Raw genomic sequence first — 1,144,672 nt, 5'->3', positions numbered from 1 at the left:
GCCCCGAGGGGCTGTGGAGTCTCCTTCTCTGCAGATATGCAAAACCCGGCTGGATGCGTTCCTGTGCAACCTGCCCCAGGTGACCCTGCTTTGGCGGGGGTGTTGGACTAGATGACCTCCGAAGGTCCCCTCCAACCCCTACCGTTCTGCGACCCCTGCAGCAGCAGCAGGCGCCGTCGGTGGGGCGGCTGGGTTTTACCCCAGCCATGTGCATCAGTGCGGGGATGGGGTGACCCTGGCACGCATGTCGGGGTGTGTGTGTGTGTCCAGTTTACCCACGCGTGCCGGTGGGGTCCATCCTGGCGGGGCGAGTGTGGGTGGGCTGTGCCCGAGGCCCCCCCCGGCCAGGACGGGCGCGCTCCCAGACACAGCGCCCCTTGCACCGGCTGCTCCTTTTCCCTCGGGCTTTGACCCCAATTCGGAACAAAAGGGCCGAGGCGGTGGGGGAGCTGCGGCCGGGAGCGGCCGGGCAGTGGCAGCGGTCCCGCGGGTCCCCCGGTCCCGCCCCCGGTGCCGCCGGTCCCCCCGCCCCGCCCCGCCCCGCTCCCGCCGCCCGCGCCGGGCCGACAGCGCCCCCTGGCGGCGCCACCCGGCGCCTCAGCTGGCGGGCGAGGGGGCAGCGCCCGCCGCCAACCCGGGCGGGGGAGCGCGGACACGCCGGGTGTTTTGGGGGGAAAACATCGCCTTACATCGCAGCGCGAGGAGTTTCCGTTCTTTGCGCTGTTCTGCAGCGTTCGCGGTAACTTATCCTCAGAGTGAGATGCAGGTCTTACGGTTGCACCAACCAATATTTTAAAAGTTCTTGTTGCTCGAAATGGGTTTAATTTGCGGGTGCTTTCGTGCCCCCAGTGAGTGCACTTTCAGCTGTGCCCTTCATTCTGCAGCTGAAAATGGCAGGCCTCAGCCCTGCTGCTGCTGAAGGCGAGGAGGGTCATCTTATGGGTGGGAAGCACAAGGAAACATGGCTTGGAGTATCTCTACAGCCAGATCCATAGGGATTTTTTTTCCAACTCGTTCTGTACATTGAAATCAGCTTGTGAGAGTTAATTGGTAACTGAGATGTGCATATTACATTTTGATTTAGGTCTGAAGTGTGCTTTTAAGGTGATCGTTCCTACTTGCTGTGTTTTTGTTGACCTTGCAGAGCAGCCCTGGAGCTCATGAGCAGGTCTCCTTATGCAGGGAACTAAAGCAAAGCAGCGCTCCACCACTGCTCTCCTGCTGCTCAGGGATGTCCAATCCACAGGGCTGGTAAGAATCAACCCCCCCTGAGATGCCCTCGGTGTGAGGGTCAGGTTCCTCGGTACCAAGTGCTCTGCTTTGTGCTCTCGCTCCTGCAGCCTGGCTCACAGAGCAGATGTAGATATTGCCAAAGAGCATTATAAAAGGTGCTGAGTTGTCTGTCCTGAAGGCAGAAATCTGCCTTGTAGACAGCACTGGGAATGGCGAGGAATGTTTTCCCTTGTTGCTGTGCTGTTCTTGAGCAGCCAGCTCACATGGTGGGGAGCATTCATGCCTCTGCATTCCTGAGTTTGGTACTAGGAATGCAAACAACTGCCATCCCCGAGCTGGCTTTGAGCTGGCTTTGTGCTGCGAATGTTTGTCCGCTGGGAACCGAGAGCCAGATGTGCTTCACATAGTTTCCAGGCAGCACTGATCCATCAGATGACAGTAGCTATTGAGTGCTCTTATGGTGGCCCAGAGACACAAAGATGAAAGCCTGATGCCTGTCAGCACCTCCCTTGCCGTTCCTGTGTCCCTTCAGTTTTCACTTGAGTCCCCTCACAAAAGCAAATGCCACGGAACACGATGTTGCAATGTTAATGACCTTTATTTTTGAGAAAGAAAATCCGAAGTTTTATGTTGAATGTTGAACTGTCAGGCAAATTTGGGTCCTTTGTTGTCAAATGCTTTCCTGCACCCGCACCCACTGCCCATGCAGATCTTTGGAGCCTCAGCTGAGAACCCACCATCCTCTTCAGAAGCGTTTTCCACAGCATCGCCCGGATGGATTTTACTAAGGTAGATGAGCAGTACTCGAATGCACTCTCAAACAAAGGTAGTTTCAAGGACTACAAAAATTATATTTAATGAACAGTTAAAGGGGAAACACTATAAATAGACCTGGAATAATTGCTTAAAGAGTGGCTTGTATTGTTTCCCATCTGCTCTGCTTTTGAACAGCCTCTTACCCTCAACTCAGGGGCTCCACCAATTGTAAAAGCAAGAACTAACTACTGCCAGATTCAAGTCTCAAAATACAAACCATTTCAGATACGGGGAGCAAAGGGCTGGGGGAGCTGATTCATAAGAAAACTTCTAAGCATTATTGTAGCATAAATAATATGCCATCTTTCACCTCAAATAGCCTAACACTTCATAAAGTGATATGAGCTTCACTAGTTGCTGAAACACAGCTATTTCTGAAGTGGAACCTGATATCTTTTTTTTTTCTTTTCTTTTCTTTTTACCAGCAGAGAGCAATGTTTTAAGGTGGAAAGTGAGGGATACAATATACAACCAATCGTAAGTATAATCTAGGAGGGCTTTGCAAAAAGGAAAGGTCAGGTAAAAAGCTACTTTTAATAATAACACGCATTCTGGTTTATCATAAACTTGTGTCCTTAGTTTACAAATGCAATTCATTTTAAAGAGATACAGGAAGCTCAAATAACATCTTTTCCTCTCTCTTTCAGCAATACTCTCTTACAACTCTTTAGTAGCAGATTCTCTGGTTCCTTTCCTCTCTTCATTTAATTTAATGTCCAAGTCCCGGAGCTGGCTGAGGAACCCTGAATTTGGGCAGATGTCTCTGTGAGCACTCACTGTTTTCAGAGCATCCACGAGCGTCATGTTTTCATGGATCATTAAAAAGGCAAGCACTAACGACGCAGAGCGGCTTACCCCCATGGCACAATGAACGAACACCTTCCCTGCGAAAGAAGAGGCACAGCAAGGTGAGTGGGCTTTCGCATTTCGAAAGCGAGAGGGGCACAGGGAGGACAAAACCTACTAGAAACAAGTTAGGAAAATAACAGTGATGATTAGCGGATACTCATGTTTTCATGGAGGTTTAGCGTAAAATCGTGCCATACATCTCAGGCAAGGTGGTATTTCGTACTGGCCTCATGCGTCTAACTTAGGCCTTGGATTAAAATAGTTGAAATTTTCTACGGAAGGAGAAGCTTTCTGTGACTAAACTTGTTAGTATAGTTTTCGGTGGAAAAAAAAAAACCCAACAGTTTTGGCAGAAAATTTTGGCCCAGCCCTGACTGTGATCACTGACAAGTCCCATAAACTCTGTAGGATAGTCTGCCTGTAAAAATGGACTCATAATTTACTGTATCTCAGCAGCCCAGTGTGAGCTATAACTGGGGATTTAATAAAGCACTCTAGTGAAAGCAGCAGATCTCGCAGCCAGTCAGAGTCGGAGCAAACTCTGGAACAAATGGAAATTATGATAACTAGGCCATAATCCAAACTCTGCTGACAAAAATTCAGCAGGCTGTGGGTCAGGCTCGTAGTTTTTGACTTAGTTCATTAACTTCTGCTGCTTCCCTAGCTTAATAGACAGTCTGAATAAAGCTCCAATTCTGCGAAGCACTTAAGCATGTGAAGTGGTTAAGCCAGCGCGGCAGAGCCGCTGCTCCCAGCTGAGTGCATCGGGGAGCGGGACCAAGGGTTTGGTGCCCGGGGCTGGGTCGCTGGGCAGAAGCCCGTGCCAGGGTGTGAGGTGCATGTGGAGGCACACGGACCCTGCCAATTCCTGCAGGATGGGCCCGTGGGGGAGCACCCGTTGTGCCGTAACCTCTTCCCTTCCCTCTCACTCTGCTCCTGGTGTCGGCCCTTCCTCCCATCACGCTGGGTTTGGGGCGGCCAGCCCTCCCCAGCTCCCGGGGACCTGGCCACGGACACCTTCCCTGCAGCACATGGCATAGGCGCCCTTCTCCGGTCCTCCGCACGGCAGTTCTGCATGTGCCTTCTCGAACCGTATGCTGGATCTGAGCTTTGCTGGCTGCCTCTTACTGCAAGGAGAAGCCGTTTGGCTCGCATTGAAACTTCCTCCCAAAGCTCCTCTTTGCCTCCCTCTTACCTCCTGAAGTGTTTAAGGCTTTGCCTATGAAATTGGCAGCATCGTAGAAGAAGATACTTAAATCAAAGGAAGGATCATCAAATGCTTCTACTCCGTAGTACTCTATTTGCAGATCTTTGTAATATTTGGCTCCTGTGTTGATGCTATATGGCCCATCTGCTGCATTAAGGATATGAGTAATGTTGAGGCTTTGAAGAGTAGTTTTGCTCCTAGCAGCCCACCTGTTGAAAGACATGAAGGGCTCATTGGCAAGACTCCTAACGTTCTGCTAAAATAGCATGGTTTAAAGTTAGTGCCTGCTCCCGCTAGGGAAGGATGCAGGAACTGCAGCTCGCTTGCAGAGAAGCAAATTTCAAGAAGCCCATAGTGCTTTGCACACGAAAAATGTGATACCGTGTTGTGGAGAGCAGCAAGAGCACAGACTTGCTGATGGGATACTGTTAGTTAGACAAATGCCTACCAGCAGTTAATCCCCAGGAGCATGGTTTACTGTGTAAAGTTGTCAAGTTTTCTCCTTTAAGTAGTTGTTTAGCAAGTTCTAGAGCTACTCTCTCATTCATAGCATGCATGGGTCACAAGGGCGAGAACCCACCCAGGTGCAGCAGCATCTCATTCCTGGTTTGGACATGAAGCAGCTGCATCATGCTCCCCAGCCAGGTTCTACCTCCTTCCCACCATAAACTGGGACTGAATTTACTCCACAAAACTAATGCATTCATGAGGAGAAGGAGTTGGGAAAAATGAGCTGATAATCTATGTAATCTGCGGTAATCCAAATAGAAGGAAATGACAAAAAATAGAAATGGTCACAAGAATAAGGTATTTGCGTGAAAATTCCTGTTTGATATTTTCAGTTCACCATCCTTGAAAGAAAGTTTGGATTCAGACTGGCAAAATCCCTGTTGTGTAATTCATTTGTGTCCTTCCCCATCTGGGTCTTGATCCTGCTACTCCTATTTGAGTGTGAGGGCTACTGTGCTCCTGCCAGCTGCCTTAGAGCACGTTTTCCAGGGCAGATAACGCACCTCAGACTTGACACCAATTTGGGATGGGTTCTTTAAGGGCTTCTGTCTAGAATACAAATAATTCTTACCCTGCTAAATCTGCTGTGGTTCATAGAATATAGAAAACCCAACCAAGGCATGCTATGAATAAGTCACCATTTTGTATGTCATGTTGTTCATTACATACAAACTACTTATGTTATCAGTTTTGGAAGCCTGTATCGCAAAAACATTCCTGCAGACCCAAAAAGCTGCTCCCCAGTGTATGTACCATACACCCCTTCCTCCTCCTCCTCCTCAGGACCAGTAACAGCTTAATGATAGAATCATGTGTTCTTACGCATCTCCCAGGTAAATATTTGGCCAGACTTGGTCCACATGATTATCAGACCCTCCTCTGAACCAAAAGAGCCTCTGGAGGTCTGATAGCGCTGGTGTTTCATAGGCAGCTCTGCTCCCCACGCTGCTAGACGGAGATGAAGAGTCTCTGGTGTGAGGCATCTTGCTCCTCTCTCGCACGCACTCGGGCTATATCAGAGACAGCTATTCTGAAATGAATTAAGAGAAAATTTTCATACAGAAATCATATTCCCCAGAAATTAGTCCTGTTCATTACCCTCCAAATAGCATTACATTATTATAACTGGTGTGTGCAGCAGGGCCTGCAGGTGTTACTAAAAGCATCCAGAGAGCAGGACTGACTCTGTGGTAGGACTCTACAGGCATGTAATTCATCCCTTGAGAAAGCAGCAGCATAAGGTGATATGATTTAATTTCTTGTCAAGAAACTCTGTTGAAGAAGAACATCCCATGCCACCCGAATGCAGCACTGGCTGAACCTCATAGGTGCAGGTATTATTTCTGTTACTGCAGCGCTGATGAGCGTATACAGGAAAGCTGCCGTATGTTATGTTAGAGAGTTACCAAAGTGTTGGTGCACGCTTGGTTCTGTTTAGTTAAAACTGGAAGTTTTTGAAAGAATGAATCATTGGACTGACTTATTAAGCTTCTAGGGCCAAGGTGGAAATCTTAGGATGTGTATGTAAGACATATGTTCACATAATATATGTGTATACATATATAAAGTGTATGTGTGTACAATTTTCCTTCATTTATAGGGATGTATTTAAACACATGTATATAGATACATACATGTATACATATGAAGGAATTTTCACATGCATATATATGTACATATATATATAGATATATATGTACATATATAAATAGAAATGGAGAGAATTTGAACCAGTTTTTTTCCCCTCTCTCAGGTGGATACCCCTGAACACTCAGCTATACTGGTATACTCGCGTCTGTCTGTCAGTCTCTCCTCTGGGAGCTGTTCCACTTTGTATAAACGACGTGATAGCTATTTGCCTCCAGAGGGAGGCTGTTTCTCTCGTCTGAGGGGCAGGGCACTTACCTGGCGTGGGAGAAAAAAAGAGCATCGGAATTTGGGGAAATTATAGCGCTGAAAGGTGTGGCTTGGTTGCCCTGTTAAGAATCCCATCTAGGACTGTTGTGCTGCCTCACAGATCACGCAGCGGAACGCGGCCATCCCTTTTGCAATGTTGTTTGCTGGTTTAGACCCAGGAAGCTCAGGCCAGCCGGTCCAGCCTGAAGCAGAGCTCGGTAGAGAGCAAGAGTTCACAGATATCCAAGCAGTCCCTTCTCTGAGACTTTAGGAGCATTTCTCCTGCCAGGATCTCATTATCCTGAATTGCTGTTCTCGCCCCCAGAGAACAATGATGAGCTTTGTTTGGTTGCTTGTTGGTATTAAAGCCATAATCAACGTGGGAGTCACACTAGAACTCTTCACAAAGTGGGGTGGCCTGTGATTATTCTGATGTAGCATCAGCTTTCGCTGTAACGCCTGAATGCCTAAATCTAGAGTTTGGGTTTATTTTCTCAGCAATTCTAGACAACAAGTGTAGATGGGACTTTTGGAAGTCATCTAGTCTGTCCCCTGCCCCACAGCAGCAGCAGGATGTTGCTTCTAAAGCAAAAACAACAATTGTGTCCAAACTTCCAGGTACACTTTTTTTTCAACAGTGTAGGCTGATTTGGGGCATAAGCAGAAAGCAAGGAAGGCTATCTTGTTGCTAATGGAAAAAGAAGTAGATATGATGCAAGGCAAATTACTGAAAACACCACATATATTTCTGTGACCTCAGCCTAAATTTGTTTCCCCTGCCCCCTTCTCCCTCCCCCTCCCCACAAACGTTAAGAGCAGTTATATCTTTTTGTACGTTCTAATAAAAAGGAAGTTTCCCTAGGGTAACTACTTAATAAGCAAAATATGAAAAGCACAATAAAAATGATGGAAGAGATGGGGAAAAAAGCTGACTGGTTTTACTTTTAATGATGAAGGAAAAGAACTGCAGGGAAGTAGAGAGGAATATATGGATAAAAACCCTACGAATTTTTCAGGGCATGTAACACCAAGAGCTTTGGTAAAGGAGTATGTTGTGCAATCCCAGCACAGATTAGCATGAAGAATAGCACAGAAAAAAAGATATTGTGCCTTGCCCTACAAGTTTTACTGCCTGGAGAAAGCCACGCACTACGCTCAAGAGCTACTGCCAGCATTGTCATGATGACCTGTTCGTACTTTCACTGTTACAGAACATTAAGCTGAAGCAGTAAAAGGAAGTCAAGAAAAAGATAATACGGGTTCTACATCAGGAGATTCATAAGACCACAGGCTCATTTTCAAGGAGTGTGGATGACTCTCAGTTGCCGCAGATGTTTAAAAGCTGAAGTTGTGGAGGTAAGCAGATGGATACTAAACTTTCAGTTGTCCTAGCTCCCAGTGCTTTAAACTTATGTTGTAGCCTGTCATAGAATCACAGAATAATTTGGGTTGGAAGGGACCTTTAAAAGTCATCTAGTCCAACCCCCCTGCCATGAGCAGGGACATCTTCCACAAGATAAGGTTGCTCAAAGCCCCATCCAACCTGACCTTGAATGTTTCCAAGGATGAGGCACCTACCACCTCTCTGAGCAACCTGTTCCAGTGTCTCACCACCCTCATTGTAAAAAATTTCTTCCTTCTGTGTAGCCTAAATCTTCCCTCTTTTAGTTTAAAGCCATTACCCCATGTCCTATTGCAACAGGCCCTGCTTAATAGTTTGTCCCCATCTCTCCTGTAGGCCCCCTTTAGGTAGTGGAAGGCTGCTATACGGTCTCCCTGCAGCCTTCTCATCTCCAGGCTGAACAACCCCAACTCTCTCAGCCTGTCCTCATAGGAGAGGTGCTCCAGCCCTCAGATCAGCTTCACAGCCCTCCTCTGGACCCACTCCAACAGGCCCATGTTTTTGCTGTGTTAAGGGCCCCAGAGCTGGACGCAGTACTCCAGGTGGGGTCTCACCAGAGCGGAGTAGAGGGGGAGAATCACCTCCCTCGACCTGCTGGCCACGGTGCTTTTGATACAGCCCAGGATATGGTTGGCTTTCTGGGCTGTGAGCGCACGTTGTCGGCTCATGTCCAGCTTTTCATCCACCAGTACCCGCAACTGTCAGCTAGTTAGAGTAATGGAGATGATTAGCAGAGAGAGGGAATTACATTGCGAGGCCTCTCATTCAAGACCTGACTTTGAGGAGGTTCTCTTGGCCTCCAAGAATTGAGTCGTTTTGGTGCCGGTGAAACTTAGCAGGTGACTCCAGCCTTTGCAGCCAGAGAGGAGCTTTGTAACAGAGCTCCCTTTCATACAGCAATCCTCTTTCCAAAAAGTGCGTCAGCATCGTTTGCTTCACATGACTAATGCCAGACAAGTGAGTGCCTCGTGTCAACACGAAGCATCACTCCTCCCAAGCACACCGCTCTGTTCTGCACTGCGCTGGCCTTGAAACTGAATTGCTCTGCGGGGCCTTCGGGGTGAGCTTGGAAATTGCTATACCAGGTGATTGGACTAATAAGGAAAGTAATATGAATTTTTTAATTGAAGGCCAGGGACTTTGCTGAGGGTTTCCCCTCCCTCACACCGCTTCTACTTTAAGATACTGCAAAGCTAGCAAAAGCGCCGCCACATATTACATTTCTGTAAGCTTTTCCCTCTGGGTGGCTCCCAGAAGCTCTTTTAGATGGAAACAACCAGTGACTGCAGGAGGGCAGGAGCCCTTGTAATTGGGGGAAAAAAATATTTCTGTCTTGCAAGGTCACTAACATTTTCTGCAGAGATCTAGACCATGCAAGTTGGATAGGATTACTTTGCTTTTAAACTGTAACCTGAAGTACCTAAAGACCTTCTCATTAGATTGATCCTTCCCTCCTTCCCTCCTTCCCTCCTTCCCTTCTGTCTCTCTCTTTCTCTCTCTCTTTCTTTGTTTTTTTGGGGTTTTTTTTTGTTTGTTTGTGGGGGTTTTTTTGTTTAAAACAAAACAGCAACAACAAAAAAAACAAACCCCTTCTACCTATAGGAGACATTTGAGATGGGACAGAGATTTTAAGGGCTGTCCAGATGCATTAACCTCCTAGCTTCCCTGGGAGAGTACAAGGTAGCACAAGCTTTAAAACTGTTTTGTCACTGTGCATCAGTTCCCAAACACCCAGAGCACTGGGGGGCACCCGAAATGGCCGGGACCTGCTTGGCTCCACATCTGAGCTGTGGAGTTTGTGTCCCCTCTCTAGGTGTCACGGAGGCTTGGATTTCCCTGTCGAGCACAGGCTACAAGTGGCCATGGGGCCGGCACTGCACACTGCGTGCAGCTCCCACGGGACTTGGTGTTTCCAAGATCTCATCTGCAACAACCTAATTGAGCTTTGTATCTCCTGATATTATCCGGCCACTTGAGTACTAGAGTCTGCAAGGCGCTTTTTTTTTCTTTTTTTTTTTTTTTCTTTTTCTACACTGGAAACAATTACCATTTCCTACTGAAGATTTTTCTGGCAAAGAAAAGAAACGCACAGCCCCCACTGACTTGAATTGGCTAAAGCATTTAACAGATTTGTGTTGCATTTGCAGATTCCAGTGAAAGAAAACTCAGCAAAGTTATGAAAAAAGAAAAGCAAACACTTCAATATTGTAGATTTGAAATAGTTCATTTTGTTATTTCAAAAAAAAAAGACCATTTTCATTTTCCTATTCAAAGTTACTTTTGTTTTGGAATTTCACCTTAGCATTGCATAAAATCTTTTAAAATATTAAAACAAGATGAATTGGCTTGTTCCTTGTTGAAAAAAACATGTTTTGTTTAGCTAAAAATGAACACGAACTAACAGAGCAGCCACTTACTTGCCTAACCCCAATTTTCACTTCTGTAATGGGGGAAGCCTCTTGCCATTTTGCCGTGGTTGTTACCTTGTCTCATAAAGACCGAACTGAGCTGTAGAGAGATTAAATGACTGTCTGAAATGCCAGGAGGAGTCTGTGGCACGGCATTAGTTGGGCCCCAAGTCGTCTTTCCTCTATCCCTGTTGCCAGCACCTTCCCGGCTGCCACAGCTCTGCGTGTGGTTGTGGTGGTAGCCTGGATGGGGACAAGGCGTCTTTCAATAACAACGTCTTCCATGAGATTATTGATAGCCTCGGGCACAGCAGGGCACTGATTTTGGCTGGACCTGTGGTTACTACAATAACACAAACACTAGATAACAATAACATGATACAGAAATCTTCTGCAGCCAAATACCCTAAATTACCTGACAAAATACCTACCTCAAAACCCAACAAACTAAATGGTCCAAAATACCAAAGCATGAGATCAGAATATAACTCACGTGAAACATAAAAAGGTCTCTCAATGCATTTGCAGTTGCTGTCTACTCTGTTTTTTTCTTCTCTTTTCTCTCAGCAAGCATCTCTGCACTCATCTTTTACCCTCCTCGCTCTTTTCTCGCAGGTAGTGCTTAACACTATGGCTCTTTGTCCTCCTGATGGAAAAATCCAGATGGAAAGAAGTGTGGTTCACAGGGAAATGATCATGTAAGTGGAATTAATCTTTCAGATACCGTAATGTGAAATCTGATCTTCCTTTTTGTTAAGAAGACCCAATCTGTGTCTCTACATTTTGGCCAGAATCCGATGCTAAGAGAACCCAGGAGTCTCTTGAGGTGGAGCTGAAAGCCTCGTGTGCAGAAACAGGCACATTTAAAAGCAATAGCAAAGTTAAAACAGCCAGATGGGAACCTAGCAGGCAACCGAGAGGGGAACTCTCTGTTTTCCTTGCAGGCCTACAGGGGCTTGTTTGCAGGAATTAGAATCTCTCACCAGCAGTTCACTGCAGCTCTAATACCAAGTGGTATTGAAAATGAGAAGCAGGTTATGGCTGATGGTTTAAATGAGGCACCTATGGGAATTTAGAAATGAGATCCTGGACTCGTCTCGATGTACAGCGTGCACATGGCAGAGCAATATTGCTTTCTTGGCTGACTGCATCATATATTATGGCCTTTTATTTTGCCCACACTCAAACAGCAGGGAACAGTAGAAGTTCATTGCTCCTGCTCGCTGTTTAAACCCTGATGTGCCTCACCAGAGGCAGTGCCCCTGAATAATGGAAAGCAGAATCAGTCCCTCGGCCTCAGTGCGGGTATGTGTTCAATGCAGCACTGTATTAATGCCATTGCCATTATTCCAGAGTGAAGAGAAAAGCAGAATGTACAATTAAAGCTCTGTTTGGTTCGGTTTTTAAGAGAATTTACTACCTGGGAAAGATGCCAGATCGAGGGCTCTGGAAAACACAGCCCTCTCTTTAACCGCAGTGTGGGGAAGGAGCAGGAGCAGCCCTGCAACCCCCTCCATGGCTACCCCCGCAGCTCGGCTCGGCTCAGCTCGCAGATGCCCCTCACCCTACAGCAGCTGCCGTGTTTTACTGGGTGGGAGAAAATCTGAGTCTTCACACCTCTTTGCTGCTTTGTCCCCCTCCCGACACCTCTGTTCACACCCAGCCTTGTACATTTATGATGGGGCTCTCTGACTCCTCCAAACTGAGGTGGAAGGTACCAGCTTCTGCTTGCGAGGAGCCTGAGCTGGGCTGGAGAGGAAAAGGCTCCTTCCTCCATGAGCCCTCCCATTGCAGGGCTGCCTGTGGGGCTGGAGGGGCTGCCGCAGGTCAGAGACAGCCTGCTGCTGTCCCACAGGAGATGGGAGCACCTGGGGACGTCAGGGACACTTGAGGCTGTTTCAGGAGCAGGAGCAGTCAGGGGGCAGGGCAGGTGAGTGTAACCAGCCCCCAGCCAGGGGTTGGGGTAGCCAGGAGAGCCCGCGGTGGTGAAGCAGGTCCTGGATGAAGCGGGAAGTCAAGGGGGTGCATGGCCAGGTATGGGCAGAGCTGCAAAGTGGTGCAGGTGGAGACGAAGCCTGAGTGTCTCAGCTCAGGTGGGCTCCTGGGTGAGGTGGGGAGTCCCAGCGAGGCCTCCCACCACTGGGTCTCACACAGCTCCTTCCAGCAGCCCCATCCCAGGTCACGCAGCCACTGTTGTGCTGGGACAAGGCAAGCCCCCAGGAGGACCAGAGCTTCCCAAGCCGGGCTGATGGTCCTGGCAGCAGGATTCAGGCTGGTGGGGGGAGCTTCACCTGTGCCCCACTGTTTTTTGGGAAGCAGTTGTTATTGCTTTCTCATGGAAGTGCTCCTCGAGAGCATTTCCTTTCCTTTGCAATGTAACGGATCTGCAGATATTTTCCCAAGACCATATCTTTCCAAGGGGGGAGAACCTCCGTGCTGCCTCTGGCCCCCAGCCTACCTCCCTCAAGCCTCCCATTTAAGAGCACACAGCCACATTTAAGTCACACAGCCAAGGAAAAGGCACCTGCCCACGCACGGGGCTAACACTGCAGGAAGGGGTGCTTGAAGAATGGGGGCGGTGGGTGGAAAAATGGGGAGTCCTGCTTGCAGTGACACGCCACGGCTGTGGCAGGACGACAGCTTTCAAATCTGCAGTTTTCAGATTCAAAGGAGATAAAAAAAAGAAGTATTACCTTAGCAGCTGGCATCTCTGAGCAATTCAGCGCACCATCCCCAGCAAGACAGCGCTGCCCTCCACAGGCTCCTGCCATAATTTCCGACTCAGCTGTGGATATCTGTCAAGCCTGGGGTGATGATTTCCCCCTTAGTTCTCTTCTGGGGCGCTCCTGTCCAGGGTACCACAGCTAGGAATTAAAAAACCCCCAAACTACGGTTTTTCTTGACGCATTTCGGCTATGCTCGTGCTTCTCCCGGAATTAAAATAGCTCTAGTTTTTAGTCCTATGCCTGCCAGCAGCCGTAGCTGTGCTACACACTGTAGTCAGGCGAGCACGCAGTCACCATGCAGCTAACTGCTTCTAATAGTAGAAGCTCGGCTCTAACCTTACATAACGGCAGCGATAGAGCAGAGAGGCTGCGGCTTGCCAGGCGCCAAGGCACAGACCTGCCGTGGGCACCCCATGTCCTCAGGGCCAAGGAGCTCTGGCGAGAGCGGGAAAAACAAAGTGACCTTGATATTGATAACAGTTCAATGAGCACTGTCACCGCCAAGGTCTCTTCGGTGTCACAGGCTGGCGATAGGTGTAAGTTATGGACAGTTCTGACACAAACGATGTCGAAGAGGCCAGGGTCTGAAAGACGGGGGGGCGGGAAATGCGTTGCAAGCCTCAGGAAAGACAAACAAGGATGTTAATATATTGGTATTAAAATGGGCTCCAAAGCTCTTGCCCTTCTGCAGGCAGTATGGATTTGTGTGACTGTGGATTAAAGGGTTGGGTTTTTTTCCTTCTCCTTGATTTACTCCTCAAATGATTTTTCTCTGACTGCTGCTGTCAATACAAAATTGACAATGCTGTCAAGCTTGCAAGATTTCAGAATATTTGAAGGGGCGAGTAAAGGGTTTTTGATATTCCTCAGTCGTTTGGCAGTGGTGTCTTTGAGCTGTCTGTCTCTCCCTGCGCTTTTAACACAAGCAGTGAAGTGCTCGCCTTGCCTTGCCTTGCATGAAAGGGTACCTATGAGAAAGGCACCTTTTTCTGAGGTTGACAAAGCTGTACAAACTCTTTGCAGTGGAATCAAGAGCAAAAGACTTCAAAACTCTACAGTGGAAGATCTATTTTGGCACTTAAGCTTTTTCAGGCAAATCACAAAGCTTTCAAGGGACACTCTCAGCCTTGTTGGGGCAGAGCAGGATTATTTTTTTAAAGATTTTTTTAATTGCTGACTTTAAAATAATGATTTTTTTTTTTTAAATTAAGTTATCTTTTAAGTAAGGTCATAGTTTGTGTCAAAGGAATTGACCACTGATGTGGTGCATGAAAGCAGCTAAGAGGTGATTACTGGTGATTACTTTCTCTTGCAAACTTTTGACTATGTGTCTGATGAATATTTGCTCCTAACTTCTTATCTTGAATTTGAAGAAATAAAGCTGGAGGTGGTTTTCCTGTTGCTCCTCCCTGGTATTGGGGTACCAGATAAAGCAGAGTGCAAGCAGCCGGGGGCTGTGGGTGGTGCAGCTGTCTCTCCAGGCGGTGGTGGATGAGGCACCAAGGGCTGGGGGGACACACTGCTCTGTGAGATGTCCAGTCCCAGGGTCACAGGGAGAGCTTGTCCTGCCATTTGCTGGCTTGTGGGAAGGAGTTCCCTTGCCGGATTCCTGGCTGCCCTGTCTCTGTGAGGAGCCAGCAGCGCTGGCCCGTTCTGCAGAAGCGGTGTTGATGCCACCGGAGTCTTGCAGTTGGTCAGACGGGGCAGGAGCAAGGTTTGTCATGTGCCAGCAAGTTTTTGGAGTTTTTTTTTCACCTTTACCTTGTCAGGTTTTTTGCTGCTGTTTCTTGCTGAGGCTTGGTGTGGACTGCAGATAGATGCCAAAGCCGGGGGGGTGATGGAGGGAGGAAGAGCCTCCAGCGAAGCAGGAGTCTCCTGGCCCCCAGGAAGGGTGAGTCAAGCACAGGTAGCAGGGAGGGGTGCAGCCTTGCTGAGGGTTGTGCCTGCTGCAGGCAGTTTATAATAGACGGTTTGGGAACCAGCTGCAAATGTAACAGTCCGTTTTCCCAAAGCAAACACCAATGCCTCCAGCACAGCCCCGGGAAGGCTTGACCTCCACTTGAGAAAGTTGCTGTGAGCAGGAATACATTAAGGATTTCAAGCTTCTCAGGTACAATGGTAATGGGAGCCATCCATGAGCTATAAAAAGCTTTAACATCCTTTCTTTCCAATGCCTGGCATCCCAAGCAGTCATTTTTGCTGGTGCTAGTGAAAATGCACAAAGCTTTGAACAGCTTTTATTTATGTTCTCTTTGCAGGCTGGAATTTTGTGACTAGTTTTTCTCACTGGCTCTGAATTTTGAGTTTATTTTAAGGAAAAATATTGGCATTTTCTCCTTTTGAATTTTTTCCTTTTTTAATTATCATATATTACTTTCATATTTTTAGCAAAACTATGTGGGAAAAGCTACTGTGACAGGAGAGTGGGGATCAGGACTAGTCATTTACAAAGAACCTCTGGATGACTGCAGGAAAAGGGGAAAAAACCCAGAGAAACGGTAATTTAATCTTATCTAAATCTTATATACATTTTTAACAAAATACTGAAATGTTTTGCTTTAGAACTAAGCAAACAATACAAGGTGCTTTGGCACGATTTTTGGTGTTTGCACTGAGAGACCAGAAAGAAATAGTTGTTGCAGTAGAAGGAAAAGCTTTACTTGCCTATCGGACAAGATCTTCCTGTGGTTGCATAGGAAACAAAGATGCCTTTTGTCAAGGAACTATGAAGAGCCGAGAGCAAAACTGGCAAAAAGGACTCTCTTCAAAATATTTATGGTACGCTCAATGAAGTCCTGTTATGAAATGATAAAGCCTCACACGTTATGCAACTCTTCTTTGCTGCTACAGACATTCAAGAAGCACAAGGTCTACAAAACAGGCGTTTTGTCCTGGGATAACCACCGAGCCACTGCTACTAGATCAACTGGTAGAGCTAGAAGAATTAGGCAAGCTGTCAAATAAGCAAGAAGGGCTATATTTTTTCCCAATTATGTCAATTAATCTAATTATACACTGCCTTTACTGACAACCCTTGCCTTAGACCAGCGCAGCAACACTGCTGTTAGTGAAACGCTGTGGTTTTTCATATTGCCAGAAGATGGCAGAAGAAAGCAATGTTGAATGATTTAAAAATGCATAGTATACTCATGACTGGCTTTTAAAAGAAGCTGTTACTGATATACAAGGAGCTGCACTGGTTGTTGGATAGAAGATAAATGTGAAATGTACTGGATGAATTAAATTGGTATTGACCTGAGTGTATACATCAAATGATCTATGCTGTATCCTTTCCCGTGCAGGTTTTCTGTACAAGAAAAGCCTGCAACAGTGCTCATTTTTCATATGCACTTTGCAGTCTGGCCTGGTTTTGCTCCACTGGCAAAATCTGTTGAACAAACCAGTCCAGGCCATAATGCAATCACCCAAAGTAAAAAGCAGGGTGATTTTTTAAGTCTTTTATTCTGTCTCTTTCCAAATATGTTTTTCTACCCTTTCCTATTTCCTCCAGTCATAGTAGGAAAAGAGCCAAGAGAGTGTGAACATCCCCTTCCTCTGGCTTTTGGGAGGGCCAGCAAGGGACCAATGCTGGGTGGGAGAACGTGCCCGAGCACTGACAACCTGTTGCATTGAGTTGCTGGACTGAGCAGTGGGCTAGTGGTGCTGGTCACCTCAGATAGCATCTCTCCTGCCTGTTCTCCAGGGGAAAACTGACCTTCCAGTCACATGGGTCTCACAGAGGGGACATCTCAATGGCCAGTAGCCCCTCTCAGGACCTGGGGGAGCTTCGAAAGAGGGCTTGGATGGAGGAGTCCATGCTGTTCATGCTCTCTCCACAGCTGCTTTCAATTCAAATACTTTTCTTAAAGGAAATAAACCCTCTGCATGAATGGAAATTGGTTTGGAAAGTGCTGTCAGACTGGCTGGGGGCTTTGAGTTAACCAAAGGGGTTACTCCTCTTCCCCAGCCAGAGCGATGCTTCCCCTGCATCCTTCTAAAAAAAGTAAAACTAAAGAAAACTTGCAGAGGTTATCGGGCACCCGTGAAAATTATCAGGCGGTCATTAGCGGGTAGGAGTTATTTCCGAAGGTCCCGGCGGTGGGGTCCGGGTCCCGGTCCCGGTGCCACCGTCCCCCGCCAGGTGTCCCCCGCGACACCGCGCCGGCTGCCGCTGCCGCCGGGAGAGGAGAGGCGGAGGCTGCTGCCGACCCGTCCTGAGTTCGCCTCAGAACGGGGCATGGAGGAAATTTATCAGTGGCTTTTGCGGTCCGTCGGACGCGGGGACAAAGCCTCACGGCGGCGGCAGCTGGCTCAGCTTTCCGGCCCCCTCCTTTTCTCCCCCCGCGCCGGAGCGGACCTCCCGCAGCCGATGGAGGCAGGGTGCTTGCTGGGGGCAGTACGGGGGGAGGCAATTAGGGAGTTTTTTACTACGACCAGACCTTCTGTCCGGTCTGCAGTAATTAAAAGCACCATGAGGTTTAGGAAGTAGCCAATGTATCGAAGGCCACAAGCTGGAAGATGCGCAGGGGAAGAATCACTCTAAAGTTGTCCTGTTTCTTACGCTGTCTTCCCCTAGACTCCGCTCTGGGCTGGTGGAGAATGACTGACTAGCCAGACCTTCAGGTCTAACCTGCCCTGCCATCTTTTCTACATCTCCCATGAATGAGATGTCAATAATATCCATTACTAGATATTGAATTATATAACATAGGCACCAACTATCCAGCATCTCCTTCCCAGGTGGGGAATATATTTTTCACTATGAACCAAGATTCGTTTCACAGTGATGGCTAGGAGGATGACAAGGGATCAAAAGCGAAGCAGCAAATGAAAAGCATTTAAAGCAACTTTCAACTGTTGTGACAATGAGGAAAAACAACTGATGATATGGATGACCATCACCCGGGCAGGAACACCCTTGCCCCATGAGATGATGCTAACACAGACCCCAGTGCCCTCACACCTTCCACCTCAGGATTCTGATCCTACTTGGCTTTTTAAGGTATTGTTCCTTATATTGCTCCTTTTGGTAAAATGACTTTGTTCCCAGCTTGGTTCTGTGGTTAGCAGCAGAATCAGCTTCATCTTGTGAGTAAAGTGAGCGATGGAAGCTCTGTGGCTGCTGGCAACACCACAAGAGCACTGCCAGCATCCAGGAACTTTCTTTTGCCCTTTGGCTGCCCACCTCTGAGTTACGGGGTCCCGCTATTCAGAAGTAGATTAAGTCTTCCTGAAAATTGATAGGTTTAACAGAGCACAAAATGACTTTGAATCTCTCTTCTCCAGGACATCCTACAACCTGGGTCCTTTTGCCAGGCTTCCTACAACCGATCATCTAGGTCAAAGCACCTCCAGGGTATGCTTAATCCTGCTCTGGGCATGAGGTGAGCAAGCACATACCCTTTACACGTGTAGGTTTTAGTAGGTATGTATGCATGGGGGAAACAACACTCTATAGACAACTGTTGCCCTTCCACGCTTGAAAGGAAAATCCTCCCCTTTCATCACTGAAGCATTAACTTCAAATGTTAATTTGCAGACTTTTTTAGTGAATACAATAGTGGAAAATCCTCTCAGCACAGGTAGTTTATCCCCAAAACAAAGGCAAATTCAGCACTGTCTGGGAATTTGAAAGCTCTGGGTGGAAGGGATTTTCTATTTCTATTCTATTGGGTGAGTGTATATATCTGAGAGGGGAAAAAGCATATGCACAGGTGAGCTCAGAAGGGAGGCAGCTCCTGCACAGGTGACATAATCATGGTTGTGCTGGATCACGTCTTGAGGGGGCTACACTGAACTCTTCTCTTCCCGCTTACTCTTGACCACTGCCACAAGCAAGGGCTGAGTCTGGGTGGATCAGTCCTAACCCAAAAGATCAAATCTGGTCTGAAATGAAGGAGCCCAGAGCAAGGTCAGCTCAGTTGGGCCTTTTTCTCTATTTCTGGCATCATCAGACACGGAAAGGTGGTTATAGGCTTGCTGACTATTGGAACAGACAAACGTGCCACAGAGCAGAGGTGCTTTTTTATCCTGCCTTACTAAATGCCTGTCCCACTTTCTTCATCCATGGTGACAGCAGACTGTACTAGGTCCTGCTGATCATGCCTGTCCTGTTTTCTACCTTCCTAAGGCCATAAACAATTGTGATTACCAAGTAACTCCATCCTGTGCCCAGTGTTAGCTTAAGCATCCTGCCAATGAATCGGAAACTGGGCGACGACAAGCAAGACCTCTATGGTTAAAGATTCGAACTCCCTCTGCTAGCAGAGGTGCTGGCATGGTGGCAGGGCTCCCTCGCGCACACGCAGCCTGCCTTCTGGCTGGCTACATCTCCGCCATGGAGGAAGCTGCATCTTGACCTTACAGTTCTTCTACTTGGCTACACGTGCTTTCGCAGCGGGATCTATTAGCACCAACCAGCCCCCCTTGCAGAGATCTGAAAACGTGCCACCTTTTGGCACAGGAATGCAGCCTGCTACCCTCAGAGGGAATAAAGACAAAACCCTGGCCAAAGAGGGAATCGTGAGAACAGAGCTAAGGTTATGAGTTTCTAAATGTTTATCTTCAGTCTGTATTTGATGTCTGGATAATAAGGTGACCAGTCTCTTACAGAAACCTAAGGCAGGTTGAACAACATAGAGGAAAACGATGGTTTTCCTGAGCCACGGAACAGAGGATGTGCAGGAACTTACCATTCCCTGCTCACAGCCTCTGGGGCTGAGAATTTCCTGCAGTGTCTCTTCCCAAGCCCTTCAGATCTGAGCTTTAAGTATGGTCGATACACCTGCGCTTCTTTTTTATTTCTAAAAAGAATGGCTTTGCCTTTGTACTGTTTGCATTTTTTCATGCTGCTTTGGTTCACTCACCGTTTTCCCGAGTTTGGTAAAGAAGCTGTCTGTGAAAACAAGAATGGAAAAAAAGAAAATTATCAAAGACTTTTTTTTTTTGTATGTGGGGGAGAGATTTTTCAAAGGCAGAAAGGGGGGTCTATCAGGTTATGCACCTAAGTGCTATCTATGCCCTTGAAAATCTTTCGCTTACAGTGCTTAATTGGTCTGTGCAAATCTATTGCCAGAAGAGGTAATTGACCATTTTTATGGAAGGATCAGTAACAAAAACACTCCAGGCTATTGTTCTAGAAATTAAAAAAAAATTAGGAATTATGGAAAGAATATGTTTCAGGGCATCAGCCAGCCTCTCCTGAAACTATGCAAATTCACTTGGTGAAAACAACAGCAGACACAATGAAATGAGTTGTATATGAAGAACTGAGATCTCAAATGTGATATTATGCGGAAGGTAAAGAGTCTGTACTAGATAAGTAACGGCTCAATGCATTATCAAGGGTGCACTTTGATTTTGATGAATGTTAAAAGAACCTTTAGCCTTGAAAATAAAGAGGATAATTTCTCTCTAGGCAATGGCTGCTCATGAAAGTCATAAAATAAGAGCACTGGAGCCCTAATTTTATAGTGCTTTTTAAATGATTTTCAAATGGTCCAGCTGCTTTGTGCCACAATAACACAAGGCAGAGATATTTACGCCGGTGATAACAAGCATGCGTCAGCCTGCCCGAGCTGCTCTCGGCAGGCAGCCTGCCTTAGGCGAAACACACATGGAAAGCTGATACTTGCCAATGTGGATTGATCACAATTGCACCCGTGGCTACAGCGATCCTGGGAAGCCGCTTTTTCCACCAGGCAACTTGATTGTTTCCCTTGCCTGCGTCTCGCCTGTGAAGCACGGGGTGTAGGCGGACGGCTGTGCTGGTTCTATTTTGACACCTGAAAGCCCGCCAGCTCTGTGCGTGTCTTAGGCCATACCGTCCTTGGCAGACTCCTCTTTTCGGAAATAGGAGGGCAAATTCAGCCCAGGGTTGCACCACTGTTTTTTGCTGGGAGTTTCCCCAAGGATTATTTTGGCCCCAGCATTGGTGTTTCGATGTTGCACTGCGTTATTTAGTATGGAAATGTATGCATGCGGCAAATGAGCTCTGGGCAAATGCTACGTAGTTCTGCCGAGATGCTGGAATTGCCACCAGCAACTTTCCCCAGGTATCTTACCGCTGCCTGTCTAGGACCTCAGTCTAAAACTATAATTTGTTTGCCAGGACCAGCTCCAAGATGAGAACTACCCCAGGGTGGCCTAGTTTAGCTTGCCAATTTGGGCAGTCCTTTCAAAAGTCTGATTAGTATTTTATCTTTGCAGCCCCCTTTCCTTAGTGAAACATTGCCAGAAGACAGGGTACTGGGAGAAATCTGTCTTCTGAGCAAGTGCAGCTGGGTTGAAAGATCAGTTCCTTTATGAAATATTCCTGTAAAATTAAAGAACTTTGTTCTTTCTGTGCTCACTGATGCTAGGGACGCAGCAATGTTTGTATAAAAAAAATTTTGGTGGGAATAAGGAATTCTGAGAATGAAAATAAGGCTAATTTATGGCTGAAAACTTACTACTTTTGCTGTAAATCTCAAGTCCATAAAGCTAAGATAGGGCTGGGCACAAGGCATGGGGAGAGGAAGGTATGTCCGGAAAGTCCCCAACCATTGAGCGTGTGTTGTCACCAGGGTGGGAAAATTCTGTCCCCCATCTGGGTGACGACTTCTACGTGTTGGACTACAACATTTTTCCCCCTTTTCATTTGCTGGTCCCAATGCTGCAAAACAGGTTAGCATCTTTTTATGTCCAGGGATATCCTTAAGGGCTTTAACTTTAAACACAGGCCTATTTTCTCTTGGAGTTGAGTTCTATGAGTTTTAATGAGCAGAACGGACAACAATCCAGCAATGTATCCCAGAGGAGTATCTAGCACATTTCTTGCTTCCATTAACCAAATAGCTGAGGAGAATACGAAATTCTACTTTCTGTACCCTTTCTACCCCCTGATTTAGGGGGGTAGAATACCTTCTACCTTCTAAAGAGAGAGGAAAGATAGGTTTGATGCCAAAGCTTTACGTCATGTTCCTTTCATCTTTATCTCATATCCAGATTGTCTGTCTGACATTTCTCCCAGTCACTTTGATCTTTTTTTATTTTCTAAGAGTTTAGAGTTTACATAGGTGTATGTTGTATCTCAGTTCAATATGTAAATCCTGCAGGTTGATGAAATTGCTTGCTACTGGATAGCTCTTTGGATAGCATTGCCCTGAGGAAAGTGACAGAAGATCTTAAGGTAAGCCAGCACAAGGGAAGCAGATCTGCTTTTTCTAAGAATGCAGTGAACAAAGTTTTTCCCTTCCAAATAGGAACGAATACATGTAGTGCTGTTCCAGGCTGCACGGAATAGTGCCACGGTCACAGATTGCGTAAGTTCGTACTTCTGCCTCACTCGCATCTCATCTCATTGCTGAGAGATCCAATTTACAGCAGCTGAGATAAAGTAGCCTCCAGGGTATTACATTCATCCCTCTCATAAATCGAGAACCGCTTTTTGTTACTAGAGATCTGAGTCCAGAAAGACAGGAAAACACATGGCGTTAGGCTTTGTAAATGGCCAGTTGGCATGTCTCTGTGATAGCTCTTTGCAGCTTTTGGCTGTTTCTCAAAGCAGAAAGTAACAATTTTTTTGTTGTGTATTCTGATGAATCAATACAGAAAAACTTAAAAAATCAGTGGATTCCAACTGAGAACTCAGAAGTTTCTTCCCACTCACTAAAAGACAGCATCATTCCCCTTTATAATTGCTTTTTTTTTTCCTCTCCTAGTACAGAAGATACATTCTGATAATTACCAGTAGACCTCATGTGATCCGTGCCATTGATTTGGACATAGTTGGTTACTCCTAATCTTTCAGGATCCTCCCAACTGCCAATGGAAAGAATGTCTGTAAGTGGATAATTAGGTTTACCCAAGTGGTTGAGTGAGGTTTAGTTAATGCCGCTAAAGTAATTTGTGACCACTTAATGAAAGTGCTGCGTAAAAGCAGCAGCTTACCACCAGGAGAGGGACGACTGTGTCCAGTTCTGGGCTCCCTCGTTCAAGAAGGACAGGGAACTGCTGGAGAGGGTACAGCAAAGGGCTATGAAGATGATTAGGGGTCTGGAGCATCTCTATTATGAGGAAAGGCTGAGGGACTTGGGTCTTTTTAGTCTAGAGAAGAGAAGACTGAGGGGGAATCTTATCGATACTTATAAATACTTAAAGGGTGGGTGTCAGGAGGATGGGTCCAGTCTTTTTTCAGTGGTGCCCCGTGACAGGACAAGAGGTAACGGGCACAAACTTGAACATAGGAAGCTCCATCTAACCATGAGGAGGAACTTCTTTACTTTGAGGGTGGTAGAGCTGTCCAGAGAGGTGGTGGAGTCTCCGTCACTGGAGACATTCAAAACCCGCCTGGACACCATCCTGTGCAACCTGCTCTAGGTGACCCTGCTCTGGCAGGTGGTTTGGATTAGATGATCTCCAGAAGTCCCTTCCAACCCCTACCATTTTGTGATTCTGTAATTCATTTGGCCTTGTGAACGTACTCAGAGGTGGTACAGAAATGTCCACCAAGGTGAAAGTTGGCAAGTCCTCTGCAGGTATTCTATAATAAAGCATTTCATGGACATGGACAGTTTGGTGTCCTTTACTTCCCCATGCAAACTGTGCAGCATTCAGTGCACGGGTGACACCAAACCTCCTCAGGTCTTCCTTGTTATGGGCTGTGGAGAGTCATGTACGTAACTCAACATATCTTGTTCCCTTGTAATGTATTCCTGTCTGCAGAGCTCAGTGCCCACCACACTTTGAGACCTGTTGTGTAAAAAAGAGTATTGTGGTAAAAGAAGGTAAAAGGTTGTGATTTCTGAATATACTCAAAATAGATGTTGGAAATGCAGAATTCCAAGTTATTTCACTTCTGCAAAGACAGTTTCCTGCCTATAACTTCCTCTAAATTTAGCAAGTGTTACAGGCTTTATTTGACTACAAAGTCATGGGGATTTACTGTCCCAAATCCCTTACAAAAATTCACTTCATGAAGTAACTCATGAAGTTCCTATAATTGGACTTAAAATATGTATGTTGAAAGAACACACTCAAGTTTTAGCATAGGCTGAAACTATCTTGCAGTTGTACAATGTTTCTTTGCTGGAGTGGTATTATCCTTGCTAATCTGGCAAAACTCCAGTTGATAAATCTGCCTACTTAAAATCACCATGAAGTTTGATTTCTGCAGGATAATTTACATCTTGTGCCCTCTGCCGCTTATTATGTAGCACATTTTACCTTTCAACCCAAAGGGTCTTAGCCTTGGCCCTGCCTATCAGCAATGGCTGATAGCCAGACAAATATTTAATAATCAGTTTGTTGACCACTTCAAAGTCCTTCAGGATGAAAGACATCATGTAAAGTCAACCATCCCTGCTTTATTTTATTAGATATATTTAACTCATTTAAAGAGACTGACCATCAAATTTCTGGTAAAGTCATAAGGAGAAATATTTCTTATAAAATACAGCTTTAATTCTAGATTGACCTTTAATTTTCAAGTAGCTCCTCAGAAACTGCACATAACTGGTTCCACAGAAAAAAGCAGTGACAATTGATAGTACTGCTTCAGGTTATTTTAGCTCTGGCACAAGCCCTGATGCTGGCACAGGTTTGCTCAATAACAGAAACATCCTCTGTTTATTGACTTCACTGAGTATTGGGTTGGGCCCTAAATGCAAATCCTCTCTGTATCCCCCATTCCACCTCAGGAATATCCCACGAAACCTTATTCTCAGGTGTTGATCATATTTGTCTTATTGATGTTGGCAGAATAAAGAAAATTCCATCTATAGCACTTGACAAACTTCCAGTTTCGTTGATTGCAGACTGTAACTCTTGGTATTTAACCTCAATATTAGCAATCAGCTGTTGCATTACCAAACAAACCAGTTTACATTTTTACTCCTGTTATCTGAGTGTTCTCAAAGTTCACCTTTTCTTTACTACATGTACACACTATTTTTCCCACCGTTCATTTTTTTCCCCAAGAGACAGAATGTGATTTAAAATAAACATGCAAGAATAATTTGGAGCATTATACCCACAGGAATTAAAAGGAGGTCTTAAAACTGCACTTAGAAGAATGTCTAAAATCAAATGATGGTGTTAAGACAATACAATTTCAGTGATTTTTATAGAGTCTTAAATCTTCGCTTTTACTACATGTTGGGCTCAGTTCTGCAAATCCTTATTTCTCCAAATGGTTCTAACGAAGTAAAAAAGTTAATTTCCAAGTATAGTTATGAGGTTTAACTGGAAAAGCAAAGGTTTGTTTCCCACTCTCATCACCAAGAACTTCTCCTTCAGTGAAGCTCTGCATTTCGTGATGGCTTTTGCCTTGCCCCACCCAGGGCCAGACCTGCACAACCACGTTTCTGGGTGCCCACCAGTGCCTTCCAGTGGGCAGCCACCCGCTGTGCACAGGGCGCTTCTGCAGGGTGTCACGCTCGCGGTTGGAATTGCGGTGAGATTAGGAAACAGGCTACAATTTGTAATCTGCATTTGCAAAACCTGCTTTTATTTCCCCAAAGTCACCTAGCTCATTTTTAGGCTTTGCTTTTTCATAGCTAAAAGAATGCCCACTTTTAGCTGTAGTCAATGGGCAATTAGCCAAAGGTTCGTTAGTTCTTCCTGCTTCTTTCATTTAGGAATTATTGTAATTGTACTTTCCAGCTATTTCAACAAGTTTGCAATCTGCTGCTGGTGGAAAGAACTTGTTTTAGCATAACATTGGGCACTGGGCATGTTGAGTGCAGATGACTGTGTGCTTTCTCCATGCTCCAGAGCGAAACAACCATCCACGCAAATTTCAGAAATTAGCAGTGAAATCTGCTGTCATTCAGAAGATCGATATTTTTTTTGTAAGAAATTTCAACTGCAAATCAGATTGTCATACAAACATAAAGTATTAGAATCCTTTGGGTTTATGTGAAAATTTCCCTTCTAGTTAAAAATAATCTGAAAAGGATAAAAAACAATCATAGTTCAATTTTAAGGCTACTCAGGATCTGTCTTGTGCTTCATATGGTAAATGTTTGCAGCATTTATAAAACCTATTTGTTGAATCATTATAAAATAATGCAAAGCAATAAAGAGACCTATTCTCTTTTTAATTTAATTTTATTCTGTTCTGTAGGTTCTTTCTTTAATGGACAGTCCTTTTGCTTTCTTCTATGCTAATCTTAAGTCTATTTTAAGGCAATGAAGTTTAACGCTAACTAAATAAAGTAGTTGGAGAGCATATGTTAACAAGTACCGTATTCCCCAGCCCTTCAGAACAGCTCGGCCTCAAATAACACTTACATATCATCTATGTAGAGATTAGGAAACCCTTCACCCATGTGACTTAATTCCACCTTGCAGCTGTCCAAAATATCTGGCAGTTCCTGGGCAGGGCGGGTGGTGGGCTCAGGGCCTTCCTGGGCTGGCGGGCTCTGACCGTCTCCAGGCGCTGAGCCCTTTGGTGGCCACGGGCAGATTTAGGCAGGGGAGAGCCGGGGGAACGCCACTGCTGCAGAATCCGCAGGGGAGCGTTTCTGCTGAGGCGTGCTCTCTGCTGCCGCTTGATGTTCCCAAGCAGGTGGCTGTCTCTAAATACAGCACGCGCCTTGACGCCTCCTCGGATTAGCTCAGCGCTACATCCCTGATGGAACGGGGAACAGCCACAAAAATGAAAAGTCTGCATTAAGCAAATCTTATGCAAAAAACCCACACTACTTCTCTCCCCACATAAGCTATATTGCTGTGCCTGCCAGCACAGAGCTCTCCCCGTGAAAGAAATGTCGGTCAACGCAACCGAGACACGGTCCCAAATGCCCCATGTGACCCAGTTCTAATAATAAGCTACCAGGAAAGAGGGGACAGCTAATGTGAGGGGTGAGTTCAAAATAACCACCATGAGAGCAGCTGTTCTGGCCTCACCGAAGGTCCATCGAGACCACTATCCTGCCTCTGACTGCGGCTGTAAGTGGATGCCTACAGAGAATAAGAACACACAAGCATGAATTATACTGCTTTCTAACACTCTCCCAGCTTCCAGCTGGCTGCAGCTCATGAGCTTCCAGATCTGGATGGAGTTTCTAGGTATTTGTAACCGCGAATGGATTTCTGTTCCATGAAGTTTTCCAGCTACCCTTTGAACTTTCACAGGCTTTTACCCTGTGCAGCATCCTGTGGCACGGGGTTACACAGTTCACCTAAACTCCCTCCTCTCGTCTCAGACCTGGCTTCGACTGACTTCACCTGGTGCCCTCAATTCTTGTACTGGAAAATAAAATCAAGGGAAGTTTCCACTGGAATTTTACTTTTACAGGTGACACCATGGGTTTCTGATTGCTTTAAGCAGATTTAAGTCTGCCATAGCTGTAGCTGAGACAGTCCCTTTCACCGTGCTCTCTGCTCACAGACACACTCTCGCAGCCTCTGCTGAGCTGGCACTAGCCCTAATGACCCACTTGGTTAGGTGGCCCAAAAGAACAGAAAATTGGTTTTCAGATCCTCTTCAGAGGAGGTCTGACTCTTCTTTCTGGTGTAGTCCTTTCCCATGGGAGGAGCTCATTCCTGAACCGTATGCACTGTGCCTGTGAACTTTGTCGGATGCATTCTTCAGCTAAACACTAAAAAAAAAAAAACATTTAAAAGAGATAAAAGAACTAAGAACAGATTGAGGAGAGACCCCACGATAAGGCAAGACTGGGGCAAAATGGAAGGCAATCGGCTCCTCACCAGGCTGTGGGCTCCTGGGAGGGGACGCAGGCACAGCTGCATGAGTTTAGGTGCTCTGGCCAGCCCAGCAGGTACCCAGATTACCTTTAGGTACTTAAATATTATTCTGAATGGGACCCTCCCTCAGCTAGGAGTTACCATTCAGTGTTTAGTCTCCTGGGTTGTGTAGACCCTACTGACAGATGTGCATTTTCTGAACAAAGTGCCACTAGTGAGGCAGTATTTTGCTTTTGTTCCTTAGTCTAACTTGCCGAACCACTACTTGAAATATAAGTTTTCCTGTTGATAGTGGAAAACAATGAAGGACTAATGTCATGTCACATCATGACCTGAACTATGGGTAGTGTAAGTGACAGGTGAGAAGGTGTCTTTTCCTCCTAGCACATCACAGCAGACTGTTTCCTATTTTATGAAGTTACAGGACTAATTCTACCTCTTTTGCTTATGTTGACTGGAATCTTTTTCCCTGAGCAGACCTGGAGCCAAAGTTAAGCTGTATATAAGGCAGGAAATACAGGCAACACACTCCACAGATTAAAAACACTTCTGTGATTTGCCAGTGCCCTTGAAAAGAGTTTCTAACTAATTCATTCCCTCCGCTGGGGTAAGTAAGTCTTGCTGTACAAGATCACTATCATGTCATTGGTGGCATGGATGCCATACTGACTCAGCTTCACTCCCTATTCTTCTCTTCTCTACCCTGGTGAAACAATACTCTCCCAGGATGAGCAGTATCTCCGAGAGCAGGTACTAATTTACAACAGGAGCAGCTTTCGCAGCTGTGGCTTTGTGGGACAGATGTTCAGGGGCATGCGAAGCATTATCCTGATGGGAGGTTCCATTAATCTTGCTCACATGTGTCTAATTTTGCCCAGCCTAAAGCCATTAAGATGCATTATTTCACTCACATGAATTTCAGATTTTTCAATGCCATGTCTTCAAAAGATTTCCAGAGTAAAACCTACTGTAACGTGAATGAAGTATAAATTATAATGAAATATTAACTCATATAAATCTCTATTAAGTCTAATGGAGAACTTCAAAGCAAACCCAGCTCCTCCTCCACCACTCGTCTGCTTTGTGAGGTATAAAGATGGTCCTAGCACTATTGGGTTTTAAATGTGATTTTCTATTTGATCTTTTTACACTACAATGTCTTCTCTTTCTCTTGTCAGTGGAGCTCTTTGGCAAGATTTAGGAAAACCTGAACAGACAGTCGAACAGACCTCTGAAAGGATCTTAAGTATGCTTATTTTGCAAAGCTTTCGTGTATGCTGAAATAGAGAGGGATTTCTACATTGCCATAACTGCTAGGCAGAACCATCATTCAGGTCATAACCTCTCCAAGAATTCAGGAGGATAGGGAGTCGGGGAAGGAAGAGGTTCAACTCACAAGTCTTCTAATAACCTTGCAAGTTTCTTCTGGCAGAGAGGAAAATTATCAGAACTGATGCTTCAAATCCAAACAAACAAGCAGAAATGTATTTACTTTGTCTGGCAGGGGACGTCAGCTTATCAATAAATCAAACCAGCAGCAAAGGGCAAAAGTAGATTTGATTATCGCGTCATGGTTCACCACAAGGTAACAAGCTAATTTTCAGGCAGAGTGGTAGCATGAATTTCAAATGCTGCTGTATGAAAAATCACATTGGTTTAAGTACCAATTAACTGGCGATAGGAAAAGTGACATCCTCAAAACAGCTCAAAACTGATTTGTACCAATTAAGCCTAGCCATCAATGTAAGTTAAGATCCTACCTGATAAACCAGGGATGATTCAGAGCCACTTACACAGAGCTGATTTGGGATAATTTGGAAGGAGAGTGAACTGACGAGTTCAAGCTTACAAAATGCTTTGAAGATCTGACTTTTTTTTTTTTTAATGTCCTCAATATACTACATAATACACATTATCTTGCTGAAAACATATTTACACAAGAAAAGGTTTGTGGGTTTGCTGACCCAGAGACTGCAGAGCGCGCTGCACAGAAGTTTATTCTGCTGGTGTGGGTCTTCAGGCTGTCACAGCTTTCTGTAGTGCTGCAATATTTAACAGATCAGCGAAAGAAGAGTGTTTCTGTAGCAGTGTCTGGGCTCTTAAGAAATCGCCCTTGCCACATCACCAGGCCTGAAACACAAAAAGCTTTTCTTATGAGAACATGCACATGAGAACTGTAACCAACCTGAGGAAGCTGGTTATGTTACACTCCCAAGCAAAGGGGACTCAAAGATACTGTACAGCTAGATGCAGTTACTGAACTTGCCTCTGGCATTAGCACAAACCAGGAACAAACGCGGTCCATCTTAACCACTCCAGTGGAGTGATCTGGTAGCACCACGCTAGGCACAGCAGCTCTGCAGCACACGGAGCTTACATTGGCTGTGCTGGTCTTGGAGGAACTGAGCTATCAGAATTAATCCATTTACAGTTCTGTTGACTTTTTGCTTTGATGCACAATTTTCTTCATTTTTTCAACATGCATTGATCACAGGAAGCTGCATGTGCACAATGGCTACAAAGGCTGAAACCCAGATAGGTGAATGTAAATGGGTTTGCCCTTTCAGCAGTCCTTCTTCTGCCGTAGCTGAACATCCAGATTTCGCAGGTGTCTCAGAAAGCCACGGTTGGGTGAAATCCATCGATGTTCCTTCACTGTTTTGATGGCTTCAACCAATGAGAGGTGGTGATTTATCATGAGATATGCTAGGACTAGGGAAGCTGACCTGCTTACTCCAACTGCACAGTGTACCAAAATTTTAGCTGCTTAAAAAAAAAAAAATTATAACCATAGAACAGAAACAGTACAGTGGATGAAGTTTAATTCAAAGGGAGGGCAAACCCCTTCTGCCTTCTCCAGTTTGGTCAGAGTAGCATCGCAAATATGAGGTATTTCTTACCCTTCTGATAGATCACATGAAGTGCTAACAATTAAGTCTAATTTGCAACTGTTGCACTCAGTTGTATGAGAAATGCCATAAGATCCCAACCCGATCTCAGAGACACCCATAAATCAAAGAAAACCCTGTTGAAGGAATGAAGTTGTTCAGTTGCGAGCAAGAGGAAAATCAGATCCACTGATTTCAGAGGGCCTTCAAGAATGCTAAAGTCTGTCCTGAAAGGATGGCACTAACACATTAGCCACCAAGAAAAATGACTGGCCTAGTACCATTGCATAATAAGGCAATTTGCTGTGACTGTAATTCTCTTTTGAAGGCAGAACTTGTGACACAGACTGAGACAGCTCCATTAATGCCAGTTTACTCATGCTAAGAAATGGTCTTTTATATAATACAGGTTAATTAGTATTTTATTGCACCAGTGCCAAGAAGCTCAGTCTCTTGTGCAACATGCTACAAATCTCCTTCGGTAAAGGTAAATCTTTTCCGCAGGGGCACAGCCCTGTTCATGCAGGAAGCTCATCTGCAATATATGAGCCTCTTCATGAGGTTGGTGGCTGTAGAAATCGAGACTGTTGTCTCTTTATTCATTTATTCTTACAAATACAGTTGCCATAAGAGGATCTCAAAAGAGGCTGTCAAAAGGGTGCTTCTCCCTTTTTGAATCAGCCTTTCCTTCCAGATATGTTTTCTCTACTCTGCCTCCTTTCCTCTCTTCCGCGGTCTCTTTCCTGCACTGTTCACCCCTTTTTCTCATGTCAACTTTTTTGGGACCTAGTTAGGGCTACACACATGTACCCAGCACTCTGGCCTCCCACCACCCACCATGCAGGTGACCAGCGGCTGGCAGGAGACCATGTAGTGACTTGTCCACCACTGAGCTTGTGGTGCTGACCTGTTATAAGAGGCTGCCAACTTGCAGAAAAATGCCACCAACAATAATTTTGTACCTCCTGGCGTGTTCAAGGCATTGTGGATAAACTGTGCCGCAGAGAAGAAGAACTGGCTTATATCAAAGCTTGGGAGGTCATGGGCTGGTACACCATAGTAATCAATGGTCGCTCCATAGAAGTCCTGGCCTCCATGGCTGTATGCTGTGCCGTGGGCAGCATTTAAAACATGGGTCACACCCATCTTCCACAAATCAAATCTGTTGTGAGCTGTTACTCTGAGGAAAAGACAAGCACAAACAAATGGAGATGGGCGCAGAGATATTCACGGAGCAGGAGAAGCCCCGCGATTGCATCTCCTGAGCCATTTGCTGGAGCCTCAGCCCTGTGCGTTGCCTCTAAGGGCTAACCCAAAAGCAAGTACCAGCTTAGTCATAATTTTATCTCGGAAACTGTGCTGTGCGCAGTGTAAATGACAGCAATTAGCACAAATATGAGCTGCTAAAGCTGCAGCTATGAGGCACACTAGCAGACAGAGCATACAGTGGGGGTGTGCCCGTAAATCTGTACTTACAGGTCTCCTAAGAAGAGATTAGGCCATACTTCATCAGCGTGGTTGCAAGAAGGCCGCCCGGTGCTCAGGAGCTGCTCGATATCTTTAAGGGAGGGAACGTCCCCTGTGCATGCCCCAGTGCCTTCGAGTCCCTGGGGGCCCAGTGCCTCTGCCCCAGACATGCCGGGAGCCCAGGAGAGACCCAGCTCCCACCGGCCAGCGGCACGGTGCTGTGGGCTGGGGTGCTGCCAGCCCAGGGCTGTCACAGGGGAAGGCGGGAGATGGGCTGGGGCAGGTGCCGGGCAGCTGCTGCTGAGCCATGGCACCCCCGTGCCGTAGCGTCCCCCAAACCCCTCCCTGTGGCTGGCTGCTCGCCTTCGCATTGCCTTGGCAGGCACAGACAGTTGAAACAGATGCATGGACGGCCATCAAGGCACAGCCATGACTGCCCTCGGCAGTGTCCTCAACACAATGGCAGCAGCCAGCGAGATCTGGCCGTTCGTCACAAGCAATTAAAGGCCCAATAAAGGAAAACAGAAACCTGTCCAGTGCAAGAAGACTGGCAGCTTTTTCCCAGTAACAACTGTGTCCCAGTTACTTTGAGGTGCTTGAAAACATAGCCGCGAAAGGGTCAGAAATGCACCAGCGGGTCCTACCAACATGGTCACCAGGAGGTTAAATTAACCACCAAGCAGATGATGATGCCTTGCCTATCACCAATGATCTAGAGGAATGTATTTCTTGACGCTACTGTTTTTTCACCAAGTAAAATAATCTGAGCCTAACCGTATGTTATACGTTTAATTTTTTCCATTGCAGTCCCTGCTTTCACCGATGTGTTAATACAATACACCTGCCACAAATTGTATGGTACCTCCCTCTGTTGAGGAAAGAACAAAGAAGGTGAGTATAATGGTTGACAGGTGAAACTTGTAAGCCACTGAGTTAGTTCACGCAGGAAGGTCTGGTGAGCCACAGGTTGGAGATTCACCATGTCAAATTGCAGAGTTAGTGGGCCCTTTCAAGTAGAGAAGTGCCTGTACTTCTGGTCTGCAGGCTGTGGGGCTGCAAAGCTATCAGTGATGGAGCTACAGGGCAGAACCCATGAAATGCTGGTGCTCTTTGTAAGCCTGGTAGCTGGCAATGCAGAGCACAGTTCCTCTACCAAAAGAGTCCAGAAGAGAAGGTGACCCAAGAGGACAAGCTTGCTGCTGATATTATTCCCTGTAGAAAAAGAGGCGAAGAACCCGTGGTCAGGTCTGAACCACCTTTATTCCGCATGCATTGACTTACTATGACGGAGAAAGAGTTTTCTTTATCAAGAGACGTATCATAGAGAGCCTTTTGAAACCAGGTATTAAAGACTGGATTAGTTAACTATGCATAGAAGTACTGAGGGTGAGAGATCACCCTAATACAAGGTGATAGTTTCCAGCATCAGAGGGCAAAACTAATGTGTTAAAAAAAAAAAAGAAAGAAGTTACTTTCAGTCTCTCATGAAGCAGAAATTCTTGAAATTCTGTGGATTTAGAGAAGAAACTGTCTAAGAGCCTCTTGTATACAAAGAGTCTATTAGCTCCTATTGTTCTGGCCTAAAAGGTGAAAAAAGAAACAGCAAGCCACAGTGCTGCTGGGCTTATTTCGGGGGGGCAGTGGGACACACAGCCAGGCTCCGCTGGGGGTGCGGCAGCCAGCTGGCCACATCCAGGAGAGAACCGCAAAAACGGTTACAGTTCAAGCGCTATGTATATGTCCTTAATGTGTTGTTTCTCTGTTTTGTTCTTTTTTTCCTTTGGTAAACCAGTGCTTTTTTAAGCTGATTGACTTGTACTCATGAACGAGGAAAAACAACTGAGCAGATTAAGTTGTTTCATTTAGTTTACTTTTCTCATGTTTCTGGGTGGAGGCTTAACCTTGAGGCTTTACTAGCAGGATTTTTTAAATATAAGTCCTGCCCTTCTGTTGCCAGTCGAGTTCTGTCAGAAATGTGCCACTCATGTTCAATTCTGACCCTTTTCAGCTGTAAAACCTTTATTGGCCTCTACCTCAAATGCACTGACTAAGAATTCAGAGTTCATCTGCGGCATGAAAGCTTTTGAGCAGAAAAACATGAACTCCAGAAGAAAGATCTCCAAGCCCCGTGTGCCTCCAACATTTGTATGGCATAAATCCATTTGCTTCAAAACTCTGGGCCTTCTACACCTAGCATCTTCTAAACATTTAATAGCCTGTAAACATGACTTCGGTAAAGCTGTGTTACTGACTTTTTTTTTGACAGGAGTTGTCTTTGAAACAGACAGGAGGCAGAAATCTGGCTTTCAGACCTCCTCTTACTCATTAACCCACAGGACGTAACCACTAGAGAGAACAAGACCATCTCTTCCTGCTCTTCTTTACGGTGAGGGTGACAGAGCACTGGAACAGGCTGCCCAGGGAGGCTGTGGAGTCCCCTTCTCTGGAGATTTTCAAGACCCGCCTGGATGCAGCCCTGAGGGATGTGCTCTAGGCAATCCTGCTCTAGCAGGGGAGTTGGACTAGATGATCTCTAGAGGTCCCTTCCAACTCTGAAGATTCCGTGATTCCGTGTTCTCCCTTGCCTGCTATAGTGCCCATGGCACAGGGCTTGGATGTCTCAGAGTATACGTCTCCTTCCACGTTTTTGCACAGGATTTAGCCATCAGGTCTGTGGGTCAATCCAGAATAGTCAGGCTTTCCTCTACTGAGATGTACCTTGACATGAAAATCCCAGGAAGGTGGAAATCCTCAGCAGAAGTGCTAACTCCCCTAAGTGAAGCTGAAGGCTTTGCTCCATCATCTCCTTGCTCCTGCAGTGCCTTATTTTGCCTTTGTGTTAACATTCAGGGAAAGGCCACGATTCTGAGTTTGTGAAGAGTTGTTGTATTTTAGTTTGTATAAAAAGTAGCCTGAATTCAAATGCTAAAAAACTATGGAAAACGCAAACTTTGTCCTCAAATTTGGCAGGACATTCCTTCCAGGTGTAATCTTTTGTCCAGATGGGTTTGTTTCTGCAGTTTTGTTTCTTTCCTGTCCCTTTTAAAGCTGCTAAGGATGGATGTAAAAAGCAACAAACTGATATATGGTCACACTGAATGGAGGTAAAAATCAGCTTTCTGTGCAGTACGGGCTTTTTGAGATTCCAAGAATTCGGACATTCTCCTGACTGTGGGGATGGTGGACAGCTCTAAGCCAAACGTCTGTGTGCAATGGTATATGTGATCATAAAGTAGCTGCTGTTTCAGTTGAAATGAATTCATGATTAATTTCGGAACACCCAACAGAAGGCATCCTATTAAGGAGTGGACTATGCCTTTGTGATTACTTTGTAGGTAGTACTTGGTACAATAATCTAAATCAAACATTCCCTGGCTAATAATGTTTTAGGTGGCAACAGTGTAAACTGCCATGGCATGCTCTAGTAGCACGCAACATGGCATGACCAGGAAAAAGTGCAGAGGTCAGAAACAGGACATTCATGGAGGCTCTTCTCTTGAAAATTCTGCTATTGCTACTAACTGATGCTGTGCCTGTGACACCCTTCCATCTCTCTGGTGAAAACTGGGCCAAAAATCAAACTTCCTTCATGTATCCTGAAAGAAAAAGTTTTTATAGTGAAAACGTTACAGCATGGAAGTTCAGCTAGCTACGATTCTATAGCTATGTTTCTACAGATACAGTCATCTCCAGCTGCAAAAGATCTACTCATTTCACTCATTAGCCTCTTTTCAGGATTTGGTTTTTGGGATGGTTAGCTATAAGTGAGACAGTTTTCTGGTGTTCTACAACACTAATGTATTTTTAATGTATGGAACAATTTTTTCTTATTAGTACATGGAGATTACTCTTTTTTTTTTTTTTTCTCCCCCCCCCCCCAGTGTTTCACAAGTTTGATTAATTCTTAGGCATTCAGTCCCTTTTTCTTCCATTATAGGAGTAAGAAATTTGAAGATAAAATAGATGCTTGAAAGTTCACACATGATAGTTCTCAGCATGCTTCAACTGAAGCACAGAGATTACAAGGAAATTATAAGGCAGGACCTGATCTGTACAAAATCGAGATTATCAAAAAACCCCACCCCAAAACCCAGAAAAAGAAAACATCGTGATTTAGATCAATTAGCGCTTCTAGTGAAGGTTGTATTCTTTGCCGGAAGAGAATTTTCATAAGCAATTTATTTTCTGTTCAGCTGGGGCCTTTTTTCCCTGCATATGGTCTTGAGATTTATTTCAGATAGATTATTTCAAATTATTAAATGCTAACAGTATTATTTAATGACAAAGTGCTTAAAAAAGCCCCAAACCCATTACATTAACACATCTCTTTTGCTATATAATATTTTATAACAGGAGCTAGTTGGGAAATTTCAATATACATTTCCTTTCATTTTTTTTTTTATTAAATGTCAGCCTGAACATTGAATCAATATAACTATGTGAATTAAATAAATTGTTTTCTATCCAAAGATACACCCAGTGTAATTACACATTTTAAAGACTTTTTTTTCCCTTGGCAATCTGCAATAGTTTTTAAAATATCTGTAGCATATAATTTGTCATAAATTCTCAGACTGACATGACAGCGTTGGCACTGCCTATCAAACTTACATCAATGCCTTCATGTCACATGGCATGAAGTGACATAACTCAAAGTGACGGAATGAGGTTTATTGGAAATTTGTGTTAAATAAAGCACAAATTATTTACATAATTTACCCTTTTAAAGAACATCAAATGTTAGCAAGGAGAAGTAGTTTCCAGCTTTGAAGTGCAGCGGCTCAGCAGTTATTACACGTCTACTTTCATGTAAGAGTTACAAGTTTTAAATTGTGCTCTTTACCACCACTTTTCTCTGCAAGCTAATTTGGTCATTTTAAAAATATTTGTTAGGTGATGAAACTAGACAGAGCAGAAAAATGCCATGAGCAGTGATACCTTCAGATAGAAACCAACTGTCAAGGCTTTCCCCGGTGCTGAGGTTGCCAAATGGCTGCCATAGACCAGCCCAGTAGCCCCCATGGCCAGGCACAGGGCTGTCTCCAGTGACGCGTGGCCAGGATCCGCCTTCTCTGCTTTTACTGCGGACGCGATGCTTGGCCAGCGGTTGACTGCATGGAAATGTATTGCTGATATAACACACCTTACGGCCTGTAAGCTTCAGAGAGTCCTGGATTCATGTGTATATATAACCACGGCTCATTTTCCAACCTGGACTTCTAAAGTCTGGAGACTGAATTTGGGAAGTCATTTGTACGTGGATTGCTGGTCTTGCTATAAACAGTGTAGGGCAACAGGATAAGGAAACTTCTGCTTTCATTTTTGCTTCCTTCCTGCAATCTGGTGAGCCGGTGGACTCTAGTGCCAGTTTATGTTAAAACAAAACAAAACAAAGAACACCAAAAAAATTCCACAACAAAGCCATAGCACTCTGAACAAAGCGGCACTTTCCTGGCATCTTCCATGAAAAGCTAAGAATGAGATCCCAGAAGGTGAGGTAGCTCTAGGACTGTGCTTAAGACACTGTCACAGTGACCAGTTCTGTGACGAGACAGCTCTGTAGCCTGCTGCAGTTACTTTGGCAGCAATTTTACATTTCAGTTTTTACTTATTTTTACATTTTTAGTTTAAACTAGTTTTTCACATCCAAGCAAATGCAACAGTGTATTGTAAATTGTACCAACTTGGCACCTGGAAGTGTGCAAAAAGTTGTGATTCACTGGCAGCTGGTGCAGAAAAATTCATGGCAGAAAAAGTGAAGAATGCAGGAAGTAGAGAAGCACGAAGTCTTGTTTAACTAAATTGCCTGGCTCTCCTCTAATGTTGTTTTCCTTGCCAGATAACTGCTAGTTATTTTGAATACGAATATGTGGACCTGGAGTATGCAAAATTACCTCAACTTTCAACCAGCTTTATTAACAGGTCCATTATTAACAGGAAGACAAAGTCCAATTGTTTTTTTTTTTTTCCCCAGATTCATACCTATGTGTTCTATGGTTTCCACTAATGAATCCAGGCTTGTCAGTTTTTCATCTAGGGGCTGTAAAGGGAAAGAAGGGGAACATTGTGAGGATGGAAATTGCACTTAATTCCTGCACTGTTTGCAGAGGCTGCTAAACTGGCAAAGGAAGTGGAACATTCCCTCCAACTTCAACAACTCATTTGGGAAACTGCACATCATTTGGTGTAAAAAATAAAAGCACGGTGGAACAGGCTGCTTAGGGATAAGTATCTCTGAACCAGTATCAGGGCACGTGGCAATGAGCAGAATTCTTACAGCTTGTTTCTGTTCTGAGTATGCAGTATTTGATCTATTTAAAATCTACCTAGCCCATTACAATTGAGATTGTACAATCTTCGAGGTTTGCATTAGATTGCTCAATGACTTGGCAACTTGATGTAGCTTTGAAGCATTTTGAAATGCAAAATTTTCTTGTTTCACTGTAGCTGCACGTGCCTAAGCATTGCAAAAGATCCTTTTTTTTTCCTCTGTGAAGAAAGAATACAAGGCCGAATTCTCTGAAAAGGCTAGTGTCATTAACTTAATGGAGCTACGTTGGCACCCGTTTTTTTGCTTCAACCGAAGCTACAACTTAGACTTGTCTTGGACCTCATAGTAATTACATCATCAACAAAGCAAAATCTCAATGTTCTTCTGACTGCATTGTGCTGCTGCAAAGGGCTGGCTGCTCCCACAGCCAGTTGATATTCAAAATATATTTATTTCTGGAGTCATTTGTTTCTAATTCATCTGTTTCCTTCTGCCCGCTCCATTTGTATTATTCATAGGCTATGGAGCACCTGAAGTTCGGGTGCCTTGCTGAAGCTTTCATAAGTCACCTGTGCTGGTCACGTCTGTGCCGTGGATCACCTTGGATAAACGACTGACTGAGCACTGTCAGACAGCTGCCAGCATTCAGATTTATTTTTCTACAGACATCAGAAAAGAGTAACGGCACAAAAAAAAATGGTGCATCTAAAGAGAAGAGAAATGTTTTGTAACAATGGCTTGATATGAAAATTAACAGTACGAGGGTGCTGCAAGTTTTCTCTGCTATTTTCTCCTGATGTATGCCTTTGAGTGAAGAATGGGGTATTTTCATGACTACGCTAGTGGGTTTTTAAATGATGGTAGGATCACACTGTGTGTTTAATCATTTCTCATTAAAAAAATAAATGAAAATTCTATTTAGTGTGGTTAGAAACTTCCACCTCTTTTGCACATCCAGGCGGTTACTAAGGTACTTCCCAATGATGGACAGAAAGATCTTACTGGGAAAAAAATGCTATAGTTATCTTCCAGGAGTACAGTTTTATACTTTTACCCTGGTTTAAGCACGTTCTGTTTCTCTTTGGTTAGAAAAGGAAGATGCAGTCAGAGAAGCAAGACACCCTCACTTCTCTGTTCAGCTGACCTGTTGGGATTACGGAAGATTTAGCCTTTTTTTGTTTTATGACCCCTAGAAAAAACTTGACGTGGACCACCTACGGGTTTTGGGTTTCTCACACAGCTCAGAAGACTTGCGACTGCACTTCCATCTATTCCAGACTTTCATTCCCAGAAGCGGGCCCATCGAGCCATCGCCTGTTGCGCCGCCTGGATCCCGGGGGAAGGGGGGGGAGGCGATAATGAAGGGGCAGAGGGGTGAGAAGCTGCCCGCAGCCCCACGAAGCCCCAGTCAGCCGTCAGTGACTCCTCGGGGCCTTGAGGCCGTGTCGGCGAGGCCCGCGGTAACACCGGGGCGGCAGGGACAGGCGGGCAGCGGGGGCCCGGGCCCCGGGTGTTCCCTCAGCACGGAGTGGCGAGGCCCCGGCCCCGGGAGCGGCGTGTTCCCTCAGCGCGGTGCGGCGGGGCACCGCCGCACCGCGCTGACGGAACACGCCGCTCCCGGGGCCGGGGCTGCGGCCCCTCCCGGAAGCTGCCCCCGCCCCTTCCGCCGCCCGTGAAGCGCTGCCGGGCGCCACTTCCGGCCGGGTGATGGGGGGGTGGCGGTGGTGGCCGCCGCTGCCGCTGCCGGAGAGAGGGAGGGCGCGCAGGAGCTGTCGCTGCCGGCGCCCCGGCGCTGGGCGCTGCGGCACCGCCACTTAGCGCTGCTGCCGCGGCGTTGAGGTGAGGTGAGGCGAGGCGGGGGGACGCGGAGAGTGGCCCCGGCGTCGGGAGCCCGCCGGGGAGGAGCGGCCGGGTCGTTGGGGCCGGGGGCGGCGTGTGGCCGGGTCTCGGGAGGGAGAGGGCCGCTCGGCTGGCCCTCACCTTGTATCGGTGGGGTGCCGGGGCCAGCTTGTGAGGAAACCCCGCCGCCGAGAAGCTGAACATCACGCGTGTTTCTGACGGGAGTTACCCCGTCTGCCGTGGGAGTGTTTGAGGCTTCGTGCCCGGTTGTGTCGCTTTCGTGCTGAACTTCGTAAATTCTCTACTTGGGCAGTGACCAAGGAGATAAAGAAAAGCCTCTTTGGGCGGGCGGGGTGCGGAGGCGGCGGGTCCGCAGGGCGCCGAGCGGGGCGGGTGTCCGGGCGGCTGGGGCCGCGCTGTCCCGGAGCCGGGCCGGGGTAGCGGGTCTGGGGTGGGGGGAGATGGCGGGGTCCTGCAGCCCCTGTGTGTCTGCTCAGGGGACACACCGCTGGGGTTCCTCAGCCCCTGTGTGCCTGCCTGCTCAGGGACACACTGGCAGGGTTCCTCAGCCCCTGTGTGTCTGCTCAGGGGACCCACCGGCGGGGTTCCTCAGTCTGTGTCTGCCGGCGCTGGACACGGTGTCGAGGAGCTGTGGTTTGTGCCAACCTTGCAGTTCGATGTCAAAACAGTCCCTCCCACCAGCTCAAAACAGATACTCCGCCGTCTTACTGTTTTCTCTGCCAGTGGCGTAAATTTAGGGGTTTTTCTGAGGGCAAAGTGTTTAGTTTTGAGTTACAAAAGTTTTTGGGCATGTAGGATTTGATAATTGACAAGGCAGCATGGAAAAGTGCTGTTCCGGGCTTGCACACATGCTGTTTGCATTTCAGGATGAACTGGAGGAGTTTGCCTGCGCGGGACAGGTTTTGTGCGAATTTAAGGCCCGCGCGTGTTTAGAAAGTTGGAAGTCTGCAGGAACTGTTATCTGCTTGGTCTCTCAGATGTATATGGCTAATGCTTTAGGTGGCCTGTCAGACTACTCACATAATGATTGCTGATTGCTATTTTTTAAAAACGATGCTCCAAAAGGGTAGGTTTTTTTCAGCTCTGTAATTTAATGGAAGAAGAGGCAAATGAGAGGCAATTTCAATGTTCGCATATTTATTGGTTTGTGACTGGACTTGAAGTGGTCTCATGGTTTTGTCTTCGATGCTTCAGTTTGCAAAATTCACTTTATAAAAACCCAATGCTCGTTCTGTGTTATAAGATGACTTGATGGAAGATCCCACTTGCGCTAAGTGTGCTCCATCTCCACAGAGCTCCCTCCGGCAGCTGGACACGATGTCCATGCCACCTCCACGGAGCAGCTGATCATGCTGTGTTCCAGAGTGGCAAGAACTCAGCAAGACATTTCCTGGCATTTAAATGCCCCTCATCTCTGGTAGGGTGTGCCTCTTGCTGGATATCAGAGGTAAGGAAATTCCTGTGGTCTTGTTCTTGCTTTTGCTTTCTGTGATATAGGAGAAAGGTGGAATTAACTTGCAGGATTCAGGCAAAGTGATTTTTATACCCAGCAGAAGGCAATTCTTTGGGAAATTTCATAAATTTTTGTTGCGAAAGTGCTACTTAGATGTGAAGGAAACATTCTGTAGATTTGCAAAGAGCAAGGATTTTAAATTATCTTGTTCACTATTCTGTGTGATCTTTTTGCTGGCTGGTTGGGGTTTTTTGGTAGCGTACAATTAAAAACACAGCTTGGCCTAGGAGTTGCAATCTTTCTGGCTCTATACTGTCACTTTTCTTTGTACAGAGCTCAGTTTTGCAGTCTGCTAAGCTGGTTGAGATCCATAAACTGTATTACATTATAAATGTTTATTTGATAATCACATAACTTTTAGAATTTTTGTATTTTGTATCTGTTTTAAGGCATCTAAAATGACGAAGGCTCCTAGATTGTCACTAGACCAGAAAGATCACGTTGTAAATGATTGTGGAGAGTAAGAACAAACACAGTTTCACCGTATTGTTCTGGTGTTCATTTGGATGGAGAGTTTGTTCATGTCTTCTGCTATTTCCATCCTAAGATGAGGATGTGGGAAGAAAAGAAAGAAATAAAAGGGGAAAAGCAAGCCTGAATTGTTTTACTGCTAAGTTGTGTAAGGATAAAGAGCAGCAAACGTTCTGTTACAACACGGATATGCTATTTCTTCAAGTTGGAGGAAAAAATACTTGACGCTTAGCATGTGAAACGTTCAAGATCTTGTACAAACATTAATGAAATACCATGAATGACATCCTAAAATAAGTGGTGGAGTACTTGATCAGTTATTTGAGAGTCACTTGTGTGTTCCTTGAGTTATGGTGGTAGTACAAATGTTTTGTTAGTAGATTAGGAGTTGAGCCCTCTTAGTGTTCACTTGAGTATAGTACAACCCATTTGGTTTAATGAGGTGTTAAAGTCAGCGAGCAGTATGTATTCTGTTCATCTTGCTGCAATATGTAACTGCACTTAGTGGTTCTTAAGACAAATATGTTTAGCTTTCAGGACTTTCTGTAGTAGCTGCTGTCAGTTTTGCATGGAGGCGTTCCGACAGAAAGACTGTTCTGAGCATATGGAGCTAATCTTTGATTTTATAATATCTGTTCTATATTTTCCACAGTGCAGCACTTCAATAAATAATTCTTGAGAAGCACATCTTCTGTGATGGTTTAAAGCCTAAGACATACAATAAACTAAACAAGTTTTACAGGAATATTTCTGCATTTGAAATTATTTTATGCTTGCTTCAGGAAAATACTTATCCAATTTTTCAGTCTCACTTTGGGCATTGTGCTGCATTTGATCAGTTTTATATATAGCATGGTAGCTCTTGTATTAAAAAACCCTTGAAAAATCATGTATTGTCTTTGCAAGTGTTCTTTTCCTCCTTTTGTTTACAAGATACCTTACTATACATGGTGGCATTTAGAAGGTAAGGATTAAGTCACTGTATGCTATATGGCGATGAAGCCTGTGGTGCTGTTTGCTTTAAGTAAGCACTGAAGAATTCAGAGTTTTCAGGAAGAGCAAGTGACAAGCTTCTGATGCAAGTCAGCAGAGTATCCGGGACTTTTGATGCATAACGAGGCAGTGCTGTATGTTCTTTTTCCAGCACAGCATGACTAAGTTGGTATGTGACAGTAGCCTTATTATTGCAGGCTGGCTCAGGGCACGTTTTTGTGTGTGGCTTTTGTGTGGGGGCGAACTAAGGCTTCAAACCTGAGTCTTGTCCACATTGTGAACTAGCAACCTTTGTGCAGGAAAACTTTTCCTCGGAGGTGTGAGATGTCATGATCCGGGGCCAGCGGCGCCAGCGAAGAAGGGGCTAAGTTGGAATTGCCTATATTGAAACTTCAGCTTTAAACCTTCCGCAAATAAATGTAGGTTAAATCACTTGAGATCTGATAGTTTTTCGGTGTCCTTTCTAAAATTCCTCTCAAGGATGGTGAGAATTGAACCTAGCGGGGAAAAAAAAAATAATCAAGAGGCATGTCAGCAAGGAGAGCCATAGGCTCTCCCAGGCACATGAGGGCAGGTGGTGAAGCAGTAATGGTGCTGGTAGTTTTGCATGTGCGTCTGGAATAAACAAATCCAGCCGGCGTTCTGCTAACTGCTGTGGATGTAACTAGCATATTATTTAACCCTTCAGCTATAATTCTGGTGTAATTGAGTTTTGTTTCTGTAACAGGATCGTTAGTGTGATATTCATGCTACTTTTCCTTGGCTAGAGTACTGATAATAATATTCAACTTTCCACATTTTTACCTCAATATACTGACTCAAATTCTGCATGCTAGGGAAGTTAGGGACTTAATGGTTGACTAGCAGTAATTCAGTAGAGGAAAACATGAGGGAATTGTGGATAATAATTTTGAGAGAGATTAATTTTCCATATTTAAATATACCTCTATGAAAAATATTGTGTGAAGGGTAAAATCAGCCTCTCAGAGGCATCTAATTTTTTAAAATGCCCTAACCAAATTGTAGAAATGTTCATGGCTCATAAAGTAACATTTTTCTTTTGAAAAAATAAATGCTTATACACATGTGCATAGACTTCATATTCAGTTGTGTTCGTGCTGTTAATTGAAAGGCTGGGGAAGGAAAAAGGGAAACAGGACACATGATACATATTGCTGATGAGCTGACTAAATATAAAGTCACAGTAGCAGGAAAGTAATCAGCTAGGCAGCTACAGACATTGCTGATGTCAGGCGAAAAGTATATTTTGCTCTCTGACGTTTAAGTCTGTGCTTGCTCTGTGTTTCTCATGTGTGTTATTCACCATTAAGTAATGTTATCCATTATTTGCTTTCAGCAGTAAAATCAGTAATGTAGAAGGTAAAGTAGTTACCAGTGCTGTTTTCTTTCAGAAGACAAATACAGTTATCTAGGTGACTTGGTCTCTTCTGCTACTCTTGCCAGTCTTGCCTTGCAGACTGGTAGTGTTGGAAATGTTATGTAGCATTCTTAAGCTTCAGAAATGAACAGGAGCAGTCGGGCCCAGAGATCTATATTGTATTCCAGGTACTAAGATTATTAGGGAAAGTGCTTTTTACCCTTTAAACTATGAAAGTGACACTAAATTAGTAGTCTGAAGGCAGTTTCTGAGCTTAAAGAAATTGCCTTGTCATAAAAACTGAATTTAACTGTTGGTGTTGAGATTAAATTAGCTGCCAGCTGTATGGAATGGTTCATGTTTTGTGTAAGTGCTTGTTTCTTTTGTTAATTTCTTTGTCTTTCCAGTATTTTAAATGTCTTTGTGTTTGACAGCATTTAAAAACAGGAGCGGGTCCTATCAGGTGCATCTTAAGGTTAATGTAGACTTTCTCCCAGGTCCAGCCCATTCAGTAATGACCTTTGATGGGTATGCTTACTCAGTGTTGTAAGGTCACTTTTATTGCATGTAATGTAAGGGTTGGTTTTTATTCCTGCAGTGCCAGATGAAGAGACGCTAGGCTGGTGTTAGGCTACTTGACTTGTGACAAATGAACAGAATTCTCGGAGGTTAGGGAGAATTTCCTGCCTTTGCCCTCAGAAGCTGCTTTGGTTAGAAGACAAATCAGTAAGTTAAGTGTATTTTTGGTGAGTCTAAATTCATTGCTTTTAGAAAAAATTGCGATGATTAGTGTTACAAAACCCACTGTGATTAACAAAATTTGTCTTTATTTCATCTGTATTTCTGAGTAAGGAAAGCTGGATGACCAGAGAAGCAGCTCAAGTTAGTTTTGGTTTTTTTTTTTTTTTACTGGAGTAAGATAAAAAAGATGTAGTACAAAAAAGGTCAAATACACAAATGTCATAATTTCTTTTGTTACTAGTTGTGTAAGCAATGTAGTTGTCACAGTTGCTTTGAGCAAGATTTTAAAAAATAGTAAGATAACACAGAAATGAGCAAATACCCTTTTATACGGAGAAGGAAGAGTGTAGTAAATGCAGAGATTCTAGTACTGGTTTATGGATGTTTTGGCAACTACTTAAATCAAGGTAGTAAAACTTATATACATATTGACTGTATATGGAGTTTTGAGAAATTAAAACTATGCATTAAGTACATGTTTATATACAATCAACTCCAGAGACAATATCTTCAGAAGTACCACTCCCTTAATTCTTTTAGAAGGGCAACTTTGATTTGTGCACTCACTTTCTTCTAAACTATTTCTTTGCACTGCTGGGAAATCTCACGGGACATATTGAATCTTGTCTGATATAGAAGAAAATAATGTGTGGTCCTTTTAGGTGTAAGTTGGAAGAAAAAGTTGCAGCCAATAATTATGATAAGAGCTACTTCTAACAATAGGTACAGTACCTTTTTAAGAAGAGAAGTGAGAAGGAAAGAGCTTCTGTTTGTGGAAGAGCTGTGCCTCTGAAAGCAATATAAAACTTTGTGTTGAATATTCATGAGGGATTTGAGTACCTGTTTACTGTATACAGAAGGTAAATAATAGATTAAATAGACTGTTTCCTTGCTTTCACTCTGAAAACCTTGAATGATGTATGTGACACTAGTGTATTGTACTATCTTGTATTTTCTGAGATTTGGTTGGCATGATTGAAGTGTTCTAGTTAATTAGACTGGTTTTTTGAGCACAAAAGAGCTGTGAAATTGTAGCTGTTTCTTAGATGGTAGCTGTACATAAACCACCAAATATAAATTATGCACAAATCCATTCTGTACTGCTGTGGGTCTTAAATATTGGATAAGCTTTTTATTACTTTCACATCACTGGTAGCCTCTCAAAGTTTTTTCATGTATGCCACGTACCATTATTTTTTTTCTGGTTGTTGTTCTGGTGACTTTTCACCCCCATGTGACTATAAATGTTGTGGAGATGTCTTACCTTCCTGTCCTTCTGGGGTCAAGAAAACTATAACAGAAGTCTGTATGAAGAGAATATATCTTTTTGGTTTCTGGTGTGTTCGTTGTTATCTATTACCATTTCACTTTTAAAGATGCTTTGGAGTTAAAGTTAATGCTTAATTTCTAGTAATGTTATTTTGAAAGATGAATATTTTAAAGGATTCACAATGTAATAAACATCCATCTTAATAACCGAAATCAAACAAAGATAGAAATATGATGGCTGCATTATCAACATTCAACTAAGATGCCTCAGGTCAATATTATTGTAGATACCTAGTCTTAGGTTTACTTGGGAGGGGTAGGGAGGAAATGTCATGCCACCAAAGCTTCAGTATATATTTTAAAACAGTGGAATGTTTTGGACCTGTAATGTATTATTTTCGCTTTAATTCAGTTTTACATGGTTGCTGGCTATACTTTGTTGCTTAGTTTATGAACTGCAAACAGTGGAAAAGACTAATGATTAAGCTGGTATTTAAACAGAGTAATCTTTCATTTTCATTGCCTAGTGTAATTAACAAATTCTGATTTATTTATTTTTTTAACAAAAGACTTAAGAGTAGAATGGGTGCATCTAGGAAATATTCTGCTGCTTGGTGGCTTTAAATTTCTATTTAGGAACAACTGAGATGATCTTAATTTAGTTTTGCTTGAGTAAAAATTTAGTGTCTGGTTTTTATCTGGCTCTTACATGAAAAGCCTTTGGCTAATTAAGGATCTAAAATTGCACAAAATACATTGACATCTCAATCTTTGATAAACATTCAGGTCTTGTTTCTTTCTCCAATACTTAACAGGTCAATTTTATTGGCGGATAGTGAAGGATGATGGCAGGCAATAACCAGCTTTGCATTCGACGTTGGACTACCAAAAACGTGGCAAGGTGGCTGAAGGAAGAAGGCTTCTGTGAATATGTGGATGTTTTGTGCAATAGACACAGGCTAGATGGAATTACACTGCTGACACTCACTGAATATGATTTACGATCCCCTCCTTTGGAAATCAAAGTCCTGGGGGACATCAAAAGGCTAATGTTGTCCATACGCAAACTGCAGAAGCAACACATTGATGTCCTGGAAGAGCTGGGTTACAACAGCGATAGTCATGTTGGCACAGTGTGCCCAAGTGTTGGTTCACTACAGGGTACAGATTGGTTTTGTAATGGTGAAGTACCTCGGGACTATGATGGACCGATTACTGACTTGAATGGTGATCAGTATCAATATGCAAATGGAAAAAACAAACACTCTATGCGAAGACTGGACCCAGAGTATTGGAAGACAGTTTTAAGTTGTGTGTATGTCTTCATAGTGTTTGGCTTTACATCATTCGTTATGGTTATAGTACATGAGCGAGTACCTGACATGCAAACATATCCACCTCTACCGGACATATTTCTAGATAGGTAAGAAATTTTGTTTTAAAACAAAACAGTAAGTTGATGGTTAAAATATAAGCTGTCTTTTCTTCATTCTCAAAGTTTCATATGCTCTTGAAGATGCCTCTGCTAAACAGTAATTATAGTGTAGTAAACCCTTCTGATAAGACTGAAGTGTGCATAAGTTAGATGCAGAGATTTAGTCGTCTTAGAGGAAAATAAATTGAGCTGCTCTTCTGCCCAGTTTATATTTAGTTCTATGTCTTTAGCTAATTACAACACAGGAGTTAATTTGTCCATCCTCTCATCCTAGTAAAAAGGGTGATGATCAGCTGGCATAGGTAAGCAACCATATGCTTTTTCTAAAATCCAGGTGCTGCTGTGGAGCTTAACATGTCGTGATACAGAGAAAATTTTGATGGAATATTTTTGGTCTGCCAGTGAGCAAGGAAGTTGAAAGGGAATAGCATTGATATGTATTTTTGCTGTTTCCCCACTGTCAATTTGTTGAAGTTGGTTTAGGGAAACTGAAGTAGACTGAATAGACCACCATCTTTTTTAACCGTGGAGTATCTGTGTACTAAAACACTGTTGTGACTTACGCAGTACCTGCTAATTTTTTAAAGGAAATATTCCACTTCAGGCAGAAGAGACACAATAGCAAAGGTGAAGTTCTAGTCACTGACTACAGATTTAATGAGGGATAAATACTCCCTTTGAGGAAGTGCACTTGCACCATAGAGAACTTATTGTCTAGAGAGTTTTAAAAGACAAGATAAACCGTTTAAGAGTTCAGTCTTTGTGGTCTCCTTATTCCTGCCAGTAATTTCCATTTTCATTAATGGTTTTCATGAAGTTAGTAGGAGTCTAATCTTTTGAGTAAGTGTGCAGAATCCCCCATGAATGTAGATATAACTCATCAAGGATGGACCATATCCAGCAGAGTGGAAGAGGGGAGAGGGAACGGGAGCTATGCCATTACTGGATTTTGTTCCCAGGGCACTACTGCGGTATTCAGTGGGCAGGAGGATGGGGAGGTCAGAAAGCAGCAGCTCACAAAACAATGCAAGGGGATTACTACAAAGCTAGCTTTTGAGCAGCACGTTGCTACCCCTTTGTATCAGGGGCAGCATGAAACTACGAGGAGCAGCCTCTCTTGAAATCTGTTGATCTGTACTTTGGTGAAACTGATGGTGGAAATTGTTACTGGTGCCATATGTGTGCAAGAAAGTCTTAACTCTTTTGACAAGCAAGACTAAAAGCTTTGCATATAGTGATTATCACTGAAATCTAACTTTGAAAACAGTATTTATTTTTCCTAACACTCTTCTGTGCAGTTCTGTTTCATTACAAGTAGGATTTTAGCCTTTGCAGCATTTCATTAATTGTGTTGACGCGGCATTCTTATAAGCATAAGCAGCATAATTGACATGATGCAAGTTTGTGTCAGAATGAAAAAGGTTGTTGGGAAACACTGGTAGAGGAACACATCCTGTTAGTAAATCACACGTGTAAATTAAGAGAGCATACTAGAGATTTTCTTTGACTTAGTGAATTGTGTGTAAATGTCTTCTGAAAGTATGTGATTAGAAAGGAGATAATGTAATTAAAAATTAATTCAAATTCTCTTTCATTCAGTCTAACAAAACAATTTTTGGTTGTAGTTCAAGCATGATTAATGCCAGTTAGTTTTGTAGTTAGAACTTTATATGCCTTTATTCTCAATACTGAGACTGGAAAGAAAAATTAAGCCTTTGTATTGTAAGTTAACTTTCTTGTGTCATCCTTTTTTTTTTTTTTTTTTTTAGTGTTCCTAGGATACCATGGGCTTTTGCTATGACTGAAGTATGTGGCGTAATTCTTTGCTACATTTGGCTGTTGGTTCTTCTGCTTCACAAACACAGGTACAGTACATAAAATTCAAATCAACTAGTACTTTTGATTCAACAAAAGGTCTGTAACAAGAATTTGTGATGATTGTTTAAGACTTTCCATTCAATAAGAATCTTGTAAGCTTCTAGTATGTCCCTGCTAAAACGGATTAGGGAGGAATTAACCAAGAATGGTGACTTGTGAATCTTACAAAGGAGTTATCTGAATTTACTGTTTCAGCAGATTTATATGTAATTTACTTCAGAACATACGTATTTCAGAGATTTGTCAGTATATACTCTCATACTGTAAAAGTTTTGCATATAAGACAGTTCTACAAGGATGAAATCCCATGGGATGACTGAGCCAGCCTAGCAGCTTGCTGTCACTGAAAGGTAGAAAACCCTTTTGTGTGCGTGCGTATTTTGAGTTAATTTTTTACCAGTTTGTTGATTTTTATCAGTTTGACAACAGAAGTTATGTGTGCCAAAGTTAGTACAAGTGTAGCTGCAGAGGAGTGGAGCCGTACCTTTTGGTGACAGTAAGCTTGCTACAGTCTCTTGCCCTGTCACATGGAACCATACCTTCACGGTACTACTTTAAAAAAAATAATATATATGTATATATATGCATGCAGCAATGATGAAGGGACTTCATGGGATTAAGTTCGGGAGCGGGAAAATGTTTTTATCATAACTTTCCTGATTTAAAAATACAATATATTAGGAGTATTGCAATCAGTTCCTATGTACTTCTCCCAGATCTATACTTCTGCGAAGACTGTGCAGCCTCATGGGGACAGTATTCTTACTACGCTGCATTACAATGTTTGTTACCTCACTCTCTGTGCCAGGCCAACACTTGCAGTGTACTGGAAAGGTAAAAACTTAAAATGCTTTAAATTATTTTTTTCTGTTTCCTTTTTTAAATTATTCTTTTATTTTATTTAAGATATGATTAAGATTGTTGTGACCATAATGTTATATGTGTGTTTGTAAGAACAGTGTTGTTTCTCTCCTATTACCCTCCACGCCCCTTCATTAATTGCCATTATGCAGACGAGCATCCTTAGAGGTCTTAGAAGCACTTCACACTTTGGAGAGGAGATAATTACTTGGGGAAGGATATACAGAATATTTCACAATGTAAACTGGAGAGAATACATCAGAGAAGAGTATGCCTAAGATACTGACTTAATCAAGAAAGGCGGAAAGTGGAGTAATTGCTTCTTTGTCTTATTGGATGCATGGTTTTGAAGAAAAGAAAAAAAAAAAACCAACCCCGAAACACTTATTATTTCACCCTTTCTGATAAGAGATGTTCCATAGAACATGTGATTTTGTGGTTTTATCCTAACTTTTAGTTAGAAGAGGTTGAGCTGAATATATTGGCAGCTTGACAATGACACATTGGGAGGTTGAATACATTCAAAAAAAGGTGGTAGACTCTGTATGTAAATCACTTGCAATAAAATACTTGCTCTAAATTCCAGTATTCATTAGAGGTATGATGAATACAATTAGTAATTGTAGTTACTAATGTGATTCACTGACACAATAAAACCCAAAGATGTACTAACCTGCATTTTAATGAAAGACCCAACATGATAAATGGTATTAAACATACATACTGCTATACAGCTAACTTTAAGAACATACTGTTTGGGCAGTGGGGTTGGAACTTACTAAAGGTTCATGTTGCTGTCCTGTAGTTGTATGGCAATGTTTGGGCAAAACTCCAGCGGGCATTTGCAATATGGAGTGGCTTTGGAATGACTCTGACTGGAGTACATACGTGTGGAGATTATATGTTCAGCGGCCACACTGTCGTCCTGACCATGCTCAACTTCTTTGTCACAGAATGTAAGTACAGAGTGTCAATACTTAAATGTCCTTAAGTGTTAAGAATATGTACTGCTTGCTGTCAGCCAAGGGTGCGAGAGTGTAAATACTTAAATGTCCTTAAGTATCAAGAACCTCTGCTGCTTGACCTCCTCAAAAAATTCAGAGTGTAACATTAAAGCAAACAAAAATTCAGATTTCTGTGCTCTTTCTCGGGTTTGCGACAGTTCACTTGCAGACAGGAAAGGAAAGGCACCAACTTAGATTAACGGAAGGATGAACAAGGCACATTGGAAAGAACGTGAGCCAAGAAAATTAGAAAGGCTTCTAGCTTGCTGCTGGGAGAATATTAGGGAAGATATTTATGGTTGTCTGTTCCTGTATACTTCCCTAGCTATCTGCCACTGACCCCTGTCAGGCAAAATACCAGGCTAGGTGGCTGTACGTGTAGTATCATCCATAAAGCCAAAATACCGAACCTCATAATGAGTGAGAGGATACAAAACAATAGTGCTTCTCTGTAAATATACTCATAATGAATGAGAGTATATGAAACAATAGTGCTTCTCTGTAAATTAAAGTGCGATTTGATACATTATGTAGTAAGCTAATTAGAGTTCACCTATGATGGAATAATTGCAGTAACAGAATAATTTATGTTTTATGACATATTTCCCCTTATTACGTGGAAAAGGCATGCTTTTCATTAAAAGATGTTGGTTGAACAAAGAATTCTGCTTTGCACAGTCATAAACCATTTTAGGATGCTCTGTTAATTCAGAAACATGTAATAGCTGTATTTGTAAATGAAATCATGAAGTGATAGGCATCTGTAACTTATGTGGTTGTTTTAATTGGATTTATTGGACCTGTAGATACAAACAAAAATTCCAAGTGAAGACAGTAACTTCATCATATTCTTGTATGAACAAATTTGTGTAAAAACTCGCAATGCCTAGGCCTGACCCAGATTTTTGAGACATTCAAGGCTTGTCACTTTCTGTCTTCTCCTAGATACACCAAGGAGCTGGAACTTCTTGCATACCTTATCCTGGGTCCTGAATCTCTTTGGAATCTTCTTCATTTTGGCTGCACATGAACATTATTCTATAGATGTCTTCATTGCCTTTTACATCACTACAAGACTCTTTCTGTATTACCATACCTTGGCTAATACTAGAGCATATCAACAGAGCAGGAGAGCAAGGATCTGGTTTCCAATGTTTTCTTTTTTTGAATGTAATGTTAATGGTACTGTTCCCAATGAGTATTGCTGGCCCTTTTCAAAGCCTACTATACTGAAAAGATTGATTGGCTGAAGAGTGTGTGGGTCAATTCAGATTTTTATGAAGTGTTGTGACTGAGATCCTACAAGGCTAGTTGAGGGGGAGGAATGTAAGTGACATTTTTTCACTCCGTGATCTCCTCCTCCTTGTCTTGTTCCTTAGATTCTTAGCCATAAAATGGGGTTCCCGTACTTCACAGGGATGTGTTTTGTTTTCTTGTTGCTTTAATAGAAAACAATGCAGGGACCGGTAAAGGCTATGAGTGAACCGTGAATATGAACCAGAATACTGCTACCCTTAGTAAGGTTCTGCGTGAATGTTTAAGTAACTGTAACCTCAAATACGTGCTTGTACTAAATATAGGATACCCTTTACAGGTCCAAATAATCTCCGTTACCTGACATGCCAGCCTTTACATATACTGACTGAAAAATTTAGAACTTTATGAAGATTTTATTTTAAAGTGGTCATAAATACGATTTTTTTCAAACAAACTCTGTGTATGCTTAAAGATTGAGCAGTACTGTGTCATAATGAGGAAAGCAGTATAGTTCCTTGCTAAAAGAGTCTCTTAACTGTTAAATAACAAGTCTTAAAGTATAATTGACAGTATAAATGGTCTGCGTACAGGTTGCCAAAAATGAAGGTCTGCCTTGTGGCTGTGCAGTGATGATGTTTTTTTAATGAGAGCTTATTTAGTCTAGTCTATCAGTTGTCTATATGGTTGTTCTAGCACTTGAAAGTTTTCCCTTTTGTGTTTAAATAAATGAGTTAAAGTAAATGCTACATCCAATGACAGTAAAGTTAATTTAGCTTTAGTGAGTTTAAAGCCACAAAATAACTTCTTGGTGTGGTTTTAATTGCTTTATACCCAAACCTGTGCATGCTTTTTAGGAGCAGCTCTTTAACATTGGAAAAACAGAACAGTTATCTTCGTATATCTTACTGTCCCATAAATGGACGTGGAAAATGCATGTAGTAACTCTTTCAGGAAAAGTAATACTAGTGAGTATTGGAAATAGTGCTCATATTGATGTATGTTTTAGCACTCTGGTGTCAACAGTATGGTGAATATCTCTGGATATATATATACACAGTATATTTGTTTATATATAAAAACACACACAGTATATGTTCTAACAAATATGAAAAGAGACTAGTTCTTAAATTAAGTTGCTCATTTACTACACTGAAGAAGTACCATTAGCAGTTGAGTTTTGGTTGTTTAAAAAAATGAAAAAAGAATTACAACAAAAACACTCCCAAAACCCCCAAACCAACACTCTGAGTCCATAATGCGTAAGCAAGGGTCACACTGTTGGTGATCTCTTGTGCAGTGGTTTGTAAGGGGACAGTTCTAACATTGGCTGTAGAGACTTGAAATTAGATTTATGCGAGGTGAAAACTAATAAGTAAAAGGTGAAAATCGTAAAAATGGTATAGACCTTTTAATTTGGTTACTGCAATTTCAGAGTAGGTGGTATATGCAAAAGGTAGTGGAAGTCAGCCTTGGAAAGTTACTTGAAGCATTTCCAGCTTGGTACAAGCTGACTTAATAGCCACGATGTACTGACATTTACATGGAAAAGAATCCCTTTGTAATTTTGCAAGACAGTTTTGTGTTTGGAGGTTTGTAACCTACTGTGGGCTACTCCTTGCTGTACTGTGTTCCTTTTATAAACCTGGATTGTACTAACTTGACTATCTTCTGCTCCTCGTAGGATATTACTTTTGTAACTTAATTTAGCTCCTGTTCCACAGAGGAATTGTGCATCTTAGACTATCTCTGACAACTGTATAGAGCACACATACGTTGTACTATTCTGCAGACTTTTATATTTGTAACATTCCAATTTTTAAGCAAAATTGCAAGTTCAGTCTGCCATAGCCTAATGGCTCTTCCCAGCCAAATTGGGGGAGTATGCTTACACTTAAGGAAAAAAGGACAAAATTTTCTGGAAAATTTAAAGATTTCTCATTTGTTCTTACCTTTCTGATTTCAGAAAGGCAATTTGAACATTCCTCTTGAGGCTTTATAATCAAAAGAGCTCTATTTGTTGATTTATATTTGCCTTTGCAATGCACACACAGCTATGAACTCTAGGAAGGCATCTGTTCTCAGGATGTGCAGGATTGTATTCTGAGTTATAACATGTGGAGAGGTATGTGATTAAACTTGCAAAGCTGTTGGTTCTGAAAAGGACCACGTCAGTGCTAAGTGGCATAGCTGTATCTAACCTAAAAAATTATTTTGCAACTTAGACATGCAGGAGAATTTTCAAGTACAGCCCAGTGTAATAATGTTTACATAAAGCAAAGCTATCATTTCAATACTTTTTTTATTTAAATTAAGTTCATGTACTTTGAAACATAAGGCTTCTCTCTTTGTTCTAATTTAATTTTTCAAATTCTGTTAAGTAAATCCATGTTTTAAATCAGCATTGCCTATCAGTGTTATTTAAAGGAAACTTGTTCTTTTGTGCTGTTCCTCTTGATACTAAATATCTGAGTCTGAGATAAATAATGTACAGAGGCTGATTTTTGTGAGCATTGAAGTGGGTTAGAAAATTGTTAGGATAATTGTCCTCTGCTATTTTGGAAGTTAATTTTGTCTTTCTATAAACGTGCAAGAGGAAGGCTTGAAATGATAGAAGACAAAAAAATCTGATTTGATGTGCAAAAAAGCACAAGTCATTCTGTAAAGTTGGTAATGTAAAGTTTATTGTTAAATAGATGGAAACAAGTTGCAAGTAACTGGCTGGCTTAAAATTATGTACCTCCTTTTTAAAAAGACAGTGTTTCAAAGGCATTTTGCAGCATCTCTGCTGCTAACAAGCCTTTTTAATTAAAGGCAGCAGAGCATCGTTGGGCTTTGGATTTAATGCTAAGTATGTTCAGGGTTGTCGTCCTCCCTTACGTTCACGCACCAGTCTTTTTGCTGTCCTTTAACTTGCTGTGTCTGTTTTGTGCAAAGTCATCTTCTGCGGTCTGTGGGAGTGCACACAATCTGAATTCAGAGAAGTGAATGAATTGTTGTATTATGTCAGCAAGCGTCTAACAAGATTAGTGCACAGAGTGCACAAGCTAATCAAGTAGAAAAGTCTTAACAAAATAACTCTGCGTATACAAAAGAAGGGGAGGGTCACATTTTTTTGGTAGCTTAAAAAATCTAGTAATATTTGAGACCTGACAATAGTCTTCAGCTCTTCCTTATTATCAGTTTGTGGATATGAATGCACATATCTGAAAGCAATAGACACGGGTAATCTCCCCTCCTCCCCCCCCCCCCCCTTTTTTGTTTCCTTTGTACATTATGACAGCTTCCTAGAATAGCTTTCCTAGACTTTTTGCCTTTAGTTTTTCCTTTTCCTTCCTGGAAGATCCCTTAAACTAATGTGGTTTTTTTGACGTTATACCTGCATACAGAAATTAGACTTTCATAGATGTGTGTTTTAGCAAATTCTGATCTCACCGACAAAAGCTTATGGAAGGATTTTTAAGCAAGGTTCCTCCAACTGTTCTTGAATAATGATATAGAAAACTTCCATATATGTTAATTATCTTCGTGTCCTCTGGCAAACAAGGTAACACACAAACTGTTGGTGCAGAAATGTAGATAGGCCTAAAGTATTTAAATGTCCAAGATCAGCAAGAATTGGATCCTGTAAGTATTCTGCTTGTGGTGAAACAAATGATATGCTTAACTTTAGCAAATCACTAAATACTCTGACTTCAGTGAGGGTTCCTGTTTTAGTTTGAGTGTTTTCTTGGATAAGGCCAAGCGCATGCTGTGTGATATGCTGCTACCATAATGGGAATAGGTAATCCTATTTTCCCTGATTTTCCCTGATTCCCCCCACGTCTACTATAGAAGAAAACATTCCAGTAGAATTTCAAAGAAATTAATACTTAACTGGATTCTGAGAGCAAAAAAATACATCAAAATAAAACCTTGATAGTTGGCTGCTATAAGAAGCAAGAATCAGTTAAATGATTTGAAAAAAACAAAGTTATTTTTTGGTGCAAGCAGGTTAAATAAGGTTATTTGGAAGTATTGAAACCCTTCAATGAGGACAAAAGCATAGGTTCCTATAATCTTCTTTTCTGTATGCCTGTGTCGCATGTAGTGCCAAAAAGAGTATTGAAGGGAAGGGGAAGTGTTGAAGTCAGACATCAGTACAAGTCTTTTGCAATCTCCTTGGGGGTTTTTTTAAGCAGTGCTTGCATACTTTAGAGCTACACTTACTCAGTACTGTTCAGCTAGTTTTTTGATGTGCAGGAGTCCACGAGGTTTTCAAGCACCAAAACTATTGTGGAGCTGAGTCTTAATCATTAAAATACGCATTTGAAGAAATAGCAGATGTCTTAGGGAAAAAAAAAAAGGTAGTAGATATTGTGGACCTGGAGTATAACAAAAGAAAAGTAACCTGTAACAACTTTGATAGTTTTTCATCCTGTCCATGTTGTTTCTACTGAAGAGTCGTGGAGAATTTGAGTAATCTACAGACAATATTGCTTTTTCTGGGTTTTTTGAACAATCTACGATACTTTTATAAAAACTCGACCTGTAACTACAAAAGCTATCATAGTCTTGTCAAGATGGACGTGTATTTGGCAGACATCCTAGCAGTGAGCCAGCTTACCCTCTGGATTATTTTGCGCATGTAGACTTCAGTCCAGGGTTAATTGGTAGGGCCACTGATGATTCATACAGATCACTATTTCTGATGTATCTTTGACATTGTTACTATTCTAATTGAAACAGTATTTCTGGGGGGGAAAAAAAAAAAAGTCCTTTAGCGTGAACCTGCGGATGTTGTCTTCATTACATGAAGAAAACCACCCTCTCACAGCCCTTCAAACACTATAGTATTGTGAACACTGAATTTCCTATATCGCAGTTTCCTGCATACCTGCCACTTGTAAAGAAATTTACAGTGAGTATTATGTACGTAATTCAGTGACGTGCAGATTTTTAAAGCCAGTTTGTAATGGGTGTGTAATTACTTAAGATGATAAATGTGGAGCACGATAACCTGACCTGTTGTTAGCCCAGTGACTGCATAGCTAGAAAGACTAACTGTTACTTAGTTTTGCTCTTTTGATTCAGTTTTGTCAAATAAGAGAAATTTGTCAAATGTGAGAAACCACAAACTGCATTGTACATGGTACTTAACATAATAGGGATGTAGAAACATGACTTTTCACACTGAACAGTTACTTCAATTTTGTTCCAACAGAGAAAATAGTATTACCTAATGGTTAGAAGGTATGCCAGTGAAGTTTAAAGTGAGTACTGTAAATAAGTAAATATTGTTTTGATTCTAAACTCAGATTGAATTAATATATTGTTTTATATCTTTGTTGTATTAAAACATATTTAAAAGTACTAAAATAAAATATTTGAAAGACGACAAATGCTTGATTTACTTTGTATGTAAAATGATGGCTCATTATCTCTGTTAGCATTGTGACCTCAAACATCCTCTGATTAGTACGAGCCAGGTAAACTTAATGTACTGAACTGTTAGAAAGTTTTTCATTTAACTCTCTAAATTATAGAATCTTGATCAATCTAATTTAGAGGAAGAATCCTGAATACGAAGCCTTTCCTCAGCGTGATTTTTTTTTTTTTTTAAATTGGTTGCTGAAGAACAGATTCAAAAAGGAAAATGGATGTGGCAATACACCTTTCTCAAAAAAAAAAAAAAAAAAAATTACAAGGAAGAAGGGGAAGCAAAAGCAAAGAGATTCAGTGTACCAGTTGCAGAGTACTTACTGTGGCCTTTGGTCTAATATTCCGGGAAGCAGTAAGTTGTGTTCTAAGCAACTCAACACAAGTATGTGCTTTGTATGTTTGTACACACAGATTGGGAAAACTTCCAGGGAAAATAACTGCTTGCTTCCCAGAATATGTTACAATACTGCTTAGAGATGTGAACTTTGAATAAAAAAAAAAAATCTTTCTCTTCCACAATAACTTGCTCTTCTCCATGTTATTCCTACAGCCAGAGCTAGAAAGGGAAATAGTTGCTGCTGTCTTTCATGAGAAGTATAACAGAATCTATGCAGATGGGCTTTAGTTTGGTGTTAAAATGCAGATGAAGCAGCCCTCACTAGCCAACGCTCTTATTTGATAGACTTTGAGGAGAATCAACTTCAGATTGTCCTTGGACCATTTTGGTTTTATTTATTGATTGTTTTTTATTTATTGATTTATTTTCAAAACTCTCATAAGGAAATGAGGTACAGAACAGAAACTACTCTCCTGATTAAAATACCTTTAGTATCAGCAAACTGTGTAATTATATCATTGCATGCTCTCTCTTTCTTCAGTGCAGTTGCTGACTGCAAGGAAGTAGTTTATTCTTACCTATTAAATGTGCAGGTGCCAGTCTCATTTAGTATTCATAATTCAAAATATATATTAGATTGCTAATCTTGGCCTTTCACAGACCTGTTAAAGTAGTTCACAAAGGCTGGGCATATTTTCACAACTAACTTCAGACTAACTGAAACTGATTTCTTAAAGCATAGGTCTGAGAATAAGATTGGTGTTAATGAGCTCTTCCTCCAGTATGGAAATCAGTAATGCTGACTAAGTATAGTTGGCACATACTACATGAATCTGTTATAAATATGTGCATGTACGTCAGACTATTTCTGGAAAAAGAACTGTTCTGGGTGATGTAGTAATTAAAGGTTACAGCTACAGTCTTAGGTCTGCTATCTGTGACTGGTTTGCTTTTTATTTTGGCACTGACTTAAGACACATTCTGGTGAAATTACTGGTTCTCTCTGGATTGCTAAACAGCTGCTAAATACTGAAATACAAATACTCTTGCTGTCGAAACCGTACTGAAGTTTGATACTAGGATAGGTACCCACTGGACTGTTCATGGTAGTCATTTGACTTGTGCAAAGTATTGACAGCCAATTCGGTAACAGGTGGGTTTTTTTTTTTTCCAATGGTGTCCTTGGTTTCTCAAAAGGATCTTTTCAAGCTCTAATTTCTAGCATAGCACAGCAAGAAATATCAACTTGAAAGGAGATAGGGAATGCTTATTTTCAAAGAGGCATCATTCATTTTAAATGTGAAAAGCAATTATTTTTTTTCCCTTCACTCTGCTAGATGAATTGCTCAAAACTGAATCAGTGTCGCTTGATCACTGGTAGATTCTCAAATACTATAATTGGAGGCAATAGCCCTAAAAAGAAAGGGGCAGAGAGACAGCATCAGGCAAAAAGTTTGCTATTCCTACTGTTGCACTGAAGCAGGGTCTCTAGCAAATGTAGGGAAAAGCAATTAATTTCACAAATACTGTGAAGGAGAGTGGGGAATGAACATCGGGGGGATTACCAAAAAATGTCCTACAGGTGACTATGTCCACTAAGGAATCTCTTTGGAGTGGGAATGGAAGCACTGAAAGGGGCTGATAAAACTAACCTGCACTTTTGCTGGCTTTTGTAACTTTGTTACAAGTCCCATCACAAAAGCCCCCTCCAAATCTTAAGATTTTGGATTCAAAGTATTTCGTGATGTTAGGTTTTAGTGAGTTTTTTTGTTGTTTGTTTATTTGTTTGGTTTTTTGGATTTTTTTTGGAAAAGCTAGGCAGTTAAGACTTCTGTATCCTAATGGCACTTTTTAAAAGATTCCTGGGTTGGTTGTGGGTTTTTTTTAATGTTGGAATTAGGCTCATAATAGTGAATACGTACGGAACAGTAATCTGATATGGCTATTGTTTACACATGCATAAAAACTGTTACACATCACAAAAACTATTTTCTGCCAGAAATAAGGTGAGTGATGTTCTCCCCATCCTCCTGTGCTCCAAGGGGAGCGCGGCGGGGGGAAGCAGGGAGGAGGAGGAGGAGGAGGGTTATGGCAACACTGTGCTCCAGGAGGCCTCCAGAGGCACACTTGAATTGTTTGCACAAAGTGGCAATTTGACCTAGAAACAAGAGCCAAAGTTATGGGGAGACAAGGCAATAAAAACATAAAGCACCAGCTCCGGCTTCTGCAAAACCACAAACTTACCGGATCTGTCTCAGGCCAAACTAAATTGTAGTCGGTGCCGAAATTAGGCCTAGATCCTTGCAGCCATTGTGCTGCTTCTCGGTAGTTTTCAGTGCATCTCACAACCTCTGCCTCCTCTTGCGACGCCCTGCCTCGGCTCTAGGGGATGTCGCCCCGGTTGACAGTGCCCCATGGCGACTTGTCAAGGCGAGCTGCCCTGCTCCCCTCCCGTGTACCGCGGGGCGAGCCACTGGCTGAGGATACCGGTCTTTCTGAAGAGGAAAACAAACAGTTTGTTAGCCAAATGCTTTAATGAGGGTGCCAAAAAGTGACTCAACCTGTCAGGAACAGAGGGTTGTGGTGCACTCAGCTGAAGGCTCTGCCTCTGTTTCTCTCCTGCCTACTAAAAATAGTCCCCCTGGCTAATGCCGAGGGCTGCAACAGCCCCTCATGTGACAGTCGCAAGCCATCAATCATGAGACTGGAAATACCTAGAGGAGCGTTTGCTCTACTGTAGGGGATACTAAATGAGCAAGAGGAGGCAGCGGAGGAGGAGGGATAGTGGTCTGCCATGGGCTCTGCTGGCTGTGGGCCTTGCTGAAGGCCCCTGGCTGCTCCTGAGAGGACTCCTTCACAACGGGGCTCTTCCACAAAGGTGGCCTTCTGTTTAGTTGTTCTGGTTTCCTCTGAAACCAGAACTTTCCCCCAAGCTGTGCGTTGCAGTAATTGAAAACCAGAGCTTTGGCAGAAGGCTGGTGTCTGCTTCTGGCCAGCTAGCAACAGGGAAGACCACTGGGGTGCCATCCTTGTCCCAGTGCTGCTCCGGACTGGGATTACCAAAGCAGGGCCGGGGCGGTGTGACGGCCATGCTGCTCCCACCCATGTGCTGTGCACACCGACCGGGAGAGGATTTTATTCCAGGAATAGCTGCCCACAAGGCAGAGTTACACCAGCAGCTGAATCCGTAGTCGGGCTCCTACTCAGGCATTCTCTCTACTATGTCCAAATGCATCAGACATAAAGTCAAACCTGCACAAGCTGGTGTGGTTGATGGATGGTTCACAACTTGTGTTGTTTTCACTTTGGCTTTTCAGTGAAGATGTAAACTATATCATCTGATGGCTGCTGATTTGCCCTTGATTTTCCACATATTATTTATAGGCACAAATTCCCCCTCCAGTTTTCCTACAGCATGGGGGAGGTGGTCAGAAATGATAGGACAGCCCAGTCCACGGCAGCATAAAGGCATAAAGTCAGGATCCTTCCTGCCAGCACACACTGTGGTGAGCATGTTACCTATGAGAAGGCAGTAGCCTGAGCTTACCTTTGACTACCAGGTGTACGTATTCACATCCCATCTAGGTGTTCCAAGTCCAGTGCCAACTAATACAATACTAATAGATGCTACCACACCAGACGCAGGAGGAGTTTACACCTAGAGTTGCACAAAGACTAAGGAACCTGGCTCAGCTTTTTGACTCGATCTTAAGAAATCCCCCACTTAAGAGTAAATGCATATATATTTTTCAATATCCTTCTTTGTTTCAGCTCTTAAGAGGGAGCAATTGTCCCCAGTCTCCAGATGTGTAAGATGGGGAATTTAAACCCAATTGGATCCTGAGGGAGTAGGTGGTTGGGATGTGGATCCCTGGTGTCCCAGACTCCAATCTAACAGTGGAAGAGCTGTGAGAGTTCATCCTGAGATAGGTAAGAAAGGTGCTGGTTTAGGAAGGAGGCTTCCTTACCTCCTGCGGTAAGAAATGAGGGAGCTTAATGAGGGTGCACTGACAGACCAATAATCTCACCAGTGTTCCTAGGGCGTTTATCAGAAGCAGAATAAAGGCAGTTTGGGTTCCTTAATTGAGTGCGCTGACTTTCTTAAACATTTAATCTTAATGTCGAGTGAAATTTAGTGTTCTTGAAAAGTTTTATGCTTTTTACGTCAGTAAGAGGAATTTAGTTTTGTCTAAGGATTTCTGTACATTAATGTTGCCAAATGCAGGGAAGAAAGGGCTGAAGTTGCCTTGGATTCACATCCATATTTTCTTGACTCCTTTTCCTCCTTTTTTCCCCCTCAGTCACAGAAGCCTTAATAAGCTTGTGCCGCATTATCTGTCTTCTAATCATCATCCTTCTGATACCGTCTTGCCAGATCTCTGGTAGGCATGAACTAACTTGTCAGCCAGCTACAAACACTGGCAGGGTAACCAAGGACTAACACCTTTTCTAGATATGGAAACGAAAGATGTGGTGAGGCTGACAGACTGCTTGAGTTTCCCAGGATGGACCTGTGGAGAGTCTCATGGCAAAAAACTCCAGATCATGCTTAGGCTGAAGATTGCTTCTCGTGCAAGCCTTATAACCTGCAACATCCTTTTTGCTGCTTGAGTACAGGTCAAAGGTGAAAGATTTTTGGAAGGCCTTTTCTTCTGCCAGAAGTGATTAATGAAAAGCAGCAGTCCAGCAGATCGGAATAACAGCTGGAGTGCCAGGATCCTGCCAAAAGAAGTATGCGTGTGCATTAAGATTACTGAACGCTGGCTTTTGTCACTTGAACATCTGTATCCTGCTCTGAGGATATCCAAACACATTTGAAATTCATCCTCCTGGAAAACGAAAGCACAGAAGTAGTCCCAGCCGTGCCAAAGATTGCAATGGGCTTAATCAGACAAACCTATTATACTGCATCTGGCTTCTCAGATAGCTTATTTAAAACAGCAAGAGTATCTTCGAATCATAGTCTCCTGTATATAAATTCCCTGAGCAGTAAGAAATCAGGACTGCAGTCAAAGAAAATAAACACGCTGCTAGTAAAACTGCCTGTTCGTGCCTGCAATGAACAGCTGAGCAAAACTACAAGAAAAAGAAAGAGAAAAACAATGTGTACAAAACCATTCTTGATCCCGCGCATCTAGCAGTCTACATAAACCAGCTCACAAAAACCTTGCCAGTGGCAGAAGCATGGAGAAGGCAAGGCTGTGTACTGATTGGTATGTTGTATACCGTGGAGAAAAGGCAGGGAGGCAGATGCATCAGAAAGCGTCCAGGAGGGTGCTCCACATTAACTGCAGCCTGTGTCAGAAGAAAGCTGCTAACTATATTGAAAATGGTGCTGGAAGCATGAAAGCCTGGAGATAGAACATATCCCTCATGGGAAGGACCACAGCTTGGCCGAGATCCCCCAGGTTAGGATGAAGTTGTACACAATCTGACCCTGCTGTATTTGGCACTTAGTGCAGTTAATCTTATGCTGTAGTACTGAAAAAATGTTAACAGCCATATAATGGCATAAAGTTCAGAAGTCCATCGTATCACAGAATCAGTCATCCTGGACTGTGTTGGTGGGTATACAGCCTGAAATTGCAGTCTTTTTAATACAAGAGTCATCTTTATTTTAGGATTTTTGGCTTGGGTTTTGTAACTGCTTTTTCCCAACCTGCGATACTATCAAAAAGCTTGGATTTCACAGGGTTTGATTTTCAAAGGGTAGACTATTCTGCCCTTCCTGGCTTAAAAGAATTTGAAAAAAAACATGAACTTCTTGTTGGATGGAGTTCACATTTTTGAAGTGCAGATGTTCCCATTTACTGCTGCTGGGTGAATTTTCAGTGATGGCATAACCCTGGATGATGATGTCATCAAGCTGAGGCATGTCAGGCTGCTGCTTGATGGACCGATTTCCTCCGGCCAAACAGAAGAGATCTCTCTGTGTACAAACATCTTGCAATCTTTGTCATTCTGTAACTTCTTTTTTAGTGCGGTGTATAATAAATCTTACATGATTATCTTCTGATCTCATTACAGCTTTCTCCTAAGAATATCTAATCTTGGTGGATGAACCTAACATATTGAAGGATGACTTTTAGGTACCTACTGATCTAATAACTCTGGAAACATAGGATTGCAAACACCAGCCATGAGACTTCCTGCATAGCTAAGTCTCTATTACTGCTATTATTTGCAGCCTTGGTACAACATAATCTTCTTTTTTTTTTTTTTTTTTTTTTTTAATCTCTGAAGGAATGATTATATCCCATCTGTAGGCATGTATCTGGGATATTCTAATTAGTAACTTTCTATTTCATTCATAAAAAGCTTTAAATTTTAACCCTATTACTGGGGGAAATAGAGACTGTGCTGATAAAGAAAGCACCACAGTTCAAGCCTGGCTTAGAACTATAATTATTCTGGCTTGGTTGAATCTCCAAGGCTGCCTTCGAGAAGAATGGAAGTGTTGAAATAAAAGAAGAAAAATTTCTTTAATCTTTTCCACAGGGATACCTGGGGTGAGGGAATTTAAAGCAATTTGGCACATGTGACTGAAAACAAAAGACATGCGAGAAGCCAGATTTAGTGCAAATACACAAGATAAAAGAAAGTTTCTGGTTTTGTAAACTTCTGAAATGCACGAAGTCAGATATCTAGTAACTGAAGCATCAAAAACATTTCTACTTCTCAATTTCATGAGTCCTGTCAGACAAAGGTGTGTGGATTCCTTTTAGTCCTCTGTGAAGGAGAACCCCGGCCGTAGTGCAGGACTGTGATGCTCCAACCTCAGTGCTGCTTAGGAGGCATTATGAAGCTGTTGACATTCACCTTTATAATGCATTTGTAGACAACCATTATAAACCAGTATAGTTTAAAACATGTTCCAATAATTTTCTAAAACGGGGGAAGCTATGTCAGTAAAAATATTCAACTTGTTTAAGGACAATTTTTTTTACTACATTAATTGACTTAAAATATGTGGAGTGTACCTAAGTTTTAATCAAAATGCAGCTGGAAGTGTGGAGTTTAAATGTGTATTAAAATATATTGAATTGAATTGCAGTTCTGTGTTATATTTTGTTTCTTAAGGTTATATTTTCTGCTTGAATCACGTGAGTTATGTGGAAACCTGGAGATTTTCCTCCTGTGTTGGAAAAAGTCCTTCTAGAAAACCCATCTCTACGTGACAAAAATGGAGCAAAGGCTCACTTCTCTCTCTGAAAGGACTCAGTCCTTGTGATCACTCCTTATGATCGATGAACCACATGGTATTGCTCTATAGATGTCCAGGCTAGCCTCTTAATGTTTATGTCTTCCTTAACCTGTTGCTGGGTTAATTGATCTGCTGGCCTGTGTCCTGCTGTGAATACCCACCAAGTGACAGCGGCCTGTTTAGTCGCCAGTCCCCAGTGATGTTATTTTTAAGAAATAAGTATTTTTGTGGGTCATTACTTGCAAGTCTTTGTTCTAAAGACTTATCTTTGGTACCGGTTGTAACTGACGCCGATGAAGCGAGTGACATCGAGTTTTCCCACCAGCTGCACCTGCGAGCCCACCTGCAAACACATGCCACCCATTTTCCCCAGCAAGGGCTTTTCAAGCCTCCGCATTACAATGTATCTGAAAGCCAGTTATATTTAGCAGTGACTTGACTTCTCCTATGTAGTTTTATGTCCCATGTGATCTGGCTAATGCAAGATAACTTTTTGAAACAAAGTTAGTGCCCATTTAGCCTTCCAGGCCACTTAGGCAATAACGTTGTGGTTATTACCACAGTTTTTGATATTTTTTCCTAGGTCAATGTGTACTGTCTAGGCTAGTTTTGAAAACACATTTATATACAGACACCCATGTAAAAAGTATTTCTTCCTGTTCCTCCATGAAAATACAAATTTGCAAAATTGGCGCTTTTTAAATTGTATAATGTACTAAGCTTTATGCTCTGATCATAGCCACTTATTTGATAAAATTGCTTTTTCTGTGTGCTTGGGCAAAGCCTACATGGAGCCTCCACTGTGTAAATTTCAGTTTTCACTTTATGCTTGTGAATATTTAACCCAAAGTAGTCACGTGCGTACTTAAACCAAAGCATGAAGCGTAAAAGATGGGATCCTCTATTTTGGTAAAAACTTTTTAAGATGTTACTCTTGCTTTATTTATTGTTTTACTATAATGGAATCTGCAGTGAATATGAGGGAGGACAGTGAGAGGATCCAAGGATCAGCCCTCATGTGGCATGTGCCTATGAGTGTCCAAATTATCCGTGTTAGCTTACCACCACAGGAACACCACGGTTTCTCTCTACTCCCAGCTCAGAGTGATGGAGCTTGTTCCTGTCCTTGCCCTTGTTCCTGTCAGATTTTTATTATCCCCTTGCATTAGTATTTACTTATGCTTCTGTCTTGCTCTGTCTGTCTTGTTTCTATACCCTTTTCTATTCTTTGTTCCTCTGCATAGGAGGCATTTGGGGTTCTCACGCTCCGGTCCTACGTACCTGTAGGGACTTTCCATTCTGCTCAGAATCACAGCCAGGTTTACAATAGTGTTACAATCGTATAAGAAATCTCATCCTGCTTCTTCAGCTGTGGGATGAAGTATGCACAGTTGCTCCTGGGAGATGGCTTAGACCAATTACATTAAGTGCAGAGATTAAGCATGCTCCATCAATATGCCCTTTGGAGAAATCAATTGCCAAATCGTACCAAGGGAGATTCTTCTGAAGTTTATAGATCAAACGGGTGAGTTTTACTGGACAGCAAAAGGGCAGTCATTCCATGTGAAGTCCGAAACACCTGTTTCAACATGAAAAGCACAGAGCCTTCTCAATTAAACCATTATAAGAACTATTTCAATTAGGTAAACAGCATTTTTCCCTTATAAAGCACTGAATACATGAACCAAAAATTTTGAAAAAACATTCAGGCTGACACAAATTTCTGGACTAGAACCTCCACTCTGAGTAAATAAAAAGGAGTCAGTGAAACCATGTATTAGTAAAATATGACATTTTACTGGGAGTCATTAGACAAACCCAATTATAATAATCACTACCCTCAGCTCTGCTGCACTGAGACTTGCACTGAGCATGTGGCAACTAACTAGAACATGATTGTACATATACATAGTCAACTTTCTGTGAAAGAGGAAAAATCTGCCATGGAGAGAGAGTACATTACACCACAGGTCTTTTTTTGTGTTCTAATATCTTATATTCGGATGAAAATGCCAACCCTTGCAGGACTGGAGAATTCACGTATGTTCACTTTGCACATGCCCATGCCACGTGAGGGTGTGCTCTATACAGTTTTCCAAGGAAATCACACAGGTGGAAAAGGTAACTCATTCACTACTTTTATATTTGTTACCACAAGAGCCGACAAAATAGATCTCTAGATGAATCACTTCTCGCAGGTTTTATAACATGTTTGTCTTATCAAGATAAGCCTCTCCTCCCAGATAACCAGCTGTGCCAGGTTGCTCTGGTGAAACTCTAGCTGTTCACACATCAGCCGGTTTTAGGTCAACTCTGTCTATGCTGCCTGTTTCCCCAGGGGATGTGCTGCTGGGTGATGCAGGAGCTACCGATGAGCACTCGGTGTAACACAGGATGTCAGTTTGCTTTAGCAGAAAACCCCCTCCATCGTATTTTTTCCTCCCATCTCCTTTTGTGAGACTCTGGGCTCTATCTCAGCATCTGTAGCTCAGTTTGTGTCCTAGAGCACAACTTGTCCATGCTCAGCCAGCCGGGAAAGCCTGCCCTCCACTGCCTGTGCTCCTGAAAGGCAGCAGCCAGGGAATTCATTGCTCAGCAGTGTCTTGACTGCTGGGGCTGAAGAACAGAGCGGACGTGTACAGCCGCCACTTTATTCCTACGTGCCTATAGGACAAAATGGAGGCCACCCCACGCTCTTTAAGGATGGGCGACGGCTGGTCCTGAGCTTGCTCTGGGGTCACCGGCATCGCATCCACCCACTGCAGCCGAACCATGTACCCAGAACCAAGAAGCGACCACCGCAGCACGGTGCGGGGCCCTGCTGACCAGCTCAGCCTTCTCCCGTCGCTCAGCACCACCCACCTACCCCTGACACGTCTGCTTCCAGAAATCTGCTGTTTTCCACTTGTTTAAAGACCCATATCCCACAGCATGGTGCTGCACTGAGTTGACGTGCCACCTACCCAGAGGGACTGGTGGCATTTGGCCTCCATGAGCCAAGGCGTGCACCCATGTCAGACCTCAGCCAGCCTGGCCCCGGCTGCAGCTTCCTCGAAGTCCGAGGCCATTTGGGGCAGGAGCTCAGGTTTCAGCAGCCTCAAACCCTTGCAGCTTGACTACTACAAATGGCCTCCCATCGCTCGCTACGTTTGGAAAACCTGCTACAAACAGGCACCCTAGAAAGAGAGGTGACCTTAAGGAAAACTTTCCTTCAAGGAGAAATTGATTGAAATGCAGGTTGGAATGACAGCAAATAATATTAATATTTTTACATTGTTTATTTGTTGAAGAAGAAAACTTAGCCCCTCAAAAATCAAATGGCCAACAACATGTGCTGTTATTGGAGAGATGCTTTCAGGTTTGGAGCTGCGTGTCCAGAGCAGTTTACAGTAATGACCACTACCAGAATATTCTGAGCATAGTAAGGACATCCTGTAAATAATGTAAAAGGTTGTGATGCCAGGGAAGCACACTTTTTTCTCAGGGAGGGACTTGTCTGGGGGCAAACTGTTGTCCATTCCCCCTCCCCAAGCCCCCTGTTAGGACTTTTGAACACAGTACATAACTTGCAATGGCTTGGGCACAGCCCCCCGGGTGTTCCTCCTTTCCTCTGCCAAGGCTCAGCTTTGCTTTATTCCCCCACCCCTCCGTGGTGTTATTTACAGAATTTAGGCTTAACTCTGCAGTGGCTTCAGTGAGAGACAAGGCCATAAAAACATTGTTTAGCACCTTGTGCACCTGTGTCCCTCACCAGATCAAGCTTTACAACAAAAGAAGCAATCAGTTTCATGGAGGCTACCAAATTTTTTTCAGCTAGGTGAATAAAGTCTTGGAGGTCTGCTGCTCTGCAGTGTAATTTCTTTAGTGTAAAATGCACTGAGTTTTCTGAGGTATGTAATCCTCATTCAACTTCTTGCTTTTTCTTGTGAAAAGCTTGATATAATTTAAAAATTTATAACCTCTAAAACTAAGTGCCATGCATCCATCTGACACAGTAACTGCTACAGCATGCACCATGAACAGAAATGTCAACAATGCAACAGAAATGAGTAGCCCTTCTCATAGTTACTTCAGGTGAGAATTGTTGCACCAATCACTCAAACCTCTTACTCCATGTAAGTGATTAACTGGGCATATCTTGTTGAGTTTCTTAATGAGTTTTGCATGAACAGTTGTGTTTTGCTTGCAAATCAGCATTTGATTACTTGATTGCCCCTCCCCTCCCAGGAGGTATCTCCTCCAAGGAATGAAGCCTATTAATTTGCTTATTTCAGGGTGTCAGGAAAACTGATGGAGATCACTATATCTATCAGGTAGTAGTTAACTTTGTGAAGAAGTTACCTATTCTGTGAGCTACTGAGGACAAAAAAAACCACCCCATTCCTGAGACAGTAGAAACTGCAACAGAAAGAAAAATGAAGAAAAAGAATTTAAAATTGACCAAAGATAAATCCAAAAGAAGGAGTAAGTACAGGCTATTCTGCATAGGTTGGTTTTCATTTCAGTTTCTCCTTGCTCTTTAGCAGAATCTTTTCCACATCCCTCTTACCGTTTATTTGGGAATAGGGTGCTTTAGCATTGAACGTGTACCAGAAGAGTGCGCAGGGTCTCCACAGGCCATAACAAGGATTGGATTCTTAGTTTGCTTTGGCTGTAGAGCTATGGACAATCAGCTTCATTATCTATGTAGCTGTAAGGGGCTCTGTGTCTCCATTAGCTTAGTAGGGCCTGCAGACAAGTTGGTTCCCTTGTTGGCTTTCTCAAATTTGCTTTCTGTTTACCTTCTCGGCTCTAAAATTGTAGGCTAATATTCTTTGGTGCTCCTCTGAGCTTAAGGATTATCTGCATATGTATCTATATCAGATGATTTAAATGTGTTGGTTTCTGTGTGGACCTATTTTAAGTGTATCTTAGAGTCTGTTTTAAGTTAAACTTCCTCCTGATTGTTTAAGCTAAATTGAGAGAAGGCTACTTAAAACTACTTGAGGAAAAAAAATTTAAAAGGCATTAAGTCTGTCAGTCTGAAGGATCCCAGCAGTATGGGCCTTTTCTGGTTGCTCTCTTAGGGCTTCCAGGTGCCTGGCTTGCATAAGTGCAGTTGTATGGTACTGAACAAAAGGTGTAGCTAGCCTGATATTCCTGCCTCTGAGATAATAAACTAAGCAATGATTTAGGCAACATGTGCCTAAAAAAAGAATGTAAGAACAGGATACCTCCATTTGCAGCTTGGGGATTTTCTGACTCCAAAGAGGCCATACAGCCATGTGTAATGGTTGAATGGATTAGTAATTAGTAATCCTCACTGGATTTCTCTTCCGCAAACCTGTCTAGTTTCCCCTGGAGCCCATATAAACATTTAGCTCCTTGCGACAGGCAATTCCACTGAATGGCACTCCTTTGGTGGAAAAAAACCCTATTGCTTTGCTTGTTCTGAACTTGTTTCCTGCTGGCTTCAACTATTTTCCAGCCTTTCCCTGACAGTTATACTTTCATAGTCTCTGCCCTATCCCTTAGGTCAACTTGTTTCAGAATGAGGAGTCCTAATTTACTTAGTTGTTTATTGCTAGACTTCCACTAAGGTTTTTTTTCCTCCACTGAATCTTAACTTGAAGGCCTGCATATGGAGGAGGGAGCAAACAATGACTTCAGGCTCATGTTAGAAGTGACCGTAAACTCATCTAAGCTGTTTGATGGACACTGATATGCACTGTAGCCGCTTGCTCTCTTTTTGTTGGCCACATACATTACTTAAGCAATTGTGATTATAATATACGAAGAGATAAACAGACCTTGTGTTCAAATGGCATGTTCTTGTAGTAAACTTATGTAGTGATGTGTGGGGTTTTTTTTTTCCAAGTGACACGAGTAAAACATATGACTCAGTGATGCTAGTTATGCATGTGCACGGCTGTGTTCATAAGAATGGGTAATAGTTAAACTACAAGTGGCACAAAACCCGAGAGCTGCTTAGTTTCAATGGAAAACCAGCCCCTTTAGAGTGAGCGCACCTGCACGGGAGGTGTGTGCTCTGAATGGTATGAGGACAGTGCTATGAAGAAAGGTCCAGAATAATTTAGCTGGCTTGCTGCTGCAGGCCTGAAGGCGTGCCTTTCCCGGCGCACAGAGCTTTAGCAGATATGCTGTGAGACATAAGGCATGGTCATATGAGTGAGGAATGGGGAGAGCGAGAGCAAAAAACACTGCAGGCGGACGCTGTTGCTACAGAAGCCTGGAACGTTAATGCAGAGGAGTTTGTGCGCTGCTGTCTGTCTCTGATTATGCTTCTGCTTTGTCTCACAAAGCAAGTGATTCATTGTTTTCCTTGCTCAGGGTGGGGCAGTGATTACTTTCCTGGATTGCTAAAAATAAAGCCGAACCATGACTAAAATATTAATCTTTTTAAAAAAAAAAAAGCTGGTATCTCATGTAAGTAACTGAACTCTCATTCAGAACGGATTTATGCTATAGGTATGAATAATAAATGCATGTCTTTAAATAATGAACAGCTTATGCCACAACCTATTTTTACTTAATCAGACCTCTATTTATTCCTAATGTATGTTCCCATGCACAAGAAGATATGCTAGTGTTTCTTTTTTTTCCTACTGCTATTTATTCTCTCAGCATGTGGTTTTTCCTCCTTGATTCATCAATACATATCCCTCTGTGGAATGCCAAGATGTCTTATTTAAAAATATAGAAATGAAATGTACTAACCTGTTGGGTCTTCTGATGTGAAAGTATTGGACTTATATCAAAAAACAAAATAATCAGTTGCTTATCTTTTGATATAACTAGCAGGTGCTGACTGGCATTATGTTGGGCCTTGCTGCTAATCTCTCTTGCTCTCTTTCTAATAACCTGGAAAATTACTATTGGACCACATGTTCTGGTAAATTGGTACTGTTGGACGATAATATATATATTTTTTCATACTATGCAAATATAATTTTTATTTGTAAATCACTTTACTTTCTTGATTGTGACACAATCAAAATTCCCCGAGGTAAGCAGGGGAGAACTGTGAATTCCAGAAATGCCTGTGCTGCAGTTGCTTGGCCTAGCGCTGGTCTGCACTGGTGAGTCAGTGATTCCCGCTGCAGAGCGGTGCAGCCACTGCTGCAGAACAGTCGTCTGGCTGTTTTCTCCAAGAGGTCTTAGTCATGATCAGGACAGCACTATCTAAGAAAGCTTTCTGAGGGTTATTGCTTCTTTTGATGTGAAATACGCTGCCTTCTGTTGTGGGGTGTGTGGGGTCTTCTGGTGGGTGGTGGCTGGAGCTTAGGCAATGGGAGAGGCTGGTGCTTGTCTGAAAGAGGGGTCAAACCTTGTTAGATAGAGTATGAGCTGTCAGATCAGCTGCAGGACAGCCAGGTTACTGGATGTTGCTGTGTCTGTGGGTTTTGGGGTAGCAATGGGAGCGTCTGTGTCAGGTGTAATGTTTTCAAAGACTTGTGGGAAGTCCGAGAGTGAAGGCAAGCACCCCTGTGGAGGGAGGCTGGGCAGAGTGCCACCGCCCCAGTGCCCTGCAAGGGCTGGCCATTGTGGGGAATGGGCCTGGGGGGCTGTGAGGAGCAAGGACAGCCTCCGACACACGCTCTCGGGGCAAACGGCACTGAAGCCACCTCGTCTGGCTGTGGAGCTGGTCTCCGTGGCTGTCCCTTGGTGAAGGATTTGCCAGTCGGTGCCCCAAGGCTGGGGGTGGGTGGGCCCTGAAAGAGTGACCAGTTGTTTTGGGGGAGGGCAGTGTCCCTGGGCACGGATCCTCCTGTGAGCCCTGCCGACAGCCGCGCTTCGGCCTCCCATCCCCATGTGGGGGACAGCGTCTATTCACTTAACCCCAACTAAGCAGAAACGCTTCTTGGGTGTGGCCGCTGCGGAGCCGGGGGGCGCTGGGCTCCCCGGCTCTTTCTGTCGCTCCCCGGCTCCGCTGTCCCGACGGGACGGAACCCGCCAGACGCCGCAGCCCAACCGACCGCTCGGCGCTTTGGCAGCCGCCCGCCACCGCCGTTACCGCCCGGCGCCGCTGGCCCCGCCCACCCGTAGGCCCCCTCTCCGCCGCCGGGGCTGCCCAGCGGAGCGCCTGCCGGCCCGCCCCGTCCCCCCACCGGCTCCTCGCCCTGGAGCGCGGCGTCTCTCGCCTCCCTGCGGCTCGTGGCTCCTGGGCGGCGGCGTCTCCCGCCGGCCGGCCGGCGGCGCGGTGGGGCGGGCGCGGGAGGCTTCGGACGGGGCGGCCCCGACTCGTTGGGGTCCTGCGCGGCGGCGGCGGGCGGGCGGATCGGTGTCTCCTTCACTTCGCCCTCCAGTGCCAGCGGCTGCAGCAGCGCGGCCTCCTCACGGCGAGACCCGCCCGCACCCCCGGCCCCGCTCCGCCCGGCCCTGCCGCCCTCCCGCGCTAGCCAGGTGCCGACCCGGGCCTCCACCGGCCTCGCGGGAGCAGGGGGAGGCGAGCGGGACTCGGCCCCTGGGCGAGCGGGCGGCGGGGTGGCGAGCGGGGCTGGCGGCCGCGTGGGGTCGGGGGCGGCGGGGCCAGAGGGCGCCTTCCCCAGCGGCCCCGGTTAACGGTGGGGCGGGGGCGGCCGGGCCGGTCCGGGGTTCTCCGCACGCGTTCCCCCCTTTCCCCCCAGGCCTCCCCCCGTGGCCTCCGCAGGGGCCGCGCCCTCGTCGGCGTGCGGAGCCGGGGCGGGCTGGGCCGGGCGGCGGTTACATAAAGGGCGGCGGAGGGTCAGGCCGGGATGCCCAAGATGGCCGCGCGGAGGAGTTCACCTTGCGGCGGCAGCGGGCGCCGCTCGCCCTGGCGGCGGGCCGGGCCGGGCGGGAGCGGCTGGGCCTGCCCTGCCTCGGGAAGGGTGTGCTGCTGCCGCCTCCCCGCCCGGCCCGGCTCTTCGCATCCACGTTTCCGCTTTCGGTGTCCTTCCCTTCGGGACAGGCTCCCCTTGACCCCCCGCTTTCGGTTTCTGAACGCGCAGTTCGTTTTCAGATGTTTAATTTTCCTTCCCTTCTCTGTAGAGTCTCTAAGTTGGCCTAGCTATGGCTACTAGAGTAGAGTGTCCGCCCCCGAGATGTAAGTAGGGAGAGAGCTGAAGCAAGGGTAATGAGGTGGTTTATTTATTTACTTATTTATTTAAGCTTTTAGTGTAAGTCTAAAGGTCAGCGGCGTGTCCGAGGTATTTTAACAAATATTTTTTGAATAATGTCAATTTCTTTGTTGCTATTTACACTAGTGGAATACAGTTTCAATGTAGTAATTGCCTTTTTTTTTAAAATTGAGAGAGTAACTATTTTTTGTTATAGCCTCCATTGTATTACAAAATATAATTTTTTAAATTATTATATCTATTCTCCAGCCTCATCTTCAACATCCTGAGATCTTAAAATTGTTAGAAATCTTTATAGAAGTCCTTGGCATTCCTTTAATTATAGGGTGTGAGAGAGTTTTGAAATATTACCTTGAAGAAAAATCTGTGATGTAATAATTCTGATAACATTAACACTTTTTTCTGTTCTTGGGAATTTTTTTTTCTTCTTTTTACAGAAGAAGAAAGCCTGTTTGTGGCTCCTGAGTAACAGATTAATTAAGCTTTTTTTTTTTTTTTTTTTTAGGGTGACATGAAACAAAGATCAGGGTAGAGCTCCCAGTTGATTCAAGTAGATTCTGTGTTTTTTAAATGAGGAATAAGATGATCTGGTAGTTGCTTTCACAACAAGCCTCACATTGCTAAATGGTACTTAAATTTTAGGCACTTCTAATTAGTAGTTTTTAAGTGAAAGACACTTCAAAATAAAGTTGAAGGAAATTACTTCTGATTAGAAGAATTTGCAAATCTAGATGACTTGCCAACACTGGAGGACACAGGAATGATTTTTATTTTTTTTTTTGGCCCTGTTTTCATTTAATAAGCATTGTGATGATAGCACTGGCTTATCAGGTGTTCCGTATACCCAGAGTTAACTCTTGGTTTCCCCTTTTGTCCTCATCCATCCCTGTTAGTGTAGGATTAGAACAGCAGTGTGACAGTTGTACTCCGTTCTAACTTTTTATCACAAAACTTGCATCTGTAGGCTGGAATGTCTGACAAATGCTGGCTGGTTTCCTTGCAATGATGAACTAGGAAGCTTAACTAGGGCAGATAAAACAACAACATCCTTTTACTGTAGTAATTCTTTAAATTCAGACACAGATACTAGTTTGTTAACTTCTTGGAACATTAACGCTTAGCATAAATCTCTTGCCTGTAATGGTTGTCTAGTCAGATTGGAAGCATTTAAAACAAAAGCTAAAAGCCTGTTTATTTACACTGTAAAGGCATGTCTGTGCTAAAGACTAGTGTAAAACTTTAAAACTAGAAATAATTATTCTTCTGAAGACGCTAGTTAGAACTGAGACCTATTAATTAGAAAAAAAAAATACATAGCTAAACCTTCTCTAAATTATTTTAAGCTGCTAATGAATTGTGCCATTGCTGTACAGCAGAAATTTAGGACAGTGTTCTGAGACTTTCTTGTAATTTGGTCCGGCACCTGCTTCTCTTCATTGAATAAATACTAGGAATCATTTAATATCTTGTCACCAGGATTAGTATCGGTTCTGCTATAGAAATTTCCTTTCTCAAGACTTATTTATTATGGACTTGAACTTGCACTAAGCCTTTTTAAGCTTCAAATGCTGTACATAATTTTCATGACTTTTTGTTTGTGTTTTGTTAAGAGACAGTTACTTTAACTCTATGGAAAACAAGAATTATTTTATATTCTTGAGAAATTGATGGATGTCTTGCTATAGTAACCTGGTTGTAGAGTTTAGAACCCCTTACTAAATAAGGGTGTGGATTTTTTTGTTATTTTTATTTAAACTGTGAATGTAAATGTTTTTGCTCAGAGGAGGTAGAAGTTATCCTCTTATGGCTTAGGGAGGAGGGGTAAGGTACTCTGGAAAACTGCATTAGAAATTGTAGAAAGATAAGAAACAGTCTTGTGCCTTACCATTGTTTGCTAAAATAGGTTGGTTTTTTTTTTTTTTAAGAGTAGCAGTTCATAAAGTTAGGCTGTATATGGCAGGTGTAATCAGTTTTTGTTGTTTGTGTTTGGTTTTTTTTTTTTCAATGTGGATGGTATTCTGAAATAACGGTCTGTTTAGCGCAATGGTGCCCTAAAGGAAATTATCCTGAATCAAGTGTTCAGGAAAGTTTTCCCTTTATGTAGATAAGGCCATGAAAAGGTAGAAAGAAACTTTTTGGGGGGGGGGGGGGGGAGAGAATTGCCTTGATTCTGTATTATTGAATACACTCATGATCTTGCAGAGATCTGCAGAAGATAAGCAGTTCTTTAGCCAGGTGATGAAAATCTAAATATTGGTTAAACGTACTATATAAAAATGAAAGTAAACTTTTCTGCTTTCAGTTGAAAGTTAACATGTGAGATTACTGCCCTTGTTATTTTTGAGGTTCTGAAGATGTTTGTCCATTTACTTTAAAAAAAAAAAAAAAACACAAAAAAAACCAAAACAAAAAAACCCCAAACACCAAAAACCAAAACAACAAAAAAAGCCCCACACAGGAGCAAGGTAAACAGTCATGTTAGTCTGACATCTGTGACTTTCTGTGGAAAACATGTCACCAATCAATTTGAAAACATAGAAGATTTTTGTTTGCTTGTTTTTAGCCTTTTTATGGCAATTTAACTAGTTAATTTCATTGTGTCTTTGTGCCCCGCGCCCCTCCCCCCCCCCGCCTTTTTTCCCCCCTTTCACAGCATGGGGGTGTTATTAACTCTTTGAAATATGCTCTGTTTTCTGTATTTTAAAACTTTAAAATACGGCACCTCTGTAACAGTGGCCTTTTGCTATTGAAATCATGGGAAAACAGTCACTGAAGGCAGTTACAGATAGAGTTATCTTCAGAGGGAGGAGAACCATTCAGGCTTGTGTGAGACTGTAGGCTGATATCTGTCTATCGGGCCAGGGAGGCTGGGTCATACCTAGTCTTGAACGACAGGTTCTTTAACGGTGAGATTGCCAGAGGCTCCCCATCTGAGAAAGGGACTTTTAAAGAGAGCTTTTCTCAGTGACCCAGCAATCCTGCTACTTGTTTGTTTTAGATTAACAAGGCACCCCCACAAATTTAAACTCTTGTAAGTTAGGGAGGTGGGGGGAACTTCATCAGATTGATTGCTAGTTAATGGCATTAGACGTTCCTTTTTAAATTGTATGTCTACTATTTAAAATGTGGGACAAATGATGTTGCAAGACAGATATGCACTCTCTTTACCTGAGAGGACTTACAAGGTTTTATTTTCAAAATGTAATTTTCTTAAGCATCTGTCAAATTTTACTTTGTGGAACTTCAGGAAATAACTCTGCATTATAGTTTTTCCAATTTCCAGTTTTCCTGGTTTTTGATGGTAACTGTCAACTCTGGAAATGTGAGCTGTAGCTGTTAGTTGATTTTTGGTAATTAAAGATCTATGGAGAAATACTTGAAAAATTAAGAACTGGGTGGTCTTGTGATGTCTCTTCTTGACAAGCAGATTAACTAAGCCAAGAAAACATTGTGTTCACCATGACCATTACTGAAAATCTGTAGGTGTTTCACGCAATACTGTAATTGTTTGAGCCATCTGTCTGTTAACTGCCTTCATATATGCATCTGCCTTAAAGAGTATCTTTAGAGTTGTGTTAACAGTTTTTTGTGTGTGTGCAGTGATAAAAGGCTCGCTATTAATTAGCCTGTTGCATTTCAGCTCCAATGGCGATTCCTCCATCATATGTAGATCTTGGCAAATCTGCCAGAGATATCTTCAATAAAGGATATGGTAAGAATAGTACCTTTTATAAATCATGGTGTTTGGGTGCAGCAATGAATTGCCTTTTTAAGCCTCTATGTAAAATTAAATGCTCAAATGGCCTGTGTTTCTGGGGAGGGGGAAGGTGTGTTGTGTTTATATCATTACCATCAACTAACAGATCACTAGAGGCTTTCTGTGGGCTGTTTTGATGTGAAGTCTGTTAAATCTTACTGCTTTAGCCACATAAATGTCAGAGGTGTGCAAGTATTCAAGGATGTAAGCATCAAGTGTAATTTAACTTAGGAGTACACTTTGTTTGCCAGTCTGTCAGCGCCACGACATTTGTTGATACAGAAAGGGATATATACCACTGTAACATTATTTTGTAATAGAAAGAGGAATAGCTAGTGGGATAAGGAATTCTTCAACCCTTTATAATGCCTAAATACCAGACAGTTGCATAGTTAAATTCTGCTTTGTTACAGTGCTGTTTCTTTCTGATCTTTGGGAATGCATGTGGGGGCTTTTTCACCAAGACTGTCGCTCAGCTGTCAGGGTAACAATGTAAATTGACACTTCCATAAAATCTACTTATATTACAGTTCCAATAGCTATGTATTTCCCACTTTTACAGTTTTTTACTTTGATATATTTCTTCTTGGTGATGAGAGATGAATTTCATGCATTGGGGTAGCTCTTCAAATGGCATTGACTACAAAGCCGATGCCACCCTGGGAGCAGAAAAGAATGTTTTTTGTCTGTCACTAAGTTTACTCTTGGAAGTCATTGTTTGGTAGTTAAATGTACAGTGTACAACTGAGAGGTTACTCCCTGCTTTCTATATGGTGATGATAGAACAGAACTCCTGGCTTGTTCTAGAGTGGCCTCCCTCTACCTGCTGTGGCATCTAAAATTTGAGTGTTACTGAAGTCAGTCAATGGTTGTTTTTATATATGTATATATGTGGCACACGGCTGAGGCTGACTGGAAAACCAGCTTCTTGGAAAATGTGTGTGGTCTTAGTTAAAGCCTACTGGTGTAACTTTGACTTCTGTTTGTTAAGGTTTTGGGTTGGTGAAACTGGATGTGAAAACAAAATCTGCAAGTGGAGTGGTGAGTCTAAATATATTTTATTCATTATATTTTTTGTGCATATGTTGTGATATTTACTTAGAAAGGACACCTTCCAGATGCTGTTAAGTAGTTTATAGGTTATATGAGTGATAAACTTCTGGTGTAAAATAATTTCAGAAGATATGACTTTATTCTGACTGTAAAAGGGGTATCGCACTGTTTAGTAGTCTCTGTAAAATGAAGAGGCTTTTTAGTTGTGCCTAGTCTTATGTCTGAAGGTGAACAAATAGCTGACGTGCTTTTGAAGTATTTTAATATATCAACCATAGTACACAGCATTTATTTCTAAAGTCCTTTGTGATACTGTTTTTATTTGGTGGAAATTTCTGGCATCTTAATGCTTGTGTGAAGTAGTTGGCAGTGAACTAGCATGTTGAATCTTTGGCACCTCTTTAAAGGTATTAAAGTATTGCAATAATGTTCCATGCAAGATGTCTTGGTCACACAAGCAGTGCCTCCTGGAACTTTTATCTATTTCTAGAGAAGACTTTGCTAGATAAAGATAGACTTTTTTTTTCATAACTGGGAGCTTTAACAGTGTAACTGGCTGTTAGAAACAAAGTACATGGGTAACTAACCTTATAATAACTCTATGGGCTGTGTTTTTTTTCTAGAAGTTTGTATCCCAATGAAGCACAGTTTGCAGGAGCCCTATTACAGATGTAGTTGTTCTTATTTTAGCTTATTTCTTTTGAGGACTAACAGTAATACTGGTAAAACTCTCTGAACAATCCAAGCTGTCACGTGAATCCCGTATCAGTTATAAAGCCAACCTTCCCAGGAGGAGAAAGTGCTGGCATGTATGTACTGCAGATGTTTTAAAGCAGAGATAAGAGATAATGCAATAATTTGCTGGTCATGAAGCTGTTACCACAATGGTTGCTGCCACATATACACCATGCAGCAGAAATAGCACAAAGCATGAAGTTAAAGATGACAGTATTTGAACTTGAAGTTGTGTAGTCCCTGTCACTTGCCAAGAAATAGACCTTACTAGAATTGCACAACTGTGTGGATGGCTTAGTGGTTTGCTAACATCATTCAAGTAAATGTCTTGGCCATAGTTAAATTTGATCAGCCACCATTAAAGAACAGCCTTTTGCGCTCTTGCGATGTGCAGTAGGTCTTGGGCTGTGAGAATACAAATGCTTAAGGACTTGTGATTTCAAATCCATGTTTCCTTCTGGGGGAAGTGAGTGTGAGGAGTTGATGTGAAAATGATACTGTGGGTGGAGGAAGTCAGAGATCAAAACTTTGATTTATATGTTTTTAAAATTTGATTTTTAAACCATAAGGGCTATAGTGTTTCAGTGGAAAAAGCTCCTTAACATTTATTTGCAAACCAGACTTCTACTAGGTATTGCCTTTAGTTTCTGAATAGTGGTACACAGAAATTATTCTGTTCTTTGTGAGAATCCAAATAGTGAGAGACATCAGGGACTACTTAATTTAATAAGGAGATATGAGTGATATTGCTAACTTGTAAATATTTTCAAGCATTCCAGGTAAGACTCTACCAGAAGCATAAAATCAGGCTGTTGCCTTAGCTCACAATTCAAACATGAATGTTATTCCTGTGTATTATTAAACCAAAGTGTCGGGGAATAGGAATTCTATAGATGTCAGTAAAAAAAAAGTGCACCGGCCTTTCACTCAAGCCATAGGCACACAAGTTAGACCAAGAACTCTCTTAAACAACAAAAAACCCAAAACAAAAAAACAAACCACCACCCACCCCACCCCACCCCCCAATATGAAAAATGATGACATTCTATGACACTTTACAGCTGTACATAATTTATTTTTGGAGGTGGTTGACTGGAATAATGAAAATACATGTGATCTGTAAGGAATTTTACTGGAGTTGCATTATGTTCCTTATAGTGGCCTTGACTCTTTGTTTAATTTTTAATTTGCTCATTAGGAGCATCAGATTTTTCAAGAACTTGTTTCTGCTTTTAAGGAGAATACTTATGGTAACTACTGTCTTGCTTCTGACTTGTGTTGCGAACCTGTAGATTTTGTAATAGTAGCAGAAACACTGCAGTTGAGATGGGGCTTGGGGGATGCCTCCATGTGGTCACGAATTGTCCAGTTCTGGAGTGTGTTGTTTCTCCTTCTCTCCCTACAAATTGTCTAATGTTGTTAAACTTGATGCATAGAATAACAAGATCTTAGTGTTTGCTGAAGAGAAGTCTTTTCTCTTTTAGCACTGTGTAATGCTTTCAGGATCACGTGTATCTTCAGTATAACATGGACACTGTCCTTTTTAGGAATTCACAACATCTGGTTCATCGAACACAGACACTGGAAAAGTGAATGGGAGCTTGGAGACCAAATACAAGTGGGCTGAGTATGGGCTGACTTTCACAGAAAAATGGAACACAGATAACACTCTGGGAACAGAAATTGCAATTGAAGATCAGGTAATAAATTAAGATGTAAATGCTGTCAGATAAGAAGAGTATTTATTTGTTTTACCTAACTAGCAGAACTGAATTTATAGCTTTATCTTATCTTCTCCCCCTTCAATTAGATTGCCAAAGGCTTGAAGTTGACATTTGATACAACTTTCTCACCAAATACAGGGTAAGAATTGTTAACCTTTTTACCATATTTAGGGTAGTAACAATGCCCATGGTCAGTAAATGTTCACCTGGTCTGTTGTACTGACAGAGATGTTTGTATGGTTTGCTATTGATCCAAATTAGCAAATCCCAGTGCTGAAGGCTTCCGCTTTTTAGCGTTACATCTTATTCTACGGGGTTAGCATTGGACATTTCACAACAGCCCACTTGGCGTATTTTCTGGGATAGAATTACTTGGAAAATTGCAGAAGGCACGGAAATGCCTCTACATGCATCACAAAATGCCCTGTGCTTTCTTGATGGGCTAGCTGTGCTTTGACTGAGTCTAGGGGATGCATGTGCATGGTATTTGGATGCATTGTGTAGAGTCACATAGCTTGAATGTAACGGTTGATTGTGGAAGATCAAGCCTTGTCTTAAGATGACTGTTTTCTGTTTCAGGAAGAAAAGCGGTAAAATTAAGTCAGCTTATAAACGTGAATGCCTAAATCTAGGCTGTGATGTTGACTTTGATTTTGCTGGACCCGCAATACATGGTTCAGCTGTCTTTGGTTATGAAGGCTGGCTTGCTGGTTATCAGATGACTTTTGATAGTGCCAAATCAAAATTGACAAGAAATAACTTCTCTGTGGGTTACAAGACTGGAGACTTCCAACTGCACACTAATGTGTAAGTACTGAAAATGATCCAGATTTACAGAAGCAGGTTTTCTCTACCTCTCTCTCTAGTCTGAATACAAATGCTTGAAATACTAAGAAGTACTTGCAAGGCCATTAAGTGGAGTGCATTTTTCAATAAGAAACTGTAGATAAATGATAAACGTTACTTTGTACCTATCTTTTTCAAAACAGTAAATACCTGTGCCTTGTTAGCACTTACAGCATAATATATACTACAACTTAAAATACTGAAGTACATCCCAATTGGAAGTGCAATAGTTCAGTTATACGGAGCTGATCATAATGCTTTTTCCCATTACATTAAATTGCATCTGACTATAATTTAAGGTTAGTAGATGTGTTAGAGGTAGTAATTAGCGCAGCACTGGTTAAGTAGGCCAGTAGTAGTTTCTGGAGTAAGACTAGAGCTTTGCTTTTGGACTTTTTGGGTAGGTTCATCTTCTTGACTGTCTCAGATGAAGAGTGGACTTAGAGTGTAACTAAACAAGTGTAAGATCCTGCTTATGAACTTTATTCAGAATTGCTGTCTTTAGATCTTAAATGTTCTTCAGAGCATGCTGATCAAAACCTACTGCAGAAAAGTGTTTTCAATTTAAGTTAATAAAAATTGGCATTGTTCTAGTGTGTTTCGTTAGTAAATAACTACATTTTTGAGGTAGAAGTTTGTCCTTTTTGGAGGGGGAGAATGGGTTTATGGAAACTGGGGGGTATGGGAGGAAGCTGCAAAAGACTTTATAGCCTGGACTGTAAGAATTCCTTTTCAGTTTACTAACGTCGAACACTGTGACAGATTTTTAAAAAGGTCGTCTAATTCTTTAGGAATATCATATGTATTCAATAGTCATAGAATTCCAAATGCCCATTCCCTAGGTATTAAGATTTATCTTCTAGTTTTGTAAGGATGTGATCTGGAATTGCATTCAAGTAGTTAGTGTAACATTAGTGTGAGAATTAGCTATAGCACTCTGAAATATTATTTTTTTTTCCCCATCACTTACTGCAGTTTAAGTTTGCCCTGAAGCCTTTGTTCATCTCCACTTCTGACAAAAAATGTGGAACAACTCAAACTTTTGGAATTCTCATTTGAACAAAAATTTAAAGTAGTTAAAAACAAAAAAAATGTTGTGATTATTTAAATATAGGAAACTAACTTCTTCTTAAATTGTGCAGCAATGATGGTTCAGAATTTGGTGGGTCAATTTACCAGAAAGTGAGTGACAATCTTGAAACTGCTGTAAACCTGGCTTGGACAGCAGGTAGCAACAGCACTCGCTTTGGCATTGCGGCTAAATACAAGTTGGATTCCACTGCTTCTATCTCTGTAAGTATGACTCTAACCAGAAGGGTTATGCTAAGCACAGTGTGGTTTCCATTTCTGAGAATCTGTGTGTTATTAGTGCCAAAGAAGGTAATAGGTCGGGAAGTCTTGTATGAATTACTCTTACAATCCAAGTGGTTATAAGTAAACCAGCAGTATTTAAATTCTGTAACGTTGCATACAGCAAAGTCTCTTTTAGAATCTGACTGTCAAATGTTGTGCTGCTCTAGAGGACTTAATGTATTTATAAAAAAAAAATAAATAATTTAAAATCACCCTTCATGTCTAGTTCTGTAAGTTTACAGATGTTTTTATAACCAGTGTTTGGGATCTCTGTTGTGTTCTCATGGTAAGAACTCTGGCGATACTGGTTAAAGGTAATATGCAGAAAAGTTTTCTGAATGTTATAAAGTTAGAATTGAACCTGGATTGTTGCATCACTTCCTCTATAGAGTGGTTCCAAAGTGAGATAAATAATTTTGCACATTGTGTTTGTGATGATATTATGAGGTGTTTGCTGCTTGACTGACTGGACCTGCAAGATATTACTACTTTTGTAATCATGTGAACACAGAGGATTGTTCTGAAGTGGCTTGTTTTTGGGAGTCTGTAGTGGCAAATTGCTATGGCCTTCTGAAAAGGGGGGAGTGTGGGGGTTCGCCTGACAAACTACATCCCAGTAACAGTTCCCCCTGCCATTATGTTCTGTTTACTCTTAAATATGTTACTATTTCAGCTGTAAGTTGGGGGCCAAGGGCGTAGCTGGGAAGAGAGAATCCAGTAAGCACGGAGATATTGGAAGAGCAAGTAAAACTTGGTTAAATTAATAATAGTGATGTTGCCGTAGTTATTCTAGTTTCTGAATGATAACAAAGAACTAATCAGTTACAACATTTCAATTGCTTTTGTCTTTTTTTTTTTTTTTTCAGGCAAAAGTGAACAATTCTAGTCTAGTTGGAGTGGGTTACACCCAGACTCTGAGGCCAGGTAAGGGTTATCATGTGAATTCATGTCACATACATATCTTTTATGCATCACAAAGAAGAGCTTTGAGATCTACGCATTTATATGCAACTATTTCCCTTATTCACAATAACTTTGTCTTGAAGGCAAAGTAGATGTTTTATAGTAGCTTGTGTTGCACATCAAACCTTTTTACTAAACCAAACAAATTCCATTGTATCCAATGGTATTTCTGCATCATATTCCTCATTGGTTTGTGTGGGATTGGATTGTATGGTGTTTGATAGCTTAGCTTTAGGCTGTGGAAAGCAGTCTTTTTTTGCATTGCTTTCTCCAGTTATATGATACTGGATGATTGCATTACTTGAAATAATGATTAATTGTCAAAAGAACACACTTCCTGCTCTTCATACTTAGTAAAAAAAAACCTCCAGAACTTTACTTGTACTGTTTTAAATATGAAAGTGCCTGTTAATGCTGTATTACCATTGGTTAGTTCCTTATTTGAAAAACAGTAAAAATTGTAGTTTCATTCCATCCCTTCCTTGGTACAAATGTCTTGTGTTTTTATACAGAATTTTTGTTCTTCCTTGCACACCTTAACTTAGAAAAGGAGAGCTCTTGTGTACTTACCAATAAGAGACTTTATATATCCAATTTCTAAAACAGTATTTACAAAAAGTGCCTAGCTTGATTCACATGGCTAGCTTTCAATAAATTTAATGGGTAAATGGATTCTTCTGTAGAAGTCTTTAGAGGAAAGTAATGAAATATAAAAAGGGCTGTAGTTGGGACTCATAATGACAGAGATTGGGTTGTATGAAAGTTACTTTATTGTATGTTGTAAACATGCTCTTTAAAAATCTTACAGGTGTGAAGCTTACACTCTCTGCCCTGATAGATGGAAAGAGCATCAATGCTGGTGGCCATAAACTTGGTCTTGGCCTGGAATTGGAGGCTTAAAAAGGTGAAGAAACTGCTGCAGAGAAGGGATATCAGAAGAATTTGGCCTTAAAATGTATTTCCAATGTGACCAGCAGGCTTTTTTTTCCCGAGAAGGATGACCTAGAACAAGAGCTGTATTTGAAGTATTTAGACAGTTACTTGTTAGCTGGTTTCTAGTTAAATTGGTTACCCATCTAGTTAAAATTCTGCATTAGTGCAGTCACTTAAACATTATTTAAATGTATTTAACTGTTTAATGCGCTACCCACAAATAATGAAATAGACATTTATGAAAACTGTACAATTGTGTGCATGTTTGTTTTTATGTTCCTTTTAACATTTGATATTGCCATTGAATGAAAAATGGATCAGTGGATGTTTTGAAACGAGGTCAACGGTTTTGTTAAATCACCTTAAGTAGAAATACATTTGGTATCCCAAGACAAATTATGAATAAAACAAGTACACACATATACTTGTGCCTCAGATATTTTAAGAATTTGAGATATGAGGGTAGTGCTCAGTTAGTTTTAACTTAATCCAAGAAGTAGTGCTCTATACCTTTGTGCAATTAAGGACCCCTGCCCACGACCACATTGAGTATAGATGGTTTTCACCGAACAGTTGGGATTCCTCAAGCAAGTTGAATGTGCTTTTCTGTCAGGTAAGACTTGTCATGACACAACGGTTTACTTCTCCCTGTGTTCCACAGACAAGATTTACTGCATTACTAGTTGGCCTCCTCATGCAAAGAGTGCAGAATGATGTACTTGGCACACTGAGACATTTAAGAACTGCTCCTTGGTGCTTTTGCCCAAGGGGTGAAAAACCACCACAAACACACCTTTTGCTTATATTTGTATGAAGTGAGACGTATCTCTGCAACTGAATGTAACAGTATAATGGTGTAACAGCCTGCTTATCCCAACTGCTGTGAGAGGTTTCTGCTTAAAATGACTGAAATAAAGGCTTAATTTTAAATGGAGACAGGAAAATGCATCTGATTTTGCTTTCTCTTTGACTGATAAATCTTGGCAGATACCAATTTTAAGTCCAGAAACGTGGAATAATGGAAAAACTCTCATGTTTTTCCAGGGTAAAATTAAGAGATAATGGAAATATGAGAGATATTTGGTGTGTGAACATAACATCCCTTGAGGTCAGACATAACTAGCTGTGACTGCTTTTGCTGTGGAATATATTAAATACATGTAGTTACAGTGCTTATGGTTAAGAATGGGGGTTTACGGAGTTTAGGAGAGTGCCTGGAACATACTTACAATCTCTCATAGCTGAGAAGGGTATGTTGATACTTAAGTCTCGCAGCCTGTAGGTCACAGCAGCTTCCTTTATAAGGCAGGTGGCTAGCTTATGATCAGGAAGATTTATCTCTGGTTTGCAAGCTGTGTTCCGTTCATGCTGGATTAGACATAACCCCCATAAAAGTCCTAGTGATTTGCTTGAGGTCTTGTTCCATCCTGCATTGTTACCCTCATACTCAAATTCTGGAGTTAAGTACTCTGTTGTCAGCTGCCTGTGTTTAGGCTTTAGCTGTGGAATAGCTGGGACACCTTCTTTGCAGTAGATAGAGCAGAGCTTAAGCTTCTAGCTCAGGCTCCTGAGCAGGCTTGTTAGTGCATTTGACTGGTTTTGTTCCATGACGAAGAGAAGGTTTGTCAGCACTTGTGCTTTGGAATACCTGTACTGCTGTTGTCTCTAGATGCCCTTTTATGAGGAGCACTTCCACTACTTGATGGTGGAAGAAGCACGTAAGGTGCAATTTCTTACTCTTTTTGTTGCGTGTTAACACTTGTAAACTATATTTTTAGTTTGAGTTGGTTTTATGTGCTTGACCACTTAAAGCTAGAGACCATGCAGCCAGATATTTGAATTTTAGTATGGGTTATCTTTTTAGTTTAAACCATCTTTGGTGCCTCACAAGTTGTGTCCAGGCTTCTTCTTGGAAAAAAAGTAAAAATAATCTAACTGTAGTACCTGGGCAGATAAAGGACTTGCTTCAAAATGTCTTTTGCTTACGAACAATGTCTTATTTGCATATGTAAACAAGTGTGGCTACAACAATGATGTTTCTCAGTTTTTTGGAAGCTTTTGATAGGGCTGTAGGGGTCTGACTTCTTCACTACCTGCTCAGCTCTAGCTATTTTTCCTGAGGTTACAAAATGTGTAAGTGAAATAAAAGCAGATACCGTGGACTTTCTCTTCCACTCTTCATACAAATTAGTAATAGAAAGCTTGAACCCATTCATTTTACTGTTTTCATGTGCATCACTTCTATTCCTTAGCCTTTAAGTAGTTTTATTTGTTATAATGCTGATGGGCAACTGGAGAGATAAAAGGGTTCTGCAGTAGTAAAGACAACTGTGAAAATAAGAGTTTTCCTAAAATATGCTGTCATAAATCACTATTTTGAGCATAAAAAGGAAGCGTCTATCTCTTGACATCTCTCAAGTGAGGCTTATAAAGATGGCTTTCAATTGTGCTTTTCAAGCGTGTTACAGAAGCTGGTGGTGTAATTGGAGTTTTGTGGTAAGGAACGTTGGTAGTTCAAATAACTCCATTTTGTTAGAACATGTAAAAAGCCTTAATCACAACTTTCAGTGATAGCCAGCCTTTCCTCGGGTGTCATTCTGAATAAAATAAAGACAGTTGAGATAACCAATGACCTGAGCATGGCTGTGCATCTTGTTTGTGTGAACTGTAGCACTGCATTCCTGCCTGGTGTGGCTGGAGTAGGGGTTGTCTGTCTGCGTATTACAAGGAGACTTAATCACACTTTCATAAATAAAAATCCTTTTGTGTGAGATTATGATGCCCTGGATTTTATAAGTGACTGTGAGTGACTCGAGCATTTATGTTCTTGCTGTGCCATAGAAATTCTTCAGATTATTTCAATTAATGTTGCACTCTTCACATGGTTCAACTTGGTGTGGTACATTCTTAAATCTGCCTGTTGCATACTGCAGTCCTTCAAAACGAGGAAACTTGTTTGGAGCTGGTTTTGGAATGGGCATGGAAACATTTCACCCCCAAGCACTGGGGCACAGGTGTTTACCTTTCCCTTGGCTATCTCTGGGATAAAGCCAGGTAGCAACAAGAGTGTGCTTGCTGCCCTCTAATGTCCTGTTGTGGTGTTTGGCTCATTACTGCAATAGTCTGTTACCAGGCACAGAGGCACGTTTAAATCTGTGGTGACTGCACTTCAGTAGGAAGTAGAACGGAGCAACCAGGAGACAGCCCATGTGTGGATGATTCAGCCCTGCTTATGTCAAAGGTCCTTGCTTCCTTATGGTTCCTGACAGCAAAGACAGGCAATCAGTGCAAGGTAAGCCACTAATAAATGACAACTACTGGGTTGCACCTGTGGCAGTAGTGTCTTAATGGCAGGTACAAGTGCTTCCTGTGAACTGGCAGAAAGGAAAGCCCCAAAAAATGCTCGTTCGGTTCTTATGTGACATGAAAGGGCTACATTTGTGGCACGCGGTTTTATCGTGTCTGTCAGCCTCCCTTTGCAGTGGAATATTTTTGTTCCTGATCTGGTCTGGAATTGGAATAAAACCACAGATTATATCAATTATTGTAGTGTGCATTCATTGTATGTTACCGATGGTTCCCTTCTCATGATTGTTCCTGGGCCTGCCTTTTAGTTGCCCGTTGTGTTTGTCTTTCCACATGCTGCTGGGTTAAATGGAAAGCAATAAACAACTAGATTCATTTTTGTGAGCCTAATGTACAGCATCATCCGCTTTAGCTGCGAGTTTGATACTAGTGCTCATGTAAAAAGAGGCAGGCTTTTCTTGCACAGTGATTTCTGAAAGATAAGCAATTAAAACATAAAAATGCCATTAGATGTGGGGTGTTATACACTGTGAGATTTAGTTCATATCTAGACTTATCTACTGGAGTTGGGAAAAGTGCTGACAGACCTTTAACGGTGGCGACCAGTCAGACTTTGTTTCAGCTCCAAATATTTGACCTTTACTGCAGCATATGGTTTGGGTTTTTGTGGTGTTTTTTTTTTTTTTTTTAAATGAGAATTTTCTGCTGAAACTGATGCCATGGCAATAGTTGCAGTACAACCACCGCCGATTCACAGGGATGCGAGCATCAGAAATCTCCCAAGTTGTGGGTGTTTTCATGGGATGTTCTTTGCCCTGGATCCAGGGGGGAAGATCCTAGTGCTAAAGTAACGACTCTATTTGACGATTTTACACTGTTAGCAACACAGTACCGTTTTTGTTTGCGGTGCCTGTGCTCCTATTGGAACATTAAATGGGTGTTACAAACGCCTCGCTAATCTGTCTGGGTGCGCTCCCTGGAGCCGGCTGGGTGCGGGAGCCTGCGTCAGGCTGGAGCCCGGCCTGGCACGGCGGGGAGCGCGGAGTCCTTGGAGAACGCTATTGCTCCGCGGTGGCGTGGTTAGACACGCGCACCTCGGCCAGGCGCGCGCCACCCCTTCCTCCGTGAAAGGGGCAGCGCTGCCGTGCTGCCCCCAGGGCCGCGCCCCGCGCGCTGCCGGCCGCGTGCCGAGGGCGCCATCTGGCGGCCGCCGCTGCCCCCGCGCCTCCCGCTGTGGGGAAGGACGCGGGTCTGTGAGGCACCTCTCCGGGCCCGCCGGCCGGGAGAAACCGGGTGGAAAATAACAACTGCGGTAAATTTAATCCTGATCCTGAGCTAAAGGGACAGAATTAGAGGGGGGGAAACCCCCGTTCAGGCTGGCGCTCGGGTGTCCTTCAGCCCCGTGTCTGGGACAAGTGGGCAGCACCTGTCGGCTCCTGAGGGAGTGTTTGGTCCCGCGCTCAACCTGGGACTGCCGGTTCCTGCGTGCACCCCTCTTCTACCCAAACAAAACTAATTAACGAAGCAGGCTATCTTCTTGACTGCTGCTTTGCTCGCAACACTTTTCTAGAAACCTCCAAATGGCTTGAGATCCCTTGATTTCCAAAGGGACTTTCTGTCCACCCTCGGCTCTGAGAAGCACTTGCTGACAGGAGGACAGGGCACACCAGCTGCTGAAAGCCAGAAGGCAAAGGGGAAGGATTCAAAATGCTGCCTGACTTGTGATCTTCCCGTGTCTGGTGGCACAAGATGCCACAGCGTGGCACCACTGACCCTGTGGTGGCCACATGGCTTGCCGGCAGCATGGCTGTGCTGCTGCAGCCGGGGACATTGCACTGCCACAGTGTAGATAGCTCAAAAACTCTTCCCCCATCTTTAAAATTAATTTAAGTCCCAATCAAGCAATTAGATCACAGGGACAGGGAAGAGTGCCTGACAAGTCTACTCAGGCCTGTCCCTTGGGGACACTGAGGTGAAGCGCGTGTATCCTTTTGCTGGCGCTGTGTGGTGGTGGCCTCCCACTAGAAGCGGTTGCAGGGTGGTCAGCACTGCTGTGAGGAGCAAGCCCACCACTATCCCTTTCACACAGAGGGGCTGTTAAAAAGCTGATGGGCAGAATATTTTGGTTGAGGGTGGGTTATTTTGTTCATGAACATACAAAACTTGTCTTTCCTGGACCAAACCAGAAGACTAGTGCATCTATGGTGCCGGGCAGTGAACCGTGCAGCCAGCACTGCTCACCTGGTCTTTTTGGGGACCCTCATTGGTTTTTTGAGCCTTGTTTCCCTGCCCAAGCAGAGCATGCAAACACCCCTTTGCCAGGTATGTTGAGTCCCTCAGCTACTGGGGGGTGGGAGAAGGGGGTGCACTGCCAGCTGTGGGCTAGGCCTGGGCCCAGGGCAAATTTACAGTTATAGTGAATTTTTCCTTGCTACCTTGTTGAGTGGATTGAGTGGGTTACAATTGATCATGAGAGTCACCTGGTATCACTTTTTACTTCTCTAATTGGCAGCATGTGCTTTGGAGAGCAGGGTAGGGTGTATTCCTGCCTTGCCCTATTGTTGGTGGTGCTCCACATGTGTCCTTTAGCCTGGACAAAAGCATGGCCGTAGCAGAGGAGGATGCAGTGGTGTTTGCTGCAGTAGTGTTTGGATGCAGGCTGCTCACTGTCATAACTGGGAGGCTCATGGGTTGGGCTGAGCAGGACCAGCTCTACTGGACAGCCCCATGGATGTGGTAAGCAGAGGTGGTGGCCTTCTATGCTGCTAGCTGCAGAGTCTTCACTGGCAGAGACAGCACCAGGTGAGTGTGAATGGGCATTTCTGGTGTTTCAGGAATCAATGTTTTATGAAATGTTTTTAAGTAAACTGCGATTAACTAATACCTCTTCTGGGTACTGTAATTTAGTGTGGCTGTAGGCTTGTATTGCAGCCTCTGTAACAGAAAGCTGATCTCCTCCCATGGTATTTGAGGAAATATTTTATTATTGGTTTACTTTTTTTGAAGTTCCTTGGGAAATCTCATACAACATTCAGTCCTGGTGCAAGACTGGTAGGTTTTCAGGTGAGACCTAATGCTTTTTAGCAAAGGTCCTCTTTGTGTTTAGGGTATATCAGCATGCTGTTGAAATTGTTTACAGCCCACTCATATAGTCCAAAACTCACCTGGCTTAACTTTATCATGCCTATCACAAGGTGAATTCATGAGCGTGCATAGATGTTGGAGTCTTGGTAGGTCTCTCTGCTAAGCCAGCACGACCCAACTAACCCACTTTCTGCTTCAAAATGTCTCCCTCTCGTGGGCTGTGTAAACGGTCTGGCTCAAAGTCCCATTTCCTACCATTTCCTTTTCTTTTGTGGGAAGCTGTAGCAGGGAGGTGTACCATGCAGTCCCACCACAGCCATTTGTAGCAGCCTCTTCCAGAAGCACAGTTCCTCCTAACTCACAGCACACTCCCATCCCACGAGGAGTGCCAGGGAGTTATGTGGTTGCTCTTGGTTGCCCCTGTGCTTGGTGAAGCACCACTCAGTACTGAGCACAGAGAGCGATGCTCTGCAGGGAGCATGAGCCCACTGTCTTGGAAGGATGTTTTTGTTAGCCTAATCCAGTTTCTTCTTCCTGAAATGAGATTGCTCTCATATTTCTGTTTGGAATTTCTTGAATTAAAAATATGGTGTGTCGCTGTAAGACGTGTGTCTAGTTTGGTGGGGTTGGGGTACACCTGGCCCTTGCGTGCTGGCCACACTGCAGAGTGCGGCTGTGTTGGCATTCATTGCAAGTGGGTATGTTCCTGCCTTGGCCGTGTGAGCTGAGCTGCCTGCACAGCAGCAAATGGGTACCTGAGGGGCAGGGTTTCAGGCATAAAGACCTCAGTCTGCTTAGCAGTAAGGGAGAGAAGGAAAGAGAAGTGGAGAAGTACCCAAAATGTAAACTTTCCACGAAAATAAAGCTTTAATTTTAATGTTTTCCTTCCCCCTTCACAGAATAACTTTCCTGTTGCATGGGAAAAACCATTCTTGCCTTTCCTCTGTTTTTCTTCCCTTATCCTTGGTAGCCTTTGAATCCCTTGGAGGAAAAGTACTGGGAGTTAGTTGAAACAATTTGGTGTGGCTGTAGCTGTTACGGTCCTATTTCTTTTTATGGAGATGAAGTAAGCTAAACCTAATGTGGAAAGAAAAGATAATTAAACATAGAAAAGGCAGTTATAACTTCTTCTAGTGAGTTTGGCTCCCTAATTTCCTCCACCTCTTCTGCTGGAGAAATGTGACCATGACACAAGGCTGCTTGGCCCTTCTGAGACCTAGGAAAACTCTACTGGCACAGGCTGCCTAAAGCTAGCTATTTTCCTGCTTATAGGTTCTCAGTTTATTAGCCTGGAGGCAAAAGAAGTAAAATGAGACCTAATAAGGTCAGGAAGGAGCACATAAGAGGTAGAATACAGAAATGCTTGATCATAAAATTAAAGTTATCTTATTATGCCTTTATGCAATACAGATGATCAAAATTAAGATTGCTTGTACAAATTTAATTAGTCTTTTGCAACCTTCTGGGTGCTTAGCTTTGCAGCCTTAATCATGTGCCTTTAATGTAGTTTGTGGAGGTGACTATATATGCTTTCTAAGGTCAACAGGAAGACCCTAGCTGTAGGTCTGAAGTTTTCATGAAGAGTTTATCATAGTCCATGGCTGGAAGTTTAAATATACACTTGAAGTTAAGCTTGATCTCAAGGGCATCACTCAATATCTGGTATGTAAGTGACTATGTTGAAAATCAAGAAAGGAAAACTTGGTAGCACCTGTCAAAGTGCTGCATGACCATGTACGTAACGAAAGCTGCATGAGAGAGGGGAGCAAGATGGGCTTGGTGGCACCTGGGGTCTTTTCTGTAACATCAGAATGAATTTTGGGGTCCCAGATCTCTGGGTTTTGATCTCTGGTGTCTGTGCTTTTGCCTCTTTCAAGTTTGTCTTCAGTGATGACTTGGATCAGTCTCAGATTGTTAGACCTATCGGTCTGATCCTGTGCAGCAGACCTTGGTGGGGCCTGACAAGCTCAGCTTTGCTACTGTGGCCCAGGCTCTCAGCAGGAGACCTTACTAGCTCCATCTTGCTTGTCCCCCTGGCCCAAGGAGAGGGACCTCTTTGCCTGTTGTTGGGAATAGTTCCCAGGAAATGACTGTGCCCAAGACCCAGAGGTGATATAGAAGCTGGCTTTACACAACTGTGAAGAAACTGCAGCTTTTTGTACAGAAACTGTTTTGTCGGGAGTTTGACCTAGTGAGTATCGTTTTGTAATTACACTTTGATAGTGAATTAATGCTCCTCTGCACTGGGGAGGTCTTTGAGGCTCACTGGAATATAATCTAGCTCTGCTGTTCAAAGGAAACCAAGGAAGGCCCTGCCATTTCTTTCAGGTTGTATTAATCTCTTTGATATAATACATGATGGCACAGTAGTTGCACAATTAACTGTGGCTTTCTGCTTTGGAACGACCGCGCTAATTACTTTACATTGAAAAGATGGATTAAGTGTCTTGGGAGACCATTTTATAGCAGTTGACATTTAGATGGCTAGAGGACGTTGAAGGTGACACTGTGGAAATGGCACACTAATACCTGGGAGGCTAAGGAGACATCAGTAGCTGGGTGGAATCTGTGGGTGAAGGCACCTGAGGGACCCTTTCTCACGTCTGTCTGTAGAGCTGGACCCCACTGGAGGTGGAGGCAGATGTGGGTCCCCTTGCATAGAGCAATGCAGGTCTCGGTGCCCCTGCCCTGTCCCCGTATAGCTCTCACAGCTCCGCCTGGATTCCATCGCTGTCCGACAAAACTTTACACTTCTGGTTGCAGCTATGATTGCTCTTTCTGCCCTCCAGGTTTTGACCTGTAGCAGGCAACAGCAATGCCGACTTGCAGGAGGCAAATGCAAAAATATATACCTTACAAAGAAATGAAACAAGCATTCAGTGTCATGAAACACAGCCTGCATGTTTCCCTATAGCATTAGCTGTTATAGGGAAAAGGGTAGGACCTGCAGGGTAAACAATAATGCTTTAAAAATTCAGCATTTTGGATCTTTATACGTATTGTCCTAAGTTTTGTGATTTCTCCCTTTTTTAAATCTTTTTTTTCATAGCTAGTACAAGGAAATGCATGCTTTGTTTACCTTTCAATGTAAATTCCTGATGTTTGCTTCCTAACAAAACACAGGTTAAAAGACACGAGTTACATCATGGGCAAGTATGAGGCTCCTTACCCATAAGCTTAAGTTTTATCTCCAGGTGTTACTGGTTTTGACTTCTATTTAGATTTGCAAACATCCATTTCCTTTCTACAGGTTTCTTTTGCAGCTGTTTTAAAATGTTTTTGTTTATTTTGGGTTTTTTTGGTTGTTTGTTTGTTTTGTTCTCATGCTCTTAGCTGGAGTCCCTTTCTGGGACATAACCCTACGGACTCCTGTGGCCTTGCCATGGAAGACAACATGTAGAGGCTGGGTGTCCTGTGAACCTGTTCTCCCCTGAGAGGGGACTTCTTTTGCTGATGTTTTGGATTTGTGGATTTAATTCAAATTCTTGGTGTTGTGAACGTACACAGGTTTTATCCTGGGTAATGAACACTGCATTGTAGTACGTGTATGCAGTGGTTAGGCATTGCATTTACTTGTGACAGCAGCAATAATGCGCTCTCATTAACTTATCTTTTGCAAATCTAATTTCACAGTGTCAAAAAGTTACTACTTTCTGCTTACCAACACAACCAAAGTCCTTACCCAAGTGTAACTCAAAAGGTTGCTGTAAAAATGCACAGGGTCTCTTGGTTTTTCAGTAGGTGAACAGGAATAAAATTATGAGCCTTTAAACTAAATAATAATTTTTTCCTTGTAGCTTGAGATCTGTTCAATCAATAATCGTTCTGCTAACTCTGGGGAGAATTTTAGTTGCCTCCATAAAATGTTTTAATTATTTAAAATCATAAAATATAAGTAGGCACAATTTGCTTGGAACTCATTAGGGAAATATATGAATAAGAAGAAAAGATAATGTTTGCTTCTGCATTAATTTAAAGCAGTCTCTAAAATATGAAATCTAATCCTGGAAAGCAGTGACTTATCAGCAATGTTTACTTTTCCTATAATAGGAATAAATATTAAAGCAGCTAGTTATGTGCTTATCCCCACAGTATTGCACTGAGGCAAAAAGAAAGATAAATAACTTGTCTGAAATCCCACATTAATTTCCCTCTTTTACAGGTTTTATGTTTGTTCATTTCCTTTTTCAAAACATTGCTTTTAAAATTATTATTATAAAACAGGTGACTGAGAAACCACGAGTAGCTGCAAATGCATGAGACCAATTTGTGTGTGATTAGAATTATGCAGAGGTAATGCTTTATACTCACGTACAGCTTTTCATCCCAGTGCAAGTCACCAGGCAGAACACGAAGCAGAAGCAGCAGCAGTGAAATGCCACTGCCCTGGGGCAGGGCTTGGCAGACCAGAGAGCAGAGCAACTGACATGTGAGGAAACAAAAATCCTTTAAGTTTCTTTGAAGAAACTTCAGTGCTCACTGTAGCAGGAAATGCTCATTTGCAGCTCTTGGGTGTGCAAAGAAGGAAGAAATGTCTTTGTCATTCCTTGCTTGGAACTTCTTGTTTTGGATCTCATCAGAAGTCCCTCCCCAAAAGACCTGTCTTGCTTCATTTACAGCTTTCCACATTTTCATTGTGGGAAAGCCATGATAGTGCTGCTACTCCTGTGAAAATGAAATAAGCAGTAAAATCAAATGTGCTGCAAACCACCCAGACATGGGTCTACAACTCTTGTGAGTGGGGAGCTCGTAGGTTATCTGAATGCGCTGGTGTACCTCTTGTTTGGAAGAACAGATGGAGCTGCTCAGCGCTGTCATGTTCCTCATGGTAGTGCAAGGGTGGTGGCAGGGGTGGAGGAGGCCTGTGCAGTTTCAGTAGATGGATTGGATAAAACCGAGTTGTATTCATCTCCACTAGTAGGGAGAACAGTCTTTTAAATCAGCACTGACCTCTTAGCTTCTTTACGCCTATTGTGGCCATTTAGGATGGATTTCTTCAAGTGATAAAGAGAACACAAGCAGGGATGCAGCTAACTGTGCGATATCAAAATGATATAAAAAAGAAGCCAGCTGCAAGTTATGGCACTTGCTGCTGTTGCCACCTGAATATCATCAAGATTGCAGTGGCTGAGACATAGTGTGTGCCGCAGGTCTGAGCTGCAAGGTTTCTGGGGAATGTGGGGAGCTGTTCGTGCTTCAAAAGAGGGGATGAGGTTTATATTCATGTTCCTTTCCCTGTATCCAAGGGCTTTATCACAAAAAGCTTGCTAATGTCTCCCATCAGCAGCAATTCACAGATAGTGCTGTCCATGTGTAACATGGCTAAATTCAAACAAACTAAAAGCACTTCATGAGTTTGTTAAAAGAAGGTGGGACAGCAATGCCAGAGGTTTGAACAAATGCCTCTAAGTTATGCTACACCCAGCAGCCCGGTTTTTCTTTAGGCCTGCGGCGACATGAGAAACAGATGATGCTCCCCGCTTTGTCCCCTGCACGTCCCAGCGGGATCAGAAGCTGCAGCATTGAAAATGCAGAAGTGAGTCTTGAGCATTCAGGAACCTCTGTGTCTGTCCTTGGACAATGAGTTGGTGTTTTTGGGGCAGTCCTCTTCCTAGATTTCTAAGCACTCAGTCTGAGTCCTAGGAGTTTTCCATGTTGTACATGACTTCAAGCTCTTGCTATCTTTTTTATGGGTGTATCAGAGAGGGCCAGCACAAAGGGGGAGCATGGCAGCACTGCTGAGCGAGTGTCATCTGCTCATTTAATTAGCTAGTAGACATGCAAAGTCTGCTCTGTAACAGTCTTCTGTTCCTTTCCCCATCACGCATCCAAATGTCACACCACACTGTTTCGGATGTCACATCTTCGGAGCAGGGGCTGTGATACCAAGCCAGCAGCTAGGATTACATGCTTTCATTCTCATGGTGGCTTCTGGGAGTTACTGCACTAGGGGGATTTTTTTTTTTTTTTTTTTAATGCACTATCCTTCAGCCGCATTTGCTTTTGAGCAAGTCCCAGCTGTACATTTGTCAGCTGTGTTCACCTCTCTGGGGTCAACCCTTGCAACTATTAGAGATGCCAGTGTTGCAACAGCTGGGTGGTACAGTTTGTGTAACAGCTGTGCTCTCAGGTCACCTCCTCTTTACAGGTGGAAAGTCCTGAGCCTCTACAGTGTGAGCAGTAGATCAGGCAGATGTGTTACCTGGGAGGGGTGAGCAGACCCATAAGCTTCCATACAAGATCTCACCATTAGAGAGAGACAAAGACTTGCGCTGCATTATCATGTGGTTTGCTCTCGCCATTTAATGAAAGCCTAAGTTCCCATTGTCCCCACAAATTCCCCAAAGTTGATTCACCACTTGAATTAAACCATAATTATATATTATCAGCAGTCACTTTATAGTAAGGTTGAAGGATTAAATGCAGTTAGTGATGATGAATTCCAGACGCGCAGGACAGAAGCCTGAAGAGAAGGCCAGCTTCTGAGTAACTACAAGATAGAGTGTAATTTATTCTAAATATTTGATTCAATTAAGCTTCCTTCTGCTCTTTGTTTCAGCTTACAGATGGCTCATCAATCTATAGTTTAGGGACACATTGCTATTCTTTCTAATGGTAATTACGTGATCAGGATGGAGACAGGTTTGATTAAATGCTCACACTATACTCTGCATATTTAAAATGGAGCAGTGTCCAAAGCAGAGGCAAAATGCTAGCCCGCTGCATGCAGCTTCAGCCTCAGGCACTTGATAGGTCTTCCTCTAGCATAGATGATGTGGACTTTGCCAGTTCCGACCATTCAAGGAACAGGAGTTTTTGAATTCGTGAACTATGATTGTTTCTATCTGGTTTGAATGTCGCTGAACTGTTATTTGACAGTTTCTTGCAAAAATATGGTGCTTTCCCTTTTTTTGGCTTGGCTTTACTGAGAGGATTCTTGGAAATTAGTAGCAAAACAGTTACAGAGTCTGCGATCAATCTTCCAGTGACTAATGTGTGTTTGGGAAAGGCCATCATGGTACTTTTAGGCCAGGGTACTTATTCTTAACACCTTGTAGCTTGCTTGTGATTGTCAGCCTGCAACCTCTGAAAGCAGGAATATTTGCCCCAGCTGTCAAAGTGTCCCATTTTGTGTTTGTAACTCTTACAATTTTTTGTTATCTACTTAAAAAGTAAAATTGTAATGTAGAATGTGGCCAGAAGCTTTGCATGCAAACGTATAATGATCTTGCATATTCCTTTAGCCACTCCATCTGAGGACTATTATAGTCATTAAGACTTAGGTAAGGTGTTATTTCTTTTATGCAGATAAGAAAATTGAGGCACACAGAGGTTTGAAGCTCTGAGGGTAGAACTGTACCCAGAAAAAGAAATTGGGCAAGCTTTATGCCCTATTTAAAATCTCATTTAAGGGCCATACGCACCTTGTCCTGGCCTTCTCCCAGGCATGGATTTTACTTTACAGCAGCCAGTCCTCAATTCAGCAAAGTACTTAAGCACATCCTGACATGCTCTGCTGAATCAGGGTTTTAACTGGAAGTGACAGAAATAGAATTGAGATCTCCTCACTCCTAGCCCCACTCTGAAACCATCAGGCAATGCTTCCTTTCTTCTTTACTCCCCATTTCCACAAGTGTCTGAGACAGGTAAAGACCTGTGCCCTGAACATCTGCCCCATATCAGAACCCAAGCCACCCAGTTGAAATTTCAAACGTACAGGCCAAGTGGCCAGTTCTAACAAATTTGAGACTTGAAATCTTTTGCCCCCAGAGCCTTCAGTCATTCAAGTGCATTATTTAAGCAAATGAAGAAAGATTCTCTTAGCTCTGATACAGTTTCCCTACAGGAAGCCAATGAATCTAAGTGACTTTTTTCCTCAATATGCGTATGATATCCTTCCAGCGTATCAGTCCCCCAAAACAGTGGAGCTTTTGTCTGTAAAATGCTATTTTTGGTTTCTTGTTTAATTAGGTTTTCTCTGTAATAAGAATTTCAGGCTGAAATAGAAAGCCCTAAAAATTAGTTATTACTATTTGTACTTCACCATGGAAGGAAGCCATTAGTTGGATTCTTATTTTCTAGCTGGAACAGAATATGCCTCCCACACCCTTAAGTCTCTTTCATTGATCCCAGGTAAGGTGAGCTTTTTCAACTACTGTTTCTTTATCAAAAATTTTATAGAATGCGTCAGGGTGAAACAAGCATAATGGATGATAACAGAAAGTTAATTTAACTAGGCGTTAAGAATACTGTAGGAAAATACTTTACTAGGGCATGGAAAAAGCATAATTTTCTTACATGTTGCCTAGGGAAGGGAATCTCTGCTTGCAGTAATTATTTGAATAGCCAGTTAACAGCTGTATTGCATCCTCATATAATCATCGTTTTCCTTCTGTAGACTTGCCACCAATGCTCTGTGCTTACAACTTTCTAGGAAACAAGCACATAGCATATTGCTTCTTTGGTGGGCAAAAGGGAGGGAGAGAGGAAGGAGGAAGAACTGTTCTGGTTTTCTTCTTGCCCTTTTGCTCTTCCTCATTCTGACTTCAAAAAAAATCTACCTGTACTGTCACTAAGGTTAAAGAAACGCACTCCTCACACACAAAGGTTTTAGGGAGTGCTCTGTATTAGAAATCCTGTTTGTCCTTTGACACTCTTTTAAAGACAGACCCCCACCCTGACTATGTATATTTGAGGCTTCTTATGTAGTACCTTTCAAGGATTACCAGTGACTTTCAATATCATTAATTTGAGAAGGGTAGCGATCTCCTTGATGCCATATACGTTTCATTAAAAATCCATTTTTCTATTATGGCTTTTAACATTAGTAAACTCCACTTCTTTTCCTTTTGATGGTATGGTAGGACTGATTATTCTGCTACTCAGTAACCTCTTCTATGACAGAAAATGACTTTGTTGTATCGACTCACTTGGAACTCAATCGTTCTACAGAGGGACATTTTTTTCAACCACTGTCTTACAAGGACAACTTCACGTAAGTTTATTTGCTTTATTACAATTAAAATAAGTAGTAAAAACAATAGTAGATCTCAAAATAAGTCTCTTTTCTCAACTGAGCTGCCCTTAGGATCCTGCTGCTCCTAAAGTCTACTTTCCCAGGCTATGCTATCCAGTGGACATATAGGTTAAATACCCATTTTTTATACTGCTCCGCCTGCATTTTTCCTGATGATTTGATGCTGCTTGTTGTTTCCCATCTGTTGGGCTTCCTCCAGTTACAACTTGAACGCTAGTGTGACTCCATCCCCCATTGGGAGCATGCTGATATTGACTCGTGTGTCTCTGAGAAGCTTCTCATTGAGATGGTGGATGCTCTGTGTTGCCAAGTCATCCTTTCTTGGTTTTAGCACCCTTCCACTCCAAAGGACCTATTGAAAAAAGAAATGTCATGCACCTCTTTGTTCCAATATGTTCCTTGGACCACAAAGAAAGCTTTGGAAAAGGTCCTGCATATTTTCTAGAAATTTATATTATTTATTGTATTTCAGATTTCTAGTGGTCTCTGACATGGAGCTGTCATAAGCAAAGTGGGGTTGGGTGTTGACAGAATTGTCCAATTGTACTTCTACTGCAAATTAGAAGCCAAAATAAAAAAACATGTGATTAAACATCGGTATTTTTAAAAGCCCCTATTTAGCTACCACCATAGCCCTGAAGGTTCCTGAAGTTTAACATCATTCTTTGTTAAAAAAGTAAAAAAGTTATCAATTGATAACTTATTAGTAGTTATTGATTACAAGTGCTACCTTTGATCTTGACTAAGTACTGTGCATAGTAGAAAATGCACTACAAGACAAATCAGAATAATACAGAGCATTCTCTGTACTGAATTACAAAAAAATTTGTTAACTTTCTGTTACCACAGGCTGTTTATGTACCAACATAAATTTAACACATTACTCCTTACTTCTATAGGGTTTTACTCTTTGCTTATATTAGTGTTCCATATAGCTTACTTTAGGAATTTATGTTGAATTCTAAAAGGCTCCTTTGTATAATACGGAACAAACACATTGCAATTGGCAACTGAGTTGCGTGTCAGAAATCACATTACTAGAATCTAACGGTGACTTTTTTTTTTCCTTTCCCAGAGGCAAAAGCAGTAACTCCCTGTGCTACTGACACTACAACTGCAGTACTTACATTATCTATAGCTATTATTCCCCCTTTCTTTATGAGGCGCAAACATTTTTCATAGTACTCATTGCAGCTTTCTTTATCCGCATCAATGAAAGCAAAGTCAAAGGTTTCCGCTTCTCCACTGGCCAACAGTTCATCTAGATGAGCAACAAAGTGAGTCGTTACACCCTGGTTAATGCTGTGTAGGAGGAACTCGTACATTTTTGTTAGAGTTCTCATTAAATAATATTTTTGGTGCCTTGACCAAGCAGCCTATTCCTCTACAGCTAATTATTAGAAAAGCTTATCCCACAGAAACCAATCTAGACATGATGTATGCCATAAACCACTCAGTTACTGAGTTCTGCCTACTTGGAAGTTCATGGAGTGGTTCTAAACCTGCAGGATACAGCTGGGACTGCTGAAAGGTACAGTAAAAACAAGTCCAGCAGTTTGAAACTGGACACACTCTACACCTTCAGCTATTTTTTGAGCTGACTGAGGAGAACTGTTTTCTTAAGTGGATTAGCATTTTTCTCACACTTATGAACAAATCTTAAATGCTAATCTCTTGTAGATGATCAAGTGCCACAATACAGGTCATGAACAAACCCCATCACAGATCTTTATCACAGCAAAAAAAAAAAATGCTGTAAGTATCCCCTCTCTGGGCCAAGGCAAGTGGAATTCAGTTTTAAGTTCTCCTAAATGGACTTCTTGACCAAGAACTCCAAATTGCCAGTTGTGGAGGGGCTGACTGCTGCCTTCCTAAGGTTCTTGTCCACCCCTCTCACTTGCCCTTATCCTCTGTCAACAGAGGATCTTTTTGGCTGAAGCACTGCAAAGATAAAGCTGTCCATCAGACTTCAAGGACAGTGCATCCTAGCAGACTACTAATATTTGCCTCTTTAGAAAGCGTTGATAAATTTGGAAGTAACACAAGGTGAGGGATGGATCTGTGGATCCATCAAATACCTTTGCTGGAAATCTCCTTATGCCGCCTCTATTCCTAGCAAACTTCTTGCATTTTCAGAATATTTATTAATGTTCCCTCTGCCCCACATCTTTGCTTTTCTTGAGTGAGAAAAGTCATTGCCTTTCTCATGGTCTTGCATACTCTTCACACTTCCTAAATTTGAACTCCTCTGGACACAATTCAACTGTTATACCCTAAGTTTTATATTGGCTTCTGTATTATTTTTTTTTGCACCTCAGCCCTTTCAGAAAACTCTTCCTGTATATAACAAAGAAATACTTGCTTAGAATGGACAATGGATAAGAGAAATTGGGCTTTGTCTAATTAATCTCTTTTAATCAGCTTTCCCAGAAGCAGCTGACAATAGTACTTCATAGATTAAACAAGGCGATGAACAGGACAGGTGAGTGACCAGTACAGCCCACCACACAGGACAAGCATTTTTTTCCTCTCTGCTAGCATGTAGGAAAACTGTGAACTTACGAAGTTGTGAAGTTTTCTGATGATATATTTTTTTTTAAATAAGAGAAGTTGTCTCACTGTTAGCAAAGGGATCACATCTACAAGCATATTTGGTCTTAGATTTTGTCAGCATTATATCCATCTTCTATTTCTAGGGAAGGGAAATAAAAAGTACTCTAGGTTACTTACCAAGTGTTTGAATTGCTGGCTTAATCCGCAGGTCAATTTTATGCTCTACACCTGCCTAGAATGAAAAAAAAACCAAAGAGTTGATGAAAGTGATCAAGAAATAACCTATTAGTAGGTTGTACTCAGGGACTGACTGGTGTTCAGATATTTTTCCTATTATTTCTAGGTTCCAGATGGCACTTGTCTTTCCAAATCAAACGGTCTCAGCCTCACACAGAATGCTTCTGTGTGAATGTGTGAGTCTAAGATACCAAAATCCCCTGACATGCAAATGCAGCTGTCCCAAACATTTAACAGAAGAGATGCTGCTTACCTCTTTCCACAGTGGCTTACCTCTTTCCACAGTGGCTTTCCAATTTTGACATAGTCCTCATTTATATCACAGGCAATAACTCTGCCATTATCTGGCAGTACAAGGGCCATATTCAAGGTATTATAACCTGTGAAAACACCTGGGAAAATCATAAGAGTCATCAACACTTACCATATTGTGGGGAAAAAAAAATAATTAAAAAAATAGTAAATTACAGGGCTTTCTTCAGGAATAAAAATCCCAGAGGAGTCAAGGATGGTAATTTTTTAATGGACGCAAAAGGTTTTCCCCTGCATTTTAATGGTGGGTTGGGAGGAATTTTTACTTTTTGTTTTTGTTTAAAATCAATCTTTTAGCAAAGTTTAATGTTGTCTTTTTCCAGAATTCTCCTGGATACACAGGGCAGAATCTGGTCCTGCATCTCTGAGGAGCACCCTTATTTAAAAGTGTAGTTAAATCCTGAGCCAAAGGGACTGGACCCGCAGCAGAATACCAGGGCACCGTAACAGCCAGGGCAAGAATGAAGATGGTGGGAACCCATACCTGGCTGCTCAGTATCAGTCTGGCTTTGGGAATCCTGCTAACGTAGGTGCATCAAGGAAAGTGGATTGGATGCAGGGTCTGTGCAGCAAAACATTTCCTTCTGGTGAGAAACTGATATAGGAAGGAAAGAATACACCCTGTTCTGCAACTGCTGGAGACCCAAGTGATCTGTTGATCTTATTTTTTCAGATTGACTCAGAGTTGACGAGACATTGATGCTGATGCCAGAATTACTGAATGCACAAATAGACAAAGTGGAAAGTAAGTGCAAATCAGACACTACTTCTAACACTGTAGTTTCCCCACCTGTCTGCCGAGACAGGTATGCAGTGCCTTACTTTGTTTAGATATCTTATGTAAACATGGCTGTATTTGAAGAAGCACAGTCAGGAGCTTTATTCCTCTACAGAGCGGACAAAGTGACACTCTTACCTATTTCAATAACTTTCTTGGCTTTAATGAGTTTGACTAAATTTGCCATAAGCTGAGCCTGGTCACAGGATACCATCATTTTACCCCAGGGATGATCAGCAGTGAGCTAGAAAGGGTTAAAAAAAATAACACATCACAAAAAAAAAATTAATAAAATTCAAAGCTTCCAAAATAATATCCTGAGGGGAAAAAAAACAGAGAACCCCCAGGAAAAACAGACAGCCTGACCTTTCTCATTTTAGATGGCTTTGTGCTTCATGTATGAGCCAGAAGTTGGTTTGAATTTAACAGTAACTAAGGAGGGTGGCGGGTGTGTCATAAGCAGTGACTAATCGTTCAAAGCAGTAATATGCCCCACAGTTACCATGGCTGTGTCAAATTCAGCAACAGTTATAACTGATGGAGTATCAGAGAGGAACTATGCCTGTGAAAGACCTTTATTTCTGTGAATTTACATAAACAGATGCACGTTTTTTTTTTTTATTATCACCTTTGTACTTATGCCCTTATTCCTCCAAGACACGTAGGATGGTTTGATGAACTGCTAGGTTAAAGTCTGTTGCCAAAGGTCAGACCATGTGGTTCTGGCCACAGAGTGCAGAGCTGGAGGAGCTGTGCCCATGCCAGGGTGGGAGGGTCCCTGGCATTGAGGAGGGGGCAGCAGGAGAAGCTGGGCTGTGCCGTGGCAGTTGAACGGAAAGGACGGTCCTCCCATTTCTTTTCTTCCTCTAGGGCTCATTCCAGCCAACCAGCTCCAATACTTAACATTTAATTGCTTTTATATAGGAGTAGTTTTTCTCACTTAAAATGACTCAATCCTGAGTTAAGAGGTCTGTTCTGAGCTCTGGCACTGGAGCCTGCTGGAGGGCATCACCTCTCCGAGCTACAGTTTCTTTATATGCCAACTGAAATGAACAGAAGTCATCTGTTCAGATCAAAATCAAGTGCAGCCCATCAAGTGCAACACATGGGCTTGGGAGCCATGGATAAAAAGACATGTCTAAAACATGTGCCAATACTATTAAATACTCATTTGGTAGCCCTAAACATTGAAGAGTCTGGATATTACCAGTTCAAAACAAATTCTAATGTCTATGCAAATAAGATGGAGGAAGGAATATCACAAATAGTCCAGCAGTTCAGGACAAGGTGTGGGCGATACTGTTCCTAGTAGAACATTAACAGCACTCCCCAGAAAACCTGCACTGGGGGATAAAATACTGACCAGTCGCAGCTTCTTTAGAATTGGATGTTCCCGCAAGGAGTGATCCAGTATGTATTGCCAGAGAGGACCGCTTTTCCCAATAATACTCTTGGATGATTTGGGTGTCCCAAAAACTAAAGAAGGGTATCTTTTACCTACAAAAAAATAAGAAGTAATAAGATCATCTTTATTTTTCAGTTATTGCCTGCTTAAATAAAGCAAGCACTTAAGTATCACTAAAGGTTAAAGAGTTCTTTGCTCTGAAAAATCCAGTGAAAAAGGAAAATGCAATGTAGCTGGACAGCTTAGTGGACTATATTTTTTCCCCTACTTTTTAACCTCTAAGATGTTCACACCAAGTCTGCAAAGGCTGAAAGGGAAAGGCTTGCCTACTGTGTTGTTCAGTGGCCTATGTGAAGGTTACAAGCTGCCACAGTTTTACAAAGCAAGTAACCCCATCAAAACTCAAACGGCAAGCGTAAGGAGAGAAGCATGAATGAGGCTCACTCTTTTCGTCATTTGGGGACCTTGTTTTGCAGATGGATAGAGGCTGCTGGTCTTTAGAACCCTCAGCCAATGCATCTTCTCAAGCCTTGTGTTCTCCTAAGGACAGTGTCCTGCTCTCTAGCCATGGTAAATCTGGCAATGCTCAATGGCTTGTTTAGCATGAAACCAGTGTGCAAAAAAAATAGGTGCTGAAAGCTGAAGTTTAAAGACTATTGCTTGTCAAATACAGAACTGATCTCAGCTTTGATGCCCTGTGCTTCTTTTACCAAATCGGGCAAATATTTTAAAGAAATAAAAAAAAAAAATTCAGTTCCACATCTCCTGATAGTTGTTCGCTATTAAAGAACACTTTTATTTGAGGTTTTTATTTTATTTTCTGTTAATGGCTCTGTTTTACAGACAATCGCACTGAGGCGTAGAGTATTTCAGCAACTTGCCTGAAGTCAAAGGGTAAGTAAGCCAGCAGCTGCGTTACAAACCCACCTTCCCCTGCCTCATCGTGGGCTCGTAGGTCCTCTGACCCCGGGGAATAGCAGAGAAACTGTCACCAGAAAAGAAAACTGTGACCAGGACGCCAACCACCGCGTTTTCTGGCTGGCCAAAGAAATGCAGGCAGGGGCAGGGCTAACAGGGTGCCCAGGGCTGGGAGGGTGCCCTCGCCTTTGCTGGGACCTTGGCCCCGGCTACACGCTGCAGTAGCTGGATTACAGGGAGCGGCTTGGCCTCTAATAGCATCAATGTATTTACCGCCGCAGCTCAGCGAAATCCCGGCCGGCGGGGCAGCCCCGCTCAGGGGAGCGGCGAGGGGGCTGCTCCCCCAACGGCCGCCCGGCCCCGCCAGCAACCAGGGGCTCCAGTCTGCCCTCAGAAGGGGGAGGGTCCTCTCCGGGCGCCGCTGTCCCCGTCCCAGCCCCTGGGGGGACAAGGGGAGGGTGCAGCGCCCAGCCCCCGTGAGCGTGTGCGTGGGGGGCGGGCGCCGCTTACCTGCGAGCATCCCCGTGGCAAAGGCGACCCCCAGCATCGCCGTCCCGACGGCCACTTCTTTGGGCACGCTGAAAAGGGGCATTTCGGAGCCGGGAGGGGCGCGGTGCGGCGCGGCGGCTGACGGCGGCGCGGCCCGGGCTGGTCACACGGGGGCGCGGGGCGGGACGGCGAGGCGGAGACGCCGGCATGTGGTGGCGGCGCGGTGAGCCTCGGGACGGCCCCGGGCCGCTCCTCCTCCCGGAGGGGCGGAGCGGTGCGCGGGTGTCCGCGGCTGCCAGCACCGCGTGTCCTCTTGGAGCTGGCGCTGTGGTTGATTTTGGTGGCTTTGGGCTTGGCGGGCGGAGGAGATGCGCGCCTTCCTCTCGCTTCCTCTCGAGGGATACACTCTGTCACTTTTCACTGTAAAGTGACAAAAGCAGCACTTGGGGTTCGTGCTGCCGCCTCCTCAGAGGCGGGTTCTGGTAGGCCTTCGGTTATAGTCTTTGTTTTAAAACACACGCGGATGTTGTGTGAACTGGTAACGAGCTCTGACTGTGGAGCTCTTAAGAGCCTTCATGAGAGACTTGAGCCTCCAATTAGCCCTAGAAATGAGCTTTCTCCTTCCCTAGCATCTTGTGTTTTGCAGCTGAGATACGAGCATGTTCCTTATCGAAAAGCACATGAGATTGTGGGACTTCAGTCCTATGCCCAAAAGAACTGTAAGCCTCCAGGTGAAAAGGATCAAGGAAGATCCTCCATGAGAGGGGGAATGGGGCCTGCTTTTCTCTGCTGCTGTTTCAGCCCTCTTCTGTAGTACCTTCTAGGCAAGGTGCAGCAATGCCTTTGCTGCTGTTTGGCAACCTGGTTGTTTAGGGATCTCTTCTGTGGCCTGGCTTGTCACTGAGGGAATTGATATATAAACCAACAGTGACTGTGCCATCTCTTCTTAGAAATCAGGCTAAAAAACTTTTTCCATGCTTTTGTTTCATTACGTAGATATATGCTGAAAGGATCCTGCATTGCTTTTTGGAGATGGGCTGGTGGCTTGGTTTTCATTCTGTGAAGTGTTGGTAATATCTGGATTTTGCAAAAGCCAAGCAATATGTGAAGATCTATCATTTTGTTGCTCTACAGATGATGAAATTAGCAACACTGCATACAGACCAGGAATAAGCAGGCATGAAGTGGGTGGAAACTTGGCCTCAACAGCTGTAGAATGAAAGCAGGTAAAAATTCCCTTTTGGCACATAGTTAATCTCTAGAAAGCCAGATGAATCCTGTGCCTGTAGGTTAGGATGGTAACTTTTCAACCATGTTCCTATGCTAGCAAAACTGTCTAGTGTCAATGCAGTTAGGAGAAAAAGATTCTTTTGTAAGTACATCTTAAGTGCAGGATTAAGTATAACACCAGGGCATTTATGGGAAATGGGTTTGCCTATCACTGCATTTTTAGCATGTGCTAGACCTTATTTACAAAGACTTGAGCTCAGAGCTCTTGTATTTCTTTTGCAGCAGCTAATCATGTCAAGCACTAAGGAGTCTGCTCTGCTTTCTGACTTACAGAACAAAGCAAGACATCTGATCTGTCTCAGGAGATAAAATATCTTTTGGTTCACGTTTAAAATTTATTTGATTTTGAAAGCTGTGAGGGTTGTTGATTTCTTGGTGGTTTTTTTTTTCCATTCAGCATCTCATCACTTTCTCTGTATATGTTTTGCTTTTGTAAATTAAAGCATTTCATCCTGTCTTTCAGAAGATGAGTTATCAGGAAGTCTGGAATGTGTCAGTTTTAGGCCAAACAGAACTATAGGAGACAACAAACTCTTCTAGCGGCCATAAATCAGATTTGTGACTGTGCAGCTCCATCTAGTGATTATTTTCTACAACTGCAGCAGGAGGGAGAGAGTAACTGTGGGATATGCTGTCTTTTTAACAAAACACTCCAAATTTGTCATCTTCCAATGAACACTCTCAATTTGTAATCTTACAGTGTTGTGTTGGCCTCTCAACTCGACGAGCTGTCTCACTTGAAGCTCTCTGGAAACTTCAAGTTTCTGAAATCTCCAAGAGAATTTGTGAACAGAATTGCTACCGTACTTAAACATGTCTCTGAAACTCCCTCCAAGTTCTTATGCAGGAATAGCTTACCTGTGGTGTCAGTGTCAGAAGGTGTTTTACTATGTTGGACAATGTATTGTTTCCTTAGGTAATGAAGCTGATTTACAGATATCTTAAGTCGAGATAAAACACTTTCTTAGAGTGGCAAAAGAGTTAAAGTTTTCCAACTAAATAGAAAGGAGCCAGCTGCTTTTCTTTGAGCCATTGCAGTTTTCATTTTACATAGCTCTGTGATATATTACTGAACAGAAAACATTGATTAATCAGATTAATTAGATACATGCTTGCAGTATGCTGAGGTTACTTGAGTATTTAAACATTTTGGTAGATTTCTGTGTGCTTCTTGTGCTGAGTAAGGTGAAGGCTATGTAGAGATAAAAACCACGTGGGAAGTGGGCTTGGATACAAACCCCACTGCTCCTTTGTCTGTAAGGTCAATCCAGTTGCACGGTTTTCACAGGACACCAGGATTGTTCCCAGTGTTGTAGTCAGTAGGCATATTTGCTGTGCATGAAAGTGCCTTCTCCCTGGAACTGCGTTCCTGAAAGGGTAGAAGGGTTTTGGCGGCATCTTCAGACTGCAGCCAGAACATGATCGTTTTTGTGAAACAAGAAGTAGGACAGACAGGATTCATACTGGCTAGTCAGTGGCTGACCTCAGGGTGTGCGAATCCTCACTTTATTCATATTGATAATCCACAGCTTTACAGTCACTGTGTAATTGATATCTGCAATAGTCTGTTCTTCTACTGAAACCTTCCTTCCAGGAGTGGTTTTGTATGTGGGAATGGTGCACACTGCCCACCTTGGTGTCATCTAGCTGTGTGGACTTATCATAGAAATGGGACTGGCAAAGCTTAAGCCTACTGATAAGGCTGTCATCTCACTTCTGGGTGTCTGCCTTTCATCTGCAGCTATTTTTAGGCAGCCCAGTAGTGCCTAGTAACTGAGGCACCAGTGTAAAATGCTAAACGACTTGCCATGAATCTAATAAGCTGTTCACTTCCACTATCCTCATATTTAAATTTTTTTATTTGATGTTTTTGGTTTTGTTTTTCTTCCCCTCTTCACTCTTCCATGTGTCAGATACCTGTACTCTACCATGTGTTCGGGCAGGCTGTGCCTTCCAGGACATTTGTGGTGTTCTTGTGGACTGCTTCAAGGTGTTGGTGAAGAGCAACATATAACCATATTGATTGTCTTACTGCTGCACTATAAAGAAGTAAAAACTGTGGGTGACTCAGCCACTATCCAGTGTGGACAGCCAGGGGTTGTCCACACTGTGATTGAAAGCCTACCTGCAACATATGCACTAAACCATAGTTGCTGCTGACATTGGTTTTACTAGACCTATTGTCGACACGCATACTGAACCTTACCGGCTGCTAGAATGGTTTAACTAGACCAGGGTGGGTATAGATGACTCTCTTGAAAATCACGTTAACCCTGTGGTGGAACATCATTGTATACTACAGATACCTTGAAGGAAGAGTGAATAGGCATGTTTGAACAGCACAACTCACTGGAAATAACCCCTGTATATTTGTTGAAGCTGTATTGGCCTATGACATTGGAAAGAATTCAGTAGAATTGCATGTTGTGTCTGATTCATTCAGGCTACAATGTTGCTGGTGTGGCTTCAGGCATAATTTAAATGGTGCTTACTTCAAATCTTGGTTACCCCACACATTGTTCTTCTTGAGAATTGTATGGATCTGTGTGCTTGGCAGTAGCCTAATTGTCAAGCTTCTCAGGAAATATCAGAGCAGATAAGTTTTAAGAAGAATTCAGGAGGACGGAAAATGAGATTTGGAGCTGTTTACAAGGAGTTTACCTCAAATATGAGTGCTGAATGAGCAAAAGCCCAAATACAATGAGGAACCAAAGAAGAATACATTCATGCATTCACATGGTCTGACTAATTGCTGAAAATGCTGATTGAGATGACATTCTGGATGGATGAGACTTGGATGAGATTAGAGCTAGAGAAAGAAGTTACAGTAATCAAGGTGATAAGAACTTGGACAAAAGTTTTTAGTTGTGAAGATGTACATACAGAAATAATCTTGTAAATACGTCAAAATCTTTCTGACTGTTTTTGTGTGGTTGAATGTGAGGACCTGGAGAGAAATTAGAGTTGAAGAGTTATGTGTTGAGTGATAGGCAAAATGTTCATTTTTATCTATATTGATGGAGGAGAAAGGTTGGAGAGCTGAAGCTGACCTGATTTTAGCTGTCTCAGAGACGTGTTCGAAACAGATTGAGGTTTTAATCCGGCTGCACGGAGATAGGAATGAAGAGGCAGATCTGCAGGTTGCCTGCGTTGATGTGGTGGATGAATGCATGTATAGATGGGGCCAGTTACCCAGAAAAAACAGGAGGCTGTGAATTCCCGTACATTTTAAGCTACTCAAGTATAAACAAACTCATAAGCATTCTGTTGTATTATTTATTTGTTTGTTTGTTTCTTTTAAAGGGTTTTAATAATATCTGGTTAAAACTGAAACAGAACTTATTTACTATATTTATGTGTTCATTCATCTGTCTATCTCAGGCATTGTAGACAAAACGTGTATATATTTTATCATTTTACACTCCACAGTGTATATGGCTTTGCAAGGACTGATGGTGTCCTATTTTAGAGGACTGTATATGGAATTATTATTTTTTTATTCACAATTGAGATTTCCTTTTTCTTCCAGTTGGTTTTCCTATTGTATTTCTCTGTTCCATCCCTGTTATCTCTCTAGCATAGTGTACACTTAACATTTCATTTTACAGTTCTGTAATGGAGTGTTTGCCATTTACTGGCATAACCTCCTTGACCTTAGAAATACTCATTCCACATGTATCTGTTGCAGCAATTTTTTTTCTGTGAATGTTCATATGTCTTCTCAACTGAATATCTTGGAATTGTAAGAATGGGACTATCTTTTTTTAAAATCTGTGATAAATGGAATTTCTCTCCAAAATTTTCTTCTGATAGTTGAATTCAGTAATTTGAAATAAGACTAATAGTTTCCCAAATACTCATCATTGCTTCTAAAATCATCTGGATTTTTTATCAGACAAACTGTAAGTATGAACGGTTCCTTTAATATGATTCATTGTCCAACTGGAGGGTAATCACTAAAATGGAACGCAGACATGAACAATGACTTTAAGTTGGTTCGGTTACTTTCATCCTGCTCAGCTACTTCTATCGCATTTAGTCTTCTGTGGGAGCTTTTAAAGTATGTCTTTCGATAACAGCTTGTAAAGGCTGTGGTACCTTCACATCTATTTCAAGGCTAAGGTATCAACATTTCAAATGCTGCTGCTAAGAAAGGTGGTGATTCATGAGCCCATAAGCCTTAAGCCATTAAACTTGCAAACAGCAAATGGTTTAGAAACGGTTTTCAGCTAGAAGCATTTTGACATATTGGTAAATATTTTCAGGCCTTACTGGCTTACAGGCCAACATTTTGAATATATATGACTACTTTTTGCCATCTCATTACAAGACTAGGTTCAACTTTGGACATGCAGGTATCGTGAGGAGAGATAGCCCCTGCCAAGCAGCATAATTCCCAGTGCAAAGTAAGTTAATGGCTTCTATGAAAATATCCCACAAGTATCAAGGACTGTAAAACTCAAATTGAGCTTGACTGGGGAAGACCCAGTGAAATAGCTCATTCAGTGGCTCAGCTTGACAGATCCAATGATAGAAGCAGTTTTCCTGACAAAGAGAGTTTGTTATTGAAGGATGTGGTTTGAAGGCATGTTGAATTTCTCCAAACAGGTGACAGACTGTTCTGAATGATCTCCTTCCAGGTTGTGGCCCAGCCTCACACTTGAAACAACTGGATGGACCGTAGTGCTTGCTACTGAGGAATTAAGCTTGGTATTAATTTGCTCCTGCAAATGCACTCCATGTGATGGAAATAGGCACAACTTGAGTGGAGCATTCTGCTTTACTTACGAAGCCTACTGTAAGTCTTAAGAAGCTGCTCCACTTAAGCCTTAAACTGTATAGTGCACAAACAAAATGTGAGAAATTTTGCTCCTTATCACTCTGATACATGTAATAAAATGAAAGAAGCAGTGAAAAAACCAACAATAGCCATGACACCTCATTAACCAGCCTCTCCCACACCGTTACCTTTTGTCTCTTTTTTTTTTTTTTTTGACATCTGAAGAAATCTGCATCAAAGGCCAGCAGACTGGAATTGTTTCATACCAGATGTGTGAATAGATGCCAAAAATGAAGGCTAGTTTTGGAAGCCCAGTGGTTTTTCCCTTCCCTTAAGGGCATTTGTCCTAGGGTTTCCAATGCAGAAAAGCAATAGGAGCAGCGTGACAGCAGGAGAGGTGCAGGACTGGGGTGTTCTTAGATAGTCTGCCCCAAGCATGTTAAATAACAATGATCATCTCACTAGATCTGTTTCCTAGAGAGCTTTAGTTCAGATTGCCATTTCACGTGAAAACCATGCCAGGCTATTCCTAGTAGAGTGTTGGTCAGTTGGGAAGAATAAAGAAGAGACTATTAGTCAAATGTGGCTTGCTAACATGATGCAGATGTGAAGAAGATGGTACTGGATTTAGCAGGTAAAATACATCTGCTGGAAAGAGAGCCCAATTAGCATCATCACCTGAAACTCCACGTGTGGTGCATTACCCCCTTCAGGCTGAAAAGGCACAGACTGGGGGATGGTTCAGATGCCCCCAGGAAGCAGAGGAGGGTGAGAGATGCAGAGAGCAATGTCTGGCATCACAAAGGGCAGGTTGCTTGTAGGAGGAAACAGAGGGAAGGTAGCAAATAATTTTTTAATGGTGTGCAATGCTCCCTCTATTTCCCCACTTATTTTTTTACTAATTGAAGACGTACTCTTGGTATTTGCCATGAACTGAACTCACTTTTTTCTCTTTACCCATATTCTTAAGATGATTGTTACAATTTTATATAAATCTGCTTTTTAGTGTTACTGGTTTTTATTTCTTTGCTGTTGTATTTCTTTGTGTTTAAATGTTAACAAAGGCTATATAGACTTCTTAGCCTGTTCTGGCTTCATTTTGTTATGTATATGTATTTTAAATAACCTTAGCTCCTTTTAATATAAAAAAAAAATGGAACATTTTGTTAAATTTAGTAAGAATTTTTTTAAAGAGCCCCCTACAGGTGAACTTTGAATTTTACAGTGTTAGTCATACCTTTGGTAAGAATAAGGCTTTCTTAGTATAGTATTTTAAAGTTACACTTTTTACTGCTTCCTTTTAGTGTTTTGAAGAGCAGAAAATCCTTCTGCTTTAGTATACTTGAATTATATTTTCACTTTTTAATTGAACTTTCTATCCATTTTGTTTTTAAGTCCCTTTCTTTCCATTCCTTTATAGCCTGGGCTTGACTTCATAAGAATCTCTAACTGAACCATAAACTACCTTTATAAATATCATTTTTCCTTGAAAGCTATATCTTACTGCAATGACCAAAGTTTTGTCATGTGTTAGATTAAGATGTCTGCCCAAAATCAATAATGCTGAGGTAACAACATTGGTTTCTGCTAGGCTCTCAATTACTTTCTCAGTTGTTTGTCATAGGAAGAATATATGATCAGTTGTTTCCCCTGCAGGCTATAAAACCAGCCTGTTCTCCTTTGATCACTTCTGCATACTTCACTTTTACTCTCCTAAGCGTAACACAGATTTTTAGAGCCTTGGACCTGTGAAGTAGCAAAATGATTCTTCTGTAGTCCATTCCAAGGGATAATAGCCTCCCTGTATAAAGCATCATAAATATCCCTGGACAACAGTTGGCTCTTTCGGGTTACATTGCGCAATCACTATGGAATCCGTTCCTGAATTTGCCATGCTCTTTGAAGAAATGTCTGGGAAAAATTTACTTCGCAGTCTTTCCTTTGCACCTTGTATTCCCTGTTGTACTTCTCTTCTTTTGCAGGTAGTCCCTTATTCTTTTTACTTGCTTGGGTAACAAGTACAGCTGTAGAACTGCTAGTCTCTTAGTATTTTTTTTTTTCCTTTTCTCCCCCTCCCCCCTATACCTTTGTGTTTTTTAAGATGGTTTCTGGTGCCATTTTGTTCTTGAAGTTGCTGCATTTTGCCACAGAGTGGAAACGCAATCACGCTGTGCTCTTTCCAGGGAGCTTTACTTTTGTTCTCTCTTGATCTCCTTTATCTGAAATAAATTACACTGTACCTGCATGATGTCAGTAAAGACTCTGCTAGGCAAAGGAATACTTGAAATAGTATAGTCTCTTGTGAAAATGTGAGCAGCTGTAATGGGGCAATTGAGTCAGCAGCTGCTTGTTATTGTAAATGTTCTTCCCTCAAAAAAAGGCAAGCATGTTTCTGAATGAGGCTTCACAGGTAACAGGTAACTTCAAGAAAGAAAACTGAAGTTTTGGTCCCATAATATCACTGAGGAGAAGCTGCCCTTATTTGCCTCTGGATATTCATGTGTCCTGTGTTATAAGGACAGAAGGTAACGATGCATAACAGTGAACACTATTTTGATTTGAAATCTCAAAACATACCCTCCTCCCCCTCAAAAAAAAAGAAGTTAGAAATTAGTCACCTTCAGTTTTCCATCCAGGGAGTGTATGTGAGAGGCTAGTCAGACTTGGTGGCATGAACATTTGGATTTCAAGGACATGCAGAATACTTAACATCGCTGTACCCTGGCAAAGCCCTGCTGACATATTTCACAGTAGAGAGCAGTTCTGCAGTTAGAGAGCTGTTATGTTTCCTAACAGGGTGTTTGTAGCGTGTTGTAAACGGTAACTGTTGTAACTGAATCCTAGGCTGTAGTCCTTAAAACCCAGAGCACTGCCCAACTGGCAGAAACCTTAATGCAGTTTGCCTTTGTCTTCTGTCTAATTCATGTAGGCAACAGTGGAAAATGCCAGAGTGCTTGGGACCTAGGCCAGGAGGAGGATAGGTATGCAGCTGGTCATCTGTCTCGCTGCTTTTGAGAACATAGGTAATTACTGTGTGCCATACAACTTCTTGATGAAATGCCTTTTGGAGAATCAAATCTGTTTGTCTGGTTCCAAGGCAGAGACAGTTTCTCTGACCAAATGGGGTTTAGTAACTCTTCCAGCCTGGCTGCAGCGTCTTTCATGGACTGTTTAGCTTCTTTGTGTTTATGCGCCCACAGAGGAGTTGTATATCTAAAATAAGCCATGGAATGTGGAGTTGGTGTTTATTGTGCAATCAGTTCAGACTTAAAAAGGGCAAGTGGCATAACAGGCTGAGTGCCGTATGTCCCATATAAGGATGGTCATCCATATAAGGATGACCGCTCCTTCCCAGTTCTGTACCTTTTCCATGGTTTTCTGTATTGGCACATCCTTAGAAGTCGTAGTAGGTCTTCTGGTGCTAAAATAAACTTGCAGACCCAAGTATTCACTATGCTTGAAACCCTAGCTCTAGCCTGTTGGATCAGACCTATTTCCTGTCTTAAAGCACAAAGGTGACAACTGGTCTGTTCTTAATGGACAGATGAAATAAAGTAAGAAAAAAAAGAGCAGTAATTTAGATGCTTTGAAAGAAGTTTTACCTTTTCCTCTGAGGCCGTGCGTGTAAGGTGAAGGAGAAAGCTACAAGGCTCTGAAGTGTGCTGGTGTTGGAGAACCGCTCTCGCCACCAAGCAGTCTGATGGAGTGTGGGAATGCACGAGTACCTGGGGATTCTCTGGAGCCTTGGGAGCTTTTGCTTCTCTCAGAGGATGCCAAGAGCTTCTGTTAGGCATTAATACATATAAAACATTTGACTCAACATGTGTTGGATGTTCCTGAGTCCCTGGCAAAGACCACTGCATGCTGGTGTTGCAGGATGATGCCATATGTTGTTCTGTTTTGTTCTCTGAAGTACATCGAATTCAAGAAAAGCTATTCCTTTCCAGTGTTTGGTACTACTACGCCAAGTCATTCTTCACTTCTTTCCTCGGGGTAACATGTTTTTAGAGCCTTGAACTCATGAGGCAGCAAAATGATTCTTTGAGAATCCTTTCTAAGGAACAGTAGTTACTCTGAGTGAAGTATTGTAAATACTCCCAGCACAAACCAGAACCTGAGCAATACAAATGGTAATGGTAGGAAGACTGAAGTGAAAAATCCTGCTTGCTCTTACTACTTTCTGCCATTTGAAAAGAATTTAATTATCTGTTAAGTCAATGTGCAGCATCAGCGTTGTACAGTTCTTCCTAAATGTTTGTAAAGGCAAAATGTTAATTTTCATCGTTAGTTGGTTATGACTGTCTGCGTGTGATCTTTTGGCTATAGGGGCTGCTTCTCCCTCCCTCACCTCCCCATCGCCCCCTTCCTTCTGAGACTGTGAAAGCCATTTAGACTATGGAGCTTAGTTCCCTTTTTGTCTGTTCTAATGTAATACAGTGGGTGATTGGGGAGGGGGAGGAATCCTGGACCTTATACAAAATGCCCATAAATGAATCGTTCATAGATACTCTCTTGGGCAAAGAAAAGGGTGTTGGTTTTTCAAGCTTGTACTGTGAGAACAGATATTGAAGCACTGAACTGTGTTTGATCCTCAGATCAAAGTCAATCAGAAGAGGACCTGAAAATGAGGACTGGAGACTTGAGTTCACTGGAAATGCAAGGAAATTCATGTGTGTGGGACAGCAAAGGGATATCCTTGTCTTGGGCTCTGAGTTGAGCCCAAAGACTGTGCAACTGTGACAAGTGAATTGTGTTGGGAAATTAATGTGGGACTTCTTAATGCTATTTGCAGGTGGACTTCTGGTATCAGCTAAGAAGTTATTAATTTTGTATCTTTGCTCCAACTACCATTTGTCTCTGAAGAAGTGCTCTATAAACCTGAATTTAAGGGGGTTCAACTTATTGTCTTTAGGCACCTGCATAGAAGTACTTTGTTTAGACTCTTGTTTGTGATTGGTGGAGAGAAACAGGTATTTCTCAGGGTGCAGCTCGTATCAAAGTAGATGTCCAAAAATCTCGGAAGATGAGTGAATCATGTTCTGTAAATGCCTGTTTCTCTCTGACTCTATATTACTAGGTCAGATGTAGGTGTCAGGGTTGTAAATATCTCATATTGCATGGAGTGAATGACTGGAGCATTTTTGAATTTTGGAAGCTTGGAGAAAGAATAGGCATTAGTTACTGAAGGATCATTATAAGAGACTGAGTCTCAGGAATTGGGGTGTTTTTTGAGTTGCCCTACTTCTGCATAGAGACAGCAGGTTAGAGGAACTACCGGCAGAAGAGATGGAAGGCTATGAATCTTCAGCTGTTATGGGAGGAAGACATGCCTTTCTCTGCAATCAGTGTAAAACCTCATCTTTTAGCTCTTGCTTGCTCTGCATGTGTTGAGTTACGTGCATGTGTAGCTACAACATGTTATCACCTTGCATCTTCTCTAGGCTGGAAAGGGAAATGGAATACAGTAAGACTATTGTTAATTTACTTCAGGAGTACTTGGGAAGTCTCATAGATATTTATATGAAAGTAAATGAATGAATGTGGTAGCAATATAGTCATTGAGAAACCTAGTTCGTCATTGAGGCAACTGGTTCCTAGTGTCTACTGGCATTTTGAGCCTGGAGGTGTTTGTGGTGTTTTTGTAGATAGAAGTGTGTTCTGTGTATATAGATGTTCCCATCTGATCTCTATTACTGTACTGCAGTCTTGCTAAGGTGAAATTCTGCCAGCACCATTTAGTGTTGGTCAATTGAATGTACCAGGATGACAGTTGGTGGGTTGGGGTTTTTTTTGGTGTTTTTAAAAAGGGAGTTGTGACTTAGTGGAACATATTGTTAAAGTTCATATTATTTTGATTAAATAGAACAGGTTAAAACATTGGGCATTCCTCTTAACGTTTTTTAATATCTCTCTTACTGTCTGACTTTAAGAATAGGAGGCTGGTGCCTGTGACTTCCTCTAAATGGGGAAGGAGAAATATTCCCTGACAAGGCTATGGATTACTGTATTAAGTTAGAAATCTGCCTGGGTTAACTGTTCTAATGAGCTTATTAATAGCACATACAATTTACGTATATTTTATTAAATAAATATGCTGTTAAGAATGGCTCTGTAAATAAGACCCACTTTTAATAACTTCAGTGTCCCAGTGGCTTTAAATGCAGTTCCTGATTTAAAATTACAATGGCTGATTAAATAAGTAAATTTTAAAAGGCTTATCACTGGTAGATTTATCCAGTCAGCTTGCTTAAAATTATATCTAATGCAGAAGCTCTTTCTAGCAGGCAGATGTAAAAATTTTAAATTTGTTAAGGCCCAAACTGAGTATCTTTGGCTTGGCAGTTTTTGATGGAGTTTCTAGAAGGTGGTGAGCATACCAAGAAGCAAGTGTCCTTTCCTCTTTCAGGATGGCAACTCAGTGAAACATTTCCTCTGTACATCTGCTCACATCCCTGCTTTCTCTGTTTTGCGTGGAATCTGTGTAATAGCTGCTGCAATTAACCCTCTCTTTTTACTGTTGTACAGTATGGTTGGATTGGGCAGGTATTTTACTATTGTGTTAAGCAGCAAGATCACTTTTTTGTCATATCTTTATTAAGAGTAATTTCATTTAAGGGTAGAACTGTTACATACAGGTTTCTCCATTGCTTGTTTGCACCCTATTTCTCCCCAGCACTGATTCAAGTAAAGGAATGAAGTAAAAATCCTTCCTTCCTGCTGTCTCCTTTGGGATTCGTGGTCACAGTACTTTTCCTCCATGTTGCATGGCCAGGTGGAGCAACTTCCCTCCCCCGTATTTAAAAGACTAATTTAAAGAATGTTCTTCCTGGTTTGGGATACCCCATTACACAGTTTAGTGCCTCAACAAGCAGCGAGCAAGCGGGTATTTGTGAGAGTAATTTGAGAGATTTCATATGGGCTCACACTTCTGTGGTGTCTCAGTCCTGTGTGTTTGGTGTTCGCACGTACTGGTCAGCCTCCTCTTAATCCTGTCAGCACAAACCCTCCTTGCTGCTGTTGATAACCATCTCTTTTTTTGTTGTTCATCTGAATGTCCTTAGCTCCCTAGATTTTCCTTATGCAAGAGATAAATATTAAAGGGATTATATTTTCTTGACAAATTTATGGTGGAAAAACATGATGTGGGAATAGTGCCAAAAAGCAGAACTTTCAGAAAATCAGTTACTTTTGCTGACCTCTTTTATTTCCTTCTCTGGAGCTGTTTTTGCTGTCCTTGAGGAGGTCAGAGAAGGGAAAGGATGCCCATTTCACATCTGCTGCACTGACAAGCAACCAAATGTACCTTTTGGCTAGTGACTGGCATTTTGGCAGCACAAAGCTTCCAACTCCCACCCTTCTACATTCAGATGGGATGAATAGCAGAGCTGTGCTATATTGCTTGTTGGCATACGGGTTAAGTACATGGGCTGCATATGAGTCTATTCATCTGAAGTTATCCTTTCAGATCACTGCCCAGTTTTCTAGCATAATCTTCTTGGAAAAGGGCTTGGCACGTGCATCTCCTTTTCTCTTGGCATATGGGTGGGCTTTGTTGGTTGTTCCCCCCCAGTAATTTCCTGGTGTGTAGTAGTAATCCTAAGCAGCAGCACTGGTATCTGAAAATGAATGGGCATGTTGCAATCTGGAGGAAATGTCATGCCCTTTTTGTGTGGATTCTGAGTGATACAAGCTGTGGAGGGGTGTGTGTAGTCGGCATGCTATAAATTAAACGTTGTCTCTGCTGCAGGCAGGGATAAGAAGAGGGATACTCCTACACTTTCTCTCTCTTGTCCTCTTTAGGTATCTGAGAATGGAATAAGCCAGTCATAAAAAGCAGACCCAGGTCAGGGTAGATAAGTACCTTCACCTGTTGTAAAACTCAGAGCAGCATTTAAATCCTTGCCTCCCCTAACACTCCTCTAGAGAATCACCCTATCACTTGTAATTGCTTGCTTGAAAGTGCACTAGAAAAGCTGAACTTCCCTGGGTTAGGATGGTTTTATGCTATATTTCTGCCCTCTTCTGGACCAAAAAAAGCCTCAAACCCAAATTCATGGTTTCATTCTTTGTGATGTGTTGATTGTAGGCAGCTAAGCTCTGTGAAAAACAGGAGGGGAGTAGAGACAGTCAATGAAAACACCTGTTAATGTAATAGTTTTTCTCTTATCTACTCCTCTGTATTTGGTTCATCCCCCTTGTTGCATCTTGTTTTAAATTAGGACCACTTCTGGGAGCAGTAGCTGTTTCTTATTATGCATGTGTGCTGCATTTGGCATCACGGAGTACTCCTCTGGTTGGAGACATTAGTTACCACAATAGTACAAACACAGATATGCTTGGAGGGTGTGGCAAGGCAAATGCATCCTTCAAAGCGGAGAGGTAGTTAGTGCTAATGGAGTAGCCAAAAAGCTTATAACTTCCCTCAGTTCTTCCTTTGTGTCCACCTTGGATCATCCATGAGTGGAAATTAAGCTCCATCAGGACGAAAACAAACCCACCAAAAAAACCACTGCAACCTGGGGCTTGAGATCTTGTGTAGAGTTTTCTGCTGAAGGCTTAGAAGAAGTGAGGTTCAGAAGAGGGACAACAGCTGCTGGATTGCCTGGTCCGGATATGTGCTGCTTGTCCCCGTGTCCATATCTTTACTTATACTGTACCATTCTGTACAAATAATGGAGCTAGTTCTGGGCCTGGGAGCAGCTTATAAGCATTAGCATGAAAGTCTGAATTATGATTTTGACAACTGCAGTTTCAAGGCTTGCCCATTGGATTTCCTTCTTAAGGGGCTCCTTTTGAGCTGCTGGAGCTCTTGCACTTGAATTGTCCCTTATTCCGTGATCTGGTGCTGATCAGTGTCAGAGAACAGGAGGTAAAAATCCCAGTTTTGCTTTTGTGACCTTAGTTATGACATGTGGTCACTGAATTAATGGGTTGGAGGAACAGAACTACTAATTCTCTTGTCTGACTCCTGTGTTGGGACTTTACCCTTAGCCAGAGTTGTAGTGTGTGTACCATACCTGTACCAGTGCTGATCAAGGCCTTCTGTAATACAAGAAACAGCAGAGACTACAGAGTTTCAGTCTTCTCTTCTTTCCCTAACTTCCTTTTTTACCAATGGCTAAATCAGCTGTGGCAGCTGTTGCTTTGGCTTCAGGCTTTTCCATTTCATACTGAAGGCTGAGGCACATGTGGTGAAGTTGCTCATCGGGTGGGTGGGTGAGAGGACAGGGCAATTTCTCAGTAAATGGTGATGTGCATGTGGTACTGACAGCTTTGATGTGTTTCCCTGTGGGGTACAGTGCTGCCATGGAGGATGAAAGCCTGGTTTCTTTTGGCATTTGGCTGAGAGCAGTGCAGCTCAAGGGTATGCAAAAGAACAAGTGGAAAGAGCATAGAGGCATTCTCCATGGACTATTGTCTTGTTCCTAAAGCAGCTGGATTGTGAAGGCAGTATGTAAATGTAATAGCCTGCATATTTCATATTGGTGGGGACTGTAAAAAGGTGCCCTTGGTACAGAGCAAGGATCCAGTCTGACAGAGTATTCACAGGACCTAGTGACTGCATGTAACAGTCTTGTCTCCTGTCATGGCAGTCTGGAGACTCCCTGTAACTCCCCTCCAAAAGCAGCACTCAGGCTGTGACTGATAAGATCTTGAGGATGTTCGGGTGAGCGCTTGGATGCAGAAGCCTTGGGTGCTGTAGGAGGTGAGGTGATGATTTAGTAGGTTACTGGGGGGTTTTTGTGTTTGGTTTTTTTTTTGTGTTGTTTGTTTTTTGAACTAGAGGGGTTCCAGGTGCCTTGGCATTGCGCTGTGACTCACAGTAAGTTTCTAAGGCAAGGACCTAAGTCAGATGTGGCTGTTAACAAGTGGTATTACTTCTCATCACTGTGTGCAGCTGGGGTTATCTCCAGTACTTGACTGTTTTCCGGCTATAGACTGTTTCCTTAAGTTTACCTGTCTTCGCAGTTTCCTTTGGACTAGCTGCACTGCAGAGTTAAATTTTTACTGTTAAATCTCTTCAGTGTTTTGCTCCAGAGGAGGCTGTGTTCCAGTGGTGAAGAAAGTAGTTCTTGTGCTTGTCTTGTCTGTCAGTTCAAAGCTGTGGAGGGCTTTGCCTGAAGTATGTCATGAAGGTCCATGATAGGCATACTGTCTCCCTCAACAGAGGTGCTAACTCTACAGTGTGAATTATTTTTACTGCCTGCCCACACAGCCAGGCTGGGCAGGTAATGTATGATGACACTGTTTTCGTCAGTTCCTTTTTTTTGTGTGCTGTCAACTTCCTCTATCTGAAGCATCAGTTACGATCTCTGATTGTATTAGCACCCCTGGATCAATTTGCTGCCCTCCCACATCTGCTCTGGGACTATATACTAAGCTGTGATACCTGTGGCTGAAACACTGCTGCCTCCTTGGTGTTGTTTTTCCACATCCCTTCCAAGTTGACTGATAATCCTTTTTTTTCCATCATATCCCAGCTCTTTGCTTTTCATCAACTTATGATGATACCCTACCTAAAATCATGTGGTACTTCAGCAGCAAAGCCATTTCCTGGCTTTTTGGTAAGCGGAAGTGTTGATGCAATGTTGATGCTTTTGGAGATGGAAACAGCTTATATGAAGTTGTGGCTGCTTCAGCCTGGTCTCTGGTGTGTGTGTCTTTCTTTTATCGGTTCCATGATTCTACTTCCTTGAGTCTCAGACAAGGTGCAACCTAAAATATATAGAAAAAATTGACTCTACTTTGCACTGAATATCAGTGAAGGGTAGTGAAGTGAGAGTCCTGGGTATGCATTTTTTTTTCTGTGGGAAAGATTAGAAATGAAGCTGACAGATACATTTTACATAGTATGGATGTGGCAAGATGTGTCTGTTCTCAGGACAGCCAAGGTCTGTGTGTTTCAGCAGGTGAAAGAGCTGTTAGCCATAACCCAACAACTTGTTCTGAACAACTTGTTCTGAACCATCTGGCATCTCTTTTAATGTGGTCCTGCTTACTTCAAGGAATGTTGTGGTCCATAACCAGTATAATCAGTGCTTAAGGGAGGACCTGTAAGCTGAGTCTCAACAAGAGTTACACCACTGACTTTGGTCAGTGCTGAGTGCTTTGGAAGTCTCACCTAGGTAACTGCACTCTCCAAATGACTGGTGAAGCAGAGCTAATATTAGTCGCTGCAGACTAAACTACCACGTGTTTAATATTGATCTACGCGCACCTGCAGAACCAATAGCTCAAGCCTTTGCTGACAAAGCATTTTGGGGCAGGGAGAGGGAAGATGGATGCAACACAAAGGCTGTGTCTGATTTATAAGTGCTGATTTATCGAGTTACATGCATACTAGGAATTCATAAAGTGCAAAACACAATGGGTACATTACTGGAAGAGAAGCTAGCCTGAATATGGTGGGCGGGGGAAGTCTCCAGTATGTAGTGTTTTAAACGCTTACTGATTTATATATGCTTATATACATACATATGTTACCTGTTAGCCAAATGTTACTGATCTTTGTATGAGGAGTTGTGCTACAAGTCATTTGGCTTTAAACTTGAAAACCAAGCATTTGAGTTATTTTGAGTCACTACTTGTGAAATGTTGACAAATTGCAAATGCTGACCGACTTAAGCAAATACTAACACTTTGACAGAAATGTATAGTTCATTTAAGCTTCTAAGAGTGGCATATTGTCATCCTGTGGACCCTGCAGGAGATGTAGAGAGGCACCAGGTGTGGGCACAGGTAAAGATCTGAAGTATTCTACAATGATATTAAATAACATGAAGTAATAAGTGCCCTCAAAGATATTGTGGGGAATTTGTGGCAAAGATCAGAACATCTAGTTGTGCTTCCTTGGTTTACGTTCTAAAAAACTCCAACCTGTCAAAAAGAAAAAGTTTGTGCCAGTGTGACAGGTTTTGATTCTGTATCAGCCATTCTTAGCGAGTCTTGCAAGCCATAACAGAGATCTCATTTTTGGTGTCACATGAACGTAAGTCATTACTAGCATTTTGATTCCAGGATCTCTAATCCTTCTAGAGATTGGATAGCTAATTTGCATTTTCCTTACATATTAAATATAAAACTCAGAGAGGGATAAAGATTTCTGAAAGTGGAACAGGCTACAATAGTACGTCTTTCTCCCTGTGAAGCACTGGAATGATGGTACACCTCTTCTACTGTCCTCACATATATCCCAAGAAATTAAACTTGATAAAATTCCCTGTGCAAGGCAGTTGTTTTTAGGCAACTGTTGTTATCCCGACTTGAAGTAAAGATATTCAGGGAGCAGAAATGACTTAGCAACAAGCCAGGAAGTCTCCTGAAGCTTCCTCCAGCTTTGTTTGCAATGCAGTTATAACCTTTATCTTGTAGGAAACTAACAGATATGCTTATTGCACTGTGTGACAGGGTTTATAAACTGTAATGCAGCGTCAGTGTTCTAATATCTCAGTCTCCTTATCTGCTTAAAGCTTTCCGTAGATTTATGTTTCACTCATAACTTCAGTCAGGCCTTTCTCTTCTTTAAGGACCTTGGGTAAAAGGTGAATGAGCTAGTAAGAAGAAAGCGAATGTTCATTAAGTAAGAAAGCAATAGCCAAGCAAATCCCAGCTGTAGAAAGCATGCTTAACCCTTGCCAGAAATATTGCAATCTATAATTGAGAAGCAGCTAGTCTGCAGCCAAGCTGGCTCTGGAGGAAAGATGAAAGTGTTTGATCTCAGCTGTGTTACCACCTGTATCATGCCAGGGAAGTTAAATGCACTGAAAGAGCTCCGCCTACCATTGATTTTATTTCTGCAAATGAAGAAGGTGTTGATAAATGGCTGATGAAATGAGGTAGCAGTGGGTAAATGGGCACCCTACCATAATCCCTTTTTTCTGTCTGGAGCCACTAAGCCTGGCACCATTAAAAGAGATGCTGCTTTGCAGTAATGGCAATGCTATGAAAGCGAGTGGTGGGCTGGTTCCTGCCATTTGAGGTAATGTGATGAAAATTTGAGATATAATAAAATCATTTAGAAGCAGGAGAAAAATACAGCTTTAAGAGCTTCAGGACTTGCTATTACATTTCTTCTCTCCCCTATGCCAGTGTTCATTTCCAGGAGACCTCCTTAGACAAAATGGCTTAGGACAGGAAATATGGTTGTGGTGCACTGGCACAGTAAAGTGGGAGGAAGCCCTGTACATACAGACCACTGTGAAAAGATGATGCGTAGTGCCTCCAGCCTTCTGAAAGTAGCTTGAAAAAGCATCAAAACGCCAAAAGAGAGAGGTACAAAAGCAGGCTTCTTCATCTGTACCTGCTGTCACTGAACATAGAGACAATCTCCCAATGCATCATTTAAGCAAGCTTTTGTGTCCTGGTGTGCCAGTTATCTATTGCCTAGAGTCTTGGGAATGCACTGCACTGGGGATGTTCTCATTGAAGCTGCAGCACCTTGATTCAAAGAGTGATTAAGTGGGGCCTGCTTAATGGAGAACACGGCTTTATTGAAGATTGCTGCTCTTGAGTTGATTCCCTGAGGTCTTTTACTGCAAATACGGCATAGAGTTATCTGATCCATGAAAAAGGGTTGAACAGAAAACTGAAGAGATAGAAACCCAGCTAACCTAGCATGTGGAAGTTAAGATCTCAAAGTAATGAATGAGTGGCATTGAATTAAATTGAGTTAATCAGATTGGGCTATTCAATGGTATATTAAAATCTACAGGAATCAATAACTTCAGAACTGTTGTGTATCAGCTTAGATGATGTATGCCGACCGACTCGTTTCTATAATCTTTCATTGTCTAAGATGGTTGGCACCAGGATAAAAGGTAATAAACAGAATATTAAATGAGAGGAATAATATCTCTGAATCCTTAACTGTAAAGTGAGACGTACCTGGCAAAAACTCCATCGCGTCCCAGCTATGTGAGGTGGCCCAGCAGGGTCTCCATGGAAGATATCAAGCACAGATGGTTAAAGTGGCTTCTCTGGATTATTTGGGAGGACTGGGAAAAGTCTGTGAAGAGGCTGGTTAAAAACATCATGTCAAAGCAGCACTATGCCAGAAATGTAGTTTTTTTGATTAAATGTAGCTCTCCATTAAAAAATGCAATTGTGAAATACCATACCGTTCAGTGGAAAGCCCTGTGGGGAAGGTGGAGGAGGGGAGAATGAGGCCAAGATGACTCTCTAAAATGACTCTGAAAAGCAGTAAGAGTGTAATACTAAACAAGACCTTTCCTATAGCTCGTATCTTACATGATTATCAATTTTGCTAGCATCTGGATTATGTAGAGACCACTTTCTTTGTCATTCCAGGCATTTTAGTTTGCTATTTGTTGTGATTTGGGATGGACTGGACACTGAAGTGAACTGCAGGTATTAAGCATCCAGCTCTTCTGAATTTAATTCCTTTGGACCTTTCACAAATCCCAGACTAGGCCTTTAGTTGGCTTCTGCTCTTTACTCGCAAGCAGCTTTAAGATATTTGAGTTATTTTTGTGACATGTACCCAGAGAGGTTAAGTATAAAAGTTGGTAATTACTATTATTTTGCCTAAATAATTCCAAAGTGACTATGTTTAATTTTTACTGTAGTTTCAGTTCAGATCGAATTGGTTTGAATGGGGTGATGAATGATGCCTTGGCTACTACAGGCAACTTGCTGTGCACAATAGTGCTTTGTTTTACACATCTATCAAAGAAATAACTGGAGTGTTGGAAATGACACATGGATTTCTCTCTGGCTATAAAGGACCTGACTGGCTGTGTTATATTATAGTGATGGTTGCAGTATAACAACCTTGATAGATAAAACGGTAGCTAACCTTTGGGCTGGGACGTTTAGGTCACTGGTTTAAAATTGGAGACCATCCATATCGGCTTACACTTCCATCCTTGTCATCTAGCACTCAGCTTTTGTTGTTCTGTGTGCCCGAATTTCCACTTGCTACAGAAGTTGCATTGCCTATTTACTGTACAAATGGCATGGTATTTTCTCTGATTTGCCACCTTTGCTTTGTGCTTTTACTTGCACTCCTCTTCTCCTCTAAGAGTCCATATTTAACATTTTTAACTGCAGTGCAGATCAAATTCATCTCTGTGAAGATGAACATTTGAACTCAATGGTGAGTGAATGATTGACAAGGTGCAAGTATTTTTGTGTCAAGGCTGTGACATGTCATTTGTTGAAAAAGCTATTCATCTGAAAGCTGTGAGAGTGAAGAACATGCCAGATTCTCAAAAGGATGCTGCTTGATGTCTAGTGGCACCATTAGTGACATTTTGATGCTAATGAAGAAGGGAGCACTTTCTGCTCTGGAAATTATGCTTTTTAAGGTTAGAAGAGGATGCTTTATGAAGTCTGTGCTACACTGTTGCAATCTATGTAAACATCCAGTTTTGCTGTAGATAATGAAGTTACAGTTTGTGGATTGCTGTGGTCTATAGAGTGTTTGCTGATCGCATGGTGTTGAAAACTGCATGAAAGACAGCTGAAACAGTTTAAATGCCTCTTGCTAGTGCTTCACTGTGCAAGCAATTGCTCAAGGTGCCACAGGGATGTTAGAGATTTGTTAATGGGAGAAGGGGAAGATGTTGGGGAGGTTATGTCTCTATTAAATTGTGCTCTGCAATGTGAGGGAAGTCTTAAGAATTGAAGAGATAGCTTGACCTGAGCTAATTCCTGAGTGTGAAAATGTAAAATGTTTCCAATATTGGGTGCAACTGCTCAGCTCTCAGAAGCACTACTGTTAATTAGCAGCTTTTTCCCTATTTTGTGACAATATAAGCTACAAATGAGCAAGTCCTGTTTTAAGAGCATGTGTCAACATGAACTTACTCATCTAAAACTACAGCCTTCTTGATGCGTGGAGCATCTTTTGGATTTTACTTCTGAATGAATCAGCTAGGTCAATTGACATTTCACCACAATGTTGCTTTAGCGAATTGGTGGAAGTGGGAGATGAAAAATACTTAAAGCTATGTGATTTGTAGGGTTTTTTTCCTCTAAGTCTAATGTGGACTGAAGTTTTTTAATGGGTCTTTTGCCTAGGCGTTCTACATCTCCTCTTCACAACTGTGTTTCCTAATATTGCATAGGAATGACCACAGAAGTCCTAAGCAAATTCTGTTGAAGAAAATATAAAAACTGTGATGTCTTTTAAATCATTCTGCAAGGAGCAGTGTTGTTTCTTCACATGATAATCACAAGATTTGTTTAATTTTTTTTTTCCAGCACCTAACAGACTTTCTGAAAATGGAATTAATTTTGTTTGGCTGGAGAAGAGGTGGAAATGTCCTCTGGGGACCAATCTGTCCTGGGACTAGAAGTCTGCGACCCCGTGGCTCTGGCTGTGGATTTCATCATAACCATTTCTTAGGGATACTGGTGAGTTGCTGTATCTCTCTCTCTCTCTGACATTCTAGAGTTACAAGTGGCCCAACAAACAATAGCAACACCACCTGAAAGATCAGAGCGCTGAGCCTGCAAAGCCATGGCTATTGTTGTTCCATTTGATGAATGCACCATATGCTGGTTGCTTTGGTTTGAGTTTTTTTGGGAACAAAATTCATTAAAAATCCTTTAACTGCTCTTTTCCTGAGACAAGGCTGGGGAGGGAGGTAGGGGAGCACCCTCCCGCAATACTGTCTCCATGAAATTGCTGCCGCAGATGCTGTCTTGGCTGCTGGTAACAGTGTCAGAAATGGCAGCAGTCTTTTGCAAAAGTGCTTTAAAAATAGACCTGTTTGGTTATACTTGTTCCCTTAAAGGGACATTGTCTGTTTGATTTAGTCCCAACATTTTAGCTTGGTTGCTGTCAGCTATGCCATCTCTTCTAAGTTGCCAGCCAATTTGGCCAGCTCTGCAATGGGTTTGATATTGTTTTACATACAGGCAAATAGTGCAATAAAGTTTTACTAAACCTCATAAATTGATGATACATTGTTTTCGCCTGGGTCTGTTACCATGAAAATGAGGCACAACTAGCATTCCCTTGCCAGTATTGTTACCCTTGCAGTTGAAGACCTTGTGCTGTCAGGTTACTGGCATTAAGTACAGTTACCGTTGTACTTTCAAAATACACCTCTGTTCTGCTCTTCACCATACAGCCTCACTGCTCAGGATCTTCCTCTCTTTCTGAGTTAGAAATCTCATTCCTCTTCCTACCAAAATTAATTTGGGCAGTGTAGTGGGCTAAGATTGGAAACACACAGCCCCCATCTCCAATGTATCTTCTATAGCCTTAAAGCTCAAGGTTGTTTCAAGGGTGAGAGCGGTTCTTTGAAATTACCAAGTTTCTTGGGTTTTTGTCTTTTGTGACTTCTCCTCTTCAGAACAACAAAATGCCATGCTGTGTCAGGAGGCAAATAGCAAATTGACCTGCAGCACCTCTGCCAGCAAGACTTTTGTTCTCTACCATTTTTGTCAGTCAAATGTCCTGGCTCTGCCCAGTGTTAACACAGGTTGTATTACAGCCCTGGAGAGCAAAGCAGCTAGAGCAGCTATGCTGCATGACTACAGTGAGTGGTAAGGAGATCGAGGTTTCAGTCCTGAAAGCTCCCTGTTTCACTTTCTCACTGCTTGTAATATTTGTTTCTCTCTGTGCAGTGGTACGGAGCTTGACAGGCTGTGAAAGCTGACTGAAGCAGTCTGAGAGGGGATTGTTGAAACGTGATTTTATGCAGTTATGTCTGGCTTTGCAGTGGTACCGTCAGTTTAATTTCTTCCTCCTCCACCATCTTCTCCATGTTAACTGCTTCTTTCTCCTCTGCTGCCTTATTGCCCTTCTGCAATGCCTCTGTTACTCTTTGACATGTCCCCATCCCTTACATCACCTATCACTTCCATCTAGGCCCTCTAGCCTCTTCTTAGCCTGGTTTCCACTTGTCTAATCTTTTTTTCATTAAGAGTTAGATTTTGCTGACATCTCTAAGCTTCCCTATCTCCTGTCTTTGAGAGTTCAGCATTGATTTCAATTAGGGTCCACGTCTGGAATGCTTGAGCAAAGAGGTGTCTCCTTTCATGCTAATGAGCTGTTTTTACCACCCTCCCAAATGTGATCACTTGTGCTCAGTTCTCACAGTTGCTCTGATTTGCAGCCTCTGATCAAACCACACAAAGCAAGGCAGCATTCAGGGGTCCTCTGCTTGCTTCTGTTGGATGGACAGGTCAGGGGACAGCTGCAGAGGGTTTCTCTCTTAAAGGACTCTTGCAATTCTTTTGTGGTAACTTAAGTCCCTGAAAGTGTGCTAGATTAAGGTACCTCCCAAGTAGCATTTTCACTTGTCCCTTCTCAGTGTTCGCCCCTGACTTACTTGTGCTTTAGTGAGATGCTTGATGCACATCCTGTGCCAGGTAAGTAGGTGCTGGAGCCAATCTGCCACATGCATCCATAAGCAGTTTTTAAAATGGTGGCATGTCCATTTCTCTGGGACACTGATGATGTTAGTTCCTGGATCTGTGAGGAGGTTCCAGAAGCCTGGAAGAAACCTAATGTTGTGCCAATGTATAAAAAGGGTAAACAAGACAAATCCTATAATTATAGCCCTGTCAACTTGATGTTGATCCTGGGCAAAATAATGAAATGTCTGATAAAGGGGTTTGAGTAGCAAAGAGTTAAAAAGAGTAATATAATTAACGTCAGTCAAGATGGGTTTATGGAAAACAGATCCTGTCAAACTAACCTGATATCTCTTTTTTGATAAATTTAGTTGATTAAAGGAAATACTCTAGACATCTCTAAAGCAGTTGACTTGCTACTGCAGGAAATTTTGGGGAAAAAATTGACAGTGAATTAGCATGGCACACACTAATGACATTACCAACTGGCCAGCTGTGATAGGTCTCTAAATTTGATGGTTAACAAGGAATTATTGCTAGGCAGGTGTGTTTCCAGTAACATCCTCCAGCATTTGGTTCCTAGCTCTATGTTGTTTAATATTTTTTTGAAATATGTGAATGTAGAAGAAAAATCCAGATCATTAGTGATTAAAGTCGCAGATATGCTCCCCCTGGTCCTGTGTCAATAAGGAAGATAGCATTCTGTGATAGCAGGCTTCCAAGCCAGTAGTACCATATAGGAGAGTGTAAGCAAGCAAATGTGGAGCCTTCTAATAGGGCCAAAAGTTAAATTTGGCATCTAGGAACTAAAGACATCATGCTTGCAGAGTGGGAGACCCTTTAGGGAAGCGGAGGACTCTCAGAGGGACTTGAGGCACCTGCTGAATAACCAGTTCCCAAGTTACCACAAGGACTAGTAAGGTCTTTGGATGTGAAAACAAGGGATTGTTAAATGAGAGTCAGGAGGTAATGTCTTTCTCAGTGGTGCAATTGCTTTTGTGATAGTATGCTGGGGTCTCGTTTCAACGGTGCTAGAAGGATGCTGATAAATTGGAGGAGGATCAGAGGCAATCTGTCAGAATGATTAAAAGGTCTGAAAAACATGTCCTTTAGTGACATGCTCTGAGAGCACAATCTGTTTTAGTTTATTGAGCAGAGGTTTAAAGGTGGCTTGACCAGACTATAAGTACCTATATAAGAACCAGAAATGTTCTTCCATCTAGCTGACAAGTGTATTGTGATTGCTGCTGGCTGGAAGTTGCAGCTGGACAAACTTAGGCTAGAAGAAAGAGCTGTGTTTGAAAAGAACGAGGGTAATTAAACATTGTAGTGTTTTACTGAGGATTGTCATGGATTCTTCCTTGCTGCCAATTTTACCCTCTCATGACGGTGTGCTCTAGTTGAAGCAGGGAATTCATTTAGGGAATGGTATCATCTGTGTTTTATAGGAGGTCAGAGAGGGTGATTGGTTTGGTGTCTTCTAGCTGTAGGATCTCTGAATGCATTACAGCAGTTCTTGGCAGTACTGGGTAGTTTGCCCTGTCCAGGATCGTTCCCATGCATTAATATTTCAGGCAGAGAATCTCTCTTGTTTTAACTTGTGTAAAATGGATGCAATTTAAGAAAATTAGACATTAGTTCACATAATGAATAACCTTGATTTTATCAATTTGCAGCTCTATTTTCTGCAATTTGACAAGTTTAAATGGCATTCAAGTAGCTTTTCATGTAAGGTGTCACTCTGTTTCCTTACTAATGCCTGAGCAAGTACCTTGCCTATTGTCAGATCGTTAATTCTCTGTTATTAAGTACTCAGGTGCTGCTTCATTGAAAGGACTGTCAGTTGCCAATGTGGAATCATTTAGATTAAGAAGCTGGCCTGTCAGAGGCTCCTTTGCTTCTCCAGACTAGCATCTGACAGCATGAGAGTCTTTTCTGGAAGTTTGATTTCTTCCCCCCCACCCCCCGCCTTCTTTCTAATATTCCCTCCCCTCCAGGAAAAAAAAAACTACAAGCAATCACTAGAAAGGAATCCACATCCCTCTTGAGTATGCAACATATACAGATGCATGTGTGCACACAAGTCCTTCCTGCTTCATTTACTAGGGAGGAAACTGCTTGTCGCTGAGTTCAGATTTTGCTGATATTAGCTGTGTAGTCTGGAGCTTAGCAGGGTTCAGTTGTTTGCCTGACTTTAACTCTCAGAAGAGGAGCACTGCTCTAGGACCTGGGAGACCTGACATCATCTGTTTAGGCTGCTGAAGGACTCTAGTGTGGCTGTAAACTTTTCTTTTGTGTTTCAGTTTCTTGCACTCAGGAATGTGAACAGTATTTCTGGTTTTCCCCTAACTTTTTGTTTGTTTTGCCTTGATACACGTAAGGACTTTGGGCGGGGAAGGTTTTCTTGGCTTTTCCTGAGGGCTTCAGGTATAGCACAGCAGAAAGACTTGAGAAAGTTGTTCTCTCCACTTCCTAGCTCACAGAGCATCCCGTAATTTGTTAATGAACACATTTGGGGTCTGAGTACTTTGAAAGCTGCCTGTAGGCCAGGCTGAGAGCGTTTGCGTAATGTATGTATATACAGGTACCTCAGAAGAGCTTTCTGGATCCTTGGCCCCTTGTGAAATCCCTTGCGCCTCTAGCAGCACAGGTTGGACTTTGCCTCCATTGTGGTCTGCTAACAGGATGGCTGGTGTTAGATCAATGGATACTATGGACACACAGTAAAATGCAGTTGCGTATAATGCTTTTCCGGCTGTCTGCATCTTCATTATGATTTTTTGATCAGATGCTAGGTAGGATCTGTGTGTCTGGAATAACCAAATGGTAGCGTAGATGATGGGAAGTATTTGTGGAGGAGACTCCCATGAGTAGAGTAGTCAAGAGTAGTACTGGACGAATACAACCAGCTCTTGCACAAGTGGAGCTGTATTTTATTGCTCTGTTTTCATGAAGCCTTATTCTGAAATAGCTGGGTGTCAAGCTGGGCCATACCTACCTCTAAAGTCAGTGTGATCACGAGATGATCTGATCGTAACACCTTTAACTTCTAATTCTGGCTTTATGACATTTCTCTTGGTGAAAGCTGCATGCCTCCAGTCTGGAGTGACATATATCCCTTAGCCGCTGATGGGAATTGAGGCCTTTTAATTTCTTCACTGCAGGTTTCCCCACTGTCATCTGGGAGTACGTTCCTTACACTCTGTTTAGTTCTGTCTTTTGCCATTATCAAGACTGTTTCTGTAAAGTGGGGACCCCTTGTCTGAATATGAAGTAAAGAGGTAGGTGGGGAATCTATTTTTAATTGCGCACTGCAGTGTCATTCAGCTGCTTGCATAATATCTAATTTAAGTGGTTATATTCTGTTGTCTCTCAAACTCTTATATTAGGAAACTAATCAGGTAAAAGCGAGTGGTAGCTTTGAATCCTTGACTGTGTCTGGCTTCATGGTTTCCTCTGTTAGCAAAACTTCAAAAACGTTGCAGTTGAGACAGTTGTATGTAAATACTGCCTCCTGTGGCTCACAGGAGAGGCTCCCATACTTCTTTCTCCAGAAAAGTTGAGTAAGATGTTGAATTTTTTTTTTCTTTTTTGACTAAGTCCTGATTTTAGCCTAAAAGTGTATGGCTCAATACAGAGGCTAGCCTCCCTGCACTGTATTTAAAGAAGTGTTGTGAAGGGTGAGCGTAACATTGATGTCTGTTCCTCAGTCCTACTAGAAGAGCGTTTAATGTAACTTGTCCTCCCAACATCAACCCTGGTTAATTTTTTGATGTTAGAATGCGTGTAAGCATATGCTGCAACCTTCAGTCTTTTGAAAATAAGTTGGCTAATATTGAGTACTAAAGATAAATTTGACCTTTGAAGTTTGATCCATCAGTTTATCTGATTTGCTGGGGAAAGACAGACAAGGAAGAATGGCTTGGACAGTTATGTAATGCAGGGAGTCTTGTGAGATTACAAAGAAGTTGGCAGGAAAATAATGAAAGTGGGGAAAATAAGTAATGATTTATTTTCTTTCTTCTGAAGTAGAAGTGAACAGATTGCAAAGCCTGGATGAAATTGCTCTCAACTTTGGGAAGTCTGGATCTGAATGTAATGTTCATGTCTTAATCCTATCTATGATAAGCTTGCTTTCAGCCCAGCGACTTGATAAAGGTGCTGATCTGTGTTCTCTCTGGAAGGCAATGTGAATGTCATCAGTAAACAGCAGATAGCCACGGTAGCTACTAGAATTTTGTAATATGGCTTATTGCTTTTAAGCACCTTTCTGTTGGAGGCTGCTGTCATTCAAAGTGTAGTTTGATCACAGCTTAAATAAAAAAAGCACTGTACTGCCTTGGAACTTTTGTTCTTTCTTGTTGTTCCCCCTCAAATAAAAAAATTGATCTTCCAGGTAGAACGCAGAGGTTTGGAGAAAAATACATACAAAGAGAATATTTTCAGTTTCTCACTTTGGCAGAATGAAATGCTGGTTTATGAGTTTGAATGAGGTAGCCTGTAAGGGAGTGTGTCTAATGTTGTAGTATTTCTGGTTTTGGTCTTGGTGTTCAGGAAACTATTATCTCATATGTCAGAGCTCTTGCGTAAGGGAATTTATAGATTTCAAGTGTAAAAAATATTTTGGAAGTTGATTCTTGATTTACTTAGATCATCTAGAAATAAACAAATTAAAAAATAGAGATTTTTTTCTTCCTAGGAATTCTGCCAGGCTTCATTACTTGTTACCAGCAAATAATTGATTGGGAAGAAAAAAGGGGGGTGCAAAGAAACCCTTATAATATGCTAGACCTGGAAAACTGGCATCTGTACTAAAACCTATATCAATTCAAAATGCTACTGGGAGAACTGGACACTTATGGTTTCTCAGAGTATGTTGTTGTTCTCCACGCTTGATTTTTAAATGAATTAACGTGTGATCCAAGTTTTAAACTTGCAAATCCTAGTGGCTTCTGCAAGGGTATGGAACTGTGAATATCATAAGCTGCTATTTAAGCCCTTAGTTTGTATTGAGATGCATAAGTAGCAGTACCTGAATTTGAGCACTGTGGCTGAACAGTAGAGTAATGTTAGGAGGGACCTACCAATTTGGACCTTAGTTCATAGGCCATGATCAAGGTTTTTTGATGAATGACTTGATATAGAGGCTGATTTTTTTTTTTTCTTCTTAGTGTGTGAAATACTGTGTGAAACTTTCACTGTCTTGATTCATTAAAAGAAAGAAAAAATCATTAGTTTTCATCTTGTGTATCTGTGCTCTCTTGACTTTGAGTTTTGTTTTCAGTGACTTCTGATCTGAATGTATTTTCTAGTTTCCTCATCGTTTTGGAGCAAAACTATGAACCTGGTATGGTTTTAATACACTCTTATTTGTCCCTCCAGCATTGTCTAAAAGACCTCTTCAGTAAACGTGGTTTTAATGGGCTGCAAATCCTGGAGAATCTTACTTTGTTCTTTATGTTTCAAACAGCTTTATGCCTTGTTGGCATTTAGCACTGCTGCAGTGGAATGAAAGGAGGGACCAGTTGTTTGAATAGATGTAATGTGCAGGACAGTGAGCAGTCAGATTTGTACTCTTAAAAGACACTGTTGACTTCTTAAAGCTGATTGTAGTGACAGTTTTGCAAGGCTCTGTACTAACAAAGGACAATCACTTTGAAAGGTCCTACAAGGCTGGTTCCATTGCTGGTGAAGTCATTCTGCTGGGAAGACAGCTTGGATTCTCGTTTGGGACATGTCCTGTGGTTGAGTGATTAGAGGAGACCTACATTCTGTCCTGGTCACTTCTCCGGTTTGCCAGGTAGTCCAGGGTAAACGGTTACCATTTCTTGTGTCCAGTTCTGTATCTGGTTAGTGGGGTTGAGGATTCTGGTTTCCTTTAAGATGCAAAGCGAAATACTGGTATACAAACCCCTTTCAAGGAGAATTCCCAGTGCAGGAGGATACTTGTCCTAGTACTCTGATCTACTGGTGGAAAGTGCTACAGAAAGTCTTAGGTGCTGTTTATTCTACCTCTTTGTGTTGCAGATCATTAAGTGAGCTCCAAGACAGATTAAAGCCTGTTAGTTTCGAATTTCTAATGCACTAGAGCAAGAATACGGACTTTTTGTTAATAAGGTAATCATTAATAGAAAAAAAACCCATAGGGGCATCTTTACATCTTTTAAAGCCAAGTTTCTGATTTTATAACCTTTTAGGTCAGTCATCAAGTAGTGGCTTTGTGAGGCTGTTTTGTCTTTTTCTTTCTTTCTTCTTGTTGTGCAGCACTTAAGAGAAGCTATGACTTAGAAAATGGTTTACCCTGGGCATTTAAGCAGAGGTTTCCCAAAGCTGTCTAGTTTCTGTTATGTGCATATTTGTATGCCTTGCTCTAACATGTAGAATGCCAGTAGGTGGCAATCAAGAATATGCAGGCTGGTGCCTCTGCGTTTTGTAGAACCAAAAGGCTTCTTGTGTATGACAAAACATCGGTTCTTAAGAGGTTTGCAAAACTGGGGTGTGTGGAATTAATGGAAACTTGTGCAAAGGTTGGCTTCAATCTCCCTGCTTAGTTGGCAGTTAATAATATCTGCTTTCCCCAAGGAATGGATAGGAGTTAGCTGTTCATAAAGCCCTTGCAGGTAAACCACTTAGAAGTAAAGCTATAAGCTAGCTTCAACTAACCTTTCCACGTTTTGAGCTGTTGAGAGCAGTCCAAGTGTATGTTGGGAGTCGGAGCATCTCCTTGCACTGTAGGGGAGCTGTGTTCTCAGGCCACCTATGTCTGATGCAGAAATGATGTTTCTGAAGGGTGACGTAAGGAACCTGTGTCAGTGCAGTCAGGAGAGAAGCTGTATGTATATATGACTCAAGTAGACTTATTTGTTGCAGAGCTTGTTTTGCTGTTGCAGGCTTCCATGACTTTGTGTTCCTTCCAGAACCACTCCAATATGGTGACCAGGGACCTCACTCTGGGCACATTAGATGTCATGAATTGAAAACAACCGTCCTGTAACTTCACTGAAGTCAGGCAGCGGTAGGATTTTTCTAGCTTCCTTTCCCCCGTGGGATAGGAAAAAAAATACTGTTCAGTAATGAAGCTAACAGTTGATAATTTGCTGGTAATTGGACAGACAGATTTATTTTTGGTGCAGTGGGGAAATCTTATTGCTATACATAAAATTTCCAATGAAACAGTTTGTAAGATCAAATTGCAACTGACAGTACAGCGTTTGCCTCTAACATTTACCAGCATAGTAAATGACTTTTTCCCACATCTGCCCTAATCTTGATCTTTCCTTATGATAGGAGACTGCAATGAAAGGAAAGGGAGAAAGGTGCGAGAATTTCACTTTGGAGGCCTTTTTTTTCCAAAAGAAATGTCTGTGGCATGAGGTCATTTGAAACATTGACTGCTTTGTATTGGTATTGTTAAAGCATTGTGACCTGCATTGCTTGAGCACTGTGATCTGCTCCAATTAATGGATCCGTCAGCACAGACTAATTAGAAAACTGACAGCCACTTCTAGATGTAGTGGGTGCTGGTGACCTCTAATCATGAGAGGAAGATGCTGGCTTCCACTTTGTGTGTGATAATGTGGTTTGTATGAATGCTGCTTTGTGGAAACTCCTTTTAAAATGACAAATCCCTTGTGTACCATATTTGAATTATTTTTAATAGATTTTAGTTCTTAATACACTGGAAGTCTGTAATGCCAAATTGATTTATGTCTCTGAAATTTGCTTCTAGTCCTGTATTTTGCTCTACTTCAAAATAATGTGTCAGTGTAATCATTGTTGCATTATCTGTCATTAACTTCATTAGTGAACCTTTCCTGCTGTAAGTGACTCAGATAGAAGAGCTTTGTAGATGGTAACTCAAATTTTCCAGTCTGTAGCTGCTTACAAAGAAGGGAAGTTGGCCCTTCTTCCTATTCGCACCGAACATCTGTCATGGATATATAACACTTGTGGAAGTGTTAAATAGTTGGCTGAGTGAGGTGCTTGATGCATACTTCCCTTCAGCAATTGCTGGACAAAGTTGGTGGGTGAGTAGGCTCTCTTGTACAAAATGCTGTATAAACACACAATAACAGAGTTTCTAATCTGAGAGGAGACAATATGTACAGAGAAACGGGAAGTGGGAGACAGGCAAAGTGAGGTCCTGTTGTGTGGACAGTGTGTCTGAGTAGGAAACATGCCATCTGACTGTTCCCTGACTAGTGCTCCCCATGATCTTTTACTTCCTGACCCTCCCACATAGGCTCTCCTGCTTGAAACTCCTTTTTTAATTCCCCAGCTTCATGGTATAGCGTACCTCTAGTACGCCATCTTTATCCCTTTTCAACCTTCTGCTTGTGCTCTGGTTTGGGAAATGCTAAGTTATACCTGGTTGTGTGTGCACTTTTTCCCCTTGACCAATAGTTTAAACTAAAAAGTTTTGCTGCCTGCCACTTCAGCAAGCATGATCCTCCTCTCATTTCCTCCCTACTCTTTAGCCCTGCCTACAATAACAAGAATGGCTATGGTGCTAAAAGAGAGCACTGCTTGTGCTAACAGCTTGTGTAAAGGAGATGACTGGTTTTCAATCATTGCATGAAAAGTGCACTGGAAGTAAAGGATATTGTTTGAGCCCCTGTATGTGCCCTTGTGTGGTGGCAGAGAGCACAGACTGCTCTATAACAGATAAAAATAATGTTTCTAGTTCCTTTGCAGCCTCTTCTTGATTCCACTCATCTTCACAGATCTCCTTTCAAGTGTCTTGGTTTCTTCCCTATGTTTCCAGTGGGAAGATTGAGATAGGTATTTCAGATGACAGTTTGATTTAGAAGTTTTCTATCTGTTTGTGGATAGTTTCTAAGCTTTGCTAAATGGAGCCAAGAAAGAGTGAAGCTGTCTACTTCAGTAACTCTTCTGGGCAGAAAGAGGGCAGGCAAGTTTAATGTGATTTTTCAGGTTGACTCCTCCACCTTTATTCCTCTGAGAGGCTTCTATATTTGCAAGTCATCAGCGTCCATGAGAAATCAAGATTGTTTTGCCAGTGTACATGAGTTCAAATTCATGCAAGTTAAATTTCATCTGCCAGTGTGTTGCTTGGTCCCCCAACACGTTTCAGGACAACTGGAGTGTCTCAGATTTCATGGCTCTCATCAGCTGAAACAATTTACTCTTGCTGGAAACTTGGCCTACTCCATGTCCACCTCTCTTCTGCGTCATGCAAAGGTCCGGGAATCAGTGGACCCTGAAAACCAGGCTGCGACTTCTCCAAAGGCCCAGGCAGCAGGCAGTCATGGGAAAGGAACAGGGTAAGAATGTGACATTAATGTCATGTCACTTAACTGTTGGATGTTTCTATATGGGAGAGGAATGTTCGTACTGACGTATTCCCTTTTGACGGCTGGTCTTTAATATTTCATGAAACCAAACTAGTTCAGAAACATAAAGAAGCCTTTTACTAAAGTGATTTTCTAGAACAGACTTGGCATAATACACATAGCCTAGGTCCAGCCAGAAAACTGTCAAGCCTCTTCCTCTATTTTCACTTCTTTAATAAGCTCAGACACATTGCTCTTATGCTTCAAGGCATCCCAGGAAGCTGGAGATCCCATGCTTCTGAACTGGTACAACTAAAGACATTTTCCCTAGGATTTATCTGCCGAGTCTTTCAACTGGTCTAGAAAAAAATTTCCTGTGCTTCAGTGCACAGAAGGGAAATTGTCCAAAGCTGTTTAGAAATATCTATGTATTAAACCATTTTATTTAAATATTTGGATAAGAGTGAAATTGCACAATGATCTAGTACAGAGCATGAGCACACTGCAGGCAACTCTTATTCCCCGCAGTAGGTAACATAAACCATTTTCTGTAGAATATGTTTGTTATATATTCCTTTTAATTTTCCTAACTTCCTGCAGCTGCTGGGCACAAACTACATTTATTCTTTTTCAGTAATGAGGGAGAAATTTTTTGTGTGCATGGTAAGAGCTCTGCCTTGTGTCCACTTTTTCTTTGACACCTTCACTGGCTTTTCAGTTTTTCTGTAACCCAGGTATTGCCATTTTTCCTCATGCTTGAACCTAGGGACTGCTGAGATTATACTTCATCTGAAACGTTTTTGTCTCATTCTTTACTCACCATAACTAAAGCTAAACATGTCAACACCTTAAAATGGGGGATGAAAATCGGATCCTCTTGTATATGCACTGCAGAATGGCAATGTTCAAAAAACACACAAAGCTTCATGGGTCCAGATGAAGCAGAAAACCTGGATCAGTTCTTCTGTCCATTTGTACCTTACCCTGTTGCCCAAAAGAGTCCAGATATCTCATTTTTTTATACCCTCCCCTGACACTTGTATTGCCTGTCAGCATGCATTACAAATTTTTTTACACTGTATGAAGTACAACATCCCCTCCAGCAAGAAACTCTGACTGCAGCTTTCCATTGTGGGTAGCAGTAATCATAAATGATAATTGCAATACTATTAAAACAACCTGAAAAGACTTGTTAAATAGAAGCATTGATGGAAAGAAAGAGAAAAATCGGAACAATGAGGGTATAGACATAAAATGTTCTTAAATTTACTACTGCCCCCCGCCCCCATATTCCCCCTTTATCCAGGAATGAGTACGGTACATGAAGCTGAAGGGTAAGTTAATGTCCATGATGGCAATGGTAATGTGAAGAAAGCTGGTTGACTTTGCAAGGAGCAGTTCATCTTGTTTCTACTGCTCCATCAGGATTTTCCATTGATTGTCTATGGAACCAAACAAGGTTTTCTGTTGCATCCTGTAAAAAATGTCAGTAGGTTGTTTGCCTTTTTAACAGCACAACAGGAACTGGTTGAAAGGAATTTGATGCTCCCCAGTTGCAACTGGTCTTACTAGTTTGGATGTGTATGTGGTCTACGTGCTCTCTTTCTTTGGGAGAAAACTTTACCTTTTCCAGTTCCATGTCTGTCCTTAGAGCTATTAGGCTGCAGTTTTCGCTCTGTTTTTATGATGTACTGCTTGAGTACTCAGCATCTCCGTTTGGCCGGGAGATGCTGCCTCCTGCAGGCTCAGATAGATTTGACCCTTTTTATAGTTCCTGGAAAGGATTCCACGATCCAGGCTTTCAAAAGGCAGTGGCAGAAGTAACTTGCGGAAAACACATGGATTTGTTTATCCCAGATAAACACTATAAGCAGAGAGAGGTAGACTGAAAATAACAAAACCTTATGTGCCTGTGAACTTGACCTCACCTTTGGACTTCCTTGTCAGCTAAACAAGTTCTTCTTAACTCGGGCACTCATAGCACTCCTGACTGGTGACACAAACTGAGCCCTGCAACCGCTTTTACTCCAGAACTTCCCCCTTTTAGTTATTGTGTCCCCACAGTGCTTAGACTGCTTTTTTTTAATGATTTCCAGATATTCCAAAGTTCTTTTGAGTCGCAGTCCTGTGTTGGGTCCTATGGTTTGTGTGTTTCCAGAGGTACTAGCAGGAACTGTCTGTTGGTGAGCTCAGGCTTTGTTCCTTCAAGAACCAGGCTGTTAAGGAAAGATGCTGCCTGCATTCCTCAAACTCTGAAGAACTCAAACTGGATTTAACTTCAGGGTTTCCTAGAACCAGGCACTAGATAATCCCTAAATCCCCAAATATATATTTTGTTGATAACAGCTACATTCTTCACGCAGTCTCTCAAAGTAATTGCTTCTTTCTAGGAGTATAAAATTGCTTCTGATCCTCCAGGCTCTTTGCAGCAGTTACACAGTTGACATTAGTACTCTCATCTGAGACTGACTCTGAAACTTTAAAAAAAATGCACATAGGATTTTTCCCTACTTTTTAAACTAGCAATGAGCTATATCTATACTCTAGATGCGAACACGTATGCCCTTTTGATGTGTTTATTTTGTGTTACATGGAAAGCTTTATAAAGTATCTGTTGCTGATATGTTGTGGGTGGCAATGGAGGATGGTTACCCAGAACTCCTTTCAGCTGGAGGAATCCCCACAAAATTTTAACCAGCTCTGGGACAGAAAACACAGGTACAGTAACTGGTGAATGATCTTCTGCTTTATCTTCTGTAGCACCTCTGTAGGCTCAGGAGCCATCCTTTACCTAGTTAGCTGTGTGTAACTGGGGCAAGCCCACCAAGCTCTTGCTGGCAGCGTGCTTATTGAGGAAGGCAGCAGTGGAAGAGTGAGGGATGTTCAGTTCCTCTGCCTCCAGTAGCAGCAGAAATATGTGCAGGAAGGTGGAGAGCTTCAGGAATATCAGGAAAGAGAAACTGATTCTATGATGGGAGGGGAAGTGGTTCCCCTCTACCACCTTCCTGGAGACTTGTGGGAAAGTGTGTACCTTGCAAACAGTACTGCAACCATGAAGATGGGAGAGTTCTGTATTTAGGACTGCTGCAGACTGCTTATGCCAGACGCAGTGTAGTGTATAAAGATCTGCTGTGCTCTTCTGAAGCAGGATGTTTTGGATAAAACTATGTGAGTGGAGAGTCAGAGCAGAGTGCATATTTCTACTTTGTAACTCAGTGCAGGTTGCATTTGGTAATACCTTTTCGATATTTCTGCACAGATAAAGGTCGACAAATCCAAATTTAGCTGCAGCCAGATTCTCTCCTTAGTTCTTGCTTTATCACAGAAATAATCGCCACTCAGGGTGTTTTGTGCTGAGTTTAAAACAAAGGGCTCAAAAGCTTCTTATTTGGTCAACCTCAGTCACAGCACTTTCTTGTAAGAGTCAGAAAAGCTCACTGGAAATGAGAGGATGAATCCAGATAAACTTTCAAAAAGCATCTAGAAATATCCAACTCTTTTATCATATGACTGAAATCTCAGAAACATTTGTCTGTGCCTTATTCATAAATAAAGGGAGATACTAGAATTGTATTAAGTAGCTTCTGGAACAAGACCATCTTAGGTCTTCATATAATTGTTCTGAAGTTTTAGCTTAATAGGACTAGATCAAAATCTGCTGTAAGGGATGTATGGAAGTGGATCCCTGCTCCTATTTTGTCTTTGAAAAGATTTCTTGCCTCTCATAATGCTTGATCCTGTTGAATTTTGCCGTGATTTTGGATACCTTTTGTCTTAGTGGCCGGTGGTGAGCCCTAAATAGTCATGCCTCCGTGTTTCAGTGTTTGTTGCTAACTGAGTTTCATCTGTAACTCACTGAAGTTAATCAAAATACTCTTAGCCTCAGTCACCTTGAAAGCATACACTGTGAAAGGGTAAGTCTCCTCCTCTTTAGGCCTGAGAGTAAGGGAGTGAATAATTCTTCCATGCAGAGAATTGACTATTATTCTTTTACACTGCAATAGGTACAAGTCGTATAGTCCTGACTTACTATGTGGTGTTCTGCTCCTGTTATATGTGTGTTTCTCCTCTGTAGAAAGCACTAGGTCTTAATCTGTAGCCCTGTCAGTCCATCAGGAGACAGGAAGTCCTGATGGAGATGGTTCTTGACAGAAAGGAGCAATAGAGTGTGAGGAAAATGAGGAGACCACAGGGACAGATCTTACTTTGAGCAGCCTCATTTAGGGCTCTGTTGGCAGACAATGGACAGAGCTGGATTTCCTGAAAAGGAGCATGTTAGGAATTGCTTAGTACCCTTAGTTGTGGACTGTTGCAGTAAAAACTTCATTACAGCTGCAGTGTATAGAAAGCTTTTTTGTCTTGTCGAAACGTTTATCCTTTTTTCCAAAAAAAAACCAACCAAAAAAAACCAAACCAAAACACTGAAGAAACCCCAAACACAGCAACTTCTTAAAAAAAAAAAAAAAACCCCAAAAAAACCCACCACCCAACCAAACAAAACCCTCATGTCCCCCCCAAAAAAAACAAACCCTAGGAACTAAAAATTAGTTTAGGATTATTTTGTGTCCTATTCTTCATGAACATTTATGTTTTCATGTAAATATTCTCATCATAAGCATTGTATCTAGCCATTTAGTTAACAGAATACATGAATGATTCATGGTAGCCCTATACATAATGCATAATTAAATCACAGACTGATGGAGTGGAATTTATTAATTGTGAAGACACATGTGTTACCATGATACTAATTTATTTCTTTCAATTTTATTGGCATATTGCTCACTCATCTGTGATTGCCTGCTTTGTTGCATTACCCAAGAACAGTAACATGTTGTTAAAACAAATTATCTGGACATTTGGATAGGCTGTTTGTTCACTGATGGGAACAATATGTATTTAGCAAAAAGATTTAATGTAAATTATTATACATGGGGTATTATCTTAGCACAGAGCCATTACACTGAAGTTGCTCTGAGGAGCTGTATTAATTTCTGATAAAAACAAAAAAATTATTAGAAAAACAACTGCAGATATTCTTGCACGAGGAAAAAGCAGAACTTCACAGAAACCGATCTTGGCAAAATTGCATGGTAACTTGTTATATGTTTTTACAAATCCTTGCATTATTAGATTGTAAAATTTAATAGAAATTTTAACTTGTTCTTAGAATTTGTGTGCCTGTCTAAGGCTTTTGTCTCCGATTCCTGTAGTGTTTTGGTAGGGTCTTCAGGAAGAGATTTTTATTTGTGTGTGTGCACTGGCAGGGCATACTTTTGCTAAATAAGAATTTTATGGCTTAACAGTGGAATATCCATTGGAAGTAGACATTGAGTTTGATTTTTTTTTTTTTTTTTTTTTATTGTGGATATAGTGCAGCATTTGTTTGAAAGCTTGGGAATTACAGTTGCGGCATTCAAAATTCAAGTGACTGTATTTTTATTAATTTAGTGAAAGAATGTAAATGTCTCACTTGTAAGAGAGGCCACGATTTTGTATACTTCAGTTTTTTAGCTTGCTGTTGTAATCATAGTGCTGAAAGGCTAGGACTTGTTCTCCTGAATTGTTGCATGGGTCCAAGATTATTGGAGATGAAAAGCGCAGGAAGATTTGAGTAGAGCAGCTGTGTGACTGTCTTTAGAAACTATTGACTCAATAGGTACTTAGTAGGATATCTCAGGTATGCCTGAGCTGTCAAATCAAGCTGCTTTACCAGGAACAGTCTGCAAAAAGCCTGAGCTATGGTAACTCCACTGATGCATGGTGGAGAAGATCAGTGTCCATAGAAAATCTTGTGTCTTTCAGTAGCCAGTGGCTGAAATTGGGCTAAATAATATTAGCCTATTTCTTTTGTGAACTAAGCTGGGAAATAAGGCTAGAAGGGACACTTAGGTCATCTTGTCTTACCTCTTATGTATCCCAGCTGTTAAGTTTCACTCTTATTGTACAGAATCAAGTAGCTTTTGCTGACTGAAGTGTAATGTACAGTTCTGCCATGATGGCCAGTAGCGAGGGATGGGTACAAATAAGTAGAAGATCTTCCACCTCTGGCATGCGTTGATGATCTTTTGGGTTGTCACATCTGCTGTATTGGGGTTAGGAAATGTGTTCTGCCCTTGTGCAGAAGACCCTGGTGGGTCATCTTTTAAAGTACCTCAAAATTGATGGTCCTGAGCTTGCTTTGGTGCAAAAGCTATTTCTGTGCTTGATTCTTCTGGAATATGGATGTTGATTCTGTCATGCTAAGTGGGGTTTCTTCCACTGGATCCGCACAACTTGGCTTGCAGACACCCCAGGGAGGTGGACTGAAGTTTGGTACTTGATGCATGAGACCTTCCATCTGTTTTACTGGGGGATTTACTGCCTCCTTTCACATAAAAGGGTCATGGGGGATATTAGAGGAAAAAAGTGGGCTGAAAAAAAAATCATAATACATAATCAAGTAACATTTTGGGGCTTTTTTGGTTGTGGGGGGAAGGAGCTTGAGGGAGGTGTTTTGTTTATTTTAGTGGCCTACCCAGTACCTCAGCGTGCCAGGTGCTGTACTGATGTTAAGACTGTTACGACTGTTATCAGTCTTTGCTCAAAAAGTTTGCCATCTGATGAGGCAAGCAAAAGCAAGATGTGATAAGTATTATCACCACTCTTCAGAGACAGAGAAATTGAGTTGACGGATACAGAAGAAATAGAGAACCCAGATTAAAAAAGATTAAATAGCTGGCAAAGGCACCCCAGGAATTCTACTGCAGAGCTGAGAAAAGAATCCAGGTTCTAGCCTAGGATCTTGTCTGTGAAACTGCTCTTTTGAAGGAAAATTACATAGGCTGAAGAAGATACAGAACTGCAGAAAACCCACTTCTGAATACTGTCCTTGAGATCAAAAATTTTAGGTACAGACATAGCTAAAGAAAATGATATAATGCAACTGTAGCTTCTTGACATATTGAGATCATTGTCCTAATTCTTGCTCTGACTTGCATGACACAAAACCAGATTGTGTCAGCAAGTATATTGGTAAAATTTCAGCTTATCACAAACTAGTTAATGCATAAGATTTATGTACACAATTATTTAAGGGCTGCTTTTTTAGGAGCAAACTGATTTCTGGTTTGCCTCAGCTTCAGAACAAGGCCATCTCAAGGCTTATCAGCATGCACCTCTTCAATAATACTGTGATGAGTAGCTCTTGCTGTAATAAGTCTGTATCCATCAGATAAAATATGGTATCTGTAGTATATTAGTCATCCTGGACAATAGGGGAAAAGTTACTATTGCAGAACTATCAGAAGATAAATATTTTCTGCTTTGAAATTAATCAGATAATTTTCCCTCAAGCTTTATCTTCGCCTTTTGTTTTTCTTGCTGGGCTATCATTGGTCTCTTTGTATCTCATTCATGATAAACTACACTTGAATTAACACCAAGAATTTAATATTTTTTATTTTTTTAGAGCTAAGGACCAGATCCTTGGCTCATGCAAGCAGGTCTTGTTCGCATAGGATCTCTGGCTGTCTGTTCTCTAAAATGTGCACTTCAGCATTTTCAGAAAACTACTTATTTTGGAAATGTTGAGCTGAAATCTTAAGTCTGAGGTTTTTTCCAGCATTGTGCTACCAAGCTTCCTGATCAGGTAAATCAAAAGAATGGTGTTCTCTTAAAAATTAGCTGGAAAGGAGGCTGAGGGGAGACCTTATTGCTCTCTACAACTACCTGAAAGGAGGTTGTAGAGGTGGGGGTTGGTTTCTTCTCCCAAGTAACAGGTGATAGGATGAGAGAAAATTGCACCAGTGGAGGTTTAGACCGGATATTAGGAAAAATTTTTGCACTGAAAGGGTTATTAAGCATTGGAACAGACTGCCCAGGGAAGTGGCACTGTCCCTGGAGGTATTTAAAAGATGGGTAGACGTAGTGCTTAGAGATATAGTTTAGTGATGGTTTTTGTCATAGTTAGGTTGATGATTGGACTTGATGATCTGAAATGTCCCTTCCAACCTAGGCAATTCTATGATGAGAGAACTTTCCAGCTGACGATAGCTGAATGCTGAAATGAGTTACCTGGGAAGTCTGTAGAAGTTCTACCAATGAAGGTTTGGTGTGACATGGTTTTTTTGGTTTTTTTGTTTGGGTTATTTTTTGGGTGGGTTTTGTTATTTTGTGGGCTTTATTTTTTTAAGAAAAGTTTCTTACACAAAACCAAGACCTTGTGACACGCACATAGGTATAAATGCTCTGCTCTTGGGAGCCTCCTGAGGCCATTCCCAATGCTTTCGCCTGAGACCCTGCAGGCTGTTGATGTAGTGATTATCTCTTCAAACCCATGCAATTCATTGGCTTCTGCCCTTGCACACATTATAAAGTTGATGGGGATTTGGAGAAGGTTCTAAAAGCAATTTGGTCTTTATTGTCAGAACATGCAGTCCTAGAGAGACTTCCTGGCAAGGAAGGAAAAACTCTACCTGTGCATAAAGACTTAGCATGAGAATGTAGCAGAAATGGGGGCATTAGATATAAATTCTGAGGAGGAAATTAAATTTATTTCTACCTCTCAGTCATAGCAGGAGGGAATATTAGAATACTGTCTCTCTGTAAGCTAGAAACCACTAAATTTGAAAGGAACCAAGTGGGGAAAACCTAGGTAAGTCTTCAGTCAGTGTTGGTTTACACCATGCCCCACCCTGGTCCCTGAAAGAGAGCTGTGGGACATCCTCAGGTTCGGGCCTGTGTCTGTCTGGCTTTCAGCATGTGAATAGCTTTCTTGAAATCCACAGGATGACACTGTGGTAAAGCTATATTGTTAGTGGTGTCCTCTCCTGAATGTGACTTACAAAAAGTTCCAGTCACTTGCTTGTGAATCTGGTGATTTGTTTCTATATTTTAACAGTTCTGTTGAGAAATATTGATGTGCTGAGCAGTAATATTTGGGTAACCAAAATAAAACACAATGTCTTCTCATGTGTTGAATACAATAATCCCTATAGTTGTGGAAAGGACCTTGCCATATCCACAGTAATCTTTAAATTTAAATGGCTAAACTAAAGATACTGGCCTAAAGGCTAAGCTTTTGTCATGACCTTATTGTATTTGTTCTGATTATCCTCTGCTTTTAGATACAGGATTGGACTGAGATCTCCATCCCAAAGATCTGTGAACTTTGGCCTGTGTGTGTTATCTTAAAATCCCTGCTTTTTTTTCTAGCTGATATTTCTAAATAATTCCAGTTGGTTAGATCAAAAAAATTTAAACTTGGGTTTCTCTCTAACTTGTTTGTTTGTGATGGGAGACAAAAGTCTGATGTGGACTTCATCCAAACTGATTGAATGTAGTTTATCTTTGATGTAGTTAGCTACAGCAGCTGCTGGAGATTTGTGAATGCAACACATATTTAATAAATGAGAAGGTAGGTGCTTTGACTACAAGTACAGGAGATGGTTTAGCCTGAGGCAAACCTATGGGCTACAGATACTTCAGCTGGCCGTGTACAGTTTCAGCGCTAACTTGAAGCCATGCAAAATATTAGATCATAGTCTTTATGTAGATATTTTGGGACAGGGCTGAAATGACTGCTAAAAGGAAAGGATCCAGGCAATGCATTATATTCATAGTAGTTGAATAGGTCACTGAGAGGAGGAAAAAGGAATTGTCCACTGTATCTTTAGCATCTGTATGTATAATGAAGCCAGTGGAACAACATAGTTTAAACAGGACAGGATGCTGTGCCATTGCAGTTACTGAAGATGCACAAGAAAGTCTCAGATTCCATAGCAAGGGAAATACTATTACAGGGGGTACAGCAATGGAAGGAGACTGATCAAAATGTATGGTAATTAAAGCAGATTTGATGTATGGATTCTGAAGCCAGACCTTGCAGCGATTGAGAAGGACTAATATCAGCAGATTTTAGCCTTGTCCAAAGAAGTGAACTCTCAGCAGGATTCCCAAAGAAACTCTCCCCTAGAACTAAACAGTTCTTGTTGGATAAGAGAAGGGAGAAGAGGGACCAACGGATCACACTTTAAAAGCAAATAGGAGGGGGAAGACAAAAGGAAAAAGCTAGCAGATCATAACACCTTTGCTTTTCCTTCTGTGACATGCAAACCAGGATTGGTTTGGTTTTGGTTTGTTCTTGTTTTTCTTTTCCCATCTCTGTAGTGTCACTTATGAGAAGATGAAGATGCTATGACCTCTTTTAACAGAGAACTGTGATGAAACTGTAGGAGGACCATAATTTTGCTAAGGTCTAAAGGTCTGATTAGAGAGATCCTTAATGTTATCTCTCTCACATAATGCCAAGTAATGGAATACCTCTTCAAAAACACTAAATTCCACCCAACCAATGTATATAGCTGCCATTAAGAATTACAAATAAAAGAATTGTACCTTATTGCGGGGGCTTTTGGGCAATTATACATAGACTTCTGTGGTTCAGATGGTTATTTTTTCTTAATGTTTTAATAAGAATTAGTGTAAAGTTTGGAACTTCCTGTTTATAGACTACTTTTTTTTTCCCTGTCCTGTATGTTTGCTATGTGTTGCCCTCATCCCTAGCTCAATCTCCCTGAATCCTAGGATTGCCAAAATCAAGACATGTATCATCCTGAGACCTAGTATCTGTCCTGCCATGTAACCAATAGGAGAGGGCATTGCTAATACATTTGCAGGCAGTACTAGAGCTTGTGCGGTGAAGCTCACAGAGGCAAGAAGCCAAGTGCTGGTGGCTGTCTCTGGATAGGTCAGCAGGACCCCCACCAGCCATATTACCTCCTACAGGGAGGCGGATTTGATGGTCAGTGTGAAACACTGAGTAGCAAAGAAAGCAAATAGTAGATGGATAGACCTAACCATTTCTAGGTTTGTGAGCAAATTTAAATTGAACTCGGATTTAACGATCACTGAAACTTATCACCACTTGATGACTGTTTCATTCAGTGTTGAGAGCTTGTATCTCTGGCACAGCTGTCTAAAATACCAAATCTATTATTACCTTTTGATATTTGGGGGGTGGTAGTGGTGGAGAAGGATCCTATTGCTTGCATGGTGGGGACAAAGGAGGGGATCTAACAACATTATGTCTCTTTCACTGTGATCTTGCAGCCGAAGGTGGGTGTAGGATTACATAAATTTACTTCTGAGGTGTAGATAGCCTGAAGACTGTTCAGGAGAAATGCTTTTTACTAAGGTGTTTTTGCACTTGTAAGGCAAGCTCTTATCCAACTGTGTGTGTTGCCCAAGAAAACATAAGGGCAGACACAGTGACTCATAAATGTATCTCATAAAAGGTCTCTGTATGTCCAGGTTGTGTTTACACAGTACAAAGGTTAGTAGCAATGCTGGTTTATTGTATTTTCAGCTCTATGTCACTTATTCTGCTGCACCTGTGCTGCAGTGCTGCCTCCCCAATAGTTTCAGGTTCAGCAGTAGGGCTGCTTGAGCTGGGTTAATAGATCCAGCTGTGAAACACCGACTCTGAGCCCAGGACAGAGAATGGTGGTTCGGATGGATCAGTGCCCTAGTCCAGGCTGCTGAATGGACTGAGCAGTCTTGCTAATGCAATGCAAGTGTGGAGCAGATGTGCGAGCAAGTTACTTGAGCCAGGCTGCTGCAAAAAAAATGAGGGAGACACTCCTCAGCTAGCTCAGCTGCTTGAGAGATAAGTGCCTGGAGCTGGATGAGTGGGCTGCTCTGCCTTTACAGAAACAAAACCTCTTTGTAAGGGGAAGCCACATATTCGGTCTCACTGACTTCACTCTGGATGTGAGGTTAGGTGATGTGCTAAGTGCTTGCCTTAATTCAAGCCAATACTTGCACAGTATGGGCAGGCAAGCAATCAATAGCTTGTGTGAGCAAAACTCTGTGTAGCGCACAACAAACACTAAATGCAAGAAAAAAATTTTAATGATGCTAAGAATTGCTTTTTTAAAAAACAATGTTTGTTTGGTTTATGGTAGTAAAAATAGATGTTGGTACAGCAATATCAGGCTATGGTCAGCCCTCTTATGGCTTTAGCTATACTAGGTTGATGGGTTATTGTGCTATGGCCATCATTGTCCCTGGCTACTTGCCATGGGGATCCCTCTGTCTGGTCAACTGGCATAACTGCTCACGTAATTTAACGTAGTTAAAATCAGTCAGCTTAGAAAAAAATATTTAACTTGGGCAAATAATTTTGTTTAAAGTGGTTTAGAAAACTATTTCATAAGCAATTATGCTAGCAGACCTGAGAGGGCAGGTATGATTTGGTGACAAACAGCTGGGGTGACCTAAAACTGGCAACCCCTGAACAGGACATCTGACTGCTTTGTTGCAAAGCTTGGGGGTGGGAGTGGGGGAAATTCCAAAGGTCCTTTATGGAAATCAAAACCTAGTGTTTGTAGGGAAGCTTCTTGGAGTGTGAGATGCTATCAGACACTTAAAATTCCGGATCAAATCAGTTGCGTCTCTGAGCAGTATTGATTTACCAAGTGGAGTGTGTCTTCCTTTGAGATTTCTTCCCCAATTTAGGCTTCAATTGGTGTAATCTCAGAAGAAAAGCCTTGCTTCCCCTTATAAACTGTTCATACCAGATGTCTTGTAAATCTTTCCCTTTATTCCTTTGAAATGACTGGGCTTTGACCTTAGCTTTCTTAATGTTATTTAGCCCACATGGAATATCTATAAAAATAAGAGCTGCTAACTCTATTAAGAAAAGCACATATGACCTCCGCTTGTAATAACAGAATGCAATTAATGTCAGGCTAGTTTAGATGATAAATTGGGGCTTAACAAATGGATTTTGCTTTTTCAAACAAACCAGTATGAGAAGGGAAAATGAGCTTTAAACTACTTACTAAAATTTTAAAAGAGCTCTTCTTCCCCATCCTTGACCTGAAAAGTAATCAATACAACTGAAGTTTTTAGGAGACATACACATTCTAAACAACAAACAAAATAACTCAAACACACAAAAAAAAAGCCTTTGTAGGCAAATTAAAGGCAGGGATGTTATTGTGTTACAAACTTGGGAAAAGTTCCACTTGTGAAGCTTATTAATAATTGTGCAACAGCTGTCAGCAATTCCAGGAGGACATGATGAAGATCCTGTTGGTCCAAAGGCCTTCACAGATGCACGGGAAAACCATTGCTCTTTCATCAATCGTTCTACCACTTGCATGTGTGTGTAGTACCTCACTGTGTTCATTTGCACCCCCCTCTGGCGTTTAGATGTTATGACTTCTCCTCTGTGTTTATCCACAAAGGTGCCAGTAGAAACCCTTGCTCGTCAGCTCAAGCTGTAAGTGCTTATATTTTTGGGAGCAAAGAGCTCCGTTTCAGTTGTAAGCGCATTGTTCAACGTAGATGACTTGTGTTATTTCTTGATAAAGTGCTTCAGAAGATCAAGATGACCTAACGGAAGTTAGAATGCAAGGAGTAAGTTAGACAAAAAGCAGGTGGAAGGGTGCCTGAGCAAAGATAGAGTGCAAGGGCCACAACTGTTAGAGCATGCAATTCCCCAGGCTTAACTCTAACTGGATTTAAGCGCCTTTCCTTCAGCTGTCCCCCTCCTTTGTCTCAAGTCTGTGTAGGAAAGCCTTACTTATGTAATTTGATTACTTCAAGTCATTTAAGACTGGAGAACGGTTTTGGGGGGGGGATTTCTTGTCTAATAGCCAAATATGAATAATTCTGTGCTCTAATAAGCTGTTGCCCCTTCGTCATCCTGTGTCGTGACTGGGAGACCACAGGTAACAGTTCTCTGGTGTAAATTGCCAGAGGTTCTTGCAAGGGCCATGTATTTTCTCATCCAAGGGGCAGATGACACTGGCATTCCTTCAGAGCAGGTGGTTGTCTACAGCAGAGAAATGTTCTGTGACTCTGTAGTAAGCAAGCAGCTGAGTTGGGAATGCTAGTCATTTCCTAGGTTGCTTAGGGCAGCAAATTCCTAGAGCCAGTTCACCTACAAGAGATACAGTTAAACGAAGTGGGGAGAGTGTTTAGTTTCTCTATGCAATTTTCAGCATAAAAACTTAATTTCAAAAAATCTCTGGTAAAGCACAGAGGGAACAGCAATGAGAAAGGCAGGTTACTTGTGCATAGGCTGTGTGCAAACTTGTCCTTTTTGAGTGAGGAGAAAATCAAGATGCTGCACTAGTCTGCAGCTGTGTAAATGATTGTTAAAAGTGCTGCATATCTTGGAGAGAATGTAGAGTGCTATGGAAAACTGCTATAGCTATCATGGAGCAGTTTTGTTAGCATGACAGAGTTTGGCAGTATACTTTTCCAGCTGACAGGGAGGAGGAATACCTGGGCATGGGTTTTATATCTGGGATTTGCTTTATGGATAAGGATTTGGCCTGTAATGTTGTTCATCAGGGAGCTGGCAGCAGAGGCCATATGATGATATGGCCCGATGTCAGTGTGCCATCTCTTGCATGAACCCTAACCCACTGAATGCTCTGAGGAAGTGACCTTTTTTCCATATTCCTCTCCTTGTAAAAGTTTGACGGAGCAGTGCAGTGGATATAGTGGGTAACAAAGGTGGTTCCCTCTCAGAGAGACTATTGTTTAGCACATTTTTTTATGTTTATGCCAACCTTGCTGAAAAAGGAGGCTGCTTTAATTTTTTTTTTTCTTGGAAGTTGTTTCCAATCCTGTAATGAAGTTTGAAATCACAGCTGAAAAAACAGGGAGATATTAAATTTATTAATTTTTAAAAGATAAACTATAGTATGGGAGGTTACAAGGGAAGGAAGGCTTCTCTTTCTAGAATGATGAATTTGAAGAAGGTGGGACTTGATGTTTTGGAACATGGAACTTCATTTATTTTAGACCACTGCTGCCACCAAGTGGAATATTTTCCTCTAGCTCCTCACGGGGTCTTAAAGAAACTTGCACTTGCCTTCAAACCACCTGTTAGTCCATGGCAACAGTTGGATTTATTAATTATTTGAATAATAATTTTTAAAAAAGATGTTGACTGCACTTCAGAGTTGTTGGCTTAAGGTAACATCATTGATGCCTAATGTGCTTCTTGTCTAAGAGTCTGAGTGGCAGCATGGTGCAAAGTGGGTTGGGGAAGATATTTCCTCTGTGCATGACAGAATTTGGGGCAAAAGCAAAATAATGTGGTTCATCAGTAATGACATGTGAACTTCAGGAGAAGCAGCAGCAATTCACTGAGTTTAACACAAGGAACTTCCAAACACAAAATAATGTACTCTGGATTAAGGCAGTTGTTTCAGTTGCTTGTAGTTTTTTAGTTGCTTCTCTTTGACTTGTTATGGTAGGTGACTTTTATTCTTTGTATCCTCCTCTTGCTTTGTAGGGAGTCCTGTGCCAGAATTGGCCATTTTTTTTAGGTCAACAGCTGTTAAAAAATTCCTTGCAAAGCTGTGGCTGCTAAATGAAGGTGCATATTAATCAAGGGCAGCACTGCATAAAGATGTATGGTGTGGGACTTTGGAGAAATGATTTGTTTATCCTTAGGCAGCTTGGTTGGTTATCTGACTGATCATGAATCTAAGGGGGTTCCTTCAGTAGGCAGTGACACTCCTACTGTCCTGCACAGCCTATGCTATTGTCTCCCCAGATAGGTGATTCACAGACTTGTGGATCAAGGGAAGCATCATCAATGTCATCAATATACTGCAGCTGACAGCATTGAAATTGAATTTCTATTTTCATAAAACACACTTTAGCTGGCAACTGGACAATGTTGTTTCCTTTCTGTAAGAGTAGTCTGCAACGATGTCTGAATGCACATTTCTAGGCAGGAGCCTCTCAATAATAGTTTTGGAAAAAGCTCATTTTCTCTTGACTTTGAACGTGCCAGTAATATTGAGGAGTTCAGTCATCTGAAACAGTAATTTATCAGCCTGCTCACAATGGTGTGTTATCTGAGTATTTCCTTTCTAAGGAGTCTTGGCTTTGTAAGGCTGTGAAATAACAGTGACGTTGAGAAGTTCTGGGTATTTTTTGTGTGGTCTTTTTTTTTTTTCTGTTGTGCCCTCATTTCAGTTGCTTGACAAATGCATCACATGTACTACTGCGCCTTATTCAAAGGTACACTTGAAATGCATCTGTGAGCCCTAATGGAACAGTTGTGTTATCACATCAAAGGTTACCTTCACTGAAGGCCGGAAGACGTACATTGGGCACTGGTTTCAACAAAAGCATAGAGAAGGTCTTTAATTTCCTCATCTGACAAAATTGTAATGTGCTGCTTTGAAAGTGTTGGCTCACAACATGTTCTGCCTGCGAGGTTGTTTCTTCCCTTGTGCTCTTAAAACAAAATTTCCTGTTGGAGAAAGGTGCTCAAGACCAAAATTCTCTCTAGTCACAGAACAGATACAAAATGACCCTAATGCTTCAAACCATCACTGGGAAGAAGTAGCATGTAATTTCATTTCCAGGTCCCTGATTCTGGATTTTGTCACTAGGGCACAGAGATAGTGGATGCCTGTGCATCAGCAGCTAGCAAGCTAATGCAGTCAAACTATTCTTTGTGGACGTATCTGGCTGAGAAATAAATTTGCTGTCCCTGGAGGTGGCTGTGATGTTTTGAAATTTATTTTTTTTCTTCCCTCATTGGGTGTAAAATTAAACGTGGCATGAAAAGTCAGAAATACTTCATTTTAGATATGTCAGAATGTGTTTATCTTGGAACATTCCAACATCACATAAAATTATATATGCCAATATTGTAATAAATGCAATACAAAATTAAAAGTCAGAATGAAATACAGCCTGACAGTCAAAACCAAGATGTTAAATTAAATATTCCATCATCAAAATCAGTATTTCAGAAGGTTGTGTTGTTGACAAAATTATATTTGCCATCTGAAAATCTTTTTTCCCCTCTTAGTTGAAATCTTCTTTTAACTGGGTCTAATTGTGAATTGCTGAATTTGATGTTCGAGACTATGAATGCATTTCAAGAAAAGCCCTGAAAAGCTGCTAGATGATGATGATGATTAATCTTCATTAGTAATGTACTGAATTTGATTTTAAATACTTATTTAGAAGAGAATTGCTTAGTACCCAGCATCAAATTTCGAACTTAAATATTCTCTGGGTCATGCTGTATTTTTCACCAGGACAGATAAAATAATCCTCTTCAGACTGTAATTAATGAGAACAGAATTGTTTCACATTTTACAGATTTGTTTAGGCAGCATTCAGACCATGACAGTGGAAGAAGCAGAGGTTCCCCCTGCTTGAAAGACAAGAAAGAACAAGCACAGAATTACAGCACAAGACTGAGGTCTGCCAGCTAGTGTCTTCAGGGGAGCTTGTTTGTGGGTTGAAGTCTCCTTTGTACTTTGTTCCCTGTGCACAAGTTTAACAACTTCTTTATGCTCTTGTTATCGTACAAAAGGCCCGGCTAGTGGGAACTTAAGTTTCTTTTGTTTTTGATTGAAAACCATAATGCATCAATTTCTTTATATAGTGAATTAACTAAGTTCTGAAATATTATGAGTCACTTTAATTTCAGATGCTTCAAAGTTCAAATTACTTTGTAAACCATACAGAATTTTAATAAAGGACAGTTACTGTTAAGAACTGATGTGAGAATTGCATAGCGAACAGTTTGTCTGGCTCCAACAATTAATATTGCAGATTGTTTCCGTTTGAGAGTGGGTCCTACTTTACTCAGCTCAGAAACAATAAGTTAAATGACACTGAGAACTTAGAAGACCAGATGAGCAAAACAGGCAAGGAATCTTTTGCACTGCCTATTCCTCACTCCCCACTTTTCTTATGTTTGAGAAATTCTTGCCAGTTTTTAAGGGTCCCAGGAGAGCAATGCTAAAGTTTAAAACTCCAAGTACATGTAAAAGGTGCATGAGGGGGGAGGTAATATAAAAATAGTACCAGGTTCTGCTAGTGGTTTCTCAAAATATTTTTTGATGAACAGAATTAGTCAGGAATTTGGCACCTTGGAAAACACCCATTCTTTGTTGCACGAAAAAGATCTTGACTTCTTTGTGAAAGGTAGCTAAACCATGACGAAACTTGTCAAATCAAAGTTACTTTTCTATCTAGCATGCATTGTGAACTCCTAAGTTTCTCCGATATTAACGTGTGTCATGTTTGGAGTCCTATATAGGTCATTGTTGTTTGCTTAAGGGGTAACATTTCAAAGTCAGTAAAGGGGACTTCCACATCCAAATTCGAATTCCCTCTTATACTTTGGAAACCCTCTGCCAATGTTCTTTGAAATTTTCCTTTGTTTTCTCTGCTCATTCCCTTCACTGTAACATTGTGTGTTTCTTCCTGTAGTCTTTACTCAGGCCCAGTTTCCACTGAAGTGAAATAGACCATTCAGTAGGTGAATATTTGGTTCCCTATATGAGGGGTTTTTTTTTAATAGCCGTTGCAAAAATAACGCTAGAGACACTTACCAGAACTATTTGCTTGCCTACATGTGAGCTGATGGATGTTGCTCTAGATCACAGAAACCACTGTCAGTGTTCCAGTCATTATGGCATAACTGATTATTTTGATACTTTTCAGTTCTTACTGGATAATGTAAGGCATCTTTCTTTCAACTAGTTTTTGGTTGATTTGGTTGGAACTCCCAGTGACGACATGGCTTTTAACCAAAAGTAATGTTTTTTCTGGGTCTCAGTTCTGAATCCTATCCATTTAGGTGACTGGTCTCAGAATCTTCCAATGCAAACAGTAGATTTGGGTTTCATTCAAATAGTAACGTCTTGAAGTTGAATTTATTATAGGACTAGCATTCTGTACAAAGTCAACCCCAAGAATAAAAATATTTATGCTTGGCAAGAATACTAGAGTTTGTTTGTATTACCTTGTCCTGTAGTGTTAGGTCAGTTACCATCTATTTTACAGCTTTGCACCAGCATGCATTGTTTAATGAAAGAAAAACATCAGCCTCCTAGGAACGCTGAGCAATATTGGCTTCTTGCCTTAATAAAATGAATGATGACCCTTACTAATGAACATCTTACTAAACTATCTAGTGTAATGACACACCACTGTCTGCACATCTTAAGTATTACCTTAGATACTTTTGTAGGACCTAGGTTAGTGTCTGTGAAAGACCAACTAGTTTTATTGTTAAATTCTATATCAGCCCCTGCTGCAGTGAAATTCATAGTCTGGTTGGATGTCAGGTTGTGTGGGATAATTAGACCGGGGAATCTGAGTTCAGTGTTTGATTGCTGTATCTCATTTCCAAATATTTCGGATGAGAAACAGCAACGTTTGGCTGCTGAGAAATATTTACGCTCATAAACTAGAGAGCCACCTTTTTCTTTCTTATTTAAAGTTTCTTGTTGACATTTCTGACTATCTCTGATGCTGCGTCATTCATGTTTTGGCACAAATTATACTGTATGCTTCATTGCTCAACTGTTCATGTTTGTATCATGCAAGTAAACACCTATTTGACTGAGGTCTGTCTTATATTTGAAAGTATTTCATTCCCTCATCAATGTTAGCTGTAATATCACACTACTGAGAAGCTAGAAGATGGATCTAATCAGACAGAGCTATGAGACAAGGCCCTCTGTCTCTTCCTGTAAATAAATTGCCATACTGAGGAGGATTATAAAGTCACAGGGCTAGCAGGAAAGTTTTAAAGTAACTTTTGATTCATGAAAATTATTTCTTCCCACTGATAAAGCCTGTGTTATATAAGCTATGTACTTTTATACTAGTTTTCCACGCTCTCATCTTTCTGTTCTCATTTATCATATTGACAGTGCTTCGCAGGAGTAATGAGGATTTTTTGAGATGTTAAACCTGAATGGCTAAATAAGTTAAAAAGAAAATAAATTTGAACAAATAGTGTTGTCTCTGACACTACTTCTTAATCCTTTAAGAGCTTTCCTTTACAGGAACTCAGGGAATTCTACATATTTTAAGGTACAGTAGAACTGTGTCAAACTAAGCAATCACTTCCAGGTTTTTTGGATTTCGTTGGTTGGGTTTTATTTGGTTTTTTTACACCCTGCAGCTCATCTTCTGATTCATAACTCTTTATCTCATAAGACAAGTTATAAGTCAAGTTACATTCATAAGGTACTACCCTCAACAGCATCATCACTGGACAACAATTTATTTGGAATTAAGGGAGGCTTTTTTTCCCCAGATTTCCTGGGAGAAGTTCTTTGCGTTTGTGTGTTATAAATTGTACTGCTCAAGAAAATTTTATCTTGGGACAGTTCACGTACCACAGAAATAAATGAAGATAGGTGCAGAAATATTGCTTCGTCTGGGTTCATGTAGGAATATACAATTTGCTAACAGCAAAAAATACCTTCCTCTCTAGGTTCTCTCATCTGCAAACTCACTAAAACATTCTTCTCTACTTAATTTCAGTGTCATCTAAATATACCAAAAACCACTTTAGAACGTTAGTCTGGTTTGCTACTCCAACTGCCAAGTAAAGCAATTGTTTCTCAATGACAAACATTGAAATATTTTGGAATACAAGCTAATGGGGTGGGGGAGAAGTGGTAGCTAGACTGGGTTCCTCATGTGCCTCCACTGAACAGCTTAGTATGTTCCTGTTATGAATAACTTTCACCTGTGTAAACCAGAGGGGACAACGGGAATGTACTGGAGTTCTACTAGAGAGACCTGGCTTGATCTGTGGGACCTTTGTTAGTAATGAAGAGGAGTTGTGGGGGGACAAACTCAGCTTGGGGTGAGTTTTCAGAGCTGGTATTTGGGAGAAAAAATATTTTTCTTGTGTTTGTAAATTTGTTGCATTTTATCTAAAGTTATTGAAAGACATGAAATGTGGAACCTCACAATGGCGTTTTTACAGTAACTTTGCAGAGCAGACCGACATGGCAAATTGTTAAAGGAAGCAATGTTGCTCATATCCTGCATAGAGCTTTAAAAATACACCCATGGTTTTAAGGACTACTCCATGTGCTCCATGGTTTCCTGAAGATAAATATTTTTCTGTTCAGGTAGATTTATGCCCGAACAGCCAATATACTGAAGGGTGGATTCTAATCTGAGCTTCACTACTGCAAATTCGGAGTAACTCTGGAGTCACTGGATTTCTTCCCCTGTCCATGAGATGGCTATTATACTTTTATCTGACTTTTAAATCGTGTTTATGTTGTCACGGCCCTTTTGAAGAACAACTTAATGGCTGCTTTCTTTTACACTCTTTAGTCCCAGGTATTAAATTGATTAGGATATCTTAACTTGCAGTCTTAAATTGTCTGACAGTTTAGTTTCTCTTTCTGACATCTTATCCTGTAGGAGTGGCATTTCGGGTGGGATGGCGTTTTAGGTGTGTTGTTTATTTATTTTTTTTAAATAATTTTACTTATACAGCATATAGTTACTATTCCTTAGTCCTATGTGATGCATTCTACTCTCTTGTGTAAGTGACCCATGTGGATTACTTAAATAAGAATGAAGAAGAAATAAAACATTCCAAAAACCCCAATAGTTCTGACATTATCTTATTTACTGAACCACTGCATTCTCCCTCCACTTCTATCACCTGGAATCCCTCTCCTGTGTATATATATTTTATGGTTTGTTTATCTCTTTGCTGGCTTCTTGTGATGAACTCGTATTAAATCTGGGGATTTTTTGACTATCCAAGTAGGATGTGTCTACTTAGTGCTGTTGTCATCTCTATCTGTAATCTTTAAGAAAAGTTATTTTGGGAGATTTAGTGGAATTCATTTGTTTTGCTACATTCTTCGTGGTTGTCTGTATTAGATCTGGAATGGTTTTACTATTTCTCGTGCTAAAACATGTGAAGCTGACATGCTTGTATCAGTCATTTTCCTTTTACAGTTTTTGTTTCTTCAGATGGAGTAGAAGGTCTGGATAGCTGGGCAAATGGAAAAAGTAAGAAACATTAATTGTTGTGCTCATGAAATCCATATCCTTTTAATAAATGATACTCGTAATCAAATTTGCTGGAAGTAAGACCCTCTTTTGAACCACTGATGCTCGGAATCACCTACAGAAGTTTTGTGCTTTTGCCACAGAAGGCAGCAGAGTATAGATGAAAAGGCTTATTTTCATTGGCAGCTATGTTTATGTATTATGAATGTATTATATTTATTTAAAGGAACTGAAGGTTTTTTTAATAGTTACCTTGACTCTCTTCTCTGTATCTGTATAATGGATGAAAATTGCTTTGTTAAATCTTCTAATGGGCAGATATTGAATTGTGAAATCCCGTACTAAAATAATCCTTCTTTTATACCAAACTGAAAACAGTCACAGCTACCTTCTGCATTCTGAAGTGTATTACCTCTCTCTGCTTTCTATGCTGAAGCCTTTGAGCACCTCCTAGAAAGCTACCATTATCTTTCAGACATGGTGAGAGTCACTGTGAATGAAATTCAAATCCTTTGATGAATGAGATCAGTCATCATGTTTGGCTCTGATGTCAGGAAATTTGATTTGGTGTGGTGTGTATACTTAGCTGTCTTGCTTTTCATCCAGTGCTTTCTTGGGAAAAAGGAAAGTCAACTGACTTTCCTGAGATCGTTCATTTAAAGTCTTGCCAATTTGAAAGCATGTTGCTACACACTCCTCTTTGCTATAACAAAACTCCTAAGAGTGGTGTTTCTAACAGATTGCAGATAAGGATGACAGCAGTGCTAAACGTAACATAACTTGGATACTCAAAACTTCACATTAAATTCTGCATGATCCTTATTTAAATAGTGATACAAAAGTTCTGAAGTAGATCATGAGGAACAGATGGAGAACTATCCAATAAGTGATACCTTAAAAATGTGACAACCCCCCACTTCCAAACCAACTTCCAAAAAGCCCCCAACCCACTATTATTCTAGGTATATTCTAGAAGTATTCTAGAAGATTATCAAGGTTTAGTCAATTGTTCGAATAAACTAGGGAAATATGCTCTTATTTTTGACTTTTGTTTTTTCATTATCACTTTTTTTAGGAAGGTTATGCGATTTGCTTTCTTGCTTATAATTAATGTGTGTTGGATTCCTGAAGCTTACTGTATAGTGGAATTTTTATTTGTTCACCTATAGTCTTAATTTATTACTAGTATGCTTTGAATATCCAGTTTAATGCTTGAAGTTCAGTGGGCTCCATCTAGCTAATCACTTTCTCTCTGTTAATTGAGAACTTTTTTTTTAATTAGATTTGTTTTTAATGAAAATTTTCTCTTGGGTGGTTTCTTTTTAAGTAACATTTAAAATGTGGATTTCTAGCCTTTTACATTGTTTACAGTCATCTTCCAGTCTTTCTTCCATCTAATTTATCATATAGTTTTAAAACAGGCTCTTTTGTTAATAGTAACGAAGAGCAACTCTTAAATCAGGATGTGATGCTTTCCTTTTGACAGCAGCGGACAAGGCTTAGGCTAAAAAAAATCTGAACAGTCACTGTAGGTGGCACGTCTTTCATCTAGAGTTATACAGAATATAGTGCAGTGCGGTAAGGGCATATCGGGGCTTGCTCATGCACCACAAGCCATTTGCCAGAAGCTATACAGGGAAATCAGAATACTTTGTGATGCAATGGCATGGTAATACTAACTGCAGTAGCCAGTCCAAGTTGAAAGCTGTATAGAGTATCTGTGCTGCTTTTCAGTATAGACTTGACTAATTTGCTGATGGAAAAACTAATTGCTCAGATACCATGTTGATAGAGACCAAAAGCATGGTATACATAACTGATCAATGCCTACCTTAAGATGCCTCAAGAGGAAGAAACATGCTTTTTCATCCACGTGTATGGATGATGTCCTGAGAAGTCTGAACCCAAAAGAGTAAGGGGGTCCCAAAGTGGGCGCTTTAAATTGCACATCACTTTTGAACAAGATGTGCAATAGAACTACATGGACTTATGATTGCAAGCAAATGCCATCAATGAGAAGAGTAGAAAGTGTATTTATTTGTATTTAGATGTAGAGAGTGTGTGTGTATATACACACACATATCAGAAGAATGATTTGCTCTCTGACGTATCATCTCTACAGTTGCTTGACATAATTTTCCTAGAATTGATTATTCTCTCAACTGATTAGCTACTTTCCACCTTTTACATCACATGTTGTAAATTGGGAAAGAAGGCAGGTTTCAGAAGAGATCATTACAAACGGACAGTGATATTTACTGATCTGCAATATTTTAAAAACTCTTTAAATCTTATCTTTTATATATCTGACTAAATATTTCTGTATATGTATATATATGTACATGTACTGTTTTGCTGAATTATGAATTTTTTGAATAATTTAGGTATTTTCTAAGAGACTTAGCTTAAACTATTCAAGGTTACTTTCAACTCTTTATTTTTATTTAGATTTTTTTCTGACTCACCTATCTGTAGTACTGCCTTGTAGTCTGAAGATAGTTCCCTTGTACTCTCTGATTTTCTTTTTTTTCTTTATCAGGCTTTTGTGGTTCTGTAGTATGAATACTTATGTTTGTTTTTAACTTAAATTAGTTTCTTGTTTCTCAATCATTGGAGAAAAAAATTATGAGTGAATTTAGCTGTTAGCAAACAGACTGGAGTTCAGGTTCATTTCTATGCTGTTTCATACTATTGCTACAGCTTTTCTAAAAGCCTGATTGCTGTGGCTGGAGCCAGTGTAGGATTCCTCACGAGGCTCAGACATTCAGTTTACAGACGATGGCAGTTCAAGTTATAACCCCTAAAATGTAAACTAGTTAGTAACTGCCTGCTGTTAATCCTACACAACTGGACAGTTCCTGACCTGTTTCTTTAGGGAACTCAGAAGTCAATTGGATGCTAGTGTAAAAATAAAAAAAGGTCCCCTGACTCTTAGTCCCTACAGAGTAGAATGTGGTAGGTTTTTGTAGCAAGTCTGCTGCATGCGTCTCTACTTGCACCGAGTCATCTGTCTTTGGAGTCCATATCAGCACACTGTGATTCCTGTTGTGGAGGATTAGGAAAAAACCCTTCCAGGAGGGATTACATGCATTCCTGAGCCACTGCACAGAGGAGTTAATTAGAGATAGGGGGAGGAAAGCGAGAATGAGACAAGGACTGTATTAGCCATCTAATTTGGAAGAAAACTGTTGTGTCAAATCATGATTATTGCAATCATTGCACCCTTGATGAACCTTCAGTAAAAGCTGAGCATTCATCAGACTGCGTAAATTAGAAGAAGAGAAAAAAACATTGCATGAGGTCATCTAATCTGTCCCCTGGGGCCAGTCCCCTGCAGTACAGTTTCTAATGCTTGTCCAATCTACTTCTAAACACCTCACATGATGAGGCTTGCTTCTCCATGGGCAGCTAGCAGGGGAATAACGTAGGAGTGACTGGACAAAAAATAAGGCGTTGTAGAGTTCTTATAGCAGTGGCTGTGAGTGCCTGTGTTGAGTGTTTGTGCTTGCCTAGTATAGAATCAGACTGAGGAAAGTGCTGTGTATCCAGCGATGACATGGAGCCTGCTCTGAGCTCAGCCTCCACATTGCTGTATGAGTTACCAAGGGTTGCATCCATCACAGCCATCCAGCAGCCAGTCACTGGAAGCTTCCCTGTGATGCTTGTGCTAAATGGTCTCTGTTAATTTCATCTCATTACTCCTTGTTACACTACCTTTTACTGAACCTAAATAATTCTTCTGCCTTCCTGATGTTTATACCCATCAGATATTTGTAGACCCTAATCGTGTTCACCTCTCCCACCTTCCCCTTAAACCTTCCCCCTTAATCTTCAGTAAACCAAGTTATTTGTATTGGAGTCTTGATCTTTCCCTCTAAATCAGTCCCTCCAGTCTCTTAATCATTTCTATAGCTCGTATCTGATCTACCTCCAATTTATCAGTATTGTTCCATTAATGAGGCACTCTGATGCTAACATAGGGATGCAGGTGAGCTGTAGTTACATCAGAGACATAACAGATTATCTAGTGGTGACCATCATCCGGAAGGAGTGGGAAACAGTGAAAATGAATCTTAATGACTAACTTGATTTGGATCTGTCTCACTGTATTTGTATTCTATACATGCAGATCCTTGCCACTTCCTCATTGTTTATTTGCTACTCAGATGTATTTGCTTTAATAATGCTTGTTTGGCTTCTGGATCAGAAACGCAAAAAGAGTTATTCAGTAGAGGAGCATACAATTTGTGAACCTCTATGGGTACTGGAAGAACTTCTGCAATTAACTGCATAATTGCGTTTTCTCTGACCATTTCTGCTAGTAGAATTCAATGGCATGAATATCGACAATTAGTAAATGCAAAATCGAGGAGTAAATTGAATCCCAGTGTACGCAAGCTTTTCCTTCTTGTATCTAAATACGTACATAACTCATGATAGTCTTAAAATGGCAGTCATCAATGGATGTTCAGCCATTTGACACACACAGCAAAGTAAAATAATATTTTTCTTTTCAGGATGAAGAATTGAAGTGCAGATATGCTACGTGACTTTCCCAGAGCCAAGGCTGCAATGTGTGGCTAAACTGAGAATTGAACCCAGTTCCTTTGATTCTCGGAGGCTTTATATGAAAGCATGCTGTCTCTCAGTTGGCAGTTTGCTGTTATTAGTGGGGAAGTGGTACCTTTCAAAAGATGTTTGAGGTTCTGAAAGTGCTGAAAATTTGATTTCAGCTTAGTACAAAGAAAATCTTGCTCTTGCTTCATTACTTGTACAGGCCACGTATTCTGGTCAGCTTCTTGAAACATATAGATAAATTTTGCACATGTAGGATCATTTTCATGGCTATAATTTTTACTCTTAGCTTTACTATTAGAGTTAAGTCAATCTTAACGTTTTGGCTTGCCTGACAAAACAGGCTTGCCAGTCTGAGAAGACTGAGAAACACTGCTTTCATCCTTCCTACCTCTTTATATTTGAAATCATTTAAATTCATTCTTATGAATGCTACATTGCCCTTTAGGAATTATGTATCTTTTGGAGTGCTGAATCACTGTGCTGTGTCATGTGAAATCAATGCAATTTTTTCTGCAGTTTTAGTAGGTAATCTTGCACAGAAATGGTGGGTTGTTGATCCAGGGCTGTTGAGTTTAAACATCTTCCGTCTCTTACTACCTAAGCCAAAAGAGAGGGGCTATGAAATGCATAAGGGATTTTTTTTTTTTTGTTAGATATGGCATAAATGGCTAAATAATGAAGCATGCAGGGCACTTGTTCAGTTTCTAGGCATAAGATTTTAATTTAAAGTATTTGTATCACTTAATTCATATTCTCTTGCAAGTGCTTTCAGCCAAACCATAGACACACCTATGCAGAAGATGACTAGTACCCAGAGCTTTCACTCTGCCCACGTGATTGTCAGTTCTACATAGTTGGGAATATTTTATCACTGGCAGTTCTAGGCTCACGATGATATTGCAGTGATTAGTGTAAATCTCAGCAGCTTTCTGGAGGGGGTTGCACATCAAGCTTAAGAAGTGGTGGGGATGGAGAATGGCAGCCAAGGTGTCAAGAATCTTTCAGAGTCTGAGACTCTGAAGATTTAGTGGTAGCCTGGAAAAGGCTCAAAGGACAATAGATTAGTCACAAGCTTCCTATTAAATCATCAAGTCTTCTGGCTCACACAACCAAATCTTTTTTTTTTTTTTTTTTTTTTTAATAAATGATGTACTTTTACTGCTCCATCTCTTGACACCACGAGCCAGTCAGAGTAAGGTCCCACGTTTCATTTTTGGCTTCCTTTTCCTGTGCCATCTGTTATTTTGGTGTATTGTTGAAAGGTTAGTGTTGCTATTGCACATGTGAGAGTAAAACAGATAGACAGGTCATACTGCGTCAATACAAGATGCCAAAACATGGGCTGCATTTTAAATTAATTTTCAGTAGGTTGAAGCTAATGTTTTTTTACAAGGCTTCTGGATTTGAGCAAAGTTTCAAAATGATACCTAAGGACTGCCTTGCTGGGCAGAGCTGGCTTCCAAGAACCATTCAGTTAGTGGAGCACTCTCCTCTTTTATTCCTTTTCCTTCCTTCCTCAGCTCAGTCCTGCATTTCTCATGGGGCTGAGCTTGCCTATCTCATGTTCTCATTTAGTGCCTTTAGCTGGTTACTTCTTTCTCAACTTCTGTCCTGTTTTTTTGATTTTTGTTTTGTTCGTCAGTTCTGCAGGCTTACAATGGATGCCCAGAACATAAATACTTTGTGAGATCCAGCCTTATGTAGGGTATTCTTATGTAGTGCATAAGCTGGCCTTTCTGCATAATTCACGTGAGTTGGATTTCTTTCAGTTGTTTTTCTGACTGTTTCCTCCTGTCCTAGTAGGTCTGAATTTTGTTTTCACTGTTATTCCCCTTCCCCTTTCCCCACTGATTTGCAAAGCCTGACTTTTGGCCTGCTTAGCTTTCATTCTCATCCAGTCTTCGTTCTTTTGTTTGCCTACTAAAAGAATTGATGATGGCACATCAAATGAGTAAGTGAGACTGTGCATATTAAAAGCACACGTATTTTTGTTACTGTTATATAAAAATGAGTATTTATATAGGAGGCATTACATAGAGGTATATGGTGAGAATCGGCTACTCTTTTGATGCAGTGGGATACCTGTCTAGAATATGCAATGCAATTTCCAGTTACTTGAATGCCCAGGGAATGCTGGAATGGAATCCATATTGTTAATAGACTGGAGACTAAAGTATATGTCTTCATACCCCAAAGGATGCTGAGGAAAGACAATTTTTTGCCAGTTTGTGCTCCTGTGAGGCTATCAGAGCAGAGAACTGATTTATAAGATGTATAATACTTCAAGAGAAGCCAAGCAGTGTCTTGAAGAGAGAGGCGTTTATTTTTTCCATGTTTCCCCTCCCTACCCACCAACCTATACACATTAATGTTCATCTTGCAGTCGTGGCTGGGCCCTGTATTGGATATCATAGTGCAAATAGTAATCCTTACATACATACTTAGAATTATTCATGGAAATCCAAAGTAGTTGAGGTTGGAAAGGATCTCCATGCTCAAACCATGGTCCGCTAGAGCAGGTTGCTCAGGATTGTGTCCAGTCAGATTTTGAGTAACTCCAAGGATGAAGAGTTCGCAACCTCTTTAACACAGCCTTTTTCAGTGTTTAATCACCCTTACAGTAAGGAGGCTTTTCTAAATGGTTAAATGGAATATACTGCATTTCAATTTGTTCCTGCTGTCTCTTGTCCTTTCACTGGATACTGTGCATTCTGGCTCTATCATCTTTACTCACATCTATCATGTATTTATATACATGGATAAGATGCCCTGAGCCTCCTCTTCTCTATGCTGAACAGTCCCAGCTTTCTCATCCTTTCCTTGTATGACAGGTGTTCCAGTCCTGTAATCATCTTTGTGGCCTTTTGCTGGACTTGCTCTAGTCTGTCAATGTCAGTTGGTTTTTTTTTTCTTTTTTTTTTTGTTTGTTTTTGTTGTTCTACTGGGGAGTTTGGCACTGAGCACAGCACTCCAGATGTGTTTCACCAGTGCTGAGCATAGAACAACCATCTCCCTTGATCTGCTGGTAATCATCTTCCTGACACAGCTGGCCTGCTGGCTGCAAGGGCAGATTGCTGGCTTGTGGTCAATTTGTTGTCTGCCAACTGGACAACCCTAGGGGTCCATTTTTGTAAAGCTGCTTTCCAGCCAGTTGACCCCTAGACCATCATGATTCATAGGATTATTCCTCCCCAGGTGCAGGACTTTCCACCTCCCTTTGTTGAACTTGATGTGATTCTCATTGACCAATTTCTTCAGCCTATCAAGGTCCCTCTGAATGGCAGCTGGATGATGTCATGTGTCAACCACTCCTCTCAGTTTATCGTCTCCAAACTTTGCGGAGGGTGCATTCTTTCCTGTCATCCAAATCATTAATGAAGATATTAGACAGTACTGGTGGCAGTATTTGACCTCTGGGGTTACACCTTGAGTGACTGGTCTCCAGCTGGACTTCATGGACTGATCACAACCCTTTGAGCCTGGCAGTTCAGCCAGATTTTAGTTTATCTCACTGTCAATTTATCTAGCCCTTCTTCAGTTTGTCTGTGAGGATGTTATGGCACACAGTGTCAGAAGCCTTGCAAAAGTCAAGAAACAAAGTCCACTGCTCTTCCTGCATCCACTGAGCTACTCATCTTGCTATAGAAGGCTTACAGGTTGGCTAAGCCTAATTTCAATACCTTATTGTCTTATCAACTTGTAATAATATCCTATTTTTTATATCTTATTTCATTATCCTATTGTGAACATATGCATTATTTGAAGATTATTATTTAAAAAAAAAAATCTCGATAACACCAGAAATGTGTCTTACAATTGAAAGACTGCTTAGACTTCTGAACTCATAGTTATTTTTCTTTTCTGATGTAACAGATGGCTCGGGTTACCATCTGTATATAAATCCAGTAAGTCTTATGGATATAGCAAGGTTTAAAACACTTAGTATTTTCTTTCTCAGCTGAAGAAAATGCAAGATAACTACAAAGCATTAGCTTCTCTCTTTTCAGCAGTTCTTAGGATGTGTGTTTTCCTGTTAAAATATAGGAACTGCAATAAAGGATGGTGTATATTTAATATTCGTTGTAAGTTGTAGATATTGGCTGTCTGTCTCTTTATTATTGCTAATCAGAGCCGCATGGTTAATTTCCCCATAAGTCAGAATGAATATTTACACTGGAATGTGTCATTGTCCTAAGTGAATTTAAGGCTGCTGTCTCTTGCCAATAAGGGCATGTTTCAAGAGACATCTGTTTATCCTCAGATTCTGGACAGTAGGAAAAAGAGACAAGGAAAAACGGTTCTAAACTTTCCTGTCAGTGCTGTATGTAACCTTCTCCAATTGCTATCACTGGTGCAATTTCACCAGTAGCACCAGAGGTGTAGGGATACTGGCGCAGCTTACAATCTCTCTGAAGGTTTATTTACTTTAAAGCCTAGATATCTCTACTACTTAAATGCTACTAGCCTGACTTGTAATGCTGCAACTGTTGCTGACTCCAAATAGAGCTGCACAGATGCAAAATTGTTCAAAACTGTCTGGGTGTGGTGTAGACAAAGTCATGCTGTCTCAAGCAGAGCTAGACAATTACGCAAAAAGTTTGGTTGGGTTTTTTTTTCCCCCATTTTTGAAACAAATTAATTTATATTGTGTTGAGGCCCCTTCTGTGATAACTCTATGTGTATGCTTTATTTTTATTGAAACAACAGTAGTAGTATATTTGGAAGCATTTTAAATTTGGAAAAAATTACTTTTTTGGTATCACTGCAATTGCTTATGCTCGACTAGTTATCATTGAAAAGTAAACTGAATAAGTGGGGCGACCTAGCTTGTTCTGAGTATTCAAAACTTGTAGTGGACAACTTGCAATGATGATACTACAAACAGTTTTGAGCCATTAACATTTATGGCAATAATATTCTGTTCAATATTCTCATAACACCTTACGAATGGGGAAATGTTTTAATGCATTCATTTTAAGCCAATTTTGCTAGCTCTGGTTTTGCCTCTCACCTGATGAAGCCACATTTAGGATGAGAGAATGAGAGTTAATTCTCCCTGGCCTGTTCAGTATGCAGTGCCTCCCATGAGGTAACATAAGGCTGATAAAGGTGAGCACCACAGCGTGGTGTGGCTGTACTGTAACTCAGAAAATTGCATGTGCCTGAACTCCCCCTGAAATTTGCCATATGCAATCTCCTCTCTTCCCTATCCAAGTTGATGTAATATGGAATGGGTGCTGTGTTCAAATATTGTGATGGGTATATTATCACTACACGTGGCTTTCATAGTCAGGAAACCATCTTAGTTGGACCCATTCTGATGAGAAGAATTTTATGTGGAAGATTATGATGAGAGAATGTAGTTATCTTGCATCGAAACTACTAAAGCATGTTTGTTTTTTAAAGATTGAGGGATAGTAGACAGCTAGGACAGATCAATTCATTATGGAGCTCTAGGGGGAGATTCTTGCCACAGTAATATTGATAATAGTTGATGACCTCGATGGAGGTAAGTTTGTACCCTCAGTTGTCATCAAGTATGGTATGTGCTCCTGTGCATACATATGAGGGATACACTTACAGGAAAAGGGTGTTAGATAAACTAACCACATAAGCTAGAGTTCTGCTGTCATCACGATTTAAAAGAAAAGTAATGTATACAAAATGATGAATGCCTATTGCAGGAAGCTTTTCGTACCCTTTCCCATGCTTGGCAAGTATTTCCTAAATGGAGTTACTATTTCTTTTAAGCTGCAAAGCTTGTCTCCAAGTATTAGGTCTTGATTACTTGCGCTCTCACTCTCTCTTCCTTTCTTTCATCTACCCCCACACCAACATATTATTTATCCTTTTGAAGGATCCATGAAAAGGATACATCCATGCCCATTTATTCTGCCTTGCAGGAAAAAGCAATGAATGCATAAATGATGTTACTCTACATCCAGGCACTGTAAAGAATTGAAAAATGGCTTTTCAAGTGAATGCACTGGAATTTGATTGAAAAGAAATAAATAAACAACTGTAAACTAAAAATGGAATTAGCCAAAGGTGTAAAGTGTTAATTCAAACCTGAGCTTAGACATTTAATATTCACCTGGGGAGTTGTTTTTTTTTTTTTTTTCCCTTGGGATGTGTGCTTATGGGATCGAAACCTCAAATGGAGCAAAATGACTCTGCCCGGTGCACCCAGGACAATCAGGCTGGCAATGATTTTACCCACCTATAAGGAAGTTTTGAGCCAGTAGGCTTTGATGATCATATTGGTCTTTTCTGTAGTGCGAAGTTAAAGTCTATGTAAAAAGACTTTTCTCATATAACATGCAAAGTGAACAAGTCAAGGGGGTTTGTATGCCTTTTCCTCCATGTATCATATGAAAGAAGATGTAGAAGTAGGTATCTCAGGTGGTTTTACATAATTTTAAAATGAAAGAGATATTTGGGCAGGTGGAGAAAGACGGAACGGACTCCTGAGTTTTCATTCAATAGGAAAGTCTCTCTGCTGGCCACATCCAGTGATAAGTGAAAATGTAATGCATATAATTTCAGTAGAATTAGAGGGTAGAGCCTAGCAAAGGATAAGAAAATATTTTTTTGAAAAAAGAATGGTGTCATATAATCTGTGTACATCCATCCAACTCTGAGGCTAAACACATGCTCTAGATAGATGAATGTTTACTGGATACCAGTTATCTTCTGAGTGTTTAAATAACACATAAGAATCTGTAGTGTACATTTGGTCTGCTTAAAAGGGCCACCAGGAAGAGTGGTGAACATTTGCCAGGAGAAGAATAGGTCTGAGGGATGCTATTGATATTTAAATGGAAAAATAAGAATTTCTCCATATCTGTGAAACTCTTAGGGCTTCACTCTAAAGCATGCAAAATGTGGAAGCATGAAGACAGTCTTTTTGCAGGTCACTTTGGGGAAAAAGAAAAGGAGGGGGAGAACTCAATGTAGACAAGGAATGGGAACCCAGTTTCAAAGCCTAGTGATATACATCCTGAAGAGCAGACTGCCATTTTAAGCAGCCTTGTGCCAAGCTTGTTTGGGGACCTGCTATTTTGTCTTAATCCCATCATTTTAATTCTTTTTCATAAGCGGTATCTAGGATGTGAACTTTGAACATGTTTTGCCTGATTACTGTAGGACAGGTGTACAGATAGGGTTGAATAAATGCCGTGAAAATGTTGTAGTCACAAAATGGCTATAGATGTCCTAATTCCAGACACTCAGCATTATATATTAGACAGCAGCTCTGCTCAAACAGTAAAAGAACACGTCACTATATATCCCCGTCAGATTAAAAAACTAATTTGAAAAGATTAATGTATTCCATTCCTGTTAGCCTGAATCAGATACCGCTGTGCCTACAGCAGCACTGCCTCCTGATTATTGAATTTTTATGGCCTTGTAATTAATTGCAGATTCCCTGTTTTGTTCTATTTCTTTTTCTCTGACATTTTAATTTCAACAAAAAGCAGCGGTCTCCATGCAGCCTCTCTCAGGAGATCCTAATGGCCTATAAAACAAAATGAGTTATAGATATGGCACCCACTTCAGTTGGCTAGCGATTGTTCGAAACCTTGCTGATCACGCGGAATTTAATTTTTTCCCTTCCTCTACTGTACTTATTTCTTGTCTATTAAATTGCAGCTCCAGTGTCCTGACTAACAAATGGATGTAACAAAGTGCCACCCTTCCGTAATACATTACTGTTGCCACATGCAAATTTTTTCTTAAAAAATTGCAGTTCATTTTATCTAATTATAAATGAATAAATGACTCTTGCACATGAATAGAATATTGTCCTTGACTCTGCATGTGAGAATTTTATGTTCTGGTAAATCATTTGGATTTATTATAAATGTAAGGAATCAAATGTGTTTTAGATTCATTTTGCATTTTCTCCCTACTTCTCCCCAAAATACTGCAATGTGCAAAAATGATTTATTTCTGTGCTGTAGAAAGGCACGTTAGCATGACTCACCATCTCCCACTGAAACTCCTGGAGTTACTGAAGGCTAGTAGTAGTGAATTATTGTTATTTATATTATGGTAGTGCCTTGAGATCAGAACCCCATTTTTCTGGGCACTGTACCAACACATAATAAAAGATCATCTTTGCCTGAAAGAGTTTATAATTAAATGAAAGCATCCTCAAAGGGAGGTCTTGGGGGGTGGGTTGTATCTGGGAAGGGAGGAAGGGGTGGTGGGGATGGGCAGTGCCAGTGCAGTGGAGGATGGTGGGCAAGGCTGGGGCTGTGCTGGGGATGCTCTGGCCTGGGAAAGGGCAAACTGTGTGGAGAGGAGGGATGGCAAGAACACAGGATTGCCAGAATGCATCCTGCAGTGGTGTCACAGGCTGCTGGAAGCGTCATCTCAGCTGTTTGCTCTGTCTGCACCTTCCCTGGGTGAAGCTGGGTCAGTGGATCTTCGTCTTCCACCCACTGGGATATCTGAGCTGTCATTTCATTAGCACATTCCTCCAGTGCGTGCCCAGGAGCTCCTGGGCAATGTCCTCTCTGGGCGGTGAAGTACTTGTCAAAGTTGAGGGGGTGTGAGGTGGCTGTTGGAGTAGGAGGGCTGTCTGAGAGCTGCTGATGAAGAGCTACTTGCATTAACTGGCTTCAAAGCAGCTATCTGAAGCATTTGTAATCTAACCACGACAGCGCTAATCTTAGCATTGGATGTGAAACCTGCTTGCAAACCAGAGTAGATTAGCCCCTGCGCTGCTAAAACGTGTCTGTTCTTAGATTAGTTTAAGTCTAGCTTTCCACAGACATACCTGTCTTGTAGCCGTGCCCGGAGGTTGTGAAGGTGCAGTGGCCTCAGTGGGTGCTCAGTTGTGTATGCTCTGTGCCAGAGAAAGGACTTGTGTCTCCATGCTAAGCATGTAGCCTTCTTCCTAGGCTTGGAAACTAGAGGCAAAGGCATGTGTGGGCGACTGAAGTAGAGTGACAAGAAGTCACTGATCCAATTCAGCATGTATTATCTTCTAAGTGCATGCTTATCTAAATGGTAGCACTTAGGGGGATAGTCGATACTGACTGTACGCTCCTAGTGTTCCCACACTAGAAGTCCCTAAATGATACAATAATAAAAATGATGGTTTTGCTGGATTGGAGTCTTGCTTGCTGCTGCTTTCAGCTTCCCAACTGAAATGCAGGCAGTAATCTTTTCATAGCTATTGCAAAACTACAGAGAGAACTCCTGACAGGGCTGGCAACCTGTGTATTTCTAAAAGAAGCTATATACATTTTCTGTAATCTCTTCTCTCTCTTGGGTGTGTCTAAAGACCACACAGACAAAAAAACCTCCAACACCCCTTTCCTGAATATAAAAGACGATTAAGACAAAACAGCCTTTGTAAATGTTAGAATGACCTTTGCACCTCTGCTATGCTCACTTTTCACGAGATAACAGAGCAAAAGCTATCCTGTGTGTTCATCTTGCTAAAAAGGACTTCCCCTTCCTTCTGTCTCTGATCCTAACCCCAACCTATCTGACCTGGTGTCCTTTACCTGGGGTGTTCTGTCGAGTTTGTCTGAACATCTGAGTGGTGGCAGGAGCCTCGTCTGTCCCATTCCCCAGATGCCTGGTTGGAGTGTTGGACAATGTGCTACAGTCTTGACATGTATTAGAAAGATACGTTTAAGAGGTCACCTGATGTGTCTCAGCAAGCACCCAGAGAAGCAGTTCCATTTTAAATGTATTGCTTGACCTGGGTTAATACCTAGTCAAAAGAAGCTGTTTCCATGGTATGTTTGAATGGGCTCTAGCTAGGAAACTCTGGATGATGCATTTGTACTAACTGGAATCTCCTTACTGTCTGCTGACAGTTCCTGCCCTCTTTCAGCCTGGAGAGGACAGCACTCATGAATGGAAGTTGGGCAGCTTTTTTTTCAAGCTCGCATATTTAAGAATTAAAATCTGCTCTAGTGATATCTATGAAGCTGATTGGCCTGTGTAATCTATTTTGTCTTTTTCTCCTTATGACTGGTTAATTGTAGGAGGTTTTAGCGCTTGAATATTGCCAGCAGAACTCGATAGTGCATGGTATGGCCTCAGTGTGGTCTAGAGGAGACATTTTAACAGCTTATTTCTTCATGGCACTGAGATGTTTTCCAGGAGACTCTGTATAACCCTGTGTAACTCTGGCTTAGCATCTCACTTTATCAATCTCTAAAACACAGGTACTGTAGTTCCTGTCCATCTCATGTCTGTCTGTCTTCACATATCTTTTCTGGGCGTCGAAACTTCTTGTATGGATTCTTATGGTCAGTCACCTGGGCAAAGACATAGCTAGTGGTTGCGCGTGCATGGGACTGTGTGCATTTTCCTGCTGGAATTATTTGTAGAGCTGGTTCTGGCACAGCTGTTTAGGAACCACCCAGTCCAAGAGGAGAAACAGCACCATATGACACAGGCCACCACTTAAGCTGCATCATTTTTATTTTTTCTAATTTTCTAGTGCACAAGGAACATTTAAAATACTAGTTGAGAACTTATAGATGGTCTTTTTTTGTGTTGAAAAAAACCCCACAACAACCTTAGAAGACAGCTTGCCTAGACCTGGATACCAAGCTCAATTCAGTAGTTTAAATGAGGTGCTCCTGTATTTATGTACTGTCTTCCAACCAGAGGTATAGAAATATTGTGATTATGTTTGCTTCTGGCTGTTTAGATTTTTAAGAAATGCTTTATCTTCTGCTGTCAGTTTATCAAGCTTTGGTTCTGCTGTTTGGTACTAGGAATGTGCATAGAGGAAAAAAAAAAGATTATAGCATCTGCAGAAAAAGAAAGATACGGGGTAGTCTGGTGGATTGGGAACTCCCTGACTGCGGCTGCATGCGATGTTGCCAGAAGGCCTTAAGCAGGTATGTGCTGCAAAATTGAGCAGATGAAAAATGTTTCGGGATCTATAAAGCTTTCATCCCACAGTGCACTTAAACATCAGTTATTTATTTGTGCAGTTTGCAGCAGAAGTTTTAGCATACCGTATTGTATCTAACCATACTGGTGCCTAAAGGATTGCATCACATGGAAGAAAGTATAACCAGCAATTTTATTTGTGACTGGAGAAACAGCAAACCTAGACTCTAGTTTTGATTCCTTCAAAATTGTCTCTGAAAAAGGGATTTTCCAGAGTATCTAAGGGAATTTTGCGTTCTTTTGATTTATCTTTCTTGGACTCTTTGCATTGTGTGGAATTTTGATATGTTTGTATACTGGAAATAACAAGAAGAATCCTGATTAGGAAGTACTCTGATGTTCTTTGATTTGGTTCTTTTTTCACTCAGAGTGGTTTCCCCTTTTTTTAACTTTTAAAGGGAAAAGTAATCTAAAAACAATAATTTTCATGTGGGATTTGGTGTATTTTTTCAGTTTCAAATAGCTTAGCAAATATTTGCTTATGAAAGCAAGAAATCCCAGTGCTATTTCTGCATTAAAGGTAATGGTGCAATTAAGTTCACGTGTGACAAATCAAAGGTCAAAAGTGTTAGGAGAGAGAGCGCAGTTTGGGGAGAATGAAGCATAACTATTCACTTAGTTGACATCTGGACTGAAATGTCTTCTTTAACATCAGTTTATGTGTATTAGGTTTTCTGACAACATGGGTGTTTTGGTGGTTTTGTCACAGAGTCTGGACTCTCCTACAGGATGTACTAAATTCTTTTCTATACTGAACAACTGAGAGATGTGGAAACCTTTAGAAGATGTTTTGGTATGAATTTGAGAGCAGTATGTGTGTTTCATCCACGAGAGACAGCAAGAAAGGAGAAGCAGGAATAGCTGTAGGACAGGTTTTGAACAGGAACAGGGCAGTGGTTATGATGAGGACAGAGGAATCTGACCTTCTGCAATCGGATATTATTTTAAAGAAAAATTTCAGCTGATACAAAAAAAGACTAGGAAAGTGGTTTTGAAATATTTTCTTCCAAATGTTGTAACTAAAGGATGTAAAGTCTAATCAGTTGACTTAAGAAGAGTGAATTTGTTATTACTGGAAACAAACAAGCATATTACGTAGGTTCTTTGTGAGCAGGAGTTAGTTACACATAGTGGCAATGAGCTATAGAGTTAGAATTGATATTTCAAGTTACATGTGCACGAGTTTTTGAAGATTCTTAAAGCCTGAGCATGTATTTCTTTCCTTAGAACAAATTATGCTGTCACTGCGATCCTTGCAAAGCTGGAATAATAACTTTCAACTCATGGCTGTTACCTTGATGTAAGTGAAAGCAAAATTTGGCCCTCCTTGCAAGAGCAGTTCTTAGTTTTCAGCCAACTTGACCTGCCTTTGCATCACGTTTTCTACATATGGATGGTTTAAACTGTTCATAGTTTATGGTGGGGGTTAATGAAAGTGAAAAAGGCTGAATTTACTTAATTTGAGTGTGTTACCATAACACTATAAATAGAGCCTTTTATCTGGCTGATTTTTATTTCTGAGTAAATTCTGGATGGTGCCATTTTTCCTAGTGTAAAGGGTATGCAAGTAAATTTCAAAAGATAAATGAGCCTTTGCACTCCAATATAATTTCTCTACAATCCTATGTCTTATTTATACATTCAGAAAATAGACAAAATGGTGATGTTTTGGCTCGCAGAGCCTTCAGAGTGTATAAATAACATGTATTATTGCATATAAATTATATTGGAGTGTAGATGCTCATTCATCTTTTGAAATTTATCTGCATAGTTTAGTGTTTCCATCCACAAATGCTTGAAACCAATCTGGCACCCGCAGGAAGTGATACGTCTCCATGCCAAAAAAACGGCACAGAGGGAAGTGTCTCTCAAGGAGTTGACTGTAACATATACTCTGTTTGCTACTGTGCCCACAAATGCAAATTTGTCTAATCAAAGGGATTGAATTGTTGGTTATTTTGATATACCCATCTTCCCAGATTTTCAGGTCCAGAGCTGTTGACTTCTATCAACACCTTGGCAGCTAAAGCTACATAAATTAGACCCTTTACAGCCAGTTAGGCACAAGTACGCTTTCTTGGTATCGTATGCTTCTTTTGCTAATTCTTAGTAAATAATTTTATTACTTGCATCACTAGTTCCTGCAGACTAACTGAAGTCCTTAGGCCAGGTTTACTCCAGCAGGTGCATGAGGTTGCAAATTCCCTGTGCATCTGATATAAAACATGTTAATATGCCTCTTTTAAAAATAGGGCCAAGAAGACTGGATGGCTGCAGGGTGGGTGGAGAGAGTGAACAGAGGTAGGGGTTTTGGAAAGTGCCTTTCACAAGGGATTGGAGAAACGGGAGGGCTGAATCTGGAAATAAGCTTTTGTGCAGAAGTTGAGAGATAAGGGAGGAATCAGACACAGCTGCAGGGGCATTGCAGCAGTCTGTTACTTGGGTAGAGGCAGAATATGATATGTCTTTTCCTTCTCTTTTCCTCAGCTCTCTGCCCTATCTACCCACCTTTCATCCACCAAAATGCCGTTAGGTAAAATATGCAAAAATCTGTTGTACTCCCTGGTGGTTGCTGGTGTGCAAATTTGTGAACAATGCTTTTGGCAGATTCTGCCACTTGTGTTTGTTGAGCCCCTCTCTCAAAAGGAGTTGGAAACCTGTAAAAAATATGGAGCAAATGCTGCTGTCTTGCCTTGCCAGAACTTAGAAAGAGTGGACGTGGATGCTGAGTACAAGAGGGATGCGTGTGGCTTGGTAGGAAATGTGAGGATGGGCAGCCCAGCAAGAAGTGCAGGCAGTGGACTCTCTCCTGTTGATGATGTGGTGTTTCTGGAATGCACAAACCCTAATTCTTGGCCTTATCAGAATAGGTGATGTACAGGAATTGGGAGACCCCTGCAGGTTAACAAAAGGGAAGTTTGGTGTAGAATTTGGGAAAATTCATAGCTAGTCAGAGCAGTGGGTTCATACATCCTTCTCTCCATTTAAACACTCCCATAGCTATAAACCCAACACAGGTTACCTAAGAATCATGTTCTGCACCTGCTGAAGTCTTGTCTTAGACCTGATTTGAAACATATTGCCTCCTAGAGCCCCTTAAGCTGCTTGTTGCTTCAGTCTATGGTGTAGCTACTTTTATTTCACGAGCAGAGAGAAGTTCAAGGTGCTTGAGGGTGAGGCTTCTTTGGGAATCCCACGAGGTACCGTCTTTAGGCAGTAAAACGCTCTTAAAAATTGACCCATAGTGTATTATATAGCATATAAATGATGTGGGACAGAACTTGGGGTCTTTGCTTCCAGTGTTAGCATTTTCCAACCCAAAGAAAATACTGCTTCTCCATTTCTTCCCCCCGCCCGCCACCCCCCCCCGCATTCCAATGATACCAGTTGCTCAACATCCCCCCCCATCCAAGGTGGAATTGCTCAGGAAACACAAAAAAACCCTATGGACTATGTATGTTCTATCTTGTTTTTAAATACTATAAATGCAGATGTGAGAGAGTTTTATTGATTCTTACTCCCTCCCCAGTACACTGCTCTATTAATAACAAATGCAACAATATGTTATAAATACTCAGAACACCAATGTGTTAGCATAAAACCAGCAATAAATTCCCATCCTTTGCATAAAAGTGAAAATGCCTAATAGTGTGCTCTGCAATTTGCTCACACTAAGAGCAATCAAGAGCCGTACATAATGTAAAGGTGCGGCTGCAAGTAGCCAGAACATACAGGATAATTCCATTTTGCTTTCAGAGGAGCTGATCTTCGAACAGGTCCCTAATGAGACTCTGCTTGGCTCGGAGTAACCTAAAAAAACTGCTACAGTTTAGCGCTGCACCTTGCATATAATGGTAGTGGTCAGAGTAGGAACCGGTACTTATGACTATGTTAATAGGTTTGTATTTTCCCTATCTTATGTTAAGATCTGGAATTTATCCTATAGCCACATAATGAAACATCTGTTAAAAAAAGCAGACAGACAGAGTTGCACCAAATATTAAACTTTCTTATTTTAAATAAGGATGAAATGTTCGGTTTAATACTGTAATTTCTCTAAGTGTATGGTTTTGGACAGTTGAAAGTGGGAACGCTGAAATATAATGTAATGTATTGATGCAATTGTAATGTAACGATGCAATGACAAATAGGTTTGGAGGGTTTGCATTCGTTTGTTTCTGGCCCATCACGTCATTCATGTTTCTTAGTCTGAAATGCTCAGCTATCCAAACCTCCTCCTGTGTTCAACTCTGATACCTTTTGCATGCTTGGGTGTTACACTGCTCTCACTTATGTCTGCACTACAGCAGTTCAGTTTCCGTGTGTGTAGTGAATTCACCCAGACTGTAATTCATCAGTGTAAGAGCTGAGCCAGACAAATGCAACTCCTGCATTTTCCGGTGTCTCAGACATTTCGCTGTCCTCCTGTCAGTGTCCCATTCCCTGGCATGCCCACCTACAGGGTGGTCAATATGCAGCATCGGTAGCCTCTTACTGTGCTTGCCCTGTTGTTTCTGGAGTACCTCTTTCTGAACCCACTGTTTCCTGAGGTATGTGTTAACTTTGTAAAATGGTCAATTGGTTGGTATCAATGCACTCTTTCTGGTTTTGTTTGCATATAAAAGGATTCTGGCTTTATGCTGGAGACCCTAAGAAATGGCCGTTACAGAAGTAAAGAATATTGTTGCATGTAAATTGTTTGAATTTGGATTTATTGTTTAATTTCTCTGGAATAAGCGGCATGGGGATGATGGTAGTGCTAGTGATTGGTGGCCTAATACCTGGTGTGTGTAGTTTTTGGTTACTCTGAATTTACTCCTCTCAGTGGAGCGCACATGCATTCTGTGCCCAGATGCGGCCTCGCCATGAGGAAGTTTTGTAGCCTTTGGTATTCTTTACAGATAGATTAAATCCCTTTTTCATTCTTCAGGTTAATATCCTTTTTACAGGAAACACAGAAAAAGCTGTTGTTCATTAGAGGTTTTGTAAATAGATGGTAACAGTACACCTCCAAACCCAGTCACGTTGTTGTTATGTTGCCATGGTACCTAAAAACACTGAAGTGATGCACAGCCTAATTTTGCTGTTACCAGTCATGGTGCTGGTGCTGATGGAGTAGTTTTAATACAAAACTGGAAACAGACCCTTTTTGAGGTTCTCTGATTAGTATTTAGATAGAAGGAGCAGGGAAGCAATTTACTGCATTTTCTGAGTTCAATACACAAGTGGACCAGCTAGACTTGAGACCTGTGTTTCAACCAATGAGAAGAACCAAATGAGTCAAGGAAGGACTTTGTTACTACTTTGTTGGCAATAGCACTCTATGTACTTAAAGTTACGTGAATGGAAAACTCATTCCCACAGGGAAGAAATGTGCTCTAAACTATAGAGTATACCTGAATTGCTGTTGTATAAAAATGCTGCAATAGGGTTACAGAAACTAAAAATCCCCTGTGTCAGGAATGAAACCCAAGAGGAAATGCATAAATACAAATAATTCCAGCTATAAGCATACTATTTAAATGGAAATCCAGGTTTCGTTTTATTTTGTGTCTTACTGACCACAATTACCACTATCGTAGTTTCTACAGCACAGTGTGTTTTAGTACAATATACATTAGTTGTTAGTAGAAGGCTCTTAAAGCACCATACAATTTTCTTTTCTTTTTGAATAAGTATTTTAATGTAGAAGTAGATCAATTCATAATTCCATTAAGCCAATTTCTTTAGGATAAGTGTTACTGAAAGCAGCCTTTGACTCAAACCATTTCGGATGATATGTGAATGAGAAAGTACTCAGCTCAAGCTGAAACTACTACATAGTAATTTTTGGAGATACCGTAGCAGAGGTGCAGATGTAAACAGACAGTATTGTGGAAGCATTTCTGGACATACTTGATGCATACCAGCAATATTCGGTACAGTACCATGCTGAGATGTTCGTGGAAACCTTAGTTTTGAGAGTTAACGCCCCTCTTCTCATAAGCCGGCATCCCTACCTAATCAAGCTTTTCAAAAGAGACTCATAAATATGCGTCCTTAGAGGCCAGCTTGGGGATACCATAAAGTGTGTAATCCTTTATTGCAGGCAGGATAAGATTGTTGAAACTAGTCTATGTTTCACTGTCTGCTTTCTAGGAACTGCTTACCTTTAGACCAATAAAATGTGTGGAAATGAATCTCTAGTCAGAATGAACCTGTGACACAACAAAAGGTGAATCTGAAGTTTGGCATGTTGGGAAAACTGAAGTATGAGAGAGCAAAACTCACCAGTGACAGTAACATTTTTGTTGGGTTGTTGATTGGTTGGGATTTTTTTTGTGTTATATTATCTAATATGGATAATAACTAGAGTCAAGTCTCATCCCTGCTTCTAAGTATCAGTTGCATTTGTAGGTTTGAAAATGGACACGAAAAGGGAAAACAGGTGTGAAATGACTAAAGGCATTGATTCACGTTTGTGAAATATTGGCTACCCATCAGTAATTTCAGCATATGTGAATGCAAATACAAGTTTTTGCAGAAGAGATTAAAATGTTTTAGATAGTAGCTTAAAAGGCAGTTTTATCTTCCTTTTGCCTTCCCAGACTTTCTAGAGTTTCAGTTTGGGGTTTTTTGGGGGGTGTGTGTGTGGTTATTCTGACTTAAACTACTGTGTGAATACCTGAATTGCTGCATTATCTTGATAGTGTTTTGCTCTCCTACGAAGGCTGGGGTGCATCTTTTCCATTGACGTGCTTGAATGCAGTTGGGAATAGTAGTCTTATATACAAAGGTCCATCCCACATGCAGTAGCAGCCCGAGAAAAGAGCACCGTATGCCAGCATGTAAAGTAGTGGTATGATCTTCTATATGCCCAGATTTTGTCCAACTGGCATTGGTGGTCCTGTCCTCGAATGGAATGGGGATGGAACTTGGCCTGTGTATCTATTTATTCTTCACCTTGACAGGGACTTAGGAGATAAGTTGCCTTTTCTGTGTCGAAAGATGTTGCTTGGCAAGATTTTGTTGAAAAAGTCATTGGGTAATTATTACCAAAACGTGACAGAATGTTGGATCACTTGGGTATTGTCAGAGGTAGGAGGTGTGGATCTCCACATGCCACTCATGGGACTGTACCACACTGCTAACCATTAGTAAGTTTGTCTCCTCCTTTCTCCTCTCTACCTCCTGGGTCAGGCCTAAATTTTTATTATGTGTCTCTGCTAACTTATCTTTTATACTTCATGATAGAGGAAATATTTCTTTTACCTCTCAGTATTTCAAACAGTGGAAGAGAAAGCGTCTCTCTGTCACGCTGACTGTGCAGCCTCTCACCTCTAGGTTTATCACATACCTTTTTTTCGGTTCAGTAGTCTCTGATTCTGTATCTGGGCAGGAGCAGCATTCATTTTGCACTTCCGAATGAGGTGAGATAGTCTTTGGGTATGGCAGCTCAGTCAAGGGATCTGTAGCAAATGGCCTGGATTATCACAGTCTTTAATTTGTTCTTCTCAACCTGTTAGTGTGTCTTGGTGATAGTTGCTGATGACTTTGACAAGCTAGCATCCATGGCTATTCAGTCTGCTTTTAGGCATCCTAGAAAAGCAGTATAAGAAGTATATTTTACATTGCTTTCTCTAATTCAAATGTCACTGGAAAATGTGGACTGCTGTAACCTTTAGACTGTCAGATAAACTACTCATTGCGATTTTAAAGCCCTCTGGGTGAGTAAAAGAAATAGCAACAGAAGAAATTGAAGCCCAGCAATAATATGTGACAATAGTTATGATGACTTTGCAATATAAATACTTTTCTCTTTTAAGGACCTATATATTGCATCAAGATAATGACTGTATAGTCTCCTAACTTGTCTTTTGCACAGTTCAAATTGAAGGCCACAAAAAAAGCAAGAAAGGATTAAAGCCAAAATACTGTTTTTTAAAAAATTATCCTTCTCACATTTGCCTGAGTCTATATTCTATTAATTTAACTATCCTAAAATGTTTTGTGATATGCGCCGTGCTTCTAAACTGTGTAAAGGGAGATGCTCCCCCAGGCTTTCATGGAAATTATGTTTATAGTACACGCTCCTGTTTTCTTCTCATTCCCTTAAGCAGAAAGGTCCTCACTGGTACATTTTCACTGGCAAAAATGTATACATCATTTAAGTCATTACAGGTCGACTGCTCATTTGTTACAATAAACTATATCATCCTCGCTAGGAGGCCAAAGAGAGCCTCTAGCCATGAATATACATCTTCCTAGGGTAACTCAATTCAAAGCAGCAGCATGCCATGGTAAAGTATTACTTAATTTATACTGCTAATGTTTAACATTGATTCTGTGTGGGAAAATAAAGCCCAACACATTTTGAGAACCTACATCATTAAGGTTTAATAATTTAGACCTAGTTAATGTGATAATGAATTTACTGACAACTAAAGTGCAGTTTCAGTACTTACATTTCTACAAATACTGACTCTGAAACTAGGTTTTCTAGGCAGAAAATGTATATTATAGGATTGTTTCTGTAATTTACCCGTCCTCACTCTCTTAAACCACAGTGAAAAATATATCTTCATGTATGTTTACTAACTAGTGGAATGCAATGCTTCTTTCACTCCATACATCTGGTGAACTATATGGTATTAATAGGGTCTAATAGGGTATTTGTGTGTTAAAAAAAACTTCTTAATTGATGGAAGCTGCTTAATATTTCTAAAATGTAGCAAAAAGAAAGCTGTTATTGTGGTCCCAAATACAACATTCAGCTGCTGCGAGCTCAGGAACCATATATCGGAAGAAACAAGCTATCTCTGTTGCGCATTTGCATTCCCCCCACTGCCCTGTCCCACTCAGGGCTGCTGTCACAACTATTATGTTGGCCCGTATCACCACAGAAACTGACAAAATGATATGTAGGTCATTTCCAAAGCTCTAGGAGGGGGAGGGGGTATTTATTTTTTAAATCTGACATAGTGTAGTCCCTCTACCTCCCTCTGACCTTCCTATGTCACTGTGTAGACTGCAGCCATCTTCTACTGCCCCTGTGGGTGTCTTATATCAATCAGGCTTCCTTTCAAATGGCTAAAATAATGGGTGTCCTCCACACGTCCGAATGTGTCAAGGCTTCTGCGATATAACTTCAAGCAGGAGTCAGGGGCATTCGGCACCTTGTGGGAGGTACTTACTCAGCAGCTTGCTGGATTTGGCCTTGTTGCAGGATGTTTCTGAATATCCTTTGCATAGTTGTCTTGTTTGTTTTGTGCAACATTGCTATTGGGAAAGCAAAGGGGAGCAAGGTGTTCTGCAGCAGGGTTTTCCCCAACTTTTTGTCCCCCCGTTCTGCTAGAAGTGGCAGTAGAGGGTGTGTTTGGTTGAGGTTTGTGTTGGGGGGGGTTTGGGACAGGGAGAGGATGTGGTTGTTACTGTTTCAAGCTTCAGTAAGTCTTGGATCTGTGATAGTTGATCATCTATTTGAAGTTTATAGCTCAAAAGCCATTATTGTGTATTACCGTGAACTGATGGCTATTGCCTGCAATGTCTTGGGTCAGCTTAGAGAGAGCACAAAACCTGACACTGGATTTCACATAGACACAGATGTAATTTTGGATGCTATTTGGAGAATTCAGTGTCCACCCCCAAAGAATTTCCAGGTGCTTAAAACAGTTACTGGTTTTTTGTGTATTTTTTTTAAGTGTATAGATGTGAAATTGGGTTAATGAGATATCTGAGCATTCTAGTTCTGTCCAGGAGAGGGCAGTTCACATTTATACTCAACAGGCAATTATTCTCAGTTCCTTTAGAATGTTATGATTATTATTAGCAATATGGCTGGTTGATCCAGAATAGGAAAAGTTCACATCATTTCTTTGTACAGTTCCGTATTTCTTTAGAGCTATATCTGATGTCAGTCTAGGAGCCAAAGGTAGCACAGACATGTGGATTGTAGGCGGTACAATTGTTTCCCTGGTTCTTCTTTTGATCTGGGCCCTGAACAAGTTATTCCATCTCTTGACATGTATTTCATCACCTTTTTCTTTCCACTCCTTGTGTAATTACTATATTAAGGTTTTTAGCTCTTGGCTAGAATGCTGTCCTGGCGTGTGTTTAGCTTGATAGAGTCTGATCCTCAGTTCTTATGGTAATGTAAATAATAAGAATAAAAGTTGAAAGGAAAATCTTATAGTCTTGCAAAAAGCCACGCTGTTTACAGGAGACTTCTGTCCTTAAACTGTGGCTTGAAAAAATCCAATCAAATGTGCAGCTCTTGAGACAAAGGTGATCCAAGCTGAAATATTCCCTTTCATGGCTTGCCTGTCATTTGTGCTAAGATACCCGCTATAACTGTATTTGAGTGCCGCTATCTATACTTTACCTGTTAGAGTGAAATGACTTTATGAGAAGCAGATTTTTAATGCTGTTAGTTGCCCATCAATGAATTTGGTATATCTGACATAATTTACTGAACTCTGGTACTTCAGCAGACAGTACAGTTGCTTCCATTTAAGTGCTGTGGATCAGTGCTGTCTTAGCAAACTGGATAAAAGGCATTTTTCTAACCCAATCCTATGTCATTTTCTCTATGGTCCAGGTTGTGCAAAGTGTCACTCGTGCAGTGTTGTCCCGACTTTGTAGGTTCCCTCTCCAACTTTTTATCCCTCCGCAACCTCTCTTTCCGTCCTTTAAAAGTTTCTTCTGATTTGTTGACATTGCCTTCCTTCCCCCGTGCTATTAGGAGTTTTAGTTTATGTTTGAGTCTAAAGTTTCTTAGAGCTTTTATTTCCTCCTTTTGTCTCTCCCAGTTCCCATTCCCTTTGTAATGCTGTTCCTTAATAAGTCTAATATGTGCCTGGCATCAATGTAATGTAGGAGAGAGGCCCTTGTGACTTAAACTGCCTGCACTGTGCCATAGCAATTGTTTCCCTGCTAGGAGCTAGTGCTGCAGGTAAGTCCTTTCTTCCATGTTAGCTTGCAAAATAGTCCTATGTTTTCTGACTTCCATTCCCAAATCTTGTGAAATGTAATTAAATATCTGCTTTCTCTTTGTTTCATTTACAAACGCGAACTTGGCAATTTTGGAGTGTCAGTTGTCTATAAGAAGCATTTTTCTTTCCACAAACACGAAAGGCAAAATGACTTTGGTGCTGTCTTAAAAGTTGTGTTGGTTGAGTATTGTTGAATTTCCTTGGAATGGTTAAAAAGATTACTCCTTACCCCCAGTCTGTAAGCTCTTGTTATACAATGGAGATTGCCATGTGTCTAGCACTCAGCTGCAGTCACTTGTGATACGGTTGTTACTGTACAACATTAGCCTATGAACTGATAGGATAAAGAGCAACAAAATGTTTGCTGTTAGCATTTGGACACTTGCTCTCTGCAGGGTGGTGCTGCTTGCTTGATACTTAGATTACTGAGTTACGTAGCCTGCTTTTGAAGTTGAAGGCCAAATTCACGTCCCTTTTTCTGTCACTATATATTGGAAGCAACCCCGCTAAAGGCAAGGCAATTCACCTTTGGAGATAGGCTGGTGTGGTAGAATGAAGTTGTCAAATTCCTCAGTGGCTATCACAGATTGTACCAGATATTGCTGATGTGGGGCTAAATGAATTTTATCTTTTTTGCTGCATTTGCTTACTGATACTGCTGGCAGCTGCTTTGTGACTAGTTAAAAAGCAAGCCTGAGACATCTTGCTAGAACAGATCAAGTATCATTACCATGTACAGTATTTCAAAAGGAGAAAAATCATACATTTATTTCAGCTAATCTTATATATGAGATGAATGTGCTTTTCATAATGTTACACAATGTAACCATAATAACACAGCCAAGATGGTAAATTCATTTTAATTCCACAAAATTCATAATTGGTGACATTGCCAGTGGGAGCAATTGATCTCTGCTTTCCATTTGTTCTTGACTGTTTCCACTTCAGTGAATTAAAAGAATTGGGCTGTTGGGACCCCACCCTCTGCATGTTCATACAGCATATTATGCAAGAGCAATAGCCTTCAGAAAATTGCTTGTAATAGACAATGCCTGCGTTAAATAAAAAAGGCAATAGTCCCTTGCCTGACTCAGTATTTTAATCCTTTTCAGGTTTTTATTATACCTGATGCTTTTCTGTTCTGTGGTGGAGCTAAAGAACAGGTGTAATTCAGTGTAGCTAAATTACATTATTTGAAATTAATGAGTTCTGTGTTTATTTTTGTAAATTAATACAGTTTCTAATAAATCAAAAGAGAACATGCACTTCTCTGTGTTTGCCTGCATATTACCTCAGTGGGGATAATTAACATCTTGTGACAGTGAAGTCATATGTCAAATCTGAGATCTTATTGCCAGCCTAGTGAAAATGATGTTGCTAGTGACCTATATCATGACCTTATTGATGCAGTAGAAGTTCACTCATTCAAGATGTTCAAATCACAGTCTTGTTACTTCAGTCCTCCCTGTTCTGTAGGAAAGGAATAATATTAATGTATCTAAAATAAAACAAAAAATCAGAGGTAGTTAATGGTGTAGACATTAACATAATACCTTTTGCAGCATGTATAACTATTGTTCTTCTACTTTTTCACCCTCTTTTTTAAAAGAAAAAAAAAAGACTACCCAAACTATTTGTGTTGGTGCTAGTCTTTAATTTTTACTATAACTGGGTCTAAGTTAAACTACTTGCATCTGAAGAAAAGAATCATGTTTAAGGTGTATTACCAGTAATACTCACTGGCTAGCACAGGTTTCTTGTCCCTGACCCCTTCCTCTTCAAGGAGTGTCACCAAATTATTTCCAAGTTTCAAGTATTCAGCTAATTACCTTGCCAACCAAAAAGCAAAAGATTATGTGTGTATTCTAAGTCAAAGACGAGAAAGTATTCTGTCATAGCTTCTTCATTGTTCTCCTAGTTTCATTAGGATTCGAAATGCTACTGAATAGGTGAAGCATTTAAACTTTCTTTGAAAGAAGAAAAGGCTGTAGAAGCCTATAAATTCATTATAGAAACTTTTGGTCATCCAGCTTCTATTCTGTCCATTGGTAATTCTTATGTTGATCCCAGTTGTGGATGGCTCCTGGCACTGGTGGTGGGAGATGGACTCTTTCCTCTTTAGATGAGTTTAATGAGCAAACACTCTGAGAATGCTTTGGTTTCCTCATACAAGAGGAGGTTGTGCACAAGTGCAAGTGAATAGGCTTTTGTTCAGATACCAAACATGGAGAGGAAGTGATGCAAAATGAAAAGAAACGGGATGTCTTCAGCTCCTGTGAAATGAGAGAAAGGTCTTTAGGGGAAAAAAAAAGCTCAAAAATATCTTCAATGGTAGTCAGCAGAGTAGTTAAGATTTTAGTAAGTATGACCATGTGGCTAACTTCACATCTCTAGATGTAAACAAAAGAGCCTTTGTCTGCTTGAAGTTGCCTGTGTACTGAGAGTCTCTTGTTCTACAAAGCCAGTTTTGACAAGTGTAAATACCACTAGGTTCATATGTGTAGCGCTGGCTGTGCAAGAAAATGACGTGGTTTTCAAGTGTCAGACACTTTACCTTCATTTTCTCAGCTACTGATGACTTTTTTTGTTTGTTTGTTTTTAAAAACTATTAAGTTGTAATGGATACCCAATGGGTGACCTGATTGTGCTTGAAGTGCCATGCTTGCCAGCGTTTGCGTATAGTCTCATACAGTAGCTCTGAGGTGAGGACAGTCTTAGTTTAACATGTGTATATACCAACTAAAATAATCATTGTTTTTCATAACAACATTGTTATGTACTTAAATGCTTATCACAGTACACAGGAAGAGAAGACCAATGTTAATCATTTGAACTGCACTGTTTGCTTTGAGTGTTGGTGCCTCAAAGGCTAGAAAGGTGCAATTGCTTGCATTCACCCAATTAACGTGACCAGCTATGTCTACTCTAGCTGGTTGAAAACTGATCAAGAGGAGACCAGAGTGAAAGAGCCTGAGCACTAAATACTGGCAAATCTTTTCATAAGGGCTTTATGAGTTACAGTCCTGCCATCTCTGTTAATTTTGTAGGTGGAGGTAAAGTACTCGTTAGCTGTTTCCTTTTTCTCATCCTCACTTTGATGCTTGGACTTTTCTGTTCTTAAAGTTGAGCTCACAACTGTGCTGGCTGAATGTTTCTAAAGTTTTCTTGGTGAAAAATACTTCACTTTACAGTGATGTACACAGAAAACACTCTGTTGGCTCTGTTTTTCTGCTTGCAAAAAAAGTCATCAAGTATTGCTTTGTGCAGTTTAATAGCAGCAGGCCAGATTCTGGTCTCAGTTACACCAGCTGAAATCTAGACTAGTGTTACTGAAACCTGTAAAGCTGAACTTCATCTTCAGCTGTACAGCTGATATATATGTACCTTTAATGTAATATATTGGTATTTGTATCACTGCAGTTTCTTAGGCATCTGCAATCTGTTGCTCCTTCTGTTTGAGGATGGAAACTACTGTATTTTATTTTTAAACTAGCTCATTCTTTTTCTGACTTCTCTTTCTAAAGTCTTTTAAAAAGTGGTATTGATACGCTCATTACCATGGACATCCACTGACTTCTCTGTCTCTGAAGGCTTAATTCATTGCTTCATGTAAAACAAATACAGTCTGTTGGGTATCATCAGCTGGCCCTTACAAGCACCAGGCTGCAATTAGATCATGATCATATATCCTAAAGCAGGTGGATTGTGGCCTGGGTTCTTAGAAGTGGAAGTCTGCCCCTACAACAAAGTGATGTTCTTTGCTAGGAAAGTATATAGCACCATGTGCTAGGTTTCTTTTGGAAATCAGAAATAAGGATTCCTACTGTTGGGCTTAAGTAGGTTTTATCTGGAAATGGTGGATTTTGTTTTATTTTATTTTTAACCTCCATATGGTGTTTGCAAACCATCAGATTTATGATTGTTTCTTGAACCGCTAAATCTGGTCCTAGAATGATTAAGGATCCCATGTAGAAGTCCCACTGATGTTATGTCCTTCAGTGGCCCCATATGGGTTTATTTTCTTGAATTAGGCCCCAAATGTTTTACTCAAAGTCATTAGCTGAGCATAAAATAGAACCCAGAACCTGTGACTCCTAATTGTCCTCTACTTTTTGTTTAACTAGAATACAACTGTTAGGCGTAATTCCTCTTCGCATCTTTATAACAACTCATCACCTCTAGTTTTCCAGTTTAACTCTCTGGAAAATAATGTGGAAGGAGAAATCCTGACTTTCCCACCCCTCCCCCCCCCCCCCCTTTTAGACTTCACAGCATTTTCTCTGCTTTTCAACATGTGAAAATGAAGTGTTTGATGATTTCACCTAAGTTTTTGTTTGATCATTGCTCTTTGCTGGTCCTTCCGCTAGTGTGCTCTGTGCAAACATTACCTACCTTCCAGGTTGAGAAAAAGGTCTTTCAGTCACTTTAAGAGTGAAGAACTAGCATTTCCTAGCTGAAAAAGACAACTTCTGCAGTTTCAATTAAAGGAATTACTGGGATTAGGAAGACAAAGGCCCACTTCTGAAATCAGCTTTAGCGGCATTTATGAGGATCAAGTGATCACTTCAAGTTTCTCATTCTTTTCTAACTGGCTGCTTCTCATGCTCTGAAAATGTTGTGCTGTGTTTGTACTGAGAATGGAAAAATATGTTCAGGCTGTAGATGGTTGATGAAATGAAGCTGATTGACCATATAGCTGGGGAAATTTATATGCGTCTTTTATCCTTTCCAGCTGCATACAGTGGTGTTCTCTGAATTTGTATGAGTTTTAAATTAACTTTTATTATTTTTAAAGGAAATTTAATACAGGGAATAACTTTGATTGCAGAGCCAAGGCAACTCTTACAGTACCTGCATCCCTTGCTATAACAGCTAGCTTTGCTCAGATTAGCAGACTCAGCATCATTCCAGTAGATACTAAGTTAAAGTAGCAAGTCTGTCCGGTTAGTGCAGGAGACTGGGAAAATCGATTTCTCGGGCAAAGCACTGATTCCTGTAAGACTGGCTCACATCTTTACTGTATTAGGAAGCTTTAATGCTGACCTGCATCTTGCATGTGCTTGCCTCCTCAGCACCATGCTATCTAATCCTCCTAGGAACAGGTCGTATAGATGTGATTTAAAAATTGCAGGAGATGGGTCTGTTAAGGCTTGCAGCTGTGACAAGACCGAACCTGCATAAGGGGAAAAAAAACCCCAACAACCAACCCCCCAAATCCCCACACAACACAAAACCCCCAACACACTTTAGTTCCCTTAAGCATGCCATTAGTTACCACCCAGAGATCTTATGTCAAGCAAGGGGTCTGACAGACCAGTTTCTAGCTCATCTTTTTGCTGCAGTTTAAGGTGTTACTGAGTCCATCTGTCCACACCATTTCCCTGCTTGAGGGTTCTTGCTCCTACAGCAGTTTTGACAGGGTGTGTTTGGGCTAAGATAGCAGGTGCTAAAGGGGGTTGGCTGAGACATGGCCATGTGCTCCCTCACCTCTGATGACTCTTCTCCAGGGCCAGTAACAAGCTAGGTGCGCAGCAGCTTGTTAACCTGGAGCCGCTGATGTCTGGTTGAGTGGCAGCTGGAGCTGTGCATGACTGCAGCTTGTTCTGGTACTGGGTACTGTAAGATCACAAGACAGCAGCCACCTCCTAGGTGCTGTGTCCAGTCCCCCAGACCTGCTCAGAGGATAAGTTGAGTCATCCTTAGCTGCTTCAGTGTCCAGACAGTAGTGCCACACTTGCTGTTATTAGTGTTCTGATGTATTCATAATTAACACCTCTTACTGGCTTAACAATGACCAGACTACAGTGTGCTCTGTCACTGCCTGCCTTCCAGAGAAAGATTGTGCGTGCTGTGTTTATATGACGTTTATTCCACGTTTATATGACGTGGAAATTGTTTCCTTTCCTGACAGAAAATGGTGGTCAGGGAATCTTTGAAATTTTTTTTCTCTCAACAATTCTACTATAAAATATATAAACACAAGCAAGAGTAGAACAAACAGGATCCCTGTCTGTCCTTATTAAGAAAAATTACTCCCGCAAACAATGCCTTAATGTAAGGCACTTCTTAACAGAGCATTTTCAGATAGAAGGGAAGGCAGGATTTGTTAGCCGTTAGGAAATGCTAAAGCTTTCAGAAAAGGGGGTGCATGCATGCCCCCCATGCATATATTTAATGTATGTTTATCCAACTGGAGATGTACTCATTCTTGTATTAATATTCCTGCATGTAGTTACAAGAGTAAAAGTGCAAGGGTAAAAATACCTTTATTTTTCTAATAGTGATTTGCAACCCCGAGACCTCTTAAGCTGCAGGTTGATGGATCTTAACGCAGTGACACTAACATGGCACTCCCAGAGAAACGTGTTGTGTAATGCTTTAATCATTAATTACCATCATCCATCATGCAGCCTTCCTTTTAATGTCCATTAGCATCATATGCCACTCATGAATGCTTGTAAGTGTATAAATGTGCTGGTAATCCTGCTGAGTAGGTTTACATTAACTGTAAATTATCTTCTTGACCAGTTGGTTGGCCTTCCTGGCTGGTGGAGTCGTCTTATTTGTAGCATTAGCAATGAGTTTGGGAAATGAGATACGTAGAAAGTATGTGCAGGTCTGCTTTAAAAGCTAGGACCAGCTGGTGCTTGGGGATATGTTGTGAAGTGTTAGCTCAGTTGTGCCAGCATGCGTCAACATCTTTTGAGACAAAAACCTACAGTCTGTGATCCACATGGCAACGATCTTGTAGAGATCACCTAACACTTACCAGTCCCACTTACTTTAAGCCAGTCCATTTAACATCCCACAACTCTTTAAAAAAAACAAATGTAACTGTACACAAGCTGGGGGTGTGTGTATGTGTGAGCCGCCAAAACCCGCACAAGATAAACAAACAAACAAATGAAAATAGGTAAATGCAAACCAGCAAGAGGAGCCTTTGCCCACAGGAGCTTCTGAAAGCCAAGCAAGCATGCGCAAGTGCCCATTCTTTTGTTGTGTGATTTCCCTTGTATAAGCATTATGTGGGCATACTCCATCTCCAGGACCATAACGTAGCTTTGGTGGGAACAACATTATGTTCTGTATTGCTGCATTAATGATTCATATGAAACATGCAAATCAAAATATAACACTTGACTACACGTCATTAGGGAGCAGTTGAGAGAACCACCACAGAAACAAATACAGAAGTATCAATTTGTGTTGCATATATGAAATGTTTAGTGTCAAATGTTGGTCGCTTCTTACTGACAGTCAGCTCCTTCTCTTGAATTAGCACTGATGTGTTTTTTGTCCCTTAGTTCAAAACTGGACAGACTTTAAAGATAATCTCTCACCATGTACAGAAGTACTTTCACATAGCGGAAGTCATGCAAGATGCATTTTGCTGGTTTGAACTGGATTTGACAGCTCACCAAGCAGCAGAATGTTTTTGATACAGTCCATGCTGTTCTGTCGTTGCTGGTTAGATGGAGCGCCTGTTTGTTTCCTCCAGGATCCGTTGTGGGATGCAGCTAGCCACCAAAAGTTAGATCCTGATTTCTCATATGAATGTACAAGGAGTTTACAACATGTGAATTTACAGCATATTTTAAATTATTTTATTGACCCTGAATGTACCAGGGAAGTTTTTGGGTGGTTCTTCTTTTGCTTTAGAAGTACTCATTTTTGGTGACTGCCTGCTGGCATGAGGCTAGATTTTCACCCCTCTACAGTGCAGCAGCAATTTTCACTTGACAGAATCTCTAGAAGACAAGCTGACATGTTGTCACAAAGACTCACAAATATTTGAGCAGCTTGATTTTTAAAATTTTTTTACTTGATGCTCAGCATCAGATTTTTGTGTCTCAGCTACAGGGTTGTGTCTCTCAGCTAGTGTCAAATCCTGGTCCTGCTGAAGCTGATCACAGGACTTCCATTGACTTCAGGGAGGAAATGGGTAAGAATATGGCCTTCATTGAATTAGGTCTATGAGTTTATTTGAAATTCATTGGTTCCATCAGCTATGTCCTCATTTCTTAGCAAAGCTGTTTGGGATAGCAAAGGCAGTTTTTTACACGGCTAACGTGAGAAGCAGGGTCATTCATATGTGACTTTGAGGAACCTGTACCATGCCCTGCGTGAAAGGAATTTGTTTGCTTAGATTGACTCCTTGGAGATCTGAAGTCCAAACTCCACCATCATTTCTGTGCTTTCTGTTTTTTCTGTGCAATCCTATAGTGTGACTGAGTGCTGGGGAAGGGGGAGAACTACTCTTTCACCAGGTGCAGAGGGAAGGATGTGCAAAGTCTTTCTGCCAGAGCAGAAAACTTAAATCTCCCGTTTCATTGATGTGGCAACTGTTAACTATCATTAAATTCACTGACAGGAGGGGAACACACACATTTTTTTATCTTGGGTGCAGAACAACTGCTGTCTTCACAGAAGGCAGCAGTTCATCTGAGGTAGAAATGCTAAATTTGTTGTTTTCAGCACAAGTGGGACACAGAAAAAGATACACTCTTCCTGATCAGCTTTGTTCATTCTGAGATTTCTGCCACTTGTCATGGTACATCACCACTGCTGTAGACCTCCCTGTCTGTCATGTTCTCATCATATCCAGAACACCGAATCTGGAGCTGTAGAAGACATGGCCGTGGCAAAGCTCATTTTTTCTTAGAAGAGACCTGTGCAGTCTGGTGAACTAGTGGTCTTTCCACTCACCACAACCAATGGTACACATTCACTGCCTTCCTTGTATCTGGTAGCCATGCTACATCGAGTCTGGTAAGGGAATTGCTGTCCTTGCTACAGGCTACGGACACTTCCAGTTCAACCAAATGTACAGTGCCAGGGAGTCCAGCCACAGTCCCAGGAGCCATGTTAATTACTCATCTAACTGAGGGGTAGAAAGGTCTAACAATGAATTATGATGCTATCCAAATTTTAGTTTTCCAGTTGAAAGCGTAAGTGGGACCATGGGACTGTGTCAACAATTACCTTAGGAAAAGAAAAAAACTGGAGTGTTCAACAGATGTCCTGACTATCCCCTTTTGGGAGAGAGCAATCCTTCCGCTTCTCTTTAGCAGACTCTGACTATTTGTTCGTGCTTCTCTGGGGGCTTATTTAGTGGTTCTGGAAATATTTTAAAAGACATTTAAAGGGAGTTGACAAATGTTTGACCTGTTTCAGTGTCCATGAGCTGAGTTAAATTATGATGGTATCCTTTACGTGCAACCCAGAGGCCTGGAGTTTAAAGCTGGGGAAGACTGTAGGAATGTTAAACCCATTTCAGTGACAGTATCCAACACATGTTCTGTCTGGTTGAAACGTAAGGGTGAGGAAGCGGTGGAGTTATGTGAAGGTTTTTGATAAACCCTTCCTGGTGCTTCAGGTACGACCAAAGCTTTCCAATAAATACGCTGTAGTCTGCCACTGGGTTCCTGCTCTTTCAAATGTCATCTTCCCTGCCACCTGAATCTGTCTGCTTGCAAAGTTTGCAGAAGGAAAGAGAGGCACTATCTCTGCATATAGAGGAAAAATAGGATTATAATAGGATGATACTGGATTCAATACTCTTTCCTATAACACAACCCTGCTTGTTAAAAACAAACAAACAAAAGAAATAACCCATCCAAAACTGGTTACTGATCAGGCTGAGGTGTTTACTGTGCTCTGTCCTTGGCTTTCTCAGTTGGAAGTCTCTCTCTCTTTTGGGGTGCCATATGTAACTAGTGTCAAACTTCCTTCTCTCCCCAGGCAGGTTTGTTTATCTGCCTCTTTACCTGGACCATGTTCATCTCTGCTCCTAGACCATCTTTGGGTCTATATTATGCTGGCTCCTTTATGTATTCCCCTCACTCTTATATCACCTCTTTGCAGCTATTCTGCAAGGCACCATTATTTACATGTTTGTACCTCTGTGTCTTAAACCTCTGTCCTTCCTTCAATGTGCTGTCTGCTGAGCTTTGACTTGGTCTTTTGCCTTCTCTAGCCGTGAATGCTCCTGAGCCTCTGTCTCCCATTTCATTGCTATTCTCATTCATAACTTCTCTTCAGTTGTACTACCATCCACTGATGAGCTTGGGGGCAGCAGGAAGAGCAGGGCAGCAGGTCTCACTTAAGTTGGTGGAGTTCCACAGGAGAATTTCAGCAGTGTTTGCACAGTGGGTCTCTGTCCCTGTCAGCTGAGGTTTCTAATTTAACTGTAGTTCATGGGAAAAAAAAAGTATCTAGTTTATAGTTAAATTAAATCTATCTTTGCCTGCTTATTGTTCTATTTACCTTAGTTTATCAATTTCTTCTGTGTAAGTTGAAGAACAAACCTCTTGTTAATCAGAGACTGACAGAGATTGCAGTTGCTCCTTATGGAAACTCAAGTTAAACCTGTCCAAAGATGAATACCTGCAGTTAATGTCATAAAATTATACTTAAGCATCTAAGTCTTCTGATTTTTGGAAGATTTGAGCAATTGCACTCCAGGTGAAGGCGACGGGGCAGGAAATCATCTCAGGAAATCGGGACACTTATGTTTAAGTCTCTAAGTAAGAACAGGGGTGCTTATATTTTACATTTTCACGTTTTGCAAATGTTTGCTGTTGTGTGTAGGTTTCAGTCTGTGTTAGTACCAGAAAAAAAATGTCATCTCTCACCCCCATCCTCTACCCTCCTCAAAACAAAACCCTAGAATAATATTTGCCATGTCTGAATGTCTCTGTGTATTGTTTAACTTCTTCGTTTCCTGCCAACAAGGAGAACCATGACCGAAAGGAGTGAAATGCTGCAAGATAAACTTCTGCATTAGGCTGCCAATTAATCAGACTCTAAGTTTAACATTGTTTAGGAGAGGATCAGAGGATTATTATCTAAGACTGACCTAAACTGTGAACTTTTCAGATATGCTCTCAAAATTAAAGTTCCCTTTCCCTCTTGGAGGGCATTGAGCAGTACCTTTTCTGAGATGTGCTCTTTTCCTCCTCACTATTTGAAGCACAGCTTTCTAATGTGAAAAATATTTTTATCTTTTTTTTCCCCTGCTGCTTCAGCTGTAATAACACTGGATGTTTGCTTGGCTTGGGTGGGAAGGTGGAAAATTCTTCCAAAATTTAGAAACAGAGAGCTTTCTGATGTGTGCAGTAATCTTAAGGTAGTAAATTCTTTTTATTTGATTTTAAATGCATAATTTAGTATACAATATAAAAATGTATCCAAGGGGGAAATGAATTTTTTTTTAATAACATGCTTCCTAAGGCGAGTGCAAAACGTGTGTGTTGATGGGAAAGGGAGGGGATAAATTTATATCCTCAAGGCATGACTTGTGGTTTTGAATAAAATTGAGATTGGTGCTGCTGTTGGCTTAGTTTCTTCTAGGCAGAGATGGGTTATACTGTTCACAGGCAAATTGGGTTCACTTAAAAGGCTTTGATGATGCAGGGGTTTACTCCACAGTTCATACTACAGAAGCTATTGACTTCTCTGCGGCCTAAAAAGAAAGTCTGTAGGCTGGGGATAAATTTTTGCTCATCAGGAAAATTGTGCGGTCCTGATTCTGCCACCCTTGTGCACGTGAGCCACCCCTCTAGCACCAGTGAGGTTCCTTACAAGATTAGGGGTCATGTAAGGGTGATGGTTATTTTGTTTTCAGTCTGTTGCTAGACAGAGTTTCTTAGACTCTGATCCATATGGCAGTGATAAAGAATCCCTTTTCTCCAACATTAAACAGACTTATTGAGAATAAAGAAAATAAGTATTAGCTTAAAACTGTGCTTGTACATCTCTCTTTGGGGAATGAATTGTTTGTGTTCTGTCCTATCTGGCTGCCTGCAAGAGGTTTTAAAGAGAGCATGTGTATTTTCTCACGCTTTGGATCAATTCATACATGCGTTTGCAGGTATGTGTTTGGCTTTGGTTTTTTCTTATAGATGCATTTTTAAACTTATATGGTGAACACTGAGATAATTGCTTTGATTTCAATTTAAGCTTGATTTATGCTCATTTAACCTGAATCAGTAAATAGTCTTAATTTGCAAGCAAGTTCATAAAACTTTTGACCTGCATGTCTCCCATTCACAGTGGATTGCAAAAAAAGTCCACAAATAGTCTTGATTGCCTGAACTTAAAAAAATAAAAAAAATTGAAATCTAGACTTGTACAGAAAGTGTATGTTTCCTTCTAGTGGCATTCATCATTTCATGCTTTTCTAAGTGTTGCTATGGTTCACGCTAATTAATCTTTTAATGAAATAAAAGTAATTTTTAAACTTATTTTTTGCATGCATGAAACAAACAAAAAAAAAGTGCAGTTGCATTATCTCTCTTATATTATACCCCCTAAGAGTCTGAGGATATTACAGCATCTGGTTTCTGCAGTGCAGTGTACCTTAAATCCACAGCAGTTTGGAGTTCTGGAGAGGCTGGCAATCTGTAGCACATCTTTGCCTGCCGTCTCCAGCGCGCACTGGAGTCAGGGAAAATTGCAGCCTGTTTGGATTTGCTCAGAATAGACTCGTACAATGGGATGGTTCTTTCTAAAATGAGTTAAATGCAGCAGCTTCTGGCATTATTGGTCCTGTGTCAGAATGCAAAACTTTAAAATAAAATGAATAAATGATGAAGATAAGGGATCCAATCGAGGCCTGCCTCCAGGGAAATGTTGGGGCTGGAGAGCAAGTGGAACCGCGCCTGGTGTAAAGGTGATTTCCCCAGTGGTTAAAGCCCACACAGAGAAGTGGGAAGAATGAGCTGTGAGTGAATCACGCGGCCTTCTAGCTACTTTAGACTGCTGAATGGTCTCATAGGAAGTTGTTGCAACCAGCTAAAGACATGGTGTTGCCTGGGGAGGCTCTAACTTGCTTTAGGGATGGCTTCAGTATGGTGAGGCACTGGGCAAGTGTCAGCCACCTCCTCCCCTCCCACTGCCTGCAGCTGGGGTCAGGCTCATCCCAACAGCACGGGATTTGCAGTCTGCCCTTCCTTAGCTTCCTGCATCATACGGCATGAATGCATGTTCCTCTTAATGGGAAGTGAATTAATCCATGGAGTGACGTTCTGTAATATTGGTCCACCTGTGAAATGTGGGTAAGGTAATAGCTTCAATTCTCTCCCTTTTACATTACTGGACTTTCTTACAGGTTTTGCTATATTGCTGTAGTATTACAAACCAGATGTGCAACTTCAAACTGTGGCGCTGGGTAGCTTGATATTACAAATACCAGCTTATATGAATTACATGAAGTAGGGATTAAGTTCTCTGTTGTTTTCATTGGTTTGTGAAATGGCTCATTTCCAACCAGCTCCTTTCTTAAAAATAACTTCTTTTTACCTTAAGATTTGAAAGTAAAAGGCAATTTGGGCCTAATCCTGGCTGTATAGGGTTCTCTGAGCTTTCAAAGTCAGCCATAGCAGGTGAGGGGGAAGCAGAGCCTTGTAAGACCAGGTGTGTGGATTACTTTGTTTACCACCATTGAATGTACTTTTGCCATTTTGTTCCATCAAGTCAGTTGATCTGTTTATTCTGAGCTGTAATGAAACCTTACAGCCTAAATGCTATAAATTGCGCATCAGATGATGTGCTTCAATCAAATAAGGCACCACTAGTCTTGTTCTGCCCCCAGTGCATTGTGGGAATCTCTTAAAATGCTGCCATGCAAATTCTCCTCACTAACGCCCAGCAGAGGGTGATATTGTACAGTAGGTTGTAAATCTGTGAGGTGTAGTACCTCACACAATTATCTGCAGCCATTCCTTAGATTTTTATCATTTTAATCCACCCTTTAGAGCTATTACTTAAATGATATAGACATGGGTGGTATAATTAGAATGTGCTGTATCTGCCATTAATTTATAACATATGATAGGCTTATAGATGTCATAAAAGTGTATCTTGAGAATGCTGTGAACTCTGTTTAACCCTGATGTTTCAGAAAAGTTTGATTTTTATGGCCAAACTGTTTCATCATTGCAACAAGAACTTTCTTTCTTCTAGAAAAGATGCTGAAAATGAAAATTCAGTTTCCTCTCTTATCTTGATATTCTCTTACTGTGCTGGAATTGGCATATGCAAAGAAATGTCACGTTGTTACTGGAAGCAGAAATGCAGTTATCCTGGCTTAGATTTGAATTTCACTAGATCTAGGTATCCTTTAAGTTTAATGCATGAGAAATTAATTTACAAGATCAAAGTTAAATTTGTGCCTCTTGGCTACATCCATGTTTTCCATAAAACTTTATCCCAGTGAAAGCTGAATGTAGTGTGAAATACTGTCCATCTGTGTATTTGTCTCCCTCTTGTGGCTAAATAAATTTTTAAGTTTGGTACTGTGAAACAACTGGTTTTATTCTTTAGCTGAGATTATCGAAGCATTTATTTCTATACTTAGTTACTTCTTGTAGAATTTTTTTCTTATATGCTTTCAATTGATATGTGCACCAAGCTGTCAGATGGTAGCGCCCGTCTTGTTTACAGCCTAGATTTTGACATTCTTTAAAACAGTAAAATATTGAGTCGCATGTTGCTGTTTTTCCAACAAGAACAGTATTTACTTTTACAATATTCCATTGACCCAGTTTTACCTGATGATCCAAAATGCTGGCTAGTAAGCAGAACAAATGTACTGGGGTAGTACTGTATGTGCTTTGTGAGGAGTTTCGGAAGTGTCAAGAGTTTGGTGAGGTTGCACTGTTGAGCAAGGATGGCTGCATTAGTATGGCTCTTCAACACCTGGTTGGGAGGAAAAGAAGTACAATAGTTTGCCATTTCTGCTCCTGCAGGCTGTATATATATTTCTTTTTCAGTCACAACAACCCCAAGCAACGCTACAGGCTTGGGGAAGAGTGGCTGGAAAGCTGCCCGGCAGAAAAGGACCTGGGGGTGCTGGTGGACGGCCATCTTAACATGAGCCAGCAGTGTGCCCAGGTGGCCAAGAAGGCCAACAGCATCCTGGCTTGTATCAGGAATAGCGTGGCCAGCAGGAGCAGGGAAGTGATTGTGCCTCTGTACTCGGCACTGGTGAGGCCTCACCTCGAGTACTGTGTTCAGTTCTGGGCCCCTCTGTACAAGAGGGACATTGAGGTGCTGGAGCGTGTCCAGAGGAGAGCTACCAGGCTGGTGAGGGGTCTGGAGACCAGGTCATATGAGGAGAGGCTGAGGGAGCTGGGCATGTTTAGCTTGGAGAAGAGGAGGCTGAGGGGAGACCTCATTGCCCTCTACAGCTACCTGAAAGGAGGTTGTAGAGAGGTGGGTGTTGGCCTCTTCTCCCAGGTGAATAATGACAGGACCAGAGGAAATGGTCTGAAGTTGGGGCAGGGGAGGTTTAGATTAGATATTAGGAGGAATTACTTTACTGAAAGAGTGGTCAGGCACTGGAACGGCCTGCCCAGGGAGGTGGTTGAGTCACCATCCCTAGAGGTATTTAAGAGACGTGTAAATTTGGCACTTCAGGGCATGCTCTGGTGGCAGATATTGTAGGGGGTTTTTTTGTGCGTGTATGGTTGGACTCGATGATCTCAAAGGTCCTTTCCAACCATGAAGATTCTATGATTCTATTGATTCTTTCTGAGCTTTTCAGAAAAAAGGGTTTGTGACACATTTTTAAATTGAGAGGCCACTAAAGCTGTAGTTCCTTGGGAGGAGAGTTACCTAGCCTAAACAGAGTGAAGAGGGGTTTTAAAAGGATCTTTTCCTCTAGGTCTTCAGTGAAACTGGGCAGAAAGCACGTGACTGCACATCAGACAAAATAATTTTATTTTTAAAAATCCTATGTAATCTTGCAGAACAACCCTAGCCAAAAGAGATCTAGACTTTTAATATGTGGCAATTTAAGTTGCCGATACACACAAAGTTGGTTGTCTCTTAAGTGTTGAAACTCCACCTTACAGTTATCCTCCAGCAATTCTGTGATGCAACTGTCCTGCTTTATGCCTCTACCACCAGAAACCATGATGTTAGTTTTTCCTTCAGCTTCTAGCACAGAAAACCATGGTATTTTTATTTGAAGCGTTAGAGACAAGTTTCAAAATTTTCTGTCTCTTGCAGGCCAGTTGCAGAAAATGGTTTTAGAGACTAAAGCCACTAACTAGTAACAGATTTTCTGAAGTCCCTGTGAAAGATGGAGACAATTCTAAATCTTCCAGGTGCCACCCGCGATGACTGGGAGAGCCAGGTGCCAAAGTTGGAATGGAAGACCTTGATAGATTGTATTAGAGGGCTTTTCTACACTGCAAAAGCTGTTCTTGGCTCCCACACCTTGAAATTAATATGTTTGTCCTGAAAGAAGAAAAGAGGACTCAGTGTGCCTGAGGGGGTTGTCAGTTCAGCATTAAGACCCAGCCATCAAATGTGTGGGCACATCTTACTGAGTCTCCAATCCAATGCGTTATTACGCATCTTTGCTCTTGACAGTTGGCTGTGATGCCTGTGTTTTTACTAGTTGCGTAGTCAGGTACTCGCATGCATTGAGATTATACTTAGATCCTCGGCTTTGCAGGGAAAATTGGATCCAGTTTCAGCTGCAGCTGGCTCCTGTGTAAATAAAGAACTGTACCAAACCCCAGACAACTGAATACCTTCCTGCTTCGCACCGGTAAATTCCTGGCAATGAAGTTCCTATTTCATTCAGTGAAATGGCTCATGTCTCTGCAGTTACTATGGTCTGCTGCTAAACTACTCTGGTTTTCCCCTCCACTCCACAGCTCCTTTTAAACTGCAGTATTACTCAAGCTCTACAACAGGAGACAAGGCATCTAACAACAAATCTGTTTTTATTTGTCCTCCTATCAAATCCCCCTAAATCAGACTGTGACCAGACATGGAGTGGAAGTACCCCAACCTTTTATAGCACTTGCTCTATGAGATAGGGAGGAGGCAAACTCCAGCTCTAAATCTTCCCGGTGCCACCCTTAATGACAGGGAGAGCAGGGTGCCAAAGTCTATTATGTGCTGAAAGGCCCCTAAGTGTTATTGTAAAGGGCTTCTGCAGACCCACCATACATTTTCATCTGAAGGTTTTTAGGCTTCTACTGCATGGGAAGAAGCTGGTGGAGTATTTGTAGTGTGTGCCTGCCATATTTTATAGTAAAGAGCCCTTTCTGAGCAGCTCTCCTTTTTAATTATACCTTAAAATGGTATTAAATGTTGGCTCTGTTCATGCCAATTGCTGTTTGGTTGTAATCACTGCGAGAGCTCTTGCTCGTTGGGACATCAATTTTCTTTTCATCGATGCTTTGCTTTTATGTTTGGAAGGGAATTTGAAAGCATATAGGCTGAAGCAGAAAATATTGCTGAGGCACACAGAATGATAAATTTCCCTGCTGATACAGGGGAGCCTAAGGAGGAATATATGTTTTGTTCCTTTTAAAAAGTTTTCCTTGCTAGATGATGTTTTGAGGAAGGTGGGGGGAGAAGAAATTTGTACCTTTATGTGGTGGGGGAGAGGAAGGTGTACGTGTGGGTTTGTTTTTTCTGCCTCTTAAAGTCTGCCTTAAAGTGGATATTTTATTGCCTGCTTCTCCTGACTTACGTATATTGGTAATTGAAGGAGAGTGCTGAACTGCTGGCCTAGTGCATTATTTGTGTTTTCTGAGTCTCCAGGATCTTGAAGGAGGTGATTATCCCAACAGACATCTCTTGGGGAATGTGAAGGGAGAGGGGAAATTGCCTAGTTGGGTAGATGGGCTCACCTCTGAAAGGTCATGAAGAGAACAAAATGCTGATGTATTGATACCTTGTGGACCCTTTCTTCCCAGCTTGGCACAAAAGGTAGCTTTAAATCGAGAGAAGACTTTGCCATTGTGAAAAATAGTTCGCATGTATTTCTGTTCTTTCCAGCCAGTCAGCCGTCTTTTCTGTAAATCATCTCTTCCCTCTTCTGATGTAACTTCTCTTCATTCTCTCTACAAATGTGCAAGAGGGAAATCCATTTACTGTAATCAGCTTATCTTGCTTAGCCTTTAAGAATGTTAATTTTTGCAATATTAAATCTGAATATTATACTAGAATCATTCTTATTGGTGACCTTTTGCCTGCTTGACTAACACAGGTGTCACAAAAGCTGAAGTGCAGCCCTGTAGCACAGGGATGATGGCTTCTAATGGGGATTATACATGAGCTAATACATTTCTTAGTATATTTGGGTTTTCTGAGAGCATCCTTCACAACATACTCAATAATTCGCAGCCCAGTGTTATCCTTCTGTCTTTCAGCTTGAATTATGCACTCATAATGTACAGAGATCAGATCTTTAAAAAAAACCCAAAAGTATATTAATTTTGAAATTTTTACTTTTTGAGTCTAGGCATAGTTACGTGAATATTGAATTTAAGCAGACTTGGTACATGCTCTGTAATAAACTGTGCATCAGGATTTAGGTCTTATATTTGCAGCAATCAAGTCTGTAATTTTGGATAATTGTTTTGATTTGCACTCCCGCTTCACCCTCTCCTGCCCCACTCCGGTGTGTGCCTTGGACACTAGCCTCTAACATGCTTTGTGGTCTTCCCACCTCCTGTGTGTTTGGCTGCACAGTAGTACACTTTCAGGAGGAGGTATGGCCCCACTTAAGACACTTCACCAGCCTGGCAGGCAGAACAGTCTCCTGGGAGAAAGTGTGGGTTTGAACCCTGGTCTCTGACTTCCTTGGTGAGTAGTTTATCCACAGGGCTGTTCTATAAGAAGCTCTTTCAGGTATTTGTGCTTGGGGTGGAAGAAAAGTGGTGCCCAAGAGCTTTAAAGATGGCAAGGCTTCTCTTCTCCCTGAACCCCTGCTTCGCTTAAGGCTCATGTCTGGGCTGCATGCTAGAGTGCAGTTGCAGAGCGTGTCTCAGGATGTGCATGAGTGTTTCACCTTGTGCTTTTGTCTTTATCCTTGAGGTTTTGCTCCTCAAAGTCTAATGGTAGTTTGTGTCCACAAAACTGAGGGCTAAAATATCTGCATAAAAAATGCAAGGGGAGGAAGGTGAAGGGGGAGAGGCGGGGTGGAAGAGAGGTGTCTTTTAAAAAGCCACAATATTCCTGTTTATTCAGAGAGAGGCAAGCATGTAGTCAGGATGTAGAATACACGATCTCCATAAAATTAGCACAGAAAAGGTCTCTAAAACACAACATTCAGGAATAATTACAAAGTTCAATGTCAGCTGGAGGGAAAACTTGTTTTGACAAGCTATGCATTTAAACCAATATAGATTAAACTTTTTTCTTCCTCATGTATATTCTATTACCGAAGAAATTTTACAAAAGGAGAGCAGGGATGTATGAAGTATGGTGAACCATAAAGCGTCTTGGGATTTCAGTAATTTATGATGAAAACAAATGTGATTGATGGAGTTACATGTCAGCTGTAGGTAGGACCCTAAAGCCTCTGCTGTAATTTGCTTGGAGACAGCCAGCTACAATGCACCTTGATCACATCTTGATAGCATGTGGCCAGGAGTGAAGAAAACAGAAGGCTTCTTTTTTGCTTTTAAAAAGTCCACATTTATTCACAAATTTGTGCCTGGAACAGCTTTCATGTAAATCATTTCACTATTTATTTCCATTCAGGTTGGTTAATAAGTTTACTTTTTACTGATTTAAAGGGCACAATTGACATTTTAGCTGCAAAAATATGAGAAGTATGTTAAGTGCTGGTTGCTTGTTTCCATTACCCCTCAGGAACAATATAGGGATCCTGATGCTTTTTAGTGAGGTTAGTGTTTAGTGTGGACCACTTCCAGCAGAGTATGTACTCTGGACTCTCTACTGAGAAACTGTATAGGACGAGTTATTCTGTACATCTAATTCTAATAAAATCAATGGAGCTGTAAAGATTTACCGTAGTTTATGATTTGTCTGACTTGCTACTGGCAGTCACATCTGCCCATCTTCCAAAAAAAGCAGATTAAACATTTCCTAGAGTCCAGTAGATTTCTGTCAAACAGTGGAATGCCAAAGATGCTTTGAGGAAAAAAGAATCTTCCTGCCTTCAGCACCTCCAAATCAAAATAATAAATTTCCCTCCCTCATAAATGAAAACAAAAGCTCTCTTGACTGTTACAATTTCGGTTGCTGGAGGTTTTGAATCAGTTGTAAAACCTTATAGCTTTTAAGTTTTCCTCTCCGGTTGCTGATGCAATTTGCTTAATGTCACCAAGAATTAGTGCTACTTACACAGTGCAATTTGTGTTGTCACACATTTTTGCAAGTAAATTTTATTGTGAGAAGTAGTAAGCTTAAAGAGACACTGTGGACTTATGGGGAAACAGAGAAATCTAAAAAGTATTCTGGATGTGCAAGAGCTTCAGTGTGAAGTATCTCTTTTGGATTGATATCTTTACGTTTTTTAAATACTGCTCTAGAAATAGTACATCTGCAGCCAATTTGTGTAATATTTGACTTAATGCAAGCTTGCATCTGAAGAGAAGGGTTGTTTTCACCTCTTTTTTTTTTTCTTGGCTTTTTTTTAATGTTTACATTAATGTGTGAATTTTTGAAGGCAACAATTGAAATTTATTGGGAAGAAAATTCATTAGCTGGAGAAGTGTTTCTCCCCCCTCACCCCCCCATTTCTGAAAAAAGAATATAAGAATATTTGAAAATTGACATCCCCCTTCTCTCAGCTGTAATCCTAAAAATTCCAAATGGTACTGGAGGAAAGTCAAAGCAGCACCTGCACTCAGGCCTTCTGGAGCCGTGGTCCCGCTCCAACACCGCGTGGCGCTGGGAGCAGCAGTAGTGATTGCAGGCTGTATTGATACCTGCATTCGGTGTGTAACTTCTCTGGCAGGGCTAGGATATTGTCCTAGCTTCCGGAGTCTGTCCTCCATGTACCACAAAGTAGATGAGCTGTGTGAGGAAAGATGCTCCTTTATCTTAATTGTTTCCTTTCTTATGTTGATATTTCGGCATTACAATCTGCTTACAATTATGAAGTGTCATTTTTCCTCTGTAGGACCCCACTTTGTATAGCATGTAGGGGTGAGCATGCAATATGGCATTATTCAATTTGCAGAAGTAGCTGTAAAACTGGTGTGTCCTGTCTCCGACTGCTGAAGCAGAAACCTAAATAATGGTCTCATGTGCCTTGCTCTGAGTTTTGGGGTTTTTTTTTAATGTTGTGTAAAGGGGTCAGCTATAAATCAGCAAGAGCTATAGAAGCCACAAGTGCTGTGCTGATTTACAGATAACTGAGTTCCCAGGGCAAACTGGAAAGTAAATAGATCATTGGCACCTCCCAGCAAATTTTGACAAGTGTGGAAAGCAGTTTCCAAGCACTGCAACTCTGTTACTGACTGTACTACCAAAACTAATTTTGTTGTATGCAATTAGTATATACACGTATACAACTGTTTGGTACAGTTTATGTACCAAAATTAATATATATGTGGGAGAAATTATCCATGTCACTATAAAATAATTTCCTACATTGACATTTTGTTTAGATAGAAATTGATGGTGAGTGTTTCAGGGTAAGGATGCAAACATACAGAAAGCCTTATAAATTGTTGTCTTCATTACTTGCCTTGTTTCCTTTTAAGATTCTTTCATGTTGATTTGGAATTCAAATATTTCTGAGATGATATTGAACTTACTCTGAAATTTTGTATATGGTGTGATATATTAGGATTTCAGGGTTTGGTTTAACAGATTTGAGTGAAAGATAAGAGGTGGAGAAGCAATCCTGCCATAGATTTGATGTCTGGCCTTTGACTTTGCTGTGCCTTAGTGTATCACAAAATGTGAGTTGGAACATTGTCCACAGATGTGCAGTGGCTCTGACATAAAGTGTGATGAAGCTGAAGTATTGTTATCTACATACTATATTTTTTTATATACTTACTCACACATTTGTTTACTTGCTGTGGTCGCTTTCTGAATTATATTCGTTCTGAAGTTATATATAAAGTTGGTTTTGATTTTCTTAGTCTTATTTTGTGGTTTTAGATGGTTTTAGTTTTATTTGTTTAGGGGGTTTAATTTGTATTAACGTTTACTCATTATAAATAACAGATAGCATGCCAATTCTCTTTCCATCCAGAAATGTCTCTACTCTAGAAGGCATTTTACTACAAAGATGCTATGCAAACTGAGAAAGATTAATTATAATGACGGTGGAGCATAATTGCTAGAGGCTCTGGATCTGATGGTTTCAAATTGATATTTAGGACATACCAGCAGATCAACAGATGTGGATCTAAATGAGTGACTTGGAGCATAAGGCAGTACAATGTCAGGAAAGTATGGTGGGCCATGATTATTAATGGGCTTTTAATTAATGGATATTCCAGACAAACCTGTTGTTGTTATTGTGTGTCTAGCTGGATTTAGCTGGTTACAGTCTCAGACCATTCCTGCCAGGTTGTACCTTTTTAAGAAGAAACTTAGATGAACATTTGTCTTTTGCTATTCCTCTTTCTAAGGATCTGTCTAAATTGTGGCTTTGCTCAAGCCAAGAGAGTTTCAAGTACTTTATTAGGGATGCCCTCATAGATAATCAGGGAGGCAGGACGCAGACTTGGTTTTAGGTGTGGGCTTATGTGGTCAGATGAGCCTGGCTCCAAAGTTTGCAGCTCATCTGTACAAAAAGTGCTTGTGTGGTGTTGGAAATGTGTCTGGATTATTTAACACAGTGAATGACCATACTGAAGACTCAAAAAGCAAGAATGGGATCAAGCCAAATGTGGTGATACTTGGAAAGTGTACATGATTTAAAAATGTGTAAAGTATCAAAGTTTCTATCCTACTTTTGTGTGAGCATAAGGCTGTTTTTTGGCCCCTTCCATCCATAAATCAGTCTGTCTTTCCTGCAAAGGAAGTTTGCACTTAAACATCCCATGCCTAGAGGCACGCTTACAGTTCAGCACGTGGCTCTGTCGGTGTGGCTATGGCACTGTGCATTCATTCTCTGACAGTGGTTTGCCAACCATGTCCTGTTGGCATGGCGGGGTGCTGGAGCCCCTCTAGCTGGCTGTGATTTGAGTTCCCTAAATATGAAATTAAAAATATGAAAGCCATATTCTTAGGGTATAAAATGGTGTAGTGTAACTTACTGCAGTAGAAGATCTGGCCCTTCTTCATGTATGTCTCATATCTGTGCCTGTCTCTAGTCACAACATGGTGTGTTTTATAGGATGCATTATTTATACACAGATTGTGTTTTCAGTATAAACATTTCTGTGTTTCTTACTCAGCTCCGCTGTTGTTTGTAGTCTACTGCTCTTTGTGATGCCACTTGGCCAAAGAAGTTTTGTTCACTATTTAATTTCACATGGAACGGATGAATGACCACATCTATGACAAGTCAGCTGGTGTTTTTGTGGGACTGCTACTGTAAAGCGAGGGGTTTTACAATAATTGGAAGTAGGAGAAACAGCAGTAAGGCTCTGTCTTATTAAGTCACTGAAGTTAAACTGAGGATTAGCTATCAAAGTCATTTATATTTCTTTTCCAGAGTCCTCTCTGTTAGCATCTCCCATGCCTTATAAATGTAATCTGATGCTGCTTCTTGGTGTGTGCTTGTATGCACACTCCCTCTGCAACTTGCCTTTCTATACTTAGCACACCTACAGCGTTTGCTTTACTGGGAAATCCACCTTCGCCTTAGTGTGCTCCTTTGTCTCCTCAGAGGAAGGTGGATAGTGGTCGTGCTTGTGAGTCCTTGTAGCATTGGCCTCACCTTTCTGTAAAATTCTTCTGAGTGCCGAAGATAGATTTTTATGTTCACAACATTTAGCTCTCCTACCAGTATCTCTCTCATGCCTTCCTTTTTTAAAGTTTAATTATGATCATGTGCAATTGCTGTAGGTGGGTACTGCATCTGTGTCATTTGGCTTCCTCTGCTCTCTTTTCTCTGCTTCCTCTTGGTTTCATTCTACATATTTCTCCTGGCTCTTACTTGCATCTCCCTCCCTCTGGCTTTCATTTGTATTTCAGAGTTACCAAAGACGGGAGAAATAACTGTTTAGTGAGGTTAATAACGCCACAAGAAGGACAAAGATCCTGGTGTGTAGGAGGAGGGAAGGGTTTAAAGCTGCCCTCCTGTAGAAAAGGCAGCTGGTATAAGAAGATGCATATTGTATGTCTGTTCAGTGCTCTGTGATGCTGTAGACTTCAGCTTGTACTTGAGCCCAGCTCTGCACCTTTTCTTTTCAAGCATCTTATTGTCATTGCCAGAACAAATAGCATAGACCAAACGGCAGACATCAGCCCTGCAGCCCTTCTAAAACCCTGCTTAGCTTTTCACACACAGCATCTCCATAAGATTTCTGCAGTTCTGGCGTTGAATCGATACTTTTTATGAGTGCTCCTATCCCAGATGGATGCACTGAAGGAAGGCGCTTCTTGTGATTTAAGATTATTGCTCTAGAATATCAGGTGCTACTTGAATCTGCACAGAAAGGATTGTTCTTTGGTTTTGCATTTACATGTATTTCATTCTGGGCTAGTTACTTTTATCCCATATTAAAATTATTCAGTGGAATTGGTTTCACAGATTTCAACCAGTTATGTCCCTGACAACAGCACACTGGAGTATCTTCCCTTGGATTGACGGTGTCCTGAGGGCAGGAGAAAATGACGCTTATGATACAAGCTAAACAACAGCCAGCCTTTGAAGTGGTGGTTCAGAAAGTACTGCAGGAAGAATAAGAGGGAAGTAGCAGTTAGATGTAGTATGTAGTAGAACATAGTATGTTAAAAGAATTTGGGGCTTTCAGAAAGCACAGTGGTTACCATGCCCTTTCACTCATTAATAATTACAGTGGTTTGTCTCTTCTCTGTAAGATTAAATGCTAACCAGTAAAAGAACTGGGTAAGATCACAAACGTAAACCCACCCTTGTTCTTGCTTTCTGACTGCCTGCTATCCCAGTGGACAAATCAGGGTATCTGTGTATTAAGAAACAAATTGGTAATTCCAAGACCAAAGGCTGACTTTGTATACCAAATCTTAGCAGATCCTAATCTGAAATTCAAAATGGGTTGACCTTTGAAATGCCTTGTAAATCCTTACACAAAAAGGCAACATTCTTTTGATGGAAGATGTTGTCTTTCATCTGATGTTGTATTGCAAAGGACTGCTTTACCTGTTAGGTATGTTGTAAGCAATTTTTTTCTTCAAAATACGTGTATTTCTCTGGTGAAATTTATTACACAAGAAATCAGGGCTAAATGCATGAGAGGTATGCCTTACATGTATCTGTTTGTGAGTGTGTACTGCTTTGGGCCTTGACAGCAGGAAAATGCATCTCCCTCCTCTGATTTTTGATGACTTTTATTTTGAAGAGAGATACATTTTTCCATCAATATTTGATTTTTCACAGTGATGTGTCACCATAGTTTTCCTTAACAACAACGTATGGATGCAGACTTCTGCCTTGGTGGGTTGCTCTATGTGCAGAGATGCTTCCTAATGTTATCCTGTCTTTAATCCGCCAACCCTGACAGGTAAACATCACGTTCCTTTTATCTGTCAGAATGAAATAATCTTCTCCAAAGAGCTCCTGGATTTCAAATTTAGAAGTAAAGATAAAAGCAAAACCAAAGTGGGGGTAGTAATCCAAACCGTTTCTGGCTAGGATTATTGATTACCCAGTCAAGTATTGGATAAGATGATTTGACTTTTGTCAGTGAGATGGCATTGCCAAAGCCTTTGGTACCAAAACACGTTCTTTTAAGTGCCAGAACTGCAGTGGATGAAAGAATCCCTCAAAACAATATTTTGCCTCTGGTTGTTCTGGCCTCTAATTTTCATTTCAGATGTATCACTGTGCTAGTGCAGCCGCATGACAGCATACTCACATTCCTCAGGAATGGTGTGCATCACTTGTTTTGAAAGTGAAAAGCACTCCAGTGCTTTCAAGTGCATTGTAAACATCAGAAAACTAGAACCATTTAATTTCATTCCTCCAGTACTGCTGGAAGGGTAAATATTAAAACAAATGATAGTGTTGGGTGTTATTTTATGCCAAATTGCTATAACACCATAATAAATTAAGTCTGTGCATACTAACTCCAAGCATGTGCAATTTGAACACTCTTTCTAAATACCCTTGAAAGGGTTCTTCTTCATCACCTTGGAAATACAGTGTCAGCATTCGAAGAGGCTCTCTGTAAGTAACTAGATTCTGAAAATGCTTCAGCTGGTCATTGCAGTTGTCCTTTCTGAGGTGGTATACCTCCTTCAGCTAGCAAAACTTCTCCTCCACCCCTCTCTTTTAAATGCTATTGTTGGTCTTTGTTTTGCTTGAGTATGGAGGAAATTCTTCTGGAGGAGAGGGATTGAATAAGTCAGGCTTGTGCTCAGCAAGTTTCTCATACTTTGTACGTTTATCTTTCTGATCTGCTTACCATACAGAATTAAACATTTTGCTCACCCAATCAACATGCGCTCTCATAGATAAACCTTAGGGTGAAGTGATGCTCTAGGGACAGTGGGGATTGGATGTTTATAATTAGAAGCAGAATCAGGTCCTTGACTTCTAACAACAACTTGCAGTGACTCCATGTCAAAAGTAGTTAGTATGGACTTTCTGTAGTGATCCAGGATGTGCGCAGGCCCTTTAATGAAAAATTCTTCATGTACTCATATAAGGAGAAGCCAAATTTTACAGACTTGTGCAGTTATGTGAACAAAACCCAAAAATGTGGCTAACGTTCTGGAGGGCAACAGAGCATGCTCTATTTTGAAGCTCTGTAATCCTGCCTCACATCTGACATTTGTTACTGCTGGGATGAGAACACTCTGTTCAGGACATATCCGCAGCCAGACACAGCTCAGGAATACTGCATGCACAGTGGGGGTTAGGTCCCATCGGGTTTTGAGCTCCTCCTACTGAAGGCTGAGCGTCCTTCATTCCTTCTAGTATTTGCAGAAGCTGAGGCCACTCGGCATCTCACTGGTTCAGGCCTTGCATTCCCCCATGGTGTTGGAAAACATCAGAGGGATACAGGTTTCACATGGTGAATGTCTCATTTTCAAGCTCCCCTTTTATATCCCAGTCTCATTTCTCTTTTACATTGATTCCTCATTTAAAAATAAATAAATAAATACAAGCAGCACCTGTTTTCTACATCTGCTGGTATCCTCCATTTCCAGCACTGAGTTTGGACAGTACAACTGCACTTGCAAATATCGTAAAAGTAAATACCTTTTATGTTGAAGTGGACCTAAAAGAATTTTGGTACATCCTTTTCCTGAATATGACTATCTTGTCTTGAATTTTATAAGATTTCTTCTTTGGAACTGCATCCCACACCCAAATGTTAAGCACTATTGGATCCAAATACAGTTTTAAAACAGTTAACATGGAAATTATTTTACCGGGCAGCAGAAATGCGACATTTATTTTACTGTGATTAGATAGTATTTTTCAGTATGTTGGTTTTATTTTCTGTCCGGTTGTCAGGTTGGATGCAACTTCTGCACCACTTACATGATAACAAACTAATAAGTATACGTTCTATTACTGTTAAAAGTGAAAAAATATAATAAATAGATATTTTTTCTTGTGTTGCTAATTTGTAGTTCCTGAGGTTGGTGTATCCCTAGCAACTCGGGCTTCTTTTATACGTGTAGAGAACTGTGCCTTTTTGCGAGGTGAATACTCTTAAACATCTCTTAAAATTCGTACCAAAGAGATGCACTAGCTGTGCTTCATTTGCTGCTTAGTAATCTTTAATTTTAAATCATCCTGAAGTCTTTACACACATTAATAAACTAAGCCTTACGACACATGATAGAAATCAGAGATTATAAAGTCATTCTGCAGGACTGACCCTCTTACATTCTCGTGGTGTTTTCTGCCATAGAAATTCCACTTTGTTCTTTGCAGTGGAGTCTCTCTCTGACACCGCTTGCATTCACCCCAAATTACACTTCATGCTTCTAAAGTTTAACTAGATCATTTAACATCAGTTACATCACTGGGTAGCTGCTAAGAATCCTATTGTTTTATCAGGATGAGAGGCCTGAAAGAACACCAGCTGGTAGCAGGGAACCGAATAGAATCAGTAATGGCAAACAAAGCATTATATATACTATTATCTGTAATTCTGTATATTTTCTGGAACCTCCAGATCCTTTCACAGATTTTTGTAGGGCATTCCCTTCATGATATAACCTTCTACATTGTTGCACTTAAAAAGCATTTGGCTGAAAATCTAGTGATGTCTAATAACTGTACAATTAAACCCCTTTTGTATATTAGAATGATGCCTCTTTTATATAGATGCAGTTGAAACGCATAGTGATCATTCTTCTCTTAGTCAATTACCTTTATCTTTAAAATCTTCAGTTTGCTTTTTCAAAACTCCAAAAATGATAGTATATAATCGATATCCTAATCAGACTAGATAATTATGCTTGCAGAGACCTATTCAGAGTAGCTGTCTGTACACGACTGAGTCTGCACTGAGGCAGAGATTAATCTGCACGTAATTGTTCACCTAAACAATACCAGAGTATTACTGGGGAATGTTTAATTCAAATGTAGCAATCTATAGTAGATCAAAGCTTGATTTAGAGTAAGAGTTATTGTTGAGGCCTTTTGAAGGTAGCTAATACAAATGAACTTTAATTTTGAAAATTTTCAGTATCAATTCCAGCACCTGTCTTGTGAGAAGACGGCAGCAGGAGTCATCCAGGGATAATCTTAGCTAGGTAAAAATTAGAATATTTACAGTGTTCAGTCTTCCTTATTCCCTTGCAAGGCAACCATAAAAAATGGCAACATAGCAATAAAATAAAAGGCAAGAAAGGAAGAGGGAAAGCCATATCTGCTGACCACTGGTGGGCAAGGCAGTATCAGGAGCACACAATCCTCAGGTTCCTGTCCCAGAGGAGCAAGGCCACCTGTCTGCGTACCCACAAATGAAGACCTGTGAGACAGGTCTGGCGAGTTTTCCCTCCAGAAGGATTCTTTCCTAAAAAGTAGACTAAATGAAAACAGGCTTGTGTAAAAAAGGCTGTTGCTAGACCTTTATGTGAGGTGCAAAGAGACTTGTTCTTTCTGTCTGATCTGTACTCTAGCTAAATTATAGCTTTTCTCTGTTTCTTTACCTTTGCTGTTATAGCACCTCCGTCCCCCAAAAAATCCTCCCTTCTTAAAAAGGTCCACAGCAGAAACTGTATAGTCTAGGAGATCTACATTTATCCCATTTCTGCTCATGAAGTTTTAACTGTGTGGTTTTATTATTTAACACTAAAAAGTATTTAAAGGAAATACTTGAAAAATGCTACTCAAAACACAGTAATACATTACCGTCTTCTCTTTCTCTATATTTTCTATGGAGTGGCATAGCCAAGTAAAGGTTTCTTAAAATGATTTTAAATAGTTATGGGTATCCCAAGAAAAACTGTTAAACCATTCAGCCTGCTTATCTGTGTCAGATTGCTGTTAATCCTTTGAGCTGATCTCTCTGGTTTGTCACTTCTGTTGGATTTTGATGAACAAGGGCAAAAGAGTGAAATCAGGTCAACCCAGAGCACAAGTGTGATATATGCAGAGGTATCCTTCCCTATCCTCAAACTATTTGAAGTATTCTTGCACATTATTAATGGTTGTCTTCTTACACCTTTTTCTCTAAATCTCAAAGGTGCTATGATACCTAATGATGCTTTATTATGTACTTCGAGATCCTTAGGTGTTAACTGCTGTGGTACTGGTTATCATGAGTCCCAAAGCTAACTGTGTCCTGGTAATTATCTTTCAAAAAGTCTAAAAATCGTTAAAGTTTTGCATTCTGAATATTTTGCCTGAAACACCCAGATGCAAGCAAAGCTGTTACACTGAGAATTCACAAATGCTAAGCCCTTACTGAAGATGCAGAAGCTGAACTATCAACAGGGACGGGATTACACTTCAAATTTGGGGGGAAAAAAAACAACACAACAAACCACCGTATCAGTCTTGTATTGCCTTGGAGGGCTGTTTCACTTGACCCTCCTCAGCAAGCTACTGAGTAACACCAAGATGTAGTTTGCTGATCAGAGCCTGGAGGTTTATTCTGTGGTAGGAGGGTGGAAGGCTGTTGATGTTCAGGACACTCGAGTACCTCCTTGCTTAGAAAAAAAAAAAGACAGAGTAAAACTGACGGATCTACATTCAAAACTGTTTTACCACATAGATTCCCTCAGTGAAGGATCCACAAACATACTCTAGCAAACAGGCTCTTCACTAAGAGCTGTGAAAAACAAATTTAAAAAAAAAAAAAGAAAACCCTCAAAACCCCACAAAGTCCCACAGCAAGAGTTGTACAGTCTAGGAGATTTAGAGCCATCCCATTTCTGCTCATGACCTATTTGTGCTGATTGCTGACAGCTGTACTGCATTTCAGAGAGAATAGTGGAAGAGTTAGAAAATTGCTGAAAAAGTGGCTGTTGAGTTTACATTCACTCTGTGAGTGAAATGGAAACAGCATAAACTCTGATGAGTAAAATGTTTTGAAAGCAGAAAAATTATCAACAGCTTAAGTATAAGCATAAGTATGTCTTACAGATGCTTCTCCACTTGGTTTTAATGGGGAAGTAAAGGGGTGTTGAGCATAAGTTCAGTTCTTACAAGTCTGCCAATTCTGCATATTTTGCTGATCATTCTGGGCTATCTATGAGTTGTAATTCCTTGTTGGCAGGATCATAAATACCTGACAACTGGACATGGAAGAAATTGTGTAGTGAGTTGGGTGCAGAGAGACTAGAAAACATATAATTGAAAGGATCTCAGTAGTGGCTACTGTGTGCCTGTTGGAGCATGTCTGAGGAGGGTGAGAGGAGTAGGCAGTGAGCCCTTTGGTAGACCTGAGGTGAAAATGCACTATTCACACCATTTCAGAAGTATGCCAAAGTTGCCTTGAGTGTGTATCAGCTAAAAGAAGAAGGTGACTCTTTTAGTTTTAAGTCACAGTTATGCTGTTCCTGTAGCATATAAGTCTAGACAGCATTTTAAAGAGATAAAGGCAGGCAAAAAATTCCATGCTTGGGTTGCATGAGAAGCCATTATGTAAACTTAAGGCTATAAGTCTTTTAAGCGTGTTAGTGGGAAGATTTTAGTCTTCCCAGATACTTAACCCTCAGCCAAGGTAAGCCAAAGCAGGCTCGCAAAATTCACAGCCAAGGCAGAGAACCTACCCCATTATGCAGACTGGAGTAGGAAGCCAGGCATTTGGATAGAGATTAAAAAGACAACTTGTGTGTTGGTTGCCAAGCAAATACTCTAGGGTGTCAACCAATAGCTGATAGTGAAAGTGACATTGTCCAAGCTTTAGTATAAGTTGCCCTGCCATATATATTTTTCTGGTAATTTATACAAGCAAATAACTTTAAGTCACATCTAGACTACCTGGGCTGTGGGTGAACTGCCGTGAGTCCAGAAATTCTGCTTTGTGCTCTTTCCAGTGGTAGCTGGGGAGTGCTCTACTACACGCACTTCCAGAGCCAAGCCAGCTCTAGCTCACGGATCTCTATGGTTTGCAATCTGCAGTGTCACTGGGCTTACTGTTCCCTGTAATATCATCAAGGTTTTTTCACAACTGTTTTCTCATCTTCTGTAGTCTGGGATTTTTCCCCTCTCTGCCACGCAGCTCCTTCTTTTCACCCCTGGTCCTCCCATTCCTCTGGATAAACCAGCATTTTCTAAACAGTTAATGATTTGGAAAAAAATTACCTTTGACTGTGGGAATGCCTCAAGCATCAGAACTGATCAGCACCATTCAAGTTCTGTTTTCTGCTGTTCATTTTTTGCTGGGTTGCAGAGACCAAAGGGCTATCCAGTGCATGTGTACTGTCTTGGACAATTAGTCAAGTGTCCCCTAATAATGTCTTCCATGTGCACTCTTAGCTGCTTCTGCAAATGTCTGAGAAAATTTCTTTGATCATCTGAAGCACAAGTTCCAAGTGGCTGAAAACTTTTTTTTGCCTTTGCAGACTGGGAGCGTTACAGCAAGGTGAAACATCAGTTTTTCCAAGTCAGAACTAGAAAACCCCCAATATCAGACAGGTTATGTTTGCATGGCTCTGTTTTCTTATGCATTTGACCCCTTTCTAAACCTGTGCTACCAAATCGTTAGCAAATGTAAATGAATGTAGCTTTTCCAATTTCAACAGATGCCTAGCAAATGACAGGGCCAAGCAGACCGAGAGTCTGGGCTCCAGCCTTTGCTGTTGCTTAGTACTGCTCCCTTTTTTGAACGCCTTTAACTTTGCCGTCTCTACTCATATATGCCCATTTGTCCCAGCTAGGATTCAGGCTTCATTTCCTATCATGTATTTTCCCGGGGTTCTCTAACCATTCTGTCAGGACCTTCATCTTTCTTTTAAAACATATTTTGGTACTGGCTTAAGACGACAATGAATAGATTTTAAGGGTAACGTGATTTGCAACCATGCTTCTGTGAGATTTCTAGACTAATTCCTAACAACCAGTCAAAAAGTATGTCCATTTTCTCACTTCAGTAGTCACTTTAAATAGCATCAACTTCCATGGAACAATTTCAGTGTAAAGTTGGCCCCACAGTAACTTGTGTGGGTGCCTTGTCTGTTTAGGGAAATGAGCATTTTCCCTCTACAAGATCCTGTGAGACCAGCATTCAGCAGTCAAGCATGGGTAGAGCCTGAAATAAACAATTTGTCTTTGGTTGACCTGCCATGCAAGAAGTTGTCACAGAAAAAACTCATGTAGCACAAATTATGTCCTTTTCAGCATCAAAAAGCGTTCTGACCAACTGAAAGAGACCTTCATAAAAATGACAGAATAACTCCCTGTAAAAAAAATAATTAAAATTACCCTAGATTTCTGTAATTAAAAATGGATTCTCATTTCTGCAATATTTTTTTTTTATTTTAAAATACTGTCTAAACAACATGAAGAGCTGCTTGTCCACTGACGTTCATGTTACCTATTCATGGGGATTTTTCCCTTTATTTGATATGTTTTTAATAATGAAAATAAATGGAAACAAAGAGAAAAGTAAAAGCTAATGGATAGTAAAGACCTTTGCTTTCTACTTGCATATAGGCTTCTTTGTTCCTGTGAAGAGCAGCCATTGTTACATAGTCTTGTTGGTATCATATTTACTGAATAGACCTGCCAGTTGCATACATGGGTCAGACTTCAGTCAACATTGAGCCCTTGGGTAGTACATCATCATCTTCATCTGAAACTTTTCCGCATTGGTGCCATTTTATTACAGGAATGTCCCTCACAGCTTGGCCAGCTGAAGGTGGTTAGTAATATCTGTGCTATTGCAATGTGAAGACTTCTTTAGCCCACTAAAAGCAATAGTAAAGACCCTAGAGGATTTAATGCATTAATTTCACTAAACATGATAATTTACCTCTTCTTTGTTTATTTCTTTTAATAATAGCATCTTTTTGTTGTTGTAATTCTTCTGATAGAAATACTTTATGAAAAGCTTTGGGTGATTGCTTTGTGCCTTTTCTCTCCAGGTGCAAGGAGGTATATCTTAATGGGAAGTCTCATGACCATTTTTTCTGGTGTGTGTTTTTCTGTACTTGCAACACTTCATCCGTGCTGCATGCACTGCTGACTCACTTGAAGGTTTCAATAGTGATCTCTCATCAATCATTAAAAGAAACAAGATTACTGGGTCTAAAATTCAGAGTATTTTTTTTTTATCTTGGCAAAAACATTTAATCTTATCCAGCAATCTCTGCATTTTAGAGTGCTGCTTTGAAATAATGTATTGTGAAGAATGCAGGGCAATTTCTAAAAAGTAGCTACTATAAAATATATTGAAACTGTATCTTGGTTCAGGGTGCTGAACAAGCGGTGCAGATGTATACAATTAAAATAGGAAAAGAATGTCAGTATTTTAAGTGTGTAGCTGTTAAGTAGGTGCAGGTGTATGCGTCTGTGTTCAAGCCTGTGTCTTTGTGTGGTGTTGTCCTGTGGGGCTTTGTCACCCACAAGTAATACCAGTCAGTGAAGCATGCAGTGCTGTGTGTGAGGCTGTACTCACAGCTGCCTCACCTCCTAACTCTTCCTTTCCTTCGCCTCTCTCCGTTTAGAATAGATCTGCATCTATCCCTCACAAATATTTCAAAGTTGACTAAAATGGCTCAGCAGCCTCTCAATTTTCTTATAGAAATTTCTAGGTCTGCAACATAATAATAATTTCAACAAGTAACAGCTGCAGTCTGGGGATCAAAATTTGTATTGCGATCTCCAGCATACCTTCGCAATACCTTCAGAGCAAGCAAATGTTACTGTAATTGCTTTACAGAACAAGCTGAAATAGAGGTAATTGAAGTGGTTTGCGTGGAGTTATCACAAAAGGATCTTGTGGGCATGGGCAGAAATATACTGCATCTCCCTTCTCTTAGGCACGCATTGTAACTGCAAAGTTGCAAATTAAAGAAATTCCCACCCGGCCTGGAGGCCTGATATATGTGGCACTGAGACTTAAATCTATTTCTCTCATTCTCCTCAACAAGCAAATGTTATACAAGATTAAACTTGGATGGAAAGTCTTGATTCTGGCTATTGAAATCATTTGATGAAACTTAATCGATTTCAGTGTCAGGAAGTAAGTGGCCCCTTAACACTTAAAACGAAACAAGTTAGCCTGGCAACCATCCCCTTGTCACAAGGATGTTAGCTTCTGGCTGGGACCATCCCTGAGCCTTTTTCTGTCCAGTGCCAGCCTGTGCTAGCTATGAACTCACTGAGCTTTCTTCTCATCATCTGCATTTCAGCTGTGCCTGCCCCTTGCATCTTCCACTTCGATCCCCTCCGTTCTTTCACTCTCTTTCTGCCTTTCCATTTGTTTCCTCCCAGTTAACATTCCCTCCTTCTAACTGCACATTCACATGGGAAAAAAAAATCATAAAGCTATTGTAATATTTGCAGACAATGTATAGCTTTCTGTTGCAGAAACTACCAAAAGTGCCTCTTCCCATCTCTGTTTTCTTCTCTATAATAAGTAGCTGGTAGAATGGTCATAATAGATAATATCTTCTATTATCTGCTGTTTCAAAGCAAAAGATTGTATTGTTAACCTGTGAAAAGTAACATTAAGGTTGCCTCAGTCTTTTCCACATATATCACTAAAGTGATTTTTAACTAATTGATATATTCCAAATAATTTGGAGTAGTTGGGGAAACTACATTTATTTCAAAATGGTGAAGACTTTTCTTTTTCTGGTACATCCTCTGAAAAAACAGTTTTTAAACTCCAACTTAAATTACTCTGTAATGCATAGAACCTTGGATGTAAGTTGAAATTAGTGAGACTAAAATTCAAATCTAAGATGCGCTTAATCATCATCTAAAAATGCATGGTACTTTGTTTACAACCCAGAGTCAGTCCTTCAAGAAAAGTATCTTCTTTTGTAAGTGGGCTCCAATTTCCGTCTTTCACTGTGGAAGCGTATAAGAACATATGATTGCCTTTATCTTTGATGATTTGTAAACAGAGACTCAGGATGCAAAACTGTAGACTGGAAGAATGCTACATGTTTGCAAGGGTGTGCTTGATGTTTAGTTACACAGAAGTATTTGCTTTTATCTTTTAGGTCTGTTCCAAATTTTTATCTTCTTTTCTGCTCTGTGTGTATATGTAACACGTAAAATTACAACCTCAAGTTTAGCTGCTTTGTTTCTTTTTACTTCATAACCTTTTATAGGGCTTTGCAAATTAAATTTGGTAATTGAAACAGACAAGTTTCTTTAACACAAATTATAGCCTATCTTAGAATGCATGATCTGTTTCATAGCCATTACTGTGACTAAGTGGCTTGTGTGGCAGGAGACTCAAGACTCTAGCTTAATAAATCATTGCCCGCTTGGCCAGTTCTAGGCATGAAAGAACAAAAGCATAATATAATTTCTGGTTCAAGTAAAGGATTATCAAGAAAGATTTGTGACTTTCTGTGCAACCCCCTAACCTTCTGGGAAAGAAGGCATTCCTAGGACTCACTTATCTTCTCATGAATAAATAAAACAGTCTTGCCAATTAAAAATCCTTTATTGATAACGTGCAGATTTATTTTGTGCCATAGCTAGAATGGTAGGTATCACAAGACAAAGTTTAATTCAGTTGTGTAGATCTCCCCATGGGGGGCAAGCAGTGTGTAAAAGAGCCCTTGCTTGCTTTGAGAATGTGAGGTATTGGAAACCACATGCAACTTCCTGATCAGGCTAAGCCTGTGATAGACTGCAAAACCATCTTAGTAAGAAAATAAATGAAAAACTTGCACAAATTACAATAGAAGTCCAGTTTAGTGATATAGAGTTTCAAAAATACAAAAGATATACGCAGCATCAAATGGGAATCTCTTTAGAGGTTAAATTAGGATCTTGAATGCATGCAGATGAATGAGGATGGTTTAATCGTAGATGAATGAAGTTTAACTTATTTAAATGGCACACTCTGTCTCCACTTCTAATTATACCATATGGCATCACCTAATAAGAGCCAAGTGCAGATGCCAGTTACATCACAGTATGATATATTATAAAGCAATCAAATTTGAAGTGAAGATTTATGATGGAGCTCTTCTTTGTTAAAATCAAGCAAACAAAAAAGCCATCTGATCTATTACAGTCACTGAATAGGCCTCAGTTTTAAAGCTCCTGTTCCAAAGACTTGTCCCTCTGTATGTGTCCTGCATCTCTAGGAAGTCTCAGAAGGGGTTAAAAGCTGAGGGAAGGATTCCACAGGTGAGACCTACCTTTTGCTGTGATCAAAACACTTTGCTAAGAAAAGACTAAGTGTCGAGATCCTGAAGTGAGCTGAGGGGTTGCTCCCTGCTTGTATGCAGCTGATGGAGCCAGAGTGTCCATTATCCTGTTGCTTCTGGTAAATGTGTTTAGGAAGCTCATTTTGGGATTATCACCAGTTTTTCTCTCCTCTCCCCACGCACCCATTGTTATATGTTAAGGAGGTGAAAGAGACCATTCTACTCCTTTAATTTTTACCCCTGTGTAACCCATACTAGAGATTTTTGTTGGTGTTGCAGGCACTAGGCTTGATCCCATGTGACTGTGAATATCTTTAAGGAGATACTCAATCCTAGAGATCCAAAAAGTGATGGAGAATCCTTTGTATGCTTTTGTCTTTGTCTGAGAAGTAGTATATGGTTCTGGGAAACTTAGACAAACTTAAATTAGGTGCCAGCAAGCTTCCTTAGCCTGCCTTACGTGTACATCATCAGTAAAAATTAATAACTCAATCAAATAGGCAGTGTTTTTTCCCTACGGTGTCTTCTCATTATTTCCATTCAGAATTCAGAGCAGTATTTCAGCCAGGCATGGTAACTCCTCGGAAGCTGCAAAACTGTCATTTCTTTCCCTGCTTTGTTACAGGACAGGTGGTGAAATTCACATTGTTTTTATTTTTGCGTTTTTATGGAGTAAAAATCAGCATATCTCTCCGTTTAGTTTCCTTTTCAATATCTCCACACGATTACTGAACCCTTTAGGAATACCAGGAATAATGGTAAAAGGTTTCTAGTTGTTCCTGTGGTCAGAGTGGAAAGCATTATAGTTGGCGTTCGTTTGCTTGAGTTTGCCTAAAACTCAAAATAGCATGGTAAGAGTCTTGGTTTAAGAAACAGTTTCTTGGAAAAAAATTGATTTTTCCAATAAATTAGAGTTTGAGTGACCCATTCAGAGTATTTAAGAATTGCTCTTTAGAAAAGCTAATCTGATGTTATTGGAAACAATTTATCATTCAATATCAAAGCGAAAAACAGGGGCTAAGCAATATCCTGCTGGAACATCAGGAGGACATCAGCATCCATCTGCAAACAGAAGGATTCAAACAGTAATTTCTGCCATTGCCAGTTAGGGAAGCTTTAAAATAACAGTCACCAGGAGTAATCTGCAGGTGAAGAAATTGCAACACATGTGCATTCTGACTGTCATTTGACCTGTGTGCAAGCATGTAAATCTCACATTATTCCCAAACTGAATAATCCATGGATAAAACCAAAGCCATCAAGCGGAAATAATAGTCAGAACTATGTAGCACTGACAGTACACAGAGCTCACTCTTCTTCTCTGGCTTTTGTTGCATGGCTTGCTGAGCGAGGGGTGAAATAAAACAGTTGCACGAGAGTGTGTGAATCTTCAAGTACAACAGAATGATCTGTCCAGACTAAAAATACAGGGAAAGATGAAACAGGAGGAGGATTAGGGTTGATGTACAGGGCCTGAGACAACGCAGCGACAACACTTTTCTCCCGCTGAAGGGAAGGGTATGGGTTTGATCAGATGGGTCAAGCTCTGAACTGAAGGACTCCTAGTTCCTCCTCACGTCTGCCTTTGGAGACCAGGATATTCACAAAGCTATTTTGTTACAAAAGTAAAGAAGCGCCCTGGCAAACTCATGCCATACGTGACAAGAAGCAGATGCTCCCAAGTGGAACAGAGCATACATTCTCCTTTCAGATTTACCCAAAAAGAATTTTCATTGTTCCTAATAATTTAATCCAGGTTCCCTCCTCTCTCTGCATGTTATTCACCAAAAAGTTCAATGTATAAACTCATTTGTCTACTTTCTTTTGCAGTAAAAAAGTTTGAGGGAAATGATTGCAGAAAGTTAAGCATAATTATTGCTCAGATTTTGGTCTGCCTCCTGAGATTGCCCTCTTTGTGGGCAAATTCTTGCTATGATTTTTCTGATACCTCTCTCTGAGGAGAGAGTCTGCCGTTGCGTTTTCGTTCCCTGGCCTCTCCAGGCACCTTGTACAGTTAATAGAGAGAGAAGTTTTTTCCAGAGGGGAAATTCAAAGCATCTAAATGATCCTTCTCTTCTAAATCACGCACTCCAGAGACTGGTCTCTTCCATTGATTACAGGTGGCATGTAAAACTTGTGTTGAAAAAAGTAGTGCCATTTCCCCAGGAAATTTTTGCATAAGCAATGCAATTTTAGGTTTGCTCCCTTATAAGTTGATGCAGCTGCATCTTTGTAGCTCTAGTGTGGATATCTCTGGGAATGAGTGTAAGTACACAAAAAACCCCCCAAAACCCAGGGAGTTTTGCATTTGGGTTGCTTGTCAGAAATCTTTTATTGGGCAGCAAGGTGACGGGCCTTTGAAAAAGTCCCCATGTCCTATCTCAATGGGGAACCCCTGGAACAGCTGTATCTCATGAGATGCCAATTATCCACAGTTACAGAGGTGTTTTGGTCTGTGTTTCTGTGGGACTGTAGCTGTGCTTCTGGGTGAAAGGAGGCCTGCTGCCTGAAGGAGGTCCTGGTTAAAGGACATTTGCATCACAGTTGAGTTGTACCTAATAGTCCCGCTGAAGGCACTAACTCACCAAGAGTAAAAGCTTCGAGATGTGTCCTTAAGTAAGAGGAAGGCGTTACTAATTTTGTTATTTTTAAGAAGAAGGGAGCTGCCAGTTTAATGTTAGCAGATTCTGGTTAAGTCACTCAGAGCTGATTTTCGAGGCAACTGGAGCAGATGTCCGAGTGTCACTGCAATCATGCTGCCTCCAAAACTATAACCATTGCACAGTAGGCAGAACTGTGGTTTGTGGTTATCTTGGCAGACTCCTGGGCTTGTAGCTGGAGGGGGTTCAGGCAACTTGTGGTGGTGCAGACCCCTGGCTTCCTATGCAGCCTCCTATGGAAGATGTGTTTCCGCTGCCTGCCTGAATGCTGTGCCTGCTGTATTTAGCTAGAAAAACAGAGTCCCTGTGCCTGCAAAACCTGTATAATGAACATTGTTCCGATTAGCTGACTTATCCCTTCCAGTTGATTTTAAGCATCTCTGGTAAAGTCATTTTCCTCTCGTCACCCTGATGCTGTCACTTACACCCACACCCTAATTGGAGCACCTTCTCATCATCTACCACATCACCCTTGTCACCAGACTGATCCTCCATCCTGGCGCTCAACTCTTTCCAGCCAGCCTGTTCCCCCTGCCCTGCTCTGTCCTCTCCCTCTAAATATCCTGTCTGCAAGCACAGCTTAAACATTTCTGCTCTTCTGTCATAAAAATTGAAGCAACCTCTTATAACATTTTAAGATACAGGCAACAAAATCTAAAAGAGAAGAGGGTATTCAGACTTCCATAACAAAAAATTCAAGATATAATTGGTATATTTTGTGAAGATCCATGAGTTTTAAGTTAGTCTGGGAAGTTTTACTGACAATAATGGATGTTTCAGCAGAATCTCATTGATGAGCATCTCACCTTCAAATTTTCTCCTATGCTATACCTGCTATTTTTTTGATGTTTACAACCACTAGGTATTGAAATTAATAATGTTTGATTTCGTAGAGGACAATTTGTTTCAAAATATGAAGTGGCATTTTAAAATCTGGTGATACAAACTTTGTTCTCAGACAAAGAAAGCAAGACAATGATGCTTAAATACCTTTCTTCCCAATAGATCAACAATGGATTATTTTTTTCTTGATAGATATTATTCTGAATACCTTCCATTTCACCCATTTCTCTTCCAGATGATTTTAGTTTCAGAATTACCCACCAATCCTTTCTCTATGTATCACATAACTAGAACATTTAAATTAACTATGGCACGCTCATTGATAGAAAAGAAAATGTGATGAGATCCCTGTCTTTGCAGTACTATAAATTATTTGAGAACTCTTTTTTGAGGAAGCTTTCCCACTATTTCATCTGGTTTTGGTCAGTATCTGACTCATGGATAAGTACATTTTGTTTTCTCTAAACAGATGTTTTATCTGTCACATATAATGCCGATCAGATTAGGTAATTCCAGGTGATCTTGTCAGTTTGTTCTATATAAGTCTTTACAGGACAGGCAACTCTTACTGAGGCAGTGCAGGAAATTCATTTGTCTTCTGTTCATTGTCATGCTTGGCTGTCACATAAAATCATTTCTCACAATACCATATGTGCTAGAACCGTTATTCTGCTCTATGCTATATCACGTTTATTTTATGTTGACTGATGCTTGGTTTTCACGTTTTAGATCAAGAGGAGCAATTCCATAACACATTTTGAAGGTGTTTATCAAATCCACAGCTCTTGCCACGCTATGTCCCAGAGAAATGAAAATAAATGCTGTTGGTGTGCAGTCAGAGACTGGGCATTACCATTGGATACAGGTATTGCAACAGTAGTTTGCTCATTTTAGGAGAAAAAGGAGGTCTGTAAAGTGTGAAACAAGTTGGTCCTCTCTATGTGTTACAGGATGTACCAAATTCTTTGGAAAGAATGTTAGGAAGAGATAGATTGCCTGCAGTTTGCATTGCCTTGAACGGCACATAGACTAGATATTTAAGGGGAGGACTTGACATGCTACCTATGGAAATGACATGAAGATCATCTTTAGGTGTTAGCTTTCACAGTGCATCGCAAGCAAATTTTTAAGTCCTAGAAAGTGGCATTCAGTCAGCTCAGGTTCCTGCTCACTGTGTGACTCTTCTGTGAATAGAGACTCCTACTGATCATGTGATTCAACGTTAGAGTTTCAGAACCAGGCCCTAAGGAGAGAAATGTTTTCAGCTGATGCTTCAAATATTTTTCCCTGTGCCATGTGTCACTTCATCACTGGGGCATTTTGTCACCTTCAAATCACATGTTAAAAAAACACTTGGTTCCTGAGAACTGCACAGAGCACAGGTGGGGGGGCATGGGTAATAGCCAGGACAGCTGCTTGAATTTTGCTATTGCAACAGCAATTAAGGATAATTAAGATGAAAACAAAATAACAATCTTAGCCTCAGTATTGTTTCTTTTCTTGTCTAATGCTATGTCTGCTCTCCTTAAGCTTTTGTGCCCATGGACCCCTTTCTGCCTCGTACGCTTTTGCACTATTTAGAACTTCCCTCATCCACCGACCGCCTCAGTGAGGTGCCCCAGGAGCAGTTAATTTCAACCTTTTGTTAGTGCTACCTTGAAGTTATCTGGGCTTCTTGACAGGTCTTGTCATGATGGGTGTAAAGGAAACCTTTGGGTTTTGAGTTTGCCATACCTTTTCAGGTAGCGGGAGGATTATTTTGAGGGGACGACCCTCTCCCCCGCCCCCTGCTAGGGAGGCTGGGAGGGAGTTTCTGCTGTGTATGGAGATATTAACTCCTTCAGTCAAGCAGTGATAGACACAGATAGGTTTTGATGATTTTACAGTCCTTGTTTAGGGCAACAGCTTGCCGTTCTTTCCTCTTCCCTTCTCACGGGTGTAGTTACACTGTGAATCTCGCTGCTGTGTGATGTTGCGGCTCCCTCTGGACTGCCTGCCCCTATATGGCCACAAGAGAAACTCTTATAAGAACTGTCTGCAAAGGTATGCAAGACCAAAGTACTCCTCTGGCTTGAGAGATCCCTTGAAACCCAGTGTGCTAGAGGTTGAGCATGGTTTACAGGTTTTTATGTGTGCCTGTGCTTGTCTTGTGTTTATGCTCTTCCCGAGGCATATGCTATTGTCCCTTATCAGAGAACTGCATAAGGAGCTAAGTCGGGCCTTGGTCTGACTCGGTGCAGACGTTGTCCTGTCCCTACGCATTACAGCATTACTGTGAACAGACTACGCTCCAATCATTCACGAGAGGAGGAACAAAGAAGAAAAGGGATCAAGTTCTGTGATAAACCCCATCAAGACCTGGTGTGTTAACAGACCTTTTGCTGCATTTTTTTACTTTCTCAAGTTGTCCTATTAGCCTACAAACTTGCAGAGGTGATCTTGGGTATTCTTGAGTGTTTTGGGAAACCATATTTTTTGTTCTTTTCCCCAGACATGACCCATTTCTGTCTAGGATGATCACTCCATTCTGCACCAGAGCATAGGCTTTTGGCTGCTGAGGTATATGTCAAACAGGACTGATTGCTTAAAGCCAAGAATAAATCCAAGAATTTATACATACGTAAGGAGCCTCTCTGCCTGGTCTGCTCAGCCCTGGCAATTTGATTACCTTTTCAAGCTTTCCTTTGCAAGAAGATCAGTTTTTCTTCTCCCCTCCTCCTCCAAAAATGTATTCTTTACAGCATGAAAAGCTGTCATGTATAACGAAGGGCCTAGGTGTATGCCATCAATGCATGCTGCGTGGACTTAAGGAGAAGAAGATATTAAGACCTCTTGCAGACAGAAAAGCCAAACTTCTCTTTTTTCTTTTTTTTTTTTTTTTTTTTTCCCCTCCAAGAAAAGATTCTAAAAATTTATTTTACAAAACCTGAACTCACCATCCCTATTGGCAAATAAGAGTTTTATTGCCTGGTATGGGAGCATGGGTATTATGTTAGCAAACTGACCATGGCACAGCTCTAGTAAAATAGCAAATGGTATGGATTACAGGAGACCTTGTGACTGGGTATTGCTTAGCAACAACACATGTCTAGGTCACAAACTTGGTGACATAATTCATGCTAGGTCACAAACTTGGTGACATAATTCATGCTGGGGATGAATAGGTAGTATCTGACTACATAACATGCATAATGTTCAAAACATAACTCTCTCACTACATTCTGGCAACACCATTATCTTTCTGCATTCCTTTCTTTATAAAGCAGTGTTAAGGATGAGAAACTTAGCTTTTCTAGAATTTGGAGAATGGTGAAGTTCGTTCTTCTACAAAATTTTGTTCAGATGGAATTTCTGTTCTTTATTGTCTGCTTAAAAATATATGGGACATGTCTTAGTGAAGAGTCAAAGTTGCTGTTGAAATCTTGACTTTCTCTGGTTATTTTTCTTTTTTTTGTGCATGTTTTAATGTTGCGTTTTTACATTATGATACATTACCTTGAATATTCTGTTGTTATAGAAGGAAAGTTAGAATTTAGTGTCGTTAATCGGGTTTCAAAGATCATGTCTCAAAAAGCTGGCTTTTCTGCTGCTAGCATTTTGAGTCCCTTTTCAAATTAATAGGTCAGGCCTATCCATGTTAGGGTGACGTCACACTTGATCTTACCTTTGCAATAGAAAGGCATACTTGTGGCAGGTGTTTTCACATGATGCTTTTTTTCTGTAGTCTGAAAAATTGTTTTTCTGAATGTGTTAGTTGTTCAACTTTAAATAAGCATGTACTATGTTACTTTGCATTATGTAGAAGTCCTAAGGGAGTTAAAAAAGAGTTCGTTCAGTGCTTTGTTGAAGACTACTATGAGGATACAATCATATCCCAAGAACCGAGCATTGTGTATGTCTGCAAGGCCTTCTAAAAGAGAATATTGCCTAAACTCTGTTTCAGTCTGCCTTTGTCCCAGGGTGGATATATGTGTATGGTTTGTTTTGAAGAGCACAAACGAGTAATACAAAATACACGTGACCTCAGCACCAATTTGCGTTAGTTCTTTCAAAGCCTTGAGGTATTCTCCTGGCTCTTGGCAGAGAAGTAACAATACATTTTTTAAAACAAAATTGCAACTTTTCCTTCCTAATTAAGAAAAGTGTGAGGTTACAGGGTCTGTCATCTCTTTTAATATACGTGATCTAAATATTTAGGAAATTTGATGGGTATCTTTGGCATTCTCTTTTTTGGAGTATTCTGGAAGGCAAAAAGGTACTTCAGTGTGATGTTTACGACTTTCTCATGCAGTGATTTCACTTGCAACTTGGGAGCAGTCCTAATAGGTCTTTCAGGAGAGACAACAAAATGGCCTGTTGTGGTATGGCAGGGAGTAGCTGGCATTGGAATACTCTTCCTTTCCCCTCCCCTCCGCCTCTTTGCTAGGCAACTGTTGAAAAGTGGGTTTAATTGGCTAAAATTTTATTAATAAGCTTAATTTTCATAGCTGGTCACAGGACTCTGCCCTTATCCACAAAACTGCACAGCCATGTTCTGAAAGGGGAAACTGACCATTTCTTTATTTCACACAAGTCAAAAAACAGCATTAAGAGAGGTTTCACTCAGGCTGAGCTTTGTAAAGAGATTCATATTTAAATCAGAAGGAAATTGTAAACCCAATGTTAGCATCTGAGTATCATGTAAAGCCATAAAAGTAACAATTTATATCTGAAATTTTTAGCTTCATTTGAAATTTATAACTTTATCAGCTAAAATATTTCAGATTATATATAGCACACAAGGCATTAATTAAACTAGCACCTCACATTGATAGATATGGGTTGAGTGGGCACTGTGAAAATGAAAACTCTGGGACCTGCTCACTGCATCCAGGAGACAGGACCAAACTCCAGCATGTTTTAACTTGGACAAAAGTGTCAATGTCACTAGTGGGTATAATTAAAACTCTTGATCTGTGACAAAACAGGCTTAAAATATATTGCTTTTGAAAAGAAACAGTGTGTGTGTGTGAGAGTTTGTGTACAAGATGCATCCAGAGTTGGGCTCATCTGCAAATGTTGAAAGAGCAGTATCTTGCTCTTCATATATTATCCATCATTTCAGGATCTTAATGTCCCCTCAAGTGGTCTTGTCACAGCCATCCTGTGACACCACCAGAGAAATAAAGATAGAAAGAAGGGAGGTCATTTGTTCAGTGTCCTAAAAGAAATGTGTTGGAATTGGAACCCAGCTCCCCTAAGTCCTGCTCCTTTGTCCTCATCAAAAAATTACTCTACCTCTCTGTAGGTGTCCAATGTGTGTTTCAGTTTCTCTCTTCTGCCAGGCACCCTTTGTTTCAGATCTAAATTTACCTCTATTTCACACACAGCTTGGCTTTTCCTGCTGCTGTTATCATAAATTACAAATCTGAAGGGCTGATTCACCCAGTGGTAAAAACTGTTATTTTTACAGCCTGGGAACATGATACTGTTTTAGAAACTGAGACTTGGTTTCTTTTCGTTTGGGGAGCCTTAAACTTTTTCTTCAGTGATAAATCCCAGCACCTCATGGCCTGAATGGCTTTGTGTAACTGCTGAAGTGAATGACTACTACCAAGCTGGCTTGCTGTCTAGAGGTTATGGAGTTGGGGTCATCTGAAATGTAATACGCAGATTGATCCCAAGATTTAGTCTCATTAGCATGATCTTTTTTATTTTATTTTATTAGATTTTATGGTCAAGAAAGTGAACTCTATAGGGGCAAGAAGAAAAACCCTCTGCCATGAATCTAGGTAGGAGCCGCTTGATTGCCTAGATGCAACCTGAATGAGTAAACAGTTGAACTTATTTTCTACTTGCCTGCAAAAGAATCTCTGCATCCTCCAAAGGGTTTGTGCCTGCACAGCACAACAGAAATCCCTTCCCCCAGTAAGACAGAAACCACTCATGGAACAGATGTAGTGGAGCAGAGCACCCATTTATAGCACCCACTGCAGTTCACACCCATCATGTGGCAGCTCTCAGCTGTGCTGTTCCTGATTCAGTCCCCAGCCTCTATTGGTGTGTAAACTGCACCTAATTCTGAAATGTGGGTCTTTCAAGGGCCATTAGCCTGTTGGTCTTCAAATCTCCTCTGAGAGCCTTGTTCTTAGGAGTTAATAACGTCAAGTTCTCCTTTCCTTGAAAGGCAATCCTTTGGCCTTTTGCAAGGAGCCCTCTGGAGCTCTGCAGGAGGTTTACTAGCACAGTCTTGTCCTTGTCAATACACATTTTGGGGAGTAGTTAAGAGGGGAAGGTTTTACCATCACATGGACCTGTTTGTCTTGCTAATGGAAGAATATTTGTGCTGTCTGTTCAGTAGGTCTGAGTGAAAATGTTGGAACAAATGCGCCAAGTGCTTGGACCAAATTTATCAGGAAGATGTGACTTCAGTGCTGTTGGCTGCTTTACTGTTGCATCAAGTTGTTTGGTAAGTCTCTGTTTATCTCCATTTCCTAGTTTGTGTTGATTCCTTTACCATCTTTTATCACAGGGAACTGTATGCATGCATTTTTAACAATAACTAAAATAAAATGTTGTATTTCTAAAAGATACATATTTTTATTGCTGCACGTAGACATTCAGGGTGCTGGTGTCATCCCTGATACAACACCAGCCTAGGTCTTTCCAAATAATTCACTGTTTGGATTGGTGGGGGGTAACGGAGAGTGTTGTGTGGATTTTGTTATGGGTTTGTGTGGGGTGTTTTTTGTGTTTTTTTGTTTTGGTTTGGTTTTTTTGGTTTTTGGGGGGGGGGGTTTGTTTGTTTGTTTGTTTTTTTAAGTAAAACAAACCATTAAACTGGGAAGCTGGCAGAAAACATCGTGCTAGAGACTGGTACCTAGGCATATCAGCCTTTTGGCTGATGGCTGTATGTCCCTCATTTGGAGGCCTTTTCTCTAAATCTCTTTCATAACATGATAGTAGCAACACACATGGCTTCAAATTAATCTTTTCCAGAACACCTTCTTGAAAAATCAGTTAACCTGTGGAAAGTGAGCCAGCCAGAGACAGCTTTGAAACTATTTATTTGATATGAATACCTACCTAATGCAAAGGTCAGGCACAGACTTGCATCTGGCTGCCATCTTTTGAATGAACCATTCCAATTCCGCTCCATGTCCACACATGCTCCTGTAGGGAAAATACAGAGTTAGGTTCAAGTCTGAAATTATTATCTTCTGCAAATATAAATCTGAGATCCTAAACATCTCCAGCTTCTGAAAATCCATCTATAAAACCTGGTACTGGAATGCCTTGAAAGTCTGTCTGTGAAGCCCCATCCCACTAACCTAAGCAATATTTTCAAGCCTCTTTTTTTTTTTCTAATGGACCAAATGTGTACAAACATTTCAATGCTGGGAACCTTTGGATTCAAATTTTACTGTTTTGCTTCATTTCTAAAAATGCACTAGTCACTTCTCAGGCTAAGAGCAGCAAATCCATAGCATTGCCAGGGACAGCCCTTGTAGCACAAGGGAATATGTATTCATATTTCTTCAGTATTGAGCTTCAGAAACACATCAAGTTCTTTCCCCACATCTCAGTTGATGCTCACAAATTTGGAACAGTTTCCTGCTCAGGGGTAAGTGACTTACAAAAACAAAATCTGATGAAATAGCCATCATGATTTACCAGGAAGTACACTCTGCTAACTGCACCTGATTTGCAACAACAGTGTCAGAAAACGGAAGGAAAGGAGAGAATGGTTCATTCATCAGGGGAGGTTATTCATTTGATAAATGGCAGCTTGTCCAGGTGCTGTGTCAGAAATCAGTTTCAATTTCATTAAGTAATTGGGGGAGGAATACATTGCCTTATTCATTCAAAGTCCTTTAGCAGTAAGGGGAAGCTGTCTGCTTCCTCATAAGACATGCAGGTGTTGCTTGTATTCTGAAGGCTATAAATTGCGCAAGTGAGGATGTGGGGGTTCCAGGTAGTGAGTGGTGTGATGGAGTGGGCAAAACAGTCAGAATAAATCTGTGGGAGGATCCTCCCCTGTTTTGACCTAGGAGCACATGAAGGATGTACCTAGTAGTGATGCTAATTGAGATCAAAGCTTCAAAATGGCACCTACAGCATAGCAGACGTTACAACATAAGCGCACAAAGAAGTAATAGGAGCATGGAAAGGATGATAGCTTCTGAAACTCATTAGGGAAGATGAAATGAAATGAGGACAAGGCAATTCTACTCAGTGGTCTAAGTGACTGTTTAGATTCTCAAAAACCCATTTGGTTGTCGCTCAGCCCTGTAGACACATAAAATCCATTGATGTTAATGTTTTCAAAGCCCCTGCAAAGGACCAAAAAAGCTGCTTGACGTTGAGATTGCTGACTCATTCAGGGTCTTGCTTGTATCTAAGCCCACCAAGACTCACAGATTAAGCATTCATGTGCCTATTCACTGGAATAACACAAATAGGCTTTCTCAGAAGACAGGTTCAAGGTAGGACCTAAAACCTAGGCTGCTGGTTTAAAAGAGAGCATGTACTCTTCTGGAATGTGTTGGAAAAGACTGCAGCCCTTCCTCGTTTCTGAAGATTGGAATTGTAATTCCAAGCTTTATACTCAAGGCTGTAAATTTTAAATGGGTGCTACTAAAGTCAAGGTCTGGGAAGATATCTTTCTAAATTGCAAAGAGGAATGGGAAGGCAGAAGACATAGTCTCCTCGGAACTCCCTGTTAGCAAGCTTAATTTGCTCCCTGTTCAGGGTGCTGGTTTTAAGCACCCATTTTTTGTTGCCTTGCTCTCTCCACACACCATGAGCAGGCATTATGGTAAATGTTAGAATACAAGGTTTCTGCAAGGCCAGGTCTGTAGCGCTGAGTACTTCAGTGCTTGTTTCCCCTTCCAGGATAAACAGAGGGAGCTTTACTCCTTTCAGCTGTAATTTTTACCAGTTAACATCACTAGTGCACTACAAAGCAAGTGACCTGGTTATAAATTAAGGTCAGAATTGCTGTGTGTGTACATGTGGTTTCTACCATCAGATAAATACACAGATAAACATGTGGTAGCTATTTTAATTAGTCATACCCTGGGAGATTTGCCCATTGTGTTCCCAAGAAGAGTGTGCAAGATGCAGCACTCTAAAGAAATTCCACACATTGCATCAAGTGACCCCTTACCAAAAGCATGGCTGAGAAAAACTCTAATTTCCTTATAGGAATCACATGTCAGCACCTTGCCAGCTACATTCTTGAATGCTCTTCAGCTCTTTTTTGCACTTGTTGCCCACAAACACTGCACATAAACCCATCTACTGGGTGACTCACAACATTATTCCATGTCAAACCTCTTTCTCAGAAAAGGCTGTGCTGTAGTCATTTGATGCTGTGTTTGCTAGTGCCCTGGAGGCCTCCAGGCAATCCCCAAGTCAGCTGAGTTCATGTTACCAGGAATAAGTGAGCCAAAACTCAGACTTTATGCCTGCACAACTGTGACTTCTTTTCAGTCGTAAAGTCATTTCCCAATTTATGTGGAAATTATACATTGCTCACCAAATATAGGAAACAGGTCATGTTGCAGTCAATATTTTATAGGTGCTCTATGGTCAGTTCTGGTTGCGACTCATTCAGAAGTTCCCTTTGGCTTTGATTCTTCCTAGTTGGGCTAGGAAAGAACTAAGAGACAGCTTCTGGGCAGCACATCCAGGGATGTTGGTTTTCAAAACCACAAGGTCTATAGTAAAGCCAGAATTTAGCAGAGTGGGGTTTTTCCCTTTGTACTCTGGATCCAGGATTACACAGCTCCCTCCATGTTTTTGGGGAGCTTTGCTTCAAAGCAGCTCTATAGTGGAGAAAAGCTCCTTTTAGATGTAAGATTGGGACTCTCCAAAGTGTTGATCCCCAGCGAGAACTCTAAAAGGAGGTAGAGAACTATCTGAATAACAAGCCTATCTGTCTATGCAGGCCCTTTTAATCTCAGGTCACTCTCAAATGATTAGCAGAGTGCCTGTTGTCTGAGGAAGCTATAGTCCTCTATATTGGCCTTCCCTGCACTTTCAAGGTATGATCAACCAGGTTTTCCCCTGGACCCCAGAGGACTGTGTGATAGGTCTCAGCAAGAGGAAGCAGAACAAGATCCTCCAAGGGAGTATACTTGTTGGTTCTCACTGTGGTGGGAGATGAAGTTACGCTATCCAGACGAACTCCATCCAGCTGCTGGAAGCTCAGCATTTCCTGATAATTTAATAATGCTGAAGCTGAAAAGTTAATGTTTAAATTCATTGTGTCTAAAAGATGCATGAGTCCTTATCTTTGAATTTTTTTACTAATAACGTGAGAAGCTTTATAATCTTAGAATTCACATTTTGTGCAGAGAGATCTTGAAATTTCATTGTGGGCTAGGGCAGTCACATCAAGAGACAGTTTTTAGGAGTGTATTTGAGGACAGAAGGTGGGACATCGAAGACTGAAGAGCACGTTTAGACACATAAATTGGAGCTCAGCAGGTGAGAGGCTGTGATTCCAGAAAGATACAAATCCTCTTTGCAAAAGAGAGAAAAGATTTAACCTTTTTCCAGTTTCTGTTTGTATTTGAGGGAGAATACAGGCTGATCCCTAGAATCTAGTTGTGTCTATTCAGAACTGGATCTGTCAAGTTGCAAAACTGGTCTCTGTTGGCTGTGCCAGCACACACAATGGTTACCCACATGTGTATTTTTGTGCCATTTTATTTGTGCACTCTAGTCATTTTATATAGACGTAGGCTGCAATGTCAGCTCTTTAGGCCTTTCAGAAGAAAAGAAGAACGTCATAGGGGTGGAATAAGAGCTCACAGCAGGAGCTCACCTTCAGGCTGGGAATCCACTCAGCACTGGAGTTGTTCAGGACATGGGAACACTGGAAAAGGGTAAAATTCATATCAACAGATTGCTCGGCTGGAATAGCTACTGCCTGCTTGAAAGCCCAGTCATTCTTTTGGAGACACTTTAGGTCACTGCCTGTGATGTCAGTAAAGGCAGACCAACAGTAAGTGAAATCCTCCATCAGATTAGGTTTCTGTAAGTTTCCCTTGGTCACATCAAGAGAGAATCTGAAGAGAAAGCTGACAGACCTATTATTATACTGGCACAAGATATGTTTCTGATCTTTCCGATGCACCCAAAATAAGCCTCATCTTTGAAAATGAGTTACTGCGTATGTCCATGGCTCAAGGGCAGCCCTTGAGAGTACCCTTAGTCCTGTACAAGATACACAGAATGAGAAAGCCATCGTGTGTCTCCCTTTGCTTTTAAGGAGATTTAGTTGTGTTCTGAAGCCAGAATCCTACAACCTGCATAGGAACAGAAGTCTAAATTACTAAAGTTATTTTGATAACAGTATTGTGTCTAGGGCAGGCTTTGAGAATGCCCATGTCAGGTAGATAATGTCTCTGAGGAACTTCTGGATTTTGTGTGTTACCAGAAATTTTCTGAAGTTTTTAGTCCTTGTGCTATTTAAAATGAGGCTATCAAAATAGGAAAGAAGTATTTCCCAATAAGCAATGCTATTTTATAAGCATGGACACAATTCCTCAGTGTTGATGTCCTTCTGTACATAAACAGTGACATTTTGCATCCTGCGTTTTCCTCTTAAAAAAAGAAATAAAAACCAACCAAAAAAACCCCAACCAAACCCCCACAAAACAACAAAACTAACCCACAAACCATCAATGGAGCACAAAAAAGCTTTGCTGTGCCAGCTAACCAGTTAGCTTGGTGTAACTTAAGGTGCAGGAAAGAAATGAAATGTGGCTTGTTGTGACTGATTAAAAGGGGCAAGGAAGGAGCATGGGGAACAATGAGTGCATGCTGTGTGGAGCGTGCATAGTCCTGAGAGTGAAATGCTGCTGAAATATTGATAGGGTGGATAGGATCTAGAATGATTGACAGCATGTGTGTTTGTCTTGGCAAGTTTAATTGGATTTGTTGGGATGGAGGGTGGAAGAATGTGGTGCATTTCCTTTTATGGGCTTCTTTCAGTCTCTTCTTTTCTCTCTTATAGAATTGACGTTCAGTGCCTAACCTTTTCATTTTCTGCATAGAAAACCTGGCCTTTATTTCTCTAAATTTTAAGGTTGAGGAAGCTGCATAGAGGGAATGAAAAGAGATGTAAAATAGCTTTCACTGCATTTTATTTACTACTTGCCTTCACTCTTTAGTGACTACTCATGCCTAGTGAGAGTGGTAACTTGGAGGAGAAAAGAAGGAAAATAGAACATATAAATGATTAGTGGCTAAATGAATCCCAGTGTTATGATGTCAGTCAAAACAGGAGTTCTGCCTTGAGGACTTGTTGTGTGTATACTTGAGCATTACGGTGCTTTTCTTTTTGGCTTATCATCAGTAACCAGATTCCACTTATCTTGCCACAAGATTTGAACCTGGGACTTTAGGCACAAAGGTGTTAGGTTCTACCAAAGTGATAAAGTACAAATCCTCCAAAATGCTAACGAGCCCAATGCCTGTTTAGCATCCTAACTTCCGCTGAAACAAATAGATATCTTTGGGGAGCCACCTTAGTTACTTTCATGGTGGAAGTTGGATTCACAACAGGTTGTCAGCCATGGCGTATCTGGGCTTCTGCAAGGCTGTCTTCCAACCTCCTGCCTTTCTGCAGTGTGAGTATCCTGTGCTTTTAAGCAGAACTGTTGAACCTTCTATTCTCTCACAAAGTCTGATTTTTACTCACTCTGGTTTAAATCAGGAGTTCCCCTGATGTCAAAGCTATCAAGCAGAAAACCACCCTGGATTTCTGATTCCTGAAAAAAAGTTTTTTTGTTTTTATTTAATAAAACAAACTACTTTAATCGGTTGTTTAATATTTGTATTGAACTTACTCTTGGTGAAAAGTCAACGCGTGGGGACTGCATGGATGGCAGCTGTAAAAGTTTTACCTGTTTACTGTTGGCCTTGTGTGGTGATGTCCTGACCTGGAGGGACACATCCATGGCAAGTAGGGACAAGGTATTTTAGCTTCTCAGTTCTTAGCCTTTCACTGTTACAGGTTAACATGCAATCTAGTTATTTCACGCAGGAATGTGGATCTGGAACATGGATATCATGTCTGCTGTCACAGGTCAACTTCTGCAGCTCCATTTTAAAGTTAGACAAGTTCATCACTGTGACTCCAGTTACAAAGTTACTCTGTCCTCTGACCTTTGTCTAATTTCAGTTCAGGTCTCATAGGCTAGAGAGTTGATGCTGAGGATGACAGCTTCTCAGGTGTTTCAAAGAGACAACCCCAATTGCTGCTCCTGTGCTCAGTGGGTGAGAAGCCTGCCTTCTGCAAAGGTGTGAGTGAAGGAGCAGAGAATCGAGGAGGGCTTGCTTTGTGTGGGGAAGACTGAGAACTACTGACAGAGGACTCTACATTTCATCAAAGGGTAAAAATTTTCACTTGCTCCTACTCTCAGTTCAGCTTGACTTGCTAGCCAAAGACTTGGTAATCCCTTTTCAAACTTGTGAACTTTCCAGGCCCTCAGGCACATACTTCAGAGCTTTTGGTATTCCACCTCTTTCCTCTTCCCTTCTTTTTGCTTCACCCTGGCCCACAAGCAAGCTTAACAGTCTGTGAAAACCAGCAGGGTAGGTATGTATAGGGAGGGGGGACTTAATGACATGTTCAGTCATCTCTGAAGAGCTGTAGCCAAATATATGTCTGGTAGCAGAATATTTTTGGAGCAGTTTGTTTTCAAGTAACGAGTTTAATGTAATAATGTCATTATATAGCTCTAAATTCAAGGATGTGTTTTCACTGAAATACAATAGAAACTAAGCTATCAGTCAAATACTTAATTTTCATTGAAGTAACATCCAGTTTCACGGGCAGAAGTATTTCTGAATTTTCTACTCTTACTTAAGACTGCTTTTGGCACGAGACAAACATACCTTCTTGAGACTGATTAGAAGACCTCTGGTGGAAAAAAAAAAGGCAGAGCATAGGATAACATTCACTATCTGCTGGTTTGTTTGATATGATTTGGTTTTGTTAGTATGTGTGTTAAATTAAATTTCTGAGAAAAATTATTGATGCAAGAAACCACACATCATTTTTCTGCTCTGGATGTTGTACCTCCTTTCTTATGAAAAGCTTGACTTTCAGAAAAAAGCAACAGAGGTAGTATTCATGAAGAGTCAACCAATATCTTCATTACTCCACTAATCAACAATCCTCCATCTCCTGCTTGCTGTATATCTGCTCCCGTTGCCCCAGATGTTAACTCTATGGTCAGTTCTCTTTAATCTTAGCACCCTCTGCTGTGGACAGCTATAATAACATCATATTTAATTATTCTTGGTTTATAACTTATGTATTTCTTTTTGTACCAAAGGATCTGCAAATTCAACACAGCTTATGTCAATGGAGCTGCATGTATATGGTGTGGGAAATGTATTCTCTTTCTTGCGTTAATCTGGAAGGTAGCTTTTTTCAAATGTTTCCGGCAGAAAAGATGTGTAGAATACAGATAAAAGGTTTTAAAATGTTCTAGGTTAGAGAGGATCCCAAACTAAAATCTTGATCTTTGCAGAAGAGAGGTGTAGGCATGCAACTGTGCTTGAGCCTGGAGATCACCTCCAGGTTGCACAGGCTATAAGAAAAACTTTGTATTTGCCATGTTTTGTTCCTGTGGAACATGCACTGATGATACCGTTTCTCCCTCTGGTGTCAGATTTTCTACGTGAATAGGGGCATATGGGTTAAAACTGGCATTGGCCTTTGCTTATCTGGATATTCTCTGTTGCCAGCACAGTCCCTAGCTAGTTCTTCAGGTCAAGGAGTCACTTGTAAGCAGCAGGACAGGACCAGGATGTGGCCTATTGTTCCTTCTTACTTTTTTGAAAATGATACCACTTTGAAAGTGTTGAAAGAGACAAGAAGTGAAGAGTGAGTATACATATTTGCCTAATTTATAAAGAGAATTTTGCAGGGATTATACTTTAAAAATCAAACTTTATTATGGTATCTTCTGTTAACCAGTTCCATTTTTTAATTCTCAGTGACAGGAGAGGAGCAGATTTTATATCAGCAGAGATACAGTCTGAAAACTGAAGAAATAAACTATTCCTAGTAGGTAAGCTATGGTCAGTTTTTCCATGTTTGTTTACAGAGAGAAAATCTCCTTTTCCTCCTTAATGCATCTCCTTGCCATAGATCCTCAGATAGGAACACCGTTTCCAGTGACCCTTTCTTCTCTCTTTTTCTCCCTCGTCTCATATTTAGAACCTTTCTCCAACTCTTCTCAGACTTGAAGGCTAACAAGATGGCTATACCAAAAGGATACTTTTGAAAAATGCAATAATTTCAGATAACACATAAGAAGTTCTCTGTACTTTCTGTGTCTTCCTTTAAATGCTGAAGTATTTGTTATCAACCCTCCCCTTGTATTTTCTACTTTGTCTTCTAGAAAGCAGCACGTATAACAGCAATAACGGTATGAATCGGTCATTTCCCTTCTCACTCCTCCAACTCCATCTGCTGATCACTCATATGAGAGCTCTAACAGCAGAGCTGCTTCTGAGGATTGTTGAAGACGTGGAACAGTGAAAGGCTTCCTGTCAAGCCTCCAAGAGCAAACAGTAGCAGAAATGATATTTTGAATACATTAGTAATAATACTGTATTTATCTCAAAACACTTTACAAACATTAACTAATTAAGCTTCAAAACAGTGAAGTAAGTTTGCATTAATAAAGCCCATTTAGCAGCTGAAGAAGTGGAGGTAAACAAACGGTAAGGGAAGTGACCAGTGTCAAGTGGTGAGTGAAGGTCAGAGAAAGGTGTCCTGATTTCTAGTTGTTCTGCCTTTCATGGGATCTCACTGAGAATTTTTTTGCAGTGAAGCTTGCAGCCATTTCAAATTGAATCATTTGGGACGTTTTATTACAAGCCTGAGCATTTATTACAAGAATCAAGATGATATAAAAGTTCACAAAAGTAATAAATATTTGTCGCCTCTCAGGTCCAGTTTTGATTGACAAGGAGCCATTTCTGAAAGCAGAGGGGAGGCAGCAGTGGCCATGGGGTTTTCTGTGTTGTGAGCCTTTCTTCTCTCATTTGTGTTGCTCTGGTGGTGCTAGCTGGATAGAAAACTGCCTTAACCTGCAAAAAGGGAATTCATGTGTGCTTGACACTGATGTCATGCATCTATCCCACCCTTCCTATAGGAGGAGTAAAACCTTCTCGAGGGATTGCTCCACTCTGGTGATCCCAGCCAGTCTGTGCAGCCTTGGGGTCTATTATAGAGCGGAATGGCTTAGAGTCAGTGGAGCAACCCTGGCTTAAAATCAATGTAACAAAGTGGAGGATCAGGCGCACAGTAAGTGAATCATGCAGAGCAGTGTTGACCCAAACAGAGGATGACGGCTCAGAACAGGTTCCTCAGAGACATTAAGTTATCCTTGGAAAGGCAGGTCTCAAAGCCAAGGCTTATACTTTCTTAATGGGTTTCATTAGGAAGAAAGGAAAGGAGCTGGAAAAAAGACGTGTAGCTTAAAAGGGAACAGCTTCAGCACAGTCTAAAATTTGTTCCATTTTTCAATAAAAGAAGCCAGTCCTGCCTTGAAATTCATGTCCTTTCAAAGTTCAAGGAGGCCTGTATTGTTGGCCTGCTCAGTCAGAATGCTCCAGCCACTTATTGTATGTGGATTGCACTCTAGGGACTGACTGAAAAAATATGATTTAGTGAAAGCTTGTACCCAAAACACATCATTGGCCTCTGATCTCTGAACATTTAAATATTTCAAGCTTACAAGCGGACACTGTCACGAGGACAGACCCTGATCCCTAGCTGATTCTAGAACATCTGTTGAGGCATTTACCAAGTTAATAGATTAGCTATGAGAATCAGGCAGGTGTTTTTCACCAAAGCCAGAAAACATCAAAATCAGATTGCCCTCCAAGTCTTTCAGCACAGGCAATCGAGTTAGAATGACTCATAGAGTCTAACAGATAATAAAACACACATAACATTTGCTTTAAGGTACAGGTGGGGATATTTTGTACTGCGCTTAGGAGAAAGAAAAACTAACTCTATTTGGGAATACAGTAATTGAATACAGATGGGAGGAGGCAAATGAAAGAATTTAGCAAATATCTCAGTGGAATAGCTAATGGGAACGAGACAGAATAGGAAATTAAAAATTATTCGAAGCAGATGGACCATTCTTTGAGTTTTTTAAAATTTATTAGGGCTGCGAAAAAAATGTGTCTGTTTATTTTCCATGGCCATGAAATTAATGACTTGGTGAGTTGTGCTTGTGCAATTTTATGACTGCCATGTCATTTGTCATAATTTGGGTGCTGTTTGATATGGATTTATGAATATTTCCTCCCCCCAACATGATTTATGGGTGTTGGTCATATGTGAATTAGACTGTCACCTTTAGTATGAAAAAGTACAAATGACAGATTATAAAAAAAAAAAAAAAAGTGCTCAAGTCCTCAGTGCTGGAAAGCAGAGTTCACAATCCCCTCCTCTGCTTCTTCATTGGAAGTTTTTGTTTGGAACTGACAATTAAACGTTTGGACTTGAGTCAAGCATATGGGAACACTGAGAGGGCTTGAATAGATCTGAACTCATCTGAACTTCACCTGTGAAACTCAGCTTGAGTCATCCTTTCCTTGTACTGTGCATTGAAAAAAAATAAATATATATACACTACTTGCTGTAGGAACAACTGATTTACTGTACCGGTGCAGCAAGTTGGCCTGGCAAATCTGCTGTCTTGCTTCCAGTAGTGGCTAGCTCTGGGTGAAGCTTCCATGAAAAGTGAAAAAAATCTTACACAATATGTCCAGTTATGCAGTACTGCACAGCTGAAGGAATGAAGTTAAAGGGCATACAAAACAGTCTGGATTTCTGTAATAATAATAATAATAGTATCCTAGGTTTAATCCAAAGCACTAACTTTTGTACGAACTGTTATCACCTCTACCAAAACTATTAGTGTTTGCCGTTTGTTTTGTAATATGTAGCAACAGTATGCACCAGTTTAGGACAGGAGAAGTACAGTTGCTCCTGGATTTGAGCCACCTGACTTCAAGCACATAACTGAGGCACCTAAGTTAGTACCTAATCACCCAAGGCTCCCCCATTGATGCTGGAAAGTGATATGCACCTCCAGAGGGCAATTCAGCTCACGTGTCTCCATCCGTTGACTATGTAGGCAGACTAAAACAGTCCTAATTTAGCTCCCCAGTTTGGTGTAGAAAGTCATGTGGGAGGAATTAGAGCCCAGCACAGGATATAGCTTTAAAAAGAAGAAACAATACACCTTGCGCGACAACACAACATTGATGATCATCTTTCATGCTGAGCTAGCAAATGTTTCCTTTATGGGGGATGTGACTGGTTCATTCTGCGGTTCTTAGACAACCATATGCTGAAGCCCATTTACTGAGGCCCAGACAACATTGCTTCTCCAGTGGGAGGCTGATAATTCTTAGTAGTAAGTATCTCTGCACTTGTAGGGAAAGGATGGATTACCTTGCAGGGAGCCATGAGGGCAGTCTTTGTATGTCTGGATAGTACCTATTACCTCTAAGGGTAATTGATCACCTCTTCTTTTTTCTTTTTTCCTTTTTTTTTTTCTTTTTGTAGGTAGTCAAGCAAGGACCTGTGTTAGCAAACCAGTGTCATGTCTGCTTTTGTGAATGGTAGCTGAGATGCTTTGCAGTGGTGTTATGCAGCTTCACAGAACTGCAGTTTCTTGCTAAAATAAACCAGGATCATCTGCATTGAATTAAAGAGTGAGGTCCAGTGATCTTAATTAACTCATCAGGAAACCTTCACAGCTCTTGGAAAAAGGTCTGGTCATCAATTGTGATATGTTGATATATATCAGAAATATCCCATTGCTTGGGCCAATGAAACTTGTTTCCATCAAGCACATCTCATCAATCCATTCCCAGGCTCCTAAGTTACTTTCCTTGTGCAAAAGTACCTGATTTTTAAGTTATCTGGCCATTCTGAGGTGAGAATTTTTCAGAATTCAGAAAACTGTAAAAATTAAAGTTTCAGTAAAATATTTTGCCAAAATGAAATGCTCTCCTTGGGATTTACCTATGTTTAGGCAGGCTTTTTTTCTTACTTGAAAAAAGTTTCTAGACAAGCTCCTTTTGAATATTTTTAGAATTTTTTTTTTTTTTTAAATTACCAAATGTGAATCATCTCAGTCCTTTTCCAACATTCTGAGTTTTGCTCCTTTATGGAAATAAGTGAGTGAAAATGAAACTTGCAGAACCTTTGGTTTCACCAAGCCTGCATTCATCCCCAAAAATGTTTTGGTCAAAGTATTGAGCCTAGATTAATTCTCCTAGTTACATTTCATATTTTCACTTACTGGATACTTCACTTACTATAATGCAAAACTTGTAGGTTTTGTGTTATATTTTGCCATATTTTGAAATTGGTGACCTAAATATGAAATCCTTTTCTGTAAAAACAATTTTACTAGATTTGGGGTGGAGAGAGGGGAGACTATCTGCTGTTGGATAAGAGTAGTGTTCTCACTGAGCTTAGAGCAAAGCTGTTTTGACCATATCTGGCATTTAAAAAGCCAACCTGCTCATACCCTGTTACCATAAAGAAATTTGCCAGGAAGGCAGGTGTCTAACTATACAGGCAATCAGATTACAGAGCAAAGTAATCATGATTTCTGATTTTGAGCATAGCTTGCCACATTAGCACATGTACTTTGGAAGAGAGGGAGAACTAATCAGAGAAAGATAAGGATAAGGGTGGAGATCATTTGAGCCAGTACAGTTCTAATAGGGTAGTAAATTTTACGTAGCTTTTATTAAAGTATTTTGTTTCTTTTATATAAAAAAAAAAGTCAAAGCTATCTGAAAATGAGAAAATCCTTGAGTTTGCTTTCATTTGTTTTTAAGAGTTACCGAAATGTAGCAATGTGTTTCTTGGGAGGCACCGTTTGCACACACATGTCTGCAACTCTGAGCGAGTCACAGCTGCAGAGTTTCTTTAAGGCATGCATGCTTGGCTTTGACATGCTGAGATTTATGGTGAGATTTAAGTTCTTGTACCAACGGTGACGTTTCCTGAATAGTTTTCATCCAGATGGTCTCCGAGAGGATAAGGTTTAACAAGATTTATTCACTGAGAGGGGGCAATGTGAATTAAAATTACAAGGGTACTGTGTATACACAACTTCTTTCCCATTCACTGCCTCACGAAATGTAGAAAATACTCTCCCTCCCATTCTCCCCCAAACGAAGTTAAATGGAGTTACTTCTTTCAACTGATCGTTCCACTCTGAGCAGATTAGGGCTCTGGCAAACAAATGCTATTAATTTTGTTGGGGTGGAGGAAGGGGTTACTGCCCTTAATGTCTACCCCTGCCACTTTGCCACGGTCTTTCACCCTACTAGTCGAGGCAGCAGATGCAAGCAAGTGCCAGTTTATCAACTGTCATAGTTTGCAGACCATTGGCAGTTAAAATTAATGTGCTGGCTCTGAGCTGTATGGATGAGGGCTGGACCATGTTGCTTTCTGATGGCTCTGTTTCAGCTTCTGGTGGGGGACCACTGCAGACAGCTGGGAGAGGTAACCTCTTCAGCCATTACCACTAAATCCAGCACAGCCTCTCTGACTGAGCTCCAAGTCATCAGCCTTTCAGAGCTGTTGGGGCTAACAGCACTGTTTGAGGTCCTGAGGCTGCATCTTCAATGGATTGTAGGCTAAGTTAAAACTCAGTGGAGCGCCAGTAATTTGTGCAGGCTGAGGATCTAAGCATGGTAATTCAAACTGTGATTGCTGAACCTAGATTTCCTGGAAATTGCATTTATTTTGAAAACAGAAGAACTGATATTATTTCCTATAAAATCCTTATAGGTTTTTATAAGGTTATTGACACACAGTGAAAGAATTAAGCTTATGCTTAACTGCTGCAAGATAAGTATCTTCACCAGAGAAGACTAAAAGGTATTGCTCCCATGCTTAAAGTTAAACACTTTGTAATCATTTTGTTGGACAAAGTGAGAAGATTTATTGTTTTCTGGGTTTGTCTTTTTAAAATACTATTAAGTCACTATGAAAGTTCCAGTACTGTAGGCTTATTCAAGTTCTGCTTAAAAAAAAAAAAAGTTGGTATTAAAAGATCAATATCTTTTATTCATTTGTTATTTTCTTCACTTGCAGGCTGATTTTTTTTTTCCATCCATATCTTGAAGTATCAAAAATGTCATAACTGTTAATAATTTGGCTTCTTTAGCGGGATCAACACATTTCAATTTGAATATCTTTGAATCAGTCAAAACTCCAGGGACAGAATGCCAACAAGTTCATCCTAGAGGAGCATTTATAGAAAAATACTCTCCTGCTTGATAACCAGAAAAAAATGCTTTTGCCAGTATATCGCATTAGGACTTGAGCATGTTCAAGGTTTGGAGGTTTTCTTATTACTGTTTTGCTTTGCTAGCTCATATTATTTGGAGAAATATCTTTCGTGCATTGCCTGCTGCCAGTTGAATTCTAACAGACGAGATCTTCACAATGACTGGTCTTGAGTCTTTCAGTTTCTGAGTTGTCAACTTGTGATTCTTTTATTTTTGAAAGGTATCTACTCAGCATTTCATAAAATCATCTGCACTTTATATTTTCTCAGTTTCATCAACCTCAAGTATAGGTACTGAAAATCCCCAATTGCTTTTGAAATCTTGGTCTGAGTGAACAATGTCTTTTTAAAAGAATGGAAAATAACAAGTGAGGATACTTTGTGGTTGTTCTATAAGGCTAAGAATGGACAGTCTGAGTAAAATGTAAAAGGGTTAATAATTGTAATGAAATAGGCCTCATTGTATTGTTGCAAGTTAAAAATATGCCTGTTGCCGCAGGGCTTGCATTAATATTGTTTGAGAGGAGTAGCATCAATGTACTGTAATAGACTTTTATTAATAGGCTAGCACAGTCATCAGTCTCTGGGTTGGTGTGATGGCTGAATACAGTGAACATGAGCATCTTGACAAGCAAGTAACAAAATCTATCAATCACTTTCAGCATGAAGATGCTGTGATAATTATGTTTACAGAGGTAGTAAAATATGGATAAATAAAGTGTTCAAACCCATGGAAATTTTAGGGTCCATAGTGAATATCCTATGAAATATAAAAGATGGCATCACCATAAATTCACCTAGCTGCGTAGACTGAGATCATTATTCTCTTGACCCATCTTGCTATTTTTAGAATAAATTTTGTGCGTTTTTCATTCAGCACTGTTCAATGGTAAAATCACTTTGAGGCTAAAGGCTTAGGTTGTTGTAATCATGTGCAAGGATGTTTGGTGCCCTTCCTGTTCATGGTGCTGATGCCCTCAGAACAGCAATGTGGTGGCATTTTATAATTTGCATTAGTTACTTTTTCTTTCCAGTATTGGTCAGATAAGAGCGGGGTGTGTTCTGCTCACTTTTGTGCTGCTCTGTGTGGGTGGTTGACTCCATTTATTCCAGTGGAATTACTCTAAGTTTATGGTATAAGGAAAAACAAACTTCCTGGTCTAGTGGCTTCTGGTGTCAATGAGTCAAAGTCTCCTAGCCTAAGAAATGATCTGTCATGTGATTACTGGGAAGAAAAAGATTCTGGTGGTTTTGGTTTTTTTCCCCAGCAGGACAAAGAAGCCTTATATAGTGGCAATCTACTGCATTTACATCAAGTTTCAATCTCTATATAACAGAAGGTAATCTATACTTTAGCACAAAGAACAACGTGGCCCAGTCTGAGTCACCAATCTGCCTACACTAGACAGTATCTGAATTTCTTTTTATTTAAAAAAAAAAAAAAGTGAATTCAGTTCCTGAAAAAGGAGCTAATTTGACAGTTCACGATACTGACGTCTTTGTGCTTGACTGTGGCACAGCCCTGCTTGGGCAGCAGCAGAGAAGACTTCTCCTGCCAATGTGCCTCCACCCTGGCCTGTAGGGGGGGAGAGGTAACTTTGCTTCCCCTGCTTCATTTAATTCTTGGCTCTGTCAGCTGAGAATGGCAACGGAGTTGCCAGTTGTGGCATGCACATTTATTGCTAGGAAGTGAGCCAGAACCACCAATCCATTTTGCATAGACGCTGAACACCAATGGTAAATACTTCTTGTTCATTACTAACCTAAGCCGGATTTGAACTGAAGACTTGGAGGTGAAAGACTGTCTCCCATTCCTTAATCCCCTTAACATTTCAGTCTGCCTCATAAAATTTTCTAAAAACAAATGTAAACCTTGTGTATAAAATTAAATCCAGGAGAAAAAGGAAAATCTAGAGTGAAGACTGAGTCTGTTTTCTTCTTCAGCAAGCTTCTTTGCTAGTAGTGACCCTGGAAAATTGTTCTCTGATTATTCTCTTGAGAGATTACTCTAATTTCTTGCTGCTGTAGATGGCCATATGATCAATTGTCATCAGTCGCTGCCTGATGATGGGTCATTACTTACCAGTGCATACTTGGGGGAAAAACACATGCGACTTCCATTAGGAAGCAGAGTGCACCTACATCAAATATGAAGTATACAGTAAGTTCTCATTAATAACATTTCAAGACTGTCCTCCTAAACTTCCTGACACGGAAGCTGCCTTCACAGTGGAAGAACTGAAAGTAAGAAAGATTTGCAGCTTACAGTCAGGAAAATGAGTATTCCCATAAGTAAAAAAATCTGATTTTTAGTTGAGCATTTCAATAACAGAGGTTGATTTCATTGGGAAAGACAGGTAAAGCACATTCTCTTCTGTTCTTTGCTTCAGGACCTCCTAGCTTGAGAGAACTTTTGTATTTTAATTAATTCATTTAATTAAGTTACAGCCAGTATAAATATTCTCTTCTTGTTCCATTTCAAAGTTAAGACTGTGTGTATGGCACCACAGAAAATGCTGCATCTCATGGGTACTGTATTGGTCAGGAAATCTGGAGGTCTTCAAGAATATAGAGAATCATTTTAGTGAAAATTTTAAATATATTTCTTTCATATTTTTGAAACATTCTAGCAGCAATTCAAATCAAACAGACCGTCAGCTGAGTAAACTATTGAGAATTAAACAATGTAAGCAAGCACAGCCGTGCTATGCTGAGTGGCCTTTTGAATGGATTCGGCAAGGACAGCCTTCTTCCTATAAAGGTGAATATAGTTTCTGTCTAAATCACAAGGATTTTCATTTAGGCTTTCAAAGTGAAATCTGGTATACCAAGAGGAAGAAGGTTAAAAAGAGGTGAAATTGGAAGATGCAGTTGGTTTTTTTGGTCCCAGTGCTGAAATATGTAGAGATGGGACTGGATGAGATTGAGTGTCATCTAGTCATATTGCTGTGTGTTCCAGTCTGACACTGAAAGATACTGGGTCTGGGGCATACTGTTGTGAGTGACTAGATACACCCATAGGTGTTCTGTGAGTAGGATGGGTTTCCATGCTTCCCCCCGCTTCCCCAAAGTCCCATGTCTCTGTGGAAAAGCTCTTAAGAAGTCGTCTGAGAAGAAGCAATGAAAAAGGAAAGTTCATCCTCTGATGAGTGCTTGCTGGTGTGTTTTGCACAAACTGCCAGTTAAGGGCATGGGTGCATAATCACAGGCATAGATTCTTATGCATCAAGAAACTGAGGGTTGACCTCTTCCTTTTTTTTTTCTTTTTTAAAAAAAATGTTACACACCATGTAAAAATGTACAGATTACTGGAATGACTGCATTTGAAATTACTATCAGACCGCTTATTTTTAATCACCTCAAAGTCATGGAAGGGAGTGGTCTGCTCAGCCCTTGTGTTACCGTCACATATGTAGGCGGGACTATGCTTCAGTACAGAGAGAATTTCATTTCAGAAACTTTAAATTAACTAGCGTGACTAGTTAATTACCAAGGACCCTGCTGAAGCCTGCAGTGCTCTCGGTGTGTGAGCTAGCTAGTTTAAGCTACTTGGAGTATGTCCCCACCTCTGGATTACAATGGAAGTTACCGCAGTGAATCCCAACTGCAAACATTTTGCTTGAAGCATTTATCAGCTGAGCTTTGGCCTGCTTCCTGATCACGAATTGGCCCTGGATGGTTACTTGTAATGTGCTGTTTAACACTGGAATGTACATTTTGGACACATTTTGGGAAAGGATCTCTCTGGGAAATATCATGGGCTCTACACCTTCCAGCTTAATGTACCGTGCTCGCTCATCTATATTTATTAAGTTGTAGGGGTTTACATGAGGAATTTTATAGAGTAAGTTTGAGACACAATCCCATTAAAATGTAGGGAGGGCTCAGTACCTCCTTCCCTCTTGTTATAAAAATTTAGGTAAAAGCCCTTTGTAAAATGTTCTGTTTGAAGTCATTTAGGGCTGCGTAGATGCCAGGTGGGGTGACCAAGGGTTCCAAAGGTGGTCAGAGGCCTAATGATGGCTGAAAGTCAATAGGATTTAGGTTCTTTTCTGTATCCTCCCATCACTACATTGCTTCTTCAGACACTGAAGTGTGTTTGTAAATCTCACCCATAGTATTCTTGAAAATCCTACCCTTTAGCTGGTGTGCTTCTGCTGTAGGTTAACATAACCACCCCATTGCACAGCTATAACTAAAGCAAGACTGCAGTGTTACCAAAGTGTATTCCTCTCTGGCACCATCTAGTGACTCCAGAACTAGGCTTCCAACCACTGCTGTCTTCCCATTGGAAAACAAGATGTGTTTTCCTTTGGCAATAGCTTAAAATTCAGTTTAGTGCAGATGCCGCTCTCATTAAATGAACTCACCTTAGAGCAATGGTTGCAAAGCCTTTTGGGAGAAAGCTTTGTAGTATGGCTCTTGTCCTAACAGTTTAGATTCGTAATTCAAGGTGCAAAACTGCCAAAGCACATAAAAAATAATATGAAGATGTTGTTATAGATATTTTGTTACAGTAAGAATCAAGAATGGGTATGTGTGTGTATGTCTGTGTCTGTTTTAAGACTGTCATAGTCTTTGAGCATCTTTTCTAGTCCTAATAAAATAGCTGAGAATGAAATGAGCATACTTAAATTATAGAATGATTCAGGGCATCATGTTGTTAATAATGTAGAGAAATGAGATATAAAAGCTTTTACTCAAGCATACCCTAAAGCAAATTTAAGTAGAGCACACAGCTATGATGCTGATTGTTTTCACAGGTGTTGGCACCATATGAATTAAATGAAGAAAAAAATGGTGAAACATTTATGACTCATTAGAATTATGTGGTTTTCTATCCTGTCCTAACAACTGAAAAAAGGTGTAATTTACATTTGCAGCCAAATGGCGTGAAGTAACATTATACTTTACCGACATGAAAAGAGGAGGCTTCCAGATGACTACTATTCTGAACTTCTCTAGTTCTGAAATCCTGGATTTTCAGTTTTTCATGTGGACTTTTGAGAGCTAAAATTATTGCCCCATAAAAAAACCCCAAAAGGAATATGGTAACTTAGAATCTATAGAACATGTGGTTTTAAGGAGCTAAGTGCCGTTCACTACACATAACGCCTTTACAATCAGAATATTTCTCCTTTTCATCAAAGAATACGCCTGATAGATCCAAAGAGAGCCACATCTGTGTTTTTTTAAATAAATAAAACTCTGCATCCTCCTTTTCTTCTCTCCTTTTCAGAGTTTAATTTTTTTCTATCAGACTTGTTTTGTTGTAGATCTTAAATATTTACATGAAGGAGGTATCCTGACAGGCTGATCTATAGCAGGAAAGCAACAAATAAACAAATCCATGTCTACAGTATTTTAGATTCTGGTTTCCTGAGCTGCTAAGTGTTTATTTTTCCTATTGTAAAAACCTGCATTGAAATACATTCAAAATGGAGTTCACATGGCAGCTTTCATGCAACATCTAATGTTTTAACAAAGCTGTAATACAAGCCTCAGCTTCCCATACGCTGCATAGTTGGCTAAAAAAGAAAGCAGCTGATTTATCAGAGCCTCTGAGCTGTAGATGAGTCTTTAGAAAAAGAACACGTCGTACTTTGCAACTGAGACCTTTTTGCAAACACCTAATAAACCAGAAAAAGAAAGTTTTACTGGGCTTCAGGAACACATTTTTCTCCTCTCACCAGAGCACCAAACCCAGTTCGTAATCCTACTTTCATTTATTTCATCCTCCCCTGAAATTTCTCATAGCACAAACTTGCTCAATTCTGGCTGGCTAATTTGCATCTCATGGCCTGCAGTATCTCTTTAGGAGGTGAACTATTAAAAATACATTAGCCTGGTGTTGGATGGTAATGGGCCAAATGCTGCTGGTTTTGAAAGCAATCTGGGAAGCCTCATGCTCTCTCTGACTCTTGATAGCTGTGCAAGTAAGTTGTTTGCTTTTGCTGTCCTTGGACTTTAAAAGTTCTAGCAGCAGATGTAGGTGAGATGATTGTTCTTCTGAAAGTCTGGATTGAGAAAAGCGCTTTTCTTCCTTTCCAAGCTTGCTCTAATCTTTAACGTTACCCTTATTTCTGTTCTGCCAGAACTGTGTCCTATTAGCATCCAAAAATGTTACACATAACTTTGGCTTGCTTACAGAAGATGATCCAACCACTAACATTTGCCTTCTGTAGCTGAATGCTGAAAGAAAAAATAATCCACATTTGAAATGTGAGACTTTGCTGCTGTCAGTTTCTGGAGCTGATTATTAGGGCTGCGATTTTTATCTACTCACTTGTACAGTAATTAAAAGCAATTCCCTCATCAGTTATCATTCTGCGAAGCCAGCTTTTAAGCAGTGCTTGATGTACAGTTTATTAACCTAAGCCCACGTTGAAGGAAAGGTGACATAGTTTAAAAAGTAAGAATGAACACATCTGCTCTGAAACAAAGAGCTGAATGTAAAATAGATGCTTATTGTTAAACTAGCAAAAATGGCAATGTGATTTTAATGGGCAAAGTAGGAGTAATCACCTGGCTTGGCCAGGTGTACACCTTCATTCTGTCCACTCCCATCTGTGTCATTTTTACGTGGATTATTTTCTGTGTGGATGTATCCTGTCATGATGGAGTAGGCGGTTAAAGACTCAAGGAGGAAATCAGGGAATCAATTACTGTGGCATGCTGAAGAGGAAGAGTTACTCAGCTGCCTGACAACCTTTGCCACACCTTCTAGCAGGTACTGATGAGCACAAATGCCTGTCAATGTCAGCTCCAAATCCAAGATATTTGATATTAACTGAACACTGTGCCTCTAGCCACCAACGTTGTAGATGAGGACATCTTTATTGCAGGAAAGAGATGTCAAATAATAGGCAATGAAGAGCATGATATTTACCTGTGACAGCTTTGCTAGATGGGTGCTGGAGACAAAGCATTTGTCTTGAATGAAGGCAAACTAAACGTGAGCCCAACTATGGCTCTATCACACTGGCCTTTTCTTGAGCACTGACAACGATGTGGAATCTTCTGAGAATGCTCAAAGATTAGAAGAAACAGGCATTTAGAGAAGAAAATTGAAAGTGGAGCAGAAGTCCCTCAAGCATTACCCACTTGCAGAGCACCTGAAGTGTTGATGTGGGGGTGCCTGAGAAAGGGGAGTAGAAACAGCTCTGGTGTAAAGACGCAGACTGCAGCACTTACTGATGGAGTCCTGATATATGCAGAGAGGGGAAACAATGAGGTGAAAAATTACAGCTGACTCTGCTCCTTTAAATGGAGCTGTTCAAGGCAGTCCAACAGAACAGCATGGTGTGTGACAGGCAGTAAAGCAATTTGCAATCCATGGTCAGCCAAAGAGAAAGGAGTAAATGCCACAGGAGGTTGTGCCCACCCCCAGCCACACTAGGAAGTGAATGAAGAACTGCATGGATTTTGTTTTAAATGGAACTGAACAGTAATCCCATGAGATTTAAGAGCTGAGATCATGCAGTGGATACATATTTCACACCTGGGGATAGAGACATGCCTGAGATGAGCCAGGAAATGTATCTACAGGCCAGGCATGAATACCCAGTTGAAAGCATACATGGAACAGTGCAAGCTGTGCAAAGAATATAGTGATTGACAAGAAACGCCTCATGAAATCCCAGCCCAGCCCTGGGAAAAGGTCAAAACAGACTTGTTCATTTCTAATGAAAGAAACTTTATGGCCACAGTCGATTACTAACCCAGTTTTTGGAAGGTGCACAGACAAGAACAATGATCAGAAAACTGAAGATCATAGATTTTGAGATGTGCTATAGCTCACGCACTGGGGCAAAGTGAGAGACTCCTGATAGCCTTCATTTATGCATTTGAAAATTTTGGTGCTTTTAAAAACTTCTGCGTAAGATTTATGTCCCTAAAAATATACAACAGAGTAGGAAGATGGCATCAGCCTTGATGGCAGCCGAGAAACTGATGGCAGTGTTAGACAGATAATAAGGGCGTTTGGCCTGGTTATTTTGAACCTCATAAATGCTAAATGCTCCCATGGTTTAAAGAGAGACGTGTCCTCAGACACGGGCCTTGCAGTCTGGGTAAGCATGTCTACTAAAGCCTGGAGCAAAAATAATTGGTATTTTTTTCTTTATAGTTCTTAGGAAAGTAAGCAAGCGCAAAGGACTTAAAACCCAGAAGTTACTATATGCAAGAAGGTATATATGAAATTAGCCATGAAGTTATTATGAAAAGTAACAACAAAACAGTTGTCATTTGGTGCAGGATGTGAAATGAGTAGAACAAGCAGGAAAAATGAAACTCGAGACACCATGCTGTGACTGGAATCAAAGATAGCACCAGAGGATCATAGTCTGTTAGGCTAATGTGAGCAAGACAAAAAGGATGTGAAGTGTGTGATCAACACGGAGGATCAATATGACTGATCCTTTTGAGAGCCCTCAATCATAACAGAAGACAGGGAAGTTGAACAGTACAGAGAGAGCTTGGTGGCTTCATCATTGGCATCCGATGGTGTTGTAGCTATTACAGAGTAGCCTGCCTGGCATTCATTTGCTACCCTGGTGGAGTGTCAGTCTGCTTTAGGTCCTGCGTCATATCTCCTATTCCTGTACAGATGTCCTGGATGCCTTAGGGCCTCTCAAATGGCACTGGGCACCTGTGTGCTGGGCAGAGGAATCCTGGCCTTTGCTTCACGAAGCAGCATGCTCTTGAAGGGCCACAACAGCATGGTAACAGCCAAGTATGGCAGCGATGAGTAAGTGGGAGAAATCTTTAAACAGGTAAGTCTGTGCAATTATTATCTTCAGCTTGGGCCTTTTAAGGCTGGCTGTGAGCTTAGCCCTGCAGCTTCCTGCCTTGGCCAAGAATGAATCACCTGCGGGGATTTGTAATTCCCAGAGCAGATGGGAGCTGTCGGGTTCACAGTCATAAATGATGGAAAGGGATACAACGTGTAACAGCTCCCTTTGGGCAGGAGAGATCGAGGGGGGCAGGTGGGTCTCTCCAGCCAAAGAGAGGATATCACAGATAAAGATGCTTCAGGAAGATGCTTTAACAGGCAGTCAGGTGTCTATATAAAATACCCAGAGGAGAAAGCAATCAAAAGACCTCTAGTGGATGATTAAAAAAAAAAAAAGTTTAAGAAAAATTGAGTTAGTCTGAGAATGAACTTAATCACCAAGGTGCCCTTGAAGTTTATCAGACCACCTAGAGGTGCAATATCCTAGACAGGCAATGAGTTCTCAGAAATACCCTTCATCTAATCTTTTTCTTATTATTTTTCCCTACCCTAGAAAGATTGAAGTGTTTTGGTTTGGTTTGGTTGGAAGACTGAACTATCTTGCCAGAGGGAATTCAGAGGAAACCAGAACATTTTCCCAAAGAGAAGGTAAAGCCCAGCCACACCTTGCAACATCAAATCTTTAATCATGTACCTGCCTGTATAGCAGCAGCAATATTCAGTGTTTCTGTAACATCATTCATGCAAGAATTTCAAAGCGCTTCATAAACACTAATTAATCAAACCTCACAAACCCTCAGCAAGCAGCAACTTTGCCCACCAATGAAGCGCAATCATTTCTAAAATGGAACATGATGGCAGTTTGATATCGTGTAACGTGACGCAACAGGTCAAGGCAAGTAGAACAGGAGCAATTGAGGGCACTTGGGAAGTACCCATCTTTAAACAGCTTTGCAGATACAGTGCTTCTTTTACACTGGATATGTTTTGTGGAAATACTTGGTAAAAGTATTGTTGTGAAAAAGCAATTTTTGTATTGCACCCATAAGAACAATTTGAAATATGTTTTTTAATTCCTAGTAGAGGTCCTAATGTTAAAGGCAAATATTTACACTTTGCAAGGTCAATCCATCAGAATGCTTTCCTCTCATTGTCAGATATGTTCTTTCCATCTTTCTAGCCAGTGGCACCTGCAGTCCTAGTGATCATGAAATAAACTAGTTCTGCGTGGTTCTTGACACCCAGGTGCTGCCAGTCAAGGTTCCTCAGGGGGAGAAGGAAACTGTGTCAGAGACTGCAGGCTCTACCTTCAGTTCCTCTACATTTTGAGGGACCATCTGGCACATTTAGCACTTTACCCCTGAGATGGGTCTCTCAAAGCCGTGATCCAGAGCCACAAAACCTGCTCCAGTGCAGAAGCCACAGAACCTAAATTAGGGCCTTCTCTTGGCCCAGTTAAAGCTGTCAACATTCCAGTTGACTACAATGGGGAAAAGATTGGGCTGGCCCAGTTTCTTTATTTTTCTGCCAATCCAATCTTGAGGGATGGACTAATTCAGATGTCTGTAGGTTGCTAATACTCTGAGTGTGTATCTTCCCAATTAAGCATATGTTGAACAACCTTGAGCTTTTCCTGTCTATAGGCAAAACATCCCTGTAGTTTAGGTCTCCTAACCCATCACTTCTCATCTCTGTTGGAAGCAAATGAGACACGGGCATTTTTTTTTGACATCATACAATAAAGTCACATTGTACTTGTGTAAAACAATGTGCAAACCATTAAGTAGAATAATAAAATGCTGGAAGTTAAAACAATAAGCTTGGATGATTTAAACCTTGCTACATTTTAAACGTGCAATATGTTTGCAAGAATGAATTGGTCTTTGGGGCTGAATAAATAGTGTAGATATCCAGTCCATTTTGGAAAGAACAAGTAATACCTAGGAACATAATTTAAACCAGTGTTGTAATTAGCTGGTCATTTCACATTACTAGAGTTCTGGTCTTGTTTGGCTTTATAAATGACCCATACAGTCATCTTCTAATTATACGTGATATGTTTAAAAAAAAACAACAAAAACCACCAAACTGTTTGGATGAGAGTCTTTCCTTTGGCAGAATAGTGAAGAGTAAATTATTTAGATGGATTATGTGGTACACTCCCCATTAATATGCCTTTGCAAACTTATTTAAACCCCCAAGATCTGGAGGCTCCTTTAACCATACCTTCAGGATATCATAATTCTCCCTGACTTCACTTCCTGAACATGAAGCAACACAGTATTTTCAGTCAAAACTCATCTCACCATACATCTAACTGATAAATAATGGATATTACTGCGAATGCAAAAAGACAGCTTGGTTCCTGGTTATGGTAGAAACTGCAAAAGGAAAAACTCTATTATAGAAATTCAGTCAAACTCTTGCAGACTAAATTGAGAATCTAGGAGGACCGGACTTTTCCTTGGGACTTGTCTTCTGTCTGCAGCATAGGGTATGAAAATCTTTCTGACTTTCACACTGGGTCAACCATATACCATGCCAATACTGAGATGGAAATCAGAACTGTCTTAAGGCTGCTCTCAGTTACCATCGTCTGAACACCCTCCAGAAATCATGTCAGTTCCCTGGGATCAGGGAGACAGAGATGTTCCTACTCACAGTTCCCTTATAACTTCACCTGTAGCAGGTTAATAAGCGATAGGCTGTAGAGGAAGACATTGTAAAGCTGCCATGTGGGGTTTTTTATTTTTGTTTTCCAAATGCAGCATTCTCCCAACGGAGCATGAAGGTATAGGTGCTTGGTTAAACTGACTTTTTGGACACTGTTCTTGCCAGTTGCTGGAAAGTAGCTACCGCAGGAGGTCACCATCTGGTCCCAAATTTGAGTTCTGTGTAATAGAGTGAGGATTCTTTAGTAGGCTGAATTATGTCATTAATATCAGCCTGTCTGCAAATGTAATGCCTCGGTGAAATAATTTCTAGGGAGATTCTAGGCTGTGAATTATGATGCTATATTGTGAAATTTTGGCTGAAGTAGCTGTTGTGTAAAAGGCTTTCTGAACACACAGATTTCAGCCCTCTAACTAGACCCTTTTTACCAACCTAAAAAATAAGAAACAAGTCTTTCATGTATTTACCTCTTTTTTCTTTTTTTTTTTTTTAATTCTCTTGGCTTTACAACTTGATTGAAAATCTACACTAACTATAGATTTGCTGCAATAAAAAAAAATACATTGCGTCTATTCACATACATACACTAGAAATTAAAAGTTGGGGTGAGAAATGAAAAATTCATAGCCTTGGATGTTGAGAAAGTCAGACCTGCTGTCTCCCCTTGAAGTCACCTAGGTGAGGCTTTTTGACATAATGGAAGCATCAATGAACTGCTCTTGATTAAAAGTTTGACAGGTTGACACTATCCCCCTGAATAGGAAGACCATGGTTGAAAGAAAATTTTAATACAAACAGAATTTCATTAATACCACAGTTTGCTATAATGGGGGTATTTTTTTCCCCCACTGTTATTTTTGCTTAGATGGTGTCATTACCTTTTAAAGGGAAAAGACACTATGGTTAAGCTTTGTCTCAGAAACAATGTCATACTAATGGAATGGGAGGCTTCAAGTAAAATCTGAAACAAACTGCCTGGAACAGTTCTGATTCTCCAGGCACAAACAAAATGATTTTTAATAGGGTGGTTCCTTTAAATGCAGGCTCTATTCATTGAGCCCAACATTTATTTTGTAGAGAGAGTACAGAAATTCATTAAACGATATAAAATAATCGATATAAACAGAATATCAGAATGGCCTTACATCTCCCAAGATCCAAAAATATAGCCTCACTTCGCTTTATTTACCTTCTGAGAGCTTTTTTTCTAATGTGGTAACTGTTAGACTCTATCTGCTCTGCTCAGTGTTAGGGCTGTCACGATGAAAGTGCATAAACAATATAAATAATAGTTGTTGGCACATGAAAGGAACTCTGAGTGGATTGTTCTTCTGGAATCTAACCGTCAGGGGTTTTGTTTGACTCTCAGGGACTTTTTTTATTATTTTTTATGTTTAATCCAAAAATTCTTATAATCTTAAATTGATTATTTGAAAAACCATCATTCTTTTAATATTTACATTGCAATTTAATATTTATAGCTTGATGCCAGGCAATTCTTATACAATTTAGTAAATATTTATTAAATGCGGCTTGTTTTTAAAGACTTATAGTTTTGTAACCACTCTTTAGCGCTAATACTCTTTGAAGCGGAATGTCAGCCTGCACAAGTCAGTTTCTATATTGTCTTTCCATTCCTTGTCTGCAGCGATCCTTCTTGACTTCTTTTCACTGCTGAATAGTTAAATAGTTTAATCTCTTTCAGATCCTTGATATTATCAGGTTATATAACCTCCCACTCCATTCCCACACATCATCTCTGAAATGTAATATTTGCACGTGGATTTTTTTTACTTCCCATTTGAGATCTGCAGAGCCTTTAAAGCATCATTTGAACCCACAACATCTCTCCTCGTGATGCATTTTTAATTTCTCATTTACAGGCAAGTAAATTGACTTACTACGAGCTTACAGTCAGTATTTTGCTGATATCATTAAATTGAAAGGGTTAGTTTTTAGTTGTAGAGCTTGAGACATTTACCACCTTACTTGCAGACTCGTTCTAACTCTTTTTTGAAGATGATGAATGTTGAAGTACTGACTCACAGTGGAAAGAAGACCACGTACATCTTCTCAGTTTGGAAACCTAAAACTGAGCCATCTAAATCAATGAACTTGATACAATGCTATAAACAGCTTACCCAGTCACCAACAGAGTCAGTAATAGAACTTGGGCATCTGCTTCACATTTTCTTGTTCTCCTGCTATGCCATTCCTCTCTTCTTAAAGCATCAGTGACAAATTAAGTAAAAGTGGATGTGTGAGGAGTACGGGGAAGAGAATGTAGAAAACAAAGCAATTCAGAGCATTTTATCCTTTCTATCCGAGTCAATGGCAGGTGTTCTATGTCCTATTACAGCCTTGATAGTTTGTTATGTTGCATCATTTCAGCATACTTGCTCTCAGACTGGATGACTAAATGTCAGTTCAGATAGCAGTTATCCAATCCAAATGATCCACAGTTGGATGGCAGCAGGTGAACAGAGGAGCGTCCAGTTCAGGAGCCTATCCTACCACTCCATACATGGAAGGCTGCAGTTATTCCAGATTTTGTTAGTGGAAAGAAGCAGATGTAAACTAGGAAACATTTTCCTGTGATTTTACAGTTCTTTCATGATTAATTATGGATCTACACATGACGGAGAAAAGAGGGTTTCAGAATAAATATGAACACTTCCGATTATCTGTCTTCCCATCTATTGACACAAAATGGGCAATAGACAACGTGTTATAAGCAAAAAATGTTTCACTACATTAGGAACCATTTCTTTGCTAAAACACCCATGAAATCGGCCTCTTGACATATTCCCCAGCAAGTTAATCTGATCATGATTGGCTCTGAGTGAAATGGAAATGAGAAAATTCCAATAAGCATGTGAACATACAAACTGATTTTCAACCCATTTTAAATACAGGTTGGCTGAAGACATTACTTGTATAGGCAAGTGAAAAGCTGAAGTGCATCTGAATGTAAAAGCCAAAATCAATTTGATTTTAAATGATTTTCAACTGATTTTAAAAAGCAATGGTGTGGAACTTATGTGTAAGGTTAAAAGGCTTCAACTTGATTCCCTTCAGGGTAAAGCAAGCTTATTTTTTCTCCTTTATTCAATTTGTTATTTTTTCTATCCCAATATTGTTTTCAAGGGCCTGTATATCACTTCACTAGTTCTAGTGAGAATTATTGGATCAACAGTGCGAAGTATTTTTATACACAGAACTGAACACCAGATGGGACTCCGTGAATATTATATTATTCATGGGCATTAGAGATGAAAAAATAAAAAATCTAGTCCGCTGAGGTACATAGTCAGCTTTATTCTAGCTGCAGGTTTCTTTTACCTATGTTCATTGAGTAACTCAATGGACTTTGTTCAAAATCTTCTTTAAAAACAGCAGGAGCCCTTCCTATTGAATTCAGTAGGCTGCTGGTGAGACTGTGATTACTATTCATTCACTGAGCAAAATAATTTTGCGATACAGGATCCATAATGAGTCTGAAGAAATCTGGATTCAATTTTTGTCCTTGTTTTGCCCAGTCTTGGCAATCTTGGGCAAAACATTTGTTCTCTCTCAGCTTTTGTTTCCTAAACTATAAAGTGAGAGTAATCTTTTTTCCTTTTTTTTTTTCGTGTTTTGTTATCTGGCAATTTATACTTTACTGTTTTTATAGCATGTGGAGCAGCAGCAAACCCTGCTTAACCCATTTGAAAAGTGGGTTTTAGCTTCTTATGGTACTTGGAATACTGTGGTGCTAATTAACCTGGAATTCCAGTAATATTTTGCTCAAGTAGTGGCAAGGAAACTTAAGAGACTACAGCTCCTCAGGTTGGATGGACAGACACAAGCTAAGGAATTCAAATTATTATAAGTGATTGCTGCTTGGGCTTTGGAAGATGCTTCTCAATACAGATATGATAAGGACCCAGAATTGTGGTCAAGCACAGGTTTTAATTATGTGGAGGGTTATTCCACAACAGCGCTGAGCAGGATTTAAAAGAGTTTAAATTGGACCAGAATAGAGCTTGCTGAAATCGTTGCACAAACATCCGTGATTAAGGATGGTGACAAATGTGTCTGTGCTATTAATTGCAGAATCCCATATCATAAAGGATTCAAAAAACATAATCCATTTGTCTGGCAGTATTTTAAATGAGGAGTAAACAAGCTAATTTCTGAGCCTTCTTTACATCGCTGTAAATTGAAGTAGAATTTTCTTTAGAAATTAGACTGTGTAAGTGTCATGAGATCATTTGTATCCTCTCTCTCTGCATTCCAGTCCTTATGGCATCCTACCCTATGATTTAGCTTTCTGTTTGTATTTATAAAGGGGGTTTTATCGCTAATGTTTTTGCACAGTGTAATTAAAAACCAACTTCCTTACTGAATGCAAGGACTCTTGAGTCAGTTCCCTGTATTTGATACACCTGTCGCAAAGCAATGTGATAAATCTTATATATGAAAAGAGATTAAGGATAAGGCCTTCAGAGAGGATAATTTTAAATTCAGACTCTTATTTCCATATTTATCTATTTTTCAGTGAAAGCGCTTAAGTTCTTGGCACTTGGAACCAACTTAAGTACGTGAGGGTCTGAAATTTCAGTCAATGCATTTATCCCTTCACTTCCATTTAAAGATTCCAAAATATCAGTTTTCCAATCTGCGTATTTACTCTCTGTGTACTACCATTTTAAACTATTCATTCTTTTTAAAGCCTCTTTCTCTGCAACAGTAAAAACTTAGTGATATAAATAGGCTCCTAAAATGGCCATTTAGCTAATCCAGCTTCCTTAGACTAACACAGTCACATTAGTACTTCCATAATTTCCTTTTTGAAAACATTCAAACCATTCTGAAAAAATATTTGCCAAGCTGAATTTTCTCAAGGATTTGGTGTAAAATCTTTAGTTGTTGGAAAAGCTCTGAAGATTTTGCACACGTGTATTTTTGTGTGTCAAAATACGGCTATTAAGTTCCGGAGCAGTTATAGATTTTTTCACTTTTGTATGCCTACAACAGATTCACAATTGCAAAAAATTCTGGGACAATACTGAGTATGAAGTGTATGATATGAATCTATAACAGGTTCGCATCTTGAAAATTGTATGTATTTTTTCTCTGCGACTCAAAAAGACCTTACGTAGAAGATTTAGAAAAGGTAACTGCAGTGAGACAATTTCTGGAAAGGTTTCCATATGAGAAGGGCCTAGTGGAACGAGCTTATAAAAGAGGTCCGAGGACTGTATAATTCCTCTAGGTAGAATTTTTAATTGTATGAAGTAATAGGGAGCCTTTATTCTCTGTTTCTCAAAATTGTCATAGTGCTTAAACAAATGGAGGTGCTTTTCCACATAAAAACATCAATATACTGTGGAACTCTTTGCCATAGGATGCCATAAAAGCTAAAGTATAATAAGATTAAGAAAGCAATTATCTAGACTTGTGAAGGGTACGCTTGTCTTTCTTTGCAATTAAAAACCAAAATCCTTACTACTGAAAACAAAGCTCTTGACACAGTCTCAGCCTCAGGAAGTCTGGAAGAACTGATTTACAGGATACATACCAAAGGAAGGAGCCCTCTGTGTTATATAATGCCGAAGCATTGCTTTTCCAGAAGTTTTTGGGTTTCTGTTTTTATTGATGGAATGCAGGAAAATCTTATAGCAGTGTTATGCCATCATAATTGCTTCACTAATTTAAACCTATCACATAGGCACACTGCATCAACATCAAATATAGCGTCTTTTATTTCTTAGTATGCTGATAATGTGCTCTCTCTGGTATATAGCAACTTTATTTCCTGTCCACGTTTAATACCCTGTGTATTCTATAAAATAAATGTGGAGCATATAGCAAGTACTAAAAGAAATGGATCTGTTCATATGGGTAAATGGGCAAGATTTTGAACTTGAGTCCCAGTAGCATATGCATGCACCTACATGCAAATGTGAAAGAAAGCAAGACTGCCTAACCTGAGGCCTACAGACTCACTGCAAAAATACCAGAGTTCAGCCCTGGACTGTATTCATCTTAATGAGGGACTCTAATCTATGGTTAAGACCTAATGTCCCTGAATTTGAGTCATCTATCTTATGTTGAGAAGCCCGTTGTGACCACTGATGGGTTTTTTTCCCCCAAGAGCTAATCTGGCACATAAAGGGTGAGAACATTAGACATTTGCTTCTTTTTATTGCAAAGTAGTAGCTGTTATTTTGACAGGACAGAAGTTGAGTCATCAGAAGGATTAAGCTACCACTGTACTTTGCTTATTGCTGTATGGTATTGTCTCAACAAAGCAGAGCCTACTGTTATCCATTACTTTCTCTTCTCATAGAGCTGCTCTGGATTAGACGAGCAAGTCACTGGTTGCTTAGCGTTTTGCATACTACCAGCAGAAATAGTTAGTCCCTACAAGCAACTCACCGTGACAGAGATCGCTGCGTGTTTTTTCCAACTAGTGTTTGTTAGAGTTTGACTGTTCATCCACTGGAAGCACTGACTGAGCCCATGGCTAGAACTCCCCATGGTCTGGCAGTATGTTCCATATTTCAAGAAAGGAGGGGACAACTCAGTCCTTTTATTATTATCTATGCATGAAGTTGTATTGTCAGAGTCTGGACATGCTTCGTGAACCAAGAGACTTCCTTTGCGCCAGGTGGCTGTGAATAGAGTTACTGCATGGCAGAGAATGGTGAATGAAGCCATTAAACTGGTTTTGTTGGGGTTTTATTGTGTGTTGGGTCTTATAAATGTAAAAAACCCAGTCTTTTCAGGCTGACTTCCCCCTTCCTCAGTCCACACGCAACCCTTCTGGTTAGCCTAGCTGCTCTATTGAAGTATTTCTTTCTACTAGCTACAGCAGTGAGAATACATGAAATGTCTTTGAGCTTGTGTGTCATCAGGGAGAGGAGAGCTTACCCACCAAAAGGCAAGCAGCAGCCAGCTTTCTTGCTTAACCTTCAAGTGCCCCTTTACTGTGTGCAAGCACCTGTAGAGGCTAAAATCAGCTGAAGGTGATTGCCTGGATAACCAGCACTGGTGAGTTTGGGGCTTTGAAAGGTGGGGGAGGGGGAAAGTTTGGGTGCATAAATAAGCTGAAAAAATCCTCACTGTCAAATGAAATGTTCCTCTGCTTTATCACCATTATTTTTAGTGAGATTTTGCATTATGGTACCTTGAGTTTTAAATTAAATGTCAAATATAATTTGGCACTACAAAGAATGAATTATGTGACTGCCCTTAGAGAAAATCAGAAGGCTTAGCTCTGTGAGTTAAATTGGTATCTGCCTTATACTGAGCTGATGTGGGCTAATTGATTAGGAACTGACAGGATACCATATTGCAAATTCAGCACAATCTCTTCCATTAAAAAAAAAATAGACCTAAGGTACCTTTAGGGAAAAGCAAAAACTCTTCTGTAAAACAGAATGGGGAGAAGAAAAGAGTATCTTCAAGGACTCTCTTTTGCATTGATGGTTTAGATTCCCCAGAAGCCCACACTTCTTAAGGGTACAATATGGATGTTAATGTGCCCCAGGTCACTTTGGAAGCAGATTTACAATCAGATTTCAGGTTCTTCTGGCCTAATTTTAAAAAGCAGCAAAATATTTTCTCAGATAGCTGACTAAATCTATCTCCATAAGAACTAAGATGACAAAGTGCCACTTTAGATCATTAAAGGAGGGTAATACATTTTAATCAGCAATTATGTGAGGAAGGACAAACCAAATGCTATAGCACTGGGTAATTTTATAAATTCAGTACTTGTGGCCCTCTCCCTTTCAAAATGCATGATGCTATTTCCTGGAAACATCAGTCTTAAAAAACTATTGTCAAGTAAACAAGCCTTGTGTTTCTCACAGCCTTCATGTCTGTGTAGTCTGGGTTTAATTTTCTGTTAAGTACGGGTAGTGTTGGGGGGGGAGGACTAAGTTTGAAGTTCTAATGTAGTCAGGCTGGAATCTGTCACTCAGCTTATTGCATGTTGATGACTCAGTGCAGTTTCAGCTGTAAGCAGACCATGATTTATGGACACCAAGTGAACTCCTGCGGCAAAAACCAGCCATGAGATCAGAGCAGCAATAGGGCCCTTTTTTTGGCAGGAGACAGCGCCTGCATTTTTCTCATTCATGCCAAACTGCTTTGCACGGCAATTAGCTCTGTCCTCATTTAGTCTCCAGTCCCAAAGGGTAATGAAAGTCATATATCATCTTCAAGGCTGCTAATTATCCAGCTCAGTTACAGGTAGGCTTTGTAACTGTGAGAAGGGCCTGTCTGCTTGATATTTATTGCTCTTCCAATAAGCAAGCAAAGGAGAAGGGGGAAAAAAACTTTCTTGAAAGCTTGCCCATACCCCTTGCCTCAGATCCTTGACATACCTTCTGCAAATGTGCTAGTCAAAGGGGAAATGTCTTCATTTCACATATCCATTTTTCATGCTGTAACTAAACATTCAGCAAGAACAGAGAGCAAGTGCTTGAAACATGAGAGATCGTACATTTGGGGTGAGCTTGTCTCTAGTCGTTTGCTTGTGAAAAGACAATCCTCTACATACACAGCCATGAAAACGGGAAGGACAACAGGGAAGAATGAGAAATTTTCTTTTCCTCCACTCCTTTCTCCTCCCAGCTCTTCAGCACACACTGCAGCAGCATCTTGGGAAAGCAGTGGGGTTAGAGAACTGCGATAGTTTTACTGAAGATATACCAGAGAAAGCCTAGAACTCCATATTTGAACCCTCTCACCATCAGCCCTGGAATACAGTAAAATTCAAATCTCGATCCCGAGTTTGGGCCCTGCTTAACTTTCTGTAACAGACCGAACTAGATGCTCGATAATTTCAGTTGTTTTGGATGCTGGTATGAATAGCCAGGTCTTGCAACTAGGAGCCATCTTTTGCTGTTGTCAATATATTGGCTAAATCAAGAGTCTAGGTATCAGAGTCCTTGCTCTGCTAAGGAACGAACCTCTTCCTAAACTTGGGTGAAACCCTGCTGTTTTTTAAAAAGGTTTGGTTTGCTTTTGACCTCTGTTTAGTTTGTGTTTTACGTCTTTATTTCATGCTTATTTCGATCAGTAGGCCTGAAGACTGCAAGGTCCAGGACTAAGCAGTCTGTTGCAGTGCCAGTGTGGAGACATCTCCAAATCCCATCAGCCAATGAAGGAGCTTCCAGATGTCCTCTGTACATACAAAAATCTCACAGAAAAGTTTTCTCCATTATTTTGCATCAGCTGGGTGCTTTTTTGACGCAGTGTCAGTGGCTGCTAGGAAAAAAGCTACTGTGCATATGCAGGAAAGTAATTTTGCTAGCTGCAGCACAGGGCACATCAGTGCATACATTATGCAGCTGACCTGTGCGTGCACAGCACGCATGGAGCGACATTGCATCTCAAGGCATGACACCTTATCTCTCTGGCATTATCAAGGCTCCCTTTTACTACAGGGTCCGTGGTCTCAAAAACCCTCAAGACAACCTTGTTGTGTAGAAAGGTGGCTGTCAAAGTCAGCACATGGAAAGGGGGAGCTGGGGCAGATGCAGTCGGTAAAGCTCAACAAATAAAGGGCTTTGGCTGGCACTGACCTGCTGCTGGAGGTACAATGGGCAGGAGGTGCAGAGATGCTCATCATTTGCGCGCAATGAGAGCAGTATGTGACTATACTGGTAGAAGGCAGAGAAGATCTGGACCTATTGTCACAGTAGAGACATACTGAGAAGAGGGTATGCTGGTAGGTATGCAGCTCTTCGGGTGGGGAGCTGAACTGCAGCACGGTGGGAGTTCTGCAGCCTTTCAAGGCTTTGAACTATGGTGTGGCATTGGGAGGGGCCCAGCGCTGCTGTGGTGCCTCTGGGTATCTCCACTGGGTTCATCTAGACCTGACTCTCATTTCTGTCAGCAGAAGAAAAACACTTAGAGGGCAGGGATCTGAAAGAAGGGAAGTTGTTATTTTTTACAGCTCCTCTTCCTGTCTTTGCTGTTCTGTGAAAATGGAGGATCAACTTTCATGAGCAAATGTGATTTTATTTTTCTTTGCCCTGAGAACGGCAGAACATTTTGCATGGTTTTCACCTTCTTCCTGGCCTGGAGGAAGCACTAGAAAGCTGGATGAGATCCAAGGGGTTCAGATACTGAGATTTAGAGGAGCATTGCAAAGGAGCGGGTGCTCATCTGTCATGTATTGGCTGGTTCCCTTGAACTGAGCAGTACTCATCTGATTTATACCCGTAGCAGAGGTGCCCTGCAAACCTTATTTGTCTGTGTTGTCTTTGCCAAGTTTCCAAACCTGTTGACTTGAACTTTCAGCAGTTGCATTCCAAGTGCTCTCACCCCACCCTTCCTGGAAATAGGTATCTATGCAGCTCCTCCTGATGGCCATGGGAACTGCTGTTGAATATCCTACTGCAGAACAGACCACTGGTGTCTGTATCCTGCTGTCTTGTAGGATTAAGGCTTGAGGCACCGTGCCACTGGTGGTGATGTGAAGGGCAGCAAGTTGGATAGAAGTCATCATTCAAGATCGGAGTGATCTATCCAATCTGATATCTTGGCACTGATAATGGATGGTGCTAACTGCTGTAGAGGAAGCTGGCCCTTTTTCTCACCTTATTTAATTCTTTCCCTGATGTGGGTTTAAATTACTCTTTTTCCTCAATAGTAAGAATTTCTGTTTCTAAAAAAAAAAGTTGATTTTGCACTATTCATTCTGGAGTCCCTTAGATTTTTCTTTATACACCTCTTGAAGTTTTTCTGCAGTCTTCCTTGTGAATTTAGCAGAGTGGGAGATGGATAATAGGAAGAAACAAATGTTAAAGGATTCATCCAACTCCTGCTGAAGCCAGTAGTGTGTTGCCTTTTCTACCATTTGGTTTAGATCTGCCTCCTAAGACAGCTTTTGATGTAGTACTAATTAGCATGACACCAATATTAAATATAGTTTTGGAAGTAATATTCTCTGAGATGAAGATGAGAAAGTAATGAAAGATGAATGTTCAAGCCTTACAGTTCTCTGTCCACAAAACCTTCTCTTAGAATTTCATTTCACTAGGTTTAATTTTTTCATTTATTGTCTCGTCTCTGGAAACAAATATTTTTCTGACTTATATCTGTTTCCATTTGTATTAACAATGACCATGGTATCATAAAGGCAGGTGTCCGAAATGCTTATGCTTCGTCAGTAATGTTATTTGATGTTGTGCAGCAAATAGTACAGGGATCTGTTGTTTCCTTCCATCACCAAAATGGGGTGATACTTGAGTGTAGTTTTGTATCAGCCACGGCTAACCTATTTCTAAACTGCTGAAAAGGGGGTGAAAGGGTGTCTGTCCCCTGTCCTGCTGGTGTGTCAGCAGCGGCACTCACCCAGCTGTGCAGGCACCTGCACAAGGGAGCAGATCTGGCTGATTGCTGAGGCGTGCAACCACACATGCCGATGTAAAGCGTGGAGGAGAGACAGGTGAGGTGGTGGAAAGGAAAGTCTTTTCCTTTCAAGGAAATCACATCCTTACTGTAGCTGCATCTATACTCTTTCTGTTTAGGCCTCAGTTTGTTAGATGGCTTCTTCAGCAGGTAAGAAAAAAAAGAAGAAACATGATTAATGTGTATAGAAACATGCAACATAAAAAGACACCTTTTTTACCCCATCCATTCCCTGCAAATACCGATGCTGTTTTACATTCCAAATAGACCAGATTGGCGCTGCTGCAAATGGAAACTAAAAGACTGTTGTTGGCATCGTGTGCCATCACATACAGGGGTGTTCTGAAAAGATATACTGAATGGGTATTTCTAAGCAGGAGTTTAATTTGAAAAGAGGTGTGGTTGAAAAGCCATGTCAGAGAAGCCTGAGAAATATAAAAATCAACAGTCTTTGATCCAGTTCGACTTCAGACCTCTCACCCTTGTTGCATGGACCCTACACAAGATTCATCTGCTCCCCAAGTATCTAACCACAGCCTAAAAAGGAAGCTGTTGTGAGATAATTTTAGTCTTCCCTTTCAAATGAAGCTGGAAAAAAAAAAAGAATATGGGGAAATCTCTATTTCTGGCAATAGGACTGTGGATTTTCAAAACTGTTCTTAAGCACAAGTTGAGTAAACTGTCATGGGAACCTTGCTCTGCTCATTCCTTCTGGCAAACTGTTGCGATAAGCCTCCATTTTGAACAGTTTGGACTGCAAGAGAACTCCAGACAGCTCCTGGGGAATTCCTTATTCAGCATTGTGTAAAAATTCCCTCAGAGAATTCAGGTCGTCAAAAATTTTTGACTAAAATTTCTCTGTATAAAATTGTCAGGAAGGAATAAGCATGGTGTGTATTTTGTCATCCTTTAAATCTTATTTTTGTGGAGAAATGACTAAAGGTTAAAGAATGGGCTGTACAAAGCACCAATCAATACATGTGATAAGGGAAAATCATGCAAAAGAGAAGTCTGAAGTGTGATGTACAAGGCATTAGAGTATTGCTTCCTTCTTATGATGAAGAGGTTTTTTTCTTTTCTAACTTATGTTTCTATGCTGAACAGTAAATGTATCGCTTTTCTTCCTTTTGTAACAGGCAATCGTTACAAATTTGACCAGTTCCGACAGGGAAAGCATCAATCAGGTCTCATCTGGTAAACATTAAGCTCATTGTCAGGACTACCAAATCTTTGGCATCTATTGGGTCGGGGAGGAAAGTTGTATCCATTCTCTTCTTATACATTCTGCTCTGTATATGTTCTTGTGTTATGGTCATCTCTCTAATATCATCTGCATGTCATTCTGGTTTATGGCAGAGCAAGCAAGGTCAAAGAGACGCACTATGTGCATAGATCAAAAGATACTAAGGTTTCCGGTGTTACTTAGCTCTTTTCCAGATTTGTTCTCCACTTCACGACGAAGTCTTGGATACCCCACAAGAGATCCTATCTGTTGTGCAGATGAACTCTGGCCTTTCTGTGGAGAGTCCTATTGGGATAGGGGGCTATAACTGATGATTATGGTCTTCATCCTGGATATATATGTAAGAACACTGGAAAAAAAAATAATTTTGATCTCGGTTTGAAATCTTATGGAAAGTCATTGTAGGTAGCAGAGAACAAAGGTGGCATGCTGACAGTACTACTGATGAAACATACAGATGTGCCCTTTTATAGGAACCAACTAGCCTCTTGGGAACTCCCATGAGAATGCAATAAGCAATACACAGTAGCTGGCTAGAATCAGCAAATTAAACATGGGTTTATTCTACACTGATTTTTTTTTTACTACTGAATTTTTAAGGGACTATCAGAAGGCTCTTTCTCAAATATTGTGTGTCTCGAACAGACAGGGTACCTGTTGTTCTTGGTTCTCTTTTTTAATCCAAGAGGTTCACCATTCCGGGACTCCTCCACGGCAAGACAGAGAGAATCCTTGCACCTCTGTGCCTTTTCTGCTTTGGGAACACTGGCAGGAGGATAAGGGTGGTGAATAAAGGCCACATGTGTTCCTGCTTCCTGAATAAGCAAGATATTTTTCAAGTAAGTAGGACGTTATTTCACGATTGCTGCTCTATTCTGCTCAGACTGTTTTTGAAGCTATTCCTATCAAGAGTCATAGTGATTCTCTACCTGGTAACACCACAAAAGTAAGTGTGGCTGTGCGTAATTCTTACCTAATTGTGTTTCAAGACTGTATCTCTATATGATTAATTAACATGCTTATTAAGCAAGAAGGAAAATGTTTTATATACTAATACCGTAAACAAACCACCAACATCCCTACGTTTAGTGAACCATCAGTGATAGTAGTGGGTTTTAGATTCAAAAATTAATTATTGCATTGAGTAAGTATATCCTTTTAATTAATATCTTGCTTCATATAGCTGGAGTCATGTTTATATGGTTTTCAGTCTCCAATCCAAGGCAACCATCCAGTTGTCCTCATTCAAACTGAAACAGAATTTTCTTTTAGCAAAGTCCGTTGCAGTATTTGTTCAATCTAGGCTATTTCAATATAGTTTTTAAGAAACAGACAAGCAAGGGAACACCTCTTCTTCTAGCTGGTCCTGCAAGCAGTGCCGTAGCACTGTATCATGGCTTTGGCCTGGCTATGAACAGGCTAGGAACAGAGACTGGAGAATCCACTAGTCCTGATGTCTCTCCAGTACAGTAATTAGCACCTGATCTGGCGCAGGGCTCAATTACCACTTGTGGTAGGTAGCTCTCCAAGAAGAGAGCAAGAATTGTAGGAGCTCTTTCTCTTTCACAGCTTCCTGAGTGCACTCCTACTACTCTGATTTTTGCTTTCTCAGCTCCTGACGCCTCGTATGTATCTGTGTCCCAGTTGAGACTCATTGGCAGAGGAATGCAATCAGAGCTTGCCTTTCAGCTTTCCACATGGTTCCCAGAGGTCTACATGCCTTGCAGGCAAAATACCTTTTGTGCTTATTACTGATACAGATATTTTCATCCCGTTTATGGATACATCAACACTAAAAGTGCTGAGCCACACAAGCTGGCTCAGCATGAAGAAAGTCTGGAACTAGAAATGGCCGGGAAGGACAGTGGATGTATCCATGCTCTCTTTGTAGAACATTGCTCTGTCTAAGAAACATTCTGGTTGTGCAAACGCAGCCAAACGACCTCTAGATCTGAGCTTTTATCTCTGCACATAATCACACGGACTAACTATTCAGTCTGCATCCTGGAGTCAGATCCTGAAGTGAAGTGAGGGAAAATTCTCATTGGAGTCTGGAAGAAGGAGCATATAATTTTATCCAAAACCACTGAATATGCAGTAGCAGCTGGGGGTTGTCAAATCCAGCATGGGGATTATACCCCACATCATATGCTTCAGCATTTTATACAGACTATGTTTAAATTAATTTTTAATTAGCTCATTATACAGATAGGAGATCTGCTCGTCTCAAGTTTCATAACCACAACTTTGCCTGCAGGTCTCTCTATCAGACAGTTGGATGATGCCAGCACCCAACTTGAGCTGGAAGTGCTCAGACCCTGCAGCAATGAGACTAATATTAAAAGCCCTGATAGTATCAGGCACCACCCTCCATTATATCACGATTGCATTTCCATCTTCATGCCCAACCTTCTTATACACTATAAAGAGCTTATGGAGGGTGGGGGTTTATGACTGCTGGAAAACCTACATGCCAAGCAGAGCCAAAGCTATTTGACTGTGCATAATGGTGCTCCCCATAACCTCTGCATAGGTTTTGATGATTAAGTGCAAGTTTAGCCCACGGAAAGTGATTCATAATGATTGTTGGTCCAGAGATTGCAAACCACAGATCTTCTCCCTCTTCTGTTTGGAGAAGATTTTGTAGACATACATGCCTAATGAGGTGTGACAGCAACAGTTGCCTGTAATAGTATCACCTACTTTGGAAATACCTTCTCTCCTCTGTTCAAAATCTGTCCCCTGTTGTGAGATACACTGTATGTGTGCATAGCTTGCAGCACAAATAGGGATAGCTGACAAAGTACTAGCTCTACAGACCTGGAATTAAGGTAAGCATAAAGCGATTTGTTTGGGTTTGTACAGGAAACACATAGCACAGTGAAGAACAGACCACAGATAACTTAAGGTCCAAGTATTGTCCTTAACTGGAGATCATCCTTATTGCCATGGTACCTACATGTTAACAGTCTCTTCATTAGATGTTTTTAGTCCCATCAACGTATTCTCCTTGGAGGTTCCAACCCACTCCAGTGTGACAAGCTGACAACAATTATAATAAGATTATTCAGAAAATTTGTTTTTTCTTTTTTGTTTCCTTCTATTTGCTATCAGAAATACCCTCAGAAAACTAATTTCCATGAGACCAGGAGGGGATGGATGTTTCACATGTTTTGGTATGGCTTTTTAAGGATAGCTGCACCACGGGAGACTACTTTCTTCAGATTGATCAGATGGAAGTAAAAGTTGTCAACTTAACTTGACACAAACTGTAAACTTGACTCAAAGAATTTTTTGAAAAACTGTATGATTTGTTCCTTACAGTACAGCAAATCTTTTTGAAAATATATTCAATCTCAATTTAATTTCTACGAAATTCTGTTCTTGGCCTGTGTGGAACCATACCACACTTCAGTGATGAGAGGTAATCCAGCTGCAAAGACTCCCTAAGCTATTGTCCAGCCATTCGCGCCTCTGGAATTTCATAATATATTGAATCAACTGAACACATTGTGGGGGGGGCATGTGGGGTGTTAGACAATGAACAGATCTGAATGAGTGGTGAAACCAATGACTCATCTCAGTCTCTAATTTCATTCCTGTTCAGATTGTTTATCTAGGAAGAACAGGGCAGGGAACGTGTAAGGATATATGTGCTATTTGTTTAGATCTGTAGTAGGAAGCTAATTCCTAAGCAGCAGCTCTGCTGTGAAGCAGAGAGAGAGAGATTGATTTGCTATAAGGGATATCATGAATTTATTTATTTTAATGACATTTTTTGTCTTTTGTTTTATGTGTAACAAAAGAAGATAGTGACTTTCTTCAAAGTCCATCTGTCTGAGATCCTTCATTGTTATTGATTTCCGTTCAGCTCCTTCTAGCTTCTGTATGAGTTGATGGCATTCGAGGGCCAAAGCTTTGTGATATATTTGCTGTGGTTTTATCATTGCCATACAAAGCCTCATCTCTTCTCTAGTTCCTGATTGTGGCGAGCCTGAGGATGGAAAACTAAGCTGCACTGAAGCATTTCAATATCCTATTTCACTGCAAACTCACATTAAATTTGCTATTCTCTTTGAAGTCAGCAGAAAAACCCTGACTGACATCAACTGAGTATCTGGTTCTGTGTTTCTGACAACATTACTGCTTGTCTGGTATAGCAGCCCCTGTGGCTGCTGAGAGTGAAAAGTAGCTGAGGCAGTTTCTCAGAGGCTGGGAATACTAAGAGCCCAGATAATTCACCTCTAGCCTGGCATCCCCTTCCCCTGTTCTTTTCAACTTTTTCTAACCCACTAGTACCACTACCGTTGTGTCATAGGTCTGTGCTGAACTGTCAGTAAGCATATGAACGGGGGATGGAGGCAACTGTTGGGCATGAAAGGGGGAAGGTAAGCAAATATTTTGCTTGCCCAAGAATGGGAATGTGCTCTCAATGAACCTGGCTATTTCTCTGAATATAGATGTTGCAGAGGATTTTCTGTAAGAGACAGGCATCCTGCCTCTAAAAATAACTTGCGCCTGATCTTTCAAAACCCTTCGTAATGTACCTTGCCAGTTATATGTTGCTGAGCAGGAGGGTTGAGAGGATTATTTCAGCTGTGGCAATCAGTTTACACCTTGAACCACAAGATCGGATTACTTTTGGTATTTAATTTTGAAATATTTCCCCCAGATGTACTGTACCTTTGCATGTTTCCCGGATGAATTTCATTTTGTTATTTCCTGCTCTTATTTCTAAGCTTTTTCAGGTCTTCTGTGTTATTTCTCTGTCTTCACTTATGTTTGCAACACTTCCTAATTTAGTATCATCTGCAAATTTAATTATTGTATCAGCTGTTTATATCACCTGATCAGTGGTCTTAAAATATTACCGAAATATTAAAAACTTGAGTTTAACACAGTCTCTGCAAATTTCCCAAGGGGCAGTTCCCTCAAATCATTTATTCTTGAGGGGAGGTTGCGTATGGTTAGTGTATATGACACTGCAGATGTGCATAAGACTATTCCATAGAAATTGCTGACGTCGATTAATGTGTTCTTTGCTCTGAAAGACTTAGTCTACAGACATCTCAAAGGTGTGAAATAGCATGAAAAGGGAGTGGGGGCATGGTTCTACCATTGAACATGTGAATTTCCTATGGGAAGTCTCTAGCAAAAGGGAATTCAAAGCTGTCACAAACATACTTCATGTCGTAGGTGAAAAAATAAAGACTGCAGTAGGAAAAGAAGACTCGGGCAGTCCAAACAAGCCTGATAGTTCTTTTAAGGAGCAGGAATAGTGAAAGAAGTAGTAAAGAAAGACATCCAAGGGCAGTGTTTTGTGGTGCTCTAAAATGGTGTTTTGAACTTGATTTATAACAACTGGAAACCAAGGTGCTGAGAAGGAAGAGCATGAAAAGAGAAAAATATTTGAAATGGCCATTGAAACAGAGGGAGTAAGAAAGCTGTGAGAGCAAAAAAAAAATATTTATGTTGATGTAGCTGAGGCAGCAGATGACTAATGTATGAACTCTGAGCAGTAGAATAAAGAAAAGGTTGAATTTTTAAAGTTTTTAGACCCAGTTTTATGCTAGCATCTAAACATAGTCAAAGATTTCAGGTGACTTTCCATTAAATGATTTACTAACACGTAATGTATCATACGTTGATTAATTTTTTTTTAAATTTAGCAGTTCAGCAGTTCAGTAAGACTTTCTCTGGCAAGTTCCTTATGCAACTTCTTTGTTACTGCTTCGTGCAACCTCACGGTTCTTGCAGGTTATTTTTTCCTGTACTTGTTTGACTTGAGTGAAGATTCCTTACTGGGCTGACATGTCTTTATGAATTGCCTTCTCTTCCTTACCTTTTGTGATTGCCTACGTTCTTACTACAGAAAAAAGGAACATAATGAGATATTTTGTTTACTGTTTTTACACAACAAAAGGTGTTTCTTGCATTCCGAGAGGAATTTTTATTTAGTGGTTCTTGGATTATTATTTAATAGCTATATCCCCAGTATAATGGATCATGTGTCTCAATTACTGACACTTTGTATTTTAGATACTTTATTAGGCCTAATTGTGAACCAGGTGCTAGGTGCTGAGCAAACACAAAGTGAAGGCATGGGCTTTGTCCCAGTGAATTTGCGACTTATTGAGTGGTGTTGTGCATTCAGCTGTTCTGGTGTTTGGAACTGATAACATTGTATTTTAAGCATCGTTAGCGTTCTAAAACAATCCTCACCAAACTGGAGATTTTAATGAATATGCTTTGGCAGAATGAAAATGAAAAGGTTAGTTGGGCTCCCTGATTATGATTTTAAACCAAAGTCTAATTTCCAAGACCACAGGAAGGTGATGGTCAGGCAGTATTTAAACTAAAATGGTGCTGTTTGTACAAGAGCTTGTCATGATGCCCAAAGCTTTTTGTGCAGGGTATTCAGCATTCACACAGTCAAACTTCCGGCACCAAACCTGTGTGTGTAAGTTAGGTGTCTAGACCGTTCGTATACTCGATAAAAAGAGGTAGGTACCTATAACTTCATAGTCCTCTGGAAGTTCCACTTACACACAAACCTCCTAGCCTAGGGACCTAAGGGAAGACTGTGTCACTGCCCCACTGTGTAGCCATATCCAAGCAGAGTTCTGAACAGGCAGAGTCTCAGTAATGAACAATCATGTTGGGTTTTTTTTAAGAGGTATATCATGGAATGTAGAGCAATCATCCACAGCTGTAATCGCAGCTATGCTTGGGAATCAGTTCTATTGGGAGGGGGGCAGTGGGGAAAGGAGATCAGCTCGTAGTTTACACAGAAAAAGTCTGTGTTGCAGAGGGTCAGATCAGGAGCTTGTCTGTAAATGAAAGCCCTGTCCTCACTAGGCTACAGTCCAGTGGAGAAAAAAAAAAAAAAAAAGGCTCCATGCAGTTCTCTGGGAAGCTCACTTATTAGGCAATTTTAATATAGCTGTAACAAGCTCCCTTTAAGCCAGACCTTGGGTAAGGCCTTAGAAATGCTCAGCTGTGCCATGTGGCTTGTAACAAATATCACAAAGTATTGATTTATTCCATAACCACTCCCTGCCATGTGTTATGTAAATAATGATGTTTGATAGAGTGTGTGGTTCTTCATGCTGTAATGCATAGGTCTTGGGGAGGTCTTGAGTCAAAAGATGAAAGGCCAACTGCCTCCAGTTGTCCTCAGGATGTGTGCATGACACTGCAGCTGCACTCACACGCACCAAGACCTTCCCTTTTGAGTGCATTTTATAATGATGATTTTAATGTTTTATCTGGTTCTGATCTGGGAGGGTATAATCTTCTAATTACATAACTTCGAATTTTCTCAAGTTGTCTCCATCTTTAACGCTGTTAGTAATTCTCCACTGGAAAAACTAAATTCACAGTGCTTTCGCTGCATATGCTTATATCTATACGGATTTAACCTAGAAAAAACCATGCACTCTGAAAACACTACTAATTGTACTTCAGCTTGTAGGTTGCAGAGCAGCCTCGTTCTGTTTTCCCACAGCCAAGAGAAGGCCTCAAGGCCAAAATGTCACCTCAGATTTCTTTTGATCTCAACTTATATTTTATTAACCCTTTTAACTTCACTGAGGGTGTGCAAGGAAACATGTATATTCTCTTTCATATAAAACCAGCATTGTCCTTACATCTTGCGCGCAAATGTATGGACAGTTTTTCATACAAAGGATTATTTAGATCTAATCTATATGCCTTGTGAGTTACAGATAAGAAGGGGCGGGCAGCATTTATTCTGCAATGTTTATGATTTATTCCCCTTTTATTTTCTCTCTTTAACTCCATCCAAAATATTTCTGAGACTCTTAGTGAAATATAATACTAGAAGCCTTTAATGGCACCTTTTCATCTCACAATTGCAGAGTGCTTTTCAGGGCTTAATTAAATTTTACAGCACGCCTTTCAGGTGAGTGTGATTCAAATGCATCCATTCCTGTTTGTGAGGAAACTGAGGCAGGGAGTGGTGATTAATTCAAGGCTGTGAGCCAAATAAAATGTCAGAGTGAGAATTACGGCCCAGGAGATTTGATTAGTATCATATAATTCCAGCACGATTTGATTCTTAAAGATTTCTTGAAAAAGACAATACAAATGATGGCCACCTGATCTGGCAGAGAGGCCAAATAGCATTTCCAGACTCCTTCTTTCCTTTGGCTTTGTGATAACTAGTGGTTTATGCCTCAGTCCACTTTTGGGGCCTCTCAAATCTTTGGGCATGCCAGATTTTGCTCAACCCTGCCAGAAAATCGAGTGGATGGTTACATTCTACCTCCATTATCTTAGCATATGGCATAGGGCTTTCATCCCTTTCCACTGACAGTCCTGTTAGGGTGGGATCTGAACGCATCCATCAACTCTAAAAGACACGGTCTACAAGATAAACTCTGTAACATAAGTTGCAAAAGACATGGGGCTCCTTGCCTGGCGCTTGCCAATGGTAAAGGAGGTTCTTCGTCCCTCTCCTCACTGAAAAGTACTGAGAGCAGCCCGTCCTCTTCTGCAGGTAGGCAGGTGGAAGGGAAGAAAGCTGCCGGGAGGAAAGCGTCCATTTACTCCGCACATTTATCTTACAAAGATCCTTTATAGACTCAATCAGCAGCAGCTAGTACCCAAACACAGTTACTGATGATGCTGTAGCCTAGGCCATAAAAGCAGTGGGTTAGGAAAGTGGGAAGATATACCTCCCAAGCCCTCAGTGATCATGGGCTGAAAATCATACCTGCTTGGACCAGAGCCTGGCTGTAAGGGGAATTGAGCTCTGAGAGTGTCTCGTGCACGTCTGGCTCCCCACTCTGTGCTCCTGTCTGCAGAGGGGATGGTATTAGCTAGTCTGTCTTGCAGACCTGGAACTGATGTACATTAAAATTTGAAAATTGGGGTATGGCTGGTTTTTTTGAAGGTATGAAATTAAGCACGTGAGAGATCACACAGATACAGTGTGCAGCCTGAGCGCCCTTCCCTTTGTACCAGGCATCACGGTGAGAAAAGGTCTTCTGGCTGCAAGACAGACTCATAACAAGCAGAGCAGTAGTTTTAATGAGTTAAGGAATGTGTCTTCGGGAAATCAGTGGTGTGAATTAACTTTTCATTCTCGCAGCAGAGAAGCCAAAGATTGAATGATGTCCCTTTGTCACGAGAAACCAGTCTCAGACCCAGAGGAAAGAGAGAGGACTCTCTTGCTGTTGAGTGCACAGTCCTTCTCTGCCTGGCTCTGCTGGAGCCTCAGCCGGCACTGGGCAAGCACTACCGCGTCTGCGCTTTACAAAGCCTGTGAGCAGGATGTAGCAATCACAACGTCTGACTCCAGTCCCTCCAGGTAGGTACCCTGCAGTGTGGTAACACAGTATGTTTTCAGTGTGCTCTAAGACAGTCGGTCAGTAGCTACTGGGCAGGTATAATGGAGGCAAAGAGAAGTTTTCTGTTTCCAGCGTTGTCAGTCTGCTTTCTTACCTGACAGTGAAGTGGCTCCTCACAGTGCTGCAGAGGCCAATCTTCCATTGTTTTATGAAACAGGCACTGTGTGGTTTGTCTTTTTATCAGAATAATATAATCAGAGTACAAATGAGGCCATGCAATTGCTGAACAGTTTTTGCCACTTACTGCTGATCGTCTTTCCTAATACCTTTCTTTTCTCCTTCATGCTGACCTCTTCTAATAGTGAAGTCAACAGCTGTGGCCACGTGCACGGGACATACTTTGACAGCAGCAGGACTCAGCTGACAGACTCTGGAATATATTATTTCAGCAGCGTCATCTGGGTCTGTAGCTGGCTCTTCTATAACTGCATTGAAGGTTGAAGGCCTTGGGTTTTTTTCCTCCTTTTCATCTTTTGCTCCTTTCCACTTCACCGGCATTGCAGAGGGACCTTGAAGTATGCGTAGGAAAACGGGCCTTGGGGACAAGCTTTACTTCAGGGTTAGAAACCCAGATTTTTTTAGTTTACAAGTGCTTAGTTGTGTGTAAATCTGTTTCACTACCCTAACTTCACATCAAAGTATTTGAGCGGTGCTGTACTCAGTGAGAGCGAGAGTGCATGTTTGTCATTTCATAAGCAAAACAGAAATACCTCCAGGAACAGAGAGACAGAGACCTGAGCACAGCACACCTTAGAGGATTTGCTGCTAATTTCAATGACAGAAGGGTTGGGTTTTTTTACATAGTTAGCATTCCTCCAGATGAAAACCTTTGCAACGTACGCCATTTTGAACCTCACTTATGACTGAGGCTATTTCCCAAGGATGCTTAGGCTCCTTTGAAACCTCTGTGTGCAGTGAGCTAGTGACTTGGGAGACTCAAGGCCACCGGGAAGGAATCGCAGAAAGTGCCCAGGAGCCTAATTCACCTCTCACAGAGCACAGACCACTCCCGTTGACCTCATTGCCTGGACCCCTCAGCCATCAGGAGACCCATGGCAAGAAGTATGCCGTGTGTATGGGAAGAAATTCCTGACGATCCCATGCTGGGTAAAGCAAAAGGAATTCCCCGTGAGCAGGGAGAGCGTCCTCGAGATCAGGATGCATCCCAGCTCTTCGGTAAGAATGATTCCAGAGCAGTGTTTAAGTGTTTACTTTTCAGGAAGATTAGCTGCACCTTTCATTTGTCCTTTGAAGATTATTTTTGCTCTGTAAAAGGATTTTAAAAATGGCAAACCAGTGCACAGGCACACACGAAAAAGAACAAAACACCAAGGTTATGGGAAGAAGCTGAGATTCTATCTGTTTTATTGAATGATCCTGGAATACAGTAACAAGGGGACAGTCGCATGCTTAATCATCTCACTCTTACAAGTGGAAACGATGCTTGACAACAGAATGCACTGATATGAATGTAACAGTTGGGGAAAGAAAAAAAACCTAAGGAACAAAATAAGCATAAAATGTAAACAAAATTCTGCTAGGATTATTTGTAGTGACAGATGCTTTGGTAGATAGGGCAAAAAAAATATTCCTTTCTCCTAAAGGGAAATAGGTGGAAGTCCATCAAATAAACTTTGTCCTGGCATATTTTATTTTTGCATGGAGGAAAAGGAAAAGATCTTTTTTGATGTGGGCTTTTTTTTTTCCTTCTGCTGTTTTTTTTCCCTTTCTGCCATACCAGAAAAACAGATCATGGAAGATAAGCCAGGCAAAAGAAAAAAAAAAGGGGGGGGGGGAACACTGGATGGGTGGGGGGAAGGTTACTCTGAGTATCAGAGAGGGGGCTAATTGTCAAGGTTATATCTCCAAGGATGATTGATGTGAGGCTGGGTTTTTCTGTCAGCCTGTCACAAAGCAGGAATGTTTAATGTTCTCATTATTGGTTACGCTGTTGTGTATATTTCTCTGTCAGCACTGCGGACCCATCTGAACTGCCAAGGCACTTCAAAGCCCTGCAGGTCATTTATCATCCTCCTGACGCTGCGAATGTTCAGCCTCAGCTGAGTGCCAGGGATTTGTTATGACTTGAGAGCCAGCTGACAGACAGGTCTGCTGCAAAAAGGATTCCTTTTTGTCACACTGCGAAAACATCAATGTTCCTATAATGGCCTACAACTGTCAAAGGGGACTGCCACCTGACAGTTGTGTGGTCTCACTAATTTGCAGCCCGGTGACTTGTTTCCTTGAGTTTAGATTCAGTTACGGTGTCACATGCAAACAGGTCACCATCTGTCGTCCTGTGCCAGGGGGCACATGGTAGGGGGTGGAGAGAGAGAGGAGGAAAAGATGAAGTGGCAAACTGGGGGTGGGGGAGATGCAAGGGGAAAATAAAAACGGCTATGTAAATCAAAGCCGTGTCTTTATTTCAGATTCCCATTTCCTGAATGTTTCTAGCCCACCACAATGTGAATCTCTGAAAGTAGTGATGAAAATCGAGGCAGGGAAAGAAAGGACCTCGCAAACAGCCAGAGCTAGTGAGAGGAGGGGGGGAGAGAGAGAGAGAGAGAAATATCAGGGCTTTGTTTCCTTTCCCAGGCCATGACATGATTAATCGTTTTCTTCTGATCTAATTTTGGAACATGAAAAACAGCACATTTGTCTTGAAGAAAAATGATGTGCCGTACTGCGCAGATGGAAATTTCGAGCAATGAAAAAGATTAAAGTGAAATTCCACTCCTTAGACCTAATCATGAGTTGTAGATTATTCTGTCGTTCTAACCAGATGGTAGGCTTGATTCCACAACCCCCTTCTTATATTAATGAATACTAGACTGTTATATTTGACTTAGGTAAGTGAAATGTCTATCAAGCCTAATGGACTGCCAGCCAGCATAACACATGTTGTACCACTGAGGGTCCTTGCTGCATTTTTCATGTTTTATACTAATGTAGAACATTTTGTTTCCTACTGTTTTCCATCATTGTCACTGTTTGCTAAATATTTTCACATGTAGGGGGAAAAAAGTAAAAAACTTGTGTCCAGAGCTAATTTCCTCACGTTGGTCGCAGCTATAATTCTACAAGTAAAACAGTCACCCGAAGCAATGCATACAAGAACTCAATAGTAACTTGATTAAGTTCCCAGTCAACAAGACTGCACTGGGCTGTATGTTAACAAACCTAATTATAGGCAGCATGGTGATAAATTGTGCAGGGTGCGTGTAGCACATCTCTGAGGTCATGTCTAGAAAAGAAGTTTTGCCCCAGGGGACAGGGATGGGGTGTCATTTCTAAATAAAGTAAACACAGGTTTGCTGATGTTTCCCATTGGGTTGCCTTCCGCTTTCTGACAAACATTTTTCTAGCAGGGGTGTCCCAAGGGATCCTCGCGAGAACGGAAGAGCGGAGGAGCAGAGGAATGAGCGGCTGGGGGATTCTCTTTAACCTTTCCAACTGTGCAGTCTGTGATTGCCATGTAATTTCTACCACGCCTGGACTTGTCGCAGTCACGGGTACTGGTAATCATATGTTAGGATGGATGCCACCACTTGTGCTCAGAAACCATGTTATCATTCTCAGCATTTAGCTGAACAAAATAATACTTGTCTTGTGCACTGAATGTGAGAGCGGGGTGGGATCTCTTCCTTGTACTTAAAGTAAAAGGTAAAAATCTCTGGTTTCTCCTGTCAAAAAAGCAACAGTTGGGCCTTTGTGCGTGAGTGCTGCCCCTGGTTCTGTCGGGGAGCACGCCATCAGGTAGAGGAAGCGTGTGTGCACAGTGCTAATTTTAGACATTGAAAGAATCAACAGGATGCACGGATCGAGTTACTCTCTGCTTAGGAGAGAACAAGTCCAGAAACTTGAGTAAGCAGGCAAGGGTTGTCCAATTCTGGACTTAGAAAAGTGTGATAGGTACAGTAAAGTCATAAACATTCATTTAGGCTGAACAAATCCTGTTTAAGAAAAGCAAGGCACCAAAGTTCACCTCCTAATTGAGTAACTAGGGTATTTACATTTGAAGAGGAAAATCTTTTTTGTAATGGAATGAATTTAAAGCTTACATTGTTGCTTTAGTGATTTTGTTCTCAGTTTTTTAAAACTGTTTCTTAAGGTTAAAATCCTGAAGTCTGAAGGGCGTGCCTTCCTCAGTGAAACTACCACGGATGTTAACTGCTGAATAAGGATTTTTGGTTTGTGCCGTAGAATAAACACCAAGTGGCCCTCCAGTGTGAGTACCCTGTGCTTTGAATCCTCTTTGTTGATGATTTTCCCTTTTTCTCATACACATAACACTCTTTGAAAGGATAAGATGAAGAAGTCCTGAGCAAAATGCCTGTGTTTTGCTCATTGTATCTTGCCCACACTAAAAGCAAACAAATTGGGAAGGCTTAAATTAGTATGCCTCAAAACGTTTCTCTTTGTAATTAATTTTAACTACAAAAAATAGTTTTTGTATTCGTACTGATTGGATCTGTCCAAGAACACAAGCTAAAGTACCAAGATGCTTTCACCACGTTTGTGTTATGGCTGGATTTAGATTCTGTCTTAGCTGTCCTTAAAGCTTACTCTCATGGGATTAAAAGTTTTCATTGATGAGAATACCTATGCAAAAAGTTGCATGGCAATTTTTTTTTCTCAATTCACTTAGGACAAAATTCCCACTTAGCCTACGTTTACTGAGAGCAGTATAGAGGAGTAAGTTACCCCTGTAAAATGATCTGTGCAGATTGCCAGTCTGTGTAGTTCATATCCTCTGGGGAAAACTGGCTTTTTGCAGTGTTGCTTCTCTTCTGCGCAGGGCGTGTGGAGCTGAGTTGGCAGTGAAAGGAAAGTAATTTGTTCCTGACAAGGGCCAGTAGCAGACTATTTCTTCACTGGAAGAAAGTGACAATCAAGCAGGAAATTGCAACTGCAGTTCCTTATTTGAACTGATCTTTCTTAGGAGCTGGTAGACATATCTTAACTTAGCCTTTAGCTTGTTTTCCTCAGTCTCACAGTTTTGCTTTCCGTGAAATGTCAAAGACCTCAAATTCCTGCAGTGTTTACAGTTTGGCCTGTGGAATTTGTGGCCTGCTCAGGTTGTCGCAGATTTACAATTTTATCATGAAAGTAGCCCAGGAAAGGCAGGCATTGCTTTTCCCCTGGTAGCATTTCATGAGCATGGCTGCAGCCTGGGGAGAGGAGTCTGACCCACTGAGGAAGAGGATAGCACACCTGAAAGGGAGAGGAAGTCTTTTGTTGTTGAATCCTTACTAAACCAGCTTGTTTCCAAATGCAGAGATGGATGGATGGATGGATGGATGGCTATGCTATAAGCTATATGCAAGCCTCAGAAATGACTTGTCTTCCTGGAAGAGTGTTACAACCTTTCTGGTTCTGCAGTGGGTTACCACCCTGCTGTAACTTTGACCGATGGCAAGTGATGGGACCAGGAAATAAAGCTCCACAATCTGCACTCAGTAACGCTGCCCAGGAGGGCAGGACCTCGACTGCATGCAACATCTGTAGGAGTTTGGAAGAAGGTTATCTAAAGCAGGGTCAGCAAGATGCTTGCCAGTTTCCATGTGTCTGAACTCTGCATTAGTGCGCAGAGCTGAGTGCTCATACTCACGTTTAAAATCAGTATGCCCTTGTAGGTCTCATGGCTCTGAAACAACCTGACGTTAACCTTCTGAAAACAAGAATCCACAGGTCCTAGCACTTCTTATGAGAGGATCACTTACCCACATGGTGGATGCCCTTCTAAAACCCTGGGCCATCCAAAGATGGCTTATGCACGCTATGTCCACGCGCTTTGCCCTTCTTGGTTGCCTGCTTTACTTCTGAGAAAATGAATCTATTCGTCCTTCTGAGCCGAGGCTCAGATCATCAGACGCCAAAGCCGTTCCCCACTGGGCACAGTAACCCCCTCTGGTGGGGCTGGGGGCGAGGGAGGAAGGAACACACTCTTTCCTATCTGAACTGCAAAACCATCGCTTACAATATTTCTCATGGGAGGAGTGACGGCTCTTTTTTTTATTTTTTTTTTTATTCTCAAATGTTTATTTCCATTTTACGCATATTCCTAACTTCCTGTCCTCCATGCACTCTTCTCACGTTTGTACCCTGTAACTTTCATCAGTTTGTTTCTTTCCTTTCAGATGTGCTCAAGGCACAGCAAAAGTTGATACCATCAAATACAAACTTCCCTGTTTGCTGTATCATAAAGTGTAGCGCCTGGTGTGTTCGTTCCCCTCCTGTCATCAAGTGCCAGCTTCAGCAGTGCTTAGTACCTCCAGGTTCTTCCTGCTGTCATTTTCACTTCCCCCCAAAGACTAAACATTTAAAAACTGAGAAATCCTAACTGAGATCCTAAGTAACACTTGAACCACGCTGATCTTGGGTAAACAGTTCCAGAGTGTTACCATGCCTGATGTTGAAAGAGCAGATCAGTGAAAGAAAAGAATGTGCATACAAATTCTCAGTAATCAGGCAGCCAGCTAACTTCTAAATATTGAAAGATTCCTTTGGAAGCCTTTAATTTTGTTTACATTTAAACTGACACACGAGCTAATGAGCTTTTACCCAATTTTTAATAGGAGCTAATGGTTTAAGGCTTAATTTAGTGTGAGGAACCAAAAAATGTAAACCTGGGTGCTTTTTTGTTCTCTATTTCTTATGTACATTTTTATATATTTAAACTTTTCTTCATTAAACTGCTTTTTTTTGGTTTACTCAGCAGACAAGAAGAAAGACTACCCATTATCCTTTGGAAAGAACTTTTTTTACCCCAGCACACGCCTATGTGGGAGGTGATATCAGGTGCTGAAGAAACACCTGATCTCTTGTTGGCCAGAAGCCAGCCTGGAAGCATAAGAGCGGGTGGGTGTTTTTATTGAATGGTAAAACCCAGGTCTTTGGTAAGCAGCAGCATTTTATGCTTAAACAGGGCTCTAGACTCCTATTTCCTTCCAAAGTATAGGTTGGGTTGTGTCAGGGCCGTGATTAGCCTTAATGGCTCTGGCAAGGCTCACCTGGGCCTCCCACCCACAACCCTTGCCTGCAGGTCCAGGAGCCCCACTTTAGCTCAGACTTGGGCACACAGTTGTCCCCTAAGCCGATATATAGGCACTCCTGTGCCACCCATCTGCTACCCCTGGCTCACTGACAAGTTTTTTGGGGTGGACTTCAGACCTACCCCGCAAGGTAGCTTTGTCTCCTGCCCCGTGACCTGAGTGAACCTTAGACCTCTGCCACAGACCTATCTCTAACCTCCTCTCCTGGCTGGGCTCCCTGGGAGGATCCCGCACTTGACAATTTATCTTACCTTCTCTGGGAGTGTCAATGGACCCCATCACAACCACCAGCCCAGTCCCATTCAGGCAATGTGGGCCTGCACTGAGCCCTCATTTCCCAGCTTGTTTTCTCCTTGGAGAAGCCCTGGTCTTGCTGTTCCCCGATGGGTGGCCTTTTTTAGGATTTAGGATCAATAAGTATGCTATGCAGCAGGAGAGCTCCTGGACAGCCTTCCTCCCACCCTCTGTGGCCCCGTCCCATGTTCCCTGCTCAAGATAATCAGGATCTGCTTGAACATCTCACTGCTACACATGGCATAACTCTGCTCAGGGCTCTTACACCAAAGTTGAAGCCTTCCTCTCAGGCCCTTGAGCGTGCATTTTCAAAGGGCTGGGGACAAGTCCACTACTGATTCTAGTTGGTTTTGCACCGGTATAAGCAGTCACTGCCTCGACACATAATCTTTTTGTTTTATTTAGGTATAGAACTCTTTCACTTGCTGTGTGACTTTGTGCAGATTCAAAATGGCCTCCCTGTCCCCATTTGTTAGTGGAAGGGGTAGAGTTTCCTTGATGCAGTGCCAAATTTATATGGAATTTGAAATGTTCTTCTGGATGAGATGCTGTGTTCTGTGATCCTCAAGGAAAGCATAATTTCTTTGGGGATATAAATAAATATACCGGTATCTGAAAAAGAGCCCAAACAGTATTTCTAAATGAAACAGTTGAATATCTAGCCTGTATCCCAGTTTCTGCTGTTATTTTCATTTTTTTTAGAAGCATATACTCAAAGTAAATTCATACTAAATTTCTTAGAAAATTTGACAGAAGAGAACTTGAAGAAAGGCTTCAGTGACTAGCTAACATAAGCTGACAATAGCAGATGACTGTGGTGAAATACTGGCATTTCCTTAGTCCTGCTTCTTCATCTTTCTGGGGTGTTGGTTCTGAGAGCACTTATTAGCCAATGGTTTTACCACATTGCTAAAATTAATCTTCAGATTGATGTAAAATTAATCACAGAATTCTACTTTTATGGAGAATAATAGCCACTGGAAATAAGGAAACCTTGCTCACCTCTATCCTGTGACATGAATGTTAATAAAAGACTAACTCTAACCCAGGCTGGTGTCAGGGGCAAGGAAATATAGGTCAGAACTGTGATTTATATGATCAGCTATAGAATTTAAACACCGAGTTCTCGTTAATCTTGATGGCAATTATTTAGCTAAATCCCCGTATCCTTTCAAAAATATACCAGTGTTTTACTACTAATTTTGTCACATGCATACATGGTGACAGATTTTGTAAGACTACTTTCATAAATGAACAAAACCCTGAAGTACCATACTAATGAATATCAGTAAAAAGTTAGAAGACAATCTGATTAGATTTCCTGTGGTAGAAGTATATTATCAAACGAAATATAGGTTTCAAAATGCAACACCCTGAAAGAAATACAGTAGGCTGAAAATTCCCATAATGAGAAATCCATGAGCCTAAATATTTGGTGTTTCTGATTTGCTCACTTCCTCAGGTTAATGTTTCTTCAACATGTTTCCAATTCTTTTTTTTTTTTTCAGCTGAATTGGTAGTTGTACTTTCAAAGGTGATGATTTGCAAATGATGATTTCCAGCCTACTGTATTCTGTGTATGGCAGAATGTCCATCAAGATGCCTGTAGGTGACATTAGTAGTGCAATCATTCAAAATGCAGCCTGACAGCATTTCAATCAATTCACTTTTCAACCACTAGACATCAAATATACATTGCAAACCCAGCACCTGCTCTACTTGTAGTGTGACATCAAATAGGTTAGCCTCGGGTCCTAAGACAGAGGCTGTCTCTTGAACTGCTACATTAAGAAGTGACTTTGGCAATGATACTCTTGGAGATTAACACTCCACCAAAACTGGCTCTCAACCTACAATACAATCTAATCCCTTTACTCCTTGTGTTTCTCTCTCGGCACAGCCCACAGGAGCTCTGTGTCTGCTAGCTGAGTCAGCCACAGAGTCCAGCTCTTAACCTCATACTGTAGAGATTCGTGTTTACAACAAAGGTATGGGCAGAATGGCAGCCTTACGTTTATTAAAAATTGCCCCAGGCCTGAGCTCCCTGGGGACAGCTTCCTCCCTTTAGTAGCAGCTGCGTTGCAATGCCCCCAGAGGCACCTTGGAGGGGCCAAATTTTGCAACTCTTCGTGCTCTCTTGGTTGGTGTATCAAGACCTGCCTTTTTAAAACAGCAGGGGAAGCACTAGGATAATATCCAACTCTTGACACACTGCTCTCGAGATGAGGAAGTCTAGCTACTGCCATCCCAGGACATTTTTGTCTTTTGCTGGGGATCAAGAACAGGTGCCCTTATACGTTCTCATTTCACTTTTGTACTTTGGACTGAAGTGAGGTCTATTCCTTGATCCACAACAACCTATACTGCATATCTTAGTTCTTTTGCTTTTGAGTCAGATACATAATTTGCTTTAAATGAGATGACAACTAGCTGCAATCAGACAGCACGGAGGGGCTTGAGAAAGCAGGCAGCGACTGGATGTGCCCAGGATTTCAAGTTCGTAGGATAAAAAAGGCATGCCAACACTCATAAATCTTAGAAGGATGGTGTGAATCCTCCTCCTCCTGTTCTGTTTGCTATGAGGCTTTGGTGCTGATGGCATAAGTCACGAGGATGAACAGCTGAGAGATGAATCAGACGAAACACTACCAGAAAGGCATTGTCAGCTGGTAGTAACAGTGGCGTACCCAAGGGCATGCAGACCACTGTGCAGCACAGGTGCAGTTTGGGCTTTCTGAGGGGACCCTAGGAGACAGGAGTTGGGGACCCAGGTGTGACAGGTTTATAAGGAGAGAGTTTTGATGTGGCCTATTTACCACATGCCTCACCACCACCACCCTGCTAGTGCTGCAGAAGATGTGATCTTTTATGCCTACAGGGACAACACCTGGTTCAGTCCTGATTCAGTCCCAGGCACTGGTCAGGATGGCGATGATCACATTCACACGCTGATCTGGGATTGCAGGTTCACGTTTCTCATATGGGGAAACGTCTTCCTCACAGCATGCACTGTGAAACAGTTAACAGCTGGTCTCATCATTAGCTTTGAGCCCACGACAAGCAGGAGGTTTGTGTCCCCTCACCCTGCAGGAACAGCCTGCAATCCCATTCCTGGAGCTCCAAAGAGGGCACTGCCCTGGTTTTTGCTGCCTCTCTTGCCGAGAAACACTCCACATCAGGCATGCAACTGCAGCAGGACTTTTACATCCCATGTGGCACAAAAGAGGTTAATGTAGGGCCTAATAACCTTCACAGATGAATCAAACAGCTGAGTAGAAAAAGCTGTCAGAAATATTTGCAGCCCTAGCGGAGTTAATGGAGGAAGAGGAATGCTGTCTTAGAAGCTGATGCAGTAGAAGCTGTATGTGGACAGACTTCAAGAAGGGTAGGAAACTGTATAGGGGTGGGAGAGATTACTCGGAGCTGCTTAACTCAGTGTCTTTCGGCTGGAGGGATGATTTTCTCTCTGAGAAGTGACTGAATCTCTTCCCGCTGGCAATAGACAGACTGGATGCTGGTAAATCCCAGGTTAGGGCAAGGTCCCTGCCGGCCACCTCAGTATGCTCCTTGGGACATTTATCTGGCTGGTGCACTCTCCACATGCAGGCTCGCAGATGGTAAAAGTACTCACAAGCCAGCCTGAGTGCTTGCTGGGGACACAGATGTGCTCTGGAGATTGCTTTGGTATTTATGTGAAACAACTGCTTTTTATTAAGACTTGTTGAAACTAATAATAAATATTTATAAATTACTTTAGCGTATTAAATTGTTGATGTAACATAAACACAAATATTTCTTAGGAAAGTGAATAAACATATAAAGCTACATTACTTTGTAAATTAATTCATTAGTATTTATTACAGGAAATTGCAATCAATTATTAAGCATTATGATGGCTTGCTTGGAGAATGGATATATTATTTTCACTACTATTAATAATTTCAATTACCAACTTTAAGTACTGGTGATTTCCCCACACACACACATCCCAGGACACTAATTTTTATACAGCATTTAAAATATACTTAGTGGTTTTATTTTGGATAGCTTTGTAGTACACAATAAACAGTTGAAAATAAAGTTAATTTCCTAGTTGCTAAGTGGAAATAGAAGCTCTGGGTGTTCTTTAATCAGTTATGATCTAGCTTGGTTTATATTGTGCAATAAGAAATGTATTTCTCCAAACTTTTCTGTATCACAACTAAAATGTCAAGACGCCAGCTTTCCCTCTGCTGTTGATTTTTATGCCCTTTCTGCCATCAAACGAGAGTTGGTATGCTCAAAAGCCTGCTGCCCTTACATCTACTGTATTCCATTGGTCTAACAAAACATATTGCCACAAAAATGTCTGTAGATTATGGTGGTTTTATTGCTGGACCTACAATTATCCCTGATGCCCCTACTACAATCTTGTAGCTCTCTAGTAATTAGACCTATTACGCAATATTCAGACAATCTGTCTTCAGATATCATTTATCAAGCAGATGCGTAACCTGAATGTTGTTTTTTGGCTTGATGCCCCCGGTCTTCACAACCCCAAAGCTATGCTCTAGTTCTCTTCCTATGTGCCCTCCTCTAGCGCTTCCATGCTCTGATCTCATGGGTTGCTACTTTTGACTTCTTAGCTACCTGCCTGATGTGCTGTGCTTGGGGCACACAAGCTCTCATGTAGCAGTGAACATTTTCACTTCTCAATTACCGCAATTAATTTTGCACCCAGTATCTTAGTAGAAATGACAGCGCCTGGACAACCGTACCTCTGACCACCCCACCCTCTCCTGTGGGACTGCAGTGTGCCCTGAACCCTAGTTGTCCTTGCAGTCTCCCCCAGTCCCCCTGCTAACGGGAGCAATGGCAGCTAGGAGTTGTTGCCACCCCTTCAGTGCCCAGGCAATCAGCATACAACCCACAGCTGAAGTGAGTGAAGGCACTAATGAGGGCACTTGAATTGATTTGGTGGTGATGTTCAGCTGTTGAACCAATCACCAGCCCATAAAAGCTGTAAGGTGGCTTAACGAAGTATTTTGTTTAATACTAAGGAGCAAAGGCGTTGTCTGTGCATGGTAGGGTTGCGTTGTGGTGCCTTATAAAGTGCTTTATGCTAGAGCAAAGCATAATTATTCTAGTTTTACTAGTAGTGGGATTTAAAAATACGTGTAACTAAATTTTTACATGTTCTTTTGTGAGTTGATAAATAACTTCTGTGCTACTAGATTAATAGGTTGTGCGTGATTGTGGACATTGTGCAAAGGTTTGGCTATCTGGAGGAGTGCTAGGGGAAGGATATTATAATAGAACTCTCTTTAGCTTCCTCAATTTTTTCTCTTGTATTTCAACATGAAGAAATGAATGAATTCTTCATGAAAGTTGCTGGATGGACAACTTCCGTTTATCTTCACGAGTCCTGGAGGAACAGCAATGGATTCCCCCGCCTTGCTTCACCTCTTAGGCTGGTTCCCTGTGTGTGTCGCACATAAGAAGCTCTGTTTGATCACTACCCTAGTCTTCTGTTGAGACTGTCCAAGGTAAGTGTTTGCTTCATAGCTTTGGGGTGGTTGGTTTATTTCCTCCTTTGTTTTCCTCTCATGAGGAGTGGTTAGCCATTGAGTAGGTATGACCAGGTCAGCTGATATGGATCGAAGAATGTCGATCTGATGTTAATAGCTTGTATAAGAGTGCAATTTCACTAATGCTACCTGAACAATCGCTTTGCACTGAAGTCTTTTCTAAGCAGGAATATGAAAAAAGTTGCCTGGAATTTGTTATATAAGGTTATGTGATGAATATTCATTGATTCAGTAGAACTTTTATTTTATAAATCAGTTATTGCCACGCTTTTAGTTCTGATGCATTTACGGTAATGTTTTCCCTTTAGTAGGGCTTGACTGAGATGGGATCCTTTGCCTTCTATTGTAACAATTAAATATTTATTTTGATTTTTTTCCCACATTTTAAGCAGTAATTTCTTCTTGCAGAGCACTTTGATATGCTCCGCTCAGATGGAAGATATTATAGAAGAATTCTGTTGCTGTCAAAACTGGGTGAATGCTAAAAAACATAAGTAATAATTCAAATTTAGAAATAACTTAACTTAAGCTAGATTTGTGCTGTTGTTGCTCAACGCAGTAGTGTTTGAAAGACTTGGTCACAAACTGGAACCCTGCTGTGCTAGAAGCTGTATTGACAGTGGACAAAAAGGTAGCCACTGCTCTGAAGTGCTTTCAGTTTTCCTACAAGCACTTAAGCAATTAAGTTGGAGGTTCAGTTTGTTTGCTTGCTTTGGCGCTTGCTCTGGCTCTTTTGTATGAAAATTTAGATTGAATGCACATGTTGTTTTAATTGCCTAGAACACATCTAGGTGTTGTTATCTGAAGGCTTCATTCACTGAAGTTAAGGAAAACCCTTCCCTCTACTTCTCTGCTCTGCAGCAAGTTCTCTGTCCTTTGACTATCTTCCCTCATGGTCTTAAACATATACACAAAACCCATGGTAAATCTGAATGAGGGTAAGTGCCACTGACTAGTGATAGAAGAAGTATGTTTTAAAAGGATCATAGCAATCCTCAACCCGTTCTAGGTAATCCTAACCCGACCTCTAAAATCAGAACTACAGAACATGGCATTTTTAAATAAGGCAAAATTCTTGTGGCTGTTTCACTGGTTACGCTTACCTTGTGTGTATAATTGCTCTGTGACATTGGAGGCAAAATTAGAAAACCAAAGTCATCGGTGGTATTAAAGAAGGGCCTAAGCCTGCTCTGCTGGGACTGGTCAGCTTCACAAAAATATTATATTCCCAGCATTCATCTGCTAAACCTGATCTGAAGGTCATTTAAGGTCTGGAGCTGGTAGGAGTTTTTCTATTCGCCTTGGGGGTGGAATTGGGTCTTAAGTGATCTAAGACCTTTCTTTCCCCAGAAAGGGGCCTACATTCACTTGCAGAATTATTTGGTGTGAATTAAATTTAAAATCTGTAGCCAGCTAATAAATTTAAAACAGTTTAATTTGTTTTTCCTAGCAACAGCACCTTGGCCAAGGCCTGTGAGATTCAGAAAGGGAAACGTATGTGTGCCTACACACCTGTGTGTGTGATATGTGTGTGTGTACATACATACAGTAGTAAAGCTTAAATTGTAGCTTCGAGTACTTCTGATATTAGTTTGATTAGTGTATAGATACTAATGTAAATAACTACATAGGATTTTTCCATAATGCATAAATGAGAGAAACACCTGTTTGCAGACATTTTTGTGTAATGAAAAAGATGAAATCTAAACAATTTAGGACTCTGAAGTTGTTTTTTCCACTTTTTCAGGATATGAACAGCAAAGGTCAAAGGTGTTAGATGTATGCTCTTGCTCATTTCATTATAGTGTTAAATACTGACAAAGTAACTGAATAAATTATTTAAGTATATACTCAGCACTAATTATTCTATGTTGTGGTTCAGTGAATTCAGAAAATGAGTTCCACTGAGCAGATCTCTACTTGCAAAAGGTATACGTTTCATTGGGTGATGCTGTATTTCCTTTATGGCCTGAAAATTAACCAGTGTTAGATAGTGTTTCAATGCCTGAATAACTATTTTGCACTATTCTATTTGGTTAAGTGTTTTTCTATTAATATATTAAACCTTTTATCAGCTCTGTTAGCCACCAAGGTACATCTAGATAGTTATAAAGGCCTCTAGTAGCCCCACAGTCTTTTGTAATTAAAATGGTTTTAGTTTAGTGTAGTGTAAATTGCCGTAAGGGCCCTAAGCATGTAAAGAAGGCATAGGAAAATGATGCATTAGGGTGGGAGCTTAGGGAGAGGGGGAATGAAATAATCAAATGGATTAGAGGAAATGGATGGGGAGACAATATTAGTAGCATTGGTCGTATTACAGTTGTATGTATAGTTGATTCTAGTTCATTGGTTATCTGATACAATCAGTATCACGCCTGCAGGTGGGATCATAGAAGGCAAAACAGTATGTGCTCTGCCCTGAGGAACTTGCACTATAAAATGTGTGTGTGATGGCCAAGGGAAGGAAAAGGAGGTAATGCTACTTCTGCTGTTGCTCCACAATTCACTCCTCTCTTAATTATATATGTGTCTGTGAGAGCATCTTTGGTAAGCACTGGCCCGAAAAATAGCAGAGGATGCTCGAGGGTGCCCACAGACTAGTAAAAAAAATGTGGCAACTGTGATTTCCACTTGCATGAAAAAAGCAACGCCATCTTTTATGAAGGGCTGTATAAAAGGTAAAAGGGCCAAACTAAGGCAGAAGTGTCAGTTCCACAGCTGGTGTAAGCTGGCATGGCTCTGATTTCAATGGAATTGAGTTGCTTGCTACCAGCTAGGGCCTCAAATGCCACTCAGGTATTAGGACAATGTGTTTGATGTGCCCTTTGATCATGTAAGTCAAATTGCCTGAGTCATTACTCAGAGTGCAGAAGAAAATTGCTTGCTTCCCCATGAAAATTCACTGAAATGTTTGCCCTGAGAGTCCTGGAATAAAATTTAAAAAGCATCAGAAGCCACAAACCGCTCCCTGAGGAAATTTATAGGAGGGAGCTGACACACAAGGGTGAAGCATATTCATGATGTTCGCTTTGTCTTGGCCCAAGCTATGTTCCACCTGTTGTTTTCTATGCCTGTGAATTCTCTGAAACTACCATAAGTATAAACCAATTCCATTTTGGTCTGCAAGCAGTATTTTAGTCTTGGAGTTACTTGTTCTGCTTATTAATTTTGTGCTTTAGGTGAATTCATGCAGATGGTGAGATGGAGGAAGAAGACTTACACTTAGATTTATTGGGGGAGCCTATTTTTCCCCTCCTGGCTGACATCAATAGGGTTGCGTGGTCTATTCACTCCATCAGAAAGTGCACCCTGAGAAAGTACGGAGAGGGCCCTGATTGCAACCCTGCCTTCGAACAGGTCACAACTCCATTGTTCTGGAACAATAAAGGTTTTATAAACAAAGTCTGACTAGAAAGATTTTGAGTTATGACACTACAAAGAGCCTTGCTGAAAGCAAAACAAGGCGAAAAAGAAACAGAGTAAGGCATAAAAAACGCTTATAAACATTAAGTCGAATCCCAGGTCTTGAGCGAGACATTGATCCATTGGTGTCGGAGGAACTGCACTACCTTACAGCAGTGCTGAAGTTGGTCTGTTAGTGTTTACACCACACAGTGTATATGCTGTACAGTTGAATTGAAAATAAATGTGTAGGCACAGAAGTACTTAAAAACCTGATTACTACTGACTTCAAAGGCATTACTTGCATTCTTCAAGGTAGGCGTATGCTTAGGCTTCTTCTGGGGACTTGAAAGGGGCTGTGGTTGATGCCCTTCTACTTGCATTGCCTATCACAGTCATCTCACGTTACCTTAAGTTACTATTTCCAATGACCATCTGTTGCCTTTCATCATAAGTTTAGCACCGCCCCTACAAACTCTCTGGTTGGCAAGGCCTGCTGCAGTTACTTGTAGCAGTAACTTCTCTGGAAGTATTTTTGCAATGCTGGAGCTTGCTCCTTTGAGGTATGAGGTCTTTTTGCTACGCAATGTGCGATGCCTGGTGTAACAGGTGCCTTGTGGGGTGCAAGCGAGTAATTGGCGCCACTCTTGGTTGGGGTGGTGCAAGTGAAGGATGCTCTGGGAAATACAGAGCACAAAAGGAAACCTCTTGAATTCAAACAGCTGATGTGTTGAAGGCATTCTGACTTGTATATACTTGAAATTAAAAATAATTTCACTGAGGCAATCTGGTTAATTTATCCTTTGTGCACAGACATTTAAATGGTGTCATTATCTAGGTTCGGCATTTCAATACATCCCACCAAAACCAAGAAACTTTCCCTCTTCAGTGCTGTTCTGTAAATGTAAAATATTTTTTTCTTCCCTCTTGGAACTGTAGGTCTCTGAAAAAGCGAGCTCATATTACTTTGTTATATGAGCTGCTAAAGTTTTTAATTTTGGTTGCTGGTGCCCAGAGGACGAGTAATCAGTTATTAAGCTAATCAGCCTTATGTTGGAGTGCATCAGTTTGATGAGGTTAGTGTTAAAAATCTGGCATAAGTATTTGCAACCTTCCTGTGCTAGTGGAATGTAATGCTTTTCCATGCGAAGATCAACTTAACAAGCGGATTTAATCCGACACTGGGGGGAAAGGAGGAGGGGGGGTTGGGGTAGAAGGGATTGAAACCCTCTGTGTAGTAGACTTCTACCTCTATAGTTATGTCAAGCAATTTTTACCAAAAGAAAGGTTGGGGATGTATTTCAGTAAAGCAGGTGGTCAAAATGCTAGGCAATAACAATTTAGAAGTTGCTACTTTTCTGCTCTTTTTTTTTTTATGTGTCTATAAAGAGGATCTAAGAAGGCTGTATGCAACTATTTAGAAACGTTATAATTAACTAGCTCTCATGTGATAACAAGTGGATAACAAAAGAATTAAAAGTATCCACTTGCAACTTTGTTTTGCTCTTTAACTAAATTTTAAATGGGTCTTGAATAAGATTTGTTATTATGATGTCTGTTTACTAAAGGTACCAAGCAAATTTTTAGACAAAAAGCAGGGAACTTGAATAGGACTGAAACATAATTATTGTTTTGTACAGAAAAACACTACAGTTCAAGCTTCTAGCTAGGTGAAGCCCAGAGTCACTTGGGATTATATTGGTTCACAGTGAGAATGTGTTTACCGTGGTGGTGTTGGGGTTTTTTTGTGTTTTGTTTTGTTTTGGTTTGTTTTTTAATCGAGAAACGAGATGCCAGAGTTTCTGCATCGGGCTTGTCTGGGGTGGGGAGCGGGGGCTGTCCAGGTTTATTGAGCTGAATTTTGCATTCTGCAGCCTTAATCAGCCTGAAGCTAATTAGCAGCCTCTACACAATAAGGCCACAAGTCATTAATCATAGGAGATGAGAGCAGTCAGCCCCCCATCCTCGACATTTCAAGAAAAGTTTTCTCTCGCGCTTTTTTTGTGTGATAGGGCTTCAAAAGTCGCAAGATTGCTTTTCATGGTCAATAGTGTGTGAAGTATAAGCCATGTCTTGATGTGACAGACAAGGGACCACTGTTCAAGGACCCATTGGACTTTTTTTTTTTTTTTTTAATGCTGTCCTCTAATAGAATGGAGTCAACTGATGACTTTATTTGCTTTGAGTTGAAGCATAGTTCAGCTGGGAATAAAAAAAAAGTTTTAACAAGTATGATTTTTGTTAAAGGGAAGTTCGAATTTTTTACAAAGCTGCTTAGTTCTTTTTAAAAGTTACAATCCTTTCTTATGCGCAGCTAATGAGAAATGAAAGTCCTTTCACATGCCTAATACAGTTTAGTACAGTGTGTCTTGAAATCTAATGTTAACAGCCACAGGCTAAGCGCTAGGAAACCGTTGTAGGAAAGAAACAAAATTTCTTGAGGCTATTGATCAAAATTCTACCAAACAATTTGGAGTAGTAAGTTTAAATAAAAAAGGTTGTTCTCTTTAGTGACACGGAGAATTAGATTATGCATTATATTTTATTCTATTTTGTTTTCTATGTGCAGGTATCTGTATTACTCCTGCAAGAAAGGGATAAACATCTAAAATAACTAAATACATTTGTGGAAAAAAGTTTGTGAAGGAAATCCTGCTTCCTGTATCTTTCTTTTTTTGTGTAATATCTGTATGCCTGATGTGCATCTCTGGCAGGTCTTACTCCTTTATGGTCCGTAGTGTGTCCCTACACCTATTGATAGCATCAGCATTTCAGGCTGAGAAAATTATTATATTACAGCCTTTTAGAGCTTCTGGCTTGGACAGCTGGGGAGAGGAGGTGATTTTATAAGTAACAAAGGTGTTCATACAGTCTCCTTTTATTAACCACTGAATTTCCAGTAAAAGCAAACCTGTTTCTTTGTAGGACACGTTTTAGAAAGATTTCTTAAGGACCTAAGTGTATCTCTCAAGATCTCTTGGTTATCATATTGGCCTCCATGGACTTTGTTATTTTAATTCAGGAATTACAGTAACACTGGGAGGAGCTAACGGGCTTTTCTCTATTCAACTGTCCAGGAGTTCCTTGTTCTAGCAGGCACCATACCAAACTCTGCATCCATCTCTGTGCCTGGAGTCATCCACTGCAGACTGGGGTGGCTTCTAGCAGGTGTCAGCTTGAGCAGCGAAGCTGTACAGTGACGTAGAGCTGTACAGTGACGTAGAGCTGTACAGTGACGTAGAGCTGTACAGTGACGTAGAGCTGTACAGTGACGTAGAGCTGTACAGTGCGGCCAGCAGCCCGGATGCACTGATCTATTGCTCCTCTATAAGCAGTTCCAGTTGGGCTTTGATTTGCTTATTTCCCTTGTTTGCAGAGTCAAAATAATGTTGAAAGCGTGTTTGGTTCGGGTTTTTTCCCATTGTTGGTTTGGTTTCTTTTCCCGTTATCAGACTTTGAAAAAAAAGTGAAAGTGAGGAAAGAAAAATTATAATTAGGAGGCTCAAACAAACGAAATAAGGGTTCTGTCTCCAGAAGCTCAGCAAGCAGATATCTATACCTGTAACATGGCTGTATTTTGTGTTTATTTGTCTGGATCGCCAATGGACTTTGTCCTTGGATCACTGTTCTAATTTGATAAGAGTGATGTCTCCAGCTGTTTCCTATCTTGTGCTTATTCTGAGATCCAGGAGTCTGTGGGGATCATTGAATTACCACTTTGGGTGATGGCAGGGAGGAGATTACCCCAATCATAAGACTATGGTTGAAAAGATAATTCTAGATAACACTTCAGAGTGAGAAGGCCCGTGTTTGGGTGCCTGAGTAGTATACCTTTATCTTGATATGTTGTTTCCTCCTGGGAAAAGGATTGGGAAGCCCTGTTAAGTGTCACCTTTCATTGTATTTTCGGTTCCTTCCAGCGACCCCTCCCCACACACACTTGCACGCTCCCACACTCACTCTTTGCTTTCCTGTTCTCCATTTTTGAAATGTGAACCCAGTGACATTCCAGCTCACACCAAGCTTTTGGTGCTGGCCTAAGTGGGCCTGGCAATTAGGCAAAATGTGTTCACGCATCCCTAACAAAAAAAGCCCCATGCAGAAACTCCAGCAAAAAAAACAAACCTAGGAGCACTGAAAGAGCCATTACCTTCCTCCTGTCGTACCAGTGTAATGGTACACATTTTGAAAAATTCCCCTAATATATCTTTAAACCATAGACCATAGCACTGGTTATGGTCTATTGTATCAACTCATACATTTCAATGAGAGGGCATTTTCTTTCTTTTTGTCTCTTTGTAACACTGGGGGGAAAAAATATAACACGCATCCACACAAAAAAATTTGTAATGAAATCACATTAAGGATTTGACTAAGCCCACACAAGCAGAGAGTTAAGACTGATATTCTGTCATTACCTCAGCTCATTACATCTTGGGTTTTTGTTACTCGTGTAGTCTGTAAGATCACCCGCTGTCTGGAGAATCCCGTACTACCTGGAAACAAAGGAAAGTGTTATGCTGTAGCTTTACCTCTGAAATTTCCTTGCTTTGCCAACTTTCCTCAGTGTTGCCATAAAACAGTTTTTGGTGAGTTATATGTATTAATGGCATTAATTAAACTATCAGCACAGCTGAATGGGAGAAAATGTGTCTTCTGAACTTGTTTCTTGAATAGGAGTAAATGCCTCATTAATCTTAAGCATCAACCCAAGAACACTGTGTTTGTTAGATAGAATAATAAATGACTTTACAGGAAATACACAATAGCAGATGCTGGAATGCATCCATTCATTAGTCACTGTGCATAAATATCCCCTTATTTCCATGAAGAGACATTTAATGGAGGTCCAGTCTGACAAACATGCGCAAGCTTTCACTCACTGAGAAAATGGAAAGGAGAAAATGTCATACAAATTTGCCTGCTGAACACAAAGCATCACATACCTTATCGTGTGTGCTTTTTCCACTCCTTGCCTATCTTTCATCAGATTGAAATGTGTATTAGCAAAGGCAAAACCGTCAGACAGGTTTTGGAAGCCCATACGGCATTATAGTTATTTCTGCCTCTTGGTTACAAAGTCTGTTTCACTGGTGTGTCATCTTGGAGACAATCACCAGCTTCACTCATATTGATATTCATTCAAAGCCCAGCTCAGCGTCTGGTAAAATCAAAGGAAGGCTTTTAGCTCCCGAACCTTACAGAAAAATAGTGTTGGGTGGTTTTGTTTGTGTGGTGGTTCTTTGTTGTGTTTTGTTTGTTTTTTTTTTTTAATTAAAAGGAAAAAAAAAAAGGTTGTTCTCCACCCTACCACCCCTGCTTTCTCTAAACTTTTGTAAAATTTCTTGTCTTGTAACGTAACTGAGACAATGAAGCACCTCTGGCAAACAGGTAGATCTACAATTGTTTATAAAAAAGTAAAGCTCGTATTGTAATTGTGTGGACAGAAAGCAAGGCAGTGGGTCAGAACTCCTGTTTTTCTCAGACTGTTGATTCAACGCACAAGAATCTTAGATGTATTACAGGAGCACTTAAATAATTTGCTTGGTATGCTCCCCTGTTTCTCAATGCATGCCTTCATGAAATTTGACTGAAGGGTTACATTTCAACATAATAGTTCTTAGAAAATGTTAACACAGTGTTTGGATGTCCTTTTGTGTTTGAGGTCTATCTGGATTTCTAAAGCTAAATTGACCAGAAAGACAAGAAAACCTTGATTTATGAAACCAATTCTTAAATTGGTGATTGCAGTGTGTACCAAAGGTATCTGCATGCTTCTACCAGCACCTATCCCACTCAAGAAATCAAAAATCTTCCATCTAAGCATGCAGGTGCCTTCTGTCCATGTATTTGTCACTGGTGTTTTATGGTTTCACGCTAGAATACTAATCATGGTGCTTGGCTTTTAGCCTGCACAGGCTCAGCCACATAACATAAGGGAGAACAAAGTTTAATTTTTCATACTGGAACTTTCTCAATAAGTATGGATTTGAAAAACTGCTATGCATGACTTGCTGAATCTTTGCATCTGAATCGAGAGCTTGGCAGCACTTTATGGTATTGTCAAATCAAACATTTTGGAGCAAAAAATTCAAGCTGGGTACTGTGGTAACTTGGGAGGTAGTGCTTATTTTTCTACTGGCCTAAATTTGCAGTCTCTGCTCAGAAGTCCTGCTTGCATGAACAAGCATCGGTTTGCTTACAGAATTAGAGCCGCAGGTCAGCAGTGAGTTGTTAACAAAGTCAAGGGAGGGAAAGTTTTGTGTAAAAGTAATACATAATGATGATAGCAACCTAAATTCTCAAAAGTGTGACCAGTGTTTCTTGAAACTGAAAATACCAAAGTGTTCCTGTGCATCTGTCCTCTGAGAACCAGGCCCACCTCAGTTGGTCACAGAAATTATTGTGAGGCTAATAGTTCACTAATAATGACAGACAACATTAGTATTTTATGAAGTGAGATGCAAATTTGAGTTTCTAACCAATTTTTCACCATTAAAGATCCCAGGGAAACGTCACTGGAGAACTAAAGAATTTTCCCTTTTTGTCAGATTTCCTTTTGGGATAGCTTAGATTTTTCCTGCATTACACTCCTGGTACGGTTTCATGCAGGTAGGTACACCAGTACTGGGATTTACGTGTTCACAGCCTTCAAAAATCTGTCTCATTGGTGCACCATAATTACGTTTCTATCCCAGGAGCAGCTACAGTTGTTTGACTAGCCAAAACCCTTTCAATATATACAACACTGAACCGAATTACACCACATGTAACCATCTTAACATTGATTACACAGGTATGCAGCTAATAAAACACAGCACTACCCTTCTCTCCTGCGGGGTCGTACTGCACAATGGTGGTGGGTCATTTCCACTATCGGTCCCAACAGGTCGACCGTAGTTGGAGCCAGAAAACTCCTTTTGGAGGAGAAGGGCAGGGTCGTTCTTTACAACTGGAATGCCGGGTGGGAATCCTCTGGACTCCATCTGGAACAGCTTTGACCAAACAAAGGCCCCAGATCCGCTCGCACTGCAGTCAGTGGGAATACTGCCACAGCATTCCTTGGGAGCAACATTAGGCTTCGATTATGGTCACAGCAAGAGAGTAGTATATGTACAGCTGCCAAAAAATATTAACAAATAATTCTAGAAATGTTTGTCTCTGCTTTTTCTTTTCGTTTTTCTTTAAGGCAAATAACAGAAAATGCTTTCGCCTGTCAGGAATGAAAATTAAAATAAAAGTTTAAGGCCCAAGCTCCCTCTGCTTCCCAAAAGACAGAGATCAGGAAAGTTGTGGCTTTCAAAGTGCTCTGAGCCACTGTCCCCTCTTCCAAATGCAGGGTTGTGCGAGGGCCTTGACAGCCGCTGGTGTTGCCCCCAGCCCCCCGAGGAAGCCCAGCACTGCTGAGTGCAGCCCGCCTTGGCCTCTCCCCTCCTAGCCACGAGGGCCTACACTGGGACTGCTCGAGTTTTCCTCTAAACGGCCAGGTACGCCGTTGGAGCGAGCTCAGCAAAATAACAGCGACAAGATGTGAAGAGCAGGGGCCAGACGGTGGCACTGAGTCGCGGAAGGGCCAGAGAGCGGCGGCACATTTCAGCTAGCCCTTTCCCACCAAGGGCACTCTCCTCATGCACTTGATGCGTCTGCTCCATGTTCTGTGCGTTAGCTCTGACGGTGCCTTTTTTTATTAGTGTTTCACAGCATGTGTGCTCCGAACAGCTTTCTTATGTTATAGTCTTGATGAACTAGCTTTGCAAATCAGAATAACCCTAACCAGGAGGAGAGGATAAAGCAAATGTTGTGGGTGCTGAATACTTTCTTGCCTGAAACAATTAAATGTTTGGGCAGACCCTAAACCTTTTTGGCTGCTGATTGGAGTAGAAATTAAACAAAATGCAGTACAGTGGGAAGAACCAAGTGCAGAAGAGTTTTCCTGAAAACACAGTGTGGACAGATTTAATTCCATGAGATTAATTTTAAAGGAAAAATGGCATCAGTAATGCTGTATAACTTCCTACATTTATGTGTTGTTTACAAACATATGCTCCTGAGGTCGACAGGGTTTTCTTTGTTATTAACTTCAATGGAAGTACAGTAGGATTTTTAAAATGCTTTGTCTAGAGACCTCCATAATTATTCCTTTCCTGTGAGGCCTTTCAGAAAGGACTATAAGATAGATTTTTCTTTTTTAATAAGAAATAATTCAAGACAGTCAGAAATGCCTCTTTGTAAGTTTTCTAGCTGTATAATCCAGGCTTTAATGCTAACCACAGTTTGAGAGCTGAAGCCTCCGATCTGGCGTGCTTTGTATTTTGTCCCATGATGTATCTTCTATCAGCTACAAAGGAGAGGCCTTTCCCAAAGTTAAAAAACATGAGTGTGGCCCTGCTGGTGCAAAGGCAGGTCAGGATAGTCAGTAAGGTATGAGAAAAAGAAAAAGGCCCAAGTGAATGCTGTCCATTCTTCTTATGATTGCAAATGGTCTGTGTAGATAGTCGTGAAAACATAAGCATATAAATAGCAGTTGACACCAAAGAACTCATTGTAACTAGATAAAATTACTTTGGTTTCTACTTCTATAGAGACTATTCAGAAGCATATAAAAATTAGTGGGTAATTCTAGACTGCTCAGTATCTTTGCGTCATATCAGCCTAGGGAAGCAAATGTAAAACAGAATCATTCTGACTTGCTGAATTTTAGATCCACTTTGTCTTCACTTTGCAGTTGCAAAATGTGGCGCAAACTTCAGAGCAATTCAGAATGTTAGGTATGGATTCCTTAGGGTTTAGATCATTCACTCCAGCTACTCAGAGTCATTGAGAAATTGCTTTGGATGTAGAAATCGGTGAATTTCATTTCGTGTGTTTTGGAAATACCTTTTCAACCCCACAAAGCAGGGAAGAATATGTTTGCTTGTTCGCTCCTCCTCTGTGCTTACAGAGGCAAGTACTTGCCATCGCTTAACTCATCTGTTAATTGTCTTTGATGCAAATGTCAGGGTACTATGAAACATGGTACCACAGAAATATGCTTGTGGGGTAATGAAGGAAGAAAATCTGCAACTGAGCTATTTGGTCTAGTCTAGTTTGCTGGGATGCTGTAGGATGCAAGGACTGTCTGTGGTGTCTGAAGACATCAAAGTGAACACAGATGTGCAATCCCTACTTGTTCAGCATCATATCAAGTAGATGAGAGAGATTGCGGTGGGGGTATATGTAGATGCACTTGAAGGAGGACTCCTACCCTGTACTCATGGCTCTTCCGTGACTCATTATGTGGCTCAAAAAAATTTTATGGTGCTATATGTTTTATCTTGCATGGATGCAAATATGCATTTCACTTTGCATATTTGTTTTGCACAGGCAATTGGCATGCCGTTTTAGCTGTTGTACGCTCTTGCAAAGCAATGCACAAAGAACTGCAGCTGCGCATGGAATGGTATCAGTTGCAGGCACTATGTATACATTTGCATGCAGAGTGCCGAGACTATGATCTCGGTGTGCTACACTTTATATCTTGATTGATATATATATATATATATATATCTATCTATCTCTGCTTTTAAGTCCACGCCTGTTGGTCCAGCTTGGCTGGGTGTCAAGCAGTGGGCGAGCCGTGGTCTTGCTGTGTCTGTCCACATCCTAGAGCGAAATCCTCCTGCTTCTGCTCTAGGAGTTCAAGGACTGACACAATTCGCACCCCTAATATGGAGTTATGACAGAGGAGGCACTCTGGTTCCACATCTTTCCCCCCCAGCACAGATGGACAATCTAAGCCTGTGACTAAGCGTCATTTTGACTTGAATTCAGCAAAGCACTCAGGCTTGATCTTAAGCATATGGATAATCCATTGCTATTGAGCAACTTAATTACACCATCTTTAGGGGGGACTAAGCATGTGCTTGGGTGCTGAAATGAGATCTTTGGGTTTTTTAAATAAATTCATGCCTAGCTTTAAGTACAAACAAATGCTAACGTACACGGTTAATGATGCTCTAGCCAGAATTGCTCATCCTTGCAGCTGTACATCAGAGTGTACTTTTAATTAGAGTTTAATTATCTTTTCATTTATTTTCTGCAGCAAGTAAATTTATACCTTGCTGTAAGTTTTCTTGGGAGTATAAATTAAAGTAACATTAATAACATTATATTTGTCCTAATTTGTGTATCTGCACCTATTTATCTGGGTTTTTTATTAGTCATAATGATGTATGTGTGGAGAAATCAGGCAACTAATCTATGTATAGAAGAAAATAATGCTAGGCAATATCATTATAATAATAAGAGGCTGTTTCTGATTTACTGAACAGAAATAATAATATCATAAATTTGCGATTAGGGTTTTTAATATATTAAAAAAATTAATTTGAGGGAAAGTGGTCTGCATAACAAGGGTTTAAATAGAAAAAAGTCTGTATCTAAGACTGGAAATGAAATCCAAAAATGAACTTCAGAATTTTTTTGTTCAGAAGTCACCTATTAAAAGAACTTAACGTCAACCAAACCTACAATTATTTGATACCTCATTATGTAAATTAATTTCTCTGGAAGATATTTGTGGGAAAAAGTTTCATTCCAGTATTTTTACCAACTTAGGGAAGTTCAAGTTGTCCAAATCTTCCTGTTGGAGTGAGTTATTCCTTAGGCATAATGCCACATATTAAATAATTTAAGAATTTGTATTTCTGCTGACACATCTCCTTCAGTCCAAATAAATGTTTTTAAATCAATCATCAATATATAAGAAAAGAGGAAAACTATTATGAGCCTCACCGTATACAGCAGAAACCTCAGTCCCAGGGAAACAAGGTATAATGAGTTTAGATAAAGTGACTAATAATTTGAATGATCAAATTTTTGTACGCTTTAATTAAAATGTCTTAAGAAGTCAACTTATCTGTACTGGACGCGTATAAACTTTTTCTGCATCTTCTTTTGTCTCTCCTACAGTCTGTGGATTATTTCAAAGCATTGCTTAGCCAGCATTCAGATTAGGGATGGGTGGCTCTATTGTGTTACTTCTGTTTTGTAGTTCTGAGTTACTTCTCTCTGCATGCCTGAGTCAGCTGGCCTCACTTCTCTGAGGCGTCTAAAAGTTCACAAGACGCTTTATCCTTTTGTTCTTTCTTCAAATTTTATAGATTTTTGGATGGCTGCTAATGTAGGAGGGCTGAGAATATTCTCAGATGCACATCACTTAGAGAATGATAAAGAAACTGTCTGCTCCCCCCCCCTTTAGTTTTCATATTATGAAAAATAATCTCTGCAGGGTTTTTCCCCCACCACCACCTTCTCCCCCTTTAATTCTGTGATGCTATCTTTCTAGCCTCTCCAAAGTAGCAAGGCTTGCTGTGGAGCTAGCAAGTGATTTTTCTACTTTTGCTTCTCATACAGTAAAGTGCCTTTGTACTGGGACGTGATATCTAGTCATAGATTGCCTCTGCAGAAGGCGCAGGATTCTTGTTGTGGATGTCTAATGGTGGGCATGGTACTGAGGGACTGGAGGGGCTAGGTGGTGCCAGGGACCAAGGCTAATTGTTACAATTGCATTTCTGCAGTCTGTTCTGAGATTAGAGGATATCTGAGTAACGTGGTTAGGAACAGTGAAAACATTGTTCAGGAAGGTAAGAACCAACCCAGCAGGGTGCATAGTTGGTATTTACCAGGATTGTGTTGTCTGTTCTGCATGGCCAGACAGTGATGGTAGGATGGGTGGTAAACATCTGCCTTGTAACTTTAGAGCTCTAACAGAGTCCTCCTTTGACTAAATTCCATGTTATATTCCTCCAGGCAGTCACGAAGTTGACTATGAAATAAATGTGTTGCAATGATAACCTTAGACTTAACCACAGCCTGCGTCTCCTGCAAGTGACAGGGTATTCTTTCTATTTCCCAACTTGATGGAGCCATTAAGCTTTGAGTCTCTTCAGAATAGCGTAACACAGAGAGCAGAAACCGGGTAAACCAGGTTTACAGAACTTTTGCAAATGTTTTAAACATTTTCCTTTCTAAGCCACACAAGTCTTGCCTGAGGCACCATTCCTAAAATAAAATTAGGCTTCTGAAAGATTTATTGGCTGCTTTTGGAATTCAGCGTAGTCGTCTTTTTGCTCACTCACATAATGAGGCGGTTGTGAAACCCTGACTCAGGGGTGAACTAAGCCTGCTTCAAAATGGGGACAAATGGGAATGTGTGGTCACACACACGCAACTTCTCTGTATGCAGCACAAACTCTGCTAGAGAAGGGCTATGTACAGCACCCCCAGCTCCCTGCTACATCCCCTCCTGCTCCAGTTGCTACGAGGACCGCTACTGTCCACAGGTATTCATGAAACAACTGGTGCTACGTATGGAATAAGGAGTCGCAGAGGCATGCGGAAGCAGATCTGTGTGGTCCCTAGTGATGACTACCCTGTCCCTTGACACAGCTTGTTCTTGCCTATAGTGACATTCTGATCTTTCTTATTTAATTGCCCCTGTGTTGGCTTTGGTTCATAGTAGGGGGTGATTAGAGAACCATGTTTCCCTGCTGTGTTCAACAGTCTTGTCTTAAGTGAAGTGTACAGAGTGCATTACATTCAGCGTTGTATGCTTCGCGTAGGAAAAGGCTGCAGCAGCAGTTGAAGCTGTTTCAGTTGATTGGAGCTAAAAGACCAGAACTTCCTGCTGCTACTGCCACTCCCAACCCCATGCAATTTCAATGGCCTGTTTTGCTGAAATCAGCCCCCCTCCGGGTTGTTTACTCATCAAAACTGGTTTTGCGATATAGAGGACATCAAATGCATTTCAAAACATGAAATAATCTTCAAACTAGATCCAGGAAAGGGTGTGTATTTGTGCACACAGCTTCTGTGCCTGAGATGCTTTTTCACTGAAATCTTTCAATAAACACTCTGAAAAGTGTTGTTTTTTTCCCCAGTGGTGCTTGCCATAAGATTGATTGGATTCAGGTGGTTTAAAGGAAGTAAAACTGTTTCTACTCTGCACCTAATTCTTTCCCTTTTGTCTTTCTGTGCAAATACAAATAATGAATGCAGGCAAACAGTAAATTGCAGTGAGCAGTGGAAGTGCTAAATGGTAGCAACACTTAAAACATTGCTGAAATTCAAAAGAGCAGCTGTTAGACATTTAAACCTATCATTCTCTTCTGAACATACATCAAATTTACTTCATAGCATTGTCATAAAAATGTATGAGAATGTAAATGCTTGAGTGACCCATTAATCTTTTGAGTAGTAAACATAAAATCTTCTTAACCCCAGTGATGATATAACCATACTTTATTTTGAATGAAGGCTTTATCATAGAAGTGAAGATGTTCTGTGTCTTTCTGTGGTGTATAAATAAGAACAAATTAATATTAAAGTCTGATGTCTGTGAAAAGTTTACCATTATATTGATTGCAATATGAAGATATATGTAGTGAACAAAGCTACACTCAATTTCTGATGAGCACAGAAAAATCTAATAATAAATACACAAAGAGCACAAGCTCATTACTCATTGACAGCAATCACCAGTCTGATGCTGTTATCATTATTATTTACTAACTAACTCAATAATGAGTGTTTATTCTTACAGAATTGTCCATAAAACCTTCCTTTTTATGTGTGTCAAATGATAAAGCTGGTTTCTGAGCTGTCTTTGTGGTGAAAAGACACCCTTAAATATTGGAAGTGTTGATTGTTCATTTCCATGCATAGGCGACTCAGCTTGTCTCTAACCAAGCAAACCTGCCACTTATATCAAGGTGAATTTTCCTTCAATAAGGACTAGAAAAATATGTATTTTGGAACATTATTATTCATTCCTTTATTCCAATTCTTTCATATATATTCCATTGCCTCCTGTAGCCTGATTTGAAAGACATCCTGACTGGGCTTTAAAGGCAAAAGGTATTGCTCATGAACAACAAACTGCTTTCTTGTTGCAGAACTAGATTTGGCCTTGATATAAATAGGAGAAATTCCATTAAACTTCTGAAGTTGTCCAGTTCAAAGCATTGTGCCCACAGGGTAAAAAAACTGGGAGAGTTGGAAAACTTCTATTAAATAATCAGTTTCATCCTCCCATCCAGCCAGGATTGTTTCCAGCAGTACACTGAGATTTCTTAAGCAATGGGACTTCACGTGTGGGGAACTTAATTTATTCATAAAACATTTGAAATGTGCCCAAGTAAGCATGGGAAAACTTAGGTCCATGAATTTTAATGATATTTGGAAATGGAGGTGATTCCGATGAAGGGGGGGGGGGGGGGAAGAGAAGTAAAAAAATTATAAACCAAGTAGTTAAGCAGATTGAGATAAGCTGTATTAGTTTAACTACAGATGCAAACTAGCTGCCAGGCTACATAATCCATGGCAGGCAATAAAAAAAAAAATCCACTACGTTCAGCATCTTGTTCTCTTCCCATTGTTCTCTGAAACTGCCCTTGAAGGATATCATTATATTGACTCTCACTTTCAGACAAAGTGTGTCTTGGTGAACCACAAACTACAAGGTGTTAGGGGCCTTGATGATAACTCAAAAAGATATCCGAATCTGGAAAGCTTACATTAACTTGAAAGGCAGGTTGCAAAAATCAAGCCATGGAACAGAGGTAATATGTTAGAAAGTACTCAGCCCAGATTTCTGCATGTTTTGAGAGCTCCCTCCAAAAATGGCATGAAAATAAACCAAAATATCATTGACATGATTAATGTACGTGGTAGTCTGTCTTGTCATCTTTCTTCAGTATTTATATTTAAAATACCCTATTACTGCTGCATAGCTTTGGAACAAAGGGCTGGCTTTAACGAGCATCCTAGAATGAAGGAAAAATTTTGAGATTTGGGGCTGAGGACAGTGGGCTGGGGGAGCAGACAAAACACCCTTCGTTAGCCGGACCAGAGCCATCAGAGCCCAGGCCAGCACAACCTGCACTTGTGCTGCAGCACAAAGTCCTACAAAATCAGGTCCCAGCAAATTGGAATGAGGTGGTGTGGATAACAGGCTATTTAAGGAAGTGGTGAAAAGGTAAGGGAGGAAAAGAGTTTTTCTACTAGGTTTCCTAAATCTTCCCACATCCTAGACTTCCACTTTTATTTCACAGTCTGAGAGAAAGGGGAAAAAAAAAAAAGAAATCTTTCCATACAGCACACTCTTCCTTTGCCGCAGCATGGAATGTTGTTGCTCCAAGCAACAAGGTCAAAACAAATAATAACATTCTTTATCTGTGGGCAGCAGAATCTGTTTTGCCTACAGAACTCTAACAAAACAAAATTTCATTGTTCAATATTGCACTTACTACTTTCATAAAATATGAGTTAAGATATTTGAGTTTACTCACGCTTTCCTGAGTGGCCTTTCTCTTATTTTACTGCTTTGGCACCACATGGTCAGTCTGGGTAAGAAATGAAGAAAAGGTTACATGTTACCCCGAGCGTACATGTAAAAGCATATGGACTGTTGGACAGATGGCATTGTTGTGAGACAACTTTTATAGAAAAATAGCTACTCATTGTCACTTTCAGTCTTCCCGAAAGTGTTCAGGTGTATTTGATGGTATTGCAGTCTTCATGGTGGATGTAACTACGTTCCTGGGGAAATTCCCACGGATCTTTCACTTTTTGAATAAACTTGCATGACTCACAGCACCTGCAGGATACAGCCGAGAGATATTAGAACGCCTGCCAGTGAGGTTAGGGACAACTTGATCATACATGGTGAGGTACTGTGAGGTCTAAGCTAGAACTCTGAAAAGATTTCTCTGGGATTAAGACCACAGTATGTGAAGGAAATGCAAAAAATTTCTGCCTTAAGACAGGACAGGCTCTAGAGGTAGCAATGCTGATACATTTAATACTGCATTTAAGAGGAGCAGTTCTGCCCTATTTATAAATTTTTTACTTTGACTAAAACAAGGTTTCTCATTCTGGCTGAGAGTGCTATTGCAGTCCTTGAGAGTTCAGGTAAAAGTATTGCTCTCCTGGAAAGACACTCAGGAGTTCAACAGTATAGTCATTAAAAGTGAAGAACTGCAGATAACAAAATATATCTGAGCCAACAAGCCCTTAGTAAGATCTTATTAATTAATGACAAAGCTGTCTGAATTTTGATAGCAATCTTTCACACACACTGTAATTGAGACTGAGGTTTGATATCCAGCGTATTCATGAGCCTCCACCTGGGCGTGTCAGAGCTGGCATGATCTTTTGTGGACTTCCGTGCTGTGTGTTTATTGAAGGCATGCATGGTCTTCTGTTGCCTATCAAAATGAGATCTCTAACTTAAAAATGAGCAACAGCACTTAAAAATGTGCAACTCCGAAGATAAATGCTTTCAGTAGAGCAGACTACTGTGTCATGCTGGATAGAGTTCCCTCTCAGCAGCGTTGCAAGTATGCCAAGAGATGTATGCCTGACGCTTATAGCTGGACCCAGGCTAATGTCACTGCTTGTTACTTCCTCAAGCAGTGCCTGAGCTCTGCTGGAAGATGGCTCTGTGGCTCTTCCCCTCAGCCTACCTCACAAAGAGCAAGCTCCCTTAAAGAGCTAAAAATTGCCTTCTCTTTCCATTGTGAAATCAAACAATTCTCCCACACTTACGCATATGTGGAATGCAGCATCAGTTAAACAGTTCTGGAGTCTGAATACACACACACACAGAGCTGTCAAAGCGTCATGGCAATTCTGCACAAGATTATCCTTCTCTCAGGTGCTTTCTCCAAAGTACCGAAGGCTGAGGACTCAGTCATGGCATCTTGTGCCTTGCAGGAGCTTCAGAGTCAGCTTCACAAAAAGGTGTCTACACCAATGCGCGTATCTGAAGTGGTCACTCTGGGCATCCCGCCTCATAATTCTGTGAGTGAATAAGGCAAGTGAGTAGTGATTTATTTATTTTTTAGTCAAAACAGAGTTTGTATTAGTCCAGAAAAGACCGGGCCTCCTTCACATAAAGATATGATCTAAGATATCTCCTTTGACATTCAAGTCTCCATAGAAAAACAGATGTTTCTCTCAGCTATGCATTTCCAGTATAGTTCTGATTTTCTGTTTATTTTTTGATTAACCCAAGTAAGCTACATCAGTGCAGAAAAAAATCTGGATGGTCTATAATAGTGGAAAGAAGAATACAAAAGCAACCCTTTTTCCCACTCACGTGTGTGTTTTTTCACTCACGCATGGAAGGAAGGACCAGTCTTTTTCCATCTTTTTTATTAGCTAATGTAGAAAGTTATTGAATGCATTGACTTCCATCTGTCTTGTAGCTCTTGATAAATGGTACTCCATTACATACTTGAAGGCTGCTGTGACTCATTGTTGGGTATCAGTTCCATTTTTTTTCACGTGCTTTCATTTTGCTTGTGGTTTTTTGCTACTTTTCTAGTCACCTAGAGTTACTCAAGGCAATGAGCTTTCTAGCAGGGCAGTTTGTAGTAGCAGAATATTTCAATTAGGTATTAGGAATGTTTCTTGAAAGTAAGGAAGCCTGTAAATGGGAGAATTTAGATCAGAAAACTGAATCTTAAGAGTTACACCTGTCTAGTCAGGGGACAAAAAATTATCTAAAGTTTGTAATTAAAATTGCTCTAAACCCAGCTCTTATCTTTTACTATGGAATACTTTGCAACAAACTATCTAGGACCAATAACTCTTTGCAGAAAGTACTTAGTTGGAAAATGTGAATTACGAGTAAATTAGAGAAAATCACTATCTGCTGGTGTGCAATTTGCTAGAATAAAAAAAGAGATGAAATGTATTGAATATGTTACTTGTTATGAATTATTTGCCCATTACAAATTGATGCCCTGCTCTTCTCATGGATCTGAGCCATATAGTATTTCTCATTTTCTCTTCCTGTGCAGTTTATTAATATTCACTTTTTCCAGTTTCTCCTTACTTGCAAATCTTTCTTTTGCAAATGAAACAACATCTGCAGCTAGCTATAAATATTTATCACTTGAGAACAGTCATGACATAAAGACATCTGAAGAGTGAGATTGGAGGACAATTGGTGATTGTGGGTCACTGATGCTGCAAAATTTTGAAATGCTAAATCTGAAGTATAAATTCACCAGAACCTCTATTGTAAGGCATACAATAGCTCACTAAAATCGTAAAGGTTCTCAGATCTACCCTTCACCTGAAGAAATAACTTCCTATTTATAATTAGGAATGCGGTTTTAAATTAACATTTCCTCTTGTTTGTAAGTAATGTGATGGGCTACTGTGGCATGTAAAGCTAACTATATCCTTCTTTACAATTCTTGTTTTCTCTGTAGGGGAAAAATACTTTTGCATGGAATAGAGAGTAAATAAACTTAGAAACAAATCAATGCTACAGGTTTGTTCTGGTCAAAGAAAACCCTTATAAATTAGGACAGTGACCCTCACCCAAATATATCCTTCAGCATTTAAGGATTATGGTTGAGCCTTTCAAAAGTCCTTTTTAAAATGAGAGGATATTATAGCTAATTTGACCAGTCACCGAAAAATTTACTCGGAGGTTGAAGCTGAAAGGTGCTTTTTGCTCACTGCAAACAAAGAATGACAACAAACATATACTTGAAAAAAATAAACCCCCAAAAACAAACAAACAAAAAAAAAAACCACCACCAAAATGAGAGAGGTTGGCACTATCCAGATCTTCTAACCACATGGCCTTCCCTTGCAGAGCCATTGTGTCAGAGTTACGGCTTGGTAGGTTGTTTCCAGATTCTCCTGGTCAGCCTCTCCTGAGGAAATTGGATCCTTTGTAGTAGGAACTTACAATGCTCTTCCCAGATCAAGGCTTCTTCACTTAGTGAACTTAGCCACCTTTTATAAAATGGATTTAATCCCTGTTCAGAAGATCAGTATAAAGTCTGTGTGCTGCTGCTCCTGAGCTCAGAAGTGAATCTAATTCCATATGTGAAAGTAGGGTTTTCCAGAAAGTCAGGATCAAACTTCAAAGTGCAGGCATGGACAGAGTTCTTGGGACCATAGCACGAGAAAGATCAGGGATGCAGACTGGCAATTCAGACGCGGCAATGGGTAAAGTCTGCAGGTGTGAAAGCTCCTACAGGATGCTGAGGCACCAATTTCCATGGCACTTGCGTGCTAAGATTAAACCGTTATTTTGCTAGTAAAAAATCGTTTGTCCTTTTTACTCCCTCTAGCTTTCTGTGTGTGGGTATTAACAGAAAGCAGATGATGGAATCAGCCTACAGAAAAAAGATGTTTGAAACTGTTGTTGCACTGACAACAGTTTCAAACCATGCAGACAGTCTTCTCATTGCAGTTTCCCCCGAGTGCTTAGTCACTCTGTTCCTGTAAAGTCACTGAACAGTCTCACTGCATTCAGGAAGAATGATAAATGTGCTAAATGCCTATTTCATCTGTTGTATACCTAGCACACTCTAGAAATTCTGGAAAATCATTTGCAAGGTAGAACCTGAGCCATCAGCTGACTCCACTGGGCTGTGATTCCTTAACTTTTTGATCTATGCACAGATAAAAGTCCTTCCATGAGCAGTTGTTTCCAGGGATAAGGGAATATGAGTGAATCGCTTCTCCCAGTAATGCAATTCCTAGTGAGCTAGTTAGTCCTTAAACATTCACGGCATAAAATGCCTTTTTTTTTTTTTTTCCAGCTAAAACTTAACAGGGAATTTGGGGTACATGCAATGTAATTCCTCAGGACTTCTTGCAAGAGCACAATGGAATTTACAGTTGTCACATTTGTCAGGATGTCAGCTGTAGCAGACAGCATCTCTCTAACAGGCAGTAGTTCTATTAGTGGGCACATTTATTACTGGTTTATTAGTGATTTAGAAGGGAAAAATGCTGCTAAATTAATAGCTTTAATCACTTCTTGCTACAGCCTGCACTTTCCTTAGAAACTCCCCAATCAAACATATTGACCCAATTCTCTCTAGGTGTAATTTCTCCAGACATGGGGAAATAGTTCAGAGGAAACTATTGGTTGTGATTTGACCTGTATTTGTCAGTGCAGTGTCTCAATGCAGCAGGGCTAGAATAGAAAGGAAATGAACGAATACAAATATTTTGGTATCATGAAGAAGCCTGCCTATCCTTTTCCTTCTTTGAAGACACATATATCATAAGGAGATGTGATAATGGGTGACAGAATATGTCTCTTACCTGTGGCCAAGCCACAGTAACAGCCTTCCCATTACTGTGTTGACAACTTTAAAAACTACTAGCTGAAAGCATTTACCTCGTCTGGAGGGAATGGCATCAAAAATGAGGGTGGTTTGTTTTTTTTTTCCTTCTGTAGAGAAATACGCACCAAAACTTATATTTTCTAAAACCATGTGAAATTTTAAGGCAATGAAACTCTTGGAAGTAATGTTGAATCTCTACCAAAAGTAATCTTGGACTAGCTTGTTCTTTAGTGATTTTTATCAGCTTCTGCTGAACAGTCATCTGCTAAACAGACATCTAGTCTTTATGGTTCTGAAAAAGTCCACAATAGGAACACTTGTGTTGAGCTTGTAATAAAAAAAAAATACATAACATAGGGACTTTCACATTTCTAAGTGAACTGTGAGGATGTTAACTTCAATGTCATCAGCTGCATTTACGGCCACTGTATCCAGCTACTCTAGGACCGTGTGTAAGGGCATCTCCAAAATTATGGCTTTGGCCTGGGGAAGTTTTCCCAACAGTTAGTTCTCTTCTCTCTCAAGCCAACCATCAGTGCAGCAAAAATTTGGATTGAAATCAATTTCAGCAGGAATATTGGGCGCAAATCAATTGAGCACTGAATAATTTAGAAGTCCACTCTGCAGTCTCATGTACCATCTCTAGCAGAACTTCCTTCTCACCTTCCCCTTCAAGTAGTAATATGACTCTCAAATGATTTTTCTCCACCGCCGTCCTCACCCACTGATATTGCACAGAACTAAATGAGGCTTTTGGAGATTAAGGTGCTTGGGATTGGAAATCTGGAAAAAATTAAAACATATTGCACAATTGTCAAATTAATGGGGTTCACACATTGTGATCTGAAGAATCTGATGCTCTCAGCTGAATTAGTGAATGAATACCACATTACCAAGGCTACTGGAACATCTCGTTTAGCATTTGTAGCCAAATGTTGACTTGCCTGTCTGTCTCAAAGTTGTTTCTCCTTTTTGCCCATTCACACCTTACTGGCTGGCTAATGACTTATTGTAATCATAGACCTGTATCATAAATCAGGAAATTGTTGCTATCAATAACAGCTAACAAAATTAATCTGTGTTGTCCTACAGTTCCCTTTCTCTTGTCTCTTTCTTTGTTTCTCTGGTGTAGACCTAAGTCCGATCATTTGATTGTTGCCTAAAGATACAAGGGTAGGTCTTCCCTGGGATGGTACAGAGAAATGAATTGGCTTAAAAAACAGATCTTTACTTTCTCACATGCAGTGATAGAAGTGACAGGTGAGTTGCCACTGTCCACATCACTCTCTTCTACCAGATAGATTTTAAATTGTAACTGTAATTTCTGGTTTAGTCTCATCTAGAATAGATTAATATGATGCTAAAAGAAAATTTTCAAGAAAATATCCCAAGGCTGTGAGTGAGTCAAAAAAGCTTCCATTCCTAACCTGCCAAGAGAAAGGCAGAGAGAGATATTCTGGCAGGGGGAAAAAAAAAAAAAAAGGCATTTAAAATGTCTGGAACCACTTGACCTTCTCTATCTTATATAGGGAGTGAAGCAGCATACAGGAAATGTGCTGAATCACTTGCTGTCTCTATTATACCACTATATAAAAGGTCTTTGCCCAGACTCAGTGGTGTCTTCATTTTACAGGCAAGCCATTAGCTGAAAGGAAAACTGTAAAGCATGTCCTTCCCATTCCACCTTTGTACGTTACTATATATTCAGGCTGATAGAGAGAACCTGACTCAGAATAATTCATTAGCATTTTAAGGGTTATATAGCATATTCATGCTGTTAACAATTGAGCAAATCAATGCAAGGAGAAATGCTAAACAGTATAGTCTTTTTTTTTTTTTTTGCATATTGATTTGCTAGAAGATTCTAGTACATGGTTTTTAAGATCCCAATTCCAACAAACCCTGACACATTATACTACTTTGCTGTAAGTACAAGTTAATTTTTTCTTCAATAAACCCATAAAAATAACAACCACGCCCCCCGGATTTGCCATTAGCAATAGCGTCCTTCCTTAGCAGGGTGTCATTTCACCTTTCTGCCTTCACGTTCCCTCCTCAACAACTCTGCTGGCTCCTGAGTTTTGCTCAGAGGGGTGCAGGGAGAATGGAAGTGGAGCAGAACATGGAAAAGCAATGTTGATTGTTATACCCTCTAGCTTCAGCAGCTGCACTCATATGAGTAAATGTCATGCACCTAATTAATTGCAAATTCTGGTGGTAAATGAGGGAAGCTGCAATTCAGCAAAGCTGCAATTCAGCGAAGCTGGGATCTACCTTCCTGAATGAATTTTTGGGGGGCTGGGGTGAGGGGTACCATGGAGTCTTATTCCAAACCACAACAGCAAGACATCTTTACTGTTTATTTTATTGGGGATAGATCTGAAATTACGACAAGTACCTGTGGTTTTAATAACTTATTAAGGATTCTGGATGGCTAACTGGAGACAACTTAAAGCAGAAAATGTCGAACTGCTTTTCTCTCAGACAGGAGCACCCAAATTCATAGCTGATTTTTCAAACCTTAAATTAGGTCTTGCTGTAATAGTTTGAGATTAGTCTGTATGTAACATTTGTGCTACTTCAAGACATTTGTGTTGTAGGGTATTCATAACTATCCTGCCTGTTTTTCTAAAATCCACACTACCAGTAAAAGAAAAGAATCTAAACTCAAATTGGAATTGTTTGCATTAAAGATGTAAAGAAGTTAATTAGCCTCTATAGCTTTCGAACATAAAATGGAATAAACCTCTCACAATCTTAAGAAATGCATAAACTTCTGTGCATTTTACCTTTTAAGCTCTTTAATATCTGCTTAAGAATTAAACATTAACTTGAACAAGTTCACCTTAATCATTCATAAGGAAATAGAAAATGAAAGAGCTCTCATTCCCAGAATAAAAGGGAGGGGAGCACACCGATAAATGAACTGCATTTTAGTTTTGACACTTAGCAAACTGTAAGTTTAGCATATCACTTAGCAGAGGTTAATGCTAACTGTCATTGGAATGAGCTGATGAAGTAATGATTAATACAGTCAGTGTTTGCAGATGAAATTCCATGGTAAAATACAAATAAACCAAAGGACTTCTTAAGAAAGTCACATTTGAATTTTTCAGTTGGGGGGGAAAAAACCAGGATAAGTTGAGAGTGGGGTTGTTGCTATTTTTCAGTAGTGTCCAAGCTATGTCCCCCTCTTTTCTTTTTTTTTTTTTTTTTTTTATTACAAGTCCAAAAAATAAATAGTCCAATAGAATTTATCTCCATATGCTTCATATTTTTTAAACAAAAGAGTATGTTCAAAGGATTAAATTAAACTTTTTTTAATTGATATACCAATGAGATTCCACCCCTTATTAATTTATATGATAGACAGGTTTATAACTGCTAAGTTAGCATCTTGTTTTATAACAATTATTTTTTAAAAATCTTATAAAGGGGGGCAGTAAACTTAAGTGCTTTCTAATAGCTGTCTTCAAAGGCCATCACCACATATCAGATATTCAATATACCCTCTGTTGCGATAGTGAGTGCTTACATCATGCCAAAGACTATCTTAAATGTTCAATTTGGATATGAAATGCCAGGTGAATATTGATTGATTATTTATTTACTCATTCATTACAACTTTTATCCTTCTTGTTACTGAAGTTATTTAATTTACTAGCCAAACCTAGATTACTAATACAAACTACGTTTAAGTCTGGTGGTTCTGGTCCTGTTCTCAGGAAAAATAAAGTCAAAGGAGCTGCTCAGTTACATAAGGTACAGCATCTGTATCGGTATTTGTAGACTCAGAATATTAGGCAGTTACTCTGAATAATTTTATGATTCTTATGAGTAAAGTATAAGGAGAAATTAAAGTGATGCCAAGTCATAGAGGACACTGCAGCTAAAAATTTCCAGTAGCCCCTGGTGCTCGATGAAAGCTCCATGGTGCAGTAGTATAAGACCCAACACGCTGCTTTCAATCTACCCTGCCAGAGGCTCCCTGAATCCCAAAAGGACTGCAGTCAGGTATTCCGTGTAATCTCGTAGCTCATCAATCCTGAGCTTTCTGCATAGGAGATAGGACACAGACATAACTTAGGTGGGCTTCTACATTTAGTAAGCTTGTAAAGAAACATCATGCTAATACTGGGCTATTTCAGAGGTTGTTATCATGGTTGGCAACTAGTGGATCCAGTATATTATATATCTGTGAGAAGAAATGTTCTCTTTCCTTCTTGCACTTCCCAAAGTTAAGAACAACTGCATTTCTTCTCTTGGGGGCATATTTGTCACAATTAGGTAAGAGATATGCACTACAGTGTGTGCCTTTTCTTCCTCATTTTGGCTTCCTTCTCCACTGCAAAGTAATAGGTCTGACTGCCTAGTGTGCTAAAAGAGTCATATTTCAGCAACACCCCAGGCTGTGTGTCTGAACAGCAGGTTTTTCCTCTGTTGTTCTATTGAAATTAAGTGCAATGGTTTGCTTTGTTCAGAATATTTTCTGTCTGGTTTTGCCTGTCTTTGTTTTCATCACTCCATTCTAGAACTTCTGGGCCGTGAAGCCTAAATAAGGGCGCTACCACCTCCGTGAGATTCTGACAACCACGGCAGGGACCACAGCGCAGCAACTAATTCTGCTTTCTCTATCAGAATCAGTGCTGCTCAAGGATCCCTTTAAACTGATATTCTCTTTCTTTCCCTTTGGCAGAAAAAGTTTCCCCTCACCTGGAAATACTCAGTCACCACAGGAATAGTGCTTGCATGCCCTAGCCATCAGGAGCATTGAGACGTAAAGGGATTGCTTTCATATACAGAATGAGGCTCCCAGGTGCCAAGTGTAATTATGAGTAACTCCGGCAACACTAGGGATGAGCTTGTCCCATTGAGTTATTCTCTTCTAAATATACGCTCATGGATAGAAAACACAAGCAGGGACATGTTAAATGCTGTAGATCTATAGAAGGCCTGATCCAAAGACCAGTGGAGTCAGTGGGAATCTTTCCAATAATTCTTGTATGCTTTGGATTAGCTATAAATGCTTTCAGTCAGGAATGTGACACGGAACTGGATCCCACAGATGATCCAACGTCATTGAGACAACTTCCTTCAGTAAAAAATGATGTGAGGGGCTAGAATGCTTTGATGTCCTTGTCATTAACTTTTATGCTGCATAGACAAACCTTTTGTCTTATGAATGACATGAGAAAGATATGACCCCAGGGAATAAGGATTGAGAGAACTGAATTCAACCAGTTTTGTTTTCCTGCTGTGGGTCACTGTATTGTTTTGGCTGTGCAAGATCCAGACCTTGGTGTGCAGCAGTCTCTGAGAACCTTTCCCTGTCCATTCTCCTTAGTTAGTTACAAGGCCTTTTATAGTCTTAGAACTTACTTATCAGTCCTGAGTGTGTACTTGGGCTATACTCTGTAATACAATTTACTCTCTCAGTTACTGTATTTCTATCTGAGAAACACAGCAATGAATGAACATGAAACTGTCTATTAGGTGGGATCAAAAGCACCGTGCATCATCAGGAAATAAGGTAAGAATGAAATGAAAACATTTCTTAGGGGCAGATAAAATGGCTTACAAAGGTTTCACACACTAATCCAGTCAACCAGCACTGTGTTTACTGGAACCTTTGCAGTGCAGTTTGAGAGGTTAAAGTAGCAAGAACACTGACACGTATTTATATTATTATTTAGGTTACTTAAACTGCTGTACCTCAGGAATAATTCTTAATCCATCGGGTTTTGAATACAATATAATAAAGCATAACTTAAGTTCTGCTGGGAAAATGCCTTCCCTGATACTTATAAAATCTCATGCATTAACGTTCCCATATATTTCTAAGGCAAATATAAGCAAAATAATCCATTAGTATTCAAAGAGGGAAATGTAATTAGAAATAAAAATATAAGATAACCACATCCACCTTCCCAAAAAGAGATTTACATTAAAGAATAAGATGAAAGTGTTCGCTCTTAGAGCTTTTTTTACCAAGTAATTTCTAACAAATAGCCCTCTTTTTTTTCTTTTGTTTCACATAGCTGTCCCAAACTAAGTAAGGGCTAAATTTATCTTCAGTTCTGAATTTCTGAACTTGTGCTGTCATTCAGCAGCTCTTCTTGGATAAAATACATCATCATTTACTCTATTAGAAAATAAATGTATGGATGTATTATGGAATTTGCATTCCATTACCTTGGTTTGCATGCCATAAAACATTTATTACACCCTTGGGCTACAGTCTTAATAATGACTGGGTGAAATGCACTAATGTGGTCTTGGCCTTGCTATAGAACAAAAGATTAATGCTCTTTGATGTCACCCAGCTAATAGTTGGGCTCGCCAATTTGTCCCTTCAAAAGACATTACAGTCACAGAGACAATCCCTGTAAGACTAAAGTGAGCAAAAAAATGTTTAAACCAAACCACAAGCTGAAGCCCAGTTAACCAAATAAGCGTTACATTAGATTTTCATCTGTAAAAATAAAGGTATGTAAGTTCCCCTCAGCAAGGGAAGAAAGATCTTCCATGTTTTATTTCATCCGCTCCTCTTCTGATTATACCCTGCTGACATCAAGTTTAAAAAAAGCCATCAATATTTTCTTATATTTTATGGCAGATACAAAATAACATTTTAGTTAAGCTCCTGGAAGGCATATATCAATACCGTCTACAATCCCAAGCCTCTCAGGCCCTTCTCATGTAATAAATTTCACTTGCCTCTAATAAAACTATTGAATTTTTTATCTACCTGCTTCTCTTTAGAGAGAGGAGGAAGAAGTTGTCCCTTTAACCTTAAGAGACAACTTTGAGATTTTTAAACTTTTTTTACAAAATGCACAGCTAAATGTTGGTGTATCTTATAAAAAACCCTATTGGAATAAAACCAGCCTGTCATACCAGCCAAAGTTGCAATCTTGTCAGTGAATTGAGCAGTGGATCAATATTTGGATGACAGACATCAGGGGAAAAACTGCAAGGAGGAGCCTTGTGGTGCAGGAGGCAGGCGTCTCGCTGAGCCAGTGTCCCAGTAGGATGAAGAGGGGTGTCTGCGCTGCTGCATGTGCCAGCTTTCTAATGACCCTAAATTGAGAAAGAGGGCCCAGTTCACCATTTGATGTAAATCAGCCTTGCTACTTTGAAAGCAGTGGCATGACAGTGACTTACGCCAGCTGAGTATTTTGACAAGACCGCGTTATTTGTCTCACTGTGCTGTGTTCCAGTCTGGAGATATGGCACTATGCCCATTTGAATTTTCCAAATAGTTTCAACAGAGTATTCTCCTGCTGCTGCAATTTCATATTTTGACCAAAATGGTTTTGCAATGTCCTGTCCAATTGAAAACCAGCTGCTGGTATTTCCAACTAGAGGTGGTTGTGCTTCTGGGATGAAGGAAGCCCATATCTGTTTAAAGCAAAGCTGTTTGTAATTATGTAATATAAAGCACCAGATACACAATCAGCATGTACTAGATTAAAATCCTTTCAAAGCTCTAGTGTATTGACTGACAGGCTGCCCAAAAGCATGCTTACATAGCACAGAAAAATGTTATAAAGCTTTCAAAAACTCTAAAGTAGTGGTCATAAGGCAATCCTTTGCAAGCAGTTGTGATTAACGTAGCAGATGAGCCAAAGTGAACATCTTTTTTTTTCTTTTTCTTTTTTTCTTTCATATTGCAAAAGAAAGCATAGTCTGTTTTAAAAGTCCCAGCACACGGGGAATATGGCAATACAAAGAGGAAACTGAGTGTCTGTGATGTCTTTTGATAAATAAGTGAGAAATTGATGTCTGTTGAATAGTAGATGGAAAATATCTTTCTATAAGTAATGTAGAGTCCCGCAAAAAGTAGCCAATACAGTGTGCCTAACACTGGTCCTGCAAATGAGATGACAAGAAAATAATCCAGATTATGTTATTTTTTCCAAGATTTATTTTGAAGTAAACATTTTTAACGCTTCTCTAACATGGCAGGCCTTATATTGCTGTTTGTGTATATCATATGTATCAGACATGATGTACAAAACATCAAGAGTTAATAGTAGGGATAGATATCAGTAAATTTATTTATATTAGCAGTTTTAAAGGGAAGTCTTTACAAACCTCCAAAAGCCTGTGTAGAACTCTAATCATTATTTGTACATAAGCATAAAGACATTTTTCTTATAAACATAGATGTTTTGCATTACAAAGGTAATAACTTCACTTCAAACCCCAAAGCCTGAAGTAACATGTAACAGGACCAGCCATGCAGATTTGGGGACCTAATATGGAGAATAATACAATGTTTAATTAAACAGTAGGGCAGTTAACAATCTAAATGCCAGGGCTTTTTAGTTGGCTGTGTATAATCACCTTTCTTTCTCTTTTTCAAAAAGATAGATTACTTGTAATTGTCACAAGACAGTTGGACTGCAGCCTTAAAAAAACCCTCCACCAACACTGGTGCATGGGCCTGTGCAGTGCCGCAAGACACTTATTTCAAAACCATTTTCAAGCAAATTGCAAGTGCCACTTCCTCTGCCTGGTTGGATTTGTGATTTAAGTCTCTCATCTAAGTCCCAGTTAAACCTGCCTCTCCTCAACGTGAGTTCTGGTGAACTCAGGGCCTGGTGTCTTTGTGTTTGGAAGCTGCTGAACTGTCTCTGTCTGCCTGCCAGACAACTGTTATAGGGAAGAATAAAGATATTCCACTTCCAGGTATAAAGGAGACTGATCTCTTCATATTTCTCCTCCTGGACGAGCAGCACATCTCTTGGCAACTGTACTTCTGCTGGCTTCTGCTGTGTTTCTGTTTTCCCTTTGGCTGACTGGTGGGTCAGAAATTCTGCTGGTTTGCAGTTTGACTAGCAATACCTAATTGTAGAGCCCAAAACAGAGAGGCCAGGCCTGTTCTGCTCCCCTCCACAAACCCTTCCCAGCACGGCAGCCAGATGTGACTACTGTTTGTGTGAGTTTGCCATATCGCACTGTGATGCTCAGAATCATCTGCCCCATGAGAAGTCAATCCTTGATTTTATCCCAGAGCTTGGACAGTAACACACATTATCACTGACAGTCTTGATTTTCCCTCTCTCCTTACATAGATACCTTCCACAAATAATGAAATACCTTTGCAAGACCAAGTTTAACTGTTAATTGACTACTACACCAGCTTAAGGTCTTGAATCAAAAAGTGCCACGATAGAGTACAGAAGGTTGGTTGGGAGCTCCTACCTCCTAGGACTTCTGTATACTTCTCCAGAAATGTTCTTGCTTGGAGTTGTTTCTCTAAATCAACTACTTTTCAGGAAACAGAACATCTAAAATGCTCTTCATTCCTCTCCCAACAACCCAAAACTGTGTGTTATGATTAGGCCTTACTGTGATCCCATGTTATTTCCATCAGACTCCTGCTAGTGAGTGAGAAAAAAGTTGTTTACCTTTCTTTACAATTTTCTGTTCACTGTATGGCCACAGACTTTATTTCATAGAATGGCTTGGGTTGGAAGGGACCTTAAAGATGATCTAGCTCCAACCCCCTGCCATGGGCAGGGACACCTCCCACTAGACCAGGTTCCTCAAAGCCCCATGCAGCCTGGCCTTGAACGCCTCCAGGGATGGGGCATCCACAACTTCCCTGGGCAACCTGTTGCAGTGCCTTACCACCCTCTCAATGAAAAATTTCTTACTGATTACCTTTTTCACCCTTCTCACTCAGTTGTTTTCTTATTTATACACAAAGTTCTGGCATGGCCAAAAAAAACCCCAAAAAAACCCCAAACTTCAAAACCACCTACAGTTTTGATTTCCCTCAGTATTCGGCTTTTTACAAAAAGAATCTAAAGTTCAAAATGAAGCTCCAGTCAATAGCAAGCACAGTTTGAATTGGCCAGTGTTTCATGTTGATCACTTGAAGCTTAAGGAATAACACAGCTGGTGACTCCCTCTAAAGTCTTAAAGTGGCTTGTTCAGCATCATATAAAAATTCTTTGGCAGAAGAAAGATAACCTTCATTTCTTCACAGTGGTGTTCAGTGGGTTTAGCCATAACTGCTTTTTTTTCATGTGTTTTAACCAGTGGAAGAGATGAGGTAAGAATCCTACCTCACACCAGGCTCATTGACTGCACTGTCCTGGGCACAGCATTCAACTCGTGCCCTGAATAGGGCGGTAGTTTTATGGAATAAATAGGATGCTTCATGGTGTACATGGTAAAGCAACTAATATGATAAGGCTGCATGGCCAGTTTGGTTGTTGTTAGCTAAATCTTGATTGACAGAACTACTATAAGATAACTTTATCTATTGTTCCACCTTTAAAACTGACAATGCTTACAGCGTAACTGCTAGTTTATCTTCAGGGGATTTTAGATTATTAGATCAATGTACAAACTTCTAGCATTTAAATTATCACGTGGTTACTAAAGAAGGGCTGTTATCCTCTCTCTACATTAGCCTTTAGAAAGGAATTAGCCACAAACTTTACCAAAGAGTATCACAAACAGCGGCTGACAGGGGAAAAGACGAGGCCTAACACTAGGCTCAGTTTCCAGGATGTGAACTGCAGCTATAAGCTCCTCAGCCCCTGTGAAAACGGCCTCTTGGCTATACCTTTATACCTTTACTCCTCCCACAATTGAGTCTCCTCCATCTTTCATCTACCATTCTGAGCCCACAGCAACTGCAGAAAAAGCACTGCTTAGTGTTTGCACTCTGGCCAGAAGCTGCGTAGCCTGTGCGACTCTTGTGGCACAAAAGGCGCAAAGGGGGTGTGGGATGTAGGTTATAAGTTGCACAGTGAGCAGAAACCAAACTGAGCGGCTGTTCTTGAAGCACGCACTTCATCATAAAGTGAGTGTCCTAAGGGTGAAAAACAGTATGTCCCCCGTAATTGTAGGGTCTAATATGATGTGCGAGGATGGCACAGTAAAGCTTTCCAAATTGAATTCATTCCTTTGTCTCACGTATAGAGCTTACTGCTAGTTCTCAGTCAGCTTTGAAGTGCCTGGTCTTAAAATCCACTCGCTCCTGCTTTCCCACCCATGTGGTGCCACCAGACCGTAGGATTTAAAATCTCTTCCTTCAGCCTTGCCAACTGCAATTACTCTGGTAAGTAATAGTTTAAAAAATCTTATATTTCATGAAAAATCATTTTACTTCACTTATGTACTGCCATTATTAGTATGTGAAGTGTCGTACATTCGTTGTGCTGTTGATGAGTTAGTTCTCTTTTCTGCCACGTTTTATAAAGCCTTCCAGGTCACCAACATAAATCAATTATTCAAATTTTAAATATCACATTTGTATTACAGAATTCATTGTATCCTAAAATGGGGACTTGCTTTGCATGAGAAAACATCTGTCCAACATTCATTCGTAGCTTGGAAACAGGAAATTCTAACAGAAGGATGGCTTACTAAACTTTTTTCTGCTTAGGCTATCTCAAGGAAAGTACTACAGCTCTTATGGCATAGCTCAATTCAAGAATAGTAAACCATTATCTTTTCATAACCAGTAACAATCGTCTGTGAGCACTGACCTTGCTTTTCAGTACGATGAGTGCTGACTTGGCCACAGCCCAGTACATTAATAGTAGCATCGCTGTTTAAACTGGGGGGAAAGGAAGAAATCTGTTCATGGAGTGCCTCTGTTTGATATGGATTTTGGTTTAGTAGCCATTGAGTTCAAGGAGCTTCTGCATGTGGAAAAAGTTGGAAAGGGGTAAATAAAACCATTTGCTATAAGGCTGTCTTCTGCTAGTAAGCTTCTGTGTACTGGAATCACTGCCGGCAGGTCAGTGTGCATCTTGCTTGCAGACACGGAGATGGCCCACTTTTCCATGTGGTGGGTAAATTTCAGTGTACTTTGCAGATCACAATATTAAAATTTAACAGGGAGATTCTGAGAAGTGGGAGTGGTTTTTAGGGGAGACATATATATCAAAGTTGTTGGGTGGCGTTTAATTCTTATATACAGAATTTGGAGGTACTTATCCATTGCTTTTCTACAGACAGAAAGATAGTGGTTGCCCAGAATGGCTGAGAAAAAAGCAGTGGTTCACTGGCTGAGTTTTCAGCACTTCTGTGTAGAAGGATAAGACATGGGTTACTTCTAGCAGGTCATTGGAACACATTTCAAAAATCCATCTCCTGCAATGGGTAACAGCTGGTACAGCTGCCTTGTATCAATCTTGTGCTAAGCCTGACAGAGATCAAACTCGGAAATTGAGGAAGAAGGGCTTTTGCCGCAAGGCACAAGTGCATGCAGTTCATTTAATTATTTCAGGAAGTCATGTATACTTTGCTCATTTCAGACCAAAATGCGTAATGGTTGCATCTTTCAATTGCTTTTTGTACGATTAATTACAAGATGTTCTTGGCTTGCCTGGGTATCTGGTAGGAATGGTATGGTTGATCTTTGCTGAGTCAGATCTTTTCCTTCCAATAAATCTTAAAGAATGTTATGGGATGATTTTTTTAGTAGACTCTTTGTTATGGGAAACTCTACAGGATGGCGTTCTGTGCAGCTCTTTTATTTGATATGTATGTGAGAACATTTGAGACCATAAGTAGACTTATTAATGTGCAGATGGCACTCAGCTGTCTCCCTCTCTCTTATCACACCGGAAGGTTTAATCTCTCTGCTCTTGTAGAACCAGTTCACTTGGGAAGCTAAAAGGCAAGTTGGACCAACCTCAATTCAGATAAAATGGAATTTGGACAGATGGGGGGATGTTCCTGAAGATGACTGCTGACAGGGCAAATGTTCTCTCTGTTCTAAAGAAGTATGACTACATTTTTATTTTCCTTTGGTAAAACCAGTATGTTCTTGTGATTTTCTACCTTTTTCAGTATTATCGAGTTCCCTGCACAGGCCATTGGAAGAAAAACAGAACACTGGTACCTCAAACTGCAAGCTGTGATGGACAACTCATGGCAGGAATAAGTATCATACCCCCTGCTTCTCGTTCTATTCTAAATTCTGTGCAGAAGAGAGCACCTAGAGAAACCCAAAAGCTGTCATAGTGGCCATGATTTTTCTCATTCTGTCCTGAAGGCCCATCACCTAAATGAAAAGTGAAATAATCGAACATATAAGACCTTAGCAAGTCCTATCCATATTGCAGTGAGGAAGGCTGAAAACTGCTGGAAGCATGGCAAATCGTTGTTAAACATACCTTAGTTCTCAAACTGACTCTCATTTGGGATACCTAGTTAATTTGGAGCAAGTAAAACTTAGGCTTAACCTTTTGCTATATGAATCAGTGAACTTCATTGTTGTCTGTGAAGAGCCAGTGATTCAGAAAGGCTGGTTTGCCCCTATGCTTTTATTGATGCAAGAGTACATAGAGCCATAAGCAATGTGTTTATATATATTAAAAATCAAGAAAGGAATGAATAGAGTTCAAGGAAAAGCTTGACAGAACAGGAAACCCTTTTCCTACCTGGCACATTCCTCCATTGCAAATAATCAGTTGATGATATGTGCAATGAGCAAAGAATCACTGCATGAAGAACTGCAGCCTCCCACAGTTATTGCTTTCCTCATGCTTCCTACCAGAACAAGGGAATAGAAAGCTTTCAATTTGATGTTGACGGTATTTCCTTGAATGGTTTTGTTAAAGCGCTGAACGTACAGTTTGTTTGCTAGCAACCTTTGGATTTACGAGTTGCCAGTCCTGGAGACGTTACTGTTTGTCATGCATTTTCCTTCTGATTTCCCTTCTTTATCCTCCTGCCTTCAGACCTTTTTAAAGTCTCTCCATTGCTGATACTTGCTGTGATGCTAACTGGTAGTAATAGAGTGCTGTGCAGCTGTGGCACTGTAGCTTCCCCCTGGATAATGCTGACCGCAGACTTAGCAGCATGTGCCAGCTCAGCACATCTTGATAACTCATAATCCCTACCATAGGTTTTTATAGTTTGTCTGGTCTACTGTAAATCTCTAACTCACTGTCATCAACAGAGCTCTTGACCTGATTCATAGGCGCCAGGAATTAAGCTCTTGTCACACTCTGTTAAAAGACGATACTGGTTATGCTGTGATATTATACAAACAAAAATAGATGCTCTTGGATATAGCGAATCAGAGAAAAGCATCAAAGGTCATATTGTTTTGAATCTTGTTAATTTAGCCAAGTAACTAAAAAGGAGGAGGGAAAAAAAAAAGAAACCTACAAGAAAAAATAAACCCTTGCACTAGCCAGCATTTAGAAGTACAGAGAGGTTGTTAATCTTTTCCACTAACACATCTGTAATTTGGGGCAATCTAGTGTGTGTAACAAGAAAATCATGTACATAACTAAAAAGAAATAGTTCTGTATTTTTTTTCCTTCTGTCTTGCTGTGAATGTACAAGTTGTGTTCTAGTGATAGATAGTCCTCAGTCCTATTGCAGTTTGCATTGGTTCTCAGCTATAGATAGATTCTGTCTCTCTAAGGAAAAAAGGACCTTGAAAGTATTAAAAGAAAGAAAGAAATTATATCACTTTTGACATTTTGATGCAGCAGACATTAGATAGGTTGTGCTGTAAAAGGGAGCCTGGTCCAGTTCTGTCTAGTTTCTCATTAAAGATCAATCTGTCCAGTAATGAGGACTCTGGATAGGGTACCAAAATACCAGAATTTTATTCTGGATCAGACCCTGGCTTTTCATGGAACTTCTGTACTGAGACTTCACTTCGCCATGCTTTTGCTTTTTACTGTATCATTCGTAAGTCTTGCCCACTCCTGGCCTAAGGTCCCAGGAGACGGCCTCTTGCTGTGTGTGCTCACTGCAGCTGGCCTAGCGGAAGCCCTGATTGCAGGTGGAGGAGCAGGATGCTGTAGTAAAATAAACTTGATCTTCGGGGGCTCTAATATAAGACAGAACAATCAAGTTGTTTTGAGTAAATCATATTTAAAAATGCTTGAGCTAACTTTATTCAATCGTTCCAAACATTTTGCCTTTGTTACATGAACAAATATAGACATTTTCAGCTGAGAAGGAAAGTGGTTTAGATAGATACAGGATATAATAAGTAGTTTACCTTCATGGAAGTCTTTTTGTATTTTTAGTTATCATATTTGCTGGCATGAAATCATTTGATAATTAGTAGATTCCTTGACTTCATAAGGCCAATTAGACGTTCTTGGTATACAAACATGATTCAATAACAAAGGCCTTGTTTGAGGGAGTACAAGTTCCTTTCTGACAATTACACAGGTTCTTATTTTGCATTTTTTGGCAAATGGTGGTGAAACTATAACTGCCCCTCCAACTGCATTTTCCTGAAAAAAATATGGCTGACTGACCCACCTATCATATTAATACATTAATGCTCAGAAAATTATTATTATTTCGGACAATTGTCAGTCCCCTTAACTCAGTCATCTTCATGATCAAATTCTCAAACTATAAAAATCTGATGAGTAAGAGAGGCAGAATAACATGGTGTTCGTAAGAGAGGAGACTACACAGATCATACACAACCTCTCTGCTGTATGTAACTGGTTTGACTACATCAGTAGCTGTCATCTGAAAACTAGTTTGTGAAGCAAGCTAGTTATTTTAGTTCACATGCAGAGGAGCTGGCAGAGAAGGGGACAAGTACCTCATGATACTACCTGATCTCCTCTGAGCAAGCTCAGTGCAGTTAGTAGGGACTGGATGGACCCACACCAGTTCCTTGGAGGACTTATTCCCTTTTGGCTGCGATGGAAGGGCACAGTCATACAGAATAGTGACCACTGTGTCTTCCCCTGTCTCTTGTGTTGTCAGTCTAGGATTTCAGTTTCTGCAGATGATGATTTAGCTTCTTTCATTCATATTAAGTTCACTCAAGAACGTTTGTTTTGCACGGTGAATTGTGGAGGTATATCTTGTCATTAAAATAACGTTATTGAAAACTTGGCCCCATTTAACCTCATGGACATATTTTTCCTCTAGTGGTGTCAAGATTAGATGATGTAGCGTTTTAATTTGTCATAGATATGGCCTGACAATATCTACAAAATCGAAACACTTAACTGCATAATTCAGTATTCTAAATTCCGTGACCTATCCTTGGTGTGATACATATGATCTATAGCACTTCTGCCTATATCTCTAAGGCACATTGGTGCCAATTGATGGTGCTAAGGAGACGCAGAAGGAAAGACAGCCACTTCTCTGGTATGTATTTCTTCTAGCCTTAGGATACAGCAAACCTCTGCGTGAACTCTCTAATGCTCTGACTGCACTGATCAGAAAGGAGAAGATCCAGCAGTTCCTCACCCTCAAGCCATGCTGAATTGGGTACAGGTTACTCATACCAGGGCAGTCAGGGATAGGGTAACTGCCGCAAGGCTAGCATTGCCTGGAGGCTTGTGTGGGCATAGGTACCGTTTCATGTCTTGGTAGCAAAATCCCTCTGTTTGGATGCCTCTGGCACTGACAAGTGCAGGATTTCTGACATTTACCTTCACAGAAGGGTAAATCTCAGTTTCTCTTGAATTCTACTGATAAGGACTGTGTCTCAACTGGGGTCTTTTACGTCCCCTCCAGGAATAACCAATCCATTGGGACACGATGGGACAAAAATGTAGCTAACTTCTAGTCTGTTGTCTCCGTAATCCTAAACTATTTTAGCCATAACAGAGACAACTGTTAGAATTGATAGATACTAATCTCTCCAACAGCAAAAGGGTATGGACTACTTGTTAGTCTGATGCATGTCAGCTGGCTAAATATTAAAGCTCTGTCACTACCTTAGCAAGATCATTGCATGTCTTATCTTCATTACAGAAACAAATTAATGAAAAATGATATAGATTAAGGCAGGTAATATTCGGATCCAGTTCTTTTCTGGAATAGAAAAGCTATCTAGCAATGATAATTTTCAAATTCCAGTGTGTTTTTCTGTGCTTTCTGATTTGATATTTCAGTGTGCTGTCACTTTAAATTAATTGCAGCTAATTAAAAATGATCCAGTTAGGACAATTGGACAATAGTGCTCTGGAGATTGCTTCATTCCCAGAGGTTTTAGTGGCTTGCTGCTGCACTGGTTCAAGTCTTCAGAAGGGTGCTATACATCATAATGTCATTTTACATTGTTATTTCTCTGAAAGCAGCAATTTAAAAGAGTCTCCAGTGAACCTTGAGCAACTTTGCACTAAAAAGAAAAATGTTACTGTTCAAGATCTGTAAAATATAAAATATAGATTCAAAGAAATCACTTGACATGAATAGTAGCATTAAATTTGTGCCATTATTTGCATGTAATATATAATGTTGTAGTAAAAGGCTAACAAAGCATTTAGGCTGCTCCGGGGCTCATTGATTTTCTGCACCTTTGTTCAAACTAGGTCAAAAACAATGTTGGTCTTATTTTATCACACACGTTTTTCTCACGTTTGAGACTTACATCTTAAAGTGATATAACGCGGTTTAAGCCCACAACATATTGTGGCCTACAGCACCTATTTAGAGAAAAGCACTAGTCTTGTTTTGGTTTAAATTACCCTAACCAAGCAGCTGGCTAATGTGAACTAAACTTCAGAATATACAGAGGGCCCATTTTTCAGTAAGTTGGGTGAACTGAGGGCTTAATGGAATAAGGCTTGTTTTCATGTTAGGGTGAAGGCCAGTCATTTAAAGAATTATGAAAATGAACCTTGTAACCAGTGCAAACGTGTGATTCTAACACAGCTAAAAAGCTCATTTGATATTCTGCCTCGCCGCTATAAGCAGCAGCATAGAGCCTACTAAAATTAGATTTTGTCCCAAGCCCCAAAGCAACAAATCTTACTGCTTGTGCAACCCGTACTTAGCAAACTTTATTCTGTGAAGAGAGAGAGATGCAGAATTGAGGATCGGTATAGCTCTCAAAGAGGAAAAACACAAGTTAGAGGCTATTTTTAGGCAATGATGAGGCTTTTAAATAAATCGTATATAGTCCTGACACTTCACATCATTTCTCCTCTGTGAAACATGTGTTTTATCATTGAAACCAGCTTATTTGTTATAGTGTGTGATCCTTCCTCCCACTACAGCACAGCTGGAACGTCACCTCCTCTCAACATATTTTGCTTTGCTTAATTCATCTGATTTCTGAACAGGACCATCAGTCAGCCTTTGAGTAGGTTTGATTCAACACTGTGTTATTTCATTTTTACACTGCCATAATAGCACAAAAATCAATGGAGTTTCACTGACATACAAGTGGAGTAACACATTGGCAGATCAGACCTATTGAGTCTATTTTGCTTGCAAGACCATTAAAAATGGTTTTTAAAAACTTCAGCAATGAGATAAGCAGTAGTTTATTTTCGCACATATACTCTATCCTGTGTTCTAATATTTCTGCTCATATTAATGGACAATAAGTGGATTCTTGACTTTCTTGTCAAGAAACTTTTGAGGAAAGTTACATTAAAAATTTTGTATATTTCTTTGTACAACAGCAATCTCTATGTGTCTTATACAGACGGAGAACTGATCGCAACAGATATGCTAATGGATAAACTACAGAGACAAAATGCTGGTCCCACTACAGTCAGATGCAGTTTTACCTCTGACTTTGCTGGAATTAGGAATTTATCCTGGGGATCTCCTTTCTTTATGTATCACAACTCATCCACACTAACCAGTGTACACAAGTACATGCTTCCACATAAGCATGGCATTATTAACTTCTTCATTAGATCAACAGAAATCTCTCAGCATTTTTCTGGGACTATCGCAATATCCTCTTGCTAAATGCAAAGTGAGATTAAGCAGACTTTACTTGCAGTGTGTTTTGTGCACGCTGAAGCTCAGGCTTTGGCAGACTTCGAGAGAGAGAGAGTTCCAGAGAGAGTCAGTGGGAATGTTTTGTCCATCAGGATGTTTGAACCAGACAATAAAAGCACTCCAGGCAGTTGTAAGTTATAACCACCAGAAGATACAGAGAAAAAGGCAGTCTCAGAGATAACTGAATCCTAGACAATGTACTTTGGTTGGAAGATAACTCATGTCACCGCTGCTGCAGTTGGTTTTTAAAAAGTAATCTTTTTCTATTCAAGGCAGGGAAGAAAATCACTAAAACAAATAAATGACTGGGTGAAACTTAGAGAAGGCTCACATGCATTAGCCTTTATTTTGTTGGTAGACAGATATGTTTTGCTCAGAGGGCTGGTAACAGATCATAGAGTTAAAGAGGGAAAGAGTAGTCTCTCTCTGCTTCTCTCTCCCATTGTTTTTTCTCTCTTGCCCCATCCTCCTTGTCTCTCCCCCCCACCTTTTTCTCTGCAAGTTTTGAACCTGATTCAGGCTGTGGTCTGACGTTCACTGCAGAAACTGCTTTACTAGCTTAAGACAAAACTCACGCTGGTTTTACCTCTTCCCTTGCCAAAGGTTCTTGCCCCCACAGCAGTGCAAAGCTAAGTGGATTACTTCAAACAGCCTTCTATGGTGGGTTAAACTGCCTTGGCTGACTTTGCAATCAAGTGGGTGAGGATCACTCATCTGCCCCACTCTGCTGGCTCTGCAGGAAGCTGTAGAGAGCACACAAACAGCTGGTGGCCAGCACAAAGCTCATCCTAGCCACCTCTGCACTGAATGCCTGAACACATCCTTAGTATAATCATAAGCAAAAGTTAACAATTTTAAGTATCGTTTCTGGTAGATCCTCTTTGCTAAGGTCTCTTCGTGTCACTGCAGCTATGTACTTCCATACTCGCTCTGAAAGAATTGCTCAGGATCTCCTTGACTCCAACATTCTCTCTCTAGCCACCTCTGATGGAAGAGGTAATGGGGAGAAAACACTTTGACAGATTAAATCTCTCAGACCCAGCTCCCATTTACTGAACTTAAGGGAAGTTTAGTTGAGTAAAGATAGCATGGTTTGATCTGTATTAAAGAACTGTCCTATGGTATTTCAGAATTACTAGGATAATCATTAAAATAATTTACATAATTACATATGCTACAGATTTCACCATAGAGACAGACACAAAGGGACTGGATAGTTACTGTTAGTACATATGTGACATTTCTGTAACTTTAATTAATAAAAATGATAGGAAAATAGTAGCACAGAGTCCCAATCTTTCAACTTCTCAGTGTAAACCTTCTGGTTTTGTATTCTGTCAAACCAGTAAACAGAAATCTGGTTTTTGCAAACGTTTTAAGGGCTCTACTCCATGGTCTACAACACCTGGTGTATCTCAACTCTTGGCATAATTTAAACAAACAGGCCATGTAACACATCTCTCTCTCAGTCAAATAAAGCAGACTTGGTGTGCTGCCAATTCTGCTCTCATTTATTTGCTAACCCCAGGTTTTATTTACTCCTTGAATCATCAAACACGTTGCAGAGAGTGACAGAAGCAGACAATATTACATTTAATAGCTATATAATAATGTAAATAAAATATGGTAAATCATCAGGTACACTACTTGCCTGTTTTTAACTACCCCACTTCATTTTGTATGCTTGAAACAAAAGTATAGTAAATGAATAACCTTTTGCACAGAGCGAGTTAGAAAGAATATATCCATTGGATACTGAGGCCCTGTCATTTACATTAAGTGAAAAATACCTTTTACATAAAAATACACCTGGATGTAATACAAAATTTGTTGCATGGGCCTCATCCTATGCTCATTATCGTCTGTGGCAAAATCTCGTGTGACTTCAATGACTCAGGGATCAGCCCAGTACTGCCTAACTGCGGTATACGCTCCTGTAAACAGTAACGGATGTGAGGATCTGTGATATGCCGAAACACTGGAATACTTAACCAGTTTTGAGTAAGAATTATTGGGAGGATTTCTATGATCAGAAGAAGAGAGAAATTAAGGGGGAAAGAGGGGAGGAAAGCAATGTTTTGAAGTTAAGAAGTGTGAAGGAGATCGCTCTCAGTCCCCACAGGGGAGAAAAGTTCGTGGTCAACAGACCATTGGGTGAATTAGATAGGCAGAACAAGTGTGTAGGTGACAATAAAGTCTTGCTTTTGTTTAAGGTTTGTGCTTTAATGAGATTTGTCTAGCTAAGGTCTAGCTCAACTTTACATCAGATTGTTTTCCACTAGAGAGTTGATTTAAACTCTCACCAGATGAAGGATCGGAGCTGACGGGTCAGTTACGTGTCACTTCTAACATTGACTACTGAAGAGAGGAATTATAATTTTTATATCTGTAGCATTGCTGTTGAAATACATTTCTGGAAACTGATTCCATGAAGAGTCTTCAAGAGCAGCACGCAAATAATGAAAGGAAATTGACTGCCTGAAGAGTTTTGTGTACAGTTTCTGACTATAAAGTTCACCAAACACTTACTTTCCTCTGTTTATTAGTTGGCCATTCCTGCTAGGTTAATATGGGAAGAGAAGACTCTGCAGTACTTGGGGTTGTGCCTTGACCACGTAATTGGAAAAGTAAATGGTTTCCCTATGATCAGAGTTGGAATCTGTGCCAAAATGACTGAGCTCCATTCAACAACCCCTTCTCATGAGTCATTTTGTGGCAATGCATGTTAAAAGAGATGGCGAGATACCAGGAGTAAAATAATCAGCACACCTCAGGCTGTTAATATTAACAAAATAAGCTTTTCCTACTGTGAAGCTGGCTCCTCTGTAGAGTCTTCAGACTTACATGAGCTTCCTATGCAAGAGCCTAAGTCAGAATAAGGCCGCTATTATTTTTTTTTCTTTAAGAATACACATCAGGAGCCCAGTTTATCTCCTGCCCTAAAATGTAAAGAAGCAGTGCCTAAATTTCCAGTTTGTTAGCTAGTCCCAATGTCCTTTAGCATGTGTCCTTTAGAGAAAGAATGTCTGTGATATTTTGCATCTGAAAAAGAATGAATGGCAAGGCATAGTTGCAGAGGCTGGAATTCAAGAATCATTGGCCTCACTACTGAAAACCATGAATCACTCGCTTGACTGTTCCAGGTCCAACTCTGGACACCCTTCTGTCCCCTAAACCCATTGCAATATATTAATTTGTTCTGAAGCTACTCATGCATTGTGCAATACATTCATTTTTACTCTCTTCTACTCATGCATTGTGCTCAAAAGACACAGCAAATTTTTTCCCTGCTATTCTAAGAGCAGCGGAGGGCTGTGAGTCCTTGCAGATTTGAATGGAGTACACGCTAGAGAAAACAACTATTTCTCATCTTCAGCTTATCTGTTAGTTCTCCAGGATTTCAATAGCTATACTGAGGGGGAAAGTATACCCCTTTATTTCTGAGGATTTAGCTCCTTCCTGTGTTATGTGGGCTGGGCAAAGAGCATGGCCCTAAGTATTCTTCATGTGATTTATTCTACATTGACAACCACTTAAGTGGAGGCAAAGTTAGACCCAAAAGGCACAAAGTGATGAAAGCTGGAACTGAAAAATAGCATGACAGTCAAAATTGCTGAGTTTCACACAGCCCCTGCTCTGACAGCGTTAGAAAACTCTTGGTCTAAAAGAATCCCAGAGAGCCCTCTGGAAACCCAATCCCATGACTCATATGCTCTCCTTGAAGGCTTTTTTCTTTCCCTCTACCAAATGACACTGAAAAAAGCCTTGTGAACTTCAGTACTTGCTGCAATTTGACAGCTTTTAGTCAAAATGTTTTCCATTTACAAGAGAAGGACTTCTCTATATCCCAACCGAAGTCAAATGCACTAGCATCTGCAAGTCAGACTGGACTGTTTCTGGTTGGATCATAGGTCAGATGGTCCCATAGAGGCACAATGCCTCCTTGGCAGGGGATGGGAAGGGATGCAGAGGAGTTGTATACCTCAGAACTTTATGAAGAATTAACTCTGGTGGCTCAGCACTGTTTCCCAAGGACTCCCAAGAGCTCAGATGTCACTTAATGAATAATCACTTTTGTGTTTGCCTAGTTCGCTAGACTGGTTTAAAGACTGACAAGCCCATGCCACTGCATTACCTACTGCAAGTGAAGCTAGGAAGAAGTGATTCTGGTCGCTAGGTATGTTATGATTGTTCCTGTGCAAAAGTAAATGGGAACAAAGGACTACCCTTTCCTTCCCAGCAGCTACCCTATGTTGATTCATAAAGGCCAGATGCTATCTGATCTTCCCACTGGGATTCAGTTAAGAATGCAGTCATGATCTCAGACCCTGAATACTCAAGCTCCCTCTGAGTATTACACAGAATGGAAAGTTAACTAAGCTACTAAAAGGACACACATAAATAAAACTTATTTGAGGACAGAGGCGTTGCTTTGATGATTGCTTTTCAGAGTAGTACTTCACATTAGAATCAAGAGCTAAGGAATCGTCCGTATAAGCTCAGAAGTGTGTTTCAGATAGCTACGGCTAATCCATTGAAGCCAGTCAGTCTTTTCAAGTTTGCGTGTTCAAGACCCTTTTATAATCCAAACAGTTTTTTTTAAAAAAAAGTGTTTCCAGTGTTTTCCAACTCCACTGTCAACAGCTAAGAAGTGGGTTATCATGTGTGTGCTTTGATCATCTTCAGTATGTATGAAGATGCAATAATAAACTGATTATTTTTTTTCCTCTGGCATAAGAAATGGCATTCAGAAGGAAGAGGGGAAAAAAGGAAGATAACAAAGGAGCACAGGTAGGCCTTTTCTAAGTGACTTTTCTAAAATACAAATCCAAAATTAACTAATTCACCTTATGGCAAAGGTTGGCTAAAATTACAAAAACCATGAGTTTTGTTCTAGCTTGTGTTGTCTTCGGTGTGCCTTAAATTAACTCCAAGGATTCCTGTGCTTGCATGGTGTATCTCTGACTATTTTCTAGGAGAGAGAAAACTTTGAAAGGAAACGTTCAAGCTAAGAGTGCAATAACAAACTTTTGTGTAGTTTTATACATTTTTATAATACAGGTTTAACAAAGGGTTGGATTTTCTCTTCAGTCTGGATTTCCCTCTTTTTCAGCGTGAGAAAATTAAGGCTGAAAGATTGTATGTTGAAGTCCATGCTTATGTCACTTTTAAGTTTGCAGATGAGAAAATGAGAGAGGCTAATTTTGCTTACTGATGAGTTACATGTATTTTGTATGTTTATATATATTGAGTATTTAAAAAGTGTTTTCTCGTTTCCTTAGATTTGAGTTTGCAGATCTGGTACTGCTCCCCTTGCTACTATGCAGAATGTTGTCTCTCTAAATTAGAAGCTCTACAATCATCTGGGATGAAAATGAAGGTGTCAGCTAGAACGTTAGGGTTTTCTTCCACATGACCCAAACAGTGGCAATGTAGATTACTCATCAGGAAAAGCTGGTGCGAAGAAGTGATGTGGATCATAAAGCAGGCACCAATTTGTCACTGCATAGGTGTGTAAACCTACTATACTTTACATGCCAAAAGGAAAATCAGCTGTCAGAAGTTTTTTGCTATGTTCATAATGTCTCTTTTGCCTCAGTACCTTTATTGAACTGATGCTGCCATGACACTAAAGACATGTTTGAGGCATATTCCACTGTTTTTTCACTGTATTATTGATGTTACAGATTGAATTTTGCATATCTAGCTTATGTTAATTCCCATAGCTTCTGAGCGCTTTTTTATAATATAGAAAATCTTCACATAGTCTAATTACTGCTTCAACCTGCATCCTTTACATTGACTTTTAAAAGCATTCAAGATTTCAAAAATAACCTTACAGCTACAATGCAATAACCAACAACTTATTCCATGCTTGTTAACAAGTGAGAAAGTAATGATTTTTTTTCACTAGTTATTTCAAACCTGAGCCAAATTCAAATCGACAACATGCTGGAGAGAAATTTAGGGCCTGAATGTCCACCACTGCATATTCCACCACCATTTTCACCAGCATGTCATGGTAGTAAAATGATAACTCTGCTATATGTTGCTTTGAATATCCTTCAGCATACATTTACATGCAGGAGAATCCAGCCTTGTATACCGGTGTTGGGTACCCCGCATCTTCTAGCTGGTTTTATTATTCTCAACTATTTAATGGTCATGTCTTCAGTGATCACTTAGGCATTTCTCCAGGTAATATTATTCACTTCTAACTAGCAATGTTACAAGCATTAAAACTTTGTTTTGCAGTTATGTTCCTTAGTAGATTGATTTATTAAGTTGCAATAAACATAAAACAGCAGACCACATATATGCATAAAAACGCTTTCTATTCTTAAATTTATTCAACAGGTTTTTAAAGCAGGTTTTTGGCTGGTCTCCTTTTAAATAGCTCCTAAATAATATAGTTTATTTTGGATGATTGATTAAAGGAATCTTGTGCGTGCAACCAAAGCACAGTATTTTAAATCATGTCTTCTTTTCATTTTTAAGGAATGAAATAATCTTTGTATCTTGACATGTTTTATCATTTTGAGACTGAACCAGTTATCTGTACGAATTCAATGTGTAGCTCTTTAAACTGATAGAATATTATCAGGACTTAGCAAAAACAAGCACAGCTTCCTATTACAGCTGTATTTCAAAAGTGAAACAAATGGATTAACAAATTCTCTGTAATGTTATCATTAGTTAGTGGTATTTTTAATAAGTCTTCTTTTAAAAAAAGTAAAAATGATGTGGTATTTTAGTATTACATAGTGGCTTTTATGTGAGTCCTACTGCTAAATACCCTATACAAAATTCTCAAAGAGGTTTTTTTTATCGTATATTTATTAAAACTTGTTCTCTGGGAGGACCAAATAATAGGAATAAAAATAATACATCATTTTACTCTTTAATCATCAGTTAGTCCCGTGGGACTGTCCTTATCCTTTTAATGTCTTTGTCTTAATCCATACCCCTAACAGGATTAAAAGTGAGCTATTAGAGGCACTCCTGCTGTCTTTTGCCCACTGTGTGTTTTTGTTCCTGCAGATAAAAGTGAGACAATCCATCCTTTGTCTTTTTAGATCATAATTATTTTTACCCAAGTGCAGCTTCTTACTAGGACTTGGTCTACATGGGAAAATTTTGGTAGCACAGCTATATCGGAGGCTGGTTTTTCCCCTTTACTTCATTCCACCACAACTGTGCTGGCAAAACTTCTGCTTTATATGCACTTATACCACCAAGAAGTCCCAGTGCCAGTTTGCTAGTATTGCTTGAGAAACAGGTTTGGTTTTTCCCTACCTAAACCATACCCCTTCAAGGACAGATAACTTTCATCTTGGCTTTACTAGTAAACCTTTGTAAAAGTAGATGTCTAGGAGGTACTAGGACACAGGTTTGGAGGAGGACTAGCTCAATGACACCATGACCTCACTAAGACATTATGCAGTAGCACAAAATCCTATGAGAAAGACTGTGTTTTTATTGTTCCTCATCAGTGATTCTTTTAGTCCTCTAACCACCATTACTGATGAGCTACACAGATGTCTGCAGCCTGTCAAAGATTAAATAACTTGTTATGTAGGGCTTCAAGTATGGGAGTATGAGAGTAAAAAGGACAGTGACAGAAAAGGGAAAGCCTTCATGACCCCAACATTAAAAACACACCATAGATAGAAAAAGCAGATTCTTAAGGATTCTTGGTAAGTAATGTGCCAATCTAAGTCATAAAATCTTTAAAAGCTCTTTAAAGGTCAGTGGATTCCAGTAAATTTGACATTAGTACTTTGAGGTTTTGAAATTAATGCACTTATTGAAATATTTTATTAGCATTTTTTATTCTAGTCAATAGAAGTGATTTTTACAAAAAGTAGATCTTTGTGGCGTACTTCTTCAAGCTGCCATTATGTCAATCAAAAATAAGTCCAGCTAATAAATTATTTTGACAAATAAATGAAATGCTTTTGCGGTTTGTTTAGTGTTTTCCTAAAGTCCCAGCACAGTCCAGGAAGCGTTCTGCCTTCTCTCTTAACCAAACTTACTGATTGCTATGCGTCAGCCACAGGCAGTCTCTAACATTGTTTTTGTCTTGCCCTTACAGTCTTACTAAGATGCATCTTAACCCACACTGGCTGAAAAACAAATGCAGGAGGCCGTGGTTGCTTTTAAAATTATTACCCCAAACATTTCTCTAGTGAAACATAAACATGTATTAAATAACATGACATTAATAATTGTATAAAAGGAGTTTCAGGAGAGAGAACAAACCATTAATGAATTACTACATTAGTGAAGTAGTTTGGGTAATAGTTGAGATGTTTGTACTAAGTTGATAAATGCTGTGCTAGTAAATCACTTGCATATATCTTCTTTTCTAGCCTTAGTTCAGAGTCCTTTAGATCTACAAAGGTTGTAGATAATTTTTGCACCCACTCAGTCAATGACTGGAAATGCGGCATGTAGCCGCAGTCATTCATTCTGTCAGTCAGCAGCCCTTGATAATGTGCCTGTCAATATAATTCAGTGCCTGTTCAAGGAAAGTGACACTTTGAATAGTGGACACTTTTCAAAAGCATTCATACAGGGTCAGTTCCATGATAAATAAATATATTTTGTGTTTGGAACAAATAGGCAATGCACAGGAGCTGGAGTCTGAGCAGAAATACACAACCAATCTGCAGGACACAATAAACCGCAATGAAGAGGGAATATCATAAATGCAACTTTGTTTTTCATGTTGTATTAATTATGGGATAATGGACAATAAAGTCTTCAGGATCCTACTTGGCTCAATGGAGCCCTGATCCATGACCGGGGGCGCTATGTACTACCACACTACGAATGAGATATTAGAATAACACTATCGATAATTCTTTAAACCCTATAAAAAAAAGGGTACATATTTTCATTGCTGAATGAAAAACACAGGCAGAAATCTTTAATTACCACTAGCGGCGTGTTAAAGAAAGTATTTATATGGCATACAGCATTTAGCTTCTAGTTTCTATTAATACAAGCTGAGAATGTGAGGAAGAAATATGTGATAGTGACAGGATTTTTAATGGTACCTCACCTTAAATGCATTTTAAAATATGTAAATCAATAAAAAAATTATTTGTAATAGCAGACTAAGAGTGCTGGTTAGCCTTACTGCTGAATGAAATGTATGCTACAAGCCCTATTACCATACATCGTGGGAGCTGTAGTTAGGATTAATCTGTCAAAAGGGATGGTTTAGTGTTGATGAATATGACATGTGACCATTAATGATGTTGATTTTATCTCCTGAGATTAGCATGATTTACTTCGGATGGATAATAATGTCATTTGCTTGATGCAGTAGATCTGTTTACGAGCTGATTAAATTGTAAGGCCTTGCTTCATTTCATGCTATTCGGTTTACAGCTTCATTACTGCAATCACAAAAGCTGTGGAAATGTCCCACATCCCATGTCACAATAAATCATTGTTTAAGATTGCAGCTATGTATTTTAGCATTTCAGTTTTGCATGGACCATGCATTCCTTAACAAATATGTGATTGGGAATACATTAACAAGATATTCTGGAACATACTGCTGCAGAAATGTAGAAAATCAGCCTGAATCTTTTAATTGAGATTAAGGAAGCACTTGAGTAATTAGCTGTAACAAATTACCTTATTATTTAGACAGTGAAGTAAACGTTTTTGTTGCAAGAATGATTATCATAAATCTGCAGAAAAGTGACAGTCAAACAGCCATAAAGGAAACTTGTAAGCAAACTGCATTTTCTGCCTATTACCTTTTACATTTAAATAAAATTTATCAGAGACGTACTCTAAAAAGAATGCATTTGTTGTTTAGGGATAGTGTATGTTACAAGCTATACCATCTGTAACTAATGCACTGGGAAGAGTACATGCATGTAAATCACAAAGAAAAAAAAAAGAATCTGTTAATTATAATGGCAAATGCTAATGTTGCCATAGTTAAGGCTGTGTCAACGTTTTCATTATAAACCCAGTTATAAAAGAAGAAGGAGAGAGGGAGGGTGGTAATCAGCCATCAGAGACTGCTGTGTGCTAAAATTTTGTATACAAAAGGGCACACTGAGCTCTCACACCATGTAAATCAGAGGTATCCGTGAAACCATGCTTGCAGTCCCAGTGAGAGGAGGACGAGGGCCAAGCTCTCAGCTTGGGAGCGAGGGTGACTTTTCGTTGCAATAATTTTTTCACATTTCACATAAAATGGTATTGCTACTTTTATTGCTCAAATGAAAAAAAAATTGCATTTATCAGTCAAACGGGGCCTTTCAGAGCTTGTGGCTTACCACTGGCTGAATTTGATAACTACAGTTGATTAAGTCTTTGTTCATGTGCTTAATTTTAATGAAAGTTTTTATAAATTTTAAGAGCATGCTTAAATAATTAGCTTAAGTTGCATGTTTGATTGTAATAGAATGGATTTTCTTTTAGTTTTTCCTTTTTTTTTTAAACACCCAAGTTGGTTCCCAATGGATTTCATGGAAACATCTCCAGTTACTTTACATGTGAATTCTGCTGGGTTATAATATGGTCAAATGTGAACTTTATAGTGGATTTGTGAACTTTTTTTCCCCTTAGCTTTTACCTAGCAAAACTCCACTCTCTACCTCAAAATATTTCAGTTGGCAGATAAAGAATTGGGAACCCCAAGAGGAATTATACTCATGTATAGTCATATAAATGTACTTAAAAGATACTCTAGGTCAGGCAGAGAGTAACCAAATGTGCTGCAGCAATGACCACGGTCAAGATTTTTTACAAATGATTCATGACTTGGCTATTCTGGCCACATTTTGAAAAGCCTGGGTTTTTTCTTGTTTGGTTGGTTGTTTTTAATGACTGCTGCATGAAACATTCTGGAAAGTGGATTCTTTCAGGAGAATTCATGCTGTGGATTTGGAAAGAGGGGACAACTCTAATGCTTGCAGCTCAGTTCTTTCTGGTGGTATAGGGACGGATTTACTGAGTTGATTTAGTTCTCCAATGTATTGTGGCTGCTGGGCATAGATCTACCACCTTTGACTTTTTGCAGAGCCAGTCCCTGTTGACATTGGTAAAGTTAATGAAAAAGTTTCACATGTTGAAGTGTTGATATTTCTAGCAACATTTCAACTAATCAAACAAAAAAAAAAGTGATAAACATTTTTCTCCTGTTTTCCAAATAGCTTATGATCTGAGTTAATGAAAATGTATCCCTGAAAATAAATGGATGAATAAGTTTATTTTTCACCAAAAAAATGTAACTGTGGGGGCAAAAAGAAAAGGCAAAAAGAGGAAACCACACTTTGAATCTTCATTTCTTCAGGAAACATTTGGTAATATATTGCACCCCTGCTTAAGTTGGCTGAACTGTTATTACCACAGTTTCACAGTTTTATGTTTTATAACTTTGAAATTAAACAAAACAAAGGCTTCCTCTCTTGATGACCTGCACCTTTTGACAGCAATTTGGTTTCTGGCCAAAAAGAAAATGTAAAGGCAGAATTTTTCAGGGTTCACATTCTTTCACTGATATTCCTGTTGAAACTAAAAGAAGAATGCCCTTGAAAATCCCAACTACTGGCTTCACTAAAAATATATAATTTCACCACCCACCTGCCAGTGATGGTTAATTTAATGTAATTTATGCATGGAAGAAAATCCCTTCCTAGCACTATGAGGTGGAGAGGCTATCAGACAGGTTGATGGCGTAATGGTAGTTTTGTGGAGAGACCTTTAACCTGAATAGCTGAAGCCATCTCCGTGGACTTCAGTAATCACTATTCATATTAACAAGGAAAAAAGTACTTTGGACATATAACTTCTTAGTTCACTTACAAGCTGTCCCCAGTCTGCCCTCTACTATTCCTTAGATGCTGTGATGTTTGGGGAATCTATTTAAATACAACTAACGAATTCTGGCTTATGCTTTGAGGTTGTTTTTCTGAAAATGGTGGCACTGTGTAATGCATACGTGTCTACCTTACTGATGAAGCTGCTACCATGATGGGAGTGAAGAGATTATTTGATCTTCATGACTGAACCCTGAATAAGCAATTTATACATTCAGACAGTTGATGGCATCTGGAAGATGCTTCAATCTTCTCCGCAGGTGCCTTTGAGTATGGCAAGTATTGAAATAGGACAGAAAGAAGTAAAAGAGGGTTTTAAAATTATTCAGATGGATGCAATTAAAGGACAGAATTTGATTCTCTGAGTGGAAGAGGGGGAAACCTATGCAATATTTTGCAACAGGAGAATTGGCTTAGCTACAGCTCTGTTCATGGTAGAGGAAGAAAGCTAAACTGAAAATAACAATTAAAAATAAATAATTGTGGTCTATAGTAGAAGGATCCTGGGCAGCTTTACGCCAAAGAATTTTCCAGACTGGCGTTGAAACTCAGGCAGGAGAATACACTTTTTGTCTGGCTTTGGATCTTATACTTCTACATAGAATATTCTTAAACCTAAGGCAAGGTCTGCGGATGTTATGCCCACTGCATTTGAAGATCTAAATTGTATATTCCAGGTCATCTACACAGCTTGAGCTCTTGGGTACCAAGAAAACTGTGGTATTTTGGAAGACAGCACTGCTTATGAGAACTTACAACAATTAGATTGCAGAATTCCAGATAGAAAGCTGAGTCCAGCAACGTGGTGCACTGTTTTCTGTTTGAACACTAATCCTAACAGGAATATTTTCCCAAATTTAGGCCACTAAGAGAAAGCACTGAATTTGCCTCCAGCAAACAATTTATGTTTTTTGACGAACTTGCTGATCTCAGCAGAGTTGGGCAGGCATTTACCAAGACCAATTAAGAACCTCCTTAAGAGGTTCTTAAGGAATTGGCACATCCTAAATATTTGGTTGTTCCAGAAGGCATCCAAATGTCTGCTGAGGAGGGTCAAATTTGTAAGCAAAGAAAAACTAGAAGGCAGTGTGTAGGCATATACTTATATTGTATATAGCTTTAGGAATCAGAACCATGTGTTTTCTGAAGAAAGGTAAATTCCTAAAAAATACCTTGTTAGATTTCGGGATAAGAAAAATCTCTATGATGATGCAGTCTGATTGTCTGTATTACCGGGGCCACAGAATTTCATTGAGGAGCTCTTGCATTAAGTGCAGCTATGGTTGATTGAGCTAGGTAAAGAATATGAAGAGAAATTGGGGTAGACAATTTGTTATTTTCTCCCTTCATGGAGTTCAAAAATAGGTTTTGCAAAAAGCAATTGTGCCTCCTTCAATTATTGCATTACCTCTAACACAGACTGCTATAGTCAAGCCTTTTAATGAACAAATTTTGTAGAATTTAGGGTCTCTGAAGTGCAAAGCCACAACAGAGTGTGGCTCTTAATGTGCCATATGAGCATTATGTTGCTTGCTTTCTCTGTCAAAGCTGGCATGTATCAGAATGCAATAAAGGAAAAACTATTTCATTCAAAATTAAATGGCGACATCCAATTAAAGAAAAGACTCAAGTCTGAAACTGTAAAATCTATTGAAAGTTTCTTTCTATTTTAGAGGAAATGTACCAATTGCTAATGGAAGAGTTACTCTAAACGATTGGCTACTAGTTAACTATTATGTGTTCTAGCAGGATTTGTGGTTAGATTTTTTTTTTGTCATTCCTCCTCCTCAGAAGATTTGGAGAAAAGAACAGAAAACTATTGAAAAGATTTGCTTAGTCTTTTATCCTTTGAATCTGTGTCATACTAACAAAAAGATGTTTTGAAGTCTTTAACCATTAATTGACTAACTGGTTTTCTTCAGACATAAAACTTGTCAAGGCCTTGATTGTTGTGAATCCATGGTGATAGATTCTGGCTGACTGCCTAAGTACAAGGTCTCTGAACACTAGGATAACACTTTCTGAAATAATTTGGGCTTATCCACCGTAATGTCATTTAAACAAACTTAATTGACTAAAACTTTCATTTTTGTGCATTCTGTATGAGGTACGATTTGAGAGAAGTGGCCTTTTACGAACAGACCCTAAATGACAAAATCTGACCTCTACCTAGTATTAGATTTCTCAATTCTTGTTTATTTACACAAAATAAGCCAATATTAACTGCATTAAAAATTCACTATAAGCAGAAAGCCTGTTATATGCTCTCATTTTCCTTCAGTGAATAACCTTTAGAATGGGTCCAAACTGAATCTCTATGAATAGCATAAAATTCACACACTTCTGCAGAAAGACTAATCATTATCTTCAGATAATTGCCCATGCATGTCAGTCAGTAAGCTTGTTCTATATGAAAGGAATAAAAAGTTTCAGACTGGAAGTTAAGGTTTGACATTTTTTGTTGTAGTGAAACTTTACAGAAGAGATGTCCCTGGGATGATTTTCTTAAATTTAGGGTTCTGGACATACTCAGAATCACACATCCTACAGAAATTTGCATTTTCCACTTCTTTTTCACTGGTAAAATGGCTTGGTTTTGAGTAGAAGTAGTATGTCAGATTTAAATAATATACAGGAGTGATAAAACTGTACTCTAACGCTTTTTTCCAGGTAACATGACAACTCTGGAACAACTGTTTCATCTCTAGGAAGTCTTCAAACATCAGAAGGTAAAAGTTCTTAACATCTAACGAGTTTTGAATGGCCCACATGACACGCGTTGGTGATAGTACTCTACTCTGTAGTTGTAGCGTACTGTTTATTTACTGTTTTTTTTCTACCATTATAAAATAGTTTGGACATTATGAAAGTTTTCTGATATAACTTCATGACCCTTCATTTTTCCCCAAGCACTCTACACCTTAACGTATTTTATAATTAAACCAATTTACTAACAAATAAAAAAGTATAGAAATACCAAATACTGTAATGAAAACCATTACAAGAATCCCTTCTGCCAGTAGTAAATAACAAAATTGAAAAGGTATGTGTTAAAGGAACATTAATGTCGGGCAACACAGTCTCACTGGTAGGAGTAGTGGAGAGCGGAGTGGTTGCATGGGAATTAGTGAGAACCAGGAACAGCTGTTCGCTGCACAAGTTCATGGACTTGTTCCTCATCTGTCAGTCACTGCACGGCTGTGAGCGTGAAGGACTATCCACAGGTACCCATATCTGTTAAAGCAGGGTTCACCAATTTAAGGCAGTGGGGCAGTTGGGTAATCCTCCAACTGCCATCAGTTGTGCTCCTTCGTCTCTGACTCAGCATCAGAGAACAAAGGGACCACAGTTTCATCCCTGTTTTCTCACTTCTCTTTCTCTTTTATACTTTCCAGTTCCTCACTGAATGAGAGGTGCTGGTTAAATCTCATTACAAATCTTCACGCATTTCTTGCCATAGGTCATCCAAGAAAAATTTCTCTGTTAGTTCACTATCTGCTCTCTAGTTATCTGAGTTTTTGTCTCAGACCTATCTAAGGTAGAAAGTCCTATCAAAGCAAGGAAAGAACAAATATTTTTTATCATTGGAAAGACAGAAAAAAAGCCTTTCGTTCTACAGTAAGCAGCTTGCAAAGCCAAAAGTTGATAATTTTACATAATTAATATGTCTTTGTTTCATCTCTGATCATTCACTTGTTCAAAAGCTGTTTCGGACTAGTTTACTAACTCACAGGGAGCCCAGTAATTATCGTAGATTTAAGACACCTAAAACCAAAAAAACTGTCAGGCCTGACTATTGCACAAGGGGATTAGATTAAAAGGCTGACACATTGCTACTCTTTCAGATTAGTGAAGCCTTGGATGCAGGCTTCCCTCCATCATTCCTAAAATGATGCTAATCCCTAGACCTAAGGTTTTGCAGTTCTATAACTGGACAGCACCTGTACTAAAAGGATTTTACATTGCTGCTGTCTGCTTAGCAGATGAGGAGGGGACTCTACAGAACAGGCCATGCTTGACCTGCACAGAATCTCAAGATGTCTTGAGTTTTTCCTCTTTAGAAAATTCTCAAGCATTAACAATTAGCAGTGGAGAAACATTAAAATCATGTCTATATTTTACTAACCGCAACATTTCCATTTTTCCCTCATGAAAAGGGAAAGACCAGTGGCCCAAGTCGGTTGTGACTAAGACACTTCTGAATTTAATCTTTAATTGAATTCACTGTGACACAGCATAGGCAATGCCATAAAGCTAGCACTAGTAAAACTGTATTTAACATTATTGCAGTAAGTCAAACTTATACCGTGAAAGTGCATGAAGAAGTATATACTCATGTCTCTTATAATTCCAGTTTTGATTTTTTTCCTTTTTTTCTAGTAATCAACTCAAGTATAGCTAGTAATAATTAGTTGATTTAAAAAAAAAATACCTCGCTCTGAAGCCATCTGGGCCCACTTTAACTTGGTGGGCTAGAAGTTATAATGGAAGAGTGGTGCCAAGGAAGTAGCATGCCTTCTCCCATCAGTGAAGTTAAGCATTTCATAGTGTGGTACACAATAAACAATGACTCTGTGAGTCACAATCTGGAAAATCCTCCAATGTATAGAGCAATTGGTCTAGAACAATAATAAAGATGACAACTCCTCACCCACTAAAGCTCTTTGTGTTTTTTTCTCTATCTCTTGCCTGAGCAGACCCTTGGTATCCAGTCCCAAACTGATTTGCTCAATATTCTGAGTCCTGTAACTTCCTCTTGTTCACGTTTCTCCCTCTGCAACCTATTATTCCTTAGTTCTGCCTCAGACCATTCTTTTTATGTCCTAAAACTCACACTGCTGTTAAAGACTTTGCTTGTGAGACTGCAATCTCCATGCTGATTGAGGGGTTAGGAAGGAGAAGGTAGGACATTCTTAGTCCTTTCAACAGAGGAAGGAAACAGACAATTTTTGGAACTGCTTTCATTTCTTTATTGTGCAGAATTTGATGGTGAAATTTATAGTTCTCTTAAGCCAAAGGCTAATCGTGTATTGTATCATGTCCTTTGCTGTTTCTTGCACAAGCTTTCATACAGAGCACAATTGCAAATGTCCCTCCTGAAACGCTTTCTGCTCTATTCACACCAGAAGGTAATCATAACTCGCATGTGATTCTCCATCCTCCTAGCAGTTCATAGAGACATTTGACCAAAGACTGCTGATGCACACTCGGCTGGAAGATGCGGTGTCTTATACAGAGAAGGAATGTGGGAATAAGTAAACAGAAAGGCCAGAAATCCTCACCCTAGGGAACTGTGGAACTGACACTGGAAGACTGTCAAGTCAGTATGTCCACAGCGTGAGAGGACATGGGTTCAAGCCACACGTAAATTCAGATTTCAGAGGCTTGAGCTCAGGTAAGACTCTGGATCACATGAAATTTGTAAGGAAAGTACAGGAAATCACAGTGATTTAATGTATTTAAAATCTGTTCTCAATCAAACTAAGACAAATTAGTTTCAACAGGGGAAAAAAATCCTTGAAGGGATTCCCAGGATTTTGAATGAAGAGGTTTTTAAGTTTAAGTTTTTTCATGTTCAAGTTATTACTCTACTTAAAAAATATTTCAGGCTAAGGCAGGGTGTGAATTTAATGGTAACAGCCCTACAAAAATATTCTATGTATAGAAACTTATCACATAAAATGATTACCTTATTCTAGTTTGTATTCTAGAACAAGCATGTCTGTACAAGAAGTTATTCAGTAAGAGTGCTGCTTTTATTCTTGAATAATTCCATGTGCAGTCAAGCCTTTAGTCAAATCAGCACAACTCTGTATGTAGATAAATTGTCAGTCTATCCCTGCTTGCATTTACAGGAAATCTCTCTCTCTGTTACTAAATGCAGCTGACAGATCTGAAAATGTCACATTTGTTTGCAGAATAAACATAGATCTTGCAAGCCCCCACCCTTATTAACCTACTATTTCTTGTGTTCTTTGGAGGTTTTACGAACTGCATATCCTTCATATTTTGTGTTCAATGTCATTAGCAAACTAGTAAGCACTACAGAGAGAAGGAAAACGTTTTTCTTCCCTTGTTTGCTGAATAGACAAAAGCAAGAGGTTTTGAGTGTGACAATGCTCCACCAACTTTATATAAAAGTCCAAGAGAAGAAAGCAAAGTTGCTTTTCTTTTGGGGGGAAGGGAAAAAAAAAACAGAAAAGAAAAAAAAAAAAGAACACAAAACCACAACACCTTTGTTCTAGTTCAGTTAAAAAAAAACAAACCCCACAAAAAAAAAAAAAAAAACACAACACTTTAGACCTTTTAACCATAAAGGCTTTCCTTCCTTCACATGGTCTATTTGTGTTTGTCACCTGTGTTTGCCTAGTTCTGTCATGAGTGCTGTCTCAAAGCCTTAATAAAACATTAATGTCCAAGTCCCAGAACTTCCACTGTTACATTTCTATCATTTATCTCTGTTACTGATTTTAGCTGTGGTTACTTTTTAGAAAAGTAAAATAGCAAGCTATACATTTCAAGGAAGACACAAGATTAATGACTGTATACAACTGGGACTTGCTGGTCATGATTTCAAATATCAGTAGGAACTCTTAATATATAGCCAAAATTGTTCCTTTTCTACTTTGTATAGTTTTTGTACCTCCACTTTAATATTCTTCTCTAATACAGGGCTTAACAATTCAAGTACAGACTGGGTGGCCTTATTAGCATCTTTCTCTGAATAAACAAGTATATCTTTTAATTCAATGGCACCTAAAAGTTGCCACCAGCAAATGGCTACTTTCCAGTCCACAATGGCTTTTCAGTCATGTTTAACATGAACTTGCCCCAGCTGTATTCTCAGCAGAAAGCAACTTCCAAAGAGCCCACGAAGACTGATCTGCTTTTTTTTCCTACTACAATTACACTACTACTGCTCCCCCCAGCAGACTGGAACGAAGAGGTCAGTACTATTATCACATTTACAGTTTACGTGCTGTGGGCAGGAGTCCACATCCCTGTTTAATGTCACAGCAGACTATAGATATCAGGCACTACGCAAACATTCAGTGATAACATTTTTCAGAAGCGTGCGAGCCCAAGACCAATTGGTTTTCTTCCCAGGGAGGTCATTCTAGATTTCCGAAATAGGATTAGTGAACACGATAATTCCTTCATTTCAGATATGTTTTTGTTATTTAAATGTGTAACATCAGCCTTACTGATTATTGGCTATTCTGATCTAAGATGCAATACAATAAAGATATATTTAGGAATGATGCAACTCATACTTGTGTCACTCTGCTTGCACAAGCTCAGTATTAATTTCAGAGAACACCAGCTCCACAGTATTCAAGCTAAAAAAACGCCTGGGAAAAGAGTAATTACCAAGGCCTAGCTGCCTCTCATTTGTACATGTGGGATATTCAGCACGGGTGCAATCCAAAGTACCCTTCCTTCACCCTAATAAACACGGGGTTCCTCAGCTGGCCGGAGCCAGGGGACTAGCCAGCACATGGGGCGTTTACACCTGGAGTTTTCCTCAGGGCTGTCATGTCAGCAGCACCTCTTTCATGACACAAAATGCCCGTTGCCCCACGCATTGGCTGTAAAAGCAAAGCTGAAACAAAGTCTGCAGACACACATGTCTCCTGAGGCGGCCTGCACTGCTTGGGGCAGGCAGCTGGGGCCCAGCAGGGCCGGGCGGCCTTTCCCCACCAGGGCCTGCAGCCTCCTGTCCCGCCGGCAGCCTTTCCCTCCACCCAGGGGCTTCTAGAAAGTTCCTTGCCACCTCCCCTCAGGAGGAGCTGCACCACTGCCTCAGCTCCTCACCCCTGGGGGCCCAAAGGCACTTGTGGAATCAGACATGGCTGCTGGAGAGGGAGAGGATTTGCCTGTCCCCCTCCCCGGTTACTCATGAGAAGAAAGCCAGCCTGATGTGTAAAATGGCTGAGCACAGCCACTGCAGGCATCTCCCAGACTTTACAGCCACCTGACAGAAATCTGCCCCAGCATGGGGCACTGAATAACACTAATTGGGCAAATTGAGAGAAACTCCGTGATTCACCTTGCTCACCTGGGAAGAAGAATCAGCCCTTGTCACACCAGGCTCCTCTTTACAAGGGAAAGAATGTCTGTTGGAATGCTTTGGTGCAGGTAGCCCGGTATTTGGCTGTCTGGGAAGATAGAAGCAGGAGCCATTTTGGGCTACCAGAAAGACAATGAGTCTGCAGCCAGCACCAAGCTGTGGCTGGGTTGGTGTGGGCCTAGTGCTCTGCTCTCCATGGAACCTCGACAAGGATTGCGAGCAGGTCAGTGTCTAAGCAGAAATTAGATTTTTTTTGTTTGTTTTTTTTTTCCTCTGAGGAATTTTTGTTGTCACGTTAACTTCTTTCAGGCCTTTTAAAAGTATGCGTCAAGAAAAAATCCTTTCACGAATCATCATCTACTGAAGTTGCCTTTGGTTCAAATGTTATTCCCTTTGCTGATGAAAGTAAACTTTCTCTATAAAGACCTATTTTCCTTAAAACCAGAGGATTTTATGTTTGATATCAAAGTAGCCTTTAGGTTGTTTGCTGCTTATGTATCTTGCAGTATGATATTTCATTTTAAAGAGGAATTATTTTTGGCAGGATTATTTTCTTCAAAAATACAAAAGGTGATTTGTTCAATTTAAGATTTTATGGATTTTGCTAATAACTCACTTTCCACAGCAAAAAGTAATAGTTTTGTCAGGATGGCTTTCCTCTTCAGAAGGAAGTTCTGTAGCATTTTTTTGTGTAAGGTGGTTGGCTTTAACTGCTTGTTTTGTGATTTACTTCTGTTGTTAGGAAACAAACTGGGGCTTCTTAAGTGTTGGAAGGAAAAATACACAGATTTTAGACTACTGTTTACCTAATCATTAGTATCATGCACTTCGTTCTATCACAAAAATGTTATTTAATCATTTTATTGTGGTACATTTAATCCTATCTACGGCATTGCAAGGCTTTAGAACAGGAAGGCACTCACTGGGCTACTGAGTCCTTCCCTCCCTATAGTAGTCTTCACGTCAGGTAATTCTTTTTCTAAGTATGTTGTACTCCATCTTAACAACAGTTGTGTGGTTTATTCTCACTGTTCCCAGAGGATGGCTGTTACAGAATGTGATTGCTTTACGGCATTGCTGGTGAGCCGTTTGCCACTGTCACTGACTTGGGATAGAGCCAAAAACAATGAACTACCGTCATACACTTTAAAACCATCAACAACAACAAAAAACCCCAAACAAACAAAAAAAAACCCTGCACCAGCTATCAAAAACATTCATCACCAGTGCTTTGTTGGTTAAGAACCATCTTCTTACTTTAAACTTAGTTTATTCATGGCCAGCTAAAGTCCATTTGGTCTTGTGCCAAAATTCTCTTTTAAATTAAATAGTCCTTTTTTTTTTTTCCTTCTCAGCTTTTTAACTAACACTGTTAGACAGCAATCCTATCTTCTCTCAGCTTTTGTTATAGTAGACTAAACAAATCAAGCTTGTTTAATCTCATTTCATAAAATAGGCTTTCTATTGCCCTGATCTTCCTAGTAGTCCTTCTCCTCTACCTGCTCTGGTTCCAGTTAGTCTCTCGAATGCAGGTGACTAGACTGTATGCAGTATTTCAGGTGAGCTCTTCACAGTGCTTTACACAATGCTATTACTTTTTCTTGTCTCTGCTAGAAATTACACCAGCTGCCTTACCTTGGTGATCCATAGTCATTGTATCTTAGCAGAGCCACCTTATTAATGTTTGGAAGTTACCCCAATGATGCGTTTCTAGCCCAGAATGCTAGAATTTGTTTGCTTTTTTTTAAATCAGAGACAGTTAGGTGTTGTGATCTACTTTGAATACTTCCAGACTATATCTTCTAAGTTTTTGTTTATTTGTGTATTTTCTGTGCCTTGTTACTTTCAACTTGTCATTGCAAAGTCTGGGCTGTTACTGGAATCAGAAAGATAAACACATCAATCTTGGGCATCGTATTTCCCTCCTTAAAATAGTTTTTATTTATTTTGTGCCGATTTTGTTTTGGTTAAGTTTGGTAGAAAGTCCTTGCTACTGTTGTGATCTCACATTCCAGAGTTCTGAGTTGGGGTGGAGGTTAACTAGACTCTTAGAGTTTAGAGCGGTACCAGACTTGATTTTGTTTCTGCTTTACCTGATTTTCATTGTCTAACATCATTCCTATTAGCTATTTCCCTTTCACCCCATGCTCAGTATTGCCCTTCTTATTTAAATGAATGCAACACATCAATTTGAGGTTGGGAGCATGCCTGCGTTATCCTTAATCTCTACTGCATTCCTTTCTTTCTTTCATTTTATTTATGCAACTGAAAAAAAAAATCTTCATCCATTTTAATACCCTTTGCAAAGCCTAACACAGGCCCTCTTTTGGCAATTCTTACTTCGCTCTTATGCTTCTAAGATAAGGACTGATTAGCAAACAAAAGGGTTTTTTCCCATGTGTTAACTTCTGTTTCTTTTTTCACACGTGACACATTTATTGAGGTGATAGTACATCCAGTTAGGCCTGAAGTACCACCTTCTGGGTTTCTTTTTTCTTTCTTGTCTGTTTGGAATGTAGATTCTTGACCATTTTAACATTCTTGATGTGAAGTATTTGTAAGACTGCTCACTACTCAATCTGTTAGCTCCTCAGTCCAGCCAACATGACTACACCAGAGTTTGCCCTTCTGAAATTGAAACCTTTAGAAACCTACTTCATTTGTTCTCCTGTTTAACTTGTCTGACTTGATCCACAGCTGACTTCTACAACTGGCTTATTTCTAATATTCTCATTACTTACCAGTAATAGAATATAAGTATCTTATCACCTCTTACTGTTCTGATGAGGATTTGATTAAATGCATTGTACGTTGCATTCAAAAATAACTGGCTGTTACTGCTACAGATAACATTTGTGGTCCATTCTGTCCCTAGTTTTGTAGTTATAAACAAATACCCTTAGCCACCACTCCAGGAAAAAAACACCTGTGTCACACTGCACACAATGGACCCTGACTTAGGGAATGCCAGAATCTAAGATAATGTTTCCCATGCTTTCCTATACTGTAGTGAACCCTGCTAATCGTACCACCAGAGTTAAGCTGATTTTTTTTTTTTTTTAAAGACTTGAGCACCTGTAGTTCAACTCCTCTGAAAATCAATTTCTTGGCCTATAAAATGGATTAGTCTCTAGCCAATCTTTAACTTGCTTTTGAGTAGGTATGCATATGTAGCCCACTGTTCACTGTGCTATGCCTCCCGCTCTGTCTGCATCTGGCCAACAGCGGATATGAGTATGCTACAGCTGCTTGCTAGGGTATTTAACTCGAGGTGTAAAGGTTTTAGGATTTAGCCCTGGAGGTCCCAGGTAATGAGCAAGATGATGATTATTACACTTCCAGAATTGTATGTACTCGCATTCCTAAGGACAGCTTATGATGGGGGTGTGGAGAGCATGGTTTCCTTTTATCTGTTCTAAAGCTCACAACACATTTTTCCAAAATTAAACTATTACAAAATACATCAAAAGAGACTTCACAGAAATATGCCTTTCCTCATTTTAACGTCTGCAACAAAAAGACTGGGATAATGTTGCACAAATGAGTTTAACATTTAATAGATGATGAAATTACAGGGTTATGCAATAATTGCTTTCAAGATGGAGATGCAAAACTCACTACCTCATTCTGCTAGTACTCAAGTTAGTGTGTAAACTAGTCTGTGCATCTATGCAAAAACTGAGCTAAATTACAGAGCAATAGAACTGAATTATTGCACTTGCTTCATCCAAGATGACTAGCTATCAGAACAGATGTAAATATTTTCAGAGGTGCTCTGCATAAAAAAGTACATGTAGAAGTTTTTACATGTAGTGTCTTTCATATTCCTTTATTTTCTCATGAATTTAAAGGAATTTTTAAAAAATTAGTTAATTTAAAAATTATCGTTCTATTATTTTTCTTGAGAAAAGACCTAGACAAGTGTTTTCAGTGTAAATAACACATACAAGATAAAAAATGCACCAGTCTTACCCATTACTGAAATGCAGCAATTTCTTGAGTAAAACATGAGAGGTGACTGACCAGACAGATGTGCTGATTAAACTCCCCATGCTCTTACTACCTTGAGAGGCGTCAGCTCAGAGTTGACTTTTGGACATTGTCTGTGATACAATGGCCAAAACCTACTCTCTTCCATTTTGCACAACATGTAGAAGTACGTGTGTTCAATGTTTTCTTTTTTACCTATTTACTACTGATCTACTTTGCATGGTCTCTTCAGATTTTGTCATCACAGACAGAAAACCAAAATTCCCATAGTTTGCTCCAAGGTACTCCCAAGCCCCTTTCCAAATCGTCATGAATTGCACAACTGTAGTGCACTTATTTAGTTCCTATTTATATGGAATGAGAATTTGTAAGCTTTAGGGCTTTTTTGTCCCAGGAGAAATCCTGCCTGCCTTAGGATTGCTAGAAAACTTCTGATTTCAGGCTGACTAGATTGTGAACTTAGGATGTGTGCAAGTTTAATAGCTTAAAAGTATAAATGTAAATTGACACAATCTCATTAACCAACAAACACAGTTAACCATGTGGAACACTTATGTTTATACAAGTTTAAGTGTTTTAGTTAGAATAAATATTTCTTTTCCTTACAGAGTTAGCTTTTTTTCATAACCCATGACCTGGTATATACACAGCTATGATGATTCACAAGTAGCTTCTCTAATAGGGATAAACTGTACTGGTGTCATCTATCAGTAGTGGTAGAGTTTACCAGTATTTTTACTTGCTTATAGGAAATGTACCATTCTAACTCAGTCACTTTGGAAATAGGTAAGTTAAAATAGTATAAAAAGTGTTGACTGACCATTGAGGAGGTAAGACCTGCTATAACAATTTTCCAACTTATTTAACTCTAGAACAAGATTTGACTCAACAATTTGAGTAGCCAGTTTTCTCAGAGAATTTGTCAGTACCTGATTTGTAAGATATATCAACAACCATTTATTTCTCAAACAAATGATACAGTTAAACCAGAAAAATTAGTTGCTCCATCTGGTCTAAATTCCTTTCTCAATCTTTTTATAAACCTATTGATGTATGTAGGATATCTGCTTTTGATCAAGCACAACATTTTACCCTAACTTTGTAAAGTCAGCCTTAAGACCATAATTATAAATGTGATTAGCTCTCTTCATAAAATCTGTTTGACACCTCTACTGGAATGTATTTAGCAGCTGATCCTTCTAAAAAGGAACTTATTTCTACTCATCTGTTTTATCTGGAACACATTCCCTGGGCCTGCTGGTGCAATATATATTTAAGGAAATTGTAATCTTGCAAAGGGAGGGGAATTGGAGGGGAGGGCACGTAGGACAAAAAAAAATATCTTGTGAATGCTCTCAGAGTCATGAGCTCAAGGATTTCATGGTGGAAACTGGCTACACAGTTATTATTTTCTTTTTAAAAGTCGACAAAATGAACTTGAAATCCTGTTGTAAAAATACACGTAGGGATAAGTAAGACTTTGACTGGCTTTGTTTTGGTCTCCATTGGTGAATTTCTGTGGTAGCCTGATATAGGCAGGAGCGAGCAGCAGCGGGACTGCACGTGTGCATGGCTACAGCGGGTGGTCACCAGTGCCTCCATATAGAGTGGGACAAAGTAACAAAAACACAGACCAAAGAGGAGAAATGTCTTCCTTTCACAGACAGGAACTCTACTGCAAGAATCATTTTTCCTTTGCTGTATAATCAATGCATGCAGTGGTAAACTTTGCATTTTTACTAAGGCCTTGTCAGGCAAAGCTTGCTGTCACCTACCATGCCATGGTGGTTTCTACTTTCTTTTAAAAAATGGTGACTCAATGATCCCTATTCAGATAGATACCTATCTAATAACTTAGTGGCTACGGGTCTGTATTTTTTCCTACTCCACCTGAGTAGGCTCATCTCCTCTAATTACCACCCGGAGTGGAAAGGGGATGTTGAAAGTGTTACTTTTTTTATGTGTAGAATGTTTAAAGCTTTTTCTTGGGCAAAGAGAGAGTAGGTGGGAACATGATTAAATCTGAGCACTGACTGGGAGACCTGAGCTCCAGGCTTTGGCAAGCACCACAACCAGTAGACTAAATAGTCTTGTTCCTTCCTTCTCTTTCCCTCTGGCCTGGTGCATTTTTATGCAAAGTGAAATGCTTTCAAAGGAGGGGTGGAGATTTTTCCCACATTAGAATAGCCCGGTGATTAGGAACCCTAATAATAAGTGAGAATTGTGGGTTTGAAACCTTTCAGATCTGGGAATTGATATGTATTCCTCTGCCTCAAGACAAGTACTTCAAGCATGGAGAAGAAGTGCAGTAGATGATGGCAGCAGTTGACCTTTCCTGGTAGGAAAAAATGTATCTCCACAAAGAGAGGACTAAGGGCTATGAATTGTACAAGAGGGGAGACATTTCCCCACAACCGTAAGGTAGACTGGTTGTGTTTAAGAATCTGGGCCACTGCTTACTAACTTCATTGAAACTAGAATATTATATTGCAGCTGCAGTTTTAGGTCTTGTGAGGGCTGAAAGGGTGTTAGGAATGGGATTGCTTCCCTTGCACAGAGTGTGTGTCCTCACACCCGGGTGTCCGTCCCAGTCCCAGCCATGGTAGTGGATGAATGGCAGCGGTGGCCTTTCCCAAACAGGGTGCTTTGCCTCAAAAAAGCTGAGTGGCTGAAAACGGTCCTTCTCCTGGCCTTGCCACAACTGGAAGGCCTTGCCCTGTTGGTGGGGCCCCGAGGTGGCTGTTCCTGGGGCCAGGGTGCCCAGGCGCAGCACTGCCCCATCGCATCCCACCAGGAAGGCAGGCAGGGAGCCGGGAGATGCCCCGGCCTTTCTCTCAGACCTCGTCTCAGCCAAGAGGCAAAGCGCCATGAGGCGGGGTCCCGGAGGCTGGGGGGGGCCGGGTACGCCTCAGGCCATGAGCCCTGTCTTGCGCCTGGCCTGCCTGCCTGCCGCCCCACAAGGGTTAGACGCAGGCAGGGCACAGCTCTCCAGCTTTCTCATCCTGTCCTTCCTCTCCTCCTCCCAGTGTAAATAATGACGGCATTACTAGCAGCTGATGCGTTAACCTTTGCAAAACCTCATAGTGGGTAGCAGCGTATGTGAGTAAGAAGGCTGGGCAGCCAAGGAGAGGGTACAAACGCTAAACCTGTAACACGAAAGATAAGTGACGGCATTCTGCTGTCCTACCTACAATAGTCGGTTCTACCTGTCTTCTGTGATCTGCAGTAATTATCCCTATTCATTTTACAAGACTATTGTGTCACTGAAGTACCTTGAAGTGAATCCGTAGGAAACCGCCGGCAGAAGGGATGTTGCCTAGTTAGGGCTGGCGGTAACGACTCGCAAAGGGCTGTGTGAAGGCGCAGCTCGGGAAGCGCCCGGCCCTGCCGGCGCGGGGGGGGCTGGCAGACGGGGGGCTCGGGCTGCGTAGCCCGGGTGCCTGGGTGCGGCGTGGGGCGGAGGGAGAGCCCTCTAAACATAAACCTCGGCTTTTAAATAATGATTACGGGGCTGGCGTGACAGGTAAAGGAACTGGAAATTAGCCGATGTTAAGCAGAGAAATCATTAATCAGTTTAAGGCTGGTTGCGTTCGGTTTTCTTAAGGTGATTGAGGAAAAAGGGAGAAGGGTTTGAGGAACCTGGAGCCCGTGTATTCACTTCTACATTGCATTGAACTTCTAGTTATACATCGAAAATCCTTTCCTAAAAATAACTGCTGTCCATCCAGTAACGTAAATGACTCGCAAAGTGTTTCTTAGTCTGTTTGATCTCGATCGGCCAGTAGTATTTGTGCCTCCCCCCGTTTAAAAACAATGGGAAAATGTGGTATTTGGATTTACACTAATTTTTCACTGGCGATAAAGAGGCTATTTTCTGTAACAGCGTAGATTATTAGAAACTTGTAATTTGCAGTTCACGTTTGCCATCAAGATCACAGCGGGGAAAAAAAAAAAAAAGACTGGAGTCTGCAGCAGCTTCAGTAATTCCCGTTCACGAGTTTCCTATGACGGTGGAAAAAACCAACGCTTTCAGAGCAAACTTGCTTGAGTTTAATATACAGTGACTTCAGAAAGTGCAATAAAATCAATTAATGTTGCAAAAGCATTGGTCAAAAAGAAAGCGGCGGAAGGATTTATGGAAACGTAATGGATTTACAAGCATTTATTTATCCTGCGACTTGATAAACAGCAATGCGAAGCCAAGATGGTGAAAATAATTAGTCCCGCAGCCTCAGTGAATATGGACAATTTATTGTTATAATTTTATCCCTTCAGTGGTTATTCAAATTTATTTTTTAATTTTGTGATCCGAAGCGCAGGAGGATTAATCTAAAGTTTGGTCTCGGCTTCCTCGGGGGCTGGGTTTCTTCTTCTGACATTTTCTCTCTTCGCAAAGCAAAGCGTGACCTGTCACTTGCCAGGGCTTCTCCACGCAGAGATCTCATTCTTAGTTTTTCTGCATGTATTTTAAGGACTATTATCTTTGGCCTTGGCAAATAATGTTATCCAGCGGGGGAAAGGATCAGCTGTTTGCCTACCTGTGCGCCAGGGTTTTCTCTCTGATTTTCAGACGCGTTTTCACGGGAACTTTGAAAGAGCCGCGACTGCAGAGCGCCTGCGAGAGCATGTCCTGGCTCTTGAGCAACGCTAGCACCGAAAACTTTTCTGCATCGTCTCAGAAGTTTGTAGCTCTATTATTACAGTAGAAACGAGACATCTAGCATGGAGTAAAGATTACAATTTCCAGAAGTCAGAATTTATTATGGTTAAACTGTGATAAGATCCCATCTGTTATGAACACATGTAGCACCAATTGTTTTTCATACAACTGCAATTTATTTACCCTTCAGAGTGAATGAGATTACAAGCGTGATTTAAAAAAAAAAAAAAAAAAAGGAAAGAAAAAAACCCACACAACACCACGGTTTTGTTTAGTCCGGCCTATCTGTTTTTATCTGGCCAAATCCATTTATACTGCAATACTTCCCTTCGGATTAGATCAGAGATTCCCTCTGCCCCAAACAAGCGATTTTTATCGGGCTGGGGACCGGCACGCCGGATGCTGGCGGAGGCGGTGCGGAGCCGGGGGCGGCGGGGGCTGGTGCCGGCGTCCTCCGCGGAGAGCGGCCGCCCGCTCCGCAGCGGCACCCGCGCCCCCGCCGCCCTCCGCCGGGGGCCCGGCAGCGCCGCCTGGCGGGAGGGAGCCCGAAGGAAACCTGGCAGGGCCGCGGAGACAAAGGGAAGAAGCCTCCTCTTCCCTCCGGGGTAGCCGAGCCGCTCGGCACAACGTCCCCGCGTAGGTCTCCACCTGAAATGTCCCACGCTCTGGCCTGCGCTTCAGGAGAGCAGGAACGTGTATTATTAACTGCAACGAGAACCTGAAACGAGGGAGGGGGAGGGGAGATATTTTTTGTGTTTCCATTGGTCGTAGTAGTTCAGGAGCAAGGAATGTGCCTGGTCGTCGTCTTGCCCCATCCCACAGAAGTGGTTTCATAAAATAAAGCAGGAAAGATGAAGCAGTCATCAAAAAAAAAAAAAAGTCCCACACGTTCTTACCGCGATAGCCTAAGAACGGTAATCTAATTTTGTTCTCTTTCAAACTGTTTCAAGACATATATGTGTGTGTATATATGTGTGTATATATATCCTCCAGGTTTCAGTGGGCGTCTTTCTGCTGCTCTGTTATCATTATTTCTTGCCTTGATGTGACGTTGAAGACAGATGACAGCATTGTCAGGTTGTCTTTAATTCATTTGAAGATTTAAAAAAAAAATACACACAAGGCTTCTTACAATATTCAAAGCCTGAACGGATTTACTTTTTTCACATAGGGGACGGGGTGGCTGAGAGGGGGGAGCGGTTGATGAATTTCAGACATGAGGAGAGAACAAAGTCTGTGCATCGCTGTGCACGCACACGCGCGCAGAACAAGCGGCCGGAGGTGGGATTTTTGCAGCAGCAGCAGCACCTGGTTGATCTTGATGGAGAAATACCCAGCGTTAGGACAGTCTTTTCGCGTTTATGCATAAGCTCAAATGTATCATCTGCTCAAATTTCAGCCCCGTCTCTGCTGCCAAAGCATTCCAGCCTCCAAAGAGGTGGGAGCATACGGACTCAGGGTCCGTCTTTTTTCTTTTGACACCTTAATGCTTCATCGCAACAACCTTTTACCTTTAAAAAAAAAAAAAAAGGCAATCTACCCCGAATTTCCTAGGACTGAGCAGAGAGAGAGAGATTTAGCAGGGATTAGACACCTCCAATCAGGACTGATCGCTTGCCTGCCGCAGGTCTGTTCCTGTAGCAGTGCGGGCTGCGCTTCGCAGTGCAAAGAGAATCGTGGGGTGGGGGTCTCGGCTTGGGGTTAGAAATGTCCGAAATGATACCCCAAATCTGGATGCAAAGGAGATTTGATACTGGTAACTCTAGCGATTTTCCAACTGTATATTCGTTCCTTAAAAAAAAAAATAAATAAAAAGAATAATAATAAAAAAAAAAACACACAAAAAAACCCCAACCAACAAAATCCCCCTAAATGGCGCTGTACTAAAAGCCGTGAGTATTAAAGAGTATTAAAGCAAGGCAACATTTCTGTCTGTTTTTTTCTAAATATGAAAAAATTAAGTTTGATCGACGTTTTTACAGAATAGGAATGCACATTTAGTTTTGTTTCGGAAAGCTTGGCCCTTTCAGGACTCCACTTGCCTGCGTGATTTCGATTGTAGACGTGGGCAGTTCATTACAAGCCTCGGATTAGAGAGATGAGGGTCAGCCCCAGCCACCGCATCGCCCGTACCTTGCTGGCTGCCTTGGGGGTCGCTTCAAAGGTAGTGGATGGGCAGAGGGTGACTCTCCGAGCTTAGAAAATGGAGCCTGTTATCGCTGAGGAAAATCTTCCCGTCATAAAGGGATCCCTGTATTTTAGCTCTAGCGTACGTTTTGCACTCTAAAATCAGGCAGGCAAACATGTATGTGTTTGGTGTGGACTTGTACGTATAAGCCAAGATACATATGCCCATGTAGGCTCAGATATATTACAGAAACTCCTTTGCTGTCTGTGGAGTCTGGTGTTTTATTGTTTCATAAAACTAGCTTAATTACATTTCCCCATAGATAAGATAAACAGAACCCTTCTTTTCTAAGCGTTGCTTATCAGAAGTATTTTGTCGAAGCGGCATCCAGAGTAAGCCTTTGAGAGGGGATGGAAATGCATTAATTTTTATTTTGGTTCTTCAGTTGCACTTAGCATCTGACAAGAGTTGATTTAAATATTACATGAGTTTATCTTTAATGTTCAAAAAAGATTTGTGAGGAAGACGAAACTGTTTAAATTAAACTAATGTATGCCTGACTCTGGTCAGATTGATCAGAGTTTCGGGTTTTGATGGGTTTTGCCCTTCTGTTGCTTGTCCTCTCGAGCCGGTTTTTCACTGTGAAATTATTTTAGTTCGGTGGCATGGACCAGCGGCTGCTGTCAGCTCCACAACCCATCCAGTTAGTAAGAATGGGGGGGCGGAAATAACAAATGTAGTCCTTTTACCTAAAAACATTAATGTCCATAAGTCAATCTCTACTGGGGGGGGGGGGGAAGGAAAAAAAGAAAAAAAGCAAATTTCGTAGATTAGTATCAAAATCCTAGGTGACATTTGCCAGGTCAAATACTTAACAAGCCTGGAAGAGAGACCTCCTTACCACCACTCCACATATAGAATAAGCTATTTTAATTTTTCATTAATCTCGGGGACAGTACGTGAGCAAAACAGTAATAATAACGTTAAGTGTTCATTTCATCACTTGCATCAGAAATCTTCATGTGTAGAACTTTTTTTTCAGAGCCGAAATTCACAAAACTGCAGTTAGGGCTCCAGGACACAGAAATCCCTCTCGCACTCTTTTTAAAATAGCCCCTGCAACACCTGATTGCTGATGGGTTTTAACGAGCGCGGTCCGAGCTGCAGCTGTTAGAAATCTGTAACTGTAAAATACGTGGAGAGGAGCGTGTGTGTGGTGGTGGTGTTTTTTTAATCGCGGCAAATCTGTAATAGTTGCTTGCACGCCCAGATGGAGCCTGAAATGTAATTTTCTTCGAATTAAAGGTGGTTAAAATAGCGAGGCGGGGAAGGCGGGCTGGCCGGGCTGCCCCGGCCGCGCTCGGCAGCGGGGCTGCAGGAGAGGGCGGGGGGCGTGCGGCGTGGGGAGAGGGTTGCGAGCTGCTTTTGCCGTTCTGGGGCTCTCTAGATGAATCCTCCACCACCAACACCCCCGACCCGCAAAGCCTTTCTTTCGATTACTCTCTGTGTTTGTATCCGCTTCCTATTTTATTATGAAAGTTTACTTGGTGCAGTCAACAGCGCTGCCCTCCCCTCCCTTTCTCTAACTCATCAATTCACAACGAGAGCTCACTTTACATTCCCTAAAGCAGAGATACGCAATGGTCCCTTTCCCATTTAAAGGGGGGGGGGGAAAAATACATTTAGTTAAAACACAAAGCATTTCCCGTGCCGCTTTCGGATCGGCGTCTCAAAAGAGCCGCGGCGCGGCCCAGCACCCGGCGTCCCCGTGTGCATCCCGGGCACGGCCCCGGTCCAGATCCCGGCCCCGGTCCCGGTCCGACCCCGGTAGGCGCGGCGCGGCGGGTGCCGGCATGGCCGGACGAGTGCTGGAGCTGCGTTAGCTTGTGGCTTTTCTCTCCTTTGCACGTTAACGCTAACTTCCACTAATTATCTGGAGTAAATGTATTAGACTAATTAGCATCTGGGCACCACGGGAAACTTTGAACAGTAATTATATTGTGGGGGGATACAGAACGAGGGAGAAAACCCAGTGATTTGTCAAGCAAAGTCGCCGCTTGCCACTCTTCCCCCTGCCAGCGCGTCGCGGCGGGGCCGGGACGAGGGCAGCCCGCAGCGGGGGGAGAGGGGCTGTGCGAGGGACAGCAGGTACTCGGCTCCGCCTGAGCCGCCCCCTGCCAGCGCCTGGCAGACCGCGGGAGCAAACCTCTTCGCTGGCATCGCCTTTACGGGCTTGGGTATCGCTTTTCCGTCTATCACGGGGGCAAACGGTTTGTCCCGCAGTTTCGGTAGCTGCTCCGGCTTTTCCGTCGCAGCACCCGCTCCTACCTGAGTGCAGGACGACGAGACGGAGCCGGGCGGTGGCCCTGGGCGCTGGGAAGCCCGGTCTGGGGAGGCAGAGACGCGGCGCAGGCAGGGGCAGCCCCTCTCAGCATCACGTCGAGTTTGGAACTGCACTTCAGCAACGAGCAAACTCGGACCAGATAATGGATGGACTTCTTTTTTTCCCTTTCCCTTCCTTTTTAAAAGAAAAGGAGTTCTCAGAGTTGTCCGATTGTTGTTTTGTTTGTTTTTGGGTTTTTGGTTTTTTTTTAACGTGTGATGATCATTTGTGCTGCGGTACGAACTGAAGAAAGAAATTGAAAATAACTGGATGAGATCAAACAGCGCTTCCCTAATTGCTTCTGAACTTCTCATTTAGAAAAAGACACGAATAGTTATGCATTACACTGTAAAAAAAGCTTTCAGATAATCTTCTTACTCTTTTACAAATAAGTCCTGCCTTCCCCATTTCTTTCTAAAGAAAGAACGAAGTGTTTTAATTGAAATCCAGTTTTAAAAAGCAGGTTTTCACAGTAAAAACATTTTAAAAAAAAAAAGTTAATCTTCCTTAGGGAAGTGAAAGAGATTTAACCGATTCTCTGTTTCCCTATTTCGTGCCTACGAATTCTACTGAAGGGAAAAAAAATACTCCCGTCTGATTTTTTTTTTTTTTTTTTAAGAGAGCCCTGGGGTTACAATAAAAAAAAACTTTTGGGTTTTTTTTTTTATTATTTTTAATTAAAATTGAATAAACGCTTAAGGAGAAATTAGCAGACGCCTCCATCCAAGACCTACTCGGGTTTTATAACAGAATCAAAGCGTATTTAAAAAAAAAAAAGTAAAACCTTTTAATACATCAAATATACGGAATTTTAATCTTTAAAGCGATACATTGTCTATTTCAGTACATGACGTAAACCTTACTTAACCCTTTTTACAGGGTGGACTTAAAAATTAAAAATAGTTAAGTGTTCCTTTTAAAGAACAAAATAAGGCAAATGAGGTTTTTGGAATAGAATTGTTTTTGTTTTTCTTCCAGAATACATACAAAAAAATACCAATTCTCTTTCAAGGGTATACACCTTAAAAATAATTGCAATTTGAAATTATAACTGACAAATTGCGAGTTGTTTTTTAGTAACAAACATGCATGTAAATTTTTTTTTGTTTCAATGAGACATTAAATAAGAACGTACAATACAATCATAGCAATTTTAAAGTAACATTAAAGAGAAGACCTCTATCTTTTTATTTATATTCTACAATGGGTGTTCCACTTTTACCTATTGAGCTCAGTTAAGTAATGCACTTTATGATTCGTTGTCCCGCTTGAAGCTAACATAAATAAATACAGTGCTCATGGATCCAGTCCTCAAATGAACACTATTTTATAAAAAGTCAGATTTTTTTTTTCTTTCCAACTTTTATAAAGTTTCGCAGGGCTTCCTTCCCTCACCGCTAGACTCTGTGTTGTGTTGTGTGTCACAGCCCCGCTGCCTGCGCTCACTGGTACCCCAGGGCCGAGGCTGTGGTGAGTCTCTGCCCGTAGAGTGCGTAAGGGGAGTAGTAGGGTCCGGTGGCGGCGGGCACGGGCACGGGGGCCCCGGGGGTGGGCAGGGGGCTCTTGGAGTAGGGGTGGTAGCGGCTGCCGAGTCCCAGCGCATGGTGCGGGCTGCGCAGGGCCAGCGTGCCCGGGCTGCCCGGGGCGCCCGTCGTGGGGATGTGCATGTGGCACGCCATGGCCGCGGCCGCCGCGCTGGCCAGCGACGAGGAGCTGGGGTAGCTGGAGAGGAGTTTATCGGTGCCCGGGAAGGCAGTATGGGTCCGCAAGTGGCTAAGCAGCTCCTCCGAGGTGGCAAAGCGCTTGTCGCAGGGTCCGTTGGCTGACACCCAGTTGCAGATGTGTGGCTGGGGGTCGTTGGGGAGCATGAAGCCGTAGGGGTACAAAGGGTGGCCGGCCAGCGAGGGCGGCGTGGCGCCGGTCAGCGAGGAGTGGACGCTGTGCAAAGGGTGGGTGGGGTACACGAGGGGGTATCCGGACTTGAGGGCCTGGTCGTGGGCGCAGGAGGCGCCGGCCGCGCCTGCCAGGTGGCTGGCGCAGTGGTAGCTCAGGCAGTACGGGTCTCGGCACAGGCTCGCCGTCATCACCGACGGCGGCGACGCGCCCGCCAGCGGGCTCGACCCAGCCGGCTTGCTGCAACCCAGGCTGCTGGCGGCAGCTAGCTGGGCCCCCACCAGGCTGGAGGATTTGGTGGGGTCCAGCGCCACTCCGTGCGGCAGGAACTGGGGCGGGTAGCCGGCGTAGGCTCCAGCCAGCGTCCCCGGGTAGCTCATGCCCGCCGGGGGCAGGGGGAAGACGGTCTGGCCCGGCTTGTAAGGGGAGACGGGGGCCACGAGGCCGGAGCCCAGGACGGAGGTGGAGGAGGTGGCAGTGGTGCTGCTGCAGGAGGAGGCGGAGTCCGAGGCGATGGGCTTGGAGCCCGGCGTGCTCTCCTGGTGCTGGTTGACCTCCACGTTAATCCCGGCACAGCTCACGCTAATCCGGCTGTGGCTGATGCTGGTGGTGCCCGGGCCTCCCTCCGAGCCGGAGCTGCCGCTCTTTCCGCAGCCCTCAGAGTCCTTCTTGTCCTCCCCGCCTTTGCCCTCGGCCGGCAGCAGCCCCGGCGAGCAGGCGGAGGCGCTGGAGTTGGGGCTGCCTGTCCTTGGGGTGAACGGCTGGCAGGTGGCGCTCGGCACCCGGAATCCCGACTTCTCCCCGGCCGCGACCCCCGCGGCGGGGGCGCCCGCGCAGCCCGCCGCCCCCGGCTCCTTCTTCTCCGCGCCCGGCTTGGAGTACGGCTTGAAGCTCGACTTGTCCTCCACGCCGATGTCGCTGAGCTTCAAGGGGCCCGACTTGGAGTCCTTGTCGCCTCCGGAGCCATTGGAGGTGACCGAGGAGAGTTTCGAGGAAGGGGACGGGTCCGGCTTCCCTATCTGCGAGCAAGTTTGTGCCAAAAGGGCCAGGGGACTCTTCTTCGCATCCAGCTGCGGAAATCAGAAGGACACACAAAGACAGAGGTTTAATCGGGGGCTAAGAAAAACCCCGCGGCACACCTAGGGCACTCGTCCCGTACGTTTTCGCAGAGAAGGGCCTGGAAGTAACGAACAATTTTGTGCGCATTCATCACCCTAACAGCCCCCTCCCCTGCATGCACCATTTTCCACAAAGCCTTTAAAAAGGGCTGGGAATTTTCGTATCACTGCGAGCCCATTGCAGCCGCCTTCAGCGCCCGCTGCTTCCCCGGCAGCGGCCCGGGCAGCGCGGAGCTCGGCGCCCCGGCGTTCGCCTCCCCGCCGCTCCGGCCGTGCAGGCGCACAAACCCGCCCGTGAACTATAGCGACTGCAGCATTTCTGCGCCTTGACTGCTGACACTATTTATAAACAGAGAAACAGAGCCCGAGTTTAGCCGGCGAGCCGGGCTCCGGGGGAGAGGGGTGTCCTCGCTCCGCAGAGACCATAATGAAATCATTCATTCCCACGGACACACCCTTCCCACCGCCCGCTCCCTTTCCAGTTTCGGTCCCTCAAACAGCGAGCTACGCACAGGAGGACCGACAACCTCGACAGAGGAGAAAAGGGACGAATGCGTGCCGGTACTTGAAAGGGACCGGTCGGCGAGCTGAAATAGTTCTCCTGCCGCACCCACGCTTGAGCTTGTCCCTCTCCGCGCCCTCCCTTCTCTCCCCCCCACCCCCCAAAAGCAAGGTTGTTTGGCACTCGGAGTGCTGCTTAGTTGTGTGGCCGGATCGTGACCCCAGAGCGAGTCGTTCTTTCCACTCACCCCTCCTCTCAAAAAAAAAATAAAATTTAAAAATACTAAAAAAAGGCTAAAAAGAGCAAAAATTAAAAGAAAAATTAGAGAGGAATTAGGAATGATCCCAGTAAACACGGAAACAATAACCAGGAGCGGTTCCTCGCACTAACTCTAGATCAAAAGCAGCCCGTTTCCTGGTGTAAGTGCATTTCAAAGCGCAGGAAAGTGCCGAGGGAGGCTGGCGGAGCCGCCATGCACGGCGAGCGCCCGGGCAGGGAGGGGAGCCGGAGCCAGGGGGGTGGCCGGGGCCGGCTCCGAGGTCCTTACCTCGATGGGGCTGACGGGCGTGGAGGGTAAAGGCTGCAGGTATTCGGGGTGTAAAATGTGTCCAGTCCGCGCCGTGAGCATTTTCAAGACTTTGATGGGAAGGCGGTTGGCTTGGCGTAGCGGGTCCGAGGGGGGGACGGCGTGGAAGCAGGGCTTGGCGGCGGCGCTGCTGCCGTTATTCCCAGCGTGCCCGTTCGGCCCGGCGAGGTCGGCGGCGCTGCGGCTGCGGCGGGGGCTGCCTCCGGGCTCGCTGAGGCTGCTGCTGCGCTTACTACTTCTTATAGCAGAAAGCGAGGGCGATGTGATCATGACCCAAAACCTCGCATGAAAACTGGGGCAAGTGGCGCCGCTCGCACTCGGAAACGCTCGCTCGCTTTCTGCGGGCGAGGAGGGAAAAAAGCCACACGCCCCCCGAGCAGGAAAACAAACATAAAATGTCCCGTGGCTCTCTCTGGCGGGGAGGGCGTGGGTGGGGAGGGGGAGGGAAAGGGAAAGGGGGAGCCGGCCGGAGAGAAAGAGGAGGAAAAAAAAGCCGAGTAATCCTTGGGCTGCGCTGGGGGCGGGGGTGGGGGCTGCGGGCGTGTGCCGCTGTCCCCCTCGGCCGCTCTCGGCTCCCCTGGCTGGCGCGGCGCGGTGCGCTCGCCTCCGCCGCTCAGCTGTGATGCGAGCCGCTGCCCATCCAGCCCGGGATCTGGCAAAGAAACTCACTTCAAAAGCAGCTGAATTAGTCTGAGATTAAAGCCTTTGCCGCCTTCCAATCAAATGGGACCCCGAGGTGATTGGAGGGTCAAGGGGATGTGACGTTCCCTTTTCTGGGGCTTTTTTTCTCTGTTTTTAATGGTCTCTCGCTCTTTTTTTTCCCTTCCCTCTCCCGTCCGCCTTCCCTCTCCCCTCCTCCTTCCTTGTTTTCGCTCCTAGGACGGGCTGGGCGTTAATTTTGTGTTTCACATCACGCGCTGCGAACGTTTTTCTTCCTCCGCGCCCGCCGCAGATAGCCCGGCGGGGGCGGCCGCGGGGCTGGTGGAGCCGTGCCTGCCCGGGACCGCGGGTCTTTGCCGGCACCGCCGCCCCCTCCACCCCACCCCGAGCGCGGCCGCCCGGCACGGCCTGCCGCCGTCCGTCCGCCACGCACGGCTCTTACAGGCCCTCGCCCTCTCTCCTCCCCGGGGCAAGCCCGTCAGGGCAGCTCCGTGGCCTCCGCCGCGCCGCGGCCCCTCCAGACCCCGAGGAAGGACGCAGGGCGCTTTTCGCCCCCCTCCCGCATCACAACGCGGGGGTAGGCTGGGACGAGAACCTGCAGAGCGCCGGCCTGCACGTCGCCGCCCGCGGCGGGCGGGAGCGGGGCGCTGCGGCGCGGCTTGCGGCGGCGCGGCGGGATTGGGGGAGGCCGGTCGTCACACGCGGGGCTGTCACGCACCGCCCGCCGCCGCCTTTCGGGTCTCTCCGCCCCGCCGTCAATTGTCAGTGCTCCCCAACCGCAATCAATCAGTTATTTGTCAGCCCCTGTCAATCCGCCCTTGATTTATGTCAGCTTTTGTTGCTGATTACAAGCCTGGTGTGACTTGAAGGGGGAAAGAGAGAGAGAGGGAGGAAGGAAAACAGAGAGAGAGACGGGCTCCTCGGGAGAAAAAGCCATTCAATTTACGGAATAAATCCTTCGAGTAAACTCGATTTGTGTGCCAGCACCCGGCAGCTCTTCCCGGCCCCGCACCCGCTGTCCTACCAGTAGGGCAGCGAGGTGCGGGGCCGGGAAGGGCTGCCGGGCTCTTCTTCCACTTTCGTCCTCGTCCTCTTCGAAGAAGAGCCCTTCGTCCCTGCGCCTGCTGGGCTGGCCCGGTCGCCGGCACCGGCGGCCTGGGGAGGCGGCTCCTCGCCTTAGCGAGAGTATCGGTTCGCCATTTACGTGTTTGATTTCAGCTAGGCTATGTTGAGAACCTCGTGGGTATGTACACGGTATCCACCCGGGCGTTATATACACCCTGCTTTGTGTCATTGCGCTCCCGAAGCGTACCGAGTCCTCTGCCCTCAACCCCGGTTAAAACCGTGCCGGCGGATGCCCCAAGCGGAGTCCGCAGCCCTTCTGTCGCTCCCTGGATTGCCTTTTTCTTTTCCCTTTGTACTTTGCATCCCACTATCCCCCCACCTCCTCGTCCCGTAACATTTTTTCACGGGCAAAATGTGTTAATCAATCTTTTACTTTTGTTTCCGGATCTGACATGGTGGCCCACACAATCTACAACATTAACAAAAAGGTCACTTAGAGATAAAACACGTTTGACAAGTGAAGAACAAGGCAAGTGCTTTAGGGGTCGCGTCCAATTCCTGACCTGGACTCCGACCAGAACAGGCGCTGATCCTGGAAGGGGTGGGCGAGAGGAAGGACTTTCACTTTCTCGCGTTTATATCTGCTGAACCAAGTCCTTTTTCTTCCCTTGAAACACCGATCTCCCCCAGTCCCTAAACAGATGTGTCAGATAGCCTTTAATGATCTTCTCTTACGAGGTAGATATAAGGCAGGTTTTCCTAGATATCTCTCCCCACCCCCCGTAAAGCGGTACCCTTTAAATCCTGCAGTCAAGTAAGTATATCTGCTGTCTTTTATTAAAACCAGTTTACTCTTTTAATATAGTGTATAGAGTGGGGCAAATATGCACAAATCCTCTAGCTTATATAGAGATACAATGAATTTTAACAAACTTTTTAATTTCTCTATTTTCTCTGAAAGCATAGGGCTGATTGCTGCAACTTTTCAGTAGAAAGTCATAAACGTACTTTCATTTTGTAATCACCGCGGTCATCTTACAAGACCGTGAAAAGGAAAAGGTTGGTGGGGGGGCTGTGTAGAGAAAGAAATCTTGCGTAAAAAACGACATTGCAATAGGACTGACAAGACCCACAACTTGCCCTCAAGGAATCCCCCCCTTCCTTTCTATAGAGTGGAAGTGACTTGAATCTGCCCCAGGTTTTCCCCCAGTTCTTTCTTTTGTTGTCAAGTCCAATTGATAAATGGAGTGCAGTAAAACTCTGGAAGAAAAAAAAAAAAGCTGAAACCTTCATTTGTGTTCATTTGCATTAAAGTGCTTGGAACAGCTGTTTTCCTTACAGGACCGGGGAGACTCCTATCTGTTTTCTCGTTGTATTTATCCTGCCTCCCAGGGTGAAAGACTAAAGATTAATTGTCTTAAGGTAGAGTCAGCTGTGGGAAGGCTCCCCCCTCCCCATTTTCCCTTCTCTCTCTTTTCTTGTGGAGGTGAGGGCGATTTCGGGATGGGGCTGTTTCACTTGTAAGCCGGGGAAGCAAAGGCGATACCCGGTACATGTGTAAAACAGGCAGCGCACCGACGGGAAAAGCGGGGGGAAGGAGAGGGGGAACAGCACGAACCCCGATCTTTCTGGCTGAAGTGGAAGCATCAGAGGGTAATTTAATTAGTAACTTCAGAGGACAGCTCTTTCTTTTTTTTTTTTCCTTCTTTTTTTTTTTTTCCCCTCAGCCTTTGAAATGAGATTTAAATCACACTCAGTACTGTAAACTTTTTATGTAGAAGCTCGTAAAAAAATCAGCCCCAAGACATCCCCTCCCCCTTGCCCCCTCCAAAGCATTTCTGAGCTCTGAGAGCTTATTCACTGCGCTTAACACAGGCAGCAAACGATTCCCAGCGAGGATCTCGGAGTTGGGATGAACATGCCCGGGATCGGGCGGGCGGCGGGGCTGCAGCTTGAAAGCGGTGCGGAGTTTTTGTTTTGGCTGCTGCGGGCTCCTTTCCTCTCTTGAGCTGAAGAAGATGGATTCTGTCCTGCTCGTTACCTTCGCGAGGGATCCTTGTTTAATGAGTCCGTACAGACGGTTTGCTGCTTGGCATTTACTTGTGTAGTCTTGTTGAAGTTTTGGTGGCTGTTGCTTTTATTCTCCTTTAAAAAAAAAAGACAAAAACAAAAAAAAACCCCAAAAACCAAACCCAACACAAAAACCTAAGGGTTGGAGCCCGTCTTCCTCCTCTTACAAAGGAAAATTGTAACTTAAAAAAAAAAGGAGAGCAAAGGAGGAATTAATTAACAAGTGCCAGTCCACACTTTCCTTTACCTACCAGCTATTGGCAAGCATGTCAAGTCGATTTTATTTGCACACAATGGAAATGATTTATTTTCTCTTAAAAAGGAGTGGGCTGGCAGATATTTGAGGAGGAGAGGAGAGCGAGAGCGAGAGAGGAAAAAAAGTTTGAAAATGCCTTGAACTATTCACTGTCGAGATGGCTAATCAGTATTGAGGCTCGAGGGCACTCGGGCAGCTTTTCAATGCGGTTTTCCTTTCATCTCAAGCTGGATGGAGGCGCTCAATTAAAAGCCTATCAGTTTGTAAGTAAATCAACGCCTATCAAAGTTGTCACATCAAACAAAACGATTATTATTGCAGCCCGCCTCCCCTATTAATCTCCCTCTAAAATAATCCGCTTGACAGGTCAGGCTGGCGAGCTGCAAACCCTGGTCAGGATCACCCAAAAACCCGGACTGACTATTTTTCCCTCGGGAGAGGAAACTGCAGAAACCTCGGCACCAGCGTGACTGCTCTGCGAGCTTGCTCTTGCCATTTAAGTGTCAGCTTTTGTAGATCATGTTGGAAAAGGGCGTTTAGTCTTTTAAACTGAACAGCAACAACCCTACAGGCCCTTTAGATTTTTTTTTTCCTTTCCACCCCCCTCTCTCTTATATCGTTTACAACAAGGTTAAGCTTTTAATTAACAGAAACGTAGTTACTGAGTTGTGTCTGGGATATATTTCCATGCATAACACAGTTCAGCTATCTGTCTGTCCATTCTGTGCGTCAAATTTATTTGCTTTTTTAGTGCTTGCGTTTCACTACCTACCCCAAGGTAGATTTTTGTAAGCGGTGCACACCTCCCTCCCCCTCCCCTTTTATTTTTTCCTCCCAAGAATGACAATACTTCGGATAAAAAATGTGATGAATTATCAGAAATACCATACCACGAATTCATACATCTGGGGAGAGGCACTATTATTTTTCTTTTTTTTTTTTTTTTTTTTTTTTTAAATACGAGGTTGCATGTGCTCAGATAATAAGTGATAGATCTGCCCAGGTATCCGGCAGAGGTGTGGGGTATTTCTTCCAGAATGTTGTTAAAGCAAATAGTTTGAATGCTTGCCAACAGAAAGTAAGATTTCCAAACCTCTCCCCTGTTTGCATAGTACTTGAAAATATTTACCCTTATGATTGTAATTACTTTCCTAATATATATAAGCAATATATATTTTACTCTGCATGAGATGTAGGTAATCGTTTTATAAGCGGTGATAATTTTAGAGCCATCTTCAAAATAATAGTCATGCTTAAGTGAACGTGAATTTTAGTCGTCAGTGGTATTTTTACTAAATGAGCAGAAAATCACTTCTTGGTTTGTTTGTTTGGTTGCTTACTGCTTTCGGAAATATACCTTCTCCTAAAATGTTTTCGAATGACTTTGTCTAATTTTGTTCCTTTTGTTACGCTGAGATAAGGAAGAGATGAATGCACCTAATAAAAAAACCCCACCTTTCTCTTTTAAGCCCTTTGATGGATTCCCCTATTGACGTTGTTTCATGTGTAGTGTGAAAATTTTTACTCCCGTGTTGAAACCCTTTTACCAACAGCTATTTTCCAAATCTATCCTCTTTTATGTTTAAGGTGTTTCTTATGCAAACAGCTTTTATTTTAAATAAGCCTTAAGGTAACTTTCTAGAGGGCGAGGGAGAGACCGAGTCAAACGAGTGTGATGACACGGGAGAGGCTGGGTATGTTTCCTGTTAAGTGCATGGAGATTTTTAGTGCCATTTCATGTTATTAAATGTACTACGATTAAAATGATCGAGCCCAAAGCAAGTGAACCCATTTCCTAATTCGTACGTATGTACTCGAACTGGTATCTGCTGCCTAGATTTTAAGAGTGAAAAAAGGGTCTTTCAGCTTCTGTAACACCTTGGTCTGATCATTGAATCTCAGCAATCATAAAGGCATCTCTGTGTTTATCTTCTGCAAAAGCCTGGAGGCTGCGGGAGAGAATTATACCAACTAAGCACATATTTGGTTACAGTAATCCTTCAGAAATTAACTATGGCACACAAATGGAGGCGATCTTTAGCTTCGTCACTTGGATCCCAAATGTAGAGTGTGTTTATAGACAACTTTGTTATGGAAACTGTGCAGATCAACCAGATGCGTCTTCAACAGCGTGAGGAATAACGTCTTTCGAGATACGAGGAAAAGTTTTAAGGATATGTCTGGGAAAGGCATTGGAACCCCAATAATTAACCTTATCTAAACACCCAAGTGACAAATGAACGCATCCTTGACGCAATTACAAGACAGCTACGTTTGGCCGTGGGGTAGGGGCAGGGAGAAGCATGCAATATATCTCAGCTATCTTCTTGAAATAGTCTGGGTCCACGATCCGAAAAGGTTAAAATAATCTTAACTTTAATAACTATTAGCTTGTTTTCAGTCATCCCTAATGATGCATTTAGGTCTCCTCTAATCCCCACAGCTTTCATCTTTAGCTTTTTACACCCTAAAATTAATTCCACCTAAAGTACATTTTTCATTTTGTACTGTACTAGCGACGTGCAAATAATTTACATCGGCGTTCATCAGGACTGTCCTGAAGTGATGGATCATTTTGTTGAGTTGCAGTAAAAGTGCAGAATGATCTATAATGATGTAATATATACATTAAAAGGGTGTCTGGATGATCAGAGTTTTGCTAAAAATGTAAAAGGGCTTTTTGATTGATAACAGGGTTGCTGTTTTTCTGCAAAGGCTGTCACAGGCTGACACAATGCTTGAGTTATTAGGGCAGAGAAGGGCAACCATAAATTTCCAACGTCAGGCAAAAACTCTCTTTATTGTCTATATGATGGATGGGCCTCCGTACTAGACACCAAATACTTCGTATCACCCTTAAATGGGAACACATTTTTCGTGGCCATAATTCATGTTTTTTAAATAGAAAGTTTGAAATGCCTGCCTATATTTCACAATCCTGACATATTTATGAATCACTCCCTGCATGCAAATATAATTATTTAAAGCACTGAGGTGACATATGGGTTAGAAATGTACCAAATGCTGTTAGCGGAGTGATTTTTTTTAATTCCCTAAATTGAACACCATAGAAAACTCTGCCTGTCTGTTCAGATCAATAAAGTCGAAGGTGAAGTTTTACTGATTTTGTCAGTGCCACATACAGATATTCGGTTTTGATTAGGTGAAGCTGACAAAAAGGGAGTCTTTTTGCAATTACCATTAGGTTAATGAAAGAAACACTCATCTTTCTCCTGGCACCCCCACCAGGCAGATGCGCTTTCCCCCCTCTCTTTTCGGGCGATGAACGCACCAGAGGTAAATCGGACAGGCGTTATTTTATTTTTTTTTTAGAGTTTATTTTCCGTTCGGCAGCGCTCGTCTCGGAGGGAGCGCCGGTCGCCGAGCGGGAGCGGGGACCGGGCCGCCGCCGCTCCCTGCCCCTCTCGCCCTCGCCCCTTCGCGGCGGCCGGAGACGAGCCCGTCTCTGGCGGCGTTTGCCCCGAGCTGCTCCGGGGAAGCCGCCGCGGGCGGAGAAACCCACCGCCTCTTCCCGCCGGGACCGCGCCCCCCCGCCAGCCGCCCGGAGCCCACCGGCAGCGCGGGGCAGGCGGCGGCGGCGGTCGCCGTCCCGGCGGCGGAGCTGCCCTCCCTGCCGGGCACGGCGCGACGTTACCTGCCCACTTAGGCGGCGGGCTCGGTTCAGGCACAGCGACCAGCGGCAGCACAGATTAGGCGGCCGCTCCGCCGCTGGTTTGTTTTAGCTAATTACGGGGAAAAGCACCCCCACCCTCTCCGCAGGGAGGCCCAAGCAGCAACGCCCGCAAAAGGACACGGCGCGGCCGCCGGTGCCGCCGCCCAGAGCGTCCGGGCAGCCCCGCGGCCGCCGACACTTCCGCCGGGGCGGGCGGAGCCGCCCGTCTCCGCTCCGCCCCGCCCGCCTGCCGGCTGCGCCCGCCCCCCGCCGCCGGGCCGGGGGGAGCCGCGGCAGCCGAGAGGGAAGGGGAGCCGTGCCCGACCCCTAGTAAGTACTGTGGGGAAGTACTGGAGCGGGTCGGTGCCCGCGGTGGGACCGGCACCTGGCGGGTGGGACTCGCTGGCGCGGTCCCGTCCCTCTTCGCGGTGAGCCCGGGGCATCGCAGCCCCACCGTAGCCCGCCCCGCGCTTTGACCGAGCTCCGCCTGCCTTAGGAGTGTGTGCCCGCGGACCGGGAGCTGCTAACTCAGGCTGAGGATCTGGCCTGTAACATACGCCCTTGTATTTATTTAATTGAAACTTCCGTTATTTTTAACAGAGCTCAAGCGATGTGAGCATCAAAACCACTTGGTATCTGGAATATTTTTTCCCGTGGACTTGTGTGTAAATGCGTAAAATGTTTGCGGTACTCCAAACTTACTATAGCAGGCTGACTCTTTGCCCATAAAATGTTAAATCAACCATGACCAGACTCATTTTCCCATGTCAGCCAAGAGGACTCTGTAAATCAACACATTAGGGTTTCGCTGGGTAGGAGCTGCGTGTGCTTCATGCAAAATGGCCCTGACAGCAGCTCTCTTGGTGCTGTGGTCGTCAGCCTGTGGCTGACTGTAGAATTGTCATGTGTCAGCAGGAAACCTCGCAGGTAGAGTGCAAAATCATTGGCAATGCAACATGCAAGAGACTGAGGACTGGCACAGCAGAAGGAAACAGTACAGGTTGTTTTACCTTTGGATGTGATTGTGTTTGTAAGACTCACAGGTGTTTTGCAAAGCCTATCCCACCATCTCGAATTGCTTAGATGAGCTTGTGCCTCCTGTGAAGGCCTGGTTACTTGTATGTGGGCAGAGATGTTCTGCAGGCACTTCCTACCATCTCAAGATGGAGCCCACTTGGAAGCCATTACAGAAAGCTCATCTCAAGGTGATGGGATGTGTGAAGGGGTGTGTGGGATTATGAAGGGGTGTGTGACAGCTATAACTGGATGCAAATGAGCACACTGGACAAATACAGCTACGAAAGAATGGCCTTGGCCATAGGTGACCGTGCGGAAACAACTAAGACAAATTCCCTTCTTTGTTCGAGGAACAAGAAAAAAAAAAAATCCCCCCTCACTCCCCCCCCAGCTCTAAACAATATACAGTATTCTGTAAAAAGCCTCGCCAGCCCTTATCTAAAGCACCATCTCTGGGTAAGGGTTCAGATACTGGAAAGCTTATTTCTGGGTGCTAGTAGGTTGAAAGGAAAAGGAGACATAGTACAGCATGTAACAAAATAATAAAACCCCTTACTACCACACAACCAATCCCAATAGTTATACACATAGAATCAGATTAAATTCAGATATCAAGGTAGAGCTTTGTGCTATATTTCATGAAAGGGGCCTCAGCATAGAGAAATCATTATCCAGTGCTCCTTGCTGGATTGCCTCCCACTCAGAGGAGTGACCCAGCTATGACCCAGACTCTGAACACTTGTGTGTAAATTTAATTTTCAGCATTACATCATTTCAACCTGAATCTCACCTCTTTGCTCACTGTTGTGCTATGTGGCTTACCTGGAGGTAAAGAAAGAAAAGGAAAGGAAGAAAATGTGCCAAATATTAGGAAATATAAGTTTAGCTTGGAAGTATGCATATAGCCACTTCTACCCTGTGGTCTAGTGAGACAAAATGAGTGAGCCACGCATAAGCTGAGAGGGGGGGAGAAAAAATAAAATGTCATAAGTTTAAGATCCTACCAGATGTCAAAAAGAAGAAGGTTACTTATGAAGTGATGATACAACTCTGCTTACAAATTTTTCTGTGTTTAAAAAAAAAAGTCAGAAGGCATGAGTCAAACAACTGTCTGTAGCATCATTTCTTCTTGGTTGCTACTTTCAATACCTGAAGAAGGGCTCAACAATGAAAACTTGTTCTTCAAAATTCAATGTATTTTCTTGTGTGGTTTTTGCATGATTGCTGTTTTCTCCAGCAAATTTTTGGAATATGAGTTGTATGGAAATCAACAAAAAAACCCAAGTAATTTTTGCATTGTGAGAGTTCCCCTGTGGGAGTTACCTGTCTCAATGAAGATACGTTTTTAAGGGAACTAAAACCAGTCCTCTTGCGAAGGCAGCCCATTCCCCAAATTGTTAAAGGATTTGAAGCAGACTAAGAACAAGAAGCAACCAAGCACACACCCTACTTCATCATATTCATTGTAATATTTATTTTTCATTAACTGGACAGAGACTTACCCTTTATGTCATTTCTTTCCTATAAAAAACATATTTCTTTCTTCTTTTTCTGTTTCATTCACAGAAAGTTCCTATCCTCAATGGATGCCAAACAAGGTGAAAGCATATGAGTGTGAAGAGTTTTTTTCCTGACCAGCTTCATTCAAGTACTCCCAACTCTGATAAATGTACTACCTTTAGTGTCAGGAGCAGAGATTAAACGCAACAGGAGCTTGGCCAAAGTCACAAGTCCTTACAGTAAATAAGCAGTCTGTTCAAGTAAACTTATTAAATTGTGGCCACAGAAGAATAGGCACTAGACAGAGTTAGCAACTCTTTAAGTTGCATTTCCAGGTTTACCATTAACAGCGTGGAACTTTATTGTGTGGCTCTGTATTTGTAAAATGGGGTCTTGGCATTTAGTTATCAATTACAAAGAGTTTTAATAAGGATAAGATAGTAAATTATTTAATGCATTACCATAGCATAAAAATACAAGAACTTAATCTCACATTCCCTATAGAAAAGCTCCAGCACCGTGCAATGTGTCTTGCTGTGTAACAGCATATCACATTGAGAGGATCATTTCATTCCTGTTTAGGGTGCTGTGCTCTCTTGTCAGAATTTAATATACTGCTGCAAGTTCTATGTCTTGCATTACTCAGTAAGCAGAAACAAACATGCTTCAAGGTTTCTCATTCCTCCACTGATTTTCAAGTTCATGAAATGATGTAATACAATATATGCATGTAATGATGACATATGTTTGGTCCTTTGAATTAGTAGTTGCCATATGTTTCTATAATATTTGAAGTTAGCATTCTTGTTGTTTTCTTTAGATTTGTACAATATGGTGTTTTTACCTGTGACCTTGAAATCATGAATAATCTCCATGCTAGTATGACAAAGGAACAAATGGTATTATTATATGGCTTTGGTAGTCTTGTTTGAATGTTATTAATATACAAGGGTAAAATCAATTAGCAAAACCACCATATTTGAAATGTAATTTATTAACACTGTATAAGAGTATTCTTCGGTTGAATAGCTCTAAGACAGAGATAATATAATAGCATTATGGCTACTTCAGTTAGGGCTTGCATCTTCTCTCCGTGGACCGAAAGGCAAAATTTTCTCATTTACTTCTATATGAACGGAATTGGACTGTGGTAAGCATCTGTTTTGGTTCAGTAATCACCCATTCTCTCATTCCCACATTTTTGTCATGATCTCAATGGGAAAAAAACAAATTCAAGTAGGATGCCTTCATATGTGTTATGTTAATAAGAAAGAGGAATGGTTGGACCCAAACTATAACATCTAAGAAAACCAGTAAACACTACAACCCAATTAAAAAAGATGCTTCATTTTCCCTGGACTGGTAGTATCCATTTATATCTGTTATTGTTAATAATAAATAATATTAATCAAAGGAGAAAAAATAAGAACCTGATGCTATTTTTTTGTTATTCATCACGAAAACTGCATAGGGTAGGTAGGAATTTTTAAAAGGTATATTTCTAATTGCAGCAGTCATATAAACAACCGTGGGTCTGTACCAGGTTCTTTACAGTGGAGGTAAAAGCTATTCTTGGCCAGCACTGCCTGCTTGTTTCAATATGCCTCTTAAAATCATTTGTGTAATAAAGACAATGAGAAAAAGTTTCCATGGGGCTCAGTTGTGAATGTGGAGATAAGCTGACCTTGATTTTTTGGGCAGACATTTGAAATTTCTGTGACTTGGATGGCGTGAAAATGCCTGTTACGTGCAGTAGCAAAGGACACGATTAGATCAGTCGAGTGCTGGGTGAGCAACCTGGTGTAACCAAGAAGAAAGTTGAAAGGAAATACAGTTCTTTCCTGTGGCAGGAGTGTAGTTCTATTTATATATTTATTCTGGAGTAATGCAAGCAATAACATTTTTACAGCGAACAGTAAATAATCACGGGATGCCGAAATACCCAACCCAGGGTAGGGTATATTTATGTTTGTAGTATATACACACACAAAAAGGATTACCTTTTCGAGAAGTGCTGGGCTAAAGATGGTTTGATATCTTTTACACTGTCTTGGCTGCATGTCTCTGGATAGATCCAATGTTTATCAGTGATGCCCTTATGTCTGCTCAGAAGGCCTAGGTATGTTTTCTTGTGGAATATTACAAAATGTCCCAGGAAAAAAAAACAACAATCTGCAGCACCCACAGATTTCTCCAGATACCTGTCCTCAGCGTGGGCACTAGAATATCAATGGATCTGTGGCACTGGAGACTTTCTAAGACCTTGTAAGGCAGGGTGAATTTCATCCTTATAAGATTAAGAACTGAAGTAGACTCCTGAAGTACAGAAAAATTAATTTAACAGTTATAAAGACGTCAAATTGATGACACCAGAGAATGAAGTGCAGAATGTCCTCCTCTGCCTTGCCAGAATAATTAGAGAACAGTTCATTCATATCCTCTCTGTTGATTCTGCAAAAATACCAGTTGCGTGACTGGACTTCTGTGGTAGTTTTGCCCACTAATTCATCTCACGGATTACCTAACAGCTAGGGGGTGGTAACATCTTTGGTACTGACTTTGATACAGTAGCCAGTGGCTACTGGCTCCGTGTTTCATTTTCTAACTGTAAAGTTATTTGAATTTTTTACCTCTACTCATATACTATGTGGCTGATTTTGATACTTTGCCCTTTACTGCTAAAGATTGTTAGTTCACCTTTAAGTGACAAGTTCAGATACGAACTTCTTGACTTTTATCAGTTTAGGTCAAATTGTGAGCAGAGTTTTTTTGGATTAAAAATTCTTAGTCTTCTACCCTTCCATTCCATATAAAATAAAATTGCCTGAAGATATCCACCATAATCTAATCTACGATATTCTGATATGTACTGTATACTATCAGCTTTAACATTTTTAAATCTTAAGTGAATATCTGCTATCACTGTTTAATACAAATAGTTCTGAATGATTATAAAAATATTTAATGCATTATGCATGTCACTCAGGTATTATTGTCAGTAATGGCTGAGGAACGTTTGGATAATTTATAAAAGTAGACAAAAACATTTTTTAGGAGTTAGTGTTTTCAGGGTGTTGGTTTCTAATAATAACTTGGTCATAATACCTTTTTAGCTTAACTTAAATGACTTTACTTATGCAAATTGTTGAACTAACTTGAGTGCTTTTATTCTACCTGAAACACTGAAAGTATCTTGCATTATAGAACCGTGTATAAAAACAGTTTAGCTTTTTTGCTTGCTTCAAGTCAAACAGTAAAAGAGATCACAGTTTTTCTTGGGTAAAGGAGCCCTCCCCTCACCCCTGTGTGTGACTTGTGAGGTGCCAAGGAGCTGGAGAGGAACCTTAATGAAAACTGCTTTTCCCCTAACAATGGCGAATCCTTAAATGGCAGAGATTTACGGAGAGAACAAATATATCAAGTGAAGGAGGGAACGTAGCTCAGGCACGTTGTGGGCTGCAGTGGTGCCGAAGCTGGTGTGGTTGCTCTGGTGAAGTGTGAACTGTCATGCTGGGAGCTGGTAAAAAGCTTCTTCAGCTTCTACCATGACTTTGAGGTGTACCTACCCTGTCAGTTTAAGATGCTCTCAGGCTTTGGTGCCCCAGTTGTGTACACTGTTCGCTTTTAGGCTCCCACCTGTAACAAGTAATTTCCTTCCTGCTAAAAGAAAGTTTGGGGCCGATTTAGCAGGCAGTTCACTTCATCAGCTGCTGCACTGGGACAATATAGACCCATGCTGGGTTTCATTTCCTCTACTCGTGTGAGGTATACCAATTATATCCAGAAGGCCTTGGAGATTCATATGTCCCCTTAGTGCCATCAAATATGCACCACACATTTTATGTCTCATACCATTTATATAGAACTGTCTGACTGCAATGCAGCCTTTACTTTTTTATCTTTATGACTTGCTTTTAACCAAAGAATAAACAAAACTATGATGTTATAAGGGCACACAGGTAAGAAATGAGACATGAGGAGATTGGGCCTGCTGGAGGTAGCCCAGGCCTATGTTGAGGAAAAGTTTCTCAGTAGCACCCAAGAAGAGGTGACTTGGTAGCACTTTGACATAGAATCATAGAATCTTCATGGTTGGAAAGGACCTTTGAGATCATCAAGTCCAACCATATACACACACACACAAACCCCAAACCAAAACAAAAAAAAACCCAACCTGCAATCTCTGCCACTAGAGCATGCCGACACATCTGGTTCTGAATACGAGCAAGGAACTTGAAGGAGAAACGCTGAAAACTACGTATTTAAAAGATAAGGATGTCACTAGACCACTTGGGTAGCTCTGCATAAGTATCTATATTATGCTGAGCTGCACTTTATTTCTGAACTGAAGACCACCACAGAGCCATCTGGATTCCTTGATTTTTCAGTTTAGGGCCTGATCTCTGTGCTAGGCTGGGTGAGCGTAGAAGCTAAGCCTCCACAGTCCTTTACGGAGAAAAGGAGAAGATGCCATTTTCTGCTTGTCTCACATCTCCAGGGTAGCAGTGGGACAGAAATTCCAGGACGAGACAAGAGACCAGCTTGGGTAAGTGCCCTGATTTTATTATACCTTTTTGAAGTTGGGTAAGGAAGGAGAACATGGTCAGCTTGTAGGGAATGTATACTATACGGCAGTGGACAACCAAGCAGGAGGTGCCCATTGCAGAAACGTTGTGCTCAAAGGCCAGAAATGGCTTCCAGAATCTCTTCATTCCATATCACGCACAGTCATGAGAAAAAAATGGCCTCTTTAGCCAACAGTTTTGTAGACTTTGCTCATTGCTCTCGTAGTATTGTCTACCATAGATGACTATACACCAACAGTGACACATGACACATCTTAGCTCACTAGCAGCCAAGAGCAGGGCGTAAAATCTCAGGAAGCAGTATTGAACATTTGTCATCACTAGCGCACAGTATGCTCGCAACCTGAACTCGCTCTGACAACCATCTGCATGCAGCTGTTCACATTTGTGTTCCCACTAGCACCTTCCCCACCTGTATCAAATTTCGTAGCACCATTTTTAAAGTGGTGCCACGCAGGCTGGGAAGTTAAATCCTGTCTATTCCTCTTGTGTATTCCTGAACATAACAACCACAGGTGGTGAGAATTCAGGTTATTAAGCTCTCTAGCATCCCTCTCATGCTTTCCCCTCAGCTTTGTGTATTGATCATGTTGCTGGCTCTCTAAGACATAAGATCACATTTCTCTTCTGATGCTGCCACCCTAACTTGGAAGCCTCAGCACATTCCTGCAGCCCATTCGCTTACGTGGATGGTCCATTCACTCAGATGAGAATGTCACCAGTTGCTTTTTCCTGGTGTGTAGTTTCTGGACAAAATGCAGCCTCATTTCTAGCTTTTTGGGTACAGTAGTAGTGGAATTTCTTGGTTGGAATTCGCTTGGGAAAAGAGGGTGCTCATCTGTCCCAAGATAAAGCTGATCAATATAACTAGACATGTTCTTCACTATTTCTATAGTGATCAATGTCGGCCAGCAAGACCATAAGTTGGTGTGTCTTCTCATTCATGCAATTAAAGGAGACAGCATTGTATTGGTTGGATGAGAGTCTGCATGATCTTAGGAACCCGTAGCTGATACAGACTATGCAGGGGTAGAAAACCGATGTTACAGACTTCTCTGCCATACTGATTTTCCCTCTTGAAGGAGCTGGGGCTGCCAGACACCACAGCATTATGGCCGTCCTCTAGGTGTCCTCTAATGGGTTTCTAGAAAACTGGGAGCTGTCACGAATTAATTAACTGATACATTGGGTCAGATTGCTTTTACAGAGCATACCTGAGAGGTCGTGTTAGACATGAAGCATTGATTAAGTGATTACAGTGTATGCAGAGTACTAGAAGGGCCTGTGGCTGGAGCTGGTAAGGGACAGTTGTGGAGCCAGTTTGGACATCAGCCCATCTACATAAATAGGACTTGGAGCTAGGGTTTTCTCCCTGATACAGGGACGTTATAGATGTACTCTAACTACCTGGATCAGAACCTCAATGACAATCATAGTGACTCTAAATCAAAAGAACATTAAGCATGCTAGGTCAGGCATGGGGAAAAAAAAAAAGTGCCAGAATGAAGGTTGCATCTACAATCTTGGTTCTGTTTAGTTCATGGGCATGATGACAGTTTTGACAATGACAGAACATGAAGATCAAACAGTATCATCTCTGTGTCACCCCTGCCTCATTTGGTGCAAGGTCTGCAACAGAGTGAAAGCCAAGAGACCATAGTGTGTCACTGAACCCTCTGAGAGGAGTGGTAGTATAGAACCAAGATAACACAACACAGCAAAGTCGCCTATTTCTTCTTCACACACACAGAACGGACAGAAATCTGACACAAAATGAGAACCCTGTAGTGGTTTCTGTATCAAGTTAGAGGACTAAAAGTAATAAAGGATTATAATTTAAGGTAATAATAAGAATGCACTTCTAAACCAGTAAATTTTGAATTCTAGATATTAGTACTGAAAGCATACAGAAAAATTACACAGTTATGGTTACTAATGTGGGTTACATTTAGGATGTGCACATGGAAATACATTGGTTTACCATTTGATAATCAGTGACAGACTATAGTACCTCAGAAGCAGGATAAACAGGATGACCTTTCTCTATTCTGCGTATTAAAATCAGAATAGAAAATTGAAATAAAATTATTTTCTAGTTTCATTAGACCGGCAAGCTTGATAGAATTAATGTGGTGTGATACTATACGGTTATGTTAATTGGACACCTTCATTTTTACTGTTCAAACAAGCATAAAGTGGCCTGGACCTGCTCTTCAAGTGGTACAAAGCTGAAGTTTAGTTCAAGATGTTTAGTCTGGCTTAGGAGGTGGAGAGAGGCAAGCTTAGTATGGACGATACTTCTGTGCCACTGTTTTTTCACTGTCTACAGGACCACACCTTGTGGAACTTCTTGTAGAAATCTCTTGATCATACCTACTCACCTCTCTCCAAGAAGTTTGTAAAGCAATAGTTTGTTTGACAAGAAAAGGTAAAAGTTCTGCAAGAGCCCCTACTTTTGTCCATTAATTTTGCCTTTTATTTTTATATTTTCCACTCTACAAGAGGGAAAAGGCTTTTCATTTTTCATTGCACACAGAGAAGCGATTGTCATTCTTGGGTTTTATCCCCATTCCTGAGTTGTATTAGCAAGACAGCTAACCTTTCAAGCTATCCTCAGTGTAACTAACTGTAAAATTGGGATATTAATGCCTAATTGACATGGGTATAGTAGGGCTTAATTGATTAATATATGTAAAATGTCATGAAATTTGCAGGTGAATGACACTTTAGAAATGTTAGGTATGCCTTTCTTTATATTTTAAAATAACTAGTATAAATAGCACTAAGAATTGATCATTATGAACAATTTTTGTAAACACATTTACTTATAATCTTTCCACTGAAAGACAAATTATAATACTATACAGTGAATACAATTTGAAATAGTAAAAGTAGAAGGGGATTAACATGCATTTCCATTCACTAGAAGAAGATGAACACTAATAACATTTCCTTGTAGATAAAACTTTGAAAATATTATTTTCAATATGTCAGTTTATGGGCCTGTGCGATGAAGAAATACATATTCATGTAAGCAGTCATTAAGCTTAAAATAGAATATCTAAAATCTTTCAGTGGTCTTGTCAAGTCTTCTTTTTGCTCACTTCTTTAACTGTTGATGACTCTTTTGGTCTTTGCTTTTCTGCTTAAACAGAATAATTTTTAATTAGTACTATAAAACAGATACCCTCAAACTTTTGGGGTAACAAAGGATTTTCATAACTGTGGTTATTTTATAACTAGAATTTTTTTCTGTTTCTGACAGTGTGGAAAGTTCTGTAGCTTCACTAACATAGGCATTTTTTGATAATGAAAAATTAACAGTAGGGAAGAACTGAATCTAATATCTTGCTATCCTTTCCTATGATTTAACATATGGAATAAGTGGAAATGCTCTCCGTGCTGCTGCATCTTTGACGTTATTTCACCAGAGTTTTTTTTCTTCACTTCATGAAGAGTTTAATGTTTTTTCAACCCAACTTCTTAAAGTCACACTTTTACTAAATGTAAGATCAAAGAAAGAGGAGAAAAGTATCCAAGTTAGCCATGAGGTCCAAGGTAGTCGGGACTTCCCACAAGAGGCTCCACTTGGTGTATCCAGGCAGCTGTGAAAGCACATGTGAAACTGCATTTTGAGATTACACAGCTTTAGTGCTGTGTCTGGGGTGCCAGAGAGCCAGGCAGCTCGGTGAAACCCTTCCTGGCTGTGTATCACCAATAGCATGTGAACAAGAGTGCACGTTCTCAAGAGAAGAAAATGAAGTTTTAATTCCTAAAAGGCTTAGTAAATTATCGATAAATATTTTAATAGGAGGTTAATGAATTGACATAAGGTTAAACAAGCTAAGAGACACTGCTTATAGCTGTCCATGACTGCTACTGCATGACCTCATCTTCAACACATGGTTCTCAGGCTGTAAAATTTTGAAGATTCTCTTAATTACTGGTTAGTAGTGCTTTGGAAACTATTTACAAACAGAACCTTCTTATAAAGTACAGCCTAATGGTTGTTTCTCTTTCTTCTTGTTTTAGTATGGAAGTCTATGGCAGCTGACAAACTGGGAAAAAATGCTAGAAACTTGGCTGGCTAATCTGGATATTTCTATCCCTTCATCATGAGAATTAACTGTGTATTTCTCAAGAGTTTTGCGCTGAGGATAAAGTAGTTTTTGTTGGATACTGCCAGTTCTCCAAGAGCTCAATTTGCAAAGCTATTTTTATTCCTTTGTCCTGTAGTCCTGATCCATGATGATATTTGCTATGACAGTTTCCTTTTTGCTGGGTTCTGTCACATAAATCGAGTTACTCCACCAAAAATAAACAAAGTTTTTTTTTTTTTTCTTAGAAAGAGAGGAAAACAATTAATTTGCAAAAGTTTTATGAATAATAATATTTTAAACTTCCTGAAACTTTTTTCTTTGGCTTGGTGTGAAGTCTTTTGTAATATTGCTGTGGCTGAATTTTAAAAACACGTCATCATCCGTGACTAAATCTCTTTTAGCCTTCACTTTTTATTACAGAATTCACCCACTCCTGTCTTAACAAGGTACAGAATCTTCAGTAAGTGACCCAAACGTAGCACGGTAGTCAAACTCGCTACATAATCACGTGAACTATTATGTCACTAAGATACGCTGGTATAACCATTACTAGAAAGAAATCCCTAACCAGAACCCTGTGGTGTTGTTTGGTTTTGTCAAGTTAATGGTATTGAAATATGCTATGCTGTCAACTTCAAAATTAAAGACCTTATACCATCGCAGTGTGACTTATGCTATCTCAGTTCTGATCTGGAGACAAAGCCTGGGAGAGTTTGAAGTGGTTTTATTCTCTATGTCCATATGTCCATTCAAACATTGCCTTTTTTTTTTTTTTTTTTTACAAATATGCCAACTCTGGTATCTGTTTCTGTGCTGACTTTGTAATGTGGACATCTCTCTGCTGGAACTCAAATAGTTTGTTTCTAATTAGTCATATATGTTATTGTCCTGGTTTGAGGTAAAACAGAACCGATTTTCTGTTCAGTAATTTTACGTTTTAGCTAAGCCTCTTCCAACTAACTAAATTCTCTGAAAATTAGCAGCATACTGTGCGGAAACTGTTCTCTCTGAGTGATAAGACCTATGTTTATAATTTATGCCAAGGGATGGTATGCAGAAAGGCTCTTGCTTATACTTATTGCTATAACAACCAAGGTCAGCTGACTTCATTATTTGCCCCATTGGAGGGCTGGAAGTGGAAGAGCATAGAGGGTTCGCACCTGTCGGTGGTGTGGACAGGACAGGTGTCCCAAAACTGACCAAAAAGGTGTTCCATCCCATCTGCCTCATGTTCAGTATAAAAGCTGAGGGATCTGAGGGTCAGCTCTCTTTCTTCAATGGCCAGCATCCGGAGAGGATTCTGTCGGTTCGTCTGTCTTTGATCCTGATCTGTGCATTCCTGACTCCAGATCCGGAATACAGTTCCTGTCCATAGCTGAGGCCAGTCTGGGACTTCCCCACTGCCTGCCGGTGAGGTGATCATCGTCCTCGGAGCTTGATATGGTTTTGTATATATTTTATTTATTTATTTATTTTTGTTCTATTATTATATTAATACTTTCATTAAAGTAGTTTAGTTTCTTCTGAACTCATAAGTGTCTTTCTCCCTCTCACTCCTCTCCTTGGAGAGAAAGGTGGGGGAGAGCATCTGTCGTTCATCTCAGTGGCCAGTGTGGCCCAAACCATGACACTTTCAGCGGAAAGTAGCTTTACTCATATGATTGGGATTCCAGCAAGAAACCTAAGCATGGAAAGCCTTGTATTATGTTAACAGTGCATCTTCATCTTTACTTGTCAGCAGCATTTATTAATCTGAAGCTGTGAACTTTTGTCTTGTGATTGTGGAAATGGTCCCAAGTATGATGGCCAAAAAAATATCAGCACATTTTCGGATACTTTTCTATGTGCAGAGTCAAAGTTGGATTTCAAAATTAAGACAAGAATTTCCTTAAGTTTAGCATTGGTCTGTCTCTAATAATCTCTGCAGTATAAACAGGAAGTTTCTTTGGTTTTAGTCTGCTATTTCTTTTGTGTTTCTTACCAAAAGAAGACTTATCAAAATATTTTTTTTTGTTATTTGGACAGATGGCTTGGAGAGTAAAACGTAATGTACAGCTAACCGGGTACCACTTTGTTCTCGATGAATGAAGCATTACCTTGTCTCAGCTTCTTTCCTTCTTTTCACTTGCCCACTTGGATAGTGAGAAGGGTCTAGGAGAACAGGTTTTTGGAAAGAAGGGACTGGGGTAGTGTTTGGAAAGTTGTAATGAATCTAATTCTAATATCACAGGACCCCTTGACCCGCAAGTTGGAATTTTTTCTCTGTATTTCCTGTTCAATTAATGCCATTTTCTTGTTAAAGAGCAGTTCCTACAGAAAATACCAACTGCACTGGGGTACTTTGTTCTTCCACTAGCTTACACATGTTTTTCTAGTTCTTGAAGAACTGAACACTCTGTGACTGAATTATGCTAGATGCAGGACTGGAGAACTTAGGACAAAAATGTCTTGGAGGAACCAGCAGGTACTATAGAATTTACAGTCTACAATTATGCATTTTTTCTGCTTCATCTTTCCTAGGAAAGGGGATTATGCATGTCATTGGATTTGAAGTATTTCTAAGTTAGTATATTTGCACGCGAGGAGAGTGGAAGAGAGGAGTAAAACACTTCAGTGTTTTTCTAAGTGAGATTCAAGAAGAGTCAAATTTAACTAAACCACCTTTATTTCCCATGCATTTTCTCTCATTTTCATTAAGTGTAAAACCTGTTTCTTTTAGCTGTCAGGTTTGCATGTATGTCTATATATTAATTCACAATATATTGCTTGTGGAGACTGTACCTCTGTAACTTTCAGCTTTCAGCTTTTCCCTCTTGCATCATGTGTGTGCGTGTTCTTTCCCTAGTGATGTCTCCAGATGATGCAGAATTAATGCTAGCTGAGCTATATTTATCCCTCCTCGCCCAGAAGGATGGGTGGATGAAAGTATTGAGTAATGGGAAAAGTTGCTGCTTAACAAACTGCAGAGGATGGTGGCTTTTGTTTGAGCTCAGTTCTTTCATAGCCATCCAAATTTTTAGCAACTTCCATACATTTCTGTGGGAATCTTTGGTACTTAAAAGGTATAACAAAACATAGCAACTGTCTTTAGAAATGAGCAGTAGGGAACTCAAACTTTTGCTCCTTAAAATACAGAAGTTATTCCATACTGAACTGTACTTTGTTGACTTCTGATTAGACTGTATACCTGCTTATGGCTCTCTCTTCAGCAGCAGTATCATATATCTGTTATCTTTGTGGAAGGTTGTGGTTTTGCCCTTTGCTGGTATAACCAGCTCAAAGATGTAAGATTAAAAAATGGGGCCATGAGAAGCAGGGAAGGAACCTGTTTGCTAATGTCAGATGTTCCCACACCTTGGCTTGAACTCCTTCCTGATCATATGATCTTCTGTTGGGGTAAAGACACCTATCTTTAGGGGTGTAGGGTCTTAAGGGCATAGAACCCCTTCCAACATGTATTTTCAATAGTATATGCCTATTTATAGATAGGTCTCCCTTATTATGCAGTGTTGTTGGCAAAATAAGATACAGATTGTGCCTCCTTGGATTAGTCAGGTGAATATAGTTCCTTCTGCAAAAAAACCCTCCACAAAATACATCTGGCTGGTCTGGCATTTCAGACCTACAGTGAACTGCCAAGACAGCTAGAACAAGAGAGATCAGGTCAGCTACAAACTCCTCTGGCCTCTGCAGCCGCTTCCTTTGTTGTTTGATCTTTGTATTCCAGAATTTCCTGCAATAATTCTGTTTTGTCTTTATGTGACAGACAGTCGCTGCCTCAGCCATTGTGACAGAGACCTGGAACAAGAAAATACCTTGCCGAACTTCTAAAATCTCAAATCTGTTATTTAGAATAGAACTGCAATGTTGGATGGCCTCAAATTAGACTTTATCCTAGCTTTAATCCTTCCCCCTCCCCCAGCTCTGATTGCATTCTTATGAGCAAGCAAGCTTCGATGCACAAAGATGTACAGTTGCTTCAGTATTGCAATTTACTTTCCCACGATAATGCAGCCAGCCAACCTGAAATTCACATATATGTACTGGATTGTAAGGAGGTATAGCACTTCAGGTTTGTTGTGAGTCAGTCATCTTAGGCTTCAAAAAAAAAAATATCTCTGTGTATGTGTGCAACATATAATTATAGGAGAGGAAGCAGCAACAGCTTCCATACAAAGATTACTGAATTCTTTCAAATTAAAAAAAATCTTATGATCTTTTATTAAGTGTTCTGTGCCTGCATGGTTAGCAACAGGCCTTTAAAACTTCTCAGGAGGATAATCCTGGCATCCTTTTTGTTGGCTTTATGAAAAAACATTTAGATTGCATGAATTATAAAGTATTGAAAAATACCATTTCTTGTCTTTGGTCTGTGCTATACATTTAGTTTTGGCACCACGTCAAAATCCTGCAATAACCTACAGAGCTTGTGGATGCCCCATGTCAGCATCTTTCTTCTGCGTGCTATATACCCTGGGTGGGACACACAGAGAACCATAATCAGCCTTCAGCTTGGAATATCCTTTTGCCACAAGTATTGTCCACTGGGAGCAAAGAAACAATGGTTTTACACTTGCTTCTTTTCCTGACTGGAAATAATAATTTTTATTACATAATACATGTTGTGCATTTACACCAAATAGGATAAACCAAGACAGAGTATTGTCTACAGTTTGGGTATCAGCCTAGGTCTTGGGAGATGTAGGTTCAGTTCCCTAGCTGACTACAGATAATGAATGTAAGATTTTATACAAATAAACTAGCCTTTCTGTGCCTCAGTTTCTTTTCTGTAGGATAGGAAGAAGAGGATATTTCTATCTTCCTGGCACAGGTTGAGAAGAAATGCATTAAAAAATGCTAGGTGCTCAGGTAATATAGTGCATTGAAGAACTTTGTGATATTTTACCTGATTGAGTTAAATTTACTTAGCTCTGTTTGTTCTGTAGTCTAAAGGAAACAGACTCCTGTATATTTAAAAAAAACCCAACCAAACCCAACCCTGTACCATGACATGTGTTATGAGAGGGCAGAATTAAATTGCACAATTAGTTGTTGCCATGCTTAAGTTATTGAGGGCGTTACTTATTAAATGTAATTCTAGCCTAATAGCTATAGTGTGCTATATAATGTAACAGGGGATTTTTAATTGTATTCCGGCCATAACATCGTTGACAAAACTGTCATTAACTTCAGTGGAAACCAGATGAGAATACGGCATAAAAATTTCAGGAAAGTTTTTTGGTTTTTGTTTTTTTTTTCCTTCTGTCATCAAAGCTTTTAGATTGTTCTGGTCTTTGAAAACTCTTAGCTTATAGTATATTGCATTATAAAGCCTATATAAAAACTTAAAAGAATGGTAGCAAGGTTACGAAGCGAAGCTTTCCAAAGACATCGGAAAATGCTAAACTTCAAGGTGCCTTTGCAATAGAACAGTGAGATGGCTTATGTCAGAGCTGCATTCATTCACAATCACCATGTAGCCTCACTATGCTCATACCACACTGCTGCCATGCAATAGGAAAATAATAATTAAATATATCTCAGAGATGATTTTAGACATAATTCTGCTTTGCCTGGGGACAGGGGAGGAATCAAAGAGCCAAAATGCAAGAAGATTTCTTAGGACGTGTATCTGAGTGGACACTGCTTCTGTGTTGCAGGAAAGGATAAAAAAGCAAAAACCCTAGACAAAAGTAAAAATATTAGCCCTCCTTTCTCTTGAAGGAGTCTCCAGAAGAATGGAAAAATGTAAATGAAGGCCATTAGTTAACAGCAGGAAACTCAAAGCAGACTGAGAGGTATTATATGGGCCCATGGTGGTATGGCATAACCAGTTTTCATTGGCTGCTTTTCTGGACAAATGTGTCTTGCGGAGTTTCAAATGCATACAAGTGTGGGCATACACTTCTGGAAAAGAAAAATCACTCTATTGTTGTTTTAATCCAGCAGCAGAAAAAAAAAGAATTTGGATGTTCGTACCTTCAAGTTTTCTAGGACTATGTCACAGCATCATACTAATATCGTTCAAGAAAAGGTGTACTAGTGTACACCTCTTCAACCTGTTTATCGTTGGCTGTTAAATATCTTTGTAAGTAGGAATATAAGAAATCGGTTGGAGATAGAAGAGAAGCTTAATTTCCAGCAGTTCAGCTTACGAATGGCAAATTACATTATCATTACTGTATTTCTTTGTCTTTGTCAATAGATTAAACTACATACATGTTGTATTTTATCTTCTTTCCATCATGTTTATTGTTTTCCTGTGTGTTTCACAGCAGAGAGTGCTAGTGATACTATTTTCTTGGAGACGTCTGAAGTTATTAGTTTGGACATTAAACACCATCTTTAACTGTTTGCGATTAAAAACAGGTGTAAGTAAAGCTGTGTATGAATAAAAGGTTCCTCTGGTAATATGAACAAAAATGCCTGTACTACGGGTGAGCTTTTACAGCTAAATTGATTCAGTTTGTATTAAGCATCCCATATTGCTGTGGATACTTATCAACAAATATTTTAAGACATTTTCATTGTGAGCATCAACAAAATCAGTTATACGGGTAATCTCTGAGACAAATTAACCGATAGTCAAGTTGGAAGAATTCTGTAACTGGGATTTATTTTCTTTTCTTAAATGTTTTGCTTCAGAAAACACAGTTTGTTCAAGCATGCTATTTTATCAAGAGAAATTATATATATATTTTTTAAGAAGACAAAACGATGTTTGACTTACTCTGAAACGTAAGATAATTCTATTCAAGCACATGCAGACACACATGCACAGTGTGCTATAAGCTGGAAAACAGACCATTTTGATTAACTCAGTCTGAAATATTTTTATAACTTTCAGTTAATAAAACATTCAGGATTGCTGCTTTTTCCTCTTGTAAAGCTTCAATGTTCTTTCAAGATATGAAAACAATTGTATACATAGGTTTTATATAAAATCATATAGTTCATTTGGTGCTTGCTGCTATGCCAAATTTACTGGCATGTATTAGCTAAATATTTTAATCAGTTGGTCAATGAGATTTCATAATTGTAGCTGTGCATACAATTTAGGCTAATGGCTGCTAAAATGACTTAAAGCTCTGTTATTATGTGAAGAACTTAGAAAAAAGGACAGACCTGACAGGTATCTACCATGGTGCCAATACATTGCTTCCCCATTGTTTGGAGGCTGCTTTATTTTATTTTGAAAATCTAGTGCTCTTTATTCAAGGAATGGGTCCGCTCAATTTGTAAAATATACATGTGTATATAAAAAAATATATAATGACCATATTAGTAACTCATTTATTGTAGCTATGCACAAGAAAACTTAATAATTTTTTTATTATTATTTTTTAATGTTGGTTTTGTCTGTATGTTACTCATATATCAAGCAGTTTTGGAAATATTTTTTAAAAATCAATGAAATCATATTTGAATGGCCCATACACAAATACTACCTTCTGCTTCTAATTGTGCAATGAAACTGATAATTTAAATAAGAAAGTGATTTTTAGATTTTGTGTATACATACACTGTAAAAAAAAAGAGACATTTCAAAGGTCAGCTAAGCCCCACTGTCATATAAATTATTTCTATCCATACAAAGAATCCTCACAAAACTTCCAGGTTCTAAGCAACCACCACCAGAAATACATTCTATAAGCACAAACTTAGTCCTCTAAAGCTTTCCTCATATGGGCAGTTCTATCAAAGCTAAAGAAAACATTCAGATGATTCAGGTTGTGCGGGGCCGGGACTCAAGAAGGTCGTGTTTTGGGATGCTCAGAAGAATAAATATATATTGTAAGGTGAAAAACATTCTAAAACCAGAGGCGGCCTCACAATCACTCAGAATCTGTGCTATAAAGTGACACTGATGATCAGCAGGCTCAAAAGCTAAAAAAGCCCTCCTGTATTTATATAGCGCTGTAATGTATTTTAGCTTCATAATAACATGAGGCACAAACTAATGAGCACATTGACTCATAGGTTTGAAATCTGAGACAATGTTATAACTTAGTTACGATTTCAGATTAGATGTTACAAAATACTCCTTCAGTGGTAGGCAGTTGCAGCTGTGAGTTTTCATTCCTTTTGAATATCATGTGCAGGTGATGGGTGCTTAGAAATTAAGGAATAAAACAGAGACTCCGAAAAAACAAAGTTTGAGAAATTTGCCAATCATCCTCTAGGCAACTGGCAGCAGAATTAGGCCTTTCAAGATGTAAGTTTTCAATGTCTGGGGAAGCATCATAACAAGACACTCATCTCTCTCCTCCATTCCTCTGTTCTAGAGAGTTTTGTTTTTCACTTCCTGTACAGTATAATAGGCCCATTTTGTCACTGCGGTCGGTAGCACTCCCTGTTTGTTACACACCACGGGATTTGGGTCTATTATTTTATCCACGGCAGATAATGATCTAGGCCGTGTCTGTACAAGAAAACGTTGAACTGGTTTCAAAAGAATGATTATAAGCCAGATGCACTTAAAACAGTTTGCCCCCTCCTTAAGTTGTTTTTGTAATTTACAAAATTCAGCTCAACTGATTGAGGAGATGATAAAGTCAATTTAAGTCACCCGGTTTAGGGAGCTGCACCTGCAACTTTTCCCTCTAGACAAGGTCTTGCCTAGTAAGTAGGAGGATCAATGGCAGGTTAATGCAATTGGCAATGTAAGAAGCTGGGAAAAACAGACTTCTTATTATTTGTGTGTGCTATTTTGTAAATTGTTCAGGCAGGAATCTTTTCTTCGTAGATCTCTCTAAAGTGACAGCTAACACTCTACTAAAATTAATACTAATAATATAGATAATGATGTGCTAAATTGTTTTCAATATAGTTATTCCAATTTTACAGGAGTGTAGTATTGAACTGGATTTACTGCATTAAGACAAATACAGCTAACTGTAGCAGTGGGCCACTTTGTGCCTTGAGCTGTCTGTGTTCATGCTGATGGGAACCGCATGCTCGAACTAAGGAAGAGATAAAAAGAGGAGAATGTATTGCTTTGTTTAAATTTACAGTTCACATAGTACTTGTTTTCCTTGGCATACGTTATTTGCTATATAATCTAATAAATAAATAAAGGCACTGATTGTTTGAAGCATGCTGAGTGATGACCTGAACTAGCAAGTATGCCTTGATGCAGAACTCTGACTTAGAGAAACAGAACTTTCATTCATCAGCGTAGGATCAGCTTATTTGCTGTGGATGAAGGGTTTAATTCTTCTCTGTCTTGCATGATACAAGGAAAATTGGATCCATGCAAAGCAATGGAGTGATTTGTTCATTGACTGTTGTGATTTTTCTACATGTTGGCCCATTTCTATTTTTAACACAATACGGTAAAATAACAGGGAAGAAAGAGCGGTACAAAATGTTTTTTCCCTTGGCTATTTGCTCCGTGTTTCCTGTCCAGCAGTCAGCGTGAAAGGAGGAATGGCTCGAGAGAAGCTGTGGTGCCGCATCTGTACCAAGAGTTTATTCTGTTGGTATTAAGAGGCAGAGCAGCGAGTACAGCATTAGTTTCTGCTGTGTTGCTGAATATACTGTAGAAAGTGGTTTGCAGTGTAAAATATGTATCCTCCTGAACCTTATTTCCCTTCACAGTGTGTGCCTCTGCTTTCAGCGTGAGTGAGTTATGCTATATTAGCAGTAAAGGAGAAAGAAGAGCCAGATTTTTAAAGGTGCTTAAGCAGCTGAAGCTGTTATAGATGACTAATAGGATTTAGGATCCAAGCCTGGGAAACCTAAGTATCTTTGAAAGTCTTGCATAAAATTCTCGCAGAAAACCTTCAATTTCCCTACACTGCCTAACCAGTGATAACCTACCATCATGCCATTATTTTAATTAACAAGTTTTCATGCCCTGGAAGGACTGGTTTGACAGGTATTTCTGATAATTCCAAAGGTATTTCTGTTCTCCGCACAAACAACACTACATTCTATAGACAAAAATTATCGCTATGGGGATGTGGACCTCTCCTGTAGACAGCACGGAATTACTTCTGCATGTGTTGCTTTACCAGTGACATACGTCTCTCCAAAGTCAAGTTATGCTTTTTGCCACGAATTAACGGGCTGCTCGGTAGGTAGAAAGCCACTCCAGGTGACCCCCCAAGTCATCTAGTTCCTACGGTGATGGAAATCCAAGTCTCGATTCCCCGGTCACCGTCGCAACCATCAGCTATTTCCCTCACTTCTTCCCAGCGCCTCTTCCAGCCCCGTCTCATCCCAAGGTGAGATCCCAGACCAGCGCTCAGCGGCGCCAGCCGGGTCTGCGGCCGTCGGACCTTCGCTCCGGGCGAGGCACGGCGGCGGGGCCGGCGGCGGCCGCCGGCCGGGACCTGCAGGCGCGGACCCTCGCTTCCCTCAGCGTCCCGCCGGGAAGCCGGCGGCAGCGCCGCGGGGCCACCGGCAGCGGGGGGGGGCCGAAGCGGCGGCCGGACCCCCGCACACCCCCCCCGGGGCCGCAGGTGGCGGCGGGAGCCCCGTGCCGCCCCCGCCCGCGGCCCGGCCGCGCTTCCGCCCGCGTCAGCTGACTGCCGCGAGGAAGCGGCGGCGGCGGCCCCAGCCCAGCCCGACCCGGCCCGGCCCCGAGCCCGCCGAAGCCCCGGCGCCCTCGCCCCCCGCCGCCATGGCCGGGGTCGTGGTGAGCGGAGCGCAAGTAAGTGTCCGCGTCCCGCCGCTCGCAGGGCCCGGACGGCGGCGGCGGCCCCACCTGCCGGGGGCAGCCCGCCCCGGCCAGCGCGTCCCCGCCCCCGGTACTGGTAACGGCTGCCCCAACTCCCCGCCGCTCGGCCGGGGCCGGTCCCGGCGGAGGCTCCCGCGTGGGTGAGGGGCGGCGGGCTCACAGGGGGCCGGGGCGGTGTTTTAGTTTCCAGCTGCAGGTAGGTACCGGGACGCGGCTGCGCTGGGATCGCCTCTCGCAAAGCCGCCGCGCCCGCGCAGGGAAAGAGCGGAGGGGCCGTCCCTGTCCCCCGCAGCGGGGGCGAGGGGGGGGGGGGAAGGCGGGGCGGGGCGGCCCCCGGGGTGTGCGCTTGCGGGGCTCGTGCAGCACGGGTAGGTGACGGAGCACCGGGAGAACTGGCGACAGGGGATTATCGCTCTGGCACTCTTGCTGCTGCTCGGAGGCAACAGGGACGCTCCCGGGCGAGGTATGCAGCCGGCCCCGGAGCGGCGTCCGGCGGGCCGAGGAGCCTGTCGTGCCCTAGAGCGGCCCCCGGGACCCTGCCGAGCTCGTGTTTGACTGGGCTGCGGGCATCAACTGAAGAAGGACTGAAATAACGCCAAGTTTTGTTCCTGCTGAAAGTAAACACTATGTATGTTCCGTTTTGGTTAAAAGAGAGAAGTTGGGAAGCAAAAAAAAATCCTAGTGACCTTTACCCCGTGCCTTATTTGGCTACTGAAAAATTTTCTGTCTAAAAATTGATATTGCTACTGCTGAACCTATGACTAAAGCTAGCAAAACTTCCCCTCTCCCCCCCCCCCCCCCAAAAAAAAAAAAAAAAAGTAAATTAAGCTTGTCTTCTCTTTGAAAATGGTTTGCCATTAAGCCAGGGTGCTGCCCGTCTAATTGCTTCTTTAATCTAGTAGCAGTTTTTGTGTGGAATTTCTGTAAATGTGTGTGTGATATGGAGGCAATTGGCTAATTTTGCAACTGCTGCAGGAAACGGTTCCTGTGGTCTCTGTGGTGCGCTATGGTACTCAGTAACGTGTGGCCTTCTTCCCTTGAGCATGCCTTGAGCCTCTTCAAGTAAAGAGGCATACAGCCTTCTAACAACATCGAATAAAATATAATGCTGAACTGACTGGAAGTATTGTCCATATGTAATTCCCTTCAATGGAAAAGAATATGCAGTATCTAGAGTTCATACATGACCTATTTGGGGACAGTCTTTCATAGATGTTACTAAGATTACAATATCATTGTAAAATGATTGCAGAAATTAAATGCTAATATGCTCTGAAACTGAAGCAGAAGAGAGGTGCAACTGCTGTTGACTGGTTAACTTGTGTTTTCAGTATTTTGTAAAAACATGCTTTTTTCCTGAATTACATACAGTGTGTTGAAGAGTCTGGAAGAATGTCTGAGACGTCCGTAGTGTATCTGATGCTGGGCTTTGTGGGAAACTCTCTGAACATTTCAGTGGGATATTGAGCAGGGCACCAGTAATAAGAACTGTTGACTGTGACCAACCTGTATTAGATTTGAGTTGGAGAATCAGGCGATGGAAACATCCCTATCCAGTTTTTAATCCCACGTGATGTCCTGTGACTGGTATAGAAAAATCTAAGAAATCTCCTGTTACTGACGTGACTTGCACTCAAAGAGCTGAGGAGTCTTGAGAAAAGTACGCTTGCTCTCATCTCTCAGTGATGACCTCTCTGGATATGTACTTGAAAGTCCATACTCATTTTGAGGGTATTTGAGATGGATGCAAAAGGAAGAATATTGAACTATGTACATTTTATTGTTTTCTGGTTAAATGGTTTTTAACTGAAGGAATGAAAATGAAGAAATGTTATTCTTCTGTTGTCCAGGCTACCGAAGTCTTGTTTTGTATCAGCATTGTTCCAGGATTAAAGAGCAGAAGAGTGGGGAAATAACTCTTGAAAACTTGTTCAAAAAGGCTTATCGTGTATTATGTCATTGGCAGTTGCTGCTGTTCTTACAAACTGGGTATCCAAAGCAAGTTCATGTATGTGGGGGTATAGAGATCTGAAGCTGAATGCACTTTCTGTATTTTGTGGAAAAATAAATCTTGTTTTACATTGAAAAAGGTGCTTGTACTGTGAGTGTACTGAAGCGGACTTTGTGGGAGTAAAATTCCTTTTACAAGGCCTCAGCATAAAAAAGTCATGATGACCATACATCATGTGTAAATATACCCATGAATAATCTGTTCGAATCAGTTATGCAAATATATTTGTATATTATAAAAGTTCAAAGGTTGAAGCTTTCCAACATTTTATGTATTTTGCCTCCTGTATGCTCCAAAACACATTTGTATGAACTTTTTTTCTTCAAATTTTGTTCCTGTGGATTTAGAACACTTATGGCCAGGTAAGTTTCTGAAGCGGTGGGAATGCAGGACAGAGTCCCTTGCTCCTTTTCCACCACTCCTCCCTGGGTGAAAAGCAAAGGGGTGGTCTCTGCTCTCACTATATTTGTACTTGCTCAAGATGATCTTGCACTCCTAGTGTTAGTCGGCATCATATTGTAGTAACTTCTAGTTCATTGTGTTACATTGAACTAAATGCTTAATCCAAAGTATTATTCTGCTGTTAATGTGGTGTCTTTCCAAGGGTTGACAAGCATTAGTTTAAAGAAATCTACGACAGTGAAGAATGAAGCAGTTCTTGTATGCATACCTGCATGTATGTTGTAAAGTGCGTTGTAGTTGTCTTGGATGAAAACTGGAGGAAAAACCCCCACATATTTAATTCAATAAATTCTGCAAAATGGTTTCTGTTATCTCCAAACCATTAGGATGCCAACTATCCAAACCAGTTCCTTTCCCTTTTGTCCTTATATTTGCTAAAGTAATGTGTATGTCTGGTAGCAGGATTTATTGCAAGAGGTTTAACAAGGGGAAGAAGTTGTTAAACTGAGCTTCAAGGTACCTGTTTTCTGCTCGTAAAAATTATTTCACTGTTGTCAGCTTTATCTGTTGAAGTTATTGAACAAAATGAATTAAATGGGATGCAATATAGTATTATCAGATTGCAAGCATTTTTAGAGTGTAAGAGACTGGAATGACTTGCAAAAGGACATACCGTCAGTTTGTCCTGCAGAGGAGTCTCTATTTTGACAGAAAGTGAAATACCATCAAAACAAAGTTTGATTGATGTTTTTGCATATTTTTCGTCTAACGTGTTGTAGACCAATGGGATATGGTCTTGAAATTGATTTTATATTAAATATTTAGATAATAGCAGTATATTATAGATAGTGGTCTAACACAGTGTTGAAATTACTTAACTAGCAAGTTGCTCTTTAAGGGCAATTGAGATTTCTTTAGCACAAAATCTGAAATGTCAGTGTTTGTATTGATACTTTGAACACAGGGAAGATGAGCCAATATAGATGTATAGAATTCATGACAATAGGTTTGGCAGGCTTTGTGGGGATTCTTTGAAGAAATCAAACCAAAAACTTCTAAGACAGAGAGAGAATAGAAGGAGTTTAGCTGTTTTATTGTTTGTTTGGGTTTTGGGGTTTTTTTTGGAAATATTATCACTCACTTCATCCTGGCTTAAAAAAAAAATAAATCTCTGAGTAGACTGTGGTTTTGCTACCGCTGATTCTTCCTATGTTTGTTAAAGGTGGGTTAGATGGGCTGGTATGAAAAAGAGGAAAGACATTCACAAGTGTTTTGGGTATAAGGAGAAGTGTGATCTGAACATAGGTGTTGAAGCCAGAAATCTTTAAGACTTACGCGACTGTCTGAAAAAAGCTACATGCTTGGTTTTTCAGATCTTGGGCAGCCCTCTTGCTCTGTCCCTAGCACATCACTGGCAATAGTAATCTCCTCAAGGAACGGTTATGAGAATGATTTGACAAGTACACTGTTAGGTATTTCTGGACCAATCTTTCTAAAGTGATCTTTTGGTGTGTCGTGTACTGGGAGGCAAACTAGCAAGTCCTTTGAATGGCTTCTGATCTGTCAAAAAATTTCTTCTGGAGTGTATCAGAATGGCAATACAAAGTGATGTTAGATCAAATTATTAACAGTGGAATAAAAGAAATGCAATGTATTTGATCAAATTATTTTTACTTGAAAGGAGACAACACATTGCACATTAGACTATAGATGTAATAAATATGAAGCTGATTATATCAATAGGAAAATGAGATTGTGACAGATTCTATATCAGAAAAACTGATGTAGCTTAAAGCTGTAACGAGTATTTACTATATTGTGTGTTGTCATTGGATCAATGAGACTGAATCTGGATAGGAAACTAAATAATCCACTTACAAAACGTTTTCTTTTTGTTTCCAATTCTCAGGTGTCCTACATTAGTCAAGACTGTGAAGAAATTCCAGAATTCCTAGGAAGAATATATGGACATATGGCAAAAAGGCTGGATCTTAGCTTCAACTTGTTAAGGTATGTGGTGATAGATTTTCAAGTGCAATACGGGACACCAACTCCAAAACCAGAATTTTCTTTTTTTTTCAAAGTAGAAACATACATGTATGTCAGATACATTTAGTTGTTATCAAGTGGGTGGCACTGTTTTATAGGTTATGTCTGTCTCCTTTTCTTGTGCACTTGGAACACAAATAACCAGGTGAGTTTGGAAGTTTCTCGTGTTAACATAAATGATGCCCAATGAGGAGCTTGTGGTTTGTTCTCTGCTCAAAATGGAAAATAAGCGTCATTACCTGAAGAAATGAAGAATGGGATCAAAAGTGAATTGTCCTTAACCAAAATACAAGTAAGTGTATTATTCTCTCCCTTCTTTTTGTGTGTAGAGCTCTGGTTATTACCATAAATGGTTTGTAATACTCTTTTCCTAGATGATGTGTTTTTATTGTATGATTTGATTTTTGGGCAGCTGTGTAGTTAAGCACTAAAACTAAGTGCAGTTGGAATTTATAACTAAATTCTAATTATTTTAATACATGGATTGATTTAGAATTCTATTGTATTCTCATTAGTTATTACAGTATCCTTTCTCATTTAATCCTTGTGAGAGAGCCTGGTGAGGTTCAGCAGTGTATCTTTCAGGTTGGCAGCTCTGTAGGTAAGAAGGGAGAAAGGAATGGAGTGTAGTTGTTTGTTCAAGAAAAGCATAGTTTTTCAGTGGTGGGGTTGGACTCTTGAGTTTTCATTTTATTTTATTGAGAGTAAGCTTAGAGTCTGCTTGTAAGGAGTAAGACATAAAAGTAGTGTGCTGGTGCCTTGTTCTCCTAGGGGTAACAACCACTGGGTTTGACTTAATACTCATAAATGTTATCCTGAGCCACTGGCTCAGGATACACTGAACAACTGATTCCTACATGCAAGAGGTAGCAGAGCAAAGGAGGCACTCAACAATACGTGGATTGTTACTCTCTTATACTTCTGGCTGATAAGTCTATACCTATGGAAAGTGTAATCAGAAAAGACAATTTTTCTGGGGGAGGGAACTGAATGGGCGTTTTCTCATTTTGTCATGAAGATAATTCAAATTCTGCATGTGTATTCAGATTCAACGTGTCGTCAACAAGATGCTCCTTCTTGATTCCTCTAGAGGTATTACCTCTGGAAAAAAAACCAGTTTGTTTCTTTCATTCAATGCATGATTTGAGGGATAGTTCCTCTGAGTTTGCTTTATTTCATAAAGTTTTAAAGTATTATTTTACATCTAGACTTAATGTTAGCATTTTACTTTAAGTGATTAGTTCATGTTTTCATGGAGAGCTTAACTGGTGGTGTATTTCTCAAATCTGTGTTTTCATTCCTTCTTTCCTTCCCCACCCAAAACGCTATCACTTAGCCTATTTTTCAGACAGGATATCATTTGGTTTTACTGGGGGTTGGGGGGAAAAAAAAAAGCATTAAAATCTTTTGTGGGGAAACGTGAGAGAAAGTGCTAGTTTTTGTGGCAGCTGCAATCAACTTTTGATGTAGGATAGCTTGCTGTTGTAAAGCTGTAAAAGTATTTGAAGGCCAGAAATCAGATCAGGGGAAAGGGGAGAGGTGGGATTTTGTTTTGTTATGTGGGGTGCTTTTTGTTTGGTGGGGTTTGGTTTTTTTGTTTTGTTTTTTTTTTTTTTTTTTTTCCTTTTTAGCTTAGAGAAGCTAATACTAAATGTGGTGAGAGCAGTAATGTTTTCTTATTTGAGCTGTGATAGTTATACTAAACATACAGAAACTACGAACGAAGTATTTATTATACAGTTGCTGTTCAGACTGGTCTGCACTCATATACGAGCACTGTGCCTGTATATTAAAGAGAGTCAGATAAGATGTAGAATAAATATCATAGCCTTAAATGAATGTGAATATAGAAGAGATGTCTTGGGCAGCTGTTGAAGCAAGTGTAAACAGTAAGATCATTGTCATCGTCTTTAAACAAATATTGCTTGAAAAATCTGACAATGCTGTAGTATAGTGATGAGTTCTATGATTTTTATCCGTGAATTTTTAGTGTGTTGTTTTTAGTGGGGAAGAAACTAAACTTAATGTCTCTTTAAAAAGGAATTTGATTTTCTAGAAGAACTTGCTATCTGTTTGTAAAGGCATAAGTTGAGTGAAAAAGACTGAGGGTGATCAAAATCTAGAAAAAGATAAAGAGAATATTGTGCTTTGCTGGCACAATAATTACTTGCAGTAAAGATATTAGTTTTCATTATGATTCATATTCAATATGACTCATTATTAGGTGAGAGTGTGTATGTGTTCTTTGAAATAAAAAAAAAATTTCAGTAGTCGCTAATTTTTTATCCTGTATTTAAGCCAGAGAAATGCTGAAATACTCAACAGTTACTTATTCTCAGTGTTAGGCAGTCAATAAGTACTTACCAACCTATTTTTTTAAATGTTTTGCATATAAGGTTTCTGTGTCCTATCCTCTGTAAGTGTGGCTGCTACCAAGCGTATTTTGGGAAGGAATCATTCTCCTGTAGCAGGCAATAAATTCTGTTATGTAAAAGTGTCAATAGAATTTCTGACAACATAACAATTAAATTGAAATTTTTAGAAATTGAGCGTAGAGGGAAGATTTTTTAAAATTTATTTTCTGGGCAGCAGTATTTGCAGTCATGTTATTTGATATTGCTATCATGAATGTAGTTGCATGGAGAGAGAGAAAGATACCTCTTTGTCGTAGTAACGTGTTCAGCTTTGTGGTGAGTTGTAAGCAAACAACAGCAAGACAGCGCTGGCCTTTCTGAGCCAGAAGTTGTGTGCAGTCATAGACGTACACACACATACACACACGCTTATTCGCATAAGAGACTCTTATCAGAAAGATGTATTTATACTCCATGATACAGATGTCACAAAACTTCCTTATGAAACTGATATAATGTAATCCGTGATTGAACAATTTTAGTGAATTGTGCTGATTTTGATACCACTATAATGTAGATAACTTTGTTGCAGAAGTCAGGATAGAGCCAGGTAGGTTATTTTGCCATTTAAGTCTTTCCACTGTAAATGTGTGTATTCAGAGGCTTGTCCAGGTGTACTGGAAAAAAGGTGAGAAGACTGGCTGATGCTGTTAGTAAAGTGGAAAAGAATTAGTCTAACATGCTGTATTTTGTGACTTGTACGTAAACAACTTTTGCCAAGCTTGTCTCTTGATAACGTGTTCCAAGAGATGCTGTTGTGTTTTTCTGGGAAATATAGCTTGCTGTTTTGTACAAACCAAGGAGTTTCCACATACCCCCCGGCTTTTTTTTTTCTTCTTCTTTTCAACTTGTTGAGTTTATGTGCGTTTGCATAATGATTTAAAAAAATAGGGAAATCTTCTAATTAATTATTGGTTGTTATGGTACCTCTGTCTTTTTTCTGCAAAGAAGAGTAATTCTGTGGATTCACTGTTCTTACTTGTGGTGGGTTTGTTATTCAGATTTCTCCAATTTTTTCTCTTTGGGTGTAATGTAAACACATAAATGTACACAGGACTGGAGAACTACATTGGAGGAGTGGAGGGTTGTCATTAGTTCTTTTGTATTGGCAATTTAATACAGAGGAAAATGTATATTTTTCCCCACATTGTGCTGACTTCAGAGTTCTTCCCAGGCTAGAGCCCCTTCCTTCTTATTAAATAAAAATTAGGGCCTGTGTAGATGCTTAATTGTCTTTGCATTAGATGTGGTAAATCTAATAACAACACTTAGTTAACTAATCACAAGAAGTTGCTCTTTAAAAGAATTGTCGGTCTTGTTCGCCTTTTCCCAAGAACTAGTGTCTCTCCTTGATTACCCTGAGCGATACGTGGATCCAGCTCTTTCTCTTCTGGCAGCCAAACCAAAGTGCCTGTTACCAGTCACAGTGGTTACACATCTCTCTTTTCCCCTGGGAGGGAAAGGAAAGATAAGAGGTGAATACCAAAAGGGAACTTTTTATGGGGATGCTGTGGGGGGAAAAAAGAGGAGTAATAGCAATTTGTTGTGTATGAGGCAAAGGGAAAAATTGGTGTGTTTAAAAGCATGCTAGTTGTAATCAGCAAGATACGGTGCCACTGGATTGCCTCCTGTTTTATACCCCTGGCGGATGGAAATCCTTCAACCTCAGGCCACTATAGACAACTTTTGAATTATTTATTCTCATACTGTTTTCCTTGCAGATTTTGTTTAAATAGTTTCTAACGTCTTTTGTTTCCTTTTGGGACTAACGGGGGGTTGTGAAGAAGATAGAGCCAAAATCTTGTCAGATGTACAGCAAAAGGATGACAGGTAGTCATCACAGGTTGCAGCAAGGGAATTTCCAACTGTTTTTAAGGAAAGGCTTCACGATGAGAAAGGTTGAGTGGAAGTGGTGCCCAGAGAGGCTGTGGAATCTCCATCCTGGATGATATTCAAAGCACAACTGGACAAAGCCCCAAGCAACCTAATTTAACTTTGAAGTCACCCTGCTCTGAGCAAGGGATTGGAGTAGATGACCTCTAGATGCCCCTTCTGACCTAAATTATAGTGTGATTCTGCAGCTTTATTGGTGTGGTCGTCATAAAGTGGCCTGAGCTGTAGCGGCTCTTTTGATTTGATATTGGTAGTGATTTTCAGTTATTTTAGAAATGAACTATTTATACCATGTATTTTCAATGAGGCATGTTTCAGGAGCAGAGGTGTTTTGCTGTGGAAATCTGCTCCTGAGTCTCTCATGGCAACTGTATTTTATAGCCTTTCCTGATAATAGAGTACTGTAAAGGCCACTATTTTTTTTCACAATATGCGGAAAGCATTCCCTGGTTCCCATTTAATGAAAGCATAGGGTATAGGAAGGAAAGTCACTGATGTGCCAGTGTTAGTATTACTGGGAGGCTTTGCTGAAAAGGATTTCAAGAGGGAATGAAAAACTATTGTTGATCATTGTAAGTTAACGATTTCATTAAAAAAAAAGTAAACAATAATCACTGGTGAAGGAAAGAAAGGAATAAGTAGGAAGGATGTAACGTAGGTAGGGAGTAGAGATTTGGACGAAACGCAAAGATTTTTTTTTTTTTTTTTAGATGCAGCTTGCTGTTTTGTGGAGAGAAAAAACCCCAACAAACTATTCAAAGGTTCTTTTATTTGTCTTGGATAACTGTCTTTGTGCCAAATTTCTCCTTTCACATTAAAGGCTAAATGCACTCCAGTGCCTGAATAACAGATGTCAGTGTTTTTGTGTGCCGTGTTTTTATAAATAACACCTACAGTTTGATTTTCAGAGAAGTCCATCTTCTAATTTTGTCCTCAGGAATTTTAAACATGCGAGTTGTTTTCCTTTTTCGTGCAGAGATTTCTTCTGGGTCTAAACTAGGAGGCGAAAGGGAGAGTGAATCTTTAATCTTGGCCAATGAGGGAGGATTAATCCAATAATTGTGCTCATGGAGATACAGATATCTCTTCCCTCACTCTGGGGTGCAGATTATTTCTGCTAGAAGCATGAATAATTTGCACAGTGTGTGCTTGTGCGTATTTTCCACTGTCCGATTAAGAGGGTGTATGTATGAAAACATCCCCTTGAACTTTAATCCTAGTCTGGAATGTTCCTCCGTAATTTTTGAGAGGCTGAGGCTTTGTCATATCCTCTCTGTGGACTAGAGATCGTTTGTTTCTCTCTTCTGCCTACTGTTTTCTTGCCTGGGTGAACATACAAGTGGCAGCTTGAAACTGGGCTTAAGTTTTATGGGGCATGTTCTTCTTTGTGAGTTGAGTTTTTTTTTTTTTCCTTGCCACCTTCCCAGCCTGTGCAGCAATAAGATACACAGAAGAGGAAGATGAACAACAAAAGAGAGATGGAAATAAAAGCCAGAATTCAAAACAAAGCATGACATATTTTTAAAAGCCTTTAGACTGATCTTTATAGCATTTTAAAATGTTGAAGAAAATGTACTATTGTTAAAACTTTTTGATGGTTTTATTTATAAGGTAGAAAAATATTTTCACCATAATTGGGTAACTCTTAATCGTAGCAATTGCATATTTATCAGTGTGAGGGGCTGTTATTAATGTAGCTGTCATGCACAAACACATTTCTGCATTAAATCCATTTAGTATGTGCATTATTCGGTCTAGAATGTCACCAGGACATCAAAGCCCCCTTAGGCATAAGAGCACAGTGCCCTGCTGTGGCTGCAGAAAGGGCTTGATCAATAAATGTAACATGTTAATGCAGAGCAAATAGAATAAAAGATTTCTTTGACAAGACATGAAAAATCACCTTGTGGCAGCTGGCATGGTGATGCCATTTCAGCGGAGACACTAGCAAAGTTGATCTGACAAGTAAAGAGGAGAGATGATGGTTATAAGGTGCTTTTGTTTCAAACTTCTTTCTTGACCTGTCAGGTTTTGAAGGAGCCTGAATGGCCCTTTTTTGTCATGTGAAAATTGTAGTCTTAGGCAGTTATGAAGCAGTTATCTCTTCTCAAATTGTGAATGCTGCTGTTTAATTGATTCACTTAGCATTTGAAACTGTCACGCATTAATAATTGCTAAATCCTGTAGATACTGCTCCAGTGTGTCATGCTTAAATGTGTAGTTATCAGAAAATTAATATCCTTAATGAACCGATGCTTTCAAACTAGCATTGCATGAAATCTCTTTTGCCCTTTCATTTGCTGAAGGTACATCAGCCAGTTTTCAGAGAAGCCCCTCCTGACAGTTGTGTGGTTTTATTTATTTATTTTTTTGATGCCCGACAAATGCCAGCTTTGCTTTGGGTACATAGTGTGCTCAATGACAATAAATATAGTAATTATGCTGGAGTTAGTAATTAACATAATTATAGTCAATTACGACAAATACAGTGCAGAGCTAAATAAATGAGGGTGAGAAATTAGCAAGCTAATTGATTTACCTTACTTGCTGCTTTTTCTTGCAACTAGCAGTTGCAGATTTTCTGCAGGAGAAAGAGTGTTGTTTACAAATAGCTGATTGTGTTTTGAAATGATTCTGTCTTATGGCTCTCATTCCTGTTTCTTTTACACTGAGGTGAAAAGGATTGAAATATGGGGTAGTGGTTAGAAGGAGAAAGGAGCTGCTGTTCTGTCCTCACTGAACGCTTTGAAGGAAAATGTATGTACTTGCTTTGATTTTAGATGCTTCTTAAATATCGAAGGGAAAAAAAAAAGTTGCGATTCTTGACAAACAAACACATTGCTACAGAAATTTTGGTCATATATTTTAATCCCCTTAGATATGGCCTGAATTATCTAAGAGACATGTATCTATCTGTTTGTTTATTGACATTAGAGAGATCTGCACAGCACTGGATAGCTAAGAAAGAATTCAAATCGTTCAAGTAATCCAAGTGTGTTGAAACAACATGCCCTTGTTCAGCCATCAGTTTCAATAATTTAGAACCATTGGACCAGTAGAGATGCATAGTATCATAACATTTGTGCACATTATAATTGCCTGTTTTGTTTCAAGATGATTTATAGTATGTTGTCTGAAATAAGTGTATTGGAGCTATGCAGTTAATCTATTTCACTCTCCTTGTTTTTTTTGTTTTCTTTCAAGCATGACCACAGTTTACTATGTGAAAAGAGAATTAATATGTTTAAGTATTGAAGATTTTTTTATTGCTTTTTTTAAAAAAAGATATTCAGTAGTAGCTGAGATTTCTTTCTTACTCTAAGAAAACAGTGGTTTACAAATGTTTGTAAATTTTATACTTGAAATAGTTCACTATTTCAAGGTAAATGGAATTGTATTTAGAGACTTCAACAGAGAGATAGCATTTTCCACAGCTAAACAATGTGAAATGTATAAAGTCTTGATAATTTTTCTCCACCTGTAGTGGGCTGACCCTGGCTGGATGGCAGATGTCCACCAAGCCACTCTATCACTCCCCTCCTCAACCGAACAGGGGAGAGAAAATATAACAAAAGCCTCGTGGGTTGAGATAAGGAGAGGGAGAGATCATTCACCAGTTACCATCATGGGCAAAACAAACTCGACTTGGGGAAAATTCGTCTAACTTATTAGCAATTAAATCAGAGTAGGATAATGAGAAATAAAAACTAAATCTTAAAACACCTTCCCCCCATCCCTCCCTTCTTCCTGGACTCAATTGTACTTCCGATTTCTCTATCTCCTCCCCCCGCAGTGGTGCAGGGGGACAGGGAATGGGGTTGTGGTCAGTTCACCACAGGTTGTCCCTGCTGCTCTGTCCTCCTCAGGGAGAGGACTCCTCACATTCTTCTGCTCCAGTGTGGGGTCCCTCCCGCGGGAGACAGTTCTCCATGAACTTCTCCAATGTGAGTCCTTCCCATAGACTACGGTTCTTCACAAACTGCTCCAGTGTGGGGTCCCTTCCATGAGGTGCAGCCCTTCAGGAACAGACTGCTCCAGCATGGGTCCCCCTCAGGGTCACAAGTCCTGCCAGCAAACCTGCTCCAACATGGGTTTCTCTGTCCACAGGGCCAGAGGTCCTGCCAGGAGCTCGCTCCAGCATGGGCTCCCCATGGGGTCACAGCTTCCTTTGGGCATCCACCTGCTCCAGCATGGAGTCCTCCACAGGCTGCAGGTGGATATCTGCTCCACCGTTAACTTCCCTGGGCTGCAGGGGGACAGCCTGCCTCACCACGGTCTTCATCATGGGCTGCAGGAGAATCTCTGCGCCGGTGCCTGGCACCTCCTCCCCTCCTTCTTCACTGGCCTTGGCATCTGCAGAGTTGTTTCTCTCACATATTCTCACTCCTCTCTCCAGCTGCAGTTGTGCAATTCCTCCCCCCCTGCTTCTTAAATATATTATCCCAGAGGCGCTACCACCGTTGCTGATGGGCTCATCCTTGGCCACTGGTGGGTCCGTCTTGGAGCCGGCTGGCATTGGCTCTGTTGGACACAGGGAACACTTCTGGCAGCTTCTCACAGCAGCCACCCCTTTAGTCCTTCTGCTACCAAAACCTTTGCACGCAAACATGATACACCTGCTATGGCAGTAATGTATGAAATTCAAATGAGTCAGTTTGTAGTATGAGGTGGGTACTTAAAGTTTACTGGTAAGGGATGTCCTACAGTAAGCACAAGTTGCTGTTTTTTAAGTAATGTGGAAATGTTATGAATGTCTGCAAATAAATGTACACTAACACTGGTAAGGGTGGTCATTCTTTAGAAGCAATTCATTTGGAAAGAAATTTGCTAAACAAAGTATTTATATACAAGGAATCATTTAAATTTTTTAAAATTTACAGATGTAATCGTCTTTCAGATGAAGTCTTATGTGTTTATTAATCACTATGGACTACATTATACGTAATTATCTTTCTATTAAAATAACTATGAAATAGTCATTCTACTAGATGGAGTGAAGACAAGTGTGATGATGGGTTCACTTTCTACATGCGTAACACCTAGGGAGTTGTAGAAGATAAAGCTTTATAGGTGTGTGTCTATTGTAAAAATGGAAGGAGAGTATTACCAGTAACAAAAAAGAATTTTAGGCTACGAATATTAACTCTACTTCTGATAATTGACAGACAGTCAAAACTAAACCTACTCCTTGCTCTGTTTTTCCCCTCCTTTCCCCTCTCACCATGCTTCCCCCTTTCGAAAAGTGGCATTTCAACAGGAACTAGATGTGATCTGGGTAATGTATAAGGAAAACTTTTTTTTTCTCCCTTTGAATACTTTGAATAATATTAAAAAATACTATTAAGATATACCTTGTTACACATACAATAACCATACCTGTGTTCTGTTATTTTGCCAACTTTAAATGTGACTATACAATATTTGCAAAGTATCTGTGTGTGTTTTTGTGACTTGTATATTTTTCTGCTGTCTTGCTTGCAGTCATTGGTTTATTGTTGATATGAAGGGGACCACTGAATGACTAATTTTAAAAATATCAAATTAATACCTTATGGTATGTATTTAAATATCTCACTGATTTCAGTATACTGTGCCAAGGATGTAAGTTGTTTTTTTTTTTGACAGATGTAATTTTTTCAGACTCAGTAATATGTAAGGACAAACTTAGAATATAAATTGTTGTATTTCAATCTTGTATTTGTGGCTGTTATCTTCTTTAGTCCCAACAGCCTCTCTTTTTGTCCATTGATCCTTGCTTGACTTTTTATGGCCACATAGTCACTAACGGACTGTGAAAACACTGTAGTATATATACCTCTGACCCCCAGTGCTGGCCGTTATACATTGATTTACTGTATCTGACAGATCAGAACATAAGATCGTTCTCTGTTCTGCTTTTCTCATTGTGGAAGGAGTTGTCTTGAGAGTGTATCATGTGGCAGAATTGGGCCAAAGCCTGTTACCTGAACCTTTGGTGGGGTGGTCAGTGTGTTCTTATTGTGTAGTGGAGAATTCTTGGGAGGATTACTATTGCTGTTAAATCTAGTAAAAATGTTAAATGTGCTGCACAACTTGACATTAAGTAAAATAAGGTTGTGAGCTTGAACTGTTACATCCTTAAATACAGCTAGTGAATATTGCTGTGATGGATGATGAAAGTTGGTTTTTTTGGTGACATCCATCTCTAAGGGGCTGTTACAATCATGAGTAAAGGTGAAATCTGTACTCCTGAACAAAGGTGAGTAACAAACTCCTTGGAATTGAACAGAGATCGGATGTCATATTAAGCATCCATTGATTTAAGGCTGTTGATAAGACCTTTTGACTGAGGCGGAGCATTTCCCAGTGAACCGATGTTTGCATCACATCGTTTTCTTTATGTTTGAATGAGTGGGGAGTGAACTGCTTTCTCTTGATCTGGTTTCCTGTGGGAGACTGAAGATGTTTTCTGGAGTGATGTTGGAGGCTAAATCCACACAATCTGCACTTGTCCTTGGGGTACCTGGAGGACTTAATTCACTGGCAAAGTCAATCCAGCTCCTCTGGTGAGAAATGTAATCAGTCTTAAACAAAAATTAATTTTGTTTTGAATTCTGCTCTGAATGATGGGAATCTGTGTCAGATTGAGAGAAAATCAGTTAGTTAATAAATGGAAGACTACTGCAATCTACAGAAAGTATTGGCATTTGGAGGAGAAATAGTTTGATGCACTTGTTTTAGCTTTCAAAGAACGTCAATAGATTGCAAATAATGTCTTGGTGACTTCCGCATACTCTATGGTTATCTGGATTTTAAGACGGAGGACTACTTTTTTTAAAGATGTATTGGAGGTTAAAGAAAAGGGCATGATAGAGAGCACGTTATAAATATAGTAATCAGATGGACCATTCTTACTTTCTGACTTCCTTAATCTCTCTTACTCTAAAACAGTATTTCCCCATCACTGGTGTTGTGAAACAAGGGCGAAGGACTGCAGAAATAACTGTTGTCTGAGGACAAGGAGCTGAACTGAAGGGAAGAACCTGCGTTAACCCTGGAGCTATTGTCTCTGTCCTTTCCTCTCTGTTCTGTTGAAAGGTATCTTCTTCTCTTCTTAATGCAATACACAAGATTTCCAGCATCCATTTGCAGATGTAAAGATCTTGACTAGTTTTGCTTACCAATCACTAAGAACGGTCTCTGTTCTCCAGTATTCAACAAAGCTGCTGAGTGGTCACAGTACAAACAGCTAGCTGGCATTTGGCAGGTAAAATCCTTACAAGCTTCTGTGTATGCATTGCTTGTTTGTTATATGTTGTCTTGTGTGGTTTGTGCCATTTTTGAGATCTTTCATGTTACATAAATCATCTTTACATAAATTATCTTGGAGATGATTTTTCACTTTAAAAAGACAATCCCCAAACCCATAGCTCATGCAAGTGTGAAGAACGAGTATCATAGAAGTGCAAAAGGGCTATGCATTTTTCTCAGGCTCAGGAGCCAGCATGTCAAGCCAGACATGCTATACAATAATTATACTGTCTTTAAGGTCATAGTTAATGCAGTGTTATAGCTCAGTTGCAGGCTTTACCCATAAACTGATGCTGGTAATCATGTGAAGTTTTATGATTTTTATTTCTGTTTTTGTTTTGTTTCTCCTGCTCTGTCTTTCGTGACTGTTCTTGCCTGAGTTGCTCACTAGTAAAGTCGGAAAATCATTTCCTTTCTTTGTAATTTCTTCTCCATTTTTAACTTAATTTGCCCATTGAGTCCGTAAGTGGTAGCAGTGAATGTGCTTCATATAACACAGCCATAAGAGTTTGTTCATTTTAAAACCAATCTCATTGCTCATGTTTGTAGGAACCCTTGCTATGGTGAAAGACTATAGAAATGACTTGTAAAAAACCACAAATAAATGATGCAAAATATCTACTGTTAGGGGGTAGTTTGTAATTCATCTAGAACTCAGGTAAGTTTATAAACTCTTGCAAATTGGACCACACCCAAATAGCTTCTTTTCAAGTGCTTAAGTCTCTGATGTTTTTCCTGTGCAGTTGGTATATGAGCTGTACTGGTAGATAGCAATACTTGAATGGGTGCACACCTCCAGTTCATTTTTTCATAAAAAGCATAGTGTGTGTGGAATGCTGTTGTCAGAAGTAGTTTACTGGCATTTAATACATATATGCACAAGCAGAGACACACACACAAACCAACATCTTTTATATAAACATCTTTATAATATATTTATAATGCCTTTATATATACTTTATGTATAATATATAAAGTGTATTTTTAATATATAAACATTTGGGGTGTGATACTCTAGTATTTGGTCTACTTTGATTCAGCATTTGCAATAGGGCTTTGTCAGTGATAACCTCATACTCAACCTAGGAAGAAATACATTACTTACACGTTACTAACAAGAAAAGATACAACACATCAGAGGTGGACCATTAGGAGAGAGAACTGACCTTGAGGGAACTGGACCAAAACGGGAGCAGTCTTAGGGTGAAAAAGTACTTAAGTAACAAGAAATTACAAAAGCCTATGTCCCTTTTGTTTGTTTTGTTCAAACCTACCTATGCTATTACAAGTTTCTGTTATTTTTAAGCTCTCTGCTCCTCACTCCCTCCTCCATAAACTCTCAGATGTACTGAGTATTGGTCTTGGCATCAGCTCTTGTTGAGGCTGATAGGAGGAAAGTTACATCAGCACGGCGGTGTCAGTCCAGTGGTGACTGATGCATATTTCAGCTTCTGAGCTGTTTGGCGTAAATACCAACTCACTGTGTTTGGGCTTGGTAAAAGTCAGGCTCTTGCTCTGTTGATATTGTTGCACCAAAGACTACAGTAACAATGTTTGGCTTATTACTTGTCAACTGCAAACTTAATTTTTCAGTTTTGAAAAACTAACAAAGGAAATTAAAAAGTTGTAGGGGATTTGGGGGGGGATTTTTTTTTTTTTTTTTTGTTTTAAGCGTGAAGCTTATGTGCTCAGTTCTCTCGGCTGGTTCATTTCTATATAATGTATTGGACTGATGCAAACATTTTGAGTACAAATGCTCAGTCCTTAATTTTTGAATTTGCATTAAGCACTATTTTTCAATGCTTGCTTTGCTGAACATTAAAAAATATTGAAAATGTGGCTCATATTTTATGAGCCAACTCTTCATTTCCCATTTGTCCGGTGGGCTCACTGATGCTGTTTGTTCCTTGTGAATATGCCCAATGGAAAGACATCATAGTGCTCAAGGTTTCTAAATTACATTCAGAAATGTGAGCTGCCTTTCCCTTAGAATGTTACTCTGTGATCAGACATGCTGACAGGAATCTCAGTTTATGAATTTAACAGAAAAAGCTACCTATTACCTACATTTAATAGTTTTTTAAAATCATCTTTTACAACCATTAGTTTGAAGATCAAAGTTAGCGTATGTATTCTTTGTAAGAGGCATGTACTTGTGGTGACTTAAATGACTTCTTTAGTAATTAGTTTAGATATTTATGCATCATGAGTATTTGTTTTTCTTTTTTTTTTTCTTTTGTTTTACTTTTCATGATTTCAAGACCAGTATATTTTAATTGTAAATCCTTAGGTGTCTGGGAGCATCCAGTTACCTATTTAGAGCAACAGACCAGCTTTTTATGGTATAGCTAGTGAAGTTTTATTTTGGTGACAGTGGTTTGAGGTTTTCATTCATCTATTTTTGGTCTCATTCTCTTTTACCAAATGCTAAAAATGCATTTTGTCTCTTGAGCATAAAATCCCTGCACAAGGAAATGCATCAGAATTGTCTTTGATCCATTTTAGATGTGAAGGGTCCAAGACTTGTTGCAGTGCCATGACTCTGCAAGGCCGCGTGGCCACAAAAGCACTGGGTGAGGATGCTGTGTTTTATACTCCTAGGACTTTCAAGACCATTTGACTGGAGAGAAAAGATGAAAACTTGACTTTGTTACGTAAATGATAAACTGTACTGATTATTTTAAAGCACTTAAAGGCTGAGGGAAAGGTGTTCTAGGCATGCCAAGGGTACTGAATATTCAGAAAATTCTGCTTTCAACACAGTTATGTTAAGATAATTTGACAGTCCGGTGTGTGGATGTTAAAATTACAGCTGTTCAAGGATCTGAACACTTCTTTTTCGACCTATTATCTTGCATTTAATACACTCTCTGTCTTGGGCAGTGAAGTACTTTGGAATAGCACAGAAACAGTCATGTGTGAAGGTGATTACGTTGGAATGGCTTTGGGAAAAAATTGTGGAATACTATGTTTTCTAAGAAAATGAAACTAGCCGACTAAGTGAGAAGCTGTGTATTTGTCCAGTTTATTTCCTTCCCTCACTCGGTGCCTTCTTTTCTGCCTCCAGCTCCTTAAATCAGCAGAAAGCTGCTGAGAGGTTTGGGTGCAGTTGCAACATGAGGTTCTTGCTTTCTTGCAACGGCGCTCTCTTTTGTTTGCTGTGTTGCTTGTATCCAAGGGCTGGGCATTAGCTAGCTCAGCTGTTCCTGTACAGTAATGGTTCCAGTTCTACCAGGTGCACAATTAGTAAATTGTCTTCCAGCCTAAGTGGGGGATGTCAGAGGGTAGTTCCATTTCTTTCACTGTTAATTCTTTGCCTTCCTTTAAATAAGTCACATTACTACCACTAATAATAGGGCTTTTGAAATGTCAATGTATCTCCGATGGGAATCTATCTCAACCCATTTAATACGGGCCGCTACTTTGCCACTGAATTACAGACTCTCATCACTGCAACCACAGGTGGTTTGAAACAAGGGTTTCACCTGCATTTAAATGTCTGAGCAACAGAAAAGAAGTTTCTAAAGTTAAGGAGACTAGTGCATTACTGTAGATTTTGTTTTGACCATCATTTTTCTCACTTTGTATTAGTTGGTAAATGGAGGAAGAGAGGACGTATGTCTGTGTTGAGCTAAAAGTGAATGGGCAAGTGTTTCTTTGTGTGTTTTATTGCAGCAGGTGAAAATTTTGGTTGCTGTAGCCCTAGTATTTTAAACCAAAGTAAAAGGGTGAAGTCAGCTTTAAGGTACTGTCTTGCACTTTTCTTTTTTTTTCATTTTCTTTCTGTGTGGGGACAGAAGTGCGCTGGAAGCAATTAAGACTAATGTGGACAGAAAAAGTAGCACTAGAAACCCTTCAAGATAGCTGGTAGCTATAAAGTTGATATTTGTATTTCCAACATTGCCTATTGCTGTCATATAACCCGGAATGAATAAATAATTCCTATATTGTAGTGGATACATCTTAGCAGTAGGCAGAATAGTGTCAGAATTGGTCAGTAAGTTTCATTGTACACACAGACACAGAAGCATCAAATGTTTCAGATTCTGTACCTTTTGTTTAATGCACTGTGAAGGCATAATGTAAACTAGTTTTCCCGAATGCTTCCTTGACTGAAAATTTCCATACAGCCCTTGTTCTTAGGGGGGAAAAAGAAAAAAAAGGAAAAAAGGCTTCTGCGCTGTAGCGAGTGGAGTGAAACCCAATTCACACACTTTTTTTCCTAGTAAGGAAGAACAAGAAAGTCTTCAAAAAAGATATAGGTACAGATTTATGTTAAAGGTTCACCTGTAAGTTCCTAAATGCAAACAAAATCTGAATGTACCTCTGTGTCAAGAAAACTTGCTTACTTAAATTATGCTGCTGCTTTTCAAACCTTTAGTCCCTTGCAGAAAATAACAGATATTTCCTGTCAGTATATTTTGTATGCTGAACACAAGCGAAATCCTTAATGTTTGAATCTAACCAGTTGAATAGAAATAACCTTATTCATATTATAGAGTGAGTTCACATCTGTGCATGTATGTAGGAAGCGAGGTGTTACTCATTTCCATCCTGTGCAGGTCTGTTTTTCGGCAATGTTTTTAAATCCGTTCCTTGTCTTTTTGCTAGAGAGCATTTTATTTATTTATTTATTTTAAGGCCTTCATGTCTCTTTAAGTGATCGTTGAACGGGGGAAGTAAATTGCTGTTAAAATTCCCATACTGGTGATTCCAGCTAAACCAACCACAACTCGTGTATTAAAAACAAAACCCCCTCTGCTTTTTCCTCATTGCTGTCTAGCTAGCAGAGCGCAGGCGAGTAGAGAGCTTTGACCCCAGAGAGCTTTGCACGATACTCTCTTCAGATTCTTGTGTGAATCGTACTAAGGCTCCACGTGTAGACTTGTCAGTTACCTCTTTGCTCTTGACAAAACTTAAGGCTTTTATGTTATTTAAATATACTAAAATGTACCCTGTATAAAACTGCAGGTGCTGCTGCACTTCTATTAAGAGCGTGGTACCACTTGCCTTAGAAAAACTCTGAGGCTGGTGAAAGAGTTAAGCAAAGCAGCCAGAAACCATTTTCAGCTTTTACTTTGCAGATACAACCTTTTAAGCATACCTACATTTACCTGCAATGGCAATCGTTTTGCATTTTAATGACAAATCAAGTACGCTAACTTGCATTTGAAACGAAAGTGCCTTAAATGTCTCTGGCTGTCAGAATGAGATGTTAGGAGCTTGATGAAAAGAGAACAAAGAAGACAAAGTATGAAGCCTAGATACAGAGCAAAATGAAATAAAACCTTGTATGGCCTGTCAGGGGTGTCAGTTGATATTCCTATCTAAAGCACATTATAGTATTACTTTGCAGCTCATAGCTTACTCATCTGTCTTTTTTAATTCATCACATTCTAGCCCACATCTTTTAAGTCCCATGTGTCAACAATGGAAGAAATCTGTTAATTGACAAATGAGTGTCACAAATGTGAATTGGTGCCTTTACATCAGAGGCAGGTAGTCTCTGTTGTTTTTTGTCGGCTCTATTATTGGCATAAGCCAGTGTAAGACATCTGTCTTTGCCAGAATGAGAGATGACAGCCAAAGAAGGGCTGTCATTGTTTTAGTGCATGTTCATTCTGCTGAGATACTGTATAAAGATAAAATGTCAGTTAAAAGAATATGAAAAACTATCGGGAGGAAGTCCTTAAATTACTTGGGAAGGGGATCCGGGAATTGGTGCCAGAATTGAAATCCGAACGTTCCAGTTTGCATCTATCACATCAATTTAAAAATAATACTTTCTGAGTAACTGGGTCAGTTTATAAGGCATTTAGGAAAACGTTATGTTGTGTTGGCATAATTAGCTCATAAGATGGAAGGAAAAACATACCTCCACAGGATATGAGTTTATTTATTACAAGTTCATTTTTCAAACATGTATAGAATTGTCTCAATAAAAATATGCTGTGTAGCATCTCTGGCGTTGATTTGCATCTGTTTTGAAATATTGAAATTGCTCCTTTCCAATTTCTTTTTCTGTTATAGTTCTATTTTAGATTGATGAATAACATAATGAAATAAAAAGCATAGCCAGCTGTGAGTTGATGAGACAATTAATAGGAAGAAAATTATTAACATAGTTCTTGGGTGTCTAGAGGGTGTACAGTACACAAAAGTTACTCCCAAATCACTAAATCCCTTTATTGCAATAAATGACTTTTTAATATTGGATAGTGAAAAAAAGAGGAGGAAAATGTTTTAATGGAGGAAGTAGAAAAGGGGAATAAAAGAATAAAAATGTCATAAAGGGCTGCCATTTTGCTTTTTACTTTGGACCAAAAGTCATGAGAAGGATAGATCAGCACATTAATCTTCAGCAACTTTAACAACCGTATGCTATAGGTGCTACAGGACGCTGCCCGTGTGCCACCCTCCTTCCAGAATAACGTGTGACTTGGCTCTAAATGACCTTCTCTGAACTTCAGGGTTTTTGAGGACAATGTTGACAGAATCTGGTGAAGGACTAACTCTTGATCTCTAGTGAGACTGGCTGCGTTGAAGTTTCAACATGGATGTTTCTAAACAGCAATTTATTAAGTCTTAATGTTAAAATTACTTGGGTCTGGATTTTAAATAGAGCTGTCAATATAGTAGACTTCAGAAGTTCTCAATATTGATACTACTTAATAGAGATAGAATTGTCATTCATAACTTTGTAGGATTTATCTGTGGGTTTTTTTTTATTTTTTTTTTAAATATTTTTTTAAAAGCTTGCTTCTAGCAACTAGTTGAGCAGCAGAAAAAATGTTAAACTGATGTTTCTGCTTCCCCTCCCCGCCATCTAATGTAGGACTCTCAAACTTTGTTTGTCTTTGATAACCATATTTATCTCTATGGTGTCTGCTGGTGTTTTACTGTAGTCAGTGGTTAGTGTTGATTGCAGTTTTCATTTTAATTCTTGAGACCAGTAACAAAGTTAAATACTTCTAATAGGTGCTGGTGATTTTATGGGTCTTTTGTGTCTTAGGGTCTAAAAAAGTAAGAATGAGTAGAATTCAGCTTCCTTTTATTTTAGCTCTTTGGATAGAAATATTGTGGCTTTGTAAATAGATATTCTTTTTAAAAAAAGAAGGTGGTTTGTCTCTTTAAAGCCTTATTTTATTTTATTTTTTAAGAAAAAAAAAGCTAGTCTTTTCAAAGTTCTTTGGAATTAATTTTTCTAGACATCATTTTAAAAGATTATAATCCATGAAAATGAAGAAATTTTTGCTGCTTGTGTATAAAGGTTTGTGTGCCTAAATTTGAGCAACTAATTTTACTAGTGGGAGCCTTGTTTTTCCATTCCCAGCCTTCACTGGTTCTAAGTAGATGTTTAAATTTCCAGTCAAAAGCCATACTGTTGGTGGCATTACACAAAGTGCCAGACATATGTTTTCAGGCACAATTTTTAGTAGTGTCTTCTCAAGTTCAGTTTCCTTTGAGAAGTGGAAAGACACCACTGTCTCCATTTTACAGATGGCAAAACTGTGATCTGAGGAGGCCTTGTTGGTAAACTATAGATGCTGAGGATCATTGTCAGCCCTTCATACCAACTTGCATAAACTGCTTCTGCATGTTGTCAGGAGTGATGGTTGACACTTGTCCACCTGCCAAATCTGTAGTGCTCCTGGAGGTAGTTTATTCCCACGTGCTACTTAGCTGCACTTTATGTTATCTGATAGCGGGTGTATCAGCAAGGTGATGATACAGCTAAGGCTGAAAAGAAAGTAAAAAATTGAATGCATTGTAGACATGGAAGAAATTTTTTTTGCCTTCAGGTGGATCAAGATTTTCTCCTATTTGTTCCCTTGTGGTTGAATGGTATATAGTTATAAAAATAACAACAGTAACAACCAAAGACATGTGGACTGAGACTCTGTCTTCTGTTGTTGTTGTTACTTCCTTTCCTAAGCTAAAAATTAAGAGATGATCAGTAAGGATAAGTAGTAAGAACAGCTCTCAGCTCTCTAAAAGAAGTGAATGAACTTTAACTGTGAAAATTCGTATGCGGGAAATACAATTGGAGCTAGTTAGGATACCGTCCTGTTCCATACTCAGTGCTTACTGCAAGATGCCAGGTAAAGCCTACAGAAAAAATTCAATTTATAGAATTCAGCTGCGGGAGCATGTGTTTGTATGACAGTATTTTCACTGTTACATTAACTCTGGAAAGGAAGATACTGGAATTTAAATACAGAAATGTTGTACATGTGTGTGCACATACCCTCTCGGCGATTCCCCCTCCCAACTGCCAGCTGTCATACCGAATCTGAAACAGACAAAAATTTATTGGGTAGTATTTAGAAACATGTCAGTGGTAACGACTGGATCTCTGATTTCAATTATCACCTACTAAATTTAGGCTAATGTAATGCATTTGTAGACCTGTTGAATGCACTTGACATCATGTTTAAAATATTTGAAACTGCGCTGTTTTTTAATATCATATGTTGACCACTTTCTTTTTTCTACACACATCTGGTGCATGGCAGCAGCATCCCATGTGACCTATAAAAACTTCAGTTGTGCTAGTTGGAGAGTTTCTTTTTTCCTTCGGATAACATTTCCGCTGAGAAGGAGAAAGTAGTCTGAGACTACAATACAAAAATTGGCTTAATGAAACACTACTCTAAGATCTGTAATTCACCATTTTTTCCCCCCTTTGCAATCTGTGTGTAAACAGCATTTTAAGCTTTATTCCTATTGTTTAGCTTTACCTTTTCATTGAAAATCCTTGGGATTTAGGCGCCTTGGTCACTTGGGTGCTCTTAAAACTATTTTAATAACAAATTACCTACAGTGACTATTTTTCTGTAGAATGATTGGGTAAGATTTAAGGTGGAATCTGTGATTTTTACACCATTTCTGTTGTTAAATTAGCAGAGATTAATGTTTAAATTCCAATTACTTCGAGTTCCGCTTTACTTATTCTGAAAACATTTGTGCTATTATTTTAGGATCATTGAGGGGGATCTTTTAAAAAAAAAACAAACGTTTCCCTTTCCAAGTATTGGAATACTTTGTTGGAGTGCTGCAAAATAGTTTTCTATCTTTCAATCTTATATTCTTTCCCGACCATCATTCTCATACATATTCATTAAATTTATATGTTGATGTTTGCAACTCTGAGCTTGCCTTCTGACTATTGGAATAGTAACTGTTGAAGGCATTTGTTTGGTAGTACTCAAGAGTACTAATCATCACAGCTTTTAGTTTGTCTTTCACTGTTTTTGTGAAAATATGATGAGCTTTTAAAGTTACGTCCACATCTGCATGCAAGTAATGTCAGAAACAAAATAGTCTCCAAATATGTGTAGGCTACTTTGGATAAGTTCATTGTCCACATCATGATAGCTACATAGAAAAAACTTGTGGAATTTTGGAAGAATAAATATCTTCCTCCTTTAAAGCAAGATCCCAGCCTGCCTGTACTAATTTTTCTTTGTTGTGGTTTCTCATGTCTTGGAATATATTTTTCAGTAGTATTCTCAGTGGAGGCTGGCGGGTTCTTTTTCTTGCTGCCGAATGCTTCCAGATATCCTTTAGCCAATTTATCCTTAAGAATCTCAAAATTATTTTAAACTGAAATTATTATAAAAAAATTCTGAGCATGTTATCTGTTTCTGAAATACAAGACAATAGCAGAAGCTTTTCAAATGGGTATGGGAATCATGCCTTCTGGGAGAAGAAACAAATCTTGAAGATTAAATTTCAGTAAAGTTGGATGTAGGTCTTCTGGTGAAATGGGTAAGGATGTACAATCTTACTGATGATTTGTCATTTTCAGAATTGCTAAAAGTGTCTTGGATGGTAAGTTTCAAGAGTAATTTCCTCTGATGTCTATTTTCTGGGGATTTTGTTTGGTTTTGGTGTAGAAATTATTTATGATTCCTTAGAAATTTTGCAAGCCAAGCATGGATGTAGACGACATCCAATAACTGCAAGGGATCTATGTAGTGGCTTCACAGTGTAATCAAAGTTATCATAGAAAAGGAGCAATGGTTCCTATTCCAATTTAAGCTTGTCCAGTACAAGCCTACAACTCGTCATTGATCACAAGTCGTGGAAGATGGCTACGTAACTTTATTACATCCAGGATATATATAGGCTATGTTTATCTTCTTTTCATAGAGATACATTTTTCTCAGTGGAGGATCCCTTTAACATGAGCCCTGCATTGTTTTTATTTTTCCTTGGATGTTTGAAAAATGAAACCTAAGGCCTGAGAAGTCTTCAAAATATAAATTTCAATCAGTAACTAAGAACAGACTAAGTTTGAAATAGCTTGTAGAACTTGCTCTGTTATATATTTCTTTAGTAGTTTGGGACCTCCTGATGAGTGGATTCTGTTCTGTGACATCAGTTCTAACAGACTTTGTTGTCCCTACCAGAATGCTGAGATTTTGGAAGAGCGCAGGGTGGGTATTTTATTTGTCTATTTTGATACATTCTAACGATAGTTTATTAGTTTGTGTACAGGGAACTCCTCTGTTGCTCCATTTTGCTAACCTTTCTGATTGCTCTGTACTCAGTTCTTCTCAAATCACTCCTGTGCTGCCTGAGTGCCACCTTGGATGACACAGTTCTGGACAGTTTTGCTGGCTTCCACTTTATTCCCACAAATTCTTCTAATCTGTGTGACTGCAAAAATGTTTCCTTTGCTTCCAGGTATCTTCTCTGATTTGATAGTGTGGTGCCTGCCAACCATATGTTTCTACAGCGCCTAACTGTACTTTTGCCTTTTCTTTAAATCAATAGGACAGTTATTGCTTTTAATACATCAAGGTAGGACTTCTTCACAAATATGCGTTACTCTGTTTATTGCAAGTCTGTTGTAGATGGTGCATCTCTTGTCCACTTGCTCAGTCAGAAGAGCGTATACATACTTGAAGACTAGAGAGGGATAAAAAATTTAGCATGTTGCTGTTCTCTCCTTGTTAAAGCTGATAGGCCTAATATAAAGAAGTGCATGCTACAGTCGTGAACTTTAAACTAGGAGGTTCAGGAATTTTTTTATTGCATAAGCAGACAAATAAAGTATATTTCATATATCTGTAGAGGAGGAAGGTAAATACTGTGGTATCCACTATAATTTATAAGTCCCATCACTAATAAAAGTCTTGAAGTGTATTAAACTTAAGCTTATATTAAGAGCTTTGTCCTGTTTTCTTATTACTTCTCACGAATGCTTCATCAGCCATCATAGACCTGTAAAGTGATTTCTGTGTGGTAATCAGAGGTTGTTGTGGAGAACCGTAATCAGAATAAAAAACAGTTTATACTTTGTGGACAAATAATAATTAGTTGACTAAGTAGAAGCAAAAAGCATTACACAATTTCATGAAATCCAAAAAGAAGGGACAAAAGTAGAGAAGGGTGAATACTTATCTTTGTTATTACTAAATGTTGGGGGTTTTTTTTTCAGTTCGTGACTTCTGTCACACAGTGCTGTCCTTCTGTTGAATGGTCTGAATGTCCTTCTGGCATAGATTAGATTAATCCTTGTTTTAAATGTGAACAAATATACGTTTACTCCACTGGAGAGGAAATAAGATGACAACTAATGAAGTTCATGTTTGGAAAGAGTAGAAAGGAGTTTTATGTTGATATTGGCTTTGCATTTTGATAATGCGTTGTGATGCTTTCTCATTGCATGACTCTTACAGGAGGGTGGTGGTGTGTTATGTGAAGACAAATGTCATGGGAACAAAAAGGGCCTTTTTGACAAAGCTGGAAGATGGTTCTGGCTCTTCTATTTTTTATTTTTTATTTTTTATTTTTTTTCCCTCCTTCAAAGAAGTCTAAGAAAACTGCTGACACTGACAGAAGAGGAAAATATGATTTATGATGACATCATGTATTACCCAAGCATATCTGTTTTGAGGAAGATTGGTTTTTATGGTGTGTTGAAATAAAGAAACAGTGAATCATTCTTGAAGGAGTATTGGTTCAGATTCTTCTCTCTTTTATCACCATCACCCCACCCCCCGCTTTTCCTTTTTTGTCTGTCTTTGGGGGTCCTAATATTGATGCTACCTACAGAAGGTTGTTAAACAAATTATCTTCAATCCTTAAACATAGCTGCTTCTTGTGGGTTGATGTTATGGAAGAATAATCTCTGCCATGTGGCTGGAGGCCGTACCCAGCTGCTACTGAACGGCATTGGTACTGATTTGCTGGCTCCAACAACATTTCATTGCAAACTTTATTTGGAGTAGAAAGTTTCCTTTGCTTAAGAACTGTAGGAGCCTCATCTACTACTAGAAGTTGGTTGTATTCCAGTATTCCATTTATAGATATATGACTTAGTTAAACTGGCCATTGTCTATCAAATGCTGTGAATAAGACCAGCCACAACATTTGTTCAGATGATGTTGTCATCAGCAACAGGAAAAAAAAGCAGATGAATAAAATACAGACAATTATTCCAACATTGAATAAGTTAAAAAGAAAGCTAACTAGTGAAGTTAGGTAGATTATGCTAGTTTTACAGATAATGCTAGGCAATAAGGCTAAAAAGGAGTTGAGGTTAGTTATGTGAGTGACGTGAAAGAGATCATGACTCGGTGAAAGTCTTAGACTGTGACTTGAGCAAAATTCTCAGACCACGTATCGATATCTGGGCCAAGATGCTGGGGGAGCTGGGAGGCCAAGCAGCTGTTGGCTGCTGGGGGTACAGAGAGGGGGATGTCACACAAATCTTGTAAAAGCCTTTTTCTTTAAAATTAGGTCAGAAATGGACATTTATGACTGTTTCATGAAGTTTGATATTAGTTAGCCAGTTGCACTCTGCCTAATGTCTGAAGGCCCCATGCATCCTTTTTACTAAAACAAAAGCAGCGTAGATTTAAGTAACTGTTTATACAGCATGTCTTGTGCTTAAAAAAAACAAAATGCAGCCCCCAAAAGTATGACCAAATTCAAGCCAACTGTGATGCCTGTATTCATACCGAGCAGTCTCTTGTTTTGTGAATTTTATTCATTTTTCTTTTTTTTTTTCCTGTTGTGTAGATTGAGCCTTTAATACAAAGTAAGTATCTAAAGTTTTTTCCTGTTATGTACCTTTCTGAATATGCCATGCATGCGTTTGCCTTTCCAACTAAGGCTGCTTTGTGGAGGAGGGGCAGGGTTTGCAGTGGGACATAGCCCTTTCAGAAAACAGTTTGAGACTTGGGAATTCTGCGTTGCGTCAGGCAAGATGCTTCTGATCAGTTTGTCAGACATGTTTTGCCACTGCAGAAACACAGGAAGAAGAAATTGCAGCTTTCTCCACAAAAGCAAAATGTGGAGTCTCACGGGTAAGTGGAAGTGCGGCTCATGAGGAAGGCGGGGGCTTCAGGCTCACAGTGAATTCCTGACTTGTTCAGTGTAAAGCATGAACTCTTTTGCCTTAACTTTGCCAGGAGGCAGTGCTTTGCAGGGAGCTAAGGGTTAATGTATAGTACTTCATTTCTGTACAAAGTAAGTGCTGCTGTGCGGTTGGAAGTCCTATCCCTCATTTCCCCTCACTTTGAGCAATGGTATGATATATCTTACTTTGTAATTCTCGAAGAGTCAGCTTGATTGATTTTTATTTAATACGTGTTAGGCCTAAACCTTTCCCCAGTCTCCTTTTAACCTTGTCAGATTTCTCTCTGGTGTTCCTTCTCCTCCTTTTTTGAAACAATTAAACTCTTGTAATATAAATTGATTTACACCTCATCTTTGGTAAGTATTTTTGACAAACATGGAGAAACTGATGCTTGCAGAAAAAACTCGGGTTTTTCTTGGGGAGATCCTGCATGTTTTGGGCAGAGCTGTGAAGACTGAGTCTTTTCAAACTTTCAGCTATCCTGTAACTTACTCAACAGAATCTATATAAAGACTAAAGCACAGTTGGTAAGAATCCTTTCATCATCCATAGAAAACATGTGCCAGCATAGCAGTAATATAGTCTGTCTATACTATATGTAGACTATCGTGGCACCTGAAAAAATGATTGCTTTTTCCTCCAGTTAAATGATAGTCAAATAGCACGTGCTGAACCCTGGTCTTAATTGTTTTGTGATACAGAAATGGAATTAATCTGTGCTTTGCTGAGTCAAGATCTTGGTGGATTCCTGTGCTCATGTTTCATAGTGTTAACTCTCTATTGATGTTCGTTCTTTCTGTTAATAGCAATAAAGTCACAAAGCAATTATACTCCCACAAGCTGTCCTTTAATAACCTTTGTCATTTGTCAGAGAGCATTAGGCCCTTGCAAATTTTTACAGACAAGCTATTGGTCTTCATGAGCTAATAGAGTGTGCTGATGTGCCAGCTCATCTGACTTGCCAAATTGCTGGTGGTTCAGAGGGGAGCTCGCTTCAGTTTAAAGAAATATTTTACACCTCTTTCTATTAGAGCAAAGGATTTTCAAATGAGATTAAAAATTGATTTCGCAACAATCAACAAACAATGCTCATCTGAATTCAGCCTGAACTCAGCCTTCCAGTCCTGCAAAGCTTATATTTTAAGCTTTTCAATTGTCTTTGGATGTGAATATAATTCATGCTAAACTAGATAATGCATAATGATGTTCATGTGCTGAATTGTGGTGGTTTTATCATAAGCATGTATTTATGATGCTACACCTCTGTGAGTATTTGGGACTTCAGACACTGCTGGTTAATACTACAAGGGTATTACTCAGTGTGATTATGTCGTCTCCAATTATTTTGTTTCCTAAAGTAGTGTTATAACTACAAGCAGCCAAGGTGTATTCCTCCTAGTAATTTACCAGCATGAAGTGGATATTTGGGCTTGGCATGTTCTTAGGTTACTTTGCTATAAAGGAAAGTATGTGAGAGGGAAAGAGAGCAACTACCTGTAAAACTGTTAAGTATTTTGTTACCTGTCTGTTGTTAAGGATTAAAAAAGGTGATTCTTAAATTACCACAAATGCAACAGAATTATATACATGTCCCTTCACTCCTGACAACCCCTTCCCCAGATAGAGCGCTCTGATGCTTAGGGTACACATTGCGTCTCTACTTCAGGGGTTGCTTTCTCCTCGGTTAGATCATGTTGAAGCCTGGTGGATCACTTTTACTTTGTAGATGTGTATGCTCCAGTACTCAGTTCTTGGGTACACAAGAAGACCGATTAAATATATATAGAAGCCAGTCAAACATGCTTTGCTGACCTCTGACTGGAGCTGGGATATAGCAGTATATACAGTTTGTAATAAAAATAGCCTGTGTTCTTTCAAAATATTCAAATTTATTTTTAGCATTGTTACTATTTGGAAAGTAAAGCTTTAACATAATCTGCATCCCACACTTCTAGCTGTTCTGACAGCGTTAGACTGTGTATGTTGTTAATGAACAATATAATTCACAAGGAATACGTTTAAATTAGCAGGTAAGCAACCATTAGAGAAAGTTACTGACTTTGACGGAAGTCTTTTGTATTGTAGTCTCTGATACCGTCTTTGAAGCAAACATTCTTTTTTTTTTTTCTAATTGCTTATCTCAGTTGTGCTACTTTATTATTGTAACAAACTGGGTAAACTCTCAGGCAGAGAGATTTCATTGTTATGTCAATGCTCTTTCTGTTACATCTTTGCTCTCTCTGTTGCTTGCGTGAATATGCACATGTACATATTCTGCTGGAATTCTGTCTCATTGAGCTGTTAGTCTCAATATTGTGTGTGTGGCTTTTATTTTTATTTTACAAATATGCACCTGGCAACTGAAGACAAGTATTTTGTTGACGGATTATAAAGGTTCAAGGTTCTTGAAGTTTGCACATCCTGTGAAAAAGACAGGTCAATGTTTTCTCTTTGGGCATCTGTCTCTCATAAGCCCATAAATTGCTCTTGAAGCTAGATAGAAAAAATACTGAAGGCAACATCATATTTAAGAGTTTAAATGTGCTGATTGGAGTGTCTGAGAGTCTAACCTCAGGCAAAAGGTCTCCAGTTCAGGCTTTTTGACTGATGTGGAGTAGTCCACTGTTAATAATTCAGTTTCGAGACCTACTAAATGAAAAATAGGAGACTTATAGCATCGGTATCACTGTTGATCTTCCCTAGAAAATATGAACTCGTATTTTGATGTATGCTTCCATTCTTTACACACTTAACTGTTCTCTATTGTAGCCACTGCATCTGATTTTTTTTTTTTTTTCGTAATGAGCAATGATTTTATATCTACAGAACACATAGCTTGCCCTGCAGGACCTTATGTTCATTTTTAGTCTGCTCTATTTGCATAATAAATAAAAAATGGGTAATGCTCTGCCATTAGCCATTTTATGTGCATCACTCCTGACCATGCTTGTGAGTAATCTGCTTAAGAGTGTACACGTGGTCTTCAGTTTGCAGGAAAATGGGGCCTGGAATAATGTCATATTTTAAATTAACCTAAAATGTGTTACTTTTTTGTTTAAATTTCACCTGAATTTTTTTGGTGAGTTAAAGGAAACATGGCAATTAATTTGTGGGAGAACCCAAACAACAGTCCACTTTGTCTAACAATGTATTGCCACAAGTGTCTGGTACTAACTACGGTGGAGGAAGAAACTGTATAAGAAACAGTGCGGGAATTTAATCACAGCAGACTTCCTCTTTCTTCAGAATGTTTTGGATGGAACCTTTGTTTAAACAAGGTTTTTGATGGCTGTGTAAAATCAACATGCGATAGGTTTAGGTCCAATCTTTGTCAGACATGAGCGTGTTGTACTTCAGTCTGCCGCTTTAGTAGGTAGAAGAGGTGAAATGCAGGACTAAGCATCTCTAGATTGTCTCCTCGAGTTTTAAAATTCTGTTTGTTTAATGAAGATCTTACATCAGGCTTTACTACAAGATTGATATTTTGCATTTTAGAACTTCAGAGGCAATTTTGTCAATGACATGTGAGGCAGAATATTCTACCACGTTTCTTGTGTAGCCCGAGTGACTGTTCAGTGAGAAGGTTTGTTTTGTTAGCAAAACATGACATCAGATGTGCACAGAAAGAAGTTTAAAAAAGTTATTTTTTTCGCTGAGAACAAGCGTATTTCCCAAAATAGTGTATAGTTTTTATAGAATTTACAGATGAACACTGATTCTTCTGAGGGTAAATAATTATGTACGTAGTCATTAGCTTGCTAGAGACCTCTTTTTTTTTTTTTTTGACGTGATTGTGAATATGAGAGAGTTGAACAGCTGCTGTAAGAAGTATAACTCATCCAAAGCTCTAAGAGCGCAGAAGCAGTAGTGAGGAAACAACCTTTTGTTCCACTGATGGTTACGTTATTACTTTTTAATAGTTGTCTGGGTTGACTTTCTATATTGGTTTTTCTTCAAGATGTTTCCCAGTAAGTACAAAGACACATCCTGGATAGAACCTTGACGTTTTATAAATTATTTAAAGTCAGATAGACTCTTTTGAAACTATTAATAATTCTTCAAAAGTACCTCTTAATACCCAGCCTATATATGGGATATGTATCTAGAATAACCCTGAAGGTCAGGTGTTAAGTGCTTGTGTTCTAGATACATGTTGAAAAAAATTATAAAAGTCCTAGTAAGGATGAAATGGCATGAACTTTGGTAGCAGCTATTATCTGGCTTACAGTTCATATAATGTTCACTAAAATAAAGATTTATAAAACTGAGCTTTTTGAAATTGTTCTTAAGCTTCCTCAGATCATGATAACCTAGTTTACCTGTACTATTCTGAAATAGGTGCTCAAACAGAGGAGGGAGGGATAATTGGGCAATCACTGTGGCTCCAGAAAGTACTGGTTGTGTCCTTATTAAAGGGGGGTGTTTTCCCTTCTAATCGCCTCAGAAGTGTTACTGCCTGTGCCTGGCACTTGCTGATCTACATAGAAGATGTAACTGAACTAATCATCAGAGCACTATTTAGATTTTTGTTGCTGTCCACTCCTGTTGATTTTTTTTCCATCTGCAGCTTATATGCTTTCTACCTCTCATTAAAATATACTTAAAAAAAAATGAATAATTCAAAGTGAGATGTCTGTAAATCAATAGACGCCATTTCCATGTCCATGGCTTTCTCTTTAAACAAAAAGAATGTGTTTATGGATTGGTAGAGGGAATAAAACTTTCTCCATAGAGGAGAAGGGGAAGTATATTTCTTCACAACTGAAGACAATTAGGTTGTTTTAGTTAAGTTAGGTCATCACATTAGCTATTCAAAAATGCATCATGAAAGTACACAGTGCACTTTGCCTGTCTCTTAATTTCTTTAGATGGTAACAGGGAAAAGAATGCATGGAACAGGACTCTCATTTTGTTTGGTACTTAGTACTGTAAAATTGAGCATGGTTACCAGGACTCCCAGTATGGGAGGTAAGAAGGTAATGAGACAAATTCCTTCTCCTGAATTTGGAAATTGTTTTTTGTATGCATAAATGTGAATGGATTCCTTAAGGTATTCAATCATGTTCCAGCTTTGCTATTGTGGTATATCAGGTATATTGTAAAATCAGAGAAATTGTCCCTGTTTTTTGGCAAACTGAGGTGCGTGGGGGGGTATTTGTGCTGATTCTGTGACATGTAGAGAAGTATGAAGTAGCTTCTTGAACATCTAGGCTGAAGAGGGCAAAGAGCACATCAGGCTGCCTTCAATCTTGGCTTCTTATGCAGTCTTCTGGGAGAAGTATTTACAATGTCTGCATAAGGAACTCATCATAAGTGGCTTGAATACTTCCTATCGATTTAAAAACAAAACTGATGTCACAGACAAATCTGTTGAAATGAAGGCGGCAAATGTCTAAGGAACCACAGAGTATCAAGATACTTACTTTTATCCCGGTGATGTTTTTTGGCTGTTACTTCCATGTATTGCTGTTTGTACTGTGCTGACAGACTGAAAAGAAAACCATCTCTAATGTACAAAATTTGTAATCTAGGTAGAACTTGTGAGCCCCATTGTCTCAAATTGGAGCGCAGAACTTAATTCCTCTTCAAGGACACAACAAACTATGCATCTCCGTTTCCATTTTTAACTTCTCTTTTCATTCCAGTCAGTGAAACAGAAAAGAATATTGGATGCTGGAAGGGACTTTGTCTGGCTATATCTTAAAGATAGATCCTGAAATGTGGTTGCGGTGTCATTATTTCAGCTGTTGCCTCTCTCTCTCTCTCTTCTGTCTCCCTCTTCCCCAATGAGATTGGCCCAAGTGTAATATTTCTGAATGTTATGGGAAGTGGCTCTTCATCCTCTTCACAGCAAAGCATTTCAAACAGCAGTGATGTAACTATTACTTGACATTTAGGCTGAGCCTGTACCTCCTTGGCTTCATGTAAGTGTTTTTTCCTAGAGCCGAAAAGTACCTTCTTGAAGGCTAATTGTACTTCATTGATAGACCCTTTGTTTTGCTACCATCTCTTATTCCCATCCTACCTATTTTATTTTATTTTTTTACTAGTTATCTCTCTAAAAAAATATTCTGATGGTTGAGTTATGCACAGCCAAACTGGCCAAATCTTCTCATCCCCCACCCCTGTAATCATAAGATTGATTAGCCAAAGTGATGAATAAGAAAACGTGAATGTTGAGTATGTTACTTACCCTCTCTTTGCCCTACACTTGCATTTGTGAAACAGAGACTGAAATACTAAACCACACAGAACACTAAAGCTTAATGCGTTGGTAAATCACTTACAATTACCAAAGATACTACAAAAATACCTTGTTAATGTTATCTGAATTATGTCATTGTTTGGTCAAAAAATAGAATCAAATGTTTTCTTGCTTGTGCTGCTGAATTTATGGTTCAACATATTGTTTTCCAGCTGTGATGATCTTACAACATGCTGAAGTTGGTAGGGGTCTGTGTTTTGATAGCATTGGTGCAGCATTTTATTATTAATCAAAGACAAAAACATTTCTGGTCCAAGAATTACAAGGCATGTTACGTACTTGCTATATAGAGTTAAATTTCTCTTCCCTTGTTCCCCAAGTAAATTGCAAATTAACACTAATAAATCACATTGCAGCTGTTAGTAAGAAGTGGAAGTATTTTAATAATTAAATAGTTCTTTTCAGCCACCCCCCCTCCTCCTTTTTTATGTGGTGATTTTCTAGACTCCAAATCAGTGTGTCTCATGCAGGCTACCTATAATATATAGTTGTTTCAAATCAGCTTTACTTACTGAGCTTTTTCTAGTAATGGAGCTCTGTCAGCAAAAAGCATATGCACCGGCAAATGATGAACGATGGACTTGTGTCAAATGGAAGCTTGAAAGGTGCTTCTGTCGTTAGATGGATTAGTCTGAACCAGGAGTTCAAAACTCCTCAAGTGTAATTGTTCCAGAGAAAAGGTATCCCTGGATTGATAGGGGAGGGTAAGCACTGGGAGTCGGAGGAAGAACTACTTCATCAGATGAAAGGGAGGGTTTCCTAATCCACAAGAAGGATAGGCTTTGTTGTCATGAGATTGCTTGCATGATATTTCTGCAAGTTTTCTTTTCTTTTTTTTTTTTTTTTAATGTGAAATTTGTAAAGATTTAACTTCGTGTCAGTGAAACATACTGATATTTTGGAATTTTTTCGTACAAAACTAACAAGCTTAATTCTAGCTATGTGGCTATTGGCAACAGTAATTTCAAAATAATCTTATATTTTTCATACACTTTCTAAAAATGTTGGTTCTTGTTTCAGTAGTCATTGTGTTAGCTATGAAACCTCTTTAATCTGCTATAGTTGTTCTATCAGTTACAGGCAGTTAAGATAATTCGAGATAAATATTTCAATGCAAGACATTCTTGTGTAAACTAAATTGTAATTTTATATAAATAGTGCTCTAATACTGTAGTTTGTTGTTAAATGTATTGTGCTTTCATGTCGTTATTGTGTAAATCTCATTGGGAAGAAAAAACATACAGGGGAAGAAATTTACATTAGGAATTAAACTTTTGAAATATTTTTCCTGATTTTTATCTATCTTTTTGGCTGTGCTTTAAATGGGTGTGCCACAAGAGTGTTCAACAAAAGAATAAGTATAAGCAGGGAGGCTTTCGCTGCTCCTCAGTCTTTCCGTTGTGCCAGTTTTTCCTTCTCTTCTGCTTCTTTGCAATTGTTAGCCTTCATGTGAACTGAAAGGTACTTCAAAACACTGGAAGAAAATAGTCTGAAAGCTTCATGCGCGTTTGCTTCATAGTAAAGAGAAGCAAAGAAGTTGAAGACTTTTTCCACTGACAGGTGTTTGTGTGTCAGAGCAATGAATGCTTTTGATGGCAAACCCACTTGCTTTTCTTCATTGTACTCTTCTTTCTAAATATAATAGAGGAAAAAAAAGGCAAATTCTGACAACAAAAACAAAAATTCTCCAAACTGTATAATAGAAAGCTTGCTTTATTTATTTATTTTTTTAAAAGAAGAAATTTAAATTATTTCAATGGCTATTCACTTTCTTTCTCTGTGGGGAAAAAAGACAGCAGTTGAGGAGTGCCTGGGAAAGGTGAAGGCACTTGTGAGCTGTATTCCTCATTATGTTACAAAAATATTGTCATCTGGTGATTGGTTGATGCAAAACTGTATTGTGTTACAGTTTGCAGATCCTCCTCCTTTAAAACAATATAAATTGTTAGAGCCCCATTTTATAGAGCATAAACCTATTCTCAATCATTGCTTGTTTTTAAAAATTGTTTTCAAATAATTTCAAACATTTTTAAATCCTGTTGTGCAAGTATATTAGCATGGCACATGTCTGTCTTCCTTGTTTGCTTAGTTTATAATTTGACTAAAGGCAGTAATTGAAGATTACTTTGCAGGTGTTAAATGTTCTGATCTTTGGTTGTTTTCGTATGTTAAGCCATGCAATGCAATTGCATCATATGGAATGGTAGATGCATCAATAGCACAGTCAAATTGAGCATGTGGAAAAGATTAAAAACGAGAGTTGAGAAAAATACGACTTAGGTAGTAAGCCTGTTCTTTCAAACACAAGAAAAACCCCTCCTATTTAATATGAAAACACAGAATGCAATAAATAAATAAATACATAAATAACCTAGTTTGTTTCTAATTAAGTTCATTTTTTCTTTCCATTAACAGTGGAAGCAATTTGAATGATGGAAAAAATGGTGCTAAAGCAAAGTCTAAACTTATATAGACAAATGTTTGACAGAAGTGCTGGGATATTAATCCATGTAGGAAATAGAAACAGATACCATGTAAATTGTGCTGCAGACTAAAACTGACCCAGTAGCATAAAACAGACTTCTCCAGGAATACTCCTGATCAAACCACAATGGGCAGAAAAAGCAAATGTGTAGCTATAGAATATTACGTTACTCTGAGGGTGAAGTGAGCAGAAAGCAGGTTTAATCCAAACTATTGTCCTCTTCTACCTCAAAGCAATTTCAATGTATATGACCCATTTTTCGTGATGTAGCTTTTGTGGATAACTTTGAAAAATGTTGTCACATTGTTTTTGATGGGCAAATAAAGTATTATTTCAGAATTTCTGGAAATCTTCACTATTCTGTACAGTATATCTGGAAGATTATTTTATAATACCCTTCCTTCAAAGCCTGGTAAAAGTTTTCTGAAGGTCGGGCTTTTTTTGTATTTACCTTTTTATTTGTGTCACTTAATGTGCAAGAATTCACCAATGTCATGTTTGAAGTGGATTGCCAAGCAGTGTGAGTGTTTGCCTTATTACTATTGACTCCTAAACCAACTAGACTTCTAAACGTGTCAACACGTAATATTGCACCTGTTGGGTCCTCCAAGTGCAGGAGAGCGAGAGGTCTGCTCCTGGGTTCTTTGAATCACCTGATGGGGAAAGGAGCGGGTGTCTCCCAGCATGGCCCTATTGAGCACAGGGCTGCCCGAGCAGGGACATCCCTCCCTGTAGTGCAGGACGCTGGTGTGCTGGGCTCAGTGAGCCTGCAGACCTCTCATGGGGGCCCTGTGTCGCGTTAGAGGCCAAGGTGTGTGCTGCAAATGCCCTGTGTGAGGGTTGCAGCTGGGGAGTATGAGGGAAAGGTCAGATGGGAATGACTCTTTAGAGAATGCACAATCCCCAGCGGTTTTGAAGAAGAGCCTGGGAAGACAAGTTAGGTGTCAGGGCACTTGAACAGTGGACGTACTGCCTGGTGAGAATGAGCAGACCGGCTCCACAGAACCTCTTGTCATAAGGAAGGTGAGTTTTGCATCTTGGCTGAACCTGCTGTATTGTTGCTGGCCCTTGTGCTTTTCTATTTACCCCAAAAGCTTGAACCAAATCTCTTGTAGAAATAACACAATGGTAGGAAGTTGCAAGCAGGATTGCCCTCTGCGTTACATTGTATAATTGCGTAAAAGTGTAAATTTTAAAAAGAAAGTATGCTATGTTGACGTGAAAGGTAAATGTAAATTTTGATCTGGCTTCAGCATTGGTAAAGTTACTGCATAGCTTTAACTGCTGCCTATATAGCAGTGATATACCTGTAAGTCTAGGAAAGATGCTTGGAAGCTAAGGTAGCCCAACAGCAGGAGTTCTTGTGGTGGAAAAGAGGAAGATCTGAGTAGCCAAAAGTATTACAGAAGTCTTAAGGGAGTAGTGAAAACCCTTGCTGGTGAGATGGGAGATTTTAGCCTGGACTGTCTTTTTAGTGCTCCCTTTAAGAAAAAAAAAAGAAAAAAAAAAAGTGTGACCTGAAGTCATGCTGCCTTTGTCTCTTGTGAAACTGTACTTTGTACTATTTCAAGTATTCCAGAAGTGGACTGTTTTCCACCCTCCCCCACAGCTTCCTCTTGATGTTAAAGCTATAAACCAGTGCCATGCCTGAGCAGAGCCAGTCACAGATGCTCTGCCAGCATGTGACTGGTGTGCCTGAGCTTTATCATTCCTGCTAACTGACCCTTTTACTAAAAGTTTAATAGGGGATAAATTCACATGTGAATTCATAATCCCCTCAGTTGTGCCAGAAGGATTCCTTAACAAGCAAGCAACAAAGAGAATCTTATACAGCTAGACTTTTTTATTTCTCCTCCTCTTCATTCTCTTTCCAAATTTATTGGGTAGACTACTTCAAGGATGTGTCTTTAACTGTCATCCCAATGTTTATTTGTGCATAACCTAAACAAACAAAGGCAATATATTCAATGTGGCTTTCAGAGCAGCTCTGTGCATGGAATTGAATACATTTTTGAGCTTTTAAGTACAATAGGTGGAAATACTATATCTTCCAAATATTTATTATTTTGTATTTCTACTTATTCACCATAAGCATGTATCTCTTGAAACATAAATGAAATGTTTATTCTGCGATATTAGTTTATGGGTTTTTTTTTTGTTATTTTAGAATTTTGTATATTGTTTGCTACTCTTACCTAGAGAAGCCTGTAAATGCAGATACTGCAAATATTTTTAGTAGAAAAGGCTTTTAATCAACTTGGTTACTGTTATTTTGAGTTTGAAAAAAAGAATATTGTTTCTCTCCTAATGTTCTGTTGAAGTGCCTTTAAAGTGATGATATCATCACTTTAATACATTTAAAAGCTTCAGGGTTGCAACATTTATCGAACAATGCTCATTGAATGAATATTATGGATGTCTGGAGGCTTCCTACTTTTATAAAAAGGACACTGCTTTTTGCGGCCTCTATGAAATAAAGCTTAATTTTTTAATTTAATATTCTATTTCTGGCATGGAAAATGAGGAAATATGCGTCATCTCTTCACAGTACTTTGTTTTCTACAAAACCTACTGGGGTATGCTCGCCTGAATGAAATGTCCTCAGAAGCTCTTGTTCCAGAGCCCAAATTTCCCATAACTTCATTGCGTATGCAACCAAGGTGTTGCAAAGAGATGATGTTTCTGGTTAAATCTTGTCTCTCCTATCAGTAGGCAACTACTTTTAAAGAATGTTTTTTTCCTGTCAGACCTGACACATTCTAGAGGTGCCTGTAACTTTAGAACTTGGCATTTCCTCAGTGGAACCAGTAAAAGGTGATTTTGTTTTGTTAAACTTTAATGGGAGTAGGTTGCTGCTGTCTTTGGCAGGAAGAAATTCAGTGTGAGTACACTATCCTAAGGGGGGTGGGGGTGGGATACGTGTGTCTGTAGTGGAGGGAGGTGCGTGTAGGAGGAGGTGCATTTGGAGTGAGAGCCAGGTTGTGAGATCAAGAAAGTCAGCTGTGTGGAGTCTCAGAAGTTAGTAGTGAGATATTGCTGACAGTCTCTGTTTCTGACTTTGGTTTTGGGTTTTCTTTTTTTTGTTTGCATTTTTTGTTTGTTTTTTAAATAATTTGAGACATTGTACACTGAAATATCTTAACTTCTGAAATGCAATGGATGCATTGTCTTTCAAAAATTCAGCAACTAATTTTTCTTCCCTTTCCTCTCTGCTCTCCCTGTTCTTCCCCCCTCACCTCAAGTCAAACTGTTTTCTGGACTGAGGATAAATAAAACAGTTTTCCCTTTAGTAGTTTCTTTGGAGTTGCAGCATCCTTAATTTGTAAGGAGCTTTTCTGTATTTTGTGATGATGATTCTGAGGTCTGAAAACAAACTTAAATTCCTCAGATTTGGGCAACTGATACTCGAACGCTTTGGCAGCTGCCATTTATGTCTTTGCGCACCTGTGTGGTTGCAGCGTACGTTACCCAGCCCCATAAATCTTCAGATTCAGACAGGTCATAGCAGCAGCCAGCTACTGGTTGAAGATGGTAAAGAGATGACTGAGTTGAAAGGTATAACAAAGCTAGGCTGGTTTGTGGTTGTTATTTGTTGTTGGGTATTATTATTTATTATCATCTCTGTGACTAAGTGTTCATAATCATTCAGTATTTGGGACTAAGTGAGATATTCCTCACTTCATTTACAAATGAAGCTTTAGAAAACAGAGACAGCCCTGGGATACTTCTGAATTAGATTCCAAACTCTGGTCCATTTTTTTTGTTGTTTAGGAAAAATCAACACCAGATAAGAGAGCTGCATGCCCTAAAATACTGAATTTTCATTGACTGAGGAATTGTTGCTTCAGAAAAGCAGCCTTAGCAAACTTGGAATTTGGACCTTTTTGCAGATAAGAATTAGGCAGAAAACATGCCTGCAGTGTCCTGGTAGTTGCTGAAAAAATGCATAGATGCTTGTATTGCTGAATCTTCATTTTGATCCTATACACTCATTGATCTCAAAATACTTATTCAATTTTATGGTTGGTACGGAGGTATTAAATGTTGCTGTTTTGGCGGCATTTTTCTTTATATCTAGTACTGTAAATAGAAAGCCTGGTAAGTGTACCTTACTGTAAAGGTGTAATTTACATTCTAAGGTTTTAAATGATATATGGGCTTTCAGTATAAAAGTAATAAAGGCAGTTTGGATGACCATTTATGAAAGTGATTGTTACAATAGTAGTTTATACAGGCTTCTTAAATGATAAGCATTTCGACTTCTGTGTGAGACTTCAATGCAAAATGTACAGCAGTGTCTTAAACTGCACAAAAGAGATGATTAAAATCTTCCCCCAGAAATTAATACCACTGTATTTTTCCTTGTATCTCTGAAGTTCACGTTGATTTGCGTTGATGGGTAGGAGAATTACCATTCCTACAAATACCATTAAAACTGTAGACTTATGAGAAGGTTAATTATTAATTCGTTTTCTAAATCAAAGAATATTCTTCCAGGAATGCACGGTGTTTGAAAAAATCATGTGTCTTTTCACACTCTGAAGTAGGATGCAGTTACTGGTTGGGTGTTTAAAGTGTTCTTGGGGTTGTCTGCCCACTCAGACAAGAATTGGTCTGGATTATCAAATTGTTAGAGCAGTGTCCTGACAACGACAGACATAGAGGTGTGAAAACAGAGGGCTGTTCCGCACTCAAATTTTGCTGCGTGAACCTGTCAAGTAACGTCACCTACAGTCTCCCCTTCCTGCTGAGCCTCAAATGAGTACCCCTTTATCATGATGTAGGGTTGGGGCAGTTTTACTGGGCTGGGGTTTTTTTTGTTTGTTTTTGTTGTAAAAACCTGTCCCAACAAGTGTCCCTGGGAACGTATGCAGCAGACAATCCAGTATACTGTTGCTCCCTGAGCACTCTGGATCACGGAGGCTGGGTGCTGTAATTGTGCTAAGCAGTTGGATGAGGTAATGGAGTATGTGAAGGGCTGTCACCTTGAAGGAGAGGCTTGGGATTCTCCAGAACTAGGAGATGTGGGGTCTGGTTTGAATCTGTAAACACTGTTTATAGGGTGTAGGTGGTAAACTTTCACCACGTGTTGTTTCAGCAGGCTATCCTGCTGCCTTCCTGTGGCCTGCCGAACTGCTGTTGTTCATTTTCCTTTGGGTGTATGGGACGTAAGCGACACTGCATCTATGTTAGTGTTTTGGTTTGGAGCAGCAGTGCCATTTTGTAAGTGAATCCCCCAGAAGTCCCTGCTTACTGATCATTGATTGGTTCCACAAAGTGATTTAGGCAAGTGCAGGCTAGGCTCTTTTTGGAGAAAACTAGACTAAACTGAAAGCTGTATTCTAGGTTTGCAGAGAACGAACTTTAATCTCTAGCGAAGACATGACGATTGAGGCCTTTGTACATCTTCAGTATATGAGGGTGGTGGCCTTGTTACTCTTACCACGCCTTTTGGGGAGAGGATTTAGTGGGAGATGCATAATGGAAGAAGGGAAGAAGTGTGTTAACAGATTATTGGAAACGTGAGGATAATGGTAGCTTTCTGTTTCTGACAGTGAAGTTGTATTTAGACCAGAATTGCTTTGTTACTGTGCTGGGCAGCGCATCCAAGCTTGTTGTTCAGTGATTATTAAAGTATACATGCATATGTGTGTAAGTTGTTCGTTTGCGGTGCACACTTTATTACAATGATGAACGTCATCACACAAAAGCATGCAAGAAAATTAGTGCTATGTACTACGCCTGTTGCAAGGAAAGCATCTTGTATGGGCCTTTTTCTAACTTTTTGTTCCTTAGGGCAAGTAAGTTGTTAATAGTAAATTACATTCTGTTTACAATTTTAGTAGTGCCTCCTATACCAAAGGATCTTGAGGCTTTTTTAACTAGCAGTCACTTCATCCCTACTCATTTCATCCACCTCTGAAAAGCAACAAACCAATTTAAAATTCTAAACCACCAGCTAGAAAAGAAACCAAATTAATTTAACTTCACCTTCTAAACCTTCCTCCTTCAGTGATGAAATTGATTGCAATTTTTACAAAGCTTCAAGAGCATTCTTTCAAAAGTAAATATCTTTGTCATTGCCATCTGTGTGTTTTAGGGTGTGTTAAAACCCCTCTTTTGCACCATGTCACAGGCTTTTTATAGGCCCCATGTTTCTCTGGGTGTATGGCACATTGCCAATGGCTAACTATATTGCCAGTAAAATAGCGCTTTACAGAACTTCTGTGGAAATCACATTTCCACTCTTTTGTTCCAACTAGTTTTTCTTTATTTGGCCCATTTTTTTTATGCTTTCAAGTGTAGCTGTTCATACTATCTACCCAATACAACGAAAATATAATCTAATATCCTAATCCTGATAAATGGGTGATAGCACTTACGGTATAACTTTCATTTATCAAGATGCAAAGCTTTCTGAAGAATTCTGTTTTAAGTTATTAATACTGAAGTTAATTTGGTATCTAATGAATTTTTAACCTAAATTAAATAGGTATAGATTAATTTTTGCCTTGTTTTTCCTTGCTTCTATATACACTTTTTGCAATAGCAGTGTGTTAGAGCTAGCTTTGTAAAGAGTTTTACTTCTTTACCATGTTATCAATACCAGTCTAATTGCGCTGCCCAAATCATGCTACAGTATTCTACACTAATATAATTGGTTTTGATATTTAAGCTAAGACTACATTTTATTTTTTTTTTTAACATTCTGGTTCTAGGTCTCTAAATGAATTTGCAAGGGGCATGAATGGACAATGAAGTGACTGTGGTACAGAGTTAAACCATGCAAAGTTTGATGTGTATTTTATAATCTATGTTTAGATGGTACAAATTGTTCTCTTGTGAAAGCAGGTCAACTACCTAATGGTTTGTCTTCTGACACAGATACTGGTGTGCTAGTCTTCAGGAAAAATGTAAGCAAATGGAAGCTATGAAGGTAGCTTTATTGGCTGAGCTGCACGTAAACAGCGCAGAAGTCTCCTTGCTTCTCTTCAAGGTGCTGCTTTTTTACTGTGACTGGTAATAATACTGACAGCTATTTGTCTTGAATTTCTAGTTTTTATCTATTTTTTTTCTGTGCCTGTGATGGTGAAACAACCAGGAAGAGTTTATGCTGAGAAGATACATACATTCATTGTGCTGCGGCAAGTGGCTAGCTTGTTTTCTTTCAATGTTATGTTACAACTTTTCTAATACCATTGCGGTCATCTGTAATTGTTTGGGTGTCTGGTATGCATTATTTCTAGCCATTTTAATGAAATATTACAGTTATTAACTATGACTACTGGTTTATAGTGGCTGTAATCCTTGAATGTTGTCTGTTATTGTAGTTTAGGACCACTTTGTTAGAGCATTAGCCACCTTCTGGTTTGCATCAAGGTGGCTGTCTAATGGATCATTAACTGCTAGTGAGGCCTGGGTCCCTGGGGACTTGCTGGGTACAGTACCGTAGTTGTGGTATGAGAAGTAAAGCTCCTAGAGCAAGCAATCTGTATATAGCAAACCCTGTAGCGGTGGATAAATGAAATTACTCTATCCTCTTAATATCTTGGGGTTTGCTATAACGCTTTCTTGCCACAAACGCTGTGTGTGTTTTAGATGCTCTGAATGGGCAGGTGTTGATGAAAAGACTCCTGAAGCAAGCACGACTGTTCTCTCCTCTGTTTAGGATGCTAATCTTGATACTGTGCTTTGGTAGGGAGTCATCTGCTGCTGGAGAAGATTGCTCTTATTCTCCTCACTAATTTCAAAGACAACATGGTAACTGTTATAGGTGGGGTATGCGTGTTTTCTTCCCCCACCTTTTTGTTGTGTGTCCACTCCCCCACAACTCTCCTCCAAATAAATGCATAGAACTATCACAATATGAAGAACAGCTGATGAAACAAACTTCTGGGGAGGGAGAGTTCACGTCTGTGTGTATTTTCTGGTAATCTGCACTTTTCTGAGGCCCCTTTCCTGTAGTTTGGACCTTCTAACAGTACAATTAGCATCTAAACTTCCCTTTGTTGGTTAGATCAGTTCCAAGCCATACTCCTCCGACAGTGTGATAGTTGGAGGCAACAAAGAGAGTCCTCGTGAGGTTCCTAATTTAGAACATCCTTTTTAGTCAATTAGAAATTTCACTTGGGTCATTCAGAGGTTGGTAAGAAGTGATATCAGATGTCTGAGAAGCGTTCAGATCTTTGGAAATAGCTTCCAAAGTTTGATCATCTTCAGTCTTATTTATGAGATTGTATGTGTTTTGTGTGTCTTTGCCAGATAACAGTTCTAGGTATCTTTACCTGTATTTTTAAAATTCAGCGGAGAGATTTCTTCTGTGGCTCTGACCTTGCTGAAATTCTTGCTTCAGCTGACATATGGTAAATGTCACAGTTAAGGATAAAACAGTGATTTTTTTTTTACTACAGATTGGTGCCATGGTTTACCAAGTATTAAGTCAGCACTTTTGCTTAAGTTAGGATTTCATTTAGCTGCCTTTTAATTTCAAAATGACAACATGTACTGGAAACCACTGCTTCAGTCCCTCAAAATATGAATAAATGTGGACTGTGAAATAATAATTACAGAGCTGAATCTTTCTTGCAATGGGATAAAAATATTAAAGCTGTAATGCTTATACAACAAAGATCTATCAGTGTTTGGCAAATGCTGAACATCCCAACACCTTTCTTGGAGATAGAAGTACTCCTTCAAGCAATGTATATGATGAGATATAAATCAGTGTAGTAGGCTGTGGTTGCTATTGGATTAATCTGTTTAAAATTGAGACAGGTATGGGCATGTTGATTTTGAATGACATAATGTGCTGGGTTGACGTTGGTGGGATGCCAGGTGCCCACCAAGCTGCTCTATCACCCCCCTCCTCAGCAAGACGGGGGGGGGAAATAAGGTGGAAAAAAACCCTCATGGGTCAAGATAAAGGCACTTTAATAATGCAAAAGCAAAGGCCGTGCATGGAGGCAAAGGAAAACAAAAGATTTATTCTCTACTTCCCATCAGCAGGCAACGTTCAGCCACTTCCCAGGAAGCAGGTCTTCAGTATGCGTAGGGGTTGCTCTGGAAGACAAACGTTGTAAATAACAAATGTTGCACCTTTCCTCCTCCTTTCTCCTAGCTTTTATTGCCAAGATGGTCATATGGTATGGAATATCCCTTTGGTCAGCTTGGGTCACCTGTCCTTGCTGTGACCCCTCCCAAGACCTTGCCCACCCCCCAGCCTGCTGGTGAGGGGGGGAAATGGAGAGACAGCCTTGATGCTGTGCAAGCACTGCTCAGCAGTAGCCGAAACACTGGTGTGTTACCAGCACCTTTCTCGCTACCAGTACAAAGCACAGCACTGTGAAGGCTGCTATGGGGAAAATTAACTCCACCTCAGCCAGAACCAATACATGTAAGAAAGCATATAAACAGTTTATTTTTGGCAAATACTTTAGCTCAGTTATTTGGATGGACGTGCCATTAGCTTATTTGTAATTTAAAATTGACATATTTATTCTAAATAAATTAGGAGGATAATGCAAATGTCAATGCATTTGGGGGGGAAATAAGGCAAAAAGAAGAGAAAGAAACAGGAACTAAAATATTACTTAGAAATGTCAGATTTTTCAGGGCTGGGGAGGAGGGTGTTGGAGAAAAGGAAAGTTGCGTTTAATTAGCTGTAACTGCCTGTCCGCATATTCCTGAGCACATGGAAGTATGGTCCTGAACAAATGACACAGTTCTCAACTGCACCCTGTTGATGCACAATTTTAATTGTGTCAGGATTTAGTTACCAGACTGACACACACAGCTATGCTTTAAAAATTCAGGATTTTTATCTCTTTCATTATCTGGTACTATTGAATTATGAATATATTCTGTCACTGTTAGATTTTCCTAATCTGTAAAATTACTTCAGTGTAACAAATGTTATTGTTAATGTGCGTGTTTGATAATTACAGAATTGATAAAACAAGCATTGCTGCTTGACTTCAAGGCCCCTTTGACGCAACCCCTTGCTCTAAGAAGCAGCAAATTAAGCTGTTGTTGTTTTGTTGATTTCCCCCCCTCGCCTCCATTAGCAATCATTCTGTTGCACGCAGTACGTGATAAATCAACCACAGGAGCTTTAGAGTTGCCATAACATGACATTACCTATCAGCTTGTCAAGTCTGTGTTGACTCTGCGCCTTTTAGGCTGTATATTTCTTCAAAGTCTAGCGCCAGTTACTTAGTCAGCTCTAATTTCAGAGTGGAAGGGAAACTTTACTGGAGTGCTGTTTGGGATCTGCTTTTTAATCCTGGTCTGTTTAATGTTTGCCTCCTGACATTCTAGGCCAGACATCATTTTAATGGTATGTGTGGTGATAAAGCCAATAAACTGTCAAGATGATTGATAATCTAAGCATTATAGCAATATGACTTTCCTGTTCTCCTCTGTGCTTTAGATGATGGTTTCCAAATTGAATTCTTACAGTGTGCTGTATGCTTGTTGGAGAGTCTCTGAACAAACGGTTGGAAGGAGCTAGCCCTTGCTAATGCAGGCTTTCAGATTTCTGTTATTATTGGAAGGACTTTTAATTTGGGAAATGTTAAGTGGGGCTTCCACCGTGGGAATAGGCTCGCTGTCTAAATTTTTGAAATTCTGTTATTTTTATGGCCACCTGGGATGAATCTCAAAATTTCATGTGGCCGATTCCTTTATCTGTACTGTCTTTCAACTAGAGACAACAGAGCGCATGCAGGGTGTGTGTGGCTTCCGGGTTCCCTTAAGCAAATTCAGCGGCCTTTTTTCATCATCTTAATTGAAAGTCATTGATCAGACTTGCTCACTTCTTATTTTGGGGAGCTTGGAGGCAATTGATTTGGATTATTTTTGCATGATGCCCAAAATTAATGGTTTTCATCTTGTACTTTTGTGCTGGCCCCTAGACAGTGACAGGACCAGGACAAAAGAATGATGGATACTTGTGGTTTTGACCTACTCTGTGTGTGCATTTTTTTTTTTCTTGTTTAAGTTTACCAGTACATCAGTTTCCTGGTTGTATTTATTTATTTTTCTTTAAGGTAGAAGTTAGCACTCCTGCACTGGCTGAAGAAATTTTACATAGGTAATCCTCGTTAATTTCCATGAATTAATAAATTCTGGATACTTTCAGTGACCCCTTGTGGAGTGAGGGCAAAGCCACTTGATATTTTCACTTAAACTGTGTACAATAAGGCCCCCCCCCCCCAACCCCCCCCTGCCCCCAGCTCAGTTTACCGTCTGGCCAGACACCAGATTATGGGGGTTCTAGTACAAATCTCACTTGAATGATATTTAGACTTCGGTCAAGTAAATACTTCTCCCCCCCCACCCCGCCCCGGAAATTAATTGTTAATTGTGTTATATGGATGAATGTAAAGGTCTGATGCCTTAGAAAAACGAACCTTTATTCAGTAGGTTTTCACTGCAGGGTCAGCCTGGATGATTTGGATTAACCTGGTTTTGTTGGGAACAACAAACTGAAGAGTCATGTATGAATTGCTGTGCCCTCACTGGTGAAGCATCGCTCCCCACGTGGAGCTGGAAGATGTGTCCCTCAGTTCTTGGCTGCTGGGTGTAGAGCCCCATTACATTTCCATTCCAGTGGAACTGGTAAACCGTTTCTCTAGGTGTTGGGTGGGAGGCACTAGGAGACCCCTGTTGAAAGGCACTAGGAGACCCCAGTACTCTTTTGAAAGCCCTTGCCCCATTTGGAAAGTCAGTGGGTTAACCAGGCTGGTGGAAGGCTTTTTGTGTTAACAGGAACTAGATTAGAGATGGTACCTTGAGAGCTTTGTTAATTCTGCAGTGAAGATGCATCTCTTAGAGCAGTCAGAGCTGAGAAAAGAATCTGTCCCTGTTCATACCTCTCGGGTAGCTCCTCTGGCTGTTGAGAGCCACTCCCCAAAAGGAGCCTTTTGCCTTCAGCTTTGTCTTTGTTCCTTCACCTTCTCTCCTCTTCCTACAGCCGACCCATCTTTTTTCCACTGACAGTTAGCAGGTTCAAGTTGTGCTTCATGTTGCCAGGATGATCTAGTGTGTTGCTGTGTTCATAAAATTGCATGAAAGCACTCTGTTGAATAAAGGGGATAGACTAGAAATGACTTTGGGAGGTATTCCAGAGAATGGATTGGTAGGGCACTTGGGGTTTTATTGCATTCTCTTGTGAGTTAGAGGAAGGAAACTGCAGGCTTTAATCCAAACTTAAGAACAGACCTGATGTACGGTGAATCTTTCAGCTGGGCTTTGACCAGTCTGCAGAAGAATTCTGTCAGGGTTTTAGGGATCTTTCTCTCTAAAGTGTCTTGTTCTGCTTTACTTCTTGGAGTGCTTGCTTTTTACTCAAGGAAGAACTGGTATGTATCAGTAGCATTTACTGGTACTGAAGCCCTTCATCTTGGGGGGAACTCAGGGCTCAAGCTGCCAGGCTCAAGCCTTGGCCAGAATAAATAGAAGGTTCTATTAAAAATCAGGCAGATGGAGAATGGGTGTTGGCAGATACGATGGCCAGATTAGATTTGATTGTGTACTCCTTGAAATTATGTTTCCCAGAACTGCTGGGTCAAATTCTAGTTGTGTAATTCACCTGAAAAAAGTGAAGCTAAATTGGCCTTTTTCTTTTCAACCTCAAGACTTCCCAATGCAACATTGCACTGGTTCTCAACCACAAGCATTAAAGGCTAAAGCTTAATTTACTTTTGAAAAATTAGAGCTCGCGTTTTGCAGAAACAACTGGGCAACAGTGAACTAAGTACTATTACTCTGTGCTATTACAATTTTATTTGGTCAGCTTTTTTAAGACCCTTACAGTCAATTTAATCACAGTGCTCTCTGAAAAAAAAAATTGTTTCAGAGTAAACTTCTTTACTTTTGCTTGCATGATTTCCTGTGGTCTCTTCAGGGTTTTTTTTGGTAGCAGTGATTATTAAAACAAACTAAAAAAAGTTTAATAATGGCTTGTCTGCTGAGGCAAGTGAAAACTTTGTTTTACAGAACACATTTGAATACATTTCTCTTTTCCCCAAATGTTCCTAAGGGTAGCTTGACTGACTTTTTTTTATTTTTATTTTTTTCCACCACAAGGTTCTCTTTCCCCAAGAAGAGTAGTGGGGGGCAACCGTATAGTCGAGTGATAGAAGCAAAACATGAATTCATCATGTGAGCAAATGACTGTAGACATGCAGGGAAGGATGCATCTAGTTAATTGGTTTCCCCCACCTCCCCTATCCTGTAACATCTGAGATGGTGTTCACAGCTTCCTGGAGCTTATAATACTTCTGTCTTCTTTTAAAGCTGACTTTTTACTTTCCTGGCATGTTATATATCGATAGGAAAGAAAAATGTCTGTAGTAGCATTATTTGCTATTGTTCATCTGTTGTTTCTGTCATATGTATGTTATAATGATTGGGAGGCATTACATTTTTGATTATTTAATAGCTTTAAAATAAGTAGTTCTTTGGCTGTAATCAAATGATTACTAGGTTCTTAAAGGGATGAATTTGTGCTGTAGCTGATTTTGTGTTTTATATGATTTGAAAAAAAAGCAAGGCGTGCCTTGAGATCTTCAGCTGAGGTTTTTGTGTAACTGGACATCATTTTATATGAAAGGAAAAAAGTAAATTTTTTTTTTCTCCCTAGCCATACATCATATTCTTATTTCTCTTGACTGTCTATAAAATAATGTAGGCAGCCACTTTGTAACTCTTCTAGGAGGTAGCATGTTAAGTGTTCAGCTGTGTAGGTAATGATGATTGTGCAGAATTGAGCATTGCTTGTGTATTCATTGCTAATAGCTCCCCCTCGTTGAGTCAATTTGTACTGTGTGTTTTCTTCCTTCAGATGACAGGGATATGGTTTGGTGTAGATATTATTTCAGCCATTTTGCCTCAGGAAAAACATTAGTAATTTATAAATAAAATACACATAAAACCAGGAGAAGTCAAATGTAGATTTTTCACAACAAAGGCACCACTAATTTCAGTACTGTGATGTGAAGTTGAATTAGTTTTAGTTAACTGATTTACGAACTGTTTATTTTAGAACTAGGAAAATGAGTTAAATTCCTGTAACTTGTGTGGAAGAAGAGTCCTGTCTTGGGTCTCTCATCTATAAGAAAAGGGAGCAAGAAATATCTTCATCTTGTTTTCTGAGCTTTTGGTTGCATCTCCAAGAGATACTACTCAGCCAGCAAATCAAGTGTGTGCTTTATGTGATGTGTAGTTCAAGTGTGGCTCCATATAGCTGTGCGGATGTGAGAGCTTGCAGAAAACTGGTTGTGGATTTTTAAAATTTATTTTATTTATTTGTTTTCCACGGCTGTTAAACAGAAATTGTCAGTGTTCACAGTAAAAAAAAAAAAAAAAAAAAGGCAGCAAAAGAAATTTTTTATCTATTGTATCAGGTGGGATTTGGGAAGAATTTTCAATATATTTCCCCCCCGCCTCTCTCTGGAGTGGGGATGAAACTGGGTGAGTTGTCAAGGCAGCTCATTAAGGTCTTGCTGAGTATCCAGAGTAGTGAATATGAAAAGTAGACCTTTCTAATTCTCTATCTGATCTTTCATTAGATTTTAATGCTGTTATTTAGGCTGTTATCTTCTGATTGTTTTAAAGTGATAGATCCCTGCTTAAATGTAGGCATTTTTTTCCCTAGATTCTTTTTTTTTTTTTTTCCTTCTTTAGGTATTGTTTTATTGTTAGATATTTTCCTTTAAATATTTTCTTTAGGACTCGTTTACTTCATTTGTGGACTCTGTGTTGCCTACAGTTCAGGAACACTGAGAAGCTGTCTACATTGTGTTTCCACAATATTTTCTGAACGATGTGGAATAACCCCCAAAATTACTTGTTTTCAGAGTGTTTGCATATTTTAAAGCTGTTAAAGAGCTGCAAAATAACAGCATGTTATCCAAATTGCTTCTAAATGGCAAAAGATCTGCTGATAGACTGAAAAAAGGGGGTAGAGTGGGATGGCAAGTCTTGAAATCATATCCCCAGTTGAAAGCCTCATTAGTTATTAGCTGAATAAGTGGCCTAGGAAAAAATATGTTTATTTCATCTTATCTTTTGAAATAAAAATTGCAAACTAATGACCATTGATCAGAACGTATAAAAATAGCTGTAGAAAGAGTACCTAAAGCGTGGTAAATCATTGATCAAATCCATTTGGTGAGAAGGAAATACTGTGTGATGATAGTCGTTTTCTGGGGCCCCATTCTGGGCGCTGAGAAGACCCAGGTCGCGCGCCGCCCCGTGCAGTCCTGCCCCTCTGGAGGCCAGCGGCGTCGGGGTTTCTGTGATCTGTCCATGGTAGCTCCGCTCCGCTCCCTTCCACTGCCTGTCCCACTCGTGTGCCTTCCAGCCCCGAAGACACGGCTCAATTACATAGGGTGGTGCACACTGTCATTTGAGAAGGTGATAAAGCAAAAGAACACTTCTCTTCTAGAGGAAAGTCTAGAGGAAAGAATTTGGAAAACAGTCCCCGCTCTCCTTTTCAAGTCAACTAGTTCACTGCTGGATGTGGCCAGTACTGTGACTGTGAACTTGGTACTTGGAAAATGAATGACTGCTTTGTGGCTGTATATTTCTGCTATAGGTTTCCTCCATGCTTTTTAACAACAACTGTTTGAGTATTGATCTGCTAGTGCCTAATAGCTTAGAAACACTGTGAATGCAATATGAGGATTAGAAAACTATGCCCCTAAACCCAAAAGCATTGAATACATATATATTCTTTTCCCTGTGATTTAGTTCTGATTGAAATTTATGGTACTGGTCATATGAGTAAAATTACAGGATGGTGACTCTTAGTGCTTTTTATATGTCTGGAAAAGCACACAGGATACATGAACGTGATTAAGTGAACTATATTAAATTGCTTACTTTGCAAAATTGTTCACCAATTATTAAGTTAGACTATTTAGACTGTTTATACATAGAAGGCAAACTGGATGTGGTTCAAAGTAAACAAAAAATGCTTTATTTTGCTTAGCTGATCAATAGAAAAGAGCAAGTCTATGTGGTTTTTGCTTTACATTTAAAAAAAAAAACCCTTGCCATAAATTGTTAGGCATGGGGTTTTTTTTTTTTGTGTCAGTCAAAATAATTTTTCAACAGAGCATGAAAATGGAAGACAGAGAATCTGAATGGTTCTGCTTTAGAACCACACTGAAAGTTTTTTGTTTTATGTAAATAGAGATTGATGGAACATTTTACACAGAGTGCAGGTTTTTGACAAAAAGTATTGATGGTTGCTTTCAGTAAGTGTTACTGGAGATGACAGAACATTGCATTTTAAGATGAATTACAGTAGAAACTCCCTCTTTGGGAATGTCATACATTTTATTTCATCTGTTGTTTTGAGAAAGAATGACTAAAGTCATAAATATCGCAGACTGATCTCTCTTTCCTTAACATCTTATAGATCTTGCATTAGTTTGCTCTGCTTAGTAGAAGTTATATTAAAAATCATTAGGTAGATGCATGTTTTTGCTAAGATCTGCTTACTGTACTTTGTGGGTTTTTAAGTGTTAACTTGTATTGATGCTAATCCTAGAGGAATGATGCTTCTGACTTTTATATTGGCTTGTATTTAAACCTTCAGAAGAAGAAAATGCTGCCTGATGCATTTGGAGACAAACTAAATTTAGAAGGCTGGTTTGAGTGGCATGAGACTCCTTCTTGCAAAGGCTAGTTGCAAAAGCACCCAAGTGCTTTACAGCACCCAAGTGCTAAATTTTTAATTAACATTTCCCAAAGCAGTTTCAATGTCTATAAACAGAAGAGAGGTTTTCAAAATGTTTTGTCCCGTTACTGTGCAAAGTTTTGCTGAAATCTCTCTTGAAGCGATAACAGAAAACCAGACATACGGGATGACTGAATTCCCAGAGCTAAAAATAGAAATGGGATTTGGATAGTGAGATGGGATGTTTTAGGTCCATGTCAATTGTAAGCGGTGGTTAGTAGAAAATGAATTCTGTTGTTAACATACATTTACATTTTGTGTTTTAAATGTTTTAAAATTTTCTTGTGGTTAAAATAGTTGTAGCCCAAGTAAGAGATCTAGTCTCTGCAACATTTATGTTTGTTACTTTCAAGTTCTGTGGAATTCACCCTCCCACACCCCTGCCATCTCTTAAAAAGACAGAAGGGAGGTTTCAGAAAACATTGCGTAGTGGAGGGTGCAAGTATCAAGGAAATTTCAAGGGAGGACACGATGTGAACATGGACTCCCCTGCAGATTTCATGGCTGATGATGGCAGCCGGAAAAGGAAGACTAGATGTCATCCTGGGAGAGGGACAGTTTGAAGATAGATCAGCTTCTGGGCGTGTTTTCAAGCCCTTTAAAGAATATGCTCTTTTCTGAATAATAAAAAAGCATTAGTGGCATTTTAATGATGAATCTATGTGTAAAAGAGAGTATAGCCAAAAGGATATCATTACCCTAAAAATAAAAGCTTGCGTAAAGAAGCCTTATGCTTTAGAAAGGAACACAGAGAAAGTGACAAATCAAATATCAAATATATAAAATTGAGTTTCTTCTAGATTGCCTCCTTTTCCATGTTAGCATTCTAATACCACCTCTCAGTGCTTACTGAAAATCAGTTCTTTCTTGCCTGCAACTGGGTTATCTACTGAGAAAAGAGTTAAATTTTTCTTTATTACTTTTAAGCTCTTGAAAATGATTCCTTGAAAAAGAAAGTTATTTTAGTTTATCATTCCTCCCACCCAAAATATTTCTTACTGATACTTCGATGCAAAAGCATTACTATTTTTTTATTTAAATGTATTCATTTTTCTTGTTCTTACAACATTATATTGCCCAAAATTATTTTGAAACTTAGGTAGATATTAACCTATTTCATATACTGAGTCTTTTCTTTCACCACTTAATGGCTTCATTTACCAATGCGATGATAGTTTGGCTTGGATCCCTGCCCTTAGCTGGGCTGAGGAACCTGCCATTGAACCCTGGCTATTTGGTTGTTTAACAGACTAAGCCCACTGCTTCTCCAAAACGCCCCCTGTGGCGTTCCGTATTTGAATAGTGAAAACCGATCAGGTAATGATTAGATACCATTGCACAGGCATCTTTTTAACTATTGAGTGATCTGATTAAATGCACAGAAGATTCATTGTGGAATTTGTCTTTTACATTGGACTGAAGCTTGTCAGTCAATGTCTCGCAGTATTCAGTAGCTTATGCTCTTGTTTAGTTTATAGATCCTCAATTGACCTCTCCACGGCCTCATTTTCACTGCAGGTTGCTAACCTGAGATGGAATATATGCAAACTTCTCCCTGGCTGCTTTGCTCAAGGACTGCCATTGTTTCTGCTGCGTCGGTGTCCAGCAGCTGGGTCCAAAGCACATCTCTTTCCCACAGGTAGAGCAAGGGTTTTCGGGCTCCTTCACTGAATTGTGCCTTTCTCCACAAGAAAATGTCCTGGCACATTGCAGCAAGCTGTTGTTTCACAGAATCATAGAATACCTACGTTGGAAGGGACCTCGAGGATCATCTGGTCCAACCTTTCTTGGCAAAGCATGGTCTAGACAAGATGGCCCAGTGCCCTGTCCTGCTGAATCTTAAAAGTTCCCAATTTTGGGGAATCCACCACTTTCCTGGGGAGATTATTCCAATGGCGGATGGTTCTTATTGTGAAAAATTTTTCTCTTGTGTCCAATTGGAATGTCCCTGGGAGTAACTTGTACCCGTTATCCCTTGTCTTTTCCATGTGACTCCTTGTAAAAGAGTGTCTCCATCTTCTTTGTAGCCACCTTTAAATACTGGAACGTTGTGATAATGTCTCACCTAAGCCTTCTTTTCTCAAGGCTGAACAAACCCAATTCTCTCAGCCTTTCTCATATTGGCAAGCGTCCCAGTCCTTTCATCACCTTTGTGGTCCATCTCTGGACCCTCTCCAGCCTGTCCACATCTCTTTTTGTACAGCGGGGACCAAAACGGAACACAGTATTCCAGGTGTGACCTGACAAGCACTGAGTAGAGTGGGATAATGACTTCTTTAACTCTGCTGGTGATGCCCTTGTTGATGCAACCCAGCATCCTGTTGGCTTGCTTTGCTGCTGCAGCACACTGTTCACTCATATTGAGTTTGTTGTCCACCAGGACCCCCAGGTCCCTTTCCACAGAGCTGCTCCCCAGCCAGATAGATCCCAGTCTGTGCTGCACTCCTGGATAATGTTTTCCCAGGTGTGAGACCTTACACTTGTCCTTGTTGAACTTCATAAGGTTCTTGTTAGGCCTCTCTTCCAGCCTATCCAGGTCTTCCTGCTGAGTGGCTCCACCTTCCAAAGTGTCCACTTCCCCACTCAGTTTGGTGTCAGCAGGAAACTTCATCAGAGTACACTTGATCCTATCATCCAGATCACTTATAAAGACATTAAACAGTGTTGGGCCCAATATCAATCCCTGGGGGACCCCACTTGTGACAGGTTGCCAGTTTGAAAAAGAGCTATTTACCACCACCCTCTGGGTTCAGCCTGCCAGCCAGTTCCCCACCCACCACTTGTCTAGACTGTAACACATCAGTTTCTCTAGGAGGTGGCTGTGGGGAACCGTGTCAAAAGCCTCGGAGAAATACAGGTAGACAATGCCCACTGCTCACCCCGCATTAATCGAGAAGGTTACTTTGTCATAGAAGGCGATCAGGTTTGTCAAGTACAATTTGCCCTTGGTGAATCCGTGCTGGCTTCTCCCAATCGTGTGCTTCATTTGACTTGTGATAGCCCCCAGGAGGATTTGTTCCATAACTTTCCCAGGGACTGAAGTAAGACTGATGGGCCTATAATTTCCTCCTTCTTGTAGATGGGGGTGACATTAGCCTTCTTCCAGTCTTCTGGGACATCCCATGATCTCCATGACTTCTCAAAGATTATGGAGAGTGGCCTTGCAATGATCTAGCAGACTGTTGCATGGCAGGCAATGTTGTGAAATGAATCATTAAGCCTTTTTTAAAAACACCAATTTATTAATGGCTGGGTAGTCAACCTTAGTTGGAGGAAGGGAATTAAGAGTCAGCTGCTGTATGGAGAGAATGATTCTCTACTAGTGTCAGGCTTGAGGAAAATACAACAACTTTGTGGAAGAAAAAGGTTCTTCCCTATTCCGTAAACGTCCTAAAAATTTCAAGTCAACTCCAGGACAAGATTTAAACAGATGCTTCAAGGGGACCTTAACCCATGAAATCATCCTATCCTGCAGCCAAAACCCCACCTTCTAACTCCTGAATAAATAGATTCTCATGACAGAATAATTCATCTCCAGTCATGAAAGCATCAGCTTTAAACGACAGCTTGTAGAGACCCTGTGCTTGTTAGGGCCAGATCAGCAGCCCAGATGCCTCAGATGTAAACTCATGAAGGGAAGATTAATTTATCTGTCATCCTATGCTTTGACAGTTGTTGTAAATCTGATTTAGCTCTGAGCAGAAATAGGGGGACCTTTGAATTTATAAGGGTGATACTAAGAAAACCTAACCTAGACTCTCTGAGCCTTGAAGAAACAAAATGTACTTATGGTCAGTGAGATCTTAAGTAATCTTCAGGCATAAAAAATAAAAAGAAGTGGTGGGAGGTAGGGTGGGCAAGGCTCCTTTTCCACAGGCAAGGGCCGTGTGGGTGCACTAGTGTGGCACGTCCACTGGAACTCTCCCCGGTGAATAGAAGCAAAAGGAAGGCTCTGTGTTTATTGATCAATGCTAGCAGACAATTCCCTGAGCCAAGTCCATGTGCTTTTTTAAAAAATGTTGGCACTGGTTTTAGAGCTTTTCCTTTTCTGACATTTTGAACTTTATAGACGTGATTTTTTTTTTTCTTTTTGAAAATTCATAAAGCTGTCAGACTGATTTATTGTGGAATGATACAGTGCAGATTTTAAACATCTACGGCAGTACATTTGTAAAATCTAAATGAAAACTCTAATAGTCATGACCTCATTGGAGATGGACTGTTGCCTTATGATAGGAGCATTTGTCTGTGGAAACAGAACAGGTGGTTAAAACTAGGAAAAGTTTTTCTTGATAGTGCTACTCTTCCAGCATCTTGTGCACTGTGGGAACTGGGCAATAGTGTGTCTTGCCCTCTTTCTTATTGCATGCCCTCCAAATTGAACATAGTATGACAGCTGTGGAAATTTCATTTTTACTTTCATATCAAAGTATTGAAAATAAAATCTGTAACACTTTTAAAATCTGAGCTCCCTTGGGTAGAACGGCGCTATTTTTTGTTAGATTAGTATAAGGGCATCTGCAAATACTGTGGTCTCTGCTGTATAGATTCAGTGCAAAGAAGGCTTTAATCTTTATGGAGGTGAGTTACTGTTGATTTATGCTGAATTCTGACTATATAAAACTTCTGAGAACCTGCTTGTAGTATGTTACCTTACATATAGCTCTGGTCTCGAAATGCATATGATTACTCTGCAGGACTAGACTGCAGTGAAGTACATGATTTCCATCCACCCATAAGTTGGAAACTGTGCCTTTCCTTGGTGATGAGGAGGTGACCTGTGTGTTAACTGCTTCTGTGTTGGGCTAGAAGTGAAGCACAGTGAAAAAATCACTCTTCTTCCTTGAAAGGATAGAATACTAATGAGCTCCTTTCCTACTTCTTTACTTCCAGCCTGCATCACTTGCTAGTTTGGGACCTCACATGTGATTTTGTAAAGCTGGTGGCGAGTCAGGTAAGCTTTCAGTGGGTTAGCAAGAGGTGTTCTGTTGTTACTCCCTGCAAATCGTAGGGGCGCTATCTCAGCCCAGAACTGCCATAAGGGAGCAGGTTCCCTGTGTCAGTGTGGCCTTTTCCTTCCGGATGAGTGTACAGCATCCACTTCAGCGGAGGAACAACCAAACCGCTGTTGCTTGCTTTACAAGTAGTTCAAGAGAGAACTACTCTGAACTTTAATGAAATATAAAGGTATGTATCCCCACGCTGTTGACTGAATTCCTGAATGAGTGAGTGTGTTAGCAGAAAAAAGTATAAAAATAATTCATGTCCCTATGTTTTAAACCTCCTAAAAAAAAAAAAAAAAAAAAGGAGGGAGAATTGTCCTGTTGTTTTCTCTAGCAAGACAATATTTACATGGAAATGATTTAAAAAAACAAACCCCCAGCTTTTCAGGTGTGGAAGTCAGAGTAGTTGTTGCAAAAATAAAGTGTAGGTAGATTTTATGCCAAATTAGTTACTTGCATTCTATGGATTCTGAATGGCTTAATGTTACGCTCAAGGTTCCCTAGGATTTTTTTTTTTAAGAAAGTTGGGTTTTTTTTGTTTGTTTGGTTTGGTTTTTTTTGTTTTTGCAATCATAATGAGGTAGTAGCTTTGTTAGACTTTTTATAATTTAGGTTTGTTTTAGAGTTCATTCATGGTTTTTTTAAGGTTTTATTACAACTACAGAAATAAAGATGAGGGCAAGTGACAATGGCATTACTTAACTGAAGTTAGAATCTGAGACCAAAATTTGGGATAACTTTTTATTTTGAATACTTCAGTGTGATTCGCTAAAGAACTGATATTAATTTCAGGTGTAGTCTGAAGTAGACTTGTAGAAAGAAAAATGGCACAATTTCAAATTCTCCTGAAATAATTTCTGCACTTACTCTGGGATTGTGTAAAATTGTTACTGTTGCAGCAGGGCATTGTTTTGACAATGTCTTGTACAACTCGGAACAAAAAAATCTTTACTGCAAAGAGTTTATAGTCTAAGCAATAATGCTGTAAATACTTGCCAGCTTCCTAATCAAATGAAGCTTTAAAATCCCTCACGAATATTGTGTTAAGGTCAGAGACATTTGTAGTAACATACCAAAATATCAGTTTGTTCATAATGGTAACTCTGAATATTTTTTGTCTCTGGACTAAAAAGCGGAAAACTATATTGTGTCTAATTCTTATACTGGCCTGTCATGAAAATTAAATAGAGAGCTGTCCTAAAATGAATCTTCCTACTTACTACTATTTTTTTTCCTCATTTTTTTTTCTTGGTGTTAAACTCGATATAGAAGGATATGAATGTTAGCATTAGAGTCAGCTGTGCCAACTGCTATTTGAGTATATGGTTTATTTAGAAATGTAGTAGTATGAACTTAGTGACCTGTAGTAACACACTTGCTCTTATTGTGTGCAGTTATCTTCTCTAAAACATTCTCCAGGTTTCTGTTTCATTGTGGTGCAAGCAATGGAATTTCTAATTTTTGCATAACTATGTACTAGATTTGCTCATGAAATGGCCAGGAAGAGACTTTATTATTTGTACAGGTGTAGTAATTGCATGAATTGAAAGTATCGTATTATGAAAACTTGGCCCAGAGTGTTCCTATTGCTTAAAGTAGGAGGTCAGGTTTTGTTACTTTGCTCAGGCAGGGCACAATACGCGATTGTGGTGTAGTGAGATCTGAGTATTTGAGTAAAGGAGATCAGTTGTGATGTGATCATAAAGAACTGACAGTGTTTTCAAATCAGCATAAAGAAGGCATTTCAGTATTTTATATTCTCCTCCCATTGTAACTGAAATCAACTACACAGATGAGATGGAGAGGCTGAGTATGTTTGTGCTTACAGTCTTCAGTTCTGGATGGTGCGTGATAGTGTAGTGAATATTTTTTTGCAATTCGCCTTATTTGTACTAGTAAAATAAATTAATTTTTGTGAAGGTGGCATATCATTAAGGACTTCCCTAATTCTAATGGTTAAAGAATAGAAGTAATCTTTAGGCAACCCACTGGTGTCTCTCTTGTTGACTGTTTTTGCCTGTAAAGTGTCTGAAGTATATCTCAGATATCTCATTTTGATGGCAACGAACAGAGCAAAGTTATTTTGAAAATAGCTGAGGTGGATGGTCTGCTTTGCTAGGCAAAGGGGAACCAGCCTGGGGACGCAAAACAAATCAGTAGCAGGTGTTATGCTGTTGAGCGCTGCTACGGAAACCTGTTAAGAAGGAGTTGCATGAATTGACTGGATGAAGGATGGAACTGCTCTAAGAATTATATCCTTGAAAATCTTTGGCTTTAATTTCTATAACACTATGAAGCATTCCTTGCCACTGTACGGATTGACTGAACCATATAAATCTTTCTCTGATTTTCGCAAAATTTTACACTTTAATTTCTTTTTAACATCCTTTGGATAGATAAAAGTAGTTCTCTGTTCTGCGATGCTACAGACAAACATTTTTTCAATGAAGTATGGCTTCACGTGTTTAATGCGACAGGATTTTTTCAAAAGCAAATGAATTTTTCTGGAAGACAATATACATTAGACATCTCTCGAATGCATAAAATAACTTTTCCTCCTTGCTAATTTAAGCTATTGCAATCAGGAGACAATTAAAAAAAAAAAAAAAGAAAAAAAGGACTTTGCACAATATTTCTAAACCTTTTTTTTTTTTTTTCCCATTCACTTTTAAAGGCACAGTAGGGAGCCATGGGAAATGTATTTTCATCTAGGGTTGGAGGAGGAATACATATTGTTTGTTTAAGGCATCAGGTATTGAGAAATGGCAGGGTGAAAAGTTTGACCTGAACTGCCAGATCTGATCTGCAAGGGGGTAATTGAGTTGCCATGTTTTTTTTCTCCTCAGTTTAAATCAAGTTTTGCTATAGCCCATTTAAGTGTCAAACTGGTAGCAAAACTTGACAACTTCAGGGTGCAAGCTTGCTTTTGATCAGGATTTACATGCAAATCATTTTTGCCTTGAACTGTCAACTCCTGTTTTGACGCTGTGAGGGGAGGTGCCCCCATTTCTTGCAGTCTTTGCTTCTCAAGCCATGGGGTTGATGGTCAATGCTGTTAGTTGGCGTGTGGAAGAAAATTATTCTGGTAATATGGTGGTTAAAATTTTTATATCTGTCTACGTATTTTTTCTACCCCCTTTCCTGTCAGTCAGCTGTTGCAGCTGGGCTTCTAATCTCCTTTTTGCCTAGAAGAACATCTAACAATAATCCTGAGTTTGATGTCAGAGAGAAACTAGAGAACTGGGGTAGAGGGTCACCAGTGTACTGGGGAATGGGTTTAAGCTGCAAAACAACACAAAGGATGCTGACAGTCCACATTTTCTTGGGCTTTAAACAAAGTCTTTGGTAAGTTTAAAGAATCTTCTCCTTGCATGACTAAACCTATTGATGGTTTAGAGAAAAAGCTGCCTTAGAAGGCTTAAGACTGAATCTTCTTTCCAATTTTACTGAAAACCTTAAGATGTTAAATTTTTTTACATTTTATAATTGGAGAAAAATTACAGAGGGGCCCATGAACTATGACTACACTATGTGAATGAACAGTATGTCTTCTTTTTGCGGCCATGTCTAGTAAAACTCATGCGTAATATACCTTTTAGATTAATTTGACTTCCATTTACACTTTACATCTGGAGCTAATCTTTCAAGAAAATCCCACACAGGAAAGTAAACTAATAAAGCAAAACCTGTAATCTAATACTTAAGGCTAAAAATAAAATCAACTTCAGAAATAGACTGGTGAGACTTTATAAAAAGGACATAAAATTGGTATTACACTGAACTAAACAAATGATGCAAGAAGTTACATCTTGCAAGTGATGTTGCTATTCTGTTTTCTAGTTAAACAATTTTTCCTTTGTACTATTAGTAGAGTAGGGACATCAAACACACTCTTTCACTGAGGTGGCAGGCAGTGTCATGTTTGATAATCTGCATATGAAAGCATAACTTTTAAAGTCAAGATTTTGAGACGGAATCTGCTTTATCTGTCTTGGACCTTATTTTAGCAGACAAAAACCTGAGTATGCCAACATGTGCTGTGAAATTTTAATTGAATTGTTAATGACACTTTGGAGTGACACAACATGTGAGAAACTTCCAAGAACCGATCATGGGAGCCCTTTTTCTTACTGTTACAAAACAGAAGACACTGAGAACTTGACAAGTCCAAGTGTCTGAGGCCAGGGGAATAATTGATAGCAGGCTGCCTGTATCCAAGGTCCTTTAGCAGTAATTGCAAGCAGGATCTGACTCTCTGATCTCACCAGTGGTATTCACCATGCCAAAACGACCAGGCTTTGACAGATTGCTTTCCTACAGTAATAACTTAGGCATGTTCCCTTTCTCACATAAGGCCACACATCCCTCCCACTGGAGAAAATGAGTTGAAAATGAGTTGCTTCTTTTTTTAACAGGGCACTGTTAAAATAACTCTCTTCTATTATATAAGCCCAGTAGTGCCAGGGGACTAAATTTATATGGTTATAAACAAGAAATATTACTTTAGAATACCATAATGTAATGTTTCACTATTTCTATAGGATTTCAAATGTTTTGAAAATAACGCATGGGGTTTTTTTCCTCCTTCTTGCTCTTAAAAGAGACCCAAAATGCCACATTTTATGTTTAATTGCTTTCATCTCTTTCTGATTTTTATAAACAGAGTGCTGACTCGTACTCAGATTTATATCTTGGATGAACCCAAGTCCCCACAGGGGGACTTAGAACTATTATTTGTTCTGCATAGGTTGAAATGAGACCTATTTTATTTGCATTTTTTCAACTCTCCTGCTGTGTTTTGTCTCTGTTATATTTTCAAACTTTTATGTGTTCTTTGGTTTTTTCCTTTCCCCCCGCCCCTTTCTTTTTTTTCTGGAATGTCATTTTGTCTGTAAACTGTGATTGGAAGCTGTAATGTCCTGGATGATATATAGCAGTTCTGGATTTACACTCCTTTTAGTGACAGGACTTTACTAATTCTGATATAAGGACCCCTGTGTGTTACTCTACGGTGGTCCGTGTTTTCTGGCATAGTTAAAAGCCTGGCAGCTCCACCCTATGGCTGTCTAAACAAGGTTTCTCACCAGGCACTAACATCAAAAGAACTACAGTAAGCTAAGGCTACAGGAAATTGTAACCACAATATTAAGTTTATAAAAAATGAACATCTACTACTATAATGACTGGCACTTTCCTTAATGCATACAAACCTCTAAGAAGATTAAGGTACGATTCCAGAAGCGTTAAGGGTGGATGGTTTTATAACTTTCAACTGCAAATAAAAAGTGGTAAGAATGCAAGGTTCTTAGCTGTGAAAATACACTGTGTGCACATGGTAGAATACTCATGGTGACTACATGACATCTAGTTAGTACTTTGGAATGAAGAACTCTAAAGGCAGATTTACATTCTTTAGCAGAGGTAAAGAAAATCGGAAGGTGAAGTCATGTGGTTGTTGCTTGTTAACTCCAACATCTGTGAGAGACTGCAGACAAATTCAGGTGATCTGCTCGTAAATGCCACTGGAACCAGTGAAAAAGTTCTTGCACCGAGTCAGGATGACATTGGGGATCCACTCATGTGGTCTTGTTACAGGACGTAAAGAGCTAACTTAATTTTTTTACATAAGGATTGGTGGGCCATATACCTGGGGTTTTTTGTTGTTTTGGTTTTTTTTTAAACTCCTTTGTCTCACTCGAGTTGAGTTAACCTCACAGTTTTTGTAACTGTAGAGAATAACTTAATGGAAAACTTCAATCTGTGAACATACTGCTGTAGGTGTGCAAGAAATAACTTTCTTCTTCAAGTATGTAGCTTTAAAGTAAGATGAATTGTTCACTGTATACCTGATGGGTCATGTAGTTTAGTCATAAGCTTCTATAAACTTTAGGGATCATGTGAACACTTTTAGAGCCTATTCCTAGAGCTTTGACTCGCTTTGATTGTAGTAAATAAATCTTTATTTGTAATAAGGTGGAAAAATACAGAACAGAAATGAAGCTAGGGTATTAAAAATAACTAAGTTTTGGGGTCAAGCCCAATTCATTAAAATGAGAAAAGCAGAGGGAAGAGTAAAGCTTGGCACTGGTTTTGCAATAATAATTTATCCGCACCTTGAGCCCATCCTTTGGACAGACCTTTGTTTGAACTGCAGCTGGCTTGGTTTATGTATGACCTGCTGGGAGCTGAGGTTGTAATGAAAAACAGTTATTCTTTCAAATTACTCCCAAGAAGAAGTGCCTGTTTTATCAAGTGCTCTTCTTAATTTGGCACATGGTAAGACTTTTAATATTTATTTTTTCTCCATTAATCACACTGTATCTTATAGGAAGTCTAAACACAGTGATGAAATACTGTATGTTTTCCTTACAGCATTCTGAGGACAAACGCTTCTCTAGAGAGTGGCTGTCAGGCACTCTTACTATTAATTAATGAAGTTATTTGTTGAGTTTGTGCGTGTGTGTGTGTTGCCATATTATGAACCTTCCAAGTGTTATTGGATCAGGATTGAGTTTCACAATTTTGCAGACTAGCTACTAGTATGTTTACAGGACAAAAAAGAATGAGGAAACAATAATGGTTTAACAAAAATAGGAATGCAAAACTTGCAGTCCTTTCATTGTTTAAACTAAATTTAAGGTGACGATTTACTTATGAAATAGCGATTGACTTAGAGTTATCCTGGTTTTCTTTGGTTTTGATATAGCCCTACTTTTTGTTAATGTAAACTGTATGCTCAGACCTGTACAAGGTAAATATAGCTGCTGTCCTGTTCAATCTGAACAGCTAAAGATTAAATAATACTAGTTTGGGGAAAACCTGAAGATGGTGATAACTTAAACTGTCTTTGTATGCCTGTTACCCAATATCAGAACTCAGATGCTGAAGCAAAATGGGAGTGATGAATTTGTTTATATACATCTTTTTAATTTTTAAGGTCTGTAATTTGCCGAGATATTTGAAGAAAGTGCTTTTGTTCCTTTGGTAGGAATAACCCACCCTTTGAAGTCATACATAATACATAATCCTTTAAGATCGTAGACTTAGTGCATAGGATGTCAATTCTAATAGCAGATTTCTTGTAATCTTGAACCATTAGTGGAGTTGTTATAAGCAGAGGTGTTGATTCATACAGGGCTTGTTGTAAGAATCAGGACTTACATTTTTGGGAATTCGGACAAGTATTAAACCAGTGGGTTGTTCATGCATTGCATTAACGTGATGCCAGTACTGAATCCTGAGTTAAATTCCCTGGCGTTATTTCTCTTTCCATTGTTCTTGCAGTTGTTGTTTGCAAATCTAATTAATGTCTTGTCTCCTGTTTTAAGATACTAAAAAATCCCAAGCATGACTAATAATTTACGGCTGACAAGCACCGATGATATTTTCAGTACTTATAAAAGACAACTTTTTGCAAATGCAATTTGATCGTCCTTTCATTTAGATGTTTTCTACATGGGAAGGTTGGAAGACAAGTGTAAGAATGCTCTGTAAATGATGGGGGGAAAGTAGAGGTTTTGTACATAGGCACTTTCTTTCAGAGAACAGAATGAGGTATTACTTGGAAGACAAGGGAATGGATGTGTAGCAAGTAGTTCTTCCTAATGTTAATAAAGGATAGTGCCTGACAATACCCTCTTTCCACCCTTTCTGTAATATTTTTGTCCTCATACAAATGTAGCACTGGTCTGCTTACTCTGTTGTTATGCATCTTGTCTCATTGCTTTAATCCACAATTAAATAGTCTGTTTATAATAACCTATTGCCACAAAAGGAAGAAATTGAATCTGCTGCTGAAGAAGACATTAGAATAAGAGGTATTATTGTTCCCTTTTGTTTTGTGTGAGCCGAAAAGTTTGGATAAGGAGGATATGATGCTGAAATATTATTTTTTTAGATGCTGATATATTGTATAGCCATTGAAGACTCAGTGCAAGATGAGCCTGTCAAATGCTTTTGTAATCGCCTCGCTTTCTAGCTCTGACAGATGGGGTGGGCTTTGCACCACAGTGTTACATCTTGTGCCTCGTTTCAGCTTGTTCAGTTTGCTTTTTCTAAAACAGTCTACTGGAAAAAATGTAGTGGCTTGTTTATGTTAGGCAAGCATTAAAATGATTATTGGGAATTTTGGGGGTTTGAATTCTCATATTCTAAGCTAAATACCTTAGGCTGTATGGGAGCACATTCAGAATGACTTTACCTCAACGCTGGTACAGAGTAACCCTGACAATGAGAGTTTGGAGTGGAGTAGGGCATCTGTTGGTGCAAGTTCTTGCCATGGTTTTACAATAGTGTCATCCAAGCAGAGAGGCTATGTTTAGTAAATGCATTGACTTCTACTTTATTTTCACTGTATTAAAAACATGACCTTTATGGATGTAATATGTCCCTTGTTATATGGAATGTTGGCAGTGCTTGCAGGCATTATATATATTTTGGTTTTTTCCCCCTATAAAATCTCTAACATTTCTTCAAAGTGGCTTAACTTCCTTCCTGTTTTATTTGTGGGTTAAAATTGTACAGTTTTGTTCATTTTTAAGCAAGTTATTTATATATCAGAGCACTTTTATTGGGTTGAACTAATTATACGTTTTATAGAGGCTGTGCTGTTTTATCATTTACTTCATAAGATACCATTACATACACAACATATATCTATATTAAGCACACAAGTCCAGGTTGTATTGCAGGTACTACCAAGAACCAATGAGAAATCATCATAAACAGAATTTACTATGGGCATACAAGATACAGGCATTTAGGCAAACCTGGCTGTAAACTTATAAACAGTTCTAAAAAGTGCCAGTCATCGCTTTATCTACTGCACTTCCCGTGCTAGACACTACTGAGCTGGTTTTTCCTACATCTTTGTGAGAGAGGATATTTTCATCTGAAGAAAGTAGCAGCATGACTGCAAGGTGGCTTCCAAAAATACACTTAATCTTTCTTCAGTTTGGATTCTGTAACTTTTAGAATTTGAGACTAAATCTCAGTATTTACACTCTTCTCAGTGGTGCACAGAGAGCATCACAATTTGTTTTTAATATGGCTCACTTTGCTAGGATGTATATTTGAAATCAGTATATTGATCTAAATTATCAGTATGTTGATACCTTAATCAATGAACTTTTTAGTGAGGAACGCTAGTAAAATTAGTTGCCTTATGTCTGTATAATTATTTGTTTCCCGAGAGGTTTTTGAACAGCATTGACTCCACCATGCTCTTTTGAAGTATAATTACCAGTCTCCTTTTCCTTGTATTCAGTATGCTTCTGCAATTTTTAGCGTAAATAATTTTTCAGTTTCACTCTTACATAATTTCCAACACACAGCACCTAATAAAAATGACGTGCTTTGAGCAAAATTTAGGTGGGATTTCTGGGACTGTTTGTCTCCCGAATCGTGATTGTCGTTGAAGTAACTGGGACTACAACTACTTCATCCTACACTGTATTTTTCAGTATGAAGTGACTCAGTAAAATTAACAATGAGCTCTGAAGGCCCGTTCAGTTTCATTGTTTGAGTTGAATTTTCTTGTTTTAATGCTTTCCCATTGTAAGACTACTGTATTTGGATTTTCTTACAATGTCTTTTGTCTCAGTAGAAGTGCTGAGAAGATGGAAGTATTTGCTTAGAGAATAAACAGTCTGATTTAAAAACAAAGAATTTTTTTTTTCACCCCGAGAAGTGAAAGCAGAGCAGTATGTTTTTTCATTCAAGCACAATGTGATTGTTATAGTATATTTTGCATTAATTCATGGAGGGACACTTGCCTAAATTGCTTTCTGTCTCTTGTGGAAGTCTTTGATCCTGGTGACAGTTTGACTGCATTAGTGAGAGTGTATTGGTTAATCCTTTGCTTAACTTGTTCTTTTTGGCACAGCCAGGGGCCTTTCCAAAGATAATCTGTCAGCATAGGCTAAATCCTAATCAAACAGGCCAAAAGAGGAGCTGGGAGTTGTGTTGTAGGCTGAAGAACTCCTTTTGGGACTAGATATTTTTTGATATGGTGTTTCTTGGTGTACTCTGAAAATTTAGCATGTGCATAAACTCCATCTAGTCATAAGGGCTTGCATCCTCTTTGAACACATTGGTTAAAGGGTACATTTCAGATGCTATAAATGCTGTACATCTGCTTTGCTACTAGGAGTTGGTTTTGGGAGAGGTCTGGATGTTTTCAATCCCTTTAGTCATTTAGCATTGAACAATACATCTGAGTTTCCAGTTCCATAAGGTCAAAACCCGATGAAGACAGAAATCTTTCACTTGAAAAATGTGGTATCTGAAAAACCTGGTTACATGTGGATGGCTAAGTTTCTAAGCCAAAAACCTTCTTTTTCACTGTAAGTGACTGAAATCGGAAACTATCGTCCCAATTGGGGGAGGTCTAGGTTACTTTTAAAGCTGATCCTGACTCTGACAAATTGCCACCAATAAAGACTAGTTTTTTCACTTTGAAGAAGCTTCATTTAATTACATGAGACTTAAACTAACAATCAATATCCCTGACTGCCTAGCATAAAATCAACGGGTGTACATTCATCTACGTTTGCAAAATAAATTGGAATAACAAAAGATCAGGAGAGGTCTTTTCTTTCTCTAAAATAAAAGTATATCTTGATATTATTCATTGTTAATAGAGATAGAGTCAGAGCTGTTCTTTCAGAATTGAAGTGTTTCAGTTTCTTTGCAGAATGGTGCTTAAAAAGTGCTTATTAATGTACAAGTGGAGGGAAACCTGAGATACATTTTTCCCCCTTGTCAGTTCAGCAATCAACTGTAATAAGAGCTGATGTAAAATTTTCATACACTTTAAGGCAGTCTTTAATGTCTTTATGCTACTTGAAACACTTTCCATTTTCATTTCACTTAACAAGCATATTGGGATATTCTTTATGCAGATAAAACAAGCTTAAATAAAGTTGTTAAAAGTGCCTGCAAGTAAATTGCTTGTATATTCGTTTTACCCTACTTCTCCCTCCCCCTACACTTAACACGATTAAACTGAATATTATAATATAGTTCATGCTAAATGGCTCTGTGATTCATATCAACCTTATTACTGTCAGCTCAGCCAAAACAATTTCACTTTCACAATCTTGTGCTACTCAACTATGTAGTGGTGTTATGGCAAACATGGGATGCCTGGATTGAGATGCAAATGTGATTCATAGAATCATAGGTCATAGAATCATAGAATGATTTGGCTTGGAAGGTTCCAGCCCCCCTGCCGTGGGCAGGGACACCTCCCACTAGACCAGGCTGCTCAAAGCCCCATCCAACCTGGCCTTGAACACTTCCAGGGATGGGGCATCCACAACTTCTCTGGGCAACCTGTGCCAGTGTCTCACCACCCTCAGAGTAAAGAATTTCTTCCTAATATGTAATCTGAATCTCCCCTCTCTCAGTTTAAAATCATTACCCCTCATCATATCACTACTCTCCCTGATAGAGAGTCCCTCCCCATCTCTTCTGTAAGGCCCCTTTTAAGAACTGGAAGGCTGCTGTAAGGTCTTCCTGAAGGCTTCTCTTCTCAAGGCTGAACAGCCCCAACACCCTCCGCCTGTCTACATAGGAGAGGTGCTCCAGCTCTCTCATCATCTTCATGGCCCTCCTCTGGACCCGCTCCAACAGGTCCACGTCCTCCTTCTGTTGGGGTCCCAGAGCTGGATGCAGTACTCCAGGTGGGGTCTCACGAGAGTGGAATAGAGGGGGAGAATCACCTCCCTTAACCTGCTGGTCGTGCTGCTTTTGATGCAGTGCAGGATAGAGTTGGCTTTCTGTGCTGTGTGGGCACATTGCTGGCTCATGTTGAGCTTCTCATCCACCAGTATCCCCAAGTCCTTCTCCTCAGGGCTGCTCGCAGTCCATTCTCTGCCCAGCCTGTAATTGTGCTTGGGATTGTCCCAACCCAGGTGCAGGACTTTTCACTTGCCCTTGTTGAACTTCCTGAGGGTTGCACAGGCCCACCTCTCAAGCCTGTCCAGGTTCCTCTGGATGGCATCCGTCCCCTCCAGCGTGTTGACTGCATCACACAGCTTGATGTTGTTGGTAAACTTGTCCATGTCACCAAAAAAGATGGGCGCTGGGCCCAGTACTGACCCCTGAGGATTGCCACTAGTCACTGGTCTCCACTTGCACATCGAGCTGTTGACCGCAACTCTTTGAGTGCAGCCATCCAGCCAATTCCTTATCCACTGAGTGGCCCATCCATCAAATCCGTATAGCGCCAATTTAGAGACAAGGATGTCATGCGGTACAGTGTCAGTGCTTTGCACAAGTCCAGGTAGATGATGTCAGTTGCTCTTCCTTATCCGCCAATGTTGTAACCTTCTTTCTAAATAATGTTTCTTGCCCCATTTCCACTTACCTAATTTTTCACTTGGTACTATGTTTTTCATTTAGATTTGGTGGATGCCTCAGGACTGTGGCAAAATACTCCACTGATGTTCAATAGAACAAGTGTAGACTGATGAGCTTCTACATGATTTAGTTACCCAAAATAATGGACTAAAGGTTTTTTTGGGGCGGGAAAAAGCCCACACTCAAACAACCCTAAATGGTTAATGGTTAGCTAAATGGTTAGCTTTTTTGCATCTAAACAGAGATTATGCTGACTGTCTAATTAAAATTGTCTAAAGTAATGGAAGGAGAAGTGAAAGTAATGGAAGTTATCTCTGTCCGAGATTTTGGTGCTGAAGGGTTTTGTTTATTAACGGACAATTAGCATTTTGTGATCCAGACAGGATTTGGTTCTGCCTGTATGTGACCATACTTTTTCTATGCTGTTCAGGTTGGTAATAAGTTGTGAAGATACTTCTAAACTATTTAGGATATCCGTTTACTTGAGAGCCTATCCCATGAATCGTATTGCAGAGAATGCTTTACAATGGTATTGGTTTTTTAGATAACTTCAGAGCCAATACCATGAGAGGCATCTGAATCTGTGTCCTCTTCGTAGGTTCCTTGTGTCTTACACTTCTATTGGAGCTGAGGTGATTTCATGGTTCCTAGGGTGGCAGCTTAAAGGGTGTTAGAGAGATCTCAAAAATTGTAAAAAAGATGGGACAAAAAGATCTTTTTGTAGTGTCTATTGCATAGTGCATGGAAAAATTCAGAACACAGAGGTGGAGTTATGTGGTCAGTAGACACAGTTGAATTTTTGTTAATATGTTGGGCATGGTTTCTAGAGGTAGCTTTGAATCTCAACCAGTTGGGAAATGGGATACCTCACCTTCTCTTGCTCACACCACATCTCAAGTCTGTTTTATGTCTTTCTGTAGCTCTGTATTTATGTGAAAAGCAGTATATGGTTTTTGGAAAGAAGAAAGAGTTGCTATCTGTTGTGAACAGAACAAAATACTGACTGACTTGTTTTCTTTGAATGTTTCGTTTGGACTGCTTTTTTGCCTTTTTTTCACCCAAATTATTTTCCTAGTGTAGAGAGGGAATTTCAGTCTCTGAGTGTTAATTTTTCTTTTTCTAAGACATATGGACAGTGGATGGAGCCACAAGGTCTTTGGACAGTTCTCTTTGGTCAAAGTCTCTTGGATTTGCAGAATTATTCTTTATAGTTCTAGTGAAAAGCTGCTACTGGGTGGCTGCACAAGGAGATACTCGGTTTTCTGTCCTGATTGTAACATCGTGTCCTGACCCATGCTTGATCTATTAAAAGGATATTATATACCCAAATTTTAGGGACCTGTTTTTGAAAACTGCAGTATGTAAGCAATCCTGGTGAGACAGGGATATATTTGACAGGTTGTTGTTCTATCCTTTGGCATGCTATTTTGATTCTTCCTCCCACTTATTTTGCCTGCATTTTTAAATTTTTGTTGCATTATGCTATTTAGTGTCTATCTTTGTTTATCTTCTTTTTCATTAATTGGAAATACTAGTGTCATTAATGTGAATTTCATATATTGGGTTACTTCTAAGGTTTGACAAATTATTCAAATTTTTTTAATGCACCAAGAGACGTTTTGGATATCTGTCTCTGAAATTTCTGTCAGCGCACAGTGTGAAAAGTGTTTTGGGATACATAAACTCTGAGTTAGGTTTGCAATGTGTATCGTTGAATAAATTATGTCTACTTTTTGAAGTAGTAGGAATAAACATGCACTCTTCAGTTTGAACAGTGAGTGACAGTTTTGTGCCTGGGCACAGGAATTCTCTTGGGGTTTTTCATATGGTGGCAATTATTTCCCTGGCTGCGTTAGCATGACTGTGAAGTAAACCAAGTAATAAATTAGGAAGATGGCGTTGAAGACATAGAGCCTCAGCCTAGCTAAACTGTTTTCAACTATGCAATCATATCTGTGATTCTACAGAGAAAGGTAAATAATTGTTGCTATAATGTAGTGCTAGTCAATATAGTGCGCTGTGACACTTTGGTTAGCTACTATCTTAACAGGTAAAAGAATAAACATGTTGGGGGAGTGCGTTGTAGCATTCTGATTGACTGCAGCAGCAGGCGATTAATGGGCAACAACGCTCTGACAGGAACTGCTGACAAGGCGATAATGAGATTAGCACCTTCTGATTCTTTTATTAACAAGTAGCCAAAGAATCATTTGGGCATGTCAGTAGATAATGATGGAAATTAAGGGACACTCTGGAACCTTTGGGTAGCAGATCATACACCTAGTGCTCTGAAGGGTAACTTGCAGATTAACTGAATCATCTCCTTTTGCATATGTAATCGCTGAATACAATGGTGTTAGTTAAAGGTAATAAGAGTGGATGTATTATTGCGTTTATGTATGTATCTTGGTGATTTAGGCATATTGCAATGCAACAGTTCATTTTATACATGGAGCACTTGCTCACTTTGAAAAACTAAGTTTGCTAGTAGTTGTACCAATATGAAAAAATTCTTTTTTCACGGAGCTTTATGCTAGGATTGATGATTTTGAGTTATTGTTTCTCAGTTAGCATCTTTTCCTTGTTGTGATGCTTGTCTTGGTATTGGTGTGTAAAAACAATTACTTTTGAGGTAAGAGAGTGGAAAATGAGTATGAATGGAAGGAGGCATCTGAGGGTTATGGGGAGAAAAATGGAGAAAGCTATAGATAACTTCAGGATGTGAATACTTGAGAGGACTAGAGAGTGGCAAGAAGTATGATTGTAAGAGTAAGGAGATGTGAAAGGGAATGGACAAAACCATATTGAAGAGTTTATTTTGGGTCTGAGAGACAGTGCATTAGTTTCTGGGCAGAATCTGGAAGAGAAATACACCTGTTAAAACAGACAGCTCTGTAGGCGTGATTCTGGTGGAAAAGTAGGAGAGAGAAGACCAAGACCTAAGGAGGACAAAAAATTAAGAGTAAGAAAGGAAAGGAATAAACATGAAGATGATAAAAGAGTTAGGCTTTGTCTTGGAAATCGTTTGGCATTTTTCTTATTTCACTGTTGTTCTGGCAGACATCACTGCACAGAAGTTTTATTTTCTTTATGGTCATTTAGGAGTAGGTGGGAGAAGGAAATGAATTGTTATTTTCAATGGTTTTCAAATATTAATAGCTACAAAAGTATTTTATGAATGCATTTAATTGACTGTTTCATTGACATTAATCCCATTTGACAAGGAAATCTGATAAGAATGTTGCCATGATTTTGCATTTGACCAAGTTAAAACATCTTAATATTTATCATCATACTCTAAATTGGCTCAGAGGCTTTTTCCTAGGGGCTTACATTGATGCAATTACTCAGGTTGTACGAATGTGAACGGAAGCACAGATGTGCAGATTGGCATGATTTAACCCTCCATTAGATCAAAATAATTTTAAGATGTAACTGATACAAATGCTTACTTTTTATGTCTAATTACAGTCAGGATGACTGTTCTCCACAAAAAAACCAAATCTGACTTTGCATTAGAGTTTAGGTTCGCAGGTCACATAAGTACTCTTGAAAAAAAATACTCAACCTTTTTTTGGAATCAAAGAAGATTTTTTAAAATTGGAACTTCCCATCCTGAGGATATTAGAACTGCTCCAGGTGCTGGGTCCCAGAACTTGGCTACCATATTTCTCTTTATTAGGTACAACATGGGCTTTAATTGTGTTCATGTGCTTGCTAAAGATCAGTGGCAAATGCCACTGTCATTCTCTTGAGTTTCTTTTTTTTTGTTTTGTGGCTTTGAGAGTCCCACAGTACTCTGCTCAAACTTATAATAGTCTTGAAATCTCCATTATTTGGATGTTGCTGTTTTCTTGAGCAGCTTATAGCTCAGTGTTAGGAGAAAATCAGCAGTGCCAGCATAGCAGAGCGAAGGCTGTCTGCTTACCTTTATATTAATATATCTCTAATCATTAAGAAAATGAAAAGAGGAAAAAAGAGCGCCATTCTGAAGTCAAGAATAATGGCTTGCTTTACAGCAGTGTTTTCTTGACATGGCAGAGCTTGCTCATTTGTGTCTCAGACTTTCCTGTTATTCAACCAAGTAAAATGGTTGTCAATCTGGTTTAAGCGAAGAAAATTGAACTGGGTTTTTCAGGAGTATTGGTCGGTTTAGTTATGCCAAGCTGTTTCTTTGGATGGTAATAATAGATTTGTGCTTCAGCAGTATCTCTGACACAGTTGACTAGTTTTTAAGTTTACTTTTTTTTTTCCTTCTCTGAAAAGCAAGTTGCCACCTGTACCTGGAATGCAAAGATGAAATTCAGTTGTTCTCTTAAAAAGCATTTTTTTAAAGAGAGGATATCTGATTTGGAATAGTTGATTTATATTTCGCTCCTGTCTTTTTTTTGCTAATCTCTCTCTTAGAGGCATGTTAGAGTAGTTTGAAATATTTTATCAGTAACAATATATTAACAGGGAAAATGATCAACCTGGGGCACTGGTTCTCATAATTCCTTTTTAGATCACTTATTTTTTTTTTAACCAGTTTTTACAACCCAAATGTTAATGCATATGCTTGATTGCTAACCACCTCTGGGCATCAAACCTGTTTTTTCTTGAATGCAATAAGTGATTATCCAACTCATGCTGCTCAGAAAAAGAGGTTTTGTTTTAATAAGCAGTTTGCAGTTTGGCACACAATGCTGAGGAAAGCAACATTATCTCCAGCAGTAAACTCTGCAGTCATTGCAAAGCTTGACAAGAAAATGATTGAGTCTGTTTGTTATACCTTTGTGGGGCTGCCACTGCTGCTGATGGAAATGTTGCTGTTTATTCAGCAATGCAATAACACTTTCTGTAATTTATGGATGCACATTCCCCAGATTACTAAAGGTAATATTGTTGACTAAAGGAAAGTATACGAATGGATAGTTTCAGTTGTTCCTGTCCTTATAAAAGTGATTGACTGTTCACTTTGCACCGGGAAGAATTTGCACAGGCTCTTTCCCTCTTAACAATTACAGATTTCCCTTTCACTGACAGTTACAAATAACACAGAGGGCTCTAAGTGGCAAAAATGTACTGACTTCCACAGGTCCAAGGGACAAAATCCTAGAAATGCTAGAACTTGCCCCTCACAGGTTGTAATTACACTATTTAGCAGCCCTTTTCCATCAGTAACGAGTTCTGTCCCTATACCCGAGGAAGTTAAGACTTCTGTGGTGTTGTATTTCTACACATAGAAAGGATCAAAAAAATTGAGGGCAGTGTGTGTATATCTGTCTCTGTCCTGCTCTCTACCCCAACACATTTTCTGAGAAACAATACATATTCACCTAGGAGCCCTATTGTGGCCACGTGTGTTAAGCAAGGCCTGTATATGCTGTGGAGTTGGCATGGGAAACAAATCAATGTAGTAGTTACGGTTACTAAATCTGGGGAAGCAGGCAACTCCAGCAATCCTAAAATGCAAGGTTTTGCTATTCCAACATAAGAAGCTGGCTTTCTGTCTCCTGCAGACAAGTCCTCCGTTTTGTCCCTCCTCAGTGGTGGCTCAGGTGTTGGTGCAGTGCTTCAGCTGCTTTTGAGCCCCTCTTCCAGTGCCTGTCATTTTATGAGACGTTTTCTAAACCCCCTTACTACTCGTATTCTTTCATATTCTACTATAAAAGTGGAAAAAAAAAAAAAGAAAAGATTTTCATGACTGGAAAAGGAGAACGTGCATCCCTTGTTTCCAAGATAATCAGCCAAGATGGCCGAACCAGAATGCTAACTTACTGTCCATAACACCTAGTTACCTGTTGGTTATCTTCAGGTCCGTAGTCCTTTTGCACAGGGGTAATGGGCACTACGGGAGCTATGGAAGTCACTTGTCTTTTCCTCCCTTGTAAGGCTGGGCATTTTGGGGAGCAGGCCAGTGCCGGTAGTTTTGAGACATACTCTGTGCCATAAGGACTTTATCTTGGCTGATGTTCTCAAGAAGCAATGTGGTTAACATTTGTTACCTGTTTGAATGTACCTGTTTTGAAGATCCTGTGGTTTGTGATAATTCTGTTTTATGTAGGTGTTTTTTTCCCATGCCTCAATGTGAAGTCTTCAACAGCCTGCTTAAACTTTCTTTCATATCTTTTTGCAGTATCAGGGCAGTCCACAGGAACAGAAACACAAACTGCAACTTCACTAGAAACATCAGTGAAGCTAGGTTGTTAGTTTTCTTGAAAAGATGCCTGTTTGAAAAAGTTGGGGTTTTTTTATGTTAATTTTTAATTCAAACACTTTCTAAATGTAATAACACATGTTGTGTATTTCTTTTCATTTGTAAAATGGTATTAACTTTCCTTTTCCCCCCCTCCTTTTAAGCAAACATAAGGCAATTCTCAAATGTCCACATGAGTGGTGAGTGTGGGGATGTGCTGCTGTGTTGGTGGGGTTTTTTTTTTGTTTCTTAGCACATTTTGCGTAAGAGCGTTTCTCCTTTCTGCACTAAATCATCACAGAAAGGAAACCATGGACTTGTCTGCAAAGTATGGAAAAGCTTGAATTTTCAATATCTTAGGTTCTGTAGCAAATGTAGAGAGAGCACGATAGCTACAAGTGTGAAGTAGCACTCAACTTCTGCTATTATAATTTGCAGTGGTCATCAGCTTGCTATATGTGTGCAAAGTGACTTGGGCAATTAAAAACTCCAGTAACACCTGAGTTAAAAGGAAAGCAAGCCATTTCTTTGAGGTCTCATTGGTGTCATTTATAGTTTATTCAAATTATACATGTATTATTAATTGCTTTTCTTATCTAGCAGCTTAGTACAAAGCTGTTATTTTTGAATCTTTATAATCTATGATTGCAAGCTGCTGAAGACTTCAATTTTTAAGTAAAACACCAAAAATAACTCTTTTTGTTCCTAATCACAGGTATAGGGTATAGTTTAATTAATATGTTTTTTTTTCAGGTTTAAAGACAGCTGATTTGGTATTTCCTATAGCATCTCCTGTGGTACTTGGAAGGTGGTCTTGCAGGGAGTTCTCAGAATACTTTAAAACTGCACAATTTTAAATATCCTATCACTTTCATCATCTTTGTGGAGTCTTCTTGCAGGGTTCCAAAGCTCTTTTGGTATAAACTCCTTTCATAAAGACCTTTTCAGAATTACTGTATTTCCTTTATATTCCTTTGTTAGCATTAAATGCTGTGCTTTTCTCTTGCATAATACTGCTTATGAAAACATTGAACACTTAGTATTTTAGCTAACGTCTGTGTGGATTTCCACCAGAGCTGGAAGCAAAATGTAGCTTGAAAAGCCTTACTGGTTTCTGAAATTGCAATTTTGCTTTTTTTAACAACTCATCAAGAAAAAATAAAACAGCCTCCCAAAGTAAAACACAAAAATCTCTTGAACTTCTATCAGCAAGAGTGGCATTGACTAACAGCTCCAATGTAATGGATGCATTGCAATCTGGGATATTGTTTAAATACCGTAAAAAGCCTTGCTCATTTACTCTGTCTGAGCACTGTAGAGAAAAATGGTGTGGTAATCCTGCCATAGCAGGTGGTACTACTTTCATATCAGTATAAAATGAAATTCTGTGGATGGATTTTTTTTATTCTTGTTCGCTCTTTTTAATCTTTAAATAAGACGATTGGTAGCCTGTTGGCAAGAAAATGGGCCCTGAATTTTTATTCAAAGTTATACAAGGATGATAGTTGGAATTTTTGGCAGGAGGCAAGCCATAGCTTTTCAGAAAATGCTGTCAGGGGAAGCTTTTTCTGAGTTACCTGCTGGGTCCAAGCTCTTTTATGTTGTTGTTGTGACAGGTAGATTTATAAGGCTTGAAATTTGTACAAATCAGTTGTCATTCAGTGCAAGCTGTCAATGTGTCAAGCTGTCATGCCTGCTGTGAGGGGATGCCTGAGGGGGTGTACAAGGGGGCAACCGTGGAGAAAGGAAATGAGTTCAAACAGACCTGAAATGGAGCTCACTTCTCTGGGTTTTCTGCCCCTGTAGAGCTGGCATTGATTTTTCTTGATGTTGAGCAACAGCAAACCTTAAATGACATGTTGTTAGCAATCTAAAGTTGCTGTTTATTGTCTTTTAAATGGCAGCAAATCATGCAGAAGAGAATATAGTGTGTGTTTTTGAGTTGTGCATGTTTAGCAGCATCCTGTTCGTGTCACTTTCCTGGCCTGGCTGGTTTCAACTGGGAGAACTGCTGCTGAACTGATGAACACAACTTCGTGTAGCATTTTGCAGACACGATGTGAAAAGAAGTTTTGTAGTCATCTTTATCAGGACTGAAGATCATTAATAAACATGAAGTTAAAATGGGAGAAGAGCAGAGGTGTTTAAACAGCAGAAATGGACGTTTGATGTACTTGCATGTATTAGACATTAAAATATGTTGGGTTGGTTTATTGATCACATTCTCTGGTTCTTGGACTCGGTAAGAAGACACTTAATATCACTTCATAGACAGGATAATTGTTAAATACAAGCCATCCTACCCCACCGTATCGCTGCTGAGCAATACTAATTTGTTCACATTGTCAGCTTCCAATCATTTCTAGAGTAAAACAGCGTAAAATCTAAGTGAGTTTCTTAATCGCTTTGTAATATCTGTGCAGCTCCCACATGTGAAATGTTTTCATTGGATCAACACTGCACAGTTGCTTTGACTGTGGGCTGTGACGGTAAAGTCTTACATAGTGTAACTCCTGTCACGTCACCTTACTCATCAGGGTGGCAATATCGGTATATGTTAACTCTAGCCTGGTGAATACGGCTAAGAGCTCCATCTCTTGAACAAATGAGCATTTCATGTGTGTGACCTGGCCCCTCTCCAGACTTTGTGTTCTCTCCACATCTGGACAGGCTGTATTTGCTTTAATTAGTGATAAGATTTTTGGACCATTCAGTTGATTCTTCATCCATCAAGTAGTTCTGGGGGGGAGGGGGCGGGAAATACTGGCTAGGGATGGAAACTGGGAAGGTGACATTTGAGCAACAGTCAGCGTCTAGAGGTAAAAAAATTAATCAAAGATTTCCATATAGCCGTTACCAGCTGGCATTCATGGCCTCTGAGCCGTTGAGCTAAAAAGTCTACAGAGAGGCGCATGGCGCAGCTGAGTTTGTCTTGTAAAAGCGCAGCTGTCCAAAACATGACAGCTACAGCATTAGCAGGGCCATTAAGAGGTGTAGAACATTTCCAGGGAAATGATTTGAAAAATGACAATGCTGGCTCCTGTGTGATATTAATTATACCCTGTGCTCATGGCAAATAAGCTAAAATAGTTGGCAAGAAAGACAAAATGAGGTGTCTTGTTTCTGATAGTCATTTTGATCAGTCATAGTACACACTGGTATAGCTTTTTAAAGAAACAATAGCGCTAATGGACAAGCAACATTTCTAGATTAGTTCTTTTTGAGCTCTTCAAAATAAAAAGGCAAAGCTGCAGCCTATAGGAAAAGGTAATGCATGAACCCCGAAAGCCGAAATAATGACAACGCTTAACATCTGAGCTCTGGACCATATGTCAGAGAATAGTTCCTGCACAGCTCCTAAAAGGCTTCTAAAGAATGGCATAAGGCCCATAGTGTGAAACAGTCACATACGAAACAGGAAATTTTAGTAATGCATGAATCAAACATCTTGAGTTGTCCTATAGTGAAGAACGAAAGACACTGACAGCATGTGAATAGTGCTGAATAAGATGAAAAGCTACATCCTGTGAACATAGACTGAGAACCAGGTATAAGCTAGATGTAGTTTTGACGGTCCTCTAGGAAACAATGTTAGATTTCTTCCTGGTAAAATGTATTTATTTCCATACTCTGCCCATGTACTTGTGGATGCAAAAACTTATGCACCACAAAATTTATGCTAACTAGTAAGGTCTTTGGAATACTCATGATTATTTTTCATATTCAGTATTTTGCTTCTAAATTCCTTTGAAGGCATGCATGCTTCTTGTAAAAGAAGAAATACAGCCTTGACTTGCTGGAAATAATTTTCAAGGTTTTATTTCTGTATTGGTAATGCTATGACTGCTGATGACTGTTCACGCTATTAGGCTCACGCAGATGTCCAAACATGATACCAACTCCTTGACCACCAAACAGCTGATGAAGTTTCTGTGCTTCCTGTAGGATCCATTCTGACGCCTTTCTTGGCAAAGGTTTGGAGCATGATAATAGAGAGGAGCCTACTCTTGTATAGGAGCATACCTGTTTGCAAGCACAGGACCAAAGCACCACGCTCTGAAGTGCACACAGGCTGCATTGATCTTGTTCTTCTGTTTGCTCGCTTGCAAAAGTGTTAGTGCTGTGGCATGATAAGTCAGTTGAAGGGAATGCTGTAATTAAAAAGCAATCCTATTTACTTATTTGTTTATTACTAATTTTGGTTTTCTGCTGGATCAGTTTCCCTAAACCAGTTTAACATGCCATTGGCTGAGCAGAAACTTCAACAAGTAAGCATTTCTGTTATTAGCTACAGTCTTTCTGTAAAGCTTCATGCCTTGCTTGGGGGGTGCACAGAGGTCAGATGGCTTTTCTTTGTCCACAGGTCACCAGAAAGTCAAGGTTTTTTATTTTAAGCTGGGAGTAGCTAATGCTATCTGTTGTGCTTTCCAAGGAAGGATGAACCCAATGTAACTGTGGTCTTCTCCTAGTATGAAATGCAATGTTCAGCTAGGTTATTCAGCTTGGATGACGGAGGGCCAAGCTGCTTGGATTTACCAGCTCTACTATCGAGCTTATTTGGTAGAAAAAAAGATTATTTAAACTCATTTTTTTGTCTACGTTGTTGGTATCTGTGTTTACGATGAAAAACCTATTGGTATTATGTAGACCTGAAAGGGGGAGACACTTACACATCACAGAGGAGTATCTAATGATATTGGTATGAAACTTCAATGCTTTCAGGCTTTCTAGAACTGATAAAGCTAAGTTTTAATTCTGAATCTGTATTAGGGGTACAGAATAGTATCTTCCTGGGAGACCATTCACTGTGCTGCCACAGTGCAGTTTTCCCTCTCCTGGGAGATTTGCTGCTGCCAGTCAACGTGTAAACTTTAGGTGGTCCACAGGTCTGATCCTGTTAAATTAATCTCATAAAGAGGTTCATAATAAATTACAGTTTGCAAATAGCCTGTCATAAATGAAAACACAAGTGTAATGATGATAAACTAAGCATAGTTGGTAATTCTAAATTCTTTGTATTGGAAGAGATTTCCCCCTGTGTAGCAAATTCTATTGAATAATGTTGAATTTATGTAAATAAGCACTGCCTTTCTCCCCCGGGATAATGGAACTTTAAAACTTCAGAATTGCAGCAGGGCAGGGCTTTAACACCCTGTGGAGACAGAGACCCAGGATCATTCCTGAATTCGTTTTTTCTATGCCCATACATGAAAAGAACCCCAATTTGCTGGCTTGCCCCAGGAAAACTATTCAATAGGCTTTTCTCTAACACTGGTGAGCAATGCTTTTTTTCTTGGTCTGTGGATCAAATACATCACACTGCTCCCTGCACTGATCCTGTAGTTAAATTACCCTATATAAACAACTCTTTGTTATTCCTGCCTGTGAAAAATGTTGTGTTCTTTTGGTAAAGAAGAAAATAGACCTGGAAATAGGAGGTCACAAGCAGGTCAAAGTGGTTAGCTGAAAGGCTGGCAGAGTTTCAAGCAGTGAAGTTTTGAGATCTAAGATTGAGATTTAGTTGAGATGGAGGTTAAGTTTTGGGTTTTTTTAAGTGTCTGGTCACAAGATTAAGGGGGAAAAATCTACTAAGGTCAATACAGACTATTTGAAGAGATGTTTAAATGTTTTGGCTCTGTTATCTGTTAATCCTTTCCTAAATGCGTTGAACATGAGAAATAATACGTAGTGTTAAACCACCAAGTGCAGAGAAAATGTCTTAAAATTACAGTGTGTAGCAAATTAGAGACTACTCGCTTTTTCCTTTTTCCAGGGCTGAGGCAGACTGTTTTTCTTTTACCTTGTTTACCTTCAAAACATGCTTTAATGCCTGTGGTGTTTCTGTTAACCTCCTTGAACTCTTGTGATTTCATTCATGTGATTTGTTATTGAATGACCTTTCCAGGATTTTACAAAACATGACCTTTCCTTGTCAAACATTCAAAGGTTTGTAAAGAAAGGCTGTCATGGGGACAATACTTGTTTTGCTAATTATAACTAATGTTTCCAAACATCCTTGAAAATGCAGATTCATATTTCTGCAGCCATTGTTTGGTTTTTTTTTTAATAGTAATGACTATTTAAAAGATTTAATGTGTGCAGTTTCCGAATAAGACTTTGAAATTTTGTATTAGTACAGTATATAACAATGATCATTAAACAAGTTTATTCACATGTTCTGAGACTGTATTACTACAAGTGATACTATTAAAGGGAAATATAGTTCATCTTTTCAATAAAAAAGTATTTTTGAGTAAATCACCAGTTTAGTGTGTTTTAGGAATAACTGATAATGAAGTATTATATGTGCCAATGTGCTTCGATTACAAACATTGTCAAATAGGAGTGAATGTAGTGAAGATACTACTACAGTTTTGAATCCTTCCAGGAGTTTTCAGGTGGCTTGGAATTTTTTTTTCACTTTGACAAATTTGATAATACTGTCTAGGGCATTCTGAGATCAGGCTCTATACAGAGGGTTGGGTTTTTTTCCCCCTCAATTACTGTGTTAAGTTAAGGTGTGGAAAAGTCATCTCTTTTTTTAAGAGAAATTAAATAGCATAAGAGGAACTCCTAAATTATTTCCACTGTGAGTGCAGCTGAAAGGAAGGTAGTTGAGCAGTGGATGAAAATTGCTTTATAACACATGGAAAAAAAAAAATCTGTGTTAATTAACACAATACTGATTGATACAATACAAAATGCAAATTTTTAATAAAATTAATACTTCTCAGTTTTTTTAATGAAGGAAGTGACTGGACAGGGGATGACTGTGAAAAGACTATAAAAAGGAAATGATAAATGTGAAGGAAACCTGCAAATATTTCACTTTTGGAAGTTTATTTCAGAATGTGGGGGGTGTTTATGATTCTGTTAGTTGTATTTTTGTAAACATGTCTTTTGTCAAATGTCAGTCCACTAATGTGTTGACCTGATATCAGAGTTTCTTAACCTATCACTGAGGCTTTTTTAAACTTATATAAATAAAAAAAGATTTCAATACCAGGTGAAACAGCAGGAGGAAAAAAAGTAGGATCTCTTGGCAGAATGTTCACCCTTTAAATGAGACATGGGTTTGTTTGTCTTTTTGGAGATATGTGCAGCATTTTCTTATAATACTGAAGGAAAGTATTTGTAGATGGTAGCTGATGAGATTTCTTTTGAGGTTCAGTTGTTTGGTAATTCAGAGTCTAATTTTATCTTTTCTTAGAACTTCATTAGAGGCAATATAGAAGCGACTCCTTTCCTATGAAAAATGTTTGCTTTTCTTTTCCCGGCTCTCTCCATCTTTCTTTCAGAGAGGAATTGCTTTGATTTTTTTTTTTTCCCCCCCTGTTGACATTAGGCACAGTATTGCTCTGAATTACCAGTATACAAAGTGAGATGCGGTGTCAATGACGTGCAATTAAGTCTGTTGTATACCCCTGACATTTAGTGCTTATGTTATGCTGGGTAGTTCTGTCTGTGAAGAGTAGGAAATGGTCATCAAATAACACCGCGGACAGGAAAACTGAAACATATAGACCACTTGTAGAGGAGCTTATAGCGAAGCCCTTTTTCAAACTTGCTAACTTACCTTTAACAGAGAGATGTGGTAACACACACACCTGTGCCGTTCAGTTTCATTGAAACTGCCATAAATAAGTCTTTCTATTGGCATGTGTTCTCCGCTTTCCCAATCCAAGAAAATTTCACATTCTTGAATTGAGGGGATGATATGATTGTATAGAAATCTAACTCTCTATCACGTAGTTATGTAAAGAGTTGCGATAAAAATAAGATGATGACATCGATGGTTCCTGCGTTACAACATACTTGTTACTTTTCAGGATGTCTGAACTTCTGTCTTACTGGTTGACAGATGTTTTGTCTTGCCGGGTCCTTGTCAGGTGCTTTAAGGACCTGAATATGTATGCTGCTCTACTTCTCTGACAGAGGAGCATATTAGGGTGCTACCTCCAGGAAAATGTGAAAATCTAGAATAATGCCTTTGGAATTTGAAGTTTTAGGTTTTTTTTTTTCCCGACCCCATTGCACAATTGCAAGAGGCTGTTTCTCCTCCTGTCTCATCCTTCTTTGTGAGAAGTCAAGTAAAAGAGAAGAGAGAAAAGATCAAAAGCAACAAACTCACAGGAAGGACAGGAGTGCAGAAGGTGTAGTTCCTATCTAAGTAGCTGTAAAACTGAGGAAGAAGTAACAAAAGACAATACCCATGTTTGCAAGAAGTCAGACACCCAATTAGCAAATATATCCAAGGAAAAATTAGAATCTTGTGAGTAACAAGATTTACCTATTCAAGCTTTCATGGTTGTGTTTTCTGATGCCTGGAATTCAGACGTCCGTGTTTGAAATCCATATCATTTGCAGTCAGGTTATTCTTGATGCACGGTCTCAATTTAAAACTTAAAGATTTCAAGAATATTTGATGTACAAGCTTATTTCTGAGGCATTACAGACAGTTCTTTTTGTGGAGTTCTTCTCTCTCACTTCTTTATTATTCTATCCCATGAAACTTTAATTAATCTTCTCAAATACTGTCACATTGCAGCCCCCACCCCCATCGGTAGCATCTTCTCCACTTGTTGCTCTTAAATGGCTGCTTAGTACACTTCAGTCTTAGGATATTTTATGTTAGTCCTAGTTTCTACTTCCATTAAGTGAATGTTGGACAATGTTTTTATGGGATCTGATGCAGCACAATGTGGTATATATTCTACCTCATTTGAGAGGAAGATGACATTTTGTGACGTGGCTGTCTACATACTGGTTTATCTGCCTGTATTTCTTCCTGGCCCCTCCTTAGGGCAACTTATCCAAAACAGTCCTGTGGCTCTTTTGCCTCACGCTCTGTTTTTCAAGAAACAGAGCTCTTTCCAAGTAGTGCAGAACTGGCAGTGGCTCTGTACTGTCTTCCATGGCAGAGGGATGCATCCATGGAGGCTCAGAGAAGCTATATTTTTACTGTATATAGGGCAAAAAAATCTTGTTGTAAGGATCACAGCCAGCTGTGGAATGGAAGGAGAAAGAACTGTGCTCCTCTTCCTTTTCCTTCTCCTCCCACCCTGCCAGTCCCGAAACGCAATCTTGTCAGTGGCCTTAACTGTGCTGGGAGGTACTTTGCTACAGGTCAACAGCAGAAGGCTCTCTGAAGGCCTCTCCTGGCCTGCGGACCATTGTAATGATGGAATGATGGTGGTGATGAAAGTTGCCACTAGTTTTTAAGATTAAGTATGGACAACCTTTGTGCTGGCTAGCTGCCTTTTCTTTTTGTAATTTAAATTCTGTTGGACTTACAAGGTAATTGATAATGACAAAAGAAACTATGTTTCAGTTCCTAGAGTTCATTATAGTTTAGCCTGTATAACATCGAAGGTTTTAGTCTTCCACAGAACCAGCCCCATCTGGAAAATGTATTTACTGGAGAATCCTTTGTTTATCTAAAAGCTCAAAATCAAAGGAAAAAATCCCTGTCAAATAATTATCTTCTCTTTGTTTCTATGCTGCTATTGACTATTTAGCATAAATGGATGTATGAGATAAATTCAGACTACTACTACTCTTAAAATTCTAGAAGTGTTTAAATTTATAGTTTCAAAAATGTTTCCAACTTTTTTTTAAAAAGTCTTTAGAAGGCTTGGGATAGAAGTGTTTTTCACTCCTTTTATGAGACTGTTCTTTAGAGCCAGGCAATTTGTTGTAAAAAAACATAAGAAATATTGAGAATGAGGAAAGTTATTCATTCTGTAAAACATGTACCTCTTAATACTTATTCACTACAGCCTTTGATCTTTCATAAATCAGTCCAGGATGTCAGTGTGTGAACAATGTTGCCCGATAGGTTATTTCAAACATACTGAATGTGTTTATGATGAGTAGTTAGATTTCAACTATATAGTAGTTGAGCTTTGTACGAAAGAGAACCATATGCCATAGGGCTTAATAGCAAGTTCACGTAATCAAAGTTTGTACAATTCCTGATGTGCTCAACTTCAATTGAATTATTTAGAATTCTTAAAAATTCTTCAAAAAGGTATTTTAAACCCAAATATTATTTTCCCATTCTTAATAAAAATTCGTATAACCATTAAAGATGTACTAAATGTGTGTTTTGGTTTGGTGTGCATTGATATTGATTTAAAATGTGATTGTAAGATAGCTTGAATATGGTGGTATAATAATTGTTTTAATCGGTGTAAACTCTGAGGCCAAATGTTTGTATGAGAAATGCATTTGCACTTCTGTTTCATCAGTTCAGATCCCAAATATGAAGGTGAATGAAGTTAAATTGAAATGGCTAGTAAGGAAAAGAACAATACTTTAAGTGAACAGGAACAAATCTTGAACTGTCCAAAGCTCAAAATTTAAATGAAGACAGTCTCTTTCTGCTTTCCCTCCTCAGTCTTTGAGCCCCTTTTGATGATGCAATAAATACCATGTACTGGTTATAGAATATGATACCAGTTACTTCTGTGTAATAGAAATTAGTTTGTCCATTCCATCTGTTCTTTAAAATCTCAATCCCTGTGGAGAGGGAGATCTACTCTAGGGAGTATCTGCGTTCTAGATTGTGTGTGTTGGGCAGTGGACTTGCCCCAAATACCAGAGCCAAAATCATAGTCTTTGTGTAGAGTGTGTAGACTTCTTTTCGTGACTGCAATATTTTGGGGTATAGCTATAATCAAATATGTTATGCTAAGTTGAGAATGAAGGGGAGAAAGAGTATTACATGCTCCAAGTAACTATAAACAGTTAGGAAAAGTGTATTTTGTATTTATAGTTCAGCCGTGGGGAAATAACCACTGAATGAAAAATGTGGAGAACTTTGTGCACTTATTGGCTAATGGGGATGTCAGGCAGCGTGGTGATTTGCCTGCTTTATGGTTATTGAAAAATAATATACAGTGATTATGCAGATTCGACACCCAAACAGTCTACGGGGAATAGCATAAATGTGTGTGTGTGGGGAAAGCTATAATTCAGTTTCAGCATAATTCTGATTCAGAGTGGAGCTGAAGCGAGCTGTGCTCTAACAGTGGGTGAAGGGACCGCTTGCAGCCTGGCATTGTGCTCTCTTCCACCTGATTTTACAAAATAGGCTCATAGATAAGCTTACAGGATTTATCGCATACACGATGAGTTAAGCAGTTGTCACAATAAGCTTAGTTGCTCTGAAAAATGTATGTTGGTGTATCTCTTGGCAGGATCTTTTGAAAATGTTCATAATTACTGTGTTTCTGCGTAAAGGTGCTGTTCAGCTGCTGGTTTATTTATGGGAATTTATGGGAACGGAGTATCTTTCTAAACCAGACGGATATTGTAGGTAAAAATAAATTCAATCAATAACTGAAGTGCAGGCACCTAAGTGAGCGGCTTCCTTTTCAGAGAGACTGCCCTCTCTCCCTTCCACGCTTGACTGTAGGTGCTATGAAGAAATAGAGATGTACTATTAGTAATGTGGTGGTACTGAGGAATTGCTGACGGGTTGGAGTCCTCTTTCTGGTGCATAGACACACAGTAAAAATACAGTTCCTGCTACCAAAAAGTGTTGAGTGTAAACACAGGATTAGAGACATTTTTCACCCCTAACTATAAAACTATCATTGTCCTGGAGATCATTACTGTGCAGCTCAGTGTAGAGTTTAGTTTTGGAGGGAGTAAAGAGAGCAAACTCTGGGGTGTTTTTAGAAACAGAAAACTAATAGATTATATGCACGGACAATTGCAGCTGACGGGTTACAATCCTGGCACCAATTTACATCTAATAGTCTGGCATGCATTTTCCCTCTTAATACTTTCAGGAAAAAGCTAGAATATCAGCAGAGGACAGCCAAATAAAAATGACTGTTGGCTAAAAAAGTTGGAGTCCATTTCTTACTCCATAAAACTGACTTATGAAAAGGCTGTGACAGAAGGTTATTTCATTCATAGATAAATCTGCTCCCTAGGTCAGTGTCTGTGACTGGTGGGAGCTGTGAGCTGGGTGGGATAAGGGACAGGGTCAGCTTTAGGGAACTGCCCTGAGAAGACAGGCACGTGGAGACTCCAGTTAGGCTCTTTCAAATGGGCAGCATATGGGTGAAGGTGACTGATGGGTTTATTGCGTGTAGGAAAGCTCTTGAATTCAAAGCTCTGCCATAGAGCTGGATAGCGAATACAAAAGACACATCAGTCTTCACTCTGAGCCTCTGAAACTTTACATTGGTGTATGTTTACCAGTGGTTTTCTACTAATGAGCTAGAACAGTAGAGCTGAACCCTGTGTTTTGGAGGAAAAAATACAAAAGAACCTGCGGCAAGACCATGTAGGACGGATTATTTTATACTGAGATATTTCAGGTCCTTCCTTCTTTATCCCCTCCCCTACTTAAAAATTAAGTCTAAAATTATTTCTTTTTCGTAACGGTCTTCTGTGAAGGAGAGGGGAGAGAGGAACAAGAATGCCCTATCTGCAATAAGCTGATATATGTTATGGTTTCCATCAAGGATTTCAGACTGCACAGTTTGGCTTCCGCTCGGGTATTAAATTGAGAAAAAAATCTGCATATAGTGATGTGGGCATCCTCTCCTTAGGAAATTTTTCAGTAGCAAGAAAGAAGGTCCTTGTTAATTCAGAAAATGCTGTTTACTAATTACTAATTCAAGAATCTGTCGTTCTTGGTGTTTTGCACATTGGTCATGACACAGTATCCTGTCACTTCAGGGTCAGGCTTTGTGATAAAGAGCCTGACCCAGGCTGGAGTGGCTCTCCCCTCTGCACTGGGACTGTGGCATTCATTTACTTACATGGAAAGCCATATTTGAGCAACACTAGCCAAAGGTTAAAAACCCATGTAGAAAGCCAGCCTTTTAACTGCCCGGTTCCTTAAATGCATTGTGCTCCGTGCCCCCACGAACGAAAATCTTGTGTTTGCAGTTGGACTTCTGCCAAGAACTATTCATTGACACTATAGGTTTATAGTTATAATAAAAAGGACATGTGTGTACCAATAACATGTTATGTTATCCGAGTTAAAGGTGGATGTTGAGGGCAAGGTTTTCAATAGTTTGCTCTCTGGAAGCTACCAGTTAAGTATCTAGGTGAAGGTAAGGCTTTTTCAAGCATGCAGTGGCAACTGTTGGCCTTTTGCAAGTTTGGCACTTTTTGGTTCAGACTTAAGTAGTTGTTTGAGGGATGCTGTAATGAAATATAAATAATATAAATTAATTCAATTATTAATATGTGCTTTATATATCTTTAGAAAAAATGGGACACTCGGCGATTGGAGCCAAAACCTCACCGCCTGTGTTCATGTTCCTCTTGATGTTCAGCCCAAATGATGTACGGGGGTGTGTTATTTGGTTTGCTGGTTAGTTTTTTAAGAGGGGAGAAGATGGTGCCTGTGTGTGTGAGGGAGACAATCGAGCAGTCCTGTCAGTTCTGATTAGTTCTGAATCATTGATGATTTTCATAGAGGATGAATAAAAAAAGAATTTTAGTTTGCCTTTCAAATAGGGGTTATAAGCCATAAGAGGCTCCACCTATCTTCTGCTTTTTTAATTTATATTTTGGTATCTTAAGTGCCTTGGGATTGTGGGCACAAGACAACACTCAGTGCATGAAACAGAAAAACAATTGCAATATGTTCTTTTAAATGAAAGGCTTAAAAAAAAAAAAAGAAAAACAGAAATACACAAAATAAATTTGAAGAGTTATGGTTTTTGAGTTAAGGCCAATGTGTCAGTTCATTAATCCTCTGAAATCTTTGATGGAACAGTAAACACTGCTTTTTGCATCTATAAGCTGTCATTTGTTTTCAGCTTCCTTTTTTTCCAAGATTATCCACAGTGATTTTGATGATCCACTCCTATACAGCTAAAGCTTAAACTGCTGAAATGATTATTCTTATTTTTGATAGGTTTTATTTTTTGTCCTGGACATAGAAAATTAGTACTGTGTAATGGCTTGTAGATATGCACGTTGTCACCAATTTTTTGTAAAACTTGTATTTTTTTAAAAACTTTTAAAACTTAAGAGCATCTTTTACGTTAGAGAAAATAGTCATTAAATGGAAACTGTTTATTTGGATACAAGCCCTGAGTGTGCAGCAGACATGTTAGTAAGTCACTGACATATGGATGTGATCGCCGTTTCTTTGACCAGATTTGGTTTCTGCAGAGTGCGTGAGAAGGGAAGATAAATTTTGTCCTAGTAATACTGTAGTGACTCATAAATAAATGGTTACCCTTTGGTGCTTACAGTTTTCATTAAAGCGGCCTGAGCTTTGTTATTGACACCATAGGTTGCCTATTCAGGGAAATGCAGTAAAATTTATCAGTGTGCTTTCTACACCTAATAAATCATCCAAACAGGGAACCATATGGCAGATAAGACCTTGAAAATGTGGCTTCAGCATGTGAAGAGTCAAGTTGCTGAAATCTTGAATGATTACAGCTCGTGCATTTTCCCCTGGAATATCTTATAGTTATTTTACATGCCATTTTCTTGTTCGCCCTATTGCCTCTTTGTCTCTCTCTCTCTCTTTTCCCCCCTTCTTTTCCAGCAGTACTGTGATTTAAGAAAAAAGTGGAAAGCAGATAAGACATTTTTATAATGCCTTGCTGGTAGGAGGAAGAGGGGCAGGGAGGAGCAGAGACTGATGGGAAAGGATGATATATGTGGCGGCTGTGTCCCAACTCTCCTCTAGCCCATTGTCATTAATCATGGCTATTAGTTTTTTCAGAGCTGCCTTGTCTGCACAGTGCCTCAGAAAAGCCATTGTTTTTTCATACCACAGTCCAGGGAAAGCGGTGGGGGGGGGTATGGATGGGACCTTCTATAGTACTCCTTTCTCCTGTCTGCCTGAATCCCTTTTTTATTTTTTCTTTCTTTCTTTCTTTCTTTCTTTCCTTCCCCCCCCCCCCCCCTTCCTTGAAGGGAAAAAGATCTCAGTTGGCTGTTTGTACCTGTGTGTAAGCACTTATCTGGTGACACAAACACAGGTCAGACAATTGTAATACATATTCACTGACTAGCAGCTTTGGTATGCACTCTGCCTTTCTTAAGGTGATTTTTTTGAATAATGCTGTAGATGACTGGACTTGGACACCTCATAATCGGGGGGCATCAGCAAGATGTGAAGACCTATCTATGATGGATTTTAAAAGAGGCTCTTTAAAATCTTGATGTTCTTTCTCCCCCGGTTAAAAAGACGTTTTTGTCTAAAGTTGGTATGATGCTGCAGCAGCTGTGTCCTTGACTGCTGCTTGGGTAAGCATAGATTGCAATAAAAATCCTCCCTTAAAAGCACCCTCCTAATGAAAACAAAAGTAAATGGGGGAAAAACCCCCAAAACTAGGGAGGTTAAAATATAGTCAGTTAAGCAGCTGTCAAAAGTTTTCTCTCCAAACATTACAATTGAGTTTGTTGTGCTAAAAAAGCTTCACAAATATATGCTGTGTGAAATATGTGAACAGCACTACTGATAATAGCATTTAAACATTCATGGGTTGGCAGCCCAGTTTCAGCAACTGTTTATACTTTGAAAACTCAGGCATGTTACTTGTAATAGCAAAGGAAAACTTGTTCTTTAAAGGTACAAATTTTGATTAAATTTTGCTACTGAGAAAAATAACATATTTGAAAACTATGAAATTTTGGCTTTTAGAACATTATAATATGAATATAGGTGCATGACTCAGTTACGTTTCTGCAGATTAAAAGGAACAAAACATTAAAGCTTTTAATCCTAAAGCAAACAAGTGGTCTTTCTATTTATATTTTCTCCTGTATAGTAAAGCAATGATACCTTGAAAGTTAAGCATATCAGAAACAGTTGGTGGTGACTGATAAAGAAGTTACTAATTGCTTAGCATATCCAGTATTACCAGTATCCGTCTCTCTGAATCAAATGGCATGTTGACCTCATGATTATCAAAGTCCAAGTGCCTGGGGAGTTAAGAGAGAACTTTAGGAAATGAATAAGAAAAAAATTGATTTTTCCATCACTGTTTTAGAGAACTTCAGTGTTTGAAACTTTAAACCAAGCACTTTTAACCCGCAGGTGAAGATGAAACTCCTGCTATAGGATAGCAAACCAGTAGCGCTCAGCGAAAGAAAACACAGTTCTTGCTATCATAATCTATCTTCAATGCAAAATCTTTTTTTCTTTTTGCAGAATTGTCTTTATTATCATCAAGAGCCACAGTTCTTTTGAGCTAGTAGGCTTCAGACAGACTTGTTCCATAGCATACTGGGCTACAGCTTCTTATGAAATTCTGCTAGACATAAGTCTAAGATTCATAGACATAAGTTCCCCCCCCCCCCGCCACTTTGCTCATCTGTCTGTGGAAATACATTTCTGTATGAAGCCCTGATAACTTAGTTTGCTCAGTTTGCATCTGAACACAGAAGAGGAAAGTGGGATCTTGAGCGGTTTTTCATGTAGGTTGAGACTTATAAAGCTGTTAATATCGTACACTAGGAATACAGCCTCTAGGGAGACCGGTTTTAAAAACATGGTTTCTGTGGTTGCCTTAGTTATGCTAATATGGGATGGTTAAAATTCCTCTGCAGGAAAAGAAAACTTTTTCCACTGTACTTTAAGACATCCTATCACTAATGGCTTGGGGCCAGTGGTTACCAAGACCTTGAATTAATAAGAAATTTATGCTAATTGCTTTTCTAGGGAAACGAGAAGATTGACTATTTTATTTTAGATGTTATTAGTGGAAATTTTGCTAAGTTGAAGTTCCCACTGAAAGTACCAGGCCACGGGTGTGATCGCTATCTGGCTTGACTGCAGCCAACAAACTAGCATACAAAGACATTCTCCACGGCTAGAGGGGCTCTCTGGTTTCTGGTCTATTTTCTGTTTTCTTGATTGGTCTAGTAAACAAAGGCATGTTTTGGTCGAGACTGTAGTCAGTATCAATATCAGATTTTGACAAAAGGATTGGGAACTGTATTTAGGCCTTAACACGAAGGTGTACATTTCAGCTATCCATCAGTACCTGAAAGAGGGTTTGGTGAGTGAATCGGCCTCATATATCAATATCTGCACTCTGAACATAAGAGTTCGTGTTTCCTTCCCAAAAATCTGGTGTAGAATGAGCAGATAGTTGCTAACTTTTTCAGCATGCTGAGTGTTTTTCTTTGGTGCATTCAGATTTTTCTTCAGTTTTGTAGGATGCTGAGCTAGTATAGTGCGGCAAGGGTGAGGCTTCAGTTCTTCTGTGACTTGTCGGTTCTGTGGGATGGTGTTATAATACACTTGAGCAAACTCTTTACTCACATACCTCTTAAATGTAAATCCACTGACTGTATTGCATAGTTTTTGCCCCTAAACTTCACTCTTGAGTGCTGTCATGCACTTTTAAGTCTTCATCTCCATCTTATTCTGTTACATTTTCTCGCCAAACTTGGCTTATTTCCCCCCTCTGTTTCTCCTCCTATGGTCATCTCCAGACTCTTGTCTGTTGTTTCTCATAGCATAAGGAGATTAACCCAGACACAACGGTTAGTCCTCTATGCTCTTAGTCTTTCCTGCAGTTAAGCTTCTCATTTTCAGCATCAGGAAGGAAAAATCCCCAAAACATGACTATTACCAGATTTGTTTCTATCCCCGTGACTATCAGTAAACATCAGTCAGCTGGCATGGAAGACACATTCTTTTAAATATCAGGTCTGGTTTATCAGGGATTTTCAGAGAGAAAACTGTGTTTATACATCCTTAATTCCTTATTCTGATCTTGACCCTCCACCTTCTTAAGACCTGGGCACAGGTATGCTGTCTTCTTTAAGGAAGAACAATTTAGAATATATTTTGGATTATCTTGAGATTGCAATAAAGATGGATGTGGGGAAAAAAACCCAAATCCTTTCTCCCTTTAGAGACAAATTATTTTCTGTCTGTGCCATGAGAGAAATGCATGTGCATGGAGGTACAAGATGCAGTAAACAAATTAATGCAAGAAAAAATAGCTCAATCTTGAATTTGTTTTAATGAATTTGCTTTAACATATCACCAATTTGATTACGTTCCGATCACTGAGTAAGGAAGTACGTTCTGTGAGGGGAAAAAACCCAATGATAGTGGTTTGTGTGTAGTACTTTTTAAAAAAATAACATCCGTCTAGCTTGTGGATCATTATTCCATTGGCTTAACTAATACGCTTCCTTTTTTTTTTCAGAAAACTCTACTGAACGGTAGTGAAATTTTATTATTATTATTATTACTACCTTAAATCAAGAAAAAAATCAAGCCAGAAAAGATTTGCATGGACGTATCTGTGAACCTGGAAGCCTGAAACAGCATTAAAATAAACAAATAATGTTATTCTGGTAGTAGGTATACACAGCACCATGTGCAGCCTTTTTTACAATTTTTGTTTTCTGCAAAGTCATATGTTTTTAGCTGTGATTGTGGTCTGTGCCAAATGGTTCACCTTGTCTTGCGTAATGAGTATAAACAACTGGTCACTGCACTGACCAATGAAACTAATAAAGATATATGGCACTGGGCTTGCTTAGGGAGTCACATACATAGTCTTAAACTATATGTGACATTTGTACCAAAGTAACATGGTTCCAAACTCTCTCACTCTCTGCTTACAAATTCTGAAGAACAAACTATTTGACTGATGGTTTGCTAAATTTAATATGCTTAGCAAGTGAAATTATTGCCTACTCTAATGCTGTGTAATTATTAAGATACACTGCTTTTAAAAATACCAAGTGAATAATATTGATTTAGTGAACTGCTATTTAGAAAAATGCCAGCAAAGGAGGAATATTTTATTTTAGCTGCCTTAGAGCTGTAATGGGTCTGTACTGAGATATGCATGTGGAAATAAATTATGCACAAGGTAAACTATTTCGTTATACAGTACTCATAATATTAATTAAGCTGTAATTTTACCAACAAAGCTTTAATTTAACAAATAAACAGGAATCATCTGTACTGTTCTTTGAAATATACAACTTTGGGGCTGTAATAAAACATTCAGGAGCACCTGCAATTAATTTTAAAGCAAATAGTGTGACTAGCAACTTTAAAGGGTAATTGTAATTTATAATTTATTTATTTGACTTATACTGGATATAATTACAGTTATAATGCATTATTATTTTCATAGAAACGTTAGATCTATCTAGTTTACATTTAAAGTGGGCAGATTGGTGTAATAATAGCATATATATTTTCTACTCTTAACAACAACATGCAAAGTAATAGATACAGATGGACCATTGTCAGCCAGAGCAGTTCCAGAGGCACTTTAGGTTACATTAAAATAGATGCGTGTATTTTCCCTTTATCAAGACATTTATGCTGTGTTCAGAAGTTCCGCGAATGCCACATAGATACAGTAAATCTCCTAAACTATTGGTATGACTGGATGATACTTGCACTGCGGTATCATGTCTTGCGATTTTGCTGGAAATGTTAAAAGTAGGTGATTGCGGCTGTCCTGGTTGCCGTTTTTTAAAGAAAATTTTCAAGACTACTACACTTTTCAAATTTATTTATGATTTGTATTTGTATTTTTGTGTAGAGAAATAGAACTGAGAGAAATACTGGTGCAGAAAAAAGGAAGCAATTATATGGGCCTGTTTTGTTTGTGGCTAACAGAATGCTGAAGTGGCAGATTTGCAAATTTGTAAGCGAGAAAAGCTTAGTGTTCATCTTTATCAGCCAAAGTGGTTTCTTGTTAGCTGAGCAGCAAGCTAGAAAGCGACCGATTTTGACAACATAATTTACATCTTTGTATAAAACTATTGCTGGCAGCCGAACTAATTTGCGCTGGATTAGGTTGTTTGTCTCTGCTGCTGACTAACCATGCAATCTATCAGGGACCATTTTCAAATATCACTTTTCAACTGTGCCCTTGAGAGGAGGAATTGATCGGGAATATACAGAGCAAAATTACTCCAATAACTTTATAGAAAAAACAATTACTGAATCATACAGATGTGAATAATTCTGAAAAGCTGAAAGAAATGTAATGAATTTAGTTCTGTGTCCATCTTTAACATACACGCCCAAGATATTAACGTAAAACACACTTTGGTTTGTTATTTTCCTGGCACTTTGAACCTGAAGGAAGGTTTGCGGTGCATATATAGAAACTTAAGTATACTAGCATTCTGAAATACAGTCTGATTTGTGTTTGTGAGGTTATCTTTTCTCTTTTTTTTTTTTTTTTTCAATCAGACTTTGCATTTCCTTCCCATAGAACACATAGGAATGTTCTTTGTTGTGGAATTGCAGGATAACTTTGCCAACTTTTCCAGCAAAATTGTTAGTTTGGGTTTGATGATATATACCAAAAAGAAGTGCTACCAACATAAATCCATGCATACTTTATCATATGTTCATATATACTTTATCATATATACAAACATACCACCAATTTTTTAACAGGGGAATTTTTTTTTTTTTATTGTTATGAATGTGGCAGTGTTTTCTTCCTCTCCTCTAAGATTATGGATGATAGAATAATATAAGGGAGGAAAAACTGGTTTTGCAACTGATAACCAATCCTTAGTCGTTTATAAGATGCTCTAGATTAGCTAGCAAACAAAAAACCATTAAGCACCTATTATTTTAAAGCAGTGGGTACATTTTTCATCACATTTCTCTGATGAATTTTCACTTGTGCATCCTGCTGGAGGTAATTAATTGCTTTCAGTTCAGAGGAGTAATAATGCAATAAATTATGCTGGTATTTCTTGTCAGGGAAGAATCATATTGCTGCTTCCTTACTAAAGCAGGACTAATAATAATCTAGCTGGAGTCACAGTCTCCAGAAAGTGCCCATACCATTAAAATTTATGTAAGGAATCAGAAGACTAACTACTCCCTAGCATTACATTAAAAATCTGATTCTTCTCTGTAAAAATGGCTGCTTGTGATGGCAGCACAAGAAATGAGAGGCTGATGCTGTGTCTTTATGTATATTCCTTTTTTTTGACCCTGGGCATGTTACTTAACCTGCCTCTGCGTCAGTTCTCTATCTGTAAAACAAGGATGATGGTACTGGCATTCACATTGACCTTGAGGGTTTACTACATTAACATTTAAGTTGCTTGAGAATGTAAGGAACAGGTATGCGGATAAATTTACTGGTTTGTGATTATCGATGAATACATCTGTGAACATTATTTCTCTGGATTGCACTGCTATATAGAAAATTATTGTAGATAACATTGTCATACAACAATAGTTACCCAAAACAAAACATAAGTTAAATAATACTGTTCTTTTGGGTTGTGTTTCATTTGAGGAAGAATGGAGAAATGCATTAATGTATAGAGAAAGGATGTTCCAAATAATACCTAGTGCAGAGCTGCTGTACAGAGTGACCAATGCTTAATGATGATAATGCCTTGTTATCATTAAGGGAGCTTTCGGCCATGCTGTGGTTTCCAGGTTTGCATCCTGAGCAGGCAGGTAATATTTAGCATTGAGTGATGTTGCAGTATCTCTCAGAAGGCAGCCTGGACGTGACTGCTGAAACAGACGATCGTGCTTGGAAAGAATCCCCATTTTGAAGTTGCAGACAACTGGAAGGTTGGTAAGCCAAGCAGTTACAAGTAAAGAAATACTAAACTTGCATCCCTGTTAATACAACCTATTGTAATTTTTTTAAAAAACTTCTTTTTCAAGTTTTCTACCTTATTTGAAATCTTCCCTGTGTCTTAGCCCAAACTGTCATCTTGACTTTGCAGCTACAGTTGCATATATGGGTAACTAAGTGCTCCCTCTCCCTTTTCTTTTAAAAAACAGAAAACTGGAAATAATAAAAGATTGCATCACTGCATGGATCTTTATCAGGGTCGAAGTCTGTACAATGGATATATCACTGGAGGGACTGTAACAATGGCATGCATGACTTGTCATCCTTCATGTTGGGTAGGTGCAGGAAAGAGATCAAAAGGGAACAGGTAACTACCAGTCAATTCACGGGTGTTTGTTAACAGCAGACAAAAACTTGGGAACCCTTCTGTCAGAATCTGGAATGGAGTTTAATGCAGTAGACACACTGAAGCAGAAAGCTTTTTCTTTCTACCTTAACACTTCACCTCTCTACCTCTCTGCATCTAACTGTTCCTCACCATTCCCGCTTCCTGGGTTCTTATTGAAGTCATCCTGGTTCCCATCTCCATGTCAGGTTAGTTTCTGTTGCCTCCTGGCTTTCTCTTCATTGGCTTACAAATGAATAATTTCTTGGTTTCTTTACTCAGTTAATCCTGTTCTCATTACTGGTTCTTTACTCAAACTTCCTGAAAGGTTGCTGCTTTGTCTGAGCAGGGGAGCAGAGCTTTGTCATCAGAGAATACTGAGCTTGGAAAGTTAACTGGGAACATTTTTCAGATTTCAAGAGAGTATGAGTGAGTATCCTATGATTTCATCTAGAGACTTTGATTTGATGAGACTTTAAGAAGGACAGCAAGCATGCTAAGCAATTGATATTTAGTGAAGTTTTAAAACTACCCATAAGTAGAAATTCAATGTCCTTATTTAAAATTAATTGGACAAATTTTAGGAGTTCAAAAGTAATGCCTTAAACTCTTTGACAGATTGACTGGCCAATGGACAATGTCTTTCTGAGCCGTAGTCCTTTCAGGATTTCTGTTCTCTATTTTAGAGATTGATTATCACAACATCTAGTAATTGAGCATCTGAATATTGGAAAGTGTGTTATTTCAGTTTTAGCTAATACAGCTAAGGTGGATACTTACTGTGTGTCATTTTAAGTAGCTTACAAGTGTCATAATTTTTGAATTGGAAGATAGAATATGGATGAAAACCTTGTGTTACTTTCTGAAGGGGTTAAGGTATCTGGTATTTTATGACTACTGTGAGAGAAAAGTAATCTAAAAAAGTCTTTTCTGTAATGTTATTCCCAGGTTATTTTTGGCTGGTAGCTTGCTGAATTTTTGACTTTGTGCATCTGTCTTTTTTCCCTACCTTTCAGTTCTGCCTGAAGGGGTTGGATTGGAGGGAAGAGAGGAGAAGGCTTGTGGGCTTCATTCGGAGGTGGTGCAGGATGATTATTTTTTTTTTTTCCTGCTCAGTGATTGTAGTGCTCATGTAAGAAAAAGACTTAGCTTGCAAGCAACCTAGACTATAGGTACTGAGAATTAATTGCCACGTTTGGCATTTAGCTCCGCTAATACTTTAGTGTTGGCCAAAGTGTAGTCCAATTTGTTCCAGTTTGGGGCCTTTTTTTGCCAAGAATTACCAGATAAGCTGAATTATTACTCAAGGAGTGGTAGTTTTATAATGAAACCTGAGTGATAGGAAGAGATCTGGCATTTCATTGTCCCTTTTGACCTAAGCAGGGTTTCAGCTTGACCTTCTATGTTAGAGAGGCTTTTGTACTAAACCACTCTTTCACTTGTGTTGGAGCTACTGTTGTGCACAGAAGTGATAGCTGGTTGAATGGGATTCTTAGGAGTTGAGAGGCACAACTCTGTGGCCCTTTGAGGTTTTTTTGTTTGCCTGTCTTTCTGGGCTTTGGTTTTTTTTGGGAGGGGGAGTGGGGGCTTTGGTATTTTTTAATGAAAGATTATTACTTCTTCAGTGCCAGCGATGCCTGTATTTGCGTCATTTATACAGCTAATATCCTATTTGATTGTGAACTGAGTGGGACATTATGAATTAAAAAAAACTATGTAGTAGGGTTTTTTTGTATGTATGATTGCTGCACTGTATGTACTCCCTCTGCCATCTTTCCATGCAAAATTCAACTCCTGTTTTTTCCCACCAAACTACTACCTACCAGTTTTGTTTTAGCAATAGGGACTTGCAAGATTAAAGCCTTCAGAACAAACAACATAAGCTTTCAGCTTATGCGGCAAGTACCTAATTTCCTATGTCAGTTTTCTGTGAGCAAGTCATCCCGTAGGGAAGTGACCCCAGATAAAAACACTTCCCCCTTTTTCCAACATGAAGGTGGGAGAAGTAAACAGTTACAGTGAGACTCCTGCATTGGGTATTGACAATCTGCTTAACTGCAAATGCCTATCCCTGCTGTGTTTTCCTTCACTCTTCTGTCTCTTGGACTTTAAAGGAAATATCACTTTGAAATGGAACACAGAGTTCTGAGGAAGATGTTCCCCATACTTGTCAAGATTTTTTTCCCCTCTACCAACCAAGAGTTTCATGTAGATGCTTGAGTGGAATCCCTTCCTTCCTTCTGTTGCACTGCATCCCGATGGGTGCTATACTCCGTTAGGTTCAGCAAAGAGGCTGGAGCAGCGCAACTTTACTCTTACGCAGGCCAGTCTTCAGATTTCATTGTGTTCTTTTCAGTTTAGAAATCCTTTTTTCCCCCGCTTTGTCATCCTTGTTTCCTGCTCTCTAGCTATGATTGTATGGTTCTATCAGTACTTCTTTATGACTTATGAGAGTAATTTGAAATTTACTTAGTAAGTGGGTCTGCAGTCAAAATAGTCAATTAGCTTTGTTCCTCACTTTCAGAGAAGGGCTTTAGTTGCGCTTCTGTTTAGCAGCATCCCCTCACCCCTGTTACTGGAAAAAAAATAATCTTTTAGATCCTTAGGTCTCAACCTAACACTGGTAGTGCATAGTATCAACCTTTCTGGTGACAAACTGTTTCCTCCTCTTGAGCTGCTACGTGGCACTAGAGAGCTGAGGGCAATAGACACAAAGCATTTGTTACAAAGGTGCTATCACTTGGCTGTCTCTGTTGTAGGATTGATGGCATTTTTAAAGTAGGTAAGAATTTACCCAGCTGTTCCAGTTCTTTGTATGGTGCAAAGCTTTCCCCTTTCACTACCTCCAAATTGAGCAGCTGGTAATAATTTTGACTTTTGAGATAATTATAGCTCTGCTTTCAAAGTGGTGATGAGATGTGGATTTTGAAAAAGTTGTTTTTCCCATTCCATGCCAGAGATAAAGCCAGCAAATATTTATACCAGTCTTTCTGGGGGCTCTAGCAGGTGTAAGGGTGCCTTTAGGAAATGCCTAGGAAAGAAGACCTCATCTAAACCAAATAATTTTGAAAACCCAGATCATCGGCAAGGAAAATACTCCAATTACATCTTATAAAAAATGGCTGTTTTCTAGCCTGCTTTGTGTGCTCAAAGGGGCACTAGTAGGTTTCTTCCTCCTGTCTGTAGGGCACTCTTCACCTGATAACTGATCCAGGATATCAGACAGTTTGACTGGTGTTTGACAGACTTCTCCTGCTGCAGTATTGCTAAACAAGGAAAAAAGACTGGTGAGCAGTTATCGAGGTTTGTGACTGCACTCCAGACATGCAATTTGGATAGTTATTTAGTGCCTAAAGTACATGTTTTGACACACGATGCAAAAAGTGTTTTCTTATGGGATAGCATATTCTGGTTTTGTAGTACAGGCGGCGCAAAAAGAGAGAATTTTTTTTCCAAGTAGATTTGAAAGTTTGCGATCTGGCCAACTACGACATTCTGTGACAGGTCAACCAGAATGGGTTCTTCTGTGAAGACTGCTAACTCACCTGTCTTCAGCTCATAGGTCTAAAGTTTCTTCTAGCTACTAGCAAGGCTTCTCGCTAATCATAAAATGAGTCAGGAAAAAATGTTGAGATGAGACTTCAGTTGTACCCTTACCTTTGACAGAACGTGGTTGCCCTCACTTTATTGACTGATGTCAGACAATTTAGCAAGCCTAGTATTTTCAGTTACCTAGATATTGAATTAATTAATCTAATGGTAGGAATCTTGCAAATTTCTTTTTTACCATTTTCATAAAATTCCAGCCTTTTTGCTTTTATGCATTGTTTTTTAATTCATGGTAAATTGTTTTGAATAATGAGACCTGAGTTACCTTACTCTGTAGAAATAGTGAGTTGCCTTCTGACCCAGCCTTTTAGCCTCCTAAAAACGTTGCCTCATCCTCTAAGTCCTACTTTGTTGGAGTGAGCAGAAGATCCTTTTTTGCAGCAAATAAATCTATTCTGTGGCTTCTCATTTAAAGACTTAGTGTGAGAATTGGCCCTGGAGTGCGGAGCATACTGGATGGAGAAATATTCCCTGGTTGCCAAAGCTATCGTTTTGTGAACATGATAAAATTAGACACTGCTTTAAGAAACAAGTCTGTCACCTCCCTTCCTCTCCCATGGTCTTACTAAGTTCCATATTAAGCTTCAAGGCCAACGTAGTGTTGTAAAAGTCAGGCAGGTGTGCAGTTAGCAAGCTGAGGCTTAACATCTGCAGGAAAAATCTAGGTAAAGATCCCATAATCATTTTGAAAAATGTCATGGTTTGATAGATATTCACAGCAAATAGGCAAAACCCAAGCTTTCTCGGTGTCTTCTATGCTGCAGGCTGCATAGAACTTGTGAGATCCTGAGCTGCTGGGAACCCTGTTAAAGTCTCCTGTGGGTAAAGTGAAGTACGATACTTCACGCTGCTGAAATGACATCCCTACACAATGCTCTTGTGCTTGATGCACAGGACCAAAGATCAAAGATGCACAAGACCAAAAGACTCCTGGGCCGTTGTCTTTTCTTTTCTTTATCAGTCATCTTCAGTTTGTCTCGAGATGGGAGCTTCTCAGAGATGCTTTTTACCGTGGTGTTGGAGAGGTTGAGTAGAACCTGATCTCATTTGGCCAGTGTGGTTAGCCAAGGGCTTGCTATTGCTAGCCAGCTTGGTCTCAACACTGACCTTACTGTAGGCCCTTTATTCTGTCACGCTGTCATCTCAAATGGCATCAGTCAGGATCTGTTTGCCAGGCTGGTTGTTGGTAATTCTCTGCTAGCAAGTGTATCAAAATCTTATTCTGACAAAGAAGGTTCTTTAATGTTGTTGTTTATGCAGATAAATAGTTAAAATTTCACATCTAAAAGATTAAATATTGTAATCGCATAATTAGAAAAATGTTACATGATTTAACATAGCATTTTTCTATTTATGTAAGTGACAACTAATGGTTTCTTTTTTCTCCTAGCTTTAGGAAAGATTCTTCAACTTCGTAATTTTAAAACATTTTCTCCTACACATGTCATTGTTCTTTTTAATAGGATCTGCCAGAACAACTCTGAGAAAAAGCTCTGCATTTTCACATTATTATCTCATTGTCTATCCCTAGTGTTATAGCCTTACTGTGACTTCCTAACTAATCAGCTATTTCAACTTTCATTCCATAAGCTTTATGTCTGAGTGTAATTAAATGAGCATTAAGTCCTTTTTTTACTAGCAAAGCCTGAAAGTTCTGATATTACAGTAATAAGTGTGAAGTGAATTTTGAATGGCATTTATATCCTTTCATGGGCTCTAAATGTTTGATTTGCATAACTAGTTAAAATGATATCAGAGCAGCATATTGATTTAATTCCATCTCAGAAAACTGTTAATTAATAATGATAATAAATGTGTCAGTCCTTTATTATCTGCTTTGAATTGGTGATGATGTCTATATTAATACTACTTCAGTAATAGACCTCTGCTGGCTATTGTTGGCAAAGCTTTGACGGCTTGAATAACTAGCAATCAGAATTTATAAAATTTATTACAGATCAGATTTTAAAAGAATAGTCATTTTATCACATGTGTAATTTTATTAACACCTACTACTTAACATTTTATTTAAATAAATCACTAAGAAGAGAAACTGGCAAGGCTTTTGAACAAAAAAGAGGTTTTAATTTCTTAAACTTTTTTTGTCCTTGCAAGTTAGATTTTAATGAGTGAACACACTCCCTTCATGTAAAGGAGATAATTGAAACAACTGTGTACGTTCCAGTTTTCCTTAACACTTCAACAGGAATATCTTTAAAAAAAACGTAAATATACCTAGGAATATTTTGTGGAAAAGAGATGCTTGGTCAGTAGAGGTTTTCTTTTCTTTTTATTATTGTTGGGTTTTTTTGCTGTATGTTTTTTCTAATTTTGTTGTGATATGTGTTACTTTGAGTCCTCCTTATTTCAGAATGAAATCAGATTATCCCCTATTCACTTTTTGCTATCACTGTTTAGTGTTAAAACGGAATTGGTTTAAGGTCTGTCTTTCTTTCCTTCTTCCCTTTTGGAGACTGGCAAGAGAGTCCTTTATTCATGCTAAGCAAGACTGGATTTTGGTTCCTTTTTCAACAAGGAACATCAGCTGTCCTAATATTCAGCACCACACTGCCTTACAGAACTGCATTACAAATGACTAGAAAGGAAAGTACTCAGTTTTTGGCAGCAGATAATGTTCTGTACGTTCCTTTTTAGATGAGGAAATATTTAGGAAGCTGACTTAGGAGGCATTTGATTTGGTTTGCATGGACCCTTAATGTATGTCACAGAATCAACTTTTTAAAAAAATATGTATCTTCTCTCTTAATGTTGATTACTTTCCTTGCAGCTGAATCCCTGGGCTGTTGAATTTTTATATATGTGTTAGTTTGTACTAAAAAGTGTCAAATCTGAAGGGATTGGGGCTAAAAACTACAGAAGCAATTCAGCTGCCGATACAACTTAATGTTAGCAGTACCCAATTAAAGACTTGCCTGCCAAGTTTAATACTCTGATTGCAATTTTAATCACAAAAATTTAATTCTCGTGTATCTGAAATGTTCGATTTCTTACAATTCCTTTGAAAAATCTGGAGTTAATGACCCTTTCCTGCAGAGGAATACGCTTCACACAATGTTACGTGGACAGTGGCAAACTTGCTCTGATGTGATCAGATACCGTATGGAAATGGTTACACAGCACCAAACCTGAGCTTAAAAGTTCTGTTGAGAGGAAGCTAAAAGCACTGTAAGGAAAACCAAACCTGGATGTTACAAGTAACATCAAATTTCTGGAGACTTCGGTTTTTGTTTGCACAACTGCAATGGTAGCTGTGACAACAAAACTATCTTTTTTGTTTCTTTCTAGAGATAGTGTATGGCTATCAAAAGTTGCATATAAAAAAGGAAGGGCTTTTATATTAAAGTTTTGAATTTAACCGGTGAAATTCTTTGTGTTTCTGGGAAAACACTACTGGAAGTTCATTGCTTTCTGACAATTCTTGCTTAACAATTGAGCTATGTTTAGAAAAGTGTTGATCTGATTTTACATAATGGTAGAATAAACCTCTTAATCAGACTTCAGATATGATGTTTAACCAGCATTGTAGTGTACGGTGATGACTCAAATGAAAATACTGAATCGCTCTTTAAAAGGATGGGCAGAAGAGCACGATTTGAATGGTGAGTGGTCAAAGTTCCTCCTAACAGATGCAGATTTTAGAAAAGATCACCAGTCTCCTACACTGTGGTTCAAATATTGAGATCCAAATTTATCCCTATGTCAGTGTTGACAGATGGTGAGTATGTCTTGCTCGGATGTCTTGCTCTCCCTCTTAAGCTCTGATTTGTTTTGGCGCTCCAGGAAGGCGATATCATATGTCCAGCTTTGTCAGATCACATTCATTCACCCCGATCCACTGCCAATTTAAAGTTTGTTGCTCCCCAAAGAATGGGAATTTTGTCCACTTCCACTAAATGCTTTGGCCACCTGGTTTTCATGGGGTTGATAATTTTAATTTAATTCCTTTTCTGAGAGCCGTGCTCAAAAGTTTGTTAGCCTTTGAAGCTGGGACAAGTGAAGCTGAAGACAGTGTGGAAGTCTAAGAATAGAAGCAAAATGTTGTGTTATGTTTCCTTTGTCAGTGGGTTGCCCTTTTATGTATTTTCTTAAGTTCCTGACAAGATGATGTATTTTGAGATGAATAGCCATCAGTTACATTTAAAAAGGCCTTTTCTCTTTCTGTAGTGCTTTTATAAATGACAGTGATCTTAAGCAGTATAACTGGGTCTCCATATGCTCTTTATAGAAATTATAACTAATTTTAAAGGATTTGTCTTTGCTATATTTGTTTGAGGCAATGTTAAGCAGAGACCACTGCAGCAGCCTGTTATAATGAGACACAGAGAACATTATTGGCAATTGAAACTTCATAAAGGTAATAGAGGGGGTTTAACTATCCATGCTGGAGTTTACCCAGAACTTTGGAGTTAAAATCCCTTCTGGTTTTTTTTGTGGTGTTTTGTTTTGTTTTTTAATGCTAGTATTACACAGTTTCTAGCTGCAAGCATCAAGAATCCTGATTTATTGAATTATGGTCATGTTGTTTTTTGGTTTTTTTCTTTTCATTTTTCAGTAAATTTTTACAACCACACTCTCACAATGTTGATCCAGACTAGGTGAGGCAGCACAGCTAAACAATATTTTGCCTGGTAAATGATTTTAAGTTGCACTTTAAAAAAAAGAAAAGCTGCAGAAAACTCCCCCCCCTCCCCCCCCACCCCAAGTCATGTTGTTCCCCCCCCCAATTTTATATGAACATTGAAATATATTTATGGTTTTCTCCACTGGCATAAATCAGATGTAGGTGACAATATATCCAAATAACCTCTTTGATGCATGGTTTTTGTTAATAATTATGTGCTGCTAATAATTAACAGGTGTGTGAAAAAATGAATTAGTAATGAGAAGAGAGTTTGTAAGCCGTCTGTTATCATCCCTTGACAAATGCAAGCAAGGGCATAAGCTGAATACAAAGGCCCTTGATTATAGTTTAATGGGATTTGATAATTTAACCCCTTTTGCCACATAATGATGCTGAGCTTTTATTGTGGGGAGTTTGCTGTCTGATAGTAACAACATCTTCTTTTTAACCCAGCTTTCTTAAAAAAAAAAAAAAAAAAAAAAAAAAAAAAAAAAAAAGGTAAAATATCCAGAGTATCTGGAACTTTAAATTTTGAACTCTGTTTTCAAAGTGACTTGGGAAATCTTGGAAATTCTCTGCAGTAATCATTCAGTGGTTGCCGAAACAGAAGCTTTTATGGTCTCTTCCTCAAATTATGGGAGCAAGTGGATCCATAAACTGTCTTACACATTCCCTGAATTTCAGTCCTTCAGACAATGAACCCTTGCAACCATCTGCAAAAGAGATTATTGTGCCAAGGAAGCACAAAGGTTTCACAAGTGGCAGTTGTGGTCTCTTAAGCATGAAAACTGTGACAGAAAGTGTGATCTTGATTCTGGTGTGGCCTCCTAAAAATGCTCAGAAAATTCTTGTTTTCAAGAGCTGGGGACCTGGTTTAACTGCGTGCCTCTAACCAGTTGCTGTTCATGGATAATGTTAACAGACAAATGATGCAAGTTGAATAATTTCAAATTTTTCTCTAAAAAGAAAAAAGCCTCTTCCTTTTTCCCTGGGCAGTTTTGTCAAACCTTTGTATTGTTTTGGCTTATCTGGTATTTGGTTTTTTATTGATTATTTTATGATGCTTTAGTCCATGGTTTTTCTAAGGTCGTCTCTTCCTGGTTTCAGTTTTCAAAAGGTCTCTTTGTCTTTAAATGCGTGGTGTATGTGTGTAAATGACCATTTGACTTAAGAACTTGAAATTAAGATATTAAATTTATGATGGAAGAATATCTGAAATATATTATACTATGCTCATGACAGTTGGTTGGCTTGAAAAATATAATAAACTTAACCTAAAGAGAGATCTGGAGCTGCAAACCTGGATGGCTGCAGGCACTTCTATTCAGTATTTAAAATGTGTTCACTTTTGTGTTGAGAGACAATCAAAAAAAGCTACTGGGTTGTTGATGCTATTCCTATATTGTTGTCTTTGCTAGCAATAACAGATAAGTAGAACATTGGGAATGTGATTTGCAGTGAGAGGAAGAAAAGCTTAGAGGGTTTATGAAACGGCGACTTGCATATTTAGAGAGAACTAAGGTCTGCCAAACCTTAGTTTGGGACTGTTGGTTTTGAGACATGGTTGTAGGACAGATCTGTCAGTTTTCTGTGCAGTAGTTTTGTGTTGAGTGAACAGCATCTTTCAGGAAGGGTCTGGAGAAAAAGACCTTTTATTCTTATTCAGAAGAAAGCTGCACTTGAAAATTCTCAAATGCTGATTAAATTTTCAATATTTCAATGGCCAATTCTCCTGTTTCCTTCATAAAGTCTCTAGCAGAAGGTCACCTGTGATTTGAAAGACAGATATTAATGTTTTCTGATCAGTGCTTGTTCATGGTGTGTCAGTCGATGGAATATTACTGTTTTATTCTAAGGATGGTGTGCTGGCTATTTGGGTACTAGTGGTCATCAGACAAGATCAACATCATACCTGAAATCAGTGACTGCACTGCTTGAAGAAATGGTACTTCTTCTGCGTGAACTCTCCTGAAGGATGGAGAGCCTTGCTAGCTAATGAAGCTCACAGGTCTAGCACCGACCCATCCTGACTTAAAGACAGTCTTTTGGATCTTCATCTAACATGGAGGTTGTGTTCTGTAATATACTGTGTTAGCATTTCACTTTTTGGGGAATAGATAACTTTTCTGAAAAGTAAGTGTTCTTAAATACTCTGGAGATTTGTGAAGATTTCTCCTTTGCTATTTGAAGGCTGGATCTGACTCCGTTGCTACCAGCAGTGTTTGCAATTTGGCATTCGTACGTTTGTGTTAGCTAACAGAAGGGAGTTCCAAACTGCTTAACTTGAAACTTGTGTATGTTTCTCATCTTTATTCCTTTTTCAGAGTGCCGTTTTCTGTACTCCTTTTGGAAAGAGGAATCTGCCTAACTCATTTGCTTCCCAGAAATGAGAGACATAACATTGCACAAGACTGCATTGCAGTGTGGTGCTGTTGGAAGCCGTCACTTTGTCTTTTTTCAGTCGAGTGGCATGATCTCCAGAAAGTAATAAAAGCTCGTACTGACCTTTAGCAGAAGCTGCAGGACCACACTGCCCATTGGGAAATCTGGTCCGTCTCCGCAGTGACTCGTTGCATAGACTGAGCCTTAGTTTTGTGCATCCATCTACAAGTTAGGTTGCTTTGGTTGCAGCAAAGTGACAGTTACTGTTGGCAGGTCTGTGAGGTGATCATATTTTATGATTTTGAAATTTTAAAGTTTGTTGAGAAAGTGTGTGTGTGTTGTTTATCTCTTTGGATGACTCTGAATGCCCTCTGAGAACTCCCTGTACGGGTAGCGAACCAAACCCGCCCAAACCTTCTTGAGTATCAAAGCAAATGCTCACAGTTGCAGTTTGCTGTGTTTGTATAATATACGTAGTGAATGGCTGCTCTTCAGCCTTTTATTACCACTGCTTTTGCGCAGTGAACTAAAATATCCTTCTCTTTATCTTCAATTCTTCATTTCCCTTTTTTATATGCAACTTCCCGAAGGGGAGCCTTGCATTTGTTAACTAGTGCTCAGTGACTGGTGCGTCAGCTCAGCTGTGCAACATGCCAACACTAACTGCTCCTAAATAACATCTATTTGCATAGTGCATTGAGAGCTGTGAACTCTCCTCTCATTAAGTGTGTGAGAACTCTCGCTCAACCAGAAACGCTAAAAATTGAGCTGCGCTCCTGTGGGGTTTTTCTACTGTGAGCCCTTCCAGTGTATTACACCACTGTGACACTTTCTGGGGTGACTGATACAATAACGTTGCAGTGAAGGAAAGGAATAATCTAAAGGGATTGCATGCTTTGGCTTCCCTTTTAAACTGTTTCATATGCGCTCGCCCCTTACTCTGTCCTCTCACGCGTTTCTCAATGTGGGAACTTAATATTTTTGGTGATATTTCAACAATAATCAGTTAATGGTGGAGTAAGGAGGAAATGAATAATCTATCGAAAACACCCCATTGCCAAATTCAGCACTCTTGAACTTCAGCTTTGCAGTTCTTTGTGTGAAATTATGTACTGATGTCCAGCAATATTTTATTGCAAGTTATGTTTTGTAATACTTGAGCAATATATAACTGTGATCAATGTTGTGACCTCAGGGAAATTGCTTATCTAATTACAGAAAGTTTACAGTAGTAAGACAAGGAATGGGAGAAAATATATCACTGTAAAATATAAATATGTTTAAATTACATTTAGGATTTGGAATAGTTCCTTGCTTGTGTTTTACAGAGTAATCTGTGATTTAAATCAGGTTTAGTTGTAGGGGTTTTTTTCTAAATTGGGTATTATAAATCAAGAGTAGTTGCTGCATATAGCACACAAGAGGATTTCTTATACATTTTAATGTTGCATAAGTAAGAAATACCAGTAGTTCAGCAGTAAAATTGCAAATGTAAGCAAAAGTGAAGATTTTTCTAAATTTAACTAGGTTGCATTTGTTTAGTAAACTCTAGCTATAATTTACTGTTTTATTGCATTTGCTGTTGAGAACTTGCTAGCTCTAAAAAGCGGGGGGGGAGGGGGATGGGGAATAAAGGAAACAGCTATGTTATAATTGCTCTGGAGCTGGGGGGAGTAGATGGAAGAGGGGAAAATACTAAACAGTCTGCATACAATAGGTTAAAGTAGAGAAAATAGATCTTGGCAAGATAATATACTTCTGCAGAAGTGTTATTTTGAGACTAAGGAACTTTCAGTTACGTGCGTTCTGAATTTGTGGGATAGCGCAATTCCTAATAAAAACATCAAGCTCAAGATGTTGTAGTTATGCCCTCTTAAGACTTTGGAGGCATGAAAGATAAGAGACGGCTTTTCTTATTAGTGAGTTTCAATATGTGAAAAATAGAAATTCAGGTAGTTAGGCTTTAAAACACAATAAACACCTTTATTTTGTGAGTGAGGAGGTTTAAAACTTGGTTTGAATTTGCTCTATATCTCTGCGTATGCATACTTCTCTAGCTAGATTTCAATATATCTTGATCCGTTAATATAAAACCTGGCTTAGTTTAACTGTGGTTTGAAAGAAGTGAACGCTGGGATTGGGCTGGATGATGTTGATTAATAGGTGTGCGAGGGTGAAAGACTCCAGGGCCAAGCAGTAGGTCCATCTTGGTGGCATCTGATGTTGATTGGCTTTGTCCTGCGCGGCTGCGCTGGAAGAGCGGACATTAAGATTAAGTGATGCTGTCGTGTTGAGGAGCGCTGCACTGCATCATTCTGGGAAGAGACAGCTGTGGTGGTTAATCCTTCATCACCAAGGGAGTGCTGCCAGCAGAAAGATATACAGCCAAAGATAACCCTCCATAACTTGTGCTAAAGATCAGAAAACTTTGAATTCACATCCATCTGCTTAGTCTGGGGTGAAGATGAAAGATAGGCAGAATAGGAAATAAAAAAAAACTCCCGTGGGATTAATCTTAGACACAGTATGCAGCACACGGTGAAAAGGCAGGAGCTAAATTTTTACATGTATCTTAAAAGAACTGGATCATTCAGAATCCAGAAATTTAATTTTATTTCAGTTGCTGTAATGTTCATACTCATGACGCTCATTTAGTATGTGCACCACATCTTTCCTGGAAGTGATTCAAAGATGCCGGTGTTCATACTGTAAGGTTTAAAAAAGACAAGTGTCTGTTAATGCTGCACTTCTAACTAACTGACGCACAGGAAAGGATGACAATGGAGCTTTTAGCGTAATCTGTGGTAGAGGACTTTGTTATTTACTTTTATACTTAGAAGGTCAGTTCCAAATTATTATACATCAGATGAGAATATATTTTGTCTTGAATGGTTGTGAACAGAGGCAGCTACATTGTTATGCATAATTTATTCATACAAAGTGAGAACCATTACAAAGACTAGCTCAAGTTGTCATCTTTGGAAATTAATTGATATGAAAGAGTAAGATAGCCAAGAGGAAAAAATACACAAATGCATTGCTTTGGAGCGGGTGTCTTCGAAGCAATAACAAAATTAATAAAATACAGTTCAATGGCAGTAGTCAGTGATAATAATTTGAGACATTGATCCATTACTTTAATGTAGACTGTCATTTTAACAGGCATTTCAAACCTTAAAGTAATATTTAAAAAAAAGTTCTGTATTGAATGGTGGTGAAAAGGGGGCAATGCACTTTTTGTTATTATCATGGTGATATTGCTGTGAGGAAACCAGCAATCTGCTTCTTTAAGCAGATTGGTGGCTGGGTGGTATTGGTGGGAATAGGAAACCTCCCTGTTACAGCCTTGGTGCATGGAGGAGTGGAACGTCAGCGACAGGCAGGGGCAGCGCTCGCTGAGCCCGGCCTCGGGTCTGCTTCTGCTTCGGCTGGTGTTTGGCAATGAGTGGGTTGGTGAGCCTCATGTTGTCTGTTTAATGTCTGTGTGCTATCGGTTGTCTGTAGAAACAATTGAAATAGAAGTTAGTTATTCCGGTGGTATAAAGACTTAGTTTCTATTAATAAAGTCCTTTAATTAAATCCCTTCACAGACATATAGGCACTTAGACTTACTGTTCCAGCAATACAGGTTTCTTTTCTACCTGGGCATAGTGAAGCTATAGGAAAACCTTCTAGTCTTGGGGCCTAGTCTATGTACCCTAACTCATAAAAAATGGATTCTCTGTCAAGGACCATGGGAATTAGCCACCTGAATGCTTGAAAAGTCTGTCCCAGAGGGTTCGGTGTTCTTGCAGGTTGGTATTTCATATATTGCAATTACTGCTGCACCACACTTTTTTCAGAAGCTGGGAATTGTTAACGCTATTAGAGTACTGATAAAGAACATGTTTTCATACAGGCTTTTGAAAATCCTCCCCCTACTCAACATGTCAGGTCCTTCTGTTCTGGAGCCGTGGATGCTTCAGATAGAGTAGCTGCATTTTATCTAAGCCAAATTTTCTTTAGACTTTGGCTAGCTAGAAAATATATTATGACTGTTTCTTTCTTAAACTATTAGGTATTGGTGTTTTACAGTGTTAAGTGCAATAGTTGCACTTTGGTGGATTTTTGTCTGGAACCTGCTGAAGTCCTTTGAGACGAATAATGCTAAAGGTGTAGGTTGTCTTGGATTAAGAAACCCAAAATGAGAGCTGTAGTAAATCTGTTGATGTCTTCTCAAGTGCGTAATGAGACAGTATTTTAGTTTCTGGTTTTTTATTGAGCTTATTCACTTTCCTATAATCATAAAAATACCAATTAAAAGAGAAGAACGTTTCATCGTTTGCAGAGAAAGAGTTTTAGTTGTATCAGCAAAGTGCCCCTCGAAGCCATCTGCACTTCTTCTCTCTCATGCTTGTGCTCTCAAATGTAATAAATCTTGTTCTTGCCTTTTTTTTTTAGAAATACTTGTATGAATCTGAAGAATTGGTGTTTCTTGATAAATTCATAATACAGTTAAATCTTAGGTTATGACATCTCTCAGGTAAAGGTGTAATATATATTAATGTGTCATTTGAATTTAATTGGAAATAATGAGCCAATAAATACCAGTTGATATCATATGGGATAGGTATTTCTAAGCAGGCTAAGTGTGTTAGCAAGTTAATGTAACGTTTTGGCAAAAATCCTAATTACTTTAGTATCTGCATTACAGTATTATCTTAGAAATCAAAATGGCATTTTTGAGTGTTATAAATGAAATGGAAAAATTAGAGTTTGGATAGGTTTACATATTGTGAAGAAGTAGTATATAAGCCTGCAAATATGTGAAAAATGACCACTGCCTTTTCTTAGTAACTAACTGTTCTGCAGATTCACCAAAGGAAGAATGAAAAAATAATGCTCACATCGTAGCAGGAGGAATATAGGATGAATATAAGGAGAAATTTTCTTATAATAAACAGTGTTAAATTTGGGAATCGGCAAACGAGTGCAACTTCTCAGGAGGTTATTTTCTTTTTTTTTTTTTTTTAATTTTGACTGCGAAGTGCATAAACTTGATCATATCTACAAGTATGGGATGGATGAGGTGATCTTTTGAGGTCCATTTTTACTCTTGCTTTCCTCTGATTTTAAGTTTGGTGATAGCTGAACATTGCCTTTTAAAAGTTCTGGCAGTTTAGAGGTTAATGAAAATGAACGATTTTTTGTATGCTCATATATTTGACCAAATCCAAATCTTGAATAGAACACAGGTTGAAGTGAGCAGACTTGTTCATGATGAACACTAAAATGGCAACAATTAGAAAGGAATGGGTTAATACATTGACTAATGTAGGTTTATAAGAACTGGCCCTTTTCTTTGTTCTTTTTTATCATATACATTTATCATGTTCAACCTGGCAACTGAAGCAAATAGCTATTTAAGTTGTAAAAAACGACTCACTGTGCAATTTCTTGAACTGTATGATATAACCAAGCCTAATAATATTATACAACAGAAGTTGTAATCCTTGGGATATTTTGCCCCACTTTTAAAATAGATGTATTTTTTTTTAAATGAGCCGTGAGCATTTGCTACTATCTCTATGGAAAACCAAAGAGCATTCAGATGTGTTTAATAAAGCCGTAATTTCCTGTCCAAACTGGTAAGTGAGGACTAATGGTGAGTGCTTACCTTCTGCTGCTGCATAAACCCCAGTATATTTGGAAATGGTTGAAGTGATGGATTGTGTGAAGATTTGGGATGCGGGCTCTTGACTTAACTTAAAAGCTTCTTAATAAGTAACAGAGAAAAATAAAAGTTTGAGCTTTCACTTTAAAAGGAAAAAGATGCTGTGGGGAAGAATGTTCCATCCTCTCTGCAATGTAGACCAAAAGGTAAAAACTAAAAAATATGTATTTCTTATGTCAGCATATTTTCACACTGCTGGACGTTGCATGTTTACAGCTGGTTCTGATGCAGCTGTCTGAGTATAATTGATGAGCATCATCATTTAAAGTGTAAAAGAAAATGTCTTGGCATAGAAGTACATGATAAAGTGCCATCTACCAGGCATTGTGGACACATGTGGTCACCATTTCCTTTTTCTCCTCCCTTTTTGCCTCTCTTTGCTGCCCTTGCCAGAATCTACAGAAGTCATCGGGAGCAGCTCAGCCCAGCCTCCAGCCTTCTAATATCACTTTGGTAGTTGTCAGATCATATGAAATGTCAAAATTCATGTGGCCTTCGTGAAGAGATATATTTAGTACAGCTGCTGCATACCTACGTAGTACCTCTGACATTGACATATTAGTTATGCTGTCTTTTGCAATCTGATATCTTTAAATTTGCCACCTTGTTAAGTTTTGATTAATGTGATTCCATTTCACTAAAGTAATTGGCTTGGCCTGTTGTAGAAAATAATCAGCCTTTCTACGGAACAAATGCTAGAACATGCTAATGAGGGAGTGAGTTCGTTAAATTGATGGCGTGGAGTGACAGTTATTAATGATTGTTATGATAAACAGACGAGTGCGAATTGGGATGAGTTGGGCAAAAGTGACAGTTTAAAAATAACGTATATTGGAAAGTACTAACGAAGTAATATACTGTTAGGAAAACAATCATGCAAGTTGTCAAGGGAAGAAGTGTAATTATACAGCTGCACGAGCTGCCTGGGAGGACAGGGACCTGGCTGATAATGGACACATTTTTTGTTGGCAAGGGGAAAATATGTTATGGCAGAGAGGACTACAGATTGATAAATTAATTGGCCTTTCTCATTGTTCCAAGAGCAAACTTGGCCAGCAATAGCCAAGCAGATTAGGTAAATAAATGAAGTGACCAGCTCTTCCTCTGCATCTGACCCATTCCCTGCCCTTTCTTTTTAATCTACCTATGCGTGAACTGCCAAGTCCAACTGCCTAGGGTGGCAGTGTTCACATAAATATATCTTTCCTGGAAATATTTATAGCTTTTTAAAACGAGATGCTTTGTATTACGAAGAGTTTTGTCTTAAGGTGAAGGTTAATTATAATAAGCCATCAGCCTTATGCTGGTATGAAAGCAAGATGGAGGATGCAGTTGGAGGATTTTTAGGCTGACCTCCCTCTTCTTTTAAAGCAAAATTTAGACAGAGCTGTCCATGTGAAAGCTTGCAAGAAAAAAAAAGGAAGATAGTCATTGCTAGTAGGGATTTTGGGAGGCAGAGGTATGGTGCTACTTCTGCTTACTGTTGCGTAAGTTTGGTGCTAAATGCCTTGAGGTTGTTGGCTGTAGGAGAAAGACATTTGTATCTCTGAGACTGACAGCACTGCCATACATAATTCAGCTGTCAGATTGCCTGTGTAGTTGACTCAGTGAAAGAGCAGAGGATAAATGTGGAATATTATCCTAATAAGTATAAGGAGATATAAAGTAAGTAGGCCATTATAAAAAAAGAAAAAAAAGTAAAACAGACATCAGAAAAATACAGTATAGACAGTGATACTCCAACTGCTTATGAAGGCTGGCATTAATAAGAATACCAGGTAGCACATCGTGGATCACTTCAGTCTCTGCTCCAATGCAGAGGATTGTGGGGATACATTTGGGCAGGCACAGAACTGAGTGGTCAGTGCTGTTTCGCTTCTTTTGCTTGCTTGTTTATACTGCCTTGCATTTAAATACTACCTTTCCTCCATGGAAATGTGAGCAAATTACCATATTATTCATAAAGACAGGGGAAGTGATTGCAAAAAAGTTGGCTAAGAGAAAGCACTGTCATCACTGTCGAATTCCAGCTGCTCAGGACACACCAACGAATAGAAGACGGAGAAGAATTTAGATTTTATATGACAGGCTACAGCCATATCAGCACTGAATGGAGCCTGTAAAATGCTTACTTAGCCATTTTGCTGGGTGTTTTACTGGATTCAGCTTGGTTTTGGTCTTGCATGGGCTCCAATAATCATGTTACCAATTCCTTGTGACAGGCCTCAAGAACATGATCTGTTCGCTAATCTTGCCATGTTTCCTTTGCTGCCCTAGCTTTCTAGTTTTCTGTCGTGAGTATACTGGTTTGTATAGTCGTAGACTTGTGAACACCGATTCAGCAAATACAATCATCTAACCAAAATAAGCAAGGATAATCATCCGCTTTATTTAATAATTAAGTTTAAGCCTTTCTCCTAATAGTTTGTTGTGGGTGAAATCCCAGCAGCCCTTGGCTTTCACTGTTAGTGAAAGGAAGAAATAAATAAATAAATTTTGGTTTCCACAGAACTTATAATTTTCCTAATAGTGTCATAGATTCAATGTGTGTCAGGTATAGCTTAAGAAACTGCTAATTAGTAGCTTTATGCAATTTATTGTGTGTGGATTCTATCATACTGAACTTCATTGTTCCATTCAGAACATGCAAATCAGTGACTAAAATGTCCTTTTTTAAAAAAAAAAAAAAAAATTTCCAATTTCCAAACTTTTTTGTAACAGAGAAAAACAGGCATTAAATTCCAAACTATACTGCACTTCTCTGGGTGATGAAGTGTTGTTTTACCATCATGTTACTTCTTGAATGGCTTATATATTAAACTATTACCTAAACCACCTCTTTCAAACCAGATTATAAAAAGGAGAAGTAGCCTTAAGAAAATCTTCATTTCAACATTCACAGTTTTTTGCTTCTGGCTCTCAAAAGAACTCTGTTGTTTATACTTAGCTTCCATTGCCAAACCCTTGATTTAGGCCCTTAGTCTTGTCTAGTCTGGAGGGGTGGTATTGCTTTTGGTCTCTCTGGCTTTTAGGATGTGCCTGCATTGCCATTTTAGTCTGGATAAGGCCTGTGCTTTTGAAGCACCTCTTCTGCTCTTCCACATTTATTGAATTGCATTTTGCTCTGTAGAGCCTAGATTATTTTCTAATGAATCACGGAATCTTCAGAGTTGGAAGGGACCTCTAGAGATCATCTAGTCCAACTCCCCTGCTAGAGCAGGATTGCCTAAAGCACATCCCTCAGGGCTGCATCCAGGCGGGTCTTGAAAATCTCCAGAGAAGGGGACTCCACAACCTCCCTGGGCAGCCTGTTCCAGTGCTCTGTCACCCTCACTGTAAAGAAGTTTTTTCCGTGTATTTGAACGGAACTTCCTATGTTCCAGCTTGTGCCCATTGCCCCTTGTCCTGTCGCTGGGAACCATTGAAAAGAGCCTGGCTCCGTCCTCCTTAAACCCACCCTTTAGGTACTTGTAAACATTAATCAGGTCCCCCCTCAACCTTCTCTTCTCCAGGCTAAAGAGTCCCAGCTCTTTCAGCCTTTCCTCATAAGGGAGGTGCTCCAGTCCCATAATCATCTTGGTTGCCCTACGCTGGACTCGCTCCAGTAGTTCCCTGTCTCTCTTGAACTGGGGAGCCCAAAACTGGACACAGTACTCCAGTTGTGGCCTCACCAGTGCAGAGTAGAGGGGGAGAATGAAGTTGAACTGGAGGATGTTCTTCAGAGGTGCATCTGATGTGCTCTAGCTGCTGCTGAGCATTCAGTCTATGGAAACAGATTGCATTAAATACATATTAAAATCCTCCAAAATGCATCTAATGTTGGATGTTGGGGTCCTTAGCATCAGATATTTTAGTCTGGAGGTCTGCTCCATTTGGACCTCAGTATTTGCTCATATAGATATAGTCAGTCTTGATAATCCTTTAAAGTGAATCTTCATATAACGTTACTGTTTCTTTGTCTTTTTACTTAATCCCATTTTTTCTCTTACTTTCTGCCTAGCTGCACTGCTCATTTCTGTCTGGTGCATGGCATCGCTACTGTTTTATTTTGGGACTGGGGGCTGGCCAAGGTGGCTTGAAGCCACCTCTTGGTTATAAACTTTACTTCTGCCTTTGTACTGTTTTCCATCGTGCTTCTTGAGTTTGACCATCTACTTGTATGTTAAAAATTCTTTTCTCGTTGAGACTACCTAAAAAATATTTGGGTTTTATTATTGAATTTGTCATATTGCCTCTGTTAACCTTTTAGATTTTTTTTTTTTTAATTAAGGCCCAGAATGATATTAGTCATTTAAATTATTTTTGTCTTGAATAAAACTTATCCTTGAAGGAACTTATCCTTCCTGTCTTTATATTTTGTGCTTGTTTTGTACAGACGCAAAATAATAAATCGCTAATTTAAACTGAACAGCTATTTACAGTTTTAATGTTTACATGGTAAAGAAGTGTTTACTTTCCAGGCATTTTTAAAGCTTTTTTTTAAATCTCTAGGAGACAAGGTTCCTATATATTCTTATTTTAAAGTAAAATCTGAGTTTTCCAGGTTACACTAATTTTAAATTGTGTCCTGATGTTTTTTGCCATTCTCATGATCTTCTCTGTGAGAAGACCACAGCAATATTAAACACTAACCAAAACAAAGATTCATAAAAGGTGCCTGCTGCTTTTTCAGACTCTCAGAGGCATAACACCGCCTACATTTTAGAAGGACCTATCACCTTGGGTTTTTTGTAAGCTAGAAAGATTTTAATTTTGTATCTTTCAATCACTTTTGAAAAATTTGTGTGGTAGTCTTTTGGTAAGCTGACTTGACTTGGCTTTGTTAGAGACAGCATTAATAACAGCTATTTCACTAAGCAGAGATGTTGAAAGAAAAGAATCTACAGCTGATCTAAAAGGTGTGAAGAGAGAGGCATTTATTTTGGCCTTATTCTGAACTGTACAGGTGTAGAGGAACCTCATTTTTTGTTTGTTTGTCATGGTATAAGGATTCAGATAGTGAATGGGACGTTGTTTTAAGTTGTAGAAGACAACATTAGGTGGCATATGGTTCATAAGGTGAATCCAGGCTGTGTCCAAACAATATACATAAATAATTTACATCAGTATTAGCAGGAGTCACACATCCTCAAAGAACAGCACATTACTGCTGTGCACAGATTTCTGCTTCTGACAATAGCTTTGCTTTGTGAATATAGACACCTATTGTACTAATTCTTTTAAGATAATTATGGTGTACTTCTCTGAGGCTTTTCTTTTTTCCTTATGGGGAAATATAGCATGTATTTTTAGGTTGTTGCCTATGGAGACTGAGTGCCAGTGCATGTCTTGTATGATCTCCCCAGCTACCTGTGGATGAGTTAGTTCTCAGCCGGGAGAGCAGCTGGAGCTGGTGGAGGTGACCAGGTGGATACCCCTCTGAGGTGTATCCAGCTTCGGCCAGGGGGAAGGTCCCTGCTGGCCTCTCAGCTGTAGAAAGGATGCAGTGCGACCCCGTGCCACACTGAAGACAGAATTGGCTTAAAGAACAGGCAGTGGGAAGTCTGGTGGTGTTGGAGTTGGAAAGAGGGAGCTCGAGCTGCAAAGGAAGACCTGCTGTTCCACAGACACCAGGCAGGCATCAGGTGCCACTGTGTAGGAAAGCAGAAGCGATTAGTTCAGGTATTTGTAGAGTCACGGGATTGGAGCAGACCTGTCAGGAGAGATGGCCTCAAGGGAAACTGCTGCGAAAAAAACATTTTGCTCTCCTCAGGTGTATAGAGAGAAGGTCATACTTCCAGTTCTCCTGCATTCAGTATTTGAGATCCCTGAATACCTGCTTTAAGAGTAGTAAGTGATGATGAACTGACAAGCAAACTTTCATCAGGCTGGAGGAGAGGCTGCAGTTGAGAGCTGGGATGGCTCTTGCAGCTTACCAGCCTAAATTCTACCGAAATCATCACCTCAGACACACTCTTGACCCACCCCCCCTTCCCTCAAGGCTATCCCAGCTGTTTCCACCTAGCATTTTAAAAAGAATGTGCTGGTTGGAAAATGATCACTCGCTCCTTCTAACTGCTCCTCTGATACACTTTTATACTGTGCTAAGCCAGACGGTTAGTTGGATTTACCACCTCTGTGCTATAACGAAATAATTATTAAAATAATGAAAATGACCTGCGATTAACTTAATTTTAAATGGCAATAAATACTGAGGAAAACCAAAAGTAAACCATGCCTTGAAAAGTGACTCGTGTCCAGTCAGTCATCCTTTGGTTGTTCAGGTGTGGTCATCTTAATTTCATATGTATAAAACTGGGAAAAGAGCTTTGAGGAGATACAATAAGAGTCTGACATGAGAGAAGTTATAGCTGGGCAAGAAGAGTTTTATTTGACCATAGTTGCCCATTCATGCCTGTTATGTGGCATGGACAAGGGAGTTTTACTTTATATGGTACAGTGGTGTACACTTCCTTTATCCGCTGAAATCTTTGCCCATGTTTTGGATTTCAAGCTAAAAACCTTATCAACGTTATCCTTTTTTGGGGAGTGGGTGGGGTGTGTGTGTGCTGTTAGTAATCTGGGTAACTTGTGCCAAAGTCTGCTAAGCAATTTTGATGTTACTTGATGAGTCAGATCTATGCCTTCCTGCAGTTACCTTCTATAGGCAGATATGCATACCTGTGGATTAGTGAAAGCATCGAGGCAACTGTTGAATTTTTAACAGACACAGGTGGTTTATCGTAGGCATTATAGGTTACTTTTGTCTTCCTAGTACCTCATATTTATCAACAGTAAAACAGAGAAATCCTAGAACCAAAATAAATCAAGTTAGTCTATGGTCTTTGGAAAAAGGCTGTTTCTTTGAATGAACATAGTACTGAGTATGGCTATATAACAAACTGGCGATAAAGTGAAAAATGAGTAAACCCCATAATATATATATATTTAAAAAAAAAAAGGCAGAGGTGGAGTGGTGGGAAGTACGTACTCATGTAACAGCTGTTTCAAAGCATGCTGCTCTTCAGGAAAAATACAGTAAAAGAAAAAAGCTTCTGGTCAGTGTTCCTGTGTAGCTGCCAGTGTCTCAGGAATTGTGCTGCCAGCAGTGAAGCTGGCTGTCTGCTTTGGGAGACTTGTCAGCACGGAGTCTTTGTTTGAGCTGTGTTTGTGCTGATCGTAGTCATTTGAGTAGCGGCCTGTGCGCTTTCTCAAAGATGCTCTGGCTGAGGGCTGTTAGGGGAAGGACAAGTTTTAATTGTCCGTATCCCTGATACATACCACTATTCAGCCATGCTCTATCCAGCAGCCCACGTACTGGCTGGAAAGACTTTTCTGGGGAACAACTGTTGAACTGCTGCTTAGGAGCCTATTCTTAAAATTGAAGGCTCTCCATTATGTCGTTTCCATTCAAGCAATTGGAAAGTACACTTGCTCTTTTTTTCTGCTGTCCATAAAGACAGTGTTTTTGATGTCATTGTCTCTGTTGGAAAAGGCGGGGAAACATAAGCCCTTTTGGCTAAGTTTCCATATACCTTTTATTTGTGAGGATGGGGTCAGTCTCATGTGAATTTCCTGTTTCAGACTTGCATTTTAGTCAGCGTTTCTAAAAGCTACTTTACAGTATAGGAGAAAAGCAAAGTTGGAAGTGAGAGAAAAGCAGCATCTCTTTGAGCTGATTGTCTTCTGGCTTTCAGTACATACTGCGGTCTTGAGAGAAAGTGAGTTACTGAAATAGGTTATCATTAAGCCTTGCTTTTCAACAGGAAACAAGGACTCACCCCATCCCTCTGCCACAGCTGAAATCACTCAAAGGGGTGAAAGATTTTTTCTGGTGCAGGTGTTTCAGTTTCTAAGACTTACATAGCTTCCACCTGGAGCGTTGTTCACAAGCTCACCTGTAGAATCTATTTCCCACTCCCAGTTGTGAGGACTTGTTGGGAAGAAGAGAGTTCACTTGGCCTGTAGTTTGGCACTTCCAAAGAAGGCTGATGAACTTGAAGAATTCAGTAAAAATATTTTGGAACCGAAACACACAGGGATGCTGTGCTGTTGGAAAAAGTGGGTGCTGCTTTAGTCCCTAAAAAGAAAGAGGTTTTTGAGCAGGCGCTTGCTACTGTGTGCTGCTGTCAAAGGAGGTAACGTTAGCTTTTTTTGCTTTACGTGTTACTCAACTGTGATTTGTTTTGGCTAGGTATAGCGTTGCTATTTCATTGTACCTGAAAAACAAATGGTTTGCATCAACCTTATTTGCTAGGAGTGGTATATTCTGAGAATCAGAAAGTCAAGTTTGTGTTTTCCCTTCTGGACTCTTTCTGGAGAATGGAATGGGTTTGCACGTGTGAGGTTTTCTTAAGGTTTGTTCAGCCTTCATCAGAAAGGCTAGATGGGATTCACTGGTAATGCAAAGATAGGCAATGACATTATAGATTTCTTTACTTTTTATGTAATGCCTCCATGTTCTGGAAAGGTCACTTTAAGTTTGTTTATGGGGCATGTTTGAAAAGAATTGTCTTTTCTGGTGAAATTGAGGGTGGGTAAAAAAAAATCTGTGTAAGTTTTGAAGAAAACTTTTGTGTTTGTGAGCAGCAAACTTCTTTGAGGCTTCAAGTTATCACCTAAGAAAAAAGATTCTTTATTGTTATTATCTAAATATAATTATTCCTAACCTTTGCTAATGTTTAAAGGTCTATAGTAGTATATTTTGTGGAACTGAATTATTTAAACTTCGTAGATCGCTGGGGTCTCTTCATGACCAATCTATACTAATCTCTCTGTTTCATTATACAGTAAATTTGGACTAGATGACAGAAGAATTCTTCATTCAGTTGTATTAGGGATGATATTATTAATTGATTCTAGAATTAATGGTGTTATCTTAATGCCGAAACAAGACACATACAGTGTTTATTTTTGGGTATTGGAAAACAGTTCAATTTTAGTTACTAATCCAGGTGAAGAAAAAAGAATGAGCTTCCTATTGCGCTGACATGAGTTCAAAACTCATCGGATTACAGACTTTCTTTCAAGGTTTATATGGGATAGCGAAGGGAGAAAACCTGCAGTAGTTTTTCTGTGCCTTATTAGCTGTCCTCACCATATAATGTAATGCAGGAAGTACTAATAATCAGTCATATTGATTTGTTATGGAGAGTAAAACTTTGAGGCAATTTCAGTTCTCTTTGTAGTAAATACGGGCTGGCGGGGGAAGTCGGCTGAACATATTTGGTATTTTCTAGGGATGCTACTGCTGAAAAGGAGAGAGATGTTACAGAATTCATATGGAGCAATGCTTGATAATTCTTATCTATGGTCAAGAAACTCTCATTAATTAATATTTGTATGCAATAATCAAATAGGGGTAGAATGCTTAAATATTAAAAGTTTTAACAGAATATCTTATAATAATTTGTGTGTAATTTTTGAAATGGACTCTAATACAGTCACAAATATTTAGCTGATAGAATTTATAATTGTTAAATTGAATCCAGTTTTCACAAAGTAGCATTACCCGTTCCACAGTTTGTTTTAGGAATGGGAAGTTTAAACTGTAAATTTAATTTGTTTACTACCATCTACCTCTGCTATTTTTACTATGAATGCTGAATACTTGTTACAGAAGTCTATTTCCATCAGAGCAAATGTAAAATGGCTTGCAGGCACTTAGAACTTTTCAGGAATATCCCAATAAGACTGACTAATATTCTTTAATTTAGGCTTAAGAAAGAATGGAAAGCTGTATGCATTATTTATTCAAGGTATTTATTTTAATAATAAATTTGAACAGTAGTATGTGAAAGGGTTTTGTTGCTTTCTTATTTGCTGTCTCAACAATTTAACAGATGTGAATATCCCTCTCTTCTGGCTTGCAGGAGATTTAGATGAGATGCAATAGAGCCTCTTTTCCCTGATAATAATAACTTCCTGATAATAATAACTTCCCATGGTGTGAGTTTGAAATCTAATCCTTTCAGGAGTTTGTTTTTGCCGTGCTTATTCTGCCTAATGTTAACTCAAGTGAGTCACATGAGAGAGAGAGACAATATGGATGTGAATTTTTCTGTGTGTGTGCATTTTGCTGTATACTTATAAATATTATGATTGTTATTATATATATTACACATGATTCTATGATATTAGATATATTACACAAAAATGATTTTAAAGATAAATAAATCCATTTTACAACACAGATGAACTAAAGTTTTGCAAGCACAAAAAAATAAAATCAAAGTTCTATACCAACTAAAAGCAAGGCAGACATAGAAAATTAATGTAGTATTGTTAAGTAACATACCAGAGCTCATGGAAGTATACTATATGATATCATAGAATGGTTTGGGTTGGAAGGGACCTTTAAGGGTCATCTAGTCCAACCCCCCTGCAATGAGCAGAGACATCTTCTGCTAGATCAGGTTGCTCAGAGCTCTGATCTTGAATATTTCCAGGGATGGAGGACTTACCACCTCTCTGGGCAACCTATTCCAGTGTCTCACCACCCTCATTGTAAAAAAAAAAAAAAAAAAAAAAAAAAAAAAAAATTTCCTTCCTATCTAGTCTAAATCTTCCCTCTTTTAGTTTAAAGCCATTACCTCTTGTCCTATCGCAACAGGCCCTGCTAAAAAGTTTTTATATATGCTAATATATTATACACTAATTATATAAACATAATATATATTTATGTTAAAAATCATAATTTAAAGTTTTATCTTGTTTGCAACATTAATATATTAATATTCACTTGACAACTTTTAGTATTAGGAACCTTGCATACACACATTTTCACTTTGAGAATCTAGGTGCTTCAGCAGGTACACGTAACTGATAAATCTTTTTGTAGTTGTCAAAACAACTTTGTACTTTTTCTTTTACAACTAAAAGCACTTTGACAGTCTGAAACCTGGTATATCAATAGGGAAAGCAAACAGACTATTCATTTTAGTACCACATTTCACTGCGAGTTTTGACATTTTTGAAATGTATCACTTCAAAACACCGAGACACAGATGATTAAAGGTTGTTACTGGCAAAAATGTTGTTGGTTATCAATGTTATTGATATCACACAGTGATATCTTTGCATACTGGTAGAGTCTTGTTTGAAAACCAGGGTAGTTTGACCGTATGGAGTCTATCTGCATGTCTCATTGTAGTCTGTGCACTAGTTTCTATGCCTCGAGGGCCGCCAAAAAAAAAAAATAAAATGCTAACCTAGTTGCTGCTTGATGATTGTCACTGTTTGTAGTCTACCTGTCAGTTCTGAGTTTTGTTGACGTGTGGAACAGCGTTGTCCTGATGTCTAAAGTCACTCACAATTAACTCGAACTAGAGATGCTGCCAGGGTAGGACTGGTTTAGAAAGATAAAACAGATTATAGCGACCTGATATTTGTTTTTCAGTCTGGGAAAATTACGGTGTTTGTCCATAGCGTGCATTGTAGTCTGAAATAGGATCTTAGCAAAAACACTGTGTGGTGCCTGTTTCCCCAGTGCAGTCACACTGGCTTTTGGTTTGTGATTGTTTCTATGTTTAACTGGATAATTTTCTCCTTTTAAGCTATTGAGAAATCACAGATGTCATTGGGAATGTCTTGCCAGACACCAAAAGTAAATAGAAATGTACGGTTGTCCTTCTCTTGTAGAGTTTCATAGCTGATGCAAGAGCACTCTCCAATGCTGTCTTGCAGAAGATGATACCTAAAAAATCGTGGTGTAAGCTTGACTTTTTAATAGCATTGTTAATATGGAGCTCAATCCATTAAAGACTCTGTTTTTTCTGCTAGGGAATGCAAGAAAGGAAGAAACATAAAAAAAGCATGAGAGTTGTCCGCCTTGAATCTGAAGTAGTATGGAGGAGACTTGCAGTGCGTGCTCAGAGTGTGGCAGAGTCTGGGTGCTCAATCTGTCACAGAGACTGCTTAACTCATGTGTATGTAATATTGTTTTGCTCACTATTTATGCTCGGATTAGTTAATCTGGGATAGTTTAAAGCTTTCTCAAATTTCTCATGAAAGATGAACCTTCTAAACTTCCCTAGGCTAAAGTTTAGATTTACTGGTATTCAGATGTGAGTGTGTGTGTGAAAACTGTTCTAAGTGTTAATGAAAACATATTCATGTTTGTTTTGCATTTTTAAATAATTTAATTGTTAATTTAGATACAGTTTTGTATTTCAGTGAAACGTCATAACCTTTTAGCTGAAAGGACATTAAACAGTAGAGTCTGACTATCTGTTTCATTTTGGCTTTCAGTTTTTGTAACTCCAAGCCTTCTGTGTAGTATATAAATTGGCCAGCGTGCTGTGTGGTTTAAAAAAGAAACCAACCACCAAACCCAGAAAAAGTAATTCAGGGAAAATTACCAATCAGTGTTGAATACATATACTTGTTCGAAGAGATCTGTAATCAAAGATAGTCTGTGGAGAAGAAAATCGCTAGCAGCTGAAGCTCTCAATATTTAGAATATATCTAGCACAAAATTCTTTATCCAGCTTCCCTTTAGCACAGGTAACATCTATGCCAATTTGTCTGTTTACTTAGTTTTTTGTTGTTACTATTGAGAGAAAAAAACAGAAACATAATATGAGAATGACTGATTGTGGGAAGGAGCCATAGGCTGACTCATCCCATATAAACTAATAACACAAATATTAATGGAAGCACATTTCACATGAGCTTGGTTTTTTTGAACGGAGTTGTTTGGACTCCTGAGACTTACCCTAACAATAGTTTCAGACACAATCAATAATAATTTTTATTGCTTTTGCAAAGGGAATTTGAAAACTGTATAAGTGAGACCAGGATATCTGGAGATGAGTTGCTTTAATCATTCCACCGCCAAACTCTTGGCAGAACAATTAGATGGTTTTAAATTAATACCATTTCTAAGCTATGGATATTTAGGACTGGAGAGGTGTCCTTAGTAGCACTAGCCTATTGTCAGCCTTTCCTAACTTACAAAAATTCTCCTTTTAACAACGTGAAGGCTGAAGTACGCTAGCAATCTATACGTTGACTTTGTTATAGAATTTCATGATAACTGCCTGTCCAGGCAGAGTTATTTAATGAGTGGTGGTAAAATCAAGACTGATGCAGGCTTGTCTTACTAAAAATTGAAAGGTGTTCTCCGTGAAAAAGGGAAAGCAGTTTACATAGCGTGCTGCTTTTTCAGGTGCCAAAATTTACTCATATGGAACTAAACAATGCTTTTCATCTGTCTATGGCTAATTGATAGGTAGCTCAGTTACTCTAGAATCTCTAGAGGGCTGCCCATCTTTTCACTAGAATCACAATTCACATATTAAGAAAACTTCTAAATCAGTTAACACCTGGGTATTTTATAGAGTTCCTAATAGAAACATGTATTTGAATCTGTGACTTCCTCTTAGAGAAAAGATTTTGAGATTTAAGTTGCAGCAACATCAAGCACTGCTGCTGGACAACGGAGTGGTTGTACATGGGGCCTTTTACATTCCACTCACTAGGTATTTTTTCTCTGCATGGAAGTCCTTGAAAGGACGTTCGTTTACATGGAGGAAAAGGATTATTTGCAAAACAGATGCTGTGCGGCTATAGCTTCTTGTGAGGGTGCAAATGAAGTGCCTAAGAAATCTGCACTTTATCAGAAAATATGTTGGAGTTTAAGATGTCTCCTAACATTATATAACACAAAAGCAAATTTCCCAATATTGGAGTCAGTAACGCTACAACCAATGAAGATTAGCTGAGGCTTTACCAGATTATATACTCAAACTTTAAGAGGATTTGTCAATAGTAGAGTTGTGGGGTTTTATTTTATTTTATTTTTTTAAAATTAGATGCAGATGAGGTGAAATTTACCTTTGGAAAGTAAATATGTTGAACTGAGAGAAATCTGAAACATGCAAAATGTAGCTCTTGTAATTTTTTATGATTATTTCTCAGATACGAGCCCAAGGATTGTAGATACTTCACACGCAGTACTGATTCTGTTGTTCCCACTGTTGCCTTAATATCCATTCCTTTGATGTTGCAATAAGACTTTTTTGTTTATTTTTCTTCTCTCAGCAAAGTCATTTGTATGTACCAGAGTTTCAGCTCAAGAGACAACCAACCAATATCTTCCTAGCGCATAAGGATGTAACTCTACATTTAAATTTATTGTAAAACATTATGCTCATCTGTAATTATATTACTTTAAAATAAAGCCTTCATCCGCTCTAAGATCTTTTGATGTCCCTTCCCTGCTGACTCTTTTTTTCTTGTTCCCACTTACGTTAATGTGAAGAGACAGTTGAGTAAATGCACAATGAACTTCAAAACCTAGTAATTGTTTTTCAGAAAGAATGAAACTTGTGAATTAGATATGGATTGTAAAAGAACACCAGAGCTGATTAGTGTTCGTTCGGTTTGCCTGCTGGACCGTTCTGACACCTGTCTTCCCGCTTTCCCCATAAATGCCATTGCTGATCCCTCTATACTGCCAGTCACATGACAGCCAGGGAGAACTTGTGGGTGGGAGTTAAAAGACTCCCAGTGAACCTTGTCAGGCTTAGCAATTCATGAAACTCGACATAAAAGGCAACGTTAAACAAAGATGAGTTGAATCCATTTACATGCAAACTGTAGTTATCTGTATGAAAAAAGCCGGGAAGGGGGGGCACGTTGAAGGGGTTACTATTTCTTTCTTCCTTTTAGGATGTGTAGATAATGAGTTGTGTAAGGCTTAGAGGGGGGAAAATAAGCCAACTTTCAAGGCATTGAAAAATTGCTTTTTAGGAAAAATCCTTTTCATCCTAACCATCTGGTTGCATCTTGTTTACAGCACAGTGTGCCAGTTTGTGCTTATTAATCATGCTTACACAAGTATCTTAATTACTCCCCGTGTAGCTGCTCTGTTTTGAACTCAGAAGTTGACCTTTCTCTTTTTATTCCTTTAAACCATTAATCATACATAATCAACGCCAACGGGGCAGAGCCATGGAGAAGGCTACCCAGTTTCCAAAAGCACATGCTAGTCCTGAGAAACCGTGTAGACAAGAGTGACTGCATTGCTATCAGTCAGGCATATCTTAATTAATGACTGCTTGGTGTGCGTGCATACTTACACGCCTGTAACCCAGTTCTCTTCCCCCCTTTATGCTTCTGTCTTTTGAGATAACAGTTGCTTCCCTCGCTTTATGATACTGGAGATAATTTTTAAAAAGTCTCTGTATATAAAGGACCTTCAGAGACATCATGTGACTGTAAAGGATCTGGTTCTCTCGTCTAATTTCTGTGGCGACTTCTGTAATAACTGAAATTTAGAGAAGATATAGGGTGGACAGAAAAAATTCTAGGCTCTGGATTCTTCTAGGATAAATAACTGTGTTGGTAGAGGGTGAATTTTTCAAAAATCACTGTAGTAATAAATGGATTCCTCTTCTTCCCTGCCTGCCTTTGAAAAAAAAAAAAAAAGGGGGGGGGGAGAGAAAATAATTGTTTGAAAAGAGCATGTGTGTGAGAAGACTGAGAGAGTGGAATTTCAGAAATGGCATTCCGGTTTCTAGTGTACTAGACGAATTATAGTATGCAAAAGTAATTTTGCCTGCCCCGAAACTCTTCAGCGTGATGAAAATTTTATCAGTATTCTAAAAAGAGAGAACTATCCAGCCTACTCATTTAGTCAGCTTACATGTTTATTTACAGGGGGAAAAAAAAAAGAGGATTTGCAAGTATGACTTGCATTTTCTCTCTACTGCTGTTGGATTTTTGTTGGTTTTGTCATAAATACTGTATTTAGAATTTATACTGTCTAATCTGAGTTGTGCTTACTGGAGATGTGATTTCACTTATAGAAGCTTTAACCGCAGTTAAGGCTCTCTTAAAAGCCTTACGATTATGCTACCATAATAAACAGTTTGTTTATTTTTATTGCCACCATGGAAAAAGAAAATACTTCCCAACAAAGCACTACAGGAACAGAAAGAGATGAAAAACCTGTATTAGAAAATTTACATCATGAAAATTTTTAATATTTAATTCCGGTAAAAGCTTTGCCATTCCACATGCAGAAAGAATGCACAGCTGTCTCTTCTTATGTTAAAAACTACTTGTTCATGAACTGAGAATACAGTGTGTGAGGTGAAGTGTTTCATCCAGTCTAGTGTATAATTTGGCCACTTCCATCAGGCTTTTCCTTTCATTTGACCTGAAAATTTTATTCAGCCTTTTTGCATAGTTTGGGTGTCTTGGTGTGGTTGCACTTCTGATGTTTCCTAGAAGGTTCCTTGAATGTTGTAAAACAGTTTGAGCACAAACAAATGTTTTCTTCTGAGAAAATTATTTTGAGAACCAAAACTGAAACACTTGAATTTTGAGTAGGCGAACTCTTGCTGGCCTCGGGTGAGTCTCCCTGCCCTTATAGGCAGCTAAAGACTTTTTCCAAGGGCAGATTGTAGGATCACGTAAAACAGAACAATTTTGCTGATGAGATTCAGTATTGATAAAATATGTCCAAACAGCATGGGGAATAGGAGATTTTTTACTAATATGTCAAATAGAACCAGAGTAAACAGACATCACTGGACACTTTTTTTTGGGGCAATTTTATGTAATATTGGAATAAAAAGAGAGGAGATTGTGTTAACTTATGTGACAAGATTGCAGACTTTGGATGCATCTGAACCTTGTGGTACTTTAAGTGCAGATGTGAGTTGTGGTGGTAACTTCATCATGGCAGCGCAGCCCCAAGGAGATGGTGCTGATGACCTTTCCTTGCTAGCAGATAGCCTGAAGATGAAAGGTGGCTTACCAGTAACGTAGCCCACCTGACCAAATGCGGTTGTCTTAACCAGAGAACTGCTGTAGGTGGAGGAGTTAGCAATCCACGTAACAGTTACCCTGCGTAGGGCCAGGCCTGTGCTGTGCTGCTCGTGTGCCCTGGCTGCAGGATTAAGCTCGGCCACTGAGGGAGCGAGAGGAGCCTGCGGGCAGCTCCCACTCAGCACCGCTGACTGCTCCTCCTGCGTGCCCTTGCCTTTATCTGAAGCTGCGGCAACAAGCTCTCATATGACCATCCTTTTTATTCGACAGTAAAAATGATAAAAAGAATTGTTTTCATTGAAGAAAATCCTGTAAGAGCTGAAATGAACAAAATGGGGTATCGTTCCAGGGAGGGGATCTGCACAGTGGACTGTGCCCTGGTTGGTTGCCCACGCCATATAGCTCAGCTCAGCGTTCACAGCATCTGAAGGGTTGTAAGATTATCTGTATGATCCTATTTTTCTTTATAGTGCTAGCTCCCATAAATAGCATATTGAGAGATGTTTTACAGAGTCTGAGTGCCTTTGTTACGGGGGTCATAATGAACCAGCACCTCCTGGCATAACATGCAAAGCGCTTGGCTTTCCTAGGTGGACCACTACTGTTGCCTTCCTGCGTGGCTGTGTTTAACTGACTGCTACTTTGTGCTTATTTCATGTCTCTTTGTTTGCTTTGAGCTTTTAAATTGTAGGTCAGGGGAGATTCTGCACTGGAGGAGTGCATCTTGAAATGTTCCTTGTACCTCGGTGCATACAAAGGCATTATGTTCAGAAGATAAATGGTAAGAGTTGTTAGCCTGTGCAACGAATGGGCAGAGTGAAAAGGTAGAGGGGGACTGATGGTGGGGCAGTAAAGTTATCTTTCGTAGGGAGCAGCTTTTATTACCTGACTATTTTTCTGGTAGAAGCTACCTTTCAGAAATTCCAGTTGGTTCATCTGCCTGTTGGCAGCTTTTAATTTCACATAAGCTGAAAGGATGATGATGGTGATGTTATACAGAAGAAATTCCCCTGATTTCTAATAAATGACGAGAACGTGGAAACAGCTGTTTCCATCAATGCCTGTTAAAATGTGGTGACCTACTGTATCTTTTGTTTTACATCTTCATTATTCCTCGTTCTTCTGCTGTATAGCCGGTACCTTTGTTATTAGGTCTTCATGTACTTTATTGTTTCTCCTCCTCCGATTATTTTACAGCCTAAATATTATGAATTTATCTCCATAATCAGAAGTGAGGTTCTTTCCTGAACAAAATGCCGGAGTGTTCCTCACATGTGCTTCTAATGGAAACGTTTTGTTTCTAGTCATTGTATCATTGAGGACAGTATTGCTTTATTGCCCTCTTTCCTCTTCAACATGTTGCAGTCAGTCACTGCTTTTACTTCATGTTCATGATTATATATTTGAGTTTCCATTCATGTGGTTCCTTCTTCTTAATTTTAGTGTCAGATTCTAATGGAATATGTTCTTATTGCATATTCTGCCCTCTTGAAGTTGAAATAAATACATGACTATCTGAAATTAATTACTTGTCTTCTGTGAAGCTTTTCCTTGGTCTGTTCATTGATGTTGCATTATGAATCCACAGCAGATCTAACAGGGGAGAATGCCTTTGTGAAACCAATGTTATATAATAAATTAGTCATGGAAGACTGATAAAAAATATATCCAGAAATGTACTATTTGTTGGAATACAGGCTGCTGGAAAATGGCCCATGTGCTCAACTTAATGTTCTTGGGACTGTGCATCTGTGGTGACTATATAACTGTAGCAACGTGCTAACAAGTGGTCGTCAGCTTCTGTAAGTGGATTTAAGGACATACTTATCTTGGAAAGTGGTGGGTTGGGTTTTTTCCCTTTTGCTTTTTTTCCTCCCCTTTTGCTTTTTTTCCCTTTTTTCATTTACATATACATAGTGTGGAAAAAAAGGGGCCCTCGGCTTTATGCAAAAGATTAGCTTTACCATTGTGAAACAGTCACTGTTGTTGTTTTTGTAGAGGAAGGGTAAACAGAACTGGTTTCCTATGAATGAGTAAATATTTCCTTTAGATTTAGTGGTTAAATAAACTAGCTGTTTCTATGTTAAAACTGAAGTTTGATATAAAGATGGAGCTTCATCTATGGAAGCTGGATTTACTGTGTGTCCCACTGCCTCGGAGAGAGATGCTTCAGCCTGGATTCTATAAAACTCACAGATACAAACTTGGGAGGTGATGTTTTATATATCATTTTCTTGGCAGCAGTATTCATTGAAAATATTTCTTCTATCATCACTGACTACTTGTTTCCACTTCTGTGTCACCTCCTCAGCTGTCCTAGCATATCTGACAGGCAATGTGCTGTGCAAGCAGGCCTGAAAAAAATGTTGGGGGGGAGGTGGAAAGATGGTAACATCTTAAACTGGTGTCATCACTGAAGACAGCATGCCCGCAAGCTGCAGTCTCAGTTCTGGAGGATTTCTTGGTCTGTTGGTGGGGTAGAAATACAGGGATATGTTGCTTATTTTGGCTTTTTTTTCTCCCCAGAGTTTTGGGGCTGTGTGGTAGAACTAGCCTTTGGTTAGCTGAATCTTTTTTGTTTATGTTTTTTTTCCATGTCACTTAGAAACCCTCAATATAAATTTCATCTGTGTATCCATTTATGTAATGCATCTGTAGTACAGGATGGATGAAGGGATAGTGTATTAAAATGGAATACAAAAAGTGTTGTTTTGTGTGATCGTGTTATGATATGTTTGGAAAACATCTTTATCCTCTGGTGTTGAAAGGCTTGAATTCTAGCATGAGAAAATATTAGCAAAAGAAACAAAATGGATGCAAAAAAATTAAGGAGCATAAAATAGTTGCATTATAGCTAGCGTTTCATATTATATATTGAAATATGGATTGATCTGAAAATGGATTCCTGATTCTCTATAATTAAAATGCTCTGTTCATAAAAAGCATCTTTTCTAGTGTCTTGCATTCCTGTTTTACTTTTCACCAATAAGCTCAGTAAGTGTATTGTGGGAGGGAAGGAGCCTATTACAGCTGACTTAATATGCACGAATCTTCTAAGTGGCTGTGAGTATGATGAAAAGGATATTGTAACAGGTAGCCTGATCAGCTCCTCTTGCATTTCTCTTTCTCTTCCTCTTTTCACTAGTACAGGTATTAACTTGTTTATAATATATATATATTATATTTTTGCCTAGGAGGTATATACCTATTTCTTTGAATATGGGAATTATTCCCCCCAGAAATAAGCAAACAAACAAAACCAGCCCCCCAGATCCCAAGTCTTATCTGACTTCTAAATTAGGGATTATCAATATTCAGCAATGCCTTTTTTGACAGCCTGATAATACGCTGTGGTGTAGATTAGAATCACCTGAGTTTCTTATTGCCTCAGTTGCATTGGGGTGATGTCTCTCATACTAATTCCTTCCTTTATGGGATGATATAATTGGAAGAAAATTTTCAGTATGTTTTTGAATGAAATACTAACATAGTAAAGTAGAATTAATACAAGTGGTCAAATTAATGCCATCTTTTACGCAATGCTGGACTGAGTTTTAAATCAACCAGTTACACCTGCTTATATACTCTGAATCATTTTGTGGATTATCTCAAATGTTGATCTGTCCTTGACATCACTTTGGTGCCTGAGTTAAACCCTTGGAGATGATAGCATTAGTGCAGTGTCAGTTTTGTCATTTGGAAGCCTTCCTCAGTCAAATTGCAGTCTGAAGATTGTCCAATATAACAGTACACAGATGGCTTTAAAACTTGGCTTTAACCTTCAAAGATTACTGAAGGATAACAGAATTTTCTTCATTCAAAAATCAATTTAATTATTGATAACTTTTTTTAAGGACAGCTTGAAAGTAGAGACTATAGTAGCGAAGTACTGCTATGGGTAGCTATCTCAACATGGTTCTTGATTTCTCTCTACTTTATATTATGGCAGCTAATTTAAATATCACAGATGAAGAAGTCTTGTTAGGACTCACTTGATAGCAGCATTAAGCAGCACAACATTTTAAAAATAAAATATAATCACTTTTTTGCACTAGGGATCACTTAACATCAAACACCATTTCATTAACTAAGATTACATGCTTCTAGAATTAGGAAAATATTCTCTTCTTGATAAAATAGTGCTAGTGCATAACTTTGTGATATCTTGCAGCAGAAAAATTGCGCTAATGGTTCAGAAGAAGGAAAAAGGTTGTATTATTCTGCTGGGTAACCTAGCTTTAGTGTTCATTTTTAAAAATCTGAAGTGTTTTGGGTTTTTTTTATACCAAAAATGCAGCCTGTGTTTTTCTGGCTATCAGATGAAGATTCTGGCTCTTGGAGTTACTAATTCATTTTAACATTGTAATTCTGTCCTTTCCTCTTTCTTAAACTTCTTTTTTTTTTTTCCAATTTATTTGCAATAATTGGAATTCGAATCTAATTCTTTTCGAGAAGAAATGATCACCAATAGTTACTGTACAACCAACCCTTTTACTGGAAGTTAAGGACACTATTTTTGCTGTGGTACATACAGTGAAGCCAAGTCCCTGCAGTGGAGAAACCTGCCTTCCTCCAGTGTCCTCTCCTGCCTCCAAGTAGGGGTACTGTGATGATACAGTTTGATGACGCAGCTACTGAAATTCATTGTGGATTTGTTTAAATATGTTTCAATGATAAAACACACATTTATTCTCATGACTAACAGCAAATGGACTCTTAGGCTTCTGTTCCCAGTTGTACTGAACAACGTTGTCATGCTGAATAACTGTGCAAGTGCTACAGTAAAACTTTCTGAAGCTTTGGAAGAAACTCTACCGTATTTTTTGATCTCTTTCTGGTCGTAAGCGAAACAAACAGGATTGACTGCTTCTCGCTCCCAAGGATATTTGCATTAAACAGAAGAGTAGAGATGTGGAGGGAGGGACAGGATTGAGCGGTATTACTCCAGATTAAAAGACTCATAGCAAACAATTCTTGTTTAAATCCTTGATAAATAGAGAGATGTTAGTGCATGAAATCAGTAAGTCTGTTCCAGTGTGGCCTGCAAAACGCTATCACCCATCTTGGAACAAGTGGTTAGCGTTTAACTCGTCCTATTTGCAACTGCATAGTAGCTTGTCAAATAAGCTTCATGGGGAAAGCCTAGCAGAGTTGCACTATAGAGTGGCATCAGTTCTTGGTTTTTATTCCATCTAACAACATACCTAAAAAGGCCACATATATTAATCTAGAAGGTAATTATTATAATCATTCACTATTGATGCATTGTTGACTCTGCAAAATCTGTGAGCAATTTTACCATGCAGACAGCACAAATTACTTTACTTAGTTGAACCATGAAATGCCTGGTACAAGTGAAATTCTTTTTGGCTAGATTCTTTTCTGAATATGAGCAACTGTTATAAAATTAAAGCACCAAAAGATAGCTGTATGCTTCGACTTGCCTCTTTGCTCCATGCAGTCTTTCTGGAAATCCTTCATTTGAGATGACTTTGTCTATTGCTGGCTCTAAATTGTGCCTCTGAACTTTTCAGTTAAAGGTATATTAAGGTAGCTTAGGAGACAGCAGTGCTATTTTGGCCTCTTCTATTTGAGGATACCTATTCTTGCCACCTGTTGTCCACACTGTAAACCAAGACCACACCATGGTCTGTGACACAGAGTGGGAAGAAAGCAAATAGAAAATGAGACTAGGCAGAACTGCGGTGCAAATTCTAGCTCGTTATTTCAGTGGAGGTTTTTATATCTCTTTTCATCAGTGCTGCTGTAGTTTGGCTTCTCTTTGTTGTGCTGAGTATTTTGCTGTACTTTTAGAGGTTTGTGAATAAGAATCATTAAAAAACAGAAACCTCCAAAAAACCCTAACGCTCTGGTTTTCTTCTAGAAAATTTCTTTTGTTTGCTATTGTGGTAATGGTATTTTTATTTTCTTAAAGGTGTAAAATATTTAAGTTATTTTAAAATAGACATTGGCAGTGCTAAATGTTGACTTAATGTTCTAAAACATGTAGTAGCTGTGGGTTTCATTTTGCCACTGAAAGTCTATGGCAGCCACAGACTTTATTAAGAGCACAAAAATGATAGGTTACAGAGCCTTTTCACCTCCAGGCTGCCTCTTCCAATACATACATCTATGGAATTGTAGTAATTGAAGGCTCTTTATGTTTTATGATTTCAGTTGCATGAGTTGAGTCTTAGCCTAATTGTTTAATGAACAGTTGGAAAGTTTTCTTGATCTTAAGCCATTACTGTAGGCTGACCATGTTTTGAGTCTAAGCAGAAAGACCAGTTCACATTCTGTTTTGTGTAGTTGACACTTCAGAAGTATGTGACAGACACATACGGTACGTACTGGACTGCCCCACTACTGATACGCCTGTCGTGAGAACAGAAGGCAATGTTTTTTATGTTGTTGAGTGATTTCTTTTACTATTCCCCAACTGGGATCTTTCTCCCGTGTCAGTAGGAACAATCCACCTGCATTTAACTGATGCTGTATGTTCAACTCTTGCTTGAAGGAGGCATCTCTTATTCAAGGAAAGAAGTAGAACAGCAACAAACTTGAGTAGTACTTAGTGAGAAATAAAGTCCAAGTCAATTTTATATGAGTTCATATAATGATAAAACAATTTAATTTTTAATGAGTTGCTTGTAAAATGATGAGTTTGCATTTTAACATGCAGAATTTTGAAGCATCAGCTCTGTAGCAAGAATTGATCTGTTCTGAAAAATAACTTTGAACATCTCAAGGTTCTTAAAGTAAGGCATTGTTAAAAACGATCATTTTCCTGAATGAATATGTGAAGTTACATAAACTGGAAAAGAAATCTGAAATTATTCTGTTTTTCCCTTCTATGCAGTATATTATTCAAGACATAGTTACTACAAAATCCTTGTTACTGAGATGACTTCAGGGAATCTAAGTACCGCCTGTTACTTAATGGGTTGGTAATTCTTCTTAGTTGGGGTACTTTGTTGTGATTTTGTAATGCATCCTATTTGTCTGTGCCAGCCTAGTTTTTTGCTCCTTAGGAAGCAGTTTTCTGCTTTGATGTGCTGCTTAATAAGCAACCATACTAAACACCACAGAATGGTTTCTGGTTGGGTTCAGGTTTTTAGTGTTCCCAGGCTGTAAGTGCTGAGTAAGGGATATAAAAGGGATAACCAGACTCTTCCGCTTTATAAAACTCCGGTAGTGCTGACGTGGCAGCCCTGCTTCCCTTCTCAGCTTTGCCCCGTGGTGGGACCCCTGGGGTCCTGCACCTCCTGAATTTTTCTACCTCTCATCTTTGGGAGACAGGCGTTACTTTTTCTCGTGGGTTTTGCCCATTCAAAATCACTGCAATATGTGACTTCCAGGTTCGAGTAGGTTGGCCAATCTCTGTCTGAACCGCTGATGTGAGCGTAAGTAATTTATGCCCTGGGTGGGTATCCAGCGTGTCTGGGACTGACTGGTTTTTCCTAAATGTTTAAGCAATCTATAAAGATTTTTTTGTGCTGAGAAAGATTTAAATTCTGCCCACATTATTGAGCCCAGTAATCTGGGATTATTCAGATTCAGTTTAGCAGTTTATGATGCAGTGCTTGTAATAGTACTTCCCTTTACAGAAATCTGCCCAGATCCTCATTTAAGATAGGCTGATTCAGGTCCTAAGAAGTAATAGACCACAAGATGACTAAGCCCCAGTTGTATATGTTATCTCTGGACTCTTCCTATAGATATGTGAGTGAGGATGTATGTTTACATAGAACATGCATGTATGAAGTATATAGGTGGAGTAAAATATAAAAAAGGAGTTTCTTTCTTAAGTTCATTTCTTTGCTTTATTCTCTTAAAATGAACTTCCCAAACCTCATGATTGCCTAGCTAAATTATATAATGAAGAATAATGAAACCTTGAAATGATCTTACATGCCTTTACTGTAATGGGGAAGTTGCTATTAATATTTTGTTTATCCAAAATTCAGCTGTTTGGAATACCTTTCATTTACAAGGACTCTCCCATGCTTCTCCTTTGAAGTACAGGCTGTGAGTGTAAGTATGCTTTTCTAGTTGCGTTAATAAATAGTTGCTTGACATTTGGTCTCATCGATCTTTAATCAGTTCTTAGTATTTTTGATAACTGAAGTTACAAAGTTGAAATAACTTCCTTTCTGTATGAAAACATGAATGCTGATTTATTTTATTTGTATATGTTTTAAAGATACTATGCCATGTCATTTATTTTATTTGACTGAACCATTAGAGAAGATTAAAGGTGGCTTATTTCTTAGACATATGCTTAACAAAGAAGGATTTTACAAACATCTGTGCAAAAACATACAACATCTTCCTGCTTTCTTATCAGTAAATGCAGCTGTTCCTGTTTTTAAAAATCAGATGAGTGTGATAATGTGGAGTAGCAATGTTTGAAGGCTTCATTTTCTGATATCTAAGACATGTTTCTTCTTGCTGAGCTTGGGCAGATATAAATAAGAAAGATAAATTTACATCTAATGCTGACTTTTTTTTTTTTAAAAAACCTGGTTACAGGTTCTGCCAATGTCATCTGCTAAGTGAATTGCAGTTTCTCGTCACATATATGCTGGATTAAGAAAGTTGAATTAGTCTATATTCTGAATAGTGTGAAGTTGTGTACAATAATTCAGCTATTTATATTATTTAAAATATCGATCAAATTTATAAATCTAAAAATATATACATAATATAAATTACTGATAATAGAAGGAAAGTAACTTCTGCTTTTCACAAGAGGGACACTACCAAAAAATCCAAGCCCAAATCGTCTTTATAAGTGGTTTTATTCTTTGTTTAAAAGTACTTAATCTGTTCACTATTGGTATTGACACATCATGCAAGTGAAACAGGAAATATCATGAAGTAAAACAGATGTGCAAATCTGTTTGTAAATCATTAAGTTACTATTTTAAGTAGCTAAACTAGAGTTTTACCATGTCATTTTTTACATTTCATTTCAGTTTTATTTTGTTCCTTTGTTTTTGAGCCAAGTGATGTGATGCGATCGTTAGTCTTCAGAATGGATAAACATAGTCAAGCAGAGTAGCCACAAAACTGTGTCTCGTGGGAATCTCTCTCTGGCCAAAACCACATAAACTAACAACAATGTACATCTTTTAATCTAAAAACCCCCTCATATATGTTAGTTGTAACACATTATGGGTAAAACGCAGCCACCTTATTAATAGTAGGGTAGAATCTTATTTGTGTAGTCACGTATACCTCATCACCATGGCTTATAAATACTTATGTTGTTGTGTCTATATTTTTTTTTTTAACTTAAAGCTTCTTAAAATCTTTAAGGATCACAGATGACTGCTGTTTCTTAGATTTTTATGCCATATTGAGATATTGATTCAATTTCTTTTGTATTAATGGCAGTACAAAGCAACCTATATGCTTTCTTATTTCCTTTATTTGTTTATTGCTTAGGTCCCTCACTGAAGTCTCAAGCAAACCTGAGACATGCTTAGTGTGAGATCTGGTTGGATCACGCCTAGAAATTTGTCTCGTATTTCTAGATGGCTAATAAATTTTTTCACAATTGGATGGTGTTGTAAAGAAATCTGGGAAATCTCAACCTGAAAGCGGAGAAAGAACCAAGTAAAGCAGATGCATGCTTAGAGGTCCAAAATATTAAATGCTTGTATTTCTTCCTTACAAATAAAAAGAATCTTTAAAAGGTGCCGACCAAAACATTAGGTATCTAAGATGGCACTGACAATTTTTATACACACGCTCTTTTTAAAAGCACTAAGTGTTACTTATAGCACTCTTTTTGTGAGGAAAAGAAAGTAAGTGCTTCCCAGGCTTTGTTTTGGTAGTTGGAAAGCTCCTTAAGTAGCTGTTGCAAAACCACAAGTAGATGATCTTGGAGGAGAGGAAGTTTATTTTGGTCTACTATGAGTTGATTAGAAAATCAACTTAAGCTAAATCATTTTACATTGCCCTCAAATGAAATAAGAGTGTAAGTATAGATGTTTGCATCCATGTATCTATAATATTTCAAAAATATATGGTTTAGGTGGTGTAGTAGTGAGGTTTTTGTACAAAGTCAGTCTTATTCTTCAGCCACTGAAAGTACTATTTAGAAAAGTTTGTGCATTCTTCCAACAAACATTAACTACCAAGTCCTGCAATGGCAGGAAGTCTGTTTTACAAATATGGCGGTATTAATTGCAAGATATAACATATTATTCTTGCTTCTAGGATCCTTATTTGTATTCTAGGATCCTTTGTATTATCTCCTTTATTATTTCTTGCAGGAGCTCATTTCTTGATTTAATACCTTGGAAAAAAATATGTCTTGTTCTGGTTGAGATTTGATGAGAAGCGGGCTAGCTGCTGCTTTTCCATCACCCATAAATTCTTGCTTTACAAAAGTCTGCTTGGTAATATGGGGCTGAAATTGCGGGCAAAATCAAAATACTGTTTTCAAACATAAAGATTTCAAATTTTAGTGGCTTTATGATATTCCTTTTTGACTGCTTGTGTAGGATTTAATCGCTATTAAAATTATTACTGGAAGATTGGATTTGTATTCCTATTCCCCAAAACAGATCTAACTCTTGGTTGTATAGCTGGAGTTCAGTATGTGAAAGCGAAGAAAACTTGTCTTCTAGTGTTTATATTTGCTATAATCAGATTTTTCAAAAATTCTACTTTTCTTTTCAATGCAAGAGGAAGGAATTTCACTGCTGTTCTGATTTTTGCTATGATATTTAGTGAAAGGTATATTTTCATGGTTTGTATAGTCGTAGAACTTCAGGTCTTGTATCCCAGGTCGCACCCCAGATAAGAATATCTGTATTTCAGATTTTCCTTAGAGCAGGATGTTTTATGCAAAACTCATAAAGCCAGATATAAAATGGGATAAGTCAAACTAAAACTCTAAACAAATGTTTGGTTTTTCTTGCAGGGAGAGAGGAGGAAAGCATATGCTTTTGTCAGCACCTGTAAACTGACAGCTAAATAAAAATAGACTGACAATACACGTGCAAGAAAGGGGATAAAAATTGCATCAGTCAAAATGTCTTTAGAGGCAATCCTTAAGATGCCTTTTTGCAAAAAGTATACAGCATTGGAAACTGAACAAGCTCCTCCTTCAGGAGCTGAAATGATTTAAGTAATTGCTGAATCCCAAAAACTATGTGAAGAATAAATCTTATTTAGAAATAGGAAGCCAAATATTTGACCAGTCATACTTCAGTTCTGCTTTCTAAGACTTCCTATGTTGTTGGTACTTAAATAGTAATTCTAAATTAAATAAATGTTGGATACTATGGTGTGATAATTACTGAGTTACTGAAGAGACCTACGTTCCATTTTTTAGCAGTGCTTTCTACAGCTGTGTTTCACCAGTACTAATATGTTTACCTATATCAGTTTATTCCAGAAGTCTTTGTTGTTTATCTTATTTTTATGAAGTAATTTTATTTTTATTAATATAAGTAATAGAAGATTTTGGCAACTGGATACACAACAGACATGCTGTCTATTTTCTCTTCTTCGTTTATTTTTCTCTTGTTAAAGTCATCAAAATGTTGACAGCTGCATAACTCTTTTTAAAGCTTTCATATCTTGACAGATATTACAGATATTTGTCATTTTACTTACAGTAAGTGACAGCTAAATTAGCTTTATGCTGTATTGGAGGATATCTCAGATGTAGTGAGTCCAGTCACATTTATATTGCATTTCTTTAATGTGCAGCTGATTTTCGAGTGGTTATTAAGGAACGAACAGCAAAGAGATACATGAAGAATGTGAAAATCTTGAGCTAGCAGATATTCAAGGTTAACAGATGAGAAATATGTTCCCCTTTTATTACTTCTATCATGTTGGATAGTCTAGTTTTTCCTTCATTTTCACTTCTTATTTCAGTTAGATGTGGGGTTGAAGATCTATACATTAATCCTTCTTTAATAGATATCCACTTCCCGGCGGAGTATTTAAGGCTGCCAGCAGACAGCGTAGGTGTTTATAGGTCACAGTGGAAGCTACCGAGTGGAACAGCATCACTACAGTAGCACTGCACCTACCTACTATATGTTTAGTTAAGTACGGTTCTTCCATTGTCTGACTGCACGTCTCTCTTTCAAAAGTTCGGGTCAAATTAAGGATGAGAAGAGAACAAACGGAACTACTGAATGAAAAAAAAATATCTTCTTGCTGTCAAGTAACTTATTCAGTAATGTCACCGTACTTTTTTTGTTCTATGCATAAATACAAAGCACAATTAAAAAAATTGCAGTGGATCTTTAGAGTATTACGCTAAGAGCATTGGGAAAAAATGTACTTGGCAGGAGGGGGAAAGGAAGGAGGGGAGAAAGGAGAAAAAAAAAAAAAGAGAGATAAAGAACTTGTTGCCTTTTATCCAGATAGCTTAATTACACAATTGAGTGTTTCTTACAATTGTCTGTTTAAATTGCTGTCAGAAATGGAAAATTCTGTAGTATGATATTTTCACATTTTAGTATGTTCAATGTATCACTAATAGCCAGACTTTCAAATTACTATAAATGTATCAAAGATGAGTTATATGTGTTCAACGTGTTAACCTGCTCTATTCTGTTACTGCTGTCTTCCTCTTGGGAATCCCACTAGCATTTGGGCAACTAGTATTTGGAACAAGCCACCATAAGGTCAGCGTGGTGTTACTCAAATCAAAGTAGAGGAAGTGAAACAAAACATTAGAATCGTAAGACTGACTTAACAGCGTAATATACTTTAAATACCACTTCTTAATAACTCCAGAAAATTTTGGAAACCTGGAAAACAGTACTTGTGCCTTGATCTTTTCTTTTGTTTTAAGTCATGTTTTGTGTATTTTTTTTTTTTGTAGGTGCAGCCTTCTCTGAAAATAATTTATGCTTAGGTGGGCTGTAGTTTAAGATAAGCAATACGGTTTCTCCAACAGGACCACCAAAGCAGGGGCTCTGTTTGTGTGTAGGTATGCACCACTTTGCATGCTGAGGAGAGCAAAACCAAGAGTGTTGAGTGAAAAATTATTTTTTGGGATTACTTTGGGTACTGGCTTGAATCAGACACAGAGTTACATCTGTTCTAACTGAAGCTGATGCTGAAACATCTACTGACCTCTTGGAGAAGAGGGGAAGGTTTACAGCAGTGTTACAGAGAATCATACCTGAAGTAGAACATTGCCTTGTGTTCTGTTTAAAGATATTTTCGTTTCTTTCAGTACTACAGATGTAGCAGATACGTGGCAGGGAGTAATATTTATTGGTAGAGAATTTCTTGAGAAAGTCTCTAAAGTGGAAACAATGTAGAAAATTATGGAAGCTGGAGTAGGGCTTTCACACTCTGCCTGGAAAGAATGTTTGCTTTATAAAAAAAAAATAATGCATAAGAATTTTCAAGGGATGGATGTATGCTGTAAAGCTTTATTTGCTTTACTTCACAGCACTAAAGTTAGGTATTTCACATAATCCTGAATGCCAGCAGCTATGGGCAATGATCCTAACCATCGGTAAATACTAGGATTTGATCAGCGTTTTCTTTCGTGTTCTTGAATGAGAGTTTTACATTGTCCAGAAAAATTATGTAGCTTATTTAGCTCTCTCTAAAAACAATAATAGGCCTATTCAGATTTTATCTGTAACTTTTCTTTGTCTTGAGCAGTATTTGTAATGCTGTCATAAACTATACTAAAGCACTGTTTCCTAGACTTTAGTGATAGGATAAATATTCCCCAGGAACATGCAAGCAGAACATGCAGATTGTTTAGCGTGGGTTAAACGCACCTATCTGGAACATAACCATGTTAATATTACATCTTTCAGATTTGGCAGGAGCCTTAAGAGTGTAGTATTTCAACACTGGCTTTATAGAAACTTGCTGCAGAACTGGACAGGATTAATAATGGATGAGATATATCACACTTAGTACAGTATTAAATTCTAGCAGTGGAAGGATGCAAACCAGTTCATAACCTTATAAGAACATTGTGTGCTACAGTAATCTTGGTAGTACTGTACAGTCAAATTAACAATGAATAAATGTTGAACTCTGCTTTCTGTCAGAAATGGTACTCATGTCATCTCTTGTCAATCTTTGCATGCTGTCCTGAGCAGGTCACTGGAAAGATCATAAGATAAAAAAACCGTAATGGATTATTCTGGCTGCATAACACATTATAAATAAGGTGTAAAGGACCTTAATAAGTATGGACAATTTTGCATGTTTTGGTTCTTGGGTGAGCAGCTTGAGAGCAGAAACATGTATGCAAGAGTGTGGGAGTACCTCCCTCCAGAACATCTTGGTTTATCAAAATTATAATAAAATGGAAGGCTGGAATAAATGTCATTTTTAGCCAGTAGGCAATTGATTCAGTATAGGCTTTTTATTCCAGATGTGACAGAGGAGGCAAGACCCCAGGGACGTATCTTGCAGGGCTACATCTTTTACCATAAAGCACATCTGGGATCTATCAATCAATAGCTTTCCTTGTGCAGGTTGTGCTTCCTTTGTGCTTTTACGCTGCTTTACTGGAGATTTCTGTCACCATTTATCAGTTGGGTGGATACTGTCAGTCTCCACCTTCTTTCATTCCAAGGGTTACCAGCATCCGTTCTTAGGAACCTTATCACCTTCTTTTGAGGTGTTCGGTGATGGATTGAGAAGAGATGGCTCTCCTCTCTCTGTATAAGCTAATAGGTCTTCTGTCACTTCCAATTTGAACTACTGGGGCATCAGAAACTGTTAGTTTACGTTTTCTCCCCTGGAAAACAAAACAAAAATGAATGATTCTTTCAAGCTGCAGTGGAATGAATTTTGAAATTTAAAACACTTCCTAGTCTTGGAATAGAAAGGTTGTAACAAAAGATTTTGCTTTGACCAATCAAACTGTTATACTTTGGGGGCAGAGGTGAAAGACTTTAAAAATGTGTTTACTGTAATGCCTGCGTGAATACAAAGCTTTGTCTTAGACCATCTTTTTAGAGAGCGGAAGGGAGCTACCATAAGCACAGTGAACAGCGTATTTATCGCTCTCTGTAGATGTGCAGATGTGGATACCTTGTGCAGCATACTTGTAGCAACACAAAATGTCATCTTCATTGCCCCATGGGGCCAAAGGCTCCTCTTTGGCCTTTGAAAGCCCTCCTTGTTAGGCTGACTGAGGTAAGGACAAGATTTGTCGTTTTGGAAATCCAAACTGAAGCCAAATGAACCAACCACTTTGAAAAACTTAGCATCCAGAAGACTGATGTCTATGGTTATTCATTTCACTCATTTCTGTAAGTCAATTTATTTGTTTTTGAAAAGTAGATCAGCCTTTGTGGGGTGGAAAAATTGTTTAAACAATATAATGATTCTCAAAAATTGCAGTTGTTTGTTATTGCTCTCTCAAAGAGGAGGTTTTGTGTTCCAGATTCCCGAGCTGGGATTGTGTGAGAGGGACAAAGTAGTAAAATAGACCTCAAAACAGGAGAACCTCATGAAGGGTGCTGGAAGAAATTTGTTAGGGTTTCTTTTTTGAAGTGGGAATCCGAAACTTTAAGAAAGGTGGGTCCTCAGGGATTTATATTAGGAGGAAAAAAAGTAAAGATTGGAGTAACAGTTTTAGCTCTCTGCATTTACTCCTTGATCAAAATGCAGACCGGGCTAGTAAATGCTTGAAATATGATTGTTAGAGGCTGCTCTGAATTTTTATTAGGCATTTTGAAATATTTGTTTTAACTTTGAAGAGTGCATCAATTAAAAAGAGATGGTGCCTCAGAGAAATGTTTACAATAAATGCCAAATGACTGAGCTGGCCTCTTGTTATTTGAAGTGTTAGTTCTGAGGCAAGGTTATAAAGTATGTTGATGAGGAAATGGGGAAAAATTTATTTAATTCTTGCTATATTTACAGGTAAAAGAATTCTTTCCAGGATTGTTATTCTTGTTAGGACTACACTTGCAGATCACAATCATGCTCAAGATAAAGTTTTAGGGGACACTGTATATACTAAAAAATGTACCTTTCTCAGAGCGATGCATAATCTGAATGACAGTTAGAATCTGAGGAAAGTAACACTGTTTTCGCTGTACATGGAGAAATTTAGACAGTCATGGGTTTTCCTGGTATTTTGAAATGCTGCCTGGCCACTGACTTCTGTTGCCAAACTGCCTCTCAGCAGTCAAAGAATAATGCATATTTTTCTCAGGAACTTTAAAAGAAACAACAACAAAAAAAAGTCAGAGTTTTCCTTTTTGTTTTTACTAATTCAAAATGGAACTGAATTTCACTTAGAGAAAAAATTATTTTTATATATATATAGGGCAACATTCATTTTGCTTGGCTCTACAGTTTGAAAACTTACCTTTTAAGGAATTGAACTACTTGGAAAACGAAAAAGAATTAAACTAAACTGTGTTACTCTGGCAAGCTTCCATGCTGTGATTGTCACAACCCAATGAAATCAAGAAACTGCTTAGAATAGTCCTGTTTACCAAAATTTACCTGTTTGCCCGGTCTTGTCCCAGAAATGCTGTTTTGTTTTTAAAGCTACAGTTGGTTAGCAAGCAAAGATGCTAAAAGATGTCTTTTCATGCTGAAAATACTGTTTGCTCAGACTAAATGCGTATGTATACATATATATTTTTTTTTTTTTTTTTAATGTCAGTTAATGACATTTTGTTCTGTAACCAGTAAGTGGTGGTCTGAAACCTCACTGACATTCATATGGAGTGATTGCCACTGGTACTTTATCTCCTAAGGAGATCTAAAACATAATTAATGAGATTTATACACTTTTTCATATCTCCCTTCCCGTCACGTTTAGTATTTCATTGTATTTTTAAATATAACAGTTCTTATGCTTTAGATTTTGTATTACATTTTTTTCTTTTTTTCTGCTAGTTAGACTAGCCACTTAAATTTCATTCTTTATAGTCTCCTAGAGTTCAAAATAATGCATACTTATCTAGCCAGACCTAAAACTAGTTCAGCCCTGCCCTACTTCTGGGATCATTTCTGTACATATAATGATACCAATAAATATAAAGAAATCCTTAGACACTTTTGCTAGAGGCTAAAGATGAATCTACATGAAAGCATTTCTAGAGTCTATATGTTTCTTGTTAGAAGATGTAAAACCTTTCATGTTTGCAAGTTGGTTTGTATAAAGTGAGAGTCCCTTAGCCCTCCATGATGTCCTGACAACTAAGGGTGTTAAGACAAATCCTGGGTTTACATTCCAGGCACTTGCTCTCTTTTTGGCCTGCTAGCAAAGCTTTCTTTGGTATTGAGGATGTGAATGTAACTGGGTGAGGTCAGGAGCTGGGACTGGAATTCTTTGAACGGGGTTCTTCTGATGATAGATGTTTTTGCAATGTCTGTATAAAAGGAATAGTTATGAAAAATTTTTGCACAAGTGGAAAAATAGGAAAAAAATATAGGCGGCTAGCAGAAACAGGGCTGTGATGAGTTGCTATTATTTTAGCAGAAGTCAAAAGAAGGGAAGAACTTTTGCAGACCTACTCTGCTTGTATTCAGTGTACTAATGGTAGATATCTTGCCCTTTTTCCAAGATATGGAATGCTTGTATCTCACACTAATCTTGATCTGAGGTTTTGGTATCTTAGTGTGTTCCAGAGTTATTTGTAGTAGGTCTTGACAACTGTTGTAGGCAGCAGTTTTCTCAGCTAGCTTTTTATTCTTCAATTTTATGTCTCTGTTTCATTTTTCAGATTAGTGCCTTGTTTTTTTTTTATAGTCTCTGAAATATCTGCGAGCTCTTTGGGTAAACGTTGTTGCCTCAATTTAACTTGGTTAAATTTCCCTTAATTTCCTAATAGTCACCTTTGGTGGTGTGGCTTGACAGCTTTACCCATCCCCCTCAAATACAAAGCTGGAGATGAAAACCTTCAAGACTGGCTTTGCTCTGCAGGAATATTTGTATGCAACAACCAGTGTGACATAGTAGCTCACTGTCAAACTAGGCTGAAGAATTTTGGACATCTCAACGCTTTCTATAGAACAACTGCTCTTCCCCTCTTTTTGCCTTTGTACACTTGTCAGTGTTCTTTTGATACCCTGTCTCAGGCCTCTTTGTTCTTGCATTGTCTCAAGAATTCTTGTCGAGTGCCAGCTTATCTTCAGCTCTTCTCTATTTTGTTGGTATTTTATTCTCAACAGCCTGCAATTAAACTAGCGCTGGAGAGTCAAACAGCGACTAATTCTGAAGGATGTAGTAGTAGGTAGTAGTCACAAATTACGACAAAGCACTTGAAAAGGGAGAAGGCGAATCACAACAAAATAGGATATGCTGCTGGTGTCCTGGGTATCCACTGTGGGACATCAGGTCAGTGATGCATTCTGGACGGCTCTCCACACTCTGGTGCAGAGGAGGAAGACCAAGGTGGAGAACTAGGTTGGGGTACATGATAGGAACTTGTATGTGGGGCGTTTTTAAAAACAACTGTGGAAAGCAAGTTAATGATCACAGATATTTTGGTAACAAGTTCACTGTGGCATTTTACTTATGAACGCTTATTGACTCAGAAGTTGAGAACCTGTTTGTCTAATGAAAGTGGCATATTCTGTGGTTTCTCTGCATGGACAATGTGTTATCTGAGTTCTGTTAGTTCCCCCAACACAATATAATTTAACTGGAAGTATTTCTTAGGTTAATCACAGCACACTTCGTATTAGCTGACTACAGTTGTATGTAGTCTAGGCCCCTCTTTGGTCATTGGTCAAAGGTTTGCTCCTATCTTCTGAGCACAGGATGCACAGTTGATGACTTGACGTATTTGAAGTGTGCCATAAAAACAGGAGCAGTCAAAGGAATGCATTTAATTTTTGCCCAAGGAATGGGATGAAGTCGGTGATTGATTGAGATCCTTGCCAGCTCATTCTTTCTGTATTTTCTATACTATGATTTTTTTATGACACAACACTTTTTTGTATTGTCATGATTTTACATATTATTTCTCTCAAGTTTTGTGGTTGTTTTCATGAATATGTTAGTGATGTGAACGAGTAAAATTTTAGATGTAGATTGAATTTATGAATAGAAATCAAGGACTAAATAAACACAGAGATTAGTAATACCTGTTGATTTAGCTAGGTAGCTTTCTGCTTTGTAATGAAATTTTTGCACAGTTTAATGCATGACATTCAGGCCGTCAGTGTAACTAAACTGATGTCGTGTACATGAGTGCTTCCAGAAGTTAAAAAAGAACACTGGTTTCATGCTCTGTACCTTGATTACGATCAAAATAATGTTAGGCAAAATATCTAAACTAACAGAATGGTACCTTCGTCCTCATAGTTATGTGGAAAAATGGGACATTGTAAAATAATCCTGGAAGTAAACAAGTTATCTGTTTGGATAACTGTATTACATTACATTACGTTACTGTGTCCTGTATTAAATTCAAGAGGAAGATATACAGTCTCATACCAAAGACCTGAAAAGATATAAAACAAAAGAAATATTTGATTTCATGTGAAATATAAATAGGCAACATAACTGCCACTGATGACAGTGGGGTAGAACAATTCATTTTCAGAAATTTTCCGTGCTAAACATGATTGCATAAAGTATTTGTTGATTATGATAATTTGAAACAAGTGGGTGGATTATGTTTTGGGGGTATTTTGTTTCCCAAGTGGCTTTATTCTCCTTTCAGAGCATGAAATTTTCTGTAAACTTTAGAAATCCATTTCCGTTGTTACTTTATCTTGTCTGGTTGGTTTGCTGGCCCTCCATGAGAGAAGAATTTTTTTCTGTGCTGGTGCTGGGACACCTTACTGGTTTGCGGAGCTATAATTCCTCCTCTAGTTGAAGTTGGGAGGGCTTTTCTGTATTTTCTTTCCCGGTTAAAAACAACCATGTGTTAAACAACACAACACACGACAATAGGTGAAATTGGGCATTGTTCTAGCAAGTCTACCAGGGTAAAAGCAAATTAGGTTTTCCAAACTGTTCTAAGGGAAGGTGCCACTGCATCTCTGCAAGTGTCTTTTGTCTCCAAATGCTGTTTTTAATGACAGAAAACTGTCCAGGGATTTGTAAGGCAAACGCAACATACAGAATTCAGATTTCAGGGTGAGGGCTTTTATTTTGTTGCTTGGTTTTTGTTTTATTATTTGTTGTTATTTTGTTTCTTTAGCTGTTTGCATAATTTTGTTGAAACTCTGAATGTCTGGGCGCTGTAGGAAGTGGACTTGTGCAGAAGAAAGGGAAGGGAGGAAAAAAAAGTCAAACTAAACCTAGCTGAATTAAGTATTCCTCTTAGACTGTGCCTTTATATTGCAGCTGCCAACTGTTTAGAAAGCTTACTGTTGTCGCATCCAACTTGCATTTCATATCCTTGACTCTTCCTAATGTTAATAGTAGCCTCCATCTTAAATTTCAATGTGTCAAAGGGATTCTCTCTATTGTGTCTTCATGTGCGTCATGACTATAGTTTTGTACTTTTTATATAGGCGTACACAACCATGTGCTGCTTTAGTGCAAAACTTGCCATCCACAAAATAGTTTTTCTGTGCTGGTAAGAAGTGTTGCTCCTAAAATATCTCTTGCACTTGGATATAAATTTCTTTAAATTAATTAGGAAATAGCTATCATTTGTTTGTTTTTTGTTTTTTTTTTTTTTTTTATATAAAGACAGGTTTTTATCACAATAATGTATCATTGCAAGGGTGATTGCAATCATAATTTCCTTCTATAAGTTACAGTTAGAGATCTCTTGTGATTGCTCTTTCTTATAGATCTGAATTATCTTCCATTCTGTTGGTCTAGCTATTTTCACATGAATATCAAAACTCATTAGAATAATATCCAAAGCATGGTATGCTGCATTATTGTGCTGTTTAATAAGGGTCCCGGCTGCTTCTCAGAGCAACGCCATAGGCTGGTTTTCTGGTTTTTGCAGATCGCTGCCATTGTTTGCTGAGTGCCCATGTGGGAGCACTTTTTGTGATCTAGTGCTTTTGCTTGTATAATACTGATTCAGAAAACCAGCCTGCTTAGAGAGAAACATTAATTAGGTGCAAAGAAGGTGTTATTCCATGCTTGGGGGGTGGGGGGAAGTACAGCAAATAAATTATCTCCTATTTGTGCAATGTTTTATGGTTGTCAGCTGTCTGTTGCCAAAGAAGCCCAATGGAGTTAAATGCTTGTGACACCTTGCCCAGTCAAGGTATAGGAAAAGCCTGTTATGGAACTCGCTTTGTGACAACCTGTGCTAGTTTATATTAGCTTAACCAATCACTTTTTTCTGTGCTTGGCAAAATTTGTTAAATTAATTCAGTTGCAATTAACAGATTTATGGGAAAGTACCCTGTTATCCTTTAATTGGAGAGCATAAAACTACAAACTGAATCTGCTGGTTCTATTTGTGTAATAGGCAATCTATCTACGACAAGGTTTGATCGATGGAGTCGTATGATGCCCTTGCCTTGTTTTATATTGGCTGTCAGCTCTTAACTGGGACTGAAGTATCTGGGTAACAAAAATTGATATAATGACTTAATGCGCCTTATTCTCTTTGAGCTACATCAGTTTAGAGCACTTCTGAGAGAAAAATGTCTGGAAAATATCAGGGAGTCATTTATCAACCTGTTTTCATTAGCATACTGCCTAGCACTGGCAAGGATTTGAATAAAAAAAAAAAGCAGGATGGTACAATTTATTTCAGGTCTCATATTTCTTGGATGAAAGGAGACTTCTAATAAATGGAAAATATAGAAAGATGCATTTCTTGCTGATTTTTCCTAAATAAAAGCTGTGTAAAAACATATCTTCAGTTTGATTGATAATAATGTAAGAGGCATACATGTACAGAGATCATCAGAAAATTAGCAACGGTATTCTCCCTTACTACATCTTGTTAATTTATTTGAGGTATACCGTAGAATAAACCCCATGTCTTTTATGTGTCCACATGAAAATTTGTGTGTGGGAGTGGTAGGGGGTTGTCACCGTGGAGGGTTTTACAAAAACATAAGATCTGATCTCTTTAAAGATAAAGCTGTTTAAGCTATTCAAGAGTCTGCTGAAAGTGAAGTGAAATAGGTACCGATCAAAATGTTTGTGTAGTGGGCAAAATGTGTGCACTGTATCAAGTCATTTGTCCTACCTGCTCTGTGATGCTAACCAGAAGAAGTAATAATAACAACTGAAAAGCAGTTGTATGCAAGTAAGTCCTTTTTTACATGAAATTTTTATGCATCAGTCAGACTGCATACAGTGTGCCTAATGTATAAAATAAATTGGTGCATAAATCAGATTATAAGCAGCATGTAGGCAAGTCTGCATTTGCACACAGGAATCAAATCCAGGCATGGGAAATTCCCATTTTAACCTCTAGCATGAGGATTTATCAGGTGGTGGTTGCATGCTTAATTTTCTAATAATAAAAAATAAAATGTGCCCCCCTCCCCGACAAAACCTGAATGGAATACAATGGAATACAAAAAGACCCTGAAAATAAAGGACTTGTGGACATGCACAGCATTATCTTGTGACCCTTTCTATAGCTTCTAATTATGTCAAGGATTTGGAATGCCAATCAATAGAAAGTGATTTATGATTGGTATAAGCAATTGCACATGGCTTCACATTGATCAGTATGTAGATTCCCTGACATAAGAAGTTATTATCTATGACAGATACTTGTCTAAGTGCTAATTGAATTGCACATTTTTCCATCAGTGTTATCAAACTACCACCAAACATAGACCATAACTTTGTTGCTCTTTGCATGTGAAAATAAAAGTATGATGAACAGCAAGTGTCAGCGTATAGGTTGTCTGACAGTAACCACTATTTATCGATGCAACTTGTGCTTGCTATAAGATGACAATATCACCCAGTGTTGCCATGACAATCAAAATGAGTGTTGGGTCCATGATATTTTCTACAACTCAGTAGAAAAATCTATTAAATCTAAGTTATCTATTGCTTGTTGCCCTGTAAACCGTCTCCAGGAATGCAATACTGGTGCTCTAGTAAGAGAGGCTTTGTAGTATACGGATGCTTCCCCTTCTCCTTTTACCGTCTGGTCTTTTTTTTTTTTTTAGTCGTTCTGATTAGATGGTCTAAAAGCAGTAGTATTTTTATGAAATGGACTTTTATATTTCCAAGAAGTGTTGGTTAAAATTAAAATTTATTTGGTCTCCACTTGCTCAAATGCTCAGCAGAGTTGCCATTCATTTCGGTGTTAATGAATGTTAACCAAAATGTTAAACACCATCTTACTGTGTACTGCCTAATTTATGCTGATCCTTTGACTTACCTACCTGTTGAAGCTTTCCTTAATGAACCATGAGATCTTTGAATAGGAGGTACACAGTATTGAGCATAACAAAGCCTTGTATTTGCTTGGTACTGGTAGAAGCTTGTACTTCACACTTTCTGTACTTTAACTGTCGTCTTTTCTCTGATCTAGAATAACCCCAAACAAAGGACTGTTTTGGTTTTTATCTACATCAAGCCGTTGTGTTTGCGAATAGCAGGCTCCATTCTGCAGTATGTCTGAACTTGTTCAGTAATTCCATTTTCTTCTAAAACTACATAACATCCTTAACAAGACACTATACGACTATGTATCCCTCCCAGCATGAGTCTGACACCCATGTTTGTTGGTGAGGGAACGGTGCAGACCCTGGCACAGCGGCAGGAAAAAGATTTGCAATGCAGCAGTACAAATAGAGCATGGAAGATGACCCCTAAGAAACAGAAGGTCTGTTTTGCACTGCAGTCTAGGGGTCCTAGTCTTTCTCTGCTGCCTCCCTCCCATCCCTTTTGCCCTTGGATTAACGTGGGGGAAAACCCTGAAAAATAGAAGTGTGGGAAAATCTACCGTTTTGTACATAACGCTTTCAAAAATTCTCAGCCTAAACTTTTTAGGATTCTTCAAATTTAGTTTGGTACAGACCAGACTTTCAGATATTTTCAGTGTTGAATAATGTCATATGTTTTTTAATTATTTTATTTCATTTTTCAAGGGTTATTATAGCCTTCAGGGAATTTTACCGAGTCTGAAACCTCCCCACCATGATTTAACCAAGTTTGTAGTCACTTGTGGGACGAAGTAGCAAATTTAATGTAGTATTGAATGTAAAATTTTCTATCCGATTGCACTACTGTGTAAACAATCTTTTTTTTCCCTCTAAATGTATTATTTCCATAAAATAAGCAGATGCTACATCTATTATATCACATTCAAATTTTTTTGTTTGTTTTTAATTAAAAAACTTATTACAAGTTTCTAGATAATGTGACAGCAAATACAAGAAACGAAGACTTTTTGGACATCTCAGAATAACAGCAATTAGAATCCCAGTTCTTGTGTACTTGGTATTTTCACACATGTACAGCTAATTAAACAAGGGAGACTGGTCTTGGCCTCTAATTTACAGCAAAAGATGTCCCTGTGCGTGTTCTGAGAGGAAGTCAGCATGATGTGCTTTGTATGTCGTCTGGTACATAAGTGCTCAACTACATAGCGTGCAGAACAGAGTGTGTTTCATTAGAATAACTTCCTGTTGTAAAAGTCTTTAAAAAAAACCCCACAAACCCAAACAAAAAAAAAAAACCACCCCAAAACCACAGGCCAACCAAATAAAAAAAACCCACACCAAAACCTTTTTTGGGAATTATTTTTAGATACCACTTTCTGTTCTTGTCATGACAGCTTTTTAATTTTTTTTTTATTGTTGTTGTTATTTTTAAACTGCAGTACGTTGTCCGAAACTTCTGGTAGATCACAGGCCACTTTTTCTTTTTTTCCCCCCTCCTGCCTGACTATGTCCCAGCGGTAGCTCAGTACAAAGCATTGTATACCTAAAATTCATGGAGTTTTGGATGAAGGCTATGGAGTGCATAAAGATGGGACAAAATGCAAGAGACGTGCATAGAACAATTGCTCTTCAGATTTAATGAAGCACTTCTTATCTGAAATTTTCCGAGTGCTTTTTTAGGATGATGGATTAAGCTTTCAGAGTGAACCTACCAGTTAGTGGAAATTATTATTGCACTGTTTTTTCTGTATACTTGAACAAACGGAGGTACTGAAAAGCTGAGACTAGAAATAAAAGACAGAGCAGGGATATAGTTCAGAGGTGCTGATTTTGGGTTAGGTATCAGCCAGTGGAGAATCATTTATTGTCATGTTTTCTGGTTTTATATCTGAACTTCTGTGCACAGTTCCAGTGGTGAGTCCTAGATGCGTTGTATGTGTTCTTTAGTTCGTGTGTGTCTCAGCTTATGTATGTATTTAACAAATGTATTATGTGAAACGAAATATGAAAAAAATATTGTTTTTAAAAATGGAAATTTGGGGGGCAGAGGAACTTTTCTTTTAACCGTTCCTGTATGTTCTGTATTGAGCTTCACAGAGAGTGTTTTGACTTCTCACTGTGTGGGCGAGGCCTTTCTCCCTCCAGAGCAGGTCTGATTTAGGCTGAAACAACTGGAAGAAATATCTTTTCAAATAATGACAGAATATCTGTGATTTAAAAATGAATAAAAGGAACCTTTTTTATTCACACTGGATAGTATGCAAACTAAATGCAAAGAAAACCCTTTGCTGGTATAATACTCTTTTTAGGTCTCTGCCATGAAGTCGATATACTGTCTTTTCATTGTTCCCCCCTTTTCTAATTAAGTTACTGTTGATCTCTGAAACAACTTAACTGCTTTGAACTTATTTTGCAAGCGGAAGATAACATACTCTACAACCTCTCTTTATTTTATGTTTTTTTTCCCCACTCATCTTTTTATTGGATGAAATCACCCACCTTGCTAAAGTATGTATGGACTGCATATAGCCCTGGATATAGGGTGAAGCCGAGACTGTCATGATCAAGGATCGGGGATTGTGGAGTGTGTGATGTCTGAAAGTAATGACTACTTCGGGGTTCCTACTGTCTGAAACAAGGTGGCAAAGCACATCTTTTTCAGAACACTTGTAGTTAGTGAGGTTTTTGGAAAGGACTATCTTAATATAGGCACCCATAATAATATATAGGCACCATCTAAGAATAAACGTGACCTCCCAAAATACAATTTCTGTTGGCACAGGTAAAAGCATTTACTGCATTTTTAATCAAAGATGTTCTTTCTGTTTTTATGGCATGACTTCCCTTTTTTTCTACATGTCTACAACTGAAGACCATAGGGGAGCTAAGAAGTCTCTATCTGTGAATACAGATTTGGTAAATAACTACTGTGGATCAAAGTTTGCCTTTATTTTGGATGATGAAGCAAAATGATCAGGTATTTTTAAGGTGGGGACTTGTGGAGTTCATGTGAGTTCAGCACAATGCTATCTTCACATCTAAATCCACAAGAAGCGTGTAGCCTATCAATATCAGCTAGTACGGATGATCAGGGTGAATACAAAAACCACAACTGCAGTTCTTTGCACACATTCTTTTTTAAGGAAAGAGAAAAGGCGTAATTTGTAAGTTGGCAGGTCCTTCAAATATATTTGAAAAGGAATTATGTGAGTGCATGGAGGATATAATAGGAACGGTCCGTTAGTCCTCTTACAGAGTGGAGGAGAGTGACAAGAACGTTGGGGTAGCAGATAACGAATATCTTAGGGCAAAGGTGGTTTAAAGACCATCTTAGGTGTGAGAAAGCATTGATTCTATTTGCTATTGGAACTGAAAACTGTGGGAACAAGAGTGAGTCACATGACATTAAAAATAGGTACTGGTTGTATAGCATTTGTCTTCATAATGTAGCTGTTTTGAATGTTTTCCATTAATAAATATATTTTTATCCGAGTGGTATACCAGGACATGTAATGGTGTTTCACTGTGAAACAAAATTTCAAAACAGTTTGGATTAACACACTCATAACATAAGGATGTACAAACCAAAACATGTTTTATATGTATGAAGACATCTCACTTGTTAGTGTCTAGCTACATAAGCTGTGTAGTACACTGTGCAAATCTTCGAAGTGTTTTGATAAAGCATCTGATGAATGGCATAGAAGAATTTCCAGTACCGCAGTGCTCAACAGTTTATAAAAGCACATGGGTGGACTATTGAAATTATGAAATGAATATTAGTGATTTAGCAATTACTGTAAGTACCTCAAATTTTTTCACTTTTCTTTCTTGTCAGATTTCACCTGCGCAAAATCTCTTATCTTTCTGGAAAATATATACATGCTAGTCAGAGTATAAACACATCATTACACTTTCATGACAGATAAGCTTGCTCTGTTGGAGTGTAAACTCATTTTTCTTTAGGTGACCTTTAAATAGTATTGTGCTATTGGATGGGATTTAAATCAATAATTTTGTCAAAACAAAATACAATGTTGGGTTTTTTTTCTTTGTCGTTTAACCAGTTCTTTAAACTATCAAGGAATAATGGATTTCCGTGTGTTATACTCTATGAAAAAACACTCTAAAATTCACTTAACTAGTCTGAAAAAAATAATCTCTCTGTTATTGTTAGTCCTTAGTTTTATTTTGAAAAATGTTGAAACAGCAGGATAACATACAGTGTTACTATAATTAGTGACTTAATGCCTTTTCTGCATTCACATTGTAAAACAACAGTGTCCCAGGTGTGAGAAGGTTAAAATGAGAAGTACCCAGTAGTTATGAAGCAGCAATAATGAGTTTCCTTCTACTTACCATGGATTTGTGTGATATACAACTTGCAATTAAGCATGGCTTGGTGATTCAGTGATTAATGTATATACGACTCCTAAAGGAGCAGCACAGGCCTCCCGTCACATCCTTCATGATGTTTACAGCTGGGTACCTATTAACAGGAAGATGGAAAGGGCCATTTACAATTCAGTAACCTTTATGACAGTGAACTCTTTAATCAGCATTTTATTTCCTTTGTAACACTTTAGTCATCTACAAATGTCAGAATAAAATAGGGCTATGAAATATTTAGGATCGGCATGTGGAAATTGACTTCCTTGATTTAAGCTGCTGTGTCTTTTCATTTTGTTGTTTTGGGAGCTTTTACTTTTATTGAAAGACAATTTATAACTAAATGCTCCCAATAGTAGCTGGCATTAGGGCCAGAGAAATTACAGAAATGCATGTTCTTGTTCTGTAAAATGTTGATGGTTTCTGCCTTGAGTAATAATTTATTCAAATAAAAACATTAGCAGTGGGGTTCACTTTTCAGAATACTTTTTCACTACAAATATAGCAGACTCAGTGAGTTTATGACAAAATATCCCAATGTATTCATAGAAGTAATTAAGTATAAAGTATATCCTAAAATAATTTGTCATTTATGTGTACCTGTGTGCATCAAATGTGCATAGTGTTTTATTATTTTCTTAAAACGATTCCGGGGCTCTCCAACTTCTACAATAATTGTCTTGTGCTTTGTATGATGACAATCATTACTCTTTAGCACCAGGAAGAAGTATTGTCCCTGCCTCAGTGAACTGCAGTGGAAATACAAATCCTTCTAACGAAGTATTGTTGTTCTTACATCCGTATGCAGTTTGTGGATAGGTTATAAATTGGGATTCTCATCAAAATCTTGTCATAATATTTAATTCTTGATGGCTAGAATATTTTAAGTCAAAGTATGGCTCAACCATTTTCCAATTGGTCGCATAACCTTTTGAGAATCAGCAGCTGGAAGGGGCTTCCCCTGTCCCGAAGGGCAGGGCATCCTCCTCTTGGGGATGTTGGGAACTGTTGACCTAGTCCTGAGCTGTATTTAAAGGACTGCGGTCATGCTGCTTGGGCTCGCTGCGTTAAGCCCAACATGGTTTTAGTTCTGTTGCCTGCTGCCGCGCTGTAACGTACTGACCCAGCTGACTGGAACTGTGCTTTCAGCGTTATTTGTAATTTCATATCACAGCTGCAGATTGGGAACAATGAAGGTAGCTTCCCGTTTTGCAGGCGTTAATGAGGTTTAATGCATTTGGGAGATGAAGGTTTCATCTGTTGGTCTGTGAGTAGGAGCTATGTCCTAGCTGAAGTTATCTGCTTTATCTCTGTATAGGTTGTGATTTTGTGCCTTGTGGTTAATTTTTAAAAAAAATGAAAGTGAAAAGCCCCCTTAAAAATGTCAAAGATCTGAAAGGCTTAACAGAACAATGTTGAGCACAGTTTTAAATCCAGCCCTTTTCTCACTGAAACATGTTGTTTCGAGAAAGTATTTGGTGAAAGAAGAAAGGCTTTTGAGCCCCAAAACTTAACTCTCTTTTCTCAGTGGTGTCTATTGGTCTGGTAAAAGCCCTTACCTCTAATAAGAAGCCTTATCTCCCAATTATGTATTCAAACTCTAGAAAAATTGTGCAAACTATGAACATTTGGGATTTTATGTGCTTTTCAAGTTACAAGCTGTGCTGCCGTTTCTTGGTTAACAACCTTTTGTTTGTCCCTTTTACTTCAGAAGCTGTTGAAGTTGCATAAACTTACAGATGTAATTCTGAAATGCGGTGATGTTCAGACCTGGTTTATGTATCCTGAACAGGACTGTACTTTCTTAACCTCAGTGTGTTTAGGTAACATAGAAACTAAGCCAAATAGATATTTCATTGAGTTTGGAATTGTGAAGACTAAAGAAAATGACAGATTCTGTCACAGAAGTTCTGTGTTACAGACAGCATATCTAAGAGATCAGTGAGATTATAAAAGGTGGAAATTTGGGAGCATGCAGTAATGTGTATGAGGGGAAAAAAAATCACTGTATGATTTTCAGCCAGTTTAATGCAACATGGAGATACGCCCTTGATAGGAAAGACACTTTATCACATTGAAGTTCACGATACAGAACCGGGAGAACAGTGCTTGGGCAGGGAAGACAGACAAGTTGGTAAATTTATACATTAAAATTGGGGTGCCATGTCCCTTACTGAGCCATGATGGTGAGGGCTTGTCAAGCCAGAAAGTATCTGAGTGATGAATGACATTTGCCACCTTTGGCAAGTGATGGTGGGAGCTCACCAGGTGATGGCTGCAAGCTTGCCTGGTTGTGTAGAACTGGTGAATTCATGGCTCTGCGGGTATAAATATTGTGATGGCATTTTTTGTATTAATATATCTGTTTTTCCCATTTGTCATTAAAAAAATATTTGTATAATATTATCTTGCTTTTGTTAAAAGGTCCTTTTTCTTCACGTGTAGTTGATATAACTACAGTATAAGGCCTGAATTCTGCACGTAAACCTGTTATTTACCCTGTTCCTAGGAATACTATAGATGCAACAAGGGTTGGCTTGGCGTAGCTTTTAAAAAATATATTTTAGATGCATAGGACTTAATTTTGCATATGCAGTGTTTAGAAAGAGCCAGTAAAAAAACATAATTGGTAAAATTAAAAGGAAAAGACGACAAAAAAATGCCAAAAACTGGTGTTTTGAGGAAGATGACAGCAATGGATGGACACTGCTGCATAAATTAGACATGGAGAAACTTTGTTTACTGTCCATTATCCTTGGCTACCCCATTAAATAGGAATGTATCTGAAAAAGTATGAAAAAATTGGCGATGATCGGAGAAAAGATATAAAATAGCTCATGTAATTTCAAGGAGGATGCCTCAGTCAGCATATAATAGTGTAAGTTCATAGTTCTTGATGATATATTTTGTCCAAGTTGTACTGCTCTAATGTACTTTGTAGTATACTACTTGCTGTATTGACCACCTTTTGAGGATAGAATGAAATGTATATTATTTCTTTAAAAATGGAGTAAGAAGGGAGCAAGAGATTTAAGAGACAAAGCGTATGCTGGTGGAGACAATGAGCCTGAGAACTGGCGTTGGATGAATTGAATGCTGTCTGTATTGCTTAAAAATGCAACTCCAAGTTGAAATGACAAAGGAGGTGGAGTGGATGTAAACACAGTATACTCTATTGCCATGAGTATTCCAAAAAGAAATGTGTTTATTCTAACTTTAACGTTCTACCATCCATTAATGAAAAATCCATGTTTAATTTGAAGAAGAAAATCTGTGTCACATTTGGTGGTGACTTGGGATACCTTGTATGCATATGTTTTTATAATTGGTGGGCCAGCTGAGGTAAATGAGACCTCTCGGCAGGACGAGTTCTGGTACTGACTCTGTTTTTTTTGTAGTATCTTTTGTATGAAGAACTCAAAGATGTTAAAAGCATTTTTAGAAGGAATAAGGAAATAACTCCAATTAAAAAAAGTAAAACTAGAGATCCAGGTTTCTCTTTTCGAGGTTCGGTGTGTGGCTTTGGGGTTGTGTGGTGGGGAGGGGGTGGTTGTTTCCCTACCAGCCATCCCACTTTGAGGATACAGTTGTCCCACTCGAGGATAAAGGAGGAAGCAAACAAACATGCAGGTGAGTGCCCCAATGTGTAATGGGAGAAGGGGAGCTCTGGAAGTGAATGCTACCAGTCTTAACTGTTTGGGACCTTAACTTGAGGCTTCAGAGGCTTGGGGTTTTTACAGGGCTCTTGCAGTTTCACAGCTGTGAAATGTTGCCATCTTTTTGCTGGGATTATTTAAATATTTATCCTCTCTTGCTACTTGACCTTTCCTGCTTGGTTCTAGTTCCTGTGGCCAGCTTGCTTTGTGTTTCATGAGCTCGGTAAACCGTGGCCTTCAATTCCCTTGTTCTAGTATTTTCACTTAAGACCAGGAGTGATGAGCAAAAGGTTTCAGGCTCAATCCTTGAGCAAAGGGCCGCTGTGACAGGGATTATTATTTATTTGTCATCTTGGATGTAATAAGCTGTAGGTACAGCATCGAGAGCCCTTGATTTATTGCGCTGTCGACTGCCACTAGCAGGACGTCTGCTGTACCATGCAGGATGAATACCACACTGTCAGCTCTGTCGATCTGTCTCTGCCATTGCGCTCTCTCTCATAACACATTCCCATTTCATGCCAGAATACATAAACAATCTTTCATTATTTTGATGCCTTTTTCATATTTGTTCTTTACAGAACATAAAGTTTGAATTTATGGGTTTCCTTTACATTATTTCAACACACTCCACCATTTTCCGGGTTTGTGGTTTAACTCTCAGAAATTGGCTGCCAGGTGATTTAGTTATTTTGGCTTTCTAGTTTTATAGTTATTTAATATCACAGTGCCAGATACTGAGAAAATGTAGTGTATAGCAGGTATGGGATTTGCAGTCAGACTCTGTCATCAGCAAAACATGGCCATGGGGACACAATGTGGAAATTAAAAGCTAGGCATGCAGAGCGGGAAATACTCCCTCCAACCTTCGTTTTTAATTTACTTAAATACTTTTCCAAAACATTTTTCCTTAGATGCTGTTATGAACTTAATGGAGACCTGTTTAATTGGAAAAGAACATGTGAATAGCGGGCAAGCCATTTCCCTTGAATAATTGCAATTAAGGGAATTTCTAACTTGTTGGCAGAAACGTTGCTCCGATTCTTCTCCTATACTTTATTGTAGGTGGAGGAAGGGGAGGAAATACTGTCCAGAAAATTGTCGTCTTCGTGCTACGCATTCTTCATACTTTACAGCTGTGATCTACATCTGTTTATATCCTCTAATTTTGTTTACCTAAGGTTTTTTTTTTTCTTCATTAATACTCTGAAGCGTATTATTCATCAAACGCTGAGGAACTGAAAGTCATTGCTCAAATGAGTGAACTTAAATGTCACTATAAATACAGCAAGTCAAATATGAATATATGTCAAAATAGTTAAAAATGTGTTATAAAAAAAGGCTTATGAGTGGTATTAAAAAAAAATTATTGCAAACTGCGCAGAGCATGAACCAGAAAATGTAAAGTGTTCCTGCCAGCGTAACGCGCATACGCAACTTTGGTCGTGTGAAAAGCCCTTTAATCCATGGGTGCAAAATTAGACTGTAAGGTCTTTGGGGAGGGTGCGGAGCGGGGGAAAGGCAGGTGTCATCTAACCTGCTCTGTACAGCGTGCAGCAGAATAGGGATCTGCTTCTGGCTGGGGCCTGAGATGCTACAAATGATTTACCATGATCAGTAATACTCCGTCAAGTTACTCGTGTACGCAAACATTTACAAGGTAGTAGTGCATAATTATTTTGTGATATTACCTTGTGGTTTCTAGTGGAGGTGTATTAATGTCTACTAAAGACCTGTTCATGTCTGTGTTTGTGTGAAAAGCTTGCAAAGTTTTTGTGTTCAAGAAGCAGGTGAATAATTGCTTTTAAATTTTCTTCTGTTGAATAGAATAGGGATGCTTTTTTGTCTTCAGTGAAGACATCCTAGTGTTTTTTATAGCTTCCTCCCCAAAAAAACAGGAGAGAGAAAAGCATGGCTGTGCCACTGATACTATATCTAGTAAAAAGACACTTGTTTTAATTGGCTGTGAAAACAGGCATGTTTCTCTAGGATGTTAACAAATGTGGATTTCGCTGTATAAATGCAGGATAATAATTGTCAGTTCTTCCTCCTCAATACAGCCTACATTAGGACAGCTGGGAATATGCTTAGCTCACACTACATAGCAAAGATTTGTTCTAGCTGCAAAGAAACCAGAGTTAATTAATATGAGAAATTTGTTTTGTGTCCCTGGTAAAAAAGGCTGTGCAGGTTGGTGTTGTCAGCAAAAGCTGCTTGTCACTTTGACCTGCTCTGTTAAGTGTTTGATGTGTTTTCTCAGAGTAATCTGTGAATAACATTACATCCAACCAGCAGAGAAACAGAGGGAGCGATAGCAGAATTAATATCTGGAAGCGTTGATAATTATATATCAGAATCTAATTTTTAGCACAGAAAATGTGTTAATGACAGAGAAGAAAACAAAAACCACTAGCTTCTCCCAGCAGGATCCAAAGCGTCATTTATTATTTCTCAGCTGGATATCTATCAAGTTTATGGGTTAATTTTTCTGTAGACTGTTATTTATGGGTTTTTGTTTGTTTTCAGCCATCATTACTAACAATACGGTTAATAGCAATCATTTGTTATCCGGCACCAGCGGTGATGCTTCAGATGCGAGCAGTGAACTGAGAATACTCATTTGGTAGCTGAATAAGGCTTTGACAGGGCCCATTTATAACAAGCTCATTCCATAATGTCCAGCCTATTAATAAAATTTTGTTGCTGTCTAATTAGAGATGTCTGATGTGTATAGTAGCACAGCAAAGAAGACTTTCTTCTGCTGCTTTTCAGTTCTACTGTTTCATACCTGAAACATATCTGAGACCGATGGTTCAAGAAATAAGTGGGGTGTTCCTCTGGGGTTCTGTCTCTCCTAGTAAGTGAAATGAAATACAGGTTGTATGGCAGGAAGACCCTGGTCACAAATACAAGTGTGGTGGGAGAAGGTCGTTATTTTCATTAGCAAAGATCACCTGCAAGTTTCTCTTTTTTGTTTTTTCTTTGTATGTTTTCTTTTATTGGCTTACTGCTCAAGTTTTATCTAAAAATAACCAATAAAGTAGAAGTAAATTATATATGCGATATAATAATTAAACGAATGTGGTATATATGCAGACAGAACGGGATTCTTGGGTGTGTCAGTATGTCTTTGAGGAAAGAACAGTTTGATGCCCGAGGGAAGGGGTTTGATGAGAGAAAAAAGCCTAGGCCTGATTGTTAGATTATTATTTTCTTTTTTTCCTCATTCTACATGTTTAAGAAGTGGGGAGTCAGCTGCATTCTCTGAACTTAGCAGTAACAGGGTAGTTAGTAGTATAACTAGGACTGAAAACAGAGCCTTTTCTAGCCCAGCAGCTCCCAGAATATTTGGAGTGCGTTGTACAGCTCACATAGCAATTATATGTTTATGCTAATAGGATCTTTCATTCAAACTTATCAAAATATTTCATTAGCAGTGAACTAAATGGTGCATTCAGAAAGTTGTTGTGAATGAGCAGTTTGTAAACTGAAACACAATTAGGCAAAAAGATTTATACAAGGACACAGAAGTTGTTTGTGGGAAGATTTTAGTTCCTTAGTGAGTGATTTCATGCCAGCTTTATATTTCTGTTCCTAAAATGACCTGTCAGAAACATTCTTGTTCCAGTTTGTTTTTACAGGTAGAGTCAAGTATATGATAATGATGAAAATGAGTTAATTTCCATTTCAAAAAATGCTTTTGCTTGCTTAACTGCTGATTTAGTGATAACATATACCCTTCCACCCAGCTTCTACTTTGCCGTGCACAAATGGAATGTTTGAAGAACTTTGTCATTTGTAGCTTCTGCTGAGCTGATTATATTATTTTTTTTTTAAGAAGCAGCACCATGTTTTAGCAAGTATCTAGATACTAATTAAAAGAAAAATACTAATAGGAGTTATTGCGTGCTTAGAATGTTGCACTTCTGAACTGAGAAAAGGAAGCAGGCAAAACACCGAAGAATGATTTAATATAATTTCATTGCTAGGTAACAATTTGTTTCCTTATTCATCTTTTATGTTTTTCCAGTTGAAATTTAAATCTTTGTAAATTACCTTTTGAATAAAGCCACATCTGTTTTTGGTGTGTTATTTTCCCAGAATGTTGCTTTTAAGACAGCATGTTTTATGCAAGAAAATTAGATGAGATTTTAACTTAAAGTTGCCATGAAAGTGCTTGTATGGATTTCAGCTGGCAGAGAATCTGTGTAAACTGGTGAGGTGTTTTTTTTTTTTTTTCTAAACTGCTCTTGACGTAGAGCTTATCAACCCTTAATTAGTGATACATTTTCTCCTTGTGATTTCTATTGATGTTTTGTAGAGCTGAAGATGAATTGAGCCTCAACCTGACTAGAGTACGAATTGTTTTAGAAAATTCAGCAAACATCTCTCTCTTTCTCTCTCTTTCTCTCTCTCCCCCCCCCGCCTCTGTCTGTCTCTCTCTTTCTCTATTCCTCCCGATAGGAAAGGTGAAAAGCTGCACGATAGAAATCAGGTTCAGTATTAGTGGTTTTGCTTGCCTGTGCAATAGAAAACGACAAGCGTCAGGGCCTCAGTCAGCAGATCAGGGAGACGCAGATGGGAGGCGAAAAGCTCCCTCGTGGCAGCAGCCTTGCTTGGATGTGATTGTGAGAGCCAGGATGAAGTCAGCACTGACAAAGTGTGTGGATTGATGGATGGACAAAGCTGGGAACTGGATGTGAGAATGGATGAGGGCAGAGGGGGAATTTAACACAGACAAACAGAATGAAAGACAGAGAGGAATTGCCTGCTAAAGTATTCCAGCACTCAGAGCCCACAGCAATTTACTTACTGCTAACCGAACACAGGAGGATTCTTTGCATCTTTGCAGATTTTCTTAAAATATATGAAGAAACCAAGCAGCAGAAGGAGCTAACAAATTCCTGTTAGTGCTTTTTATTGCCATCTCTCTCTCCTTTTCTTGAGATTCACTCACACTCAGTTAATTCAAACTGAGCACTTGATTATTTTCAATAAGTTCACACAGTATGCTAGAGCAGAATAAATTTTCTTTCCACGGATGTTATTTTAATGTTTCCACTAAATTTACTTTAATCAGCTATTGTTGCTTTTGCTATCATAAATAAAAATATTTATTTCCCTTACAAACTGTGCTCCTGCTAGGAGGCGCACCTTTGGATACTGCATTCAGATGCATGGTAATAATAAACCCATTATGCGCATTTTCGTTTTAAAGAAGAAAAATCAGTTGCTTTCCCACTCATGTGGCTTCTCAGTACCACAGTATTAGTCTTTTTTTTTTTTTTTTTTTTTTTTTTAAGAGAAACAGACTTTGAGCTTTAGACTACTACCAAATTCTATGAGGGGATCACAAGGTGTTTTTTTGTTATTTCACTGCTTATATAGAAACAGAAAAATCGGAATTACCATACTGGAGCAAATCAGTAGGTCTAAATTTTATCAGCTGGTTTAGTTTTAGAAACTTAAATATCATTTCAGCAAAGAATGCAAATGAAAATGAAGGTTTAGACATGACATAGTGGGCAAAATATTCTCTGCTGGCAACCTTGGATGATTGTGTTGGCTCCAGTGGGATTCCTTTAGATTCATACAGACACTTTGAAGAACGTGATTTGGCCCAAGCCTATTACCTTCTCCTTCCCTTCAGCAGATTATGAAGAAACCGAAGGCACTGTGCTAACAAGGCATTTCCACGTAGTGCCCCGATGTGCTTTCAACTGGGGAAAAACGCAATTGATCAGAGTAAAGAGAAACTGTTCCTCAATTGTTGGCTTCAGTAGTATGTTGGAAACAGCTATTTGCATAGTAATATAATGTGTTTAATTGAATTTTAACAAAGGCAATTTAGTCTTATGCATGTCAATGTATAAGTTGCTATTAAGATAATTACAGTATATTGTTTTTACTGATGAGTTTTCCAGAGTGTCCATGAAACACATAACCATCTTTAAACTGCAGAATTTGTCTTTATTAATGGAGTCTCCCAACATCTCCAGGGAATTATTTTGGACTTGTAAACACGCATGGAAGTTATGTGGGAAAAACTAGTATTTGCGTTGCATGATATAGTTGCGAATCTGTTTCTGGAGCCCGTGCTCATGTACACTGGTTTCAGGATGCGGACACTGAATGTATTGGGAGTGTCTCTGGAAGGCATGGGAATGGCTGGTGTGACCTATTTCTATCATCTGCTACTTTACCCTGCACTCACTTTGAGGACTCTTTAAATTGGGTAGAGTAATTCTGATCACACTGATGGAAGGAGGAGGTGTTGTATATCCCTTATGCAGTGTGTACTTACAAATTTATTTCTGGAAAGAGAATATCAGAGATGACAAACATGGTGCTGTTCTTAGTGCAAGTAGTAAGTGATTTCTTAGGACATAATAGATTTTTACGTAGATTACATATTTTGCATTTACTTTGTTTTTAAAAATAATTTGGCTAGCATTAGGATTTGTTGCATCCTCTGTTCTTGCAAAGAAGCAATGCTGTGGAAAGTTACCCTGGGAAGGAGGATTTAATCTTGTTCTGGTATAAAGTCAAGTTCTATGGAACAAAAACGCAAACACTGATCTGCAGTTTCTCCACTTGTAATATTCCATTTTCCTTAGCTTTTTGAATTGGGAATGAAAATGAAAATTAAGATCCTGTAATTCCATGTCCTGTTTCCTGGCTGTTTAGGTGTCTCATTTATATATCCATCCATGTGTGTATATATATTAAAAAAATTATAAAATAAAACAGTAGGGTTCTTACTGTTCCAGGCAAGTTCTTTTGGGAGTGTGTCAGGTCAAGTATTACTGTACATACAGCTATATGCAGCCCTGATATAAGCACCTTATGCCTTGTCAGGAGGGACCCCTGTGGTATGATATATGAGAAGAGAACATTAATTTATTTGCTAGATAACATTTCTGATAACTATGTAAATAAAAAGTACTGCCAGTAATTTATATGGGTAAGTGTGATTTGAGGCCTGTCCTTCTCAATGTAACTGTATTTTTGAGGGTCTATTTGGGTTATTTCATTGAGAAGGATTTTGTCATGATGTCTCTCTAATGTAGATTGGAGAGTCAGTAATTTCTATGTTGAACATGGATGCCTATAACACATCTGATGTTTGCAGCAAATTTTTGGCATCTTTCACAAATTTCCTTTATTTTTCTATACCTCTGTTCTTCTATAAATACAAGGATGTGATTTTTGTGAGTGCTACTAGCAAGGAATACTAAACAGTGTGTTGGCCCTGCATTCACCATACTTTTCAGTCATCTGTTTTGTAGTCATCCCGTTTAGGTGTCAGTATTAACTGTGAAAGCTAAACTAATGGCAGAAACTGATCTTTCTTGTTGTGCTTTGCTGAGGACAGACTGACAAAAATGTCCAGCTCTTTTATAAAAATAGATCATCTGACACTTCCAGAATAAGTACTGAAATGCTTTGTTTGCATTATAGAAAGCTGTTAAGTACTTTTAAACTTCCCTTTAGTAAAATTGTTATACTGTTGGAAAATTAGTGTAGCAATGTGCCATGGTCATTTCTAGGCGATATGAAAAGACAGTTTCTTTATTCTTTTTTGTATTCTTTTCCATACAGTCTCATAGAATCTTCTCTTTTAATGCCAGGCACTAAAGTACACAGGAGTTTTGGGCATCTTCAAAATAGGCTCCTCGATGGAGAGTTAAAGATGTTTGACTGCCTTTATGGCAAATCTGTAGTTATTTTGTAGGTAACTCGTTAATTCTTCACCATGTTAGTTTCTGATTTAAAATAGTGAAATACCACTCTGCTTTCTAAGGAGGAATTTACAGATGGCCAAATCACTTGGCTTTGTTAGTTAATGTGCTGCAAATCATCCCTTGTAGTTAATGGGTTACTCTCAGGCCTTGTCTTCTGGGTGTGCATTCATTCATAATTATTACGTACATTAATTCATGGAGATTTTGCTTTGTTAATCTGGCTGAAGTGGAATTTATGCCCCAGGTTTGATATTTAAATTAAAGTATAAGGGGAGAAAAAAAAAAAGAAAAAGACATGCTAGTGCTCGACTTCTGTAGCAGTGATAATTTTCATATAATTTATATGTTGGAAATTTTTATCATTTTGTTGATTTAAAAAAAAAATCTTCAGGCACTGTAAATAAGTAGAGACAAATGACTCCTTTTTTATTAAAATTTTTACATTTGTTATGTATCCAATCTGATAGCCTCTACTGCTTGCCTTAATTTTTATAAACAGTAACGTCAGTAACAGATTTCCTCCACGTAAGAAGAAAGCAAATCTGTTTATAATAAATCTTAGTGTGGTATGTGTGCTATCATTTCCTTCATTTGACCTTGGTGAAGCGGGCTGATGGGGCAGTGAAAAGTATGATATGAAAAATGAGTGAACAGAGCGAGGTGAGCAGTGAATCAGTCTTGTGTGTGATTAGCTGTGAAAATCTCACAAACATGACTCTGAGTCACTTTTCTTCTTTCTTTCTCTCCTGTTCCTCTCTAAGGTGTTTCTTTTCTGTGTATATTAGTCATTTAAAAGTTAAAACAGAGCCTCTGTTCTGTTAGTTAATACTACTTGGGGTTTAATGGTTTTAGGTGATGAGAACAATGGTAAGTGCAGCGTATCTGCGGGTTCACTATAGAAAATCACGGTCCATTTAGATTTGTATAGATCTATTGCTAAGCAGTAGCAGTAGTCATTGCATCACGTTTAGAGACACGAATGTGGCACTGATTTCAACATGGTTCTGCAAATCTGCAATTATAACTGTAGATTCAGTGACTCATCATTGAGATCTTATTTTGCCACGTCAAATACTGTAAAAGCAGAATACCATTACAATAAAACAAATCTCATTGGAAGTATGCATGCAGGCTCTGCAAGTCTTCGACTTATTAGAGACACGTTTTGTTTTCCTTAGCTTGTTCTATTTTGTGTCTGTCTTCCTGGGTGGTGTGTTTAAAATCCAGCTGTGTGAGTGGTCATGACTAGTTTTCCAAACTAGAACAGAGACGACTTTAAATTTGGGGGTCTCTTATCCATAAGGAAATTGTAAACTGTCAAAGATGGCTAAATAGTTTGTCTATGTTGATGAATACTGTGTAGTTTCTGTTATTGCATTGAATATTGCAGCAGTTTCAAACTGATACCATGACTAAACAATATTGTGAGATACTTAAGAATTATTCCTTGTGTAAAGCCATGCGGTATGTTTTTGTATATGTAGATGAATTCTCATCTTATCTTGGTTTTGCATGAAGCTTGCAAAATTAATGCTTTTTTTGTCTATTTTTGGCACTGGATTTAGGACACTTCTTGCACTTTTTGGATTTGGGCATTCTTGTATCAATATGAAAAGCTCAAATTGACTGCTTAACTGATGTTGGTGCAGTTCCTGTCTAACTCTGCCCCAATGAGTATCTCTGGAGCACACGCCTGTAGACTGTTCCCCTCACCTGGAACAGTCCTAAGCACCCTGTGGCTTTTCTCACTGAGGCTTGCTTAAAGGTGCTTTCTTCTGCCTGACTTTGCCAGCTTGGGTTTGGGATTCTTGCGGGATCTCGGGATTCTCAGTTGCTTCCTTCTGGAGATGTGATAGCAGGGCGAGGCAGGCAAATAAGGGAGACCTTTATTCACAAGCATTTGAAAACAAAAGTGCTTATTTCCCTGAATCTTGTGTGTGTGTCTGTGTGTGTTTGTGGGATTATTTTTTCTTTCCAGGCACTTAATTGTTTACATAATTTCTAAGTTTCAGGAATAAAATTAATCTCCCATCTAGAAATTAACTCCAGTTTAGAAAAAGTGTATCTTCTGAATCCATCTCTGTCCTGCTTTCTGTGTAGTTTACAAACACTGGCACGCTTACCAGGTTGCACAAGTGTTTCTCCTCACCCCAGCTGATAAAACCACAGTGGTGAAGGTGCTAGTGTCATTCAGGTGTATATTATCCCCTTCAGGTAACTGGTTACACATTAAACCATCAAAAGTACTTCTAGCAACGTAAGGTGTGTTTCCAACTCTTTCAAGTGTGGTAAGGTCACGAGCACCTATCTTTCCATATATTTTGGGTAGTTTTTGGAAAACGGTGATCAATGCCAAAACGAAATCTGTTTTCGCTCTTAGCTGTCATGCCCTTTTTACAAAAGGGCTGTGACAATCCATAACAGAGGTGGCCATTTTATGAAGGGCATTATAAACCGTAAATGATAACGGACTTGATTTTATAATGCTTAGTGACTAACTGTTGAACCCATTTAGTGAATAGGAATATTTTAGCTTCTTATATCTTTATACCACAATCGTATGCTTTTAAAAAAGAAATCCTGCAATCTCATTAACTTGATTGCTCTGAGGGACCTGTGGTTATGTCCAGGAAACACCATGTGTCTTTAATATCCTAAAAATGGAAGAGTTGCTAATGGAACTGTTTACCATTAAGGTTGCTGAATATATAGGATTGATCTGGAGGCCTGAGTGTTTTTGTTCTGGTAGCTGTTCCTCTGTATAACATCTTCCTTGTTCGAATATTAATGTACGTGCTTTTTCCTATTGAAAACCAACTTTTTTTAGGTAGTGTTTATGCACAGTGAGCATGAATACATTTTTTGTATTGGCTTGAATTTCAGCCTGATGTATCACCTCATTAGTAGCTCCTGTTTTAGAAAATATTGAAAGACCTGTCTTGAGGGGCCCAGAAATTTATTTTTCAGCCATTAACCTGCATTATTAACAGTCTCAAATAGGTCCATAAGTGAAGGTATTTATAAATTATACTTTGATTGAAATATAACACTTTTTAGTCTTCTGGCACAACTCAAGTGTAATAGTGGATATAATTTGTTATTTTCTGGTAACTCAAGTGGGTGGAAGTGTATTTGAAGAAGGAAGGGTATTCTCACTAAGGTCCTATACTAAACTGAAGCCCTTTTCCTTCCCTTCTCATCTTTCCTCTTTCTCCCCACCCTCTCAGCCCTCTTCCCACCTAAAATCCCACCTGTCCCTCACAAAGGCTTTTTGGCATCTCTCCTAAGGAGCTGATGCTGTCAAATTCATCTTTTTTTAAAGAGATTCAGAATCTGTTCTCCTGAGGTGAAATATCAGGGCTTTCAGACTGTATTCTTCTGGTAAAATATAACCTAGATCCTTTATGATGAAATAGGCACTTTAGAGGCACCTGGGCTTATCTTTCAGTTTTTCTGCTCAGCTCTGTTATGCACAAAGGTCTTTTTCTAGGTGACATATCATGTTGTATTCCAAAGTACACTTTCTTTTAATTTACAACTTAATTTTCAACCTAATTCAGAAGATTGATACTATAATGCTATTTGCAGAAGTATTGAAATGTCAGTAAGTTTTATTGTAGTAATAAAGAGAATTCCATATATCACGCACTCTATAGGGATCCTTGCTTTTTGCATAGATCTTCATAGCAACAACCAGTGGCTAAATGCTGGCAATCATTAATTTTTAAAGAAGACATGGTTATGATGAGTTGAGAAATTAAGACCATAGTGAAGAATGAACTTTAATTTTTGACACTTTTTGTTAAGAGTCTAAGAGGAGACAGAGTTAGATTGGGGGGAGAGCTGAGGGGGGGAAAAAAAAAATGGCCCAAATCCCAGGTTCCTAATACTTAAAATGCTGTCTGCTCGTAAAAGATTTCAGTCAGGGAGAGGCCATCTTCGAGCTTCTCTTAACAAATGGGTATCAGTGGTCCATGAAATAATCAATGTCGATAATCCATCCTGGGGTCTGCCAATATGTTAATGGCTCTGCCGCATCGTTATTGCTACAAGGCCATAAATCATTTCCGTACCAGAATGCTTAGCAGTCGAGGACTCAAACCCCTAGCCTAGAATAAAATGCTGTCTCTTAACAATTAATGTCTAAACATTTTGCAGCTTTGTGCCTTGATTGTTTTCAGATGCTAAAAAAGTAAGTAGGACAGATTGTAAATCAATAGAACAATAAGACAAAGTGTTTTAATAATAGAAAGACTCGAAGTAAATCATAGTTCTGTGTTTATTATTGCTTTGGAGGTTATAAATAAATAGTACCAACTGGTAAAGGTTTAGTTAACATGGAAAAATAACTCTGGTATTGATGTTTTGGGCGTACGTTACGTTACATTTTCACTTCAGAAGGTGAAGGGAGATGGAGGTTAGCTTTATGATTTCTATTTTTAAGGTGGGAGAATAGGAGCTAAGAAATGCCTGTATCTTTGAATTGTCATCTGATGGGAAGGAAGGTCTTTTCTACTCTACCCAGCAATACATGAGTGGCCTGGCTCTGCATCTGGGGGACACCAGCACAGAGTCACTGGTACGAACGCCTGTGCTGAGCTGCAGGCAATCACGAAGGGGGTTTTACTTAGAAAATAGACTTGGATCAAAGTGATCTGACTTAGGTTAGTTTGTGTCAATTTAGTTTGCTATTAAAGGCAATGTAAAATGTGATGGCAAGTCATTAACTCTGTATTGCATAGACACAGCTTATTTGTGCCGAATACTGTCTCTCGTACTTCAGTTGTGCACTAGGCTGTGTTTTGGTGGGATGGCAACCAGTGCATAAACAACGGGCCAAGTGCGAACATTTTTGTGCAGGGGGAGGAAGAGTACGTGCACCCTTCTCTCTGCTTCTGCTCTCTCTCTGTGTTGAGACAAAGAATTATATATGCCCTTTCTATTCCAAACACTAATACTGTTTTCTTTGCTCATTTTTAACTAATGAAAGTGGAACTAAACGTACCGTTGTTTAACTACAAACATATTAATTATTACAAGTATGCTGAGTTTATGTAGTGTTACATTAATGATTATCCATCAGGTGGTGAACCGTTTTCAACTGCAGGTAAAACTGGCATTTATAAATAAGCTGTTCATGATCTCAATGTATTTTTTCCAGTTTTGATCTATTCAGATCCCAACATCTCATTTCACACAGGACAAAGTTAGTCCCATGTATGCCTGTATGCAGTTAACACCATATCTTCATGTTAGGATAAGAATGACTGAAGAAAAGTGCATTTATTTTGAGTATTGAAACAAGACTAACTTGTCAACCTCATTAAGATCTTCTGATTGTTTTTGTTTGTACTATTTTTGTAATTTTTTATTTTGATGCTCATTTGCCAGGAATGGTATTTTGTCTGTGGTAAAGGTTTTAAAGTTGGCATTTTGCAAGGTAATATTGATCCAACCAACCCTACGTGTTGGATTTACATAATGTGTTATTCAGGTTAGGTCAGACCTAGTTTGTTACCTCCCCCTTCCTCCAACTTTGTTTAGGAGAATGCAGGGAAGGCGGCTAGTAACAGTGGAAATGACAAGTGAGCTCATGGATTTATTTATTTCTTTTTAGAGTACTGACTTGCCTAGCATTAAGCAATTTGATATGGTCATAGTTTATTTTGGTGCTCAGGATGTAAGGGCAGGAAGGAGCCAGAAAAACAGTGGCTCAGTAGAGACAAAAGGACAATTAAAACTGATATGACTCTTAACAGAAGTGGCAACAGCAGCCAGGATGGAAGTAATTTATTCAAAAAATTGTCCAAATGCATAAACTGCACTGATGTATGGTATGGTGGTGGGACAGTGGAAAATGTGATAGTTGTTTCCGTTGTGTGAATTACTCAGGCAGGATGCCTTTGTGAAGTATGGGGGTTTGTTTAATGTTCTGACAACAATTTAGATCCTGTTATGGTTATTGCAGTGTAATGCAGTAGTAAAAATTGAACATGACACACCAGCAATTTATTATTTGTGTGTTTTTTAACCTTGAGTATCGGATTGTTTGTCCAAGCATATCCTTTGATTTGCTATGAAATTTATTGTTGATAAAAACAATCAGATTTCCATTAGAAGCAAAAAATTCATTTTTTTGCCATGAACCATAGATTTAGAAAAAATTCAAGCTCGGCTGCAGGACTTATGACAGGTAGGCTTATGACATTATATGGTAATTCAGCATGAAAGAATAATTGTGACACTCTACTTGGTGCTGGAGTATAATCGTGCTGTGAGGTTCAATTCACTGAAAGGCCAAATTATCTTCAACTACATTAGTCTGACAACCTATAATGCTTTGCAGAGGCAATTTGTAGATGTTTCACAGAATGCCAGCAAACATGGCTTACCATTATGTTACCTATTAACAAATTTGTGTAGAGGAAAAAAAGTAACTTTTCCATTTTCTTAACTGTTTTTGAGCTCTGGCGTACAATAAATGTGTACCGGGTAATAATAGTATATGCTTTGCCATTTGGTGTTGGTTTTTAAACCTACAAGGGACATTACGAGATAGATTAATTTTTTGAAGGGTACTTTTTCAGAAACATTTATATTTCTTTTACACTTGGACAGCAACGTCCTCGCTTCTGTTGAAAGAATAACATGGAATCCAAAGGAAGGTAAAAAAGTATGGCATATTTTTGCCATAAAAAGTAAACAGTAGTGAACAACATGGAAATACTGCTGTGTTACAGCTTAGAGAGACTTCGAGAGTGTTCTCGCTTGATCAAGTGGGAGTTGTGGCTCTTCGAAAACGGCATGGCCTTGACTGCCTTATGTACATGTTATCCATCTTTATCATCCTGAACTTCTGAGCAGCCATAGAAGGGCCTTTTGTTTGTTTGAGGATGGAATTTTGGTTTCCTTTTGAGTCATAATATTTCCTAACTTCTCATTGAAGCTGACTTCAGTTTAAGCGCTACTGTACTACCAAAGAGTGGAATCAGCACTTGTGTGGCAGTGCAACCCATAGTTAGGTCAGGATGAAGACCAATTTAAGGTCTAGTATCTTGTGATCCTCATCTGTACATGAATTTTATATCATTGCAAAAGTAGATTATCTCTTTGTAGGTGGGAGTGCTGAAAAATGCCTATGCATCAAAATTTATATTAGATAGTATTTTAGAATGCTTAGAGTTTGTCACCCATGTCCTGCAGTAGGATGGATCCCCCAAACATGGGCTATGCAGGTGATGTAGTTGTACCTGATGAGCCTGCAGTCTGTGGTGGTGGAACACTGACTCTTATTTGGCTGCTTTACTGGTGAGCAAAATGGTCATTCTGTAACTTAAGAGACCAATATCAATGCAATGCAGTCACTTGTGTCCACTTCCCTAAAGTATAATTTAGTGAATTGGCTTGGCAGAGCTATCCTAAAAACTATGCAGAGAAGCTGATATGAACCTGCTTTCGGTTAAACTCTGTGCTGAGTTGCTCTCTTGGTATCTCCTATTTGCCCTCTTAAGACTGCCTATTGTAATGTCTTTGAGGCATTCCAAATATTTTACTTGTTTTATAGGTGAAAGTAACCGGGATTTTTTTTTTGGTGGCAAAATGAGGAAGGAAAAAAAAAAAAAAGTTGTTGCTTCAGAAGAGTACCTAACTGATGCTTACACTGAGAAGAGTTAGGACAGTTGTATCACTGAAGTTAACCTTATTGTAAAATACCAACTGTCGGCACGAGCTGCTCTGGAGAAATATTTACTAAACTCCACAAACTGATTTTTGCCCTTTATCAGCCTCAGAGTAAAATACAACAATACTTCTACCTCCACCACCTGGAGATAATTGTGGAAACTAATTTGACAGTATTTGTAATTGCAGACTGAGTTTTAGGAGTGCTCATAATTAAGCTACTAGAGGAGTTTAGGCATTGAACTCAGTGCTGCCAAAATCATATGTCTTATATTGCTTACTAAATCCGCTGGATGCTTATCTCCTTAGCACTTTCTGTGAAGGAATTAATCCTGGAAAGCTACTGAAAGAATTGATGAGTCTTTGATTTTGATTTTGGAACGGTGTCAGACAACTGTGCATTTCAGAGTTTCCAAGAAGGTGACACACTCTTTTCCCCTTGCTTGTAGTTAATAGCAAGGAGTGTTCAGTGCCGCAATACCCAAAGGGAAGGGTTTGAGTGACTGCACAGGGAATGTGGATTGTTGTCATTCCAGTCACAGGGCACTGCACGAAATCACAGGCTCTGTGCTCTTCAATGCTGCCACTTGAACATAGCAGCCAGTGTTACTCCTACGCAGCTTTTATGGTACATATTTTAACGTTTTGTTTGATAGTGGTGATTCCCTTGGTGTGTGAGGTTTTGGGTTTTTTGAAGTACTAAGCCCTAAATCTCCCATTCCAGGCAGTAGAAGTAGTCAGGTGATTTTACAAAATATGTTCTATTAGAAATTTTTTCACAAAAAAGTTGGGGGTTTGTAGGAAGACCGGCCCGTATAAAGCTCTGGTCATTTTCCTCAAGACCAATTGAAATATTTTTAAAACTAATCACGTATTTTAGGCAACTTCAGTCTCTGATATTACAAGATCCCAACTGCAATCCAACAGTTGTGAGAAAGTATTTAATCAAAATTGTTCTCTTCTGTGTTGAGCAAAACTTGCTAATGGCAACGTATGAGTAAATTTTCTTTTCCTTAAGAAGGAAAGATGGATAAGCCTCCCTTCACTGAAAACTTGCCTGCCAGAGCACGTGATACTGGTTATTTTTCCTTGCTTAAAGGAGTCCGTGACTGTGTGTAAAAGAAGTTGTCTGCATCACTAGCCGAACTCTTCACTGAGTTTCCCCTTATGCTGGCAAGAAATGCAGAGATGCATGAACTGAGGCTGGAGCGGAGAACATCAAGGAACCCAGAACTTGTGCACCTCCACCGAGACCTTTCCAGCCCTTCCATTCAGGACAGGGTCTCTTCGATGCAGGGTCTGCCCTGTGATGGAAGACTGTAAGGTCTTTGTTACAGGGTGAATAATTTTTTGTACGTGATGCGGTAGGGAGTTAACTAAGAAACAGCCAGTGTCCTGGTATGTGGTAAAGCAAATAAAAATGACAGTCCTCTTCCAGTAGAGTTTTGGTTTTGTTTGTTTGTTTTTGTAAGAATCCCTGGTGGAAACAAAACAATGCAAATGAAGTAAAAGAATTTTTTACCTAGAGAAAAATACTTACCTGCCACTTCGTGGGAACTGTTCTTTTTCAGTTTCAGTGTGTAGAGTGCTTTTGTGTTTGATATCTAGTTGTGTCAGTGTTGTGTCCCTAAGATGTCTAGAAGGGGGACTCTGCTAAAAGAGGAGGATTTGGCCTCCAACTAGAGGAATTTGTTTCTAATCTTTATGGGAAAGACTTGAAGGAAAGAGTGGAACATCAGGTAATAAGGGCATTGGGTAGTTTTATAATGGGAAAAGGCTTTTACAGAGGAAAAAAATTTCATATCAAGTAACATTATTTTGCAGACTATAGAGTCCCAGTTGTATAGTTAAGGACATGCTGCAGCATTAATGTTTACGCATAATGCTTTCCAAGTAATTTAGGCTGAACTGCCACTGACTTACTTAACATTTATAGGTCAACCACCTGCAGAAAGGGCATGTAGGTAGATTATTGTTGACTTTATCGTTATGGAAGGTAGCTAATCAGTGGGCATGCTGGGAAATAACTTGTTATGCCTGGATAGCTCTAACACCAGGCCCCATGATTTCTTATGGGCACGTGGCAACAGAGTCATTTCTCATGACTAAGGCCCTTGCTGAGAGGGGAGGTGGCATGTGGTGGGGATAACAGGTTTTAAAAAAGGGGAGGGGGGTGGCTACAAGGTTCTAGAAGTAGATTACAATCACAAAATCAAATATTTTAATCATCCTTTGCCAAACATACCACAGCGTTTGCAGTGAAGTTGTTGACTCAATAAGCAAATTTACTGCCTGTGTATTAGGAGAACGGAGCATTCGTGTTCTGGCTGTCACGTGCTTTGCAGAGCTATTCACTAGACCCTCATGAGATACCCGTTCTTGCCTGTACTGGAACAAATACTTTTTCCTTTATCATGAAACGTAGAATAACTCTGGGTTAGTTTTTTTTTTTTTAATTTTGTAGGAAAGTATTTGAAGACTAATCGTTTTCCTGCTTTGCTCCTGTTTTTTCCTCTATTACTTGTCTTTGCAGAGGTACATGTACTCCCTTGTGTGCTAATTGACAACTTTTACCTTTAAAAGTTCACAGTAAAAGTCATAGACTAGAATGCATAATGAATCAATTTGCTTAATTTGGTTTGGGCCCTTGGGTTGTAATGTAGGCATCGTTGCTAGTATTCACATAGCTATCTCAATTCTGATCTTCCTCTTAGAAGAGCTGGAAAAAACCCAGATGCTCTGTTTATTTAAGAACAGAGCCCCTAGTTGAAGTCTAGAAGATCCAAATGCATCCACCCACAGTTAGTCCTGTATACTGGACTTGCTTGGGATTCATCTCACAGATGCTAATATCTAGAAACCTTCAGTTAATGTTGGTCATTAGTTATAGTGTTTTTCCCTCCTGTTCTCCATTTTTCAGAGATTTGCATGTATGCTCCTGTGTTACCTGTATATACATACAGCACACACACAAAGTAAACTTCAGTGTATTTCAAAGGGTTTGTGTTTCAGTTACACTTGAAGGCATGATATATTCACGTCATCTTTTCCTCTCTTCAGCTGTGTTCACACACAGTATTTTGTGCGTACATCTGTACATGTGCTAATAAATATAGCATATTCTTTTATAGCAAAAAACGCTTTTTCAGCATAACAGTAGAGGAAAAAATATTAAAAAGGATTGCAGTGATCTATTTACATATCAAAGAGTGGTAAACTGTAGGAGCTATACTTTTCACAGTTGCTTTCATGTTTGTAGTGTATTGACTTTGAAAAAAAGATACTCAGATGGGTAGTGTAAAGCAGTATAATTAAATGAGGTTGGGTTTTTTTCAGAAGTCTAACATTTTCTAGCTGATAGTGTCACATTATCAAAAACACTGAGACTGTTTTAATGAACAAATTTATTTTCTAGAATTTCAGATTCTTATTTTCTCTCTAGACATGAGTGCGTAGAGTCCTCTGTAATGATGACATGTGAGCGTATAACTTCTCAAGTGTCAAACTACAAAAAGCAGAATAAATGGGTTGGTTAGATGTAAAATGATTGAGGTGAAAGATAGAGGACATCTCGACAGTCATAGGATTGCTGATAGTGGAAGATGACCACAACTGTAAGTTTAACTGAACATGACCTTTATTGAATAAAATTGTGGTAAGACCACTAAGTGCAACTCCTGGTAAGACCCGAAATGTTTTAGGATAATTTAATCAGCAAGTGCCTTGAATTACAGTTCTGAAATTAATATTATTCTCCATTAGAATTTTAATTTGTTCTCATAAGCAGTGATAAAAACATTCTAGTTAGGAGCTAAGTCCTGTCTTCATGTTACTGTTGCTATTTAATGTTTTGGTTTTTGGTTTTTTTTTTGGTGCTAACTAGGAGGATGTGTGTTACATTCATGTTTATTCAACCTTTTTTCTTTTAAATGTGAAGACATGCAAAATAACTTTTATACACGAGCTTCTTGTTATAAACTAGTTGGATTTGGATTGGAAATCTATGAAAAGCTACATTTTGATTTGTGCTGTTATTTGTTAAATCTACCTTAAGATGCTGCCTATGTAACAAATAAAGGTAAGTTTATCACATTATATCAGCATGCTTTTTGTGGATTAAAAAAAAAAACCAGCCTTAGAAAAGTAATGTTACCTGTAGTGGTGAACTGCATTCAGTAGTTTTTAGTCACTTCAAACTGTAGAAGTCGTGGGTCTCACCATTTCAAATTTCATTTGTTGGTGAAATGAAAGAGAGAAATTAGCCTGCTTTTCCAGTTACCATTGATTCATTCTAAAGTTTGAGCTGCTCATTGATCAGAAAGTACTCAATATAACTTCTTAGGTCATGTCAAATAGAAGAAAGTATTTCTGTCATTGTGTAATAGTCTATCAAGAGCTGTTTTGGCTTTCTAACAAATTCTACTTCCAGGTGCTAAGCTGGTGGCTTCCTCTGCTTGACTTGTTTGATTTAAGGGATTGAGTAGTAAATGAGTTGTTTAAATTCTGGATTTGTTAAGATTCAATTTATTACGAGATTGCAGTAAATCAGGACCTTATAATATCAAGGCAGTAATTTGAACGTCATTAAATTTTAAACATTGTTTCTTAAGAAAGAAAAACAAAGCAGATAAATTAAGAACTCTTTTTTTTTGGGGGGGGGGGGGGGAAGGCTGGGGCAGGTTGTGTTTATGTACTAATTTTCAGTCTACTCTGGTGGGACTTCCACACGACAAGCTAACATTCTTGCAGCGAAGTGCGTTGGTACTTCTGTTGATGGGCGGCTTTCCACCTGTCTCTCTGTAGATTTGCAATAGCAGGACACAGTTGCCCTGGGAATAAGAATGCTGTCTGAGCAGGGATGCCTGTATAGAAAATGGAAGTGCAAGGCCAGTTGTTCTAAGACGCATATTAAGTGTCACATACTGCTTTTTATTTAGAATACTGGAAACTGGTAGAGTAAGCCCTAATGATCACACTTAACTTGTTCAAGTTGTTGGCTACTGCTTTTGTGTTATGGCTGCTTCTAAACAAAGAGTATATCCTTTTGTGGTTAAACTGGGCTAACCAAAGGCATCGTGCCTACCTTGTTTGTTTGTTTTTAATTTCTGTCTTGGATATGAATGAAAAGTTTTGTGCTTATTCTTGGTTTTCCTTTTGGTCAGAAAAAAGGTTGATTTGTGACTTGGCTGAGAGGGGAAACAAAAACCAAGCTTAAAATACTGACCTCTGTTCATGCTAATCTATATTTTTAACTGTTATTTCTGAGGGAGTGATTTATTTACAGTGACAGCTTGTTACTTATGGTAGCTGCTGCCAGCTTCTGAAGTAATCTGATAACGTCAAATCGTGAAGGGAAGCTATAGGCTTTGCCTTGAATGACTTGCTATAAATCATGTTCATAGCTGGTGCGTATAAGGATGCTTGGGTTGATACTGATAGAAATACAAATCAAATACAACATATGGTAACCCAGTTCAGAGCCAGAGATTCTGGATTAAGCCTATTGGGTTCATATTTTTAAGTGAAATGAATCAGGCATCCCTGCTTGTATATCAAAACTTCAAAACTGGGGATGATGCACCAACTTAAAGGCCAAAAAAGAAAGAAGAAAATATATAGAAAAGAGTTAACGCTGAATGACAGGCAGGTTTGAATGTTCAGCGAAAAGAAACCCATAAGATGTAATGGACAAAGCTGCCTGGAGAGCTCATCAACAGTCAAACAAAGTGACGGCCAAGAAGCGAGTTCAAAGTCACCAATACAACAGCGTATTACAGCTTCCATGGAGACAAGTGTCAGTGCAGAATAAAAATTGCACCAATGTTCTCATCTGGCTGTAGCAGGTTTTGTATCCACCACTAATAATAAAATTAATTATGTGGTTTTCAGTTTTGTGAGGTGTGAATTTCTTTGATTTATGCAATTCCTGAAGGGGGAAAAAGAGAGAGGAAGTCTTGGAGAGCGAACGATCATTAGCTGTGTAGTAAAGGCAACGCTTTATATTGGATAAACTCATCATGCCGTTTCAGTTGCAGCAGTTGCAGTAACAGTGTGACGACATCTGCGATGGCCAAAGTGAAGGTTGCCAAGTGCCACGTGCCACATGAGGAATTAATATTTGGAACCTCCTTTTTTCCCCACCTATTATATGATTGGACGGCTCTTGTGCCTTCAACTTCCAGTATGGAAACAAGATGTTCTATTCTGTAATTAATTTTAGAAAAGTAGGCAGTTCCAGAGGTGTTCAGGAAAACTGGTCTCTCCAGACTGGACTGAAAAGTCCGCATTTCTGCAGTAGGTCTATTGAGAAGGAGAATCTGCCTTCACAGTTCACTGATTCTATATTTATTAACACTGCGACTGGGGAAAAAGGGCTTGGGTGCCAGCTCTTCGTTATATTTCATATCTGGCTCTGCCTAACTAAAAAATATGGAATTCCTTGTTGCCTTTTTATGCATCTCCCATTCAACAGGCATAACATGGACTTTGCATGAGAAATACTGCTTTTTTTCTGTAAGGGCTACCAACATAGACCACAGCGGAGCTATCCTGTAACAACTTCTCCCCGTTTTCCTCATGCCCAGTTTCTGGCTTTCTGTCTCAATGTTTCCCTTCCCCTCCCTGCCACGTGCTCGTCCCTGCATCCAGATATGTAATAATGTGGTGTTTTTTCAAGTGTGATCCTCAAGTGTGTAATCAGCTCATCAGAAACAGATGCAAATGACCGCAGAGGAATTTTGCACATATTCTTATTTTTTTGTTATGGGAATTAATGAACGAATCCTCTTTTTGTTTGAAGATAACTAATAATGCCACATTTTGTCAGAGGCAGTGGTAATTGGTAATTAATACCATGGTGTTTTATATCTCCTGATAACCAGGTAAAATAAAATTACTTTCTGACTACCAGGTAAAACTTAAATGGTACTGGCACTGACAAACTGTGAAAGGAAGGGAGAAGTCCCCTGTGAGAAGATGAGTTTATTATACAGATAAGATTTCCATAATAAGGGATAGTGATTATGGGGAAAGGCTGAAACTCCATTAACTGAAACAAATTACTGTGACAAAGCCAGAGGGAGTGCTTTGCCAAACTTACAACTCCTTTCATAACATTCAAATGTCTGTTAGTGCGCAGTAACCAGCATATGGACCTACAAGTCAGGTTTCTGGCTGCTTTGCGCCCCACCACTGACACAGCTACGATTTTATATCGGAAGTGAGTCCATTTATCTGGGCGTATGGAGGATGTACCTTACTCATGTATCGGTGAGGCATCAGGCATTTTCCCTACAGAAATAAGTCATCCGTCCAGTGTTTCTCTATTAAGTGAATCTTAATTGTCAGAGAAACGTGAGTATGAAATATATAAGCTCTAAGGAAACGTGGTGAACTTTGAATTTATCTGACCACCACAACATAGCAGTCTGGCTAGGATTTATATTTCTTTGGCTAAAAAAGAAAACTAAACCCCTCATTCTCTTTCTGCGTCTCTGGTGTGTGTGTGCAGCTCTTTCCAGAAGTGAGTTCTGTATTCTGCACGCATGAACATGGACAAAACCACGGTGGTGGTTCTCTAATTGCACTCTGTGTACATATATATGCGCAATACATTTAAAAGGTGCTTGTGGCTCTCCAACTTGTATTATTTGTGTAAAATACAGTAAAAGAAGTTATTTAAATATAAACGTTGTCATCTTTGTACTAATTTTTGCATTGAAAAAATGATACTGTAGTTAAGGATTTTGTGTAAAAACTGTTAGAGTTTGCAGTTATAGCTCTGGTAAGAACAGCAGGCAAGACTATAAGCTTTAATTTATGTTGTGCTTTGGACATTTTTCAGAAACTATTTACCCATTACCTCTTAGGTCAGTGGCCTAATAATGCAACAAAGCACTTTTTGAAATTGCAGATAATTTTCAGTGCTCAGATCTCTGTGTAGTATTGATGGGGAGGAAAGCTGATTAGGATCTTGGGAATTGTGCTTGATGGGAACAATCTGGAAGGAGTGAAAAATTATTAAACACACACAGCGGGAGTTGTAGGATTTACCATTGTCGTGCAGTGCTATTAATTCTCATTGCATCGTACAGCAGCTTGATTGCACACTGTGAATACTGTTTATTGGAGAACGGGTACAATTTTGCTGCAGTTGTTGTAATGTAATACCAAATGCTAATTAGACTTCTAACAATAATTAGAACCTCTTGCTAGACTTAGAAATAGAAACACTCAATTGAATTTACAGAAACAAAGACCTTTAAGCTATGCCAGGAACACTATCTGTAGCAGCAGTATCAACTTTGTGAAGTTGTGGGGTTTTTTGTTTGTGTGGGGTTTTTTTGGGTGGTTGTTTTTTGTTGTGATTTTTTTTATTCCCCTGGATTATACATTACATTTGTAGGATGGCAAACTTGTATTTGTATGGGGAACATAATGAGCTCCTTATGTTCTCAATAAGGTTATTTTCTTAATGAAAGGGTAGAAAACCCAAGTATAAATATTAGAAGGACAACTGCAGATAAATTTGATATGAAAAACTGTTAAAACGGGTAGTTGTTGAATGGCTGGTATTGCTAAGTGTAATGGACAATTTCTTTTAACTGTTTTATAATATGAAAAGGAAATAATAAACCCCGAATCCGTCAAAAACTACTTCTTCCCAGCCTGCCCTCCCCCACTAAGTTAGACACCAATTTTTTTGCTGAATTAGACTTTAAAGCTCTATGGAATTATTTTCAAATGTGATAATAAAGATAAGTTATAGTTCTGAATAATTTAGTACTTTGCAGTATAAACTTTCTTTACATTTTGGAGGAAAATGAAATTTTTATTTCATTTTCAGTGGGTGTTTTGTTGGAATGAGTAGTATGTCAGGATGTTAAATGCAGTTGACAGGGAAAATGCGTGGCATACCCATTTTGATCTTGTTTGCTGATTTTGTTGTTATTAGATACCCATATATTCACAAGGCTAACCACACAGAAGACAAGGGCCCTTAACCAGCATCACTACTTTTTTTTTTTTTAATCCAAACCAAAGTTTTATGGCCCATATGTTGAGAAGATACTAAGCTGGGGTTCCTGTTTTGAAAACCTCTTTTGTATTAATGAAAACAGAACCTAGGATTCTTGTTCAAAACTTGCTTTTAAAGGCTTAATGTAAATAAGCTGGGTTTCAGTTTAAAAACTGTCTTTTTTTCAGCCTTCTCTGAATAGGAAAATCAGGAGCCTTTGAAAAAACAGTGGAAATGATTCTATCATGGAAGTACTGGAAGAATCTTACATACAGTGCTAGTAGCATGCACCAGTGCCCAGCCGTATGATAAGCAGTTCTCTATCCAGTACAGAGGCTCTAGTTAAATTAAGCGTTTTTACCACATTTGTGGCAGTTATACTTCCTTCTGTTCCTTGGTTAACATTTCATCATAATACACGTAACCAAAAAAGGTCACAGTGCTTCCTGCTTTCATCATCTTACTGATCTTCCTTAGACTTCCATCCTTGTAAATTTATCTAGTGGCACTGATAACAGTGAGAAGTTTTCCTATGGAGCAACTTTAGGGCACACCTTCTTCAAACAGCTTGGGGTTTTAGCTTTAACTAATAAAACGAAGCTTCTCAAAACTTTTCAAGAATAGAAAGAACACTCAAAAGCAAACCTGTTGCTTAATGTTTTCAATGACATGCCTTCAGCATTTGCATGCTCCGTTTGAATTCATAGATACATTTTCTCCCTGTAATTTGCCCTCACTCCCAGACCATGTATGAGCCTTGTGTAGTGCAAATTGGTTGTGGTTTTTTTTTTTAAATAAAATCCTAACATTATTGATCATGTGTTGCACTAAATAAATAATAAATGTTTTCTACTCGATCACAAATTCTTATAATGAATGCTTTGAGTTACGGTTATTTACCTGTACAATTTTGTCCCCAGTTCAAGGGCATAAATTGAAATCTGCAGCTTGTGAGAACGTCTGTTTGCAGAAATTTGAAGCTTAGCAAATGAGATTTTCTTAAATGTGCTTCCTTTATGACATCTTACTATCTTTTGAGTGGCCTGTGTTTTTCTTTAAGGCTTCAGCAATCATCTGGAAAAGATTTAACTTGAGCAAGACAGATTATTCTGTTTAATTTTCCATTAGCAATTTTCCTTGCCCAAGTCAATGTCACCTGCAAAGAGAAGGTTTGCTGAGATGTGACACCCTGCTGATTAGTAAGTTTTACTCTTCTCCTCAAACACTGACCATTACCTTCCCATTATATTATAGGTGTGTTCATGCTCTGGAGGCAATCGGGGTCAATCCAGCATGGCTGACGTGTTATATGTTTTTCTTGTAGTGTGTCACATGTAGCCCACTGCACGGGCTGTGACAAACTGCTGCTGTATGACCTGGTAGTCTTGGGTCAGAGTGAGAGAAATTGGTGTTGTACTAAGATGTATGTTAATACATATATTATTTATATAGGCATTAGTGAATGCTATTGTTGTCTCAGCACAAATCAAGGTCCAGGCCATGGCCTTGGGGCTTTCAGGGCCTCACTTTATCATGTGTTGTGATTCCCCCCCCCACCCCCGCTCCTTTTTTTTTTTTCTTCTGCTTATGAATAATTAAAAACTTAAATTACTTGCCATGTTCGAAATTCATATGCTGGGGAAAATAGCTACATGAAAATTAATTTTCTGTTCTGTGAGACTGACGGAAAATCAATTAATCTTGATGTATTATTTTATGCAGAACAGGGTGCGGGAACCAGCAGAGAGAATGGCTACAGCTGTTCTTGTTGGTCGGGCCATATATTATTGTTGGCGGGTTTGACAGCTTCTGAAGGAAATGGCTGAAGGGTATCAGGCAGGTGAATCAACTGTAAAAATTTATTGGAGGATACAAACTGTTTCCAGGGGACTGATATAAAACTCACACTTGAGAACTGAAGTATTGAATGTTTTTGTGACTGAAGCAGCTTGTTGTCAATATTTATAGCTTTTCTCTTTGTTACATGTCCTATTTGTTTGATTAACTAGTCAGATGTTAGTGTCTGTTTGTAATTTATTTGTTGTGCCTTCTGTAGCATTTTTGATACATAAAGATTTACCGCTAGGTAAATAAAGCAGCTCGTGCAATGCAATATGCTAAATAAAATGACAGAGCTGTTTACAGCGTGTTACAAGTTTTATAACTCAGTAGGTAGATCAGTAACTTTTGTTTACCAGTGCCACTGTTAAGTTGAAACATGTCGCAATGTATTAAGTGCTGTGGGGTAAACAGGTCTCCTTTTAAATAACTGGAGATTATAATCAATATGTAACAGTAAATCATTTGAGAGTCTATAAAGCCCTCCATGTAAACCCATACATTTCCAAAATAAAATGAAATACCTTCATACTCTTCAGAATGAGCTTTATATTCACCTTCTCTTCCAATGTATCTGCCCCAGTGCTCTTTAGAAATAGTAAAAGGGAGAAACACTAAAGCGGCCGCTAACAAGCTGGATGTTAAATGTTGCTCCCCATCTGGATGTGCAGGGTCTGAGGTCCTAGAGCAAAGCTGAGTCTCATAACAGCCTGTGTGTTGTAATTCTTAACTGTTAGAGAAAGGGGCTGGGTCTCCCTGGCATCACTGGGTGGGTTGGGAGCAGACTGCTCCGAATTCTCCTCAACGTGCAGGGGGTCAAAGCTATTGCTTGATTGGAGAGTACGGCTGCAGCCCTGGAAAGCCCACAGAGTGGGATCTGTGCACAACTTGTAGGCGTGGGAAAGAGATATTATTTCCCACCTATCCCCATCAAAGCTTCCTCTCTGGTGCTCTGAAATCGGGGTGTTTAGCTACGTACTATTAAAATGGAATGTAGTATAGTATCCAGACTTATAATACAGTGAAACCCAAGTATTCCTGATGCAGAAAGGGATAAGAGATGGCAATATTGCTAAAACCTTTAAATAATCCTAAAGAACATGTCTCCTACAGGTTATTTCCTATATCTCCTTCCAAAACAGAGAGACTACGGCAAGAAATGTAAAGCTGTAAGTCAAGTGAAGCTGGTGTGGTGAGAGAAGGGGGAAAAGGAATAACTAGTGGATATCATAGGGATAACTAGTGTGTGTGCAATGTTGAGATTCTCAGTGGTGTCTTCTCTCATCTGTTCTCTTTTCAAATTTATGGGGGTTTTTAATCTTCAAAATAGATTGCTTATCTTGTTCTTTTATACACCATCTCTTATATTTATGCTATTATTAAAAGATCCTTTATTTCCTTTTTCCCCATGAGCTATGCACGTTTAAGAATTTCTTATGCATATTTAGGGATTAGGTAGTTGTACACCCTACAGTGCTGAACCTGCACTAAAATCCACTGCCTGGAATTCCTGCATCCCCAGCTCCCATGGGGTTCTGGACTACAGGTTTCCACTGAGGTGTCCAAGCCCATAGTGGAGCTCTTTGTTTCAGAAGTCTACAGCAAATTTCATGTGTTATGGGTACGAATGTGGAAGAAAAATTCAAAGTTCTGAATAGATTTTTCAAGATACAATGGTTCATGATTATAGAATTATCAGCAATAAGATATACCCGGGGCATTAAGAGTTTTGTAGATGAATCATAAATCTAGTGTGAATATTGCAGATGAGGCGGGGGCGGGGGGGGGGGGAAGTAGGAAAAGAAAGTAAAAGGAAACTAGAGCTGGGAGATTCTGACCCTGTTCTGGAAATATGCTGAACTCTTAAGACCTAATTAGAAGTGCCGTTTCCCTATGTTTAAATAATGGGCGAATTAAGCAAATCCAAATATTGGGGGAAGGAAAAGAAACTTTTTTAAAAGTTTATAAATATTCTAAAGATTAATATTGTATGAGTTTGGGACAAACTTAACAATTTAACTAAGGTGAACTTTACATGTCCTTCCTGAATTAAAAAGCTATAAAGAGAACTGAAGTTTAAAGTAATTGTTAATGAAAGCTGGCCGGCGTGACCTCCTGAAAATATGAGCATTTGTTGGTCCAACTTTCACAGATGTTAAACATTTGGTGATGTTACTTGGGGCTGCTTGAACCACATTAAAGTCCAGCCACTAGAGTGTTGAAACAGTTGGGTGCTATAATAAAATATACATAAAAAGAAATTGTGAGACATTAGGTGTTGTTTGGTGATGACATTTAGGAAATTACAATTTTTCCATACATCGTATTCACATCTACATAAGTTGTTTAGGTATTTAAAGTAAAAGTGGTATATATATCGTTTGTAATTGCTATTACAGGTCTGGCAGGTGCACATAATTTAACAATATGTCAAATATGACAAATTATTGTTGAGTTACAATATAGCCTTAATAAGAGCACATCTGTTCCCACTACACAGTATAGAGGATGCCTGATTTAAAGAGTTTACTTACTGATATTGTATTGTTGTTTAAATATTTAACAGGATCTTAGACACGAATCATAAAAAATACACAGTAGTGTATAAAAATGAAGAATCTTACTTGCAGTAATGTTTTTGCTGCTGTTAAATCTGTTCATCCCATCAGGAAATGTTCCTGCACTCTTTAAATTGTGTTATCTGTACGTGCACATATCGTGTATGTCCATGCAGAGAAAGAGCTAGGAACTTACCACAGAGACACTGACACACTCAGAGTAAAATACAGGAACTGTTAAACAGTGTCTTACGCTAGTGCTCGCGCTTAAAAGTGGAAATTGCTACGCCCGTTCCAACCCCTAGGCAAATATAAATAAGTGGAGCTTATTCTTTCGTTGGGACTAGGTAGAATTTCAGGTAAGCATCCCGGCACCTGAGTTAACCTTACCTAGCATTTTTTTTATTCTACTCAAAATACTCTGATGCAGTATCTTTTCTACAAGCAAGCGAGCACCCAAGTACTGGTTCTGGTGTTGCTGATCAAGATCCCATGAACAATTAAATTTTATGCTATTATTTCATGTATCCCTCTCCCCGCCCCCCCCCCCCCCCCCAACATTTACCTGCTGCTTCAGCCAAAATGATTGCTAGTTGCTGTATGTGGTCTTGGTAAAGCCCAGTCTCTTTACCCTGGGCATAGCCGTGTTGTGCAGTGTTAAGTACTGCAAAGAAGCCAGAGTTTGCTCAGGTGACAAGGCTTGGTGTGACAGTGGGAGAATTTCTGTTGCTTTATATTCCTTCATCAGAATGGGGCAGTATGGGTGTTGTTTTTCTCTTTGTTCATTGAAGGGGAAGGATAAACTTTACATTTTCTGCATGCTTTTTGAAGGGGATGTATCATACTAATGGTTGTGATGAAAATTAAATGGGTTTGACTGGTGTCTGTCTTTTACCACTTCTCTTATAACCAGTTAGTTATAAATGAGTCAAGCTTTCCTTACTCCTAATCCTAAATTGGAGTTAGTTTATTACCACAGTTATGTTACGTTTTACTGTAGAGTAGCGAGCCAATTTAAGTAGCAGCTGTGAAGGTGGAATATTTTGTCTAAGCACAATTAATTCGGGGAAGTTTTCAGGTGTAATATTTGAATATTGATTTACTTAGGCATAAGTAGAAATCCATACCGATCTGAAAACAAAATGTTTCACGTCTTTGCATGTGTATAGCATTAGAAACATCACACTGTGGCTGAGGCCAGGTCCACCTGGGTTATGATTCTGTCTCTGACAGTAGCAATGAGTTGCTGTTTAGGAAGAACAGACAGGTTAGGCCACTGACTCTTGTCCAGCTCCCCGGCATCCTTGGATTAAGGATGTTAGGGCATACATCCCTCTGCATAGCCATTTGTTGCTCTGTTATCCATGAATCTGTAGAATTCTGGTTTGTATCTGTTGGTACCATCTGCACTCACAACATCCTGCTCCAGAAGGTCACCAGTCGATTTTTCAAGGGTACTTTATTAATTCTAAGTTGATCTCCTACCAATTCTGCTGAATATCCTAAAGTTCCAGTATTGTGGGGTTTAGTGAATAACTGTTCTGCCTTCAACTTCTTTGGGTAGCCCAAAAAAGTGGTTGGCTGATACATGAAAAACCGGGGCAATTTGCATAGTGCTGGCAATCCTACATTTCTCTCCTCTGCGTTTGCTCTCTCACACGCTGCTCTGGTGCAGTGTTTCCCAGTTTACTTATAAACTCAAGCTATAGAAAAGTAATGCTGCTTTTAAAGCAGTTCAGCTTTAGAAGCCATGAAAACATCCCATGGGAGAGGACAGAGTCAGAAATGAGACATAACCCATGTTAAGGAAAGCCTAGAGAACCCCTTAATAAAATGCAGTTGTTTCAAAATTCATGCCAGGAGATGAAATTTATGTTTATAAGGAAATAGTTTCATTTGTAGTTCAACACTTGTGAAAAATGGTTGGTTTATATTTTTTTTCCATGAAATTTCTAAGAAGTTTTTTTCTTAATAAAGGTAAAAAATACTTTTGCTATTATTTAGTGAGCTGTTAAACTATGTCGACAGCAAAATCATTTAGGGCTTTACTAGCTGCCAAAATCAAGTGCTTTTCTAGTTACATAATTGTCAATTGTTGAAGGGCCTAAATGACAGGGAAGATATATTTCCAGTAATTATTTTAAGTATTTTAGAAATCACTAAGGAAAAGATGGTTGTGCTTGCGTGTGCTACTGATTTACAGCTCTTCTCATTTATGGAGAAATAGTAATATTTTAAAAATTCACTTCTGAAATGTGGTTGTTAATTGTCTCCTTTTTTTTTTGCATGTTGCTCTTAAGATTTTCATTGAACATAAAACACTGCTTGTTTCTCTCAGGGGCATGGTATCTCATAACTGTATGCCCTTCATGCTTTATTATGCAATTTAGTTTTTCATGTCTTTCATTTATTAGCAGTAAAATGACTTTGGAAAAAAATAATTCGATTAAGAGGCTAAAATCACTATTAAGATTAAAATTATAGTTAATTAAAATGAGTTTCCTGTTTTTGTAAAACGGATTTAGTTACGGTATTACTTGAGTAAATTTTGAATACTTAAAGGAAGCTCCTCTGTTTTTCCCAAAGCATTACAACCTTCAGAATTGCTAGCAAAGATCTCTTTGTTGTTTGGTAACTTTTTTTGGAATCACCCCTTCAATTAGGTAGTGACCTTAAAAAAATTTTCCCTGTGAGAGATCAATTAATACTCTCTAACTGTTCAGCAGAATTTTTCACCAGATAATATATCCATTTGCTTATTCTTTCAGAGTTAATAATTTTGATGATTTGATGTATGAATTTAGAGCAACGCTTCCGTGGCTTGGTTAAATATCTGCTTTGTATATCAGTTTATACCTTTGCCAGACAAGTGTTGCTCTTCTAAGCTTCTTTTAAACTTCCCTCTGCTTATAGGAGACAACCTGACCTTCCTGATTCTGGAAATCACAGTATTCTGATATTCTTAAACATATAAAGCAGGAATTTTATTGGGAAAAGCATATTAAGATTTGCCAAAAACCTTGTACGGAAGACAAGTGAATAATAGGAACAGGTTCAAACACATGCCAAGTAAAATTATCTAAAAATAAATTATAGTTGATAGTCGATTATTTCCCCCCCCCCCTTACTTTAATTGCAAGTTAGTATAAGCAGTTGTAGAGTCTCCCATTAGTCATTGATTTAAACGTTGAAACAACTACTTTGGTTTTCATTGTACTTGGTTTTTCAAGTAAAAAAACCCTCTACTCCCAGTGTTTATTCGTGTTGGATACATTTCATCATTTGAAAAACATTCTATATGCTACTATGGTTGAGGAATTACGAGACATGGTAATAACTGCTATCTAAGATAGATAGATAACTTATTTTTCAAAGGCCAAGAAAACATGAAACAGATATGAAGCTTTAACTACCTTAATTGTATTGAATTGAAGCTTTTTTAATTTTTCTGGTCTGAGTGAGACTAATATCCTAAAATATTAGTAAATAAATCCTGTGTTCTTTAAGACATTGCAAGTGTAGTTTTAGTAGCGTTACCTAGAGATATGCTGTGTGTTTGACAGTATATTTTTATAACGATTGTCCTAATAGTGATAAAACCTATGCGTTATTGATGTGGAAAAATAATATAATAAAGCAGTGTAATGGTATCCTGGTTCTTAGTTCCATGGCACCAGACTGCATCACCTGCATAAAGACAGAAATGCTTGAGACAACAGCAGACATGGATAATGGATTAAAGAAAACCTGAATTTTGAATGTGCTTTATATTTAGAAGAGGAGATGAGACTTTTCTTTAAGTTACAGTATCCAAAGATGATGTAGTATTGGAACATTAGTACATTGGTTTGAAAGGTCACATTAATTATAACATCCATAGGTATCAATCCGAAGCATTAAACAAGTTCCTACGACTTAAATTCATGCTTTAAAAAAATAATGTTTTCTATTTTTCCTGTAAAAGTTGGGGATGAGGATGAGTTCTTGATATTTGTTTCATTTCCCAACACGTAATGGAGGTTGTATTAGAACAGATTGTAAGCCTAAATGCTTTTTCATCTAAAACACTGAACATGTTCTCTTTCAACCTAACTGCACAGAACAGCTTTTTTATGTTTGTGTGAGCCTTGTTGGTTTTGCTTGTCACAGTTACTGGTATTAGTTCACTAGTAAATAATGACTTCTCTTTATTAAGAGAGACAGATGACTTATTACATGTCATGGGCAATCCACAATCTTTTTAAAGTCATATTTTTAATGCAAGCTTTCCCTTTGATGTTTTTTCTTTTCTTTTTGCTTTGTGTGTCCAATGAGATAGATTTCCCATATAGCAAAGTCTTGTAGATTAGTTCATTCATCAGCTGTGATTTGACCCTGACAACTCGGCTCTCTTTTAATTTTCTTTCCCTCTAGAACTATTTTGACCGAGTTGAATGCAAGCCCACCTACGCTGGTGGCGAATACAAGTTACACGCAAAGTTGCGTTATTAAAGTCATTGTTCCTTGTGTTGCAAGTGGTTCTGCAAGTGTGACGCTGGCTGTTTGTGGATGGTTCCCAGTAAAGATTGAGTGGCAGAGACCTCAGAGATATCTCAGCACTGTCATTGGGTTCCTCCCTTTTCAAAGCATGCAGGCCAGCACTGCCCATACGGGGTTTGCAGAGGGGGGGTGACTCAGGTACTTAACTTTGAGCTGTTTCACGGGCAGAATGTTGCTTCTTGGAGATGCAGTTGGCAAAAAATTCTTCTGAAAGAACAAACCAAACTGGCAAGAAAAAAACCCCCAAATACCTCAATAAGGAAAATATTGGTGTTCCCTGAAAACTTTGTTTTGCTTTTCAGCTGCTTTATGTCAGTATTGAAAACAAAGAAAATGAGTTACCATCCACATTAAGGGTACGTGCGTAGTTCATAGCATTAGTAATTGAATGGATAACAATCCATTATACCAACTGGTTGTACAGTCCAGTAGATTTCATGATCAATAATGCACATACTGCTTATCTATAATACCTTTTAACAGCTTCTAATAATTTATTAATGCTCTATCTACTGTATCCAATACTTTATCTTTGTACATGAATAAAATGAGTGATATTGATGATTTTGCATCTTGCTCTGTATTCCCGAGTTTCAGGAGTTCCCAGAATTAAGAGTGCTACTTTACACTAACTGAAATATGACTCTTAAAAGCTTTTGGGGCTGTTTTGGTTCTTGAGTCTTTGTAAAATGGATGTTCTCCAAATATGTCTCTACCTGATCATCTAAACCATTGCTGATACTTAAACTGTGTTTGTGTATTTATAATCTCTACTCTAGCGTTTGTGTTCTCCTTAGATAAAAGACTGCAGACCCTTGCCATGCATATTGGCTTTGAATGCAGATAGATCCCAATATGGGATTTGGGGGAAAGCGTCTACCTCACGAGACTGCTCGGACAAGACTGAAGGTGATACAGAAAACAACGTGATGGAGGAATTCTGTCGAGTGGCTCTTGTGTTGTATGTTACAGCTTGCTATGGCAACCTGCTGCTCCATTTTAAGATTTTTATAATGATAATCAATTAACCTCTAAGTCTAGCTGCAAATATTAATATGAAAATTATTAAAAGTTGCAATGTATTGTTTATGTAGTTGATCAAGTTGAAAAACAATGATTTAGGAGAGCCTGCAAAGTTTGTCTATTTTTTATTTTCTGCAGTTTTATCAGTTTGACTGATAAAAGGTGCTGTTACACTTTGCATTTAATTGTATATCATTTCCTTTGATAAACCAATGTCCTCTGGTGGCAAATTTGCCTATTCAAAGTGTGGGGAAAAAGCTATATAAATGAATAGACAGGCCTAGAATGCATGGATAATGTACTGTATTATCCCCTCGCCTCTCTTCAAAGTTCTGGGAAGGAAGCGAGCAATGTAAGTTAAGCACTTGCTAGGTTAATGGCACTTCTCAGCTGATGTTTTTTCTCATAGGTGCTGCTACTTTTCCTCATGGATAGTGGTGCTCCGAGTACCGATACTGTGTTCCTATGAAAGATGTGAGACTGAACCCCTTTTCAGTTTATGTAGTTGCAGTGATTTTTCTATAAGTGGAAAAAAAAACATTTTGTAAGAAATCTGCTTAAAGCATCATATGCATATACCTTCCTTCTTTGGTAGCTGCTTAACTTAACAATATTTTTTTTTTTTTTTTAGTTTTTACTATGTAAAATACTTCAAGTTCTCCTTACAGAGTCTGATCCTCTTTTCTTGCATTTCCCTGCTTTAGACAGGGCCTCTTGACTTGGTGGAGTTACACATTTTGCATCCTTTTAAAGCCTTGGAACAAATGAAACATTCTCCAGAGGATGACCTTTTAAAAGACTGCTGCCCCGTTCTTAGGGGGTGGGAGGCATGTGGCAATACAAAGCCTTTAGGCCCCCCCATCCACCCACGGCAGTTCCAGTCCCCACATGATCATGCAGCTGCAGCATCTGGAAATCTCCCAGCACCGTAATAATTCATAACTAATCTGTGTCGTCTTTCCCAAGGATCTGTTCTTGCAACCCCAATGTTATGATAGAGGATTTATCACATTCTATATATTATATATGAAATGAGCAGACATGGATAGAAAAACGAAGTCGAGGCTGACGAATAGAAAGATGGTCTGTTGCTGTGAGGACTAAAAAGGAGGTTCTGCACAGGGTTATTGAGTAGTGTGTTAAGCTGAATACCATAGTTACATACTTGATGGTGACTTCTGCAGTTGCTAATGTTTAATTGGAAGTGTCTGTATTACCGCCTCGCTAACAGCTACTGGCGCTTTTGATCCATGTTGATGAGAAGAAACTTTTGAGATAAAATCAGTGTGTCATCGTATATTGTTATCTTTAGCTGGTGTTAGGGCTGAAACATTAGCATGGCTTAATTTGAGGTATGACTTCTTTTGAACTTCTGATATATTTATATTTTATTTTTAAATGAACTTAAGCTTCTTAAATTCATTCCAAAGCCATATGCCATCAAGTCTCATCACCAGTCACTTAGATTCCTAATTAACTTATACTCCATAGACCCATTTCTTTGCTTATATTTCTTTCAAGTTTCTCTAATGTGCTGTGAGTTACACTGGAAGGAACAATAAGATTTAAAGGAAGAATTAATTTAGAAAGTTGGGAATAGAACAGATAAGGGAAAATGAGAAAAAGCAGCTTAGTATTTTGTCTTGTAAATGGCCTTGCTCTGGTAGACCAAAGAACCCATTTATTCAAAGAAAGGAGGAGTGTTAATGAAATAGATCATGAGCATAGCTATTACGGTAATGAATTTTAACACTCACTTTGTTATATGATATTTTATTTATGAGCTTCCTGATTATTCAGATAAAGACAAGAAGTTTATAGCACTAGATTATGTCTTGTTTTCATAAACATATTCAGTAGTTTAATAAACATAATTTATTTTTTCTCCTTAAAAAATCAGCAAAATTTATGAGAGATTATCTTAGGGTTAATGAAGTCTAACATTAAGGAAATATTACCCTATAATATCGGAGCCTTCAGTGCTACAGTTGTAATTGCTTAATGCTTCTTTCTACAGGCTATTTTTATATAGTACATGCTTTGTACCATTAATCCTATTTTTACACGTTACTCTTAAGCCAATTCATTGGAAAATATATATCAATGTGTATATTTTTCAGTCACTGCCTTCATTAGAAGATATAATACAATTTTGATAAAAGAAAAAAAAAATCTCATTTTTTTCATTACGAAAGGTTCCTCACGTGTATTTTCAAGAGCGTTGTTTTGTAGAACAGAGTTGTATTGGGAGTTTACTTTCCTGTCTCGAAAACGTTGACACATCTAGGAACTCTTGTACTTAAATTTCTCTGAGATCCCGTCAGTAATCAGTTACAAATGTAAACCAATTAATAATCTACAGTGGAAAAATTCCCAAGCAGAAAAAAGTCTCAGAGAGGTTAGTGTGTGAGTCTTGCCTAATTAGCAGCATAGTAGTTATCTAATTGGTGTCTTTAAAATGTAAGATTGAAGATATATGCAGAAAAGAGCACCTCACAGATGAATTTATTGTCCTTTTTTTCTTAAAAGAACCGAACTAAGGAAAACAAAAGAGTGCAATGGAGTTATAATTTCATATATTAAATATCACTCTTGTGAACAGTTCAACCGTTGTGAAGAGAGTTAACATTTTTAAATATTAGTGCTTTTGGAATATAAAAATGTATTTAAATTGTAAGAAAAAAACAGAATACGCAGCATACGGCTGATCATTCTGTATTGATTAGCAGTGCAGAAGTGTTTGCAGAGCCGTATCAGTAATGCATTACGTGAATTGCAGTTATTATACATGACTCAGAGCAATAATTTGGGGTGATCTGAGCAGATAGTCATATTCATAGCCTGAAAAAATGTATCTATTTAAAAATCAGAGGATGAACTAACAGGATATTTTACAATTGGAATCAGTTAGGAAGGTATTAAGTAGTATATTTCAATAAATTATGTCACTGTCCACTGAATAACAATTTAATTTTCTGTGTCTGGTAACCTTGTTCTTGCATGCCTTGTGTGTGGCACGTTAGGAAGTAGGTACACAAAGGAATAGTGGAAAGTTGGGAAGCAACTGGCAGGTAGGTTTGCATTTTTTCAGGTTAATTCACTTGATGAAAAGCTGCTGTATGTGATGTGTCATATATCAAAGGCAGGGCATCAGTAATCTTTGCTCAAGGGCACGGGTAACAGACAGAAAGACATGTGAATGAGATGGAAAAAAGCAACTCATCCTTTTCTGCTAACACCACGAAGGAGATAAAGGAAGATTTATGAGTCATCTTGGACCACATACCAGCAAGAAGCATACAGTATTTTTCACATGTTCCAAAAATTGGTGGTAGAAGGTAATCAGACTGTCACGATGTCCATCAGGTACTTTATGAAGAAATTGGGTCCTTCGGGCTTTTGATTGCCTAGTCAGCTTTTTCTTTATGCTGTAGTAGTCGTATTTTTTCTTTTCTGAGGCAAGTGATCTGTAAGTTAAAGAATGCTACCTATGTGTTTAAATGTTTTTAATTGTTAGGGTTACTAACGTCAACCAATAGGCTGATGCTTTGTTTTAGCTTCAGACTTTCAGGTAACTTATTTACTGAATCTTACTATAAATACTTTATGGGGCTTTCCCAATATACAAAAGTATGTCCAAAAGTAGTTATATCTAATAGGAGGAAAATATATTTGATACTGAGAAAGAAAGTAAGTAACCTCATGCCTTCATATAGGGCTGACTATTGTGTGTGGTGTTTTGTTATTAATTAATACATTCTGAAAAAGCAAATGGGAAGAATGGCATGGTTGGAAAACTTTATTATTTTACAGCAAAGGATCCCAGTATGGTATTTAATACGTGGCCATCAGAACGGTATGTCTTTGTCAAAAGGACTTGATAGCTAAAAATATGATCTTGTTAAAACTGATAGCAAACTTCTTCCTGCGTACAGATCCTATACATCACACAGGCCCAAGTCAATCAACTGGACTATTTTTGCTGAGGACTGAAGGGGAGTGGGATTAAACTGACAAGATAACACCTTGCATATGCAGATTTTAAAATGCAGGTATTCATTTGCATTCAGCTATCAATTAAGCAGTATTTTTGGAATGTTTCACTTTTGCCTAATGACTTTTCTATGTTCCTGTGTTGTTTTTTCCATTTCTGATTGATGAATTTGTCATTTTTGCGTAACTATTAGTATTCTTTTCATATTCAGGTAGCTCACATTTCAGTTTCAAGTGATTCACATCATTTCAGACATTTATCCACTTAGCGTGGTTCAGGGGGTGCTGTGAATGCCTGCGGACACTGCTCTGTCTGGCAGATCTCGGGGTGCTCATAAGCCTTGCTGTCTCCCTGCCTGCACCCAGTTGGTGGGAGCTGAGCAGAGTTTGGAGCCTTACGATGCCATTGGGATGGACAACCTTCTGCAGCACCTTCTCTGGTCAAGCAGCTGACCTCTGGGACCAATGCCAACCCTTTCTGCTCTCCCACAGTTTAAACACAGCTTTCCCAGAACTGCAGCTGTTCTTGATGCTCTGGGTCAATAGTTTAGCTCCTCAGAGGCAGATGTTAACAGAAACAAGCAGAAAAACTTTGCACAGTACTGTAAAACATGATTGCTCCCTAATTAGTGATGTTGGAGGTGTGTTTTCTAGACAAAATTATATAGTCAACACAAACTTATGTGCTTCAATCTCTTAAACGCTCTTTGGGCTCAGAACAGTGAGTTCTGGCAAACCGGAATTCTGTTATGGGTTTCCTTCAGCTTCTTGAGTCAGCTTTTTGTCCTGGTCTGGCCCATAGTTTCATGTGATAGTTGATTCTTGGCAAAAAGTTCTCTCTTCTGTGTTTTTCTCTTTTTTTTTTTTCCAAAATGAAGATTTTTTTAAAATTTTGTCCTTTTTTTTTCTTTTTTTTCTTTTTTTTTCTTTTTTTCTTTTTTTTTCTTTTTTTTTCTTTTTTTTTTTCCTTTTTTTTTCTTTTTTTTTTCTTTTTTTTTTTCTTTTTTTTTTCTTTTTTTTTTCTTTTTAAAATCATGTCACTTCCTTTGGGGGAGGCAGGGTGGGGATTTCCACTGGGCTCTTTCATAATGTTGTGGGAAAGGAGGTGCGTTTAGACTTTATGCAGCTCCACCCATCTTTCTTGTCATCCCTTTTATTTTGTCACAGTACAACCTGGGAAGGTAACAGTCTTGATCTACTACATGTATATTAATGTTTTTAGCAGCAAATAGTAATTCCCCATATATTCAGGAAATAACAGTTTCATAACAACTTCACAAGTTGTACGTAAATTTCTTAATGGCCAGAACATACTGTGATTTTATAATTTCTTTAGAGTTGATTTTTTTAATTGCAGTTCATTTCTTTCAATTAGAATTTTGCATCAAAAGTGAGGATTGATTTATTAAATGAAAATTACGTGCAGATGCTTAAAATACACAGGATTGATTGGAAAGATCTGAAAGTGCTCTAAAACAATGTACAAAACCTAAGTTGCCAGGAGGTCTTGGTAGAGTGCTGTTTATTTTATAAAACTTTTTCCTTGTTATGTGGCAATAAGAGGATATGAAGTAGATTTTCCTAATGAGATATTTGCTTATCTTTCATTTATGCTGTGATAACTTCTTTCTTGGTGACCCTGTGCTCCTTGTGCAATGCCTTACTTTGCCATGAATTCGTTATGGGCCAACTGAGGAAGTGGTAGAAGTGTGATTGATGAAACAACTTTTGCAAACTCATTTAGCAGTGTTTGAAGGGGACGCTATTGCTTCTGACATACTTTGATGTAAGCTACTTTAAATATAACTCATGAATACAAAATTAATTTCAAATTGGAGAGAAACCTGTCGAGGCATTAGAGACAAGTACGATACATGGCCAGACTACAGATGAAGAACGTGCTTTTTGCGGCCCTGGTGTACACAACATCGTATGTGCATCTCATGTCACACCAGTACAGTTTGCTATGGGGTGGGTGTTGGATTTCTTGTTCTTTTATTTTTGTTTGTTATTAATGTGACAGTATCTTTAGGAAGCTGTAGTCTCGTTGTGCTAGGAATTGCAGGAAATTATGTAGCATGTATAAAGCCCAAAGTAGCCTGCACGAGGAAAGGGGACATCTTTAGAGAGTGTTAAGAGAAGTCTTTACTTGTGTGAGGATGCCCCCCCAAATATGTCATGAGTTCTCTTTACTTGGTAACTTGTAAAGACAAGTTTTTAAACTTTAATGTATGTTTTCACTGGTAACATTTTTGGTTTACTTGATTTTTGCATGTTAGTGCCAAATGAAAAGAAATTTCTGAAGACTTCCTGACTGACTCATAAAACTCAGTTGAGCAGCAGGTGGGACTGTCAAATGTTTTGCAATGTCAGAGTAAGCAGTGATTTACATGACCCTCTAATTGTTCATTATAGTTAATTCAACAGGAACATTATAGATTTAGTCATTCAATGTACAGTTTAGGATAGCCACAAACTGAAGCATGCATATGAGGCGTGGCTTGTCTTTCTTTCTGTAAATAAATAAATGCATGTATTTCCAGTTTCTTTTCAAGGAAAAAACCCCACCACACTTCAATGCTTTTTTCCTCTTTCCTCCCTCGTGTTGTACCACAAGTCAAAAACTGAATATCGATCACAACTTCTTGGTTGGAGAGTCTGTAGCAGATGTGTGTAAAACAATGGAAAGTTAAGTAGAACAACTGTTGCTGAACAGCTCAGAGCAAGGATTTCACGTGAGCAAACTTGCAGTACAGAGACACAGCGAATGACAGCCAACGCACTTTCGCAGTTAGTACTTGACTGGTAATCCTGTATTTGAGATTCTCCTTGTTGCTTTCCAGTAGACTGATACTTCTGTGACCCTTCTGCAATGCACTTCAGCTATGTGTGCCCTGAAATCTATGGAATGGGGAGCTCTAATTCTTAATAGTCAATGATATCTCCAGCCACTCGAGTGTAAATATTATGTGGCCTTCAGGTTCTGAGTTTGACAATGATATTCACTGAAAGTGAAGAGACTGTGATGTTTTCCTTATGGACTTTGAAAGATGCTTTATCAAAGAGTGTTTAAAAACTTTACCAGAATATTTAGCATTGGTTTCTCTCTGCAGACTCCGGTTTGCCTACCACTACCAATTACAGTTAACTTCTTATTTTCTTTAGTGACAGCAAGTCTCTTCAGAGACCAAAGATTTAAGAAGTTGCTGACCCTAAATGATGTACCTATTACTTCAGTGATGTGTTTTCACTGTTTTGAGTTAGTAACAGTCTGGTTTATGATAATGGCAAAACAGCTGTTTTTAAGAACATCTTATGCTGGCTTTTCTGAGGGCTTCTTTACGGTAAGAAACCAAGCGTCAGGGTTTGTGGAGTCTTTCTCTGGTTAGTTTTCATATCTCCTTCTCGGTTCTATGCCCATTGGAGAGCGTGGACTTATTGAAATATCACCCGCTTTAATTCCTTACTTGTGGATCGATCAAAGTTCAATAATACTTCAAATTTAGATTTTTGTTTTTAAAGGTGAGGCTTCTGAGCAGAGCACGTGGATCTCAGTGCAGCTTTTGTATGTGGAATAACTTGTTTGCTGGAAGCCAAGACAGGTGTATGTTTTCTTCTTGAAGGTGCAGTGGAGGAGATGAGAAAACAATTATTTAATCTATGTAAGCTGAGTTTTGTTTAGTGAATGAAGGTAGATAAAGGATCATGTTTTAGTAGGATAATTTTTGATTACTCCATATTAACTCACTAGTGGGTAAAAAAAAAAAATTAAAGGATCTTTTTTAGTTTGATAAACTGAAGGAGGGAGATTGCTATCTGACTTGGGATTTGCCTTACACAAGCTGTATAGTGTAGTGTAGCAGTGGTTCTCTACATACTGGGGCAGCTGGTTGGCAGTCAGTTGATCCCTCTTGCTTTGGAAGACGAAGAGATGCAGAAGAGCTGCAGTGTAGGTCCTATTTTTGTGTCAGGGAACTAGGAGATGGGTGAACATGGAGAACAGAAGCTAGTCCTGGCCCTGAATTGATTCAGTGCCCAAGTACATTTGTGGGTAAGTGTATGAGGTACTTTCAAAATTCTGTGATCGCTTAAGAAAAATCTAAATGCCCAGAACTATAAAATGATAGGGAACGTGCACACTTTTGTGTAAGTTGTGTACTGTAGTCAGTGGGGGAGCTCTACAAAATGGCGTTTGTGGCTCTGTGTGCCAAATGACTTCTTACGTGGGGAGCGTTCCCTGATCTACCTGGGAACGTAGCTCAGAGTTGCTGCTGAGTGGGCCCTAAATTTACCTGCTGGACCACCTTGTGTGGTATAGCGGTATCTTATCAGATACTACAAGCTAAGCAAGATTGGTCTTGATTAGTCCTGTGAAGGGAAACCTGTAGGGAAAGCTGATGTTTCTGAAGGAAGTTGCCCTAGTGATTAGGTAGGTGAGCTCTTCTCATAGAAGTTTGTTTTGGTGGGCATTGGGGGACTGCTGTTTTTCATGTGCTGTCTTTAACCTGTAATCTGAGTAATCATTGGAATATATGTCACTCTTCAAAAAGCTATCAAAAAAAACATGTGTGTTCCCATCAAATACCCTGAGCAAATACATAAATTATACCTCCTTAAGCACTTTCTGTACAGTCACTTTTAATTTCCTTAGTCTCCCATTTCATTCCCCATGTCTGCTACTGTACTGTTACATACACTCTACCAGCCTTAGTGTTGTTGCGCCTTCTAGTAGTAGACGAAATTTTTCTACTCCTTTTGAAATAAGAAATGCCTTTTGAGGTACTAAAGAGCCGAAGGAATTGAGTAAATGTAATGATGATAGAGTTCTGCAATTGAGTAGGTTTACCTTACTCATGAGAAATTTTAGAATACTTGAGGATTAACGCTTTTCCACTGGTCAACATCCACTGTTTTCTGGCTTTAGATATTTTGTTTTGGAAATCAAAGGGGTTTGAGGGGAAAAAAACATAATACATTATTTTTGGTAGAATAGCCTGCAATTTTAAATATGTTTCTGAAGATAGAGAAGGATTACTGTAGCGTAAAGCATCCCATTAAAAAGACTTCCCACAAACATGCGGTAGGGTTTACTGTGGCTATTTGCTGTTAGACATACCAGCGGCAGCAAGCACAATTTAGAAAGATGTTAACCTGGGTTCCTCACTGGAAATGGATTTGGGGTTTTCATTTGGTTCTGTATGCAGCAAATTTTGAATAAAAGGAACTGAATATGATTCATACAATTGATTTTTTAAGACAACATTGTAAATCACAGACTTATAAGGAAGTGAGAAAATCCCTTAATTGCAACAAGTACCCCAATGCATAAAAGGACTATCTGGCAGAGAAAATTGGCAGTGTGCTGGTGATCAGATGTAACAGCTGGAACGCTTCTATTCAAACTACTTTAGGAGTAATAAACCCAGTAATTTATCCACAAACTGCTTTGATAGCTGTAGTTCTTTTTTCTTAAAAATCTCTCTTCTCTATACTTATATATGCTCATATATGTTCCTGTTTTGGCCTAGCATTATTACAAGTATGAAGGAGGTTAATGCTATTTTTTTTACACATTACAAGCTTTCTGTGTCAAAATATTTTCTCCAAAGTTTAGGATAATTAGAGTTTTACAATGATACCGAGAATTCCTTTATGAATTGCTGCTTGTTGTTAGTTCATTTCCGTGTTAATGTTCTCTCTTTCAATCAATATCACTTACTCTGTTGCTTGGTATGGTGCATCTTGAAAAAGGCTGAGAATCTTTGTGTAACTGGGAGGTTCCTCTACTTTCAATATCAATATTTGCTTGTTCAGATAGTTGGGGATTTTTGACTAGAAACATCTCTTAGAATGCTGCTTACAAATAAATAATTGTATTTGTTCATAAGCCCATAACCAGAGTAAATGTTAAAATTTATTTAATTTGGTATAAATAGGATAACCAAGATGCAGGAGAGAAAAAAAAAAAAAAGAACAAAATCAAAAGAGTTTATATTGCCGGGACATTTTTCAAACTGTGGGTTAATCTTCAAAAGAAAATGGAAACAGTATCATAATTATATTGGGCAGTTGCTTGCAGACCTCATCTGTTGCAGGGCAAACACAAGAGGAGACTGATTAAGCTGGGTTGGTTTTTTTGGTTTTGTTCTGTTTGGGTCTTTTTTTCTAGCCAAAGTGAAGAAAAATGGATATGGATACTTTTCCTTGCAGTAGGCAATTCCATGCAACACTTAAGTGCGCCTTACTTCCTCCCTGGAAACGTTCAAGGTCATGTTGGACGGGGCTCTGAGCAACCTGATCAAGTGGAAGATGTCCCTGCTCATTGCAGGGGGGTTGGACTAGATGACCTTTAGAGGTAACTTCCACACCAAACCATTCTATAGTATATCTGTAGGCTGCATTGCAGAGAAGACTTGGTCTGAGTGTGATCTGCCCTCATTCAGATGGTCAGTGGAGTCTTCTATTTAATTCCCCATTCACCCATCTCCCAATTCCCTGACATGAAAATGGCATCTGCGCTGCAGCTTGTCTGCAGTTTTATTATTACACTGCATTTCCATTAACCCCCCCAGATTATTTACATTTATTTACCTTACCTTTGATTATTTTCTTGTAACGTAGCTTTCAAACAGCTGTCAGGTCTGGATTGAATATGAGACTATTGTATGTTTCAGGTTGCAGTAGGCAGGGCACATTTAAAAATATGAAAAATAGAATATGTTATAGAATGAATAATGAAGGCGTGATGAAGAGCAGTGCTATATAAATATCTACCCTTCTTTTTTTGATTCTTTCTGTTTGAAAGCAGTAGCAAAGAAAGAAAATGGCAAATGGCCTTTCCAGACATTTATGCTTATGTGTTAATTTGGCATCGGTATTTCATTGCCACCAAAAAGGGTCCCCTGGCTTCCCCCTGGCTGTTTATTCCTATCCTCTCCCTTGGCTTTCTTCTGAGTCACTTTGGCCCGCACTACGCCTACACTGGCACCAACGCAGGAACAAAGAAGGGGGACTGTCAAGAACGTGTGGAGACAAATAAGGGAGCTGGTGGAAGAAACCCCCTTTTTGGCTGCAGCATGGAGTACTCTGCATTAAAATTTCTTTGGACCTGAAGAAAACTCTTATTGATTGCAGTATTTCCCATGCAGATGTTTTCTGTGTTATAATGAAGCATGACAAATGTTCAGTGTCCTAAATGTTTTCTAGGAGTCTTGATCTCTATAAAGAATTGTGGTGCTTGCGTGAAATAGTCTAAATCCTTCTCAGTATTTAATGATACAGTTGGATTTCAGGCAAGTTGAGGCACTTTAAAGAAGTCTTAACTACCAAGGCTACAAAGTCCCAATTTAAGAACAAACGAAAGAGTGTTCAGATGCAGCACCACCTGTATTTGTGATGTGACATCCTGAAATCAACTGCGGCTTTTGAGTGAGATCAAAACAAAAGAGGAATAGGTTTAAGACACAAAACAGTATCTCATCTAATTAATCAATGGCATAAAAATGAAAAAAATGTGGTCACTGAAAATATTTTGTGTCTCCTTGTGGAACTGACATTAGTGAGCTATTGGCTTGTATGAACAGATGTAATTGATTTCCAAAGTGAAGCCACTTCTCTACAGTTTGTTCCCAAGAAGAAGAGGTTAACATATGTGTAGTCAGAAAAGAACAGAGCCATCATAACCTCTCTGTTTAAAAGCACTATTAAGGACACGTTACTGTGACCTTCACTTCAGTATAAATGTTTATCTCCAATTGTTTGTGTGCAGTAATTTTAAATGACAAGTTTTGGACCTCCAAAGTCTGCTTTGAGTCTGTGGTACTCTTCAGGACGTAGAATCTCCATTTTCATCTGCTTCATGCTGAAAGGTACAAGAGAAACACACTGGTTTGTTTTGAGTATTAATGTTTCTGTGGTTTTGAATGGTATGTCTGTCTGCACGTTGGTGTTACTTGTATCATCGTACAAAGACATACGCTTAGCAGAATGCAAACTTAAGATTTAGTTTAACTTTTGCCTTTCCTGTATCTTTCCGGGGTTGTGTTTTCCTGTTACAGAAGACACGGTGTGTATATCACTCTGTACTGATTGCCTTTTTGGGGAAGACACTATTGTAAATCATACGAGTCAGAAAGATTGTTCCAGTACTCTCACAGCATTAAATAATCTTGAGTTTTCCTCAGCTAAAGTTTTGATAAGAATATTGCCCAGGTAAGAGTCTTAATTGTCAGAGAGAAACTAGATTTCCTAGATTAGTCATGTGACGTACAGTATGTAAGTACATGTGTCACATACGAATTATGTGTCAAACAGTCCATCTGACGACACTTCACTGATTCTGTAAATACAATAAACGTAGATTTGATTTTGTTCTCTTGATCTTTATTTGGAGATGACATCTACAAAGTATTGCTTACATTTTCGCATGTGTATCCAGAATGTAAACCTAAATCTTCTGGTAAAGAGCAGGAGTCTTTCAGTATTACCTATTGAGTTATATAGAAGTTCGTTTCTCTGGATCTCTTATGAAAACAATCCAAGCTGCTCCTTTTTAGACCTCTCGGTGAAATAGTTTTAAATGTAAATGGTTGATCTTGGAGTGCATTATAAGTCAGTATTGTTCAACATGGCAGTTTATTGATGGTAGTCTTTAATTATGTCCATGCTGTCAACCTCTGCAGTCCTTATTGCTTTGTTGTAGATCAGATACAAAGTGTGAAGTTTTCAAAGCTGTAGAGATGAAAGAGTAAACATATTCAAACAGTTCATTCAAATATGCTTAAGGAAAAAAAAAAGATACTACTAGAGCATGCAGGGAAGCCAATGAAAACCTGAAAGCACTTTTTTCTTTTGATTACAGTGACAGCCTTAGAGTTCTATCACAGATTAATCTTTATTTAAAATGGAAAAATGCCAGAGAAAGAGTATGATCAAGTAGTTTATTAAATAATGGTAAACAAACACAGATTTACAGGCCTGAACTTTATTCGATACATAAAACCCCATAATTTTTCATAAATGATTGCATGTGAAGTTTAAGAAACTACAGTACAAGGCTTGCTTTTTTTTTTTTCCTTTTTTTTTAATTTTGACATGGGTAATTGCCTCTGAATGGATTTAGCTGTTCACGTGGCTGAAGTTGTAATTGCCACTGGAGAACTTCTCTACCAAAAGAGGAGGCAATAGATTGTTGGTTTCTTCCTAGCTTTTACCTATGAATTCGTAATTAAGAGAGATGTCATGGCTGATCCTCAGTGTGTTCTCTGAAAGGCAACCAGCAAACTGTCACAGGAGTAATAACTGAGGTCCTGCTCAGCTATATTTTTGTTGCATATTTTTGTTCACTTGGTCGCTCCAGGCATTCTAACCAAGAAATATTGTCACCATCCCCGCTGTCCGTACCCCACCATACATTTTTCATCAAGATTGTATCAACTTAAGATCTTTGTTAAAATAAGAATATTGTGCACTAGCGCTTTTGCTAGAGCAGCAAGTGTTAATGGTAATCAAGTAAATAGTGCAACCCAGCTGCAAGTGTGATATAACTTTATTTCTCTGATCTGTAGTGTCAAAATTTTTCTGGTGCAGTGACATGTTTGTCCATAAGCCAGTTTCTGTTTTCTACTTACTAATGTTTTAGTACCTTGTGTGTTCTTTTTTCAGTCATGGGGACCTATTCTTACTTACACTGTTTGCAGACTGGGTATATTTCATGTTTATCTTAATAGGTTCATTTTCATGTTTTTGAGAGCAAGTTTATCGCAATAATTTTATGAATAATTTGAGATACGGCTATGACAAATTCAGAAATGGAGTTGCTGCTCTCCCTTTATGGCCATAAATACAGTATTTGGGTATTGGAAATGATATGTGATGGGAAGGACTTTTCAGGAGGATGTCCTCAGTAATATCAAGCTTCGTCATGATTGTTATTTTTTGTAAACAGAAATAAGCAAATCAATACAAGGGACTCCCACTGTCTGTGAAACGTGTCTATGAAATCACAGCCAGCATGGAGAAAGGGGCAAACTGTTCAGTCCCCTCATCCGTAAGGATGAGAAGTAGAGAGAAGGGACTATGAGCTAAGTTCAAGCAAAAGTAAGTGGTGCAGCGTTGTGGATGCTAGAAGTTTGCCTCTGTAATGCTGTTCACCCTCTGGATTTCGTAGAATCATAGAATAGTTTGGGTTGGAAGAGACCTTTAAAGGTCATCTGGTCCAACTAATTTTGCAAGGCTTCCTTGTTTTACCTCCTGTTTCTGTTGTTACTGATCTTGCGCTATGGGTTTCAGAAACAGGAAGAAGCTGGGGAGCAAATCATATTTGGACAGTAAGAAAAGCAAAGATTCCTACTCCAAGCACTTCTTTTCTCCAGCAGTAGCGTAGGTTCTCTACCCCTCTCCTGCCTTGCTAACTGAATGGTGTGTTTTTGTGAAGTTATGCGAAAGAGGTTAGCTACCTGATTAGAAAACTCCAAAAGAGATGCCTTTGTTGTTGTTTTGAACGATCTTTTTTCTTTTTTTACCCAGACTGCTTAATATGGCTCCTTAATACAATGATAAACAGAAGTTCTGTGATACACCAGAAGAGTAAATTGAGTCTTGGTATCAGGAAAACATTATGATGTATTATACAGCAGAATATTAATCCCCAGTGCCCCACCCTTGGCAAAAAATTTTAGGGAGGAGTGCTGCACTGGCAGGGAGGATTTTTCATATTTCTTTATTCACTGTATTTGATCATTTGTAACATCACTGTATGCGTTACTGTTTGTAATAGAGTTGGGAAACTCATCAATAGCATCAAAAAGCATTTAAGTGATATGCATCTGTGTGCTGAATCTGACTGAGATCTGTGAAATTTGCAAGTAAAGAAGTAATTGTTTCAGTGTGTCAAATTTATTTCTGAAAACAATTAATATTGAGAGCTGTGGCAATGGTGCATGTATCTTGATTTCTTATTTTTATTTGGAAAAATAAACAATTTTTTTAATGACACTTGTAGATTCTCATCAAAACAGGAACTGAGCATTCACTACTTATTGCACATTATCTGGTGGCTTTTCTTGGCCAGCTTTCATCTCCTCTTTCCCTCTCTCCCTCCTTTTTTATTTTTTATAAAGTAATAAAGTAGAAAATGACATCAGGATCAGCTTAAAGTAACAAACATACTGGCTTTGATTTTGTATGTGATACTGCAAATGCAACTTCCATTTTACGTTACTGTCAACAGAAATCGTATTAGTATGGAAGCAGCAGCCTTCGCTTTGGGATTTCCCCGACTGGTGTTTAGGGATGTTGTGTAAGGGAGGACGCCCTTCTCAAGCAAAGGGTCACTTCGCTGCTGAGTTGTCTTTATTTTTAGTAATAACATCCAATACAATTGAAAGGGGGTCAAGGTGAGGCTAGGACACTTTCAAGAAGACGACTAGGGAGAAACAACAAACAGATGTTCTTTGATGATAACTGTTGAAGAGAGAGGATTTGGCTGAGAGATCTGTAGCTTTCACTTGTTGAGAGCCTTTAACTTGAGCCAGTGGTGCTGTTTTTCCCCCCCCAGAGCAGTAGTGTACCTGCTGTTGCTATCAAGCCACTTGCCAACAGTGGCATCTGCTCAGTGTAGACATCAAGAATTTGAATGTCAATATCTTTTCCTTGAAATGAATGGGAAAGTATTTGTCACTCAGCAGCAATCATTCTTCAAATAAAAGGTTAGCCAGACAGAGCCCTTAATCAAAGAGTCGGTCTTTTCTGTCAGCAGTGCCTTTTAAATAGCAATGATGAAGGCTGGCTGTCAGTGAATGACTTGATGAGCTAGGTGATTGATCTGCATAAATCATTTTCTTTTAACATTGTCAGTGAAAAGTAAATTGGGGGGATTTTGGGGGGCATTAGCTATATTGAAATTAATATATAATATTTTAGCTGTGTCCTTAGTCTCAGAGTTTCCATTAAAAAGTGAAAATTACATAGGATCTTAGCCTATATTATCCTATTGATGAAGTACTATTGTTATTGCAATTACCATGCAAATTAAATTCAAAAGTTGAACATGTAACAGATTTTATGAGCTGCAAGAGAAATACTGTTAGTAAAGGAATTAGGAGGAAGCTGTATCATTTAGTTAAATTTGCAGAAGCTTTTGATTTGAAAGACAAAAATCAGCAGTGTGGTTTAGAAGTATAAGCTTGAGATTTTAATCGTGTTATCTGCTTCAAAAATAACAATAGAGGTAATTTCCCTAAGTATTGGAAAATCTCATATACTGGAGGTTTTATTGTCACAGTAAAGTGCATTCTCTGTCAGTTTGTCTGCTTTATTTCACTGCTTTTTGTGTAGCGATTTTTTTGGTTTTCTTTTGTTTTCAGGAGTGGCTGGGGCATACATTACGAGACTGTTGTGATGTTGCCCAGCACGTGCCGCTCCTAGTGATAGTGGAAGTTCAGTGCCTGTCCCCACTATTAGTTTGAATTAAAGCTGTGGATGGAGTGAGGCAATTCACACCTGGCTATTTTTTGTGCTTTAGAAATCTCCTCATAAATACCAGTTTGTGTCACTAAGAGAAACTGGGGTTTTTGAGGCTAGGACATGTTGTCTACTCCAGATAGAATTCAAAACATCACTTAGTTGCGTTTTTTTCCCTGTCTTTAGATTAATTTTTATTTTTGGAGTGGATGTTCAAAAACCTGTGTAGTAGCACCCACCCGCGCACCTCCCCCCCTCCACCCTGTCCGCAAGGGCCCATAGTGATCAGGGGGATGACACTCCTGCGTTTGAGGACCTATTCAACGAAACATAGACATACACACGCAGCAAAAGACCGGTTTCAGAGAAATCTGCATCTATGAGGCTAATCGATCAGATTTCAGCTTTTTAATCTTTGTTTGTAAAAAGCTTTGTTTAGGTTGTGAATGGCTGCTGCCATCCCACATCCTTCCTCCTCTGTTCCCCTCCCAACACCATAATACCGGACCGGAGCCAGCAGGACTGAGAAATGCAATCAACACAAAAAAAATAAAGGTTCTCTCCTTCCCCTCCCCCCTCCCTCCCCCCCACCCCCCACTGGAAAACCTAATTTTATTGATTAGGTATCAAAGTGTTTGAAAATGTACTTTATATGTCTTCATGCACTGCCTGTCTACCTGATATATCAAATAAATTGTTTAAAAGGACTTTGTTGACCTATTTAAATTGTAACATTTACATTTCTCAAAGGTAATTCCCAGCTAGCACTCCTGGATATACATCTGGCTAGGTAGGAATGGAGTTTGGACGTGTACAATTGCCTCATTCCTGGCAATGTGTTCTCAAGTATCTGAATGTGCAGTGGTAATGAAACCAAGTGTGCATGTATTATAAAGTACATGCACAGGCATCACTTGAAGTTGTAAATTTATATTAAACGTATTCTTTGAGACTTGCCAAGTCATTCTTGTGCACCTGGAATTTTTTCAGTTTCTGCATTCATTTTGGGATCTACACTTTGTAGCAGATACAGGCTTTGGTTAACCATAGAGGCATTATACTCTTGATTTTCAGACTTGCTGTGGATAGGTATGAGTGATTATAGGATTTGCTGGTGTAAACTTGGCTGGAGAGAATGCATTCTGTCTGTGCTTCATTTATATAGTTTGGTTTGGTGGGTTTTTGTTTTGTTTTGTTTTTCAAGACTGCTTTTAAAATGCAGTTTGGAGTAATTGTCACTGAATAGTAAATAATTGAATATGTAGTTGCAAAATGACTGTTGAAGCTTATTTTCCATGTTGTTCTTAATTTAATTGTATTCCTTTTGGGCCTCACCATATGTGGCAAAAGCTTGATCTTGTTGATCCTATCCAAGTGCATAACCTTTTTGTCCTCTTACTGTGTTCCAAGTGAGAAGCGTCCAGTTTGGCTGCAGATCTTGCTGTTCGCTAAACTGCTGATCCAAATGACAGCAGCAATTTTTTTATTCTGTGCTTTAGTTTTGTTTACATGCCCATGATGGACTTTTGATATACCAAACTTTATCTAAGATTTTATTTCATCTTCAGCAAACAATGCAACAGTTTACTGAATAGTTACTAGATTGCCAAAGTACTTAAATTCCACAGCCTTTATTTATCAGTTATTGTGTTTGTCCCTTTAACTAATAGCTGTTCTTGCCAATATCCTGCTATATTTTGCTCAAGCTTTTAATCCTATCACCTCTCTCTTATCAGCTGTTGGTTGAACCTTTGATTCTATGTCTTTATCTGGAACAATGAAGAGAGCTCCATCACAAAATGTAAAAATTAAGGCTTCTTGTTATTAATCCAAGATTTTCCACAGCTTCTTTCTTCTAGTCCTGCTCCTGCAAGTCTCTGCCTGCCTAATTTGAAAAAGAGTGAAAGACTGTGGTAAATATCCTTCCTTGATTCTGTTACTCTCTTGAACCTTTCTGTCCCGCTTTGCTGGTGGAATTTATGCGATGTGCCCTGCCTCTATAATGAGTTCTCTGTTATTCTTTGAGGGTATATTGCCACTAGCTATTAAATTTCATCAGCTATTTAAAGTAGTGAAGTTGCTGAATTCTCTCTCTCTTAGAGGCAAAGAATTTAAAGAAACAAAAAGTTTCAAAATGAATGGAGATGGTGGGGGTGATTGGGAGGAGAGTATTGCACGACGACTTGAACACGATGCAAGAATAAGACAAGTAGCCAGTGTGAATGGAGAGGTGGGACTGCTCATTGAGCTCCTTCTCTGGTGAAATCAGTGTCTGTGGTAGAGCCTTTAAAGTTACTGTGCTACATATGAGACAGATTCTACCTCCAGATGCTTGCGCATCTTCACAACTTCTTGAGAGCTGCACGCAAGGATAGGGTAACAGAACCCAGCACTAAAACTGCTTTCGGTCATTAGCAGTGATGATGAAGAATTGTTAGTTTGGGAAGAACTCTGGAATGGCTTTATTGTTTACGTATTTGGAGAATATCTTTTAATGTCTACACTCTGTTTATAATGTTGCTTATTTGATCTGAATAGATTATTGGGGTTTTTTGGTCTGTTTTGCCTCTCAGTGCAATGGCTGTTCACTCCTATGTACCAGAAGAAGCAGCGCTGCAGGTGGGTGGGTGCCTAATCTTCTAAAAGGAGCGACTGTCCTAACTCTGCCCACTTTGTTTCTCCTGCTCTTAAATGCTTCTTTTAGGGATGGCTCTTCTGTGGGTCTCCTGGAGTGACCGTCATACTCATTTGTGTGATTTTGACTTAGTTACGGATATGTTGTGGGAGGTCGTGGCTTTCCTTTCCTTTCCTCCTCCCAAGTGTGGGCATTGGCTTTTTTGTGGGAGGTTTGATCGGCTCTGCCACGGGAGCGAGCTCCACCTGAAGTTGAATAAATCTTCTTGTAGCAAATCCATGAATTTTTTTAGCTCTTACCGTGTGTCCTGTAATTGAAACTTTATGGATTTAAACATATTTGGAATTATGTATAAATTCATCTTAAGAGAGGAAATGAACTACTACTCCCTTCTGTTGCTTCCAGGGTGAGCCTGCCCCTTTCGGTTTGCCTGGGAAAAGCAAATGTGGGCAGCCCAGGGGGGATCCTTGACGGGTCCTTGACAACAACTGATAACTGTTGGATTTCCTGCCCATAATTAATTTCATGGAATGAAGGCACTACACTTTGTGTTTAAGAGTTTGTAATGTTTTATCATCTGTAGCACTCTATAAAAACTGTAAATACATAGACTGCTTTTGACGGATGTGAAACATAACAAGGTCTGGGACAGGTTTTCAGTTTTAATTCTAATATCTTTAATACTTTCCTCATATAAATGCTTGTCTTACTATACCTTTATTTTAGAAAGGAATCTGAAATATGTTTTATTTCCTTATACGTTACCTGTTCCATCTCGCATGCTGCTCTATCAACATAAAATGAAAATTATCAAGGAAAGAATTGTTTTTGTGAGGATTTCTTTTGCAGAAGGAGAAACAATTTGTATATTTGCATTTCATAAAAGCACATAACTAGTTAGCTGGAATAAAAATTGGTAATAATAAAATATAATTAATAATTTTTTATCCTAAATAAACTAATCAGATTGGCTGGGTTTTTCACATGCAAATGAATAGTAACTATGCAAACCTGGTAGTTTGCATTTGCAAAGTTATCTGTGTCTTCATAGCATTGTGGTTTACACCTTGGCAAGAAAAACAGACGGTAACTTTAAATACTGAAAATAATTTTGTGTAGCACAGCAAAATTCTTTCTTGGAATCTTTACATTCCCGTTTCTTGCTTGTTTAGAACATGACTGCACACATGAATAAGTGGTATCCCTGGTACTCTTTAAAATAATATTTTTGTATTTTGAACCAATATTAAATTCATTGACCTCTGAGTTAGGATAGATTAAATATGGTGGGAATTTGCTTAGACCATACCTTCTCTGAATCTTTTTGTAACATAGTGATTGTAGATGCCATATTAGTAGATATTTCTGTGTATGCATGTCTATGGTCTTATCCTCATTGTTCTTTTATTAACCAAAAATCATACATTTATTGAAAAAATAGAGAACAGCTTTCAGAATAAGTCAACCTGATCATTATTTAAGTGTAGCAGTACATGCAATACTAAGTTTGAGTACTTCATTTTTTTAGCAGATGAATTATAAGCAATAAACTGTAGCACTTCATCAAAATTCCTGCTCAGCAGTGACCCTCTGATTTTAAGGCAGTTCCTGGCCTAAGAGTCTGGTCACTTCAGTCAGTAATTCATCACATGGCTTTTTATCAGCTGTTTAAAATGAGGTTGAAAGCTAACTGATCAGCTTGATTTCATTCGGTCCAACAAAGGTTGAGTGAGTGTTTGTTGGAAGTTGGCAAAGTCCGCTTAAAAGATCACTTCCTACCAAAACACCTAAAGAGTTGCACAGATGTGTAGTTAAGTATTCATTATGAACATGCAAATAATGCTGTCCCAAAGGAACATTCTTTGATTTTTGAAACTGCTGTTGCTTTATTTGGTAACTGTCATGAAACATGCCTTTGCATTGATGAAGTGTCTTTCAGCAGATCTCTCACAGAGAAGCAGAGGAGACTTTAGGAAGAGCCAGTCTTCCCCATTTTGTGTAGACGTGACAGAAGTTTTTAGAAAAAAATATGAGCATCTGAAAAATTAAGTAAAACTAAAGAACATTTATTTTGTTTGAGAATGGTTAAAATGCCGAGTTACGTACTTGTTTATACCATGGCTTTAGTTTTGATTTCTACTAACATAAAAACGTTTGAGAAACAAAAAATATCAGGAACAGTAATAAAGAACACTATGGTTTCACAGGCTCTTTTACCAAAACTTGGTACTGGACTCTAGTTAATCTCAGCAATGGAGGAATTCTCTCTCTGAGCGCTATTTTGAGGAAAAGCGATTACCTCTAGATAATAGATTCCAAGCTGCAAAGTTAAGTTTATTTGATTCAATTTTATTTCTGGAGGGCAGGGAGGAAGGGGCTGTATTGTTTTCTGAGCCATGGGCATACCATTGCAAAATGCTGAATTTTCTCCAAATAAAGTAATGCTATTGTTTAACAACAAAAGGCTTTGTAAAACCTGGGTCACTTCAGTAATTGAGTTTATAACACAGTTCTGCAAGAAGTTATAGGAGAAAGTAAAGTGAGGTGTAAGACGGGGAATAAAAGGTTGGGTAAGAGGAGGAGGAAATTTATAAGCAGGTTTACCAACAAAAAATATTACATCCCTGTAACTATTCCCTAAATTCTGGTAGCTTTTAGCACCTTGCTGATGATCTAGCTTCCGCAGCAGGTGCTCTTTCAAATCCTTTGATCTACACCCTCTCTCATTTTCTGGTGTGTTAAGCGTTGGTTACTGCTTTTCCACAACCTTAGTAATTAAATAAGTTTTGTTAAAAACAATGTCTGTGTGATAATCATAGAAGTACTACTTGGAGACCTGTAGATGTAACCATTTAGAGAGAAAAAAAAACAAACTGTGGTTTTAAAATCCATGAAAATGGATTAGATGACATGCACTGTTCTGGGAGAGTGTTTAAAAAACACAGATGGTTCTTCCTACATGATGCAGTTGTGATTCATTTTTTATTATTATTTGCTTGTTTTGGGTTTGAATCTTCTCTCCCTTCTTGGAACAGTACTCACCCAAGGATTTAAACAAGATTACTCATACTGTTAGAATATCCAGGATTGCCATCTCCATTGTCCTTCTACTCTGTTAGTGTTTTTAAAGGGCACTGTGAAAATTTAAAAAAGAAGCTGCGTTTCTGTAAGGCGTGCAGCTGCGTGTTATGACAATGACTTCTACGTCTTGGTCAAGGTTCGTGAAAGTGTATGAGGGAAGAGTTTATAAATTATCCATGTTAAGGAGAAATCTTGTCCTTTCATACTTAACAATAGATATTTCCCTAAGAGGACGCTCTATTGGAAGCGTCAATGCTCAGTTGCCCTTTTTTTGATTCCTAGGGTAGTTTTGTTGGCCAGTCTAACATTACAAGGAAGGCTCGTTAGCTTGCTAGTATGAAGTAATATAAACCATTCAAAGGCTTTATGCTTGAAGTTGTATTTTCACCAGATGAGTTGTGGTCACATTTTGTCTGACAGGATCTCTTGAATGCTGTATTGTGTAAAAGAGCAATTCTAACTTTTTTTCTGGCTGTGAAGTGCTATTGCTACCATTGGTGGCATTCTCTCCCCTCCTAGCACCTCCAGGATGAAACGCTTCATCTGACATTGAACTCAAATTTCTCATATAGCAATTTGTTGATGGGGAAAAAAAATGGCTAATCTTTTATTCAGTGCTAGAACTTCCAAATAAAGAAAGGCAGAAGAAAACCAACTCTATGTTACCTCTGTCAACAAGAGTTAAGACTTATATTACTTGTGGCTTCGTGTTTCATATACTTCTGGTTAAGGTACTGAAAGAAACACACTGGTATTTAAAGAGCGCTTATGGAAAAGTGAGTGTAAAGATGGCAGCTTCTTATTCAACAGATCCACTCCCTCTGTGTCATGAAAGTGCCCCTTTTATGGCTTCAATGGGGAGATGATGTGTCAGCTTCCAACTCCTTTTAGTTATGTTTATCTCAGAAACACAGAAGAGCATGAGCTAGAGTCTAAGCTACGCTCTGAGTGGTTTTATACTTCAGCAGATGTAGGAACAGAAAAGAACTGAGCTTGGCTTTCAGATCCCGGGATCGCTTTGCATGGCTGTTAATTACCGAAGAAACTGATTTAGTAATTACTGAAGAGTTGAGAAGTGTGGAATGCCACGGGGCCACTTAGCAGTTGTTTCTGAGGAGACGCTTGTACTTTCATAGCAAGATTTCCTGGAGTAAACAATGCACTGGATATCCAAAGATAGATAGCATATAATGTCTTGGCTTTGCAACTACTAAGCAGCTACTGTTCAAAAGACAATTTCCTTTGGGGACCAAAGAAAAATACAACAATTTGTGGCAATTTTGAAACTCTTCACTGGGTTGGTTTTGTTCTGATTCCCCTTCGTGTCCTGTCCGCACCGTACTTCTTTCTTGTTTACAGTTTCATTTCTAACCATTTCAACTAACCATGGTACAGAGGCTGTGATTTCTTCACAGCTGCAGTTGTAAACCAGGCTTTGTAAGAGATGTGCCCGTTCTCGGAGCAGGCTTTGTGTTACTTGCCATTGGAATCCTTTGTCTCTCTATGCCAATTAAAACATTGTGTTGAAAGAGTTTAGAGTAAATGGCGATGGCTTCCTATCACCACTTCTCCAGTATTCAGAACTGTACTTCACTGTGACTTTACATTGTCTGTTTTTGCTTAAAAAGATACATGCAAGTGATATTTCAGGATCAGTTTAAATCTGGTACAATTTTTGGTAGGAATATGTCAATAAAAAGTTATGTATCAAATAGATCAGCTTTATGTCTTCCTTGGACTTCAGCTGGAAATTATATACATTAAAAAAAAAAAGGAAGAAAGTGAGACTATGGCTTTAAAAACTGTTGTGAGGGGAGGGGGCATACTGTATATATAACCATGTCTGTGCATGCATACATACATGCAGGCAGACATATTTTCTTCTACACAGATCAATCATTGTCTTTCAATTCCTGTCTTGTCTGGCATCTGCTGACCCATGCTTTAATTCTGTCAGGTCAGAGATATACGGGCCTTTGTAGTGTGCTTGTACTTCATGTCATGTCCCAGCGTTGTTGTACATCTTGTTCCAGAGATATTTTGCTGTAATGTTCTGTGACCTTTTCCATTGAGTGTGGCAGTTGGAGAGCCACTCAGTGAGGGAAAATTGAGCTGTTTTATTCCTCCCTAAGGAGCCTCATGTTTCCTTTCCACCATTCATTTGAAAGCTATCATTTTCTTGATTTTATAGCTGAAAAACACCATTGATTCACTGGATGCTAGATGCTAAGAGTCCTCCTATTGACATGCCTATTGACAGTTTTCAGTATATTCTGTGCCTAATTATCACTCTTGGCTAAATGATACACCTTGTGGACTTGAGAGATGGAGTCAATAGCTCTCGCTGTATTGTTCTAGCAGCCCCTGTTGAGGTTGATGTCAAAGCACTGTGATTTATGCAATCAGAAAGAAAATTTCTGTTGGTGTACTGCATAATTAAACAAAGTACAGAGTGACTGGTGACAAAATCAGGTCTGCCAAAGTCATCAGCAAATGAGAAAAGATGTCTACAGTAAATGGCTGAGACATTGAAGAATCTCTCTTGGCATCTTACGTTTTTCAATTTTTGAGTGTTCGATTTTTCTTCCTGGTACGTTGGAGAGGTTTGGGGTTTTTTTCTGCTTTCCATCTCTTCCATTAGATAGTATTAAAAACTAAGCATATCAATTTATGTCTACGTAAGTAAAGTTATGCTGCTAATGCTATTATAGATGGGAGTATTGGTACATTTTACATGATCACTTTTAAAGAATCTAATTATGTGGCTTGCACGCTGAGACAAGGAAACAAAGTGACTGCTCTTGGATTTCGGAAAGTTAAAATGTTAGTATTTTATCTGCATCCACTTGTTGGTCATTAACGTTTATAAATGCTATTTTTATTTAATGTCATATAATGTTTTGATTTGCTCTGAAATGTTCTCTCTTTAGAGAGAGAATATAAAGCACCCATGCATGGAAAAGGTGCTCTTTTTTGCATATGTACAGGTTTGCATCTAATCTCTGTATATGTATTCAAATATGTGTTCAATGAGTCAACACAGTGAGATCTTAAGAATAGATATTTTTTTCAGAAAATACCAAATAGTATAGCTCAACATTATGCTCTACCTTGGAATTTAAGCATATTTGGTTGTTGTGGGGTTTTTTTTGTTGGTTTGTTTGTTGTTTTTTTAAAGGTATTTTGGCAGATGGAAGAATTTTGTGAAGCATCATTGTGAAGCTTCATTTGCATGATATTTTATTTATTGATGGTTAGTGGAAATGGCTTGAAGCAGGAAGAGTCCTTATGTGCCAACAGCCAAATTGTCAACTCCATAAAAAAGTGTTAATAGTATTCTTTTTTGAATCTTTACTAAGCAATTTCTTGTGTACGCATGGGACCATGAAGCATCTCATTCAAGGCTTTCCCAGTGAATATGAAAAATAGCATACTTGGCATTTCTTCCCTTGTCGCTGTTGCGTGTTCTGCTAGCATTCACCGTGGAAAAAGGAATTTGAAGGCTGGTATGTGACCAGACCAAGAAATCACAAGACATCTCTGGAACTACCCAGAGATGAGCTCCAGTGCTGGCTTTCCCCTCCCTCATGGTAGCACAATTACTCACCAAGGAACAGGGGAGTAAACAGTAAGGGCAGAAAAAAATAAAAAAACTCAAAAGAGCATTAGTTTAACATATGCTGTTCCAGACCCTCACATCTTACTTTCATTATTATAGTAGAAGATTTGAGTGAAATATGCCAAAAGAATGCTCTGGAAATGCTCTGTCTGAAGTTATTTAGAACATGAAGATAAGGACATCCAATTATAAACTCTGAAGAGAGTTCGGACAAAAGACCTAAGGGCTGCTGCTTTTGTTCTCTCCTTTTTTTTTCTTTTTTTTTTTTTTTCCCCCTCAAGCATGTGAATTCATGCTAAATTATATAGTGCCAGATCAAGCTGCCGCTTGATTCCGTATGTTGTCAATGTATTTTTAACCAGATTAAAGTAGATATTTACACCAAAAATGTCTTACACTGCCACAGCTATCATTCTTGTTAACACATACAGATATATTCTGTAATAGATTTGTATCACTGTTGGCTCCTTTGCAATATTTATTCTTTCTTAGCAGATCCGACTACTGATGAGTTGAAACAGAGATTTTATTCTACAGTTACTATCCACTGGCTGACTTATCCATTGATGTTAGGCTCTTGACTGTTAGTATCACAAAGTAAATATTAACTGTATTTAGTCCCCTTGAAAATAGGATGCCCGGATACAACAACACAAAATTGTGGCTGCATTCAGGTTCTCACTGTATGTATTTAGACCACGCAGAAGTAATGTTGTTTCTGTAATTCTCATTTTTCGTGTAATCTCTGTAGGATTCTTTTTTTCTTCCTTTCTTTTTTTTTTAAAAAATCCAATTCACAACTTCTAGCCGAAGAATCCTGCAGCTGTCGTTATTATACAAACAAGCTTGTGGAAAAACAGCGCAAGGCTGAACTAGCAGCAAGCATATGGAGTGTTCGTTTTGGAGTGGTAGATGGGAAAGAATGCAAGGCTGCGTTTTCCCTCTGGGATTGTCAAGAAAGGTAGAGCCCTCCGAGAGAGAATCCAAAAGCACAGCAGATCAAAGTGTGTTTGTGACTGGAATGCCCTAGGGTTAGTGCAGTGTGAGGTGTAGCTTGGCAAATCACCATGCTTACAAACAAAAGAGTGTACTATATTCAAATCTTCCTCCAAGCGTTTCAGCATTTCAAAATGACAAATTATTGTTTTTGTTATTTCTGCATTTGGAATTGTTTATGCATTTCAAATGATCTGTAAAGTGAATTGTGTGCACTCAACAAACTTTTTCTTTAAAGTAGGCGGGTTGGAAAAAGCGATGCAGTCACATTAAATGCCAACTATTCTGCTCTTCATTCGGTTAGACAAACAGTAGCCTAAAAAATGGCAGTGGATTAAATTGATATAATGACAAGAATTCATATAGTATACTGTAGACGGGAAGAGGAATAATGCGGAGTCTTTGAACTAAAGTAATGCACTTTGATCTGCTGTACATGAAAAATCTAATATTACCTGTATTTGTGATGATTCCAAACAGGCTCACAATATGGTAAATGCGGTTTTTACAACCTGCTGTTTAATTTTAAAGACTGATCTATTTCATCTAGGCAACATTTCTTAAAAATAAGTATAAAAACATGTTTGTTTGTTTCAATTGGACCTCTACTGAAGATTTCACAACAATGTCTGATTGCTAATATGTGTATTGAACAGAAAGATTAATGGAATACGTGATGACTTGAGGGGTTTAAATTATTCATTTGATGAAGGCCTGCTCTTTTATGGAGAGGGAAAGCCTACTTTTTCTATATTTAAAAAACATTCACATTTTTAAAACTGTAGCAATTTCAAGGTTGTGTCTTTGGCACAAAGGGAATCATATTGGAAGGTAAAAGATGAAGATAAAATTCTCCAATGTATTAAGTAGAGGAACTTAATTGTCCAACTGTGCCATTGAATTAACAGAGTTTTGTTAATTCTTTTTTCAGAATCGGTTAATATGATTTTTTCAGAGATTTTGAAGTTTTCCAAAATGCATGATTATTAGGGTTGGATTTTAATATCTTCATATTTGCTAGTGCCTAATTTCACAAGTGGTTTTACTTGAAATCAGTGGACACTAAATGGACGGTAAGATATCATTGGTTGAGGTTATTCACATTACAGTCACAATTCAGCCCATCTAGTCATGGCTTAAGCTCCTGACAATCCCCCCCTCCCCTCCCCCCCCCCCCCCCTTTTTTTTTAAGTACTGTTATTGTTCTAGTCCCTAATTAGATCATCAACAGGTTAAAAAGAGGTAAAAATTGATACATGATATCAATGTATATCACTGTTAGTATTATTAAAGATACCTAGACTGATAAAATAAATATGGTGTAGGACATTACCTCACAGAACTTTTCATTTGCTCTAAAGTTAGAAGAAAACTTTATTAATGGAAAGAAAATGTGTTTTGTGGTAATTATTCACTACAGAGTTCGTAACTGTATTCATTTTAACAAGTTTTATGATAATACTTGAAGTTCACTATTAAAATGAATAGTCAGGGAGATAAAAGTTAAGAGTTATTATCTCAAGCAAAATCTTACTCTGTTCTTGTTTTGCATAACAGACTATAGTGTGATCTCCATACTTGAAACTTACAGGCACATTTACTAGCATATTTGCCACCTCAAAAAGCCCATCTGCGTACAGTGGTAGGGACAGTGTGGCCTCACTTGATGCCCTGTGCAGTAAATGAACTCTGAAAGTGTGGGAAGGAAGGAATGGAGCTTACGAATTCATAATTACCTTCATTAGTATTTCTTCGATCGTGTCATGTCAATGATGAAGTGTCATATCGAATCATATAGTGATACAAATATTGTTTGTGAAATCACTAATTTCTCCATTCTTGAGTAAACCGTGACATAGGAATTGAATCTATATCAGAACCACTGAGCTTTTATTCTGGCTCTTCTTTTCCCTATGTCCGTTGGGTATCTCTGGGTCTGCTGTGCAGCATAAATAGCAAGATTTTGCAGTGATAACACCTGTTTGTGAGGAAGACCTTTTGTGGGTTTGGTAGTGTATAGGTGAAATTGGCTCGGTCCAACTTATTAAAACTTAATATGTTTAACTTAAAGCTTATATACCAAAGTCATAATTTATCAGTGATAAAACTAGTGATTAAGGTGTCTGATCTCATCTCCTGTCCTTATTGCAGCTATATTGTTTATGATCTGTACTCTAAAAATCCTTTCTCTCTCTCAATATATACACATCTGTCTTTTTTTTTTAACTCAGATTGTTTAATGATCCAGTTTTAGATCATGATTTCACAAAAATACTTGAATTGTTGCAACAGAGAAGACTAACCTGTGGCAAGACGCTCAGCAACTGCGGAGTGGGAAAGTGAGAAATGATATCATAAAAGCTAATCCTGAGTCCATCCTTTCATCATTTTTCCACATCATTTAAGTTATGCAACGGCACATTGGTCATTCAGTTTCATCATTCCTTGCATTAGTAGTAAAAAGGGATTGCTGGTGCTTGTCCTGCAGATGCTGGGGACTCTTGGAGAGCTGTTCTTCTTTTAAACTGTGACATCTAAGGTATCCTTTGTGAAAGACCTCTGGAACCACACTGTGTTGCAACAACTTATATTGAAGACTGGATGATTTTCTTAATGGATTTATTTGAGCCCCTCTTGAGAGCCTTCTCGTATTTCCAGTAGTGACAATGTGTGCCTTTTTATGTAAATTTGTGATGGTAGGTCCTATTTGTGCGCATCTGGAAAGGAAGAATAATTCTTGCTTCATTTGGCACCTGCTTTGGGATGCATGGTGACAAGTAGGGAAAGAAGAGTTTAAACACACGCAAACCCAAACTTTAATCTTTGTGTGTGTTGCTGAGAGTTACTGCTTTGCCAAGAGTGAGAGAAATGAATTTGATGCTGTTGTGATGGCAATTTGGAGCACCTTGAAATGACTGCAAGTGTTTGATTTCCTCAGCGGTACCTAAGGCCAGTAAAGTCAGAGTCACAGCTTTTATATTGTTGTATGGATTCATGCGTGTTAACTATTATGGTTACAGCTGGAATATCTACCACCGTATGTGATTTCACTGCAACGCTGTTATGGGCTGTGTGCTACGGAGAGTGGGGAAGACCAGTGGGTTTGCCAGGGTTTTATAGACTTTCTTCGTATAAAGTCTGGCCTAGCCAAGCAGCAGTAACTCAGTGGTGGGTTTGGCTTGTCATCAGGGCAAACATCCTGGCACATTTAGATGTACAGAGTACCACCTTTTACATGGAGTCTTGAATACAGCAACCCACTAGCCAGTCTTCTGCTCCATTTGAGACAATTCGGCATGCTTAAGAGAGTCCCCGTCGTGCCAGCAATCTGCTGTTTTGTTATGAGCAAAACTGTTAGCTACTTTACCTTTAAGTCTTTCTTCTAATATTTTCCTTGATTAAAGTGAGCATGATTCTTATACTACAGATTCTCACACTTCAGGCTGCAGACAACTTGTTGTCCAAATGCATCTGGCAACTCACACAATCCTGGCTCAATCACTTTGCTGCCTACTGCTTCTACAGATGTCTAGTGCTTTCGCTGCAAAAAGGAGTCTAGATGTCTGTAGTAACAGTTGGAAATGAGGAAGAGCTGCCAACCTGCTTGCCTTTACTGTTAGGCACTGATGTTGTACCAAGCAGAAATGGAACTAGAAGCCACCAAGAGAACACCTAATAATAGCTGAATAATTCCACAAATTAACTTAGCTTTTTCAATAATATCGTAGACACTGGTGGGAGGCGTCAGAAACTTGATTTAACGTTGGTTTTGGCCCTACTTTGGAAGGGGGGACCTCTAGAGGGTCCCTTACAACCTTGATTATTCTGTGACTTGTGATAGGGAAATGTGTCCAAAATACTCTTTACATGACATAGCTAGCTATTGTGGAAAAAGTCTGGAAGGTACTAGTATCTTTCAGGAGAGACAAGCTGGTAAACAGCAGCCCTTTATTACCCACAAATTAATAGCTAATTGCCAATAACTGATACCCCTTTATTTTAACTAAAAAATCCTAGTGCTTAATGGATACATATTTAATGAAATAAACCATACTCTGTCTCTTTGGCACTAGACATTTTTTAAAATGTTCTAAATTTAAATTGAAGTGTTTGCACAGGTTCACGCTAAGGTTCCTGGCAGGTAATATGGCAAAGTAGCAATAGTAATTCTTTTTTTTATTTTTTTTCCTTAGTATTTCTATTTTCCCAACTTTTGGAGATGATCATATTCAGAAAGCCACCGCCCTGAACCAAAATAGTCGTATTTTGACTGAAGAGAGATTACCAACCGAGAACACATAGCGTTTTGACAGAACCAGATCAAAATGCTTTGAATTTTGGAAATGATTTTTCTCCTGCTATTGAGTACTCTGATAAAAGAGGAACAGTTGTCATTTTGAAAGCAGTGTTCTGTACATAGTGAGGATTTCCAATTAGCACATTTTAAGACTTGTATGAGACGATGCTTAAAAATGGGACATTACAAAATGAAATTATGTCATGGCACTTTCTAATAGAGCTCTGAGAAAAGTCATTGTATGGCAGCGTGTTTCATGTGCTTGTCTTAAGGCAGTGATTCTTGTTTTCCCATTCCAATTACAGCAAACCTTTCGTAATTATCTACGAGTTGCATGTAAAGAGTATTGCAGGTCATATAACGGGCACATTGTGTGCTGTATGACATGTATGTGGCAAAACTTGTTTGAAATACAAACGTTATGGAATAGTAGTCAGAAGATAACTATTCAGTACTTGCTCTTCTAAATGGTAATTGCACCAGCCAGGCATATGTCTGAGGGTAAAGAGTCAGAGTCTGACCAAAGTGGTGGCAGATGGACAAAGGCAAAAAGTTAAGGATGTGCCAGAGAATAAATTAGTTGCACAATGACAAATCTGTAGCTGATTGTAAGCCGACTGGATACAGGTCCTGAAAAAGCTTACCATAGGCAGCTCCTGCAAATAGATCTGGACCTGACTTCTTTAACGTCCAAAGAAGTAACAGGAGATCCTGATGGGGAAATGCTATGCTTTAGCCTCTAGGTAATATTAGGAGGGCCCACAGAGGACCTAACTATGCAGCCCATACTCACATTGCTGTGTACTTGGTAGAGCAGATCTCCTGGACTTCAGTGGGATTATTTTTGTGAGTAGTCTACCAAATAGTGATTTCAGTGATTCATTAACGCGTCCAGGTATAAAACTGTTTTCCATTATAAATGGTATTTCTCAGCTGAAGAAAAGCATTATAATTCATTCTAAAAGCAGTATGGATAGTAAGTGTAAATGAGATTTTACAACTAGTTGTCATTCTTTTGCACACTAAGTTTAATTATCAGAAAAAGAAATATCATTTACAATATTTACAACAAAGGTTAAAGACATGAAGTACTTTATTATGCAAACAATGACATTTTAACAACAGGATGCATCCTGAAGAGAGCAGTTTTTTACCTTTAGTTTTACTTGTTAGTCTCTGACAAGTCACCTTTGAGCAGATAGTATTAGATGGTTAATATACGCAAAGCTAGCTTTTACTTCCAGATTAGATCTTTAAAAAGCATTCTAAATTTATGAATGCATCTTACGAATTACATTCTACACTGGGAGAAGTAAGGAATGCCTTTTCATCTTCGACATACTTTTCCAATACATGATATTTCGCAAAAACAAATGAGTAGTATAAACACAACTTGGACTGCAAGTCTGATGTAAAACCATATGGCACTGTCAAGTTAAAAAATACCTTTCCCTTAATGGTGCCTTGTTTTTCTGTTTGGTTTCTTTAATAGCAGAAATACATAATGGAACAGTCTCTCTTAAGAGATCATTGGCTTTATACTGTCCTTTTTATGTGTTTTTGATAGCTGGTTTTGGCTGGGCTGGTGAAGACCGTGGCTAAATACCCTATAAATTCAATGGGTCTTGTGTTTGTAATAGAGTGGCTTTAGGTGGCCTAGTTTGCGTTGAAGCATGGGGAGCTCTCCTGCAAGTTCTGTTAGGATGCCTCGCTGCAGCTGAACAGGCTGCACTGAGGAGCAGCTGTTGTGTGTAATCTTTGCCCCAGAAAAGGCAGCGTAGCAGTGTGTGAGCACAGACTCCGGTATGCCTGTTGCGTCAAGATTCATCCTGAGCAGTAGTGACTCGCTAAGAAAGTTTGTAATGTGAATAAGATACAGTCTATCAAGCTGAAGATCTTGAGATTAAATCAGAGCAGAGTGGAATTGTTACAGAAATTGTGGTTTAGGCATTCAAAACAAGCTAATCTTATATTTATGTGGTGCAGTGTTCTACCTTAGCAGGCTGACGTTAGAGGGGATTCCATCCTATCTCTTACGGATGCTGTGAATACTTGAACTTTTAAGACTTAGTTTGTCTTGACCACTATTTGTGAATTAAGTGAAACACATCTGTTTGTGTTTTCAAAATGTTCTTTGGCAAGTTACATGCCTAAACCCACAGGAGTTTGAGGAGTAACCCAGCCCTGCCTTGTTTATTTGGGATGTTTTCCTTTTATCTTCTCTGATGTTTGCCGTTCTGTTTTGAATCTGAATACAAAGAAAGAGCTTCTGTCTTTAGTAGTCTTTGGCTTTGATCCTTCTGTTGTTTCCCTGTGAAAGAAGGAAGGAGTCCGAACCCATGGGTGTGCTTGTAGAATCAGTGCTATCAGTTGGGATTCCAGATCTTTGCATTAGAAATTTGCTCCCTTTTTCTCACACTGTTTGTGTGCTTTGCTCCTAATGTTGGCTCTAAAGACTTGGTGTTCTAGTGTTGCATGAATCACATGCAGAAGTTAAAAAGCAAATATGAAGTAATACTAATGGACTCTTCCAGTCACTTCTCTTTATTTCTGGAAATCTTCTGGACCCTGAAGTGCATGTCATCTGTCTGGCCATTGTTGGCTTTCCTTATATAGAAAGAAGCTAGAAGAGTGTGGGGAGACTTTCCCTCCTGTGACAATGATAATTTGCAATTTAGAACTCAAAACTAGCAGATCGTCTCTTGCTAGTGTCTCTCTTCTGTTCTCTCTCACTACTGGAACAGGTTGCTAACTAGTTCTTTTTTGTGTTCTTGTGTTTATGTTGCAAAAGAAAATACTGCAAAAGGATATGTAATGTAATTTTTGACAGGTTTTTAAAAAAACAGTGAGGCATTACTCTAGGGATGAGTTGTCTGTTGTGTCTGTATGTGCTTAGGGCTGTGGTGGTTTCACAGTAGGCCAAGCTCATTATACAGGCAGCTCTATGCATATTTCTGTCCACACCTGACAGTTTGCTCATTTTTCAAACCTGTTGAACCATCTTTCTCAGTGCCAGGAGATCTTTCTGCCTTTAATCTTTTTTTTTTCTTCCCTTTTTTCCTCTCCCTTGGCACTCTGGGAGTTCTCTGGACCTTTGTTTCCCCATGTAACAGGAGTTGTGTTGTTTGTTCCTCATGTTCTTCTGATGCCAGTACTCCCCATTCATTTTTCTCTTGCCAGAAATTCCAAGAGCAATCTCACCCCTTCTCCAGTCTTTTCTGTTGATTGCCACCCTGCCCTCATGTTCTGTTCTGTTTCTATGTCCTTTTGCATGTTATTTTAGGTCAAGGAGTCCTGAAGAGTTTCTGAGGTGTTGGGGCTGACTGAATGAGAGCCAAGAGCATGCAAGTGTTGTTACAGCCAGAGTAGGGCCTTGAGAAAGAACTATGTGTTTGTAACATTCATTAGCAGTAATATTTCCTGTGTGTATAGCTGCTTTTATCTGGGAATCCAAAGTGCTTTACAAATATTAATACAGCCATATAGCACTTCTTTGGGGCAGGTGATAACATGTGTCCTCCTGACTTCTTGTTTGTGTAATTTAATTTTCTTAACTCATGATGACGTATGAGATTGAAGGCTACACGCAATGCTGGGAGCAAATGAGATGAGTTAATCTTTCTCCTCTGAGAAGTTTGACTAGAATAAATACTTGGGTAGATTTGAAATGAATTACTAAGAGACATTTAATCAGAATTTGAGTCTGTTACAGACTGAGGTGCGAACCCCTTCATGCTTAAAACCTGTGTTTACTCTAGTGCTCTGCTACACAAAATTTATCTAGGAAATAGTAAAATGCAATTTTTAAATAGTTGTATTTATATACCTGTGTTCTTGATTAGTTTTGTCACAAGCGTTCTTATTCCATAATGAATGTCTTTTCCAGTTTAGTTTAATCTATTTTTTCAAAGTGTGTTAAGTTAAATTAACCAGGAAGCAACCTTGTAATTATAGAACAACATTCTTGAACAATTACAGGCACAGATCAGACTTGTGTCACATCTGAGCAGCCAGGAGTAGACCAAGCCTTATATTTATTAAGGGCTTCTGCTTTTTGTCTGGAATTTCTCAGAAAGAAATAGAAGTATATCTGCTCTGTGTAGTGCATTGGAAAGTGAGCTAATGCTTCTGGAAAGCTGTTAACATACTGCGCGTTCAGAGCACCAATTGTGTACTTCTGTGGAGGCATCTCTGGGATTTATGGATGTACTGAAACCTGCCCATGATTCTGTCCAGGTGCTCACTAAAAGCCAAAAGTCCTCAAACTCCATCCCAGCAAAATTTGCTGATGGAAAAGGCGGACACACGCAGGGCAACTGGGCATATAATGCTCTACTTGCTATATGAAATAGATGAATTACAATTTATGAAAGGGGAGAAAAAAAAAGTAAACACGCTCTCTAAAGTATGTGTGTACCTGGAAGGCAAAGTATGAGAAAGTGATGATTGGAGAGGTTTTTATTATGAAAAAACTCTATCAAATAGCCTTTTGTGCTAAACGTGTCTTGAGTATGTGTTGTACTTGTGCCATATATACTCAGAAGATAGATGTAGCACTGGCAAGGTTTAGGTGTCATCCCCTAGAAATGATCCTGAAGTAAAACTGTGCAATATAACTCTTCACACAGTGCAGCAGTAGCACTAAAAATTGTAAATTCTTGCTAATTCATGGTTCCATCCTTCGTTTATTGCAGTAATGACAATCATTTGCTATCTGTGCTGGATTAATAAAATAAATAAAAAAAAGATTCAAAAGCATAAAATTATATCAGTAGAAATATCTTTTTTTAGTATTCAAATTGTTTTCTTAAATATATTTAAACTTGCTGTATCACTTGAAGCTAATAAAATGGCCTCTTTATAAGAGGCAGACCAACAACGGAAAAATCTCTGCTAAACTTCATTCTTTGAGTGTAATTTTCTTACTGCCAGATAATTGCATTTCTGGCTGGAGTTCTGAGCACCAGTCATGTCTCTTGCCCAGTCAAGTCAATGACAGGTGTGTGGTCTGTCTGATTTTGTAAGGATACACAGTGCTGACATGTCCTATTTAAAAGATGTGAACTCAGGTGTGTCTAAAGTAGAGGCTGGTTCTAGCACACACAATATTTATTCTTTATATGTCAACCTTTTATTAGTCAGTGTGAAACATTTGTATGTGTCAGTCTATATTCATGTGGTGACTTTTTTTTTTAAATAGGGTTGCGCAATAAAACTAGATGAAAGCAAAGTTTCTCTGAATGCTACTAGCAAGCACAACATTATTTAAGAACTTTTTTTTTTTAAAAGACATCACAGTGTAGAATTTTGAGTATTTACATCCTTCTCTCTAAATTGGAGATATATGGATTTGATGGGTGGACTGTTTGGTGGATGAGGAATTGGTTGGATGGTCGCATCCAGAGGGTAGTGGTCAAGGGCTTAATTTCCAGATGGAGATTGGTTGCAAGTGGTGTTCCTCAGGGGTCTGTACTGGCACCAGTACTGTTCAACATCTTCCCATAGGCAGTGGCATCGAGTGCACCCTCAGCAAGTTTCAGATGACACTAAGCTGGGTGGTGCTGTTGACATGCCTGAGGGACGGGATGCCATCCAGAGGGACCTGGACAGGCTTGAGAAGCGGGCCCATGTGAACCTCATGAGGCCAAGTGTGTAGGGTCCTGCACCTGGGTTAGAGCAACCCCCAGTATCAGTACAGGATGGGGGATGAAGGAGTTGAGAGCAGCCCTGCCGAGAAGGACTTGGGGGCACTGGTGTATGAAAAGCTGGATATGAGGTGATGATGTGTGCTTGCAGCCCAAAAGGCTGACTGTATCCTGGGCTGCATTAAAAGAAGCATGGCCAGCAGGTGGAGGAAGGTGATTCTGCCCCTCTACTCCACTCTTGTAAGACCCCACCTGGAGTACTGCATCCAGCTCTGGAGTCCTCAGCACAGGAAGGACATGGACCTGTTGGAGCAGGTCCAGAAGAGGGCCACAAAAATAATCAGAGGGCTGGAACCCCTCTCTTATGAAGACAGGCTGAGAGAGTTGGGGTTGTTCAGCCTGAAGAAGAAAAGGCTCTGGGAAGACCTTATTGCAACCTTTCAGTACTTAAACGGGGTCTACAGGAGAGATGGGGACAAACTTTTTAGCAGGGCCTGTTGCAATAGGACAAGGGGAAATGGCTTTAAACTAAAAGAGGGAAGATTTAGATTAGATAGAAGGAAGGCATTTTTTACAATTAGGGTGGTGAGACACTGGCACAGGTTGCCCAGAGAGGTGGTGGATGCCCCATCCCTGGAAACATTCAAGGTCAGGTTGGATGGGGCTCTGAGCAACCTGATTGAGTGGGATGTGTCCCTGCCCATTGCAGGGGGGTTGGACTAGATGACCTTTAGAGGTCCCTTTCAACCCAAACTGTTCTATGATTCTATGATTTAGATTGTCCTATTTTTTTCAAGTCTCTGCTGAAAGAAAGAGTAGTATAATTTTTGTGAGCACGGTATTGCTGGGTCTTCTCAAATTACTTGTGAAGTGCTACATAACTTGAAAGCATTGTGAGATTCAGATCTAAATATCATACCTTTTCAAGATTAACTTGAGTTAATCACATTGGAAATTTTGTTTAGCACATTGGAAATTTTGTTTGTTTGTTTCCAAATAACACAAGAAAAGAAGTTACTAAGTTTCTCATTGAAGAATGTGGCATGGCAATCAATGAAAATATTTATGCTATTTTAATATATACTGTTGGAAATATATTTATATGAACAGATAGCGATTCAAGCTTGACATTATTCTGCATCTTTTTCATCTTCTCTTGTCAAGTGCTGGAAGCTGCCAGGGCAGTCCTGCCAAATGTTGTGCTTAGGCAAGGCAAGTCTGGAGTTACAGAAAAATAACACCTGTGGTTTAGAGTTTGATAGGGGGATTGTTTTTATGTATTTTGTTTTATGGTCAAGTATCAAGAAGAAAATTAGGAGAATGAAGAGCACCTTTATCTTCAACTAACCCCCCAGCTACCCTTGGTTTTATCTTGCCCTTGGAAACTTGCTGCTATCTATCTTTTATTTAGTTGTTAAACTGGATGGAGCAGGTAGACCCCTTGTGGTATGTGATTTTTCACTGTTGATGCCGGGCATTGGGTGATTCATGGGCAAGAGTACTGACCACAGTAACATCATACCTGCTGATCAGTTTTTGCCTCTGTTTTAACTTAATTTTATTTCCTGGGCCACATCTGTTCTGTTATCACATACCACTCAGACCTCTGGGTTCTGTTTTTTGTTTGGTTTGGTTGTTTGTTTTGTTGTTTTTTTTTTCAGAGCTGATTAGGGAATCTGACGGGCAACCTATCTGAAAAACATGCTCATATTCCCTGCATATCCTCCTAAATTCTATGGAGGATTTGGGATCAAAACCTTTGGGAAGAACAGGTATCCAAATCTTCTCTGTCATATTCTCAGACTTCTCTGGCTTTTACCTTTGCCCGGACATTTTGGTTGTCAGATGTGAGATCTCTTTCATTGTTTCCCTTAGATATCTAGCTTTTCTTGCATTTTTGTTGCCAAGTGCTAGGGTCAGTTATCCCCAGAATCTTTACACCATTCTGGCTGTTTGTTGTGTTCTCTTTACTCAGCTGGTCCCCATTCTCCCCTAGTACCCTGGTGCTTCATCTACATGGCTGTCCTCTCATCCCATCTTCTTAGTTGGCAGGGTATTATTTAGAGAATTGAGTAATTTCAGAAGCAAACATGATGTTGTTGCGGTATATTGAATATACACTAGGAAACTGCATTAAATTTTCACAGGACAGTCTTAATTTGGCACTTCCAAAATAACAAGTGCATTTCTTAGCAGCATGTGTTTGTAGTTTCAACATTTCTTCAGATCAGTGGAGAATTCATGAGCTTAAGGAGGAAAATGCTGAATACTGGAGGCCCCTTCTCATAAAGCCAGCTTTGCCTATTGTGGTTAGGACAAAACACTTGATCTCTGAGTCTCAGAGTTTCTGAAGTTTTTCATGGGTTCACTTTTGTATAGTCTGAACTAGCCAAAACTAATTTGCTATACATCCTCCTGTTATGAGTGTTTTACTATCCCACTATGAAATCCCTGTACCAAAGCTTTCTTTAATTTATTTTATTTATTACTTTTTCACAGTTGTAAATAAATGGAATTGGTCCAGATTCTTCAGTATGTCTGGGGGCCTTTGACAAAGCTACCTGTACTCTTTGATGTGGAAGGAAGGAGCACGCTAACTGTTTATAAGATACAAAACTGGAGGAATCCTGGTCACTTGTGGAGGGAAATGTCACAAAGATTGGTAGAGATTAAAGTGAAACTGGGAAAAACCAGAAGATTTTCACTTGGTGAAACTTCAGCTCTCACGTTAGAGAGGGGGACCCTAAACAGTCTCCCCAGCGCAGTCAGTTTCTATATAGAGTTTAGAAGCCAGAACGCAGTTGATAAGGGACATCGAATCAGATGAAACCTGGCATGAAAGTGAAATTTTGGGAACCACATACAGACAAACTGTAGTTAATTTTTTTTTCCTGTGTCACCAAGCCATACGTATCCACTGAACTGCTTGGTTCACGACATGTATTTCTGGAAAGACAACTCGAGAGTGTTTGAGAGTATGTGAAGAGAGGAAGTGCAGTTACAAATACAAGGGAGGAACTTTTTAAAAGGATAAAGCAAAAATATGAAGAGCAGCATTTGGATTAAAATTCTAGCTGGCTGTAAGGAGGAGAAAAGTTTAAAGAACCTGTTTTAGGATATGGAATTGTCCCCAGTGGAAAACATCAGAATGAAGTTATTTGGATATATAAACTGCTTTTTGAAACTTATGTTAAAGATGTCACGAATATCCTCTCTCAGCAATTCTTCCACCTTCTGCCTTGCCATATCCTGTCCCCCTTCACATTTCTCTGATTTCTGTGTGTAAGATTACTATGTGTCAGATTGATTCTGTAGATAAATAAAAAAAAATGAGCTGCCTTCATTGCTGGATAAGATCATACATTGGTGGGGAAAAAACAGAAAAAGAGAGAGAATACTTATATAGAACCTCTGATTCAGTCCATAGGAAAATTAAGGCAAAGCTTAAGACAAGATCTTTGTGGGAGAACTTAAATCTTGTCCTAGATGCTGATCTTTAATATTTTATGAGTGACTTAGCATTGTTTTATTCGTAAGAATCTAAAATATATTAACCCTTTTGCTTCCTCAAAGAAAAAAGTGAAGTATAACCCACATAGCTCACAGGCATTGTTGTTCCATGGAAAAGCATAAACTCAACCTGTAGTAGAGGAAGAAATTGTGCGATGCTCTTGCAGAGAGCAGAAACAGTGCCCTTCAGATGCTTTGAATTGTTGTATCGTTTACATTTTGTTTCTTTGTGATGCTTTTCATAATTTTCATAAAATATACCACACTTGATGCTATTGAGAAGAAATACAAATTTATGTAAGAAGAAAAGAAGTGCTTTACTGCCAGTGTGCAGCTTTTAGCCTTGACTTGTTATAAAGCTGAGAGACAATTTAACATTCGGGATGGGGAGAGAAAGGGGATTACCTAAGGGATACTGTTGTTGAGGAGAGTGTAATTTTACTGTCAGATATGCTTGGACTTATTTTTGTCAGAGTAATTTGCAGTAATCTATGGGTTATTTGTGCTCTGATTTTCTCAAAAGTACTCTGATGTGTTTCTTGAGACCTATTGTACAGTTTGAGTTAACGTATGTCTTAGACTGTACCTGCCTTACAAGTTCTGTAGCCTCCCTTTTCAGTCATAGAAGGGCGCACTGACATTTGGGGACTTGTTGGGACCACTTGCAAAGTAGACTGGGAATGAGTGCTCACAGCGCTCACTGCTACTCTGCATGTGCTCACAAGAGCACTATCATCCTGGTTTTCAGTTTCTCTTGTTTATAGAGGTATGGAATTGTACTTGTTGCTTTCAATATTGTTCTCTTTTTCCCTTTTTATTTTTTCTTCCCCCCCCCCCCCCCCGTCAAGTGATTAATTATGTCTATAGATTTATTTCAGGAAGTCTAATAAACTATCTATATGCATACGTAAGTCATGAGAATGAATGTCATGGCTACATATCTACATAGTACAAAATACATGCATCAATTTTAATATCACCCTAATTTTAAATTAGCAAAAGGACATTGCCCCCCACCCGCCTGGAAACTATGCTTTGTGGATTAATCAGTCTGTCACTTAAATACGGATACCATTTAAATTATTGTGGTTGTATTAAACACTGATCATTGGTATGTTTTATGTGTTTTGTAGCCGTATTTTTAAACATCCATTGCAAATACATTTTACAATTCTAGTAGAAAATTACTTTTTGTGTTTCTGTAATGATCCCCTCGAGGTTATTTTTGCATAAATCCTTTCTTCTATTTTCAGATACAGATCTGTTTAACAGTAGAGAAAAAGCATTTGTAGCAAAAAAATGTAAATTAATTTTTTTATATTAAAACCTCTATGGGACCTAATTTCTGAAATATGATGATCAGAGGCGCTTTTTTTTAAGAAACTAGTAATTTGTATATTTTATTATAATTACAAATTTCTTTTTATAACAAAAATACGCAGCTGCTATCAGTTCTTTTACAGTGTTCATTGTAAATATCTGAAGAGGAATATTTTCTGTATAGCTTATAAATTTGTCATGGACAATTTTCTGTTAAGAATAATAATGGATTCCTTGAGTACTTATACCACAGAGGAGCTTGAATAGACTTTTGTTGCAATTTCTATTAAATTTTAGTGGTTCCGTTTTTATGTATTTCATTTGACTTGCTGTATAGTTCTCTGCTCTTCTTTTTATCTGTGTTGAGACATAACAGGAAGTTCTTACTAAACTTTGGCAAAAATTGGTTCTTGAAATTTGTGATCTTCATTTCACATTGTACTAGTTTGTGAAAGGCTACACAATTGCATGGTGACTTATGATAACTACTATTGAATTTGAGTACGTTTTCATCTGTATTCCATAATTTCGTGCATTTTTGTTATGGAACATAATTTACCAACAAAAGCTGCTTTGTGGTAAGTTTGTCAGTCAATATCTCTGACTTAATGGCTTCAGATAAGGTTGAAGTGAGCCGATACTAGTTTTTACTTTAAAATACTGGAAATAAGAGTGTTTTGATGCCTTCTAAGTTATGTGTAGAGTCTCAGGAACAGGATAAGGCAGCATTCCTCTGACCAGTTTCCTTTTATAGGGTTGCATGTCCCCATAATGCCATGCTATCACTCCCAGGTTGGAGCAGAAGTCTGAATCCCACTTCACTCATTGCCTAGTTGAACATTAGCCAGTCTCTAAGTTTAAGGAATCGATATAATTTAGAATATAAATTAAAGACTATTATTGTTAGGAGGAATGCTGTTCTCGGTGACCTTACTAGTATGTGCCAGCATTAATTTATTTAAAGAGAGAGGTTTTAGTGGAGAATTTTTTATCTTTTTTAGTAAGAAAATACTTGGGTTGTTATTTATGTTTGTTGGCTTTAAAGCATCACAGGCAGTACAGTTTTTTAAAATAGTTTCAATGTCTGACAATTTCTACATGTTGTTTCTGGATCCTACAACTCACTGAGTTGTAACTTCTTATCGAATTGTCATGTCTCTTTTTGGCCTGGACATAATGACTTTAGGGGTTTGTTGTTTATAAATAGAGGGGTTTTCTTATATTCCATAAGTTGAAACTTCCTCCCTCACTTCTTTTGGTCCATAACTACTTCATTGTGAACTATCACAAAGTACATTGTGCAAGGTAAATTGTAGGGCTTCTCAGAAGGAAGGTGACCTGTGGCAAGTTTTGTAAGATCCTTTTACAGGATCCACTTTTTTCCCTAAACTATTTATTAAAATGTGAAAACATTTATAAACACATGAAAACAAGAACCAAAATACTTGCCTGTATTTTAGCTAGCTGTCTTGCAATAAACATTTTTCATAACAAAGGTAATTAGTATTTTAGAATGTAACATGCTTCATCTAATGCACCCCCTGGCCTCCTGGATATAACTAATATAGATGAACCCAGAGAAGCAGTACAGACCAGAAGGGGCTCGCAAAGGCTCAATCAATAAAGCACAGAAATACCATTGAGCAGTGGTAGAATGCCTTCACAAAAAACTCATTTAATCTGTACAGTTTTTGGAAACATAGTAAATACTACCAGAAGATGAGCCTGAGAATGTTCCATTGTATACTGCATCAGTAATCTCATAAAGACATATTTAGGAAAATTAGTTTTGGCATGAACATTTTAATTTTTCTGTGCACTAACTCAAATTAGTGAGTTGGTCTCAACTCTGAAAGATAACTTCTGAAGATGTTCCACACTTAAAATTTTCTGAGCACTTTCTTTGTATTAGATTTGATTCTTTAGCTCTGATTAATCACTAATATTATAGTCCATTTTTCTAATTGAATAAAATATCATGGATTTGACGTGTATTGTTATTCACAGTTGAATTCATTCCTAGGATGGCATTTACAGCGTGCACACTTTCTGAGAAACTTGTCTTTTCCTTTAAATATTGGTGTGCTTTAAGGGAGGAAAGCTGGAAAATGGAAGGCAGATGTCCACTGTGATGTATTGCTGGCCTGGTACCAAAAGATGCTGAGTGTCTCATGTCAAGGCATTGTGTACATCACAGAATCAGTCCCCTAGCTGATTGTAGTGAGACGTAATACATCACTTTCATGAGAAGATTGAACTACTTCTGTTGGTATGGGATAGAATGTTTTTCTGATATGCTGTTGAAACACTGTATTCTGCTGTGTAGTGTTTTGAAAATACTGTACATCTGCACGTACCATTTAGATTTGTGCATGTGAACTTGTATACAGTTTAAATGCATGTAGTATTCCATTTCCTAGTGAAGTTACTAGAGGAGTAAAAGAAAAATTTGCTGGGCCTATTCTTCACTTAGCTTTTTATTTTTAACAAATGAAAAATACGTAGAGCAGTTGTCATTTGTTAAAGTGTAGCAGAAAGAGCGAAACAGGCCAGTGGATGCTTCATCAAGAACGCTCATTCAGAATGATGAATGTGGCTAAACACACATTTGTTCGTAAAACTTGCAGAGTGGATGAGCATCATTAAGCATGAGGAATAGGTGCAGCACGCTGAGAAGAGAGTGGAGCAAACAGATGTTGTGAATTTTCGCAGACATCCTTCATCCACCAGTCCATCATTAATATGGTTGAAGGTGATCCTTTCTTTTTATTTAATAAGCACAAACAAAGTGCATGTACTATAATACTGCTGAACACACTTTTTCCAGAGGGAGTAGGGTTTAGATAGAGGGCTACTGAAATGCAGATAGATTTACTGTTTGTGTGTGGTGATAGCACGTTAACCTCATGAGCTTGCACGTATGGTTTGACATGGTTACTTTCTTTACTCTGAGTGCCTGCCTTTGATAAGTTTCCTAGTATAAAGGTCTGAATGCCCAGAAAATCCATTTGATCTGTGGAATTAACCTTTTTGATCATTTAAGTGCTAATGCTAATTTGTTGCTTCTCTGTTCGTGTGAGACAATTCCCTTGTATATTGTCATATTTCCAGGAACTTCTTAAATTTTCAGTATTGGATGTAAATTGCAATGTATATCTCTGCATCAGTTTTTAAATCGTGATGTCCAAAAGGTTTGGAGGAGTGCTTTTTATCTTTACCACACTCTTTTAAAGTTCTTCTCATCTCTTTTGTGTTACCTTTTGCAATGATGAACTGTTAACCTTAAGGTATCTTTCAAGTCTACTTTCAAGTACTTAACAATCTTTTTTTCATGATGGAGAGCTGTTTTTGTGGTGGTTGTCTACATCTATAAAATGCTTGTTCTTAAGTTATCAATTATTTTTTTTTATGTACTAGTTCATGATAATTATTAGTCATTCATGTAAAAACGAATGCAGCCTTTTACAGAAATAGATGTGCTCTTATAAACACAATGGTGTGTAAAGGTTTTCCCATGTATTTGCACAAGCTAGGCATCCCCTTTACTCCTGAAGTTCCTGCTAGGTTGCTAGGAATTTTTCTGTGTGCTTAGCCTTGCACAAGTATGTTCAAACTATTCACACGTGTGAATTTATGCAAGTAAGAAAACTGATTACAAGACTACAGCTTAAGTGAAAGCTGCAGGAAGATGACCTTGAAACAAGGTTAAGAGAGAGCAAAAATATGGGAAAAACATGATTTTCAAGTACCGTAACCATGAGAGGTAATGCAGTGATCAGTCGTATATTTCTCTGTGTAAAGGCATACTTCCCCTTTATGGACGTGTCCCAGAATGGAAATGATCCTCTTTTAATGTAAATTAATAGTAAGTCAAGCAATCCTAATTATCTCTCCGCAGAGTAGAAGGAGAGGGGGAGAAAAACAATAACTTGATAGTGCCACTTACTCTAATTTGTTCATCTCCATGTTTTGTAATATTAATTATAATTTTCTTTGTTAAATTTTTGATGGCTTTTGAAGTGTTAGTGAAGATGTTGCATAGAAATATTATTACGGAATGTTATGCCAACCATGTTAAATTCCTCTCATTAGGGAGAAAATGAACAATCTTTCATATCTTCCTGAGGTTAATACAAATAGGTGATTTGTACCAGAGGCAAGGTCTTTAGCAAGAAATCCCACGAGCCCTTTTTCGTTCTGCAGACTTTTGAATTTCGCAATATTAGAACTTCTGAAATGCTTTCCCCCCTCCCCCCATTTTTATTTTTCAAACTTTATTTGTCTTTTGCAAGGTACACAGGGTTTGATTTAGTTGTTTCATAACTAAGCAATGAAAAAAAATTATCATAGATTCTTCTTAGCCTGAAGATTTTAATCATTAAAGAGAGATCAGCTGGTGTCCTTGTTAATATTATACCTTTCTGTGCTTTGATTTCAAGTAACTATTATTGCCTAGTCAGATTGCTGGGCTATGCCAGTCGTTGTACTTAATTGCTTTCCTAAAAAGAGACTTTCACTGCGGTAGCGCGCTGTGCTTGCAGCCACTTCTGCTGGCATGTTTTTAGTCTTCTGGCTGGGAAGGACGTACAAACTGATCTTTTATATCTGGAGAGAAGGAATGCTTGTAGGCTCGGGGGCTGGTGGATATTCTTCTTGAATACCAGCCTGTGTCAGTGACACAAGTAGTGTCATGGGTTTTGAATTATGACCTATTTCTAGAAATTTGCTTTAATAGGAAAATCTTTGGCAAGTTGAGAACATAGGCCTGCTCTTATAAGTTGTGTGTGAATGTGAACTCGGGCTAGAGAAAGAGCCCAACAGGCCAAGCCCAATACCGATATATTGAATATATATTATTACTGACAGTGGTCATATGCAAGATTAGTTTTTATTCTGTGTATCGTTTTAGGAGACATAAGTAAAGAAGGTTTTCAAGGTTAAAAGTCAGGAGGCAAGAATTAATTCACGATAGCATAGGCATTCTTACTCTCTCTCTCTCAAACTAAATGACTTGAAGGAACTGAATTGCAGAGGCTCAGGCCAATAAATTTGCTTTAAGTAGGTTTTGAATATTGTTGGGACGATCGACAATTTTTGTTCTGATATTTTGCAAATCATTTATCCTGTCATTCATGGGTGAGTGTCCGATTGTGGGGACCAGCTATGTCTAAGCAGACATTCCTGTGATTCCCCTGCTTTTAAATGTTTATACTCTAAATGGAATTTAAAGTCAAATATATTTCTCGTAGATAGCTAAAAATAGCTGGACCTGTATTTTCACAAGGTCTCCTCCTCTGAAAATATACATCCATATAAATTCAGTACTAAATATCTCAATATACGAGTATATTTTTATACATTTTTTTTTTAAAGATGAAGCATATTCTTTCTGCTGTACTGCCTCTTCTGCTTTTCCAAAAGCATCTAGCAAGCCACCTCATTTTTACCTCTTCAAATTTCCTTTTGAAATTCTTCTGATACTCAGTGCATCCAAGATTTGACAGCGGCCTATCATTGTGGTGTTGTGTAATTTCATTTTGCTCTCATATCTTCCTTTACTCATTGTTTTTCCTCCTGTATCACAGCTTCACTTTTAACTTTTTTATTCCGCATGACATATTTCTGTTTGTTCTGAGACTATAAATTAATAAGCAGTAATCTGATGAGCAGTGCCACCTTACATAGTCCTTACCATTTCTTCCTACACTTCCATTGACTGTAGGACACTTCAGTTGTTTCATTCTTATTATAGTTGGGGCTGAATTGTGGACCAGATCAGAAACTGACCCATGTCAAAAACAATCTAAGAAAAAAAGGATTCTTAGTCAGCTAATTTCCCTGTTGCTGCTTATCGTGCAACTCCACAAGCAGTTGTTCTATTTGAAGGGTTAGTGTGGAGGCATGAATGAGTAGCTGAAGCTGAAGGTAGTGGGCCTGCAAGTCTTCCTCCAACTTCACTGTGAACCTCCTGGGCAGAACTATCTAAATACTACTTCCGCAAAATCATATAATATTGAAGATATAGATTTGTGGAATAGTCATTTGTCTGTTACAGATGTTCCAAAGGGGACAGCTTTCTGTATACAACTTAAAAGAATATTTAGCAATGTTGCTTTATTCATGATGGCTTGTCCAAGTAGACTTAATCTTAAAAAAAGCATGCTTTATAATCAATAATGAGTTCTTAGTTTCAGTGTAAATCAGATATAGCTCTTACCACGTTGTGCCTCTCAGCCTCAGTCAGTACGTCATTTTCGTCTGCTAAACTGTTTGGAAACATGCTGGGGGGGACAATAAGCAAAAACGTTTTCAGGATACATCCTGATGTGCTGATCCATTCAATTTTATGGTCTCTGTAAACACACTCTGTAGTTCATTCTTTGTTGAGAAACATACAATAGAATCTTCATAAACTGAGAAACCTGCAGGGAAGTAAAATTTGATAATGTGGGCGATTATTTTAGATGTTAGTTGGGGCTCGCATGCAGTAGTTTTAGTTAGAATTTATTAGTAACACATGAATGGAAGTGTCTGTGTCCAAATTAGGATGTTTTCTGAGATATTGCATTCTGTATTGCCCTAATTTTATCCCATAATGTTTTTCTTATTGTTTGTTGTGTATTTGGTTTTTGGAGCTTAAATTTACGATCAGATTAATTTTGATTTGCTTTTGGGTTTGTGATACAGACAGAGGAGAATATAATTTTTGAATTCCATCAAAGTTAATACCAAACTACCACACTGGAACAGTTCTTCAATAAATTATAAGTACTGAAATAACATACAAATAAGAGCTCCTTGAATACTCTGAGGTGTAAGTATGCCTGTCAAGTCTAAATCCTTTTACTGATAGATTAACGGTTCCCCCAGTAGCCTGAACCTTTATCAGTAATGTGCAAATTTACAAGGGAATGATTGGATCAGTAGCCTGTATAGGTTGACACCAGTCTGAACACTGCGTGCCAGCTCCATCATTTGTGATACAAAACGATGTGTGTGCATGCGTAGAGATAATCTTCCTTCATGTGGGCATTGTGTATGTTCCAGCAGCTTTCTCTTTAGTTAATGGGGTGAGTGCTGGCATGTGTGCATGTGCTGATACTAAACGAGGGGAATTATGTGTAAATTGTGGTGATGGTGGATCACATCTTTCTCAGCCTGAAGAAAACACTAGCATGGAAGTTTCAATTCTTAATTCTAGAGCTGTTATTTTTACCCTGTAGGGAAGGTATATAAACTTTCTACGCAGGATTCTTTTATTTTTGTTAAGAGGAGAATAATACAGGCTGACTTGACAAGAGGTAAGAGAGGACAGATACATTAACTAACCTTAACTAACGGGGGCCACAAAGTGTTGTGTAAATGCAAGCGAGAAGATTACTGTTTAGTAATAAGAAAACCTTTCAAATTATGGTAAAGGGAATGGAGGATATGCACTGTTTCTCTTTCAAAATCAGTATCAGGATATTTGGAGGACAGGCTATCACTATTATGTTAAATTGTGCTACCTACAACATAAGCTTCTGTCTTTGCTAAAGCTGCCAGTTTTTATAAACAACTGAAGACAGAAAGGGTTTACTAAGAATAATGTTGAAGCCCAAAAGAATCCTGCAGCCTATAAATCTTAATAGAGGTTCTAAGATTCCAATGGGCTGCATGTGTCTCTTTTACCCAACCTCACTCCATCTTGGCTCCCCTGTGATGACTGCAATTTTCTTGAAACAGAGGCACGGTGACTTGAATTTACTCGTGGCACTATTTGCCTACAAACAGGAATACATGCATATAACCTATGCAAATCAATAAAAGCATGTCAAGACCCCTTAGATCGCAGTAGTCTGCTAAAATGCAATTTATCATGCTGCAAATGAGAGTAAGAGACTAGGTAACAAATAGTGTCTGATCATTTAACTAGCACCTGTTGTCATGCATTTGAAAACTGCATTTTTCATTTGACGTACAGTAAATTGCATTTTCATATATATTGAATGGAAGGGGGGACTGGGGATGTACATATGCAGGATTTTATGAACAATGGAAGTTTTACAGCTGCTTGCTTGAAGAGGTCATATTGGAGTCTAAAAATCTATTTGTTCAATTGTTGGAAATGCAAAATGTCTCTAGCTATTTAGAGAGGAAAATATAAAAAGAAAAGTTTCAATGTTAATTCATAGCATTGATAAATTTATAATTACTAAAAATTTTTTTTTAATAAAATATAAATCAGGCCGCAGGTTTTTTGTTTACTCTAAGAATATGCCAGATTGGGGGGGGAAAAAGGGAAACTTCTTTTGTGAAGCACCCCCTTCTTTAAGAGTGTTCTAACTGCTTTTTTTTTTTTTTTTAATTGGGAGTTTTATGATTGATTGCAAACAGTAACTTCAGATATGTATATGTAAGGGAGACCTCTACGAAGTTGGGAGATTATACTAGTGTGCAAAGGTAAGAGATGGATTTCAGTCTTGAAGCATATCCCTTTACAGAATACGTACAAAATTTGTTGATTGGTATAAAACTCATTGCTTCTGATGAGATGAATCCAGTTATGGTTTGTGGTGGATCTTTTACTTCATTAAGACGTGGTCTTGGAGACACAGGGAAAGTATGTATGGCGATTCCAGGGCAATAAAGATCTTTTCCCCTGGACTAAGGGCTTTGCAAACGCTCATGGATTTTGCTGCCACAGTTGCAGTAAACTAATCTTCAGAGCATTTTCCCTATATATCTATGTGTTTTCAATGACATGTAGTTTAGTTCTTGGACTTAGTGGACATATTCACGTAGGTATCATAGTTTTGTTCAGCACAGAAAATATCTCTTTGTTTTACCCAGTACCTGGGCCATTTCTCACATCTTTGTCTTGCGCTGTTACTCCCTGTGCATTAAGGACCTTAGTTTCTTGGAACACTAGTGTGGGTGGCTTTTTTAGGTTCATGTGACTTATTAAATAGGTCTGCTTGAGAGTTTCACCTCAGGATTTTCATAAATTATACATTACCTTTTTATATTGTCTGTCCAAATGAGAGATTCAGGAGACTTCACTTGCTCAATGTTTGTGACACGTTAATTAAGCTTCTTTTATGTAATAAGCACATGATGCAAATGCTACTAAGATTCTGAACTTTTACTGTCCTGCCATTTTCACAATAGTACTAGTATTCCCTGTATTAACTGATTACTATAGATTGAGGGTTTTTTCATGCAATCTGAATGTTGGCCTAGTGCTGGCTATATAAATGGGTTTCTGAAGTCTATGAGCAGTTTTACATGTCCTAGAACACTTGTGAATTTTGTCTGCAAGTTGAAAACTTGAAAACAAACAACTGAACAAAAAAATCCTTCTCATTGTCTCTTGCAAGGAGAAGCATATACATAAGAATGTTTTTCATAAGATTATGTTTTAAGGATTTGGTGGATTGTAATCAGACTGAAGACTTCAATTTTTTTAACTTCCATTTAAAAAAAAAAGCCTATTTGTAGATTTCATTGATGTACATCCTTTTTTTGTAAAAATGCATTTGTTAGTAGGAAAAAGAGGTTATATCCTTACTGATACAAATGCAGAAATTTGAATAGTCTTAGGAGGTTTTAATGTACAGACAATTTTTAGTAACAGAAGTAGAAGTGACTGAATTTTGGTTAGGTGTAAATGCTTATTTGAGAAAAATCCTTTTAATGCTTATTAAGAGCAAAGAAAATGCAAGCAGTGTAAAGACGAACTGGTTTGCAGTGTTTCAGCTTGATTTTACTAGCAATGAAATGTAAATTGTGTTATGGTGCAGAAAACTATGCCAAGTCATGGGTTTTATTTCAGATCATTAGTATGATGAGCATGTTGTGTTTATGTGAACAAAACTCTGATGAACACTAATCTGAATGGCTACTTAGTAATTTCAATCAGTTTGTAATTATTGTTTGGCAACAAAAATACCAGTTTCATCCAATAAAACTGGTAGCCTTATGTGATTATTTTCCAAATTCTTTCCTTCTAGGTTCTTGCCTTGGTGTCATCTGTTAGTACGATTATTCAGCTTTTAGTTTTATAATTTTAATGTCCTCGTGGATTGACCTCAGACTACGGGAAAACATATATGGGAATCACCATTTACACACAGTAGGGCATATGTACGCGCTTGAAATAAAACCCCCATTCTAAATAGCATGGAGGTGCTCCAGAAATGAACACTTTATTTAAAAATATAAAATTGAAAAGTCTAGAGCAATTACTGTTAAGCAACTTCTGTAAATGGCAGTCTTTAAGGAGGGGAGAGTCTTCTAAGTGCATGTAAAAGACATATTTTAAAATATCGCATTGAAACTGCATTTATTTTTTGGAAGGCGGGTGGCGGCGGTTTGTTTTTCACGCAAAACACCGTTTTCTTTCGGAAGACCCCTCCGGTTAAACCCATGCGTACCTCAGGAAGGTGCACTGGCAGCGTGAGGAGCGGTGCCTGCAAGGGACGGTTTTTGGCGCTGGGTTTATCTCAGCTGCCAGCGCCGGCCAGGTGCGAGGGCGTTTCTCTGGGGGCAGCCGGGGCCTGGGCTGTTAACGCCGGCTGTCCCTCGCTAGGCCTCTGCCCCGGCAGGGTGGCTGCAGGCCGGGGACAGGCCGGAGGCGGGAGCGCTGAGGTAACTCACCCGCCGGCAGGAAGGCGGCAGCAGCTCAGGGCCGTTTCACATCCCTTAATACAGAGAAGGGAAAAAGTATGAATTTCTTCTGAAGGCTCATCATTTCCCGTCTTTTGGCACCACACCTGCATGAGGGGAGAGAGTGGTAGTGGTGAAAAACGCTGAGGTTGGTGTGCTCCTCCTCTGGCTTGAAAGGTGACAGTTTTTCTTAATGCCCTGGCGATACTGGGTCTATGAGGAAGCCTTGGGAATCTTTGATTTTGCACGTTTAAACTTCAGGTTTGTTTTAAGGAGGAATGGGTGATTTTTGCAGGAAGACTGCCACGAGCGTGCGTGGAGGCCCCAAGGAATCGTTGTTTTCTGTGTCTCCCTGGATTTAATGTTTTATTTCTTTTCCCTCACCTCTGCTTAGCATTTAAAACTTGGACAAAACAGAGCAGAGACTATTGCTCTCTTAGGAGAGGGTCCAAAACTATTACTTGGTACGTGGTGGTGCTGTTCTGGTAAATTGCAGGCCATGTGCTTCATCAGAGTTTCAGAAAGGTCATGTACCTACACCAAAAGATCAAAATCCAGTTTGAAGTGTCTCACACAAGGTGGGCTTTAGAGGAAGCCCCCAGGAAGTCGGAGGATAAATGCATGTCAAAGTGCAAAGGTGTAAAAATATTGAAATGAGGTTTCTGTTCTCTGTTCACCAAGAGTGGAACAGGCAACTCGCCTTTTTTTTTTTTTCCTTATGGGAGGATTTTTTTTGTTCCAAATGATTGAATATGATTTGGTATTATTACTTGCTGATAAAACTCCATTTTTGTATGTTTAAATTTGTCTGATCTATTTTCTTGTGTCTAGAATACATTCAAATGGTTTTAAAATGAGAAATATACCAACTCGGATTGTTTTGGTGCAAAGGTTTCCTTTTAGTTAGCAGAGAGAGAGAGAATTTTTCAAATAAAGCGTCTTTGAATTGCTTGCAGAGGGAATGGAAAACACATATTTTAAATATTTTGACGTAGGAGGTCAGACAGAAAGTGTTTCATTTTATTGTTTCAATGTTTCATATTTATTTTCTATCTGTGCAGTGTGCCCCATTTTAAAACTTCTGTAAAAAGTAGTAGTTCTTACAACTAGCCCCTATGACATTCATTTGTAATACCGAACAAATGCTGTGACTTTGCCAGCTGTGCTTCTTTTTAGTGTAGAAGGCCCCAAACTATTCTTGATACTTGTTCTGAAGATAAATTAGTGGCTTCTAAATAATGCAGTGAACCCTAATTCTCTTTGATTAGTAGCGAGTTAGATGATAGCGACCCATTGAAATTGGTCATCAGCATAAATAATGAGTGAATGAACTGATAAAATGCAAAGTCACCGGCCATCATAAATCAAATGAAATCCACTTTCTCTGGAAGTCACTGAAATTAGAAGTCCATGCTCCTATTAATTATTTTGCCTTCTGAAGACGACAGTGTTATAAATCAGCCTTGAAAGGCACTTCACTTAGGAAGCTGAAAGAGTAAGACTGCCTGCAAATTGTTTTGTATACGCACCTAATTGTTTCTTAAGTAACCCACCTTTTGCAGTATGACTGCTGAAAAACAGAAAGTGCACCCAAAAGTGTAGATTAATGAAAGCAGCAGATATTCCTGTAAGAAAATTATTTGGTTAGAATAATAGCTGTGCCTTACACGTTGGTCAGTCTGAAGCTGAACCTACTGTCCTTGTTAGGCAGGGTTCCTCCAGTCAATTTGGGCTTTAGGTGATTCTCATTTGTTAGCTAGATATAATTACATGGCAATAAGAAACTTGTTAATAAAAAAGTCTGGAGGAAGAAAAAAATGGGCATGCAGATTAGTATAGTTCAAAATTGTGCTGTGCATTTGTCTAAACGACATTCTGCAAGAATTTGGAATGGCAGGTAATTTTTTCTTGAAGAAAATGTATACATATTTCTGTAGTAGTTTGTTTATGTCTATGCATTTCTGTGTGTGTATTTATATATGAAGGCGCTTATATATATGGGGTTTTTTTTTAAAAAAAGACCATGCTTTCTCTGAAGTAATTGAACACTCCTTGCCCAATATCTTTTCTTTTTTCTGATGAAACTTCCTTGCGTGTAAATGCGTCTTCATTCATACCACCAGTCAGTTAATGAAATACAAGTAGACCTGCTTGGAATCAGAGACAAGGTGAATGGTCACAGAACTTTCCTTGGAAAATGTAGAACAATGGCATTGCTGTCTAGGATGTTAGTTTTTAGTTCCAGCTTTTCATGTCTTCTCTGATCTAAACTGATTATAGATGCTGAGGTGATGTGGAAAACATATTATAATAGGTAGGTGAAAAAGACTGAAAGGAAAAGGTTAAAAATAAAAAAAGGATACAACTATACACAACAGAGAAATACAGGGAGAAGAATGCATATGTATTTAAGAAAATATATATAAATGATATATATAAAAGTACAGTGTAGTAAAAGGTAAAAAATGTAAAAGACTGGACTCAGTACCAGTCTCTTACCTCATGTACGCTTATCTGATTTTATGTCAATACTTGATACGTGTACTAGAGAACCAATTACGGGAGAGCAAGATATATAAGTAAGTATTCTGCAGGAATTCTACCTCTTTGCACAAAAGTTGTGACTTCATGTTATTTTCTATTAAGGCATCATAAAACATATACTGTGATTACTTATGCCTATACAACTCTCTGCTTACATATACGTATTATCTGTGGAAAAAATGGATAGGAAACAGAGTTGAACATTTTCCCAGTTTCCCACAAATGCTTTGGCAATCCCGGAATATGAAAATCGTTTAAACTGCAGTATTCTACATGTCCCTCGTCTGACTTTATTTTTTTTTATATATAGCTATATGGTATATCATGGTTTTTTTCATGCTGATCTCCTTACTCTTGAAAATTAGACTTTCTTGTGTTATATTTCCACATTAATTCTCATTTCATAGGCATTATTAATAAAAACTTCTAGTTTATTGATACAACTTAAAATGCTAAAATATTCCTCATTCCATGAATTTGTTGAATTCTGAAACTTTGTCCAAATGAGACTAGAGTTCCTGTAGACTAGATAGGGTTGGCTAACAGACAGGACTATCTTAGCAGTTTGCAAATGTTTGTTCAGTTTTAGATCTAAATACATTTAAAGGTTTGTTTGTCATATGGTAGTGCTTTAACTTTTGATGCTGGCGTAACTTGCACGCTTGTTGAGACGTACCTTCAATATCATGGGTCAACTGTGAAGCTCTGCATTTCCACTCCATTCTAAAATATAGAGTTAACATCATGTCCATCCCCCCAAAAGAGATTAAAGCATGCAGATACTGTTGTTGGAAACAGCAGTAAATTACCGGTACAAAGAAAGTAATATTACTCTTCCCAAAAGTTTTGATTCACGTGAGCTGTGGAGGCTCTAAAGAGAATAAAACCTTTTAACCTTGAGTTAAAAATGTGAAGGAGAACAATGTGCATGAAGCCACCAGGTTTTTCAAAGGACTTCTGTCTCCTCTCGTGGAAATTAGACACAGTTTTCACTGTTCTTAGCCAAAACAAAATAAATTGGGTGAAGTATGGAGGAATGAAGTTATTAGCAGGTACAGTAAAAACTTGTTTATCTGCTGACACAAGTAATGTTTGTAAAGTGGTTATTGTATGCAGTGTTTGCTTAAATATGTTACCCATTGCTAAATGAAAGAGAATGCTTTTAGAATCTGGATCAGTCAAAATTCAGGTCATTTATGAATTTGTCTTCAAACTCTGCTAGTAGGCAAGGCTATCTTTGAGATTTGAGCTTTCAATTTCATTATCCTATATGTTTCTCTGATGATTACTTATAATCTAGTGATGACAAAAGGCTGTTAGACCATAAAAAAGTTCTTTGTTGAGAAAATGCAAGCAACTGTACACAAGCAATTACTGTGGTAATTGAGTTACTTATTTTAAAAATAAACTTAAGTTGCATTAGATTTCCTTGGACAAAGATACTTGATTCATATGTCAGTACTAATTAGCAATGGATGAGTCTAGGGAGCAGTCTAGTGACTGGTTGAATATGTCAGTCCCAAGGCATCGTTGTAGATATACCTCTTTCACATCTTCCCTGAAGTGGTCTGGTGTCAGCATTTCTTATTTTTAGTTGTTGGTGTCATTATTTTTGAGTGCAGTGGCCTGCTATGAAGGAGATTTCCCTTTAGTTAGATGTACTTCAGATGAACTTATGTTCGTATTTTACAGACTTGTATAAAAGTTAACAATCAAAAGAAGCAAAGTTGTGTTGCTACAGAAAGAGCATTAGTCCCCATGCTGCTTTAGAAGGTACCTTATTTTGATTGCATTGATCCACTTAACAAGTCCTGTATGTCCTCTATGTTATTTGGTAGAGGGTGCTACAGAAAAATCTGACTTGCTTCTGTTGTTTCTCATTAGGAAAGAGATGGTCCTCAGAAGTAAATTGCTGTCTTATGCTTTGATACAAGATGATGAATTTGATTCCCATACTAACTTCAAGAACAATTACTTAAACTGTGTAGTGGGTTTTGTTGTAAGGCAAATTTGATAAATGTTTAAGTAGTTCCATTGTGGTCTCTGTAAGAGAAAGGCAGTGTAAAGAGAAGTCTTAGAAGATGGCAAGACCTACACAACTCTTCAGGTCAACAACAGTAAATGTTGGCTGAGAGGGGGAAATATTTTTTTTCCCCAGCTATAGGAGTAAGCTTAAGTAAGCAATTAGGAAATTTTCTGACTTATGGGAGTAAGGTTTCCCAAGGAGACACTGATAAATAAGTGGAATCTGCTGGAAAGTTTTTAATAGTCATATTGAAAAGATAGTATCCACATTTGGACATTGTGGAAGTATCTGATGACAGTATTACTAACTAGTCTGAGACACAAACGGCTAACAGTGCTAATCCTCTTTACATTGCAATAATAAGTGACACTGAACCATGGAGTGCTTGAAAAAGAACTCATGATACAGCAGAGGAGCCCTCAGGGTGTCAGGACAGTCGGTTGTCTGACTTAATATTTAATTCTGGCCATAATAATTAATCTCTAATTTAAAGGTCTACTTACTCACTTTTAAAAGTGTCTGTAATATGGAAGGGTGGTCTTCCCTACTCAGCTTTTTGAGGTGTCTGGTTTTAAGAAGCATATAGAAACTTTGGTGTATTGCCTAGGATATAATTTATTTCAGAGAGATGCATTTGAATGCTTGTGGATTAGAGATTGAAAACAAACAGCCATTGGCTACAGTATCATGGTGTGTGTTTGATTGCACAGCCATTCTCGTAAAAACAATGTTGTATTGCTATAAATAGTACATAATCTTGATGATCAGCTGAAGTGACCGTTTTAAGACTGGTTCCCAAGCCAAGTGGAAAGGCTTTTGCTTCCATGCTGATAACCCTAAATGGTGTAGGCAAACAAAGAGAAAAATGTTGACCTGCATTCTTCTTGTATCAGCTGTTCTAATGCCATCTTGTGCCTATTAATGGAATTACTAAGACTTGTTTCCACCGTGGCACCATGGGTATCAGTTGGTGGAACAACATGGTGTAAGGAAATGCAAAAGACTGAGCAAAAATCCAGTTCTGAGACTTAGAACAGGTTTTGATTAGTATGTGGTGTAATATCTTGTTCTATGGTGGGCTGTTTGTGGTTTATGTGCTTTATTAGTCCTCACAAGCTAACAAGCGTTAAGGGTCTCAAAACTTGTTACAAGTTGAATCAGGGACAGAGCTTGAAATAAAACTGGAATTTTCCGTTCTGTTCTATGTTCTGTTTGTTATTGTGGCTGTTGTGCATACATACCACTTGAAGTTTTCAAAATAGCAGCTAAAATAGATTAGTGTTGCAGCACAGGAAATCTACATCTGTAACCTGTAGTTAAATACTTGATATCAATTCTCAGATGTTATTAAGAAAATAAGTGCTGTCATTAATTGCTTTTCAAAACATCTACCTTTTCTAAAAATTTTGAATTTACACAAGATTTTCCACCTGCTCTTGCAGATATTCTTTCAAACAGTATCTCTGAATTGGCCATTCAAAGGGCTGAATGCATACTTTCATTTTACTTCACATGCTAATTAATAATGTAATTGATTTGTTATTTTATGGGGGGAAAAACTGTTGTATGCTTTCTACAGTTGGGTAGAAAGCCAAAATAAAAATAACATGAAACTTTGAATGCTGAAGTGAATAAGGAGTTAAGTTTCTTATAATTTTTCTGGTTTGATTGTTGGTTTAAGAAAATAAAAAATAAAAAAGCCTGCATGTAAATATATTTTTATGTATGCTAAGTGTAAAGATAGCTCTGTCCTACCATATTGATTTATTAGATTCTCTGACATTTTAGTTGTGGTCGTTATGTTATATTTATGAGATGAATGTTGGATTCCCTCATTATGTTATCCTCATTTATTTTACATACTTTTATGGCTGGTTGTGCTCAGCTTTACATTTAAAGCTTTATTGCAGCTGTTAGTGTTGGGGGGAGGGGGAGGCAAGTACTTATTGATCAGAATTTACATGTTTACTGTTGTAATCATGATTTATTTAATCTCTTTCTACATATAAGTATAAGGTCTTTCTCTGAAATAAAATCGTATATTCCAGGAGGGTCCCTTCCTCTGAAAGAGGGTTTTGCTAGGAAGTTAGTATTGACTGGACTTCTCTAGAGGAAAGTGGTGAACACTTCACAATATTGATGTTGAAATTTTCCCTTATATAAAAAGATGCAAGTGATCTTTATAATTTCATATTTTATTTACATTTGCTGTACACTCGAGATGAGGCAATGCAAACTTTAGAAATGATTATTTATCATAGGCTTTCCTTCATTTAGTGATCACATGACCACGTCAAACCTTCCTTGATTTAGTTTTATGAGGCAATGTAGTAGTCCTGTGTGTCCTTTTACAGCAAGGGAAATCGAAGCCCTGAGGTTTGACAAACTTGGCTGCAACTGGGCTACCCTTCATGAGAAGCTTTAAGCAAATCCAAGCTAGAAGTGTACTGAACGTTTACCTGCCCTTCTGAGAGATGCTGAAGTGTGCTGGGAAAGGGATCCCACCAGAGTGCCAACATCCCTCTGAAAACCTACATTCAAGTAGCTTGAGTAGGGTGAAATAGTACGGTGGTGGTGGTGGGCACAGTAATGTATCTGAGAACTTCTGTCATACGTTCACTAACGAAATACGTGCAGTTCTGTATAGCATGTTGGTATCTGGCCCGTAGTTTATAAATGCCTACTTTTGAAGATGGAAAGAATTGATGTGAATGTTAAGTAGCTATTTTTATGTAAAGCAGACTTGCTACTGTAGTAGTTATACTCTGTATTTGATAGTGTAGTTAAAATTTGGCAGTGATCCTAAGAAATAATTTCTTATATAATCTATACCTTCCTTTTGATTTTCTAGGAATAATTTATTTGGAATTGCAGTGTGCTATATAAATTCATCATTGTTTTTACAGACTCTGAGTGTAGTGAGCAAATGATTTCTAATCAAGATTTCTAGGTTACTGTTCATAATTAAGCTTAGTATTGTGTATAATTCACTATACCACATTTTCCAGTGACAGCCACGTAAATTAGATATCATCACAAGGGTTCTGGAGATTTATATTGTTATAAGGATACACTGTAGCCTTTTCCCATAAACTAAAGTGTGTTTTCCTGGCACGTAGAAATTCTGTAAAAACCTGTGTTTTGTCACGCAACTTTTGAGCTAATGTGTATCTGCTGTGTAGTCTGCAGACATGCTTTACAGCTCTTTTGTGCTCTGTGGTACTTCTCCCACGAAATACACTTTGGGTAACACTGAGTAGATAGCACAAATTGGAGGGATTTATATCTTGTAAAGCTAAGCATAAATTATTTCGATTAATACATCTTAATATCGTTCTTCTGTAGAACTGTATGCACAAGTACAGGATGTACTCTGATGGTAAGTCTTTTATTGTGGAATATTATTCATCCCCAAACTATCCTCTGCGTCTTCTGGCGTTTGATTTCCATTGGTATGATTTCTGACTCTTTTTTTTAATGTGCATACTTCTGAAATACAAATTAGTTTTTTTCTAATGAATCATTATCATGTGCTATCATCAAAGGTTATTCACTGAAAACTTGAGAAAAAGGCAATGAAAACTAATTTTGATTGTTAATGGAAATGTATTTTTAGTCTTAAACAGCTTCCCTCAGCAATAATTATAGTTATGCCTCTTGGGTGTTTTTGGACTTCTAAATTTACATCCAGCAGTTCTTTTTCATTTAGTAGTTAATCTTTTACAGAACACTGCAAATTTATACTTTCACCTAAGATTAGGAGAGTCGAGAGAGTATATTCATCTAACCATCCTTTTAAAAAATAGAGATACGTGTTTTTTTTCAGTGTTATTTAAGAAATGGCTGTGTCTATACTGTATACAAGCCAAAAAACATTTATATTATTGTGCAGTTGAGTTCTGAGTGTCACTTCTAGATTTGAAAAACACAAATTCAATCAGTTCATATAATTTATAAGGATTAACAGCAAGATAATTAGGTATCCTTGTAGAAACAGATTTCTGTTATTCAGCCACTAAGATACAATTTTTGTAGAAAAGCAGAAGCATAAAGGGTGTATTAATTTGGGGGTTTAGAAGTTAACATAAGGTACAGGTCATAGTAATAAATAAAGACTGAATTAGTTGAGCACTATTTCACTACTGAAGTAGTTATTAAAAGATGAAGCTTTTTTCCTCCTGCAGTATTTTCATGTACTGTTGTTAATCACATGTTTGCCTAAACCACTGAGGTAGAAATCCTTCCTCCCTACTGGAAAAAGAGTTCATTTGGAAAAGGGATTGGTGTATGTCTTTTTCATCTAACTTCCAGCAAAACCTTGCCCATGTGTTTAGGGTCTTGTGATTAAAGTTTTGGTCCTCCAATTAAAAGTGGAAATATGCAAATAGCACTAATTTGTCTGTCTGAACTTTTTTTTACCTTAAGTATGTAGTTTTTCAGAGTTTAAGAAATGGTTAAAATTAATCCTGTGTGCAGTTACTGAGAGAAGAAGCAGGCAACAAATGTCAATAAATCTAGATCTGTTTGAAGCAAACGTCACTAAATCTTAGTCTTGACTGCTCTCTGGTAGTGTCAAGAGCTGCTCTGTAAGATGAATTTGAGGGGAGGATGAAAAAGGTACCATATTAAACCACAGCACTGATAAGTTTAGTTAAGAGGCAGAAGATGTGTCCTTGCAGTGACATTCAGTGGCCGATATTTGTTTCCCTTTAAATAATATGCTGTACATCTATGAGAATGATGGCTTGGTGTTTGTGACATTGCATCTTCACCAAGGTTACTGGCTCCAGGACAGGCAGTCTCTCCTCTCTTTCTCTCTCACACCCTGTCAATAAATATCCACTTGTCTGAGGAAGTGAGATACAGATTTTACAGCTGACACCAGAGCATCTTCATTTCCAGAAGCAATGAGTTTCAACACATGTGAACGTGAAGTAGGAAAAAAAAAAATTAAAGGGATATATCTTTCAAGTCTTTGTCATAAGAAAGCAGTTAGCCCTTCCAGACAACAAATCCAAGGTTTGGCAATAGTATAACATTTAAAGCCTTCCGGTGAAACCAAAAATTTACCTTGTAACAATAATATATTAAATTTAGCCCAAAGCTTTGTCTTAAATCCAGATAAATATATTCTCCTTTCTATATTATATATTCTTATTTATATTTCTACTTTAAAAGGGGAAAGTAATTTAAGAACAATATCATACATACATTGTGATTTTTCTGCTCTATTAATTCAGGCTTTTCACAACCTGGTATTGGATAAACCACTTCACCGTTCTGTTTTACCCAAACAGACAACTTCCCCAGCTCTCAGCTATAAAGGAGGGAGGAGATACTCCATACATACAAATGTATGTATGCACGATAAGCCAGGGATGTGTAACACTGGGATTTCTACTACAAGTGGAGATTTTGAGTGAAAGATTATGTTACAACATAAACAAATCTCAGTCAATTGGAAAATATCTTAAATTTTCTAATCTGTAGCCTATTCTTTCCCTGAAGAGAAAAACTAATAATTCTGTGGGAATAATTTATTTAATCTCTAATTCTAATTTATGTGAGCTTAACATCTGTGAATAAAAAGACTCTCTTGCCCATTCTTCTCTTTTTTTATTTTTTATTTTAAAACTAGAATCTGTGAAATGTAACTAATAAGTCTGATTTATTGTTAGCTGGTACCAAGTTGCTAATATAGTCTTTCCTGCTCTCCTTTCCCTTCTTCCTCATCTGTCCACTGCCCAGCCTCCCCCCGACCTCCAGGTGAGCACTGATTGTGCTCCAAGTCCTGAATTCTCACCACTAATAATACTACTGCAAGAGGTAGACTTAAGTGCTTCATAACGTTTTTCAACTGCTTAATGGTGTATTTTCATCAGTACAATAGGCAGCACCTATCCATTCTCCCATGAGGATATGGTTAACCACTACACGAACAGAGATGTAACCATATTTACAGTACTTTTTCAGTGCGGGAGCAGGTTTTTCTGGCACACTCTTCCAGCACTTGCGTCAGGGGGCCTGAAGGTTCATTTGGCTATATTGTACAGATGTGCTGCTGTGAACAGGACTAAGGTGAGCTGTCCTTCTGAATATCATTTTCTGAGCCCTTCTTGGGATTTCATGCTCTGCATCAGCTTCAGGATATGTGGAAATACTTACAGTGTGTGGCATTGGCTTGCTAAGGACAATTAATCTCCAAAAAGAAGCCTCTGAAATGTCCAGCCTGAAAACATACATCGCTTGATACTAAAAAGTGTGGATCAATCAATTCGGAGCTGGTGTTTCCAGTTGAGAATCAAGTCCTGGAATCTTTTCTACAGAGCTAATAAATCATGTGCAGGGTAGTGTGCTATGGCAGGAATGTCTCTGAGATTTAAGCTTTTATTTCCCAGTATAATAGATAAGTGTACTTCAGGTTAAAATATAAATATGTGAGAAAGGTTTCTTTAATGTACAGATTGCATTTGCAAAGGTGGTATGTTAATAAAAGGTGTCTGTTTCCTCAGGAATTTATTGTTACATTAATGCCTCTGCATGTCTGGCACAAAATTCTCCTCTAAATATGAGGAATTGTTTAGATTTGGGACTTTCTGTGACAACCTTGCTAATAGGCTCTTTGGTGGAAATTGTCTACAAAGTTCTCAGTTTTGAAGCAAAGTATTTTCAATCTTTAAAAAAAAAAAAAAAAGGCTTTGGTAATTCTGCTATTTTGAATCACAATTATATGGTAAAGCAGCCTTGGTTGCAAGCAAACCTAGAAAGCATTTTTGCCCTATGTTTCTAGAGAAGGGTAAGTTGTGTCTTTGAACTCCTTTTCTTGATAAAAGCCACCAAAGACAGTGATTTTCTGTCTTCCTTCTGCCTCTCTTAAGTAGGAGAGATGAAGGCTGGTTGCAGCCTTTTGTAGGAGGCTTAAGAGATTTGATGTAGGATTGGTAGGTGTCAGTCCAATTATGTAAGTTAAAACTTCTTATAAAGCTTTCTGATATAAAGCTTCTAGCATGCTACACTATACAAAATGCTGTTCTGTTTCTAATAAGGTGTGGGTATGGGTTAGTCTCATTCCCATGTTGAACGGGTAAAGAAATTAAAGGTGAATGGATCTCATTGTCACGCTCGATTCAGGCTTGACCTGTTGTTTTTGAATCAGACTCTAAATGGTGTCATTGTGTGCCTCTTCAATATTTGTACCCATACAAAATAACATTATGACTGACCATCTAGAACCTGTCACTTAGGAACTTTCTGTCTTGGGTGCTCAAATGTTACATGAGAGACATAAACTGAAACATCAGAATTAAATGAATAGAACTGTGGCAGCTGATGGGTTGCATTTTTTTTTATCTGCTAAATGTAGACCTAGCATGTCCTAACCATATTAAATGCTATAGATGTGTAAAATTGCTTTCAAAATATTTAGCATAGCAAAAGAAGTTCATTCAGTTCTTACAAAATTTACAATATTTTCAGTCTAGTTCACTGAACTGTAAATTAGGAGCTTGTACGTTAATTGGGGGTATCAATCCATTTCTTTCAATTTTATGTTACTTCTTGTTACTTTGTGGTCTTGTAGTAAGCAATTATGGATGAAAAGCATAGTAAGAACCTTTCAGCAGCTTTACTGAAAACTCCTGTGTGAGTTAAGTTTTAAGAAATTTATATTCTTTCTGAACTTTTCAGTTATAAGATTCTGATAATTAATGTGGATCTGACAGAACAAAAGAATCTTATGTCTTAAAAGTAAGCCCTATGAAGAGCAATGAGGTGCTTTTGCTGAAGGGTGGAAGATTAAAGTTCCAATGCTCTTCAGTTAAGCAACAAAGCAAAAACCCAAACACAAATAGAAAAAAACCCCGAACATCAACAACCTCTTAAAAAAGAATATCTAAGAAGCCCATGTATGCATGGAATAAAAACAGAATGGAAAAATAATATCAAAGAAAACCCCCAAACTTTATGTATAAGATAACTGTGTAACTATTGCACACTACAGATGAATAGTCACAAACTTTTGTACTCTTATAGATATTATGAATTACTTATAAATTCTTTAGTTTTTCTCCCCTTATAGATATTATGAATTACTTATAAATTCTTTAGTCTTTCTTCCGTATCCCCAACAAGTAGTCTAGATGCACTCTTTGTTTGAAAGTTAAATTTTAACCCGGAAATGTTTATAAAATCATATGGTTTTATATACATTTCTTTTCTGGTGTATTCAAAGTATCTTCTACTGACCTTTAGTGACAAAAATGTATCTTTTAATTCTTTTTACTTTCTATTAGTACTGCAGGCTTTGAGAGAGGTGCTAATTGAATTTTGCCTTGTATGTCAGCAAATAAAAGTGTTAGTTTACATCTATAGGGTCAGATTTTAATCGTCCTATTGCACTTTTGTAATCTGATCTCTGAGTTCTTTAGAAGTGCCCATTGAGTTAAGTTAAAGAAGAATATAGCTCACAACAATGGTTACTGGTGTTGTGCACCATTTTAAGTCTGGCCTTAAGTTCCCAACCCAGGTTTCAAAGCTGTTAGCACGTACAAAACTACGTATTAACTGTAAAATGATAACTACAGAGAAAAATAGGTAAATATTTCCTCCTTACCACAACTTTGCATCAAGCTCAGGAAAACTTATATTTATTTAATCTGCTTGTCAAACACAAAATCACGTTACCCTCTGACGTGTTTTCTGCACCAATATCTTTGTAAGTAGGAATAGCTCTTTCTGAGAGGATAGTACACCCTTAACCTTAGCTAAGCACTCCCTGCTATGTTAGTAGAGGCTTGGATTCTCTGATTAGTTAATAGTTAATTTCAGGTAGAGCTATGGTATTGAAAAAAATAATATCAGACTGGGATATCTAATTTAGACCCAAAACTCAGCCCCTGCAGTGGTACAAACAACTTCTAGAAAGTGCTATGTATGTATTGAAGAAGATGAATATTGTTATTTTCAGAAATATTTACACAGGGCTAACAGACCCTAGCTTATTATTATTGACTCTAAGCTAGTGATTAACAATTCTGGAGGCTACTAAACAAGCTCTGGTGAAAGTAATTGTTCATTTTCAAGAATTTTCTTACTGACTTGTTAGAATTCATTGCAAATGTTTCTCATTAATTTACTGATGTATATTTTCTTTTGATAGACAAAGGGAAAGGGGAGGGAGGTCTTCTGTTGAATTGTATGTTTTTCATTTCGACAAATGGTGAATTTTCACAGTAGTTCACAGGGAGTTCTGTTCAGTTACCATTTACAATAAGATGTAGTGCTGCCTTCCTGCGCACTACTTCAAGTGTTCATCCCTGCTCTATCTAGGGCCCTCAGTTACTCATGTGTTTATGGTACAAACCTAAATACATAATTTGCAATAGAAATGTGATGCCATAATAGTTGCCGTATTATCTGAGTCTTCAACCAGTGTGCTCTTCACCGAAGTTTTTTATAAATGTGATTATCAAGAGATATAACAATGCCATAGTAACAAAATATACCTTACGTTTATGCTATAACTGAATTATTCTTGCTAATTATAGTAAGTATTTTTAGTCATTGATATATGCAGCCACTAAAACACTGCATTTATCAGCTGAGTGTTTTTTTCTCCTTGGCTTTGATGTTGCCAGTGTATATTTAATCTCAATTTATTTCTACTAGTCATTGTTATATAAAACCTAATGCATGGAAACACAATATTTATCCCAGCAGCTGTTAAAAATCTTTGGATATGGATTAATGTCAGCTTTTAAATGTGTAGTGCTTTAGTTAATTCCATCCAAGGACAGATGATATCATCCACTAGGAAGGAATATATTAAAAGCTGTCAGCCAGAAGGTAGTAAAAGTAGGTGATATGTTATAAGGAGGACTAAAAGGTCATTCAAAGAAGAGATATTGCTAATAAGTCAATTAAAATTTTCAAGCTGACATTTTACAAATTTCTGTGTAAGCCCTAAAACGTTTTCAAAGCTAGCAAAATTCACGTCCAAGATTGGAAAAACAGGGGTCATGCAGAACCTGCATAGTTCCTTCATGAAATGAGAACTTGGGAGCTGGCTGCTTTAGGTTAAGTCATTGAGCAGATCAGGCTTGAGAGAGCCAATTGGTTAGGTAGGTTAGTGTTGTCTGGGCTGTATTTGTAAGTATAATATGCAAGTATTGCTTATGTATATGTGAGGAAACTTATTTCAGTAGATGTCTTCTGCATTGTCTTGCAGTCCTTTCCAAGGCTTACCTGGATTATGTGCAAGTAACTCCTTCTGTATGGCTAGACAGGGATTGTGTATGAATATACTTCTTTAGATTGCGTTTAAATGTGAGCGCAACTTTTTAAACTTACTGTGCAACAAGTGGGTGGTCATTATGTAATACACATTGTGCCAATTTATTCAGGATGTGCCTTGATACGTGTCTTTGTCAGGTTTCAAGGCTCAAGATTAAATGCCAGTGGAGGTGGGGATGCAATCTATGTCAAGGAACTAAACCCTCTCCTCCAACTTGTGGTGTTCTTCCCTCATTCTAAGTTTGATATTTAGGTAAAACGTGAAGAAAAAAGGCTCAGTCCTGTTAAACATATTGGTACATCTGACTGCCTAACTGTAAGAGAAAAATACTTGAGTACCTTTCAGTACCAGGCTCAAAATTAAGAAAATACAGCATTAAGCCTATTTCTATTTTGTGCTCAAAGACAGTGAAGTATATTTGATGAAAACACAAAATGCAATTTTTTTAATTTAACATTATATAGTCCCAAAGATTATATTTTTCTCTGACCGATGGAACAGGTTTTGTGTAGTAGATACAAAATGGACATTTTGATTTAGTATTGATTAGGGCCCAAGTTAAAAAAAAATAATCAGAGTTTATAACTTGAAGTATATAGAATAAAATATATTTTTTCCATGCAGTTGAAATCGTTTCTGCACATTTGTTGTTGTGAACTCTCTAGCCATGCAGTGACCAAAGGGCACCGTATTTGTTTGATTTGTTTGGTCTAAAACATACAAAAAGCATTCTGTCAGCTAGAGCCTTAGGCATGGGATCTGAGAGACATACCTCTTTCCAGCTGCAATGTAGCTCTGGCTGCTTTTGACAAGTTTTTTTTAAGCTCAGGTTAGTTCAAGTTTGTTGTAGGATGGGGTGAGAGGGGATTTGTTTTTTGCTTGTGTTGTTTTTTTTTTTTTTCCTCCCTCCTTTTTTTAATTATACTTTTCTCATGTGATGTTTAAGTATCTTGATTTTAGGTATTCTTAGGATACCTTTTTCTCAGATAATCTCAGGTGTGGAGATGTTTCTTATTGATTCTTCTACTTATCAGTCAACAGGGGTATCACCTGAGCAAGTATTTCACTGATGAATGATCAGAGAGTAGTAGTCAGATTCCAGTTTCATGTCTGAAAGACGTTTTGTTGGTTTGCACACTCTGCCTGATAAGATTTCTTTTTTCTGTGACTTTCTTACAGAAGGTCTGTTGTTTTCAGATATATTCTCACTTTTTAAAATTTATTGAGCTTATTGTCAGCAGATCGTCTGACTGTATATTTAAATTGGCAAATTAGTCTGTTATCTAGAAAAGGTGGTTGTGTCAATTTTACTCTAGATTCATAGTATAAATTACCTAGTTCAGTATACCAATGCAAAAAGAAAACTAATGAATCAAGCTCCCAGAAAATATGTGTAAGGTCTACTGCAAAGTCTTGAGAATCGGTCAAGTTTACTTGCCTGCTTACAGGAGCAAAAGGAAAAAAACCCACCGGCATTGTTTAAGAGTTTGACAATAATACCATTTCTCTGATACGTAGTATTATTTGAAAGATATGTTTATATGCCTGTGATTCTGTGCATGCACACTCTATGTGCATATCTGTAACACAAAAATATTATATCATGTCTGCATCCGCTAATCTAACATGATTAGGTTGGCCCTGCTTGTTTCACTTGACAGGCAGGCAGTGACATCAATCAAAATTTCTGCCATTCATGTTGCTTTTCACGGTGCAAGTGAGAGTCCTGACAGGTTTCTTTAAAGTGGGATAGCAATAACATCAGGATTTTGGTTTTTGTGAGGTGGAGGGATAGTCATTCATGTATATGGATCGTTTCTGTATTTAATCTGTGTTCATTTAAGCTTGTATCTAAATGGCATGATAGTGTACGTTAAGGTACCCAGGTGTTCTCAGTAATCTCATGTGTTTTGTGTTCTGAACCAAAGGGTGATTTGTTTCAAGACGGGACAAGCATTTTTTGCATATGACTAAAACATGTGATATGGAAAACCTTTGTGGTTTGTGGGGTTTTTTTGTTGTTGTTTTTTGGTTTGGTTTTGTTTGTTTTTTAACAAATAACATTTGGATTTTTTTTCCTATGTGACATTTCATTTTGTTTGGAAAGGAATGAACTATTAAGAAAATAGCGTCTTTACGTTTTATTTTCCTGAAAAGATGTAGTAAAAAAAGTCAACCTGCATTTTCAACCTATGTTTTCTATTGTTCCCTATTTCATATTTACCCTAAAGTTATTGCAAAATAGTAAATGTGCTACGATAATCAAATCTAATGAAACTGAAGCAGGAATTCATCTTTATCAGGTAATCTGTTGTCATGAAAACATTCCAAATACACCTGACAATGTGGAACCCAGTTTTACTCTATATAGGTACACAACTTTTCTTCTGTCCTTTCCTAGAGCTGCAAATTAGGGTAAAGCAAGGAACCTAGATTAGGACAGAATTGCACTGGTACAATACGTCTCCGGCTTCAGACTGTAGCTCCTCTAGATCAGTTGCACCGTATTGTGTTCCCTCCTTTCTAGGTGTAGAAGACAGGTGGGAGGAGGAAAAAGAACAAAGCGAAACTTTGAGTAGAAATGCAATCGAGGTCTCTGATTTCCTGTTGAATTCCTGTTTCCATTATGCTTCCTCTGCAGATTCTCAGCTTCTGTGGGTAAGAGACTGATGGGGCTGAGAGAGGTTTCTGTGCTCCTAGAGAGAAGGTCTTCTGCACTCATGTGACTGCAGCTCAGTCAAGAGAATGCTTTCTCCTCTTGTGTCATCTCCTTGGAATCATGTCTTTTATTTGTAATTATAGTCTTTTTTGTGTATGTGCCTGTTTTGGAGCAAGGACCTCAGAAGTTCAAGACTCCAAGCTGCATTCTGGCACTCTACAACTTGGTAGGTTTGAAAGTAGAGCACAGTGGCTGTGCTCTAATTTGGTTAATGTTAAGCATCTCTTGAACTCTTCCAGTTATTTTTAAACTCTATACTTTGGGAATTATTACAATTGATATTTCCACTAGAAATACTGGCTTTTCTGTAGCAAAGCTAATACACCTATGATAAATGAAATTTCGGTAACTAGAAAACCACTTAACATATTTTATAAGTTTTTTAGATGAGGTGGAAAAGACATTTATATAGTTTATATGATATATGTTATGTATTGCATACTATTTTCTCAGGTTTTGTCTCAAAGTATTGAATTGTTTAAATCCGTTATATCAGAAGTTAAATCATGGATGACATAAATGGCACCAAGCTATTTAACAGATATCTTCTGATGGATATTGATGCATTGCGACTTTAACAAGCATTTTGGTTCAGTAGATTGATGAGCTAAGATTTGTTCTCTGATGATGATGCACTTGATGGAGAGTTACTTCTGCCTTAAGTTCTAAACTCAGTTTGGCTTGTCAGTTGGGATATATTTTCTGTCCTCTCTGACTTAATCCAAAATGCACCTAGTCTTTATTGGTGGGTTTTTTGATTATTGTGTGTGTGTGTGTGTGTGTGCCCTACCCAGGGGGACACATTTTTAGAGAGAAAGAAGAAGCTAAAGCAGAGTTTACTTCAGATATTTCATTGCTGAAGCTTGCAAACATAGTGAATATAAATTGACAGTTCTTGTTACACGCACACAAAAACCATAAAATTAGGCTGTTGGAGTAGACATTCAGTGATGGATACAGTACTGTAACTGAAATGTCTACTTTTTAAATGCCTCCTGTGTTGTACCAAATGCTAACCTAGGTGCCAAATGGGCATACCCTCTACCACGTCTAAGATGAATGAGGGACTTCAGAGAGGGATCCAAAACAGCTGGCAAACTGAAAAGTGCATGATTGTAAAGCTAGTTCACATTAGAACTAATCAAAATAAGGTGCTGCTGTTGTGGTGCAGCGAGTTGGGTATTTGATCCTCCCCACCTCTCTTCCTCTTCAGGACAGTGACAGTATTAGAAAAGGAGGAATGGAAAGTGCACCATAGTCTTAGGAGATCCCGTACCAGCTAGAGCACTGTCCAGAAAGATGTGTTTTGAAGGAGTGAAGCTTTGAAGAAGTGTAATTTTGAATCATGCTGGTCACTTCCGCTCTAGTATTATTGATGGAACCATGGCAACTTTCCTTAATTCTTTTTTTCTAAAGATTGTGTGATAAAGAGTAGCTGGAATAGTAATCTGTCCCTTATGTATTAATCCTTTGTTCTGGTAGCACTTTTTGCTTCTGCTTAACAGGGGTAAAAATGCTGTTTCTCTAAATAGCATGCCTAGTCCACAGAAGTGTTTCATGTATCTTTGAGAAGTATGAATTCACTGGACGGACTCTACTAGATCATTCTCTGGAGGTCATGACAGAAGGTTGACTAGAAATCTGTGGAGGTATAATCCTAAAATACATTTGGAGAGGATTTAAAAGAAAATTTTGGACTCAAAAATACAAATACAATTTGGGAGAAGTGTGAAAAGTGTCATCTAAAGTTGTGTTTTAGGTGAGTTTTGAAAGAAATTACTTTAAAAGAAACCTCAGGGAGATTATGATTTAAACATGTAACACTCATTTAAAACCATAATGGGGAAAGGGTAGATATGATGGCTGCAAAGTATGTATTTTATTTGTGAAAATTTTAGTTGATGTAGCTAAACTTACCTGTATTTCATGGGTAGGATACTTTTTTCTTTTCAGTAAAGAATTATGAGGTGCTACTAGAATGTTTGAATATTATTCATGTTAAAGTAGTATATATTTATTGTGATTTGTTTTGTGGTTTGCTTTGTGGTATTTGATTTAAAAGCTCCATAGAATTCTATTTCCTATCTAAACTGTATAAGTTGAAGCCCCAACTGCAGATGTGAATTGACGTAGGAAAATTGCAAGATTCTCATCATCCGTGGAGTGATTTTCTCAAATTTAAACATGGAATCAATAATATAATGGGTACCTAATGGTCTGTATGTCTGGCCTTCTGCATCAATCAGTAATTGTATTCCAAATAGTGTATCATTTCTGTAAATCAGTGCACGTCTTACTTGTTGACATAGTGATGACATCTACGTGTAATGTAAGGAAAAAAAAACCTGTCTCAGCACGAACCAAGTCAATCCCTCTTAAATCAACCAAAGTTTGGGATGGATTAAATGATGCAAACAATTTTCTGGGAATAATTCTTAAAAGCTGTCCGCAAAACTGATTTGCCTAATCTGTGTGCTATATTTTTGCATGTTTTGATATGTCGAATCAGTCCAATTCTTAAAATGATGGAAAGATTATTTTTTTTACAAGAGAAGTAAACTTAATAGCATTTAAGTGTGCTTCAAGTGTTGTAATTAATTCTGATTCATACATTGGTTATGTAATAGTCTTGCAGAACCACTGAAAAATGCCCCCTTTCACCACAAAAAAAATTCTTCATTGTTGTTTTTTTTTTTTTTTTTCCTTTTTGCCCTTAATAGAATCATAAATAAGGCTGACTACTCTGGATTCTATTACTATGTAAAAGCTATTTTAAAACATCTAACCATCTGCTTAATGGCTGGTAATATGTTTCTAATGGTCACTCTTGATAAGATACTTTCAATTTGCTACAGTAATAGTAATCAAACAGCCAAGCCCATTCTACAGTGATGTAGCTGAGATTGTTCACCACTTTCCTATCAGCAAAAGGGTTGTTACAGCTTTTCATAGAAAAAGAATAGCAGCTTTGGAAGTTTTCTGTTTAAATAGCATATTTTCTGGATGAAAAATATGGATCTGAAATGTGAAATTATCAGATGCTATACAAATGGATAGTTTTCAGTATTTACATGTCCAGGTGCTGTGGCTACTGTGGTTGTAACAGGTCAGTTTAATTAATAATTTTCCCTTATTTCCTGGATGATATATACTGAATTGCTGTCATCTAGGGCCTTGCATTCTTTTGTGTGATCCTGGCAGCTGGTGACGGCTCGGCAAATTATGAGTTTCTTGGCTTAAAACAGACTAAATTGCAGACAAAACAAGCTATCAGCTGAGTAAATACTGCACCTCTGTTTGGCTTCAGTGAGAAGAAGGAGATTAGCGTGAGTACTTAGTGTTCATAATTACTAGTAAGAGGGAAATAGTAGGCTCAGGCTGACTGGAGATTGTTCCATTATATCCAATTAACACCCACTTGATTATTGTTAATTACTTGTGTTGGATGACAGAGGAGTAAAGATGTCATACTTCAAACATACAAATACCATCTGGGTCATCAGTATGCTGACACTGATAATATCGTGCTCAGTCTCAGATGCTACTAGGTATTTTCTCTGTACAGTTTTTAGACTTCACTGCCTTTATTACTGCTTAAAATTCTCCTAAAATACACTGCCTAAATAAAGACTATTTTTTTAATTAAAAAAAAAAAAACAAACTATATTTTACCTATTGAGTTCTTCAAGATAAAAAGATGTCTCAACAACATGACTTCTGTTGATAATAATTTTTTGTAAAGGCCTTTTTATGAGGTAACCAACTGAGGTTGAGACTTGGAATGTGTGGTGGATATGGATAGGATGTAATGTGTTTGTTATTACGGTGTCAGAGTTAGGATTTTCAAATTTAATATGTTGGGATGCCTAACTCCCTTAGACTTCTTCAAAACCTGAAAAGTTCAAATATAGTGACATACATAAATATTATTGTCATTTTTTCTTGGTTATTGGTAATGCATTGTGATAAATGACTGAAACTAATATCATAAAAAGGTGAGTTCCCCAAGTGCAATGAGTTAATGAAGACCTTTCTCATTTTATGTTGTAATATATATTTAAACAGTAAAGGAACAGGCATTAGAAAGTCTATTGAAATAAGGAATTCCTAAGTATATTTAAAGATTTAAACAGGGAATTGAATATCTTGACTAGTCATTTGGAATCTATAATGTTAAAATAGTCTCCTTTTAAAGGGCATTCATAGCATTAAAAATCACCTTCCAAATACTGTAAATATATATATTTTATAATGAACAGATATCAGTGAAATGGAATATTGTCATAGGGTAATAGGTTCTGGCTGATGAATGCTCAAGCAGAGCCAAAATGCTCAATTTTAAGGTATGAGACATTGATCCTGTGACAATCTTTTATTACAATTTACTTTTATTTCTATTATGCCACCTGGCCAATGTGGATACCATCATCTTGTCTGAATGGGACACTTAGAATCATAGCATGTAGAAAACTGTATCTATCTAGAAGCTTCATATTATGTTGTGCTGCTATTTAGATGATCACAAAAGGAACAGCTGTCAGACTTTTCTTCTTACTTTTGCAAAATAATTTCTGCCACTCAAGATGAAGAAATATGTTACCAGTGTTGGGTCTGAAGATGGATTCAGCATGCCTCTAACACGCAGCATTTAAAGATACGCTATCCAACTTCATGATGTAGTGAAGAAATAGATAGGACAGGACATTTCTGTATTTGTTCTTCCTTAGTAGTGCTGTACTATCCTTTTGTGAACTTTTTTTTGCTTTTTGTTTTAGTGTTTATTAGTATGTCAAGCCACAGTCATTCCTCTAAGTACATGATAGTTGGACACGTCTCACTGCTAGGTTTTCCTTACTGTAAACTATAGGACTCAAAAATCTTTAATGGTTCTTGTTTTTCTGTTGTGTTTATACAGTGCCCAGCAGAGTCTGTTCCTGACCCTTGGTTTTACGGGTTTCTAATCTGATTTACCCATGCTAACCTGAATATTCATTTCAGAGCTTGTATAGAACCAAACTATATTTATCTATATTCCTGTAATAAATAGACTGAGTTTGCAGACAAGAAAGGCGATGTCAAAACCTCCTGAAATTCAGTTTTTTTTTAACAGAACAAAGCATGATGAATTAGTTCCTCCTGCTATTTTCAGGTGTTCTTTAAGGGAGTGCTTAGGAAGTTTTACTTGATTTAACTTAGATATAAGTAATTCTCAATTCGAAGCAATGGTTTAGAACTTGACTGAATGGTCCTTTTTGTGAAGTAATTATCCTGATTTCCTTGCTAAATGTTATTTTATGCATTACGTTTAATAGCCTCTTTTTCTTTGGTATGGTAGAATAGTGATAGTGTCTTCTATCACTTAGGGACAGAATATATTCTCTGTTTGGTTCATTCACAGTTTAGTATTCAGGCATTAAAGCAATGGGTTTTTCTCTGTACGTCTTCACAGCTGATAAATTAGAACAAACTATGTGTAAGCTTTTTAACTCAGTGGTTTTTTTGCTTCCATGTCTTCTAGATACCTGATCTAGGTGGCAAGAGATACTGTGTTCTTATGTCTCTTTGGATGATGTGTACATTGCCTGTATGGGGATGTTAGGGACTTCATGAATAACTAAAGTCACTTTTATGCAATACTAGTTTTTCAGTACTTGAAAACCATGTCCAGTATCATCAATCAGATACTTTTCTGATAAATGTTCGTATTTTTTTGTGACAACTTCCAGATGAATTTTGTTTGCAATACCACATTTGTCATTTTAGTAATGCAGCATTCTTTCAGGATCCTGATTTTCTGTAACGAAGAGTATCCCATGATCCCATGCTGATTTGAGATTTAACTTTCCTGATAGGTTTTTGATGGAGATCTGGTAACTCAGTGGCCCAATAACGGATATTGTTCCTATTTAATCTTGTACTAGAAATCATTCCCTTGGTTCAAATATACACTAATAACTCAAGAAAACAGTCAATTGATGAGTGAGCAGATATTTCAGTGTCCTAGCTGTTTAGTGCTATTTTGGTTATGAGACGAAGCTGAAAGCTAAGATAATCAAGCTTAATTGTGCATTTTAAGGTATAGACTATAAATCTTAACCTAATAAACTACCAGTGAGAGAAGAGCTTGCTCTCTTTACCACTCTGCTGAGCAGAGCCCTGACACAACAGAGTAGCATATATTGTATAAGTTCTAATAGTGTTTAATGTACCAAGTGGTCAGATTTCTTAATACCTAGCCATACTTCTTATTGTTTGTTGGTGTCCAGATTCTAAACCTGTCTGATTAATTTTTTTGGAAAACGTTTCCGTAAGTTTCTTGGTGTGCTGTCATAAACAAGGACATTATGGCACGGACTATGTTTTCTGATAAATCTCTGAATGGATTTGCTTTGCATTATGTGTTCTTGCCGTCTTCTATGATGTAAATACACTTTTAGTACTTCTTTCCTCTCTCCCTCAATTGTTTTTATGAGAAAAAAATTAAAGAAAAAGCAATGTTTGTTGCAAAGTTTGAGTTCTGCAACAGATAAATGTGTCTTATAAATACTAGCAATTAAAGCTTTGCAGTAGAAGAATTGAAATGTATTCATCCTGTAGCAAATTGAGCAGTATTACAGTAAATAAGTAAGGAAATTCTTATTGTGATTGATATTGCATTGAGACTTAGAGAAGTTCATTCTGACAGGAAGTTGAAAGAACTTTTCAGCAGAATATGTCTTACGTTATGAAGGGGGATCCAAAGTATATTTTATCTTTGCAATGAGTGTGTTCTATGCATGGGAAATTAGGTATTTTTGAATAGTGGCATGCATGTTCATATTTTATACTCTTACATCAACTGCAGAGGAGACAATATGACAGTTGTCATGTAGACAGAGAGTAGCCGCACAGTTCTGTGTCACTGCCCACTTCATGGGACCACTTCACATGGCACCAACAGCTAGCATGTTTCTGTAAGTAGATGCCAGCCCTGCATGTTGGAATCCTTTTGTAATTTAAAAAATCGTTTTTGAGCCTTTTTTGATCTGACCATTGCAGAGCAAAGATTTTACTGCAATGGACTCCAAAATCTCTGTCCTTTGCCTGATTGCTGCTTCAAGTCCTATCAGACATTCCATATTTAAGACAAATAAGATCCCTGCCCTTATATCAGGTATTTTCAGAGAGGAATTTTAAGAAATACAAATTCCTGATGGAAAATATTCCTGTTGAAACACAGGAGCTTTAAACTCCACCCTAAGAAATCTGGAAAAGGTTGGTTTAATGTTACCTCTGGAAAGGTGGGCTGTATATAAAGATGAGTGAGGTGTCGAACATCATGTCCCTCTTGGGGGGGGTGAATGTCCCTCTTGCCTTTTGTTTGTATTGGTTGGATGTAAGAGTAGTTTACTCACTTTCATTACCCGAATCTTGGAAATTAGAAATAATGATTTTCTTCAAAAAGTAAATACTCTTGTTTTGATTTCAGGGCTTTCTAAGCCTACTGAATCACTGTTTACTTAGAAGAATAAGAATATTACATATAAAATTACTTTAAAATTTTATAGGCCCTCCTCATTTTTAAAGGATTAATAAGTCCTAATGATGCATCAATATCACAAAATTCTTTTTCATATATTTTTCAAGGCTAGCTGAGGATGTGATCCCTGGCTACAAAAAAAAAAAAAAAAAAAAAAAAAAAATCCACATCTTCCTGGTCCTTCCTAACCTTTTCTTTTCCTCACCAGCGTTTTAGATTAGTATGCTATACAGTTTTGTAAATTTTGAATATTTCTGACATTTACAGTTTTGTCAAGGAGTCTGAATTTGAGCCTTTGTTTTTACAGTCCTCAGTGAACCAAACTGGAATCTTTGTAAGGAGATAGTGTATGTTCCTTTGCATTTGTTTTAATGCAACTGTAGAGATGTTGGGTTTATATTACTAATAAAGATCCCATAAATGTACATCAAAGCATCTGTGTGATTGTACACAGTGCCTAGAGAAAGGTGATTGATATGACATAGATGATACATTATATATTATTGTTGCAGGCCAATTGTGCTATATGTACATAGGACGTTTTGTAAGTTTTAAAGTCCCTTTTGGGTCCCTAACCTGACCATTTTAACTAGAAGGCTCTTTTTTTTCCCCAAAAACCATACTCACTCATTTTTTAATACTATAAATAGTTTTCAAAAGCTGAGCCATCCTCTTACTTACGTTGCATTCCTTTGCTTGACATACTAAAGAGGCACATGAATTGCAATAATTGCCCTGGACACATCCACATAGTGATTTGCAGATAAGCCTGGTTACAAGGGAAAACTGCCTACACTTGAAGATTTACTAGAAGCATCTTACCTGTGCAGGCAGCACAGTGTAGGTACCAGACTGAGGAGCCCTCCCAGGAGGCAAGGCTTATTAGCTCCAGCTCTAACACTGATGTGGCCAAATGCTGCTGAGGGAGCAGAGCAAGTTTATGATTGTGAGAACTGTGGGCAGAGGAGAAGCGTCTATCAGTCTCTGAAAATCCCTAGTCACACGGGTAGAAACAGGAACTGAAAAAGCTCTCCTTACTACTTTGCCTCTGTAGGTAAAGATCAGGAAAACACTGTGTAATTGAATTTTATATTGCAAGAAGAACATCCTGAACATAGCTCTGAAGCATCTGACATATCTGGATTTAGTACCAATCTTTTATTTTTTTTAAGTTAAGCAAAAACATTAATACTTTATTGAAAAGTTTTTATTTGTGTATTTCTATTACTGTTACATGACTTCAGTTTATTTTGAGCAGTCCTTAAATTAGGACTTAATCGTTTGGAGGAAGAGGACATGCGATTAACATTGTCACATCTTTCATCATTATTGCTTCTTTCTTAAATAATATAATTTGTGACAAATGTGAACATTAATTACAGTTAACAAAGCAATGTAACATGAAGTGTTCGTATTTTAAAAAACATCCAATCAGTGAGATTACATCTTACACCAAGCTTTAAGTCAAAGTTCAAAAGTCAGAAATCAAATACCATCAGTTATCAAATTATGTTAATGGTTCTAATGAAAGCTTCTGGTATTTTGCTCAACACTGTGTTGCTATTATGGTAACTAATAGGACAAGAAAAGCTGATGGCCATGAAAAAATTAAAACTGACTGCTAGAGTGCTAGAGTTTCTTTTTTTTTTTTTTTTTTTTTTTAACATTTGACAATCTGTTTAGTCAGCCCGTGTTTCCATGTGGTACACTCAGCTTTTTCATCAGGCATAAAAAGGGTATAAACTATATTTTATAACCATTTTAGCACACTACACTTCCCCTTTCTTAAAAAGCAACTTCACATAACAAGTTTGAGTTGCAAACCGACAAAACAAAGAAAATTAAAGGCTGACATTTTGCCACAAATCTTTATATGAAACTCTGCAGCATTTACTAGATACATTGACCTAAAATCTTGGTATTGTTCATGGAGTTCACAAAGGAATAACTGATTGCAACTTCTGTTATATTAATTTTACTTTGTAATTACAGCATTTATAAGTTATAACTGCAGGGAGCTAGCACAGGTAGCTTGCTGGGATCTCATCTGAAGCCCACTCACTACGCACAATGAAATACAAATCTAAACCAATGAATGCCAAGTTTATATCTTTTTTTTTTTTTTTTTTACAATATAAAATGGAGCAGATAAAAACCTGTGCATTTTGAAGACAGGGTGTAGAGAGTAGCTGTTTTAATGTGTTTGAGCTTTAGTTGTTTTAAATTCTTGCTCATATGAATGAATTGCTGGGACATCACACCTTTGGTTATTGCCCATGAACAATAATTTGGGACCTATGGAAATTCCTATTTTTAGTTGAGTCAGTGCTAGGGAGTTTTGTGCTGTTTGAAGTCATTTAGCAGACATTTCAAAATCTTGCTGTCATTGTTGTCTGGCACTACTTAAAACCGTCAAAAAAAACCACAGAGAGACCCATTTTTGCCATCACTGAGACTTGCATCCAACATTTGCAACTCACACTCTGAAATTTTTTCTTCGAAACAGTTGAGAAAATGTCTAGATGTTTATCAGTGTTGTCCCACTATAGACAACTCCTTTTCACTAAGAATCTAAAACAGAATTGAATTTTCTCTTTTCAAAACTATTCCTGTAATTTCTTTGCTGCTGTGTTAACAACCAATCAACCAAAAAAATGTGATTATCAAGACCTATTTGAAAAATGGAGTAAATTGTGTAGTAGTTAAGCTCAAAATGTCTGTGGTAGGAGTTTAGCTGATGGAGCTTGACCTGTGAAAAGATCATTGACAGATGCATCCTGGTCCAAGAACTAGGCTCTTGCTCGAGGACACTTGTAGGACAGCTCACTTCTTTAAGGTACTTTAACTAGCTTTTATTTTATAGAAAAGGCAAAATAATGTCCAGATATCAGCATATAAATGATGCCACAAATGAAGAGAATAAAGGATTTGGTTTACTTAGAGGCAAAACTATGTACAAAAGATCACTAGAGTAATTTAGCAAGGGCAAGTTTTTTATTGCTCTGCTCTATGGTAATACAGCCAATTGTAATTAGCACGGTGATTACCTGAATAAATCAAGTATGGATGATGTCAGTGTTTGGGACTTGAAATTGTTGAGGGGCAGACTTATTTTGCTGTATATTGAATTGAAGGGCTGAATGCTGCAATAGAGAAATTCAAATAATTCTGAACCATGCTGTGTATTAACATGGTTTAGTATTAGCTGAAACTTTCCAAGCTTCCTAAGAAATCTGAAGTATTAATTTTGTTAAAATAGGACTCTTTTTTTTTTTTTAGATAGCTTTGAAGGATCAAGTCTTAATTTCCTTGACTAAAATTATTTCATAATGTTTTGTAAAGTAAATTATAGCATTTGTTTAAAGATCCATAAGCGTCTTGACAAACTTGCACATTTTAATTCACACACTAATTACTGATGGGACTTTGAGCATTGGCAGCGTGTTAGTTAACAGGTACTAGATCAAAGAAGAGATGTAAGCTCTTTTGCCTTTATAAAGCCCAAAATCTGAAGCTGTAATCCAAAATAATATAAAATAGAGAAGATTCAAAGTACTGGCAGTACAGCATAGATAGATAATAATTATTAACAATGACAAACACCCAATTTTGAGGGAAGCAATGACTGAACTGGGCACAGATTTGAAGACACCTTCCACGTAAACATGCTAAGAGAATTTCCAAGTCTGAGAAATATATTAAAGTCAATTAAAGAAGAGAGCACTCCTGATGACATAAAGGAATTTTCACAGGTGGAAATTATATTGGAAAGTATGTGTGTTGGTTGGGCATGTTGTGTGGTGTGAACAGTGTGGAATTGGGGATGAGTAGGAGGAAGTACATAGGTGGTAGGCAAGATAAGCAAGCCAGCTTCGGAGGATGGAAAAGCTGCCATGTAACTAGCATATTCCTCTTAAATTATACTGGCACCTAATCACGCTTAGTCAATGAATTTTGAAATTGGTGGCCATTAGGGATTGAATTTCTTTTATTCTTGGAAGCAACGCGTCCTGCATGGAGCTGCAGAGAATGCTGAGAAATGGCCCTCAAATGATGAGCAATGTCCACCTTCACTTATTATGGATATATCCCCTTGTTGACTCATCTGCCTGCCAAGACAATCAGCTATGAGTGTAGAGTATAGTCAGTGCTATGCAATCGGTGTCTCAAGCATTCTAATTGTGCTTTCTTCACCTGGCCTTGCATGAGATACCTGTTTGAACAGCCCTTTGCAAAAAGTAGATTGCAGGGGTTTCCTTTTACACGTAGACGTTTCTCTGCATCTTGTGCTATATCTGTATACCTTTGGATCTCTCTGTGATGATGATCTGACCATAAATTCGCTTGCTGCAGTCCAGAGTGATATTCTTGTAGTGGTTGATCAGTACAGATAGAAAAAGCTGCAGGAAGTTAACAAGAGCCTTAAGTTACTAACAGTGTTCACTGTATGTAAAGTGAGGGGAACAAAAACTACCTGGGATACAGAAGTAGCACCTTCTCATTTCACAAAGTCATAAAATTAATAGCTGAAGATATTAATGTTGGACCATGCCTGTCAAGTAGGGTCACTGAAACCTCAGCCTATTTGTCTGAAATTCAGTATCAAGACAAACATGAGGCCAGTTCTGATGTGAGCTCTTAAACTTCAGTGCCAAGTGTGCAGTATACTATATTGTGCTATGAACACAGTGTAAGCAAAGCGGTATTCTTAAAGCTTTGTTGACTGTGCTAGTTGTTTTGGGGTTTTGTCTGTTAAAAATCTGTTGCAAAACTGAGGTCAAAAACTGTAAGGGAATCTTCAAGTGCATTAAATATGTTTTGTTTCTAATGTGTTTAATAAATGTAGGGAGATGCGTGCACATCTGGGTACAAAAATATAGCAAATTTATTTCATCCACTATTTACTCAAACAGAAACTGATAAATAATACTTTCACATTTTTGTTGTGTTTTATTTCTGCCACACCAGGGGCTCAAAAAATGAATGTGTCAGTAAAGGATTTGACAGTGTGTTACGACAGTCATCAATCCAGCAAGCCCTGTAGCCATAAATAAGCTTCATACAGTGCCACACTAAAGAGGACAGTTTTTCTTCTGCAGGACATTGAAAATGTCACGGCAAGGGAATTGTTTGTCCCTGTCGCCACGACAACGCCACCAGCACTTATCATTACCTTTCATACCAAGATTTTAATCAGCAGTCTTTGTGGCATAACACTGAGTCAACATCAGCCCAAATTTTCGAAGCCGTTATTCTAATTATGACGAGAAGCTATAGATTGATGAGCTTAGTTTTCTGCAAGGACTGGTGGCAGTTAATTCCTGTGACCTGTGTGCCTCCAGTAGTCTCTTTTCGAGATGGAGTCTTGAAAGTTCGATTATTAGTGACAGGTTGTAAGTGAGAAGAAGCTTATCTCTCCTGAGAGTGTTGATAACTTGAGACAAGGTTTAACTAGGAAGTAGTGAGACAGTAGATGGCAAAAAAAAAAAAAAAAAAAAAAAAGGTGCCTTCTCTGGCAAGCACACTGTAATGAGAAAATACAGACAGCCGCAATTTCGCAAGTTGTAAATTCTGGTAGCCTTCAGTTGTAAATTCTGGTGGAGTCTGTTTCACTCAGCTATCTGATAATGTGTGAAAATATTTGTCCTCCTTCTTCTCCTGCATGAACACATAGTGCTTTTCAGCAAAAGCATTAAACATTCAGAGCCTTGGTATATGCAGTTCCATCAGGTTTATAAGTCCCTGAAAAATGAGAAGAAATATGATATTTCCTTATGTAAAAGGGAAAAAGAAAAAATAGAAGCAGTTACTACCTCATTTTCATGTGTATTGAGACTGGCCAAACCAGTATTATCATTGCTGTTAATATTATTTATGTGCAAACAGTGTGCTCAGAGCTGTACAAGTCAAACAAGACAACATGTCCTTGCTCTGAGGGGCTTGTAATCTAAGTAGACAGACAATGCAAAATGCACTAGCAAAACCCAGAGGAGAATTATGTCTGAGTTTATTTCATTTATTTGTTCTTGGTGATGGGTAGGCAATGTTATATTTGCTGACTAGAATCTGTGTTTGTGGAAGGAGTGATGTCAGAAAGGTGAGGGCTCTGCAAGTGGATTGAATAGGGAAGCATGGGACCAAAAATGTGCAAATGGTCTGCAGAAGGATTTATTAGTGGAGGGGAAAAAATTGTTGGGTGAGTTAAGCATGAGTATACTTCTTTCCAAGAGAATTAATGGGGAGACAGGGAGGCAGAGTAGTTACTGAAGATCATAGTTAGGCAGTGGCAGAGCCAGAACGGTATCTTAGTATTAAGGATTTCTGTCAGGGATTAAGTAACTTGCAAAGCTATATCAACTAGGTAGAGAATTAATTCTGGGAGATCCCTGACTCCCTGCTATTTCTTCTGTTATTTGCTTTGCATTTCTCAAAGCATTTTGGGGAAATGGATGTACAGGAATGAAATCCTGCTGAGCTGCATGAGAGAGGTTTTCTTTCAAGTGGTCTGGAAACACTTGAGCTACTTCTAGGATCTCCCAGTCTCATTTAATCAGCTAGGCCATGGCAGATGTGTTCTTTCTTAAGTGTGTTCAAAAAATGATGAGTGTAGCCAGGTACTACAATGTCTAGGAGAGCAGGCAAAACAGTGTAGAAAAAATAAAAGAATAGGGTTATATAGGTGGCTTGAGGAAAAGCAAGGACTGCAAGAAGCACCTAAATGCGTTTGCAATTAACGTTAGTAATGGAAATTATCTGTTGTATCCCTAATTCTGCTCCTCGTTAAATCAGAGATGTCACTCTTAAGTGTTGAGTGCTGTAAATATTAAAGCTGTTGATCTCATTTGCTATGGGAATTAATAAACTGCTTCAACTGAATTCCTAGGGCTGTTTCCTAGTGGAAAAAGCTTTCTGTTTCTTTTAGTTTCTTCCTTTTCTCCCCAGTTATTTCATTGCTATGGTCCGCAAGCTAATGGAAAAAGACGGAGCTCGACAGTGTACATTGTCTTGAAGGTTCGGCAAATTGCACGATGAAGGCTGTTCCTTTTAATAAGGAGTTTGAAAGATCCATCTGCTTTTGAAGGATGTTAGCAAAATGAATGAAAGCAAGTTTTAAAAACCTTGAGTACAGAATACTTTCTCTAATGTGCTGTGTCGCCTATCTTGAGCTTTCAATGAGACTTTTGTTTGCAGGTGTTGAAGTCTTTACTTGGCCAGATAGATATAAATTGCAGTTGGAGTTTGACCACATTTTCAATGTGAGTGCCATCTAGTTGTGCATAGCCTTTCCTAGCTGGGGCCTTGCCTGTGCTAGGGAAGTGTCTTGCCAGTTGTGCTAGCACAATTCGGCTGGCAGTTTCCTAGGGGAGAGCGAGGTATGCCAGGAGGAGGGGCGTTTTCATCTAGTGTTGTTGAACCTCCTTGAACAAATGCACTGTCATGCCATCGTCACCATGTCTATACCACAGGTTTTGCTGGCACAGCTGTCATGGCATTTTTTTCCTCCCCGTTTTCTAGCTGAGGTAGCTGTGCTAGCAAAACTTTGTGACTGCTTACAGCCATGCAGCTACTTGTCTCTAAACTTCAGATTCACAGCTGTAAGACCTGATTTTTTCAGCAAGTCCGAGTTTTCTGTTTAGAAATGGATAGAAACTGAATGAATATTACGATGAAACAAACAGGAAAAAAAAATGTAACAGGGGCATGTGAGTATTAGGAGGTGGGGAGGGAATCCCTTTCTTGAGGAGGGGAAAGGGGATATCGCAAATGAAGGAACATATAAATAAGATTAAACTAGATCATGAATAAGATTTTTTTGTCAAGAAGCAGTATTTTGTATGGTGACAGCTCTAGCCCGCAATGACAATAAGATGAACGAACTGTATAAATGGAGCATTACAAAGTTAAAACTATGAATTTGTTCAAAAACTATTGCTTCTTTTGCAGAAACCTAACCCTGATTTCAAATCGCCACGTAAACATTGCTGCAGCCCAGTTCTCTTCTAGCTGCATGTAATATTGAAAGGATGAGTTTGAAATTAAATACGTTTTGCAGAAGCAGTGGTTTGCTGCACTGCTGTAATTTTTTGGCCCCTGATTTTAATCTATTGAAAGTTGTTGTAACCAATGGAGCTATTCAGCGGGTTGTTTTGGGTTGTTTTTTTAAATGCCTGTCTGTCCTTGTTAATTAGAAGTGTACATATTGGGAAATTAACTATGAAATACTAAAAATGATAAATTATTTCTTATTTGAAAGTATAAATTAAAGGTTTAGTGTATATAAAATTTGTCATGTTTAATTGCAAGTTCAATTAAAATTCAGGATAATGATGATTTATACAGGTTTCTGTGTAATTTGATATTCATTAGCTTAGCCAGACACATGCTGATATTAGCTCGTTAATTATGTTTCCTTTTGTTGAAAGCAGCCTTGTGAAAGCAATCTGCTCAAAGTTTTTTAAACTCATTCTGCTAAATGAATATTTGGCAGCTGTTCATGTTATTGAGATGGTCACTGTGGCTTCACTTCACTCATATAGCATCAATCATACCTACTGTATGACAAACAAGGGTTTCTCGTTACAAACCCATTTATGAAGGTTATGGTTGACATTAAAGAGCTATTGCATGGCAGGACGATATTGCTTTACAGTAATGTAAGAATATAACTACAGCTAGAACTGGTCTCTCCCACACAACCAAAACAAATATAGTTTAATAAGGGGGGGGGAGAAAAAAAAAAAAGGCTGTTTCAGATGTCAGTAATGTAACCAATGTATGAAGTGCCAAGGTGCTTTCACATCTCTGGAATGTGGAAGGCAAGTTGCTCAACACTGTAAAAGTTGTGAGATGTTAGTGTATAAAAAGCAACATGTGTAGCCTTCTGGGGTGTTAGCTCGGTGCTCTTCAGGTGTTCTTCACACTCTCTTCTAAGTGGAACTGACCTGAATAATTTTAGAGATAGATGTCATGAAGTAATTCCCAGAGAGAACTGCATCCCAGCTGGGGAGGGGAGCCATCCTTGGGTGGAACTGGCCCTGCTCTGGAGGCCTCTAGCCTTTGCATTAGTGTTGCAGAATTGTCAAGCCTGTGGGTGATTGAGCAGCTTAACGTTTCAGGATCACTAGAGATTTTTATCTGAAAATATTTGAGGTAAATGCATTTACTGTTTAATGAAAAGACAAGTGTAGCTTTGAAGGATTGATGGCATGAAATGTAATCCTTTTGTTTCTACTAAAAAGAAAATGCAACAAATGTACTGAGGGCTATGGCACTCAAATATCGTTTCTCTTGGTGTTAGCTGCAGGAGTATATGTGTATCTTTTACCTTGGATTGCTGTCTAGCCTCTGTCCTTTTCATTAGCTGTCAGCAGTGTCATGGACCTGTTCAGATTCTGTTTCTTGGATCCGAGGAGGAGATCTTGCTTCTGAACTTTGTAAGTCAGTTTTATCTGCTGAAGTGGGGAAAACTCACGGAATTCAGGGAGAGAAGAGATGCTGGACTGGTGGATGCGTTAGACTTTTTGTCACCCAAGAGAATGAACGTTGAGGCTCAGGACCAGAGCGACAGACTGGGAAGAACTCCCTTTTTTCTGTCCCTTCCAGAACTTGCTCTTGTCATGTGCTCTTCCTTTTTCTGCTTATTACCATGCTGTCCAACAATGGTAAATCAGGGGATTACTTTCGAGGAAGGGGCAACAGCCAAAACTCAATAGTTTCTCCTCCCACCCACCTACATCCCCCAAACTTATTTGGGGAAGTACTAACTACGAATTCAGTTTAAAACTCCTCTTAAAGGGGAATTGACAGTATTAAATCAAGTGGGAGTTTACCTGTAGCTTGGACCAAGACATAAACGTGCAGTGGCTTTGTGTTGCATTGATGGTGGATAAATCACTGTTACTTATCAGCCAGAAGAGTTTCACCCATCTGTGGTTATTTTTCTTAGAATAGCTCAGCTTGGTTAGCATAAAAGTTACTCTTCTGCCCGTTAATTTTCTTGTATAGTGGTGCGGTGCCAGTAAAGACTTTTTGACAAGACAGTTCATCATTGTTGGTTCTCTTGGAGGTGTATAGCCTCTTAGGTTATAGAGCCAGGTGTTGTGTTTCTGTAGGCAGTGTAGGCTTGGAAGAAGACTTTAATATGAGAAGCAGATGTGATAGAACAGATTTGCAAATCAGGATATTAAAATACTTTCAAAACCTTTAAAGGGGATAAAAAAATTGCAGAAATGATAGAAACTTGTCAGTGTTCTTTCCCCAACCCTGCAAAGAGCCTGGCTTCACATTTCCTGTTTTATTTTTCAAATATCAAACATCTGCTTTGAAAATGAAAGTAATTTATTCTCTGTAATTGTCCCAAGTTCTTTTGATTTTATTGAATATTGTTTCAAGGCTTCAATTGGATAAAAGTTCCCATGGAATATGTGTCTAAGGCTCAGACTGTTAGGATAAATTTAGATGCATGCAGCAGTTTGAGGGTTGTTGGGTTTTAGGTTTGCACGTAGTGTGTTTCCTCTGGTGTGTTCAACTATAGAAGTGAATATTTTTAAATAAAATTGTATGTAATATAAGAATGTGATAAAAATGATAAATATTTTTTCTTCATTATTTCCCTGAAAAAAGCTGTTAGACTTCTCTTTGTTATGAAGTGTTGCAACTCTCATATCGCACACTATATCTTACATGCTTGATGAGGAAGGAGAAGTGTTTATGGTTGTTTTATGCTTCATATGTCCATCCTTTAATTTAGTATTTCTCACATAAAAAAGGCTCATGAAGAACCAAGACAGAAGTCTAAACAAGCGTGGATAGCAGGCCTATTGACTGAACCTGAGATTTCTTACCTAGTTATTTTGAGTAGAATCGCACTTAAACGTCTCTTTGATAGCATTTTGATCAGACAGGACAAGATAGAATTTTTCAATCAAGCAGCGCTTAATATTTCAGGAAGTGTTCTGGAATAAGTTTTGAATGTCGCCTCTTACGCTTTAAATCAAAATGGTCTGTAAGCATATGGACTAAGTTTGCTTTGCAGAAAAAAGGTAAATCTCTGGGGTTTGGTGTGTATTTTTTCCTCGTGTTTTAGTTTGTTTAGTTTCAGTTTGGGCCAATATGAGGAAATAATATTGTTTGCCAAAAAAATACCAGTAAGCAATTAGAATTCTTCTTTTTTTTTTTTTTTTTCTTTCTTTCTTTTTTCAGTGAATTGAAAAAACATTTTTTTCCATGTATTGTGTTTAAGGGAAATCAGCCCACTTCTGCTCTAGAATACTACTGTTGTAAAGCATGGAAGAGTTTGATTATGGTATTTGTTGCTATTTTGATTCTAAAGATTTTAATAATTTTAACATTCAACAAAAGGAAGCATCCCACTGATTATAAATGACAGCAACATGTTTATAGCAGCACCTGGAAAATTACTGTAGTCATTTAAAAAAAAATTTCATCCCTAGTAGCAAACCCATGCCAGTTACTGCTTGTCGAGCAAGTCCTTGTCAGCTTTTTATCGCCATACATTGTTGGGTAATAGTTCTAAAATTATTTATAGAATGGAATCCCAGCTGTACTGAAAATACCATCATTTAATATGTTGTCTGTGATTCTCATTAGCTTTTTTTGCCTAAGGGTTATGAAGAGAACAAAGGTCTAGCTGTATGTCTAAGATTGAGCGCTATAGAAAATTTTTGTCAGGGGACTTGTTGACCTTATGTAAAGTTACCTCTTTGAGAAGCTTTTTATATTATGGCTGCAGTTGCTATGGAAGTTGCATAAACCTAGCAACAGCTAGCGTGCCCTCGCGCAATGTATTTCAGAAGTTTGGCCTCTAATGGGTGTATTTGCTTAATGCAAAGTTTACATCCAGTATAGCATAGAAATAATGATCAATCAAGTGAAATGTGTATTTAAAAAGTGTGAGCCGATATATTTTTCATGTATGTAATGTATGCCCACATATATAAATTTCAGGGTATCTGTTACTCCACACAAGATCGTGCTTTCTCTACTGAGTGCTATTAAAAATAGTAGCCTTCAAGTAAAATAACTTAACATTCCTGACTTTTCTGTAACTTGAGGTGGAATATTGCAATACCTTTTAAGTATACTTGCATTAGTGTTTTTTGGTTGGTTGTTTTTTTTTTTTTTTTTTCCTTTTGATACTTGTTTTCTTATAAGTGTGATAGCCTCTGTAGCTCTTTCATCTTAAACTGTAACATTCTGCTATTATAAAAACACTGGGCTGATCTCCTAATATATTCAACCTGGAACATCACTTTAGTGACACTAGCTGTTATTTTGCATCCGCCAGTGCTCCTGGGAAAGGTAGACTTGAGCAACAATGTTATGATTGCTCTCTGCTTGTACGTATGGCTGACTCAGCAGTATGTGGTTAGCCTGACTTAAAGGATAAGACAAAATCCTACTATTACCCATCTCCTCAGGGACAACTGCCCTTCTCCATCAAGAAGACAACCATTCAGCCAGAAAGATTGACTCCCAGAAATTCACCACAATCACTTTAGTATTTTAAATTTCAGGTGGGACTAGAATTGATGGTGTTGAGGGCAGAGGCTCAGAGCCTTGAATCTTTATGCTTAAGTGAGTTAAACAAAACTGCTGGCTCTGAAGAAGTCTCTGTATTTCTTTTTAACAGCTAGAAAATAGGATAAATGAGGAAGGGAAAATGCAGCCACTGTTTGGAGGTGGGGGAAAAGACATTTTAACCCTTGTGATGATGAGAAATTGAATCCTAATTTATTTTTTAATCTTGAATTAATCCTATTTGTGTGTTTGTCAGTGTGTGATTGGTTAAAAAAAATACATAATGAACATATAGTTTCTATAGTAAGTAAAGTTCTTGAAAAGAGCCTTAAATCAAGGCTTAATCTACTGTTTTGTTGACAGTAGGTATCAACATACCCAGTAAGCTGAAGTTCCACCTTTTTGCAAAAATAAAAATAAATAAAATATAGAAAAGAAGTTAAGTGAGATTGAAAGAAACAGTGCAAAACCAAACTGGCATTTTCTATGAAGTGCTTGGTTCATGACAGATAAAGGCTGCTCCTGTTACTTGCCATCAGAAACTCTACCCACTTAGTTGGGTTACCTACATTTCTACAGAATCTTCCTTTAGTCTGTGTTCATTCATACAAGAGATCAGTGGAGCTTTCCTAGTGCTATAAGAGTGTTCTTTGAGGTACCTCAGTGCTTGAGATGCTGAATATTGTTTCCATTTTGAAACTGCGCTAACGTTTTTTAATGTTTTACAAACAAAGTAAATCGGACAATGGAAGAATATCAGCAGAATACCAATGTCTTGGGTTTTTGCTTTTATTATTGAATCTTTTTAAATCAAAATGTAGTAATAAGCTCTAGTATTTTATCAGACAACCGTATGAACATGTTTGCATTTCAGCATCTTCCCCAGCAGGTGTTTTACCTGGACACCAGAAAAGGTAACAAGTCAACAGAGGAAACAAACATGTTGCCATTCACTGTAGCTGATTTTATTTCTTGTAGTGACACATTTAGAAAACTGTCAAGTTTCAAAGAGAATGTTGGGGTAACTGGAGATCCTGCTTGCATTTGATTGTTAGTTCTGTACTCGTGAAAACATAATGTGTTTGAAGTAGAATGTGGCTTTTGCATATTATTTTTTTTTTCTGGAGGGGGAAGTATTTATGGTTCAGAGCACTGCTGTAACCCATAGTTATAGGCTGTTGTGAAATTTGGGAAATTTCTGGTAGTGAGAAGGTATTGTCACTTTTCATCAGCATGTCAAAAGTACATTTTTTTTCTGTCACCATATTTCTGGTACATTTGTGAATTTAATCTCTAAAATAAGTAGCAAGAACTAAAAGGACATAGTCTTTGTAATTCCAACTTGTTTACTCTGCCTTTAGAGCATCACTGCTGATGAAAAAGCTGCAGTCTTATGAACACAGCTCTTTCTGGCGCTCTGAGGGATGGCTGCTATTTATTGCCTTTAATCTGAAAATGAGTTAAAATCACTATATGTTAAGAGTAAATGGATGTTTATTTTGTAATAGGAACTCATATCTTTTGGCCAACGTTTCCATATGCATTCTCTGCGTGCTTCACTTTTCAGAAATCTGCTTCCTCCTTTTAAGTTGCACAGGAATCTAAAGTACTATTAAAAATTAGGTTACTGCAACCATAGTGTATTCATAAAGTATATCTCACCTTTCGGAGAGAAGTGGGTAGGCTTTGTCTGGTTTTGGGAATATATTCCTGTCTCTTTCAGGGTAAGTAAAGCCTCAGAGCTTTAATTACAAATATTGGGATGGTGAAAACGGAAAGCAAGGGAGAGGATGACTTTTACAGCTGAATGTTTATCAGGCTCTCAGAGATTTAAAATGATTCCATGAAAGAACTGACACGTCTTCCTCTAAGTCAACCTGATAATTCTTCCATCATATTAATGTTGATGCTTGTATCATAAGGTGGAAATTATTTGAGAATAATTGAAAATTAAGAAGAGAGTGGTGTGGTGTGTAGAATGTGTGAATTGGTTTGGGTTTTTTAGATTGGGATAGAAGAACCTGCAGATGGTTCCTTGGTTATTTGCTGTAGTTTAATATCCCCTGGGATGACTTATGGTGTATTGTGTAAGTTTGCTTTCCCTTTGGACAAATTAACATAGCTTGATGAACTATAAAAAAAACCAAAACACCCAAACAGAACAGTGGAACTGATGCACAGAGGTCTTAGTACCAGTACCTGTATCTTGCCCTACACTTTGAAATGGAAGATTTCTCTTTGGTTTTGTAAGTGGTTGTAAGACATATTGTCCTACATAAGATCTGACCGAAGTATTGTCATGGTGAAAGTTTGAAAGAACTGATTGTATGTAACTGAATCAAACTAACTCGAAAGGAATAAAGGAAGTTGCAAGCATCAAGCTTGCTTTGCTTTCACTGAAACTGGATGCCTAAACGTTGGTGGTCTTTAAAAGTTCTTTATTTTTGTTGATGTTTTTCTTGGTTACTAGCTTCAAATAGGAGTTAAAATTCAGAATATTTCTAAATACTAATTGTAACCTAAATTTAAGTTGTTCTGTTAGTTTTTACTTCCTTGTGGAGCTATTCATGTGTCACTGTCAGTTGAGCCTCTCTCTTATTGGCTTATTTTTCTTTTCCACACAGTAAGAATCCTTTAGATTATCAAACAAACAATCCTCCCCCCCTTAAGCCCCTCTAGGTCTGTCTATGTGGGTTCAATTTATAGATGATGAATAGTGATGGCTGTTCTGGTGGCTATGACCAAACACTGTGAAATGGGTGTTATTGTTCCTTTTCAGTTGGGGAAAAAAAAATTATTTAAGTACATGGTATCATTAATGTCCACTTCATCCTCATTTATATTTCTCTCTTAAAATTGCTCCGCAAGTAGTATAGCATCTAAGTTGGAAGACGACCTTTCACAGTGCAGTACAATAGTTTCTTTAGCACCTTTTATAGAGAGATAAACCTGCTCAGAGGCTAAGAAAATGCAGTGGAGGGTAGTGATTCGTGTTTGAGCAGAGGGGGAACGTACTGAAGTAAAAGCAAAGATGTGAAAATTTAAGACTATAAAAACATACAGTAAGCAGTTGTGGAACAAGGGAAAAGATGAAAGAAATAAAAGAATAATGAGATAAGTAGTTATAGTGGAAAGCTGTGATAGGTGTGTTTAGTGCATGCAAGAATGCTGGTAAAAGCCAGGGTCTTGGTGGAAACTACTAGAGAAAGCAAGTAGAAAAACCTGTTTACACTGAGTGGCAAATTGGAAATGGTAACATCAGGAGTTTACTGAAGAGGTTTAAAGAAGGCATAGTATCTTTAATGGGTTGCTTGGGTCAGAACTCCATTCTTCAGTTTCTTCAATATGACATGAAAATAAGAATGTTTTAGTAATAGAGAATGAATGTAACTATTGATGTACTTCAGGATCACTTATACTTTTGCTGATTTTTATTAATTTACATTCACACATTCCCTATTTTGCTTATTGGCTTAGTCCTTATTATTTTTAAACAAATCTTAGTGTAAAATTAGGTAATGCATATTTATCTCAAAGTTCTTAAAAAAAATTCAGAAAATGCACTCAATATTTTCATTGGAAGGGAAAGAAGGGTGGAGGGATTTGGGCAGAGCAACTCAGTGATGTGGGGTAGAACTGGATGTATGACTTATACCCTAAGTGCTTTCCAGTGGTCATGTTTATCCTGAAAACCAGAACCAAAATCACTGACATATATTAATATATAGTGGGTGGGACTGAGATAATACAATCAGCTTGCAGGCAATGTAATATTTGGTTGCAATTGGTTAGCATAAGGATTCAGAGGTTTTGAAGGCCTCTGATAATCATGACAGAGAACTCAGAAATTTGGTGTGTGTGGTTCAAAATGGGAAGAATTGCTATTTGGAGAAACATGATGAGGAGCATGAGTGTAAAGAGTAACTATCACCTGCTTTCATGCAGAGGCAATGTAGAATGGGAAAACAATTCAGAATAAACTCATTTCAGATAGATCTAGAAAAGAGAAATCATGCTAATCTGTAATGAGATTAGCATTTCTAGGTGAGCAGCTCTTTCATTCACTACTTTTGGGGATGATCAGATATTGTTTCATTGTAAGGCATCTGTGTTGAGGCTATTGACAGAACAGCTGTTGTTGGCTTCATTTAGTGTTGTCCTTGCTTCTTTGCTTTATATAAGTTCTGGAAGTCTGAACTTTGCTTCTTAACATGCTTTTGAGAAATGGAAGGGTGAGTTTGACAAGATTTTACCTGGGGGTGAGAGCTTACACGTGCCAAACAGACTTAATTTTCTTTCTTGTTATAGTCAAAAGAGTAACTTCACTGATGCAACTTGAGCTACATGGTAATGTTTGCATACTTATAGCAGGTTTTAATTGTATTGAATTGTAAAAAATGCACAGTGGTAACTGAATGACACTAGCAGAAGCATTACTTACCACTGACTTTTGCTTGTCCTTTTGCTACAAGGAAAAGCCAAGTTACCAATTGCCAAGGGTAGGATTTAAAGGCTGTGAGATACTGTACTAAAATATGCCAATAAAAAATTTGCCTTTCACATGAGTCCTTATCTTCCTAGCATTTTGGCAACTTGATGAACTTGTCATTTATACCTGTGTCTATTTATATCGACTTATCTTCCTGTATGTAAGAATGCAAGCCTTTGTGTATGAAACACTGCATGGAGAGCGCAGTGGTGTTTATCACCGGATATGTCTCCTGATTGTATGTTAGCAAATAATTTCATCTACCCTTATATACAGAAGGGGTAGCAGGAGGGAGAGACTAGATCTTTCCTTGGGTTTTAAGTGTGTTGCTCTGAAATTGGTTCTGAGGCTTACATGAAAGGTATTCCTCAAGAGAATGTTGTTCCTGTAAGGATTTTTTTAGTCCACCAAGAGAGAGTCATTGTGGCATAGGACCAAGATGTAGGCCAAGTGGAAATACAGCAAAGTGATTTAATAGAAAAGGTAATTCCTATTCAAACTGGATGGTCCCTTATTCATTTCCTCGGATTATCATCAAATTTATGTCACCAGCAAAGGAGCTTTATTGAGTTTCACAGATATATTCCTTTTGCTTTCATTGTCATTAGTTGGCACACTGACATTTTCATATGTGTCTCAGCTAATGCCTCAAAATTACTCCATCTACAAATGTAACAATTGAACAGATAATTTTAATAAGATTCAGCTTGACTTCAGACTGCACTCCTTCCTTTCTTTATAGAATGCAAATTGTAACCTGTTTTTAAAGCCGTGCAATGCAGTGAACTTTAATGGGATTTGACAACATCATATTAAGCACAACAACTACGCATAATGTACCGAAAAATTGGACGTGAAATTGGAAACATAGCTGAGAACAAAGTAAATTTACATGGTTTGGTAGTTTGAATGTCTGATATCATATTCTCTCATGCAAGCTCCATAAAAAGCAAGGGATTTAACAATGGATATCAGCGGAAAGTGCTTTTAAAGTTAAAGCTGATGGATGGCTTGTCAAAAAAAATAATTGCATTGGTTGGAAAGTCGGGATGCGTGCTGAGGGGGAGAGAACAGGATATACAGAGAGGATGATGGGAAGTGACAGTGGTCTGTCAAGAAGCAGTGGCTGCCCAGAGAAGTGTGAAGCCAGAGCTATAAGGTGGCAGAGTAGAACAGGCTGTCAGAGCGGGAAAGTGGCTTTAATACCCTGAAAAGCAAAGGAATCCGCCTGTCAGCCTTGCTCAGCCGTGCTGAAAGAGGAAAAGAACATGGCATAAAGTTGGAGACATTAAACGGGAAAAAAAAGAGAGGCCAACGAATGCCAGTGAGGAGGGGTGGTGAGCTGTTATGTTTTTAAATAGACAAATGACACATTTCTAGGTGCAGCAAGAAAGCAAACTGTCTAAGAATTTTAGAACTGATTAGAGGCTTTTTTTGAAAAAGAAATACAAGATGATCAGCATCTATTTCTGGCATTTTTAAATGTTCCACATAGCCCTGTGACCTTCCCTTCGCTTCCATCTTGTGTAACTGTACTGGCCCATCACCGCTATGAGAGGCGGAAATGGTTTTGTTATGGAAGCAGTTTGGTCCCTGCAAGCCTTGGAAGAACTTGGTGTTTGAACCAAAAATAATTGTCTCGGAGGTCTCCCTTTAGCCATTTGTAAAGTATTAGCGTATAATAACTGATTTTCAACATAACCAAACAAATTTTCCTTAAATTTTTTTAAATGTTGAGATTAATTTGGCTTTACATCATTACGATTTATACCTGGTACTAGTGCAGTGCCATACAAATAGCAGCAGCTATGGATTTTAAAGGTTTTCCACAAATGCTGGAAAACTTATTTATATCTTAAATATTGTAGAAAAAAAAACCCTGAGTAACTGTCAATACAAGTTTTTAAAATAAAATCATTATTTTTCAAATACAGTTCCGTGTAATCATCTGTTACAAATATATTATAAGGAGAAATGAAAAAAGAGTAAAATACAAAAATTAAAAAAACTTTATATATATGATATATATTTGATATGGATAACACATTAAAAGGCACTGTGCTCCATAGCTGGTGTGTAAGAAATGCATTAGAAGCACAGTCCATACTATACTTTTTCAGTGTGTTGCCTTAACTTTTCTGAAGAAATAGCCTCCAATAGAAAAATGAAAATAAAAAGCAAGATACAGCTTATGCACAGACATTCAAAAAATGCATACTGTATGTTAAAGAAGTTCTGGAATACCAGATCTTGAAAAATACTGAGTGAAATGAAAGCTGCAAGGAAATATTGTTAGGTAGGTTTCAACACTTTTCAGGATTTGACTTACTTTATAATTGTGATAGAAGTTATTAAATGCAATTAAGTTTCTGGGTGTTGCTTCACAGACCTTGTTCTGAATGCTACTAAGGCTGTGTTTGAAATAAAATGCAAGTTAGCAGTTCTCATGTGCAATAGAAAAGGAAACAAAGGTCACAGTTTTTGATTATAAGCGGTTCCAGATTTTGGCTTACGTCTCAGTTATAACAACAAGCTAGTTCAAATAAGACTTGTTAACGCTTCAGTCCATACATGCTTTCATGTTTTATGTCTGTTGCTATGTGTTGAATGGGAGAATTAATTTTCCATCTACAAATAAGTATTATCGAATTAATAGAAAACAGTTATGTCATGATTATAATACAGAGACTAAAAATCCATATAATTGGTTGCTCTCATAGCATACTTACTCTTTCTGTTGGTCTGAATATGATGTGTCCAAAAATTTATTACATCCTGAAGTAGAAGGCCCCTAGTTAAAATGTTGTAAGCATTATGTTACTAGTCCTTTGTTGAAACAACAGGAGCAAATCGAGAATATATTAGCATGAAGGAAAAAATCTAGTGTTGCTAGGCATTTTAGACTTTTTTTTTTAAAAAAGTGTATTGAACGGCAGCATTGTTTGCATTTGTAAATCAACATGTTCATCACTATCTTTTAGAAATGTATTAAGCATTGAACGTGTATGCTTCGGGGTTGTATGATGGCCTCAGCTCTTAAGGATTCTCAATGCTGGACCTAAAGGGTATTTTGTTTTTTATGGGGGCAATTTCAAATTACATAATGAAAAAATCAAATAAGGATCTCCACTTCTCCCTTCTCACATTAGCACCTAATGTAAAGTTGCAACTAAACAAATGAGGAAATTACAGTAATCCATGCTTTTTATGTCTAGATATTTTGCGAGCTTCTAAATGGGAGATGATCTTACAAATTGTATTTCTTTATCCAGGCAATTTTCCTATAGTGTCTGTTGCTGGTGCATATAAATATATTACAGTATGTGTGTAGTCTAAGAAAATGCATGAATGATAAAGATCTCTACTTGGACAAAATGAAAAAAAAAAAAAAAAAAGAAAAAAAGAACATTCCTTCAGAGTCTGAATAGCAGCATTTGCCTGCCAAATAAGATACTTTCTTTCTCCCCTTCTTTAGTCAGTGAAAGTCCTAACTAGAAATGAATGAATGCTATAAAATGTGTTGTGTTTGCTAGGCACAAAACAGCAATGTTAGAGCTAGAACTGCAACCTCTGCTTGTTTGTCCTCACTCCTTATGCATTCAGAAACCTGTCCTGCTACTTGCAATATAGTGTTTTGTGTATTAATAGCTCTTTTGGTTTGCAAATAACACCTCTTTGTGTCACTTTGTGGTTCCAGAAGGGTCACTGGTTTTTTACACTTTAGGAAGATTGCTGCTGTTATCTGTAAATCTATTGCTTGGACAAGAATGGGATTACATGATATGATTTAAAACAGTATCAGCTGTATTTTACTCTTTTCACAAGGAAATGACCCCTTACCTTATACAGCTTAAATAAATAAATAAAGCTTTTACGATATAGAGCAGCAAAGCTTTTGCCTTTGTTACCTCAGGAGTATCTGAATAAAATGTCTTATTAAGCAAGATATAAGGGAGATGAAGAGAAGAATAAATCAAATTAGTTGGCATCTCAAGCTTGGAGCACCATATATAGTGCTAGTAGTTTAGTAAAATGGATTTAATGAGAAATATAAATGCTGGTATTTAGGCAGCTGTATTTTGGTAACTGGGATATTGGCTTCCAAAATTGTATGATGATACAATATTGTGAAGTTCTAAAGTACAGCAAGACCTGTTGAAATCACTTTTGCCCCCCTGCAGTAAGGTTACACATAAAAATGTGTTGGGCCTTAAAGAAAGGGGAGCTAATACTGGATTATCTTTTGTAGTGTTGTACCCCAAATACAAGAGTGATTGGGTTTGTTTCATAACGCTGGTCGTATAAGGAGTTTACGTATTATTAACCAGCATATCCTAAGGTATTCAGCTACTCCTATGTGCTCACCTAAAAGGCAAGAATGCAGAAATTGGTGATTAAACTGGATTCCGAGAAACCATGATGTATGTAATTTTGATAGAAATGCTGCATATTTGTTGTTATCCTGTCTGAAAATACGGCTTAATTCTAGGCAAAGTTATTTCTTCCATATACATTCCATTGACAGAGTAAAACTTGCACCTTGGCACAGGTAACTCCTAGCATGCAAAGAATCAACTTTCTAGTGTTGAAAATGCCCTGACCTACTATTTCATTATGCTTTACTGCTGCTCTGCCCACCCAAGATCCTCATGTGACTTTCATCAAAATAAGATCGGAAAATGTATTTCTGTAATACCCTATGAGGTAAGTAATTACTTACAAATAGGAAGTAGATGATCGAGCTTCCTTCCTGTTTGAATGACTCCAGGTCAAATTAAAATCTGTGACACGGCAAGAAACTTAAATCGCACATCTCAAAATCCACACCTCTCTTCTCATATTTCCAAAGTTTATATGTATTTTACTTTTGCTGCACCAAATATACTATGTCCAGTTATATCTATATATATGTGTGTGTCCCAGTATTGTGGGGATTGGTGACATGTATCAGCCCTTGTAGAGAAAACATGCAGAAGTTGCATGTGATATTGCATCAGATGCGTTAACTTGATTTGTGTGACTTTTATGGCTCTGGTAGGGAGCCAGACACTATAAAGAAAAGCCCCACTTATGGTGATCTAGAAGGCAGCAGGATTTTGAAGGTTTTTCAGCAGACCTTTGCTTAGTAAGATCTTAGAAGAGAATAATGGCTGCTTAGTTCGCCTGAATTTAGATTTTCACATGTTAGAAATAAAGGATGGGAGAAGATGGAACTAAACTGGGTATTTCTAGCTGGGGTAAAGGATCAGGTTAACAAATGTATTGAACATTAATGATAGGAGATCAGCACGACGCCTGAACCTGTATCAGTTCTGTTTGCAGTCCAGGTCTCTCCAGCCTGTAAGTGCTTCCCTTGCTAATTATTCCTGCTTAGGGTTTTAGCCAAACTTAGGTATGTGAGCTAGTATAAAGCATTCTGTCATGTTGAGAAGCAACAGTAGTAGGAGCTTGCATCTTTCCATTTTACTTCCTAGGAAAAATCACCCTTGCATGATGTGCAATGCACTCTTTTCCCATTTATGTTATTTAATAGGAAAGGGCTAGACCTGCACACGTTATGGGGCAGTGCTTTTATAATTGAAGCTGTTTGGGATCAGGACTTCTGGTCCATTTTACTGTAGTGAAGGGTATCTCTTAGAAATTTGGTGTAGCGATTTCCTCTCTCATCATGCCCCTAAAAATCTGGGGGGGGGCATGCCTGATGGCCAGGTGTTAGATATTGACTCATCTCTAACCTGAGACAGGAAACAATGATAAGAAGCTATTATTGTGGAAAAGCTACTAGTTGCTTTTGTGGGTAGCTCTAATAAACTTCAGGCCAGCAATGACAAAAGCACCTTAATAACATCATTTGCAGCCCTGTTTGAAATATTAGTCGAGGGGATCGAAGATCCGTGAATTTGTTCAACCAAACGTGACTGTAGCCGCATAAATAACAGATACTAACTTCCTTTTCTTTATTGAACAAGTCATGTCCTGAAGGCTTCTGTAAGTCACCATGAACCAATATTCTGCTTAGAAACTGGTTTTATTGTAATATGACTTTATATGACTTAAACCTTCTCAAAAAGATCATGCAATCCATTACTATTTCTGTTCCAGTTAGGTTTTTGGTTTGGTTGGGGTTTTTTTTGTTTTTTTTTTTTTTTTTTAACACAGAAGTGATTTTTTTTTTTTTTTTTAGTGCCTCTTTGTAGCAGAACTGAATTTGTTACGTTAGGTCCTTCTCTCGCATCTAGTTTCTCTTAATTCTTAATATGGCAAAATGTTTTCTTGGCATTATCTCCCCCCTTTCCCTTGTGGGTGTGGGGTGTTTTTTTCTTCTGAATTTGGTATTTCCTTCAAGGAACTAAAGACCCTAAAGATACAAGGGCATTGAAAAATATAAAACTGGTCAAGATGGATGGCAAAACCCACCATGCATAAATAAAGTACCCCCTTCTCTCTCCTTCTCCCCCCTCCCAAAATGAACAATGATTGTGTGGTTGAAGACCTGGCTGAATAAGTGTGTCAGGTACTGATTGGAAGAATGATAAATGGAGTGACCTAACAAAGGATTGACTTCTCCAAAAGACAGGCCTTTTTTAATGGATGGAAAGGGAGGAAGCCTCATTTAGAAGGGAAAGGCTGTTGGCAGTGCAGATATGACAAAGGGGAAGTCGACAACCATTGATTTACGTTCGGGAATGACAGTTGAAAAATTCAACAATAATCATGACAAATGAGAAGCGATGCAGTCAGAGGAAAAAATGCCAATACGTTAAGCCTGAGAAGAAATGCCAAGGTCACAAGGAAAGGTTCCCAAACTTCTGCTTTTGACAACCTTAATGGAAATATTGGAAAAGATGGGGTACAGGTTAAAAGGTATGGTTTGGAGAGAGGAATTGTAGGCGATGCTAATTAGAGTTTGTTCTTTTCAAGAAGGTCGTGTGTGTTTGCCTACAGTAGTGTTGAGACGAACTGACCATTAACAGACTGTTATCCTCCAGAGTATCATTTTTTTTCTTGAGGAACTGCTGAACTAAATTAACAGCAACAGGCAAACAATCATGTTCATTTTAAAATATCACTTTGCTCATTGAATAAAGCAGATCTTTAGACTTTTTTTACCCTGGTCTTATGCATGCTATATAACTTATTTAAGAAAATAATTGAAGTATGATAATAAGATTATAAAAGATTTAGATAGACTGTTAGGTCAGATCTGAATAAATAAGTCTGGCATCTGAGAACTCTTTAAATGTAAATCTAAACACAGTAGTATAATCTTGTGAAGAGATTTTAAAATAAACAGTGCCCTGTTTATTTTTGTTTTTCAGCTTATTGAAGCAGTTAGTGGAATGGGCAGACCATGTGTATAAACCAGTTATCTTCTAGTGCATTAGGTTTACATTACATTATTAAGTAATTTACAAAATCGCAATATGCAGATAGTCACTAGTGTAATGAAATGAGCAGCTCTCTGTTTACTTGGAAACCTGAGAAAATAGCGTTGGTGAGCAAAACATGCCTACCCAGCATATCTTATGGAAATGAGTAGGAAGACAGTGAATATCAAAAGCTGTTTTATTTGTGTGGTATTAAGTGTCATGAATTGCTTTCAGATATGTCTTTGCAAATATTCCATGATATTGATTTAAAAAAAAAACAAACCCCAACTCCACCCAACAAAACTGCCTTTAGATGGGACTAAAACCAGAAATTTCTGAATTAGAAGGAACGATCAGCTTCATAATAGCTCATTATTACAGTACATCTTTCAAATTAAACTCATTTCAAACTCCTGACTTGTAAAGGGTTAAGCCCTCACACACAAGTACTAATTTAGCATGCAGCGGTCATTTTAACCTTACATGTACTGAAGAAGATTATACATTTTAAAACAAATCTGAAATACAGTATGGACAAATAATACCTGGGCTTGGGGGGGGGGGGGGACACACTAAAAATAAAAAACCCGACCCAGAAATGTTATAAATTGCTAGGACCTGTTATTTGAAGTAAACCTGGATCTATAATGGGTTTTTACTAGTCCACTTATACCTGGGGCTGCAAAGTGGAATATAAGGAAACTAGCCTCTTTAGATTAAACATTTTCTAATCAGCTTTATCACTCATATCTGAATTTATCTTATTTGAGGAAAATGCCAATATATTAGCAAGCATATATGATACACAAGGTGACCCTACCAACTTAATGACATAATACATTATCCTTAATGAAGTCAATATCTTGTCTTTTAGCTGTCTGTCTATTGGGGCGATTAATTGCAGTGTCATTAAAGTTAGCTCTCTTTTCATTTGAGCTTGACAAGTCGCATAAAACTAATGTTCTTAGTTATCAGCCACTGGAATAGGATGGAGGATGGAGGAAATTGTAGGACAAATAAGGGGGTACTGCAACAGCTAACTCGAAGGAATTTTTCCAATGACTGTTTTCCAAGCCTTCTATTGCCAACTATGCACTACTAGTTAAAACCTTTGAAACAGAATTATCCGGATCGGGGTTTGCTTATGTGTATTGAGCTTGAAGTAGAACATAATGAACAGCAAACTATCGGAGGCCACTATTTTATTAAGACATTGGGACTGAAAAATTTGCAGAAATAGCCCCATGAGCAAAGTTAAATGAAATTACCTATCCTAAGTTAATGCAATAAACAATATAAAAATATGTATTTTTCTCGTACTGTAGAGTTTCTCATTTATCAGAGTGTGAAATAAATATAAAGCAATTTAGGAAATGAGTTTATATGAAATAATGGCTTTGCATCTTTGATAAAACAAGTTTCAGTCACTAGTGATGATAGCGATGAAGCTCTGGTGCCCAGTGCTAATTGTAGCGCAAAAGCATCACTCCCTGCCTTCCCCCTACCTCTGAAACTACAAGACAGGATGGCTGTAATTTACAGTGTGTTATCTTTGTCTATAGCGGCAAGATGATATGAAGTAAATCAAGGTACGAGTAATGAAAGACTGAAAATTTATTCCTTGGAGCACACTTTAAAGTGTAGTATCTGTTATAGTGGCACTGCCTGAAGACCCTGAAATGAGACTTGGATGAAGGGCAATAAAGAAGCATAGAGGCTCATGTTAATGTTGTTTGTCTGAGGTTAGTAATTGGGTTCCACTGATGAGTTGTGTGAAGACAAAGTGAGAATCCTAGCAAGTATTGTAAATCTTACATTGTTGGAACAAGAAGCAATCCTAACAAATATTGATCCTTCCTGTGCCCAGAGGCGAGGAAGAAAGCAGCATGCTGCTGAGCCAGTGTTGTTTCAATAGCACCAATTACCTTAGTGAGGCTAGTGCTCTGCATGAAATCCCACCAGGCTCACAAATTGTGAATTATCAATGATTAGGCTTTTTAGATATATCCCCTAAAATCATGCCAGGTTAGCTTTCTGTATCAATTCTCCTTTCAGCCCCCAAAATGTATCTCTCAAAAGCCTCTATTTTCAGCTTTTAAAATGCTCTGGATATGTTTCAAGTACATTTCCTTTCTCTCCCATATATTCTCTTCTCCCTCGCTATCCCCCCACCAGCTCCCCTCCACCCCCCGCCCTCCACCCCCAAAGAAAAGGACAGATCTCACAGCACTTGAAAATACTTACTGAAAATTTGTTTAACTTCTATTTTCTTGTTTCTAATTTACATTAACTACTAAAAAATACATACACTGAGACAGTTTTAAAGGCTTATTTAAATAAAACCTCACATTCTGCATCTGAAACTTCAGTGTGCTTTTGACTCTAAATTCAGATTTCTTCTACAAAAAACTTAATCGTTATTAAGTAATTTACAAAATTACAGTGTGCTAAAAAATTGACTTTTTTGACTCTAAATTCATATCTAGTTATATGCCTCTGCTTTCAGGCTTGGTTTCTGTCTGATCTTATTTGAGGTTATCTGTCCACATAGAGTGAGGCTGCTAAAATGCTGTATGAAGGAAAGGCTTTTGGTAGGGTGTGAGGTGGAGAGTGACAACAGTAGTCTGTGGGTTCAAACTGGTGATGTAGCATCGTGACAAGTCCCTGTCCTGATGAGCTGCAGGCACGTGCGTGCTGGGGGCAGAGAAAGGGGAAGTCAGAGGTCAGTAGCAGACACAGGAAGAGATCCTTCTCCTGACATCTCCTAGTCCTGTGCTGTGACCACTGCAGCATTCTTGTCTCTTCTATGGCATTTGTGGTTATTGATGACTTCAAGGCCAGTAGGAGCTTTATAGAAAATTTACAGAGAATCTCTGCTATGCTGTGTGAAAAGGGAGGCCTAGTAAGGTGGAAGAGTAGTGCATAAACATATGTAATTGCTGCTGCTTTGTTGCTTGATGGTAGGCATTGACCTTGAGGTTAGCTACTACCTCAACCTATCTTTTGGGGAATACCTTGCAGTGTGACAGACTTTCTGGCAGGAGCTCTCTTCAGTAAAGGCCTGTGCCTTTTATTGAGAGGAACGGAATTTTTCTCCATTCCTACCAATTTTACCTACATTACCCATGTTACCTCTTCTATTTCTCTTACACTTTTGAGTTCTCATCACGTTGTGTTTGCCGTATTGCTAGGCTGACGGATTCTCAACTGAATCAGTTCAGAGAGTGGGGCAGGGCAACCCTTTGTGCCCAGTCCCCTGTGCTGTGCTAGCACATGAAGGACATGAGGGGACATCAGGGAAGAGTTCACAATTTAGATGTGGTTTTTTTTCTTTCTTTCTTTCTTTGTAGGTAGCATACTGTCACTGCTTGAGGTTGGCAACCACTAAAGGGGTGGCTGTGTGCATCTGTGCTAGAGGAGCATTGGGGGCACCCCACTTGGACTGAGTAGACTGGATGTGAGGGCTCCTAGCACCTGGTATCTAGTTTTGAAAGGCCCTGTAAACTGTTGCACATGAGCCTGCCTGAAGTTTCCATGCAGGTTTAGAAGATGTTGTCATTGAAGGCTTTGGATTTTGAAGCATTTTCCTGCAGAAGATGAAAACCAGCACCCACTGTTCCATTGCACAATTCTTTTTCAATTGATCACAGGCCAGCAGCAGTTCCAGTGATTTAAAGTAGTTGGTTGATAGGTTTAAGAATCTGTATAAATGCTATCATATCTGCACCAATAGCATAATGAGAAATTCATGTCTTTATTGTATAATAATCATAACATAAAAATGCTGAGCATTATCGCTGAAATGGAGCTGTGAAGGTGGTGGCCTGTATATGTGATACTTAATACTATTTAGTGTGTATTGGTATGGTACACATAGAGCTGAACACTCTTGGTGTTGAAAACCTTTTAATTGCGAGTGCAGAAAGCACCAGTCTATTTTCAATAGGACTACACAGAACATTATTGAAACCATGTTTTTTTCCTGGGGCTCAGACATCTGTTGGAAGGAATTCTGCACTGCTCATGTTATTGTTAAATATATTTTTATACAATATTAAACAAACTGGGGCCTTGAGAAAAGAAGGTGGCTACAGTAATGGTGAATTTTCAGTATAAGGTAATTTCCCAATGTTACAAGAGACTCTTAATAAGGAAAGAAAGCACAAAGGTAAGTGTATCAACAAAATTTGGAATAGAATGGTGTTGTTTTCTTTCTTTTACTGTTCAACTGCATTTGTCTACCATTCTTGAGTAATACAGTTTTCTCAAAAGAAAATGCTAATTTATTTTTAATAATCTGTGGGTTGCTATATGTCAAATTGGACTACAGGTGATTGACGGTCAGGTTAGAAGTGGACTGACAGTAGGCTATAACATCAAAGCTGCAGGCTAGGGGAAGTTGCTTTTTTGCAGGAGTCAACCTTTTCTATTTAAGAAACAATGCTTTTTCTTTGTCAGTGCTAGACTTTGAATAAATTGTATAGCTTTGATTTCTCCCTCCAACACTATAATATACTTTTAATTGCTTATACATTGCTTTATACATACAAAATCTGTGATCCTCCAAGCCCACCATGCCAGCAGCATTCCCTCAATAACTTCAATTTTGTATTTAATTCTCAAGGAGAACAGTTCAGTGTTTTGTAACTTTTTTCTCAATCCACTTTTAGATTTTCATGATGGGATATGTGTTTTATGATCTTCCATTAAGCTGAGGTTTGCGAGCCTTTCCTTTCATTAGAACTCTTCTTGTTTACTTACCCTGGCCATTGTCCTACTCCAGTCCATTGTCTGACTACCACAAAAAATACATGTGAGATTTAGTGCAAGAGGCTGTTTAAACTCTTTAATTAGCATAGAACATAGCTGGTTATTTCCCAAGTTGACCTTACTAGGGTAAGCATAGAATACTACTGTCCTGCCCCACCTTTGATTTAGTTCCTTTTAGCACTTGCAAATGATTTAAGGCATTCTGATATCTCTGGAAATCTAGATGACTCAGCCTGACACTGTACAATATCGTTTCTTCAGTTTGCACTGCCACCACTGGACACCGCGAGTAGCTGCCATATTCTTAGTGGTTACACACAGATTTTTAGACACCTAGACTTTATTTCTTCTTGCAGCTTTCTGCTGTTTCTGGACCTTGTTCTGTGATCTAAGTCCCAAACTCGGTAAGCTTATGGATAAGATTTACCTGTTTTAAGTAACTTTCTAATCATTTGGACAGGCGTCAGTTCTGGGACAGAAATGAATGAATATTTTGATTAATGTTGTTGACTGGCTTTGCCCATTTTACTGTATTCCTTTCTTACCATTTAAGATATATAAACTAATTAATTCATAAGTAGTTTCCTTGGTGCCTTACAGTGCTCTGGGAAGCTTTAAACATTTACCCTGAGTTGACTCTGGCTACTGAATAACCTCACTCTTTCTCGAAGTCTGAGTAATGCAAAGGAACATAAACCAGCAACAAAAGTTTTCCCTTTGTGCAGACTCCAATATTCCTCTTACACCCTATGCAGTATTGGAAAATAAATGTTTTTTCCCCTCTATGCAGGTAAACCATGACTTAAGTTTTCCGTCCTGTCACTTGCAAGACCAAACTTTCTAAGGGAAGGCAGAGAGAAGAAGCAGTGTTGCATGCTTCCCGTCATCTAGACAGTTGCCCTACTGAAATAAAAGCTGTGGGTCTCTCTCTGGCAGGCTCATGAGTGTGTTTAGCTGCCCTTCTTATTTGTTTCCTTGGACTCTGCTACCTATTTCAGGACAAGGCCAGAGATCCGTTCACTTTATGGCTTGGTCCCTATGCTCTATCCAGAGATGACTGTAGAATCTGATGTGGACAAGGCTATTTAGTAAAATTGTGTGAAATAGCTAATATATACATGAATTTTTCTTTATTGTGCATGACGTGAAACATGTTACTGGATAATGTGAAAACAATTTTCACGTCATCCAGTAACACAACAGTGTATTTTTTGCATGCGCTTCTTTTGTTTGTGTGTATGGAATGTCTTCAAATTTTGAGAGAAAGAGCTGAGAGATGGGAGGACGAGAATACAAGATGCATCACAGAGGTCTAAGCAGCATAGTAATATATTATGAATAACATTACTGCAAAATAACTATTCTGAAGATGCAAAAAAGTTTTGGAAAATTCACAGGTTTCCAGCGATTTTTAAGATAATTAATTATTATTTGCAACAGAAATATCTATATTGAAGACATGTATTATTTTTCTGTGTTTTAATAATACGTTTTACCATTTGAGATTTCTTCTGAAAGCAGAAGTTTATTCCAGTTTCCTGCAAGTAATTATATCACCCCACTGGAAAGATTCTTTTGGACTAATGTTAGAATCCTTCAGATTTGTGATTTTTCCACAATGCAAGCACAGGATTAACCCTTCTCGTCCTATATGCGTGTGTGCAAAATCTGTATCTATCAGCCACAAGGTTTTTCAACTGCAAATTAAGAACACAGCCTACAAACCCCATGTTTATTGTACAGATAAAATGATATTTTTATAACACAGTTAAGTAGTGAGTATTCATTTTTGCCACCTAGCCCCACACGCCCATCATAAGAGTGTAGCTGTTAATTATACACTTATCTCTTTTCCTAAGCCTCAACAAGAAACTAGGGACCACTAAAAACATGCTCCCTTTCATTAAAGAGGAAATTATTACCATATATTTTTGTAATAACCAATAACATTTCAAATTACTCACGTTTATAGCTTGTAATCAAGTTTATGTTTAACCTCTAATCCCCATGAAGTAGGTAATGACTGGTTTGTTAGTTAACCACTCATGGGAAGTTAAGGGCAGTTAACAATCTACCAAACCAGTCATTAACTACAGTAGTGACTGATTTCTCAGGTGTTATTGGCATTATAAACTTCCTTCAATGGTTTGTAACAGAAATATTAATTTGTAAAGGAAGAAAGCATATTTCAGTTACTATGCTGTGACAGGCTGAAAAATTTGGTAGTTCCATTTTATTTCATTGCTCCTCGTCCCCCACCCCCGCTAATGAGTGCATAGAAGAGGGCAAGTTACTGGCTGTAGTCTTAGACTACATGTATGGGTCCTTTCAGAACAAGCACAGTGGCAAGTATGTTAATGGGATTAGTTTAGACAAATGTGGACAACTAGGGTTTGAAGCACTTTTGGATGAGATTTCCTGCTGGTAGGTAAATATGTCCTCCCTCGATAGTCCTCGGAGCCTGTAGCAACAGTGTTATGGCACTGGTGTATTTGTAATATAAAGGAAGATGACTCAGCATGACATGTGCTTTAATTATGTGTTTCATTTAAATACTTTTTGTTCGATGTTATAAAGCATACTAATTAAAAGGTAGTGTTTCACAAGCGTCATTTTGACGCAGAATGATTAAGAGTAGCCTGTTTCTTTAGGTAATTTAGGTATCACACAGAGGTTAAAAGTAGAGTCAGGCTAAGAATTTTCATCACTTATCCAGGTTACCTTTTTTGTTGGTTTGAATACTTTAATAATGAATTAGCTGACTGTTAAATACCTAATTTCTCCAAATGAATAGCTTCCAGCTTTTCTCTTTCTGAAATTGTGCAGCAGTATGGTTCATACAAGTATCAGTTTGCTTATACTAATCAGTGTAAATCACTAAGAACTTTCAATAAATGCCTGGTACCTGATCTCACGTTTGCTTCATGTTCTAATTAATCTGAAGCCCATATGAAGCTTAATTAAGATCCTTTTTTGGATCCTTGGCTTTAGGAGATGTTTGGTACGTTCTTTATCCCATGAACTTTAAACCTACAGAAAAGCAGATTCTGGAGTTTTGGAAGCTTTCGTGCTGCTGTAATCCACACTTGGTGTACTCTTCATTTTTTCCTACTTTTTCCTCTTTAGGTGAGAGAGATCAAAAAGGAAAGGAAAAAAGTAGTGGATGGTTTGGTTTTTTTTCAGGCTATACCATGCAGGACTTTGGTTTCAGTATGGAAATGTTTGAATTATGTTTAAGCTTTCTATAGGACTCCCATTGAACCCCTGTCTTCCAAAGAGGGGAAAAATCCCCGACTTCGTTGTCTTATATTTAGAATAGACGGTATCAGCATGAAACAGTTGAAATGCTCCTTTGCATCTCTTTTTATTGCACTGTTTTGCACTTAACTCTAGGTCTTGGCCTTGTTCCCTCTGTTCTGTTTTATATAAAATCTCCCAATTTGGCAGAATACTTGAAAATTTTAAAAAAATAAATAAATAAAGGTAGGAAACGGAAAGTACTCTTTTAAACTGAATTTGCTGTTTTAATGTACTCTCTTCTATGTGTGAACTATAAACACTTGTGGTAAATACAATCTGGAGTTTCAGATTTAATTGGCAGAGTTCGCAGTGTGTTCTGTGGAGTTTTGTTTGTAGTTTAAGTTATCTTAGGGAAACATTTGCTTTACTGGAAAGCAGTCTCACAGGGCTAAAACTTCCAGTCTTATGAAACGTAGGATGTGTGTAGGATGTGTCTTTCCCAAAACAGGCTGTGTATGTATAGAAGCCCCTCTTAGAGTCAGCGCCTCTGGGAACCACGTCCATACAGTCCGTACAGTTCCTTAAGCTGCTGGAAGCTCCTCAGATGCTTCCAACAAGGATGATAATTGATGTCTGCTACAGCTGTATGTTCCATGTGGAGTGGACATCTCCCTGATAGGTACTGGTCTGAATCTGCTCATTTCACATAGGTCATCGAACAGCTGTCAAATAGTAACAGCTTTAGGTCACAACTAGCTTGGCCCACGTTTGAACCAGTGACCTAGGGGTGAAAGGCATTTTCCTGCACTATCAATCCTCTCAGACATCAAGTCCCCTTCGTAGGCTTTCCACTGGAACTTCCACCAGATAAATTGCGTCTGTGATTTCATTTAATGTGACACCATATCTTGTAAGAAAAATATCTCACTGACTTGTCAATGAAAGTTCTTTGATTTGTATTTAACAATATATAGCACCACTTTACAAAGCATCACATTTTTTGTACCTTGGGTATTACATGGGTTAAAGATAGCCATACTCAAATTGTAGTTTTGCAGTTACAGGCTGATCTACTGTACTGTATGTCCCTTTGGGGAAAAAAAATGCGAGTTCCAGCCACAGATTATCAGGAAATTCCAGCCAAACTGCAATTGCATTGTGATAATGCAGTACTTTGTTACTGAGCAGGTTAAGAACTGATATCTCCATTATGTAGCATATCATGAAATGAATGTTATTGTTAAGCATAAAGACAGGACGTATTAGAGGTATCTTTTATTACATAGTCTTCATTATAAAAGAACAGCTAGTGCTAAAATGTTATCCATATGATAGGTAGAGGTACATTGTTCTTGTGCTGCTGTCTCTGATTAAGACTAGGATAATGTACGGTTCCTGCCTTTTATGTCCATCAGGAAACAAGACAGATCAAGGTAAAATAGATGAGTGTATGTTGGCAAAAGATTAAAAAGACCGCTAGTAAAGTCCATTAATAATTCTCATATTTAGGATTTGCTTGGTACTGTACTTACAGAATCTACAACATTTAATCTCTTTTCAGAAAGACCAGCTGAGAGAACCTTTTTCCTCCTCTGAGTGATAGGCCTAGATTTTCGGAGGCAGCACATTTGTCTGTCAGAGCTCTTGGCTGGTGTCGTGATTTAGTTTCCGTCAAATGATGCTGGTGTCCGGTTGATGATATAGCCTTGCTGGATATGGGGAAATTTGTTACCTTTAGCTTTGACAGGAAGATAATTGCTGATGGTTAACAGAACTGTGCAGAATCCATTGGTTTTGCAGCAACACAAGCAATGGAATCTGCCTCAAGAAGTCAGTCTTTTCACATAAACTTCTGTAGGCTGCTTCTTCATAAGACAAATTTTATTTTTTGTTGCATCAAAGTGTATCTGTGTATCGATAGCTTTGGAAGCTTATTGACCTGAACGGAAACAGTGCGCCTTACAACGATGAAGACTTGATGATGTAGCATCATTTTGTTCTAATCACAGCACTTACAATTTATTTTTTTTTATGTTTTTTTTTACGGTTGTCAAAAGAAGGGGGGGGAGGTCACTGGTTGTTTGCCTTTGCTAACTGAAAGCACCTCCTGTACATATAACTTGTTAAATATAAATGGTGAAAATATTAAAACAGGTCTCAGAATTAGAATGGAATAGGAAAAACTTAAGATAAAGCAGTAAATATTGAGTTAATACAGAAGAGATTTGAAAATCCACTTAAAATGCTAGAAGTGAACTTAAAGGAGTTACCATAAGTTATGGTTAGTGGCAATATTTTGTGATCTCTTTTTTAATTTTCAACTTTTTGCGGACAAAGGCTTCATTAGACTTTTGCCAAAAATACTATAATTGTTTGCAATATTTAATCACTATATCAATATGCCTTTTTCCAGCTTTCTTGTGGCGATAAAAGCGTTCTTCCTGTCTCCCCACACTTATTTCTGGGGTCTGGACTGTGAGATACAGAATTGCCTGAAAAGCTTCTCTCACTCTTCCTCTCCCGTATGATAGTGAAAAATAAATTGGTTTTTAATAGCAGAGAATAAAATCTATAAATGGAGTAACCAGCAATATCTCCTTACTTGTCTTGTTCATAATGTTTTTTAATATTCTTAGACTTCTAGAATGGTTTAAACAAGGAGGAGTTTGACTGATATTAGTAAATATCTTTATTGGAGCTCTTTTTCCAATAGAGGAATTCTAAGAAAAACAGGGTAATATGAAGTTCATGGAGAGAGGATTATCTGGTCTCACACACAATATATGTAATATATGCAGTACTTTGCTTTTAAAATTACTATTGATTTTGGGGTATTTCCCCTTTAAAAGGTTTACGCCTAGATTAACTGAAATCTAGACTCACCTTCATACTTTTCTTCCCATTCATAGAATCATAGAATCATTTAGGTTGGAAAAGACCCTTGGGATCATCGAGTCCAACCATCAACCCCACTCTACAAAGTTCTCCTCTACACCATATCCCCTAACACCACATCTAAACGACTCTTAAACACATCATGTTTCTTTATAACCTAGCCTCCAAACATTTATCTACTTACTACCTTCATCGCTTCTCTTAAGTTTACAACATATGTCCTCAAACGCTTTTTTTTTTTTGTTTTGCCTCCAAAAGCTGCTCTCCCTGCACATGCTTTCAAATCCCCATTCTTCTTCTCTACTCATTTTGGGCTGTGTGCCTGTCTGTCTCCTTTCCTCCGGCTGTCTCCTTTCCTCCGTTCCAGCCTGCAGCAGCCTTGGGTGCACACCTCATTGAAAGCTCAGGTTCTCCTTATGCATGTGAGCAAATTTCCTTCTGCATACCTTAAATTTGTCAGCCAATTTAAGATTATGACAGCAGCTGGCACTTAGCTTTCATGCCTACATCCTATATTTGTATCTTGTGAGGAAAAATATTTGGCGTTTAACTTCCTGATCATTCCTCGAGGTACAGAGTAAGCAGCCACAGTTCTAGTGAAGGTCCAGGTCATTACTTAAGCATGGGTCCACTAGCACAGCTCCTTATTAACAAGTTTCATCTGACCTCAAAGGAAGCATTTCTTTTCGCTCTGACAGCCTCTGGTGTAGAAAGTCTTGGAAGTCAGGCCGTGTGGTTTCACCTGCCAGGATCACTTGTGAAAATAAGAGCATCTGGGGGGCAGAAAAGGACAGCGGCCCCACCTACCCCAACCCCCACACTTTTTTTTTTTGCCTTTTTTTTTTTTTAAATATTAATCATATAGTTTACTTCCCCATTGTATTAAGGAAAAGGCAAGTTCGTTAAGTGATTTGAATTTCTTGGTCATTTAATGAATGTATATTTTTATACCTACCCTGAATTACTACAGGTTTTGTGTAAAGTGGTTGCCACTATGCATTAATTTCCCAACAAAGCTACGATAAGGAGTTTGTCATTGTAGTCCAACGTGCAGGAAGTGTTTCTTCCATGTGGTTCAGATGTTTGAAAATACAGCTCTTTCCCCACCAAAGAGCTGTGTTGGTCAGGACTCTGACCTTAAAGTCTGACTTAAAAATTCTGTAATTGACTCGTAGCTCTCTTGAATTGCATTTATCTACCTTGTGTAGGGCTGGTTTAGTAGTTAAGAACATGTAGGTTATGATGTGAAGTGATGGAATAAAGAAGATGATTTCACTGAAAGTGCCATGTGGCAGCAGCTCAAGTTTAATGACTTTTTAAATAGCTTATGGGAAGAAAGGAAACTGTGTTGTATTCTCAGTGAGATGTCACCAAGATCTAAAATTAGAGAAGTTATTCTGAAACACCTAACCTTTCCCCTGAAAAACAAAGAATGTTTAAATTGCATGTTGTGCCTCAAAGTTTCAGTCCCCTCCCACTGCCCCCTCCCCCCCAACTCTGCATCATTTTATTTTCTTTACTTGGTTTTACCACTGTATGACCTCGTGTTGTATTTTTTCTGAATGACAATGAAAGTAATTGAAAATATTGATTGGCAGTACAGTTAAGTTGTCAACACAACCATTTAATTTGTCAGGAGGACTTGTTAAATTGTCAAAAATCATATAAAAAAAACTCCTTCAGTCACTGATGATATACATTAGAGATGTTCACGAATCAAATGGGCCATTTTTGAGATAAGTGTTGAAGAAAAATTCTGAAATGGCTTTCTCCAGATTTTTTTTTTTTAAGGTCAGATTAAAAAAGAATACCCAGCGAATACCTGGCTAGCAAAGACATTCAGTAGAGTACCTGGACACAATATTACTTACTTATTTTCCAACAGCACCCTTACATGCATTGTGTTTATAACAATCTGGGTTGAAGTTTGGTGTTACTTCTGCAGCAAGTATATTTATTTCAGCAGTTTATTTGTTTTAATGTTTGGGCACTTTGATCTTAGGTTTTATATGTAGGCTATACTGTAAAAGACAATGCTATTAGTGTTTTATGGACCTTATCTTTGTCTTAGGATAAATGTTGCATTTGGTCAACGTGAAACTATGCAAAAGTCTCCTTACATATGATTTGAATCTGCACACTTAATCTTGGATACTGGTATGGTTTAAGGTGGCTGCAATTCAAATAAAACGGTACCAACTTCTCTGCAGTGTCTTGTTTTTTCTTGTTAATGTAATGGTAATTTGAACTGTAGGTGAGATTTTCTAGGCTGCCTCAGGCAGTTAGTTGCACAATTCCGGTTGGCCTCACAAATCCAACCACTTTATAATGCCACTCAGAGGGAAGTGTTCCCCCTGACCAGAAATTGCATTTCTGCAATTCATCCTGTAGCTTTCCTTTTCTTGGGGCTGGTGGTACTCCAGATGATGTTGAATGTTCTTTTCCATTGGTTTTGCCAAGCCAACTGGGAGAATTGAAAAGTGAGTTCCTTAATTCCATTATAATCTGTGATATTTCCTACATTAGGACTCTGGTAAAGGCAAGTTCTTAGCTTTTAGTCCTGCAAATTTACAAAATGGTGGATTTTGTTGTAAATGTATTAGAGAAAAATATTTCAATTTTTTTACTGTAACTAAAAAGATTCGTAACTTTCTCTTATACCTTGGCATTTGGGCCGTGGTATTTAAGAGCCTTGATTTTACAGAAAAAGGTGTTAAGAAATCTGCAGATTATGGTTAGGACATATAAGGCGCAACATTTTAATATCCAAATTTGTATAGTGTAAGATAGCAATATTATCAAGACTGCAGATATTAAGTGATGTTGTGATCTCAGTTGTGGACAGTTGCAAATGTTTGCGCTGCATATCATTGTGTGTTCTTAAATGAAAAGCATGTGGATGTTACTTGGTTTTCTTTGTTGATCAGAATACTGTATTAAAAGTCTTAAAAATATTTCAGACTCATTTCGCCAATCTAGGCACAAAATGTACTTCTGTCTATTTTTTTTTTTCCTCTGCCAAGCCTGTGCCCTTTAATTTCTATCTAAAGGGATTTTACGTACCTAGCAAAAAGCACGTAGTCCTAGTGTGTGGAGTTTTACGTATCTCTAATACTTTTCCAGATTTGTACTTTTTCTAAGTACTTTGGGATGGAATGCACTGCATAAATATATAAATACACACAATTAATTGTTACAGCTTATTTTCTTTGAATAAAATCTTTCCCTTTTTGTATTATATCTGTAAGCTAGTTTGTGAGAATACTCGTATTTAAAAAGTACCTATACTATTTACAGCTGCAACTCATTTTTCATAAAATAGACTGTTCAAAACTGAAACCCATTTCTCTAAGTAGTCATTCTTCAACATGAAGAGACATTAAGAGGAAAGAGAGAAAAGCAGAGATCAGATGGTCTGCAGCTGGATTTAGGAAAGTGGAAGACTGATAAATAAATAAATAAACAAGCCCAAAGCACAGCAGTGGGGTTTAGGGAATAGTTAGCAATAATAGCTTGTCTTAGGTCAGAGAATTTCAACCTTATCACATCAGTGTGTTAAATAACATTTTCTGAAATATGGTTTTGCCTTTTGAGGTTGTAAAAAGTCTCCTTCTGCCTTCCCCCAGTGTAGAAAACCGTACCGTCCTCACTGCAACAGTCCATGCCCCTCCTGCCCCCAGTACATACATTTAAAAAAACCTACGGTATTATAAATACAATTGTCAATATACCTTAATTTATCAAAGATCATTTAAGAAAAAGCTTGCATGTTTTATAAGCACGTTAAATTAGCCATGCGTTCATTATATTGGAGATTTTACATTTTAATTATGATTTGTGATGTCCAAATTATAGGTCGGTGTGTATGCCTTTGTTGCAGTGGCTTTCTCTCATCTATCAGTTCATTTGAGCTGTAATATTACTTTCTTCTAATAAATTTTTAAGCTCATCAAGTCAGGACAGGAAAATTGTCCATGGATTGGTCTCCTACTGAGCTCCAAGTATTAAGAGGGGGGTCGGGTGTCTTCAGAATTGCTCATTCTGCTTGCAGGATGCAGAGAAGCTTTGTGCCAGAGTCCTGACATATGAGAGAGAAGCAGCTCTAACCTGAATGTTGGAGAATCCTGACCTTAATTGTTCAGGACAGGGACAATGAATCTTGATCCTTGGAACAGTCTTAGCTATTCTGGGAAATGTAGTCATCTCAAAGTATGACAGTTTAGTTATTACTGATTAGACATGTTTCAGATGAGATTTCCAGGGATCAGTGATTAACATACACCATCTACAAGTAATATTTTTTCAGGGTCATATTCTGCGGGGAGCTTGGTTACCTCAAATCCTTCTTAAGTCACTGCTTTCTTATTTTAACTCTTGGATGGATGTTGGTACAAAAGCTTGCAATTTCTTTTTAATTTTTTTTTTTCTCTCCAAGTGGGTAGGCATACCAAATTACTTATGGAAAAGCTAATACAGCTAATGATATTACATAGCAGAGTATGCTGACTAACATTCTCCTGGGAAGTGCTTTCAATAGAACACACCATAAATCTGTTATTTATGAAAGGAGCTCTCTGTCTCTCTAAAGGTGTAATTTCTTTACTGTTGCCAAAAAAATATGTAGCAGTCCTTACTTCTGTAAACGTTTTAGGCTAGGTAGATTTTGAATTTTCAGTGCTCCAAAGAAAAATGGTATAAAACATTCACATAATAGGATGAGAGACTTTTTACAGGTACCAAAATGTACATGTATCCAGAAAAGTTGTGGTGGCTTGCTGTTAGAAGATAACCCAAGGTGATGAATGGACATTAGGACAGAGTTCATTGGTAAAAGGAAATGTGAACAGCATCGCAAGTGTCATGACTGTGAATGCTATTGGAGATCTTGTGGAAGAAATGGATGTTTCCCTCTAGACTTGGAATTTTCAATAAGCTTCCAAAAGCCAATTGTGTAGTGCAACACATGTATTTAGTACTGTAATTACACTAATGATATTCTTTTGAGGTTTTCCCTTCCCGCATACTGCTGGATGCAATATGCCCTCAAGCATTTTTGACCTGTAAAATGCAGAATGTTTTCTGATAAATGGTCTTGCATGTTGCAGGTGCTCAGTGATTTGCAAGGTCTGATTCTGTTTGAGGGATGTGGAGAAAAAGTTGTCTCAATAGTACTTGAACTCTAAAAATGTTGGAGATCATAGAATCATAGAATCATTTAGGTTGGAAAAGACCCTTGGGATCATCGAGTCCAACCATCAACCTCAGTCTACAAAGTTCAAAGAGATGAAACTATATATAAGCTTTTGTAGCTTACTCCCATTTTGCTTCTTTGTTGGCTTGCTTTTTTGTCATGACTTTACAGTCTTGAGTTGAAGTGCCACTCAGTATTGGATATACACCAATTTTAAACAGAGCAGATAAATATTGTATGCTAACCTAAGCAGCATAGCTGTTCAGTCTACTAAAAATGCAGCTCTTAGCATGATTCTTTGTTGTTCTAGTAACCAAAGGAGCTTACTTTGCTCGGAACAGTGTATTCTATTTAAAACAAAAATAAATTCTAGTATGTATTCTGCTCTTCTCTGTTTTCACTAGCATTTAGAGAACAAGCAGAGAAAAGCAACATGTCTTTGTCCTCTATATACTGCATAAAATGCATTGTAAGCATTTTACAAGCATAAAGTATGATTTTTTTATTTAGTACTTTACATTTGAGGATCGTGACTAGCCAATCCTTTTATCCAGGCCTGCTATTTCCTACTTAGTATGGGAAGATGAAGATAGAAAGATGGACTCTTGCATAAGAAAACAGGCTACTATTTATCCTGGGGTCAGTTTCTACCACTGTGTAAGGCTTTCATGTGATCTTTGACAAGTGTTAATTTCTTTTGCCCCAGTTTCCTATGTGTAAAACACAGATAAAACTTCTGTTTGTTGACAACTTTGTATACTGTGCTGATATTTATGTAGGTCAGGGGCTTGTTCTTACAATCCAGGTTTGGGCTCTTAGAATGACTGTGGCCTTGGTCTGGAATTGTAATGCAAACCACAGGCTGACGCTTATAAAGAGCTTTTTGTCTTTGAGGCACCTTGGTAGTCTTCACAGCAGGTAAAGAGCTGAAAGAAGCTGGCAGAGTAACAAATTAGTCTACGTGTTTATATCTGTGGCTACATAAAAAATTAAAAGTTTTGTATAGTTATTTGTAAACCTCATACTAACAATGTCTTAGACATACAGCGTTCTAATGCGCAAAAGACCTTGCACTGTTGGATTTGCTTATTTGTGAATGACTGATCCATTGCGCCATCGAAAAATAAGTTAACTCAGTTAAGTGAAATGGCACGATAAATTTTGAACTCCTACCAAATCACTGTTTCACTCATTGTTGATTGCTATTTACTTATTTATGTTCATCAGTTACTATTTGTGTTGTCATTCTTTTATGGCTATGCCAATGTGATAAAATCATACATCTAGCTGTCTGTCTTGCATCCCTTTTTACAAAATCTATGCTACCTTTTTCATTCCGTCCTGTATTTTTATATCAGCTGCTCACACAGGTGCTGGTTATTCCCTTTAGAAAAGAAGTATGTTCCATCAAAGTATTCAACTATGGCTTCCTTACTTGTGACTGTCATTTTCTGAGGAATAGACTTTAATGTGATTTTGGGTTTATTGTGGAATATCTGGTACCTATTAGCCTGTAACTGTCAAAAAGTGATGAATTAGCAATAGTGACTCACACTTGGTCCTTTAATGCCTATCTACACCCAGAAGTGAGTTTAAAACTTCTTTCGTCTCCTTTTGGTATGATCTTCAACAAAATTCAGATAAAAAGACATCCCACACACTGACTCTTAACTCTGCAGTCTCTAAACCTGGGACTTGGTGACGAAACAGTATTGCGTTAATTCTTGCACCATTTAGTCTCCTTATCTAATAGCACAGGCTTATTCTTTGTAACTAACAACAATGAAGGGTGCCTTTAAGAAATCTCCAGTGAGCATCGAGGCATTACAGATTAGGTCAGTAGAACTGCTGCTAGGTTGAGCATGATGGATGAGTGGGAGAATGAGTTTCTGCCGCACGGTATTGTGAAATCTTTTCATTGTCACCAACGGGCCTATGAGGGGCTGATGAATGAGGGAGCAAGTGTCAGAAACGCCCTTCCTTGCCCTGGTGCACTTTTAATATCTCCCAGAGCTACAGGATGAGTATTGATAAAAGTAAAGTTTAAAAATAACCATGGAGTGATAGGTAGCAATGATTTAAGGAGAAAGCGGCGATGGGGTTAGAGAGGGTTCATTTTCTAAAAGTGCACAGAGGAGAGGAAGCTGAACTGTGTGGATCGGAGAAGGAGCAGGAGGCATTTTAGAAGCAGCTAATGTGATGAGGATGACGAGTTCCTTGATGGATGAGTTACTTCCATCTGGTTGCAGTATATGTAATAAATAGCTCTGCTCATGTTTGACCTCTCCCACTTACCAGGCACATCTTTGTCTTTTGGGATATCCAGGAGGGAACTGTCCATTACGGTCATGGGGAAGGGGCAACGGGGGAGGGAGAAAGAGTGACCAACATACAGAGCTTGGGAGGCTTATAGGGTTGGCACACAGGGCAAGGGAAAATGGTGTCAAAGTTGTATAAAATGAACAAGAGATAAATTGTTCTATTCCTTCCTGTGCAATGTCATTTTAGAACAGGAGGCATGTTTTGAAATTATTTTTCTGCATAAAAATCTTGCAAAGTGTGATTGCAAGATTTGTAAAAGTGTGACTGTTCTTGTTCTGGATTTGTAGATTAAGATATTTTTTGCCTTGGCTTCTATTTTTTCCAGATTCTTTTTTCTGTCTCATCCAGGGAAAACTTGACAAAAGAATTGTGTTCCTTAGTGTAAACATTTAGCTGGAGGGCAGCAAGAGTTCTTGCTTATGGATAGAACTTGTCTCTGCCTTTGGAAAGTTTTATCACAACAGATAGACAGGGATGAGCCAAAGATTTCTTTTGCTTGTTGTGTAGAACTTCATTCTGGAAAAAAATAGTTCATTATAGCTTCAAGAAGTGTGCTCAGAAACTAAAATGTGGTGCTAGATGTTTTAGTGTTGTCAAAGCCTTCAAAAGTAATCTGAATTCCTGACTTTCTGTTGATTAAGCTAGAAATGGTATGCCAATAGAAACATTGGGTGAAAAGCCTGAGTGAATCCTGTGAGTGTAAGGAATTCAAGGTCTTGCACTGCAAACATTAAAACTAATTTCCCCTGCATTTCCATTGAAATGCCTTCCCCTCCCAACCCTCCCCCTGCCCAAGACCAGGATTTCTTCTCCTCTGTTTCATACGGAGTGGATCACGTAGTCCTGGAGTACTGATATAAAAGGATTGCAAATGAGTTAGCATTTGTTTGCATGTAACTGATGTAACCTCTTTTTAACACGTGGCTTTTTATGAAACCTATGGCTGAAAATATTTTTTACCTCAATTTTTTTTGTCATATTAAAACTCAAACAATTATATGTCACCTAATGCTAATATGAATTTGGCAGCACATGTTGTAATGGTTCCCATATAGCCACTATGGTGCCTGCTGTGAAGGGGATGTGAAGTACAGATGTATCTACATGCTCAGTGATGGATCCATAATATCATTCAATACATTATAAAAATCTTTTTGAAAGGCTGTGTTTATTCAAGGCAGGGGGTTACATTTTGAATTTAGCTTCACTTTAATGTTTAAATGTGCTAATTAATAGCAAAAGAATTGATAAAATTAATTTTCAAGTTACATGACAAACTGTTACCCTTAAAAATGTACACTCTTTTGCATGAGTGTGTATATTATGTATATGTAACCACATAAAAATGCTTAGTGGTGGTTATAAACAGTAGCCTTGGAGTCCCAATTGTACTTCATGACAGTATGCTGGTTTTCAGTGGATGTTAAAGTCCTTTTTCTCATGAATTCCCTAAATCCAGTGCTTACTTGGCAGATTTCTTCTCTGCAAATAGTTTCCTTTTTCTTTACAATGGTGTAAGAATGAACGGATTTAACATTTCCTAGTTGACCAATAATTTTTTTCCTAATCACCTAAAATTTCTATACTCAAATAAATCTGTCGTAATGTTCTCCCAGTCTGTTGTGTTTCTTTCCACTTTTTGAGATGTCTTTCCTTCCTAGCAACTGTTCTTTGAAGGAATAGTGGTAATTATGTAAGTATTATTAGCTATGTAGCAATAGTAACATTGCATATCATAGTAGTAAAAAAGAGTAATATTACATAATTAGCTGGGGAGATCTAAGAATACCATCTTCCTGTGGAGATGATGTGGTGGGAGTGTGTGTAGATCTTTTATGTAGTCACAGGTAGCTGAAACATTAGAGAGGTGAGTGTTCAGTCCACCCTCGGTATATCTGGAAGACGGTTTCTCTGGGTCCTCTTTATGGTCAGTGGGCACCAACAGGCTCCTCGAATTCAGAGCAGAAGCCTGACCTAAGTCCCTTGACTCTCCGCCCTGCATCCATGGCAGCGTCTATTACCATTAAACATAGGAAGCTTGGGGAAATCACTTGGATATTCTGCGTTTCATCCTGTGAGGGAAAGAGCTCAAAGCACCTTTTTTAGTACCAGTTGTTTAGGCTCTGCACGCACAAGTGCTGCTGTGTATGTGTGTGTGGGAAGAGCAGGGGAGAGCAGAAGATAATGTCCAGAATGCGAGTTTCCCTTCTGCCTCTCTTGACCGGCTGGAAGGGTTGCAAAGATGCATTTGCTTCATAATATCGCTGTCATTGCGGAGGATATAGGAGTTTCTTAATAAGTATTTAGCTGCGTTCTTGCCATAGTAGTTGCTGATTTGAGCAGACACAAGCTCACGTCTAAGCTTAGAGAGAAATTAAGATCTTAATAAGTGGAGCTCTCCATTTCTGTGAGTAGATCTGTGATGCGCGTCTTGTTTTTCTGCCCCACCATGAAGCAATTCTTGTTCACCAGTCTTTCAGAAGAAGATTTAGAGAGGCAGACTAGTAATTTTTGTGGCTTTATTATCTCCAAAATATTTTGCATGAGCAGGGCTCTAATTCTGTGTGAACAGACACACACTTTGAACATTCAGCAACTAAATTCAAATTAAATCCAACTGTTGTGACTGTATCCTTTTTAATTAAATTTGTTTGCACAGCAAATATGCTAATGAATTTAATAGCTACTGGTTTGCTTTCATCATTTAAGTCTTTGGTATATTGCATGTAATTTCCCAGTAATGTAGGTCTGCGTAATGATTAGCCCTGATATTTACCCCATTTTATTAATGTTAGTTTTACGACAGTGCTGGAGATAATTAGTGTTGCATTTTTATTTTTCTGCAATTCTGCATTGTGGAATTGAATTCTAATGTCTCTCTCTCTGATTGGTAATGTGGCTGGGACTTGGAAGAGCAGAAATAAATGGTGGAAAAAATACCGATTAAGTAATAACTTCAGCTCTAACCTAAGTCTGCTTATTTAATAGGGACAAAAATTAATAGCGTCTAGATTCTTGTTTATCTACCTAATATGAATTGAAAAACCAATTCCTACATTCTCAGTAGCTACAGTAAAATGCTTCATTTTGTACCTGCCAAACTAGTCAAAAATATGTTTGTCTTATTACAAAGACTAAGCGTAGTAAATAAGGATCTGAATAGTTTGTTTATATGGAATTGTATTTCTTTGGCCATACTATTAATTTGAAATATTTAATAAAAATCAAGCTGCTTTTCATCAAGCTAATTAACTCAATTTAGTATGCGAACTAATTTCCTTCTGGCTGTGCCATCATTCACATATTCATTTTATTGAACTTTTCTTTCTTAGGAAATGTATTTCTATTTGTTTTATAGGGGATAGTTCATGTTCTTCAAGCTGGAGGTTATTATTTTGTCTTAGTGGTCACATCAATTAGACGTGTAGGAGCAGGTTTCTGTATAACTTCTTTTGACTAACTTTTGACATGGTATGGTTTTAATGAACATTTAAAATTTTTAATTTGTTAGTTATGTAAGAGCTCTTTTTCTTCAAGTTTTAATTTCAGTACTATGAAAACCAGTAATCTGACCCAAAAAAGGATCTCAAGAAAAGGTTAATTATATGTCTTGGTTGGTATAACTGACACAGATAACTGCGCAGATTTAGGAGAGCTGAGTCAATATTCTAGTTGCCTCATATTCTTTCCCTCATACTCGTCTTAAATCTTGACCTGTGAGTTTTGGCTACAGTCTTTTGCAGGTATGTCTAATTCACTTGTTCCATTGTTGAACCTCCAATTAAATTACTGTATTCTTTAATTACAGAGCATCTTAAACTGTAGCTTTGAATTTAATTGAACTTTTTCATGCTCCTTGCTCCCTAGCCAAACAATTTATACAAAAAAAATTGAATTAACAATCTGACTTTTTTTGCATTGATTATTATAACATTAAGAGAGTCCCAGGAGTTTCCAGGCTGTAAAAAACTAAATTGTATAACATTACTCACAATAACGCATATGTTATAATCGCAAAGAACTTACTTAAAATTCAATCCACTTTGGCATCATTATCATGTATCAACATAATAAATGAGTCCTTCAGAGCATGGTAATTATAATTTGATAAATCATCAGCAGAAAATTAACTGGATGTCAAAACATTCATTGGAAAGGGTGATGAATCGAGGATGATTGTGGTGATGAATTGTGTTAATCTGCACAGTATGAAGCCAGCGAAATGGCTAAGCAGCCCAAGATGGATGGGGCATAGAACCAGCAAGGTCAGGACACAGAGCTGCAGAAAGGAGGGGAGGAGGAATGAGAGAGACAAGAAGGAAAAGAGGATTGTTTAGCAGGGACACAGGGAAATTAACCCTTTTCCCTAATGGTTTAAAGTCCAGAGAAAGCATATTAACATAGTCCAGTGAAGTGCTATAAATACCCTGCACAATACGGAGATTGCTTTAATTGAGAGGAATATATATTTCATTAAAAATAAACTGTCCAGTAGAAAATCGTGTGTGCTGCCACCTTCAGTATTGTGCTTATGAAGGAAAATGGCTGTGACTTACACATGTGACTCGCACACAATAATGCATAAAGGTGTCTTTCACTGTTCACCCACTCTAATCTTTTTTTTTTTTTTTTTTGCGAACACAGCTGAATGCAGGTCAGTAACATATACTATTAATATGATGGAGCAGAACAGCTGGAGAGCAGCTTTCTCGTATTACATGAAGAGGGATGGTCGGAATACCCTGAGGGTTAAAGATGGCCTGTTCCCTCCCTACCTATTCCTGTAATTCAGGGCAAAGGACAATTAGCAATTTCCTACAAGTCCATCAATGAGAATGCAACTACAAGACTTTGTCCTGCTTTTATGTTTGTTTTTTTTTGTCAGTAAATTTAAAAATGCTGGTAAGCTCTTACATATAAGAGGAAAGCTTGGAAAGAAAAGGGTATGGTTGTAAATCTTGTCAACTTTTTGAGTGTAAACTTTGGAAAAGGTTGTCCCTCTATCAGGGAGGGAAGAAAGAACAAAGTCGTAGTTATGTACCTTTTGGTTTTCATTGAAGAATCAACTGTATTTTTCTGTAAATACACAGACACATGAAAACAAACAGCAATTGTGAGTAATCCTTCTGCCAACCATAAATGAGATAGAGCTTTTATACAAAGCAAAGTACATGTTGAGGGCATCCTAGCAACATCTCCCAAAGAAGGTTTGTATTGCTTGATGCCTCTCTACTTAAATGATGAGAATGAATGCGTTCTATGCATACATTTGTTTTATTCAGAAGGGGTGGATTATAAAACAGTTGTTGGATTTTAGTTTTGGTTTGCTTTAAAAAAAAAGAAAAAAAAATGGTAGCAGAGTGGATGATGATGTTGACTCTTTGAAAAATTAGCCATACCAAATCCTTAATGGTCCTAATTGTATTCCTTGCCATAGTGAATCAACTATTTTATTATGTCAATGAAATGGTTTTTTGTGGAAATAGCTCAAGGGTTTCCTTCCAATTATCTAATATTCTTAATGATTACTGCAAATCAGTTTGCTACTCAGTTGTTTCCATAAGGCAGTTTCCCTAACATTTTTAAAGACAAAAAATTACTGTAGAAAATAACTGTTGTGATTGGAACAAACCAACAGAGATCAGTTATGATAAAACTTTATTGACATAGAGCAGTCACATGATGAAGAGGAGTAAAGCCAATAGAGGAGCATGCAATTTTTCTTCTGATAGTTTGATGCAAGGGCATCTTCACATAATAAATTACAAAGAGGTCCATATACCTACTTTGTATGCTGACTTCAGGTTATCAGAATTCGCCACAGAAGTTAGCACCAAATAACCAACTTTCTATTGCTGTGTTGTTTAGATAGAAGTTACTCCTGGTTTTTTCTTTTATCCACTGCTGGAATTTCTTTCTTATCTATTTTACACCTGTTTATTAATTATGCTGCCATCATACAGCAATTACTGAAGCTGAGGAGTGAATATGGAGGGTGTGCTAGCAGAGATTCAAGATACGGTGTAAACAATGCTTTGGTGGTTGACAGTGTTTTGTGCATTTATTTTGACCTGATATTTAAAAGTAGCAACTACTTGGAACTCCTTTGTAGACCCTGGGAATCACAAGTTGTGAGTGTCTCTGAAAACTGAGGACTACAGTAGTTAAAAAGAGCAGGGGCTGAATTGGATCCCTGCGCTAAGTAATGCACTCACTGCTATCAGTGGTGCTACACATGCTGGCAAGGGAGGAGGTTTTTTTCCCCTCTTTAAAAGGACAGTGTGAACACAGCCAAAGAGAACCATGAAGCGTGTTTGACTGTCTGCTATCTCTGTCTTGTTAGTGCAGAGGTGTATACTCCTACCAAGTAGTTGTAATGACACTGACTGCTGTATTTGAAGAAGAATGGAAAAGCATTTTTTTTTTTTTAGTTCTTATGAGAATTACCTGTGGGTCTTTAGACTGTGGAAGGGCTAGCCTTTAGCACCGTAAGCTTGTAAGGATACAATACAATACAACTGGGCAATTCAGCCTCTCTAGTCAGCCTACTTCAGAACAACCTAATTTAGAGATGTATTGTGACATACTCAGAGAAATGTGGAATTTAATTCTATATATCTAAATAATAATTTTCAATTAAAATTGAAAATTACATATTTTTATATATATATGTTGCTATATCGATATATATGTGGTGGGTTGACCCTGGCTGAATGCCAGGTGCCCACCAAGCTGCTCTGTCACTCCCCTCCTCAGATAGACAGGGGAGAGAAAGTGTAACAAAAGGCTCGTGGGTCGAGATAAGGACAGGGAGAGATCATTCACCGATTACTGTCATGGGCAAAAGAGACCGAAGTCGCGGAAAACTAGTTTAATTTATTACCAATCAGATCAGAGTAGGATAATGAGAAATAAAACCTGAATATTAAAACACCTTCCCCCCACCTCTAGCTTCTTCTCGGGCTCAACTTCACTCACAATTTCTCTATCTGCTGCCCCTGCAGTGGTGCAGTGGGACAGGGAATGGGGGTTGTGGTCAGTTCATCACACATTATCTCTGCTGCTCCTTCCTCCTCAGGGAGAGGACTCCTTGCTCTCTTCTCCTGCTCCAGTGTGGGGTCCCTTCCACGGGGTGCAGTCCTTCAGGAACAGACTGCTCCAGCATGGGTCCCCCGCAGGATCACAAGTCCTGCCAGCAAGCCTGCTCCAACATGGGTTTCTCTGTCCACAGGGCCAGAGGTCCTGCCAGGAGCTCGCTCCAGCACGGGCTCTCCATGGGGTCACAGCCTCCTGCAGGCGTATCCACCTGCTCCAGCATGGAGTCCTCCACAGGCTGCAGGTGTATATCTGCTCCACCGTTAACCTCCATGGAGCACCTCCTCCCCCTTCTTGTTCACTGACCCTTGGCATCTGCAGAGTTGTTTCTCTCATATATTCTCACTTCTTTCTCTGTCTGCAATCGCTGTTGTGCAGTTTTCCCCCCTTAAGTATGTCAACCCAGAGGCGCTGCCACCATTGCTCTTGGGCTTGGCGTTGGCCAGTGGCAGGTCCGTCTTGGAGCTGGCTGGCATTGGCTCTGTTGGACATAAGCGAAGCTTCTAGCAGCTTCTCACAGAAGCCACCCCTGTAGCCCCCTCCACTACAAAAACTTTGCTATGCACGCCACATACCATATATTTTATATATGTGACTAAAATTAGCATAACTATCATAAGTGCTTGCTATATGAAAACAAACAAGCAAATCTGTGATTGCTAATACTTTTTCAGCTATGTTTCAGTTTTCATTGCGAGAATTGCTATGTTCAGAAAGACTTTCTCAGACTACAATGCTCTGACCTATTATAATTTATCAGAGCTGATATCCAAGCTATGCTGCACAGCATGATGTGGACGTTTTGATATTCTGACCCCATTTCTGAATTATGACATTTGATTCCTGATAGATTCCATTTACTTCCAGTAGAGGAAGACTCTACTTTGCCAAAAGCAATAAGAAGTTTCTTTATGTTCAGTAGCAAAACAAGACAAGTTAACCTCTGAACTTTGAAAATTAGTCCTCCAAAAATGTGAAAGGTACTAATAAAGATGGATTTGATGGATAAAAAAAGCATAGAATATGGGATCTGGTTCATTTATTAAATATTCATAATAATGATTAAGAGAAAGCAGCCTGGTTTTCAGCCCATTCCTCTGGATCAAATTGCCAATATATCTAACAGCAAGACATCTGCAAATATGAAAGAAAACAGGCATTCTTTTTAATTGTGTATTAGCATACGAAGTGTATGTAGGAGAGATTCTGCTCTAAAGGCTTCCCCAAGGAGAGAGAACAATATAGAGCAAAGAAGTAGTAAAACTCTGTGTTATATATTCCTCTGAATAATGCTATGTTAGGAAAGTAAATTTAAGTTTTGTTGCCAGTTAGGATAGAATACATTACAGATGTTCCATATGATAGATAAAACCTTGTTTTATATTTCTAAAAGAAGGGGTGGGGGGAAAGCATGTAGTTCTGGCTTTTTTTATTTCACAAGTGGTGCTACTGAGCTCATCTTATTAAAGGTGTTTCAGTTGGCTATGGATTGAGTAGGCCATGTTAGTCTGTTTCTTGGTGAACAGCCATTAACACCTTTGCAATTAACACAGAATGAAACCAGACAATAGATGCTTGGTTTAAGCGAGATCAATTTTTTTAAAGTCTACATAAATGAGACCTCCGTTTTCAGTGTCTTGTCTGAGAGTATCTTGCAATAAACAGTGTGGTAATTATTTAGTTGTCTTTGAGAATGAAGACTCTTTAGAATGAATGGACTCTTGACTAATTTTCAACATAACGCAGCAAAAATAGTAGATATATCTGATCTGATATTTTGACCTATATGGCATCTCATTAACGCTGGAAACCCAGTTGTCACCTGTATATCTTTTTGTCTTTTGGGGGGCATAGTTCTTCCAAATGAGTCTCCCCTGCCTAAGTTCAGATGATAATGTCACTTAGGATGGCTTCAATGGATGCATGACAATCAATGGATTTGATTCTGTCCCCAAATACCGTAGAAGGGCTAACAGAATAGGATATTTGTGATCTGTCTTAACAACTGAAGCACACGCTCCAGAATGTCAATACTAACTCCATAACAAATGTGTTTCTTCTAAGATGTTTAAACAGTGAATGGGGGAGGCTGAGATAAGCTTTGTTATCCATCCCAGCCAGAGGGAAAAGCTTTGACAAAAGGAAGGAGCACACAACTGAGGTGCAACTGAGATGGCTGTCAAGATCCCAAAGCTAATTCCATGTTCGTGGTGCTAGAATTGCCACTTTAAAATTAATTTGTTAAGGTGCTTGGAGTTCTGCAGGTATCAGTTTTTACCATGTCCAAAATAAACATTGTTCATCGTGAACTAGGAACATCTTGGACGGTGAAGACTGAAAATCACTCATCTTTCAAAACAATTTAAATTTTGTTCTCCATATCTCCCCACCCAAAAAAACCCAAGCCATTCTTTTTTTCCTCTTGCTCACAAACCCAACCATCAAAAACTTTGGATAGAAAATCTTGATTCAAATTTGAAATTTATGTCTTCTCTTAGGAATACCAGGATTCATTTTTTTTCAAATATGTTATTTGTCCACACCAGGGAGTAGAAAACAGTTACCTTCATGCTGGAATGAGTTCTTAATTTTAACTGTAATCTGATGGTGTTCTGATGAAATATCTCAGTCATTTTAAAGAATCTGGAAAGATGTCCTAGTTGTGAAAACCCAGCAGTGAAACATGAACGCTCGAAAAGCTTTTTCCTAGTTGTTGAAGGCCAGACAGAAACATTTACTTCCCCTCCCTCTTTCTTTTGGCCTTTTTTTCTCTTTAGTGAGGTAGTTTTCTTCCTGTGTTATACCATTGGCAGCTATGTGTGAAGGTAAGGCTGGAAGTGGGACAGGGTGCAGTTTCATTGTAGAGCTGCTTTAAGGCACTTGAGAGGAAATTTCTCCTATCTACAAATTTCCTCTGATCTTCATCAGCATCTGTGTTGGCGTGATTCTAATAGCATTAGTTAGATGATTATGTTGTGGTCTCTTAGAGGTGTTAAGGGTTTATTTAGTGCTTGTAGATTGATGGCTAATGGTCTTTGTTGGGCTGTTTTAAATGGAAGTTTCCCACAATCGGATACTAAAATGGAGGCTTTGAGTGAAGCTTTTATCACTCTTTCACCAGTGTCATCAAGAACTTCCCTTTCCTTGCTGGAAATGGAATTTCATGCTGTGTATTTCTAATCCAAGCGTTACATCAGTCAGCAATCTAGTAGAAGTTTGTGGTTCTAACAAAAAGAGCATTTCACATGCTGTGAAGTGGTTTTCTAGTCTGGCATTTATGTCTATCCCAGACCCTATGGAAACTACTTAAACTGGAACTCGCCTTCAATTTACTATGCTCAACTTTTATAACTTGATATCAGACACGTTTTCACAGCTGGTTCTCAATGCCTTTCCTGCAATTAAAGAGATTATATGCAGGATGTGTTTGAGAAGTGGGCAGTGTCCAAAGTCCTTATTCCTTGTGTGGCATTAAGATGCCAGAGTAAACAAATCAGCAATTTGTGCAATTGCCAACCCCAGCAAAAAGGAATACATGCTTGTTGTACAGCACATTCGTGTTGTCAGCAAATCTCAGTGCACTTGGCAAGGAAGCCATGCCCACTTAAAAATGAGGAAAATGAGGTACTAAGAGGTGAGTTTCCTTAATATAACAGGCTACAATTACAATCCACTCTCCTGTGTTTGGAGTAACATGAGACAACATTATCTCCTTTTTTTTTAAAAAAAAAAGGCAAAAAAAAAAAAATCAATTACATAGGGTAGTAATTTCTTCACAAATAGAAGAAAAACTTGTCTCTAAACTGGAGAGATGTGGATTTGATGGATGGACCTGAACATAAGAAGGGCATAGACCTGTTGCAGCAAATCCAGAGGAGGGCCACAAAGATGATTAGGGGGCTGGTGCACCTCTCCTATGAAGACAGGCTGGGAGATGGGGTTGTTCAGCCTGGAGAAGAGAAGGCCCCGGAGAGACCTTATAGCAGCCTTCCAGTACTTAAAAGGGGCTTCTGTTGAAGGAGGGAGAGGGACTCTTTATCAGGGAGTGTAGTGATAGGACAAGGGGTAAAAGTTTTTAACTTAAAAAGGTAGATTTAGATTAGCTGTCAGCTGCGAGGGTGGTGAAAAACTAGAACAGGTTGCCCAGAGAAGTTGCGGATGCCCCATCCCTGGAGGTGTTCAAGGCCAGGTTGGATGGGGCTTTGAGCAACCTGGTCTAGTGGGAGGTGTCCCTGCCCAGGGCAGGGAGTTGGAACTAGATGATTTTTAAGGTCCCTTCCAACCCAAACCGTTCTATGAATCATAGAATCTTCATGGTTGGAAAGGACCTTTGAGATCATCGAGTCCAACCATACACACACAAAAACCAAAAAAAACCAAACCAAAACAAATCCCCCAAACCCTACAGTTTCTGTCACTAGAAATCTGTAACCTTAAGACGTTTTTGTGAACTTCCTGATTGTTATTTGGACATTGGAACTATGGAAAAAGTGGTGGATTTCATGAAGTGATATTGACACGTAATAGATGCTGATCTTCTGTTTGCTGTTAGGACAACATCCTAGCATGCAGGTAGGGAACATTGCCATCATGTCGATACTGTATTATACTACCGTTCTGACTAGTTATACGTTCCCTGTAGTACTTTGTGAAAAAGTAGTAGTAAGTGTTATTTCTGATGCCAATACTGAGAAAAAGCAGTCACATCAATTCTGATTCTTAGGAAAATTCAAAGTTTGATAATCACTTCCTTCTTGAAGTGAGAAGTGGGCACTGAGAAGTGGCAGTTGCATTTCAGCAGTGGCCCAAGAAACTGGAGTTTAGCTAAGACATCAGAGCAAATCTGATCCCCCTGGTAGACCAGGAGCAACGTTAATAAAGCCATTTTGTAAATATTCTTGAATTGATTTGCTGGTTAAAAGTTTGAAAGTGTAGTGGAGAAGAAGGGATTCATGACAGACGTGCTCGTTGTATATTGCACCTTTTTTGATCTAAAGATCCTTGGTGTTAGTTTGGTTTGATGTTTTAAGAAATTGCGATTATGCAGAAAGGCAAACCTTGGAAGATAATGGCTGTTAACTATTATTTCTATAGGGAAAATAGTCATATGTATAAGTTGTACTCAGGATTTAGCCATGAATTTGATATTGTAGGATAAGAGTATGTGGCAGTTAAAGGTTAATTTGTTTCTGGTTTTTTTTTTTTTTTTTTAAATTTCTTTTTCCATTTGTGTTTGTTCTTTGGAAAAAAAAAAAAGAAATGGGGAGTTTTGAGTTTTTTTTTTTTTTTTAATTGCATAAAATATATTTTGGATATAGAATGTGGGATTGAACTAAGTTTCTGTTTTCTGTGTTTCAGTTCCCATGTTGACCAGAAGATTTGATGTACTAGTTAATGTATATAATTCCTAATTCAGTGAGGTGGTCAGCATTCATAATGCCAATGCGAGTTGTAATTTTTTTCAGGATCAGGTCATATATTTATCAGTGCAACCTTAATTATTATAGTAGTTTCAAGAGGAAAGAAAAAAAACACTTTATCGAAATATTGTGAGGTTTTGTCAAGAGTAGAAGGCAAAGTTTTGGACAACTTTTTCTTTCCCCTTAAGCTTTTAGTAACCCCTACCTCACAAACTGACAGGGACATCAGTGCTGTCTGCATTTTTTTCTTCAAAAGTTTTATCTCTCCTTCTTTCAGAAGAGTAATTTTTGAGGCAGCCGTGACAGCTCTGTCATTTCACTCACACCTCTAAATTTCTCTTTCTGTTGTCAGTCAGCAGACAGCAGTCACAGTATCTTGATGATCGTGATTGATGGCAAAATATATGAGAATTGTAAAAAGGGCATTGAACATTATGTCTAAAACAATCATTTTATGCTTTTATTTTTGTAAGTACAATAAGAAGTTAGAAAAGCACCTGTTTACCTGTAGGTCTTACATTTATTTTTTGCATTATATAGAATGGTGTAGATATACTTGTAGTTATATCTAGAAATATTTTTTTTTATCATAAACCTAAGTACTAAAAGTTGTCTGCACATTTAGTCTCAGTTCAGTATTTATGATATTTTGCCAGTGTTTTACTGTTTTTCAAATTTCCTTTTAAATGACTAATTTCCCATCAAACCCCAGGGCTTAAATGACAAGCAAGGAGCTGAGAGCAATAGCAAAAAGAATCTGAGTCATATTTTCCTTGAAAGAGCTTTATGTGTTCTTGGAAAGTAAAACACATCAATTATATTGTAAGTAAATAAAACACATATTTGGGGAAGGAGAAATGGCTATTTGGCTTTCATGTCAGCAAAATTTCTATACAGAATGGGATAGAAAACACCAAAGAAAGCTTCCCCTCCCCCCACCCCAAGTCAGTCCTGCGCATGAAATTTATTACTAATTAATTTTTGGAAAAAAGAAACGAAGCTCTGTGAGTTTGAGTGCTATACAATGGCCATTGGATTTTTCCACTTATGCAACAAAACTGCCTATTGGACTTAAAAAATCAGCATATTCCAGTAGCTGGTGTGCGTGCCTGCGAAACAGGAATATTTGAGGGTGAATAAACATCACTTGCATTCTATTACTATTACGTTGTCTATACTAATGGCTATAGTCTTGTTTGTTTACAGGCATCTATATACAGTATCTATCTTTTATGTTTTTTGACAGCTATATGAGGCAAAAGGGCTATTTTTGCTATGTATGATGATTAGTTGTGTAAGAGTTCAATTGTTTATTTTTTAAATGCTTGCAAGTGGCATAGCTATGTAGGCAAATTGTTTATCGTGAACAGATTCACACCATAAAAAAGAAGTCTTTCTCAGCATATAGCTTATTCTGAGCAGGGAACTGATAAAAGTTGTTACCCGCAAAAGATCTCTTACTGATACAAGCTGTGTGTCCAGAAGGAAGTTGATTCCAGGGCTGATATTCTGGCAGCTATACTGGCAAACCCTTTTATATCTGGGTCATGTATCAGGAGAGCTGTCATGTTACCCACCAGTGTGCAGTAATTATTAAATGTGGGTCCTGTGGAGACTGGTGCTGTGGAGGGAGGCACCTTCTAGATGATAGCTGGTAACAGTTACGGTCTAGGATTTTCAGAGGGCTCAGAGATATTTACCTACTGCTTTAGGGATGAGAAGTGAAGATACTGGGGAAAAGCCAGCAGATTCCAGTAAATTTTTTGAAGAATGCTGCTAAGTGAAGGAGTAGAGATTCATCGTTTCCATTTGGAATAGGTCTTAAAAGTGTCTCTGGCCAGAAATTTAAAACATGCTCTCGTGTTATCCAGAAATAACTTGAAAAACTTATCTTTGCCGTTTGTTTGAAATGAACATTGTACACAGCTTCAACACGAGGCATAGATTCCCTGCCTTTGTTGTAAAGGGAATGGGTTGTAGCAGTTACTTTGTCTATTTGTGGCATAATCATTCTTGGCGCTTTCTCTGGTTTCAGTCCCTATTCTGGCTGAAAACTGCAACGTTTGTGAAACTCAGGTTGTGAGGTCAGATAATAGGTTTATCGCAAGATAATATAAAAGTGTGTTCTACTTTTAGTAGCACATATGCATCCCATCTGGGTTGGGCTGAGCTACAACAGTGGGGTCTGAGTTGTGTATATTCCAGGCTAAAAGATGTGTGGCTCCAAGAAAATCTTACTGTTTTCAGTTTCTTAGCTGGCTTGCTTGGGACCGTGTGCAGAAATGCAAAAAAATGCCCTCTTCAAAGGATGGTGTCGTTTTTATAAACAACTCCCCTATTTCTTGGGAAACTGCAAGGTGGCGTTTTACTTCATGATAAAGTAGTCAAATTCAAGAAATGCTACCAGTACTAATGACACATATACAGTTGAAAAAATAAAAAGAATATTAAGTGAGAGAATACAAAAGGTGAATCTGAGACACATGAATCACTGAAAGTTCTTTGGCACAGAAATTACTCACAAAGTTGTTTAAAGACATGAACAGCAGGGTTGGGGGGAAGGAGATTTGTTTTATATCGCTATCTGATTTTATATTCAAATTGTAGAAATCTGGTTTGATGATCATTTTTTGAAGATGGAATCATGGGAAATATTTTGTTTTCCCTGAGAGCCAAGGCGATGTATTTATTTCAAGTTTTATTAAATGAGTTATAAATTTTCCTAGCAATTTACTCATAGCTCAAGAGGTTTAATTTGCATGTGTTGCCTTTTACAATATGCTTTTCGTAATGTTGCAGATGCTTCTTCCCTAGCTTCAGTAAACAACAGGCAGTTGGCCAGGTTTTTGACTGAACGTTTGCCAACTCTGGGAAATATTAGTTAACTCTCTAGAGGCCGCTGAATGATTTTTAGCCGACTTTATCCAAAAGAATCTGTGAAGATTTAAAATAATATTAAATAAAAAAAAAATAAGATACAAAACCAGTAATTTGCTAGACTAAATACAGGAAAAGAGGTTTCTATCTGCATTATAATAATTTCAGGTTTTCTTTTTTTCTAATATTTATTTCCAAAATGTATTGTTTTCAGAAATTTATTTGAAAATTGATGATGATGATGATAATGATAATATTAAGCGTTTCTTCCTTCAAATTAGTGAAGATTCTTTAGTTTTGGAGGCACTGGAATACAATGAGGTTTACCCTTAGTGTTCTGTTCTAATTTTGAAAAGCCCACAAGGGGAGTTCTTTCTTCAACACAGCAATCCAGTCCACAGCAGGGATATTTTGCAGGTGGGATGGCAGGTTGTTTCAAGAGAAGTGAAGGGAAAAAAGGTTGGTTTCTGGATTTATGCCCTAGAGTTGACGATGCAGTAGAGCTCAGCTCCCAACTCTGTGTCCCATATGGTGCTTTCAGCTTTCTTCCAGGAGTCTTTCTTACTTTTTGGGGCTGTCTCTCGATCAATTTGTGTTGTGTTCTCTTCCAGTCTGGAGCTACCTGCTTGCTGATTGTTCAGCTGCTGCCAGTGTAATGTGTGATGGCCAAATACGTTTCTTCCTGTTAGTGATGGATTCAGTCATGTTTCACTCCCTCATTCAGCCTCTCATCATAGTGGTATTTCTAGGACTGTAATGAGATTTCAGTTTGTTGAAGGTGGTGAATTTGTCTCAAAGCTATGGTTCAAAAGATGTATGCAAGGATGGCTTGTCAGCATGCTTGCATAAGGACATAAAGAAATGAGGCCAATCATGAATAAAAAAGAAATATCAAACATCTTCAGTATCTTGCGTGACGTGCACCTGGAAATAATTACAGGTGCTCCCATGATTAAATGCTGTCAGTGTAAGTGGGGCAAAAGGACAGGCTGAAGGAATGAGTTGAGTTTGATTTGCCTGACTTGACGTTCACTACTCTTGAAAAACTTGTATCTGTGGGTCTGTGAGCACATTGCGGATAACTGTTTTGAACAGATGATCATAAATGAAGCATGGTGCAACATCCATTGAAAGGAGATGAGACTTAAGAGGTGGAAAATTCTGAATCCTTTTGGTATTTATCCAGGTTACCCAAGGCTCTTTCTTTGGGAATCTGAGTATGCTTGTGTTTCTATTGCTGTTACTTTTTGCTTCACGAGTTCTCTGACGATGTGTGGCTAGCTTTGGGCTGAAATTAAATACAGTGAAGAATAACACATCGACCAGTGATTCTTCATGCCTGATCCGCTGCTGTATTCCTCAGACTGATTTAATCATATTACCCCTTCCATAGACTTCCTCATTTGTGCAGAAGTATTACATTCAATACCTTAAGACTGTAATGGTCTAGGAGAAATGAAATATTCTGGAGAGCAGAAGATTGCTTGTACACACCCTTCTAAACTTCTCTTTAAGCTGTAAGGAAAAGCAGTGTCTACGTAGAAAAAAAAAAAGAAAAAAGCAAGAAGAAAGAAAAAATAAGTCGTGATTTTACAGGTTGTGGGTTAGAAAAGTTACCTTGTAGTTTCTCAAGCAAATTTAAAGTGAGGCTTGAGTGGTGCCACTGTTAGGATCCAGAGAAGATGAATATCAGATGATTTGTTCTGTCTTTCGTACTAGAAGCATGGCGCATTGCTAGCGTGATGTCATAAACTGATGTCTTAGTGCATCCTGCAGGAATTATGTGCCCTTTTACTTTTCTAACAAATAGCACCTATGACCCATTGAATTTCACTTATACTGGATGAATCTGTTTTCGCCAACATTTCTCATTTTCTGCTTCCCTCTGTCTTTTCCCTTACGTGATACTGGGGAGGGAGGAGTGTTGCTTAGCAACCAGTCGGAAGCAGTCAATTCAGGTATAAATATTAAACCTTTTCAACCATGGTAAGTTTATGGTAGAAAATGGAAAAGTGTTCCATTTTTGTCTCATGAAAATTGAGGCAAAGTGGTAATGTAAATCCTTTTTGATAATCAGGACAAAACTGGGACCTCAGTTTCTCTGAGTTTGGCTCCTGTACATGGAGAAGAAAACTTCTCTGGTAGCTAAGAGGATGCCCATGCAGAGCCCCATAGACCTCCGGTATGGTATTGTGTGTGTGTGTGATGTTGGTTTGGATTTTTTTTTTTTTAAATTATGTTAGAGCCCGAGACTGGTACTAAGTCAGTCAGGTATTATCACTACTTACTACAGAAATAGAAGCAGGGTTTTTTTTCCTAGATGCTTTTAGTGTGCTTTATAATTTTTAGATGGAAAACAGTAGAAAACACAGTGCATCGCTTTTTGTTACCCTACTGCAGAAGTTATGTGAGAACAATAAACTCCGACATTGTGGTTTAAGGCTACTGCTGAAGAGGGAGAAAATACGTGCCATCGCACATGGCTTGAAAAATGTATGTATGTATTACTTTAAGCGAATGCTTGATTTCAGTAAGGCATTTCCATTATGATACTCATGAAATCCAATCTTAAGAGAAGTAGAGGGACTTGAAACCGTATGTAGCTATTGTGATCTGCTTAAAGCAAGCAATTGAAAAAATGTCCCCCACAGGATGCATTTATTTAGTAATATTATGTTAATGGCTAGAAGACTCAGTCAAGACCAAGGCCTGTGTTAACCTAGGCACCAAACATTTTGTGCCCTGCAAGGTGAGGAGAGTGTGTGAGCAGTAAAATACTTTGCCAAAGATCATTTATTAATCATTTAACTACAGCAGTAGAAGCCTGGCCTCTGTCTCTCAGTGTCCCAGTTGCCCAGCCCACGCTCCTCTGTTCAGGCACCATAGTACCATTTGGTGCTGTCTGCCTCATGGATGTGCATGGGTTACTTCAAGCGTTACTGATTGTCCAAAAGTATAAGCTGGAAAATAATTGGAAAAAAACGTGTTGGTCTGCTAGCTTCAAATCCGACTGGAAGTTGTTCCCGGAATAGAGTGTTTATTGAAATTATATGTGCAGTCATATTCCAATCGTTTCATAACAAGGAAATGAGAATATTCAAGATTTTTCAATAGTATTTTCTTGAAAAGCAGACTGTGTGTATTTTGATTGATATGACATTTTAGAACTATAACTGAAACTGTATTTGTTACAAAGGAATGACCAGTGAATCAATTTCTTTAGTATATATTTCTTTAGACTTGCATCATTAATATTCAAAGAGGAATGTTTTTTACATTGTGCTGCAGTTTATACTAATGCGGGTTCATTTGCTTTCATGTTATTAAATCACTTTTTCTATTGAAAAGATAAAATGGTGCAGCATTGTTCATGAGTTGCATAGAACAGTAGCAATGTGCAGTTTGGTATCTACTGCATTTCTAAAGCAATAAATACATGAATAAAAAATCAAAGATAGGAGGCAGAATTTTCCTTTGATTTCCACAGGCACAGCATGCTGCTGTTAAAACAGAAATCTAATAGGGAGATAAAAATTTGCTTGTGTTTATGCAACAACTAGCGTAGTCTGCATTTCTAAGATGATCAGAAGGTGCTCCTTAACTCAAAATAATTAGATACATATTTTAGAAAAAAAATAAATATTAATCTTATTGCATAAAACACATACTTCTGAAACTATTTTCTGTGTATAACACTTCAGGTGTTTGGCTTAGGCGGAAAGTCTATTTACAATCATCAACGCTTTTCTAAAATAACAATTAGATGCAGTTTAGCATTCTCTTCTGCTTCTATCCTGCAGTCATGCACATGTTTAACTGGGATATATGTGACTAATGTCTTCGAAGCAATTGAGAATTACTCTAATAAGCAGAAGTTTAGAACACGCATGGCTTTATAATGGCTTTGTTGACTTAAATTCTTTAATGGTTTCACTTAATAAAAATTCATGGGCAGCCTGAATTCTACCTAGGAGCCCATTTTACAGTCTTTCTGTTTGGCTGTCTCTGGCTGTTCAGAGGAAACTTGCCAAAAGGAAAGGCAACCCTCAAGGGCTTAAGCTGTCTGAACATCGATGCTGCCTCCTTAGAAAACTATCAGGGTCTTGCTTTTGAACTGAAAAGTTCATATTTTCCTGCAGGTTTTGGTGAAAGTAAGATAATATTTCCCTGTACACCTTAAATTTGAAAATGCTTTATAGATGCGTGTGAAGTGTCTGTACTGAAACCATAGTTTAGTTTAAAAATAAAAAGTTTTCCTTCTACCCTCCCAAATAATCTTGTGACGTCTAATGTAATACTTTTCCCTTTGGTATCATTTGCAAAATATCTGTAATGAACCTTAAAGAGGGAAAATAAAAATCTCCACAAAAAGAAAACTTTCAATTATTATTATTTTTAAACCTAGGGATGCACCTATAAAAGAGAAGAGTTGGACAGACCAGTCTTTTTAGTAAGAATTTGTTTAGAAAACATTTTTCAGAAGATACTATTTTTAGAGTATATCGTTACAGAGCTGGCTGGTATTTTATGCTTACACTTCAGTCTGGGAACACTTAAATTTATATCTTTATCATAATGAATGACAGAAAATTCTTGAATCTGATACAGTTGCAGTACTGCTCATGTGTCTACACAAATAAATTAGATGTATAAAGTTCTTTAACTCCTAATTTTCAATTTTGTCAGTAGTTGAGGCTTTAAACAGTTTGCTTACATGCTAACATTAATCAACACTGCTATTGAGAAATGTGCCAGCTTTATCAATATCTTGGTTTATTTTCGCTTATGATGTGTCTTCTTTTTCTATTTTACATCTTATATCTTTGCTTTCACTTGTGTAACATGATCTCTTTAGTGCTTTGAATTAGAAGCAATAGTTTGGAGATTCCATGTGTACTACTAAAGGGTCAATAGTGAAAGAAAAATGCTTAAATATGGTAGAGAAAATGGTTTCGTCTTGATTTTATGTGTTTCCCATATTGATTAGTGGTGAACTGCTGTCAAGGGCTCAGTCCTCTGCAAGCATGTGCTGTGTCAGGCGATGAGCATGTGCACACTTACCATTCCTGTATTACTATTATTTTTTAAAGGCTCTTGATGGTTGATTAGCTGATTTTCATGCTTGATGTAAAGCTGCACACATCGCGGATGTTATTCTGAAACCATTATATCCAATTTTGTAGGCAAACATGTAAATATTCAATAACTTCTGGATCCAAACCAACAGGTTGTGAAACAGCTAGAAGAGCAAGAGCGCCATGCTACGCTGAACTGCCTTGGCAATGGAGGCTTCACTCATGGAGTGAGGAAAAGAGAGAGATGTAGATCCTGTCAGTGTGTACTTCACAAGGCCTATTCCACTTGCAGTGAGGTGGTGAGAACCTGATGGTCCTGCTGCTTTAACAAGTACTGTCATTTGTCACTGTCTTGACATATACATTTCTGCATGAGGGACACAAAGAGAAAGAAGGCATTAGCATCTTTCATGCAGGAAGAGCATTGTTGTTTTTTGCACGTTGGGAAGCATAAATCTTGGTTTTGCCACTAAGCAAAACTATTCCTGTTAATTCAGCAGCCATCATTTAAATGAGAGATCTGAGAAATGGGCTTCACATGCTTTTTGTGAAGCATCTTTTATTAACCTCTGTTTTCATGGTGATATGTGTTTATAGTGCAAAATAATAATATTGCTGAAACTTCAGGAAATATTCTTTGTAGTTACTGCTAGGATTCCTCATGTGTGAAAGGCAGAGGCTGTGGACGTAGAATCACCTGTGGAGGTTGCTACTACTTGGAGGGGTTCTTTCCTCTCTTGTGGCTACTTATAGAGGGTTAGTATTTCATGACCTTCGTTACTGTGATGGTGGGTCCTTATCTATCCATGCATTTTTATTTTATTTAAAAAAACAATGGGAAAAAAGCATTTTAAGTAAACTAAATCTAACTTAAAGTTTTTAGGGGAATTAAGTGTATTCTGTGACACAAGGTGTTAAGCTTCAGGGATGCTGACAGCAGTGAGGAGATCTGAGTTAAAATAGATTAAATGGGATCGAGATGCCTGGCCTTGCTCTGATTCACTGATAAAGCTTCTTATGAGATACTGAGTTTAATATATTTTATTTTAAAACCTAACTTTAAACTGAGGAGAAAGGGACACTAAGACCTTCCTTGACACCCTCTGTCAGTAGGACCACAAACTGCATTTGGTACTGAAGCCCTTTCAATAAGACTGTCTAATATAACACACAAATTACATGTCAAATGATGGAGCTACATCTGTACAGCCTTTCTCCTGCTGAGGTTGCGTCATTCCATGCCTCTTGTCCAGAAACTGTGATTTTTAAGGCTCCACATATATTTGGAAAACTTTTATTTTGATTTGATGCTTTCTCAGTTTATACAGAAGGCGTACTCATAGACTGGAAAAGGCTGAGAACAGAAAAAAAAATAGTAACAAAAGAAAGACAGAAATGCATAAAATATCAAGTGAAATGGAGAAAGGAAAGTGAGGCAACTGGGAAGGTGAGATTAAGCCATTGTTTTCTCTGAAGGTAATATAGGTCAGGCAACTAAACATGGGGGAAAAATCACTAAGAACACCCCTCCAACTGTATGCATAATTACATATTATAAACACAAGTAAATACAAATGAAGCTAAAGATGCTAAGGTGCCTTACTACTACTTCCCCTGCTTCCCCCCAGCCCTGTACCTTGTCAGTAATATTACTGTGCTTCTCTGGATTTGACTTACGGTGCATGCAGTGGTGAATGACCAAGGTTTAAACATTCATTCAATATTAGCATGTATAAGAAATGTAGGATACTTTCATTAATTGGATTAGGGTTATATGTGTTTCATTTAAAAGCTGCAGTGATCACTAATGGAATGACCTTGAAGTCATTATCTGTTAAGAAGCAGGAGAAGAGATTGTTCTTCATGTTCAGTTGTATTTGTCATTACCTGTGAATATAATTTTCAGATAAAATATAGTTCCAGCTCTCTAACTACCTACTTTTTTTTCCTTTTTTTTTTTTTTTTTTTTTTTTTTTTTAAGCTAAGGTTGCCTGGTCTGAGTTCTTTCAGCTATCATTTTATTTTGTCACACTGACTCTAAAAAGTGCATTTTTTGGCCATCTTGATTTGTAAGCTGTGGTTTTTAAACCAAGAACACTAAATACTGTTCGTTATTTACTTTTTTTCCTTTTGAGTCCTCCTTTTAAAATTTTCATGTCGTAGCCTTTTCAAAGACAATGTAGCCAGGAAGGCTACGTGTATTTCAGATACCATAGTGTTGCTCAGAGATCCACCAGTTGGTGTTACAAAACTATGTTGTGCTGTACCTACCAGGTGGTTCAGAGCCCCATTCCTTTGAATTTTGTACTTTATCTAAACAAGTATGTAGCAAATGAGTGTTGTCACTAGGTCACTAAGTTTTTCAGTCTTGTTCCCCCCTTGCACCTCCTGACATGTAGATCTTTTTGCTATTGAGAGACCAAACTAGTTGCTGTGATTCATATAATCATTTTATTTGTCTACGGCTGTTGAGATCGCCGTGCAGCATATGCAGAAATGCATGTACACAGAAGAAAAAAAAATATTAAACAAATTTACAGATTTAGTTTAGTAATAGAAGTTGTTTCTTCACTTCTCAGAAAGTTTTTCTTCAACAAGGATCAGCAATAACATTGTATGACTCAGGTGATTAGATGCAGAGCACAACATTGACTTCTGATGAAAAAGACGGTAGTAGTACATCTGTAGATTTCAGGGTAAAGAAACAGTTTCTTGAACAGCAATTGTATTACCTAATATCTGGATAAATCCTCAGGCCTAGCAAAGTCTCATCTGGACAGCTTTTTTCTTCTGATTGAATCAAGAGCATCTTTGGATTGACTTTAATTTTATTACTCAGTACCATGACCAAACCCAACCCTGCTAAGTCGGGAAGAAGCAGATGGGAACAGCTTCAGATTCTTTGGGATAATAATGGGGCTTTCTAAGAGCTGAGGACTGAAATATAGTAGTGCTTTTGCATATGTTGTATCTCGTTAGGTCAGAGCTTTTATCTGTCTCATAATGTATTAGGTATTAATAACAAATACAGGAGGTTTGGTTATTTTAAAAAAAAGAAAACACAACAAAACCAAAGTCCTGGATATCTACTGCAGCTTGGTGGTAAGGGTAGCTTATTTAGAAGACTTTGCAGGTGCATTGCATCAGTTTACCAAAGAAAAGGCAATAAATGTGGCCAGCTGGTAACTATTTAGAAATGGAAGGAAGAAACATGCTCTTTTTTGATGGAAGAAGAATTGGGTGACTGACGAGGAAGCGCTTTCTGGGCATGTTTTCATACTGAATGGTAGCACCAAACCTGCTTAATTTAAAAAAAAACCAACCATACAACATTTATTGTTCTGGTAGGTTTTCATTAAGATCATAGAAAATCCAGGAGAGTGTACCTTGAGTGAGCCTTCCTTTTTTTCGTATCATACTTGTTTTCAGTTCTCATTTAATATTTAAATTTCCCCTCTGTCACTGTACCAACTGGGCATTAATTACTGGTATTTGTGAAAGAGGGAGAGATAGATGAAATATTTTGAAATATTTCAGGTGAGTCATCTGATCTAATTTGGAAAGGTTTCTGTGAGGAAAGAACAGCTTTTGATTTATAAGGGAAGGTTGTCTGTTATCAAGATATACATGTTGGAATTTATTATCAAGAATCTGCTTTTAATTTTAGAGATTGTTTACCTAAACTACTATATGTCAGAGCTCAGGACAGATTTCTGCTTAGCATTTAATTTTAGATACTTGCCATAGTGGACAGTAAAAAATGGGTCCCCAGAATTCGTGGCATCATTATGAATCTTACCTTCTGGCAGCCCCTGCCCGCAGTTCGTCTTTGAAATCTCCTTGGTGCTTGTTAACCCTGCTCTGACATGTAAGAGCTCCCATTTATTTATTGGACTTTGCCCATTTATGAAAAAGTACAGGAATTATTAATGGTTTAGTATCTATTAATGCATTACTTGGGTGGAATTCAAATTCCAATATTTATGGTAAACCCCTTTATAATGAAATGAGCATAGGAACAGGAAGGCTGATTCTTGAAGTTAAGTGTCTTTTGCTATAAGAACAATTGTCTGTAATACATGGTCTTACCAGCTTTGTATTTATAGCCATAAATAAGAAATAAGCACTTTATGTACGAAGGGAAATGATTAAGAATATTTGTGTAGATGATAAAGAATAAATAACCTGATTCAATGAACTATTTATTGGGTACACTGTCGTGGACTCTGCTTTTCTGTAGAAAGCTGATACTGCTCTCCATCCAGCAGTGATACGCCAGAACAGGCAGCAAGTACACCTTCTGCGTCAGATCTAAACATCCAAAAGCTGAATCTAACCCAGGGAAATGCAACTTTTATGTGATTTGGTTTTGATCTTAAGGGCTTTATTTTGTTCTTGCTTAGCCTGGTGTAGTGCAGGAGGAATTTATACTCTCTTGCACTGTGTAAAAACCCATTTTTTTGCTTTCTCTTGAGGGAAGTGCGTGAAGCATTAAGCTTTGATTTTTATTTGTAGCATCTTTTTCTTTTTAAATTATAGTATAGAACATAACGGCAATGGGTTCAAACCAAAGGTTCATACAGCCCAATACTCTGTCTCTTACAGTGGTCAGTAGTGGAAGGGAAGAGTACAAAACTGGGGAAACCTATAATGATACTTCCTATATATTTTGAGTGATTTGCCAAGACGGGGTGAGAGAGATGCATCGGTGCATTTGAAAAACATCCTATTTATATGAGCTCTGTACAAAAACTAAAGCAGTGAGTAACTGTGGTGTACATAATAGATGTTAAACTGGGAGAGGACAGAGATAGCTGTGTGAAGCAGAGTGGGTGAACGTTGTAGAGTTTATAAATCAAGAGATGATGCAAAAAAGGGAGCAATTCTGTGTAATGTGAATAGCACTACAGCTTTTGTTCATTTGGCTGAACTTTTCATGCTATGTGGAACATGCAAAAGAAGTGCTTTAAAGATAATGGCATTTCTGTAATTTTATAACTTTCTTTTTAGTAGTATTTTAATCAATGAAATGTTAATCTTGAAAATATTCATCGTCAATGCTAAGTATGAACACAATAGTAATCAAATTCCATGGCTCTTCATATAAAAGCCGAGCCCATCCATCACAAAGCATGCCCTATGGCTATATATCAATTTTAAGCATTAAAGTTACACAGTATTATCTTAGCATTAGGTTAACTGTCAAATAAAAATAAAAATTAATAAGCTGGAAAAAAGAAAGAAGAGGAGACATTCCTCATTTAAAATCCTTAACTGATCTCACATAATTGAAATGTCTTTTAGCAGAAATGTTAGCTTTAATTCAGATAAGACTCAGTTCTCAATACCGTTTTTATGGTAGTCCAATAATTCCTGGGGTACAAAACTACCAGGTATAAATGTTGATAAAGTCTAGCCTTCTTCCTCGTATCTCACTGACAAGAACCATATGTTTGGAATTAAAGAAGATCCAGGCAAGCTTTCAACCTTGAGGTATCTGCCTCTCTGCTCAGAGAGGTTAGTGAGGTTTAAAATTCCACGCAGTCACCAGTTTTGAAACCTCTGCTGCCATTTCTGTTGCAGACCCTCAGAGACATTGTCAAGCTGGGGCATCTGGCTGCAACGTTTTTTTAAAAAAAAAAAAAAAAAAAAATGTGCAGAAGAGGTGAACACTGGTTTTGGTTTACAGTTTAATAACTGTTAAAGCAACTGTGATAGTTTTGTGGGGTTGTTTTCTGGTTAAATATATGTCTAGGACTAGATGGAGTATAGCTTACTTTCACTTCCCTTCCCCCCACCCCCCTTCTTTCCTGTTCTCTAGGTACCCCAGATAAGGTATTATTCTCTGAAAGTATCAGAGCAATAGGCTATTGTTGTTATGTTCTGATTTACTTGGCTTTAGTTGAATGTGATATGGGAAATACCTTTAATGTCTTATCCTGGAATTAAGCACATCTAAGGAAAGAAATTGTGCAAATTCCATCTCATACTCCATTTGAAATACTAAAAATATATATGTATTTCTTTCATTTGAGTTGTCTAATAAGAATCCAAAGCAAGGACATATTTTTAATCAGTCAAACCTTTAATTTTTCAAACCTTGTCGGGAGGCAGCCCTGTACATCAATGTTGACTCTGCATTTTTCTAAATTTCTTGGTTTTGTTATCACAATTATTCTGTATATAATTCCAATGTATTTGCATGGCACTTAAGTCAATGTGTAGCATTTTTTCCTGCTATTGTTTATGTTTATTTTAAATTTGGTGAGTGTGCCTTGCTCATAATGAGATTATTAGTGATAATATTGAAGTCTTCATGAAGTTTGCATGTTTCCTGTAAATTCTGAATGTCAGAATACAAAGTTCTAGTAAAGCAAGTTTAAAAAAGCTTCTTCTCTTGGTTCACTTCAACACTGAAAAAAATCCTTGTTGATAGTTCTATTTTTACTGGTAGTCAGGTTTAAGCTATAAAATAAAAAATGCCTATGCGGAGTAAGTTAGGTTTTGATCTCCTCATTTCTGCAAAATCTTTCTTACTTAAACAGCTTTTAACATTGCAAATATATTTAAAGATATAACAGAAACAATTTTGTCCTTGCTACTAAATGGAACATACCGGTGTTGTGAATATATCGTATTCCTTTCACGGTTTCCACTATTTGTTCTGTGCTTTGTTTTGGAGAATAAGAGAAACTTGGATCTCTGTCCAGTGAGCTGATGAATAGGAATCTACAGAAATTAAAATGGCCTCTTACCATCTGTAATTTAAAATAAAAAATTGAGCAAAAACAGTTTTCTTAATGTACTGTGAGCTTGAGCAGTAAGCAAGTATTTCTGTTCTGGTATCGAGCAAAAAATGAGCACCAAAAATATTTTGTCTGATGATCGTGGGGTGCAGGTGGGATAGGAATGATATTATATTATATTGCATTGAGAAAGAATCAGGTGAAGCAGTAAGCTGGTAGTTCAGAAAGATCTATAAAATATGAATATCATTGCTAAATAAGTTATTTAACCTTGCGCTATAAATGCTTAAGATTTTGTTCTTTTCAAGTGTGATGACAAAAGACCAAAAACATTTCTAATGGAAATGTCTAATGCATTACTGACATAAATGTTCTCTCAATGTGTATATATAGAAAGAGAACAATGGGCTGCAATGTACTGCATATTCTGATAAAATTCACTTAACAGCTGAATAAGCGATCTTAAAAGCACCTGTTTCAGACCTCTACATTACATAATTATTTTGTTCACTTTTTGGCTGCTCTCAAACTTGGCTTTTTTATTGTTGTTTGTATTTCCTATGTGAATGTTTTATATTGGCAGAGGTCTTTAATAAGAGGTTTCTAACTCCCCTCGCCCAAGTATTAATTGCGTAATAGGCATAATTTGACATGATCAAAAATTGGCAAAATCCCATAAAGCAAAAGGTTGAAATAAATGGCTAATTTCCCCTGTTCTGAAAGATTGGAGCTAGGATAACTCACTATTCTGTAGCTCTGCACCAGTGAGGATAAGCAACAAGATAATGACATTTGTTGCTGATGATATTTTTTAGGTTAGTTATGACCCTTTTCTGCATATAATTAGGATAGGTGTTTAAGCAATATGACAGCACAGGAAATTAACTGTTGATGAAAATAATGCCCGTTAGTTTGAAAGAAATGGTACTGTTCACACATCTGACAATTCAAAAATAACTGTCCAATTATGGAGATTGACTTGAGTTTTGTTTCATGTGAAAAATATGAATATGCAGAAGGAGTAGAATAAAAAAAAACTACTAAAACTTTACAGTGGAGTGGCCTTACCTGTAAAGCTGTAAAACTAATTCCAAAATTAATTATAATGTAAAATACGGTATGTCTTTTTTTCTTGATTTTAAAAAAACAATCAAACAAACAAAACCAAACAGAAACCTCCACCACTGAAGAGAGCTCCAAACTCTGTCCTGTTAAAAACATACTTATTTCCAGTCTGGAGCGGGTCGCTTCATTCTCTAAGCTTTCAATATTGTTACATTGTCTGTTGCATTGAAGAACTCATTAATGAAATTTCATACTCCTTGTACACACTTGGTAACTGTTTTCAAGTCACTCCTTTATTTTATTGTGCTAGTGTTGAAAGAGATTCATCTCCTTGGGTTTTTGATATTAAGAGATGCTACCTACCATTTTAAACTTTTCTTGTGATTCTTCTCTAAACCCTTTCAGTTTATCAGCCTTAACTGCATATGTTCTGGTTGAAAACGATATTCTCAGCTTATTCGCCCTTGGCCAGATATGAAAGATAGTTTCCTTACTCCTCAGTATTCTTATAAATATACACCCAGTCATCATCTTATCCTTTCAGTGTTGTTTTGTGTAACTGAGGAACAGCTGATTTTACCCATCCTGGCCCTCAGGTCTTCTCAGAGGTTTGGAAGGTCTCCACACAGCAGTATGTTCAATCCTGTCCCGTCCTTCTACAAGGATGAGTTTACATTTAACAATATTATAAAATAAATCATTTGCTTTTCAAAAGGGATATTACGGAACAGGAAAGACTTCACGCAACAGCGATGATAAATGGTACGAGACGTGGAAAAACTCATGAATGGGAGCAAAAAGATTATGATAGCTTTATGTTAGAATGGGCACAAATCAGAAAATAAGATGAAAACTATTAATTTGTCTAGAAAAGATAGATACAGAGCTCTATCTTTATAACAGCAGTAAAAAAAAAAAGAGGGAGTTCAGTTAAACAGGCACATTTGCAACTGGTAAATGAATTAATGTTTTCATTTGAAGGGTGACTAGATTATACAGTTTGGTATGGAGTGTCATCGGTATCAAGAAATAGAAAAAAATAAAAAACCTCAGAGTGTTGTTAAGATTATATGAATGATAAGAAAATCAGCTGATGGCACAAGGGTGTTTGGAAATGGTGAATAAACTTGTTTCAGAGTCTGAACCAAATTCAAATTAACATGAAATCTTAACTTCTACCTAGTCTATTCTGAAGCATTTCCTTTATGTTGCTTGACAGTGTGGGGAACTGTATGAACTGAGAGTGACGATTCTAGTGCAGTTTTGACCCATTAATATTAGGCCTATCTAACCTTGTAATGGAATATCAGCATTTAGTATTCCTCTGTTTAGGTCTGAGCTAATTTTAGGTAAAGAAAATATTGGGTCTTGTGGAATGGGAGAAATGAATCATGAAAGCTTTTGGAGCCTTCTGAGTCATGTCAGTTCACAAAGGAATTGGGTTTTGCCAGTCTCAAAGCAGGTAACACAGCTCATTTTCTTTTCAGGAAATATTCAAAGAAGGGTTTACCAGGGACTCTTTTCGGGGGTAAAATTAGAAACATGATTAAGTAACAAGACATAAAGTTAATGGCTAGTAATTCTTGGCTCTATACATGAGAGTGCCTCCAAATATGACAACAAAATTTATAGAACAAATGAACAAACAAATGATGTAATAGCAATTTTAGTCATGTCCTGAATCAGTCCTATTTATCTATAGTATTTAACGTGAATTCTACTTGCAATGGTGTTGTACCTGTTAGGTAGTTTCGTAAAGGCACTATGTTTTTTATATAACATTTTGTCCCTTTAGAAATTATCATGACGCATGTCAGGAGCTTTCACACTGAAAAAAATATGTCACATTAGCTTCCAAGTTTCTGATTGTCTAAATAACACAGTAACTCAACATACAGCTGTCTGGCATTTTGACAGTACAATAACCCATAATTCTTTCTGCCACTCAACACTTCAAGGTTAGCATTTTGTAGTTTGCTCTCAAGGAGTATTCATTTAAATTTTCAAGAGGCAAAGAGTTGAATGCTGTCTTATACCGCTCTTTTGATTTATTTTTTATTTACTTTTCTACTGTATTCAATTTTTTAAAAAACATATATATATGTATTTTATTTTTAACCTGCAACTTTCCGGGAGGAAGGATGTTCATCTACATCTCTGTTTTTCAGAATACTGGAGGGCAGTGAGTATTTATAGCAGAACTTTTTATAGCAGGAGTTTATCATACGATATTGGAAGCATCACCTCCATTAGTATATTGCAAGGGACCACAGACATGCTTAGCTATTGAGCGATTTCTTCACAGGGAAATGTGGAGTGAATCAGTGGCCTTTGGGAAGAATTGCTTTCAATTCCAAACTTAAATCTTGAGATTTGAGGTAAATGGAAATTTTGAAACTCATAATGAGATGTCTGAGCGAAGTCTTGTTTGTGAACTTAATGGAGTTTAATCTTGTAGGAACTGACTTGTAAATAAAATGCATAATGTTAGGCAAATCCTTCAGTTTTATAAGCTCTCAGGTACAGAGACTGACTTGAGGTTTTAATAGCTCAGACTCCTCATTGACAAAAGAAACAATTTTTCTTATAAGAGGAAGTTTATGTTGAGATAATGGGGACTGGTAAGTAATGACAGTTCTATGTTAGAAATAATGTTAATATTTTGGTGCAGAAAGATTTTGGTGCAGAAACATTTTATACTTTTGGTGCAAGTTATTCATTAGGTAAGTGTTGTGGCCTACGTTGATGCACATCAATATGTATGTCCAAAGACCTTCTACCATATCTGACTCAACTTCTTAGCAAAGAAAGCACAGAAAGATAAAAGATGCTGAACTTCCATCTTTTTTGGAACAATCCACTGGGACATATGAAGACAGAGCCCCCACCTATCTGTACAGATTCATGGTACAGTGAAGACATTCAGACATAAGGCCAAGCAATGTGTTCTTTTTGGAAAGATCAAGATATTGAAACTTGACCTAAACATGTCAGAACCTCAGAAACAGCAATACTGTTGACACTGATTTCCTGTCTATTTTGAAATTAGGCTTGCAAGCCACACTATGTATATTTATGGTCACAATGATTACTATATTGAAAAATATCAAGGCTTTGTTATTAGAAAATAAATAGGGTTTGTATATTGCAAGTGAATGAGATAAAATACAAATATACCATGGCTTAGAATACAGGAAAAACATTTTTGTTATTAGAAAAAAACCCGTTATTCTCTGGCTATTAAGAATTAATTACAACTTTTAGAGAATCAACCCCCCCCATGTATTACTAGTGTGTGGTTGTGCATGTGCAGAGTATAAATGTGTCCTAGAAATGGCCAAAAATACATTAAGTGGATTTTTTTCTTTAGTGTGATTACTTTTTATATGGTTCTGAGAGGAATATAATTGGATCTTTTAAGTCTTAGGAAAACAGGGTAGTTCTTGAGCTCTTTAAAAGAGCAGTTTGACCTCTTTTGACCAAAAGAATTGTCAGCAGCATATCTGAATAAACTGGGGTGAAATTAAGAACTGTTTAAAATTCACTGTTGAGAAACAAAACAGCCTCTATATTACTGCCAAGTTCCCCCTGAACACACTTAAACTTTTACATTATCACTCCTTTTTTCTCTTTGAGTATTTTTTCCTTTCAATTCCTGAGCTGAGCTGGAAAAGAGAGGGCACACGCTTAAAAGATTCAAGTAGTTAACTTAAAAACAGCAAACAAACCCTTAACTAGTAGTACAAATAACAGAAATTGAATGCTATTTCAAAATGTGCCTGAATACCTAGGTAAACACACAATGGTGGTTGTAAAGTAAGGCATCTGGGGGCTTCTCAGCAAAGTCTTGCTGAAGTGCAGTGTTATAACTTCTCAAGGCATAAAAATATGTCTGTGGCTAGTGCCTTCTTCAAGGTGTAAACCCCAGAGGACAGTATGAAACATAGTTTAATAGGGCTTTATTGTCCTCCCTTTCCTTGCCCACCTTTGCTTTGTCTTTATCTCTTGCTGTCTCTCACTTGCTGAGTTCTTTTACTGTCATTCTCATAAGTTTTGATTGCTCTTTCTATTGTTACTCTTTTGGACAGGCTTTCTTGCCCTCTGCATCTCCTCTTTATCTTCTGGGGAATATCCTTTCTGCTTCAGGGTTTTCTGTTCTTTGAGCAAGATTTGTACATACTGGACCTAAGATTGTGTAGGTGACTGCAACATGCGTGTACAAGTAATCGTGTGACCGATGATAAGCTGGATATTGGGTTGTTTGTCAAGGGGGAGTAGAAATACATTGGATTGCAGCTAAAGAGTGTGCTCCTTATCAGGGCTTCGTTGATCCGCGGGGCTGCAGTAGAAAACACACAGATCCTGACTCGAGAGAGCACGCTGTTGTGGTAGATACAGCTGGTCAATGGGTGAAGCCACTGAGCTGTGTCTGACTTCTGAGATAAATGGAGTGAGAGAGGCGCCATAGCTGTTTGTTGAAATTCATAGGGTATAGGTGGGAGGGTGGCACAAGAGGTATCATGAGTTTTTTTAGAGGTCTCTTGCTTTTTGGATTTCTTATGAGATTTCCTCTCCGGTATCAGGAAGATGCCAAGTGGTTTTTTTCAGGTTTTGGTGTTTTATATAACCTGCTCCTCCTAATTTTGACTCTTTCATAACCCCCTTTGCCTTCTGTATGACCTCTTTAAAATTTCGCATAGAGTAAAATGAATTTGTTCACAACTATGGTATTGAGAACGAAGGAAAGAGCAGGTGCACGTTTGTCTGCTGCTGGGATTGTAGTTTGCAAATCTACAGGAATGCTTTGTTTAAATTTTTTGTTCAGAAGAATAATAGCGTGTTCCAAAGGGTACAGCTGATGCATTTATTCAGCTCACCTGGCAAAACCTCCTATCCCATCAATATGTCATCGCCATTTTGATTTCCAATACCTTTCAGATCTTTAAAAAACCTTTGCCTACTATTCTCATACTAAGTCTATATATATTAGTTAACTCTGTGAACCTGTCACATCATGTCTTGGAAAATTGATTATGAAAGCTGCAACTTAATGTTTTGTGATGCACTTGGCTACCAAACATAAGCTTTAAGAAATAGAAAACTAAAATTAAAAAGGAAAACATTGGATATTGTGGATTTTAAAACGTATGTAATTACATGTTTCTTGGATGCCTTTTGAATGATTAAAAATAAAAATAAGATTGGAACAAAGCAAGCCTTTAAGTGTGTGCCTGCAGTTCCTCTTCTCCAGGTAATTGAATACAGGATTTCTTCTCTAACCCTGTTCCAGCAAGAATATGCACTGCTTAGGTATTCATTTCAGTGGCGTTGACAATACTGACAATATAATTGACCTAAAAAGTTCTGGATTTCCTGTTAATGCACTTTAGAAATGTACATCAACTACAAAAAAATCATTTCTATCTACATTTCACTTGATTTCCATTTTCAAGAAAGGAGGTTTCATCATTATTATTCTATTTGAATAGCACTGATATCTTGAGAGATGGAAGGAGACTTCTATTGTATGCAGGAGTACTTTATTTCGATATTTTCTTTGTCTGATTATACATGATAAACACACATTAGTGACATTCCGTGCATGTTTTGAAGATAAATGGGATATCTCTTTAAACCATTCCTGACACTTCCTAACCTGTGGGCTTAATGGCATATTCTTTCTTTGATTCAATAATTTGTCTGTCAAAAAAGCTGTGCTGACATTCTCGTTGTTGTGAGACTGAAATGGAAAGAAATCTCTTATCTTTAAGATAATTTTTGAAAAATCGAGGTGAACATTTTAGGATAAAAATGTTTTAAAAATGATTTCAGTTGGAAAAAAAGATGTAAGTGTTGACATTATACCAACTGCTAGATGGCAAGTGATAAAAGGAAGAATGTTATCTAAAACTGTAAGTCCCCTTGAATTAATTAGGGAATGTGTGAAATCTTAGAAATGAAGACAGTTTCTACTACTATGCCTTGCATAAGTATTAGTTCTGTCAAATAACTAGTAACTTTTAAAATAATGGACTATAGATGTAGCTAAAAGAGTCTGGTTTGCCAAACCTATGTCTCTTATCTGTGTAAGGCAAATACTAATATATGTGTGCACACATGAACATGTACTAGTGTATGCATATTGTCTGTGTATATATTGATATCTTTGTGAATATACTGGTACGCTGTCTATCTAAAATAATCTACTTGGGACGATTGTTTTTACAGAACTGATGTAAAGAGGATTAGTTCAGACAGACTGTGCAGAACCCTTTCATTTTTCTTAGCACAGTTCTTTCTAAGGTGCTGGTGTAATGTAGAAAATAAAGGGCATAAGCTCTGCATGAAACAAAAATAGTCTCTCCTCAACCCCATAACTCTCCGGTTTTAATCTGATCAAGTAACACAGAACGATAGCAGAAGCCAAGGGTTCAAACAGCGTTATATGATTGTGGAAGCTGCTTTCATGCTTTGAAAGTTTTCACTTGAACTTTGTGAGCCAGCTCTGAGTTCTGTCTGCTGGGCATGACAGTTTTACTTACCGTTTTTTAGGGGCGTGACAGATGTAGCAATTCTAAAAGTTTTAAACTTAAAATATTATGCTTTTATGAGAGGTTGTTTAGGCAATAGGCTCCACAAGAGAATTAACCAATTCCAAGCATTTGAATAAACACTCGGTTCTTCCTTTCTTTATTGTTTTCCCTGAGTTCCCTTTTTGCCAATGAACACTCTTCAGGGCTTTTTCCAGGGCTGGGGATTCCTCAGAGCTCCTGTCAAATGTGCCTCTGGCTGGATGGCTGACTAACGGGGATTGATCTTGCACAGGGTGTCTGCCTTAATTTGCCTTTCCTGATGATTAGTCTTGTCCCGTTTACGTTATAATTGTGAAAGGCTGACCTGGTGACTGTAGCCTATAAGTTACAATTTGAGGCTGAAGCTCCTTGGCTCACAATGCTAGGAAGGGCTGGAGAGCTACAATGTGTTTTGAGATGCTTGTCACCATGGTAGAGTTCAGAGAACTCAGGTGGTTTAAATATATCAGCCAGCCAGCAGACCTGCTGGCACAATATGTGGAATTGATAGGGAAGGAGCAAAAGTGATGCAGACCTGTTGTGAATTGTGAGAGCGAATAACAGAATAACCTGGAGTCCACCTTTCCAAGATTTATAACGGGAAAGTAGTCAGAATCTAACCTAACTATGCTCAAAGGCAAAGAGAGAATATAGTCTTAGCAACAGGCATAAACAAGACGAAAATCCCTCCCTCAATTAATTCTTACCTTCCAAAATACTGCCACGACCAAACCCAAAAACCGCAAGGCCAAAAAAGGGGCAAGCGCTGTGTTGTTCTAAAGGAAACCGGGGAGTTAGAGATCAGAACACTGAACTGAATTTTGTTTACGCACTCAGAGTTTGAGACTTGTCTACCCGGTAGCTGCCACCGCTGTAAATTCTACAGTGGTAGAATTATGGTGCTTTCTAGATCACCTCTGACACCTATTGTGGGGGAGCCCCTTTGGTCAATCTCAGTGGAAAGGGATTCTTTCTTCCTATGTTTGCATGGTTGAACGACAGTTCTTGAGATGTTCTAGGGGATAGCTTGCTTGGGGTCTAATCAAGTAATTTACAATATAGCTGTATTTAGAAATTATTAAATGTGTATTGACAGCTCGATAGTCTATTAAAGTTTATGAAAATGTCTCTTAACTCTCTAGTAGCATTGTTCTTGAGTGTAAAGTTACCAGGTGGGCTAACATGCTCTCAATTACTCCTTTTGTTGTACTATGTGATATGTTTGAAATAGGAGGGTATTTTCAGGAAAGATGTTTGCATATATCTTACTTTTAAAAGGAAAAGATGGGTTTTTCCTAGTAGCAGCACAGAATCTAAAACCTGTGGTCATATTGTGAGATTTCATTTGCTGATTCTGGAATTATTCATAGGCATTTGGGAAAGCACAGTGTCATATTTACATATGCTGTGACTTCTCCTTCACAGTTCTTTTTCATCCAGATGGAATGAAGTCTAAGGTCTGAGTACCTTGGAAAGTGTTACAGACGTGATACCTGGGAAAAAGGTGGTAGCTTTCTTGACAGTGGTGAAACTTGTGCCCAAACTGAAAAATCTAATTTAGCATGCTATCAGCATCAATAAGTAAATGTTTACATTTCTGAGGTCTGACATCAGAAATGTTAATCCTTAAACCTAGACTTCACAGTTGAGCAGCAAAATTTGTTGGGAGATTGATATTTGGTGGAGAATTTTTTTAATAATAGTAACTAAGGTTAGGATGACTGTAAATGTTATTGTAAGCTTATCTATTTTTAATCTTTTTCAGTCTGAACCAGAACTGGTGTCTAGTTACCATCAATATGACATAGTAGCAGTTTGTAGATTAATGCCCTCTGGAATGAGACAAAAGCTGTTGATCTGGTTGCATATTAAATCTTAAGCTATTATTGCAGCAGTGTTAACAGATTCTATTGATGTGAAACGGCCTGCACAGGGTTGACTGATCTGTCTTTGCACTAACCAACTGATGAAGTATTCAAATAAAATGATCACTCATAGATCCCTCAAAGAAGGAGTGGGGGAAAGAAGGGGGAGGGGGAGCTCCGCACAATAAACAAAGCAAAAGCACTCAATCCTTTTCAAAGACTTATAAATATTTAATAATCATCTGTCTACGGCCAATCTAGAAAAAGAAATCTTTAAATAGACTGTTCTAAAGGCCAAAACCTGAATTTTAATTGAGGTGGTTCGAAGTACACATTAGTTAGTCTGGCTTTTCCTTGGATGTAAAGGCAATATTTTCCTAGGGTGGGGTGTGAATCTTTCAAAATGTAGATATGATAACTGTAGGCAGATTTGGATGTTTTGATGTGGCAAAATAATGCTGCATGAGACAATATTTTTTGCTACTGGAAAACTGCTTTTAGCCTGGTCACTTTCATTTTGACTGAAGGAAAATCTCAGCTGCTGTGATTATGTACAAAAAATTCTATGTTTATATATATAGATTAAAAAAAAAAGTGTGAGATGGCATGATCTTCAACAACATTAACAAGTTTTTAAGAACTTCCTTTATCCTCCCCATTCTTTCTCCTAGGTCACGTCACTGAAGGCACCTGATTCAAGTGTCCCCTTGGATGAACCTCTTGTATCTCACACTAGCCAATTTCGACAGTCTAAGTGCTCAAATTGAGCCATTTTGTTCTCTGTAAAATAAACCCGGGCCTATTATGCGTGATTTTTCATTCACACCCCCCTCCCCTTCTCTTCATTTTCTCCCTCCTCTCCTTACTACAGCTCTGTGAATGTAGAGTGGCAACATTGTGAGGACCAGTGTTTTCACTCCAGGCATGTCAACTTCAATCTGCTGCGATTTGGTGTGAAATCTGTGCCATGGTGTGGGGCAGAAAGGTCAACCCCCCCATAATTGATGTTGCTTATTCATCTGCTTCCCGTGTATTTTTCTCTCCACACACTGGCCTTTGTTTGGATAAATTGTTTGAAGATTTACTGTAGTTCTTAAAGCCTGAGAAGCTGCTCCTGCTGTACAACTTCAATGTCCCCGCTAGGCAGGAGGCTCAGCTAGGATGACACATAATGGCATTTAGACAGAAAGATCTTTTTCTCCCAAGACAAAACGTAGAGGACATCTTCTGGCATAACAATTAGGGCAATTTTCAGACTAATTTACTATGGAATCGCTTTGTCCAGTTCCCTTGTACACTGATATTCAATATGTTAATTGCTATTAAACCCTGAAATATTATTTTAAAGAATTCATAGACTTCAGCAAGTCAGTCTATACCTGGAGAGGGTGAGAAAGCAGGGATAGAGAAGAAAGAGAAACTTTTAATGAATGTGATGATTTAAATTCCACATAGGTACTTTTCAGGTTATTAAGGAAAACCCTCAATGATCATAAAGAATCTGAATGTAGTAATTTATTGTATTTTGGGTCATCAACCTTTGTTTTGCTTATGTCAGCAAATGGCATCATTTGAGGAAGAAAAAAAAAAGTGCTGTTTAGATACTTGGAGGGGCTTAATGGAGATTTGAAAATAAGCTTTAGTAAATATAGTAATATTTAAATTCCTTGAATTTTCATATTTCCAGTGAGCACGCACATAAATATTTGAGCCCTGTGGTAATAAATACAAGGACATAAACTTACAAACTTTAAAGAACGTCTGTGTCCTTGTGGCTGTAGTCCTGAAAAGGGTGCATAATTTACTGAACGAAATCCTTAAAAATAGGAGAAACGCTTGCTTCTTTTGTAAAGAAAAGAAGGAAAAAGCTTTATCACCTAGTAATCCTGCCTGTAGATTGAATAAAATAGTTTGAAATCATTGTTTTGATTTCCATTGACTGAAGGCTAGAGTAGCTTTATTGGTTAAGCTGTTAAATCTGCTGTGGTTTAAACACTTTTTTTTCCCTGATGCACCCTTGCTTCAATTGACCTTGAAACACGTTATCTCATCCCTTTTTATTTTTTGGAAGAAAATGTCTCTTGCATCAGATCATTTGAAGCTGTCTTAAAACGCTGAATAAATATGCTTTACTACTATTCTTCTAATCTTTTCAAGGATAATATGAAAGTATAATCCATGAGTGTTTCTTCTGCGATCTGCTAGACGGTGCCAGCTCCTCTTGGTGATTCACTAAGGAGACTCTACCTGCAACTAGTAAGCACAGTTTAAGACGTGTGTGGGACTGTGCATACTACTTTGATTTAGTTATGGAATACAAATAAACTGTGTCTGGAAAAACACCCAGCACTTTCTTACCTAAGGCGGCCAATACAGGGCAATACTAAGATGTTAGAATTCTGAAAAATCATTATCTTGATCAAGAATAATGGATTAAAGAAAATCCTTTTAGAATTGAAAGTAATTGACAGTAAAATTCAAATAATTGAAGTGTTATAGAGTGCCCATTACTTAGAATCTAGAGCAGGTTTATTGTAGTGCATGTACCTAAAAGCAGTCATACTGGTTTCATCCTGAGCGAAATCCTATTCATGGACTGAAAATCTTACTAGCTGCGTTTTCAAGCTAAATATAGTTAACGCAAAATTTTTGTATGAATATCTTGGTTTTGCAATATCTTCTTGTTATATGTCTGTCATAATGAGTTTATGTGAAAAGAGTATGCAAAGATTCTTATTATAGAATTTGTACATATCCTAGTACTAGCTGTGGCATTTGTTTTATGGATTTGGCATTTCTGTATGTTCTTATTAGTCAGGTTTTGCTTGTGCTCATTCTTTAAATTAAAAATGCCTTTCATTAACAGAAAACTTCTAAAAATACCCATGTCATCTGTCGTTTTTAAGATCACCAGTATGCATCAATAATTGAAGTTTCACTTCCTTTTTATCCCTTTTAAATAATACACATGCATTCTTGGATATATGTGAAATTGTATTTTGAACAACAATAAATCTGAGATACAAACATCAGTAGGAAAATAATGAAACATTTCCCATAGCTCCACCCAGTCTATTAGTCAGTCTAACCATTAAAATAATGGTGCAAATAATTTCTATCATTGAAAAAATAGCAACACATACTTAATTTACATATGTTCCATTTTGAAAGGGGGGGGGAGGAATCATATCATAATGTAGTCAAAAGGTTTTAATTTATTCACATCATCCTTCCTGCCAAACTTGGAATATAACCTTACAGCATAAGGCTAATTTCCTCTCCTCTCTTCATTTAGAAGTGCTTGGGAAGCCTCAAAATACAGTATCTCTTTGCAGGGTAGTATGCCTTTCCTGTCAGGTGAGGAAGCAATATTTGCATTTATTTAGGATTATTTTTAGGGAAATGGCAGCTGTAATGCAGGGACAACTGCTTCTTGCACACTTTTGGAGGTGCACTATAGTGGATCTAAGCAATCTGATGGCCTGGATGGATGTTTTGCCAGGGCTCTGTTTGCTTAAAACTTTAAAGTAAAGGCTGGATTAATGGCAGAATTAGAAATACAAAGCGTGTTAAAATCTGGATGACTGGGCTTTCTCGTGAGCAGCCTTGCCAAAAAACTGTACAGCTCCCAAGACTCAAAAGCACATACTTCATGTTCACTTCTGTGCTTTGCTGTTATATATTTGTACCCACCTTTTCCTTTTGCAAATAATGAGTATGGGGAACATGCAGAGTGGGTTTTTTTTCCCCCAGGCAGTTTAGACCTAATACTTGCAGAAAAGAAAGATTCTACAGTTTTGTGACGTGGGAAGTTGGATTTTGGAGGAAGGTTTTTTAGCGATAGGAGGAGTAGGCTAAACAGATTTTTATTTATTTATTTAAACGGGTTTTGTCCATTGTATATAAACATAGAGGACTACAAATTTGCCCTGTAGTCAGAACACACAGAAAATATGGAGACTAGCTGCATTCCTAAATTGTGAATTTTTAAGACTTTTTATGTAATAAATATACTTTATGGCATAATTTTTGATGCCTGTGTAATACTAGTCCAAACCTTGTCTATGCGTGTAGCCTTTGTAATTCCTATCCATTTTATAAGTGCTAGATCAATTCACGTTGAGAAGGCTTGTTACCTCACATGTGTCTGTGCCCCACATGTATTGCTAGTAGTGAGGCAGGTGTATCACACTTGCTTTGGGAGTAGGAGTAGTTGTATTTGTTTAAATGAAGTGTGAATTCAGCATTGGTGAAAAGTGCTGGACTGACAACTATTGAAGATGAGCTCCTGGATCTCTGTGGAACAGGGAACAGAATTGCTTTGCTTTACTGGTTTACCACTGCCCTGACCTTGGACACATCATTGCTAATAATTGGGCAAGTTTAGTCTCCAAGTTGATTTTGAACCTGTCTTCTGCTTTGAATCTGATGGCAAACTGCCAGATGAATTTGCTTGAAATGAACTTCCTCACTGGCAGCTGGACCAAGGCTACAAAAAAAAAACGTTCACTTTGTCCATCAAATAGTCTTCAGTAACAACTTAGGGCAGTTTAGCTTGCTGCAGTTCTCCTGTTTCCTGCCTTCCCTTCCAGCACAATTTTAACTGGATCATATCCCTGAACTGCTTAACCATGGGATTGCATGAGAGTCAGTGTGTAGCTGAAGGGAGGAGGGGGTGAAGTGGAACTGTAAAAGCAAAGAATAGGAATATAAGAACGTGTCAGACTAGATTCAGATTGGCTTAATTATTTTGACACTGTGATGTTGCAAATCAGTGGTCTGAGCTCGGTTTAAACTAATAATTTGGGGTGGAAATTTCTAACATTGAAGTCCTATTATGTCCAAAGACACTCAGCTCAGCTGTGTCATTCTAGAACGAGTTAAAATAACATATATCCAAACAAAGACTTATAGATTCCTACAGTAAAATTTATTTCTTCAAGCCTTTTCATTTTATAGTGAAACTCATACCATGCTGAATTATGAAAAAGAGCCTTGAATTATTTTGTATGCGTGATGTGGTTATATTGACCGTATTGCATTAATCTTGCCTGTTGTAGTCGCACTGTTTTCAAAAGGTTGGGTCCATCTGTGTCTGCTTGTTGGCTGGTTTTTTCCCTTTTAAAAATCTCACCCTGAATGAGTTTTGTAAATATTCAGTCTTGACTTCAGCTTGCATTGCAGTGTCATCAATTATGACAGACTGCTGCCTCTTCTCTCCACTCTTCATCTTTTCCCTGTCAAAATGCACCCTTTGGCAGAATATTTTTCAAGGGCTAAATGTAAGTCTAAGGGAGTCACTGTCAAGGTATTTTTCATAATTTCAAAAATATTTTTCTCTTCCTCTTGTTTATAATTACCTCTTGGAAACTTCAAATTGAAATGTTTCTTTACTGGTTTTTCATCACATGTGCACTGTACTGAGATGGCAGGGCAGATTTGAAGGTTATTAATGTATTTTTTACCCTTTGGGGTTCAGGGAGAAAAAGGGAAAAGACTTACAGCATAGTATACATCACGTATTCCCCCTCACACCCCCACCTCAAGAAATACTAAAGATTTTCTATGAGTACCAAAAACTGGTCTGATATCCCTGTTGTGGGAGGGCTTCTCCTCCTTTCCTCCTGTATGTTAAAAGGCCAGCTGCTCGTGGTCCTTGCTTCCCGTAGTGGCTGAGTAATAAAACCCTAAGGCCGAAGCAACGGTTTGCAGTCTGGAAAGAGCCACAACTGAACACTTGCGGAAGACAGGGACTTTGTCCCTTTTCTCTGCTGTTCCAAGAACTAGGGATTGGTTTAGATGCTAAGGTATCTAAAAATCTTCTAAGGTAGCCAAGCAAGTTTTGCTCACCACGCCTATCAGATATTTTCATTTTATTTTTGATCTCCTTAGTAAATATTGAGATAGCTTCATTTGCACAGTCTCTGAAGCATTAAACGCAACACTCATTTTCCTTCTTTTGCTATAATATGTATGTTAACTTTGCTTACTGTGTTTCCAGCATGTCATTTTATTGTGAGTTTCATGATTATGGATTTTCTTTTCCCTAAAGTTTCATCTCTAATTTTTTGTTCACGAGACAGTTTTGACTGTTAATTTAAAAGAAGGTATCTCTGATGAACATGAAAGCAGTTTGTAAATGCAAAACCAAGAATAAACAAGAAAAGCTCAAATGAAAGAAGTAACATAATAATTTGGGAGCTTATAATTTTGAAGCCAGTCTAATTATTTTGCACATTGAGGTGATACTTCAGCTTTGTTCATGAAAGTGTCTCTGTTAAAGTGAAAGATATTTGCTGTAGATTTTACATCTCAAGCACCCCCTTTCCATAGAGCCCTCTTCTCTGCAGTTGCCTTTTCCCTGAAATAGTTTGGGTTTTTTGTTTGTGTGTTTAATTTTCATTAAAGTCTCTTTCCTCATAGAGTTTTGATTTCATAAGGTGAGAGACCCAAAGACTCTCTAGAAGAGTGTGCTGTTAATGTTGATATTGCCTTAAAGTTACAGGCTATTTTAGTAATAGGTGAAAATACAGCAGGTTCCTTCTATCAGATTACATAAATGTTACCTTCTCTTCAATGATGTAAAATGTTGATCTGGGATATGGAAAGATACATACATACATATGTGTGTGTATATATATATATTTACCTATTTTTCATTAGATTCTATTTTCCTCCATACTATGGTCCAAATTCCAATTTCTTATAAATGTCAGAATTTGTAATTCTGAGTTTAATTGTAATCTAAGAATTTAACATTTGGTAAACTTGAAAACCTGTACCCAAGATACAGTATATTGAGCGTAGAAATAGCTGTGCTGTTTCTAAAGGCTACTCTGGTGGAAGAGGCAGTGTAAATAAGTTTTTGCACGGCTTACACAGCTGCCCAGGTTTGGCTGAAGGTTCCGCACGATCTGTTTTGCTTGTGTGGGCTAAGAGCTGAGGTATGGTATTCTCTTAACTCATGTTGGTTTTGCAGGGATTGCCTGCCATTTTAAGGCAGTGGTGGCCATGTACTAAGAAGGTGAGGAGACTAGAACCATTACCTTAGGTGACTCACAGACTGTTGTTTGCATTTTGCTTTCTTTATTTTGCGTTTTGAATCTATAACAGAGTATTTGAAAGAGTTATGTTTGAAAAACTTTTTGTCAGCGTTTCCATGGCTGAAAGGCTAATCCAGTCTCCTGCTTCTAGGAGCGTTGGTTATTGTGCATGCATAGAGGAGGAGTATGGCCTGCTGGTTAAAATAGGGAACTACTAGGATACTGAAAAGTGTAATTCCTGGCCCTGCCATATAATTTCCATATGACCTTGGGCAAGATATGTCAGATAAAACTTACTTCACAGGAGCATAATATAGCTGAATTGATGAGATTGTAGTGCTTTTAGATCCTCTTGAGGAAAGTTACACAAAAAGAAATTACTACCGTAGTAGAATAGTTGTGAAAGTAAAGTAGAAGAGCTGGCATGATTAGGAGACAATTTATTGACTTTCCTTTCCGGCTATTTAAAAACTTTTCTAACTTAGTTCAGGTTAGAAGAGTTGATGCACTGTCAGTTGGTTTCTGTCCTTGATATGCACGTGCAGCTCCCATTAGTGCCAGCAGGAGCCCTGAGTTTGCATCGCGAGAGGAGAATAGACCCCCGCGTGTGTAATGATAAGTTAGATAGCCTCTTGCGGCTCTGTGTATGATTTCTGATCTATTGTGCCAGGGATACTACAGCATGAGGGAGAGCTGCTGTCATTTTCAATAGGAAGTGAGAACTTTAAGAGCTTGAGAACTGTCCTCTTTTTTGAATAGCACTTTTGCTGTGTGAAGTGTAATTTATTTTTATCACAGCAGGCATAAAGCTTCCAGGTTTTCATAAAGAAAAATGATCCATATAGTGCCCATGTCGATTGAACAATCATTTTGAAAAACCTGTAAATTCAAAACACAGCCCTTTCTCAATGCAAAGTATTGTTCCTTTTTGCTGCAGCTTTTAATTTTTTTAATCTTGGACTTTCATTAGTACTTCAGACATACTATAAAACAGTGTTTTCATCTCAGTAATTATATTTCCAGCCATCAGTTTGCCTGTAGCAGGACACATTATTTAATTATAGTAACAAAAACTTCTTCAGACAGGGCTTTCTGTGCTTTCAAAATCTTTCAAGGCGGTACTTCCTAAACTTACTTTTTTTTTTTTTTTAAAGTAGCAAATGTGAATCAATCATTAAAATTTGGGAAGAAAGAGGAAAGGGGGGGAGAAGGGGGGGAGAAAAAGAAATTGTTGTGTCTTGCCTGATACACAAACACACAAAAAGTAAAGAAAACAAAGCAAGACCTATTATTAGTCCTACAACTTGTCAGTTTGATTAGTGAACGGTTGCCTCTCTCTCTTCTGAGAAAACACTACATCTTTAAATGATGTCCATTCTTAAATGTAGAAACCCCCGCATTGTGTCTGTTAGTGCGTAATTGGACTGTCTTTTAATACAGGCAGAGGCACTTGTTTCTGAATATAAACCCTGCACCTCAACAGGTCAGGGAGATAGTAAAAACCTGTTGTTTGGCTTTGTCTTGGGGAATAATGGAGTCACTAATCTACTTGATCTCTGCGAGTCAGATAAAGAAGAAAGTGAACGATGCATACATTTCAAAGATGGAAGGCACTTGTAAAAGCAATTTCTTTGGAGGGAAAAAGTAGAGCAAAGGCTGTTGGAAACCTTTTAATTAGTACTAATTACCTCAGCAGAAAACGTTGGAGGCTTGAAAGGATTTGTGTCAGCAAGTGAAAGATCAAAGATTGCGGCACTCGCATTTTAATCTGTTGGCTATAAAAACGAATAAGGGGGTGGTAATGGGGCCCATGAGAATGACAACCCAGGTGGTGGAGGCCTTAATCCCTTCTTTACTGCTAACGCCTGAGGCCTAGTTCCAATTACATAATAAGATGATTTAATTTTTGCTTTAATTTTAACAAAAATTAAGTTTATTTTAGCCTTCAGTAAGGACGAGACAAGGTTTCCAGACAAAAACCTGTCAATTTATTTCTTTTAATGTTTTAAGTCCAAGCCATTATTTAGCCATTTTTTTCCTAAGTGGCTGAAGTTGCTCTACAGAAGGCCGTGAGGCAGCAAAGGTGCTTTGATGTGGTCTCTGGGAACAGGGAGGGGCCGGCAGCGGGCAACTGGCGGCCACTGTGGTGGCGCTTGGAAATCCGGTAACCCCACGAGTGAGCCTTCTTTCTTTTATTTGTTTATTTGTTTGGTTTGTTTTGTGGGTTTTCTTTAAAACAAACTGTCTAATGGCGTCAGTGAGGAATAGTTTGTAGGCGTGCTTACTGTGATACTTCACTTCTCTCGTCTTTCAAAACATTCCGGGGCGGTTCACGTGATCACGTGTGAGGTAAATTACACCTTTATTTTTGTGCCTTAAGCAGATTACGTACCCCTCAGAAATCTAATTGTCATCAAATTCCTTTACGAACAAAAGAGTGAGCATACGGCTTAGGCTGAAGATAGGCAGATGGCTGCAATGTAGACTTCAAATGGAAAAATTTGTGCCCGGGGATCTCCAGCACTTCCACACAGCCAGGCCCCAGCCCTAGTGTTGAGGGGGAAGTAGGTGCACCTCAAAGTAGTATCGGGTTTACAATTCAACTCACACAGTCAAGTGTTATCTACACTCAGTGAAGTGGCAGGGTTTGAGTTTTTTATTAATTTGACTTGTACAAAAGGTTATATTATTTACGCTCTGAGGATTCAAGCATAGTAACTTGCAGCTGCTCATGTTTTTGTTTTTACAGGTAATAGGACTAAAAATCTGGAGGCAGTGGCAACACAAATAATCGGGCCTCTACTCTGGGTTAGACCTTTACATTTCTTATTCAGTGTTTATTCAGCAGCTAAAGATTGAAATAAACTTTGAACTACATGCTTTGTTAAGTTTTTATATTGCATTTTTATATTTGAAATATGTTAAATGTGTATATGAGTTAGATAATTGTTTGACAGTGTACATAATAGCACATCCTCACCTACTAGCCTGTTCTGCTTGTAATTCAGCCTTCAACCTCAGGTTCTTATGGTGTTTGATTTTATTCTGATGTGATACAAAACAGTGTTGATTTTTAAACAATGCTGTTTTGAATGAAGTCTTTTGGTCCCTCAGTATGCTTTGTATGTATTGGCATGACAGTAAAGCATGAAAAAACCCAGATATCAAAGTTCAGTGTTGTCTGCATTTTGCTTGCTTTTTCCTCATCTATGGAGTATCTGTTGTCTTTAAGCATGCAGTGGAGAAGCTTGCATTGAATCTCTTTCTTGGGCATGGAAAAACAACTGAACGGAGACCTGAGCCTCTTTCCAGGGCAGTGTAGGGGAGTAACACTAGCTTGTTTTCTTGGGATGGCTTTCCTGTCAGAGCACTCCATCACGGGCCACGGTGGGTGACTGTCCCTGTGAAGCTGCTCAGACGGACCCAAGGTGCTACAGGGTTATCTGCTGCTCTAGGAGATGTTAGGGTGGTCCCTTTACGCTACTGTGATCCTAGGACTTTTTGTATTGCTGTCTGGTATGAAGAACATTTGAATATGTATGGGGAAGGCGGCCAACTAAGAGTGTATTGATAGGATCTGTGTTTTGGTAATTGTTCATCATCATGATCTTCTTCCTCATCCCTAGCCTATCAAATCCATACTTGTGTATCTTTTGAAGGTGGGATTTATGCTGGACTGTACTTTCCCAATCAGATTTCAGATAATCTTATTAATTTTAGGGATTGAAGGGGGAAAAAACCCAACACAAAAAAGCCTGCCATAGATTCTCTAGCCCATCCTCTTGGACTGTAAGATTGTTACCTGCTGTCTTTTCCTGCTAGTGTTTTGTATGGTTCAATTTTAAATACACTTCCTGTGTAGCAATGGAGGACACTGACAGGAGGAGACTATCCAGGAATTTTTGTGATTTTTTTTTTTTTTAATTGTGTATGAATTGGAAGAAATGTATTTGTTGTCTACCATGTATGTTTCTAGGAAATTTTATTTGCTCGCATTGCAGAGTATAATAATCTTTGTAATTTCAGAGGCTGAATTCTAGAGTCTTATTTTGACCAAATGCTTTTCACTATTAAATGCTGTATGCTTCCATTGCTGAGGTAATGTGATACTATTACTCATTATTTTGCATCATGTAAATAATGGCAAAAATAACCCAAATAAAAACCAAAATGAACATTAAACTAATAACTTTGTTTTGACCATGCATTTATTGTTTACTTATGTAAACACTTACTTATGCAAACAATTTTAATGCGTGTTGCAAAAGTTTAATTGAAATGCAATGCCCACCAATTTGACTAAACAAATTTAATGAACAGATTACATTAAAGCATTATCAGAAGTCAAAAAGACATGAGCACATGCTTATCTCTGAATTTGATCTCTCATATATAAATCTTTGCAGGATTACCATAAGGCCCAGTAACACAAGGTTGTATAATTAGTCCTGAGCAGTTATCATGCAACAGTGTTTGACTGAGTGCAGCGTGTGGTAACGATTCCCCGAAGTCATAGGGTGTTTCCTTGCTTTCTGCTCTTTGCAAGGGTGATTTATGAGTTTACAAGTTCCTTCCCAAACTCCATAATTGCCCTGACAGTTCCCCAGATGGACTATATCCAAGTTGGTATAAAACAGTACTCATTGCAGATGGGCCTTCTAATTCATCTTGAGTTAGGTACAGGACTTCTTGTTCTTTTTGTCTTTATTTAGATTTGTTACCTCTCTAGAAACACTGTACCGTGGTAATTGGTACTACCTTCCTCTCAAACACCAGATACACTTGAGAGCAAAACAAAGTTCTATTTAGTAAGACTGAACTGAAAGTTTTAGTTTTAGGAATGGAAACAAGGACAAATACAAAACTCAGTCTTGGCATATACTCAGCAGGTCACCTTTCCACTTGCTTAATCCTTCTCTAGGATTCCTGGAATGTATTCCAGCAGGTACTACTTCGGGTCCAGGTGTCTCAGCAATGCATCTTCTCAGTCCTGCCATTAGCTCTGATTTAGTGCTGCCAGAAACCAGAAACTTTGATGATCATGTTTGGAAACTGTTGGTGATTCTCTGTTTTGTATCTACTGAGTGGCTCCTCCTTGCCCTGAACACAACTATTTCCTCTTTGTTCCTGGGAGTGTCAAACTGGCCGGTTGCATCCCATTCCAGCTGGACTCGTCCTTCTGTATGAGATTCACACCTTCCTGCTAAGTATTATACAAGACACATATATACATTTCATAAATGATCTCTGGTATGCTGCTAGCTTTCTAGAAAGAGATGAAGCAGGATATAATGTTAACACCGATGAGAGACCCAGTAACACAATTACTTTGTTTAAACAAGCCCATGAAAAAGTGTTTCCCCTCTTGCAGCTTTTCTGCAAGCTTCCACTTGCATAATGTACAATTCACTGGAGATTGCACAGACATCAGTAAAAGAAAAAGTTGTCTGTTGCTTGCGTATACTTGCATTTGAGAGTAAAGCACATCCACGTGGAAGATGTGCTGTTCAGCAGTTAGGTAGTCTCCTTGAAAGGATTCGAGTTGTTCTTATTTGGCTCAGTCGTGCATAGATCTTTTATGCTTTTATCCTAAGTTTCATAGATCTAATAATCTGTTTACTTGATTTTGGGGGTTGAATGCTAGTTACAGTGAGGAAATCTGTTACAAATAATGGCTTGAGTGCAAAAAGAAACATTGAAGAGTAAAGATGAAAATTTGCCTTACACTTGGAGATCATGAAAAGATCTCTAAATATACACCAAAAATTAAATTTCCTAAATTGTTATTAAGGCACCTAAGTGCTTAAGATCTGATCTTCTTAAGACGCTAATGTCCCAGATTTTTATTTTAAGTCTATAAGAACTTTTTGCTCAATACATTTAAAAATAAGTGTGTTCTAATTTCAAAACTAGACATGTAGCTTTCCAATTCAAGCACCTGTGCTAATATAAAGCTTAAACCTGTAAAGCTTGAACCAGTCACCTTTTTGCCATCCTTGGACATCTCTAGACTGATATTTTACCTTAAACTTTTTTTTTTTAAAGTATACTGTGTACTTAGTATGTAACAAATGCTTGAGCGTTAAGGATGCTGATGAGCAAAATGTTTAGGAAGTGGATATTAAAAGTTGTACTGTGATTAAATTAAATATTGAAGAACAACCTAGATCCTTGCTCCAGAAACATAATGGTGTAAAATATTATTGAACAAAATTTTAAATATATAACAAATTTGTAAGCTTGTGTGAACAATTTTGTTAGTGTAATTGACAAAACTGTCATTTCAATAATCAGAAGATATGTGGTTTTTGGAAGCTTACCAACAGTGGCTTACATGTTGATGCAGTTACTCGTATTTATTTGAGAATGTGTGCAGTTTAAGTAGATCTTATCAAAAAACATTAATGCAATGAATCTCACTTCAGTGCTTTATTAAATCTATTTAAATATGCATTAAAATATTTCAGAGACATCAACCTGATACCATTGAGCGTTTAGAAAGAGATGAATGCAATGATCTTAAGTTTTAATTGTCTCTCATCTCTTGCTACTATAGCAATAAAAATAAAAACTTTTTAGAGGACTATTATATATAATGCGTTATTTGCTAGGAAAATTCTTAGTCAGCAAATCCACATAAGCAGAAACACGTATTTTCTGCTTTTCCATCATTTTAATATGTAAGTCATATGCTTCTAATAATCTTTGTGTTCTTATCTGCATTTAACAGCATTTAGAAATCTTTCTTACTGTTATTGAAAGCTGAAATATCTTTTAGTCATCTTCTCCTTCTTCCCCCTTCTCAACAAATTTCATGAGAAAATTAAAAATTTGAAATGAATCTACTCTATCTTATTTTGCTGTGCGGTTCTAAAGTATTCTGATGAGCCTGGATAAGCCGATGTGGCCTTTAGGGAGAGACACATCAAATATAGGCAGACAGCTCCTGTGTCTGGTAACAAAGACTGAGGAGGTCAAAACTATCCCAACAGGCCTGAGCAGGTCAGTCAGAGGCAAATGTTGGAAATAAAATTTGGTGGGGAGGGGAGTAAGGGGCCTGGGTCAAGTCCTGTTCAAAAAGTCAGCTTTGTCAAAAGCTTCAGTCACATTCTTACCTACAGGCAACCTCTGCTGATCCCAACTCATTAATCGAACTGGAGAGCCGTCTTGACCCTGGCTCCTTCCCTTTGAAGTGTGGTGTCCTCTGCAGCATGAGGAAATAATTTGCTGCCTGATTCAATGAGCCATCAGTAGAGCCAGCAGACCTAATGACATGTGAGAATATTAACCTCCTACCACGAAGAGCTGTGAATCTTGAGAGGCAGTCTATAATTCACCCAGCACTCCTGAGCCTTCCCTTTCTGTCTTATTCTTACACTCACTTTCTCACTCACAGGGAGAGAGAGAGAGGAGAGACCCTCGTGTCGTAAAACTTTATTTTCTTCAGTAGTGGGAGCCTTACTGAGCTGCTTGATAATGAGTTACTTTCCTTTTGCAGTTGGATAAAATTTATACTGAAAACTAGACATCCGTCTTGCATATAATAATTTCTGTTTAAAATATCGCACAGGCTACATAACTGACATCAAGGGGGTGGTAATCTGAATATTTACCCGAGTAGACTATTTTATATTTCCTTATTTATTTTTCATCATCGAGGGGAAAAAAGTAAAAACAAGAAAACAAACATGCATAACAATGACGTTACTCTATATAATGTGCTTTCTAGCTGCTCTCAGTAAAGGGGATCTTTCTGCAATCCCCTTCTTTTTTTCTTTTTTGATTTTTTTCTACCTGAAGGGAAAAACAGTTCTGCCTGGCCAAGTACTGTGTGTTATACGTGCACACAAGGGTGTGTTCTTTCCCTTTGATTCTTAACAAAGCAATAGATTGTTGGTCTAATCCCGCTGCTTTAAACGTCAGGGCTGGTTTTCTCTTGTTAACTCCTTTAGTGTTTTCAGTCACAGATTCAGGTCTCAATGTCTGGTAAGCTTCAGAAGGTGAGTCGCTGTTATTCATGTGGCTAAATAATGAGAAAGGAGAAGCAAAAATGGCCCTGTGTGTGTATGCTACTCACCATGAAAATGGTCGTGATTACCAGACTTTACACTGTTATATACCCATGTACAGTAATATACCGTGTTTGGTTTTGGTTTTAATGTCTTTTTATAGTGCTGATGGGTGCTGCAAAAGGTCAGAACTTAGAGGTTGTGGGTACAAATGGGGAACAGTATCCAACAGCAAATTCCAGACCAAAAGGAATGTTGCTGGCAACTTAGTCTTATCTGTGCTAGAAAGGTTTTGGTGTGATTTACTATAACTCTACTGACAAATTTCTCACATTTGGTGGAAACTTAGCTTGCAAAAGCAAATTGAAGTACCTCAAGTGTGAACACTTCTGGTGGTAAAATATGTTTCTCCACTGGGAGTGAAAATTAGCGATATAGTTGTGCAGCCAAAACCTTCCTGTTGGAAATTGAGCCTGAATTCTGTTGGGCTACAATTACAGGGTTATTTTGACTCTGAGGAGTTGTTGGTGAAACTATTAATGTGCTGTGTGGATCTGGCTGCAGACTAAGATACCATGCAGCAGGAGATAAAGGAGGTTAAGGAGACAAAGCAGGGTAGCTAGCAGAAGGAAATAATACATAAATGGCAGTTATACACTGTGTAACAAGTACTACAGTGTCTGTGGTATGCGCATATGTAGATCCCTGTGATTTTAAGTTGTTCTAAAGATATTTTTTTAACATGGGGATTCGGTGTTATGCCCGTTAATAATTCTCTGCTATCATGCTTGAGCAGTCTATTAGTCGTTCTCACCTCTTAAAGCTGGTCACAAAGGCCAGTCCCCTTGACTCTCTCTGCTTCATCTTTTTTATTAAGTTTATTAAAACTAGTCAGATTATACTTTCTTATGGCATAGGCTGTTCTTGGTCCATTCATTATGGTTTCTTATCTTGGCAGGCAATCTGAATTGAACGGCAGCTAGTCCATTATGCACATATGAAGCCCATCACTCCTCCAGCAATGGCCAATTCATCAAACATTTATCTTTTGCCCTCTGAGCAGTGCGTCAATTTGCTTGTCAATCCTCAGCCTTGGTTGTTGTGGAAGATAGGAGAAAAATTACTTTTCTTTTCCCCCTTCTCACTGAACTCCAGTAGTCGAAATGGGCTTTACACTACTCACTCCACAGGCTTGTTACTCCCCCCTTCTCTGTGCAAAAAGGGGAGGGGTCAGGTTACTATCTGAATTGCAGAGTGACAGATTGATCCAAGATACAGTAAAGCTTTCATTATGGCACTGCCTTTGCACTTGAATTTGCTCATATTTCCATTATAATACTGTTTTTTAGAGGGTTTATAAATAGGTTCTCAACTTGGCACATGGAGCTGAGAGGAGCTTTTAAGAATAAATACATTATAAGGTTTTAGGGTTTTTTCTTTTTCTTTTCTTTTTTTTTTTTAACAGGTAGATTTATATTTTGTACACCCTGGCTTGTTCTTTTGCTATTTCTAATCACTAATATTTCCTTGAATTCTTTCAAGTTCAGGAAATGGCAGTGTTTGCATTTTTTTTAAAATGCCATTTGTTTTATTAGGACTGCATTCCGTGTTAAGACTGGTGAAAAAGACAAATGAAGCAAGAGACACTCTCATCCAAGTTTTTCTCTTAAATCCTCTAACCATGTTATTTTTCATCAAATTCTCAAGAAATTTTAGCAGAAGTACGCTTAAGTCTGTACTTTGGAATATTATTGAAGTGATGCATCCATTGAACTGCAAAGACTTCCTAGTGGTGGATTTTCCAGAATGCCCTTTGATAAAATATGAATGCGTACAGACACTTGCTCTCTGGTTGGTAATTTTTAGCTGTGTTTTGCAAACTGTATTTTGTTATATGATACTTGTTCGATCATTAGATGACTAAGAGCTCATTTTCTGATCCATTTTATATTATTTTAAAATATTTTCTATGGCTTATGTGAAAACTGCCTTGCAACAGGCTATAGTATTACACTGATTGTCATTTTATTTGAATTTACACAAAATTGTAACAGTAATATCATATAAAATCTTGGCATGTTTAGTCCTAAAGATGTAATATAAAAACTTAAGCAAAAAGAAGCCTAACGTGAAGGATAAACCGTGAGCTGTATTAATGGGATATCCTCTTGAGTGGAGCTGTATTAAATACACATAGTGAAATCTGAGACTTTAAGAGGTTCATTAGAAGAGAAATCGAACCCCACTCCAGTCACTCTGGTTGCTTCATGGTGGAGTTAGGCCAGACAAATAAATTTTTTTCTTTTTTTTTTTTTTTTGACTAGAGTCTTGGTAGGAGAGAATGGTGGTTAAATGACTGAATGGTTGACTCTAATATGTTTTTGTGAGGTGCTGAAAACTGTAATTGGAATCTGTAGTTTATTTTACCAGGTAAATAATCTACACCTATATGGGGCACACTGTAACACTTTATCTTACCTTAATGTTGTGATTTCTTCTAATTTCATTGCAAGGCTTTGGACAAATAGGCTATGTTCATCCCTCCCAAATGTATGTACTTCACTGAGCCTCACCGGGAGGTCTGATTCACCTTCTGGAAGTGCCCATCTTTTGTCGCTGGCTGTAAGGAGTTACGAGCAGCTAGGCTTCTACAGATGGGTGAGATAAGTTTGTGTTGTTGCTTTGCAGATAATTCCATCATTTGAGGAGCTGTTGCCTAATAGCAAAATCTCTCTTTCTCAAGAAGTTCTGCACATCTGTTTTATAATTGGTAGGAAAGGGTTTGAAATGATTTGAAATGTTGTGAGCTTAACGTTTAGAATTCAGAGGGCCTCTTATGTCTTCTTGTCTATCTATTGACTCTAGTTTTGTTTGTGTTTTCTTTGAGGTTCGGGGGTGGGTGGTGGCTTGTAGGGGTTGAGTTGTTTGGGCTTTTTTTTTTTTTTAAGCAATGGAATTTGCCACATAAGAGGCAGAATAAGACTACAAAAACCAGGTTAAGATTCTGGGTTGTCATGAATACCCCCCCACTTTAATGTGCTTACATAGCTCTAGTTTATGATTGTTGTGCAAGATGTTTTGGTAATAAGGTGTTCCAAGTAGTCTTGTGTGCTTTCAGTGTATAAGAAAAGGGGAAAATCAAGGGATGGATATTCATTTTATTGCATGTCTGAAAGTTAAGTATGACTTTTATATTAAAAGACTCAGAAACTAATTGTAGATCCAGTTCATAACACAGGTTTAATCTTATGGAGATCTTTTCTTCCCATGTATTTAATGATTCTGCTCATTCATTTCTCTCCATTTTCTCTTTTGCTGACCATATTCACAGGCGTGCCTTAAGTTTTATTTGAAAGAGCTGCTTCCAGATATTTTCTATCTAGCAACAGAAAGCTAGAAACAGATTGACTGGAAGTGATGCAAAATACTACCTCTAGATAGCCTGCAAAATACTAACATTTCCTCTGATATTACACAAAACAAAGCATTTCATGTTTGGTAAACATTGGTAAGCTTGTTCTCCATTGAACAGCAATTCTATGATTCTATGAACAGAATTTTGTGATTCCTGTTTTATGACTTGTCTGGTCTAACTTGGGGCCTGGCCCCACTAGAAATTTCGGAGGTTTTTTACTTTCTCTGGGGTGCCTTATTTGTGTGTGTTCTCCTTTGGTTCAGAAGTAGTGTCAGAACTGTCCATTGCATACTCCATTCTGTTTTCTTTTTGGATGTATTATCATGCAGAAAAATGGGTATGAACACTACGTAGAACTGCAGAAAAGAAAAGCTATTATGCTTGAATGGCGTAGAGGTCATTTTTTGATGCTTTACTTGTAGTTTATCTGCCATTACTATCTCTGTGTGCAGGAAATATATAAACCTTTGATTTGCAGTGGTTTTGTGATTGTAATAGTGAGAGTGATGTGTTTTTCTGGAATTTGAACTGGATTCTACCTGCTCTATTTTCTTTAAAATGTTTTTTCTGTATTTATATAATATATTTATAGAATATAAAATATTTATATTAACTTAAATATTTTTCTGTGCTCGCAGGTGAGGTGTGTTTAGAGCAGAACCCCCCAAAGCAGGTTTGAGAGTAGAATTCTGACAGAGGTCTCAGCCTGAGGGAGTTTGCACAGAAGATTCACCTAACCCCTTCCACCAGCAGAACAGAATTGGAAATAGCTTGGTTTTTTCCCCTTATTTGTATGCTATATTTAAAATTAAATGGAATTTAAAATTAAGCAAGAATCAACGCAAGTAAACCTGAAATGATATTTTGCATTCCCAGGGAATTATGCAAAATCTAAACTTACACAGGTGTCTGTCTTATATTTTTATATATATAGCGTTTATTTATTGGTCTTTGTTTTGTTGTGGTGAGGTTAAGTCAAAGGACTAGAAGTCAGGAGCTCTGGGTTTTATTTCTTGTCTCTTAGAAAATTGCTGGAGGTCACCTTTCGTTAGTCACTTAACCTCTCTCTGCTTTACTACAAAATGGAATTTTAAGCTCAGCAGGTTTTTGAAGAGTAATTCATTAATGTTAAAAAAAAAATGCTTTGTGCTCCTTAGCTGGCAGGTGCTGGAGGAATAGAAATTACATTTCTATTCTTTAAATACTGAAATTATCTACTACTGGAGTTCTCGTGTTGATTCTGCTCTCCTTTAATCTGTTGAAACATAAAAGGCAAGAAAAAAGGTATTTTAAAAAGCGCTTGTTTTGTAACAGTTCTGTCTTTAACTTCTGGTAATGGCTATCTCTTGTCAACAGAGTGCAAATCAATTTCAAGGCTAAAGCCAAACTCTCTCATTTACATATTGTTAACTGCTCTCTCTTTTCCTGTTAAACAGGAGGAAAAAGTCATTAGATATGAGGCAGCTGTCTTATTAATGGAGTGGTGGGGTAAAATGTGAGAAACGCTTCTTTTTCAGCATATACTTCGGAACAGCTTGTTCTTCCAGACAAGGGCAACTGCCGAGTACCAGTGTTCGTCCATTACTTGAGAGGCTTCTGCTTTTTTTTCCATTTTGAAAATCTTGTGTTTTCATTGTCAAATATTACCAAAATGAAGAGCTGCTCTTTAGTTTCATTGTGACCAAATCCCCATCAGGCTGGAGGGACCATATGAAATAGTGTAGTTGACAATTGCCATGCATACACATAGAGGGGAAAATAAAAATCTCGGCCGTGACATTCCTTTACGATTAAAACTTTGTTACAAACTATAAATGAATTATGGAAAAGAAGGCTGGAAGAAATCATGCTGATTAGCTGAAGGACTTGGATAAAATGACATTTCTGAGACCTTTGTGTTCTAAAGGATTATTTACTGTCTGCTTACAGAACATCTTAAATCGTTTTGCAGAGGGAGTCAGTTTCCTGTTTAGCACAGTGTTTTTGTAAGCTAATGAGGGCAAAGCGTGAGCCATAGGCAATGATGCTGCGATATTAGCTGTGACAGGGAGCTTGATCATAATTATCTTAACGAGGATAGGGTTAATTACAGTGGAAACTTAAAGTTTTTTCTGTTTGAATGAGGCGGCGCTGAATGCGTTGTGATGTTTTGTCGGTTTGATGTGACTTTGGAAATTGCAATGGAAATCTCTTGGCAGCACTTGCTCTCCTCTGGGAGCAGAGCGTGAGCCCTGCGATGAGGTAACTGAGATGGTACCTGTGGGTGAGATAATGGGCAGCTTTCATGTCATTAGAGCAGGGAAAAGCAACCTCCAACACACCTTAGTGATGCTTATTAGCCTTTTGAAACTAGGGAAAACAACTACTTGCCACTGCCCCTTCAGTGCTGGATGTATTGCAGTGGTAAGATGGTGTGTTCGTTTTAATATACTAATACGGTGAGACATTTTTTCTGCTGTGAACTATGAGAAAACAGCACAGATTTAATTTTACACTGGTTCTCTTTCTTGGGGGATTTCCCTCTTTTTGTACTCATCTCTTAGGGTGTTCGTGTGCTTCTTGCTGTGCTGTGTGTATATATATGCACTCCTCTCTGCTTTTGTCATGGACTCATAAGGCAATACTTGGAGTACATTAATATAACTATCTCCCCCTAATTAAAAATAAAAATGCCAGTATTTTGTTCTGGTTTCTACCTCAGCTTCTCAAAAATGCTTTCTATGTGCCAATTCATAATTGCAATCCGTTCTTATCCCCCATCTGCAGATGGGAAATTGAGGCACATACAAGTTATGGGTCTTGCTGAAATTTGTACCATAAAACCTATTGTGTGGATTGTACTTAAAACTTTTAAATTATGGAGTACAACTGCTGGGCAATGTTTTGTTATATATTATAATGGTAGAGATTGTTGCCTTGAATTTAGTAGCTAGAATGACTGAATGATAGCAAACACATTTTTTCCTATTTTGTTTCTTTGCCAGTTGTCTTAACAATTTTGTTTTGGTGCTAGTTTTTTCTTCTGTTTAAGATGAAAAATAAGAATTCTGTGAATAGCAAAATAACATATGGATGTAAATTTATGTTAATGGCTATACCCTCTCTCTATACTGTGGCAACCCCTCCCATCTCCCTGGACTCTGAATTTAGGTGATTAAATCACCAAGTGCACACTGCTCTGATGACATGAAAACAACAATTAATAAGCAACCCCCTGTGTAACACGGCTCCTTTTTAACTGAGCAGCTAATAACATTACATGGCAAAAATTATCAAAACCAGACAGGTGTAAGGAGATTTGTGCACAATTTTCTCTGCCTATCTATGAAACTAGTGCCCCGTGTTCAGCCCAGGCTTGTGAAAGAAAGGCTGTTTCAATAGGCAACTCCCTCTAGTGTTTCAAGGCCTTTTGTCCCACTTCATGGCTTGTCATTTTGTTTTATGCCTCCCCTGCAGCAGTTTTGGATGTGTGCTTTCTTCTCCTTGCCAGTTGCCAACCATTTGCTGATTCTTATGATAAGAGTATTATATTTGCATAACATAACTCAGGAACAATGTGTATTTTGATGCTGACACTGACCAGAGCCCAAACAATGTTTTTTCACAAAGGACCTATTAACATCCCATAAGGCTCTGTGGTGTTGACAAGGAGGTGGCCTTCTCTGAACTCCTTTGGCAAGTCAAAGTCTTACATTGAAATGTGAGGTTTGGAAATAATCCACTATTTATATAATAAAGAGTATTTAAGGGGAATTTGCTAAACTAGGTTTGTCAAATAAACTGAGATGAAAACTCGTAACAGCTTGATAAACTCACTGCTACTTCCTCTGGGTTATTTTGCCTTTTAAAGGTACTTGGGGGGAAAGCACTGTCTGAAATGTTTGCTGATCTCTCTTCTGATCTTGACTGTGGCAAAACCAAGTCTGTTGCGACCCTTTGCTGAAATAGCTGGCTTAATGCAGCATGCTAGCACAGCTCTTAATGGTGTACAGTTTATGTAGCCTGAACTGAGTTCTTCCCAAAACAGCTTGTTAAAGGCAAGCGCAAAAAGTGCGACTGTTGCTGTGGTGGTTGTTCCAGTATAGTTTATAATAGAGGCTTTTGTTCTTTCAGCTTCAGAAATTGTAGTCTCAATGCGTTGTAACGATATAGATATGCTATAGGGTGTAGGCATGGCAAATTTTCTTCAGGTCTGGCTGCCCAGCGTCAAAATGGCATTAGCAATAGTTGTACCTCCCTTTCAGAATGCTAAATCAACAGACTGTGAACCCTTTGGAGTCCTTGGACTGAAATACACTGTTTCAGTGTTGTGCAAATGTTACTTGAATATTCATAGTTTAGTGTACAGTACCCAGTGTAAAGGTCACGGACTTGATTTCTTTTGGTTGTTTGAACCCTCTAACTGTGATTTATAAGTCGTCAGTAAGTTGTATCTACAAAAGTGGTATCTTGGTTTTGTTGGACGGATGAATGTTAAATTGTCTAATTTGAAACCTATATACTTTCTAATAATATTTGTATTTTCCTCCGGTAGTAGTGCCTGTAGAACTCCAACAGGGACCTTGGCTGTATTTTGATCTTTGCCAAAAACTGGGGGGAGGGTGAGGAAATCCTGTCCGTATAAATGTCATTGGAAACTGAATAAATAGTATAGACTGCATCTCCCTTATTCATCACGTTTTATAAAACAGCCAGGAAATACAGTGATGATCTTCCCACTGGTAGGCATAGTAGATCAGCTGTCAAGTCATGCAATCTCAGCATATCTTTAGGTGTCTGGTAGGTGAATGAGCTGTGAATGCGTGTCTGTGCGTATGCTCCGTATACCATGTGTCTTAGTTGATTAATGTGTGGGTTGGTTTTTTTTCCTGTTGGAATGTGCAAGCATTAAGTATCAAGTTTGGAATAGATGCCTTAACATGGTACCAAAGTGTTCTTTTTAGTTTTTTTTTCCCTGTAGTTTGCTATCAGAGGAATGAATACTTCCCGAATCTTGCTTATTTATAAGCCATCATGTGCACTTCCATGTTGTGAAATGCTCCTTTTTAAAGCTGCTCTCTGCAGTCTGACCTGTGGCTTGACAGTGGGACAGTAAGTTCCGAAAAGAAAGCAAATGCTTTTTCTGTCTGGAGTAATTCTGCATTTTATTTTGTAGAGAACATTTTATTTTGTTTGCAAGGACTCAAGAAGCAAATTAAGTGGTTAATAAAAAGAAAAAAAACCAAACCCTTCTCCATTTCCTATTATTGCATGTAAGGTAACTGCTAAGAAATGATACTTGAAGTTGTATTTATTATTGTTAGCGGGGTATGATATTTCTTGGCAGAAATGATGGATGACAACTTAAATTTGTGTCCAGGGAATGAAGGTGAACTGTGACAGAGTTATTTATCTTGGGAATGGAGGTTAGGGTCAGGCGAGGCTGGGTGCCTGAAGGCACAAGACATTGACAAATTCATCCTGCAGGCCCCATATCTGAAGCCTTTTGTTTTGGATCCTGGCTACTCACTAAGTGACCCCCATCCTTCATCCTGCCAGCATGTGAAGGATGTGTTGCAGTGCCAGCACTCCCCTTGCCACTAATGCTTGTCATTCACTCTTCTGACAGGCCTAAACCAAAACTATTCCCACTCCTGAAAGGGAAGGTTAAAATATTTATTTCAGCTCATAATGACCTCCCTGATTTAGTGGAGTATCATTTTTCCTGTTGCCTTTGTCGTTTGCAGGTCACTAGAAGGACTGAAAACATTCAGTTACTTGGAAGAGCTGATCTTGGACAACAATCTACTCGGAAATGACCTTCTGTTACCCAGGTTACCCCACCTCCATACCTTAACGCTCAACAAGAACCAAATATCCTTTCAAAGAAATACCTGCAAAATGTCAAATGAGTTTTATGTGTCAGCCAAATTAAAGTATGTGAAATATAGTTCATGTGCAGACAAAGCATTCTCTCGTTTGGCACCTGGAATACTTCATAGTAATTTATTATAGGTCATTCATAAATGAAATGCACCATTATATCTTCCTGTTGCTCCATTTTAGTGAGAGATCTAAGTTATGGCTCTGAAGAAATCTTTCTAATAGATAAAATAGAGAAAGAAAATAATGTCAGTGCTACCAGTGTGCAGCAGTTCCTGTGTTTGCTTGGGGTTCTGTTGCAGGCTGACCTCTAGTGGAATAGAGAATGCAGTGAAACGCTATTAAGATTTTATGCTTTAGATAGCTCTTAAAACTCCAAGAAATGCAATACCTTTCTCTATTTTAACGAAGTTGGTAATATGCACAATTTGGTAGCTGCTGTGCAACTGCAGCTGTAAAAGCAAGTCACTGTGTCCTTGGTGTTCCAACTCTGTATAAATGCATATAAAATGCAGTCCAAATCAAAGTCTTAATACATTAAAGTATGTAGATGGATAGTTAAGTCCATTCATAACCAATCAGTAAGTTCTCCATATGCCTGAAGTTATTGCCTGCTTAAGTTTATTCAAAATAAATATTTCAGCATTTGCCTAAGTACTCTGCGGAATCAGAGCCCCCAGTCTGTAGGCTTATAGATAATGGTCTGTAAAAACTAATTATCTGCAAGGTCTGGGTATGGACTTGATTATTAAATAATTTTCCCATACTTTGAACCTTCTGGAGATTTGAAGATGTGTAATATATGGTTTTACAAAAGTTAAGGGTGATCAAATTGTGGCCAAAAGGCCAACCAAGGCCTGCAGAGTCTTAGAACACAGACCATGAAAGCCCTGTCCTCGTAATTGTAGTGTGAGGGTAAGGCTGCTCAACTGCAGGTTTTTATTACAGACAATGTAAACAGAGAGCAATTTACCTCCTACTAAAGAAAAATCCTCCTACTGAGGAGAATAAAAATAACTGCAGATTCTACAATTTCTGCACTTATTTTTGACTCCATAAATAAATAAAAATCAGCAGAGTAACTTTTGTTCTTGGGGCCCTGGAAGTTTGCCAAGAGTGTCTCTTGAGCAGTAACAATCATCACTGTACTAGGTATTTGTCTGAATTTCTGGTTAGTGCCAGGATTCTGTGGGTTGTATTTGAGTAACTGCTTTTATTGTTTGCTGCCATGGTAAAATCTGAACTGGTCATGCTTTGATGAAGAATGTACAAGAACATTTTTGCTGAGGTGAAGGCTGAGGCTGGTGGTGGTATGTCTTGTGCAGCATATCTCCTTCTACAAAGCATGAAATGTAAATTTGGCCAGAAGACCCAAAAGCATCTGAGTATATTTGTCCTTAGTGGGAATGTCAAGGAGGAGCTCTGCACTTACCCAAAGGGAGGGCAGGTGTATTGAATAAGAACTCAGCGAACAAAATCAGAGGGAAAAAAAATTATTCTGTCAGTAGTATTCGTTGAAGAGTTTCTGCTGGTCTCAGAGACATACTTAAAATACTATTGTCAAGTGAGTAAGCTCTCAAAGTCAATGATAACATGATAAGAAGGATTTTCTCTATCCTGGGATTTTTTTAATTCAATCTTAAAACTATGAAGTTAGAGCTTTGAGAGTATTGAGCTACCCAGGTTATAGAAATAATGTATATGTTTGGTAGTGTGCTGCCAATAATTTAATAGAGGAGTTGCAGAAATGCTTGTAAAGCACCTAATATATACAAACTGCCTAGAGAAGAAAAAATAACTGCTGTCCATCATTAACATTTTGAGCCCTAGGGAGTAGTAATCTCATGTAGGGAAGATACAGCAGTCTTCAGACGCACAGAGACCTTCCAGATTCGTCTCTTGAATGTGGCTACCATATTTGAAAAAGGTCTCTTTTGAACTTGAATCACTTCTTTTAATGATTAATCTCTCAACAGAATTGTTTTAAGAATGTTCAAATAACAATGTGTATTTAATAGAAAAATTAAATACATTACAGGAAAGACTGTTTAGTATATGACAGTAGCACTACAGAGAGGACACAAATGAGCAAAGAATACTGTTCCGAAACAAAACTTCAATTGGTGGAATATTACCACGTATACATATGGAGAGAGACAGAGATGAAAACAAACAGAAATCCAAACTGACCCCTGTGAAAACTGGAATAACATGTAAAGTTTAAAACTCATATGAGAGCTTTTCGGGTATCTCTTAATATTACTTAATATTACTGTACTCTTTGCTATTTTGGCTTAATTTTGATCCAGATCCTGTTTTGATAGTTCTGATAAGAGCTTTCTGCTCCTTTTACAGGGTTCACTTATTGTGTGGCATTGTATGTGTAAATAATATTTGGCCCTTCCTAACATAATGTCTGGATACAGTGTACAAATGTGAAAGCTTATCTCTAAATCAGATAAATACTTAGAAGAATCATCGAGTATTTTTTTCTTCAGGGTGGTTGTGTATTTCAGTTACAGTTAGGCCACTACCAGTTTTCCAACTATAAGTGGAAGAAGCAAATTTAAATATTACTATTTTAAAAAGTTTCCTACTGTTATGCCTCAACGTGTAATCTGTTAAAAATATTTTAAAATGCAGTCTGTATAGCTGAAATACATAAAGGATAGTTATCAACATTGTGCATTATTGGATTACATGTCTCTAACATGCTTTTTTCTTGTGTATAGTATGTTTGTTTTTACAAAAGTCTGATTTGCTTTGGGAAACATATCATCTTAGTTTCCCTATCAGACACAATGGATGGGAGAAAGCAGTACAGACTAAGGATGGAGGGGTGGTAGGTAGGAAGTTGGTTTTGGAGGGAGGACTCCTGACTGTAATCACCTATGCTTGTAATGGGGAGCCTTGTTTCTCCTTTAAGTGTGTTCACTAGATACTAAGAATCAGTTAAGAGTCTTCTAAATAGGTGTATTTCTCTGTGTGTATTGTAGCAGTGTGACATTTCGTGGCTTTTCACTGTGCTGATCGTGGCTGGTGTTACAGTGGCAGTATATAGTATAGACATTTCAATTTCCTTTACATTTCAATCTTTTTAGTATTTGTTAAAACTACTCAAAAGGGCAGCAGTGATAGTTTGTCAAATATATATATCTGTATGCTGAAAATTAGACGGTGTTCACTGGCTTACTTCAAAATAGAGAAGTCTGATAATGAACCAGATCTGTGATTCTCTGAAGTAAAAGCCCTATTTCTTTGCTGAGTCCAGTGAGCTGGTTATCCATTTAGCACACATTGTATATACCTCTGAAGAACTGATACTAACATTGCTTTAGAATAAAGGCATTGAATGTAGATATAGAATGCAGACATTGAATCTAGGCATAGGTTTTGAATAGTTTAAAGGAAAACCAAAGTATTTCACATCATAGAGTGGGAAGTCTAGAGCTGGGCAGAATGCCCATAATGGTATATGCATTACTTAGGACAAGAGGAGTTATCAGTGCGGTTCAGATCTAAGGATTATATATTCTTGAGTCTTTAAAAACAGCGTGCATTGAGTACCTCAACTGAAGAATGTACCAATAAGTACTTCTGGTATAATCTGTATTCACAGAGGTCTCATCATAATGCCTAACAGTTATGAAGTTCTTTGACCTCCAAACTGTAGATTTCAATTTATTTTGCCTTTGTGCTTGTTCTTACATTGTCCTGAAGTGCTTGAAGACCTAGAAGGTCCCAGTCTGACCAGAATCTCATTATGTTAAGTGCTGAGGACTTGATGTTTAGATTGAGTGAATATGTTAAAGACATAAATTGTCTCCTATTATGCAGAGATCCCTATCTTCACTAAACAAAGATCTGAGCTGAAATGGTACAGCAATCTTTCTGTATATGCTTCTGAGCTCTCAATGCCACAATTGCAGATTTGGATAAATCTGAGTGTGGCTTGTTGGGGAACGGCAGTCAGAACTTTAAAAAAATGGCAAGCTGCTGCTTTATTCTTGATTGTCTTTGTGTTGCCTTGGAAACCTTGAGCAACATTTGGGCAGAATAGTGTTAAAAAAAATCCAAACAAAAGCCAAACTTTAAAAGAAAGGACACATATGGTTTCAGGATGGACTTCTCTAGAGAACCAGAAACATAATTTGATTGCAGGACGAGAAAAAGGAATTTCTCCTTTTCCTCATGTTTGTGCCTAACAATATTGAAACCTGGTCTTCAAACTGCAGCCTTGGAACTATGGGCTTTCTGAAATGCCCTTAAAAGCACTGGCAACTCCAGCTACACAGAGAAAACTAATGCTGCTCCAGTAGGTAGAATGGGATTTTTTTTTTCCCAAGTATTCAGTGTGCAGGAAGCTCTCCATGAGACGTATGGACTTAGTTGATTACCACCCATGCTGCACCTTTCCTTTCTTGACCAAAATTGTTTTAAAGTCAGTGAACAAGGCCTTATCTGCAGGCCCTATCTCCCTACAAGATGGGGTTCAGGCCAGAACATGGCATACAAATGACTGTGTGTGACGTCCTATTGTACATAGAGAAGGGAAAGATGTATACTTGCATATTGCAAGCTATTTCTGTGGTCATCCAACCTTGAAGACCTCGCATATTCTAATGGAAAAGCGTTCAGGTGGCAAAGATCTTTTCACACTGCATTCAGAGGAGAATTGGTAACTTCTGCTTCAAGGCTATTTGCCTGTGGAATGGCTTGTGATTGCTACTTCATGTTTGTGATAAATTTAATTGAAGCAAATGTTTCAAATGGGAATAAATATAGGTAACTTGCTCGTTTATGACTCTTGTAGAAGTGCTATCCAGCTGTTTTAATGTTAGGTTGATTGCAGCACCTGCATGACAGATGGTTGGTTGGCAGAAGACTTTTGAATGACAGGTTTGGGTCTTTCTGCGTGGCAGTCTGGAATTCTGTGTGATATTTCTGATATTCTCTATGTACATATTTCAAAAATATCTTGAATGTAAAGCTGATTGCTCTTTACTTTGTCTCTTTGCTTCCAAGATCTTCCAAAAGCTGTAATCACAGAAGGTCATTAACATGAAAAGCTTTCCTGCAACTCTTTTGGGGAAGTGGGATGCCTAAAAATTTGAAAAGACTAAGTAAGAACTTTTGGAAAAAAAAGAAAAGGTGGAACAACTTGGAAAGCACTGAGAGAGAATACAAGAGTGGTTACTTTTCATATAAAGTCAGTGTATTTGATTGTGTGACTAATAAAAAGAACGCTGGCAGAGAAACAGGTTACAGGAAGAAATCACAGGTTCTCTTGCATACTTCAGACTATATGCAAAAAGAATTGAGGGGTGAGATAGGAAATATGTGTAGGTTAGTTTTTTTAGACAGTTATATGTTAGGATAGCATTTGTATAGGGTTATATAGAATAATTTCATTTAGAAATTGTTAGCAAAGGTTTCTCCATAGATGTGACTAGCAGTTGTCCCTGAAGAGCAACCATGAATATGGTTATACCAAGAATACCAGTAAGAGAGGAAACAGTATGAAGTCTGGGGATGACCAGCATAAGTTCTTGATACTTAAAGCAGTTGGAATCTTATATTACTGTCTATAAAGGATTCATGCAGTGGATGTGCCCTGGAAATATGCTGGAGGGACTAGTGAAAGCACACTGCTAAAGAGACGCTTGAGAACACAGAGGTCTGGAATAGTGCAACACATGAGACATCATCCAGTGGTTCCTGTGTGAATCCACACAACCTCTCAGAAGTATAACAGAACGGTCTTTTTACTATGCTGGCTGTCAAAAGACATAGCTTAGCATCAAAATGGCTGTCCCTGCTTGTGAGATTCTCCTAAAATTGACTAAGTGAAGTGGCGTTATACTATCCACTTAAAGTTTACCACTTTGACCTTGTTTAAATACAATGTTCCCTGGGGACAATTTAATTTTGAGTCACACCAGTCCTTCCTTGGTAGTAGTCTTGAATACTGTGGAACTAATCTTTGAAGGATATGTAAGAGGCCATAGTCCTGTTATGAGCTTGCATAAACAGTTAATTCTTAGCCAGAGAAGGGAGATGCATCATTTGATTGGGGCTTTCGCTTGTTCTTTTTGCCTTCTGGAGAGCCTCAAAAACTATGGTACTGGGTACCAGATAATGAGTGAAAATAGACAAGTCAGAACATACTTATTTGTAGGATATTTTTGGTTGCATAAAACTTGCAAAAAATTGTATTGCTCTGCAGCTTAACTGGGCCTACCATAGTACTATATTTTCCAAGTAATTCTATTGCTAATGTCTCAGTGTTGCTGGTAGCATTTGTTTTTCTGAACAGAAAATATGGTGACATGCTTGTGCATGCTGTGAACATGAAATATGCATGTGTGGTATACATACGTGTAACATAATGAAGAGGCTTAAAAAAGTTAATCTGAGGATGAGAGATACCCAGTTCTTGTAAATGTTTCCCTAATTTAAAATTAGAAATAGTGTAAGAAGTCAGTATTGCCTTTTGATGAGGATGAAATTTTAAAGTACGCCTAGTATGTTTCTGTTAATTATTCATGGGGACCAGGTTGTGTTTTTGGAGGGGACCATTGTTGTATAATTGCGGAGGATTAATTTTTTATCTTGTGAGCTAAAGAGCTGAAGAGTTTAAAATTGTTATTGTTACAATTTTTTTTTTAATCAGTCTGTTAGAAAGACAGGCATTAATACATTAGTAAGGATGGCATTCTTGAATTAGGAGATGGATTGCTACATTAAGGCACTTTAATTGTCATAGCAGTGACACTTTAACCCAAACAATAGTGTAAGTAATTGCATCACTGTTACGTATTCACCTGGTGACCAGTGACACTGACTTCAGAAAAATCAGTTCAGGACCGTTGTCACAGAGCTTTAAATAAATAAATAAATAAATAACTGTTCATTACCACTGTCCATGGATTTAATTGTGGCTTTCCTTCTTGGAGACAATGGAGCTGAAACTGGTCTTAGAAATGGTGCAGCAGGATTTTGCAGCTCTTTGGCTCTGATTGCGCCAATATGGCACTCCTTAGGCTGCAACAATAAACCATAAAAAGGAAGCTGGCAATAACATTTCAGACTTGATTTTGATTTTCTCACCCTGTATTTTCCTGGCATAGTTTTAGCAAGACTTTACAGTTTTGGTGGCATCATATAGTTCGAGTATTGTGATTAAAATAACTATATGACATGCTGGTTAACTAAACAGTACACTAGAAGTGCACCATGATTTATGGTTCGTCTCTGTGAAACACTTAATCATGAGAATTTGAACAGGATAGCATTTTTTTTTTTCCTACATGCTTTGTAAAGAATAACTGATATGGCAGGTGGATGGGGCTTCTTGGAAAAAATAATCTATACCTTGCATTTTGGTTTGTTTGTAAGAGGGATGAGAAAAGGTAGTTAAAGTTCTAAAGAACAGAAATTTTAATTATTTTTTTTATGATATAACTGCTAATGCTGGCACAAAAAAGTTGCCTATCATAAGCCACAGGTTGGTTTGCTCTAAGGTGTTGCTGGTGTCCTGTTATTTTTGGGCTGTGTAAGCCTGCAAAGCTTCAACTTTTTTGTGAATTAGTGACCTTCTACTTTTGAGGTGATTATGTCTGATTCTTGGGGTTTGTCCTGTGCCCATGTTTCTGTTGCAGCTGAAATTGAAATCGTGCTAGGATGCCAAATATCTATTTCAGTAGAGGGAGATGAGTAAATGATAACAAAGACAAAAAATCTGGGGAGTATTTCTGCCTGTAAAATTAATGCTAAGGGTTTAGATATGAGATATTAGAATCTAGACACTAATTTCCAAATCTGGGGAGATTTAGGTTTTTGAGATGCAGATTATCAACTACTGTTATTTACACAAAACTTTTAGTGAATTTGGTCTCTCCCTTTTGCTTGTCATAGGACTTTGATGCATAATCTTACACATTTTGCAGATCTAAGCTGACACTGCTCTTCATCATCACATATCTACATACATTTTGATGAGATTTAGTATACATGTCATGCTCCACATTCAGAAAATTGTTGGGGAGAAAAGCTTCTACCCCAGAAAAAGTTCTGAATTGACAAGAAAAAATTCTGCATGTTTGCTCCATAGAAGAAGCCAAAAGTTTGGGGGTTAGCTTTTTTTTTTCCCTTTCAATAGGAAAAGGCCAGATACAATCTAAGCCTTGCAATAGCTAACCCCTTGTATGTGATTGCTGTTATGGAAATAACTGTCTTTTGTAATAATAAACTATTTCTCTCAGGGAGACTTTTTGCAACGTAAGCAATCCTGCAAGAAATTAAGTGTTTCTCCTGGCTGAGGGAGGGTGCCAGATTCAAGCACTTCTCTAACAGTCTTAGGAAATTTTTAAAAAGCCTTTTACTTGAATGTGTGGAAAAACAGTTTGTGACCTTCCCATCATAGTCACATATTTCCTGAAAGAGCCATGAAAAAGTTTATGTATGAGCTTGAGGTCCAGATGTGAGAAGATGAGAATTAGCACCAAATTTTGATGGAGAATTCATCCTGGCTAACCAAGATTTTTTTCTTAGGATCTGGTTGATTATTTACTGGCATATAGCATTCCATGATGTGACTTTGCCAAATCAAAATTTAGCATTTTCACCTTTTCAATTAATTAATAGAATTAATTTCAAACCCTCATTTTTCTCACTCACACAAAATATTTGAGTATGATTCCTCAGCTCTTATGGGACAGAACATTAACTGTGAGTGTAGATAACATTGATTTTAATCTGTTAAAATTAGTAATTGTCAGCATGATCTTCATGTGTGTTTGGAAATAAAATAAAAGTTCAGACTTACAGAAGGAAGCCCACAATTTTAACAATGAAGCTGCTCTTTCCATTCTGTATTGCTTCTGTTGCCCTTAAGATATTGAGGTGAAGAAATAAAGTAAATTCCATCAGCTAAAAATAACAAAGATAACAGAAACACATAAATCAAGTATAAATAATAGCAATACAAGTGAATTGAGGGTTTAAAACAATAGTTGTGGTCTCTAACAGCAGGAGTGGAGAAAAACAGAGCAATGAAATGTCCTTTAATGGTTTTGAATAATTATTACTATTGTCTAAGTCAGTCAATTTTTAAACATTGAAAACTTTTTACATGCATATGCATGGCATCTTTTTGAGAATCACGCCTTTTTCTCTGCATATAAATTGAAATAAATAAGAATGTATAGTTCCAGTCTTAAAGACCGTCACACTATAATTTGACAAAATAATTTGCTTTATTTGATCAATCAACAGGGTTTAAATGGTTGAATATTGTTGTTACGGTTAAACCTAAGCTGTGATTTCCAATATTGCAGTGGTTAAAAGACAGCTTAACATTTTTTCGCTTGTTTGTTTTAATATAGTTTACACATATTGTAAACTATACACATATTTTATCATCATTATTTATGTTCTGAGGAACATAGTTATGTTAAAAAGCCTCATGAACACCAAAATATAAGGCTATTTTAATGAAAAATTTATGCTTTACAAGACTCTAAAGCTTCGTATATAAAATACTTGTAACGCTGAAGTCTTTAAGTTGCATTTAGTGAAGCATTAATTCACATATACTAATTGAGTAATTACAAATGTGTTGCTGTGGCATTCAAAGCATTTATATGCCGGGAGTGAAAGTGGGTTGTTGTGGTTTGACTTTTTTCTTTCTTTTTATTTAAAAAAAACCAAAACAACAAAACACCAACTCATTTTCCAGTGGACTGAATATATTAGTGATGAATGTGCTGTGAAACTAACTGTTTGTTTCCATGCTGGAAAAGTTTCATGGCTCCAGCAATTGCTAGCCATTTTACCACACAGCATCCATCATTTTGTCAAAGTTTTAATGTTTTGTAGTGAACCACCTAGGAAAGAAAAGAGGAGAAAAGAATGACAAAACAGCCAAATTCTTTCATTCCATGCCAAAAAACTGACTGAAGTTTATCCCTGTTTGCCCTTGGAACAATTAATGTGACATTTTCCCGAATGCCATACTAAATTTGATTGTCAGTTATTGAAATGTATGTTTAAGTCAACAATGATGCAACTTTAAATGCTTTTTTCATTAATGCCATTGAATCCTTAACCCACAACCTTTGACACATAACAGAATTAGAAAGCCTTTTGGACCATTTGGCTGAAGTTGTGCCCTCGCTACAGTATCTAAGTTTGCTTGGAAACATGGCCTGCCCAAATGAACTGGTCTGCAAAGAGAAGGATGAAGATGACTACCAGAGGTACAGGTTAGTGTTTTCACTGTATTGATATAGTTTGATAAGGTATGTCAATTTTGTTTTATTACCAGACAAATATTGAACTAAAACCAACTCACAGGCACAAACAAACATCTATTCTGAAAGCATTGTGGTATATTCTGCCGTGAAACACCTGGAAATCTGAGTAACTGCGTTTCAGCAAGATCACTCTCAGGTACCCTATTTCAAGAAATATTTCAGTGCTGTACAGCACGTTTTTGAGTTGAGCAGGTGTGCACAAGATTTCCTGAATGTGGGTGCTCATATGTGCCTGCTTATGGCTTTTCCCTCTCTAAGGCCAAGGTAAGGCAACATTTACATACATTAAGGATTGACAGTACATAAAAAAATTTAAATCACTACACTCAGATAGCCAGTTGCATTGTCTTCTGCTAACATTCGATTATGGTGATGAATTTCTTCTATAGTTATAAAGGCACTACTAAAGAACACAGAAGGACTCCTACATTGTGCTGCTTTACTCAGAGCAGTTAGTCTTTAGATTCAAATAAAAACCCCTGAACTATCTCTCTAATGTAATTTTAATGAGCTAGAGTATACAAAAGGTCATCTGGAAATTAATATGGTGGCCTGATAAAATACTATATGTCCAACTGGAATGTTGCTAAAAATTCCAATGGTTATTTTTTAAAAAATAAAAATACTTGTGACTGATGGCGACTGTGAGCACAGATCCAAAACTTATGGAATGTCTGCTTTGAAGTGACATAATTTTCATAGCTATAACCTTTAGGAAGTGAGACATTGATTATAAAAAAAAATAAAAAAGTCATTGGATTTCTTTTTTCTTGCTCACACCCAATACAAGATTTCAGTCTTTGCGTGCTGGCATTTTTCACATGGGCTGAAAATGGCTGTGAGGCAAGTCAGAGCCAAGCAGTGGTGGTCACCATGCTGCCACTGGTCACCATGCTGCCAACCTTGCAGAGCCTGAGCTTACTTTTTATTAGCAGATCACCTGTAGTATTCAGAGTTATATAATAGAACTCTGATTTTATCTTCATGTAATCTGTGCTGTAGGAGTTAGGATAAAACCACGCAAAGTGGCAGAGACTAAAAAGCAGGTTTATTGAGAAGTGGCATGAATTCGATGCACCAGTTTATTGCTCATAAATGCTGTATGTTGAAACAGCAGCACAGCTGTCCTGGGTATGCATATACTTTTTTCTTTGTTCCAAATTTTTGAGAAGGATTTCTAGGTTATCGTTAGCCTAAAGACTTGCACCTTCTAACAATTCAACTTTTAAATCCAGCCTAGCTGTAGCATTTGGGGTTTCACCGAGTACAGCAGCCTATATTTAATAAAATATTTTCCCATTGCTTTCACACTTGAGTGGAAGGTATGCCTACTATCCAGCTTACGAGAGTCTAATAGTTCTGTCTCTATGTAAATTTATGTGACATTTGCACTAGAGAATTGCTTAAAAAATGAATGATATTTCTACAGTTTACTGTTTTTCACTTTAAGTATGTTTTCTGACAATATGTCTCCTATTAATCATTTAAGCAAAAGTAGTATGTTAAAGGAGCCATTCAGAGGCAAGAACCCATGGTTCATTTAGTGCTGTCTGAAAAAATTCTTTATTGATTGACATCCTCTGTGGTTATGTGATGTAATATTTATAATATGTCACAGAGCCATACATCAAAACAAGCATGTCTGTTGTTTCATTTCAATGCAAAAATGTTGATTTCAGGGAGGTCAAGGTAGTTTTAGGTCACATTGTGGCAAACCACCGTGTCAAAGTGTGAAGTGATTGTATTTATGCATCTGCTGTAAACTGCAACATTGCTTCCATTTTCTTTTCCCTCAATTTTTCAAAATCCTGGGTATATTTTTTTCCATATAAAGTAGGTTAATTAAAGCTCTTTTAAGAAGGAAGAATGTACTTCTAATTAGTTGAATGATTTATGGTTCTGCTGCTATAATGAAAGCTTCCTATCCTTTTCTGTAATTGTTACGTTGTATGAAATGTGTTTGCCCAACAACATTAGTCTCAAAAACCAAAAGCATTCACCTGTCTGTCTGTCTATCTGTTGGGGACTATATTGACCCACATGGTGGAACTGATTAAAAGTACCCTGCTAATTTTACTCTGAATAGCTAATTTGGAGTCTTGAATACACGTTCCGAAGCATCTTGGACACAACTGTTTTCTTCCTTCCCCCAAACATACAGGTTTATCTCACAGATTTAACACAAGCAAGCTCTCCTGAGTGAGAAAGTATTTGTATTTTATCAAATGTATTGCTTCAAATCTCAAAAGCAAACATTTCAAATGGAGGGTTTCATAACTTTTTAATAGTTCGAAGTAACTTTTTCTACAAGATTTTTATTTTGTTGACAAAATTTGCATACAAATACATCAAAACATTGCATTTCAGTGAACCTGAATTATGTAAATATTTTGCCATGAAATACCATAAACTTTAACTGGTTTTGTTTTGTTCTGAATAGGAACTTCTTTTTGTAAATTTTTGCAGTGACCATTGGAGCCACAGATTCATTTTTCATTGAGCTTTAATTTCATTCCCACTGAGTTCAATTAGAGTTCAGGCTATTTAATTCCTCAACCAGAAAAAGAAAGGTGCTAGAAATCAAAGCTTTACTTAATCTTCTCATTCCAACAAACTGAAAAGATCTGTAAAACCCCCAAAATCTCAGCCTTAACAAAATGTGGACAATCAAATTTTAAAAAACTCAAGGTCCAGTGATTTACTGTGATATTAGTAACAGAGATAAAAAGTAATATTATTTTAAAAATAATAAGGTTTTATCATAAATACTTGGAAAATGTATAAAACTATGCTTTTTGTCAGGAAGTTACAATCTGGTTCATCAGATAATCCATTGGTATACCGTTTCTATCAATTTAAATAGTAAAGCTTTTCCCAAGTTTTTAATTTAAAATAGGTTTTTTACAAAAACATTGTTATGACTTTTTCTCAAAGTAGTTATTTTTTTCTAAGAAACATAGTAATATTTGAGTGTGATTTTTTTTTGAAAAAGTATTTTTTTTTCCCTCTCCTTACCTCTCAAATATGTAGGAGAACAAATCGATGAAAATATTTCTATGTTTCGTATTGGAATTTTTGCTTGGACAGGAAAAGTAAATGGAAAGTTCCCTTCTGCAGTATTCTTAGAAGCAAACTTGTTTGATTCATTTTAAGAACTCATGTTTTTTTTCCATGATTGTAAAATGGCTTTACTTTCTGTAAAAAAAAAAAAAAAAAAATTAAGAAGTGCTGTAAGTTCTTATTTTTTATCTTGTTTTTTAAGCTTTTCATATTTGGGAAGTGCTATTTTTTAAAGGGGTATGTTGGGGGTGAGGGCAAAGGAAAGCAGAATATCTAAAATATAATGGTAATAGGAAAGTTTTAAAAGCTTTTGGCTCAAACAGGAAGCGAGAAACACATAAAAATAGCTTGCAAAACAGTGCGTCCTCTAAAATAACCTATTCTACAATCTCTACTTTGAAGATTGCGTGAAAGCAAAGGTCATGACCCGGAGATCAAAGTAACAGAAGTCAACACAGTAATTGCTGGTTGCTTCTCTTGTACCCGCACTTGGTCAGTCCTCTGGGTGTATTGTTTGCAGGGAAAACTTCAAACGTGGTGTTACTGAACTGTGAAAAATCATCTGGGTCAGAATGTATTACAAAGCATTTGCGAATGCGGCAGGTGACCTCACCTATTTTCATTAAAGCGATATGATTGTGAAGGATGTATGCCATGTGTGAAGTTTTCAGTGCTTGTTCATTCTTCTTTGCTCCTTATTGACATTTCCTGGAATGATGCATTCATTAAGTGCTGTTGACATGGAAACAAGGGCAAGTGGAAACAAATGCCTGAGTTTATTTTAAATTAGCTTAAAAGTACATATACTAGATATGCTATCTTTGGCAGGGAGAGCAAATGGTGATAACCTTATGAAGTCCTCTTAAGATACAACAGCAAGAAAGGAAGTGCATGCGTTTTGTATGGATTAACTTTTCAAGCTAAATCAGCTATTCGCATCCCACAGGTTTGATTCTGTGAAATGCTGTGTCCTCTTATAGCATTTTTAGTTTCCTTGCAGTTTTATTTTGTTGTATTGTGGTTTTGTTTTGTTTTAGTGTTTGGTTGGTTGGTGGTTTTTGGTGTTTTGTTTTTTTTTTTTTTTTTTAAATTGAGACAGAACCTACTTATCTTTTTTAAATGGTCTTGTTATTGAATTTGGTAATATAAATACATAAATCCGTATTCAAGAAGCAATAAGGGACTAGAAGTCCTCACTCAGTAATGAAAATGATGCTGATATACTTGGTCAGTATCCGTGAACTTACTGTTGAGGCTCTTTTTCAGTAGGATGGATTGAAGTCTGTGGTACTTCTTGATACGTTGTTTATGTGATTAATGAGGTGATTAGGGTATTCCCTTACATCTGTATAATCCATGTATCTGTGCTACTTCACTGTTTGCATGAGGCCTTGTCATTTTACAGTACCTGCAAGAAAAAACCCTGTATTTGATAGACATCAAATAGCCATACAACTTCCACCTGAGATTAGCCACTGTAAGGATTTATGAGTAAGGGCTATTATCATGTGTTTGTTCAGCCAAATAAATTGAAGTCTATAATACCCCAATTTGTCCATACTAACTCAGTAAGTCAAGAATAACTATAATTATTGTTACATGTATAGAGAGATATTTTTCTAATTCAGAGAGTTGTTTGCTACATTGAAGTAAAGCGGAGGATGTTAGATATTAGAAGGTAATCTAGATTTCTGAGCGACCTAGGAGCCCCTCAGAATTACATGGTCATCACGAAGCAGTGCTGAAGTTGCACAAAGGCTATGTGATACTCTACCATACCTCATGCCAACATCATGCCCTCTTTCCTGGAAGATGTTGGTTTAAGTTTATGACCTGGCTTTCTTAACTCTGTATTGAGGAAGTTTTGTTGCAAATGGAAATTCTGCAGCCACTTATATGCTGTTTCGTGGGGTAAGGGTGGTGGTAGGGGGTTAAACTTTTCGGTGGTGCAGAAGAAACAATTACAGGAGATAATCTAGTTCAGTGTCATACACGTTTGCTCAGTCCTTCTGATTTTTGTTGTCATCTCTCTCCATTTGAATGCTGATGTGACTTTGGTGACTTTGGGTTATTTATTATTTCTAGTTTACAAAACTGTAATCAGCTCTTCGAAGTTTGAAATAGATATATTATTTTTATATTCTATGATTGTCAAAGAAAGGAAATACAATAGCACAGAAAATAGAAAAATGAAAGTAAACACTCTGAAACAAAGAGCATGTTGTAGTTATGATACGGGTAGAGACAGATGTTTCTGCATTCTTCTGGGCAACTATTTCTCAATTTTTCAGTGCCAGATTAATTTTGTTGTTAAAACTTAAATATTGCTGCATATAGTATGTTTTTATAGTCCAATTTTTGTTATTAAAAGTACAAAATAAAGGTCTATACAGAATCTCGTTCTTACCATAGTCTTTCACTAAAGGTTCAGTGGAAGAGTTTGTATTCTCTGAAACTCTAACATATACAAATTTACTATACTTGTAGTGGAAGGAGGAAAAAAAAAACAACCCCAAAACATTCTTTCCCCAAGTAATTTATTGCCACTTTTAAGATTTTCTTATAGTGTGGCTCATGGGTGATGCCATTATCTTTCAGTATCAGGAGGCCAACCGTGTTCCACAACTTATCTGCTTTTCCAAGGGAAGTAATAAATGAATCGAGGCCCTTAGATGCTATGATATGATGGGATATTTTTTTTGCGCTCACAGCTCTGGAATAAAAATTTCCTAGAACTGTTTGACAATAGTAAGGAGTAGCGTACTGAAACTCATTAAAACTGAAGGAATTTTTATGGCTGAACCTAATGGCTACTGAAAAAAATAGATCAGAATGAAATTATACAGTAACTAACAAAAATAAGGCGTTGACATAAACGTTATTTAGACCTGTGTGTTTTGGATTAGGACTGACAAATTTTGTGCATATGCTTGTTCCTTTCTTCCATTTGATCCTTTAAGGAACACTTAACATGTTCTCTTTGAAGCCTTTTTTTCACCTGTGAAACTCTCTCCTAAGATTATGTGAACCATCACTGATTTTTGGGGTTGAGAGAATAACCCAAGGACTATGTTTTAAGTAATGACTGTTACACGGTAGAGAACTAGAAACACACACAGAATGTACCAGTAAGGTAAACTAATAGGTCTTAGTTTCCGTGTTTGTAATGCAGAGTTAAGGTGACAAACCTGTGGTTCCTTAAATGCTGTAGAGTAAGTCAGTATCAGAGACAGTATTTCTTTGTATAAAAAAATAGAGTAATGTATTGTTTAATAAATAGCAATAGCTGATCTCAAAGCTGTCTTTGTTCTGTCCCTTTCTGAACTCTAACATGTTTCTTCAAAGGAAGGCTTTGCCCCATTGAGCTTTTGCCAATGTCAATAGCAGCTGAATCCCAAACTCACTGCATTCCTTTGCAAATGCCCCTTCAAGCCTGTCCCTCTTTTCCAATATCTTGACAGGTCTGTGTAAAAACTGCTAAAATAATTCCAATCACATGCAACACTTATAAAATTGGTAAATGAATTGTTAATCTTTATTGTCATTTTCACTTAACTCAGACTGAAATAACATGAAATGTGATATTCTCTGGTCTTTTTCCATCTCTGAGTGTTCCTGTTTGTGTGTGATGGATATCTTTTATTAGCTTATTTTCATGGGAAAATTTTCATTTTTATTTCCTGGTACTGGGAGTCCAGGGGAACAGATGATTCTAAACAAAAGAAGATGCAACTTTGCTTATATAGTTCATTTCCTTAATCTATTGTGAATTAGAAGATCAGTTTACAGGCAGTGATAAATGGATCTCTAAGCACCTTCATGGTGTCTCTTTTTTATTTCACTCTCTGGACCCGACCTTTAATCCTCATCACTGAACATAATAACCCTTTTTCACACCACTGCAAAGATGTTAAAACCCAGTAACAGCAGTCTCAGAGCACATGGAGCAGTGCTAAGTTTCAAAATGATTAAAATAAAAAAAAAGGGGGGGGGGGAGAAGGGGAGCAGGGAGACCCTGCCCTTCAACCAATCAAAAAATAAACTTTTCTAAATTCATAATGTAAAATTTAGATGGGTCTTTCTTCATTAAATAGCATTCTCTTAACTAGGGATTTTACAAGTCTAAAACAGGTGCAACGTGTTATGCAATTTATGGATCCAAGTACCTGCCATAAAGTATTTTATGATGGTTGCATTCTGTGTTATTAGTAGCTGTCTTTTTCTGCAGCCATTGGTGTTTGATAATAGTCTTAAAACACCCAAAATTACTTACCTGCAAGCAACATTCCAGATAGTCCCTGTTGACAGTTTGAATAAGTTTAGTGCCCTTTTGTTGTACTTTACCTTCAAAACAAACTGATTGAACCATCAATAGCTCCTGAAAGCTGACAGAGGCATGTCATCTGGTCTAACCCTCTGATAGTAGGTTATCTGTGGGAGTTAACCTCCCTGCATTGTTAACTGAAATGTTTTATGTACTATGCAACTTTAGGATACTGCTGTGATAACCTTAGTAACTAAGTCATACATCACAGTAAAGAGATTTTGTGCAACAAATAACCCTGGATTAAATTTACAAGGGTTGAATTGATATTGTAAAGTGTTCATTCCAGGGCTTTGGTAATCCTTTCCTGTATTTTTTATGGCAAACTTGTGTTACATTTAGATTGAAACTGCATCTTCATATTTCTAGCTAAAATATATCCAGGAAGCCCGATGCTTTTCTTCAGCCATTTAATAAAAAAGTATCATATTATTTTCATATAATGTAGATTAGTTTTATCCCACATTGAGTAAAAGGAATGTGAGTAAATGGGATTGTATTTTGAATCACCTTTTAAAAGAATTAATCGCTGATACACCTCTGTTCTACTGGTGGGGTAACCTTTAACTTTTTAATATTTGCCCTTCTTAAGGAGTACAAGTTAAAAGAAAAGAAAATCCACCCCAAACCTGTGACTTGTGGTGTATTTTGCTGTTTAGTTTACGTGGGATTGTTTTTTGGTTTTGTTATTGGAATTGGCAAGTACTGGTGCTAATTCTGTTTTTTGAAGTGCAGTCAGGATGACTTAAAAATACAAAAATACATATGTATCAAGGAATGCTATTATAATTTTAAGCTCTTTTGAAATGATTGAGAGACTGACACTAGGGCTGTGATCCAAAGTCAGCATAGATGACAGTGCTGTCTTAGTCTGTTGTCATTTTTGTTGCAGCCTGCTTTTCAATGGCATATTTCATTCCATCATTAAACATTTGCTGATTTTCTAATACCGATGTTTTCTTCACCTGAATATTCATCTTTTCTCACCCTACACTTAGTGGGTGTCTTTACTCGTTTTTAGCTTCACTCTTCTTCACTCTTGACATATTGTTTCCTTCTGTACATGTCTTCATTTGAAAGAATCTGTTGTCATCAGAGCTTTTCTGCCAGTAATGCAAGATGGATAGCATCTCCTCGACTGAAAGATAAGGGCCAGCAAAATGCCAGGGAGGACTGGAAGGGCAGCCAGGAAAGCTGGGAGGAGCCTAAGAATGTGTCAGTCTCATAGATCTGTAGCTGTTGTTTAATAAATGGTCTTAGGACACGTTCTGTTTTGTAAAGTGACTCTTCTTCTGCTATCATTGAAAGTCATAGATTGAGGATTCACATTTAAATTGTCTGAGCATTTTCAGTTCATTTATTAACAATTTACAAGGCTGTTGCCTCAGAGGAAAGGTGTACTTGACGGAAAGGTTTATCTGCAGTATTAAATTTTGCTTGGTTGTAGAAGGGGAGTCTTTACAGTCTTTTTCACGTTTATCTGATCTTGAGAACAGTATTATAAGGTAACTCTTTTTAAAACACATTTGTGTGTGTGTGTGTTGTTCTTTCTTAAAATGTTATGTTATGTAGCGTTTTCTACTACTTTGGTATTTTTCCTCCCAGTGCCAGAAGGGATTGGTATGATTAGGAGGCTGTCTGACTGACTGGAGTTTTATGCAAAGCAGCTAGGCATAGGGAACATTATCAATCACCTTTCTACCCCCTGCCAGGAAAAGTCTGGCTCTTCCCTCGTTTTGCAATGTCTGCTTCACATTTGGTTGACTAAATGTAAATAGCATGTACTTGAGGTGGTTAGATATTTTGATTTGCCATGGTTGCGCGCCTTACTTTGTGTCTGGTCTGCCATGTTCTCTCCCTCTGCAAGCAAGGAGCCAATGGTATTTTTGAGGCTAAAAAGCTGCTGTACTTTGAGTAAAAAGGATAAACAGAATATAGTACTGATGGATCCTAACAAGAACTTTGAATTCTTAAAATGTTTTTCATAAAAACAGTCTGTCCCTCTGTGCTTCTGCATTAATAATCCTACACCTGGGATCCATATGCCATAAGGATACCTTGTTTCTCTGGCAGGACAAAATTGGAATTCTTCTTCCAAATGATGCCTATATCAAAATGTAGTCCTGGAAGGTAGAGACCAGGAATAATTCTCCATGCTTTCTCTTGACAAATTCTTTTTTTTTTTTTTTGAAGTTAAGAGTTTTGAACAGTGACGTACACTCCTTTCAAGACAAAGGATGGTGTTTTAGGATGTATGGTAGAATACAAATTGCACTCCTCCCTGATTTGCTGTTCATGTGTCTCTTATGTTGCTAATCATTATGTTTTTAGGAAAATATACTAAAAATCTGAAGAAGCGTTGGCAAATGAATGTTTTCTAAGAATTCTTTCAGAGAAGATAGCTGGCAGTTTCTCATGTCTCAGATTGGTTTTCCCCTGCAGTGTGGGATGGACTCTTTGGAATCACTCAAAAGTCCTTTTTCCAAACTGGCAATTCAAAACAATTTCCAATTTATTCTATTTCTGTATATACCTTATACCTCGCTAATACCTATAGAGAACATACATGCCCATGGTGATAATTTTCGTATCTGTTTAATCCATGCGACATTAAATTGTTATGGGCAGCTTACAGCAAACTTCGTTTGAGTGAGCAGAGTAAGTATAACTTTTTACATAAGCTCTGTTGCATGAAAAAGGTGAACAGAGAGTGGAAACAAAGGCTGTTGCTGTTTACTGCTGTTATTTTTTAGTCATTTAGTCTGTGAGTATGTCTTTGCTTTTTACTGGATTTTAACTGTGTGCATTTTGCTATCCGTCAGATATTTTGTCCTGCACAAATTGACAAACCTGAAATTCCTCGATACTCGGAAAGTAACCAGGAGGGAGAGAGAGGAAGCCTTGGTAAGAGGTGCCTTCATGAAAGTGGTTAAGCCCAAGGATGCTAAGGTAGGAGCATAAATGGAAGAAGTAACAACAATGCGATTCATTAACACTGTTTTAAAATAACTTCAAAAACTTGTCTGCGTCTTTTGCTAAAGTAACAGACAAAACCTTTCAAATGAAAGGACTGGTAAATGTAGTCAGGTGAGGGACAAAAACCTTAGTAATTTTTCTGTGTTTTAATATCAAACTTACTGTTACATCTGGTTAATGGACTGTGGTTATGTTATCAAATTTCTGGTTTCCAACCTCTGTTTTGTATAACAAAGTAACTAATACGTGTCACTGAGTGTAAAAGAATATTTTTACCCTGTCTAAAGATATGTAACAACTGTGTGATATGCTTTTGTGAAAGAATGCAATTCTTCTGACAAGTTGTCCCCTGCCTTGTATGTTAAACGCAAATGTCTATCGCAGAGCTCACACCTATAGTGTTTATTGGCTTTTAGTGGACCAGCTGACTCTAATTTTGTATGATATTACTTAATGTGGTGTCCTGCTTATAAGCATTGACAACATCAGAGAGACAGTTTCAGTAATCTGAGCTTTTGATACCACTTGCATCAACTCTGGGCATACTGCACACTGCTGATGCAAACAGAATGCAAATGCGAATTCTGCACTTTCCCTTCTTTTCCCATTGTTGATCAATAAACGATAACAGCAATCTGAGCTTCAGACTGTTTTAGAGCTGCAGACCTTTCTTAAAACTCCACTCAAGTTTTCAGTCTACTTGCTTTCTGTTTGCTGTTTTGTTCTCTAAAATATACCATCAATAATTTATTGCAGATTTCCAATAATGCTGAATAATAATGTAGCAGTTATGGAAATGCACTGTTTGGTAGCATAACAGTGTTGCTAGATAAATGCATTATCACAAGTACAATTGCAGTGCATAACAAATTAATTCAGACTGATTCATTTATAACTACTAAAATGTTAACATTTTAGCAGTAACATTCTGATACAAGCATAGCTTTGATATATTGTTTACTACTGCCTTTGGTTATTTCAGCTTCGTATATGGAATAAATGAAATAATTTATTTCTAAGCTGTTGTGGATATCTTATTCACAGCAAACCATCTCTGCTGAATCTGGCCAATGCAACAGCTGAAATGTGTTAGATATAGCATGTTGTCTTCTTTTATAATTCTTATCTAATCAGATTTTGGATCTGGAGAAGCATTTTTTAAAATTTTATTAGTAATTAGACTTTTCATTTAAGAGTCTGCTTTTTGAATTTTAACCAGCTTAATAGTGTAGAAGAAGGAAAAAAGTGTCTGTTTTTTAAATTTGAATTTCCTTTTCTGGATGAAACCTCTTTTAAGTCAATAGCTAAGGGTAAATTACTTCACAAATATAGGGATAACATCTTTACTTTTTATATCTGTAATTGAACCTTTTGTATAGTTTTGAATTATTTACCCACTAAGTCTTATGATAAAACAGACATTTATTTCAGCAAATTTGCAGAAGGCTCAAATTTGCTGTTGTTATTGCCATACTAAAGGGGTTTTTTTCATCTTTATAAATGGTTTGATACAAATTGCTGATGGTAAAATCATTGTAAATGCTTTTCACGGCATGAATTAACGCTTCTTAAGGTGCTGCAAAATTACCCTCATCATACAATATTATATACATATTACAGAAGTGGCTAATTTAAAATAAATATTAAATTGGATGCAGAACAGATATTATAAACCTCTTAAAATTGTTTCAAATTTGTGCTTGTTTCCTAGGATATTCATGCTTATAGTAGGCATGCATGCAAATTCTTTTTATGTCTGAGAACACTCAGAGTCCTCTCTGGATATATGTTTTCAGATGCAGATATGTGTATATGTATTTTATATATAGGTGTGTGTATAGCTATTTATAGCTATACTCAAAGACCAAAACAAGCGGTATTCCTCTATATATCACAAAAATCATGTGCACAGTAACTGTACTTTCAAATTCTATCATATGTTATGTATTGAATATATAATAGTTTGTTGGGTTTTTTTTATTCTTCAGCCTTCAGGTTTCCTGAATCTTGTACTGTCTGTTCATTTGTTCCCTTCTCATATAGTTATTGAGATTTTTGACCGGCTTCAGCCAAATTTAACAGGCAGCCAGTGGTAATATATTCTAGGCTTTCTGAAACTAGTTAGAGGAGAATAGACCTTGAACCAAGCCAAGAGGAAGACTGCAGCACATCTAGTATTGGTTATCAGAAAAACTCCTTAAGACGTTGACCTAGTGATTTAAGACCCTGATGATAGCGAACTTCCTAAGAATGCTTTTTTCCTTCCCCCTAAGGTAGTAGCCGCTGTGTCAGCCTACGCTTGCCAGGAATGGAGTTGGAGTTATTAGTATTCATGTTGGTGAATGCTGAATGGAAATGTTCTGCCAGATGTCGTAACAACAGTGAGCCTATCAGACTTGTTTTTTCAGAGACAAAAAAAAAAAAAACAAACCAAAAAAAAATCCTAAGTTAGGTGAGGGTTTTTTTCCCCATTATGATAAGCAGGAGATGGTATGGCTTATTCAGCATAAAAAGCAGACTGATGATCTAAAGAGGCTGTGATGTGGGGAGTTGTTTTCATTTTAGTCTTGACATGAAATACTTGGGACAGCAAAATACCCCACCAAGAAAAAATACACAAAATGAGAATAAAAGCAAGAAATTTCCATCTGACGAGCTTGTGTTTACTCAAATGCAAAAGTATCTAGCAATCACCAGTCATCACTAAGTCATAAATATTTTATTTTGTATAAATTTTTTTACTTTCATTTTTCTCTATTTTTTTTCATTTTTTTAACAGAACACTGCACTTTCTTGTGCTTTGCTTCATTTCATCCTTTGTTTAAAATGCATCTGTTTGTGATATGACTGTCTTACGGAAAGAGGCAGTCATTTATTAGAAAACAGTTTAATGTTGGAATACAGTGTTCCATCTCACTATGTGTGAGCTAAACTTCATTATTCTGTGATGTTTATGTTTTCTTTTGTCAAAATATTGAATACTGTATCATGCCTGATTTTAATAAAGATTGGGTAAGCCTGGCTGGTTAAGAGGCATTGAGCCACATGAGGAAGCCTTGTTTAATGACCAGACCATGACCTCATTTCACTGGCATAAGTGTAGATCAAAGCGGAAGATGCCTGTCCGGTGTGAAGTGTGTTTCTGGGCATGACAGCACTTCACATCAGAAAGACAGCTCAAGAATACGACAGTCAAAATTGCTTAATTATGTCCCAGCTTTGTAATTATTCATCCCTGCTTCTACAAAGAGTACAGTTGTCATTTCTTGACATAATTATTTAAAACTGTACCCTTCTGTGGTTTAATAGGTATATGAATTGTGCTTCCAACTGTTTCGTCTTTAAAACTTAGACATGCAAAACAGAATGTGATTTGAGAATACATTTTAAGACTCCATATTTTTATTTTGCATGGGATATAAATAAACAAAATGAAATTATGATGTATCAAAGCACATCATAATTTCATATTTTAAAGGTCTATATTCATGATCATTTAATCTAGATGATAAAATGTGGATATATCCATTATATCTAAAGTGTGTTGCTATGAACAGATACACACTGTTGTAGGTCTTTAAATTTAATTGCTTAATACTGGGTCAGTGCACTTGCTTTTATAAAATACATATATTTCCCAGTATTTTGCAACCCCTCTGACAACAACTATTTTTTATCTTACTACATTTTTAAAGTTAACATTTTTATCAGTTTTATTTATACTGGTAAAAGCAAGCAGCGTGCGTTTAGTCACATGTAACAGTCTGGTAGCTTATAGGACCAAATCATCAGCGGGTATCCATGGGTACTTCCAAGTGACTGACTTAATATTATGTGGAGTTATTCTGCTTTCTTGCAACATTACCAAAAGCATCTTGTCCAGTGGGTTTAAAGGAAACTCTGTACAACAAAAGTTGGCAGTATAGGTGTTTGGAATACATGGTTTTCATCACAAGTTATAATTATATAACCTGATTTGTTCTCTAAGGAGCTAAGCTGGAGACACTTAAGCAGAAAGGCAAGTCTGTTATCTGTGTTTCACATAATGAGTGTATGTGATTCCTGCTCATGTTCTTACTTGGAGGGTAGAGTGAGATTATTTTATAATTTTTTATTATTTTTATGATTTTATTACATATTTTGGCAGTACAGCTTAAGAAATAAGGTGAGCTAAAATCTACAGTGTTGCTTTCAGCTCATTGTCAGTATTCTTTTGCTTAAACTCATAGGAAAAGCTCGTTATCAAAGTGACCAAAGCTGATATATGCTTTTTCAAATTCTGTTAAAATCACATGAGGCATACGGAGTGATTTTAGTAATTTTTGTCCTTAACTGTTTAACAAGAATCGTATTTTTTTTAAATAGCTATATCCTATCTGCTTCCAAGAATTTTGGCAAGGCATTTTTTCTAATATATCTCATGTACCTTCTTTCCCCTCCCTAAATTAGGAAAATGGGGCTGGTTTTAAAAAGTAAATAAAAGGTGACACATAAACCTTTGGAGAACATATCCATTGCTCACATTTTTTTCCCTGTTATCAGCACCAATGTGTAGAGGTCTTGGCTTATGAATTTACAGCATTTAAAGTACATATAGAGCAAAGGGCTTTTAAAGTGTAAAGAATCATTGTGTCAATGAACTGCTAGCTAGTAAGATACCTCTTTGAGAGAGCATCTACATAATAGGGTTTTTTATCATGCAGATGTCACGGTTTCACGTACTAAAACTGAACAACGTCATGAATTTCAGCCTCCAACCTAGACCGATGCATTAAATAACATTGACTTCAAAGATGTTGTAGCAGTCATGCTATTACTTGGCACAATGAAGTATCCATTTTGCTATTTGGACAGTTGAAGTATTTTAAGCAAGAATCCATAACACAATTGGCTCATAATCCCCTAATGACTCATCAAAATTAGGAATAGAGAATATTTGAAAAAAGCGCCAAATTTTATATTTGTATGTGTGAACACTTTGGCAGTTTAGAAGAAAACATTATGAGTAGGATCTGCCAGATACAAGAGTGGTATTTGCTAGAACTAAGGTGGCAGAGCTAAATTCAGTCATTTAAAAATTTTCATTGTAAAAATCCCATTATCTCAAATAAATGCCATGATCCAAAACAAATTTAAGCAAACATACCTAAATAAAAAATTTATGAAATAATTTTCTGTGAATAACACTTGCATTTTTTTTTTCTAAACTGGTGGATTTTACTTCTTTTCTAAAACTGGGGCATGACATCTTGCACTAAGCCTTTCTTTGGCCTGCGGGGGAATAGGTATATGGTAGAATAAGAAATAAGAAAAGCATTGTGAAATTCCAACAATAGGAAGTGGTCAAGGTCTTGGAGAAATGAGAGAGATTACATTAGATTTTTCCTTCTGTTTTCCAAATCCTTATGGTATACTGATGACATTTTCATTTGTTTTCATTTGATTTAGAAGTTTAGATTCTTGTATGTTGGTATTATCCAATTAGTTGAAAAGAAGACCAGAACAAACGTTTGGATACGATCCAATCCTTGAAACATCAAATAGTATTTTCTGCCTCTCTGTCTCTGAGAATATCCCCTTGATAGTCACATTGCAATAATAGCCATCTATTTGGTATTGGTACACATGTTGTGAGCTCACCACAAAGCACAGTAAATCCAGAATTGGAATTTGAGCTGGGATATTAATAAATTCAAGAATACTTTGTTCAAAAGTCTTTAAAGAGGTCACTAAAGCTGTCCTCAATTTTTGTAGCAACAAAAAAATCAGTTCTCAAGATATGGATGTATCTTGATTCAAGGTTGAGAGATAAAATCTGCTATCACATGTTAGGGTGCTTGTAGGGCAAAATAGTGACATGAGATGTTGAGATAGGGGAAATCTAATTATTGTGGCTGTGCAAGTGATAAAGGGCTTAAGGGTGTGAGTGAGAAGTTATATACTAGACTAATAATCAGAAATGTGGTAGTTCATCAAATGGCTAATTAAGTTCTACAGAAGACACCTGTTAAGACACTATGGAGAATGATATGTGGACCTGCAAACATACAGTTACAGTATATAAGAATACAAGTCAACAAGCAGTGCAACTATAGTTTGGATCTTGCCTAATATGTGTTCTTTGGATAAAATAATTCCATAACTAGCAATATGTGATCATTTCTTTTACATTTCCTTTGATTATATATGGAATTAAATGTGCATATGAAGGAGAGCCATGGACTTCATTCTTTGTTTCAAGTTATGGTGCAATAGATCCCACTGTCTTTGCCTATGATCAATAATAGATCACTGTTGCACTTGCTACATAGCATTTTATTCTAGTGCAGAAACCTAACAATAAATTCGATCTGGCTGTGAATTTCTGCATTATGTGAGGAAATTCTTGCTCCTGATAAAGGTGGAATTAAGAACCTCATCTAGAGCAGTCTGCTAAGGCCAGTTGGTAAAGAGTTGCCTTCACAGTGCCTGCAAGGGCAGCTGCATTAAAGAAAACTGAAAGGCAGGCTTGGAAAAAGAAGCCAACAGAGGGAAGAAAAGGGTCAGCATCCAAAAAGGAAGCAAAGGCAGTTGCGATAGTAAAGTTGAAGATTGGACTCTGAATTACAAAGAGCTTGGAAAGTAAGAAGCTTGCATGCAATACGTTGACCTGCAAGCAAAGACATTTAAAGGGAGTTGATTGGTTTTTTTCTGTGTTTTGTGTCTTCACATATGACAAGCCACGTGATTAGAGAGGAAGAACCTCAGTCAGTAAATGAGAGAAAAGCAATGAGTTTTAACAATGGGGACTAGGCTGCAAACATGCAGCTGCTGAAATAGCAAAGGAATGTGTTCTCTTCACTTAGCCTGCTGTAATTCCAGCTGTTGAGAAGGAAGAGTAGACATGTGTGGATCATATGTGTGTTAGGGTAGGGGGAAAGACTCTTCTTCATTGTTTGTTCTTGTGGTGATAATTCCTGAAAAAACTGATATATGTGTAGTTCTTTGGCAAGGCATTATGTGGACTACATTTCAGTATCTAATCGCTATTGAAGATACAGAATGCAAAAGGTGATGTCTCTTTCCTAAAATCATTCCTTTAAAACAAAAAGTATATGATTGTCATGAAGCCAGTGTCCTTTTAGCCATTAATGATCCCAATGCACTTTTCACATAGGAAGGGGTGTTACTGCTGAAGCCCTGGCCTGATTCCAATTCAGGTAATTACATTTTGCCTCCATGGATTTCTCTGCACTTTCAATTTACTAAGGCATTCTTCTCCACCTTCTGCCCTAAACTGTTATGTAGTGTTGCAGTGTGCTAGTTAACCAGCTGCTACTTTGCACCTGAAAGGTGTCTGTCTTTCAATAGGAGTGAGCAAATTGATCCCTTTGTAAGACATATTTAATATTTGTAAAGCACTTGGACGTTCTCTGACTAATGGCAATAAGCACTGTATATCATTAATGCATCCATTTAATTGAAAAAGCTAGCATGACAACTTGTTTATTACTGCTGTTGGGTTTTTTTAATTATTATTTTTATTTTTTTTCTATTTGTGGGTTCAGAACTATGGAAACTTTGGTTATTAGATGCTGCAAGCATATGGTCTGGCTTTTGTCTTGTGATCACCCTGGTCAGTCTACTTACCAAAATGCCATACAGCAGAATGTAATACTGTGATATCAGACAGTAGGGCAAGAATCATGATTGGTTTAAATTCCCAATGGATCAATATGGCTAGAATTTATCCTGTAAGTTTTGTTTCTTTTTCTTTTGGAAATGGAAACACTGCTGCTGTACAAGCAGAGCTCACTGCATTCTTCTGTAGTTCCTCTTTTCCAAAAAACTAATGCAATGGATCTAATTATCATACAACACCACTGTTAGGCATAGGACTTGTTCATATGTTGCATTTTGTCCAAAAAAAGATTGTATTTAATATGGCATTGGCAAAACTCCGGGCCAGCTTATGTCTATTCTTTTGTTCCTATGCGTGATTCTTTTTTTTTTTTTTTTCCTGGATTTTGAGGCACTATACGTCTCATGTACTCTCAATCATGTTGGTGAGTCATTCCCATTGAAATAGTAGTAGTCTTAAGCACGATGGTTAGAATATATGTTAATTCCTAGCCATGAAACAAAGGTCCAGTTATAAAACATTCTTTTTTTTTTTTTTTTTCTGAAAGCTGCTTGTCACAGCAAGATTTCTGAGAGAGAAAATCAGTGGCAAACTACCACGACCAAAGGGTCTACTTGTAATTTTGTAAATGTGAAGCATCTGTTTCAAAAGTTGGAAAGCACTGTCATGGCTGAGTTCTTATTTATTGTTTGGTTTGACTACGATTGCATGTCATATAGTTTTCACAGTAAGCTTTGCAGTGTATATATATGCTACGCTAAGACCTGGCTTCGCTGTTTCGCTGACCCATCAAAAGGTCACCAGCTGTTAAAGGTGGTCACAAGGGCTACTGCAAATGAAGACAAAAATGATTTTTTGTGTCATCTTCTCAGTAGTGTAACTTGCAGTAAGGGACAGTGTGCTATCAGGAAGATCACGATGTAAACAAAGTTATGTTTTACATTAACTTAACCAAGTCCATTAGCATCCTCTCTGTCAGATGTTATACTGCATGGTTTTTTGAAAGGTGATTCTCAGGTACAAAGCAACATTGTGTGAACTTTGAAATAATTTTTTATATCATGCACTCATAATTGACTTGTTCTTTCACACCAGCTTATGTAGCACATAGTTTTAGGTTGTTGATGTTTTGAAGAAGGAAAAAAGAGCTAAAGGTTTACAGAGTTTTAGATAATAAGATTTGTTTAATTGAACATCCATGTTCAATTTAATATCCATGAAGTGGATAGTTGCAAGTCACATTATATAGATTATAATAGTTATTGTCATTACATCTCTGTGTATTCTTCTGTTTTCGAGTAGTCTATTCTCTTGTTGGTAAATCCTAGGATCTAAATTACTGAAAGCTTCCCCCGGTGTTTTCAGGGTAATTTTTCTGTATTTCATGGTACTTTTCTATTTCTTTGCTGTAAATTTCTTCCTTATTTCCTCTTGCCTTCTTTCCCTCTCCTTGATTCTTAGGTAGCATGAAAGCTGAGTAGAAATTATTTATTTGGAACATTTTACCAGATCTTTGTGATTTAAACGACTATATTCTTTTTTCTTCTTTTCTGCCTTGAAGTACTACTTTACTTCATTAACGTACATTTTTCAAGAAACTTTCTCTTATGATGTAGTTGACAACTTTGTGGTAGTGAAGTTTCTATATCCAGACCAAAAAAGTAAATAAACAAATAAGAAATAGAGTGCCTTCAACATGTCATACTCTGAAAATTGTTATTCTCATAGTATTCTTTGGTTTTGCTTGCCATTAGCAAGATGGTTTTGGTTACACAACGATATTTTTAATGATGTCTGTGATAATTCTGTTGTCCCTGATTCTACAGAAGTGGATTTTGTCTTCCATGTGTTTCTTTTTGACATCAGTGGGATCGTGGTCAAAAAGAACAGTCTACAGGGATCTGCAGGTTGCAAGTTCGTGTGAAGACCTAAGTTATATTGGGGGTATAAAGGACCATGCGTTTGTCATGTAAAATGTGGTGTAAGCATATTACATAGCATCTAACTAAGAAATTAATCGTAGATTGTTTTTAGTGTTGCCACAGTCAAATTAGATGGATGGAATGAGAGGACAGGAACAAAAGAGGAGGTAAAATGAATGCACCTGGTATCGGCTAATATTTCTAATCACTTTGGAAACAATGAAAGCACCTGAAAATATCAGTCTATTTCAGATACCCTAAAGTATACAGCAGGTCCTTGTAGGGATGGCAGATAAGTATCTATGGAAGATGCAAGCTTTTCTGGAGCCATGGGCCCGGCTACTATAGAGTTGGCTAAAGTGACAGTAGAAGCTTGTGTTTAAGCAGCTGAATCCTGCCTTTCCTCTTACTCTAAAAGAGGGACCGTGTGCTGCAAAATCTTGACAGGTCAAGAACACCAGAGCATTATAATAATAATCCTCCCCTGCACTAATGCCAGCCAGAGCGTGGTCCAAGAGGCATCTAGGGCTGGTACTGTTGAGGTCATCTCCTAAAAGCTCAAGTATATCAGTTATTCGCTCTTCATAAATGACTAAGAACATGACCAATTTGTAGCTGGTTTATGAATTATTTCAGGAAAAAGAATTAATAATTTCTTTTCAGAGAAAGGCTAATATTTCTCCCCTTGTCTCCACCCTTACCAGAAATGGCCAAAGGGATGTTTTGTAAGAAATCCTGAACTTTTTTGTCTAATGAGTTTCTAAAACTGCTCCCTTTGTCAAAGAAAAAGGATGCAGCACAGTTTCATCTACTCCCTTAAAATCATATTGAACTTTGATTCTGGTTCCAGTTCCTGAATGTTAGTTGAAGCTAATGCTAACGTCATCATGTTAAAATACAGGGAGAATAATTTTACTGAATTCTGTGCCTGGCTGCAGAACATGGTGCTAATTACAGCTTGTCCTAAGCAGGCTGGTCATTGAAAATCTCACCTAGTTTTGAACAAAGCAACAGATTTTCAATTGACTTTAGGGGCAGTGGAATAGTTTTTATACAGTCAGTTTCTGGACCTGGAATCCTTATTGACCTAGGTGAAAGGCACAAACTTATCCTGATCCGAGCGCCCTTTAAAACTCTTAAGAGATCTTCCACCAAAATCATACGTTGTGATTTCTCTGAACTTTGAATTTTCATTTTTTCTTTTCTTTTTTCTGTTTTTTAAGTTTTTCCTGTCCAGTTTACAGACCAATGTTTTAACTTTGTTGAAAACCTTGACTGAGGAGCATTTTGCCCATCTTGCAGACAATGGATCTGACAGAAAACATTTAAGATTTGGTGACTTTGGTTACATATCCTTGTTTCAGGGGAAAATGAAGGGCTTCTACTGTGGATAAAAAGCTCAAAAATATTTGAGGTATTTTGTTTGAAGGAATTAGTGAAAGTATAAAGCTTTTTCAGTAAATCATTGTCCTAATTTATCTTTGTTATTCATAGCATCCAAGGACAAAATGTTCACAGGAAAACACACAAATTGTTATTAACTCTGCCATTAGGAACTTCTCTGATAAATAAAGAAAATTTCAATCATGTTTCAAAAATGGCATTTCTGTGAATCCTGTTCTGTGAATGATCTGTTTTGGAGCTAGGGTTTCTTGTGACTTTAGCTGGCAGGGAATTTGTCCTTAAGTTACATGTGTTTAATTTGTAAGTATATTTAAGGTATGCTTCAATCCTAATGTATCGAATGTCATTATATCAAGGCGCCTTGTGAACGCATGTGCATTGTCCCAAAGATGATTCATTTCTCTTTCAGCCTTGGTGGGGCTTGAAAACGTTATGCATTCTTTCTTGTAAAAGAACTTGTGGCATATTTGCTTAATGATTAAATTACCATTGCCTTTGTGTTTCTAATTTTTGAGCTTGAAGCAGAAGGAGATGAAGTTTTCTGTTACATCAATACAGCAAAGTATCCTACATATCTTGCTCTGGCAAGTTTCATTAGGAAATGTATCATTTGGGTTAAAATAAGAAGTAAATTCAGGATTGAGAAATTAAGACTTTTTTTTCCTTTTCCCACATTGTAAGACTAAATATACAACTTTGTTCACATAACGGTTACAAACAGTTCACTGTGTAGGCCAAATGCTCTCTAATGCAGTAAAATTAAGAAATAATATGCTTTGAAAGTGATTTATGAGTGTGGTTAAACTGCCAGATTTACAAAGAAATAGTTCAGATCTTGGGAAGCCTCAGGAGTCACGTCAAAAATGAATTTGACCATGATTTAAACTGCTACTTTTCTTACATGACATTTAATATGTGTACTTTGGAGGCCCATATGTCTTTAATAAAATAGCATTAAGTTTTAAATATGATATGAATGCAGTCAGTTTCTAAATTCATAACCTTTTCCACAACTCCAAAATGCTAACCAATAAGGGAGTCATACATGCAATAAAACATAAACCTTAGAAAATAGTTTTTTATTAGAACGGTTAGACAGTTGGCAGCTGTGTTGTAATGTAATAAATACATGCAGCCAATGTGGGTTTATCAGTCTTTGTTTACACTGTAAGCAACTGGGACCAGACAACTAATTATAACTGAGGACCAAAGGTCATGAAAAGTATATTTTGTCCAGTGAAAGTGTACTTGCTAGATGAACTTTATAATGTTAAGAAAAGTAATTTATTAAATAAGAAAACACTATAGTATGCTTCCCAGTTGAATTTGTCTGAGAATATAATGTTTATTAGAGAGTCATATACTTTCAAGACTGTTCTGAAGTACTAAGTATTTCAAAAATTATGAAAAGACATCCACAGTTTACAAAGGATTTCAATGTTTAGCAAATGAAGGCCAAAAGAATTCAGTGTTTCATGAAAACAGGAATATGGGAGTCTGGTCTATGCTGAAGTTTATACGCAATAGCAAAAGAATGTTACCAAGTTTTGGGGTGTCTTTCTTTGCAATGTGAGGTTATTTTATTAATTTTGTTAAAATAATGCGTTTTAAGATTACTTTCTGAAACAGAAGCTAGCCCACAGCAAAACCAGCTTTCTAGATAGCTTGAGCTTTTATTCAGAACAACAGATTCTGGTTTGTTTGCTGAGTTACCCATTTATTCAACATGCATAGAACAGTACTGCAAGCCTGATCACATATTCTAGGTAGTCTGACACTCTAATGAAAGCTATTGAAATGGTGTGGGAGTTGGGAAAAGACAGATTTTATGTGTACTCTTAAGAGTGTGTGGGGGTGGGGGATAAAAACTTGATTGTGGTATACTTTTTTCTCCAAAATGCTTTCAATGATTAGATTTCTGGTTAGTGTGGTTCTAGAAAAATGGAAAAAGCAAATTAAAAAAGTCTGCTTTGAGATGTATTACAAAGCATATATTCAAATGCTAATCTATAGTCCTCCAGAATTATGGGTCCCCTAGAGCATCCAGAAAATTATTAACAGCATGTAATCCAGCTCAGTGTGAATGCATCTTTACTCTGTTAGCCAAATCTTTACATAATATAAATCATTCTACCTATAAAAGCACAAATATGTTATTGTTCTCAACAGGCAATTTAATGCAGCTATAGGGAGGAGAATAAGAGAAAAGAAGATTACAAGCTAGCTGATCATGCTTTTATTTCTCTTAAATCTCTCGGCATTTCTCTGTGGTTGTACTTGTTTAAAGATTGTACACAACTGTGCTGTCTATATGATTTGGAAAGCAAATCAGCCCTAATATGAAGTTTCAATGGGTGTAGTTTTTAGGAGATTTGATACGTTTATCACAAATATACATTTTACCCCAGAAGCAGTGCTGAACCTGTAATCTTTTTTTTTTTTTCTTATAATTCTCTCGAAGACTTAAGTTCTGCTGGAGAAAGCTCATTTATATTTGCCACCCAGTTGTGCAGCTTTAGCTGCAGAAGAGCTATTAAAGTTAATTATTTTCTTGAGGTTTTTATCAAAAGGACTATTAGTGTGAATACACCAAAAAGTATGTGAATGAGGAAAAAAACCATTTTATTGAAATAATACACAACTATCTCCAGTCGTGCTGTGGAGTCAGGATCCTGCTCCAATGGCATTATGTGAATGCGACCAAGTTTATCTGGTAATTCTTGTAAGCAAGGAGGTGAATCCACTGTAGCCCAAGTGTGTGGATTGGGGTCATCTTTCATTATTGCATTCTGCTATCTTTTCCCCTGCTATTATTTTGCCACCAGACTGTGGCTTGTGACTCTCACTGTAAAGTTTTGCATCTGTAAAAAATAACAGCGCTTTGTATTGGTTTTATTATTTTCTACTAAGCATGGTGTATGGGTACTACCTAATCACCGATGACTGGAAATTTATTTAAAATGTTCAGATATGAGTAAGCAGTCAGCCTATTATTATTATAAGTTGCCAACAGAAAATGTGAGCTAAATGTTTGAAGTGAAAGGTGGAGTTATTAACACCAGAGAAGTAGTCTATCTAGGAAAAAGAAGGGAGTGGTAGAGGCAATGAATGTTCCTGTTCTACCTGTTCTCGTCAAACCCATCAGGCACAAACTGGAAGAAACTGTACATAGTTCTGTGGAAAAATCTAATTCCTGACTTTGAAACAGAATGTCACATGCGTGTTTTGCAGTTAGCTACAGGTCAAGTCCAATGGATTGCTGAACATAAAGCAAAAATATCTGTGCTGCGGGGTCTTAGAGCCATTCTTGGAGAAGTTGCTCACTTTGCATGCATTTTGGCAGGAGTTTTGTGCTTTGTTTCATATTACATATTGTTCCAGAGATGTCTAACAGGCCACAATATTAATGCGTCGCCCCAGGTCTCCTCAAATTTATAACTATGTTGCTTCTGTATAATGTCACCCAGCTTTTCCCCTTCTCTTATGTGATGATTTTTCATATCTTTATGGTCTGAATAAGAGTCTACAGTGCTATTTACTTCTAATTAACAAGTCAAGGTGTTGTGTGCAATTTTGAAAGATGGAATCTTATAACAAGACTAGGCAAAAGCACTGTATGTGTGGCGTAAAACTCTTCTTTCATATGAAGGAAACCTTTGAATCAGCTTTTATTCCTGTTGAGTAGACTCTGAAGGAGTAGTCTGCTGTGCTGAGCAAGAGAAACAAATGTCCATCTGTGCCATGTCAAATGGTCTTTCCAAAGCAGAACCCATTAAAATGTCTGCTGCATGTGTGATTCTAGTTTCAAAACAGCCAAACAATAATTCTCGAAATATAAAGAAATATTGCATTGGCAAGATTTTCAAGGCAGGTATAGAGGCGATTTGCTGATAGGAGTACTTTGGATTTTATTGTTTATCTCTGACAGTAGAGAATTCTTACGAGGTTAGAAAATAATTCAGATTGTGAATAGAAAAATATCTTTAAATTGAGTGCAGGTACCAGGCCAGAATGGAACATGGTTTCTCAGTAAAGGATACACCTAACTTTCTGGGAAGCATTGCTGTAAGGTCATTGACAGTTGCAAAGTAAGGAAAGAAAAAGAATAGAATGGATTTTATTTTTCCGATTTATTTTTGAACATGAAACTAGAGATGTTATTTTTCATAGCAACTTCTTGATTTCAAGGCAACAGCCACATAGCTTTTGGGTCTTTTTCTCCACCATATGTTTACCAGTTTCTCTGGAGAAAACTTCTGAAGAACTGTTATTTATGTCAAGTGCTCTTTTTCTCCGCCCTCTCCTCCACCTCCCCCCGAGCAGAAATGAATAGATGTGTTGTTGGTAGAGAACTTACTTCGTTTGTCCTCTTGAGGTCATATTTTGGCAAGTGGGAAGTCTATTTTTTGATTTGATAAACCCCTAGTGGGATATGGTTTGGCTCGTAAAAACTGCTGTATACAGAGCCAATGGTTGTCTTGTCCTTTACAGCCTGGTCTTCTACCTTCTGCCCAGAATGCGGGGGAAACCAATCATCGATGGTTGAGACAGTGTCATAGTAGGACTACTGAAAATTTATGGAGCTCTAATTAAACCTAAAATGCAGTAATTCAAGCCCTATATATCTTGTGTAATACCGCTACAGTGAAGTTAACATGAGAGCTGGTGTGGTCTGGGAGAACAAGGCACATACGTAATATTATTTGCAGTTCTACAGCTGGGAAGCTATTATGTTGCAATCTAGACTGTCCGTCGATCCCAAAGTAGGTTCATGGATGCTAATTTCAAGTTTATTTTCAGTCAGGGGATGTCAAAATGTTGTACGTAGATAGACCAGCTATTGCAAATTTGAAAATTCAGATATCTTTTTTTGGCTTATATGTGGAGAAAAGGTTCAACTGAAGATTTGGCCTATACTACAGTTACCTGAAGATGAGAGTAGTCTCTCCCAATCCCTGTATCGATAATAATGATGAAAACACTGCATTATCAGGGGTAGTGTTTAGCTGCATACATGATATATCTGTTCTGTGTGGCAGAAAATATTATTCTTTCATAATCAGGTTAGTCTCACCTCTGTCCCTGGGAAGGTAATGGAGCGACTCATTCTGGATGTCGTCTCCAAACACATAGAGGAACAGGAAGTTATTGGAAGTGGTCAGCATGGATTTACCAAGGGCAAATCATGCCTGACCAATCTGATAGCTTTCTATGATGTTATAACGGGTTGGCTGGATGAGGGGAGAGCCGTAGATGTCATCTACCTTGACCTTAGCAAGGCTTTTGACACTGTCTCCCATAACATCCTCATTAGGAAGCTGAGGAAGTATGGGCTAGACGAGGTGACAGTGAGGTGGATCGAGAGCTGGCTGAGTGACAGAACCCAGAGGGTTGTGATCAGCGGCACAGAGTCCAGTTGGAGGCCTGTAACGAGTGGTGTCCCTCAGGGGTCAATACTTGGACCAATTTTGTTCAATATATTCATTAATGACCTAGATGAGGGGACAGAGTGTATCCTCAGCAAGTTTGCTGATGATACCAAGCTGGGAGGGGTGGCCGACACTCCGGAGGGCCGTGCTGCCATCCAGCGTGACCTGGACAGGCTGGAGAGCTGGGCAGAGAAGAACCTAATGAGGTTCAACAAAAGCAAGTGTAGGGTCCTGCACCTGGGAAGGAAGAATGCCAAACACCAGTATAGGTTAGGGGCGGACATGCTGGGAAGCAGCTCTGAGGAGAAGGACCTGGGGGTCCTGGTAGACAGCAAATTATCCATGAGCCAGCAGTGTGCCCTTGTCGCCAAGAAGGCCAATGGCATCCTGGGCTGCATAGGGAAGACTGTGGCCAGTAGGTCGAGGGAGGTCATTCTCCCCCTCTACTCTGCACTGGTGAGGCCACAACTGGAGTACTGTGTCCAGTTCTGGGCTCCCCAGTTCAAGAGGGACAGGGAACTACTGGAGCGAGTCCAGCGAAGGGCAACCAAGATGATTGTGGGACTGGAGCACCTCCCTTATGAGGAAAGGCTGAAAGAGCTGGGACTCTTTAGCCTGGAGAAGAGAAGGTTGAGGGGGGACCTGATTAATGTTTACAAGTACCTAAAGGGTGGGTTTAAGGAGGACGGAGCCAGGCTCTTTTCAATGGTTCCCAGCGACAGGACAAGGGGCAATGGGCACAAGCTAGAACATAGGAAGTTCCGTTCAAATACACGGAAAAACTTCTTTACAGTGAGGGTGACAGAGCACTGGAACAGGCTGCCCAGGGAGGTTGTGGAGTCCCCTTCTCTGGAGATTTTCAAGACCCGCCTGGATGCAGCCCTGAGGGATGTGCTTTAGGCAATCCTGCTCTAGCAGGGGAGTTGGACTAGATGATCTCTAGAGGTCCCTTCCAACTCTGAAGATTCCGTGATTCCGTGATTCATATGCTTTCTTAAAGAAATAGATTAATCAAATTCTAATATGCCATGTAAATTGAAAATGGTAGTTACTTGATCTCAAGGTGGAGAAGATCTTAAATTGATGGTGTATCATTTTCTCATCTGTAATATTGGCATGGTGGAATAATTTTAGTTGGTAGAAACTTGCTGTAGTGGGAATAAAATAAATAATTTACTTATCCTGTGGTTGAACTTCTGGGCCTATGCTGTAGGGCCACCCCTTTGTATCTTTGTAAAATCCTGCCTGCAGTGCGGTGGCTAGAAACGGTTTGCATTATCAGTAGAGACAGGATTTCATGCTTTCTCTTCTGCACTATTAAAAGAAATACTTACTTTTCTGATGTAATTTCTATCTGAGAAGACTTTTTTTTGTTTGTTTGTTTTAAAAGGGAGAATGGGCTGTGTGTTTGGCTTTTGTGTAGGCTTTCAGTGCTGGTTCTTCTCCACTCAGAAACAAGTCAGAAAAATAGCATGATCACTTTTTCCTTTGTTAGGGGTATGGTAAAGAGCTATCTATCAAGAAAAGCAGATGGGCCAGGTAAGAAGAAAATCTTATGCTTATAAGGCAGCCTTCAAGTATAAGATATCTCTGTTGGAAGGCTGATAGCGTGGCCCTAATGTGAATCTTGTGTGCAGATTCAGATATATGTTTGTGTGCTATTACCAGCCCTTCAGGATTTAAGAGTGTTTTTTTGAGGGCTAAGAGCTGCATTGTCTTTATAAAATCTCTTCTTTCTCCAGGTTCTGTATATGTTGAGAAGTCTATTAAAGCCCCGTGTCGGCTCTGCTCTTTGTGTGAAGTCTTTATAAATATTTATACAGCCCTACTGACGAAGAGTCAATCCATTAGAATGCTTTAGGCTAAGATTAGCACTTGTGAAGCCTATTTAGCCAGATACAAGTTTACTTTATTTAATAACATTAAAGAGATAGTAAAAGAAAGCTTCTTTATCAGATAGTGGTAAGATCCATGAAGCAGGTTTATTAATGTCTAACTATCAAATTATACTTGCCTCAGAATTCATGGAAGTAGCAGAGTAATTGCCTGTTTGATTTGAGGCAGATTAGCATGTTTGTTAACGTTGAAGCTGCTTCCCATGTGTGCAGGTTCTTGATGAGGTCGCCAACAGCCAGCCCTGCTTTCTTGACTCCCATACCTAATGGAACAGTGCTGGTCTGAGATTGTATGGCAGATAATGCTGATTTCTTTCTTTTTCCTTTTCCTTCTGAAATACATACTATTCCTGATTTTATGGCATTCATGCAGAAGTATCTTGTGATTCGTAGTTGACTCATGGAGATATCTATAAATCAATGAATATTTGTGACAGACAACTTGTACACAGAAATGGAGTGAACCAGCATCGAGGTAGTGATATTGGGAGCCGTAGGTCTGCTACTGGTCCAACACTGCTAGCAGGCTGAAGATTCCTTGTATTACTGTTAATTTTTAAGATAACGAAAAAAATGTGTATTTTTGCATAGTACAGACCTCTGGCAACATTGGTGACAAATCTTCCAGGCAGAAGCATAACTTTATGGTTTTTCTTGTAGGCTTATATAAAAAGTAAGTATATACTTTGTGTACTGTCACATGTGCCACATAAGGGACACTAGCCATTCACGTGTGGATATCTATTTATAGTAATCATCCAACCACAGATCTCTGAAACAACCATTTCCTTTAATGCTATATATATTTATTATCCCTGAATCTCTGGTATGTTTTCAGAATCTTATGGTATTCTCTTGGCAGCAATATAAATGAAAGAGTAGTAGCTCGTGAAACCATCGTATTGTCATATTTTAGGTATACCCTGGAGTTGAGGATTATACAATCCAGAAAACAGTTCTTCCTATTCCTTTGTTCTCTTTTTCCCTCACTGTATCTAGAACATGTTGGTCTAAATTCCTTCTATGTCACTTAGAGAAAGAGGCTTTGAGAGACAGTTGTTGTAGTGTGAATCTTCATTCCTTCTAATTCCTGTCTCTGAAATAGGAATTGATGAATGCAGTTCCTCAGTTCAGAGCCACTCCCACCACACATTGTTTTTTTCTTTTCTTTGGAACAAAGACATTCAGATCTCCCTTTCTATCTCTTTCTACCTGTCCTTGCTTCCCAAAGTAGGGCAGTCTGACTCTCATATAAATGGTAGGATTTGGTACAATCTTAAAGATTAGGTCAGAAGGGCATAATCAAAGTACTTTTATAGAGCAAATGCAATAATACTGAAACATTTATTTTTTTTTGCAGTCACAACATTTTGGGTTAGTTTGCTGCCTTCTGTGCCTCCCCTTTGCCACTCTCTTGAGAAGAAATGTAGGCTGTATTAGAAAAGCTTATATTTTCAAGAATAACTTTTTCCTGGTTTAATGTGTTTGTTGCAGCTCTAAGAATTTAAGTGCAATAGACTGTTTCAATTTCATACATTTGACTTTTTTTTTTTTTTTTTTTAGGAACCTCCTGCAGACAATTCTGGAACCACTAACTATGAGTTCTTTAATTGACTCCTCTCTTAGTTCCTTTTGAGTTTTCTTCTCTTAGCTGGGCTTTTTTGCTCTTTTTAATTTCTATTTGATTCTCTAACTAAGCTCATTGCAGGAAGTAAGTCTCAAAGTAGCAAGTGTAGGATTTTAACTCTCAATTTATTTACCTTAATTTAATTTTCTGAAGACTTCTAAAGTTAGTTCAGTTACAGTCATACCTCCAGGTTCTCCCAGATTAAAAAGTTATTTTTATTTCTCTAATTGTCTCTAAATTACTGTATTTTAGAGTCAGTTAAAAAAGTTTGTAGAGAGGAGATCTGCTGTTTGTCACCTTAGATCTGCACTTTGGTAGGTATCGAAGTAGGTAATAAGTAGACTAGACTAGAACTGCAGCAGCTGCTCTTAAGAAGTGAAAAAAGGCTGTAGCTGTGGAGAGGGGGTGACTGGGAGATCTGAACAGTAAGCCCACTATCCCTTTTTGTTTAAAATAACATGCCTTTAAGATGCTTTGAGCAGCAATGATAGAAACAAGTTATAAAAACCCAAGAAAAACATAGAAAAGACAAGACTGAGTGTTAACTGGGTGGGAGGAAGTTAGAAGTGTAAAGCAGTTTATATTTATTTATCTTGTGGGATCAGAAAAGTACATCATCTTGAGTGAAGTTAAGAAAAGTTTAGATGTTTCCATTACAGAGAAGTTGCACAGAAGGAAAGCCCTCTCTGAAACCTTCTTAGCATGGTTCAGTTAAAGAAGCATTATGTTTCCTGAGCACTTCAGTTGAAATACGCCAAGTTAACACACATTTATGAAAGTCGGGGACTTTTGTTAATTGTAATTCAATAGATACCAGTTTAATTAACAAATTTTATCTTTTGAAGAACTACATCCCCAGGTCTAGGTAGCTGGGGATAATAACTTCTTATGCTTGTTTTAAAGTACTTCTGGGTGAATTTAATTCTATCTAGTATTGAAACCTCTTTAAGTTCCATTTGAAATATAGCATTTCTGTGTAAGCCTCATTCATCAAAAGTGAACACATTTTTAATAGAAACTCCGTAAATGTTGTGTTTTATCACTGCATTTGTCTGACTAATATTAAGAATGATTGCCAAAACCCTTTAAGTTTTACATATCATCTCAAAGATAACAAGAGGTCAGACAGCAAGCCCTGCGTCCCCAGAATAGTTGCATTTGAAGAGCTGAGTCATGTTTTTCATATAAATCACATGGAATGGCTCATTATGAACACCTTGTAAAACTCAAAAGGCTTTATGATTTTTAATAGCTTCTGCAATACTGATTTACTGGCTAATTTGAGACAAAATATGTTGCAGTGTGGGCTAAGAGAATGTGTTATCCTATCTGCATAAATAATAGTATGTTATTGGTTGTGCACTTTGGAAGCAAGTGGAATGTCTATTACCTTATATCTTCCAAGTAGATTTGACATTTCAACTTTTACTTATGACTTAAATCAACCTGGTTAGTGACAAACTGTAAAATTGAATCATGCATTAATTTTTTTTCCCTGCATGTTATCCATCACTGTACTAACCCGTGAACTAAATGTAAGTTGTAACAGTGGTAATCACTCTGTAACTGCAATTTATTCAATTGAAGACCATCTTATTAGTGTAAAAATAGTTTGAAGCGACATTTTTATAATGACTGTGATAAAACTTTGATGTATCCTAAATGTGTGCAATGTAAGACGTTTATAATGGCCCCAAGTGTAATATTAACACAGCCTTTTAATGCACGTAAAAAGATCAGTTAGTTTTGATTATATTACCCAATATAGGTTAGATTCCTTTTTTGGAGTTAAAGCATCGCTTGCTGGTTCTAAATGTCAAAAATTAGTGGAATTTCAAGACAGTTAAATGAATTCATATCTTTTGAGATGTACTGGACAGGTAGCATTGCAAAGAGGAGTTAGATATTCAATTCATACACGTGATGGCCAATGTCACTTTATCCCTGCTCTGTACACGTGGGTTCTGCTAGTGTCCTATAGTGAGAAAAAACTCAGGAGTTGTAATTCCCACGTCAGCTCGATTCTCAGTTTCTCTGTTGGAAATGTTAAAAGTATAATGGTCAAGCAATGAACTGATATGAATACTGTCAGTAACATGGATGTTGGTCTCTGACTGGTGTTGGACTAGGATCTTGCCCACTACAAATCTGGTGAGAGATTCCAAATGATAGATCAAAAGGTAAAAGGATGAATATCCCATCATCCTGTGTGGATTCTTGAATATGAGATTTGAGATTTTCTGCCTTTTTTTTTTTTTGTTATTTAAAAATATTTACATTATGCCTTTGTAAATACAAGAAATAATTGAAATTCTCAGAACAGCTGAAGCAAGCAATAATGATTGGCTTTTGTAGAAGAATTCTGCGAAAGATATGAAGTAAGGGGAAAGAATATTATCTAACACTTCTAGTTCAAAGATTGTCTCATAATTGTGTGCCTCTGTATCTGCTGAAGATTTTGCAAAACTCCACAGAATCTCTTCTTAAGATTCAAAGTTTCTTTATAATGTTCAGTTTTCAAGAATAAAAGCTCCTCCTGCCTTTCATTAAAAACAAAGAGATGCCTTCATGTACATTTACATAACTAACACATGATTTTTCACTTGCAATGACATTATTACATTAATGTTTCTTTTTAATCCTTCAAGTATGTCACTTACCCTAACCATTGCTTCAGTGACCTTCGTATCTCCCACAAATTCACCTTTTGTCAGAGAATTTCCCTCATATTTTTTTCTTCTATCTATGATTAAATTTCATTAAAGTAACTAGGCATGAAATTCCTTGTATTTCCAGGAAATTCATCTGTATTTGATAAGCTAGTAATTGCAGGTTATTTTTACTTCTGTGTAAGGTGATGAAATAATTAATCATATTAAATGTTTACAGTATTGTTGTTAGATTTTGGATTCTGTATCCTTTAGATAAATGAACTTGCCTTTAGAGTGGTTGGGTAGCAACTTCCCTGTATAAGAATTACTTTGTGGTGGTCTGTAAGATAGTTGTGTTTGGGGGGACAAAAAAATTCTACTGAAAATAGTGGTTATTTAAATGTATAGTGTCAAGATATCCCTAAAAGTGCGTTTTCTGTAAATACTGAAGATTTCAAGAAATCATCTAATTGTCAGGTGGCTTTTTTGTTAGAGTATATTTCTCAGTGATTTTTCTGTCATAGTAAAATTCATAATAGAATAGCTGCACCAGTTGTTCAAACAATCATATGACTGAATCCTTTCAGAGCTGATAGTGGTTATGGATGAGGTTTGCTCAATGTCAAAAGAAACTAGCATTTTGGCATTATACATTTTTATTTCTATTGACATTTTAGGCACAAAATTATTAAGTTTATTTACATTTCACGAGAAATATTTTAAATATTAATTTAATTTAACAATATTAAAAATATTAATGCTATGTCACAGACTGTTGAATAATAGTTTAAGTACCTGTGCTTTGTTTGCAGTGCAAACCTCATAGCCTCTTTGAGAAGTAGGTAAGATATCTAGAGATGATACTCCTGAGCAGAATAGCTATTGTTCATCAGAAGACTCATTCTAGGATGATTATAGTAGAAAATCATTTCCCATAAACCTTGTTGTAAATTACTTGAGTAAAACCCACTATACTTATTATAGGCAGTCTGTCTTATCTGGTGATGGTCTTAGTACGCTGTGATGGGTTGCTGTGATGGGTCACTGGCAACATGTGGAGGTTCGATGCGAGTCAACTTCCAGAGTTAATATTCTGCTTTCATATTCCCGGATATGTGAGTAGTCTGAATTCCATCTCAGGAGAGAAATAATTAAATTTACTTTCCCAATTAAGATCAAACTGCAGAGTAGCAATTGGCTTCAGAAAAAGCCTGCTATTATTCAAGCTAGAAATTACTCTCAGTGGCCAGGTCTTGGCAGATAGTTGGACATCACTATTTTTGGAGGAACGTGCTGCCCCCACCTAGTACAGAATGGAAAGTTTCATACCTAATTTAATAAACTCATAGTTAGGTTTGTCAGGATTTCAGTTATGTCGCTGGTTCAAAAGCTTTATATGTACCAATAAGAAATAATTTTGAGCTGAAACATCTTCCCCCCTCCCCACTCTGAATCACTGCCCAAGAGATTACTGAAAAATAAATGCAAAACCTGAATGATTTATTTGTACAGAGATAACTGTAGAGAAAACTCCTGTGATTTTAGGATTGCTGGAAGAATTAGCTGGTACAAACCACAAAACCATGTACATATGGTGAAGAATGTAGCTAAAAAAAGTGTAAAATCTGACATAAATAAAATGTGCATTTATAGATACATATTACTTAAAAATGTAAACTAAGGACTATAATAAAAAAATATGCTAGTGTTGAGACAGAAAACAATTAAGATATTATTTCTCAAAGTTTATATGAAAATACAAAGTCGAAAGTATTTTTTACCAAGAGAGATACAGAAGTTCCATTAAAATGTTTTTTAACAGAAGATCTGTATGAACTTCACACCTCATCACAGTAAAAAAATAATCATTCCATAGGTAAAAAATAACCACTATGTGCCTCCACAGACTTTCATCAGCTAAATAAGGTAGCTGCCTAACAGTTAAGGACAGAGGAAAAGGAGCATGAAACAAGATAAATTGTAAGTTTTTGAATATGAAAAGTCAAATTGCTAAGTGCATCTTTTTAACCACAAATAGAGTGCTAATGTATGTTTCGTATTAACTTTATGCTAAGCAAAATTGCAGTGTGTAGCAGTAGATAACATCTACAGCCTGATTAGGATATTTTCTCCCTTTGTCAGGCAAAGAGGGACATGCCCATCTTTTGAATGCAGTAAACAAAAACAGAACTTCGTAATTTCAGCAATGAAGCCCAGTTTGATATATGCTACAGAAAAAAACAGTAATTTAAGACTAATTTAACTCCCATTACTTTTCTTTTTTCTTCTTTTATCTCAGGTATCTCTGTCCACATAGTATTCAGAGGAAGCTGAACTACATTCCCAACTTAGTTTCTTGGTAGATCAGCTTCCAATGAATTATTTTTGTGGATGTCTCTTTGTGTCCTTTTAAAATTTTTATTCAGACAAGGTAGATTTTAACTTGCTATACAGTAGCAAGGTCTACATCTAATGCACCATTAGATGATCATTTTCTAATTAGTTCCACAAACCTGAATGCTATCAGTGCGACTTAGTCTTATAGTTTTCCAAGTAGCAATAGTTTTGACTTCTAAATGCAAGTCTGTTTCTTTGGGTCTGTACTTCACAAAGTACAAATACCTTTGAGTGTTGCTGCCTTACAGGTTGAAATGTTGACCACAAATAGTAATGAATATTTCTGTCTTGAAACAGCAGTCACATTCCTGTGACAAAACGCAGTATTCTTGTAAGCTTTTTCCTCCCGTTTTCGTGAGTCAGAGTGTTGTGTTATTGTTGAAATGCCTACAGTCTTCTTTAGAGATTCCCAAGTCAGAACAGCCTAAAACTTTCTCAGGGCATGGCTGACAAGCCCTATGATTTATGAACTGAGTAGCATGGGAAGGAAAGAAATTCTTAACAGCAAATTCTCCCTTTAACCATTTACCTTAACAGATACAATTTTTATGGTAGTTACTCTATTTCTTAAATCTCTGAAGCTAGTTAGAGATTTAAAACTTCAAGGAGAAAAAATATATATATATATATTTGTGTGTGTGTGTGTATATATGTATATTCCCAGTTCAAAAAATAACCTCCTCTGTCTAAAACGGCAAGGCAAGAGTAGTACTGAGTAGCCGGTTTTCAAGTGGAAGCCTCAACTTCTATGGGAAATCTGCTCAATTTTTCTGTACATTTGGGACTATGTTGTTACTTTTCAAAAGCTTAATAACGTTTATATTATGCACAGATGAAGGAACTGTTAAGAATTCATTTTATGTTGCTACCCTTCAACTCTTGTGCATCAGTATTGCTGGGAAATGTGGAATAGTTACTGAGAATTTCTACATTCATGAATATATGACAAGACACCTGGAACGTACATAGCTATTCAGATCTGTTATTTGTGTTCTGAAGATGCATGCCACCTTTATGGTGCTCAAGAGCCAGCTTTCACTTTGTAAGGTAAAATCGCAATACCTCTAGTTGCTATACCTGTTAACAGGGACAATTTTGGCTGTGCCTACATTGTAGTTTTGATTTGGGCTTTGATTTTTAAGCTTTGACCATGTGAGTTTAGTCTCTTAAGTTGTTCCTGGGAGGTGGGTCCTGCTGTCTGGGATTCTTCCATGAACACTACCTCCCAGTAGTGCCTGTTTACATGCCCCTGTTGCTCCTTACTTGCAGGCATGAGTTTTCATAGGACGGTGGGAGATTCACCTGACACTGATGCTAGCGCTTGAGTGTCTTATGTTTAAATACCATTGGAGCAGAGTTTGCTTTAAATGGTTTTAAATGGAGCAGAGAATGATTTAAATACCATTCACAGTAGTGAAGATGTGGGTGCTAGTCATAGCTGAAAAGCAGTCATTTTCGCTACCCAGCAGAAAATGGTTCCTCTCTGCATCCATGCCTTCTCCACTATGCTTTGTTCTAAACTAAGCTGGTTTTAAGACAGTGGTAGAGCAGAACAGCCATTTGACTGACATTATTTGGGAAGCAGGAATAATAACATTATTTCCTAGCTGAGTTCAGAGCCCATTTGCATAATAAGCACAGTGACCTTCTTCCTGGGAAGGGGTGCATGTTGGCCTTGATTCCAAGTTGGTCCTTTTTGTTCCAGCTTCCCATAGATGTAGTGAAGAATGAGTATGCGTGCAGTCAAGCTCTGATTTTATCTGAGAAGCAGCAACTAGAGCTTTCTAAACCTTCACAGTTAGGACTTGCCATTTTGCATATCAAAACTCAGTATAGTACCATAGCCCACAGATTGCATAGCTTAAAAGGGCCTGAAGCAGGGCAATGCCTCCAGGAGTTTAACGGTGTAGAAGCATGCAATCTCTGGCACAATCTGTGTTCAGAGTCGGGGCAAGTATACAATACAGAAAAGTAGCTTGCATGTTGCCCCAGAAAATCTAGGGAATTATTTCTTCTACTTCTTTTAACCTAAACCATCTCACTGAGACTGAAAGAATATAGCCGCTTTCTAGGTAAAGCTAGTAGAAGACAATTCTTAGAAAGGCATAGCACTGTAAAGGGACTGTCTGTAAAATGAAGACCTCAAAAAGATTATAATCAAAATTAACTTGGAGTAAGGGTAGGTAGACACTTGGATCTGAGTTGGTCATATCTTTACAGAAAAATATTTAGGGCCTGTGAAGTGGATCTAATAAGGGGACCAAAATTATAAAATTGAAGCAGCAAAAATGGTTCCTCTTTCATTTTTTTTCTCTTCCTTATTCCAGATTCTTGGCACAGATTTAGGTGTTATCTAAAAAGCAATTAGATTACTTGTCTTAATGAATTAATCTTTGGTATTTTTTACATGAGCTTTATGCCACATTTCTAGTGCGTTCCATTCATTTTTTAGGAAGGTGTGTTTAGTATAATCTGTATTTATTTTGCATGTTTCCTCAATTGGACTTCAGCCATATAAAATAAATGCTATGTTTATTATCCCTTTTGACTGCAGTATTTCAAGGACTTTCCCTCTTGGCCCTTCTCTTGGAGGCTCCTTTCAAGGGTTCTTTATGTCCAGGCCTGTTCAGCTTTACAAACTGGGATGAAAAGATGTGTGTTTGACTTGCCTCCCTTGAATGCATGTTCATTTGTTCCTGAACTAATAATGTTGAATTTGGAAGTGTTTTGATAAAAATTTAAAAATTCTTAGAAGGTTTGGTGCAAAATGGGCAGTGGAGCAAAGCTTTTTGGAAAGCAAATTTGCCACAAAAATATATGCATACATATAATATATTTCTGTATTGTTGAAAGCATCACACATTATCAGATACTTGTATAACTGACAAGTTCTGAAATTGAACTAGTTTTAATGTACACTTCAAAACAGTTATTTTATAACCATATAATTTGCAGGCAATTGTAATTTTTTGTTGTATGTTCATGTGCTTCACAAAGACGGTTGAATTTTTAATGGACACCTCATCCAGAGGGCCTCGAGGCTCCATTTTATGCTGGAGTGGCAACTCAGTTGGTACTAAGATCCAAAGAAGCTATCGGCAGAAGTTATCTTCTGAGGAGAGGTGCAAGTGGAGCTAGAGCTTCTTATTTTGGTGTAATCCCAAGGATAGGATGCTGATACAGTGTTCGCTTAGCCTAAATTTGGGATTCACATTTTAGGAATCTTAGATCGCATTTATTATTTCAGCTGCTTGTAAACTGGTCTTCAGCATCCTCAAACAGCATTCATAGTTTCAGAAAAGAGGGGATGTGACTGTTTCTTGGAACCAGCTTACTTTTCCTACACACTGTTTTAAGGACCTAATATTAAGTATTCGCTTTATGAGTAACTGCTCTTTCTTATCCTAGGGCTTTGTGGTTTTACTTTAAATTTTACTCAAATAACAATAATAGCCACTTTTCTGCAATTTGATGTTCGGTCTGTAAAATGTGAATCAGCTACGCCTGCATTTACTTTTCACTGAAGGACAGTGATGTGGAATGCAACTACAAAATCAGGTACAAATAAGGGAAAGGATCATTTTTATTAAATAGAGACATTAAAATGATAAGAGTACAAACTGTAACAGAGCCACAATTGAATAAGCTTTAGGGGAAATCTGGAGGAATTAAAAAAAAAAAAAAAAAAAGGAAAGAAGTGGCAGAAGTTCCCCCCAAAATTCCTAATTTCTTCTGTTTTCCCTCAAAAGCCAGGCAGGTCTTAAAACCACATTTGACTTTAAGATTCATATCCGGTTTTGGCACATCAGAGTCTACAGGGCAGCTGATACACTGTTGGAAGCATAGGTGAGTTTAGAGTTTTAAATCAGTCTGGAAGATAGGTTCTCTCAGCTCACACTCTGTATTGAAGAGAGAAGTGCAAAGCTGAGCAACAGTGAAATACTGGTCTTGCCTCTGATGCAGCAGGGATTGCCTTTCATTACAACGGTTAGCCCTGGATTTGCAGTGTTTGAGTGTTGAGACAGATTTTAAAAGGTATCTTGATAGGCTTAGAAATCCAGTCCCCGTTTCTCAATACCTGTTCCAAATCAGTGGGAGTTGTGTATCTATCCTCCTGAGGAGTTACTAGAAATCTTGTCTGGCATGTGTCTCAATATCTGGACAGTTGTAGATCTTAGTAAATCAGAACATTCTCCTACCAGTGGAGGGGTGATTGTGATTAAAGATATCCTCTACCAAGGCTGCAAGTGGGGCAAATGGTTTGAGAAAAGCTATGTGAAATTGGAAAAGGACTAATTTTAGTAGGAGTGGCTTCATGGCAGTGGTTAAAGAAATGATGGATAGTTCTTGAACAAAAAATTATTATTCTGTCTTACATTGTTCTTCCAGATGTTCAAAAGGTTCATTTCTTCGCACATTTACCCCCAAAAGCATGGACTGTGCAGTCCTTTGAGAACCCAAGATTTTAGGAGCAATGTTAAATTTTACTTGGTATCCGGTGCGTAAAGGCTCAAGCACTAGGCATTGTTGGTTCCCAGCAAAAGCAGTGAAAGCTAAGAATGCTTGGCAGGTAATGTGTTGAAACGCCATAAAAGTATGGCATAGATTGGCTTCATATTTACTCGACAGATGTGGTCTTTTAGAATGAAAAAAAACCAACCAACGTGGTATATTTGACAATATAGATACGATTGCAGTGTGCCATAATAAGTATATCAACTTATAGGAGACAGTATGGATTTATTAAGGGTTATTTTACAATCAATCTCTGATGCTTTAGGATGATGAAATCCTAATTTAAATTCCATTTATCAAACCTACTAAAATAAACTTAACAGGGGAATAGCAGCATTAAGGAATTGCTTTCCCTAATCTTAATTTGGAGATTGCTATTTTCTTGACAAAGTGCTGCACCTGGCAAGAAAGTCAAATCAGTATTTGATAGATGTAGCCTGTTTGAAGGTATTAGTGAACAATTTGAAATTACAGTCATTATTTACTTCATTGGAAACCTCTTAGAGAATATGATTTATGCCAGCGACAAGCTTTTTGGTGCAGTATAAGAATCTAGAACTGCAGGCTAGAAACCAGAGAGCTTAGACTACAGAAAGTTCATTTAAAAGTCATGTTTCCAATATAAATTATATGCAGTTGTGCAAACATGTCAAAGTTTGGTAAATTGGATTTGTTTAATGTAAACAGTCTTTGACCAAAATAATAATATAGCTTCAGAAAAAGACATTATGCTCCCACTTCCAAAAAGTTTGTATAACTCAACACAAGAAAGAGCTCAACTGTAATTCTATGGAGAATTATGATTTATTAGATCCAAACTCCATAAAGCAAGCTCATAAACATGTTTTAATTTCTTTTATTGGTCTACATTCTAGAGACAGAATCAAGATGCAGGAACATAGATACATTCATTTCCATTGGTTGAAATTGCTTGGATGTCAGGGTTATAATGCTATTAGAACTAACTGCCTAAACAAAGAATTAATTTGTGTTTAAGTGTTGTCTAAGAGTGGAAAGAAATTCAATAATAGCCATGTCTTCCAGAGGCAGCAAAAAGCATTGTATGTGATTTTACTTTCAAAAAGTCATATCTTCAATGTGGAAAGGCACCTACAGTTGTAGCATCAATAAATTTTTTTTTTAGATGAATCAATATTATTCTGCTCTCCAGATTTGTGTGTGTGCTAGGAGCTGTATAAACATGGAACAGAAGTGGCAATTCCTTTCCCAATGAATTTAACATTTAATATGTTGACCATGGGAGAATCTGAAATTTGCATGTAGGCCTATAACTAATCCAATTTGTTGGTGTTTTTTTTTTTTTTTTTTTAAATGTGTATAAATTTGTGAACAGGATTGCTGACAATTACAGCCTTTTGGCTGAATCCCATGAAGCATTGAGTATTATGGCCCTAATCCAGGACATTACCATGGCATATTGTAAATAGTTCTGTTGATGTCTTCAAAAGTTAACCTTATCCTGAATTCCTAGTTGTCTGAATTAAGGCTTTTCAAGATAGAAACTGAGGTGAATTAGTGAAATTTTGTGATTTTTGTGGAATTGAGGAAGAAATCTTCATATCAAAAAAGTGGAATCCAAAAACATGGGGCAATAAACAGTGGGTTCTTTCCAAGGGAGTCTGTGCAGTGTCATAGTTTGCCAAGAGGCTGCCAAGGGGATTAAAGGTCAGTACATACCAAAGTAATGAGTCTAATCTAGTCCCTGGAAGAAATAGGCTTTCCAGATAGAACTGGAAAGTTTAATTACATTTTGAATTATGCAGATTCAGGAGATATATTTTCCCATTAACTAGGGAGGTTGGGAAGGGGCTGCAAAGTGAAAATCAGATGAAGTTTGTTGTTACTGGTTTGATGAGGGAAGGAGAGCTCCACCAGTCAGGAGATGTCTGAGGCGTCTGTACTGTTTTAAATTAATACGGTCTGAAATGTCTGCACTGAATCTACCAGGATTTTTCAACGCAGAAAAGGAAACATAAATTCACATTGACCTTACCCTCCCCCAAAGCAAAGTTAAAACTCACCGTCACAGTCCCATTATTAGTTAATGAGTCATTCATCTGCAAACCTGTGCTTAACTGTGACATGGGGCCTACCTTTTACTTTCTCTTTAAAAGGGGAGAAAATGTATATGGCTGTTCCAGTTTATCAGCAGTTAAATGGCTAACTAGTATGTATTGAAGCATGCAAAACTGTATGGGCTCAAAGTCAGTTTTCGTGTCCTCATTTATAGGTCAAATCGCATGCAACTTTACTTGTTTTGCAGTTCCAACTACCATTTGTGTGTAGATTCTCTGGAGAGAGCTTTGGTTTAAAAGGAAGAGAAAATGCTGCTCTGTTGTTGACACTGGGGTAGCTGTCAGGGACGTTTTGCCTTCCACGGAGGTCATAAGTTGTCACTGAATCCCATTGTTGGCAAGGAAGGGTCTGGTTTTCATGGCATTGCTATTTGTTTTGATTTGGTCTCCTCCTGGGTGCACAGATTATAGGCTAGTAAACCTCTCTTTCACTGACTAGTGTGGGAAGTTCCAGTCTCTCATAAACCTTAAATAAGTCTTAACTCCAGAATGCTGCCTTTTGGAGATTAAATTTCTCAATGTTTTGCTGTGTTTTTAGCCCAAGGGTGCTGTTGACAGAAAGCAGTGTTTTTATTCCCTGATTGCTGTCTCTTTTTATAATTTTTTTTTTGTGTGTTGCATTTTTCTGCATTAGTGGAGGTATCTGTGTTTGAAAAAGGATTACATTAGTCAAAACTTAAGACAGATGATTTGCCCCCTTTCCTTACTGACTGACAGGAACCTAAGCCACACATAATCTTTTGCAAAATACAGCCCTTTTGCAGCATATCAGAAATTTCAGAACCAGAAGATCTTTTAATACATCTAATTGAAAAGCTGTTGATTTTTGACAGTGCCAGCCAACAGTGGTGTAAGCTGCCTGAGATTTGCTGACATTGATTTTTTTTTTTTTTAACTAAACAGATAATTTTCCCTTATATTTCCCTTATTTAGGATAATTTATAGTCTTCGCTGTAGTGAGGGCAAAAATGAGCCTTCCACGAAGAGCTGCCGTGAAAGCAAAAGAGAAATCATTGCTTTAAACCTAAATTTTGAACACTATGATTTTGGAGAAGCAAACTTTAAGCAGATCACCAATGTTCTATTGAGGATTTCCTGTAACATAGATATACCAAAGGCATAGCATGTCTGTGTGGCTTTCAAGCACTCAAGAGAGTCTTTCAAATATTTTTCAAATGCTCTGAAGGAAAAGTTACCAAATCTGAGCATATTTCAGTCAGATGTAAAAGTGTTTTGAGTACAAAGTACTAGAGCTGCCTCTCAGTGCAGATGCTCGTGTCACATTTTATTTTTCTTCAGGAATAGTTCCAGAATTTTCACAATCCTTGGTCTTGTGTTCCTCCGTCCCAACACAAATCTGTAATGCAAAACCGGTACAGACTTTCTGGAGAGCTGTTTCCTAAGACCTTCATTGATAAAGCATTGAAGTAAGGGTGCATTCTGCGCTCTGATCTGAAGAATTTTTGTCCTGCAGTAGTTCACAAGTTCACAGGTAAAGTTAAAAGTTACTTGCTGCTTCTCTCGCAAAGAAAGCTGTCTGTTTGCCTGCCATGGAAACCTTTCCTGAGATTTCCTAGTTGTCAAGGATGGGTTCAGAGTTCATAGAGCTTTTTATTGTGCCCTTTTTGAGGGATAGAGGCTGATTTGCAGCACTATTTAAAGCAAAGATGCCAAATGAAAGTTCCTCGTTTTAAGTTTGTGCTTACACAAAGCTTCTTTGTGGTTTTTTAGGCCTGTCAGACTTGTCAGGCGTGGTAAGAAAAAGTATATTGTTTCCAGCACTTGGATTCCTTTCCTTCTGACATCTGCCACTCTGTAAAGATGATAAATTCCTGCCTCATTAGCCAGGGGTGTGGGATTACAGGCTGACAACACATTAATCACCAGCTTCTGTGGCAGGCTGACTAGCAATAGGCATTGTTAACAAAACTTTTCTAATATGTCACTCTTCTCTATGACAGCCTGTAATCAATCATCTTGATTGACAGTGCTGATAGATTACACTATTTATACTTTGTGTAATGAAAGATAGCGTTTCCACCTACTGTCATTTCTAGGCTAGCAATGGAGGATCACTGAATAGAAACAAACACAACAAAAAAACCCAGGCCTCAGCTCAGCTGTAGGTCTTTTGTGGTAGCTTTCAGATGAGCTGTATTGTTGGGGAACCTGGTAAGCACATGCCTTTAAGTAACTCTTGAACTGAGTGATTCTTTGCTGACTTTGTTGCAATAAGCTGTCAGGTCAAGTTCAGGCAGGTAGGAGACCGTGTTAATCATATGGTGGCTATAGCTTCCTTTTCCCATCCTGTCTGTCTTCTCCCACTGACCCTCCCCACTCCCCAACCCCAGCCAAGATGAGAGATGATTTAGATGTTGACGAAGTATGCGTGCTTCATGATTTAGAAGGCAAAATTATACGTGTTTCCCGTAATTGTATGGTGCAGGGAAAGTAAACACAGGGAGGAAGTGCAAAGCCAACTTGCCAAGGCACAGCAGAATCTATGTGGGAGCTTGTTTGCCTTTTGAAACTTAGAAAATTAGAAACAAGATCAGGATTAAAGTGCATAACCAAATTAATTTGGTGTTTTGGTTTTCATATGGCTGTTTCTTGTTCTAGAATGACTTGATTATTACCTTTAATTATTCTTTACCCCTTGAAGTTATTTCGTTCGGCTGTAGTGGAAGATTTAACATTGACTATAACAGGAGGATAAATGTTCCTTGTAGCAAATGTCTGTTAGAATGTATTTTCTTTCCCACTTGGCTCCTTTAATTTCATGTTGATTAAGTACACATAAATGCTGCCTTAATGTTGTTATAGTGGCTCAGTTATCTTTGTATATCTTCATTTCTGTATGCATCCTGAGAATTTTCATAATATACTTTGTCAGTAAATTTATTTATCTGTCTATCTGTCCCTATATGTATATGTGCATTTTTTTCTCATTGGAAAGGTTCATGTGCTTTATCACAATAAGGAACTTAACATCAACCTTTGGAGTTTAGGAAATAGGAGTTGGAGCTTAAATTATAGTACTTGGGAGTTGAGCTAAATTTAGGCAGTTGGACAGGAACAGGGGTGGAGAAGATCGTCTAAACTTTAATCTCCCTGAGAAGAGTTTCATTGTGAGGCCACAATGATTAATGAGAAACCTGACCATCTGATTAAGCCCCTCTGTGTCACAGGACATGATTAGTAGGTGACAGAGACTGTAACAGTATCCAGCCAAGCCTTGTTTCTTTCACAGCTCAGACTGTTATATGATTAATGTCCCCAAGGGCTATCTCCAGGTCAGGCAGGGAGAACCTGTCAGAACAGGTGGAAGTGACAAATTCTGCAGAAACTCCTTTTGCAAGAGAGGCAGCACGCAAGAATGGATGAATGGGGAGGATTCCAGATGGGCTGGTTGACCTTTCTGTACTCTGAACAGACACCGAGAGCATCATGGGAATGAAACATAGTAAGTATCAAAAAACTGCAGATGTTCCATAGTTATTGAAGAATTATAGCATTGCCAAGTTGGGTTGGTAAAATGCACAACACATCATATTATTGCCACTGGCTTACGCTTTCTGGTATGCTACAGGAGACTGTAGATCTAATGTGTGTGTGTACAGACTAGATAAAATACCACACACTGTGTTTTATGGCAAGAGGTGAAGATTCTTTGCTTCAGTACAGATAAGGCTTGATAGAGTTGATGCTTTAGTGTAGTGTTTTCTTGTGGTAGTATATATAATCTATCTCATTCTCATCAATACTGCTCCATTTAGGGCAAGACAATCTTGGAAGTTAAAATAGTTTATAAAAATCCTCATTCCTTTTTATTAGGTGGTGGTGATCTAGTTAAGGTATTTTATATCTTCTAGAGTACTTTCACCTCATAGGTCATAGGTTCAAATTCACAGCTTAAGTATCCTGGTACGCTCTACCTTGCAATATCATACAACACGGAATTAGCAAGGGGATTGCTAAAGTATCATCTTTCACATAAATAGACCTTTTCATTTTATCATAGGAATGGTATAAAATATCTTTGTAGTACTACAGAGGAGAAGGGAGGTAGCACTGGAGTCCTCATAGAATTCCCTCTGCATGTGGTAAATATTTAAAACAAAACCAAAAGTGAAACCAGAGAACGGGATTCCCCCCCTCCCCAAAGGAAGTAGTTTCTCCTGTGCAAATTTTATTGCTGTTATACCATTGTTATTGGTGTTTGGTACTATTTTAGCCATTTATAATCTTGCTTTCTTCAGCTTCTGTTTTAGCATATACAGAGTATCTCCCTCAGTTTAACTGTAATAGGTCAATTTTCTTTTGTATAATGAATGTTTCTTCTCAGCCTTACATTCCTTGAAGAATGGCTTCTTTCCATTTTACAGATGAAAATGTGGAGTAGAGAAGTCTAACATAGTATGGTCAAGCCAGCAAAAGTCAAGTTACTGTGCTCCAACATCAGGCTTTTGCATTTAACTGAACTTCTTTCGTCTGTATTTTCACCACTTTAAGGGGAGCCATTCTGAATAAAGGCTCTCATATCTGTGGTTCTAAGACTACTTTTTGTTCTTTGCCACTGTTTAAGCTGTCAGAGTCAGCTTTGGGTATGGTAAATGCCATGCTCCCTTGAGCAAATCGGCTGCCATATGCTATAATTTACACTTTCTGAATCTTTATTGGCTAGGCAAAAGGTCATTTTTCAGAGTGGTTTTCCCAATATAGAATTAATAGGGGAAGCAGACACACTTCAGTGGACCAGTGACTGGAGATTGCAAAGCTTCTCTATGTGCATAGTCATAGAGTGGCAAATAGAGAGAATATAGGTAAGAGTAAGCTCTAAAAGCTACAGAGGGAGTGAACCAAAATCCCTCATTTGAACTCTACAGACTTTGAAGTACAAGTCTGTTTGATTTTTATTTTCTATCTATGTTAAAAAATCCACAAATGCACAAATCTCTGGTAGCATAAAGATTTTAATAGCAATTTCAAGTACTATCTCTTACTGTGTTCCCACAAAAATGATAGACTTTGATAAATTGTGACACCTTATCTTGTAAATAGTTTGCCTAGCTATTGTTTGTTTCAAACTTTGCTATCGGTTTTTCAAACTCTTGTCACTGTATATCCTTTCCCGTAGGTTGATCAGTAAATCAGAAAGTAAGCCTGGATATGAATTGCTTGTCAGATACAAGAGGAGACAAGACTGACTTTTTAACCCTCTATGAAACCCTGGGGGAAATGAAAGCTATATCAGCAAGCAAAATACATAGACTTTTACTGTCCAAAAGAGGTTAAAGAAGGGTGTGTTAATTTTAGGGGTAATCTGCTAATCCAGACATGAAAATCAGTATTATGGTGGAATACTCCAAAGTGACCCAAGTCCTTCAATAAGCTTTGAAAATCTTTGCTTTTTTTCAATGTGATTGCATTAGCAACTTATGTCATTTGTCTCATACAGTTCGGTGCCTGAGGCACTCCAGCTGAATTTAGATTTACCCTAATGATTCTTAAGAGTCAGATTCTTAAGAGAGAGGTGCAGGTGTGCATCTGTTATATTTCGTAACGCACTCAGGTGTGTTTCTGTTGTTATCAGGAACACTAATGAAAGCTTAATGTCAGTTTCCATAGAGAGTTGCAAGGATGTCTCTGTTTTCTTAACTTGTAGGATGTGCGCTTATAGTGTGAAAGGATCTTGTGAAATAGTTGTACGATGTACGAAATAGATGTATGATTCGAAGACTGATTAAACATTCCTGTGGAAGAGGACCTGCAATAGAATGGGCATCATCATCGAGGGAAAATGCAAGATGCAGCTGTAATAGAGTTAAAATGCAAACCTGTGTCTCTACAAAAAGGTGCATTAAATTTTTTAGAGCTAGTGAATATAGTATAGGGCATAAAAGGCTGTCCATGTTGTGAATACAACTTGCAGAGTGGTATTTCTCTCCAGACCTGTATTGAGCCTTGTAGACACCTGCTGCTGCATTTCCTAGTGAATGAATTGTGCAGGGGTATTTCTGGTTTTCATTTGCGGTGTTTACTGGCAATACCAGGATTGGGAGGGAAGGAGAAGAATCATGCTCCTCACTAGTGTAGCTAAGCCCACCAATGAACTTAATGTGCACCCCTGCTCCTTCAGAAAAGCCTATTTCATTGAGAACTAGCAGAAACTGTGCAAGCAGGATAATTCTTTGAGTTGACATAGCTGCATGGAGAAGACTCGTGTGTGGAGCGTAGAGCGGTTCTGGTATAGCTGTATCTGTAAATTCTTTCTAGTACACGCAGAGCCACAGTTTGTTACGAAGTCTGTGCATGGCCAGCAGCCTCAAAGTTACAGCTAGGTCTGTCTTGCCATGGCTGCATTGACACAGGAGATCTCAGCTATTCTTCACAACCATATCCTTATTTTGCAAGAGAGAATATGAACGCGAAAATGAGTTGGCATTTACATCACATTGCAGCTTGCAGGGACAGCACAGTGCTCCATCAGCAGGGCTGAAATGCTTGGGTTCCCTGTAACCACAGATCTGAGCCCTAGCTGAGCTGCTGCTGTGGAAGATAACTTCAAGTTTCATGCAGTTTAATCTCAAGTAGATACTTTTAACGCATCTCCTCTCGTCTGTCATCTTTACAATATATAATAATGATGAGGACAGTTTCTCTTGTAATGAAGATGAGTTTGTCCCTGTATTCTTGGCCAAATTAGAAGTAATGCTAATTGTTAGCCTGTGAACATGGGCACAAAAATGGCCATTTTAAATTTTGTATTTTGGTGATTAATCTGTGTAGTAGGTAGAGGGGATCTTGATCATCAGCTGCTTTTTGTTATAGGGAAATCCAAAATGTGGCTTTGGGCATTCCTGAATGCCCAAGTATTGTAAGACGTCTGGATTGTCTTTATATTAGCAGTTCTTTTTAACATATGAATTTATAGTGTGAATGCTGCTGTGCTTCATTTCTACCTGAAAAGTACAGTGCTAATAACTAGGTATAATTTTTCTTGGCACAATCCATTGTGAAATTCAGATCAGGACTGTGCAAAAGAGAATCTTTCTAATACTGTGCCAGCTACCATACCACTTTTTAGCAGTTTTTCAAAGAACACAGGGCAATATGCCAATAATGAGCTTAGAAAGTATGTATGAAGTTCCTGTTAATGTGACATGATTTTTTTCTTACTTTTGCTCTTCATTTCATCTTAATTAGTCCCAGTAGGAAAGATTGATTTTTTTTCTTTTAAAGCCTTGTAGCTAACATCTGTTGGTATTCCTGGGGTCATTCTTGCACTGTCCTATGTTTGACATTTCTTGTAAAAGAAGAGGCATTTGTTCATATTGACATTAGCTTCCTCGGTATCTCTCAGTGGTGCAGATGGCCTGTGAATAAAGACATCAAGCTAATAGGCAAGATGACAAGCCTCGATAGCGCTGGTGCTCCTCATGCTTAAGTGGCAGGGCAGCATAGATTGCTTTTGCTGGGGAGGTGCTAGGTCTGCTGGCACTAAAGCATACAGAATTAGTTAAAAATCCAGTGGGATCCTGGGAAAAGAATAGTACCATGAAAATCCCTGGCTGGCTGTTAACAGTTTCTTTTTTTCAATGTAGTATTTTATATTTCCTTGAGCGGCAACGCTTAGAGAAAAGTATAAGCATATGGAAGAGAGATCCCTAATTTACTCTAGGTTTTTAGTGATTGTGATTGTATAATGCATCAGAATAAGACATCGCTGAAAGATTTGTTTGTTACATTATTTGCTTATGTGGTGTTATTAGAAGAAAACAACAAGTGTCTTGTGTGACAAGAACAGTAAAACAAAAAGTGTGAGTCTAAATGAAGATGTGCAAGATGCATTGTAAGTGCATATTAAAATATTATTGTGGGAGTGTTTTGTAAAATGTTATAGAGTCACAAATAAGGAAAATCTGTTTCTTACATAGTGGGCATTTATATTATCCTCTGGAGAAGGCGCACTGGAAAACTTGGCATTTCAAAGTCAGTTGATTATTTCTTGGGGTAGAATAGAAAGAAAAGCCGGAAATTCAAAGTCTAACAAACAAAGCATGAAAGAGAAAGATAATTAAGCTCTCAAGAAGCAGATTAATAAATTGCTATAATTTTAACAAGGCAGTTGGCAGAGCCTAGTGGCTTGGGGATCCTATGTCTATATGGTGTGTAGGTTCTTTTCCTAGGGCTCATTTGGGATAAAATACAGCTTAGGAAAGTTCAGAGAAATCAAAGCGATATTGCCTGATCAGTGTAGGCTCCAAATGCAGGCTTTTTAAGGGAAGCATTTACAAATACTGACTTTAAGTACTATTATCATGGTGTTAAAACTGGAAAAAGGACGCAGGAAGGAACAGAGCTTTTCCCTCCCCCTACTTCTAATAGGAATAACTTTATTTTAAATAAAGACAATATTCTCTCTTCTCCAACAAGGTTTGACACACAAACACTGTAAAGTTAGTAAGCTCCTCTTTAATAAAGGAAAAGCAATCTTGGTTGAAATATTTCCACTTCATGAAAAGCAGAAAGCAAACAAATATGTAAATAAAAGACAGATTTTATTTTTAAATTCAGTTTCCATAATTGCTATGGTTTGAAGAACCCACAAAAATGTATTGCCATTTAGACAAATATTCTGTCACCTGATGACCCCTCCCCACCTGGAAAGGGGAACTGGGAAAAACAAAGAAAACCGAGGGCTGAAATACAAACAGATTTAATAGAATAAGACTAAGTAATTAACAGTAATATTAAAGAACCAATGTTCATCCTGATACCAATATAAAATATACGAGGATTATACTCAGCCAGTTGTATCAGCAGGAAGCGGTGGACAGTAAATGTGGGACGCTGTGAGCACTGTGTCTTCGGGAGGAAGGGAAGGGCTCAGGGGTCCAGCACCGGGGCAAGAAGTTCTCAGGATGGCAGCCATCATAGAAGAGGAGAAACTACTCAGCAAACTTTCTAGCTTATATTGAATGTGATGTTCATGGTGTGAAATAATCCTCTTGGCCAGCTTGGATCAAGTGCCGGGGTCTCATTCTTCCTAATCCCCGCACCTGGCTAGCTTGAAAACACTGAGGCCTTGAAACCTGCATACCATAGCTGGCTATAAAGTAAATATTTTCATAAATTCAGACATTGGAGTCTTCTAGAAATGCAGTTTTCCCAAGCATTAGAGGAGACCTTACTGAAAAGTGAAATTACAGAAGGAGAAATTAATCCCATGTCGCTCAAACCAGGACAATCATCTAGGGTATATAATTATAAAAGGGTGAAACTGTTGTTAAAAAAGCAAAGTAAAAAAGGACAGTCACTTTAAAGTATTTTGGGATATGCTTCAAACAAATGAAAAAGCCAATTTTCTTCAAGTTGTAGCTCTTGAAAAATCACGTTTGAATCTACCAAAAACTCAGTAAGCAAGGCAATCAGGAATGATCGTGTATATTGTTATGGTATGTTTGAGTCTACTGTGGCTAGAAACTGCAGATTTTCGTCTTGTTTTTCAGGAGCTTAGAATCTTCTGTTCTCACTTGCTTTGGACAGTGTTTTTGAACTTCTCAAGATGAAAAGTTATCTCAACTACTTTAATAAGGGATTTTAAGAGTTTTCTGTGCTTTTTAATAGGGCTCTGAAGGCAAACACCTGCAGCAAGAAATGTTTACATCAGTGAGGATTTAGGAGTGTTTGTATCTGTAATGCCTAATGATATAAATGTTGCTGACATTAAACAATATTTTATTTCTTCTCTGCCTTCTCCCCTCATCTCAACTTTAAGAATTCATCATGGGATAGCCACATAATAACTTTTTTATGAGGATCCAGGAATTTTTTGAACATGAATTAATTAAGCTTCTTTGTGTACTTCTTTGAAGGAGAGGAGAAAATTGCAAATTACACTTGCACAGTTTGTTGCGATTTCATAGCATACATTAGGTATATGAAGTGACATGGGTGCAAAAGATTCAAGCCTGGCAAACTTTCAAAAGGTACAGTTTGAAGTCACAGAACGGCTTATTCCAAAAGGTAGACGTTGAAAGAGCTACCTGGTAAAAAAAATAGACTTGTTAAAGCAGAAAGTCATACAAGTGGGTTGGCAGTTGGCATAGCTTCTGGGAGAGGTCTGTGAAGCTTTACATGCAAAGATTTTCATGCACAAAGTTGGTTCAAGGATGGTGCAAGTCCAGGGATGTTGGCAGAAATGGTGTCTTATTCTATGTCTGGCAGATGTTATCTATCGCACTTGAAAGACAGCCGTGACTAAGGCTTGCTAGTGTTCAGCTTACTGAATTCAAGGACAGTTTTTGGATAAATGGTCTTGCGTATCCAGACCTGTTAGCACCTCAATTACTCCACTTTATCTACAGCTAGAGAGCTGCTCTTTAGTTGCTTCTTTGCCAGACCTGTTGTCCTTTGCACACCTGCAGAGATAATTTTTCCTTCTTTTCATCTTCTCCTGGTGTCGCTTCTAAGCCGTTCATATGGTGCATAACATGGTCCCCAAGTCGTAGGCCATCACTGGAGGGACCTGCTTTGCTCTTTCTGAAAATGAAGGACTTTTTCACAGATTTCACTCTTTGCATTCCTTCCTCTATTATTTCTAACATTAACAGTGAAGGCAGATCTAACAGACCTACTAGGACATCATTAGCTGTTCTTTAGCTGGTGACTTTGTGGATGGCTGATTTGAGCTATTGGCAATTGATTCATATATACCTTATTGTGACATTGACATACTGTGAAGCCACGTGATTTTAATAGGGGAATTGTGTTGTTCATACCTGTATCTTGAAAGTGGTGCTAATCGCACAGTCATAAACGTATTGACAGCTGCAATGATGATGCTTGAAGACCAGGTGGCAAATTAATCCTGAAAGTGAGAGAAGTCTTCAGTTTAATAGTCACATAGTAGGCTGTCTTTCACTATAAATATGATCTGGTTTACACTAAGGAATCTTTAAATCCTTTTGTTACAGGTGACTCCGTAGTTCTTCAAGGAATCTGCTTTTCAGTATTTCTAGTGCTCAAAACTAGTGTGTCAGAAGACATCCCGAAAACCTGAAAAGACACTGATTTTTGTACAAACGAGGCATAAAAATTATATCTTAAAGTTTCAGTATATGCAGGCTCAACATTTCTGGCAAATAGAGAGCTAAATTTCATTTATGCTGAGGAACCCGGAAAGCTGAGAGAGAATGTAAAGAAAAAACACATTGCTAGTTCTTGGTTCTAGTGAGTAGAACTTAGATGCTTATTGATGTACTTGAGGGGTGTCTGTACATATAGGTTTTATAATCAGTGCACATGCATACTATATGTGAAATAATGCAATATTTCATTCTAAGAAAGCTTGGCTGAAAAAGAACTGTCTGGCTTTTACTTAAAAACATCTTAAAGATATGTGTTGTGTTGAAATGAACTAAGAGGGTGTTGGTTAATCTGCTGATGGATATGCTCTGGATGATACGCTACTTGCTGTAACGGCTGGTAATGTGCTGCTATCTTACAATTTTGTGAGGCACTGGAAACCTTTTACCAATCAAGCTATGATAAGTTTTGATAGAGGAAGTGAGCCCTGAGCTCTCACTGCGATCATGTCATTGTACAATACTTCTGAGGTACCACAAGGTGTTGCATGATGGGAAAGCTCATTAACTTTATTGTTATAGGGGTATTCCTGAAGCTTCCTTTAAAGTATTCTGATGTAAAACAACAGAAAGTGTGGTTTATATGTTAAATCTGATTTGTCACATGCCACTTTCATATCATTAATTTCTTATTCTAATAGTTTTTTGTACTTATCCAGTCTTTTTCTCCAACATGTCCCAGATAATTTCATAGCGCATAATTTTTGAGCTATGTGTTTGCACAATGATGTGTTTTGCTGTATCTTCTTGTGATACTCCAAAGGGACTGTACAACACCCATGTGTTGACATGATCTCATGGGTGAAGCCCTGCCAATACTGGTTTGATGAACTGAAGTCTTCAGAGGCAAATCCAAGGCCCTGCATGTGTCCTGAATGAAAGGATTATGTGACAGGTGCAAAATGAACTCCAGGAGATAATTTTCAAATACACTTTCTGTTTTTAATTGTGGATCCGATTGCCACAGGATGTGGTGGATGCTGCAAGATTTAGAGGGTTCTAAAATATGACTGGTGATAGTTACGGACCCCCCTTTTCCTCCCATATTCAGATGGACATAAACAAACACACAAAAAAGGACTGTAATAATTAAGGGAGTCCCTGAGCCACAAACTCACGAAGCCTTGGAGAGAATATAATGGGAAAGTTACCACAGTATACTGTGATACCCTTTCAAGGCATTCAGAATTGACCAGGCTGCTGTCAGAGAGCGGCTGAATAGACTTCTTTCCTTCTGATCAGCACAGCTGCTTTTATGCTTAATTTACTCTTTAAAAATTCAGGAGAGGAGTGAGGTGTAGGGATCAAATATGGACCATTGCGTCTCAAGGTGACTTCAGTGTTTTCTAGTACAAACTGGTAGTAGTTATGTCCTGTTGTTTTCTTATTCTCCATGGCTGGTGCATTCAGTGAACATATGAGACAGTCTAGCGCTGGAACTGGGACTAATTGGAACATATGTTGTCAATCATGGACAAAGAGCCGATGAATACTTTTTCTCAATAAGGATAAATGCAGCAACAAATCAGAGATCTAAATAGAGTTCTGTGAAAAAATATGTTTTGAATTATGTAGAGGCTTGTGCAACCTTATTCTGGGATGTGCCATTTGCAGAGTTTTCCATCACCTCAAATTTGCATTTCATTTTGGATTTGGACAAAAGTTTGGCCAAGCCTCAGACTTCAAACTGGGCTGAAGTTGTCAAAAGCTCAGGTCAAAACCACATAGAGAAACAATCTGATGTCACAATATTTTCTGCACAGGACAGCGGTTGGGATTGGAAACCATTATGCTGGATTAAGGATAAATGAACCTGAACAACTGTGGCCCTGTCTAGACAAAGCAAAAGGAATCAATCAAGTTTTGATACCTTTATGATGAATATATTTTCTATCAGAAATCTGTGCATGAGTTTGTGTAGTTCCTCCTTGTAAGCTATCGAGACAGTTGTCGATGATGTTATATAACAATATATTTTTTGTTCTTAGTTCCACTGTTTTGCTTCATCCTAACCCCTTCATTAGTTGAAAATAAATAAATAAATACACAATCCCTTGTTACTAAATATCCTTTGTCATATAGGGAACAGCATAGGAATGTGGAGAAGGCATAGGAAGAAAGACTCATAGAATGGTTAGAGTTGGAAGGGACCTTACAGATCATCTAGTTCCAACTCCCCTGTCCTGGGCAGGACACAAGAACTTGCATTTCTTGCTTGGCATCTTATCCTTAACATTTCTAGAGGCAGTGTGAAGAGGAAACGTGATGTACCACTCCTATTTTAACACTTTCATCAATAACATTACTTCAGTGGTTTACACTGCTGCGTGCAAGTACATCATGGCCGAAACTAAAATGTTCTTCTCAAGCTGAATCTCTGCAGCTGGTGCGTACTACCCTTTGTCATAGCTATTGAACAAAAAATTAAGTCATGTTCAGAAGGCAGCTAGTGTTACATTTGTTGCAATCTTTTATAATGCATGTATTTAGCAGACTATTTCCGTTTGAGTTCCAGTTTTATTACTTCTAATTTTTGTTTGCTGTTTCTCTCCAGCACTCATTGTACCTATTATTATTTTTCCCATATATTTTTTTAAATTGCCTAAATTTTTTGCTGTTGTGAAATTTATTCCATACATTAAAATCTGTCACTGTGTTTGTACACAAAACTAACAATCATCATCCCTTATAACAAGTAATACTCTTTGTTCCTTTGAGTTTTAATTTGTGAAATATGGATTTTTAGGAAGCTTTATTGTTCCCAAAAGGAGCCATGTAAATTTTTCACAACTTATCTTTATTTGGCTAAAGAAACAGGGCAGGGGTTGGGTTAAGAGGAGGTTTATCTGGTACAAATCTTTGCATGATGTTTGTTTATTGATTGTGATCTACTTGCAAGTAATCCAAGTGTCAGGTCCTCTCAGCTGAAGCTACTTGAAATGTATATTGGGTGTTTGTAAGGCTTTTTAATCCAGTTGAAAGAATTGGGAGACAGTGTGAAAAGCCTCAAGCAATAACTGCTCCAAGTAACCAACCTGCTGATTGAACTGCTGATACGGATACAGCCCATGTGTCACATTCTGGAAGGTTTTGGTCTCTTACGTTTCTAGCTTTTTCTAGTTACTGAAAATTGTCTCATTTGTTTCAGACAGTTGTCTCATAACTGTAACTATTCTTTTTAAGTAAAGATTAGCTTTCTTGTTAGCAGAGTCTTTTGAAAGAATTAAAGCTAAGACTTTGATCTATGCTGTATATGTTGAAACTGTTTATATGTAAACCAGACTATAGAGTCTTCAAAGAAATTTGGGAAGTTGGTAAAGTGGATTTAAAACTTTTAAAGGTCTATGAGCAATGCAGATGAGTTCTAACATATTCTCAACTCTTAGACTTGAACCTGGAAGTATTTGTTAAGGCTTAGTCCCTCTACTTAACCAGTAAAAGGCTTAGTTCTCGCATTGAAAGTTTTACAAGTTTTACTTCAAGGTGTACAACGTATATTTGCTTCATTTTATGGAAACGGTGGAAGCGTGCTGCAGCAAACCTGTTGCAATAGCTTGTTGCTCAGATGTGTATTTAAAGATTCATACCTCTAGTTTTGGTCCCAAGCTGCATTTCTTTCTTAACTGTAGTGATTTTGCACTCTTTTTGAATGAGGACAATGTTTTAAAACTAAATATAGCACAAGTCTGAAATTTCCACATCGGATAAGGATCAGAAACATCCTTATTTTTTCCACTTCTATTAATCAACGCAACAGAAATATACCCGTTTATCTTTTATTAATTTTACTTTTCAGCTGAGTTTTGCGATTGATATAGTGAATGTAATTCTGAAATTTTTGTGTCCATATTATATATCTGTCATCAAAATACATTTGTTTACAGTTACCAGATTTTTTTCCATCTGTCGAATGGTCTTCAAATGTGTATCTACTGCACATTGGATATTTTTATTTCAACTTTGATGAGTTAGTTTTTGCTGCTTCTGCTATTGCTGGCACTGGAGACGGGTGTCTCTGCATTTTGTACTAATTATTGGAGTAATGAAAGAAGCTGGGGCCCATCAGACAGTTATTTTTCTGAGGCGGTTGTCAAGAGTTAGTTGTCTTGAAAGGTAAATATTGTTTGAGAGGTGTAGCATTTATGATAACGTAAGTGCCTAATGCACTGGGATACTCTGCAAAGTGTTAGTAAATAAATTTTGCCTTGAAGAGTGCTTATTTGACTGAAAAAGTCTCTTAAAGACTTGAATTAGATTCTAACTTACTGTATGGCTGTTATACTGAATATTTGTATTATTTCTAACAATAATTAATGTCAGCATGACACAGAAAGAAGTAGTGTGTTGTGAACATGAGAACTGCTGTGTTTGGATAGTCAGTAAAGGAAATACCATTTAATTCAGATCTCAGTTAGGTTAGTTATCTGGTTTACGTAGTTACTACCAAATGAAATAGATCAAGACCATAAGAGAGTAAATAATCTAAAATAAGTGAGATGGAGATGCTTTTCCAGGAGACCAAAGATATGAATTTTCATGTATCTTTGTAAAATTAATTGAAATGCTCCTTACAGGTCCTATTCATTAAGCATATCTGTGGCTTGGGACAATACTCTCAACTAATGGCCAAAGGACTAAAGCTGTGTTCATTACACATGATGCATATATAAGCAAACATTAATTTCATTTAGAGTTTTTAAACATATAGCTGTTACTGGTAGCAACCACAGTAAAAAAAAACATTAACCCAAAGGGAAGAAATTGGGTACTCCTGAGAGCGAAGGATGGGCAATCTTGAGTAACTACTGCATAATTAGGGTTTATGCTTTTCTAGCCTCCCAACTGCTGTTCTAGAGAACTCTCCACCCTGTGTTTCTCCTCTACTCACCACTTTCTCCTAAACATTAGAGACTTTACACCTGATATTTATTTTTTTTCTTTTAAACTAGCACGGGAAGGAAAGCTGTGTGGTATCCCCACCCTCCTTTTTGGTCTCAGTGACTCACAGGACTAAACATGGCTGAATGAGACTATTGTCTAAGTGCCAGTTTCACAGTGGGATGAGTCTTGTAAACTCAGATGACTCTTCTTCATTGACAGGAATGGCAAAAACCTGACTTGGTCATGTAAACATTCTAAGTTTCTGTCTAAACTTTTTTGATAGTAGAGTGGTGACATTTGTGCTTGCTGTTTCTAAGGTCCGAGACAGCTTTTCTGGAGCTTCAGAAGTAATTCATAGAGAACATTGCAGGACTTGGCCTACTCATGGAAGGGCTTAACGACCAGATACAGTTACAGTTTCTGTTCTTGCATTTGTAATTATTATTAATCAGTATATCAATTTAATTAAACCGCACAAAAAAAAAAAGAGAAGGGGGATTGGGATTTTAGGGGTTATGTGAGCATATGGAAAATGAAACCTATGTTTCATATTTATGAATCCATGAAGGTTAGTATGTAAGTGTACATATAGATATCTTAGACTAGCCTGGATGTGTTCTGCCAGATTGAGCAAATACTCTTTAGAGCTTATTGAATTTACACCAACAGGTTTGTTATCTGATTCCTTAGTTCTAGTTACCTGCCTCTAACACTGTCCAGTGTTCACAGCATGCCCCTAAATCCCCAAAATGCGACAGGGGATTACTGTAGCGTTATGCGTGGGGAAGGCCCGTTTCTTGATATGTCTATCATGAGATTTTATTGTACTTGTTTTAATGTGTATAACTGCTGAATGGTGTTATTGGTCAGAAAATCATGCGGTCTTAAATATCTTTGTTTGCTCTGATCTCCTGTAGCAATGAAAATAAATGCAGGAAAAGTGTGCAACTTGGGGATATTTCAGCTTCAGTGATAAAGATCTGTTTCCAAATGTGTTTTGCAAGCCAAAGTATGCTTTCACCCGTAGACCAGCTCAAAGAACTTGTTAGCATTTTTTCCATACCAATAATAATTGTGTGATGTACTCTTAACAACAACAAAAGAATGCAAAGACCTTGCTCAGAAAGTACAGATCCTAAGTCAGTGTAAAAAGCACCTTGATTAGCTGCTGCCTCATGAATCATAAACTGTACATTATATTTACTCTTATTATAGTATATTAATACAGGGAATATTAAGCACAGTGTCCAACATCCATCACTATAATAAAACTTCATTTTGAATCTAGCTTGAGTAATTGCAGCTACCTTAGATCCTGTACCCTTAGAGATGCCCCAGCATGTAGGGTTGCTTCTTCCCAAGGACTTTTTTCTTTTTCTTTTTCTTTTTTTCCCCTTTGGCTTTTTGATTAATTTCTGCACAGGACAATGAGGCAACAATTACGTTGCCTTCATCTCTTGCCGCTCATCGAGCTCTATGAGAAGAGTTAAAGGCAGGCAGTTATGATTTGGCCAGCCCTCTGTCCTGTAACAGAGGTACAAATTTGAACTGACTTTCCAAGAAGATTGCTTCCTGATCCTTCAAAGTTGATGAAGTGTTCAGTGGGATTTTTTAGTCCTTTTTTACAGTGTGCTTCTGTCCTGGTTATTGTGGGAATAGGAGATGAATTTTAAAACTGTCTAGTTTTAAGCAGTAAGGGGAGTTTGGTATGTTAAGCTTGATCTCCAGTTCTGTGGAAGCTCAGAGGCCAAGTCCCCCAAACTAGAAAATCCAGGATCCCATTAGCTTCAAAATAGAAAGTTGTAGGGGGTTGGAAAGAGCTTGAAATAATTACACTCTCTGTTATGGAGTAATGTGCTGGAATTTGATATGATGGAATGTAAGGAAGGTTGTGCTCAGTTTTGAGCATTAGGCAAAAGCGAGCATTTCTTGAGGCAGATGTGCTTTCCTCTTGCTTGGATAGTTGTTGGGTTGTGTGGTTTGTTTTACGGATATGGGTTTGGTTTTTGTCTTTTCTGTTTTTCATAATACTCGTTGAGACCTAATACTTTAAAATTCGGTATCTATCTGCATTCTTCTTTATCTTGTTAGTCACTTGGCTCACAGTTCAGAAGATGACACTGCGTTTCTTTACAAACAGCAAAGCTTAATATAATTAGTAAGCTTAAGCAGTTTGAGAATTGCCAACAACGGTGATGATGCCCAAACAGTTGTATAGAAAGCATGCTAAGTAGTCAAATGCTCAATAAAATTGGAAATTAATTAATGGTACGTAATCCTAGTTTGTGAACTATGATGATTATTACCAGAGGAAAGTCTGATTCTTTAGTTCAGTAAATACAGTGCTGCCTTGTAATAAAGATAGAGGATCTGACTAGCTCAGGAACCAGACTCTAGGTGGAACTGCATCTAGGTGAGATGCTCTACCCTTTATCTATTTGAAGTGCCAGCAAAAGATGGTTCAGACCATTAGGAAAAAATTACTGCCTACACAATCTTGAGTACAGTAGTTGATAAGAAGGATCTTGTGCTGCCTAGAACTATTGAGTAATTTACATCACTAAGGACCAAGAATGATTTTCCTGGAGTAATCAAATATACTGAGTTGAGCTTCAAGGCAGTAGGAGGTCAGTCACACAGATTTTGGAGTACCAGGATACGATGGACAATCTCTCAGAAATGAATAATTAAATACATTGCAATGAAATTAAAATATTGAAGTAGATTGTGCAAGCATGATCTATTCCTGTTGGCCGGCCTATTGCAGAAAAGCTTTATTCAGGCTTTGGAAGAGCAAGAATCTTGGTGAAAAGGTAGAAATCTATGGGTTCAGTGGTTTTATTTGATTCAGTAGATGGATCCTGAGAGTGCTATGTGTATATCTCTTCTCATATATATTTATAAAATGTTTGTCATTCAGTGTGAAATGCTTATATCATCCATTACCTGTGTATTTGAGATGGTGAACATAATTTTAACAGTTTCCATTACTCATCATGATCCTATTTATCAATATATGTGTGTATGTATATTTATTTGTGGGGCTATGTAATTTATAATGGTTTTAGCTAGAGATCAAGGGTACACTTAATTGTGAGAAATAGTTGGTCTGGGAATCAACAGACTGGATTAAAACAGTCAAATTCTAGTAAAAACTTGTCTATGATATGGGCTCAACTTATCAGTCTAATACCAGTCAAGTTAGAAATGAAGAAAAGTAGAGTTGTGTGTGGAACCTTTGACATTTGCCAACTTGAAGCCTCACTGTCAGAAAAAGAGTTGCCAGTTGGAATAAACAAAAAGCCTTTTTCAGGGCTGATAAAATGTGTTGGAAGTGGCAGCTAGATTAAAGCCTCCACATCAAAATGAATGCAGAAAAAGCTCTTTTCAGGACTAAAGAGGAGATTCAAGTTGTCAGCAGCCAGTCTGAGTCTGGCAAACAACGTAAAGCACTTAGGGCTAGAGAACTTTAATTAGAGCTCTCTTCAGGCTAAACAAAAGTTCTTAGTCTTCATCCTTGATAACTCACTGATTGGCTTCTGTTGTACCGACAAATATTGATATCAACTTTGACAAGAGTTCGTGTATGTGTGCCATGCAATCAAGCCCTATATTTTTATCTGAGCAAAAGGTTCAGTCGTGTTGGGTGCAATGGATAATGTGGGTGATCTATTGCAGCAGTGGCTCAAAACCAAGACTGTTGAATTTCTGTTTCTTTGTATTGTGTGGGTGCTATGTTGTATATAAAAGAGCCTTCAAGTAAGAAGTTCCTTTATATTTTATCTTTCCCTCACGGCAAAATCAGTGTGTATAATTTTTACTAAAGTTTATTACCATTATGAAGTGAACCGATCTTGGCAAGTTTTGTAGATAGATCAGGAGTGTTATTATAATCTATTAGTTTCAGTGTCGAAAGAGTTTCATAAAAGATAATTTGGTTCAAAAGCATGCTCTGTGACTTGAAAATTTAATTAGAATTACATACTAACCAATGGTATACTATAAAATGAGGTATATTATTTATGAAATGCTTTAGAATTTGATTAGGAATGTTTTAGAAACAATATTTTTGTACTTTGATCAAAATCTGGTTATTTTGACCTTAAGTGAATTTTTAAAAAAATGTTTTTCTTAGATTGTAAGGAAAGATCCCTGTTTTCCTACTAATGACTCGGTTTATTTTCCGGAATTTAGCTCAACTTTTTTTTCTCAGTGTATGTCATATATACATGATGGTGAGGCTAAAATTCAATATTCAGTACTTTCTTCTTTAACATAGGAAGCACACCTTTTCTTTGGAGAATAAAAGAATATGTGTTGTTGCTGAGTTGTCACCGTAGCCATTGAATAGTAGTATATAGTTATTACTTTTGGTAGATGCGAGATATACTGCACTTGAATAATCAGTGAAAAGAGATGTTCCACTACAGCAAATCTGTACTGTTACAATTACCTACAGAGACTGAAACGCTATTTAAAGTTTTGCAAATGTTTCATTGCATCCAGAATGGTAAATACCTACATTATTTGAAGTAACTTTGTGTTCTAGAGAAATTTGTCATAACCATGAAGCAAAATGGGTCCTCTTTTGCATGTCTGTTTGCCAATGATTTTTGCAATTTTAGTCCTCTGATGGAAAGTAAGTTCCTCAAATATGGAGAAAGCTCTTGAAAGCTCTTACCATTTAAAAATGTAAATAGTACTCTTATAAGAATGTTTCTTCTTTAAAATCGTTGTGTTTTATCTGCATATTTTAATTCCTTTGTTAGGAAAAGCAGCATAAAATGAAGAATGAGAGAACTTCAAGACATACATTTCTTTGATCTATTTAAGGCCTTTTAGATAGGCAGCTAACATCAGCAGCTTTGATTATATTTCTTGTGTTCTTTGAGTATTTATTTACGGTACTCCTTTAGACCAAGACACCTGAAAAATTGCATGTCTTACTGGAATTATTTTAAAGATTTGCAATTTCTTTTCCTTTAAAGTGTTGAACAATTCATATGCATTTTTTTGTCCCCAATACACCTCTGAACACTTCCCCCCCTTTTTTTTAAATTGTTCTACTTAAGGTAATCCCTTTAGAAATCAGCAGATGTAGTCTCATCTCTTAATGATTTTCCTGCTTTATTCATCAGGGAGACAGGTAGTCTTTTTGGGATCTTTCCTCTACCCTTTTCTAGTATAGGATTTCTTAACTTTGGACCAGTGTTTTTATGCTTGGCATCATACTGTCATAGTTTGATTTGTCATGTTTTTACTTTTTTCTCCTCCATGATCTAGGCTTCTTTTCTCGGAGCATTTCAGAATAGAAGTGACAGTAACTCACAGATCTCTTTCTTCCACTTCCTTCTTGCTGCTCAGATTAGCCTCAAACATTGCCAGAGGTATTTTAAATTCTGATTCCTTCTGAAAATCACTGTGAATGTTGCTTTTTTGATAGCTAATATATAATCAATTTTCTCTGGTCCTCACTAAGATTGGTTTAGAAACTAATGGGGACCACTGGACTTTGCACTAGGCCTCTTGTCTTTCTATTTTCAGTGCCAAATTAAGTGAAAGCTTTTCTCCCCCTGCAGTCCATCTGTGTTGTGTTTGGGAGCATTGTGCTAGGAAGCCAAGGGTTTAGAGGGCCTTTGACTTGGCAATAGTGAGTAATTCGTGGAGGAAGCTCTTCTATGTCAATGTTGATGAACCTGTCAAGCACTATTTGCTTGGATTTGCACTGACTATTTCCAGACCAAACTGGGAAGATACGGAACATCAGGAAGATACAGAATATTATAAACACAAAACTTCCTTTAACGCTTAACTTTCACCTCCACCCACAGTGGAACAACGGGTGCGATGCCATCCTTCAACAGCACTGTGTCTCAATTCTGGTGTTCAGCATCTTCTCAGAGAAATGCTGTCTCAGTTGTAGTGGAAGGGCTCAGCTCTGGTCTATGTAGAATGCTTAATTACATTAAGGATAGTGGCTAGTGTTGTGACATTCCACATCATCCAGGATTTAACAGGTTTATATCTTCCAGTAGATTTCCGGAGTAAATAGTAGCTAGGATAGATTACAAAGAACTGATGTAGTGTGCCTAACTGCGAAAGGAATAAAACCAAACCAAACCAAGTGATGCAGTCACCACCTCACATGGGTAGGCCGATGCCCAGCTAGTTCCCGAGTAAAAGATGTCTAACATACCCAAACCCACCTCCTCACTGTTTAATTGCTGACCATGACATTATATGACATGGAATATCTTTTTAGTTAGTTTGGGTCATCTGCATGGTTGTCTCTCCTCCCAGCCCCTTCCGCACACCCAATCTATTCACTGTAGGGGCAGAGTGAGAAACAGGGAATGACTTGACGCTGAGCAAACACTGTTCAGCAATAGCTAAAACATTTGTGTGCTGTCAGCACTGTTTTGGTCACAAATCTAAAACACAACACTATGTAAGCTGCTATGAAGAAACTGTCCCCGCCAGACCCCGTACAATTTCCTACTTCCCCCTTCTCTGCCCCTGCCCTGACTTTTTAATTTTAAAACGTTCTGTTCAAAGCCAAGAAATATAAACAGGTTGAGAGGTGTAGTTAAATGGAATAAAGATAATAACCAAAGGAAAAAGTCTGTATATTTAGTATCCTAGATTGGTCAGAACCTAACTCACTTGACAGGTAATTGCCTAAAAAGCAGTGTCTTTGATGTTAAGCTTCAGTGAAGTAGAAAGTAAGTTCCTCAGCTGCTCCCCGACAGTCGTTGGGTGGTCTGTTGCTGTCTGATGCTGGAGCACCCTCTCACCCCGCAGAAGGGCTTTCTTTTCGTGTGACACACTGAGTACAGACAGTTACACACCGCTTTCTCTATGCAGTCCTGGGGAGAGAGAGGAAGACAAGAGAGAGAATTTGGCTAGAGCAGCCAAATACAGTTTAAAATAAACAACTTCTAAATTAAAAAGAATGTTAAATACAGATCATCTGCTCAAACCATGACAGCAAATTTGATTCCTTCCTCCTTTTACCTGATGGAGATGCGCCTGCAGGACTCGCATCAATTACCTGTCGACATGTGGAAAATGATTGATGAGCTGCCTCAGGCACTGGAGTATACTTTGTCAACCACTCATAATTTATACATCTTATCTCTGCCAGAACAAAAGACAGGACAGCATGCACACTGAAAGGGGGGGGGGGAAAAAAAAAAAAGGATTAAAAAAAAGAGAAACTGGAAGGAAAGACAGAAAGAAAAAAGGCTGTTTGGGTTCCAGTATGTAGCATGAGTTGATAACATTGATGGCTATCCATTTGCTCCTTCATCAGACATCTACTGCCACTTTCTACTGTGGCTGCTTGGGTTTGCCAGGCTATCTGGCCATTCCCTGCTGGAAAGATGCTGACATAGAAAGCATGGAGCAGTCTAGAGTTACATTTTAATTACACTACTATCTACAAGAGTCTCTGGAGCACTGATGTTTGCTCTGACCTTTTGTTTTAATCAGCACTCTCAAAGCATGCTGTTAACCACCACTGACAGAGATTGATAATTTATACAATGGGGTCTTCTTAAGAAGCTTTCATTTAGAAGCATTATGGAAATCAGATACTTTTGCTTTTGCATTCAGACATCATTTTAGAATGTACTTCAGATAGGTAAATCTTACAGTAACATAAAAACTAAATTTGAACTTTGACCTCAAAATATAATTGAACGCAAAGTAGTATTTTTTAATATTTTAGGGGGGATAAAATATTTCTCGTATTTCTTTGAGGCTCTTGAAGCACTTTCAATCACAATCTTTATTCAGTACTTGCTAAGAACTTGCAGATAAGCCTCATATTCTAGTCTACCTTTTCAGGAATAGCTATTAATTTAGGGGGAGGAAGGAGGCTTGTTTGAGTGCCAACCTGAGACACTGTGAACAAGACTGATTTCCAAAACACCTGGTATTTAGTGTTGTTCAAGTGCCTCAAATTGAAAAGCAAAAATGTCTTATGCGTTCAGAAAATTTTGTTCTCTAGTTTAATATATTAATGAAATTTAATGTGATCATTTCTCCACCTGGGTAAGATAGTATATTACCTGTTCAGTGTCTACGGTGTTGGAAACAAAAGAAGCCTTTTAGGGGTATCGCTGTGTTTGGTTGGAAAGTTGTACTGAAGTTGTCTACAAGTCGTATTCATCCTAGTATATGATTTTAAGCATCTGTACTGTTCCAAACCCACATGGTAATACTGAAGGATTGAAAAAAAGGTTAATACAAAAGCAGTCTGAGTTGAAAATTCCATGATACAAATACAATGTTTTAGAATGTTTGAAGTTTTAGTAAATGTCATGTACCATACGGTCTTGTGGTATGTCAAGTCCAGTGCTAGTATACTGGGAAGTTTAGTTTGTATAGTCAGATTCTCAGGTACTTCTCTTTTCTTCTGTTGTCATCTTACTATTTTTAGAGCCAATTGCCCAGACATGTCAGAATATTTTCCAGATTTCTAAGAAATATTCAGTTTCTTTGTGTGTTTTTTTCTGACACCGTGTTTCATCATATCTGGATTGAATGGAGTTATGACGCATGTTGAGACCAGCTTACTATAGAAACTCTTGGCCTGTAGCTCAACGTTTGAAGAATTAGATGGTGTAACAAAGAATGCGTCTGGATATAGACATAATTTTCTCAGTCATAGTTTTACTTTACATAGTGAAAGTATGAGCAAAGCTTTCAACCAAATAGATCTATTTTGTCTGTGGGGTTTTTTTTACGTTAAACTGCTCCAATACCGTTTTCTTCCTTCTGCCATGTTACACATCCAACAGTGGATCAGATTACCAAGTCGCAAAGAATTAAATTAATTACCACAAGCCCAAACCTGCAGTCATGCATGGACTTCAGGAGCAATTAAGTATGCACAATAGCTGCTGGTTGTTTAATTCCCACATGACTATTCATATATTGTTCAAAATGCTATTTAGTTGTCTCAATAGAACGGTTAGAAAAATGTGACTGTTTGTACCCTAACTAAATAGAAGACTTCTCTTTCCTGGTAACAGCATGTATGTGTTTGTGCTTCCTTTTTACTGAAATAGACCTAAAATTCAGAATTTTTAAATGCAGAAGCAGACAATAAGGGCTGTATTCTGTGACCTTGCACAGAGTGACAGCCAAACAGGTTTAGCTACAGAATATGAGAAACTGGGACTGAAGAAAGCAAATCAAGAGTTTTTATCAGGCAGATCATTTTAATGATCACAGGTAGCGTTGTAACCTTGCTGCAGCCCTTTTAGTAAAAATAACATAGGAATTGCTTACTCAACTTGTTAAACTCATGAGACTAATAAGGGGTGAGACAGAAACTTGCCCAAGTTCTGAGCAGTTGTAAGCTCGCTTTGCTTGTGCTTCAAAGCTGAGAAAAAGCTAATAAATGCAGTCAGTGTGAGCCTCAGCCTATGAATCCAGCTTCTCAGCAGGATTTATTAGTTTCAGTATAGCACAAGAGTAATACAGGTATATGACAATTTTTGGTTTGGTGTGGAAAGGGTAAGTTCTTTTCTGTCGTCTGTAATGCATTGTGTAAGAACATTAGAGTCTTGTTTAGAGAGGGAAACTGCTGAAAATCATAGAACTAACATGCACTGATCAGTATGAAAAATAATTTCATACAATATTGCTTTGAGAGACAAGAATATATATTACAAAGGCAGTTTAAAGAGACAGCAATTTCCAGTCAGTGGGGGCAAGAGCTTTCAATGTGGGAGAAATACTTGTTTCTTCCTTTGCCATCGACCTGCTATACGACCTTGAACATGATACTTATATCTGTGCTTTATGCTATTTTTTTGTCTGTCCTGTCAAGTTAGATTGTATACTGTTCAAGGTAGGGCCTGTGTGCTATTCTGTGACTGTGAAGAGCCCAGCACTGGCGGTCTCTGACCTTGGATAAAGCATGTAGGCGTTGCTCTAATATGAACAAATAACAATAACAGTGTCTTTGGGTAATAGGAACTGCACTGTTCCTCTTACGTATGACAGATCAGTAACAATCGTTTAAAAAAAATAATGAAAAAGGTCAACCAGCTTTGTGAAAATCTTGTCTAATTGCTGGGGTTATAGAAGCTAAGCTATGAAAATGGCACCTTTGTGTCATTGTGTGGCCTTTTATCCTTCTATGCAGCAGACCTTCATTTTGGGAGTAATCTAACTTCTAAGGAAGCTGATAGTCCTTGCCAGGTAATGCCATACTTATGATTTTTTATAATAGCACATGTTCCATCCAGCTTCTGTGAATGGTGTTTTAGAGATGCGTGATACACCTTCCCATAGTTACCTCTCCTTTCCTGTACTCCTGCCCCTCCTCCCTGCTCTCCAAGCCTGCATCCCATTCTCTGTGGTAAACCAGTCCTCATAGATGTCTGAAATGGACTTTAAAAAAAAAAAGAAAAAGAAAAAAAAAAAGGTGTCCTCACTTTGTTTTTAAGTATTTTATCTCTTCCCAGTGCTGAGCTGCTTTTTTGTTTTTGTTGTTTTGTTTGACAAGCTGCTTGTAGATAGAACAGTTTTCCATAAGGAATTGAAATCATACATCAAATGTATTGTTTTATATGTAAGCCACTTGAGAACAATGAAAGCAGTTGCTGGAACCCAAATACTATTACAAATAGATTTATTGTAGTATGTTTTCTCCCACCTTTTTCTAGAAGTTATTACTTTAATCTTAAGAATTTATGTAAGTAGGCTCGTAGCTTTTATATGCTTTATGCATTCACTTTTGAGACTTTTTAGCTATTTAGTGGCATGGTGTTTAAAACAAGTGTTATCAAGGAAATAATTTCAGCTTTACATCATTTTTTTTATATTTCCCTCTGAATGCTACATATAAAATAGCCAGATGGTAATATAAAAGAGTTATAGTAAATGTCATGGAAACTTATCTTCACAATGCCCTTTAGCTTGGTTTGTTCATCTCAACCTACAAACATCCAGAAAAGATAAAGATGTAATATCCCTTTGTCACAAAATTATATAAAATTTCAATGTCTTCAAACTTTAAATGTATCTAAGAAAAAACTTACTAGAAATATGTGCAATTAAAGTCATTCCAGTATTTATAAAAGAGTAGAAATGCTTTTAAACTGCTCTCCCCTCCTCAGCAAGAACAAAGCTGTTTTGAAGTGAGAATAATTCTCAAACTATAATTGTGACAAACGAGATCAGATGTTCCTGAGAGAATACCTCTTTATTTTTCTGTCATTTTAATATTGCGCCTAAATCGGATCCCAAAGGGGGAGAAAGTTATTTACGTATTATCGACCCAGAACTTAATACATTCAATAAGCATCAAAACGGAACAACGCATTTCGTTTACAGCAGTATCTTAAATGCTTTAGTCATCATACTGGATGAACTAGAGTCTTGATAATTATTTTTTTTTTTTTTTTTTTTTGTCTCCTGATTTCAGAGGATACAAGATTGCCAATTACTCGGGAAATATATTTGAAGTTCACTGTGTTGATAGGTGAAAAAGCTGCTGATTAGATGGTTGTTATAAAAGGTGGTGTGTTTCCCCAGCATTTCTCACACTTTTCCCGTCCCAATAGCCATATATATTACAATGGTGTCAAATGGAGTTGTTACTGATCTTAATTTATTTTAGGTGAGCTATTGGATGAAATGTAGTACTGATAAAGCTGATAACACAATAGAAATGCAGCATTCTTGTTGAGTATTCAACTGATGTCCAAAAATACTGGAGGTAATGTAAATGGTAGGTTGTGAAGCCGTACTCATTTATCATTGATAACAGACACAAGATTATTAAACCACTCTGAGTTGCCACCTAGAGGAGGTGGTTACATTCTTTGAAATGTTGTAGGTTTCTACAGATTGATGTGAAGAAATTAGAGAAGTAAATATCTCAGTGAAAAAATAACAGTAATGATCAAATGAAGACAAAACCCATGAAACAAATTAAGGAGGCTAAAAAAGCCGAAATTGTAGCTGTGTTGAACTAGACTGGTAATCAAAATGTTGTGATTGAGCAGTGAGCAATTTCCTGCTGTCTAGGGCAGTCCTTACCCTCTCTCTGAGAGTGGCACAGAATTAATTGTTATATTTCAGAAATGCATTTCTTGAGGAAAAGAAAAAGGCTATTTTACTTTATGGATCTAGTTGTCATGTAGCACCATTAAAGTTTGCTGAAGTGATGTCAGCAGCGTCTCAGTTTTGCTGTTAAGTAACCCTCTGCCTTGAAGTCTATGGTATATATTTTAGTTAAAATTAGGAAGAAAGTGAGGTACAGGTTTAATGTTAGTTTCACTCCTACCTTACAGCCACGGGAATATATTTTTTTAAAAATAAAATAAAATCTTTTGACACTTGCTCTTGTTGAATTTCTTAAATTGAGGCTGAAAACAAATGCCATCATCTGCCAGAAAGCAAGAGTGGACTTTCTGCTTGTTTGATGACAACTCCTTTGAACTTCTTTGTTTCATAAGGAAATGAAAATGATACCTAACTGTATCTAAGTGATTCTACTACCTTGTTACTTTAGGGTTGATACATAGATAGATCTATGATTTGCAAATTCTACTTTTTCACTTCATGAAGAATCTCATGAGTGCTGCTTGCTACTGCAAAGGTTTTGTTATGATCTCTTTTATTAATTAAAAATGAATTGCTATTGAAGGGACAACAGCTGTCCAGTGGACACCACAGCAAACCAAATCCAAACTGCTTCTGTGGCTACCTGCTAAAAAGCCTGGAGGGAGGGTGACCTGAAATAACTGTTTGAGTATCACAGGGCCTTTTGGCACTTTCTTTTTGGCTTTTTCTCTATTAAACGTTTCTAACAAAAAGTCCTTACTTTCACCATGTTCTGCCAGTTTTTCCCCTAAACCTTTGTCTTTAAACTCGAAGCTTTCTGTGGCCCTTATAGCTTCCACATCTTCCTTAATATTGAGGATAAGAAGATACTTCCTTCTGTCTGCAGAAACCTGCAGGTAATATGGATGCTCTTTGGAGGGAAGAAAAGAATAAACCATCCACTTTTGCCCCAGTGTCTTTACTGGTCAATAAAGCTGATGTGAAGGGGAAAGAGATGTGTAATGCTTCTTCTCTCTACTTGTTTTGTGCGTGTTTCCTCGCAAGGGCATCAAAACGCAGAATGCGGGCACAATGAAACCGTAATAGATCTTGTAATGAAAGATGGGATTGGTGATGTCAGACCCTTGCATGGGTGTAGGTCAATGGATTCCTGTTTAGTTAACCCTAATTTAGGTTTTTAAGCATTAACCCTTTACAAGCAAGTTTTCATGCATATCTTTGGTCTCCTTGGGATTCTGTGGTTCCGTGATATGTGTTATATCCAGTCTTACAGAAATTTTGCTCATTGGTTTTGGCTTTGCATTTGTAAAACTAAGTTCCTTTTTTTTCCCATAAGAAATAACTGTAGGCTAAGAAAAACATCACGTCGTCTAGGCTGAGCTTGTTATGTAGAGAAAGGGAGGAATCGTCTTCCCTTTTTTACTTTTAATCCTGGAGCGAATGGTGGACGCAACAATTCAGAACCTGAGCTCCCATTTTTTTTCCAATATGTAACAGAATTTGAAATGTAGTTTCAAGTTCCAGGCCAGGAGCCTCAATTAGTGCCCTGTAGCCATAGAATATTCCTAAAAAATTGAAGGTGCCAGGTTAGAATATATTTCTAGAAGTAGCCAGTAGCAAAAAAATCACGGGAGCAAAATACGCTAATTCCTAATAAAATATGCTGCTGTGCTTGGTCACATTGTAATTAATAAACAGATTTTTATATATGTATATGTGTGTGTAATATAATATATGAATACATTCCTCCTTCACCATATAGCTTTAGAGGCAAATGGCTTGTCATTTTTGCATGCATATCAATAACACAAAAAAAAAAAGGAAAAAGGAAGTCTGAATGAATGATGCATGAGAAAAATGAGCATGTAAACAGCATTTTCTGTTTCAGATTTTGAAAATATGAGTAAAAATGTATTTGGGGTACTGTTTTCTGTTAAGTGGTCGAGAGAGACATTTTTCTCTGTTCTTTCAAGAAAATTTGGATTGAACATAGGTGCCTTTATTTAGCTTGATCACTTTCAGGAAGTAACTCTGTATTTCTGTCGGTATAGTGGTTCTTTCATTTGATTCTTATTTTCGGTCTCTCTATTTTCTACTTTAGAGAGTTGCAGAACCCAGCATCCTGAATCCATTGTCTCTTTATTGTGATGCATGCAAGGAGAGCAGTTTTAACCTCCCAATGTAAAGTATAAAAAAATTGGATTGCACATTCAAAGTGGAATGAAAATGATGCATAGAGAAGTAGATCATTTTATAGGCTACTGTTCTATTTTATGGAATGATAAATAATGATGTAAAATATGTTTTCCTTTGCATGTTTAAATTGCCCAGTGTACATAACTGAATTTAAAATAAATTCAAAAATGAGTGCTCAGCCTTGCTGAAGGACTTGGAGAAGTGCTTTATTCTTACTGTCTTTTCTAATAAATAAACTGCTATGAATACAGCTTCTTGTTTAGATCTTAAATTTTAGCTGGACTTTGACAGATTTAAATTTAATCTGGGCACTGTAAGAGTCTATACTGTCACTATTTGTCTGCTGAGTTTCAAGTGACTGATTTCTCCCTCCCATCCCCCAGCAGTTTTCTGTACCTTCCTTTCGAGAACCAACTATGCTATATAAACTGACCGACTAATTAAGTATATAAACTTGTACTTGGGCTGGCTGGGATGGAGTCAGTTTTGGGTTTTTTTGGATTTGTGACTGAAGCAGTGCTGATAGCACACCATTGTTCTGCTGCTGCTGAGCAGGGCTTGCACGGCGCCAAGACTTTCTCTCTTTGCCAGACAAGCAGACGGGGAGTGTGCAAGGGGTTAGAGTTGACATAGGTGCAACTAAACTTTATAATGAAATCAGTAACGTCAATTGGTCTAATTAATTGGATTTTTAAACTATGAAGAGATATTACAGCTCCACCAAGAAAACAATGTTAAATCTAGAAATTCTTCCTTGCACATACACTTTTCTTAAGCATGTGGTGTTAGATGCAATTAAATCTTTTCTAAAGAAATTATTACTTTGCAGGTGGTGCATCAGAAAAAAGGAAAGGAAAGTTCAATGTTTTTATTTTGGTTTACGGAACTTGCCTTGTATTTCCTTATTACCTTGCCTTACTCTTTTTGTCTTTGGAGCGACTCAGGTTAATACAAATGGCTTATTCTGAGATCAGCAAACTCAAAATGGATGTTATAGATCAATAGAGAGTATTAAGGGATTACTAAATAAACAAATTTTTGTTCACTTTTCCTGTTATTTTCAACTACGTTCTCATATAGTATAAAACTATTTTAAGCACTCAGGATTGATGCTTGTATTCATTCTTTGATACTAGTATTGCCTAGCTGTTTTAAGGGTGGCATTATTTGGTTTATACATGTGTGTACACACACGTTATATATGACAGCGTTGTGATAGAGTAAATTAGCAGCAACATCCATGGGCACTTTTCTTAAAAGCAAGACAACTCCCTTCACTGGACACAGTGACTCTTCTCACAAGATCTTTTACCCTCGTGACTTGCTATTTGTGAGTTGCATGCCTGAGTTGACAAGAATAAATGTATGTGGCTAAGAAAAGGTTTTGGTTGTTTGAGAGATATGAATGCTCGACAGTGTAGATGTGGCATAAATGTATTGATTTTCACCTTATTTTATTTGCTCTTAGAGTGTGCGTCACACTTGATTATAATTTTTCAAGCTTCAGCTGTGAGAGAATGATACTGGTGTGCGAGTGATGTCACAGCATGAAAAACCCAGAGAGGCTTTTCCAGTGATTATTCATTTAAGTACATCTCACCCCTTGGCAGAGGTATGGACTAGATGACCTAATATGTCTCCTCTGCCTCTACCTTCTGTGATTCTATGAGTGATAGGACAGTACAGCAGATTAGCAGTGAGTTTATTGGCAGTTGCAGAAAGACAAGGCACTAAAAATGCCTGCGCATCCGAGATGTGAATGTACGATTACATGTGGCGGTTACCTGTAGAGATCACACTTGAACACTGGGTGATTACTTATTTTCCCTCCTTCTGCCAGTCCCCCAGGAAAATACGTCTTTCACTATTGAAGTTGGTATCTCTTACTTACTCAGATGATCAGTTTTAATTACTCAAGTTTAATTGGAGATTTGACTTGGAATTGGAATTATTTCTAAAAATATATAATATTAAAGGAAATAATTATTCTGACTAACTGTCCAAAATGTAATTGCAGGGCTGGGGTTTTTTTTTGATGAAGGAAATAACATTAAAAAAAGTGTGTTGAAACTTGGGAAAATTTGGGCACGGTAAGGGAGAGTTCTCTTTAGTCTCCTTTGAATGCCCTCAGAAAATTCAAAAAGTTCTTGCAGTGTATAAGCTCGTCCAGATAACATCAGGATATGATCTGGACTCACCAATGCAGATTCAGTTGCTAGCTGAAGTTTTTTGCAATAACCAAATATCTGACGAGTCCTCACAAAGAGCAGGTTTGGTATAAGGAGTTTTGCCACGCCTGACAAATTGGGAGGAGGAGGAGGTTGGTGTCATATGCTTCACTGCTTACTTCACATACTAACTATCTTTCTCTAGGGCTCCTTATGAGTATTCAGAAAGCACTATCTTGAATGCATAGTGGAAAAATGCAAAATGTATTGTGGTAGTTCTCATATCACTTGATCTAACTTTACTAACATTTGGGAATAAAAGTGAATCCTACAAAATGGAAATTTTACATTTTTTTTTTCTCTACAAGTTGCCCTGATAACTGTGTATTGGCTTGTTTCCTGAAAATACATCTAATATTGACACTTCTCAACCAGAGTTACAGTTCTCTACGAACGGAGTTTGAAGCAAAGTTTTTCTCTGTAACGTAGGAGATATTACACAGTTAATGGAGAAAATTTAAATATTGTAGGGATGGCATGTACTTGATAGAAGTGAAAGTAGAAGCCTGAACAAGTTTGTTCTCACAGAGGAAGACGAAGGTCTCCAGCAGAAAATGTGGAATGCTTTTTGTGCATGATCTCACCTTAAGTTTTAAGCATGTTTGGTTTTCAGATCATCAAGCTGTTTATTAGAAGGGGCTTTGTTTGCCAGTCATAAAGGTATCAGTTTTGGGTATGTTGCATTACGGTAGAGAGAAGAATTTAAATAATATAGAATAGCTTTCTTCTCCAGCTTATTTTCACAGATATTGCAATGAGAAAATGAAGCAGTGAAGCATACAAAAAGAAGCTATGCAGTAGGAGGGATAGATGAGAGGATGGTACTGTATGGTGAAAAAAGCATGGACAGGAAGTTTAAAGGAATATTAATGATGATTTTGAGAGGATAAGAATATCTTTGCTAAAAATGAGAAATTCAGTAAAAAAAGCTCTGTAGATTAGTTGTATTTATCTAATAAGTTGTATAACAGTATGTAAAGAGTAAAGAATTTTTTTTGACATTGCAGGGATATACGATATTGAATCCATAGCCACAAGAAGACGTTTTTATTCTCATTTGTCAGTAGCAACAAAATATTTATATACTGTATTGTCTTGTTAGACGATGAGGCTACTTAGGGCATTACTTATGCAATTATGCACTTATGGCATTATAAGCTGGAGAGAAAGTGTTTGTCTCTTATTATGGCACTTGTTGATGCATTGTTCACATAGTTTTCTTTTTAACATTTTTTGTACTTCGCTGTATACCCCATTTTATTAGAGGTTTATTAGATTTGTCCAGTGCATTGGGCAACTGATGAAGGGAAACAGACTATTTGTGAAAGTTACTACTTTTATGTAAAAAAACCACAACAAAACAACCCCAAAGCTCTATCTAAGCAAAGAGAAGGCAAGATAACTCAAATTAAAGTATATGTTTAATTGGTGTGTGTTAAAGTCGAAGTTTGAAAATGGCCTAAGCAAGAAAGGTGCTGGACTATATCCTGTATATCAACTTTATTGCGGGGTTTTTCATTCAGAAATCATAGACGTTTATCTAGGATATTAGGTGTCTGCAGTAATCTGTAGAGAGTAGCTGGGAACGTTCATTAGCTCGTTTAAAGGGGAAAAAGCGAGTATAACTTGCTTTAAATTTAAAAGCTGTCACAATTTTTTTAGTCTGAAAGGCATCTGTCTAAAATGTAGCCATTTGAAGAGAAGGATAAGGCCTGTCAAGCTACTTCTCCTGGGCCGCTTGTGTTAGTGCTTCATCTGCTTTGTTTGACATCTCTAAACAACTCTTTAAAAATGTCGATTTTGGCATGCTCCACAAAGGAGAACTGAAGGGTGTTGTTTAAGTTATTTGGGCCTTCTCTGTTTTTCTTTCTGTGGCACAAAAATGTGCATTTTTTTCTCCGCCTTTCCCCCCAACAAATGTGTGTTTTAGCCTCAAATGACCCTGGCATCTTAACATGTCAGAGTGTTAATAAAGCACTGAGGCTGTCATAATGTGGGGTTAAATAAAGTCTTCATGAGCTGTCTATTAAGCTGATTTTTTGTTCGTCACTTTCTGTAGTTTCTTTATGGATGCAGCTTGTCTTGGTTTGTGGGCAGCCAAGCAAACGGGCTTTGTCTTTGTTCACTGCTCTGTTTAATTCTCCCCCTCATTCATTAATCATCCCTTTGACTATTTATACCAGTGGCAAGTATAGCTAACACACTTAACGTTTTCCTTTGTCTCAGTGGCACTCTTTGTGCAGGCCAGAGGAGGGCTAATTATTAACTGTAAAGTGACATTAAAAACCCGTAGATAAGCATACAAATGCTGCATCCAGTGAAATGCAGGTTTTTTCTTTTTTTTTCTTAAACCTTCAAGTGCTTGTGGCCAACTGAATTTTTCTTGCTGTGTGTAGTTGGGAGTTCACAGTAGCAGTGCCAATGTTTAGATAATTAATGAAGAAGCTCTGTTAAACCCAGAGAGTCTGCCAGTGTCAGGTTTTTTAGTTTCATCTGTGGACAGCTTAGCTGGATAGTTTGTACCTTATCAGGCAGAAGCAGGGATTTAAATTGCTGCTGTTTAGTTGGAGGCAGTTCCTCTTCTCTTTAAAGGTCCCATTCCTGTGTTTATTAGTATTCTGTATACACAAGTCTTGGAATGTGTTTTTTGTTTTCCTTTCTTATGATGTGAGAGTTTTTAGTGTTTTCTTTCCAGCTCCCTTCTATTTATGAGGCTGTCCTGAAATTAGAAGTTTGATCTTTGGGGTGGTTTTTTTTTTTTTTTTTTTTTTTGAAACACTGGCACTGATCACATCTTTCTTGCTTATGCAAAGTCTTTCTGACCCTCTTCCTTCACACTCATGATTTCATGATATCAGCACAACAATCATTCTGGAAAGACTTCTTTGAAAAGGTAATATTTAGACAAGGTGTATCTTCTAGCTGGTTGAGGGAACTCAAGGTGTCACAAGGTCGTTGGTGCAGTAGCCATTTTTATTTACATTTTGTTCGTACTATAGTGTCCACTTGATCCCATCACTTGCTATAGGTTTGAAACAAGATTTTCAGTTTTTCTGTGCCTTGAAAGTAAAGAGCCGCTCTGTGAGGTGGGTTCAGAGAGATTACTGCGGGATTTAAGGAACGTTGCAATTAGCTCTAGTAACTTGGAAGTATAAGTAACTTTTCCGTTGACTGATGTTGCGACTGGAGCCGTGTGTTCATGATTCATAATCATGAATGTAAGACATACGTGAGGCCTGGAGTTTAAGTTGCTTTCAATGGGTGAAATGATATGGTCCAGTAGTGATCCACTGAACAGAGTTTGAGCATTCCTGGCTCGTGTCATAGCTGACGTTTTTCTGGCTCTCAGTGTGAGCAAAGATCCTACTGAGTGAACATAAAGCATAATATCCACTGAGACAGGTCTTTGAGAACAGAGCTAGGAAGAGGTTATGCTGTCTTATTCAAGCCTGTATATAAATGAATAAACCTATTACTTCATTCTATTGTTATTGCCAAATTGAATGTCTTTCAGAAAATTTCGAGCAAGTGATAATGTTGTGAGGATATGACAGGGCAGTCTGCTTCTGGCTAACTTGGGCAGATTACAGCTCCAGACAAAGCAGTAGATCAATAGTTACAGATTGCTTTCTGCATGTTTCAATTAGGAAATCAGTATATTGAATACAGAGAATCCTTACTTAGGATGAAATTGTGAGTGGTGAGAAAATTTTCTGTTTAAAAAAAAGTATGGTGATAGAATAGACTGTGTTGCATAAATGTATTTGTATTGTTTTCTGTGCTGTGTAACTGAATAGGTTTTAACATTTAAAAATTAACCACTTCAGAATGTTGTGGGTTGTTGTTTTTTTGGTGTTTGGGGTTTGTTTTTTTTTTTTAAAGAATGAAGATTGCTTCTGTACCTCATGCTATTTTCTTGTTTTCACATGCACTAGGTACAACTCTTTCTTCTTCTGCATTATAAGTCAGCTTGGATGAGCTAAACAAAATGGATTTTGCTATGATATTATGGAATAACATTCACTTCACCATAGTAAACTTCCAGCACTTAGATTCTTATTATTTTGCCAGCCTGAAGGCTGATATATTTTATATCTATTTTTAGTAGCAAAGTCATGAAAATAAGAATTCTTTTTTAAGGAAGTTTTCCTGGCATGATGAATCAAGTTGGTCTTCAGGTAGGTAAGTCTCCTTCTACAAGAAAGCAAAGCTTATTGACTTTTCATTAAGGTCTTGAGTGTGTAGTTTATACAAGACTAGGCCTGTCTTTCGGGTAGACTGTCAGCAGCCCAATAACAAAACTGAGGTTAGAGTCTTTGATATTTTAATATACTAAAAGTAAGAGATAAAATCTCTGCAGAAAGAGAGGTAAATACAATTAATTCATCTAACCTGAGTATATAAATATGCAGTACCTCAGCCTATGGCATGCACAGGCAATCTTTCAAATGAGATCATACCAATGTTGTGATAACTTGATTCATTAACAGGGAGCTGTTAGTTTTAGCAAGGTAACAATTTGAAATAATCTTACAATTTTTACTTTTTTTTCTGGATGTCGCTTACCAGAAGATGTCTGTTGATAACAATCTTATGGAAGTATACAGTATTTTAACAGCTAGAAGGCCCTTATGAAATGCTGCTGGACTTCTGGCATCAGAAGATGCTGGGATTTTATTGTAAGGAATGTGGAGGCAGTCTGATCTGATGATCTTGGGGTAGAGAAGAGCTGTAATGATATAATAGATGAAAATGACCATAAACATTGAGAGTATGTGATACTGAGTTTTTTTACACATTGTTCTGTTCTACTGACATCTCTGCTGGGTTTGCTTTTGAGTCAAGGTAGATGAAGTCTGTATTCACAGATTTATTACATTTATTCATTTAAATGTGCTATGCATTTATGGATCCCTTCATTTCTTATAGACTGCATTTTCTTAGTTGCATCAACACCACTACACAATATTGGCATTTATGTACACTGAGAAAGCTGTATTAAGAGAGAGATGAGTCCATAACTCAAGTTACATCACACTGAATACTCTGTGCTGTGGTGAATAAATTTTTTTAAAAATGCAATCATTCTAATATGTCACCTTTTTCCTGAAGTGTTTCTCTCATAGAGAACATTCTTCATGTTAAAATTATTTATGAAGTGTTTTTAAAAAATAAATAACAATGATTTACACAATGTCAGCAGATGCACCCTGGGCATTCTCTGCCATAATCAAGAGTGTCGACTCCTGTGACCCAAGGGTGACAGTTTTGATCAGCTTTGCTTTACAGTTCTCTCATCCTATGGAAGTGTGAGGCAACACTCATGATTAGCCAAGAGGCAGCAGATTACAGCTACATGCACACACATGTGCATGCAGAGTATTTAAAATAATTGCAAAGTACCAGGATTAGGAGTTCCATAGATTTTTGGCAATGAGATTAATACTAATCTTTCATTGGAGAGCTTTTTTGATGCCAGACTTAAAAACTCAGGATAGTCTGGTGTTCAAGAACTGTGTTTGAAGGCTAGGGGAATTGTTTCCACTTCACATTTCTGCCTTTGACCTGTTATGTAGCCTTGGGCAAATGGTTTAATCACTGTCTGCCTCTGTTTCCTTTCTCCTTTTTTGTCTTGTCTGCTCAGCTCTTAACTTTTAAAAGTCTAGAACTGTTTTCTGTTACACTTCTGTATTCTACTAAGGAGTGTAATTGTTAATATGACTAAACAATATTTTTATGTAAAATATTAAATCTTCCCAATAGCTGTTATAAACATTGCTGACGGTTGCTTTTTCTGCAATAGTTTTTGATATAAAAATAGCTTACAGAGATCAAAACTAGAAACTGCTAAAATCTTCTTTGGTGCTTTGGTGTTACTAAAAGGTACGGTCAGAAGTTCTTGTGCCTTAAAGACACTCGGCTGGCCGAGACTGACAAGAAAATGGAGGTTTATCTTCCAGTCTTGAGAAACTGTTGCGATAGAAACAAAGACAGACATGTGTGAGATTTGTGGAAAAAAACAAGGGAAATCGAGACACTTCTCAAATGTTTGGCTCTACAAAGAGAGTATGTATTAGAAGATTAATTGGAGAAATATAAAAGGGAGAAGGATTCTGTCCAAGTCTCATGTATTGCCATTTATACGAATAAACAATGTCAGGGAAATTGTAAGTTTCCCTTTCTTTGAAAAGTTTTTTCCTCTTCTGGTTCTTACTGAATCTAGTCCTACATTATGAAGTAGGAAGGTCGTAAGCATTGACCTTTCTTGAGGGTTTCCTTTCCTTCCTTGTGTGGTATTTTGTTTGTTTTTGTTGTTGTTTTGGTGTTTGTTTTTTTTTTTTTTTTTTTTTTTTGTTTAACCTATTTTCAAAATTCGCAGAACTGCACAGAGTGAATTGTATCTACGAACATGGGTTGCCAGCTGGGATTTAACGTCTTATCCATACAAGTAAATCTTTACTTCTTTGTATTCCTTCACAATTCAGGCAGCCACACAGCCTGTTACTGTGACTTTGCCTTTATGGTATGGATATTTTTATTTTTATTTGCCTGGCTGTTTAGCCCAGGTATCTTTGACAATGCAAGGCATACGACCGAGTATAAAACAAATCAGTAGGTCACTATTTATGCCCACGCTGGGGTGGGGAAGAAGTAAAGAAGCAAGAAATCTAACTACAAAGTAATTTTGGCCTTAAGATTTCTTATTTGTTGAGCTGAGGTCACAAACTATGACTTTTTAAAAATTAAAAAAGGGGGAGAGAGGACTAGATTTACTTTCCTCTTTCACTTGTCACACCCAAATATGATTATTCATTTCTGCTAGTTGTGTGTGGATGCTCTTGAGCTTAATTTAGTATCTTGAATCTTGAAAAGATTAAATCCAGGCAGGGACTACGTGACTGTCCTTGAGTTTCATTTTCTATATTCAGTCTTGCAAATATTCCTTGTTGTTGAATAACATCTTACTTTCCGACATTTTAAGGGTCATCATCTAGAAGGAGTTAGTGCAAATAACTCATCTGAGTTCAAGGAGGGATAACCTAGGCATCAATATTCTCTACTTTATGGTAATTATTATTTCATTCAATCAGTTTGTTCGTGTTTAGGAGAAGTACATAAATGAGATTGTTGATAGTGGAGTAGAACCGGACATGGGCTAAGTGGTGCCCTGATGTAAGTATCAAAGACTCTGTTATTTGTACATACGTGGCAGGTGGATCTATGTCTCCTTGTAATACTGTCAGAGAAAGATAACTGTAGCTTTATTTTCAATATGTGTTACTTGTGCTGGGCTGCTTGTTGATGGAGATTATAATTTTTAATTCCAGTATGTGATGTCAGAGAAGTGAGCTGTTTAGTGTAAATGCTATAGATCTCATTTATCATTTGTGAGTGCTAGAAAATTGAGAAATCTGAACAAAAATGTATCCATCTGTGCAAAAGTAAAAATATTGCATTAATTCTATTTAATAGTAATACCAGTGTTTTAATTTTACTGTGAAGTTACATTATGTGGATCTGGATTTAATCATGAAGCACTAATTATTTTAAAGCCTACTGAATATAAGTGTGTTTCTAGAACTGAAGACAATTCCCTATTAAGGGCGGTTCATGGTCAGGATGGAAGGAGAAAAGTGCTATTGGCCAAGAGGAGTAAGTGGTAGGTCTGAAAAGCATTGAATATAGTACTTTTTAATCAGAGAGGAAAGATGGAAAATGTAATAATTGAGTTGCAAAGCAGAAGAATCTACTTTTAAAAAGGTTTTCTGTGAGCTAAGATTATGTCTGTAAATTTCGTATTTTTCAGAACAAATTATTGGCTTAACTTGCGTGATCTTCTGTCAGTTACCAGAGAAAAGAGCAAATGTCCAGATCTTAAGCTGGGACAAAGTGAGGACTCCAGACAGCATTCCTATTTTTCTATATACACTTTATAAAGAAGTGGATATTAGTTGCTTCAGTCTCTGACTTAGATACCTGTTACTCCAAATAGAAGGCTCTAAATGGTAACTGAGAACCCCAACAAAACTAGCAATTTATTTATTAGGTTTTACAGCCTGATATTGTCATCACAATATACAATTGTGATACAATTGTGATTTCTTTCTTTCTTTCTTTCTTTCTTTCTTTCTTTCTTTCTTTCTTTCTTTCTTTCTTTCTTTCTTTCTTTCTTTCTTTCTTTCTTTCTTTCTTTCTTTCTTTCTTTCTTTCGAATTTCTTTCTTTCGAATTTCTTTCTTTCTTTCTTTCTTTCTTTCTTTCTTTCTTTCTTTCTTTTTCTTTCGAATTTCTTTCTTTCTTTCTTTCTTTCTTTCGAATTTCTTTCTTTCTTTCTTTCGAATTTCTTTCTTTCTTTCTTTCGAATTTCTTTCTTTCTTTCTTTCTTTCTTTCTTTCTTTCTTTCTTTCTTTCTTTCGAATTTCTTTCGAATTTCTTTCTTTCTTTCTTTCTTTCGAATTTCTTTCGAATTTCTTTCTTTCTTTCTTTCGAATTTCTTTCTTTCTGTAATGCTCATTTCTCATTCCTGGGTTTTTAGCCAAGACCGCATACAAAAAATTTCTGCTTACATGCTACAGCATTTCATAGATACATGAAAGATCTTACCCAATAACCTACCTTGTATGAGAATGAAACCTCACATTTTATCCTGAGCACTCACAAACTGCATAACACCTTATTACTACTGCTATTAGTAATGATAACTGTAATAACATTAATGTTATACTGTTCTTCTAAACCTTGGTCCCACAGAGTGTGGTTGTATATTCATTTTTTCACATTCTGCATAATCCTAATGCGGAGATCGCTTCTAAATATAAATCCTTGTAACATGATGCTTCCTGATGCACATATAGGTATTACAAATTGAATCCCTGAGGAATCTAAAACACCAAAAGGAAAATCTGGCATGTAGACAATAATAATTGATGTATCATTGCTGAGTGTTACCCTCCCTGGTCATACGGGGTACATACATAACAATAATATATCTAACATTATCACATTATCATCTTCCAGCCATTTTCCCTCCTTGTACCTTTTGGTTTTTTTCTCAATAAACTGAATATGGATGTCATCACTACCGTGTTGGCAGTGTTAAAAACATCCTTGGTTATAAAAATGAATGGAGTTTGTAATATAAAGGAGGAATAAATTACTTTGACATTGTATCATATCAGGCTTTCCAGTTTTGCTGCTTAATCACTTGTCCTCACATGGAAGTAGAGAGGGGGAAAAAAAAAAGATCTTTATACCCCTTCACTGTGTTTTACCATTGCAGGGGATGGCAGAGGTGAGGAATTGTAGAGAAAAGGACTGGCCACTGATAATTTGTTACCAAAACTATAGTGAGAAATATTATTCTGTAGCAGCCAACAGACTTCCCCTGGTGTCCGTTTTCACAAGCCCCAAAAGACACATCTTTAAGGGAGAATGCTATTAGCCAGTACAGATTGAACATCTTCATCAGCAGTGCGAATGGAGGCCTATCTGTAATTGAGACGCATGTGGCTCTGTCAGCAGGTGATGGCAGACAGACACACCTGAATGACAGTGTGACAGGGAGCAGAGACAGGAGGCCCCATCTAGCCACTCTTACTGCCGGAGTGATGAGCGCACGGGAACACAGTCTGTGAATTATCAGCAGGCCAGAATGAGATGAGGCTTAGGGAGGGCTGCCAGACAGTTTGCAATGTGCTACACATTTCTTTCAGCAGTTACTATTTTGCTATGCATAGCCCCTTGCTATTAAGCAGACAGAACAGCTCATATCCTGTGGACGGATGATAGATATGTCATATCACTGAAAAATTGTTTGTCTTCCACAGGTGTATGGGATGCCTTCTAAAGCAGACAGAGCACATGACACTTTTCAACACTCTTTTCGATACTGATTTGGCATTCAGGGTCTATCAAAGGAGAAATCTTTCACATGCAATTATGACAGAAAATAAAGGTGATGAAGTGTTGTATACAAAGAATGGAGAGAGATCAAAGGACTGTAATGAAAACTGATTACAATAAAAGAGCTGCTTCAACCCTGAGAACTCCACAGAACTGCTTGGGGCATGACAACACCCACACTTGCATGCACAAAGGAGAAGCTGTAGATAAAATCACAGACACTAATTCATAGGAATAAATGAGGAAGACTGTACATAGCTGCTTGCTTGGGTATCATACTGCATATTAAGACACTAAAGTGATGTGAAGCCACCATTCTAACTTGGGAGAGTCTGATCTTATCCTTTTGTAAAGCCTCCTTTACTGTAGTATGGGCATAATGTGAAAGTTTGTAAATTTATAACTTCTGATAAGATTGTAGGATAGATGACTGTTTTCAATTCTTCTATTGTTTTCTTGATTAATCTCCTGGGGATCACACACAGAATAAGTCACTCATTTAAGTTTAAATATTAGCAAGGAGACCGTTTAGTACTGTTAGTTGCATAGAAATGAAGAAATTAATCAAGTTTAGTCATCTATCCTTTTGACTCCTGTTCTGATTTAAAGCCTATTCAAATGAATTTTCATTGACTTCACTGTGTCTTTCCCAAATTCCTGAGTTGAGTATTGAAACTATTCATTGGCCAGTTTCAGTCAAGTGCCAAGCAACTGTGTTTCCTATCAAATTTAGGGAACTTTATTCTAAGCACCTCTCACATGGCTCAAAAAGTCTTGTGAGATTGAGTATTAAACAGAATTCTTTTTTTTTTGTGCATGTATTCATTAATCACTTGCCAACGTCTTTGTAGTGAAAGACCTATCATTTTACATGAGGTAAAGGATTGACACTCTTTGCAACTGTGTTGTTTCAAATTTTTATGTTCTGCCAAGATTTCTTATAAATAGTGAGGTTAGCTTCAAACCCAGAAGGAAGAAGCATTTTTGAAAACTCTGCAGAGCTTGCTTTTTTCCCCACTTATATTCTGAATGAGCAATTTTATTTTTAGTCCCAAAGCAGAGAGTGTTACCTGGAGCAACATTGACTCAAAACACTTATTTTTGCTAAGAGTTTTATAAGTGATTTAGCTCCTTGACTTGTGTGAAACAGGAACATTTCATTGTTTGAAAACTCAGCTACAAAACTAGAAATGTTACCCACAGCACCGATGAAATTTTAAAGAAATCCAGAAAAGCAGCTTACCAGTCCTAATATCTTTCCAAGGTCTGGCTTCTCTTCTCAAAATTCTATTCTGTCTCCATGAACATAAGGCTTACTACTACTTATAGTTATATATTTTGCTCACCAGTTAGTATTTTAAAAATACTGTCTCGCATAATAAGCAAAACTGCTGCTTTTTCTCAGCTCTTATGTCATTCAAAAGTAAGTAAGGGCTTTGTAAGGGCTATGGTGTATCCCAGAGTGAACATCCAAAATGTAATTAGAAATGTGCTTGTGTAAAGTGCTAAAACGCTCTACAAAATTTCTGTTTCATTAGACATTTACTAGTGTGTTCTAATGAATGCTGGCCATATCAGAGCATTTTCTCTTTTTTTATTATTTTATTTTTCAGCTTATTTCTTACTGTTAAATGCAACTGTTAGAATACCAGACTTTAACTCTGTTTATTGTAGTTTCTCTGTCTCTCTCAGGCAGCATTCCTTTCTTTGTGTCACTGTGAGAGTCAAGGAAAAAGCTCTCTAGAGAGGTCAGTTTTCAGAAAGGTGACCCTCGATAGTACGAGTGTCTTTAAAAGTGGTGGCAAAAGCAAGCCCAACCCAAAACAAGCCAGGAGACTTTGATAAATTCTCCTTTTTGCTCTTAAGTTATTCCGAACAGTATGATTGTAAGGTGACTCCCTCTTTCTATGTTAGTTGATGGAATAATTTTCCCTGGCTAAAGATGGCTACAGCCATCTTATATCATACGCCCATATACCACTGGCTATGGAGAACGTCTATGTCGTGTTGCATCAGGCATTTTGAGTCTCATTATTGTATGTTTTTGACAGAGCTTTCAGTACCATGTAGACTCATGTTCTTAATTTCAAATAAGGAAAATACACGTAATTAACAAATGGACTGGGCTGGCTGGAAACAGTTTTAAGGCATTTCATTTGATAAATGGTCGCTTTTTTAAGGATAGTTATTTAAAATCACCAAAACCATAGCGACAGCTTATGCTCCAGAGAAAAGGACACAACAGGCTGGTACTATCTTAATTTTTGTTGCCCTTTTCATGACCATGATATTAATATTTCAAATGGTGTATCATTTGGTTAATGAGAGATTTATAGTACAGATTGTCAGAAAGTGGAGCTAGTACAGATTTAAACAAATTGACCTCCATGAGATTAGCTTTGACCTATCCTTCTGAGACACCTCTAAATTTTTAAAGGCAGAAGTCAACTTATTTTGTATCTGAATAGCACTTTTAAAAAGGTTGTATAACCTAAATCTGCAAATGTGGGTGTTACTGAGTTTTCAGGGTGAAATGAGCTGGAACAGATTTCTAAGCAAACAGTGTAAAGCATGTCTACAAAGGTACACATGAATATTCTTGGGGTGGGTGTGTTCCTCTGCGTTTAAACTGCGTAAAAAGTTTCTGACATTGTCAAATGTTGTTGATCTGAAGAAATGCTTTCGTCACCTGTACGTGCAACAAAATTTTTGGAAGCTGGACACTCAGTACTGTTCACAAAAAAAGCTAATCCACATTTCTTGAACTTAAAATACTGCTTCTACTGCTTAGCACAGAAGAAGGTGCAATGCTAGCAAAAACTGGCACACAAAGCACTTAGTCTTTCCTGTATCTTTAAAAGATATCTTTTTTAAGTTCTGAAAAAAGAATGTTGACTGTCTAATGTGCTTCTTGAGAGGGAAATCTATTGATGTTTTTCATAATTGTATGTATAGAACCGGCACAATAAATAGCAGAAAAATCTTGGAAAATAATTGTGCTGTTAGTCACTCTTGTATGTTCCTAGGAAGTTACAGTACTTGCACTAAGATGAGATTTACGTGATAAAGAAAATAAAGATACTAATTAATTGTTAGATCTCTGTCCACTGGGGAAAGATCTTCTTGAATTGTCCATATCACGTAGTAATGGTTTGAAAATCAGTGAGTTGTTCGTTGAAATCTCTAAACAGCCTCTACAGGTTCATTCCAAAGTGAAGAGCTTATAACTTAATACATGTTGTTCAATCTTTTTGTGCATTATTCAGTAGCTTCAAAAATAACTTTATGTGGAAAACAAAATGTGCTCAGAAAGGAATATAATTAGATGATTATTTGTACTAAGGTTCACTTATATTAGTAGACTGAGAATAGAGGTCAGATTTTTAAAAAAAGACGACTTTTAAATTAAAATAGCCGTTCATGATCTTTGACAGTGATGGAGAGATGCAGGAAATAATCCTGTGCCTATTGTAACACAATAAGGTGCTCCTGTGCTCCTTTAGAGCTCCTAAATTAGGTTTTAAATTACATCTACTTTCAGGTATGGGGAGAGCTAGGGTACCTGAAAGCCTTCGCTTCAGCCCCCTTTTACGGTTGGATTTTTTTTTTTTGGAAAGCAGGTGATCTGGGGACATTGCACCAATTCTGTGCTGCCATTGCACTCATGTAGCCTTATCTGCTCAGTGAAGCTCCATTTTCAATTTCTTGTAGTGGAGGTGGCACAAAATGTGCCAACCACTGGATCAGGGCCTTTATGATAAGTGTAAACTTTCTGCTAAAATTTGTATGTATTACTACGTTACAGCTCCCTGACAACCCACTTATTTTTCTCTGACAAATTCTTTTTAGTTAAAATTTTCTATTTTTGCATATTTGTTTTTTGGCATACGAAGACAAAATATAAATCCTTTTTGCTGTAAGATCATTAAAGACTACTTTTCCACTTGTCCCTTCAAAATTATCAAAATGCATATCTGAGGTTTGCAAGCTCCTCGTGCTCATTTCTTAGGACCCTAACGTCTGCACTAATTTTGGAAAAGGGCTTTGTGGCAGAAGGAGAAATGATTATTTATAAAGGCAGAGTATAAAATGCCCTCCAAGTATATTTATATAGAGTGTTAGCTTTGTAGTAACTGTATATTATCAGCTTTTTAAGTTTTTATTTACTGTCTTCTGCAATGCCATATTGCATATATTTCATATGTACCACTGTGTAATTGTAAACAATTTAAAGTACGCTTAAAGTATACTCAGAAAAACACAGACTGTGAGGGTCCAGTGGACCAAAGCTGTAGGAGGACTTGTGACTTTGGAAATATCAGTCTTCATCTGTTGAAGATAATGCCATTTGTGAATGTTTGTAGAAATGCCAAAAATTCCTTCCCAACCACATGCCTGTAGTTGATTTGGCTCTTCTGCTAAAGAAGCAGCGTAAGAGCTGCTGAAGTGAAGGGAAAGTGCAGTAGTGCAAAAAGCAGCCTAGTCTGAGAAACTGAGATCAAAGGATCCCCCGTGGCTTCTAATCCTGGCTCTGACTTCAGCTTCCATTTAATTAGAGTCAAATCACTGAGGCCTACAGTTTAAAGTGACTGCTAATTTTGGTGGGTGAGTTTTTGGCTACCTGACTTTGAGATATGTAAGGTTATTTTTCTTTCTTTATGTGTCTGCGTCTTTCGTAAACTACACGGAATTATGGAAACTCAGTACCTTTAAAAAAACAGTAATACCTCATTTCACATTAGGCTAAGGATTGAAATGCTCTAAACCTGTGGACTTGTTAATGTCAGCCCTCTCTCTTCTCCGGGTTGATTCTCCAAAATGGGGGCAATATATTACGTATATTACAAGACTCTGTTAATATCCATAAAGGCATAGATAAAATGTTAAATTGAAGGAAATCCATAAATGAGTGATAGAACGGTTATTCAAATACACAAAGCTTTTGATGCCTTTTTTTTTTTTTTTTTAACGAGCACTGGGTAAAGGTCCTAGTACAGTTTATTGGGCCAACATATGTTTTCACAGGGGTAATATTTTTTTTATTATTGCAGCCTACAAAACTAATAATTTAACTTTAGACAAAGTCACCTCTTGTCTTTGCGGTATGATCACAATTTTTTTAAAAAGTAATCAATCATGATAAGGACAGACTTGTCTGGATCTATGGTATTGTACGATAGAGCCATGGTATACTATATTGACATGTTTGTATACTGCATGGTTCTAAGCCTAACAAATTTCATGCATTAAAGTATAAAAATAAAATTTGCTGCTCAGGAGTAAATCTAAATTGAGGGCAAGTTAGATCCTACCCATGCACTCTAGACAGCGCATGATATCCTTAATTTTCGAATCTTCTGTATTTTACATTTAGAATAATGAATTTATATTCACATTAATGAAACTTTGGGCACAGAGAAAAGGAACAGAGGTCTATTAGCACACCAAGTTTCTTCTGCTCTCTTTCTGCATTTGTAAGAGTTACTCCTGTACATACCTCATGTATACCTAGTTCCGTGAACAATATCTGCATTCTCAAGCCTTACAAAAGTCAATTTTGTTTTTAATTAAAGTTCTAAGCATTTCACATGGTTAGTCTCCTCCTTCACCCTTAAAGGGAAAAAAAAAAGAAAATATGTAAAATATGTACAATCAAATAATAACAATTGTACCAATGGTTCCTATGTAGTATGATTATTAAAATGGAATTTATTGTCAGCTTAACAAAATACATTGTTTAATTTTATGCTCCGAATGGCTTTTACAAACACAGTGTACATCTTGTTAAAAATACCTGAAGATAATATGATACTTATTAAACAGATATCTTTTACATTACTATGAAGAACTAATATTGTCTCATTTGCCATATCCAGGAGAAATTTTATAAATCAAAATACTCTGTAGCTTGAGGTGTGGAATATTGTCTACTACACTGAGGCTGTTTTATTATGAGTCAGATGGGCAGGACAGGCTTCTGGCAGCAGTCGTCTTTAGCCACTGAAATGGTGTTACTAGATCTTTACTCCCATGTAACTCAGTCCAGATCTGGGGTAGGGGTCGTTCTTTAAGTGTCCATAAACCTCAGCCTTCATATTTCTTTTGGGTTTTTTTGCACCTGGTCTTGAGAATGTAGTATCCCTTGTGCTGCCGTTAGCGGGGCCTTCAGTGTATATATTTTGCATATTTTTTGGTTGAAATATCACTCTAAAAGAGTGAAGATTAGTCACTTCCTGGACTAATTCAAAATAAGAATTTTTCTTTGAAAAAGATCTAACTGTATTGGAAAACCCCACTGACAAATATCAAAACTGCAAAAACCCAGAAGTCTCTTGTAACGTGGAGAGAGAAGTGCGATAGCCTAGCTAAAATACAGGTTGCAGGAATTTTCAGTCATCTCAGAAGTACTTAATTTTCAGAAGTGCAGCCCAGCAGCAGTGCTTAGTTTATTTCTGTCTTGGGTATTGCAATCTACATTTATAGGGAAACAAAGTGGTAGTTTTCACTTTTTGTCGCAGCGTGGCTGATTCATTGAGGCATTAGAAGTGGTTAATGACTATCAAGGTACCAACATTTTGTGGTTGGAATGTAGAAGTAAGCAGTCAGCAATTGGTAGCTCAAATGTTTTATTGCAACCTGTCTAGTTTAAATAGAATCACCTGTTTCTGTCAAGTAAACACCAGGCATTTTATTTTTCTCAAATACAGAACTCTTGGTCAGTGTGAAAGTTACTGTTCTGCACCAACAAGATATGAAAGATTTCTCAGCTTTTACGTGCAGTTGCCTACTGCATCCTTTCTAGGTTGATTTGCTGTGATAAAAAGTTAAAGCACATTTGAAGAACATCCTGGAAAAGTGCTGCATTGATCTCCTTCAGATTAAAAAAAAAAAAAAAAAAAAAAAAAGAGAGAGGAAAAAAAAGAAAAAGCAAAACCAGAACTAGGAAACCCAATAAAAATCTAAAAGGTCTGGGCAGGGTACATGTCTGGTTTTCTGGCACAGCTCTGTTAAGATTTGGACTGCATCTTTTCACAGCTTCTGAGCGACAGGACTGAATAAAGAACATCACATGTGGTGGTAGGAGCTCTGGCTGTGGTGCAAAGGACTCAAAACTGTGAGCAATTTAGTTCTGTATCAAGTCTGCATGGGACAAGTGCGTCTATGATATGGATCAGTGTTAGCATATTTACTTTCTCAAATTATTTTTTTTTGTTCTTAAGAAATGAAAGTTGTCTTGTGTTCAGACTGATCAAACTATCTGTCTGTCTATGTCTCTGTCTTTTCCTTGTCCACCAGAGGAAGAGGTGAAGATCACTGAGCTTTTTCAGTCTAGTACTCGATTGGTTGATTCTTCATTGTCCAGGAGATAACAAAGACTTGATGCTTCAAAAGTAACTTTCTGAGTAGCCTCCAAATGTGGTGTCTGAAACATGCTTGTGGAGCCTATTAACTTAGGGAAGATATTTAATAATTTTTGTGTGTGTATTGATGATAAAGCTTACTGGATTTATGGCTTTGGTTTAATTTTACATTGGTGGCTGAAAACTGTGCTGGGAAAATGGAGCTCTGTATCATGATTCCTTGTGCTCCAAGACAGAATACCGTGGAGATTTCTTCTGGAAAATGAAATCCTTCCATACAGATGTGCTTCTGCTGAGAGAAGGAGCTTCTAGGGTGCTTTTGAAAAAGACAGCCGTGGCTTTACATGTAGCAGGTGGATATACTGCTGTTTTAAACCCCATGTATGCTTACAAACTTTCCTTGGAGCTGCTGTATTCAACCCTTCTGTTTCAGAACAAATGCCTTCAAGCAATTAACTTTTTGTGAACACTTAGTGTTTGTATGAACACGGTGACAGGTAGAAGCCAGTTTAAAGTCAAGAAGTTGTACAGTCAAAGCCATAGTATTTATTTGCCATGGCCCAGTCTCTTTGGCAGTACAAAACCGAATACTGAAATACTTGCCACCAATTCAAAACATGTGCTCATTCTGCTGAAGTTCCAGTATGTTTATAAATGAAGGTATAAAGAATCTTTTCTCAGTTTTTAGTTCAGCTGTTTCGCCAGGGTTGCTTGAGCTGTAGGCAAAGTAGTTACTTGCCTAGAGCAGCAGACAAATAGGGAAGGTAAATTCATGGCTTTAGGCGTGTGTGAGCCAGGCACCCTCTCCTTGATAACACTCCTCTCTGCGCCACAGGTATTAACTGTTTTTTCTCTCAGATTATCTCACCGATCAGCATAATCTGGCTAAATTCCCAACAGCTTTTCTCAACTAGTATTTGGATCAAACGTTGCTGATTCTGCTTCACGTGTGAAGAATGATATTCGCGTCAAAAGGCTTGTCCAGTTTTCATAACTATATCCCTTGTCCCTTGGTCTAATAAGTTATTACGTCTACTATTCTGTGCTCTGCTTATAGTGTATCCTTGCCCATTGTGTATCCTTGAGTTTACAACAACTCAGTTAGTTGCCTCTTGATATAATAGCAGCCTTGAAGAGGTGGGGTTCATCTTTTTTGTTGGATTGATTTCCTCTGCTGCTGTTTATTTGAGAGCAGTTGCCTTGTTTTTTAGGCTTGCTGTGAAAGCTTTGCTACCTAGTGGTTTTTGCCTGCTAGGGAATATGAGGACAGGAATTTAGTGTTCCTAAATCAAAGCATGGTGCCCTTGGGCACAAGGTGCTTTGTTTGAGTAATTAAAAACAAAAGTAAATCTTACTAAGGTTTTTTGTCTAGCTAACAACTGCATTGCTTGGTTGAATTACAAACTGTAGTCAGTTTATCTTCCTGGATTTACACTGCCGAGCCTTTTGTATTTCAGGAGCTTCACATTTTCTAGACTGTTATGACTTTATATATATCTTGTTGCAACCCTGAGTGGCTATCTACACCAAGGTTTTCATAAAATTTCTCCTTGGTGAAGCACTGCTATGGGTAGCAATGATGAGAGTTGTAGTATAGAAAAGGCATCGGCATTTTTACCACTGTGTCATCTACTGTTTCTCAGACTGACCCCATAGTGGTAATATTCTGGCAGCTGATGGTATCTTGTCTTTTTTTAGTATCCACACTGTTGATCCTGTTGGGAGTGGTGTGCTGGTGGGAAATTTCAAAGGAAAGGCTGCTGTAAGCAAGCTAGAAAAAGCATATTTTCACTCTTCAGAATAGTAAAGACAGTACCACTAAAGAGAATGACTCCTAGTTCTAAGGACAGTACAACAAGTTTATATCCTTAAACATGGAAATGGTAATTAAAATGTCTCTATTCTCTGAGTGGTTGCCAGAGCTAACCATGAAATCCACATCCACTGTTCCTTCTGTGTGTTCATACTAGTAGCAGCCTACTCAAGTGTTCAAAGTCTGCTCCACCTTTTTTAAGGTATGCAGTAGACAGAGAAGGTGGGTATTTATTCAGTCAGGCAAGCCACTTCTTTTTGGATTTGTTGATGAGTATGAGCAGGCCTTTTCGTATCCATAAACATAAATGTAAAGGATTGGCTTCTTAAAGTGATTCTTGAGTGTTCATAGGCGTTGGTGGCAATGGTGCAAAGGGTGGCAAAAGATGCAATTAATTGGTAATGATTAAAGCTGTCTGAAACCTGATTCCCTGAGTTTTTAGAACACATAGTTGTTCTATGTAATCCAGAGCGGCACTACTCTTTCATCTATATGAAGAGATCAGAAAAGAAAGATTTACAGCTTAGGTTGCCCCAAGCCACACATAGCTGACTTAATTTTCCTTTCCAAGGGAATTTGAAGATTGTTGTTGTGACTGGTTCTGGGTGGATTTTGTGTTATTTTGAGGTCACCTGTGAGTTTTTGTTAAATGATTGATTGACTGAAATTAATTATTCTGTCAGGCCTGCAATGGAGGTAAGATCGAGGACACTGATAAATACGCAAGCTAAAGCAATTCTTATAAATGCACTTATGTCTTTTTCAGTTTAAATAAATCAAGCAGAATACATATATCCTTTATGATGTTTTGTGTCCTTATATTTTCCCCTGCATAGCCAGAATGTTTTTTATTTTGGGATCCCTAGCTTTGAAGAGAAAATTCAGCCTGCTTACAGTGGAACAGTACTTAGCAGTCAAACGTGTTCTCTGACGTATCCTAAACAACTGAACTCAAATTCTCTTTCTCTGTTTTTTTGTTTTTGTTTTGTTTTTTTTTTTTTCCCCTCAGATAAGCCCTTTTGTTCTCAGTCACAGACTAATTTCAATTAAAATTATGGATTAAGTGAACAAAGTGCAGACAAAATACAAAAAATTAACAATTGATTTAGCACTGGAAGTGATACTGGAAAAGCAGAAACCTTGTATGAGTTATATTTGCTAGATTGACCTTCGTTTAAAAAGAGGAGAGGGGAGAAAGACAAGGAGGGACCTTTCAGCTCCTTATCCTTGTCTCAAATATGCCTGGTCAATTGACCTCTTTTAACCGTGGGGCAAGGTGAAGGTATTTTTGTTGGCTGTTAAAGGAGATGGGAGTTAGTACTGCATGGCAGAAAGGAATGTTCTGTGCTTTGCAGGTGTCGGTTCTGAGGTTGCATGACAAGTGCTATTAATTTTTACTCTTGAATCACGTCGAAGATACCTAGGGTTTTGGATGAGACTCAGTTTTAAATTCACTTTGGAATGCAAGGCAGTAATTTAAAGGCAGGATGAAATTGTTCACCTAAGGCCTTTAGGCCTTTTGGAACATTCTGGTCAATGTAAATATGTTTGTTCTCCTCTAAAAATATTTTTTTTTTAAAGCAATGTAAAGGACATATTTGAAGTGTGCTGCTTTATATCTTCCTTTATGTGAAGGTTCTTATTAAACAAGCTGTCGGTCCTGTTCCCTTCAGGAAAAAAATTGTCAAAAGCCATGCCTGTCTGTGAGTTTGGGTTCTGTGATTGTTGTACAGATTTTATTAAAATTAAATCTCCCTATTTTGTCCAGTTTTTTCTACCTTGCAGTAACAACTAAACCTAATAGAATCCTTTAATATGATGTGTATACCTCTGAAAGCATTAAATTATTAGTGAATTGGTGAGTACATCAGATGTACCAATTTTACTGATTACTCGCTGTTCTCTTTTGACTAATGGTGTGAGATAGGAGGTCCTTGGAAGTCTGTGTCCATTTTAGCAACATGTCATTGAAAGGAAGCTGTGTTAACAGTGGAATACTGCACAGGCGCTACCACGATGGCAGATGATCACATGTGTGTTATCTCTCTTAATAAAGCTGTTTTGCAGCTGGAAAAACAAAAGTTTAAAGGGTAATAAAATGTTTTCTTGTACAAGTCAGTGTGTTTTTATGATTAGAGTGTGACCCACTTTCCCCTTGAGAGTCTCAATGTATGTGTGGGCAAGGGTTCACTGAACACAGTAGTAATCTTTCTCATACTTGTGTGTAGAAGATGCCAGACTTTTCTTCAGTTCGTACTCCAGCAGTAGGTGAAAAGAGTTGATTCATATCTTGCTTCCTGAAGACATAGAGGCCTTTGTATCATGTAAATTTTATTTTTCTTTCATTTTTTATCTGTTCAATTCATCCTTATTCCATCTTTTTGGTGTTCATGAAGTAATGGTTTAAATGGCATTTAGGAGGACGAGATCTAATGCATTGATTAGATCCGTTCCATGAGATCTTGAATCAGGTCTGCACAGAACACTGCGCTCTGAAATGTAATAAATGCTTTTCATGTGAGATTAGTAATTTATTGTATACCTCTTTCCTTGAATTATTACGTAAGTTTTGGCCATATTACTAGAATACTTTCTTTGTTGTATATTCTTTAACTTTATATTTTGTTTAAAAATTAGAAAAAAATAAAAAGCTGATCCTGTTTGGTACTACTGAAAAAAATCAATCTTTATTGTATAAATCTACTGTAGTTGTATGTATTTTAACAGTATTAAATAGTTGTGTGTTAGTTTATAGTCAGGAAACCTCCAAAATGTGTTTCTGCAAATTACCTTCACTGAAAGAATCATAAATGGAACAATAATTTAGTCCACTGTATGTTCGATCTAAATTGAAATTGATATGTAATTTATGCATAACTAAGTTTGAGTTTGTCTGTTAATGAAAAAGGGCTGCTTATTTTGAAGTGTTAATGCCCTATTATTTGTGACTCTCAATATTGGAACTTACATTTAAAAGCAAATGAAATGCTGTGAAAAATATTTAAAACGGAGGTTTACTTTTTAACATTTATTGCTGCTCAGCATGTCTTATAAAAAGCCTTGTAGGCTGTTCATTGTCAGTCTTAGATACATTGCATAAATATTTAGCTGTAGATAAGACTGTGTTTCTTGAAATCCAACATGTGTCTGGGTTACGTTAGCAACATTTTAAGTTTGCTTTATTTTTAAATATAAACTTGAAACAGTGACAGACACTTTTGAAAATTTAAACACATAAAGAACATTTTAATTTTTAAATACATTAATTGTGTTTTTGAAGAGAGGCCTCAGTCTGGGCCCTGTTTGCAGTTCCAGCAGCTATTTCATATACGCTATTTTATTTGCCCCAGTTTTTTTATACGTGTAGATTCTTTTATAAACAGAATCTTGTCTAAAACTGATATAATTTGACTACATCTTCAGAAAATTGGTGTTGGAGACTTTGCAGATGTGTCAGTCAGGGGAGGTGGATATGTACTTAGTGCAGACTTGACCAAGAAGTGGTTAAGATGTTTGCCTTGCACAGTCCTTTTACGTTATCAGATCCCAGCCAGTTCCAGACCGGAGACTCGGAGAAACTCCACAGAGGACAGTTATTGAAATCTCCTGCCCCTGGGTAAAGTTTCTACTTAACCTCGTCAGTTAGTTGTTGACTGATGCATAAAAGCTTATGTTCCCTTGGAGTCTGATCTAACTGTGCATGTATTCAGGTCTGTTGGGATAGCTGGAAATGAATGATGTACTCAGCATTTGAATGTGTAAGAGAGACCATAGTTTAACTGTAATTTGATAGAAAGGAACTAATGTTAAAGTCCCCACTAAAACTAATACGCTTAGTTAGAGGAACAAATCACAGGTTTTCAAAATTTTGTGTCATTCTCAGGCACCTATCTGTTGTATAGTGATACTTGGCAAGCTTCACAAACCAATTATATCGCCTTCTGGGGAATTAAATAGATTTTGTGGCAGTTTTTTTACTTCATGTAGGTGTGTATGAACTGTCTGGGACAAGTCACTGCAGATGTGACTTAAATATATTTCTTGATCTTAAAATTTACTCAGTTGAACCACTGAGGTTTGTCATAATTGAGCGATCAGCTCACCTCACAAACTTCAGAGTGATCGTATGCCTTTTAAACAAATTCCACGGATATTACTTTTTGGAACTGTCATGTTGAGCTTCTGAAATTAGAAGTTGGGCCTTTCTGTATATCTGTTACAAGACCCTTACAATTCCTGTGCTTGGCTCTTAATTTTCATCTGTTTTCTCAGTTCTGTTACCTGCAATTTTTGCTATGGCTTTTGTCATAAATTCTCAATCTGGAGCTGTAAGTCTGTCATCCTTCTCTGAAATAAGGCCAAGATGCTGTTATAAAACAGCAAAAACTGTTATGCAAGAGAGACCAGTTTAATGTTTATTGATTCATTTAAGCATTTCAGTTGTTCAAAATGCAGACCCAAAATGGTACAGAATCTGCAGAACAAGCATGACAGTTAAAGGACTGTTTTGTGAACCAGCCCCCTCTTTTAATGCCTGCTTGGGAGATATGTATGACCCATTTCCTGTAGAGTTTAATACAGTTTTTTCAAAGATATCACTAAATAAACTGGGATAGGAAATCTGTTTTAATATCACTGTCAGTGTTTCACTACAGAAAAATGCCATCCAGCATGTCGATGAGAAAATACTAAACATATTCATGTGATGTCAATTAGTGTTTTGCTGAGGAAATCTTGTGATCTGTGCCCTGAGGTGTAAGTTACAAGAGTTACTCAAGTGGTAGATGTGGTTAAGAGTGTTAACAAAGTGGGCCTTCAGGGTGAGTACAGCTGATGCAGCAAACTACAATTTCCAGTTGCAAAGATCTTGCGCTCTTTGTGGATGATTTGTCCTTGTTCCCTTCCACCCCCCTGTGCCCTCAATATAGGAAATCAGGACCACAGTATCTTTTCATAATGCCTCAAGATTTTTTCTTAGACTTCGTCTTCAGTTTGAACTGAAAATGACAGGAAAGGGTTACACACTTACTTATAAAGAGGAGCCGTGTGATCAATCCAGTGGATGATAAAGTACATAGAAGTACCGCTGATGGCCTCCATACATCTGCATTTGGATCTGTGTCTGTTTTCTTCCAAAAACCTTTTTCTTGGGTTTACTGTATATATATATATATATATCATTTTGCTGCATTGTTTTGGTAGGTATACACTCACATCCATTCCTAATGCTTTTCTTTTTTCCTTTTTTTTTTCTTCATAAGCTTCAGTCTGCAAAGTTAAAGCACCGTATTTTTACCTGTGCTATTTGGACATTTTTTTGTATATAAGCATTTCATACCAGGATCGTGATATTTTGGGCATTAGCAATAAAGGCAAAATAAAATGCTTCATATGAGTGTTAGCCAAGAGATAGAGAAGATTTATATTGCCATGTGATTTATGACTAAAAGAAATGGGGTTTGTGAAGTTTTAAGAGCTCTATGAGAGAGCTTCTGGAAGAACAAGAGTTGTATCTTCTAAGGAGACCAGGCATTTACCATAAGAAGCAGAACAATACCAACACATCTGACGTTCATGAACTAAAGTATGTATTCTTTTTTGAAAATGTGACCTGTCTGGTGCATGGTTGAACTGTTGAATTGGATTGTTTTGAATTTGATCTATGTGGACTGTATATTCTATTTAAGACAAAACAAAACAACTCCAAAAAAACCCAAAACAACAAAACCCCCTAAGTGGCTGAACAGAGGGAGAGGAAAGCTCTTTGCTTACACTCCATAGTGCTGCACTCACTGTTGGTTAGGTAGGACCCTCTGGAGGTAGTAAGAGATCGGTTCTTGCTTGAAAGCAACTGAGCTTGGTTATCAGAAAACCCACCTTAGCATAAGCTGAAGCAGGGAAGGAGCAAAAGAACCAGCAGGCAGGGAGTTTGAAGCAGGAGTAAAGTCATGAGAGGCTGTCGTAAGGAACAAGAAACAGATAAAAAGCCAGCCTTCGTAAGTGATGGAAAGAAGGAGGCTTCTTCTGAGGGAGGAAATTGTCTGGCGTAGAGAACCATTGATGCTGCTGGTCTTGGGAATTAGAAAGGAGAGGGACCTAGCTCTGCAGAGACAATGTGAGTCCAGAATAAAGGAATCAAGATCCATTGGGCTGGAGGTGGGAGAACTTCTTTACCATTGAATTAAGATGATACTTTTGAATGCCATGTATTATCTTTTTGAGATATATATTATAATGACTCATTGACAGGCTTTTATACATTTATACATTGAATTATTCAAGACTATTGAGGAGCCAGTAGTAAAAACATGGCAATGGGTTTAGATAGCTAATCCTGCAAAAGCAGTGGTTATCCCATTCAGAAATAGTTGTAGGCTGTTAAAGAGAAATTGTGTTGGATAAGCATGACTAAGTTATTGAACCATTTTCTCCAAACCAAGTGGTCATCTTCTCCCTTTTGAGTCCTTCTGGCGAGGGTGTCTGGTGTGGCAAATCTGTAACTTTTGGAAAGAAGTGGCAAAGTGATAATTTGTGAATTTTACAACATGCACAGAGTGTTTCTCTTCTCCCCTCTAGGGAGACTTTCACAGGATAAGTTTCTCTCTCTCTTTTGTTGCATTCTTATTTAGGTAGCTGCTGCAAGTATCACAACTTTAGATGCACATGGAAACTGAGACATTATTTGTTGTAATGTTTAAAATTCTACAGCCTTTAACACTTCTGTTATGCAGCTGTAACAACTGGGTGAACCAGGGTCACCAATCTAAGGCATTGGTCCCAAGTGTTTCAAGGGAAGACCTAAGGGACTAAACTCACTGAACCCATGGAATATTCATCACTGCTGTATGAGGTTGCAGGCTTGATGTTCTGCCCAAGTGTTCAGCTCAGTAGCAGCTTCACATCTGTACTTGGAATGATGAGACAGGTGCATTTAGAGAATTAACAGAAAAGGTCAGTGGTTCAATGAACTGTTGCTTCGCCAAGTATTACACCTATCTAAACACCTAGACAACTGTGGGTAGACAGCCCACTGCTTTACATTATCAATTACTACACAAAGGTGGTGTGGACTCCGCCAGCGTTTTCTACTTCTACCATATGAAGCTACTGTGGTATTTGTAATTGTCTATAAAAGTGAAATTGTTACAAGTCGCCACCATATGGATGTATGGTACAGATTATGGAGTATAATGTGTGCATATATTATAATATTGGTTTACAGATGGTTATTCAATAACATGTTTCTTAATAAACAAAATATGCTGAGGTTTAAGACGGGAAATATTCTTCTTTATATGTTTTGGATTCTAGAATTGTATGTTGGGCATCTCTGGTTTTGCATGTTTCTCTTTATTCTGTAAGTCAGTAGTAGGTGTGTTTTGACAGCTGCATTTTCCTTACGTTCAGCTTCCTAATTCTGAGCTGGTTCTGAGTAGGAAGAAGTTTTCCTTCTGAGATGATAACAAGACCGGTGATGAGTGTCGGGAATCTCAATCTCTTGCTTATTTCACCTGGCATTACTAATTGATGGTCATCCTTCTGCAGAAAATTATTCACATCTATCTTCCTTTGGGAACTCTACCTTTATTTTCTACCAGATGCCAAATAAGCTTCTCTTCTATTGCAATCTTGATATTTTCTGATGTTGGTGTTTTCCTCATGCGACCCTCTCAGTAGCTAATAACTTTTAACCCTGCTTGCCTTGAGACAAAATGGGTAGATAATGAATGAAAAATAAACTTAAGGAAAGTGATACCAGTTCCCTGCCCATTAGTTTCATGCCTTGGTGAAGGCTCTACCTTTATTGGGGAAATGAGAACACTAAATTAAACGTATTCAACATCTATTTCTCAAGAGACACTTGATCAGTGTGGAAGTAGCGCTTTTCCTCTGTGGTACTAGCAGGGTCTAATCCTGTGACCGTGTCTCTGTCAGGAGCAATTATCCAGCTTTTGGTTTACCCATCCCAGGGACTTAAAGAAATGGGAGAATGGGTCTTTGAACTGACAGGCTAACTAGCTTTACAGCATTGAAGAGCAGAATTAATTCAACAGTTTTGGAATCTCTCCCTCTGTTCTGTTTTGTTATGTCTTCTGTTCCAGAGACATTGTCTTCTCTACCCCTCCCTCTCTCTTTCTCTCCCTTCCTCCCTCCTACCCTCTCCACACTCGCGTTCTCCCTCCCCCACCCACCCCCATCTAATTTTAGATTAATTACTTGTATGAAAAAATCATTGGAAGTACACCTTGAAATTAATGTGGTTTTTTTTACAGTTACTGAAACAACCATATCGTTAGGCTAGGTACATTCCTCAGCTCAAGAGAGGTTTACAGCTAGAACCGGGTTTTTTTCTTTTTTATTCAGGTGTAATATGAACTAGTAACAATGCCGTTATTGAGTTACCAAAAAAAAAAGCCTACATAAATAATTTCTACAAAAGAAGTTATTTCCACATGGTTTGCAGCTCCCTCCTATAATTTTTAGTATCTTGCTTTTGTCACTTGTCACATTTCAAAAGGCATTTCTTTACATTGAGAAGAGCCTGAAAAGTATAAATTCAAGAATGTATCCTCAGTGGTAAAAAAAAAAAAACAAAACAGTTTAACAATCTAATTTTTGTCATCTGGGGGTAAACACACAAAACCAAAACCAAAAAGACCTCCAAAACCAAACAACCCGGAAAACTTGTTAGAAGAAGGTTTTGAGTATTCAGTGGCTGCTTCTCTGAAGACATCAATTGAATCTGGAGATCTCAGTTTAGGACTGTGATACTCATGAGTGATACCATCGTTACCAAAGAAACACAGATTTCCTTTTGTCAGCTTTCTGTGTGAAGAAGATGATATTTTCCTACAAAGGGGAGTGTTCTGCAATAAGACAGAAGAAGTGAAAAATAATCTGACCAAAATAATAATTATAATGGCCTCAGTTGTAGGTGCATAATAAACAGAATCTCAGAAAAGGAGTGCAAATTCTGAACAGTGGTTGAATTGGTGAGGAGACCTAATGAAGATCTGGGAGAGGTGAGGCTTATAAAACCCTGAATTCACTGCAGTGAGATATCAGTTAGATAGATGTGATTAAGTAGGAAAGGATGTAAGCTGTGCTTGATTTGGATCTTGGGAGCTGTGATGGTGGTCATTTCTGTTTGAAAGCTTGACTTGGTTGCTGAGATTTAACTTTTGATCCCTGTCAAAGTGGTCTAATAGGAAACAACTGTTGTGAAAAGTGAAAGGTTATCTTGTTGTCACCTTGATTGTCACCTATCTTTTATATTTCTTGCAAATAAGTTGTCCTCCAGGACCATTTTGTTGTGTTGAATCATCTGTTCATTGCTATAACAGAGAACTGAGTTTTACATTCTGGTTTTCCAGCACTGTATCAGAGGGTCTGTGCCCCTGTAGCTCTTGAGGTTCGTTATGCAATACTAAAATAACCTAAAGAAACTATTCTTACAGTGTTGTCTTGTGCTTACATTAAAGAAAAACAAAGACTGGGAAAGACTTCTAAAGCCGCTTGCCCCTTCGTTATGGTGGAGGCATACTGGTAACTCAAGCTTACGCTTGTAGATACAGCTCTGTTGTGAATTGCAATATCAAAAATGTTTTGGATCTCTTAAAGATGGATACTGGCCTGGAAATTCAGTAAGGACTTGATATTCCTCCTTCTGATCATGCTTGAAGGTCAGGATACTCAGCAATGAATAATTTTGCTTTAATTATTAGTTGAACTGTTTTTAATCGCACATTTGGTTCTTCTATCATTCACTTCCAGCCTTGGGGTTTTATTGTCTTACTCTTCAAAATCTTTTTAAGAAAGCGACTTTCCTTGTATCACAATAACAACAGAAGCTATTTTTTTAAGAAAAGCTATGCACCTTTGAGTTGGATTACTGTCACAGTAACCTTAAAGGCACGGGCTATTAACATGGACAGTCATTTATGCATCAGTGCAGCCTAAGAAACGCAGCCCCTAATGGACTGGTGTAATGATGCTCAGTCCACAATGTCACACAGTCAACATAATTATAACATGGCATTTCCAAATTAAAAAACAAACAAACAAATAAAAACCCCAAAACAAACCACTGTTTTTGTGTGGGAACTGCAACTGGAAAACATTTCCTTAATGAGAAATAAAGGAAAACCCTCTAATCACAAGTAATGGAGCGTAATTTTCACTTGTTTGGTTTTCAATGTGACACATCCTTTGTGAGTAGTTATAAATTATCCTAGGTATTGATTTTATAACATTTGACTATAGAATCATCCTGTGTTGAATGTAGTAACTATTAAATCTCCTTTGCCCCTTTCCTGTTATGAATTTCATGGATGAGCTCTATTCTTATATCTATTGTTATATTGTTTGTTTATCATCAATTCAAAACAGAATCTTCAGTATAAAATGTAACAGGTTATCCATTAGAAGTACAAAAACGTAATCAAACACCCTTCATGAATCTGGACCTTATGGAAAGGGGAAGTCCATGGCAAGGATGTTGTGCAGAAAATTGCCTCTGTCTGTTTTTTGTGATGATGAGTTGCAGTGTTTCTATTTCAGTTCTTTGCCAAGGTTTATGAATTTGATGTTAAGCTTTTTTCTTGTACTTTTTGGTGCTTTTTGTTATTTTGGGGTGTTTTTTGTTTGTTTGTTTGTTTTTGTGTTTTTTGTTTTATTTTTTACTACCCTGCTTCCTCTCCCTAGCACTTGGGAGGGAACTTTTCTGTAAAAGTATTGGCAGCTGAGCTTGGATATATTTTAAACTAAGACAGACAAAATCTTGAAAATAAAAACATATGTTTATTTTTTTAAAGAAAAAAAAAGCAACCGAAAACTTGTCTTGATATTATGCTGTATATTAAATGAATTATTAACCACCAAGACTATAGTGCCTGCTTCGGTGCTGTTAAATTTTATCATGTTAATTTTTTGCTGTGAATGTGAATATGCTAAATTCCATATAAAATTTCAGACAGGAAAAAACTTACAAAAGAGAAGCAAGTATATTTTATGAAAATTATATTTCCACAGCAAATAATTCAATCTCTTTTTTATTGGTTTGTTTTTCATAGCTCCCACAGGCACTGGTGGTCTATAGTGTAAACATCCACCTTGTAAATATGTAGGCTATTTTTAGTTGGTTTTGGTTTTGTAGGAAGTGAAAGTCTGAAGCTGAGAAATAGCATCATTATTTTCTCTCATTACTTACAATTATTTCCTCTTCAATGTACTTTTTTCCTTTCCTATTCTTTAAATATTCTTTTAAAAGCTAGTTTGTAGGTCAGGAGTCACTCAAAAACTATAGCTAAGCCCACTTAATGACTTTTTAATTCTTACCTAAGTCTATGTTGAGGGCTTAGGTTTATATGAGACAACTGATAGTGTTGTGAAATCTGGAAAATAAGCTGTGCAGCAGTTGTCTGTTTTTTAGCGGATGAAAAAGAATAAGTTCTTCAGGTGCATGTGAAGTCTTTGGGTAGTACTAATAGATGACAGCTATAACCTTGAATATGTAAGGGAAAATAATGCACTTAATCAGATAATTATGCCCAGAATATCTTGTCATGTTTTCCCAAAACTAATTGCAAACATTGATATAACTTTTTGGTGACTGAAGATGAAATCTCTCCTCCTTTCTGAAGTCATTATGGTGTAGAAGTACTATCAACTGAAAAGATGTATGTATAGTATTGTTAGGACATAGGTGACCGGGTTTTGTATTTGGAGCAGAGGATCCTTATTGCATAATCTTGGATTTACACTGTGAAGCGCATTGTGAATGCTGAAGAAAGGCTGAAGAAACCCCATGTTTTATATGTAGTGCAACACACATGTCCTGCTCTCCTCCTAGCTTTTGCAGACAGTACTCACTCTTCTGCACTCTTGATTTTTGCACAATGGAAAATTAACACCGGTAGACAGAATAAAATTGGCCAGTCTTGAGAATGCATAATGGGACCATCGAGAAGCGAGTTGTATTTCAGAAAATGCAACAAGCCAACTTTACAGTCCTGATTTTTCAGGTTTCGTGTTGTGTGGAGCAATGGACATCCTGTTCTCTCACTGGTCACATTGACATATGGGTGCTATGCAGTGGGGGGGATTTGGTTTTGAGTATACCCAAAATTTTATCAGTTTATGTTCTTTTTTGGGTAAATATGATAGAATTCTCTAGAATTCTTATAGCCAAGTACGCTTTTAGGTCTGGAAAAGACTTAGCTTGCTGCATTTAACCTAAAAGAAATATTCGTTAGGTTGTGGTCTAGAGAAATCTGCTGAAGAATACTTTGTTTGCCCCTGGGCTGCTTATATATTGGGATCATGGGGGTGGGGGGGAAAATCTGTATCATTTTATTTTCCGTTGGATTGCTTTGATGTGTTTTTTAGTTGCGTATGTTGGAGATATAATTTGAAATTGGCAAAACCTGCAGTTTCAGGCATAGCACATCCGTTTCTTAAATTTATTGTTGGATTGCTGTGTGACAAAGCTTGACAAAGAGTTTACTTTTCAATTTATTCTTAGATAGCTACTTTGTATTTTTATCAGCTGATTGAATTGTGAACCGTGTTATTTGGGGATACCAGACTGCTGCTGGTACGTTTTCTTACAAATTCTTAATGTGACTGGATGCAATTGAGGTACTATAACAGTGACAAAGATCATACTGCTTCTTGGCAGTGTCAAGCATTATGCAAAATAGCAAGGTAATAATTATCAGACAATAATGCGTATATCTCTTTGTGCAGATAAAATGGAGTATGAGATCTACAATAAATTGTACTTTCTACTTTTTATTAGAATCTTGTTTTCAGTGCCTACAACTTGGCCAAGCATTGACCATACTGATTGGAAAACATAAATGCAGCTTAATTGCATCTAGGAATTTGCTTTTAGGTGGACATTTGGTAAAAATTCCTCCTCAAATTTGCTAATAGACCCCATCTTTTTTGAGGCTTGGACATTTCCTTACGTCCTACAGCGATATGGGCAAGCCACTCAGTAGTCTTTTGTTGGGTTCCAAAAAGTGAAGCAGCTGCAGTTTTGCCCTCACGATATACCTCTTGGCTGTGCGTATCGAGGTACCGATTATCAGCGTTATTTTTGACCTTTGCAAGATATCAGTGTTATAGTATGTAACTTACCTTCTTTTCATCTAGGAAATTGCATATACTTAAATCTTTTAGGTGATGAAATTAAGTACTCAGTGTTTGTGCGGTATTAAAAATAGCTTCCTTCCATTTTTTCCTCCTTATGTGCATTGCATCTTATGTCCAGTTTATAATTATACAGCTGCATTCTTCTTGTCTTGCTCGGTCTAAGCATGATGCGTTTGGGGATAGAAAGGAAAAAGCATAGATTACTACAGAACCAAGGAGACTGTCTTCTTGTATTTCAGGTATTAACCTCCGAGAAAAGGTTTATATTCTGTGCTCTGCTATTAGATTTGCTAATATTGCTGTCATGTGAAGAGTAGCTGTACAAAAGAGGTTTCAATTACACTTGCACAAGCAACATTAATCCTGGCATTTCTAATTGCTGAGGGGTTTTTTTTATATTTAATTTTATTTTGCAGCCTCTTATAGAATGTCTCTTTATGTGCATCCCATCTTTATGTGTATTATCTAGATGGACAGATACAGGTGAAATTAATGAACACAACCGTAAACAGTAATAATTCACTTTGATGACAGTTTTAGCAGGGTATAATTCAAATTCTTTTTCTACCTCAAGCAATTCTTCGAAACTGAGGGCTAATGTTTTCTCTGAAAACAAAGTCTTCAATAACCATCACAAGATCTTAGAGAGAATCACATGGGATATTGCTGGAGGGCAGGAATGAAATTCAAACATGACACCAATGTATGACATGTAACAGAACTGTAGAGTAAATAAAAGAATGAAAACAAGCTCTCTGTCTTGGGAATAATTATTAAATAATTTTCAATAGCATGAGAAAGGTGTGATTGCTAATGTGGTGCTGAAAAAATATGAAGCAAAATACAGTACCAAAAAGAGCTTGTGAGCTAAACAGACATATGATCAAATAAGAATTTAATTTGAACTTCTGGCTGAGGAGTTTTTCAGCTTAAATATATATTTCCAGGGTGTTAGAGAGCCAGCATCGTAGTTACTGCATAAGGAACGTTCTTAGATTTCTTGATGAAAAGATTTATACATGTGCAATGGATTATTTTGATTTATTATTTCTTTTCTTTTGATAATGGTGGCTCCTTAACACTCTTTCCTTGCTCTAGTCCTATACACAGTATTTAATTTCTGTTAGCATATGGTATAATCCAACTATTTGTCTTATCACCATGATATTGATGACTGTTGTGGTATCAGCAGCGCTTCAGTCTTGAGAGTAAGGGATGACTGAACCAAACTAAAACAAAATGTATGCTATTGTGCTTGGTAGGCATATTGGACAAAGTATGCCTAACTGGAAAAAAGTCGTTTTGGTGGTTTCTTCTTCTGGCTTTCAAATCCATTGCTCAGAACTATTGAAATATACTGTTTCAGCCCATTATTATTTTTCTCTGAGCTAATTTGACTGCCTGCAGTATATGTAACATTCTAGCAGAAAAAAAAATAGTGGTTTTGCTTTTTGGTAACTCCCTATCATGCAGTTTAATTGTGCTAATTCTGAACTCTTCCTTTAATTCTTCATGTCACTAAATTATGAGATGTTCCAGAGCCAAGCCATCTGGCTTCTATAAAAGCCACAGAAAGATCAAGGACATCTCCAACTGCTTTTATTGACCAGAGCGCCTCATGAGCCTTTAATGGGAATAGTGGGGGTGGGCAGAAAGTTTGGTTTTCTTAGCTTAAAGTGCTCTTACTGATGGGCCTCAGTGAAGTCAGCTTTCTACGCTGTGTTTCATAAACCTTTTATGACTACAAGAGTGTAAACAAGGTAAAGGTCCGCTGTGTTTCTCACTGAATAAAAAGGATATTCTGAAAATTTGATACGCGTTTCTTTAAATAAAGAAGTTCTTCATCAGCCTCATATGATATTCGTACTACAGTCGCTTTGAATTGAAATGTCCCAGTCTTTAATGACTTGAAAGAGAAACAAAAAAATCTGTCTAGGAGTTGAAATACAAACAGTGATTGGCTAAGACTTTTTTTCATGTGGTTATACCTTGTGTCTGTCACAGTAAATTTAGGTAGAAAACACTCGTGTTTAAAAAAGAGAAAGCCTGTGAAGAAGTTTTAGCAGTCTGGGGAACTGTGCAGTCACTGACAGAATTGCTGCATTTAAAATCATTCGGTTACTAAAAGGCCATTATGGGTGGCTGAGTTAGCTTACTCTCTAGTCTCAATTTTACTTTCAGTATCATTTAGCAGAGGAGAGTTTGGGATATTGACGGCTGTTCTTGACAGCATTTTGCAACTGTGTAGAAAGTTTTTTATTTGTGAATTGGAAAATGGCTTTTAATGTTATAGCAGTAAAAAAAATGCTATACGAGGAAGAATAGGAATAGTAAAGCTATAGAAAAGTAAATCTTCGTTACTTTTTGCAAGGTGCCCAAGACAGTGATCTCGTATTTAGGAGCCTCTTTGTCTTTTGACTAGATGAAGGCTTGTTCCCTTGAGTAAATGACTTATAAGAATATAGTTATAAATCATGGCTGGAAAGATAGATCACAAATATAAATCTTCAGTTGTTTCATTCATAATATGAGCCCCTTGCTTTCGTACTTCTTTGAAATGTCTATATAGCCTGTCTGCCCTATGACATCTTGGTGCAGCTGATAAATATATAGAGCTTTATGACCCTGACTGTCTAGAAGCCAGGGCATGGCCTAATGTCGGGCGCCTTCAAGGCTTGATTGCAGAAGATATACCTTAAATGATTTTAAGACCTATTAATTATTATTGACTTGATCCATATATTTTTGCTGTTTGTTTTACTTCAGGTGTTTTTGGAAGGATGCTGAAGTTAAAAAAATGCAATTAAAAAAAGCATCAATAGAATCCATGAGATACGATCCAAGAAGATAAAGCCAAATATCTTAGTCCCCTAGAAACCTGAGATTGCAGTATTTTTAAGCAAGCGTAAGAACAACTTCAGGCCTGCTGAAATCAGTTACAGCTAATAACTTTACAAAATACTGCACATCTTCCAGATGAGATACTGATGTGGGCCAGTGCTGCTGACAACGCGAAGCGTGTGTGCACATTTCAGTAGTAGCTTCCAACCATTAACATAACAGCAAGCCTTCACAGGAGGGTGTCAGAACTGCTGGGGAGTTCAAGAAATGTCTTCATTGCACCAACAGATTACCTTGGCTGTTGTGCCCCAGCCAAAACTTGATCCAGGATTTGGCATCAGTTCCCAACTGCAAGATTGTGTCTAGAACAAATAATGCCAATCTCTTCCAAGTTCCATATGCTTCAGTGTACCTGCCCTGAACAATGTACCTGCCCTGAACAAGAGTAAGACACACATAATTTGTTCTTGTAGAAGTAGTTTTATACAGATGTTGAGTGAGGAAGTAGAACAATGAGACAGCAAGCAGTTTCATACTGGTGCTCCGATTACCACAGCAACAGAATAAATTGCATAAGGACAAGAGTTCATCCATTTTGTTATTAGACAAATTCAGAGCGTTTTATTTCTGCACAATAACCATCTATTCTGCATTGCAGACTAATAGAGAAATTGGAAGTATGAATACACTGATACATGGAGTACATGAATAAAGCGTAATAGAAAAATACAACGGATAGAAACGAGTGGGCAGATTTACCACCCACCACCCAGAACTATGAATCTGTCTGACATCATCACTGGTTAAAAGAGAGACGGATCTCTGCTTTGGCTTAATTACACATAATTTGGCTGACAGTTGAAATACAAACCTAAACAGTCAGTCAGCTAAAGATACACAAAATTAAGTATTTCATGCAGTGTCCAACCCCTTCAATCTTTATTAATAACTTAATTACATTAATTACACCATGGTTTAAAGTATTGCTAGTACAAGAGGGGGAAAAATGATAGACTTCACTAAGTAATGAGCTGCATAGCAATTCTGTTAGAATTAAGACTATTAGCAAAATGCAAAGTAGCAGTAATTTGTAAATATATACTCCACAGCTTATAATTAATGTTGTTCCACTCCATAATTCTTTTCTTTAGCAAACTCCAGCAGACATCATTTTGGAGGTCAATCCAAATGTGCCAGAAACGTTATGAATAGAAGACTCTTCTTAGGCTAGGCAGATATCTGAATAACGGTATTTCTGCTACATTTTCACCCCTTTGGTTTGTTGCTGTTGTTGTTTAGAGGGGTTTTTTTTGGTTTTTTTGGCCCTAGCTTCAGTTACCATATGTGGCACTAAAATAACCTGAATTTTTCTTATTCTGTTCCATTCCATGATGCCATGCAACTGTCTTGCACTGAAGTACTGAAGCCTTTTTATATCGATTCACATCTAAAGACAGTGATAGATCCATGTAGCGGATCAGGTTTACTGGTCTTTAGCCTCTTGTCTAGGTAATGCTCCCCTTGAACAGTTTAAATACACGGGCAGTTCTTTGGAGAAGTTATGTCTGTTCTGACTTGTTGGACGAAGCAAGACTATATAAAGTAGCAATTTGACAGTAAACTTTATGAGAGTTAGGAATTATAAGCACTCTTTTACAGTAGCTAGGTACATCTACAATGTCCCTTCTTATGGAAGCAGGCTGAGTATAGTCATATAGCCTGTAATAATAATGATTAGGAGATATTTATAAATATAACTTCTCTATTTCACTTGTTACTGTACACATCTGACAATGCTGAATCATATGTGTGTTTGCTTTCTTTGTTGTTTAACTAACCAACTTATTTGAATCCTTGAAATAAAATTGGAGTATGGTTAGTTTAAGTAGGAAAAGTAATTATTTCTGAGTTGTAAATGGCTTAAAATCAAATGGGTGGCACTCCTTAATGGCCAAATAATAGCTGGGATATTTGGTTAAGTGTCTTTTTCAGTCAAATTAGAATTTGCTTCTTAGGTCAGGTTTCTAACTTTAAAATGTCTTTAAAGGGTTCTTTCTTTGAAGCATTACCTTTGGAAAGAAAACTGATATCCCTTTCAAGTGATTGTTTTACAGTGAGTTATTCTGATGGCTGCAAATATGCATTCCTATAAGAATATTGCGGTAAACTTTAGTAAATTATTTCAAGATGTAAAATTGTTGAAATTATTTCTATTGTCTCCAGAATAAAAGACAATTTGCCCTTATTAAAATTTAGAACCAAGTGTTATTCACAGGGGAAATGTTACTATACCTCTTGGCTGGAACTGACAGGGACAATCTGAGCAATCCTGCTAACCGTGACATTTTAAAATACAAAGATAGAAAAAAATGGAAAGGTATTTAAAGCATTCATATTTGGGCTTGCTTGAGTAGTCGTTCAAAGTTAAGAAGTCAGTTGTATTTGCAGTTTGTCAAGGATTTTGGTGCTTTGTCATTTCCATGCTACTTGACTGAGTGTGTCAGTGTGTCTGCCTGGGAGACATCGATAACTAAGTCACTGAAGTGCCTGCCTGAAGTGTTTGACTATTGTTCTACTTACCATCTAAAGAAGCTGCACAGCTCTATGGTATACACCACATGAGCCTCAGAAAAGTGCTTTTCTTATTCTTGCCATGATAAATTATGGAAGCGTCCATTGTAGTCACTTTATTACCATTCTTTCTTTTACTATAGTACAGACAGTGACTATAGTCACCTGTCAGCTGCCTTTATCATTCAGATCGGTGATTTGATGCTTATTCTTTAAAGATTCCCCAGATGTGATATTTTTATATTCTTTAATACTTCTGAACTTTTGAATATCTAGTTAGAAAGCTGTCAGTAGTGCTAGATATCTACATAGATGTCTCCATATTGTCACAATGGTGATTCTGCATACCTTCAAAATTATAATGAAAATATTTTTCATGAGGGAACTGTTAGATTAAAACATGGTATTCAAAGTTTCATGTTTGGGATGGAAGAACTCAAGGCACGCTACATAGACTGCTTATTTGTCTAGGACTAATTCAACTGTGATGGCAAGAAAAAAAAAGAATGTTCTTGCTTATTTGTACCCCAAGACTCTAGATCTCATTTTCCTACATTTTAATTCAAGTACTCTTATAAATTTATTTTGAAACTGAAATATGCAAATATTATGACATTAAAAAGAAAAAGAAAAAAGAAAGGAAAAAAAAGGAAGCCTGTTACTTTTAAAATTAACTTTCCTGAAAAGAAAAACTATTATTTGTTTAGTTTAGTCATATTTGTCTTTAGGAAATGCTGATGCATATCTGAGAATATTGCTGCGTGTTCCCATTGGAAATCTTGAACTATCACAACCATATGAACTAGAAAGTGTGAATACGGTTCTGAATAGTGCAGCTTTACCTTTATACTTCTTTCATTGAACCCTGATTAATACAAATACAATTTTTATTTTTTGTTTGATTTTGGAATGTGTTTCCTTAGCCTTCTGTAGCCTCAGTCCTAGAAGTGTATTTGGGTGAATACAATCGAGTGATTTGTTGTTTTGCTTAACAAATGGTGCTACAATACATCCTGTAGACTATACGGGAGGTATCTTTTCTATTCCTTTCATGATTGATTCCTAGAATTCATTTAAATTACTTTAGAATTGGTATTTTTGTAACATGGGGGAAAAACTCTGGGAAACTTGCATTTTGAGGCTGTTCAGTTTTAATTGAAAACTGCTGATTTTTTTTGGTTTTTTTTTTTTCTTTTTTTATAAACTTAATGCCCAGTTTAGAACTCTAGGCATAGAATTCCCAAAGGCAATTCTTTATGCAGTGTTTTTTTACAGAGGCATAGTCTGTCTGTCATTTAATCAATGGGTACAGAGTTACTGTTTCCTGAAGAGTGTTGCGTAAGAACAATTTATACTGAATTATGAGACGCAGCACGTGTATAAGTTCTGTGATGATTTTCTGTCCTTTTTGTAAGATTTTCTTGATGATGTAATGATACAGGGAAATAAATGTAAGCTGAATAAATATAAAATATAGCTGGATGTAACTATTTTTTATCAAAGAATGTTGAGTTTCTTTTACTTGAGCTTTATTTTGCGGCAAAGGCATCTAATTTTGAACTTTGTAAGACAATCAAAATGTAGTTAGGCCACTGTTTGGTGTTTTCTGAATCTAGAGGAATTACACCACAGAGAAACAGTCACTGTCTAAATCTGTGTTATGGGTGGCTGTTAAAGAAAAGCAGTAGGAAAATAGTATGTTGAGAAAGTATCATGACAGTATTTGCTTTCTCAGTTTCTTCTTAACTTGCTCCTTCACTGAACCTTGTTGGGTATTTTTCTCTAACATGATGAATATTGGAGCAGTGAATGTTCAGGTGTGTCCAAGGTTGGATTAGGGTTGTTTGGCCAGCCCCGAAGAAGCACCTGTATTTGAAGTGGATTCTGCTATTGTAATATTTGGTGAATAGGATTTCACTGGGAACTGATCTGTGCTCAGTGAGAAATAGGTCCTTTTGCACACTATTTGTAATGGAGTGGAAAATTACATTTGCCATTGCAAGAACAGCCCCATTAGTGGGAAAGCAGATTCTCTTGCAGAGAGCTGGAATGCACCTCAGGCAGTGTCAGGGTGACAGTCCAAATAATGGGAGTTCGGAATGAACCGGGACATACTAAAATGAAAAAATGCTTCTCTTCATACATTGTGGTTCCTTCATAAACTTATTGCTACATAAGGAACAGTTTGATTTAAAACAGCATGAAACCAAAAAACCCTACTGTTTATAACTTGTTTTGAGGATGAAGCCTACTGTTGTGAGAAGGAAATGCACATTCTATTCCTAGGCCGTTATCTAAACCCGTGTGAAGCTGCAAATGTAAACAGTAATGCTGAAGTGTTTTGTTAGAGGTTTTTTTTATTTTGGTTTTGTTTTTTAAATAACACTGCAAGTGTTGCCAATTTTCTCAACTGTATGGATACTTTAGGAATTGAGTAAAGGATCTTCTGTGCGACTGCAAGCATCTAAGACATAGAATCATAGAATTGGTGCAGCCATCCCTGACCTACACTTTCTAACACCACCTCAGTGAAACTGTTTTAATCTTACCCCACCAATGAATGATTAACTTCTGAGTAGGTATATAAAGGAATGGTGTCAGGTGTATTTTAAAGTACTTACAATTGCTGACAATGAAGATAGATTGCAAATGCTGGCAGTCCAAAGAGCAAAAATAATTTATATTCCCTTGATGCTTAAAAAACCCAAACAAAACCTGAAACTCTTAATGACTCTGATATATGTAATATCAAGAACACTAGAGACTGCAATTTACTTTGCTCCTGTAAATATGTTAGAGGGCTAGAAGAAGTCCTGGTAGAGCTCGACTGCGCTCTAGAATGACAGTCAAACTTGAATTTATTTACATCCTGTCATTTTCCTATTGAAGTTGTACCCTCACTGATTGAAACAAACAAAAAAAAAAAACAAAAAAAAAAAAAGAAAAAGAAGGAACAAATATATGCCAGAATATTATTTTTTTGACTGAACTGTAGTAACTGACAACTTCTGCACAGTCCAGTACAAATGGTTGTGAGGTAGCAATGCCGAGAAACAGTAGTTCTGTGATACAGACCAGAAGTTTGCAGAGAATTAAAAGGCCTTAGGTTTCACTGTCATTCTTCTGTCAGAGTTACCCGCTGAGTTTATGGTCATTAGCTTTTCCAGGAACTAATCTAAATAGTAAAATTCAGATCGACATTTGAATGAAATATTTGCTCTCAAAGACTGCTGTCAATAATTAAGCATATGAGCCTTGATGATACACGGATCCCAGGCCATTTAGACTAAAATATCTGTTAGGGGTTTCTTATCCATCCCCTGTTTTGCAACAGAATTTCTCTGTAGACCACCTTACTCCCATAGTAATTTCTGTTGGCATTTTTCTTAAGTGTTATTATGTAATTATTCTGTGCTTGAGCAAAAGCTCACCTTTATTTTTCAGATAAGAAATTTCAATCATTAGAATAATAACAAATTAGCTAAGGTCAGTGTTTTTATGTATGCTTAAGAAAAATATCCATAATGCAATTAATTTGTAGCTTTTTAATTCAACTGAAAAGGTGGGCCTCAGACATTAGGTATAGTGAATTTGTAGAGGATGTATTTTGGGTGGGGTCACCAAAAGTAAGAGAGATACTTGAGCTTCATGCCTGTTTCAGGAATGACCTGATTTTGCTTTGTTTCTCATTTGCAGCATCCCTCTGTGACCTATCTTTGTCTTAGATCTTAAATTTTGAATAGGTTGCCTATTCTAACACAGGTGTGAGAGAACTGAAACTCGGGGTTAGTATTTGTAGTCATTATGGGGTCCATCCACTTTCTTTTTGGTCCTCCCCAGGAGATTTGTAGGTGTTGGCTACTATCCTCAAAGATATAAGGAAATGCTTAGTGTCAGGCTGAGTAGTATGTTTCCAAAAAAATATTTTTCATCATCAGGTTGAATTACCTCTGCGTTAAGTTTCCATTGGATTTATTCCAGCAGTGATTCTAAGGTGTGCTTTATGTAGGAGGGTCTGCAGTTTGTATCATTGAGCAAAGACTGAGGCTTTTCTTATCCAGATCAGATTCTTCCTTTGATCAGTTGGGATAATGCGGATAAAAATACAGTAAGTGAACAGGGCCTGATACCCATGCCTTGTGAAAAGACCATGGTAAAATTATAATTATGCATCTTTTGATTGTTATGAGGGTGTCCTGAAAATCTGAGTGAGTGAATGCCATTTAGTCTCTGGGCCCATTAAAGCAACTCTGACAGTTTGTGGTGGACAAACGAGCAGCTTACATAAATTCTAGTCTTTGTTGAAATGTAATCAATTTTGAGCAAAGGAGATCTTTATCAAAGCAGAATATTCACAGTTGCACAGTACAAGTCCCTGTACTGAAAGGTTGTAGACTAGAACTGTAATTGAAATACTTAAACAATTTTGTTAGCTATAAACTTTTTTTTTCCCCAAATATTTCTTAAAAAACAAAATCTTGAGAACTTTTAATTGAAATGGTATATCCTGGATTTATTTTCTCTGATAAGAAGGTGCAAACTGTGTGGGGTAAAATAAATATACGTTTCTGGATGACACCATCTTGGCATTTCTACGCATTCTTTTGTAAATATATTCTTTATCTTAGCTGTCTTGAAATACTTTTAATATAATTAAAAGCACAGAATGAGTGCCAGACTTGTCAATTCCAACAACAAAGTGCTGAAATTTTCAGTGAAACTGAGAGATCCATCTCCCACACATTGTAATGAATAGGTTCATAAAAGGAAAATAGTTTAATTACATTTTAGTTCATGGATTGTTAATAGGCTGGAGTATCTAAATTGAATAATGCGATTCTGGTAATAATTATGTGTAAATGAACTTGTTTAAATGATATTTTACAGCTTCTTTATAAAATTACAGCTAGAGGCAATCCAGTGATAGACAGACAAAGGCCATGCAAAAATTATCATAAACTATTAGCTTGTTTGCAAAGGGTTTTATGTTAATCTTTTAGTACTTAAAGCACTCTGCAATTAACATATCACGGGGAGCTGCCTCGCAGCAAAGGCATGCAAATTAAAGTGCTCAGATAAAAAGCCATTCACATAAAAAAAATCAAAGAAAGGGTGGCATAGCACTCAAAGGGTACTGGTTTTATATTTGAGATTAAGGAGGTGTAATGATTGTGTTATCTAACTAGGGTTGTAATTAAAGCTTTTCTCCTGCAGACATGACAATAGATACGGCATTGATTTCGGTGTTTTAATTGTGAAAGTCATTTTATTTCAGGGCAGAAGATATGAATAGCCTAAATCAAAGGGCTAGAAGATTGCTTTGTTGATAGTACTTGTTCAACAGCTGCCTTGTTGCTTAATACACAAATGGGGAGAATGGTGAAAGAGATCCTGGGAGGTGCTCCGTATTGTAATTCTCCTACTGGTTTCCTTTCCTTTCATGAAAAAGGCAAGGATCTGTGTGCTGATTGTAAACAAGCAATCTTTTCATACATCACCGATGTTTTTCCTCCCTTAGTTTCCTCTGAACAAAACAAGTCATAAAAGTCTTGAACTAACTTTTACTACTGCTCTTTCCAAACTACAAAAGTTTTTGTAATAAAACTATCATCTGCTCTCAGAGATATCACACTTTTAGTGGGGAACAAAAAGTCTCCATGTGGCTGTAATTCCTGTTATCAGAAATGCCACTGTAACAAAAGGGATGTGCTGTGGGGAACTGGATGTTAGATTTTATTTACATTGCGTTTGCAGCTATACAGTCTCCACAGTGTTAGATTGGGAAGGGGTGACTTTTTTTTTCCTGATCACTGTAGTAACAGAGTAGAAAATGAATGATCAAAATAAATAAATCTGGCTAGATTCTCGACTGGCATACGTAGCTGCCCTGTCTGCTCGTGCTAGCAGGGAGTTACACGCTCAGAACGGGCAAGGCCCAGGAGCTGATGTGGCAATAAACGGCTAGTGGATGCAGTTGATGAATTGGAAAAAATACTTATGTCAATATGGCTTATTTCCTTTCTGATATGGGAAGAGTTAACTCAATATGTCATGTCAACGTAGCTTATTTTCTCTCTGGTGTGGAAGAAGTTAACTCAATATGTAACTAAATGCATGCAAGAGGAATTGTATCATTTTTCATTGTACCGGTATACTTGAAGTGTCTATAGTCTTTCTATTATAGACAAGATGCGAGCAGTAAATGTGTGTGCTTTCTCTTTCCTTAACAGAACCAAAATTGGGATTAAAATGGTGCAGGGTCTCACGTAGTAAGAACTATCCCAAATTCCCTTGGAGCCTTTCTGAGAGACTCAAATATACAGAAATAAGGCTGGCTTTCTGCCAGTAGACCTGTACATTTCCTAATTTGGGTTTAAAGTGGGAGCCAGTACGGCATAAGAGAAGCCGTTCTCTTGTAATTATAAGCAGTAGGGACTGGTGACACTGTGTCTCTGGCACTACGCTCTACTGCTGGTCCCCACCCTTATTGCTGCTGGAATATTGGGTTAAATTCACATTTTTTTCCCTGTAATTTTCAAAGCTCTCGATGGAACTAGCTCAAACTAAGAAATTGCTTTTCTCCAACTGTAGTGACAGATTCCCTTGACAGCTACGTTTCGCAGGAACTATGAAACTGTCACACCTTGAGGATGATGCTTGTGAGAGCAACAGACAGAGCTTTCTCAGCAGCTGGCTCAAGGCTGCAGAGCCTAGTTCTGGAGGCGGATAGAATGACCACAAATCTCACTACTTTAAAAGCTGTGTAAAATTTGCTCATTCAGCTTATGTTATACACAGACAGAGGAGAAATGGTGATGATTAAAATAAAAGGTGGAAGAGACTGCGGGCGGAAAAAGTTCCTGGGGAAAGTGAAGAGACAAAACCATCTGACAACTCCTGTAGCAGGGTGGTTATAGCCTTTGTTCAACTAAGACATACGGAGGAGCATGGCTTGCTTATTTTTCAAGCACCGGAAACAAAAAATGTTGCAAAGGTGGTCTGATATTTCTAGCCTGACTTCTAAGCAAAGGGCTTCAATAGATTCAGTCTATACGTGGTACTATAGCTAAGATAGCATAGCTTGATGAGCATTTAGAAATACAGTGTGGTCCTTATTTATTTATATATAGACTGTTGAAATTCATCTCTGTGTGGCAGTATTAATGTAAAAAGATTTTAGGTTTTGGGATTGTCATATCATTACTTTAAATCCATTCCTGAATGGAAGAATCGCACAGCTACATTTGCATAAGCTTCATTACTGTCCCACCTCTAAATGTTTAACGGAGTAGCTACTTGCCTGAAATACTTAGAAAAAGCCTGAGGAGAAACAAAAAAAGATCTTGTGGGCATTTGACAGTAGATTGTGTAAGGATTTCCGTTGTGGCTTTTTGGAAGGTAAAGGTTTTTGTAGATGTTATATAGACTTTATTGAATCTTACTGATGTTTAATCTTTACTCTTACAAGCTCCCCTATTTGCAGGCTTCAACCCATCTAATTACAGAGGACTTTAAGGTAGGATGCTCTGTTACTGGATCTGGCTCTTAATTCAGTATGAAAAGTCAAACTGAAGATAAAGACATGTCTAGATAGCTTGTGGTAGATTTATCTGTAGCCCTGTGTGGCTGTTTTCAGTATTTACTTTTTAAGTAGGTGAGATTATAGGATAATACTGTCCAAGAAGGCACATTGAATAGCATAAAAGTATTTTAGGAAACTTCTCCTGCTTAAAGAATTGGTGTATCCTCTTTGCATAGAATGAGACTATTTCTAAAAAGTATTCCTTGATTCTGAAAAAAAAAATAAATAAAGAAAAGCATTTCAGAAGCTCTTAACTGCATTAAAAGCATTTAGCAATGCAGTGAAACCTGTATCAGCAAGATCTTTAAAGCATCTGCAGAGGTCTCTGAACAGGACTTTGTAGATTTCTTTTTTGTTTATTTTCAAGAGACTGTTTCCAATATAACTCCAACTTTAATAATATATAGACTTCGTAACTGTGCATTTAGTAATAGCAGTCTTCCAAGTTATTGTAGGGGAAAAAAACTAATGGATTAATAAAATGGCCACTGCCATCTTTAGCAGTTGTTAAAGATGTAGGATAAGACAGTGGAAGATTAGTATAATTCTAGTTCATTCACTGTTGCAGAAAGAATACGAATTCCTTAGAGGTTATGAAATTCCTGCATCATTGAACACCTCAGTTTATGTGGATCAAATCATATGCCATATATCTCCCATATCAGGGACAATGGAAGGTCATCATCCCTAAATGACTCCTATTTCACTGAGTAACCTGTGGAAATTGGTACAAGTAAACCTTCATGTTAGAACACCTTTATCTTCAGAAACCTGCAGTGGAATAAAAAAAAAAGTGGGAGGCTGTGATTTTTAAGTGTAGTATTGATTCATTACATTCAGGGTAACTGCTCTCTCAGTTTTAGGTAAGTGCTTAAGTTTCTGGCTATCTCACAACTCTGGATCAGACTTTAGCTCATAGAACCTGTTTCAAGTCGACTGCATTTCTGGAATACATCAGATAAGCTTCTTTTGCAGGATCTGACCCTATGAGTTACCCTTACTGATCATTTGCATTTTAGAGCTGACCACTTTTAGCTCCCCATGCATTAGAGCATCCTACGGAAGGAATTCTTCAGTGGGACCGAACTCTTATTCACTGGGAATTGTGAGCTTGGACAGCGCTAGATTCTGAACCAACAGGCCTTTGGTTTTCTGTCCAAGTTTTGCTTCACTTTTCTGAGCTTTGCAGAATGTCAAGTTAGAAGTATGCTTTAGAAAATATTTTCTCTGAATGGCTTGCTAACTACCATGTATTACTATGGGCTATCAATTCATTTTACAAGAAGTTAGAATGTCAGAAATATAAGATCATTCAGAGCTACTAATGGACGTTTTATGTAGTACTGACATGGGGATTTGTTTTCTAGCAGCAGAAGCAAGTGCTGACTTCATTAAACTGGAAAAAAAACCCTACCCCACCCAAAGAAACAATAAAAAATACAATACCTTATTTATCACTTCTATTCTTACTTTTTAATGCTGGTGAGTTTCTTATTAACCTCACCATTGTTATTTTGAAATATGTATGTTCATGCAGCCATACAACTTTAACAGAATAGTTAGAAGACTTGATGACACTTTTTTTCTTTGATTAAAAAGACATTCTTCCTCCTGTACGTTGTGGGTTATGAAATAGTCACAACTATAGAAAAATTGCAATCAAGGCTTGTCATGGATTACATGATTTTTATGGGATTCTGCAATTTTCAGGCCTAGTTGCTTTCCTCAAAAATGTTATGAACAGTCATCATCTTAGTTTTTTCTTATGTGAATTTCTCTAGGCTTCTACTGCTTGGAATTTTCAAAATTGCTGGTCTTTTTGGTACAGGAGATGGACAGGATTGCAAAAAAGCAGCTTTAAAATTGCTCCAACAGAGTCTGAAATTGAAAGCAGGAGCGAGGACAAATATTAGGAGGGACTGAATTGATGCTGGCTGGAAAAAGAATTGCTGGAGGACTGACCAGGCATAGCCTTAGAGCGTGTTCCACAGTTCATGAGAACATGTAGTCATAAAGTCAAAGGCATCACAAGTGGAAGACGCATCACAGACCTGCATGTGAACATGGGAATAATCACTATCTCTTTCCCTCAAAGCAGTATTAACAATTCTTTGTGTATTATGGTCGAAACATATGTTTATTCAATACAAATCTCTTTGGTAACTCAGTTGTCACTAGTCAAGCTAGAGACTTCCCAGAGAAACTAGTCTTTTGTTCAAGAGACTGTTTCCAGAGCAGGACAAATATGAAGTATGTTCGGGCATGGGCTCTACAGCTGAAAATAGATGGTCACCAAGACTGGAATATTTTATGTATTAGGAAAGGGTAATAATCTGAAAAGAGTACTCATTTCTAAAAATTAAACTTATTCTTAATGATATATAGATTATGTATCACATATCCCAGCTGTGAGCAGGCAGGTTTTCTTGTGCTACCTCCAAATTCTGCTCTTGTAGTCTGTGTTTGTCTTGCCAGATTCCGCACGTACTGCTACATTTTTCCAGTAAGAATTGTCATTTCTTTTTGCAAGTAGTTGGTTTTGGGTTTTTTTGTCATTTGGTTTTTATTTCTTTCCTTTTCTTGTGAGCTAGGTGTCTGTCCACAAGAAACACAGAGAATTAACAACAACAGAAAATGGTCTTTGTTGTCAGAACAGGAACATATTCCTGGGCAAATGTTGGCTCAGGCAGGTGTCTGAGGGGCACGTTTTGTGCCAGATTCAGCCCTGGGCATTGGATCAGATGGTGTGGGCCCATCTGCTGTATACCAGTTTTCAAGTAGAGGTGTTTTTCCTTCTCTTAGTCATTTCTGAGCCTTCTTCAGGATTGCAGTTTATTTCAGCTTCCAGAAACCTAAGGCAAGCTGTAGTGCTGAGGCAGAAATATGCAGTGCACCTGCAAAAATGAGGGTAATCCCACTCTTTGATAGGGCGTAGTATGTTTTATAGCAGGTGAATGGAAGTTAGGGCCTTTTGGCTGATCCAGTCAGTCTGTGGTTGCTATGCCTTGACCAAAAGAGACAGAACCAAGAATTTATATCATCTTCTAAAGAGTGTCAGTGTATACACGGCAGTTAGAAGAAACAATAGAATTTGACGTAGAAATTTAGCAGGAATGTTATGGGAGAAACAAACCTGAAATGAGGAAAAAATGAATTGAATAGGGAAAATTGTGATCTAGTATTGGGCTCAAAAATGAGCTTGGATGCTTAGAAAGGAAAAAGCTTACTGAGCAGTTCTAGCAAGAGAAACAAACAGTTCTATATTTTAACTTCACCTTGTGTTTAGTCTGAGAGGAACAAAGCAATCCCTGGAAAAGACAGACAATATCCTCCCCCACACTTAGCAGCACAAAAGATGGGTGGCACCACTATGGTGGGAAACCTTCTCAGCTCATGTAGCACGTTTCAGTTAAACTGTGCAGAACAGAAATCTCTGAATACACAGAAATGCTCTTTTGAGTTAAGTAGCAAAGCTGCACTGAATCCTTCAGTACTTGCATTTATAACAGAAATAGCCTCCAGAGTCGACTGTTTATTTATCAATTGTTAATTGAGGTGATGTTTGCTCATGATTGCAAACAGATGATTAATTTATAGCTGAGTGTTATTACTATGATAGCGAAGAGATCATTAGAAAGAAGGATTATAATAGGGTTCTCTGCACTTGTGAGTCTAGTAATAAAGATTGACTAATATAATTAGATAAAGCTTTGTAACAAATACTATTAAATTGAATCTGGACTTTATTTAAATGCACTGCCCTGTTATCTAAAATGTATTAGCAGAGTGTGTGGGTTAAGTAGAACCCCTGCCTACACTGTTTACTGTCTCCTTCAGAGATTAAAATGGCTGTATACTCGTTGGTTAAATTGCAATATTATGCTCTATGCAGGAGTATTATTTCTATTGAAAACTCGAAAAAATATTATTGTAACAAAAGAAAAATATGATATTTGCTTTCAATTTTAATGTGGGAGGCTTTCCAACTTCAATTTTGATGATAGGTTAACCAAACTTAATTCAAGAAGATGGTATTAGGCTTCTTCATTTGCTGAGCCCAGTAACTCTTTCACATAGTTCTATTTAATGGAAGTCAGAGCAAGACTTTTGTGGGAATCCAGTGACAATTTTATGGAGCATTTGATTTTTTAATTTTCATGGAAGCATGGAAGGCAACAACAGAAGCTGAAGTGAGATGGGATGAAGCATTTCAAAATGTAGATCTACCTCCCTCCACCTCTTCCCTCTCTTTCTCCTCCCCGCCTTTTTGGAAGAGTGTGTTTTATTTCATGCAGCTAGTCCAAATTGACTAGAGCTCTATAAAGACTTATCTGTTAATGTCCCGGCATAAGTTTAGCATGGAGATGCTCTTCTTTGGCCTATTTGTAGTTGTGGGTGCAGTTGTAATGTGAATCTATTGTGAACAAGAATAGGTGAATATTTTAATAGTATTTTAATGTAGGATGGGAAGAGGTATAGACAGAACTTGCAGCTGTAATGTAAACATCATTCTAGCAGTGGTCATTTCAAATTGTTTGAAAATGCAATGGCATCATAGCAAATAGTGAAATAATATTACAGGGACTATAAAACCAGGCATTTTTTTTTAGAACCTTAATAGGTTACATTCTTAACTACTCTGTGGTTTCATGAAAACTGAATGCAAAATTTCCACTCTTTATTTTCAGATTCTTTATGGGTAGAGAAACACAGTTCTGGCTTTCTATGGCCCGAGTGCTCGAAGACAGCATTTTCTGGAGTTGCTTCACCTACAAGCTGCCAGATTGTGAACCCTCAGGCTATGCAAAAATGCTCTCATCCTGATAGGTGCTGAGTCTCAAATGAAGTATTTTGAGATCAGTGTTTGCTAAGCACCTATCAGTATCTGTTTACAAATGACCACAAAGCATTTCTGTGCTCAGCTGAGAGTTGAAACCCTTATAGTATTTATAATGGGAAATGAAAAGTTCTTGCCCTGTGGTTAGTATGGGCTCCCACTGGGCTATGCAATTACTGTTTTGCTGATCCGCAACTGTGCGCTTTGTGCTCAAATATGTGATGCTCTTCACAGTTACCAAAGCCAACGGGTCTACAGTCATGTTGCCACCCTCGCCCAAAAGTTACTCAAGTATTTTAGTACTGAAAAAAAAAATCTTTGGGTTATTTTCATTCTGATTGATGAAATTTTTTCCTTGGAAGAAGAGATTTGGAATAGATTAATTTGTATAAACTATTTGATTACTCAAAAGACATTTAGAAGAAATGTTGAAATCCTGAGGTTCAAAAATAAGAAACTGGACAAATCAATGAGCTGCAGGTTCCTTACATAAAATGCTGTCACTGTATTATGAGTGGGTGGGAATGTGAAAAGTTTAAATGCTCTTCATAGAAATGTCTCGGGGAAGAATTAATAATGGCTCAAAATAGTCTCAGAGAGATTCTGGACATGTTCGTAGAGAGTTTCTACAGAAAGGGTCTGCTGGTTTGTGCCTTGCACAGCAAGTGAAAAGAGCCTTTTGATCTTGACTGACTTGATGGGACATGGGATGAAGCAGACATTAATCACAAGTGATTAATAAATCACTCCCAAAATATGATTTGTCTTTCCTAGAGAAAGTCAATTTTTTTGAAACTCTGTGGGGAAAATAGAATTTTTTAATGCTTTATATAAATCTGTTGGGAAGTTTTAGCATTATCAGTTTTCACCAGCACTCTGTCCCAGGGCTGTCAATTTGACTATGCTGAAAAGTAAGTTGTCATTCTCAAACAACTCTTGTCACCTGCTTGCCTTCTGAAATAGTCGAAAGGGAAGTACTAAAAAAAAAAAGTGGGATGAGAAATGACGAGGGAAGCATCCAAGAACGGAGTTGAAGAAAAGTAGAGAAATAACATTTAAAGCTGAGTTTGGGAAACTTATATGTTAGAAATACATTTGAGGAAACAAATGCAGGTTGGTAGAGACTGGGTCATCTTATTTTGATTTTGTTCTTTTATGCGAGTAAAACAAGCTCTGTTTTCCCTGTGAAAAATGTGAAGTCTGAAGCCCAGCACACAGGGACTACCCAGTGCTACTGAGGGAAAAGCTTGGGTTTCAGATCAAATTTGCGTGAAAACAGCTCAAGGTTGTTTCTAAGAAGCCAAACCCAGGAATAATGGTATTAAATACTGTTCCGTATGAACTGATGAAGGCTTTGTTTTCAAAAAAAGAAAAGTAATAATGTTGGTGGAGCCCCTTTCATAGAGATTTTAGTTTTCATTCTAAAATTTGTGTTTTCTTCCAAGTATCTGATACTAGCAGTGCTTATATCAGGATCCCAGTTGCAATGGACCAGTAATTTGCGTTTTACATTATTTTTACTTTTAGGAATCCCGTGTTAAGGTATAAATGAAAATGCTCCAAGTTTTTCCACTATTAATAATATAGAATTGAGCCTGTAAAAAAAAAAAAAGTCATTATTGTTACTGCTTTATTCAACTTTCTGCTGTTCCTTTGGATTTAGATCCTTTGTTGTTAGGTTATATACTCTGGGGACGTTAAACAAGGAGAAAAAAAATGTAGGCACTCTATAGAAGTTTATGAAAACTGGCACATAGCTGGCATGAGAAAAGCTGTCATGATAATCAGATCTTTCATAGATTTGACAATGATATACTTGCATAGATAAATACACGCAGTCCCAAAAGACATCAAATGGGTACTTAAATCCTCTCAAATACAGACCATTTTATTCAGTTGATGAACATTAAGCATAGAAGAATTAGGTAATTTTAGCTAGTGTATACGGAGCAACTACAAGTTGACTTGTTTTGTTTTCTTCTAATCTTCTTCAAAGTTTCCAGGCCAGCCTTTCACTGAAGAATATACAATATTTTAGTTGTTTGATAAGTCTTGCAACAAGAAAAGAAGAAAAGGCGGCATAGTACAGCTGGTGTTTTTAAAGTAAGTAGTTGTTTGACAACCACAGAGATATTATAATTGTAATTCATCGAGGAGGGCTCTATGAGGAAGCAGAAGTCCCTGTTGGAACTACTCCACAGTTTCCCAGCTGTTATCTGTTTTCTTCACACAAGGAGGGCTTGAATCGCATCTTAAGCCTTGAAGAATGTATGGTGCGCTGGATATAGTGTGTATTTAATTCTGGACTGGAAAATGAAGCCAATGTAAACTCCAGTTATTGCTGGGCCTTTTCATTTCTTTGACATCACACACAAAAGGTCATGACTGCTTATGTCCCATTTAAAACAGCAGTAAAGATTCAGAAAACTAAAAAATGGCAGTGACTTAATCAAGACTTTCCAGAGAAAGAGTCTGTTCACAACTGCAACCTGTAGCTCTGTTTATATTCATATGCCATTTTTTACAGCGATGAGATTTGGAGATATGTGGAAAAAAATGGCCCTTATCTCCATAATGAAATGGTATTTGAACAGTCTTCATTCTACATTTACTGGGTAGGGCTTTTTTCAAACAAACCGTCTTGAAAGCCTGTTGTCTGTCTGACTGGGGAGGAACCATGGGATTGTGTTTTATTTTTCTAGGACTGAAATTTGCACCAAAGCGTGGAGCAGAGGTGATCAAAATCCCAAAACCCACTATGGAGTTCTCATCCAGTAGGCGCTGTTGAGCCTTCTATGCTTTTTTGCAAGCCAGAAAAGCTAGCTTAGGATCACTCGGTCTACAAAAGAACTGCGGAGTGAAGGATTAGCTCAGCTGATGTTTGTTCTTTCTAATACTTTCTGTTTATATTAAGGAAAGGAGGTTGTCATTGTATTACAGTCTCAAAGAGTGTGTAAGATTGAAACAAGATGGGTTTAAATGAGAAAAAGGCAGTCATTTACAACAGAGAAATAACTTCAGTTATTTTTTTTCTCACTTAACGTAGAGAAGAAACAGAAACTGGACCCAGAAGAGCTTCTAATTGATTTGGAAAAGAAAATCACTAAATGCCTACGCATATAGCTAAAGAGAGAGCAATCTTAATCAATATAGAATAAGTAAACTATTTATTCAGCCTGGTGAATAGTAGAAAAAAATCCCACTTAGATTTAGAAAATTATAGTGAAATGTGTCCTGAAAATTATTCACTGGTGGTGCTGAGCATTGCCATCTCTTATCATGAATTTGTAGTATAAATCTTCATATCTAGTTCAAACATTAGAATTGCTGAATAAATTTTAATTGACAACTTCTTTAAATCGGTATCATTGTGAAAGAGCTGTTAAAGAAGGCCGTATAATGAAAACATACTTATTTATGTGAGATTTTTGTAAAAAAACCACTTGATATTTTTCACTGAATGTTTGTTTTACAATGTCTTACATAATTAAGTGTTATTGACTTTAGATTTATTAATATATATTAATATATGATAGCTAGAGGAACTGCCATTGTTACTAAAATGCAATGAAAATTTGGCTCAGGTGATAATTTTTTACTTCTATTGCCGGGAGAACGAAGCAAAAATTTGTTTCTCTAGGAAGACATGTATGAGATGCCTTGAAGTTAGCTTTTAATTAACATTCTTACATCTGTCTCAAAACCAAACAATAGTCCTGTATTACAGCTAAAATGTATAAGCAGATATTCCATTATTCCTGTTTCTTTTGTTTCTCCCCTTTCTTAACAAAGGACAAGAAAAAGCAATGAGCACTAAGTTAGAAAAGCCAAGTACCTTACAAGTAACTGAAATCTGTAATAGTTCCTAGGGTAAAGTTTAGCATGTTGTGACCTTAGAATTTTTGTGAGCCTTAGAATTTTAAGGCTCGTTTAATACAGAAAGCTGGACAAATCCTCTGAGGTATAGTCTGTGTGACCAAGTCTGCATGGCCAAAGGGTTTGTTCAAGGAACATGATTTTGAATTCTGCATCAGCTGAACCCCCATCAATGTTTTGTTTCTAAAACGTTGGATCAGATTTGCGCATACTGGTGTCAGACATAGTCTGACACTTGTTTGATGTATTCAGTTAACTTGAAAATACTCTCTTGTTTGGCGTTCATTTCTGAATGTCCCAAATGCTAGATTGAAGTGAAAGCAAGGAATTCCAAAACAGGCTGAATGGATAAGCTGTCCACTCTCTGCTCATTTTCAGTGAAATTTGACTGTTTAGCTCCCCTACACTCTTTAAAAATTCTAGTCAAAGTGTATGCATAAAGGAAGAAAAAAGCCAACAACTTTCTGATGAACACAGTGACATTTGGGTTTAGGAGGTCATGTAGTGGGGAAGTCACAGGACTCTGCCCTGTCTATATAAAATGTACTTTACTTGGTTTCTGAGTGCTTACCTAGTGATGGATGATTCAGTCCAAATGTTAGCTTTGTGTACTGACAGTCTCTCTCTGATATACTTTGAACTCTGGATGAATTTTTATATGGCTTTACATGAGTACTCATGAAAACAGGAGCAAGCTATTTCATTGCCAAATCTCAGGTGGCCAACCTGGTGCAACTGCTATAATTTTTGTAGGTGACTTGAGAAATATAGTTATTATCCAGCAGTGGGGAACAATGAATGTGTTAATGGCTAGACTGGCAGGGCTGCACTTGAGGTATTCCGAACAAACACCTTAGTCAGCAGTCACAGGTGGGAAAAAATACCTTTGACTGTGAAAAAATATCACAATTGCCTGATTGAGTTTTTTACAGCACTTTGTCAAATAACTTTACCTGAGGCTTAGTCCTTAGCAGCTGCAGGGTTTGTTCAGAGAAGGCTGAACTGGTGTAGAAGTAAAAAGGAAAGAGTCTATTGAATCTTTGAGCATGGTTTCCAAATTCTAACCAATAGCTTTCTCTTTGTAGGGACATAGAACTATGTCTGTTCTTGATCAATCAAGACATCAGCGATATTTTCCCTTCATTCCTAATGACTGGTGTTTGCAGGATCTGGGCTTTCATGGTCTGTCTTAAGCAGAGGTATTTGTAGAATGACTTTATGGGAGATTTATTCCTGGGAGAGGGGCTAAAACTACTACAATTTTAGCTGCTGCTGCTAAAACCCATGAAATACAAGACCGTGTTTCTTCAGGCTCTGTTAAATCACTGGATACTTTATTGAGGGAATGATTGGTTATGGCCAATGTATTTACAGCTACAAGTCCATTTCCCAAATGAAAATAACCATGTGATGGTGAGTATTTGAGAGCTTTGCAGCACAGAACAAGACCTAATAAATGGTATCTTAATGCTGGCATACACCTGTCTGTTGAATGGGCAATGGATGGTGGAAGGCATCATAGACACATGATTTCTAGGCAAATAGCCATCAGTGCAGAAGCCCTGTCCATAATGGAGATTTTGTTGCAGTCTAACCCTGGAATCTCTACAAAGCTCTCTTTTCCCCCACCAGTCACAGGTAAGTAGTGAATTAGAAATTTTGGGGGCGGACACTCTGAGCTGTAAGGTTGTGCAGTGAGAGAGGGACCTTTTACCTTAAAAAAAAAAAAAAAAAAAAAAAAAAAAGTGAGATGGGAGTGCAGCAGGCAAGAGTACAAGACAGGGCCAAGTGAGTAAATCCCACATGAAAAGGGAAAACTCTACTGCACGGGAAAACTCTACTGCCTTGCCGTCAGCTGCACAGATGCATGGTCTGATGATTGGTGCAAATATGTGATTTACAGTTTCCCACACCTCATGTAATAATGAATCGTTTTTATTTTAAATGCCGTTAACTGTGGGTTTAGTTAGACTTTTTTTTAAACTAGACACTTTTGTTCAGATCATGATGGTTACAACCAGAAGAAAATTTTAAAATATATTTTTGAAATGTTATTAAAGAGGAAATATCCAAAATCAGTGCTGCTTTAATTATCTCAGAGGAACAGATGAAAGAAAAGTGGTTTCCAAGTAGATTACTTTAAAGATAAAATGTTTCATTTTATTAATGTTTAACCAAGTCTGACATATACGTTTTCAAATTTTTTAAGGCATGTGAATAAGACCTGATACTATTAAACACAGGATTTCTTAAGGTTTTACACAATGTGGTATGCCATGTGATCCTGTGAAATATCATTCATGATTTTCAAGTTGACGTTGAAATGAAAGTTAAAATAGCATTTGTATATTGCATGGATTAATAGAAACAGAAGTATCTCTAACTGTCCTGAACATGTTTTAAAATCTCCTGTAAACTGCATTCATTGATAGAAACCTGATCAGTGTTTGATGAGATGATAGTGCTCTGTATGTGTTAAGACTATGTGAAGTTAGATGTTCCCAATAAGCCTTTTCTATATTCTCTGGAATTAGATTTAAGGATGAAAAGAGTACTGTTTTCTAGTGCTTTTTTTACATTTACTATTGATGACAAAGATTATCAAAGCAAACTTCTGTGGAGTTTAATACTAAATCTTCTTCAAAATAGTTTGGTAAAGAGCATGCACATATTTAATGTCTTTAGCATACATCTTTGATTTCAGCGTGTTAGGGTTGTGGGACATGGTTGTCTGGTTTAGACTCTTTGAAGATGCCCCATAGGCATCTTTCAGATCAAATCACACCTCACAAAAACACTTAATTGAGTCCAAGTTCCTCTTTTGTTGGTCTTCAAAAGCATTAAAAGTAGTCACTAAAAATAAGCCATCCTTTTAGGGGAGATACAGTGTGAATTGGATCTCTGTGAAGCTGTTTAGAAAACACGCTTCCTATTTAAGGTTATCTTCACTCGTTTCTTTCAGTATCATGTGAACATTTAACAGAAAAGCTGACATTCCTATCATAGTGCTGTGTGTATTCTTCTCCTGTCCTACACGGCTATTTCCCACATTTGTCAAGGCAAAGGTTGAAGGGGGTACGGACAAGGGAAATAGGTCTCCCATTCATTTCTGTCTGTCAGGAGTTCACTTTGTCATGATAACATTCAAGGAGTATATTTATCTATCCTGCTACTGGAGGTTAAAGCAAGGGTAAAAAAAGGAGAAGGGAAGAAATCATGTTTTAAAAGTTTACAAATTCTGCTGCAAAGACTGTAAACAGAGAGAGGCTTGCAGTGGAATGTGTAAAATAACTGCTGCATTGATAGCGATGGGGCGGCTAGCTGCTACAAATCCGCTCGTATAAACAGAGGAACTCTTGCTGCAGATTGGGTCTGTTTTGGCTTAAAGTCTGAGGAACACATTGCTTTCAAAGTGAATTCTTAGGTGTCACTTCCCATAACTTATAGCAGAAGATTACAAAGCTACTGATATAACATATTAGTTTGATGGACAGAATTATACCCCCAACGCTTCCTGCTCTCCCCAATGACGCACACTAACTTAGTGTGCTGTGACAGCTGCCTTGATTTACCACCAGGCTGGGAGGCCAAGTGGGAGAGGGAACATTCACATGAACGCAGGGGCTGATACTGGCCCACAGCCTAGTTTATAAAGCTGCCCTGTAATTCACCACAAATGTGTCACCATTAAAAGGGAAAAAAGGATTGCAGATAATAAATACTCTTTAATTTATTAGCTAACAACAAAGAGATCAGAGCCAGTTGTGATGTGATTGTTTGACATAATATTGTCAAGGAAAAAAGCTAAGTTGACCAAAGATGTATATTACACATTCAAGCAGATGCATCAACTCTTGGCTTGTCACAAGCGGAGCTAAACAAAACGCCAAACAGAGGAGAGAACTGGCAAACAGCACAGTCATTTATCTCTGAAAGAGACATATTCAAGAGCAAGTGAAATAAGACATAGTTCTTTGGGCTTGGTCAAGGGCCAAGTTCTAACTATTATAAATTAAATGTTTTGTGTATCGTATTTGGCAACTGCAGCAGCTCTTACCATCTTGGTCATGGTAGGAGAGTGTTAGATTTTCCTGTCTCCTTTTGCCAGAATGATGGCTTTTGTTGTGGGGGGACAATATTAGAATGTGTCTGTGCATACCAATAGCCACAATGCATGCTATGAAAAAGGCATATAGGATTTGCAAATACAAATAAGAGCTGTTAGGCTAGACACCCTACAGAATTTGAATTTTCCAAAGAAAACTTTAAAGAGTCATGACTCTCAAAATCTCACTCTCTGGATTGTTTGAGTTCACAGAACATAGTCATCAATAAAATTATTTCGGGTTCGTATGCTTTTAATCTGAGTTTTAAACTTCATGTAGTTTATTTTGAGGAACCTTTGCTTTTTGTTTTGTGTGAGCATTGTTCATGCCACCACAGTTAGCTTGGTGTCAGCATTTCCATTATAAATTATCCTTGAGTGGTTTGGATGTCAGCTATAAAAATTTTTGCCCTGGTTTGAAAACCGATGCACAGAATCAGAGCATGCAGATTAATGCTCTTTGTGCAGTTTATGCATGCACATGGAGGCATTTTTTAAAAAAGAAAAAGAAAAGAAGATTAATTAATGTTATTCCAGAACAGGAGTATCATATTATACAGTCCCAAATGTCTCACATCAATGCAACGCACTATATTCTAATATTGGAGGCTAGTAAATAACATGCACAGCCCCAGCTCTTGGTTGCTTGTCATTCAGTGCAAAACTGGAGTAAATTCAGTGGAGCATCTCCAGATGGATTGCAATCTAACTGAATTCCAAAATTTCCCAATGGTGTAATGTAATCTACATTCTGTATGATACTCTTATACACACGCTTAAGATGTGTTAAACATGTAAATCTGTAGCTGCAAAATATGTTTTTTGAGCCAAAACAATGTTTTTCAGATTATTAGAACAAGGAGCTGGGGGATCAGATATTATTTGAGGTGCTTTTATGTGTGTCTGTTGTAAAAAGAATATAGTTCTGTTCCTTCACCTCTCCACCTTTCAGAAATATGAAAACTTAGGAAGCGTTATGTTCCTTGGGTTAAATAGAAAATGTTAATTTCTGTGAAGATCATGCCAGCACAAGACCTGAGCATTATTTAAACTATCAAGCAAAAGCCCAGACCAAATTTTTGTAGTACGTGGTTCTCATGCTAGTCCTTTGCACAGGTATAAAAATTCTCCCATAGTTAAAAGTCTACGAAATTATTTGCTTCAACATCAGAAACATTGTCCTACAAACCTGAAAAGACTAAACTCCTGGAATTTTGTTTGTCTTTAGTACACTGACATTGTCTTACAAACTTTCACAGATTGAATTTAGAATGGAAATTGAAACTCCATATATATTCTTTAAGGACTTGCCCTTTCTCCATCTTTGAGAGCTAGATCATACAGTAGTTCTCTGAAATGGGACAGGAAAGGTATAACACAAGGTGAGGAAAGGAAAGAGGCTCAGGTCATCCCCTTCCTGTTGGGGGGCTGAAAATTCTCGGGATGATCCAGGTCTGCAGCTCTGGAGGTGAACGTGCTTCTTGGCACAGTGGCATGCAGACGTGTCTGGGTCTCTACATTAACGTGGCTTTTTGGATGTGAAGCAGCCAGGGAATAGGAGCCTCTGTGGAGGTATGGATGGAGCAGGGAGCCTTCCTACGGCAGATTGTAGCACATTTAATGACCTCTGTCCTCAGGGCAGCATATATCATAAGTTTCACCAACCTCTCTGTGATGAGTAATTAAAGGAAACTTTTCAGATAATGTCCTAAATTAAAGAGAGAGAAACGGGCAGTCTGTGCCAAAATTGGTAACTTAAATGGGTCCATTTTGATGAGCAGCGCAGTCAGTTCCCAGGAAGAGGGAACCAGCGTGTGCTAAACATGGAAAAACATGTTTTAGGGTAGAGAAAGAACAGTGTGGAGTTCACTTTGTGGCATTGCCCAGGATAATTAATGGCAAGCCAGATGAATATATAAGGAAGCACTTTACCATTTGTTAGAGGTAACACATGCAAGTGTTTCATATTTATGCAAAGACTTAGGAAAAAACAATCTTTGCTTTAAGAGTCTGATGGTCTTGCAGTCCATGTCTTCATTCCCAACTCCAGGGACAGAGCTGCTGCTAAGTCCAAAGTTCATCTTCTGCTTATATAACAAATTGACTTTGATTTTATGCTGATTTTCATTATTTGCATCATAGTTTTTAATAATCATGTTGATAGTTAATAATTTCTTATGCCCCTGTCTTCTGAGTCAAATTATTGTTAGAATCTCAAGTGCTTTTTAATAAAAAGAGGCAGAGATTTAAAATTTCTACTTCTCATGTGTGCAAAAAAGCCCTCAAATATAGCCAAATTTCTCCCTCCAAGACTAAACAAATGTTGAAAAAGGGAAGGAATCTACATTTCGCTAGTATTTAAAAGCTAAAGTCTAAAAAACATAGAACTGTTTCAAAATCATACATCCTGATTTGCAGGGATTATGTTCTTTAAATGAAGAGTTATGTTCTTTAAATGCTTAGAGTTTGCTGTTTTATTTCCTTACGAGATGGAATTCTGCTTCTCATTCCTCAAATTCATGAAAGAGCATAGAAAATATAAAGGTGAAATGTAATATATACGAGAATATTCTAGTCTCCTATAGTTTTCAAAAGAAACATTATAGTCTTAACTCCCACTGAATATGACATTTAGAAATTCAGACACAATTCAAATGAATTCAACAGCACACCATGGTGTCTTCTTGGAATTATTCTTTATAAAGTTAAAGACTAAATTGTATGTGTTCATGCTTATTAACATATTATATTTTACCTCACGGCTCTTTAAGTATGAGGTACCTTACAGAAAATTAATGCAGGAGCAGATGAAAAACAAATCACATTAACACCACTCTAAAAAAAAATTAGAAGCGGGATGTAAAACCATATCAAAACAGATACGATGTGTGATAGAACACATGACAAAATGGATGTAGCCGATGAAGAAATGGATACAACACGCTGAGGGCTTAACGTAACATACAGCAAAATTGATATACCTCATACTGAAATAAATAAAACATAGCATAATGTATACATTGTAATGAATTGAATAAAGCAGATAAAAGAATTGATTAGAAAGTGTACTGAGCTGAATAAAACATAACAGTATTATAGATTGAATCAAATAAAAACATAACAGATTGAGCTATATTGAAATTACTAAAACAAAAAGGCTGGATCTAAACCATGCTGAGTTGAAATAAAGAAAATATGCAGTGTGTAAAGCTCAGTAAAGCCCTGGGTACTGGTCCTTCAGGGGCACAGGACTCATTTCACCGTTTTGGCTGCATGCCACAGGCAGAGGAGATTGTTAAGGTACTGGTTTTTGGATAAAGAAGATGTATTATTCATATCTGCCTCTACCAGACAAACTTTTAATTTGATTTTATCAAAATAACTTACTCTCTTTCAAGTGTTTTTTATCCCTCCTCCTCTTGCCCTTCCTCCCTCTCTCTCCCTCCCCTTTTATTTCCACCCTTGTTCCCTTTCCTCTTCTCTCCTCCCTCCCTTTCACCCTCTTGCGCACGCTCTCTCATTCTCACGTGCTCTTTCACTTGCCTGCACGCTTTCTCTCTTTCACTTTGCTTGTCCTCTCTCTGCCCTCTCTTTTCCTCTGTCTCCCCCCTCTTGCTCTTTCACACACACTCTTTCATGCGCTCGCTTGTGCCTCTTGCTTACGCGCTCTCTCTTTCTTTCTTCCTCTCTGCATGTTGTCTGGGTAACAATGATTCCTGTATCCTGGTTTTCTGTATGTTTTGAATATACAAACAATTGAGATGACCAATAGAAACGATTACCAAATTAGATGTAAACTTGATGTGAAGTCAGATGTGAAAATCCCAATATTTTGTGTAGTGATGATGTACAGAAATGGAAATTTCACAAAAGCCAGCTCTAGGCTACCTTCTTTGCATCTGAGCAGCCATCCTCCCTGCTCTGCTCTTCTTGTGTTTGTCAAAACTTGTATTTAAATTCAGATGTGGAGCCTGAGTTTGATTGGAGCACTTTTCTACTAATTCAAGCAATAAAAATCATACCTGAGGGTTTTACTTGCTCCATATTGCGAATGTATTGTTCCATGTTTTGACTGTTTTACTGAGTACAGATTTTCATTGGTCTCATTGTTTTTCTTCGGTTTCATTATATCACAAGCTTTAAAAAAAAATGATCCTCCACTCCAAGCTTTGCCAAGAGAGATTTTAACATTTAGGTTTTCTTTTCTTTCTTCTCTTCCTTCTTTTTAAAATTTACCCATTAAAAGTCTTGAAAATTGGAAGGCAAATAAGCTCCTATCTTTGTAGTTTTATTTATTAGCTATTAATCTCAGACCGTAAATGAAAACTGTATTCCTGCCAAGGCTGGCTTCAAAACTTTGCCCTATTAAGTTCATTTTATTGTAATCTTTATTCTAAATGAAGTGTTCGTTCTGGTGTAACCACAGCTGACGATGACTTGATAGTTTTCTAGTGAAGTAATAGTTGACATAGCAAGTCCTCAGTCAAAGAAAGAGGGACAAGAGAAACTTGGTTTTGTTTGTTTCATATTGGTGTCTGTGTGGAAGGAATTTGAGTTTTGGAGCTGTTTGGTTGCGAACTCTTAAAAGGAAAGCAACGCTTATGTATTTTTATCTTCAAAGCACATCAAAGTGTGTATCATGGTAGGGTACCTGAGCTTCTCCTCCAGGAATGAAGTTGGCATGCTATGTCCACGTTGGTAGGCACCCCAGTGGAACAGGATATGTACAGCAAAGTAATTGGTGCTGAAGACTCAGTATCGCCACCGTAGGCATTGGAGTAACTGAGAGGTGGAGGACTTTGTTTTATATTCTATGTCTCTATAATACAAACACGGAGTAGAGTCAGGATAGAAAGTGCACCATATCGAACGGCTGTTTGTTAAAACTTGCAGAACGTGTCTTTCCTCTGTATACAGCTTAAAAATCACTTTCTTAGCACAAGTAGTTCTATCAATTCAGCAAGAATTCTTGAATATCTTTTCCAATAAACGTACTCTTAAATAAATAAATACTGATTTAAACAGAAGCATGATGTTATTAGATGCTGCCCTGTCTTTCCAGGAACATTGTATTTGAAAGCTGTAGTGGCTAAATCATTTATAAATGTGAGTGTTGAAGGTAAACAGATTCTAGAAAAAAAACCACGAGGGTGAGAAAGCCATCCATGTGTTTGTTTTGTTTGGTATTGTATGGAATCTTCCTATATTTGGTATTTCACGTAACTAAATAGCTGGCTTCTAAGTCTGCTTCATTTTGGGGTTGTGCTGGAGAGGCTTATTTGAAAGTCAGTATAGGATGTTAGTCAAGATGGGTACCTTCAGCTGGTGTTTTCTTGTGAATTCTTGAAGCTTAACGGTAGCTGCATAAGGAAGCTTGAAGAATGCCCTATACGCAGTAATTTTTAACAGCTTAGATTTTGCTTTACTCCTTAACACTTAATTTTTTTTTCTTATGAGCCCAGGTGGGCTGTTATACAAATGAAACAGCAAGAAGTTTTGAGCTGTGAACTCCAGCTGCAGCTCTGTCTTTTTCTGCTAGGATGTCCTGGGAGTTTTCTTTTTTGTGTTGTATTTTACTTTATTATTATTTTCTGAAGGTTGTGTATTGTAAAGTTCTCATCTCGGTGCCCTTCACCGTTCCTTCTAAGGGGTAACTGACAGCATATCAACAGAAAAGGGAATAAATCCCCTACTCCTAACTTAACCTTTTGTGCGTCTATCTGTGACACTTGTTGACCATTCCAATCCATTACACAAGCATTAATCAACCGTATACTGAAACAGCCACAATTCTCCATCAAATGGAAGGACATTAAGCTTTCACAGCAGGAATCAGACAGCCTTCAAAACGTAAAGGAATCTGTTGTAATTTTTAAACATTCAAACTGTATTAATTCCAGTGACAGTTATCCCTTAAGTCATTTCAGGCAGTTGCACACTTCTCAACTTTCACAGCTTTCATGTGGAGATCATGATTTTTTTCTGATTGAAATATTTCCCCCATCTCTCATACTTGTATTCATACTGGGTATGTTTTGAATCGGGAAAAAAATACTTAATAAGTTTACAGGTAATGGATTAAACAACTAGTAGTTCCTTTTAATGGCGCTTTAACAGTGACTCTCATGGTATTCTAATCCTCTTGCTTTAAATGGATTCGCTGTCTGATACTGAGTAACTTTCAAAGACAGGCCCACCGTCTCTTAGTTCCAGTGTAAGTTTATTAGGTATTTTTAGTAAATTATTGGGGAAGAAAAAGTAAGTGAACTAAACAAAATTTTTTTTCTGACTTCCTTGATGTCTTCCGTGTCCCTTTCATAAACTCTCGTTCAAAAGCCATTAATTTACATAGAGATATTTTAAGAAATTGTCTGCTCTGAATTTGGAAGCCTCATCTGAGGAGTGTATTGTTTGTGTCCTGATCTAACTGTTATTTTCTGGAGCAGTTGAGGAAGAAAATGAAAATTTAGGGTGGTTAAAGAAAACAAACAGAAGGCATATGCATAACTTCGATGTAATGCATCTGCTGTAATCATTTTTGCGAGCCAGTTTTACAGTGGCTTTGACTGCTGACCCCTGAAAACTTAGCCATTATGTATAACCAGTCCTGAATTTACTTCTCCAAAGAGTGTAATCTTTCCTTGCACTAGGAGTCATCTTTTCCCTTTGCCCTTTTCCCACTGGGCTAAATTATCAAGGTGTATTTAATAATTTTCATTTTTTTCATAGTTCTCATTTTTGACACTGCGTCTGCATCAAGGACATCACTTAACTTCATTTCAAAGTATGGCCACAATGACTATGTCCATTTCCACCTGCCATAAACCAGCCATAAATCAGGAAAAAGTGCCGTGCTGCTTAAAACTGCTGAAATGAGCTTTTGAGCATTATGCTTACAAGAATGTCTGCCTGTCACAGAGTAAATCAACAAAGTGTCCTTAAACCTTTGTTGTATCAGGGAAATCCTGACTTTATGGCTTGAAGCCTGGTTATTCATTTTACTGCCCTATTTCCTCCCATCGCAACGCACACATGTGATTATTATTTTGTTTGGACACTGCCCCCTGCTTATTTCTACTTTATTTATGGGTAGTAATTATAGGTTTTATTGCTTACTCCTCTTTAGATTTTGTCTGAAAATATTAAATGAAACTTCTGGTGACTTCGAGGCCCTGAGAGGTCACAGATTTACATTAACGCTCTAGGAACTGTGAGTTTATTTTACAGTATTACTAGATGCTAATTCTACAGATTTTTACAATACCCATTCCTCCTTTCTTGTGATGTTTTATCTCTGCTCTTTGAGGTCAGAGTTCATGTGTCGAAAGCAACCATCGCTGGAGATTGCCACTTAATACTGATGCTGGCTAGTAGTGCAACATACACATCGGATCTATTGGTTATATTTGCACTATTTGAATTTGGCCTGCTGTTATTGTGCTTGCCATTCATCTCTGAATTACTGTGTCCTATGAAAATTTGCATGACCCCAGTGTATTTCTTATTGTTTGCTATTCACTGTCATTGAAAATCGCTTTTGTTATGTCCATCTATTGCTAATCAATCTAGAAGATGATATCATGTTGAAATTTATCCCCTGACAGCCCTAATCTTTTGTAAGAACCTTCTAGGAGTGAGTCCTTCTCCAGCGTAAGAAGAGGCTGTATTCCACTATAATCTTTAAAATAGCCAAAAGCTGAATAGGAGTACGTGGCAGGGTCAAAAATCCTGGACAGTATCTCCATTGCCAGCAACAATTCATTCCTGTTACTACTGAATCTCAAGGAGTTGGGAAAAGGAGATTGTTCAGAGGTAGTTCACTGTGGCTTGAAGTAGTTAGGGAAGTGACTTCAACACAGTGTAATTGATAGTGATTGCTTAATTGGGTTTTGAAATTTTCTTTCTGTTTTTGTTTCAATCTCTCTGACAAAGTAGGGTTGAGAGTAGTTTCCTTTTCATCAATCACAGAGCTCATATAGCAAGTTCAGTGCATCAAAATAGATCAGAATTAAAGTTTGTATTTTCATGCTTTACAGTGTTTCGATTTCTGCAAAGCTTGTGTTTAATCCCTGAGTTTGTTTATGAATGGTCTGTTTTAGTGATATGTTGGCATCCTTGTGGTATATATTATTGTCAATTGTTAATGCTCAAGTGATATAATCTTCAAGCATAATTTAATATTAAATTAGATTTAGCACTGGGATTTTTTTCTTCTTCAGTAGGATACAAAAAAAAGTACGCAAAACTATTTCAGAAAATTTTATTACGAAACGTGTTCAGAGAATCTTCAGATGGAGACCATTTAGAAACAAGATGGGGAGGCTAAAGCAATAGAATGACAGGTAATTATTGCAAAGATCCACTCTACTTAATTTCTAAATTAAACATCCATTTACATATACATTAATAACCAATTCATTCTGTGATCAAAGAGTATATATTTGAATTTTATGGCATATACCTTACATTCTTCATTAACAGCAACATATTAAGTCCTGGTTTTGTCAGTGAAAGTTTCAATTTATCCTTAAATGTTGTGCTTTAAGTACTACTTTGGGAACATATTTTTCTACATGGAGAGATAAAGAAATGACCCGAAGGCAGTGGTATTTCTGATCTGTAGTTGTGGACTGTTAGTTTATCTTAAATCTGTTTAAAGTAGCTGCAAAGTATTCTTACAAGAGGACTGCAAGTCAATCTTGATTTTTTTTTTTTTTTTTTTTTTTGGAGTGTCTTCCTTTAAGAGTCCTTTGCCTGTTTCCTCATATTTGTCAATTGTCTTTGTTCAGGTGGATAGGGTTGTCATACAGGGTGCATAACAGTGACAAAGTAAATCAAGTGTTAAGTAGGCCATATTAATTTGCATAATCCTTTTGCAAATCCTTCTAGGTGCGTATTTGTTAATGACTTAGATATAATATTAGGAGAATATGGTAGAAAAAGCGTATCAATGGAAGCCCAATATTTCAACTTTTTAATTTGTTCACAGCTAATTTTGTTTTAATTATAGATTTACTAGCAAATGTTATATTAAAAAACAAGCTTTTAAATCTGGTAACATTAAAATTGAAATATAATAAATAATATAATGAATAAAATTAATAAAATATTCCAACAGTACTATCTAAAATGATTAATAGGTTATATCTCAAAGTCATAGAGAATAAGCAAACACTGTACTACCTTTTCTGAATTTACATGGGTTTCCCCTGTCTTTAACTGTAGAAGGTTCCTCATGGCTCAAGTCACTGAAATTAAACAAAAAAGCAAACTCCAACATTGCTTAAGTTATTTAGAAGGATGTTTTTGTTCCATATCCTCCTCCCTAAGCTGATGTCTTTTTTTTTTTTCCTTTTTTTTTTCCTTTGGTACTAGTATCTTTCTCCCGGGAAGAAATTTAAGTGTAACTTTTTACTAAAACAGGAGCCATTGTGAGCCATTGCTTCCTCAATATGCATCATGATGAAAAAGGAAAAATATATGTGCAGTAATTTAAAAAATGGCAGTTTCTGGAAATGTCTTGCTCAATCTACAAGTTTAAAAATGGATGTGGTATTTACATAGCAGCGTTGTGTTTCTAGTTGGTTTTGATTTACCATATATCGTGGTGATTTTTCTGATAGAACCTGAAGTAATCTTGATTTTCTTAGTCGCTTGCCTGTGTTCTAATGGTTGTAAATACTTTGTCAATGCTAGCTATAAATTTTAAAATAATATTACACATGGCTAATTAGATATTTAGAATTGCATTTCAGCAATCTGTCAAATGCAAAAATGTATCATTTAGACAATATTTTTTTAGTGTTAATCAGCAAATAGTTTTTGCTGTCATTCATACCTATCAGTAGTGGAGTGGGATGATCGGTTATGTTGGACCTAACTTTCTGAGGAGAAGACAAATGCTAGTGAATAGGACAAGACTATATTTAATGGTTTTGTATCTGCACCCGTCTCCTCCTCCTCCTCCTCCATCTCCTCCTTCCACAGTTTGTCTCCTCCTCACATTTTCTGAGAAGTCACTTCACAGGACCTCAGTGAAGAATATATCAATAAAAATGGTTTTAGAAAAGATGTAAAAGTCAGGGCTTGACCTATCTTTGCACAGACTAGTCCAGCCTGGGCATCTGGTTCTTGCAAATACCCCTGCCATGATGGCAGATTCCCTTTGTCCTACCTGTAAGGATACAGTCCTCAAGGACGTAGCTGCCTGGTCTTCTCAGTGGTTCAGAAAAAAGAGAAGGGGTCTTTGACAGTGCCAGAAGAACAATAAAATACAACAAATATGAACACTATGGGAAACAGAGGAAAGCTCATGATTAATAATACAGCACAAATTACATAAACTGTCTAAAGTATTGCCTCTCTATTAGTTCAGGCGGTGAAAGGAATTTCTGTGTGGTATATCCCCCCTGCCTCCCCTCCCATTTCTTTAGTTTGCACAGTCTGTGTCAGAGCTGAGGCCTATAATGCCAATTTTTGGTTTGCATAATTTGTTTTGTGGGTTTAAATTTATCCACTCAAATGGAGAAAGATGGGGTACTGCTTCTTAATTAAGTAAATTTACACCTGGAATGAATTATTCTTATGTATAAAGAAGCAAGTGAAGCATTCTGAAAGATTGCTTATGCTCTTTTAAACAAGCTGTAATTTTACCAAACTGAATAATTAATCAAAACAGGATTGTTCTGCTCACAACAATATCTCCAGAAATGGTGTTTTGTATTACGTTACCTTACCTCAAAATAGAGTTCTTCAGTGGAATGCAGTTACCATCTAGAAATAAGTATGTGGCCATTTCTATCAACTAATTGTTTTAAATCTTTATAAAGATGGGCATTACCTGTGTTACTTCCAATTACTCTCTGGCGTATTTTACTTGAGGCATTAGGACACTAATGAATCTTAAGAGACCTTCAGTAAATTGATCCAGTAACACATCACATCAATAGTTTCTCATTCTATGTTTTTCTTGTTTTCTGCCAAGACTTTGAGCTCCATACTCCTACATTGATTATCATCACTAATGGCTGTTGCATGGTGTATTATACTCCTGCACGGAGGGGCTTCTGTATATGAAAGCAGATTTAGCTTATAGGTCTCTGGAGCAGACACTGTCTTCCCTTCTGATTGTGTATGATGGTTACCTAGTGAAGGCATGGAAATTTTACTGTACTTGCAGGTGATCTCACAATCTACAAACACGGTGATGATAATCAAATGATCTCATCATATAAGTGCCTCATTAAATATAATAGCTATGCTCAGAATAGAAAAAGATGTGGCGCTCTGATGATTTTATCCAGTTTATTCAGTAATATTACTGTAGTTTTAGTTACACTTTAATAACACTGCTAAAACCTGAAAACAAATTAATGGTGTTCCATGTAATATCTAGAACAATTATGTTTTCAACTCGCAAGGAATGAGTACTTGCCAAACTCTGTATATGAAAAAGGTCATATTTCTTGTTCCTCATTCCTCTTTCTATTGTCTCCTTATAGACAAAACCAGTTATGCTTATTCAGCTAGGAAGATACCTAAGTGTCTGAGCATATTTTGCTTATTTTGGGCCTACTTTGTGTCTTATAAAGCAGGGTTTGTGTGTATAGGAATTTAACTTTTGCTACATACAGTTTAAATAAGAATTTCCTGGCTGAATCAATGCCCCTGACATAGTAAAGCACCCAAATGTGGACAAATGAGAAGAGTAAAGAGCAGAGGAGGAGAATGTTTCACAGAGATGGTAACAAGAAAAATATAATACTTAAAACTGCAAGTATAGATGTAATTTGATTTTGGTTGGTACCTTAGGGACACAGCCTTGTAAGTTTACCTCATTCTTCACAAACTTTATTAGCATGAATCCTCTGAAGTCATCTTGTAGTTTAGGAATGAGAACTACAAGTAGAAGTTGGTATGCTTTTGCTATTGTATAGGTACAAATTAAATACTGCAATAGAGAATTTAATGTTTTTAGCATTTTTAATTTTGAGTGAACTTACATATGGTATCATTAGAAGTGACTGTGTAGTTTTCCCTCAATTATTTGGTCATTCCATTTTTTTCTTCTCTACCTGAAAGAGTGATGAGAAGAGATTAGATGATTTTGTGTTCATATGCTGCTCTTTCTTGAAGTTTTCACTTTGTTATGGGAAAAATGGTGTCATAGGCATGAGCTCAGTTAATAAAATTTGAAATTTATATGGTGGTTTGGTAAGTACAATTATTTTTGATGGCTCTCAAGGCTATAGTGTGAGGGGAAGACACCGTACAGTTTAATAAAATTTCGTCCAAATTGTTATTTTAGAAAAATATTGTAAAGCCAAATTATATACTTATTCTGGGAAGTAGAAGGATCCCACATGTAAATGTCACGCAGAATATGAACATTTCCTTTTTCCCCACTTCGCAAGGAGAGGCCATAGTAAAGAACACTTTTCTGTGATCTGTGAAGTCATCTATAAATTATTTTCTTTTTCCTGTAAAGTATTTAAGTAGCTCAATTTAGTTTTAGTAGTTATCAAATGCATAGAATTCTGTATCTTCTCCCCAGTCATTTTTTTCAAGATTTCCTTTAAGTGTTTCACAAATTCTTTCAGAAATCTTGAATGCCCAGAACGTTTAGTGGATGCTTAGTGTCTTTTGGGATACTCAAAGCCTACTTAGTAACATTGTATCAAGTTGTAGATGATATGTGAAATAATAATAATAAAAAAGTTTATCCATTGTACAGAAAATGCACAAGAAGTATTTAATGTTTACCATTATAATGCAGATTGGATGGAGAATAGCGCCTCCCAGTTTATAAGGTTTAGCCTGAAAAGTTGGTGGTTTTATTCCTTGATGCTAGGGTATGGTAGTTTGTTGTCAGTTTCATAATTGATTTGATAAAAGATGTCTTAATTCTGCATGCTCACTCTTAAGCAAGTCTAAGATATTTTTCAACGTAATCACTCTGAATTAATCAAAGCATTTTTCCATGGAAATTTTGTTCTCAATTTTTGGGAGGTTTTTTTATTGGTACTGTATTCCTAAAATTCTGCAGCTCTTTGGTTGGGTAGTTTGCATCTGGGTTTTTTTGCCCCATTTTTTCTTCTCTGTCCATGTCCCATTTTTTACTGAAAAGGTCAATTTTCTCCATATAGGAGGGAACTAGAAGAAAGACTTTGAGACAGAAGTACCTGATTATTTGATAGTTACTAAAGCAAAACTTACCTTGTATTCTTTTGCAACCATTTCTAGAAAATTGGGAATATTCTCATAATAGTCTTGAAAAGCTTTCTCAATTAATTTCAAAAATGCAAGTTCAGAAAATACTAAAGAATGTGCTTGTTTTTAGGCATGTTCCAAAGTCTTACTTCCTTTAGACAAACATCTATTTACTTTATAAATACGGATAGACAGTGAGGGGTATTTAACTGTGTTTTATTAGTCTTTGCTAAATGGAAAATACTTTGAAATGTTTTTCTCATATACTATTTGAAGATTGTTCCAAACACCATGAGCCATCTATCTCCTAGACTTTGTGTTTGTTTTTTGTTTTCTTTTTTTTTTTTTCCTCTCTCTCCAGAAAGAAAAAATGTCTTGAATCAGTCATTAGAAGAGTTCACAGCTCATGTCAGACTAGTATAACTTTCAGGAAAAGGTCTAAAATAAACCAAGCTGACTCTTCTTCAAAAGAAAATGAAAACAACAGCCCTTAAAATGAAAACAACTGTCCTTCAGACTTCCCACCCTCCCCACATTGTCTTTGATCAGAACCATTAGACCTCCAGTTAAGGTTAAGAGTGTAACTTTGTGCCATTGACAAAAAAAAAGCAGAGCGCCAAAAAAAAAAAAAAGCCCAACAATCTGGACAAAGTCATAGTTTTACTTTAGCTTTTAATTCAAACTGCAAGAAAAACTTGTACAGTATGGCATTTTGTCTTGTCAACCTGTGTAGGTGCATATGAACGGCACTGTTCCTTTGTGATTGTGCGCTCTGTGTCATGTGGAAATCAATATTGGTCAATTCTGCCATAAAAGGCTCTTCATCTCTGCAACATTTTGCACCTTGACATCTTGTTCCTTGGCTGTGATGGGACCTTAACTCCATCAGAACTGTTGAGGGAAATCTTCCTTCCTTCCTTTCACAGAGTTCCTCTCTAAAAAACATTTATCAGTTTGTGAAACACATGGTTTTGTTAGATCATAAGTGACAACAATGAACACAGAATAAAGTAACGCAAAAAGCAAACCAAATAAAATTAGATGAAGTTTGTCTACATATTTCTCCCTATGCCCACCACATTCCTCTCCTTCAGGCTTGTGTCTTGTCACAACTTGTTGGCTTTTTAGATTCTGGCAAATCCATACAGTCCCTTCTGGACACCTTGAGGGTTGGTTGGGAACTTGCTTTCTGTCATCTCTAAGGCCTGGCTAGTCTTCTCAGTGATCTGCCAGTCTTTTTCTGTGGCAGATTCCCCGATGTCTGAATATCCCCCTCTCCTATAGCTCTAACCTGTATTCCAGAAACTTATCCCAGGTATTACTTCTTGAATGAGCTCAGTTGGCCATAGCAGTAGTGGTCATCTCCCCTCCAGAGGGCTTCAGTGAGGACAGAGAGGCCTTCTTCACTGTTGCCCTGTAACACCTCTGTCATTTCTAAATACAAGAAGGAGAGTTTTTCAACTTCCAAGCTCCCCAAATAGTTTTGATGTCTCCCTTCAGTGGTCAACATTTTCCAGATGTTTTCTACCATGATTTCCCATTCTGCCACAGGTACAGTTAGTTCTAAAGTTGGAGTTCCCTTGGTATAATTAGGAGTACTTTTTCTTCCAGTTATGACCAGCAGTGCTTGGTCTGAACTGCTCTGCCACAATTGTATTTTAAGTTATTCTGTAAGGCCCACCTATTTACTCAGCCTCTTTGCAATGAGAAGAATAATGGGGAGGTGATATTTGCAGATTGGTTTATTTAACTCTTCTTACGCATTTTTTCCCCACTTGGAATTGTATGATGAGGAATTTCTGCTTTTTTGTGTTGATTGCACCATTAATTATTAACCTTTCAAAGACTTCTACAGCTGATTCATTATATATTAATGAAAGATATAATATTTATATTTTCATTTTAATGAAGACAGACTAACAGAATTGCATACAAATTAAAAAAAAAAAAAAAGAGTCACATAACCACCACTGTCAAGCCATTTTGTCCATGCTGTTACTTAGGGTCATTTCCTACGTCTAATAAAAGTGAACCATCTACATAGAGGCAAAAGCCACTCCATATTTTAATTAATACTCTAATTTTTATCTGTTGGAAAAGGCTATTTCATCTCATAGTTAGCTGTGACTGGGATATATTTGCTTTCACTTCAGGCAGAATGTGTGCATGGGGGAAGAGGGTGAAAGAAGGTTAAAATAAAAATTATGAAGTACTTACAAATGTGCATGTTCTCATGCAGACCAGTTTTATGTCTATAATAACCCAAAGTAAGTAGCTGTATTCATGCCTCTGTCAGACTGCCCACTTTGATTTGTATGGAGGGCATACTTCTAAATTTTCTCTTGCGCTGCACTTCTGACAATGTTCTAACTGATGCGAAGACACCTTGGAAAGAATAACTTTTATTCATTGTTGGGGGTGAGAAAACATCCAATTATCTCCACCCACTAATTATGACTACCTTATATGTTTTTGTGTGTATGTGATAAACACACATGCAAAATGCACTTTTAGAAGCTTGAAACCAAAGTAATTTTGAAGGCAAGCGTAATCAACAGTGTTTTACTTACGGTAGTTCTCAGCTTTGATAATGAGCCACTTTTTTCCTCAACAACAGTTTTGTATCCTTTTAAGCATGGTTCATGTTTAAGTACAGTGTTTTAGAAGAAAACTTGCATGTTTTTAAGGAGTAAATTTCATATTCCTGAGAAGCTTCTGTAATTGTATGAAGTTTATTTCTGTTCCCAGATGTCAGCAATCAAAATCTGCATAATATATTTTGTGTAAATCTGTTGGCAGCTGCTCTCCAGTCAGGTTCCTCAAGATATTAGCCTGTCTTTGAGTTTATGACAAAGTTAAAAATTATTCATTAAACTGACCTGCAGTATATTCAGTAACTGTAAAATTGCCTTGCAGTTCTATTTGGTTTGTAGATGTGATCACGAGTAAATTTTTAACTTAATTAATTGGCCGTTTCTGTTGACAAGAAATTTATGTGGTAATAATTTGCTCGAAATAGATGCCGACTGTAGGAAATGAGATATCCATCATAGGCTTGTGTTCCACCAGCTGCACAGTGGCTATTATGAAAGTATTTCAGGCTGCGACGACCCCACTGTTTGTGCAGTCAGGATTATATATACCCACGATCCATTGCCTGCCTGAGAGGCGCTCATGGAGGTCTATGATAACAAAGACTTCGTGATTTATGGCTTGCTGTGAAAGCAGGGCCTGATGAGATTAAACAATTTCATAGCACAAGTGTTTCTTAAGACCTGATTTGTAGTTGCAAGCTGATGGTAAATCACATTTATATATCTGAAAGCATGCTCAGCAGAGGAGTGCAATTACAGTTTAAGACAGCTACTTTTTATTTAATTTTTATCCTGGTTTTGTCTCTTTTATATCCCCTTCGTCTGCAAACCATTCACCTTCACAAGTCCTTTCCTGGTTAGAAGGCCAGAGACTGAAGTCACTGATGGTCTTCCTTTCTTGTGTGCACTCTTATTAAAAAAAGAAAAAGAAAGGAAATATCTGAGAGTCTTTTCAGAGTAGCTTTTACTGGTTCATCTTGGCTGAACTGGCTTACTGGGTTCAGCTACAGTTCTTTATTTGCTGTCATGTTCAAAATCAAGCACAGTTTTAGGCAATTTCTAATCACACAAATACATTTAAGTTTTATAGAGAGTGGTTAAAATACAGAAGAGTAAAAGAAACCACTTTCAGAATCTTGCACTTTGCATTTTATATCTAATAATTTTTAGATTCCCTTTTTCTTATACACAATGGAAAACAAAACTATTTCTAGTAATATCAACCTGCTTTGGATTTGAATAGATACTGGCATTATCAGCAGCATCTTGCTATGCTTCGTGAGCAGCTCCTGCTAAATATTGCGGCAAAGCTGTTTGCATCAATATTAAACCATGATTTGTGGGGCTGAGTGTTTCAAAAACAAAATCAAATGCTTATGATACACTTGGCTTGGATGGATATGTTTAGTACTCTTTTGACTCAAGATCAGGTTGGAGTCTAACATGAAATCCCCAATAAAACTGAATGGTTTCAGCTGTTGCTACAGCTACTTTCATGTTGGGGAGCACATTAAAAAGGGAAGAGTAGAATAAGCCATGGAGTGAGTTCTCATTCTAACTCCTTCTCCATTCGCTGCTAGAAGAGAAGACCTAGTTTCTCAATATGCCAAACATCTCCTGCGGGGCTGTGAGCAGCTCCTCGGCTCCCATCTGTTCTCCCCAAAGGCTCTCATCATCTCTAGTCAGCAGGCCAAGGTTAGTCCTGTATTGAGAGGTGGTGAAGAGAAGTTTTTCATAACACAATCTCTGCATTCTGAAATCTTTTGTTTCTGCATCACAAACCATGGAATATATTTTTGTGCCACAAATAAAAACAATAATCGTATTACAGGATCAAATAGAGGGAGGAGACTGAATTTCAGGAGGATATTATTCTTTAAATTGCTTTATAAGAAGTCAGCGCTGAAACCTCATAAGGCTCTTGAGAAGTAAATGTGTGCTTTTACAGATATTTAGATGTTAGAAATCCTAATGATGAGAAGTATAACTCAAATAGCCATATTGTTTTTGCAGTCAGATTTTCACACCTGTTTCTCATCACAGACAGTCCACTTGGAGTCAGCTGTTGGAATGGTAGAAATTGAGATGTCTTTGCCATAGCATCTAGGAAGTGTTCATGAGGGGCTAGGTTGAAAAAAGAAAGAGACTTACAAGGAATTTTTCATTACTTAGCATTTTTTTCCCCCAAATTTTCAACTGAATTTCTGAGTTCAAAATCTTAGTCAGGCGATAGATTACACGCTGGAAAATGCACAAAAATTGAATGGATATATTTCAAAGTTAAATCCTCTATTCCATAAACCCTCCCCCCCAACATATTAATTATGAAATAATAGAATGGAAGACCACACTCATGGAATTCTTACTTTTTCACATAGCAGTGATAAGGTTTTGGTGTGGGGGTTTATCCAAAATGATTTGAAATAAAAAGCTCGTATTGCCTTTCGTGGATTTTGATTATTGTTTTGATTATTGTTATCCAGTTTTAAATCACAATGTGAAAAGTTGAGAAAGTAAAACCTCATGGCATTGCTGTTAGACCAGTACCTGCTCTGCATATGCAGTGACTGTGATTACTAATCCGTTTCGTCCCAGATGATGATACATTTCTTCTATATAGGACAGGAGAGTCAGCAAAATAGTATTATCATAAACTTTGTGTTTAAGCTATAGAAAAAAACAGTTTCGTAGAGAAAAAGACTGGCAACTCGCCACCGTTGCTACTTTTTATCAAGTACTAAGTACCAGATTCTACCTTCTTTCTTTAATCAATGGGAGAAAGATGGGAAAAAATATTTCCCTTTCCTCTTGCAACCAAAGTGGATTACCAGCCCTCTTGCTAGTCATCCCTGCCAAGTTCCCCCCAGGGTTACTTTTACTAGAGGAAGCCAGTGTACCAGAATGTGTTATAAGGGTTTGAAGACCTGATGTAAACGATACTATACAAGATGAAGTTAAAGAAAGGAAAAGGAATGCTTGGCTTCTGCAGATGCCTTGGGTTCCTTCAGGCTCTACAACACATCTGCAATAGAGATGATCTCTTTATTACCAGATCTGACTCTCCTGTTTCATTTTATGCGTACAGAAAACATGCCATAAAAAGGCTGCTCAGTGCTGCACATATTTGTTACCTACTGGAAAAAAGTTTAATCTATTTTATCCTCTTAAACTTTGGCTAATCCATTTCCAGTTAGGCTTTCCAAAGGACCTGACATAGTAAAAAATACACTCATCGTGCATTCGATTCTGTAGAAGTTGAATTTTGCCAAGAATTTGGTGGCTTAGGACAGCGAAATTTTAATTTTTTGGATATAGGCATTAGTGTTTCCTTGATTAGGGTTCTGACAGATTGTGGTATCACAGAACTATGCTTTTTGGAGAAAACTGGTTGTGGGGGGAAGTTTGGGGGCTTTTTTGCTTTTGCGTCTGTTTTTATTATTAATATGTCTGCCAAGAAGTATGGCCAAGAGTACATGATGATTTGTTTGGACCTTTTTCTGGTGACTGGTGATGGTCCTAATTTGAATCTCTGAATTATTTACTTGTATAGTTTTTAAAGCCACACCTACAATGTTATTCTCAGTCATAAGTATTAAGACAAGGTGTTGCAGATGAAATGCTGCAGGCAGGTGCAGTGTCACAACTGACAAATGAGTTTTTCCAAGAGCTTGTTGGTGAGCATTAGTATAAACACAGTTTGATGGTTCCAATATAATTTTGAGTTTCAAAATCTATTCCATTTGGCAAATCTTGTAACTTTCTTGTACCTCGATTTCTTTGGCTGTAAAAAAGACTTAAGAAATTCTTATTTGTGAAAAATTCCTTCTGGATTTTTGAGCCTCTCCACATGTTGAGAATGTTTTCTTTTTAATTTTCTTTTTTCTTTTAGTCTTTGTTCTTTTCTTTTCTTTTCTTTTTTCTTTTCTTTTCTTTTCTTTTCTTTTCTTTTCTTTTCTTTTCTTTTCTTTTCTTTTCTTTTCTTTTCTTTTCTTTTCTTTTCTTTTCTTTTCTTTTTTCTTTTCTTTTCTTTGTTTCTTTTTTCTTTTATTCCTCTTTCTTTTTTTTCTGCCTTTCTTCTTTCTTCTCTAGTCTTATCATCTCTCTAATTGCAAAGTAATTATTAGATTTGATTCACATTATTTTTCTTTTAATGGTTTAGAAACAAAACAATGTGTTCAGGTGGGCTTTAGCCTGCAAACAGTCTCAAAGTTTTCTTCTCTGCAGTGAGTAGCAGCCTCAGCCTAGCATATCACAGCAAAGAGAACATTAAAAGAACATGACAGAGCCTTGTAAGAAATGGGAACCCAGAAACACCTGAAGCCCAGATGGCAAAAGCGGGTGTTTGGCAAAAGCTGTGTAGATTTCCGGTCTTTTGAAGTCAATCTCACTCTGACATTCCTTGAGAGCAAGCTAATAGGTTTGACCAGACATGCTAGAATGGATCGCTTCTCATCCTCAAGCACAAGAGAAAGTAATTCCATTCTTTCGAGCGTATTGCCGGTCTCTGATGTAAATGAAAATAATCTTGTGTTGATTAGCTAGAAAACTGGGGTATTTTTACGCTGAAAAGGATGTGTTCTGGCTAGATTTCATATTTTTTTAACTCATTGTTTACTAATATATTTTTGAAACATAAACCAGTAATGATTGCAGCATGCTGATGCTTTGGTCTTGACTGATTTATTACTGTAGAGTTGTTCATAAGTTATGAACCTTGGTGACAGCATTTGACATAGTTCGTATTTAGCTAATCTTGAACATTGAAAACACTGAAGAATTAAATCTGTTTCTATTGGTGTCAGTGGCAAAACATGCAGCGTTTAACTCCTAAAACCAAACAAAAAGAAGACAAAGCAAAAAGTTGGGAAAAAGCTGTACCTGGATATAGGGTGAATCAGAGAGATAACTTGCTTGCTTTTCATACACCTGGAGACGGTGGCCATCTTAGAAAATATGATTGCATGTTGTGTGTGTAGGTAGCATATGTACACACAGTGGCAAGCAATCCTGCATAGAAGACAAACTGAGAATTCAGAAGACAAGACTGACAAATGGTGGAAAGGGAGGCACACATGCAGAAAGCTGAAACAGCGAGTGTGAGGTTAGTGGGAATGCCAGGAGTGGAGTGTAAGACTTGTGGTTCTACATCCAGTCACCAGTGGGTCTACTGCTAGGTAACACACTGCTATGTCATGCCTTTTCTGTCAGTCCTTCAAACAAATACTGATTTACCTTGTTGGGTGCTCTAAAACTGTGCTGCCGATGAAAGGAATGGTCCTCTTCTCTACCTGTGTTTTTGGCTGATGACTCTACAGTGGGTCAGTTTAGTTTGTTGACCGATGGAAAATTAACCTTCTTATTTATGTACTGTTTTTCTTTGGAAACTTTCAGATGGGTAAGAGAGGTCATCCAACAAGCTGCGTGCAAGTGCCAGCTCATGGGACAGAATGGAAATGCATTTCAGGCATGACTGGGAGGGCAGGAAAGCCTTTCTTCTTGGTGGCAATGTATCTTAACTGGCTTAATCTAATTGTGAAATTGCATTTTTTTAGCACAGGGTGTTATAGTGCATCTCTAGCATGACAGTGACAGTGATACAAACTTATAGCTCATGGTAAATGCAATGTAATTTGATTTAGATCAGCTGTCTTCTAATCTAGATTAAGTTGACTCAAATTTCTTCACACTGTCTGTTAGTTAAGAGTTTGCCCACTGATAGTTATGGGAATACTGGTGATGCTCCCTAATTTATTAACTCAGAAATTTGATCATGTGCCAAAGCCAAAGGGGGGGAAATGAATTGAAGTATGTTTTAATGATGAAAATCGAATCTTGTTTTCAGTGTAGATAATTTCTGTGCTTATTTGTTTTTTCTTTATCTTCATGTATATAGGCAGCTGAATTTGTGGAAATAGACATTAGAAAGAGAGAGAATAATATAATTTGAAAAGTCCATCTGTATCTTTTGTTATTAAAGTTGATATCAAAATGTGCAGTGTTGGATGTTCATTAAATATTTTCCTTATTTGGAAAACAGGAGTTTTGAAAATAAAAGGTTTTTAAATCTTTGATTTCTTTTATATTTCCCATTCATTATGTGAAATAGTAAGGCTGACTTAAAGGTTAAAATAAAAGGAAGCAAGACCTCGTTTTCAGTGATATAATAGTAAATGAATAAGCATCATTACAAATAAATCCAAAATTCTCTTTTGTCTCAGGATTAATGTTAGATTTGCTACATCTGGCTTTGTCTTTCTTTTCCTTAAGTTCTTAGAACAAATAATACATGCGCTTCATCTTTAACTTCAGATAATCAGTTACCGACACCTGGGATAATGTGATGAGCAATGTAAATTTTATACACATATAGTCATAATAATTTAGAATGTCATCTTAATCTATTTATGATCGGCTAATGACTGAAATGTTTTACCATTGTGTGGGATATTTTATAACTGAAGTTTTAATGGGTGAATCAGTAACACCTGGCTGTCTGGAATGCTTCTCTTTTTCTCCTGTTAGACATTTAAATACATCTCTGGAAGGCCCAAGGGGTGTGATGTGACATATAAGCTCTTAAAAGGAGGAAAATTAGCTCTTGATACCATAATGATCAGTGGGATGAACGTTTGCATACTTAGCATTAATGCTGTTAAATGTAAGAGTTTGATTAAGACTCTTAAGAAGGTGTGGTTTTTTTCTTCGTCTCTTTTAATGCCCTTTCTACTTTCACTTTGTAAAATTACAAAAGGAGCTGATGTTTTTGATTCTGCCTCTGGAGGAATCTTCAATCTTTTTATATCCTTTTCTCTCGTAGTGCTATTGTCTATGTTTTCTTCTCAAATCATCTGTAACACCAGCAGAGCTTCTTAGCTGCTAAGTATATTAGACACCTAGGTGCCAACAATGCAAGAATACAAATTCAGCAAGACACGGCTTCTAACAGAATATCTAGTATTGCGTTTTTAAATCCAAAAATACCACTCTAGTGGGAGTCCACTTTCTATTATTGCATGAAAAAAACGTATTTGTAACTTTTTATTCCGTGCCCTTTTTCCTCATAAATGTTATGCATTTTCCATTATCCATATTTAGATTTTGTACCCTGTTGTCTGTTTCAAGTTTGAAGTGTACAAAACGTAAGAATGATAAAATCACAATAATTGCAACTTCTTGTCTTAAGTGAATAAGTCTATTACTTTTGTCTTGATAAGTGCACGTGCATATATATACACTCATGTTGTGCTAACTTTATTTTCTTGCTTTAGCGTGCCGTCTGGGTGGATTTAATTGTTGTTTTTATGAGGTAATACTGACGGTCTCAGCAGTCTTTCTACTTAGTGATACCTATCATCTGATAAATTTATAACAACATTTTTTTAACAACGTGTCTCGTATATCATTTTCCAATTAAGTAGTTAGCCTTCTCAGACATTTTGATATTGCAGAGTTAGTCCTATAAACTGTAGAATGACGAGTAGCAGCATCCTTCTGAGAAGACCATAGCCACTGTGGTAAACAGGAAGATGGGGTATGGGGGGGAACTCTGATGTTAATCACAGAAGAGTTATCAAATATTGGGAATACTTCAAGAAATACGAAAAAGGAAATATTTTTGCTGTATTCTATAATGTAATTTTTCTAGAGGATATGCTAAAATACAATCACAATGTATGCCAAATGCATCAAGGAAGAAAACAACTTGAAAATGTGGGTGGATTGTCTTGCTCATACATACTTTGGAAAGAGATTTGTTGTCTTTTGGACCTTCTGCTAGGCAAATGAATGGATGACAAAGAGTAGCTAGTTTCTGGAATTGTTGGCACCTTCTTGTCTTATTTCCTTGTTCAGATGAAATATGTGAGAAGTGAGCATCCAGCTTTGTTTCAAGCTGGCTGGTCTGTGATAGACTTGGATGCTATAAATGTAAGTGCCTTATGTGTTTAGAAATGTGATTTAATGGTCACAATTAGATGATTTCTACGGTATTTTCCTTCGTGTTCTATGGAGAAGTTTCCTGGTAAACTTTTGATCCTCTCTATTCAAACGCTTCTTCCACAGAATCGCCCTCTAATTACAGTTACTTTTAAAGGAAAAGTATCTAAACAGAGCAATTTGCTATGCAAAAATGAAGACATTTTATCTGTTCTTATGAGTGTAATATGTAAGCTTTATTTCTGTTTGAATTCCACATGCCTCAGCTCTGTTCATACTCACTACTGTGGCACTATTTCCGTGTTCCTTGCTGTTGAAGAGATGGTCTCCTGTTTGGAATTGAAATGAAGTAGATCTTTGATTTGTAGAAACTCTCAGGTGCGTATTAGGTCAGATAGAGGAGAGACATGAGTAATGTATGTTTCAAAAGTAATTTTGACAAAAGTCTTTTTAGGTACCAGTAATCTAAGAGTACACGAGCGCCCAAGAAGCAAGGCTGTCCAACATCACAGGTTACCTTCAGTGTCAGACACTGGGATGCTGGATTTTGGCTCATCTGTTGCTAAGTATTAGATTACTAAGTGGAATGGAAGAAATAGTGTGACTGCGTGATTACTGTGCTTTATTCTTGCTGCATGGGATAAATTTTCTAGGAATCTGTTAATTTGCGGCTACTTTATGACAGTTACAAGTTGTGGGATCTTAAGAAAGGCTGACAGTTTTAATTCCTCCTGTGTTGTCTCCTGTTGCTGTCTGTCACCTTAAGTGTTTTTATGTGTACACCGCTTAATTTTACGGTTCAATATGTGTTATAAATAAAATAAATGCACTTCCAGTGTACTGATTTATAATGATCAGCAAAGAAAGTTAGGCTTTCAATCTTTTCTGTAAAGTAATGAAAATAACATTTCTTCTTCTTTTAATTATATTTCTTTGGAAGCACTACTTCTGGTCACTACAAACAGGTAGTGAATTTTCATCTTTAGTTGAATGACAAGAGAAATAGCACACTTCACATGGGTCTGGGAGGCCAATGTATTATGTATCTGTGATGCACGGAACTTGCATGGCCCTTTTCTTAATGGATTTCAAAGCACTTTCCAAGGCTGATTAGGAATCCAGAAACACCACAACCAGGTAAGCCTTAGATGCCTCAATTTAGAGAAAGAAAAGAAGAATGAGCCAATGATTTAGTAGCAAGCTAGAGACAGAAACCAGACATTCCGTTATAATAAGGCTCCTGCTAATCAACAGACATTCCCTTTCTAGAGGGATGCTAAAACAGTTGAGTTCCATTTTACACAGAAAACTTATGCCTGCAAATACTGCATGTATGCCCTCAGGCTCTCACAATTGCATGTTTATTTTCAGAATCAGCCTCTAAACACATATAAGGGAATAATTGGATCCTTTTCCAAATCAAAATCAACATGCAACATTTAATATTTTTAATAGTTTAATGTGCAAATAACTATACAGATGTTGTTTTTCCAGTCGTCTTTGTTATTGAGTTAGGCTTTGTTTCTGAGTCTCGGTTAAAATTGTAAACAAATTATTTTTGCATATGGATCAATGTAAATTTAATAAACTTTATTAAAAATTTATATTAGAACCAAGATACTTTTTTCTATACCATGGTATTTTCTAGCTACATTCGAATGATAAATATAATTTAAATATAAGGACATTAGTTCTGCCATTAATAGTTTAAGTATCAAAAACCTGTGTATGACATCATACAACAGCTAGCAAGTATTAATTTTGGTTATGGAGTTGTTTATACAACTGCATTCAAATAAATGAATGATTTTTAAATGTTGTTGATTTCTGATCATTAAATGTGATTTTAATTTTCTTTTCAGAATGTTTTAAAACACATTTGGTAATTTTAGGGATTTTTACATCATACCTTTTGTATTCAAAGTGTATTCAAATAATTTACAACTAACTAGAGAGTAAATAATAGGATGGCTCAGCAAAACAATTAAGTCTGTTCTCAAATTCCAGCAGGTTCTTATGATGTTAAATATTGCTACCGGTTTTTAGATTTTTGCCTTCTGTCTGGTACTGTTTCTGTTGTTCGTGTCTTGTAGAAGGGCCTTTCTGACACTCACGAGCAAAACTCTTTCGAGCTCTTGGTTCTCGTCAAAACAGGTCCTTGCAGAGAGTCTTTGCAGCTTTGCTGGAGCATTCCCTGGTTCCCAGGTACCCCTACAGAAATCTTGAAGTGCAGGTGCCCCAGGGTTGCCTGCAACACTGCTTTTGTTGGGTTTCTCTTTGATTTGAATTTCCTCCTTCCCTGAAGGTATTATGAGTTTGACAGTTACACCCTGATTTACTTATTCACCATGACATCAGACTGTCTTACTGGTTAAACAAAGATCTGCGTTAAGGAAGACTTAAGCTAAGCATTTAGGTACCATAATGTTGGAAATGAAGTTTACAAGTGATGCTAGTACAGCCTTCCCTCTCTCCTGTGTCATAGTTTATCCTTAGCTTCTGAACGCTCTTCCCACTGTTACCAAGAAGCTCCCAGGTGAATCCAGCTCAGGCGTTCAGGTACACACTCATCTTCTGAGTTCTATTTTCTGCCTTATACGTAAAGCTAGGTCGGATCGTTATACTTTCCAAATCCTCCCCATCTTTCTCTTGTATCCTAATCATTGTTCCTACTTCACGTGTAATACCACTGCAACTGTTCATGACTCGTGTTTCTAGTGTTTTTAGGAGTCTAGGCCTTAACCGGAAGTGTAGATGATTTAAGCGTCTCTTAGTAAAACAGAACTGTTTTATTTTGGATGCTTTGTGACTATGAGCTCTTTGTTCATAGCTTTCTTAGAGCCTTGTTTGTCACATAACCTGGACAATCTTACAGGCCCAGTTGAAGCCTGCCAGCATACTCTTATTAAATCTGATGCAAAACATCAGTTAAGCATATAATCTTGTCAAGTTCTTGATGTCTAGACAGACAGTTTCTAATGCACGCAGATAATAGGTGTGGCAGCAAGTTGCTTTGCCTGGGCTTGCTTCTGCAAGACAGGTCCTTCTTCCCCCCTGTTTGCTGAGCTTTCTGTTTTGCAGTGGTCATAAAGCACACGGGGAAATGTTAGCTGTGTAGTATCTGGTTGAAACAGTATCCAAACAGGCCTTATTTACAGTAGCATTTTAGCAGAATGGTTCTTTTCAAGGGGATGGACAAAGCATTAGCGGTTCTATATTTTCTAACACCTTTGCAGCTAAAATCTGTCCAATTTGGTGTGACTAACATGTGAAGGTAAAGTTTTGAACTGAATACTGGTGTTCTCGTCAAGTTGAAAAGCAGTTAAGAATTCTTCATTTTAACGTATTGAAGATCTACGATGTGGCGAAGTAGTTTTAGACAATTGAAGGCAAACTTTTAAAACAGCGATTATGTTTTACTAAAATTTAAAAGCTTTTAAGAAAGGCATAGTCTGTTTAGTTTTAATGTAATCTGACACAAGGATCTCCTCACTTGTCTTTTATTCATATAGTATTAGAAATAATCTTATTTGCATTATGGGTTTTAGGTGCCTGATTTTGTCAGGTGGAGATAATGGATTTCCCAAGAATGGGTTATGCCCTTTGTAGGTTGCATTCCAAACAGCCATGCAAGATTGAAGAGAGGGAGGGACTCTTCTATTCTGCTACATGATCAAAATTTAAACACATGAAGTACAGGTTTGTGCTTTTTGATTTAAATTGAGTGCTGTTGTCTGCTAGATTCTAAAAATAATGAATGGAAGTTTGATGCTCTCTTTGGGTTAAGAGGTAAGCACAGGATACTGACTGTTTTATGATGGGAGATGGAGGCAACTTGTTGCTGCTAGGTTGAATTCATGGACTGAGGAATAAATAGAGAAGAACTTAAAATTCTAAGGTTTAGTGCCTGTACTTAGAGTGAAGAAAAGGTTTGACTTTGCAACATATGGATATTAGCAAGCCATCAAGTGTCAGAACCCAGACTATCACCTAGAAAATAAAATGAGAACCGTGAAGTGTGTTTTTGCTATCATGTCACACAACTGAGGTAACGTGCTTCATAGTGGCTGAGAGCTACATCCCCCTTGGCCTTCCTTCTCCTCCTCCAACATCTGTTTATCGTGTATCTTAAAATATATCTATCTGTGCATGTAGAAGAATAGTGGGCAGCTAGAAGCTATGAAAGTGTTGGCATTGTTCTTCTGTTGTCTAAAAAATAGATGAAATACAGGTTGCAGGGAAAAATAACAATTTATAAAATTTTTAAAAAATAACAAATTAAACTAGGGATCCTAAAAAAAAACTTTTCACCTAGGATAGTGTGCTAAAATTCGTGTTGAACGATCTGTAAAATGAGCAAGAAGTCTTTAGCCCAGAAGTTGGTTTCGACCTTAAAACCTTTTGACCTTCTTCACGTAACCAGTGTCAGTTCTTTATGCTATGAAATAGCCGCACTTGACAGAGAACTCCATTAATTCTTCATTAGTTTCATCAGCGGTACTGAGAAAAATATTAAATGCTGAGTTAAATGCGTAGGGCTGAGGATCACTGCCTCATAATGTCTCTTAGGTTTGGACATCACTTGTGTTTTCTGCAACATGAACAATGAACATTTTTTATTAGGTTCAAGCTACGTAACTAGAAGTTTGCTGATCACTTATTCTTTTAATTTCATCTACACAAGACGAACCTTTCAGAGCTATTGTGGTTTATATTGTATTTATCCTTTTTGCTGTCACTGTAATGTTTCGGTAATTTTTAGAAGAATTCAGTATGTTTTTGATGGCTGAAGCACTCATTAGAAATGGAGGGTAAGGCAACGTTAAATTTAAAATTAATGGAATTGTTTATTGCAGTTTTACCTTTGTGTTACCTGAAGCAGAGAATTTTATTATTTTTTTTATTTTGTTTTCGTTTTGAGTCCTTTCATCCACAGGGAATGAGGATTAGCCTTTGGCTAAAATAGTGCTTTCGGGCCGTTTCAGCATTCAGTAACTGTTTACTTATCCAAGTATAAATGGGTAAAAACACAGTTGAAACTCCCAGCTGCAAGGTCACCTGCCTTTTTAAAATTCAACCTCATGAGCTCCATTCAGTTGAGGGCTTGCTGGTATGAGCCATTAACTGCCTGTTGCATGTAACCTTCCCTTGTCTTACACAGAGCTGCACACGAACCTCTGGTACTGTACAACAGACCGCCGGCTCATGCCATGCGAGAAACAAAAGCAGTTTAACTTGTGATCAGTGATCATATGATCCGTTTACAGGGTGCAAGCTCAGTTAAGTAGAACTAGTAAATCATTAAAAATTCACTCAACACCATTCCTGCTGAGTAGAACATCACAACAATATCATTTTCTCTAAGTTGCCAGTCCAACACTTTTAGCAGCTTTGCTTGGTATAACAACAAGCTTTTCAAACCCTAAATTAATTTAAAAATTATAAAATGCATTGCAAAGCACAGTATGTTAGTTAAAAGCTATAATGTGTGTCAAAAAATAATCCTTTGGACTAAAAGGGTCTCTGCATAAGCTAAGACATTGGGACATGCACACTATAAAATGACAGTAGCTTCTAGGACTGTTGCATCAGGCCCACTTCAGGAAAACGCTTAAACTCACCTCATGTAACACTACGGTTTAAAGCTGGCCTGAACAAAATAAAGCTACGTAGAGATCTCCAGCCCTGACCAAGTGGTTTCTGTATGTTTTACTTTTACCAATTATAATGCAGTTTCCTGCCCCCCCCTCTTTTTTTTCCCTTTTTTTAAAATTTTTGTAATGCATTTCATCTAACATCTGCATTTTTCCTTGTTTTTGTTAGCTTGGTTAATTTTTCTTTAAGTATGGTTATTTCAGAAAGCAGCTGCTATGCATGAAAAAATAACTTTTTTTCATCAGTCTTCTAATGATTTTAGTTATTCAGGGAAATGTATTTTGGAGACGTATTAACTAGCGATAAATGGACCTTGCTGGTTTAATTCCTCTTAGATGAGTATCCAGCATTCAGAAACATACCCAGTGTTTCTTGTTCTGTGAAGCTGGAAAAGTCTTCCTTTAAGATTAATTTGCTAAAAAACTGTAAAAGTTTTTAACACAAACAAGCAATTTTTTCCTGTGTAGATGGAAATGGAGAGAAAGGGAGTGGATAAGGTAATGCTATAGTATTAAAAGTAGAAAGAAAGATTCAAGTACATTCAGCAAGATGAGAAATAAAATGGTAGGTGTTGGAAGGGACCTTTGGAGATCATCTAGTCCAACCTCCCTGCCAAAGCAGGTTCACCTAGAGCAGGTTGCACAGGAACGCATACAGGCAGGTTTTGAATGTCTCCAGGGAAGGAGACTCCACCACCTCTCTGGGCAGCCTGTTCTAGTGCTCTGCCACCCTCAAAGAAGTTTTTGCTTATGTTCAGACAGAATCTCCTGTATTCTAGTTTGTGCCCATTGCATCTTGTCCTGTCACCAGGCACCACTGAAAAGAGTCTTGACACCCACCCTTTAGATATTTATAAGCATTGATGAGATCTCCTCTCAGTCTTCTCTTCTCCAGGCTCAGCAGACCCAGAGGCCACTCAGCCTTTCCTCATAAGAGAGATGCTCCAGTCCCTCGATCATCTTTGTAGCCCTCCGCTGGACTCTCTCCAGTAGTTCCCTGTCCTTCTTGATCTGGGGAGCCCAGAACTGGACACAATACTCTAGATGTGGCCTCACCAGGGCAGAGTAGAGAGGGAGGATAGTCTCCCTCGACCTGCTGGCCATGCTCTTTTTAAGGCACCCCAGGACACCACTGGCCTTCTTGGCCTCAAGGGCACAGTGCTGACTCATGGTCAACTTATTGGCCACCAGAACGCCCACGTCCCTCTCTGCAGAGCTGTGTTCCAGCAGGTCAACCCCTAACCTGTACTGGTGCATGGAGTTATTCTTCCCTAGGTGGGTGACCCTACACTTGCCCTTGTTGATTTTCATTAAGTTCCTCTCCACCCGACTCTCTAGCTTGTCCAGGTCTCCCTGAATGGTGGCACAGCCTTCTGGTGTGTCAGCCACTCCTCCCAGCTTTGTATCATCAGCAAAATTGCTGAAGATACACTCTGTCCCCTCGTTCAGGTCGTTGGTGAATACGTTGACTAAGACTGGACCCAGTACAGCCCCTGGAGAACACCACCAGTTACAGGCCTCCAACTAGACTCTGCACCGCTGATCACAACTCTCTGAGGTCTGCCATTCACCCAGCTCTCCATCCACCTGACTGTCCACTCATCTAACCCACACTTCCTAAGCTTACCTATGAGGGTGTTATGGGAGACAGTGTCAAAAGCCTTGCTGAAGTCAAGGTAGACAACGCCCACGGCTCTCCCCTCATCTACCCAGACAGTCATGCCATCATCGAAGGCTACCAGATTGGTCAAGCATGATTTACCCTTGGTGAATCCATGTTGACCACTCCCAATAACCTTCTTTTCCTCTACATGCTTAGAGATGACATCCAGAATGAGCTGTCCTATCACCTTTTCCAGGGATGGAGGTGAGGCTGACTGGCCTGTAGTTGACACTGCAACAACAAATGCTCAACCAGTAGATGAGTATTTGTTTCACTGAAAAGTCTTCTGCTTACTTTAGCTTCATGCTTCTTTTTCTCAATGAATCTGAGCTTCATGAAAGAGGTTCTGTACAAGTAGTAATGGTGGTGTGTGATGATTGCCCTTTTATTTTAAATAACTGAGGGAAAAGATTATTTTCTGTCTCCAGGTGGATTTCTGATGTTCCTGTATTTGTGGCTGTTCATTTCAGAGAGGGCAAGTGTGGTTACAATAAAATAAAACTTTTGAAATATGTTAAAATGTGTAACAGGGATTTTTTTCCCCTCCTTAGATGAAAATTGAGGTTAAATTGTTCATACATCAAGTACTGTGTTTACAGCAACCATTACTTAGTTGGTTGTTTCTGTTTTTTTCAAGTTTATATCCATAAAATAAAAAATGGATTGAAAAAGCATCTGTATTAGCTTCTTTCACTACCACAGAAGAACACTTAGCAGTTCTGTTTCAGAGACATGCTTTATAGGGAAAAAGAAAATAATTTTATTATCCACAGAGCAGTTTGAAAAATAGGAGCTTGACATAAATAATAACATTTTAAACAACAAAACGAGATAGAACATGGAAGCGTCTTAATCAAGTTAATGTCTTAACCAACCTAGGACACGCCATTTTTCTCTTATACTGAGGTACTTGCAGTTCTGCTAAGTACAGATGCCTAAATCTCTGTGTGTTAACATGGGAATAATTTGCTAAATGATGCAACAGTTTAAGGATCATGCTAATGGGAATAAACAATTCCTTTGGTGTTTCAGTAGGAAATTAATGAAGTGATGCTGGCCTACAGGTGTCTGTCTGCAAGTGAAAAGCATGTGCCTTCTGATGTTCTTTAGCCAAAATGCATAGAAGTGCAAATGCTAAAAACTGACCCTCTGTTGGGTGCTCCTCTTGGCGTGTAATATAAAATAGCAAATGCTGGGCATTTTATTTGCTACATAGCTGGATGTTTCTCAGGTACTCTGTGTGATGATGGCACTGCAAGAAACAAAACAAAATTAAAACCAGAAATTCAATGTGTATAACTGTGTAAACTACTGGGGACATTTTTTTTCCCTGCTATGTTGTATTGCCTTGCCCTATTAACATGTAATCTTCTGCCTGTGGAATCAACAGGAGGTTTGACTTCAGTTTTTTGATTTAACATTCACTATTAGGTGAGACAGTTATTGAAGGCACAATTTAATAATATATTTTGCAGTGGAAAGTGCAGTTTTATTGCAGTAATAAAGTATTTCTGAGTAATAAAATCATATTGTATCTAAAGTCACAGATTCAATGGCAAAAAAAAGAAAAGAAAAGAAAGGAAAAATGTCCTTTAGTACAAAGGTGCTTTGATGAGAGAAAGCAAGTGAACTCCAGATGAAATAGTTGTACTTTAAGGAACTGAGCGTTTGCAGTTTTTTAAATAATGCTGTTGGAGCAATTGTTTTGCAAAGTGTAAAACATGTAGTGCATCAGTCTGTTTCTAATAATTTGATCTAAAGGTATGAGTAACAGAAAATGAGTTCTGACATGAATAGTCAAAATATGTCATCTTCTTTTTAACTTTATGCATCCTTATAGATATAATATTAACAAAGAAAAGTCATGCCAGGAGGTCGGTGTTGGGACCAAAGTCCAGTGCTGAAACAACAGAATGTTATGTATTATCTTCTTTAAGTGTTTCTTGCAAAAGCTTCAGAGTAAGTGTAACTGAAAGTAAATATTTCATTTAATTCTGAAAGTTTGAAGATATGTGCTGTGATATTTATTTCTGTTATTCCACGCATGAAGCTGGATAACTGGAGAAGGATGTCTTGTTCCTTTAGTCCATCTTCTCTTTGGTCAGCGCAAGCTGTGGGCTTCAGTATTGATAACAGCAAGGACTTTAATTTGTTTATGTAACAGAATTAAGCAAATACGGTATACATTCTTTTGCTTAAAAAGCTAGACTAGTACAAATTCTACATGGCATATGTTCAGTGGATTAAGTACCAGTGAACATGTTTTATGTTGATAAAGTGGACATGCTTTCATGGAGATAATTTTTTTGCCAGGTTCCGTGTAACCTTTTTATAAGTGAGATAAAACATAAAATCAATAGATTTTAGTACACATGCCTGAAACTGCTTTAAGGTATCAAGTGTGAGGGGAAATTTTAATATTATCATTGTATTTGTTAGTGATACAACTGCTCCTAGAACTATGTTTTGATTTGGAGAAGCCTGTGGTTCTAGAAAGTTGCTGGGAGATTGAAGAGAGAACTGGGGGGAACAAGGCAAGTGACTTTTTAGAAGACTGGATAAGATAAGTTATGGTGAGAAATTCGAGGATATTCTGTCTCTCTTGGGTAACCGTGAGGGCGTGAAGAGGAGAGTTGATCACAGTATGTCAATAGCATCACCTCAAGTGAACAGCAACATGGGCAAAAAGATTCAGAGCTTCCCTCTAATGGGCAGTGGATATGAAAAGAACCAGCTGTTGTAACCGAGCTTACGCACCCAGGGTAGAGTAAAGAAGAATTTTAATGGCAATGCTGATTTGTTGGAACAGATTTCCTAGAATTGCGACAGACTGTACATAGATGGCAGTTCTTTAGCCAAGACTGGAAGTACTTAGTGCATGTCAGCAGTGTAAGTAACCATAGTAACAACTGAAACCAAGAAAATTTCAACAGTCCTCTAAATGAGCTGTTACTCTATCTGTCTTACACAAACCCCTCCCCTCATCCCTGAATTTTAACATGTCCTGAAGTTATGCAAATTTGGGGGAATAGTTTCTAGGGCTGAGGGATAGACTTTGTCAAGTGCTTTCTGCATTTTATGGATAGGGACCAGTTGTTAGAGCATTTCTTCAGTGGGAGTGTAGAAAGCCTCTCAAAGAGGCGGAACCCAATGCATTTTAGGACAGTATTCATTAAATCCATCACCTCAAGACACAAAAGGTTCCACTTACTGGTATTTCATGGCCAGGTTGAACTCCAAAATACCACATACAGAGCTTGGGAAAGGACTTTTGAGATAAAACAACTCTTCTGCTGTTTTTTCTCTCCTCTCATGTAGGGTGAAGGCATCTTCCAAATAAAATTTAAAAATAGACATCACTTATTAATAAGTTCAAGAAAAGTAATTATAAAATTAGTTAGATTAATTATGTTATGGGGTTCATCTCCTTCTCGTTATGCCTCTCCAATATATAAATATGGAAAAGAAGTCTCAGACATCTCTGAATTAGTTTATGTGGGCATAACTTTAGATAGAGTTAAGAAATCCTAAAGCATTAGCGCTGTGTACTCCAGTTTTGCCTTTGTGTTTTTTGTTTTCAACAAATTTATACAATTATATTTTCCATAGTTATTTTTGATTACCTCACCCTGTCATAGTGTCTAACATCTTCCAATTTTTTTTAGTTTATTTTGATTCACTAAAAACTAGGTAAACATACTGATGTGTTACTGTCATACAGCATTGCAGTTTAATGCTTTTGTATCCAAGTTCTTTATCTCTTATGCCTTAATTTGTGAATATCCTGAAATTACTTCCTGTGCCTGTAGTTAATCATTCCCTCCAAAGTTTGTTTTCTAAGCAGGTGCTTTACAAATTAATAATATATTGTTTAACTATGTGATTTATATCTTCCAAATTCTTGTATTTGCATTGTATTGTGTCATGTAAGTAATAAGGCCTAAATGCTCTTTCCATTACAGCTCAGCTTTAAAATTGTCTGTGACATTGCCTTCTTTTGGCTATCCACTGTGGAAACAAATCTGAACACAGACACACATTTAAAATCATCAGCTTTCAAGGAGGTTTTACATATTGACAGGTAGTAGCTGAAAAGCCAAAAGGAAAAGGCGAAATGTGTCTTGCATACATGCTGGGTCTTCTGTCTGGGAAAGAAAAAGTCATTGAAGAGGGAAATCTCACTTTATAAACACATAAACAGTTCACCCTGCCAACTGTCAGAACATGACAGGGACTCCAGTTCTTCTAATTGTGATCCAGATGTGAATACCTTCAGAAGACATTTTTTCTGCCTCTTGCTCCCTCCCCACCTAGCAAAGTTTATCTTCAGTCAGGTCATCAACTCTGTAAAGGAAGACAGAAGTAGGAACAGAGACAAAAACAGAAAATCTGTTCTGTATTCCTTTTTTTTTTTTTTTTTTTTTCCTGAGAGTGCTGTTCATGAGTCTTTCTAACTGGAACAACACTAGCTTCAGTTTTGCCTCCTCTCTGTTTCCTTTGAGCATGCTTAATTAAATACTATTTTTCATGTACCTGGCAAAAGTCAATTTAGATGTTGCCATTGTAGACCAGTGCTCCTATTTGCTCTTGTATTCTCATGATGATACAGCACAAAACTATGAGGCAGCAGATCTTTTCTCACAGATCAGTGGTCAACACGCTGGAGGGAAGGCATGCCATCCAGAGGGTCCTGGACAAGCTTGAGAGGTGGGCCCAAGCAAACTTCATGAAGTTTAACAAGGCCAAATGCAAAGTCCTCTGTATGTGTGTTGGCAGTCCTAAGCACAAATACAGGATGAGCAGACAGTGGATTGAGAGCAGACCTGAGGAGAAGGACTTGGGGGTGTTGGTGAATGAGAAGCTCAACACGCTCTGGCAATGTGCTCTTGCAGCCCAGAAAGCCAACCACATCCTGGGTTGCACCAAAAGAAGCGCAGCCAGCAGGTCGAGGGAGGTGATTCTACCCCTCTGCTCTGGTGACACCCCACCTGGAGTACTGCATCCAGCTCTGGGGCCTCCAGCATAAGAAGGACATGGACCTGTTTGAGCGAGTCCAGAGGAGACCCACGAAGATGATCTGAGGGCTGGAGCACCTCTCCTATGAAGACAGGCTGAGTGTGGGGGTTGTTCAGCCTGGAGAAGAGAAGGCTCTGGGGAGACCTTATAGCGGCCTTCCAGTACTCAAAGGGGGCCTACAGGAGAGATGGGGAAGGGCTCTTTATCAGGGAGTGGAGCAATAGGAGGAGGGATAACAGTTTTAAACTGAAAGAGGGGAGATTCAGATTAGCTATCAGCAAGAAATTCTTTACTGTGAGGGTGGTGAGAGACTGGAACAGGTTGCCCAGAGAAGTTGTGGATGCCCCATCCCTGGAAGTGTTCAAGGCCAGGTTGGATGGGGCGTTGAGCAGCCTGGTCTAGTGGGAGTTGGAACTAGATCATCTTTAAGGTCCCTTCCAACCCAAACCATTCTATGATTCTATGATTTATTATTGTTTTTTTCAGTTTGCTCATGACTAAAAGTACTTTAAAATCGCATTGGACATTTGACAATTACAGCAAATTACACGTACAAGTTACTTCAGCGAAATTATCCCTAGAAATACTAGGATGGATGTCACATTTGAGTTACTTATATGATATTTTCTAACTGGAGTTGTATTTTGTTTTGCTTTGTTTGTTGGTTGTGGGATTTTGGTTTTTTTGTTGTTGGGTTGTTGAGGTTTTTTTGTGTGTGTGGTTTTAACACAATTTTGTGCCCTCTAGTATGTTCTGAAGGAAATGATTCTTCTGTAGGTCAGCCTGCACAGTAAGCAGTACCCACACTAGCTTTAAAATTCAAACCTTTCATTAGACTACCTTTTCCACTGGCAGCTTCCCTTACATTCTGAAATCCTTCAGAAGACACTCTAGAACATGAAGCTCTCGCATAAAGTTGATTTTATGTTTTCCCAGTCTCGAGCTACTTAGTGCAAATAAAATTTTGTGCCAGTCAGACCAGATGTATCACAGCACTGTTAAAGCCCAGCCTGCTAATTACAAATGTTTTGCACTGTTTGTGTGATGCACAGATTTCTTGGAAATAGGTTTCCTTCAGCAGTGTGTAGGTTTATAGTACAGTCAACAGAATGTTGCAGAATAGCAATTATGGGAATAAGGAGAATGCACAAGCTATTGGAGTGAACGCTTTAATGCTGATACATTTTTTTCTGATAAAAGCAACTCAGATAAGAGCATATTCAAGTTATTGTAGCAATTAGTTTTTCTAAGATGTCTATCTATATGAAATGTTTCATGGTAGAAAAAAAACCCCGACTCTGTAGTAGAATAAAAAGTTTATTACGTTTCTAGACTACATTATCCTTGTCAGCTAGATTAAAGCATTCTCCTAGTTGCTGTCCTATATTACCATAACAAGTGAGGAAATAATGTAGTGTTGTTACTCAGAGCAGCTTATAAATTTTGACATAAGTGTGAGAGAAATCACTTGAAATGTGAAGCAACGAAGAGGAATAATTAGGAACAGCAGAATGATCTCGGTAATATGACAACAGTTTCTAAAGCACCCCACAGGATTGAAATCATCAGGTTTGCTTGACCTATATCTTTAATAATACAGCTCATTGCCCTTGTATTGAAGCTAGAGGGTAGGACAGAGTATGAGCTTTATCATGTTTTAGGAGAAATTGCAAAAAGTTTATTTATTAACACAGCACAAAATGGCCCATTTCTATGATTACCAAACAGGAAAGCAAGTTGGGCCACAGTTCACCACACAGAACACTTTATAGTCAGGCTTGGCTGGCAAAAAATATTATGTAACACTCAAATAAGATAAATGGCTGCATTGGCAGTGGAAATAACCTTCTGTTTAATTAGAAAATAAGAGCTATATGGGACAATAAAAATGGTTACTGCTGCCCTCAGTCACTGTTTAATAAATATGATAGTGCTGAAGATAATGCTAAGTGTTATTTATTTGTGCAATATCACGGGCTCAGTAATTGTTCATGTTCTTGATAGTTACCCTGCATGTAGAATGAGTCCATTTCACATTTTCTTTGTTTAATTCTTATAAAGGAAGGAGATTTTTTTTTAACTTTTAAACTGTTTTTAAAAGCCAAAGATGTGTGATCAAAGTTCATTCACTTCTCAGTGGTGCTGTAATCAAACTATTGGTTTTCTTAGCTTACCTTCAGGATTATTAAGCTTTGAAACTAATTGTTTCATGCTTTTCAGGCTGGATTGTCTATCTGCCTTGGATATGTTTCTACATATGTGAGAGGAGAGCATAATTCAAATTTTTAGCTGTTGATTTCATCACGGCTGTATTTATAATTAACATAGTTCTAAGGTCTGATTTTACCGTGGTTTTCTCTTCCTTTGGCTTCCTTTGGAGTTTTTAGCACTAAACATGTACAAATCAAGTCCTGCAGGGCACGGTGTGGAAGAGTGATGATTTCAGTGAAGGCTTCTCTCTAAAGGGAATAGTTTTCACCAGTAAATTGAGCATCAAATTGTGTTATGTGCATATGTATCAAAAGTTTCCTTTCTCTGTAGGGCTTGTTTATTAGATATGGACATTGTTGCTGGTTTCGTGTATTTAGGAACATACAGATATTTATCAAATGCTTGACAGAAAAGCAGGGCACGGGATGCATTTTGCAATACACTTTTAACAGGCTTGGCATCCCAGCCCTATTGCTTTTGGTCCCATCTTTCTATTTTGAATCTACAGTAAGTACAGGGATTTGAAAAAGGATATCAAAGGCTTTGCTTGGTTTTATCCAAGGGGAAAATTCAGAAGATGTTTCATCAACAAGTTTTAACCCCTCCTTCCTCCACTACTCGCCCCCCTCCCCCCATGTAGACTGTATGTCAAGAGGCAAAACAAAACAAAACAAACCCCCTTTTCTTTACACAATTCACTTTAAGCTTCAAAATCCTCCAAAATCCCCAATCTCCCTTTGCAGTCTGGTTCCCACTCTCCAGCTTTCCTCATCTCCCTCTGAAAGAAAAAAGCTCTTCTTTAAGGGACTGATAGGTTGTAGAGCGATGCTTAGCAACAACATTCCTGTGCCTTAAGTAGCTGCAAGCCCCTAGCTGAACCCTTTGATGTGACTGTCAGGGCAGATTTATTTTGTTTTAGCACATTGTCTACTTGTCCAGATGTATCAGGAGATAAAAAGGAGTCATGTTTACACTCTTTTTGGGAGGGGGAAGGAGGGAGAAGATGTAATTAAATCGCATTTTTGATGAATCTCTGAGAGATCGAGGTGAAGAGCAGACGAATTTGCTTGAATATAGAGGGGAAACCCACTTGCCTGCCCTAACACCTGACACTGTAGAAAATGAAGTGTAAAGCCATACACAATGTGTTGATTTGGTTCCCCTGAAGCCTTTGCCTTTGTGTTTTCTCATGTGCTGGTAGTTCACGAGTGTCCAGAAAGGCCTATTAGAAAGTAGCGGTTGTGCACCAGGGACTCTTTCCTGTGTGTCTTATTTAATAGATTTATTTGTGAAGGTTGAAAAAAACTGTGTTTTTCTCTAGAATGTTAATGTTATAGATCACATATCTCAGAACTTCTGGCTGTGGTAAGTGGCTGTCAGTCAACTACTTTAAAAAAAAATAGAAATAATTGAGCCTCAGTGATCTTGGATAAACAAATGTGCAGTGTAAGGCAGGCCTTGCTGAATTCTCCCAGAGAACAAATACCACAGATAAATCCATTTTTGTTTATTTGCTTTTAACTTGCACATTTAGCAACACCATTCTGAGCTCTATTAATAACCTGCGGTGTGCAGTGACAAGTCTGATTCCAGCATTCAGTATGCTGTGGGTATGCCAAGTGAATAAAATGCTAGTTTTAATCTGCTGTTACAAAAGTTACTCTATTTGCATTTTAAATAGGTTACACTGCAGCACCCCCTTCTGCTGACTAAGTAGTGTGACAAGAGGTTTTAGCTGCAATTCAGTTTTATTCCCACATGACAGAATGAAGATGCCTTGAAAGTATTTTTAGCCTCCCCATTTCTTAATTCCCGTGCCTACTAAGCAAGGAGATCAGTGCAACTCAACAATAGCCATTAAACTACTGTTATAATTTTCAGGATCTAGCTTTCATTTTTGCAGCATCGTCCATACTTCTGAAAAAAATGTAAACCCTCTAACGTTGCAAACAATTATGCTTGGTCAGTGAAACTTATACGCAGCTCTGCAGTCCTCTGATTGTCATTGAAAGTGATTGCAAGTGATGATATTATGTTGCTGATTTAATTTATGGAACAGTCTCAGAGGTTCCTATCCAAAATAAAGCAATTTTCCTTGCTGATTCTGTCTTCGCTTTTGAAGACTGTGTGGACATCGGATTGGCGAAAACAAGTGTGGAAGTTCTGAGTTGTCTATGTTTCATAATACAGGTCTGTGAAAAGTAAGAAGTTACTGTATGGTATGTAATGTGCGTTTGAGTTCTGCATCTGTGTTTATATGTAGCTTGTATACTGTTGTTATGCCATAGCACAGCATAAATCTCGGCAATTACTCCGTTAGTCCTGTGTTTTGTAGTTGTGATATAATTGGTTGAAAAATATTGGAGGGAATGAGTGAAGGAAACGTGGAATCTAATACATTATTAGTGTACTTCACGTAAGTGACTTACCTGTGTTTTGCGTCTTCTGTTGAAGTTGTAATATCTAAAAACTTACTATTGTTCTTTCACTCTTTCAGAGCTGTTGGTCAATGAATAAAATGCAATAAATGGCATGTTTGGACACTGGTGAGGTGGGAACTTAGGAAAAGGTTAGCATCTGCTAGCACCTAAAAGTTCATTTGTGGTTCGCTTTGTGAGACACTTTAAAGAACAGTTATCTATGACAACTCAAAATTCTCTAGCAACAGTTGCAGATTTTTCTGGTTTGGGGTGTGACAGGCTTATTTATGTTTTGTTTTCTTGCACTTTATTTTACTATCATGTAGGTGCATTGAATCTTGCGTGCAAGAAGGTAGCATGTGTGTTCCCAGAAGATGAAGAAGGTAAAGATGCTGGTAAAGAAATGCAAGATAAAATGGATACTTCTTGCTTGGACTTACATTCCCAAACTCAGACCAGGAGACTTTCCTTTAATTTTGGGGGTCTTTTGTCAGTTTCCTGATTTTCCTTAATACCAGTCTAAGAAAAGAAAAAGCATTCAAAAATCTATTTTAGGGATGACTGTGATTTAGCAACTTTGAATTTATTTTGTAGTGTGATTTTAAATGGATTTATTCTTATTTTAAAACCTAGCGTGAGGTTTTACAGTGAATAGATTTCTTGTTGTATTGTATTAATGGGTATTCCTTTCATTCACTGTTATGTTGCTAGAATGTTTAAGTGCTCCTTTAGGGACAGATCCTGTTATCTACAGTAATGAAAGATACTGAGCCACTTGAGCAGCAAGTATTAAATCATCAGAAATGAAAAATTAGAATCTGGTATATGATTAGGGAGAGGTAGTAATTGTCAAGTTACTCTTCTTCAACTCATTAAACCGAACTGAGTGAGCAGCAGAATCTCTTGCATCCTTCTGCTTTTAAATGTAAAATCTTTTTTTTTTAATCTTGTTTTTTTTTAATTTTTTAAATCTTTTTTAAAAAAAGCAAGGCAAATACCATGCAATAAGAAGCCACTTTTTTTTCTACTGAGCTTGAAAAAATAGCGTTAGGCTAAAATTCTTCACTTTTGAGTGATAGAAATTGAAAAAGCATGGCCTTGGAAGTCAAAAAACCTAACGAGTGTTTTTGTATGCTATATGTTACAGTAGAACAAATCAATTCAGGCTCCTTAGATGCAGTCATTGCCTTGTGATTATATTTGTGTAAAGTCTTGGAGCCTTTGATCAGAGAAAGGCATTTGTGACTAGGTCTAATCCAAGCTCTTTAAGGTGTTTAACTTGCACGGGGGAGGAAGAGCTTGATAACAGCTGGGATTTAAATTTAGTTTTGCTGAACTTTTGTTTTGAAAGGATTTCTATTATACACTGCTTCCTTTTCCATACAGAAGATGGATCATTGAGTAAACCTAAAAGGGAAAGAGGATATGGGAGGAAATGGGTGGGGACTTGGAATTAATCTTCTGAAGAAAAATGTTTGATCAGCGGGTAGGAGAGGATGAAAACCTCTGATGTTGACAGCAGGCAACTTTCTGACTAGTGTGTGATTGACAACTTTGATGCTCCAGTGGGGAGCGAGTGTCCAGCCGTGCTCAGGCATCCTCTGTCTGTGGGTGGTAGTGTTAATAATGTGGCAACTGGAAAGATTAATTGTGGACAAGCAGCAGGATTACGAGGAGGGCTTCACAAGTCTAAAAGGAACAGTGGTAGGAAGGCCTCTGATCTGTCAGCCCAAAAGGAAATTAGTTAGGGCAGGCTGGAGCAGGCTTAAAAAAGGGGGGGAAGGGAGAGGGGGAAGATGGAGTAATGGGAGAAGGGAAGCATTTAGGATATTAAAGGAAAATGAAGAGGATATTGAAAAAGGTCATAAGGGAAGGGGCCGATGTTCTTGAAAGACCTTAATACACTACATCCTCTTACAGTACGTGCAGAGTTCAGCTTGTTTTGCAGGGAAATGCAAAGTGACTTTTGTAGTGCTTAGAGCTGCTACATTAGGTGAAACCTGTTACTTGTTTTCAAAATGAACCTGAGAATAAAGTCAAATTAAGAATTTTCAAAGATGTCTAAATTCAAAATACATAGGAGGGAGTTTACGTAAGCGGTTTCTGCAAATTACCAGCTGCTGTGTGTTTTACTTCCCACCCTTTTTGGTAGAAGTAGGGATTTTGCCAATAAATTCTGTGTTACCATTAAAGAGGCCATTCATCATGCTTACTAATGTTATTAATCAAGATACACCACAGTACTCTTAAAATGAGATCATTTTGATAAATCATGTATGACATGAAAAGACTTTATTCCTTTTAAGTGCAATTTAGACTGTAATTTTTTTCCTCATTTATGATTCATGGGAGAAACATGGATAAAATTCCCTTGCACATTTACACCTTATCTTCAGTAATAATTCAAAACTGCTCTTAGATGAAAATTCAAGGTCTGATTCACCAAAGCTGAATGCCAGCTCATTATTTTCTGGCATTCACTAGTCCAAAAATAATGTCCATACATTAGGTTCTTTTCACAATAGTTGAATTTGGCTGCGCACCAGACATATCGATTACACTCAATTAAGCCTAAATGTGTAAGAATTATCTGATGTTCATTTACATTTTTGATCCAGTTGCACCCTGCTTTCAACCTTGCAGTTTAACATTAAGTGAAAACCAAAAAGTAAAGTAAATTCAAGTGAGAAATTATAATCTCTCTTATATGAGAATAAGGGAAATATATACTGAAATGCTTTGAATCTTCTTCAGCTTCACTACTTCTGTTAAATAAGCAAAATTCTCTTGCCTTCTCTTGTTAAAGGTTATTGGAATTGGAAGGCCAACCAAAATAGAAGATCACTGTTCTCCTTGTCGTCCTAGTACTACAATAATTTGGCCTACTCTATTAATAGCATCACATATGAAAACAGGCTGCTAAAATGTCCAGAATGAGTATTTGCTAAGTTCAAAGTCACGCTCTTGATTATAGCTGAAACACGTGTGTTATTTATTAAATTTAAAAATGTCATAAATGGGTTGCAGCATTTTTTGCTAACATAGGTATAAATATTAGATAATTTTTTGTTTATTCTTGTGTTTAGAAATATGCAAAGGAAATGTCTAGTAGACAGATTTAATTTGGAAAGCAGAGTAATTTAAATTTTACTGTTTGTCAAACCATGATTCAAAGAAGATTGGCTTATCTGAATTACGGTCCCCCCCTTTACTTCTTTCAGCAGCTGAAAGCATTTGAAGGAACGTGTGCAGTTGCCAAAAATAGCAGACCGTTTGTATTTTTGAACCATTGGTCTCTACAAATTTGTTCTGATGCAGCACATGCACAGTATATCCTGATACTATGCAGTATGCTCCCTTACTAGTACCATCCATATTAGCGGTTTTATTCCTTGAAAAGTGGAGTTTGGGGATTAAACAAGTGAAAATTTTCTTTAGTCTAATTAGATTTCCAGACTTTTAAGAGCCAGTGGCTAGCGTGTGGCTGACTTAATTTTCTTCTAAATGTTACAAAGCGTTGTTATTCTTTTTTCTTTTTTCCTTTCACGCTTTACTTGGTGTTTGCATATGAGAAAAATATTTTTCATTTCCACATCATACTAAGAGCTATGCATCCCAGACTTAGAATGGTCAGACTCCTGATGATTTTTGGAAACATTATTATTATGAGTATTAGATTAGTAGGCAAAAGAAGCATAAAGCCAAAAAAATCCCTTGTCCTACCAATACCTGCCCTTATGTTTCTTTCTTCTCTCATGAATTCTCTTTATTATTAATAATAAGAAAAAAAAAATTGGGAAAAAGACTCCCTATATTTCCCTAGGAAATTCTTTCTAATTAGATAATTTTATAGAGATAAATTAAAATAGCATATTAGTTCAGAGTAATCAGATTGTGTTTGTCCTCTTTATTAGCACTGGTCAAATTAATACTTCTAATTTTCTTAAAAATGACTGCTGATGAAAGAAAGTCGTTCAGATCTTTGTGACATTCAGCAAAATATAAGAAGCACAGTTTAAGGCATGAGACTGAGACAAAAATGGGTGATACCCTTTTCATTCCTTTCCACCTTCCATCAAAATTCATCTGCTATGTTCTTCTGCTTTTCAGTACTGTGTTCAAACATCTAAAACCAGATTTGAAAACAACTCACTGTTTTTATGCTGGGTTAGGCGATCATCTCAGTCAGTCTATAGAGATCAGGCAAGTTGTGATAACACCACACGTTTGTTTCCCCCTCTTCCGCTTAACTAAAGTGACTCCAATTTATGCTGGAGGTTTAGTAAAGGCAACCGCCAACCCGTAGTTAACTATGCTTGGCTGTGGAGCAAGGGAATTGGGTAATCCCATTTCATCAAGGAAAACTGTCTCTCCACATGAGCGTGCCATGCCACCTGTTGGTTTTCCGGAACATAACACTGTATTGGGACCGGTCACAAACTCAGGCTGGCCCATCTGAGACCTCTCGCCTAGTTCAGAGGAGAAGAAAGTAAGACTTTTTGTAGCCTGCCATATGTGGTGGTCCTGTCAGGTCCTGCTTTTGTATACTTTCCAGTCTCTTTCTTTATCCATTCTTTCACACTTTATCCCTTTCTTTCAATGTCTGCCTGCTCCATGATTTCATAGAAAAGCAAATTGTAAATGAAGCGGTTCTTCCCTAACCATTCCCTAGCATGGAATTGTTAAAGACTTGGTGTATTGGTGCTTCCTGTAATATTTTCTGCTATCACAGGTCTCTCAAAGACCTCACAGTGAAATCAAAGTCCCGTTGTTCTTGGTGTTCTGCACGCTCATGGGAAGAAACAGTCCCTCTAAAGTAGTGTTTTGATACTCTCTGCAAGCATGTTGTAAATTCAACCGAAAATGAATACACTTAAATCTTTTTCTGTTATTACGCAGACTATGTTCCTCTTCGCACTGTTATACATGATTTTTATATGTATATTTAATTTGTAAAAAAATAATTTCTAGTTAGTTATGTCTAAAGTTTCGGGGGAAAAAATCTTGAGGAGGAGTTCCATGGAAAGTTTCTGTACATTTTATCACAAATGTGAACAGATCATGATGGTCCAATATACTCATGGGTTAAGACATGTGAGTTGCTGCCGTCAGTGTTACAAAGGGGTTGAATCGACACATTGCTGACGTATGGGTATGCAGATGTTTAGGCAAGTTTTCAAAATATATATGAATTATTGATGACTGTTGCCATTGTGTCTCTTGGGGAAGATATGTGTGCCCAAGAGATCCTGAATGAGTCCTTAGCCTAAGTAAATGTTTATGCAGAGATTTCTTAAAATTATAATAGGCCATGTATCTGTTAAAGTATGATTAATTTTAAGCATTGAGTGCATCTGAGACAGAATAAGCTTATCAGGAAACTATTACTGTTTGTTTACATAAAAGGAAAAGTTTTTCAAAAGCAAGTATGAGCTGATCCTTTAAGTTGGAACTATACCACAGATTGTCCCATTAATCATATACCTTTCTGGAGAAATGTTTTTGTCAGTTTAAAAAATGGATAATGCAGTGATTTCCTTCATTCTTAATTGTAGTTTCCCTGTGGATATATTAAAAATCTTTTGAAATAAATCATACTTTCTTGCTAAATCCAAGTTTTGTATCTGATAATGTGATATGTACCATTGGGCTCATTGCTGCAATGTCACAATATTGTTTTCCATTTTTATTTGAACGTAAATCACTAAATGAGAAGCAATGAGCTTTCAAATTGCTGAGGTCATTTCTCTGTGACCTTACTAGATGACTTTGACAAGTGTTAAAACTGTGATGAATGAAAATAAACAACAGTATCGCAGAACACAAGAATTCTTGATAATTGTGGGTCAGACTTAGAGAGTGAGTATCGTGCTGTCCCCCAGAAATTTTCCTCTTTATCAGTTCCCTGAAAACAAATGAGTCACACTCTGAAATGCTGGAGATTGGAGATATTCCCATACTAGATGAGAAACATGTTGCAAAGGAGAAATCCCAAACACTTAAAATCTTTCTAATCTATTGAACCCTTGTGTTGTGGTTTAGCCCCAGCTGGGAGCTAGGACCATGCAGCCTCTCGCTCACTGCCCCCAGTTAGGATGGGGGAGAGAGTTGGAAGAGTAAGAGCGAGAAAAAAAAACTCATGAGTTGAGATAAAGACAGTTTAATAGGTAAAGCAAACACCGCACAGGCCAGCAAAGCAAAAAAAGAAATTTATTCAGTGCTTCCCATTGGCTGGCAGGTGTTCAGCCACCTCCAGGAAAGCAGGGCTCTGTCACGCATAAAGGCTACTTTGGAAGACAAACACCATCACTCTGAACATCATCCTTTTCCTCCTTCTTCTCCCAGCTTTATATACTGATGTATACAAAACTTATATAGCCCCTTTGGTCAGTTGTGGTTCAGCTGTCCTGGCTGTGTCTCCTCCCAACTTCTTGTGCTCTCCCAGCCTGCCTGCTGGCGGGGGTGAATATGAGGAGCCGAAAAGGCCTTGACTTCTTAACAGTAACGAAAACCACCAGTGTGCTATCAGAAGTATTTCTCATCCCAAATCCAAAACATAGCATTATACCCGCTGCTAGTAAAAACGTTAACTCTATCCCAACTGAAATCATAACACCTTGTCAGGACAGGCCAACATGCTGCTGTTCTTCCTGCATTGAAAATTTGTCAGGTATAATACATTAGTGGCTACTACAGTTATGGTATACAGGACATGTACAGGTGTGTAAAGGTTTTGTGGCATGCCTTAGAAATAAGGGTAAATATTAGTCCAGAAATTCTGGGATGCAAATACTGGCTGTGTGACACAAATAGAACGTCAACTATCAAGGAGTATTAATGATATTCCAGTGTAGCCAATGTAGCCTATTAGCCACATCTTACTCATCAACAGAAAGTAAAATTTCCTAAACAATGACCATTGTTTTATTTAAAATTACTCAAAGTTTAGGTTTTGGAGGGGTTTTTTGATTTATTTGTGTGTGTGTTTCGTTGGTTGGTTGATGTTTGTTTCTTTCCGACTGCAGCTTCTACAGCATCTGTAATTTTGATGAACGTTGTTTGAAAATCTGGTACTCTTTTACAATGTTGCTTTACTATCAAGTACAACAATTCTTAGCTTGGACAAAACTTACAGGTTAATACAAAGACAGAGATACCTCAATTTAGCAAATGTTTGTTATGGGCATAACTTAGGCTGTGAGTAGTCTAACTTTATTGGCCTTGTAACTTTTATATGTTGTACTATGACGTACTGCAAAACTTGGATGACTTTAACGCTTGCAAGAATACAAGCTTCTCCTGTAATAACACTGGTAGAATTTCTTTACTGAGCTGTTTAGTGACCTGTTCCTATCAAACTGAGGCTACCACCCATTTTAAACAGCTTTCCTTGAAGCTATTTGTGGTTGTAGTTGCTTTCCACTGCAACAAGAACTTCTGATGCGTATGTCACCAATACTTGAAGACATAACTGTCACGTGTCAATGCTGTCACTGTCAAAATATTCCTGTGAATATTAAGAGTAATACAATCTATACAAATCTCTTTGGAAAACAGCTTAGGGCCAAATATCAGTATGTGGTAGGGAAAACAAATAGTTGTCTTTCTGCTGGTGCGTGGGCTTACTCAGAAAAGCGATTCATAACTCCAGACAGTGTTTGTACAAAACAATCCTAACCCTGGATGATACTCCATAGAATTAAAGTTGCTCTAGCTGAATGCTTAGCTCAAAGGTAATGAAAACTGTTCTATATTTGACAGGGAATTATATACTGTACATAAAATAACAGCAAAACACCAATAAACAAACCCTCCTTTTCTTGCTTTTCCTAAAATTGGAAATAAAGCTAAATTGCCCCTTCACTCCAATATCCTTTTTAGAAGCTCTTGAATTTTGCTCGCTCAGTGGTATATTGCTGAAAAGGCAAAGTCTCTTCCAGTAATTTTAGGAAAAGCTATCATCAAGCTGTCAACAGTCTAAATTGAGATTAAAAGTACCAAAGAGAAACCTTCACTATTATCAGAGTCCCAAATAAGTGCACTTGAATAGGCAGATAACATCTAGAGTGTACAGTATGAGACCACTTATTCCTCCAGCTTTTGGAGTGATTTACAGGGATGAAGTCTTATGTTAAATAGTTAGTGACATTTTTTCTTCTTGTCTTAGCCAGAACAACTCGGCCCAAAGAAAACAGATAGTTGTGAACAGGTGCCTCTTCTTGGAATTCATTTCAGATGTCACATAGCTGGGTGTTAGGGGCATCTGTCTCATCCTCTGAGATGTTATGTGCCCTCAGCTCATATTGGTCATCAGAGGGAAGATTTCCAATACTTCATAGTCAAGGGTAGACTGAGCTGCGTGTTTACAGTTCACTAAAATGAAACTATTATTCACTCTGTCTGAAGGTGAGAGTTGTGTCTATGGCATTACCTCTCTGAAAAGGGTATGTTATCACTGGTGAGTCAGCAGAAGCAGCATTTTCTACGTTTTTATTCGTATCTGATAAGTAGCATCTTTGCTATTTAGGTAAACCTGTCTCTATTAAGATGTTTGTTTTGATGCATGATGCATCTTCATGTTATGACCTGATTTTTGCTAGAGATAAAAATGGTCTGACATAGAAATTGACAGCTGGTCTCCACAAGCAAAAGCTTAGTATACTAATCTACTGAGTCACTCACTTCTTAACATTTTAATATATTATCACCTAGGAGTCCAACAGCTATGACAAAGAAGTTAAAGCCTTTAACGACCCATAACCACGATTAATTTTCCTTATTGTGGATTTCTGATTGTTGTTCTCAGGTTTAGTCTGGCAATTAAGATTTGAATTAGTATTTAAGCTTTTTCTTCTCTCAAACCATTTTAACCCTATTTTACACTTTTATCTTAATCAGCCGTGGTAAATCTGGTTTTGAATTCATTTCAATTAAAAAAAATACATAAGTTTTGAGGATATGATTAATTACAAAATAAGAAGTAAGATTGAGGTGGATTCCTTTGATTGACTATTGCAACTTATAAAACTGCATTGAGGAATCATTGAGGAATAACCTGCATAAAAGATAGCCATTATTTTCTCAAGACTCCCTTCAGTAAATTATCATGAGATTCAAGAAATAGTTTGGCTTTTTTATTTCTTCTCCTTATTTTCCTTATCTTTTCTATTAGAAATTATCATGTAACTTTTAGTAAAAACTGTCCTTTGTGTCTTCTATTAAAATCCAGCATCTTTTTATGTATGTTGCAATGGGTAGATTGTAAACACTCCAGAGCAAACTCTATCTGAAACTGGACGTATAACTACCATGATATCAATCCATATAACTTAAAATGAATTTTAAAAACTGTGATGATGATTCATATTCACCAACACAATCCTTTATTTTCATATCTCCTCCTAACAATGCAACACTGCTGCTCTGTAACTAAAAAGCAAGATGGCAAATGTGGCTTGTCTTGGCTTTATATTGCTCTTTCCTTCAGAGGAAACATCCAACTGGTTGAAGATTACTTTATTGCAAACTATCGCTCCACAAGCTAATCTTTTTAAATTGGAATCATAGGATCTTGAAATTTTTATTATGGAGAAAGATTTGGGTTTCCTCTCTTCTCCCTTAACTTTTTGCTTTTAAGGATTCTGAACAAATCTTCTTGGTACTTACTTCTTTAAACGTATTAGACTTCTGGTGTGGGCTTATTATTAACAATTCTATATACTTGCCCACTTTGTTGTATTACAGGTACTACAGTTTTTAAGAGATTCCTTCATTTAGCTCACAGGAGAGTGGAATGGCTGAATCAGTTCTTTTTTTCTTAGTTTTGAAAAGTACAGTATCTTATCCTAGCTTTCTATTCTCTGTCTGCTTTCTTACATGTGAACTCACTCATAACTTCCTTCAGGTAAATATTAATCTGTTTCACCAAGAAGAACATTTTTAACATTGCCTAAAGATTTCCTGATAAAGATGGTAGTTTTTTGAAGCTGTGAGCTGTATGAAAATATTCTTTTAGTAATGATACCTAATATTGTTGTGTAAACTTTGGTGAGTACAGGTACCTTGAAGGATTGCAGGCAGCCTTAAGAAAAACAAATTAATCCTCAATGGCTGGTGACTCTCTGCACCTGTAACCACATCACAGAACTCATCTAGCAGGTGCATCCTCTTTGCATAATCATTGACTTTCACTCAGAGTACTGATAATATTTGTTTTGTCACACAGGCCTCCAGTGATGCTGCCTCCACCTCTCCAGAGGTGCACTATACACCTCTGCCTTCAGGATCCAGAGACCTCACCAATCACAGAGGTATGAACTAAACTTTTATTGGTATGAACTGCTGCAAGGCGGTAAGCTTTGCTGCGAGGCCTTCTCTCTATCAGTTACTGCTGCATTGGCACTTTGCAGAGAACACTGTGCCTTTCAAGCACTACCTGAGAAAACCATACCGTCAAGACGACAGATTTTAACTCATATTGAATTGGATTTAAAGGTAGTCTACTGGGAAAGCAAATAAATCTATGAATAATAACAATGAATGATATTTTGTGTGTGTGTGAGAAAAATGTAAAGAGATTAAAGAACTTAAATATTGCAAAGTAGATAATTACATACAGCATTGGTAACTTTGAGAGAATTTGTAAACTTTCTAATATATGTAAAGAGAGAGCTTTTTGTTAGTTTAAGCAATTTAGGGCTGTAATTTTGAAATGTTAACACATTTTCATTGCAATAAAAAGGGATTCTTCTCTGTTTTTCAACATTAAAGGTGGATCAGCATTCAATTTCCTTTTTCACCAATCCTTAGAACTTAAAAAGCACCTTGGGCAAATTCTCAAATTCCTTCTGCATAGCTATAGAGCAAAAAGTTCAGGGAACAGGTGAAAAACTGAAGCGGTCAGGAAGGGTGCGTTCCACGCTGTTTCACCTTTGTTCTAAAAAGAAGAAATTTAAAAAGCTTTGCAGCTTAAAACCAGAGCAACAATATTCTAATTTATTTCCCACATTACGCATTGATTCCATGTTGATCATATAAACCGTTTGTGTAGAGGCAAGTTTTGTACAGGATACCAGAATCAAAGTCAGTCTTACATTTATGAATTGATAGTAACTTAGTTGTAGTATGTGTTCAAATTCTGCAGCACTGCAGAAGATTGAGGCAGAGTTAGTAGAATGCCTTATTACTTGAAACCTGAAAGAATCAGGCAGGCAATGCAACTGAACAAGGATCTGTGATTCAGGTGGGAAGGATGAGGAAATCAAGTGATTGGACTTTAATTCATTGCAGCCTGTATCACTGGTGTGCTAGGGATAAAGATGAGTGTGAAGCTACATCCTGGTCTTGGTGTAAATTGATGTAGTGTACTGGAAATCAGATGTCCTGAAAGTGCTGTATTGCATTGTGACACTGAGCTCATGTAGTAACTGGTACATTTTAAAGAAGAAGGATCAAACCAAAATCCTGGACTTGAGCGCACACCTAGTCTTCAGAGATTAAACCCCCAGAAATTAAAATAACTGCAATCCCCACCGCCCTCCCAGTTCCCAAGATATGTGTTGTGGCTTTGATTTTCAGGTAAGCGTATTTGCTTTGAGGTTGGATTTCTGGTGTTGGATTGAATGGCTAGGGTCTAGTAAGACAATAAGTAGAATGACAGAATATTGTGAATGCCTAAGTTCTATAAAAATACATAAAAAGTACCGTTAAAAGCCAGGTATCCTCAGACCTGTTTGTTTAGATGATAGTGAATTAAAAGTGTGGCTTTGTGGCTGATTTTTGGAATCTGACTTGGCGAAAGAAATGCCAGTAGCATTAAGCTTCAAAAGTTGTGTGCCTGCATTATTGGTTGACTTCTCATGCAATGAAGCAATTGTGTGGCTCTAGTAGGTGCTGCAGACATGTCCGTACGGGTGTCCGTTCACAGCTGGAGCTCACCAGGTTCTAAGTACCGCTGGCTTGCTGGGGTTTGACAATGCCTGCTCCCTTACTATGAAAGGGGAAAATTGTATTCCCCAAATTATCAACTTTTTACCCTTAGTTGTTCACATAATTCTTTATTACTTCTGTCTTTACTGTTCCCAGAAATATTCTGCTTTGCATGCGAAATGTGTGCTGAAAATTTCCTTGATGACTAAGCACAGTTATAAATAAAGTATATGGAGAAGAGAGTGTCATCCAAAAAAGGGTAAAATTGGCCCTAAAAGAGACATTGTTAGCATGATTCAATAACTTTTTATATATATATGTATATATAATATTCACAAGGAAATAATTAAGAAAGCATTCCAAAATTCCAGGTGTTGTAAATAAAGCTTGGAATAACCTGCTGGCAGGGCCCAGTCACTCAATCAACTTCTTCTATACAAAGAAAAATCTCTTAAGTTCACAAGCCCATAAAAGATTAATTGGAGTGAATAGAAAAATCTCCAAGAAAAGAATGAAATACTTAACCGTGCTATTTTAGGTTCTGAATATCTTCAATTTCTTTCTTGACTGAATGCTTTTAGCGTTGTAAAAAAATGATTGAATCAGCTGTTGCATATGTAAATATTGGCAGTTTTCAGTGCAAACTGGAAAGAGAGATGCTCTAAGTTTGTGAGTGCTCTTATTTGTCCCTGGAGAAACTTGCTTACCAGAATCTGAAAGTCTGGCGAATGCTTGGGTACAGCTGTAAATTGATTCTTGGGGGGCTGGGAGGGGGACCAGGAGCAAGCTGAATGTATTCGAGACTACAGTTTTACTTGGACGTCTCTCACTCTATTTAGCTATGAATTTTGCAGGGACAGCAAAAGTATATAATTCTGCATGTGTTGCACCATGCATCGTATAGCTTTCATGGTCATGCATACAGTATATTATTTCCAGACAGGATCTGGTCTTTTGGGTTGACTCCATATTTTGTACAGACAATAGTCATGAATTGTAAAAGTCTCTCTTTCGCTTTCAGAGCCCACAGAAACAGCATATGACAGTGTGGCATCAGTGTGGAATGATATGCAATAATCACTGTAAATATTACATCAAGTGTTATGATGCTTGAGTATATAAGTACATGAAGGAAGCAATAAATATTGGATACACGTTTTTAAGCTTTAGAAGATTTCTGCCCATTTTGGGAAAGTTGTTTTCCCTTAAATGACTTTGTTGCTTAGACACACTTTTTGAAGTTGAGCCTTTACTTGGTCCCACTGTTCATATTTTTTAGCAGAAAATGTATTGCACTTCTATGCAGGTTTTGGGCACCTGACAACAATATGACTTGATTCTTTATGAGATCTAATTGCTGTCCCATCAGGCAAGCCTTCCAAAGTGGTAATTTTATAGCTAGCTTTATTTTTGTTTTGATTCCAAAACAATGATCTCAAACTCCTAAGGGTCTTTCCTTGGTCTTTGTTAAACTAGCATTTTGTATTTCATTTTATAATGGTTTTAGACACCAGTGATTTACTTATGTGAAATTGGTACAATATTTTTACCCAGATAAAACAAATCAGTTTAAAGACATGTCCTCCTGTCATACAACGCGATTCATTTATTTATAAATTCCATTGCTTGTATTGTCTAATTTTCATATTTTCTGATGAAACAACTAAAATGTGCCCCACATTTCTTTCTGTTTGCCCAGATCTACCTTTAAGAAAAAAAATCAACACAATTACTTATTGTTGGTTTTTAATAGAAATGGCCATGCTTCCAATACACAAAAGTAATGAATTGCAGTGCACTTTATTAGAAACTTGCTCAAAAATTTTTGTTATTTATTTTTTTTAGTGCTTTGTATGTATGGCCCAGGTAACCTTCTGTTCCGTATCAACAATTTTTTAACTGTGTACATATAAAATTTTAAAATAGAGCATTCAAGTCTTAACATAGTTGAAATTGATGGAAAAGGAAACTTTAACATTGTAATAATGTAATTTAAAGGATAATTTGCTTGATATGTGTAAAAAGGCTCCCTACTCTCCACCCCCCTCATGTTGTATATTCCTTTTTCATAATGGTATCTTTGGTAAAGAAGTTCTTTTGTTACGTATAAGCTTTCAAACTCAAATTGCCTTCTAATAAGAACAATGCTTTCCAGTTGGTGGGGAAAATAGTAATTTATCATTCTATCTCTTGAGAAGCAATATTACTAAATCAGGAATATCTTGAAAATCTGGTTATCCTATATATGTAAAAAAACCCGTGTTCGATCCCCTTTGTATAAACAGATACTTTATAACATTGCCTATTACCTGATTTACTTGAAAACCTATTCATTTGCCAAAGCCATTTTGTTTCCAGTAACATTTTACAAACGACTCCTTTTCTCGCGCTCTTGTTTCTGGGAACAACCAGTGGTAAGTCTGTCCCATAGCTTACTGGTAAAAGGAAGAAGAAGCAGTTTCCATTAAAAACTAAGGCTGTATTTATGTAAGTAGTTTTTAGAGCCTTAGCTTGGATTTATGCCAAGGTTTAATAGTTCCAATCTATTCTGGCTTGTAAGAACTTCCTGAACAAATCCACTGTCCTGTTTTGGTGTCTATTCGGTTAATTATCCAACTGTTCTGATATGCACAGACATTACAATTTCTTAATTTATATTTGAATGATGAGTGCCCAAATGACAAATTGTTATTTATTCTAGCAATGTGTTTGAGTTAACTGACAGACACATTTTTCTTATTTTTTTGAAATGGCCTAATCTGAGTTTGAAAGTCATAAACTACATTCAGAAGCAATGCCCAGAAATCCAGGGACAGAATATTTTTAAGCTTCCTATTAACCCTCTGAAGGTCATTTTATAAAGTGTTTTTGAATAAAGGAAAGGAGAGGTTCCTTCTGCTCTCAGTTTTTCTTTTTGTCTAACAGGGGTGTGTTGAAGATTTATTTTGGAATTAAGTTCTTTCCAAACTTTCACATTCCTAAGCAAGCAAAAGCATGTAGGCATATGATCTGGTAGAGAGACATCTGAACTTGATCTGTCTGTTTTTTTTTTTTCCTGTGATCTTTATACTCTGCTATTGTACTCAGAATGTTTGGCATATTAAATTTTCAGTAATGACTGGTATGACTATACAGAATACATTCTGATTGATTTTTAGGGTGTACCGTACGTGAAAACCAGCTACTAGCTTTGTAGGAAATGAGATATGCTCTAGGTCAAGACAGATGTGTACTTTAGGATGCACAGCAAGCATTTAGCCATCCAGTTGTGCTGGAATTTACAATCCAATAGATGTCAAAGGAGATCTACTATGTTCAAAATTTGGTATTGAAGGAAAAAGGTAGAATTTTTGGAGAGCCAGAGGGAGTAATATAATTGATGTGATACGTGAAAGACCCAAACTATCCTCCAGGGATTTACCTGTTCTACCTCAATTTGCTCAGCCTGCTCACACTTTAGAAATACGTATTCTCAGGTTGATCGGGAACTAACAATGTCTATCAATCCTTCAAGAATTGGGTCTAGAGTTTTAAGATAACACTTTACACTTTCTGAAGTGAAATTATAAAATTGACAGGCGCCTCTTAATAATAAATGTTAATACGCGAAGTTCTCCTTTTTGAAGGCTTTCAACTCAATACACATGCACTCTGAAAAGCCATGCTGTCTTTAAATCACAGACGTAAAAAGGAAAGGAAATCGGTTTGCATAACATCTTACTTCCAGAAAGATAATTATCCTGTTTATATTATCATTGCAGTCTTCTCTGTTGTTGTTATTGACACAGTTGTTAGGTACTCATTGTGTTTTCAAGCCAGAGGCTTATTTAGAGTTTGAAATTGATTGCTGGGAAAGTCACAAAGCAATTTATGTAGCAACTTATCATAATTAGTTAGTTTTCTTAATGTGAACTGCACTTTATGCTTATCAATTGATTTTTCTATATATCTGCGTAAAGCAGCTCATTGTATGGTATCCAAACAGAGAATAATAATAATAAACCCTGTGGGTAGTACTTTGGCATTGAGTTAATCTACAGAATTTTAAACCATTTTTAACAAAAGTTGTCTATATATGTATGTAAAAAGTATTTGCTTTAACTTGTTTAATAACTAAGGATGAATAAGAGAACTGCAAGCAAATGCAATATATGGAAGTTCTGTGTTGGGCAGAGATGCTGTGAATAGCGAGAAATCTTCTTTGTTGATTTACATGAGGAGTCCTTTGAAAATACAATAGCTTTTAAGCTGCATGATGTTATGATGAGTGATAGACTGCATACCTCTCAGGCCAGGCTCTTCTGACGATGAGATGAATAACCTTAAAACAAACAAACAAAAAAAGTTCACAGTAGCATGGAACAGACAAGATCATATTTTCCAGGGGCAGAAACACTCAAAAATAAGCTGTGACATTTCCTATTAATGCCAGGAAATATGTCCCAACAGTGAGTTTTGCTGTGCTCATGACTTAGCCTCAGGGGGAGTGGGTGGAAATTCTCTCGTTTTGGCACTGTGGGAGAAGACTAAAATAAGGAGGCTGTTATGGAAAGAAAAAATAATCTCATTTGGTTTGCCTGTATGAAATGGCAAATTGGTTCTAGTGCCTTTCTTCATTTTTCAGTTTGGGAAATGGACAATAATGGAAGCGTGAGAGACACGGGAGAAGCATGGAAAGCAAAGTGATGGTAAAGATGAGTGCCAATGTGAGAAAAGACTTGGTTAAGAAAAGATTTTGTTTGCCTGTCTTAGTTAGTTTCTCTTAGTTAAAGGGATTTGAAAATCTGTCAGAGGTGTATTGGAGTCCATGCAGTCTGGAGGTGTGAGAAGTTAGTGTCAGATGTCGAAAGAACTCTGTTGTGAGCTGTTTCTGATGCAGTTGAGAGACAGGCAGGCCAGGCCTTTCTCATGGCCCCTGCTTGTGCCCATAGACCTGCCAAACCTTACACTTGGAGGTGAGAGGAAGGGTACGGACCCATGTCTGTTTCTTCAGTGGTGCAGCTAATTTCATACCTCTGACTATAATTTGTCCCGTCTAAGCTGGACTCTAGTTTACTATCTCTTCTGCTATGGTTGCTTTGTAAGAACTTCCTGAACAAATCCACTGTTCTGTTTTGGTGTCTATTCAGTTAATTATCCAACTGTTCTGATATGCACAGACATTACATTTTCTCAATTTATATTTGAGGTTGAATAGGTTAGAAGGGATGAGTGAAACCATGTAGGTGGGGAGAAATGCTAGAAGGCATGTTTCCTTAGAGAGGCTTACTGCCGTGAAATGCTTTCATCTTATAACAGAAGCCCACCTGTGTTGATATTTGCCCCAATGCATGAGATATCTGTTGCAGTTGTGTGAATTGACGCACAGTCAAAAATGTTGCCTTTTGAAGGAATTGAGAGGTCCGGTATGTATACGTGTGATCCATTCATCTCTCAGCCATGGAGTGGTTTATCGCTGGGCAGTAATGAAAGAGCAGATTAGGAGGGTGTCACGTAGTACCTCTCCTGAGCCCTAATCTATTTGTTTACTGGGATAGAACCACTACCAATAGCTGTGGGCTTTTGTGGACCAATTTACCTCAATTGCTCTGTAGTGCCAGCGCCTGCGTGTTTCTCTATAAAGCACAAAGACTTTCTTGAATGTGGAATAAATTGTGGTTGGATTGGAGTGTGACCTTGACTAGTATGGTTCAAGAAATACCTTTTCTGGGTCATTGGATTCACGTTCTTGTCACTTACAGGGTCAGCAATTCCTTGTCTGTGTATACAAGGAATGTTGGATTTGAATCAGGATACTGTAGATTATTAAAATGTAAGCATGAAAATGTACTGTTACGCGTATGTTGCAATGATGAGAGGAACTAGTCATGTGAAACTAGGATGGGGTGAATGAGTTGGGGATGACATATCAAGTGACTTGCAGTTTTGTGCAAAATCTTTCTTGATCGTCCGAAAAGTTAAGATTTGGTTTCAAGTGACAGCATATTTTAACTTGTGAGCCTTCTCTGTGTTCTGTGGCTTGAAAGTGAACCCAAGGGGTGTGACCAAGCTGACCAGAAGTAAGTTCTGGGAGAATCACTTCCTGGAGTGCTATGTCTCTGTGGGAATAAAATACGGGTGTTTCTCTGCAGCCAGACTTCAAAAGATAAAAGGAGAATAATTAAGTGGTTAATCAAATCTAGATTAAAATTTTATTAAATATTTAAGGAGATGGGCACAAAATTCCCATTCTACATCTAATGGGAATTAGGAGTCTAAGACTCAGGCAGCCTTTCAAAATTGTCAGCATTTTTTTCCCAAATATTATAGAGACTTTCATTTTTCCACAGTGCACATTCCCCAGTCTGACTGTTGAAGACCTGATGGTTTTCCATATTTTTGTCACTATTCCCGTAATTTCTGAGGTTTTCATTGCAGCTTTTCCTATATTTGCCAAGACTAACCTAGCAGGCTGGGCCCCAGTCACCCATGCAAGTGTCACATCAGAGGGAATATGATTAATGAGGAAAAAACTGTAATTTCATATTTTTGGGTAGACTAGAAAGTGTCTGATGTTTCACAACATAGCTCATTTTGTCATGCTGGCAATAAGAAACCCTGAGAATGCTCAAGCTCCAAGCAGCATGACTATAAAGTGGCAGAAAAACATAGAAAACATTGGCTTCTATAAGTGGAAACTTGGGATCCAAAACCATAAACCTATCTAAAATCTTCTTTAAATATATAGGAGAACTAATGATGCAATGAGTCTACAACTGGCAATTTAAAAAAAGAAAAAAAAATTCTAGTAAATTTGCCACTTGGCCTTATAATCTTTTACAATAAAGAAGTCCAGTCATGAGCTGGAGTATTACAGCCCTTCCAGAGAAATCAGGTTCAAAGCACACGCAGTGCTGTGCAAATACAGTCTCCTGAGAGATCCCCGTGTTTAGTTAGCACTCCAGCCTAGCCTGTTTTTTCAGGAGTCCTCCAATTTTATCACTCAGGCATTTTTACAGCCTCATTGGAACAAATAAACAAACATCTGGAATCATGTGGTATATTTAATTAAAAACTTTTTGTTTGGCCAGAAATAGTAAAATCATGAAAAATTGCCTGTCTCCAAGCTCAGAAAGGCCAAATGATGAAGCTGTTGGCTACAGACAGTTTTACAATGTATTGAAATTCATAGATATGCACACCTGCTACAAGGCCCCCCCTTTATTTTGATTCATAACCATTAATGAGTGTTTAGTGCACAGATTGTAACCCTTGTTTAAATGGGAATTTACTGTTTTTAATAACATATAGACACGTGTTGCTATATTCCATACAGCCTGTACTGTTCTGTGGTACATAGACAGGATAAAGCTTTATGCTGTTGGTTAAAAAAAGAAATGATCTTTACCGTACCTGTTCCATTTGAATATTTTTTTCATATGAGCATGTTTTAATTGCAGAGGCAGTAAATATCTGCCCCATGCTAAGAGTCTGTGTATCAAATATTGGAAATGTGAAAGATGGTGTTTTCTCATTAGAATCTGTAATGAAAATGTAAATTTTCATTGTTTCATTTAATGCATTTTTTGAGGAAAATTTCAGAAGATTCTTGATGCTTTTGCAGATGAAACTGCTTGCTGTCATCTGAAATATTACTGCGTGGTCACAAAATATTCTACAGACCAGGATTATTGTTTATGAAAAATAAGTTGCCTAATGGACTGCTACCATTTTGGATGCACAAATATAGGCCTTTGAACATACGGGGAATAGGATCTTATTTTTGATTTTGTACATCTTGGTTTCTAAATAGCTGAACCCTCTATTGAGGAAAAGAAAATGGCATGTGCGCAGAAAGTACTATTGCATTTGAATCTTGTTCACAATTCTTCGTATTGCTTATGGTTAAAATCATTTGGCCACTCCATTTTGAGCTGCGTTTCTCTGAGGATTTAGGCTACTTAGCAGGATAGGATGCTTACGTGACCTTGGCTGCTGTCCTGGGGTTAGTGTTACTGAGCTGAATGAAGAGGACATGGGTGTCATCAGAAACGAAGTACTAATTCCCACATAGTGAATACATGTAGGAGCCTTCTTTAAAATGTGGGAGGGGGAGAAATTTCCTGTGCAGTCAGGAGGGCAGCCATCTGCATAACAGCAATGAGACTATTTTATCCCCTTGTGTGTTGGTTCTTTATAGCGCGCACATCTTGCTGTAACATGTACGTTTCTTCCAAACTACGAACAGCCAAAAAGATGCAGTGTATTTTGCATTTCTTTGTTCAGTGTGTGTGTGCTGTGCTGGGAGTGGGTGAAGGTTCCTTTCTTTAATTTTGCCTTCAGGAAGGAAAGGGGTATCTTTGTACAATTGCATTGTGTGTTCTTATGCAAGAAGAGAAAGCTGTCAACAATTTATAGGATATGAATATCTATATTCATGATCTAATGATGTTTGCTGATCAAAGTTCCTTTCAGAGCTCTGCAAGCAAATGTTAAGTAGGTTGACAACTTCCCTTTTTTTCCTGTTTTGTGGTATTTTTGTGGTCTGTTAGTAGCCTCGGTACTAGAAAAGTAAATGATAGGAAGTACCATGACATCCTTCATTAGCTTTGTATGCCCTTAGGCAGAGGGATCATACCTGGGGAGAAGAAGGGGAGGAGATGAAGAGGTAAACAATAAGTATAAACAAGTGAAATTGGTTTGTGTCCCTTACCAAACAGAGAATGGTTGATCCTTTCTTTGTTGATATTCATTGTGTTGTCTTTTACAGTCTGAGAGATTTTGAAAGTTATTTCTATTTACTCAGAATTAAATTCTTTTACTGCATGATTGACAACGTTGGTATGTTTTGTAAGACCCTCTTAAGAAAGCTTGTCTATGACTCTAAAGTGCCTAGTAAACCTAGGCAACCACCTGAAAGACCCCCCACCTGTGGCTGCATAAAACTGAAATAAAGAATGGAAAATAACCCATTGAGTATGCACTTTCCCACCTACTGAGAGCAAAATGCAATGCCGTGCAATTTTAGTACTTGCGTGCCACTGGGGAAAATAGACTCCTAAAATCACGTAGTGAAGCACTGGAAAAATTCAGCGAATTTGTACTAAGCGCTATGTTATAAAACCTAAGGAACCGTAAGCTTTGCTTCTCAAGTGAAACAGATTTGTATTGCAGTTCTGTTAGAATGCCTACCAAATGTAATGATGATATTTAGCACAGTAGGCTGAAAAAATGTAAGGCTGGCGAGTAAGAATCCTTTCATAGAGATGCAACACAGAGGGGGATGCAAGCAAACCTTGCGATGTCTACTTAAAGACCAAGCAAGACTGCAATCCCTGAATTTGTTTTCTTTTACTTTTGCTCAGCGTCAGGTCACGTACAAAGAGGTGGAAAGTGCATGTGGTCCAAGTTAGCTTTTTCAAAATCACTTGTGGTAATAGACATGGCTTCTTATGATTAATAGAGAACTAAATTAGTGTTCGTGTCTTGTCTGAGTGGAATTAGAGTATGTTGGTACCAAAAGTACAGGGCTACCATACCAATGCGCTGGATTTCCCCACGTTAGCTTAGCTTCCTCACTGCCAACTGCTGCAGTAGCAGCAGCTGTAGTAGCTTTAGCACTGTATTTAGTCAGAGATGTGCGTAGAAAAACTGCATCTATCCCATTTCTACCCCTTCCTCATAGGAGGGAGGCAACTCCCAGATGGTATTTTTTGCTGAACTGTGAGTGGGAACAGCTTGTCTTAACAGTCATTTTTGTTTCTATGAAATAAAAGGAGCAGGCTCAGTGGAAATAATAATCCCTTGGGCCCCGATGGAAGAGCTGGAATCTATCTGAAAGCAAAAAGGTTGGCAAACTTTCCCCCCCACCAAATCAACCAAATGCACCCAGCTGCCCCTCCCAAACCCACCCAGTTAATTGAGTTGGCAGATTGTCTCCTTCTTCTTAAAGGCAGTGAATGATAAATTCCATGAGGGGAAAAAAGAGACCAATTTTGTAATAAATAGATTAAATATAAGCTGTTAGATCATTCAGAAGCAATTTGGTGCTGTCTAATGCCAACCATTACTGATGTAAAGTACATGCTGTGTCAAAAAAAAGAAATACCAGGTGATATTAAAGTAAGGTAAAAAGGAGATATGTAGACATCCCCTCAGTTACTAACTGTGGATCTAAAGTTTGCCTCTGCCCTGTAATCTGATGCTAGATAACAATGACAGTAGAAATGTGGAGGATAGCTGAAGGAGTCCCTCTCCTAACTGTTAATCATCATGCTGCTTTCTTTTCACTTTTGTTCCACTCTGTCATTATAAAAATTAATCCTTTTACCAAGGTGAGTTTAATAACAAAGTGAAAAAGAAGCTGTCAGCTAAATTATTTTTTTTGCATTGAAAAATTTGTTTGCAATGAAGGAGTATAACGGTTTTATTCAGTGGTCCCACGAATGAACAGAATTAGAGCATCAGGAGATGCTGCAAAGGACAGAGTGCTTGAAATATTGTTAATGTCTGTAAATTCTCTTATTCTGCCAAGCCTTGTGTGCTTTTTTCTGCTGTCTGCATGTTTAGGGAAGATAGCTGTTCAGATCTGGAAAAGTGAACTAGTTAAAATAGATCGGAAGACTTGTAAACGGCATTCATTTGGGAGAGACAGGAAACAATTCAGGCAGAAAAAGTTACCATGAGAAGCTAAAACACGAAGTGCAGTTTGGTGAATTAATAAAGAAAAAAAACGTGAAATGCAGGTATGTCCTGCAGAGTACAAAGAAAATTTGAAAGACTTGTAGTGGCGACTTGGTCAGTGAGAACAGATGCCAGCTTGCCGTGGCTGATACGGTAGCTAGAAACGCAGAGTGGGAGATCCAAGTAAAAAAGTCACAAGCAGGAAGGCACTTGCAACCTTAAATCGTCCATCCTGCATAGAGACAGTGTTTTCCTGGCAGGTTAATATTTAGGATCTAAAATCATTCCTTGCCAGCATACCCCCTAAAGAAGTTACAGTGTTTCACCAGGGAGTCGGATCTTGCTCTGTAATTTTTTTTCCCCACTATCACAGGCAGGAAAGGTGAAGCATTAATACCGCTACGGTAAAGTTCTGGAGATTTGGGGTTCTTGTGTATGTGTGAGACCAAAGATAGAGCTATTCTGCAGAAATTTTAGAAGGTGCCGGTTTCTAAGTTAGCTTAAAAAGCTGTGTACTACTTCAATGCTATGCAGACAGTATCAGGCAAACAGCATCTGATCCACAAAATGAGGTCTTGACAGTAAGAAACCCAGTTTTAAAATCTATATAACTATTTTGGTTGATGTTATAGGAGTTATTTAAAATTCAGACGGAATTATTCTGATAACACTTACTTTTAACCAGTTCCTTCTTCAGAAAGTACTTTTAAATAAATAAAGGCACAACAGCAAATTCTAATCATTTTGATCTGTGAAGTTCAAAATTGCTTTACCTTTCATCGTAAGTATTTTTAAATATGGTAATGGGACAAAGAGTGAAATGCAAAGCAAAAACCAAAATATGGATGGTTGCGGTAACACACTTTTTAAGTAAAAGAATGAGTGCATTCCTTATCTTAAGTTTCTACTTGTTTTGCTATTGTTTTATTCTTCAGGGGTTTGGAAGATTTTTCTTGAGTTCCAAAGCAAACTCTTTAATACCAGTTTGTAGGTATTTTGAACTGCCCAAATTTATGGATTTTGAGATAAATCTTTTAGGTTTTTTTCCCAAATAGTATTCTATTATTTCCTAATAAAAAAAAGACATGATTTTTGTTTCTTATTGACTCCCAGATTTTATAAGCTTAATATAAAAGATTTTTTCAATCAGTCTAGGGAATGGTTTCTCTGATCTGTAGGTTAGAAGCACTGTGTTGGAAGCAAATATGTTAGTACAAGAGGGGAATCTCTAGGCGGTTTCTCCCCCTGGCTGTAGTTAAACCTGCACAGATTACGGGGAGGAAATCTGTACATATGCTAGGCATCTCTATGCTTTAAAACAACTACCTGCAGGTGTTTCAGCCGTGCACATATGGCTGGATATATGATGAGACTTTTCAGATTTTCAGCCAAGTCTTTGCTTGCAGGGTAATGAAATGTTGAAGGAGGGGGGAAACAAGATACATATACATGTCAAGGGTGTGATGTCATATCTAGTGAGTTATTGCTGCATTGGTACTTCTCATAAATTCATTCCAAATCAGTTGCTGAGCAACGCTTTTGTACTATTAATTTAAAAACTTTGAGGATGAGAGGCGCTATGTATGCATACATGCGAGATGCTGTCTGTATCAGTCAGCTATTGTCTGCTGAGCTTCTGAGGAAAGCAGCTTCATCTCTACAGAGCTTCCCTGCCTACTCACTAAGCTACAGCTATATTCCTTACTACTAAGCTCAGGCATCTTGGGAGCAAATTTAGGTCAGTGTGGAAGCATCTAAATATTCCTTTCCCTATAGGAAACTGTAGTCAGCTGGCCACAGATTTTTAACCATCACATCTAGACAGTATGTCAGTTTTGTATCACAGCCTAAAGTGTAACTCCATATAGCTTAAAAGCTTGTTGACAGTATATTAGGAGAGTAACTCAGAAGGAGAATCACTTCTTCGTAAGTGTGAATGTTTCCTGGAGTGCCTAGATAGATACTAGGAAGCCTTCATCCAAATATCGATCTTGGGTGTTTTGATCTTGTTTTCCAAGCTCTACATAACAACAGAATAAATGGAAGCTTATGGGTGAATTCTATCCAAGTCGTCTGCAAACTTTCTGCTCCTCTTTTAAAGTAGTTTAAATGTTTTGATTGATCATCATCAGTACTAATATTTTGGTGATTCTTGATTTGGAAATAGACTTGGAGACGCCTAAGAACAGCTTGACGAGATTTAACCTCTCTAATGAGAGCTTGATAGATAACATGTTTAAATTAGACGGGGGAGGGGGCCAGTGTGAAATAGATCATATTGTAATTTCAGTAATCAAATGCACTGAAATATGTCATTGAAAAGATACTTATGAATCTTAAATCTTAGGATGGCTGTCAGATTTCTTTTAGTGTATGAACAATGACAATCATAATTTGAAGATGAAATACGGTCAGAGCTTCTGTCTCCTTGACAATCACTTCAATATTTAGACAAAAAAGCGCTCTCTCACAGTTTCATTAGTCAACTCATGCTTTTTACCTTTTCCCTCATGTAACTCTAATACCCTGTGAGAAGCCTAGACAAGCAGAATTGAGTGTTATCTCATACAAACATAAAAGAAATTATATACGAGTATGTAAAGCCAGAGGAACTTTAAGGACAATCCCACAGACTGCTTGTATGACCCAGGAAGTAACAGGGTTGCATTTGATGTGTTTGGGTGTGCTTTTGAGCAATTACAGAACCTTCTCTAACTGATTTAAAGCCTCCTCCTACATTGCCCTGTGCTTCTTGCATAGCTGAATTAAGTTTTTTAAGTTCATTTTTTTCATATGTTGTTGCCTTGATGCTTAATAAAGAAAAAAAAAAAAATTAAAAAAAACCCCAAAACCTAGCAGCACTGGGAAAGGCTTGAAGGGCTGCTTTGGCTAACAAGCCAAAGAGAGCGAAGAGATTCTGATTAACAAAACAACCTGCATTTATGAAGTATCTTTTATGTGGAGTGTCTCCGTGCGCTTAAAATGCAATAATCTCTGGAGCTTGGCTAAGCAAGTCAAAAAGCTTGAAAGAATGGGAATTTTGAAAGCAGGGAAAGAAGGGAGCTTGATCTAATGTCACAAGGCAGGGAGCTTTGGAGCCTTGGGGCACAATTAACAAAGGGTCTGGCACCTGCCGTCTCCAGTCTTTGTATTTGTTTAGAGAAAGATTTAGTAATTCTGCTCATGGGATGTGTTTCCTTTTCTTGACTTCAGCCCACAGTGGCTCAGAATCCATCTGAATACCTGTGTGGTAATAACACATCATATGCATCCTCGACTCCGGTAAGAGTAATAGGGAAGGGTTACTTTCTGAAGCTCATGAGACAATTGCCTTCTTTTTTGTCCGCCCCACCCCCCGCCCCCTCCTTTTTTTTTTTTTAACATCAGAAAGGTGGTTCTAAGAGAAAACAAACAAAGGAATTTATGCTGCTTTTCACAGCAGAGTAATTGTGGAACTTACCAAGTTTAATTTTATTTATTTATTTTTATCTGCTACTGACGTAAATGGCATGTCTAATGAAAGGTCAATGCTGGCCACTACTGTTTTTCACCGAAATACAGGAAGAATGTTAATGACGTATGTGCTGCTTTGGAGAAAAGTTGAAAGGTTTGGGTACTCCTATTTTCCTTTACTGTTCTTGAGGATATTATGCTTTCTCCTTTTGAATGTTTAAGTAAGAGCGATTTTCTCTCACAGGTATATTGTCACCTTATTTGAGTATCATGAAATTTTTTATGGATCCATTCTCAAGCATGTGTGTAGCAAGAAGTTATTCATGGCCAAGTGCATTTACTTAGTTAATGGACAAGATAGGCAGTGAATAAAGAAAGGAAGTACTGTTTTCCTTACATTTACATTTGAGAAGGTGAAGCAGAAAGCACTGTGTACAGTGGTTAAGCCAAAATGTGGCACTGTATGAACTTAAGTATCCTAATTCTTGGTCCGTGGATTCAATAACTAGAACACCCCATCCAATACGAATGTTTATATCAAAGGCGTACATGCTTCTTAGCTAATATTAATGATATGTCCTTTATCACCACTGTCTACAAAGTGCTTATTTTCATGATATCAAGAGTTAGTTCTTCTGTCTGGATCATTCTGACTTTCCCATGTCACTTCTATTTTTGCAATCTGGCAACATATTTGTACATCTTTTAAAACTTCCCACAGGGTAAAATGAGCATATTAAACATGGTCCAAAGTACTGTATAGTCATTGCAGCCTGTGTGGTTCAATACATAGTTAATCCTGATGAATAAATCTCATCAAGTATAAAAATAAATAAGAGAAAAAGGTGAGAGGGGATGTAGACAGGCAGGTGAGAATTAACAATGCTGGGCATCTGACATCATTATCCTCCTGAACATGTCAAGGAGCCTTCAATGCAGGGAGGCTACAATTTTTGAAGTAGCCTATAGAGGTTATTTTCTTCTAAATCTTATAGATATTTCTAGGAGAATCTTATCTGTAGTGGGTTAGGTTTTGTCTTGTTTTGTTTTTGTTTGGTTGGTTGTTTTTTTTTTAATGATGTATTTTGCATTTTAGTAATGTGTGTACATTTAGTAATGTATTTATGTTAATGATGTATTTGCATTTTAGTAAATGGTTTTCATTTGCATATGTGATATAGTGCCCTTAAAACCTTAAAAAGATTTTTTACTTTACTAAAGGAGCCTTCTTTTCCTAACAGCCTTTCTTTTCAGCAATTACAAAACACAGTTTCAGGAAAGGAGCAATACTGTATCATTTAGTCTTCTCTAAAGGTATTGTGAAGAGAGTGACAGCAGCCTAGCTCAGCTTTAATGGGTAGATGATGAGCAAGCCAAGGGCTTTTTCATCAAAGCACAAGTTTTTTCCTGTCCAGTAAACCCCAAAATCAAAATGATCCTCACTAGACTTTTCTGAGTTGTTCACAAAAATAATTAAGTGTTATGTGATCGCTTCTGATGCTGTGTCGTTTCTTTGCTGAAGCTGATGCTATTATGGCTATAAACTACTATAGCGTAACAGCTGTTTATCAAAATATTCATGAAAATTTTCTGTGACAGGAGAAATGGGCATACTTGTAATACTGTTTCCATGGAAAAAGATGCATGTGCTTAGATTTAGTCAAAATTATGGCATGCTGTTCTAAACTTGACAGAACTAGTTCAGCACATAATCCATAATAAAATAGGAACTGGGGTATTTAAACACTAATTCAGTGCATATCAGTTTGTATGCAAAGACTCTGTTTAAGATATTGCAAAACAGGTTTTCTTAGGAAATGCTACCCAAGCTATGGCATATATCCCAGTCCTGGAACATGAGTAAGGTCTTTATCTGGGGTCCAAGCTGTGGTTCCATGGTTTGCTGTCTCTGCCCAGTATAACAACTAGTGGATGTTACATTCGTTTTTGATTGATGAGGTATTGAGGAGGATTTGGAAATCTGAAAAACCATATTATTATAAAGATTACAGAACAGTGGGAAATGGAGCCAGGAATGTACCTATAATTTAGGGTAAAGAGTAATAATGAGTGCCCATAAAAATAAATAACCATGATGTTAAATAGACTGCAGATCATTTGCACCTAGAGGTTTTTCTCAGATTTTGTGCCAGTAAAGAAATGTGGTAATAAGCCCTCATTTTTTTTAGCCAAAAGAGTTTCTTATGCACAAATATTATTTGTTTTAAGTCATTTGAATAGTCCCAGAAATATTTAGGAGCATGAAGGGCAGGAAAGGAGGAAGATGAAGTCAGAAGTCAGAAACAGCCTGCATTACTTTGAAGAACTTTATGTTCAGATTGTCCTTGATCATTTTTTTTTTTTTATATTGCTTCTGACTCTTTCAGAGCTGATAATTCCATTCTGACCAGTTGTAATTATTTCAGTTCTATTCAATAAGAAGTCATTTTTGATTACTGTAGACAAGCAAAATTAATCTGTGTGATTGCTGGCCAATTCTTATAGCAGTTCTGAAAGTTCTCTCTTACCTTGTCCTTTCAATGTGTCAGTCAATAAAAATGCTTTGTCTTTATTCCCTTAAAGACATGGTATTGCGTGTAGGTACTTTGGGCTGCAGAGTGAAGGTTAGCTTTTCTATGCTCGCAAGTGTAGGAGACAGTGTAAGATCAGTTTTCATAGTTGAGAAATGAAAAGCTTCTGTCCCACTGTGTGTCCTTCCTCGTTGTTTCTGCTTTATGACAGAAGAATTTGTGCCACACTGCTGATTTTTAAATAACATTCGACCATGTCAATGTTTATTTACAACCCATGTTATAATCAGATTTCTTTATAATGTAGTACAGTCTATATGTGCTAGTCAACATTGTAACCACATATTACAGCTTCCCTTCTTTTCATTCTTGAAGTTTCATAGAATTTGTGTGTTAGCTACGTGTTTAACGTTGCTGATCAGTGATTTCCGTCTTCTGTACAGAATTCGGGCAGTTTACAAATCACTTGGTTGTCATACTGTTTTGTAGGAATTTCTGTGGACATCTTTCTCTCTGACTGAATTTATTGAGCCACACTGAAAGGAAATTTGGAAAGCAACATGTTTTTAGTAAAATGTTTTTAGTTCAGGGAGAGGTGGAATGGTCAACAGCTTTCTCCATACTTCAAGTTCTCAAAGCAAAAAGGAAATTTATCCTCTCCATTGAGATGTAAACTAGTTTATTTTCAGTCATTTATCTGAAAAGTTGATGCTCACCATAATAATTCATCAAACATTTTTTCTGAAGTGTATCTGGCAGGGCTTCTTGGCATCAGCCTTTGAGATTCTAAGAGTTCTTGCATCCTCTGGGAACAGAGTGACTCTCTCTTCTTATTGCACATCTGGAAGGAATGTTGCTGCCTTTTTGTTTCAACAGGGAGAGATGGTTAGGATAGTGATTTCACCTCTAAACTGTGTGTGCTGGTATCTTCAAATTTTTGAAGACAAAAAGGGAAAAATGCTATTATTTATAAAGTAGATTTGTATTGCAGTTTCAAATTGAAAACAATAAAATAATTATTGCGTAAGAATAACAATGGGAGATAAAAAATAGCAGGAAAGATTTATTGAGTGTTATTAAATTAAAGATTTCAATAACTATATTAGTACTTTACTGGGTCATTCATAAAGAATGAGAGTCTAAGTTCTATGGGTATATTTATTTTATGTAATGTGTGTTAACCCTATTGTGTTATTTAGCCTCATCAGGCACTCCAATTAAACAAAACATAGATGCTTACTTTTGTTAAATTTAGTTGTCCTTCTTAATGATCTGGGAATCTTAGTAGCACTTCAGATGAAAAAAAAAATTCTTCATTGTAAATTTAAGATTTTTTTTAACAGTGAATTTAGCTATTAGGAAAAGTTCCCACCTAGTAGTCAATTCTACAGCCTTGTCTGAATGTGAAGAAGTGTCTTAATTATATAATTGTTGAAAAAAATTGGTTGTGAATGTTTATGCTCAATCATTTAAATTATTTATTCCAATTAAAAAAATCTGAATTCGGTTTACTAATGTAAACACAATAATCTAAAAGCTGATCCTCTTTATTGTGAAGTGCCTTTTTTTTGTTTAATAGGATCAATTACATTACTTACTCTAATCCAACAGAACATCTGAACAGTCACTTAAATTCCATTATGTGCTTTTGTCTTTTGCTGAATATGGATGGTTTTAAGCATATGCCTAAAAGACTTATTGAATGAGAGACTATTGGAACAGGGGTTAATGCTGTTTGCAAGCTTTATGTTACTAAAAATCTAGAAAAGATTGAATTTGGTTTAATATTTCAATGAAAAATGGTATAGGGCGGAATGCCAACAGGAGATGCATTAATAATCCATAAACCTGTGGTAGCCAACTAATTTGGGACATTATAGGAAATCTTGGCTTTATGCTGGCCAATATTTCTGACATGAGTTTCCATCAATAAGTGCAGGATATACTAAACTGGGTTATTAATCTGCAAGGAAGAAACTAAAATTCAGAGAGATCTGATTTCTCTTCAGGAAGAACTTTTATTTTAGGCATTAAATTTTAATCCAGTATATTAAAAAAAAAAAGTTCTATAATGTTATTGTAGACTCCAGCAGAATGTTTTCACATTACTAATTAGTGGCAAAATGTCAGTAATCTTTCATGAGAGAGTGTCTTTTTCCTTCCACTTCTGATTGTCTCCCACATCTCTCCGTTCCTGACTGGAAGCCTTTGCTTAATGATCTAATACTTATTTACTATTTCCACTAATAGTAAGTATCATAATATATGGACACACTGTATTATCAGTCCTTCTTGCCTCTGCACTACCATAATTAAGTGATCTATGGTACAAAGAATTGTGCAATCGAAAGTTTCAACAACATACTGAGAAGCAGAATCCAAATATAAATCAATTAGAAAAGATGGTGGACATTTACGATCTCACAATGTTCGCTGTCCTTGGCAGATACGTTTGTTTCCTTGTGGCTTGCCAACAGGGTTTCCTATATTGGCTGCTAAAATTTGAAGTATCTCATGTGGCTGGTATTTGGTGTTTGTTTTTAAATTAACACAATGAGGTTTTAGGCTGAATAATGGGTTAGAGTTGATTTCAAAATTCCATGTTTTTTTTTTTTTAATTTACTCCAAAAAGTTTTTAATTTCACCTTTTTATTTGATGGGAAAGTCATATGTTCACCTTTTTCAGAAAATTTCCACAATATGCACCTTTTTCAGAAAATTTCCACAATATGAATGTGAATTGTCAAATGAACAACTTTTCTCATGTTCTATATCCATTCTGGAATATTCATATTCAGATAATTCATGTTACCCCACCTGTAGTCTTGCATGCTATTATTGTTTCCATAGTATGGAATTATCTTGGTTAAGGTATCTAGCTGCATGAAGATGCTGCTGCCTTACTAATATGAACCTTTAAAACGTAGCCCTTAGACTGTAGGAGATGAATATACCCACCTTCAATAAACACGCTTGAAAGGATAAATTTTATCTATGGTTTCACATTCCTTCTCCTTGAAATCGTATGAAACAGAATGAAGGTTTCCTCCCATTGTTCCACTTAATGAAGTGAATTAGTGCATTCCAATGGATCTGGTTTTTTTTTTTCTTCCGTCTTTGTTAGACCAAAGCTTAATGTTTGTGTGTCATCCCGTTGGGCTCCAACACTATCCTGGACTTTCCCTTCCATTTCAAATGACAGTGTTTTTCATCTAGGAAGATTTGGGAACAGCAACAGTGTGATATGCAACGTGGTCTGACAGTGTTCAGAAACTGTCCCTGTGGAATTGTATCCATTAGGCCATCCCTCTGAGACTTACATTCCCAGGCTCTTAGTCTCTCTCTGAACATTTTGCCTGAGCTGACTCATCTGAACTAACTTCTGAAGAACTTAATAAATCTGTCCTCAATATTAGTTTACTGTCAATGCGTCGATATGAAGAATATAGCCAATGTATTGACTGCTTTGAGAAGAACGTGAAGTCAATAGAATCACAGAATAGTAGGGGTTGGAAGGGACCTCTGGAGGTCATCTGGTCGAAACCCCCTCCTTTTAGACTGTAAATTCTTATCCAGCAGCTTGGTCGCTATGGATTCCATGACTGCTGTTCTCTTACAAGAGACTAATAAGCCAGTACGGTTTCACGAAAGGCAAATCCTGCCTGGCTAACCTAGAGGCCTTCTGTGATGGAATGACTACATCAGTGGACAAGGAAAGAGCTACAGATGTTGTCTGTCTGGATTCTGTAAGGCCTTTGACATGGTCCCTGATAACATCCTTTTCTCAAAATTGGAGAGAGATGGATTTGATGGATGGACTGTTTGATGGATGAGGAATTGGTTGGATGGGTGCATCCAGAGGGTAGTGGTCAATGGCTCCATGTCCAGATGGAGATCACTGACAAGTGGTGTCCCTCAGGGGTCTGTACTGCAACCAGTACCATTTAACATCTTCATCAACGACATAGACAGTGGCATTGAGTCACCCTTAGCAAGTTTGCAGATGACACTGAGTGGTGCGGCTGATGCACCTGAGGGATGGGATTCCATCCAGAAGAACCTGGACAACCTTGAGAAACGGGCCCATGTGAACCTCATGAGGTTCAAGAAGGCTAAGTGCAAGGTCCTGCACCTGGGTCAGGGTAAGCCCCAGTATCAGTATAGGCTGGGGGATGAAGGGATTGAGGGCAGCCCTGCCAAGAAGGACTCGCGGGTACTGGTGGCTGAAAAGCTGGACGTGAGCTGACAATGTACGCTCGCAACACAGAAGGTCAACCGTATCATGGGCTGCATCAAAAGAAGGGTGGCCAGCAGGTCGAGGAAGCTGATTCTGCCCCTCTGCTCTGCTCTGGTGAGACCCCACCTGGAGTACTGCATCCAGCTCTGAAGCCTTCAGCACAGAAAAGACGTGAACCTGTTGGAGTGAGTTCAGAGGGGGGCCACAAAAATGATCAGAGGGCTGGAGCACCTCTCCTATGAAAACAGGCTGAGGGAGTTGGGGTTGTTAAGCCTGGAGAAGAGAAAGCTCCAGGGAGATCTTATTGTGGGAAAGATGGGGGCAGACTTTTTAGCAGGACAAGGGGTAATGGTTTTAAACTAAAAGAAAGTATATTTAGACTAGATAGAAGGAAGTTTTTTACAATGAGGGTGGTGAAACACAAACAGGTTGCCCAGAGAGGTGTAAGATGTGCTATCCCAAGCCTTCAGCACAGAAAAGACATGAACCTGTTGTACCGCGTGCAGAGGAGGGCAATGAAGCTGGTGAAGGGCCTGGAGAATAAATCTTATGAGGAGCGATTGAAGGAGCTGGGACTGTTTAGTTTGAGGAAGAGGAGGCTGAGGGGGAGACCTTATCACTCTCTACAACTACTTGAAAGGACATTGTAGAGAGGTTGGTGCTGGTCTCTCCTCACAGGTAATTAACGATAGAACAAGAGGGAATGGCTTCAAGCTGCAACAGGGTAGGTTTAGGCTGGACATTAGGAAAAAATTCTTCACAGAAAGAGTGGTAAGACACTGGAATAGGCTGCCCAGGGAGGTGGTGGAGTCACCATCCCTGGATGTGTTTAAGACTCATTTAGATGTGGTGTTAAGGGATATGGTGTAAGGGAGAACTTTGTAGAGTGGAGATGATGGTTGGACGCGATGATCCCAAGGGTCTTTTCCAACCTAAATGATTCTATGATCCCTGGAAACATTCAAGGTCAGGTTGGACAGGGCTCTCAGCAACCTGATCTAATTGAAGACATCCCTGCTAATTGCAGGGGGGTTGGACTAGATGACCTTTAAAAGGTTCCTTCCAATCCAAACTATTCTATGATTCTATGAATGTTTTTGCTCTGTTCTGCATTACTGCAAATAACAGATTTTCAGAAAACACTGCATCATTTGGTAGAAATTTTCCTTTTAGAAGCTTGCTGATAGGAAACATGTATTGGAGTAAAAATTTATGATTTAACAACATATTCCTATATGGTTTTATTAATTTTATATTTGGGCTTTTCTCTTGCCATAGCAAAGTTTTTTAGTGGATTCTACAGTGCTAATCTCCTTGGAATTTAGTGATTATCACACCCAAAGTAGATATTAAGTGTGACATTCCAGAAACGATTATTACCTTCTATCATCTAGCTAAGCAGGAGCTATGACTAGCACTTTTCTTTTTAAAGAGAGAATGTACAAATGAGGCATTTCTAGTTTCAAATCATACGGCAGCCACCAGCACTAGAAAGCAAAGGAGGAACTTACTGCAAACATCTGCAGGCAGCAGAACAAAGATACCTCCAGAGATGGATTGTGCTCTTTCCAGCATTCATACTTACAAGAAACAAATGGAAAAACAGTGTGATGAAGGATGATGTTTATTACTAGTTGTTTATGTTCTTGATCTGTATATAACTTATCAAAGAAATTATGTATCTTTCCCTGCTTGATCTGAAATAGATAGCACCATCTAGGGCAAAGATAGTGTGATACATTCCCCTGGGAATGTAATAGTACTTATTCCATGAAGCTTACAGAGTTTTATGGTTTCCAGCAGGGGTGCCCAAGTGATGCCTCCAGCCATATGTGGCCTGCTAGACCAATTTGTCCATCCTCTGTTCTCTTTCTGGCTGCTCCCTTTCTCAGGAGCCCCTCCAACACTGACATGGAGTGTACTGTAGCCCTGATGAATTGTTCTGGCAGTGACAGCCCGTTCCTGGCTAGTCTTTTTCCCATGAGCCCTTCAGGAACGGGCAATGACTTAGCTGTGTAAATGTGCTATAAAGTTAACACTTATATTCTGGACCTGCTGCTCATGCACAGATCAACTTACCGTGCTGTGTTTGTGCTGTAGGTCTGGTCACTCAACAGAGAACTTGATCAAGCTAGGGCTAACTGCTGCCACAGAAAAGCTGGATGAGTATGCCTGGTTTAAGGAGTGAATGAAAGCTGAACTTTCCAGGAATGCATTTGTCATCTTTTCCATCTTAAAATGAAAATTCTGATGTAATGTTTGAAATTCTAAAAACTATTTAAGATTTAATTATAGTAAGTCCTTAAAACATTAAATACAATTAAAATCAAGTTCAGTAGCACTAAAAATGTAAATAATGAAGATTTAAAACAATGACATTAATAAATGGTAAAAACTTAATTTGTTTTGGGAATTTTTTTTATGTTTTGAAAATTTTGATTTTTTGATTTTTCTATTTTTTGAAAATGTTTTAAAATTTATATGGGACTTCTTGAGATGTCACTTGCTAATGCTTTCTTGCAAAAATTCTAAGTTTATAATTCAAACTTTTGAAGAGATCTTTCTCAACTTTGAATATACCCTAGGTATGTAAAGAGCTTCATCAGACCCAGGCATCGTTTGAATCAAGAGAAAAGTTTTTGACTTTTTTCTGGCAGTCTTACAGTATTATCACAGTAAAAAAAAAAACTAAAAAACCACAACAAATCCAACATCTTTTTAACCACCTTTTGGGGGTCACTCGGCTTTATGTTTTTGGTGTAAGGGCAATCTTAAAGTTATTTTTGACTTACAGTACCAGTGTTTACAATTTGCTTTGGCTTTTACCCCCTTAAGACTAAGGGTATTAAGCTAAGGACAATTTCAGATATATTCTTCCTGTAGTAGTATAACGACTAGTTGGCTCTCCATCTTTTACAGTAGTCAGTACGCTCTGAAAAGAAATTATATTCATATGGGATTTTATAATAGATAATAAATATAAATAAATTTAGGTTTAAAACACTCAAGAAATTAGTAGTGCTGATGGTGTGTTTTGTAAAACAGAGAAGTGATGAAGTTTTACCTCTTATAGCTTCTCCAGCCACTGTGCGCAGTTCTAGTCCAGCAAAGACTTTGGTAAAGATCTTTTAGGTTGTGGTCAAACAAAAAGTGAAATTTAACCTTCATCTGTAGATGCTGAGCTGTTTGGTTTTGGTTTTGCTTTGGGGGTTTGTTGGTGAGGGTGGGTTTGAGTTTGTTTTTTGTTTTTGGTTTTTTTTTTTCCCCCTAGGGATTTTTTTTAATCTCATTTTTGTGGTCTAACTATTATCATTGTTCTGTTGAGGAGTTAATTCTGTCATTCATTTTTCCTGGTTTTTAGAGAGCTGCTAGAGGGATTGATTGAACATGAAATGATCAAATATTTGTGAAAGTCTTACAGTGGCTATTTCAGTAAATGGAACTTGTTAGCTGCAAGTAGGAAAAAAAAATGTTCTATATTTCACTAATAATTTTTCCCACTTTCAAGTAATGATGCCTCTAAAAGATGCAATGTATTGAGCATTTCATAAGATATTTAGAAGCCTATCTGTAAAGTATAACATAGTTTGGATACTAAAAGTTTGATTGGATTCTGAAGCAAATGAAAAAGCACAGGTCTTTACAATAAGAGAAAAATGTAAATTTTACAAAAGAGCATCAATACAAACATTGATCTCCTGTCTCTTTATAGTCTATTAATTGCTGAGGAAAAAGTGTCTTCCCATTTGGATAACAGCTTTCATGGGCATGCTGTAATCACTGGAACAGTGTAATGACTTAATCTCCCAAAGGAGTTATCCCACTGTAGTTTTCTGAGAGATGTTAGGTATTTACCCACGTGGCATACACCACGAAATTCAAATTGAGCAACGAATGAGATGTGATTCAATTCTCTACTACCTTCTGCTGGACACAATTCCCAAAATGACAGTAGATGTAAAGAAAGAAGTAAGATAATATCACAGTTTGACCTGAAGTTATGTGTTTCCTGCTGGAATGCTTGGATATCATTCTGATGAACGTGAATTGAGTGTGAATTGCATGTTGATTTCTTCACTTGGATCCAAAGAAAAAGTAGAAATACATGATGGGAATGTGAATGGATCATCTTGTGAAATCCCAGATGCTGCCTAAATTTTCTGCGCGCTTGTCCTTTCCTGTATGCCTATTTCAGTATTTCTGTCTGCCAAAGTAGTGCAGACTACCCTTTTCTAGTTATGGGCCATTTGGATTTGCCCCACAACCTTACATCTTGATGACATTTGCTTAGTCCAGTCCTGTAGCTCTGCTTCTCTGTTTGTCTCTGCCAGGCCCTTTACTACTTCCATCTCTTTTTATCCCTTAGCATCCTAATCCTTAGTGCAAGATTGGAGTGATGCTAGGAACCTTTTATGATTTTTTTGTTGATGATGGGGAAATTTTTGAGGAAATAGGGGAACTAAACAGGCTAAAAGTAGAATTACTCCTGAAAACAACACAAGCTAAAATTTTAGGAGAAAGTGAATGGTTTAGATTCACAGAGACAAACCTAGAAAGTATATGTATGTGTCATGACATCCACTGATATATGTGAGTGAATAGGAAAATTAGAAGTTTATGATATCATAGGACTGGAAAATAAAGGCAGATGAATTGGGGACTGGACACGTGTAACCCCTGTATTACCCTCCATAAGCGTCTCTGAGAGATCCAAATTTAGTAACTCGAGTAACTTGTTTGAAAGATATCTGTAGACTGTTAGGAGTTCAATATATGGTAATGAAAATGGTTAGATGTCTAGAAAAATTGCCTTTGCACAAAAAGAAGACTTAAATACAAGCTACTTGAAATGCTTTTGCTAAGCAAAAGGAAGAGCATGGGTTTGGTAGGAGACAATGCATTTGTGTGTCATTAAGTACTATTTCTATAAGCAAGGATATAAAAGAATCATCCATGTCTTTCGGTACTGATGAATAGCTGAACAGTAGAATGGAATGAGAAAAATCAAATTAATATCCAGAAACAGATGGGGAATAAGCAAAAAAGAAAATAATGCAGGGCCTACCAGAGAGAACTCTTGAAGGAAGGTGAAAATACTGTGTATCACTGGCCAAAAGAGAGTCTGTAACTGCCCAGTGAAAGGAGACAGAATTATCACTGGGGTGATTGGCTGTGGTATGTACAATGAGGAAATGGAAAGAAATCAAGTGAAGTAAAAGCAGAAGCTAAGTACTGGGGAAAACTGCAATGTTATTACCTGGAGAAAAGCCTTCTAAATTCAGTTACAGAACCTTTACATTGAAAGGACTTTATCCAGCAAAGGTCAATATGTAAGGGAGAGGGAATTCAGGGCTGACCACTTAACTGCCTGAGACATTATAGAGAGTAGTTTTGAGAAGTTATTTATAGTTCCTATCTTGTTTGGCTACACAGTGAAAAGGAACAGGAATACCCTTTGAAATCCACCGGAATGCAATAAATGTTGTTGAAAATGTTGAAAGATTAAAAGATTTTATTCACCTTTGCTGCAGTTTAACAAACTTTGGATTATGTCCCCAGAAGATTTTTCTTTCAATTTTTTTCCTTTTTAAAAAAGTTAGCTAAAAGAACCCTTTGCTTGTTTGAGGTGCACTTGGCATTTTTAGGTGTCATTAATTGGAGTGACTAGGAGGTTCATTATTAGAAACATTGGCATGAGAAAATTAATACAAATTTTATACAAAAACTTGATTTTGTACCTTTGGGTAAGTGTGGAAGTTTTATGCTCTGATACAGTGAAATTTATGTGACTTTTTATCTGCATAAAATTAGAGCTGTTTTTAGTATTGTTTTTGCCATTACCCCTCAGATTTTCCAGTCTAATTTAATCTATCCTTAATAATCATGACACACTGACAAAATATGAATTGAGTTATCAAAGGATGTCATAGTTTCTGTCATGCACATTTCAAGCTTTCTGCTTTGTCTGGATGAAGATGGAATTGCAGAGATAAAAACAAACCAACAAAAACATCAAACCCAAAAACAAACAACAAAAAAAATGAAAACTCAAGACCTCTAGTTGCACTTGAACAAAATGATCTGAAGCTGTGTATCTGGTAAAATACAGTAAAGAAAGTTATTATTATTTTTTTAAATGTCTCTTTCTCTGGAGAGAAATTCTGATGAGTCCAAACTTTTTCTTTCTTTCTTTCTTTTTTTTCCTTTTTTTGGGGGGGGTGGCGGTGGTTTTTTGTTTGGTTGGTTTTGTTGCAATCAGGCTTTCTCTAAATATACTGCGGCCTGCAGGTCAAAATGATTTACTTCTATATTTTGGACATCTGAGTTCTATTCTACTGTTGCCAGTGTGTTTTCAGCTGTGCCAAAACTGAGCAGGTTTGTGGTTCCTTTGTAACATCAAAACGAAGACATTTATCATTGAGATTTATCATGGGACAGCCAGCCAGATGGTTTGGTATTCTAAAGGTGAACTGTTTGGGTCTTGATTAGCTCATGTGATCTTTTAGCTAAAGACAACTATATCAGCTACGCATTGGAAAGGTTTGGGTTTTTTTTCTTTTGTCTTTTTTTCTCCTTTTTAGTAATGCGGAAAACATTAACGTGATGGCAGATGTGGCATAGATTGTCATTTTAGAAAGGAAACCAAGTCATAACCAATTCTGCTGATTGCATTCCAATTATAACGTGATCTCCTGTTGCTTTGCATTGAAGCAGCATTCATTTCAGACACGTGCTGATAAACAACATGCACAATAAATGACCCTTTAGAGGGGCAATTGCAAGACTCAGGTTTGGAATTTTTGCTCATACCAAAGGCATTTCTTTTGCCAAGTCTGTAGTATTAGGCCAGAAAGAATGCATTTCATTATATAGAGACCAGACTTATTGGGAACAGAGCTCTGTGAGCTTTGAAATGCTTTCATTAAAACTATATTCAGATTTTAAGTCATTATCGATTAAGATATAGACTAGCCATCGTAAGGCACTGAGTAGAAAAATGAAAGATTAGAGTCCTGTCTATTTCCTTACTAAAGCTAGAAGGTTCTTCAGCTGTTTGTGTGGTTTGGTACTTATTGCTAAAAAAATGAGAACGCTTATTTGACCCTGAGTTGTAAATCAGTTTGGAAATCTCAAGAGAAGACTATTTCCCATGATGCTTCCTGGTGCTTGTCAAAGTGGAATTATCATGACAGGATCTTTTCCTGTAACGTTTTGGTACTTTGGATTCTGGTCTTTGCATGACTAAACAATGCAGAGACAAGAGGATAAGCAAGTATTTCTTCCCTTGCATCTGAATTACTTGACGGAATTTTGAGAGTTTGTGCAGGATGTGAAAAGGAACTGAGGCAAGGTTTACAACGATAGGTAGATACCTTTCATTAGAGCAACTGATGTAGAAGAAAGAAATGGTTAAATTTTTTGGACACATACCCTTCTTCAGGTCTGTTGTCAGGACACAAAACTTATCTGTTTGATCAACTGACAAAAATGAATGAAATGGACAAGGTCTGAGAGGAAGAGCAAGCCTGAAGAAGGGCATTTGTGCCCAAAAGTTTGTTTCTCTCTTTCCTCTACATCAGTTGCTCTAATAAAAGGGGCTACAAATGACGTCTTGCCTAAATCCTTACAGTCATATCTGCAACAACACTACTGTTACAACAGACAATGGTGACATTGCAGTGAAAGACCAAATCTGGTTGTTTCTCCATGCTCCTCCCCCTGCCCTTAATTTCACCTGATTCGTTATTTCCTAATTTTCTATTCTAATTCTGGTGTTCTCAATACTCTGATGTATGCTACCTCTTAGCAGCCTTGCAATATCTCTCAGACACACTTCACAGTGGAAGTGGGACTGTTGGCTTGAGTGGCTTGTTGTATAGTGTGATCCCAGACTAGAAATCAAGGAAAGGAAGTATGAAGTCCCAACAAATGTCTAAGATGAGCTGTATGTGGCCTTCAGGGTATTGTTCTGTCTTTTTTTGTATCCAACCATTGGATTTACAGAATCTTGATAAATGGCGTCAGACAGATAGTGAAAATAATCTGTCCGCAAACAAACTTTTAGTGTCTTTATGGGTGATACTGGATTTTTATTTTTATTTTTTGCATTATTTGTCTTTAGAGTTGAGACTGTGTATTTCAATGAAAAACAATATTATTTCTGTAAAAAATAGAACAAAAGGGGCATGGTAGAGATATTAGAGTAATGGATATATTGTGACCTGGAAGTATGAAAGGGGAATATCAAACTCCTTTTCCTTGCCACCTCCTCCACTTGCAAAGTAAAAGCAACAGCAGATAGATACATTCTGCAGTTGTTACCCTTTACTCAAAATTTCCAATCTTGGGTACCATGGGTGATATATAAATGCACAGATATATTTTAGGCCTAAGACACCTGAGAAGTAGCCTTTCCACTTGCTGTCTCATGCTTTGTTTGTCAAGTAGCTGAAGTCTGTGGGATTTGTCCTGCTCACTTTTGCATTTTTTCATTTCTTTCTTAGTTGGAAGCTTTTGCCATGCACAGTTGGACTGCATTCAAGTCAGAGTTTATGTTTATTCTAGGCATAGCACTCTTGGTCTCTTTTAAGGTTAGTTTAAGTAAATAGAAAAAATCTTGTTATTTTCACCTGTTATTAGAATCTTGAGTTTTAAATGATTAAATGTCTCTTTTTATTTCACCATCTCTTTTTGATAATATTTGTGCAGTTGCAGCCATACAGTCTTCAAAATCATTTGTTCCCCCAAACCCCACTACTTTTTTTTCCTGATTTCACAAGAAATTTGTCACATGAACTGAGTCTCAACTAGTCTATGAGATTGCAAAATTGCACGCAGTCGTAGTCTGTATTGAACACAGTTGGCTGAAATTAAATCTGTTCTTAATCAAAATTACTTCATAGCTCTGCAAACTGCTTAGGCTTTCTTATAAAGTCTGCGGTCTTGAGCAGTAAAGTTAGACTGTATGTAAAATCTGTTGCTGGATCAGAACCAGTATTAGATTGATTATTCAGAAAATGCATGTTCCTTTTGTTGGAATGAATATGGAAGAAATAATACATTCCTATAGGTTGACTATGTATCTTTAAGTCGAAGCTTCCTTCAAACCTTAATATTCAAGGACCGATTTATTTATTTATTTATTTTTACTCAGAATTTGACTCATATTTGAGGATTTTTTATTTATTCCCCCCCCCCAAAGGCAGGTGTTGTTCTATGTGTCTATCAGTGCTATATAGTTAAATCTGTTTTGGGAATTGGAGAATGGAAAAATCAAATTATTTTCTGCTTAATAGCAAAAAGTCCTTATTCAAAGAAAATAAGAAATGTGTTGATAAATTTCTGATACAGGGTTGGTTTTTCTTAAGTTGTAACTTTCTGTCAGACTCCAAAACAAGAGACAGAAAGGAATGCTTTATTGGAGTAGTTTCTGCTGTTGATAAGTCAGAAGTAGAAAAGTTATTTTATTGACAGTTCCATACTGTTTACGTGTGTTAAGTCTCACGGGCTACCTCTTGGCTATCAATCCTGGTTAGTAGCAGATATTTCTTTTAGATGATGTTCAAATCATTTCATGCTTAAGACTAGGCTCTTTGTTCCACGTTACCAAAAAAAAGGGGGGGGGGGGGGGCAGAAATTTCTCAGATTTTTACATGTCCACTTCCTGTCAAGCATAATTGGAAAACTCTGCATTGTTGAGTCAAGATGGAGTACTATGGAGCACAGTACTGAAAAGTCTTTAAAGTGTATACTCCACCCTCTTTACTCATTTAAACCTTCTGTTTCCTTTCTCACATTAGTTCTTTAACGGGAGGAGTGGTGTCGTGTTTTTATGGAAAAGTCTTTCATTTAGAAAAGAATGACAGCCTCTTACTCCTAATTTCAGTAATTTAAGGCCCTGTTCTGTGCAATGTCGCAGCTCTCTATGTAGTTTGTAAAACTTGCGATGTTTGCTGATTTCAATAACTGATATAGGTATTCCTGTTATTTAGAAGTTATACAAGAATATATTATGCACAACTTTGTCTTGTGATGATAGTGTGGCAGAGCAGGGATGCAGCAATGCCTCCTGCAATATATATTAGAGATGAATTTAGCATGCAAATAGTAATCAGGAATATCACATTAGATAATCATGTCAGGTGTATATACACTTAATACATTTTAAGAAAGTATCAAGTAATATTTTATTTCCAGGGGTCTCTCAATTATTCCTTTGTGGCACTTTGTATCAGTATGTGTGTGTATAAATAACAGAAAAAGAGAAAATAAGTTAGAAGAGATGGAAAACTAATGATTCAAGAAATCACATAGCATCAGATAATTCTATTTTGAAATCACAGCAGTAGCACCCAGAGGCATAAACTCCCCAAATTGTTAGTAAAAACCCCCTTTGATAGATCCAGTGCTACAGAAGCCTGAAGGCACTCTTTTTTATTAGTGCCTAATGTTTCCTGAAAGAAACATTTAGCAGACATTAAAAAATATATATATACCTGTTTAATTTTATAATCCAGTTTCTTTGACACTTATTTACCGATGCTTCATCTTGCTACTTGGTTTTAATATTTGGTATTATCTTTACAGCTTTGCGTATTTCAGGATTCCCGAACAGATTAGTACGTCTAGCAGCCAATTTTTATCCTGTCTTTAAGACTGTCTTTTACCTTCACCTTTCGGTGCACCTTTTTAAGTGCCCCTTCCCTACCTACTGGGCTGTATGGCTCTCAGTAGAGCAAAGTGAAAGCCTGGGAAGTCCATAACCACATTTCTCAGCCAGTTCTCTAATATTTGCCGTGGGATTTCTCTTCAGCTGTAGCTGGTTATACTAAACTCCCTTCCCCCTCTCTCTTCCAGTCCCATGGCACAAAGATGGGTTAGTTTGTGTTTCAACAAAACATTCCTCATATGCCTTTTCAGCCTTTTCTCTGCCATTGCATTTATGCAGAAATATGTAGTCTAGGATTGTTGTTTAGAAATGGAATAGGTCTTAAGAGTCTTAGACTCAAAACATTCTGGTCATCAACAAAGTGAAAAGGTGGAGAAACAAATTAAATGGACAGACATTACTAAACTGCTCCTTTTGAAGAATTAGCTGCTGTTCCTAATGAATTGGGCCCTCCTCTAGCTTTGTCCGAAATAAGATTCATAAGTGGTAAGTTCTCCATACAGGAAAATATCTCTTCAGAAGCGATACATGAGCATATGCTTTCATCCTACTGAAGTGAGACTTCAGCACAGTTTTCTGGCAGACTGGATGGAGGGTTGGGATCTCACTTTTCAGAAAAGTTTTGTTTGGGCTGGGCTAACTGTCCTGAAGAAATGTTGCTGGGAATGGACCAGCATGCGGGTCTGTCATTCTGCTTACAGTAAAATCTCCATCAAAGAAAGAGTTTTGTAGCACTCTTCCTTAAAAAGGAAAGAATTTATTGCCTTGAAGTTGAATATGTGAGCATGACTGGGAACAAGGGAAGAAAGGAGGAGCTGCAGGGAGAGTGATTCCTGAGGTTTCAGAAATTGGCACGAGTTCCTCTTTGTTTCCCATCTGGTTTAAAAGGAAGACATCTTAGAACACAATAGAAATATTTTCACCTACTTTGTCGTTCACTCAAATTGTGTCAATTTGTCAAAGGGAATTTCGATTACATGCCCCCTTGCCCTTTGGAAGATTAAGGGATAAATACTTGGATTGTGATAAAGTTCCTGAAAATGAATTTGGTCCTGACAGAAAAGCACAATGCAACTTTTGTATGGAAAAATCGGGGTAAAGTATCATTTTAATTTGAGAGGACAACTCACTTCAGTTTAAGAATTTGATTGGCTGATGAGTTTTGACAAGCAATGTCACTTCAAGAAGATTCAGATGAATGAATTCCAGAGGTCAGACCTAACAGCTGACTCCAAAATACTGTAACTTTCCCTAGTAATGGGTTGATTTGAACCGGGGGGGGGGAGGGGGGGAGGCGGGGGGAAGAAATAGTATGTAATTATGTGGTTAACCCTAGCACTTAGGTTTTTTTTTCCTGTCTTTGCAGCGCCAGTAATTTAAGAAGGTGATCAGAACAGCCAAAAGCCTCAGATTTTCCTTTTTTCATCCTTATAAAAACCCATCTGATTAATGATGGAACTCAGTAAATTACAACATAAAAAATCGAGCTGATGGACTTGGTTTACAGTCTCATGTGTTATTTATTTAAAAATTGGATTGGACTGGAAAACTCTTGACTCTGTGGGCAAAGAAAATATTGGTGGATGGTTCAGAAAAGGGGGAGATGCACATTCGTATACTTGTTTCTGTTAATCTGATATATTGAAACAGAGAAAGTATCATTACGTTTTTGCAACTGGAGGCTGGAAAGGTAGGGAAGAAGCAGCTTGATTCCTAGCACACTTCCCGTAAACTGCTGCAGTAATTCTGTGTGTCAGTCTTTGGGCTTGCATATGTGAATTATGCATACTTTTGTGTTCATTCAAGCTTTAAATTTGTATAGAAATGTTGTTTTACATGGATGTGGAACAGCATGATGAATGCTTCCCTTAGCATCTACTCCTGTTTAGATTTGACTTTGGATCTGTTTTGGTCAATCTGTGGCAGGGTAAATAGGTGTATTTTACACCAACCTGAGGAACAATCCACAAGCATTCTACATCTACATTTCATTTTCAATATTTTCTTTTATACTGTTTGGTTATTTGTTTTTAAGATCACTTTCTTTTTCTGCCATATCTTTATTTGAATTTTGTTACACTTCCCTGCTAGTTTGCGTAAGGCAAACTCATGAAATAGGCACATGGCCCCCTGAAGCCATGACAAAAGGGATCATTAGAGTCCAAATCCTAAAAGGTTGACAATATTTGCTGGACAAATTTTTAATAGACTGTAGGTCACTAAAACAATGTTTCTATTTGTTATTTATTTCTTATGGCTTTTGGTTTCCCTACCCTTTTCCCAAAACATTATATCCTGGTTTAACATTCTCTCTAACAAGCTGTGACTTGGGAAATTGTTTAAAGGGAGGAGTTATTGCCAGAAGGGCTCCAAAAGTACAAACTGGTGAAACTATTTGAAGTAATCATCATAGCTTGAAGCTTAGATTTTTCCCTTTAAAGTGCTTTCGAGATAGAATCAGCTGTCTTTGAAGTCAATGAAGAGTTTCGCAGTTTCGCCGTTGACCTCATTGATTAGTGATTTGGTCTGTGTTTCCACAGAATGGGGATAGCAAAAATGCATTTGTTACTGTTTTTAGTGTATTACAAAAATTAATAAAATTTTCAGTTTGATTTACTTGCAGCATTTCCTTGATAAGCTACAATTGGTGTTACTGCTCAACATACCAATTTTTCTTCTTTCTAGTAAAAGAACTTAATTCAGACAGCAACTTCGTGCCATTGTTGGGCCTTCAACATGTGACATGTCAAATACCCTTAGTTCCTCCTCCCTCCCCATGATATATTAGTAATTTTTCTCTTTGGAAGTCTGTATTTCCAGAGATCTGTCCAGCTGGCATGCAAGTTTTGGGTAAGATTTGGCTGAAAACTATTTTCAACAAATAATAACTCTTATTGGAAACTGTGTTTTCCACAGTGATGGTTTTAATATCTGTGTGTGTGAGGTGGGGTAGTTAAGGAGAGTTGGGTAGACGAAGATATACATTAAGGTGTGTTGGAAGAGTGCCACATGGAAATTGTAATTTGGTTCCCTCATGTCCTCATTCTCTTTGATGCTCTATGAGTCTCAGCTGGACTAGAAATCTATTTTATAGACACATTTCTCTCCTTTGCAAGTCAGTAATGTGTCAATAAAGTAACATGGTACATTTTCAGTTCATTGGCAATTAAAAATAATTGAACAACCTGTGAAACTTCAAAACTTCTTTAAACCAATATTGCAAATAGTTAAAATATAGTGATACAAAAAATTGGGTTTTTTTTCAAGATTTGTTTCAGTGTGTTTCCTTCTTTTTACCAAGTTTAAATCAAACCAATGCATTCACAAAACCCTTTAGTGTCACTAAGTCTCCATTTTGTTGCCCAAGGAGTTTTGTGTCAAAAGTTTTGCTTGGCATTGAGCACTCTATCCCGGTGATACTGACAACAATTAATTTTATAGAAAAGAAACATTAGGAAATGTATTGAAAAAAATAAGCTCTGCCTTACTTATCAATTATTTCAATACTAAAAGTTTCCTTTTAGTATTGAAAAGGAGAGAAAAAGGCCAACTTTTTTTTCTTTTCTACAGTACCCGTAAATTCTTTGTTCAGTACTTATGGTTTGTTGACCATCACTTGGTAGACAATGTTACAGAAAAGTTTAATATCAAATGCTGAATTTTGCTATGGCCAAATTTTACATCCTGCATAGGAGTAGCTGATAATTTCTTTAGATCTAAAAGCTGAAAGATTTTTTTTTTCCCCCACTGATCTTCTCCTTAAGGAGTTTAGAGAGTATCCAGTATTCTCTAACTATATTTTGAAAATGCTTTTGTATTTTGCACAGTATCTCTGTATGTTCAGCTACACAAGGCATTATTTATTTACTTCTCTCCCCCCACTGTAGATTAAACTTTAAGTTTTTTTGTAAGTGGGATAGGCTTATCCATTCTGTACCTAAGCAGTATGTCAAGTTTGTTTCTCATTGACGTGTTCTTCCCAACTTCCAAAACTTTCTTCTAAAGGTTATTTGTGTTACCAGAAGAACGTGATGAAGAGCTTTTGTTGCATGTTTATTCAGTATTCAATACTGAATATTTCATTCACTAATAGTATTTTATATTATCTAATGTTAGTGCTAAAAAATCCATGGAAGCAATTGTACCTTTTCTTGCCTTGTGTTCTTTATTTTACTGTAACAGTTCCCTGTTCATTTACTTGTCTTTCAGGTCATCCCCTTGTTATTCTTTGTCTTCGAGATTGGATGCGCAGTATGGGGATCCCATTTCCCCTTTTGGCTACTACTCTTAATTGTCACTCACTTTTTTTTTCTGGGCAGTGTCCCACTTCCATCTCTTCTATGGTTGATATTGTCAATGTCATGTTGTCCACATTAATTACCACTAGGTGGAAAACACCTATCCTTGTGTACCTCATGTTTTGTTACTTGAATTAGGTGCCTTGCAATCCATAGCTCTGAAGTATATTGAGCTGATATCATGTGCCTGGCCCTGTTAGTTTCAAAGCAATTTTGGCAATAAAAAGGTTTTGTGGTTTTGGGCATGACATTAACATTTGTTTTCCCTTAGTTCTTGTTCCATTTCCTTGATAAAAAGTCTTTGATGCCCAAGGGGGTGACCTTTTCCTTCATATTTCCATAAATTGAGTATTCGCATAGTTGCTTAAGAAATTGCACGTGTAGCCCGCCTGTTCACAATCTGTGTTTTGGTCTCTGTGCTTTGGCTGAGTTCCGGTGGCCCCGTTTTCCCTGTGTGCGTGTTAGGGGCTCTCCATGTCAGTCATATCTCAGTTACCAGAAGCTTGCAGGACAGTGGGAAGTTTTAAATTAACAACTCGCTTTAAGAGGCAGAATTTTACAGCTGTCGCACAAGACACTTTGCTTCTCTTTCATAGTTTAATGTCTCACTACCTGACTGGTTTCTCATCAGCTGAATAACTGCCAGTCTGCTAGTTATTGCTATACTATTCTGGGTTTGGTTTTTTTCTAGTGTATTTTTTTTTTCCTCCTCTGGGTCTTGATTACTTCACTATCTCCTTTGTGCTGCTGGAATCTAACCTCAGAAAAAAATGCTTTTGACCAGGAATGTTACTCCTGGAGAAAGGCAGGGCCTAACATCTTCCTATTTGTATGCGCAGTCACCTTCCAAGAACTTTTTTATACCCCTTTGCTGATACAGAGGTATCAAATTCTTTTGAAATATCACACTGTGGGAGGTCTTAAATATGAAATCATCTAAGCTTTCTACATGCTATCCAACTTCAGATGGGATTCTTTTAGAAGCAAAACACGGTAGACATAGTTAGCAAGATGTAAACTTATAAAAAGAATGGGCAGATTAAACTACTGTTAAAAGGATGGCATAATATCTGACACATCATAGTTTGTAAAATTTACTACATTTCGAAAAAAGAAAAAAATATTTTTAGGAGTGCACTTCACTTTTTTCTTTTTTTCTTTTTTTTTTTCTTTTTTTTACCAGAAAATGTAGCCTGTAAAAATGTTATGAATAACATTTTTTTTTTTTTTTGACTGGAGAACAATTTCAGCAAATTAGATAACTGAAACCACTTAGATGTGAGGTCTCAGTCTGGCAATATCACTGAAGTTATATGTCTGTGCACATGTGGAATCTCCCTGTAGTCAAACAATGGTACAAAGACTTGCTGAGAGCTAAGATGTTATTTGGAGTCAGGATAGCTTCTGTACCCTGCTTTCAAACAAGGAAAATGCAGATCCTTGTACAGCATAATTTGCCACAGAATCATTATGTCATACTGATTAGTGTTTTTCTAATGTAAGAGATGCCCCCCATGACAAGTTTACAATATACAATTTTCTCTAGGGCACTAGTATCATATATTGCAATTATGAACCATTATAAGAGAGAAGTTTGTGTTTCCCACGTGAAAGGTAGACATGAATAAAACTTAACAAAGGGTTAAAAAGAAATTTAAAATAAATTTATAAGCTAGTTTTTAAAAAAAAAAAAAAAAAACAAAGAACAACAAAACAACAAGAAGCCTGCTACTGATTCAGTGTAGTACTTCAGTAATTTATATTGATTGTTTCAAGACGCAACAGATGCATTGGTTTTTTGCTGTTTTCCCTTTTAATGTAAAGGAATGGCCAGCAAAGGATTAGGAGTTGCATTTGTACCAGTCATCCTAGAGCAGAAATGGAATATGTCTAATACCAGGTGGTGGAGGATTAGTAGACGGTACATAACGTAGGGAGGTATATTGGGAAAAGGAAGTTGCTACAGAGAAAAGTAAGATGAAAAAATGAGAGGCTTAGAACACTGTTCTAATGTACTTTGCTCCGCGTTTCACTGGAGGCTTACATGGTTTTGGGTATCTAGAAAATACTGTGACAGTATGTATTAAGTGTCTTCAAATTTTGGATATGTTTCAGTTTGCTGTGTATGTATATGTATAGATACACCTTTGGCGGGGGTGGGGGGGGTGATGGAAGGGCAGGGAAAGTGTGAATTAAGTATCACAAGTTAAAAAAAAAGACTGCATTACTACAGATTAGCCTCTTGTTTCCTCAAGAGTTAAGTACTTCCAAATGGAAACTGAGTTGAGTTCAGAAATTCTCACTGCTTGCTTGTTTATGAGGAGTGTATGAATATAATATGTAGAAAACATTAAACAATAAAAGTAATAGCCTCTAAGGGAAAGGGAATTATTTTCTTTTGAAACCATGATGTCATGGTCTTACCTCACCTTTAGTTTCAGCCAAGCAAATAATGTGTACTGAGCTCTCTATCATGTACCATTATAATTAGCTCTGTCAGGTCTTAGCCCTGCAACCCTCATGCAGATAATATGATAATATGTCTTCATAACCAAGTGACCTTACATGCACAATATTTCTCCCCTTATGAAGATTGCATGTCAATAAAGTAATTGAGTCTCAGAGGCTGCAGCGAGCGAAGATTTAGATGATTGGACTTTCAGGGCAGTGATGTATGACCGTTATTATTCTACTTGTCAGAGAGCTGCGTACAAGCGAGGATGGTCAGAAGATGACAGGGATGAAAGGTTGTGTTTCATTAAAAAAAATATTGCTGTTAATCACCACTCTATTCTTTTCAAAGTCACGGAGGAAAGAAACTCCTTTTTCATTTTAGCTCTGGTTAAGAATTTAAACATGAACACGTAGCAGGCTTTCAGAGCCCAGTTATCCAGCTTCGTTATTGCTTAATTAGGGAAATAAATTATTATTTCAGTTCATAAAATACAACAAAATGCTAGACACTGAGACCACCTGTATACTTGTATTGCATTGTTTTAAATTAACATTAAATGCATCATGCTAAGCTTTAAATCACATTTTGCCTACAGCTTTAAGTAATTATAACAAGTGCTATGAAGCTGGTACAAAATCAAACCATACTGAATTCAACTATTTTTGCTTGTACTAATTTGTTTGGACAGTTGCAGTGCTTGAAACATTTATATTTCCATGCTTTGTAAAAGCAAATATTTTTTTTCTCACCAAGCTGTTTTGTAGCTGTAAATTTATCTTATGATATCATAACAGCTGGAAACTTGTTGCTTGACAAGGTTTTGTTTCATATTTAAACAGCTCAGAAATTATGTTTGAAACATAGTATATTTCTTTCTCTCTGTGAGACTTTTCTCATTTTGTTGCACATTATCTTGGAAGTATCTGCAATATATTTTAAAACAGATTATTTATGCAATCGTTTAGTTAATAATTCCTAATGATTTATATATGTAGCAGACCTTTCTTATATACATTAAAAAAAAAAAGACCAAAACTAGCCCAAAATAGTATTTACTGGCGAGTGCTATATAATGAAATACGAATGTAGATTCTGGAAGGCTGATGAGCAAAGAAGCTTGACAGCGCTTTTTGTGAGTGGAAAATCCTAATAGAAGCACATCTTTTCTGAAGAACTAGTTTCAGAAGTCTTTAAATCTTCACAGTTAGGAAATTGACGGAGACATAGGAGCTCTGACAGAGAAAGAGCTTATCAGATGATTTTTGGCTATACGTAGTAAAGCAATAATTCGTTAACTAAAATTAGCTGCTGCATCTTTTCAGGATCGACTCTCATAAGCACAAACAACAGAAAAAGAGAATGAAATCCTCGCGTGAAAAGTGAAAAAAATCAACCTCTTTTGTGCTTTGTCCTGAACACATTCTTAACCCAGCATGTAATTGTAAAGATGCAGACTCAAGTTTGTTTGCAAACTCTTCTTCCCTATTTTTAATGATTTGTCAACAGTAATGGTCCATGTGATATAGGCCCTGTTGTTCTATGCACTGTGAGAAAAGTGATATTCTCTGTTCCAAGGTAAAATGGATATTTGAGTAAGAAAATAGAATCCAAAAAATTTACAAGTATTTAGTATCTGTATTATCATATTGGTTAGCGGCAGCCAGGAGCGCAAGCCTCAATCTCTTGAGTTCTCTGTTAGATAAACTTACCGCTGCCTCTTCTCGTCTTCCTGCATATATACATAGCATTAGGAATACAACTGTTGGTAAACCAAGCAAAATTCATACTTAAAGTTGGTGTCTCTTGAGTCAAATCACTATACGGTGAAGTCAGCCACAGCATTAACAAGAACGTTAGTTGCTTTCACGGATGTGGCTGCAGAACGGTCTTTAAAGCACTGAAAGTCCTGAAGTGTTCAAAATACACAGAGATCACGAAGGAACTGGAGGTGAATGAAGAACTTGCCAAAACTAACTTAAATAGCAATGCAAAAGAAGAGTTAATAGCCTATTATATTTTTATATGTCCTTTTAGATAAGGGAAGAAGACTGATACCTTCCAGTCAAATGGAAGACTGACATGAGTGATCTGACTCCTCTATCAATGTGACATCCGACTCGCTGTTAACAGTTATTGGTGTTGATAGGCACAGCCCACACAGAGAGCCAAATGCAGTTGTTTTGATCCCTTGTTCTTTTATTTCTATCCCTTCTCCCTGTTTTCTGTCACAATGTCATGTTGAATCATTGTTTGGTGGCACATGCAGGACCTCTCAAGTACTGAGGTATCAGACTTCAGGAACCACATTGAAATGAATATAATAATGAGAACCAGAAGGCAGCGTGAACCCACTTCTCAGGGAAGGAGGAAGCTAATAAGTGTTGTTAGTGGATTCTGGGGAGAAGAACCAGAGGTACATCCTGTGGACAAGCAGGTGTAGACTGGCTTGTCTCAGGGTCCAGTTACGGGCACGCTGAGAAGATCAGTACTGATGTCTGTCACTTTGTACACATCAAGATGCTTATTTGAGAAAACAGAATAGTCAGTGGTTATCTTGTAATCAACCCTGGTATAAAGAACAGCACTACATTAAAAAAAATAATAAAAAGACCATGCTTTTTAGATTTCAATATATGTCTTGCTAGCTCAGCTTTCAGTACTCTTTTTGAAGGGAATGGATCTATATTTTCCTCCTGTGTTGCTTTACTAGGCTTATTACCTTACGATGCCCAACTGTCTAGATCTGGGCACGTGTATTCAACATACATGCATAATGTGTGCTCTTTTGTCACACTGTTCAGGCATTTAGTTGGGACTCAGTTTTCAGATCAATTAATGGTGCTTTCTGTGTATGCCTGTTTGGGGGGTAGGTTACAAATTTGCTTTCTGATTTTGTAAACTTGTAGTTGGAACTTTAGATACTTGTTCCATTTTATCTGAGTCAGAAAGTTTGACAATGATGAAGAGTTTGAATAATATTCCAGCTATAGCCTATTTTTGTATGTGTTGATGTGCATATATACATGCTCGCATGACAATAATTCTATTTACAGCAATAGCAACAGCAATGATTGATGTGGCCTAAGTGTTTCCATTTGCTTATAATTATATGTCATTTTTAGCTCTGTGAGATAATTTAGTGTCTCATTTCTGTCCAGAGGAGAAGGTTCTTTCAGCATTTTTTTTCCTTTTCTAATATTTAATCAGATAATCCCATTGTTTTGCACATGTTTATAGATTTATGCAGTCCAAAGCTATTCAGACTGGCTTGATGTTCTTGTACCTCACAGGCCTTGCATTTCTCGTAGTTATCCCTTAACTGCACTCAGTAAGTTGTATTTGCTAATGCCTGTCTTACACAAAAGCACTGGCTTGATTAAAAAATGTAGACTCCACCGATTTACCTGATGGTCCGTTCAAATTGTTAATCACCATGTGGGAAAAAAATGTGTCTAATTTTGTCTGGTTTCCACTTTCAGTCATGGGAACTACTTTTGTAACATTAATACTGAATATTAGCCCTTCAATATTTAGTATTTTGTCCTTGTGTAGCGTAGTTGTGCACTGTAATGAAATAGCCATTGTGCTGTTGAAACCCCTCACTCAGGTATTTTCTCCAACCCTTAAGTATGGATTGTGGCTCTTCACCTTTTCTAATTTTTCAACATGCTTTAAAAAATGCAGACATCAGAACGGTTTGTACTAATCTAGTCTCATGAACGAACAGAAGTATAATAATTTTCCACACCTACTGTGTTCCTCCATTCATTTCCTCCCTATATCTCTTTAACCCTCAAAGTCAAAGCAATTACTTTTACACATCTTGTTTTAACATCATGTTAAGACTTTCTATTGAATTGCTTGCCCACCACGTTCCCTAAATTATTTTCAGAGGCTGTGCTTTGTGTTATACAGTCTCATATTTTATGGCCAGTATGGCCAGTCCTTCCTCAATCCCGGATAAACACCCTTAGATGATGATGACACATTGATGACTGACATTTCAGCCAATTTCTAATGTATTTAACTTTTATTACTACTGTCTGGTATTAATTTAGTTATTTATATATTTTATTTATATTTTTTTTATATATATATAGTTATATATAAGCGCAAGGTCCTGCACATGGGTCAGGGCAATCCCAAGCACAAATACAGGCTGGGTGGAGGATGGATTGTGAGCACCCTGAGGAGAAGGACTTGGGGATGTTGGTTGATGAGATGACCTGGCAATGTGCACTTGCAGACAGAAAGCCAACTGTATCCTGGGCTTCATCAAAAGAAGTGTGGCCAGCAGGTCAAGAGAGGTGATTCTGCCCTTCTACTCCACTGGAATACTGCATCCAGCTCTGGGACCCCCAACAGAATGAGGACATGGACCTGTTAGGAGCACTACAGAGGAGGGCCACAAAGATGATCAGAGGGCTGGAGAACCCCTCTTATGAGGACAGGCTGAGAGAGCTGGGGTTGTTCAGCATGGAGGAGAGAAGGCTCTGGGGAGACCTTGTAGCAGCCTTCCAGTTCTTAAAGGGGCCCTTACAGGAAAGATGGGGAGGCACTCTTTATCTCAGTGCATGTAGTGATAGGATGAGGGGTAACAGTTTTAAACTAAAAGGAGGTAAATTCAGATTAGGTATTGGGAGGAAATTCTTTACTGTGAGGGTGGTGAGGCATTGGAACAGGTTGCCCAGAGAAGTTGTGGGTGCCCCATCCCTGGAGGTGTTCAAGGCCTGGTCTAGTGGGAGGTGTCCCTGCCCATGGCAGGGGGTTGGAACTAGATGATCTTTAAGGTCCCTTCCAACCCAAACCGTTCCATGATTTGTTACAAAGTGAATTTGTATCTCCTTTTTGCATTTTTACCAAAACTGAAACCATCTGTTACTAATGAATTGGACAAGGATCCCTATTGGTTGTAAATCAGTCTCTACCAGGTGCTTCCAAGACCACCAAAACCCGGGTGATTTTCTGTGCCTGGGCAGAAGTAGGAAAAAGTGAGAAGCTGGTGTAATGCCATCACAGTGCTCATTCACCCACCTTCCAGAAGTGCCAGGAGGCTAGATAGGTTATACTGGGGCAGAAAGTGAGAAAGCTCTTAAAGCGATTTTTTTCTTCCTGCCTTCTCTTCATTTTGAGGTAGTGTACAATGAGAATCTGCCTTGCTTTGTCTCTAGCAGCATGTATCTTTGCATATAAGTATATATTGTACCATATTTAGTTAAATTATGAGTATATTTATGTTTTTTCCTTAATGAAACAGCTCGCTCTTCCAATCATTTCTTCTTCTTTTACCTTGAACTTGCAGCCTGCCTTGGGTTTAGTCTTTAATATAATTAGTTTGTAACAGAAATAAAAGTGATTGGTGGCTTACAAATGTTTTCTTCACACCCATCTGTTTTGTTTTCTGCCTTTTAGTACTGGGGAAAGAATACACTCTTTCATTAAATCTAGCACAACTCAAAGGTCACTTTTAATTTGCATTTTGAAAAAGAAACTGTATAAAAATTAATCAAACACTCCTGGCCTAGTTGCAAAGTCTAGGGACAAAATGTTTTAACTTTCTCGTATGTCTTTTCAAGATACAATCAATTTACTGATAAATGACTGCCTTGTAATCCCAATCTCAACACCACTGCCTTTCACATTTCAGGAGTTGTAATTACATGCAGAAATACCTGTAGTTTTCAAGATGGTGACAGGAAGTCTGCTTTATAGTTACTTAATATTAAAGAGAAATTACCTATGTGGTCCAAAAGTGTTCCACCTAGAGCTATCTTGTACATGCCCCTGCTAGAAGACAGTGGAGACCTTGCAAAACTGAACGACTTCTACATGATGATGATGATGACAATCTTGAATGGAAAAAAGACTAGCTGGGGAAGTTATTTACATTTCCATATTTATTTATTCCTCTAAGTTCTGCTAATTGTACTTTAAAATCTCTTCACAGCTATCATGGAGGTTACCAAGAGGATGATTTCCAAAACCAATGAAAGTGACATTTTACAAATCAGTAGTAGTTAAGCTATCTGAACTACAGAATGACATCCACAGGACAGGACAAGGCACTGAACAATTCTTTCTTCAGCAGGAGCATATTGGCTGCTGAGCACGAATCTGAATTCTTATTGTTGAGTATGTCTTTCATTTAAATATCCTCTTCTGTCCAGTTCTTAATATATGTGAAAAACAGCTGCTGAGAAGGTCATGCTGTACTCAAAGTACCTGCAGGAAAATTGTATATTTTATCAAAGAAAACTTGCAGATTTTTTCAGCTGGGTCAGCTTCACATAGGGCCAGTCACAATCTTTTTGTGTGACTCAGCATTAGAATTCAACCATTGACCAGGAGCATTGTTTTGGTGGCTATGACATATTTTGTCAATCCAAGGTATGCCCGTATAGTAACAGTTGTTGACCGGAATTCAGTACTATTTTCTTTATCAGGCTAAGTGCTATTTTTGAAGTATTTAACTGTGTTAAAATCTAGATAACATTTTAAAAAACTTAACAGTAGAGATACAATTCAGTTTCTTTAAGAAGTTATTTTTATTGGTGTTTTGTGTCCCTCCATGTGTTCTTTGTTCCTCACTTCCCAAGTACTTCTGTGGTTTAGAAAGAAATAAAACGCAAATGTTCCTACTCTGTTGGTTCCTTTTAAAATCTTAGTTTTTAACCAGTTTTTCACAGGTAGTCTTTGATATCTGCCGGAGTAGTTAGTCATCAGAAAATGGATTGTGTGAATATCTGGTTTAATGAAAACATATGCTAGAACCGTAAGCATCTGTGGCCTTCCAAGCATAACATTATCCAGATCTTGCTCATGTGTTTGCATTATTTGTCACATTCTTTGGTAATAGTCTTCCTTCACTCAAAAAGATATGCAGAGCCCCCAAAACTGCTTTAAGTGATAGCCAGCCGAAACCAGACCTTGAGCTGATGAATATTTTAAAACCTGAAAAGTACCAAGCCTGCGACTGGCCACAAAAATATGCTCCAAGTTTTTTCTCTTTGCATGCTGTCCTGGGAGGAGGTGCTGGGGAGGATGTCCTCTGAAGATTCATATAAGAAAAGACATTCTGTCTATCTGCATCATAGTCAGAACAATATGTCTGTTCGTAGCAACTCCAGCCTTTAAGAGCTTCTGCTTTTCAAGGTGAGTTGGAGAAGCTCATGAGAATAAGTGTTACAATAGAAATACATGATTGTTCGGGGTGTGTTTGGCCTGATCAGTGAGGTGAATCAGTCCTGCTGATGTTTACAAATAAATAATTAGAAAAATATTTATCTGTAATATAGGAATATTTTAATGTAACATTTTTTCTTGGGTATGCACATCTGACAAATCTGGGTGGCTTCTTATTACACATTTTTAACATGTAGAACAGACTACTCACAACTTTTTTCAGTGTTTTCAAGGGCCTGTGTTAGGGCCCTTACATGGGCAAATAATGCTTTTCACTTGTAAGGCTGCTTTCATTTAGGGTTCTCAAAATACTTTACAATCTAGAAATAATCCCTCTCTATTTGATGTTAACTGGTGCTGCTTCTGGTAATTTTGTTTTAAAGCATATAGCATGGCAGCTCTGAGTCGATGCAAACTAAGAATTGTAGCATGAGTCCTGTACTGTGGACCTTTTGCAGAAGGTTACTTACGTTATAGGAATAATGTATCTTATATTTTATGGAATAGAACCAACTAGTGTATCATCACGGTACCATAATATGTATGCACAGAAATAGAAAATCCCTGCATTTTATGGGATATAATTGTTTTCTCTTTTCAGTGGAGTTCTGTTGCAACTATGACTATCAGGAAGAATGTTTGCAAAAGTGACTTGTGAAAGTGCTCTGCTTAAGCTTCGAAACTTGAGCTGAAACTCTTCCGATTGTTGTTTCGTCAGCCTGTGCCCTGTGTTATACTCACTGTGGATATTCTAAACCATTCCATCTGAATTATTTTCTGTCTAGCAGCAAGTGCCCCTAAGAGGAGAGTGATTCTGTACTCTGGCACATGAAGATTAAAAAGCTTGCTCCAGATAGAATCTTAGGCTTTCTGACCCAACCTCCAGCACAGCAGAACAAAGCACAAGTACAAAGACATTTTGACGTCTGAGTGCATGTAGCTTCTATATTAAATCAAAGGCAGGCAGTAGAGTATTCTGATAGCCAAAGCAAAAGTAGCAGGGTTGGGAGGGTGGGGGGAGAGTGTTTCTTCGCGAAGTTGATGTTATTTGCAAAAATAGCAGCTTAGATCCAGCCTGTTTCCTCCTTAAATCTAGAGATTTGAACAAAATTGCTGCTAATCAAATACAGTCAAACAGCGGGGTTGTCTTAGTTTATGAGGATTGTGGGTTTTGTTTCATTTATCAATACCTGAGCATAGTGCAAATAAGCATAACAAGAGGATAAATATGACATTAAGTTGCATGTTTTAGGCAGATTAATTGCAAGTGGGAATCAGAAGAAAGACATCTTATTTTATGTGGTAATATCTTACAATACAGGGCTCTTTCAGACAAGAACAATAAAGCGCAAGATTTTGGAACGATAATTCAGAAGTATGTGTCAGCAATCACCGTTTCCTCATTGGATTTATGTTACTTTTTGTTGTTCTTTACACCAATGAAAGTACCAATTTATTCAATAAAACACTAGTACATATTCAGTTAATTGTATGTGTAAAAAAAGAAAAAAACCAAACAAAAAAACCCAAGACGTGATAAAATTCAATGCTGCTTTACAATAAAGTAAAAAATGCAGTTTCTGAAAGTAGCCGAATTTCAGAATGTGGCTGGAATCTTAAACAGATTATCTTACAAATGTATAATATTTAATTAATTGTTTAAATGGGATTTGTGAAACAGGCTTCAAAGAAAGCGTAAATAAATAAACTCTGCTAAGGAAATCTGAAGGGATTAGTTTATAAGTGGAAATGGAGAGAAGGCCTCCTTTCAGGGTTGGAAAAAGGGGTCAGTCTCCAGACCAGAGCAGAATTTGACCAAGAAATTCAAATATAGTTTTGGTTGTGTTGGTATGTGTATAGAAACAGCACACCAAATAACTTTTTAGTTAATCTTCTGGTGCTAAATTCAAACTAGTAAATACTTATTCCTTTAAAGTCAGTGATGTGAGTTGGATAAGATGATGACATTTTTCATTTTTTGGGTCGAGGCCAATGGTATGAGATTCAACAAGGCCAAGTGCCGGGTCCTGCACTTGGGTCACGACACCCCATGCAGCGCTCCAGGCTTGGGGAAGAGTGGCTGGAGAGCTGCCTGGTGGAAAAGGACCTGGGGGTGTTGGTTGGCTGCCGGCTGAATGTGAGCCAGAAGTGTGCCCAGGTGGCCAAGAAGGCCCACAGCATTCCCGGCCTGTATCAGGAACAGCGTGGTGAGTAGGACTAGGGAAGTGATTGTGCGTCTGTACTCGGCACTGGTGAGGCCCCACCTCGAGTACCGTGTCCAGTTTTGGGCCCCTCGCTACAGGAAAGACAGTGAGGTGCTGGAGTGAGTCCAGAGAAGGGCAACGAAGCTGGTGTGAGGGGTCTGGAGAACAAGTCCTGTGCGGAGCAGCTGAGGGAACTGGGATTGTTTAGTCTGGAGAAAAGGAGGTTGAGGGGTGGTTGTAGCGAGGTGGGGGTTGGTCTCTTCTCCCAAGTAACAAGCAATAGGACATGAGGAAATGGCCTCAAGTTACGCCAGGGGAGGTTTAGATTGGATATTAGGAAAAATTTCTTCACTGAAAGGGTTATCAAGCATTGGAACACGCTGCCCAGGGAAGTGGTGGAATCACCATCCCTGGAGGTATTTAAAAGACAGGTAGACGTAGTGCTTAGGGACACGGGTTAGTGGTGGTTTTGGCAGTGTTAGGCTGATGGTTGGACTCGATGATATTAAAGGCCCCTTCCAACCTAGACAGTTCTACGATTCATGATTTCTCTTTCTAGCTAGCTAGTCTCTTATAAGCTAATTTAAAGGATATCAATGTTTTTTCTTTGATGTGTATTTTGGATGTTCAAAAATGTAACATTTTATGGTCCTTTGTTCTACCTCCTTGCCCTATACTTTTTTTCCTTTCCATAATATTTCATTTGAAAAGTCATGAGTGGGAATGATTCGCAGCCAGGATAGGTGTGGCAAAGAGTTTTCTCAGACAGTATTCAGTCCCATAATATTGATTGTGGTATATTGTATAGGGATATTGCAGTTGATCCTCCTTACTATAGGATAAGCATATTAAGGTTTCTAGTAAAGATGAGAGCTCTTTCTGTGTCTGTCCTTGTGTAAACAGAAGGAGAACATAACGTGGCAATGCGTGTAACAGGTCTCGTAATTTATCTCAGGGATAATGCAGTATTTTTTTTGACGGTGACTTTACTTGCTATGGCAAATGTGTTGAAAGCTGCAATTCTGAGCAAATGTAGTGTCTGGGAAACTAAATTTGGAAATTTGAATTTTGAAATGAAATGTGATGAATTCCATGTATTTACTTATAAATATAAAAATATATTAATATTTAAGCAGAAGAGGTAAAAACAAAAGCATGCTATCCCAACAAAACAATCCCTTGTAAAGGTGACTGCTTCCTTAGGTGTTTTCACTTCTTCATAAAGTGAAGTCTTGGACAAGAAGATTTAACTTTATAGCCCTTTCTTTCTGTCATAAATTGTAAATAGTGTTGCATTATTATTCATCTCTACTATGTAAAGAAGTACTAAAACCTGAGAAGCAAAAGATTTTCCATAAGGTAGAAAGAAACCTGACACCGCTTATTGTTCTCTAGCTACTGACAGGCTACTACCTTGTCAAAGAATTATATTAATAGATGTCTTCAACTAGGAAACTCGATCTGAGACAGCACGCTGAAAGGACCTGTAGGAAGGGTGGATATGAGCCAGGATTATCATCCAGAATTCAGAAAAGGAAAGAGAGGCCTAAAATGACCTGACATACCTCTCAAAGGGAAGCTGTATCACTCAAGGGCTGATGCTCCAGCCTCGGTGCCCCACACTCTTCTGCGCTCCACCTGCCTGGGATACAGACAGGGCTTTTCACAGAACCAGTCAGAGCATGACAAATGCTCGTTAGGTTTAGGTAGCTAATGGCTCTGATGCCTCATGGACTATTTCTATTCTTGTGTTTCAGCTAAGTCGTTCTGCATTCAGATGAACATCTGTGTAGACTGCTGTCATTCAGGATTTTAAAGGACACTACCTTTTTTTGATGGTTTGTTTTGGTGGCTGTGGAGCACTTTTTTTTTGGGACCTATTTTCAGCAGCCTAAGGCTAGGAAGCTCAATTTTTCAACAAGATTGTTTACTGGAAATAAAAGCCTACATGATCTTGGTGACAACTTGAAGACCGTTGTCTCAATAACTAGTGATAGGACTCTGTTACAGACAGGGCAATGCTAGCAAGGAGCAGTTCTTTTTTTCTTTTTTTCTTTTTTTTTGAAATGTGATGCTGTGATAGCAAGCTTGTAAAACCAGGATGGCACTAGAGAAGAATAAAATGTATTAAAAAAATTATAAAGTCCAATCTTGTGTGCTACACCCTCTCTCATGTTATAAACTCTTTTTGAGAGTGCAAGAAATGTGATCTGTGCTTTACACTAAATGATTTTTAATGAGTTCTAGTCCTACTTTTGCCATCAAGATGTATGACTTAATCTCTCTGAGCCTTTGTTTACTCTTTTAAGTGAAGTTAAAACCTTCATATGGGAGGACTGAAATGGACATCTGTTTAGTAAACAGGTATGAAATACCTGAGAGGTGGTTCTAGAAAATGATAGGTCATTTTATTACTGTTGCTGGAGCTGTAAAACAAACAATAGTTTCAGGTGTAGTGAAAAGTTAAAAGGTATTTAGAGATTTCTATTATCTAATTCAGGTTCATCAAAATATTGACAAAAAATGCATGTTAATATCAACTTTCGTTAGTTTTTACCTAAATAAAATCCTAGCATCTAATAAAAATTTGGACATTTGGGTGTCTGTTTTATTATTCCTAATTGATCTTGGCTGATTAGAAGCGTAGCATCCTTAGCCAAAGACAACAGCCTTCTATAAACTGCTTTTTATAACAGTGGAGTCAGGAGTTAATGCTATCATTTTATCTATTTCAGAGCACTGATTACTTCAGCAACTTGTGGAGAGATTTGCCTGACCTAGGACTTCCCTGTGTTTGATTAGCTGTTGTTACTTTCGCTGGCTTTCAATGTTTCTTTGCTTAAGAAAAATGTTGATTCGGTGACTGTTGTCTTGTGTATGCTTTCTGGGAAGCTGCAGCCAAAAAGATTAGTAGTACTGGCCTTCGTATAGGAAGAATAAGACAGTCATCATAATTATTGATATTTTTCTTTGGTTACATGAATCTTTCTAATTCTCGTACTGTTGTTGCTTTTCTCAACTCGTTCCTTCTTCACATTCTGTCTTGAAGTCACTTTGATCTGATGACCATACTGCCTGCCATTACTTCAACACTTTTTTCTTTTCTCTTTTTTTTTTTTTTTAATTTATTTCTCTCTTCTGAAACATTGCTCATGGTGCCACCCGAGACTGTCTTTAATCTTTCATGACCAGTGGCCATCCGGCTTCAGAGGTGAGCAAAACAGTGATGTCAAACGAGTGAAAGCACTGTGTTTGTCCAGTTCTTTGATTAGAAAAACCTCCAACACCTGAGTTCCCTATCAGAGAAAAAAATAACAATGCGTGTAGATGGTATATATCACCCACGTATAGCACGAAGAAGCGTTTTCTAAAATTCTGTTGGAATTGCTAAATTGCTGTGTGCATCGTGTGGAGCACAAGTGGTTTTAAAAACCACCCCTGTACAACCCATGGTAAACCCCATCTTCTTTCAGCATAGTATTGCTGTCACTTCAGTCTGGCCTAAATGATTTTATTCATCATTTACCTTTAGCAGTAGGTTGCTACTTGTGCCTAATACTGCTGCTTGTGCATACTACTATAGTATTACAAAGACTCATGAATTAGTTTGTCCACTACATCAGTATCATAATATCTACTAAGGATGTGTAAGTTCAAGGTCTATAGCAGCATTAACAACACTACAGGTAATGGAAGGTGATATCAAACTGAATATAGACCACAGCATAATAGGGGGTTGGCACATTAGAATAACTACCTGAAATCTGATTCTGACACTATTACAAAATTGATGAAGAGATCTTTAACCCTGAGATCCTGAAATTACCCCTGAGACATTTAAAGCAAAATGATACCCTCTCCCACACACCCAAAAATCCTCTTATGTAGGTTTCTTTCTGAAATTGTGATACAAATTCCGGTGAATTTTCAGATTTTTTTAAAAGCAGGAAGGGTAAAATTTTGCACAGATACCTTACAAAAATCATGTCTTGATTCCAGCAGCTGGAGGTTAAAGACAAACACAGATTTGGAAAAAAGTAAGATTTACAGTGCTACCGTCTCAGATACACAGCCATATTACTGACTTAGAAACATTAACGCATGTGTTCATTGACACATTTTATAGAATTTTCTTATTCAAATATCAGGTTAAAAAAAAAAAAAAGCATCCATACCTAGTTTGGGTAAATAAGGAAGTGGTTCATTTGTTTTTTTCCCCAGTAATGTGAGCTTAAATTAGTGGATATAAATAAAATAAAGCTTTTGAAAATCATAGCAATATAGCTGAAATTCAGAGTTAAAAATAGTGGTATTGCAGTAATTAATTTTGTGTTTACCATATCTTGAAATAATCATCTTTGCCTTTTGTCTTTAGCTGAAATTTCTTAAGCATCCTATTTTCGCAGGAAACTAAAATCCCATCAGCTTCCAATAAGACTTAGGATGTACAGTGCATTGGAAAATGGGACGAACGAAAAAATGCGTTGATAGTTTTAAATATTTTTTCCTCACGCCCTCTGGAGGTTGGATGAAGTTTGATTTAATTTGTACATATATAATCAAAACCATTTTAGAATACAATAAATAGAAGAGTAAAGTAAGCGTACTGGAGATGATTACTGGTCTTGTGTTACTGACCTTCAGTATAACATTGGAGCTGCTTTTTTTTTAACCCTGAAAATAAGCTTGTCGAGATCAGGACTTCTACACTGCAGCTGCTTTTTGCTTTTTTTTTTCTCCTAGGTAAGCAAGCAGCTGCAGAATTGAAATGTTGCAAAGAAATTTACTTGTGCAAGTATTTTAGGAGATACTGACATTCTTACCAGCCACTGAGGCTCAGATAGACAAGCTCTTCTTACGCTGTCGAATACCAGAAGATTACCTGGCTGCTGACGATCATTTTAGGTTATGGCAGGAGGAGATTAGCTCAAATTTATAACAGCTCACATTTTCCATTTTTTCTCGGTTTTCAGAGTGGCATGGAAATTATATTTGTGAATCCCTGGGGACTCTCACATTGGTGTCAGTTTTCAGATTTTGCCAGATACATCTAAATGTGGACATAAAATGTAATGGAAAGAAATTGAAAAAAATATCTGTTTCTTGATTCTTTATTACTGAAGAGTTAAGAAAGCGATTCCTCAGGCTATTACACAAATCTTAAACTGGGAATAAATGTTAGGATGAAATCAGATTGCTTAACGTTCTTTTTCCTGTTCATCTCTCTAAAAAAACCCATATCTGAAATATAACAGGCACGTGTGCTTTGACCATTTTTGGAAAGGTTTTACCCCAATAAGATTTTGGATAAAATGTTTATTTTAAGATCAATTTTATAACAAAAGCTAAGTGTATTATGTGCTTATGGTGCCAAAGAATCTTTCATCACCTCCCTTACACTTTCAGCAACTCTTTTTCTACCTCAGTTGTAACAGCTGGTGGGCAGAATATATTGAAAAAACAGAAAAATTAGGAATTATAAAATAGTCATTTTAAATTGGCAGTATACAGGAATATGCTGAATTAAGCAAATAAATTACATAAAGTTTTTTCTGTGCTACATTATATAAAAGAACTGTGCATTAAAATGGAGCTGGTTACCCTCCTTGGAAAGTACTGTGTAAGTAGTACATACTACAAAGCACACTAGGTACTTTCTCTAGCATTCTCGTCGTCTGTCTCTGTTGATGCTTACATTGTAAAGAACCTAGATAATGCTGCTGCCTATGAATTGACGTGATAAAAAGCATTACAAATGTTCAAAGTGAAGATTGATTCAAACTTCATTTTTCCAGTATTTGGAATCACTCGCAATGGAGAACTGGGTTTTTCCAAATCCTCCTGGTCTTTATGTTGAGCTACGTATGATCATGGCTGCTCCTGAACTTTGGAAAGTTTATCTTCAAATACTGATGTCACGGCTTCAATTCTTTCTTAGAAATTTTAATTCTTAGGACTTTTAATATCTGAAACTGTAAAAGGAGAGAGCTTTTGTCAGTCTTAAAATTGTCATTGGAATTTATATTGAACTCAATTTAAGATATGTTGGAGAAGCCCAGAGGGAAGGAAAAGGTTTTTTATAATTTCAGTGGTATTTCATTAGATTCCAGCTGGCCAAAATGTTGGAGAAGTGTTGGGAATTCTCCAGTACATATGGAAACTCAGAACAGATAAAGAAAATTTATTACCATACAGCAATCTCTTAAAAAACACAAGAAACTTGCTGAAATGGAGACAAAAGGTTCCAACAAGGTAACATTATTATTTATGTATCTTTTCAGTGTCACTTGACAAAGAGAAATCTCTCCTATACAATTTAAATAGTTCCCAAGAAAAGTGTTTTGAGGAATGGCCACGTTATTCTTTTACGAAGATAAGGCTGTTGGTGTATAGGTGAGGTCAAGCGGGGAGGATCCTGGGTGACCAGTCTGGTGCAGGTTAGAACCTTTCTCCTATCCTTTCTTTTCCTTGCTCTGCCTTTCAGTCAAAATTTGCTTTTATCCCTCTTGGAAGAGAAGGATGTTCTTGTGATCAACTTCCTTCCCTCAATCTCTGCAATTTAGTCTTGCAATAGTGATCATAATTTAGTCCGTGTGTATACGCATGTATCTTTCATTTTTTATTTGGTAGTATCTTGTGCAATAAGCTGTGCAGTAAGTGATTGATTGTTCCTGGTACACTGTTACTGGGAAGTCTCGGCTAGTATTTGACAGCTGTAGCTTGGAAATGTGTCTGAACTTGCTGGCTTGTGCTATAGCTTAAAGATGATTTATTGCGTTTGATTTTTGAAAGGTGCTACAAGAAATGGTTTGATAAATAGTTGCTCATAGCAGGGTAATTAAAAGAAGGTATTTTAAAGTTCTACTAAATAGTGCTATTACTATTCCAATTTAAAGATGCTGACTTTGTTTCTAAACTGTGTGAATGCCCTTCAGTGCCTATTTTAGTAGGATATATCAAATATTAAATCTCCATCAGTAGACAGGTGTGCGTTATTTACCTTTCTAGCTGTAAGAAACATAATTAACCAGTTCAATCCTTAGAATATTTTCAAATGTGAAATGTGCCTGTTCTTCTAAAATTTAGATGTTACTTTATATACTAAATAAAAAAAAATACTGATAAAGTTGTTGTTATTACTTAAATTCCGTGCTTTACAGTTACGCCACCATGATTAGTCTGTTGTGCCAGTATGTAGTTGAATCTGTGGAGACTTGTTTCGATACTTGCATAGCACAAACTGGTGACACTAACTATAGTCCAGATTCCATTATATGTGGATTTTCAGTTGCTCATAACTAAAATATTTACAGGCCTGGGTGATTTTATTTCACTTATGTTTTCTCCAAAGGTGAGCGTTTTTTTAAATAAAAAAGTTCAATGTCATGGAGATGTAAAGAATTTGAGGTATAAAAAGAGAAGGAATGCAGGGTACAGAATGAAAGTCCATTTTCTGAAGGGGAACAACTTTGGAAGTTCTAAAGTTGGTTTGGATTTGATTTACTACAGACCGAAAATTATCATTTAAGTCTCGGAGCTTTGTGCTTGATTTCAAAAAGCATTTGTATGAAATCTTATGTCACAGAGGACTTAACCTGAGTTTACCTGCCTATGCCATTTCATGAGCTTGCTAGAAATTTGTGCTCAATCATCTACTGTATGTCACTTTGCACCTCTCTTTGGGTGTGGGGTAGGCCAGCTGTCTCTCCAAAGAGACGAATTCTGGTAAGAGGAATTGGCTTGAATTTGAACCTTATCTTGATGGGGGTCAGGATGGAACATGGTTGACTTAAATCACATGGAACCGCACGCGCAAGCCCAGGCGTGGGTTCAATAAAAGGAGTGGATATAGATTAGTCTTTAGGACTATTTACATTTCTAAAAATGAACTTGCAGTTAAAACTATATTCAGGAGAAGACTGGAATTATTATTGTTATTTTAAAATTGCATTTGTGTGAAAACTTCCCTTTGGATTCCCAAACTCAGTAGTCATCTGTGCAAACAGACAGTAACCACTCAACAACGGACAGGTTTTGTAGCAGTCAGCTATGGATGTTTCAATTGCATTTTTCAGAAATCCTGTAAGTCTGTAACCCTTACAATAAGGATGTTAGCTGCATGTGCATACTTAACTACCTGGTAAAAATTATCCAAGAGATATTATAAGATGAGACAAGAGGCTTCTTCCTGTGATCCTCGCTCTTTGCCACACAGTTAACGTCTGCATTCTATCTAATCTAATGTGTTGGGCCAGGCACTCCTTTGACTTTTAGCCAAATATTTCAAAAGTGAGGTGTTGCAAAGTGAGCTTTTCTTATGAACCTGAAAAGCTTCAAGGTCTTGGAGAATGCAATTTATGTTTTGTTTTTTGAAAATAAACAGAATAAGAGGTTCCCTATCAAAAATATTTTAAAGACTGTGTTAATGTTCCACTTTTTATCTAAAAAAAAAGGCTCTATAATTTAATTATGCAAGTAGGAAGAGCTATGTTAAAAAGAATATTTATTCTTAATTTTCTGCTTTTGCATATGCTCAATTATAGTATTTTAAACATAACTTTTTCCCTGTAAATTCTCATTCAGACATGAAAGATCTTAGACTGTTCTACAATAGTTAGAGTCAAGGTAAAGTTATTTACTAAATAATTTGGAAAGCATTGTAAAAAGTACAGAGAAGTCCTTTCACTTAAAGGACTTAGTGACTTAAAGGTCTAAGGCCTAAGTCTTCTCACCTTGAAGGCCAGACTTATGTGATCTCCTGCACAGAGATTCTTTACTGACATGTGCTAATAATTTTTATGACTTTTTTTCATAAATAATAAACAAAACAGATTATTGCTTTTGTAGAGTGAGTAGTAATGAGCTTTTATTGTATTTGTTACTTTAATGAATTCTTGATTTGTTCTTAAGATAGTGATCTACGTGGACTCTAGTAACAAAACTTAGTAGTTACTCACTTTCTTCTCTACGCAGTGTGTAAAGACATCACCGTTACCTGCCAGTAAGAAAAAATATTAAATAGTAGCAAATGCAAGTAGCAATTATTTACTTAATATACTATTATTGTTAAATATTAATAAAACACGTAATTTAATATTTATTTAAATACTAATAGTAAATAGTATTTAAGGTGTTAATAAAATAAAGAAAAAGTTTACGTGAAATAGCTGGAAAAGTAACTTAGTATTCAGATGATGTACAGTGTTATCGGAGAAATAGTGCAATATCTTTTGACCAAGGTGTACGAAATCAATTGGCCTGAGCATACAAAATGGTATTAAAATTTCAGTCAGAGAGCATTAATTTGGATGTATACCTTTTAATATCTTCAGTGTATTCACTGTTTATGCAAACTGTCTACACACTGAACAAAGTGTAGAACTCCAGAAGTCCTCATTTGGAACTGACTTCAGTTTTCTTTGCCTTCCAACAGCTTTGTACTTTTTAGCCAGAAATAAAGAAAATGATAATATCTGCATGTAACTCTCAATTCTATGGTTTCTTGATATTTTTAAGACTTTAAGATGTGCACTTGCCAGTTATAAATCTGCAACTTGGATTAAGTCACTATTAATATGAAGGGACACATCTTGATGGACTGAACTAATTTAAGCATCTTGAAGTATTGATATCTGAAAGTAATTTTAAGTATCTGAAAATTCAAACAATGATCAAGTCTCTGGTGTATATCGTGTAATTTACTAGTGCGTATACTAAATATAGGTACTGCTGTCTCAAGCTTTATGCTTGTTTTCCCATATCAATAATAGATGAGGCATGAAAAAACTTGGATCAAATTAACATTTTTGTCCGTTTAAGCGATTTTTTTCATATAGCTTCCCTATCAGGATTCTGCTTGTTTCATTTCCATAGTAAACTGCCTTTCTCATCACAGCTAGTTTATTTAGGCTCTTTTCAATCAATCCTTCTCCTTATTTTATAAATGCTTCTTGTTTTAAATAATGAGATTTCTCCTCATTTTTTATATAATGTTGCCATGACTGTGGTGTAACTTTGTATAGTACTCTTATACACAGTTTTGAATACTTGCTTTGATTACTTCCAAAACTGGTGATTTTGATGTTCTGTTTTCTAGTATCCACTGGAGATGCTTTCATCTAGGGCTATTCCCTTTAGGATCTTGCTGTCTCAACTATTCAGAAAAGCTAAAAATACTGAACACCGTACATCACCTTTAATATCAATTCTCTGCTTATCAGTTCATTTTAGAACTGAGTCAAAAGTGTTATTATTGCTACTTATTTCAGTAAGTCCTTTGCATCATCTTATTTAGCTGAGTTGGTGGCTCCACCTTCCCCTCCAGCTCTACAGTTTTTGCTCCTTGTTCTCCTCTGGGTATCCGAACCTGCTCGAAGTCTCATAGCACCAAGAAGCTGATTTTTAAAATCTGAGTGAACATTACTATTTTGATATTTTTATGTATATTTTAGATGTCTCTTTTATGCCATGTTGATTTGGTGTTTAAAGAGTGCATGTCGGCTTGGATCTTGAAAACAAACAGCAACTTATATAGGTGATTTTAACTGTATGAATAATACTGTGCAATTCATATACTTCTAGTGAAGCATAGATGCAAGGGCTCATAAGATTCATTTTAATGTGCTCACTAATAACTAAAAGCTGTATTCATGCAGCTGAAAGCTGATATGGACCCTGATAATTAATCTGCTACATATTCTTACTGCAGTGTCCATACCTTATTGCTAATACTACCTTTTATGGTGCATTTTCAGTCAACTAGCACGCTTCTGGCTGATGGAGGTGGTTTTTGTACTGTGGGAATAAGAACTAACCCATGCGTTGTCACCTCAGCATCAGTTGTACTGTAGTCGTTAGTACTACCCTGAACAACTGCCACAATAGTTTTTGCCATTGGAGTTGGGGGGATGAAAAGAGCAGAGACAGTTTTGGGTGGGGAGGTGTTTTAATATAAAGGTCTCGTAGGAAACTTTCTGTGACTCTGTTTCGTTTGTACCCATCTATATTTCAGCTCAAGACTCCTCCTTTCCTGTGAGGAATTCAAACAAACCTCGCACTTCAGTATTTACCATTTCTGTCAGTATTGGTAAATATATAAGCCCCCATGATTTGGAAAGTGCAATATCAAGTCTGCTTTATAGCTGTGTTAGAAACAACAGAAATAATTCTGTATAATTAGCTTTATATATAATGTGCACGAGGAAAAGAAAAGAGTTGCCTTAGCTAGATACTAATCTTTCACGCCTGGTCCTTAAAGCTTACTAGAGTGCTATTGCTACAATAGCACTTGGTTCTTTCCCCTTTCTTGCTGTTAGAGTTATGGGATGCTGTATCATGGAAGTGCTTTTTCCCCTTTCTCTGTCAGGTCATCTTCATCTACTGTGGTCATGTTAGAAAGCCTTTGCTGTCTCAAAGGACAATTACTTCTTTTCTCTTTATTTCAAGGCCTTTATCCAGCTCAGAGTGGTAAATTAGTACAAAGTGCTTGCTCAGAACAAAACTGGAATGATGTGATTTTATTAAATGGGGTTTGCAAAGGCTACCGTAAAAGTGAGGAATGATTTTCAGTCACTTCTTCTGGACCGTGTTCAAGTTCATGTTCCTGAGAGAGCTTGAAGGAGCTGCAAGCACTAATTGTTTGTTTAATGATTTGGCCACCTTTATAAAAACTGCAGAACTAAGTTTTCTCATTACTGCTTTGGGTCATTGCTCTAAAACTTCTGTGTTAAACAGTTAATCATAAATCTCAAGTCTTTATTTTTGATGGTATTTTTTGATACTTCCTAGTACTTTAACAGCCAGCCACAGTTGCCATTAAAACAATGATTATACTGGTGGAGATGCAAGCCAAGAATAAAACATGACTGATGGGTGATTGCAAAGATTAATTTTATAGTCTTGTTTTTGATTAAAAGCATAGTATTTCGTATAATGCTAGTAAATATTCAAACTATTACCTACTGTATATTGCAATTTTTTAAACCTGTATCCACAGGATTTCAAAAGTGGAACATCTGTTTTATTTTGAGAAAAATATGATAAGCATCTGTTTGCATGGAAGATGTGAATGAAACCAGACCACATTTGTTTGCAGCGTTACGGATTATCTGGTCTTACACTGTTTATGAATAAATCATGCAGGATGGATAGCGTTGGTAACCACCACAGTATGTTTTATACTTGGTTTAAAACATAAATTTATGTATTTGTGATTTTTCCTGTAGACACTCAAAAAATTTATGTTTTAAATAAAGAAGAAGCCTGTTGCATTTCTAGGCCAGTATTTAAGCTCATGGATGCCAGAAATTCTTTTAAGCCAAGCCATGCCTGCTGCTGTTAGTATGTATGAGAAAATAGGGTGAGACTTAAAAACAGAGCAAAAAAAAATTACTGTGATTCGAGGGAAAATGCTAGGATATATTTTATTATTTGAGAAATAGCATGCTCTCATGTAACTGGATTGTGACATAATGTACATGTGGATAGAGTTAAGTTTGCATGTGTAGCCTGGAAGATGCATCTTGCAAACCCCCACTCCTAGTTCTGGTACTTACTGTCACGAATCCTTTGTATGGATTCCAATATTATTCCTATTCAAGGGAGTGGGTGGATGTACAAACATTTCTGTGTCCAAAACAGCGGGGAGATGCTTGGGTTTGAACAGGCCAGTAGTTTTTGCAAGTGTTTGCGAGTTGTGTCCACTTTGTCCAGCAGTGTCTGCGTTTGGTCATAGCTGTCAAACAAACAGGGTTTGTTGGTTCTGCAATATGAAAAGATGTTCTACAGGACAGCTTATGGGCTGATTTCATGCTTAGTAGCCTGCCAATGTCATATGGCTACTTCTGATATTCCTTGCAGCCAGCACTGCTGGGATCAGTGCTTTCAGGACACCTTTACAAAGGCAACCCAGTGATGCCTTAAAATACCTTGTAAGAATATGTAAACCTTTTGGTGCATGTGTAGGCTGAAATCCAGCATGCATGAAGGATTCCAGTGGAGAAAGTAGATCAGGACTCTAGACTTAATACTAACCGCTGGCTTTGGGAAATGTGGGCATCAAGTTCAATGCTTAACTGTTAGCTTCACCCATCCAGCTACGAGGCGATTAAAGTCAACCACCGCCTCTCCGCAGTTAGATACTGTCTCTGCTTTGATGTGTTGCATGTGACTTTGTGTGGATGACATGGTACATATTAAGATGTCAAATGTTAGCACAAATTTGGTATGTTAATGTGAATGCTGGAATGCATTTGGGATTGAGTGAACTCTCCTAACCATGTATGCACACCCTTAATCTTAGCCACTGATTTATCTCTTTAGCTGCTTGGCTAGAACTGGAGATGGAACACATTTCAATTAGGCGAGTGTGTCTATATTATGTATTAGTTAATTGAGTTTCTCTATCCAGCAGGAGTAATTTTTTTGGCAAGTTGAATCTTTAATCTTTCATCTTGTTTTGAGGTACTTTGGGTATCTTTCTTGTTATGATTCTGGCTTTGGGTTTGTGTTGTTTTTTTTTTTTTTTTTTTTTCCCCACTTCTCGTAGTTTATCTCCTCAGTCAATTCACCTTCAAAACAGACTGGGCAAAACCTAGTGCAGTATTCCTCTAACACAAATAGTAAGTTGGGTGCCAATTTCGTTATCCTGTCTTCCAGTGACATGAAAATACATTGCTCAGTCGTAGTCTGTTCCAGGTAGGCTAAATTTAAAAAGCCAAGTGAAATAATTTCTATGCACATACAGGAGATGGGAAAAGAGGTTTTGGACAGAAAATTGGTGAGGGGAGATACTGGATAACTTCGTATCATGTTCCCTGTTAGCTTTTTTAATCAGTTAAAACAAAGAGGATCTTCCTTCCCCCATAACTCCAGCTGTTAAAAGAAGCTCAATCCTTGCTGTAAAGGGCCAGTGGAGAATTCCTTTTATGGGAACACTTGTTGATGTAAAGTGGCTGGGGTCAATGTTCAGGGCAGCGGGATCTTTCCCTCTTCTGCCACGGCTTTCTAATAGCAGGAGGAAGGGGGGTAAGGTAGAATTTTACTGTGCTCTGTCAGTTCACAATTGATTTAAGGCTCCTAGAGGAACATGTGCTAGAGAAACAACATAGAAAATACTTATGTTCTGACAGCTTCTGCGGAAGCAGAATAAAAGCTCTCCATGCTGCATCTTTCCTGTGCAGCAGCCCAGCTCCGTTGCTCAGAGGATCGAGCCAGCTATTTTGAGCTTCTTTCTTAAAAGCTGCTGCTCAGATATAAACAAGTGCTTAAATTATATCAATTTAGGTAATACACAATAAATACTATATCGTGTAAGTCTTTATAAAGGTATCAAATATCTGTGATTTAAACTATATTTTTTGAAACATTCCTGCATATGGGCTGTTTGGGAATAGAGATAGGAGCAAAGAAAGTAACGTAAGAAAACATTCCAGACTTTTTTGTTTACTCGTGTGTACCACTTAATTTAGCTGGATATTTTAAAATTTAGTATGATTTTATTACTGCTCTGTACTTACTATTTGACAATGCTGTTGCTTTTTGGCTAAGATAACTATAGACTATATGGGGGGATAGGTTATATCGGAGTTGATGGAGGAGTTCGCTATGAGTGATCTTCAAATCATTTTAGTCAAACTCTTGAAAATCATGGCTTTTAATTCCTGAGAGTTAAAACCAGTGCACTTGGAGTTACTTTATTTGGTTACTGGGTTTTGATCTTTTGGGTTAACAGTCCTAAAAGGTTTAGTCCTAAAGTATTTCTAGTGAAAGTAATTAATTCCTTGTTACCACATGACTCGAGAAGTTGAGGTTTAATGAGGAGCACTAAACTGAACAGGAACTGACAATATCGGAACTGCTTACTTCCCAAAGGAACTTTGGCAGCATGAAGTACAGAGGCTGTGTTACAGCAGACAGGAAGGATTATTGCCCATGGTTGAATACTGAATGGGACAGACTAATCATCCGCAAATCCCACTTTGCTAGAAAGGTCACATCTCTTTTCTCTGCCATGTTTTTTCATGGGTATTCCAAGTACTTTTTTTTTTTTTTTTTCCTAATGTGTGGGATAATTACATTTCCAGTACTTTAATTTAGGCCAAAAATAAAGTCCTGGAACAGGAAACTTCCCAAAACATACATCTACTCTTGGAAAAGTTATTTCATGAAAATCAAAGCTTTCAGTCAGCAGATCAAGTTTTTGCCTCATGATGCTTTGAAGTAGCAGAGGTGATGCCTTAAGCTCTTTAAGTGTAACTGCTAAAGCTATTATAGAGCAGCGTTAAAATGATGAGAAAAAAGATCCACTCTTAGTCAGGCCAATTTGGATGAATTGATAAGAATAAGGAAAATTCCATTAACAGTTTAATAATAAAAATTGTTGTTGAAGTAGTGATCAGTGTTTGTGGTTTAGCCATCTATAGGTTTTATATTATGAATTTTATAAATGTTTAAAATATATTAGAATGTTTTAAAATATATTGTCATACATATTAACAATACATAAAAGGAAAATAACCCCATCTTAAAAAGTTCTTTTGTTAATGGAATGACTTCTTAATGAGGTTCACGTTACAGGTGCAAATGCATGGTGGAATACGATTTGAGACTGGGTAAAAGAAACACACACAGATGAGCTACTCTTTTCTGTTCCTGTAATGGTTCTTGTCAGTAATGATAGTTTGTGTTTTCAAGACCTTCTTTTGTTGTTGTGATCAATGACATTCTTCTCTCCTCTTGGATCTGTGGTTGTAACTGAGATGTTCAGCTGAAGGTGTTTGCTCAGTGCCCTGTGGAATGATGGAATTTTGACACCGTGAGAGGTGTACTTTTTACTCTTTTCAGAGTGAGTCTGTCTTCATTCTTGCCATTTCTATGGTCATTTTGTGATGGGACCGGTTTGCTTTTCCCTCTTATGTAGGCATAACTCTCCTAGCTGGTATGCACATAGAGAGGGAATGGAGTGATGACAAGGAGTTGTGTGTTATTCCAGTGCTGCTTGGCCTAATTTCTTGTTCTAATTCTTCCTTCCAGGAGTCTCTGGCAAATGTGCTGGAATAGAACAGTCCAGGCAGAAAGTCTCTAGACTGAGGCTGTGAATGCTTGAAAGTGTTTATTCACATGTTGGACAGAGTCTGACAGCTCATGATTATGTCTGTGATGCCTTAATTGCAGGCATAGAAGCCTTTATCCATAAAGTCAGTTAGCACCATATTAATCATAGACTTGCAAGTGTGGAGGTGCTTAGTCCAGACAGAGATAGTTATGGTTGGGTTGGTAATATCACCTGTGGTGGCACTCATCAGCACCATGAGGGAGGCACCGATGAGGCCTTTTACCTCAGAGAGGACACAGAGCCCACTTACTGCTTCCACCTCTCCAGCCTGTTGTGCTGTGCCCCAGTGCATCTGGAATAGGAGCCCAGAGGGTGCCAGGGTCCCTGCTTCTCGCTCAGGGCAGAGCACAGGGGGCCAAGGAGGTGCTGAGAGCTACATGCTGTAGGCGGCCAGGGGGATCCATGGCCCAGTTTGGGGATTTATTGTAGGAAAAGTGTAGGGGTAAGCTAGTGGAGTTATGTGATACAGTTTTCATAGTGGGAATGTACCTGTGTTGCGTGAAAAGAGGCCAAGCGGTTTTGGCAGAAGATAAACCCCCTTGCATTCTAACACTCCTCACCGAGATGGGAGGCTAGGTGCGGCTAGGTTTAAGTTCTGAGTGATGCCCAATTCAGGACTATCAGTCCAATCGCGTTTAATATGTATTAAACTGTTATGATTTGGATACACTAATAGTGGACCACACCTTCAGTCTAGTCGTGCTCATGAACTAGCATGGCCACTCTCGAGTCTTTGGTTGCGTTCAGTGAGAAACCGAAACGACTAGCTACTGAAACAGTGCAGTTTATTTAAACAACAGATATACAGGTTCTTAGGATTGCCGGTGATAAATACACTGTCTGCAAAGCACGTGCAAATAAAGATATTGTTAAGTATACAAAACGCGCGACAAAATTATAAACGATACAGCCTGGCTATAAATGTAGGGTAGAGATTCTCTAGAGAAATTTCTAAGTCCCCGAGAAAGCACTCGGTATAATCGAAGTCTTACCCAAAGGTGTCCCTATGGGTGGGAAGAAAGGCTCAGCCCGTCGACTGATCCCGGAAATCAGCAATGGAATTCTTTGCGATGGTGTCTTCCCTGGCATCCCCTCTCTCTTGGGCTATTTTTATACTATTTTTTATCTTCAAAGTGGAGTTTGAGTGACTTTAGTCATACGTACTTTTATTATGATTAATGTACTCGAGGAGGAGTGTTCGCACCTCAGGGGCAGATAGCCTCCGGGATGGAGGTGTGTTTTGGTACGTTGTAGTGAGCAAAGTTCGCACAAAGGACAGCATTTCATCAACGTTTGACGAAATGTTGGCTCGGGTAGCGTGTAGGCCGCTTATCAGTTCCGTAGTACCATCTTGTCCCCATATCTGCTATTCATCACAAGGGAAGGCCACGGAACAAGCGCGTTCCATTCCATCCCTCGTGTAGTTTCGCAAACAGCCTTGTACAGGGAATCGCAGATGTCACATTGTTTGCGTGCCAGCTGCGGCTGTATTCTACCTCAGAAGCCTCTTGATTTTATGACTTTCCTTAATGTGTGAACAATGCTGTATTTTTGTATTCTTGGCCAATTTAGTAATTATTCCACAACCTGGAAAGAGAAATGCAGGACTGCAGGAATGGGCGTGATTTTGGTGGCAAAGCACTGAAGAGGGGAGAATATGATCTGTTTAGGACGTTCCAGCAGAGCACAGGTGGTTTGGGGTCCTGTTTTGAGTGGTACAGTGAGATGCTGGGAAATGAAGGTGGAAGCCTGTAACTCACAGTAAATGCCTGGCCAAGAACCAGAAGTTGTCATTGCTCCAGCTTGTTACCTGTGCTGCTAGTGGTGACAAGGTGAGTCTTGTGGGCTGTCCTCACTACAATTTCACTTCCTTTCTAAGCCAGTCTTACATATCTTTTTCTTAACCCAACGTTCTTGTCTCATTATGGACAGTTACATGTTTCTCAGCCAGGCTTTGGCTGTTTTTAGCAAGTAACGTGTGGGTTCAGCCTTTTCCCACTCTTCTGCAGGCAAGCTAGTGCAATACAGTTGAAACAGTGAGTCAGCTTCTGTAGGCCTTGGCAGCCCCTTGCAAAACAGGGGAAAATGGGCACTCATAGGAAAATACATATCAGAACAGGGGAGATTTTCACATGATCAACCTTCCTACCCCTTTTCTTAGCTTAGTGTGTTGCTTCCAAAACGCATTATTGTTCACGTCCAACACCCAGACCATGTTCAGGACAGATCTGAAACCTGAATGCCAGGAAAGGGTTATAAGAAGATAATATGGATTTTATTGAGGTCTAGGTTAAGGATTGGACTGCTGAAATAAATCTTAGGAGTCAAAGCCATTCAGTACTGTTTGTGTTTCCAGTACTATCAGTCTCGAGTCTCCACTGTGTTTTTTACTTACATGTAAACATTTAGATGAACATTAGGGAGCTTATTGATTTTCTATGCACAGAATGATTTATTGATACTTTTCTCAGATTTCATAATATTAATTTGCTAATAGCTCTATTGATTTTTGTTTTCAGCAAAGAGCCCCAACCAACAAAAAACCAAATCAAATAATCCAAAAACTGAGGAAACTGAAGATATTCTTTTTCCGTGTAATATAGCTGTGTGCTGAAACATGAGCTTAGAGATAATGGAAACATAGATGGTTGTAAACCGATGTAGTTGCTTCCGAATATGAACCCACAATCTCTGCGAGGTGCATTCCTGCAAAGAGTCGCCAGGAACATGTGCCGCTGTTGGTAACATTACCATAGGCTGCACTGATGCCTTTGCAATTTAATTGTTCATATTTGAAGGAACATTTAATCTCCTTTGGGACTGAATGCTTAAAGGAGACTGGTTTTAGTTTGGGGTTTGTTTTTTTTTTTTGTTTGGTTGTTTTTTTGTTTTTTTTTTTTTTTGTGTGTAGGCAGGCTCACCTGCCTGTGCATAACTCTGTTATTGTCTGTGAGATTTTGGGCAAGTTCTGCCACCTCCCTTTCTGTAACAGTTTGCAGCAGCTTGTAGTATGTGTTCTCCCACTTCAAGGCAGCTGCCTCAACTTCAGGAAGTATGTGAAAGTTGTAACTTCCTAACCTTGTTTCATCTTTACTTAAAGACTCCCTTTTAAAACATTTTCATCCTGCATTTAATCTTTAGCATATTGAATAAAGAACACAACTCGTTTGTTACCTAAATCAGCATAGCAATGGCCTGTTGTTTGTTAGAGTGTCTTAGGAATATTTATTTATTTATTTAACATATGTTAAATTTCTGAACTTCCCTTTTTGTATTTACTTGGCAGATAAAACAATATAAGCATTTAAACATTCTCAAAACTTCATGAACGAGACAGTGGAGCTGCAGGCTCCAAAATGTTATGAAAGGTTTTAACCTCAAGTGCGTGAGTTAACTCATCTGCGCTCACGGAATGCAATGAGTTCAAGGAGACGTAAAATTGAGCACGTACTTCACAGTTTTCAGAATTAAGGCTGAATTGTGTGCTGAAACAGCGTTTGTCCTTTAAAGGTAACACACTGGAGAAGAGAGATTCCACTGAGTGTTAAGTTCCTGCAAGTCAATATTTTGTTCCTAATATTAAAAAGAGTGTATGTGTTTTAATATTGGGACCAAAATAGTAGTAAAAAACTCATTACTGTCTCTCACAGAATGTAGTGACTTCTCTTATATTGCATTGTGTGAGCAGGAGTAGCGTGGAACTTAACTAAGTGGAGCATTTTGCCCTTAGTACTGTATCACTCTGTCCCACAATACAAAACCTAATTAGTGCGTCCAAAGAAGCGTTAAATAGATTTCATGCTGTTTAATAAAGGCATTACGTGGTTTTGTCTATTGCAAAACATTAGAGGGAACGTTCATAGTGCATGTTTCTGCTGCCTCTTTCACAATTAAGGTGCAGTTTTACATTGTATCTGCCTCAGGAAGGCTCCGTAACATTTTTGCTCATCAAATCTTTCCTCTCATTGTTATGCTCTATTTGTTTTGGTGTTATTGCATAACGGTATTGAAATAGACTCTTAATGAACGTCTTTGCTAGTCATTTCAAACTGGGGGGAACAGCTCTTGGCACCAGAATATCTCAGGCTGTCGTGACTTGAGGTTCAGTAATTCTTTTTTGGTGCTGATCTTTAACTAGTAACCGAGAAGGAAGAGTTTACTTTGTGACATCTGTAGCCTGAACCTTTTCATTCTTGTAAGTTCTCATTAAAAAGTGAGATTTCTTCCCGAGGGTCACCATTACTGTCAAGTTTACACAGCCCTAATGGTGACGTTTTGTTTCTGATTTCATCCCTTAGCTGGCCTTGTCTGGCCTAAAGTGTCTGAAGTGCAGACCTTCTAGACTATATATGCTGAAGTTCAAAAGGAGAAAAATACCACCTTAGGGAAAGGTAGAAAGGCTTCTTGAATTCTGCCAAATCTTGCCTTGTTGTACGTGAACCTGTAAAACTATCTAAGCAACTCATTAAGGTATATCTCATTGGGTCTAGCTAATCTATTGCCTGCCTCTTGGCACAGTCTCCATTTAATTTTTTTTTTTTCTTTTTTTTTTGGTTTTGTGGGTTTCTCTGGCTTTAGCTCAGTTTCTTCAGGTGTGTTTAAGTGATCTGGTTTGGGGTTTTTCTTAGAAGGTTTATATGAAATGTTATACATTACTCATCTAATGTGCTTTGCAAAACATTTCTAAGACTTTTCAAATTGTACTGAATTAATCTTCATAACGTGTATTTTATCTAGCTTCATGGCAGCATGAATTGATGTGTAGCGCATCAGTGGTAGAGCTGTGAACTGACTCTAGAGCTTTGGTTTGCCCAAGCCCACTGTAGGCATTTGATCAGGATTTGGTGATACATGAACATAACTATTACAGCATAACTTCTGCTTATTTTGAGAATGGGTACTTGCCAGCTCAACACTTACCTGGAAAGCAGCTAAAGCTGTACTATAGCACTTCAAGACCAAACACTGTGGGAACTGTTCCATCATTATGCTCTCAGCTGTTAATGTAACATATAAATTTATTCAGGCAGCATTTTTCTGCACTAATCAGCATAAAATAGGTCTGAATTTTGTAGCAGTCTTTGTTCCTAGCTAGCACAACTTCCCACCTTGGAGTCACCAGCTCTTTAAATGTATGTTGTTGCAGGAATACTAAAACAGCTAGCCGCTGCCGGAAACACTGAAAACATAATAAAGGGCAACATAAGAAAACACTTAATCAAGTCCAGAGACAACCTGTGTCCTTATGTTGTTACTTTGCGTGAGCCTACAAAACCACACAAGTAGGAGTGTGATCTGAAGGTCACTGAGTGCAGTGAATTTTCCAAATGTTATATAATTAAAGAAACACCTGTGTCCCAGCCAAATAACTTCATGCTGATCTGCTGTGAAAATGTTATGCTTAATAACCCTAAAAATGTCTAATTTCTTATGCCCGGTGGAGGTTGCAAACAGAGCAGCAGTATATAAAACATAAGAGACATTAGTTCAAGATGTCTTAAAGGGTCTCTTAAGATTGATTTACTAGTGTCCCAGTGTGTGTTTCTCAGTTTCTGCAATTACGTTTAGCACACTTCAGATGGGACAAAATGGGATTTAAGACTGCCAATGATTTATGAAGACTTAAATTCTACTCCTGAACTCCTGATGTTCTTAAGCCAACAGAGGTTTTAAAGGAGATCACAGGTCACATATCCTTTCCCAAGGAGAAAGCAAAAAAATCCATCTTGCTTGATGTTGGTCATGATATCAGTGTCCTCATTTTGCACTAGAGAGAGTGTTGTTGGTATGACATCTGAATGTTACAGGTTTGCATCAGGAAGGAAAAAAAAATTGCTGCCAAACTTCAGAGTTTCTTGAGGGCATGTAAACTGTTCTATACAGAAGGAAGGGAAGAAGAGGAGGGAGGGATGACATTGTAAACATTTTAGGACTGTGAAGAATCTGAAGAAAGTTGGAGGGAAATCCTGCATTAGTGAAATAAGATTCTGATGGAAGTCCAATACATTGAAAAAGCAGGAAAACCAAGATAAATTAAAAGGCAGGACTGGTAAGATGAATGGATATTTTTCTGTCTCTAAATTTTACATACACGTTTCTTTGAAATCTACCCCACTGAGTGCCAAACTACTGACTCCTAGGATGTGCCACTAAGCATATGAGGGCATAACAGTGAACGGTGTGAGTGTTCTTTATTCATAGTCATTTCATCACATATTTGTGCTTGTTATAGGTGTAGAGACTTATTTTGCTATTATGAACCACGTTCCAAATTTTAAAGCAGATTTGTATGGATACTTCTGATTTCACAACTGAGTTTTGCGCATGACTGATAACAGCACTGGTTGGAAGAGAAAAGCAGATCTACCTGCCTCCCTCCCCCAAATCTGGAGCATGTCCTTTCTGTTATTAAGTTCAGAACACACTGTTAACTATCTGCACAATTGTAAATGGCTAAATTATATTGAGTAGGCACTTCGTGGGAAGATTGATCTGGGCTAATTAAATGTTTTCATTTTGTTTCTAGTTGCTCTTGACAGTAACTGAAAGCCACAGTCATTTAATGCTTGCTAACTGGAATTTGTTAAATGAGTAAAAGCCAAAAGCCAGTGAGTAGTAGTGACATCCAGGTATTCTTATCTCTCAACCTGCACATCACCTTGTTAAGGAAAAAAAAAAAAAAATCATCTTACATTTGAGTAGTCAGAGGTTCAAATAGCTGCAAAGACAGTTTTGCAGTCATTTCTACTTCCTAAAATGTCTGGTATGTAATAAAAACCCATTGGAAGGTAAGTGGTGGTTGTATTGAATTGGGTATACAGAAACAAACAAAACAAAAGGCAGGTGGGTCCCAGATCCCTAGCAGTGAAGGTGCCTTTAAGATTCGCTGGTATTCTTTGTAGTAATTGTCACCTGTCTGTATAGATCACAAGTAGAACGAGGACCTGTAGGACAATCATTTGCCAAAATTGTGTTGAACTGCGGAGATGAAGGCAGCATCTTTGTTTGGACTGTAAAACATGTACCTGTACACGCTGTACTCTGCAAAGTGCAGTGATTCATTTGTGAAATTATTTATGAAATCAGTAATTACACAGGTAGCCTGCAGTCTGAAGTTTCTAGTGGGTCCTCTTGAGTAGCTCGTCAGAGGAGCGTGCTGAGGTATACACCTCTGAAGTTACAAAGGTAGAAATAACAGTGGTAAGTTCTGAGGACGCTGTCTGTGAGCAAAACAAAGACGAAGGCAGAACAAGGTTTTTGGATATCTAACAGAAAGCAAAAAAGCTGCAGGAATCCAATGCTGCATGTGCCATTAGTCACATTATAATAGCCCTTTAGGATAGGGAAATTCAGTACGTCCCCTACCCTCTCCAGACAATTTTCTAAATCCCTGGTGTGCTGCTCTTCCAATGATCTGCTTTTCTGTAAGTAAAGAAGACACAGAATCACAGTCTGAGTAACTGGCCCCTTTTAGCAGTTTTAACTTTTTCTCTCACTATCATTTAGTTTTTATGCACTGTAGGAATTTGATATCAGAGTGTGTGTTCCTGCATTAAATTCATAATGGTGCAGATTGTGTTTATGGTTTATCTGTTGATTTACAATTCTTCCTTTTATAATGCTGAAACTCTTTGGCATGGTTGGTTTGACAGTCTTCCTTATTTGAGTATGGAAACGTATGACCCTTCAATCCCCTACTGCTGTCGTCATGCTCTTACTTTTCTTTTTTCTTTCTTTTTTTTTAACTTTTTTTTTCTTTTTCTGGCAACATGCTTCAATGTACATACCAAATGTGTGAGGTCATCAGGGATATCCATAATATGGATGTGTTACACACCTCATATGGCTTCCTTGTGTGGCCTCATCCTGAAATGAGGCCTCTTCTAGCCTGCTCTTCCAAATCAAGACATGAGATTTTTGTCCAAACCAGAGGATAGTTTAAATCAGTTTGATAGTTTCTTTTTATATTGCTCTCCTCTGACAGTTGATAGGCCACCATGTCTTGCCTGCATCTGGGTGATGCCACATCTGCTTCCTTCGATTTCGTTGTAATTTGTACCTACAAAAACTCGGGGTCTGATTGTGCAAGATGCTCTGTGACCATTGTGAAAGACTGCCACTTTTTCAGAGAAGTTGGAACCTAAACTGGCAAGAAATAGGAAGGATACAGTAATGAAAGTGATTATATTGTTGCTCTGCTGAAGTGGTATAAAAGGGGATATTTTAAAAACCCAAACTCAGTTTGGATATTCAGACACCATTGTATCAATCCTTGGTCCATCGGAAAACTCTTCTACAAGTGATTTCTTAAGTGATAGAGGAAAAAATGACTCACTGGGATTCTGCTCTCAATTTTATTTGAAAGGTAGCTATTTTTTGCTCTCCAAGAAGTTTTTTTTCCTACCTTATCCCTCATGCTTATCAGTCTCTATATACAGATTGATCAGGGACAAACGATTTCCTTCCACACAGACGTGAATAACACAGCCACACTGATCTGAGTTCTTTTCAGTGCTGCACAATGAAATCTGACAAATTAATTGCTGGGTCATATGTGTACAGGCATGATTGTCTTCAAGCTGTATAACCGGATCTATATGTGCCATAGGTTGAAATTAGCTCATTAAAAACAAGTCCATACTTCGCCTTAGATTTTCACTGAATCAGGCCCTAGCAGATGAAACATGAGCGTTTATAAATAAAGTAGGTGATTACAGTTTATGCTCATTTTTAAGGAGTGTTGCATATTTAAGAAATCTTCATAAGTGATTTTACTTCAGCGAATTAAATTATTCCAAAGTTATGGTGCTTCGGAAGTTGGTTGTTTTACCTAGATTTATTTGCGGAGCAAACTGTTGAAATTTCCTATTTTGGCATACTTTAAAAGCTAACTTTTTTTTTTTTTTTAAAGTGAAGCTTTGACTTTGACTTCTTTAATTAAAATCTTCTTTACAATGCTAATTATAGAAAGATGAAATTTAGAGAAGACCCAAATGGACCCAATGGATTTATTTTGGAATCTTCTCTCATGGAAGATATCAATATTATAAGTCTTGTTCTCAGGTGGATTGAATACAGATCTTGGGATATTTAAATCCTTTCTACGACAGAGTTTTTGTCCTATACAGCCATAGTAAGTTTTTAATAGAGAAAGAGCCAACAAATGGTGTTCAGGAACAGGGGATATATTTCTGGGTTTTGTAGGGTGAATAAAATGGTTTCTGTATGCTAAATGCCTTCCTCCAGCAACAATATATGTCAGTTATTAACAGCTCCCAAATTCACCTGCCCCCTCTTTTGTTTTTTCCCCTTGTAGACACCTAAACAAGCAGGCTGATCTGCAAATATGAGATACCCAGCATCTCCTGATCAGTTTGGCTACGTCATTGAAAGTTGCTGGACACCAAAACAAGGATTTAATAGCTCAGTTTTAAGCACTCAGTTTTGCAACGTTGCCTAACAGAGAATAAATAAAATATTTGTAAATGAATATTTATTCAAAAACCAAACAGCCTTCAAGAACATCAGGAATAATGGGAAACTGGACGCTCAGCAAAACTAATATGGTGACTAGTTTTAGTGTTTGAGAGCTCTTGGGTCCAAGCAGTGTCTGCAAAAACATCGTTTCTGCTGTGGTTGGAATAGGAAGTGATTTTGTGATGTTAAACACCTTCATGTGATAACTCTGTGAATTTTTGCTTTTTAATGGAGATGGCTGTAATCTACTTGACTAGCCCTTTTTAATAAAAAACAGTATAACCCTGGTTCTTCTGTATCCATTGAAGGAGTAGTTCTGGTTTTTGCATAGTGAATTCATGCATTTGTCTTGTGTTCTGCAATATTCTGAAATGGACCTTGGATCCTGAGGTCTTGAAAGTTTTATTCAGCATGTATTTCTTAGATGATGTACTTGCTGGTTGGAGGACAGATATGATTTATGGCACCCAGAGATTTTGTTCTATTGTAACATTCATGTAGGAAGTAAAGGGCACTGGTAATAGTAACCGAAGTAAAAAAGTATTGGGGAGGGAAATATGAGAAAAAGGCATGATTTTCTAGTTCTGAGGCTGGTGTTTATTATTTCCAGTATCAGATATTAGCAAGTATGTTTTCAAAATTATGCCAAATTGTCTATTTAAGAAAGTGGTTATTAAAGAACAACGACTAATCAAACATCGGTGTTGCTTTATGCTTTTGGCTGAGATCCTGGGTGCTGATGCACAAAAGCAAATCTAAGATGCTACCGTGTTTTTGAACCAAGCAAGAATATGTGGTTTTCCTTGCAAAAAAACGTGATTTTTCCAACCTACAGAGTTATAGGCAGGACTGGTGCATGCACATGTACATCACTGTTATAGAAACCAGAATGTTGAAGCTATAAGGAAAACCATTTTTAATACCCTATAAATATGGAAAGATTGCTGTGTTTTCAATTCTATTATTAGCTTCTAAACTTAGGATAGATGATTAAAAATCCATATAATAAAATAATACACCATACTCTCTTCATTTTTTTTTCTCTAGGCATAGCATGTATTTTTGACACACATTCAGTAGCTTCTGTTTTAAGAATAACATGTTTATAAAAATTTGCTTTTCACCTACTGTAATTGAGGTTAGTAGCTAAAAATTCTGATAGATGCTAATATGGTCTACATTTTCTCTAATGGAGATTTTCTTACTGTTTCTTTGCTTTTATTTATTCATTTGAAAAAGAATATTGCCGTAATCTTGCACATTTTGCATTCTGTTTCAGACGATAGTGATAAGCTAGGGGTTTTTTTTATCCAACCAAATAAATTGATAAATACAGCTGATTCAGAGCGTTTACATAATCTTTCCAATGTCAACAGTCATTTAAATTATCCTAACTTTATACTGAATCTCCAAAATCCAATTACCAGCTAATAATAATTGTCAGTTTTACTCTAAACCTTTAATGATAGGTCACAAGGGACGTTGTACCAGAAGGATTAAATCGTTATAGACTGTAGCTATGCCCAGCCTTAAATTACTAACCTCTTATCTCATGGTAACAGAGCTACTATATGTTTTGTCGCCATTTTTGCTAAATAGAATAAATGTCACCAAAATTAATTTCATCTTTCTTAAATTAGCTTCTTAGTGTGATTTCTCACTTAGTCAAAATTTATTTCTTGAAGAATTTAATTTCCTTCTTAATCTATTTTATTTGAGAAAGGGGAGGAAGAACATTCAGGAACAAATGCCTTTTAAATCATTCTGTGGTTAATTTTGAAATTTACCCTTCATTAATAATTGCTGACCCCTGCAGGATTGAGTTTTTTAAGTCACTGTATACTTAAAATCAAACTGGTTCTGCCTAGTTCATCCTCGCTGTATTTGAGGCACTACAAGATAAAAAGGGGTAAATCCTGCTTGTAAGGAAAGGTAGCGCTTAATCATGTGAATACAACATTTCCCATGTGATGGATGATCCAAGGGAAAGTTGTAATTGGATGGCTTAGTTTAGTTGCATTTATTAGTTTTTAATCATATTAAGGACAGAAGTGAAGGAGAATATACTTATTGTGAGGAGTAGTATAGCTGGAAGAAATGCTGCCTTGAAAAGAAGGCATTGAGAGTTGGCATAGTTGTACAATACAGTGACAGCAATTTCTTTTTAAATTCTGGCATCCTCAAAAATATTTCCAATGACATGTGTACTTTAAAATAATTAAAAAAATGCAGCTATTGGCTTTCTATTACATTTCCTGCTCTTTCGGTTTTGATGAGCTCAGTCAAAAACTTTCTATAAAGTTACAATGTAATAGTTCTGTTAAAGAAAAGAAATTGAAAAGGTGGAGCAATTGAAAAGGGGAAGATTCAAAAGATAAAACTCAAGTGACAGGCTCTGTCTGAAATTATCACTGAGCTGTGTTAAGTAAAGAACACAGTAGAAGGCAAAACGGGGGTGGGGGAAGGAGTTTAAATGCTCGTAAGTAAAATCTATTTGAAAATATTGAAATCAGAGGGAGGATATTGACTGGAATAGTAAAATCTATTAAATGCCTATGTTTTCCTTTTGAAAACGTATTCCTGTTTAAGAATCTATAGCATAAAGAATAGGGATGACTAGAAAAAAAGAAGTAATTTCTTCTGTCAGCTGCACATGGTTATCAAGGTTTTGTAAACTCAATTAGTAGGGAAGAATATAACCAAAATTTGATTAAATATTAGTGCCAGCAGGGCAGAAAATTAAACAGAGCATACACATTAATAATCTATTAAATATTCTATCAACTTTGAACAGCTGTAGCAGTTGTAATCAGGCTTTTTTTTTTTTTTTGTGGTGTTCTACAGATTTATATAGGACTAGGAAGCTACTATTAGATTATTTGGAGGGTGGAAAGTCAGAAGTGTCTGTCACTCTTCTGACTGTGGCGAGGATCTGCGTATAGGGAAATATTGCTTTTGTGTTTAGCAGAGCTGTCATCTCCACTTTTAGTTGAGGTATTGATATTTATCTGTGTCATGGCACTGTATCTGTATCATGATACTTGTCTGTAACATGGCTGAAATATGACCTCAGACAAGGGCATTGGAAAAAAAGTAGAACCTATGTAGAAGTGTGTCTACTGTTACTACCTTGCCACTTCTAAAAAACGAAAGCATACCAGTCAGGTTGGTAAAATGGTAGGTTGCTTTGCAAAGAGAGCGATATTCTGAGGAATTGTTTAATTCTTTAGTAGAAGATGTATGATACCCCCATAGCCAAAATAAGCGAAAACAGAAATGTGTATAGTCTCCAAAAGAATAGAATTAATCGTAACTTCTTGAGTTAAAGTGAGAGACCAAATGATTGGTAATTTCAATGCTTTTGAGAAAGCATTATGGGGACCGTAGTGGTGTGTTCATATCTGTAGTCAGTCCTGTGCATGACAAAGACCTGCACCGAGAAAAAAGAAATCAGCTGGCGAGGAGTAAGGGACCTTGATGATCACGTGCCTTCCCAAAGCATAACATAAGAACATGCAGAATGCCCTCCCTGATTCAGACCAGCTGCCCAATTGGCCCAATATTCTCTCTTCAAGTGTGGTCAGAAGCAGATGTCTGGAGAGGAACTGAGCAAGTACACATGATACTTCCACTTAGTACTCTTCCAGCATTTGACTTCGTTTCAGCTAAGTTTGTTTACTAACTTGTAATGGATCTCCAGGCTCACCCATATAAACTGGTATGCCCAGCAGCCTCAGGCAAGGAATTTCACAGGTCGTCTATTTGTTGTGTAAAGAGCCTTTTTTTTTGAACCTGTTTTCCACTGCTTGCTCTTGATGAGCCCCAGTTCTTGAACTGGAAAGGACAGTTGAAACTTAATCTCTCCTAACCTTTTTAAAATCATCTGCAATTCTGTAGGCAGTAATGCTAAACCTAAATCTGGTATGGCAAGATTTCTGCATCTTAATGATTAAGCAAAACTGAACATGTGTATGCCTAGACTTCTGGCAAATTAAATATATGTGTCCTTGAACAATTTTTATATGAAATAACCTTATATGTACACTTCAGAAAAAAAAAAAATAATTTTTTTCATCTTTTATTTGTTTGTTGCTTGTTCTATTCCAGACTGGATTTACATAAAGAGGGCTGCGGTCCTAGAGTACCGTCTCCAGAATAAGTAATTGATCTGAATCAATCTCTGCAATGGCAGATACTGCACGTGATAGAAAGGAGGGCTCTTTCATTAGTCAGTCACTACTGGCTATCAAGTCCTTCTTCCCCTGCCTTTATATAAAAATAAAAATGCAAAAACTACCCCCAACGGATTCTGAAAATAGAAAGAGCTTTCTCCCTTTGTGAATGCCCTCTTTTATTTATTTTTGTTTTGTTTTTCTCTTGAGGGCATTGCTTTAGTGTTCTCTTGGAGTTTGTTTTTTGTTTGTTGGTTTTTTTAATTTAAGATTTGTTTGCTTTGTTTCCACTTAATACAAGTGGAAGGAGACAGTATAACTTTAAAAAAATCAAAGTCTTTACCATTTATGAAACCACAGAAGTTGGTGTTAGAGTGAGAACCTAGGAAGGCTACAAAAGTAAAGTTTGGGAGTGGAACAGCAGGTTGAAATTCTGACTTTAATTTACACCGGAGAACCAAGGTATGGCAAAGTTTTGCTAACAGTTTATGATAACTGACAATATGTTTCTTACATGTTCTAAAAAATACTCAAAAGAGCAATTTTCCGAAATATATTTCTGTTCTAGCTTAGCGTGGCACATTTTGCTTTGTTAGAAAGTGTTTACTGTGCTCTCATGGTTGTAAATAATCATACTAATTTGGGCAATGCTAAATGTGTTCTTCCAAATTCTAATTGTAACTGGGTTTAGTTATAGTCACATCCAGTTAAAAAACATTTTTGTAAGATTTAAGTGCATATTTCTAACCTAGGAAATGTTCTGGATTGAGTTATGTGGCATCATTTCTAAAAATAGTTTTTACAGTGACCGTAAGTAATCCTTAGTACATTAGTCATCCGTCCTTTGTTCCTTTTTAGTCTTTTCTTCGAGTTGTTTTTCTGTTCATCCTCATACAGGCTAGATTATAAAGGAAAAAGATTGTTCTGTTTTGGCCTTAAAAATCCAAGGGTAAGTATTTCTTTCTCTCATATTTTCACTTAGCAGGAGTACAATTTACTGCACAATGGCACAATCCCAAATGTCTGCGCTGTGCAATGAACTCAAATTAGGATTAAAGATTGTCAATTTTATTCTGAAAAGCAATGCTACGATAATATTGGCCATCTACCAAAACTGTACAGGCTTGAAAAGTTTTGCTGAATGTGCACAGAACTCCATTCAAGCATGGGCAGTTCACACTGGCAAAGGTCAGCTCTCTTTCTTATTCTGTAAGGCCTCTAATTTTTCATCATTAGCGTCTTTAAAGATTGCTACGGGGGTTTCACAGGAGATAAGGGGCGAACACTGGTTTGTAGTATGATGGCACAAGTGCTGTTAAATATTTAGAGCTAGGTGTCAGCAAATACCTGGAGACTGAGGAGGGTGTGGCGAATGCTAAAAAATTGGAACGTTACTTTCTTGCCTATAGAAAACCAGGCTATTGCACAGAATAACATGTGTAAAGTCCATGCTGATATGATCATATAAGGACATTTTCTCTTTGTTTTGCTGTACGAATATATGCAACAAACATAGGAGTTATTCAGTTTGGGGATGGGAAAGAAGGGAGATTAATTGTGCTGTAATGAGGCAATAAAATACGTGGTGGAACTTGAGCAAACAGGACCAAACCCAAGCACTCAAGAGTGAATGTTGCATCGCATGATGTTATGTAATACACGTGTTGTAGCAAATAGCAATAACTGACTTGTTACTGCAAGTTTGCTGTTTTTCCTTCCCCCCAGCTGAAGTAGTGTTCCACTGTGTTGAGATGCTTTCTTGCTTTCAGGTGGGAGTTATTTCACATCACACTGTGTTACGTTCTATTTGAGTTGACCTTTTCGTGGCAAGGCTGTAATGGAAACCTTTCCTGCATTATCTTTTATAGTGATATGGCTATGCAAACATGGATATATCTCTGTAGCGAACAGACAGCCTATGACAACACACAGGATTTTTCTAAATCGAGGCACAGCGTCTCCTTGAACAATATAAGCTTAAATCTGTGGTGTGACGGTCACCACAGAAACATCTGCACTGGTTTGCAATGTTACAAATTATGGGCAAAGTCAGAAGGTTAAAGTGGGTCACAGCTAAACTGGAAGAGGTTAGCTTAGCTCACCGTTGAAGATTTTGCAAATTCAGTCAGCTGACTTTGTAGGGGAGCAGATGATGGGTCTTGCACAGGCTATTCCACTAGCTCAGATGTAATGGTAGTGACCCTCAGCAAAGGATGTCAAAAGCAGTTAGAAACTGAAATGGGGATTAGCATCCTGAATAGGCACAGGCTTTTCTCTAGTGACCATTTGTCATGGCTTGCAGGATTGATAGATTCAGCCATGCCACTACATTGTAAAATTCAATATTGTCCTGAATGTGGAACATCATCAAATGGTCTGCTTCTGCGTTGATTCTTATCTGTGCCATGCATGCAGGGATAGCTATGAGCGTTTGTTTTTAACAATAGGCAAAATCTGAACTATTAGAGGAAAGGGCTTGTAGGGGATGTCTCAGTTGAGCCACTCACCAAACTTCACTAACAGCAGCTGGCTCAAATCTTAACATTCCAAGCCCATTGCCGTTATACATGGTGCTATTCTAAGTGTGTCAAAATCTGCTCAACTTCTGAAAGCAGTTTAGCTGCATTCAAATGGAACTGCACCAAAGCTAAAAGCTTTTCTTCACTGGCAGATGGACTACTTTAGGTGTATGTCAAAACTGCTGCTGTTTCTGTAACAGTATAATGACCTCGATCTCCCTTGTAGTCTGTTGCAAGATGTAGCTATGCTTTCCCTTATTCCATTCGGTATCGTGTTATTGTTTTTTCCCGTTATATGGTGCTTATGGCTTCTCCAGGAAAAGGAAATGTGAAGAGATACAGTCACATTTTTTGAGTCTGCATTTGTACCGTTAATCAGAATATATTTCCTTCTGACCTGAGAACATTCAGGGTTATCCTGGGGCTTGGTGACTGCAGGTGATTCCTCACTCTCAAACTGCCTCCACAGATCTTATTTCCAGACATAACGAAGGAAACATGATATTCGTGGTGTATTCCCTTTCCTCCTTTGAATGTAGGTGAGTAGTCTATGGACAAGTCTTTGCTTCCTTCTCTGCTTGCTATTTCCAGCAGCAAAGAAATCTGCTAACCTGAAAGGCAGAAGGACATGATGCTTCCCCACCCTAGCAAGCAATAAACGGAACACTCCTCTCTGCGCCAGCCATTCCCTGCGTGTGCTAATAAAATAGTTTCTACTGCTGTTAAATCATCCCACGAGGAATCAGGGGAGTAGAACTGTGCGCTTACCCTTTGTAAGGCCCCATACCTCATGTAAATGGTTCCCCGGCCTTAAGCCACTTCCAGTGTGGTTTCAGTCCACTTGTAATTCTGTCCAGAGCCAGATCAATTATGCTCAGTGGAGATGTGATGTGTATTGCATGAAAAATGAGAAACTGTGTGACAATAGACATCTCTTTCTTGCAGTGCTGAAAGTTTTTATTTGGTTTACAGAATTTTTCATACAAGTTTAACAGGCTTGGGTTGGGTAGGGTGTGTGTGTATCTTCACTGGATACAGTAATTAAACACAATACTGGCTGGCTGCTGAATTTGAAGAGGTTTAGATAGTATGACAATGTCTTTTCAGTTCTTACACAGAAGAGATTTACTATGCGTGTATTATAAACCTGTGATTTATAAACCTCATTGACTTCATTAGTCCCCAGGGGCTTCATTCTTGTTAGCCTGGAAATGCCTGTTAAATTTTAATTTTTTTTATTTTTTTAAATTATGACCTCATTAGAGTGAAAACATGGCTCCAGATCCTTGCCTTGTGTAAATCAGACAAGTCTTGTGACTAACCCCAGCTGAAGATCCAGGCTGTAAATTGAAAGCCTTTCCTTTCCAGTTACCTCTTCTAATCCCAAAGGCTGTCCCTAGTGTTAGGAACATCCTCATACTAACGTAAAAGGGCATTTCACTAACTTGTTTTGTGTGGCCTCTTACGGTTAATGCAGCAGCCCCTCAATGTGCCTAAGACCTAGGCAGACACATGTATGAGATGTGAGGTAGTAAATTTATTCAAACGAGGAATTAGAGATAGGATGTTTAAAAATAATATGCAAAGTGCTGAAGGCTGCGATTGCAGAATCTGTGAATGCCAAGTGAGATTAGGTTTCAGGCTCTCCCATTTTTTTGAACAGTAAGAGGAGCTTCATTTTCGTAGTTTTCTAAAGTACTGCAGTTAATCTGAAGAGCATCTCATAAAAGGTGCTCAAGGTAAAACAGAAAAATGGCTTCACTAAAGTTGTCAAATTCCACTTAACGAGTGTCTTTTTTTTTTAATGTTCCATTATTCAAATTCAAAACCATTTTGAGATTATTGTTGGATTGTGGCAGTTGCACAAGTTGTTGGGGGATTGCTCTTCATAATAGGTTTCTTTTTCTTTCTCTATTTTAAGATATTGAAAAACCCTTCTACCCTTCTACCTAATCTTTTACACTAAATCCCAAACAGTTTTATTTATAGTTGCCAGAAGTAAGTTCCTAATGTCATCTTAATTAGAAACATGTGGTGAAAAAAGAGGCAACTTTTAAGCTGACACTATTTTTGAGTTAAAATCTGGCATCCCCTTTCTACTGACAAGCCTGACAACTGCAGCAGCAATCACCTCATCAAATCTCTCCGTTGTGTCTCTCCTGGTTTTTGGCATCCTTCCTGTCTAAATTTTTATCAGATGAGTGCTTTTTTCTTGGCAAGTATTTTAAATACCTTCTTGTTGCTTTATCTCTGCACCGTCACCCTTTGCCCTTAATGTCATTTCTCACATGTAAGACTGTGGCAGAGTTCGAAACAAATTAGTTAGGAACGTAGATTCAAAGACCAGTTTTTCCTCTTGGCTCACCAGTATCTTCTCCCCCCACTTTTTAAACACCATCATGTTACAGATACCACAGGAACAGTCAGTCTTTAAGATGCATTTTTGGTGCTTTAAATCCTCAACGCTGCATCTACCTTCTTTCTGCTATGGTGTGTCTGGTATTGCTTTTCTTTGTCTTGCTTCTTCATGCTATTGAAAGATTTTCAGCTGGTGATACCCAGATCTTTAATGCTGAGTTTTGGAAATACTCAGTAGGCTACGTCAGAATAAGAACGTTTAGGTATGGATGCTTTAGACCACAGCCAAACTAGATATCCTTTCCGCAGCTCTTCTCAAAGCTGGTCTGGAAGAGACTTTCTTGCAAGAATTCTGGTATTTCCTCTTCTAGTTGCTGTTGATTGCAAAGTTGATTCTGAACCTCGAAATTCAGATGAAACCAAGAATTTTTTTTTTTGGGGGGGGGGGGGGAGTTATCCAAATTGTTTCTTCAAACAAATACATAAATATTGGATGACATTTGCAAGCTGAATTCATAGGAATAAGGATAATTTTAGCATGTGTCCAAAGAAAATTCTTGTTTATCCTACAAGACTTCAGTTATATGTCTTTGCTAAAGCTTAAAAAAGTGCTGAATCTCAGCTGACATTTGTAAGTAAGTAAAGGAATAGAAAAGTAGAATTCTGTCTTCCCCTTTATATATTGTTAAAAAATGAAAAATAAGTTTCATCGAAGCAGAATCCTATCGACCTTTTATTTCTTAGTTGAGGTGTATGGTTTGTCAGACTCTTAGAATTTTATGGCTCAACACTCAGCCTAAGTTGAGACTGCTTTTTGTAGCTTAGATGGAAAAAATGAAAGGGGGGAAAAAAAAAGAAAGGCAAGAAAAAAAATTAACAGTTTTTGAGCCTAAAAGAATCTGTGGTTCCTGAAATAGTGTTACAGAGGCAGCCTTATTTTGTGTCAGCCTGACTTAAGAATTTTTACAGAGTTAACCTATCAGCAAAATAGACTTTGACTACAAGGAAATTGATAAGTAATGTGGGTTTTTGTGGTCTGAGCCTTAGATTCAAATATGCAGTCTGCAATGTAGATAAAACATCCTGTGTGAAAAACGCAATGCACGGACACAACTAGCAATCATTGCCCGCATATACTAGGGACAGGACTCTAGAATAAAAAGCATTGTCACTAAGACTTTTCTCTATCTAGTACTAGAGAGATATTAAAAAACGTTTTGATACCTCTTTACCATTTAACTTTTGTGACCAAAGGGCTATTAAGTGCTTGTTAAACAATCTGACTGTGCAAGTCTTAATTAAGTTCCAGTTGCTGCCCCACCATTTTTTTTTTTTGTGAGACTGTTTTATTAGTATAAAAAGCAAGATACCACTGCCTCAAAATGAGTTTTAACCCTGAATAGGTACAACAAAATTAGTGACAGTATAGACAGCTCCAGTTGCTGATGCCGAGGACAGCCTCTGTGGGCAAGGGTCCGTGTCCAGTAATTTTGGCCCAATAAGGAGAGTTGGTACCAATGGTTGTTGATGTGTCTGCAGAACTGAATCCCTTTCTCATAGAAACCATACCAACATTGCAAAAGCCTATTTAGAAGCTGCTGGATTGTCATTAGGTTTTAACGTAGTTATTTTTACATTACTAAACAGGCTGTATTTAAGCAATTGAATTCAGTGATGAAAGGTGCTGGCTCCAATTCCCAACTTTTTCTGTATTGTTAAATTAGTCCTTCTTATGCACAGTTGTTTAGGAAAAAAATATTTCTCCTGTTTCAAAGGTTGCATTGAAATTAACATTTTGATTGAAAAGAGGAAATTTATTTATCAAATTCCATTGTGTTTGATTCTGGCATCTTCATTCTGTAGAAATACAGGAAATAATAATTGTTTGTTGTCTGGGGTGGGGTTTGTTTTGGGTTGTGCTCTGCTTTGAAATTAAATGAAGACGCTGTGTTACAATAGAGATTAGGCTTCTTTGCTTGTAAAAAGTAAAATGAAGTGTTCAAGTTGAAAAAAAAGGTATTCAAATTACTCAGCCACTATTCAAAAGGACTTGTAAAGTAAAAAGCCGTAAAATATAAGTTGTGCTGTTCTAAATCTACTTTCAGAGGGCACAGTACATCTGAACACCTCTTTGTAATTTGTGAATCTGTACTGCGGTGCTGTCATTTTATGGATGTTATTGAAGTGTGCAAAATGCTGTCTAAGAATGTGTCTTTTGTAGACCCCAGGCTGTCAGTTTGTCCCCTCCACTGCATGGGAAAGGAGTGCAGGAGAGGCTAACTGTGCTTTAAGATATAATCCATTCTATTGAAGCAAAGTATTCCATCAGTGTACTTCGTTTCTGACCTGTGTCATACTTGAAGGTTAAAGTTTTTGAAATGTGAGCCTAAAATGAATTTTGCACAATTGTATTTTCAAAAATAAATTAATATAGTAGCTCTGACTGAGAACACTGTAAGCTGCCGAATGCTCAGCAAATGAAAACCCTCTTCAGGGTGCCATGAACAGGCAATAAACTTCAAATGGTTTTGAATTTGAGTAATGGAGCATTAAGGAAACATCCTAATTAAGGTAAATTTGGCATTTTTATTGGGGACAGTTTTCTGATTTCTTTAGTCAATGAAGAGCAGTGTAAGCTGCTGGACACAGAGCGTTTTGAGATGCTGGCTGCTTCTTTTCATTGCCTAATGGGAGTTAAGCTCTTCTGAATGTCCAACCACAGTTGTAGTGCTAAATTGTTTTGAAAACTCCAGCGGTAAATCCCAACTTAGGCAACTAATGAAGTGGGCTTATTTTCCAATGCTAGCACCACCCCCCTGTGAAGGCAGCAGAAGCAGCTAAGTACGCAGGCTTCATTTCTATAGACAGACATCTAAACTCTAGGGGCAGGTGTTTTTAAAGTGGCTAAGTGCTAGGCTCTAAGGGCAAGATCGGTGTGGTTCAAGCTTTTCAGAGCAAGAGAATGATGCATAAAATGTTGATCAGGTGCACAAGTGATTGAAAGTCTCTAACTGTCTACGTTTTCGCTAGTAGAGTTGCCTATGCATTTTTTGTTATTTTTTGTTATTTGTATTGTTTGTGCAGCAAAGGCCGCACATGTCAGCAGAGGCTGCCATTTTGGATGTTCTGAGGCTTTGATGGTCGAGTCCTTCCTTGGCCTCTTGTGGCTTGCAAATTCCAAGTTCCTTGAGAGTAATAGTGCATGTCTGAGCGGGCAGCACGCAATTCAGTGCAGGTCATGGCATTCACAGACACATTCACTCCAAAACACCAGGCAGAAGGGTAACAGCACACTAGTCACGGGGTTGGAATGTATTCTGAATGTCTGGGAGAGAAACAGGATTTTTCCTCTACTTCTCCAGTGCTATCTGACAATTTATTTTCATCCTCCTCTCTCACACTACGGCCTCCGTTGAGAATCCTCTCGGTTAGTTCTCCCTTATGCTGTGGGTCACAGTGCTCAGTGATGTGCCCGGGTGCCCTGATTTCAGGGAGTGCCCACAGGCCATCCCCCAGGTGAGGCAACGTGTTCCCTGTGGAGCACCATGGAGCTCGAGCTTGTCCCACCAGAGGCTGTGCAGCATCTTCTTGACCAGATGGTCAGGGAAATGGAGCAGAGACTTGTTTCTTCCCAGTGTAGAGATGAGTATGGGGGCCAGCATTGCAGTATATTGCAGAACACAGGTTCAGCCTCAGGTTATCTGTTTTTCTGTGCAGTCGCATTATAGGGATCTTAAGTGCTAGCTGTTAACTCAAAAAGGTGTAATGGTTCTCTTTGTTGCCAGTTTAATATCTTTGCAGATTTGGGCCTATGTGTGATTTTTTTCCTTAAGCACCTAAGTTAGTTAAAAACAGGATTTAGAGACTCTTGTAAATTTAATCATAAAATACTTTAAATTCATTTGAAAATATCATCATATGAACATTCATAAGATTTTCTTCGATACTCATAGTGTAATGTGCAATTCTTTTAGTAAATCGTGTTGCAGAAGAGTAATTGAAATGCATACAATCCTGCTTCGTAGTGTAGAGACTTCCTATGACTGCATCCCCAAAGGGTGGTTCAGTCACCACTTTGCATCACAGTGCCGTGTTGTTACTTAACAAACGAAAGTATTTTTGGATGCTTTGTATACGACAGCCAAGGCTTTAACTGACCTGTCCCATGGAAATGAAGATGAATGGTAACTCTCCAGTCTGCTACCAAATGTTATTCGTAGTTATTTTCCAGTCTTACATAGAACATGTGCTGCAAGGCAAAGGCCATGGCACAAACAGACAATCAGCCTTCCTTTGAATTTCTAACTCTGTCATTTCAAGGCCCAATTTTGACGTTGTTTAAAACAGCATGTAACTATGTGGAGAAGAGAAAGTTACAGTCTTATGTGTTAATAGAAGAAAGTATTAGGAATTGAGATGCTGATTTATTAAAAGATCTTGTGGAGTAGCAAACCAAAGCTCTTAAAGCCTTTGTTCAAAGGGGGTGCTTAATACGAGGATTTAAGACCAAGTACGCTTCTTTTTTAGTATAATGTAATGCTGATTTGTAGAATCAGTGCACAGAAAAAAATATTATAACAATAATGTTGTTGGAAGAAGGTTAAGCACATCTTTATGAAAAACCAACATCGTACGAGCAGTCTTATTGCCGGTATTGTTCTCTTATTGCAGTGTAGCATGTGCAACATCCAGGTCACTGCCAGTGCAAACCAGACAAGCTTAAGCTGCGATGAGTGATACTGAAGGGGGGCAGGGTAAGGGGGACTGTGCGTGTGGATCTGGATTGTCTCAAACTCAGACCCCAAGCAGAGATCCAGCGCTGGCAAATACAGCGAGAGTCTGTGGGGAAACTCTGCAACTGAAGTCTGCAGGGAATGGGAAAGAGTAGTTCCAGATAGGCCACCTTGACAAAGGTATTAGGTGTAGCAGGACATGCTGGTGTTCTGAACACATTGACAGTTATGAGCTTTTTAAGCAAATGTTTCTCATTTCTTTTTTCTCTTTGTTAGTTAAGTTGGATTGGGTGGCTGGTGCTGAAACAATTTAATCCTTGTCTACAAAGCAATTTATTGCAAGTTATTGCATCCTATTGCAATTGATTGCTTTATTGTTGTTGGCGTGTTCTGTGCTTTTTCTCTTAGAAATTTCATTTTGCAAATGTAGTAATAATATTTTACATGTGTAGAGTGCCTTTCATCACAAAATACTTCACAAACTAGATTGAGTTTTTGCAGTCAGTTGTTTGAAAGAGACTTACGCTGGTATCGGGACACATAGCCACCTTTGCCCATGTAGTCTGGCCAGGCCGAAGCTTTATCATGCTATGTACGTTCTTGTAACCTATATTGTCACCTGCGTAATAAATAGCCAACTTCCATTCCTGGCTCAGAAGCATTTACTGCTGTGACTCAAAAACTAAAGTACTCGCTGGGTAGGAAAAGAGTTTCAATTACACTGGCTGCCACCCTGTTTGCCTGATTGTCCACAAAACTAAGAAAAAAAAATTGTAAGGAAGGAACTTGAGACTTAAACAAATGTATTTTTAAGTCTTGTTATTTTCTTTTTGTGCATGGTTTTAGGCAGGTATGACTTTAAAAAGTGTTACTGATTCGGATCCTGTGTTTATTTGACCAACTTCTGTTGGTTTTAAAATTTGCATTTGTCTTACATTTATTTTATTGTGTGCTATAGCCTAAAGCTAAGACGCTGTTTAATAAAGTTGACCAGCTAGAGGTAAGGGCACAAGATTCTGTGCTCTGCGGTAAGCTGGCCTTAAATTGAGCAAATCCTTGGAAATTCTATGGCATTCAGTGAAAGAACTGAATTAATTTAAACTGAACTGCACACAACCTCTTAAAAATTAAATCCGCTACATATATGGATAATGCTACTCTTAAATATTCAGCCTCTGTTACTTACTTTAATTCAGTGGATTTTTCGCTGTCTCCACATAACTTCCGTATAAAAGGAAAGGCTAATCTACTGGTTCAGACAAAAGTCTTAAGCTCAGCTGATCTGCGTTCTGTTTCCTTTTTATCGTGTTCTTGCATTTTTTTTTCTCCATCTGTAACAAGGAGATGACAGCACTTCACTGCCTTGTGATTGTGTAAGGATAAATACATTGATTGTGAGATGTTCAAAATGATTGAGCCAAGTATGTAACTAGGCCAATTTATATAGACAGATGCTTTCAAATTAGAAGTTGGGATGTTTTGTCTTGGAAAAGTGTGGAGGAACAGGTTACCTATCTTGCTCAAAGTATTTTGTAGTGAAATGGTTAACAAAATATATATACAGGCAATGTTTAGGTTTCAGAGTTAACACCCTATTGAGATGATTGAAAATAGTTCACATCTTGCTGAACTGTCATTTTGAGCTGTCTGCCAATTTAAGAACATATTGCTGCCTCAGTTAACATATGGTTCGAGTTGATACAGTTTTCTGTGCAACCATGAGAGCTAGACACATCATTATATGAAAATGAAAACAAATGGCTGAGTCCTGAGCTCGCTGCTTTAGGCCCCCCTGGTGTAAGCACGAGTTCAAAGCCACCTACTCTTCCCATTTGGAGATTCCTGCAGCATGAGAGCGTCCGGGCACGATGGTGAGCCACAATAGCCGGCTCCTGTGCCACAGAGCTGTGGCATGCAGCCTGTAAGGGACAGTCCCAGGAAAGGAGTTTTACAGCCTGGGCACAATGGCAAACGATCCCCTGGGCTGCTGTACCTAATTTGTCAAGATTTAATTAGATCCTGGGATTGGTGAGCCTGCCTTTGTGATTTCTACTCCTTTACTGTATCACTGGTGTTGCAGATATGTTATAATCAGCCCACTAAAGAACTGAACCCCAAGCTCTTGCTGCGCCTCAGCTTTGTGGTACTGTAAGTTGATGCTAGAAAATAGAAAAAATAAAGGTGAAAGTTTCTAAGGAAACACTCTCTTTTGAGAGCACTATGAGGTAGCTTTGGATATCTGCAGAAATGTTTTCCACGGAATTTATAATGGCTCCTTCTAGGACACCTGCAATTGTTTTGTGTATTATCTAAGATTTTTTTTTTTTCTGATGCAATAGAAACTCCATGATTGTGCTACAATTTGCTTTGTTTTTCTTAATTGAAGTTACAGTTTTTGCACTGCATCTTTTTGTTACTTAGTCTAGGTAAATTTTGCAATATTTCCAACTCTCTTGTTATACGGGTATTGTCATTGCTGAAGTTCTTTGTATGTCTCCTGTCATAGTAGGGTATTAATTCACCAAAACCAAACAAAAAGTTTAAGGTGAGATTTCATCTTTTCCTTGTGCAGTGGGGCAAGATGCAGACTAGAGTGACTTAGGTTATGTGTACAGCATAAAACCATCCAGATTTGGATAAATGGACTTTTTTCCTTGTACATATGGCTTTTTAACTGGCTCATTTCCCAACATTCTTTTTGACTCGACTTTCAGATTCAAAGGAGTCCAAATATCTGACCAAAACTCATTTAATTTTCTCCTGCCTATTAGAAGTAAGTATTTGGGAAAAATGAAACCACAAATCAACTCGGGTTTGCTTGTGAGATTGATGAACCATAATGAATCTTTCGATGAACTCATTCTAAACTTCAAGCATGTAATAAAACACAAAAGCATTTTGAGTATATCCTTGTGTATCTAGTAATTCATTTTTAGGTCAATTATTTTGGGGCGTTTACAAGCCAGTCAACTGACAGAGAAATGCCGCTTAGCAATGCCACCTGCAGATGGCCTGTATAGGCACTGGTATTGCAGAGGCATGCACCAAATGGCAGATTTTTGGCTGATAAGATAATGGCAGGGCAGCATTTATTTCTTTGGAGTTACGCTGCTGGAGGACATAGGCCAAAATCTCTTGCTGCTTCACAGATCAGGTTACTCAGATACACCATCGCCTCCTGTGCGTTCCTTGGGCTTGATTAGAGCCTGCTGCTCCCCGCTGTGCCTTAGCAGAGAACGTTCTGCAGCGGGGTCACACCTCGCTGGGGGTGTCGGGAGCCCCGGCTAGGCTGCGCAGGCAGGTGGACGTGGCATCAGCCTGACAGTTGTGAGGTTTGTAATAAACAGGACAACACGTTCACAACAGAAGCTTTGTCATTCACATACGTCATGTTTGCCTTTTCTAAATCTTTGTAGAAAATCTTTATTTGGCCAAGTTGGCAAATCATCTCCCAGAGTTCCAGGGCCGTGTTTTTCATTGTCATCTTCAGTCCCACAAACTTGCTGAAGCGACGTCCTTCTGTAGCTTACTGTACTCGTTCTTTGCACCCATGCTATGGCTGGGATTCTGCCGGATTCAGGTGCTCTCTCCAGGGTTCTCTTCACCCAGGTTGATATTTAACAGTGAGCTGATCACTGATAGTAGGAGCAATTCATTCTTCCTTGTTTTCAAATGTATGCATAAATCCGCGTTTTAAAATGGCAGCACAGTGACTGTTGCTGTAGGTAGAGATCATTACATCCTAAATGATGTATTAGGCCTATGTGGAGATTTCTCTGTTCGTTACAGGGTGCTATTATGCTTATGTTCCTCTCTGCAACAGGGAACCTGTCGGTTTTGTCTTATGAGATCTTCATTTTTGGAATCTAGATTACTGCCATTACGCTCAATGAGTCTAATGCTCTACAACTATGCATTTACCTAGCACAGTGACACTACTTTATTTATAGGTAGCGAAGAGGAAAGAAACCAGGATGCATTTCATTGATCTTTCCATGTTGTAAATGTAAAATTCATGTGCATTTTTGTTTGCTTTATAGCTGTTCTCTTTCCTTTTCCTTATTTAATATGCACTTCATACTGTGCCAAGGGGTCAGCAGGGCAAAGCAAGGAGCCAGATGGCTTACCTCTACCCTAAGGAAACATACCAATATTTAGCTGGGCATTTTACCAAATAAAGGCAGGACTGGAATCCACAATAAATGTGAGAGTTGGTTAAAACTGCATCCTTTTCTTAGATTCACAGCTACAACCTCCTTGAGGCATGAGCTTTTTATACTTCACTGCCGCTTTCTAGCTTTCTCCAAGTAACTGCATCTTAGAAGATATTAGAGGGGGGTGCAACTCATTTTATTTATGGCCTTTGCACAGAAACAAGTTTCAGTTATTTTAATCTGACTGAAATAAGAAACCATAATCCATGGATGAAAAGACAGTGGACAAACTCAGTTAAATCCCTAGTACCCTGAGGACGTATATTTTGTCCATTTCTGGTTTTTTATGTTCACTTTTTTCTGCTGTTATTCCCAACTTTAACTTTTGAAAAGCCAAGCAGTTTAAGTGGCCGGGCCTGGGGAGCTTATTTGTATGCAGCACAAATTTCAGGATCTGTTCCCAAGCCTGTGCAGAGTGAAAAATGGCCTGCATTTTCTTGATAGCCCATGTGGTTGTAAAGAATAAATGGCTAATGAATTACAGATGAACATTGACGCAAATTAATCTTCCTGATGTCCCTGGGTTATATGGCAGCCATTTAAAAGTTTAATCAATACACTAAAGTTGAAAACATGCAGGCACTGCAGTTGTTTGGATGTAATAAACATCAGAGGGAAACGGGAGGCTTGTACCCAGTCCATGTATCATAATGACAGGTATTTATGTTTAATGGACTAAATATTTTTTATTGGAAGAGAGCAAATGTCAGCTTAACTTTGTAAGCCCTGCATTCAACTTTCCTTTGAGGTTGGTGAGAGACGGCTGACATGTCATTGAAAATGAAATGTAAAAAAACCAATTGAGACAAAGCGAGGATAAGGAGCTGTTTTGCCGACGAGATGTTGCTTTAATGCTCTGCAACTATTCATTAAATAAAATGTAAACTCTACCATTTCAAACGTTGCAGTAAAATGGTTTACTAGGGCAGACTTTTAATGGTTATTAGGGAAAACAAGAGCCAACCGCTGCCAAATATTCTTTTCTGGGAAACATTTTATTTGAAAAGTCTTTTCCTGAGTTACAATTTCAGAAGATTTATAATTATGGAGCAGTCGTGTCCCCCTCCCCCTTTCCTTTTTGAGACAAAGACAAACAGAAAAATAACTTTCAGAATAACCATTTGATGGCCCTTTTTTCCCCTTTGAACAGAGCAATAGCTTTGTATAAGCTTCCCAGAGGCTTGGATATTAATTGCACTTGAAGTCAATAAATTTTAGAGTCATGTGTGTCCAGGACTTACCCATCATTGCTATAAATGGGGAAGGAGGCTATACAAGACTGCCAGATTCACCAGGCCTGCACAGTGGCTTGGCTGTGTGAAAGACCACATGAATTTATTTTCTTTAGATAAAGAAAAATGTTGTTGTCATATCATTTGGTCTTATAAGAAGACAAACTTCTTCCATGTTAAACCAAAAACTCTAATAAATGGAAGAAAAAGGGAAGATCGTGTTTTACCATCTTTCTGTAATCTGTTTTAGTGCTCCGTTTGTTGGCTGATCTTGCCTGAATGGACTCTTGATGGTCTAGAGTGGTCTCATAAGCTTCTGGTGATGTATACTGTGGAACTACTTCAGGGAGGGAGGGTGGAGGATGGTCTCAATCCTTCTTTGGTGATTGGTTGAACTGGTCCTTTCTTGACTTCATCATCTCTCTGGAATATTCCATTCAGTTAAATAATTGTTCTTAATAACAGTGCAGGGAGTCACCTGGTAGAGGTTTCATGCCTGACCTCCAACTTCATGATCTCTAAGCATATTATGGTGGCTTTAACCAAAGACTGTTTAAAGCAGACAAGTGCACTGGGGGAGTGGGGAGTGGCAAAAATCTCATACCACTACAGAGGCACCCAACATGTCTGACTCCTGTTTGGCAGGCAGGCAATTTTATTTTAACAGCAATATCTACCTCAACATCTCCATGTTATGTGGCATCAGGGTCTACTTCAGATAAGGTTGCTACTAATATTGTGAATAAAGCCAGATTTTGCTAAATAATGTTGTAGATTGATAGTGTCATATTTATAAACATGTTGATAACAAAATAATTGTTGAAGAAGGATCTGAAAATGTTAATCTTGTCTACTCCCTGGATGATGAACTATTTACATTTTTGAGCAAACCCATAAATAAATATGTGTTTACATGATGAAAAGTAAAAGAATGAAATGAGTACATTGGCCAGGCAGTCTGTGAAGGCTGAGGAACTCAAAGTGCAGCACAAGATTGAAATAATACAAAAACGGTTCTTTTTTTCGCCGCCTTCTGCTGACCCTTGGTCACTTATCCCAAATAGAATGGCTTCTTAGTCTCAAGGACCCAGTATGGCCTAATCTGATGATGCTTCCAGACACGTTTCTTTCCCCTGATCTTACATCCTGCAGTGCGGAGTGGGTTGCTCCTTCCATTGACCACACCACGTAAATCCTATGGCTTTGCCTGGAACACAGTGCAAGGCAACTGAGCCACGACATACTGTTTTGTGGCCATTAGAAATGGTCTATTGACTAGTTCTGAGCTGGCTTCAATGGGACTGGTGAAGGGGAAGGTTGGAGCCTTATTATTGTCATAATGAAGCATCAAAGACTTAGAAGCAGGGTTGTGGTGTCCTGCTGAATTAAGTTACAGTTTGGTTCAGTTTCAAAAATTGTCTTCTGTTTCATGAAGATCAAAAGCAGTTTTCTAAAACTGCTCAAAAGCAGTAAGCTTTAGTGGCATGTGAAGTAAAACAGCAGGATTCTACAGCAAAACATTAACAAGATTGCACCAGACAGAGGTGGTGCTAGTAGAAAATTGGAGGTAAAGAGTGGGTGACGTTAGATTGATTCTCTCTGTCAGATGGAAAACTCTCTTTTCAGTAACTATTCACAGCAAAATATGAAGTCCTCTGTAAAATGGTACGTTGGGGAGTGCAAGCTGCCACTATCCAGCACACTACTCCCACAGCAGAAGACATAATAAGTTATTTTCTTGGTCAACCCATTATACCATTTGACTAAATTACTCCAAGTTAGATTTTTACAAGAAGCTTGAATTTCAGCCAAGGAATCCCTCTTACCGTGGTTTCTGAATATTTAAATTCTGTAGAGAAGCCGCTGCTATGTACTATAGGCTTAATGGATGAAATATAGAAGTAGTAATGATAAAAAAACTTCTGTAAAATATTTATTTTAAAGTAAAAAAGCAGAAAATGTGAGAACTTCAAGACCTTACATTTGAAGTGAGGTTCAACTTCATTGAGAGAAAGTATCTAAAGATGTATGGAAAAATATTGTCAAATGACAGAATTATTAGTGATTAAACATGGCTTTTTGAGAGCACGCTTCTTTGAGTTCAAAGTTACGTAGGTGTATATCTGTACTTAAGTACAGCAGCCTCATACAGCTGTCTTGAAGATTTACCAGCCCAGACACACAAATCTGCGTGCTCACCCTTTGCCTTAATAAGTGACGATGAAAAAATTTAATAGTGTTTTATCTGTCCATCAAAAAAATTGCCTCTGACTACTGGCTGGATAACGTTTGCAAGGCTGATATGTACCGTGCATTTAAGTACATATTTGTGTTTCAGTTTTTTTTCCTACATAGTACCAGAGCAACAAAGATACACAGTATGCCTGTCATATAGTCAAAATCTTTAAATAGTGGTACAAAACTATTAATCTAAAATAAATTTTAATCTAAGGGAAAAAGAAGATAGGGAACCGTGATTTGGCAAAGTACGTTTTTCTTTACCATGTTCATTTTGAATTCCTCAGGAATACGAATGTGATGTTAAAGGGTGAAAGCAGTTTGAGAATTATGCCAGTCGCAGCCTTCTTGAACTGGGACCCACAGCCCTGACAGCTGTTAAAAAGTGAAGTTACTTTTGGTTCTGATTTTGTATAATGAGCGCATGACAAAAAAAGGGTTTACTTCTACATTATCTTGCAGGTGTAACTTGGCTGTCTGTCACTTTATCCCATATTTTATTTTGATGAAGAGAGAACATTAGGGAGAAAAAAAAAAATCTCTTCATCAAAAAGCTGAACAGGAAAGAAAAAAAGTCTCAAGACAATGTCATGTATTGCTGGTTATTTGTGATGGTTAAAAGAATTATCTGAAAACAAAGAAGTCTTTCACAATGAATCTAAAACATAAAAGCTTTAATAACATTTACATCTGTGTATCATCCATGTCTCCAAATGCAAGTCATGAATAACACATAAACTAGAGTATATAGGGAACAGAAGTGCTAGCACATCATTTAAAATCCAACACACCCCATCGTCAGTGGAATCAAATACACAGCAGGAATGGTTCCAGTTGATAGACACACAATGAAGTCATTGAAAATGAAAACATATTAATTATGTTCCTAAAGGTTAAGATAGTAATGGCTGAATTCTCTAATTCTGGAGTAAGACTAATGCCTCAAATCCATGCAGGAAAAGTGTGTAACATTTCAAAAATTGTGGAAAATGTAGTTTGGAATCCACTTATTTGTGTCTCACCCATGACTGACTCCGCAGCATGGGGGGTAGCAGGAGGAAGAGCAGGAAGTGCAAGACAAAGACAAAACCAGGGAGACTTATCAACAAAAAAAGATGTTCTTGGTCTAAACAAGCCACTTGCACTACATGAGCTAATTGTAAGAATAGACCATTTCTAAACTGCAGCTGTTATGTGCTTAAGCAAACCCTGCTGGGAGAAATGCTTTGTAGGACACCTCTGCTAACACAGACACACAGAGTGCCCTTTAATAGAGGAATTCAAAGCGCGGTGTTTAAGGGAAACCTTTTCCGCTTCCAAATTTTCCTGAGCTTATTACAGGATGTGATCCTAGCTTGTCGCTCTGACATAGGTTTTCCCTTAAATGTTTTCTGTTTTCATTATCTTTTTGCCCATGTTAAATGAAAACAACGGAGGCTGAAGGCTATGTGTGTGTGTGTGTGTTGGGAAATGAGTGAGGGGGGCTGAGGGGGAATGCTCAGGTTGTGTGATAGAAAATGATAGGTGTCAAAAAAACCCACGAAACACCTAGCTTGGTCGCGGTCATTTTCTTTGTATAACAACATTTTTTTCTGTTTGTCCCTGGGGACTAGTAAGATCAGTCATGTGGTAGTTAATTTTAGATGTATTCTTTCTCTACTCTTTTCTTCTCCCTCCCCCAAATCCTCATCCATGCATCTCTGACACAAGGCTATTGCACCTGGGTTCCTAACTATATTAACTCCATTGTGTTGGTGTGCTGAGTGCCCCTGATCCTTAACGTCTTTATGCTAAAACCCAAATCCTCCCAACAGCAAGGGGTTAATTGTCTGCTTTCAATGCACTTTAAAACTCTCAGCTCTTGGGAATGATGTTTCCGTGAGGGTTGAATGTAATTACAAAATAATATAGGCACTCTGTCTTATTTTCAGTGAGCGATACTTAGGTCCTTGCTGTTGCTGCATGTATTTATATCGGGGCTCTTCCTTCAGTGTACTTGATGCAAGGTATTTGCAAATTTGAGCCTTTGGGCTTTAAGTGTTGTGCTGCTTCTTCTGTTCCTTATTCACTACAGATTATGTATAATTGATGACCTGCATTTACAGACATGGGTGGTATACAGATGTAAATGTTATTATAGCTTTTATATTTTATGTTCTCTCTGAAAGATCATTTTGTCTTTGAATAATACTCCTGTTCAGATTTTGGGGGGTTTATCTCTAAAAGAGAATATGAAATGGATATTGCACATCGTATATTTCTTAAAAGTAATTTGGAATTTTAGGGTATGGGATTGGTGGTGACTGATACACTGCCTGGATGAGATATATCCCTTTGAAAATAACAGCGCCAGTACATGCCTGCATCTGTCTAACCTCATAATTCACTTTCACATTGGGTTATGGATGTCTGCATTCAGTGAGTCTATCTTCCCTTTAGGTATTATTTCAGCCCTTTGAGATAATAAGGAAAGTTTAATTGCGTTGTTAATTGATTTTTTGCACAACATTATTACCTTGATTGATTGCAGAGTTGATGAAAATGTTAGACACAGGCAGTGTAAAGTATCAGCCCAGTAAGGAGTGGGAGCCTTGTGGAGAATAGATAACCTTGATGTTAAGAGCTATATCCTTCAGATATGTCTTCCCTTGACATATTGATGGCCCTTGAAAAGGGAAAAGCTGATTGTATGCAGAATGCAATCATTAAACCCACTTCAGCTGGCTGTTGATTAATTTGTTTTTTCCTGAAGGATCTAGTTAAAGAGAAGGCCTCACTAGTATCAACAGCAGCCATTTTCCAAGCTTCAGATTATTCTTAACCCTCTCCTAGAAGAAAGAAAAATGATACTGTCTTGGTTTAGACAGGCAAATTGTCTGAAAACATTCAGTCCAACTGCAATTTGGGGATTATAACACTCACTTTACCCCGTTAACTACTGCCTCCTCTGTGACCTCTCCTCCCTCTGCCTTCAGTATTCAGCTTCGCCACAGCTAGCAGAAAGTCACATTTGATGTTTTCTGAGTAAGGCCAGTGTCTCTTCTCAGCAGAGATGCCAACAGGGATGTCAAGCTTGTTTTGCCCAAAGACCGAAATAACTTCAGTAGCATGTAGCTGCTTCCCAGGAGCCTCTCTGAAAGGACCAGAGGGTTCACTGCACACACGTAAGTGGTCAAGCTTTACTTATCCCTGAAAAGATCTTTCGTGTATAATTTTTTTTGTTACTGCTTTTGAGATCTTTGAGGTCTTCAGTAGGACGGTTGTGCTGTGCGTTGCTTCTGTCGGAAAGCACAAAGGATGCTGTGGAAGTCAGTGTGCCCAGCACTTACTCCTTCAGGACAGAGACTGTTCAGTGCTGCCCCAGGCTTAACAGCAGCCACCACGTACCCCACTGTTGGGTATGTTTAAACAAATGGGGACTGTATGTGATGAGCTTTCCCACAGTGAATTCATGTGACGGTCTAATCCTGGACTACCTGCTACCTTCAGAGCACTTTCTGTTTTAATGGCACCTACTCTGAGAGCAAAGGTGAAGCGTATTACCTGTAAGAGCCATTGCCTAAATGGCATTCCTGTGGCAGATGGGGCTTCCTTGGCCAAAAAACATTCTCTGGATTGAGGGACAGCTTCTGTCTTAAGCGTTTCTTCCATTTGTCATTGCAAATGACCGAAGACATCTGAAATATTTATGCAGCTTTAACCAAGCAATTGAATGTCCCAGAAACAGAATGTGGTGGAGGTTTTATCGTTCAGTTAACCATTTAAAGGATATTTGGTAAAGTAGTAGGTAGCAGGTTATTGCTTCCTGCTTCGCTTGGTAGTCTCAAAGACAGTCGCTGTTAATTTGTGCTTGTGAGTGATACAGTGATCAGTGTTGCTTGATTGTTTGGCCAGATGTGTTTTATTAGGTCCAATGTGCACATTTGCCAGTTGGCTCTTTTTTAATATGGGGACATGTTAACTTACGACATAGTCAAGTCTGACAAATTTGAACCAGCCAAATAAGTGAGTAATATTTCAAGCTGTCAAAGCGGGTGAATACTGATTAACTGACACACTCCAAAAGCTCTCACCAATATCCGTGCTCCAGTGGAAAACGTTTGCTAAGCGTAATACTTGTTAGAAAGTCTTTGGTGCTTTGACTAAACTTTAATGACTCTGACCCTAATGGAGGGGTTGTCATGTGCCTCTCTCGAGCCCCCTATCTTTTATCTTTAGCAAAAGCTTCCACGGAGGCTCAAAGTGCGCTTGTAAACTATGTTCTGCTGTCCACTGTGATTTAACCTTCAGCCTCCCTCTCATTAGCATGTTTTTAATAGGAGGCAGAGGAAGGGGGAAAGAAGTTGAGGATAGGAAACAATGACAATGTTTTGGCATTCAGTACTGGAGGCAGTCGGGGTTTGGGAACTAGACTATGGCCAGCAAGTATTTAGCAATAGCAGATGGTGTTATATGCGATATAGCATAGAACAAAATTCTGCTAAAAGGCAAGCCCAGACTTAGTTCAGAGAACTAGAGATTTGCCGAACACTTTGGGTGTTTGGTTCCAGATGCATTTCTGATTTCATTTGGTGCATGCATAGCAACAGCTATAGAAATGAGAAAGGAGCTCACCAGTTCTGTGGGGTCCGGATGTGTCTTACAAAGTGCCAAACGCCTTCAGCTTCCACTGGAAATCAAGGGAGTCCAGGGCCTTGCAGTATCAGATTCTGAAAAGCGCTTGCTTTTGTATTAGGAAGAATCATAGCAATCCTATCATTAGCAATTAGTTAAATGTTTCGTTTGTTTCTGAGGAAGGGCGTGTGGAAAGGAGCGAGTAACGGCATGCAAAGAAGGTTCCCTTAACTGTATCATAATGTGACAGCAACGCTATTTCATTATGCTCTTTAATTTTATTTGAGAGACTTTCTTTCCCAGCTTTAAAAATAAAAAGCAACTTGTCTTTATTTCAGATGACTCTCTTGAGAAATTTCAAACCAGTTGAGCCAGACTGAATTTTGTATGGCTTTTTTTTTTTCCTAATGTGAACTCCTCCAGCAGGAACACATTTGAGATCCAAAAGCAAGTTCTACTCATGAGATGAGCCAAATTTATGTCTAAACTCTCCAGAAGGGCCCTGCTGCTCAAATTTTTTTCACATAAGAATTTGTAATTTTATTGGAATGCTTGCAGACTTTCCGAACAATTATTCCAAAAGTTTGCTTTCTGCCCCATAAATCATGGTACGTTTGTTTAATTCTATCGTAGTTACTAAAAGAGCTTACTTCCCTCTTTTTTCCCCCGTCACATTTTACTGCTAATGCAATCTGTGCATGGTTAAAGTTTGGGAAGTACAATATAATTATACTCACTTTCTGTTTTTTTAATGACCCTGTCATTCTTTATGGTTTAACTCCATTGCTGATTAATGTAAGTATTATTAGTGGAGTGTGGCCCAAAATATAGAGCAGCCTACAGAAATGCCATTTTTGCATATGTTAGCCAAATTAACTGAAAATCATCTAAGTTAATGTGGTGAGTGTATACTGAACAGCTGAACTTTAATATATGGTAGGGATGGGATTTTACAACCTCCTTTTCCTCCACCATCCTGAATATATTAAAAGTGTCACTTCAGTGAATCAGACTCTTGCATTACCAAAAGTAATAGAAACATCGTTTGAAACAGCGCTACAATTTAAGTTGGGAATGTGAGAGAATAACAAGTGCCACCCCAGCTGCAGTGGAAGTCGCTGGTGTAGACGGACGGTCACCTCCCCCCATACAACATTTTGAGCCTTTTGTTCAGACCACTACCCAGTGACATCCTTTTGTAGCCATCTGTATACACAAACTGATGCTCGCTGAGATCAGTCCACCAGAAGTCAGGCTCCTGGGCGAAAGGCTGAAAGCAGGGGTTGTATAAATATAGGCTTTGATCATGACAGAACAAGAAATTGGCTGCAAAACTAACAAACAGTATTGCTTTAATTGTCATATCGGAATATTTAGTTTGCTGGTGTGGTCCGTTTTTTAGACAAATGCATGCTGCCCTCTAGTGCTGATGCTCCCGGCCTGACGCTGCCTGACGGGAGGGAAGCGGGGAGACGGGGCTGTCCTGGCGGGGAATGGCTTTTTGCTGGTTACTGCAATTGCTAGTCCAGTTTGGGGTATTTGGTCATTAATAGAAGAAAAGTAAGCTCTTGTGACATTGGTTTAGAGATGAAGGGTATTTTAACAGATGAAATCTGACTTGCATTGGATATTTACAGTAATTCGTTCTGCCTTTACTACTTTTATTTAGACCACATATGAGAGAATGAGATACATGAAGTGTTTTAAAAGACTAAAAGAACTGTGAACCCATACTGCCTTTCCTCCATCCCCTTCAAGGGTATTCAATATATCCAAAGTTAAGCATCAGTTCACCCATAATATCTGGCATGCTGATGCTTTCTGTGCGCTTAAGTTTCTTTGACTGCACTACCCAGCTGATGATAAAATTTATGTGTCTGAGTAATTAAAAAAAAAAAAAACAACCTGTTTGAAAATTTCAACGTATTCAACAAGAAATATTTCATCATGAGGTTGGCATTAATTCCATCCATGACATTATTTGAGAGTGCAAAAATGGTAAAGATGCACTGAAGAAACAAAAGCATTTAGGTTTTTTGTTTGGTGCTTTTTGCTTCGTTTTCGCTAGAGCGAGACGTCTTCCCCCCACTAACATATTTCTCTGATGATGGTTACAATAAGCATGGAAAGATTCCAAAGAAATCCCAAGTGTAGGACCTTAAATTGTAACAATGATACCCAGAGGAGTACGGAACTGGTTAATGATTTAAAGTATTATGCCCTAAATGCTCCTATTTTAGCCAACAGTAGAGAATCTGTAGACAGCACATGCCCAGATCAAAGCTGATCATGTCAATGTCATTCAAGGAGGGAGAGATACCCTCCTTTCCCCTTACTCTCCCCCCTACCCTTTTTTTAAACAAAGTATGACATCTGAGGAACAGTGTGTTGATTGTTCCACTGCCAGGATACGCATAATGGAAACATTAGCTCCAAGATAACTTTTAATCTGTCAGCCTAATGGCTCCTTAATGTGTGGAGGGCTTTAAATGTATGTCAGCCAGGGCTGTATAAAGTAATATAGTTTGTGGCCTGAATGGATCTAGATGACTCCGCACCATGACACAATATGGTTTATTATTAAGTATCAGCTCATCAGCTTATTCCCACGGACTTGGACAAGCTTCTCAATTTTCCAGTAACAGATTATGTGAGAAAAAGCTTGCAGTGCGTTTTTTTCTTTCCTCTTTTTTCTTTTACGTTTTCTTTTTTCTTCCTTCACCCCCCCCCCCCCTTCCAAATTACAAGTTTCATCCCCAGCTGCACTGGGAGCCCTGAAGTGTATTTACAGCAGGCTGCACTTTATCACACATCAGCTTGACTGCTAGTTTACACTGAACATTTATGCAGCTCCCTTGGCCCGGGACGCAAACTTCACATCTTTGTATTCCTATCACCTTCATTGCAAATTTTTCCAACATCCTCTCCCTGTTGACTGCTTCCCCTCCCCTCCCCTACTCTCACTTCCCCACGTACTCCCCCTTTTCTTCCCCCCTTCCTACAAACAGGCCAGTGAGACTTGACATGTCGCAGTACTTGTCTGTGCAGGATACTTGCAATAATTCAGTGTCTTAGTTTGCCTGCTCTGATTCCTCTCAGCTGTAACTCTAGGTGTATAATTCCAACACCACTGCTGTAGACTGGGCTTGATTTTGTGCTTTTTGGTAATTCTTTCAGTCTGAATGACTGCTTTGTGCCCCACGCTGTAGGGTGTCCAGAGGAAAATATTATCACTTTTTGGCATCCCTGTGCCGGGAGCAAACCAAGGAGGTAATTCATCTCCCCTGAATGTGAAGGTTACCTTCCTTCAGTGTGGCCCACAGAGACAGGGAGAATCAGGATCAGCAGTTTGCTACTGGAGGAATGTCCTTTTCCAGGACACGTACAATGGACCACATTCCCTAATCCCTGGGGACCTCTTTGGGAGTACTGGGGGACCACTCTGTGAGTATTGTGGCCATGGTGTGGGAATTCTGCTCTGTCCTCAGCCTTCTCGAGCACAACCCAATCCCTTTATGCACAGGCAGTTTTAGAGGCACTATGTGTTATTTTTGCTTACATTTAGTGTTTCTATCCTCTTAAAAATAAACTAATTACTTTATAACATAAGGGAATTTCGTATTTGTGCATTTGTTATTTGAGCACATGTAGGTGTATTATGATGCTATGTTAGAGAATTTTTGTTTGGTTTTGGTTTATTGTTATGATATTTCAGGTCTTTGTAAGACCCTTCTACAGCATTCAGCTGTAGCACAACCAAAGGCATTCCCATCCTTATCTGTTGTATCCTCCTCTTTCTGTTGTTCCCTCAGCTCTGATTTAAGGAGTCTAGATCCTGAGTCTTGACTGCAGTTTGTAATCTGGCATTCTGGAAACTGTGGTTGCAACAAACAGATTTAATTGTAGTAGTCAGAGATCCCTTCACATTAGCGATGACAGCTGCAACTCTTCTGTTCTTTTCCTGTGTCACGTTGCAATTACTGAGCTTCAGCTTCCTCATACTGACAGTGGTTTGTTTGCTGGGGCAGGGTGAAGAGTGGACCTCTCTGATTTACATACTTGGCTGCTTTTGGGAGTGACCCAGGTGATCCTTTACACCTTTTCTTATCTTCCAAGTGATCTTCTCAGATTCCTGTGTCAGAGAGGTCATAGGCTGGAGCATATCCAATAGAAACAATCTTTTTGTTCCACCAGTAGACGACATGGAAGTACAAAAAGTCTGTCTATAATTTCCTCCCTTCTTGTCCTATAAGCTTAGAGCTTTAAATTTTTGATTAAATTTGGTCCATTTTACAGAACGTGGACCACCACCAACAAGCTGTTCTTTTATGTTATTGGCTCTAACAGATCCCCAAAAGCAAAGGATTTTTTGTTTCTAATTGCTCAAACTATTGTTCTTGTTTATAAAAATGTATTTCTACAACTATGAAGGCCCAACTATAAATAAATGAATGTCAGCAAGTTAAAGCAGATGAATGAACATAAGAAGACTCAGTGACTTGGACAAACACTCAACGTTTTTGGGGAAAAAAAAGTCCCCTTTTTTTTTTTTTTTTTTTTTTTTTTAACATTTGTGAATTATCTCCCTGATGTTACAGCCACAAGTCACAGCAGAACTAAAAGAGCTCTACTCCGGTCCAAGTCAACTTTCTGTTTATTCTTTCTTTTCTATCGCTGTTAGTTATTTAGCATCTCTCCTCTCCTCCCCTCCCAGGCCCCCACCGTAGTGTGCTGTGAAGCTTTACCTGTATCTGTGCTCCCCAGATTTCAAGCTGATTTTGGTAAATGTCAGGCTAATGTTTTTATAGTTTGGGGTTTCTTTTGTTGGTTTTTGTTTTGTTGTTAGAATTTCCATGAAGATAAATATAAACTGAAAAATTACTAAACTCCTGTACAAAGGGTTTGTTTTTTTTTTTTGTTTCAAACCAGCTTTACTTATCCTTTAGATGAAAGGTTTTTAAGAGTTTTAAATTAATTCAATGGATAGAAGTGTTTTGCCTAAATCAGTAGCATTGTAGACTTGAAACTGTTTGTAGATGAGTATTTATTCTCCTCTAAATGTTGTAGGTAGGGAATTATTTTCATTTAAAGGAAGTTTATATTAATATTTAAGGGAATTTTGCAACTTCTGTTCATTAATTGTAGAAAATGCCCAAGTGCCTATGAAAAAAATGATAATGGTGTTGATATTTCATCCTGAAGGGTCTCAAAACAATTTACAGATTGGTAGTATAACCACACTGAAACGCACCCAGCTTCTTGGTGGAACATGGCAGCTGTTTAATAGCCCATAGCAAAACTATACAACAGCAGGTTGTGGAAAAAGACATGAATATGGATCAAATACAAATTGGCAGTGGAGGATTTAGTTGCTGTACTCAAATTAAAGTTAGGCAAAGTGGAATTCTGCTAGAATATTGAGTCTGCATGTGAAGTGCTACACTTTATCTGACCACAGTTCCTAGCGTGAAGACCTGTGGTCAGACCATCTGAAAGACAGGCAGGGACTGTCGGATGAAATGTAATCCCTGATGTATGCTGTAGACCAATGTGTTTGGCAAACAAATTTAATTGTGAATACTTTGCTGTTTGCACTTGCAGAAGGGTTTATTAAAAACATTTGATGTTAAAATGGGTGCCTGAGGGGGGGATCTTGGGCAGATGTGGCAATAGATTTTGAAGGGGGTGGCAAAAGTTTTGGCTTGACTACTTAGTTTTAGTAATTACTTTTTGCAGAAAATGGAATACTAGTGGAGAAGGCTGTGTTGCTAACAGCTGCCCCAGCTGTGATGGCTGAGAGGTGTTTGGGTTTTTGTAGATGTAGAGCATTTCTTTGCTAGGAAAAAAAGCGAACCAAGAAAGGCAACAAGATGCTACCAGACAATAATTCCCTCGGGTCACCGTTGGCCTGAGCTGAATTTTGACCTGTGACCGAAGCTGTGGGATCTGTAAGTCTAGCACATCCCATTTCAAATTCTTTTTACCATTTTCCATATAATACATGAAGATCTGCAAACTTTTTTTTGCTCTGGGAGAGTGTATGGAAGTCTGACTGCACCATAGCTCTCTGCAACACGTGCCCGATTTAAAAGGAGCAAACATGACTTGAACAATTTTTCATGTGCTTTAGTATGCATGTATGTATTTATTTATTTATTTGGATAATTGAGTTTTCCCTCAGCTAAGGAAAAGCTGGTGTTGCTGACATTACAATGTGTTTGTGAAGAAAGACTGATACCACAACACATGCAAGCAACTGCAAGGTCATTACTTACCCAGCATAATTAGAACATCCATTCCGAAGGGGGAAAACATTTAAAAGATAAAGAGTGAATTTAAAAATGATTCTTCCCAATGCATTTTTTTCATAATTATAGTTTTAACAGCTTGTGCTGATGGTAGGAGCAGCTACTTAAGAAAAATTAGAATCCTCATTCGGGGAAGATGATCCCTCAAGAGACCTTGTGTTGTCATTTCTCAAGAACCACGAGCAGAAACCTCATTCAGGATGCTGTGTGTTGTTTTGATGTATAGGGGGTATACTTAGCTTATTATGGCCAGTGCTGGGTATTTTAATTAAAAACCACCACAACAGCCACAGATGTATTGTTTCCCCCTTATTCCTCCCCTTGTCTGTGTGCAAAACCACAAGTGTACTCCTGCCCTGAACTGCAAGGAATGAATACCATAGCAGATAGGCAGGAGAGTGGCTGTAGGTTTCCTGAATTCATGTGTGACATATCTTAGCATCAAAATTCTCATTGCAGCACACAAGCCTTTTGTACTTCTCCGAGTTTTCTGCGGTTGCCAAAGGGAGGTGGGAAATGGAGAGGGAAAACAAAACCAAACAAAAAAACAACAGTCACCGCATTTAATTTATGAGCAAGATTATTGTTTTACAAATAACCTTCATGATAAATAAAGTCTCATGGCAACGTTTTCAGCCGTGCTTTTATCAAGACTCTCTGAGCGGTGTGTGTAATATGCCTGGCAATCGAATCACAGCTGTGTGCCTGGGTAGGGAATCTCTGCGGAGACAACACTTCCTTAATTTAAACAATTGTAGGCTGCAGGAGTTCAAAAATTTCAGCTGACTTTAACTGTCACTAGCCCAAGCACCTTTATCCCCAGGCGAGCAGCAGCAGCTGGATTTCATTTCCTGCTGCCAGACTGTCCGACATCTTTGCTGAACATCCCGGGAACTGAGCGTCTTTACTTTAAGGATTTTATTCAAGGTGACAGCTCCTCACACTTTAGCGTTCAGATCACCTCAAGTAGCTGAGATATCAGTGAAAATGAGAGCACTTCTCCAGCAAACTCCAAATTTAGATTGACTGAGGTTATCCTTAGGCCTCTAGACCCAGCCTCCTCGACAGCACAGGCCTGCCAGTAACTTTAAAACTACAGCGGAGTTTGTAATGATGTCTGGGGAGAAATATTCTGCCGGAGCAGTGGAGGATACTATAAGCGATAGGAAATGATGTCAGATTTAGTTAGGGCTGGAGACAGTGTTAGAATATACTTGGCATAATATGGCACCGGTATCTCTGTCAGCATCTCTGTTTTCTGTCACCGCACACAATCCCAGGCCTGTCTGTAGCCCTGACAGTGTCTTTTCAGATCAGGTTATTGCCAACTCGGAGAGTGGCTCAGCGCAGCGCCATACAGCCCCCTTTGTTTGAAGTCTGCCCTTTTGTCATTAATGCACTTGATGTCTATTTAAATCTGACGGTGAATGCAGTATCTGTTTTCCTGTCAAGAGATCATTGACAATATTAATACCTCATGTCCTTGCCTCATTTTCTAAGCGCTGACACCTAGCTACAGTCTCCAGCATTCATCAAACAGCACTCTCTCACCAGCATCTCTATAAACAGTCTTGCTTCCAGTCCTTAAGAAATGCGGCAGACCTCAAACAAGACTTTTATCAATGCCAGTGAAAAAGGAGTCTGAAGAATGCCATTAATAAACTGTTCGTATCCTTTACATTTGGAGCTCTAAATGGCCTTGTTACCAACCTAATGCCGGCTTCAGTTTGACTCGGAATATCATCTCTTTAGGGGGAAAAAAAACCTTGCTTCTCATTAGGCGCTTCTTTAGGAATGAGGGTATCATCCCTTGAATGTGGAAATTGCTCCACTAGTGAAATTATTGAAATTGAAATTATTGAAGAAAGCTCCGTGGAGGAGGGGAAAGGGATCAGGCACTGCACCATATAGTCTCCATTTGCGTTATCCTGAAGAGAAATGTGTTTTTCACAACAAGTGACAGGCCTATCAATTTATTTTTTTTTTTCAATAGGAATACGTTACTATCCCGATGTCTTGGAAAGAAGAGCATGGGTTAACATTAATCTTGTACAGCCCATGCCTTCCAAGGCTTTAGTTGCTTATCTGATGCACGTTATACTGGGAAAATAGATGCAGAATATAAAAGCTTGCATACTTAATTCATACTGCAGGTGCGCACAGTATTTGCTGCGTGAGTCCTGGAAAGCCAAAACAGCAATGAATTGAGGATCTGCTCCTCTCCCATCTTTACCCTTTATGTAAGGCGGTGTTTGTCTCCTTTGGGCGAGGTTATGTTTGCCCTTACGGCGGTGAGTGAGCCAGGTTCTTCAGTGATTGCTGTGTTAAGACACTCCCGAGGTAGAGGAGACTCTTTCACCTTCCTTCCGTGCGTGGGAGATGACTTTAATTTGACTATACGTGCCTGGGGGCACAAAGAACAACTCTGCTAGTAAAATTTAACATCTTTGAGGATGTTCACAGGTGGGATGTGACTGTGAACTTACGCTTTCACATACTACTTAGTACCACCAGAGGGGATGCTTTTGAACAAGGTAGTGGGATCTACAGGTATGTGTGTCTCTCTCGCAGCACTTAAGGCTTCCTCAGGCATCTTGCTGCCTGTACCCGCTGAGGATAATGTGCCTCGTCTCCCAAAAGCAGCGTTCTGGCTAATTGTTGAAAGCATCCTCTACATACTGATATTTAGCATTATTTATAATTGCATCTTGCTCATGCGATGTTGTTTGGAGAGCTACTTTGGAAATGTTTTTGCTAAATGATTATTCGTATGGCTGGGAAAGGCGCTGGAGTCTGGAGGGCTAGCCATTAGGAAGGCCCTAGGTCTAGCTCACGTCTGTTGGTGACTTCCCCTGTGGATTTCAGCCAGTCACTTCAGTTCTCTGCAAAGCAGGGATGGCTTTAGGTGCTTGTAGGATGGCTCTGTGAAGGTTTGAAAAGCTTTTCCTGGATTCACATTAAACTGTAACTATTTGCTGTTTTTTTCTTTTTGGTTTTAATCATCGTGAACACGTAGCAGGGAGATTACAGAGAGTACAAAACATAACTTTGACCCTGACTTTCTGGTCTTCAAAAGCAGGAGAGAGATACTGTGATTTAAAATATAGTGTATGATGTTTCAGTGTTATGTTATTCCATTTTTTGAAGACACTCATGGATGTATGTTTAACGGGATAGGTCGTGCAGGTATTTGAACACATTTTCCCAGTGGATTCAAAACTGCCGATTGAAATGGTAATACTGAATATTTCAAATGCACAAACATTTTTAGCAGGACAAGAGAAAACTATTCCCTTCCCGCCTTCAAATTTCCCTAGTTATGTGCTTTATTTGCATATCATGCCACCGTTGTCCTAATGGTAATTCATTTCCTTTTTATTCTAGGCATTTTGGGAAAATGCCGCTACATTTACTATGGAAAACATTCCGAGGGCAACAGATTCATCCGAGACGACCAGCTATAAAACACAGCGTTGTTTCATGCGTCTTCAATGCCTCCACATACGAAGCACAAATTGCATCTAAATTTTAAGCGTGTAACTAAAGTCCTCCAGTGCCTTCTGCTGACTTTGCCAAGCCTGTCAAGATCATCCTTCTATCTTAGTCTGAGTAGTCACACAGAGATTGACATGATTGCCTTTAAGCAGGTCCCATCCACCAGTGTGACAGACAGCTGCAGCCGAGCACCCGGCCTGACAGGAGGAGCACCGTGATGGATTGCCTGGTCCAATTGCCGCTCGCGGAAGAGCAGGGGTCACACCTGGGGCTTCAGTGAGCATGCTCCGTCGGCCGGCGCCTTAGCAAAAGCAGCGCGTTTATCTCTAGCTGGCCTGTTGAGCAAAAGTGGCTGGCGATATCAAAAGTGTTTATAAAAGAGAGAGGCTATAATTTCAGATGAAAAAGCCCTTATCTGTTCTTCTTTTTTGCCCTGTGAATTAAGTGCTTGTGTTTCTATCATCTCATACATGCTTACACAAATCCTTTCACAGTGGTATTTTTTTCTATTTGGTGTCCAGCCCCCCCACCCACGAATGAGCCTAGATGAATTATTTTTTGTCTTTCAACCGGGAAAAAAAATGTATCCTGAAAATATTTTGGCCATGCAAAGTATTTTCAATCTCTATAGTTGTTTATATGCAAAGAAAAAGGATTTAAGCAATTTTGCAGGCAAACAAAATTTGTGAATTCTCAAATTACCTCTCAACATTTACTATCTCTGACCTTCAGAAAAGTGATCATTTTTTTAATGCTGTAGAATAGTGGCACAGCTTAACTGTATGTATGTGGAAGAAGCCGTCAATTGTGATATTGACAGTGTGTATTATTCCTGGTTTATTGCACAAGATATTTTTAACTTGCACGGAGATTACATTTAGAATTAAATGCTTAAATTTGGAAAGAATAAAAGTGCTTAAAAGGAGTGATATAAAATAAAATTACCACCAGATGGGTTTGATTATTCAGAGGGGAGAAAAAGTCCATAAAAGTAACTGGTGGAATTAACAGCTTTACTAATATGTTATAGACACAAGTTCTGATTAATCCCTTTTGAGGTCTATGTAAGAAGGGCTACTGTCAAATTTTCAGTGGAAAAAATAAAATTGCATGGCATATTTCCTGGTTTTCTGATAAACAGGTTAGACATATTTAGAATCATGAACTTGTTACTGTGAAAAAAATTTCCAATATGTCATGCATATACTAGATACAACGGGATTGGCCAAGGAATACGCAAAACCTCTGACCTCTGGGCTGTTCCAGGCCCATGCATATTGGTCCCAGTTAAAAGCCATCACTGTCTGGCTGTTCTTGGCTTGTTTGAAGTTACTTGGTGGTCTTTATGCACTTTCCCGGTTGAAAAAGATGTCAGTTTTTAGAAGCTGCCTGCTTTTGGGGTCCATTATCAGCTACCGTTGCAGGTGGAAGTGAACTGGATATTGAAGGCAATCGTGAAATCAGGTTTGACCGATGAAAATGAATAAGACATTGGCAGAACGACAAAGGAAAACTGCTGCTGAACGTTTTAGGCCTTACTCAGTAAATGGAAGTCTTCACTCATTCTGAAAGTCTATAATAAATCCTTAACAGATACTTAGAATCAGTGATCAACGTAGAACTACCGCGTTCACACCACCTGTGGTTCAAATTGAGCTCTAAGCTGTTTGCCATACAAATTGTTGTCTGGAAAGCACGTTTTGGCCAGTTGTAACTCCTCTGCTAATGTCATAGATGGCTACAAATGAAATGCCAATTCACATTAGAAGTCCTAGGAGATATTAGATAAAGGAGAACTACGTGCCACCTTTTTTTTTTTGTTCAAAAAAAAAAAAATCATTAGAAATATTTAGGGCACTTGTTGTCTCTTGGTTACCAAAATAACAGAAATCCTAGTTCGTTCATATCATATCGTCTGTTTTGAATCCTCCACACATTTTGGCCATGGCATATTACAGGCAGCAGGGTTCCGAATCAGGGTGTTTAGGATAACCTAATGTCACTTTCAGTCTGGTTGCATATATGTTCTTGTCTTTATAAAAGGCTTTAACCCTGCCTCAAACAATAAACAGCACTTGCAAACTGACCGCATGATTTCTCCATCTTTATTTTGCTTGTTTACTTTTCCTAATGTCAAAACCATTTGTATCATTTTCAGGAGTGTTTTCTTCCCCGCAAAGCTTTGGAGGCAAAAATATTTTTGGAATGAGATGTGATCAAAGTCTCTTCCATTTTGGTTTTTGTTTTCACTTGGGGGATTATATACCTATAGTTAAATATGGTAAAGGCTTAATTAAAATTTGCTCAAAGGGAATTCACACTAAATGTCACTGAATCTGGAAAATCTAAAGGATAATCTATGAATACTTATTTTATATTACTAACATGTATTAGGATATTATTTAAAAACAAGCATGGATGTTTATTACTGTTTATGCTAACATAATTCTTTTTTTATATGCAGAGCACTTTATTTTCAGATGTCTTCTGCTGAAGTTCTGTTTTAAGAGATGGCAAGCTTTCCAAACCTGGGGCTGCTATCTACACTTCGTTCTTTCCTCAGTGGGAACTATGCCTGAATTTCTTAACTGAACTGAGTATCATTTAGGGTGAAAGTTGCAGTAAAGTAATCTAAGAGATTCCACTCTCTCTCCTTTACTCCCCCGTCTGCATACATGGCACATCTTTCCCTCTCAAGATTAACTAGGCTATTAAAAATAAAAGACTTGCCAACAAAGCTATAAGGATTTTAAAACGTGTATCTTTCCAAGGAACCACTGCATTCTTAATTCTTTGTGTTGTCACAAAAAAAGTTTTGGCCAGCCGTGTTTCTTGATGGTTAACCATGAGATCCGAGGTGTGCTTGAATAAGTAATATTAAAATACTACAATTTTTTTTAAAAAAAAATCCACACTCCAGTTTTATGTTCAGTTTTGTGATGACCAGTACTTTGGCTTTTGGCAGACATCACATGCCTTCACAAATGAAGACTAGGAGGCGAATGGTTTTACTAGGAGCTGCCTGTAGTAGCTGTGCTTTGTTAGTGTGTTCCTAACTTTATGTATTGCAAATGTTAATTCCTAACCTTTTAATTAAAAATAAGAAAAAAATCCAAACGGCAATATTTAAGTGAAATTTTAAAGATAAATGACCTTCGGTGAAAATCCTACTGTTATGGATACACAGACCTAACTTGAGAGCAAACTGGCTCTAATTGCACGTGTTGCATGCGTAAGTGATTTATAGGATTGCTGAAACCATGTTACTATTGAAACCACTTTTTTTCTCCTTTGTTAGGGTTGAGTCTCACAATACTTATTCTAGTATTTTCTTCGCTCAAACCCCGAGTCCTTTTGAAGCTGATGTTATTATCCATGAGAGTCAGCGTTACTAGTATTGGAAGGCTGGTATTGCAGCTTCCTTTTTAATATATTTTGTTCTTTGAGCAGGGTATTACATGATTGCTAAACGTTCAATTCTCACATCTTCTTTGCAGATGAAAAATCACTGTATGTTGGTCTTCTGTTACTCCCATTTAAGTCAGAAGAAAGAAACAAACCTGTCTGTGCTTTTGAAAATTCTTTCTGTAAATTACAGGGTTCACTTGCTGCCAGTGGATGTATTAATATTTTTTATTCCTGCCAACAATATGAGTATGTTGGGAAATGTTTACCCCCCGCAGAACATTGCTAGATGCTGCCTTTGTGGTGAGGTTCTGAACCAGCCCATTTTATACTGACTCAGACCGAGTCTTACCACATATTTCTTCTTTATGTGGTGTGATAGTTGGCACATGAGTCTCTGCTTGCCCAGTTTGGGAAAGTTTATTCTCTTTACTCTGTGTGCAACTCTCTGTCTTTCTGCTTTGTTAAATGGTTGGCATATGTGAAAGAAAGAGATGAAATTCAGCTTTCCGGAGGTGTAACCGCATAGCCAAGATTGAGGCTGTGCAGGTTTCCAAGTATCCGTTTGCAGGTTCAGGCTGGGGAATGTGACAGTGAGTCAGGTGACATGAAGTCAGGGGTCTTGCACGGCTTGTGAGCTGCTGTCCTCTCTTCCCAAAGATCCCTAGCTGTGTCCTTGTCTGCTTCAATTGCCGTGTCATCGCTCTGCAAGCAAGTGATGGCACGAAATAAGTAAGCGCTCCCCTTTTGTTTTTAAAGTGAAATTTCTGCTTCACTGCTTGTAATATAACAATTGAAATGCGTAGTTTGCTTTTTAGTGTTTTTATGTATACATCTGGTAACCGTTACATCTCACTTGCTAGTCTTTTTCTGCGACTTAGTTAAAATCTGTTTTCTGCATTCCTTTCTACTCCTAGTAATGGGAATAAAACAAACGAGATATGATGGCGAGAAAACAACCATCTAAAGATGCTACTGTGGGACCGTGCCAATGCTGACAACCCTGAGTGACAGGTGAGCATTGTTGTACACAAACGCGTCTCAATGGCTTGAAGGAAAGAGATGTCTTATGCCTTCTGGTTTGGAGCCTTCTTGGAGTTAGTCTGTGGGTGTGAACAACTGATAGAGCCTTTGATTTCCTTATACCACTCCAGCAGTACTAGGTGGTTAAAGAATGTTGTCTTACCTACATTTAATGCTCTTTTGACTTCTAATATTATCCAAATAACCTACCAAGGTCTTGGATTATATGAGCAGTAGGCCCAAGAAAAATGGCTTCTTCCAATCATTTTTAACTTAACATTCTTAAGAAGTCTTAAGAGTATTTTTGTTGGTGTTTGTTATGTGAGAATGTGCAGGATATACCCAGCACTCCTACTTCGTCAAAACTGGTTGCATTAACGTATTTTCTGTATGCGGTAGTAAAGCAGCTGAATCTTTCTAAAAGTTACCTTTTAGGTTAGGTCTCTGATGGACTTGCCTCTAGTGGTGTTGTCAACCTGAAGGTGACCCTTTCTTAGAGTTGCTGACAATTAGATTAAGGTTTCAGATCAGGATTTTCACAAGCCTTCAAGGAGCAGATATTTTTAAGGACAAGCTAAGTCGTGGTCATGGCACGTTCACAAAATATCATCATCATCTCAGCATCCTCAGCATATTAAGGAAACAGAATCTTGGAAAATATGTTTAGTTCTAGGTTAGTTGTGTTCATAGGTTTTAATGTAAAATATATTCTATGTTATCACATTACATGCAATGTTTGGGCTGTGACAGCAAGTTCTTAAATGTGTTCAAAGCAACCTACCAGCACAAGTTCAAAAATTTCTTGCAAATATTTTGCATTCTGCTTGAAAGTTTTGCTGACAAATCAAAAACAAAACTGTAAAGTCAAGGGGTTTTTAAACCTAGCTTTATCTTATTCTATAAGTTTTTAAACAGATCACCTCACCTCTCATCCATAATTCCATACATCCTATATATCATTATAGTATTGTAGTTTTATAACGAAATATATAGAAAGAAATCTTTTTGGACGTGTCAGTATTAAATGTAAGTTTTAATTCGGTATTATATTTGGAAGTAAAGAGGAGTTTCACAGGATCTCTTCAGATCATATTCTGGAGAAAACCAGTGGCAGAAGAGTGCAGCTTAAGAAATTCTCCATTACTTCTACATTTGAATGGGGAAAATCAAATAAAGAATACCAAGGTAACGGAAATTGATATTGCTAGCATAATTTTTATCTGTAATTGCCCTTCCAGTTTTAAAGTAACACTATTTTTGTAATTAAATATTTAAGATTTAGTGTAGGGAAACAAAGAAAGGAGATTTCTGAAGACAACCTGCTTATTCATTTTGTAGGCTTCTCTGATTTTATAAGACCTTTGAAACAATGTGTGCACTCAATTATCTAGCATTCAGTCTATCTACTGAGTAAGCAGACAGTTGTGGACTTCAGGGAATTTTCAAACACACATGCTGTTCAACCTTAGCAATTTTCTTTTACCTAGGAATTGTTTTCAGAAATTCCCATATAATGAAATTTCTGTTTAAGTTGATAGCTGTAAATGAGGGCATAGTTGCTTCATTTCCTTTTGACAATAAGCCAAATTCATCCCTGGTGGAACTCCATTGATTTAACTCCACTTGAGCTAAGCTACGCTGGGGATGAATTTGGACCAGCTTGAGATTTTTTTATTCATCTTTTCTTTAATTTCCTTTAGCTTAGTAGTCGATTTAGGGCTGGTCAGAGGATTACAATGCAAGAGAGGGGAAAAGCAAAACTTCTCTGCTCAAGAGTCATTTCCTTTTTAATACCCTACTGATTTAACCATGACTTGTAATGTGTTTCAGGTAGCCAAATTTCAACATCAATTTTGGAAGAAAGTTCACTATACTTTGAGTCTCCTTCCTTGGCTACTTCCCAAACCACCAAATCACCACCTACTATACAATGCACATATTATAGAAGGCAATGGAAATGTCAGTGCGCTGGGAAATTATGTGGATAAACTGCAGTTATCAACTGGTGCCTGATATGGTTAGCTGGAGCTCCACTGATTGCACACCTCTTTGGCCATTACTTCAGGTGATGGCGGAACTGCAAGATCTCGGCATCTGTAATGCCTAACGTACCTTCCCCCCAGCTACTGCTTGCTGTACTTGGGTTTCTGAGAGTCTTGGGTGGTTTCTGTCCATGAGGTGCTCTGCCAGTCTTTTTCCCTTTTTTTTTTTTTTTTCTTTTTTGTAAGTTTTGGTTATTGTGGGTTCGCACCCAATAAGTTTTAAGTTTGAGCAAAAGCTGAAAGCATCATTCAGCCAAAACCACTACTGAGCTATATGTGGTTTTTATCTGAAACTGTAAATCAGCTGCGTTCACTGAGGGGTTAGCAAACCTGGCCTGAATGTCAAACCTCTAGCGACTCCCTCAAAACGGGTTAGTTCTGGGTTTCATTACGAAAGGTTTGCACAGCTCTAGCTAAGCCCTCATTTTCCACTTTCAGATAAATGCTTTTTCAGCTGTATTTATGAGGCTTAAGAGTAAAAAAACCCTACCAGCTGTTAATGTTAATCACAAATTTATATCATAAGCACATTCTGAGTCTTATCCTCTTTCCGTTCATGTCAGTGGCAAAGCTTTCAACATCGATAGCAGTAGGAGCAAATATCACAAAACACAGGAATGCACACCTAGTTTAAAAGGAGAAAACAGAGCTCTGCCTTAAACTAACAGAGCCAGGAATAGGATGCTGTACTTACAAATGTTTTGCTGTTTTCACATTCACTTTTGCACCAAGAAGCACTTAGTGGCAATATAGAAGCAAGCACAAGTTTCAGCTTCATGCCGGAATGGTTTGCACTTTCTTATGGGGCATCAAAATACACGTTAGAACAGCATCTTTGACGTAAGGAATCGAAACATTATATAAAAAATGAGCCTCTATCACTCGTGCTAAGAAAGAAGCCCAGATTTATTAGTTCTGAAGCAGCTGCTGGCTGATAAATTTCTGGAGCTTTACACAGTGGCAACATTCTGTTATCTATCAAAATGCAAATTAATATTTATTTTACAAAATTTTAATTATTCTGAAAGTAATTCTATTTATGAATTTAGTAAGGTCTGATGCATTTGGGTTGTGTTTTTTCTCAAATCAGAACACGAGGGATTTAGTCTGTATGGCTTTCTGCTACGTTAGCCATTTGGGTTTTGAGGCTTAGCAGTTCTCATTGTACCTAACCGGAAGGCCAGCTTCACTGAAATTTTTGAAATCTGAACAAATGTCCTGGACCTGCAGATTGTGCTAATGAATGTTTTACAGGAAGGTAGAAGTGTAGATTTCAGGACTACGAGGCAGGGTAGGTGGTTTCAGTTTGTGCCTATTTCAGTGGCTTGCTTTTAAGCGTCACTAAAATAAAAATACTTTTCCTAGTTTCTCTATTGAAATAATATAGCTTACCTGAGAGGATGCTGAGACTTAGTTAACTAAAAATATTCCCAGGTCTGTTGCAGTAACATACCAAAAGAATTCTGTTCTCACTCTGTTTATATTTCATACAAAATGCTATATTTAAAACCTTTTTTTTTTTTTTTTTTTCTATTTTTAGTAAACCTAAGTCCTAAGTAAATGTCACTGTTAATGCCACTGGTAAAATTCATCCTTGAGGGCATTCCAACATAAATAGCAATGATAACAGTTGTATCGTTTTGGAGCAGTTTGAATTTGAGGCCACACTATGCCGTATTTCCTGAAAGTTATTTTCATGCATCCCTCCTGTGCATGTGTTTGGAAACACACCTGTAAGTGCAACAGAAGGCTGTGGCTATGCTTTGTTGTTTAACCCTGGCTCTGTCATACTGGCATAAATTGTAGTACTTCTTGGCTAGAATGCAGAATGTTACCTTGTATGAGAAGTCTCATCCCCTGCTGGTAGGCTGCCTCTCCTCCTCCCCACAGAGAGCAAAGGTGGCATCATGAAAGGTTTGAATCTGGTTTATCCTTAACTAACCATAGCTGCGTAACTGAGGGTAATAAATGTATTCTGGCCCTTCCCACCTTTCTCTGCTACTCACTCACTGATTACCTAATCGTAGGGAATGCTAACGTAAATTCTTGACTGTGTGTAGCGATAGTTCTGGTTATATCATTCTATGTTTTGTTTTGTATTAACTTTTTCATTTAGCCTTCAGTGCAGCAAAGAAAAAGGAGACTGCAGAAGCATTTGCTTTTCTGGTAACTTACCTGGAGTTTAATAGACCTGGAGTTTAATAGAAGTTAATGAATTTTTGTTTGGAATTATGGTCTTTCACCTAGTAATGAAATAAACGGTGAAGCAGTGCCTCAGAGAAAAACCAAAACAAAAAAAATGGGGCCCCTGAACGTCAGGATTGAATGCACGGTGTGTTGGGTGCCCAGCAAAGGCTGGGTGCAGCACTGGGGACTGGAACGCTCATCCATCCAGAGGGAGAGTGGCTCTATTTTACTTGAAGATTTGGCAGTGCCCTCTGCAATGTCCCAGGTTACCCTCTGCTGAATGAGCATCTTCCGTCTGAGCCCAGCTTTCTCCACAGTCAGACGTAAATAGGCAGCATGCTTCCCCCAAAAAGCAATCAATCCCTCTAGGATCCCTCTAGGACTAGTAGGGAAACGGGCATATATAGTAATTTTCAAAAAACAAGATTAAACTGCATGTTTGCATGTATGTGCAAGCTCATGTGCCATCGTTGTATTTCTCCTCTTATGTTTTTAAAAATAAGTTTAATCGGGAGCCCAAGTAATTATTTTAAGAAGATAATATTTTTTTAAGTCCAACTGATGGTCAAATCTGAAAGCTGAAACATGGCCAGTTGAAATGGGCAAAGAGAGCCCCAGAGTGAAATTACAGTGTTTAACTGTGTGAAACATGTCTGGCTGCCCATACACAGTCACAAATAACTCTAGGAGAATCTGAAGGACTCAGGCTGCCCAGGGAAAGGGAAAAAAAAATGACTATTTATTATATCAATTAAGCCCAAAGGGAAAATGTCATAATGAAGGAGTCCAGAGTTTTAGGCTCTTATTTAATTTTTTTTCTAAATTTTGAAAGACAAAGAAATCCCGATCCGATCTTAAAAATGACATGTATTTATTTTAAATGAATGATAATGATACGAGACTGCTCTCTTCTTCTTCTGAATTGTGTTTTCAACTCCTGGAGTCCCGCCCTGAGACCCCTTAGCGTCCATTAGCAGATCCATTTTCTACCCTTAAACTATGTATTCTTATCAAAATGTTAATTCTTCCAAGCCTTGAAAAAAACACCCTGATACGCTGCGTATTTTATATGCCAAATTATTCCACTTTAATGGAAAAAGAACAGAAATGTTAAGGAATTCATGTGTATCTGAGTTGTGCACATCAATCTTCTAAGGCGGCACATAACAAAGGTCAGAAATAGCCTAGCGCTGTGTTTTGTGTAGCGCATCATTCTATGAGGAAAATGTGCCCAAGTTCCTCCTAAAACATTTTTTTCAAGCATGGTTACTACTGAATATATTTCTAAATGACAAGGTTTATTTGTCTGTATTTTGATATGTTTAGAGGAAACTCAGGCTGACAGTTAGAGGAGGCAGGAAGAGGGAACCACAACAAGTTCCACCCAAACACAAAATGTCATCTCTTCCCTAGCTAGGATCCAGAAGCATCCTGATGAAAAAAAGAGCAGACATTTAAAAGTTTCTGACATGTGTCACAGATGCAGCCATTGAGCCACTGTTGCTGATGTAGCTCGAAATGACAGCATCCAAGCCATTGGAACTGGCTGCGGGACATTCAAAGTTTGGTGTGTGTCGCATTTAATCCTTGTCATGGCACATCTAGAGAATAAAAAAGACAAATGGACACAGGGTGTAGTGATAGTTCAAAAAACTTAAAATAAAGCTTCCCAGTCTAATTGATATTATCAAGCTGTGCTAACATTTACCAGCCACCAAGTAGACAGACAGGAGGTCAGCACCCTTTTTTTCTGCAATTTTCCCCCAAGTCAGAAGGATAAGTCTTTCAAGCTTCCTCTAAGGGTGACCCAAATACATGAACTGTTTACTCAGAAATAGCACTGACTTGCCAAAGATACTCCTTAATAATCAAAACATATAAAGACAAAAAGGCTTCAACCACTGATGAAGCAACTTGTCGTGCATGGCCCATGTTATTTATTTACACTAGTTTAGGATCCAGCCAATAATGATGATTATTGCACCAAAGAGTTGACAGTTTATTGATTGTACTACCTCTGGATATTTTCATAACCTTCATTTCTGATTATATCGTTGTAAAGTTGAGGTGCAGGCAGCATAAAATAACATCCTTTTTGAGTTACCATGTTGGCATCTTCTTTCCAGTAGTGTGTGTTTTAATGCTGGCCCAAAATGTTTGTGTAAATAAAACCGATTTTCTGCAATGGCTCAAGGACTGCAGCACAGATCACTTGATTCAAGAGCTTCACATCTAGGTTTCCAGCGAATTTATAGTCAGCAGCCCATTAGCTTGTCATTGATTGCGGGGGATGAGTGCCTGCTCCTCATCTAACTTCCAGTTTAACGTAGGAGATACTTTTCCATTTAGCAGCCTGGGAGGTGAATACAGAGGATTCAATTTTCGCATTTTCCAAATACAATCAGCCTCTGATAATGCGAATCCCCTGGCAAGTTGAAGTTGAAAAAAAAAAAAAAATCTTTTGTATTAAAAAGTCAGTGGTACCTACAGGCTATTGGACTGGTTTCTACTTAAATCTTTTGGCTACCTAGGCATAGTGATAAATGAGGCATGGGTTTAACAGTGCTTCCTTCTCTATGTTAAAACAGACTCTTAAGACGTTCACAACATTATAGAGGTTATGGTGGTGGAAGGGAAGGTTCAACGAAGGAATGTGTTTAATATACACATTTTTTTATACAGTTTTATTAGAGGATTGAACAAACGTATTTGCTACTACCCATCTATCCACCACATGGTTGGGAAGGAATATTTGTGTAGTTCTGTTGTCTGAAGTTCAAAAATATTTCTGAAACGGGCTTTTTGCTCTTTATCTTTGCATCCAACAGCAGAGCCAAAAGCTTGAAAATATTGTAAAAAACATATATGGGTATATTTCTACCCTAGACCGGAAATATGAAAACAATATATCGCAAAAGACCCCCCTTTTTTTTTCTCTCTTGTAAAACATAGCTTTAGGAGAAGTCAGGTTAGTGTGTTAACTGAGACTGGAACTCTGAATGTTTTGAGGTTCTCCCTCTGACAACCTCAATACTAACTAGTGTGATGTTCAGACTTGGTTGACTTGGTTGCCCCCTGGAAGAAAAGGATGCTGAGAACTGGACTTCTCCATTTCACATGATTTCTTATGCCTTAGAGGTTTAGGTTATGAGGTATTCGCCTGGTGAACCTCTTCCTGTGTCTAAATTAGAGGATGGTGAGGCTCATAGTTCAGCGGGGAGGTTGCAGCAGGCACCACTGCTGCTGAGGGACGGAGCAGGTAGCTGCTGGCTTGCCCACAGAGACTCTCTATGTGTAGGGCAGATGTTTCCCCACAGTACCAGTGCAGTGGATAACAGGTTAGCTTGAAGGTCTGTCCTTTTTGCATGTGACAGGTAAGATGGAGCTCCCATGGAACATTGGGCTCGCCTCCAAAATTCTCCTCCTGGAAGATCTGCAGTCGAGGCCTGCAGGGATACCAGGGCAACACCCAGGTAACACAGCTTTCTTAATGGCACCTCACAGAGGAAATAAGCCTCGGTCATGTTTCAGCTGGGCCTGACTAGCGGCATAACTGTAAATCAGTGCTGTTCCATGACAAGTCAAGTTGCACCTCAAGAGCAAACCACTCCCCTTTGTCCCCATTTACGGTGGCACAAGGTGGTTCCATTGCTGTCAGAGAATGACGTTTGAAATTGCTTTTGCCCAGGTGGTGGACCACTTCTGTGTCATGCGGATTGACGCACAAAAGACTTGGAATGGAAGAGTGTGGTGTAAGCTGGGATGGTGGATGCTTTGCTCTTTTTGGTGACACCGTAAAGTCCTCCTGTTAAGCTGCTTGGGTTTGTGGAAATGTTGTGGCTGTACATCCACCTCCTCCAACAAAGGCTTTTGTATGTATTATGTTCCTACACGCAGCGAAAGTAACAAATTTGAATGTAACAACAGAAAATTAAACTAGTAAGAAGAAAGGTGTAGAGGGCAAAAGGCATGGGCAATGCCTCATTCTTTTACAGTAATGACAATGGTGAATGGTATAAAAGGGATTAGTGGGTGGGAAAATATTTTTTAAAACAGTTTTTATAATAGTGGTGGCTATAGTTGGCAATCTTCATACATCAGGTAGAAGTGTTTAATGATCTTTGGTAATAACTGTGTTCCACGGGGCAGAGTTAAGATTGTGTCAGAAATCCCATTCCTAAATTTGTTTCTTCATTGTGCATCATCTTCCTGTCGAAGACAGGACGTGGTTATTCTTCCCTTCTGTCAAAAATGAGCTGTCATCTCAAAGAAACTAGACTAAAGTGCAAAGAAACTAGACTCTTCATTCAAATTATCATGTTGGATTCCATCCACTCATTTTTGTGTCATTGCAGAACATGTTTGCATACCCGACAGCAACATAAGTTCATTATTTCTCTCTGCAACGGAAACTCAGTTTTCTTTTCTGCCAGATAATTCCAGAGGATTTATGTAAGCTAGGGATTTTCCATTTGCCTTAATGGGAGTTACCCCGCACTGCACAATAGATCGGTGGCACAGCAAAGGCAGATAAGTCAAAAGACCCCTAGAGAGCAATGTTGGTTTTAAATACTTCTCTTTTGCTATAATAACCTCCTTAGCATCCTATGCATTATGAAATGTCTGATTGAGTTAATTTGCTGCATTGTAAAATAAAGCCATAATTATCATTAAGTGTAATTAACTGTACATCTGATCACTGCGAAGAATAGAAAAAGACAAATATAGCATGAAAACACTTTACTATCATAATTGCTTGTCCGTTTGTATTGTCCTTGTTAAATATGCATGCGCTAAATTCTTTGATTTAATGCATTGAGCTATGTTGCACTTTGCTTATCCTATGCTGATTACAAAGATCCAGTCTTTTCTAGGAACCTTTTTTTGGCTCATTTTTTTAATGGCAACCTGCGTGAAGGAATGAAAACAAGCAACCCTGTAAAGTTTTTTAGGGCTGCTCCATAATGTCCACCATTTCCTAGATGTGTACTTTCTAGTAAAAATTTTTTAAGTTACTTTATGTATTTAATCTTGTAGAGTCAAGACTTCCAATGGTAAATCTAGTTCGACAGAGATTCAGTTGGAAAACAGTCTTTGCTAGGGAAGAGGAAGGAAAATAAACCTGTGCTTTGCAGCAGTAAGTCACAACATTGTTGACCAGATTCTGTAGGTTAATGGAGCAGCCTTAACTGCGTGTCCAGAGTGGAGTTACTGGCGTTACTGGTGTGTTGAGGACCCTTGATACCAGCACTGGTTGTCTGGCTAGTGAAAGCAAGTAGAGTTCCAAAGTTTTTGTGGACTTCAAAATGTCAGCACTAGAAAAAGCTTTCCCCTTTAAGCCTCATAGATTAAGATGGGACAAAGCTTGAAAGACTTCCTAAAACTAGATAAAATGCCCTGGATCTTTTCTTCTTTTGGGAATTAAGCATTTTTGTCTTCATTGATTAAAGAGTCTACGTTCAATAAGATTGTTTGGGAAATGAGGTAATTAATGAGAAAAGATTTCAGGATTTGGCACTTTTGTAGGAATGTCACAGACTTAATGGGATTATTGACCAGAAGAAGAGGTTGCAGGACCTCACCATAGGCAGTTTATGTAAAAGAATACATTTAACTTGCCTCTGAAATGAAACCACTGTAATGATTTCTGAGATCTGCCTCTTGTTCTGGTCAGGCGCCATCTCTTTTTCTGCAGCACTGTTACAGCAGCATGATTTGTAGCATTTTCTGCTTGACTCAGAGTATCACTGATTCCCAGAAGCATCAAATTTCCAGTTTCCCTTGAGACCTGGTAGCGATGTAGCTGAGGTTTGGGGGTTGTTTTGGTTTATTTCCATAACACTCACTCCAGTAAGGGAAAGTCGCAGCTACAAACAGGTTTCAGAAGCGAGCATCTGGAGGGGCACTAGTGGGAAATTTGCCCGCAAATGGGTAAGCGACTTACTGTGGTGCTGGGCTTTTTCCTGTACTCTCTCACAGAGGTTGGTTACCTTTTTTAATATAATAAAGGATGAAATGGTTAAATACATCACAGTTTTGCCAATAGTAGGTGTTGGTGTATAAGTCTAACTGGCAGTCAGACTGCCCAGGTTATTGATTTTACTGTCTAATGGCTGAAAGAGATGTTATCTTGATTAATTAGAAGTCAAAAACAAATGCATCTTGCTTCTATTAGATCTCCTGGCATTTGCTTTCTTTTTTTCCTCCCTCACCAGTGTTGTTCTACATGTACCTTTAAAATGTTTTAAACTAAAAAGCTATCAAGGTCAGCAGTAGACAAGCCCTAGTGACTTTATTTCAGCTGTCAATGAGTCCTTAAAGCATACACTGATTTTGGTGGTGGAAGGTACACTTTTAAAGCATCAGGCTATTCATTTAACCTCAACAAATGAAAATCCAGTAGGCTATTATTCTTAGTGCTCTTGAAGTAACTTATCAACTCATTATGCTATCGGGCAGAAATGCTGACATGGTATCTGAGTATTACTTTTTATATATATATATTTATATACACACACACACACTGATGTTTTTACAGGAAAATGTATTTTTCTCTTTTAGAGTAGTTACTGTTCTGCAAAGGTGTTTAGTGCTTAATGTGAATAAGCTTTATAAATACCACTGGAACAACAAAACATAAAAAAGTAGACAATTTTCTATCAGCTACTCTGAACTACGATCAGTAAGATGATAGATAAAATGAGAGATGATACAGGAAAAAAAGTTTAGGGTTAGTCAGCAATAACAAAAATTGTGGAGTTATAATATATCATATTACTAATCACTTCCTGGTGGTTTACATGCTTTCAGAATGCCAAGCACTAAGGGAAAAAAAAAGGAATCCCACTGCATTTATAAACAATTTACATCTCACAGAGTTTACTTCAAGCACATGAGTACTCGTTTGTTTTTACTGTAGTTTTATTTGTGTTTAATATGAGCATGAGCTAGAACTAAAATTACCTTACAAAGTATACAGACATATAATATATTGCACGTGCTGTTGTGAATCAAAGTGAAATTGCCATGTTTGCATTTCAGAACTTTAGGAGCAATCCTTGTTGTCACAACTGGCCTGATTCTGAAAATTGTATAAAAATACCAGGGACACAGTTCGTATCTTTTAAAAATCTTGGGAATCCCATAGATGCAGTAGCTTTCTGCTCACAATAGTGTGTAATGTATAATAGAAAAACACAAAGCACTGACACAAACTTTGCTGCATCATCTACTAAGCAGACGGTTTCCATGACTTCTTGTCGTCTTACTTGCTCCACAGTATTTTAGCATACAGTTAATCTGTTTATCAGATTATCAATTCTCTCCTCTAGGTCTTGTCATGAAAGATAGCGTCTAAAGAAAGACGGCCTACAGCACTGCACAATTTATAGGCATAGCCTGGTTTAAGTAGCCAATTTGTAAAGTTTCAGACTCAATTTATGTTCTGTTTTTCCTGTGGACTTCACCTAGGCAAAGTGTAAAATGCACAAGGCTTCTACTCTACTACAGCCCCCCCTTGGCTTGGCAACTTGGTGTTCACAAAAAAAACCCGACCCAGGTAAGGAACTGCAAGTGCTTTCTGAAATAAGGATCTAGAAGGACAGGGTGTAAATCAAGGCAGCCCTGTAGTCACTTTAATCGGCATTCTTACCGTTTATGTAGGTCCACGCAACTTCTTACTGTGCTTTTGAATAAAATGAGAAGTTACCACAGCAACTGTAACATCCATGGCCGTTTCTGACTCTAGGCCTGCTGATAATAGTGACCTCAATTTTATTTATTTGAAATTCACAGTACAATTTCAGTAAATTTAGTGCTGCTGATAGCTGTCAGATTGAGTGCATTGGATAGCAGGTTTAGGTAGTGGTAAGATTAGCTATCTTTTGTTGTACTGCCACCAGCATCCCTTGTCTCTGATCTGAAAGAGCTTCAACTAGGCAGGGGTGTAATTCTGTATCTGTTTTTTATTTGGAGACTACCTGTGAGGGGGTGCCTGCTAGGACCAATTGTAATGCTGAACCCTGTTCTGTAAAAACTGGACAGAAATTCACTCTATATCAGCTGTACATAGTATATATGGTATGTATATGGTTGTTTCCATCCAGAAAAGACGTTGACCCCCTGCCCTGTTACCAGCCATCACATCCATTTCGAATTCTTTGACAGACAAGAGCTGAACTAACTGGAGAGCAAATTAATAGATACTGAGGAGTGCATACCTAGGTCAGTGTTGTGATCGTCATCATTTTTATTACTCTGGCCTCTATGTGAATGGGACCCAAACCTGTTAAGAATTGACAGGTTCTGTCGCAGTGTAGGTGTTCCAGGGTGTAATCTTAAAAAAAAAAAAAAAAATATGAGGACCCCCCCCCCCCAAAATAACCCCCTGAGATGCTTAAACCCCTTATGGTTGTAAATAAAATATCAAATAAATATAACATATATATTTTTTATTATATATATTTTTTTCTATATATTTATTAAATATTGAAAAATGGTAAAGAGCAACTGGCTTTGCGTTAGGTGGTCCATAAGAGCTTGCACTAGCCCACATTATGGCACAACAAGACTGGGGCCTTGAACAGGTATGTATCCAGATCACCAGGCTGCTTTGACGTGATCCTGAGCTCCGATGGAGTTGAGTGTCATGTTGACCAGCTCCTTTCTTTTCCTCTGGCATTTCCCCTCACTTCCAGGATGACTCCGCTCTCACAGCAGTACTCCTGATTTCCTTGTTCCTAAGGAACATTTTTTTCTGAGCAATGTCGCCCTCCATTTGTGGAATAAAGGGAAATAAAAGCTGTAAAATATTGATTCTGGAAGTTTACATGAGGGAAATACAAAGTCTTTCTTCTGAGCCCTGGAATGGCTGTCAGAGGCCTGCCTCAGCTGTTATGAGGGGCCCAGCTAATGCAGTCAGGTTTGCTCTGTCTGCCGCGGCTTTGAGTGACAGCTATGGCCCAGTGCACATCCACTGAAAACTAGCATCAGGGAATGACATACAGTTTGATAACATAAGATGCTTAGGTTTTTTGGCTCAAGTGAGATGTTCAGAGCTAATAGCCCTGTGAGCAGAGTTTCAGCTGTGATCTGTACCTTGAGATATCGGTTGTGTCTGGCTCAGGAAAAAGGGGAAAGAATGAAAGCTTATTTCTAGAAAGGTTTCCGATGAGCAGCATTTGTCATTGAAGGGGAAGATGGGTATAATTAGCTTGTCAGTCTAGTTTGGGCTGAGCTGGCTTTCTGTGGTAAGAAAGATGGACTAACTGCCAGAAGAGCTGACAGGCAGTCGATAATGCAGCAATTAATGTCATAAATAATTCTGGAACCAATTATATCAAAATGGACTCCAAGCTTTAAAAAGGAACAGAATTCCCTTATTCTTCCTGCTAACAGCAAGAAGCAGCTTTCATTTTTCTCTGTAATTACTTTTCATTGTATATAGCAATAAAGTAGGGCTTTTCTGTCCATATTTAAAACTTGTCTTCCTTGCCTTCCCCCACCTCCTAAACCCTCTTTACCCTGTAGGAGAAGGTTGCTACAGCAGATCTTCACCGAGGTGAATGTATAATCTTTTCATGTGGCTGTTACATGATAATTTCTGCTGCACCTAAATGACTAAGAGCCAAGTTTTCTCAAATGTCATGGGCAATGACAGCAGAAAGCACCAAACAATGGCATTTGGAAATAAAGACATTTGTTAAATAAATTGATTTGTCTTATTTTTTTAAAGGTTGCTCTGACTTGCTTACACTGAACTTATTGATTTTTTTCCTCCCCTCTCCCTGTACAGTTACAGCTGTGGAATTTGAGCCAAGCTATTCCCTTTATGCTGCAAACACAATTCAGAACAGCCCTGCGAGTTAATGGGCATTCCCTTACAAAAGACACCGAGTTACAAACACTCTCTAGAGTGATATTCTCCTTAGCTGTTTCTCCATGTGCTGTAATACATATGTAGATAACACAAAGCCTGTACTGGCAAACCCCCTACAGTACTGCTTTTGCTAATGGCCTTTTCTGTAGTCTCATCCGCTGCTTTTTAAAAAAATGGACTGTAGAAGTAGTGAATTACTGTAGCATTCGTTCACAGCTTTGTTCAGAGCCTGACAAACGTTTCCAACTTTTCAACTATGGTGGCATTTACTCCTGGGAGGTTGGGGAAAACAGTTCATGAAGTTCCCACTGTTTTAAAACCAGAAACATCTGTTGGTGTCACATGCAGTTTGTTGGCTGGGTCCAGGAGTAAAGAAATCCTGCAGCTGATCCGCTCTCTCCTTAGCAGTAGGTGTCAGTATGGTGAGTGGTAATTACAACAGAGAGTTTTAGAGGACACACGATAATTAGGCTGGCTAACAAAAACATAAACACTGACTTTACCATACTTCAAACCAGAAACATGTCTGCTATGTCTGTACGTTGTTTCAGACCATAACAATAGAGCCATAACTAGTTTAATCAAGCTTTCAAGGAACAAAGGCTTTCAGAATTTGGATATACAGCTCACTGTTTTAGCAGGAAGAGTGCAAGAAAGAGTGAGAGCGATCTGTGGTGTGCAAAGCCCAGGCGTGCAGCCGTGCAGAGCTGGGAGAGCTGGGTTCCCTTCCAAGCCCTGCTGCAGGGATGCTGCTGAGTGACTGCCGGGAAATCGGCGTGTCTGTCATCGTGGCTCCCCCGCACCAGAGGGACAGGGAGCACTCACCTCGCAAAGGCGGTGTGCATATTAATGCATTTAAGGTCTTTTTAAGCACTTGGAGATCATCTGTAGGAAAGGGTGATGGAAATTCAGTATTATTGAGGGGAAAGACCATCTGTTTCACATCTCATTAAGAACTATATCCTGTTTCTACTCTGCAGCCCAACAAGGCCTGAAAACAAGGAGCTGTGTTTAAACAATACTACCTTAGTTAAACTACAGCATATATAAATTAAACTCAGTTTTGGTCGAAATGACCCACCTTTTACAGCTCACAGGAATTGTTACAAAAGGTAGCAGTAAGATTTTGGCAGAATCTTTGCGGGTCAGCTCTGTAGTCCTTCAGTGGTCTTGCTGTCATCGTTTTCATTGCTATGCTTCTGCATTTCTAGCAAAAGTACTTCACTGTCTTCACATCTCAGATGATTCAGTGCACTCTTTCACCTCAACAGAAAAGAGGTTTCAATGCGTTCCTTGTATTCATAAGAATGATTTCAAGCATAAAGGTAAAATCAATTTGATCTAGTCTGGAAAGAGTGGTCTAGCAGGTAGCGTCGCTATTTTGTCTGCAGAACTCCTATTGACCCCCATTCTGGGGAAATTCAGTTCCACGGTAAAGTGGACTTTATAAACAAGCCAAGTGATTTAGCATGAAATGGCAAATTAAATGAGCTTAATTTACACACCATCATCTGTGATGCTACCCTGATAATTCAGCTTTTCTAATCTAACTGCCAATATTATTGATGCTACTGTAGGAAACTTATGGCTAAGTGAGCAACTACTATGCTTGAAACAAGTAACAGATTTCCAGTACGTCGGGAAGGTGAGTTGTCAAAAATCAATTAATATTACCTAAGACTTCTAGTATCACCACTTGTACTTCTAACAAAAATACAGAAGGACGTTTTATTTTGTTCTTAAATAGTTTCAAATAATCATTTTTATTAGCTATATTTCAATGATTCCTAAAGGAAGAAGTGAAAATCCTATGAGATATTTAATAGTCCTGAAAGGCAAATACAGGATAAACTAATGGCACTACTTACTTAGATATTGCTGCTTCTTTATCCTCTAAATGCCTGAAAATAGCTCTTTGTAGAGGTGAAGTGCAGAATCCAATGACTTTAGCACCTTGGTTTAGCTCAAGATGGGAGATATTATCTAGCTTTATTCTGTGTGTGTCAAGGTGTTATGTGTTTTTATCTATTGCTTGAAGTTACACACTAAAATTCCAAGCTCTTATGGCTATTTACTACTGAGACCATTGAAATCATACATACTTGTTATAACTTAGTGAATTTGGGCTGATACAATAATGACCGGGTTTTCATCACGAACTCACAAAAGCATTCTTTTGGATTAACCTTGGGGTATTCAAAAAATACAGTGCCCTGTGTCTGAAGCACAAATGCAGCAGCAGTGGTGTTAGTGGAGTAACACAACACAAAGTGGGGAAGGGGCAAGAATTCAGCTTCAGTAGGTAGATGAAAGAGGCTCACAGACATCAATATAATTGATGTGATTTTCGGTTACTTTTTTTTTTTTAGTGGCTGACTGATTTACATAATCCCGTAAATTTTTAAACATACTCCTCCTCTTTCCTTTAGGTCTAATTAGCTGCCATTCACATCAGAGTTGGGTTTCCTCTGCCTTTTACCTCAGACCCTCTTTTGCTGCATCACTGTTTGCATTTCTTAGATCTAACTTGTCAGAAGGGCCCAACATGTCCAAACAACGACAGATTTTTCTGTATCTCAGTTCTCTATCATGCAGCTACTTAAGAAGACAAGCTGATGGTGAGCAGAGGATGGAAGGGAAGGGGGGGGCGGGGGAAGGATAGATGAAAAAAAGTCTTGCTAGTTCAGCATATCTAGATCCTTGAAATCTGGTTGTGCATATCACAGACATTGATTCTGGGGGTTTGAAAACCTGGCCTTCGTTAGGTACTTCGGTTGGAACTGAGATGCTAATATTGCTCTCTTTGGAGCATGAGCTCGGAGGGCACTGACTTTTCACGAGAGTTCGCACAGCACTATTTCTGAAGGGATTTTTCTGAATTACTTTAATAGAAACAGTAAATAATACAGCAGGAGTGCACAGGATATGAGCTTCTCCCTAGCATTTTTGTTATTGAGAGGAGTGTTTTATTTTCTATGGTGTCTCCAGCAGGCAGACTAACATACATTTAGTTTTAAAGCATCTATCGTACTTTATGGCTTTGGTAGATAGGCGTGCTTAAAAATGTTTTGGTTCTTGGTATATATTTTCTTTACTTTTCTAAATCTTTCTAGATCAGTTCTTGAAATTGCAGGAAACAGATCAAAGAAAAAAGGGAACGCAGAACAGGTTAGTTGAGAGCGCGCTTGTTACTCATAATAGCAAAACCTAGTATGTACCATAATGTAAGCAGGTTGATGAACCTATCTTTATAAAAAGAGGAGGAAAATAAGTCTTGCTGAAGAAAAAGGAGGAGGAAATTGAGGCAGGTGTGTAGAGTCCTGTCTAACACAGCATATAGGGACTGTTGTCTACCAAAGTACCAGACCGTAACAGCTAAGTTCTGGGGGATGATGCTAGCACTTCTGTTGATCTGATGGTGTAGGCTCTGTAAAGAGCTAAAGGATTCATATTATTAAATGCTGCAATTTATTTTATTTTATACAATTCTTGACTAAAGAGGATGGACATCTAAATTGCTTTTATTACGGGATTACACATCCTCACCAAAACTCTGCTCTTGGAATTATTTTTAGCTCTGTAATAGCTTTGACTTTCTTGGTTGTTGAAGGAGAGTTTAAAAATTAATCAATTCTGTGCCCCTCCGCAAGATCCCTTCTACAGAAGCTGCTACAGAAGTTATAGATATTTAGTGTTTTGATTTTTGAAGAGGAGTAACTCACCACAACTTGAATTCTTGGAATCAGCAGTCCTGCGTTTCTCTGGATGAGAAACAACATCAGCTTGTATGAAAAAGATGTGGTCTTAGGGAAGTCTTCAGTCTCCTTATGGCAGAGGAATCTGCTACTCTGAGGTAAGACCCAAGTGTGAAGCTACACTGAGACAGAGAACTGAAAAAAAAAAAAAGCACAGTTAAAAGGTATACAAAGAAGTGCAAGAGAGTGATGGTGAGACTGTCTTATCTCATTAAAAGTAGAATCTGTTGATAATATATTGCTAGCTACCTTTCTCTCAGGAGATGTAACGCTTGCATGCTGTTCTTCTAAATGGAAGAATAGTAAAGTCACTAAAAGAATTAGGGCACCCTGAGAACATAATGATGTTATCTCATACAGTTCCTCTCCGGAGTGGAGGGTAGAAGGGTGTTAAGTTACTACCCAGAGTATTTTAACATTTTCCTTTCAGGGACTTTTACAGGATTAATGCAGATATCCAGTAATAAATTTGAAATTCACCCATGTTTTCTCCTGAGGTGCCTTTTTTTTCTTGGCAGACTCCAGGTGAGGTTAATTGCTGTTGATTCAACATTAGCAGGATTAAGTTTTCTCTCCTCCTGCTGATGGGGTTCAGTTTCTTTCCTTTGGTTTGTGCGTCAAACACCGATCCGCTTCCCTCTCCCCTTACCCTCCCCAGGAACTAACTGTTGAAATGCGTAAGACAATAAGAGAATACACTGTATAATCAAGAATGAAAAATAATATCATCTACCACAGTAAATCATAGCCAAACAACACAGTTATAATAGAAATACCTTTCCTATGTCTGATCCACTAACACATACTTAGTCAGATAACAAATAACTTATTCTTGGAGAGAGTGCCCTGGATTTGATTTATCTCTGAGTGTAAGTAAATATGAAAAGGCTGCCAAATCTGCCTATATAAATCTCAGCTATCTCAAAATGTCATGTATGGGGGAAGTGAAAAATTAAGAAGGTGTTTCTGTCCTAATAGGGTATGAAGGCAAAAGGTTCTGCTTTTAATTCTTCTTAGGGATGCTATTTCTCTGGTTGATACCTGAGAAGAATTAAAGCAGAGCTGGAAAATATACATATATATATATATATATATATCTCATGCCAAATTCTGATCTTATTTTTGCTGATGTAAATCTGGAGTAGGTCCACTAAAGACTCTGGAATTAGTCTGGCTTTGTCTCAGCGTAGCTGACAGCAAACTGAGAGGCTTTCAAATTAAATAATGGTTAAATCTCAGCGTTGTTAAGATTTTTCATTTTGGTTATAGTGGCCATTGTTTGTTTGAACAAATGGAACAAAAAGAAATCATCTGAAGATACTTATATGCTGCTGCACAAGTGAGAATAGAAAGAAGACTGAGCCAATGTGAAAATCAAGGATAAGGAAATAGTTTCCGTAACCATTGTTTGCATATGTGTATTCTCGTCTGGCAACACACCACCGCACTTAAGGGTCCGTTTAGACAGGAAAGAAAGAGGAGGCACGCAGGGCTGGATTATGCCACTTTAACTCAAATGCTAAGTAGTATCATAATCCAGGCATAAATCCTGCCAGTTTGTGAATTCTCACCCATGGGCTTTATATTTCTCTCACTTAATTCAGTGGACATCATTGGAGTTACTCCTGACTTGTACCAGGGTGGTGAATGTCAGAATTGGGCCCTCTGTCTCCTGTGTGGGTTGGTGAACCGGATGCTCTGTGTGACAAAGCGCGCCAATTAGCTTGAGGTACTTGCTGAGTCTCAGTCCATCTGGGATTCCAAGGTAGTTTGTTACCTCCGAGGTAGGGGGTTTTAGTTGAACGTGTCGTCCTACTCAAATTCATTAGATGAAAAGTGAGTATCATCTTACATTACATAAGTTCAGCTGGAATGTATACAATGTCAGCAGTATGGGAGAAGAAAACATGTGTTGAATACATCTAGTGTGTCTTGGGTCTCTGAAGGTCACTCCACTAAAGTAATATATAGTGCTAGTGCTAGTGGCTCAAGGTCAAGTCAGCTTGCTTTTCATAATGCATAAACCTGAAGCTTGCTCAGACACCAATCATCTGACCTAAACCTTGGAACAAATATTTTACTAAGTAAATCAGTGAGCATGCTGGCATTTCTATTAACCTTCAATGCACTGGTGACAGAAAATGAATAATGATAAATAATAACTCAGGCCTGTAAATCATGCTTAGCGTCAGAGGGAAAAAAAAAAAAAGGGAAAAAGAAAGAAAAAAGAGGTCTGGTGTACTACCATCTGCAAAACTGGATGAGCCTGTAGGGAGAAACCCACAACAAAGGGAAATGTGCTCTCTCCCTCCCACAGCAGTTCCCTGGGCTTCAAAGTTGGGGGTGGGATGGAGGGGGCTTTGCAGAGACCAGTGAAGGAAACACTTGAAAGTGAAAAGCTGAACGTACACAAACTGCAGGGAGTCAGAGTAAGAAGTGCTCAGTTACACAAGGTGGTAGGATTGTTTGGCAAGCCTTGATGTGGATGAACTCTTTTCTTGTCCTCCTCTCCCACTGTCTGACCGTCAGCGGCTCTCTGGTGGTAAATGGAAGATAACAGATGTACAGCAATTTACCAGGGCTGAGAAGCTGCTTGTTTTTCTTCCACAGAGCTCTTTCATTTCCTTTTCTTCTCTTTTTCCTTTCAGTTATTCTGCTATTGGTTAGGGTCACTATCGCCACACAATGGCCTTAAAAAAATTAAGCCCATAAAATAGGAAGAACTGAAACACATTTAGCTACCTCTCCTACCCTGTGATACCTTCGAATGTTTCAGCTTCATTCAGAAGTACTCTGTTTCTCATATCCTTTGGATTTTTAGTCGGTCTGATTTTAGACAATACAAATCTGAACATTAATTTATTACAGAGTTTGTTACAAGGATAGTTTTTCCTATCCATGTTGTTTAAATCATTTGCACTTCACAGATTTGTTCAGAATCTACTTTTTTTTCCTTCTGAACTATTTTTGATGAAAATATGAGAAGTGCTGATGAATCAGTGGTTCAAACGACATGTTGTGTTGAGCTCACCTTTCTAGCTGGGAGTGCATTTGTAATGGATGGTCAGGTTGGAGACCCTGAGCACACTTTGTGCCCCGGCTACAAAGAAGGGAATGCAGCATGCATCACATCAGGTTGCCGCTGCCAAAAAACACGCTGGGCTCTCATTGAGCAGTCTTGTCCTTTCACAAAAGGGTGTGCTCTGACCCTGGGATGGGAACAAATATGGGAGCAGAAGCATGGACTGATGTTTGCTTTCTGCAGGATCCCAGTAGGAGGTATACTCAGCACCTGTTAGGGGTTGGTAGGAAGAATTTAACAAATAGTCGCGGCCAGGCACAATGTGTTACTATGCTTTAGTCTGTTGTGGAATCACAAGAAAACAAACCAACCAAATCTAACCCAGATATGTGAGGAAAAGTGGAGTCTAACTCCTGAGAGGAGAGGATAAGCAGAGTTAGGGGACTGAGTTCATATCTGGAATTCATTTTTTGTCAGAAACGGGTGTAGAGCTGAGTTTGAACTTTTCAAAGACTAAAGGGCTTCAGTCTGAAATGCAGGCAAGAGCCAGCCATGACATTCAGATTCATATCTGAGTTCAGACTCCCTACTGGTCTTTGTCAGAAAAATCCCAGGTGCTTGAATCTAGCGTTCTTTTTGACCACTTCTCTCTTTTGACCAAAATAAAAATAAATGTATTGTTCACCAGCTGGACTTGTGTTACTTCCAATGACTGTGCTTAAATGATATTCCCAATTGGATTACAGTAACATGATAACACCACTTACAATACAGTCACCATCTGGTATTATAAACAAAAAAATGAGCGAGTCTACACTGCTCTAAAAGCGTTTTGTATGTCTATGTAAAATCCTATCTTGGATGCAGCTCCTAGTAATTTGGGTTCTTTTCCCTTCACATGAATCTCCTTCCTGCATCTGACCTCCAGAAGGCTCCCTACACAAAAACTAATAATATATTAATAACATTTGTTGCAATACTGATGCAGGAATTCCAAATTAACTCTGTTGTACCTGTTGTATTCTTCAAACTTAAATGTACTTCTTGATTCACTGTTCTTTGAGTAAACTAAAGGTACATGCAACTACACACACTTTTAAATGATTCTTGACAAATTGAGCATATTAGTTTGAGTTCTCTGCACTTTGAAGTCTCTTCTCTCTCTTTGGTTACCAGCCAATTCTCATTCGAGGTCTGATGTTTAACGAAATGTGTGAATTATTGACTTAATGTACAAAATTATTAATAAGTGTACAAAAGAAGGAAAAATGACCTGCTCTACCAATATCTAGGACTAAATATAATCAAAGCCAAAATTTATAGAAGATACATGATATTTTACTAGTGTAATTAGACTGAATAATAGTCTTGAGATATTAGACCACTAAGGGGAATCCAGCATTTTTACCATGTCAGATGATCACAAATAGAAGCTTTTTTAACTGAGTCATTAGAACTTCTCATCTGTCTTTCCTGTTATGGTTTAGGTATTGGGGAAAGCCAATGTCACTCCAGTCTTTAAAAAGGGCAAGAAGGAGGACCCAGGAAACTACAAGCCAGTCAGCCTCACCTCATTCTGAGAAAAAGTGATGGAACAGCTCATTCTGGATGTCATCTCTAAGCATGTAGAGGAAAAGAAGGGAGTGGTCAACATGGATTCACCAAGGGTAAATCATGCTTGACCAATCTGGTAGCCTTCTATGATGGCATGACTGTCTGGGTAGATGAGGGGAGAGCCGTGGGCGTTGTCTACCTTGACTTCAGCAAGGCTTTTGACACTGTCTCCCATAACACCCTCATAGGTAAGCTTAGGAAGTGTGGGTTAGATGAGTGGACAGTGAGGTGGATGGAGAGCTGGGTGAATGGCAGAGCTCAGAGAGTTGTGATCAGCGGTGCAGAGTCTAGTTGGAGGCCTGTAACTGGTGGTGTTCTCCAGGGGCTGTACCGGGTCCAGTCTTAGTCAACATATTCACCAACGACCTGAACGAGGGGACAGAGTGTACAGATGATACAAAGCTGGGAGGAGTGGCTGACACACCAGAAGGCTGTGCCACCATTCAGGGAGACCTGGACAAGCTAGAGAGTCGGGTGGAGAGGAACTTAATGAAAATCAACAAAGGCAAGTGTAGGGTCACCCACCTAGGGAAGAATAACTCCATGCACCAGTACAGGTTAGGGGTTGACCTGCTGGAACACAGCTCTGCAGAGAGGGACATGGGAGTTCTGGTGGCCAATAAGTTGACCATGAGTCAGCACTGTGCCCTTGAGGCCAAGAAGGCCAGTGGTGTCCTGGGGTGCATTAAAAAGAGCATGGCCAGCAGGTCGAGGGAGACTATCCTCCCTCTCTACTCTGCCCTGGTGAGGCCACATCTAGAGTATTGTGTCCAGTTCTGGACTCCCCAGATCAAGAAGGACAGGGAACTACTGGAGAGAGTCCAGCGGAGGGCTACAAAGATGATCGAGGGACTGGAGCATCTCTCTTATGAGGAAAGGCTGAGAGGCCTCTGGGTCTGCTGAGCCTGGAGAAGAGAAGACTGAGAGGAGATCTCATCAATGCTTATAAATACCTAAAGGGTGGGTGTCAAGAGTATGGCGCCAGACTCTTTTCAGTGGAGTCCGGCAACAGGACAAGAGGCAACGGGCACAAACTGGAACATGGGAAATTCCATCTTAACAGATGTCCTGGTTTGAGGTAAAACAGAACCCATTTTCTGTTTAGTGATTTTACTTTTCAGCTAAGCCTCTTCTTACTCTGAAATTAACAGCATATTGTGCAAAACCCGTTCATTCTCAGAGTGATAAGACCTATGTGTATAGTTAATGCCGAGGAATGGTATGCAACAGAAGGAAAAATTTCTTTACTTTGAAGGTGACAGAGCACTGGAAATGGCTGCCCAGAGAGGTTGTGGAGTCTTCTCTGGAGATATTCAAAATCCACTTGGATGCGTTCCTACCCAACCTGCTCTAGGTGAACCTGCTTTGGCAGTGGGGTTGGACGAGAAGGTCCCTTCGAACCTCTACCATTCTGTGATTCTGTGTAGTGCAATTCTGTCTTTTCTCTTTGGCCAATAATGCTGTAAAATATTCTACATGTTGAGTGGTGAACTGCAATATCAGACCCCTAAAATATGTACATGATTTGCTAAATGCTCTATCTGTATTGAAAGAAATGCAAAACTACTTAAGCCTAATCTGGATAATTGGTGAACCATTTTATTCTCCTACTCAAGGATAACATGGACTGTCTACCTTGCTTCTGCACACCAGCTTTCGTTTCAGATTGGCTGCCCCTTGATCTCCATTAGCAGCAGGTATCTGCTGCTTCCCATCACTGTCTTTCCGAGCCTCCTAATATATTTCCTTATAACTTTGCCTATACTTTCTTGTTTGTGCTTCCTATGATAGTTACCTTCACAACAGCATATCACTTTCCAGACTGAAGTCTAAAACGATACATACACCATGATGTGAGTAAATCTGCTTTATTGAGAATGTATTAAGTAGCTCTATTATCTCTTTCTATAAACCTACTTTCCTGCCAAATATTGCTAATCATATAGATATCAGTTGCCAGAAGTAACTCTTGCTATCAGCATTTAAAATGTTTTATCTCTACCGCTTCTCTTGCATAACTGAGCTGCTGCTGAGTGAATTGCAAAAGTTGCTATTTACAATATTTGTTACATCATCTGTTTGTTCCTGAGAGAAATCCTATTTACTTACACAGATGAGATAATAATGTAGCCTAATTTCACATATGAATGAAAAAATTATTCAGTCATTGCCAGATTTGTTTGCTAGAGGTATTTTTAGATGTCTCATTTTAATTTTTTTCACCTGCATAGGTGATAATGCATGGAGGAAACAATGAATGTGGTTTTGTCGGTTTGCTTTTGTTTCTAACTATTTTGCTATCACAACATACTGTAGGCCACCTATTTTTTATTTTTTTTTTGTAGGTCAGTTTCTGCAAATCTGGAAATTTTGCATTGTAGCATTGAGACATGCTAAAAGACACCACTACCACTTCAGGTTAGGGATGGAAGCCAGGAAACGTTGCAACAAAGGAAAGCAGTCACACACTAAATGAAGGTATATTCACCAACGATGATGGACATCAGTAGCAGTGACTAGAAGATGACTCCTGGCACGATGGAAAAGATAAAACGCTTTGTAGGTAAGACTGTATGCTCTACAGCTCCAGCTACATAGAGAAGGAAAGTGCCAGGTCCTGAGCATGCCATGTGTGAAAAGATACAACTTTAAGAACAATCTTTGTGTAACTGAAGCAAAACTGGTTCTGAAGCAGATGCTGTAGGGGTCATATTGGCTATTTATAACATAGTCAGTTTATCTCCGTTGGCATACCTAAACCCTTACTTGATTCTCATGACTCATACGCTATGGAATACAAGAGAAAGTATGGAAAACCTAGTGTTTCTGTCATTGCCAAACACTGGGTGTTTAAAACCAATTTGGAACGAGGCCTTAACATAGGAAAATTACATGAAAAAGAATGCCATAAACCAACCTCCTCATGCCAAACTCCAAGCAAGTGAAATGAACAGTAGTCGATTTCTAAACTTTGGCTAAAGTCTTTGTTTTATTAAAGGTCTGTGTTGTGAAAAATGTTACAACCTCAGAAAAAGACATCATCAAATTATTCTACTAAAATGGATGCATGGACACTACTTCCAGGATAAAACTTATTATCCTGAGAAATTACATAGAGTTAGCTGCTGCATTAATATACATGCATTTCGCGGATCTCTTCAGGAAAAATTAGCCTTATCCCAAAGGGATCATCACTAAACATAATTTATTCTGTCCTTTGCTACGTCATGACTTGCCCTTGAGAAGGCATGGCCCATTAAGCAACAGTAAGTTTAGTTTGTATGTGTTAGGTGTTTGATATTGACCATTCCCAGTAAAAGACTGACAAATTAATTTTCAAGCCTCAACGTTCTGTAACAGGATTGGTAATTAGCATCTCTAACTTCATATTTTTCTGAACAGAATAGAAATAATTTAACCAAGACTGAATAAGCTCTGAAAAAGGGTTATAAAGCAGGTTGTGAATAATAGTTTATATGATTTTGTTCATATTTAATTCAGCTATGTTATGCTTCTTTCCTGAGGTTGTTCACTACTTCGGGGACTTTTGTTTCAATTTTATTTTGTGCCTGAAATGAACTATGGCTGAAAATAATAATTCAGTTAATATAGCATCAACAGTAAGTATCTTTATATTTGTCTTAATAGAAATACCTAAAATCCACAGAGATTTTTTGCCTATTAGTTCATTTCAAGTGGGGAAAAGAAATTAATGGAAATTATCTGCTTTTTACAAATTAAAAACTAAAATACAAAGAGTTCAAGTGGTTTGCCTAAGGTTTCACAGCAAATCCATACCAGAACCATAAATTATTCTTTGTATTAGCTGCAAACTATAATGAAGACATTGTAAAAGGGGAATCCCAGTTTGTTTAGCTGGGAAGTTCTTGGCCTGATATGCGTGGTATTTTTTTCTTTCTGACCCAGTTGTTGTCAGTCCTATGCATTTACACACACACCCCTCAAAGAAAAAAGCCTCACATCAGTCAAAGTTGAAATAATCATGCACAAATGAGCACTCTGACCTTCGTTTTAAACTTTTGAGGAAATTGCCCCTAACCAGCTGTAACCAGAGATGGGGGAAAAAAAAAATTAGTAATTAGTATTTACTAACTACTTTACAATGGAGACTCTATCAATTCAAAAACGACGATCTGTAGTTAAGATCAGGTATGTACATTTAGCCATTCGCATTTCTATTGAAAGGAAGGACAGTGTGCTAAGTAGAGTTTTTTGGGGACATGGCGATTACTTACCCACCTTTACTGAAATCTTAACACAAAGCTTTAAAGTATATTTAACTGTAATCATGCATATAGCAGGGCTAGGGTGAGAGGCTGGAGCGTATATGGGAAAGCTTGCCTACATAAATATGACAGTCATAGAGGTAGTTGTGATTTGGTATCGGACCCGTGCACAGTTATGTGCTCCTCATCACATAATTGGGGACCTAAATTTTATTGAGCATTGCTAATGGGAGAGACAAAACTGGTCCTTTAAATCTAGCCACTCCTTTTCCCAGTAAATTTGCCCTAGTGTGTGTACATGTGTGTAATGAAAGTTCTAATTATAATAGGGCACAGCATCTTTTGTCGTCTCATAAAAATCATGTTATATATGGAAAATCTTCTAATAACTAACCATTTTCATCTCTATAAGCAGACCTGCTTGCCAGTTCTGCTGAGTTCATAGAATGAGCCCAAAGATTTTGCTGGAAATACATTTTGAGTTGGAAGAGGAGTGAAAAAACCCTGGAGTTTCCAGGAGTTAAACTCCTAATTATAAAGGACCAGAGGACCAGCAGATTTTTTTCCTCTATTGTCACCTTTTCAAAAAATTATTTTCTGAAAAGAATGTATGTGTGAAGATGGTGCTACATAGAACTTTTTTTTTCCCCACATTGCCCCCTGTATCCAAATTTGGGTTTATAATTATAGCTGCTATTATGTTTTTTAACATGGATGTTCAAGCCCCCATTATAAGTTTCTTTGTGCATCAAACTGTTCAAAATACAATACACTTACAAGGAAGACAAATATTTGTTTCATAACTGAGACACGTTACAACTGGTTGGGAGTACATCTACCTCATGATTTAGATATTGACAAAAAGCATTCTTTTGTACATGGTATCTGTGCCTATCTCTCTTTAAAGAATTCAATAGTTTTGATGTTTGAATAATAATTGTTGTGCATAGTATCTGTCTCTGCACCCCAAAAAATGGATTTTTCCAAACATGAGAATCATAGACTGGGATTAATATTAGGATAGAAAAGAAAATAAGTCTCTTGTGATGTTGTGTCTAGTTAGCTTACATGTTTGAAAATTCCCAGGGTAATAATATACATTTCATCTTCTAGAACATTGAAGTGCTCCCTGAACTCTCAAAATAATACATCAAGTACCCAAGCCTCAATAGGCCCTGATCCACATGAATGTTAGCTGAAATTTTCTAAAAGTACTTTCATTAAAATTAAACAATTTAAAATTAGAATCTTTTGCATTGATGGGTCTGTAACTGATAGCTGCGAAATTCGCATCACAAATAAATGATTGGCCCTTCAACTATTTCACACGTCCTTAAAGACAGGCAAATGTGATGTATGGTATACATAGACACCTCAATGAACATAATCATGATATCACAATATATCATGTTACACTAGTATATGTTCAGATCACATAATTTACCGTCAGCGGTGTGAGGATTAACAGGGCTAAATTATATGGATGCTGCATAGAACAGTTTGGGTGCATTATGCTGGTGCTTTGGACTTTAAAATGTTAATATTGCAAATGAAAGGTACACTTTGCGTATCATAAATCTAAGTGTCTATTCTTCCTGTGTGCTCAATAAATACACTTCTCATCAACTTTTAATTATGCTGTTTGCATTATTCTGTCCTGAAGAGGATAACACTCTGTAAATCATCCACTTCTAATGTACACTATAGCATAAGTTTAGTTAATTAAACCATATATTTTATTAGTACTTGCACTTCCATCTTGTAAAACTGTGGGGAAAAAATAATATAGTGAGGTTTTTATTTATTGTAGCTGAATTTAAGGTGGCATTAGAAAAGTTTAACAGGGTTACATGTGCCTATTGCTGTTGCCTGGTTGCTTACTTAACAAATATCCAGTCTCAAAAACTTATTGTCTACCTATTGCTACAAAAGTGGGAAACTTCTTGAACAAGTTGACTTTCCCACAGAACCACTTGAGGTCAATATTCTCAGAACTGAATCAGGTATATGTTCATCCATTTACATAATTTGTTATGTTAATTCACCAAAGAAAGATTTCTCTTGTAATGAAATTCACGGTTAGTGGGATTAGGAAATCCTTTCTCTTCTTCTTACTTTTGAGTTTCCACTTTTTTAGTAGACCCAGTGCCACCTCCTGTTTTTAAAAGTACAGTTTTCAGAGCAGACCCATTTTATGGTCCAATGTAGGTGCCAGTGCAGTGGGGAGTCATTCTCGTTTAAGGATCCCAGGAGATGCCATGATACATATGGAAAACAGTAATAAAATATTGTGTGACTATCATAATTTCATGAGAAGTGTAAACACTAGCCATAGCAGCTATAACTCTCTGAGGATTAAAGCTTTGGGTAAAGTCCCTAGTATTTTCTGTTCAGATGTAATAAATAAATAAATAATCTTTTGAACTTCTAGGTACAAGTGCCCAGAGAGAAGATTTGCCTTCAAGAGGCTGTTTCTGGTTGACATAAAGACACTATCATACTGCCAAAGACGATTCTGAACTAAATCCCCTGAATGACTTGGCACTTACCACCCCAGCGTAAATGTCTAAACAATTTTTTTTTCAGAGAGATTTTTATCTGCAGAATAGTTTGAAATTAAATGTATATTCAGGATTCTTTTCCTTGAAGCCAAGTAAATTTTCTCCATCTACAGAGTCTATAGTTACATAGTGTGCTCAGTTGGAAGTACTGCCTGAATAAGAGGGAGGATGTCACATTTTGCTCTCTAGATGTTCTTTTCCTTATCTAGGAAGGGTATTAGAAAAAAAGTCTCAATAAAATGACAACTTCCTGACATCAAATTACAATAGTTTTAATTGCAAGAAAAAAAAAAAAATTAAAAAGACCTTCCAAAGAACAGCAAACCCAAGAGTATGGTGCTCAAGAAACTAGTAAATGTGGTATGGAAATCACATGATTAAGATCAAGCTTATGGACTATTTTCTCGCTCTTTCTTTCAGGCTGTCCTTTCACATGATTTCAGGATCATTGATTGAATACAAAATAAGAGATAGAAGCTAAAATGTTATCCTTTTCTTACAAGTAGGAAGGAAAGGATGGGGCAATTTTCAGCCCTGTGTAATGAAGACTAAGGGATCAAGAGTGAGCAATTGCTTAAAATATGTTCATTTTGAGTGCTCCTGTCCTGCAGATTGAGGCAGTAGAGATGTTTCTCTTGTATAAACATAAGGCCACAGTCTTGTTAATAGAGTCCTTTTACCACTGGCTGGAATCACTAGGTCTTGGCTTACACGTGATATAATTACAACTCCTAGGTTACTTGCACTTGAATTTGATAAGGATTTTGGTATTAAGCTGTTTGTCTATGTTTCTTGACTATTGTCTATGTTGTTGTGTAGGATGGTTCAAATTAAGAATTAAGCCAAATGAGAGGCTCTTTTTCCACTCATAATTCTACAGCATCATTCCCTAAGGGTTAAAAAAAAAAAAAAAAGCTTATTCCTTGATATTATTTTGTAGTTGATATTGTATTGTTAGGTCAGCCTTTGTTTTTTTCTGTGTGTTTGACTTCCATATGTAGAAAAGAGGCAAGGTATTTGTGTAAGGTATACTAGAACAGGGAGCCATTTCTAAGCAATTTTTTCTCTTTTGACACAACTGCCTCAACATGCTTTGTTACATGGTAAGTCACAGCCTGGCACTATTGGTTAAAACACAGTGACATTAGCTAGTTTCTTCCGTGTTCATTTGATTTTTGCACAAAAAATACGCATTTTTCATTCATATGGTGGCATGAAAGCACAAGGACATAAAAGGAAAAGCAAAAGTACGGTTGTTAGCCAGCAACAGCGCTTAGAAAACTGGTGAGTTTTAGGGGGGCTTTTAAATGCTCATAAGGAACCGCAGTTCCCTAGGAATACTGGCAGGATATATATTTGGTTCAGTCTAAACCAGCATAGGAAGGTTCTTTAGTTAAGAACAATAAAAGCTTCTTTTTCTCTTAACTACTGCTGAGGCAGTTAAGAACTCCGTATACTTCTTACACCCCTCAGGGGGCGTGTGTTTTATTGATGGAGTGGACTCTTCTCTAACCCCAGCATACACTGTGCTGTGGCTAACATCAGGCTGGCCTGGAGCTCTGAATCAGCATGCCTGACTTTAAACACAAACAGCAATGCTGCGGCTTGCTGCAGACTATGACATTTACTCACATTATTATCACCAGCCGGAGAGGGTCACAGGAGGGAGAAGCTGCTCTTTCTTTTGACTGCAGGGAGAGGGGGAACTGTGCCCCCTGAGGCAGACGTTGCCTCTGTAATGGATGCCAGCTGACCGGGGCTGCTCGGTGATATTCTCCAGTCACAGAGCACCTACAGCTTTGATTTTGTGCGTGTAGGGCCGGTGTGTTGGGGTCTGTGATCCTGAAGCGGCGGTTGCAGGCTGAAGGAAGCTGAGTGTGCTGGTGTTCGGAAACGAGCCGCTGCAAAGCCACTCCACTTCTCTCTCATCAATTTTTACAAGCCTCCATTCCATCTTCAGGGGTGTTTCAAATGTGTTTTCCTTCTACAGACTGCAATTAATTGAAATGCTTCAAGAGGAGTGATTTCTTTTCATAAAGTGACTGGGATGTCTCAAAATGTCAAGAGTTTCGCTCTGAGTGAGGACAGTCAGCAGCGTCTGACAGGGCCGTGCTCGCGCCATGTGGAGAGCTCGGTAGGCCCCACAGATCACCACATACAGGGAGCGCTGGGCTTCGCTCTGAATGCAAGTGCTCAGGGATACGTCTTAAACAGTGAGATTTTCTCTCTATCTGTCCTACACACACGTATGAGCACATTCATTATTCCTATCAGCAGAGCTGGGATTTGGGGAGCTGGGGAAAGTGAGACTGAGGAGTTAAATCCTAACGGGGATTGCAGGGCCTCAGCTGGAGAATCTCCACAAGCTTGGAGCAATCAAATGCAGCTGAGGCCAATTTAAAACAAAACAACAACAACAACAAAAAAATCTGCCTGTTCTCATGGCAGGGGGAAACGGGGATTTGCAGAGCTGTTCTCAGAACAATAGCCCTAATGGTATAAAAAGCGTGCTCGGAAGTTACCCCATTTTAAGCACACTAAGGTATGTGGTGAGTAGGATGTCTGCATGTGCAAGTGTGTGTGAGTAAAAGCTGGGTATTTGTTTGAATAAGAAACCCAGAAATAAACATGTAACATCAGAGGACTTTTTTTATTGTTTAATCAGAGTACCATCTGATATTTCTTACAGTGGTTATTTTCTGGCCCTGCCATAAAACCTGAAGGATGGGGGAAAAAGAACATTTGTCCTTTTCTTTTTCACAAAATATGTAGTTTCTCTGACCAGGGAAAGCCCTTTTGTTTTATATTATGTTTGTTCAAAATGTTGCAATTCAGATTTTATTTTTTTTAATTTGCCGATTAAATTTCCTACAAAATTTCACAAGTAATACAGAATTGCATTTACTAGCTTTCTTATGAACAGTTACTGTATTTAGGATTTGAGCTTTGGTAGGTTGAAATCAGTCATGCAAACCAATGGATATGAACTTTTTTTTTTCTATTAAGTATATCTACCAGAACTAGTGTACTGATATCAATATTTATGGCTAAGTGCTTTTTAATTCTCGGTGCTATAGTTATTTAAAGTTTGCCATTTCTGCTTGCAATAATGTCAATAGGCTGTTTTGTTAGTTTTATGTAAAGTGTGTAGTAAATCTTAACACTAAATTTTAACTTGTCCTTTCAGCAGTTTGAAAAAAGTTTCAACCTTTCTTTTTGTGGGGGAGGGACTTAGGTTTTTTACATTTGATTCAGTTTTTCTCTGCTTCCAGGTAGGATAAGTCTAAAGTGATTAGATTACCAATCATATCACACCATCTTACGCTATGTTAAAATGCCCTGCATGTATCTGGTGTCATTGTAGAAGAGAACTTAAATTTGAATATCATGGTAATTGCACTCAACGTTCAAAATCTACGTTCCTGATAAAATTATCCTGTATTCTATCTTTTTCTTTTCTTTTTCTTTTTTTTTTTTTTTTTTTTTTGGTGTAAGGAAAACCTCAGCTATATTCATTCAAAGCTTTCTGAAGCTTTGTTTTTCCTTAGAAGATGCCCTAGATTTTATTCTTTAATGTTGTTCCTGATTTATTGAATGTCCATGTTTCCCTGGATAGTACCATCTTTTGAGTTATACATCATCGGAGTGACTCATTCCGATGATGTATTGCATTAATACATCATCAAAGCGCCTTGCTCTGCTGTTGCACTAATGATATGTTAGTATAATACATCATCAGAGTGAACTGCACTGATGATGTATTACTTAGATGGTGATGGCATTCTGTGAAGAAAAGGTTGAGGAGCAGGTTCAATACAGTCACAGGAGAAAAATTAGTCAATACACAGTATAACTGTTTCCCTGGTAGTGATGCTGATGCTAAATTAGCACCATAGCCCCTGATCTGTACCCTTGCAGAAACACTGAGACATGCATTATCCCCGAAAGAGGAATGAATTCAGAACACTCAGCTAAAGGATTTTACAGAAGAGAGGAGAGGTGTAACTATACATATCACTGCAAAGCTAAAGGTTATACATATAGCTATAATTACTGGCTACTGAGAGATCGAATGAATCAAACAGGGCCAAGATAGGACCAAAGTCTACATATGTTCAGAAGCTACCTCTCTGTTGGAGAATGTGACGCACAAGAAGACAGAGATATGAGGGCTATAAATATGCTGTCTGAATTAAAATAGCTGCCATTTAGAAATCTCTAATGCCAATATTGAAATATTCTGAGGCATCTAGGAAGGCTATACCATAGTATTTTTTTGTAACTTTTAATTATGTACTTGTTTTGGTCTTGCCATGCCAGAATAACAGGCAGAACACGTCACTGCATCAGTGCTGTGTACCCTCTCATGAGCTCCATGTGCACTCAGCAATAGAAAAATTTTCTAAGTAGGTGTACATAGAAATTAAAAGGCATTAAAAATTTTGGTCTTTAAGTTGCTTAAAATTGTCCTTGTCATAGACTAGAAGGAGAAAATTTTGTATGTGTATGTATGGCTGGAAATCCTCCTGCAAAGTCAGACTGTATTATGTCAGTATATTTCTAAAAGTGACATTTTGTAGAAATCACACATATATTTTTTTTTTTTTTAATGTGTACGTATCTATCTCTTCAGGGTTTTGTTTTGGGTTTTTTTTGTGTGTTTTGTTTTTGGTTGATTTTCTTTTTAATGCAAAATTACATGCTCTCCTTATTCTTTCTGTTTAATTAGGAATAATGAGTTACTTGTGTTCTCACCGCTGGGGTTGTCTGACTTCAGAGAGGGCAGCTCCTTTTTTCCTAATCCTGGTAGTGTTAGATGGTTCCCAAAATGATCTCTGGAAAAAGATGCTGGAGCAGCTACTGTCTGAGTTCACTTTCCAGTAAGGTGGCAGTGAAAATAGTGTTAAAATGAAAGCTGTCAGGGTTGTAGACAACAGAGAGAAGATATACCTGCATTTATTTATTTAATAGGAGAGACAGGCTGTGGCATACTTTTCTTTTATAAATGAGAACAAAATATAATACAGGTACAAAAAGTGTTGTGGCATTGTGTTCACATCCCTGCAGACCTTGCTTTCCAATCTTCTCCCTCATTCTGCTAAGTCCGAATTCCCTCCTCTGTTTTTTTTTTTTTCACCTGCTTTGCAGATAGTGCCACTAGGGCTTTGTGCCCCACCATTCCCTGTGCCCCGTTTCCCACCCTGAGCAGAGCCTGGGTGGGCCTTTCTCTGTGATGTGAGAGAGCATGCAGGGCCTGTAGGTAAGAGCACCCTTCACAGGAGGGTCTGTGCACAGCGTAATGCTGCTCTTCTTGCCCCAGAACCATACTTTGGCTGGGCTGGCAACACATTCAGCTCCCAGGCTGGGTAACTTTCAGCTCTGAAGCTGTGGAAGAAATTTTCTTTGTAATCATGGTTTCCTCTCTGTCATCATACAAGTGATTCCCACGCTTGCCATTGCCCTTATAGTCTCCTTCTTAATGCCAGACCAAACAGAAAGAAAATGGGCTAGCACTGCCTTTGCCTATCTAGGCAGCTTTGAAGAGTAGTAACGCAGTGCAGGTGGACAAGCATGCCATTGAGGTGCACAGCAGCGTGCAGCCATGCCTCCTGATAGCGCGAAGGGGAACACTCTTGCCTGTCTCAGCAGTTTCCTTACAAAACTGTTTGAGGGCTCCTTTTCTTGGCTGGTTCATACTGTGTAATATAAGCCTCCACACTAGCCCTTCTTTCTTCCATTTCCCTCCTGATCATCTATCTTGTACAACTTGAAGAAAGACAGGGTAAGGGTAGCTTAAGATACTCTTTGTTCTCTCCCTCTCTCTTTTTTCCTTTTATTCTCCCCTTCCTTTCCTTCTATGTCATTTGTTTCCCACTTCTCCTCCAGCTCTTTCTTTGTATAGGTGATTGCTTTAAACTTGAATTATATGGTCAAGATACACTTTAGATATGAGTTAACTTTTAAAGTAAACCATATTGTACCAGTTCTTAAAAAGCCACAATACTTTGTGGCAATATTCCCAAGATATTTATCAATGCAGAAAGTCATTGTTTCTCATTACTTTCAGATATTGCTAGACTGCTCTCAGGGATTGAAATCACTATTTTAAGCTTTTATTTGGAAATGAATGCTTCAGAGCTACTCAATATTTCTATCACTACTGCAGGTATTTTCAGAACAGCTCTCTCTTCTGTTCCTTTACAGTCTCTTCATAAGAAACAGAACAATAGAAAGATTTTTTTAAAAAAAAAATCAGGAAATTAATGAACTTATTTTGTGTCCACAGATTTCTGCTGTTACTGTTAGAAAAAATAAATGTGTTGGTGCTCCATAAAATGCAGCAGAAACAACCGAAATATTTTTAAAATTATGTTTTCAGTAATGTTTTCATCATTCGGATTTAGTATCTGATTTCTCATGTTCCATTTCTGGAGTTGTACTAAAGTCAGATGGTATTGCAAACATCGAGACTTATTTAGGAAAACTGCAAATGCCATGAAAAGTAATGGGGTTCCCACTGGATATGTATAAAATATTCTGAAACTTTTTCCTGAACCTGTTTGCTTCACTTCTGTATCCTAATTAGTGGTAATGACTTTTAATAATATAAGAACTAGAACATACCCTTTGGGTTTGGACAAATTAGGCCTTAGTTTTTAACGTGGCTCATACATATGTGTTTTGTATCATCTAAGACAATCTGCCATAACACAGGACAAAACAAGATGCTGTAATTTTTTTATAAATAAAGCTTGCTTTCTTTAAGATAGAAACTGCCAATTGCAGAAATACACACATTGTTCATAATTTATAAACAATAAACACTCCTTTTGGCAGGCTGCCATGCAGTTCCTTTTCTGCTCAAGGTCTAAACTGTGAATGAGAAATGATGTGAAAGTTACAAATGGTATGGCTAAGGGATCTGGCAGGGTTTGAAGTGATATTGGTGCCAATCCAAATCCATGTTAGACTCAGTTAGGATAGGCCAGTTCAAAGATGTAATACAACTTACTGGAAGTGACTATATCAATGAAATGTAAAGTGAAATATATAGTAGTCTTATTGCCATGTGGTAATGACAGAACATCATCTATGGCTTTTCTCATTCCTGCCTTGAATGTTGTTGTGGAGATGCAGATAAGCAGTTATTTGTGCGTCTGGATTTCAAATGGTTCAAACTTCAGTTAGCTTTATGTTTTCAAGAGCAATGTTGCATAAAATGAAACTTGGGGGGAAAATTGTGGGCAGGTTTAGGCATCAGACACGCCCTATCTGGCAAACTGTCAGACACTCATCGCTTTGAACCTGCAACTGTCCCTTCTGAAGCAATTTCCTTCAAAGGGCCTCCTCTGCCCTGGTTTACTTGTGGCTGTAGCTTGGGATCACCTCTGGTGTTGTTTCCTTCCTCTCCTGCTTGCCCCGCCAGCATGAAGGGCATACCCTGTCTGAAATGGATACCCCAATCTGCCTTATGTCACATGAACATCACGCTCAGGCTTTTTGTGTGAGTAGTGGGCTGGTTTTCCTGTGCCAGGAATCCCAACACTTATTTCCTCCCACTCCTTGGGGTGTGAGGAGGTGCTAACCATTCAGGCTTTTCTATTTGGCTTTTTCCATGTAGAAAGTAGTCAGATTTGGGGGGGGAGAAAACCTTCTTTTAAAAATGTTTTTGCTTCTTTCAAGTGGTCAGCATGTTATACTGCTCTCATAGCCTTCCTGCACCTGAATACTTGCAAGGCTACACTGTTAGAGGTCTGCTATAACAAGAACTAATGCTCTCAATTTTTACTGAGATGGTTGCTTTTAAGTAGGCTCTAGAATTTTCTTGCCTACTCTGAGAGTTTTCCTATAGCCTATCAAATATACCACTGGTATATTTGTTTGACCTGGCTTTCTGACATTGTATGTTCGTCTCCTTAGAGAGAGTACTTACAGTTTAATGAAGTTCATTAATTTAGTGAATTATTTTTAAGTGTTGACTTTAAGTGAATTAAGAATCTGAACATTATTTTTATTCATTTGCAATTTACCATCTCTGTTCAGAATCAGTACATCTTTCAGATGCAGTGTTTGCTACTCTCCCACTTCTGTAACCTAATCTCCTCTTCCTGTATAATTTGTATACTGGAATTGTAATTCTCCATTGATTCAAAATCAAAAAGCCCATTGATTTTTGTCATTCCACTGTTTCAGGAATGGTTTGTTACATTGACTAAAGGCCTAAGCTGAAGCTCACTGAAGTCAATGGAAGTCTGTCAGCTGAGTCTTAACAAGCACTGGATCAAATTCTGAAAGGCAACTCTTTATACTAAAAAAACAACAGCAAAATTTTTTCAGATCATCAGTAGAGGAGTGCTGTAGGGAGAAGACTGAATTTGTGTGTACACACACATTTTCCCTCAGGAATGTTCCCCTAGAATTACAGACAGCAGTATAATAAATCAATTATCTGATTAAAACCAAAATAATTAATATGCAATTATGACAGATGTCAGGCCCATTAATATGTAAATATTCATAAAATACCTGATAAATTGCACATATGCAAGAAGAAATCTTTAAATATGAACATCCCACTCTGTTTGCTGAACATAAGGGCAGGAAGTTTCTAATTCAGTTGGGGAAAATAGCAACATGTATTTCAAAATGATTTTGTTTTCGTTTATCAAATACACATTCCCAAGAGTGAACAATGAGCTGTGATGTGTATAAATAAATAAAGTCTTTACGTATCTCGGCACTCCAAAACTTAAAATGTTTACTTAAAATTGGCAGAACTAATATAAATCTGAGAGTCATTCAAGCTATGATAACGTGAAAAAAATTGCATATACTTGTTCAGTTAAGAAGCTGCAGTTCTTCACCAAGCTAACTAGTTTCACTACTTGATTACTCATTATTAGCTACTTGGGTTAATTGGTATTCCCCCATCAATTATTATTTTTTTCATTCATTGATTACTTTGCTAATTGTTAATACATTGCATATTAACCACTCATAACCAGATTTATGCATTAACTACTTTTAAGGTAACCTACACAAATTAACTTATTTTCTGAGTTAATTATTAGTTAATTCCCTTGGTAATGATTCACTAGCTTAGTTATTATTCACTACCTTACAATCATTATCTAGTCTTCAGTTAATAATTGTATAAACTCATTTGTCTGTAAATTTTTAACTAGATATCTCTTATTAACCATTAAACAACGCCATCGCTAGCGTATCGGTTCCAAAACTCAGTTTACCTATGTCTGGGCTAGTCTCATTGCCATGTAACAGTAAATTAACCCTGCATTTGACAACTTTGTTAAATGTAACAGGCCAGTGTCTGAACTGGACTAAATTATGTCTCCTTTACTAATGACTATCCTGCTGTCAAAATGAAAGTGCTACTCAGGAATGAGTGATACTCTGTTTTCGGACGAAATGTGGATATTGTGATTTCTATGACACTTCTTGTCTGTTTTTCAAGAGGTTTAAGACTGAAATTTTCCCCTAGCTTTGCTATGGTTGCAGAGGAGATTTCAGATTTGTGGCTATTAAGTCCAAAAGGAGGAATTTTTTTCAGTCAGAGATAACTTGTTTAAAAAAGTGTGTCAAGACAGATGACTAGGAGGAGCATTGTGAAATCTCCCAGGAAAAAGAGTTTAATGACAACTCTTCTGTGGACATTTTTTTCAACATAGCAGAGAAGGGTAACTCTCATGAGTAATTAAATCCCTTTTTCTCCTGATTTGACAAATTTCATGATTGTATGACTGGAGATACAATGCTGCTTTGAGACATACTGGTGACAATTTCTTCATTTGCACACTATGGATCTCACATAAACAGATATAACTAGAACTGGATAGAGTTTCTCTATTAAAAAATTTCTCTAAGAATACAGAATCTTTTCCAAGAAAGTAGCTATAAAAATGTAGCTTTTACTTTATAGAAGATGTAGGCCATAGCAAAAGTAGTGCAAGTGCCCATAGAGAGAAAATAAATGCTAGGTACCTGTGAGGTACCTAATCTTGTGAAGCAATCAGTTGGATTGGTGCAATATAAAATGCATTGCTATTTTTAAATGGCTGTATTTTTCTTTAATAATTTTCCTCTCCACAAACACTTTCCTCGTGGAAAAGAATGTTGCAATTACATTTTCTCTAAAGAGATAGATGTTTTGAAGAGTCTAATGTTTTTCATCAAAGTCCAAGCACAGATTCAGACTGTTACTGGGAATATAGCTTAAATGTTTCCAGATATTAATATGATATTTTGAAATCCACTATTTAACATTTTATTTGAGACCTTTTAATCAAGCCTTTGAAAACTGTAAGTTACTCCATGGAGTATAAAAAAAGGTTTATCTGAGAAGAAAGCAAGTGGAACATAAGTCTGAGATCTTCCCATACCACAGACGGGTTGCACAATCTGTCTACCTGAAAAAAATGATGCATTTTAAATTTTCTTTTGGTGAGGTGAGCATTTGAAAATAGAAGTTAAGAAGCTGAGTTCTTCACAGTGACATTGCAGAGTCAGTGTAGTTTCAAAACACTGGTATTTATATTAAAGTTGGGTTTTTTTTCTAACTTTTTGGACAAGAGGATATGCTTCAAATGGACTAAATATAGAATGGTTTGAGTTGGAAGGGGCCTTAAAAATTACCCAGTTCCAACCCCCCTGCCATGGCCAGGGACACCTCCCACTAGACCAGGCTGCTCAAAGCCCCATCCAGCCTGGGCTTGAACACCTCCAGGGATGGGGCATCCACCACCTCTTTGGGCAACCTGTTCCAGTGTCTAACCACCCTCACCGTAAAGAATTTCTTCCCAATATCTAATCTAAATCTACACTTTTTCAGTTTAAAATTGTTACCCCTTGTCCTATCACTTCTCTCCCTGATAAAGAGTGTCCGTCCCCGCCTCCAGTCTTTCCTGTAAGGCCCCCTTTAAAAACTGGAAGGCTGCTACGAGGTCTCCCTGGAGCCTTCTCTTCTCCAGGCTGAACAACCCCAGCTCTCTCAGCCTGTCTTCATAGGAGAGGTGCTTCAGACCTTGGATCATCTTTGTGGCCTTCCTCTGTACTCACTCCAACGGGTCCATGTCCTTCTTATGTTGGGGGTCTCAGAACTGGATGCAGTACTCCAGGTGTGGTCTCACCAGAGCAGAGCAGAGGGACAGAATCATCTCCCTTGACCTGCTGGTTGTGCTGCTTTTGATGCAGCCCAGGATACAGTTGGCTTTCTGTGCTGTGAGGGTATGTTGCTGGCTAATGTTGAGCTTCTCATCCACCAACATCCCCAAGTCCTTCTCCTCAGGGCTGTTCTCAGTCTGTTCTCTGCCCAGCCTATGTTTGTGCTTGGGATTGCCCCGTCTCATGTGCAGGACCTAGCACTTGTCTTTGTTGAACTTCATGAGGTTTGCACTGGCCCACCCCTCAAGCCTGTCCAGGTTCCTCTGGATGGCATCCCTTCCCTCCAGCGTGTTGGCTGCACTACACAGCCTGGTGTTGATAAACTTGCTAGAGGGTGAACTCGCTGTCCATGTTGCCAACAAAGATGTTGAACAGCACTGGTCCCAGTACCAACATCTGAGGAGCGCTGCTTGTCACTGGTCGCCCCTTGGACATCAAGCCGTTGACTGCAATCCTTTGAGTGTAGCCATCCAGACAAATCCTTATCCACCGAGTGGTCCATCCATCAAATTAATGTCTCTCCAATTTAGGTACCAGGATGCCATGCGGGACAGTGTCAAATAAACGCTTTGCACAAGTCCAGATAGATAACATCAGTTGCTCTTTCCTTATCCACCAGTGCTTTAACACCATTGTAGAAGGCCACCAAATTTGTCAGGCACAATTTGCCCTTAGTGAAGCCATGTTGGCTGTCACCAATCACCTTCTTATTTTCCATGTGCCTTAGCAGAGTTTCTAGGACGATCTGCTCCATGATCTTGTTGGGCACAGAGGTGAGCCTGACTGACCTGTAGTTTCCCAGGTCTTCCTTTTTTCCCTTTTTAAAAATGGGGGTTATGTTTCCCCTTTTCCAGTCAGCAGGAACTTTACCGGACTGCCACAACTTCTCAAATGTGATGGATAGTGGCTTAACAACTTCATGCACCAGTTCCCTCAGGACCTGCAGATGAATCTCATCAAGTCCCATGGACTTGTACGCCTTCAGGTTCCTTAGATGGTCTCAAACCTGGTCTTCTCCTACAGTGGGCAGTACCTCATTCTCCCAGTCCCTGCCTTTGCCTTTTGCTACTTGGGTGGTGTGGCTAGAGCAGTTGCTGGTGAAGACCGAGGCAAAAAAGTCATTAAGTACTTCAGCTGTCTCCGTATCCTGGGTGACCAGGTGTCCTGTTTCCTTCTGGAGAGGGCCTGCATTTTCCCTACTCTTCTTTTTATCGCTGACGTACCTATAGAAGTTTTTCTTGTTGCCCTTGATTTCCCTGGCCAGATTTAAATCTATCAGGGCGTTAGCTTTCCTAACCTGATACCTGGCTGCTCGGACAATTTGTCTGTATTCCTCTCAGGCTACCTGTCCTTGCTTCCATCCTCTGTAGGCTTCCTTTTTGAGTTTGAGTTTCTCCAGGAGCAAGAAATTACTTCCATGGCCTTAAAGAAACTCCTTTTTGAAGGTAGAACAAACTATGAAATTAGATGATAAGAAGGTTGAGATTTATCCATTTAATACCTTCCTGGCAAAGCTCTGGATGAATAACAGTCAGAAGAAACCTGTCTTAAGATAGCCAATATAGCTATCAGAATATATATTATTAAAAAAAAAAAAAAAAAAAACCAAACAAAAAACCAAAACCCCACCAAAAAACCTAAACAAGTCAGAAGCTAATGAAACTACTTTATGAAAAATAAACCCATAAACACCCCTATGGGCAAAAAAGATTTTTGTAAAGGGAAATATAAACAGGGGAAGTGAATAAACAGATGAAAATTTGAAGAGGGAGGTGAATTCCATCTGTTGCCAAATACATCAAAAGGCAAACTAAAACCAATTTGTTAATATTAAAACCAGTTTGGTAGGGATGTAGCCAATAGTTTGTTGCATTTGTTTTTTGTTGTTTGCAAGTTGTCTGCAAGCAGCTCCTCAATATTTCACCATGCAATTTTTTATTTTGTAGTGAACCCAGTTTTCTTTCAAAAAAACTCTTGTTTCAGATTTTTTGTGACATATTTTTGATATTGTCAAGTTACCCGACTCCATGGAAAAAGCTTAGCACTTGGACAAGAAGATTGTACTCACGTGTCATAGAAGAAAATGCTATGAAACTTCATTCAAGGGGAACAGGAGCTACTCATTGTTAAGATAAGCATTTCTTGTTACTAGCTTAGCCTAGCTGATATTTCAGGACCTACTTGCTGTACCTACTGCTTTTTTACAACTCAAATTTATCTGCCACTATTTCAGTATCTTTCCTCTGGTAATGAATCTCCCCATGCCATCCTAAAATGTCATGCTTTGTACTAAGCTATGGCATTTCCAAGCAAACAAATCTCATCACAGCTTTGATGCCATAGATTGAGTGCCCATACCGTGTTATTCTTTATGGATTCTTTTCCCTTACATGATGTAAGGCATTAAACAGTTTCCCCAATGTGTACTGGAAAATGTAGCCTTAATGTGTTGGTCTTGCTCTCCAAGTTCAAGGAGATGGACAAAGTGGCATTTCAGTATTGTCACAGGCAAGGACTGTACCTAAATGAGGAATTAGGCCTATCTAAGTTTTGTTATTCATACCTTTCTAAATGATGTTTGTTTCTGCAAACAGGTTTCTCTAGTATGCTATTGCACTAGATTATGTAATGTATATAACCATCTGCAGTTAAAATATCTAGCAATATTTTCAGCTCTTCATTTTAGTGTTATCTGCTAGGCTTTATACATAGCTTAGGAACCAATGATTTGTTTATCTCACTATTTATTGCTTTATTTAATGGTTGAAAAAAGAACTATATCAATCAAATCCAAGTGAAATGATTTTTGAGGCTACAATATCATGAGAGTTTAGTACTGAGTGTTGTTTTTACTGGTAATACAGAACTACCATTATTGATATCATTACTGACTGCAGAATGCTTTTTGTGAAAATTAAGACATTCGTATTATGACTTTTGAGTCCTTGGTTTCATATCTGATCTAACTGAAAAGTGTAACTTGCATGATACATGCCTGTAAAAATAATAAGATGATAAAAACAATTCTGGACTATAATGTTTCTCCTATTCCTTTCATTTCAAGGAACAATAAGAGAAATATTATTTACTTTGTTACATAGGACGTTTATAGGAATAAAAACAAGATGAGGAATTATTATTTATATTATTTATGTGTATTACATGTAGATTTCTGTTGGCTGTACATTGAAGCAGGCTCAGAATTATACTTTTTTCATATTTGGTTTGTCTAAACTATTACAGCTACAATGGAAGAAAGAGCACTAAACTGAGTGGTATAACTGATGACATTTCCTTGTTAATTAGCTGCATCTGGAATGGTGGACTTTTATGAAACTGAGTGCATACAGCTGTTGTTAGCAAGTCTGAAAGTATTCAGCTTCTAAAAATGTATCACTTCAGTAAAAGTAAGAGAGGTTCGGGTCAATTAAGCTAGAAAGCTTTTGTATATCTAGTCGTAGTCAATTAGGTAAAACAAAGTGCCTGGCACCAGTGGCTAGACATGAAAGTCAGAAAGAAAAGCCATTGTATACGACTATTCTGATTGAACTTTGTTGCAAACCAAACTGTAGAGAAATATATTTTTGTACTAAGTGGAATTATTTTGATAATTAGTCCATTATTCACTTTACTTTTTGGACATGTCTGCGAACTGATTAGACAAATATTGGTGATGATTGTTTAAAGATACTAAACGTAGAGATTGGTCTAATATATATGGCTGTAAGCTGCATTTATTGAAGACTGCTAACACTACATTTTGTTATTATGAGATATGGAAGTAGAAGAGATAATATGTTCCATTTTGGATTGCAAATCTGAGAGCCAGACTTGAACTAAAAGATGCTGTTAGTTAATCCAGTTGTAAATGGGTATCTGATATTTTGGGCTTAAGAGTTCAGCAAACATTTTTTTTTAATAAGATCAAAGCAATACTGAAATGGTTGGGTAGCATGAAATTATATAAATTTCCCAAATATTTCCCAAAAATATTTTCTTGGGGGGCGGGGCAAACATGTTCAATTAAATTGAGATATGTTTTCATTGTATTCTTTGTAAGGTAGAACTCTTATTTACTACTTCAAATAAGTGGTAGTTTTCTAGATGCAACTCTTAAAAAATAACCAAACTAAAATTTTCCTTCATTTTTTATTTCTTATAATATAGAAAATTACGAATAATTTTATTAAAATTAAAGGATTTAAAAAATATAAACTGGAGTTCTACTTTTCAATATTCTTCTCACATACTTTATTACAACCTTTTCTTTTTTTCTTTTTTAGGGGGGAAAAAAAGTCTTTCTAACCTGAAACAGATCGTTTTGTCTGTATGGGATCTTGTGTAGATTTGATTAACACTACAGTGTCAAGTCTTTAGGGTCAGGGCAGATTGTATTAGAAGCATGACAAGTAGTTAATGAATTTGCATTGACTAATCCATACAAAGCTAAAGATTTTTCTGTCAGGATTAATGTCCAAAAAGAGTAGGACACACTATTTGATACATTATCTTACACTGAATCATACTGTTATTGGACACAAGATTAAGGAACTATGTTATTTTGTCTCCTTCCATAGATATACAACTGTTTTTTGGTATGACACTGATGTATAGTCATTGCATTAAAAATTCATTTAATCATCGGTAATGTCCCGTTGTAATTCCAGTGTATATGGTATGTGTACTTGCAATAACTGGATAAGTACCGAGTCTTGCAAATGTTCACCTTACAATATTTCCTGCTGTGTGGCCATTCAGAATGCAGCATGGAGTCAGAGATGCATGTTCCAAATTTTGATGTATGCCTTCAGTTTGAACCGAACTGTCAGAAGACCTGGTGATGAAAAATATTTTAAGCTTTCAGATGCTGTCTAGATATATTGTGATCAAAAGAGTTGCTGTTTCTTAAAAATTTAGTGGCCTAAGTGAAATGAATACTCAGTGACCCTGTGATATTTCAGGAGGTGGAATTTGGTGAAAAGAGTTGCTGGAATGATTTTCCAGGGAAATTAGGCATGAGAGTCTTGTCAAAATGGTATGAAGAGATAGCGTAAACCCGTGTTCTGAAGGAGAGAAAGGGATTGAGAAAGATGTCTTATCAATTTTTGAATAAAATTCTGGAGAGTATGCAAAATAAGGGAGTGAAGAAGTGTAGCATCCTTCTCATAAGGGGTGTCCATGTAATGCTGGTAAAGAAATTACAGTCCACAACAACAGCACAGGAAGGGAGAAATAGAGCAAGGTATTCCCTTTTAGCAGTTTTTTCTTTATTTTTAAAATGTGATTGTTTTGTTTAGGACTAAACCAGATAAATGACAAACTGAGGCATTTGTGCTAGTTATGCTTCTGAGAGAACAGTGAAAAAAATTGTATCATGAATTTGCATTGAATAAGATTATTTTTAAAAAATGTCATGCAAATTCTTAGTTGACGTCTTCAGTAGATGCAGTTGTCTGTTTTACATATAGGAATGGCTACATAAACAAAGCAAAATTCCTCAAAAATGAAACAGTGAGTACTCTGTTCAAAATATGTTAAAATTAAATAGCAAGGGAAACTATCCATGGGGAAAAAAATAGCAAAACAAATTTCTTAGCAAGGAAACAGGTGATTTGGTTATTTTTTTTGTTAAATTTAGAAGCTAATAGCTTGATCATTTAAAAAAAAGAAAGTCCTAAAGAGAAACATGAATTATATAGATTATGAAATAACTTAATATTCAGAATCAAGGCTTTAGGTTTATGATAGTTAAATGAAAAAGGTAGTTCAGAGAAGACTATGAAAAAAGCTTGTCAAATTATTCCAGACGTAGAAAGACGGGCATTTATTCTTTCTTTCTTCAAATACGAAACCAAAGTTGCATCAAGTGGAAGTAGTGGGTATAAACAAAAATATTTTCTATTCACAAAGCAAACTTAAGTTGTGGAATTTCTTTCCCAGAAGCTGTTGTGACTGCTCAAACTACATACGGCTTTTAAAAACTACCTGCTAGCATGAAAGAAAAGTCCTTCAAATGCTGTGAGGTCCAAAGATGATACCTCTAGCTCAGGGATTTGTTGGAGGCTGGATGAATGTGATGGAAAGATGTTTATGTGCTTTGCATTATTTCATGAGAACTGGTAGTAGACAGAAATTATTCAATTATGAGTCCGGTTCTCTCTCCCTCTGACATCTAAAAGAGCAGGTTCAGATCCTATGAAAGAATATCTGTAATCAAGTCCTCTTGTTTTGTCTTGTTTTCCCCTTTTAGGAAATAGCTACATCTTTTAGCTCAACTATTTAAGTTGCTCTTTGGGAGATGTTTTGTTGTCTGAGGCCCAGGTCCAGTTTACTGCATATATGAAGTTGTCACACAGGAAACGTCTGGCAACACCTAAAAAGCTTGAGTAGACTCAGTGCTGCTTAAAAGTATCCAGAAGAATAATATGACAATATAAAGGCTAAAAATTAGTTCATGAATAATATTGGCCTATAAGATAAGAGCAACGGAAGGTTGTAAATTAATATTTAGGGCACATCCTTCAAAAGTGGAGAATACTAAATGTGATTTACCTTGCTAGTAAAGCTGTTGGCTGTGTGGATTACATTCATCATTAGCACTTATTATAGCCATCTCAAGATGAATGTCACAGGCTGACACCAACCATTCAGTTCCTGAGGTGAATATGATCATACACTTCTTGTAAATAGTACTCATTCATGTCTCCAGCCGCCTTATTTTTGATCAAGTCCCTGCTGTAAATACCAGTTGCCTGCTTCTGTACCACATGGTACATCACAGTGCATTTAAGTGTTGTATTTAAGTGCTTTCATAGCTGCTGCAGATTTTTTTTTATCTGCTTATCTCTGTAACATAGATAAATCAAATGGTAACTATCTCTTCAGAGAGAACTTCACCACTCCCACCGCTCAAGAGCCTCCTTAGGCTCCATTATATCTGTGTGCTCCTCAGTTTCCTATTTGAGACCTTGCAATTCATCCATGTCAAATGTTGTCTGTCTTTATATTATCTAAATGTTAGGGAGCTGGGTTTTTTTTTTTTAACTGTGTTTCTCCAGTATACATATACATTTTTTGTTTAAAACATGTTTACTCTGTCTCAGTCAATGTCTATTATGTGGCGCAGACTGTTTAACTATCATTTTGTATTAATAAACACATGAAAAGACTCTGGCTTTCCCACATGGAAGGCCGTTATCACATGCTTTAAAGACAAATATGCATTCATACGGCTTACACTATTG

The 1,144,672-nt window shown here is 38.6% G+C and overlaps 7 protein-coding genes and 2 long non-coding RNA genes across 23 annotated transcripts; 5 read left to right on the top strand and 4 right to left on the bottom strand.

Annotated features, from left to right (window-relative positions):
• Positions 1–1,812: 1,812 nt before the first annotated feature.
• Positions 1,813–32,242, bottom strand: LOC128911616 (dual specificity protein phosphatase 13-like). 7 transcript variants are annotated; one of them, XM_054206790.1, is made up of 6 exons: positions 32,103–32,240; positions 23,716–23,778; positions 19,914–19,938; positions 5,438–5,645; positions 4,094–4,314; positions 1,813–2,933 (listed from the first exon to the last, which is right to left on the bottom strand). In XM_054206790.1, exons 4-6 carry the CDS (start codon positions 5,596–5,598, stop codon positions 2,707–2,709), a joined length of 609 nt encoding a protein of 202 aa, XP_054062765.1. In that variant the 5' UTR covers positions 5,599–5,645; positions 19,914–19,938; positions 23,716–23,778; positions 32,103–32,240; the 3' UTR covers positions 1,813–2,706. The 7 variants fall into 7 exon arrangements, with proteins under 7 accessions (XP_054062765.1, XP_054062766.1, XP_054062767.1 ...); XM_054206791.1 differs by lacking the exon at positions 32,103–32,240 and adding an exon at positions 26,320–27,057; XM_054206792.1 differs by lacking the exon at positions 19,914–19,938 and having other exon boundaries at positions 5,438–5,647; positions 23,722–23,778.
• Positions 29,202–32,348, bottom strand: LOC128911617 (dual specificity protein phosphatase 13-like). Its single transcript, XM_054206797.1, has 3 exons — positions 32,103–32,348; positions 31,589–31,806; positions 29,202–30,501 (listed from the first exon to the last, which is right to left on the bottom strand). The coding sequence occupies exons 1-3, from the start codon at positions 32,261–32,263 to the stop codon at positions 30,302–30,304; spliced, it is 579 nt and encodes a 192-aa protein (XP_054062772.1). The 5' UTR covers positions 32,264–32,348; the 3' UTR covers positions 29,202–30,301.
• A 7,715-nt stretch (positions 32,349–40,063) lies between these two features.
• On the top strand, positions 40,064–55,734 carry SAMD8 (sterile alpha motif domain containing 8). 5 transcript variants are annotated; one of them, XM_054206035.1, is made up of 7 exons: positions 40,064–40,203; positions 41,518–41,671; positions 47,405–48,012; positions 49,794–49,889; positions 50,619–50,736; positions 51,569–51,719; positions 52,713–55,734. In XM_054206035.1, the coding sequence occupies exons 3-7, from the start codon at positions 47,432–47,434 to the stop codon at positions 53,015–53,017; spliced, it is 1,251 nt and encodes a 416-aa protein (XP_054062010.1). In that variant the 5' UTR covers positions 40,064–40,203; positions 41,518–41,671; positions 47,405–47,431; the 3' UTR covers positions 53,018–55,734. The 5 variants fall into 5 exon arrangements, with proteins under 5 accessions (XP_054062010.1, XP_054062012.1, XP_054062013.1 ...); XM_054206037.1 differs by having other exon boundaries at positions 40,064–40,208; XM_054206038.1 differs by lacking the exon at positions 41,518–41,671.
• Positions 55,735–74,226: 18,492 nt separating this feature from the next.
• Positions 74,227–87,379, top strand: VDAC2 (voltage dependent anion channel 2). Its single transcript, XM_054205957.1, has 9 exons — positions 74,227–74,386; positions 78,722–78,793; positions 79,830–79,879; positions 82,174–82,326; positions 82,437–82,489; positions 82,930–83,157; positions 84,339–84,489; positions 85,416–85,473; positions 86,321–87,379. The coding sequence occupies exons 2-9, from the start codon at positions 78,727–78,729 to the stop codon at positions 86,410–86,412; spliced, it is 852 nt and encodes a 283-aa protein (XP_054061932.1). The 5' UTR covers positions 74,227–74,386; positions 78,722–78,726; the 3' UTR covers positions 86,413–87,379.
• Positions 87,380–101,469: 14,090 nt separating this feature from the next.
• COMTD1 (catechol-O-methyltransferase domain containing 1) lies at positions 101,470–108,732 on the bottom strand. The gene is made up of 7 exons (XM_054205993.1): positions 108,586–108,732; positions 107,116–107,249; positions 105,891–105,996; positions 104,936–105,054; positions 104,603–104,657; positions 103,000–103,133; positions 101,470–102,224 (listed from the first exon to the last, which is right to left on the bottom strand). The coding sequence occupies exons 1-7, from the start codon at positions 108,665–108,667 to the stop codon at positions 102,072–102,074; spliced, it is 783 nt and encodes a 260-aa protein (XP_054061968.1). The 5' UTR covers positions 108,668–108,732; the 3' UTR covers positions 101,470–102,071.
• Positions 105,476–130,913, top strand: LOC128911315 (uncharacterized). Of its 2 annotated transcripts, none has more exons than XR_008467053.1 (4): positions 105,476–105,561; positions 105,648–105,719; positions 108,001–108,051; positions 130,859–130,913. It is a non-coding gene; the product is annotated as an uncharacterized LOC128911315 (long non-coding RNA). The 2 variants fall into 2 exon arrangements; XR_008467052.1 differs by lacking the exon at positions 130,859–130,913 and adding an exon at positions 109,699–109,775.
• A 243,515-nt stretch (positions 130,914–374,428) lies between these two features.
• On the bottom strand, positions 374,429–378,701 carry ZNF503 (zinc finger protein 503). 2 transcript variants are annotated; one of them, XM_054207525.1, is made up of 2 exons: positions 377,841–378,701; positions 374,429–376,743 (listed from the first exon to the last, which is right to left on the bottom strand). In XM_054207525.1, exons 1-2 carry the CDS (start codon positions 378,147–378,149, stop codon positions 375,223–375,225), a joined length of 1,830 nt encoding a protein of 609 aa, XP_054063500.1. In that variant the 5' UTR covers positions 378,150–378,701; the 3' UTR covers positions 374,429–375,222. The 2 variants fall into 2 exon arrangements, with proteins under 2 accessions (XP_054063500.1, XP_054063501.1); XM_054207526.1 differs by lacking the exon at positions 377,841–378,701 and adding an exon at positions 376,914–377,745.
• A 28,656-nt stretch (positions 378,702–407,357) lies between these two features.
• On the top strand, positions 407,358–1,095,831 carry LRMDA (leucine rich melanocyte differentiation associated). 3 transcript variants are annotated; one of them, XM_054205659.1, is made up of 7 exons: positions 407,358–407,463; positions 411,813–411,913; positions 787,763–787,894; positions 798,029–798,163; positions 808,421–808,547; positions 981,647–981,731; positions 1,092,404–1,095,830. In XM_054205659.1, the coding sequence occupies exons 1-7, from the start codon at positions 407,434–407,436 to the stop codon at positions 1,092,481–1,092,483; spliced, it is 690 nt and encodes a 229-aa protein (XP_054061634.1). In that variant the 5' UTR covers positions 407,358–407,433; the 3' UTR covers positions 1,092,484–1,095,830. The 3 variants fall into 3 exon arrangements, with proteins under 3 accessions (XP_054061634.1, XP_054061635.1, XP_054061638.1); XM_054205660.1 differs by lacking the exons at positions 981,647–981,731; positions 1,092,404–1,095,830 and adding an exon at positions 815,731–817,337; XM_054205663.1 differs by lacking the exons at positions 407,358–407,463; positions 411,813–411,913 and adding an exon at positions 600,433–610,785 and having other exon boundaries at positions 1,092,404–1,095,831.
• Positions 413,622–440,032, top strand: LOC128911215 (uncharacterized). The gene is made up of 3 exons (XR_008467033.1): positions 413,622–423,336; positions 423,450–423,505; positions 434,242–440,032. It is a non-coding gene; the product is annotated as an uncharacterized LOC128911215 (long non-coding RNA).
• Positions 1,095,832–1,144,672: the final 48,841 nt, after the last annotated feature.

Source organism: Rissa tridactyla, chromosome 6 (genome assembly GCF_028500815.1).
Source record: "Rissa tridactyla isolate bRisTri1 chromosome 6, bRisTri1.patW.cur.20221130, whole genome shotgun sequence".
In the NCBI taxonomy this organism is placed as follows: domain Eukaryota; kingdom Metazoa; phylum Chordata; class Aves; order Charadriiformes; family Laridae; genus Rissa; species Rissa tridactyla.
This window is presented reverse-complemented; position numbering and strand designations above follow the sequence as displayed.

Bases quoted from the DNA above. Each gene is read 5' to 3' on its own strand.
- ZNF503 (XM_054207525.1), bottom strand. From the start codon at position 378,149: ATGATCACATCGCCCTCGCTTTCTGCTATAAGAAGTAGTAAGCGCAGC. The intron at 376,744-377,840 runs GTAAGGACCTCG...TGATTTCCGCAG, and splicing joins CGCCCGTCAGCCCCATCGAG to CTGGATGCGAAGAAGAGTCC.
- COMTD1 (XM_054205993.1), bottom strand. From the start codon at position 108,667: ATGCCCCTTTTCAGCGTGCCCAAAGAAGTGGCCGTCGGGACGGCGATG. The intron at 105,997-107,115 runs GTCAGTATTTTA...AACCCTTTCTAG, and splicing joins TTCTAAAGAAGCTGCGACTG to CTCACTGCTGATCATCCCTG. The intron at 104,658-104,935 runs GTAAGCCACTGT...TTTTCATTCTAG, and splicing joins GAAAGCCACTGTGGAAAGAG to GCAGGTGTAGAGCATAAAAT.
- LOC128911616 (XM_054206795.1), bottom strand. From the start codon at position 5,598: ATGCCTCACACCAGAGACTCTTCATCTCCGTCTAGCAGCGTGGGGAGC. The intron at 4,315-5,437 runs GTAAGAACACAT...GTCTTTCAACAG, and splicing joins AATATTTACCTGGGAGATGC to GTGGGCTGCTAGGAGCAAAA. The intron at 2,934-4,093 runs GTAAGAGGGAGG...CTTCTTTCGCAG, and splicing joins AGCCTTAAACACTTCAGGAG to GGAAGGTGTTCGTTCATTGT.
- LOC128911617 (XM_054206797.1), bottom strand. From the start codon at position 32,263: ATGTCTGGGGCAGAGGCACTGGGCCCCCAGGGACTCGAAGGCACTGGG. The intron at 31,807-32,102 runs GTAAGTACAGAT...TCTTTTCCTCAG, and splicing joins AATCTCTTCTTAGGAGACCT to AGTAACAGCTCACAACAGAT. The intron at 30,502-31,588 runs GTACAAAATTAT...TTTTTTAAGCAG, and splicing joins TGCCTTGAACACGCCAGGAG to CTAAAATTTTGGTACACTGT.
- LRMDA (XM_054205659.1), top strand. From the start codon at position 407,434: ATGGCCGGGGTCGTGGTGAGCGGAGCGCAA. The intron at 407,464-411,812 runs GTAAGTGTCCGC...TCCAATTCTCAG, and splicing joins TCGTGGTGAGCGGAGCGCAA to GTGTCCTACATTAGTCAAGA. The intron at 411,914-787,762 runs GTATGTGGTGAT...TGTCGTTTGCAG, and splicing joins CTTAGCTTCAACTTGTTAAG to GTCACTAGAAGGACTGAAAA.
- VDAC2 (XM_054205957.1), top strand. From the start codon at position 78,727: ATGGCGATTCCTCCATCATATGTAGATCTTGGCAAATCTGCCAGAGAT. The intron at 78,794-79,829 runs GTAAGAATAGTA...CTGTTTGTTAAG, and splicing joins TATCTTCAATAAAGGATATG to GTTTTGGGTTGGTGAAACTG. The intron at 79,880-82,173 runs GTGAGTCTAAAT...TGTCCTTTTTAG, and splicing joins CAAAATCTGCAAGTGGAGTG to GAATTCACAACATCTGGTTC.
- SAMD8 (XM_054206038.1), top strand. From the start codon at position 47,432: ATGATGGCAGGCAATAACCAGCTTTGCATTCGACGTTGGACTACCAAA. The intron at 48,013-49,793 runs GTAAGAAATTTT...TTTTTTTTTTAG, and splicing joins CCGGACATATTTCTAGATAG to TGTTCCTAGGATACCATGGG. The intron at 50,737-51,568 runs GTAAAAACTTAA...GCTGTCCTGTAG, and splicing joins ACTTGCAGTGTACTGGAAAG to TTGTATGGCAATGTTTGGGC.